This window comes from Nesoenas mayeri, assembly GCF_963082525.1.
Source record: "Nesoenas mayeri genome assembly, chromosome: 4".
Lineage (NCBI taxonomy): Eukaryota > Metazoa > Chordata > Aves > Columbiformes > Columbidae > Nesoenas > Nesoenas mayeri.
This window is the reverse complement of record NC_137540.1, coordinates 1,395,525-2,534,814: the sequence shown is the minus strand read 5'-3', so window position 1 is coordinate 2,534,814 and position 1,139,290 is coordinate 1,395,525. Positions and strand designations below refer to the sequence as shown.

General features: G+C 39.2%; 3 protein-coding genes across 4 annotated transcripts; all 3 read left to right on the top strand.

Moving 5' to 3' along the window:
* Window positions 1-89,652: 89,652 nt before the first annotated feature.
* Window positions 89,653-463,993, top strand: CCSER1 (coiled-coil serine rich protein 1; the record flags this gene model as incomplete). Its single annotated transcript, XM_080343892.1, has 9 exons — window positions 89,653-91,140; window positions 91,701-91,888; window positions 122,664-122,757; window positions 155,459-155,579; window positions 216,232-216,442; window positions 247,742-247,819; window positions 274,987-275,070; window positions 303,742-303,819; window positions 463,517-463,993. Exons 1-9 carry the CDS (start codon window positions 89,835-89,837, stop codon window positions 463,991-463,993), a joined length of 2,637 nt encoding a protein of 878 aa, XP_080200018.1. The 5' UTR covers window positions 89,653-89,834.
* A 100,957-nt stretch (window positions 463,994-564,950) lies between these two features.
* On the top strand, window positions 564,951-1,120,302 carry GRID2 (glutamate ionotropic receptor delta type subunit 2; the record flags this gene model as incomplete). Of its 2 annotated transcripts, XM_080344421.1 has the most annotated exons (16): window positions 564,951-565,038; window positions 672,963-673,118; window positions 891,553-891,837; window positions 901,443-901,648; window positions 940,241-940,294; window positions 946,638-946,811; window positions 951,286-951,447; window positions 958,040-958,159; window positions 1,003,673-1,003,774; window positions 1,015,068-1,015,265; window positions 1,020,829-1,021,141; window positions 1,041,026-1,041,164; window positions 1,049,784-1,049,979; window positions 1,070,307-1,070,473; window positions 1,115,220-1,115,460; window positions 1,119,193-1,120,302. In XM_080344421.1, 16 exons carry the CDS (start codon window positions 564,951-564,953, stop codon window positions 1,119,613-1,119,615), a joined length of 3,024 nt encoding a protein of 1,007 aa, XP_080200547.1. In that variant the 3' UTR covers window positions 1,119,616-1,120,302. The 2 variants fall into 2 exon arrangements, with proteins under 2 accessions (XP_080200547.1, XP_080200548.1); XM_080344422.1 differs by lacking the exon at window positions 891,553-891,837.
* Window positions 1,120,303-1,133,199: 12,897 nt separating this feature from the next.
* ATOH1 (atonal bHLH transcription factor 1) lies at window positions 1,133,200-1,134,048 on the top strand (the record flags this gene model as incomplete). Its single annotated transcript, XM_080344023.1, has 1 exon — window positions 1,133,200-1,134,048. One exon carries the CDS (start codon window positions 1,133,200-1,133,202, stop codon window positions 1,134,046-1,134,048), a length of 849 nt encoding a protein of 282 aa, XP_080200149.1.
* Between the last annotated feature and the right edge of the window lie 5,242 nt (window positions 1,134,049-1,139,290).

Below are 1,139,290 nucleotides of genomic sequence, written 5' to 3'. Positions count from 1 at the left end.
TTATACTAATTCTTCCTGCTGTAATTATGTTTTCAGTAGAGTTCTATTAGTAGTACAAGTATTTATTACCACTTTGTTTTTCAAATATACAGTAGAAGCCATTTTCTCCCTGCAAAGCCCCTCTTCTCTATTTTTATGACAGCAGTGATGGCAGGAGCGTTGTCAAGAGTGAGATATAATGAAATGGTTGCTTTAGATGAGGCTCCAGTCTCAAGTGCTTGGTAAGAAAACCTGATCAGCAAGCTGCTCACCAGCTCTAGATATGTTACAACCAACACACTGGCTTGGAACGACCTTCCCATCCTCCGGATCTGTGGTGGCTGCTCGCTGAAAACTGTCTTCTGCATTCACATGTTACAGTAAACAAACTGGAGTGTTGCTGACAATATTTATCCTAGTGGTTGCCATTGAAGATTCTTATCTTAGAAAATGCAAGTTGCAGCTAAAACAGCCCATGGCTGTTAGCAAACAGTGTACAAGTGCTTCCAGAAATCTTGCTATTGGGATCTGCAGGAGTTGGAAGATACCATACAAATGATCTGAAGTTCTTTATAAACACCAAAAGCCTTTTGAAAACTCTTTGAACCCATTATTGGATGCCAGTATGTCTCACATCCACACGGATATTTGGTGGTGAAGGCTTATATGTCTCAAGTGAAATCATGGATTTGTCACTACGTATTTGCTAGAGCATCCTTCCTTCCTTTCTCATGGCAAAGTCAGGAACAGTGACCATTAAAAAACAATACTGAAATGATGGACACTTTTAGACAGAGAATTAACCTCATTTCTGACTACTCCGACTCTTCTGCAAAGTGCCTTGGAACAAACAAGCAAACAAACAAACAAGAAGTTCAGCCGTCCATTGCTAGGCTACTTATTGCTACTTACTGAAGTGAAAAAATACACGTGAGAAAATGGTTTACAATTGCTCCTTGACAAAGAAAGTGCCATTACCAGCTTATATAAAGCAGGAGGCAATTTTCAGGCTCAGCGTTTAGACACATTCTCAAAGAACACAGTAGACCTCAAATATAATTTCTAGGGTCTAAGTTGGTCACTCTATTACCTTGTCCCCAACACCTGGGCATTGCTACAGTTTGCTAATAGGTCCGCACTATCAGAATACATTTAATTCTGGAAAAGCAGAAACTCTGCTTACAAGAAAAGGAGAAAGATCTCACTAGGTGTTAAAAGGCAGCAAAGGAAACTAGAACGCCATCGACAATGTGTTAAAGACAGATTGTCTTGGCCAAAAGGAGCTAAAGGTCATCCCTTGACAAGTTGAATCATTTGTGTGAGCTAAACAGAAATATAATGAGAGCTGTGAGGAACTCCCAACACACAGATCTGGGGCCACTCTCCCATCGGGCTGTGGGCTTGGCTTGTTTGCAGAGGTTTGGACTTTGACATAACTAGTACGTGTGGCTGTTTTCCCCAAAGGAAGTTCAGGTGCTTAAATAATGGAGAAGGAAAGGCACAGATGCATGAGCCAGGGACATAACATGGGCCTTGTTTTACCTAGCAAAGCATCAAGTACATTTTTGCCCTTTTGCCTGTTTGATGTACTTTATAACCACATATTAAAAAGTCTGCGAGTTGTTTTTTTAATCCAGCAAACGTGGCTTGATGTCAGCTGCATGCAGATTTGAATACACTTCTGCGATAATTTACCACGGAAAATAAATTGAATCCATATCTAATTGAGAACCACTCCATCAAATTTGTGATAAATATTTCAAAAAGAATTGTTTAAGGAAGTAATGAGGTTACATTTTGCAGTTAAAAAATCCTAAGATAGACTTAAAAAAATCATAGCAAAAAATGGCCAATGATTTTTCAGTATATATTGAGGGAAGCTAAAACTGAGGAGTTGGTTTTGTAGCCCTTTAGTTGTGCTAATTGAACTGACCTTGTAGCAGGGAGGTAGACGGTTCTTTCTGTACACAGACATCAGTGCCAGGGATCATATTAGCATGGCAAAGTTTTCAAATCTCAGGCTTAGGTAGTTATAGCAATGAATAAATACCAAACTGCATGTGTGTCACTCTCGCTGTCTGATGGAATAGAGCTATATGGAGCAATATGTACTTTACTGCAGTGATATTGAAAAGAGCAATGTGTTTGACAGAAGGAAATTAACATTTACAGCAGGCATGTAAGAAATTGAAGTGTCAGAGAAGTAGAAGCCCCTGACAGCATTGAGAGGTGAAGAGCCAGGCTCCCGTTCAAGCTGATTTTTCTTGCTCCTTTTCACCTTCAGGCCACTCTCAGATATGACCATGCACCTCAGATCTTGCATCCAGTGTGATCACTATGAACAGCAATGCCTGCTTGGCATCTCTGCAGAGTGTGACCCCAACTAGTGGGTGCTGGGACCTTGTTCCTAAGCCACTGAGCGTCACCGCTCTCAGCATGGAGTGCTGCCTACAAGCAGTGGTGCTGCTGTCATTGTAAGCTGGAGAGCTCTTGTTTCTCAACTAGTGACTAAAATAACGGTATCTGGTGGTCAAAGGACTGCTTTGGAGTCATCTTCCATCACTGTCCAATGTGCTGCTTTTCTTCCCACGATTATTTTCAAAAGTGCTGGTGACAAGAGCTTGATCGTGAAGCTGCTTCCCAGCTAACAACTTTAATGAGGAATTTTTGCTTGGGTTTTGATCTTTCCCCAGCATGCTGACTATCATCTGCAGTTCCAGCACCAGCCGTGTGCTGCTGTGCTGACAACAGCGTGCTGCAAGTGCTGAAGGTGTTGGACCTGGCTCCCAAACCTGACAGAACTGGTCACAGCACTCAAGTGCTCAATACTTCTGCAGTATTTCAATATTTCTGTAGTGAATCCCATACAGTTTCATGCTCTTAACCTGCTTTTGATTTCCTGCCAGTTCACTCCCAACGCACTGTGAAATCTCACGAGGGCTCAGTTTTTACACCCTGAGCTTGTGCAGCATGCAATGTAATTCCTACCATCAGTGTTATGCTGATGATGCACTGGTTTATCTATCAAATGCTTGAGAGTTTGCTTTCATATCCTATTACTCCCATAATCCAGGAGTGTAAAAGGAATTGCCTTGGGAACGGCATCTTTCCTTACCACCTCTGCACAGCTCCCTGCTTGGTTATAAAGGTGCGTGTTGTGTGATCTCTGATCCATTTTGTCTTATGAATTTTACAAACATGAGTGAGTTCCCATGCGCTTGTTTAGGGTCTGGTCTGTGAACATACTCTCCTTTTTGAGGAATTTTCCCTTCGAGGCTGCACCTGAATAGTTTTCCCTTCTCCACTTCTCTGCAGATGTGTCCCTTTCTGTGTCACATTCTGTGACAATTGCAGTTTCCACCCCACTAGCCTGGGTTTTCCTGCCTGGTTTGGGGACACCTGGCTCGAGAGTGGTGGGAACAGGAACAATTTCTACATGGTGCACGTCACATGGAGCCAGAAAGTGCCACAAACACCCAGAGCCGAAGAAAAATGAGACAATCTTACATCTCTCAGCATAAAAACTAACTTCAGTAAAGCTACACTTACTGGTAACTACAGAAACCCTGTCTCCTAATCTGGTGTCATACACTGCTTTATACATTTTGATGGTGAATAGTAATTTAAAATACATTGACTGATTCTGTTTCCCTCTCCTCCTGGGACTGCTTTGATGTCAGATACTTTCTTGTTGGAGCGGGACTATTTGTCAGGGCATTTCAAACAGTGAGCTTGAAACTGTGTATTCCTCTGGAGTCCCCGAAACATTTGAAGCTAAACACTTGAAAATTCAAAGAGGCTTTGCTCAAGTACATAGATACAAAAATACTTTCACAGAAACAGTTGCAACCCTTTGAAACAATCCCCTCATTTTCACATGCTGTTGCATTACAAGACTCATTCTCCCCGCAGCTGCAGAGCTGAATGGCACATTTCAAAGTCACAAAGCTTCCCCTGCTGTCCCAGGAGCTGTGAGCCCAATTCCTCTGCAAAACTATCCAGACTGTCGAACTGCTAGAATCTTTCAGAAAATAGTGACGTTTTGCTTTGGAACTCACTCTGATTTACTTGTATGTTGTCAGTTTTACACAAATTTCCAGGTTTTCCTAGAAACCTAAAATCCTCCAAACGAAGCGTCTTTATCTTGCGTGGTCCTTTTATCTGACCATATGGAATAAATTCAGGATTTACTGCAGCTAATTTGTTAATTATGACACTATGCAGATGTACAGAAGGGTAACAAATCAAGACGTAAGCCCGGGGAAAACCAAAGCAAAGCATCTAGATTTGTCTGGCCACTCTTTCCTTTGTACCAACACCATCTAAAACAGTTTTTCCCATTAAGATTAGAATGAGCGACTTGATTCTTAAGGATAGCAATAATTTTTGAGTGCTCTGGTGAGTATAATGACACTGTCAATAGTTCACTTATGTTCCTCTGGTAGACGTGTGGCTGTTTCAGATTTTCCATTTCTCTCTCCTACAGGATCTGAGCCCCTTAAACACTTGTAACGTTGCTACCAGCGTAATATATTTGTGCTGGTGCTGTCATGAGCTGCAGCCACCACCACAACTCAGCTCTAAGCTGATAAATGTGACATCCCATTCCTCAGAGCCTCCTGCTCTCTGCTGCTGAACAGGTGGCTGCCCAGCAGGATCCCAGCCCAGGAATATCACCAGAAAATGGAAGTAGGAGGGAGAGAAAAAGAGAAACTACATTGAGAATGTATAACAACAACAATTACGAGCTAAAGTGCGAGATTCCTCCTAAGAATGGTAAAATAAAGTGCATTACATTTGTGGGATCTGTGTGATTTCCAGAGGGCTTAAGGTATGCTTCCAAACAGACTTAGGTCTTCCCAAGAAAGGGGGAATGAGTCCAGCTGGTGAGCAAGATCAAACCTAGAGCAGGGGAGACACTGGAAGATTATGAATAGAAATATGTGTAGGGGGGTAGATTGGTGGGAAATATCAGTTTTGAGTAAATGACAAGGATTTTGTGTAAAGCCTGGCTTTGCCATTTGGACCTTCAGGAAAGACCCTTGGAGACGTAACATTCAGTTTGCTTTCTGGGTGTCAGGTTTGTGCACCACAGCTGCTAAGTTGTTGTCAAACCACGTCTTGAACAGACTTGCTCATAGGTTTTTTTCCTCTGTCACAGTATTCATGACTATCCTGTTACTATTTAACAGGAGGGCAACAGTTATCTATTATGAAATTCGGGGATATGGCAATAATAAAGCATCCAAAGAATCAGCAAGTGTACATGTGCAAATAATCATGTGATGCTTTTGTTGCTCCATCTTAAGCATTCAAAGCCCTGTGCTGTATCCTGCCCAACTAACACTTTGCATTTAAATGTAACTCACAGTTAGTGACAGATGCTGAAATAAATATACAAATAAGGGGGTGATGGTGTTAGTTTATATACAGTCATTTATCTTCTGATAGCACGAGCAAAGCTCAAGTCAGATACAGTTAAATGAACTGAAGCTTTAACAGTGCCTTTTGAACTGCCTGAGTTAACAAAATCAATCCTCATAAATTAAACTATCATTGATCTATGATACGATTAAGTTCTATAATCAAAATACGCTATTGGTGCATGCAGCGTAACCGCACTCGTTCCAACGCTGAATTTTAACCACTGCTGGCTGCCCGCTCCTGCCATGGTGCGTGAGGCTCCCATCTAGCATGTGAGATGCTAATGTCATGATACAGCATTTCTTTTCCATTTTTCAATTCAGGCTGATATCTGCTGGTCTCACAAATGGTAAGACACCCTGCTGAATGCAAATCACTTTGAGGTGGTGGCTCTTTCATTCCTTTTTTTCCTTTTGTTATTTTTCCAGAGCTGGGAGCAGCAACCAAGCCACTTAATTACAAAGGAAATTCACACTGAATAATAACTCTCTGGAAGAAGAAAGGCAAGAACAATACCCCATAAAAGAAAATGAGTTTGACGTGATAAATTACATGTGTGCACGCCCAGTGTGCCGTGTGAGTACTCAAAGGAGCCAGACACAGCTACTGTATATTGGACAATTAGACCTATACACACAAAAAGGTGCTATTTACGGACGCCACACTGTGGGTCGTAATGAGGAGGTTGTGGACAGGAGTTCTCTCTTTTATGCTCTCAGTGAGGCTAAAGAGAAGGGGGTGGCCGCACATTGGGCAATTGGCACTTGATATTTGAGCAGGCACGTGGCAATGGTCACAAAGTGACCATTCTAATGTCCTCCTCTGTTCACCCAATGCCACATTACAGCTCACAAGCCTTCAGGATCCTCCAGCTGGTCCTGCTCAGAAGAACGGAAAGCTTCCCTGATTTAGGGAGGAACAAGAAAAGAAATGTGTGCGGTATATACATGCTGCTAGTATTGCAGCCAGGAATGCAAAGCTTGGTTTTGGCACAGGCTTAGTGATGGTTTGTAATTACAATTAACCATTATGGTCTGTTAAGTGCTGACAGACAGGAAAGGAGGCACTGCTACCTCAAAGCATGTTAACAATCAAATAAATCAGCAGTTGTTGCCAATAACATTGATCCCAGGTGCTTAGGGACAGCTGAGGTACAAACCCAGGCTTCATAAAGGTCCTGCAGAGGGTGCTTGGTTAGTGTCAGTGAGATGGGAGAGTCAGGAGTGTTCCTTGCGTTCCACTTACTAAGGGAATTCTCAAGCACATACAAGAATAAAATGCGGTTTTAAAAAGCGTCAACCCTTTGGATCCTGCCTGAGGATGTGTTTAAGAAGATAGACAAGCTAGATAACAAGGTGAGCTTTTCCTTTTAGTACTTCTAACCATGCTAGTTATGTGAACTAGAAAACTACATGATTGGAGATGCTACACAAGTTTCCCTTTGCCATTCTTTGAAGACATGTAAGGTGTTGTTTTGGTAGTTCTGGTGTGCTTTAGGTTTTGTTTGTGGTGGGGCTTTTGGGAGGATGGTTTATTTGTTTTTTTTGGTCTTAGTTCTGTTGGTTTGGGTTTTTTTGTGGTTTGTTTGGTTGGGTTTTTTTGTTGTGCGTGTTTGGTTTTGTTTTTGGTTGGCCTTTTGTTTCACTTGTTGGTTAGAGCTTTAAATCCTCATAAAATGATGTCAAAATAATAACAGACTATAAAGCAGGCACCATGGCAATGTCGCTGTGAGCATCAAGAAAAATCCTTAAACTACCTTAAACCTTTCAATGACTTCTTGCATGGCAATTTGGACTGCTGTGTAAGTAACTGTAGTGACATTGGCTGCTTCTTCAGGTTGAAGCCCTTGTAATGCTCCCAGTGTGTCCAAATTACAGTTTGGATTGTTCTGTGTAGTTGCTTCCAAATGAAAATGAATGCGTTTACCCCTGAATTGTTGTCCTGCTACTGGTATTTATTCCTCTCAGGCTCTGCAAACACCCTCTTTCTATCAGGTGTTTAATAGTGACATTAATATACTGACAGATGCACCCAAGTATGGTGCAATTGACTGGATCCGATAGGGAAATATTCTCAGATCTACACTTGCAAACTGTAGCTGTCTTATAACTCTTGTGATTGCTGTTCTTGAACTTCCCCTCTCTGAGAGCACTGGTGGATGATTTTGCATTTATTTCTCTGCTTATCAAAAAAAGATATTTTCAGCACAGATCAATGAACTGTAAATCTGAACAGACTCCGAGGTATTTCACACAGTAGAAGAATCAGAGAACTCAAATTTGTAACAAAGCTAAAGTAAATTATAGCACAGATGTCTTGCTAAGGTGGATTTCAGCTTTTGGATCTTCAATGTCAGGGCTGAAAAAACTCCTCAGGCCAAGGTTTTCTGTCTGCCCGCTGTGTCGTTTGAGTAGTAGACTTTCAATGGAGCAATAATATGCTGGATGGACCTTGGACTTTCTCATTTAAAGGGATTCTTTTAAATGCAGAATGATGTGTAGTGAGCTGGGTATCCTGGATTTGGTTAATGGTAGGGTGTGGAATCACTGTGTGTGTACACAACAGAACTTGTGTGTATGTACAAGGTACAGTGAACTAATGGTGTGCCTAAAAATTTGTTAAGAGTTTATCCAAAAGCCAAACCAGGTGTTACCCAGATGTGCTGCATCTTAGATCATTAATGGAAAGCTTTATTGTGTATTTAACTTTGTCAGAGTTCCAAGCCACAGGGCATGATACACAATATAGGACTACAGTGTGTGGACTTCTACTATTAGCCAATGGCTTCTAGTATCTTTGCTATTTGATTACGTGATACCTGCAGCTTTTTCTGTGGAAGCTGAGGTAGGTCATTTCCTGTTTATGACCTGCCAATACAGTTTTATACTCTGGGCTCCTACAGAAATGAGTATAGAGAGGAGCCAGAACTGCAGTGGTTCAGTTGCGATGGGCTTTTTTCAGATATTCAGTTGACAACAAGAGTCATATTCATGCTCCTATGAAGCAACCAATTTGTTTCTGTTGGAGCTCATTAGGTAGAAAACTCACTTGTCTGAAGATAATCTCTAAAGGCTTTTTAAAGAGCTGAGACACGTATGGAGTTGGTAACACTTGAAATTCAAAAAAAGAGTTGGATGGAGATGGCTGGACTCAGCCACCTAGGTGACCTTTCAGTGAAGTCAAGTCATGGAGAACTCTTCCCAATAGTTTGGAGAATTGAAGGGAAAGCTCATATTTCACAGGGATGTCATAAATAGAAGACATTCTGAAGCAGTAATGTGATTTCTTGTCTCTGAGTTCTTCTTACAGACAACATAACCTTCTGGATCAGCTTCTAGCCACTTTAAAACTTCTGGTCTAATTTCCTTCTGCTTTGTCCCATTTTATGCCAGTAGAAGTGAACCATTTTATCAGTGCTTGGAGGGTAACACTTCCCACCCAGTTTGCCTCTGGTGACCAAGTTTGAGACACTGGTGGGATTTAATGCACAGTCAATGGAATGTGAACCATTAGAGATTCAAATGGTGACCTGATAGCACAATCTCAGGGCAGCTGTAACAAGGACAAGGGAGCCAGATGAGGACAACAGAGCTTGGGGCAGCACAGGCCAAGTGATGTGGGGTGATCTGTCAGCTGTTCTTGTGGCATCCTGCTGCGAGACCAGGGTGGGATGGACATTACTGGGGTAGCTGATCACTGCCTGATGAGCTCTGTGGATTTGGGGGCTGCAGGGTGGGGGCAAATCCTTCATAAGCTTCAGCAGTGATGAGCTCAGGCCAGAAACCTTCAGTGCTGCTATAAAGTCTCTGTCCCTGTTCAGCTCCTTCAAAAATGTTTAAGCTTAAGCTTAAATGAGGTATGTGAGCCAGTAAACTTTGCTGTATTTCTTGTTCTCTACCACAACGATATGCTTCTGAAATATTTTGCTTAAAATCAAGGCAAGGATTTATAGTTCTTCTACCATAGTTTCTCCTCTTCACCTCCAGGCTTGAGGTTCTGAGACTCAGGTGGGGTTGGGACTGCTGTACATCTGTGAGGAATATCATGATCTGCACAGCTTTCGCTTGACCTCAGGCTTCAGGAGGATTGTCAGGATCAGACCCTGAATATCTGAATTAAAGGCTTAACTTTGAGAAGCTCACCATTGAAATGGTCAGAAGGTCTGTGGGGCACACAAAGCATGCTATTGTCCACTTAGACCCCTGTGTTAGCTTTCCATCTGTTGCCAGCAACCGAGGCTGAAAGAAAGTGCTTGCGTTGCAGGTAACAGCATGAAAAATAATCTAGAGTGAGGAATAAACAAGTGAAACTCTTTGTTAAAAGCTCAGTTTGCAGAAGCTGGCCTTTCTCATTCCTACAGCTTCACAGCAACGAAGGGAAGAATGAACTTTTCCTGTTCATGAGAACTGAGCTTACACCTGTTCCCTCACTGGTACAATGTCTGCAGTCCTTGCTGTGTTTTATAAGGGCCACCTATAACAGTTATAAAGCCTTTGGGGAGGTAGGGCTTCAATTCTATAGATACTTATAATGCTGTCAGGGGCATATCTAAATTGACCCCAGCTCTCACCAGCCCGTGCTTCCCATCTCATCATGAGTGGAGGAGGAACAACTTGTGTCCCAAGGCAATGTGGCTCCCAGGCATCTTTCTTCATGATTCACACGAACATTTAATTTACCGAACTGATATATTAACTCCAGTGGCCTAAAAGAATAAATACTGTAGGGTCGTTTGCTCAACAACAGGAATGTTTTCCTGAAGATCTTTTTAATTGAAGCCATTTGTCATTTTGAATGTAGAATGTATTTGTTAGAAAGCAGCACCTCAGAGGAGACTGGAAAGCTCAGGAGATTAGTAACAGGGTGCAAAGCCTTTTGCCTCCATGTTGCCAGTTTCAAATCTGGCTATGTCATTATTGATCACAAGAAGTCATTACAGGCTGGCAGATGTTTGGCTGCTTATATTGATCTGACCTTGTCAGATTAGCCAAATTCTTTAAGAGCTATGCACCTACTCACACAAAAATGTGCATTAGCACCTTGTTGGTAGTCATTGTAGCATCAGTAAGGACAGTGCAAGCTTGCTTATGCAAAATGAGAATGGATGGATTTTTTTGAGCCATATGAAGGTTGACTGAAACATTTGAAAAACATTATGTGCTTTGAAATTTCAGAGTTGATTCTGAGCTGTGTCACTTAAAATGAACCTTTCTTACATTTGCCACACTTTGATCAAGATCAGATTTTTTAAAGTATCTGAGAAATGAGATTATTTTCTAAGAATCATCAATGTGTATGAGCAGTGAAATGTGTTCTTAGCAAAAAAAAAAATGCATCTGAAATAACTTTAAAAAAATGAACAGAAGTACCGCATACATTTTTATTTGGTAACTTTCAGAGTAAGGCCCAAAATATTCTTAGTCCTGTGTTGTGTGTTTTGCAGATTTTGCTGACTGATACTTAGCGGGGAGAGGAATCATATCAAATCACCCCAGGTGCTTCGGTTCAGCCTGCAGCAGCTCACATTTGCGGTTTGAATTAGAGCCTTGCTCTGTGGACCACAATGGTGAAAGCAGAAATCTCCCTTCACAAGGCTCTGTTATCTCTTCAGCATCACCTTTGCCTTTTAAAATCACCCAGGGCAATCACCTCGAGAAATGTATGTGGGAATTTTTGAATGCAGGCTCTGAGAGATCCCTTTCCCTTGTCCTTTTGAAGATCCTATGAGGAAGATAATTCAGGTTGGACCAGGGTTTTCTCTGCTGTACCCTACTTGGGGCTCAAGGGGATTTTGGTGAGAAGGGGAGAGCCAGGGCTCTAATGGAGATAAGAACCTCTGCACAAATAACCCATGCAGGAGATATATCCCATTGCTTCTCTGAAGCAGAGGGAAGAAAATGTCAAATCCAGTGGGAGCTTGATTTGCCATAGAAAAGGTGGTGTTTTGTGAGCTTTGCAGCCTGTGCTGCAAATTGAGTTTGAGACAGAAAAATCACTTTGGGTTGTTACTACTTTCTACATCACCAGCAATAAATGTCAAAGCTGAGTTGATAACTTTGTTGGCAGGACAAGTGTAGGTGACATTGGTCTGTATTTCAAACAGCAGGTCATGTGTTTCTTGGTCAGTGAGGTGGGTAGGTGGGAATTTGTGCTGTTGTGGTTTTGATTTCAGGCCAAATTCTGTTTTTAGGGGACTGAATCAGGTTTTCCCCTGAGCTAAACTTGAGTCTATACAAGATATTTACATGAGGTCTTCTTTAACCCATTGTAGCCTCTGTAAGGGTCTTATAGGCAGCCAAGTGCATTCCATAACACCTTTGGGCTGGGCTGATTTGCTCTGAGAAACACCACATTTTTGGCACACCTTGTCATATCCTTTAAGTAGTTACAGCATGTGACTTGGGTTCTTTCTGTGTCAAGAACACTGGCTGTAAAATGCCGTAAGGATATGGGAAGGTGTGCCAAGGCTTCTGTGCACCTTCAGACGTCCTCAAGGTGATAGGAAAACAAGGGGGCTAATGTTACAGACTTAAAAATGGCAATTTGTCCTTTTCCGAACACAGAGCAGCACATACTGTTCAAGTCTTTGGTAAAAAGATAAGATAACATGCTATATTTTAGAGTTAGAGGTTAAAAATCAGATTGTATTTGTGCTTTTTTAAAACTGTCACAATACTTCAGCCACCAAACTTGGCTGTTTTACTTTTTCTTATCAGTGAGGAGCTTTAACCTGATAGACTATTTCTAAGGTTTAAGTACTATTGGTTCTGCAAGAAGTAATGTTTCAGTACATGTATTTTAAAATCTGGCTTGTCTTCAGATGACAGTAGCTGTAAGTAATGCACCCTCAGTACTTAAGACCCCACAAATGTGACCTTCTGCTTGTGTCCCAGCCATGGCAGAAGGCACCAGCTCAGAGCAGGCCTATGGGTTTCACTGGTGTCTAAAAGAGAAAACAAAGACAGATGTTTCAGTGTATTTAAATGAGGAAACAGTAGAATCAACAAGTAGCTCTAAATAAGTTACTGTGGTAATGAGCACTGTGTTATGGATCTATGTATGTTCCTTGGGCTTTTCTGGGCTTGTAGTTCCATTGGGAGATATTGCTTTGACCTAGACATAACTGTGTAGGTTATTTGCTATGATTCTTTGGCTTGAGAGAAACTACACCCAATCAAAACTCTGTTTGGTATATAGTATTTGAAAATCTGATGATATGTAGAACTGAGAGTCCCTGGTTACAAAAGAAACAAAGGCAGCAGTAAAAAACCATTTCAGGGTGCATCTGGGAATGGGAATATTGATGGTTTCGTGTGATGCTCTAGCTAAACTGGAATTTGTTCTACCAGTCTGTGGCACCAGCCTTCCTGATGGGCTTCAGGAACATGGCCTGCTTTGAGGTAATGGGCCAAATTAATTGAAGTCACCATGGCAGGCATTTCAGAGTAACCTGGGTAACTTCTCTAAGTGGACTCAAAGCCTTCACACAGCCTAGAAAAGCTGCTTAGCTGGGATGCTGCAATGCAGTAATTGGGCAGCAACTCTTTAAACTGCTCCAAAATAATCATGGGTGTTCATAAAGCAGATTAAAGTCTCTGAGTAGTACAGCAGAGCTGTATCAGAAGGCTAAAGTAGCAAGACACATGATTTGTTTAAGACTTGCCCCTTATTTGTGTTATTTGGTTCTTCCTTGCATAAAAAAATGAAACAATACCTTGAAACAAAGCCTTAAAACAAAAGACTAAGAATTTGCCAAGGCCAAAATTAAGGACTTTTAAAGAGTCTTGTGAAAATATAATACTGCTTCTACAAAAGACATTTAGAAAAAGAGGATATAAGGATAAAAATCCAAAAAGAAAGCGTAAGGAATTAGTGTATGCAGCTTTTGTTTTAGCTGGACCTCAGTGGTCAGGCAAAAGTAGCCATGCAGTAAATTTAAACAAGCAGTGGATAAGAAGGGCTATGATTTCAAGGGAAAAATAAGAAACTTGTAGCACAGCTTGGAAGGTACAGCTATGAAAGCGAAGATAATTTTTGAAACTACAGTTAGATGCTATGCTCCAGGTGATACTGACACACAGAACGGTAAACCAGGCTTTGCTGACCAAATGGCCTCTCACCTAAAAACCAAACAAAAATCACATATCCAAAGTGTTCAGATCAATATATGTTACATACCCCAAATGTAAAATGCCTAATTTTATTTTCTCAGTGATTTCTTTGCATGACTGTGTGGCCTCCAAAGGTGAAGTTGGGAGAAAGCTGTGAAGGCTGTGTAGCCTGACCTACAACTTCTTGATGCACAGTATGGCCAAGATGGGCTCTGCAGGGCAAGCCAAGGGAGAACAAAATTGGTTTTGCTGCTTTGTCCTGTGCTGTTTTACCCTATTTCTCCTCCAGCCCCTCTTAAGAGCCTGGGGTGTCCTGGGGTAGCTGCTGTCCCTCCTTCCCAGGGAAACACCAGCAAGGAAATCTGGGCTTGATGCTTCCAGGACCCACATGGCAAAGTGCTCTTTGCACACACAAATGCTTCCTTGAGCTGTGGCTGTGAACAACTAATCGCTCTTTAATCGTACTAACCTATTTGCCTCAGCCGTATGTCGGAATTAAAATTCCTGCTGATAAGATTAAGTGCTGTCTTGGACTGGGGCCTACATAAATAATAATGCCATTTCCATGGTTGTGCTCATTAGAATGAAATGTAAAAAGATGCTGGTTTTCATGCTGTGGGATGTCAGCCAGCTGCTAATTGTGTATGATCAGCCAGAAGTTCTCTTTTTGCCATTCTTTAGGGATCTATGTGTGGTGATACAATTACATTTTACTCTTGCACTGAGCTCAACTGTATTATCTTCAATGTTTGAGTTGGATTTTTACCTTTTGAACACTGGATATCTGCACGTGAAGTCAAGATTGTATTAAGCATAAGTTGTCTTTAGCTTTCTTTTAAGGTTGTATTTTCAATTTGAGTGGCACCTGCTGCAAAATCCTTCTGAACGACAAAACTGGTCATACCTCAAATGTAATCCCCTCATTGTAAAGCTGACGTGTTTTCCCCATTGTCACACCATTTGTGTTTCATTGCTTCTTTCAGCTGACAAGCAATCCATTGTATTAATATAAGCCTGAGAAGCACAATGACACTGTTCTAGTAATCTTTATTTTAAAAATTCATCAGCAGACACCAGAGAAACAAAGCAGCTGAGTCTGGCTTTCTGAATAGTCCAAGAAGCAATGTCTGTTAGAGACTGAACATGGAAATTGTGGCTTTAATCCTTGGAGGTGCTCTGTCACAGTTTGGCCATGAAAGAAACCTAAAGCACAAGCTTAAGTTTAGGCACCCCTGCAAGTGTCCTGGAATGGCTAAGTTCTTTGGTTGCTTTCACCACATGTTGGCGGACTGAGGAGACACTTGGATGTAACCAGCAAAGTCTGGAAACTCTTCCAAAGCAAATAAAGTATTGAGATAAAACACTTGCTCATGTAGCGTTTTGAAACTAAATGTTGAGACAAAAGCCCCTGTTTTCTCTTGAAAAAATAAGGAACCCTGAAGAGACTGAAGACTAGCTTTCCAAGTCACAAATGTCCTATGTAGAATAGTATAGGTGTTCCTGAAACTGCTTTTGATGTAAAGTGTGTGATAACACGTGTAATATAAACATGTTAGTGTTTCTAGTGCTTTTTGTCTGTTTGGATGCTTATTTTAAAAAAGAAACCTGTTCCTTTTAAATCTCTCCTGGGGAATGGGAGAAGGGTGGAATGGAGGAGTACTGATTTTTTTCCTATTTCACTAGAGGTGTGCAGAGATTGCTTTGAAAACCTCAACCAAAAGGCTGTGATCACGAGAATGTGGCTGCCAGGGGAGCAGTGCTGTGCCAAGGAGCTATGTAGGGCCTGCCTGTATATACATCATATAAGACTTGTTTGCAGTGCCGCTCCCAGTCACTTGTGTCATGAGTTATCTTTGCTCTTCCCAAGTCATGCACTGTTAAGATAGAAATGCAAATTTCCTGGTGTCTTCTGGAGGGCTGTGAAGGGAAGAAAATGAGGAAGGGAATCAAAGAGAATATATTATTGGTGATGGTGGCTATGCCAAGTGAGAGATGCAAGCAAGAACCAAAGATCTGGTTAATAAGAGCATGTGAGGGAAAGCAGCCCAATGTGTGTACTAGATTGGCAGCTGGGGAGAGACTTTTAGGGGAAGAAGAAAACTGATCTCATCTGCTAATTTTTCTGATAGTGCACCACCAGCCTTCCAGGCACCCACATCAGCTGGCATGGGCAGATGCCCTTTAATCCTTCAGTTCTTCTTGATTTGTTCCTTCTCTAGAGTGGAGGTGCTCTCTCCTCTGCCCAAATTTCTGCACCCTCTGTTCTTCAATACTGATGCTAAGAATATCAAATCTTGGTGCCATTTTGATACTGTGAAATGAATGACTATTAGTGTAGTGACTTTTATTTCAGTGTCTAGTTCTCTAGTGTATTATGCACTATTTTCAGAATGCATTGTTTTCTTTATTTTACTTGGAAGCCCTATTTTGAATAACTTTCTTCCCAGAATATTTCTAGGGGATTTCAAAATTGCCATGTTCCTTTGTAACTCCTGTTGAAGCCAAGACAGATTTTGAACTACTTAAATCCTTTGCCAAATAGTATTTTCATCCTGTTGCCAGGTCCAGTTCAGACATTTAGTAAGACAGCAGCAGAACAGATATTGGATTATACATTCATCCCTGCTGCTCTTATCCAAGACTTGTAAACAAGAGTGTGTCCTGATCTTGGCCTGTAACTTCATTTCCCTGCTGGTTTATTTTTGTTATCACAGCCTTGCTTTTTCCCCTTGAAGTTCAAAATCCATTCTGAAGCAGCACACTATCACAGTACCACTGTTCTTGTGCTAAGTGCTCAGTACCACTGTTCTGCAATTGTTATTTTCCTAATGTAAAATTGCTAGACATCTTAATTTATACATTTTTGTGAGATAGATATAAGCACATCCCTGCTCACTACCAATCATTCTTCATATTTAACTAGTATTGGCATTCTTTCATCTATGATTAAGGTGATCTTCTGTGATCAATACAGTCTCCAGGTGAACATTTAACATACTCTCTTATTAGCATCTCTCCACAGAGGTCTTGCCTTTATATTCTTCATTGGGTGTTTAGGACTCCTTCCAAGTATTTTGAAATCATAAAATGCCCAATCATGATTACCCAAATTATCTGCATAAGAATTATCATGAATGAGATGGAAAACTAGATGTCTTTCTGTTTTAAGAAGATTACTAAAGCTTTTGGTTTTTCCCCTTCCAAGTAGAAACAGGAGATTTGGTGTTTGAATATCCTGAGTGTGTTACAAAGCAGGAGGGCTCAAATGCTTTAGAATCAGGCCAGAAGGTGATGCCTGGGAGTAGGGATGTGGAAAACACAGATGGGAGTTCTAGTGGATGCATCCATCTTATCTTTGAAAACCTTTACTTTGACCTGAGCTGATAAACTTACTTCACCAAGGCTTAAGCTTCCATACTCAATGTTCATATTGAAAAAAGACTAATACATACATCCCCTTCAAATTTCATTTAAAAAATATCTAGTGACACTTGGGTTTCAGAGCAAGAAAGAACGATAGCATGTTCCAGTGAAAGCCCTTTTTTCTCCTTCTAGTAATGAAAGTAATTCCTGAGACTATATTTGACAGCACATCTGACAAAAGACAGACAGATCAGTAGAAATGAATGAGTATTTCATAGAGAGAAACAATACAATCATTTTATCAGGAGACTGAAAAATAAAAGGCATCTTGGGCAGGAAGGAGTAGCTCCATAGATTATAATATTTTTGAAGAGCAGTCATTCATTTGAAATAGTACAGACTTAAATGAGCCCATTTCTCCTAGTCTGAGATGGATTGAGTTTGTGCCTTGCAATATTTTTAACATGCACAGAGAGTCAAATGATTATTTTTCAAAAGGGCACAAATAAAAAAGTGTAATGTTTATCCATTTGTCAAATTTCAGAAAGCTCATATTTAATGAGAAGTTAATGTTAAACTAACCTGAGACTTCTGCTAGGATGAAATCTATTTCCACTGGTGTACTACTGCTCAGAAAAACTGGCAAGCTCTCTGGCATTTGATAAAACTGCTTGAGTGTTCTGCTTTTGTGTGTGACTGCCTCTTAGATGGGGCTGTTGGGCTGGGTTTGGTTTTGAGCCCAGTAAGCACAAACTAAAATATTCCTTCAAGTCTAGTCAAAGACGTAATACGTATCCTCAGTGGACCTAATTACTACTTAAAGTTCTTTTACAGTAATTGAAAACACGAAGCAAGAAAGGCTGTTCTATCCCACTGATGAATGACCTGAAATGAAAGAAGAGGGGAGAAGGATGAAATCAGGCTTGCAGGATCTCTGTTATATACAAAGTCCCTCATCACTGCAGACATGTCGGGCTCTGGGAACAGCGGATCAGTGAAACTTCTCATTGTGAATCCCAGGCCTTGCACATCAACTTCTGGAGCAGAAGGAGATAACATAGCACAGGCAGTAGAGCTGATCTGCTGGAGAAAGGGGTTTGTCCCCAGCTCCCATTGTGGCCAAGAGGATGGGAATGGGCAGAGGGAAGGGGGAACAGCTGGAATGCATTACAGGAGAACCCTCATTTTAGGAAAAGCCAGACTCCATAGACAAAATACCCTCTGGTTCAAGCAGCCTTGCTCTGCCGGAGACACAAGATACCTACATGTGCTTTCTCCTCTAAACACAAACTGAATTAGAAGGACCACGAGGATGACAATTTGAATTGCCTTTTGCCAGCAGCAGAATGTCTGACTGCCTTGTTTTTAATATAGTTTATGAAAGAAAAGCTATTTAAACAAATCATTTTCCAGACAGTGCATAAAAATCTTCTAAATTAAAATGTTGAGATGCTAGGGAATATGATTGCTAGCTGCAACATTAAAAAGGTTGATTTCATAATCCTCTTTCAATGTGGAAATATATGAATTTGAATAGAAGTGTCTTCCTAGCTAAGGAATTATCCCCTTCCTAATTAGGAATTACAAATCTGACTGTCAATTCCATATATAAAATAAGTATCAAATTGGAAAGTGGTCTTGTGGTTCCCACTCCTCTCTTTTTCATGCATTTGAAATTTGAATGCAGAAATCTTTGTGTGTGAAAATCACTAAAACCAGTATCAACATTTTCTTTAACACTGGTATAACCTCATGTCCAGAGAAAGTGCAGTTTGGGTGTTGACTCAATGTGCATCAAGAACTCCAGCTGTTCTATAGAGTATTGCTAAAAGAACCAATTAACATCACTACTTCTTTTACTACATTTTTACCTGTATCAGGAGCTTATGGCTCCTGCTATGGAAATGGGTTTGCAGGGGGAAAGGATAAATCTAATGCAAAACAAATAACCCTTAATTGAATTCTTCTCTCTAACAGTTTATGGACCTAGTTCACTCCTTCCCTTTTGGGAGGGGTGTATTGCAGAACATTGCAGCTCCTGTGCATCAGCTGCTGCAGAGTTTGGACTACAGAGCTTGGCAAGAGGTGAATAACAAATTCAGATGGTGTCAGTCCTGAAAACTGCAGAGCAATCAGGCCTAGGTGGAGCAAAGCACATACTTAACTATGAGCAACCTAACGTTATTAAATTCTTGTGAATTTGATTATCCCTCTCATTTGTCATGGGACCTGCATTTTCTCAGTTCTCCTTTTATGCCCATTCCATTAAACAGGCTTTTATTACCACCCTTAGCTTTGTTAGCTAGCAATAACTCATTTTCTTTTTCTACCTTCTCCTGTCTACTGCTGGTTATTTTCTGCTTTGTTCTTATTGTTTCCCCTCTACCTTCCAGCTCTCTCTGAAGCAATGGTACTTGTATGTCTTATGCCAGCTGCCTGTGGTATGGTGGTTCTTTCCCTTTCTTTGGGCAACTATGAAAGTATGGAGAAGATTCAAGGTGTGCCTTGGCCATGTTTCTCTGCAGACCACCACACCAGCAACTGGGTGCAAGGTCCGTCCTCCTACCCTCTGTTACTGAGCACACCTCTTCTGGTAAGTGCATGGTTGAGTTTTCATCTTCCAATATGCCTTTAATCAATACTGGTGGTGGGTGCTGCTGAACACATGGATCTCCTACATACAAGAGATTTCCAGCTGAGGTTCTGCTGGTCTGTGCTCACAGGAAGGTGGAAATTCTGTAGCTTAACATCTTTTGTGTTCTTTCACATAATCTCTATTTATGCAACCAAAGCACTAGGATTAGAGTAAAAACACTGAAGTAGTTTCAACAGAAATGGTGTAAGTGATTCTATTGCTTACTTCCCTAGAGCCCTCATGTTAAAACCTTCCAATTTCTCAAACTGTTAGCTGGAGAAGAAAAAAATCACAAAAGAGCAAAATAAGACAAACCTCCCTCAACTGAAATGGAAGAAAAACTTGCAAGTGTGTGGCTGTATCAGCTGGATCTGTGTCAGCCTCTTCTACTTCAATGTGTATCATTGGCAAAGATTTGAGTGTTGTGCTTATTCAGAGTTACTCTCAATGACATTACTGGCTAAATACCAAGTAAGGAAATGCCTGTTCCTTTAACTCTTGTAAAAGTTTACCCCTTCCGAAGTATTTATTCTACTTTCTGCTGTATTTTTCTTTGGCAAGACCCCAAGATCCAAAACATGTGCAGGGTGCCACACAACTAAATAAGAATGCACAGCTTAAGCTGAGGGAAGACTACAAGAGGCTTTGACAAACATCACCTAAAAAACTTAATTTAGTGGCCAGGATTAATAATAAATAAACAAATATTGGTTGTGTAAACTTAAGTAAGGATGCTGCATTGATTTCCAGCTGGCATCTCATTCCAGAAACCCCTTTCCAGGAAAGTATTGGCAAGCACAGCTTTACCTGATCTGTAGATATTTGGATTGTACAAAACAAGGGATCACCCAGCATAGGAAACACAATAACTTTCTCCTTACCATAATCTGTCTCTTCGAAGTGTTTCCACACTGACAGCTGGAAATAAGGACCTGAGATACTTGAAAGCTCTTCAAAGCTCATGAGCCCTGGAGTTCTCGTTTTCACAGGAATAACTGCCCATCTGCCCCCTTGAACGCAGGGCTGCTGCAAAAGAAAGACGCACAAAATTAATACTAACCCCCTCTCAAAACTCCAAACCACTGTGAAGCTGATGGTTCTATCACACTTGTATTTGTTGCTTACAGAGCGAAATGATTGGGGTAATCTGGAATACGCAGACAGCTCATTAATGCACTTACATTAGTTGTCATGGGGAATATATTCCAGCTCCCATTCCTAGCAAATTAAGTTTCATAATGAAATATTCTATTTGACACATTATATCCATCAGGACCAGACAATTTTGTTTTGTGCAGTCTTGTGAGTAGACATCAACCATATACAGAAAAGCTCACTGTATCTACTCTATGGAAAAACTGTCTGGATGTAAGATCTTAGAGTTCCCACACTCTGACTCTTATCAGAAATGTTTTGCTCTCATAATTTTTCTGGAAAGTACCATAAAACACGTTATGGGTGCTGCTTCTAACAGGATTGTCACTCAGTCTTCTAACTGTGATGGTTATTTTATCCTTTTTCTTCCCCCTCCGTGCTTTCTTGTTGAAGAAGACCCAGTCCCTTGCCAGCTGGAACGCTGCATTTGACAAGGGGGATCTCTGTTTGCAAACACAAGATTTCCTTGCAGATCTGTCATTACCAACTCTTGCTATCATGACCTAGATTTTAAGAGTTAATGTTGCTTCTAAACAGATGTGACAAAGGTAATGTTTAATCAGTGTAGCATTCTTGGCAACCACTGGGCTAGATGCCGAAAACCCACCACTCATATCAGAAGTGTGTGATTGCAAAAGAAAAGATTTCCCTTTTTCTTCAATAGCTGTGGAAAAACAGACACACAGCTGTTCTTTTTTGTTTCTCTGCAGCAGAGTGAGCGTACTATTCATTGTTGAGCAAAATAGCTGCAGAAATAAAAGGAGAGATGAAGGGAGAAGAAAGACTTGTTTAATTAAGATAATTTGTTTGGAACTGAGACACTTGTAATCCTTCCATCCATATCTATTGTTCACTTGCACTGTTTGTTTCCCTATAGCTGAAAATAAGCTTACAGTGCTTTTCATCAGAGAAACCCTCCAATTCTCTTCATTTGGCATTTGTGGTGTGCGTTCTTCTGTGCCCTCTGTCAGACAGCACTGGCATATTCCTTGGCTACTCAGTGATATCTGTCACAGGAATTAAGTGAGAATTGACTTCTTCAACCCATGACCATGCAGCCACATCTGGAGTTGTGGGATGTCTACAATCAATCCTATCTTCTTATCCTGCATATGAAGTACAACTCAGCCAATGACCATATGGAGCAGATTAATGTGAGCAGAGTCTTATTTAGTAAAGATGGGGGAGAAGGAAATCTCTTGCTTAATTATTTAGAGAAGAAACATAGCAGCAGTCACTATAACAGGAGGACCATAATTAAGTGACAATCCATCAAATGTTTTCATGGCATATGGGACCAAAGGAAGCTCTGAAAATGCCTGGTGCTGCTAATGTAAATCTAACAGGGATTTTCTTTTCAAATAATTTTGGCTAATGTTTTTGAAAATTTAGGTTAGGAATATCTTTTTTGTTTTTCTTCTCTTAGCAGTTGTAAAAGCAACTTTGGCGTATGTGAGTGGTGTTCCATCATGTAGTGTACGTCATCGCTTTTCATTCCTTACCCAACACAGGCAATTCCTTTGATTGCTGCTGCAGCTCTCAGAAGCCATTTGTTTTCTCATATATTCAAATTAGTCCTGGTGGATGATTGCTGCATGAAAGCCTACAGAATGTTTTTCTTGTTAAAGTAATAGGTTCTAACTCTCTTATTTTTCCATAGCACTGAAAGGTCCCAGTTGCTGCGGACCTTGTGAAGTATGCTGCGCAGACACGTAGCAAAAGACATTTATTCTGCAGGGAGAGCTTTCTCTCTGAGAAGCAAAGCAGGTGAAAAGTGATCTGTAGAAATCTAGAGAGAAAGCAATTTCAAGGCAAGTTTCTCAGTAAATACGAAGTCTCTTTTGCTGCTTTTTATTCTTTATCATGTGAACATAACTATGTGGAACGGGTGAAATCTGAAACACTTCAGATTTTTGTTTTGCCTCTGACTCTTGAATATTTCAAAATGCAGGAAACACACAGTATTTCTTTGTATTCCCGGCAGCCTTGCTGCAGCTTAACTGCCACCCTAGCTGTGAAGTTGTTTTCTGAGTTGTCACATGTATGACATAGGATGGTTTGGATTATGTATAGTGAAACATAATTAAAGATACCTATTCCACTGAAGAGGTGGAGTCATGAAGGACAGGATTTGCCCACTCCGAAATGAGGATTAAGGAAGGAGGAGTTTTGCAGAGACTTGACTACATTAATTTTCCTAACAGCTTACACAGTAATTGGAGACTTGTATTGTGTAGAGTGCAGTTAGCACCTTCCTTGACCTGAAATCAGGAAGAAAGGGTGAACCTGTGTAGAATCAGATGAGAGAATATTTCATTTTGAAGAACAAATATCCTAGGATTGAAAAGAATAGCTGGTAGACTGCAGCCAAGGATTAAAGTGGTTAGGTCCCTGAGGAAAAAGCACATGTTCAATCTCATCTTTTGGGACTGCAGTTAAGTGAAAAATAAATGGTCAATGTGTTGGGTTTTTTTGCCCAATCTCATTGTTTCACAGTGCTTATTGGACTTTTCTTGCCTCAGACTCATGATGAACTAGACCTGAGAATAAGATTAAAATGTCGCTCTGGAGTTATCTGTGAGGTGTTGAATCTAAACTCTTAAACCAGCCACAAAGAGCAAAAATAGTTGTAATAACCCTTTCCAAACCCTTTTTCTTCCATTGGCAGCATCATCCTGGGTCACAGTCCTGTGTTCAGGCAGGGCAGCGTGGGGAGCTTTAACCTGTTATACACATGTTAAAAGCACATGCATGGATTGTGTACTGGAAAATGGAATGTGTTTTTGCTGAACTGAATAACCTGAGTGTCTCGATAGCACATCACACAAGATCATTATGCCTAGCTTATCAGAATAATTACACTATCAATGACCTTGACTAAGAAGGTCAGATCCTTTTCACTCATCTCCCAATTTAATGTTATCTTTTTCAAGCAGCTTATGTTTGCACTTAAGTAATCCATACAGTGCAATTAGTGGGACATGGCCATGAGTTTTAAGTGAAAAGCAGGGGGAAAAAAGGTAGAATTTCTCTAGTACATGCTTGACTATCCATTAATTAGCTCCTGTTGTTAGCAGTAACATCAGATATGGAACTCAGGAAATGAAGGCCAGTTCACACTGATAAGACCACTCAGGTTTAATTCGCATACAGACTACTTTATCTGCAAAAGTTTCTGTATCTTCTTATAATGATTTGTCTTCCTAAGTGCTTCATAATCTTAAGTATTACAGAAACTAAGGAGGGATTCTTTTTTTGAGAATGAGACAGAGCCTTCTTGTATTAACTGTTAATATATACTCTGACATGAGAAAGGTTTGAGCAATCTGTTTATAAAAGCTATTTCATTGTGTTGTACTACTCTTTTTCTAGAGAAACCAGTGTGTAAAGGCTGGGCATGAACTAAGTGCTACATAACACTGTGTGCTCTGAAGAATCACATGCTATGTCCATCAAGTTGAGACCCTCACATTTAAAGTGTCTTTCTTTTTCTGTGTTTTGTGCTCCAGTTCCTTTGCTGTATGACAGAGATACTATCATCCCTTCATCTCACAAAGAGTGCAATGAAAATTAATTAATATTTGGAATACACTGAGGTATTAGCATAATTCCAGCCCTCAGCCCCTCCAACTTTCTGTAGTATCTGATTCCTTTCCTTATTACTGCTTCTTTTGACCTTAGCATTCACTCCTTTAAAAAAAGGTACTTGTTCAAAAGTCCAGACAAATCAAGAATAAAAGTCATCCAACATCAAACATTTCTTCTCTGCAGGATAAAGTCTTCCACTTTCAGCTTATTTTACAATCTTTTCTGAATGAAATTAACATGTTATATCCATTTAAAATGGTCTGGAAACTTATTTTTTCTCCTCCCCTTCAATTTTACAGCAAATGTACTTGTTAAATTCAACTTGAGGGGAAAAAAATAATCATCTTATTTCTGGAAAAAGCTGAAAATGGCCACAGTTGAGTACCTAGGCCTGCTCCCTAACCAAATAAGCCCTGGGTGCTGTGAACCAGTTTAGCCAAGAGATTTAAACAGGGTCTTGCTTTGGGTGAGAAGAAGCCTTTGGGTCTTGCTTTAGGGCTACCTGTTGTGGGTGTAATTTAGGGTTCTGATTACTGCAGAACAATGTTTAGATTTCTCAAAGAGAAGTGTGACTTTGGGTTTACTATTACTTACTGCACGGGGAAATATGCCAAGCCAAACGCTGCTTATGTTGTCTCCAAGAGCCTGTGCTTATTCACAAAGCAGACTTTCAGGATTCTTTTCTCCCTGATAGCTGTTTGCTCCTCAGTCTGTATTTTAGGACTCCAGAGCCAAGCTTTCAGGGGAGGCCTGATAGCCGTATGCAGAGCAGACCTTCAGGAGACAAAGTTGTTAGGGAAAAAACCCCCAGCCTTAATGGAGTACCTGTGCAGAGGTCTAACCCAAGCATAGAAACAACAGACTTAGACATTTTTATAGATCATTCACACTATGATTCAGTCCAATAGCAATATTTCACTTTGGGGCCTTCTTGTTTCTCACTGGATCTCTTTCTGATTCCACATGGGCCCTTGTTTTGTTCAGGTTTAGACATGGTTAATGGTCCATAGCCTTGTGGATACAGTTTTGGCTGAATAAATCCTTTCTTCTCAGCAAAATAAGCCACATTTTGCAGATATTTTTTTTTTGTGGTGTGTCCATGTTAGCCTTTGATTGTTGTTTTCCTCAGCGAAGTGTGAACTAGGCCTCATCTTGCAAGTCTTCAGTGTAGTTTGTAGTTGCTTTTGGTAAATGAGCAGAGCTTTACAGCCTAAAATTTCAGCAAAACCAGCTTACCAAGTAACATGAAGCAAAGAGTATATTAAGAATCACACAACCTTGTATCTCTAAATAATTCATTATATTTAGCATGCATCTACTTAAGCTAAATGATTAATATTAAACTGGGCTCATCCGCTGGCCTGTGAGTAGTAAAACCATTGCCATACAGCCCTGTTGTTTAACAGAGAGAGCTCAAAGTGGGCTCATCCTGTCATATTTATAGAATAAAGTGGTTGGCTCACAGTCAAATTGCATGCAGTGGGGAAATGAGACTCCCTGCACCCACAAGTTATGTTGTTTAGTTGCCATTCTGCTTCTTTGTGGGTTTCCTAAAATTAATTCTTGGCCTGGCTGAAGCTCGGACCTTTCCCTGCTCTGGAGCCTGAACCAAACTGCTCTGGTTTGCCTGGGGACCGAGTGCATCCCCCACACTATCTCATATTTTATTACTGATAAAATGAGGATGAGAACAGGCTTATTTTATTCTTTCTCAGCAGGTGTATCTGCACTGTTCCTTCCACTTATTTTGTGGAGAAAAGGCCTGGCTAAGTGGGCTGGCTCTGGCTGTTATGGTCCTGTGCTAGTTAAGAGCTGTGACAAATCTGAGGTGGAAGGAAATACAGCACTTTTTTTTCTGGTTTATGATGCCTGCAAAAAGTCAGAAGACCAGTTTAATTGCAACTTAGAAAAAGATGTTTGTCTGTTTGCTTTAGATTGTGTTGTTTCTTCAAGGGGCTCTAATGTTTTGATTGCCATATTTACCATCAACACACGGCTACATCATGAGTGTTTTACTAACAGTGTTTGCCAGCTGAGATCTTACTTTTCTTCATTGCTTGTAAATTGCTGTGCAGGACAAGTGTCTTCATCTGCCATGGGATGGAACAGTCAGAGCAGACTTTGCTTTTGCCCATAGACACAACTGTGCAAGCAAGGCACAAGGAGACCTGAGGGAGCTCTGGAGATGGTCCTGTGGCTGCTCTGAGCATCCTGAAAGGACAACTACAAGCAGCCAAGCGCTCCTGGAACACTCCAAAGAGCTGAAGGTAAATTTGAAGAACAATGAACAGAAAAGGAGCTTTTTAAGTTGGACAGGAAGAGAGCGAAGAAGAGATGATGTGTCCTCCTGTTTTGCATGGAGTTCTAACTGCAGCAAAATGACTCAAGAATAGTGAATAATCACCCTTTCTTAAAGCCAGTTTTTGCATTTGTTTTGTTGTATATGTGTAGTTGCTGTGCAGTCTTGTGCTTATATTGTCTAATTGTATGCTGAGATGTGAAGTTTTACACTATAGTCTGAACTTGATCCATCATATTCCAGTTATGATAATAGCTAATTAAGAGAATGTGAAATTAAAATGCATTCTTCTCTAGAGGGACCAAAGTGAGAATACAGAAGAAAGCTAGAGAAAGATATAGTGAAAAGTGATGCCCCTTAATATCCTATTGACTGAAAGTGCTTTTGAAATACAACAGATAAAGGTATTGGAAAGTCAGCTTAAAGAACAGCCATGCATGAAGAGCTAGCTATCCTTTCTCTATAGAAGTAATTAGAAGTCTTTCCTGCTAAGTTAATACTATTAATACTGTAGATTCAAAAGGCTAGATCTAGAAAAATAAATACCTTGTGTTTACTATTTATCATCCTATATTCTGCCAAGGACTTCTCAGAACTACTATGTTGTTGTGTTGTAGCTGCCCCCTTGTCATTGCAGGGCTGCACTAGACTGTGCAGGCATACTGGGACTTGTTTTTCTAGTGATTTCCATTTTGGCTTCTGAGCTCCTTAAGAAAATACTAAGTAGTCTATAAATCCTGAGCAACATACTGTATGTGATGTCTGCTCGTATTTGTTGTGCTACAACCTGCTTTCCACAGAAGTTTCTTCAGCCTAACAAATATTTGATGCCTGTGCTTTCTACATAATGAAATATGTACATGTTGGTATGATTATTTGGTCCCACTGTTTTAAGGTGAATTTCAGGAAATGGCAGCTTCATTGAAGGGGGCAAAAAAGATTTAAACAAATAAACAAAACCGCGTTGAACTGTTGAGCTAATATGGGAAAACACATTATTTCTGTAGCCAATTAAAAAGTACCTTAACTTTTCTGCTATGTCTGAGATGCCAAAACTGAATATGCCACTAACTTGCTGGGCCTGAATTTACTATTTTCTGCTAATTCTGTGCAGACAGGTCACTTCAGGAATGATAAATCGCTTGGTATCTCCTGCTAGTGCTCCTGCAAAAATATTATTCCTGTTTTGAAAACAGGATGTATTTGTCTATATTTTAGTGAACACATGTTAAAACATGTCTGAGTGTATATGCAGACAGATATCTGTAAATATATATATATAATGACTGGGTTGTGAAAGACTGCTCAAGCTGGAGAATATCCATCTGTTAATTATTGCAGATACCTCTATTTCAGTAAGTGACAAAGGTGCTGATCCCTTGCCTGCTCCTCCACAGGCTTCTTGCTGGAGGGAGGTAAATATTGCACTCAACCTCCCCGCAGCCTTCAGGACCTACAGCAGCCGATGGTTTAATTATATAGGAGAGGTGGAGAGAGCAAATTACTGTTCAATAGTACAAGATTTCAAACCTGTGAAGTCACATCTCTCAAGATTTAAATTGTGTTTTTGAAGCTCTGCAAGCTGACTTGAATTATGGTTATGAATGTATTTTGGGTGGGTGTCTATATTCTATATATTAGGATGAGAGTTCTCTGCAGATCTAAATGTAAAACTTAGACCTGGAGTGAATTCAAGTGATTCTTGGGAGAGTATCTCTGCAAGCCACAAAATTATTGATGGAAAGACTGCAAACCTGTTTATAGATTCTGCTCACCTATTTTGGCTGTTGATAGGTGATTACAGAAACTCAAGTAAGTTAACATAGACTTAAGCACAGAAAATAAAATCTGGTTATCAACTAGTATTAATTGATGCAATTAGGGAGCTCAGTGGAGCTCTCTAGGTTTTTATATTGTGAGAATTTTGCTTTTGAGTGGTGGATTTGTGTTTTACTGGGGTCTTCTCATTTCCAGCCCCTTCTTCCTACAGAAAACACAGATTACTTCCCCTCCACAGCCCCTGCCTGTTTATTAAAAGCAATGGGGAAAAATGAATAGCACAGGAGTCAAATTATTCTGAGTAATTAAGAAAGCTAATTAGAAAATTTAATATTTGCTTTTAAGAGCAATTAACCATTGGAATAAAAATGCCTGGAGAAAAAGAATGGATTTTCCTTCATTTGACATCCTTGTATCTGGGCGTATTTTTCAAAGTAATTTATTGCTCAAGCAAAAGCTAGTTTAATGTGGATATTTCTAGATTAGGTTTTAATAGTAAGTCAAGTACATGAGTTCATATAAGACACAATACCTTTTAACTTGTAAACTTCAAAATATCAGAGGTAACATTTTATTTTCTATGTGAAGGGAGCCAGCAGATTGCAGAGGATTAAATGCTCTTTGCTGTTGTGGCTGCAGCAGTTGTCAGAAAGGTGGAGTCATCTACTGTTGTCAATAAGAACATGTTGTAAGAGCTGGTTGTCTGAACTAAATATTCAGCAATACTTAGGAAAAAGTGTCATGTGAGGTGACTTTGGTTAATGCAGGAGTTTCCTGAGCTCAGGAACTAGGGGTGTCATACTCTGAAATATGTTATGCTGTTTAGAAAGGATGACTTAACTATATTGCCTAGTTGAAACATTTTACTATCCCTAGGTATTATCTGGCAAATATTTTTATTAGTGTTATGCGACCCTGCTCATCAGCAGGTATTTGACAGCTCAGGTGGATTGAGGGGCATTTAAGATATTCAATGTTTGCATGTCCCTGTAGAATGAGATGCAAAACCTCCATTGTGTCAACGGCACTGCCATATGTCGCATTGTCACTGGGCTGTTTCATGTCCCATTGACCTCTCTGAGGGAAGTCAGAGGAGACGCAGTGTTGATATCGCCTATGTCCGTTGGTTTGAGTTGTGCTGTGACAGTCACATCAAGTGTGGGACTGGGGAGTCCATCTAGAGCTTCAGGACACAAAAATGATTTAAAGCTTTCTTTGTGTAGTCCTACAGTAGCCCTGCACACTTCTATCCAGCAATACAGTCAGACTTGGGGTAATTATTTTTATGCCTTTTTTCAACACTGAATACTGTCTGCTATGGGAAGAACTGTATGAAGGGAGTTTTTAGTTTATCACATGCTTAGGTAATAACCTCTATGGTTAGGGTTGATGTCCTCTATTGACTGGTAGGTTGAAGTGATTCCTGAATGTATAAGGGAAGAGTGAAATAAACCCAATATGCATCTGAATGCACACTCAGTGAGAGCTGTGCAGTTGTTCCTACTTGTACACTCCAGGCTGAAGCAGGCTAAGGAAGAAGCCAAGTGCACTTGGGCAGAAGTAGCAAGTGCATAGAGCCTTCATCCTCTTTGATACCATTCCCTGTAGCAGGTAATTGTCTCAACTGCAATGCAGAGCCCCATTTAGGAAGCACCTTGCAACTGGACCCAAGTATTGATTAAAAACGTAGTTCATCCCCACCCTGGACATTTCAGCTGCAGGCAAAGAGCTTCCCAAAGCCCATCTCTCCCTGCTTCAGTCTCTAATACAAACATCATTTCTGTAAAGCAAATAAAAATGTATGTGCTTTACTGTTGCTAACTATTCATTGCCCAAGATTCCCAAGACTCTGAAAAAGTATTAGAATAAATAGCTTAAAAATTAGCTTTATAATGTAATCTAAGCAAAATCTGTGCTTCATCATGGAAGAAAATAAAACAGGAGTGTTCAGAAGATAAAGGGTTCAGTTTTCTTTGTAGTATGTCAGTGCACAGTAATTCCTGCTAATGCAGACTGTAGTTACAACCCTGTGCTGCTCACAATTGTATCTCATAATTGTCTGTGGATTGCTGGTACTGAGGGATTTTATTATTGCTAATGCTTCTGCAAACACATGCTTCAGATAACCCACATCAGCAATGTATAGGTATGGAGGTCACTGGAAGAAGCAAGACTTGCATCTTGTAGACTTGCACCTTCCATTTCCAAGCTCCTCCCATGTGCAGGGCTTCCTGACACCATGATGCCGATGGTCTGTCTGCAAGTGTCTGTCTGTTTCTGTTTTAAGTCACCTCCTGATTCAGAGATCTGAGGGACGGCCTCTGGCTATGCTTGGGGCTGTGCTTGAGGCTCTGATGTTGTACAGTCTCCAAGTTTGGTCTCTGGGAGAGCCTTGGGGAAGCCCGATGTGGTGATGAAGATGCAACTTTTAATAGCTATTTTTCTGCTCTAGGTGGAGTGCTGGGAGCCAGCTTGCTCTGGGAAATCCAGGAGTGACTGGCAATACTTGAGGAAGAAACTTGTGTTTAAAATGTGAGGGCTCCCGGGCTCACTGTGCTGCTCCCGGGCTGCTCTGGATTCAGTTCAGAGCTGGAAAGCTCTGATGGCTTGCAGTGAGCTGGCTCACATGGATCTGTACTTTAACCGGGGCTCTTCACCTTACACCACAGTTGTTTGCTTTGGTTTTCCTTGCCAAGCCATCTCGCAGTGGTCACAGAGCAGATGTGGAGTGGGCACATCCAGATATGTCTGTTATGGGCTTCTTAACAGGTACAGTGACTTCCAGACCCTCTATGTGTATGATGGCTTATTGTGACAGATACAAATCAAACTGCCTGGTAGCCAGTGAGAGGAAGAAAATGGACTTGGGGGGAAAAACAAGCTAGACTCAATTTCTTATTTTCCAGCTCCTGGTAAAACTTTCCAAGCTTTTTGTGCCTTTACTTCAACTTGTTCAGTCTGTATGGTGGGATATTTCCAACCCCTTAGTGTGTGGGACTGAGTTAACAACATGATGATCTGATCCTTGACTCAATATCTTCTATGCTGCCTTCTAGACACATAGCAGATCAAGAAGAAAATCACAGGGATTTTAATTTTTACTGCTGCTTTAATCCAGTTGATGCAAAATTACCAGTTATGGTACTGATTTAAATATATATTATGTCTTGTTTAACTGAAAACACAAAAAGCTTTGCCAGGATGGGGCATTGTCTGTGCCCAGTTTGAACCAGGGTGCACATGAGGTGCTGCCAGCACTGGGGAACATCTGCATGTGGAACATGATAACCACAAATCATCCTGCAGCCATCTACACACATCAGCTCCCTTCTGTAAATATAAAATAGAGTGTAAATGAGTTAAGTGAAACACAGGTCTGCCTCCTCACATGCTGGAAATAACAATAGAAGCAGTTGACTGCATTTTCTGCAGATACACTTGTTCCTCCTTAATGTACATTCTTGTATTGACTTGGTGATCTTGGGCAATTGATGCTCTGTTTCACTGAAAAGATGAAATATAAAAATGCCCTGTCAAGTGTTATCTAATTTACGCTGGAGTAGTTTGTGAATGAGGCCAAGTTGTGGGCTATATGAAAAGCAGAGTATTGAGTAGAATGAATTCCAAGGGTGAGCATCCATTTGTTGCGTGTTCTATATCTAAATCATAAATAAGGCACAATAATTGTCTCCCTTCTGAATTAATGACATGGTTCTGAAATAGTACTGATGAATATAATCTCTTCCCCCAGTGCTTACATGGACACTGTCTGTATTGTGCTGTGCAATTACTGAGTGGCATCAATTGCTGTGCTATTAAAACAGTTCACCGTGAATTCACACATCCTGTGAATTGCTTAGGTGGTAAACTCATCTACTCATCTCAGCTACAAGAAATACCTGCTGTTGTTGGAGTGCTTTAATGTGCACAGCTATTAGTAGTGTATTTTAATGCACACATCACTATTGATGTTTCTTCTATTCCATGGAAATTAAGTTCCACAATTAATTACCATTCATTTTGTACTAGCTTTCTGCATACTGCAGGCATTTACAATAAATATACATAGATGGGTAGTTTGCAAAAAAAACCCATAACCAACAAGAACACAAAACTTTCAATGACGTGAGTGTCTTGAAAGGAATAATGGAAACACCTTTGTTAATAATCTGTAGTGATGTATGTCACACTTGGCTGTTTAACATACATGTGGCTTTAAAGGAGATACCTGGTACAGGGTCCGGCCCTGCTTGTACTCTAGTAAATGCTGAATTTCATGAACCAGTACCTGCAAAACTTGTTTTAATGTGGACAAAGCTGTACATAGAAGCAGCAGCTATTTAAGATTATTTAAGGTTAGCTGAGCAATGAGGTTCTCTGGAAAAAGTGAGGCTTTAAGCACTAAAGGAAATAGGGCTGGTACTTGGCCTTAGTTAATGAGGCAACTATTTTAAGTGCAGGGGCAAGCACTGAAGAAGCAGCAAATTGAAAAAGATGACAGCAAACAAAAGTAAAACATGCACCTTCAATTATTTGTAAGTCAGAATACAAAGCAGCTTCTGCTTTGCCTGGGAATGGGAGGAGATACCAGGGCTGGTTTTCCTGCAGTTATTCGTGCTTGTGAAGCAGAATTGTTCTGGGTGGAAACCATGCAGAGTCCCAACCCATTGCTGTGCCCCATGACCTGCAGCAGAAGCCAAGGACAGGTTTGGCTCTGCCAACCTGCAAGCCCAGGGCAGTCTGAAGGAGGGGATGGCATCTCACTTGCTCCTTCTGAGCACCAGCTGCCTCAGCCCAACTGGTCCTGTATTGGAGGCACTGAGAGGTAGTATCTCAGTTATCTAAGTTAATGATGTGCAAACTGAGAAAGTCCATGTATAATATAATCATGCTGTTGATTTTTAAAAAGGGAGAAGATGAAACACCATTCCAAGATGCAACTGTGTGAATATTCTTAAAAATATAAAAAGATACAGTATATTTTTTAATTTTCTTCATGCCTCTTCATTTGCATGTCAAAACCTCAGCAACTAATTCTGATGATACTGCAAGTGTTTAGCTCTGCAGAAAATAGCTGTAAATTGTCATACATTATCAGATAAACATTGACAAACTGTGTCACCATATGCTTCATAGTCTATAGAATGATTTTTCTCATGCAATTAAGAAAATGTGGCTACTGCATCTTCACAGTAGGCACAATGGTAGGCATCAGGCTTTAGAGCTTAGTTTTCAGTCAGTTCTCCTACTCAGTGAGGTGAAGTGATTCATATTAAAGAGATTTTTTCAGTGATAATTTAGCAAACATCAAAGAAACCACCTCTTTATTGTTGAGAGTTATTTTCCACAGTGAAATGACATCCTGGTTTTATATGACAAAACAACAGGAAGGTGTGAAGTTGGCCTTATCAACTATACAGAAAATTTGATTGAGTGTACAGTGGTAAAGAATAATTGAATACAAAGGCTTTATTTTCCTGGGGTATTCCTGCTTTGTATCCTGGAACATCATTTCACTTTTCTGTATATAAAGAGACAGAAGCAAACACCTCACATGTGCAATGTTATTACTAGCTGTTACTTATAAAAATGGGTTTGCATGAGGAGATGCTCTGAAAAGGTCATGTCCAAGTCTTACTTCATTTAAAAGGTAAGCATGAACTGTTTCTTAGAGGTTCCTCCTTTGGCTTTGGTGACAAAAAGACCTCGTGTGGGGCAGGGTTGGGGGGCTGATGTCCAGCTCTTGGACTGTCTTTATTCCTCAGCTGCAGAGGGGCTGGGAAGCAACTGCAAAATTCTATAGAAGATGATTAGCCAACACACTGCTGTCATCATGCGAATGGAAATGTTGAGCTTTGTGTTATGTGTGCACCTCTTTTCTCTGATGATATAAAATTATTTGGGTGTTAGTTACCTGCTGGTTGCCTGTTTTGAGAGTGTTGCTTAATAGGTCTTATCTGTGGATGTATTTGTGGTTTGTACAGGCATGAAAATGCTGCAGAGGGCCAACACAAAGTTTTGAAAGTCTATGTTTTGAGCCTTTGCCCCAGGTTCTGGCTTCAACCCACACCCTGGGGTGAAGGAAGGAGCAGGATGGTTGGAAACTGCTTGGACACTTGCACATCAGGGAGGTGCTGGTAGGAGGTGGTAAGTGCTGGCAAAGCAGCTGTGCAGCCCATGTGCTGGCCAGGACCCTCCTCTCCACCCAAGCACTTGTTTGTGCACCAAGTCTGGCCTCGCCCATAGGGAAAGGAGCTGCTTGGGTCAAAGAGATGGTGTTTGGTTTCCCAGGAGGTGGACAAACTAGAATATCTGGTTCTCTGGTGCTTCACATGGTCTGTTCACTGAAGAGATCAAAGCATGTTTATTTCTGGCAGAAGACGGCACAGATTCCCGTGGCTATACATCAGCAGAGCTCTCTGACCACTCCATTCACCGAAGCCATGCCGAAACTTCAGCACTACTCATCGTCCCTTTTGGGAAAACAGTCTTTTAGCTACTGGACCAGCTTTCCTTATTAATTAGTTTGTAATGATCAGACACAACAAATTCTCTTGGATATTTATTTTTGACAACTGCATTATGTATCAAATCTCAGATTTTCAGGCATCCAGGTGGAATGGTTGTGAAACCAGATGATGAGCTGACTCATCTAAGGTAGTGCCATGAAGCACAGTTTGATTCAGCTCAGAGTTGAAGCTCCGTCTGGCTGTAGCTGTGACGGGTGTCGCCACCCCTTAGTCACTGACCACTGTGGAGTTGAGCTCTGTGACTGAAGGGAAAAGGGAAGTTTGTGACTTCCACAAACTTCCCCCTGGGTCCTTTTTCTTTCTTTCCTCTGAATTTTTGGCAGCTTGGAAGGAGGTTGGTTAGTCACAGCTTTTCCCCCCAAGCTCTACCACATCACAAGCTCTGTCATGTGTTGGGGTGTCTGGTATTGAGTCATACTCTTTTCTATTGTACCTATAGGGTTTTTTTTACTATAATCATCTTCACTGATGTTCTGTCCTGCATTTTCTTTATTGGAATAATAACTTGCATGCTAATGGGATTTTGTTTGAGTCTGTTTCCAGAAGAGCAGCTCTTAGCTGAGGTTTCGGCTTAGAGCAGGGCTTGGACCAGATGACCTCCTGAGATCCCTTCTGACCTCAATGATTCCTGCCCAGTGGGGACTGGGTGGAGGTTTCCAATGGCTTGTGATTAAAGCATCATGTTCCTGTCCTGCCTGTTTCACAAAAATATGACTCCCTATGATTTACTCCTCAGAGAGATTGTCCTGACAAACATGCTGGCAGGGATGAGGTCTCCCTCAGTTTCTTCTGGATGTGTTCACTGGAACGAATCTTGACAAAGAGACAACTGGATGCTGGCTCCATGAGCTACTGCACTTGCCTGTAGATGGACTAGACCAGTGTAATAGATGTGGACTTCTACACATGTGCAACACATAATGTTCTATTGATGTAATAAGCTTTCTGTTGCAAATAAATGAATTTTTTTTGCCTCTGGCTTGTAGAAGTAAAACATTTCAGTGTGCATTTCAAATTATACACTAATCATAAATCAATGGACTGGTTTATATATGACATGTAGAAATAGTATTTTCAGGCATTTTATTAGAATGAAAGGAACTGTTCTGCAAAAAGTTTCAGACCTCAGTGTAACTTCTATGTGTATTTAGGTTCATGTAAGTGGAAATGAAGTGAGTCCAAGTCCAAGGAACAAAAAGGTTGCAGAGGACCCAACATCGAAGTCAAAGGTAATTTTCAAATTGCTTTTTTGATACAGGATGTTGGAGCCAAGAAGGATTCCCAAAAACCTGTGTTTCTATTATTAGCATTGTGTTCAGGATAAACCTCCTTTGGATTTTTCTACCTATTTGCTGGCCCTCAAGTCCTGATTCCTTCAAGGGATTTTGCCTGTGCCATGCTGGGGGTTTGAGGAGCCATGTGGGGCACAGGGAAGGTGCAGGCAGCAGCCTTGGGACTAAGATTGCAGGAGAAGTGACCAAACCCAGCATTTCAGGGTTCAAACTCTAACACAGCTTACTCCTAGTTACAGAACTCAGGGTTTTATAGCCAAACCTGTTATTCTAAGAACAGGCTGTTAAATATCTGATCAGTCTTCTGATAAAGCAACCCAGATCTTCCTACACTAGAGGATGTCTGTGGCATTATTTTGCTCACAGTGAAGAGAACCAGCATGGTCCTTTTAGATAACTGGGTTGCTGGTGTGTAGTGTGTATGTTGGGTTTTTTTTCCTTCATGCTAATTAAACAGAAAACGTTTTGAAGTGAAGTCGGTCATTCTCCACTGGCAAACTGCCATACTGGGTGGTGCGGGGCCAGACACATCTACAGCTCTCCGCATTGGGGACAGGGAAAAATAGTGAAAATAGTGTTCAGTAGAGATGTAACAGCAATATTAGACCAATACAATCAACAGTATGACTTTTTTTATGTACATCTGTAATGGTTTTCTGCTATAAAGGGTGTGGGAAAGAGAGCTGTATAAAGCCCAGCGATCCCATTGCCACCCGCCTGCTGCCTCCTCTCTGCCTCTTGCACGCACCAAACAATTACATTCGCACTTCTGCTGTCTGTCTTCTCTTTTTCACACCTATTTAAAAGCTAAAGCAGAGTGGTGTTGATAGTTGAGCCTAGCAGCGAGTTTTATTTGGACACAGCAAGTAATACTAATGATAATTCAGAGATTTCTGTATGCGTTTTGAAGGCAAGTTTAAGTAATTAATTTTAAAGACGCATTTCTCCACGTGTAAATAAGAAATCATTTGTTCTGTTTGACGCTTCTGAGGTCATGTCTCCGTGGAAAAGTTGGGTGGTGAAAGCTGAAACAGGATGAAATTCTCCCTCTGCTCTGTGTGTTTGTAGATTTAGAATATGTAAAATTTGGAAAAATCAATTTGTTTCTTCTTTTTGTTAAAAAGCCTTTATTGTAGAAGAATGAATTTTAATACTTCATCTTTATTGCTACCTCTACCACTGCAGCAGCACTTCTAAGAAATGGCAGTTTGGTAACTTCAGATGCTTTCTGCAGACAATGCTTGTTTTCTTGAGCTGCTTTTAAGTGTTTAAATCAGGCCCCAAATATGTGTAATTCTCTTTTTGAAGCAATTATAGACTAGTAGTCCTTCCATCTGGATTTTATGTTCCAGCAATTAATGCAATAGATGCTTTAAAATACACACCTCCAAGGCCTGCTCTGTTCCTAACAGCTAATGCCTGAATTCTCTTTATGGTAGAGGCAGTAAGAAGCTCGTGGGACTCTAAATATAAGCACCAACTGTACACTGGGGATGTGTTTAGTGCTGTGCTTATAGATAATTCACCCACTGAGATGACTCCAGTGCTGCTCCCATTAAAATGACTGGGACCTTTGCCATCAAGTTCAGCAGATACAAGTTTGTATTCTTCACTCAAGTATTACTAAAATATACATATATTTGCCCATTGGCTTCCATAGTAAGCTTTCTCTTTTACCAAGTCAGTATATTCTCTAGACGGGCTGAAATCTGGTGGTCTTATGTAAGGCTGATAATAGTTATAATTTCTAAATAAAATATGTTGGCATCAGTTGGTATTTTTCAGAGGTCCTACTATTTATAAAATAAATCTTTCATATAGACTCAAAAGAAAATGTTGTCTTAAAGAGCACATCCATGGAACATGTGAGGAAGCCTATGGGAGCTAGTATATAATTTCCAGTATTTTAATAGGATTTAAGTCCCTAGTTCCTATGTATTCTTCAGAATATCTCTGACTTCTGTATTCTCCAAATTTTTCAAAGATGACCTGGCCTAAAACACAGGCTAAGTGACAATTTCTGCCTGAAGTAAACCTAAATATAATAACTTCATATATAAGATCCAATCAAAGAAAAGAAAGGATAATTTAATGAATATCATAATTTAATGAATAGAGTTATCAAATATATTTATTGAAGAGAGATGCATTGAGGGACATAAATCCATGCTGCTTGTTGAGGCATAACTTACTGCTGTATTTGTATGTGTCCTTATGAACACATTTAATATACTGTCACATTTTACTTGCTACAAGACTCAGGTTTTCATTTCCATTTTTATTTCATGTCCATTCCAATGGCACTTAATTGTCCACGGTCCAGGCACAGATGAATTAAAGTAATCTGAAACTCTCAATGTCAGAGGTGGTAACAAATGTCTGTGTTTATTTCATGACTAGTCTGTACATATATTTTAGGAGGAGCCAATTATCTGTATATGATTCAAAGATTGTCATGATAAATATAAAATGATACTCAGGGGAAGAGTAAATAGGGATATAGAAGTCAGGAGATGTTGTGACGTGTGAATTATCACTATATATTAAGTTCTGTGTTTTGAACAGTTGTTCTTATTGACTTGTTTGTGAAGTGTACATATTTGGCAATGTTTGGGCACTTCTGAACCCCCCAAATTCCTGGTGCCTTTCTACCCAAATCCTCTGTGCTTCTGTGCTTTCTAGAGCTTTTGAAACCCACGCTACTGGAAATGTGGCTGTTTAATGCAAGTTATCACATTTATGTGACTATAAATAGCATAAATAATTACCCAGGATGAAGCTAACAGACCTTTCTAGTGTCATCCTTCAGGTCACTTACACTGGTCGTCAACTGGGAAAGAAACGTCACCAGGAGAAGAGCAGTTGCAGGGACTGGTGCCTCTTGCTGAGTAACAGATTGTCCCATTTCCATAGATCCTCTCCTCCAGATGTATGTTCCCTAGAAAGGGATACGTGCTTCATGGACCTGAGCCAAAATATGAGCCTGCTCAAACATTTAGTTTATGAGGTGACACAGAGCATTTCTATATTAGGGGAAGCATGCTGATTTTTTTTTCTCATACTACAATAGAGCTGTGCATCATGGGTATTCATGGTGTTCATAGCAATAACACTGTGTAATAATAGAGTATGTAATGGAGTAATAAATATCCTTTAGGATGTGAGCCAAAGCCCAGTAAATTAATTAAGCGGAGTAGATTGCCAGGCACTAGCAGCAGACCTTGCACTTAAATCAGAATCACAACACAAGTTCAGTGACTGTCCTTCTCTAAGAGAGACCAGAGGAGTTTTGGAGTCTGACTTTAAAATATGTTTGAATGAAGAAAACACAATGCAATCTCTTCAATACATACCAAGTATGGATATAGGCAGGGTAGACCTGCATGTGAGAATGGATGCATCTTAGTATTTCTTTGCATTTTGGTTGGATTGCGTGTTGTGAGAGCTCGTGGTTTGATGTCTTCTGTGCTGGAGCCTCGTGGTACCATGAGCAGACTGAAGTGAAATGCCAAGGCACCAAGCTCTTGCAGACTTTGGTACGAAATGTGTAAATTTCCACGCAAGTGCTACTCTATAAAACCTGTAACATTTACAGGTGCCTGCCTGAGAGTGTATTGCCAGGTGGTAACAAATACAGAGGCCGTTGCTGTGGAAAAGGCAAGAGGGTCAGATTGAGAAAGCTCTCTTCTAACCCCAGCTGAGCGAGGGGTTTCCGATGGGACACTGTCAGTTCATTTAGGCTCCAATGTCCACCCTCTAGCTGCAGCCTCAGGGCACAGGAATGTGCTTGTTGCATGTTCAGGTACAACATATTGTAGTAGCCCATAAAGAGTCTGCCTCCGGGATTAAAAACATTCAAATTGGTAGTGAAGTCTAAATGCTTTAATTTTTACTTGAGTATATCACTGTTCTGTATGCATTCAAGGTCTGGTACATGTTGTTGATGTGACTGCTAGAGATCTGAAAACTAATGTACTTTTCCCTGTACTTGAGGGAATATGGAACTGAGGTTTCATAAGCCCAAGTCCTTTGCCTTCCTGAAAAACCACCAGCTATCATCCACGTACAGCTTTCCAAATTCTTCCCTGTGTGACTGCTACATAGTGGATATACAGAAATAATGCACTGAGGGGACTCACAAGTTATTATGTTTTTTTTTTTCTGGATAGACCCTTCTAACCAATGTTCAAACGTGAAAGGCTGCATGGAAGGACATCAGTAACTGAATGAGCTTAGACATTTTTCTGAGTGTTTCCAAGATGCTGGCTCTAGGTTGGACAAACCAATTGAATAATATGTGACATTACTTTTCTAGTTTTAATACTAATTCTTGGACCGATATTTAAAATTTAACTAGATGTTCTTACTAGCAGATTTTATTTTTGAAATATACTAAGCTAAAGAAGTAGAGAAACAAATGTGTTCTCTATAAGGTCAGTATCGACTGTGAGCCTTTAACTGGTCTCTTAAGTGTTACTCTGCATATACAGATGCACTTTATACATTTCTATGTACTAATGTATACACCCGAACATTCTCCCGTCCTCTGCACAATCTCAGATGTATCTACCTCTCTTTTTGTCTCATGTGTGGCCTTTTGTCTGCAAAGCAGAGAAGTTGCTGCTCATTAAACGTCTGAGGAAAACTTTCATAATTCCGTGCTAACCGAACAACTTTGGGTGCGATTCAGGCCTAAGGCAAACCTAATTAATGAGACTTAAATGCAGAATTTGCTCAGCCCCTCCAGGTTCAGTGGTATTGGGGAAAGCTCCTGCTGTGATGATGCATTAGAGCCACAGTTATGATAAAATGAGGCATACATTATTCTTTTTTAATCCTCTATTTTCTGGTGCAAAATACCACCCTCAGACTGTTTTCTCTACTAACACTCAATCTATTTCAAATAGAAATAGTTTTCCCTTTCAGCAGGTTTCCTTCCTCTTCCCATTTTGTACAATGGATAAATAACAAGGCTGAAAAGAATGCTTGTCAACTTCAATTTTGCCAAACATGTAAATGTTATAAAAATAACCTTTTAAAAATCCCCAGACAAACCAAAATATTTCCCCAATTTAAGCACAAAGATTACAAAGCTCAACAACCACATTATAAACAAATAAACCCCGGTAGCCTGCAGAACCAAAATATTATGCCATGGGGGTACTGCAAGTTGAAGAGCTCAGTGGAACTGACTTGGTGAGGAGTCTTGTCCAAATAAAAAGGTGTGTAACACACGGGGCAGCCATTGGATGCTTTTATTAGCTGCTGTTTGAAAACACAAACCCCAAGTCCTTTGGAGTCCTGTGGATTTATGTGTCCACATGGAGCTTCAGGGATTGCAATGGAGAACCAGGAGTTCCCACACTTAGTGCAGGATTGGATCCTCAGACGCTGTGCACAAGTTTTACTGGGAAAATATCCCTCTTAGTTAGGAGTTTGATTTTTTTTCACCAAGTTTTGCCAGTTAAACATTGAAATAAATATGTTTAAGCTTATGCAGAACTGCATTCTCCAGTTATGGCATGTTTCTATATGGAAATGTAAACAAATTATACCACTAAGTTAATTTATATGAATATTAAAGCTGTTTTGATAATACTAATAACAGTAAAGCACAAAGCTTGCATGTCTGCAGTGCTTAAAATTGGACCAGCTAAAAAAATGTATTCACAAAGCTGGTTTGTTAAACAGAAATCTTTCTGCTGCCATTCTATGGTACAGTTATACATCCACTGGTACCACAGTTCCCAGCAATGGACAATGACAATACCTATATTAACTGTTTGAATCTGAAAGGAAATATTAATAACTAAACATGAGCTGTTTTAAAAGACTAAACAAGGAGTAAAGCAAGGGCAGGGGGATTCATCTGTTTTAATGCCAAACTGGAGATTTTTCATCAAAGGTAAGTTCGTATTAGTTATCTCACCACAGAGACAGTCAAATAACCTTTCAATAACCTTTAATAAACTAAATCTTGAAAGCATAAGAAGCATTTAACTTTTTGAATTAATAAGAAATTCTCCATTTGTAATTGTAATTGTTCTTTCTGGCCTCAGTAGTGAAGGTGGTTATCTTCCTAAAAAGTGGTGTCATGGGGCTGTTGGCACTGCGGGAGCCCCGTGACACACTAGAAATCAATTTACAGCCTGTTTAAAAGCAGGCAACAAACCCCATTAACATTAGTTTAAAAACTGCTTCAGATTACTATTCTCTTATGATTAAGTGAACTTCAACCTCCTTTGAGATTTCATTGTTAGCGTGATAAAATTCATTGCTTTCAACAAACAGCCTGATTTCAGTGCCGTATTTATTCAGCACATTGCACATACGTGGCACTATATGGCGAGTGGAGGGTCGCTTGATTAATCCTTGCTGCAAAGGTGTAAGTGGATATGATTGCATGCAATACAAAACCAATACATATTGATTAGCCTGACAATGCTCCACTGAGCAGCTGTTTCTCAGGAGTGGAAGCAGTTGGGTGCAGGAGGCCTCCTCTGCCTGGGGTTGTGAGTCACTGCTCGACATACATACCTGTCCTCCCAGAACTGGTTCCTTTCAGTCTCATCAAATGCTCCTATAAACCAGAGAGGGATATTGTTTGCCCCAAAACGACTGTTCATAGCTATGACCAACCCCAAGCTCCATGCTGCAAGGGTCACTCGTGAAGGTCTGATTTGATCTCTCTCTGTGCCCACCCTGGGGGGAAGAAAGTTATAAAGGTGTTGAAAAAAACACATCCTTCCTATTAGGAAGGAGGCAGCACCAAACATGGGGGATCATGTGAAATCAGGCAACAAGGAATAAACACAGACTGAGGGGGAATGGAAAAAGCAGACAGACAATGCAAGCGAATCAGACATATCTGTTGTGGTGACTTTGAGGACATTGATTTCTCAGACAATGGGAATGTCTCAGTCCCGGTGAATCCGCATATCTCTGAATTTGGAATTTCTTCTTAAGGCTTCATTGTGCTACCGAAACCTAATGAAAATGTTGGTGAAATACCTTGTCATACAGAGAGCCTTCCTGCTGAAGTCACTGAGGCCAAACCAGTGCGAAACTGGTGAGAGAAGAGAATCAGGTTATGTGTGCTTGGGCAGGCCCGGGGTGTGGTGACCACGAGTGTTCCTCCTGTAGTTCTCAGGGCTATTTGCTGGGGTCTCAGCTGGCAAATCTACTTTAAACAGGTGCTGCTTGATGCTTAAGCTTATTACAATGTTTTGTGCTTTTATTTTATTTCTTTCTCCCTTTCAATGCACTAGAGTGAAACCTGGAGTAGGAAAAGCTGCCATTATTCTGTACAACCTCTGTCTGCGGGCTTTTGTCTCCTCGTGTCACTGGGCTGATCAAAGCTGGAAGCATCGTTTGTGTGTCTGGAAGTGCCACTCTGTCACAGACTCACCTTCCGGGGCAATGGCAGAAGGAGTTTATAGAGATGTGCTGGGGAGACGGAGTCAACCATCAGAAGGTTCTGGGAATCGTCTGCTGAATACAAGGACAAGGAGGGTGAGAGATGGAGTTCAAAAAATGATTCAAGGCTCTTGGGAGAACCTCGACTCAGCAAAACATGGGTTCTTCTGCCTCTGACTTCAAGGCTGGCTGAGCTTAATAGGGTGGCAAAGCAGACCCATAATTTTAGTGATGGCAGATACCCTCGTCTTCATGGAGACGACTCACGCACACAGAATCCAGCACATGCTTAGATTCTTTGCTGGGTTTTGAACGAGCTCTCAATAGAACACTCTGGTGACCACAGGCTCTTCTTTGAAATTCCCAGACTGCGAAGGGAGGTACTTTCCGTAATGAACATCTACTCTTGATGTCGTATCACGGGAGATATTTTTGCCTTTTAAATCTGGATGACAGGTTACCAAAATTTGTTTCTCTCCCGTTAGCACTGCTGTGGTACTACTGTGTGCTGCACACATCATGCTTTCCTGTGACTGTGGAATATTTTGTCTGGTTTATGTTTACTATCTGGCCCAAGAAGAAAGAAACACCTTTAGCTTTGGTTATTCCATTCCACAGAACAGTCTTTTAAACATGCTGAACAGATTGACTGAGTTATATTTAAATATAATTAGGTATGGTGAACACACTTGTTTGAAAGTTTAGCTTTTGTCAAGGTGTGTTTCTAAACATTCAGTTTCCTGGCACATTTCTGCACTCTCACACCATTCTTGTTCAGAACGTCAGGAGAACCTCCTTGTCATTAAGTTGCAGCTGTATTTAGTGAAATGTGTTTTATTTAAAATTCTTCAAAACTATCATTGACTCCATTCTGATCTGCATTTCTCTGTATAAACCTAATAATTAAAAATTCTCTGGGTTCTTCAATTTCAGGATAATGATGTTGCAGAATGAAGAAAACACTTCTGTGGAGACTTCAGTCTACAAAGTCAACATGTTTCTTCCATTCACTGAATTATGCATGTTCATTTTTGCACTATGAGGGGACAGGGCATGTATCTGCAGTTTGTCACTCATGTATTGTCACTTATTTTAGTCAAATGATGTCCTTATTGAGTTTGCTTTGGTACGTCATGGAGGAAGGATTCTATATAAATCAGAAAGAAAAACTCAATGATATTCTTTAAGTATTAGTTGTAGAGAACATAGCTATTCCTCTGTTTCACCTTTTCTTTCTGAATTTAATGAAGAACTTAATTAATTACATTTAAATGTCACATAATCGACCTCTGCCCTGACCCAATATTTCAGGGGAGTCATTCCTGCACTGCAACTGGTGCAGCCGAGACCAGCAAGTGCAGAATAATTACAAAACAGGCATCTGAAAAGAGGATGAGGAAGTGAAATCAGACAGGAAAGAGAAGAAAATGAAAATCCCCGAGCAGATGGTGAGTGTGAACACACCGGGGTGGCCCTGAGCTCATCCCGGGGACACGCAGGCTTTCCACCGCTCTCACAGACACGCACACACAAACACTTTGGGTGTTCAGGACCTGGGGGTGCGGGGTTTGTAAGTGCATTGATTGGGGGTGCAGGGTTCAGGTGTTCAGGACAGTGGGGTGCAGGGTTTGCAAGTTCAAGGTTTGGGTGCGCATTGTTTTGGGGGGAAAGGATTTGGGGGTGCAGAGTTTTGGGGTGCAGGGTTTGTGAGAGAAGAGTTTTGGGGTGAAGGATTTGGGGCTGCAGTGTTTAGGGTAGCACGATCTTAGGGTGCAGGTGTTTGGGGTGAAGAGTTTGGTAGGGCAGGATTTGTGGGTGCAGGTTTTGGGGGTGCAGGGTTTGCGAGGACACAGAATCCCAGAATGTCAGGGGTTGGAAGGGACCTGGAAAGCTCATCCAGTGCAATCCCCCCATGGAGCAGGAACACCCAGATGAGGTTACACAGGAAGGTGTCCAGGCGGGTTGGAATGTCTGCACAGAAGGAGACTCCACAACCTCCCTGGACAGCCTGGGCCAGGCTCTGCCACTCTCACCAGGAAGAAGCTTCTTCTCAAATTTAAATGGAACCTCCTGTGTTCCAGTTTGCACCCATTACCCCTTGTCCTATCACTGGTTGTCACCGAGAAGCGCCTGGCTCCATCCTCCTGACACTGCCCCTTTCCATATTTGTAAACATTAATAAGGTCACCCCTCAGCCTCCTCATCTGCAAACTGAAGAGACACGCGCACATGGGCACGCGCGCTCACCGCACGCACACATGGACACGCGCACACGCGCGCGGGCACACGCGCTCGGGTAAACGCGCTCACCGCACGCGGGCACACGCGCTCCCCATCGCCCGCGCGGAAGCACCGCCCAACCGCCCGCCCCTCGCGCCGCCCAACCGTCACCCGCGCGCACATCCGCGGGCACCCGCCCGGCCGCAGCATGACGGGCTGACCGACCGACCGACCGGGGCGCCGCCGCTCCGGACGGGTTATTCACCCCGCGGGGGGGCGACGGAGGAAGGCGCCCGCCCAGAGAGCCGAGAGGGGCGGTGGCAGCGCCGCAGGGGGCTCGGACGGTCCCCAGCCCCCGAGCGCCCCGGGCGCTGGAGGAGCCCGGCCAGGTAACGCGTCCCCCCCCGGGGCGGTCCCGCCGCGCTAAGCCGGCCCGGGCAGCGGGTGTGCGGTACCCCGGGGCGGCGGTTGGCGGGGAGGGCAACGCTGCGGTGGGTGCGGAGGTGCCGCGGGCGGCCCCCCCAAGCCTGGGCTCGCCTTCCCCGCTGGCGGGGCGGCGGCTCCCGGCCGCCCTGCGCCGACCCGCGGCGCGGCTGCAACGGCGGCGGAGGAGGAGGAGCAGGAGCGGGGCTGCCCGCGCTGCAGCGCATCCCCGGGAGCCGGTGTCGGCGGGGATTAGCGGCACGGGGACAGCGGCGTGAGCGCCTTTGTGGCGGGGCGGCCGCAGGTGCCCGGGCCGGGGCAGCGGGGGCGGCGGGGAGGGGGAGGCCCGGGGCGTTGTGTGGAAGCGTCTGCCGCCGCACCTCCCTCCAGGAGTCGGTCCTGGCCTCGCTGCTGCAGGTGAAGGAGAAAAAGATCAGAACGTTTTTTTGTTGGCTTCTAGGGTGTGCTTTTTTTTTTTTTAAAAAAAAAAAAATCATTTCCCCCCCTCTCTTCCCCGCCTATTTTTACTAAGCAATCTGCAGTTCACCTGTGGGGTAGGGCTGGTTATGTGTGGCCTTTGCTTTGGTGTTGGATTGGGAGGCACAGCTGGAGGATGCTGCCAGTGTTTTCCAAAACCGCATGGCATGCTGAAAAGGTGGAGCAGATGGTGGTGGTTGTGCTTATTATGGAAGAGGTTTGTGAAAATCCCGTGTTTCCTCCAGATAGATTTTGTGTCGTTTCTCCTGGCTGAAAGAGGTTACTGTTCATTTTTTTTGCACGGAAAATAAAGTTGCGGTGAGTTGTCTTGTAAAGGAATGGAGTAATTCAGAGAAGGGACACCCCCCCCAGCTTCATGTCTCCGTCTCATTTTTGAAATTGACAACAGTGTCTTGGCATAGAGACAAACTAGGGTACACGTTTTCTTGTTGCATACCTTTATAGTTGAGTGTAACTAGAAGGAAGACTCAGAATTGCCTCTAATCTTTTCCTATGCCAGCTGTGTTTTTCTATCTAGTATATACTGCACTTGAAGTGTTAAACTCTCAGGGGGTATGGAGGTGGGGATGTGAAGCAAGGTCTACCAGTTACTTCAAACAATTCTCCTTGCTCATACTTAAGAAGGAGAGAAAGGAACATCTTGTAAAGCAGCTGAGGAATATATAAAAGTGAAATATTAATGAAGTGGAAAAGCTTAGATAGCAAAGACATTGTGCCTAATCCTTCAGGAGGTTCTTGTCCTCTTTACAACTTCTCATTGTGTCTCTGTAGTACAAATGCAATTGGTGTAAAGTAGAGCAATGTTTGTATTTATGTAGCTGAAAGTAATAACAATACATAGACACATTTAGTATTGGTGATCATCTCAGCAGAGGCTTGCTTTAGCTGTGTTTTTTGAGGCTGCAGTAAGACAGAGAATTATTGCAGAAACAGTAAAAATATTGCAAGAATGTTTTCTTAGAAGTGGAAATGGAAAGGGCTGACTCAGTCCTGGAATAACCCTGAGGAATTGCTAGCCTTAGAAAGCCTTCCTGCAGATGTGATGATGACTCTTTTCACCCTGAAGTTATTACTCAGAGCAACATCCCCTGAATAGGCAGCACTGTCTCAGGAGAAAGGTGATATATGGCTGTCCAGGGTCTGTTGAAATTGTGTCATACAAACAAGAGATACTTGCTGCAAATTGGGCTTCCTTTACACCTTGGAGTCGGGAGTGCAACAGTCCTTGTAGTTTGAAGAACTTCCCCGGTTGGGCTTGGAGAGACATGGAGTGCAGCAGCTTTCTTGGGCAGTTGGGTGGGGGTGTTTAGTTCAATGGCAGGTTGTCTGTCAACCCGCAGGCTCAAGTCCTGTAGCCCTGGCTGTAGTCCCTGGCAGGACTTTTTGGAATAGCTGTTGGCCTGAGCAGGGCCTGCCTTTTGGAGAGCTTGCTGCAGGCCTGAGTAGGGAGCTGGACCAGAAGGATGACCTGGTTCAGAACGTAGGGTATGGCCTGTGTCTGTGTTACAAGAAATAGTGTTTGGCATTCAAGTCTGTTAGTCACAGAAGATGCTGAAAAAGCATCTTGTATCCTCAGCATATGGCTGTGTGAGAGCATGATCTCTCGTGCTGCGTAAGCCGTACATAGGTGGTTGAACTTCTTCCTGACTCAAGCCTAGCGCCTCACATTCGAGCCTCCACATTCAAGCCTAATGCCTTTGTAGTTAATGGCGGGAGGTTGAACAACTCGAATTTAGCAATGTTTGTATTCACTAGATGGAGTGTTTCATAAATTGCAAGAGATGTTGCTCAGTCTGGACAAATTCCTACTCTTCCGTGATGGTTCATGGAAGATACTATGGCTTTGTTGGATTAAACCATCTGGAGTAGTTGGAAGGCCAGGCTTGCATAAGGTCAATGTATGGTTTTTATGTGAATTACACAGATACAAGTCACTGAGAAAAGTATTTTGTCAAAATAAACTTAATAGTAGATAAAGTGACAAAGACATTTGAAGTGGAAATCCCACAGTCTTATCTGAATGAATTAACTGTATTGCTATAGTTTTTTTTTGGTAATTTGGCATAGGTGTGGAAACTTCTTACAGATCCTGCCACAGGATTTGCGTGTAAAGTTATGCAGCATTTTCTCTATAGAGATGAATTACTAGCAAATTATTTTTTCAGTCTAGGAGAAGCAGCTTTTCCTGGATTTCGTTTTGTTGTTGAGTCGGAGAGAAAGCAGGTCACTACTCCTAGAATGTAACGACACTTTTACATTATTAAAGAAAATACCACTTAATTTTTTATAACGCTCTAGCATATCAGGAATTTGAGCTCCAGCTCAGTCAGTAACACTCTGAGGGTCACAGCTCCTTCCAGTGTGAAGAACCAGTTGTGACAGACTGCTGGGAAGCTTGAAAAAACACTCTTTGCTTATATGTTTTGGTAGTGCAAAATGTTGCTTCTGAAGATACATTGATTCTAGTGCATTTCCAGCTCTGGCTTTCTGTTTCCTCTGTGTTTACTTCTGTTATTTTTGGTTTTGGGCCCCTTTCCTGCTCCTCCTTTTCTTTTTTATTTTATTTTTTTTTGCTGTATTACTGGTGCAGACAGAGGAAGAGAAAAGTTTTGCTCTTGGTTCTCAGAGAAGTTTTGGCCATTTAAGCTAGTGGCAGAACTACTACTTATTTGAATGAGAGCCTTGGTGACTGTTTTAACAGGTTTTATAACTTCAAAGTATGCAGGCTGGATTCTCGATGACTAACTGAATGTGTTATGGCTCAGGTAAAATGGAAATAGAATAACAGTCATGGCAAGAATAAGATTGCCTTTCATTTTCTGTATTCATTGCCATCGTACTTACTACTTCAGTCTGTGCAAGAAAAATAGTATTTATTCTGCTGTTAACACAGAAGCTTTAAATAAGAACTTAACCTGTATATTGTAAGGATAAAAGTGCTAACAAGCTAATTTCACTTGCAGGATTCAGAAATATTAATAAACAGCCTTGGTAAACAGATTCCTCCAATGATACAAGAATGTTTTTTTCTCTATATATTGATGAAGGGAGGTGACTGTCAGAAAATGGTAATAGGCTATATCCATACTTATTTAAAGTGAAGTGATGCTCCAACTTGCTCCAAGTTCTTTCAGGTTCACAGGTGATGACAGGCTCTGCCTTCGCTGTGAGGCTTAAAATGATGTGGTTTTGTTTTCTGTCAATTCTCTAGTGTTTTGTAACTATAGTTAGTGCAGTGACTCTACTGTGGGTAGAAGACTCAAGCATCTTAATTTGTTAGTGTTTTGAACCCATTTTTTAATGGTAGTAGCTATAAGCTCCGTGAGAAATGTTGGCCATGTTAGCCCAACTGCTACTGATTTTTAATGAGCCCTTGATTATACCCTTAAATAGTATTATAGTGTCTATTAGTTGGCTTTGTACAGCATTTATTTTTGTGAAGGACTGATTTTTCAAAACTTAGCATGCATGTCCTGGTTTTGGTGGTTTTGGTTACATGATTAATTCTTACTACTTCTAAAAATTAGGTTATAAAAATTTTTCTTACAAGGAATTGGGAGTCCAGAAGAGTAGGAATAGGAAATCCAGAATGGTCAAGACTCTGCAAATACAATTGATACGTGTTCAGTGTGTCTGAAAATAAACTGTTCTGTACCTATAGGTACCTATTCTATATTAATGGCAATTACGCAAGGGCACAATATCAGGTAGAAAACAAGGCATTTAGAGTTTTTATTAAGTCCAGCTGGAGCAGAGGCTAAAGAGTTCGGGAATGTTATAATAGTTACCTGGATTTTAAATATTCAGAAGTTGATGGATAATGGGAAAGTAGGAGGAAGAATCTAAGATTTGGAAAAACCCTGTTTCAAAATGAAGTTGAGAAGAGAGCTGTGCAAAGTGTGCATGAGGAGGTAAAAAGAATATAGAGAAATTAGTTTTTCAACTGCTAAGAACTGACACTACAAATGGCTTCTTTTTATCTGCTAATCTGTTTTATAGCTAGTGAACTCTGGGGAGTCTGCTGAGATGAGGGAAAAAAAGATGTAGAGGAGAGTTGGTAGAGAATGAAAGAGAAATGGGCTGTTAGGTTCTCCCAGCTTTGTGCCTCTGTTCCAGCTGACTGCAGAAAGGCTGTTGGAAGAAGTTCAGGGATTAGTCACATTAGCCACCAGGTAACCTCTATCCTCTCTAAGCTCTCATCTTAAGATCTTGATCTTGGACAAATATGTTTTTGGTAGCTGATTGTCTGTGGCGGGGTGTCGGCCAATTTCACACCCATCTTTGGTACTTGCTCATGGCCCTTAATAAGGAAGCAATATACAATTGTCTGTTAATGATGGGGTTTGTTACTGAGTAAATTTTTAACAGGCAGGCATGAGAAGCAGAAGCTACAAGGCTGGTTTAGGCTGTCAGATCTGCAGCTCTGCTGTGCTTGTGTGTATTTTATTGTGCAGAAAAGTTAGATTGAACTCCTTTCATTGAGTGTGTGACATGAGCTGAGAGTGTGTGAACAGCACCTTATGTGGCATAGCTTAGGGCCTAGTAACTTGATTATGTATCCAAATCTTCTTCATTAAGAGACACATATCATTTCTATCTAGAATAGTTCAATTTAAGAGTGTTAGCAGATGAAGACCAGGACATTAATAAGACTCGAATAAAGTTTTTAGCTAACCCATCATGTGAGTTGCTTGCAGAGAAATATAATATTCCCTGGTTATCATAGGAGTCAATTTTCTGGGGTAAATACTGCATGCATGCGTATATATATGTATATAATACAAACATTCTTTGCCAAAGAAGGTAAGCTGTAGTGCTTTCCGTTGAAAGTCATGCTCTGTTCTAGATATGGAGTAGTAAATGCTTCAGAAGAAAAGGATTTCTTTCATTTACTTGCTCTAGTACAGTGAAATCCAAACACAAGTTCACAGCTTTTGAAATGTACTTTCAGGTCTCTAAACATGTGATAACTGAGGGGGAGAAAATAAAAGGAGAAATACTGCTCATACTGGTTTTAAGGAGTTTAATGTGTTGTGAGCAAGATGTTTGTGAAAGCTGTGTATTAACAGTATACACATTATTTGGATCCTTAGTGTAAGAGGGCTTTAGGATGATACTGTTCATTGAAGAAGGTAAGCAAGAAGTTGCTTTTGAAAAAGAGTGAGAATTTTAGAGTTTCTGTCTACTCATACTTTCATTTGAATTTGACTGAGATCCAGCAGTGTAGCTATTTTACTGTGATTCTGTAAGCTTTGAAAATAGAAGAAAAAAATATGCATAAAGGAAGCAATCCTCTACTCACGTTAATGATTCTTTATTCCCTATAGTTTGCATATGACTTCCAAAATGTTGAACACCAGAGAAATCGTAAAACACTTACACAGCACTATATCTTTATGCAGCATTTTCTAAATATAGACTAAGTCCTTGTCATAAAGAGTTTGTATAGTTAAAATAAAACAAGACTTGACATGACACAGAACAGCTTGAGAGAGGCATGAGAGCTGTTGGGGGGGAGCTGGGAGGAACTCAACAACTATTTCAAGTCAAAAATTTGAGACAGACTTGAAAGGACGATGAAGATGGATCAATTTCCCCCATTAGAAAAAGAAAAAAAGAAACAAAAGAAACAGGAGTTTGAACTCTTTTTGTTGCCCAGGTTTTTGTTACTGATTTTCAGAAACCACTATTTCTTTCTAATTTAGATAGTAAAACCGGTAAGTATATGAAATCTATGGAGATTTTTTTAGTAATGACTGAGGAAGGAGTTAAAAGCTGTTCACAGATGTACACTAATGGGTCTGGATCCTCAGCTAGTGTTACAGTGCTGCTTGCTTCCATGGAGCCCAACATACCTGTCTCTTGGAGCTGCTGTTGAGCTGAGCAGGACTGCCCACGGGCTGAGCGGGCAGGCAATGCCATCGCTTTGCAACTACAGTGCCCTTAGCACCTCTCCCTTGGTATATTGTTGGTTTTCCTCTGTTCTTCTTGAAACTGCTTTTCTGTCCCAGAAATCCAAAAGGAAGACTGCAAACCTCTGGTAAATTTTTGTCAGAGGATAGGTGAAAACTCAAGAGGGTGAAAATATCTTATCCTCATTTTCTATTGGAGCAATACTTGCTATCCTACTGTCCTGGTGTATTGTTTGTATATTAATCTGCACCAGTTATTTTTGAATTCTTTGGTTCCTTCCAGCATTATTTGACAAAAGAATAGAAGCCTTAAAGCATAAAGGATTATTAAGTCTTGAGAAACTGGAGGAGAGAGGGCGAGACTCATGTAAGTTCTCTGGTGGAGAGAAAAGCTGCTTGGTGAGCTCATTCTGTTGCGATCATTATCAGTCAACCTGAGAGGAGTCTTGGATGTGCTGGGAGCTTCTTAGACATTAAAATGAACTAACCACAGCATGCAAATCTGTAGGTAACTACGCCTTGTTAGATCTGGTGCTTATAATGATGTGTGAGAAGAAAACCTCAGTGACTTTCCTAAGGTTGATTATTTTTTTTTAATTATTAGTATGATTTTTTTTTTTTTGGTTATGGTGTTCCTCCCTCCCCCGGGTTATTTTTTATACTGGCTTTTCAAAAAGTGCAGGGTGGAGCACTCCTTCAGGGTGTTGGACTGAAGCCTGCCTGATGAGAATTGATTTGTTTAAGCCCATATGCTGGATCTGTTTACACAACTTGAAGATTTGGCTTTGGTTTTGGTTTTAATACTTACCTCCCTGAAGTGCTCAAGGAAGTATGTTTCGAGTATGAAGCTTTTGTTACCTTCTCAGTCAAAAGCTGAGTTTAACAGGTATTGTGTTTTTAAGTTAGTCTGCTTTCACGGGCATTCAGCAAACCTGTCAACACAATCAAGACGACCAGACTCATCTTATTTTTGTCATCTGTTGTCAGAGAAGGATGGGGAAAGCCCAAACAAACCCTACAGCCCAGAAGGTGCAGGTTAATTGGATTTTCTTTGAACTAATGCACCTAAGTACTTGGTAGAACAGAAACCATGCCAACATAGTATACTGTGTATGGGGCTGGCCATATAGTGTAAATAACTGAAGTAAAGAGCCCAGTTACAGATACCCAGCTGAAGATGGGAAACTAGGAAACTATGCTCTTGTTCCCATTCAACATCTTTGTGGTATCTCTGTTTTAAGGAGGTGTGTTAAAAGAAGTAGGAAAAAACTTCAGGTAGAGGCATCTGTTTTCCTGTGCAATAGCAAAACACCAATTAGGAGTGAATGCAAAATCCAAATATTTGTATTCAACTAATGTGCAATCCTACCAAAGTGTTTTAAGTGGTTTGTTGCTGTAGTAGAAAATGAGCTTAGAAATAAATCAAGGGAGTCTTTGTGTCAAGAGAAGCTTAACAGACATATGGAGCAGTAAGTTTCAGTACTTCAGTCTGCGCTAAGATTTAGAAAGCATATTATGTTTCAGAGCTGTAGATGATCACAGTTTATGGTAGGCAACAAACAGAATAAATATTGAAGAGAGTGACCATGAAAAATAATGATATGTTGTGAGTGTTTGGCACAGTAACAACAGCAAAAACCTCCTTGTGTGGTTATTTATTTTGGAAAACAATTTGGGCAGGGCACTGTAGTGATAATTCAAGGGCGTGTTTATACATAAATGAGGTTGGTTTGCTCTGTCAGATGGGTGTGCATTGCTGTGCTCCTGTCAAACAATTTGCTGAGCTTGTGTGCAGAAAATGCACCTGTTTATTGGAATGAAAATTTCAGCTGAGGTAAATTGGCATGCAGGGTCCAACAAAGTGACCTAAGGGTGAAGTGTCTTTCAAAGCTGGAATTCTTGCTTTGGCACTGCCATAGTTTTGCCTTGTTCATGTTGCTCTTCAGTTGCACCTTGGTTACTGTGTATGTGTATTAGAAAGACCTTTTGTAATGTATCAATTATGAATGATTGTTATTCAGGCAAGTTTTTCATGGGCTACTTCATTATCTTGAATACTGCAGACCTATAATACTTAGGGTTTTACCAGAAGGATTTAATGAAACTCTGACAATAGAAACAATTACGGGGTGGTGGAAAGAATCCTTGAATGTATTATTTTTATTTCCCTGGAGTTAATCTTCACATATCAAAGTAAATTAACCAGAATATGCTGCTTAGATGTCTTTGGGATTCCCAAGCCAAAAGGTATTATGAACAAAATGTAATTCTCTTTATTCCCTGTACTACAATCTTTACTCAAAGTATTCTCCTAGTGAAGTCAATATAACTGAATGAAGTAATATTATACATACATTAGTGGTACTAAGGGAAAGATGCCAGATATTTTGCCATGAGTGTTTTTTGTGTGTGGGTTTTTTTTTCCTTTCCTTTTATTCTTTTCCTTCTATTAACTAGAATTTTGCCATTAGTTAATCAATACCTGAAGAATTAACAGGTGTTTTTCCTGTAATGAATGCCAGGTCATAGCCTGTCATGTCATTCTGGGAAGAATTTTCTAAAGGGTGCAATGTTTTCAGAATCAATTGCAGACCCACGGAGACTGTGCGGTGCTAGGATGGAGTGGTTACGTGCCTCGCTTTAGCTGTTTAATGCCCTGAGGGTTTTCCTACTGAGTGGCATTTGCCAGAGAAGTCAGATTGGATGGAAATTTAAATCTTATCCTGGCTGGAGATGAAACAGAGTATATTTCATATTTGTTTATTTTTTTGTTGAGGAGTAGATATATACAGAGATGAATTTCAGTGTAATCCTCAAACTGTTTACTATGTTGTGCTAATCTCTACAGCTACATCTGATTACAGAAGGGAAAAAAAAAACCCAAACCACCGGTAGGCTTTAAAAGTTTCTACCATCTGTCCTGGTGCTTACCCTTCGTTCCCCGTAAGGATATATTGTGAGCAGCTTGACAGGCTCCCTGTATATTACAGCCTTTTATGCTGTTTTTACCTTATGTCTCTCTTTTGGGCTTTGTCTGCTCAAATGGAGCAGCATGTGGGTGTTCTGTTTCACCAAAACGATACAAATCCTCAGATCCTTTGCTTTGCCTGCTCAGCCCAGCAAACAACAGCTCGTACAGTGAACTTTTCACAAGGAACAGATCTCCTAGGTCTGTTCCAGCAAGAGGAACCACCTGATGTCCAGCTCATTCATCCCTGGGATCTCAGTGCTCAGGGGCTGATTGTACCCGTGTTAGCCAACTGCCTCTCCAAATCTGTACGGTGTAAATGGCTGGACCCTTAGCCATTTTTCTGGAGTGTGCTCAGCCTTGAACTGCATCTGGCACTTCACTGTTTCTGAATGTTGGGAAGATGTTGCTGGGTTTGAAAGCACAGGACGGGGGTGACGGCACACACCTCCAGCAAGACAACAGCTCTCTGGTAGGTCCTGGCCTGCTTTGTGGTGTGCAGGGGTAGCCGAGTTGAAAGGAATATGATAACTTGTGATTACTGTGGAGGAACAGGCTGCCGTCTTCTGAAGTGAGGTGTACAATTCCCAACTATGTTTTGTATGCTGAAGTACCTCATTCATCTAAGTCACACTTCGTCAATGTCCTGAATGTAATAAATATGTCATTAAAGCTAGTCATGACCTCCGCGGGCTTTTGAGAAAATACTATCATTACTGAAAAGCTGGGTTAATCTCTCCCGAAATCCATAAGTAATTCAGGCTGTTACTGTGGTTTTGGCACACTTCCCTAGAAGGCACAGACCAGACAAGTGATGGAGAGCAAGAAAATAATCTACAGATACAGGGATTAGTTCTCAGATTTTGTATTTTTAAGTATTCAATGAATAATTTAGTAAAATATTTTAAATATTTAAAGTCAATTTAATACACCATTTCAGCAACTCTCGCTTCTTCGGATTTTTCTTTCTAGTTCTTTCAGTTCATGATATAGGTTTGAAGTATGCTTTTATTCCCTCCCCACCCCGCTTAGGCTGTATTGGAGTGAAGTATTAGATCAAGAGATGAATTTGGTGATGTTGCTGCTTGGGTACAGTAAGGCATAGGTTCCTAAAAGATTTTAAATCTCACGTTGGAAATGCCTTAAAATCACGTTGTGAATTTAAGAGAGAAGGCTGTACTTAATTTGAATTATTCCCACAACTGGACGGAAAGAATGAGAGCTCAGAAAATGTAATTATCAAGTATTATCTGTGTTTATTGATTGTCATAGGCTGTGACAAATGAAATTAATTGTAACTGGTTAAAAAAAAAATATATTTTCTAACATGCTCTTTGTGCAATGGGTATGTAAACTTGAAATTTCATGCCTAAGTATGTGGTGAAGGTTAAAAGTCTGTATGTTTTGAAGGGAATGCAGAACAAGCTGGAAGTGAGATCCAGTATTTTTGAGGGTCAGTATCTGTGTTCTTCCTGGACACTGGATCTTGTCTGTGTTCGAGGCAGGTGTGCAGTCTGGGTGCACCTGTGAGATGGCTGTGCCACAACTGGTCAGTGTTCTGCATTCACAAAGCATCCTCAAATTAAGTGTTTACAGTTGTGGAAATTAAGACCTGAAAGTCTTGGTGGGAGCTGGTTATGTGTGCAGTGCCCAGGATAATGCAAATTGCATGAGCTGACAGTCTCATTCCATGAGCTGGGGGAATGCTGCTGAGCTGCTTTTTGTGTGTTGAACTTGGATAATCCACTGTCCCAAGCGGCCAAACAGGAGAGATCTTGTTTTCCGTGTTTCAAATGATGGCAACAATTTATAGGCAGCTGAATTAATTTCAGATTCTGTAACATGACTTGACATTAACATGGGATTTCTTACAGCTAATGGTATTTTAGCCCCTCAGCTCTATTCACAGGAAGAAAAAATCTTCTCTCTGAGGTATTTGTGCTTTCAATCTGATCTCCCCTTTCTTACATAGCATCTGTGTGTCACAGTTTGACCCTTTAGCAGATAATGGTGTGAAAAGCACTGTGGCCGTGACTAGCATCACTTCTTTTCAAAAATCAGTTTGTAAACTTCCAGATTCTAGATGAACAAAAATATTGTTAATGTATACATAATAACATGAATTCAATTTCAAAGAGTGATCCGCACTGCATAATAAGATGAACTCACTTGTACAGGGTTCATTTAAATAAGCTAAATGAAACATTGCATGAATGGGAAGCAAAGATTTAGGTCACACTTAAACTACATTATAAAACCAGTGGCTTACAGAAGTAGTGTGTAACCAATCCCCATTTCATACAGGGGATGAGGCCACAACATGTCTCTGCTCGGGGGAGTACTGAACACAACTAAAGGAGTTGTTTTCCCTGCTGGAAATGTCGTTAGTAAGACTGCTTGCTGGAGTGAGTCCATTTGGTGTCGTACATTGAAAAATATCATGTCAGCTTGTGGATGGTTTAAAGAAAATGATGGAAGCTAATTCAAGAATTGGAAAATGTTTTACCCTAAGGGGTTAAACAAGGTCTGCTTGTTTGAGTTAACAGGAAAAAAAAAAAAAGGAACTAGATAACAGAAATATGGAAATACAACTGAAGGTTAGAGGACACTTAGTGAAATAGGGTGGTGTTTAGTTATAGTTTAGCAGTTGGAAGTACAATAAGAGCGTCTATAAAATCTGGAATTTGGAGGGACTAATTTGTATAGACTGTTATACAGGGGATCTGAAGCTATGCTCATCTTGGTTGCTCTGTCCCTAAAATCTGAGAATAATACAGTTATTCCTGGGATGCACACTTTCCCATGGTAAATTTTATTTTAAGACTCTATGATGGATGGATTAAAGAAGTGACTGTTTTTAAGGGTCCACAGTCAAGGTATGTTCTGTTTAACAGTAAATAATAATTAATATGGAAGCATATTTCACTACTCATGCTGATTACTCTGTCCGTTAATTTTTTTACAGCTTAGAGCAGGAAAATGATCTAGCCTTTTCCATCTGAATGTTGTTGTGCACTAGGACAGACTTAATAAGAAAGTTGATGGAGAGAGGTTAATTAATTTAATTGGTTTCCATGGGACTTAACAAAATAAATATGGATACACTTCCCTTTCTCATAGAAGGCTGTTTTCTGTAAGCCTGTATATTGAATTAAATTTGGCTTAAAATCTGTTTCATGATGTTTGCATGGGCCCACCTCTCAAGCCTGTTCAAGTCCCTCTGGATGGCATCCCTCCCCTCCACAGCGTGGTGCTTTGGCAAACTTGCTCAAGGTGCAACTTAATCCCACTGTCCGTATCACTGATGAAGATGTTAAACCGCACTGCTCCCCATATCGACTCTGAGAAATGCCACTTGTCACTGTCCTCCACTGGGACATCGAGCTGTTGCCCACAAGCCTTTGAGTGTGACCATCCAGCCAATTATCCATCGAGTGGCCCATCCATTGAATGTGTGTCTCTCCAGTTTACAAACAACAATGTAATGTGGGACGCTGTCAAATGCTTCGCACAAGTCCGTGTAGGAGATACCAGGTGCTCTTTCTGTATCTACCAACGCCATAACCCTGTGGTAGAAACCCACCGGTTATGTCAGACACGACTTGCCCTTAATGAAGCCATGCTAGAGGAACTTATTTTGATGTGGCCTAAGGGCTAGGATGGCTCAGGTTTTGGGGTAAAAAGGGGGATCCAGGACCTGAAAAGCGCTTCCTTCCATCCTTGGCAGCACACGTCATCCCCCGGGCTGCTGCAGAAGTGGTGTCGATGTTGTGTGCTGGATTGTGTTCAAGAGGTGTGCAGCTGCTGGGGCTGTGATCACTGCTGGAGCAGCTGTTCTGCATCTCCTCCGGGTGAGGGGCCAGATGGAAGTGTCCCACATTCCCAGTATGGCCCACAGGCTGTCCTCTGGATGGTCCATGTGGCTAGCTAGCGCTCATAGATCTCATGGTAGGCTTCTCCCTCTAGCGTAAGTGGGTTTTCTAAATGCTGGCAATTCTGTTGTGCAAGGCTACGCTTCAAGTCTTGAGGGTTTTTTTTTGAGGATGCTGAATGAAGAAAATCAGGCATTTTTCTAATTCAGAAGCTGAGGGATTATTGATTTTGCTAACTGGAAACTTATGTCTACCTGTCCAACCCCCAGCTACCACTGCGGCTGCTTTCCTTGCTATCTGCTGGCTTTCCGTCCTTCCCATCTGAGGGTGCATGCAGTTCCCGTCCCTCCCTGTCCTACAGGAGCCTGTGCCAGGAGGAGCCCTCAGAGACTACGGCTTAGCTCTGCCTAGGCTTTGCTCTACAAGCCTGTTGTTAAACAAAGCTTTGCATTGAATTCACATTTTCAGTATGAAAATGTGCATCTAATTTGTTCTTTCAGCTAACTGAAATGAAAGATGGACGGCATCTGTTTAATAAAGTCCATCATCATCTGGAGATTAAAGGGGGAAATATTTTTGCTTTCCTGTATCTTAGTCTATTTGCCTAGTATTTCTATAGGGGTTAGATGCTGACCTGGAGTTTTATAAGATGCTTTATGCATGCATTACATGGCTTGAAACCGTTATGAACACGTTTCTATAAGGGCGTTTTCTTGGACTCTAGTGGTTATCTAAATGCTTTACCCATACATTTGAACCCACAGAGGAAGAGTGAACTTTACTAGTCTTTTATCTGAGGTGTTCCGTACAAAGACCTTAATTTAACCAGGTTTCATTTATTTCCACTATGATTCTCTCACAATACAGTGCTTTGTATTTTTAGTAGCGTGGTGTGCGATATTTTTTCTGTTTTCTGGGGGAAGCACTGTTTCCAAGAAAATCTTTATGCCAAGAGTTATATTCAAGCACATAAACACTTTGAGAGGAAAACAAACTAAAAATGTTCATAGGTAGTTGAGGTGTACTGTGTGGTGTCTGTCACTCTGCAGCTGCATTCCTCAGAAGATTGTCGTGGTAGCATTCCGTGAGGTGAAGCATATGGAGGACATATGACGTGTCTTTGCTGATAATGCACTTCTGATAATCTTGTGTATAGCACAGGCATAACCCTTTTTTAATACAGGTTTTGTGTGTATGACAGTTGACTTTATACTACAGTGTCATAGATTAGTGTCATAAGGCATAATTAGGCAAGCTATAATTAAACTACTACTGAGTTATATAGTTTAGGATGATAAATTATTTCCTTTTGGATTGATGCCATTTCTTTCATGTGGTTTGCACGTCTGCGATTTCTTGTTCTTCAACATATGATTAAAGACTCAGCAGACATGCACAGCTAATGACGTAGTGGGAAGTTTAATATTTTAATGACTTGGAGGCATAGAACTCCCCATCCCCTCATGACTGTTTCTTTATTAAAAATGTTATTTAATACCTAATCACATGAAAATCCATGCTAATGAAATATGACAAAAATAAAACCACAAAATATTCCATCTGTGGAGAAGCTGAACCTTCGATATCTAGTGTATGGAAAGGAAAGGGTGTGTTTGAAGGCTGTACTGTGTCCATCAGCTTCAACTACTGGAACAGGCTGTAGTGGGAGCACTGGTTGCTGACTGAGAGGCTGGTTGTGTTGTGATGCCTGAGTTGGATGAGGGTGCCCTGTTCTAAGGACTGTCCTTGTTTGTGCCCACTCAGGTATAGCAGACAAACTCCTGGGATGGTTTTTATCAAATACATCAATACTGTGTTCCGCTTTTGGTTATGGCAAAAGATCAAAGGGATCCTCAGGACTCGATGCCCGCATCAGCAATGGAAATGTGCCCTCATAGAAGCACATAGCCAGCGAGTGATATAGGTCAAGGGACAGCACTAAGGGCCTGCGGGGAGGGGGTGCAGAAATCTGGTGTCAAGGACCGAGTGATGTTTTGTGAGTACGTCTGTGGGTTGTGTGCTGGGAGCTTGAGAGTGTGTCAGAGGATGGCGATAGGACTGCTGGCCTGGAGTGATGCTCCTGTGGCCATATGACAGTTGGGCAGCTGCAGCTCTTCAGGATGAACCTGTTTGGCTGTGCACCAGGAGAGGATTTTGGAGAAAAGACAGCAGCACCACTGTTGTTAATAAATGGACAGTCTGACAGTGAACATAGACTTGCTTCTCTTTTTCTGAAAAAGATTCTGAGCATATGTAACACGCGCTGTGTTTGTCCTTATATGCTGTGTAAAACGTACATAGTTACATAAACTTCAGTTCTTTCACATACATGATTTCTATGATAAAGGTGTTTGCTACTGCCTGGTGAAAGTCATTGTGTGTTCCGTTTGACTAGTGTTTTTGTTGAGAGATTTCCACCACAGTGATAATCTTAAATATTGGTTTAAATTTTGATTAATTAAGTTTTTTTTTTTTCCTTGTAAACTGAGGTATGAGTAAAAGTAAGATGGATAAAAACTTAAGAACAAATATCTGTTCTGCTATAAGAATATATAATGTCTTTTGAGACTAAGAGCATCTATTTTTCAACTACTTTAAAACCTTTTCCATCTCCCTTTCATACTAATAACTTCTATTACTTAGACAGTGCTTGACCTTTCCAAAAGCACTCTACAAATATTAATTAATTGTTTCCTGAGGTTGAAAAAGCTGTGGAGTGCAGAATGTGGCTGGGTGCATCTTTCTCTCTTGATGGCTCTTACCCTGAGGTGTCCACCCTGTGTATTTCTTAACAAATCTCTCCTCTGACAATATACCATGAAGTTTTTGCCTCCTATATACTTAGAGGCTCACTGAGGTTTTCACTGGAAAAAGCTAATATAGCTCTATTCTCCTGATATGCCTGAAACTAGGAGTGATTGGCATTTGTGTGGTACCTTTCAAATAGTCATCTTGAGGAATCTAATGAAGTTGGTGTTTTCCCATTTTGCAGATGAATTAAAAAAAATCAAAGCTAAGTTAGTGCCTTGTTTATATGAGTACTAGCAATTCAGTTTCACATATACGCTTATATTTTTAGTCTTTTTTTTATACAGTGAAAAACTCTTTGTTTTCTTTCTACTCATACTGAGAAACTTAGCTTGGAAATGTAGGATTTTATCTTTTCTTGACAGCTTAGATCTTGCAGGAATGGTAAATTCTGTGATCAGAGCAGGAAGGCTGAAATTGCTTTGAAAATGTGAGGTCCTGATTGCTGCTTATTAAGAAAGCTGAATTTCCTTATTAGCTAGGATTTCAAGCAAGTGGCATGATGCTAGGATCTCTTAATTACTAGCCCAAAGTTTTTAATTGTTTCAATATCAGGTCTGATTTGTTTGTACAGTTTGTTTTAGAAAATTGTCTAAGTAATAATATGAAGGGTAGCCCTAGCAGCTTCTCAGAAGTTAACACATCTGTGCACCCGAGAAAACATATTCCGGAGTAGCAGAGTATTAGAGATGTCCCAAAACATGCTTGGGCTATTGCATATGCAAATCAGGTTATGCTTTCCAGTATTCACGGTGTCTGACACTGGTCAGTCGGGGTCACTGGGAACACCTTGGGTAGTGGGAAGACTAATAATGGGTAGAGCGTTGCTCTCGGATTTAGGCTAGCGTGAGTCTGCAGTAACCCTGCCAAGGACAGCAGGGTTACTCTATGTTTATATCCAAACAGATTATCATCCAATTAGCTGAATAAAAGAAAGAGCCTGGAAACCATTGACCTGAAAGATGTTTGGCTTTATTAAGGATGTTGAAATCCATGTTAAAGGATCAAACTTGAATGAATATAGAAAGACGAGTGATAGGAACAGCCCATTTTTTCTAACCATCTGGCTGTTTCTATCAGGATAATGCTGAGATGGGTGTTTTTCATCTGTATTGGAACAGTCTTTGTGGAACCATTGAATGTAAGCGCTGTATACCCAAGCGATTTCTGCAATTGCAATTGTGGCATGTATTCTGTCAGCAAATGGCACAGCAGACTGCCTGCTGGAGGTCAGAGAGTTAAATATTGGAGCTGGATTCTAACAGGGCCAGATAATTTAATAACCTGTAACAGCACTAGTAGTTATGCATCTAAGATAAAGGTTATCTTGCTTTGCTCTGTAAGCTGATTGCTGTGGGGACCTGTGGTGCCTCTTCCCTCCTCTGTTCACTTTAGAACAGCGGAAGAGGTAGAGACATTAAAGGGATAAAAAGGTTTTCTTGCAGGCGAATTATCTTTGTAAAAAGAAAGATAGTGGCCTTTAAGGTTCAGTGGTCTTAACTGATACAGTGAATGTTGCATTGCTGCATCTATACCAATGAGATGCTTGCAATGCAGAGGTGTTACGTGAGGGCGGGGGCATCGCTATGGGGAGATGAAGTGCTGTGTCTGCTTCTACTGCCCAAAATGTTATTAGGGTAAAGTAATAAAAGCAGCTTCATATGAGTTAGAAAATGTAGAAGTGGATTAGGAACACTTAATCTCCATGTCAGTACAGATGGACACCTCGATAGAGAGAATCTGCTAAGCTTTTGGGAAGAGATGTGTAGGACTGCCATAGTGAGACTATTACAAGAGCTAATCAGAGCTGAACAGCTTAAATCTGTTTGTTTACTACTGAAAGACTACACATAAGGAAACATGGAATAAAAATGGAATTGAAGAATGAGTAAAATGTTTCTTATTTGTTGATTTAGCATACTTTTTATAATAAAACTTGCAGTCAATTAGTGATGTGAGAGAAGACGGCAGAGTACATTAGCCAGATACAGTCGACTAGGAAGAAAAAAATCTGCTGCTTAGTATGTGTTTGTTCAGACTTGCTGCAATTTCAAGTATGTTCTCTGTTGATCCGGACTTTATGAATGAATATTGAACAGAAGGTACCATGGTTTTTTTAGTGATTATTAGCCAATGCTCAAACACACTGATTCAGCGGCTGAATATGTGCTGAAATGTATTATATTCTGATAACCAGGCTGGGTATATAGAAGATTTCATTATAGTTGTATTTTTAATGCTGAGGGGGGAGCTGTTAACCTCAAATATAATTACCTTGTCACTCAAAATATTTGCTTTCCTAGTCTGTTTCCTTCTATACATTACATTGCTGCTTCCTCCTGCATTTTGTTGTGAGTCTGTTTACTTCTTTACATTTCATTTTTTGTTCATTTCCCTAATTAATGGGAAAGTGAAGGAATATTGGAAGTGATGAGTTATTGTTTACATTGTCCTTACAGTAAAATGAACCAAGGGTTACTAAGATTTCTATGCAAAAAAGCTTATCCCTTGGAGATGATGTTGGTGGCAGAGGGGCTAGAGAGTTCTCTTCTAACCTGATCAGAGGTCAAGGTTACTCATTCAAGACATGATAATAAAAACACTATTGTGCTACGTGCTTGAAAATATTTATTATGATAAGAGAGGCAAAATGATCTTAAACAGTTGTAAGGAATATGTGATTGTGTCTCTGCAAAAATAGTCTTAATGCTGTCTGTGACACATGCATTTCAGTCTTATTTTGCAGTTGAGAGAGGAATGGCCAGAGACACTTTTTGAAACTATTACATGAGTACTTTTTAAATATATAAAGTAATTATGTGGCTGATGAGTCAAACTTCTCCACTGTGCAGGTTTTAAGGATGCGTGTACAAGTTTTTGGTTTTGTCTGGCTCACTAATACATTAAAATAGTAACATTCACATTGTATAGGGGAAGTATTGCTTTGGGGTCTCTGTTGTTGACCTGCAGAATTGGCACACAACTGCAAGAATAATTGCAAGCCGTCAGGCTTTCTCCCCAGCTGACATTTAAGCAGAATTTTTTTAATAGTTCTGGTGTATTGTGTAGGATCACTTTGTGTACTTGAAGTTAATCATTGGTGAAGCTCTTAGTTGGATCAGGGTCAATGGTTCACTTCCTCAACGGATCCCATCTCAATTTATCATAACCTGTTTTTCAGTTTTTCTATGATTTCCAATTTAAGAGGGACATGTTGTACTGTTTTTATTTTTCCCTTTTTTTAGACTGAAAGAGGTCACCTCAGTGTCAGGTGTTTGCTAGTAGTGTATTTCAGATTGTTCCATGTTGCCTGTAGTCCAAGCAGCAAGTTCCCCGCCCCAGGGACCTGACGGGAGGTGGAGTTCAGTGGCCGCGGAGCCCAAAGGTCCTCCAGGAACAGCAGAGTGACCCAAGTGAAGCATATATGAATCTTGATTCACTTATTTTGGTGTAGCAAAAGAATGGCTCGCTCAGCTGAAACAAAACATAGTGGAATGTAAAAATGCATTCTTGGAACTTCTTGCTTCAGTGATTTTTTTTCATATGAAATAAGACGTTAGTCCCAAGTTGACTATGTTTATGCTGTGTGTTGCTCCTGCCTCTTGCAGTAGCATGTTCTGTAGTGCTCTGGATCAAACAGCTGGTGTTTCTGTGCAACATAAATGTGCCATGGAGAGCGGCAGAATGGCCAGAGACACTTTGCCTGAGATGGGACAACAGTATTCAATGAAAAAATGTTTAGAAGGCTGTGTAGTCTGTTTGAAATATGGACTTATCTCTTTATAATCCCATAATAAAAGTAAAGTCAAATCTGTAAATCAGAGAGTGGTACGTTCAGTTGACAAGTGTGGCTTGTCAGGAAGGACATAAAATAGAAAAATATGTTAATGAGCTGTAACTCTTTCCTGGCAATATTGGGGTTTACAATAGAGGCAAACATAAATAAAATATTCTTGGAATAATTTGTATGATGCTAAGATAGTGAGCTCAGTGGACTTTCAAGGCTTCATTCCTTCAGAGGGTAATACATACATACATATGGAGATAAGAATACTTAAAGTGTCTGAATGATTTTTAGGAGCTGTCCTGTTGTTAGAAGCACAAATCTGCAAAGTTAGAGAATTCAAACCAATATTACTGACAATATTGAGTGAACTGTAGATTGCACAGGCTCTGGCTTTATTCTTTGCTTCCTTCCAATCTGCGAAATGCTTTACAGCAACAAACTGAGGTGTATAAGGCTGAAAAATGTCTAGAAACTGAGATACTCCTCCTTAAAATACTGAGATACTCCTACTGGCAATATATGACCTCACACATAATCATTTTTGGTGTCATTTGTGGAGGTACAAGTGTGTACTTACTTACGATGCTTAGTACATAAGCAGAGATTAGTAGGAGACCATTAAAGCAAGTTGGCAAGCTGTTTAATTTCTAAGTATCCATTTTGGATATGGCTAAGGTGACTGTTGTTTAGAAGGACAGCATGTTACACAGTTCTTTTAAGTGACTCGCTAGCACAGTCTGCTGGCTCAGGTCATGGAACAGGGCATAGGTTGGCATTGCATGAGGTTTTTGCAGAACACTTTCACTGAATATGTTGTGTGGTGGTAGGTTTTTTATTTTTATTTTTTTTTCCAGACAATTTTATGGATACTTTCATCTATTACTTGAAAAACAATTATTTTAGGTTGAAATTATTTATTTTACTTACTTATTAGAGAAGCAAAGGCAGATTAGCAGTCCTTTTTGTCTTCAGATTTAAAACACTCATATCTTCTTGGAAACAGGTTATTTTTTGCAAATAATCACATTTTGACTTGGAAATGTATCGCTTTGAGCACATTTAAATAGAAATTTTCATCCCACATCTGTGGAATATTCTTTTCTGTTCATTATTTGCAAAACTAGTCAGTCTATATAAGATTCAATTCTGTGCACTGCTCCTCATTTTGCACCAATCTGTTAAGACACACCAGGATAGTGACAGGGCTAATTATAGTCTCTAGTGCTTACTCATCCACATACACCTGCATTTGCAAATGTAAAACTCAAGCTGTTGTACATACATCTCATTGCACTCAATGAAGATACATTTGCTTAGAAATATCAAATATGTGCTAGAGATACTTGGGAAATTTAAAAAAAATCCTGAGAGAAGGTGTTGCAGAATCACTTGAGTGTCTCACTGATTCTGTCTGAAGCGACTATAAAGCAAAAGCACCGGCTGGCAGGGAGGGTGGAAATTGTGCAAGCTTTTGGCTGCTTTGAATTTGGAGATAGCAGAGTTTTGAGAAGTTGATTGTTTTTTCTTTGTGAAAGTCCCACAACTTATAAGAAAGTATTCATGGATCTTGCCATGTATAGAAATCCTCATAGTCACTGGAAGGACCGTATGGCTGTTCTCAACACTATGCATAGGATTTTTATTTTGTGATGGATTAGATGCCAATAAGAATTGGGCATGTCCAGCTTACTGTGTACAAGTACAGGTACTGCTTTTGTAAAAAGCTGGTGAATAGCAGGTTTAGTTAAACTTAACTGGGTGATCATATCTAGTGTTGTGTCTTTTTAGTCCATTTTTATGAGTTGTTTAACAAGAGTTTCCTCTCCCATGGAAGTGTTTTAATCTCTTTTCGCCCCATGTGTCTTTACAAGGTGCCTGGTAAAGCCTCTGAACTGCACAGCAGAGGGACAAGGAGCAAGATGAGTCCACTTAGACGAACATGTTCTCTATGCAGTGCAAACCCAGACCTTGTCAGAGCAATAGCTGTGCGCTGAGAGAGTCTGAATGACACTTGGTGTGAATGTTGAACCCTGAGGACATCTGTCCTCTCCCTGAAGTGGTGTATCAGATGACATCTGTAAGCATGTGGAGCCACTATTGAGGTGGAGAGAACTCTCAAAATGCAGTTGAGAGCCACTTGTAATCCCCTTATTGGAGCTTATTTCTCAGTTATTTTTCTCATATTCATTTAGTTTAAAGCTGTGTGTGTTAAATTAAGCTGCCTTTTCTTCAAATGTATTTTCACAGCTTCTTGGCTTCTTAAGAGTAAGTGAAAACTCAATGTCACATTGTGACCTTCTAGCTTTCTGTTTAGTGCTCAGAATCAATCACAAAGCTGTATATGTTGTATCAAATACATATTTAAAATGCCATCTGAACACAGAGATGCGATGGTGAACTGGTGCAGAATCAATAAACATCAGATTCAGTTCTTGTCGTTCAGCTGCGTTGTGTTTCAACACAGAGACCATAGAAAGCTAGGGTCCGAGCTTGCCGATTACTGCGCTGTCATGGTCAAGACGTTCCCCTGCAGAGCCCAGCTTGTGTTTAATATTTAGTTCATTGCTCTGTGACTCCAACCCCACTCCTTTGCAGGATTCCTTCCCCCTCAGGAAGCATTTGCATCCAACAGTGTCACTTCTGCTTGCAATGATACACCGAGGTGTGGGGGTTGATCAAGTGTAGCTGCTGATACAAATCTGATCGCCAGCTGGTGGAAACACCAGCCTTCTCCAGCATCGCTATAATATTTGTATTTCACTGAAATCTCTTGGTGCGATTAGAAGGCATGTGTTAGAAAACAAGATCCTTCAATTCCCTGTAATGCTTTGGTGGGGTTAAACCAATTCTGTTTCCAGCTTTCCAAAACATGCTGTCGTGACAGACGCTTCAGTCATGGGGCTTCTAACCCTCCTTCAGATAGAAGGCAAATATTAAAATTAAAGGCACTGTCATGAGTAGATACAGCTTTTCTATACAAAATCTTGGAGGTGGAGTATTATTCATCTGCTATTTAAAACACTCCTTTTAATTGATGCCTATTTTCAAAGGCATTCATGGGCCTTATTTCAATATTCTGACAACTGGTACCTTCCTGAATTCTGTGTTCAAAGTAAAATGGCTTCAAATTTAATGAACCTCTGTCTTATTAATGAGAGCTATGTAATAGACCTGTTTATCCATTCTGACTAATGGAAATTTTGTTTTTGAGATGTAAAAAGAATACTATGGACAACAAAATTAGATGTGATGGAGGAATTGAGTAGCTTTCCAGGAGTTTATTCTTTCTGTGAAATGATGTCTGAGCATTAAACAAAAAGCACTTCTTTCCTTCAGAAACTGGGAGTAGAACTGCCCTGGCCAGTTCTTTAGTCCCTTCTGTAGGGGAAACACAAGAAGTGAGTCACAAAATCAGAGCTGAGAGATGCAAATGTTCATGGCTAAAGCATGGAAGGCTTGCAATAAGTATCACAAAACCTCATATGTTGGTTCTTAACACTATGTTGAAAGGGATAAATACTGTTTTCTCAAGAGATACTAGCCTAGATAGGAAATGATGTGAAAAATTATCAAGTTCTTTCCCTTCCCCCGCCACTTGGAACTACTCACAGTGCTACGGAGGGTGTAAGGTAAATGTAGGATAAGATATGACAGCCACTCATGTTCTGCTGCTTGCTAAGTGCAGGGATCTGTGTATCCCAGGTTTGGCTGGTGCTGGCTGCACAGTGATTTGATGTGGAATGCAATTAGTGGTGACAGGGCAGCCTTCCCCTGTTCAATTTGCAAACCAGCATGGATTAGCCTGCAAAGATCTGTGCTGCAGAATGCACGTGAAGGAGAGAAAGGTCTTCGTGCAGCCTTGCAGTTCCAGGAAAGCTTCCTGCAGGAATTTGGGAATGTCTACAAGTTCAAATGTTACCCTTTACTCAGCTCGCTAGAGAACAAATTTTAGCCTTTTGCTCTGAAAGGAAGGAAGGAATAATTTGTTTGTAACTATACGGAAATGGTAGAGTTCCCTTACCATGTACACAGGTGTTTCCTGGATAGAATGCAATATATCCATATATTAGCATATAGTTTTGCATATCTCTGGAGCCAAATAGGTGAATGAGATTTTCTTAGGCTTACAGTTGAAGTAATGAGCAGCTTTTCAGCCATAGTGCACACTGATTATTTCTGACACCAGTGTTACTCATTTTCTTACAAATCCTTTCTTGGATATAGTGTGCAAAGGTGGACAGGAATGCTTTTCATAAGGATATCAAACTAACAGCAAAGAATATTGATCTTTAGTGCTTTTGACAAAGCCTTAAGTCATCTGTGAGAGCATGAAAATGAACAAACCATTTGAGACATTTTAAAATTAAACTGAGCAAAATTATAACAAGATAGTGTACTGCCACTTGACTATTGGCTGTTGGAGGTTCTTACATGTTGCAGCCGCAGTCAGGGGTACTTTAATTCCTCGAATGTCCACATTGTGACCAGAGTGATGGTCCTACGGTTGTCCCAGACATTAGCATCGTGTGGCTGTTCATCACCAGAGCTGCATCATAACTAAGCCTGTGGAAAATGAATTTTGCTTTTATCTGTTTGCTTTTCAACCAGTTAAGCTCTCCGCTTTCATTCATTCTGTGCCCTAATAGCACCCATGCCAGCAGGAGAGGATGGGGGCAGTTAGAGCCGGCTGCGGGGGAAGAGGAGAGGGTGGGTTGAAATGTCTCACAACTGTTCTCTGGAGGGTTTGACGGACCTGAAAACAAACAATCAAAAAAGGAAAACAAATGTTGTGTTTTGTTCCTGCTGTTCAGAAAGGAAATATTTCAAAAGGAAAATAAACAAAAGTGGTTAATGTGCTTCAGTACTGAAAACAAGGAACAGAGTGGTTGTGTAAAATGTATTTAACACTTAGTAAACAAGCCCTTGAGCTAGCTCATGTATTTTTCCTGGTTAATTTAGTAATTTGCTAAGCACAGCTACACTGTCCATTTCTAAACCTGGTATGCATTCTGTATCCTGTTCTGTCCATACAGCACATTTGTCAAGGGTTTTGCTAATTACAGTTCAGTAGTTCAGACCTATTGTGTGCTTATGGTCATTCTAATTGCATTCTTAAAGCATACATACGATTTTTTTTTTTTTTGTTAAAAATGCTACCTCTCATCCCTGGAAATGCTTTCTCTCTGAAACACAGCTCCATTATGATTTGCTATGATAAATGCTAATTGATAAATTACAGTCAGAGTCCCTTGTTTAAACCTTATTACAGATTCCAAATTAAAACTCATAAAGCATTTTTCTGGATGTGTGGATGGTGCAAGGCATGGGGAAAAATAGGCTTTGGAAAATATGTAAAAAATCCCATAAGTGGACACACAAAACTCTTAACAGTGTGTTTTAAGCACAAGAATGATTCTTAGGCTAATCATTAAAGAGAATGCTAAAGCAACGCCTTTACTCATGGATTAAAATGATACACTTACTTAACAACGATACACTTACTTAACAACGATACACTGTTTCCTGCTTGTTGATGTGTGAAAAAATCTTTGTTTCCAGCTTTTGTGGGAAAAAAACCCACTTTGACTGTTTTTTCAGTTGTCTTTGTTTCTTCAGGGTTGTTGTAGGATTTGGAGCTGTAACCTCTGCTGGTTTTGCTGGGCAGCTGTGCTTCTGCGGGGTACTCGGTAATTTCTATAAAGGCATCTGGCACCTCTCAGAAGCACCTTTGAATGCCTGGAGTGGAAACCCGGATGAACGCTTCATAGCCTGTTTGCCTTGGAGCGGCCAGAAAGAGAGCATAGTTGGTGGAACTCATTTAAGAAACACTGGTTTTAATTGAGAATAACCCCAGACAACCATAAAAAAACCTAACCAAACCTCAAAAAATACAAACAAAACCCCTAAAACAAAACCAGCCCCAAAACAAATAAACCCACAAAACTCACCTCAATAATTAAGTGTGGACACCAATCTATGTGGACTAGAAATGCAGCAGTATAATCTCCCATATCTTACTGCTTTGTTTATGTTTAAATTTAAAACTCTGCTTCTAGGAATGTTTTTTCCATTACTTTTAAAAAATTTGAACTTGACTACTTTATTTCTTCATTTACTGTCCTGTTCTGTTAATTCTATAGTAACTCTTACGACAGACAGCTACCTTAAGAGAAACACAGATAAGGCCATGTAGTTCAAAAGTTGTTTCTTCCTTTGTAAGATTCTGTAACTTGAATGAGTATCATATGACGGTATTTACAATAAAACTTTGAGCTGCTTTAGCCATTATGTGAAGTAGAATATGGTTTTGCTTTAGGAAATTGGCTTCTTTGTGAGTTGAGTTATCACTTTTAAGAGTATTCAGTAGATGCATCTCCATATTGCTGAGAGAGAGTGAAGCAGCGTACAAAATTCAGCAGCTGACTAACGGCAATTACAGACAACCTGTTCTGCAAATAATTGGTTTATTTTAGGTACAAAATGAAGATAGAGTAATTTTTCACCTGGTTAAATCCACAGTGTATTGACTTCCTTTGTCAGTATGGTTTTTCTTTATCAATATTGATTTCGGGGAGATAGATCTCTTATTTTATTTGCTTATGGAAGAGGCCAAACAGTATATATTGACCCATTCCAACTACAGCTGTCATTTGGTAGTGAAGTTTGTAATGGACTAAATGAGCTGTCCGAACTTTGGGCTTCCCAAATAAGCTTCACGAAGTTTTTTCTAGTTTTTAGAAGAAATAAGACTGTAAAATTGACATCTTGATGTACTTTTCTGTACAGGAAGCAAATTTAACACAGGAAGTATACACATAGACACATACGACCAGTTGTTGAAGTTTAATTTTTAACAGTAAATGAATTTGATTTTAAAAAATGGCAAGTTTGTGAAATTTTCCTCAAAATTCCAAGGTGGAAACTGCTTTCAACCTTGTATCCTTGGTATCAATTTAGCTTTCTGTAATGTCATTATCTGTAAGGCGGGTGTGTGACTTGGATAACACCTGCAAAACACCCCAGACATCTAGGTGAAAAAGTTCTGAGAACTCTTTGAATGCATGATGATTTTCCAGGATAGTTTGTAAAATACCCCTTGGAGATTGGAGTGTTATGGTTTGTGGTGTTTGGTGGGGTGTGTGTTGTTTGTTTAACTCCTCCTGGAACATTGTTTAGAATTGTAATCAAATTTATTCGTCTGGCCTCGTGCAGCTTTTCTAAGTGTGTTGTTGTTTAGTGTGTTTTTGGTGTTTTTTTTAATTGGAGGTTCTTTATTGATTGCAAAGTTCCTTCTGTTTGTCAGCTGAATCTGACTCCAGCTGTAAAACATGGGGCCTTGCTTTGTTCCTGTAAGTTGCTGGGTCATGTTGTTTTCCTACAATGTGCAGTGTAGTGTTTGGTAAACTGTAAAAGCCAACTCTGCTTTGTGCTGCCACTGGTTCCTTGTGGACAAGAGCTTGAGGGCTGCGCTTCCCAATGGTTGGATCAAGTGCTCAAGAGGCTTTGTATAGTTATAGGCAAATATTATTCTTTTTATCTGAGGTAATAAAGTATGTACATTGTCAGTGGTACTAGTACAACGATGTGTTAATTTCAACTATTTCACTATTGTTCTGATTTCTGCTGTCATTTAGTTTGTGCCTTATTGAGCAGCCTCTTAGAGAAGCAGCATTGCAAGTATTAAGTGATTGCGAATGTTGTGTCAGAGGATTAAAGCTCAAAGCTCTGGGTAGTAACAAATGGTTAGGCTATTGTAATAGGACTGTTAAGCTCTCTAGATTCCCATGGTTGAGCCTCCAACATTCAGTTGTAAATCAGGATGCTGAAACTTTGCTATTTGGGATCTCACTGATTCTATGGGACAGGTATATTTATGAAGCCGACGCTGAATGTCGGTAGGTGGCCTGGCTTGTCATACGTGTGGCAACTATGTGCGATCATTACGCCAATTATCCTGTACTCAGGGAAGGGGAAGCACAGGGACATTAACCTACCTGCCTGAAATCACAAGAGAGTCTCTTGGCAGAAACTGGCTCCACATCTCATCAATCTCTCGTCCATGTTCTGTCCACAGAACCACAATAAGACCTTCGTATGTAATTATTTTATTAAAAACTCCAAAAGTGCTGCTCCGTTGTTACAGGCACTGTGTTTCAGAATATTTTCAGATGTTTTTAAGCATTGTGATTGTTCAGATAAGAGAGGAAAAACCTATTGCCTTCTTTTTCTTGCACTGAAAGAGGATTCACATCCAGCTGCACAATCCCATCCCAAAGTAAATTTTACAGCTTAGTTATTAATCCCAGGAAAAGAATTTGTAATGGAAGTGCTGACAGTTTCTTAATTGCTGTGATTCTAATTGAACCTGTAATAATAAGGTAGCACCCAGGTTTGCTGAGCTGCTGTGTCAGCTGTAGAATCCAGGCTCGCAGAAATCCCTTTCTGAATGGAAATGTGGTGTAACGCTGTTCAAGGGTAACTTGCATTGGCTGCAGGTGTACTTAACCCATTTGCAGTTCTCTCTGCTCTTTTGTGAGATAAACTATTTTATTCTTAGGCTAGATAAAAGCCAGTGACATTCTAGGCAATTGAGAAAGAATTAGCAGTGTTAAAATTTTCAGTCTCTAGGAACTGGTCCTGAACACATTGCCAGTGTAATACCTGATAATGCCAAACCAGCCATCTTAGCATGGCTGTTTAATCAGATTTGCTAGCACTCAAAAATGCATGTGTGAACAACTAGCACTTCTGTATGTGATTGCTAGCTATTATATTTCTTTGTTTCTAAAAATGTGTCTTTTTGGGTTAGTGATGAAACCTCTCTTGTCATTGTCCATCTCAGAATTGATCTAATTGAGCTTTAACTGTCATTCTCATCTGCAACAAGACTTTTGGAGTAGGAAAAAGGAAAGATTGCTGCAAAAAACATCTTCTGTGTTTGTCTGTGATTTTCAAAAAATAGTTTCAATATGGAAATGAAAAAAATATGGTTTTAGAATCATTTTGTGTAGTAAATGGAGCATTTGAGATAACAGTTATGATGGTGTTTGTGTGTCTTTGAGGAGCTAACCTTTTGAAAAATAACAGCTTTTCTGATGGCTGTTCAGCCAATGGTATTGATCGCTTCAGTGCTACTGAGACATGTCGCATGCCTCAAGCATTGATCCATTACATTATCAGAATATTTTGGATAAATAGTCATGTATGAAATTAACTTGTTTGATTTTTCAATTGATGTAGTGTCAGGGAAAATGAAGAAGTCTTCACCAATATAAAAAAATGCCAACAGTTTTATTTGGTACTTATTAATTATAGGGTTTTAATTAGCATTACTTTATTTGTAAAAATGAGCCATTTCTTTTTCATGAAAGGAAGCAGTTAAGTACTAACTGAAACATAGTTCAATTTGTTTGGCTTTCTTAGAGATGAAAGGAACAAGCTGTTTTTTGCAGGTGGATTGATAAGCATGACTGTAATGTCAAATAATGCAAAGTCTCTTTGATGTTATAAATGAAGACAAATGCCAGTATCTGGTTTTGATGCTACTGGACGTCCTCTCCTGCTAATGTTCATTTTGGGGGAAAAATGACTGGAAAATGCTTAATGAAGATTTACGGGTGAAGCCAAAGCCTGTGGCTTGCATTCCCATGGCCAGCTGCTTCTTCAGGTGACGTTGTTGAGAAACCCTCTGAAGTTGGAGTCAGCTGCCTTTGACTTGCAGCCGCTTTGCTGTTGTAAAAGCCGGAAGGAAAACTGTGTCTATAGATGGATTCTAGCACTAGGAGCACTGTATGGAGTTCATTGTTGCTAACCTACACGGCGATATTGATTTTTAGGTGTGAGAGAGTGCACAGCTCAATTTGATAGCAGTCAGTCATTTCTAGTGCTCTGACACTGATATCACCAAAATTACAGTTCAGGCAGAGACATGGAAGTAAAAGCTGCGCTGTCCCCTGCAACCACTTACAGGCAACTGCTGGACAGTGGTGTTACTGTTTCTGTGTTTGCCATGGATTGATGTGTGTGTGGTGCTGTGGCTGTTCTTTGAAGCTTATGATAAAACCAACGCCAAACAAAGATGTTGCACAAACCCGCCTCTGTCACTTAACCAGCAGACAAGCTATTGTGGTAATGTGGTGGGACAAAATTTCTTGCTCTTCCGTGCTGGATGGCAGCAAGAAAAATACAAGAATAGGTCTCTCAATTTGTTTCAGTACTTCTAGGTCAAATATCTCAGTTATTTCAAAATGTTCATTTTGAGATGTCAGTGATGATCTATGAGACTGGGAAGGTTCTTAATTTATTAAACCAGTTTGGCTGTCACGTCTTACTCATCAAACTTAATGGATTCAAATGTTTAGAATCTGTGTGCAGTAGAGTAAGGGAGTTACCTCTAGTGAGTGCAGCTGTCAATGTGTGCTTTAGATTCCATATGTGGAAGAAGTAGATTTCTGCATGGCTCGCCAGACTAAACTGCAGTGAAAGGATTTGCTCCAAAGTAATCCATGCTTTTAGTTCGACTTAGTCTTTGACTCCATCCTGAATATGGTGATAGTCATAGCCAGCAAGTACTGGGTTTGGGTCAAAACATGTTGGTGTCTTTTATTGTCTTCTGTGTAACAGGAAGAGCCAAACTATTGGGTATTACCATCTGTGTTTCAGGTGGAGTTCAGCGTGCCTGAACTTGTCAAGTGTGGGCACAAAACAAAGCATCTATTTTGAAATGATGTAATAACACATTAACATTAAACGATGTGGGCAGATGGGCAAACAAGGTCTAATTGGGTATAATTCACCCTTCCTTGTAAAAAGTGGGATGAGTTGCTCGCTCTGTTATTGCGTGTCCTGCTGCACCTAAGGCAGTTCTGACTGAATTGTTGAAACTACTTGGAAACGTCACCCAACATAAACTAGCCTGAAAAGAAGATGATCAGAGCAGCAGTTGTGGGAACAGAGAGAAATAAACCCATAGATTAGTCTCTTCTTTCAAACAACAGTTTATTCTTTCCCAGCACCTCTCGTTATTGCAGATGACATGTATGAATTGACTGAGGGTTAGCACTCGCTTTGCTATTGCCATGTCACTTCAGCTGGGCTGCATTAAAGCAATGGAGTTACATGGATTGGAAGTGCAGATAGATGTGACAGCTTAAAATTAGCTACAGAAAGGCTGGAGTTAAGCTTCTGGAATTTTACAAGCATCTTTGATGTGGAAATTTCCAGCAATGCTTTATTTTTATGGGCTGAAAATTTTGTCTTGTATTACTACTATAACACTCTATTATATTAAATAACTTTTAGTTACATTTTCAGTACAATCTGAGTTGCCTATCCAACTGTATCTCCTGTGTATCTTTAGGAATACATTTGGCTCCACCTCTACTTTTAGTAGCCTTGTTCCTAAACCTCACTTTCCCTTTATTTTTCATTTAAAATTCCCATGCATTTTGTTCCTTGTATTCTAATAGCCATCTTGCTGAGCAAAATTCAAAGTCTGAGTAGTTGACTGCTTTCTGTTTCGTAGGTGTGTCTGCCTTTTGTTTCTAATTTTCTTCAGATCCTCTGTATACAAAGATTCTTAAAGCTGCAGTCATAATGGGTAAAAATGAGACCATAATAGTTAATGTGACCTATTTACCTGAATACTACAAGTCTTTCCTTGCATACAGTTTCCTCAATCAGACAGGAGCAAGTGTGTGGAAGTGCCATGTACGCTGCATGCCTGCCAAGGGTTTGTGTAAGAATGAAAAGAACTTTAACCAGGCAGCCCAGTATTTGAGCTTTGACCTGCTCATGGTTTCCTCCTTCAGTAAATCATGGCATGCTGGCTTCCTGTGCTCATCTGTCCAAGCTGAACAAGAAGAAAATGTATGTTTTGTAATTTACTGCAAGAATGTAAGGAAAAAAGCCTTAGTAAAAGGAATAGTAAGATGCTTGAATATCCTTTTTTTCCTGTTCAAAGCAAATGAAACAGCAGGAGTAATCCATAGTATCCAATATATCCACTTCCTTTGATTCAAATTAGATGATTCATCTGCACAAATAAACACAGGAGTGTCTTGCATGTTGAAGAATGGGTGGTGCTAGAGGGCTGGAGTAATAATGTTTACATAAATATGAAATCATTTATACCCATTCACATACTTCAAATTGGTTAGCACACTCAAACTAGCAGATTTTTGACGGGCATATTTTGATTGTAGAGTTCGCTACAGACTTTCAGGAGAGATCATAAGTCCGGTGCTGTTGCCGAGAGACTTAAAAAAACAATCAGAACAAAGACAATTCTGAAAATATTTACTTCTCTAGAGATTAACACACTATTGCCAAGTAACCCATGGAATGAGAGCTGTCCTTTCCTCCTGTATCGGTCCATTGAGTGACTTTGGGTCACAGCTACATATTCAGAAAGGAAAAAATACAGAGATGGAGTGAACAGTTCAAAACAGGGTCATGCAAACATTTGCCCAAATCTTGATACTCAATGCTAGAAACTTGTGTGTGGTTAGGGCAGGATGATGAACAATGCAAGTGCTTCTCAAGTTTGGCTTTATTATCCAAACAAAGTGATGTATTCCCTTAGTCAGCAGTTCCTGTTACAATTGCACCATATGTTCTTGGCAAACAGCAGATGTACAGTCTAGCAATTAGCAACACAACTTTCCCACTTGAGGGTTTGGGATAATACTAAAATAATTCATAATCAATTTGTGTTCCATTCCTAAGGCAGTTTTTCTTTTTGGTGTGCTACTTGTCCCCGCTGTTTGCTGTGCCTATTTGTGTTTCAGAAGAGTTTGCCACTTCAACATTTTAGAGGTCTTAAATAGACACTGCATTAAATCTTTTCAATAACCCAGAAAGCATTTTCCGTTTTAATGCTTGAATGACTAGGTGGCTTCCCCAAGATAACACAAGGCACTGTAGAGATGTGAGGGGACGCCACAGGTGTCTTGCAGACCGATGTTTCTGCAGAGGCAGCAAAGCTGCAGGTTTAGGGAGCTGCCCAGGGTGTAGCGTCTGCTCAAGGGCACGGTACCGCCTTGCAGGCCGTGCCGATGGATCAGCTCAGGCTCAGAGCATGCTGAAAAAGGTAATCTGGGTGAAAATCTGCTCGAATCAGCCTTGGTGTGGGAAGCAGAATGGGATTGACTGGCTGTAATAGGATATATATTTAAAAGTGTCAGTTACAATTGTTCCTGTCTTGTCATGTTCTCTAAGAGAAAACTTGTACTGTTTGTTGTGAATAGTATGTTAGGCTTTATAGCCTTCTGAGGAATGCAGTGGTTAATTTCCTTTTTCCCAATTCAGCCTTACAGTTCTATGGCAAAATGTCAAAATGTATATAATGTGTAAAAATGTGCATCATGTTTCCTTTAGCAGAAAACTGATGATCTTAGGACTTTCTTACATAGCCCTTTGCGAGAGATATATGTATTCTTATGGGCCTTTGATTCTTAAATTATTGAAAATGATACTAAAACTGTAAGAAAAGGCAAAATATTGTATTTTTTTTCATATAAAAAAACCAACCCAAGTGTAAAAACTCTTTAAGCAGTTCTGTCAAGTGTGAAACTTTGATCTATTCCCTACAAAATGTTGTCTCTTTTTACAGTTTATTTACAGTGCGTTATAAGTCCACAGGTTTTGTTGGTTTTGTCCCTTTAATTCTGCTTAAGCCAATCAATAATTGTCAAATTTTTTCTTGGTAGTAATCTTGCAGGCTGCAGATGTTTGATATCTATCCCTTATGTTTTTCACAGGCAGTACGGGGGAGTCTGATTTTTGTGACCGTGCTTTAGCTGCCGATGTTGCAGTCATCCTTGCTTTCTGCTTTTTCTTTGGAGAGCCCTGAACAATTAGCATGAATGCGATTTCTCTTTGGTTGGGAGGCACTTGGCAGCATCCTTGTGTAGAGTAACTTGCCTGTGTATCGTTGAACATTCAATCGATGTTACATTAGCTTGGAGCCAGTTTCCTATAGAACATTTATTGCCAGAGATGTCACATTACTCACTGCATCCCTTGCCATACCCTGTCACTCCCAGAGCCTTGCTGGAGCTGTGGCTCTATGAGCAAGTGCAGAAGTGCCTCCTCCTTTTCCAAGTCTTCCCACATTTTCTTCTTCTCCTGCCTCTGGAGGACATCCTCCTACACGTAGCAGTTGCGCAGGTGCTGCAGGTACCTCTTCAGCAGGTCAGGATTTTCCTTCAGCCGGCGGATCAGCTCATAGTTCTTGCAGGAGCAGTGACCCTGGTAGCAGGTCTCTGGAGAAGCTGAGGGTTCCTGGCACGTCTACTGGAAAGGACAGGGCAGGGAGCACGGTGAAAGGAGCACTGAGACCTCTCTGGCCCAGCCAGCTGACACCATCCCACCTGCCTGACCCCCATAGCTCACCTCTCTCAGGTGTCTCTTGGCTTTTCTGCAGAGGTAGCATACAAGCAAAGCCCCGCTGAACAGCAGGCACAGGGCTGAGCAGCTCAAACAGGCCACCTCTGGGGACACCAGCGCCGGACCCAGCCGGGCAGAGATGTGTTGGAGCTGTCCTGCTGCTAAGGGCCGGTAGGAGCGCTGGCTCCCCAGGCCAGTGCGCTGTTGCTGCAGGTCCTGGTCGGGCACGTCCCACATGAGCGTGGCCCAGGAGGGACGGCTGAAATGGCCGAGGCTGCCGGGGCATAGAGAAGCCATGCAAAGAGCCAGGAGCAGGGGCAGCCCTGGCCTGACCATCGCGCCGCTCCCCGCTCAGCTGTGCTCTCTGCACCAACAAGCTCTCGCTGTCATCCTGAGCAGGGCTCAGCCATCGGGGCCAGTGTCTGCATGGTGAGAGGCAGACGGCATCAGCTGTCACCAAGTTCCCTGCGACGTCACAACGCCTTTGCCTGGCACCCACTGAACGAGGAAGGTCAAAGCAAGAATGGAGAGTCTGAGCATCTGGATATCACATCTGGATATCAGTGCCATCTGGTACAACCCAGCCCACCTCCTTGTGCCTTTTGGCACCCTGCTGCAATATGTACAGTAATAAAACAAAAGTCTAATTGGAAGAAATAGTTGGTAAAATATTTCCCATGATCTTATCTCCAGTTGTTCTTGTAAAAATATTGTTTGTGTCCATTTTACTTGACTTCTTGTTGTGAAGCACTTGAAGAGTTCTGAATTAGGGATGAGGAAGAGCATAAAAGCAGTCAGCTAGTCCTGATGTGAGAAACCCCACATCGTGTCCCGTTGCTCTGAGACATACATACATCTGAGAGAAAATGAGACCTGACCATATTTAATAATGTAGTGGAGTGAAGTATTTTGTGTTTATGGTGTGTACATAACAAAGGGAAAGTAACTCCTGAGGATCAGGGTGCTGTTAGTTGACTTTCCTGGAGCTACAACTCTTTTTTTTCAGGTATCCACCTCTTCTAAAATAGTTTGTGATAGGATCAAAAGAACAGACTGAAAGAAAATGCATTGTAATATTTTATAGAATGGCCTTGGGCCCACAGGTAAAAAATGTTGTAAACCTGGACATAATTATTAGAGTAGTAATGGGCTTAAGAAATAACATGGAGTGCAATCTCTGCCCTATTTGACAGGAATTCAGGACTAAAGCGGAGGTGTTAATTTGATTAATGACGATATAGGAAAAGCAATACCACAATAGTGTAATTTTCAGCATATGATGCGAGTTAAGACTCCATCTGCTTTCCAGCTAGGTTAAAGACAGAGAGACAAAGATGCACGAGCTTTCAGAAACATGCATCAAGAATTCGTATTTCATGTATGTAAAACAACTACAAAGTTTTTTTATTTCTTTGACTAATAGACATTAAGCAAGAAGCAACATGGACAATCAAAGGCTTTAAAAGCTTTTCCAAAGGGACGTTTCTGGAATCTCTCGAGGGCTGTGGTCTGCACAGAGGAGTTGGTAGGGAATGGCAGAAGTCAGTGAGGGCAAGAAACAGAGAATTTATTTGTATTCCACTGACTTGAGGTGAATGCAGATAGGAAAATACAGACCAAGAGGTGTGATAACCAAGAGACATTGCCTGTATTTTGTTAAGCCTTTTGCTTGACCACAGAAGACCTAAGAAACCCTGAAATGCCCAAGCTTGTTTTTTGATACCTCTTTTATGCATTCAGAACTGTGTTTAAAACACTCGGGAAGCATGGAGTCCTGCTATAGCCAGCTGTCTTTTAATCAGAGTTTTGTGTTCACACACAAGTTTGTGAAATCTGCTTTTATGTCTCCAATTTTTTAGAACTGAGAACCATGTGGTATCTTGGTTTTGCATTTCTTAAATCTTCTTAATTGTGCCTGCATAGCAATTAGGCTTGTGCATAAATTTAAGAAAATAATATATTCATTTGTTTTTACTGTATAAAATATACGGAGAATTCATTTCAGCTTTTACAATAATCCTAAAAAGCATTCAGAATAGGGCAGTTTGGTTCACAGTTACTATATAGTTCATTTTGGCCTCTCAGGTTGGTTTTACTATTGTGTCTTTGGCTATGGAGTGGCCAGACACAGAATGTCCAGCTCCTCCAATGCAGGGGCTCAACTGCATCCTTGAGCACCGATCAGCAAAGCACTCGCATTGTGCTTAGGTCCCATTGAAGTCAATGGGACCACTCATGGTTTGAAAGTATGTGTTTTGAAGTGTTTTACTGAATGGGAAGGAGATTATTCTCATTCTTAAAGTCAAGCATGTGCTTAAGTGCTTGGCAGAATTGAATTAGCATCTCTGAGTTAGCACAAGGAAAAAGGAACCTTCTAGCAGCTTTGTTCAGAAGGTCTTTTTTGTAAATTCCAGTTGAGTTTGACCACCTCAGAGATAATGTCATTAAGCAGTGTCAGTCAACTCTCCTTTGTTTTTTCTTTCAACTGTTTGTTCTAGATATTTGTCTTCTCGCTAGGTTGAGAGGTGAGTTGAATTTCTTCCTTGATATTCCGAGCAATTCTGTATTTCAGTAGGCATCTCTCCTGTGAGGATGCTGCCTTAGTCCTCCTCTCTATTCCTCTGCCTTGAGATAGATCCTGTGGTAAACATAGTCAACAACTGTACAGTGATGTGCTACAGGTACCTTATCAATCAAAGACGGATCTGGAAATTAGTGTGCCCAATGTTAGGCAAAGCTTTCATGGTTAGCTTTCATGAATACTATTAGCCACATTGATTTATGTTGTTTTAGTTATTAAAATCTTTCCACTACTATGGATCCCCTGGAAGAGTTCTTGTTGCCCAGACCTTTTCCGTGTGAGGATGTGAGGTGGACATGGGTCCCTCTATGTCAGCACTCTCTTTTCAGCTTGGACAAGTAGGAATGGAACTGCATGATTAATTTGTGAGGTTTTTATCTATCTTCATTATAATCCATTAAGGGATTCTGTACTTGGTCAGCATAAAAAAAGACGCAAACACAATCTGCTTCTATCCACTTAAATTGGGAGTCGGTGTACTAGGAGTTATTAGATCACACATGTCCAAATGTCACTTTTGCAGGATTTGAAAAAGAATTACAGATGGAGTGACTGAGGCTTATAGGGATGAAAAGCCAAGTGGTTTAAATCAGCATGTTTCACTTCAGTGGAGCCCCATGAATTTACAACAGATGAGGATTTGGTCCGTTTTAATGCAGTTAAGGTCACGCGTTCAGCCGGTGACAGAGGTAATAAATGACCCCAGCCCTTGTTTTCACTGTGGTTGCCATATATGCAGCAGGAACAGGCAGCACTGGAGATGGAAAAGCAGCCAGGCTGGAAAACGTGCAGGAAGCTTTAGCATAAAAAATAAATTGCTGCTGACACTGAAGCTGTGATTCTGGAAGACAAGAGGAATAGACGTGGGAGAGCACGGAACAAAGACTCGCAGTTCTGTTGGCACTGCGTAGTGCTGAGGCAGTTCTGATGGTTTCTTGGAGCGAGCCAGATGTATGCATTTGGAATACATGGAAAGACAGATTTTACAAGGAGCACATTGAAGCAAAACTTGAATTCACTACTGACTGTGCAAATAATCCAGATCATGCTTTAGAGACACTTTATGATGCCTTATGAACCAGCAGAATATTATAAGGAAGTGGTAGCATGTGTATTTGTGTGTGTTTGTTTTTTCTTTTTAATAAAGATGCGTTGAATGCCTGTGGGAGTTGTAGCCAATATTGGTGCTTTGTTTCATGCTACCAACCAATTTTCTGCAGTGAACAGTATACCATGAGCGCAGAGCTAGGGCCGTGTTATTCCTGGTATTTTCCCTGTGAGAACAGCAGTCAGTCTGCACAGCAGCGATCTGTTCCGCTTGAATTCCAGAGCAAATGGCTGGCAAGGAGTCTCACCCGCTCTGAATGTCCTGGGCTGAGGCAAATACTAGATTTGCTGTTTGCTGATGTGCAAACGAGTTAGTGCTCTAGTGGGCATGTTACATGTTATTTTCCTGCATGGAGAGAAAAAAGAAGCTCCTTTATTCTTTCTAGGTTGTTTTTTTTTTCTATTCTGTTAAAATAAAATACAACTGAAAGTCAAGTTGCTGTCTATAAATGAACACACCCCATGTTTGTGACTAAGTCCTAGTATTTACTATGAAGTCCAAACAATCTCTTTCCTTAAAGCCTTAATTGAACAAGATTTTCTGCTGTCTCTAAGCCTCATAAAAGGCTGCCATGTGCATCATGAGTGGAGGTGAGGGCAGAAGGATGCCTCTTGATCCTGCTGAATCCTGCCCTGTCACCACACTGCCAGCTTGTGTCAACCTAACATGGCTCAACATTAGTCAATATCTTTTTGTCCCTTTCTGTTTTAACTTCTGTCTGCACTCAGGGATCTGAGTAAGACCCCTTGACTTGTTAAAAGTGAATAATTCATTGCTTACAAACACATGTCAGAAAGGTAATCATGGGAGTGGATGCCATGACGCTTGAATTACAAAGCGAACAGGTACTCTTTGATATTTCTATTTCCAGGTTATTATTTGTACTTGTAACTGTTTCTAATTAAACTATAAGTATTGTGAATACCAGAGGTTTAAAGAAATGCGTTGTATGCTTTTCCAGAAACCAGATAAGTGATGGGGGTGAGTGAGACTGTTTCTCCTCTGTTAAAAAGAGAACACAACACACCAAACCCCAGTCACACAAATGTGACTGTGGCTTCACTGCGGGATGGTTCTTGCTCTGTTTCGGACTATTTGTATCTGATTGTTGAAGAGGTGAGAGTCAGTTGTTTGTTGTCTTCACACAGTCACGTTTTTGCAAGTAGATGATCCCAGCTCTTACTGGAGAGTAACTGGCTGCTGGGTGGATGTGAAGACCCCCAGTGAGAATGATTCATTTCTGTCCCCATCCTCTGTATATTACACTGGAGTGCTTTGAGAGAGTCTTGCATGTTATACAGAAGCATGTAAAGTAGGGGATGATTTAAATGTAGATAGGAGGAAACAGTGACCTCTAGCTTTCTAGACATCAGTTTCCCTGCTTTGCTTTCAGTAAACCTGCAGTTCACCTGGTTCGGGTGGGGCGGATTTACATACCTAGTGATAATGAATGGAAGAATGAGTGACATGTGCCCTGTCTCATGCTAACATGTGCCTTCTGGCAAAGTCAAAAGAGTATATATAGATAACTTATCTCCAGTTTTCTTTGAATGTTTGTTACACTTTTAATTTCATTCCAGCACTGGGAACAGCAGCTAAGGAATGATGAAACAGCTGTATTCAACTGGTACAAGACCAGTCAAAATGGGAGATGAGGTTTTGACATCTGGGGGGCTTCAAATTTATTTATTGCATGTTTATATACTGCTTCCTCTCTTGTTTCCTGAAAGCATCGGAACATTTGCAAATGAAGACAGTGCTGGGCTGCAGGACACAGGAAATGTCATGTCTTGCCTTAGGACAGCTCAGTGCTTGGATCTTGTTCTTGTTTTCCAGATAGCTTTCATAAATCTGAAAACAGCTTTTATTTATTTTGCGTGGTCAGTTTTCAGTACCAAGGGAAAGTGTGTGTAGTTTTATACGTATGCATGTGTAGACACACGTAATTTTTTAAAGGTCTAGCTGCCTAGGTTGGGTGTTCTTTTGTTTATAAACACTGTTTATAAAAATTCAACTCCAAGCAAGTTCAGACATAGTAGTAGTTTCATTTGCAAAACCAAATTGCTTCATATCAACAATGCTCTTTCTTAGTTAGTGCCTTCTATTGTACAGGCATTTGGCTGTGCTTGTGTTTTCAATAAGGCCCCATTAATCCAACTGCATTATCCTTGAGAACTGCTAAAGCCCTGACTGTTTATGTGCAGGTGTTTGCTCTTGTTTTAAATGTAAAACAATATTTTAGTGGCTTTTTTAGGCTCTTCTGTTCTCCTTGCGTACAGGATTTCACACACATAGTGACCTCTGGGAGCTGTGCAGATAAAAACAAGTACCAAATATACCTGAGGGACAAGTAATATTGGGATAAAATTGGAAGAATATTGAAAATGGTAATGCTGAAATGTTGACGACAATGTAGGGCTGGAATCTTATGGAAGTTCAATGATGCAGGTGGGAGCCACAGGCTACGATGTTGGGCTAAAAGACTGTTCCTGACCAGTGTATCAGCTGCAGTAGGACTTCTGTTGAGTCACCAACAATTAGAAATAATTATTTTCATGTCTTTTTGTGGATATTTGTAGTATCCTGGGGTAAATTTAATTTATGTGTAAGTCTGGAGCCAGGTAGTCTATAGTCTGTCTGTCTTGTGGTCCTTGCCTTCTGCTCTACGGTATTGCGCACGTGAGGGATGGAGTATATTCACAGTTTAAGATTCACATGTTAGTCCTGTGTGTTTTGCTTTATTATACGGTTCTTGACTGAAAGCATTGAAGAAAATATATAGTCTTCCTGAAATTATGATTGCAGCCTAAAAATCATACAGCTGTGTAGGGGAGAGGAAGGGAGCGGATGAACATTGATGTTCTGCTCCGATTTAAGATCAGGTTGGGTGTCAAGTTATTTCCCAGTTTAAATGTGGGTGCCTAATTCAGATGGTTCTTTGCATGGGAGATATTGTTTGATGTGTCTAGGAGGTGGATCTTTAAGGAGAACATATTTAGAAAGCTTTGCTTAAAAAATGCTGAGAGGTAGCAGCAGGTTGGTTATTTATAAAGGGAGCGTTGGTACCGGCCCACTCATTACAGTTCTCTGTTGAATAAGCATATGTTAGCTTTTGGTATGTGTGTGCAATTATGGTATTGGTAAAATTCACAAATCATTTGAAGTCCTAACTTGCGCCTCAAAAGTAATAATGAGAAATGCAGCAGCTTTTTACACGTGCGGTCACTGAACAAGTGGATCCATGGCCCCATCTGCTGGTGTCCAATTCAATTAAGTGTTTTGAAAATAGTTTATCTGCCTTTAGTATACCATTTTGTCTCATGCAAAAGTGTGCACCAAGCATCCATTCCATAAAAAGAAAAATGTTAATGTGTCTACTGCAGCAATGTTGTTGGGGTAAATGTCAGTTTCAGCAAGAACTGGATTTTAGAATGAAAAGCTATTGCAAAGTGACGGTTTGTGTGTTTGACTGAGATTAAGGCTGCCGTACAGAACACTGTGCAGGCTATTATTGGACTGGTCACATTATGTGATAATGATGCAAAATATATGTTATCCTAAAGAAGGAGCTTGATCTAATTTAAAACCTTCCTGGAGTGTCACTTGTCCTTGATCCTTCTTGTTCACTTGTTTTCTTGGTAGTATTCTAAAAATGCAATAATTTATTTTAAGGTACATGGAGCTTTGTATCAGGTCCTAGATTGACTGTCTAGAATCAGAATTGTTGTCCCATTTAAATCTGGAAGATTTTGCGCTTTAACTCAGTGCTTAACTTTGGCACTTCTACACTGCAAGATGTGTGTGTGCATATATATATATAAATGGTATATGCAATTAATATTCAATATGTTAATAAATTATTCACAATATTTGAAGTATTCAAACTGTATATGCACACAAGCATTTGTATATACATGTATGTGTACATGGATGTGTGTGTTTTAAGAAATATCCTCTGATAGCTGTTGTAGACCTTACAAGAACAGTATAGTTAATTCCTCCTGATGCTTAGACAACAAGAGAAAAGTTGTCTGATTATTTGTGCTCTTCCTCCAAGGGGCAAGGAAGGAAAAACGACTGAAAAAATGCGTATTTATTATCTACAGTTAGAGGCAATATATTCTATTAAAAATTGTTAGCCCAGAAAGCCAACGCTGAATATAGTCATGGGTCCAGCAAAAATAACAATAATTACAATTGCAGGACCTGGGTATTGTCTAGGTTGGATTTAGTGTGTCGTCAGACATCACGGATGGTTTGTGGGAATTAGTGACTGTTCCCAAGCCATTTCTCTCATCTGGGAGTACAGAATTGCTTATTGATTCCTGTGCCCGTGGGTGCTGTGGCTCTCGGCAGTGCTTGTGCAGCCTGGAGCTCTGCTGGCTTTTTCATCTAAAAAAAGAAGTTAACGTGGAAAGTACAGTCCAGTTTCTAAATAGAAATAATCTCTGAAATTACTCATTACCCTTTCTTTCAAGTACTTTCATTACTCCTTAAATATTCTGTTTCCATTTCTATTTTTACCTATGTGTGTATATATATACACTGTATAAATTCATTGTACCTGTATATCGCGTGTTAAATTGCTCGTTAGGTGAATGTGTATGTTTTTGCACTTGAGGTACAAGCATTATTAGATAAATGATCTGATTTTTATTCCTACCTGCTGAACACCTGTAGCTCACGAAGCTGCGCTTGGGTATTACACCTACAGCCTCTCTTGGGGTTCCATATCACATGTTTTCATCGTTCCCTCTGTGGTCCTGTCTCTCACAGTGGCAGTTTATTATAACAAGAACAAAAAGGAGGTAGAAGTTGTATGTATTTCACAAAGATTAATTTTCTTTTAGTAGATCTGCTGTGCTGATCAAAATAAGCTTTCAGTGCTTAAACATTTACAAAAAATGACAAGTGACTGTTGCAAAAATAGCTAACTATATGCAAGTGGGCTACAAGAAAATTAGAGAGAAGTGTGCGAAGAAAACCTTAAAGTTCAAACCTAGAAACAGGATCCCATATTTTGACAGATTCCTGGAACTCATAGTTCCTTATGAAGAATTTTTGCTGGTGCATATTTTGGCTTGACCACAATGCCAGCATTTTCTCTGCTGTGAGGTGATGCCTACAGCCTGGAGCAGGAGCACGTCAAGGAATGAAAATTCCAACTGAAAGTTGGGTGAAAATTTGAAAATCTAAATCTTCTTGTTTTCTTGCAAAGATCTGAATACGTAGGAACACAAAATAATACTTTGTTCTACTCAGGTGGTGAAAGATCACATCTCTTCTAAGCAAGCTTACAGTTTGTAAGATGACTTATCCTAAGAACTTCAAAAAACAAAGGCATTTGGGCAACATGTTGGTATATCTTTTGGCAGGTAGATTTTATATTGTTATCCAGTGTGATTTGCATTGTATAATATATCATAACACCATAGAATGTTTTGAGCCACATCTTTGCTCAGCTGCTGGCTTTTCAGCACCACCTACTGAACATCACTTTGAAATTCTAAACACCTTCAATATGCAACAGCTTGCAAATGTACATAAAACTGATGTTGGCATCTCATGTTTAGGCTGACTTAAAGCCTGTTCAAGTGCACTTTGAGGCTGAATCATTTATATTTTTTTCTCTTTTCTTTTTTTCCTCCTCCCAGATTTGTTTATTGTCTGCAAAGAGCCACGGACACTTTGTGCCCTGATGGGGGACTCAGGATCCAGACGATCGACTCTAGTATCTCGGTTGCCAATATTCAGGAGGAGTATTAGCCGGAGACACGACTCCCTTCCTTCCTCACCTTCATCTGCGAATGCCATTGGTGTCCACACGTCCTCCCCCTCCAGCACCAACTCCAGCTCAGGGAGCACAGGCAAGCGCCGCAGTATTTTCCGCACTCCTTCCATTAGCTTCCATAACAGGAAGGGGAGCGAGCAGAAGCCTGACGCGACCAGCCAAAATGTGAACATCTCAAATGGTGCCCAGTCCCCTCTCAGCACTTTGCAAAAACTGAGCTTAGAGGAACACATTAAAAGCAGAGGGAGGCATTCAGTTGGCTTTGGCAGCTCACGAAGCAAGAAGATAACAAGGTCTTTGACAGACGATTTTGAAAAGGGAAAGGAGCCCTCGGCTAATAAGAATGTCTTTATAAATTGCATAAGCTCTGGGAAGAATGAGGGTGATGATTCGGGCTTTGCGGAGGAGCAGAGCCGACACTCCGTCAAACAATCCACACGAAAGCTTCTCACTAAATCTTTTTCATCACACTACAAGTTTTCCAAACCTGTTCCGGAGAGTCAGTCCGTTTCCTCTGTGCAGCAATCCCGGTGCTCACTGGAGGTTAAATCGTACACGGAAAGCGAATCTGTGATCACCAAGTCCCCTCCTCCGTGTTCGGCCGAGACGCCGCAGGGCCTGGGCAGCTCCTTGCAGTCCCCGCTGCTCTCAGCCGACCTCACGTCTGCGCAAACCCCCTCAGATTTTGTTGCCCTGACGGAGGATTCTGTTTCGGAGGTTGATGCTCTGCCCAGCAGTGGTACTGGGGTGCTGCTCGCAGAGGATTTTGGCCACAATGTCTCTGCCTCTCAGGTCTTCTTGAATCCTGCTGCTGCTCCTGTGAGGGAGATGGATGTTGTGGAAAGTACTGGCCATTCTGCTGGTGTATCTCCTGTGAGTCACGCAAGCTCGTGTAGCGTTGAATCTAATACCTTATTCAAAACCTCAGCTGCTAATCAGACAGAAGTATTGTTGCAAGCCAATGAACTACATAGTAACGATGCCAGGCACATAGGAGAAATGAACTCTGCAAATGCACATGTAGAAACCTTTGCATTACAGCGTAGGGAAGAACCAGAGATACTGTCTCCAAAAGCACAAGAGTTGAGCGGGACCAGAGCTGAAACCACGCACACGAGAGAGGCGATTCCTGTCACAGAGGCGAAGATCGTCCCACGTTCTGAACCTCAGTCCTTCAGAACACAACGAGGTTGTGAAACAAACCGTTCTAAAGGTATGTCTCGTGGTCTTTTCAGTGTTGGATTTTGTGGGTTTTTTCGTCCTCGGTTCTTTTCCAAGATTTGTTTGGAGGGTGCGGATACAGGGCTGAGCTAGGAAGGTCAGACAGAAACCAAACCCAGTGTGCACCCCTGTCCTGTGTGGTACGAATGAAGCTGTGCCCTGTCCCTACAAAACTTGGACTTATCTCTGGGTGCAGAACAAGGCAGGCTGGGTTTTGACACCGGTGGACCAGCGATGGTTTCTCTGGGGGATTTTACTGGACAGTGGTTTGGAAGTGTCCTAGAAGGAGGGGAGAAAGGAAAGGATGGAGCAAAGGTCCTTCTGGATTCCGCGAGGAGCTGTGGGCTGTAGTGTGCTGAGTGTGCTTGTCATTGGGGCTGAACAGCAAATTCTGTGTGACACTATCTGGTTAAGCAGAGTCTGCTTTCTACAGAACATCTTGTGCAACTGCCTTTCAATTCAGTCATGTCAAGGGAAGTAGTGTTCTTATTAAGAAAATATTTATAGAGGTTAATTGTCTGTATTGACTCCTGATTGTTTCTCTGTTTGTAGTTGATCTTGCCAACAGCTTCAGTCCGTACAGAGAAGGCAGATTTGTTGAGAAGCGCCTGAGATCCTCTTCAGAAGGTACTGCTGGAGGCAGCCGGCTGATCATAAAACCCAGGGATGCAAATACAGAAGAGCTGAACAGCCTGCGGAAGCAGAGAGCAAGCTCGTCCTCCTCAAAAATGAACAGCATGGTAAGTTTTATTCTCATATGCACAGGTTTTTGATTTTCTGTGATTGATGTAACTAGAATGAGAAGCAGCAAGTTTACGAGTAGTAGATAGTAATAAAGGGGAGGGGAAAAAAAAAAAAGCATCTGTCTCAGGCTTCCAAAATATGATACAGGCTCAGCTACAGATATTAAAAGTATTTTTTCAGGGTGTGGCATTATGAAAGTGTCTGTGTACTTTCTGTGAAGAGATTCTTCTTGTCAGGCTTTGCTGATTTGCTTGGAAGAAAAATGCTGGGAGAGAGAACTGCAGCAAAATTCAGTAGGACTGTTTCTGAGGTTAAGTACAGTGGGCTACTCTGTGGCAACATTTTTTGGTTACTGTGTGAGTTATTTCATGGACCTGTATGTCTGGTAGGAGTGAGATGAGATTCAGAAGCTGTACAGAGATGAAGTTGTCTGTAAGGAGGCTCGTTTGAAAGGTCTGAGTGAGCTCTTTTGAAACTGGTGGCAAGTCTGAATGGTTTTGCTCTGAGCACAAGGTAAGGGGAAGAGGAAAGGATCTCTTGTGGGAACACCTGAGGGTCCTGAGGTCTGGAAGAGCTGAGATAGATCAGAATAACTGCAGCAGAGTGCTTTGGAAATCTCTTTAGTGAAAGAATAGAAAGAACTGACTAGCTGACAAGGTTGTGGTTTCCTACAGCTAGTAAGAATAAACATTTGAGGATGAGTGTAATTTATACTTGCACATGTATGTCTCAGTGAGATAAATAAAGATGCTAAGATTGAACATCTACAGCAATGGCATCCGCTCTTCAGCTTATGGGTATCACTAAAACAAGTTTTATGGCTGTTATTAGTCTGAAGTATTGTATTCAACGTACTAACTGAAAAAAAGGAGGATTTGTTTTGTACTTGTATCTGAAAACAGCTTTCCATAGAAAGCAAAAAGCTCCAAGTTTCTTAGCCATGCTAAACTAACTACATAAACAAAGGGGCTTTTCCTTTTTCGGGTTTACCCAATAGCTGTTATGTCACAGTGACGCAGGACCAAACCATCCCTGAGAGACTCAGATGTGAACACAACTGCCTTTTGTAAGAGAGAATTTTTTCAGTTTATCAGAGTTGTGAAACAGATGGGTAAAAACCGATGCTAGATTTCCAGTTCTGTGCTCTTTTGGTGTGGTTTTATAGGCTCATACCAAAACTCAACAACTCCTATCAGTCCCAAGCCAAAGTTTGACTTTGTGCTCCTTTGGCTGCCACTGGATTTAACATCTCTGTGGCCTGAGAGGCCAAGGAGGGCTAAAATTGGCTTTCTATCTAAGATTTGCCCACACTAGTACCTGGTTGCTCATTTCAAATAGGTTCCCAGAGAAGGATTTGATTTAGTGTGAAATCCCCTTAATGGAAACTGGGTTGGGAGGCTGGGGTTTGGGACTTTCTCAAGAGGATGTGAAATCTGTGTCTTGTTTTGGTAAATGTCACTCACGTGTCTCCATGTGTCATCCAAAGTCTCCTTTGTGGCTGGGCTTGCAAATGCTGCTGTGTATTGCAGGACGTGGTGACATGGGTACCTCCAAAGATGGTCCCCAGAGTGGCATTGACTCACTTGGGAGATGCTGAAAGGGGTTTTTAATCTGGGCAAGAGCGATGCTGCTCAGAAAGGACATTTAGAGAGACCAGAAAGTTTGTGTTTTTTAAAAAGAAGTTTACAAACATGACAATTCCATAGTAGTGTAAATAATGAACATAAACAGACACTTGAAATTAACTACTCACATTACTAATGTGTGTTTTTCATCACAATCGTTTCTAAGCCATCGTTCTTGCAGTGACCGATTTCTGCCACAAGGTGCCACCATTTCACTAAAAATGGTTTTAAGTTTTAGCATTACATGGTAATTTTTTTTTGAAAAGCGAAAACTGTAATTCAGGACACGTTTTGGAACAGTTTAATGTTGATTAGCCTGTGCAGTATAATAGACCCTTTCCAAATGAACATGGTTGATACTGATGCAATTTAAAGAGATTCGTATGGCTATGTACAAATGTTCCAACCATCAAGTCATCAGTTACAACTTTAAATATTTAGACATAATGTATAGACTAGTTAAGTATGTCTTAGAAGATTGATGGGAGCTGTGGCTGACCTCGCTGTTCTCCAGCTAGGTGGGTTTGCATTGCCAATGTGTAGGACAGGCCAAAAGAAAGAAAAAGGCAAAGCAGCATGGTAAGAGACCTGACTGGTCTGAAATATCAAGACCGTTGAAAAGAATGTAAGCCTGAGTAGTTGAAATCTAAGAGAAAATTAGAATAAACGCATTGCAAAAAAATAGTATCTGGTTCCCAGTTGAATAAGAGGATAAAGACACAAAACTGTGGGAAAATAAGACATACAAACTGTGAGTATTTGAGATTCTGATTGTGTTTCTGGAGGGAGAAGAAAGGCAAAACATAGGTCACTTCAGTGGAAATGTGTTATGGCCCCTGCTTGGAATGCCTGTTTGTGATAATTATCTAATTAACAGCTGGTGTCTAGACTTTAATTAGGTGTCCTGGACATTCTGTGCACTGTACTGTCACTGTACCCAGGCTTTGTTACTGAGGTGATTTGGGGTGACTTTGCAATTAATAGTCAGGTTTCCAGTGTACTTTAGAAATGGTATTTGTGATGATGGAGCAATTAACCAAACCACTGTGTTCAAATCTATCCTCGTGTTCGTGAGAGATCTGCAACTTGTGAAAGTGTGATCAGTGCTTCTCACAGGTGACTTGATCTTTAATGTTTCCTGAGTAGTGTTAAGCACCACTTCTGACCTTGTTGGTACATCACATGAGAAGCCACAGGATCCTTTCTCCATCGGACTTCACTGAATGTACGTGAATTAGGGCTAAATTTTTTCATGTTTCTCTTCTCTGTGCTAAATAGAATGATATTTTACTGGTGTCTGATGAAGCACCGAGCGTGGTTGAAAGGAGGTTAACTGCTGGTCTAGAGAAGATTGAGACGATTCTTGTATTTGCTGTAGGTTGTCTTAACATTATTTTCTCCTGCTCTTTTCTCCTTGAGAATGGACTTGACCTTATGTATCATACTTTCTGACAGTCTACACTGAGACCCTTTGGAAGATGAGATTTTTATGCAATATGTCACCAACACATTAGCTGGCAGATACTGTTGAAAATATGAGTTGAATGGTTTATGAACTACAGTGGGTGATTGCCAGACCTGGAAGTGGAATTGAAGGCGTTTGTTTTTGTGACCTGTCAATGCGACTTGTAGAGGTTTGGAAAAACTGTATGGGACACATTCTCCAAGCACAGGCTGGACAATATCAATGATTCATGTCTGAACAGCAGATGAGCTGCTGGAAAGGAGTGAATGAAAGGTTAGGGAGAGGATTTGGGTGCTCAGAGTTTCTGTTCAGGTAAAAACCAAAACCAAACCCACAAACAAATCAGCCTTTTCCAGATATACCAAAACTGTTATAAATATATGAACTGGGAAAGCAAAACACACATACTCTTTCAATGTCCTCTGCACAGCCCTCTTTAGAACTAACGAGGTTATGTTTTCTCTGAATACCTGCGACCTGTGGTTAATTTGCTATACATACAATATCTCTGATATGTGTAATATTCATGAAAGTGTTTTCATAGTTAAAATAGACGTTACACTTTGTCACTGAATTCTGGGATCTCTGCTTAATTCAAATTCCTCCTTGTTATGCTGGGCTTCTCAGGGGAGAATATTTAGGAACATCGGTTCTTATGGAACTGTTCAAGTAAATCCTGGAAGGCAGCAGTTCACCCCGCATGTGAAGTGAACTTGGCAGAGTTCATTTATAATGAGCTTTGTACTAATGTAACAAAAATTCTCCTTTTGCAATGAATTTGGCGTTTTGCTCCCTCGTGTAAAGAAACTGTGCAAGCTGCGTAAAGCAAGAACTGTCAGGACTACTTTGATAGTATAAGGCTGAAAAGTGCAATCTAAATAGGAATGAACTGTGGATCATAGGTAAGTAGTAATTTGGGCCTTATATTCTTAATTTAGCATGGAGAAAGTGCCTTTCACTTACTATTAGCATTAAAAAAATTGAAATGGCAAATTGAGATTTAAGCGTTTTGTCTGTGATTTTTAGGTCAAGTCAACTAGAAGCTTTTCAGCTACGTACCCTGGGGGAAATTAATCTCTGTGGTGTAATATACTTCTTTTAACTTATTAAGAGCTTATAAAAATCAGATTGCTGTAGTTAGATGTTTTGAGTTAATTCTTGAGATCAAGTAACTAGCAGAAATTAATTTAGATGTGACTTAATAGTTATGTAATAGTGTTGTGTGTACTTTTTTAAGGACATAGTCACTATAGCCCCCAAAAGGGTGAACTGGATCTTTTCTAACAAAACACACTTGTGTGTGAGTCTCACTACAGTCCCTAAATGTTTTTGGCAGTTAATAGTAAGAGAAAGTTTGCTCCAAAGCTGCTCGTCTTTAGGGTTGATGTTATTTTTAAGGATTCTTTTTCCCCACATGAAGGGAAAGATTTCTTTCTACACTGAAATATCTGGTAATGCATTATACAGTGTTGTTGAATAAAACATCCCGTGGTCAGAAGTGTATTGGGTTTTTCATCATGTAGGTCAGGTGAGTCACAGGTAGTTTGTACTCATTTGTTTTGTATGAAAATAACAATTGAAAATGGCCCATCTTGTTGTTAGAGTGACAAGCTCCTGCTGTTTCTTGTGCATGTCATTGCCTGCTGGGTGGGTCCTTCAGACAGCAGGACCAAGAGTGGTCCTGTGGTCAGAGCTCTACAGTGCTTTCCTGTGAGCTGCTTATTTGTATTCTTTTGCTTATGTGAGAATCAACTCAGAATAAATACAGTGTTTTTTCCCTCAGGCTATAGCAACTCAAGGTAGGGTGCTCTTTCCAGACCTTTGATCCCTTTGATTGATACAAAGAAGGTAATGGAGTGAGAAATGGAGATGCTGTTGTGTCACTCAAATCATTATATTTGCAGTCTTGCTAGCGCGTTGCTGGAGGCAGCACTAAGTGCACCCTGGGTCAGGGATGTGCCAGTGGCTGCAACATGGTCTGCAGACCCCAGAGCTTGCTGTTCACAGCAACAGTGTCTGCTGGTCTGGAGTCAAGTGCACACTGGCCCATTAAAGGCTCAGAATCACATTGTGCATGCTATATTACTGATTGATATCTAGACAATAGATTTGGGAATGCCTGTCTAGGTTAGTTCACCTTTTAATGGAGAAGCAGGCAAAAATATTCAGGAAAGGATTGAGGTGTTAGAAAACATTGTGTTACCTCAGAGGTCATTTTCTGTATTCATAGCACTCTTTCAAGAGAACTAATAAAATTCATTGTAATAACATAAGCCTGGTGAACAGCTCAATGTCTGTCTTTTTCAAATTTCAAAATTCACTAAATAGATGTTTTCATTAAAAAACCCCACAACCCTTGAAACAACACAAACCTTTCTGAAATCAATACGCTTTAAATTCAAGACAGGAATGTGTATTTTTGTCTTTTAATTCTTGATAAACAAACATTTTTGCATTTTGGTACTTTGAGAAGCTTTCTTGGTTTTGAAGAATATTAGTGTCAGATAACTGGGCAGGATTGAAAACTGTATGAACAGTCTGGAGAGCTGTTAGGAGAAGAGCATCGATACTTGAGAAGCGGGAGTTAGTATTAGCTGGAGGAATTCAGTGCACAACACGTAGTTAAAATGCAGTGTTCGAGACTAAAGACATCCTGGGAGGGGAGTTAAAATGGTTAGTAACAGTCTGTCTTGAACATCTGCAATGGGCTGAGGAGTGTTAATCCATCCAAGGCTAATGGAAAGCTGTTCACCAAAGCCTGTTTCTGTTGCTCAGACAGACATCTTGGACAAAAAGAAGAGCTTCAGCTTTTCTTACTTAACTGCTTTTTATTCATATGTGTGCTTAAAGTTATTCCCACATACCCACCCTGTGATGTCTGAGCCTGTAAAACAAGCACCACTGTACCGGGACTCCTAAAAATGATTCCTACGAGATTGCTCACTGGATAACTTTTTGGAAATGAGGTTAGTTCTGACTGCTCTACAAATCACAAGTTTACATTAGCATAAGATGACTCCTGCCATCTTTTTTTTTGGCCTGTCGTAGTTGATAAAAGTAAAACCCACCAGTTTTGACTTAGTTACTCTAACTGCAAATAATCATATTTTAAGCATTTGGAATATATTTTGAAGAAATTATCCCAAAATAAGCATTGTGAAACTTGTGCTGTGTGAAGTAAAACAAGTAAATAGTGGGAGGGAATGCTTAGTTAAATGAAACTGTCTTTATAAATCTGCAGGCTTGGCAGACTGTTATTCTGGCAGGCGTTTGTCTTTATAAATTTGCCAATTTTTGGAGTCTGGCTCCTTACTAGAGTGGGGAAAGTGAGCACCTGATTCAGAGAGGAGCGAGGAGGATACAGAAAGGGCAGGATGTACTGGAGGATGGGCTGTGTTCCCATTGGAAAACAGGGAGGAGGGGAAGGGTTGAAGGTAAGAACTGGGATGGAAAAGGAAGCGATGAAGCATTGGAGAGGACAGGAGTGGTGGTGTGCTCAGTACTGTGAGTCTTGACGTGTTCTCACTCCGCACATTTGAACAGAGTTCTTTCCTCCAGGTGAGAATAAGAAATTGTCATTTTTGTCTCTGTTCTTTGAGGACAGATGTGACACGGAAAGCAATTTGATCTTGGTATCAAAGCGCTTTTGTTTGGAAACACTTTCCCTTCTCTGAGCCAGTAAAAGGGGAAAGAAAGAAAAAAAAGGAATATTTTTGCATCCTGATTCCTAGAGATTTATGCCTATAACTTCCATTCATGTTAGCTCTGATCAAAGTTAAATCACAAAGTATCCCCAGCACTGACATCTTCCCTAATTTGCTAATTCAAGTCTTTATACAAGATGCATTTTCTCCTTTCTGATGTGACAATTATGTGTTTTTTTTTTTTTCTCTAGACCACAATATTTCTTTTCCACAGCTGTTGTTTAGACTTCAGCCTTGTGTTCCTTATTTTGCAGGCATAAAACTGTGGTTAAGGCTTATGTGATGAGTTGTTTCCTTAAATGATTCGGTATTCTTCAGGACAATTTCTAAAAATACATATGACACATTAAAACGAATTTATGGACAGTTTTGGAACAAGAATGTGCTTGTATTAAGTGGATTTAGACAAAGAGGGAGAAAACACGCAGTCAATTACCACAAACTGTTTTATGGGCAGAATTGCATCCCGGAGAGCATATAGATGGAAACGTAAGCTTCTGAAATGAGTTCTGTCTGTCTGATGCATTTATTTTGAAGAGAATTATGAATAGATGTGGTGTCACCTGTTCATTCATACCGGGCCATTACTTTTGTCCCCACTGTGTCAGACAGCCAGTCACTTTTGGGAGACTTCTGCTTTCCCCACAGCCTGGGATGTTGTTCTTTGTGTTCTCTGTTCCTATGCCAGAGGAAGTGTGTGGGCAATCATTACAGATTATCGGAAATTAAGACAGAGTCCTGACTTGACTTGAGCTGCTGCTTGCTCCCAGGCACATGTTAAGGATGCGTGTTTCGTGGAACACAATGTCTACTTACTGTAAATTAGTTCTTGATCAACTCCAAAGTAATGTGTAGGTTAACTTGGTTTTACACTGAATCATTTCTAAAGTTTACTGGTGGAAGAAGAGGTTTCATAAGGACTTTTCTGTGATTTGATCACAGTGGGAAAACTTGTCTGTCTTTTAAACAAAAATCCTCATTAATGACTGAGAACTCCCTCTATTTCAGAGACAAACTGTGGAGCTATTTGCACTGCTTTTTGGGTTTCTAAGAGCAGAAGAGAAGCAGAAGTTGATTCTTAAAAATAGTACGGTTTAGTAACAAGCTATGGTCAGGACTGGTACATACACATGAAATAGTGTTCCTGATTTCTCACAAATATGTATATTCATAAATATGTGTATATATTTTTATCTTAGTATTTCTAAAGTAAGCAAATACTGGAAGAATAAAATGCAATTCTTACTTTTCTGTGCCCAGATGCAAAATCAGGAGTAAAATAACCCACTGAGAAGTAAGTAGCAACCTACAAAGCTTATTAGTGCAAATGAAATCTTGAGAATAGACAGATTTAGGATGGGGGTTTGTGGATGTCAGATTCTTGATCAGCTGTATTAAGCATTGGTAAGTTGAGACATTGAATCTCAGCATGTTGGTGTCTTTGTGAGATTTTTATTTCAAAGAGATCCAGATACATGAATAAAAATCTTGAGCTTAAGTGAAAGGAATAGTCAGCCATTCAGGCATGGTTCATGAATCACAGCAGTTCTTGTCTTAATAACTGGAGTTGGGAAACTGGATGCCAAACTGTTCTGAAGTCGATGCTTTAAGTGGACTCACTGTCTATGGGGAGGACCTACAGGTGGAAGAGAATAGAAGCAGAGCAGGGATGCCATGTGCACTAACACAAGAAAGAAAGGCAGCAGTAACGCGTGGGTTTGCTCTCAGATAGCATTCAGCCTTCTATACAGTCTGCATAACAAAGGCAATTGTGGGGTTATTAAATGGTATGAAGTGATACACTGATTTCTCGAGGCATGTTTATTGCCGCACTGTAGGTGGTCTGTAAGGTCTATTAACTAGAGAAGTTCAAAGATACTCGTTGTTGTTCAATATTTATTTTTTAAAAATTCCGTGCAGCAGGGTGTCCGATAAAAGGGTTTAGGATCCTCTGTTCTCCCTGTTATGCAAATTTCAGTTTGTTTAATGGAGCTTTCCTTTTTGAAGCAAACATATGAAGTTGCCAAAACTAAATGGTTTGTGAGTCTGGTTGTTGTTAGGAAAGAAAAGCCAATGGTCCTATGGGTGAGTGAAAACTTATTATTGGGTGCTTTCATCATTATTACATGTTTTAATAGTTGATGAACAGACTCATTCTCATTAGTCTGGTCTGTGGTGCTGTGATGACAAACAGTATTTGTTTACCCAAACTACAACAAACACTCAGATTCTGTTGAGGACTTTGTTCAAGCTTAGAATTGTTCAACAAGTGACAAGGGATATTTCCCTTTTTATTCATTCAACGTATTTCAAAGGTAGGAAGATGCAGCTTGAGGCAATATTGTTGTACAGAAGTACTGCAAGTTATTTTCCTATTCAAGGGGAGCAGAAAGGATTAGCAGATTCCAGTGTGAATGAGGATTGCATTTAAGATGTGCTCATGTGTATATAAGAGGTGATATCAAACAAATTCCTGGTACACTTGTAGCCACAGGTTTCAACAGGGGAAAAAAAAATATTAATAGATCTCTAGAGCTGGAAAGGGCCATTGGATACTTTGGCTGGACCTTTTGTATAGGACATGTCATAAAACCCTACCAGTTACCACTGGGTCCGGGGCAATGTGTTTGATTGGAGTAAAGATACTGGAAGGATGAAGAGATGGATGTGGATGAAGAGATGGTGTGGTTGGGTGGGTTTTTTTTTGCTTTAAAGAACAAACAAAAGCCAAAAAGTATTTTGAAAAAAAAAACCCAAAAAAACAAAACAAAAAAAAACCAAACCAAAACAACTATTGGAAAAAAAATGCTGAAGTCCTAAATTGGTTTAGGTCTTCACATATCTTACTTTGCAGAATATTTTAAGACTTTCTACTGTTTGATTGTAACAAAATAATAATAATAATAATAATAATAATAATAATAATAATACTGTATCAAGCATTTGTGAAAACAACTGGTACAGAAAGACAGAAATCCCACCTCATTCCTGTCTTGTTGTATGTTTAGTTGATAGCTACAACAGAAGTGAATAATTCTGCAGGGTAAAATATGCAACACCTCCCAAGAAGATGAATTATTTGCTGGAAAGTCTATTGACTTCACTTAGACCTTCCTCATGCAAACGATATGAACGTGGAGTCCCTCAGTAAGCATATTGCTCAGTGAGGAGAGTAACTCTCTCTAAATCGGTTCCTAGTTGGCAATTTTCCACTGTGCTCTTTCCTGTAATGCCGACACAACTATTTGTGCATTAAAAAAAATAGAGCACAAGCAATAACACACATTTTGTGTTATCGGTTGCATTCAGTGAAGCAGAAGTCCTGTTGTAGCTCAGTGGGATGACATATGAAGTTATTCTAGTGTTATGGGAAATAATTGACTTTGGATTTTCTTTGTTGCAGCTGTTGTGCAGGGTTTTGATTTGTCTGAGGGCTGTGTGTATGTCTTCTGGAAGAGCTGCTGATCATAACCACTTGTGTGTCAGCCTTCCAGTGAATATTCTTCATCGGTTCATTCATCTGTCATCCGCTTACGTTGAATTCCACGGATGTTGTGAAGAGATATTTGTTCTTGTCAAAAGATGTTCTGCACCACTGTGCAGAAAGATATGAACAGTGCAGGTAATAGATTTTATTAGTCTAATTGAAATAGAAGAAAAAATGAGCGAGCTTTTGGCACATAAATCTTTTTCAGGGTCTGTTCCTTAGGTAATAAGTAATTATCCTGGAAGTGTTTGTGTCCAGGGAACGTGTCTGTGTTTTCTAGCTATAAAATTGGTCCAGTAAAAGAGATTATTTCTTCTTGCCTCTCCTACTTCTTCAGTCAATCATGGCTGCAACAATTCTGGTAATGTATTTCTCCAGCAGCTCTTGGTTTCTTCTCTCTCTGCTTTTCTTTGCGTTCAGCCAACACAAGCAGAATGGAAGTGATCTACTTGTCACACATGTAACAGTCTGCAAAATAAACACTACATCAGAAACATTAAAAATATACCTGGCTAATAACTTTTTTATACAGCTACTTTTGACAGAGGTGATGCTGTTGCTCCTCTCCTGCTGCAGCTATTCACTTCAAACTCTTATTTCATCATATGGATTTTGTTGATTAGAAAAGAAAAAGACGGTGCCTTTCTTAATTTGGCAGTTTCCATAATTTACATTTTTAAGTGAGAGCTGCCAAGCTTTATTAGGGGTCTAAGCTCTAAGCTCACAAGGGGGATACTTGTGTCACTTCTCCATGCTTGTCATGTTATTTTTCTCTACATTTATTAACTCGAGCTGTCAACATATAAAGTGCTCTTATAACATTTGCATGTGAGAAGTTGCAGGAGGTGACATAAGCTAATAGAAGGTGTTCATGGTAACAGAAAATCTCATTAGAACGTAATGGAAGTGACAAACTCAGGGACTTGCGCTTTGTGTTGTAATTACCAATGTTTGGAGAGAACAATGGAGCAGGTATGCGATCGAGCCGGGTTGAGTGCAAGATTCTCTGCTAATCACAGGCACGTCAGTCGTGATTAAACAGCCAAATACAACCTTCAGCCTTATATTCCAGTTGTGGATGCAGTGGCTGCAGGACTATGTTTTAAAAGCATTTCTTTTATTTAGTAACAGTAGAAAAATTAGATATCTACAGGAATAAATGCCCAGAAGAGACCACAATGGTAGAAAGCTTATAACATATTGTGTATAAAAGGATGGCAAGATAAACCTTTTATGGCTCCTGGAGATGAAGCTTTCTGCACCAGATGTTGTTGAGAACCTGTGGGCTATTTGGTTTTATTGTGCTGTTTCTGATTGCTTCTTTAGAGAGGAAAAACATTATCTACTGAATTGCTTAACAGCACTTGGCTGCCATTGTTTCCCTTAAAGAAGAAGGTGAAGAGGATGAGCGGAGTTGTTCCTGTTGGGAGCTGCAGTGAGCTGGCACTTGCTTTGGTTGGCCCTGGTGTCCTGCTTTGGATCTGTGTTTTCTCTGGACATGTGTTTCTTTGTTTCGTTCTGATTTGGCAGGAGCTTTTCCATCCTACGGTGGTCTTAGCCTTGGTGCTAACTGTTTGCAAAAAATTATCCTAAAATCCTGCCTCAAAGGGTATCAGAGGGCATCACAAACAGTCGCAACAAGCCAGTGAAAATAATCTCAGGGAGACGAGATGGAAGCCTATTTTATTGAAGAATAGGTGTCATCCATAGATCCCAGTGTTCTGCTCTAGGTGGTAGTCATCATTAATAGACACAGTAGCAACAGTATTTTGATTAACTACCAGCTCAAATACCATAAGTTGTGAAATAAACCACCAAATCACAGCAGGTTTTTTTCAGGACACTTTTACTCCCTTTAGTCTGTGATCCTTGAAGTCAGAAGGCCATATTTATACTAAAAAATGCATTTGAATTGCCAATCTAAAAAGTGTACAGTTACTGCATGCTTACGTACTGGGCATCCTGGCCTTGCCACCTCAGTCCATCTGGAGTCTGGTATCTATCACACACGTAAATATTTCATTGCAGATTTGCAGGAAAAAACTAGGACTGACTTGGACAGTTGTTGCTCTGAAATTCATGGACCGATTAGCATTTTTTAATAATGCTTCAGACTGCATGTCAAGGAGGGTTGGTTGTTGATGTTATCTGAAATAAGGTTCTGTAACCTTGGAAAAAATATACCCTCCCTTTTTATTTCCTAGAGCATCATAGTAAACAGAGCAGATGACATTTTGTCTTAGGATTGTATTTTCTATTTGGACAGAAATAATGTATTGGAGAACCCCTAATGAAATCAATTGCATTTTTGCATGAGGTAAGATAGAGTGTAAAAGGTTGGCTGTAGCCAAGGATCACACCATTATTCTTTCTGACATTCAAATACAAGTTGCATTGTCAAATACTGGAAAACACCTGCAGTGTAGATTACTTACTTTATGCTCCATTTAATCCTCTTTCTCAGTATGTTTTTTTTATTTCAATTCCAGAAAGGAAATAGTACAAATTTAGTCAAAAGCCTCTTCTTAATGAGGTTATATTTTTCTCAAATCTTACACAAACTGAAGTGAAAGCTGTGCCCTCTTCCTGTACAATCCTGGAATTGAAGATGCGAGAAATGAGTGAAAGAGCACACTAGATCTTTATGGTGTGTAAATAAACCTTTAATGTCCTAAACTTAGACGTGTCAGTCACTAGACGAGCAGATTCCTTCTTGCCTGAGAAAGTAAAAAAATACATTCAAAACAGTTCTTCAAGCCCCTTTTTTCTTAAGAAACTCTAGGAAAAAAGGGTCAGGAAAAGCAAAAAGTAGCATTGCTCTCCAAAATGCCTGGGGCAGTACAAGAATTTTCTTTTCTCATTTTTGCAGAAAGACTGACAAGAACTCATTATGGTAAATGCTCCTGCTGCTGGAAAACAATCTGATCTGGAAACCACTTGCTGAGTCATTGGCCTATTGCAGGGGCTGGAAAAGGGGGCAACGGGAACAGAGAGGAGATTGGGATTGCAAGCAACTATTAAAGCACCTTGTTAAGGCAGACCAAATTTTAGCTTGATTTAGCCAATAAGGTGAAAGCACAGGTGGAGGTAAAAAGGAAGAATATGGGAATAGCAGATAGAGGTAAGAGCTTAGTATTTAGGGAGCAGATATTCCTCTTTCATTACCTGCTTCCCTCTCTTGATCGATGTGTGAGGGTCATTCGGTTTGCTGCTGCCTTTGGGATTTATTTCTGAATACATGCATATTGTTTAGCACTATATCAGATACTTCAGTGTTCCTGCTTACTGATTCCAGGGTGAAATCTGTTTTGGGCTCGATACGCTATATTTCACCCATTCCATTCCCTTCTCAAGAAAGACAAATGGTTGTAGGTCTTTGGAAGTCAACAACTCAAACAGGACCTTTAGGAATTAGAAGCTCCTGCCTTCTGTCCTTCCTTGCAATAGTATAAGCGCTGCGTGAGAAGAAAGAAAGAAGGATCAACATTTAATTTTAATTACAAATAAGTGTTCTTTTAAAAAAAAACCAGTACATTGGACATTCTGCATAGTTGTCTACCCCTGTAATACTCATAGCGTTACATACAGTTACAGTTCGCTGAGAATATGACGCAGATGTTTGGCTCCTTTGCCAGAAATACATACATTATAAACAGAAAGATTAACATTGCAAGAAGAAAGTTATAGCCTGGCTATTAAATTATTGCATTCCCTTTTGGAAAATCCTGTAATCACTGTGTCCTTAAATTCTCCTTGCTCACTGTTCTCTCACTCGAGACTCTCCATGGCGGTCATTAATGGGATATTGTCAGTCATGCTGATATTTGTGTTCCATTTCTGTGTTCTGTGTCTAGGAATGATAGAGAGCTCCATTTACTTGTTCTGTTTAACTGTCAGACTTGTTACAGTCACAGCATTGCCTTTGTATCTGCACAAAAATATTTGTTGTAATTCCATCTGGGTCTTTGGGTAGTACAGGTTTGTTTACCAAACCAGAAAGAATGTAGTTCATAACAATGCTAGTTATGCTCTGTGTACATATGCACGGAGCATGAATGTCTTTGTTTTTCTGAGATAGCATGGTGAGGGGATAGTGCTAACACCTGCACAGATGTGAGTTCCTGTTTCTTGGGGCCAGGCTTTACTTTGGATGCCTGGGACTGTAGTTTGTGGAAGATGGGGAGCGCTTGCCTGTGGGCTCTCCCTTGCCATCTCCCCAGGGCTTGCTGCACAGCTCCAGCTGAGTTCCCCCTATGGAAAAAAGAATAACACAGTCATCTTGCTGGCTGTGAAGATCCTGATGTAATGAGGGATTATCTTCTTTTATCACCTTAGTTTCTCAGAAGTTTTACTGGAGGGTTTTGCTATCTTTTAATGTGTTCTTTTCAGTTTAGTGTCTGAATGTATGTGAGAGCTGAAGGCCTGGATGAGCTCTGCATTTTGCTGTAACCAATAAATTCAGAAGCGGCTGTGTCTACATGCGTGACCAAGGAAAGCAAAACCAAGATTTATGCATGTAATTCTGAGGTAGCTACCTCATGTTATATTCTTCAGTTTATTATCAATACAGTTCTACAGATTTCTGGTGGTTTTGAGACTGGAAATAAGTTTCACAATGTTGATTCAACAATGAAGTTACTGTTATGTTGTTCAGAACTCATTTTCCATTCATTAAAAAGGTCATAGCTAATTTATAGGTATCAATTTGTTTAATGAGACTACTGACATTTCAGCCCAAAGGCATCTGTCAACAGGAAAGTAATTTTTTTTCTTGTGCGCCTTGTAAGCAATAAACAGAAATCTCCTTTTTATTTCAGTAAAACATTTATTTCAAGTGTTAATGTTCTCATGGGTGAGTTCTATAAGGAAAAGCTTAGATTTCTTTAATCTGGTAAGAAAAATATATTTGTATGTCCTTCCTGTTGCATTTAAAACCCAACCAGTTATCTCCCCAGTCAACCGTGGTCTAGTTCTTAACATAGTGCAATCCTCCATTAACTTGACTGGCTTTATTGCCTTTGTGTTACTAGAGTTAACAAATGTGGTGGTGCCTTGACTGGCCAAGCGCATCCAATCTTGGGCTCGGTGGAACCGCCACAATGAATCTGGGCTGTTTATCTGGAACAGAAAATTACATGTTTGCAAAACAAACTTGGTAACGTGGAGCTGGAAGAGAAATGTAGCAAAATACCAGGAAGATTAACTAATAGTCTATTTCTTGGGCAATTAGAGGCTTTCACGCTGGTGTCAGAGGTACAGTTTGTGAGTGCACCAGTTTTGTTGGTTTTTAGCATTATCTTCTATTAGGTTTTGCATTTCCTTTTTTCCTTATAAATATAATCTTAAAATTTCCTATTAGTCTTGCAGATGCTCTATTGAAACATATCATGGTCACCTTAGAATATGCAACAATTTGGATGTAAAAAACCTCAATGTGAGGTTGTCCGAACGGGGCCTCCAAAGTGACTATTGAAGGAGGCATCTGGAGCATATTGCATTTCGTACTTGAGCTGTGGTTTGACGGTGCATCCTGCTGGGACATCAGGGACTACGGTGTTCAGTGGAATCATTGGGAATGTTCACTTGAAGTTGGTTAAGTATTATAATATGCTTTTTTGTTTTTTCTGGAAACTCTGGGGTGTTAATTTGGCTACATATCAAATATGAGTAGGGAAGTGGCTCTCCATGGTAGATGACCAAAATTCTATGGTTTTATTAATATAACTGAAAACCAAACACAAATCCGCAGTCCACACCCTGCTTTTGGACTGGTGAGCAGCCTGTGTGACGAGTGCTGGGTTGCTTTTTAGTGCTTTTGGATGCTCAAAGTGGAAGAGTCATTTATTCTTTTTCTCTAGATTACTGGATCAAACTCTTTTCCCCACTTGAGTTGAGCTCAGTAGCAATGCTGTTGCAAGCAGCACTTTAGTGGCAAGTAGATGTGACGAGTTTTGCTTTTTCCCGTTGCAATACTAAATTTAATTTGTTTCTCTAGGTAATTTAACCCATGGACATGAAATAACAGTATTGAAGTTGTTCTAAAAGGACAGACAGGCAGAATGAAGCATTTGAATTTCTCGCTGCAGTGTATAGATCCGCGGGAGTTAGTTTTCTTGCCTTTTATGTATTTATTTATAAAATGAAAGTGGAAAGCATGTTAAAAAAAAAGATTAAAAAAACCCCTTAAATTTCTCCCTGGAGGATGGAGAATAATCTGCTGTTAATTCTGCGTGCTTACTGAGAAGTGCAGGACCCATTCTAACTTGCAGTTTTATATGCTTGTACTTGCTGTTGTGTGTTCATATGTTGTTTTTATCAATATGGTTGCCCATACTAATAAATTCCAGGCGTGTGAGTGTCTGTGCAAGAGCTGCAACAGGCAGTGATTTAAGGTTTTTCTTAATGCTGTAATACAACCCTTGCTCACGTTAAGGAAACTCTATCACCAGGGGAGCAATCTTCTCTGGCTGGGCTCTGCTCTAAGCTATAGAAAAGCAGATGAGAAACCCGAGGCGGGATTTGCAGTGCTGACAGTGTATTATACTGTGAGGTAGCTAGTTTTTCACTCACCAGTATCATAATAAACCACACTTTTATAGATTAAGAGATACCGACGCTGAGCTCTGTATAGCCTGTCACAGGTAAATAAAATACTATAAAAATATTGATGCTTTGGATGCAAATAATGAAATAGTGTTTTTTTAAACACTTTTTCAGTTACATTAAACTTGGTCTAGCAGAAAAAAGTACATTACTGGTGGGCAGTGTGAGCCCTTGGATGCTATAAATCCTGCACTTATATTGAGAAGAGTCGATGTGAATATGAAAAGCTAGGCCTAACCCTGTGCTCATGGCAGGGGAAATACGTCTGCTGGTACATCCTCCCACAGCCCATGTAGAGTCTTCTTTTGTATTGAAATATGTATCTGTAGTTTTTAGCTACTCATTTATTTTCACTGGTGCCAGCATTTTTCCAGAGCTTATTTTTATTGTTTGTTTGGCACAATGTTATGCCAAAGTGAAGGTGAGCTTGGGGAGAACTATGACTGTGGAAAGTGTGGGGCAAGTTACTAGTGACAGGAGAAATTTTTTAAAATGTAAATAGTTACAACTTTGTCTAATGTCACTGGAGTTACAGTCCTGATACAGATTCAGAGGTGAATACCCAGCAGAAGCCCAACTGGCCACCCTCCCATGGCTTTTCCTTTTATCATCCCTTTTATCTTAACACCTCCATTCTTTAGCTTATGTGTGCTCTAGCACATCTGGTTTGCTGGTGCCTTTGTGTTTCTTGATGGATTTCTTTTTAATGTTATTAATTATTTTGTGTAGTTTCTTGTCTCTGTGTGTGTTTTCTCCTCTGTTCTGCTGCTAACACAGAAATAACTTCAATGTTGGGATTGGGAAGCACTGGTGGTAAAAAATGTATTGAAAACTGTGCCTGTTCACCCACTGGTACTTCAATGTGGACTTGGAAGTTGTATGACTCTGAATAGCTGTTACTGGAAAACCCTTTATTTTTGGCAGAGATCCTCCCTAATTCTGGGATGTAGAAGCAGGTACTCAGTTTACAACACAGAGCATTGTGTTCTGTTTGGGCACTCGTATCTCCAACGTTTGAGAAGCGTGGGGGAAACACAAGCAATAGGAGTGATCAAAGGAAGCTTTGGGCAATATTTGAAAGATTTGAGGTCAAAGAGCCTAAGAAGAGAGATTTAAGGAGGAAGTAATGACCTTCAAATACATTAAAATCTGCTGGAAAGATGGAGGAAATATTCTATTCTCTGTATTCAAAATGATTAGGACAAGAATTCTTTATCTTCAGTTCCTTGAAGAAGGGTCCACTCTGTGTATGAAGAAAAGAAGTTTGACTAAGGGTAGTGTTCTCTAAGAACAAATTGGATAAGCATTGGATAAAATATATATATATGTATTTCCTACAGCCTTAGGCCAGCAGAGTTGACTCATTAACCGCTTTAGTCTTTCTACAAGTTCCCATGGCTCCGAGTTGTGTGCTGTGCACCTTGTGGGTGGCTGTGCAGCTTCAGCAGGACTTGCTGGCAGGTGAGGGTGATGGATGGACAAGGCACAAACTCAGAACAGGCAGGACTTGCAACAGGCAATTCATTTCATCTCTGCATGTGCCACAGGAGCAGGGCAGGAAGAAAAACCTGTTATCAGAGGAGCCAACACCAACATATCAGCAAGAACATGAAATCCTCATTGAAAGCACTATTAGATCACCGTGAACTGAAAGTATCTTTCCCGTTTAGCAGCAGCCATTGCTGCTAAGCCATTGAGCCCATATCTTCTTTATGAGAGAGATTCTGGGACGCATATTTCTGGGTGAAGTTAAAATTTTATATTAGCTTATGTGTGTAAGTATTATTTAATTATATACATTTGTCATGAGTTCAGATGTCCAGAAATAACAGCTGTCGTCGTGCATGTCTTTGCAACGTAGACACTCAGGAAAACTACATTAGAAATGACGTAGAGATTTTTTTTTTAACTTTAGCAAGCAGTATATTTTTATAAACTTTCCAATGGTGACGTTTTACAAACTCCCTTCAGTTACACATACCAAGGTACACTATTATAGTGTACCAGCAGTATTCACTCAATGTATTATCTGCAGTTTAGAAGAAATATTTCCAGTATTTGAAGACGGGAGAGAGCTCTGCTAAGGATGTCTGGTTATCTTCTCCATTTACCGCTTCAATTTCTATTCCTCTTCTCTTTCTGCCCTTGATTAAATACTGTGCTGTGGCATCCATGAGAATAATTGTGATGAGCAGAAGCATTCCTAACAGGAAAAAAATTGCAGCCTCCAGCAAATACTTGTTCTTATTAGTCAATGTGCCACCTTAGGAGAAAGCGATTAATTTCGGCTCAGCACTTCGCTTTAATGATGTGCTGCTGTAATACCATATGCGGGGCATTTGTTGCCTCCCCCCTAAACAACTACTGGGCATCAAGGTAGTTCTTGGCTTCTTTTGATGTCTGCAATGATTTCTGATAGAAGTGTAGCTGTTTTTCACTAATGCTGTATCTTCACTGGGGAATACATCTTGGTCTGAAGCCAAATGCTGTAGAACTAGTAGTAACATGATACTTGAAGGTTTTTTACTCAAATCAAACCTTGGCGAGAGGCCTATTTTGACAGAACTGGCTTCATGGGGAGAATTTGCTGAAACACAGGAACGGAGACCTTGGGAGTCTGAGTAAAAACAATATTTCTGCCTCCTTGTTATTGTAGTGCATATCCCGAATTATCTGGATCCTGAGATGAAAAATGGAAGCAGCACAAAATGCTGATACTTGCTGAGCTTTCCTTTGCTTGAGAGTATTGATGGTGCTGGGACTGACTGGTAATCAAACCAGCCAAGTCAAAACTGCAACCTTTTCAGATCATTACATATGGTCAAATTACGCTTGTTGTTGTGTGAATGATGAAGCAGCTGTGACCTCTTTATAACAACCTTACACTTTTGTTTTAAAAAAGGCACAAGATCTGATTCCCAATGATACGAAACCACTTTGTGTTCGTGTAGGATTTGACTGGTGTGCCTGCATTTTCACTTCTTCACAGGCCAAAACCAAACCAAGAAACCCAGTATGACAAATGTCCTAGTGTTAGTAAGGAAAGAAAAGCATATGCTGGTGCTTGTATCAGAACGTCAGGGATTTTGGAAAACAAGGGCTAAACATCCGGCTGAAGTGAAACGGGGATCGGAAGATTCTGGGGTTTTTTGAGTTTAAAAGAAAGTATATTTCACAGAAATGATGTGGTAATTTTAGCTTCTGCTTTGTGCTTGATTTGAACCCATCAGCTAGTAGGAGAAACTATCAGTGTTTGTAGTAAAGACAGTGTTTGCTATTCTGAAGAATTATTTTGTTGATAATAGAACAGAGAAATTTAGAGTATCTATGTAGTATAATGCATATCCATGTGATATAACATATACGGATATACAGAATGTTGCTGCGATTGTTAGACTTGGTTGTTTTTAATATCAGTAAGAGAAAATGACAAATCCTACCTGAAGAACTTGCACAGCATCTGATTTCTCAGTACTTTGAAATCCCCAGGAGGGGGCTACAGTCCCTTAACAAGATCACGCCCCGTTTGAGAGCTCTCATGGAGAAATAAACAGCAAGACAAGTGATTGTTAATCACCAGTTAGGTGCTTTTTTGTTTTTAAGTGGAACTTTGTTCTAAGGATTTTAAAAATCCTTTTGGTATAATTTTTTAAATTCACTTTTTGAAAGCCTTTTTTTTTCCTCAGGTGAAAACTTGACATATAAAGTGTATATATAAAAGGCAGAAGGCAGTACCGTATCATCCTGTTACTTTTAGTTTGAAAAGCAAGCGCGTGTGTGTTTGGTTGAAATCCAAGTAACAGAGAACGTGGTTGGAACTCCTGCACGTGAGGTTAATTTAAAGCACGCCAGAGAGCTCCCAGGGCTGCTGCTGATAACAGCAATAATTATGTACTGCTTAAATTCTGGGGAGCATTAATATTTAAATTTGTATACCTTTCCATTATAGTTTAAATTTATGATACAGAACCCTGAGGCAAAAATGGAAGGCAATTGCGCTGTGATATCAATACACCATTTGTCTCTTTCAGAGACCCAGGAAGATGTCAGGTGATTGTTGTGCCTAGAAATTAATTTTTGATTACCTTATTTTCTTAACACAAACAAGCTGCCGACTGCAATTCCAAGTCGCTCTTCTGGGAAATGCATCAAGACGGGGACGTGCAGGCTTTCTGCAGACTCTGCATTTCAGAGCAGGCTGGTTTTTCCCGTAGCCACTCGGTGGCAGCAGGCGGCTTTGCAATGGGCAACGCTCATGGAAAATCTGCCTGAGCTTCTGCTCCGTTTCTTGTGTGCTACGATACCAAGGCCTTTTGATTAAAACATAAATTATGTTTTCCTTATTTTATGGAAATAACGGTGTGATAATGTTTTGGAAGCTTTTAGCAGTATGCCACTCTGCAGTGTAAAACCATGGGGAGGGCAGCGAGCCAGGCGCTTGGGTTTCCCGGCAGGTGAGGCCCGTGATGAGGAAACCTCTTAGAGCTTTTATTTCTGATGACACCGTTGTCACAGCCAGGGAGCAGCAACCCTGCCATGCTGTGAAACTGGCAGCATGTCGTCCTTGGAACTGCAAGTCTCTGAGATCACTCAGAAGTAAAGCAGCCTGACAAATAAATGACCACGGTGGGTCAAATGCTTAGGTTGTAGCTCTGCACAGTCAGACACCAGCCCTCAACTGGCGAGCCGTGCACTGTGTTCTGAGAAGAGCTGCCCCAAGGCAGCGAGCAGGTTTTGGGGTAGGTGGCTCTCCTTGCCGTGCTGAGAGATGCTCCAAGTGCTGGGCTGGCTCAGCACACACTGTCAGCTGCCTCTGTGAGCAGCAAGAAGCTGGCAAAGGAATCTGCAGCTTTCTGAATAGCAGAGAGAGAACATGCAGCTGCTCAGAGCTGTTGCTCGGTAGCAGTGCAAGTACTACACGGAGGGGAAAACACAACATTGCTGCATAGCGGAGGTTAAGCTTGGTTTCCTTTTTACTGTATATTGCCTCAAGACATTTCAGAAAAGCGGCTGAACAGCACACAGATGTCATACACAAATGAAAGAACTAAATTCCATGTGATATGACGTTATACAAAAAAGAAGTAAAGATATCTTGCAAATTTTCTTTTTTAATATTGCACTAAATTGTCATTACTGCTGTGTATTTGGTATATGAACTCTGGGATGGAGGCACTGATCAAAAGACACACTTGGCATTCTGCATAGGCATAAGGTGCTGCGAATGAAAGCAGCTGTTGGGCTCAGACAGATCCAGCTCTCCACTTGCACCTGGCTGGGAAAGCACAGCATGATGTGTGACTGCTCCCGGGTCACAAAAGTTTACAGCGCAGGCCATTAAGATAAATTACCTGAAATACAGTTATTTTGACACTTGTAAGCGTAACTTGTGAAAGTTCAGAACTGAATACTTGTTCCTTATGTCCTCGTAAGATTGCAATAAAGTAGGAGAGGGATGGAGCAGAGAGATGGGGTTGGAGATCTCCTTATAGCTCTCCCTGCTGAATGTGAGTGGCAAAAAATCACTTGGAGTAGTTTGTTCTGAGACTTCCAGTTTGAATAAGCTAGGCAGACATGGAGGAGGACTGGAGATGGTACCTCCAGCTTGAAGAGATGACCTGATGTAATGAAGTGGAAAGTGTATCAGAGCTCTCAGTTTCTCAGTTGACTGATGTTCCTTTAGGTTATGCTGCCTTTCAGGTGTAATGTTTGAGCCTCTGTAGATTTATAGCTTCGTCTAACTCAAAAAAAAAAAAAAAAAAGACAAAATACAATGAGGTGTCAAGTTTTTCCTCTCATTTCATATCCAAACAGGATAAAAAGATGAGTTTAATATTAGTTATAATAAGTCAGAAAACTTTTGCAAGCTGTGTAACAAAGCAAATCATATACTGGCTCCAATTCTCCTGCAAGTGCCTTTTTTAAAGCAGAGCATTGGTAAGTAAAAGCAGATTATCACCTGCCTTTTTTTTTTTTCAGAAGGCATGAAACTTACTTTTCCTTGGGCACTGACCCCAGCCCGTGCAGTGAGTGGAGCAGGAGAAGGTTGCTATAATACTTTTGTCAATACAAGCATATCTTTCACTGGGAAATACTCAAAGGTGTAAGTCCAAATCCTGACCAAGAAAGAACACGTCACTCTGTTTTGGATATGGGAAGATCTCTGCTAGTCCTTGTAAGAAGTGTTACTAGAGTCTGTTGACTGAAGTGAGGTCTGAATTTGGGTGTAAGTCAAGGCACAAGAGAAAAATCAAGTAGTTTTAATGTCACTAATGTTGATATAGTACAAGTACTATAAAATTATTATACTTAAAATATAGTACAAGTGCTTCCTCATTCTAGTAAACATCTGAAAATAATGGTAATCTGCCATCTCTGGTAGATTATATGTATTTACTGTGTAATACTTCAGCACATTCTGTAAGGTCCTAACTACACAGACATTGAGGGCTGATCTCATTTAAGAGTCTAAATTCTTCTCTGCATAAATTGAGCAGTAAGGTTATGTGTTGTTATATGCTGAATAACATTTCATGGTGGGTGTTCTCTGAATTGATTTATTGGGATGGCCCTACTGAAGATTAGTCCATGAGCAACTGGTTTATTCACATTATGGGATTAAAACCTGTCCTGAGCCAGACTGGGTTTTTGTGGTGTTGCCTGTTCAGAGTGGGAATGAAACAGGAACACTTTAAAAGTCAGTGTATAAATATTGCTATCCTAGACAACACAAAACACTAATGTTTTACTTCTTTCTGAATGAAAATAATAACTGCAAGAAAGAAATCTACCCGGTGTAATCTGTATTGCTGATTCTTTTTAAACACAGACCTTTGACCATGAGTCTGTCTTATATTAGGCCTTTTACCAGCGTGCCCTGAGTGCCTGGCCGTTAACAAATAATGAGAACATTGATTAGGGAACCTAAAAAACTCCAAACTGGAGCACATTAGACTACTAAATTAAAAATTTATTCCAATTAGTAGTGGGGGGACTGTTTCCTGCCCCACTAAATTAGGCAGCTGGGAATTAACGGCAAGTGAAAATCATTATAATGAGTCTTTTTTGGTAAGGATTTGAGAGAGTTTCTGACAGTGTCATCATGACCTCAAAGAGTTTAAGTTGCTCTCTGTACTGAAGATGCATAAATGTTGATTAGTGAAAAGGTCTTGGGAGTCCAGTCTAGCAGAGCTCAGCCTTTCCTGCCTGCCCGAGCTCTGACTTGTCACTGTAATAAGCTGCTCCTTCCCATTTATTTGAATAGCTCAGGATAAGGAATTTTGTGATCTGATAGATGATATTTAATGGCAAACCAGAGAGTCTTTAATGGGTAAGTTGCTGATTAAGTGAGTGTGTATTTTCATTCATTGTCCTTTTAAACAGAAAAATGTGCTATTTCTTTGCTATTCTCTATTATATGCACATTGTTTCAGGTAAATTTATAAGAAAAATGGGAATTGTCAAAGAAATAATATAGGTGTCATTCAAATTGCAGAGCCACACCGTGAACAGAAATAAATGCAAACAGAATTGGGGGAAAAAAACATGTAAGCAGAGTGAAGAACAGGTTTTGTGCTTTACTTTGTGGCAAATCCAGTACATAGCTTTTGAGATACTGTTTTCTTCTGAAGAACCACACATTGATTCATTCTCTGTTATTGGTGTATAACACTACTTGGGCTTCATATATATGTATAATACATAGGTTATATATATGATTACTAATAATACATATATATTATTATCTATTATATATATTATATATTTTATACATTATTATTTGAGCTTTCACTGGTTTGAGTGCATCAGCAATTAAATTTTCCCCGTGTGGTGATTTGTAAACAGCTCTATTGACTCCAATGGCTGAAGGACTGGATGTTGCTGAGGGTTGTGCTGTGCTGAACATGGGCTGCTGTGCATGGGCTGCGAGTTCATTGCCTTACAAAGGGAATCATCTTTAGCTCCTTCTTTGGCCTCTGCAGCAGTTATAAAGCCAGCATTCTTTATGGGTGGGCTGGACCGACGGAGGTGCCCAAAAGCTTAAGGACCAACCTCATTACCTTCCCTGGCCTTAGTCCAAGAGGTGTTATTCCTCTCCAAGAGTGTCGTGTTCAGGTGTTTCCACTTTGCTCCCCCAGGCAGATTATCCCTTTCATAGTGCACTGACTTATTCAACAGATTATGATCACGGGGAAGAATTGATGCTGTTCTGTAGCTACTCATGCAGTTCTTGCATTCTGTTGTCTAGGGGGCTAAATATTTGTTAGAAGAAAATGCACGTGTGGGTACTGAAAGCTTCAAAGAGTTTGGAAAGTACAGGGGAGAAGTAACAAAGCCTGTGAGATTTATGCATTGCAGGATTTCCAGCAAGGGATTGTTGTTCTTTACTCTCCGCAAGATGTAAATACCTCTCCAGGATGTAATGGTGGATTTTGTATTGCTGATGTCGTTCAAAGCTTATTACAGGTTGCCTTGCTTCCCCAAATTCCCAAGTCCACTGCCCACTCAATTGCAATAACAACAACCAAAACCTGTTTTTTTTTTTTGACTAGTAATTACCATTACTGTTTTTCTTTTTAAAAAAAAGAACAAACCAAAGCAATTGGAGACAAGTATGCAGTCATGGAAAAATGATATTTGAGCAGAAGCCTTTCTCAAAAATGATTTAAACCCCTGTTTACCAGAGCAGCTGTAGGCCAGAGTTGCCATGGAAACAGAAAGAATTCAAATAATATTAGCAATAGCCTATCTATTATGATATTGCCTTAACAATGCTATAGTAAAGGGTCACTTGTGGTTTCATTTAAGGGGCTCACTTTTTAGTGATTTATCACCAATATTACAGGCTACAAATCTGAATTAGAAATAGAAGGTTCAGCCTTGAATTGGCTTATAACAACATTGGGAGGGAAAAAGTATTAGATTTTCCTATTACTAGACAAAAATATTTTATTTATTTAATCATATGTCTAGGAGAGTTTTGAGTTTTTCATATGGAGCAAGCTCTTAATCTTTTCTTAGGAATAAAATAATGCTCATAGCATAAAATAGGTTGTCTTTGGCATCTAAAGGTGCTGACTCCAGCAGCAGAGATGATACAGCTGGGACAGGGACATTTTGGGGAGAGGTCATTTGTTAGAAGTATGTTTCTCTTCTTTACTCTGTGTGTACGACTGGCAAGAAAAGGCAAAAAATGAAGCTTGATTAGGTGTCATTTTCGCTTCTTTAGATGCTGGCTGAAGCATTGACTTGGTGCTGTCAGGACACAGCCAGAAGTTCCTGGTTGCCAAAGTTTCAATTGCCAAAAGGTTTCCCTGTAAGTTATGTGTTTGAGTGGTTTTGGAAGAATTACCTGACCAGTTCCAGTGTTGAATAACCTGTAGCGCTCACATCTCGAAGGTACCTATAAATAAGCTTTGCAGAATGCTCTGCATTACATCCTATATAAATGCAGGGTAGAAATGCTCAAGGAGCTTTTTCTGTGTTTGGCACAAAAACATGGCACACGGCGCACAGCAAACTTTCCCAAAGGCAGCTGATGATTACGAGTGCACTAGAACGCTTGCATAGCGCTTCGCCTATTGCAAAAGCTGTAAAAACATTAACTAGCTCACTAAACAAATTACATGTTGCAGCTGTATCCCTCTGCTGGCAGGAAAGCATACGTGTGTATGAGTGAGGGGGGGAAAAATCTATTAAAGGAGGCTTTATTTGGTCATTTTAAGCTTTATTGCAATTCTTTGACTATTTTCTTAACAGAAGAATTTTTTTCTAGGATTATGATAAGGAAATTATAGATTAATGTATGAAAAACATACACACCTTTTTCTTGTTGAACACAAAAAATCCAGTTGCCTCGGTTTCTTTTACAACCAAAGCGAATGTGAGTGCTCCAGAATGATTTGAAAGAATGGCCAACAGTCATTGAAGTGCCTCTGTCTGAAACAATATTGTTTTATTCACAGACACAAATCTCAAGCTTTCTGATACACATGAGCTTGTGCACATCTTAAATGTGGAGTTTACATTGGTAAATATGGCAGATAGGTCATGATTCTGTTTGAGTCTTTGCAGCTGCATGTTATTTATATACCTGTGCTTAGCGGAGTTATAACACTCTTCCATGTTACCGTTTGCGCTGTTGGTGGCATTGCCGTGTTAAAAAACCATATCCACTGCCTTTGGGTCTTAAGGGCACATTAATTTATAATAGAAATGGGTCTCCACATGTTAGCTACAGTCAGTGTTCTTAACAAATATTACAAGGCTTATTTTTTTTCCTTTCTGAAGTCTGTGGTTTATTAGAGTAGGGAATAATGTGCTTCTTGGGTGATGCTATTGAGGAAGAAGGGCGGCATTTCAGCTGCTCTTGGTATATGAAAGGCAGCCATAGTCTTTCCATTTGCTACAGAGGTTTTTTTGGCTGTTGGCAGGGATTCTGTGTTTTTAAAGGTTTTTCTGTTTGCCGGGTTTCATGTACTTTCATTTTCCTTTTGAAGTGTGCGGGAGAGTGCAGAAGGGGAAACACTTCATTATGTCCATGAATTATTCAGGTACAGTTCTAGGAGTTAACATTCCTTTAAATAGCTCAAGGTCTTTCTTTTTCCCTGAGTGTAGCTCCGTTTTCGTTCTTGTGCAGTGCTCTTTGGCCGAATACAATTTTGATGAAGTACTGTCTTTTGGCAATTTCTAGAAATCCTTTCAGACTTGAAATAAGTATTCGATTCTGATCTTTTCCAGCATTAGATATGCAGTGATCCCGAGTAGATATAGGTGAATAGTCATACATATGACTTTAGGAAAGAGGCATATATTCTCCCTAGAGTGTGTTTTCTGTGTGCTCTTTCATAAGCATTGATCTCAAATAACCCGCCACGTACAATTCTACAGTGAAGAAAAAAAGAATTTGTAGTCTTAAATAGTAACGTGCTGCTTTACATGCAATATTAGGCTGTTTTTCTCTGAGATTAATTTTATAAGCCGCATTTAGTATATCATTTCAATAGGGTGGAATGAACACTAACTCCTTGTATTTGGGAAAAAAACAATGAGAGATGAGAATTTGTATTCAGAAAATAGTGAAGGACAACACCAGAGGGGAAGATGATTGGAAAGATGTCTGGAGGCCAACATGGGGAGAAAGGAAAGCAGAACACAACCCAAAGGATGCTTTTGAAAACCGGAGTTTTAAAAATTTTATTCTTGTAGTTCTAAAAATACATTTGAAAATGCGGTGATCCCTGCATAATCCCTTATTCAAATGAGATACAGGCTATTATGTCAGGGGAAAAAAGCTTTAAAACACTCTTCCCCTGGTTTTAGGGCTTTCCTGATCCAGTCTAAAGCAGCGGTGAAATAGGACTAGAGATTCTTGAGGAGAAAAGCTTTTCTATCCCGTGTAAGTGCTGATGAAAAAAGAGATGCCCATGGCCAAAATCTCTCCAGGAAAACAGTGAGTTTGCTGAGCACAGGCACAGAGTTTGGTCAGAAAATAAATGAAAGGTTAAAATGCAGTCAATATGTTCAAGTTCTCAATCATAAGGTTCTATCAATGTGAGTATAACCTGATTTAACTGTCAGATTTTGTTGCAGTATCAGTAAACTGTAATGAAATGGAAATGTCTGTCAGTTGTGTAAGAGAACCCTGAAAAGCACCAGGTCCCAATGGTAACCTGTGCATGGTTACACAGAAAAAACCTGCATCCCCTTGCTTAGGAAAACAACATTTGTCAGGGCTGAGTCTCCCTCAGGATAGCAGCATACAAAATGAGAAAGGAACAGAAGACATCAAACATCATATTGATGGGGGACTGCGTGTTAATTAGAATAAAATTACAAAATAATGTATACAAGTCTCTAAAGATGCTGTTAATGATAGAAAACCTGTGTCTGCTGCCTTTAGGACCTTGGTACTTCACTATTTCAATGGCATGGGAGCAAGAAGTCCAGAATAAAAACTTGTGAAAACATCAAGAAATGAGCCTGTTGATTTATGCCAATGGTTGGTGGCTGTTTCAAAGTGTCACCTCAACCAAATTATTCATCTTGGTTTTGCATATTAGTAGTGAATATTCAGCTCTACATGGATTTACCCTGCTTCATTTATATATTGTGCAATTGATTTGATTTTACTAAGTCTATTTTGGAATTAAATTGCATTGTTTAATGAAATAATGTGCTTTAGTGTATTTGGATATCCATATGCATGTTTTATTGTCATTTTTGAATACCAAAGTAGCCCGTGTTTTATTAAGTATACTGTAATTCCATAAGCAGTAACATCACTTGGTGTTTAGATGTGTAACTTGGTTACTTGGAATAATAATTCAAAAACCCCACATAGAAAAGGACCTTCATAAAGAAATGTTATTTGTGTTTTGTTGTTGAAGTCTAATAGCAGATTTGAGACCTGATATGTTCAGCACTTGCTATGTATTTACTTCTAAAGCTGTTCTTATTTATTCTGTCTTTCAAACTCATTTTAGAAAGTCATAGACTCTGAGTTGGAACAGGGCTAAAAATAATTGAAATACTTGACTATCCCGGAAAAGGACTGAAAATTAATGTGTTATGCATTAGATTTTCTTTGAGTGGTGAAAGGAAGCGAGGAGAGAGAAAGATGGAGATGGGGAGGGAACTAAGATAGGAATGAAGCCCCTTCAGCAACACCGAGTAAACTTACTATCCAGATACACGCAGTCTGTCTGGGAGGATCTCTGTGTCTAATCCATCTGTATCTCTGCAACATTTTACTGTTTCTGAACTATATCCATGCAAATTACTGTGTCTTTGAATAATAAAATAGTTCTTTCATTGCATTTCTTAAGTATATTAAGAACATCAAGGGCCAATCACGAGTAAATTGAGTAGCATTGAGTTCAGTGAACTTTGAGTAAGATACAGAGATGTTGGATGAAAACCAGCAGTTTATACCTCTTGTTGTTATTGAAAGAATTTTAGATATTGAAAGTGCTATTGAAGCCTTGAAATAATCTTGGAATATCATCCTGTTCTGCTGCGGCCATTACCCCTTATCAGTAGCAGCCTGAACCGATGTGCACTTTACTGTATTTTATTCTGAACTAATAACATGTAAAATATCACTGTTAAACTCTTGATTAAATAGAAACTTGTTTAAATAATGGTGGGATTCCAGCAAGTCCAAGGGGAAAGATTGGTAGGCAAACTAGGGCTGCAAGCTGTCCTGAGCAGGAAGAATGGACACATGGGCAAGTGATGGACAGAGTCCATCTGCTCACAGATTGTCATCAGCTTCCAGGTCAGCTGCGAGAAAAAAGCACTGTCAGGTTAATTTCGGGTCAATGATAATGGCAAAAGGGTGGTTGAAGTCAAGTGGGAAGCAGCCACCGGAAGCAGGAAATTCATCTTAAGGCTTCTAAGGGGCTATTACAGAGTCCATATAAAGGTTTTTGCTGCAGAGCTTCTGCCATAAGTAAATGATTTGCCTCCTGGAATAAATAGAATATGCCACCATAAATAGACAATTAATGTATGTTTGGGTCCTTGATGGAAGCACTGATTTATTTTTTTTATTTCTCCCTACTGGGAGTTATGGTTGAACTGGGAAAGGCGCAAACCCAACATTGAACAGTACAAAAGTTGGAGTTATGTAGATTGTAGGATTTGTACTTCTGTTGTGTTGTTTTTAAATAATTGAGATACTGTGAAAGCAGAAGGGCGACAAATTCATTTCTACTCGGACAGTTGTTCCATACAACTTCTCACTGGTCCAGTGTTGGTAGAAAAATTTTTTGTAGGTCCTACTTAAACTGATCTCCTCAGTCTAATTGCTCATTATTTTGTGCAGAGCAGTTTCGCTAACACATCTGTCTAAATGCTGTTTGTTTGTTTGTTTGTTTTTAATAGGATGTTTTAAATAACCTGGGTTCCTGTGAGTTGGATGAAGATGACCTGATGCTTGACTTGGAGTTCCTAGAAGAACAACATCACCATCGTTCTGGTAAGTCAGCTAAACACCGAATATCTTCAGCAAGGCATTATTATCCTAGAAATGTGATGTCAATGTACAATTACTGGGAAATAAACAAGACTTTTTCTTGGAAGAGCAGTATGTGTTTTGCAACATTGTTTGTGAGTGCATTTGCCATTTATTAGGAAGATGCTCTTTACACTGTGTTTGAGCTTCAAGTGGTCAGTTACGAAATGGAAGTGGTTTTTCCAGCTACAGAAGAATTCCAGCCCCAAGGGTGGACGCATTTAGTTTTCTAGATGCTTCAAATGACTCCTGCCCACCAAGCAGTTACTAAGACAACCATTGCTGATATAATTGTTATCCTCTTTTGTGTATGCTGGAGTAATATACTTGAGATAAAGAAGCCTTGACTGGAGATGTTGGTTGGTTAAAGCATGGTTGTCGAATGTCAGCAACCACAGGCAACTCATGGTGTGCTCAGAATGATTTTATAACAGGATTCCACAAGGTCTTGGCAAGTCGTGGCACCTGTGAGGGGGAATCCTGCATTGCCTTGTTTACATATCTGTTAATACTTATAGGACAAATCATCTGTTCCATTCTATTTGGTAGAAAGCAAAGTAACCAGAGAGTGTGGAGGATTACAGCAGCAATATGTGTGATCATAGTTCCCTACATTCCTGGGAGCTAGGATGCAACAAACGAATTTAACCTGCACTGAATAATCCTATGAAGTGGTTAAGGAAACTGTGAAGAAATGTGGGTCAAAAAGCTTCAAACCCAACTGTTACTTTTTATAAGAAATCATAGTGTTTAGACTTGTTCATCCCCTGGACCTGTTGGAAACAAATTAACTGGCAGAACAATTTTCTATAAAAACCTCTCCTGACACATTGCACTTTGCCTCACCTGTGTTTTCCTCCTTTTTTATATTTATACAGCACTGAGTGAGTAGTGATGGAAAAGTTATGTCTGGCATATTATTATCAAGATTTGTAGCAGCTTCTGGAGCAGCTAAGATGATAATGCCTAAATGACATTATACTTGATGGAAAAGCAATTAAGATGGAGATGTGATATGACACATGATCTTTCTACCTTTGGCTCATTATCCAGAATAAATGAGATGCTTTTAAAACAGAAAGATCTGTGTTGCCCTTTGAAGAATGGTGACCATTTCTATTCTGAGCAGTAATGTGGGGACACATATTGAAGTACACACATTGTCTTTAAATAAGAAAATGTTTATCTTATTAATATTTGCTCTTTATTTGTTCGATCTAGCTGCAAAAAAAATAGGATTTGCCTATTTGTCCCTTTTGTTTTTGAGTCATTCAGTCAGGTGACTGTTTGTAGTACAATAAAGATCCTGTCGATGTTCTTCTACATAGATATTCTGATGATAGTGTTTATTTGGTTAAGGCCATCAGTCCTAGAGCCATATTACAATTTCTTTGTGCCCCACTTTGGCTCTTTATAAGCAATTGTATGCAGAATTGTTACGGGGGAGATGTTCCAAGAGAAGCTCCAGTCAGTATTTTAACAAAACAGTTGAAATATGAAAAAGTATAGTTGGAAAAGATTTGTTCTTTCTGCAGTTGTTATGGAGGGTGTCACGGCAATAAATAGGGTTGCTGGCTATTTAATGGCGAATTGAGAGTCTCTGAACTGCCATTAGGAGCTCCAGATTTTTAGAGACCCTGGTTAGTTAAGAACAGATCTACAGCAACTTCTCTGTTTATCTGCTGTGGTTGAAATGAATATGACTTTTTAGAGTGAGGATATGTCTGGTTCACTTCCTAGTGAAGTTGACCATATAATAGTAATTTAACAAAATAATTGTATTTATTGATCTACCATAATTTTAGTGACCATTTATGGATAAAAAATAAGATGCTATTGGAATGATTTCTGGAAGAAATAGATATCGAGTAGGGAGCCAGCTGGCAGGCAAGGAGACCTTGTTCCCGAAAGTGGAACTCTGTATTAATTAAAATAGAGCTAGAAATGGGAAAGAGACAAAGGCCTGTTGCCGCTTTCATTGTTTGCCATTCTATTTATTTATTTTTAAATTTATTATTCAGACCCATTTTGTGTGTTCTCATCCTGTCCCTCTCAGCTTTTCCACAGTGGTGCTGGTTCCCTTCCAGCAGCACCCTCACTAGATGGGGTTCCTGCAAAAAGGAGCCGCGAACCCTGATCAACACCACACATTTAAAAAATATCCCGAACTTTTTCTCTAACTGTACAATTGAAGATAAGGAGACAGCTGCAAACCTCATATAGATGCTTCTATTTGGAATGTAGATTTCTGTTCCCCACTAGTCTGAACATGGCTTTACAAGGCTGGAATTCCCTCATTTCTGACCTGCTCTCCAGAAGTGAGTTTACTGCATTAATTTACTTGTTTTGTTGCTCTTGTAAAGGCTGTGTCACTGAGATAAAAATGTAAGACACAGACATTTTATTATCCCACTGAACACAATTGCTTTGAAATTTAATAAAATAATATTTACATAGTACTTGGTGAGTGGAGAGCACTACTGCATACAAACACAACAGATTCATCAACTTGGGTCACTGAGATTTTTGCATACTCTTCTTAGGCTGGAATATTTAAAACTAAACGTAATGTGACATACATGATGAGTCTTGAGGGTGTCTTTTACTACTCTAAGTAAATTAGACTTTTAAAATATGCTACAGAGTTGATTTCTTGTTGTAAAATAATGAAGTTAGTGGTTTCTGTAGCGGGAAACCATTGCTGGTTTATAGAAAGTGGCAGCATTAATTTAACCTCATTCATTTTCCTTTTTTCTGGTAAACCGTGACTTATTTGAGTCCAAGTATTGATTATTCAAATGTATAAAGACGATCTTTATATCGGGTGGGATAAGCAGTGGGGAATTTATTCTAGTAATGCACATTAATGTGGGTGAGTTGTGTGTTGGAGTTGTGCTATGGTAAAAAACTAACTATCTGGTTTTGTATGGTTAGTGTTGGCAGTAAATCATGCCAACAGCAAATAGCAGTTTCTAAAAGTTCCCAAGCGCTTCGCTATCCAAGGTCTTTTGTAATTTATTATCTGTTTGCCGTAGATGTCTTAAACCCAAGGCCCCTACATCTTGGGCTTTAATGCCTCAGCCTCATCTGTAAAGCAACGATCCAACAGAAACCTAACGCACAACACAAATATTTGACAGACACTGAATGGGTTTGCAGACTTCCACGGGCAGGGTGAGAAATAGCATTTTGGCTTTTGAGATGGGTTGACAACTTGAACATGCTTATTTAGATGTCAAATGACAGTCATAATATCAAATTATGATCTTTCAGTAACATAATCCCATTAGGTATTAGCAAACTCACCACGAAAAACGCAGTGTGCTTGTTTTTCAGCAAGTACGAGTCGGGTATTTTTCTTGTGTTTCTTTTAAATTTCGATAGCCTGCGGATCAATTGCCATCAGTGCCCAGCCAAACGGAAGCGTTGGTGTAATGACCCAGTGATATTAATTAGGTAGTTGCTGAGTTATGTTGAAAGTGATGAACAAGCTGTGTGCAAATTCCGTGGTGGTTTGGAGCTCCTCCTGTGTCTGTTAATTAAATGTACTGATTATTTGTATTAATTTTTTAATGGAGAGTAGGAGTGCTGAGATGAAACCGCTTTTGTGTATGTGGTGTATTTTTTTGGTCTGTTTGTGGGGTTTTCATTTTCTTTGCCCAGGCTGCAGAGAAATGCCCATGTTATTAAAGAGAAAGTACAGAGAAATTCCCTGCTGGCACTGAGGCATTAGCACAGGTAGTTAGAACCTGTAAACCAGAAATACATTTGCTTGCTTTTTAAATGTGAAATACATTCTACATTTAATAAGGGAATAGAAAAAAATACGATGTATTTACAAGTTACACTACTTGTCTTGGCAGCAAAATACTGCATGCCAGCTCCTCCTTGCAAGGAAAGCAGATTTTTCAGTGTTCTTAATTTGCCTTTAAAGAGAGAGGAGAAAAAAAAAAAAAGATCTTAAGTATGTATCTTTGTCAGACAACTGTGAAGAACCGGAGAAGAGATACTTAAGTAATTGGAATGTATTGCTTTACTTGTGAATGTGTTGTTGGCAGGAAATTATGTCTGTGTGTTTAAAAACAATGACATATTTTGATTTTTAATTGGGGCTGGGCATCCAACTCCTTCAGCTCTTTTAACAGCTTCACCATTCCCAAATGCCACCGTTTGAGGTGGGTTACAAATCAGGTCAAACTAAGGCTGCATCCCTTCAGTCTTCTGCTTGAAATGTGTAATGACATTTCAGCTTGTATTTATGGGTTTTGAACAAAATAAAGATTATGATGGTAAAATCACAGGGCTCTGAGTCTCTGCCAAAAAGGAGGTGCATGTCTTTTTTAGCTCAGTAGCATGTTGTTTGGACAATAAGTTAATAAAAAAGGAGTGCTAATCATGAACATAACAAAACCCAATGTATGACTTCATTAATTAAACCACTATGTGGATATCCTGGTGACAATTCAAAGTGGAAGTTCATGCAACTAGTTTCTCCATAGATAGAAAAGCTAGATGGAGTTTTGTGTTTTCAGAATGTCCTGTTCCGCTAAGCTCTGTGTTTTCCCTTGAAGCATTGTTTAATAAATCTGACACAATAATGGAGCATAGGTCAGTATTCTGGAAAAGTAGATCTGAATTCAGATTCCTGTTTCTGTTCTGTTATTTATGTAAATGCCTGGTGTAATCTTATTCCACTTTCAATTGAGGAAAAACATCCACAACCCAGAGCTGCTACAAATTTAACTTTATCCTAAAACTCTTTTAGTGTCTTTTATCTGCAAGGTTGAGTTGTGAATGAGCTTGGTTGAGGGCCCACAGGAGGCATGTAACCCTAGCTGTGCTTCCCTCAGAATAAAAAATGACTGAGATATCATATGTAATTGGCCTGTGCTCAGTGGATCAAGGAAAATACACGATTTCCTTAGCAAATTAGTATTGTTACCTCTTTTTTTTGTGTGTGTGTGTAGGGGTGAAGGCCTGATGTGCTCAAATGATGGGTATAAGTTGGGTTCCTTTCTGGCTGATACAGATTTTATGAATGATATGTACTTGAAAATTCTATTCGGTTAAATGAAGATCAACATCACAGCCATAATTTAGAAGCCAAGAGGTTTTTCCTTCATAAATAGACAAGAAGGACAAAAGAGCACAGTCCTGAATTCCAGGGTCATGAGAGAATACTTTGTGTGAGATGCATTTGTATGATTATCATGGATCAATTAGAATCAGTCTGTATCTCAATTTCCTGCTCTTTCATAATGGTAGTGTGACTTTTAGTTACAAATCCTTATTCAGATTGGTATGCTCAGCCGCCATTTACTGAAAGAACCAGGACAGTAATTAAATTAGGCATACTGCCTTTCTTCATTCCTTTGCTTTTTATACATTCATTGAGCTGAAACATCTTCTTTAATAATATCTGCAGGCAGAAAATAAATGCAATAATAAACAAATGGAAGCATACTGTCCTATTTAAAGCAATTCTGCATTTTTAAGTGGCAAAGTTGAAGCAGGGTGCCAGGTGCTGCTTTTCTGTCCTGCTTGGTGAGTTTACAAAGATCTGGACTGTATGTCTTGCCCAAATGGCAATGTGACAATAACTCGAGAGAAGCATGCTGTCTCTTAGTTTTCTGTGAGTACAACCCAGGGATTTAGGAACTAAAAGGAACAACTACAAGCTCATAATTACTCTGCAGAACAGCCATAAGCCAGTTTATATAGAAACAAGTGCACCTTTCGTACAACTTCTGCAATGATCCTACTCTGAGGTCAAACTGCAACTGTGTGTGTCTGGAGAGTCTGAGTTAGTGATGCCTTTTGCTGTTTTGAAGTGGGATCTGTGTAGCTCCACTCTTAGGTAAATCAAGACAGGGTATTCTGGTAGTTAAAACGTGAGTCTGGGTCTCCTGGGTTGAGCTGAGCTCTTTGATGCAGATTTCCAGTGTTACCGTGGGCTCGTGACTTAATTTACTTGTCGGATGGAGAAAGTGGTGCTCCTGTAGTCAGGGGGATTTGGCATTAAAGTCTGAGAGATAATCAAGATACTGTTGGGATGGAGCTGCATTAATAACTAGAGTCGTTACAGTCTTTAGAGGCCAATTATGTTATATTTTGTGCCTCTTCATCTGTCATTGCAGGAAGTGGAGCAGACACTCAGACGCTGCCACTGCTGAGGCATCTGCTCCTCTTACTGCTCCTGTTATTTTTGTCTTTCCTTTTGCTGAAGAAATGCCAAAGCAAAACACAAGTTTCTTTGTGACAGGAAGAAAAAAACACTGCAGGAGCCTATCATTCTCATCAACTAAATAAATGACATTTAAATCATTCCAGAATTGTGTGATACCTACCATCCATCATTACTCAAAGACGGGGTGATATCTGCTGTAGTGTTTGAAATGATGAGTTGAATTTGTTGTTGCATGTCTTGTACCTGAGTCTCTTGTGTCCCTTCTTTTATTCCTGTGAGGACTCTGTCAAATCCTTAATATTGTGTGAATTTTGGTCTTTTTGTTTGTGTTTTTACCTCCGGTTTCCCTTGAGGGGAATTCACCAATAAATGCCATGTAGGTAATTAAGGCCTGAGATTTGTTGCGGCCTAGTTCAGCTTTGATGGGGGGTCAATAGCTAACAAATGCTTCAGGGGTAACTCAGGGGTACATGGGCTTCCTGAAAATGTTTTGTCCTCTCAGAGAGCCCCAGAACAAATCTGTGCTTTGGATGGTATGGTTTCGCTAGTTTTCTGTAGTATATTGTAAGGAGGAGTTCATACATCTGCCTTTGCTGAAGGAACAATTTGAGATCAACTCTGAAAGCTGACCTTGAAGAAATGGTCTGGTTTTACCTTCCGTACTTATTTTTGTAGTTTTCAACCTGACCCGGAGTGAATAATGCCTGCCCGTCTTCTCACACACCTCATGGCCAGTTTCTTCCATGGAACTTACACTGTAGGGAACAGCTCTTAAATGAAAGTTTGTCAAAGCACCTTCTTGCCATCGCTGCAGAGGCTTCTGCAAAAGCCAGTGCATTCATTAGGCCTACAGGGATAACACCTGTATTACTGTGTTTGGTTCTTGTTTTGTTTCCCCTCTTTCCATAGTGTTGGAACATCTTTAGGAGAGAGTCTGTTTCCTTCGGAGATCTAAAGGCAAGTGTGGTTGCAGTTGAGAATCTTTAGAATGCACTTTGGAGAACAAGCCCCAGGTGGTCTGTTGTAGGATGGATATCATAGATACAGATGGGTCTGCAAGCGTCAAGGTATACAAACATTTATATTAAATTGAATCTGTGGCTATCTGTATGGTTTTCCTTCTTTTCACAGAACTAAGCATTGATCAGTTTGATATGTAAAGAGCCATTGAACCATGCATTAATCTGTGAAAAGCTGATTGCCGATGAAAGTATAATAACACTTATGTAAACGTTTGTACCTCTAGTAGTTCATACCTAAAACGTACCTGACCAACCAAAGGCATTTCTTTGAGCTGTTTCAGGGTTTTAAATGCTTTAATTCCTCATACACAGGTTTTGTTTGTGGCGTGGTAACTGCTGAATCTGGAAGGGTGAGAAATGAAACAGAAAACGAAGAGGAAATGAGTGTAGCGCTTTCTGGTTGCATCATATAGAAATATTTCCAGCCCTGCAAACACAGTTCACATGTTTTTTAGGAAGAAAAGGATTAGTGTTGTGTTTGCAAAGGTTAAGGAAGCCGGGGGGGCCCAGGACCCCAGAAACTCTTATGGGGGAAAAAAAAAAAGCATAAGTGTTGGTAGTAAACTCTTCTTTATTATAATGATAATGATTGTACTGACTCTCAGAAGCCCAGGCAACATGATTAACCTGTTGAAGATCTTCCTGACTTGACCAATTTTTTTCCTCACGGAAGGTTTTCTTTATAAAAAACCAATTTAGTGTAAAAATGCACTTATTTGGAGGTTGAAAAGCAGGCAGGCAGTAGATAAAATGAAAGTACAGTTGTGTTGTAATATTATTTTGTGCTTTTTCCCAAAACAGTTAATTTCACAGAAAATAGTTTTGACAAGCCTCTCTATTTCTAATACATTTCCTCCATGAATAAAACATGGAATAACTCTATTTCTAAGATTCAATTGCATTGTTTTCTTCCCTGCTCAATCTTTAATTTTTTGACTATGTTTGGAGATTTTTGCAGAACTGGGGATCCAGGAAAAAGTATTCTTTACGCTTCTTAGTATAACATTACTGACATGATATAATTGTTGTAAATGATGGTTTTTAGGCTAGAATGACACAAAAAATTTGCATAACCTTCTTATTGTTGGTGTGTATTAGATGAAATGCAAATAGCTGCTGTTTCTGAGGATTTTCAATCAAAGCCGCTGAGTTTGCACATAGAACAGGTGTGTGTTGGCAGACGGGCTGGGTGAGGTTGCTCATGAAGAACCTGGGGACAGTCCCCGGGCCTGCAGAAGAGGTGGTTTGGGCTGGGGGAGGCCGTCCAGCGGGCAAAGGCGTCACCTTGAACTGTGTTATTGTTGAGTCTTGCACTGTGACCCTTGGAACCCTGAGTCATTACAGGGGGAAAAAAAAATGAATAGAGCTGAGAAAGTAAAACAGAGCGAGAAAATCTCATTTTTAGCTTCCGGGAAAAATAACATATTTGGGAATGAAGTTGCTTTAAATTTGGTTTAGAGTGATAGATGCCAAGAAGCTGAAAATAATTTTTCAAACTCAGCCAGCAGAAGTATTATTCTGTCCCTCGGTTCTGAAAAGGAATGAGCGGGGTGAATGACACCCGGGCTGCGGGATCCTCCCCGTCCTCCCGCAGGCTGGGAGCGCGGCTGCGGGCGGGAGCCATGCGGAGGTGCCTTCCGTGCCGTATCTGCTCTCACCACAGCCAGCGCTTGTATCGAACCTGCAAGAAAAGCACCTGAGGGTGCCTTCTCTTGGCATCCAGGATTAATGAGCCGTTCGATCAGCTCAGCGGCAGGCGCTGGGTGGTGACAGAGGGAATGCGGCGAGGCCGGCCGGCAGAAGAGGCTCTGCTTGCTTGCACTGGGAGAATTGATATTTCCCAGAGTTTGGAACTTTCTTCTTAAACATGAGTGAGGTGGTTTTGCTTCCCTGCCCCCCCAGTCACGTTTAGCTTGTCTCCTCTTCCTTCCTAACAAACTTTCTGCACTCTTCTGGAATATGCAGGAGTCTGTGTAATCTTAGGTACCAATTGGGTTATGATTGCAATCCAAGACTATACAATCAGTTCTTGCCCAGATTCAGCTCTTTTATGGGGTGTCATGAAAAAAAAAGATCTTGTTCATCTTTAAATTCTTCTCTTGACCTAGTTCTGTTTCCTTTCTATTAAATAAATGTATTTTGTTGGGCTTTGTGTTTTACATTCCTGTTCAACTCTCATATTGAGGTACAATGCATATAGCCTGTATCTTTCCAGCCTTCGGTTCTTGGTTTCAGGTAACAATACATTCAGCTAACTGTATTTTGAGACTGTAGGTCAAAGATGGTAAGCCTTGCTTGCCTCCAAGCCTAACTAAAGCCTCAGTTGTGTGGACTTTTAAGTTTGTCAGATATAAGAAAGCAGAATACTGTCTTGCAATAGACTGTTTTGTTTCTTATGTTGTAGTATAGAATCGTCATGATTATTTAATAATGCTAGTTGTGTTTATAAATGATAGGTTAGTCATTCTGGAGTCAGCAGAACTCCTTGGAGATGGACCTACTTAGTAATTATACGTGGGGCTGAATTGTCCCCATATTAGTTGCTGCAAAACTATACTTGAAATTTTGATATCTCATCAGGATGTAGGTCACTGCTTACTGTTCTATTCTAATTCCTATCTGCATTGAGGATGATTCAGCATGTTTTACATTTACTACTTATCCTTTTGATTTCTTTTTTTTAAAGTTGATTATAGATTCAGATCTCTTTTGTGTCCTTATTCATTTGTATATATGCATGTTCGCTAGTTTGTGGGAAATACATTACTAGCGTATCAAAGAGTAATTAGAAAAAAGACATCTTTCCTTTGGGAAGCAGGAATTGTTTGGTGCTTCAAGAATTGGCTGTGAAGCGTCTCAGTGGGGCATTAAACATGTATCTTGCCTAAGGCGCATCGCTATCTCCACCGAAGTCAGCGGGATCACAGACTTCAGATTTAAGCTCATTCATAAGTGACCTTAGTCCTAAGGGCTTAGACTCAGTTTATATAGTACTACCCCCTGTGAGACTGAATTTTTATAGCTATTGAGTTGCCACAATTTGCCTTAAATATAATTATGTTGTGGCTAAAAGTATACGCAAGTACAGACTAAGCTGTAGAGCCCAGCGGAGGCCACGTGGGGTTCCAGACAGCTCACGGATGGGCTGATTCCTTCTGAATTGCGGTACAAATAGCAACATGGTTTAGAGGAACAAATGAACATTAAATGAATAAGGATTATTTTTCCTAAAATAAATTTGGGAATGCTGTCCAATCTGTTTAATTTGATGTGTTTTCTAGGTGTGGATATGGAAGAAAAAGATTTGAAGATACCACAAAGTTTTTTGTTTATATTGCAAGGAAAATTAGAGCTGGTAGCAAAGCACAGTATGCTTATTTAAATGAAAATGTTAATATCTTGCCAAGAAACAAATTCTACAGAAAGTGCTCTTCTCTAGTGAGGCTCAGCCCATACAAGCTCTGCTATTGCCCCAAAACTATGAGGCCTCATTCCTGACACATTCTTAATCATCCAAGCAGTGTAGAAACAGATAATATGAAGGCTTTAATTCTAATATTTTATTTGAACAGATTTTTTTTAATAACTCATAGTTTTATACACTTGGTATTCCAAGGAGACCTTGAACACAATTATGTAGAGGAGGAAAGAAAACCCACAGCAAAAATAACTTTTCAAGGTACATTTAGATGAGGTTCATTTAAAATCTCAGCATGCCTTTTAACCCACTGGACTCCTGTTCAAGAAGTAAGATTGGTTCTCTAATAAGGGAGAAGCACATTAGAATCAGTGTAGGTCCCTCACTATCTCCCTTCTTAAACAAATGCATTTTGTTTCTCTTGCATGAATATAGTGCTTATATATTCTTCATCTAACAGAAGAAATTGTTGGGCCTTATGTCAGTTATTTTTGTAGTAATTTCTTAGTAGAAATTGCTTCGAATCAGCCTGGAAATGGCTGCAGTCTAGGTTTCTCCTGAACAACAGCTTTGTCCTTGGCAGCCTTGTTCACATATCTAGGCTTCTACATAACTAAATTAATCTGAATCGGGGATGCTTAATGAGGATATTTGGGTTTTTTTCTTATATAAACTAAAGAGCATGATCCCACAGTTTCATTTCTGAATTTTATATCTTGAGTGTGTATTTTCCAGTAAGTTTTCCCAGTAGGTGACTCAAACTGTACTCCCACTTTGTCTTCCACACTTATTTTCCAAACAATTTTTGAGCATAGGATTTTGAGAGGTTTTTCTGTCTCTGACATGACCTATATGAACATCTAGAAAACCTCCACTGGGAAAATGGGTCGAAATCCAGTGAAAGACTTAAAGGAGTTTATTTTGAAAAAGCTTGTGTGTTGTAGAGTTGCATCACAATCTCTGGAAAAGCAGTTTTGTTGAGTGCGGCTGTGGTCTGTCCATTTGGTTTTGTTGAGTGCAGCTGTGGTCTGTCCATTCAGTGCTTGAGCCTCGGCTCCTTACCCTGTGCTTGGCTCTCAAGTAACCAAATCACTGATAGAGGCATCACACACCAATTAAAGTGGTTTTATGGAGTTACGGATTACTCGCTGTTCAAGAATCAGATGTTCCGATTTAACAAAAATCAAAATACTGTCCATATTTTCTTTATCAGTGCATACATGAAGCACATAGGATATGTATGGCTGCAAAAATGTTAGATATAGACTACTGTTTATTCATATGCATCATTCTGTGTAGTGTAGCTGTCCAGATTGCAAGAATAAGCTTATAACTTTTCACTCCTTTTAGTGAAGCTAAGTATTTTAAAAACAACAGCCAGGGTGCTGTCTGAGCAGGGGACAGGATTGAGAAATATTTTATCTGGGGAGATTTTTGCAGGTCTTTCACCTTAGAATTTAACAGAGTAGCTGGGAAAAGGTCTAATTGCATTTTTTCCATAGCAAATACCATAGAGAGGTTTACACTGTATTCACTGCGCAGCTTTGGACTATTGTGGTTGTGATCTGGGGATCTGTGTCCCCTGTAGCACTGGCTGGGGATTTAAAGAGCAGTTTGGAAGGGAACATAACATTCAATACATTCTTTATGACAGATGATTTTTTTCACCTTTTTTGGTACAAGAAAATCTTGCATTGGTAAGGTGGTGAGAAATGTTTAGATACGTGTGGCAACAAATGTTTTGTGTTCTCTCTATAATTTTATAAACAGATCTACTTTAAGTAAATATTTATATTAGGTACTTGGTTCCAGTTTCCAAATGTTTGCAGAACTGTGCTTTGTTATTGACAATATCCTTAGCAAATATATTGGTAAAGACCTGATTTTCCTCCAGTTATAAAATGCAAAATAGCTTAATTGTATTATTGTATCAGACTGGCCTTGGTCTTTTGCCTGGTGCTTTCTGATGTTAGAGTTGGGTCATCCCTAATGAGATGGGAGAGCTTCAAGGACAACCTGAATTTCACAGGCTCCTATCTGTGATTTAGCATATAGGATGTAGTGTGGCTCATACTCTAAAACAAAAGGATGTAGAATAGCATTGGGAGATTTACTTTAGTCACGTACTGTCATATTAAATAGGTGGCTATTGAATCAGATGAAAGAATTTACTTGCAGTGATTTCAGAGAGAATGGCTTTGATTCGTGTTCCTCTTCACATTTGTACCCAGTAGGGAGCTGTCTGGAAATGTGAGCTCTTATACATCGTTCACATAATTCAGAAAGATCCTAATGGTGCATCCAGCACTCAAGGACATCGAGCAGATTTGTGGAGTCCCTGTTGTAGCTCTGGTCCAGAAAGCAGTAATTATGCTGACACAAAAATATTACAGGTTTGGTTGTTGGATTTCTGGATTTTGAGGAGGAAAAAGAAAAGAGTAGGGGACAAGGGGAGAAATAGTTCTCTTAGTAGATTAATTTTTTAAGCTGATTATAGGTAGAGGATGTGTAAACATTAACAAATAAGAATGAATATATTTTTAAACTAGTTTTACTTGATAAATATGCTAAATTAAAGCAGCATGAACTTTCCACTTATATGCTAGTCTTCTGTATTCTGGACAGCTTCTTTTTCTGGTATTTTTTGTGGTCTTCCCATAAACCATAATGGAATTACAGCCCTACTCTGGACAAGCAGAAATAAATCAAACCGTTTACAGGAAAAACGTGCAGTCTCAATTCAGGAAAGTCGAGATCTGCTTCTATCTGTGCCACAGCTGGTCTATAGAATCCTTTGCAGGATGCTTACTGTATTTGCTCAGAAGTGTTTATTTCTCACATAAGGATCCAGTTGGGAAGCATTCTTTATTTCATAGGTGCTTATATACCAGGATTCCAAGTGCTGTAATACATCCTGCAATTTAATAACACATAGTGTTTTGCAAATAACATTCTGATACCAACCTGATTGTTTGAGAAATGTTTCATTAGGCTTTTTTTTTCTGTAATTTTGCAAGTGATGTTTACTCTTAACAAAAGAGAAAGTAATAGCTTTAAAATTGACAATAGTGAAACAAAATGCTCTTCAGGAAACTCGGTCTCTCGATTGCCAGCGCATGGAAGTGCACGAGAGGTTGTGATGTGGAGTGTCAGGGGTAAGGAACATCAAGAGCTGCATCCCCAGGCTGGGAGGACCGGCCTGGGCTGGTCCAGGGGCTCTGGTGCCGATCTGTGTTGTACTTTCCTCATACCAATTGTACCAACACGGGAAATGTATTCAGTTCACAAGTATTTATTCTGTACATGCACCTGTGTTTTGATTGAAGCTCCTAATCCTGAAGTATCTCAAAACACTTTATGGCATCACAAGCAACGTTAATGGGATTTTATCTCTAACTGTGTTATTCGTTTAAAACCCAATGTGGAAAACAAACTACAATGAGGGGAAAAAAACAACCCTCCCAACCACCAAGATGCCAAACCTGAGCCATTTGTTGTCATTTACACATTTACACATATGTGTGCCCTGTACACATTCACAGATTGGATAGTTTTCTGTGGTTATACGACCTTCTCCTCCATGCTCTTTCCTGCCATCCACCGATATTGAGAGCTGAGATGCTTCTGCTATAGAAATTATTAATTACAACATTGCCAACATCTGTTTGTTTGCAGAACTGGAGAAAATACTTTCAAAACTAGAAGAAAATAGATAAACTTTGGAAGTACAGCTAATTGAGCGCGTTACTCGCTTTGAGAAGGTTGTAGTTTCCTCTGTATGTCATGGGTTTTAAGCAGGAAAACTCAAGTTCAAAGCAGCTACTGAATGTTTTCTGGGCCTCAGGCTGAAGAATCAAATGTGTTTGTTTAAAATATAAACCAATTATTCCTGAATTATACCAATCACCATAGTAACCTGCATTCATTGTATTTCATATGAAGTTATTTAAAGCCACTTAGCTGGAATAAATGTGTTGTCAATTACTGATATATGAATGTAGCCTAATTATATTAATGTGAAACATTTTTGTAGGATGAAAATTTCTTCATGCATTGTAGTTTCATGTCATTATCATAATTAATGTCAGTCATTTAGGTGAACTGTAATTTTGGGAGTTTGGTGTGGGGTTTTTGTGTGGTGTGAGGTGTTTTTTTTCCTGCCATGTCAATTACGCCATGGGTTAGACTCAGTATTCTAAAATTATTTCAGGTCATTTTTTGGTCATATGTAATTGCAATCTTCCTTCTACTAGAGAGACACACACGAGTTTGATTCTTCATGTATCTGCCCACATAGTCTGCTTTGGTTGTGCATATGACTTGCAGGGGTTTCCCATGTTTGAAGACTTTGAAGCATATAGAAACACACCTTTCTCTATATGTTTCACTATTGATGGTTAATTAGAATCATGGTTCTCCTCTGTGGTTCAGTTAATATTGAGAACTACTTGTTAAGCCTGCGCCCCTGCTCAGAACCCTTTTATTAATTTCCTAGTGGACCATTATTGGTGTATTCTTGCAGCACCTGATCAAAAGCCTCTTGAAGTTGCTGGAAAAGCTTCCTCGATCCTGATTTTTCAGAGTTTTTTCTTGTGTGCACTTGATTAATCAAACTGTTGCTTATTTGTTTAATTAATTAAACCCAGTGGTGTTTGAAGGCTCAAAAAACAATGGAGTAAACAGTCTATAATTGACTGAAATGGGAATTATATTTGTAGAACTGCTGGAGAATCACATTCACTATGTAATCCTACAGCGCACGTCACTTTGGTTGGTTGTGCAGCTCCTGTTTATTATGCTGAAATTGAGCTGAAAATTGTTTTCTTCTGCTGCCATTAATTTTAATTTTTAAATTCAAAGCAAATTAAGTTGCTAACTTCAACAGCTATACAGATGACCGGCTAAATATGAGATCATCTCCAGCTATACCTAACAAACCCTATTTTACTGAGCTGTTTCCAAATCCCTGCAGTGAAAACCAACATATCTGAAAAATGAATTGTCATGATTGCTCCGACTAGTAGGAAGTGCCCATTGGCAGCAGTGGGATAACAACTCTAAAGCCTATTGTTGAAATTTTCCATGTCAGCTTTCCCTGTTTCACTGCTGATCCCCAGAAGTGTGATCCCACCAGTTCACTGGTGGGGTTGGGTAACGCACAGCTTAGAGAAGAAAAGAGCCAGTTACCTCATCTGGCCTGTTCTTGTTTGATTGCTTTGCTCCTTCCATTTTCCTACCAAAACAGGGGCTTTCTGGTGTGTTCCCCTCAGTTTGGCATCACCTCGGTTTCCAGTCGCCTCGAGAGCTTCCAGTGATTAAGCTTTTTAAAAAAATGTTGATTAGTATCTGTCATTTATAGACCTGAGTGATGCCCAAAGTGATGTGGAGGAAAAACAGACAGTGAGATAAGGGGATTGAACAGGTGTGCCTGGAGTTCCACTGTTGTGTTTCTTACTTCTGTCCCAGATTCTTAATCAAAATTGACCTTTTTATTTTTATGACCTTTTCTGTAACAGACACTTATTTTAAACTTAACAGATACTGATCTAAGATGCAAATCTGGTTTTTATTTTTTATGATGTGGGTAAGAAAAATAGGAAACACGCTTTGTTTTCTGATGTAGGCAAAATAATTTTTTAAACTGTACTTTATGTCATGTGAAATAGCTAGAAGAGAATCTTGAAAATGCCATATCAGCTGAGAGTTTAAACCTCATTGCCACAGAGGTCCAGTTCAGTCTCTTATATTTAATACACACATGGCTATGAATACCAGCAATTACCACGTTGTATTTGTTTCTATTCATGATTTGTGTGAAGCAACATGGTTTCTTCATTGTAGTAAGGAAAACATTCCAGTAGAAAACCATCATATTCAGTAAGTTAGCTTCTGCTGCATCTTCTGCTTCTAATCCACTCACTTTTAAAATGTTGTATCATCTGTTACTTCGCTAGTGGAAGAAAGAGTGTAAAAAGAAGGAAGTTGAGTGGTTTTCTTTTCTTGGTCTTAATCAACAGGTTTCTCAATCAGCAGAACTATGAGCTGCCTCTGATTTTTATTAGTGTTGATTCATTAGACTAAAAAGAAAGCCAGAGGCTACATTAAGCATTCTGATGTTGCCACGAGGGAAAAGAAAAAGGTTATAGTAATAAATGGAGCATATTTGTTCTAGAATAATTCTGAGAATAAATACAGGGCTCCTGAGACTCTCCCATACGGGGTCATGCTGAGGTAATGCTTTCAGTAAATATGGACATCAGTCCCCAAAATATATTCTTAAATCTTCTGGTGTTTACGGAGAACTGTTGAAGAAGGTGAATGGTTTGGCTTTGCTTAGCTAGCTTTGCACTTAGATTTTCAGATCAGCAGTGAGACTTTGCTTTTGTATGCTCAGCCTTCCCTGAATGCTTACTAGTGCCTGAATATGAACTTTAATAGTACCAGGTTCGATAGTTTTGGTACTCATGTTGTTCTTAGCCTTGCTGCTGAAGATGAGCAGCTCAGCGCTGTGAACCCCTCTGCCGTGCCCGCGCGTGTCAGGATCACACATTCCTCGGCTTATTCTTTGTTCAACACTCTATTCGTTAATGGGCTTTTGGCTTGGTAGCCTCTTTGTGGTAGAAATCCTCATTTTGATTTGTTTGCCAGAATCCTTAGCATCCGCTGTTTGATATCAGCTGCTCTGGATGAATGTTACTGCTAAGAAATAATAAATGAATAATATTCTGAAGGAAGGAAGAAAACTCCCTCTGTTTTACATATGTCTGTTTTTATAATCTTTGTTTTAAGAAAGAACTGAGATACAGCTGAAGGATTTGCCTAGACAACTAAAGTGCGGAAAAGTTAATTCTAGCAACACAGTGAAATAAGATTCCTTCCAGATGGTCCAGAGCCAAGAGAGTTGTATCTATTATCTGCTTATATGAAGTTTTTAGTTAGATGGCAAACATTTTATCTGCAACTTGATCATACTGCTTGGATGACGAATTTTACCAGCTTAAGTATATTGATTTAGAAAGTGGTGGAGCATAACTGCTGTCATACATAGACACGCTCTTACCTTGGTGTCTCGTTGTTTTAATTTTAATTAATTACCGCTCTGGCGTTGGAGCTGTTTTTCATATATAGCTATCTGCACAGTTTTATCTTTCTTACTCTTTAGCAAAAGAAGTTGCAGCATCTTCTAATAAGTTACTGAATAGCACTGTGGGTGAGATTCTGGCAGCGCGTCCGTCTCCGAAGTCAGGGGAATTTGAACTGTAACAGCAGCACCAACCATACCAAACTCTGATAGTCTCTGAAATTTTCCAACCCAAACTCTTGTATGGTTCCGTGACAGTGCCCTGCATGGGTGGGGTGACTGCAGAGGGCATCAGGATAACTGGGAGGGAAAAGAAAGTCTCTGAACACTTTTGGCTATGACAACATCTGTCAGAAAACATGAAAGACTATTCCTGTGGTACTTAATTAAGCCCTGAGTCTTTGTAAAAAAAACAGCAAACAATTAATTCAAGAAAAACATTAACTGTGTGTCTTTTGTGGAGTGATTTATACGCGTGATTAATGCTGTGGCATTCGAAGGTGTCAGCTGCCCCTTACAGAGCTGGGTAATAAACGGTGGCTTCACAGGGTGTTACTTCAAATTAACATTTACTCCAAAAAACCTCCTAGTGCTGAGGGGATCACTGGGAGCAAGAGCGACCCCCCTCCCATTTTATATGTCCGTGAAGAGGTGTCCATCCTGTGCAGGGACTACATTTCTGTACATATCTGTTTAGCAGGCTGCTTGGGCTGTTTCTGTGTACTGGAGTTGTTCTGTGTCAGTGATGGATTTAGAAATGATGAGCTTTTTCTATTACATCTGGTCTCTTCATCTGCACTCGAGTGTTGTCTGGAAAAGGTTACTCAAAATGCAGTTTCAGTTTAAATGTGACGTGTTGTGCGCTTAAGTTCTTTTAAAAAGCCTTATAGTGTAAAATAATATTTGGAAATGTGTTGTGTTTTTTTTTTACTTTGCAAAGGAATATGCTTTTATGATCCTGCAAATACCGAATTTCGACTACAAACATTGCGTGGAAATTTGAGGACATCAAGGAAAGCTGTGATTCAGTGGCTATAAATTGCTTCAATGGAATATGTGAATTAAAGCAGCAGTTCAGTGGCTATAAAGGGCGTGAAATATTTGAATTAAGGCCACAAAGAATATTGCTGTAGAAGTTGGGAATTTTTAATTAATTTCTTACTGTACCTATGACTGCAGTCTGCCTACATTTGGGATAATAAGGAGTTACATATCTATAATTCATTAAAGAAGTGATAATTCATTTCATAAAAATTGTTTTGTAAGTGCAGGGAATTCCTATATATAGACATTGTAATAAAAAGGCCAGAATAACATGGTAACCTGGGAGTTTCTGTTCTGGATTAGAGCTGTGACTGTTCTTATCCATTCTTCTGTCTTTACCTTGGAGACCTTATGAATAGAGAAGAGAAAGTCATCTTTTTGTAGAAAAGATCTTGCAGGACTTAATGTATTTCCTTTGTAATATAGCTTATGCTCAAAAATTGTACTCAAAATCACACAGAAGATAACAGCACAAAAGACCAAATTCATCCCTCATATAACTTTCTGTACTCTGATTGTATTCTTAAGCATTAGGGAAAACTTGCATGATCCGATTATCTGATATATTACAAAATGTGGAGCAGTTGTATGGTATCCATGTGTGTCTTCATCCCTACCTTCTCCCCAGAGTCTCCTTCAAAGTCACTTTGTGAACCTGAAGTCAGCAAAGTCCAAAAGGTGTAGATGGGACAGTTTGTGTTCTCGATTGTGTGTGTTTGCTTATGTGTCAGTAAGTTTAATCTTTACCAGCATCTTATATAATTATTTTAAAATCTTATATGCTACTGTTAATTTCAGCAGTAATTAGCAGCCTGGTAACAAGCTAATTATGTCTACAGAGGCTGTGGGTTTTAAGTGAATGTTTTATTAGTACCCCTAGAAAAGAAACCAAAATCCAAGCAGGGTATTGCATTTAGAGCAGGCACAGATCTAGTCATGGCACTGTGAACCCATCAGGTTACTGAGCAGTTAATGGTTATCCCTCTCTATCCAGCACCTAGTTAATAAAGGTTAATCTCCACAGAAATGAGGGTTAGTTTGCCTGTTTTGATTCAGTATACGATGCAGTGCGTGCATGTTCTGCGTGCTTTTTCCTCTTACTAACATTTGGCACTTGATTTGACCTGGAACTCTGAAATAACTGCCCACTTGAATGTGTACCCAGAGTGCGAGCCACTGAAGTGCATTGCTTACTTACTCATCGCTGATTAGTAGGTTATTAAAAATGCAAAGTTAGTGCTGTCTTAATGTAAATTTTACTATGTGAAGTTTTTAAAGCTGACTGCTGTCGTTGCATGTTCTGCTCCTTATGGTGTTACGGGGCCCGCTTTCTCAGGTGTTGGAGGAGCTGTTCCCAAGCAAAACCTAAGGGGAGGTTTAGGTTGGATACTAGGAAAAAATTCTTCCCAGAGAAGTTTGTTGGGCATTGGAACAGGCTGCCCAGGGAACTGGTGGAGTCACCATCCCTGGAGGGGTTTAAGAGGCATTTAGACAAGGTTCTTAGGGACATGGTTTAGTGACAGAGTTTGGTTGGGTTATGGTTGGACTCGATGATCCTGAGGGTCTCTTCCAACTGAAATGATTACTAACTTAGGTACATGACGAAACATTCCTGCGAATTATTTGGAAGGGTAATTCCCATTATATTGGACTTCAGCGCTCATATATTGTAATAATAGTAACTAAACTGTGGAAATACCTCTCAAGGGAATGCAACTCTATAGTCAAAGCTGTGAAATAGCTGTTTAACAGCACAGTAATAGTTCACCTGCTAATAGAGCTGCTAATGTAAGAAGTGCTTTTATTTTCTCTATAGAAATTATTCCATCTATATTGATTTCAGCACTTGTTTTTGGTTTTTTGCTCAGTGAAAAATCTGAAAACTTGTTTTAAAGAGGCAGTCACGTTTTCCTAAAAGTCAAGAGCAGAGACATTGTGTAACTGGCCAGGGAAAAGCTCTTCTGTTCAGTAGATAGAGAAGCAGCAGGAACTGCTCTTCTTGTTCTTGCATATATAGAAATACATACTGAAAGGAAACAAATAGCCAAAGCATTCCCATCAGGAATGCATCAGTGCATTTTCTTTTTATTTGGAGGCATAGCTGGATGGCTGTAACATTACGCTGTTTCTGCACAAAGAGTACTGAAGACTCTCTGTTATCTCAGGGTTTCTTTCTGCTTTACTAATATTTCTCTTGCTCTCCACATGCTGTTACAACTAGCAGTCAAACCGCCTCCTCTGGCTCCTTCAGGACCGTGCCAGCAGGAGAAAATGGCAAAGAGTGACACAAGTGGGACCCACAGAGCTGGTTACAGCTTCCTAGGCCAGGCACCGTGCTGAGGGCTGGCTGATACAGCCAGAAACCCTGAACACACAGCTCTTGTTGTTTGGCTTTTTAATAAATAAAACACTTAGAATAGTTATCTGGGGAAGTGAAGCTTCACGTACCCCACAGTAAATGCATGTCTTTAAGATTTTCACGTTCAACCTTGATTGCAAAATCATCCTGGCTCTCAAACTTAGTTTTCAGTCTTCAGCTACTTGTTACATCTTTGAGTTTGAGGGGGCTGAGGAGGATAATGCTGATCCTTCCTTGGAGGCGCAGAGCCCACGTACATCCCATCTGCAGCTGCAGTGAACTGTCCCCTACTGCACAATCTTTGCTTCTTCCTCTGTCACAAGGAGTCATGGTTCTGTAAAGTAAGCAATCATTGCTTTCTTTCATGTTTGTGGCCTGACATCATTAATAGTGACAGTGCCGCTCTGGGAATCATTTGCTCGTTAGATTGAACAGTCTCTCTGCTGTCTCAGCATTGACAGGTTGCAAAATGTTCAATATAGCACTTCATATTAAAAACACATTGCAGCAACAAACCCATTAGTAGATCTAAAAATCAAAATAGACGCTCAGAATTCAGAAGTAGCATCTATATCAAATGTTAATGTATTGCTCTTTCATAGCATTTCTCATCTGTGGGTAGCAGTTCTGTACATAATCATTACCATCCACATGGCTTGTGAGGTTGTACAAAGGCAGACAGGGAATGGGAGTGAAGTGAGCCCTTGGTTGAATGTTTAATCCCAGGGGATTGCAGCCACCTCATAACAGTATTTTATGCTTTATATTGTTACACTAGACAAGTACCTCTGAAACCAAATCTACTAAAGAGAAACAGAACCTAGGACAGGAAACTAAAAGCAGACAGTGAGAAATCTTTGAGTAGAAAATGTGTTGCCTGCTTTTTAAATCTAAGTGTGTGCTGATGGCCTCAGCGCAGTAACTTTAGCACATTTTATGAGTGGCATCTCACATCCGAATTGTGCTTCTTTATATATATTTACTGCAGAGCTATAAAACTAAATTTCAACTGAAACAGGAGTTACTCTTTCAAATACAGTAAGGTTACTTTAGATGATGGTTCAAATGCCACTGACAAACACAAAGTCATTACATAGAACAATTTTGAGAGGTATTTTTAAGGAGGATGGTGCATTAAGTATGTTTCCTTCAATTTTTGGATCTTTGTATTTTTGAATATTTTCTTAACTGTAGATTAAATGCAGTACGTAACATTCATATGTAAGATTTTATCAGCAGCAAAGTTTTATTTTGATTAATACATATGATATTTAAAATATTGGGTAAATTCCAAATAATTCTTGTTTTTAAATTGGAGGGCTTTCAAGAAATGTCAAGTGTTAATCTTAGGCCTGCTCTTAAATTCCAATCAGCTAAAAGCATAATTGTTCACTAGAGAGTGAAGTAAATGACCTTATTATATACAGCGGCTTAAAGAACTGTGGGGAGAAGGTTCCCAGATGGGTGGTCGTGTACCACAAGATGCAAGGTGATGCTCTGTGCGTTATCCCTCTGAAGAGATGGGGATAATCCAGAGAGCTTTTGGAGTTAATGGGACCTGGGATTTTCAATAGGGTGGTGGAGGTGCCAGCTGTTGACATTTGGATGGGAACGGAGCGGTGCCATTAGATGCGTTACATTCTAGAAACTTGAACTCATTTTTTCAGCTTTGTTATGTGGATTATATTTTTGCTAGAGCCTGGGTTTCTGTGTGCATGTGTTGTTTGTACATGCCACCCTTTAGGAGCAAGCTGCAGAAATACGTAGGAAAAGGGAGTAGTGTCCCTTGGAAACAAGCAGTGGATACGGGTGGATATAGCTGATTTCAAGTAAGACTGGATTCCTTGATGTGTAGCTGTAGATAAAAGATGTTTCTGGATTCACTGTGCATTAGAAAACAGTGGTCTCCATTTTTAGGTACCTCTTGAAATCCGGTCCGTTTGCCCTCTGTTAACCTTGGCAAGGCTGTGTTGGACTTGACTGGTTCCTGGGCTGCCTCTGGCGTGACATCTGAAGGGAAAGATCAAAGATTTCCCCAGGGAAGATGGAACGTGGGCCTGTGCCTGTGTTCTCGCTATTTAAATAGTCATTTGGCCAGATTCTGCTGCGTTCACAGATGCACAAACCAGTCTTCCATATTCATGAATGTTCTTCATCTGCTTTGACAAATGGTATAATCTGAGAATTGAGTTTTCTTCTTTCTGCTTCTATTTAACCAGTCCACCTTGGGCTCAGAAATCCTGAGGCTGATGAATCCAAAGAAATCTCCAGGTGAATTTGGCCATTTACTTTTTAACTTATCCTATGAAAACCACTAATGTGTGTTTTACTCTTAGTTTCTATGCATCTTCTGCTGTTTTAGAACATAGTGACTTTATCTCTGGAATAGATTTTTGCAATATCTTTCTGCCAGCACCTAAAGAATTCCCCTGTATCTTCTTCTGTATTCATAAAGTTTATAACCTGGATTATGATGGGCTAGAGTGCCGGAGAAAGGGCAGGTAGCTTTTTGCTGTCAGGGGAGTTGAAACACAACAAGGTTCGGTGCAGGTTCCAAATCATGCTTTAAGTAAAATGTAATCTTTCCTCTTCAAAAAAACGTTTACGGTATTTCATCAAGTAAAACCAACAGTATCAATAACAACGCCATCCTCTTACTAATATTACTGGTGTACAGTATTGCATTTAGTTTAACTGGCGCAGTAAAGCTACCTGACCACTAAATGGCACTCTTTCCTTTTTAGAGCCAAAATCAGGATAAAGGTGCTTAAATCAAGGTAGAGGGATAATAAGCAAATGTATGTTTTGTTATTATCTACTCTCCAAATCGTTGGTTACCAATAAAATAAAAGTGACTTATTTATTTGTTCTTTGCTGTGCAGTTTTTCTGACTGATAGAATCTGAACAGCCCGTACTGAATTCGCAATGCCTTGGGTTGAGGTGTCACATTGGTTCGTAGGTTTGTGTGTTCTGTGAACAGCTTCACGTGTACCACAAAATGAGAAGCAACTGAATTTCTTCGCAAGTTGGGTTCTGAGGATTTTCAGACGTATTTACACGTGGTTTCCAAGCACACGGTCAGTTAACAGACGTCTGTGTGTTCTCCAGAGTTCTGCCCTGTGCAGAGGAAAATATTTTTGGAAGAAATTAAAACCGTGTAGTTTTATGTGGATTTTTCTCATACATGATTCATCTTTCCCTCTGTTAACTCTGTGGGGCTGCAATGTGAAATGTCAGTACCAGGTTTGAAAATTACAGGAAAAGGAATAAGATTTGGATAACTTTCTTAAGGAAAATGGTCTCAAAAATATCTCTCCATACTAATGTTATTTTGCTTGCCATGACCACTTGTAGAATTAAACCCACTGCTTGACAGGTCAGGATAACTGAAGGATCTGTCTTGCAGCCTTGTAGCGTGACCTTGAGCAACCAGCTTTTGTGACTTTCCCAGTTAGATGGGGCCTCAATTCATCAAGTCCAGTCTCTTCAGTACCAGAAAGTTATTGGTTGATTTTGAATGTCTAAACACAGCCACCGTTTTAAGTTCTGGGTTTCCCCCCTCAATAGTTTAATTGCTCTTAAAGCCTCAGTTTAACTTGTGATATACCTTGTTTAGGGAGGTCTGGAGTTGGATTCCACACAGGATCACATGCAGCATGACGAACACATCCTTTTGGGATATGAGATGGTAACTGAGTTGAGCCAGCGTCACCAATTCAGTATTTGTACAGCCAAGGCTTGCGTTGGCCATTTTTGCAAAGGAAGCACATTGAGCCGCTGGTTTGCTGTGAACCAAAACCCCACTGCAGAGGTGCAGTGACAGTCTGCGCTCTGTGTCTCTTGGGCTATAATCCTCCTTTGGGCTGAATTCGGACACTCTTAATATCGTCCAGTTTAATGGCTCCTCAAGGCTGCTGAGCTTGCCTGACCTTTGTATCAGTTTGACCCTGATCCTTTTTGCCAAGCATAATCTATTGCTATTTCAATTTATTTAGCTTTAAATTAAAATACATGGCCCTCAAAACTCAGATTTAAAGCCTTAGTGATTTTTTTTTTCTACTATATGACACTTTTAGAGGAAGTGTGAAAAGTGTAACGATCACTGTTTTATTGCTTTTAAGACAGATGCGTATATTTTGCTTGGCATATCCTTTATCTCCAGCATAGATGGTTGGCTAGCAGTCTCTACTTCTGAAAATCAATGGGAAAAATTATGCTGCTTTTTGACCATTAATTGGAAGAACTTGGCAGATGGCGGATGAGCCTGGCACAGCAGCGGTCTCTACTCTTCCAACTTTGGCATCAGGGATACTGTACTATTGAACTTTCAGAAGAACCGCAGCATGTACCTGTGCCACGTCACATCAGATGGCCAAGTTTCATTTGGCATTGAAATCTAGTTAATGACAGGCAACAAACACAACGTATCACAAAATCCACAAGCTGTGTAAATGGGCGCTGGGCTCAGCCTTGGCCAGCGGTGCCTCTGAGGAATAACGTGCAATTAACTTTCCCCAATATGCGTTTGTTGTCATTTCCCAAGGAGACTGATTTTTATTTGGTATGTGGTGTTAGATTTATTAAACAGTACCAGAAAACTGATTTTATAAAATTTGGACAGTTTTAGCCCTAAGAAAAACAAACCAAAACCTCAATACCGGTTTAGCACATAGTGATCTGGAAGATTCTCAAGGGAAATGTGCAAATATTGGACCTATCTGAGTTATTAACTTAGCAAGGTTCCAGAGCTGGGGCAACTTTAATTGCTAAACAAAAACAATGACAGCAAAACTCCTGCAAGAGTTTAAAAGAAAAAAATGAAGCCACCCACGTTAGAGAGGGCAAAGGTGTGAGATACATTGTTTGCATTTTATAATACATATGGGGGATGTGTTCTTTGAGAAATCTTTGCAAATCCTCTAATCTTTTCAGTGTCTGCAGTCGATTTCTAATACACAGTCTATGAGTGACTTGTGTGAAAAAAGGAATGAGTCAGGAATAACTGTGTCCAATGTGCTGCTGCAGGGGCTGCTCGCTGGTTTGCTCGTCACCGAGGCTGGAAAAGGCTCATTATGTGATGGAGAAGACACACAGCTCCACTGGGCCTGGTGCTCCTGCTACCGGGTGCCAGTAGGTTAGAGCAGGAAGCCAACCAGCCTCGTACTCCAAAACAAAAATACCTCACATAATTTTCCTGGTGAGCTTTTGTTGTTACAAACTGCAAGGAGAGCTGACATTCTGATTTTCTTTAATAATTTCTCTTGGGAAACCCTGCTTTTGGCGGTTTATCGTGTATTAATTGTTTAAATTAATTTCTTGTGACTACAGCTATTCAATAAGAACAACAATAAATTAATCTGCCTTGCCAGTCAGTCTTTATTTCAGCTAAGCCAAGAATAATAGTTGAAGCCAAGAGACTATGCTCCTGCAAATGCTTGCGATTGAGTTTTGACAGTTTTACTTTCGGTGAATGACAGTGGAGGATATTGTTGTTAGAGTAGTCATTCCTTCAGGGGCTTGTATTGTGCCTACAGAAATGCCCTGCAGGTCTTTTTATATTCCTCCTTTTAAGATGCCAGTTTCACAGTCACTCTTGTTTCTCTCCTTTTCTTGAAGGCAACATGCAGCTTAAATAGAAAACCAAACGTGATCAAAACCAGAACTAAAACTGTTATTCTTCTCTTGGCTGAAAATGGAACTTGAGGGCAGCTGCCTCTTGTGGCTGCTGAAATCCCTGTTGGGATTTTCTCCTTGTTGTCCTGGTTTTGGCTGGGACAGAGTTAATTTTCTACCTAGTAGCTGATATAGTGCTGTGCTTTGGATTTAGAATGAGAATAATGTTGATAATATGCTGATGTTTTAGTCACAGCAAGGACTTCTCAGGTTCTCACACCGTGCCAGGTGCACAAGCAGCTGGGACTGTCATGGTTTAACCCCAGACGGCAGCTGAGCACCACGCAGCCACTCGCTCACTCCCCTGTGACGGGCTGGGGAGAAAATTGGAAGAATAAATTGGAAGAGAAAACTCGTGGGTTGAGATAAAGACAGTTTAATAAGTAAAATAAAGTTGTGCACACACTTATTTGGGCCACAAAGTGTTTGTTACCGTGCATCCTAGGTGGAATGACTAAGCCTCTACTTTTTATTCTAATGGATATTCATACCGTACTATTATGAGACTTCCTGCTATTTGGCAGAATTAGACATTCCTGTTGGGGTTCACATCATTAGTCTTTCGTCACAACCTTTCTCTCCTTTTATGCATGTGGCTTTTATTCATGTCCGTGTCACAGAACAAGTCACAGACCACAGTGCTAAAAATTCAAGCCTGTGACATCACCCTGACTGATAATGTTGCTAAAAGCTAATGAAAATTAGCTGTTACTTTAAAAGCCCCAATGTTAACACTGCAACAGTGTTTTTTTGATATTGAGAAGCAATACCTACCTACTGGATATAGAACATGCTTTTATTTTTGAAGGTTGTTTTTTCATTTCCTGTGTAGGCTGCTTGGAACAATATTTGCTTTAAGTAGTTCACTGTGTAGGAAAATATTTTAGAGGCAGCCTTAAGCATAAATAGATATACTTAGAATGTTTTAGCAGCGCAGTAGTTCCAGCTGAAAAGCGAACCTACTTAATTTTCTGTGAATGCAGTTGTAGTTTCTCCTGGTGTTACTACGGTGATCCATCACTGTGGGAGCTGCAGCCAGGAGTGGTTCTTCATGGAGAGGGCGGAGGTGTGGAACAGGGTTTGTACAGGTACAAACGCAGATGCTGCAGCAAAGCATCCAAAAGAAGTCTGTAAAACCCAGAGTGGAAAGTGAAGGGGGAATTGCACGCTGTCTTTTCCAATACTGAAGCTGGGGGAGTCAAATGAAACTAGTTAGTAGCAAGTGTAAAATGGGCTCATATAAATATTTCTTCACATAACCTATGGTTCTGCTTTGAACTCTGCAGGATGCGGATGCTACAAATTTGTGCAAGCACAGAAGTAATTGAACAAATTCATAAAATCCATGGGGGATTAGTAAATACAGACACAGTCCCTCTATTCAAGCAAGTCTGCAAGATCTCCTAAACTGGGGGAGGATGCTTGGGAAGCGTGAGCAGCAGTTAAGGTGCTGCCTGTCCTGTTGTTGTGTCAGTACTTAGGAGAAGGTGTGCTGGAAGTCGGCCAGCAGCAGCAGTATCTAGGTGATTATTTTAAGAATGTGTCTCCACCAATTCCCATCTCTGCAGGATCCTTAGGTGACAGGCATGCCCTCCCATTTGCCATCAACACCAAGGGCAGCATCCCATTAAACATTAACGTTAAAACAAGCAGCATCACTGCTTCTTACAGTTTAATTCCTTATGTGTGGAGCACAGGTCAGTAGAACCAAATTTCACATGTGGCTGTTACTATATTATCACAGTGGCTTGTAACAGCAAACAAATGTAGATTATAAAAGCAAGGGTGCAGGTAATCGCTACAGAACTGCGAATGTGAGAAGAGTTCCCTGACTCCTCAGTTCCACATGATGTACTGGTGTGGGCAGCCTTCAGGAATATTACCAAAGAGCCAGGAAACATAAGAACCTGATAGAAAGTAATTTGTTTGCCTGTAATGGGTCTGTAATTGTTGCTATTACAAAATTTCTGGTTGGGACTATGCTGTGTTTAAGAATTGAGCCTGTGGTTTTATTGCAGAATTATTACAGCAAACCCTTTGGGGACTGTGAGCATGCAGTCTCATTCTCTGAAGTATGCATTTGGCCAATATTGTGAAATGTTGCTGTTTCGAATGGACAAGAGGCCCTAGAATAACTGTTGAACTAATAATAAAAGAGATCCGTTTAGTTCTCTGTTTTTCCCGGAGATCATCATCAAATCTAGAATTAAGCAACAGGAAAATTAGGCTATTTTTAGTTTTTAATATTAGGCCTTTTTAAAGTTGATGGTCAAAAATGTCATTTACCCAAATTACCTTGACCTTTTGTGTTGCTTTAAAGAGTCTGAAAGTCTCCTTGGGCTTTAGAGTCTAATAACAAAGTATTAAAAGATTTTGTTGTGCTTCTGGGGCTGAGAAAGGGTATGGAACTGAAATGGGGAGAGTATTTAGCGCCTTCCACCCTTGTGGTGGTCACCTGCTTTTTTACCAAAGCAGAAGGTTTTTTAGCAGTTGTTTCCAGCCTTGATCTGTCTATTGAACGCTGAGAGCTGATTACTTTAAACTGCACAGGCAGAAGTGTAAATATTTGGAGTTGTCAGAATAAGTGCCCAGCTTTTTAAAATCCAAAAATCCTTCACTGTTTTGTCTTCCCATGTCATGAATCCCTTATGCTTCATTGCACACAGCAGCTGAACATTTCCCTTCTGTTTTCTTGGAGCAGGTAGTACTTGCTCATTTCATCTCCCCACAACTTGCATCTGTGTCAAGGGAGACTTTGTTTTTTGATAGTGACGATAACCAGATTTTTCTATATCCTTTATTATAAAAAGGGAAAAAATGTGTACAATTAACAATAGACATTGTAAATTACACCCCTAGAGCTTAAAAATCTTTTTAGTCTCCAGAGAGACACGTTCTATTCAGTAGCTGTTGAAGGCTTCCTACTGTCCTATTTAGGGAATTAAAGATGTTTCAGTGGTTGGTTCAAAGTAGAAGAAAACTGTTTAATTAGTCATTCTCATTGTTCTTGAAAGAAAGAGAAAAGGGGAAATAAAACATAACTAGTGTTTTTCTTCTGCAGATGTAGAGATCTGTTTAGGTAGTGAATGATGTGGGACTGCTTACACCACCGAGGGTCAATCCAAACCAGCACGCCTACTGATCAGAATATGGGGTGCTTGGAAAACACTTGGCAATGAAAGAGAACAAACCATATGTGTCATTAAAATATAAATTGAAAATCTGGGGAGAAATGATCCAACTTCAAAAGCCATGCAGCTCTTTTTTAATAGTATTAAATGAAGTTGGAATGTTTGTTTTCTCTTTCTGTAGAGCTGTCCTTTACATGACTGTATTTGGTATATAGTGTCTTTTATTGTTAAAAGGGATAATCCCTTAGAGTGTTGGTTTGGTATTCTGAGGTCTGTAATATTTTGAGAGATTTGGATTCATGAAGAGCATGAGATGTGGACATCACTAATGGGCTCTTTTTGGACTGATGTAAACCACTTGTACATAAAAATGAAGGTGTAGAAAAGAAGCTACACTTAAGAGAAGTTTGAAGTGTAAAATGAAAGCAAGTCTCCTTCAGTGAAACTGTCCCCATCCCCATCAGTGTTAAAGTTGAGAGCACATTCAAGCACATTCTTATTATTTTAATGCAAGTTTGGAACTGATAATAAGAGAATACACTCCAGTGGGTGAAAATTGCTTGCTGCTGTGCTGTCGCTATTTCATGACATTTTAGTTAATTATAATGTCCCATAATGGCTTATAACTGTGTGCACGGAGGCTGGAGATGAAAAGAAGGAGTTGCAGTGATTTTTCAAAGGCCAGAGCAAAGCTATCGCTGTCTGGGAGGGGAGGACACTGAATTCAGTGAGCCCAGATCACTGGGTGACCACCGGATTTGTCTTTAGCTGGAAATGAGGGGATTATACAACTCCTATATGGCATTAATTACTAAAAAAAAGCAATTTCACAGTTTTATTGACTTGTGAAATTTCTGTAAAGGGCAGGAGACCAGCAGTGTCATCTGTTTTACTTGTGGTTTCCTATTTTCTCTTTCTTTGTACCTTCCCTGATGGACGGAGGCTGATCCAGGGAAAATCCTGCCCCATGTTGCTTTCGTAGTCACCAGACCTTTCACAAGTTCTGAAGTAATAACTACATATTCAAGTGGTACCCCACCTCTTTTAAAGAAAATTACATATATGTTTCATCCTTTAGTCTCCCTTTTTTTATCAGTGTTTCAGGTTAAAATTCAGGCACCGAATATCAGTATCACTCTTCTACAAACCTGTGTTTTTACAATCCTTGACTCTAAGAAAGAGTCAAATAGACATCAATGTTCATGCTCAGTCACTCGTTGCAATGAGGAGGCACTATTTTGTATTGCACTTTGCTAGCAGACTGCCTGCTGGTTGCAGGTATCATAGTAGGATAAAAATCACCAATTTTTTGGTTTTTTATGTCGTCTTTCTAGTTCAATGTGTTTTGCATTAGTTCCCTTGATAATTTGTTCTGCATGAAGCTACAAGGTGTCTCCTCCTTAAGTACCTGTAGGCAATACAGCAAGTTCTCTTTGGGTATGACCATGGTTTGGAGGTGAGTGTTGATTGTAGTGACAAAGTTTTGAGTAGCTCTTGTCCCAAAGAAAAATTGGGGTAAGGTTTTGGTACTGTGTCTTAGTCACTTAGTGCAATGTGCATGTTAATATTTAAACATACAAGCATAAGCAATGCTGGAGAACATCAAATGCATTAAATGTAATTACATGTACTCCCCCAAAAGATTTTCTTCCTGCCAGAATCTGCTCGCACTCGAGCTGTTTGTGCTGCTTGTCGAATGGCTCAGAATTGCTCTGAAAACAAAATAGACCTTCGCACTTTTTCAACCTTTGTAGAAATACCCAACCCTGTTCTGACTCGTTCCTTAAAATCTATTTTCTGGCTGTCTTAAAGCAGCAGTTACTGATCCAGAGCGGATCTTGATGTGTGAATTGATGCTGAATGGAATGCGAGTGCTCAGGGTAAACCAGCGCAGTTGCTCTTGACCCAGCCAAGGCAATATGCAGGGAGTTTTACTCCAGTTCTGCTTCTCTTCTAAGAGGAGCAGAGGTTATGCAGAAACATGTTTTCTGTGGGCAATGAGGAGGAGGCACGTGGTTGTGGAGTATAGAAAGCGGGTAAATCTTCAGAAGCAAGTCTTCCACTGATAAATGTCGCAGTTCAATGTTCCCAGCTGTCACAATCTTGCATAACTATATGTACTTGTAAAATACGTTCTTTCTGGCTTCCAGTTGCTGAGAATTCATAGCTGTCATCCTTGTTTTACGGGCTATGTATTGGCTGTGTATGTGCATGTGTACACTATGTAAAACAGTCGTATATGTTCTACATATAAAATACTGTGTGACTTTCTGCTTGAAAGATAGGTCAACGCGTTTCTTCTTGTTTACATATGATATATGATAGTTCCATAAATCCAGAATGTAAGAAGCTGCCGTGCTTTGTTCAGTACAGCCCGCTCTTAATTCCAGTTTTTATTTGGCTCATAAAGATACACCTTGGCTGTAAAGGAAATCTATACCCTCAAAATCACCAGGAGTGGTGACTGCTAAGTACTAAATTACTAGTGATAATTGCAATTTAGAACTTAGAATACGTGTAAGTTGTAACAAATATGATTGTCTGGAGGTCAGGAACTTTTGTGTATTCATGTGTTCGTGCTGATTGAGCCAGATGCTCAGCTGAAATACACGATCATTCTTCCAGCTCTGTATATCATCTGAGTCATATCATCCAGCACAGTAATACGTTAATAATTTGTATTAATGGAAAACATAAGTCAATATATCAGATATCACTCCTTAAAACTGAGATTTTTTTATCTTTGCAGTTTGCCGGGAAGACTCATACCAGTCGATAGTCTCGTGTGCTGCTGTAGTACTTACCCCTGTGGAGCCAACGGTGGATGCGAGGAAGAAGGAACAGATGATAATGCCCGATGTGTCTAAACAGTGAGTTATTCAAATAAGATGAGCTTTCCCAAGTGCAATTTAAATATTAGGCCAGATTCTTTCTTGTGGACGTGCGTATGCACCTCCTCTCTGTTTCATCGTTTCCAAAAGCAGAAATTGGCTTGAAGCTGGGCTGCTGCTTCTGTTTGTCAGCCTACCTTTGTCCCCAAGGCTTTTGGTAATGAGGTATATAGAGGGAATGGGCATTTATACTGTAAGAAATGGACTTTTTAACAAGCTTAATAAGATGATCCTTTCTGTTTAAATAGTCCTTTCATTCTTGCATGGTTTTTCTAGTCAGCAGTTGAACTTTAGGAAGAATATCAATCCTAAATGCTCTACTCATCTGAGATATTTCAGTATTTTCAGCAACTACTTTACTGCTGTGATATAAGACATGATCTCTTCAAAAGTGTGGTAGATGTCTTGCATCAGATGAGAACCATACCCATATCATGTGTAGTAACATTTGTCTTGTAATGTCAGCAAGGATGGTTGTTTTTTAACTGGATGTTCTGCCTTACAACAACTTGGCTTCAGTTTCCTGGGGCAGACTGAGAGCTGAGAGCTCCCAGTGCAAGGGGCAGCAAGCACACACTGCTCTGCTGCTGCGTGCTCGGCAGAAGCGAGCACAGAAAACCCTGCACGTGCTGCTAGTGCTTGCATTTTGGATGTACAGGATTGACATTTAAGCAGGTGCTTATGTGCTTCATTTGATTGGTACCCTTGCTTTCCATGTGAGAAATATTTTCCTGAGCATTAGGAAAGGTTTCCAAATGAAGATCCTAGATAAATGGTAGGACCAGGAGGTAATGATTTTAAACTAAAAGAAGGTATATTCCAACTCAATATAAGGAAGAAGTTTTTTTACAATGAGAGTAGCAAGATTGTGGCTCTGGTTGCTCAGAGAGGTGGTAGATGAAAAGGTAAAAGGTTGAAAGGGTGCTGGTTGTCACCCCGCTATATACATAAAGGCAGGTGCTTAAGATACACATGGTTCAAGATGGGAAATTTTACCTTGTTTGTACTGTAGTGTCTGGAAGTTTCTGCTTTACTTAAATTACCGAGAAGTATGACTCAACCACCGATATCCACTGAGTCCTAAATTGGCAGCCTGACACCCAGCAACTGAAAAGTCTTCTCAGCTAATGGTCTTGAGTAATCGTTGCAAAATACTCTTGGCGTATACATTGTATTTAGAGCCATGAACCATAAGACACAGTTATGACTGGATAGGAGATTTGTTTGAATTTGAATTTTGTCCTGAAATATTTATTGTGTAATGAAATGGGGATGATTATGTATATACAAAGACTCTTTAACCTCTAGAGCAAGTCTAAAAGGAGATGTAGTTGAAATACATACAATTTTACCTGGTTCCTTGAAAAGGGTGGTTGCTTTAAGCAATACAGGCAGAGATGGCTGAGAGCTTCTAAGAAGCTGAGCAGTGTAACAGGCTTAGGAAATCGTACAGCAATTATTTTGTCTGGAGATCCGCATCTGAAGAGTCGCTGTTCTAAACTGTAGCATTAGTCACTTACAGGCTTCATTATTCTAACAAAATTATGGTGTTTTCCATTGTGCCACGTGGCAGCAGCTGCAGCCCTGCAGAGCACACGTACCGTCCGCTGGGCTGACTGTGCAGGGCCGGTCAGACGTGGCGGCCCTGGGAGCCAGGGCTCCCGTTGGGCATGTGCAGAACTACTCACTCCTTCAGTTGGGATTAAAAAGAGAACAAAAGTTCCCTATGAAAAACAGGCTTAACTTTCAGCCAGCCTGAATTCACGTCCAACATAGACACTCAGAATGAGGATTGGTACTCCTGCAGCTCCATGTATGAAAGCAGATCTAAAGCTTTTATTTAGCAGGTTCGAGGGGCTGAAACAACTTGATTTGGGGGCAGCACAATGAAACCTCAAAACAAATGCTGTGGTCTTACTGTCTGCTCTTGTCCTTCATTAAAAAAAAAAAAAAATGATAGTGTCAGCATAAAATCAGTTCTCATGTAGTTATGTTGTATAGTGGTTGTTAGTTTTATATTTCACTAATCAATTCTTGGAGCATACTGCACAGTAGCGGAGACAATGCTGAATCCCATGGTTCACCTCCATACCCAGTTTTGCCTAATGAGGATTTACAGTTGCTGTGAGACTTTGCTGAAGGGTTGTACAGAACTAAGAGCTTTGGGAGAAGGCCCATGAAATTCAAATGGGGAGAAAGAGTGAAGTGCCAGCTGTACCCATTTATTCCTTTTTCTTGTATGCTAGTAGGTCCAAAATCTTCAAAAGCATCCAGAAGTTATATTGCTGGAAAACTGGGGCAAAAATATCTGTTAAACTTCTTTGACTCAAGCTTGCACAAAATTAAATGGAAGTGCTTAGACTTCAGAAACAAAATTGTACTTTCTCGTATGTAAAAATATTGGCTGTTGCTAAACCATGATTAAAGTTGGGTTTGAGCCACAGCCAGTGATTGTATTTTGCCATCTCACAAGGAAGTTAAAGCAGGCTTGAGTCCATAGCTTTGTGCAGCAGAAACATCAGTTTGAGGAGCATTCTCCAAATGCTGAAGAGGTGGGAGGTGGTGGTGGCGCGTAGAAGGGACCGGGGATAATTTGGTTTGTAATGTAGAAGTCTGGTGGTTGTATTAAAGTACAGCCTCGGTTCTTACAGATTAGATTCCAAAGCATAATTGCAGCTCAGATATAAAAATTAATCAACTATGTTATTACTTGTGAACGATTAAAGCATTGTAAAATGGAAAACAGATATGAAGGAAATATACTTGCACATGTAATGCCAGGATTGTGAAGTACTTAATTTGGTTAGACAAATGCATTGTAAATTAAAACTAGAAAAACCAGTTCCAGTACATGGCAGAGATGTATTTGGTTCACTTCCACTCTAATTTAATAATATTTCTGAAGCATAACAAAGAACAAGATTTCTTGGTAGTTTCCTCTGTCACTGGAGGGTGGGGAAAGGAGGAACACCAGAGGCAAACTGGGCAGGTTCATGTTCCTGGTGACCTGGCGTGGCGGTTGGGCCGCGCTTTGCTGTTCTGTACATCCTGCTGAGTTCCCAGGCAAAATGTTCCTGGGAATTCTTTGGAATCTGATGAGCGACACCAGTGGTGTTGTGATGGTGCTGTTGTTGGTTTTACTGAGGGCTTTTCTAAACCGTGTATTTTGCTGACCACTCCTAAAGCCACCATCCTGTGCAGCGGCTGTATCAGACTTTACTCTGCTAGAAAATAAACTGCTCTGAGTCACGTTATTGTGACTTAAATAGCAATACTGCTGGAGTGAACTAAGTTCAATCAGCGCACCACTTAAAAATGTAGGAAGTGCTTTGTGCTTCCAAGTTGAGATATTGCTTGCATCCTACAGGGAATGAATTATTTGAAAAAATAGATATATACCTGCTTGCTATGTTTCTTATGGGATTTCACTTTTTGTTTTGCAAAATTAAATGGGAAGAGATGCTCCAGAAGTTGCATAATTAAATACTGGTAGTTCTAAGAGCAAGATTTAGCTCTGTTTTGTGGATTAAAAAGAGATGTTAGAGAAAGGACAGAAATAATTTTAAGAATAATCCCCTTACCCGCACATGCATCTCCAGTTTGTTTTGTTCTTATTTATTTTTTTGTCAAGATAATGAAGATATAGAGGCAATATCCCTCTTACTCTCATATGAACATTTTCTGTGGATGTATGGATAACCATGGGAGCAGGGATTTTAGCAACCAATCAAAATTTGTGTTTGCACGGAGTATTGAATACGTTGTGATTTGCTTGCATGGATTTACTGATGATGGAGATGAAGGCTCGCTCTTTTTCTCCTCTTCTCCCTCCTGGCTTTTTCCAGGCAATCCAGTGGCTGTGTCACCTGCTATGTGGGAGACATAATGCACCTACAGCTTGAAAAACAAACCCCAAACCACCCCTTGCCAACTGGGAAATGCGGAGAGAGGAAGCAGAGGAGATGAAAGTGAAGGGACACTGCACCAACACGTGAAGACACATGTGGCATTGGTGCAGTTGGATTGAGATAGAAATTTGCAATTATATTGCAATAAAGTGAAGTTGTAATGACAAAATACCGTACGAAGCAACAGTGAATTTAAATTAGCTGAATGCTGCAAAAAATTATCTGTGCAGGTGTGAAGTGGGTGCAAGTAAGTTGTTCATCCTGTGTTCCAGGAGCAGCGTTGAGCTCTGTTGGACTAAGGAGGTGGACTGGCCAAGCTGCTGTTTATCAGCAGTAGCCACCATGTCAAAAGTTCACTGATGCTCATGAGGGAAGAATGGTGTTTTGGTTTTCTTTTCCTGTGCCTCACCTGTGAGGATTTCATGTGCTTCATGCACCAGGATCATTTAGTAGCTCTTTGTGGATATGCCAGGATTTGACTCCAATTGTTTTGAGTACAAATGGGTTTACTTTTGGTGTTTTGATCCTCTCTCCATCACTACACAATAGAGTAGTATGTAGCTTTTGTTGCATATGAAAAATATTTGCTGCTGGTACATTGATTAAATATGTAATAGCATATGTTGCAAATATATTCCCATATTAATAATCCAGATTTAGAGCTTCCATCACAGCAGCCCACATCATCAGCTTGCGTACAGCTTTAATAAATGCCTCCAAACAAAGAGAAGCAGGGAAAGATAAAGAGGCCAGTGCTGGCATCACAGTCATGAGGTTGCTTTTGCAGAAGCACACACCCATACATCACAGTATGACATCGGCAACTAACTGTTTATCTGTCTGTTTCTTTATAAAAACAGCCTCCTCAGTTTCTTTTCCAAGGACCAGTGTGCTCTATTTGGGATAACTCATGTGTATGGGTCAGTGAGAAAGCACAAGTGCTCAGAATTAGGATTACCATATTAGTTTCTAAATCCTGTGCTGGCTTGTGGGAGGAAATACATCTAAAAAATGGCATTTAAAATGTATTATACTTCAAAAATTGATGGACTTGAAAGGGAGTAATGCAAGTAGGATGTGTAATGATAGTTACTATTTGTATTTATTTTCAAGTTCTCTACTCTTCAGCTGTGCTACAGTGCAAAATTATACACTTCTATTAAAATGCAGAGAATAAATACAGTGCTGATACAAACTGAATTATTGGTTGAAGTAAGCAGATAGTCATTCTTCACTTATTCTCCCAGAAATTACTTTTTTTTTTTTTTTTTTTAAGCTAAAGGCAGGAATGCATTTAGAGAATGTGGAGTTGGGTTCAAGTGGTTACAGGAATATACCACTAAGCTGAGCCATAGTTCAGAAAGGAGTCGTATCCCCATCCTGGTAGGGAGTTTTGACATGAACTCTAGCGAGGCTTGTTTATCATCATAGTTTAAGTTGAAATGACTCAAATTCACTCGTTCAAAAGACATTCAATACTTCCAGCTTGGTGCTGTCTGCATACTTACTCCTGAATTATTTTTTTTAATATGATACTACATAATGAAATGCACTAAATGCTTTAAGTTCCAAATTATTGAAAGCAAACTTGAATTTATGATGAATACCTGATAGACTTCAGGGAATCCATAATTTAGATGGCAGCAGAACATGCTGACTCCAGCTACAATAATAGATTATACTTGAAAAGGCAACAATTAAATACATATAATAGAATGGTTTTGGTTACTATGGGAACAGTTAAAGAAAGGGTTTTCAGCACTGTGTGTATACAAGAAAATGATGTTCTTGTGAGTCAAAGGAGCCAGGAAAGCTTTCAAAAGAAAAGACTAAATAACATGAAGTGTTTGAAGCGAAAGCTTTTAAGTATTTCTCTACATTATATCAGTGTTTTTGCGTTCCCTTTTCATACATTCTCCTCATTTTCCTGCCACTAATTTTTGGAGTTTGAGAGTCTGAGTTGTGTAGCACAGTGCGCTCTGTAAAGAGAACGAGTGAATGAAAGAGCCGTATGGGTGAGTTCTTGTGTTTCTGATGCCATTTACAAGAGATCTAATCCTACCTCAGAAATCATAGTTAGATCAGGGCACCTGTACCATAGCTTCACACTTTCTTCGACATAGTTTTCTCTTTAGTCCCTTAATCTGGAAATCATTAATGCAAAAGCTAGAGGAGGATGAAGTAGGGGAAATTATCAGTTCTGGATTTCACTGAAGCTTAAGTGTTCAAATAGGATTACGCAGTCACATTATGCATGTTGTACTTAATCATATTGCTAAGCCAGGTGTTAACCTTACAGCTTTTATTATTTTTTGGCTCTAAACGTTGTAGTCTGTACTTCAAGTTTTGTGTTTGTTAAAAGAAAGAACATCAGACAGGGGGAGTTCTTAAATCATCAAGTTTTGCAGCAGAGCAAATATTAAATAAAAACATTTAAATAATCTGTTATACTTGATCTAAATCAGGTATTTGTGGTTTTCATACTTGTGCTTGTGCGATAGCCAGAGTAACTTTTCTTTGCTGCAGTTTGCTTAAAGTTAGCCTAACTTAAGGGAAATTTCTTCCTTCACCTAATTCTGAACTGTTTTTCCTTAGACCCTGAACCCTTTCAAAAATACTTTCCAAATATATCCTCCTTATTATAGCTAATGAAAAAAGGTCAGCAGTAAATAGTCAAAATGAAGAGCAGAGATTTCAAATGAGTTCACTTAGTAACACATCACTGTGATGATCTTTGAACCAGTAGCTATTGGAGGCAGCAAAGTTTCTGATCTATTGGGGAACTTGTATAAACAGCATCTTTGGGGGTCTTTGACTGTACATGAGGTTCATAATGGTCAGTTTTGTCGCCTACTTTTTCTTTACACCAGGATCAAACCAAAATAATGACATAGGCTTAGGGAATCAATAATGCAGAAAGAATTTAATCTACCTGTTTGTTGCATTTTGGCTGGGGAGAACAGGCAGAAATAGTGCGTACAAAGTGGCTGCCTATGCCATCGGTGTTGGGTTCCCGTGTACCTTACCGCTAAATCAGGCTGTCCAGGGCAGCTCCGTCGCTCGTCCTCAGAGGGATCTTGTCCCATCACAGTGAAACTGCAGAGAGAATTCTCGAAGGATTAGTATATGCATCTATGCCTGTAGATGTCAGTGGTTCAATACAGCGCCATGACTGGAAACCTGAAATAGCTGCTGAGCAACCTTCCTTCCCTGGGCCCTGGAAACAATGGGTAACTTAGTATTTTCTTCTTCACTTGTTAGATTTACTGAAAAAAATAAGTGTTTTAGCTTGAATGGCATGCTACCTAAATTGATTGGAGTGTGTCTGCATATCACTGGCATAAGTAAATAGTTGCATTCTGCCAACTAGCTACCTGGAAAAGATAGCAGATGAATTATTTTAACAGTTTATTGTGGTTGATACAGTTGATCAGCGTTTGAGGTGTTTTTTCAAGTCTGATCTAGATTTTTCTTTTATGTTGTTATACCTGTTTCTACAAACTCTTCATTGATGTTAGAGGGAAAGAACTTGAGATGTTTGTATCTATGACACTGATTAATATAGCATGTAAGTTTTATTCTTTTTTGGTGGAGAATGAAAGAACACATGCTGGTCTTTTTTCAGTCATCATGGTTTTCTTACCAGAGGGGTTAGCTGCTTTGATACAGGCATCTTGTCTTCAAGGTGTCCTTGCTTACATTAGGACATTGTTTTCTAACAGTCACTTGTATTTTGTGCCCAGGACTGCTGCTGAAAACATAGAAATTCCCTTCAGCCCAGGCTCTCTGTGGACACTGATGGGCAGAAAGCAGCTTTGCTGGCTCGCCGGCTGCTCCTCGGCTTTCTTGGGGTTATGAATCCCATTGTTTATTGATAACACAGGGATAAACTTGTTCATTCCAGCACACCTATGAAAAATTCATGTCTGTTCTAAATATCTCTCACCTTGAATGGTATTGGCGGCTGTATGAGCACATCACAGACAGTAATGGTCTTTTTAAATTTGGTTCCCAATGGCTTTATCCACCTGAAAGCAAAAAGAAAGAAAAACTTTGGCTCAGCCAAAATGTATAGGGAAACTCTGACTGACGATCATGAGGCTGCTGCTGTCTCCAGGCAGTGATAGACTGAGATGTGTCTGTGGTTCGCTTGTTTGTTTGTTTCTCTAAAATACAATGGCTCTGTGTGTTAGATCATTTGAAAGGCAACAAAGTTCACAGGAGTCAATCGGATTCATAAAGTTTGATGCTCAAATCCCCCACTGAAAAGTGAGAAGATATAGAAAAAGATTTGACAGTTGTCTACTGTATTACTCTCGTGTCTGAAAGTCACAGATTTTGATGTATTGAGTTTTGCAGAAATTGTAGTTTACCATAAATATACTTTTATTTGAAGTCTGAAAGTGTCATAATGAAGATAATGTGTTTTAAACATTCAGCTGCGGCGCTATGAAGATCTGCATGCTTATTCAAATTGAAGGCTGTGCGTAAGTCTCTGTGGCAAGCTCGTGCTGTTTTATCCAGTGTCCTTTCATTCAGTACAGCAAACTGGGATGATATATGTCTGCGAAAGGTAAATATAAGTACTTTTGCATGGCAATATTTAAAGAACTTTAGGAAAATAAGTATTGGAAACTGAAAGAAAAACAGAAATTAAAGCTAAAAGCATTCTCATTTCCAACACAACTCATCGGAAATGTTCAGGTATTCAATGGGAAGGTAGAAAAGACAAAGCTGATATTCAAACAGGTGAAGGTTGTGTCCTTGTAAAGAGTGGACTCTCATTTTGAATAATTTAAACTATTTCTTTCTTTTGAGGGGAAGTTTGCAGAGCGAAAAAAATCTCTTGTACCGTTTTAACCATTAAAAAGAAATTTGGTCATCTCTTACCTTTTCTATCCTTTATCACATGCGCATTTAAAATTCACTTTGGATATTAATGATACTTATAAATCCATTTGCTACCCACAGAAATTTCACTAGAAAAGACTGAAATCTTTCAGGGTAATGGAGTTTTAACTAAGTATTAGTTATTAGGTACTTAAGATCTTACTTGTTCCAGATGGGGAGGCTTAATCTGGATCATAACCACTTCTGATGGATAAGGATAATCACATTTTGAAAAATAAAGAGGTTATTCCCAGTATTCTAGTTGAATCATGTAGCAACTCTACACCTTGTATAGAAGCTTTTCTAGCCAAATGTCAACTTCTGGAGGCTCCAAACCTTGTTCGTTGCGGTTTGGCACTGCACTGAAACCTTCCAGCAGCGGGGCAAGTTTAACCTGCAGTCTTAAAGTCTACCAGAACATTTAGGGACTGATTTCTACGTGCTTGCACAGTTTTCTCAATCTGGAAATTGCAAACCATCAGTGAGCGGCACGCTGACTTTGTGCAGCACGTGCTTACATCATAGTTATTCTCAGCTGTGGATGGTAAGTGAGGATCCTTCCTTATTCCACCATCTCCCTCATCCCTGCCCAATTTCAGGTTAGAACATGACCACCCACCTACTCGCTTCAGTATCATTTGGGAGCACAAACCTAAAGCAGACGACTGATGGTGAGGAGTGAATGTCTAGAGGGAGAGAATGAAGCAGAAACTTGCTAAAGCATAACAGCTATCAAAAGAATCAAAGTTTTGCTTTAACAGCAAATTTGCTTCTGGAGCTTTTTGCCCTCACAGTCCTATTCCCTAGACAAACACCACGTAGCTGATTTACAGCTTCAAGTTCCAAGGAGATACTTGGGTAAGGGTGTGGGAACAGATGTGTTTTGTCAATTAACATGTTTTCAGGCTACAAGATGTAGCACAAGTTGTTGTTCACAGTGTTTACTGATCTCAAATGTTTATTTTCATGGATTTTGAGGTGCCGAAAAATGATTTAGAAAATTTAGCATGCTACAGTAGTGGGATTTTGGTAAGAACCCATCCTTGCCAAAGTCAGCACCCTCGAATAACAAAATGGAATAACCAGTAGAGTCCACTGCTCTTCACATCTTTTCTTTATATTTCCTATGTAAAACTAATCCTCCTGTGACAATCATTAAAACAAATCTCAACTCGTTAGGATCAACCATTAAAATTAATCTCATCTATGAACTAATCTCAGTAATCATTAAAATAGATCTCAGCTCATTAGGAATTTTGGTATACAGGCCGAAAACAGAAGATGAGGAGATTTTGAAAAGAAAAAGCAGTGCAGGTAGACTCTTGATGTAGCTGCTGAATGCCCTTGCCTGCCCTTACCTACCTGCTGAATTCCAGATTAAGCATGTCTGGTGGTCCTACATGAATGGATGAAATGTCAACTGTCCACAGCAGGGTGCCCTTAGCTGATTCTTCATGCTGCTGTTTGGAAGAGAAACACAAGTGTTGAGCCAAGTCAGGCCAAAATCACAGCGTTTGAATACAGTTCCATACAGCGGAAACTCAAAAGTTGCATGTGCATTTGCTCTTCTAGTGGAAACGTTCGCATTTTCTATTCAGAAAAAGACATTAATAGTGACAGTTTAGGGGAATGAAATTCTTCACTTCTGAAAATTCCATTACATCAACATCCTAAAGTGTCTTTTAGTCACTGTGGATCAAAATCTTCTCTGAGGTACAGTGCCCATATTTACCGCCCATTAAATTCACCTCTGCCTTGTATGGACTTGAACTGTTGGTCATTGTTTTGTTCCTCAAATAAAAGGAAGTCGCTCAATGTGAGTTGAAACCTGTAGCTCAGCCAAATGCGAGTTACCCATGCGTACCTGAGGGCACAGTACAGACCATTAATGTTTAATTAAATGTAGTGGTCTGAGTGCAAACCAGATCTAATCACTGTTGATTAAAATGCAGGAATGAGCAAGTCTAGTTAAGCAACTGAATAGCAGAGCTATGGGTGACCTAAGGAGCAGGAGATATTGTGGAATGTCTAACACTAGTGCTGCTTCTGCACCGGGAGTAAGTTATATAGATGACTTTAATTAATGCCCAGTAGTAGATTCTGGTACCAATGAATTTCTAAAATTAATAGAACACTCGTATGGGAAAAAATAGCTCCCTACAAAAAACATCAGGCAGAGACATGGTGCCTTTGTATTAACTCAGTCTTGAGATAAGCATTTACAACTATACTAGTTATTGCTGTGGTTTTAAAAGCTTAGTATCTTCCTTTAATATCTACTTTACTTTGCAGGGAGGCTTTTTTGGAAACTCAACGAATGTATATATAATTTATAACAGCATAGTTTATGCACTGTTTCCCTAAGGACACAGCAGGGAATGCAATGCTATCTCTTTCTCTTAAAATTATAGTGATACTTTCAGCCCAAATAATGCCATCTTTTTCACGTGGTTCAGGGCTGAATTGTTCCAGAGTAAAATCCAGGCTTTATTCTGAAATCTCATAATCTGTATTTGGCCTAACCCAAGAACATAACCTATGGGAGTATTTATTATTCCTACTGAGCTTAGAGGATACAGACACTGATCTGTACCCTTAATGTTGGGGATAATCCCTCTAGGTTTTTCTCTGAGGAAACTTCCATGGCATCCTGTTAGGCAGATAATAAAATACTCAAGTTTCTATCAGTCAAAGCTACTTTTGCAGTGTTAAATACGCTTTTTTTTTTTTTTTTTTTTGCTAAGAAGCCACATTCTGTGGTGTGAAATTTCCTATTCTTATTTGATATGCTGTATGTTTGACAATGTGCAGACAAGCAAAAAGCAATCCCACCAGGGAAGGTTTGTTAGGAGACCAGAGACAACCCGGCCCCTTAGTTGTTGGGCCATCAGTCGCTTAATTTGCTGAGCTCCCTGGTGTATTGAGTTTACTCAAATAACTGAAGAAAAATCATTGTAGTAAAGTCTTGAGATTTTCCAGTTAACTCATGCTTGTTGAAGCCCAACAATATTGCTTAAATCTGTTTTCTCACTATTGTGAGCATTTTATTACAAACACATTAAAGAAATAAAAAATCTTGCTTAGATTATATCACTACGCAAGAAAAGGGTTGTGTTCACATGTTCCCTTTGAAAGATTTTAGGATGGTTAGTATGCAGTAGCGTGCAGGATCTGAGGAGCAGAGAAATCATTTGCCAACATAGCACAACATAAAAAGCTCATTAGTTTTGCATAGGCTATTTAAATGGTATATGACACCTATAAAAATGTTATATTGGAGAAAGCTGTTTTCAGATGGCTTTTAGTGCCCTCTGTGTGGCCAATGGAGGTTGATTCTCATGACGTGATGCCCTCAGCCGCTTGTCTGCGAGCCCATCACAAGAATTTTGATGAAAGGGTTTTGTGGAAATCCAACATTCTCTCCAGCCATTTGAAATGATCAGCTTTATACCCCAGTTCACTCCAGAGGAATAAAGAATCTTGTCCTTTCTCCAGATTGTTTTATTTTCTGAAGAGGGCAATGTATGTTTAGGATGATCAAAGCCAAGGTGCTGATGAACGGTGCAAGCAAAGGGAATCTCTGGAAAACTCTGTCTGATTTGTGACTAACATCTAACATAAAATTAATATTCCAAGCTTGTATATCCTGAATTCAGGAGTTGTGTGTGTATAATACATCATGTGAAGAATAGCTCCTGCCTTTTTAGATGCCAGACGTGCATACGCCTACGCAGATAAAACTCCTTGGTGTGCGTTGGGCGTTTATTAAGATATGTGCAATGCAGCGGCAGTTGTTGAAGAGTCACTTGAATGACTGAGAATCAAAATTGGCCTCTTTTTTTTCTCCTTGTGAAAGTAATGTAAAAAAATCATCTCCTGTGCAATAATCATAATTTCATATAAAAACATAACCTCATGTGGATATATTGGACCTCAGGGAATATCAGCAAAGGTTAACATCAGACAAGAGAAATAAACCATTACTTTTTTTCACTGTCGAATGCATGATTGGGGAAGAAGCTTCATTTCGTTATTGAAACATTTTATTGCTCTTAAATTTGTATTTGTATCATATATTATACTGCATTCTTATGTTGCCTCAGTATTTCCGTAGTGCCTCAAAGTTCTATAAATGAAAAAATATGATATTGCCGGGCAATTTAATATCACTCTGTTGAACAGGAGCGCGTGTCGCCACGTGCAATCGATAGTACTTGCTATGATCAAGCAAAAGTGAATGGAAAGTCCCAGTCTTTGTCATCAAATATATAACTGAGTGCTGTGTAAAATGTATTTTCACCATGCTAAGGAGAATAAATGAAAGCTTCACACCTGTCATGTCCGGCATGACTTTCCTTATGGGCTCCTTTGGTAGGAAAGGTGAGGAAAGTTTCGGGGGTTTTCTGAGAATGTATCCGGAGTGAAATTAAAACATGGCTATTACCCCTTTTCCTTTTCTCTACAGAAAGAAGTGTGTTGGGTATTTTTTCAATGGTCCATGGGTGCTGCTCAGTGTAATGCTGATATATTCTTGAATGTCTCCCATCAGAGAAACACATGGTGTGAGTGAGTGACTCTCATTAAACCCATCTATTTGCAGTTGCACACAAAAAAGCCCTTCTTAATTGCCTCCCTGCATGTGGACAAGAGATTAAAAAGAAGCAAGATATAAAAGATTAAAAGAGCATAATGACATATTCAAAACATGAAAGATATGATCTAGATGTTAAAAAAAAAAGGGAGAAAAGCTTGAAATCTCTTTATGTTTCCCCCAAGTTAAGTAGAAGAACTTTGAAGATGACAGTAATATTCCATTTTGTTTCATCTTTCTTGTAAGAACATATTTTGAGATCTGGAATGATTGTATCACCTAGTAATGTTTTTTAAGACTACATACATTGTAATATATAGCATAATAGAAACAAGATTTTATTCTACATTTTGGCTGTAATGACTAAGGATACTATCCTGTTTGACTGTTCTGACTGGATGTGTACTTAAGGCAATCCTAAAGAAAAATGTGATTTCCGTTGGTGATTTAGCAGGTGTCATTCTACAGCTTAGTTGCAAACTGCAATCTGAATGAGTTGTAAAGTCATGGTTTTGACCATTTGCAGTCATTAAAGATCCCGTTGCGCTTTTTGGCAAAAACCCTCCTGTCCTGGCCCAGTTGAATTTGGGCTGTTTCCATGGTGACTACCTTATTCTCTGGAGAGATGTGACATTCTTTGTTTCCCATTGGGAGTGCTGGTGTGAGCCGCTTTGATGTTCAGTCGGCAGGTTTTGGTGTAAGGGCTGTGAGCCGGACGGTGCCGCGCGCTTCATGTTGCTTCTGTGTTCAGTGGGAAAGACGGTTTTGCAAGACAGAGGATGCAGTTTCAACAGCAGCACAAGCAGCAGGAGTTTATGTACGTGGGCAAATGTTTGACCTGCTGTACTTAAGAATTGGAGTCTTTGAAATGGTGAGCTGGTTTCTGACAGCGGACACGCACCACACAGTGTGATGGTGTGTGATGACCTTGTTTAAGGAGCTGGAAAGAGCTCGTGTTCTCCAAATGCAAGAAGCTGCTGATTATTTGATTATGCTGATTAGCTGATTATTTCTTTTTTTCTGAACACAGAAATGGAGCCTTCCTGTATGACAAATGGCAGTGCTTATGCGTGTGTCAATCTAGCAGAAAGGGGTTTTACAAACATTGATGTGCCATGTCTATAGTCAGTGGAATTACTACTTCTGTTTAGGTTATAACAAGAATTCCTCTGATTTCAGAACACCAAAGAATCTGAGGTTTTTAACTGATTTTGACACTGTCTCTTTGTAACATGGTAGTTTGTTTCACTTTGCTTTATTTGAAAGGGATGACTGTGACTACTGTACTGATTATGAGGTTTCTTAACTCATTCCTGGCAATTTTCTTTCTTGCTGAAGAGATGCCGAATTATTCAACAGCCGAGTGAAACATGTCCCGTGTAGTTTCAGAGTCACAGTTTGCATCAGCTCAACTTTGGCTCTATTGGCATTTAGCAAAGAGAGTTTCTGTGCTGTTGCTCTGTATTTTTAAGAATGTTTTTGCTGTACCTCTTAAAGACAAATATTCCATCTTTGCAGTAATGGTGTGTGTCTTTGGGCTGAACAGGTTTTGACATGGAGTAGAAATCCTTTTTCTTGATGCGGATAGGAATAGCTTCAGACAACAACCCTGTATTTACAGGTTGCTTGGAAGTTCCCTGGAAACCATCAGTCAATAACATTCTCTAGTTGTTAGGTGTGTTTTTATAATGCATGCATGTGTATCTAACATCAGTATTTCTGGCATGAGTTTCTTTTATTGGTATCATTAGCATCTTAATACAGTGGCTGCTTTTACAGACACTGTGCCTTACTTCAAAATGAAAAATCTCATATTTGATTGTATTGCTCCGTGAAACTCTTCAGCTTTTGTTGCTTGCACTTGGGCCATTCAGCTCTGTCTTAAGAAAATGCAGTTGCAGGTCTGCTGAAACAAGTTGCAGAAGAAGTGCTGATTATTTCATGGCCATGTTTTGCAGGCAGGTTTCAGCTGTTGTTTGGGGTGCTGACACGAGCACTTCTGGTGAGCTGCAGCAGCTGTTGTGCGGTGCCTGCACCTTAGCTAATGCTTTCAGACAAGCAGGTTATTTATATTTCATTAACATTTAATTAACCCACAATACCTATGCCTTACTAATGACAGATGGATACAGAGAACTTGACGACTATGTGGCTTTTTAAAATTTAGGCTTTTAAACCTGTTTTGCTGTCTTCTTTCCTTCCTTGGAATAATCTGCTCTAACAATAGCTTTTATTTTATTATAATCAACTTTTGGACACTTAAACTTACAAAGGGAAGTAAGCATCACCGTGGCCTTAGAAATCACAGAATGCCACAGGAGTGCAGCAGTTCTCTTACATGCTTTCTCAAGAAGATCTTTCCCAACAGATGATGGTGTGGACGCACACGGGGTCATTAGAATGACAGGAGATGGAGTCACCCGTTTCAAATGGCAGCTTGTCCTTGGAGCACTAGAAAGCAAATCTGACCAAATTATTTGCTCAAAGGAGCATTTTAATTGTCTGTTGTCCTGAGCAGCATTTGTACTTTTGGGAGAGTGATATTTAATTGTTTTTTAATAACATTAAACTGATGTTATAGAAAATAATATGGACCTTTTTCTTCTTGTGGTATGATATTAAAATGCAGAAAGTTGCTACACTATTGAATTCAGAAGTTTTAAACTATTTTCTAGCATTAAGACCAAAGGAATGAAAAAGAAACACTGCAAAATAGGGAAAAAATGGTGGTTGTTCTGAAAAGGAATGAGTTTTCTGTGGGACTCTTCATTGATTTTAGTGTGGAGAAGTAACCTGGCACCCTGCTTGCTTGGAATTCTCAGGAATTTAGCAAATATCCAGCAAACTGAAAGAACAGAAGCAACAGTGTCGTTGACATCCATCCACTTTTGGCCTTTTCCCCATGTCCTCTGTTCTTAGAGTAAAGTCCAGGTTAAATCTACAATTTATTTTCTCCTCAGAAAAAGGATTATTCTGATTGTTAGTTGGAAATGACTAGAAACAGGACACTCTTTGCTGATGGGATCGAGAACCCAGTTCCTCAGCCTGCCAGGAAAATCCTTAATAAAGGTACATAATATCCACACATATTTTGTTCACTTACTATTCAGGTCTGTGAAGTCAATTAAATCTAATGAGGATCAGATTCATTACTACAAATGCCTAAATACTAAATCTGGATGGTTTCACAAGGACAATTAAAAAGAAGAGCTGTTTTAACACTTGATTTTTGTTTTTATGCCCTAGCTCAAGTTTATATTGGTTCCATCTATAAAAAATACCAATAAATTCTATACGCTAAAGGATTGCCTCTTCAGATATAGCCATGATATCTCCTTGGTTAAATTGATGACTGGTGACTCCTCCATGATGAAAAGCCTATCTTTTAAAAACACTAGAAGTCAGGTTCAATGTATCTTTCTCAGCAACACGAGACCAACAAGAACAAACTCTATCCCAGGCAAGAAGGTCATTTGTGCAAAGGAGGAGTTTTATAAGAACTCTGTGTCCTGTAGAGCTGAGTGATGCTGGAAGGACAAAAATGGTTTGAGCAAATAAAGGCTGGAAAGACAGATGTTGTTCTTAGCCCTGCCTGTTGGATCTGTCAGTTCATGTAACGTTCTTCTTGGGTAACTGGAATGGTTCACCTGGGAAGGCAGCAGTGGAACGTGCTCAGAAGGCAGAGTTTGCCTGCGCTGCCCATCACCTCCTGCCTGGGGATGGGAAGTGGAGCACAGCAGGACAAAACGCTGTGTACACCTGTCTCGGGTGGCAACAATTGCTATAAATGAAGCTGTGTGTCAGAACCGGTTGTCTGTCATCTCCAAACGCAGGTGCAAAAACCGGCTGATAACTGTGTTTTCATACATCACACATGGGATGAAATAGCCACTGTAAGCATCCCGACTGGAGCAGCTCTGGGCTGTGTCGGCCACAGCGGTGCTGAGCTTGGTTCATTTCAAAGCTTTAAGCCAGACACAAAAACTTGTGTTTCAGGAGGGTGAATATTTTTGTTGTGAGAGCTCTGCAGGAGGACCGTTTATTCATTGAAAAATTGAAAGTAACATTTGTGGTTCAAATTTTCTATTTGCAGCCTTTAAAAAACGAGGGAGGTAAAGATTAATATATTCTGGATTAGATTTTTTTGCTTCTATTTTGCGTGCATTTTGTTTGAAAGGATGAGTTGCAAGACTCTTAGAGCTCTCATTCTTTCTACTAAAACACCATGATGTGAACTGATGACTGTACCCCTGGGGCTATTGCCACATAAACATTCTGGTTTTGTGAAATCAATCTCTGTAAGATTGGATAGTGAACATAAGCAACAATGTTCTTGAAGAAATCCGTGAACTCTAGCAATTACAAACGCCGTTTTGCTGATGCCAGAGGATGATTGCAGCTCAAAGGTGTTATTTTCATGGGGAAATAGATCATGTCCTCTATGGAAAAACTTGACTGATGCAATATTTGTGTATATTAATTCTTGTTAATCGCAGTTTGAAGGGTCTCCTCTTTCTATTTGCAGTTTTCAGATGATCATGTAATTAATTTCTCCTTTGAAAATAATATTATTTGGGGGGATGAAAAAAATATCAGCTTCTACACTATTAGTTCCTGTGCGATGGCATCCGAGAATGTGGGAGTGAAACCAGCCTAGTGAGCAGCCCTTTATTTCTTATGGTCAAATCTTACAGAGTCTACCTAACTTTTACCCCACAATTTTGTCTGTTAATTCTGCCATTTGCAGGTTAGTCTGTACAGTTGTTATTGGTGTGATATGAGATGCACGTGCATGAATCCTTTTGTTTCAGACAGAATCTCTGTTTTCAGAAAATCAGAGTAGATTGTGTTTAGATTATCTATTTGATATTACGAATGATGAAGAATGATATTCAGCTTTGAATGCTAATTCCGTTAACATTATAAGTGATTGATTTTATGATTTTACATTAACAATCTGAAAGCAACCTGATAATAGACATTATTTCCAAACTAAGTTTGAATGGGGAGAAGAAACTTTTTCAAGCCATTTGTATCAAAGTTTTCGAAGAGACTATCAAGTCACAATAAACTGGAGTTGTTATTTGGACATGAACGTACAACTGAAAGCACAATACTTTTGAAACAACCACACAAAATTATACAACTCTCTTAAAAAGTAAAGCACGCGTTTTTCATCCATTTCTTTATCACCATATAAAATCTCCTTTCTGACAGCTAAAAGGAAATTACAGTGATTTAGGGAGTGAATGTTTATCAGTAGTTGACAGGTAGAAAAAAAAATGCTAAGGCCATACAAACAGTTATTTATAATAGCATTTAGCTGGAAAGTGGCAATCGCTCAGCATTTGATTGATGTGATTTTGCAGGGCAGTAGAAATCCCTTCTGCAGTCCATCAGGCACTTGGTGTGAGCCTGCTACTGAAGCATTCAAGTTCTTCTGCTTACTGCACAATACCAAGATAAATGCAAAACCAGTTACCATTGTGTAGCAGATAATGCAATTACAGATTCTTATCCTGCTTAGAAACGATAATTCCTTTATGAAGTCAAGTTGGTATTTAACTGTTCTGCCTTTTTTTTCCTTTCCTCCCCACCCCCCTTGTTTTCCTTCGTGGCGCAGACGTTGAGGATTTGCCTGGTAGGGTTGGAGCACTGGAATTAACTTCACTCTTTTCCATCTTCTTTGTGTTCCTGCTGTCGCATCCCACTTGAAGAATTCCTTGTCCTGTCACTAGGTGCTTGGATTCAGCTGGTGGCCAGGGTGGAAAAAGGAGCGCATGATCTCCGTCATGTGTTTTGGAGAAGCGTCAGTAAAACCGATTCTTTGAAAAAAATCTTAAACTGCTCTGTGCCATGTTATGTTGCTTCTTAGCCAGGATGGTAAATGGAAAAGCCCAAATGTGGTGAGACTATCTCTTTCCTTTTGCTGCTGTTCTGGGCAAGTACTGAGACAGAAAGCACCAACGTGCATCTTACATAGAAATTCACCTTCTGTTGGAATTGGATGGTTTTGAAAAGATAGGAACAAGCAGCTGAATTTTCAGAGGTTCAGCTAAACAAGCTGTGATGCTTTGGGATCTCTCCCGTTCTCTAGTGTATTCCCTCTAAATGTGTAGGTGACCCTACAAAACTCTTTTTTTTTTTTTTTTTTTGGTGCTACTCTTCTCCAGCTATTGAGCAAAACTGCTTCATTTTGCAGGTATCCAGTCGAAAGTGGATGGAACATGAAGCTGTTGAGGAGCCCGGGGGTGGCTCTGTGGGAGGCTGACCCTGGAATTACAGCCAATCCCTGAGGGATTCAATATCAGTAAAGTCCATACAGTTGCATTCCTGTAGTGCTGTGAACACACACAAGTCAGAGGGATGATATTGAGCTACTTCAGCTGAGGAGCCGTCCTGACCTGCATTATATCCTTAGAAATGAACTGCTGGAAGTTGAAGACAAAAATTAATCATTCAGTCATCAAAGCCAAAGATAACGTATTATGAATTAGCTTTCCTGTCAAAAAACTTGTGTTTTCCAATTATTTTCCTGCTGGTTTACACCCTCCACCAACTCCTCTCGTCTGTGGGCAGTCCCTTAAACAGTAATAGTGAAATGATGCCGCACAGGGTGGCTCACTGAGGCAGGACAGCCTTTGCTGCAAGAATTGCACACGTTCAACAAGTGAGGCCTTAGGTCAACGTTATTGTGCTTTACAAGAGAGCAACAGCATCCTAAAAAACAATTGTTCTCATTGCATGAAGGGTATAGTAGGAAACAGAGTTTGACCTTTGCCTGTGCTTGCAGATCTTGACTATACATGGTCACTCTTGCTGCAGGTTTCTGTTCTTTGTTAAATCCTCCCTGTGCTGCGCGGGTGCTGGTGATGGTTTTGCAGTGCCTTCTCTAGCAATCACCGCTTCATCATAAGGTGCTTAGATTTAGAGATTTCTTAAGTCTCTTAGTACAGAAATCTAATAGGGGTTTCAGAGCTTCAGGGGAGAAATGTGAAGTAGCCTGCTAGCAGAGCTTCCTGCGTTTATTACCTTCTGCTTAGCTGCTCAGACGAAATGAATAATAATTTCCTGCCTTGGCTGGATTAGCTCTGCAGAAGCACCATAAGCATCCAGTCAAGCAATTCTGCATGTTCAACTCTTTTTAATACATTAATTTGAATACCAGTTGTGACGTTGGCATATCTTCTAACAATTTCTTTTAAATTCATTTTGAGCTCAGTGTATGTAGATGTGTAACTAATGATTCATGGAGGTGTACGTCTCTGCACAAGATGCATCAGATGTTTGAATAATTAGATAGAGGCTGAATGCAGCCTATGAAGCAGAAATACTCAAGCGGAAATCCTAATCTGCCACAGTAATTTAAAGAAAAGGCTCGTCATTGCCTCTTGTAAATCTCGAACAGACTGTTATCTTGCAATACCACAACAGCATAAAATTTAGCTCAATAAATAGAGATGCTTTTTTAATATTCTGGATTTTATCAGCTACAGAAAGAGGCATTTGAGAAAATAGGAAATGCAACAAGGATTTAATAATGCAGAGGAATTTCTTTGGAAGTCCATCATGTTTTGGAGGAGAGGGGGTGGCTGGAGAGATCGAGAAACTGAGAAACGAAGTAGAAAATGCATTGGCATTAGGAGTGGAGAAGTCTTTAGTGGACACCAAAATAACTAGAAAACAATGTAATAACTGCACTTCTTGCCTCCCCCAGCACAGTATATTTCCCTCCTCTGGTTGATAACTCTTCTGGGAGTGGAATTCTCAGGATTTTGCTGGGGTGAGGGATTTTTCTTTCATGGTTCAGTCTCACCCTTTGGCTCCATCAGCCATAACTCAGAAAACAGTGCAGTTTGGACTGGTGGAATGAACTTAGCCCCTCGTATCAAAGCTCCAGAACTCTCTCATATATATAACTTTTGATCCCCGTGCAGAGCTGTACTTCCATGTGATATACAGCCCTGTACTGGCTGAAATGGCTCTGCCTTTGGCATCCATGAGGAGCGGAGTCTGTAGCCATATTCTTTATTCCGTACTTTTAGATTACATCTTCTCGTGCACCGTCATGTTAAAGATCCTTTGGACTTGAGACAGAGGGAAGTGTTTGTCATTTCTTAACATCTGAGCGTATTATTGCCGATTCATCATGTCGCATGGCATGCTATGGCGGGATGCTGAACATCAAACATTACTTGTCAGAGTCCAGTGACAGAGCAGGGCTAAATTATTGAGCGGTGGAGAAAGCCTTTGAGTCATCAATTTCCAAACCTACAAGTGCTAAAAGAAGGCATTCTTTGCCAGGGAAAACTAGGAAATAAATCATTATGTTGCCTCTGCTGGCTTATGTGACATGTTGATTTGCTTTTCTGGTTTTGTGTCTTTTTCTTTTTCCTCCTCCGCTGTGTTCTTAATCTGGGATTTCTTCCATTCGTCACTACTTTATCATTCTCAGGTGAACATAAATAATTATCATGCTAATAATAGCAGGGTTGCTTTCCAGGGTTCTTATGGCTACAATCTCTAGTTACCTTTTGTATGATCAAAAGTCATGAAGGAAGGAGATCAGTTGATGAATGAAAGGATTTATAGGTGCTGGGAGGAATCTGAGTTTGCCTCTCATCAATGCTCATGATCCAGTGCCTGTTGGAAAACGACAGGGGGTGTCCATTGTGGACATGGGGCTTATGCAGTGGATTTTAGAGTTGGTTTTCTGTGTACTACAGTGTAATTTTGCTTTCTGTGGACTTCACTAAATATTTATTGGTTTTGCTGAGCATTCATCCCATTAAACTCCCTTGGAAGATGATTTGGGAGAAATGACAACATCAACTATGCAAAGAAAAGCAAAGGGAGTGATGGTTTCCTTTTCTGTTTGTTTCTTCCTATTTTTGTGTATGGTCATGAAAGAATTTAAGATATTCCCCTGGGCTAGGAGAGCATTTTGTGTCTGTGAACAGGAGCAGTTGGAATCAGTGAGGGCTCTGTCATCAATACCAGCTGGAGCATTCATCTACTTGTTGCGAGATTTGCCAACAAAACTTGCCCATGATAAAATACAATTTATATCTACAGATATTTCAGGTCTAAGACCTGTCAGATCTATTTTTAAGTTCAGTCTGCTCATTTTTTTTGCCACCGTTTGAGAATTACAGACTCACTTCCATTTTTTTTAAGAAATACTGTGGGCTGACTACATTTTTCCCATGTGATGATATATTAAACTAATTTCTGCAGAAGTCTAAGCATTTTGTTTTTAAAGTGGTATTTTATCATGGTTATGAAACAAACTGAACTGTAGATTAATAATTTTTCGCATTTGAGATAATAATACCACACGGTTTATCTCTTAAACAAATCTACTGTTTATCTGGCAGTTCTTTTTTTTAAAGAGAATGCAATTGTATTCACACTTACAATTTTAAACCTGCAAAATAAATTACATAATAAGCTATATTTTATTATTAATTTTGTTTTAGAAAGGATTCAGGTAACTTCGGATTTACAAATGACAAAACAAAGTGTTATTCAGTTAGATTTGTATGTCTTTGCTCTGTTATTTTTCCGTTGTTCATGTAAGAGAGGGAACAGGGCTGTTTTCGAAACCTAGCGATATTTCATCAGCATGTAAATTAATCTATTATTTGACACATTTAAATTACTTTGAATGCCGTATTTTGGACAGTTATCTGGGATTATTGTGGTGGTTCTGTATGTTATCTGTGCTTGTATTAACCTGTAGGCTAATGAAGACACTTGAGTTAACACTCACTATTAGCAATTCAATACAGAATACAAGCTATTGAATGGTTAGCCTTTAATTTTTATCTACTTCTATGTGCTCACATAGTAGAAATCATTAGAGACAAAAGGAAATGAGGAAGACAGGAGGAGAGAGAAGTGACAAGGTAAGCAGATGGACAAAGGATAAGTGGTGTGACAACCCTCATGAGAAACAGTTTTTTCCATATATATATTTTTTTTTTCCATATATATTTTTCCAAATAAGAATTTATGATGTTCTGATGTTTCTGTCTCCTCTCCACCTGGCATTGGGCAGTTTTCCTCTCTGGTCAGTGCCTGCTGTGTGGGAGCCTGGTGGACTCATGGGGGTAGGAAAACAGCTGTGTTCTCTGCCTTGTACCCATTGGGTAAAGTAAACGGTGGAGCGCGTTCTGGTGGTTTAGGTGCCTAAAGACAATAAACAGAATATGACTGTCAGTCTGACAATTGTCATCTGTCACAGAGCAGCTGTTGGACAACATGATCGCAGTCTCAGAGTTTGGAATGTCTCTGCCATCCAGTTCAGTCACCTGAAATGTAAAAGTTTTACGACAGTCTTGTGACATGAGTGTTTCACGTTCTACTTTTAGGCAACTTCTTTTTCTCTACCCACTTTATAAGTTGCTCAGGTGCCCAAGGTTGGGCTGTGGTTTCTGCTCCAGGAGCTGGGTGCTCGGCATCTGGTACCGTGTTTAATGTCACAGCCTTTAAGTATCTTTTGGATCTCACCTCAAGTGACTGGATCGCTCTGCATAATTTACTTGACATATTTAGCTTGTTTTTCTGGCTTAATGTTTGTGAAGGGAGTACATTTTTGAGGCTACTCAGATAGCTCATCTAAGAATGGCTTTGTCAAGTATTTTTAAAATCACAGGCTTAATTAAATGAAATTCTTACCCCGGATTCAAAATGTGTGCTGTTTTGCCAAATTGTTCTTACTCCTTTCATTCTGGCTTATATTCTCTTCACTGCATTGGAGTACTTCTACTTGCAGACTGAAGCCCCTAATACAGCATAGCGTATTTTAGCATATTTTTTGTGGCATTTGGCTGGCTCTTTGGATGAGTGAATGACCCCTTCTCTAGTAAGGCAGCTCAGTGCCCTGTATTACTCACAAAAATATGTCTTGATGTCACCTCTGTGGGTAAAGATAGAGTCTGGGTATTTCAGTCTTTGTTCTTTACGGTTACGTTGCTGTGCAAGTGCGTATATGGAGCTATCAAAGGGAAAGAAATAGATTGAAAATCCAGTTGTTGCCATTGCTAATGGCAAATCTGTCAGAGCTGACTGGCAGACTAACAACCTGATGTGACAAGAATCTCTGTGCTTTTTAGATACTGACAAATAATATTTAATCACTACTTAGATGAATAAGCCTCGGTTTACCTTAGATTAGGTTGGTTTGTGTTTGTTGGTGTGTTCTGGTTTTTTCCCTAGCTTCTGTTTACAGCTACAGTGTGTCATAATGTGTGTGTATAAATATATATATATATACACAAGTGCCAATGTTATAGTTATAAATTGATAAAAGAAAACTGAGATTTTGTAGGCACCTTGTTAGGCCATTTAATGCTGGATGTGCTACAATGTTTTGCTATTGCAAATTAAAATACTGACTTTCAGGTTTTTAGGTAGTTTATTTTTTGTTTTGAACATAAGCAAGGTATAAGCACAGATTCAAACCAGAAGCCGTTTGTTTTCCTCATTTACTATTAGTAGGGAGAGCTGAAATTTAAGGGGGTATCTGACATTCATTTGGGTGAAAGGGTGTTTAGATGAGCAAGTACCTTACAGTGGTTATGATGGTAAAGTTCCTTGTTATATATTAGTGAAAATTATGTTCAATTTGTAGATCTCTTCCTCATTCTTCCTAGTCTGGCTTTAGATGTACATTACACATTCATGTTCAAAGCCCTTGATTTTAGTGTTAGTCCAGCTTTGCATCCTTTGTATTTAGTAGCATTTTCTGCCAAAAGAGAGTTATGATTGCAAAATCAAATCCAGAAAGGGCCAATGTAAAAATCTCTTTCAATAAGTTGGTGTAAGAGTCCCTATAATTTTCTAAAATGATTTAAAAATCACTTATTGAAATAAAATGCTAAAACATATATTACAGTTGGTAAAGTTAATGTTTTGCAAAATACCTGAAACTCCTTCAGATACCTGAGCTGTTTTATACCGTGTTAGGTTTTTTTTGCACACAGTGAAGTGCACAGTGCAGACGTGGCCAAAATCCCAGTTGATTGTTGTTCTTTAAGTCAGAAATGCTGGAGTGTATGATTAGAGCATTTACTTAGTTGTGAAGGGTCTGGAGGCTCAATGGGCGGTTGCAGAAGCTCTCAAGCTCCTGGGTCTAAGTGCCATTTACTGTCCTGCTTAAGTACTTCTGGAACTAGAAGATCTGTCTCCTAAGTTTTTAAATGTTGTCTAATCAGTCTTAATGAAACTTTATGGTATTTATATCCCTTAAAAAGGCAGATTTTTAAAGAATAGGATTTTTTCAAAATGCTGTCTTTTACTTGTTCTAGTGTGGGCAAGAAATTAGGATAATTTTTAGATTTTGACCCTGGGAACTGTATTTTTAGGCACTGAAATTTGTATAAGGTTGTCACAAGCCACATTTGTGTTGCGTTCTGCCGACGGCTTTGAGCAATCCCTTCGTGTGGCAGGGAGATCGTTGTCTGTAAATACATTGCACCAGAAACACCAGCTCAGTACTAAAGGGTGAATTTCAAGTAAGATGATAGAAATGATTAAGCATTCTTTTCAGTGAATGCTTGTGTGATGTATTAGATTTGAAAAGGAGGAAAATACAGCTTCCTGAAAGTACGAGAGGTAATATGGTGTCTATGGGTTTTTTTTGCCTTTTTATATATAATGACACAATTTAAGATTAGCTGTCAGAACACATTAGATTCTCTGAAATATTCTGTAGTTTAGATGAAAACAAGTCTTCACGCAGCAGGAAGAAAGTGAGAAGAGCATTTATGCCAGTCAAGCTTATAGACATTGTACTTTCTTTCACATATTTTCTCCTGTCTCCCTCTTGCTGATAACAATTGCATCAATAATAGCAAAGCTATCGAGTTAAGTTTCATGCACCATGGTGAATTTTTTCTGATGCAAATAGGGCTCAGTTGCTTTAGTTTCTCATTTGTGACAATCTTTAGTAACAAACCTGATAAATTGAATCGAAGCCGGAAAGCAAACCTGGGAAGCAAGATAAAAAAAATACTTTTTGAATAATAGCCTTGGGGATTTTTATTTTTTTTTTCTACTTTGAATGACAGTTATGAAGTTTAGAGTAATGTTTTTTCAGTAACTGTAGCTGAAATGAGATCTGCAGTGCTGCAGAATCCCCAGCTGCACTGGGATGCTTTGAACAGAGCCCAGGGCAGACTCCACACATGGCGCCTCAGGCATTTTCTCTGAAGCCAAGAGGTGTCACAGAAGCACAGAATCCCAGAGTGTCAGGGGTTGGAAGGGACCTGGAAAGCTCATCCAGTGCAATCCCCCCATGGAGCAGGAACACCCAGATGAGGTTACACAGGAAGGTGTCCAGGCGGGTTGGAATGTCTGCACAGAAGGAGACTCCACAACCCCCCTGGGCAGCCTGGGCCAGGCTCTGCCACTCTCACCATGAAGAAGTTTCTTCTCAAATTTAAGTGGAACCTTTTGTGTTCCAATTTGAACGCATTGCACCTTGTCACCAAGAAGAGCCTGGCTCCATCCTCCTGACACTCCCCCCTTCCATGTTGATCCCCAGGAATGAGTCCCCCCTCAGTGTCCTCTTGTCCAGCTCCAGAGCCCCAGCTCCCTCAGCCTTTCCTCACACGGGAGATGCTCCACTCCCTTCAGCATCTTGGTGGCTGCACTGGACTCTCTCCAGCAGTTCCCTGTCCTGCTGGAACTGAGAGGCCACAACTGGACACAAGATTCCAGGTGTGGTCTCCCCAGGGCAGAGCAGAGGGGCAGGAGAACCTCTCTGACCTACTGACCACCCCCCTTCTAACCCACCCCAGGTACCATTGGCCTTCCTGACCACAAGGGCCCAGTGCTGGCTCATGGTCATCCTGCTGTCCACCAGGACCCCCAGGTCCCTTTCCCCTACGCTGCTCTCTAATAGGTCATCCCCCAACTTACACTGGTCTCTGGATGGCAGCACAGCCTCCAGTGTCACCACTCCTGGGCTGTTTGTCACTTCAGACAGAAATTAAGCACTAAGTTGTGGTTCTACAAACAGATCAGCTGGGCCACAAGGAGAGTTACAGCCGTGACGGGGACCCTGGGAACACGGGGAAAGTAACTCACAATTGGCACAATCAGATGCTTTACAAATTGTACAAGGCTCACTTTATAGAACAATATTTTGGTACGCCTATGGGATTGTAATTTCTGATAAAGATGAATTTAACAAAACGTAAAAAAGCAGAAGCGTGACCATAGGCAGGTAAATAAGCTTGGAACTGCTGGCACAATTCTAACAAAGAGCTTCCTGGGGTTTCTTCTCTGGCTTCACACCCATTTAAAGCTGAGCTTTCATTTTGCGTAGTTGTGTTTGTGTAATATTTCATTTCTACCTGGGAGGCTGTAACAGGCTAAGGCGTATCATTCCACAGTTTGGAGAATACACATCTTAGTTCTTACACATATACAGGTCACCAGTGCTAACTTATTGCTGAATTGCTGGCTGACTCCTCACCATTAGAAGTTTCAGATAGAAAATAGGTGTAGAAAATCCAGTCATCAATGAAAAGACACTTTTCAAGCCCCTAGTGGGTGATATTTCTAGATTAGGTTGAAGAAAGAGCCCGAGAATCACATAGTAAGTAGGTTTTGTCACTTTATATTGCCAATCACACTTCCTGTAAATAATACAATTTTGTAACTTCCATATTATTGGCTGGTCTGTGGCTTTATTTGGACACTGATAGCAAATATAGTTTCACTGTGAGTTTGTTTAAATACCTGAGTTACCCAACTGTTTTCTACAACACTCAATGTTCTTTATAGTCAACTTTTACAGTATTTGAATAAATAGCTCAGAAAGCTTGAGTATAACACTGTTTCTTTATTATGCCTTGGTTACTTGGCAGTTTAAAGCTATTTTCTTCCGGTCTGAAATTAAAGCCTGTATTGGCAGATGTGGAACTAAAGGTAAGCTGGTTATCCTCAAAATATTTTGCTTCTGTTTCAAGCTCTTAGTGGTTTCTCTTAGCCTTCTGAAAATTAAAATGCCATTTTAGCGACAAGAATGACTTCCAACTGAAAACTGCAGTTTTTTAAATTGAGACCAAACTATATTTCTTGCAAAGGATTTCCAATAAAATTGGCTCAGACCTATAATTCCTTTTCCATTTGATTGAATCCATTTTGCATTCAGGAAAAGTTAGAGCTTTTTTTTTTGCTATTTCATTTTTTTCTTCTGAATGAAGAGTGAGCAGGTAAATTGAGTAGACAAAAATGCTTTTATTGCTATAGCTTTAGAGTTATAAATTTGCAGCAAAGGGCCACATTCTCGGCTTTGCTATACATTAAAGATACCTTGATTGCATGTTCAATGTTGGAACATATATATGTATAGGCATATCCACATATGTAAACTTATTTGGTCAGATCCTTCCTTTCTGGCCATTGTACACTTGGTAAACCTGCCAGATGTAGTTGCCACTCACTTGCCTCTTCTGGGAACAAAAATGAATGTTACCCTTCTCTTTGTCCATCGCCGTTGTTAAGAGAAAGGCAGGTATTCAGATAACATTGCTAAGAGCCAAGATGCAGCCTCAGCAGCCTTGGGGACCGTGGGTTCTGTGAGATCAGTTCTGTAAAGACAAACAGCCACAAACAGTTGCTCTGGGGCGTAAGTGGCATCTAGATAAAATCTGACAGAAAATCAAAGTGAGATGATTTCACAAACTACATCAGGGAGATTCTCCGTACTTTATTCAATGCCAGAGAACCTTTGTAGCAATCATTGTTCACTGCAGAATGCTTCTTCCCCACTGATATCATATAGCTTACACTCTTGGTTTTAATGTCTATAGATGTCAAATATTTGATATTAGCAAAATAGCACCAAACTTTTAATTTACATAATTTTCAGATCAAACAAACATTTATTTTTGTCCTTATTTACAAAGACTATGTTAATGTTTTAAGGAAGGGAAAAGAAAACACAAAGCTTACTTTACTTTATACCACATCAATTTCTAGAAGTCACCATCACTCTCCCTATATTCTCTTGACCTCCTTTAGATGCATTCCTGCCCCGGCTCATCAAGAATTATGTCCGCTTTGCTGTCTCAGTTCATTCATCTCCCTGAAATGTCTACCAGCTTTTATGTTGGAGCTTCACAGGATCTCCATTTAAATGCCTTTACACATCCACAGAACTCTGTCCCTGTAACTCAGGGGATGGTCTGACAGTGCTAAATGAAGAACTGTCATGGAGATCCAGATCCCAATTTTGGGATCAGGTGTCATCTCCTGGTGTTCCATGGGCTGTGAGTAACTCCCTGACTCAACAAACTAAAAAATACCTCCTTCCCCTATTTCTGGATGACTCAATACTTACACTTCATTGTAAACTCTCTCCACTGCTTGAACATTATATTCTATATTAAACTGTGAAGTGAACAGCTCTCCATGACACTAGCATCTAAATTGGATTAATGTGTGAAGCCTATTAATAGCTGTGGACTGAGATCAGACCCAGTGGTAATCAACTGCTTTGGGATAATATTAAGTTTGTGACTGACTCTAAATCACATCATGTGGTGTTCCAACTGCGGGAGCAAATGAAATGTTGAGTGTAGCATTCTTTACAGCAACGGATAGTATCTGAATATAGAGGTTACTAGATTGGTCTGATAATTTAAAAATGGTATTGATTTTCTTTGCAAAAGTATTTCTTATTTGTTTACCAAATATGGTGGTTCTTGATGTGAGATGGTGGCGTGGATTGTGCTTGTATCAGCCGAGATGTAATGAAGCAGTAAAATTTATACCCCATTGTTATTTTTAGCAGTGTGCATTAATGACATTGTAGTCCTTAACTAACAGACTCTTTTGTGTGTATTTGTAAATCAGGGTAGAGGAAATTATTGTTGTCTATTAATTAAATGAGACTGATCACCTCATCAAAATATTATCTTTAACAAATTAGTTTTCACTTTAAAGCTATCATGTGACAAATTGATACTATCCATTCCTGTTTTCTGACCAGCCAGCTTTTCTTCAGTTATTCACGGGCATTGCTGAACTTTCTGAAAATGTTGGAATCCAATAACAATACTGACAGCACTCTTCTCAAAATTACAGTTTTTGCTCCCACAGAAGAGCTGGATCAGGTACATGGTCAACACTAAACGGATAGTTAATAATTATGCAGGAGCAGAACTAAGCATGCATGTAACTGTACTGCAGGGAAACCAGGTGCCCCTCTGGCAACGTTGCACGTATGTATCTCCTTGCCATAGATTTACAAGTGCATGAGATTCATACTTGTGTGGAGAGGTCCTGGCAGGCACGCTCCATTACACTCCAGCAATCTGACTCATAGAAGGTCCTCTAGGTTCGCGTTTGGTTGTCACAATTTCCAAACCCCGTGCATCCCCCCTGGGCTGCTGAGAGCTTAATGATCCCCTACTACTTGTAATATTAGCACATTCCAGCCAGATTAATTTGAAGCTTGCCATCCTCTGTGCTGAGGAGTAAGCCCTTGAGGCTTTAGTCGCACTGCAAGGAATTAAAGCCGTAGTTACGTTGTTGTTCTTGTCAGTTTGTTTTCTTTTGTCTAAATAGTGAGAGACACTCCTCGAGTACAGACTGGAATATAAACTTCCCAATGCACTTGAGTGAGACCAAATACAACTGTGAGTCAGGGACTTGAAGGGAATTTGCCAGAATTGCAAATGAGGTCTGTTAAAAACTGTTGAAGGATTTTTCATTGAAAAGGTCTGTAGCTTTTTTTTGCAGATGTCAGCGAGAGCTACAAGCACTGAATGTATTGGGAGTCAATCAAAATATCTTAATAAATGTGTCTCAGAGTAAACAAAATTGTGGTAAGAATGTATTTCCTTTACTGTTTTCTTTCTCTCAATAGCCATCTCACTAACTAAATGTCAATATGAGGACACACTTTATATTTCTGGACCTTCTCTAGAAATAAGAACTTAGGTTTATGAAACATGATAGGGATTTAGTTGTATAAACGAGTCACTGAACATAATTTTCAGTCCAAACTCTTGATTAGATCTTGTATGTTAAGAGGGAGCTTTATATTTCTTCTTAATGTTATCCTTGTTCTCTGCTTCAGGAAGCCAAACAGGAAAACATTGAATAGATAAAGCCTTTTTGGACATTTCCCTCTCCACCCCCCTGCCTTATGTGCCTACACAGGATTCCTGAATATTGATGAGATTTTATATTACATGTTATGACCTGAAAATGCAGCAGAATTTAATTCCTGATCAGCAACCTGACATCTGACCTGGTTTTCTTCCAGTTTATGTTTTATAGTTCTATTTTGTTACTGCTCATGCCAATATGTCAAGTTTCATTCTTAGTGTATTTGGCAAAAATAAGCCAAGGCCAACAGTACCAATCATGTGAAAATATACATTCTGATCAGGTAGTAAAGATGGTAAATAATTCATAGATACTTCAGGCCAGTTGGGATCCGCCAGTCATCGTGTCTGACCTGTTCCTTACAATGAGCACAAGAATTTAATCCAAGTGCTCTTTTGCTAGGAATATTATAGATGTGTATACTTATAACTAATGGAGCTGCTCCTCCAGTCAAAGTGGATCAGATCACTTTTCCTTATGTAATGAAGCCGTATGTGACACAGGGAAGAGTTTATTTCAACCATCAGGAAGCTTCGACCTTACCTGGGCTCAAATGTGCCCTATGAAGGGCTTGAGGAAGGGAGGAGAAAACAAGTGAACAAAAGAGAGAAGCTGGAGAAACCCTCCTGCAAAAAGTGCTTCTGCAGCTTCTCTGTTTCTGTGTTTCCTTCCCAGACTCAATGACTCCATGAATATATTTCTGAGTCCAAGTCTCCTGGCTTTGGTTTTCTCTGTGTCAGCGCCACATAGAATTCCCTTGACTCTCTTTTCTGTATTAGCTCCAAGACTAAGGACTTCAAAACACAGCCTCACTCCCTCCTCTGTCAGTGATTGAATTTTGAAGCACAAATCCTTCATCTTCCTGTCTTTCAAAATCCTGCCAGCTAGAACTCATTCACTGTGCTGACAGGGGCTGTGGAAATGGGGGCAGGAGCCAGGGCTGTTTAGATGCTTAGTTCAGGTATGCTTCCCTTCCATTTTGGAAATATTTCTTCGCTATGTGATCAGTGATTGATATTCTTACAGGCAATAAGGGGATTAGGCATCTGGCTCCAAGGAAACAGCAGAATTTGGATGCAGGATTCTGGAAAATCAGAGCCTATGCAAGCTGTACTTTGCTACTCAATTTGCAGTTGATTCTGTCACTCAGTCTGTTAACTTACTATCCTTCATCTTACTGATTTTTCTTCAATTATTTATGAAATTACTATTTTTGTGTCTCACTGCTGTTCTCCAATGTGCTAAATCTCCATTTTTTAAAAAACTCTGCAATTAATTCCTTCCTCTTTGCATCCATATTTCTAACAAATCAAACCATTTAATTTATTTACTGCAAACATAGAGTCCGAAAGGGTGTATTATCATGGAATAGGTGCTTTGCCTTTACCAGTGGTGAGCTCTGAAGCAGACGTTACTGTTCTAGATGGATGTTAGATTTTATGTTGGCATATGATCACACGAGCAAGTCTAGATAAGTAGTATTTTCATATGTAAGAAAAAATTCCATATGTATATGAAACCTGTTTGTGGCTTTTTCCTATGGAGAGCTATAATATATAATAAAGCAATGATGTGTCCATGTATTTGAGTAGCCCTTATTCTCTCTAGCCTCAACCTTATTTCCTTGCTGTTAGTCCTCTCAGGTATAGAGGCACCGAGTCCATAATCTCACTGATTCAACAACTATTGGTTATTTTCCTCTGTGCTTTCATGTACATTTATATGTATTAAGAGCCATGTATGCCTAAAGATACAACTGTAATATCATCTGTGCTGGCACAGAGGTTAAAATGATAACATTACGCTGCCTGTTGCCCGTCACCTGTGTAAAGTATTGTTCTGCCAGTAGCTATTGATTTTTGTGAATCATTTGGGGCTTATGGAGAGTAGTGATTTGGGAAATGTCAAGACACCAATCACAAGGTTTTATGGAGTAGTTTTTGTTCACAACTGGTAATCATTTTTACCAGTAAAACATTTTTATTGTATGGTCTTATACTGCTGTCAAGTGTTGAAAGGAGTGACTGTGGAACACAGGTCTGAACACAGCCCAATCACGCTGTGTCAGCAAGTCTGCATCTGCTTTCAACCAGGACTCACCGGCAAAGAGATTATTGTGGTTTTCCTTTTGAAAGGGCTTGTACCACACAGTATGCATTTAAAATGCTGATGAAATTCTGGGGGCAAGTAAGGCAAAAATCTCAAAAGGTAAGGCTGATATTTCATTGAGTAATGCTAATTCGAATTGTGACAATATTGTTCTTCCTGACAGCCCAGCAATGAGAGCTGTAAGGATACTAAGGCACCGTTAGTCCAGAAAAAAGAACCATGAAATTGTGATGCTACTTTTAAAGGAGACAGATGGAATCTACTTTGGGGTTTTCTGATTCCTATTGTATGTTTTTATTTTGCATTTTATTTGCTTGCTATCTCTGTATTGTAAACAGAATGATAATTAAAGCAGAATTCTTGGTATTTCAGATCATTCCTCGGCACCTCTTTCCTCTGTAAATGCTATTGGCAGCATCAGATTACTGATCCAGGACCCGACAGGAGACGGTGCAGTAAAAGTGGATGAGGTTCTGGTCTTTGTGGGTCTCTAGACATTATAGAATATTTGATGGTTATTTTTAAGTGAGCGTAGTGATATGGAGAAGCTCAGTGGGTGATTTCCCCAAAACCATATAACAAGTAAGTTCTTTAAGAACTTGCATCTTTGAGTCCTAATAACAGATACAGTGCGGTACTGTGTATGTGACAGGAAATGCTGCCTGAGGTTTAATTTCTCCGTTACTGTTTCCAAGAGCCAAAGAACATAGAAACTGAAGAGTAGATGGGGAATAAAATTAATAATAGAAGATTATACAGACTAATATTAGCTTCATAGTTCTTATATGTCCATGAAAATGCAGAACTCAATTATGGAAGCTAAAATCAGCATATCACTTATTGTTTATGACTAATTTTTAGTAATATTAAAATGTTAATTAATTTTAAAAATTAATTGTTAGTAATATTTGTAAAGCCTCGTGTTATTAGTAGGTAGTTGGGCAAGACATACTTGTTCCTCTCTAAGAACAAGGAGTTGGTGTGTAAAGCTACCAAAAGCATGACTAAAATAAGAGGGAGAAGTATTTGGCGATTAATTCAGAAGTGAGATGGAATAAATTTGTGATGGAATGAATTAATCGGTGCTAAGGCTTTTCTTAATGCCAGAAACCACTCTTTTACAGGCACGGTATTTTCTAAATGCCTCTGAAAACTCTCTTTTGGAACTTGCCGACTCATTTGGTAGATGTCAGCTTTGGGGTTCAAAAAGCTTGGCATGTAAAATTCAGCTTGGAATGGAAAACCTCGAGCAGCTTTCCTGACAGGTTCTCCCAGCAACATCACAGAAAACTCCCACACAAAACTGTAAGTGACAGGGTTTTAACACACTTGTCTTGGTGCTACATGAATTTGTAGAAACTATTCCTCCAGTCATTTGGAATTAGGGCAAGTTAAGAAAGAAGGAAACAGGTTCACTTGAAGAGGTATATAAATCTTGACAAAAGCAGCTGTTAGAGCACGTACAGTACAAACCTACCCATGCAGTAGCAGTCTAGGCAGTCTTCTTGGAAAGGATATAGAGCTCTATTGATTTTTAGCAGATTTTTTTATGTGATGTGAAAGCTGTGGGAGAAGGCTGTGTGTAAGCTCTTGAATCAGATAGAGACACAAATGAATGTGACGGAGAATAATGGTATAATAATGGTTCTTGTTTATTTAAATAAGAAATGAGTGTGGTTTTTCTTAATGTTTCCCACTGATTTCTAGTGTTCTTAATATCATTATAACAGACAGTTTGTCTCAGTGCTGATATCTATCATATCATGTAATACTACTTATCAAATGGAAGCCCATTTTCTTTTCAACACTGATATCTCCAGGTCATGCCCTGTTAAAGATCTACTAGGTATTTACTCAGCTTTTGTGTTTTTCAGCCCATGCTAAGGTCTATATGGTATTATATTGAACTGGTTTAGAATTTAACGTAAATATATGTAACCGACTTGCAGCTATTTCATTACGCATTTATAAAGTAATTTAAAAGTTTGTGTTAGTTGAGTAGGTATGTTGAGATCTGTTCATGCTACGCTGCTTCTAAGACAAGGGATTTTTTTCCAACCTACTGCTAAAGGAATGAATCTCTTGTAAATTGGCCTACATGACAATGGGGACAAGATGAATTGCTGTTTCTTCAGGCTGTGACCCCTTTAGGTTTTTGCACAGTATTTGATAAAGCATTTAGCAAAAACATTGCATACTGGATTGCAAATTTACTAATAATATTTTTCAGAGTTTAAAGAACATTTAACATCTTTTACGTTTGTTTGCATCATTTTCTACAAACTCTTGAAGAATTTAGAGGAGAACTATAACTTTTGTACAGAATTGAAAAACCACACATAGAACTAAATAATGAATGTTATTTATGGTTACAAAGTCAGAAAAAAAAAATGTATAGGAAGAAAGCCGCTTGAGACAGTGACGAGGGGGGCACAGGTACCCAAATAGCTTTAAGTAATGTGAATAGAACTTCCAGTCACTTCCACTATTCACAAAATCTTTATCTGCTTTGTGGTGCCCAGCTTTCTGCCTCCAGGCGTGCTCAAAGCCAGTTGATTTTAACACGAATTGCTCTTCATCTGGCTCCTATTTTCAGCTCCTCTGGGATCCCCAGTGTTGGCATTGCTCTGACTTCCTCACCTGTGGAAGCAGATGTTGGAAAGATGCTAAAAATGTTCTTTCAAAGAGCCACTGGAAAAAATACTAAGGAGTACCTTGAGGTTTTGTTGACTCTCTTTCTTCTTATAATCTCTTCCAACTTGGCAGATGTCTTCCTACTGCTTTCTTTGCTCAGGGTTTTTGTAGTCTCAGAATATCTCTCCACTTCTCCAACGCTGGTTTTCTGCTGGCAAAGAAGGCCAGAACTCACCTGACATAAGATTTTGGAAAAGATTAATTGTAGCCTTCTGTTTTATCCCGTATTATCCAGACTTGAAAGCTGGATCGTATTTGGGAAACCTCAATTTCGGTCATTCTAGTGTAAAGAACGTGAAGCCCCACATCCAAGGAGAAGTCCTAGACTTAAGTATTCCGCACATGTTCCATTCCCTTCTGTTGGAGCTCTTAGAATGGTCAGAAAATCAGTGGAGCATTGAATGCCTTCTGAAAAGCTCCCCTTGGTTTTGTGTTAAATCATGAGGAGGAGGAGAAACAAAACTCCCTCAGGAAGAGGAAGGATCCGAGTCCAGGACTTCTAACTGTTCTCCCAAGTTCTTATTATCAGGCTTTGGAATGGGGAGGTTTAGCATCTCGTAGATTTATTTTCTGCTAAAGTGTATGAGTACTTACCATAATGTTCCTCTAATGTTTTCAAGTGCTTTCTGCATTAGCATGCTTTTCAATAAAGGAGTCTTTCAAATGAATGTTTTCCAAATGGAAGGAGGTGAATTTTGCTGTTGCTGTTGTGTGCAGCTCAGGATGACCATCTGTACTCTGTTGCTGCCTCACATAAATTATCAGTTGTTTAATTTAGCTTTTGTCTCATGTCATTTATTTCCACATATGGAGGTAGCAGCTTTACCAGCAGATAATAGGAAGTTATGAACTTGTTTCACCTTAACATTTGCACAACCACGGGCGGCTATTTCTTATAATAACCTTGGCTTCAATAATGTGGCTTTTTGAGGAATCTTTGAGTGTGTTGTGTAATTATGTTGCGACTACAGAAGGAACGTAGACAGTCTTGGCATTACCTTCCTAATCTAATATGGTGCTCAAAGTGTTTGGATGATGCTTTCCTATTTTTCTTATCTGATAACATTCTGTTTAAAGTAACTATTGCCTTTTTTTTGCAACACTGATGGATTCTGCTCCACTACACAGGCGTAGGAGTAGGGAAATATCTGTGAAACTGCTGAAACATAAGTGGTAAAATTGATGAAAATAATATTAATTTCCAGGTTTTAAGGAAACACTACGAGCAGCAGTCAACAAAAAATTACAGGCAATTTTTTAAGGCATGACAAGCAGGTTTATTCTTTTTAAAATGATATATTGCTTACTGTATTCTTAACATTGCTGTTTTCTTTTGTAAATTCCTAATTAAACTAAGTATAACATAAATCATTCAAAAATAAGAGGGGAAGAGACTGAGAACTTAGAACTAGAGGACATAGTCACCATGGGCATTTAAATTCTCTTTGTTAATGTTCAGTGCTGAGTTTGAGATTATTCCCCTACTTGGCAGATGAAGAGACTTTCTGCAAGATGACAATAAATGCAGTTTGCCATCTGTGGGCAAGTTTCTTTGTGGCAACATACCTGTATTGAAACCAGATCTTTCTTATCATGGTGTGTGTCCAAATTTTCTGGTAATGCAAATCAACCTCTTGAAATGAAAATGAATGAGGTTTAACTAATTAAACCATGTGAGATCTGATCCTAGTTTTCAAGATGTCCCTTATTGTTCAAAAAATGACTCATTGATACTTGTTAAGAAGAGTATGTTAGTAATTGTTAAAAATTAATGAGTTAGTGGAAAGTTGAAAAAGTTACTATCTAGTACCATTGACAGATGGAGACCTAAATGTAGATATTAACTTTCTGATAATTATGGTGGATCACAAGTAATATTTGCCCTCACTCTGTTTTCAAGTATTTGACAGTAGTTGTTACAAATTCTTTTCTGCGTCTTAGAAAAGGTCAGACGTAGCTTCACCTCTCGTTGCACTGAGAACCATGTATTTCATACCACGGAAATGCTGCTTGCTCTGCCCTCTCTTGTGGTGCTCTGAAGCAATTCAATCAAATGAAGGTTGTATCTGTCGGAGATGAAGAGAATACATTTATAGATCAGTGTCATCAATTCATTGCTTTATGAACCCAAAGTTCTTCAGAGGGTGCCACAAATATTTATGATGTCCTTGAGCATTTGATTTTACACCAGATCTGTAAATTAGCTGAAAGATGTGTAAAAATTTATACAGTCAGACAGCTCCCTCCTGGCTACACACATCAAATGGCTCAGGAGCATCAATTATTCCTGCTGAGGTCAATAATAATTTATGCTATTTTGCTTCTGCATCTGCTATTCTGAGGAAGAACAATATAAAGAATATTTACATTTGAAGAAAAAATTCCCTCTTTGCATCAAACTTCATTTACTTTGGGAAATCTATTGTTATAAATGGTGATCTTGAGAGCTTCAGTTGGAATGGCAGGTCACTGAGGAAAAGGGCTTCAGATCGTGGTTCTTAAAAAGCTGGAGAAATGACCAGAGCCTGCATGACTGAACCTCAGGGATCTGCAGGGATGTTGTTATGAATGTGTTCTGTGCATTTCTCTGTGTAAAAGTGTGAAGCAAAAAATATATGTTAGCAAAAAGATGGTCACGAGATACTCAGGTTAACCTTTGTTCTTCCATGGTCATATTAAAAATATGCATACAAAACAGTAAAGAAATTCCAAATTACAGTGTCCAGAGCCATGTGAGTGCAATCGTACCGCCAGGAGTTACTTCTGTCTTCAGGGTGTCAATGAACACATTTTACACCTTTGCTGTGTCTTTAGTTTTCACTTAGTTAGAAGAACCAGTGGCTGTCTTGTCATGTTTTCTAGAGTCTTTTCTTTCTTCTTGTTTTTAAAAAAGCAAAACAGGAAGAAAAAAGAGAATATCAATTAACAGGATTAAAATTCACCTTTTTGAGACATAAGACTAGTGGTTTATATTAGAAATTGGCTTTGTTAGTTCGAATTGAACAAACAAGATATTTCCTTGTTTAGTTGCTACTTTAATATCTAGCTCCGAAAGCTTATTTAGCATCTATTTAAAGAGAAAAAAAAAAAAAAATAGTTAATTCTCAGAACTATTTTATAACATCTTTCCACTAGATTAGCAAAATATTTGGAAGCAAAATGTATACTAATGGTTTCTATGCTCTTACTGTGGTTTGGCTTGTGTGCGTAAGGGAAGGCAGCAGTAGAGAACAAGAACTGTTGGAAATGCATGAAGATGCCTGTAATATCATTATCTTTAATGGATGGGAATGAATGAGTAGGTCTGTATTTTTACTTTAATATAGATGAATTGTTTCATATTAATGCTTAAGATCAGGCAACTGTGCCTCATCTCCCTCTGTAGAGGAACAAGGCAGCCTGACATCAATGCCGAACAACTCCAAGAAATGCTGAACTTCTTCATCTGCACAAACAGGCGACCCTGGGTATAATTATCATTTCTGATGCCGCTACCAACTCTAATCAAAGATGAGCTTTTGCACTTAAATGAACAAAATTTGCATTTAAAATTCTCCTCCGTTTTATTTTTAAAAGGCAGTTCATGTCTGCAGAAATGTCATTTGCTGTAGAATGCCAAAACAAAAGCATGCAAATTACACCAGAGTTTACCGTTTTCATTGTTAATGTCATTACTGCTCCTAGAATGAAGATTTTGCTCCTATTTGCACTCTTTTTTACATATATTTGTGATGTTCAGCATGTTTGATCATGGTTTTCTTCCAAGTTTCATTTTCTTTCTCCATAAATAATAAACAATGATAATGAAGCAAAGTGTCTTTTCTATTCTGTACTCTAATTGAGTCTAGCATATAACAGCATCTATTATAATACATTACAGTCATTGCTTCAAGTAATATATACTGTATTCCACTGATTCAAGAGAGGCACTGGGACAAAGCTTGTGTATGTTACTAGCTTTAGGGGTTTTTTTTGAGAAAAAAAGAGGAGAGTAAATTCTGTATTTGAATGCTGCTGCCTGCAATAATTTTTGCATTTTTCTTGCTACTTAGAGAAGATAAATTCAATGCACAAGCAAAAATTGTTGCTTCTTTTTGTTACATTTGCTTAATTCTACATGGCAATTTTGATTGTGTTCTTGATGTTTTCAGCCCTTGGTATGCAGCTTGTCTGCCTTATGTCTGGGGATTTACTGGTTTGAAGCTCAATATAAATGGAATTCTAGAGACAAATGTCTTTTGATTATATTTTATTGATAAGTTTATTTCTACACCAAATATTATAACCTAATAGATTTGACTTTGCGATTGGCATTTTCTGTTGTGTATGCTGTCAGACTTGCAGACATGAAAAAGAAAAAGGTAGCAGGAAAATGTGAGAGTGTTGGGGACACAGTTTCGGGGTCACTATGGCATGTGGCAACTTTTGTTATTTTAAAACATTTTCATTCATATAAACCTACTTCTTCACAATAAGAAAAAACCAACCAAACAAACCCAAGCAAACCTCAGTCCGTCCTTTTAATGATCCATACTCTCATTTTATTTTTTTCTTTTAAACATACGGTGCTTTCCAGGCGGTTAATACTTCAGACTTGGGGTGGAAAATGTGTCCTCTTTCCGTTCACCCCAGGACAGATGGAGCAGAGTGATCCCAGCTTTACAAAGCTGTCATTTACCATGTCTTTAAATGATTGGTTCTTAGGTACTTTTCTAAAGCAAGAGTTTCACTGATAGCAACAGACAACTTTTCCTTGGTCACACAGCAGCTGTAGCACGGTGTCTCCTGCAGTGGGTTCTTGCATTCCTGCCCATGGTACCAGTCCTTTCTAATCCAGGTGCTGAGCTGATGGAAGTTCAGGATTGTCCAAAAGCTGGCAAAACATGGATTTTTATGGTTCTTAGTAGAAGGTGGTAGAGGTAGAGCAGATCAGGGGTTTATACACAGAGAAGTTGCCATGATGTTGCCATGATGTTGCCATGATGTTGCCATGATGTTGCCATGATGTTGCCATCATGTTGCCATCATGTTGCCATCATGTTGCCATCATGTTGCCATCATGTTGCCATCATGTTGCCATCATGTTGCCATCATGTTGCCATCATGTTGCCGTGAATTTCTAACTGTGATACATTTGGCTTTACATCATCATTTACATGAAGATTTTTTAAACCAAAAGTGAACCGTGATTCAGCCATTTGGTTAAATTAGTTTTGTTTTTTCTGATTATGAAAAAAATATATATTCTAAATTAGATGGGATTAAACTTGCTTTTTAAAGGGCTTTTGTTGTCATACAAGCATGAGTCAGACATAGTGTTAGGCAATTTAATTCAAATTTTTGTTGCTTTTTGAGGAGCAACTGGAAGAACTGAAACTTCTTCTGTAAGAGCAGTTCCCACACAACTTTCCAGTGCTGTTTTCTCAGAATTGTTGATATAACTCACTTTGTGCTTCTTGCTGTTTAATTTCTTTTCATTGTAGAAAGGCTCTTGATGCCATTTGAGAAACTAGCAAAGAGATCTGCCAAAAAAACACGTGTTGCACCGTATGGCGCTTAAAATTGAGTTCTGTAATAAGTATGAGACCCTTCCTGGGTTAAATTTAATTTATTTCCCTTGTCACATTTAGTGTCATGAATTTCTGTAGCTGATTTTTTTTTGCCTCTATGCTAGCGGCAAGTGAACCTTCTGTATTTTCTCTATTTGATTGGTAAGAAGACAATCAATGTTCAAACCTGTTTTCTTCCCTTGTTTATAGAAAGCAAAGGAAAACGACCCCTCCCTGCCGTCACCAGTATTAAAAATAAATACATAAATCCGCCTTTCGAAAACTTTAGAACATTGCATATCATACCTGAGTCAATTGCATTATATACAATGCTTAAAATGGCTAATGGAATCACTCTCCACAAGGGTACATGACCATGGTAGCTGAGGGAAGAGTGCCTCACATAACATAAAGTAAATCGATGGCCCATATCCCTGGACTTTAATGAGCCACATTAACCACAAAAAATGGTCTGCTTGTCCTTTAGTGAAAGCCCAGTCTGGTGCCAGACAGGGAACAGATTGTGATCATCCATAATGGAAGAGATTTCTGGGCACATGAAAAAGGGAATGTTGAGATAATGCACCATGACATGTCGGGAATTCTGGAGCCCAGTTTGGTGTTAATTGTGCCACAGACCAGTGGTCATTGAAATTCATCCAGTAGCCCATGCTTACAGAGGCTGTTTTCTGTTCCAGAACTGGTGTGTTCCCACCAGTCTCGAATTCTTCTGTTTAAGCACCCTCAACAGAACTTGCATGAAGTGAAATTGTTACATTTATTTGTCATGTATGCGTGTGTGTACCTGTGTAGATGTGACAATTGACTGTGTGATGGAATGTGTACGATTATCTATATTATTGGCATATGACATAGAGATATATTTCCTTAAGCATTTAGCCTTTACCTGAAAAAATTCAGTAGTTTTCTACTTCAAGACTGGCCATTTAAAACTGAAAACTCATCATCACCAAACTACTTGAGTTTTGTCCTCTAAAGGAAATAGTTGTGTAAATTCTTACTGTTATTACTACCTTGATAATGTAGATAGAATCAACAGCTGTTAAGAAAACAACTTTGAAACTTCTGCTATTTTGTTGCTATTGGAAACCTACTTCTGCTCAGAGGTTTTCAGAGAAATTGTATTACTGTGGGCATCTCTTTATCAATTGCTGCACAGGTTTTTTGTTTCCTTGTTTAGATCAGGTTTTATATTCTGTTTCAAGATAAATTGCAGAACTCTCTGAAATGTGAAATCGCAAGGTAATTTAAGCATTTTTTTATTGATGTTCCATAGAATCTCTCCCTGTGACATTATTCATATCATTGATATATAAAGGAAAAAAATAAGAACACTTTATTAACACAACAGCAAGAAGTTGCCCATGAGCTGAATGCTGCAGCAAATACCCAAGGTCAAGTTATAGACTGACATCAGACCAACATGAGGGGTCTTTCCTTTTATCTGCAAACAGCCCATTGAGGTCACTGGTCACACGGGACAGTCACAGTTGAAGTTCTTCCCCAGTTTGGTTAGACAAATTAGCTACCGATAAAGTAACTTTTTCGTTATGCATTTGAGAAAATTACCCCTCCTGATATGTAATATAAATGAATCCTTATCACTTTTATTTTTGCAATGTTATGCATCATTTCATATCAAACCAGCTGCATGGAGATGTTGCAAGGAAAAAAAAGTGTGGAAAGTTATTAATTTGCTGGTTCATTTCCGGAGCTGATGGTGCGTCTGTCCCAGAGGTAACGGTGGCCACTGGTGTGTGCTCTGCTCACTCAGAAATGAGTCAAGGGGCATCTGAAGGCATGAGGGTTAATCTGGGGCACAAATAGATCAACTCTGTCATTAAGCAAAACTATCAGGGGTGATCTCCTCTCCCCTGGGAAAATATGTGTGGATTTGAAAATCCCAAACATCGAGCACTTCATTTTTCACAGTTTTGGTACAGATAAAAGTTGGTAGAGGTTTTCTCACATTATAAAATCCTATTTTATTGCACATAGAATGGCATGTAAAAAAAAAAAAAAAAGGAAATATTGAGTATGGGCAAACCATTTTCTTGGGTAAAGAAATATCACTTGAGTTTGTCATTGTGATTTTCACACTTTAGGTGTGTTCTCTGCGTTTTAGAGTAGCACCAAGTTCCCATCCTTCTCCCTGCTGTTCCCTTTTCCTTTGCTTTTCGACACCGCAAGCCTTTCTGGTGTACAACTTACATGCAGGAGAACAAGGGTTTCACAATTTGAATTTCTTAGCCATGTACTTGATAGAGAAGAGCATGTTTGGCACATTCTCCATAGGGAGAGAGCTGAAGCCTGCTGCCTGTTGTACATTATTATAATGGAAAGTGTCCCTTTATGTGATCTTTAATATTTATTTTGTAAGCTAACATGACAAAGGCTGAAACTCTGTCATTGTTATTTATACTGTGTCTGTGCTTTGGGATAAAAAAGAAAAGCATCTGCATAGAAAAGGCATATGGGAACTGTTCAGACACTGAGGTTTTCCATCTTGGGGTATGAAATGTGTTATATAAAAAGCATCAAGAAATCTTAATCCTGTTTATGCCTCAGAAGTTCCCTCTGGGCTTTAAATTCTTCTGACAATGGGGACTGAACTTTTCATGAAAAACATTAACAGTTAGAAAGAATTTTCACCTTAAGTAAAATAAAATCATTGGATTTTGTTCAGAATAAGATTGTATGGGGTGGCTTAGATCACATATTACTTCGATGCGCTTGCACTACAAGACAGGTGTGCACAAACACTGTATGCCATTAACTTGTTTTGTCAAATCACAGTATTTTACTGATAAAGCAATTAGGATGGTAATGTCAATTAGCTACTTATTGAAGTTTCTAAGTTTATTACCGTATACATCTCTTCTCTTCTTCCTCTGTATCATCCCCATTAAAAAAAAAAATTGTCCTTAGCGGAGTGGGTGTTTTTGCCCATTTTGCTCCCATTAGCAAGAATGATGTGTAACTTGGGTTCCATTGTTATGTTTCTATGATGTGAGAGGGTATTTAAAGAAAATAAACAAGTACATGACTGATTCTTTCTAGATATGAGCTATAAATATTACAGCATGCTTAGAAAATGAATGTGATGGTTGTAATCTGAAAAATAATGCAATGAAGGAAGGACAGAGATGAGCCGTGTGTGCTAAATGTTAAACCAGTACTAGCCTTTCATACATCAGATGTTTTGTTTCTCAAATTGAGAACATTGTAGCAGTTGTATATATGTTATTATTTATAGTATGCAAGTTACTATGAAGCCGTGTGGGAAGGAGTGAGTCAGAGATTGCATTTTCATTAACTTCACAGGCAGGAGAATGACTTTAGAACTCTTACAGGCACTTTGACCCAACCGGAACAACTTTGTTGAATTAATGAGCAGGAAGGGTGAGAGTTTCAGGCTCAATTTCCAGGGGTGATTTTCAAACGCCGTAGCCCAGATAAACTTAGAGCTGGATTAGAGTAAAATGTTATCCCTTCCCAAAGGCAGCATCACAGTGGCTCTTATCTCGGAAGAGCTGCCTTCAAAAAACCAAAACTGGCAGCTTGGTAAAAAGACTAATTCCTACTATAGCTGAAATCTCCAGTTTCCTAATTCATGCTTTTATTTTTTTTTTTTTTTTTTAAATATAGTACACAATTATGTATTTGAGAACTTTTTGTTTTTCTACATGAAACCTTATTTTGTAAATTCACTGGAGTGTATCATGAAATCGAGTAAATCTGAGAATGATGTTTTCATCAAAGCAATAAATCAGGGTAAATGAATGCTGAGGATAACTTCAGGATCTTACCAGGAATTCTTCCTTTTCCTATTTCCTTTTTTCTTAGGGGATCAAAAGGTATAAAACTGCCAGTTAAACTCTCCCCTTGTTTATTTTCAAGTACAAACACAAATGAGCACAAATATATTCGATGAACCAGTGCTTTTCACTGATTAGCTTGCTGGTTTGTTGAAATGCTTTGGTTTATTTTCCAAGGTCTGACATCAAACATCTCCAACTCAGCTTTGATGAGAAACATTGTCTGTCTGTGCCTGAGATTTCAACTTGTGTGTCATTGCTAATAACTGGGGCATTTTCTTTGCCTGCAGCTCTATACTCACATTGTAGTTCTCACTTAGGCTGCTTGAAACTATGTAATAACCCAGGTGATGCTAAACAGAGTTGAGCCTAAAATACCTCCATTAATTCTGCTTTATCCTGTCCCTGATGTGTGCCTGGACTCCGGGACCAGGCTGTGTTGCCTGTAAAGCACGATCATCATTCTCTCTTCATGGATTTTTGGGTGGTCATGAGTCATAAAGTAAGGCACAGATGTGTCATTCCATTGGGTACTTCATATATTGTACATATTTACAGTTCCTTTCCATTGCTCTTTAGAGCTGTCATTCCGTGTGTTAGAGTCAAATTTCATTTCTCAGATATTGATTTTCCTTTCCATGAATGGTTCATCATGTATTTATTTATTTGTTCGTGCTTCGGTGAGGGTTTTTATTTCAGCTTCCATACTCCACTTCCTTATGAGATGCTTGTATTGATGTTTATTTGTCTTTTCAGTCTTTATTTCTACCAGGAAAGAGTGGTGAGGAGTGAACTGGTGATGTGGGGCTGCCTCTTGGCCTTTGATGCTTGGTAGATTTTCAAAGCCCAGCAAAACAGGTCTTGTCATTCTAAGTTTAGAAAGAGTCCCCAAACCAGAAGTGTTTCTTGATTTTTACATTCAGGCAACAAAGAATAGACTCATTGTCCTTTCTTGCCTCCAAGCAGCTCTCCCTAAAGAGCAGGAAAAATGTCATTTATATCTTTGAACAATATTTGCATTTCCTTATGACTGTATTGCCCCAGTGAGTTGTAATGCAGAAAGCTCTTCCCGTCCCCCTGCCCATTTGCAAGGTTTTGTCACTTGAAAACAAGTGCAGTGGGTGAAGTGTACGTTAGAAACCGCTAGCAAGCAAACCATTCTCCAATGTCTTTGAAAGGATCAAGGAAACAAGTGAATAATAAGTTTTTAGCCAGATGTGTTCACCTACAAACTCTGGAATCACCCTTTGCCATCTGTGTGGCATCACTGGAGTGTGTTTGGAAGGGTAGTTTGGGGGATTTGCAGCACAAAACGAGGTGATAACTTCTCTTTTATACCATCAGCTTTCACATACAAGTCCTTGAGGAAGGGAATGGTTTTTGGTTATGTGCCCTTTCTCTTGTTCCGCATGTTCTGCGGTGGTGCGAGGTAAAACTCACTCCTCTACAGAAGTGAAACTTCATCAGTTCCCTTCATCAGCAGTAGCCTCTTGCATATCTAAATCTTTATCCTAATTTCTACAACCATGAAACAGAGGGAAAGCAGGTGAATGGTGTCCCCGGGCTGGGAATGGCATGTCCTTCAACAGCATCTCCCTGTATGTTCACTCTACATTATTTCCCTTCCTCTCTAGGATCTTCTCAGGATATACAGGGTATTTAAAAAAGATGGACCCAATTTGAAGTATCTCTGCTTTGAAATTGGGTCCATCTGTTTGAAGCACCCTGTATTCTGTATGTTATTACCAGCGTTTGGACATATGACTGCCATGAAATTTACTGCAGTGATAATGAGAGGCTCAGTACTTTCCTGTTACGTTTAAGGAATAGTTTAATCTGGTGATAAAATGTGCCATCTTAGGCAGAGATATGAAGTAGAACTCTTGCCTATATTAAGTTACTAAAAGTCCAAATATTTCTCATACAAGAGCAGTAGCCCCAGGTAATATTTATAACTGATGTTTCTAATTGTACTCTTAAACTGGACAGTGTACTGTTCAAAATCTTGAAGAGATTTTTGCTAGTTTAGAAAGCGAAGTTTGCATTTCTGCATTAGAGAGGTCAATGTGGTTTAACTTGCATGTATTCTAATAAGCACTGCACCTATCTTAAGCTTTCCTTGGGTTTGCTGCCAGTATCAAAACCAGGGAGCATGTACTAGATACTCACAGAATGACCAAAGTACTGGCTATCACACAGCTGTCTTACTCATTTTGCACATATTTCTATGGATAACCTTATGGGCCTAGAAACAAAAGCACTTGCAGTTTGGTTTAGTTTGGTTAAATTCCAAGAATCTTGTGGATAAGGAATATGTTTGTATTTTCCAACCTTCTGCAGCTTTTCCTGATTTCAGAAATGAGTACAAAGATACATATATAGAGAGAGACACAAACACATCAGCCACGGTGCGGAATTGCTGGTTTATCCCCGGCTATTCCTGGCAATTTTCAACTGTGGTTACCCGCTGTGTGTCTTGAAGGTTTGGAATTTAATGCTGATTAAAATAGCAATTTATTTTTCTTTTTTTTAAAAAAAGGTGTAGCACATACAAAATTGGAAACAAAGTAATTAAGTATCAAATTCTCAGCCCGTTGTTTTAGATGATGCTGAGGAGAAAATTGTTATCCACACAAATAACATTACCAGTTGTCTCACTTAATCAGCCAAGCAGGATAAAAACAAACGATAATAGAGACTAATAAAGATGCACCATCTTAAACTTTCTTCCTTAAAACCTTTGCTTGTTTCAGTGGCTGCCTCAACAATTACATGGATGCTGCAGTCTCTGCAGTGAACAACAGAGGGACTTCTCTGGTTTGTGTTCTGAAGGGACAGTCATTTATTCTTGTGTAGCTTAATTGTCATTGTAGGATCCCCAGGGTTCCTCGCTGTTGGCAGTGAGCGCATCACCCTTTGTACAAGGCTTCTAGTCTTCCACTTAAAAATGTCACAATTGCAATTATTTCTTCGGTTATCCTCCCTTAGTTTGCTTTAAGAGTGAAGTTAATATTCCTGTGTACTTTACATTTTCATGTTTTCTCATCTCTTTACTGTTGCTGTGGCAAGAGCACGTGGCTTGTGACATGTCACAAACTCTTAGTGGCTTATCCGGAGGAGCAAGAGCCAAGATCTCCTACTTCTCACCATGCGTTTCTGAGAGCTTTGCAAGTGCAAATCAGAGGTCCAGTAGGTTCACGTTAGCTCTTCCCTGTTTCCTGACACATGGATAAAGGAGTTAATCATCTGTCTTACAGCTTTTTGCTTTCATTTAAATGAGTTGCTGCATTTGTCTCAGTTCTTCCTGTGAGGGGCTTTATTCAGGAGTGATGGGGTGAAGGAGGATCCATCTCTGTTAGGTTAATGAGTTCTTTTCTGTTTTCTAAAAATAACGTGTAATATTACTTATCAAGTAATTTAGAAAAGATTTTTGTTTAAACTGTGCTCTGGTCTAGGAATTTCTGTTTCCTTGTGTTTTTCCAGCATTCCATTTATTCTTGAAAATTAAAAAGCTTGACAAATGACGTTGCATAAAAAAATCAGGCTGCAGCATGTAAGAGTTTGTTTGGTCTGATGGATGCTGCTAAGATTTCAAAATGCTGCTTCTAGAGCTAATAAAATTGTCTCTGAGGGAAAGCATATTTAATTGTCTGCTGCCAGATTTCTCTGCCACATGACCCTGGCCAAGCTGAAAATGTATAGCAGCAAAAGGTAGACAATGGTTCTGTTGGGAAGGAGGAAAACTTACTGGCATTGTGTTGAAACCCTTGTACTAGTGATGGTCAAAGGACCTTCTAGATCAACCTCGTTTCAGTTTAGCTTGACGGTGCTTAATTACATCAATTTATTACACTGGCTGCAGGAAGCCTTCCAGGAGAAGAAAGTGGTGGCTGTTTGTGAGTGTGTGTAGGAAGATAATCTCCTTGCTTTGTGGAAACACCTTCACACTCATTTTGAGACGCTGCTCCCAGGAGTTCAAGTGTGGGAAATGCAGGTACACAGATGAAGAGAGAAGGGAGATTAGGAGACCAAAGAAGTGAGGTGGAATCAAACACTTCAAGGCCAGATGTCCCTACTTTATATTGCACTGGAGGAACGTGAACAATTCCTGGCCGCTTAAAGAAACAACTAAAAATACACATTCTGCATATTCTGTCTGAAGCTTCAACTGCACTTTACGTCAACTTGCAACAATAATCAGGAGAAGAGCCGTTTAGTTAGGAGGTAAAAGTCTTCCAAAATGTCTCTCTGCAGACTCAAAGGAATGAACTGTGCATTTAAGCGAACGCTGCCAGCTTTGTCACGGTTTTGTGACACCAAGGTTTTTTGTAGGATGTAATTTGATATCTGGCTCATCTTTAACAACTGCCCTCAAAACAAGTGAAAAACTGCATATTTGTTAAATGTATAATATTTGTCAGTCCTGTCGAAAACAATGAACTTTATCACTCTTTGACCAGTGCCCTTCACTATATTCACCAGAATAAGATTGTCTCTTGTGGGAGAGGTCGCAGAGAAGAGGAAGACTTATCGTTTTTACCATCTTTGGACAGAGCAGCGTTTGCTTTCTGGGCTCTGTTAAAAGACAATGAGCAAAGATAGTGATCGGTGTTCATGTGGCTTCCTCTTTGCTACCAGCCAGCGTTATCTGGTTTGAAATGTCAAGTTCCCTCCTGTGTGCGGCAAAGAGAAGATGCGATAGCGTTCACACAAGCCCTGCTCCCAACAGGGGATGGATATTCACATCTGTGCAAACATCCTGCCCAAACGACCCCCAGAGAGCTCCTCTGAACACAGGCTGCTCTGCTCTATGATGGATTCAATTGTGATGCTAGTCTTTAAGCTGAGAAGCTCCAAACTAATTATATGTCTAATTACAGGCCCACAAAACGGCTTTGTATTTCTAGGCATTTTGTCTGCTTTTTATTACACTTGTTCTTAAAATATCTCATTATTTGTTCAAACGCATAAGAAGATGAAGTTATTTTCTTAATAAAAAAACCCAAAGCCACAAACAAACAAAACCACTACACAGAAAGAAAACCAAACCAACCAACAAAACGAAACCCCAAACCAAACACTAACAACAAAACCCCAATGAAACACTCAAGAAAACAAACCCAGACACATTCTGGTCAGACCAAGTGAATTTCTTGTTCATCCTTCTGTTACTCTCTCCTAATTAATCAGGTCTCTTTCTCTGATCTCTTCTGGCAGCGTGAGATGGGTAGTTGTGCAGCATCTTCCCTCTCGCTGCGTGCACACCCTGAAGCGTTCCTAAGGTTTTGTGTGTCAGATTTAGAGACCGACAGCCTTTGATACGTGTGCTGGGGTGTCTGATGGATTTCTGGTCCCTGGAAGCAAAGGCAGGGGAATGGCCTTGCATTAGCAACACAAGATTCAGAGTCATAAGTCAGGCGGTACTAACATTCAAACATCGCACAATGTCTGTATGTGCACAGGCATATCTTTTGATTTCTTTGTTTTCTGCCTCTGAAGTCTACAGGGTGTGCTTAGATCAACATTTCAAGCTGGATTTGGCAATGGTGCGGGCCAGAAGTCAACATTTTGTGCAACTTTGATCTCAAAAGCTGGAGTGGTGCTGCTAAATGCCTTGAAAAGAAATGAATTGGCAAGTCCAGTAGTAATCTCAGTCTAGATGGAGCTTTGGACAGCAAGTTTTAACACGCACTCCAACAGTTATTAGTGCTTCATGTTATTAATGCTCTTCTGACAAAGAGTTTGCAAAATTAGTAACTGCAAATATTAATTGCTCTTTTATGTAATGTGCATTTAATGTTTCACAGCAGAAATGCTAAGAATTCTATTATAAATTAATAATCTTACTAAACTTTTAATAACTTCCTTAAAGTAATATTTCTAAGTGGTTTTTGTTTCATTATTGTATTTTTTGCAACCTTGAATAAGCTATTGGTACATGTTATAACAGTAGTGTTAAGTTAAAAGAATTTGTGTTCAAAATATTACTGAGATTTACTGCTTCAAATTCAAATATGTGCAGTGCAAAAGAATTCAGAATCAGGCATTAAATTCAAATTGTGGGCCAGGGAGATGGATCTTTTCTAAACCTGCCTAGTTTTGCACAATACTGCTCTTCGTGTTATTCTCAAGCTTAAACAAGCCTGGCATTGCAAACTAGAAGCAATTACAGGAGCTCCAAATATTCAGGTAATTCAAGTAGAGTCTCCGAAGCAGAGAATGTAACAATCAGAGAGTAAACATCTGAAATAAGTATTTAATTTTAATGTCATGATCTAAAAACCAAAGTTAAAAGGCAGGGGGCCTAATGTCCTGGAAGCGAGGGGAGAGATCAGGCATTGTAGAGAGAACGAAGCTTCTGATGGGACTGGATATGCAAGCACGTATGTGTCAAGTCATGCTGCATCAAGATGAAAATATTTTAAGTCAGAGTTCTTATTTCTTGTAATATTGGAGTTCTAGCGTGCTGCTTCCTTCTGAGTGCTAGTGTACGACTGAATATTTGGAGAGGTCTCAGTATTATTCTGAGCTTTGCTCCTTCATAGTCAACCAAACCAAGCATCTCCTTTTCATCTGCCTGATTTAAGTTTTCATAGCAGGTCACATTATTGGGGAAAGGAGGGAGGGGGGATGTTTTCTTCTGTAAGATAGCAGGACAGAAACTCCACTGCAGTGCTTTAGTCAAAGTAAACTAAATATTCGGGTTATTTTTAATGAGTTTTTTTACAGTCAAAAAGAAATAACCATTGAAGACTGAACTGGGAAAGACAGAGAAATTTCCCGTAGATGGGCTGGTTTCACCATAGGATAAAATAACACGTTTGTGCTGTGGCATGTACTGATTGATTATGTCATGTAAGAACAAAGCAATTAGGTTAATTTACACAGTAATTAGTTTATTGCTTTCTTTTTGTTTGGTCTCTAACGCCTTTGTTTAAAAAATCGAGCACGTGCTTTTGGAGGGTTTTAATTTCACTAATTAAAATCTGAGTGCACGTATTGCAACACCTGCCGTGCAAGTGAAACCCATGTGAACCAACACCAGCCCTCTAGTACTTTGGGAGGACACTCGCAAGGAAATAACACCGCAGGGTACCACAGCTTACACGCTTTCATCTCCATCTATGGCTGGCAATTAGTTCTTAATAAGTTCCCAGCCCCTATTTATGCCAGTGGCAGATTTTGTAAGTGAACACATGGAGCTGCGCAGCGCTGAGGGGAGGATTCGAGCCTCTGGAAGGTGGATGATCCCTGGGACACCGTTGTGCTTGTGGAGCTCTCACTCTCTTAGGTTGGTTTTAGGGTGACGTACGTCTGGGTGTGAGCTATTGACGTCCATGCCTGTCACTCGGCATGGACAAGATCCAGTTAATGGTTTAGCTCCAAGTATTAGACCTACAGCTCTTGAGCAGTTTTTATGCAGTTCCTCTAAAAGGAAGTTTCTTTATTTCTTCTGTTCTATATGCTTCATTTATGACCAGTTTTGGCTGGAGCCCAGGAAGTGTATATCATTGAACTGTGGGAAAAATACATATTATTTTGCATCTAAGTCTGCCGGGAACTGTTAATTATATAACAACACATTTCACATCAGTAAATGAACTGAGGAAGATTTCTTTGTTTTGTTTTGTTTTTTTTTTCTTTCTCTTTGATAACACTGCTCTTTTTCGGAGCTCAACAGCTTGTCTGGGTGTATGGTTTAACTCTTAGGTTGCACTGGGTGGTAGGAGTTGGACTCGATGGTCCTCGTGGGTGCCTTCCAGCTCGGGATGTTCTGAGAGTCTCCTCCATAATATAAAACCAAATATCTGTTTGTGTATGCACATGCACACATAGACACATATGCATGAGTACTCAGCCAGCAGGAAAACTCACTATTTGGGACCACTGTGCCAGGACCAGCATGAGCTGTTTTATCAGAAAATTCACTAAATAAGGGGTGTATTTAATTAACATTGGGGCTGGATTTCTCCTGTTGTTGTGTTGCTTTGGTTTCAATCAGGCTTTTGAAGTCACTTTGGCTGTTCATGTGTTTGTCAAGTGGAACTGGAAATTTTGTAAAAGATTAATTCCATAATGTTTCCTAAAAACCTTATAGAATAATCCAATTTAAGCATTAAAAAACTTGAGTAGATTGCTGTCTTTTAAGAATGGATATATAGTAACATGCGTGTTCTGGATTTCCTTAGAAATCATGTCCCTAAATCCATTACATTCTTTCATTTATTGATCATAAAAGAGAATTAAACATAAAAGCTCTTTTAACAATAACATTAGGTTCCAAGTATTTTATGTGATAATGAAATAGGATAGGTTTTAAAGTTACAGTTTCTTCCTGACATATTAATCGAATTTGCTACTTAAAGTAGGTGGAAGGTCTCCTCTGAATTGAAACACAACTCTTTTCTCCTCAGTGTTCTTAAACTGTTAGAGGACAATGAGAAGGTATAAATTTTCTAATCATAAATATAAAATATCAATATAAAATCTTAATATATGAATAAGTATAAAAATACCAGAATGAATGTCCATTGTGTTGATTGCATTGAAGAGTTTTGAATGTGATCTTCACTCTGCAAGCTGCATTTGTAATTACTGATTATTTTGCATGGTTATGTTATAGCACTGATTATATGTTTCTCTGTGGGAAAAAGTACAGAGCTAATGATGAACTTTAGAATCACTGGTTGGAATTTTCTGAACACCCACGGAGTTTTAATTACGTGATAGTTGTACAGGGCATCCCTTAACCCAAATGCTCAGCTCTGCTGATGTTTTTAGTCCTCTCCCTTGTAGTCCCTGGCATTGAGCTGCCATTAGATCCCATAGGCATGTGCATTTCTGCTGGTGGAGGAATGCGTGTGACTATAGCATGATGACCTACACTGCCATCTCGAGCCTGGCATGGTCGGAATCCAGGACATTTTCATATTTGGACCTAATCCAGGCAGAGTTCCCTGACTCACCTGCCCAGGATGGAGGCAGGGAGGGCTTGGGACCAAAGGAAGAGCAGGCAGAATGCTGGCTGTATTCCATGGTGGGGATTGCAGTAAATATTAATTAGACCTTTAAAACTGACTGTTATGCATCTCAGATGAACCTCTCAGCCAACACAAGGTATAACGAGTTGCCTTTTTGCTTCACAAAAGTGTTCTTAATGCTTAAGAGCTTAATCAAAGATAATACATTGGTTTGTGCAGTAGTAATGTGGCTCAGTGCTTCCCCGATGTTTAAGACAAGACTTGAAGTGAGTGCTTGTCTCCTTTATAAAGTACATGAATATTCCACTTAATTTTCTGGTCACATTGGAAGCCCATCTTACCCATCTAACTCATGTCTATGAATTTTGCCAGGCATTAAGCAAATATTTATTGCAAACTCTGCCATCCTTTTGTCTTTTAATGGATTTAACTGTACCTGTTAACATATTAATATTTCTCTTCTCACTGAAGCCTACAGTAACCATTCTGTAGCGTCTTAGTAGGGACAGAAGATGCTTTAAGTGTTTGCTTTGTTTTCTGAGCAGCATTTTGAAAAGCCTTGGTAGCAAGAAATGCTGAGCTGTACTAGGAAGTATTTGACAACTTTTTTTTTAAGTCAGGGAAACTAGCTGGGTAACTGAATGAAAGGATTGTATTTTGTGGAAGGCAGTCAGCACAAAACAGGAAAATAGTTTCAAGAATGATTCCATGCAAAAAACCCACAAACCAAAACAAGAAAAGACTCAGATGATACCAAAGCCTCAGTGCCCAGAGCCACATTGACTTTTCCCGCTTTGTCTGTAAGGCTTTATTTACTACTGCACTGGTAGTACTTGAGATTGAATAAACCCCACTGGCCTCTTCCAAGCAGCTCTTTTTTTAATGTTATCTAATGTCTGTGTAGTGTTACATTATCTTATTTGTTTCACATTCACATTTTCCTAATAGATTGCAGGAAGAAGAAAAGGGCTGAAATCTCAAGTGCTGTGTTTTTGTGTGCTGGATCAGGGGATATAAACAGAGCTCTTGACTCCTGGAGAATTTAGAGAAAGGAGAGACACGTTTGACCTGCCCTTATCAGCTGGACTTTACCAGCAGCTGAAAAATGGAGGGGTTTGGTTTTGTTTTTAATTTGATTGTATGTCTTTATGACCGTGGTATAAACCTTTGAAAGAAAAGGTTTTAATGGAAAAGGCTGACAGTCTCTTGAACTTACAGCAGCAGCCGCCATTAGTTTGTGTGCACGTTGGTGTGCGGGTACAGTTGATAGTGACAGATACCGAACGTCATTTTTCTAAAAGGCTGACCTTGAAAAACGCCAACGTCAGAGCGCCAACAGCAGATACATACCTCTAACAGCTGTAAAATGTCAAACAGTGTGCACCTTGTGACACAGTGCGGTTTAATGTTCTCAGATGTCACCCTTATAACTTTTGAAGCATTCTCTTGTAGAAGAAAAGCAACATTGACAAATTGTGTGAGACAGAGAGAGGTGTAAATTTTTACGCCGAAGCACGCTAATGTAGCTAATTAGCCAAGAGTTGATGTTCTAGCTACCTTTTTATCTTCTCTGTATTGCAAAGGCTGCGTTTTCAGAACTCTGCTTGCCCAGAGCCTGAGAATATTTAGGCACCGAGCAGTACATTATTTGCTATTTCCTTCGGAATATTTAGGAACATACTTTTAGAAGTCTGTCTCAGTTTTGCTAAATATAGGGAAAAGACTGTTTTTCTTTTCCTTTTTTCTGAAATGTGTCCATATATTTCAGTTGTAAACTGTTTGGGATAGAACATGTCTCTTACTAAGGGGATTAGTAAGAGATTACTGAGAGATGGAGATTCAGTCTGGGGTGATTGTAGGTCTTGACTGTAATGTACATATTGTAAAGGAGCCACAGGGTGCTTTGAACTGAATTTGGAAGTGTTTGAGGCAGGCAGGTTTTTCTCTGAGAATCAGAAGTAATTGGTCCTCTGTGTCTTACGTGGTCCAGCTGTGGGACCTTTCTCAAAGGAGCAGTTAGTGATTTTTCTAAGAGAGGATCCGTTTCATCTATTTGCTGGTGCTGATTCTGAATGAGAGATAAAAGTGTGGGTTGAAGGCTGTCTAGATTTATGTCAAAAATTCAGGATAGTTAACTTCTGTATGGAGCTGAAATATTTCTGAAGATCAAATTTATATATGTTTATATATGTGTGTGTGTGAAATTTATAACTATACATATATGAAATATGTATGTGTGCATATTTATATACACATGATGTATTTATATGTGGCTATGTACACACAGAGTTGCACACTCAAGCACTGCAAATAAGTGATTCAAGGCTTTTTCTAAGACCCTGCTTTAGAAGATAAGCCCTCAGGGAAGAAAGCAAGCAAGTCTGTTGAGCTCTTGCCACCGAGGTTGGGGTCTTCCCGATGCCCTCAGTGGTACGTGAGCCCTTTTCTGTTAAGCCAGGATCAAGAAGAGCAAACTCTGTGGGACCAATTGTGTTAGTTCCGGCTAATTCTGCTCTAGCAACGTGTTGAGCGCTGCTGATGAAAACTAAGAAGATTAAACTCCACATAATCTGGGGATCTTTATGTAAGTGAAGTTCAAATTACCATAAGCTCCTCAAATCATTGATCTGAGGATCAGTAAGGCAAGAGTAACTCAAAGGGGAAGAATAACTCAAAGTAGCTCAAGTTGCACATCATCTTTGGTTCTTTTTTTTCTTCTCCCTTTCCAGTAAAACCCTTTAAATATGCTTTGGAAGAAGAGAATTGTTTTTGTTGTACCCTCTTAAGGGAACGAAGCTTTGAAAGGAACTGCACAGTTGTGTCTGTTCCTCAGTTAGTTCACATCCAGTTGCTTTGGACTTATAGAGGCTATTAAAGTGCTGAAAGTCACTGATTATGTTAATGCTATCTCATTATTTCGATAAAGATTGCTTTTGCTAAATGCGGGTATTGTAGCTTCTGATTTTTAGAAGGAAATATATCCATGATGTTCAATGGATAGGTCCACATACAACAGAAACAAGCCAGCTGCCTCAAAGTGCCATCACGTTGCACAGGTTTTCACCCTATTTAATGTTTACAAATTTGTAACAAATTTTCTGTGGATTTTCAGACCTTCTGGTGACAGTAATTCTAGTGCTATTAAGCTTGCTGTTCTCTGGTGCCGTTTGTGGTCCCCCTGGATGTAACATGCAGCTGTATGACAAGTATCGCACCGGCTTTAGGTTGACCCCATTTGAGGCAGGGGATCATTGGGAAGAGTGATGGCTGCGCTGGGTCGAGCCGTTTCACAAGTGCTTTAACACTGCCTGGCAGCCAGTGCCCGTGAACATTGTCAAATGTGCTTTTATTAAAGCAGGGATGTAGCCCCACTGTGTGTGTGTGTCAAGTGAATTTAGAGCTCAGACAAGAGCTCTAAATATTTGAAAGTGATCCAATTTTCTGAAATATTTTATGTCGATAATAGTATAGAATTAATGCTCATTTCAATGAAATACATTGTCTTTAGTTGTTAAAACAGACCTTTTTATCCGCAGTTTTAGAAGTTTGTCACATAGCGTTTGACTGTGAAATGTTTTTATTACAATAAATGCATCTTTGGAAGGCGGAGGCCACATGTAAGGAGCTCCTGCCCCGCCAGTTGAGCCATCAACCCCTTCTTCAGCCTCAGGGGCAAAGTGTTTTACAATTTTCCTTAGGAGAAACTTCTAATTTTAGTAAGAACTTTTTTTTTTCCTTGCTAAATCTCTACTGCTACTTGGAGATGAATTGTGGTGGATTACCATAATAATACTGTAATAGACCACCTGGACATTGTTACTAATGAACTCGATGAAATATGAGTTCTGGAATTAATTTTAAATGAGCTTTTTCTCGCAGTGGGTAGAAGGAGGCAGGTCAGACAGGGAAGAGCTTTGCTGGCACAGATCAGCTGTATCTTTGCACATAGTTCAGAGGTGCTGTGTGATCTGAACGCTCAGTGTATGCTAAATCTGAGTTGCCTTTTTCCAATAACAATTGAGTTTGATATATTTTTTGACTCCTATGGCCATTATTGTGGTACTTTTCAGACTTTAGTACAAGATTCTGTATTTGTATTACCCAAGCTGAGACTCCAATAGTTTGAATATGGCTTTTCTGAATGTTTAAAAGTGGCCTGTGTTATGAAACTTCAGTTAAAAGTTGTTTTTTCTTTGCATGATTTATACCTGAGGATTCTTTAGTAAGGGTTGTGAATCAGCAGTGGCTTCATATCCTTCAGTCAAAAGCACCTTTACCATCCACCTCAGATTATTATTTTAAAGGATGCAAAATATTCTACTTACAAAGTTATTTCAATGTATTTAAAAATTAAAACAGACTAATTTCATACTTTCATGAGACTCTTGAAAAGCCTGAATTAGCAATTTTTAGTTCCATTGGCCATCATGAGCATCTGCTCATACCCATGATCTCTGCGGTGCGTTCCTTGATCTAACATGTTGTTCCTCCTGCACATTATATAGCTTGCAAAACAGAAAAATGAGCCATCCATAAAAGATAATTCTAATAGCCTCACTTTCCATTTGTTAGGATGGCATTGGGAATTGCTTATCTTGAGAAATCACATTGGTCCCTTTTTGTATGCAGTTCCTATGAACCCAAAGTTAATTAAAGAAAATTTCACGTGGAAAAATCTTCTTTGTCCTTCCAAAATATGGCCATACTTAAAATTCACAGCCAGTGTGGTGTTGCATGAAAATTCAAATGGAACAGAAAATTGGAACTATACATTAAATGAAGAATAATTGTCATTTTCTTCACCACTTATGCTAACGTCTTTAACTGTAGTGAATTAATTTAGTATGGATGTGGATGTCATGCATTGCTGTTACAACACTTTTGTAATTTAGTAGTCATTAATATACCACTATTGCACAGTGCAACCACGTTCTTGGATTTATTCTCCATTCAGATTTGTCCTTTTTCCCAGCTGGTTGAAGAGAAAATTCCATTGTATAGAATAGCAGGATCATTTTGTGTCACTGGGCCAGCCCAGAAGGAACTATTTTCTGTGGCAGTTTTTGTTTTGGGTTCTAAGTCCAAGTATTTGGAAGAACGTGATTTACCTCTTTAAAGTGCACAACCTGGAATATTGTGTCCAGCTGTGGCCCCTCAGTTCCAGCAGGACAGGGAACTGCTGGAGAGAGTCCAGCGCAGCCACCAAGATGCTGCAGGGAGTGGAGCATCTCCCGTGTGAGGAAAGGCTGAGGGAGCTGGGGCTCTGGAGCTGGACAAGTGGACACTGAGGGGTGACCTCATTAATCTTTACACATATATAAAGGGTGAGTGTCAGGAGGATGGAGCCAGGCTCTTCTCAGTGACAATCAATGATAGGACAAGGGGCAATGGGTTCAAACTGGAATGCAAGAGGTTCCACTTAAATATGAGATGAAACTTCTTCCCAGTGAGGGTGTCAGAGCCTGGCCCAGGCTGCCTGGGGAGGTTGTGGAGTCTCCTTCTCTGCAGACATTCCAACCCGCCTGGACACCTTCCTGTGCAACCTCATCTGGGTGTTCCTGCTCCATGGGGGGATTGCACTGGATGAACTTTCCAGGTCCCTTCCAACTCCTGACATTCTGGGATTCTGTGATGACAGATTCATGTTTCGTAGAGCTGAACTGAAATAAAATAGACCCACAGGATATTTTGCTTGAAGAAAATGGCTTTCTTTTGAGGGGTGTGAGATAGAGCACGGTTTCAATTCCTGTAGATAACAGTACATTTATAAATGCATGTTTTATTGCTAACACCATATGGCTACACATACATTAAAAAGGCCATTTGTACCAGCAGGCTTGAAAAGCGAATGTCTAATTTACCTTTAATGTCAAGGAACTAGGAGCCAAAAATTCTTGATTTTCATATTTCAGTGTTGATTTTCTGTTTTCCCTTGAAGGAACCTGTCTCTGAAGCTGTCGAAGGAGGTAGAGCCGGGGGACCCCAGGCACCCCCGTGTCACCCCACTCCCCAGCAGCCCCAGCGTGGAGTGGCCCTTTCCCAGCCTGGAGGAAGGGGGAGGCATCGAGTCTTTGCCCTTCAGATTGATGCTGCAGGATTGCACAGCTGTGAAGACATTGCTCCTGAAAATGAGGAGGGTTCTTCAAGAGGTAATCACCAACTCATTTGTTAATTTAATAGCTTTCAGCAGCAGAAAAGGGTCAGGAAAAAAAATTATGGACTTGATGTCCTTTAATATGTCTTGAATGCATGGAGTTGATGCGGAAATATGAATAGTCACGGTAGAAGTCAGAAAGTTTCTACTACAGCAGAATTTCCCTGATGCTGCCATCTTGGTGTGCAGAGTATAAAGCTTCTCTTGAGCTTTTACCAAAAAGGAGGTGGGAGAGATGAACTGCTTCAGATCAAAATAAATGGTATTGTTTTCCTGTGCTTTAGGGCTTTTCAGTTTTCTTACTACATTTGTTAATCAGTAGGAATTTGGATGCAGTTTATTCAAAAAAGAGATGCAAAGGAAAATATGTTCTCTTAATTAACAGTACTAAAATAAAGGTTACTAGCTTGAGTTTGTAATCGACGGCTGAAATCAGATTTCTTAGGCCATTCTAATAATTTCAAGAGTCGTGGCTTGTCCTGTCCTGCTATGTTCTCCTGCCTTCCCCATGGACTGCTGATGTGGCTTTGAAAATGTTCTTTTGCATCCAGTTCCCTTTGGTATTTTGGAAGAAATCAAGTTATTATTGGGTTGAGGGTTTTTTGCCACTCTCCAGCTGTGAAGCTTTAACTCAGATGCAGTTTTGACAAGCTTTCATCTCCGTGTTAGTGAATTGCAGCACGCGTTGTCTTTGTGATCTACAGGAAAGAGAAAATGTTGGTTTGTTTTATTATTTATATAGTGCATAGAATTACACAATACTTAAGGTTCAGAAGGCTTGCTGGAGGTCCAACTATTCTACTCAAAGTAAGGCCAGCTTAGAACAGGTTGGTCAGGTCCTTCTCTGCTTAAGCTTTTTGTATCTTAATGGGGCTTCCACATAATCTCTGGTCAGCTGTTCCAATATTTCACTGCACCATTGCCATTTTTTTCTGTAAAATATAATCAGGATTTCCCTTTGTTGCAACTTTATCATATGATGGAGTGCTAGTCACTTAACAGAGACATTTGAAATACCAAAATAAGGCATTGGCAAGTTGTTTTGTTCTGGTTTCTGCTCACTTTTTGATCATCTGTATCTAAATTCAACCAGTTGTCCTGTCTGAGAGGTTTGTCAAAGGTTTGGCCGTGATACTCCTCATAAAGAGCATGTTTTTGCTGGCTGGCAAGCCTCACGCCTTCCAGTTTCCTTCAGTTCTCTGGAAGTTTTATGTATCCTGTTGGGCTTCTTAATGGGCTGTTTTGCTGAATACAGAATTGAAATCATTAATTCTCCATCAGTTCCTGCTTATATAATGTCAGAATATAGAGTGAATTTAAAGGTTCTTGTTGACGGAGAAGGATTTGTAACCCTGTTATATATGGAAATAAATAATAAGATTGTTAATGTTACATGACATAGCAGTCTAACATTCAGCTGGTACCACTGGCAGCATGCTCTGGAGCTTGTGCTGTCAATAACTCTATGTTTTGCTCAGAAAAGTTCTTTCTTACCATGATGGTAAGCGTAAGAATTTTATTTTTAACTTACCAAGTTCCATTAAACTTACATAAGAATCTACTGTGATTTTCTATATGGAGAGAGATACGTTGCGCCTTATAGTACTTAATCTTTTAAAACATTCACCAGCTGATCACCAGGAAAGGAACACAAGGTATTTCATTTGACTCACTGGAATTGCATGTCTCGTTACTAATACCTCCCTATGCAACTCAGAATTATTTCATTTCTTCATCTTAATCGTTCAGTCCTTTACTTGCTTGTTCCTTTCTTCTCATAATTTCTATCTCCCCATCAGACTGGAACACGAAGTGGTTTTGTCTTGCCTTCCTTAGGAAAACAAAATGGCTTTTTTCTAATTCTACAGTTGGGTATGTGTTGTAATTTACCTCCCTGTTTTTCAGCACCTTTGAGATGGAGGATCCTGGTAGTATAATAGTACGCATTGTTCTAGTACACAGCTAAACAAGACTCTTAAATAACTAGAATGAAATGACCAGCCTTCTGATTATCAGAAACTTTGTTACCTTGAGTTCTTATTTGTATTTTCTTTTTAATGAGCACTTGTATAGTATCGGTGATAGAAAAGATATGGAGAATACTGTAAAAAGATATGGGAGTATCCTTTTTAGTAGCCCAGCTGAGAAATAGCTGTTTGATACGTATTGCAATATTCCAGTTCTACTGATAATCAATACACATGCAAATGCTTGAAACAAAAAATTACTTTGCAAGGTCATAGTTAAAGTACAGAGTTTTCATATCTCCATAGAGAGTTAACAAACCCATCCACTAAACAGTGGGCATCACCCATGGTGTAATTGCAGGAAAGTGAAAGAGCAGTTACAACACAATACTCCCAGTTAGTCTTTAAAACGTGCTTAAATGTTAAGCCAAAACCAGAACATGTTTCAAAAGAACAACCAAAGAGAAAATGACCTTGACAAATATTACAAAGTGATATTGGAATGACACAACTTGATTATCTCCACAAATACAGACATTTATGCATTTATGTCACTTTTAAAGTATTATTGAAAGATCCCAGGAAAATATAATTCCATCAAATTGAAATATTGTGCTGAAGAATCTGATAAATAAGTTACATGAGCACATTTGGCAGGCAGTTTCCATGGAGAAGGTACCCGGCTTCCATTGTAACCAGATGTGATTTCTTCATCCAGAAATCACTTCTGTCCAAACCAATATTATAAATCAAACTCACAACAGTACAAAATTAAAAGACGTGAAAGAAAAATTCTTTCCTTACAGTAGAATCTCATGTGTTTTTAGATGTAGTCAAACACAGTCTCTGGCAGGCTTATATGGCACGGAAGTGAAATATTCTGTGCCTGTAACAGTATGAAGTAAGTATATTTATTTATAAAAATAATAATATGTCACATGTTTTCTTCCACTTCAAAAATATATCTAAACCATACAATCTTCATGGGAAAAATTACACCTGAGTTATCAGAAGAAAGCTGCAGTATTTCTGTTTTATAGCTGATGTTACCCATAGAAGAAAAAATTACAGTAGTGTACACCACTTTATTGAAAAATAATATGTTAATTGAGTTAAAATATTAACCTCGTTATTCAATATAATCATTCTTCTTAAGCACCGAGCACTGCTTCTAAGGAACAATGTAATTATGATCTGCCAAAATGTAATTCTAGCTACTAAAATATGCTATTTTTTTTTTTGGTTGCAGTTGCTTGTAATTGAAGAATCTAAATGGAAGAAGTGCACACAGTATATTGTGTACTGTGCTACAGATTTATGAAGCTGTGAGTTTAGTTAGTTATTAGTCTTATAATGAAAAGGGAAATCAAAGCCATGGCAGTAACTTGCAAGATTGACAATGTTATTAGGTAATAGATTGAGTAAAAGACTAATGAATGATCATTTAATTAAGAGAATTACCATTTCACTTTCAGTGAAAAAGCCTTGAAAATGCCTACTAATAATTCTCTATAGCTTTGGCCACACAAATGTCAGGAGGCAGGTTATCCCCTCGTGTTCTCACGAGCTCGTTGGCCAAAGCCGAGGGTCGTTCTTGGTCTCCCTTTTCTCTCCATCTCTCTCATGTGTCTTGAACTGGGGTTTGTGTTGGTTTGTTTTGTTTTTCCTTCAACTCCGAATCTGTGTCATCTTTGCTCCTCCATATGCCGTGCTTAGTTCTCTATGTTTTAGTAGATTTCTGGCCACTAACTGATTGCGTGTAGTCAATTAATTTCTGACAATTTCTGATACGGTTTTGGTTTTCTGCCTGGTAAGAGAGGGTCTCTATGCTGAAATAAACAGTGAACAAATACAGCTGTTCTGGGAAGGAATTCGTTTAGTCAGTGCTAATGGGTTCATGTTCAAACTTCACATGTTAAACTTGATGAGTTTTACTGAATGTCCCAGTAAAGAGGAAATCTTTCCCACCCTTAAGCTTATTTCAATAGGTCATATTTTCCCTGTATTTATGGAATACATAGGTTATCAGCTACATAATTCTACTTTTAGGTGGTTTTATGGGGCTATCAGAAGTGACCTTAGTGGTTGCTAATCTAGATAATTAAGATGCCTCGATTGTATGTTTGTGTAATTTGGAATATAAATTATTGAGTTCAAGCCCATGTGTCTTTCTCAGCTCTGCAAAACACCGTGCAGGCTGCAGAGCTTTGGAAATTGAAGCTAATAGCTACAATTAGCAATAGAGATAAGTCACTCCGGACATACCTTGCATACCGTGTTTTGCTAATTAATCATTTATTTTACTGAGGGAAATCGCAGCTGTCTGTGGCTCTCATGACAACTTCATGCGTCCAATGCAGTGGGTTTAGATTGTGCTTGAAAAAATGAGAAATTTATGTCAAAATGACATAAGTGTTTGTGATATTTTGTAGCCTGATTGCTAAGCAATATGGAATCAGCCTTAAAAATATGGTTTTTAAAGACATGGAGGTATTTACTGCCGTCCACTGTGAAATGCATTGTGTTTACTAATATTGTCTGTTAGGTACTGCGAGCAATTGCAAGTTTAATACCCTGTAAAATACTGCAGGTTTTCTTCCTTTAAATAACTTGAAAATTAACCACTGTAGCATTACTGATTTTATTCAACAACTCTGCATTTAACACAGTCCCTTTTATCAAGTAATTCATGCTGGAAATTGGTAATTTCTTCATTTCATGGTGTGTTGGCACTGCATATACCCATAAATTTAAATAACTAATAATAAAAATGTACTAGATTTAGTAACAGGCTTTAACTTTATCGAAGATGTTTTATTTTAAGCTAATCCATTATAAGGTATTTAATAGGAACAAACTCAGTATTTGCTATTTAGCATCCTCAAGGTACAAGAAAACTCTTTTTCCCCATATGTTTTAGGCGAGCTACATAGAGCATCCAACATTGTCATCCTGCATGCTGACCTTGACATGTTTAGTGCTCTGAAATAGGTTCTAATGCTGCAGTTCCAGTCGCAGCCTTAGTTCAGATAATAAAAATGGTGCTGGAGAACTGTCAGACTATTTCAGTATATGCCATATAGATTTCAGTATGTACAATACAGATTTCAGTATGTGCAACGTTTAAAATTTCTCTAAAGTGTTAAGAGTTGTTTAATGGCACTTGTGAAAGCCATTTTCCCCACAAATCAAGGTGTGTTCTCCACTGGTCCATTTAGAAGGTCTTGTTTTGTAGAAACTGAGCTGTTTGAGGGATTATTTTAAAGATGAAGGGTTAAGAAAAAGGTGTATATGTCTGTATCTAAGAATCATAGAATCGTTCAGTAGACTTTTATTAGTATTATTACTAATTTCATTAATCCTGAAAAATGGAAAATTTATCTCCTGTTTATGTTCTTTTGTGACCTAGTGGCTTAATCTTCGTTGCCTACGCATGTCTGTGTGCTGCAGCCTTATTGAAACCAGCTTCAGCATGAACTATCTTGTCCTCCCACATGTAGAGGTTGTGTTGATATATGTATCTACTCCATGCATTCAGAAGGCAAGCGATGAACTGCTTTCCTTCTTCTCCTGGGGTTGCCTGGACGAACCATTTTCACTGGCCAGCACAAGTGCTCCGGGTCGGTGCGGTTTGCACAGCGCGCTGCCCCGGCCTCCCCCAAGCCAAGGTTTTAGAGCACCTTGCAGAGAAACATTAAAAATAGCAACCCCGTTAATACGTAATGTCCCAATATCAGCAGTTCTGCACAATTGGCTGTGATTAACTTGTGGCCGAAGACCATAAAATTACAACAGCTACAAAAATGAAGCCGTTTTCCCATTTAGTTCTTCCACAGTTTTGATGAGTTGCTGCAGCTAGATCCCACCCTACACTCCTTGGCGATGGACCCCATCACACCAGTTCCATTTTCTGATAAATCTGCAAATATGAAAAAGTGCATTGCAAAATAACGAGCAAGCAGTGGAAGAAATCCAGGATGTGTGTTAAAGTCTGTAGAAGGAATTGATTGTACTGAGTTTTTAGAGCTTGTGAGTAATGTTGAGCTAACTGATACATACAGTACAGACGGTAGATGGAAGAGTTTTTGATAAGAAAATTAATAATACTGTCAGATCTAACAAATTTCCCAATGAGTTAACCAGTTCTTTTAACAGAAAGCAATTGGAAATGGAGATGGGATGAAGACAAGTGCACAATACCCAAGCTGCACTGTAATTGAATTTCCTGCAAATTTACTAGGGTTGTAGATATGAAAATACCAACTCACCAAGCAGTTTTGTAACTTCCAAAGGAGCATTTAGGATGAGAGTTATAGCTAGAACCATTGCCTTCCAGTCCAGTAGGTTAAAACCAAAAAGAATTATCCTCATTTAAACAGTTTCTGAACTTCTGAAGTTTCACAGTCCTGTATTCCCACTCTATTAAGATTTCTTGTTCCTCATGATGGGTTTCAGAGATTTACTGATGTGGAAAAAACGACTGGGTGTATAGATAAAGCAGTAAAACTCATAGTATGCAACCGTTGCCATAAATGGATGTACGAAAAGAACAAGAATGTAATAGATTAAAATGTAGGTCTAGTGTTCATGTAGCAGAGCACCCACTGTGCATGTCGTTACTCACCTGGATATTTGTGTTTTCATATGACCATATACATGATTTGGCAGAATTTAAATTTAATCTCTTAATTAATTTTCCCTTATTCTTGGTCAGCCAGAATTTATGAAAAACTGCTCCTGTAGTCGCAGGAGCAATTCTCCCCGTTTCCAGCACAGATCTTGGCATAGCGCTCGGCCACACATCTATTTAGTGTTGTCTCTGCCATTAATTTGTAGCCCAGGTCGTTAGAACAGTGCCGATCATTTTCCTAGTGGAAGACAGAAAAGGTATTAGAATGGTTGAGGTAGCAAACTTACATAAATCCCTGATTTTGGCCAAAATAGTAGTGCTGATTTTGTGTAGTCTGGCTCCACTTTAATTCATGAATGAAGCGATTCATTTGGAGGGTGCAGTGGGTGATAGGAAAGGAAACCTCAAGACAGTAATCATCCAGCTTATGGATGAAAAATGCAAAGTTAGCTCATGCCTAGCATTTAATTGATTTCTTTATTTTTAATTTACATTGAAAACTCACCTCTGTTTTCACTCCTGGAGTCAGTAAAACGTTTGAGGAAATAGTCAGGTAAAAGCAATATCCTCCTATACAAGCTTAAAAGAGAGGATTCTTCTTTTATCAGCTGTTCTTTTGTCAAGTCTGTGTGAAGATAATCTAGATCAGAACAACGATGAGTGCAGAAATAACTGATGTTGCTCAGTAGAAACCGAGCAAGTCATAAAGCAGCCAAGCAAATATGCAGTTTGATGGCTAACCAGGATGCAGGTAACTAGAACAAATGGCTAGCCAAGGATCGCTTATATTCCTGCATTTTTATTTCTCTGATGCGACTCTGTCTTTCATGTTCCTATTCGGCAAATCATTGCATCTGTGTTGGTTTTAACATTTAACTGCAAATTCTTGCCATGACCTGGAATATAGTTGCGCAAAAGAGAAGGCCTGAAAGACCCAAAAATAGGAATGAGAGCAAAGTGTTGAAATATGAAGGAAAAGCACAGCACAGAAATGCTTTGCTGGAAGGGCACTTGGTTGAGCCTGACAATCCTGCTTCTGTATTTGGCATTTGCTGAAGCAAGTAATTGATCCTGACAGTAATTCACCAGTACTGCAGGAATCTTATTTCACCAAGATTAACACCCTCTCCCTTGTTTCTAAGAGCAAATACACTTTATTTCTTGTTTCTGGATCTGTCACCTGTCTCAGTGCTCTGCCTGTGGTTTGTGTGTGTGTACTTTAGGGAGTGGTGGTTATGAACTCCAGGAATAAGATCTAGCAGCTGAGCTTTGAACTTTGTGAAGTGTGTTTGTTTTTACTAAGCACCGTTGCATCGTGTGCAAGTTGAGCCTCGGGTCTGCTGCCCCGATTGCTGCTGGGGTTAAAACTTCTACTGCTTTAGCGAATCAAGAACTATTTTCTCCTTAATGCTGTCTCCTATTGTAACACTGTGAGCTGCAGTTGCAAGAGAAAGCAAGATGACAGAGGGGAAAAAAGAACTGAAGTGTTTGTGCTTATATAACTTATCCTGAGGTAGGACATTGCTGGTGATGGGATGGCAACAGTTAACTTCAAACAAGAAGAGTGTGTTTCTGTTTTGTTGAGTTTTTTCTTTCTATATTAGGTTTTTAAGGCAGAGCTTTATTTAGAGAGGTGTCTGCCCAGCAGAATGCATTGATAGCTTTAATATTGGTGAAGAGAAGAGAAGAGATCGTGTACCGCTGGATACCAGCAAAGGGGCCGCTTGTGCTGAAACATGGTATTTAGTGTCACACCATGACTGGCTAAGTACAACTGCAATCAAAATTAATGACAACTAGGCTAATTTTTAAAGATAACTCAAAAACAGAATCACCGAAGCAGTTGGTTTAGAAACAATACACAGCATGGGAAGATTTATGGTGATTTATTCTGCCAAGTTGCTACTTCTTTCTATTTCATAACTTCTAGCAAATGTTTCCTGTAGTCTTAGTTTGTCATTTGAGAAAGATGATAGAAACCTAGGAGATTTTCATCTGCTGCTTTCTCATTCACATACATGAGCTAGAACAGACAACTAACTAGACGTTTCTTCCTACAGGAGGGCTAGTGTTTATGGGCCACATATGTCTGACTTGTGTTTTCCCATGACAAGCCTTTTCAAATGATGAACTTGTTTCCTTTCTGATGCTCACACAGACATTTTCTGCATTAGCAGATTGCAGAGCCAAGCAAGTTTCACAGCATGACAGACCAAACTCCAAACACTGTTGCTGAACATAGGGGGAAGATGAAATCATCCTCCTTAGAATTTGTGTCAGTCATTATATGTGATGGCGAGCTTTAACTTTAAATTGGGGCTTAGTGGAATAAAAATAGCTGGGAATAAAATTAAAACTAGCCTATTTGCATGGAATACTCCTTCTGTAAAGTTATAAGCAAGAACCCAGAGGTGGCAAAATATATATCATTTTCAGCCTGGAGAAAGATTGATAGCCTTAAAATATGTCTTATCATGCCAAAAATTATCTTTATGCTAATGGACGTTCCATATAATATTGCCTATAGGTAATTAGAAGTTATGAAAGAGGGCAGGAGACCTTGAGTTCACATTAATGAAGTGGTAGAGTGAGGGAGGATAGAGAATAGCTAATGTGTACTGCTGTCTGGCAGACGTTGTGAAAGATTATTGGAAGAATATTTAATTTTGATACTAAATCAAAATAGTGGTAGGAAGTGAAAGATAAATTTCTTTGCCTTCTTAAAAAAGGGAAAAAATAAATCTTCTTTGGCTGTTTTTAATGATAGTTTCAATAATAGTTGAAGGCTCTACTTTTAGCTGCTTCTCTCACTGAGAAGAGTCTCTCAAAGATGTGGGGACATTTGAGGCTGGTTTTAAATATTGTAAATATTACCTTCTATTTATCAGAGAAAACGGAGAGGAAAATACCCAAGTGTGTGTGAGGGGAAAGAGAAGTTATAGGCACTGGAAAGGAGTGGGCAACTGAGAATGAATTAAATCCATTGGTATCAGACTATAAGGAACAGGAACCATCCTTCTTGGAGCAGTTTGCTAAAATGTACCCAGGAAGGAAACGAGACTACAAGAATTGAAAGATTTCTTTGAAGCATTATGTATATTACATATTAAAGGTAAAACAGGAACATATTATTAAAGGACTTAGGTGGAACAGTTTGTTTACAGACATGGTACACTGATTTCTGAGAAACACAGTGTTAGGGCTGGCAGTGTGTGTCCTCGAGCTTCCTCATGTGATTTCTCTAAGTAAAAAATTGCGTATTATAGGACTGAGTGACAATGGCATTTTGAGTTCACCCCTAAATGCTGCGCCGGTGCCATTTTCAGTCCATGGTGCTGCCGGAACTTGGGCAGGTTTGGGTCAATTTACCCAGGTTTACTGTACCAATAACAGACAAACTTGAACAAACACCATGCTGTTGAATTTTTGTGGTACTAGAGAACAACAAGCTGGAGCAGATTTTCTCTGAATGTGTTTGCTGTGGTAGAGCTACTCACATGGAGGAATATATTATATTTTCAATATACAAAAAGAGAGAGCCGTTTTCCCGTATGCTACTTCCATTGTTGTAGTCTTTAATGAAAACATCTTGAATAGGAATTAAAAACTAAAAGTAAGAGAAACCCACAAGCAAAAAAATCCAATCCGGTTTATGTGGAATTCTCCTTACCTGTTAGACAAGAAAGCCTGAATTTCCATTTTTCAGCATTGTTACACATGCAGTAAAGTAATGCAAGTTACAAGACTTAATGGCAGCATCAAGCCCACACAGCTTGGCTCTGTCTTTCAGAATAAACTTTTCACGCGAAGCAAGAAGGACACTCAAATAGTCCATCTAACAGCCCCATCAGTGCTTTTCTGCTGGCTTTCAGCTCTGAAGTTGCAGGCTGCTGCCTTTGAAGCTCCCGTTTCAGCCGGGGCGTGCATTAGCTTTGGTGAGCGGTTTGATGCTTGTTCATGATTTTTTGTCATGTTCGCAAGACGATGAAAAATGAAACCTTCCGTTTGATGCTCATTTTATTGAGGCTCTGCAAGAGGATGTGGAATAGGCAGCTGGAGTAAAGTATTATCCGTCAGCGTGGGGATAATGATTTATGGGAATACATATTTATCACTGTATCTAGTGACAAGCTCCAGTGAAGCTTGAAATATTCCTTGTGGTTACCTAAGGAGTGTTGCTATTACATGTCCTGGTAGACTTCGATGCTTTTTTTGTTGTCTAACGCTTGTTTTAATCAGTTTCTCTCTATGTCAAGTGGACAACCCCACCCTTAGCCAGTTAACCCCCCTTTCTGTCGAGGAGGCAAAACCTGTTTAAAAGAACTGTCAACACCGAACTGGAAGGAGGAGACACAGGATGTATTTGCAGTGCAGCAGCTGCAGCTTGTGTAGGTGCAACAGAGCTTGTTTTAAGCTTGTAGTAACTTGTAATGTAGCTGCCACACCGTTAAGCACAACTAGAACATAAAAACCTATGGATTGGTACTAAGTTCTTCCTAATGTTCCCGTTCATAAACTTCCCTAATGAGTAAATTGCCTCATCATTTGACAAGTGTGGACAACCAACAATCTTCCTTTCTTGTTTCCTTCACCTTTCTGTTCTCTTTCCCATTGCCTGGGAAGAATTACCAGTGTGAGGACAAACACTTCCAGGAGTGATGCACGTTATGGGGTTTCCCTTAATTTAAGTCAATCCCTACGTTGGTTTTGTTGCCCTTTTTTCCTCCCCCCCCCTTTTTTTTTCCTTCTTATAAACTACTTCTATCTCAGCTCATACTGTCCATGTAGGCAAGATGGATATCCTGAACACTTTATTTTTTAATATTTCAGGATGGCAGCTCTTGGAAGATAATAGAGTGTTTTCCCATAAATCAAGTCAAATTGGAACCATTCAGTGATGACATTTCCCTCTGTATATGTGTAGAAAAGCTTTTTTGTCCTCCATCTGGAAGTTATGGGTATAAATTACTATAAATTACAAGATGCTGTGTTTCTGTGGTGGTATCTTTTAGTCTTGATCCTGAAAAATAAGTATAATTTTCCTTTATTATTAGCGTTGTGGTAGGATCTCACATCTTCTTAATAAACAGGGCTTGATCTGCTGAAATGAAGGATGCATTTTATGTTCAGCTTGCCAGAGTGTCCTTTGCTGCCATTCAGTTTGTGGTAATAATAGCTTGGATGTCTTTGCTTTGCCTATACCATTTGCAATATATGGAAATTAAGATGTCATGGTTTTAGTGTTGCTTGTCTAGGAGTCCTGAAACGATCTCTGCTATTATACCTTTACTTTTCATCTTGTGAACAACTTCAGATCACTAGAAGAGCAAGAATGATTTACGTGTTGGGTCAAAGTGTGGCATAAAATAGCATTTAGAAAATTGACAACAAAGCTTATTAAATAGAAGAAGTCTAGTGTATAGGGTTTTGGTGCTAAAGAAGCTTCCATTGTGAGTTGTTTTGTTGATTATAATTTAGGAATCCCCAGCAATTTGCGAGTCTAAAATTTGGATTCTGCAAGAGCCAACAGTTGAGCTGTGGTTTACATTTACTATCCAAGAGGAAGCACTAATTTTTTGCTAGTTTTGTGGCACATGTAAGTCTAGACTCTCCGCAGTAAACTCACGTTGCCTGCCCTAGAGCTCCCTGGTTACTGCTCCTCCAGCTTTGTCTTTTAAATCTCTCTACTTGCTTATTCTTTCTAAATACTGCACACAATTGTCGTCTGATTAAAATCGTTTTTTGGAAAGAAATCAGTATTGAATTATTCTGAGCAACCCTCATGATTATTTATCGATGAGTAATACAAAGAAAGTTGACTTATGCACATCGTTTATTTAAATTTATCCTGAGAATTGGACCCAAGCTGTTCCCTTAAATCCAATCTTGAAATTATGCATTAGCCGGGATGTTGGTCTGAGAACTGTACCTGGCTCAGGCTCTCGGGGGCTTTGTCCAAAGGCTGAAGTCCAAGCGGGGCTCTTGGTGGGGGAAGAGGGGGTTTGGAACCAGCACTCGCCTCCAGCCTGCACCGCTTTGGGGTGGTTGGTGCTGTAGTGTCAAGTGCTGCGCTGGCTGATGACAACGGTCACTCCAAGCCCGGCCATCACGTTGCTCAGAGGTAAAGTTTTCAGTAGCTTTTCTGAGTAATAGGAACATGCAGCAGTTACGAACTTTATCTCTTTCTCTTAACCTTTTAATTTCTGATCTAATTATTCACCTTCCTGCACTATAAATGTCACAGTAAGGTAGGACAATACTTTATAATTTCTACTTGTCTGTTGAAAATACAGTCTATATAATAGAGAATTAAGTCCTAAAACCCCTTTTTAGTTTGATGGTGTTTTGTTTTCTGTTGGGGTTTTTTTAGGTTTTTGTTTGTTGTGAGTTTGTTTTGTTTGCTTGTTTGTTTTGTTGATTTTGGTTTGGGTTGGGTTTTTGTTTCTGAATTACTCATGGACAGAGCTAAACACCATGATGAATTTAACTGTCTATTCCACAATGTTTTTTAGACAGGAGGATGGACAGCCAAAGCAGTGGTGATAGGGGGATCTAGACTTGGAATAACTACTCAGACCCTGGCACTTTTTTAAATTTCTTTTCTGGAATTCATGGAGTTACACAGAACATGATCTAGAATGTTGCAAGGTCAATAAATGTCCTTTATTAGCTATATAGCCAAGTGCATATTCCACACAATCCCTGAAATTGCTTTTGTTTGAAGTACCATGCGAACACATTTTAAAATCTTTTGGAAGCCAATAGGATGCCAACACTTGCTTAGATTAAATGTGTTTGTCTAAAGAAGGGAGTGTTGTTAGTGTTTATTTTACTCTTTCCTGAAACAGATACCTGAGCTTATGGTTTTGTACAGGAAAGGCCTTCCCGCTAACCAGAAGCCTGTTGATATGAACATGGATACTATAGGCAGCTTGTTTTAACTTCAGTTACTGCATTTTAGCAGTATTGGTGTGCATTGCGTATGAAGAGTTACCATTAATGTACCGACGCAAAATGGATGGTTGTTTACCTGGAAATGGAGGGAGTTTCATGTAGGTTGGGAAACCCTCCAGAGAATCAGGGAAAAAAACTGTCCTAACCTGACCCTGTTTACAACAGTATATTCAAGATATTAATGTGCACTGTGTATGTGTGCGCACACAAAATTACTCATGTCCTTAGATAATACACTACACAGCAAGGTATATGCTCTTGCCTGTATAGTGGGTTTATTAGAAAGTCTCATTTTGGCTCTAAATTAATTATCCAGTTGAAGAGAGTGACTTTGGGACTATTACTAAACTTATTTTTATTGCACACTTAGTTTGGATTATGTAGGCACATCTTGAATCGAGCATGTGCCCTGCCAAATGCCTGCTGCAGTTTGCCAGTCATGTGGAAAAGCAAAAATCTCTATTTGATTAGGTGGTGACAGATATTTACATATATATTTCACCATTTCCAAACATGTTCACATAGTTGTAAGCACTTCTATTTTTATAGAGCTAGCTCTTACTGATCATGCAGAACTGGTAATGGTCCAGATTCAAAGAATCTTGAATAATTTAAGAGCGACTTGGGAATTTTGTTGCTGAAACGCTGAAGTGGAGTCTCACAACTGTCGTCTGCCATATGATGAAGTTACTAGGATGCCGACCTTGCTCAACACTTGTCCAAGAAGGAAATGTCTTCAGTTTTATTTCTGAACCCAGGGACTATCTCTGTATTTAATGCAGTGCATTCTGTGTGAATTATGTTCTTAGGAATAACCAACACGTCAAGAAGAGTTACCATAAAAATACTGAAGTAATTTAATGCAATGCAGAAATTATTTTGGATCATTGTGCTACACTAATGTTTAAAGCAGACAGCTGGCTCTAAGTAAAACGTTAATATATTGGCATCGGAGGTTAATCAGCCTTTTTCAGTGAGATGAATAGCAAAAGAAGCAAAAAATACCCCAGAAATGCAACTCTTAGAAGAACACTTGTAAGCTCCCTGTTTCCTAAGAAATTGTCTGTCTTGCCTTCTGGTTTTCCCTTGGCACTTCGCTAACTGTAGGTCATGTATTATGAACATAGTCTAATACCGAAGTCGGGATCTTGACTTCATTAACTTCCACCTAAGGAGAGATGCCTCTAGCTCATACGCTCATTTATTTGGCAGTTTCATCAATTCTGGGAGAATTACTGCTTTTTCTTCTGATTTGAAGCATTAAATTGGTCAGTGAAATTGAATCTCAGGTTCCTAAAGAAATGAAAAATATTCCATAATGTGCAGTTTCTATACTAACCAGCAGAAATTCTGTCATAGCCTTTATTGTCATGTAGTAGTGATACACAGGTTTTAAGAAATGGACAACCCACAGGACTTAAGGTCTCAAGTGAGTTTAATTGCCTCAAAGTAGGAAGGGAAAGTAATATATATGCATATAAATTAATTGAAGAGGAAGACTGAGAATCTCTCTTAACTATGCACAACTTTGCTTTTTCAGCATCACTTCTCCTCTTCTTTATAATCCCCATAAGCTTCTCCATGATTGAATGCGAATCTCTCTCTTCCTCAAATGCACGCTAATTTTGGGGGCAAGTTATATGAAACCGTCCAGCACGGTCTGGAAACCATCTTGCAATGCATTAAATACAAATGTAGACTCAGTGGAGTTTCTAGAGGCACTTGGCATTAAGCAAATGTGACAAAAAGCAGAAATTCTACCTCCCTTTCTAGTGTGAGCGTCCCTGTGCTAAACCCTGTGACTTGAAACCCATGGTTCCTCTTACCAGTCTGGCGTGTCCTACCACGGGAATCTGTATAGCTCACAGTTCCTAGGAGCACTTGCTGTGGAAGCGTTTCTTCTTATTTTTACTGGTTTTTTTCCCCTTTTATTCTAAAGCAGCTCGGTTTGAAGATCAAGTTACTTGTCTTTTTCATGTCCCTCAAAGCCCCTGGCAGCAGCTTCACTCTCTCCATCCTTCCCTCCCTCTCTCCCTCCCTCCCACCTTCTCTATTTTGTTCTCACACCCTGGAGGCATTTACTCATCTGAAGCAATTTTCTTCTCTTCTATCAACCTTTGCATTATGTTCTTGATCCTGGTTATTGAGGTCACCCTCCTTCACCAAAGATTGGCATGGATGAGCATTGTGAGATGTCCACTGAAAAAGCAAGAACATTTCCTTTTGCTCTGCGGAAAAACTCTGCCTTTCCTCCAGATGAGCTTTCTGGTGGAGATAAGGCATTTTCTTCTGAGCGAGTTATGGAATGGTTGGGGCATTTGCACAGTTCAAGTGACATTGCTACACAGCTGTAGCGTATTTCGATATCTTAAAGAAAAGAGTAGTCTAAGTGCAATGACATCCTTCACTCTTCTTTCCAGGACATCATGAGGCTTTAGTTTTGACAGCTTCAGAGTGAGAGGAATCGAGAGCCGACCTGCCTAGGAATTGGGATCTACTTCTGTAACCAGTAAAAACTGGGAAGTCTTATGACTGTACTTGAAAAGAACAATTAAAAATAATAACCATAAACTATATGCCCTAGGATGTACGATGTGTAGCAGAAGTATGGCAATAACAGATTTATATGTAGAAGCCAGATTATAAATGCGTTACGAATACGCTTATGTAACAGGAAAAATGAACTGGAACGTTCATTATTCTTTTAAGGCAGAGTCAAGGCAATGTCACATTATACATTAGCTTGGTCCCATTATTCGTTTGGTATATGAATTATGGAAGTTACATAACATATAACTGCACATTGTCATGCATTTTGATGATGTATTTTTTTTTTAAATGATTGTATATATCCTATAAATTGTGTGTAGGCTGCGGGTGTCTGAGAACACTAATTGATCCTGGGCTTGCACCGGTGAAATAAACTACAATTGAAATGTTAATAGTTGCTGATAAAGTTGAAATGGAAAGGGTAGGATTATTTCACTCCTTATTAAAAAATTGAATTTTCGGAAGAAGACAATTAAAAAACCTCCTTCCTTGTCCAGCTTTGTGTGCACAAGTTTATAACCAACTACTCTAGGGCCTGACCTTTTCATTTTGTTTTTACTGATCCCATATAATGGTGTTATTGTCCACTATACAGTCAGTCCTTTGTACTCTTCTAGTGCTTGGACCGACACAACCTTGTCAACATCCATTTGAAGCCTTTAGTTCTAAATTAGCTTTCAAGACTGGTGTCTTGAAGGATGCTGGTGAAAATGAATTCTGATTGAGTTGAGGAGTTACTGAAGGTACACTTCTGCACTTTTATTTCTTTAAACTTCATCATTTTCATGTTTCGTTTCCATACATTATGCTCCTTAAATACTGCCTTTAATTTTCATTTTTCATGAGGAACAGCATTTTAAGTCTTGGGAATTTTATCTGGTTTGGGTTCCTCTTTGCAATTTCATGTTGTCAGCCCGTTTCACCCCAGCACAACTGGCCTTCTGTCTAGAAAACTAAAGCTCTACTGAGACAGTAGGATCTGAAAGTGTATTATCATGATAGCTGTGTAGTTAACATGTACTGCTGCTGTATTTCTCATTTTCTCCACCCAGTGTCTTAGAGTTTGTTTTAATTCTCTGTTATTGTTTCCTAATTACCTTGTAATCTCCGTGAAATAAGTCGTTGTCAGGGAGAAACTGTTTATATTACAGCAATGTGTTTGCATTGCTCTCATAGTTTATTTTTCTCTGGAAGCTCTTTGTTTATGGTCTATGAGCAAGTGATTGAAGCAGATAAGGGTGAAAAAAGATTCTGGGGGTGAAGCTCAGTTTTGAGACATTGGCAAATAGAAGATTAGCACCTGCATTAGCCATGGATTCTTTAACTCTTGGGCAATCTATTTTCTGTTTGCATTTTACTGGAATAGACTGAAAATGAATTAATTGATCCTAGTCTTAATGACCTTCTTTATTTTTGTTTTGTTTTACTGCACTTAGCCCTGTCTTAATCAAGAGGATAACAAGTAGGGAAAGAAGTATTGGTTTTGAGTCTCTGAATGCTCACAGACAAGAACCAATAAGTGCTGGTTAGCTATAAGCACTCCGAAGGTGTTTGCTCAATTCAGTTTTGTCATAAGCAGCTGTTATTCAGTTTATTTGAGTTGATCTACATTGATTAGAATAGTCCTGAGTCTGGCATAGTCCTCGTTTCCCTGGCACTCGCCAAAAGTGCTTCAGTCTACACCACATAATTGATACTCGAGTCTGAATCTTCATTTAGCAGATCTGAAGGGCTGCTCAGACGTACTGTAGGAATCAGAGCGGAAAGGCTTGCAGGTTTGTGGCCTCTATTTGCTTCTAGCCTTAGATTCTTTTCAGTTCTTTGTTCCCCACATTTCTGTGGGGCAAAACTAATACGGCACCAAACCCTCCCCCAAAATGTAGGATTTGTGCTGGTTTACTTGAGACTTCTTGCTATGAAGACTTACTGAATTAACTTGGATATTTCTCCCCTTGACTTCTTTTGGTTCTAAAAAAAGCCCCATAACTTCTGTGCCAACTGCAAAAAACACAGAAAAGAATTATATGTGTACTTTGATTTTGATTACGCACTGCTACTAATGCTTTCCCAGTTTGTTTCATTCCCTATGGCTGCCACTGAGGGGGTAGTTCATCTTGAATGCTTTTTGCTGAAGTAAAATAGTCCTTTCAAGACAGTGAAATACGAACCTCATCTTAAACAAAAACAATGGATTAATATCCTGCACATCTGTTATATAACCAGCTCACTTAAAAACGTGTATGCAACACCATGCATGAATGGTGGATGTTCTAACCCATTCTTCATGGAGATGCTAAAGATACTGTGACAAATGTCTTGGGGGAAAGAAGGAAGAGACACAGAAGAATATTTTTAGAAGGAAATAGAAGGTTTATAGCCAAGCTATAAAGCACTATTACACCGTCTCTGTTTTACTTTATGTTGCTACTTGCAAAACCGGGGAAATGTTTTGCTGAAAATCATTCCCATATTTGCTGGTGCGTATCTGATTTTGGAGGAGGGTTTTCTTAGGATGCCAGTAAAGGATCTGAGAAGAGGTGCTGTTTTTCGGACTAGGGGGTTAGATTCACTATTACAGTATTTTCCACTTGCATAAATTGTGAAGTGGAAGGAACTTCTGTTGGCCCATAAGGCACCGTGCACTGTGTGGTCGGTCAGCAGCCACGTCCATCCATCTCTGTCCCTTCCCTTCTGTCCTCCTGCGTCTCGCCCTCTCCTTCATCATGCTTCCACAAAACTTGGCACTTGAGAATGAGAAATGATGGGTTCAGGTGAAGCTTTGCTGTCCAGCCAGCACAGACCTGAGATCCTGAGCCTGTGATACCACCATCTGGCCTCAGATCAACAGGTGAGTCTGGATAGTGGCAATTCTATCCTGGACAGGAGTGAGAGTCAATCTGCTTTGTATGTTAGAACCGCCAGGGAAGAACAATTATAGTGCCAAAGGAATGAGCCAGTTAGTGACTGCTGAATAATGTTGAACCATACTAACACAGCTTTATGTTTAGATATGTATTTTCACAACATTTTTCTGTCTTTTGTGAGATCTCTCGAGTCTAATCTTATTTCCTTTTTCCACTTTTTGAGACTGAAAAACAACATTTTCAAATAGTTGAGGTGTCTACGTAACTTTCCAATAGGTTTTTTTTGTGAAATGGTAGCTTTGTAGGAGAAGAACAGGGGGTACTAGGACAAAACTGCTTTATTAGCTGCTGTCAATCTGGAGTTCCCAGTGTTAAGGCGCAGGGGAACCCCAGCATGCTGCTGCTTTCCCAGTGGTACAGTCCCTAACTGAAGGCAGCATTGACATCTTTTCCATATCAGCCCCCGAGGAACTGCTGTAGCGTTTCATCTTCAGATAATTCCCTCCAAGTTCCCGGATTTGCATCCCTATGATTCGATTCAGTTAAAAAGTTCTTTACTTCCTGGCAGAAACTGTTTTGTATCATACAACAAATGAAGAGTTTCCTCTCACTGGCAACTCACAGCTATTCTGTTGTGGATTTAGTAGCACCCAATAGTAGTTTAATAGTGCAGTGGGCTACATTGTGTGGTTTTCGCTTTGATAAATTACTGTTTTGGGTAGACTGCCAACGTTTTCCCAAGTAATGCGAAAAAGTGTAGAGAAATAGTATTGTACTTTCAAGTACCTCAGCAAGATTTCTTGAGACAAAGAAAAGTCACTTCTTCAGTTCAAGGCTGTTTTCTGAACTAAATATAAAAGACCTGGAGAGAAGAGGGTGTGTGTGAAAGCTTTGAAGAAAAGGTCACAGGAATTCTTTATAATGAAAAACACCAGGCAGGCTGCCTGTAGGTGTCATTACAAGCTGTCTTGCCTGTACCCAGAGGCCTAATCTTGGAAACAATTAAGTGCAGACTTGTGAGTAACTTTAATTGTGCACCTGCCAAATCAATAAGACAAATTGAAATCTTGCAGTTTTTTTAAGATCTTTAGTTTACAGGTTTCCCTTCAGCTGTTACAACAAAACCATGTAAATGAGATGTGGGGAACGTGTCTAATATACTTTTGATATTCAATTGCAAGATATTGAAGGGCTCTTTTACATAATACTTGTGCTTTTTTCTTTTGTGCTCTAAATAGGGTTATTTGGCTAAGCACATCAATACCTGGGCAAATAATGATCATAGTTTCTGTTTTCTGTTGCTACCTGTGAGATACTTTTTGGTCTTAAATTCGCACTTCAATTGCTTTCTGGGTTTAGAGAAAAGATTGTATTCCATGTTCATATGTATTATAAACTAGGTTGTTTGCATACAGTGTCAATTCATTAGCCGAGAGGAGAAGAAAACTGTAGACTCTGCTGGGAAATTAAATCGATCTATAATTACCTGGTTAATTGCATTTGCCTATATATTGCACTAGGCACTATAAACTGTCTCACAAGACATCATATTTTATCTGTTTTGTCATCCATCTTATAGAACGCTCCTGCAGGAAAGCCAAAATGCTTCTTTTGCAGCTTTTGACAGGAAACCTAATGTAAATACTTGTTCTTACGTGTCTTCCTCAACCTCTTCCATATCTTAATTGGCACAAGATGGGCCTTTTTTGATGTCTTCTGTCTCAACTGAAGATGACCTCGGTACCACTTTTAATGGCTTCTTTCTGATTTACCGAGAGTCCTCTTAGGCTGGGCTTAGACATCTGCTTCTCCAGCTGTCCTACTCTGCCTTGAGTCCATCCTTTATCCACTTCAGTTTCTAATGACTACTTCCTAAGAAAAAGTTATAATCAATGCTTCATTCCCCTTATTTTAGACCTGTCAACGACAAATGTCAAAACATTCTTCTTCAGGTTGTGTCCTTTTGGCATCAGTGGGTATTTGGCTCTTTGGTGGTTCCTCAGTCCAGCAGCCCTGGCTCTCTTACCAGCACCAGCCATCGATCACTTTTGTGTCCTTTTCTTCTCCATTCACACCTCATTGAATTATCTTATCTGACTACATTAATCTGTCAGATAAAAGGTGAAGTCAGAGCTTTCATAATCTTCTCCAGACATGTTTCATTTTGTTCAAACTAAATCTGGGTGAGACCAGAGATAAACCCCTTGTATAGTCGCATTTAATGTTTATTGCCCTGGTATCAACTCAGCCTCTCTATACCTTGCAATGTACCTCTGAAATTAAAGATATGCACTGCTGGAGTTTCTTCTGGAATCAATTACACCTTTAGGATGCTGTTGTGTTTGGCTTCCTGATTTTTCACCCTTTCACAGAAATGTTCCAGTAAAATGCCTTAAATGCCTCAGTTCTCAGTTCTTCGGAGCGATTCCTCATTTCAGGAGCACATCTCGTCACAGCAAGCAGTTCAGCAACAGGTCAACTGAGGCCAGAACAAAGACTGTCATGGTAATGTTTACATATAGAAATATAATGATTCTTCTTTCTTAAAATAAAATACATAAAATCCACAGAATTATTAATGGCAGTCAGGCGGCAGAACTGGTGGTGGTGGTAGGTCAGTGAGACTTCTTTCAGGAAGTGGCTTTTATTGAGGCAGTCCTCTAGTAAGCTTCAGATGTTTTGCCTATGTAGTGTAGTTCTTTCCACATGAGAGAAATTATCTTTTGAAGGCTCCCCTTCCCTCCTCCACATTTGTGTTGCTCAACGAAAATCATCTGCAGCTCTTATTTCTTCCTATGGAAGCTCCCACATGTGGCATACGAGTGGATTCGCACAAACCCCACATGTCAGAATGCTGATTCCAACCACTACGGTATACGAAATTATCAGGTTTTCCCCCATCATCTGTAAAGTGGAGAATACCAAGTCATACAAGGCTTTAGTCATACCAACTCCTACTCTGAATGTACACAGTATTACAGAATTGAATAGATAATGAATTATACAGTGTAAGTTTCAGCCCCTCTGGAGTCATGTTTGTGAGTTTTGCTATGTATTAATGACAACATGTACTTTGTAAAGGCCATGAGGATATGATAACTACTGAAAATCAAAACAAACAACCAACAAGTATCTCATCCTGCATCAGGGCTGCAGGTCACAGAAAGTTTCATCCACACATTGGTCACAGCAATTCCTGCTAATACCGTTTTTCGAATGCAGGGTTGATTCACCATGCACAGTTTTCTGTATCCCCTGACAACCAGAAACAAGATCTATCTGTTCTTGTCTGCTGGCCTTCAAGAACACATCTGCAAAGTCATTTGTTTTCACCAGGCAATCATACAATATTAGAAGCCCACTCCCACTCATTCTTCATACAGAATTCCTCATAGAGAATAAATAAAAAGCAGACCTCTGTAGTTAGTGCTATTAATCAACAATTTATTCTAACCCTTGATGGAGTTGTAGGGCAAGTTTTTTGGTATGATGGGAGTTATTTCAGATTCTGTCTGTGACTTTTTAATACATGAGAAATAATACTGTATTTTTTGCAAATTGCTCTTAATATTTAATATAAAACAGAAATCTGAGAGATGTGGGTTTTGTCCTCAGAATTGCTCAGATTTCTATAGCAGCACAGTATCTTATTATTTTATTGCTTGATGTACTGTTAAATTTCTTTCTTTAGTTTGACAGCTTAGGATAAAGAAAACACATATTTCCGTATTTCACAAAACATATAAAAATGTGGAACACTTCCTTTAAACATAATGCATCAAACGAGTGGCGTATCTTTGTGTAGGTAGCTGACATTCAATAAGTCAAATGCTTAAAGGCTTGTGTCAAAATAAGCACAAAAGACATAGGATTTTTTTTTCTCATGCTTGTTTTTCAACAGTCACACCCTGTTCTGTTTCCTCCCAGCATCCAGCAATTGATGCTATTTTAAGAAATTATTCTGCTAATAGTCAGTCGGCAGACTGTGGGCTGGGTTCTTAGTACAGTACTCGCAGCTGGAGAGATGCACGATGATGTACAGAAGACTTGGACCTTTGCAAATCTCTCCTTTCCCTGTTTCGCTTTATCAATGGAAAGTGTGAGGAAAACGATGGGGTTTATACAGAGGAGGTGCTTACTGCACACTTACAATTTGCATTTACAGAGCAATTGGTTTCTTCCACTTGTAGAATAGCGTTTAGTCACATTTCACACTGGCAATTGTATGAGAAGTGTATTAATGTGGTTTTGTTTAGGATTTCCCCGAATGCCTCGTACTGAACTCTTTGGCTATGACATGGATTACAACTGCTGCTGGGCACGTATACCTCGCCCTTCTAATTCAGAAACCAAGTAGACTACATCCTACTGACGGAGAAGCACAACTGAGTGAAAGAAATGAAGCCATTAGACTAGAAGGGATTGAAATCTGGCAGCAGAACTTTCTTCTGATCATATGTAGGCAGCTTCCAGCCCCAGTGTTACAATATGAGTGTTTTACATTAAAAAAACAATGTTGAGAAGTTTGTAAAGCCATCATCGTGTGCTCTGATTGAAGCACAACTGGCAAAAAATAGTATGTGGCCATTAATTGAGAGGTATAATAAACTAGATGGGCATAGGTGATATTGATTTTAGCATTCCTTCAACATTGATTTCTTTTATTGAAAATGCAATGTTCCACAGGAGTGCTTTGCATCTGCAGTGTACATTGGGTCTGTTCGATTCCTGTATTCCAATGCAAACTCTTTGCCAAAGAAACATTTGTCTCTATTCTCAGAGCAACGTCTTTTCCAAGATCGTCCTTTGTATGCAGTATAAATATATAAATACGAGAGTGGAGGCGCATATAACAACACTTCCAAAGAAAACAGCATTTATTTTTTTTTAAGTATTTTTCATTTTCAAAGCTCTTTATATTTTATTGCTGTTAAATGAATGGGAAAGGTGTGTTCAGTTTTTCTTCCTGGTTTTCTTATTAATGTTGAAGGGTAGGAAGAAATTATACTCATTTGTATACCTGGACATAATATAAATGAAAAATGAATATTTTATTGCTAATGGCTTTCTAAAATGCTATTCAGATATCTCAGCAAGTTTAATATGTAATCTCATTGCAAAACACAACAATGAAAGCAAAAGGCTCAGCTGAGGTCTCTAAAAATAAAGATAATGCAATGCCTAAGTACTAGTCCAGGCAACTGGAACTCCCCCTTTCTTTGCAAGTTGCCTCAGTTTCTTTAACTAATTTATATATTAAATATATTTTAATCTATTATATGTGTCAGCCTGAATATAAGGAGAAGGGAGATAGCTGGAGGCAATGGGAAGGCTTTCAGGTTGAGATGGGCAGCACGACAGGAGCAGTGCTGGTGGTGGGATGGGTGCAGGAGTGGGAAGCACTGGGATCAGAAGATGCTGTACGAGAACCCTAAGGGATAAGAAAGAACAGACGCTCGATGGATCTTCTTTGGAGCTGGTGGGAAGTAGATATTGGACTAGAAAAGAGAAGAAGAGCAAATAGAGCTGGAAAGATGGAGGAAAGCCGGCTGCAGCTGGGGTACTTTCCATGGAACCCTCTGCCTGGGTGGGAGTGAAATTCTGTCTTCCTTGATTTAGCAGCAAAAACATGCAGATGTTTAACAGGTTTCCTTTAAGCTGTTATTGAGGAATTCAAGACAGTTTTAAGTGTGAAGCCTTTGCATCTAAGCTAAAATACCCCGTCAGAAGTGGTTCCATACTGAAATGGTAAAAACCCTTCGGAGAGCTGATGAAGAAGTGAGAATAACTGCAGTCACAACGTTTAGAAAGTGCAAAGTGACTTGTTAAAACCTCCTTGAAATTCATCGCAATTGAAGGCTTCTGAATCCTTTTGAGATACATGGAAAAATAAAACATAGCCTCACATTCAAAACACCGATGTGAAATCCTGGCAATGTTGTTCTTGGTGCTTACGAATTAAAACAAAGGTAGATAAGAACTGGACAATTGGACAGCAAATGATTAATGAAAATCAGCCTGTCTTAATTATGTTCACATTTAAAGAAAGGTGTTAGAAATTTTATGAAACATGGTCCTGACCACAGTGTTGCGGGAGGTATCACCTGTATCCACATGTACATATGAGCAAAGGGATGTGCTGAACAGCAACGCATATATAGCTTTTTGGACATGAGTTTAATGTATGAGAAAGTACATACCTGAAGGAAAAAATATTCATTAATAGCAAGTGCAAATAGATTTTTGTCTTGAAAGCATTTTTTTCCAAACCTATCAAGGCAGTTATTTCCACATATCCAGAAGCATATAAATGTATATCCTGTGTATGTTTTTATCATCTTGAATGTAAACGTAGGTGCATCTGTTGTTTGTATTATGTCTGATCTGTTTTGGCTCCTGCTCGTATCTTGCTGCCAGTATATTATGACACATAATGATCTAGAACGTGCATAAGTGTAAGGGAGGGAGAGAAAGCAACTCTGCCATCAGATTTGATCATTCTCAGTTTAACTGATTACTTATTTTCTAAGTGTTTTATCTGGAAGGGCAGAAAAACAAAAGATTTGTACACAGGGAAGATGTAGGAGTTTGAGGGCCCCCCCCAGATACTTTGCTGATAGGTTCTTCTTTGAGCAGATGCAGATATTTTCTTCCACATTCAGGCTATGGCTGTAGTATGGACTATCAGTTTAGTTACTGATAGTGACTGAGTAAAAACACCCACCAAACAAATAAAAAACCCACATCACTGAACCTACTATATGAGACAACTGTCATACTTGCTACAAAACTGTATGCATTTTGAGCAAAAAAAAAGGTGTATTTTTGAACCTGAAAGATCTCCTGCAAGGGAAGAAAAGCAATTGAAATAGGCAGCCTGCAGATTAAAATCCCAGGAGAGTACTTGGTTCTCTCAGTTGACTGCTGAAAGAGCAGAAAAAGCTGGTGTTATATGATATTATTAGGGAAGAATATACAATAACAAAATGTCAAGGCTGGATAGTATAGTCAGTGAAGTATGAAAGAAACAATAGAAACTGAAGAGGAAGCAGAGTTTTGCTCAAGGAAATCAGTTCTCCACTGTGTTGTCGACAAAGCGTTTGTGTCTGTGAAAGCGACCCCCTGGTTTTCATTAGGATAAAAATATGCCCAGGGTTGTATTTAATACAGTGTGTGATGGATGGTAGCAGCCCCAGCGCACACAGCGACTGTCACCGATGATCCCAAGGAGCTCTTCACTAACAGACCGTAACCCCAAAGTCATCGGCCACATTACTTCTGCAATTACATTCTGCTTGCAGAGAGAACTGAAGGGGTTTTTGGAGATTAACTCCAGTTGAATGAGCTGTTTGGGAAGTGGTTTTCCCTACATATTAACGGACCCTTCACCCAACCGCTGTGTGCCAGGGATATCTGACCAAGGAAACTCGTGTTTCTGTTCATTATGAGTCTTGTGAAGGAAAGCTGAGAATAAAGATGAGCTGGAAGGATGAGCAATGAAAAACCAAGATGAAGGGATGTTTGCTATTAAATAAATCTGTTGGTTATATAGTGATATATATTTCATTTTCTATTATGAGAAATGTGACATTTATAAAACAAGACTGTGTTTTCCCCTCTATATGTTTGCAGTTGTAAACCAGCAACCTCCAATTCTTCACCCTCAATTTAGAGGCTTCATTCAGCTTCCTACTTTGGTCACAATTTTAATGAGGTTTGTCCTTGTCCTAGTTGGATATTTTCATGTTGCCATTTTAAGACACTGAAAGCAAATAAGAGTAGAAATTTGTGCCTGGTACTTCGGTATTCTTACACTTCAGCATTTAATATAAGGAGAGGGGAGACAGCTAGCTTAGGAAAATATCGCAGTAAATTAAATATATATTAAATATAAATTAAATAATGTGACGATATAGTCTGAGTCCAAACTATTTCAAACACCGTAGTCCTGCAACAAGCTATGGGCTGGTTATATACTCTTTATGTTGCATGCTGGTTATGGGCTTTATAATTAATTTAGCCTAATTAAGAGGCTAAAGGAGCATCTTTCCAGCTATTTTTCAAAGAAGAAATAGATAGCAGTCAAAATATCCTTCATCCTGATCCTTCCTCGCTGAAAAAAAATACTGTGCAAAATATAACACGTAGTGTGTTTGCTCAGAGTTCCTGAGAGCTCAGAATCTTCTAAAATAAACAGTGCTAGACATACAACCGCTGTTAAGTGGCAGATCAGTGTTTTATCTGAAATAAGGTGAAATTTCCCACTGGCATTTCACAGCGAAGGTGATGAGCTTCGCTTAGACTGTCAGAGGAATCCATGCTCATCTGTGCACCAAGTGCTGGCTGAACATCAGATAATTAAAGCACTAAAGGCGTGTTTGACCATCCACACCTCCCCTGCCAGCGTGAGAAGAGGCAGCGAGAAGCGGTGGTGTCTGTGATGGATGGTTCTCCCTCATGATAACTTGGATGCAAGACCCGCGCAGCCCTCCACGCTATGGGAGCAGCAAGCGCCAGGCACCGTACCAGCAAAGACCTGAAAACAATAATCAAACGTGTCAGCAGATAATTGCACACATTAGTAATTAGTGAGAATCATTAACTGTATCTACTATTAAAGACACGTTAAATAGGCTTATGAATAACCACCTGGGTTGTGTTCGAAGGTATTAGAAAATAGGCCTAAACACATTTTAGGGAGGCATTTGCATTCTTAGGGAGTGAGAATGGAGATGCTGGGGAAAATGAATCAAACGTGGTGGGAGGTGGAAGATCATTTCAGGCATCTGCTATTTTTTTTACCAACGCTAATTTTGGGTTTGCTGGCCACAATTGTTTACAGCAATTTTATTTGCAGGAGGTGTTTGTGTCAGCAAAAATCCTTCATGGCATTAAGTAATACAGAAATGACAGATATCCCAGCACTCCAGCAGTATGTAGGGGAGCACTGCACGGTCTGGAGAAGCAACCGCACTGCTTGCCACTTGTGAGTTCCTGATTTCTGCCCTTAACAGCCCTTCATGGCTTTGAGCAAATAACTTCCCCTTCTTCTTCACTACCTTTGATAAAACGGGATCATAATATTCAAGCACAGTATTTCAGAAAGATGTTGTGCGGACCCATTAATAAAACCATTTGCAGGTCTTTGATTACCTTCAGTATATCAGAACATCACAACTGAGCTTGCTGACTGCAGTTATTTAATTTGTAGTCCTACTCAACTTCTAAAGTGATGCTTAGTGGCACAACTTATCATACAACTAAAACCATCACCCTGAAAGTCATTCCAACAGTCGTCCACTCTTCCTTAGAAAGAAGCTATAAAGCGTACAGGTTGTATTTGCTTTTCTTCAGTTCTTATAAAGATTTATTTGATCTCTAGCTCTAATATCCATGGAAGGTTTTCTCTGTCAGTATCGGGTGCTTAGATCAATAAATTGTGATGCTGATCTCCAGAGAAGTCAATGTCTGCCAGCTATCATTGCAGAGTTTACTCTCAGTGAGAAGCAGTTGGAGCAAATTAAATTGGTTCTGTCAGTGGATGGTCCCTGTTTTATAGTACAATTAACAAAGGCTGATACATAGGCCTCTTCCTAGAGAAGAGCAGATTAAAGACAACGGTTTGTAGTGATATTTATGAGGTGAGGTGAATCTGTTTTTATTTAAAGACTCTGTGGTACCCGTTCAGTTGCACAATGAGGATGATGGATGTATATCTAGGCTGATCAGTTCTAGAAATTAGAAGAAAACTTGAACATTGATCGTTGTAATCGTGCAACTGTTATCAACAAAATTCTAATAACGTCCATCTGTTGGATATTAACAGCCTGTTCCAAATTAAAAAATGGCCTAAAAGCACTGAAAGAAATGCTCACAGGGTCATTTTTGACATAGGTGAGACAGCATTTTCTAAACTGTTGTTTGGATAAATACTTTAGTTGCTTTGTATTCAGACATTTCAGAAGTGGAGTTTAGATGATTAGAGCTTTGCAGTGTTCTGTGTGCTCCAGAACACTCTGAGGTTTTTGGCAAGGCAGGGTAAAGGCTCAGTCTACAAAACGCAGCTGTGGTATCGCTGTGCATCAAAAGCACTTCTTCAAATGTTGCACTTGCACAGCAAAGTACTGCAAAGTCAGCAGATGTCCCAATTAACCCAGTTTTGCCTAATATGTATAATTATGGTTCAAATTATGTTTAACATCTACTACAGCTTCTAAGATATGATTATAGCCTAATGGTGTAGCATCTTCTACTTAATTTGTAACTAAAATCTGTCAGCTTTAAGCCAGATTTGAAGTGATTGCTGCTTTTATGGTAACAGAATTGGCTTAGGCAACATCAAATATAACAGAAAGTCCTTGTAGGGTGAATTCCTCACCGGGTTTTTTTTTGTATATGCGGTGGTTTAGATTGCAAAGTGTGATCATGAAAAATACCCCGTGGTGGTAAATTCAGGTGGGAGATGTGCTGTTTGAAATTGTTAATGTGTCCTTTCAGGAGGGCAAGCTGACAACATCTCTTAAAGCAGCACGGAGTTTAGAAGGGATTGTTTGAATACCTTGAGAAACAACCCTTTTGGTACTGTCTCTTATTCCCTTTTAGTTTTTTTCTATTCCGTGTAAATTAAGAGGCAGATTGTCCTCATCTCAACTGGCTTTTGGGACAGAGTGTTCACATAGAGGAGGTTTCCAGTTTAGTCTGACTTTGAGTTTCATCTGAAAGAGCTACGTTTCGCTTTCTTTTGGTGAATATTACACGCCAGTTTCCTTGATGATCAAGTGCAGGAGTCAGTGTTAAAATGTGTAATGTTTCTAAATAGCAGAGTGATGGATTCAACACAAATACTGACTTTCTGACACGTTATAATCTCCCTTATTCTCAACAACTTCTCTGTGTTGCATGGGTTATAAACTCTCTTTTTCATAGGTAATAATTACCATGGCCCCCTCTTCTTTACTTACATCCCGTTCATTTAGCAAGTTAACTGTTGTCTTTTCTTTCGGGTACGGTGTAACTAATACTTGTCTAATTAAACTCAGTGATTTTCTCAGTAGGTGTTAACTTTGAAGACTGTGCCCTCTGTTTGAGATGAGACATAGGGGTTTCTTACCCAAAATTTCATCTTCATTTTCATCCTGTACCAGCTGGCAGATGATATCTGCATAAAAATCTTGTGCTGAATGACCTGTTAGGACATCACGGGTGGACTGTTATTCTTCACTTGAAGAATTTGGGCTTATCAAAGGGGTCGTAATAGATTCCCAGTGATGTGAAAGCAGATATCTGATTAATTAATTGTATAAGCTGAATTCATTAAATCAATCTGCATTGCAGTGCCACAGTGTGAAAAGAAAATGAATTTCTGGCCCATGCAAACTTGTTTTCTTATGCCTCCATTACATCTTTTCTGGTTTATTGGTGGTGGTGAATTTCTTCACTTTAGCATTGAAGCACTTATTTCCCAAGAAGTGTCATATATTTTAGATTTCTCCAGAACAATCTTGATATTATTTGTGTATTTTATTTTTAAATCCAGATTTTGTTCTTCTGTTATTATTACTATTCCAAATTATTAAGAGTTTCCACGCTTCATATCTGTCCCATCTGTAAAAGTAATGACCAGTGATAGGTTAACAGTTGGACTTGACGATCTTAAAGGTCTTTTCCAATGAAAATTATTCGATGATGATGTGATTCTATACTAACCAACAGGTTACTGAAATATTACCTTAAAAACAGTGGGTTTTGAGATCAATCTTGCAAGCATTTTGACTAGATATGTCCATTGAAGTGTACTGACATAAGTTGTCTTTGCTGTTCACCGTTTTTTTAATGTATTAGTGCTTGTTTGTAAGATATATGGACTCCTATGAAAGTGATCTTTTAAAAAATACTGTCCTGCAATGTATTGCAAATTGTTAAATTTGCCTTCTAACTTCAACATTGAGCCATCCAGAAAAAATCTCAAGAATATATGAATATATATATATATATATAAAATAGATTGTTCTACATTAATAAGTTGTTGTATTCTCAGTTATCCTCTTGTATTACTCTTTTGTAGGCACAGTACGTTTGCATATTTGTAGATATGTTTCCATCTTGAATGGGAAGCTCATTTAAAATAAAGAAAATACAAAATACTTACCCATTAGTGATAATTAAAGTTAAATGCAGTACCAAGTGCAGTTGCTTTGTCCATCTAATTCTGTTGGATTTCCCTTGTTGGTTTTGAGCTCTGTTTTTTCTTTGTTTCCCCCCCAATGTGAAAAGCTGTCAGTAGTCCCTGAGTGGCAATGGCAACTCCAGTGTGCTTCTCTTTGTTGCAGAGCACGGACATGAGTCCGGCCAGCAGCACCGCCTCGCTGCCCGTGAGCCCTCTGCCCGAGGAACCCGCCTTTTTCAAGGTACCCTTCATTACTTCCATTATAAGCACTGTATTTGAATTTTGTGTTATCATGAAGTGCTATTATTGCTGCTTCCTTTGCTTTAAATTACTGTGATTTATATATATATACATATATATCATGCAGATATATATATACACACATATATATCATACAGTTTTCAAGAAAAGCCCAGAATAACATTATTGGTTTTGAGAGGATTATTTTTCCATCAGACTACAGGTATAAATCATTATTTATAGGACCATGTTTTTATCCATCTCATCTGTCAGTGATACGCTTTGATATGTCAATTCCTGTATATGTGCTTATGTCATTTTTCTTCAACAGATTTTTCTCTATATTGCATTCAAGTACACCTTTCTATGCAGCAATTATTAGTTACCACAAAGATGCAGGGGATGTTAAAGATTTGTCAAGGAATGTTTTGGCATGAATCTGGCATAAGCCATGTCATTTTAGTTGGTGTTAATAAATAATGGGATGATATGTGCAACTGTGTAAGGTTTAAACTCTTTCCTCTTTTGGGGTTTAATGTTTTCAACACCCCTAGCTCTCAATCAGAGAGTTGTGCCAAGATATTAGAGCACACGTGTCTCTTTTTTTGCCTTGGGAAACAACATTAAATGTATGTTGAAGGCTGCTCAACCTTATAAGGTAGATTGGGTAGTTGTTGTTCCTACCCGTGCCTGGGACACCACTCAGGTACGTCACTTGCAGAGAAAGGAGCTGCTCAGCGCAGGTGAAGGTGGAAGAGGTAAGAAAATGTGGCTTGAAATAGTTGCCCTCATGCTCCTTTTCTGAGCTGATCAAATGCTGTTTGCACGAGAGGCACAATGACAAATCTACCACAGAGCCTTTATTCCCTTCTAACGGAAATGGTGTTTGTATAGCTCAGAATGGGTTGCAAATGACTCGTTTGAAGTAGAACAGTTGCTCTAATTAAAAAAATGAAAGTATTTCTTCATATTAAAAGTCCTCTTCCTTTATATCTTATAGTAGAAAAAGGCAAAAGAAACTGAAAAAAAAAAATAAAAAAGCGGCAGGAAGTGTAATTTAGTCTTTCCTTTTCAGTCAGTTTTCAAAATGGAAAACATTTTCCTTTGGAATTCAAGTAAAGTGGAGGCCAGACCAGGAAAAAGTGAAATTCATCGCACAGCCAATGCCCTGAAGTAGAAATAAAAGTAATCTAAGGTGTACCAGTTTCTGTTATTTCTCCCTGCCTCACTCCAAGCAAGAGCAATATTGTTCCAGTAGTGTTGTGAATGGCTGGTTTTACAAGCCATAACCCTCTCCAAACACTGTCAGCCTGTACTATTGGCTTTTGATGATGGGATGATGCATTTCCCTCAGCAACATGATAATAACCTTTCCTACCTCCTTGCTGTAGAAATGAAGATTGAGAAAGAAATTGTGTTCTGTGGTTCTGCAAACACAGATGTAATGAAGCAGGGCAGAATAAACGCTGCGTCTCTTTGGGATAGTTGGAGATCTCGCAGCTAATGAACTTTTATATTAGACTGTGAAATGAAACCAAGTTCTCAATCATACCTGGTTTTACACCACAAAAGACTGTCCTTTCTTGGGTATTGTCAATTCATCTTCAAAACAATGTCTGCATTTCTGCACATCATTCCATCATACTCTTATTGCTTCCAACTTCACCAAAGCAGATATTTGTAATTTTTAATCCCAATGGAGATGTACTCTATAAATATGAAGGAGAACCTAAGCTTGTTCAAAAACATTTTAAGATTTTGAATTTAATATAGAGAAAATCAGAAGCAAGATTCCCGTAGGAGGGCTTGCATAGCACGTCTCAGCTCGGGTAGCTCTGAACTCAGCTGCCATTTTCACAATCTATTGCACGTGCTGTGACAAGAAACAGCACCAGGAGGATCCAAATCGGGTCAAACCAGACTCAGGAGTATTTGGAAGAAAGTCTTTTCCAGTAGAGCAAGATACTCCACCTTAGTGCATTATTTTGATGAAATCTTTATGCTCTTTTTGTGTTAAGACAGTACCTTTAAAGGAGTGTCAGTGATACTCAGCAAAAGAAACAGAAACATTTGAGTAAGAAATAAGGGTAGGCAACTCCAACACTATTTCATCCTAAAAGCAACCCCGAGAACAGACAGCACACTTTTGAAAATCATTCCCAAACCAATTTTTGATAGAATACTCACCGGAATTTCTTTTTAGTGAGGGTTATTTTTATGTCAAATTTCAGCTTTCAGTCCTCTGCTGTTTTCTGTGGTTAAAGCCATTTATAAAAGTAAGATCGCTTTCTGTATTATGGGAAAAGTTTATTTGTTCTCCCATGAAAGAACATCATCTTCATTGGTTGTGTACTGAAAGTTTTCTGTAGGGAGAAATCTTCTTGTGAGAAGTTTATCCTTCTGTCCCTGTGTAATATTTCTTGAAGAATTAGAGCCTTATCTTGGGGAAAAATAACATTATGGCTCAGCTGAAAAATTTCAGAGTTCAGAATTTGAAATACAACAGAGCAGAACGCTATTTGTCATGCAGCCTTACCTGGAGTGTTATTCTACATTATAATAGCAAAACTGCGCTGACTCAAACGTGAGTGACTTTTAATTATGACTACTTATATCTGTGCTCATGAGCTGTAATTAAAAATAATCTTGCCTTTCATGTAGAAGATGGGTGAAGAAGTGGGTATTTCTGAAAGGTCAGTTTACCAAGCAATGTCTAATCCTTTTCTTTAGAACTTGTTCCTTTTTCCTACTCATTATACTGTGCTTTATTAGAATAGAATTTGATTATTTTTTATATTATTCTAAAATATAATGACAGGCACTTTTAAGAAGGGATCTGTGGCAGCCATTTAGTATATAAGATATCTAATATTGCCTGATTATGCATTTTCTGTTATAATGAGCACCAATCTCTGGTTATTAGCCACAACCAAGTTGTAAATAGTAACCATAATAGTGATTTATTATAGCAATGTTTAACTGCATTTGAACTTCATGATTAATCTCAACCATGCTTTACTAATTTACATTAAACATAAGAAAAATCCTTACATGCTTTCCTTTCTGCTTTGAAGGAGCTGAGAATTTCCTTCAGCTTTTATTATTTGAGTGTGGTCTCACTTGTGTAATTAATGCTCTTGATGCTCATTTCCCAAGTCAGAAATGGAAGTTCCAGCACAAGCAGCAACAGCTAACAGTCCTTAGCAGTGGTACCACCGCTATAGGTCTCAAAAGGTATAGATATGTGTTAAATTAAGTCTATACTAATAGTTTTGTCACTTGTCCCGCAGCTGTGCAGGCTCCGTAAATGCACATCTTTGCAGTCAGTGATGGCCACGACTTTCTCAGCTCCTCTCATTGATGTAAACAACTTTGACAATACATACGTTTTCTGTCCGGTCAATCAGATTAATATTTTAGGTACAGGTGTTTGGAACAATCAATAAGAGTATTTTCTGAATGATTTTTAGTTGAGGAAGAATTGATCACGCAGACAGCAGTGGTGCTGAGTGCCTTTGGGTACGTGCGCTTGCCAGGCTTCATGGTGGAGCAGACAGATAAATCCCGCTCTGCACACAAGGTGGTATTTCTAACATCACCATTTCCTTCAGGGTTTGGAGCTCAAGGTTTGGTCTGAGAACAAGATATTTCAAGAGGGGGGTAAGAGCTGAAGGCTCTGCCACCCAAAATGCAGCATCATTCAGGGAGATTTGTGTGAGCTCAGAAGTACAGTCGCCCTGGTAAAAGGGCATCTTACAAGATTTAGGGGTTTCTTTTTACCTTTTTTTTTTTCCTTTAAAAAAACAAACAAACAAACAAAAAACCCCCAACCAAATATCTATCTATCTATCTATCTATCTATCTATCTATCTATCTATCTATCTAATCTACCTACCTACCTACCTACCTACCTACCTACCTACCTATCAAATTGCAGGGAGCATAGGTGCAACATATAATATCTCAGTGTCACTGCTGTAATTAGTGAACGAATAAGGAATGAGACTGAGAACTACGCCTGTATTACCTGATTTCTATCTGCCTCTATGCCTTTCCCAAATTTTGTGAACACGCATTCTCTTTTATTTTAGTATGTTTTCCTTAAGTTATTGAAGCTTTCTTCATAGAGCGAAGGTTAGTTCCATATTTCAAAATTGCAAGCCGTTGGCTTGAGCAAAATCGATGATTTTAGTGTTATAAATTCAGTTATTTTCTCAGTGAACCACATACAGGAAAATGATTGATGTCTGTTTTATTAGATGGAAACACAGATGATGCTTCAACCAAGAGCATGCAGAAGGATCATCATTACTTTTTTTTGGCTAACAGGATTTCCAGTATAACTTAAAAATTAATATAATCAGTACTACAAGGGTAAATATTGGGCTCATTTGGGTTTCTTCCCTCAGGCAGACACACAGTCACACAACGAATTCCAATCATAGCTCCAGGGTAAAGTTTTCCTGCTGAGTACTCTGTATCTAAGATTAAGAAGTCCTGAAAGTTGTAGCATTACAGGTTGCTGAAAACATGTTATCACTAAGACTACGAAAAAATATCTTCTTGAAGCTTCATGGGAGGATTCCGATATCACCGCTCAGCACTTAAAGTTCTTCCTCCTAATCATCCTCATACAGATAGTAAATCCTCCTCATTTCCCACGGCCAGGGACTCACAGGCACAAGTAAATCTGTGGGAGGACACTGGCATGTGGGAAATACAATGAACGTCTTACTGACCATTTTAACGCACCAATCATTTCAGACGTGAAAACGTGAATCTGTATTGACCATTTCAACACAAGAGTGTTTTTTTCTGTGGTTACATTGCTGTAGATGATATCAAATTGGAGTGTTTTCATACTATTCATTCAATGTCATAAAATTGTAGGACTGTTTGCAAAACAGAAGTTTTCAAATTGAAAACACATGTTAAAAAGTTCCTTTAGTCTTCTATTAAAACATGTATAAACAACTTTCCCAGTGTCTAAGTGACATTAATGACCCAGCCACATGTTTTCAAACATCGTTGCTTACTGTAGGGAATAGAAGGTTGTCGTTTTGAAATTGTTACTAAGTTGGGTGTTTCAGAAGCACAACACTGAAAATAACTGTCTGGTTTTAGTAATGCTCTCCTAGTGCTTAAGGAGACAGGTATTTTAGTGAGCAATTTAGACACCTGAAATCAATGACGAGATTTACTTGCTCAGAGACACCTGGTGCCACTTAAGCTGCTCAGCTATATTCTGCCTTTCTTCCTTCTGCCTCTTTACAGAAGCAGACAAAGAGGTCAGGGATGTGGTTTTGCAGTATTTTGATGTTTTTGTTGTATTCCTGTTTGTTTTCTTTTGATTGTGGCTGTTGGTCGTGCTGCGTCTCTTGGTGAGTTATAATCTCCCTTGTAAGGCTGCTCAATGTTGCTGTAGAAACTGGTTTATATTGGGAGGCTTTGACTATGTGATACAACCGAACTAAGAGAATTCTGATGTTTGGTTGGGACTTTGTAAATGTTGTTCCTTCTCTTCCCAACCCTGTGTGTGGTTGCACAATGTTCAAGCTAGTTCTGTGTGAAAAAAAGGAGTTTTCCCTGTATTTAAATACTGGAAACGTATATGGTTATAGTATTGGGGTGAGTTGTACTCAGATTTTGAGCCATAGCATGTGTATTCCTTTTACTTTCTGCTTTTTGTCTTGAATCCAGTGAAGTTCAGTGCACTGATGATTAGTAATGAAATACGTTTGTGTATATGGGGTGACCTTTTTGTGCCTCATCATTTGTTCAAGAATCATCAAGTTGTCTTTTGTAAGTAAAAGAACATCTTTGTTTGTCGAAGGTTTTGTAAATGTGGATAAATGATTTGGCTCTTAATCACAGTCTAGGAAAGGTGCATCTTATCACACATGTAGAGAAAGAAATCTGTTTATTCCAGTTTCTTCATTTATTAGAGATAAATAAGACTCCTGGAAGGTATTGGGAATGGAGACAATGGAAAGTGTGAGTTTTATTTCTTGTTAAAATGCTAAGAACCAGGTCTCCAGGTTGTGGATGTGCTGTGTTGTTGTTGTGAAGAACATGGGTAGGAAAATGCCATTCCTCCTTCAAGGAGCTTACAGATAATTGTGATAATTTTAAATTGCAGTTTTTAGATATTGTACACTTAGAAACATTTTTTTAATAGACAGATATGGATATGATTCTCTTACAAACTGCTATTAAAAAATAAGGGGGAAAGAGAGCACTGTGTTAGTGGTCAAAGGAATTGATCCTGGGAGGGGGAAGCACCTGTGGACGGACTCAGGCACTTGATTCTGATCAGGTGAATAATGAGCAAAATGTTCAGCGGGTCATGGACAGAAATTCAGAGGAAACACAGAAACCAAGGAAGAAACAACTTCTTTTCTCTTGCATTTGATATCTTCAAGAAAGGATGAATGAGAAGGAATAAACCAGTTTTAGTTTAGTGTTTTCTAAGGGGTTTAAACTTACATAGCTCTAAGAGAAGAGCTGCAGAATGTTGTGGGTAGCCTTCTGATAGATTTTGGCATTTGAAACAGCAGTTCTGAAATATTAAATTGAGGTTAATGTGAGCATAATGGAAACAAGTGTCACTTTAGGTACATGACAAATTGTGGACATGTTGATTCTCAGATCTCTAGCTGTAAAACTTGATGCTTGTTTGTTCTCATAAAAAGCAGCTTTCCTTCATGAGAAAACAATCATTTAACTTCATAGGATCCTTCCAAAGCAGAGCCGAGGTTCCTATTTCTGTCCAAGGGTGAAGCTTGGTTTAGTTATATAAATCATTTCATGGAAGTAAAGTTCAAGAAAAAAATCTTTTAGCTGAAACATAATTTGGACATAATTTGATGTTTATTGCCATGGGTATGATAATTTAAAATGAGTAATCTTTACAGGTCTTTATTAATTCTGTAACTCTTTTGCTTCACTCTCCCCTTTGGAATATCTTTATCCTCTCTCCATACCCACAGAATGGTTGATCTTGGAACTCTCCATCTGCCTGCCCTAATCCTTCTCAGTGACGCTTGAGGATGAGTGGGAATTTGTTAACAAAATGAGAGTCCCCTTATCATGACAAGAAAAAAAAATGCAGCGTTTTTTGTCCATAAATTAAACCAACATTGTTATTGGGTTTAATCTATTTTATAAAGTGTCGTGCAACTCTTAGGAAGAGGTCCCTAGAAGAAATGAAATTAATTGGGAAAAATTAACAAATGTTATGAAGCTGTGTTTATATATATATATAGAAAAATACTGCAATCATCTAAATGCTACTTGCATATCATACATCTTCAGCATGCAAATTTGATGGGACCGATCATAGCAAACTTGTGAGATGTATGAAAGGTATAAGTGCCCTTTTGTATTCAATCCCTTGTCTAATATATTTACAATTCCTTTTTTTGTGGTTTGTGGAAATCATAATTGCTCACCTGTTCATAGGAACATATTGCACATCCCTGCGGATGGTTCAGGCAAGTTGAGTGATGCATAAGAGCATTCCCAGAAGGGTCCCAAAAGGCAAAGCTAACTGAATCCAAGCAAGTGCCTGCCTCGTGAGGGAACAGATTAAGTTAAATTGGCTTATGATTATGATTTAAAGTGCATCAAATGTTCTTTTGCGATGTATCTAAGAGGTTGCTGTTTGACTGTCCCATTGCAGCAGCTTCATCCCTTCAGGCTGTATTGGCAGGCTGAAAAATGTGACTGAACGTGATGTTGTGGAGTAAGGCTGATTGATTTGGCCGGTGCCTGGATCCCTCTGGGTGTAATTGGTTTGTCGGGAGGAAGGTGAGAAGGATCTGACTGCAAACAGAGGCGGCTTTCAGTGTCAGTGCGAGCAGTGGCAGGGAAACAAATAGTCAAGAAACAGTCGCGTGACTTAAGTCAAACAAAAGCTGAGAAGCAAACGAAGCACTGCCCTGTGTTCAGAGAGCTTGAAGTGGTGGTTCTGTAGATTTGGGGCTTGTTATTTCACATGGCAAGAGCCAAAGGGAGTCCAAGCCTGGCTGCTGCTGCATTTCTGGGCAGTTGGTTGTGTCGAAGATGTCCAGTTTGAGATGGGCAGCTGGGGGAATGGTTGGATGGGTGTCAGATAATGTCAGATAGACCATTCTGCTTCTCTCCTGTGTAATGAAGGAATGACGTCTGGCCAGGTCCCTTCCAAAGCATGATCTGTGCACTGTGCGATACCACTGACCTGGAGTTTGGACCAGTGACTGAAGCAGTAATTAAAATTACCATCCTAGTCAATGTGACTAATGTAGTTTGTACCTGCATTAAATTAGTCTGTAGGCAGATTAATGTAGAGGAGATGCTTTTAACCTGACTTTTCTACATTACAAGACTTGAGAGTGTTGCCAGGGAAATTAATCAAAGGGTTCAGCAGGAAAGATGTCCCTGCAGATATATAATACAATATATATAAGCTGCGCAGTGCTACTTTTCTGCCATGCTGGCCTGTTATCAGCAAATATTTTTGTATGCATATTTGAGATGTAGTTTTCATAGGATCAGCTTAGACTTCAGAATGATTAAAGGAAGTTACTGATGAGTCCTGTGGGTTAAGGAAGTGGATGTTCTTCAAATGAATCGAGTAACATTTTCGTACCTTGGTATGGGGATGTTATGTGGGTGAAACAAAATCAACCTGACTCTGTCGTGCTGTGACTAATGGACCATTAGACTGTCGAGCAAAATCGAGCATTTGGCAGTGTAACCAAAGTGTTTACAACCAAGATGTTTAGTGGAGTTTGCCAATCTTTAGGTTAAATCAACACAAACCATCTTTCTTTGCCCTGCATGGGTTCAGTGTATCAGGTGGCTCTTTCCATCTGTGGTTTTTGGGTTTTTTTTTCCCCTGTTCATCATTTCACCTTCCTGACTCAGTTTTGTCTCCGTGATATCAACTGTAACTGAACAAAATTATTGCACAAAATACCACATGGCTAACACAAGAAAAATCTCTCCTCTATAAATATTTTACTAAAAAAAGTTTTCAAATACAATCTGTGGTGTGACATTTGATGTTAATCCTGTTTTTTAAATACACTATATGATGAGAATCACTGCTAGTATGCGTAGAAGGGAGGATTCCTTTTGTCCCATTGGAAAAAAGATGTCATGAAAAATACGAGCATCTGATGAGATTTACTAGCTTCTTATAGATTGGCTCTTACTCTTTTCCGGTCCTTTGGGCAATTACGTTTTTGAAGGAAAGGATTTGGGGTCTTGTTGGGCTTCTTACTGAGAGCTGGTTGTATTTCACAGTGTGATTCTTGTCCTCAGTGGTGTCATTAGGAGTCTCCTCCAGAGAAGGTTGAACTCCAGTTCTTACACTGTTATTCAGTGCTGAGGAATGTGCTCTGTGCCCTTGATGAGCTGTGATAGCTGTTTCTGGTATTAAAACTGTTTGGCATAAAAGTTAGTATTTACAGGTATTGTGGTGGTATGAACAAAACAGCAATAATGAAACATACATCAAAGAAACCTTACAGAAATTACTGACGTTTATTTAAGCTGCAACTCTAGCGGTAAAATTATTGAAGAATACTGAATAAAAGTCTGATAGATAAAATGACTACAAAAGAGCTTTAAAAAGATACAAACCCCTACTCAGTTACCTAGGAATATGATGATGTTACAGCCTTAGCAAAATAATATGCTTGTAGCGATAATATTGTTTGCATGACAGCTATCATCTCATTATGAAGAGTCAACGGAGGATGCCACTAGCATTTTAAAATTCAATTTAAAAGTCTATATTGTTAAGTAGTTCACTCCTTATCTAAAGAAGGATACAGCAAGCATTAATGTATCTGCTTAACTTCCTATATATTTTTTTTTAGGAGTATCAACTATTACTTATATACCAAATGGGAACATGATAAGAACTGCTTGTAAGCCAAGAAAAGCTACTAGACATATTGAGATGAGTGGAGTACATGGTCACCAGGAGAAAGGACTTATTGTCCCATTATGTTGGCTAACCCAGCATGGCTTAGATAAAAGTTCATTTCCCATTTGTCTTTTGTATGCTCTTCTAGTCCCATTTGGTTTAATTTGCTACTTTACTTGTCAGGGGACTGGAAGAACTCTGTATCCTATGAATTGCTGACAAACAAGAATTATCCAGGAAAAGTAAAAATACATACATTTAGGGTGACACATCTCTTGACAGCTGTGAATTCAATCTCTATTACTTGGCTAGAGCTTATTTAAATTATTATTAGGCTACAGCTATTAGACTTAAAGGCATTTTTATTTTTAAACATCATGTACATAAGAGATTTAGGCACATTTTGTGATGTTCTGATCTGTGTGACTCTCTGCTGAACTCTACTCGACAGTAGATGTTTAGTTTGTGAGCAAGGACCTTCAGTTTTGTTTAAGACCTACGATGAAAACATAAATGTGGAGATAAAGGATCAATACCATCCATTTCAATTTGAACTGAGAAGACTCAAGAATCCAGAATAGAATTTGATAATCCAAAATCACCTTGTTTTAAGCAAAAGAAGTTGTCTAGAGAAGGAACATAAAGTGTGTCTGTGTAGCAGATGACCTACAGAACGAATTGTATGCTTGTCAATCTTTATTACATGCCTAAAATTCTTTAGAGTATTTAAAACAAAAAAATCACTGCAATAATGTATATATATATAGTACAGATTGGCAGGTTTGCCACACTCTGTTGTGCAGGCATGGAGTCGTTGGGTCATAAAACACCCAGGAGTTGTGAAGCTCCCTAGTTCTTTTCTTTAAAAAGTAGATCATTATTATTATTCTTCAATGCGGGGGGTGGGGATGGGCTGGAGGAAGGGGGAAGTTTGAAAATATTCTAATTTAAAGTAACAAAATAGGGAAACTACACCGTGGAGCTGTGAAGAAGTGGCTTAAGCATCTTGTCAGTGACAGAAAATCCAGATTTAAGGATTTTCCACTTTGTACCGTAGTGCTGGCTTAATCTTCTCAGACCTACTATAATCTCAAGCTGCCAGAAACAACAGCGATGCTTCCATTCTCGCTTCTCTGGTGCCATCACCCCGCCAGACGTCTGTTTGATGGGACACAGGATCTGGGCTTGAGCAAAGGGCAAGACCGTGTCTCTTGGCACAGGACCTGCTCGTTCCATTAAACCATTAATTGAAGTGTGAACCCAAGACAAGTGACTTACAGTAAGTGGCAGTACTTTATATTATTAGTCAAACAAAACATTTTTTTCCTTGTGTGACAAGCTAGTGCAAAATTATCTGTATAAAACCGCTTCCAGTAACTTTGTAGGTGACAATGATCTGGTTGAGAACACCTGAGCATCCAGGTTCAAGTAGAACATGCTCCCACTGGAACGGTGATGAGGACATAGTGTCTCAGACAACGGGACTTTGGTGGGTGAAGATTTACCTGAGAAGTGTAGTGGGTGGCAGGGCTGGACTAGGCACTGTCACCAAGAAAATCTCATTAAATAATCGCAGTGGAGTGTTGTGTGAGATGACCACTTTTCTGCACATGGAAACAGAACATGTTTTACCAAAGTCCTTATGAAGTCCAGCTAAACAAACAAACATTATTCTGCTTTAGAGAAAACTCCATGTTCTTGCTTTAATTCTAGCAGAGCCTTTTGGATTGTGTGAGTTAAAAGCCCTTCAGACTTCTTTATGGAGTTTTTAGGAAGTTTAATATAAAGTTTATTTTATTATAAACTTCACTAGCAGGCTCAATTGGGAACTGATTTTCCTCAGATATATAACCACCCACAGATACAGGTATATATTTCTTACAGAAATACTTACTGTAAACATGCTGTCGATTCCTAGGCTGCTTTATTTTCAGATTGCAGCTGCTCTTGTTCTGAGCTGCGTTTGTGTAGCTCTTGATGACACAGTGTACTCATCCTCTCATTCGCCTTTGTTTTGTGAAAGAAAAGGCCAATAAAGGAAAAAGGGGAAAAAAAGTAAATCAAATGTCAATCAATGGCTCTTGTCAAGAAGAAGAAAGGACTGCGTTTACCTGGCATTCTTTTCAATAGTAGCACTGGATTCTTCTTTCTCTTTCTGGGTGGACAAAAGGGAGAAGATTGCAGGGGTGGGAGTTTCCATTTGTGGTTGACAAGAATGCGTTTAAATTGCAAATAGTGTAAGGCTTGTGCTATTTTAGTGGTTTATTTCTAGAGAAAGGCGACTGTGGGTTTAAGGTACAGAAGTGATGACTGGAGGATACAGCAGTTCTGTCCCAGAGGCTGCGTGTCTTCTGAGGGGAGATAATGCAGGTGATTCCAACTCTATCTGCAGAACTGCCAAAGTACATGTATTCTTTGTAGTGGTACACTGAGACTCATTTTATTAATCCTTTGAAGTGCTCAGAAGGCAGCCATGGTAGCTGTGCAAAATATTAGTTCTTGCAACTGTTCTAGATGCCAAATACATAAGGACAGGGCAGCGAACACGATCCTGCAGGCTGCATACTGAAAATCATGGCAGTGCTGATTGGTTATAAAACTATCAGTTCACGTCAAATAGTCCACACTGGCATCTGACTGTTTGACTGCTACGACTGTTATCATTCATTCAATTACAACTTTTTGGCAGGTTTGAGGATGCTCCATCAAACTACGATGAGGTGTGGTGTGTGTGGAAAGGACAGGCAATGTCTTGCCTAATACAGCTGTGTCTTAATTAGTTTTTCCCTATCATGAACGTGACAGAGGATTGACACCTTGCATTACAGGAGATGTTGGAAGCAGCTCGCTCTAGTTGTTTTTAATCACGTGCATATGATGCGATTTAAAAACCTGCCCTATTCAGTAGTTACAAGGAAAATTATGTTCCCCTCTAAGTACATAAAAGCAAATTCACCAGCACTCCAACTAAGTCTTTTGCATATTTATAACAATATTGTGGTGTTGTAGTAATAGCAATTATTTCTTTAAAAAAAAATAACATTCCTTTATCTGGCCATGCCCAATTCAGAAGACAGAGTTATAATCTGCCGTTTTTACTGCCAATGTCTTTATCTATTGCACAAACAGAGCTTAAAAAAATGGAAGAGCTGAAGTGGTGTCGTGTCCTCAGCTACGCAAGGAAATGACTTTAACAAACTTGCTCTTGCAGAATGAAGAGCCATTGCATGGCAACGAGACAGTTTGGATATTGTGAGGGTACAGTAATTAATGTTTGCTAAAAGACAGCACAGACCTGTGAGCCCCAAAGGGACATTTGATGAATATCAAGAGCATCTTATTTGTACCTGAGAGATCTGTTTAACCTTTCTGATAGGGATATGGCTGCAACCTAATAGTTCACAGAAGATGCATGGTCCTTTTTAATCAGCGACAAGCTACGTCATGGCTAGGTCTTTGGAATATGATATTTAATTTGAGTCATTCATAACATCTATTTTACACTCTGGGAACAGTTATACAGATAAAAGATCTGTCAAATCATCATTAATTTCTAAAGGTTTCCAAAACCAAAAATGAGGTACAGGAAGTGGTTCACTTAACAGTCCAAATGAGCATAAATTGTTTTCATTTAATCCTGATTAGAAAATCTCCTGATTTTTACCAAACTTTTTCAAGATGGTGTCATTAGAGCTCAGTTCCTGTTGCACTTGTTCTCGTACGGGACACTGGCATCTCCCTACTTTGATCCTGCATTTAGCATGACTTTATTACCCGATGTTACGTAGCATTAGTGCTTTTTGGAAAGCTGAAATGATATCTTTCAGTTTCAAGTGTTTTATGGCACATCTGATTTTTTACATATACTTCTAAAAACAGTTTAGCTGGAGTTCAGATAATGAAAGAAACTGTAGCAGGATGTAATCCAGAGCATCCCTTGCTGGGGGACGGGACTGCACTCAATCTAGTCTGCATTATGTTGTCCCTCGGTGGTTTTTACACCCCACCTTCAGCATGAGTTGGTCCCGGAATCATGGTCACCTTCTGACAAGGGAACCCTCCTGAGAAAATGAGCTTTGAGGGAGAAGCCCCATCTTGGTTCTTAGATCCATGCTGAAACATCAGAAACTTCATTGATTTGTCTTTCCAGACCCAAACTCCATATGTTTGTAAGTCTCTTATCCTTTGTATTACAATAAAAGTCTCCGTGTTTTTGTGTGCTTCTAAAAATATCAGTTGTTTTACTGAACAATGAGAAGTGTGAGGATGGGAATCCTTGAACTGTTTTGTATGATGGGAGAGGATAAGCTGTGAGTCGTGCCTACTGATACAGTGAGATGGCCAAGTGCAGTGCTGAGAATGAGCCAGAGCGTCTTGGCTCTTGAGAGGGGAATCAATGGGATATAATCCCTTTCTTGGTTCTCAGCACTGTCCTCTGGTTAGTTAGATGGCTTTTTGACTGTTCTGTGTTGAAAAAAATATGGATTCCTCTTTTAATGCAGCTAAAATTATTGTAAGAAGGTAAAAAGTAATCAATATTTTGATTTCTGTCATGAAAATTATTCTAGTGAAAGAAAGCAGAGATAGAATGTCATTGTCAGTGCAAAGGTAATACCATCTGGTATTGAATTTGATTATTATATGAAGCTTTGAGTAAATTTTTATTATTTTCTGTCAAATCTGTCTCAGGATATACACATTCCTCCATTAAATCATATTATGATTACCATTCTTTTGATAGTGAAATAGGTACCATATAAAGTCATAAAAGATTTATAAAACCTTAACTAGTGAAGCTTATATGAGCTGGTGATCCATCCTTTCTGTCTTAGGAGAATGACTACAATGCTTGGCTATTTTCAGACCCAGGTTAAATGGGAGGGGCACAGGTGAAGCACTCTGCCAGCCACATGTGGGCCATCTTATCTGAATCCGGAGATGGAAAATGGTACAGAAATCATGTGTAGTGATCATAGCATTGTCAGAGGAAAGAAAAAGAGCCTAAAGCATTGGGCATATTTGCCTTTCCGTCAAACCCCACGCTTTTCATGCAGCATCTAGAGGTCTGGCGTTCTCACCTCCTCGTGCCACCCCATGCACTCTGACTCTTTATTTTCTATCTGTAATTATCATATTCCCGGGGGGAAATGACCCTTGGCTTATGTTCCTGTCTGGGTGCGTTCTCTACTCAAGGTCCAGTCTGTGGGGATTTCTTTTCCTAGCTCATTAAAATCTTGTCTCTTATGGTCTGTAACATCAAACTCTTTTTCCTTTGCTGTCTTTTCGTTGATTTGAATATCTCACCCTGCTGGAACTGCAGTTTTCCAGCGGGGCTGCCGCTTTAAAAGAGTCTTGAATACTCAGAATTTTCAGCCGTGGGCATTTCTTGATGTAACCCTGCCTTGATTCCTTAGGCCATCATTTCTTCTTGATGATTTCCGCAGGATTGCCTTTCTTTCCTGGGCCAGAATGAAAGATGAAAACTACACCCAGTCTTTCAGCAAATTACTTTCTTACACATCAGGAGTTCAGGCATTTGCTAAAACATTCATTTAATGTGATTGTACAAGAAAATTATATTCTGCTTATACAAATACAGCATTATTTATATTACTGTGTCTGTTTTGGTGTTGATTATTGCTGATAAGAAACTGTGTCTGAACTGGGACGGAGTTTAATGTGTAGGTAGCCTGTCACCTCTATCCATCAGCAACTGCGTGCACTTTTTGTGTGTGCTTTTTGTTTGTTTGGGTTTTTTTTTCCCAAGAATTGTAGGATTTCAGGTTCAGCCACTGGGGAGGATTGTATAGTTCATGTCTATTTTCAAATATATACATTTGTATTGTGTGTAGCAGGTTATGCTGTCTAGAAATAAGCTGGTTTCTATATTTTCTTCTGCAGTTGTGTCACATATATATATTTGGAATATATATTTGCACCTTCTTTAATACTGAGAAAAGTGATTGAGTCAGCAAACTTCTTGCACAACAAATGGTTCTTTTGCTAATAGATTAGAATTGTATTTACTTTCAGTGACTAAAAAGTTAATGCCTTTTGATGTCATTCATACTTAATGCATATATGCTACTTTGCTTCTAATGGGTTGGATTACAAAGGCTGACAGCATTCCATTTTACAATAGCCGATTTGTATCAGTGCAAAAAGGATTTTCCTTGCGAGGTTTAGTAGAAAATTGGCAATAGGGTTAAACAGTAAATAATTTATCTGAAGTTTTATGAAGAGTGAAATAATTTAATCCTTTTGTTGACAGATTTGGCTACACACCAACAACTTTAGGAGTTGTGGGAGTGAGAGTAAAAATTATAAACCCACTGGGCAAGAAGATACAGAACAGATACTGCTCTTGTAGAGAGAAAAATAGGGGCTGCCCAGCTTGATCTTTATGATACCATAAACCACTGTGTTTCTCAAATAAATTGCTTCTTTCCTTTGAATCAAGAAAATCTGCGCCGCTGTTTTAGTAGAGAAGGTCTGCTCTGGGGTTTCATTTGATTTGATGTCTGCAAGATCAGTCTGGCTTTTTCCGCTCTCCGCAGTCTAAGTTCATCTCTCTGTAGGACATAAAGAATTACTGCTCAGCTCTGTAGGTGTATCACACAGGCTTGCTACTTTGCATAGGCCCATTAATTTTCATAACAAGAACTAAGTGTACTTGTACTGGTTCAGACTGTCAGTGACTGAAGTTGCAGACAGCTCTAGGGAAAATACATGGGGCAAACCCTCCATCGCTGTACAACTCTGGAGATACACAGAGGGTGAGGATCTAGTTCCCTGCATATTGTGGAAACGGTCCTGTGGTGGAGGAGTGGATGGTGAATTTTGTGCACAAGTAATTCTTCTGCTTTATTACTGCTTCTTTGCATGGTTCTGTATTAAGCTTATTAAAATGACAGCAAATTTCTTAATGCTTTGGAATTTGGCTCATAGCGTGAGCATACCCCATTTCAGATGTAACTGGCATTTTAGAAATGACAGATGTTGAAGTGTTCATAGACTTTTGCATGAATTCTTCGGTATATATGGCAGACCAAAGAGGCAAAGTGGTGTCTCTCCATAGCACGGAGGAGAAATTATTTGGAGGCACCTTTTAATGTGACGGAAACTCCCTGTGCAAGCGAGTCATTTGATCAACAATGACAGTAAATTCTGGCGTTTGCTTTGAAGATGTAACCCCTGAGACAGAGTGCGTACTACCATCTTTAAAGAGCAGGACCCCATTAGGACAGGTGTTTAATCATTTATATAGATATGGAAATATATTCTGCCCCTGGTTTATAGCCTTAATTAAACTCCTTATCCGCAATCTGAAAGGCGCTGAAGGACAGGATCTCCACAACTGCGGTTTCTTAGTCATTCTGTAATTGTTGTCATAGGATTCTCACACATCTAAATTCCTTGCTGCGGGGACATAATCGGATGCAAACATGTGTATTCATGTGTATTTCCACAGCAGTTTCACACCCGGATGATTTTCTTTACTAATTTTTGTTAAAACTTCTGCTCTTTAACTGCAAAATCAACCATTTTGTATTTTTGGGAAATAGCATTTGACTTTTATAGGACAAAGCTAACGCCAATGGTGTATAAATATAGCAGCAGCCGAGAAAAAAACAGGTCTAAATTCTGCTTGCTTTTCTGTCAGGCCAAAGATGTTTGAATGGGAAGTTTGTGCAGCGTTGCCATGAGCAGATCCGGTCTCAGGAAGAGTTTCCCTGTACCTAGTGCCCATCAGCTGGACTTATCCTGAGAGCAGGCATCTTCTTTCCTTCAGATGTTCATTTCATCTCCAATTGAGAAAGTTAAATGAGAAATAACCCTTTCTTCCATTCCTGACTTGCTGACTTAAGGTAATTGTTCTATGCAATTTGAATTGAGCAAGGCAACAGAGAACTTTTAAGCCTGAAAACACATAATTAGCTGTACAAGAGGGAGTGTAGTCAGTTCTTAAACCAGTGTCTAGGTTAATAGGCATAATCTGCTTCTTATTCTAGGTACAGAAATATGTGGTCTTTAATATTTCAGGCTTATTTTGCTGATTGTTTTTCAGTACTTCACTTAGTTTAGTCTCTGCCTTGCTCTTGCTTTTCACGGTCAGGACTGGTGCTTGGGTTTGACCTTTTTTCAAAAGATATATAGAAAGAGCATAAGTATAGGACAATAAGTCCTTTTTCTTGGGAATAAATAAAGGTGAATGAAATCTTGCACATCTTTGAAGTCCCAAAGACTTAATTTGACGTGCACATCAATGATATTACTTGCATAAGTGATTTGTAATGAACCGGTTATACTGATGAAAAAATGTATGTTTATTTTTCATGAGTAATATGGTTGATACCATACCATTCAATACGGATTTCAAAAAGACATACTTGAGAAAAGGTAATGAAATACACTGCAGTGAATAGAGTGCTCATAACACACCGAAGGGCTGTGTTACCACCTTTAGACCACATTGTAACTGCTTCCCAAAGTGAAGTAGAACTTGAGAAACAGGGAAATTTGTACATTAATTTATAGTTTATTTGAAATAAGTTGGACTGATTTTCTTCAAACGTATTTATTTTAAACAAAATAATAGTTTTGATTAATGTAGTTGTTTCAAAGCCGGGAGAAGTAACCATAATTTTCCATGACTCTTGCTTGTTCACATTGCCCTGTGGTTTCTCTAAACTGGAGGCATGTTTGTGTTTTCCATGCCAGGTTCCCAAAAACTGGAGGAATTAGAATTGGGAGTTTATTTTGAAAGTACAGCTCATTTGTATCTGTCCACACACATATAATTCTAAATACTTGAAGAATCCTATTGCTCTTAGTTTTTAAAACAAAACAAAACTGAAGCTGTTGTGTATGTGGCCAAGTACTTTAGCAACAGCTTTTGTTGTGAGTACAAACAACTAAAGACAAGTGGTAGTAGTGGGTCTGTATTCTTTCCCCTGACGGTCTTATGTAAATAGAATAAGCAGTGATGGCAGAGAACAGCATTAGCATCATTTACAGATTCAGTGACCAATTCAACAGGGATTTTCAAATTATTCTCTCGACAAGTCAACAAATTATTTTCCTACTGTGTCTTTATTGCATAAGACATAGTGATTTACAAAACGTCTAAACAACAAGCATGTTGTAAGAATTTTAAGCGTTAGCTGCACACATGGATTCTGTTGTGTACCCTTATAAAAAGAAAATGGAAGGTATGTAAATCAGTCTCATAACATCTCAGGGGACTGTTCTAAAAATGGTGTTAAGCTGTTGTTATGGTACAATAATAACTAAAGCAGACTTGGTGAACAGAATGAAACTTTTCAGAGTATTTGGACTATAATGCAGAAGGAAACAAGAAGTGTTGTCACTTGTGTGCAGCATTTCCCGACCTCTTGATCTCTCTTTAAAAAACAAACAAAGAACCTCAAACCGAACAAAACCCAACCCAAACTCCAGAATCTTCTTTGGTTTGTTGCTTTTGTTTTGCTTTGTTTGTTTTCCCAGAGAGATTTATTATGATAAGTGATAAACCTTTTGAGTTAAAAGACAAGATAATCCCATTGCTAAACAAAACTGCCTGGTTGAACCTAATGGGTCTTACTCCAGGGCAAACACAACTTTTCAGAATGGTGAATGGCTCTTCAAATAGACAAAAAGCAGCCTTTACATTAAATCTGTGTTATCAGGGCAGTTACACTTCAAGTTCAGGGGAAATAAACTCAAATAGGAAGACAAAACTGCTCTGCAGCGTCTCTTGTGTTAGTGCCTTGCTGGAGATTTGATTCTGAACCCCAGTTCCATGCCACAGCCCCCAGAAAACTGCAAATAATTATGCGATACACATGAGAACAAGGTAAAATTACAGTAATTTGACAGTCTCCAAAACATGCAGCATGATCAGTCTACATGGATTAGCTGAGCTACAGCTAACTTTATCCTCTCTCTCTCTCCTTCTCTCTCTCTCTCTCTCTCTCTCTCTCTCTAAATATATATATATATATATATATATATATATATATATATAAACAGTGGTGGTGTTGAACAAATTTTAGGAACAGAGGGGTTTGTTGTGTCTTGCATTGTTAAAGTTGCTGTGTTTCCTGTAAATGCACCGTGTACAATTGTCAGACGAGTATGGTGCGGTGGGTTTGTTGTATTTCTCTGTTCACTGTTTCATAGCTTACACTGCACAAAATGTTTCTCCTTATATTGGAGTAGTAGAACATAAAATGATTCCCAGTTCACATGTTGGACCAAGTGTTCCATTTCAGTCACTAAGGATACTTTTAGGGCCTCAAAAAGATTATGTACGTGATGAAGAATCATGCAAATACTGATTGGAAATTTGTATTAATCACTCCTGAAGTAACACCAACAAAATTCCCTCCATCTGTTTTAATGATTGAATGTAGAACCTAAAATCTTATTGATAAATATTTTCAGTTTTGGTAGTATTGGTTCACCCTGACCACTCTCAAGTAACTGGAAACCTTTGGGGAATATTTTAATTGTTCTTTGTGTTCAGCTTCCTATTCTGTAATATTGTAACAGTAACCTGGGCTGTTGTAAGGCTTATTTTACTGGTACCGTGAGTCACAGTGCAATAGCAAGGTCTGCCTTTAAGATAACTGTGCAGAAGACATCCCAGGAATCTCTGACTGTCTTTATTTCTTTTTGTTAACCCTCCATTTGTGATACTTGTATAAACCATAATTACAACAGCAGTGTGAAAATACCCGACAGCATAAGTCAGACTTGACAGTATCACTCTCAACTAATAACCCATGGGGCAGCTTGCCAAGGGGAACTTTGCAAAGCTTGTACAAAGGAGCTGTTTTCTTAAAAGGAGCAAATAACAATGGACAGTTGCTCTGTTGTATAATCAGAAAGAAACTCGCTCTTTTGCACTAGAAAATTCAAGAGTAACTGGTGATTTGTTTGAGAAAATTTGATAAGAAAGAATGGCTTTGAGGTAGTGGTGTTGGGAGTGACTGAACAACACAGTTCATGAAAATAGAATAGTATGTGTTAAAACAAATACCTAAGTCTTGAAGTTATAGAGTCTAACAATACCAAATAATACATTAAAGAGAGAACTAATCAGGAAAGTAGGGCTTAGGAAGATTTACTGTTGCTTAGAGTGAAGAGAGTGTAATGAAAATGATAAGGTAGTCATTTGATTGTGATAAATTATTGAGGTTACAGAGATTAGACCTTAAATCATTGTGTAATGATGAAGAGACCTTGAATGTATGTTCTAGGCCTTCCAGTGTTACAGAAGTGGATCGTAGAACATAATCCTTTCTTCAGTGGGACTTCTGCAGACTGACCAAAGCTCTTAAGCTTATTTTCCATTTTTCTCCATCCAGTTCTACTGTTACTTTACCTGGGGTCTTTTACCCATTGTTATTTACAAAATAATTTCACCTGCTGTTTTTCTGCAACTTTAAATTACCATAAAAATATGTGGAAATGTGTTTGCTAATCTGGGGGTGACTGGGAAAAGAGGCCTACGTGCTTCTTAAAAAATTCCAGTTGCCAATTAACATTTCATTAGAATGCTTGAGTCATAGTTAATTTGCATTAGGATTTATTATCTGAGCAAACCTGACCTATTAAACCTTCTAAATCTATTAGTGTCAGCTAACGGCATGATTACAGAAAGAGTACGCGCTATGCCATAGCAACACGGCTCTTCCACCAAATTTTTAACTTGAAATCACCATTATGCTGTTTATCATGGAATTATTAGACATGATAAATTATTTTATGCTAGCCACTCTCATGTCCATCTTTTTAATGCCATCCTTGTCATTATAAGTGCCTTTAGCCCTACAGGCTAATGAAAGGTTCCCATCTCAAGTCTGATTACCACTCTAATGTTTTCCAGGCATGCTTGGTGATGAGCTTGGCATATAAAACCATTTCCTACAGTAATAAAACTAATTAAAGCGGGCAGTCATCCCCACATCACTCTTTAATGAATTATAATGAGCTCATTAATCTGTCCGGTCTCACTCACCACATCTATTGGCCAGGCTGCTCGGGGGGTATGTCAGGATAGAACTCTTGTCTGGGAAAAAATGAACACCAAAATGCATCTATTTTCCTTCTTTTTAACAAAAAACCCCAGGGGTCAGCAGAGGTCTGCTCAGAGTGGAGTGTGGTTTCTAATCACCACAATGGGAAAGGGTAAATAGCTATGACCCTGCAATGGTGGCAAAGGGAATGATGCAGGAATCTAACTATGATATTGCACCGCAAGTGACAACATAATTAATGCCTCTGTGGCACACGCAACTTACTTACAATATGATTTACAAATAATGTTGTAGTAACTGGATCTCTGGGAAACTGCCTGAAGAAAATAACATCAAACTCATTTTTGGCTGAGTTTCTTGGCATTTTTCTTTGTTTGTCCAAAATGAGCAGAGGAGAGGCTGCAAGGTTGGGCTCCCCACTTCCATAATGACAGATATTAAAGAATTAGATGGTAAGATTTATGAGTGGAAAGAGATGATTCATATGAATACCTATCTAGAAGAACTACCTATTTTTTCTTAGATTGTAGCCCTTCCACTTTTCTCATCTGTAGTCTAGTAATAGCTAATCACAGAGACCCACCGGAGTTAACTAGTTCTTATTAGCACTCGGATGCTTTTAATTCAAATCCCACAGGCATAATTACAATACTATTACCAGGCAAATTAATCGTTACCTCTATTCATTTCATGTATTTTAATATTATTGAAAAGTTCTGCAAAACATACGCTCCCAGCGTATACAAAGACGGTAAAGCAAATATGCTGTTCCGAAGCAGAAGCACCAGCCGTACTCACCCGTACTCAACACGCATCGGTGTCATCTCCGCTTTTTGCTTCATGGCCACTGTTGTTTCCTGTGGTATCTTGCTATTATGAGGGTTTTTCTTTGTTTCTTTTTACAGAGGAAAATTTTATAGAGACTGTCTGCTCCTAAATAAATGTTTAGTTCATTTCTAGGAAAAGAATGATGTCGTTCAGGTTTCTTCTGCAAAACTTATATACTTGAAATATTCCAATGTAGGGGGACCTGAGTGTGTACATTATTAATTGCTTTCCTACCTGAATCATCCCGGTCAATCTAAAAATGGAAATGTAAAATATGTAAAATGTAAAAATATATTTTGTCTTTTGATTGTGCACAAGAGGCTGCTTGTTGTATTTTTGCCTGCAGCTGGGAAAGTTCAAATCACTATGTTTTAAGGCTTTTCTTCTGTCTGAAACTTCCTTGTGAGTCCAAGAAGCAGGAGAAAGAGTATTTTAAAGCATGAGTGTTGAATTCAACCTAAAATAATGGAAATGGCATCACGTTTTGAAGGTGGTAGCAGACTAGTATGGTGGATTGAGGAGAGGCCTGGAGGAGCCAGAGGGACCTTGGCTGTTATCTCCGGGCAGGGAGCCAGCCTTGGCTCCTCACATGCACAAAAACGAGCGTTTGTGTAAGGCAGGTGCTCTGAATACGAAGAAATACATTTACTGGCTTGGAGGTAATGAAACTTTATGAAAATGTGGCATTTGGCAGATATATTTACTACTTGGCCAAAGTGATTTTGTCATTCTGCTTGGTGGAAAGAAACGGAGACATAGCAGTGAAATGTGGTTGCATTTCAATGGTGGGTGAAGTTATGTCTGTACGAGGTTATAGATACAGATATTTTCTGACATGAATCAGTATATGTATTAAGTGATCAAGGTTGTTTGTATGTAGGAGCGTGAAGAGATTTTGATTTTGCTGATTTGGTACTAGAGCAGAATATTAGATATAAATAGGCTATTTTTCCCTGATGTTCATGACAGTTAATAGGAGAATACTAAATTGCTAAACTTCATGGTTACAGTTTAATGTAAAAATACAATAAGCAAGTCCAAAATACCAAACCAAACAATCTCAACCTGATTATAGAAGGTTTACTTTGAATTAATAAGTAGCATTAGGTCTTCCGGAGCATTTGCAATGCTGTAAGATAATCGTTGTGTAGGGAAGCTCTTCTGGTAAATAAGGGTATTGTAAAAAACAAAACCAAACAGAACTAAATAGATGATCTGTGTCTGTTTCTACAGAAGTATATACAGCAGCAGCAATGGGGCAGCTGAGATTTGGGTAGAGCACAGTATAGAATTGCTTTAGGTTTTATGAGGATTAACACGTGAAGAATTACAGCCAGCCGGTTTCTTTCTTGGTGTGACTGAAAGGGATTGATGGGGCAGATATAAATTGATGCAATATGTAGAGCTGGAGTGAACGCAGAAAGGAAAAATATGCTGCTGAAAAGTCATACCGAGTTCATCTATTGTGGTGTAAATATATTGGGGGACCATCTCTCAAATAATAGTAATAATAACCAATAAAACTCTTCATGATCTGACAAAAAAAGCCATTTTCATAAACACATTCTGTAATATCCAGATGTCTGCTCATGTGAATAATCTCAAATACGTAGATGCTTTTGCTTTTAATGAAAGTGCATGTGTCAGTGTCATACATGTTATCGCAAGTGGGGTCTCCTTTCAGAGATAGATTATGGTACCTCTCTACAAATTTCTAATAAGTTCCACAAAAAATGGTAAAAAGTGAAGCATGGAAGACATCCATAATCCTGTACATAGTCCAGACTCCAGCACTGCTGACACAAAAATCCTGTACAGGTTAAAATAACCTGTGTTTTTTTGGAGTGTTCTAGATATTCAGAAACTTATTAGTTTTGTTGTCTGAATCTGCTGCATGACTTAAGGGAAGCTTTGGCTATTATGGCATTTATGTAGCTTTCTGAACCTGACATTCAGTTTTAAATTTCTTAGTTTGGTTTGTTCCAGGATGATATTTGAAAATAAACTACATCCTAAGTAATTGCTGATTTTTGTATTACCCCAAGTTGGTAAACAATCTGCTTAGCATCGGAAACTCAGCACGTTTATCAAATGAGTTTTATAACATTCTAATTTTATGTTACTGTTTTGGCAGCATATTCTGTTTAGTAGCAAAGGAAAATTGCAACAAATCTATCTTCTGTAATACTTGGTTAGTTCTGTTTATAGCGCTTTGATTACAGTAAGCACAATGTGCTTATTTGTTCTGAAGTATGAAGAGGTATAAAGTAAGTTTTGCAAATGGAAATGATTGAGGGTTTTGGTACTTAGGGATAACCTGCCGCAACTCTCTTCACGCATCCAGTGTGATTTGTCATCTTTTGACCTGATCTGATGAGAAACACGTTTGCTATTATGTTCTGCATTTTTCAAGATAGATAGAATTAAAGTAAAATAGGAAAATACTAGCACCGACGCATATCAATTGCTGTCATAGGCTACATCTGAAATGAGGGTGCTAATCTGAAGAAGTATGAAGATAAGTTGAAGAATATTCTGATCATAAACATGGACAATAATAACAGCAGATCAATAGTGAGTATGCAGCTAAATCCTGGAGTATTTTTACAATATCAGAGAATATAAATGAGGAAAATACAGTGGACATTTTGCACACAGCTGCTTTTGCGCTTTTATGAAGCACACCTGGAATTTAGACTGCAAAACTGTTTGATTATGTCCATTTAATAAAGGTTTGAAGAGACAGCATTTTCTTTGCAGAGCATACTGTGTCTAACCTTTCAAAAATGAGCAGTAAATTTGCTCCTCTTTTTATCAAGTATTTGCAGAGTTTTGGACAAGCCTGTTATGAACATACTGCAATGGGGAGCAGAATTATTACCCTTTTTTTCATAATGACATCATGAACAACATTCATAAAAATGAGAATATCATATAACATTTAATAAATAGCCCATATAATTAATTAAACTCAACAAAATGGCCTCAAAGCTATAGTGTGTACCTGTAGCTTATGAACACATACATAGTGTACAATTCAATTATTTGGAGTGTTGATTAATATTTTTAAAGCATCCACATTCTCATTGGAGTGATAGCCCAGCCTTGATAAAATATACAGGTATAAAGTCATTTTGCGGAATGATAAGGATTCAGGTGTCCAAGGATATTGATTTAGTAACTAGAAATGGTAAATGTTACTTAGCAGAATTTTAAATCTACGGTCATTTGATTGACTGTGTTTGGCACTTGAACTCAGCTGTACTTACATGCCAATCTGTTATTCTCTTTTGCTCTATAAATATTACAAGATCTGCAAAAGCATGAGAAATATTTTGCATACCTAATTGTAACCAGCATTATGAATAAGCTTCTTTTTCTACGGGTCAAGTATCTACTGGAATGTGGGAATAGTGAAGAGCCTGAATCATTCAACCCCAGTGTACTGAAAGTATATTAAAAAGCCTTTCTTTATGAGCTGGCCATCCTTTTTGAGTCCCTTCCTCTTTTATGTCTGTTGTGACAATTCCTTGTAAGGAAATTCTGGTTTTCAGGTAGTTTATTTTCACTAGAAATCTCTGTTGGTTTGTGTCTCGCCTTCCTCAAGGATACAGCTCTTCATTTAGACTTGTATGACCAAGTAGTTGGCTGGTTAGTTTGGTGGGTTGTTATTCCTCAACAGTTCAGTCATTATGTTTGAGTTTCTACTCGTGGATGTTAATCAGAACAACACAAAAATACATGATTGACTCATGAAATTGCCCCATGGACCTGGGTTTGACTGCAGTCTTAGCTATTAGGTCGATTTTCACATACGTCAAATTGAGTTACAGTCAGGTTGTGTCGCTAAGTGGTAAGTATAATAATTTCTTTCTTCCACGCAGCTAATACTCCGGTTTCAGGTGTTTGGCTGACAGATGTATGCATGGGAACCGTGCTTTAGTTTTCCTGGCAATGTCTGTTGTGCTTTCTTTTCCATCCTCTCTAGGATCAAGAGCTTCACAATAATGCTTTTAAATTGATATTTCTCTAATGTTGTTTCGTGTGCAAGTAAAATTATAACATTTCTTAGCCATTCTTTAACTGGAAAGGAATGACCTTGCAGGATCTTTAGCAAAAGGCTGAAAAGATTCAGGAAACAATGAAGTGGACTCCTGTGCAGGGAGCTATTCACATGTCTGTGTAATGTCTGTGGATACATTAATTTGTTTATACAACAGCTTAGAATATGTTTTTGAAATACCACACGTGACAAAGGAGAATTGAGTTTCCGTTACTTGAATGTAATTATCTCACACTATGCGAAGCAGCCTGTTCTTGTCAAGAGCGAAGTGGAAGTGTTATAAGCCTATTATAAGATCTCTTTTGTTGGTTTTGTAGGATGGAATAAAAGATGAATGCTCAGTGCTGAAGCTGCAGCTGAAGGAGAGAGACGAACTCATAGCCCAACTTCACGAGGAGCTGGTAAGGAGGAGGAGGAGCACTTGTGATTGTGGTTTTGTTTTGCTTGTTGTTTTTATTCCTGTTTTGTTTACCATTCATTTACCTGATAATGTCACTGGAGAACAGGAAGTAAAGACAGACCATTTCACACCAGCCTAAGGCTATGTTAATCATTCATATATACACTGATCAGTGTACATTTCTAGATACTGTCAGCTTCCCAAGTGTTTGCTATCCAGATGCACAGCTGGTAGGGGGTTATTTTAAAAGATGGTGTGAACGATTTTCTTGCTGTATCAAGAGGCCGAGAAGTAGCACAGCACCGTGTGCGTACACCAGCAATCCTGAAGGGCCATGCATGTGTCCTGTTGGATTGTGAATACTTCTCACATCTATAATATTGTTCAGCAGAAAATGAAACATTTTTTTCTCCTTAATGGATGTCTCTTATTTAAATAAAATAATAGATATTCTTATGTTTGGTGAACCTTTCCTTAGCATGTGAGCTGCAAATGCTTGAGTACAATTAAGTGTTTTAAGAGAGATAGAATCCCCTTAAGTGACCAGGTGAGGTAAAATATGTAACATAGCGGTTAAGAAAACCTAAACACATGCAAATGCATTTTATTGTCAAATTAAGGCTGTACTAATAATTTTATAATTCCATTTTTGATGCAACCTGGCTAAAACATGTACATCTTCAGTATTTTTAATTAAAGGAAAGATTTATTTCAGAAAGATGTCCAGCACATCCGTTGCTTCTGTGGAAGCTGTAGGTGTGCAGATTTTGTATAAGCGCCCTTTGGGAGGTGGGTTTGTTTCCCTAATTAGATCTTAATTATGTGATCTAGCTCAGGGGCTTTTTGTGCGTCTGTGTCTCATGGCTGGCTCAGGACTTGGGCAAAAGGAATTCAGGTCCATCCATTACTGCATCTTTATATACTAACCAAAACAGCCAGGATACTTTTACACCAGCACAAATAACTAAGGTGCACAGGAGAAACAAAATGCTGCTCGAGGATGAAAGATTCCTTTGCGATACTAACATCTGCAAAATAAATACGGGTCATCAATATTCTTTGCTTCGTATTTGGCTGCATTAAGAAATGATGTATTATGTAATTACTATGTAAAATTAAATGACAAAACGGGACACAGGGAACATCAAGCTTCTGCACAGTCCTGGGGCATTAATTTTATATCAGTCTAGGTCAGAACATATGCTATTTAACTGCTGGACAATTTTGTCAGTGTAAAATTATCCTGTATTGATACAGTGAGCTGTAGCTCATTTGCTGTTAACTGTTGTCAAAGTTCATCTGTATATATGTCAGTTGCAGAATAAAAAAATCCCACAGGGGATTTAGTTCTTGTACCCTATAATAGACTGAAAAGTACATTTTCCTGGGGTCATAAAATAAGGATTTCTATATGACTGAAAGTAAGTATAATGGATTTAATCTGTGATTAACTTGAGTGTTGATACACTAGGACTTGTACTCTAGGACACGTGTGAATCTTGAGAGCACATTTAGTCATTTGAAATTAAATTTTGAAGGAACTTGGTACATCTCACTTGTATTGAACTAAATGAAGCCAGATTGGGAAGTGAATATTAGAGAAGCTGGACTTAAGGTTATGAACCCTATGTGGGGGGGGGTGGCAGGGGGAAGCACTAGTGGGTGCCCACAGGATTGGAGGAAAGGATTTTTGTGTATGAGGTATGTAAGTATAGAGTCACTATGCCACCTTTGGCCTTCTCTTTATGGTTTGATCTTTGCTGTACATTCTCCTGCTATGCTATTTATCTGTAAAACTTGGGATTTAGTTTGGTGAAGAGTGTGGTGTTCTAAGAGCTGCCAGCATTTCTAGAGCAGCTGGAATTGAAGTGCCAGGCTAGTAAAAGAGCTCACTAGAAACACACAGGGAACTTGTGCCACAGCTGAACATTTTGTCAATCTAATGGAAACCAAGGGATTCCATCACCTTGGCAGCATCCATGGGATAACTAATGTCTACCGCAGGGAGTGGAATATTGAGGGGAAGTCAGCTGTCTTTTAGGACTGTTGAGAAATAAGTAAACTTGAAATGATTGCTAAAAAATGCTGATAAAATTATTTCCTTCACTTATAAAAAATCAGCCAAAAATTGATGCCAAAAAAGCTTTAATATTCTGTAAATCCTACAATTATTTATGTGGGGTTTTTAAGGCTGTAAATATTAGGAGAGCAGATGTTTACAAAGGATAAGTAGAAGAGTAATGTTTGGCTAATAAAACTGGGTGCCTTTTAACTAAGCTACAATATATTGCGGACACAGCCCTGGATGGATAACTACCATTTTTATTCTTGTGTGTTGGGGCAACACGTGTCATTCTGAATATGGAAATTTAATAATTGAAAATACAACCTGCCTGTCTTAAAATCTTGACATCACAATGGTACTTTGTAAAAATGTGTACTTTACCTGTGGCTTTCTTTTCAGTTGCGTGCCCCTATGTAGATAGGAAATGCTTGATCAATTAGTTTTTCTGCAGAACTCTGCCACTGACCTAAAGTGAACTGCAGGTAAATTTAAGCTCTTCAGGATCTTTGCTTTCTTTCTTTGCTGTAGTTTTTCTAGAAGTTTTTAGTAATCTTCCCTTTTCCTCTTGATCTATTTAATTTTCAAATACTATTTAAATAAGTATTTCTACCACATTTGAGTGCATTGTGAAGGAGACCTTCAACAGAGCTGAGGGTAGAAACTCCTCAGGGTTATCATTAAAGGAGAAAAGGGTAGGTCTTTGAGGAATGAAAACAGAGGTTAAGACGTTCGGCAACAAGACCCAGGTACTAAAAATAAAATGCAAGGAGCCTCTACATACCTCTGAACAAACAAAGAACAGATTAGAAAAATAGTCCCTTTCTTTGTAGTTATAATTTCTTATTTACTCCCTTGATCACCTGAATTGTATTTGTCTTTTTTGGTGGAATAAATATACGTAGATGGAGAAGTGGAATAAATTCCTCTATTCGTGCTTTGTTTCCTGAAAAATACTCATTTCAGGAATAGAAGAGTTTGGCTTCCAGTGTGTCAGATGCCCAAAACTGTGCCAACATTGTTTGGACATGGTGAACCTGAGCAGGAACTTGAAATTTGAGTTCAAAGCATTGCTTTGTTCACATGCTGTACTTTTTGTGAAAATATCCTCTTATCCTGAAGATCAAATAAACCAAGTCAGTCTGTTCTGTGGGGCTGGGTGAAAGGAATTCTTCACGAGCTGTTGTTTGTCTTTGGCTCTACCTGAAGCTGCCTGTTTGTGAACACGTTCCAAATCCATCTCATTCCACTGCAGTTCGAGCACTTGGAATGACTTCAAGCAGAAAATGTTTTTGTGGTATAGTGACAAAAATAACTGAGTGCTGCTTACAGTAACATTTATTCTGCTGCTGTCATTGGCACAGTGGCATTAACACTGAAAAATGAGCATTAACAAGATTATCCTTTCAGCCTTGATGTCCCTGTGTAACTTGAGTCATGTGTTGTCCCATTGAAATAAAAAATGCGGTGACGCAGTTTGGGTGGATTCTGAGTGGAACTGGAGGCAAAATGAGGACAGGAAATTAATCCCCATCACAACCCTGTTCTTGGTGCTATTTTTCTGCTGTGGAGGTGGCTCTTTATCAGATGTTAGACTTTGTACATTTATGGAATATCTAGGGACAGTGCTAGTTTAGTGAGCTGTTCTTCAAGCTATAGAAATTAATGGGGTGGGACTAGATACTCTGGAACTGGCTCAACAAACCATAACTGCCTTTTGTTGTTGTTGGTTTACCTCTGCAAATTGTAATTTGCGCAGTTCTGGGTTTTTTTTCATGAAAGCCTGAGATGCACTTGAATCCTGCTGATAAACTGTTTGTGAAAGACACTCGGGTTAAGTGTAAAAATCACCTTGAAACAGTGGTGCCAGTACAGATGCCTTGAGTTGCAGAGTCCTAGAATCACAACTTCTTTTGACAGGCTAAGAGTGAGATATGGAAAAACAAATCAATGAACACATGCTGAATACTGTTTATGGATTTTTTTGAAAAAAAAGGAATTTTTATTAATCCACTATTTTAAAAAAGTCACTCTTGAAATTTTAAAGAAATGAGGTAATACCCATTTGAAAATAATATTATTACTTATATTAATATTAATATTTACACTGGCTACTTGCTTGCTCTACATCCTATTGGTTTGTAGTGTTATTTAGGTTGGCTATTTTATGAAGGGATATTACAGATCCCTGAGCAATTTACATAAAAGTAGGCAGTTGTGAATACTTTCAAATCCTCTTTCTTCTTTGTGCTTAGGAACCATTAGGACCAGAAAAGAAATAAATTAGGTGTGCTTAAACATTATTGAAGTGTCAGGCTTCTTCATCCCTGTTTTGGCAGGAGAATTAATTGCACATACTCCAGAAAAGGCTGGTCTGATGTCTGATGGCTCTCTGAATCACTTCCAGGAGATAGACAAGGAGTGTGAAAGTGGTAATATCCCGGACACACAGTGGGGATTAGGCAGTGATTCCGGGTCCATGCCAGTCCCTTGGGTAGTTTGCTGTGATTTATGTGAAACAATAGGTCTCAATGGCACCATGCTGTTGTGGTTTTTTTGTTTTTTAACCAATTTGACTTAGCCAATTTTAATTCTAATGAACATATAAAGATACTCGACTACAGGTATAGTTTAGGACGACTGGAAGTGGCAGCATCCGGTGGTGTGGTGGGCAGGAAGACTTTGTATGTTGTAGCTCATTGTCTTTGTAGCTGTTACGTACTATTGACTGATATGTACTTCTAGAGATTCAAATTGCTCCTTGAATGAATTATTGTAGATCGTATTTCCTACGTAGCAGCATCTAGTGTTGTGTTTTTTTTATACCATGACCGTGTTGAGATCAAACAAGATCATTAAGCTGTGTCCCTGCACCTGAAACTTTGTGTGGTGCAAACCAGGATTTGTGTCAACGTTTGCGGGTAATTGAGGTAATGAAGGAATATATGTTTTAAGTCCTAGGAATAAACAATATGAAGAAGACAGCAAAGAGCCAGTGTGATTTTCATATAGTTTTCCTTGCTCAAAAGGAGGCAGATGGCTGAAGTGCTGTAACGCATTCATGTGGAATGGTAGTTAAAAGTGGGATATTGCTGATGAACAGTGTGTTCTGAGGTTATATACACAAGCCTGACTAGTGTCCCAGTAGAAAGCTAGCTTGCAAATTTCTGCTTTCATTGGTAAATTCTTTCAAAATAAATATTACCCAAGTAATCTGGCATATTTTGGCTCTTTTGATAGTTTAACTGGATGAGCTTTTTATACTGCTTTGTATCTTTTAGAAGATGATAAAAAGGTAATATATGGTCATAGTCAGAAAATCAAATAAAAAACAATGGTCTTACTGACTTTTAACCATATATTTAATTTCAATTACAAGGAGAAGATAATAGCTACTGGTTAATAGTAAATTAACTTAATCTTTCAGGTTGTGCATTTATTTGACTTGTCTGATGTATTCAAGTCCGACTACTTTTCCTTTAGGTTGCTCTATATGGCCAGTAAAATTAAAACAAGAAACCAGTTCTTATTATTCTTTGTTGAGTTCAGAAAATAAAGTGACAATATATCATTTCAGTTTTGGATGGTGGTTTGTTATTTTTTCCAGAGCTATTGTTTATGAATTATTCAGTATATTTGAAATGTACTTAACATACTTTGGAGTTTTCCAGTAATAATGCAAGACATTTATCTTACATTTCCCAATTTGACTTACAGATGATATTGTTTTTCTCAAAGGGAGCTTTCATGATTTACCAGAAGAGTAATAGAGCTTGCAGGCTGTAGTATTTATCAGAATTCACATGTTATCAATGCAGGACTCTGTAAATCCAGACTTTCTCACAGCGTGATATTTGCGTTCCAGCTTACAAATGAGGGTTTTACCAAGTAGTGCTAGTTGGGCGCTAGGATATGCTGTATTATTATGGTTTTAGTAAGAACAAGGGAACAGTATGGTGATGAGAAGGAAGAAAAATAAACTATCTTGATGGATATTTGCTTCAGTGTGGTTGGTGTGCGTTAGAAGGATCTCGAGTTAATAGGCTGGAAAGATAAAAAGTGATGCAATTAAAGGATGATCCAAAGCAGTAGGAGAACTCAATCTATTTTTGAGCTGAACTGTGTATTTATCATGTTTCTTTGAAGAGCAGGGTGATGGATCATGAAGGGAAGGGTGACACAGAGAGGACTGAGGATTTTGAAATTACCACTGGATCCACCTTTTACGACAACTGCAAACACAGGTTTGCTTAGACTATGGAACTCGCTGTGCAAATGATCTTTCTTCACTTAGTATGAGGAAGATTAGATCCGTTTCTGGAATTCTGTGGAATTTATTTTGTTGTATCTTATTAAAGATATCTTTATAAGGTATCTTTTTTAAGCTACCTTTGTCCAAGCCTGCATTGGAACAGGCTGCCCAGGGCAGTGGTGGAGTCACCATCCCTGAGGGGTTTAAAGGTGTTCAGATGAGGTTTTCAGGGATGTGGGTTGGTGCTGAAGTTGGGTTCTGGTTGGACTCGATGATCCTGAGGGTCTCTTCGAACTGAGATGATTCTATGATCAGCTCCTTTTTCTTGACCATCAAGTACCTTAAGATGTATTGTCTAGTACTATTGGATTTTTTTGTCAAATTGGAGTTTGTAACTCATATTTGTTTCTTTTGGTTTTTAAACCTTAAATTCATGGACCATTCTGCTTAGCCAGCAAAATTTAAGTATCCAAGCAGAGAGCTTTTTTCAAAGATGTCACTATTACCAAAATCTGGTTTTCTGCAGAATTGAGCAAGCAGATGGAGAGGGAGACAGTGAGTGCTAGTTCTTAACCAGGGAGGCAATAATTAACTGAGAAGTGCAAAATGGACATAAGCGGTAGGGAACTGGGAAGCTGCAGACACATCCAGTTATCTGTTTGTCTGTGTAGATAGGAAGAACCCTCAAAGAGTGGCAAACCTGAGGTCCTGTCTTTAATAATTCCTAGAAGCAGTAAGGAAACATGTTTGAAGAACAGGAGGTCCATTTCAGGTTAGGTTTTCCTTATTTATTAATTGTGTTAATTTATTTTCCTTACTCATGAGTTTAGACTTCTCCAGACTAAACAAACCCAGTTCCCTTACCTCTGTTTGGATGTCTCTTGCCCCCCCCCCGCCATGTTACTGGCCTGTACTATTGACAGTTTGCACCCACCTCTTGTGCTGGGACCCCCAAAATTATGTGTGTTATTTTCAGATCCAGCCTCCACAGCACCAAGGGGAAAAATCATTTGCTGGATCTGTCCTTGGCAAGGTAGCCCAGCATACTGTGAAACTCTTGGTCTCGGGCTCTGAGCATAAATCATAGTATTATTATTCCATATCATAATTAACTTCCATCGTAATGAAATTATTTTTTACATTATTACATTTTAAGTAGGGTTAGGCTAATTGAAAACATGATCTTTATCTCATGTGGGTGTTATCCAAAAATCTAGCTAGTTATCAGGCTCCTAGCATGTCTTCTAATGATACCAGATGTCAATTATTATTTAGACACCTATTATTTTAGAAGTTATAAAATATGGATTCAGGCCAGGATAGGGAGTCGAGACCATGTAGGATGTATTGCTGAATAATATTTTCCCATTAGTGGATAAAATGCAGATTCGCCTGAGATCCAGGTTAATGTTTAACATCTCTTGGAAATGATCATCACAAGCAACGTTTTTTTTACCAGATGCCAGTGTTTGTTTCTCTAGAAATAAACTAATGTACTTAAAAATAAATGAAACAAACAGAGAAGTAGTAAGACTGGAGACAGGGCTGTTTTGCCTATACATGCTGCTTTGCCTGTGGAAAGGGTTAAAAGTACAACATATTGTGACTGTTAGATATACAGTGTAGTAAATGGAGTAAAGCTCTTCTGTTTGCTGTCACAGTCTGTTTGGAAATATAAATAAGGCCTAATAGTACAAGGCTCACTCTTCCACACAAATAAGTTCAGTATTAAAAATGGGCTTTAAAAAACACGTTATGAAGTGATCAGTAGCACATCAGAGAAAATTTGAGTAAACAAATTAAATAATGAGAAAGGAGTTCTGCTTCAAGGAGAATATATCAGTTGCATTGATTCGGTGTTTGTGCAGTTTTTAATTACAATTGTATTTTTAGCTCTGCTTAGCCACCCAGAGGCCTTTGGGAAGGGCTAAGTATAGATTAAAAAATCAACCTCTTTATCACAGGCACCAGATATTGTGTCTTAATTTTATTCTTTTATATCTTTTCCTATACTGCTTTATTGACATGATTGAGCCCTTCATGGAGAATTATTACCTGCCACGAAAGATTCAACTCCAGCCTTTTTGTTCATTTAATCTTTCGTCACATTGCTGAGGCTTTACTAAGGGTGGATATTAATGAGAAATTCTGATTTGGTGGCATGGATGCCTACCCAGCAGGAGCAGGATTCAGCTGGTTGTCTGTAGGTTAGTAATCATCTAATAGTCATGGCTTTGTGACTCACTGTGGGCTCGAGCCACCTTTCATTTGATGACTTAGAGGTATTTCTACTTTCTAGAATTATTCCCTTTAAAATGTGAGAAACTTACTCTTGGAGAAGCTTTTATGTTGTGGTGCAGAGTGTTTTTGTTTGGTAGTTTTTTGTTTGTTATCGTGTGTGTGTTTTGATTTGCTTGTCTCTATTTTTAAGTGTAAAAAGGCTGGTGAGCATCAATTCTATTTTTCTTAAGCAAGGACTCCTCTCACTTTCTTTTTACACAGCTTTGACCAACACAATGTGTAAAACGTGTAGGGTGATGTTGGCATCACTTTTGTTTCTACTGTTATATACAGTGTGAATAGACAGGCATGCATGGACTGCTCAAAAATACTTTTTTAATGGTTATGTCTTGCTCTTATAATTTTTGTGATCCGTATCATCCATTTTCACAGAACGCTTTGTAGTGTCATCATGTTTGATTTGGCATAATTAACAGAAAGGCCATCTGATGCTAATGGGGCTGATGAATGTGACGAGGTTTGTTTAGCAAAGGAAGGAGGTTTATTCACCTGTCCCTGGAGAGCTGCTGCCTCCTGCCCAGGTAAATCCTGCTACCCAGGGACAGGATTCTGTGCTAAATGCTTTTTAAGCTTTTACGTACGCTTACGCTAGTGTGCACTTAAAGTGTCAATGTAAAATGTTAATAAAAGTGTGCTCATTTAGTTTGCCGAACATCTCTTCCTAGCTGTATCCTACCATATGTCTAACTTATGGAACAGCATCTTTAAAGAAGTCTTAAGGGCCTCACTTTACAGGTTGAGTGTTTAGCTCTCTGAATGTCTTTGCATTTCTTCATCAGCTTTCTTAGTAACGACTTCAGGCTGCAAAATTACGTACGTTTATTGGTGAAGAATGTTAAAGACGTGCCAAACCTGATAACTCAGCATTTTGTGATGACTTTTGCTTTTGTTTTTTCCATAGAGCTCTAGTGATCATTAGCATCCCTCTTTGTGTTTTGTAGTGCTACAGTCCTTGTATACACTGATTTGAGTAAATAAAACATAGAATAATATGCCATAGCTCTGTAGTGTTGCTAATCTCCCACTAGGCACTCGGTGAAGTGAAGTGGTTCCTGAATTTTACTATAAATAGTGCTGTACTTCTCAGGAGGCATGGGAATAGAATTTTAGACTTACGGCTAATTAATGCAGTCAAGAATCATCATGTACAAGGAGACATCTTTCACAGCTCATCTGTTTTTATGCTAAAATAAGTGAAAATAACTATCCTTCCTTTTTCTGTGAAATGCTGGCTGCTTTGGTCTTTCCTAGGTAATTACTGAGAGAGAATTGCATGGACAGGTGTATGCATGGTTCTTTGTTCAGAAAAAACAAATCAAACATTGTTTAACAATTCCAGCTGTACATTAACTTATACATTGGTCTTGATGCTGTATTGTGTGTTTTTGAACTTAAATGCGGTATAGAAAACAAGTTGACGGTGTCCTATTCATGGTTTAGGGTTAGAGCCATGTAGTCTCTTATTCCATTGTAGGAGTTGAAGTAATGATGCAGTCAGCTTCTCATCCCTTGTGATTTATGTGTCAATAAGGACCAGGTCTTTAGTGGGCTAAAGCGACTTGATGTGCTGATGAGCTGTGCTGATTTACAGCAAGTCCTGTCATTGCATGTCTAGAGGGGAAAAGTCTAAGTCTCTATTCTGTAGGAGAATAATAGAATGCTTAATTTACTTAATAAGATGCTTTAGATGAACAGGTATATTAATGAAATATTTAGCATGTAAAGATTGTTGGCCGCTTACTCTGTCATTCATTAGATCAGATTGTGTCTTTTGATTCAAAGATGATTTGTGTGCTGCATTGGAAATAGAAGAGTGTAAACAAGGCCGATGTTAACCAAGTTTCATGTCTCCCTCTGTGATTAATGGTGTGACCTCGCTAGCCAAATAACCAGAAGAAAAAGGTGTTATTTTTAACACCAAGCTAGAAATGAAGAGGTTGACAATGCTGTATGCTAGCTCACATGCACATAAATATATATATATATATATACACATATGTGATAAAACCAACCAAACACACAAACCCTAAACAACACAAACTAAAAATAAATGCCAAACAAAAAGACCCCCCACAAAAAATCCACATGGTAGAGAAGTTGCAAGCTGGTCTTTGTGAAGTAAAATAGCAACAGCGGTTCAGACTAAACAGGGTAAAATGTAGAAAATGAGAATAATTGTGAAGGCTTAGTAATTGTTTTTGTTTTCTGAGAATTTGTTTGATTTATGGTGGCTGAAGTAGACAGTAGCAGCAATAAGAGTGTAATCTCAAAATGAGCCAGAATGGCCTTTAGGAAGATTTGAAAAAATTGTGCTTGATGCTGGAGAAAATGTCTTTTCTCTTGAGAAGGTCGTCTGCTGGAGGTGATTGTAACTGACCTGTTCGCCTGTGGAACCAGAGGTGCATTAAAACACATGTAAGCATTAATGAAACTCGGGGAGGAAATGGCTTGGAGTGGTTTCCAGGCACCAGCATCAGCTTAAAGGGATGTTTCAGTTGTACTGAAAAGAAGGTTTTACCAAGTCAGAGTATGTCAGCTTTGACAGGACACTTACCAAAAACTAAATACAGTACAAGGTTTGTTTTTGTGAGAAGAAGTTGCATGTGACATTTACTGTAAAGTGTCTTGGTGATACTAGAACTATGTGTGTTTGTGTCTGCCCAGGCTGGGGAGATGAACAGGAAGGAAACAAAGAACATTTGTGCTCTGGTGTATCTCGCACTTTCCATGGTTGTGCAAAAGAGGCTCAAGCTGCCAAAATTGTATTGTTGCCGTCGTGAATTTGGTAGGCTACAGTTTTATTGTCAAAAACCCCCCAAACATAGATATTTTCTCTTGGGACAGAGACAGTCAAAGCACAAAGAGCAGAGTATGGTTTTATAGTTTAATAGGGCATTTTTTGTATATATACAGAATATACTGTAATGAGTACCTAGAGAGATCTAAAGCTGGCTTGGTAATGAGAGATGGGCAACGTGGTGTCACAGGGGTTTAAAACAGCATGTTAGTCTTAAAACTTTAAAAGATGGGGTTCCAAATGACCATCTGAGAAGCCCATACAGTCCATTTAACACAAATATTTCATTAATCCTTTAAAAAGCATGGCTGAACACACCATGCCATTCAGACTGTTCTTTTGAGACACTCTGAAGAATACTGGTGAAGTCCATTTGAAGCTCTGTCAGGACTTGTCTTCAGGAGGAATGAAAGTTCAACCATTCTTGGCTTTTTGTGTGCAGTTCCACAAGGATTTAGAGCTCTTCTGCAGATGACTTGTGAAAGGGAGAAGTCTCTTTTATCTCTCTGGTGTCTGAAAATTTCAGTGCAACCTTTTATATCTAGTAGATAATTTTTATTAAAAGTAAATTTGTTGTTGTTATTTTGACGGTTTTGGAAGAGCTCACTTGAATTTCAAGAAGGATTAGAGAGAACTGATGGTTTATTTGGCCTCCTTTATGACATCATGCATTACACAATGGGTGCTGCCTTTATTTTCCCGTCTTTTTAAAGTGGATTTTTAGAACACTTCTGGGAGCATGGCCTGGGTTTGGAATCTGCTTAGGTCAAGTCCATAAGAGTATCTCCAGGTCTAGTGGCTTTGAAGCATTTTAATTCTATGTCCAAGCTAACATGCGATCGATTTCAGTTTAATATCATCCTGAAGGTCTCAAAGAGGAAAAAAAAAACCTTAAAGATTCAGACTTGTCTTATTTCCAGACAGGAGTAATTTATTAGTCAGAAATAGTGTTAAATTCAAAACCAAAGGCAAGGAAATGTGTTTGTGATTTGCATTTGAAGATGCTTGAAACTTTACAAATTAACTTCAGTATCACTGTATTTTTTTTCCTCTTTACGTGAACATTTGGTAAAAGCACAACAAAAGAAATGTGATGTTAAGATAAAGATTCGTTACCGTTGGCAACGTTCCAATAACTGTCTGCATTGCTCTTGTCATTGTCTATAAACGTCTGTTTCTGTACTATCAAGTAGTACTTATCAGCTTCCATAGGAAAGGATATGAAGATTATAGTAGCTGATTTTGATGTTCTAGTGTCAGCTTTATGCGATTTTGGGGATTTTACTCCCGAAATCTACTCCTCTGGATTGGAGCCGCAGTAGGAGTTGAAGCATACAGAGTGTCATATGCTGTCATATATAGTTGTTTGCTTTTCAAGGTAAAATCCAAATCCAAAATGGATTGTTTGCACAACTTTAACATGTAATGTTTGACTTCGGTAAGCACTGACAATGTTATTTCTTTGGCATTTGAAGAAAGTGTCATGAAGTGCTCTGTTAGTGTTGAAATCGTCTTCTTTCTTTAAGAAGTGACTGAAATGTTCATTTGAATTCCGTTTTTTGCTGCTTTTCAGTGACTGCAAATCACTGCAAGGTGCACAGCTTCCAGATGAATAGCCTAACACTAACCCCTTTAAACACTGGCATCTGCGAAACGACTCTTTTAAACACATTAAAACTAAATTATGCATTTCATATTCTCCTTTAATGACTTCAGTGTTTTCTCCCTTTATCTTTATTAAAAACTGACATATTATTTGGTTTAAGCTATATTGCGTGCTCCATTTTAATGCTTGCAGCTTTTTCCATAAGGTCATAAAAATACAAGGGTATAAGAACCATCACTTATTTCTAAAATTATGGCAACTATCATCAGTTGGTTCAGCTGATATGGAGGGGAGTAGGCCTAGGTAAGCATTGCTCCTGTAGGTTAACTGTAATATGAAGTTCTGCCATCAGTCTGGGTAATACAAACATCAAATTTCTAGAGAGTAATAAGTTCTGTCCTCCCACATGTGGATATATGGAGACAGTATTACATTTTATATCAGTACCACATGGACATTTATAGGTGTCTAATCTTTCATCTGAAATTCAGATTCATCCAAATTGTCTTATCTCAAGATGTTCCTCTGGTTAGGACAAGTCTTCAAATTATGGTGTTTGTTTAATACTACGGATACTGAAGAAATAGTCTTTTTGTTGAGGTCTCCCATGTTGTCTTAGGTGAATGTATGGGTTTTATTTGTTGGTTGGGGTTTTTTTGTACTTGTTGGTTGTGTGTTCTTTGGTTTTGTTTGGTGTTTGTGTGTCTGTGTTTTGTGGTGTGTGGTTCTTTTATATTTTTATTTTTTTAGGCTTGTTTCCAAACATATTCTTGAGAAGTGTTTAGAGATTGTTCCCACATTCTCTCTGTTCCATGTGTGCACAGGCATCTGGACATTTTCCATTGCAGGCGTTACCTGAATCACCAGGATGAGTATGATGTGTGGTTTTCTGGCTTCGGAGTGTCTGGTTGCACAGTACAATTTCAGCTGCTGGTTTTGTTGCACTCCATTCCATTTCATTGCATTCCATTCCAGGTTTCTGCTGCCTTCCAGTCTGTAGAGAGACAGTGTTAGGAAGGTCACTGGGTACTGAGATGTCTTCTTCTTGTTCAGTGGTTTCATTTAACCCTGTGGTCTTGATAGGAGCCAAGCAGAGGAGAGCAAAGATGAGCTCTGTCTACCGAAATAAATTACAAAAGAACTTATACTGACTGAAGGTGATTTCTGTATTTTCAGTATAACAGAATGAAATATGAACAAAATGCTTTATGAAAATATTGCTGAGGTATTAATATTTTATAGGCTGCATTAAAAAAAAAAACAACTAGTTCCTTTGTTTCGGATCCTTCTGTCTAATATACTGTTAACCTACATGTGGATGTTTGTTTATTTACATACATATGCAAATATTTTCAATGTCACTTTCTATTCCTACCCCAATTCCATCAATATGCAGCATGACTAATTTCTGTCACTTTCCATTTTCTTGCTTCCATTAATCTGGAATTAAAAAATTAACACTGACTCCATGGGTAATGATATGCACTAACATGTCTCATAAGTATTCATATGTTCTCCTAATAAATTTTTAATCTTCCTTCAGATCTGTAGATGAGAATAAAATATGCACATCGGTATTAGCAATTCACTGTGATATGTATCTCATAGGCTGATTAGGCTGTGCATTTAAATTAGGCTTGCAAATATTTATTATACTTTGGAATCCTTTTTGTTATGAAGAATAGGTGTTTTCTGTGTTCGACCGTGTGCTATTATGTTTGACAAGCCACTTCGGTAGTTTGCAATGAATGACTTGATGTCTAGAAGGGCTTTTCAACCACTAAAAAGAAACTTCCCTTGGAGACAATGCTTTTCTCCAAAGAACACGCTCCATACCCACCAAACAATTAGTTTCCCTTGTCATTAAAAGGTAATTTATTAATCTCTTAACAGAAGAAGTCCAATGACAAGCGAAGCTTTTGTTTAGAAATGGAGAATGTGGAATATTTTCATTGCTCCGGGGGGTGTTTTACTGAAGTCCTTTGGCACTTGGTAGTGTGCGCAAACTTGAGGACAAAAGGGGATTTTCCTCATAGGATACATTCCAAAGCTGTAAATCCATGTGTGTCTGTCTGTTTCAAAAGCCTGTTGGCCAGTTTTCCGTCATAGTTATTAGGAATCTCCACCTTTTTGAGATTTGTGGGAAAAATTTCAATGCATAGAATATGAGTTGTTGAATGCAGTGCTAATGTGTTTTAGAAAGAGTTTGTATTATGATATAAATAATTTCAGTAATTTCAGATTGTACCTCAGTAATTTCAGATTGTAATGTAGTCCATGGTGAGAAAATTAAATGCTTTTCATATGGGTTTACCTTAAAATCTTTGGCTGTTGATATGTATTAGTTATCATTACAAAATATTCCTGTTTTACCTTTTTACCTAATTATTTTTGATAAATGATACTTCCATAAAATATTACAGGTAATTTTTTAAGGGAAATCTTTCTTGCGTAGTTTTGTTCCGCAAGACAAAACAGAAAATAAATTACCATACTACTTTTGCAGGTATGGCGTGCTGTTTCTTCCATAGCATTGTCCAGTCTTTCAAACATACATATATTAATATTGGCAGGTCCTCAGTTGCTTCTGGCAGAAAATACATTTATGTGCTAGAATTTTGTCTGCAAAATGCACATTGAAGCGATACTTCTCCAAGTCCACCATTTGTAAGCAGCACTTCAAAATTACACACTACGTGTACATACACAAGTGAGATAGTTTTACATTTTCAAATGCTTATCCCTTCAAGTTCCACTAATTTTTGTCCTCGGTGTAGGATGGGGAAAGATTAAGTCAGCTCTAAAATGGAATGCAAGTGGCATATGATCCATACTAAACACCCACTTTTTTACTTTGTTAAAAAAAGGTAATATTTGTAAGAACTCAATTGTATTGATCAAAACAAAGAAGAGCAAAACATCTGAGTAGATACACTGATGGATGAGAAGCCACTAATTAAAACAACACTTTCTAGTCATATTAACAAGCGTGGAGCTCTATGTGCAACAGTCTTGTGCATCTGGAGTCCCAGTATGGCATAAAATAAATTCTCAGCATGCAGGTAACTATACTTACACTTACCTTGAAAAGAAAAGCAAATTGGTTTTGTTCTGGTATCTCTGGGAGAAAATAGAAAAATCTGGGAAGCTAGAGCAGTCTCAAGTCATTCATGGTCATGTATGGACAAAGCCCCGGTTGGATTTTCAAGATGCTGGTGTCTCTGGGAATTCTGGCACAGCTGGTTCTTAGGGGAAGGACTTGGCTTTGTTCTTTGAATACTTTGTGCGAGTATTTACGTGGCCACTAAGGAAAGTGCCGCTGAGATTGAAGTGCTGCTTCTTAACTGGTAAAAGCAGAACAAGAGCACTCATGATGAACATATTCTAGGTGTTTGTTAAGCATAACAAATTGCATTTTAAAACAGAATGTTTCAACTCGGGGATTTTTGTTTCTTAGTTTAAAAATTGAAAAATACAGATTCATTTTCTGCTTATGTGTTGTGGGGTTTTTTTAAGCCTATTTTTACAAGCACTTGATCTAATTCACTGTTGCCAGAGTAACATAAAACTCTAACTTGAGTATTTGGCAGGCAAACAAAAGAGGAATTGACTGTCAAGTATTTTGTGGTTTAGTAGAATTATTGTAGGTCTTTCTTTTGTTGGGTTGTTGTTGTCTCTCGGGTTGTAACTGGTGTCTGCTCGAACACAAGACTGCCGTCAGTTGGAAATGTTGTAGCTGTTAAAGCTGTGCCTTCCAACTTTTTGAATCCACAAAGCACTTTGTTTTCTCACAGCTCTTGTTCTCACTGTGGAATTACAGCGCTTGTTTGAGGTTGTACAGATGACATATGGTTTGCAAAAACTTGTATATGAGTGTTTTAAAGATTGTCACTTCATAATCGTGTTATGAAGGATCAAGCCAAGTATTCAGCACCAAGTTTGCACTTCAAAAATGCTTTGAGCGATTGTTTAGAATGTTATAAACCGTCTTAGGCTGGGGTTGGATTTGTTTGATTTGAGGTTTAGTGGTGGTTTTTTTCGTGAGTCAATAGGATAGATTTTGAAATATTGTTTGTAAAACAGACATTTATGTTATACCAGGTAACCTCCAGTTTTCAAATGTTAATGCAGCAGTTAATTCCAGAGTGGTATCAAACAGCATGTAGTGGAAAGTAGCAGATTCTTTGCTAAATTCATTAATATGCATTTAGAGAAATAAAAGTGGGGATCTATTTTATTAGTATGTATTTAAAATTCCTGGGAGTTTCTGCATGTTAAGGGTGGAGATTTTCTCAATGTTCTTGCAGTAATATGTAATACTTGGGCTTTCCAGTTCACTGGGGGCATGTTGTTATTGTCAGAATTATCAATAATTATTATATAATTACTATAATTATGTAACTTAAAATGATTGTTATAAATGATCAGTTTCTACTTGGAATGTGTGTCTTATAGATCCTTCATTTCTAAACCATCACATCTACATCTTAAACTTTTTAAAAGAATAGCCAAGCATAGATACACAAGGTAGTGATCTAGTTACCAGACGTGATGTTGGACCATATATCAATATTCTGGCTGTCTCAGTTCATTTCTACACGGGAAACCCGAAGTGTCAGCTTCCGTTACATTAGTTTTCACTATTTTTTCATCTGATATATAGCCACACCTTAGTTTTTCTCTTCTTTATTAATCTCTCAAGACATGCCAAAAGATAATTGTTACTTAATCATTCATAAAGTGTCATTTCTTTCTCCTTTTATTCATTGCCATTGTCAAGAACAGTACAATGGTTTAACGCTAGTTGGAGGGGTTTTTCTTTCAAGAGTGCTTCATAGCTGGAAAATACTTGGGGTTTTTTGTTGTTGTTGTTCCATTTATTCAACACTATGTACTGTATCTGTTTGGATGAAATATCTGCTAAAAAAGGCGCTTTATGACAGAATAGCTAATGACTTATTGCAATTCTCACTTTCTCACAAATGGAGAAACTCCATTACACATAAGGAAGGATAAAATATAAGAGTAATTTAACAACACATTAGAGCAGAAGGCTTGAAATCTGTGTATTCAGCAAAGGCTGGGACTGGTTGTTCATTTGTTCTTTATAATACCCAGGTTTGACTGAATGCTTGTGCTCTTTACAGACCCAAAGCTTAAATGACAATGAGCTCAGAGTAAAATGTGGGGTAGATTGTAACCATTTTGTAACTGCGTTTAGTTCAATAACATGAAATATCAGTTATTCCCTAAGGTATTGTGTAGTTGTAGATCATAAACTTTTAGCTTAAATTAAACATCACAGCTGGTTGCCTTAATTTGATCCATTATAGCACAAATGTTTCAACAGCTTGACTAAAATGAACCATACTGCAAATTCAAAAGAAGAGCGAAGGTCAATGCACATGGTGCCTTCTGATTTGCAGATTTCCTTTATTTAGATATTTTTAATGTGTTCTGTGGAATTTAGTGGAATAGAATTTGACAGGGTAGAACAGATTAGCAAAGGATGTTCAATCAGTTTCACTTAAAGATACTACACTATAATAAGGAAGACCAAAACATTTTAGCTGTCTCAAATTTTCAGAAGGAAATTAAGTACAGACTATCTTCTTTCATACATGTTTATATAGAAGTGTGTATTTAATGTAAATCATAAACTTAATTTCTAATCCATGTATCTCTTTAAACTGTATTGCTTTTTAAGAACAGGAGTCAGTATGGCTGCTGTCTTGTCCACGTTTCAGAGGTTTCTTAGTTGAACGAGAAATCTGTTCATACAACAACTCTTTGATTACAAAACAAAGCCCATGAAAGTGCTGTTGCTGATAGGTTTTCTGCTGATTGGCATTGATGTGGAATATCTTTATGTTTTTGGTTAACAAGCAATGGCTGGATCTCCTCCATTACCATCTTCCATGGTTCCCTGAATTTCCAGATACTTATTTTAACCATTTGTTAAAATGTTTTTTCTTGTAACATTAAACCAGCTTTTTTCTTCACTCCTTATACACTTTTTTCTTCTTGCCTATTTCTTTGCTCTTGCAAAACCAAGTATGATTTTTCTTTTCCCCCAGATATGTCTTATGTGGAACTTAAGAAAACATTAAAATCATGTGTTTAGATGATTAACACAGTGTAATAAAGCATAGCAGGAATAATCATTGAGACACTAAATCCCTCTGACTGTAAAGTAAAGCCTCTATTTTTTAAATTGCAAGTACTTGCAAGTTTCTCTTTTTGACTTCAATACCAATGTGGTATTAGGAATATGGTCCTTAAAGTACTTTGACATCCTGTGTGAAATTCAGAATAGGGTTTTTCCTGTTTTACACCTGAAACCCCAGTGGTGATATAGTGATTTTGGTTGATAATATTTGGTTTCACAATGTGGTGCCCAAGTTCAAATGTGGTGCCAATTCAGTGTTTATATCAACCTTAATTGGCTTTACCCTTTGTAGATTCAAGACTTGTTGCTATAATGTGAATTAATGACCTAAGGCAACACTGTGTTAAAGCATTTTCATCCTGTTTCTTTCCACCATTTTAATAATGGAGAATTTAATTGAAAGTTACTGTGTTAATAAGAAAGAAAAGGTACATTCATTAGCTTATTTATTGGATTTACTTCAGTCTATAAAAGAAGAGTTACATACCTGTAATAATAGCTGTTAAATATTTATGTAAATAAAAATAAACAGACTGTTGTGTTCACTGGATTAGGTTTTTTTTCACAAAGCACCTGCTCTCCAATCTCTAGGATATGGTTTTCATAATATTTTAAAAAATATCCTTCATTTCCTGCAGTTTGATTCCTTGTATTCGTGTTTATTTTTTTCACTTCTGTGCTAGTGCTTTACTTTTTCATTTAATTTGCTTTTGCTTGACAGGTTGACAGCAACAATTGTTGCTCATTGGCTTTTGAAAACTTAATTCAGTTGGTGACAGTATGTTGTGTTGTGAGTATGTAAATGTTATTTTAATCTGATGCTATAGAAAGTAAAGTACTTAACTCCCCTTTCTCGTCTCTTTTGGTTTAAGGGCATGAATTTATCACATAGCCAAGTTTTGGATGCTGATTGGCTTTTTCATCTTGTTTTTTTTCAAGCATGTGGGAAGATGTTAATGTTTTTCTCCAGGATTTTCCACAAATGGTTTTAATTGGATGTTGCGGTGGAGCACTTTGTCATTTGTGTTTGTGACTATGACATGATGTTGTGGTTGCAGTTTGCAATTGCAAAAGGAGTATAAAGGGTACATGTGATTTTGAAGCTTCTTTTCTTGGACAAGGAAAGAAGTGATAAGCTGAATATGCTAACCTGGCAAATTGTAGCAACACAGTACACTTGGGGAAATCAGAATTATTGTTCTTTGCAGAGTAGCATCCTTATACTACCGCTCAGTAACTGCAGGGAACAGGAATGCAGAGATGGATAAAGAAACCATCTGTGTAAAGCAGTCAGTTGAATCCCAAGAGCAGACATGACAGAAGGGAGTATGCGAACTATGTGACCTGTACTGCAAGGCAGTTTGGTAGAAAATCATTGGTATAGAACATTGAATTTCTGGTGCCTACCTTTCTGAACTCCAAAATGAATGAAACTTGAAGAGAAAAGGGTGCATGAGAGAAGTACGGTACAGTACAAGGCCTTCTCTCCCTTTTGACCTTGGCTCTCTCATTATGTCCAGTTTAAAGACTTCCCTGCCATGGTAGCATCAAAATCAAAGCAATTTGGAGCATTGTATTTTTTCTTTCTGAACGTTTATCACTAAAAGTGTGTGGTGAATTCAGTTTAAAATCTTTAGACTTTTCCAAGAGTGCAAAGGAGATACTTACACTTAACTGGGTGTAAGTTAAGTATTCGAGGCTGTTGTAATATTGATGTTACGTTGATATATTTGCCCAGGGGCACCGGAGCCGCAGAGCGTATCTCCTGCTAGTTAGGGACAGCAAACTTTGCATCATGTTGAGAAGATTGCAAAACTGTTGAAAGCTGAGGTCGTCTCAAAATACTTATGCAGCTGGATTGTGTAATGGTGTCTTTGCAGCTAAAAGTGATTTAGGCTACAACTTCAGGAGTGGGTTTTTTCCTCTTTAAATGATATCAAGAATATAGCAAGGTATAATGGCGCATGGCTTCCATCAGTGGAAGATAGCACCCGCCAGCCACCATCACTGGGATGATCTTTTTCACCTACGTAAATGTGCATATATATGTGTGTATTGAGAAAAATATTATAATAAACGTAGGTTTTTTTGTGTCCTGTGGGCTCTGCGCCATGCAGGGTCACCAACAGCATAGACCTGTATTTTTTGTTCTCGCCATGATGTGTTAAGTTTCTAGGAATCAACACCAACTGGCTCCCACACATGACTTGCAGAGGACTCCGTCTCTCGAGGATTACTGACCTTGACTGAAAAGTTTAGATGCACATTTAGGACATAATATAAAGCAAATTATTTTGTGATGGAGAAAACGGATGCTCCCTTTGCTGTGATTAAAAAAAAAAAAAAAGACAGAGAGAATACACTATGTTTGTATTTTCTTGCATCACGATGTTCTTAAGCCATAAAAGTGTCAGTTCAAAGCCAACCTTTGTAGTGAATTGAATCCCATTTTTGTCTTCCCCGTGACACCTTTACTAAGAACTCTGAAGAGAGTGCCAGCCCTGGCACTTGAGCAGCAATTGCTGTGACTGCCCCTGGAGTTGTAATGAGGAGAGACCTTGGATTTCAGGGTCACACGTGTCAGGAGCTGAAGTCTAAGGGGAAGAGCAAAATGTCTCACTGGCAGAGAAAGAACAAAGGCTGTTAGTCATCCTGTAGCAGGGATGGAGAGGATCAGAAAAAGGTACAAGTAGGGAAGGAAAAGGTCTACTAGGAGAAAATATGAATGAAAAGACACGAGATGAACTCAACTGAATAAAACAGAGAATTTTGTCTGAAGTTCAGCTTTGTAGTGTTTGCATCCTGTTCTTAACTATTCTGATCACAAAGAAGTTGTATTGGCAATTGTGGTTGGTTTGGGTTTTTTTTGGTGTTGGTTGGTTGTTCTTGTGCATGTGTCTGGGTTTTTTTTTGAGGATATGTGTTGTTTGGTTTGTTTTGTTGTTGTTTTTCCCTGTTGCAGATGAATGGAGCTGAGCTGAATATATATTATAGGATCAGGTGCCACACAAGATCCCTGTAGTGCCTTCAGAGAACAAGCTAAGACTAGAATAGAAATTAAATCCACTCAGAAGAACACAAATGAGGAAGATTCTTCTGTTTGTAATGTTTACCATAGTCCCTGTGGTAGAATTGGACACTTAGGCTGCCAAAAACAATTAAATCTTTCACGGGTTGGGTGCAGTTTTGCACTTCAGAAAGCAGTCACCGTCTTTCTTGACATTGACTTGTGCGCACATCGTGATAGGAAAGCAACTGCTGTCTCAGACAGGATTCAGCTCCCTTCTGCATCTTTACAAGATACTGTAGCATGTACAATGTGTTGAGAAATGAGACACCTTCCTAGGCAACGCTGGCTTATCTAAAAGCAATGTTCCAAACAAATCCTTTTTGGTGGTGGGGACACATCAGGAGCTGAGACAGCACTGGGGCAGCAGCAAACAACACTTGTTCAAATTTTAACAAAACAATGTGATCACCAGTAGTGTACAATCAGGCTGATTATGAGCAAATAAAGAGAGTTCATTTGGTACATTGAATTTATGTTATGGTAGAAAGTGGCTATTAATGTTTGTCAAGTGCCATAGGTTCACCTTTATCTCTTTTTCGCTTTTCTGAGACAAAATGAGAATTTATTCCTCCTTTCTCTGAAAAACCTCTGTAAGATACTGTGGGGGTTGTCTTTTTAGACTTGTGTAATGTAATTCTGATGTTGTTATGCATATATCAATATATCAAACACTTTTATGTGACCTCTGCTTATGATCACGATGGTAAGTCATCTATTTGGTTCCATTGTAGAGTTAATCTTGGGACCATAGCAGTGTGTTTTGCTTATGCTACATGACAATGGGAAATAGAGGTCTAGTTACCACTTCCTTCAATGGTGAGAAATGGTGCTTTTAGAAGTGAGAAAACAGGAGAGATCTGTTTTCAGTTCTCTTTCCTGAAGATCCCACAAAGCTTCCAAAAACAGCAAGAAAAAACTTATTTCAGCTTCTTTTTGCTATAGTTTCTTTGTACATGTGCATCATACCAAAAACGAGACTGTAACGGTCGCTTTCCTTGTACAGTGTCAGAATTGTTAGTTGCTTTTATATGGTGATGAAAATATTTGGCTACACATTTTCCTTATCAATTGAAATCAACACTTCATTGCTATAAATGCTGAACTAAGTTCCAGCATCTCAGTGATTTGCTGTAGAATTCCTAAGTCCCAAGATTTCCTGAAGTCAAAATCCCAACATGGAGAAAGTTTCTGAATCAATTAAAGAATGTTTGAAAGGAAAGGAGATTGATGTGCTTCTCTCCCATCCTCTGCTGGAATGCTCCTGTGTCGTAGGTAGTCAAGTATCATAAAAAATACAAAGGCTGCTTTGCATTGCTTTGGTTTTGTAAAAGTTGAAAGCAAATTGTATTGCCTGATCAAAACAATTTTGCTTTGACAAAGCAATACAAAGCTGCCAAATATTACTTGTGAGCCTCAGGTGTGCAAAAGTATTTGGAATATCATGATAATGCATAGTAAAGCATGTTGGTTTTGGTTTATGGAACTAAATATGATGCACCATGCATTATATTTTGGTATGTCAATTGAGGTAAGCGAGTAAGAGTGGAGGGCACGAGTGATGAACCTCAGTTCAGAGTAAAAAGGTATCTAAGGTGTCAATTACTGGCAAACCCCACGCTTTGGCTTCCCTGCAGTGCAGGTTCACAAAGGGTAAAAGTGCCTTTGGGGCATTGCTTAAGCAAATAATTGCTTGGAAAAAGTCTTTGTGGTGCATCTGAGAGCCTGGTGTAGTGGCTGGAGCTTTTTCATGAGCAATTCAGCTCTGTTGCTTGGACTGGTTAGCATAACGACTTGTTAGTAATAAATTATTATTGAGGAACAGGTGAATACACAGCACAACTGCGTGTGACTCTGCGCACTTGATGGGCTCCATGTGAGCACAGAACAAGAGCAAGTCACAATTGTTCTGGCTTGGCAGCGCTAAGCCCAAGTTGGTGGTTCTATCCAAAACGCTTGCCAGAATGTACAAGTATCTTGTGGAATAATTGGCATGATGTCACGGAGGGAAAAACTCCAAGAATGGCAGCTGTGGGTTGTTGTCAGTATTGCTGGGTATGTTTACAGTGATACAGGGATCACGCGTTGATATTAGCAAATAAAACAGCAGACTTATTTATCACAAAGATTGGTGCATGTTTATGTTGATTTCTGTGGTGGCAGTGATTATTTGATTTATATGCTTATTTTTTCTATTCATTTGACCAACAAATTATCAAAATCTGCCCTGTGCAGTTGTTGCTGGGATGACTTGAAAATGACCCTTTGTAGTATATGCTTCCAGTGCCACTAATGTGGATCTCATTCCTCGGGACAGCAATCTGTAAAATTATCATAAACACTTAGCTGTGTGAGGTTTAATTAATACCAGAAGCCTTCAATAAACATCAGTTGCAATTTGAAATGTGCTGAGTTAATGATTCCTGGGCTCTGCCTAATGCACGTGCCATTAAATCTCTGTGCAAAGTGGCTGGCACTGACATTAATCACATCCCACCCAAGTCTCTGCATGCACAGAGGGAAAAGAAACTGCAGAGCAACAGGAACATTTGACAGGGAATGCACTTAAACATCTCCACTTAGAGGCCTGAAGGACTAAGTGTGTAACAGCATCATTTCACACGACAGGGGAGGAAAACATAACAATGTTAACCAGTACCTATAATTTTGAAAGTTATTTTATCAACTTCCATAGGTAAAATGTTATAGTAAATGTGTTGAATACTGATGGTTACCAAAAAAAAATGGAAGAAAATCATGTGTGCCATGAAAGTGATAAATGTGGTTGCTTGAAAAAGGTATAAAGGAAGAAAAAAAACAGGGATATAAACTGAGTGCTGCCTTTGTTTGCTGAAGTTGCCAGGTTTGCATTTGTTTTCATGTTAGTTTAGTGTTGTGTGTGAGCACAACTGCCAGCTGAATCATGAGCACTCCACCAAAATCCATGTGCTGGTGGTATGTCTGAATGAAAGTGCAAGTGCAGGAACAATCTGTCTAATCCATTTTGGCTTAATCTGGGTTCTTATAGGAGTTAATTCTCTCTGTGCTATGAGAAGGGTAACGTGCTACTCTCACGAGACAAATACTTCAAATAAATGTGTTTATATCCTTGTTTAAGGTGTAGGACAGTAATTTTCTAATGTGCAGTTGTTTATAAAAACTCTGACCACTGGGCTTATGTGGCTTATAAGAAATTTAAATAGAGACTTGACATGTCTAATCTCCATTTTCAGCCAGTAACCTTAGAAAAAGCACAATTTAAATGAGGTTAAACCTCATTCTTTATTAACACCTGGATAATACTGTGTTTTGACAGAAATCAAAGCAGGAGGGACATAGTCCTTCATTCCAGATACTATGCTTAGGATATGCATAGAGCTTTGCATTTGTGTTTTACTGTATAGGAGTCCTATGTGAAAGCTATGAAACATCCATTGAAACTCCATGTTGTTTCGGTCTCTGTCATTTCCAGTGATTTGACACAACAGGAATGCTCACCAAAAACCTCTGTCTGTGCATATTACAGTGCGTTCCCACCAAACTGTCCCGTGTTTTTCTCGTGAACAATGGGCTGTTCTTGGGGACAATCGCTCCCATTGCTGCTGTGACTCCAGAGTAATGCCTCGGAACTTGTGATGGCCTTTTTGCACCTTGGTTGTTAGTATTTCACCCATCGAGTGCTGGCCCATGCTGTAGGTGCTTTCTTAGCCTGTGCTCCAGAGCTTTTTCAGGGCTTCACAAAGCGTTTGCAAGTGTGATGTGATTCAGCTGTACCACAGCTGATCACTAGAGCTATGCTATATATGTTGAGTTTTTCTCCCAAATTGAGACTCAAACCAATAGGGACTCAATTTCTGTTGAAGTAACTGCCATATAGTCAATTCTGGAGCTTATTGTAGCCTGCAAATTAGAGTAGATGTCAGAGAGCAGGTTTTTGTGCTGCTTATTATCCCTTTGCTCTTGCTGCCTAACTGCCGCTGTTGATTAAGTTTAATCCCAAAGCAGATCAGAATTAAAAGGCTTTGCATTTTTATAAACCTTTTGAAAAAAAAGCTTTTCTCCCTGCATTCTGTGGCAAACGTAAGTTGCTATTCACAGTGGAGTAAATGCCTGAAGCAAGGGAAACAATCATATGTATGTTGTAAATGCGACTGCAATGCTGATGCTGACAATTGTATGCTGGTTTGGATGTATGCAGAGAGAAATCAGAACAGATTTGTATCTTTAATATGTTGTCAACTAGACAAAACAGATTCCTTAGTGACTAAGGCCACAGCTGTAGCGGCCAAGAGACTTCTAGTGCCTCCAAAACAGCTGCAATGATAAGGTTTGTTGTATTATTTAGTGTGACCATTTTCTTTTTGTAATTTGCAATTAAACAAAGCGCCACAAGTCGTCACCGCGCTGTCACTGACAGGAAATAGGGTAAGGGAATGGTCACAGTCCAAACCCATGGAAAAAAAGGTATCTTCCAGTTATCTTCCGATTTCAGCACCTCTCAGTGACTGGTTACAAAACTAGTAATGAAATAAGTACATAAATAATGACACTCTTGTACTAGAGGCAGTTTGAGTTATTAGCTATGTGTGAACTTATTCCCGTGTGAAGGAATAGCTTTATTAGTCATGGCCTAATGCTTTTCACCAGAGCTGCTGAAATACTCCAGTTAGTAACCGCAGTAATTTAAGCAACAGCAAGTGCAGAAAATGTCCTTCCATGTCGTTTCTATCTCTCTCCTTCCAGCACACACACGAGAGGGGTTGTGATGAGTGTTGCTAGCAATGTTGCTATGAGTTGTGTGACTTAAAAATAGCCAACAGCTCTTCTTACCTTTTTGCTAATTAGGATGAACCCAGAGAATGAGAATTTTTCATACTGCTATTCCTGTCACCTTGCAAGTGTACTCTTAATGCTATTTATTTTAATAAGAGGGAATAACAACACACAGAAGGGTAAGAAAAGATGTTCATTTGTGGTCTATTTTAAAAGTCACCCAGAAGTGCTCTGTTTGTCTGATCTTAAAAATCTAAAAGTATCTCGAAAATAAATGTTTTTATTCCTTCTTGGTCTATAGAGATTCCTTTCACTGGCCCACTGCGATGCTCAGGGGTCAGAGTGTCTGATATTAGAGGGAGGCAAAGGCACCTGTTTTCTTTACCTTGAAAAGGAGAAGGAAGGTCTATTTGCAACCTTCTTACTGCCTAATATCTTATAGGGAAGGTGGAGCTGTTTTATCTCAGATACACACAATGAAAGGGCAGAAAGCAGGACAATGGGGCTACTTAACCTGCGGCTCCATGAAATATCTCAAAAGGAAAGTGGGTCATTAAGGAAGCAGCATATACTGTACAGGGCGTTTCTAGAAGTGATGGTGTGATAGCAATTGAAGGCTGCTGTAGGAAAATAATGTCCAGGTAACTTATTCATTTGTTATGAATTAACATTAAAGTATGCTACTTGGCTTGTAAATATCTTTGGTTGATTGGCTGTAATTGAGAAGAAGGGACAGGTTTTTAGTTCCGAAAGTCCTTTTCTAGTACCTGGGCACCTGGCAGTTCGTTAGTCTTCCCCATTTCTATTAGCCTAATGGCCAGAAGCAGACAGTGTTAAAAATACCTAGCAAATGTTGCCAAATATTTACCAATAAATAGTTAATTACATAATTTAAAAAAAAAAAAGTGACAATTTATGCTTTTTATTGTTGTAAAGCAGGACTAATGTGCTTTTTGTGCGAAGATCTGCTACACTTCACAGAAATAGTTACACCGAAGTTTTGCATTTAGCTTGCTTTTTATAGTATTCTGCACTTCATAGATCTAAACTTCACATTTTGTCACATTAGTTCATTATAAACTCTGTATATTGGTATAGTCAATGCAGCATGAAATTATATTTAAAGTATCAACTTATCATTTTAAGAAGTGGTTTTTTTTATATTGGAAAGAACATTTTATAGTGGTTTTCAATATCTAATACCTTTAATATAACTAAAATTAGTTCATAAAAAAAGGTATGTCTCTTGGAACAGCTACTTTACACTGGCAACAGGAATTATAGAAATGAAGTAGTGCAAGTTAGGGAAACATAAGTGAGATGAAGTGGAATGACTACTAAGCATAAGGAGACTTTTCCAGTAGGATGCTGTTTGGTGACAAACTCAAAGAGGGAGGTCACTTTGCATCACGCTTTGGTGTGACGTTCTTGTGGCCAACTTTGAGCCCACTGTTTGTCTATGAGAAAGATGATAGAGGGAAATAACAGTAAGGAGATGAACCTTGCAGTGAGAACAGCGCCATACTAGACCCGTTTCCAAACTGCTGTCCGCGTGTGAGTTTTCACCTGATCTGGATATTTGTAGCTGCAGAGCCCGGTGAGGGGAACCAGGACTGGCCTGTGATGTGTTGTGTTGTCTTTCCAGGAGAAGGCACAGTGCTTGCAGAAGGCTCTGGCTTCCCAAGCGGATAAATCCACGCAGACAGAACTCGTTGGCCACGATGTAAGTACCTGCATCAACCAGGATTTTGTATCGTGTCTGTGGGTGCTCAGACTTTGTCAGCCCGTTCGCCTGTGCTGTTGTGTCCATGCTCTGATTTAGCGGGATTCACTGCAACACCACTCATCATTTGCTCTTAAATGATTCTCAAATATGTTCTGAAACATGAGAAGATAATTACAACGATTTACCCACATGCCAGTGCCCTATTAATCTTATGCTTTACAAAGAGCTGAGAATTAGCATAAGCGAACGTGGTTGATATGTATTAGTGGATTCTAATTTTTTCAGTATTCATTTACACACTTACTGACAATTTAATCGGGTCATTATGTTTGTCATCACCATGTGCTGTCCAAGCAATATTTGAATTCTGCATTATAATGGAGTAAATACAATTTTGCCATATAATGTTAAAGTTTTGTTTGTTCAAGAGCATCTGTCAGAATTTCTGCCATGAGGTAAGTTGATGGTATGTATTCTTATGCAAGAACATAGTCAAGGAAGATTCCTTAACTGTAGAAATATATTGGTTTTTCATTTTTTAAAAATTAAAGTATTTTAGCTCTGGGGATGTTGGTTGAATATGTGTAAGGAATTCACTTCTTTATATGAGCTTTCTTGAGTAATCTTTGATTAAGAATGCCACAAAGTGGACTGTTTAGCACAGTTCTGTTCTGTGATTTGAGCAAAACCTAATGATGCTTCTTACTAAAGACTGTTCCACAGAATAAGACTGCGGTTTTGTATTGATGCATATCAAGATACTGCTTCAGTTTTGTAAAAAGAACAGTGGAATTAAAGCAGGTTTTGAAACCTCCTTTTCACCATGTTTTGTCATCCTAGTCTTTGGATGATCTTCTGAAGAGAGAAACATGAAAATGTTACTTTTTAATCTGAAAAGTTCTTGAAGCAAACTTCACTTGGGTGTTTTTTCAGACTCTTTTTTGAGCTGATTCAAGCTAGGAGTACTAAGCTTTTTTTGAAAGTAAAATATTTTGGACAAAAATGTAGTTATTATTTCTGTATGTACTACTCAACACTTGTAGGTTGTGAGTTGTGGGGTTTTTTAGGGCCAGTGAAGCAGTGCTTTACTCGTTGTATCTATCCACACTGATTTCTTGTTCCTTGGTTGCCAAATAGGAGCCTTGTTGGAATTTACTGAAATTGTGAGGTGTATATATTAATGGCAAAAATACTTGAAAACATTTTTGCATGTTTTGGTGCTATATCCATTTCTTCTGGGACTAATTATCTTTAGCAGCTACTTTATTACATCTTAGATGTTGAAGAAGAATGAAAATACGCAATTTGTGGGGTTGGTTTGTGTGGGTTTTTCTGTGTTAGTTTTTGTTTGTTTTAAACCGATGTGGTTTATGCATTTAGTTGTTCTCTTTGCAGTCTAATATGTGGTATCTCCTGCTGCAGAGATCCGTGCTGTTAACGTGGCTTGCTTGGTTTTCCTTTTTCCAGCCCATGTTCCCTTGGAGTTTGGGGCAGGGGGAGGTTTTCTGTCAGTAAAACACAAGATTACAGATTTTGCAATAAGGTTAGAACCATCTCTCCCAAACAGATACAGTTTTCTGGCTGATGTCTTAGTATTTAAAGATGATGAAAACAATTTTTAAAAGTATCGTTTTATTTACCAACATTCTCTTCAACATTAGTGGAACACATTTTCCAACCTTTCTTGGTAAAAAGCCTCTTTCATGTTGTGGTTGCAATGGTATATTTTCTTACATAAGGTGATGCAATGGAAGCATAGGATGTTTTTGTATCAAACTACATATCTGCCAGTGTTTATCTTGTACAAAGTACTTGGAAAAGCTGCATTATAAAGAACAGATGACAGAGAAAGCTGAACTAATCTATGGGAATAAGACATGCTTACTGTGATCATCATGAAGGGAATTCAGTGAAGAGGAGTGTGTAAATAGTGTAACATTTTTAGTAATATCATTTAAACTTTTGGTCATTTTTGTATTAGATTGTGCCGCTTTTCTTCAAAGGAAGGCTCTTACAGGTAATGATGGGTTCAACTGAGTTTCTTTTGAAACCAATTACACTTGTATTCTTGGCTTTTATATGAGACTTCAAAGAGCAAGTTGTAGCCCTGGCAAGTAGTATCTGTACATCATTTTATTCAGGATGTGCATAAGTGTGTATAAATACAAGAATATTGTGCTAATGCGAAACTACATTAAATAGAAAAGCACAGACCACTTCAGAGAATGCAAAATATTTTCATCCCATTAGTCACACATTCTGAGAATAGAATACATTGAATACTTCAGATATCCAGTTTAACAGGTAAGCAGAAAATCTAGGTTCATTCTGTCATCACTACAGATTTGCTGCTGTAATTCTAAACTAACAAACAAGTCACCTATTTCTCCTTAATGCAAACTTAGTAACTAGCAATAGTCAGACAAAAGTGTCATCAGGAATTTGTGTAGCGTTATTTCATCAAGATTGTACAAATATTGATATAAATTTGGGAATGTAGCATTTCGGAAATCCTTAAGTGAGTGATCTGTGAATAGTTTGGTTTATATTGCTTCATATTATTTTGTTTCACTGTATAAACTTGATAGTTGTCTATTTTACATTAGAAAAAAACCTAGGACATGTTAGCCTCCAAAAGAAAGCAATGCTCTGGTTTTTGGTTGAGAGGCTGCTCTTTAGCACGGGAGTTCATTTAGACGCATTGTTAAAAATAAAATGGAAGTTCTGACTTGGACTTAGACGGGTGGTTTGGGTAAGTATTTGAGAGGTTACCAGAATGGAACCTTATATATTGTGTTTTATGTTATAACACAATTGCAGTTGGATTCTGGCTATCAAGATGATCAGCAAAGTTTAGATGATGCCATCTTCTGCAATGCCTGTAAATAGTTGGATGATACTTTGGATAGATTTCTGTTTTCTCCCAGGCAGCCCACTGAGATTTTTCAACCTAAATTGCTTTAGTATGGTATTAGCAAGCAAGCGGAAGCTCAAGTCTCTAGCAGCAAAGATAATGTTTCTCATAAAGAACTGTCTGAACTGGAAAGCACGCTGCTCAATCTCTGTTCCGTTTTAAAACAACCTAACAAGAAACTTAATTATGGAATTAAAACATGAAGTTTATAATCAGTTTTGATAAGGAGGGAAAAGGTCTTCCCTGATGAAAAATGCTGCATTTTCCTGAAGTGATTAACATGACCACTTTGCTACTGGACTAAATGGAAAGTAAAATATCAAGCCAGCTGCCAAATGTATTCAAGGGAAGACATTAGAAAGTAATCTGGGTTTCTTAGAAAGCTAATTGCTTTCTACTACAAAATGTCAAGGGATATCCACCTTATGATGGTCCTAAACTTATTGTTTCCCAATATGTGTACTGAGAAGCATTTAAAACGTGTTGGGAGTATTGCAAAATGAACCATGTGCACAACAGGTTGATGTGGGAGACTGTTAGAAATGATTAATGTATCTAAAATAATCAATGGCAATTTAAAAATCCTTCACCTTCTTTTGGTAGCAAAGCCTTATTTTATGGAGAGATCAAAGAATGATTTCTTCCATGTCGATCAGGTTACTAAAACAGCAGAAGATGAGCAGGTACAGTCAAGTAACATTTGACTGATTACGAGATCACGTTGAGTGGCTGCTGGCTGAATAGATGCTGCAGATTATCACCCGGGCATCCCATAAACGCTCTGCAGCATGGGCCATTGCTAATGAGTTTGCATTAAAATGTGCCTCAGAAGCAGAATTAAACAATCACTGTAGAGTTCTCTGTTTCTGGCACCAAAAGGATTTCTAATCAGCACCACTTGTCAATATTTATCAGTCTTTGGATGAAAAGAATTTGTTCTTGATTGTGTTCTACGCAGAGTAGAAATTCCTAAAATCTGTGGTTTCTACAATGTCTTCTCTGTGTTTGCTTCATGCTGATATTATAGGTTTCCTATCTCAGAACCACTATTCTATTTGTTGTTTGTCTTTCACACCGAGAGTAAAGCCCTCAGTGTCACATGCTTTGCTGGTGTGAAATGAGCTGCATTTCACCACCTTAACCAGAAAATACATCATGCTTCTGCCTCCCCTGCCTTGGAGACTGATGTCCACCTGCTGTTGTATCTTTACCACTAGATTATTTTTCTCTATGTATTTCCTATTTTCTGAGTTAGTTTTCTAACATACACAGTGCAATAATGCAAACTCACGCATAATATACCTTTCTCTAATGCAAAATCATTTTAGAAGCTCCCTTTAGAAATCAAAGTCTTTGCTTTGCTTGTACTTCTGTGTACCTGTTCGTACTGGATATCCAAGTTGTTCTTGGCATGCTAATTCCATTCCCACAACTTCCTCTGGCAATCGTTTTCTCTTCTTCTTATGTCTGATTTCCCTAGTATACAATTTCAAAATAGTATTTCAAAAATCTCTGTGTTTTAGGATGTCCTTGTACAAATTCTGTCAAACTTTCAAGCCATTAATACTGAAATATTATGCTGGAACTAGTTTTAATGATTGCCTCCCCCAGCCCTTCCCAAAGATGTTGCCTCGCCATCAAACCCCTGGGTACCTGCTGTTTGAAATCCAATGTCTATGGCGCTATACAAAAAGCAATACAGGTTTTCATGTAAACAAGCTTCTAAAGTAACTGGATTCTGGGACAGAAAGCGAGACCTGCTATATGGAAAATACAGGTTTCCAGTGATCTGCTTTAATTCCACATCTGATTATCAGCAGGTATTACGCATTTAATTTTGCCCTCTTTAGGAATGAAGAACAGTCAAATTTCCATTCCCTAGTGGTGCTCAATTAGTATGAATGAGCTTTAGTTTTGATCTGTGGAATGCAAGTTGACTTCCGACTGCTTGTGTGTTGTTTAAATATTTGTAGTAATGTTGTGGCTTCACTATATCATAGCTGAGTTTCTTCATAGACCAGAACTTAATAGAAAACTGTAGTCTCTGTATCTTTGACAATATTGTTTTCCTACAATATACTCTGCAATAACTATGCAATGTTTTTCTTGCCTGTTAAGTTTTCTATCTCTCTACTTATTCTACATTTCTCTGTCCAACTTCTTGTGATTTGTATCTGCAGCTATACCATTGCTATCTTGCTTTCCAAGTGAGATACTTAGAAATATTGACCAAAATTACTAACTTTGGCTTAAATGTCCTGAGGTGGAGTAGAGAAGAAAGGGAAGAAATGAAAGTGTGTAGTTATTAGTACTTATTCATCCTACAAGTTCTTTTTCTGAAAATAATGCTTTTCCCACTTTTTTTGGCTTTGGCTTTGACTCCATCACTGTGTTCTCCTTAGAGTTCTCAAAGTTTACTTCTTCCCTTGGGCATATCCATCTAGACATCTCATCTCATTTCTTATTTTTACTGTTATTCCTGTGCAGTACTTATGAATATGCTTTACTAACGCTATTGCAGTGGTATATTTTCAGGATGTTATGGTTGTTTCTATCAGAAAGATACCATCAGGCAGTTCATGACCTCTCTAAATATTAATTAACTGAGCAGTTATCCCTAGAATTAATAACATGTTTTACTACATCCGTTCTAACCTGTTACACTAAGGACTGAAAGAAGTAGGACACTGCCAAAAAAAGACCTTTCAATAGTTATTTGACTGAAATTAAAAACCATCGATGTGGAAATGTCTTTGTGTTGTGTGCATGCTGCATGTGGATTCTCTCTATTTGTGTAAACTGGCTCATTCTGGAGACCTTTTTCCTGTGCAAACATGACATTTGTTGTACATACCTGTTTTCTAACTAGGACTGTCATGCACAAGCAGACAAGTCATACTGCTGGTTTTGTGTGCATTGTCATTTAATTTCTTGTTATGTTGATCATTGGTGCGAAAAAGCTTTATTATTACATAGCGCCTGCATGACCGTGTACAGCGGAAATAATCAGTTTTGATTTAACTTTGTGTTGCTGTCAAGCCATGCATCTTTAAGATTTCATTTCATTTCTTTTCTTTATTTTATTTTCTTTTTCTTTTCTTTAAAGGCCCTGTGGAATTCTCCATGTTCTGAAGGCTTAGTTTACAAACCTATCAGCATCTCATTGGTTCCGTCATTAGTAAATTAAAAACAACATCTGGACACTCTTCACTTATGGATTTAATTAAATACTGCTGTATCTGAAATGAGCTGCAAGTTACCATTGCTGTCAAAATTCTACTACTTAATATTTGTATTATCAACAATCAAATATCACTTTTGTGGCAGAAATATCTTCATTATTATATATATATGAATAAATTATTAGTAAACTATTACAAAGTTATTATCTGAAATAAAACTTAATTATTCTTAAGATTTTGTGCACTTATCCATTGGTCATTCACTCCAATTAAGAAAACCCTTCAGTGAGGCTTGTCTCTGAGACTGAAAAAATATGTCTTCAAGATCTGGAAACCTAAGGAAACCATTCGTTTTTAAGACTGGTGTTTTCTGTCTTCCAGTACTAATACCTCTGCACCAACTGTGAATACAGGGCCAGCACCTTCCAATACGTGTCTATTTGAATGTTCATAATGGTGTAATTCTTACGGCATTTCTGCAGGGGATTTGGTAAGATTTTACAAGGTCAGACTTTACACAGATTTATCCCAGGAGAACTGATCCTAAAAACATACGCTTTGATTTTTATTTATTTATTTTTAAATCCATTAGAATCATAGCTTTATTCTACTTTTTATTATACTTTCTGAGTATTTCAGCTGCTGAGAGACTTGCCGGATGAACAGCAGTGTGAGCAAAGTACATACTGTATTTACTGGATGTCTGTGCTACTTAAATGGGTAGATGTTGTTGTCCAAAGGAGATGGGGAGAGAGGTGGAAAGGTAATTCCTGGTTTCTGGCTTTATTAAGCAATAAATCAGAAACAAACTGGAGAGATCACCACAAACCCTGTCCCCCCACTATTAGTTACTGAGTGTTCCCTTACCCAGGACTGACTTTACTCACCTGAGGACGTGGTCTGCACCCACCCCTACCAGGTAAGGTAAGAAGGTGTTTGTGCCAGAGTGTCTTTAAACCTCCCCTGCTAATACCCTTTCTTACTAATACGAGCCCATACTTTAATTTTGTTACTGCTCTATTTTGATCAGATCTCATAGTGTATAACAAGAGCAGTTATCCAAATGGAGCAACTGCTTAGTGCCCATAGCTTTAATTTCAGTTAATTTCACACTACTTGTGTTGAAAAATCATGTTTCACCAGTTATTCTTAAATGAATCTAAACTGAAAATAAAAGCAATTAGCTAAATATTCATGCAACTCTAAAAGTGAATGAACCTTTCTCACAGGTGTCGTTGCGTTATGGTGGCTGATTCTGTATCGCTTAACGTGATGTTATTGTTTATTAATCATATATCAACTTTATTTGTTTTGCTTGTAATCGCTGTCTTCAGCATCCTGTCTCTCCCCCTTTTGGTCAGGCTTTCGGAAACTATTTTGTGCTTGTAATTGTATAGTTCTTACTGTAGCAAACACATAATTTAAAGAAACAATGGAAATGAGTATGTGCATTTTATTCTTTTGAAATTCACCTTCCTTGTTGAGCTTCGTCTGTTGCCGTTCTTCCTTCTCCTGCTCGGCACTAGAAAACTAAAACGGTATTGGCAACTTCCAAATGAGCAAGCGCCATTCTGTTTGATACAGCGTAAGGAGGGGAACAGTAGAAATGGAGTCACTGGATTTAATATTAACGCAGGTGTCAAAATGTTACAGCTAGAGCAAATATTTTGTGGTAAATGTTGAGAGGTTCAGAAGCAGCAAGGATGGTAAGACTTAGAAGCAATGAGAGGCGCAGACTAGTCTCCAAAAGCCTGGGGTGGGATAACAGTGGGAAGGTTACATCCTGCTTGAATTGAAGGGAAATCTTCTTCATTTGTCAGTGGGTTTTTTTTAACCTTCATCTTCTGAAGCAATTTCACTATAGAAACATGCAGAACAGTATAAATTCTGACATATAAATTGTTATACTGTACCTCAGTATGTATTTGGACCAGTAAAGAATTCCTGTAGCTTACAATGTTTACAACAGGTCTCTAAAGTAATTTAAAACACAATCATTGAGTTGGTTGGGGGTGTAGGTGCTGTGTGTGTGGTCAAAGGGCTGCCAATTTCATTGTTCCTAAATAGTGGCTTATCCTGCAGCTGCATTTCCCCAGTGTTTACCTGTGGTTTATAGGTATGTGTACACTATTTGGTCATTTAGATGATGGTTTAAACTGTTCAGTCTGCTTTAGATGTTTATGTCAGTGTTAAAACTCAAAGGGCTTAGGAGGAAGAAGCATATATGACCTATGTTATACCAGTAATAGAAAATGCCATTTCTATCCCTGACCTATTACTAGTACTTTCTCAATAGAAGTGCAGTGAGAACTCCATCCAGGCTGTGTACTGTGTTCATTTCAATGCAGTGCTCTTTTAGTATTCATTTATTCATTTTTAGTGTCAGAAGTTTCTGCTTCGCAAGAGTCAACAGAATATTAACATTAAGGCTAAAACACCAAGAAGGAGCATGAAGAAAAAGGATTATTAATGAGATTTGGGGACTAGTAATACGTTTATTTTGTAGAGAATAAAAAGGCATTAAATTGAAAACAGAATCTTCTGGATACCAGCAATAAAAGGAGAAAAAGTTCTGTTTGGTTACTAGTAAATGCACTGAAAAAATGCTTGCGAAGATATGTGTTTGTGTACTAAATCATGCTGAAGTGGAAAGTGCATGAATTAGATACCATATTGCAACTTTGTCTTCAGCAACAGCTTTGTTACTTTCAGGCAGTTTTTTATTCATCTGAAAATATCTAGGAAAAGTGTGGTGGTGCTGTTGATGTTCAGTATCATGATGAAATGAATCGATACCTTTGTATTTGATAGCGAAAAGGAGGAGGGCTTGATCTATATTGTGTAATGGTGCATACATACTATCAAATATTTGGAGAGGAATGCCAACACCTTCACTGACATAGTGTTGTGTTCAAAGGGAAGAACGAAGAAAGCACAACTGGATGAGAGGAATAGATGACAGAGACACTAGGATCTTTGTGCTCTAAATACGTGAAATAATTTTGAGTGCACGCTTCAGAGACATGAGCTTCCCGATGTGCAAGTATTAAAAGGTATCCATGCGAATATGTATTTATCTGTGTACATCTATATTTCATCTTGCCATCTGTTAAATGATTGAGGAGAAAAGATTCATGTGGAGACAAATCTATTACAGAAGTCTTGTCAGGTTATGAATAAATTCTTCGGGGAAAACTGCTAAGGAATTGCCCAGTTTCAGGTGTTACAGAAACGAAGACAACATGAAGAAGGGCAGGTTTTGCTGCTTAGATAGGACCATTTAGCAAACTTCCACTCTGGCTCCAGTGGAGTCATCTTCTAGGATTCTTTGCAAGCACCCAGGTACTGAAAAAACTCAACATGAATAAAAGTCCTGAAACTAGCAGCTACTCATCCTCCCAGCTTTGCGTGTCTTCCTTTCTCAGCTCTCGCGTTGCCATGTCTGCACATTTCTCTGGCTGTTGGGGGTATTTGCAAATATGGTTAGTGGTGGGGCTCCTGTTCTGCGTCATTATTCCCCCCTGCTGTTGCTGCTTTGCTTGTTTCCTTTTATCTTGCTGTACTGTTTTTATTCTCTCTCCACATTACAGTCCCATTTGGCTCATCCTCTCCTTCTTTTCTATAAAACATCATTTCTATCACCCATCAAGTGCGCTTCTAAAACTTCAACAATAACCAGAACTAGAAAGTCGCAGCTTTTCTTTTAACTTCTGGTTTTCCTCAGTCTTTTCTGTATTTTTAGGCAGAAAGGGAAAGAAAAATAAATACTTCTTAGGCAAAGTACCCATACAGAATAATTCTCTGGGACTCGAAAGTGATGTTTTTCCTGTAGTTCAGAATGTTAACTGCCACATTCCAAATTCGCAAAAAGAAAATAATGCCATTTCGATTCTGTAGAAGTTAAGGTCTTTTTATATATCTTTTAAATGTCTAGAAAATTAGATTCATTTTTTCCATCTTGTATAAAGTAAGAAAGTCCTGTAAAACCTGTTTACCTACCCTGTGGTTTTCTCGAACTATTTGTAACATTTTCTGGTTGGCAAATATCAAGAGAGCATTTCTGCATAGAAAACAGCTATTTTAAGCTGAGCATGCAGATGTACAATTGAATTAAACTACTTTTAAATTATTTTGAGTATCTCCAGGAAATGTATTAGACGCCAGAAGGTTTACGTTGTGTTAGAGGTTTGCAGTATCTTCTCTTCCATAAATAGTGAATTTTCAGTAGGCGATGCCATTGTTCTGACCAAACACAGAATGGTGTTTATATGTTTGGCATGTCACACGTGGGTACAAGTTCCTAGCAGAGTAAATCAAGGGGCACAAGGAGAGCACTGACATGATATATTCCTCTTTCATACCGCTGGTCTGTACACTTCAGTACAGACTTCATAGTTCTTGGTGTTCCCCACAAATACCCATATCATTCTTAAAGCTGACTCTTGAAATTCTAGGTGAGAACTCTCTTGTAATAATAAAAACAGGAGAATTTAGTATTTTGACAATATTGAGCAGCTTTCCTTCTGCTGAAGACACTCATTTCAGCTTTGTTTCCATCCTGCGTTTTCCAGCTGTTGCTTCCCCATGCCCTCTGCTTGTAACAAATATAATGTGCTGCTTTGCTCCTGATAAATCTAATTCATCTGTGATTAGTATCAGTATTTCTGCATAAGAATTAAAAAAAATGTTCCAAGGCTTGATGCCATGTGCTCATAAAATACTCAGCTCATTCTTGATTTAATTCCAATAGCTTATTGCAGGACCGAATAAGAATCTGGAAAAGCATACCTATTGAGATTTTGCATGGCAAGACATCACTTCGTGTTCACGGGAGGCTTTTTAAAGGCCAAGTTAAAGAAATCGCTGAATTCTCCTGTTGTCTAGAGAACTCTTGCCCGGGGGAAACATGCTGCTGCTTCATATTTCCTTAGCCTCGCACTAGGAGAGAGGTTGTACAGATATATTTACAGCGTACAGCTCAATATCTATAGCCGGGGGAAGCTCTGTTTTGATTGAAGAACAAGGACGTGCGGACAGCCTGGCTCAACCTCCGTGTTCAATTTGGGATGCCAGAACATTGGACTGAACTATCTTGAGGCATTCCAGTGAGTCATTCTGAACCTTTTCTGAGCATTTTCTTAGTATTTGCGTTTTCTTTTGCACACAGTAAACTTTAGGTTTGTTTACTTTGTGTGTGTGTGTGTAGGGGGGGGTGTTTCTTTTAGTTAATTGTATTGCCTAAATTCATTAAGTATAATCACAACAGTAAGTGACATGTTATTCTGTAATCCATAGCTGAACAGTCATCTTCCTCGTCTGCAGTTTTCATTCTTGCTTTAAATCTTTCCTTGGAATGTATCTTCTTGTTTTTAATTGTAGGCATATTGATAGTACAGAACCAATAACTTGAAGTGCAAGTTTAATCAAGAGGAGAAAATTTCCAACACAGAATAGAATTTCCAATTGGAAAAATGTCATTGCTTATTTTTTTCTAATGTGTTTTATCTAATTCAGCTTCTCTATCAGTTACCATTAAAAAGGATGTATGCTCATTTTAAGGAAATAAGTTAAATCAAGCATTGTCACGGAATCCTTAGGCATTTTATCTGTTTTGTGTGTGTTGAAAATGTATTCTCTGGACTCTTGTTATTGTTGAGCTACTGCATCAGCTGCAGGTTTCCTGAATGCGTATTGAATTAGCACATTAGTCTTACTGACGCAATTAAGCTTTGGCTTGTGCATCGACATTTCAGCAAGAATTATGCTATTTATATATTATAAAAAAGTTATATGCTAATTATACCTTGACACTTTCTCCTGCTGTTTGCCATCATTTTCACCTGCCTGGTCTTGAGAAGACAACATCTGGCTACAGAGTCAACACCGGGGGCAACAGTTTGGGGGCAACTAGAGGATCCACACGAGAGATTTTGGACTTAAACTGTAACCTTACAATAGAGGTTTCTGGAGACAGTGTTGCTTTGGTCCTCACGCTGTGGGGAAAAGCTCTGCCAATCAGCCCAGTTTTGAATAACTGTACAGCTGCCACAGAACTGCAGTGACCTGAGGGATTGCAGCAGTTCTTTGCTTCCTTAAAAGACCTCATTTTCCATTAATTTATATTATTTTACATAAATTTAGACACAATTAAAATAACAAAAAAATCCACATATAAGATTCCTTTTAAAAGGGTCCTTTTAAGCTCCCTAGGGATGTGACAGGTTTGGGGAGAGAATATATTTAATCCACAAGTCAGTTCAGCTTTTCATACTTATGTGCAAACTATTTCCTAGGTTGGTTAAAAAAACCACAGGGGGAGCTATAATCTGCCTCAAGTGTACTTTATTTAATCATCGATTAGTTGTTATTTTTCCATGTAAGAGGTGGTACACCGGCACTATAAATATCAGAGTATGCGAAAACGACAAAGCCATTATAACTGCCTTAAATTTAGTGCAACCTTTCCAAAGTAATTAATGAAAGGATAGGTGATTGGAAGAATTGATGTGCTGTGTTGGACAGCTGTGCTATACCCTCTGAATTTCTTATTTCAGGAAAACAAGAAGTTTGAGCAACATAATAGATTTCCATCAGCTTGCTCTATGGTTGTGAGATCCAAGTCCTTTCTTTAACAAAACATAAACCATCTCGAACAGTATCTTCAAAACCAATTCAACTGCTTTCTGAAACCACTCAGCGCTGACATTTTATTGGTGAATGGAATTAGATCAGTACACAGGTATTTATCTTCACTGAAGGCTGCGCAGACACTTGGAACTTATAAAGAGACACATAACATGCTAAATTTTGTAGCACATCAGAGCAAATACAGACAAGTACCAGCTCCATCCTCGAAAAAACCTAAACGTGGTTCGTAGATTTAGATAAAGGCAACTGTTAGCATTTGAAATATCTTTGTAAAGTGACACAGGCGCAGTGTTTTCGGGGAAATGCGAGTAGCTGTTTGGCTTTGTGGAAGAAATAGTAATTATTTTAAAGGTTTAGGAGGGAGGAGGTGTTGGGTGTTGGATGCTTGTTGTGGGGGTTTGTTTATTTGTGGTTTTCGGGTTGGTGGCGTTTCTTTGTGTTTGTTTTGTTTCTAATAGAGCTCTTTTTCATTAGTGCATCCCCTCCTTTCTGCCGCTGGATTCTCAATGAGCATAATGAAGGTTTTCCAGTGTGAACCTCTTGTCTGTGAAGTGTGCTGAAAACTTTCTCTCCTCCTAATGAGGATTAATTGCTGTGTCACTTGGTGTGAGTGCACAGAATTGTTACATCCTAGAAGTGAGAACATTCTGCTGTGTTTGCCTGGCAGAGGTTTCACCGTTGCTAGAATAGAAATCTGCTTTGCTTTAACAAGGTGCACATGGGCTGCTGTGAATAATATATTTTTTAAAATATATATATATATGTAATGGGATCTGAAATTGGATATGCTGTTTATTTGTGTAAATAGAATGGTATGACATTTTTTACACAGTTCATATAAATGTATATCTCAAGATTGCCATAAAAGCCATTTACAAATTCCAAGAACTAGAGGGAACAGCAATTGCTCGTTTCATTGGTTTAACTCTCCAAATGTGAAAGTTATTTAAAAGTTATGCCCCGCTCTCCTTGCAGGCCGCATTCTCCATCACTCTCTATCCAAGGAACCTGGCATGAGATAGACAGGTAGTATTTATTTTTGTTATTACTATTATTCCTTGCATTGTGTCAGCAGAGGGCAGGGCCTGTTCATTCAGAATTTAGAAAACCTTTGTAAAATGAATATAAATTTTTCTACCTGCAAAGCACTTGATGAAAACATTAGAATTTGAAGTACAGTACCATCAGCAAACATAAGCAAAGCGTGGTGCTGTTTCACCAACCCTAGCTTTCTGCCACTGTTTAGTTTGACCTTTGTAATGTATTTAATTAGGCTCTGATCACACCTGGTATTATAACACAGCCGTGCGTTATGTGGAAAGGCCACGTTGTGGGTATTGAGGTGTTTATCACTTCTAAGGCAGAGAGGAGTAAATATTTTGTCACCTTTTCTCAGTTGTCTCCTATTTTAACACAATGAACTCTGTGCAAATCAATCCGGCTCCACCAGGTGCTCTGGTCCGTCATAAGCAACTTGCATTGCACCGTCTTTTTGGGGCATGATCTCGGCTTTTGTATATTTTCTTTTACAAGGCAAGTTTCTGAAATGATACTCAAATATGTAGTTCCTTTAGTTTCTTTTCTTTTAAAGCTGACTTCATTTAGTCTATTACTTGAGCAAGTGTGATTCATAATTACCCTCCTTGTTGATGCTATTACAAACACTAATTCTGTTCGCAAAGACAAATTATGATTAATGCATATCCTTAAAGTTTACACCCAATTACACAGAATATAATCTCTAAATTTGTATAAATAGAAGTTATACTTTTGCACATCGTAGATAACAGAAAATTTTCTGAACCTCCATTTGCATGTGCTAATTAAGGACTACTTCATTGTATTCACATCTGCAAACGGGTTTTGTTCTCATTACTTAGTGCTCTGTGAACAGAGGAAAATAGCATGCCACTTTCAACACAGCTCCAAAATACACCTGAACCAGATTTTTAACCTTTTGATGAATTGAAACAGTGGCATTTCATTTAACAATCGCTATTAATTTAATTACATTTACTTGAACATTAAAAGGAGGAAAATTCTGGATTTATTTCTTTTTACCATTTTGATGAATACCTCCTTTTTATTCTTGGGAAGTTAAACCCTGACCTAGTGATAAACTTGACTATGGTGTACATGTAATGCATGGGTCAGTATGCAATAGAAGATTGGTTTTTGATGCTAATTGTAGTAATAAATTCCTTTAAGTTTGGGGGTTTTTTTAAAATACTTTTTTTGCCTGTTCTTATGTATAAGCAGTATTTAAAATGTGGGCAATCTAAAGTTCTGAAAGAGAAGAGCATTTCTTGGAGGCTTTAATTTTGGTTCTGTTTTCATAGGCAAATTAAGAAGTACATATGCACGTTGTGATGAAATATGTAATTTGCACGACATAGCAGTTTAAGCAAAATATTAGTATTCAACCATGATAAGCTAAAAATAAAACTTAACAGATGTTATTTATATTGTTGATCTATTGCAAACTATCTCTTTCAAAATTAAAACCTGTACCTGACACCCAATTATAATAGTGTTTTTAAATCCTTTCACTGCTTTTGAATAATTTTCACTCTTTGGTTTCCTATCATGGGTCAAAAAAAAGTTATTGATAAACATTTACTAACAATAGTTACAGAATATTTACATTTCAACTGTCTCCTAAAGTAATAGCCACTTAACAGTAGTTGGTGATTATATGCTGCTTGGTGTGGTATTTGTGTATTGTTTATTGCATACACACACTATCATAGTTAAACAAAAACTCATTATGATTGGGAAAGACATGTAAATACATTTGATCACAGACATTCTAAAAACTGTCATTGTGGTTATTGTATTTTCTACAATCCTCGCGTGAGTTTCTAATTGAAATGAGCAGAGGATCCTGTGTTATCACTGGACTTCACAGTGGGATGTGCTGGAGGTCAGTGATGGCACCTTGAACCATTATGGGAAAAAATAACTGAATAGAAAACAGCAAAAGCAAAACTGGTTTTACTTGATGAGAGTGACCCATTTCAAGTGCTGTGGAGGAGCAATGTCTTGCCGGTGTAAAGAACTGAACACAAGCTTAATGTGGTACTCCGATCCAACATGTTTTTAAATGTGAGGTCTGAAGAGTCTTGACCTTGGCTTGAGAATTCACAAGGATGAGTGGAAACTGGTTTAAATCGTAGATGTGATGTGAACGGTCTGAGTTTTAAGTCCTTACTCCGGTAAAACTGGTGGTATCCAAAACCAGCTTGGGCTGGTTTACGTGTCTTGTGTCCCGTGCTGTACTCAGGAGTGATGGGTTGATAAGCATCCTAGTCCCTTGGGTGTCTGATCAAGTCTGGGGTTTCAGTTTTAACTTAATTGCTGAAATTGCCTTTCCTTATGCAAAAAAAACATGAGATATTTGAAAAAGCATTTCCAGCGTATGTCAGTGTCTGTCAAAAGTCTAATTCTATTATTAAAGGATGTGAGAAAAATAATACGCTAACATAAGTGTAAGTGGTGCATAACTCAATTCTTTATTATCTTTACAGAAATATTAATTCCTATGAAATGCTTTCAGCTCTTTGCTGATTTTCAGTGTTATCAGGAATGGCTGAAAATATAGCCAGAAATATGTTTCTATGGTTAATTATTTGGATGAGACAAGGTGAAATAGTAGCAGTTAACTATGCATTGACAGTATAAAATCTGTTTTGGAGAAAAATGGATATATTTCATGGCTATCTTCAAGTTTGCACATATAAAAATGCATTCTAAATTTATGCCAGAACACTGCCTCATTAATGTTTAATAGAGAAATAAATCCTAGGTATCATCAGCATAAGAATGCTATAATCTTTAGATCTGAGTAATGTGTCTCATGTGGGTGGGCATGAATGCAAGTAAGATGGAATAAAATATGCAGCTTTATGGGAAGCACTGTGGGGGATTGGTGAAGATCTGGATGCTGTTCCTGAAACACAGACTAGTAATGGGCTATATCATCAGAGTTACACCATAAAAGAGACAGCAATATTAATAGAAAAGAAAAGAAAAGCAATTTTTACTTCTTAAAACCTACATTGAAACCCCATTATAAGCAGAAAACAAACTTAGAATAATTTTCTATGCTACAGTAACTTGTTTACTTAGATCCATGAACTTGTGTTGTATAAAGAACAAACCCAAACATTTAACTGAGCATATGAAAACACAGCAGTTTTGATTCACGCTTGTAGTATTAGGTGTGTAAATTGTAAGGTGTAGGGAGAGCCTGTGCATATATCAGATGAGTGTCCTTCATTCCCAGAAGGAAATAGCGCTGGGATCCTCAACAGGACTTTTGTTGAAGCTTCATTAGCTGATATCAATGTAAATTTCTGCTAGGAATTTGTGGGCTAAATTACTGGTCTACACTGGTTATTTTTTTGTTTGCCTGTACCCTGCGAGTCCTGAGATACCCCAGAGATGAGGATCAAGACAAGGAACAAGGAACAAGTCAGAGGTGAACTAGAGCAGCCCATGCTTTTCTGAACTTTTGAACTTTAGGCAGCTTGTGAAATAGTACCACATTTTACAGGGATACTTTTTTTATATTCCATGCTATAAAAGAATGAGCAGTCTCTGCAAGAGAGCATCACCCTGCTTTCTAGTTTCTGAAATAGCTTTCGCAGGTTTTAAGATTGAGGAGTTGGGGTGGTTTGCTATCGGTTCCATTGCCAGTCTTAGATCTTTCAGTGCATTGTTAATGCTACTTTGCATTTATATAGAAACATAAATCCAGTGTCTTTTCTACATGTAAAGTTTAGCTTATCTCTCTTAGACATGCTAAGTGGCATTTTTTTCATTCTCATTTTGGTAATTCTTATCAACATAGGCCCATTTTTTCTTCTCATCTGTCTAGCACTCAACTGTCTTCCCACATATTGCATCATTTGCAGATTTAATTAATGGTTTCTTCATTTAATGACAATTTGTAGAAGTCTGATGAAATTTTGACACTCGTGGAGGAGCCTTTCTGTACTGGGTGGAGTCCTGTTGTGATCAATTTGACTTATGGTTTGTCACTGATTGTGGTTCATCTAGTGACACTTTCAAGCAAAGTTAGTTTAATTTCATTGTTAAACTTACTGATGTGACTTAGAGTCACATGTTATTGCTTATTGAACATAATAAAATATCTCAGATCAAGAACATGAGCAGTTCCAGGGATTTTTACATCTTTTGGAGTGGCTTGTGAAAAATCAATGTTTTACAAGCATCCATTTGGACAGAAAGCAATTAGGAGCATCTGGTTTTGAGGACAGAAGTTCTCAAGCAATGTCTAACATCCAGTGGCCCTGAACGCTGCCTTAGGAGGGTTCAAACCATATATCCCCATTTATCTCTTGTAAATGTAAATGTACCATGAATAAAAGCAGTGTAGTCTTCCCTATTAAATGGCAAAAGTAGTACTGGAGAAAGAAGAGCAAATAAATTTCTTGACTGTATCCCCGAAGGCTCTATATATTCATAAATTATATTTACATTTGTATACTTTTTAAGCTTTCTGTGGTTCTCATTAACTCAAAAGTTGTGAGCAATGAGAAGACTTAATGGCCTGAATTGGTTCATTTTTAATTTGATGCATAAAGAGATGAAATTCAATTAGTTAATATAATAGACAAGTGGACTCTTGTTTGGCCATCTGTAAAATTTTCCAGCCTGTTTTTGCTGCCTTAACACTAATAACCGAAGTATTTAGCCAAGAAAATGCAGGGAGATGAAAAACCGCATTCAAATGCTTCTTTTAAGTATTGTGCCTTGATGCAGTCTAACCAATACAGTTGCCAGAAATTATTGGGTTTTGTTTTTCTTCCTCTGATAAAATAAATCTGAGTGATTAAAACCAATAGATCCCATTGATCCTGCATGTATGTATAGATTATTTATTGAGTTGTTATTAAAATACCTTCTCTCTTGTTTTTTAACTGATGCAGCTTTCTAAATCTGAAACAGCAGTGTTTCTCCATTCTATAAATATATGTTAAATGTTTGTCTTTCCCCAAGATATTTGATTATGTTAGAAAACTTGGATGAGTTGAGGGTGAATACCTATCCTTGCTCATTAAGGTGAACCTGTTAAGAGGTAGGAGAGGTTTCTGGAAAAGTGTCTGTGATTCAGTAATGTATTTAATGTATTTGCCACTTGTGTTGATTTGACAGAAGCATAAGGCAGACAGAAATGTCCACTCCTTGGAATTGTGTTGGATTGGAGGCACTGAACTGCCCATCCTAGGGCAAGAATGGAAATTTATAAGAGAGCTAGAAATGCAGCCAAAACACTTTAAAATGCTATCCCGGCTCTTAGGATATAACCATCCTCCATCCCATTTACTTGATTTGGCAGTTAACTAAGATGCACTAGCCAAAGAAGAGAAAATACCTATTTTTGTATTTTCTTTTAGGCACTACATCTTTTAACCTTCCAATTTCATATTGTGAGCTTCTGTCCCCACATAAAGCTGTAGGTGCAATATGTAGCTGTGACTATATCATACTGACAGATCTGTGCCAATACTATATTATTTGGGCTTTACCAGTGAAGAAATTCCAGTAATTACACATACTGTTCTCAACACACTTATTCTCTTCAACCTATTGAAAGAGGAATAAGTATTTAAACACTCACTGTAGAGCCGCTGTGTCCTCCTGGCTCTATAGTCCCTAAGTGTAAAGCATTGGTAGCATAACAGCCTGGGCTTATAGGGCTGCAAACTCTGTATATGACTTTTGAAAAATACAGGCTGCTTAAAAAAAGAACCCAAACAATCATCCACAAATATAGTGACTAGTCGATTTGTTATATTTTGCACCTGACTTTGTAAGAGTTCAAAACTTTCTGAGTACTTTCTGAGTTCATACCTATCATAAAGTTTTAAAGGCTATTAAAGAGATTTAAACTCCCCTGTGCAAAGTGAGGAGCCGTGTTTTTGCACACCATTAGCTGGCAGATCTGTGTAATAAAAGCATGGTTTATTGGGCAATAATGAGGAAAGTAGCAGGTATTTATTGTAGTTTCCTAGAAAACGTGTTCGGGTGTGTGTTTGGGTGGGAGCTGGAACCCGGCTCCTGTGAGCCATCTCTGATCCAGTTCCCTTCCCAGTGCTGGTGACATTTCTACTGTTTCCTTGTCACAACTTTTCCTGCATGTCTCCTTTTAATGTATCGTGAAACACAGTGACATGTTGAGCATCAGAACTCATGACAGTGGCATCCTTTCAGCCTGTTTTTGGAGAGGGGCCTTTATTTCATTAGGTTTCATCGCATTTCCTGAACAGATTTTTAATTTAAAAAGCAGAATAGAAGATAAGCTAACCACTAGGAAAGGATTCGAAATTAACCCTAAGGTTTTTGTTTTGTTATGGGGGAAAAAAGTGGTGCTTTTTAAATATTTGCATTTGAGCTGCAAGTTCTTTAGCAAATAAAAATAACTTACAAAAAAACCCCAACAAACCACACACAAACACTGCTTGTAGATACCATTATTTATAGAAACACTTTTAGCTGCACAAAGCACATTTGGTAGCGTGTAGTGGTATAAAATCTTTGTTTGTGTTCTCCATGCATGTAAATAGTTCTCAGATTATTTATATGTGCAAAGGAAATCTGCGATCTCAGTGAGTGTAATGTATATCATCTCCCAAAGACCTGAAAAGAATGGGTTTTAGTTATAGAAAGATAGAGTTTAGCCTAGCAGGAATATCACAGCAAATCATTTAACATCTAAGAATCGTTAGTATACTTTATTAATGTGTTAGATAGAATTACAAGCCTAAGCAATAGGAAGATGAAGATCCAGACACAATAATAATTCAGGACAAGGCTTGTTTTACAGTTATTTTAGAAAAAACTGAAATGCAATGTTTTTAACAGCAGAGAGACAAAATTACTTGAACCGTGTGCCGTGCAGCTGAAGGAGCAATGAGATGATTAGTATGTTTTGCAGGAATGCTGAGGGTTCTTTTGCATAACTTGTTTTAATTTGGAGTTTATTGATGATTTAGATAAAAATAACTCTGCTTTCCATTCAGTTTCTCCAGATTCTTTTTTTCCCAGATCACGTAGTGCTAGCAGATGAACGCTCTAACCTGTGCTCCTTTTTACCCCACTATACATACTGCAGCGCTGCTATAATTTAATGTGTTGTTGGGTGGCAAGATATCTATAAAATTGATGCGTGAGCTGTAAACATGGAGAAATAACGTACAAGCGGTGGCAGTGGAGAAGGGCTGAATCTTCCGAATCACAAGCATGGGAGCGATAATTAAAACTCTAAAGAGGGAGAAGAACTGAAGAGCAGGAGGTCAGATGTAAATCTGTGATGCTTGATTAGAGCCAGCACTGCAATGCCGGCTGATGCTCCATTGCTCACTGCAGGGGAAGGACAAGGAACGGAGAGCATGGAAACCTGCAAGAAATCTTGTCCATAAGCACATGAATATTCCCTGTATCACAAATATGCGTGTTTGGAAAGGACCGCATCACCCAAAGGTGAAAATTAGGAGGAAAACTAGGAAATTATTGCATTCTGCTTTCAGAATAAAATGGCACATACTAATTGCTAACTAGCAAACATTGTTCTTATTCTGCAAGGTGAATTACAACATGGTAATAAAAATAAACCTCAGGCTTGAAGAGGGAGGGAGCACTTCCCAGCCTAGTGCTTGTCAGCCTTGCTCTGCTTGAAGGCAGCGGTGTAAACAGCTGCGTAAATGTTATTCTTTGCAAACTGCATCACATTTTTAAATCCTCAAATCCATACACAGGATAGGTGTGATCTCATTAACTGATTATTTAATTAAGTAATGCTGTATTAACGTTTTAGAGATCATGGCATGCCATTGGATTAAATTGATGCTTGACCTGTCTAAGTAAAGGAAGGTGTGAAATACAGGGGTGTCTGTTCTGTGGGGTTTGTAGCCCCAGTTCAGAAAAGTATTAATGTATTAGTTTGAGTGATTTGATGATTCCTTTGCTAATCCTATTCTTAAGTAAGGCAAGCTTGAGGATGAATTTAACTAGGGAAATTATTTGATACATTTATTTGAATTTTTCCAATTTCCCAATTAAGTAGAAGACAACATATTCTTCCCCCTTCCACCTAGCATTTTTAAGATATTTTGTCAATTCTGATAGTTTATTGGCCTGAGGGAGGAAAACACTTGTTAGAGATATCTCCAAGTAATGTGAAGCAAAAGTTAGAAGGGATTTCCAAAACTAAAGGGTTAGATGAAAAGAAATCTGTGAATATGAACCAGACAAACGTTACAGATGGGTAAATGGTGATAGAGATAAAATCAATTACTCATCCCGAATCAATGGCAGATGAAGGGGCTTCTTTATTTTTAATAAGTTCTTATCTCTAGTCTATGCATCATGTGATGTTCTCTCTTTCTCATCCTATAATCAAAATAGTATTTCAGAAGCACATAATGAAAGCTTAATGAAAGTTATATACATTTCATTTAATCTAATGGCTAAATCAGGATTCTTTAGAAAAGGAACATTTATTATAAATTACTAATGAGGTTGGCAGTGAGTCAGATTACTCCTTAGTGAACGTGATACATATTGAGAACCTTAAAAAAAATGTATGAAAAAGAGATATTTAGTTATCTGTGAAACAAAGGCTGTGTCACGTAATGTAACTTCAAGGCTTGCTTTGATTTGCTTTAATAACACACTTAAACTTGTGATGAATGATTGTGTATAGTGTGACCAAACCTTTTCTAACTGTTGTTGTTTGGGTTGTTTTCCTAATTATAAATACAAGTTTATATTGTGGTCAGCTAAATAATGATTATGGCACGGGTCAGAAATAACTTGACATTTAAAAAAAATCCCTTTTTTCGGAGTCTCAGTGTACAGGAGAGGGTAATCCCGTCTGCGTTACTCAGCCTTCATAGCTCCACATAGATCTCTTGTCAGATCATGAATCTATTCATGAGCCATGGATATTTTTAGTGTAAATCTCTACCCTCTGTATATTTTTTTCCCCATCTCTTTTTTGTTTTAAATTAAAAAGCCCCCGTAATATAACCAAATGTCATCTCTCATAGCGCTGTCCCACGAGAAATATTGCCACTTGGAAATAACACTGGTGTGAGGCAGTTCGTAAGAATACTGGGGTAACGTTTAAACATTAGGCAAAGCAGCCTGCTATAGCAAGACTGCAACGTGTTAGAGTGGTTTATCATCTTATTATTATGAGCAGTGGACTATTGCAAAGCAGTTGGAGAAGGCTGGAACTGAAGAGAGTTCTTATGTGGTTATGCAAGTCCCTGAGTGTGGAGGGTGCCATGGGCTGCAATGTGTTGTTTGACATGACAGCTACCAGGTGTTGCATTTCCATTTGTTTTCATAGAAAAGTAATGAAATGTGTGGGTCTGTCACAAATGAAGCAGAACTGATGCTGCCAGCATGAAATTTCTGTCTAGAAAAGTAAATCCCAGCTGCTGCTTAGCCAAGGGTTAGATAATTTGCTTCAGTACAGAGGAAATATAGGTTGAAAATGTGTTTTTAATAAAAGAACGTTACATCTGCTCACTAACAACAGGGAAATTCAGCTGAGTTCCTGAAAGTGAAGAGATTCATTTAATTTAAAACTAAGCTTACAATTTATTTTAGAGAAAAATAGGGAATGTTCATGAAATAGATGTCTAATCCAATATTCTAAGTACGATGTGCGTTATTATTTTCTGAGTCAACCTTTGTGTGCTTCCTAGAGCAAGTAAACAATTTAACATTTCTTTTGTTCCCTAATTTTCCTGCAAATGTACAGGCAGAGTTTTTGCTGTCATTTAATAAGCTTCATACGTAAAGAAGCTGTGTCATATATTGGTATTTATTTTTAAAATGCTTACCACAAAATGAATACAAGAATATAGCCAGTTATTGAATGTGTCCTTGTAGTACAGTCTTGTATGCATATTCCTAGATATATTTTATTTATCATGGATGTAGTAGAGGAAAAAATGGGTTACCTGGTTTGAAACTAAACTCAGTATATTAGTGTTTTGTTTTAAAATCACCTGCTTGATGCAAACTGCATAGTATAGTTATTGTAGGATCTATTTAATGGCATGCGTTATTTCCTCTTCTGGAAACCATACACGCCTACGGAGATTTTTCTCAAAAAATTGTGTTGGTTAGTTGATAAGGTTTTGATTATAAAACTTCCTCAAGGCTTTTTGCCTTTTGCCTTTGAGCTGGATAAATTGTGGGTTGTTTGCTACTCTGGACTTGGATTTTTGGCGTGCAAACTGGGCTGTTTGTTTGTACTGGAGGAGTTGTAAATTCTAGAATGTTAATGCAGGCTGAAGCAGCACCATGGGTTTTCTGTGTGCTTTCAGCTTCTAAAATGATTCTCCTGAGGGCTTCAAGTTCTGAGATTCCTGTATTTTCAAAGGGATCATCTTTCTCCTTTAGTTTACACCAGCTCCATGCTGTTGTGACCTGGTTAATTTTGGTGAAGACCTGCCAGCCATGAGGCTACTGTGTGGTTTTTAAAGGGCTTTTTCCATAATGCGGTATTATAGTAGATTATGATGCAGAAATCTTGGAATTTTCAGATAATTGCTGGGTTATGCAACTGGGACGCACAGGAGACAACACCCACTGATAACAAGTTGCATGTGTAAGTTGCACGTCTGTGTGTTATTTGTTCTTTCTGGGAGAACATGACACCTCTGCTTGGTTTGGCCCTTCAAATAACTTATTGTGTTTTCCTCCTGTGCGGTGCAGAATCAAACCAAGCTCTCACAGTCCTTGCAACTAAGCAAGTGCCATTAAGCTGATAAAATTGGACCCTGCCCCGTCAGATTCCGTAGCAGACAAACATTTGTCTTTGCAAACAGCTTCATTTTCAGCCTGTGGGAATGGCTGAGTAAATAGGATTGTTTCCATTGGTGTGTTCCTAAAGCAAGATAAAATTACAGTTCTCTGGCCAGATCTCTTGTTTTGTTCACCTGAAAGCAATGAATAACACATGGATATGAACAATTTGCTCTCAGAGTTGCTTAATGCCCTAACTTCTGATTATTTTGTTGCTGACATGGGCCTGAAGAGCGAGTTACCTACCCAGTTCTCTTTTATTGTTGTGCTTTTGTAATAGTAACAATATAAACAGGCATGTGATTAATAAAATATGCTGGCACATTAATTGAAATAACCATTCTGGTATGGTTCTGGTAGTTAAACACTTCTAATTAGTAACTGAATAACATGCATTAATTTTTTATTATATCACCCATAGGATGTTTAATAGTATAGTTGGCTATTAGCTGCTCTATGGGAAGGGTTAAGTTATATGATTAACAGAGTTTAGGCATTTTATGGGAAAGACTTTGACAAACTGTTTCAAACAGGCCAAATCCTCCTCCACTTAGCTTATAAGCTTATACATAGCCTATATTAAAAGTATTCTAGGACAGGCTCTCCTAAAATTAAGTTAGAAAGCTAATTATTTTGCAGATGATAATCACTTCAACCCTATGTCACTATTTTTCTTAAATTGAGTCTCACTTTTATAACCTTTGCTCATAATGGACTAAAGCTACAAAAAGTACTTTGTGGGTATTTTCATACATGTGTAGGTGAGCATGTTGCACACACTGGATATAATGTGATCTGAAATATATCTGAGTTTGTTGTGGTTATTAAGGCAAAAACATATTCACCTGGTTCAAAAAGAACAATATTTGTTTTTCCTCCTATGGTCACACACATTCTTGACCCACTGACATCCTCCTGTTTTTATACATATACAACAAAATTCTAAACTGGCACTTTGTATAGATATATACTTAGAATTGGAAGCTTCTATAGGCTCGCTGGTGATTTCCCACATACTGTTTAAAATTCTTGACTTCCAGCTGGTTTTACAAAGCCAGTATTGAAAATAAAATAGTGTCTTTAGTTAAACTTTGCCACATGTGCAGTTTGAAGGTATTATCAGCCTTCTAATGTCGTAAGAAATGTTGAGACTTTCGTACTTCCCAGCCCTAAATATCAAGGTGGAATACTTTCATTACCTAAGCATACATTAAAATTCACATTTTTATTATGTAAAATAGCTTTTCTGTACTTTTGACAAACACATTTATGATTCTGTGAAGTTGTTGACTCTGTGAAATAGCAGGGAGTGAGGAGAATAAGAGGATCTAAGTAATGGACTCAGGGAGGATGACTTTGCCATGGGTAGGTTGCCATCTGTTGCTGATGTAGCAGCCAACAGTTCCTACTGAAGAACCATCACAAAATCATTGTTTTCTGCGTTTCTCTCCTCATCCCCCCTCAGGCATAGGCTGGTTTGGGGTATATTACATGTGTGATTTAAAAGAAATTCAATTTGTCAAATTTCATATAAGTTCTAGGTCCAAAAGGATCTCATGGAAGGAGAAGTGCTGGGCTTTTCTTTTACATTTGTTTCTCTCCAGGGACTTGAAATTTGTTGTATGAAGAGGAAGATGATAAAGTAGCCATATCAATATTGTAACAGTGTTAGGATTATATGCTTATACAGTTCAGAGTTCATTCCTGTACCTCAATGGTCATAACAGGCCGGGGGGGTCACAAAGGTTTTTTGTGGGTTGTGGTTGATATTATGTCCCAAAATGTTGAATACTATTAGATAATTATAATGAAGTTACAGATATTTGCGAGTATTGTTAGCATTGGCAAGACTCTTATGTCTTTGACTAAGAAATGAGTGGGACATGTAGCAGCTGTTTGGTTTGAAAAAGCGTGGGCTGTTCCTGCTTTTTGGTATAGCAGTGGGGCGGGAGGGCAGGGGGACAACTCAGAAGCTGAGGCATCAAATAATTGATTTATGCTTGAGAAACAGCAGGAGGGAATCTTTGGACCATTTGTCCTTTCCCCTTTTCCATTATTTTCCACATAAACCAGAGAATTTAGGACAGCTGGTTGCTGTGAGAATCCCCGGTTATCAGTTCCCAGCTTGGTCACACATCAAAGCAATTCCATCTCACTATCTCTGATTCTTCACAAGCAAATATTTTCAGAATATTTTTAAAAGGCCAATATTAATACACACATACAGGACTAACTATTACCTAACTTGATAATTATTGATACTTATGCTTTCTGGAGGTGAAGAGGGGAGCAAAAACAGTGCTGAGAGCAAAGAAAGGAATTAGTTTTTAATTATTTTAAAAAGAATAAATACAAATTGGTAATTGGCTGGGGAAGCCCAGGGGTAGAGGGAAGCTGTCAACAGGCCGAGTGTCAATTTTGTGGGATGGGAGTATCTTTTACACTCAGCACGATGCTGGACTGCAGTTCAAACAAATGTTAGCATGCAAACCAGGGAAGAGTTGGTTCTGAAAAATGTCCCCCAGCTTCTGGCATCATTTGTAGGAATATCTGTAGCGTTTTAAAGCCTTTATCCCACCTGCAGCCTCTTAGTGACTGGCAGAGTCCGGCCACCCCTCACCAGTCCCACAGGGAGTTTCGAAGCCGCAAAGGTCATGTAGTGGATTGTCTGTTCTTGTCATCCCCAGCCCTCCCTGGCTTCTGTGGTTTCCATCGAGATCCACTGAGATCCACTCAGCCCACTTGCTTCAAAACTCAGGGCTGAGCTGCAGGATGAGCTCTCGCCTCCAGCAGTGGAATCAGGAACATGCCTGTTGATTGCAGAACAGCCCTGTTTCTGAGGGAACTTAAATGAGTACTGAGAATATTGATTGAAAACAAAAAAAAAAGGAAATAAGACCCTACAGATCTGATTATGGAAAGTCCTAGAGCTCTTCTATATTTTAAGCAAGTGTGGGGTTTTTTTAAAGCTGTTTTTAAAATTAGTTTCTCTGCATTAATATTTCTTCAAAGCTATCTATGAAAATAATACTATGGAGCTGTATGGATTATTTACAGAGAAAATTACTGCCCCCCCCCCCAATTATCTTTTGTTTATTGCCAGTTTTAATTGCTGAGATTAATTGGTTTAGTTGTGGTTTCTTGTTTGTTTTTCTTTGTAAACATTCCAGTTCTGGAAGGTTTTTCTTCTCTTGCACTGCTTTTAATTGGAATATAAGGGTATAAAGAAGTACAAGCTTAGCTGACAAAGTTTTCTTCAGCTGTTTCCAAGTAGGGCACATTGAAGTACATTAGTGGAGGTGGTTGTTTTGGGTTTTTTGTTGTGGCTTGGTTTTGTTTGTTTGTTTAGTTATAGTTTTCCATATCGTGGTCTTCCTACAATCTCTGCCTGTCTTAGCAAGAACTAATTATTTGAAGGCTTAAAGGCTGCTGCTGCCAAATGGCCTCACAGTTAGTGACTGGGTATGGAACTGAAACAGAGCACTAAACCTTGGGGATTCACCTGCCCTCCTTTGCAAGCCAGGCTGGTTCCCACAGAGTCGAATAACAATTAAAGGAATTGAAGTTTGAAGGTGGCTCTTTAGAGGTCAAACTACAAAAGTTTCAATGTCTAAGTGCTATATCGCAGCGCAGAAAAAGGAAGAACAGAATGCAAAAAAGGAAAAGCAGAGCAAAAGTGTTATGACATGGGATGATGCTTAAAAGTTTTCATCATCATCATCATATGCAAGATGTTTGCTTATTACTTAAGAGGTATTTTAGTTGTTAATACTTGTTTGGCTTAGTTTCCCTAGGGCCATGGCCACGCTTAACTTTATATGTGTCAGAAGGGTTCCAAGACAAGAACTTTCTTTACACTTTTGTAAACATGTAATATATATGTTGTCTCATTGAACACAAAGGGTGGTTTGCATTTACGCATCAGTGTAATGAATGCAAGTGTACTCTTTTATCTTCCATCAAAAGATCTCAGGCTATTCTTATATCCTTGGCTAATCAGTCCTTTAAATGTTGGATGTCTGTGATGCTCCCAGGCAGTCCCTCTGTTGAAGCTGTTGTGGTTTTTGTAGCATTTTCAAGACTTGCTTGAGACTTTGTGGAATTTTAGACTAGATATAAGCAAGAAACTTTTTTATGATAAGAGTGGTGAAACTGCAACAGATTTCCCAGAGACACTGTAGATGTCCCACCCCTGAAAATATTCCAGGTCAGATTGGGCAGGGCTCTGAGCAGCTTGATCTAGTTGAAGATGTCCCTGCTTAATTGCAGGGGGGGTAGGACTAGATTATCTTTAAAGGTCCCTTCCAACCCAAACTATTCTGTGATTCTATAAATATAGCCATTGAGACACATGCCTGGGAGACAAAGTGAGAGATCTGGTCTGTGCTTTAGTGCATTTCAGGTTCTGGAGCAGCACTGAAGCAGGGAGGGGCTCCTGTCTGCACAGCCTCCCTGTTCTCTGAGAAGTCAAATGCCTTCAGTGGCAGAGATCAAAGCTTCCCGCTCCACAATGGGAAACAGGTTCCTAATTAGTGCACCCCACTGGGAGAATCGAATCTCTCAAGGCCGAACAGGGAAATCCAGCTGCTTTCTCACGTTCTGGGTGCACGTTCTAACAGCTTCACTTTAGGTTACTAGTTCTTAGGGCTCAGGCTAAAGCCCCCCTAGTACTGCTGTCTGCTTGGGGATGGTTTTTGTTCAGCACCCTGCCTTTTACAAGTTCTGTCCTGATGTTCATCCTATTTCACGCCCTCACAAATAGCCTATACGCTTACGTCGTTACGTTACTGGCAACCATATACATCCTCAAAGGTCTTTTGAGCACCTTTGGGGTCTATGATTTTACTGGGAGCGAGGTACCTACGCATCTTCAGAAGCGTGGCCTCGTATATAAAAGGTGAGATTGATTTCAAAGAGCTGAGCTTGTCCATCCTGGGCAGCCTGACTGTGGTTTGCAAAGACTATCCCAACAGTCTGCAAGCATTCTCCAGGATGTCGCATAACCCTTGCTTTGCTCGATTTATTCACGCTCTGCAGATCTCACCTTCTTCGTCAATCTGTGAAAAGGTGAAATAATTTATTTTGAATATAATTTAAGTCCAGATTGGATTTGAAGTGTATGGGCTTTGAGAAAGTTTTTTATACTTAGACAGTTTTCTTATATATTCTAAACATTGGGAGTGTTTTCCCATTTAGGTCCTATAAACACCAGCCGAACAAGATGGAGTTCCTTCCAGGATCTGATTTGTGGGATATTTTCTACGGGACTGAAGTCGTGGCTGGTGTCTGTGCACCCGCATCGCTCCATTCCTGTATCTCCACTTCAAAAAACAAACGCCGTTATTTCTAAACAGACTGTTACAATCCATGATAGGCGCTATTGATCCTGCTTGAAGTCTGTTACTGTTTACTGCATCATATATAGTTCAGTGGACAGAACAAATTGCTTAGAGTTACAGCAAGCTTAGTGTATTGCATTGTATTAACGACCGTAGGGCAGACCCTGCCAACCCTTGGCTTAACCCAAAGCCTGACTGCAGACTCAGTTTAATCCCCAATAGTGAATTAAGGTGTGCATTTTCTTTTTCTTCTTGCCGTTTCCAAGGCAGATACTGATAAGAATGCACCTGGAGGTCCTGGTTCAGTAAGCAAGTGCCAGAGCATAAGCGCACATATCAATACATTTCTCACAGTATGATAAAATAAGTAGCAATTTAAAACCTCGACAAACATCTGGTTTCTAGGGAGATCTTCTGAAGAGGATCACAGCCTTGTTCAGCAATGCTACGATGTGGTGCATAGGAAAGCAATGAAAACCCTTTAATTTATAGATTCCATACTGTGATGGCCCTTAAGCCTTTCCAGGGAAAGGGACTGAGGCGTTTCCCGATGCTCCACAAATGCAGTTCTCTGTTCAAAGTATCTCATCCTGCAATTTGTACATAACTAGAAAATAAAATAGAAGGATAAGCAGGGAGATCAAAGCCAAACTGGATTTGAGGAGAATATTTTGCGGTGATTTGTGCTGCTTGTTTTCTGTTTTGTTTGTTTTGGTGGTGGTTTATTATTATTATTTATTCATTCCCCAAAGATTATACATTTTAAATGCAAAATGGTCAGCCTGGAGTACATGTTATGGCAGCATTTTAAAAGCAAGTATTAACTGTAAGTGTTGATTTTATAAACCATTGATCTATTTGTCTTGTAAACATCTCTGGTGAAAATTAATGGACTAATTCTGGCCAAAATGACTTATAGATGGAAAATCACCTTTAAACATCACAAAGTGGCAACCGATACAAAGATGTTATTCCTCTTTGAAAATATTAGGCCTTACTAGAGATGAAACAAGCTAATGATCACGTCCACAGTTACTACAAGTAACAATATGTTTATTTTGTTCTTCGTTGTACTTTATTGCTAATTTCTGGTATTATAAGTAGTGTAGAAAAAAAGGCAGGATTTTAACTAGTAGATTAATTATGGCAAATATGAAGAGAAGAAAGAGGGAGAATGATGAAGAGAAGAAGGAGTAGTGAGGACATGGTGAATTGTTGTTTGGAAGGACTAAAGGAGACCCGAGAATAACGCTTAGCACAAAGGTTACTCATCATGCCATACGTGTTTTAATAGCTCCCAGTTGCTCCACAAATCTAATTAATTGGAATAAGTGGTTGATTTTTGATTTGAAATTACAGTAGAGAAGTGTCCTACTTGCAGACAAATTTAAGAGTTCCTTACAAAATAAATTCTGTGTAACTGTTCTGCTAGTTTGAAAGTATTAGGCATAAATAAGGATAAAGGTCAATATGCTCAGGAGACAGTAACTGAAGGGCAAATGAGATTGCCCGGTGGAGAATTTAGAGGTTGCTGTGTAAAAGATCTGTACAAATTAAGCACCCACAGCATCTTTTGGGAAAAGGAAAAAGAGAGAGAAAAACAACAAACAGGTTATCTAACCTTTTGATACTTAGATATGAGTATTTTGCTCAGAGGTCAAACCAGTAGGACTCATTGCTGTTTCAGCTCTATTCTCATTGGTGTAATGGAATTTATCTAGGCAACAAGGAGTAAGAGGAGCTGTGTATCATATGATTCAAACTTTCACTCAAACTTAATATTTTATTTAGCCTTTAGCTACGATAACCACAGACAAACCCTATGAAACGTTATTTCTGCCTGTAGAGTACCATTAATTTTCTTTTAATCTTTCTCTGCCCCAGGAAATGTTTCAATTGAATTTTGCTCTTCATACAAGGAATCAAGAGTACTGAGAACCAAGCTCATTTCCTTTCATTTTCCCTTTATTTCCATATTTTTAATAGATTCATGACCCATGGTGCTAATACCAAAGTTATTGTAAGAACATGGTAAATTAAAAATAAGTATTTATTGTGCCCATCTGCTGCATTCCTAACATCTTTCTAGAGTTTAATGAATTTCCTGACATCAGATCTCAGTTTTGCAATTGGGTCTCGTGGCGTTCTCCTGCCTGCTCGGTTTTGTGCTCCCTGCTCTTCCATTGCTGCTCTTCCACAGCTTTACCCTCTTAGCCGTCCAGGAATTTCTTACGCTGCTCTCCTCATTTTTATTGGCCACGATCTGTCTCCTCCTTTCAATGTTATCAATTTGTCTTAACCTTCTCTGCACCTTTGCCCTCTTACTCTCACAGCTGATGGATTTTAGGTTTTTTACCCAGTTTTGTTTCCTACTTTTCCCCATTCCATCAGATTTTACCTCTTTTTTTGTTTCTTTTTAAATGTCTATTTTATTATATTGCTTTTGCCCGCACCCCATGTTGAGGAAAGCTATTTCACCAGTACTGGCAAGAACTTGCAGAAACTTGTGTGCTGCTTGTGAGAGGCTCTTTTACTCAATAGCAAACGGCGAATAGCTCTTCGTTTAACACCCTATTTCATTGTTCCATCTTGGTTTATCTTTCTCTTAGATTGAAGCAGTTGTTTGCACAGAATAATGCCACAGTAGAGTTTAACAACTTTTTTCTTCCAAGTAAGCTTTGGATTGGTATTGATTATAAAATGAGGATCTCTGCTCAAAGTTAACACCTCTAGCAATCTCAGCCCTGGTTCAGAATTAACTCCGAGGGAAGGGCACCATCTGTTGCTAAAACCGAACACTAAGAGCTCAAGCAATTTCTAGCTTAAAGGGAAAAGCTGGACCTGAACCCAGCCAATTAAGGGAAGCAGGGGGAGGTATGGAAGGCAAAACTTGAAAATAGCTTCTGGTCCTTTGCTTGTGACTGGTGCTGCCAGTAGAGACAGCGGAGAGAATTGACGCTGCTGGGAAAACCAACTGCATAGAAAGTTCTGTCAGACACCCGGAGTAAACACACGGGAAAGGACAAACATCCTTTCTTTGCTGTTTGATTTAGGCTAACGGTATTCTACTACATAAAGCTGCTTCAGACGCGCTTAGGATATTTAAACTGTTACTGCTTCTCCAATGCTTGATAATCAGGACTATTTTCTGTGCCAAAAATCTGTTTCCAGATAACCAGTTTACTTCTAGACTAAAAGCAAAAGAATCTAACTGTCTTGCTGGTGCATCTTTACATAAAGAGCTTGTTTTATCTGTAATTTTTTAACTAAATGGTTTGGGTGATCTAGAAAACAAACCCAAATGTTCTATTGAGCCTTGTTTTCAGTTCTGCTAAAAGGGGGGAAAAACCAAAACCACGCACCCAAAAAAAAGGCAAAATACTACTTGAAATGAAATACGATGCTCTAGTTTGCTTGCCTGTGCCATATCTTCAGATATTGCAGTGATAAATCTACCACAACTGTGGAACTTGGGTAAATGCAGATCTGACCTTTTGTTTACAGGGTATCAAGGGAAATCTTTATGACACCACAGAAGTGTTTCAAAAGGTTTAGAAACATTATGAGATGGTAAAATGTGTCCCCTGGGGATAATTTTGTCAGCGAAGATCTGACACTGTTTCTCAATAAGCAGTGCCCTTTCCGGAGAGATTTGATCAAGTCATTTTGCAATGATGTTTGAGAAGCATTATTGGAAATGCAATTCAGGGGAAAACTGATCTGTGCTGTTATAATTAAACAGGATTTTAATGTTGTTCAATATTGACATGAAAATATTTACTGTGTGTACAGATGTTGATGCTGGTGCAATGCAGGATAAGCTAGAAAAGATAACATTTTCATTTTAACAAGAAAATCAGTCAAATTAGGCTATCTTTTATAACTCCTCTGACTTCCACTGGTTACGATTGTTTATCTGGTAATAGTTAAAATCAAGGACTTAGATCAGCTTAATTAAAAATCCCATATTGTGTTTTGTTACATAAAACGAATCTATTGATTAAACAAATATCGGAAAATATTCTGAGCAAGAAAAGACTCTTGCTGCTGAATTCAAGGTGCAAAAGGTTAAAGTCTGTTCTGCTGCCTGGAAGGAAATGCCTTAACAGAATAGTAGCAGTAGGCTGCTAGTCAGCTTTTGTATTAAAACCCTCGTTTTGATTTTGTTTTAAATATTGATAACTTTTGTAACCTTGGATTTGGTTTTTGATCTGTACAAAGGTACTAATTATGAATACATACACTAATTATCTGGAAAGCAGCTTTGCACAAAAGGACCTGGGGGTCCTGATGGACACCAGGCTGACCTCGAGCCAGCAACATGCCCCAGCTGCAGTTAAGGACAGGAGGTAATGGGCATGGATGGAAACACAGGAGGTTCCCTCCGAACATCAAGAAACTATTTTCCTGGGAGGGTGACCAAGTGCTGGCAGGGGGGCTGTGGAGTTTCTGTCCTTGCAGATATTTAAAAGCTGTCTGGACGTGGTTCTGGACAACCAGCTCTAGGTGACCCTGCTTGATCAGGGTGGTTGCATAATATGACCTCCAGAGGTCCTTTCCAACCCCAACCACTCTGTGTTTCTGTAATTGATGCGTGATTGATACATACATAGAAAACATACATGTTGGATGCATCCTGGTATGTATGTCTGCTCACTTGCACATGGAAATATATTTCCTCTCTGTTTTATACGGAAGTATATCTACAGTTTTATTCCACTTTGAATAAGTGTATTTTATTTGGTCATATCTCCATTCTTATATATGCAGTCATAAATGCTCTATTTGTATTTATTTAAATATATTTTGCATGGTACTTAGAAGCCTACTAGAGTTGACTACAGTCTTAATCCTATTATTGTGCTATATGTTCACAGTACTGTGTATGTATGTTTCCATCCCTCTTATACATATGAGTGATCCATGCCTGTTACATCTACACACAGAGAGAATATGATTTCAGAGGTGGGTGTGCATATCCATGAATATGAAAGCACATCTCTTGAGTGTCATGATGAGTGGGAGAGACTGAGATAACCCAAATAACAAAAATACCTGCAAAACCTCTGCCTGTGCAAACTGAAGGGGGCAGGGGAGCGAGGCTGTGCAGTTGCCAAAGCCAAGACTGCTGCCAAAAGTTTTAAGGAGGCACTATTTTAGAGGCAGCATCGAAGTTTACCAGCTCTAAGAAATGCTTCAACATGAATTTGTAACTGTACCGACTAATACACAAAGGATATACTTTTTGTATTTGGCACATAAATTATACTGATCCCAGTTATCAGCGCTTAACTGTCTTTTTGCTGTGTTTATTTTATTAATGTACAGATTAACCTGGTACTTCGTTATTAACTGAAAATAGTTCTAGTAAAGACCCAAACAGTCAAGCTTAGCGCTGGAAGTGTGCCCTGCTATGATGGAGCCCAGCTCAGTTGAAGACCTGCCTGCGAGGAGCAGCTGGTTTGAAAGCGAGTAGGCAGAATGATCAGCCCATGCTTAGGTGGTCTCTGATGGATTCAGGATTACATTTTGTAGCGGGTAGAAAAACTCACCAGAAATGAATAGGCTGCACTTAACGCCAATTCCCATTTTTGACGTTCTCACCTGTACAAAGAGATGCATTCTCGGTGGGTTTAACTACCTAAGTGATCCTATAACTGCAGAAATACTCCGTTCAGTGGAGCTGCAGCTGGATTTGTGCTGTCGTATCCCCTTGGTTCTCCCAGAACCATCATGCGCTGCTGCATGTGCAGCGTGGCCGCTCCAGCATCCCGGCTGCTCCAACAGGTTGCTACAGCAACAGGAGGCTGCAGGGAGGTGATTTGGCAGCACAACCCTGCCTGTGCACTGGGGAGCTGTGGAAACAGAAGTTAATAAACTTTTAACATTGCAAATAAGCCAGCATCTGGGGCTGCTGTCTCTGTCGCTCTGTAGGATCAGTCGGCCATTACGTTTCATAAAAAGCGAACAAAGTATATATTCCCTTGACATCCAAGTGCTACTGAAATGATTATTTAGTTTTTGTTGGATTTTAAGCATGTATAATCACCGCTTAGGTTGTGTAGTTTTGTTTGTGGGTGTCGCTGTGTTTGCACACAACCTTGTCTATTGGTTACCTCTAGGCTATTAAATACTTACATTAAAATATTACAAACAGAAATGTGACAGATCAACAAAATGCATCATTCCCCACCCTATTAATTAAAAATAAAAATTTGATGTGCTTATTTAACCTAAGTGCCAGCCTCATTTGCTCTAACTTGTGATCTCAGAAACTAGATCACCTGGAAGTGAAGCAGATGGAAAGTCCTGTAGGCTGGGTTGAGTGGGTGTGGGGACAAGGGCATGGCCAAAGGCACCTTCCAATAGAGCTCCAGCACCTGCCTTGGCTTAAAGTTGCTGTCTTGTGACCATATCAGCCTTGAAAATATGTTTACTGTGCTTCCCCAATTTGTCTGCTGTGAGGATAGAGAAAAGAATGTGAGATAGGAGAATAAATATAATGTGGCTATATTGTTCTGAGCCTTCTGTCAGTATTGATTTCTGAGCAAAACAGCTGGGCTGATGCTGTTGCCCTGGTCTGTGATGGAAGCACCGTGCAGAAGGGATTGCTGCCCACCCTCCCCTTTTACCCAAGAAAGGGGGCTGGAGCTTGGGATTATTCACACTATTAAAAGCACAGAAGGCGTTTATTACATATGAATCGTTGTATTTCTCTTTAATAACTATACTTGTAAAAAGTAACACTGAAATACTAAATGAATATAGAAAGTTTCAGCTATACAATAATGCTTTTCTTTGGGAATTGTGTTCTCCATGCTCACCTAGAAGATTGCTTTTTCCACACAGCAGGACTTCATATAGTAGTCAAAAATTAAAAGAAAAAAAAATCACTGTTGTGCTAATGTATTTCTCTGAAATCAAAGTTGTTTTAACTACATCCCGTGTTGCATTGACTGTCTGACTGGCTTCTTTGCATGCAGGTTGTAATTATTCCTTTGGTTTGAGTCCACAATGTTCCCTTTGGCTGCGGAGATGTTTTGGGCACCGAGTACGTGTTTGTTTTAGTTCATCCATTATCCACATTGGTGTTTGCGGCTTTAATGTTGACAGCAGAGCTGCCAGCTCCAAACCAGGTTTGGTTTGTGCATATATATATATATATTTTCAAAATAGGTGCATCTCTTCGTATAACTGATGTGCTGAATCTTTGATATGGATTGCAGAAGGAATGGTAGAGTAGGAAATAGATTAACTCTTCTATTCTTTTTGTGGTGGAGCGAGATAAAAAGGACTTCATTTTTGAGACAAAATGGGAGGAAAAACAAGGAACATCTCGATATCTGTCATTTCATCTGGGTAATGTTTCTGTCTCAGAATTATCAGAACTGGTGCTGCTCAGAGACAAGACCTATAAGTCATTGTCTGTTAATGACAAATTGAAGCATAAGCAAACAGCAGTTTGCAGCTTTCATCATGGACATGTAAGTTTCACACATACTGGATTATAAAAGTCAGTCTCTTGTATTTTCATTTTCAACTGTGACTTTTTTTTAATAGGGAAAGAGCATTTTAAGAAGCAGAAGAAAAATAACCCACTTTCAAATTGGATATTCGAAAGCATATATTTCTATATTCCTAACACTTTGGCAGAAGTTAACATTCTTCTCTTGTTCCCACTGAATAATGAGTACCAGCAGTTCTGTCTGCCTGCCTGTTCAAACAGGGCACTAGCATTATCGGTCCAGACACCATGAGTAACCTAGGATTTTATTCCTTTTATTTTTTTCCATGCTTAGAGTTACTTAAGAAAACCCTTTCCTGAACAGAACTGTGATGATAGTTGGAAATATATTATATATATTATAGTGGAAATAGTGTCACCCTGAAACAAGTGTTTTAAAACAAAGGAAATGAAGTATTGAAGTAAAGCAGGGTAAGCCATATCTAAAATACAGGCTGAACAACTTTATATAGATAGATATATATATATGTGTGTGTGTGTGTGTTTAGGGTTTTTTTTTTAATTTCCTCTTAATGTTAAACTGCTTCTCTCAGGATATGCACAGGTATAAACTTAAAGATAGGCAACTTTTACGTGGTAGGCTACCAAACTGGGATTGGGCACATGCCTGTTAGTGTCTCAGCTTTGCCATAGGTGTCCTGTGTGATGTTGGCCAGGTGATTTAGTATTTCTGAGCCTCGTTATCTAACTATGTCCAATTATGAAATTAATACATTAATGAATTTTTCTGCCATTCTTTGACTGTCTTGTTTATTCTCAGTGATCTACTCTGAGATGTGGTATTTTTCCTGTGGGCTGAGTGTGATGGAGTAATGATAAATTGCACCACAGTCTGTGAAATTGCACACAGGTAGAACAGTCTGTATTATTTAATTGTGGGACATTAAGATTGTTTGTTTGTTTTAACAAAGTACACTAGTTTTCAAATAACTTGTGTATTAGCATATGTGGTTCTAGACACAAGTTTGGGGTTGTGGTTTTTTTCCATTATAGTTCATTTGCTTTAAAATAGGAGCCTGAAAGATCTGGATAATACAGTCTGTGTTTCACAAACACAGACCAAATGGATTCTGTCCCAGTTTATGTGATGGATCAGGCATCTCTGACTGATAGATTTGGAGCAGGGAGAAGGCAAGAACTGACACTGTATCATACCTCACTGTGATGGGAGTGCTGTCGTTAAGCTTCTTGTCTTGATGATTTTTTTCCTGATAAGTTTACCCAAGTGCTTTGAGGTGAGATGGGGATATTTCTGCTGAAATAACGTCAATATTTAAATAAGGCTTAGTTTCTGATATGGCTTTCACTGAAGATGGTTCAACTGACACACGGAATCTGTGTGCAGCAGAGTTGATGTGTACAGGAGGAACCTGTGATCGAGGTGGTTTTTGTGTGCGAGGAGCTGTGTTGCTTTCATTGTGGCTTCAGATGTGTTCTTACAGTCAGGTGCAATGCACCTTTACTCTTTGCATAGCCTAGTTCAGGATTCGGAGTATTTCTCCTTTAATACTTTGAATTTCCAAGACGTCAAGACCTAGATATTTAGGGATTTGTTTTTTAGACAGTGCAAGATGGTAAAAGGGGGTAAAATCTAAGCTACAGTTGTCAAAACAAAGTAAAAACAACAAAAAAATAAAAGGTAAAAAACCATCTGTCCCTGGCCAAACCAGTGGGGAAACCACTGAGCTTGGTTCAGCTCGGAGTTCATTCTGCATCATTTACAATTAGCACAGAGGGATAATCTAGAGAAGAAAATTAACACAGACATGAGAAATGATAAATGAGAATCCAAAGTTTTGGTGATGCTGGCATTCAAGTTTCAGTTCCTAGACAGACAGAAACATCTGCATAGAGTATGTTAGGTGAGATTGCCCAATCTAATAGGGGATCTCCATGGCAAGCTCGCTGGCTTCTTTTCTTTTTAATTCATTTGTAGATGTTCATTGTCCATGATTTGCAAGTAGTTAATCAGAAATTCATATTAACAAAAGGTGTTCTGTTAAAGACTGCCTGGTTGGTACATCGCTTGCTGGTTTCATCTTTTCCTTCCCCACCCTGTCTTTTTATAGATCTGAGTGATCTTAGTGAATTACTCTCAATGAAATTATCTCTGAATTAAAAGACTGTAAGTGTGTCATTAGTGTTTTAAGTTCAAGTATCAGCTCTTGTGATAAAACTCTGAAGATATTCGGAGCTCAAGTCATTGAGCAAAGCACATGTATTTGGACTAGAACTACAGAAATGGAAGGAGAGGAAAGAAGCAGAGTCAGGAGAGGGGGAACAAGCTACAGGGACAACCAGTTAATTGTTTTCATCTCATCAACACTCACACTTCAGTGTTGTCATTGGGAGAATGAGCTTTATCAGCTGAATAAGTAGGATATTAGAAATCTTGCTTAAGTTTCAACTGATTTTTTTTTTTCTGAACATCAGTATTCTTAATGTTCAGTATTACTAGTAAGTCTTGACTGAAATATTTTCTTACGCTATGTGCTAACGAGTAGTAACAGGTCTTAAGATGAGACCTCAGCAGGTGATGCTTACTGAAAGCTATTTAATAGAGGAAGTTATTTAACCTGAAGTACAACTTCTGTAGCGTTTCTTATAATATGAATTGTGAAGTAAAAGTGACAATAACTGTTCAGTTGTAGTAATTGCACTGGAATGCAGAATGCTTTCAGATTCTTTCCTAATATTATCAAGGTCTGTGCATGATAAGCAGCTTAAACTAACTTAATCTCTTTCACTGACTGCTATTTTGTTTGTGATTGGAGCTGGGGCTTTCCCAAACTCTTCTAAAGGAATGTGCATGATCTCAGAAGCACTATTCTTCTTAAATTTCATTGTCAGATTGAGAATGGTTTGAAAACACAGGCATTTCAGTGAACTATCTGAATCTACCCCTCGTTCTGACTCAGATCCTGCTTCACCAAACTTTACCAAACACAGTGGGAGGTGAGGGTGCTCGTGGTGCCCCAAATCAGGCCATAGTTCATATTGGTCTGTAGGAAAGGGTAGTTCAATGCTTCATACTTCCACAGTGATGTTACTGTGCATGGATATATGGATATACTCATGGATAAACTCAGTCTGGCAAATGTTTAAGAAAGATAATGGTAAGTAGGAAAAGCAAGGATTGTTTAATAAGAGAAAGATCAGTTCTTTAAGCGTTTTGGTACATAATAGTGAGCATCTCTGTGGGCACTTAGATATCAGTGACAATGTTTTTGGCAATTTAACTGCTTTCTTTGACCCTTCCTAAAATGAGATGCCAGCCATACTCTCAAGTGCTCAATAAAAGCAAAATGTCAAGCGTGAATGAGAGAGGTTACCATATAAAAGCCAGCCAGTAAAGGCTGAGTAAGGAGGCACGATTTCCTGGTTTGCATGTGCAAACAGAGTCTTAAAGAGCATCATCCCCAAAGAAGGTGAAGCATTCTCCTGTAGAGCAGTAGATTCTTTTGGCCGAACAAGGTGAAGAACCTCACTGGTGCATGTCAGGAGGTTCCATAACGCAGCACATCTTCACTCGAGAGTTGCCAGGGAGTGTTTAAAGGGAAAAAGCACACACACAATTATTCCTGCTCATTTCAACTGTGTACAAAGTTTGTAATTCAGAGTAATACCTTCTGGCTTTGCTGCCGTAGGAGGTTGACTTCTTTCTCCTGTTAATTAGGACTTTTCAGTTCCTCTGCATACACACCTACGGTTAGAGCAGTTGTAAAGAAAACAGCTCATTATTAATCAAGTGATGAGGATGTGTAATAAAAACTGAATCAAGGCACTTCGAATCCAACCTGTTGACTTTCATATATGTCTAAACCTGTAATCTAATCATTAAAGAGAAACTTATTCTGATGGGAAACCTTTACATTTGCAGACAAGGCTGTCTGAGCTCATAGGGATCATTCAGAGGAAGCAGCTGAGAAAAATGCCTTTTTGGACTCCTAAATGGTCAATTAAACATAGATGTTTGCTTAAGTTGCCGTCTCTATTTATTGAATACTCACTATAATCAGGGTACGGTCTGAATTATCTTTTCTTATTTCAGAGAGAACTGACAAGCTGTAGTGAAGCAGTAAATGTCATTTTCTGATCCATGCCACTGTATGGTACTGGAATTCTCCTGTTCCTTTTTTGCAGCCAACTCCAGGTTCCTTTCCAAAAGTGAATATTATATTCAGTGTCTCCACAGAGATAATCAGCAACTCCCAGATGCAGAGAGTTTTGTTGCAATTTGTGTTCCAGAGATTTTTCCATTAAGATTTATTTTTTAAAACAAATTCATCTTTTGCACTTGTGACACTGTGACTATCACTATGACTTTCCAGGCATTTTGCTGAGACCAAGTGAGGGATGTGACCAGCTGCAGCCAATAAGTTTGCAAGCGGTATACATTTGCCATACTGTATGCAAACCTGATTCATGTAACACCCCTCGATATTGGAGGTAAAAAAAATTATGAAACATAAATGAAAACTGCCAACAGAAAGCCAAATCCAACACTGAATATGCATAGTGATGTGTGAAATTGTGTTCTATACTAAAAAGAAAGAGAAAGCTGTTGTTCTTGCTCTCAGGGGTATGTGTGGCTTTAAATATGTTTTCCTGCATAACAGCAGCATTACAGGATTGAGTGCAGGTGCTGCTTAAACACAGCAGCTCAGCCTGGAAGGGATGTGGATCATGTACTCAATTCAAAGTTGGTTTTTGTGGATCCTCATAGTATTCGTGTAGTACTCGTGAACATATGCCGTCAAAATTCGGCCACTACAGGAGGATTTGTGAGTTGTTTGGTTTTGGTGTGTGGGTTTTTCTTTTTCTTCTTCCTTGCTGTAGTGCTCTTTAGAGCACAAATGACACCAACGTTTTCTAGTGAGCTGTGTTGGCTTGTACTTGCTCAAGAGAACTCTGCAAGTGTGTAGGTGAACGTGTTTTGCCTGTGCCTTTTGAACTACAAGCACTAAGCTTAATCACTTGCTCTTTCAAGTAATTTGCAATCATCTTCTTTTTTAATATTTATGCTTGCTTTATGCATGCTGCAGAAAGATTTCTTTCTCTCACCTATATAATTACATTTAAAGGATATAATGGTTATGACACAGTAAAGCAGCAACTTGTTTGGGGGAAGCATGAAAACGGGGGAGGTAGGTCAAATTGTCATTGTGCCACCTTTGATAAGTGATCCCTTTAATTAGTCATTAGCAGACTTTCCCAAAGATGACTGTGTAAATAACCTTCTAGGAGGAGGTGTTGTGTGGCAAAAAGGAAAATCTGGCCAACAGTGTCACTCAGAGCTGGTTTTCAATGGATGGTTTACAGTCTGATATCTCGTCGGGTTTTTCAATCGGTTCTTCTCCCCCTTGGCTAAGGCCGTCCCTTAGAAATGAATTAGTGGGCTGTATTGTTATATTGCTTGTTGCGTTTTATTTTTATTTCTCGGCAAATAAAAATGTTTTCATAGCATTTGTTAGGGTATGAAAAATGCAAAACTCACTCTCAAAAATGAACTGTATATTTATAAACTCAGCCTCTTCACAGACTCAGTTTTTCATTCAAGTGTGTTGTCCTGGCCTAGAAAAATACATGTACATACGTATGTCTCCATATAGCTTTTTTCTCTTCTGTCATTGGTGTCATTTTTAAGAACATTGCAGTCTAATTGACGTGGACTTAATTCTGTACATAATGGTTGTGTCACAGTAGGAAACACCTCTGGTTAACTGTGGAACCCACCAGATGAAAGCATGAGAAGCGCATTTAAATCATCTCTTTTTCTTTGAACCCTGTAAACAGTCAATACTTTGACATTTCTGAAGTGGAGCTGAGACTCCAATTGGCATCCTTTTAATAATGTGTTCTTCATGGAAACACTATAATCTAGTGGGCAAAAATAGCAACAAGATCTCCTTTCATGCTTTCTCGATCTAGTACATTTTATATCAGTTTGTGTAGCGACTGGCAAGGATTGAAATTACTAAGTCTAAATTAATGCAAATATATTTGAGTTGACATTCATATATTGGTCTCTATAATTTAACATAGAAGTGCCTGTATTATTACATTTTTACTTTATTTGTTTACATAGAGACATATCTCAATACAGAATATTCTCTCTCAATAAAAAAATAGTTATTTTTTAGTATTTGTTACACTCTAAATGACATAAAAGAATTACTTTTTATGGTTTGTGGTTTTTAATGGCTTTTTTCTTCGAAAATAGGTTATTATACTGTTCAATTCAGTGATTTATATACATAGTGTTGACAGTAGGAGGTAAAAGAAAGCATAAAAACTGAAAATTTAGTTATTTTTCTTTTGTGCTGAGTAAACAGAATGTAATTGTCTGATACTGAGAGTCTCTTCAGGCAACACTAAACTGGTTTGAGTCATGAAAATATTCCTCTTCTTTTCCATCATGGAGAATTTCTACCCTTCTGCGGCTCTTCCTTCCATCCCGACTCCAGCTCGGAGCTGAGAAGTGCAGGTGTTGACTAAGTGTGGAAGGAAGCAAGTACCAATCAGTCTGTCTGTACAGAGCTTAATTTATAAAAGGAGAAGTCATTTTGAATTGACAGTTTTCATTTACCTTATATTCTTACTGCCATTAAGAATCTTTGTGTGCTGTGGTAAAGGCAGCTAACAGACCTGGGCCATTTGCCATATTGTCAGCGAGCATTTGGAAACGCATTTGTAACCATGTTGGCCCTAACGGAAGAATGAATTGCGTCTGACTTGAACTAAACCATCGTTTATCAGGCGGCTCTTTAGGGGTGGAAAGGTGTGCTGGTGGGCTGGTAGTAAAGCAAACGCAATTTGAGAAAGCTCCAGTGATTGTGCACAGAAGTGTATTAGATTGCTTGTTGCGCAGCTAGGAATTACCAGTCCCGCGTCATGTAATTGAGCACATCTCTAATTTAAGTGTTTTCGCAATAAAATTATGACTGTTAGCTTGGAAACTCATTTTGCATTATTGACCAAGAATTAATGAATTGTTGATAGCCTATGTCAAAATACGTTTGTGTCGCTTGTACACCATTCTTCCACCACGCTGCTTCAAACTGGAGGGGAGGGAGGAACTGAAAGGAATTTTGACTTAAGACAGCAGCAAAATAACAAAAACTTGCATTAAAAGTTATTAAAACTACCAACAAGGATTCAAATTGACTATCTAATTAGTTCTTGGAATTCACTGCTGGGTACTGTACAAAAAAAATCTAAGATGTAGTTAGAATATTAGATTACCAACCTAATTGGGCAGTATAATTTTGCAGCAGTATTATAATGAGAATTCAGGCCAACAATTAATTCAGTGGTTGAGCTGGCGGAGTTCTTGGGTAGCAGCCAGCTTCGCTTATAACCTCAATTACATCCTTACTTCTCGGTGCCCCCCACCTTCCCCCTGAGGATGATCAGCCTATTTTCCTACTACTTATTTTAAAAGGAAATGATAGTGAAACATCAAAAGTTGGATGACTTGAAAATCCAGTACCATTCCCAAGCAAATATTGAGTAATTAGGGAGGGAGAGGAAAAGAAAGAAAGTAAAAGATGAATAAATGACTTAGATGAAGTAAACCACTTGAATCTAAACACTGTTATTCCTAGACAGAATTTTTTTGTCAGGAGAGAATACATAAAGCTCTGTTGAAACAGAGCCTTCCAAAGTCCTCGTTATTCTTTTTACGTTGCGGTTGTAGAATCCTATGTATTGTTTTCCAGACTAAGGGCTTGGTTCTGAAGTGTGTGTGTATATAGACCTAAAAGGTAGTAAGTGTTCTACATATTCTACAGCGCTTATCAATTTACTTCTATTTTGTATCAGAATACAGGCTGGCCAGGGGTAGCCTTACATCTTAATACCCTTCTCATGTATTTTTAGCTGTATACTTTTTGAGGAAAGATGATAGAACATATCTATACGTAAAACATGCAGAAAATTATTCATATATTCAGGAATTACTTCTAATTCAATCAGTTTTACTTTAGTATAAAGATGAACAGAATTGCCGAGTCTACAAATGATTTTCTTACTTGAAAAGACTGAAGGGTGCTTCAGTTTGCTGTAATTACTTAAGAGAATAAGCTAGTGCTGAAGCAATTTAAATCATTAGTTTATATTACAGATCATTTTAAAGCCAAATGACTTCCTCTGGGAGGTAGGATTTAGGAACAGTAGTAGAATCATGATTTAGGAACATTTACATTCACTTTATGATTTTTATGTGGAGTTTAAAATCTTTGTTCCATATAGAAAACTTGTGTTGTTACCAGGCCCAAAAGATGTGGGGTTTTATTACCTTAATGGATGCCTTAGTTAAGGAGGCAAATGTGTATTCAAAGAGCTTCGCAGATTCTGGCCAATATATATTTGTATTTCTGGGATGGAAGCCATCACTTGAAACAATGAAGATCACTTATTAACTGATCCTCTCAAATTTTTGATACTACTTTTAGCAACCATGTTTTATGGTATGTGAGTCATTATACTGAAATGCCTTTTGAAGAGATGCAAGCTGTGTGCTGCGTGTCATTAAGACGTGCCATAATATTTGTCTTTTACCTGTAAAACTGCTTTGTGCTGATGCAATTCATTCAGAAGAAAATTCAGCCCTATTATGGTTTAGTATTGTTGTGCGCTAGTAAAATATTTACATGCAGGACTTTCTAAGCAAATAAAACAGACATTGTAAACAAAGAACAGTGGAAACAGACTAAATAGACTTAATCTACTTTCCCTAGCTGCCATTAAACTGTTGCTAGTGCTACAGTGTCCTGAAGATCTAGTTCAAGCTTTGTCTTATAAAATGTGGTATTTATTTATGGGGACAAAAGTGTATAGGGTGTGCCAGAGCAACTGGTGTCAGGTATTTGCTTGATCTCCTCCAAATTTGGTCTAGAAAAGAAAGGTGTTTTCCCAGCTTTGATAGTCCTTCCTCACCCTTCAGGAAATCTGCTACCAAAATGTATCGCAAGTGGTAAAAGATGCACACCATTTAGATTAATCATTCCGCCTCTTAAGGTTTGAGTTCTATTTTGGAAATGAAGGTCTTTGCTGTTTTCTCTGACATTACAACTTGTGGAATACAAAAGGCAGCTTCATATTTCTCAGATCTCCCTTCTCTTTTTTGTTTGTTTGTTTGCTTGTTTTTGTAATGATGATAAAAAGACCAGAATTCGTGAAATGCAAAGATACAGTAATCCAGCATTTTGATGATAGAGCCACTCACTGTGCTTGCTGTCTGTGTCTCTCCCTTGCAGTACTTTGTTATTTGAGCTGACACCATCCTTGCAGTGAGAGCTTAAGCTGATGACGGTGCTGTTACACCAGCAGCCTCCTCCCTTCAATAAACTCCATTCCTAATGATGTGCTCTTATAACCTGTTATTGATTAAGCAATCTAAATCCTATTTCAGTCCACATGGATGTGCCACAGAAAAATGAAAAGAACATGTCAAGCAATAGTTAAACACGTTCAGTCTGGAAAACACATTGTCTGTTAGAATAGATGCCGTTCAGCCCTTTACAGAGCTAGAATTTTAGATGAAGAGAGGTTTAGAATCTTTATAGTTATATCAAGCTTGAAGAAAAAAGTGCTTAAATCGATCTTCCTTCTAAGTTTAAAAAAAGTATAACTCATGGTTGCAGGTGGGATTATATCAGAGAAAGTTTCATATCAGAATAAGCTTCAGGCAGAATAAGCTTCATGGAGCAAAGCAGGTAGTTTTTAAGCCTGTTTATAATTCTTTTTGTGACATGGTTTTCACCAGAATCCTGGATGCTGAGTTTCCCTTAGGAAAGGCACTTCAAAGTATTTTCTTAAGGACATTTGGTCTCCCCAGCAATTGTACCCTTTCCAAGCACGGTGCTGGAATGAGCGTTCAACCTCTTCAGGCTTATTCAGGCTGGTTTGATGACTTTGCAGTGCTTTGTCTTTGCTACTTATTTGCATACGATCTGCATGCTGGGAGGTGTAAGGACGTGTCACGCTGCTGATCTTCACGAATCTTCTACTATCTTACTATTTATTCTCACTTTCAAGACACAGGAAACAATAAGACCCAAGTGCTCACACAGAGATGGGCACACTGGACAGAAAACAACTAGCAGAAGGTAGTGGTGATGAAGATGTTGCGCTTTGCATGTGCAAATCTGGAAAGGGCAATGTCCTGGTTTTGTTAAAAACAAGTTTCTCTTTCAGTGAATTTTGCCTGTCAGCTAAAGCTTCATATTAGCTGCATTTTTCTGGAGAACCAGATACATGTTTTGGTAAACCTAGCAATGGAATGCAAACTTATTGATAAGCACGGATGGACATCTCGCGAGAGGGGCGACGAGAAACTGCTGACCAAGAAACTGACCAACTGTGTATAACATCCCATTCATGTGAATACTTCATATAAAAGTGGGAGATCACGAGGATCTTGTCCCTTTTCCCCTTTTCCCTTCTGCTTATGGCCGACATGAGGAGAGGACCTTGCTAGTCCTTCCTGCGAACTGCGGCCTAGTGAGAGACTGAATCCAGCTCCAGCTGGCTGCAGAGTCCAATCCAGGACTTCGGGTGCCGGCTCTGCAGTTGCTGAGACTTTCAAGATTGGTTTTGTATATTTTGTATTATTTTCTCTATTCTTATTAGTAGCATTAGTAAAACATTGTTAATTTTTCCAACTCTCTTCTCTCTGTCCTTCTTTCCCTCCCGATTGCCTGTCCTGAGTGGGAAGCGGGAAGAGGGAGAGGCAAAAGGGGGAAGTGTGTGTGGGGAGGAGGTTAACAATACATCTGCCAGGGTTTTATTGTCACCTCACAATCTAAACCCTCGACAGGCAATAAAGGAAATAATTGAAGGTCATAAAAGTGCCTTTCTGACACTGTGGACTTCCAAGTCATTAGTTTAAAATTGAACTGTATTTACAATATTTATAGTACAAACACTTTCTGGTGATTTGCAGCATCGTTTTTAAAGGCCACAAAGCGAGTAATATTTCCTGAACTAATTGGGGTTTTTTTTAACTATCAGATTGAACATGTTGTTTTACTATTAACTTTACACTAGTCATTCAGAATGTTAGGAAAAATACATTCATTTGCCTGCTTTTCCTGCAATAATTGTGAATCTCATTAAGATCTTTCTGTCTTGTGTCCCCATGCCATGATCTTGGAGCTTCTCTCTTTCTGCTACCTGTACAAGGACTTGGAACACACAGAGGAGAAAGGTCTGAAATAGACTATTAATTCCCTCTCCCTCTTCAGAACAGAACAGAGTAAAGACAGATAGAGAAGACACTATTAAATCTGTGAATAGTATTATGGAATACTCAAATACTGATGCTTACTGCTGTAAGCATCAAAAAGATGACTGAAGGGAGGAGATTACAAAGGTGATGGTGTCATTCAGTTCTGATGAAAGGTGGGAAATTCCCAAAGTGAAGAACTTGCCTTTTAACACTGGAAATAATTGCACTAGGAAACTTCTCATAGCAGGTACTGCTGTTAAAGTTTGAGCAAAGAGTTGCAAGCATTTCCTTGTTCTAATATGAAATCAGTTCCGTTTCTTGACAACATGTTAAAAGTTTGATGTTAAAAATGACATATTTGAAACACTATCATTTGGAAATAAAAAAAGGAAATGCTGCCATTCCAAAACTTTAAAACACTTTGAGTGATCATTTATTTTAAAATATTCATCTCTCCATCTATAACTGTATTATATAGACATGCTGTATATGATACCATAAGGCTCTGTGATTATATAAAGTTCATCTTAATGTCGCTCTGTAAACCAGCATTGCTTTTATGTGCCATCGTTATTCTGTTCTTCAGCAACAATGAACTTTATGGGTATCTAAGAAAATGCAAGGCAGGTATTTCTCCAGTGTAACGTGACATTACCCCAGTAAATCTTACACCATTTTACGAGGTGAAGATCTGGCTGCACAGGACTAAAATACAGCTCCATATCGTAAAGAAAACAAATTCTTGCTTGAAAACTGTGTATTAGCTTCACTTTTGCCTTTATTCCTGTTACTTGTTTTATGTAGTTGCCACCCCGCAAAATCTGCTCTTACATGAACGTGCATCCTCCCTTTTTTCCCCTTTCTGTTCCATTTTATGCTGTAATGCTGAGATCTCCCAGAGCAGGAAGAGCGTAGCGTTGTGAGCCAAGGTTGTAGAAACCATGGACGGTCTTTAGAGGAAGCAGCGTTAACTTGAAAAGAAACCTCTCTTCTGAAAACTTTGTAGGTGTTGTGGAACTCTGAGTTTATTCACAGATTGTAGAAAAAAGATGCTGGTTTTGAAATAAAACTCATTTTTAATTATTTCAATGTCATTAAGTCGAAATTTACATGTACGAGCCAGTGGCAACTGATGTTTCTATTTTCAAGTGCTTGTGTTTGGTATTGTGAAGACCTAAGGAGTGCTGCTCAGGGGTTATTTTGTTTAAGTTCTTGATAAAAATGACACCTCTAAATATTGTGCAAATGCAAAACTATGATGAGATAAGATCCGTATTCTGTAGTCCAAAATCTGATTGTAACTAAACTGCTATTTTTGTCGCATAAAGGCTTAAATCTGAACAAAATTCCCTTCAAAAGGCAGTATTAAAAAAACAGTTTTCAAAAATCCTCTAGAGGACATTGAACCCATCCTGAATGAGCAGATTAGCACTTGATTTCTTCAGTTGCCATTCAGAACTGGCAATTGTTTTCAGCACTTTTAGATTTCTATGAATCCTTGGAAACCATGAAGAATAATTATCTACAATTTCAGAGCAAGTGTTCGTTTGTTTTGGTTGTTACATCTACAATACTGTGTTTTTACTAGATCTTCGGTATCTGAAAGGTCAGCATGCATACAGAGATTTCAGAATAAATTTACTATGTTTCCAAACGTAGTTCACTCAAAATCCAAATTGTCTAAACATAAATAGTTTTCTCTCAAAAAAAAGATGCTGTGGTTCATTTATATTTATATATCAATCTATATGGTAACATTACGAACCACACTGAGAAGCCGTGTACTGATGTTTTCAAGTATATGTAACATTTATTGCAAATGAATTGCCAAGATTGTTGATTGTTGGGTGACTTGGCTTGTAGACTGGTTATATCAGTGGGAATACAGACATATCATGTCGTATTCTTTGATGTTGCATAGGAAACCCCAGGAAATGCAAACTTGATTTTTCAGGACGAGGTTGTACAGTCTTAGAAATGCAGTTAGTTAACATTTATTGCTCCCCAGTCTATATATAGGTATTTTTTTAATTCAATATAAATATTAATACATCTTTCAACAGTGTAAAGTACTTAAATATATATGTGTCTGATACATAAGACAATTTGAAATAGCGCTGGAATAGTTGAGGCTTTCCAGCTGTGAGCAGGGTGAAGGAAATGTCTCTGTGCCCACAGACTGACTTGTTCTTCCACCAACTGAATACAGTGACCCCACATTACTGAAACCTATTAACCAAGATATTGCTGGTTAGAGAAACTGAACAGAAATGGTTCTCCTCAAAAGCTTTCAGGTCATGATGTATAATTAGCTTATGTACATATAAAAGTGGTATTAATAACAGTTAAAGAATTGAAGATAAACTGTCACTCATTTAAGTATGCCAAGATTTCAGGATGGAATATTTTATGAGAAGTAAATGGTTTGCACTATCTGAAATGTGGCCCACATCAAATGAGCAATAAAACAGAAATACACACTACGTTTGTATATACATATTTTGATTTCTAATACCCACTCATATATATATATATATATGTAGTCTAGAATACGTATATAGAAACACGTACATGTAAAAATAATGTGAGGTATTATTGCATAGACAGAAAAATTATCTGCAAACATCCCTGTGTTTATAATGTGTGAATAAGCTGTTTATTTAAATCCATAGAAATGTAAGTGTTTTTTCTTGTAGACAATTACACAGAAATGATACTGTGTATATCACCTGCACTGACAAGTGCTGGTATTGCCCAGCGTTATGTATGGGCCCATTTGGATATATGTGCGTATGTATTTATTCACATATAAATACCTTCCAGTAATACTGAAGTTTCAGTAGTTAAATTACAAACCCTTAGTATCATTAACTTGACCAATTTTCTGCTTAATATATCACTTCCTTGGCAGGTGCTGGCAGAATCTCTAATGTGTATTGTTAAATACACAGAAGTGGTGGTGTTGCTGAATAAATGTCATTTATCTTTTCCACTTTGGAGCCTTAATATCACATTATTGTAGCTTTTGTTCAGTCTCCTCATTCTAAAGTATGAGTAATGACTTGAATTGTGTTTGGTAAGATTTGCATAATCAATTCTTAATGTTTAGGGCTCTTGAAGGTGGAGGCAGCGCTGTGACTGCATCACTTCACTTCCATGTTGTTGCAGCTGTTCACGTGGAGATAAAAAGGGCAGTTACTCTTTCTTCTGAGAAGGAATTAGGATTTACTGACCATTATTGGCTACAACACAACTTTAGGCCAGACATAAATACCACAATGGCTGAAAATTTTATCATTGATGTAATTTCATCTTGTTCTTAATAGTAATAATATAGCGTGAGGAAATAGACAAACTGAGTTCAGACATTGCACCAAGATGCTCTTCCACGTGTAAACTGTCCAGTTTGACTCCTGTTTGGTTTCAAAAGGCTGGGGGTTTAGTCTACTGACAGATAGCATGGCAAAGGCCCAGCTGCTCAGCGGCGGCTGCTTCTCCACCATCACATCATTCAGTTTAAGAAGAGCAATGTCTTAAAATCCCAGATAGACATACATCCCTAATATTTTTTTTTTTCCCCAAAATATTGCCAGTGTGTAATAACAACTCAAAATGATAATTTGGTTATAATTATAAAGCTTGGATTACTGGCCTAAGGCTGGAATATACAGACATTTTTAAATGCAATGTACCTCCCAGGATGCAGAGCCGTAATATTGCTCTATGATGAAAGAGTCCCTGAATATATCTGAATACAGATAATGACTTGATTTTTTTGTTGAAGTGATAATGCATTCAAAGGCTTTTTACAGTTAATTACCTCTAAATTACTTGTATTGTATTAGGTTATTCCCTGAAAAACAGGACGCATGCTAACAGATGAAACTAAGAGATAGGATATCAAATTGTTTTATGATCCTGTGCCTAACACAGCTGGGTAATACAGTCATATTCCTTACCCTGCTTGACACAGATGCCACGCAATACACTTCTGAGAGGATTGTGGCTTTTCTTTTTACATCTTCATCTTTCAAATAAAATGTAATGGATTTTATTGTGGTCAGAGTTCCACCTGTGTATCTCCAGTACTGCGGCCCCTTGGTGGAAGACCTGCGATCCTCTTTCTCATTTATATTAAAATATTCAGATGAAAAGTTAGAGCAGAATAATCAAAGAAGAATAAGAGGAGGAAAAAAAGTTTCAAGTGTTTTCGCATACAGAACTTCAAGCTTTTATGTCTGCAGTGCAAAAATAAAGTTTCTGCTTAATTCCTTTTCTTCTGCATTTAGTGCAAAGACGAATAACTAATTGTCTTGGTTGTAGAGTTTTGTTCATTTTGCTATGTAAAATTGATGGTTTGAAATTTTTATAGAACTAGAACTTCTAAGAGTATCATTTTTCATTTCACCCTTTCTCTTATCTCAAATTACATACGCTTTATTGGCCACATTTTGCTCTGTTTATTCTTCAGACTCTTGGTTTTGCACAATTCAGTAGCTCTGCCAAATACCACAAATGTACTCTGAAAAACAATACCAACAGTACTAGGTGAGTGTTCTTTAGAAAGACTGCGGGGTTCCTGGGGGATTGCCTTGGATATAAAAGACGTCCCCCCAACAAAAAATATATATAGTGTGTGAAAATATCCAGTTTAGGTGAAGGGCATAGCATCTATAGGTTGTGGTGTCTTTACTTCCAGACTATGTAGCAGTACAGTCCAAGGCAATCAAGAATTGCAGTTTTACTGTGCTCAGTCTGTTTCCTGTTGACTAATGAGTCAATTCCATCAAAACGGGAACAGTTTACAAAGTGAGGCCAAGTGATTTTGAACACATTACAACTTAAAGACACATTACAGAAATGTAAATTATTTAAGGTATGATTAATACATGTGTTCATACACATCAAATGTACATAGCTTTGTTCCACAGACCAGAAAAAATATCTAAAATTAATGCTGAGTTTGTGCATTAGTGGCTTAAAAGAAAGGACGTGTTGTAATGAAGAGTTAGACAATGCTGCTGGTGGAAACTGGGAAAAGCCTAAGGTTGCTTTAAGACTTGGATTTAGTTTTGTCGTATGTATCTGCGTAACTCACTGAAGACACTAATTGCATGAACATAGGGTTTTTTCAGTAATTAGCAAATTGCCACCTTGGTTTAGCAGTTTTGCAGAGAAGACCTTGCTTTCTTTTGCAGCACTCTATTTTGATGGAAACGCTTCCTCTTCAGCACAGCTGAGCAATTCCTGTTCAATATTGTGTGCCTGCCTCTCCCTTGCAAGTGGGCTTTTATATGGAAATATTACTTGTATTATGTGTTTTAGTCAAGGTAGCTTAGCTGACTGGCTAAAAATAAGTGCCTTTAATTTGATATAGCTACAGTGCAAAAGCTGCTGCTGTGAAAATTAGCTGCAGCCCCAAAAGAATCCTGATTGCAAAGTACCTTTTTATGGAACGGGAGCTATTATGCAGCCTTTGAGAGGGCACAGAGGCAATGGAGACAAGCGTGTAGTTGGTGTTTTGCTCTGTGGTGGCTGACGGAGACTGTTCCCCACCGTTGATGTCTGGAGTCCTTGCACAAGTGTTCATTATGGCCGTTCTAGAGATCTCGAGTGCCAATGACTTGTGCCAGTGACTTGCGCCTAAGCTGAGTTGACATTTTGACCCAGATTTAGCTGATTAGGGAAATATTTCCATTTCAAATTTGGTGTGTGCTGTAGGCTACCAGGAAAACTAGGGCACAGATTCCCAGAGGGTGGGGGTTTTGAGTTGGATGTGTGTTCATATGGATGCTTATGTAACTGTGACACTGCTAAATCTCACACCCGTTTCTTTGCTCGACTATTGCTCCTTAATTTCAGGACGTTTGCTCAGTATCCGTGAGATTCCATGATGGACAGTGCGACTAAAGATCAGGAAAGTGCTTCCAAAGAGAGGGTATTATCACCAAGTTGTTTAGTTCATCCCTATTTAAATGATTGTCAGCTTAACTAATTAGTCTAATTAGACTAACTGCATAATACATAATAAACCAAATAAAAGCTTTTATGAAACTATTTCAGTTATATGATTTGATTGCTGAAAGCTCGTTTCTTTCATTTTGTAGAAGTAACGTTTTTATTGCATATGTATTCACAAAATGTAGACATGGTGGACTTGGAGAGAAGAAGAAATATTATGACAAGCTTTGAAAACTGTTGTTTCAAATCAAATAACCCAGTATTAAAAAAAAAAAAAGGGACTTTGATTATGTATGCATCGTGAAACTGTCAGCGTTTGAAAAAATAAAACAAGACAGCTTTAATGCAGTTTAATTTATCTTTATTATTTAGATTTATCTTATTTCCGTAATGATAAGTTTTCTATCCTTTGAAGTAATTCAGCAGGATTTAGGTTTCGTTATTTCAATGTTAATGTTTGACTGGCTTCTTATAAAGCCCTTCTACATTTTTTTTCACTACTTCTTTATCCAGTTGTCCATCTTGATTGTATAATGCAGCAGTAGCTTTCCCAATATTGAAGCTTGAATCAAACTTTCCATTATATCAGTCTTATTTTTCTAACCAGCCTCCAAGATTGTCCCACAATAAACTAATCTCTGAAATGTTAAATGATACATCATGCCCAAGGTTTTATTTCTGGGAGAAATATATATGCATGGAAAGAGTTTTGAACTAGAAATGCTGTAACGCAGGTGTACTTTGCACCTGCCTTTTTATACCAATTTTTCTATCTGGTGTCTTGAACAGAAATCATTGGAGGAAGACACCGTTCAGCAGGTCTCATCAAGATATTTTTGATAGAGAAACCAATTGTCATAGCTAGAAAACATCATGCTAAAATAAATGTTGGTAAATTGTGGTTACAATCAGTAGTGAACATTTTGAAGTTTGTGCTTTTGAAATGCAAATCAGTGATGGTGAACCAGTAGTAGGTACCACCCATGCCTATACATGTCGATGGTTCAGTTTAAGGGCTCTTAAATTGTAAACAGCATTGCTGCTTGTAGCGGAGCTTACGGGGCTGGGTAAGCTGGAAATGTGAAGTAAACTCTTGGACTAGTTTTTGTTTTCTTTACTATTGAAGAGCATTGAGAATATTCTAACTGCTTTGTTCCCTGTTCCTGGACAGTTGCTCCTGTTACAATGCAGATCAGACAGCACTTCTAAGAAGTGAACATTTATAGATAGTCCCAGGTGCCACGCATTGTGGCTGAGAGTGCTCACCTCAAGAAAGAAGCAATGGCAGGCTCTGAGATGGTCTTAAATACATACTCTCACATATAGATGTGAATTTACTCTAGCAGCACCTGCAGTATATGGAGAAGTAATTCTAGGCTTTGTGGATATCGCAGAACAGCTTAAAATCAACTTGAATGTTGTGGCTTCGTGAGGTTTGCGTCCCCTCTCTTGAACTCACTGGTTTCAGATGTGTTCAGGTTTGATTTGCTGTCTCTGCTCTCTCTGTGTTACTCGAACCTTTAAATCCTGTGTACAGTGCAGTTCTGCACCACTTTCCCTCCTTTCTCAGCCCATTTGATCACAGGGGAGTGAACACCAGTGTCATAGGTGGCAAACAAGAGACTGTTTTATCCTATTTCAATTCTTGCGCAAGTGGGACATTTGATCTTTGAAGAACAAACTCTGGAATTGTACCTGCTGAATTTTTTTTTGCGTTTTATTTATTTCTTATTTTTATTCCCCCCTGGAGGAAACCTGATGCCATCTCCCTTCCCCTGAGACCTGAGATGCTTTCCCCCGTTCCACTGAGAGTGCAGCACAATGACATGACGCTTTGTGACCTGCAGAGTGTGTCAGAGAGTTTTAGAAACAGAAAGGGAACCAACTCTTCAGTTCTGGCATTAGCGGTTTTCCAATGCACGAGAAAGCATTTGATATGGATTTCTTTGCAAAATGAGATTGCAGGACAGTAATTTCTAACTGCTTTCAGCACCGTCTGATGGCTTGTAACAGCGATCTTCTTTTTTCTGGTTTTGCTAATGTGCTGGCAACTCGTTTGGAAAAAGCGCTGTCCAGATTAATTTGTTTAGATTATGCTGATCCATATCAAGATATTTTTCACAACTGTCACTTTCAGTTTGGGTCAAAAAAAAAGTCAAATATAATCAGTAGTTTAATAGACTGGGAAAAACCCCTGTAATCATTAGTGCTGCAGGAAGACGTTTGTTATATGATGTTTCCCAAGGTTCGTTGTCCAAGCCATCCAAGATGCAGGAAGCAATGTCCCATTACTCATGACGAAGGCAGCAGCATTGCCAAGAACTTTCTCAAGAACCGGGAAATATTCCTCTTTGACTTGGCAGATGCCTTTTTACAGCAGTCACCACATCTCTCTATGGAATGACAGTGTTAGGAACTGTGTCCAGAGCTCAGCTTCAGGTACAGAGTCTTATCATTTCCATTATTATATGTATGTGGAATCTGAAAGATTTCTGCTGGTCGTTTTAATTGCACTGGGATGGGCATTTTACTTTGAGAAGTTTTAGTAATTTAATAATAAGTGATCTGTTTAGTAAAGAGCAGCCATAGGGAAAACATAAATAATGTAAGTTGACTTGGCACAACAGCCATCCTGTTGGATTCTGTCCTCAGAATCAAAAACCACTCAGAAACTGCTCTAATTTACGTAAATTTAGTCTGGCTTAATTTTGTCTTTTAGTAAGATGGTTCACAGGATATCTAAAGGAAGTGGGAATATATAGAGGAAAGTAAGCTTAATAACCAATAGTTTGGCTCTGCTCAGAATTGGAGTTTCTATGGGAGTTTCTGTATATACATCAATAAGTTGGCCTTAAAGGAGCAAAATAAGGAAGAAAAGAGCAATTGCTGCTCCCATTAGAACAAGTTTGCAGACTTGCTTGCACACATTTTGTTCGATTTCTCGAGATGCATTTGGTGAGAGGTCTTATATTTGTTTCACCTTGCTTCTCAATGGGTTTTGTAAGACTGGCTTTGAAGATAATGAGTATAAAATACATCATATTTACTATCTTGATTTTCTCTTTTATATAGAAGGATGAAAGAACTGATTTATCAATAGTATATAAATTCTACATCTTGCTCACAAAATAAATTCTGTACTTAGTGTGTTCTGGATAATAGGGAAGCAGACTGATGTTCTGAACCCTTATAAATGCTCTTTTGTTGGTGGTGGTTTTGTTTTGTTTGGGGTTTTATTGTTTGTTTGTTGGGCTTTTTCAATCTATTATTCAGTCTCCTTTATGGAGTGTTTCTTGTTTGATTAAACACCGTACTTAAAAACCAAGATGCAGCTCTTGCCATGATCTTGTCCTTGTTTTTCCTTTTCAATTGGAGGAGTGATCGTTGCAGTGCAATGAGTTCCAACTAATTTAGGTTACAGAGTACAGCTGTCAATCTACTCTCACTTAACCTCACTTCTCTTACTCTGGTTTTTATATAAAATGAGACATTTGCTCAGTTTTTGAGAGGAGGACCCTAGATAAGATAGAGACTAATGAAGCCGTATAGTTCATCTCCCTGAAAATTTGAGATTTATTGGTAGATTGTTGAATGTATTGTTGATTCTTAGTCTGCATTGGTACCAAGATTTAAAAACGAATTAGTCTAATCTTTTTCTGAATAATGAAATTTTAATGACTCAGTTGAGTCTTTGTATTTCATGAGGTAGTTTCACAGTGGCTGAGCTTGGCCTTAGATGTTAACACTGCTTTAAAGACAAATGGCAGAAATTCCCAGCTTAGCAATGGGTTTTTCGAACAATCTCTTCAAAGACTGAGTAGAAATGGAAGAAGTTGAACATGTGTTTTCTATGCAGTCACAGTGACCGGAATGAGAAGAATTGGGTCAGGTTCTAGAACTTTTTAGGACAAGGGCAGGGAGTTTAGAGCCAGTCAATTGACACCTCACTAATCATGTTAGACTGGAAAAGAAAAAAGGTACTAAACCTTAGGGGAGGAGGCAGAGGAGCTCGCATCGTGTGCTCTGTCCCGATACCCAATAATATACACGTTAGTTTGTCTGAATGTGGTTTGTGATGCACTGTGCTGTTGTGTATGTGAAAATGAGTTTCTGCATTAGTATGGAAGATTTTTACTTCCGAGCTGTATGCAAGTAAACTTGCCTTATACGTTGCACATTAGGGACATCTTTGATCCAGAAGACTAGATAATGCTCCTTCTCTTTTTGTTCTTTTTTCTTTTTCTGATTTCTTATTAGTTCTGCTTTGTTTTTTGAAACAAACAAGTGTGCTCAGGAAGATATAATTTTCCTCTTTCTACAAGGGATTTGAAAACACTAGATCAAAGTGCAGGTAGCTGTGGTCAATATTCACCACTGTTGTGGAAGGCTGCAAATCCTGTGTGCCTGAACAGAACAAATTTTCGTCTGAAAGCATCTAATCCTGCTTCCAAATGCTGCCAGTCACAAATACGCACTGTCTGTATTTTACAATTTGTCCATGAGGTGGTAAACACTGTTATCCTTGGCTTTCCACGGAGATATAACGTGTCAGCATTGCTGGTATGTTTTTATGATCAGGAAGGTAGTTGCAGCAACCTTTCTGATGTGTTGTAATAAAGGTGGTTTACATTTGTCAGTATGTAGCATCATCGCACTTTCTCTGCTGAAAAGACTGGTCTAAGAGGTTATGATCCTTTGCTTTGCTTCTCCACTCATTGCCAGGTCCCTTCTTGGCTACAGTGGCAATTACTGCCCATTATTTACATGACGCAATGCATGGAGTGGTATGATGCTGGAAATGGGTGGAGCTAGGAGCAAAATTCAGCAGACTGTCTAAAAATAATCTGTTGTAAAAGAAATTAATTTCCTTAGTTTCCATGGAGAAAAAATAAAATCTGTTGATCAACTCACTTGTTTTTTTCCTCCCCTTTAGCAGTTGCCTTGGCAATCTTCAGTGACTCCCCCCGTTCTGTATTGTCATTAATAATGGTAACCCTGCAGGAGAGAGGAGCGGGAGTTCAGTTTATGCAGCTTCCAGGTGTTTTGTTGTAGCTGGCTGGGGGAGTCTGGGCAAACACAATTCACTATTACCAGTTGTCTGCTCACATAAATAATGGACATCGTACAGGTAAAAAGGATAAGTAGATGACATGCCATATACAGTGTGGCTCTGTGAAAAGTATCCCTTTGTCTGGTGATGTTGGCAGAAGTTATACAGTCAACACGAGCTGCTGGACCAGTGACACAAAGATGAGCCCTTGGATCAGCAGCTTCTTGTCGCTGGGGGTGGGTGGAGAAATCCTGTGTGAGATTTGCCAGGTATTTTAAGACTTATGTCCAACCTTTCTCTGTGCAAGAGCTAAGTATCTTTATTATTGCTGACAAACAACTGAAAGAAAAGAACCACGAGAAGGTTACAAATCAAAACCACGACTGCTAGTTATAGGCTGTATTTTGGTATTTTGTGGCTGCAAAGGCAGGACTCGCCTGTTGAGGCAAACCTCTGCGTAAGTGCACAGATTGTATATATGTAATTACTCCTACGTTTATACAGTCCTAAGATTACATTTGCCCTTTTGAAGGGAACCATAAGGCTGATAAGGCCCCCAGCGAACTTAGACATAGAAATAGTGTGTGGATTTTGCAAGGTTGAAGTCCTGGTGGCCAGCTCTGAACTACCAAACTGGATGAGCCTTTGGGGGAAGCTGCCAAAGGAGTTTCTGTGCTTGCTATACATGGGAGGGCGCTTAGTTGCTCTTCACAGATCTCCTCAATAGGCCATATATGAAAAAAGCTTTTTTCAGTTTTTCATATTTATAGAATTTAGAAAACCATGGAGATTGTCCATTGCAGGTATACGGTTAACTGTGAGCTCTGTTAGAATAAGAACATGTTACTAAAAGTCTTCCTCTAATTAAGTATAAGCACTTAGGAATCTCTGACATTTAGCCTGCTTAATAGCATTTCTTTCATTTTTGTCCTTTAAAAGGAGGTCTGCTATTGGCATTTATATAAGGCCCATTTGTTCTTGTGTTTGGTTTGTTAATGGCTTACGAAGCTCCGTATTTGAAGAACGTCAAGGTAATGAAGTGATATATACCTTACAAAAATCAATAACTATCAAAGTACATGATTGCCTTCCTCCCAAGTTCTCCTGCTCACTAGCACTGGGCTACAACATTCTTAACTTGGGCTCTGTTGCCTTTTATAAGGCAAAAATCAATAACACTTTTATGGCAGTCTGTATTTGCCAGATTTATTATCTGCATGTTGCAGCTGAGGAAATTGAGAGCAGCCGTGTGGTTTGCCCAGGGTTGTACCTGAAATCTGGCAGTTTTGCACATTCGCTAACTTGAGATGGAACTTCTTTATCATCTCTCTGGGGAAGCGCATGGAGACGATGCGCTGGTCCCGCAGAAACAGAAATTCGGCTGTTGATGGCAGCGGGTCAGAGTTTGGCATTTCTTTCCACCTTGTTTGTCTCTAATTAGTCTTCATGTTGACTGGCAGGAAGGGTAGATGCATACCCAGATTTATAGGAATAAGGGGCAGCTGCAAGCAGCTTCATTATGAAGAGGAGGACAAGGCAGAAGACCAAGCTGAAAGCCAAATGACTTCTATCAGAACCACAAATTATAGAAATTAAAATGTGTATTGTGACAGTAGTTTTACATGATGTTATGAATATGGCCTCTTTCTTTACTACTTTTTTTTGTAGATGGGAGTTTTCAGTGTTTTGGTGGTTTCTGGTTACTGTAACTTCAGTTCTTATACCACCACATAGTAATACAATAGAAAATTAACTTCAGTAATGTTAAAATTTTGTGTTTGTTTAATGCAGAATAGAGCTAAGCCCTTAGAGTCGCATTTCTAAAGAAAAACTAAACTCTGAGGGGAAAAAAAAAGGTGAATATTCTGAGTATTAAATTATACTTTTAAAATTCTGCTTTTTCATAATATTTTTTGAGACATCCACCCTTAAAACTACACAATATTTGGTTTCTGAAAATGTTTCTAGGGCCTTAAATTCTCACTGGTGCCTCTGGCTTCACCTTTGACCATGACCCTGGTTCCAGGAATTGAGTCTTTGAAATTCTTCGCCTTCCCATAGAGAACTTTTTGTCCTGTGATTTCACAGCAGAACATGGAGTCTCTTAAGCAGCATAAAATTACCCTTGTTGCTGTTACTTTGTGGATCGTGCAATGTTCAATAAGCTGTTTCAGAAGACATTGGATCACACTTTTTCTACTTAGTAGCTGCATTCTTTATCAGCAATTTGGGTACGTGAGATTAGGGCTCTGATTATATCTTGCACAGACAAATTTAGTTTATTGGGAAGAGAACATTCCCCACTGTTCTTTATGACAGTTTGTGTCTAATATAAAATAAAAACTGTTGAAAAATGTCATCAAGCTTATGATTTTGAAAGCTTTAGTTCCCAGCTCCACAAATAGTTTACCATCAATTACATTTAAAATTATCATCAGTTGGAAATAGAAATGGAACTACTTTTTGTGACAGACTGATTGAAATGTTTATCCAAATAACCACTTTAATGCCTATAATAGATCTGCATCAGTCCGTAAACTCTATTTGCTCTGTCCTGAGAAACAGTTCCTTAGTGTAGTAATCAAAGGAAAAAATCACTTTGTGCAGTGAACTCTTACTGTCATTTAGATAATTGTGTCTGATAGGTATATTTGTGTATTGGATGTGATATGGTGCCCATCTGACTTTAGATTACTGTCTTTGTGAGAGATATAAGAAAAAAGAGAGATGTTCTACTGAAAATTTTGTACACTTAATTGGTTATTTTAGTTGCTTTAGAAGACTCTTTCTTTTTTTAAGCTTTCCATAAGGAAAAACAACACTTATTTTGCAATCTCTTACTATCAGAAAATGCATATTATAAATATGCCACTGTGGTTTTGAAAGACTCTCACAACACAGTTTTCTTTTCATGGCAGTCAATTCATCACTAGGTTGAAATAACAGAGTGTTTTACCTCCTGAAGATTAGCGCTATAGCTAAATGTTCAAGGTCACTCTGTCTTGGATGGATGTTATTTTTAATGTACGTAGCATTTTCATGTAGCTAATCTATGATCAAGCAGTCTACTTTTCTTTTCGTTTCTTTGGTAAAACTTGCCTGGGGATTCATTAAATCTTAATTGATAATACAAATCTTAACTCTGCTCATTCCCTGCAGTGTAGCCTGTTGTCAGTTCTTTGTAGATCTGTCCTTTTGTGAAGTAATTGCGTGTCTTCTACCTCCTTTAATTGTCATGCTAGCCTGGGCACTTCCGGAGAGCGCCATTCCCAGTTATTCCCCGAAAGACTGAGATGCTCTAAAGGGCCAGACACAAACAGGATCCTTGACCTCAGAGGCCGGAATAAATCAGAAGGGAAAAAACAAACTAATAAAAGCAAAAAGAAAACAAAACCCATCACACTGTTTGATGGAACAATTAAGGACTTTTCTTCAATTTGACGCTATTCTGCATTCCATTCAATGGTAAGATTTCCGATAGCTTCTGTGGCATCTTATGTTCCTTAAAATGGTTGAAGCATATAAAGGAAGCATGTCTTATTTTTAAGCCTTCAGAGTGTGGGTGTAATTAGTAATACTGCCAGAGCCTTTATCACAAACTTTGTTCTCTCAAAATGTATTTGTCACTGAGACATCACCTTTCAGAGGTGAAGTGAAAGTGAATTGCTTAATGAAATAGTAATTTTTAGATAAATCTCTCTATCTTAAGATGTCCCCTTGGAGTTCAGGAATAATAACTGGGTAAGAATCATGATTTTATATAAATTATTGAAGTTAACGTGTTTTTGAAACTCTGAAGCACAATGAACTAGTATGTAACTTAGAGGACACTTTTTAGAAAAGTTAATTGGGTCATTTGCAAAAATAAACTGTTGAAACACCATTAGCTTTCCTCTCACTTCACTATCTGCTGCAGAAACAACTGGTTTTTCCATGTCAAATATTTGAGTCTGAAGTTCTAGATTATTCTTTCCTATTTACTTTTCTTTTAAAGCAACCAAAAGCAACTTATTTTTTAAAGATAAAAACACCCAGGAAAAAGAAGTATCTACAAATGATTTCTGTTGTTCCCAACAGATGGCATAACCACTTTACACATGTGAATGCAGTGGTCAGTGTACATCACTAACTATATAAATTTGTCTTTACCACTTTTCTACTCCTTTTCTGTTCAAATAATAAATAATTAAAAAAAAAAAGTCAAAACTCTGTTTTGATATAGAAACGTTGTTTTTGAGCCATGTCTTAAAGTGTTTCTTAGAACTTTCTGCAACAACAACATCTGTTTGCTGCAGTTGTTGCTGCTTTTTCAAGAAGCACTTCTGGGCCTGACCATTTGGGAATTTATTGTATTTGTTGTGGAACCTGCCGATCTGATTAACTGCTTGTGTTCACTCTCATTAGGATCTCTGAAGAGGCTTAAATAGGAATCTTTATGTGTGGTTGGAGGCTCTTATGAGCAGGGAACTAATGTGTGGCTGATCTTTTACAATGAGTTGCTGACCAGTATGAAATGCTCTGCTGTTTCCTCTTCTTTCCTCCAAGGCAGCATGTTGTCCATACTTAATGTGTGTTTTAAAAGTTATTTACCAAATCACTGCGTTATGACCCTGTGTTTCCATCACATTGCTCACATTGTTCTAAATTCAGTGTGTATGAGAATGTGTCAAAAAGTGGGGAAAACAAGGTATTATTTTTAAAATAATATTTGAGAAGTGCCGGTAAACTACATAATCCCTGCTACATGGTGAGAAGCAAGTGTAAATGTTTGAAATACAGAAGATGTGAGTACATGAAGTCTATTGGAATTTACACTCTCATCCACTGCTGCTAAGAGTGGAAATAAACATCAGATTATTAACATCAGGTATTTCCAACACGTGGCTAGATAGCGGCTGCTGCCAAAGGGTGCTAAAAACATCATAGATGGAACACAGAGCAAATGTTCGTCCCATTTATGACCACAGATATACTCAGATATACTCAAAATAATGTGTAAAAAATACCTTTTTGGAGTTCAGAGCACAGGGAGTAAACACGGTAATTTATATCTTGCCTCATCTCCCAGTTGTTTCCTGTAGCACTACTATGTGCTTTGTCTTTCCCTCTGTGAATCACAAGCATTTGCATCTTACAGGTGGTAGTTCAATATCATATTCATTGCACTGCTCCTTATTGTAACCGGCTGCCATCTGGAATTCTTCTTGCCTGGGAATCTCTAAACACAGCGTGGTTAATTAATTTGAGACTTTAGGACACATTCTTTGGGCTCCCTTAAAAATAAAGAATACTATGTCTATTTATATTGCTTTTGATAAGTTGAAAAAGAGAACTGGTACTTTATTCTCTTCTGTTATCATAATAAAGGTCAGTTAAAAAAAAGCAAAGTTTGTTTCAGAGACCCCCAATCTAAATGTATTTATGTTTTATGGCAGGTGTTTCGGCAATTATTACTGATTAGAAAATTAGATGCTGTTGCTATAGCAGCATCTTTATTCACTAATTAGTTTTGGCACATTCTAACTAGCACTAGCTCAGCTCAACACAAAGCTATTCAGATGAGACACGCGAAGGTTGGTGTGGAAATGGCGAGTCGATGCCGTCAGTACATTAACCTGGGCACAAACCGGCTTCTCAGAGCGCAAGCAAGACCTTGGTGACCTCATCCATGTTAGCGAAGCACAAGAAAACAAGAAATTGGTGAAATTTTGAGCTATAGTCATTCAATTCTCATTCTTAATTTCTGTTTTGACTGTATCGGTTGCTGCAGGGTCAGCAAACTCACGCTTTTCCATTTCAGACAACAATTGCGAGGGCATTGTTGCTTTTATTTGGGCAGGTGATGTGTTTCTTTGACTTACCACATAATGCAAACCATTATTTTTTTTGTTGTTGTTTTAAATGGGACCTTTAGTGTGGGCATCACTTTGCAGAAGTGGGTATCATAGTTATGAACCAGTTACAAGTAGACAAAAAGTGGCCATTTGTAGAAAAATTAGTGCAAGTAAGAGGAAGTCATAGAAGTTGACTGAGTGCTGAGGCTGCCCAGCAGTTTCCCTCTGAATTTCCAACACACAGCCCTAAGATAGAAACACTTGTACTGCTCAGTTAATATGCTCTAAATGAAAGATGTCTCAGGCACCTCAGAGGCCTCTAAGACCAAGTTAATGAAAGATTTAAATGAGCAAAGCAGAGTGGCTTAAAAACAAATTGTACACCTCAAAGGCAGGGGTACCTAATTCAAGTCAAGTCTCCTGAGAAGATAAAGAATCACACAGGTCATCAAGTGAAAAGAAATTAATGTAACTTAACATCTCTAGTGTCAATGAGAATTCTGCAAATATTTTCCTATTTCATGTGTGGTTTTTTGATTATGTTTAATTTATTTTTTTTAATAGTATAACAGTATTTCAGCAGATGTTGAGGCATTCAGGAATTCACAATTTTGTAAGAAATGTCTGCCTCAGCAATTCAAGCAGATTGTTGTTGCTGGTAAGATGGCTGGAAGGAAGCATACAGTTATAAAATACAAGCAAGCTATACGGAAACATTAGTGGGAATTAGCCATTTGAACTGATTATCTTATTGCTATCACATAAGGGACTGTAGGTAACCAGAAACACTCTTACTGCCTTATATGATTGTATCTAGATCTAACATAGTGTTTATGGTTTGGCCTTACGACACTTCAATCCAAACTGCTGTGCGAAAGTGTATTTTAGGATCTTTCACTTACATGTGGAAGCAGATTGCTGAGAAGTGCATGTAAATGTTGATTCAGAGTTGAAAATGTGCCAAGAGGCTGCTAGTAAAATATTTACTGATAACTTTAAGATGGAAATATGTCTTCCTTATAGAGCTATAACTTCAGTTTGGAAGATATTTGGAGGAGGAACATGTTTATTTTTATATATCTATAGACTATGGAGCTGCGTTTGCTCTTGAGTCAATTTTCTTTGAGTAATTTTGCTCATGCCTGGCATAGCTTTCAAAAAAAATTGAAAATGAATGTGATTGCCATACTATCATCTTCAATTGTAGATAGCTTTAAATATTTCGGAGTTGTATGAAGGCTTTGTGGTATTTCAGGCCACCATAGGAACAAAATATTTCTTCTTGTTTTATTGTTTAAGGTAAAACAGATTGCAATCTGAAATCTGAGAAAGGAAAAAGACACAAATGATAAGCAATTTTTCATCAGAGAAGGTGTAAAGACCGAATGTTGGCTGTTATTAAAGTTGGATAATGCTGTAAAAGAGATTAAGTTGTAACCAATTGTTTGTGGAAAGTAGTGGGGTTTTTTTGTTGTTTTCTTGGCTTTTTTAGCATTTTCTAATCCTATTTTTTCTAAAAAGAATAAGAATTCCTGTTCTGCTTGAGTTTTGCTTTAAATCCTTGGTCTTCCTCTTAATACTACTACGTTGCCTACCGTTTTTCGTTTATATTTAAGCAGATGATTATTTTCCCCAAGTATCCAACTCTCCGCCTCTTTGTATTCAAATGATGATTTCTTCAACTTGTAAAAATGAGCCTGAAGGATGGATGAGGTCTACAGAGGGAGAAATGGTTTCGGCACTTACAGCAGAACATGTTAGTGATCCAGCAGGTTTTGCTGTCTCTGTATCAGTGGTATTACGCTGTCGTGTTTCGACAAGGAATTATCTTGCACAAATCTTGTGAGATCAGTTGAACGTTTTTAATGTGGTAATAACTAATACGTCAGTATAACCTTTAATTTAACTCTGTACTTTTTATTCGTAGTAGCGCTCTGAAATGTTTTGAGGTATCAGTCTCATTTCTATGAGAAAAAGGAATATGTTCATTTTCAAAGTTCGTGTCAAAATATGCACCTTGTCTAGGGAAATGTTGCCTATCGTGAACAGTCTCTATAGAAATATAATCTGGCATTGAAAGGGGAGGAAGTTGGGTTTAGGTTTTCAGTTTGGTGTTTGATTGGTGCCTTTATAACTGTATAATAGTTGGGGTTTGTGCTGTAATAGAAAAGAAGGCATTTATTGAAAAAAACATGCATTTGATGAGCAGTTAGCTCTCTTATTTTCTTCTGGCATTGACTTGTCTGTTGTCAATCCACATATTTGTGCAGGTTCCTCCTAGAAAGTGACCCAGAAAGAAGAGCGATGTCTGTGCAGCTGTGCTGCAGGGGGGCTGTTCACGTCGGCTGAACTGATTTGATCATTTCATATATCGCAGTACTCAAACTTTCAAGGTGAACCCAAAGGACTTCAGTCGCTATACACAGTTAATAACAGCTGAACTCATAACTTCAGAGTTCAGAGAGATGGAGTTTGCTAAAGTATTTTGACTGAAAGGCTTCATTTGAACGGCAAACTAATACATACTCAGATGCTTTGCTTCATTGAATAGGTGGTGTTATGAACCTCTTCATTCAGCCTTCCTTACTACTGTTGTCCCAAAATAGCTGCAGTCACAAATGTTTAGGCTGCCTGGCGTTTGTGGTCGTTACTTAAAAAAATTGACAGTAACTGATTTTGTTCAATGTGAGGATGTGAGAAATGAAATAACTGTGGGAAATAAATGCCAGATTCCCTTGCTGTGGAACTACTAAGAGTTCCAGCAGAACCTGGATTGTCCATGGAAGATGTCTGAAACTTGGCTTAGTTTTGAGAAATGCTCCTGATCACTGTGCCAGGTGATACTGAAGAATAACATTTATTTCTGGAGTATGAGGTGAAAAAAGGGAAAGGAAGGCCTGCTGAAAAGATAAAGGCATATATCATTTTTCTCCCCAAAAAGCCATTTACTCTGAAAATCAGGAACATGAATAAACAACGCAGACAATTTCCTTGGTATCTTGGTTTGCAAAGGTTAATTATGTCATTAGAAATATATTTCTTAATGGGTGTCAGTAGTTAATAATAGTAATTAACAATGAGTAATTAAATTCCCAATTCTTTTGTTGTAGAATTTGTGTAAGCTGAGGCTGTTTAATTGTTTGCTTTTTGATGCATGGGGGGTGAACATGAAGACGCTACACATTCAAAGCATAGAAAACATACATTTGGCTAAATAAGAAAGCAGTCAGCTAATCATTGTCAGGCCAATTTATGTTGTGCTTTTTGTTTTCCTGTATGGTTTCACAAATAATTTCAATGTCTCTAAATGGTGAACTGAAAACTTACTTTTAGGATTGACAAGAAGGACTTCTTCTTTAAATAAACAAGTTTTTGCAAGACCTGAAAGAGAAATGACCTCAAACCCCAAATGTCTAGCACTATCTAAAAGCCTGGTAAACCACTTTCCAGCCTTACATTCAAAAAGGTGGTGGAAGTCAAAAGCACTTCAACAGAAGCTCAGCTCCAGTCAAATCTCATAAATTTCAGATGTTTGATTATTTTTGTTTCTTGTGGTTTTATTTTTGTGGAGGTTTTTGTTTTTTTGGGGTGGGTTGTTGTGGGTTTTGTTTGTTTGCTTTGCTTTGTGTGGGTTTGAAATGGTTTGGTTTGGTTTTCCCTCTAGGTAATAAGTGCAGTCTAAATATTATTGTTATTAGTCATCCTTGTCTACCCAGTGGCATCGATCAGTGTGCCTTTTCATTCTGGGAAAGAGGATGCAGTTTTGGACACAAACTTGAAGTAAAACTGTGATTCATTATCTTGATGCCCAGTGAGGGAACATAGTTTAACACTCCTCTTCAAATTCTGTACGCTAGAGTAACCTGGTCATCCTCTTAATCCCTGTTTTTCTGGATTTGGGGTTTTTTGGGGGGTGGAGTGAGGGGAGATTGGGGCTAGATGTGGTATTGCATCAGGAAGAGGCTCGTCTACAGATTCCAACCAGTGCCATACTTGCTTGGCATTTGATTGATATTGCCTCTACATGCACGGTTGGTATTTCACAGATGTGTAGTAATTGCTGGCATACACAAAAGATGAAGTACTTCATCCACTGGAAGAGCATACTGCATGTATTAATTGGGATTTAATAAAGCTGCTTCCTATCAGCTGTCATCAAACTGACCCAGTGAGGACTCGTTAAAGAATTGTGTAGACAAGATGCGGAGGAGGTGGCAGGAACCAAACTGTACCACACTCACTCTCCTTCCTACCTGTTTGAAATCCACTTTGTCTTCAAACAGTGACAGTATCAGTTAAGACGTCGCTGTAATTGAGCCTTCTTATTTTTGTAACAGTTCATTTTAATATATACTCTGTATGCTGTCCTTCCCATCAAATTTAATTTCTGACAAGTGTGAGCATGCTTGTCTTATGCTGACACTTCTTTTCTGGTTGCTTTCTTTCTTGTTCTCCTTTTTCTCTCTCTTTGGTTCATTGTGTCCGCCGATGGGTGGATTAATCAGAGAATGTTCTCCACTATAATTTATGTTTATCTGAAAATAGGAACTGCAATTCTTCCGTAATAACAAGCTCTTCTATCTAAACAGTCTCTATTATGTTTCACTGCCTTCATTTTCTTCCATGTCTTGTCATTTTTTTCATTTGCTACTGCTGTTAATCTGACATCCTTTGCTCCAAAAAAAATGTGTTTTATTTACAGGGCACAGCATTTGGAAGTGCTCCTGTACCCTCTCGCAGGCAATTATGTGAGTCTCTTAAATTCCACTCTGTGTTGTAAAGATGACTGTGTTCATGTGCTGTAGCATGGCATGCCAATCTAGAGTTAATGCCCTGAGGTCAATATTCAACCACTGGTGTTGTATATTGCCTGTAATGTGTTTGTAGCCAACAGCTTCTATTGACCCCTTCTTTACTTCTTTGTTGTGTTTTGTTCAACACGTCATAAGTTGAGGCTGCGTTGTGCACTGTAGAGTTGCAAGAAGGGAAGAAAATACCATAATGACTCAAAGTCAGGAGAGGAATAAGAACAGTCTCCTCAGATCATATGTTCCCCATAGTAATTAGTGGTATTGTTAAAACTAAAGAAACTGTCTTTCCTATTCTTCAAATTAATCTCTCCGTTGTGCAAACAAATGAAAAAGAATTTGGATCTCAAAAGATTACGGAATGAAATATCAAACAATATGGTCTAAGGCAGATGTTACTGAGACCAGCTGTATTTCTTACGAGACTTTCCTTCTAACTAGTTTGAAGAACAAGTTCGTCCCCTGAGTTGAGGAGGAAAGGGAACTTTCATAGAGGAATCTCTTTTTTTTTTTTCCATAAATCCATTGGAAATATTGATAAGATAATATGGCTTATGAATCAGAAACAAAAATTCCCCCTTTGTCCACCCAAAAACCCAGTAAATCACAAATGTCATGTGCTATACATTTAAAAAAAAAAAAATAAGAGAAAGGCTCACATCCTAGTTCAAGATGGTCTCTGCTGCTTTAACAGTGTATGCGTGTGAGTGTGTATCGGATACATAGAATCTCAGAATACCATCAGACTTTGAGATTAGGACCTTAGTATGTTTCTTGAGTCTATTTCTCTCCTTCTACCTTGAGTTAAATGTCCGTCCATCCTTAAGACATTGGTGTCTACCATATGCACATAATAAGCTACAGCCATGCACTGCATTATTATAATTATTATGCACTGCATCACACCGCTGAATGTCAAGTAGATTCATCATAATATAACATTACAGGCTTATTCATAAAATACAGTGTAGTTTGAACAATGCTTCATTGTTGGCAGTCTCGAAACGTGTTGCTTGCATAAATTCACCAATGCTGCTCTTGTGTATTCATAGGAAAACATACAGCATTTGTCTGTGAGTGTGGATCTTGCCAAAGTAACAAAAAATATGATCTGTCTATGGCTGTCCTTTCTTTTGTGCAATTATTGAAGATGTTCCTTTTCTACTGGCTGTATATGAGAGGAGAAAAACATCGAGATGAAACACTGTTCATGAAATACAGTTGTTCACCTATTATCGTTATTTAAGGGACAGTATAACCAATTAATATTGAACCCTTCAGAAAAATAATACTCAAGTTATCATTTTTAGGCAATATGTATATTAGCAGTCTTCCACAATGAAAATTTAAATTGCTGCCTGACTTACTTTCCATTTAAGCGAATCCTGCCACTGGTCTACATGATTAATAAAATCAATGAAGACTTTGGAAGGACACCAACATGATAACATGCTTCAGCATGCTTAGTTATAAATAATCAGGAGTGTGCATGGTACCACTGTTGATAGTTTTCTTCCTTGTATGGAGCCCCTGGTTCAAATGAATGTTCAAGTGTCACCTAATGAAGAGTTTGGGCAGAATGAAGTTTGTGTATCTAAATGAAGATGCAGAGCTGTGAAGTGAACAGGGGAATGGAAAATGCTTGGGTTAAATGTGTGGATGAAGTGGTCAGAATCTCAATGATTAGCTGATGAAATAACGGTAAAACTTACATCACTGAAGAGGGGAGATGGGAGAAATGGTGCATTGTGGAGGAAGAAACCTCATGGGAGTGTTTTTCTAATGTAGAAAAAGGCCTAAGGTGGTAATGGGAAATGTGTAAGTTGCAAATGAAAATATTTAAATGTCTTCTTTCAGAATTTTGAAGGAATTTAGAAATGAGCAGGCTAACCTACTAGTAAAAATAGTTTCTCTTAGAAAAAGTACTGGCAGTCATTTTCTTGTGGAGTTATCAAAATAAACGGAGTCAAGAGATGCAAGTAATAGTATGCTTAAACTAATGCCTAAAAAAGGCTTAATAAAAATACCTTCCTGTTTGTGAAGTCCAACCGTGATATTTTCTGCAAAGTTTTACCTGTCACAATTCTCTTTTATGTGTGATGTAATTGTGAGCATAGAAAAATAAGTTGGTATGTTTTGTATATGAGCTTTGTAAGGAAGTTTTACCCTCGGAGACAGTTCAAAACTCATCCCCCAACCATAGGTCAGATAAAATGAGTTCTCCAGCCTGAAGGAAAAGTTAAAGATCTTAATCTCACATAGGGAGTGTTTAAATGTTTCCAAGGTGTGCAGAGATGTGCACTTAGAACCGCTTTTGGGAGGAAAAATGCAAAACTCTTAATTACTATAAAATAAACAGGTTCTTAATCCTATAGAAGATGAGGTTTATGCCAGAGTGACGTCCATATATTCAGTTACTGTCTGGCTGGAGTTTAGGAACATATCTGGCTAACTGTAAAAGACTTTCAACCATGTTTTAATGAAGCAATTTGCTCTCAAAAAATTAACCAATAATAATAGAAATAAATTATGTAAATAGTAATAAACCTTAATAGATATTGCTTTACATTTTTGACTCATAATTCTTCATTGTAGTATTTCTAAAAATGGCTTCATCTGACAGTCACCTGCTAAATTTAATTCACTTTCAATTAAAAATTCATTAGAAAATTATCCAGTTAACCGAATAGACTTTTGATCAGGTTTTTTTACTTGGTAATACATTCTTAGCGATTTAGGCTTATTCTATTGTAATCACAAGTTATAGTCTTATTAACTGCGCTGGATGGAAGATCATGCTCTGTTTTTGCAAAATTAGGAAATATATATTCTGAAATAGTTTTATTAATATTATTTTTAAGTCCTTCATTTGTGGGAGACAACTGTAATTCTTTCAAGAGCAGCTCTGGCTTTCAGTCCCGTTTCTATGGAAACAAACATCAGTATAGGGAAAGTTTTTCAAAAATGACTATTTGAAAACATTGGGGACAGGAGAATTCATTGGAGCAAATTTGGAACCCACTCCAAAAGACACGAAGTTTAGATATAGAGCAGAAATTAAAAAACAAACATAATATAGCTTAGCATGGGGGCTTTATTTGTTTCTTAATTCCATGATTGACAAGAAGGTTTTATTCTTTAAAAAATGTATTTATTACATTGAGATTGTGCTGGTACAGAGCTCCCCAAGGGGGGTATAACACAGGGAGATGTATTTCTAGACCTGGGAGCACTGAGGAATTCAGAAAAATGAATTTTAGTTTTCAGTTTGTGTTTGATGAGGCAGAATAAAATGTATTAGGCTGGTGTGTACAGCGGTACATTCAAAATCTCCACGTTTGGTTTGCATACTACACCAGAACATGGAACAAGAACTGAAACAGATCTGTTGTTCCTCTCTTGGTTATCTCATTCTTAAGTTTGTGAAAAAAAAAAAAAATACCATGGTCATAATTTTAGTAAAAAATTATTTCCTGTTTAAATAAAATAGCTCTTAAAAAAGCTTAGATTTTCATCACTGAAATAAATGGTCTATCAGAGTGAGATTCACCCAATTAAGACATAATCAGGTTCTCCTGTCCTGCTTTGCGCTCACAGCCTTGATTACACCTTGATCAAGGGAAAGTAAAATATATATATATATATATAAAAAGTAGAATACAGAAGTGATGCACTGAGGGTTTGCTTGTTCTGCTGTTCCTGCTTTCACTGCCGTTATAGTGTGTAAAAATGAGATGCGTTCTTTTACACTTCTTTTGAAACCTAAAAGATGAAAACTAAGGGAATGCATTGAAATTAGGTTATTGTCATTCGGTCATATTTCTGAAGCTCAAACACACAGGAAGAGAATGAGAGGGTTTTATGTGCTTTGTTAGAATCATCTGTTGTTGGGAAATAAACATGTGTTGAATGTTTTCTGGAAGCTATTTCAAGCTTTTGTTATAAGCAAATACAATAAAAGCAGTACTTGCTACAAAACCCGATTAAGCTTTTCTATAAAGCAACAATAATTTTTACATCCCTTTTCTGCAGGCTAATAATTGCCTTAGTTTCGTTGTTAAAATAACATATTATATAAAATTCGCTGCTTCAAGAATTTTATTTAAAGAATAACTGACATTTGTTGACATTTGTCTGCATATCTGAACTTTGGAGGTTTAGAGACTATAATCCCAAAGAAAATAGACTTAAAAATTAGTGTAGTAAAAGTAAACTCTACCAGAAAGTAGAAAAGCTCTATGAGTTGTATTATACCAGTAATTGAGTCTCCCTCTCCTTCTCTAACAAGGACATAATAAATACTGAGCCTTCACCAGGAAAAGTGAAGGAGAATTCTTCTTAAGGAGAGGCCAAATAGAGTTTTGTTTTGCTTGTATGGTGGTGCCTGTATAGTGGATAATATTCTTGCTTACCAGTGTAGGTCTGGAAGTAAAATTACCGTCTAGTAGTTACTTTAGCTTCATTGACTCTGTCAAATCCTTCTTGGGTAATGACGTGTGAGCATACGCTTGGTTCAGGAGAAGCTCAGCTGCAGATTTCTGTTGTCCTGTTCACATTCCTTGGCTGGGAAATTTCAAAGAACAGAATTCAATTATCAAAGAATTTCAGTGAATGAAATTCAATTATCCTATACAAAAAAAAAAAAAAAGGTAAAGCTGGGCACCTAACTTTAAGCACCTGTAGTTCATCTTTTAGCACCACTGGCTGTTCATAAATTGGAAATTATATTTAAAATGTTTTATCTTAATAGGCAGCTAGAAAAAGTCTTTGGTCATTTATTCTTTGGATTACAATGTGAATTGCATTCCAATATTTTCTGATTAATTAAAACAAAATAAAGCAACTGCTACTCCAGGCTGGGAACAATGTGGCTATAGTTTAGCATAACATGAAGGACGGTGTATAGAAAAACCAGCAATAACTCCTTTCTTCTTTTTACCTAATAAATTACCCACAGCGAGACCGTAGGAAAGCGTTGCAGATTTTCATTTTAAATAGTCAACCTCCTCTTGTGATGTGAATTTTTACTTATAAATAAAATGTTGCTAAAGATGTGAAAGATCTCACTTCCAACTGTCGCACTTGGCAGCAAGCTGCACATGCAGATGATCTGTTAGGAGCAACGGAGCCGCTCTGCTGCTGAAAGCTTGGACAAATACAATCAACTCAGTTACATGTCCAGGGTGAATATGAGCACAAGTCTCAAGACTTGAAAAACTATTTCTCTGCTCATCTTTGTGAAGTCTGTAATGTGTCTTTGGATGCAAACATGATCTCTTGTATTGTTTATTGGGTATGATATTAAATAATATGTTATGATAGTGTATAAGAGGCTCAAATATTTTTAAATGAACTCTCAGACACAGCCGCAGACTGAAGTGAGAATCACATCTGGATACTTTACAGTTCTTTTTGACTTCAGTGCCAAAATAAATTTAAATGCAATTTGTGCAATAAGTCATATGGAATAAAACAGTAGCGTGAAGAATACCCTGCAGTATTAATTCATCTGAGAAGGGAAACTACTGAGTCTGAGTACTTCTGTGTGCCAGACTTCTGTTTCATTGCCCTAAGCATAGGATGCCTCACTACAGCTTCTGCATTCGCGTTTGCATTGAGCTATAAATTACAAAAGGAAACACTGCAGGAAGCAGCCTAATGATGTTATTTCCTAATGGACTTATAATGTCATGCAACAAAGATTTCCTAAAAATACTTAACTAAATAACTACAGGATGAGGTGCTATATTGTTGTAGTTTGTCAAGTTTAAGCGGTTGCCCTCTTTCTGAATTAGGTGGAAAATCAAGAAAGGCAAATATGGAGTAATTATTTCTATTGCTTATTTTGTAACTAACCGTTTGAAGGCTGTTCTTTTTCCTTTGAAAAATAACAGGCAGAAGGCAATTTAAATACCGTAATTTATCTTTGGGTGATGTATTTAAAGCCGCTGAAAGCAAATAATTTGAGCATGTAGCAATTAACATTCTGATCCCAGTAAGGGATTTGCATATGTTGACCCTCACCATCCTAATGTGGCTCGCAGCAGGTATGAGGTCTAGTTCTAGTTTCAGCTGCAGAGTAAAAATGTTACATTTGCCTATGTTGGTTTGATATCAAATACCAAGAGATTGTAGAAAACTGTTTGTCGCACATCCAGATTTTGGTGGCCAAATGTTCTTTCGCTACAGAGGGGAGGACTGCAAGCTGCCCTTTGGGAATTGTCACCCAGTGACCTATGTCAAGTCTTATCCTCAACCTAAATACCATGAACAAAAATATTACATGATTTATATGAATCCTTCTGGTTGCTGATGATGTAGCAGATATTGCCAAGTGTGTGATGTGAAATGGCCATTTGGCTCCCCTGGAATCTGGATCAAAACGTCCAGAAATGCAAAAGACAGGTTTGTGGTTTGGTTTGGTTTGGTTTTCCATGGGATCCTGCAGACATATAGTCATATTTTATGTGTATATATTTTATAACACCTTGTCGAACAACATGGTCTTGCATTGCTTCTTCACGGACATCTCCTATGAGAGATGATGAGCTGTGGACAAAGTGGCGCTAAGGTACAGAACTGTTTTCTCCAAAGAAGAGGGTCCAGGGCTGGATCTACACCATCAGTGTGAAGTTGTTAGCTCAGATTTTGGGCAGTAGCTCAGCCTCAGTTGTGGACAGTAGATAATCAGTCATTTGAGTGCACACTTGCTAAGAAAAGATATAAAATTATGAAATTTAAATAGCCAGTTTGGGAAATAATAATTCCGTCTACATATGGTCCATACAGATTTGCCAGTATTTCTTTACAAGGACTGGTTTATAGGCTAATCCATTGATATTTTAGACATATTAATTTCTAAATGCCTATATTTACTTTCTGGTGTCATTAATGGATTTCAGACTTGTCCCAATTATATTTATGAGGTGGGAAAAAGACTTGATAATCATACTCCTATGCATTTATTGCTAATTAAGCAAACACGCTGAACTCCATTTCTTGTTGTCAGAGAACATTACCTAGTAAATAACTTCATTGTTTTAATGTAGGAAGCTACTGACAGAATGACTATTGAAGTTCCAATGGGTTCTTTTCTCAGAAGTGGGATCATATTTCTAATACTGACTTTCTAATCGAACTTTGAAGTTACAGGCTTTCTTTTGTTTGTAGTATCTCAATAACAACATATGCCAGATGTTGTCTTCCCCCAAACTCTGCATTTGAAATACTGAGAGTAAATGAAATTACACTGCCTTGTAGTGTTTAGCTTCATTCTGAAATTAAACTAATCTATTTCAGCTGTTTAAGTTAATTATGCTTGAGAAAGATACAGTATCTCCAAGCAAAGTAAAATTAGGAAAATTTTAAACAAAACATATATTTAAAACTGAGTGATGCTTTCTGGATATCTAAAGATGAGACAGCAAATAATGTCAGTTTAGGCGCTGCTTTCTGTTCATTCACTCGTATTTATCTGGCTAGATTTTATGGGAAAACCAAGCCTTTCTGAAAGGACACTGATGGCTATCTAGGGCAATTTTTAAGCTGTTATTGAGGAAAATGTGTTTACTTTGACATCTCTAAACAAAGTATGTTTAATAATTGCATTTAAAAGTAACTTAGAGCTGTGCCATCATGTGATTGCAGTCTTTTCTTGGCTCCTAGGTTAGCTCATCAGGGTTTAGTAACAAAGACTGAGAAACACATTCTATTAAATATTTTCTCTCTGTTGTGGTACCGGAATACAAAATAGGTTCGATGGCTGGGAATCAGGATATGGATTGTGAGCAGGGTCTGACTATGCAGACTATTTCTGCAAAATAAAGCACAAGTAGAAATCGGTTCTTGAAATGATCCAGTAGTTGGATTTGGTTTGAGGTTGGTTCCTCCTTCCCGCCCCCATAGTTTGAAGTGGTTTAAGTTTATGTAGCTAATAGTGTTATGCTTGTGTTACTGTTACAGTCAATCATCCATGCTGGCATTAGTATTTGTTGGTCACTCATTCAGTATTGTCTCAAGTAAATATTTCTGCTCAACTACTGCTGTTTAGACTTGTCCAGATGGGTGTTATCTCCTGTGTGGCATCTATTCTGTCTCATTGAGGCCAGAATTTCCTATTTCCTGCCTGAGTGCAAGTCGTCCGGTTAATTCAAACAGTTGCAGAATGGAAATTATCTTAGTTTTACTGGTTTTATAACAAATGAAGAGCTACTGCAGAACACGTTGCTTCCTACGCTACGTCACTGTGCTGTGTCTGAGTGTAAAGCAAATCGAACTAAAGGACAAATACTCATGTGCTGCATCACCTCCTGACTTCCATGTCTATTCATCTTCCGGGTTCTTTAAAGCACTGGTACTCTCGTTTTTAGGTGGGCACTATTTATTCCCTACTCCCTGCAAAACCTCAGGAACTGGATACACACAGTATTAGTTGGGATGTTCACTTATTGGTTTTCATTTGCTTCAGGGTTTTATTTTATTTTTATTTTATTTGTGACTTAAACCAGAGACTCCTCAAGGCATGAGTTTGAGTCCTGTGACAGACTATAAAATATCTAGGCTGTTCTGCTGTGCTAAATCTGCAATGTTGTAAATCCCATTTAATTATAGCAACTCATCAGACTTCTCATAGTATTCCCTTGGAGTGAAGCACAAGTGAGGCAGCGTCTCTCAGGAGGTGATCCGGGAAAATCTGGATATTTAAAAGGAAGTAATTTCTTTGCAGTCTTTCTCATAAGAGCTATAAATGCAAGAAGAATATTAGATATATGAAAAAATACATATGCTTGAAGCTGCGCATTGTATTGTTTTTTAATGCTGCCTTCCAAGAAATAACTGGTTTATATTTAGAAAACCTCAGTGTCTGAGGAACGTCATTACATGTGATATATGAACTTTAATGCTAGAAAATTTTGGGTTCTGATATAATACAGTCATTAGGTGATATTCAGAAAGCATTACTTAAGTGCTCAAAGGCTTCGAAGTCAATGCCAATCATTTGATCCTGGAGTGAACTTAGTTGATAAACTGCTGTGTTCTTTATCTGTGGGAAGCAATACAGATTGCTGGCACTATTGATTTTAATGCTGAAAACCAGAAAGGCAGTCCCTCAGGGGAGCTTGCCCTTTGAAATACCAACACAAGCATTAAAATTACACCTTTATTTAATATTAGTTTTGGAAGGGAAAGGGAGAGCTGCATTTATTCCCTGTTTGAATCAAGGTACCATGTCATAGGTGGTATCATATTCAACAAGAGTGTTCTCAGTCTGTGAAAGGCTCTACAGACACAGCACATTTCAATTCAGCATAAGAGCCTAAGCCCAACTGCTCTGAGTTAATTTAGACACACATCAGTTTATGCCAGCGGAATGGTAACTGGTGCTTCTGTGGCAGCAGAGACGTCAGTAGCAAAAGATGCAATAAGGTATTTAGTGTCTAAGGAAAAGAGAGACAAAAAATAACATATGCTTCATTCACTAAGAAGGCAGGAAGGAGATCATTAAAATTGTGTATTTTTATGTATAGATGAGGTTTTCCTAAGAGAAAGGGTAAGAACATCATCTGGGAAGTATTTACTCCAGTGACAGAGGAAAAGGATCAACAAATTATCTACCTATTGCTTTACACACAGGTAAAACTCATGGTGTAGATGTCTGCCATACGTGTTGGCTCTCGCAGAAGATGCTTTTGATGGCGCGTTTAGTCAGGATAGCACACTGCTTGAACTATGCAAAATGTGGCTCTGGAAAGGTTTCTTTGAAGACATATCAGCTTCTGGTGCTGGGCATAACTATTTAATGACTTTTGGCATAGGTGCTAGGGTTAGTTAATCTGTGGCATCCAGGGTGCCAGTCTCTAAGGGTGTATTACAGTGAATACCTGTGTCTTATTTAGGTGTTTCTTACAAAAATGCTACCTGTTCTCCTATAGGAGTGCTCCAGACAGGTAAAGGCAGCACTTCCAGGACCAGAAGTACTCAACATTAATTGTGTGTTTATTTACATAAAGCTACATAATTTGCATTTTTAAAATTATGGTGTAGGGTGGAGAAAATATAAATGGCATTTGAAGCTTAATATATTGTTCACCAGCAACAAATGTTAGTTTGTAAAGCCAGGGGTTAAATACAGATATTAATACTTTTATTCCCATTTAGTAGAAGCTTTTACCAGTTCTGATTTTTTGGACAGTGAATGCAGCAAAGTGCATCTTAATTGGTAAAGGATGTTACATTCTAGACTGATTGTGGTAATGTGATTTATACTTCTTTCCTTTCACAGAGCAATTCCTGTGAAGGATTAAGCATCTTCAGCAAGTTGTTAAGCCTGCAGAGTTTGGCATATTCCTTAGAATTATTCCAATTAGTCCATCCGTAGCACAGTTAGATAAATTAATAGCTGTATCCTATGTGGTCCTGCTGTGCTGTGAGATGCAGTTCTGCAGCTTCATGCACAGCTTGAGTGTATGAAGCATCCCTAGTAATCCGTGGTTTTCCTAACCACGTTATGAAAATTTCCCTTACAGACTAGAATTCTAGGAGAAAGTTATTCCCAGACAGGCTATAAGGTCATAATTTGATTACGTCCGGTGACTAAAGCAGTCGGCACATTGCGGGAGTGGACAGGGTGCTGTGGGGACCAATATTTGAGTCACCTCTGAGCTGTTTCCCACATCCAGGAATAATACAGCTCACCAACTTGTTCAACTGTGTATTAAAGAGTTAAGTCATGGCAATAGAAACCTTAATGATAAAGAGCCTATGGAATACCAACAGCATGAAATAAGGAGTAAATGGTATAGTTGGATCTCAGTGTTCATGCACATGGGGGATTGTGTGTGACTAAGGAAGGAGTGGGAGGTCAGCCTTCTACAATTATGAAGATATGATCATGTTGTGTTATCTAAATTGCAGAATTTTGTAGCCTTTTGGATGAAGGCTGTTATTAATTACATTTTCACAAATTTACTGTAGGGTGATGGTAGTGTTAAGGGATTAAAAAAGATTAAAATGAAACATGGAGAAGTATGTCTGGAATCACCTTTTATTTTGAAGACTAGAAAAAAAATCGCCTCTGAATACAGTGGTTTTGTTCCTCTTAGCAATGTAGTTGAGATATTTTCTATCATTTTTTTCTGTGATTCCTTAGTCCCTGGGAATAGCTTGATGATTCTTGGTCCTGATCCTTTCCATAGAAGCAATTCTTCATAAATACATTCATTTATTTGTTTAAAATATGAGCATGGCCTTGGAAGTACCAAATCTTACTGTACTGACAATATCTTTCCACTAAAAAAAGGATGCTACCAGCACTCCAGTAAAATTCTGAATATGCATATTGTCTAATATACAGCTTACAGTTTATGTTTTCAAACTGAATATTTAAACCATGAAACGGTAGCACGAGTTTCACATACAAAATCACGTTTGTTGGAGTTTAAGAACCAAATCTAGCAAATACCTCAGAGTCCAGCTGTGATTGCCAGTTGACGTGCAGGTGCTCTGAAGCCTTGCAGAAATAATAACAATATGGAAGTCGGGAACTTTTTACATAAGGATTTAATTTCAGAACAATGGAACGGCTTCATCGTAAATGCAGAAAGTAATGTGATAAAGTAATGATTATATTTACAAACCAGTAGTTTCCAATGACAGTGTTTTTTTGATCTGTTACAAAATTCATCCTTTTCATGATGGGTATAAGAAATTTCTTATAAAACATTGGAAATATTAATTAAGCATGGTAATCTATTACAATAAACCTTATCTGATGACATAGAAGTAGTTACTGTAATGAGTTTTGCAACTTGAAATATAAATCATTGTTCTCTGTCAGGATGAAAAAAGCCCACAAAGATAACCTTTTTAATCACATAACCTTAAAAGAGGATTATGGAGATAGAATACATTGTGGTGCACAAGTCAGGACTGTGAAAGCTTTCTGTCTAGCTATCTCATATTTCCTCATGGCTTGGCTACTTTCTGTAAGGGATTTAATGACCTGTTGTTATGAAAAGTCTGATATAGTTGTATTATCTCAGGCACACAATGAAGTGTGTTTTGTAGGTGTATCTGTTGAACAGAGGTCTTGGTTTTTCCCTCTCGCTTTTCATTACAAGGTAGGGCAGCCACAGGATGGAGAAGGGATCTGGTCATAGTCCCGCTGTTCCCACACGTATTATCAACGTATGGCTTCTTCATTAGGAATCAGCAAAATCCTTGCCCATATCTCATATAGCTTCCTTAAGTGTGGAAGAGGCATTTTTATTCTTCCTTCTCTCCAGTGCCACAGAGCAATTTGGTATTTCAAACAGGCCTGAGGATAGGAAAATATCAGTAATTACATTTCTGAGTGCCTATCAAGTGAAGTGCAGAAACACATAAAGACAATAATTCCTAAAACTCATTCTTTCGAGGCTGTTCTTCATAAACCTTGTAAAATCTGACAGTTATTTCAGGTTTCAGTATTTCCGTACCTGTTTTTACTAGCAATGGAAGATGCTTAAAAAAATAACAGTTAAAGACTTAATTAAAGGCACCGTAAAGAAACACTGCTCAAGTATTGTTAGCATTTGGTTTTGATTCCCGAAGTAAACCTCTGTTTTGCTAATAGAATTCGGATTCTATAACAAGTATTTGGCAGCTAAGAAGCAGCTCCTTATACATAAATAGTATTTTGATTTTATAGTTTGATATTGCAACGCTTTTAATAGGAGAGGCAGTGATATATATCAGTGAGTTTTGGTTAAAAAAAAAAAAAAACAAAATACCTACAAGAAGATCAATGTGTTGTTTAAAATGGAAACTGCCACCATGGAAAACTTTGGGCATCTTTCAGAGACACACCAGAAAGGTGTTTCCTTGAGGAAAAACTATCCACTAACTTAGATCAGTGGGATGCGCTACCACGTTAACTTGGACATTTGTTTGGTTGGATTAGGCTGCTTGACCTCCTGCTAAAATGCAGAGCTATGTTATAGCAATGGAGCAGCAAAACCAGCCCACAGAAGTTAATGATGCTTTAGATTGTCCACCCTTTTATTTAGCTAATCCTCTGTTCTGCTTTTTCCTTCACCTTTTTAATTACGGGGCCGGGGAAAACAGTGGAGTCTTTTTTATCATCAACTTTACAAGACAGATAAAAGCCCAAGACAGAAATGTTTTGTTGGTCAAGGTTGTTTTTAAAGTTGTTAGTTTTCCACAGAAAAGTAGAGATTAAAGTATGTGTGATGTTTCAAATCAGATTCACGATCTCACCCATTCTTTGTACTGAACATTGCTTACTTGCATTGGCAGCGTTCCATATGGTTAACACGAGCCAATTCAGGGATCTTTTTCCTATATTACTTCATTTTTTCTTTTCTAGGAACAACGTGCTTGCACATCTTTAGTACTTGGCACGATTCTGTTTCTCTTTCAGTTCTAGACAAGAAAAACAAGTTGAAATCAATTAAATATTAATAGCCTAGAATACTGGGGGTGGTACAATGATTCATTAGTTTTATCTTGGAAAATTGAGATGTTTATTCATCAGTCACAACTTTATGAATCAATTGTTTAATGGGAAATTAATCTAATTTTTTTTCTTTGGAGGAGTAACTCTTTGGCATTCTTTTATCTTGATTAAAATCCAGCTCTAAGTATGAGAGAAAGTACAAGAGAAACTTGAATTCTTGCACAGGAGCAACTAGTTACCCTAAAAACAATGATGTCTTTTGTATGTGTATGCTTAGCCATGTACGGCAAAGTGCAGAGTATTTGCACACGTGCACCGAACTGTAGAACCTAATTATATTGAAGAGCAAAACTGAATGAAGAGTTCACTCAGGCTATGTAAAAGAATTATGTCCCATAGTTTCATTTCCAAGATGAAGTGACCTTGTTCATTCAGTTGTTCCTTGTACAGGAAATTTCTCCATATTTTCTGGTAGCTCTTGTTTACCCTTTTGGGGATTTTTCTCCATTTCTTGTGTTTTCCAGGGTATCTTTTGTTTCCTTGAGTGCTGCTGAGCATTGAACTGATGTTCCATAGAGCCACAGATCATAATCCAGAGATGATCTCACTCTGGCCACTTCCTGCCCATCCACTCAGTCTTGTAATGTCCTACAATTCTTAAAAGTCAGCCTTTGCCCTCTGCGTCCTGAATTTTAGAAGTACCATCAGCAAACTGTCAGCCAGCCGCCTCCTCTCAAGCAGAAAACATTTACTGTGATGTACGCCAATTCTAGACATTCTGCTCTTTCCAGTCGTTTCCCTAGCACAGCCATCAGCAGCTGTGGGTCTCTGTGTCTGGCACATTTTTTTTCCCTCCCATTAAAATCAAATTTCTCATCCTTCAGTCCTTAGGTGCCAAGGCTGTTTTAAGTGTGAGATTTTTATCCTGTGAGTAGTAATTTAGCTATTTCATCCTTGAGGTCCTTTAGGATCCTGAGGCAGACACCATCTGGTTCTGCCTCTGTTATTTTCCCCCATTCCTCATAATATTTCCTTCCATGTCCATATTTTTCTTATTCTTTTACTCAAACTTACCCGACTAATCTGTTTAGGGTGTTGTTGGGTTGTTTTGCTTTGTGTGGGTGGGGTTTTGTGTTGGGGTTTTTGTTTGTTTTCTTTGTTTTTGTGTGTGTGTGTTGGGGTTTTTGACTCAGAAAAAGCCTATTTCTGGTGAGTCCCATCTCTTTACTGAACAGTCATGGTGTCGCCTGTTTTCTCCTCCCCTTGATCCATTAACATTGGTTATTCCTACCGAAAGGAGCTTGATGGTCAGCACGTGCTGGAGAAGCATGTAACGCTTATTTCGGAGAAGTGCTGTATTAGTTATTTAAAATACTTCAGAGGTTAAGACTGTCAACAGATTTAGATTCAGATTGTCATTACAAGGTTTGAAGGGTTCACAGACTGAAACAGGTAATGGTACCAACAAGGATATCCAGGTGCTAGGTTCAAGACTGTATCAGTAAATATCTATAATTTAGTTTTATATTTAAAAATAATAACTTGAAAACATAAAGGATGCTTTTATAGGTAGGACTAAGCAGATCATAGTGTGGACAATATTTTAGGCTTCTAATTTAGCATTTTAGCTAAATTGCTGAAGTACTTTTACTAGCACAGAGGTCTGAATTATAAAAACATCAGAACATTTTCTGTAATATATAATATATTGTGAACTAAGTCTGCTTATAAGCATGTATACATATTGATTTTTACTTAGCAAAAACCAAGTAGATTAATCTCAACTTGTTTTAGATCTCAAGAAACTTGATTTAGATTTTAAAATGTGATGCATAAAGGACTACAAAATTCTAGGAGGAATGAAATAAATGTATACAATGTATTTTAAAAGCAAGCAATATAAAGCATTTCCTGTAACCTTGATTATCTTACTATTGCTGTGCAAAAAAATCTCAGAAGCAAGCTAGCAAAAGGGAAAAAAGACAAACAAGGCTAAAAATGTCATTATTACTATATTTTTAACATGTTATCATAATTATTAAAGTACAATTTACCAATTGTTTTTTTAAAATCTTTTGAAATTTGTCTTTTAGCAAAACGGAACTTTGAGGAATGAATTACGGATTGATAATATATGGCCCTTTTTGCTGAACTAAAAGTTTTCTAAACTTTGAGGTGCACAGTGAAGCTGTTTGTTGAGTCAGTGAATCTTCAAGGATAGTTGTGAGATAGTTCTGTCGCTGAGGAGCTGCCACTGTGCTCATCAGAATCTCACCAGACGTTCTTGTCAGAAAGAGCATCTTTGCTAAACAGCTGCATAAACATTTGGGATGCTGTTGTTATCAGAGGAATTGTCCAAGTGTGCATGTTTTAAATATCATTCTGCTTGGATTGATAGCCTGGGAAGAGAATTTTGAGTACGATATAATACCCAAACCTAATCAGCTGTCAGGGCATGTCAGATACTTACTTGTTTGCCAAAGCAGCATCTAAATTGGAAGATAAGTTGGTTACTGTAGTTACAAATGATGGAGCACCCGGAAAGTGCTCTTTTCAAACTAACCTGTAAAGTAGAGAGGCATTATAAGCTGCTGAATATTCTCTGGGTGTTTATAGAGAAGATATTAGGAAGGCTGCTATTTCTTTAACTTTTGTTTTAAGATAGTATTGCAAAAAGCACTGCTGAGCGTACTCTGAATGCAACGTATTCGGTGTGCGTTACAGCTGATAAACTGACAGCGTGTTCGAGGTTGGAAATGACATTTAGTTCAAAATCTTGGACATGGCCATTTTCTGGAACTTTGATATTGAAAACCCTTCTGCAGAGCCCTGAGGCTGAACAGAAGAATTAGCAAGATGGTACAAATCACAGTATGCATATTGCCAGAATTCTTGGATTATTTTGGATAGCAAATCTAGAAATAAAAACTCAGATACCTTTCAAAGTGTTTGTACCTGCATTCCTGCAAAACCGTGCCACTCATCATTCAGTAAGTGACACTGATTTAGCCTTCAAATGATTTTTCCAACCCAAATCGCTTTTTCTCAAGCCCAGACTTGGAAGATAAATTCTAAGAGTGTGTGTGTGTCTCAGGAAAAAGCAAATGTACCCAATATAAAGTAATTAAGCTAATGACAGAGAGTGCTGTTGGACATAAAATGACACGGTCTGACAGATTTAACTAATTGTCATGTTGTGACCTCCTCCATGGAGTGTACACTTGGAAACGAAAATGTCATAACAATTATGGAATTATTTCAAATATGCATGCATGATACTTCTGTGTCATAACATTGAACAATGTTATGCTGTTATACAATCTTTTGGAATTTGTTTTCAGGTAAATGTAAATTTGTAAATTGTTTTCAGGTTTGCCAGTAAGGTTCTCTTGTTTTTCTTTCTGAAAGAAGAACATAGAACTATAACTGGTCTACAACCATCATTACATATGTTTAATGCAAAATTGATGACCAGTACAGAATCACAGAATCCCAGAATGTCAGGGATTGGAAGGGACCTGGAAAGCTCATCCAGTGCAATTCCCTCATGGAGCAGGAACACCCAGATGAGGTTACACAGGAAGGTGTCCAGGCGGGTTGGAATGTCTGCACAGAAGGAGACTCCACAACCCCCTGGGCAGCCTGGGCCAGGCTCTGCCACCCTCACCCGGAACAAGTTTCTTCTTATATTTAAGTGGAACCTCCTGTGTTCCAGTTTGAAACAATTACCCATCATTGTCCCATCATTGGTTGTCACCAAGAAGAGCCTGGCTCCATCCTCCTGACACTCACCCTTTATATATCTGTAAACATTAATGAGGTCACCCCTCAGTTTCCTCCAAGCTAAAGAGCCCCAGCTCCCTCAGCCTTTCCTCACACGGGAGATGCTCCACTCCCTTCAGCATCTTTGTTGCCCTGCGCTGGACTCTCTCCAGCAGTTCCCTGTCCTTCTGGAACTGAGGGGCCACAACTGGACACAAGATTCCAGGTGTGGTTTCCCCAGGGCAGAGCAGAGGGGCATGAGAACCTCTCTGACCTACTGACCATCCCCTTCTAATCCACCCCAGGTGCCATTGGCCTTCTTGGCCACAAGGGCCCAGTGCTGGCTCATGCTCATCCTGCTGCCCCCAGGACCCCCAGGTCCCTTTCCCCTACACTGCTCTCTAATAGGTCATTCCCCAACTTATACTGGAACCTGGGGTTGTTCCTCCCCAGATTCAAGACTCTGCACTTGCCCTTGTTATATTTCATTACATTTTTCCCCGCCCAAGTCTCCAGCCTGTCCAGGTCTCTGATGGCAGCACCACTTCCAGTGTCACCACTCCTCCCAGCTTGGTGTCATCAGCAAACTTGCTGACAGTCACTCTATTCCCTCATCCAAATAATTGATGAATATATTGAATAATACTGGCCCCAGCACTGCCCCCTGAGGCCCTACACTAGATCCAGGCCTCAACTGGACTCTGCCCCATTGACCACGACTCTCTGGCTTCTTCCCTTCAGCCAGTTCACACTCCACCTCTCTACCCACTCATCCAGACCACACTCCCTCAGTTTAGCTATAAGGATGCTGTGGGAGACTGTGTCAAATACAATATAGAAAAATCCCGACAAGTTTTCATAACTTAAAAATCATAACTCAAGTTGTATGCTGTAGCAAAGATGAGCACATCTGGGAAGGGGAAAGCTTTCCAGAAGGAATTACCCAAATTAACTGAAATGTTCAAAGAAAGATCGTTTTTTTTTAATCTGATCAATATCCTCAGAGAGAACCATGAGACACGTTTTATTTCTGAGCAATATCTTTTCATTTACACGCGCTCAGCTCATTAGCACAGTAAAAAGCCAAGATCTTGTACTAGATGTGATGAAATAATTGCTGCAAGCTGAATGTATAGACACATTTTACAAGTTAAATGTACAAAATTCACCCATTAGGATCTCTTTTGCCCCCAATTTGTCATTCACTCCCAATTAAGAATTTTCTGTAGAACAAACAAATAAAAATCCCTCAAGGACTAATTCTTCAAGGTGCTGAGTGTATTGAGATGGCAAAATGTCGCTTGCTCCAGCCAAAGTCCTTTTTCAGAAGGTCATGCATGGAATCCTACTAGCAATTTTCTTGGCCTTTTCTTCAATCAGTCGTGCTTTTGATGGTATAACATCTTTGTTTCTTTTAATTATAACAGTAACAGTTTGGGATGAACCAGCCATAGGTGTGATTCTACATATTTATCCTCTGGGTTGGAGGAAGATGAAATATTAGATAGCGTTTTGCAATTAGGCTACTGTCAAGTTTCAGTTTTATATGATGAGAAGCAATACAGTATTTCAATAGGTAGGTAGGTACTAGTGTTGAGTGGGTGGAGGCGATAATTCTGATGAAATGAAATCCCTATAAAAGTCCGTGTAAAACCAATTTATCCTCTTGAAAAGCTGCCATCCTCTGCCAATGAATTTAGGTGGCAGCCTTGAGGTTTCGAGAGGAAATGAGTTTGTTCTTTGCCCAGAACAAGTCCAGAGTCATGTTCAGTCACTATCTTGATAAAGCAGCTAAGCAAACTCTAAGTTTCAGTTTCTTGTTTTACAGGACAGTTGGATTTGTGTTGTGTTTTGCTGAGAACATGCCTGTACATAACTAAAGGATATCTTGTGCGTGAAAATCTGGTGCCCAAAGCACTCCTGCTTTTAGGTAAAAAGGCAAATTAAAGGGGGGACCTAGTGAGCTTGGAAAGGAGGATTTTTTTCAGTCAGCAAAATGACTAGAAATAAATGGACTGATTAATTAAAATCAGTATGTCTACTCATGGAGTAAGGCACTCAAGCATGATATATATATATATAAGGAGTTATCGCCCTGGATTCTTTGATCCTTCGTGTTGAGAATTAAATGTCAAAGTCTCAGTCTGAAGGTTGAATACAAATCCTTGGGAGCCTTCCCCTGGTAAATTGTGTCCTGTCACTTTCCCCAAGCGTTCAAAACTTTCAGCGAGGTCAAACTCACAAATCCCTTCCCTTAATCTCCTGTTTCTGTACTATCTTTACATGTGGACACGTGGAGGTAAACCGCACGAAGATTTACTAATGCGGGTCTTTTCTCTGTAAATCTCCGTCCCTTACAAGGCCATATAAAAGTTGATGGCAGATCAGATGTGCAGTACTTGCATGCTGGTTAGCCATCGGAGGAATAATTAAGTGTACCTATTCTCTTTCAGGCCAAAAGATTTATTTATTTACATGCACCAAATGATAGATATTATTTTAGGCCTGTGTCTTTAATTAGGAGGTTTGTTATAAAGTGTCGGGAAATCTACTTATGTCAAGAAAGTCTTCATAAACTTTCATTTTGCAACAAGTCTTCTGGAAGGTCTCCAAGTCGCTATTGGATGTTTCTGGACAAAAACATTATTCTTCCCCAATAAAGAGACATGGCTAAGACAATTGTGACCTGTTCAAATTAAGACACACTAGTAAATGTAGTATTGATGATATTCATTAAGGAGATTACATTAAAATGTAAGGACAAGAACAAACTGTCTTTGTAAAACCAGAAACAAGGCGTTTCTTTTTGAGACAACCACTTTTTACGGTTTGTTCTGGCAAAAGGAGTTTACAATGGTAGGGCAACAGTAGCAAGGATCCTGAATTAATTCATAGGCAAACGGGTGGGAATCGATGCAAGGGACACATGAAAGAACAGAGGTTTCCCAGCAGAAATTAATCAAAGAAATTGTCATTTGAGGCACTGAACAGAGAAAGGGGGTCACAAAAACAATTAAAAAATAAAATCAGCTTTGGTGAAATTAGTCTCATGGTGTTTTCAGTCCCTTTGGCCAGGCAGGTGTAGAAAGGTCCCCCTCAGTTGGTCCCTGGAGCACTCGATCCTGCTGCTGGATGGTTCTCCCCAATCCTCTGCTTTGGTTGGTTGATTGCGGGTTTTTGGTTGTTTGGTGGTTGCTGGTTTGGGGGTTTCTTTGGGTTTTTTTGGTTTGTTACTCCTTAAGGTTTCATACATTTTCAGGTCATCCATATGAGAACATCAGATAGGTCCCCACACAGAGGATGGAGGAGTAGGGGGATTAATGGACGCTTTTCTAAATTATTCCCTGGTCTTTTTTAAATTGAAATTGTAATAGAATGTACAGTAGAAAGCAAAGCCCAGGGATGCGAAGTGTATTTGAATGACACTGGGTTTGCTTGTGGGTGCCTTGTCAGTCCAGGGTGAAGCCAATAAGTGAGTTGTGGCAGAGCCTTGGGTGCCATCAACATTTTGCCGAATTTGAGTCTCGATCCTGATGTTGGATTGAATATAGGATTGTTTTTATTCATAATACGGGATTGCCCGTTACCAGTTCTAAGTAGACTTTTCAAAAAAAAAAATGTTTAGTTTCAGCTATAGGTTAAATGCCATTTGTTTGGGGTTTTCCTTCAGTCCTTAGTGGTATCCAATTAGTATTAGAAGGCGTTTAACTTCTCTCAGTTAACCATGGCTTTACTGACCTACCATCAAAATTTTAGCAGAATCTCTATTTGAAACTGCTACCAAGTGTCCCAATTTTAACGAAAATACTAGGAAGAGATAGGATAACATGGTAACTTTGCTGCCTGCATCAGGAGATTCAACTGCTGTTTCATCCTTGCACTTTGTACAATTTTACAATCGCCTTCAGTTCTGTGCTTTATATGTGATTTTAGAACATAACTCTTTGCGTGAACCTCGCTTTTAGTTCTGTTTTATTTTAGAATGATTTTCTCCGTAATTGAAAGCTGTGATGGTGCACTAAGGAGAATGGTGGCATGAAAGAACTGACTTGTAGCCATTCCAACATTTCCCTTCTTTGAACCGTCAGTAAGGCTACATGATACATAGCCATTTTGCTTGGAAACATGGGATTTCAGTCTATAATATAATTACTGCTGATTGAGAAAGTAATTTAAATTAATTTGAAAATGAAATTAATGATTTTTCAGATAAGTCAGCTGAATAACAGGAAAAATTGATGCTATTTTTCATCATTATATGGTTGCCTTAGTTGTATTTGGTTTTTCAGTTTTATTGATTTGTTATGCTGCTCAAATTACACCAGTAAAATGTATGAACCAAAACCCCTACATAGCACTGAAATCATAGTTTTCTTAAAAAAAATAAATGGATAAGGTGGTTCTTAGCAAATAGAAATGTGTCATTCTTTGTAATGAATTGATTTTTTGTTTGCTTTTTGGCTTAAAGGACTTACGTCCTAAGTTTTACATTTATTTCCAAATTGTCATTGTTAAGTAGCATTCAGAAAATGAGTGTGATCTGTGTTTACACAAAATATGTGATCCGTGAATACACAAAATATTCAATATCTACAACGTACATAATATACACATACAGTTACGTGTGATGTTAACAAATGATTAGAAAGCTACCAGCAATTTCTAATGATATTGAGGCTAGTGCTAGTATTTTCATCTCTAAGAAACTGAAAAGGTCAGAATGAGAGATTATTTCTATGATTCAGAAATTCAGCAAACTGAGTAGTATTAACATCTTTAATTTCTTATGAACCTTCATTCTAACTAAAAAACAACCAGAAATCATAATAGGACTCCAGTTATCGAAGGGGGCATTTAATTCTTCAGTACATTCATGAAGTTTTCTAGTTGTTCATCTTTGCTATGTGTGTTTTAATATCATTCTCATTCCTTTTCTTTTTTCTGTCTCCTTGCATCCATCCATTGTCACGTGTTGCATTTTACAGTCTGTGTAACCGTCACCACCGTGTGAAGGCAGTTCCCACATCCTCAGGTACGGCATCTCTGGAAACCCGTGTGTGTCTTCAAACCTTTCCAGTGTTGTGCATCATCATAGCAAATTGATGTTAACCACTTTTATTCCACTTTTCCTTTCCCATTGGACATAAACGTTCTGGGCCAAAGAGAAACTGTCTTTCTTATGGACCAGAAAGCAGTTTTGATGGTCCATAGGTCATGGCCTGGTCCCTATAAACTTTTTACTGCATTAACATCTACTACGCAGTTTCATTTGTGAAACATGTCTGAGCTGCATAGTTCAGTTAGTTCGTAGTGTGCTTGTGAATGGTTTATATTAAGTTCTTGATACTCAGCTGTAGTTTTCACCTCTGTAATGGCAAACACTGCTGAATAAATTAGTACTTTAGTCATTCCTCTCTGTTCTAGTTCTGTGTATCCAAACTGTCATTCATCAGTGGTTACATGCGGCTTTCAGAAAGGTGGTATGTGCAGATTGCAATGTGACTGATTTGTTTATTTATTTATTTAGTAGAAAGTAGCAAAATCCTGAATTAATTGCCATGTGAATGTTTAGAACTTTCTAGTGGTGTTTGTGAACATCACTGGCTTGTAGCTTTGATGACTTTTGAATTTCGTTAAAGAGCTGTTGCAAGCAAGCTGTTGGTGGTAATAGTGGAAAACCGTGTCTTACAACTTGTTTTTCTGGAGTAGAAAACGGAGGTAATTAATGAGCGTGGGTTCATGAGCTTATGCACATTTATTCTACATAGGCATGTTAAGTGTGAATACTGCGTTTCTAAGCATTCTGCATCCAAGAAATAAGAAAGAACAAGAATTCTTTCTAAATGCAAGTTACTAAATGCAGAGCTGGTGGAAATGAATATAACCTGGTTGCTTCTGATGGTAACACACCTCATAGGCCATTTGAAATGCCAGTCCTTTCTGTTTAACATTGGTTTGGCAACAGCTTATGTTCCTTAGGATTCTCTAAGCTGCAGTGTACCTAGACGTATGACTTACTATTAAAAATGATTGAAAATTAAAGCTTGACCATCTCTCAGCTTTTCCATTCTTAGCTTCAGTGCCTCTGCAACAACTAGAACAGCATAATCATTTTCCCATGCGAACCTAATTAACTTGCTGTATCATTTAAACTCCCCTATTCCCAGGGCAGTAGGAGCTGTTTTGTCTGTCTCGTCCACTTCAGACAGTAAAATCGTAATAATAAGGATTAGGAAGTCATGAAAGGGAAGTGGCAGGTACTACTTTTTAAAGTAGTACTTTGAAATAGCTGGATTTATGTCTACAGCTGTTTCTTGTATTGAGTGATAACAGTATTTAGAGCTGCTGAGGTTCATCTCGGCACCTCATTCATGAGCTTATGTAGAGGAATTCAGGATGTATATTGCCATAAATAAGACGTCGTCCTAAATAACCACAAGCTGTAGCTTTGTGGCACCAGAACTGCAAGGTGCATTATTGTGAGGTGAACCCTAAATGAACCAGCACTGCTTCCTTGTGATGTTCCAACCTGTATAATTACATTGCCTTAATGGATTTTTCCCGACTTATTAGTAAGGTAAAAGATGTGGGGTATAAAATTAGCTCTTAATTGCCTCAATTAAGCCAATGGATAGGGATCATGGTTCAGTTATGGTGATCACATGGGGTAATAGCTTTGTTATGGTAACTGCTGTAGAATCACCTTTTGCAAAAGCACAAATGTAATTTGATTTAAAATAATTAAAAATTGATTTGTTTTGAGCAGTGAGCTTCCTAGAGAAGGAAGAACTGGAAACACTGAGCTAACCACAGATATATGTAAAGGATGGAAGAGTTGTTCAACTGTGAGTCTAATCCCACTGGTGGGCTCGGTGATTTTGCAGAAGTCTTGGACTCAAATTAGTAGAGACAATTCTGCATTACAAACAGCATTTGGGTCACAAAAGCACACGGAATACCTGTCATGTACTTAGAAGATTTAAATCTGTTGGTGAATTTACACGTATACAGCCCATTTTTTGATTTAGGAGGACCATATAATACCAGCAGCTATTTGATTTGTTTTTTTTCTCTGTGTGTATAACCTTTGGTCTGTTGGTCAAAGTTCAGTAAATTGTAGGCACCGAAAATCATTCAAAAAGTGAAGATAGATGATAATGGAGGAGGTGAACAGGAGCAGAATGAAATATGCAGGTCTTGTATTTTGCTTCTAGGAAGAGTCTGAGAACAACAGCATCTCATAGCACAGCTTATAACAGTGCTGATAAAATCTACAAAATAATCCTGCCTATTTTCTGCATTAGATGTTTCTCATAAAAGAGTAGGGCAGTTCACACCAAAGTGTTACTATACTGTGTTAATCCTCAATTTGCTGTGAGTTCAGAAAAAGAAAAGTTGTGCTTAGCTACTGTTATTTAAATTCCAGTCCTGGTAATCTAAACCTTCTCTGATTTATATTAGTTAGTTTTATTTATCACAAATATTCCTTAAATGATTGCATAGAACAGACTACCACTTTTTAGATGTAATCAGTACTGAAACTATGCAAGGGGTGCTGTTGGTATCTGGCCTATGCTGCTGAACTTTCTCTTCTGTATATTTTCACTTGTAAAGCCTTTTTCTTTGCTCATATCTTGGCAATTTAAGCTGCCTCGCTGAGATTGTGTGGATATGGCTATTGGCATTTAAATACTTTATATTTTTCTTGATACTGCTTTTATTTAGTTTTTAAGACATGTCATAAATATTTTTTTTCATGAGGATGGAATGCCATATAATTAATGCTCTACTTATTAAGCAGTATATCATTGATATTTTGGGTTACATACAGTTGTTACTCTCTGATGAAATTGTGAGATTTCTAAATATTTTTTCACCAAGATCATTAAAAATCTGCCAGTGGATTTTCTTATGAGGTTGTTTTGGATTGATGCAGAATATATTAAATTGTAAGAAAAACCCAAACCTCCAAAGCCTTAAGTTAAAGGAGATGTCTGTGGTTGTACTCATGAAGCAACTGAAATTCTACAATATTGTGGAAAACTGAGAAATCAAATCTATCTGTGATGTTATTTTATCAAGAAAATACTGCTCAGGTTTCTCTGAGAAGTCCCTGTGGATGGATTTTGAAATGCACTGATAAACTATAGACACTGAATCGTGGTGATTGGATGTTCTCTAGTAACAAGTGGCATCTTTTAAAAATACTATTGTCATTCAGAGCATCCATCATCACTTTCGTTTCAGATTGTAATGAAACAATTAACTTTTGGCACACCACTGTAATGGACAAATGACAGAGGATAGAAGCAAAGGGAAGTGTGTTTCAGTAAATGTAAACAACAGATAAATTATATTCTAAGTCAATGTAAATGTCATTCTTGTTTCCAAGTCTAGTCAGAGCCCATTAGATATCTTGATTTGGGTTTGTCAGTACGGATGGGGAAGGGGAAGGTGGCCCTGTTTGGTACGTGCTGCTGCCCTGCACTGCTGCGCTCAGGTCAGCTCCACTGCATCCAGCTTTGGACTCTCTTGCTGTTTTTTACAGTTCTAATTTCAAGCAGTTCATTAAATGAGGGCAAATTTCTCATGGCTCAATGTATTCCTGTGAGCCTTCAATAATTGCAATAATTTCTCATGGCTCAATGTATTCCTGTGAGCCTTTAATAATTGCAATAATCACTTTATTTCCATCTCCACTCATTGGAGCTATTTAAGAAGATACTACAGTAGACTGAGGCAATGAACGTTTTCTTCTTTCCAGCCATGTGTCTGTCACGCAATGTAAATGCAAATCAAAGCTCCTAAGCCTGCCAATTACGAGTACCAAAATGTGTCTCTCCCACAGAAGTTATTTATGCATACTGCTAATTAGCCATCAAGACTTTTTTCCACTGGAGGAGAATGGATCCATGAGTATGTCTTATTTTGGTTTCTTGTGTTTAATTTCTTAAACATCATTTATTCTTTTTTGTTTGTTTCAGATATTTCACCCAGGAAAATATGTGCTGTGTTTCCACTATCTTGTCTAACCACGTCACCTTGTTTTCCTTGAGTATTTTATTGTATATTTATCGTAGAATCATTTGGGCTGGAAAAGATCCTTAAGATCATTGAGTCCAACCATAAAGCAGAAAAGAAGTCCACATATAGAAAGAATATAATGTAGACATGTGTCTATTTGAAGGCGTAGCATTTCAAATAAATAACAAGTTGGTGAGAAATCAATGCGAGGTGTAACAGTTAAATGTAGTCAAAAGCGTTTGTCAGTAATTGGGAAAAAATACAGAAATTAACTGGGGAATATAACAGAGAGCAACCATAACGGAGAAAAACTTGTGAATGGTGATCTAGCTAACTTGCATAAGATGTAAAGAGATTGGAAGCGTGAGGAGCAAAATGCAAGTTGTCATTAAATTATGGCTATGGGTATTTTAAGGAGGATTTTTGGTAGTATTAAGATCCCAATGTCCATACTGTTATTCTCTACTCCCCCTTCTCATTCCTCTCGTCTTCTCAGTTGTATGTAGCTCCAGATCTGTGGAAGCTTCAGCTTTAAGGGGCAGTGATTTATTAGCTACTATCAAGGAAACCTCTGTACACAGGAAGGGAAAATTGAAGAAGATGAGCTGATAGAGGAGAGAAAGAAAGAACTCAAGATCACAAGTGCATATGTGATTCCAAATGTAGGAGGCCATGAAATCATAGTCAGGGTGAATTAAAATGGTCAAATAAAAGATGTAACGTAAACCTGAGTTAATAGTATCATCTATGCTAATGGTATGCTTTCAGGTTGGATTCTTTAGATTTCCAGACGAACAAAAAACAGTGAGTTCACATTTCTAGTCTTAGGAAAATGAGAACTGTGGCATTTAAATAATTCTACTAATTAGCTTAAAAAGTCCTTCAGTTGAATATCTTATTACTGGCAATAATGCTTCTCTGCATTGTCTGACCAAGGAGGAAATGGTAAATATGAAGTGTTACTTGTATGTAACCTTTCAAAAGATGATGTCAATAGGAATAAATGATAGATATGCATTAATCATTGTCCATAGTAGAAAACAGTATTCAGAAACATTAATTTTGATATAAAAAGATGCTTTCACACTGTCAAATGTGATGATGGCATGGTAGTGGCACGTCGTGCACCAGTGCTACTACTCCATGCAAATCTGCCTTAGTGGGCTTAGTACGCAAGACCAGTTGCGTTTTCTTATCCAAGTTTTAATGCAGTCTTTTGGATGGATCAGAAAAGAGAGACAAACAATGGTGTAATTTCAAAGATGTACTGAGCTGTGCAAAGGTACAGTGAAAGCTGTAGATTTTCGGGTCGCTCAGCAGTACAGAATGCAGTGAGAATGGTTAGTTTTTTCAAATATTCAGCACTTTTTAAGCTTTTCAGCCAATCAAGTCTTAAGAAAATGTACTGTGCTCTTAAGAGGGCATGGAAAATCTCGCTGTTTTTATGGGAAGCAAAATATGCTGGGATACGAACAAAAATATAACATGCGATAAATACAATAGGCTATTTATTAGAAAAATGAGAGAATCACTTTCAATATGAAGGAAATGCATTATACACAGAAGAGATACTGAAACCATATACTTCTCAAATGCTTTTAGATTGGAAAAATGAGTTGAAAAGCATGTTAGGAAATGTGAAGTTTTCCTATGGCGCTTAATGGCTTATTTGCACAAAACACAAAATAATCAAACCTGAGACTGGCTTCTAAAGCACACACTAAGGAAAACAAAGACTTTACTCCTTTATAGTTTTAACAAAATCTTTAATTGACCTCACAGTGTGGAGGTATTAAAATGCATGTGATGTAGTTAGGTAATGAGATAGGCTGTTTAATAAAACAGTAAGAAATAAATAACGGATGTGTTAATAAACAGTGAATCGGTCTGTACAATATAAAACAGGTGACAGAGAGTTTTAAAAGACGGGTGCACTACGCTGTATGTCATTTTTCACTTAAATTCATGTTTCAATTTAAGAAGGGTGGTAAGACATTAGTAAGAGTCATACCAATTGCATTAATAACTTAAAATGTTATTAAAATACACGTGAATATTAAGAGAATATTTTATTAGTAAAATCCCCTTTTTGTGTGTGTTCTTGGGAGCAATTTAGGTTTGCTAATCCCCGATTAATTCTGATGTCCACCAAGAAAACTTCATGTCAAATACGGTGCACAAGTTAAGTGCCTCTCTTGAAAATAGTTTTGATGGCAACACTGCGAAGACCCAGGGGAGGAATTCTGTAGCCATATAAAGTTGTTTATGGGTCTGTAATTAGACAGCAATCAATCAGTGCTTGACATTTTAGTACTTCAACCAGCTGCAATGCAAAGGTACCAAATTCAACTACATGAAACTTCCAGTAAAACAGGAGTACTGACCATTATGACTGTCAACATGTGTTTTATTTTAAATAAGAATCAGAAAAGTGATTGTAGTTTATTCTCTAAATATGCATATTTCCTCTATCCATTTTTATTTTAATTTTTCAGTGGTTGTATGGCAGGTTAAGTAGGTGGAGGTCTTGCAGCTTTCTCCTTAGAAATAGGACCTAGTTCTGTGCCAGTTAAAATCTTTAGCTTCAATTATAAGGAAAAATTAAGATGTGCTGTGGAGTGAAACTACAATGGTGAAAGATTAATTAGCTAATATTTGTGAAGCTCTAAAGATAAATCAGGCCATGTGGTGTGCGTGTTAAGTGTGACCACAGCAGGGTTGCTAAATGCACAGTTGAGAGTCAGTTGGAGGGTTGAATTTCTTCCCAATTCACTCACTCCATCTGAAATCTACCACATTGTGAGGACTTTGCAGCCAGGAAAGTAAACTTGCATGATAATCTCCTTGGCACTAGTGGATCAATATGACTCAATTAGTTTAGCCCACACTCTTCTCACACTCTATTAGGGCCTCTACCTGTCTCATCATACTAAATCCTTTGCGGGGGAACAGAATGGTGAATCATTCTTCATTTGCAGTTCCTTGCCTCTGGGAGACAGAAAATTGAGTGTTTTGGGGGCATTGGTGACTGGTGGAAGGAAAATTCCTTCTGTAAAGTGGCCGACAGCTGGAGCTAAAGGTCCCTGGCCAAGCAGAACCCAAACTGTGGACTCGTGGACAGAAGAGCTGCGGCAATGCGTGTGGACCTCTTAGCATACAAATCAGAAATGTCACAGTTATATCAAGTAAAATGCTAATGCAGTGTCAACTCACTGACTCAAATAACTCTGGCAGGTTTATTCTACCTGGGAAGCTTTCTGGGGGTTCAGGCACAACCAGACATCAGAACCACCTTTTCTCCTGTGCTGTGGATTCCACCTCAAATATGATCTTGGACTTGTGTTAGGTGTTTACCAAATTTGCGTTACTAGGTGATCTGGGAGTCGTCATGGTTGTTAAGGACAGTGACAAGCCCACAGTCAATCTGTCCAGGGACCAAACTGGGGAGGCTTAAGACTGGGACTTACAGGTAGCACCAAGCGTATACCAGCCATTTCATTAGACGTGGATGACCAAGATTAAAGAATAAGCCTCTTCTAAAAAGGGGAAGCAGAATAAGTGACATCTCATTCTACATTTTTTAAAATCTTTGCTTGTAAAAACATAAATTACACTCTTTCTGGAAGATGTTTTGTCAGTAGTATTTCGTCATTTTCATTTAGTAGGATATGCAAAGACTTCGAACTTTTAGTTCTTTTGTTTTTAACCATCTCTGGTCTAACCAGATTCAGTATGAGAGTCCTGGTTTCCCCATCTGATTCAACAGAAGCCCCATAACGCAATCTGCTTTGCTCTGTGAGATTTCTTACACCAACCACCTCCTACAGACACCTCTGGAATTTTTGTGCTTGCTGATCCCGTTTCAGATCTCCTCCACTGCTTGTAGCTACAAACCTGTGCCTCTTACTCAGATCTGAGAGGTCGCCTCTTTTGCTACCGTTGCATAATTCGTAAAAGCAAGATTTGATCTCATAATAGTGACAATAATAACAATAATTGGATGGAGGATCTGTTTTTCCACCTAACAAGTGGCAGCCTGAACCACTAGACAAGGAAACCATAAAGGAACGTGAAGTCTGAATATTACCCCAGTGATAGTTTCTTTTTTTCAAAACTCACACACATTGTATTTTCAGTATTTCAATATCATTTCTGTCACCTAATCTGGCATGTTGTTCACAAGTTTTTTAATGACTGTGTCCCATAAATCTGAAGAATATGTTATCTGATTTTTTCACTTAATTACAACTAAGTAGTAGCAATCTGTTTTGACAGTGATAACATCATTTTTCTCATTAATTTTATCAATGTATCTTGTAGCCAGTTGCTGGATCTTTCACTGTTGCCCTTGTGGCCACATTTTGTAGCCTTAATATAGAATTTCCCAAAGATGCTTTACTATTATCTTCAAGCTTCTACATTTACGTTCTATTTCAATATCCAAGCCTCTTTACCATTTAGAAGGGTTCCATCTTTCTCCTCTCTCGCAGAGTTATGCAGGGGATGGTTTTTAGTTATCTGGTCCATGAAAAAGTCAGAAATAATTGATACTGCCTCCTGGCTTGGTTTAAACCTCTCTGTGCCACCTTCTCAAAGAAGTGATGTGAGACACTCAGAAAACGGGATTTTTTTAATAATTTCTTAAATCTCGGGAATATTTTATTCAAGTATAGACCTGTCTCTACCTTAGATCCTCCACTGGACTTTCTATCCCATTGTACTGCAACAGTTTTAGACACAAATAAGGAATGTATTATAATTAAGGTTTAGACAGCTCTTCCTTTACTGTATATGTACATACAGTGGGAAATGTGCCTGAATATTTCTTGGTGAGGCTAGACCTCTGCTTCCAAACATGTTACCATTTACATTCTGATAGAAATGCAGTTAAACTACAGCAGCAATGTAGCTTTTAACTTAAAGAGGGTTTGCAAGATTTTAGTTTTATTTCTCTTAACCTCTGTAGATCTATGCAGCGCTGCTGCTCTCAGAACTGATGGAGATAGATTATCAAGCTCCTTTCATGAAACAGATTGAGGAGTTACGTTTTAATTCTGCTGTAAGGCCTGGAAATGCTTTCAAATGTAATTGGACTTAGTATGCCCAATATGACTCATATTCTTTGATTTCTACATTTTTAAGAACTCTGGTTCCAATGTACAGTTAAAAAGGAACCACTTATCCGCTCTTTAATTATTAGGCGGATGGTGTAGTCTGACGCCATGGGAGGATCTAATGACCTTCTCGGTGGTTAAAAGGCTATAAGATAGTTGAAGGATAAGTGATCAGAGAAGTGCTGGTTTGGTCATTCCAGACAGGTAGCAAACTTTTCTGCTGGAGGGATGGAAAGCCTCTGTGTTCCTGGAGCTGCGTCATTTCATTTAGCCCCTGAAACTCCCAACATATGTATGTGCTCTATACTGCGGACCAGCCGTAACAGGCAATCTTGTCTGTGATTATAGAATTTATAATTTTAAAACATTGTGTGTAAGACTTGTTGCACATTTGACTCTTATTGCTGGAACCCAGGAGGAACTGTGTTTTCCAAGAACTCAGAAATACTAAGAAAAGTTTCTCTACCTAATTTTGTTTTTAAACAAATGCAATAAGTTAATTTCAAATAAACCTTTCTGTAGTTTCCACTTTGCCACTTGGTAAAGATAGTATTTGCTGTTTCCTTTGGAGTTTAATCATCATTTGACTATGTTTATAACATTAGGAAGAATGTTTTTCTTCCCCTTCTTGGCATTCCCATGCTTTTGCAACTACTTTGGGGCAATAATGCATGGTTACAATATAGACCAGCATGTTCTTTTGCCTGCTATGTTTAACACCTGATATATATTCATAGATCTGGTTTTATTTTATTGTTGAGAGATGCGATGTTGTAGGAATGTGATTGGAGGATGTGTTTTTTCTCTGCAATTATTTGGATTTTCCAACTTAAATATTTTATAATGAAGAATTTTCTTGTGAACATCTTTATTCATCGTTAGGAACTTGGATTCTGTAGGAAGGAATACTTGGTATATTTTAGCTAGGTTTGTAATTTGTCACGTAGTTTAGTCTCGGGCAATTTTCTGGTAGTAAAGAACAGCCATCATCATAGTCACGTGTCAGCTGAATATCTTGGGACTAGATCTGAGCTCTTGAGTGTTTTTGCTTATTTTTCCTCACCGAACTTCTAACTCAGAAGCTGTTTTGCTGCTGTTGGCTGGTCTGCCATCTCTGATAGTACAGACAACTTACAGTTGCCTGGAAACAGTCACTTCTTTTCAACATTTCTCAAGACGTGTCACAATTACTGCATATATATAAGATCGTAAATTGATTTAAAGCTACAGACAGTGCACTGCTGCTCTGCAAAGTGATGACTTTGTGTAAAGTAATGCAGTTACTTTGAATTATTCCTTTATTCCACAATTTCAATTCCACTGGGCAAAGTTGATGGCAGAAGGAGCCACCAAAGTCTTCCTCACATCTGAACTCTCTGGGAAGGTTAGCTGGTCGTGTCTCCCTCCTTTGCTATTAGCCCAAGAGAAAAATTATTTCTCTTCATCAAATATTCTCTTTATTTCTAACGCAATTCAGTTGCTTTTGTATTCCCACCTATATTCACACTGGCTGTATTCCCTGTGTCCCAAAGGCTGCATGACATTATACCATAAATGCTTCAGCCTCTGTTAAATCTTAATGAGAAGCAAAACTGGCTTGAATTAACCAGGTCTGACTATATCAATATTTTAACACTGTAATTTATGACTATATGTAAAAGGAGACTTGTAATTCAGAGGATTATCCACTGTTGTATAAGAAAGGAAAAAAAAATCTCATTATAATGTTGTAATGCCTTTCAAGGCTTCTTTCTGAAATTGAGTTCTCCCTTGGTTATACTTGCAATCGGAAGGATTTTTTTTATATTTTATTTCTGTTTCATCTCCAACCTTCGTAGAAAAGCCCTCTGGACCAGTGGAATAGAAACTAGTAGGCTCTTTGTGAAATTAAGGACCAAATTTTCATGCTACTGTATGTCTCTGGAAGGAACTAAGAGTCTGTTAGGGCTCCCTTGTTCCCTGAGATTTACATTTAATCGTGGAACTTGCTTCCATTTCCTCTCCTCCTGATATTTTTTGTAGCACTGTAGGGCTAATACTAATCCCTTGATCTCTTGTGCCTGGGGGGGGGTCATGACTAAACTGGTTTGAACCATATTTACCTTGCTCAGGAAAAGTGACCAAAAAATCAGCAACCACAAAACGATTTGTGTCTACGTGAAAGTTGCTGCCATGAGTTATATTGTGAAAATATACTACAATTTTTATAAGTTGTACCACAGCAACTGGAATACTCGTCAGACAAGTGTGACGTACTTAAGGCTACCCATAGCTCTTCTTAATTATGTGTTTTCCTAGAGCTTGTCTCATTTTGGAAAATACTTTCTCACTCTAATGTTCTCTCTCCAGAATTCTCATTAGCGTCAATGAAAAATATTTGTAGTGAAAATGCCAAAGGACGCATCTGCACCCCGAGTTTTGTAATCTGAGGTCTACCAAGACCAAGCGTGATTACAGCCAACTTATCAATATCTGATGAATAGGCAAAGAGGGAAAACAAAGTCTCTGCATTTCCTTCTCTGCCAATGTCAACTCTCTGCACTGTCCAGGTTTTACAAAAATATTTCCTTTCTTGGTCCCTTTTCACCTGTTTATTCTCTACTATTAAGCATGTTTTTAGATAACATCCAAATAGATTTACATTATCAAGCTGCAGTTGCAGTGGCTGTTTTAGGAGCTAACGTTGTCCCATGGTTTACCAAATTCAGACGCATTATAGACTTTAATTATTTTGAGTGTCTTGAGTTTTTTGAGCACCCATTTCTCCTTTATTGACCGATCCATTTTTAGAACTGTTGTTACCTTATAAAATTACAAACAAATTCTCTGTTCAGTGAATAAGTATTAACAGTACTGCTAATGAATATCTTTTTATACGTTGAAAATGTGCTGTGTTGCCAATTAGTATATTAGAATAATTCATAAGACAATTGACCATCTGGCAGTGATATTCTATTATATTGGCTGGTCATATCAATAAAGGTAAATATCGCCTCCCATTGAAAAGGCCGTCATTCGTAGTATAGTTAAATTTTTACTTTGTACAGCCCTACAGCTTCTCTTAGAGCTTCTATTAAGAAAATATGATCAATTAGTCACTATAAGTGCTCTTATTTTTAATAAGAGAATGTTAATCTATGAATCTCACATGCTGACAACTGTACTGTAGTATCTTGGCTCTCTAGCAGTTTAATTAATAAACATATATTTGCTCATTTTGTCAGAGCAAGTTTATTGGTATAATGGAATAAAGTTTTAGTGATGAATGAAACTCTCCAAATCTGCAGCTTGATTAATTTCATAGCATGAAAAGGAAGCTGATTTCCTTTATCATACAGGTTATTCTAAGCTGAATTTAATATGCAGGGTTTTGTTGGGGTTTTTTTCTGTTAATACATTACCATAGATTTATTTTCCTTGGTTTTGTCTTTCAATTAGCTCTTTGGAACATTGCAGTTGTGAGCTTTTGCAAGCTTTTAAAATTAGGTGGTCACATTTTCTATTTGATATTTTAAGTCAATTGATTCGACTCTGTTGACAGACACACTGAAATGTTGCCAAAAATTGGAGACTGTTGAGTTACCCAAGTTTTACCCCAAATTGTCTTTGCTGCAGATAGCTTTCAAATGTCAATGAAGCTTTAGAATATTATACATGCTATTTTCTCAGCTTAGAGAAACTTCTTTAACACAGAGCTAGAACAAAAGTGGACTTTCATGTCAAAGTCCTATAAAGTTTAATGAGTCTTGGTTTGTACAGGTAAAACATAATCATATGTATTTTCTAGTCTAAATGTATATTAAATTTAATTAAGTTATCTTTCAGATTATAGTTATTCCTCTGTATGTCATTTTCTCTATCTTTCCCATTTCCTCAAATGTGTTTGATGTTTGGAGATGTGAAGAAGTTAAAGAACTCTAATGTTTTCCGTACCCTAAAGGGAAGTTGGCTTTTGTTGCTCATTTTTGGGAACACCTGTGCTCTGTGGAGTTTAATTGGGCTACAGCTGGTGCCACCAATGTGTGGAGCCAGCCCAGCTTTGCAGTCTGACTGGGAATCTTGACATTGGGTGTCATTGGCTGTTTCCTGAGCTATTAATGTATTTACACAAGTCTGAAGGTGTTCTAATTTTTAGGGAATTGCATTCGCTGTCCACAGATACGGCTGGTGTAAGAAGAGCAAGGCTATGAATGGTGAGTGCATTGCACAGTAGCACAGAATAAGTCTACTGAGCACCCACTGAGTTTAGCTGCTGTTTGGAGAAGTTAGGTGGTCATCTTACAAACACTGTAATGAGATGTCACTGATCAACATCTTAAAAACTTTGGAGTGACATTTCTGTTCAAGGGAGAGGAGCAACATTTTGACTGGCTTCAAAAGAGTGGTTGAAAGCAAGTTGTCTTCTGTCCTAAGAAGATTCTCGAGGAATAGGAGAGTGGAGGTGGACATAAGCTGAGCTATGCACCAGATATGATGATCAGAAATAAGAGAAATTTGAAAACAAAATCAACTTAGAGTTAGCTTATTAGGTATGGAATGTGCTGAGTTTAGAAGTGGTAATAAATCAAGTAGTATTGAAGTTAACATATAAGAACTCTTCTGCTTAGGGGCCTAATAAGATCAAGTAAGCAATTCAGGGTATTATCCAGAAAAGGTGACCTGCTGTTCTTTTTCATACACACCTTAGTACCATAGGTTTGCTAACTATTTTACACACCCAGTAATGTATGTCACTGCTTGAAGAAATTGCAGGCAGTGGCTCAACTAATAAATGAAGTTTACTGACTTTTATGGTAATGTTAAAAGCAGTTCCAAGCTCATGGTACCCCCATGTGCCCCCTCCCAGAGAAGAGAGCATCTCTGCCCTGGTAGTGGGGGTGTGATAAAGCAGTGGGTCTGGACTCCATCTCTGGTCTGCTGAAGAGCAAAGGCTGTACAGCTGAAATGATTCCATCATGAAATTCCCGCGATGGCCCTGAATTGCCACAGACGGACTCAGCCCTTGGCGCTTTTCGAGGACACAGTGCCAACGGACCAGCTGGTTCCTGTAGGAGCCCTGCCATCTGGAGCTTAGAGACTGATCCCTTTGATAGGCAGCTCCGGCAGTCAATGATTTGTCACATGTAATTTTTCCTCTTTTCCTTTTTTATATTTTTCCCCTAAAGTTTTGGAGGATTTTATAGCAAACTTTGTGGAGCAGTGTTAAAAGATTTCTCTTCTCTGGGTTGACAGTGGGGGAAGGTGCTCTGAGTGGTTTGGATTCAGCCTTAAACAACTAAAGTTCAAAGTCAGGAATTGTGGCAGAGGACTGAGGGTCATGTCAGAGACTAGCAACCAGAAAAATACCTCAACAGGCACAGTTTGATACAAGGGAGGTGAGCTCATTTGTGTTCTGGATAGAAGCTATTAAGAAGGATTTTGTTTGGTGTGTGTTTAAAGACTCAGGAGAAAGAACTTGGAATGTGATGAAAAATCCTCTGTTGAGCTGGAGCTGCCGAATAAAGCGATGAACTTGGGAGTGATTTAGACAGGCTTGGCTTCAAGTTGGATAGATGGATTTCTAGTTCCATGTAGAGAAACATAGAATAATGTGGGATAAAGGACATGAAAGGGGAACATGCACTCACTAGCCAGGAGCTGATAAATATTGAGCAGGATGTCGATGTTGAGATAGGAGTAGATGCAATTGTAAAATCCCTGTGCTAAGAGAGCAAAGATTAACAAGGCTGCATTGGCCTTGTGAGTCTAATTGTTGGCTCAGAATAAAATCTAATGTAGATTGTTTGTGGATCGAGCAAGTCCTGTGTCTGAAGTGTTGCAGAGAGTGCAAAGATATTATAGAGAAGTAAGATGGAAAGCGTGATACTTCTTATGAAGTAGTTTCACCTGACTTTTTCCTACAGTTTAGTAGGATGTAGTAGTAGATGGCTCCTTGTCCTGACTTACACAAATCCTGCAACAGTAGGACTCTGGTCGTGTTTGAGATGTGTACGTGCTACTTCGATGTACAGAATCTTTCTGCCAAAGTCAGCTGTTTGTTTTCACAGTGGGCTCATGGAGTCTAGAAAAGTTGTGCTGAAGGAATAACGCTGAATTAAATGTAAAGCGTTCTTTAAGGTGGCTTTCATTTCACCCTTTGTGATGCAGCAAAATAATAAAAAAACCTGCTGCAGTTAATTAAAAGTAGAAATACAATTAAATTATCCCATCCTCTGGAAATGCTATTTATTTTGTACAAACTTCAAAACAAGAGAAATAATTTTTTATATAAATGCGTACATAAGTTATTAGGAAATGAGAGAAGAATCCATCACAATGTTGTTTTCCTCTTTGAGAGCTTCAGACTATAAACTCTCTTAATTTTCAGTGCGATACAGTCCTGGCATAGAAAAACTGTTCTCTTGTTCATAAGCAGCAGGCTGGAAACTTAGTCGGTATCATAGGAGCAAACTACAATGGAAATTAAAAGGAAAAGCAAAATATTTTAATTCACCGAGGTACAAAATGAAAGCAGAAGCGATTGTACCTTTTTGGTTGGTTTTTGTTTTCCCAAATGATACTGCAGTTGGTCCTTCAGCAGACGTAACAGTAGGCTGCTGGTAAAGTGTTAGAATTGGACCTGCAGAAGATGAAATCCACGTGTTTACAAACTGCAACATAAATAGCTTTATTCAAAGGTTAATTCAATCTGAAAACAGTATTGCATCTTGTTGCATAATACCAGCTTCTCATTTGCACTGTTAGAAAAGTTTGCAACCACTTTACCAACAGGCTGTCTTAGATTTATCAGTTAATTGAGTGACTCTCACTGTAAAATGGGTCTGGTCACAGATGTGGGCATATCGAAAAAAATATACCTTTAAAATTTGAATAGCTAAAAGATAAAATAATGTTTAGCTCAGAGATAAATCCTTTGGTCAGAAATTATCTGAGGAAGTTATCACAGAAGTGGAATTAAGAATGGAAGCTGGAACTGAAAAGTAACAACTTGCATGTTTGTAAGATCTGTTATATATATATTTATATATATGGTTTGTAAGCTGTAGTTCACATACTTTCATTTCTTATACTACACTTCTGCTAATAACAACTGCTTTATTCCAGCACTGTAATTGCTTGATAAGAAAGGCTTTTCCATTTATCATTTTTTTATCATTTTCATTTTCTTTTTCCCTTTAAGATGATACAGTAGCTGCAGCGTTCAAGATGTTATGCTAAGTAAAATAAAAAGCCTATTTGTGTTGTGCATCTCCTGTAAATAACACGATCGTATTCTTTTCCGTCAGAATTACTAATAAGAAAAAGATTCTATGCTGGTCTTTTAAGATGATGTTTGAAACATCTGTTTTCTTTGATGCGTACACCTCACACCTACTCTTGCATTCTTCATTCTAAGTGTTATTTGTTGATGCTTAAAGGTTCAATGAATAATTCAGCCCCTTTACCCTTCTTACTTTGCTGCACACCTATTGAGCTTCTCAGAGCTGAGTCATATCAATAAATTCTGACTTGCTTTACAGCACCAATTTCATGCTTGGCCTTTCCTAAGATACATCTAGGCAAAGACAAATAACTGAAAGAAAGAAAATATCTGTACAAATTGTATTAGCAAGCCTCACGTGCATGTGATAAGCCTTTCCCATCCCTCCTAAGTTAGAATGGATTTGCTAATATGAATCTGCAGGCAAACCCTGTTGTTGTATTACAACTTCGTCCACCAACATGTAAAGGTCACGAGCTCCTCACTGTGCACGTACCGAAATAAAGCAAAAAAGACAAACTTACCTTTAATTATCCAGTTTCTGCAACCTCTTAATTCAAATGCCCTTTAGGTCACTAAAAGGTAATTATATGCTGAAGAGCCAGCAGGGGAAACGATGGGATTTAATCTTCTGTACAGCGGAGTTGTCCACATTGGAAAAGTGAAAAAGCATTTTGGAACCTGAGTACCATTGCAGTTAGTGGGGTTTAGAGTCCATTATAAGCCTAGGTTTAGTTCTTGGTAGAAAGCCGGATGATAGGATTAAACCCAACCCTTTAAAACTCTTGCAAATTGAAGGGTTTATTGTCCTCAGTCAATAATAAAAGGTGTTTATCATCATGGTACGTAACCTTGCCTTAGCTATGATTAGTTATTAGGAGTGATTGCCTACAACAATTAAATAAAAAACCAATATACTCCTATATGGGAAGAGATTACTTAAAAACTTATTTCCTGTCGGCTTCCTTGATATTAATTTTGTTCCGGTGGAGCAATCGTTTGGAGTCTTCTGAAGCTGAAAATCTTTTGGCATGTAACTACAATTTCTGCTTTTGCTTAGTCACCAACTAAATATTATACTGCTGTAGTTTTAGGTGAAAATGCCCCTTTCAAAAGTTCTCTTTGTCTGTGAAAAATAAATTTTAATAGTGATTGAAGAGAAAATAGAATGAAGTTCTCAAGGTTAAAGTTGTATTTTTTCCCTCCGTGATGAGAACCAAGGGATTTAATTCTCCTAAAAACAAAACAGTTTCTGGGAAAAATCTTTTCTAAAGCACAGGTACAATTGAAATACCAGCAGTGAAACTTCTCCCAACGCTTTCTTAGAATTGTCCTAAATTAAAAGACTCAGGCAGGGTAAGACACAGTGTGACGCTTATTGGGTTAGTTAATTAGTTCACAAAGTTTAGATGTGCTCATTTAGGAATCAAGTGTATTTCATATTCCTGAAAACGACTGAATGCTCCAATTTGCCGGTTGTTATTTTCAATGAGATCTTCATCTTTCGACAATGTCCGTATAGGTCTGTGGTACTATGAGGTGTCAAGCACTTCTGAAAATGTTAGGTTTTGCTCAGATACTTTAGGCTCAAAATGGGAACATTTTATTATTATTAATAAATCATATTTATTATTATTATTTTATTTTTTTTTATTTTCCCCAGGCTCTTATTATCATTGTCTAAATATTATTAAAGCTTGCTTGGTGCTCGTTTTAGTAAGGTACTCATTTCAGGATGGCAATGCTGAGATATTAGTCCTCTAGAGCTTTTCAAAGTGGGAAAATTGGGTAAGATATTCCATATAATGCTTCAAAAATGTGGAAATCTTCTGATTCTATGGGTATAGCTAGCATACAGCATTGGGCTGGCATGTTAGCGTGCTTTCTCTAAAGTATTTTAGTGAAAATTGACATCACTCCCATTACCTAATTATATATGTTCGTATCTCATCAAGTACGCAAGTTGTTGGGACGGCAGCTCTGAGAGCAGATGGAAGTCACTATTTTTATAACTCTAAATAGTTAATTTACTGTCATTCTTTATTCCTCCAGAGGTAGAGGAAATAAGGAAGAAAATCGATATAGCAATAAAAAAAAGAAATTTGCAAGGTTTTTGCACTGGCTGTTACTGCTGCTTCTGTGTGATCGATCTTTTTAGCCATTTCTTGTTTAATGACATCAGTGGAAGCATCTGTTCACTGTTCAAAGAGTTGTTTAAAATTATTATCCTCCAAATAATACTAATTTTTTGGCGAGTGACATAGGCAAATGAACCTTGATCATACTGTTTTCTTCCTAATTTAAGAATCTGAAAGAGTTTCACAGGTATATAAAGAAGGCAGTGGCCAGTACATACTGGTTTTTTAACACCACCACTGGGGCTTGCACACTGATACGTAGTTTTCAGTATCTTTCATTCTCGAAGGAGCTGCTTAATATAAAGCAAAGCACAAAAAAATGATGGAATGGTAGTGTCTTTCTTGGCTCCTGTACTCTCTGAGATAAAGATTTCTCATTAATTTATCAGATTCATACCCTCCATCCCACTCAGAAGCTGCTCACTTACAGTAAGTCACTGAATAAGCCCAAAATTTATTGTATCTGTTTTCCTGTGTAAACTACACAAGTTTAAAGACACTACAAGTTTGCTGCAGGTCCAATAGAGGTGCTTGACTGACTCAGTTGTTGCGTTTACTTCCTTAGGAACAAAAAAATCCCATGAAGATTTTTCAGTTTTCCTCACTTGGATTCAATGTACCGTAGGACATTACTCAGTACTTTTTATTAACTACCTCTGCCAGATCTGCTTTTTACTGGGGCAAATTACTGCAGCAATATAAGGCGTGATGAAGAAAACTCCCATGGGTTCTGTTGATCTGTACATGAACAGTACACGTAAGAGCATCTAAGCATCTAAAAATCGGAAAATCCTTTTTTGTCTTCTCATAGTTGCCAATTTTAAGTGATTTAAGCGCTTGTGATATTTGGCACCTTGGGTTATCAATAAACAAAGCCATTTAAGCTGCACTGAAGGACAGACTGAAAAGGTTAACAACTTCTGCATGAAGTTTTGGTGACAGCTTTGACCAAGATACAGCGTTCAGAGAAGCGAGTATTGATTAATTAGAAAGATTAATTGATAGGTGCAATGGGATTTAAAAAATAATAATTGGAGTGAATTTTTTATCTTGCTTTTTCTTTTCTGTTACAATTTGTACCAAGTGTGATGATGAAGAATTGAGGTCAGATTTACAGGTTTGTTCAGCATTGACCTAAATCAGCTCCTGCTAAATTCACTGTGGATTCTAACCACGTTTTAGGACAAAGGTGGTTGTGTTCAGTTCTGTATGTATAGTTTGGGGTGAAGGCGAGTGTGTGGCCATGAATGGATTCTGTATGTATAGTTGGGGGTGAAGGTGAGTGTGTAGCCATGAATGGATTCTGTATGTATAGTTTGGGGTGAAGGCGAGTGTGTAGCCACGAATGGATTCTGTATGTATAGTTTGGGGTGAAGGTGAGTGTGTGGCCATGAATGGAGTAAGTGATTTTTTTTGGAAATGAACATTAGAAACAATCTCTGTTGTAACTGCAGGAAGGATTTCTGACTTGAGTCTGTTACAGGACAATGCCAGTTTTGCTCAATGTAGAAGCACTGAAAAGCTGTTTGACCTAAGGACTCAAAATAAGAAATGCCATTTGATTGCCTGGTTCTCCAGATTGGGTTGTTAGGATCCAAACTTACATGCACAGTATTTCACTTTCTTTCTGTTTTATATTAATATAAATATAACAAAGCTAAACAGAAAATATCTCCATATTCATTACAAAGGAGAAAATTGTGCCACCTCATTCAAAAGAGAGTATTTCAGACAAAAACCAAAGGCACATAATGTTTTCAGAAGAAAGCTCTTCTTTTCAGTCTTCTAAGAAAAACTAAAAGGAAGCAAATTCTTTTGTTAAAAAAATAATCAAACCCAAGTTTTCCTTTAAAAAAAGCTTCCAAGAAATTAGTCTTCACTCATTCTTTCCCATTGAGAGACTCAATCTCTTTTGTCTGTTCTTCCACGTCTTTAAAGGCAGAGTAGTGAGGTTTAATTGTATGCAGGTATCGTGAGGAATCAGAAAACAGATGAACGGGAAGGATCTTTAAAAGCAGTGAACAGTATGGCTTGTTTTTAAACGTCACGATAAAGTAAGAAAGTCCAAGTTTCAAACTGACAAGTTGAATTGTTTAGTTTGGTGTGTTTTCTTTATCTAGGAGCATGAGTGGAGTGAGTGGATAGAAGCAGAAATTAATGAAGGCCCCCCAGTTGCACAGGCTGTGACTGTGTCCCAGCATTGGGCTGTATTAATGTAAATGGTAAGACAGCATGATTCTAGCAGTTGTAGTTCTCCTAATTGTTTGCATTCGTGGCTTAATGATGCTAGAAAGAAATGGTGCATTTCTCAGTAAAATACATCTAACTGACACTGTGTTCAGCTCTGAAGCCAGTGACTGGGAGCTGTGTGTAGTTTGCTTTGCAAGTGTCTGGAGCACGGCAAACCTTTGAAATTCCCTGAGGAAAAGGAAGTGTTATTCTCTTGATTGGAAATGCATTCTAACTGTTCACATGCTAAGCGACATACACATTGGAGAGGTTGCTGTAGGCTCACAGGAAAGCGGTGTCTCTTACACAATAATTTCTCTGCGTACCTTGCTGAACACAGCTGTGTGTTTTGTCCTTCTAGCAGGACCTGCTGTTGTCGGGATGAAGGGAGCTTTGAAAGATGAGATTTGCTAGTGAGGAGAAGGAGCTCTAGTTGAAATGTCTTAAAAAAAAAAGAATCATTTCAGCAACAGCACAGACATAATTGCATTACATAGGAACACAGGACAGCAAATGAGTAGGTTGTTGAACGCAGTGCCTTGGAAAAGGCGAGTGATGCCCACAAGTCCCTACCCCACACACAGCGCAGGTGCAACTGTCTCTGACAGTCTCAAACCCGTAGTAAAAGGCTTGAAGTGGAACCTTTAACGTGCCCCTCAGTGAGATTACAAGAATGTTGCTGATGTCCCAGGCCTCTTCATCATTGGTGTATGCAGTAAGTAGAACTGCCTTATATAAATATCTCCATGAAGCATATGCTCCGGTGATGCTGCTAACCTGATGGAAGCAAAGGAGTCCCTGCTGTCCTCAAAACAGCAATTGCTTTGACTCTTAAGTACGAGAGCAGATACACATCAGGTACCTCAGAGACATTGGTACCACTAATTCGTACCAATTTACCTTCCCATACATCCTATTTGTAATTGTAGCAGTTGCAGCAATTGAAACTACGCATCAAAAAGGGAAAAGTATTCCTTCCTAGCACCAACAAGCTGCCCTGTGCAAAAGCAGCAGTAATCAAGATGCCTGCGAATCGCACAATAAAAATGTGGTTTATACTTTCACTGTCCTTCCCATAATTTTCTTAAGTTTCAGCTTAAAACATTTAATGTTGCAGGACAGTTCCAAAACTCCTTTGTCCTGTTTTCTAATCTAAAGATATTGCAAGACCAACTGGTTTCAATACGTTGAAAATCAGACTGGGTATAGCCATAGTGCATTGGTGTATTTGATCACTTGTACGCTGCAACGTTACTCGCAGTTATCGCCTGGTCGTACCAACTGCACACACTAAGAGGCAATATATATGTATACGGCAATATGTAGCTACATTATGAATAATAATAATAATAATGGTAACAGTAGTGCAAACCATTTAATGCACAGAACCTATCAGCATGGTACGCTAGGACGTTATCAACACATAAAATGGAACACAACTTATTTCCCTGATTTTCCAGCACCGAGATCTTAACCAGATCTTAACATGTCAATTCTGCACAGGTCCCACAGAGGGGTTTTGGGCTGGGGATTGTTGCAGATGACGTCTCACCTCGGATCGTGTAGAGCTTTTCAATGTGCGTGTGGCTTTGACAGTCATGTTGAAGGGTGAGAAATGGCTCCATATTTGCATTTTTAACGTTCATTATGAAGAAGCTGGAAGCCTGTGGTTTTCAATTGCCTTTCTAACAGTGGTCAGATGATGAAGACAATCTGTTTAACAAACTGGCATTTAAGATAGCTTTCTCCTTATGTCACACATTTGCCATTCCATCTGCTGGGTAATAAAGCCAGCAAGAGCCCAGCCTGACCAGCCCCTTAGGTGATCATCTTGTCTTCCAAAAAGCACCAGAAAAAGTGACAAACTCATTTAAACTTTAACATATTTTTTGTCATTTAGTGCTTCCTGTTGTTCTTGATACTGCATAATGTAAAGCCAATATGCGTAAATCAAGTATTTGAGGTAAGCATTACATTCTACTCATTGTCCTTAAAGAAGGAAATAGATGAGATTATGGGAATATGATGCATCTTAGCAAGTGATGTGTAGTAGGTACAATAAACTAGCGCTTTTTCTTTTTTTGGGTCAATTAGCATTAGTGAAGAAGAGTCGCTCACAGTGTTAGAAGAGGATGACTGTGCTACCAGCATAAGCAATAACAGGGCCAGACAAATGGAAGTTTGTCCGTGCGCAACTATTCTTTTAACAGTCTTTCACTAAATGTAGTGTAGTTGACTGCCAGTGTTAATAAAGGTACGCTGAAAGCAGTAAAAGTTGGGTTCATTGTAGTGTTTGACAGGGAATTGAAGCATTTTTATATGCAGTGTTCATCCCACAGTTTGCAAAGAAAAAACTAGCAAAAACTTTGTCATAACTAAGGCTTCTAGTAAAGATGCCTTCTAGCCCTGGAGACAAGTAAAAGATCTCTATCAGGTGTTCTCAATTTTTTAGCTACAAAGCTGCACAAGCACAGCAATAAAATGAAGGTTTAGTTTATAGTGTTAATAGGGAAAAAGACTTTCCGAGTGCATCATGGAAATTTGTGCTTTAAGGAAACGTTTTTAAGTGAGGCAGTAGTGTTCTAGAAAATTCCATCCATTTTTGAAAATTATTTTAGGAGTTAGACATGGTAGTAGCAAAACATGATGATTTATTAGGTGTTTGGCTATAAGATGTTCTCAACTCAAAGATGGGATTGCTAGCTGCAGCATTGTTATTTGCATTCTTAATGGTCTTCTCTGACATTGGAGTTTTGTGGTGTGAATAGAAGGGTGCATACAAGCGCAGTGCAGAATTGCTTTTGACTCTATTATGTCTTGCAGGAGTCTTCAAGTAGCATTTACAAAATTGTGCATTGTGCAGTAAGCTCTTTTGTTATCAAATCTAAGAAGTCCTTGGTGGATGTGTTGCCCTTTGGAGGGGCATCTGTGCAGGGTGTTGCTAATGTCCCCTGGTCTAGCGTTCAAAAGACTGGTACACATTGGAACACTTCACTCTTCTGCTTGGTAAAACTTCTTTTTCTGAACACATGGAGTGGGACAGACATTGATTCTCAGTTCAGAGGATGCTGTTTCTCCAGCTCAACTTTTTGTTTTTTTAATGTGAGAATAAGTACATTAATTCTGGAGCCAAAATTTATCCTTTGACAGGCACAGTTGTGCAGCATATGTTAGCCACTCAAATCTCAGTGCCGTGAGGACCACATGAGAGCTGCAAGCAGAAAAGCCGCTGTCAGATGATGAAGTATTGTGATTTCCTTCTGCTGAAGCAAAAGAACTTCACGTGCTGCATCCCTACACTGGTGTCGAACTGCAGATTTTGTTTGCTGTGCTGTTTCTAGTTTTTATGAGCTCTCGCAGAAATCTTCAAGTAAAGAGCTTCTCTTCTGTCCCTGAGTAAAGTATTGAAACCCAACTCTTATCAAGAGAATAGAGGGATGACTTTTCTTTTTTCCAGGAGAGCAGGTGTTGCTGTAACAGAATGTAAATCTGAATGGTTACTGCTGTGATGAGAGCGTTATAAAAGTACATATGTTGTATGTACATTGTGTTACAATGAAGGGCTCCTCCTCCAGGGAAAACTGAAATACACTGCATACAGCCTGGTAAAAAGGAGAGTTAAGCTTTTGATTACTGTATATATTGCACTCAATGTTAATAAGTAAATTAAGAGTTAACAGCAATTGAGGACACTTCTTTAATTTTCATGTTTCATTACTTATGACTGCTTCCTGACTCAGGTCCCTTTTTAAATGAAGACGCCAGTTATAATTGCTCTGGTGCTCTTTGTTATGTGTGTTGTCCTCAGATACAGCCGCATTCATTTTATTTTCTTTTATTTGTTTCTGACCTTTGTTAGTTGAAAGTAATCTTGATGCCAAGCTACTGATAGACTGAAAAAAGAACCGAGAGAGGTTAATTGCATGGAAACATGTCAAGAAAGAGAAGGGGGAGGTAGAAGCACCCTCTGGTGCTCGTTCAAATCCTCTTCAGGGACTGGAAATTCCCCGTGTTTGGGATGGTGTCCCAAGTGACCTCAGATCTCTCAGAGCGGTTATATAGTGAATTTAGCCGCAGTTTCTGCAGCTCATCTCGCTGGCACTCATTGCGAACCCTGGATGTAGTGCAGAAGAAGAATGTGACTTTTGGCTGCATGTTGATGTAACAAAACTAAGTTGTGTTTGCCGGGCAAGTAATTTATTGTACGGACACCATTCCTGAGGTCGTGTGAAAGTCAGCGAGCGTGTGAAACCATCACAGATACTCCAAACAAGGCACAGTGACCAGGATGGAAGCGGCTGCCTCGGTCCAGCACTCCTGGTTACAGACAGCTTGACTTGTGTAAAGTCACTGCACTCTAAATTAGGGGGGCTTAGTGTGCAAGGCGTAATTGAAGAGCTAAAATAACTTCCTTAATTATCTGAATTACTCTTCTTTATGATGGAATTGAAATATTGCCTCCAAACTTTCATAATTTTAGTGCATTCAGTTGCATAAGCATTTGTAGATTTTGTGCATAGCTTAACCTCAGATCAGATGAGATAGAGAGGCCAATGTGGACACATTCAAGCGTTTTATAAATAATTTACTTAAATTTAGACAAATTCCAAGGTGGGAACTGTGAAGTCATAGAGCAACATTCAGGCTGCTCTGCATTTGGAAATGTATAATATTGTATTTTTCCTTAAAAATGCAAGGCTGGCTGTTCTAGCAATTATTATTATCTAGTGATTGTATTATCTAGAGTATTATGTTTTGTTATCAGTGATTATATTATCTTGAGTATTAGCCCAGAGTAGAGCATTTTAATTCCCTCCCTGTAGATCCCTAAGTTACTGAACTCTTTGCAAGGAGCATATGTTAGCGCTTTCATATTCCTCATTAAAAATAAATAAATAGCTGATTTTCTGAAAATAATGTTGAGGTTTTGAGAGTAGAAAATTGGGAACAGAAGAGTCCACTGTGTATCACAATTCAAGTTCCATTTAAGCCATTTGTAACAAGTTTGATAAATAATATTTAGATTTGAGATAAAAGCTTGTATGGCAGAGACTGGTGGTTTAGGACATGAATAATCACATGAAAGGGAAATACTAAATTGTTCACTCAGTTACAAAATAAGAGTTGGATTTTCTAACTTTGCTATGTTTTTCCTTACTCTGAAAATTCATTTAAAATCTCGTATATTTTTTCTTTGTCTGAAGAATTTAAAATAATGGTTTTTGTCTCCCACCCTAGCCATAGAAACATAGTGTATTATGGGGTCGCTTGCTTTGCTGTTGCTTCTCTTCTGTGGTTTATTTCAAACATATTTTGTCATAGAGGAAGGAAAAAGAGGATATATAGGTGGCCGCAAATGCTTAGGAAAGAGATACCTGTATTTCAGTCCCTATTTTTCAAGTTGTTTAATGAAGAAATACCAACAGCAAGAAACGATGGGTCTTATCTCAGAATATTGCGCAGTCCTGTGGTTATGACCCTCGTTCAGATATGGGGTTTCACATTCATTCTTTTCAATATAAAGATTCAAATCGGTTTTGTCTGGAGCTGTTTGCTACTATACTTGGAGCAAATACTTAATGCTGAACAAAAACAGTGTCTGAAAGTTATCTTTTCCTGAAGTGATATGTAGGGTTGTTTGGTTTGGTTTTAAATTTAAACCACTGGTTTCCATTTCTGCAAGGTTGACGGATGAGTATTGTCTCCGATAGGGAGCCTCGTGGCTGCAGTTTTGCAGATAAATGAGGCTGCCCTAAAGATAAATACTTTATACAGTGTTCTGTGGTATTTATTTCTTACTTCACCAATGTATGTCTAAATTCTTGATGTGTTTTGAAATTATTATGGAGAATAGGAGAACTTAAGACTTCGTAACTTAAGTTTAACTAGGCAGAAAGATTGAAATCCTAAATGAAGGATAACAAGGTTTTGACAGATTTTTTGGTACAGCGTTTAAAAGAAATATTTGCAGAATTTCCTCTCAGAAATATTTTCACTTATTTGAGAAAGTTTCATTTTCTTGAACCTGTGTCTTTTGCTTATTATAGATTTTTAGCTGTTCTAGGGATTCTTCTATAACTTCTTCTCCATCTCCATTTCAGTCTCTTCACTCAAAATCGATCCCAGTAGTTACACAAAAACTGCATTCAGTGCTTGCTCTGCAATTAAAACTTGTGACCTCGGGCTTTAATCTGCATATACAGTCCTAGGGTACTTAGTGTTCACATTATTCATGACTGCCGTCATTGCAAAGTCATCCCAGTTTGATTGATGGAATTTATATGTGCCATGGTGTACCGACAGTTTTATGGCTGAAATTAATCGGAGCATCTAAAGATAAGTTGGTTATTTGCCACTTTCTTCTCATTCCTCTGCCCCATTATAATTAATGGGCTTTTTTTTTTTTTACAGCAAGCTGACATAATTTTAATGATGTTTCTTCTGTGCAAGCTTTAATTATGTTTTATAATCTATGATGCATTATACTTTCTCCTTCCTTGTGCTAACGGGGTGATAATCTGGAAGATGATACTTCTCCCCAGGCTTGTGCAGATGAGGAGTGATGAACAACATAGACACAAGCTGTTTTTCTCTAAAAAGGCATGTCAGACGTTAATGTAGCTTTACTTGCTCTCAAGTTGGTGACATACAGAATGCCCATTCTTTGCCATATGTGAAGGATTCCACATTCAAGGAGGCAGTCACTTCTTTTGACCTTATAAAAGGATACAGCTCATAGCAAAATTAGCTACTTAATGTAAAAGTGCTACCAGGATTTAATTTCTCTTCTCAGAAATGAGACACTTTGTGAGCGCTGCCTGCAATGTCTTCTCCCTTAAGGGATATGCAGGAAAATGTCAAATTAGGCCACTTTCACCTATTTATCTATTTAAAATCAGCACACTTATGTTCACTGGGGTTGTGAGAGCAAAAACATGTCAAACTTCACATACAAGGTTTAACTAAAGGTGGAGAGATAATCTAGAGAAATAAAATATCATTTTCTATGCATAAACATAGAGTTATAGATTATAATTTACAATTTTGTGCTGAGATTTCAGTAAGATAATCTAATTCTGTAGCATGGCATTTCGAATTCTGCTCTTATGTGACATAAATGAAGAGAAACAGAAGTGGTTACTCTACATCTATATCACAAAAAAACAGATGCTCACACAGTTTCCGATAAATAATTTAGGCCTCAGATTTTTAATGAGTGATGAACATAAGAAGGAGGTTTTTTGTCATTACGGGTATATGCAATTTTTACGTGTTTTTTTACCTCTGTTTTCACATTTGACCTTTCTTTCTGTTTTCCCCTTTATTTCTTTCTCACTGACACCTGATTTCAGTTCGTCTTGTGTGATCTCTTTTCATTTATTTTCATTAATTCCTGTTCCCTATACATTTCACTTTTCCTCACACCTAATTATGTGACCATTTGCATTCATTGCAAGGAAGAAGTGGTGCTTTAAATATGCCTGGTATATCAGCTACAGAAAACTTGACTTCTCATTCCAAACTAGAATCAAATTTTCTACAGAACAAAATTTGTGGAGATATTTAGTCATAAAGAAAAAGTGTTTATTTTTTATTATGTTCTTTTCCATTTATATTATGCTAAAATGATTGTAGTGTTACACTCAAATGTCTTTTGCAACAATCAAAAGAGAATATCTAAATGATGGTTTAAATGATCAGAATTACATTGGCAGGAAAAAAGTGTATTATCAGAAAAAGAAAGCTGATTTATTTTTACATTTTCTGATTTTTATGCAATCAATATACTGTCCTAAAAACATTTTATTTGCGTGGAGCTGCATTTATTTTTCTTAGCGCTAAATTTGTTACAAAAATTATAACTGGCTGTAAAGAATGGAGAAGAAAATCTGTCCCTACTCTACTTACCAGTTTGCCTGAGACAACCACCATTCTCCAAGGTGCTTTGGATAAATTTAGCACAGTAATATAGAACTAAAAGACGTAGCTTACCTGGTTTTATGGGCCTCCTGGCTGTCAGGGCAGAATCACTTCTTTTACTTTATTATCTGCGGCTTTACTCTGTTCTTAAAAATTGATCTTATTTTCTTAGAGCAATCAGCAGGAGTTAGTTGCACATAGTTTAGTCCGTCTTCCCTTAAATGCTTCACACTAGATTGAAGATTGAGAAGTAGAAGTCGAGAAGTTTCTGCAGCTCATATTTTCTCTCCCTCTTTTATTTTTCTTTATTAGTTTTATTACTTTTTACTTTTATTTCCTCTCCTGTCTAAAAAGCACTAACAATATTGCTCTGGTTGAAATGAAGCTGAATTACAATATGATTTGAACCTTGTGGACCAGATTAGAAAATAGACTGGAGAGTCTTGATAGCCATTGTCTGTGCATGGCTCCAGGATGCAAACACAGCTTTAATTGTCATGTTCAGAACTGTAATATGGATCAGTGGGCTGGAAGCAGCTCAGATTGTGATTAAGGAAAATAGTGCATGTATGAATCCCAGAATCCCAGGGGTTGGAAGGGACCTGGAAAGTTCATCCAGTGCAATTCCCCCATGGAGCAGGAACACCCAGATGAGGTTACACAGGAAGGCGTCCAGCACTGATACTTGTTTAAATTAATTTAAAGGTATGTTAATACAAGCTACGCTCAGCACAACTTCTCTGTAAGAGTTATTCCATAAGAATCCGACAGGAAAGACCATGTTCTCTCAGTAAAGCTTGTGTAGGCTGGAAATAATTATCAGAGTTTGAGGGGTATGTGTGGTTTTTTGTTGTTTTACAGCTGGCAGAAATTAGATAATCTCATTTGCAGTACAGCTCTGCTTGCCTTTGAAGAGGGCTTTTGTTGTTGCTATGTAAGTCACTTTTTATTTTCTTACAGTAGATACAATTTTCAATTTACTGCACATTTTCTTGTGAGACGTACCTGTCATCTGCGTGTTATGACAATGAAGTAGATATTGATCACACCTCTTAACCCTGTCTAGCCAACAAAGCTATTGCATCTACTTCTGGAAAGAATTTCCTCTGTTCTGTTGTATTTGGAAATTGTCATCACCCTGGATGCTCATATGTAAGGAACAAAAACCCAAACCCGAGACTAAGCTCTGTGGAACAGGGAGGTTCACCTTTTCTCTTTCTCCATTTCTAGTAACTACTTCTTGCTAAGACCTTCTTTTGCTTATAAGGAGACTCAAATGCATTTCAACAATTCTTTTTTGCCATGGCGCTCCGACACGAGCAATCAAACCTCCCTGCAGACGGGCATGTTACACTGTGAGACTGTTTTCCAATTCAGACAAATCGTATCCATTGCTTCACATTTCTTTTTCGTCTTTTACATCTTTTTCTTCCCACTCGCAGCGTGTTTGAAGCAACTCAAGCATGTCTGACACGTGTGATCCTCTTTTCATGGATTGGGGCTGGCTGACCCCTTAATGTGTCATATAAAATCATTATTAGTGTGTCCTCATAGCTGAAGACAGAATCATATCTTGATCTTGTGAGTTTCTTTCATACCTTCAGGGCCATCTGCACATATTGGCCATTTCCTAGAACTCCTTGAGTGGTGTGTGAATGACAAAACCATGCGCCAAAGATTTACCTGTTCCCCTCATTAATTTACGGGCCTGTGCCCTTCCAATTGTTTCAGTGCATCTTTCAGGTTACCAGCACACAGAACTATTAATTGAGTCCAGGGTATTAAATATTTATGCCATGCCTGAAGTCATGGTCCATTATTAAGTATTCTTCTACCCTGTGGTAATGAAAATAGCACTTGTTTATCACTTGTTACCTCTCTCTGAGACCACCTTCAGTGTTTTAAAAAATAGAGAATTCGTGCCACCTCTCAGCAACTTGATTTCATCTCTCACCACAATGTCACTCTTGTCCTTTCATGGTCCCACTGTCTCTTCACTGAGCTTCTCATATCCTGTGTATTTTAAAGACTTGTCTACAATTCATCTCTATTTTCAGTGCTATTTTTATTTCACTGGCTGCTTTTATTCCTTCTCATCCCTGCTGAGAGTCTAATTTAATTTCTGTTTGTATATCTTTCACGCAGCCTCCTTCACTGATAGTTATAAGTTCCAGTAAGACTTCTTCTCAATCCTTTTGTCAATCTACCTTTCCAGCCAAATGTCACAGAGCTGTGACATTGCGGCAATGTAGTATTTACTTTCAAACTCCTATAATCAGTGTCAATAACTACCTGTATGTTCAGTTAATCATGTTCATTTCTTCTCTCTTCACTTATTCTTACCTTTCTGCCTCATTCTGCTTACTTCCATTTAGGTAAATGTACAGTTTTAACTCTACCCAGTCTTGACAGGGTAGGTCTTCTTCCTAACTTAGCTTATTTTTTAATCAAATTTGCATTGCTGAGATTTTTCTTTGCCTTAAATCACACCTATCCTGCCTCTTTCTATTCCCTTGCAATTTAATGTATATGTTGGATTTAGTCACATTCCAAATAGTCTAGTATCTTGTGCCCCTTGGTCTTATTACTTCAAATAGATGCAATCTAGCCTCTATTGCTCTGGATAATTTAAATTTTCCACTGCTATCATTTCAACCTTTTAAAATGCTATTTTATTAGTGCAAGTCATTTCATAATTCGGTTGTTCTTTCTGCCAAGAATAAGGCCAGCAGTCTATCCCTAGAACTAACTCTCGGTCTGAAGCACATTCAGCCACCATCTGTACTAGTTCTTTTCTGCCCTCATTTCTGTCCTGTTCCTTTAGCAAGGACTTCTAAGTAAATCAAGTGAATCAGATTCTTTTTCTTTGTTATTAGCTATGTAGTATATATCCACATTCTGATGTTCTGGCGTATGATATTGAATGTCTTCTAGACAGCTTTTGTCATCGTGTGGTAGAGAACTCCTTGCAATTTTTAGCTGGAAAGTCAACAAACCTGAATGGAGTGGGAATTCAAGTTTCAGCTGTTCTTCAGAAGCCCTAAGCTATGGGAACTCCGGTAATCTTGCATTCTAGGTATACCGGAATAACTCTTAGTGTCCAACAACTTCTTTTCACATAGAAAATGTAATGCTAAGCATAGCCACCCATTCCAATGTTTCCCTCCACGGTATTTATTTAGGACATCTTCCAGCTGCCTCCATGCTTGGAATTATTGAATCAAGGCCCACACATGACAAGCACCTACAGCTCAGCAATATGGGCAGCTATCGATGAACGTAAACATTTTGGAAGTTGTATCAGGTCTTTAAGGCATAAACCTGTTTCAGGATGATTTTTGAACAGTGCTGAGTAGAATAAGGTCACACTTCCTTCTGATTTGTTCACACAGAAATACTAAAGGGTAATTTTTGAGCTTTAATATAGGGGTGGGAGCAGAATGGCTTAGAGGGTACTTTCTACATCTAATATCACTAGTGAAATCACTCTGTAGCTTCTGCTTTTCTTTTATGTCATTCCACTGTCAAAATAATATGTAGTTTGAGGATACTATTTGAATTATTTGGTACAATTAACACTAACTCACACTCTAGAACAAAACTCTGCTATACCTATAGCCAATATCATAAATACTACAAGTGGCTGTAACAAGTGCTGTCCTGCTGACTGACTGCACCAGTGTCATCGCAAATCCAAAACACAGCACCACACAAGCTCCTATGAATAAATTTAAGTTTCTCCTGGCCAAAACCATTACAATAGGGAAAAGTAAAGTATTTGTGGTGATGCAACAGGGTCCTAGCAGAGCTGTGGCCCATTAAGTTGCGTGCTGTAGTCTGCAAAAGGCTTTGCACTAAGGGATAATGGAAATAAAACAATGGTCAAACAGATAAGATTTCTGGAGCTCAAAGATGAGCATCATCTGTAGCAAAGATGGAGCATCAGATACTTCCAACATAAAATAGATGTAATGATTTAGTTTCAAGCTTGAACTGACATTTGATTGATTGACTTATAAAGCATACTTTTAAGTAGAATTGACATATTTACTGAGTTTTAGCACTTTTTTTAAGTATCAGGCATAATGTTAAGTGCTATGAGGAGACTATATGCTTGACAAGACTCAGAATGATCTTATGGCTTAGTATGGCTGCATTATTTCATAAGTGTTTTATTTTATTAATTATGTTTACACATTTGCTACCTCCTGTCTGTTCCTCTGCAAGGATGACAATGCTCGATGCTTGACTTGCATTTCCCTACTGTCTTTGCTTAGGATAATCCATCTGTTTAGCACTCACAGGGCAGCTAAATGGGGTCTACCCTTAGTTGGGTGACAGCAAGGGCATAAGGGATGTAACCTTTAAAAAACAGTGACAGAACTTATTTCTAGTGTTGAAAAGTATTTGTATTGTTTCCAGTTTGGTGTATCTACAATGCAGCATCTCTTCCTTTGTCACCTCTTTCTTCCAGTTACAATTTCTGTGCTTTTTTGGCAAGCTAACACAATGTTGAGTATAGCTGTGGTGATTTATAAAGCTCAGCAAATACAGATTGAGTTTGTTTGGTTCTTAACGGCAATTGAAAACGGGTCTGGTTTCTGTCCAGACCTTATTGGTGAAACTGTTCAGGGGGGGAAGAGACTGAAGCTATTTGCCCAACCTTGATATGTCTTTTTTTTCCCCAGACGATATTAAGCTAAACAGTTAAGGCCAGGAGACTTTAGTTGATCCCATTAACATAGTGTATTAAAGAACAATATTTTGGAGGGAGGGGTCAAGTCTAAGCTTTGTGTTGTGTCATCTTTTATCCAGATGTGCAATGAAAGTAGCCCTACCTATGTACGTAGAGTTTTCAGCTTTGTACCACGGAAGCAAAACACATAGAAATTCAACATATGTTTTAAGATGAACTGTTATTACATATAGGCCATTGTACAGAAGGCCTCTGAGAGTTTGCTGCAAGTAAAGAAAGATGCTGCCCAAATGACAGCTCAGAAGAATTAGCACGTTGCAGTGAGTCATCATTCAGAATAAGTGAATTTGACATGTATATTTTATAGAACTTTAAAGCAATGGCAGAAGGAAATTATGTTCCACATACAGTATTTCCCCGTCAGCTTAAATAGCACTGCCTTTGTTATAGGCATAATAAATTTGCTGAAATGCAATTAATCTAACTTTCTGCAGAAGAAAATTGTTCTCTGGGCTATTCTTTGTATTTAACACCTACCCGCATCATTTGTATAACAAAAAACTGACACAGTAGGAATTTACCTGCAGCCAGAAGGCAGAACTCAATGTTTGTTTGTCTTTCACACCTGGTTTGGCAAAATAACCCCCTAAGGAAGCCCTTAGCAAGAAAGTGCATCATTTGTTAATGTTTTGATCAGTATTGGTAGCAATAAAGAGAAGTGTATGTACATCAGAGAACATCTGGACTAAAAATGGTTAAGAATTACGTTCTGATGCCTCTTATTAATGAGGGTAACATTGGTTTCAGGGAGCGTACAAGCTTGAGTAAAGCATCAGAAGTTAGAGGATACCAGAATATATATATATTTTTCTCTTTTGCTTTGACAAATAAATTACTTACCATTTTATAGAATATGTATTTAGAGAAAGCTGCCCACAAAGAAGTTCATTTGTAGGAGAACCTGACACTTCAGAGTTGGTTTTACATGCACTTCACATCAGCATTATACAAATAGACTCGCTTTCTGTATTTGAGTGTACTTACTGTTTAGGCTGGATTTAACAAGCATTCATTTCCTTTTTGTAAGCCTTTTCTTTAGAAACAGAATGATTATAATCAAGTGTCAATTCTTGTTTATAAACAGCTTCATTTTCGAGTTGTCCAAGTGGCAATATTGGATTGTATATAACAAAGAGGATTTTTTGGTGTGTATATGGAGAAGCCCAACATTAAAAAACCCTGTAATTTTAAAATAAATTGCTGTTTCTTTGTGCATACAACAATTATGTTCATAATTTATGGGCAAATCTAACTTCTGACCAATAAGAATGAAGAAAAATAATAATTAAAAAAAAATTATTATTACTGTGTTTGGGAAAAATCTTCATACATCAGAAATACACAAAGCATTCCATTCTTTTCAAAATGAAGCAAAAAGAGATTGTTAGATAAATTACTATCTGCTTTGTTGAAAAATCTTTCCCTCTTTAGACTTATCGAAAATGTAATAAAATATTTGTTAGGCAGATTTTTTAAAAAACTCTCTTTTCCATAATATCCGTATTTTGTGTCAAATTTTAATTCAAGTTTTCCTTTGAAAACATGCCAGATATACATCTTCAAACCAGCATAAATGCAATTATTACTAGTAGTTGCAAGTAATTATGGAAATTACATTTTTTAGCAGCAAGACTTCCATTAACTTTAAAAGTTAGTCTTTGGCATCTTATCAGCAATGAAAGAAATGACAGTAAATACTTGACTGCAAGTGGCATGAACAGAGAAACACCGACAGAAGCAACTGTATGTGGCTAAAAAAAAGCCTGTGGCCTTGAGTAGGCTTTGGTACAAATGTAGTTATTTGTTATTTGCATTCTATCCTTCATAAAATTAGGCAGAAGTCTTTATTTTCAAGGGATGTTTCTTTTCCTGATGTATCACCTCTTTTTCACTGGTACTAGAAATATTGTGTTTCTGTTAGTCGTGGGTTTAAATACATGATGGGTTTAAATACAACGTGTTTACCATGGGTTTGTATCACTGAAATACAGAAGGCATGTTCTGGCTTGGTAGGAGGCAATAATATTCTTGTAAGACTGGAGAAGCGTGGAAGCAGACTGAGTGCAACCTTATGCACTAATTACTGACAAAAACAGTGGAAATAGTGTCTCGGATCCATCTGAAATGAAGACATGTATGTCCCTGAAGAAATGCGGAGGTTCTGTTGGAAAAGTGCAGGTTAACAACTCGGGTGAAGCTGGTTGCCAATAAATATGATCAGAGATCTTCTGGCAAGTTTCTGTCTTTTAACTACCCAGATAATACCATCGAGCCAAAGAGAATCTTAGAAAATACAGTTTTTTCCAAAAATAGGTCAAGAATTCATTGTGGTTCAGGGAACTGAAGTTTTCTGTTACCATGACAGGGCTTCTATTCGTGGCCTGTATCAAACCCATCAGAAGGCAATAATGAACACACAGTAAAAACTAAACATGTGCCAGCCATTTCCCTACATCCAATGTGTAGTCCCTGGGCCTGGTCCTTCAAATCCTTGTTCCAGACTGAGTTTAAGAGGTGAGATAGTGTCAAACACACCGCTGTACCCAGCACATGTTTCTGGCAGAAGTCTTTGCAAAGGGGTCTTGTTTGGAAGGAAATTGGAAGCTGGGATGGATTTGCCACTGCCCCTTAGAATATGGATGCTGTGAGGGAAGAGAGGAAATTAAGGAATTATAGAAAAAAAAATTCAAGAAAGATCTGGGCTTAAATGGTAATATGGATAAAGCATGTTATAAAAGTAAGGATGTAAGAGAGGAGCTTGCCCAAGGGAGAGGTGGCTTTGTGTTGGAGGTAGCGGGAGGACAGCGGCTCCTGGGTAGTTGCTCAGGAGTTTGTATGTCATTAGGCACTAAGCTAATGGAAAGATGTCAGAGGATAAGCGACTGTACACACAAGTTATGTTTATTTGAAGTACTGATGGAAAAGATTCTTGGAGGCAGGATTGTTTTAAATAGAGTCAGCATAGAGTAAAAGCAGTTCAAACAGCAGTAAGGGTAATTGTTATGCTGTGTCTCATTTAATAATGAGTAATTGAGTGAGTGGCATGTTTTATAATCATCTTCACAGAAAGACTTTTTCAGGATTTACAGTCATGACTATGTGTTTGGATATTCTGCTTTTTGGAAGATGTATTTGTTCACTTAGCTAATTTTCGTCATATCTGGACAATTTTTGACTTGACTAACTTGTGTATCTCTTAATCTAACGTCTGCTGCTGTGAATGGATGCTCTATAGAATTAAAGAGAAAAAGTGTGCAAGTACCACCGGAACAGCTTTGTTTTGATTTTAGTCTCTCTTCACAAAGTAGTTGCAAGATTGCAGCTTTTTTCTTTTCTTACAATGAAGTAATATGTCTGAGAATGTTATTTTGCACAGTTATAGGCACCACATCAGTTTCATTTATGTCTCAATCTATTAGAGAAGGAAACACAGGATAACTCTGATTCAGAGGTGCTTTGCTTGGAGGATATAAAGTAGGTAGAAAACATCAGGTTTACAAGAATTAATGAAGGACTTTCCAGTTATTAGGAAAGTCTAATTCACTCAAGGAACAGTACGATTCTTAGAAACCAAAATTCTCTGTATATCAGTTATGAAACATAGAACAATAAAAACTGATTTAAAATTGTGCATGTGCAGGGGATATTAAGAAAGGACTTGAGAAGTGAGGTATAGTAAGTGAAAAAAAGGAGCAAGACTTTTGCATTTTCATGGATATGTGAAAGTGGCAGTAAAAAGTTATTCAGGATTTCACTAATGTTTGCGTGTTTCCATGGTCTTTCATGACAGGATCAGTTGCGTTTTGTATCAACAGGGAAATAGAGCTTAAACGTGGGGGTTTTTCTGACACACAGATCCAAGTTTTGAGAAACATAATATGTTCCTTTTCTGTTACTTGTCAAGAGAAAAGAGTCTTGGGGGAAAAGGTTATTCAGCATTGATACTTTATTAGAAAAAGAGAAACTATGTATCTGAAATGTTAAGTCAGACAAATTGCAGAAAGCTGAAATGAGATGGTGAGACACAGTGCACGTGAAAGAGAAGGTTACAGGAATGGAATATCATCTCCAGTTTTTGCAAAGCCTGGAGTATATCTTAAAATCTGTTTGCAGTTTTGACTGTTTGATGCTCACTGAGATGGACACGTCCTGATGTTTCATCTTTGCCATGAGAAGTGCACGTTTCTTTTCTGGTTTTGTTCTTCTGAAAAAGAAGTAGATCATGTACTATCATTTTCTAAGTGCAAAATGGATCAAAATGACATCATCAAATTTTATAGCATTTTTGAAATAGAGGAATTGCTAAAGTGTGTATCTAGTGCATCCCTGAGGCATATTAAATTACAACCAGATTTAACATCCTGAGTTATACTTAGCTGGGTCTTATTCCACTGAAGTCAATAGTGCTACAGAAAGAAGAGTTGAAGGTGTCAAAGCATAAAATAGAGTCTTCTTTTTAATTAAGGTCTTGATCTGCTTCTACAGAAGACAAGGAATGTACTCTTAACTTTCATGAGTCCATAATTGACCCACCGTTACACAGAGGTCTCATACTAATCAGGATTCTTACCATGAGCAGGTGCAGAATATTTTTTTCTGCTTAAACTCATGGACTGGACTTGTAGCTGATAGAAATGGTTGTGCTTTCATTAGAAAGAATAGATGTGCACTGAGAAGACCATGAAGTCAGTCTTCTAGAATTGCCCATGAGAGGACGATGCCACATAGCGCTGCAGCTTATTTCTCTCCCTTCTCTTCCGTGCTCCACGGAGGCACAAAGTTCACTTAGTCCAAGCCTAAGTGGCTTCACCCAGATGGAGCAAAAGGAAGATTTGATTGAGTCTTCCTGCGCATGCCCTTGTTAATCAAGCACTTTAAAATTGCAGCTTAACCAGTGCGTTATGTAGTAGATTGGAAACAACGGGGAGTTGGACTTAATTTGTTTTGTTCCTTAGATGATCTACTGACTTGCAGGCTACTCTGGGTGAGTCACATTCTCTTTCTGCCTGTGTTTCCCTAATGAAGAGTAAGTAATATTTACCCAGTTATTAGAAACACAGTAAGATATACCTTCTCAAACAGTTCTTTTTGCCACATTTTAACTTGACTTAGAGTTCAACCTACTATACTTAATTCACTATGAACAAAAAGAAACTTGAGCTCAGCAGAAGAAAAAAGCAAATGTTTGCGAATATGAAACTAAGAGTCTTCAGGAAGAGAGCAAGAGTAGTTTGCTTCATGTTATCTGTTTTAAGAATACATTTGGTCATCCCTGGAGTGGTTGACTGTTGGAGGTCCCTTCCAACTGAAGCATTCTATTGTCTTCTGTTCCATTCCGTTCCAAGTTCTGGCATTAAAAAGGGCTTTTCCTTATGACCAAGATAACCACTGTGTACATTATAAACAGAATCAGCTTTGAATCTCATGCTCATGAATTACAATATTAGCAGCGCAGTGTTTTTCCCAGGTATAATGTAGTACTTGTATATGGACAAAAACAACAGAAGCCTCATTTTCTTCAGTCTGAAGATGGCTCAGTTCTACTGAGACTAGTATTCCGGGGAAGGCTGAAAGGACTGTTTAATGCAGCACAGGTACCAGACTCTTTATTCCAGCTTTATAGAAGTGAGGGAGGAGAACAGGAAATGATAGCAACCCGATAATCAGTTTATCAGCCTTGCTGTCATCGCTAAATGTCACTGTCATCAGAAGATACTGTTCCAGAATACTTTAGAGGACAGAAGGGTGATTTGACAGGCTCAGAAAACCTCTGGATTGTGGAGGGAATGGGAGAATATGGGAAGGAGTGAATTTACATGTCTGAATCATGACAGATTTATAGTTTAAATATTTTCATATACTAACTAATGAATTTATCCCCTTTTTGCTTGCTTCTTTGTTACAAAATAATAGGGAAAAATGAAACTATGTTTTCATGAAGTCCTGGGAAACTCTGACAAATGTATTTTTGATGTATGAGGAAGGAGAAAATATGACAAAATAAGCATGATAGCGTGCTGGTTTTTAGCGGTTACTCTACGGTTTCATATGTTCTAGTTCATATGTTCATATGTTCATATGTTCTAGTGACTCTTTAGCAGTGCAGTAACAAACAATACGTTTGACTTTTCTCTGGTGTTTTGGATGCAGGTTTTTGTTTGCCATAAAGGTCCTGATCGGTGGAACCATTCCACTCAAACATATATCACAATCAATACACTACATTTTCTTTTGCAGCAAATACATGCTCTGCCTTTCCCCAAATATCCTTCACTGGGATGTTAATTTTTGTTCTTTTGTTGTTCTAAACATTATTTATTTTTATTGTGTGTCTTTAAATAATGCAAAGGGGCATGTTTAGAAGGGAAACACGGGACTTCTTGTAGTTTCTTTCCACTAATACATGAGAGTTTTGGTCACTGGCAACAGCGGCTTTTAAAAATGCCAAAGGGAGGATCAGAAACTAAGGGCGTAATAATGGTGCACGTAATGCAATCATTAGATACAGATAGTATGTTCTCCTAATAGTATATTCTCTCTACAGCATATTCTCCTCTTGTGAACAGGACATGAAAATGTTCCTATGTAATCGACGTGCAGACCAATAAATACACAGGAAAAGAGAAAAACCATAGGTGAACTGTTCTGGCGTGATAAGTAACTGGTTTATTATGCAAGTAAATGTGCATGAAGAGAGTTTCAGTGCATTTGATTTGGCCCCATTTTGCAGCCGACTTATGTGAAGTTCAGTGGCACGTCAATTTATACAAAGAGCTTAAAGAATTATCAATATGAAGGACAGGGAATTGCAGGTTTCTTTTCCTGTATTACAGAGGAATCAAAGGATTTTTCCTTCTTTATGTGCTGTCACTGACAGAAGTTTAATTTGGGAAGAGCTGGACTCTCATATAGCACAACAGTGGTTCAGCACAGCGCAAACTCTTGGGCAAGCCCTCATTTTTCTGTGTTCTTCTCTGTCAATTAGAAGCAATAACAGGACTTCCAAATGTTGAAACTGGTTTGTGTTATTTTAAGAAGAACATGCATTTTGAGTGTGTGTTCTGTAAAGTAAGAAAATGAGTTGAAGTCCACAGTTCATCCATTCTTAATAACAATGTAATCTTAAGTGCGTAAGTAGTCTTGCTGAAGTCAACGGCAGTTATTAAGTGCTTCAAATTAAGACTGTGAAGTGATTTTCTAGATGCCAATACGTGAAAACTAAATTGCGTCACGTCATATCCATCAAACAAACAGTAAATCTTTGTTATTTTTATGCAATGGGCCACCTGAAATAGAAGACCTGTGTTGACCATTAAAAACAAATGAGCGACTGACAATTATAATACTTTTGTATAAACTTCTATTTAATTTCATACCAATAACACAGCTATCTGCAGATAGAGATGTGGTGGCAACAAGTACTCAGTCTTCATTTTGACTGCTTTTACTCCAAGAGTTCGTAATTTGCAGTAGTGAGTAGTTGTGGACAAATATTTGCATACGTATTTAAGAATTAATCGTGTATCAGAAAATAATTAATACTAGTTAAACAAATTGTTTTTAGAAGAATTAAAGTAGACGAGGCATGTGTAACCTCTAATGTATGACAGCTCGTGAAAAGTGGGCTGACTTTATAAAAGTCATTATTAAAAATACCTGCAAAAAGAGTTTATGTAATAGCAGATAACATGGTGAGACCTCAGTACAGTATATCAGGTGATGGTGCCCAACCAGTGAGGTTGTTTATCCTTTGAGTTATTTCTTCTGTCGTTTACTGCTCTTTGCACATGAGAAATAAATGAGTTAGGACAGAGCTAATGAATGGGCTCTAAAAGACAGTAATAAATCATAAATTAAAAGGAAACACAAAGCTTTTTTTCTTGTAGGTTCAGAAGTATTCTCCGAGGCAGGATGTCTTACAGCTGTTAAATCTCAGATATTGAAACCTGGACCAAAATTATATCCCACTTCTAATTAAAATCCATCCTGCTTTTCCAATCCCCTTCTCTCTGTAAAAAATGTAATGTAGCAGTGAATACAACTGCAAAACCTTTACGTGTAGCGCTGTATGTATAACACAGTCCCCCTGTGAAACCCTTGTTTTGCTGTGCCCAATGTAAAGAATACATTGTTCTTCTAGAGACCCAGTATTTTGGATTTCTTTTTTTATTTTCTTTTGTTTCAGGTGAGGAGGCAGATCCTGTTTATATAAGTATTGTGGCCTTCCCTATTGTGCAGTCTGCAGATGCATTTTCTTCTCCTTTTCCCAAAATGCTGCTTTTAGTACCGGAATTGGCTGATTGCAGGATGGTTTATAAAACCCCGCAGTCCAAACAGTGCCTGTATTTAATTACTTAATGGCCTGTTTGATTCTTACAAGAAAACAGATCCTTCTTTTTCATCTTTTCAACGTTCATTACCTTTGAAAAGATAATTTTTTAGCAGATGTCTGAGATTATTGTAAATAAGGTCATTACAGTTGTGTGTACGGATAGCTCCATAAAATCCATGGAATTCATTGGCTTTTTCTATCTGGTTATGAATTGTTTTTAATAAATTGCTTATTTGCACATCTTGCAGATTTAGATTTGCTGCCAGCAGCTTGCCTGCTCTTTCACCTTGCTTATAATGGTTTTGTTTTAAAAGGCAAAAGACTGCATTTAGTCTTCCCATTAAGCAGATGGTTTATTATGTCATGTTCATTTTCTTTAGAAATAGGCTGTTGGTGCTTTAGCGTTCCGAGGTTGGCAGGTGCTGGTATATCTACTTTATCTCGGACTCAGTCCTCTACTCTTTGCCTCTTCCTCACTCTAATTTTCATACCTTCTAATGGGGAAGGTACATTAGCAAGGATGGTAAGCAGTTGGTGGTTTGACTTTGCATTTCAGAATTTGTATACCCCTTAGGTGCTCAAGGAGAAGTGCGGTTAGGAAATTGGCAAATAAGAAGCAATTGTAGTGTTCTTTAGTGTAGAGGTACTAAAAATCTGGAGCCTCCCTAAATACAGTTGAATCTGTAGGTTCAAAAGCGTGAATACCTTTCTGGAAAAGCAGAGAGCAGAAAGAGATGAAGAATTTAGGACAACAGCAGTAAAACCTGACAAACACTGGCAAAAATAAACAGGAAAGAAAGGATTCCATCTTTCTTGGGAACAGTCAGTCTTCACTTGCCCCGAGATGCTTTTTGGGTGTTTCTCATGCCCCAGGAATGTCTTCATCCTTCATCACAGACTAAATCAGATTTACAAACCAAGCTCCATGTGTGACCACCAGCCCAGGTGTTTACTTCCAATTGTCAAACCGAAGCTGCTGTACTCTTGATATGGTGTTCCCAATTTTTCATTAAAAATCAGTTATTAAAACAGCCTCATCTTTAATCTCTGATGCAATGCAAGCATAGAATTATCACTCTTAAAATGCCTTTGGTTTTGACGGGGTTTGGTTGCTGTCATTTGTTTTTCAGCATTCATTTCATTCTTTTTAGTGTCTGTTTTCTTAATAACTCATTTTCATAACATTCTGCTTGTGTCGTCTCTGAATCCCAAAGTCCTTGTGGTATATGCAAAAACTGGTAATCCTGCAGATTAACTTTACAGTATCCATTAATGTTTGTCCTGAATTTACACATTTTAAAGGATGGCCTAAGAGTAAACATATCTGTGAATTTCTGGGCAGCTCTTTGCAGCAGCAGTGTGCATTTTACAGGGTATTTTCAGAACAAAATGTAGCTATTGCTATAGCAAAAATACAGTATCCATACTGTACAATTTGATGTTCCGTGCAGTATATCTGGTGATAACTTGCTGTCACATTGATCTTCACAGAGCAATTCTATTCCAAACTCTATAAGAAGAGCTCTAAGGATAATGGATTGAATTGTGTTATCTGCATAATTGTAGCATCTGGTATACAATGCAGATGCAATCCTTTTCTTACAGTACAAAAGATTTTTAATCTAAAAATCACAGTTTCTGAACACTTTCTCTGCACCAATTATTTGTGCTACTTGATTCTGTATAGGAGGTGCCTATGGGCTGATAGTTTGAAAGTCTCCCCAAAAGTGAACCTTTATGATCATAGAATAGTTTGAGTTGGAAGGGACCTTTAAAGGTCATCTAGTGTTTCTTTAGGAGTTCTTGTCTTACCTTGCATGACAAATGCCATAGCAGTACATATACTTTATATATCCACTATAGAAATGACAATCTCAGCCATCCACTTGCTTTCAACTCTCCCAGACAACCACTTACTTTCTGCATGTCTCATCTTCTTAAATATGTTCCTGTTGCTTTTAATTTCCATTCATCACACTCAATATCAGAAATCACATCTTCTATTGGATCTTTCCATTTATGCTGCCCTTCTGAAAATGATTTCAAAATTAGACAGTCTTGTCTTTTGCTTTTCTTTTCTCCTTGCTGTAATATGTGAATCTACTGTTTCAAGTTTTTACATGGTGGTTGGGCAAACATGTGTCATCTGCTTTCAGGAGAGGTGAAAGCTAAAAACCTTTATTTTTGTGTCATTTCAAACCAAAGAAAAAGAAAATGACCATTGCAAACAGCTCAAGTGTCAAACCGCCTGGAAATCACAGGCGAGAGCTTGTTCAGAAACAGCCCCAGTCATGACAATGTGTCACGGCAGCTGCTTCGTAGTCAGAGGTCACAGATTTCAGTTGCTGCAAGAGTCGCCGCTGAGTGTTCTTATGGCAAGTGGTTCTGCTTGGACAGATTGGGTGAGGATTTGAAAGTTATAGCACGCCTATAGAAAAAAAAGATAAGTATTTTTACCCAAAGTTTCTAGCATGAGAATCTGCAATGTACATGTAAATATGTGGGACTAATGTGCCGTCTGCCTGGTGAAACCCTGGGATTTTTAAATTAAAATTTCCTTTCTAAAATACACAGGAAGAAATCTAGCACTTCTCTCAGCATATACTATAGCTTCATAAAATAATTATTTCCAGATCTGTGACAAATAGTGTGAATAAGGTCACTCTCCTGTATATATATCCACACGCGTACATACATAAGAATAACATGTTGTTGGGTGTATTTGTGTTCTTACGGCTGCATCTGGATGTACTGTTTCAACACCACCCCGCTGGAATAATTCCCTATTTGCAGTACTTAATATCAAACATTCTATCCTTTGGTTTTTTATTTTATTTGGCACTATTTTTCTGGTACATTTAACCGGAACAGTAAATAAAGCACTGAACATATAACATCTTGTCTGTGTAACCTGTGTGTACGATGATTTTCTCCTTTGGGTCCTTGTCAGCGGCTCGCAAGATTGTCTCCCTCTCTGCATAGTCCAGGAGTGAACACGTATTCCTCTGTATAAAAACACATCTCACACAGAACATCCAAACAATATAAGGAGAAAACCTTAATTTATAGAATCCAGTACAAATCGCCATGTCCATGACTGACTTTTCATCAATAGGTAAGATATTCAAGGAAAAACAACGGTATACAAATCAAGAGAACTACAGCAGTACTTCGAGTAATATAGCCAGTGATAAAACTAATTCATACATAGCGTGGTGATCTGTACGGATAGTATTAATCACTTTTATTATCATATTTAATGCCTGATTTGTTAAGGTGGCATGTTTGGTTGCAGCTCTGAGAAGTCACACATGGCCAGGTATGAAGTGTGGGGTGGAAGCTCTAGGGGTTTTCCATAGATGTAAAACAAAGGAGTATCTCTGGAGAATCAGGTTTCCGTTGTTAAACAATTGTTGCTTTCATTTATATCTTTTTACCTCATTCTGTTGGTAGTATGAATTTTTGTGGGGTCACATATTGTCCTGCCTTTGTCCGATGTACCCAAAATGTAATCTTAGTGCAGAAAACTCTACCTCTTTGCTCCAGAAATAAGGAAAGTCTGGAGCTGGAGTCTAATATTCTGTTTAGGCCAAATAACACCTTACTCAATATGTGGTCTCATTTAATTTAATGACACTCATTGAGACAGTAAAGAAGTTCAAAATTACTATAAAAGGATTTTACATAAGGGAGGAGAGGTATAATAAAATTGTTATTGGTCTATGAATGATCTCAAACAATAAAAGACAGTTCCTATGGTGGTGGTTAAAAACAACAGTAAGTGAAGACCGCTTTGATTATAATAAGTTAGAATTTATTTTGGACCATGAAGAAAAAGCCACATTAGTAGTAATTCATGTCTTCGCTGTTATGGGCCACTAAAACAGTCAATCTTTTTATGTATTTATTTCCAGTAAGAAATAGAAGTGAATATGCCACATATGTTGGTGATAAAAATAGGAAATTTGAAAAAGGAAGGTTTGGCTTTAATAGGCTTTATGGTAGAACAGATGGATTTGATTCATTATTGCATGAATCTTTAAAAAGCCTTCAGACCAATGATAAGGTATAGGTGGCATATAATACAAGTCATAGTTCTGCTAGGTGAACAAAACGCAAAAAGATGTTTCTGAGCTTTTTCCTCACTTTCTGTCGTGTTTTTTTCCTCTTCTTTCTTTCATGAGCACCATTTATTCTTGGCTTTGTTGATGTTCTTGGTTTACAGGAGAGGAGGAAGCATATGAAGTTACACTTTTGTGTCATAGATGGCAGAAAATCACTTTTCTTCCAAAAGCAACCTGGAGTAGTTACACAAATCAGCTTAGAGGAGATTTACAGCTCCAGAAAATCCTCGTATCATCGAGCTAACCCAACCAGGGCAATTTAGACAGGGGCTTGTTGCAACACCCAACTGTTTCTAATTAATCATGCTGTGCGGGTTCCAAACTGCAGGGGTTGCAAGCACTACAGGTTTGCTTATTAATACTTGCTAAGTCTTGTGTGGCTTTTCTCCACCAAGCTGCAGCGGAATGGTTGCCAGAAAAGCTGATGAAAAAGTCTATAGTCAAGGAATTATATGCTAAAGGAGAAGTAAATAAATAAACAAAGGCAGAAAATGATGGCAGAGATTTTACTGGTTTACCATTCAAGCATATAAGGTACTGGTGTTCATCTCCTTCAAGGGAATGATTGCAAGTTATGCATTTAGAATGAGCTGAACTTCAATGACACACATCAGAATTCTTAACTCATTAAGACAAAAGCTCGCCACTAGAATTAAAACCCAACAAAACAAACATCTCTCTCCCAGTCTCCTTTTCCCCTACTCTATACCCTTCCCGCTTTGATGGTTTTGGTTGTTGTTTTTCTCTCAGTGTTCAATATCAACAATACTTCCTTTCCGGATCCCAAAATGTTATTCTGCACATTATGCAGATCATGAAAAAGCAAGTGCAGAGCTCTAGATGCACGTTTGATAGTTCTTGCTAAAAATAGGTGGTCTCTATGGCAATATTTCACAGTGCCCTTGAAGGTGGAATTCAGTTTTGCCAAGCAGAAGTCTTTCAGCAAAAATGACAGATCTCACTTCCGTAAGGAGATTGTTATTGTCAAAGCTCTATATGCAAAAAGTCTAAAGAATTCAGAGAAGTATAGCTTTAAAAAAGTCAGGAACTAGACAAACGCTTCTAGAAACTGTTGCATGTTACTGGTTTGTTACCTTGATATTATTTTTTGTCTCCTTTTATTCAGCTCTACAAAACTGCACAGTTTGATTTTCTTAATTTATTACAAAGATCTTTATGGGCTGTCTAATCTAGAATAGAAGTGAAACACTGACACACCTTTCCTTGTCACTTCAAGAGCTGCTTGTTTTTTTTAGATATCTCAATATTTACAACCCATATACAGAACTTGTTGGGTTTTTGTCTCTCTAATCAGAAGCAATTTTAATCCGATCCAGTTCTGTTATAACGACTCACTGGCAGAAATGCAAGTTTAACTTTAGTCAAGGCTGAAAGATCGGAACTTTGTTTTATTTAATGTGGCAATTATTTATCTACTTGTTGCAGCATGGCAATGTAAAACCACACCTAGTTTTAAAGATTCACAGAGGTCTTATGATGCATAAAGCTACAGACGTGATGGCTAAAAGGATTCTTTTTTCTTTCCTGATTCTAAAGCAGGTAATATAGCAGGAAGAGTATAGAAAATGTGAGTGTAGGACATGGGATTTTAAAGAAGGATCTTTAGAGAAGTTCAAATGATTATCAGATTGAAGGGAGGAATGTGGAGGAGTACAAAGAAGAATTGTAGATACAAGTTTAAAGTAACATTTCTGTTGAATAATTGTCTTGGAACAAAAAATACATGTAAAAAACCCTCTTATATCAGCAACACCAATATGAAAATGTGTTCCGTACAGCCCATTAAATCAGCAGACTGAGCTGTCCCGTTCAGTGACATCGGTCTTACAACAGCAATCTGAGAAATTTCAAATTTGTACTCAAATGTGAAAAAGCTCTAAAAGTAGGATACGTTAATTTTATCAGCCTTTTTTTGCTCTGCTAAAATAAAAATTAAATGCCTGTGATGCTGCCAATAAACAAACATCATAAGAATAGGAGAAAATGCTTATGACGACAGTTCAGCATACTCAATTCATATGATTTTTGGAGTCCTTATACCATTACTTGTCACTTTGTGGTATAGCCATCAGTAAAATTTGGCAGTCTAACTTCATTCTTATGTGTAAGACCATTTAAAATAGTGGACGTATACCATGGATAAGTAGGAACCCTTCTTTCAGCAAATGACACTACAAGGCTAAGGTAAAACACTTGTTGTGCTCAGTGTATGCATAGAACACATATCATGTTATAATGTTGGTCTTTGTGAATTCTGTGATACTTTCCGAACAGTAACCAGGGAGATAGAAACTTTGAGAGAGGCCTGAGATCCATGTGTATGGTTTTCAGTGTCATGTCACATCATTATCTGGTGTATGAGACATCAGAAGCAGTCTGTATTTGCATATGGCCCTGCTATACTGAATTAATTTAGCAAAAGCTTGCCTTAAGAATCTGTCTAGTCCTGTCATTAATGAAATTTCTCAAGTATGTGCTATTTCAGTGATTATGAAGCCCTATGAAATCATATAAAAACTGTTTAAATCAAACGTGTCAAACTAATGTGAATTAATTGTTCTATATTTGCATGTGTTTTAGCTCTATTTTGCATGAGCATTACACGATTAGATGCTGTGATGGGAAACGTATTAGACGTTGTGATGGGACTCATCAGGAGAATGTTAGAACCTGCAAAGATAATTTGCAGTTATGATCCTGTTATTTCTTTGTCTTAGAAATAGAAATAAAAAGAATCTATAGCCAGTGTCTGTTTAGAAAGGTTATTTTTTGCAGAGGATCAGAAAGCCACTCATTGGAATGAGAAGCTACCAGAGCACCATGAGAATGACTTTGTCTGTTAATGAGAAAGTCATTGCTTGATTTCCTGGGTCTAGGTTAAAAAGAGACCTTAAAGTGAGTTTTGCTTGAGTTCATTCTTTTCTGTGTCCCATGCTTGATACACGTTCTGAACGTGAGTATTGACAGAACAGGTCATCGATATTTACGAAAATCCACATCAGAGGGTAGTGGGAGGGAATTTATTTACGTTCTGTATAGCTGTTGCATCTCTTCCCTGAAGCACTTCGCATCCCAAGAGGCTTTTCCTCTCCATTATGAATCATTTTCATATCCACTGAACACTGAAACTGCTTTTTGGATTAAGAATAAAAAATATACTTTTAAGGCAACAAATCTGGCAAACAAAGGCCTGTGCACAAGACATTGCAGCAAGACTTGCTTCTGCAAGTATGAGGAAAACCCACTAAGTCAGGAATGGAAGGCTGACGAGAGGCTTATTTGTTCTTTCCTTATTCACACTGATAAAGCAAGGAAACTGTGAGGTTTCAAATGCTCCTATCAAACCTAAAAGATATTAATTTGTTGGTTGGGGTGCTAAAAATACGCTTCAGGTTGTACTGAATGATTCTGGTAATAAATCTGTAGGTGACGTAGTGCAGTGAAATACAGTTTGAAAATACTTCTAAAGGAATTGCTTCGTGCTAATAGTCTGCTGATGTTTTTAATTCTGAAGAGTGTATTACGAGTCTGTTCCTTCCCTGAGTGTTATTACTGTGTTCAAGTAAAAGAAATAGAATTTATAGACTCTAAAAAATACATCTCATTATTCGCTGCAAGTGATCAACATACCCCGTGAAGATCAGCTTTTAGCGTATTTTTGTGCATGTAAACACAAAAGCTTTGCAAAGTGTAGTCGTTGATGACTTTATGAACACAGTTCTCTTAAATCATTAACACTTAATAAATTTTCCATTTATGTTCTTCCCCCTTCCTTCATCCCGCTCGCCTTCCTTCCCCCAATGAGAATATTGAAGTTTGTATGGTACGCTATAGATTTTTGGCCTCATGCTGTCTCTACCCAGCATTTTCTGCCCTTTCTTAAATAGCTAAAATGAAATTTGTCATCTGGTGAAAAGCATAAAACCCAGGGATTGCCAGTTCCAGGACGAATGTTCCCTAGTTAAACTGCAGAATGCAATGTAATGTAATCTTTACTAATGCTTTGTTAGTAATGCATTATTATAAGATTGAAAATAGAAAATAAGTGTTCATTGATCATTTTATTACACAACCATAAGCAAACTGGGACTTCTGTTTCTTCTGAGGTTTTCTGAACCAGATCGTTACAGAATATTGATCAGTTTTAAGAATTACAATACCTCTCTCATTACTGCTTGACTGAACAAAATTAAGAAAATGGCAAAATAAGTAGCTCTAAGTTATAATCTATCTTGATGTTCCCTTGAAAATACAGAGGTGGTGTTTCAATGTTCCCCCTGGCAAATTTGAACCATAATGTTAAACTGGAAATGTGAATATTGCTTTTCCTAATGACTATTAGGAGTGATATATGGGCTCAAAGCTCTCAGTTTTGAAGAAGTTTGGGTCTAGATTTAATTTGGACTCCCACAAGATGATAGATTTGCAGCTTTATGCAGTAAAAGTTTAGGCAAACTCTGCCATTAAAATCCACGTTGTTTTCTTTTGAAGACTATTGACCACACTGCTGCACAACAGCCTTTTCAACAGAATGAGACACTTTGTGCACTTACTGTTTTAGAAATAAAGCTTAAAATACTATCTATGATGCAATGTATGGTATAATGCTAACTAAATTAATATCTCATAAAACAGATGACATTTTTAATATACTTCAAAAAATAAATCATATGGATCTGCCATTTGTTAAGGGACTACTACCACGTTTGAGTTTTTAGTCTACATTTTTCCTTTGTTTTGTTACTATTTCCAGCATTTTGTAGCCTCGGCAGTTTCAAAAAGCCAAATTTCTTGCTTTAAATGAGTTGTCAAGTTTAATGCTAATTAATTTAATGGCTTCAAGAAAGAGAAGGGTGGCTTTTGATTCTTGATTGTAAGAGAAAGTGTTGGGCACAGGGAGCTGGTCATAAACCACAGCAATCTGAACAGCTCCCCATCCCTGTGATGGGTGACAAAGAATCAGCAGCTGAGATTGTCAATATTCAGGCAATGAATAATTGCAGCCTTAGGATGGGCAGTTCTTTGTAGCTTTTCCCCTACCTTGGTTGCACAAACAGGAGAGTTATAAAATCTGAAATAACTAGAGTTGTCTAATTTTAAAGGCATGATAATATGCAAAAAACTCCTGCGCTGTGTCCTGAATTTTAACATTGTTTTAAATGAAATTATTTTTTCCCATATAAACGGTGGCAAACTGTGCTGTAAAATTAGAGAACCACAACGATATTCAGTGATATGGCGATCCCAAGTTTATATTGAGAGTACAATAGATGGTTGTACTTTACGTTATACACAGTATTTCCCTTTCCCTTTGCAGTCTGTGATGAAGGAGAAGGAAGAAACAAAGACCACAGAGTTACAGCAACACACTGGAGTCCTGACTCCAGAGCCCACTGAAATCAAGTTTTTCCCATTCATTTCAATGAGGAATGAATTAGGTTGAATGTGACCAAGCAGCTTCATGAATAAATTTAAGAAAAATGAAACTGTTACAAAATAATTAGCTTCCTTTTTAAAAATTTAGTTTTATTAAAACAACAACAGGAAATAATGAGATCAAAAAAGCCTGTTTACTTAAAGACTCAATTGGAATTAGTCTCTAAACTCAATTTAAATGCTACATCATTACATTTTATTGGGGCTTTTCAAAAGACTGAAGACCACGATCTCCCTTTGAGAAAGGGTCAACTGGAGTTACACACTCTTACTAAAATTGCAAAAGGCCCTTTATAGTTCCTCCAGACATTTTTTAAGGATTACTACAAAACTTGAATTTAAAGCTTTATTATGACAAAGCTCAAACCTCAATGATTAGAGAAATCTTTTGAGATTTTTCTACTTTTACGTAATGAATTTTAGTGAGGATTTGATTGCTGTTGAAACCCAGCCTGCTCTTCTGCCACACGATAACGATAGTTTTGGCAAGAATACTGGAGCTTAATTTGAAGGGAGGAATGATATTTTTCCAGGTAAGCACTCAGTCTAACTTGAGATATATCACCGCAGGATCAGAGTAGCAGGATGAGCTTCTCTTTTAGAATGTCTAATATATTAATATAGTATTAAGGAACCTTCTTTCCAGTGGAGACCTAATGTGCTCTGGAACTCCCCTGCATGCTAAAAAATTCAGAAATGAATCCCAATTACTAAGGACATAATTTAGAGCTCTCTAAAGCTAGTGGGTCCGTTTCTAAATTCCTTGGTAAGAAACTACCGAGTTACATCATTTAAGGGCTGAACTGGAGCCTAAGAATTGGCATAAGAATTTTACATACTTGCACCTGAAAATAAAAATTAGAGTCTTTCTACATGTCTTTTGAAGTTAATGTGTGTGGTAACTAGCAATGCTGGGGAGGGAGGGCAGAAGAAGACAATTTCAGGCAGAAAAAGGCATCCTGAATGAATGAGGAGGCAGCAAAACTGGATATGAATTTACATGAATCATTGGAAGGAGGAGGCGGGGATGTGGAAGGAGTTAAAAAAAAAGGGGGGAAAACAAAGACAACCAGAAATTTGAAGGGGGATTGAAGACGTTTTTAAGAAATCTGTGCAGACCACTGGTGGAATTATTACTGACTTCAAAGAGCTTTAATTTAGGTCTCAAACAGGGTTATTGGAAAATTCACAGCTGAGATATGTGGCATTAAAATAAGCCCACAGGATTGTTTTGGAAATGAGATGCGCAATGGATGTAGATATATATGTATGGAATACATATATAGTTGTTCCTAACAGCCAGAGGGAACCATTCTGCTGCCTTTTGTGCGGAGCTGGGAGACCTGAGGCACAAAGAATTGTTGTATTGTGGCACCTTCTCCATTGCAGCATCTGAGCTTCCACCGTAATGCAAAATGTGGGAGGTCAATGAGGATCTCTGCTTAAAAGCTCAAAAAGGTGCCTTTTAAGTGTATTCCTTAAAGCCTCAAACCTTCATCAAGAATCATGTAGGTATATGCTTGACTACAGAAACAGATCCACCAAGCAACTGCTCTTTTTAAGTAGGTAGCACAAATGTATACAAAAGACTTAAATCCTTGCTAAGCTATATTGTCAGGGATAAAATGTTCTGGAGGTGTTACAAGGGCTCTGTACAAACCAGAGTTTCACCTGAATGTCACAGCTAGAATTCAGCCGCTGTACAGCTCTATTTCACCATCTGCAATCATTTGTTTAAATTCAAAAACTCCTCCTAGAAATCTGTAAAGAAAGGTTTAACTATTAAAAAGGCTTTGTCTGGGTCGTTCTATCACCTGCTTGTGAGTAGTGTGGATAAGCAAAAACAATAGTATCTTCACTCTCAACATAGAAATATTGAAGTAATTCAAAGTTGTGAAAGTTTTGAAAAAGCGTTTTCAACATATGGAACAGAATATAGAAGTAATGGTTTATTTGTCCTATATTGAATAGCATGTCTGAGAATAACATTCAGGGTGCTATACAATAATCTCATACAGAATCTGTCACCTTTTAAAGATAAGAAAACACCTGCCACACCAGAACAGGTGGAATTGAAGTGTTGTGGTACAAGAGTGCATTAATAATTTCAGTATCTTTCTTGAAATAACAAAAGATGAAGCTTGGATTGGTTCTGTGTAAAAGCAAGTATCTTTTTCACCGAGTGAGAGGGAGAGAACTGTGTTTTCCTGGACTGGAATCTAGAAAACCTGAGTCAGTCCTGGAGTTGAAAGATAAAGAAATCATCAGTCCTTTGTTGGTCATTTGCCTATAAGCTTTTCTCCCTTGATTGACATAAGAATAATTGTATTGTAGGAAACAATTATTTTGCAAATATAATAGGCCCAGGCAGGATCTCTTGGCAAAGCATATTTTAATAACCATTTTGCAAGACTGGGTGTTCTACCTAAAGGTAGGCACACCTAATAGGACAAAAAGCCTCTGCTTATATCTCTCTAAAATCCCAGCTGCAATTTCCCTCCCTTGTTCCCCATTGGTTGGTACTTCAGGGTTTACAGACTATCCCGATGCGCACAATACCCTTCTTATCAATTTATTTAAGATATGGATTCCTGGTACTTTGACTATACTTCCCCCTAAATTTAACTTACCTATACAGTTATCGGTATGTATACAGGTGTCAGTATGTATTCCGGGAAGAGACTCTGTATTACCTTAAGGATTCATAGTCTGATGTCTCGGTCCTTCCCCCCAGCTGGGGTCAGGCACCAGGTCCTCAGTTATGTAAAAACAACAGTTCTTCATTAAATGTTCCTTACAGTATTAATATTTTTGAAATGATCATATAAAGGGGGGTCGTGCTTCATATTGGCTACCATAGCAGTGGGCATTTTATTTGGAATCATTTTCAAAAATGTGGTTCCTAAGAGAAATATTCTGCAGAGAGCCCCAGCTGATGTTCTGTGGAAGTTATACCCGGCTTTTTAGGCTATTCCCTAAATTGTAGACATCCCGTTGCTTCATGTTGGAGAAGGAAACAATAGCCACCACAGTTAAACATCAATATATCTGAATAGAGACGGCTGTTAAGTACAGCCCACTTCTGAAACAGGCTTTGGAGAATGCTGTATATTGGCTATAATGACAGGCAAAACATTGGACATCATTTTTTCTAATGCCACACCTTTATAAATTATATTCTCATATCTAATTTCCTTATCGTCCCTGGCAATTTGTAAGAACTGGAAATGACCTATAATTAGGAAACTCTACTAAGAATACCTAGTTAAATACCTAGTTAAATACCTAGTACAAGTGGAGAGTTACACAGATTTTTCTTTAATGTGTCTTTTTCTGATCTAGCCATTTGCCTGCTAAAAAAAGTCAAGCTGTTGTTGCTTTCTACTTGTAATAGCAATAAATGTTAAGAATGACGTGAAAATAGCTTAGCAAATGACAATGTATTTTTTCCCCCGAGAGAGTGAAATGAAGTATAATAGATATTGTTTATGGCCTTGTGGACCAGTTAGATTTAGTGTGCTTTTTACGTCGTGTCTACACCGGCTATATAAATAAAAAAATGGTCAGATGCAGCCAGTATATCATGTTAACATTTCTAGCAACATTATGGGAATAATTATGGGACATCTACATTTTGATGAGGCCATAGACACAAACCCGAATACATGCACGTATGTGTGTGGCTTAAGTCTGATGTGACCTGTTCTTATGTTTCTTGGGGGTGTTTGTGGGGTTTGTTTCATTTTTTTCAGGGCCTTTTTCATTTTCTTTCTGCTTTTTAATATCTATGCAAGTTCTTTCATTCTCTATATTCGTGAGATTTATTATAGGCAACATTGTTTGAAGAGTGTTAAATATTAAAAACTCTGTTGAAATAAATAGAAATATTTTCATTAAATAGGACCTTAAATAATCATTAATTTTTTTTTTTCTGTGTAAGTAGATAATAAATATAGAGAAAAGTTTCTATGTTTGCACTGTAGGTGTGATTTTATATTTTATTTTCCTTTATGTGGAAAAACAAGCCTGCTTGATCAGACTTTAAGCTGATATTGTGAGATTTAAATCCCAAATAAAGCGTAGGGCCTGTTCTAAGGTAAAATGAATTTTGTTAAAAAAAGATATTAGATGTCCTTGTCAGAGCTTTCAAGACACAATGGTTTGATATTAATGAGAACTCATAATGAGACATTTGGGTTACAGATTCCAGTAAATGATGCGTGTTGAACTTATAGCATAAGTTTTGTTAAATCCACCCCTAAGATTTGAAAGTAATGCTGCTCCATCCTGAAATGAAAGGTGTTAAGTGTGGACTGATTTTCAATGTAAAAAATTCCGTAGAGAAAGGAGAATGTACATTGGTCAAGCTTGCAGAAAGGGTATAAATCCCATTGTGATAATCTCCTCCTCTTCTGGCACCAGTGTTCACATTCTTTGGAGCTCGGGGCAGGAGCATTTCTCTGCAGCCTGGCACTCAAGCATATTCAGTGTTTTCTATTGGCATTATTCTACATATTGTCACTGTGACTGCTCGACAAATTGATTTTTGGCATAGAAACTGCTGTAAGTTGCTCTTCCTTGAAGCTGCACCTCCAGGAAAATAAGCAAGCGAAAAAGAGAAGGACAAGGAAGAGAAAGAGTGGAATTTTCTCAGAGCAGCAACATACAGCAAAATAAGAAACAACTGCTTGTGGTTTAAAGAAAAAAAAACAAAAGGGCTGTGGTCTGTGTTGCAGGTTTGGAGTAATTGGGTTTTGTGTCCTGTTTGTGTGTCCTCCTGAGGTTACCGGTGGCTCCGCATTCCATTGCTCAGCCAATTGTTGGCAAATGTCATCTCGGAACTACCCTGGCAGCAGTAAATTAGATACGTTAGGATGAATATGCTCAGTTATGCTCCAATGCCCAAGAAATACTTCATTCATCATTTTTACTCCTGATTGATATAGAAACGTTGGTGAATTGGGGTTTTCAGCGTTTCTGCTTCATATTCCTAATGAGGCGGATGCTTTTCCGGCAAGGACAACAGCATAGGTATGAATGGAATCAGTGTGCTTGAATTTATTCTAGGACAATCTGCTTAATCTCTGTTTCCACAGCCAAGGAAGGCTTTTACTTGGCGACCAGAGCAAGGAACTGCCAAACTAGTGGCTAAGAATCCTCTGGATCACAACAGGGATTGTTTGAGACACTGACGGGTGGATGACATGCACTAGCTGGATGCCTGGAGGCAGCAGAGTCAATATGAATTATAACTGTTTCCTTCAAGGTTTCTGAAGGTGAGAGGAGGGGTCTGCCAGTGGCTGAGGAGCAGAAATCCAGAGGTGAGAAAAGCAGCATATATTATATTTCCTCCTAAATAATGATCACCAAGGATGCGTTGTAAGCGTAGCCTACATAGCCTGCCTCGGATGTGCTCTTGGGGTATTTTGAGGACTTGTGTGTGCTTTATAGGCTTTTATGAGTTGGTGGATGTCAGTCAAATGTGAGGCTATCTTTCATCATTCCCCAGGGGGTGTGTGTACACGTTGGCCTCCTTCATGAATTTCAAACATTGCCTGTCTTTTATCTTTGAGTGCCTAGTGAACTGGAGTGTCTGCTATGTTGCCTTAGACAGCTTTGTTGTCTATGCGTGAAGTTTCGCTATCCTGCTTCTGGGGCTCTTGTGAGTTTTAAGCATGGTGCCCTTTTAGCTACATTGGCTGATTTTTTAGCCAATTTAAGTGTTCAAGCCTCTCATCCAATAGGCGGGTTCTTTGCATATATGTTACATTTAATGACTCTTTTTTTAGATAAATCACAGTTGTAACAAAGCACAGTTTTGGCTGATGAGGGAAAACACTAGGAACATTTGCAACACTACCACTCCAAGACAGAGGAGTTCAGCTTCATGAGGATTTGGGCTTATAGCAGAAAAGCCTGATGGTCGAGTCAGAGATCTCTCATGTTGAGAGTGGCTTGAGGACTATTTGTTCCTGGAGTGGCATGGGCTGCAAGCTGGTCAAAGGACTCACCTCCTAGAAAGATTGTGTTCCTTGCCAGATGTAGCTGTGAGCTCTTCTGCTTTTACTTAGCATCAGTGCAGTGGGTTAAGAGACTCCAGAGCTTCATCTTCAGTGATAGAGTGTTAATAGAAAGTAGAAAGGAAGTTGCTGACTTTGTGTGCATTGAATGTCCTGGCTTCATCCTGTTATGCCAATTTTTCCTCACCTGTGCTTTTACTCTAATCTCAGACTAGATAAACACCTTCACAGAATCAGAGTGGTTGAGGTTGGCAGGTCGTCTTGTCCGATTACCCTGCTCAGGCAAAATCCCAGAATGTCAGGGGTTGGAAGGGACCTGGAAAGCTCATCCAGTGCAATCCCCCCATGGAGCAGGAACACCCAGATGAGGTTACATAGGAAGGGGCCCAGGTGGGTTTTGAATGTCTCCAGAGAGCCCGTTGCCCAGGACTATGTCCAGATGGCTTTTGACAAGGTTTTCTATGGATGGAGACTCCAAAACCTCCCTTAGCACCATGTGCCAGCGCTCAGTTACCCTCACAGTGAAAAATTGTTTCCTGATGTCCAGAGGGAACCTCCCGTGTTTGCATTTTGCACCCGCCACCTCTGGTCCTGTCCCTGGGTACCACTGAAAAGAGCCTGGCTGCGTCCTCTTGCACCCTCCCTACAGGTGTTTATACACATCCATGAGATCCCCTGAGCCTTCTCTGTGCTCCGCAGTCCCAGCTCTCAGCCTTTCCATACTAGAGGGATGCTTTCATCACTTGATCCTTCGGGTCCTTTGTTGAACTTTCCCCAGTATGTCCATATCTTGCTTGCAGAAGTGGAGCCAGCGCCCCAGATGTGGCCTCACCCGCTCAAAACAGCACGTTAAAGCCAGTTGAAGTTTTCCTAGTGGATTCAATGAGACCATGATTTCACTGAAACCTTTCAGAATGTAGGAGTTCCATTGAAATGCTGTTTAATGAAATGGGATGGCAAACAGCAGAGGTTGCGTTGAACTGATGGTTCTGTCACAAGAAGCCTAAAACTCTGAACCATTTTAGCAGCTATTAAGCAACAACACTACATTAATTTAGAGCTGAAAAACTCAAGTGAGCAAATAATCTATTACTTTTTTGAAGTGAGAGACCCATAGGATGGGCTATAAAGAAAATGTAAACTCTTGGATTTAAAGAGAAAGGGTAAGCTGCAACAGGCAGTCGGTAAATGCTTCCCTATATGCATTATTACAGAAAGTTGCAGGTAGAATATGAACTAAATATTGCTAACCTTCCTTAGGCTAGACAAATGAATAGAAAATAACCACCAATAAGGTCTTTCAGTGTTTTTGCCAAACGTTTTGATGTTGGCTCACCTGGAAGGACAAAATAATAAACTGCAGCAGGAGTTTATTTATACTTCTGATCCATTTTGTTCGGTTTTGTTTCCTAAGTTTGTGTAATATAGTTTAGTCAAAGGAAATAACTCCAAACCAGCACTTTGTCCAAGAATTACCTGTTCCCCAATGTCTTAGACAGCGGTTCCCTCTGCTCCTTAGAGACACTGTGTCTCCCAGCATGTTTTAGCTGCAGTTTTGCCAGCAGATATTGCTTATTTCCTCTTCTTCAAATACTGATTTAGGATTTGTTACCAGAATATAGCAACATTTCCACCTGGATCTCATTGTTAGAAAAATGTTTTAGTGGATTATGAAGAAATGAAATACCTTCTGCATTACTTGAAGCGTTTTAAGTTATGCTTTGATTCTACTCCTTTTTTTTTGGATTACATGGTTTCACCAAGAGAAATCTATGGCTTCCACTGTAGAGAAGGTCAGATAAGATGATTATAATGTTTTTTTGCTGGCCTTAAAGTACCTGAAATATATGAAATAGTTTTACCTTGTTAGAGTTGACTTTCCTGAACACTAAGTAGTGCGTCTTGTAATGAACACCATGAAACCCTAGCTGCTTTAAAGAGACCTGAACTGAATGAACTCACATAGAGGTGCAGTAAAGTTGCTATGAAATATTTTTCTGCCTTTGTGTAAGCCACTAGCATAGGTGGGAAGTGGTTATTTTGTGTACTTACCTATGTGAAACTTGGTTTGTTTGAAATTACACAGTAAGGGGAAATCACTGCCAACTATACACAATTTTGAAATTATAGGAGATAGCTTTCTGGCCTCTTTTACAACGTGAGGGAAATTATGTCATTCAGCTACAGACACTGTTTCAATAGAGCAACATGAGATATATGTATATAATATATATCGTATCACATAGCACATATCCATGTACGTCAGTTATATGGGCTCCTTATAGGGGTCACATTTCCTCTATGACTTTTACACCTCTTGGTTGTAAGTCCCCTTCTTCTCCCTGACAAGCTTTTCTCCCTGGAAGTGTATTTGACAGTGACAGAGAACAGAATTTATACACATCAATTCCACACTGACAAAGCCAATACATTCTTCTGGTTTAACAGGAAAAAAAGTAAACTTATTCCCTTTTCCAAGAGAATCCTATTTGTTCTTTCCCTGTTTCTAAGATTGTCAACACCTAAAAAAACCCAGACATGGAATGATTCATTCAGCATGGATTTGTAGCCGTCATAGATAGTAAGATCTTTGAAGAAAATATTTTAAGGGAAAATGTTCTATTATGAATGAAATCTGATTCACTGAGCATCATCCTGTGGTGCAAAGTTCATACAATTTTCTGAGTGAATCCTACAGCAGGGAGTTGGTATCTTTCTAGAATTGTAATGCTTCATCCCATCAGAGGACTCGAAACTACTTCTGCTTGTTGTTGAACACACCGAACATGACCAGTGAATGGTAGAAATTGATTGTAGGTATGTTATAATGACTATAATGACTATTTTCTTTTCCTCTTCGAGGCTGTCTTGGTCTCATAATCTTGTCATAAAAATACAGTCAAGCCAATTAAAGGGCAAATAGGATTTCTTTGCTTGTCACAGGGATGAAATTTGCCCTTTTTGGTAGTCTTTCAAGTTCTCCTTTGCAGACTGGCTATTGAGCTGGGGGATGGTGTCACTGATTAATGTGACAGGAGCGGAATGTCATTTACCAGCGTTTGCAATTTCTCCTGCTATTCTTGGAAGTTCAGCCCTCATTGCTTTAAAAAGTAAGGATGCTAATTTGTGAAACTCAGTTTAATTGAAGGATTTTGTATTGCTTTTAAAGAATGTAATGTAAAAATCTGAGTGTTGTCTAGGTACAAGCCAGCTGGGGTTTCGTTTGGGTTTTTTTAGGGAAGAGGAAAGAGTGCGTTTTTCAGAAGGCACATATTCATTAGAAATCCGATTTGTGACATTCCCTAATTGAAAGTGAGAGAAGAAAGCCCTGAGCTTAAGAATATATTATTATTTTCTTCACAGAAGGCAATAAAAGTATAGAGACGTAATAGAGATTTGAGTTCCTGTGTGTCTAGCTGATAAAACAGAAGTTTCATATGCCAAAGTATTTAAGATTCTCATCCTAAACACAACAGCAATACATCTGTAAGCACAATGTCTAATGCTTTCCTCCACTCTTTAAATGAGAATTTATAAGCAATTAATGTGAAAACTATATTTTTACCTTCTTCTCCTAAACGTATGTCTCAGATATAGAGCTATATGATAAATAGACAATTGAATGTTGCATATTTCAATCTTTTTGAAACTACTACTTCTAAGACAACTGTGTCCAGGTATTTTAATCTTACTGAATTACATAGTCCCATGAATTTCATTTTACATACTGAATTTGCGGTACTATGGGAAATCATGTTAAGTGACATTAGAGTAGGAAAATAAATAGCTATATAATTAGAAACTTGGTAAAACCTAAACATGTATATAACAGGAGTTAGCTGTAAAAGGTAATTGTCACCTACAAGTCAGTTTTAATTCAGATGATCTACAGATATGATAATCAGGTTTTGGTGAGCACATATGAGGCCTGAGGCTAGAAATGGACTTCACAGCTTTCAGACAGCTGGTCGTCAGAAAAATAGATAAGGCCCAAGGTGGAGACGTTTGAACAACTTAATATGTCTACATGGCACATCAAATGCTGTACAGAAATACTGGCTTGGCTTGCGAAGCCAGAACACCTGTGTGAGCACAGCAATAATTGTCAGCAGAGCAACACATGCTTTCAGAAGGGCTAATTAGCACTTGTGCGGTTTTCCTGCTTGTCATTGCAGAGCAAGCTCCATCCATGTCGTAGTCCACTGCTCACACCGCACCAACTGTGGGCTTCTGGAGCCACCCTGGTGTTGGCATGGATCTTGCTTCTCCGTTTTCTATCAGTTCATTTTGCATCAGTTTTGCAAATGAGGACCTTAAGTGTAGACACCTATGAGTTTCTACATGACTGTAGCTAAAAGCATGGTACAAGTGGCCCTTAATTCTGGTGTTGCACAGAGATGGTGAGACCCAGAGTGCTGGGTCCACATGGGGCATATCCAGTCCCTCGAATGGAGCCTAGAAGGTCCATGAGCAAGTCTGAGTTGGGTGTCTTATTCTAGACTTTGCTGCCCGCAACAAAGGGTGGAGTCTGGGTATAACAAGAGCTTAATGCAGATGTTTTTCTTATCATTGGCTGCAATAGCTGTGGCTCCCTGAAGAAGTTGAGGGGATAGGAGGCATCAAGAGATCCAGAGATGTTATGAGACCTGGGGTAAGCTGGAGAGCTGGTCTTTGCTAAATGCAGGATAGTTCCAAGATGAGGGATTTAACAGATTTTTAAAATGGGGGTAAAAGTCTATTGCGTCTTTCTTAGCATTTTGTTCACAGATTCAAACTCAGCGAAGTCCATCTGGTAAAAGTTACTTTTTCTGGATTGACTTTCTGTTCTTGGGGAAGTCTTAGATATGGACTAAGTAAAATGAGATTTGTGATCTGACACGGTATGTCCTGCTGTTGTGTAGTCATATCACTGAAAGAGCCACACTCCTTAGTACCTTTTCTTTTTCATTACAGTTTTCATAGTTATTTAGAATTTTAAGCCATAAGGTATAACAAGGCGTACTCAATATAATCGAAATGAATTTTGTAGTATTTTTGAAGACTATGACTAACACTGGTGAACAGCTCCCAAGTTGCAGATGTTTAATTTGGAAGACATTGTAAACAGCTATAAAATGCAAAATTATCTATCAGCTTTACTAATGAGAAGAATCTTCTAGTTAACCCTTGAAATGTGGTATTGAGAATGCAGAGTCGTGATTTTACTGCAAGTTACTAGAGATTAATGGGAAATTCTTCACTGTTTTCTTCCTACTTTATAAAACAGCATTGCATTCTTTTACAGCTTGTTGCCTTAACTGCACATTATTACTTACATAATTGAGTTTTTTTGCAGATAATTCTGTGCTGTGAGAAGATAAATAACTTATTTAAGCCCTCTGTGGGTTACTTATCACACTGTATCGCCACTGCCATCAAATCCTTTTAGGACATGAGCTCGCTACTCTAGTTCACTTATATCAACTGGCCTGTTGATTAAAAGGGCATTACGGGGAAGAAGCACTCATTTCAGCATGTCATAATTTTTGCTTTCAGTAGGTAAATAAAGAGGTTGAAAGGCAGGAAGAGAAACTTTTCTGATGTATGTTGACTGCATTCATTTAGTAAGGGATGACAGCAGAGCTTGCAAAATGGATCAGCGGCTGGTTTCCTGCCCACAACCCATTGCGACTGGTCCATGCCTTATTTTGCCATGCTGGGCTTTATTTCTTTCATGTGTCGCCTGTTGCCAGAAGGCAGCGGCAGTTAATCAATAGGTGCAGATCTGGGTTGTAAAAGCTGCTCTCACAGTGCAGGTGCTACTGAGATCAATGAGAGCGAGTGGTTTTTAAGAGACGTGAATGAAGAACAATTACCTGCTACAGCTAAATTACGTTTTGTATTGGAGCATCTCGAAGCTGGAAGCTAGCAAGCACAAAAGCAAGGAGGCGTAGAAATTAGGGAGCTGACGCAGTGACAGATGTGGGATGCCAAAGTACTGACTTAACTTGTATTTTGGTAAATTAGATTTGCACTTATATAAACTGTCAGAACCGTGAAATGCGTCTGAGGGGATATAAATTCAAAAGCATGATGCAGGGCCTCATCGTTTCCATCTTTCGAAGAAATATAGTGCTGTACCACCTTCTTTTGTGTCCAGAGTTCTTTATGTTGCTTTATATTTGATTAATTTAATTTAATTTAATTAACTCCTGCAAACAGAGGAGGTTCTGCAGAAGGCGCTGCAGTCCAGCTGAGGCCCGACGAGGGCCAAGCGAGCTTTACTGAGCTATATAGTCGATATTACATTGGAGAACACGTTACTTGCAAATACAAAATAATTATGTATTAGAATGCAGAAAGTCTTCAGGTTTTTGTCAGAATGATAACTCTAGACTATGCTTCCATTAACAGCTCCGAAAGCAGAAACATTTTGGGGTGGTAAAATCTTGTTCTTCAAATACACTGTCGCTGGTTGCTTGTGAGCGTGCACTGGGTACACTGGCGAGAGAATATTTAGTTTGGTTTTATTCTCTATGCCTGCTGTCAGAATGATGTATTTAAGAAAGTTGCTCTACTTGGAAGAATTACATTACAGGCATCTAAGACTTCCAGCTGCCTCTGGGCACAGGCATCTTAAAAACCTGCACCCTTTTTGGGGTGTTTTTATAATTCATATCTTTTTCTGTCATTTAAGATCAGTACTTTATCACAAGAGAGTCGGCAACAATATCCATTTTGGAATGTCCTGCAGCAGTATTGTCTTGTCATTAACACTTGTCATGTTTCACTCATTGGCTTTGAAAATGGAAAATGATGAATGGCTGCAGTGTTTTTTAATAACATGACTCATTCTGGAGCTTTCTATAAGAGTAGTCAGTTTTCATTACTTTAAAGTGGGTCATTGAGAGGTTTTTGAGTTTTTTTTATTAACACAAGAAAATGTTGCCAGAATAACAGTCACCAAGAGGAACTCTTAAAAAAATGTATGGAAAAAAAGATTTTAAGAATATTAAGTTCCCTTTTTTTTCGATTTGATCTTAGTGTATTTAGCACCAGTGTGGAGTAATCAAACCTAAAGTATTTGGATCTTTCTCGTATTCGTGTACCTGTGGTCGTGATGCAAACGTATACAAATTTTACAGCCAATCAGATTTTAATAGAAATCTCTTTTATTTATTTATTTATTGGGAAGAGACTCAAGCAAGAGTACACACACTTTGTGGTTGCATTTAATCTGATCGGGAAATTAAAATCCAGATGTTTTTCTTAAATTTTGAGAGATTTGAAATAACAAAGGGGGCTTCCTCTCCCGCCTTCCTCTCCCGCCTTCCTCTCCCGCCTTCCTCTCCCGCCTTCCTCTCCCGCCTTCTTATTCTGACCAGGAAAACTCAGTTGGACTACATTCTTTCAAGCTAGACTATCTGAATTCAGTAAATAACAGCATATAATTCTTTTCAATTCTTTGTGTTGTGATATTCATTAAAATGTTTGAATGATAGCAAAATATAACTTGCATGGAATTCAAAGCAGCATTGGCGTTTTTATTGACAATATTTTGGGAGGAGAGTAATGTCATTTGAGGAGGGGGGAAGGGAGAGGATTTCTTGTTGATTTTGACTCCTATCTGGCCACTGTTCTCTCTTTTCCTGATTAGAAGCTATTTTTCAGTAGTTTGTCATAGACAATAATGATAGTGTTGCTTTTTGGCAGTGTTTCTATTAAAATCTCTGTTCATTTCATGTCTAACTATGCATCTGATAGAACAAGTTTGCCTTTCCTTGTTAACCACCTGTGTCTTATTGCCAGAGATACAGTCAAACCAATGTCTTAGAATACTGATGGCACAATCTAAATTTATGTTTTAAAATCTAAGTAAATGAACTCTTAATTTGTCACCATTTGTGTAATTCTTTAATACAAGGGGAATTTCAGCACGTTCTAGCTTCACAAAGCTAAAAATTTCCCTCACCGCATATGTATTAATAAATATTTGATACATACACACACACTGTCTCTCCCCATTGGCCAACAAGAAGAATTAAATACTTTGGAGACCTACAAACCCAGCATGTATTTTCTAAAATTGTAATATTTCATGTAAAATATCACCTTGGTAATGAAGAGGAAATAAACACCAGAGTGCCAAATATTCAAAATAGAGCATTTCATCAAGATCAAGTTAAAAAAAAACGATATAAAAAGGTTCTTAATAGCTGGACTTCACACTGAGCAGTGTATACACCATGGAAAGGTGTTTTCATTAAAACAAGTATATACTGATCAGAATGCAGGATCAGTGTCTATTTTTGTGAGTGTTGGCAGGAGGTTATGATTCATCTTAAATATATGATAATGTTTTCCATCAGTTTAACATCCATTCGCAGGCAAAAATTTGAGGCGAATAAGCAAACTATAAGCACATAGAAGAAAATGAGATGAACAAGACCCAACATGGATTACGAATCAAATCAATTGCCAAACCAATCTAATTTCATTCAACAGCATAGTAACAGGCCTTCTGGTGAGAAGAAAAGCTGGAGATGTCAGATTTCTTGCTTTTAGTAAGGCTTGTGATACTGTTTTATAAACATACTGTGCAGACTGAATTAAACAAATAGAGAGTAAATTGGAAAACTGGTCTTGGAAATTACTTACTAATGGCCCAATGTTAAAAGAGAAGGTTTTTTAGTTGTTTTTTAGTTTTTTAGTGTTCAATACTATTCATTTTCTGTCTGGATGATGGACTAGAGAATATTCTTATTAAATTTGCAGCTTGCATGAAGTGGGGCAGATGGAAAAAATGCTAATTGTCTTGATACATTAGACGAAAGATCGGCAGAGAAATGATGAAATTCAACAGCGGCAAATGAGGAATTGTGTCTTTGTGACACTAAAGAGCTGAACAACTTAGTCATATTTTTGTAGAACTTCAGACTATTGTGGACAAGCAGATGAGCATGAGTGAAAATGTCATGCTGTTGCAAAATCAAATTGCTAACTTCGTACTGGAGGGAATTAAAAAGAAGCAGGTGAAGAAGTGCGACAGGGGATTGTCTTAAGTACTATTCTCTTGGGTCACCTCCTTCAGGAGCTTGGCATGTACAGATAAATTCCCCTTATTTAAACAAATACAAATGCATCTATACTCACACAGCATCAAAATGCTGGAATCCTTCTTAATTTGTATTATTTGTAGGCAGCTGAAATAAAACTACTGCTCTGCTCTGGTAGAGATTTTGGCTTGTATTTAAGTGTAAGTGCACAACAGAACACCTAGATCCAAGAGACAATGAAAACTGAGCACGTTCTGAGCTTAACTGAGGCATGAAGATATTCATTACAGAGATTTTTTTACATTTTCTAAGTATTGAAGAGTTTTAAGAGTTGAACTCAATGCAATCAAAATTCTTGACTTGTCATCATGTGAAATGCTTTTGAAAATCTGTTTACAATTCATAGAACCTTTTTATCCATTTATTATGTTCTGAAAAAAATCTCCTTTGATTTAAACTATTTTTCTTAAGAAAATGCCCAAATCATTACCTATAATAAGCATTTTTCTATATTACCTTTGTTAAATATGACTGAACAATATTTCTGTTTTATTCTAGCAGTGCTTTGGGAGTTATACCAGCACTTGAGATTAATCTTTTATTTTAATCTGCCAGCCTCATGTGCTGTACATCTGTAGCAAGAAGCAGTTTAAATATTTTACGCTGTTTTTCCTACTCTGTTTTATTACTGATACTTTTGGTTTTTCCCTTTGTTTCCCCAGGCTACATATCCAAACAGAACGGTGAGCCAAAATCTCAGCACAAGGGACAGAAAGTCAGCACATACTCCCACCGAGGACCCTTTTAGATACTCATCGGGCAACCAAGCCTACGAAAGCAAGAGCTGCCAGCTGTCTGATTTGTGTCTGAGCAAGCTCCTCAAAGAGGAGGAGATTGTGGAAGTCATCAAGCATACGAGAGGCACCTACGAACCCCTCTCTTCGGAGGTCGCCCAGAACGGTTTGGCCACCACGGCGCCGAGCGCAGCGAAGCCGGCGCCCAAGGTAGACATCTACCCAATGTTCTCAGGAGCTCCAAAAGCCCAAGCTGTCCCTCGGCAGCACACGGCGTTCACGGGGAGACTCGGGCAGCCACCCAGGGGACCCATCTCTTTACACATGTACAGCAGGAAAAACGTTTTCCTCCACCACAACTTACACACAGCGGAGCTGCAGACTTTAGGCCAACAAGATGGGTGAAGCAATGCTTGTGTTCTTGCCATGGAGAGCTGGTTGAAGAGGAACATAAGCTCAGGCTTCGTTTTTTATCTGCTGCTACTTTCACGTGGAAAAAAAAATAAAGTAAAAAATGAATGTTGTCTGTAGGTTCTATACTTTCCTATCTGGGACTGTGGCAAAAGGATGAACTAGATTGTTAACAAACTAGATTGGTTTGTCATGTGAAAGTCACCATGGGTATAATAAAGGGGACCATTTGGCTGGCATTGCTAGTCCAGTATTGGCTAAATAGATCTATTTTTTTTCTCTATAAGCCTTTATCATTCCCTGAAGGTCTAGAAGGTGGTCTTAAATAATATTGTGTATGTTTGATAATGTTACTGTTAAAGTAGACGTGAGGAATGAATAGATAAGTAATTAGTAAACCCTCTGGAATTTTATAGAAACTAGGGAAATAAGGAGTCGGAAATCTTTGAGGACCCTCTTTTTACTCTTCTTTTTTTTCAAACCAGTGCAATTTACTCACTCGTAGCAGTGTGTTCTGCTTCCTACTCTAAGTGTTTTACAGATGCCTCATGCCACAGGTAGAGGAAGTGACTAATTTTCCTCTGACATCAAGGTTATAAGTGCTCACAAGGTATTTAAATCAGTAATTGGGTCCCAAATTGAGGAGGTCAGCTTGGTTCCTCAACCTTCCCTTCCCTTTTCCCACCTTTATTTAACTACATTTGTTCGAGTGGTTTCATTCAATGAGAACACGTCAAGTTGTGGTGATTGTGCTTTCCAGGCGCTGGATCGCTCACAACACAGTGTGATATTCTGTGCTAAGTAATGCATCATAGAATTTCCTTTCACTTCACAAACTGAAAATGGGCAAAAGAGAAATTGTCTCATTACCCAGTCCAAATTACCTGTGTAAGTCATCATTTCTCCAGATCATCTGCTCTTAATGATCTGGTTTATACCAACTCGGTGGGTTTGCTGATCTTGACTAGTGAGATGAACCTGATGCTAATGAAATCATCTGATCACACCATGGAACTTGGAGACTTGTCAGTAACAAAAGGTCCTGTTTTCCCCTTTCAGAGGGCTTGGGAACAGGCTTCTCAAGGTATTCTAAACATGTGGCATATACTAAACAGGACACTTAGTTTACAGCCTCTCTGATGGAGGGTAATGTATTTGAATGATAATAGGAAATATAGTTGGTTTAGAAATAATCTGGCACGTTTAAATATGTTTGAAGCAGATCTGAGACAAGTCACCTCTCTCTTTAACTGGTAATTAATAGCGAAAGACAAGGGTGCAGCACTTTCTCACGCAAAGAAACAAACCAGTGTTACTTGACTGAATGAAAAATGAATCATCTGTAGCCACTAAAAATGCTGCAACTCATAACAGGTAAGTCATATAGTGCATATAAAATGAATTAATGATACAAATTTTAACTAGTGTTAAATACATCTGTGTAACTACTTAATATTCAGGTTAATACAAGGATTGGTTAGATTAAAAAGAAAATCAGACCATGAGCTTGGCAGATATTCTCCAAAGCCATTTCAGCACCTTAAACTTTCAATATCCTGTTTATTGAGGATTTTAATTTGGTTAGAGCAAATTTTATGGCATTATCTGATGTTGAAGAGAGCAGGTTTTGTCTGAATATTCTGCAGTGGTGATTTTTGGCCTCCAGAGCCGGTTACATAAGAATCAAGAGATACGTTTGCCAAACATCTTGGTGTTTGCATGCACGTCGCTACTGCCAAAACAGAATATGCAGAAATTGCAAACACAGCTTGATGGAATGAAGTCGGGGTGTTCAAGACTCCCAGTCCTGCATTAAAACTCAGAGTTTAAAGTCTACCAAAAAAAGCAAAGAATAGTAGTAAGAGAATTTCACTACTCAGAATCGTGTTTTGATCTGAGCAATGTCCTAAGGTTATGGTAGATTGCAAGGACAATTGGTTCTTGTTAACAAGACATTTCAGTCTTGCTCATCTCAAGAGTTGATGTATGCAATTGCATTTCAGATCTGTAAATAAATTAATGTACACTGTAATCAATGATTTTTTTTTCCAGGATACAAATGCACTATACTACATATAAAAAAAATACAAACCCAAAAAAACCTCTTCCATTTTAACTGTATTATAACATTTTAACAATGCACTGTGTCTATAGTTGGGTTTTTTTCCTGGAAAAAATGGACTTTTGGATTACATTTTATTAAAAAAAAAAAATCCATCAATGCATTTGAAAAAGAACATTTTAAATGCTACTATTTTCTTGAAGAATCTTTTATAAAGCTGAAACAAAAAAAAAAGAAATAACTGGAGAAAACACTTCAATTAAAGTGAGGGATATTTTTAAAGTGTCATCTTGAAGCTGTTTTGTATCAGTATTTTCAGCACTGTTATCTGTAATACTAAGTGTAAATCTCACCCCGAGAAGGGTATTGGCCACATGTTAATGTACAGTACAGCAGTAACTGTAAAACAGAGGTCCTTTGATCCTCTTGTGTATATAGTAAATCATAAAGCAACAGCATGTGGACATTCTTTCAGCAGATCGATTCCTTTGTACTAAAAATCTCTAGTTTTTTAAGAGTTCCATGTATAAAACGATTTATACATTTCTCCAAGGCTGTACATATCCAAAGACATGACACCAGTGGGAAAAGGCACTTCTTATTTTTTCCATGATGTACCTTTTTTTCCCTGTTTTTATATGTTACTGTATAACAACTCTGATATTTCTACTGAAAATTGCTTCTTGTTGCTTGCATATCTTTTGGGTCGATGGGGGGCATTTTAAGGAGGAGGAAATCCCCAAAGAAAAGCTGTTTCCATTTGTAGCAGTGTCCCATTTTATCAAAAGAAACATTAGATCCATGCCCTAAATATTTTTTAGTAATTTAATAGAACCACACCTGCAATGTTATATCATCTCTAGACTTATCTTTCCCTTACTAGAGTGCTTTTACATAATGTATTTAGGCTATTTAGCAGCATCCCAAAGCATCCTACAACATAAATTTCTGCTACCTTTTAAAGATAGGTCAATGGTCTATATATAAAATGAAACAGCTGGATAGTTTCCTTTTGGTTATTAATCCAGACTCATACATTTATTACTTTTCATCCCAAAATACACACATCCACAGAAATTAAGGGCTTTCCTTATGTGTCTTATTTTCTGGAAATTTTGAAATATATCCAGTTTAAGATGTTTGTGTGAGGTTTGCGGAAGCATTTGAGAGGTTACCATGAGACATTCATGTTTGTCCTACAAGTTGATGGCAATCACTGCATAAAAATGAAGGGGTTTTTCCCTTTCCTAAAGGCTGGTTTGGGAGCAGCGATTTTTCTCTGTGCTAAATGGTTCAGTTTAAAGTGTTAAATACACAATATACTCTGTGAACTAATAAGAATCAGTACAAATCTTTATGAATCAGTACTGTAGTTTATAGGATATAACATGGTGCCATGTCTCCACCGGTTTGGTTAGTACACCCTTGATTTCAGGTAGACTAAGGTAAATCACCCGATGAATGGGCTTGTGGCCTTCAAGTCTCAGTTTATGAATAGGAAATTTCTGAAGTCAGAAATCTTTACAGAAAAGACAAAATATATGACCTAGCAAAAACGTCACATCACAATCTATAGCGAATGTACTTCTTTTTTTTCTCCTTCACGTTCAAAAGCAAAATAATCCCTGCAAAATTCTTCAACATCTGCATAGGTCAGAAATGAAGTCCAGTAGAGCAACAGTGACCTCTAACAGAACTTTGAAATAGATACCTTGAGCAAAAAACCCAGAGGAGCCTTCTTATAGGTATTTGTAATTGTTTGAAAGCGTAAGTCCTGTATCTGAGCATGTTAACAAAATACATCCTATGGCTTCTTTTCTTCCACTCTCTCTACTGATGGTTTTTGTCTGAAGGAGAATTTGCTGCTTGAAGCTTCTTCCAGATGAGGTGGCAGCACAGAGTGAGAAAGCACGGTGAAAATACTGGTGGAATTCTTCTCCCAGCTTCATTTCCAGGAGGTATTTTGGTGTTCTCCAGTCAGCAAGAAGTTGACAGACATCCCTCAGGAGAAGAACATGTTCAAATCATGCGGGCTGTGCCCGCCTTTGAACAGAGTTTACCCTCACGTATCCTATGCTAGACACTTTTAAGATCATTCAGAAATTTCGACAGCTGCAGAACGCTATCTCGCTGACATTTTTTAAAAGATAAAAATGCCGTGTGCTGGTTTTAACCTAGTAAACTCTTTCTGTCTGGATTGTGCTGCCTCTGAACACCTTGTGCGAGTGTATCCACTCTGATGCATATGATACTACCTCCTTATCATATAAAATATAGCACCGATCCGTTCTCTCTGAGAGGCCTGAGATTTGCAGTCTAGGGCACCTACCTGGATTTCATTATCTTCTTCTTTAAGGATCTTCTGTTGTTGCAAAGTTGATGATAAACGAACTTATTGAAATATTTTGTGCTTATTAATTTTTTTAAAAATATACCTAAAATATCTCTCTGTATCTAAAGAAGAAAAAAGTACTTTTACCAGCATAAATTTCCTATAAATCTGAGATTCCCTGTAACCACAGCTGTCACTTGCATTTTGTTCAGCCGTGAAGTATTTTTGGACTTGCTGGTTTTGTTGCCTTCATTACCAGCAAATCATTACCCTAGGAATGGGGTGTTTTCCTCTCAGTCCTATAGTTGAAACACATAGGGAGGACTTTTGAGGATTTCTGCAGGATAATCCTTGTCCTAGGAAAGCAGGGCAACAATAAACTTGCTTTAAGGTCTCTGATCCCTGAGGATGGAAAACCTGTTCAGGTCAATCTTAACTATGAAAGGTTTGGGAGACTCTGATGGGTGGAGCAAGTGTCATATCTATTGGTTTTCCAAATGCACGTAGAGGTTATAGAGCACAAAATACTCCACGAGAAGAATTTCTAGTGGGCAAATAATATCTCCTTATATTTTGTATTGTGACCCTTGTGTCTCTCTGAATTTAGTTATGGAGTTGTGCTGATTATGTAGACAAGATGCACGACAGGGTCATTTCTGCTTTAAGAAGGCTCCACTGATTAATAGCTGATAATTAAAATGTTTTGTATTTTCTCCCCAAACTGTTGTGCTGCTTCAGGAGTTGTAAGCAGTACATTCACAGGAAACATTCCAGCTCCTAACTGAAGGCTCCAGTTGTGTTGGTGGGTTGGTACAGCTGATTTACAACCAACCAAAAAGACCCTCAGACTTAGTTAAGCATCTGTCTAAGCAAATGCACCACCTGATCTGAGCCTGCTTCTATCACATTGAAAAAGCCCTTATAGGGTAGCTTTCAAGTGCATATGGATATCAATAATAGTAGTAAAACTTTAATTTCTTCTTATTTTTCCATTATGCCAATGCACTTTATATGAGGGCATAATACAAAATGCAAGTTAGTTTGTATTCTTTTTCTTACCTAAATGTGATTTCAACAGGGTTCAGAACTCTCTGCGTAACTTTAAACATGTAAAGAATCCCATTGAAGTAAAACAATCAACTCTCGCTGCTTTGGAAATGTAACAAATAGTAGTTTTTTCTAACATAAACAATTTCATTCATATTTATTGTTTGAAAGGCATGAAAGGCATAAAAGGTATTTTCACTTATATCTGTGTATAAATCGTCATCAAAACCCCCAAATTAATAGAAATTATAAAGAAACAGCATTCCCACTCAAGTCTATCTATACCATCAGGCTTTGTTTCCCAAATAATTAGTTTTTTAAAAAAATATCTATTTCTTTCTCATGGTTAAGAGTATGGAAATGTTTTTGTACATACTCTACAGGTTGTAGGTAGGGGTGATCAATATTACAAGGAGAATATAAGCAATCGAACTCCTTAATCAGTGGTGCATCTGATGTTGTTTAAGCAAGAGGATCAACAGTATATAAAAATCTGTGTAAGTGGAGAACAGATGTTTTATAGCTGGGAAAAATCTAATGGGATAGTAAAGGGTGACAGATTGAGAGCTCCTCTTCTGCTCCGAGGCTGGTGGTGCAGAGCCATTTTCTGTGAAATACACTGAAGTAATATTTATAAAGTAAATCTCTTGGAATAACAAGAAAGGCGATCAAATGGTCACATAACATCGCAAAGTGTGGATAAGTGTACTGCAGTATTTTGATCAAACAGCATCTGAGTGAATGTACATCTTTTTATTACCCGGGTGTTACCTGTACCTGACAGGTAAGTATAAGCAGAACGACACAATAGCATTGGAACATCAAATCAAATTGTATCCCTAAGCCTTGCGCTTTGTGTAGTCATTTCTAACTGTCTGAAGTCAGTATATATCATTGTATTTCATGCAACCGCGGGAATGTCCTCACCCTGGGTATTGATAAACTCCAAACCACCAGGAAAGGTTGAAGAGCCACCACCCGGACCCTGTGTCCAAAGCTGTGTTTAGTTCATAGGGTCACGGTTTGGTTTTCCTCCCCAATGAAGGACCACGATTCCGGGGAGAAAACGTCTGTACAAATGTCTCCACAAACAGTTTGGCCTCTGAAATTCAAACTGATTGGGGGAGAATTCGGCCAACCCTTGAGTATTTTTGAAAATTGTACATGTTCTTTAATTCTGCCAATGGCCATTAGAGAGCTTTAGACTTGTTTTTTTAACTCAATTTTTCTACTTTATGTATTAAAATTGGATGTTATATCTCATAATTTCCTCATTGTGTACTTGTTTATGAGTATCCTGCTGCTCAGGATGGTATTTTTTAAACTACTGACCACTATAAAAATGGAAGGACATTGATTTTTATATTATATTCTGCTAAGCATCCATCTGATTTCAATAGCAGTTCACTGCAAGGCTAGTTGTTATATAGTACTGAAACCAATTTTTAAAATGTAATTGGCAATACTGTGTAGATTACTTGAATTAGAGGCTTTAAAAGAATAATGAAGATGAGAAAAAGGAGGGAAATACTCACTTGAAGATTAAGTATAAATAGTGCACTGTCGAAGTCTATTGAAAACAGGACATTTCTACGAGGTGATGGGAAGTTTGTCGCTAGTCCAGGATTTCACTTTGATGAACTTAAATTTAAAAAGAAAGGAGAATATTTATTCTAAGAGATAACACACTTTAAAAGGCAACTTACAAGTCAGCAAAATTTACAAGAGTGAAGGTATTTTCCCCAGGGTACCGAAGTTCCAGTTAAGATCTGAAAAGAATCTGTAAAATAGATACCTAAGATCTGACTGGACAAGTTAATTGGTGATTTTAGTGGTTTTACCCTACAAAGCCACAAATGAGTTAAATTCACACTCTTATTTAACAGGCAAATATTATTTAACATATTGAAAGTGTTCAAGCCACAACCTTAGCCTTTGATTTTGCTACAACAATACCCCATGTCCTCTGATTTAGCTCTTTTATATTCATGGTTTATAATTGTTTTGAGCTTTTGTAACTTGTGTGCAATAAGAACCTGATTGTTTCAAATTCAGTCTTTGTACACTGACTGGAAAGAAAATACATAGCCTTTGGATACAAACACTGTTGTCTCCAAAGAATATAAAGCAGTGTTGTATTGGGGTTTTTAATCAGATATGGTTTCTGTGGGTTACTTTGAAGAGTTATGGCGGTTCATAAAACAGTACTGTGGGATTCTATTGGTATTATTTAATGCACATTTGATTGTTCCTTCTTTTAGTTTGCGTTGGTTTTATGTTTACATTTGATGGAAAAAAAATATTGATTTTGAATATTTATATGGAATTTTAATTTTAAACCTTACTGTAGAGGTGCACATTCAGATATTTCCATATTTGAAGGGAACATAAAGGGCTCTTACAGTTTTTCTTTCCTTTCTGGCAAAAGATAATTGGTTAATAAAAATCCTATGTTATTCTATGATGAGCCTGTGGTGTTTTTTCCTTTGACTTTCCTTCGTACTTTTGTGGGTGACATACGTGTTGCACTTTAAGAAACACAAATACTTTTATGACTTAATGCCATTAGCAATCTGTCACAGTCAAAAGACTTACAATCCCTGGCTTCTTTAATCATTTGATGAGAATTGTAGACTGAAGCTATTTGATACTGCGCTAATAATTAAGTACGGACACCTCCTCAGAACTTTTCACACATTCAAAAGGGTATATACAAAAATCCTACTGTGTTGCAGGACAATAAATATCTCCTTGGTATTTTGCAAATTCCTTATTACACTGTTTCATGAGTATCAAAGTAATTTTGCATCCACAACATTTCTCATGGCCCTACTTGTTCGTAGTATTAAAATAGTGATTTCCATAATAAAATTAGGCGTACTTTTATTATTTCATTCCCTTCAGCTTCTTTTTCTGCTATACACTTTTACTTATACTATGTGTATGTTTGTGTATTGTCTGTCACAGTGTTTCCAGTAAGGATGTAATAAAACACTCCTCCACTTTGCTTCATTTTGCCTCTAACGTATCTACACAAGTGTCTTAATCTTCAGCGGCCAAAATCATTAATATTACTTTGTTTCCAGTCTAGAAGAAATAAGCAAATTATCGCATTTGTAAGGCTATAAAATATGAACCTGCTCTTGCTATACCTTCTTGAGGCCTTCAATTTTATGCAATTCAATGCAGTTTTTAAACAGATCAAACTAGATAACAAGCAAATGACTGAAGACACGATCTTGGAGAGGGAGGAAAAGTAGCCAAAACTAACACTTATGCACAAATAGAAAGACATTTGCTCCAACAGAGCAAATGGAATCTGGAATTCCCTCTGCCCTCCACTTTGCTCATTAGAATAAGAAGAGCTGAGGCATCTTAGTGCCCTGTCTGCACCAAGGCTTGAAAAACTATTCACTAGAGAAGCATCAGATAAGGTGTAGGGGAGTAATTGTCTTTATTAGTTTCTATGGTAACATGCCATCACATAAAGGCGAGAAAGAAGCACATCCACAAAAGGTAGTGTTAGTTCAACTGTGCAAACACTGTCACTGTTTGTCTGATGAACAAAAGCATCAGAAAACCACAATATGTTGCGAGTGTAATTTAACTGTAAAATCAAGAGCTTGAATCTTAGAAGCATAATACTGAATTTCTTTGCTGTGGCAATGCAATTTGAATGGACTGGAGTATGGCAGCACCACATATTGACTCCCAAAAAACTTATGCTCTGTAACAGAAGTCAAACAACTTCTTTCACTGTAAGAAAAAGCTTTCAAGACATGACTGGCAGAAAAACTGACAGAATTACAAAGGCAAGTCATGCAAAGTAACTGGGGTCCTTTTAGAAGGGTTTTTACACATCTAAGTCAATTCCACTGGGACTCTGGCAGCTCTGACTTTGCTACAAGTCCAGAGTTGAAAAGCAGATGCCAAGGGTTCAAAAGGTGAAAAAATAGGGTCAGGAAATTAGGACTCATGCTGCTCCAAAGCAACAGCTGGAGGCTGGATATGGTGTATTAGGGCATCTAAAGTAACAGTGGACAGCTTTGTTGGAACAACTGTTATACTGTATTTCAAAAATTATTATAAATTAATTAGAAAGGAATTCATCAAATACTATAAATTAATTTCCTTATCCTACCCCTTCAAAAGTAATTCCCCTTTTAGTTCTATTAGAATGTAGAGACATGAGGCTGATAAATAATGAGCATTTGTGTACAGTAAAGGCAACTCCCAGCCCCAGCAACCTCTGAGTTGTGTGTTTGGGTTTTGTTTACTGGTTGGTTGTGTATATTTGGGTTTATTTTTCCCAGCGACTGCGATTTCTATTGCGAGTGGAGGCACAGTAGACACTCCGGCAGGAGGAAGGGGTTGGTACAGCAACACACGTGCCCACAGAGCACATCTTTGGCGTCCTCCTTTGTGAAACTGCCTGCCTTGACCAGTTAAAGTTTTAATCAAAGTCTGCTACCAACACAGCCCCGTGCTAAGAAATGGGGAAGAAAATGTACTGCAAAGCCTAGCCATCTGATATATAAATAACTGGGGAGACAGCTCTCCTGTCAGTGACCTTTGCTGTGAAAGATACTTCAAAAGAACTTCCTCCGAGGTGTGTGTGTGTGTGACAGGCGTGTTAAAGCCTTCCAAAAATGCAGATGTTTTCAGTGCAGGTCAGGGTTATAATCTACAGGAAAATATATGTGCCACGGTAGCAGGTAGCTGCCATCGGCATTCAGATACTCCAGTGATAAAAGAAAGCAACCAAACAAATAAAAGAACTTTTCTTTCACCTTCTCCCCAGCAGCTGGCATCCTCTGGGTGGCTTGTATTAAAATGTCACGCCTATGCTGGCTTGGACAGGGAGAGCTTCAAACAACCAGTAAATGCCTTTTACTTGGGAAGAAGTTGCATATCTTAGTATAATACTCAACGGAGAAACATCTCCCTCCGTGTTGACAGCTTCCAACATTCTGAAGTTTTGCTTCCTTGCATTCTGCAGGGTTTAGAGCCAGGCTGCTTCTGGACAAATTTGTGAGTTCCTCAGCTCAAACTTCCTGCATTCATGTGGTTCTAAAGCCAGGCTGCTTCAGGACAAATCTGCGAGTTCCTAGGCTCAAACTTCATGCATTCATGTGGTTCTAAAGCCAGGCTGCTTCAGGACAAACCTGCGAGTTCCTAGGCTCAAACTTCATGCATTCATGTGGTTCTAAAGCCAGGCTGCTTCAGGACAAATCTGCAAGTTCCTAGGCTCATACTTCATGCATTCATGTGGTTCTAAAGCCAGGCTGCTTCAGGACAAACCTGCGAGTTCCTAGGCTCAAACTTCATGCATTCATGTGGTTCTAAAGCCAGGCTGCTTCAGGACAAACCTGTGAGATCCTAGGCTCAAACTTCATGCATTCATGTGGTTCTAAAGCCAGGCTGCTTCAGGACAAATCTGCAAGTTCCTCAGCTCATACTTCATGCATTCATGTGGTTCTAAAGCCAGGCTGCTTCAGGACAAATCTGCAAGTTTCTAGGCTCAAACTTCATGCATTCATGTGGTTCTAAAGCCAGGCTGCTTCAGGACAAACCTGTGAGATCCTAGGCTCAAACTTCATGCATTCATGTGGTTCTAAAGCCAGGCTGCTTCAGGACAAATCTGCAAGTTCCTAGGCTCATACTTCATGCATTCATGTGGTTCTAAAGCCAGGCTGCTTCAGGACAAACCTGCGAGTTCCTAGGCTCAAACTTCATGCATTCATGTGGTTCTAAAGCCAGGCTGCTTCAGGACAAACCTGCGAGTTCCTAGGCTCATACTTCATGCATTCATGTGGTTCTAAAGCCAGGCTGCTTCAGGACAAATCTGCAAGTTCCTAGGCTCATACTTCATGCATTCATGTGGTTCTAAAGCCAGGCTGCTTCAGGACAAACCTGCGAGTTCCTAGGCTCAAACTTCATGCATTCATGTGGTTCTAAAGCCAGGCTGCTTCAGGACAAACCTGTGAGATCCTAGGCTCAAACTTCATGCATTCATGTGGTTCTAAAGCCAGGCTGCTTCAGGACAAATCTGCAAGTTTCTAGGCTCAAACTTCATGCATTCATGTGGTTCTAAAGCCAGGCTGCTTCAGGACAAACCTGTGAGATCCTAGGCTCAAACTTCATGCATTCATGTGGTTCTAAAGCCAGGCTGCTTCAGGACAAATCTGCAAGTTCCTCAGCTCATACTTCATGCATTCATGTGGTTCTAAAGCCAGGCTGCTTCAGGACAAATCTGCAAGTTCCTAGGCTCATACTTCATGCATTCATGTGATTCTAAAGCCAGGCTGCTTCAGGACAAACCTGCAAGTTCCTCAGTTCATACTTCATGCATTCTTGTGGTTCTAAAGCCTTTCAAGAGATCTGTGCTGTAAACCAGACGCAAAACCCACCCAGGTTTAAAAACTGCCCTCCCCTTTCACTTTAAGGATCCTTTAAAATCAGATGTCACTTCAGTCCAGTTTAATCAATTGTTACAGAAGTGTTACTGAATAAATAGGTAGTAAACCCACAGGGAATGCACACTCAGACCTTGGTACTATGCTATCCACTCGCTTCAGGTTCTGCTTTGTGAAATAGCTGCAGCCTTTAGTCCTTAAAAGACTAAACTCACTTTAAGCTCTATCACTGTAATTGTGATATATTTCCCAGCGTAAAACCTTCTGGTAGTAAATATATCATTGCATGGGCTTTACCTATGTATCATTAAAATATAGCACATAGGAAGACAAAAGCCACAGCCACTTCCGATTTGGAAGACATGCCATAAAGCATCTTGATTCCTTATTTTACTTTCTGTGGTCACTACAGCGACTTACTTAAGGTATTTATAAAGCAACAAAATATTAATAGAAATTGCTTAAGCTACTTTAAATGTTTATAGAAATAATGACAACTTCCATCTGTCACCCTAAAAATGGTCCTGATGGTTGCTCAAGATCTGTAATACTTGAAACTGTCTGGCACTCTAAAAGAAAGGCGAGGCGGTGAGAGGAAACGTTTGTTTCTCCCCTATGTAGGTTAAGAAAGTTGTGCATACAATCATCTAGATGTGACAAAACCAGAAAGCCGTGTCCATGATGCTTTAGGAAGGCAAGCTCTGATTTTTAAATAGCAAAACAAAAAAAAGAAGCAAGCAAACTCCACTTTAAAATTTATAAGGCTTTCTAACACATCTCTTGTATTTTGGTAATTTAGAGTCAAAACAATAGATTTGCAAGATGACCTGGGTGAGCCTATTAATGCTGGGAAGAGTTGTGTGTCTAGAGAAAAGGCTACAAAAGCATCACTTAGATTTCTTGCCTTAAACATCACCCTACAGCTTAAAGCTGCGGTCACAGAATTGCTCGGTCACCACCCTATGAGTGAACATCCCCATTATCAGTGCGCATCAAGTTCCACCTTTTTGAAGCAACTTCTCCCATTTATAGACTTTGACTGAGGAAAAACAAACAAACAAACCAAAACCCACCACCCTGTCTAACGTCCTGCAATGATCCTGTTTACAGCACATTGCAATGATCTTTTTGATACATCATAGCCTAGTCAAACTGCTGATAAGCTTAAGGATGATGGTTTTGCTCAAAAACATGCCCATTCTTTGCTAAACTAAGGAAAAAAAGCTTGATTTCAATAAGTTCATTTTAAGGATAAGTTGATCAAAACTCTATAGCTGGTGCTGTTGCCTCCGAACCGTGAAGAGGTAAATCTTTCTTAAAATGTTACCATGGCAAAGGTTTTTATGGTCCTGCGTTTGTGGTGGTGATGGGCTTTTTTAGTTTGTTGTTTGTTTCTTTGTTTATTTTTAATTTACTTTTATTATATCTTCTTACTCTGCAGAAACTGCTCTGGGGGTCAAGAAATAGTATTGATGGCTGCAATTACAGAAATGAAGGTGGCACTTGGAAAATACTGGTTTTCCATCTGAATAGAGCAAAGTACAGCCAGATCTGTGTTCTTGTAAAATGTGATCAGCATCTGATGGCAGAGTGGGACTTGGAACTTCCAAATGTTGCAGTCCGGAGCAATTCTTCATCCTGCTTCGTCAAGTTTAATCTTCGATGGTGAAGAACTTTTGAAAGGATGTCCCTAATGGAAATAATGGCGATTGTGTAAAAATAAAAGCAGATTGTTATAGCGGGAGGAAAAAAAACCCAGAGCTGTACTTGCCCTTGTCTCTTATTCTTTGCTGTTGGAATCACAAGAACGTTGCTTGCCAATAATCTGGCTGACAGTCACCTTTGGAAGGTTATTTCTTCCCAGCCAGCAGAAAGCCTCAACAGAAAGGAGAAATAGATGCTTTCTTCTTAATTTGCAAGGACATCTGCTGAATTTCTAGCTTGAGAGAAGAAAACCTCCATGAAATGGCTCTTTTTAATAACTGTGGAACAGATTTCCTCATTCCAGGAATACCTGTGGCTTTTCCCAGTATGTTTGTGTGTTAATGTCAGTGTTCTCTTTGGTTTGTTTTTTCCTGCATATGTTTGCGTTCAAACACCTGCAAAACAATTCAGGCTGAAACACCCTAAAATGTTTAAGCCTGCAGAGATTTTTTTTTGTATTTAAGAAAATCTGCACCTGTTATTAAATATATGTATTTCATTCCTGACCTAGTTTTGTCTTTTTTATTTGTTGTTAGAAACAGAGGATGAAAAACCAGCGTGTTTGCAGAAAAGCTATCAAAGATCAGACATTTCTTTTTGTCAGCAAGACAACCAAGGAAAAGATGCATTTCCATGATGGAGAGCTCAGGGTTTTTTTTTGGCAGCACTTCAAGCTATGAAAATAGTTGTAGGACACACATTTATTCAGTAGGAATCAGTTAGCTAATTGTTAACTTTTATTGGAAAGTGCTCTGATAATAAGGATCTCTTTCTGCAGGGCTGGTTGTGGTTCTGTGTTTAGGAGTCGCATCTTCTTTATTTGCAGCTGCTTGATTCCAATACGTGTCACAATTCATTAGATAAGTTCTATTTGTTTCTCTTTTCTGTATCTGGCTGCATTAGTAGTTCAGAAAGGCAAGTACATCCTTCCTCTGCCTTTTCTATGGATGATAATTTTGCAAGCCAAGGAGAAAAGTGAACAAGAAAACCAGCTGATAAATCCTGACTTTGGCCTGAATTGGGATGAAAGAACAATTTACTTTTTAGCTCATTTTTCTTTGCCAGGGCTGCTCTAGGAATTAGTTTTTATTATGCCTGACTGCTCTCAAGCAGTTCTGGGGGATCAATTCAACTTGTACTTCAGATCTTTGTCACTTCCAGCTATTTGTTCCCAGCTGAAGTGAAGGAATACTCCTTTTCCTTCTGTTTGTTCCAAGTCTTTACTACCAAGACAGAGCCTATCCAAAGAAGGTGTGAGGTTCTAAGAGGTGAAAAGGACAAGTATCAATTTGGCACGTACACTCGTTGTGTCCAATGAGTTCCTTGTTTTGCATGGCTTTCCACTTATTTGTATCGCCACGCAGACAAAACCAGTCACTGAATAAATAATAACATGCAAAGAATAGAACTTCATTTAAAAATGACCTGAGTAAAGCAAAAGAACCATGGAAAAGAAAAATACATATCGCAATGAAGAAAGTAAGAGAGTAGTTTGAGGCAGAAAAGGGGGTATGAATGTTGAAAACAGAAAAGCCGAATGGGCAGAGAGGAAAAAATCAACCCAGAAAGTGAGAGAACAAACTCAAAGCAAAGCGTAAGGAAGGAGAAAACAACTCAGAGGGAGAGGAGGTTCCTGGGTGCATTTGGGGGGGTCTGAGTTGCAATTTGAGGCAGATTAATTTTGGAAAGCCCAGGAGCCTCAGAGCAATCACTTGGTATATTTCATCGTCTGTGTTGTTGGATTTTTTCCATTGTAATGTGTATTCTGGAGGGACACTATTGCTTCCCTGAGTAATCTGATGGTATTGTTTATGTTTGGTTTCCTAGGCATGAAGAACACTTTTTATGGAGTAATAATTCTATATTCCAAGATAATCTCTTAAGAGGATTTCCCTGTTTGCAGGGCTGGAATGAATTGATTCTCACTAGATACTTGATTATCAAGTTCAATTATACAATATTTAAAAAGAAATATTTATTAGTATCTATTTTGCCAAGGGGTATGTCAGGGTTTAAATGAGTGGGACAGTTTGCCTAACTAAAAGTAATCTACAATATTTATAAATCTACTCAATTATTTCTAGAAATATCAACTATTTATGAGGAAGCTTAAGAGAATATGTGCAAATGAAGAATGAATATTCACAAATAGCAGACATGGAAATACAAAGAAATGAAACTTAGCTGATGTTTTTTGTGGGAAGGAAGGATGGGGATAGAAGAAAGAGGCTCAGAATATGAGTACACTAGGACATGTGGGTTTAGATACTTTGGTAATCATAAATTAATCATTTTCCATAATTAATATACAACGACCTTACCACAAACATGCACATAACTGAAAACTGGCTAAATGCCATTTAAATAATGGCATCTCCATATTTTGCATATAAATCCCATGTAAATCCTTCAAAACCCCATGCACGTATTAGAAAGGATGTTGACCTACTTCAGGAGCAAGGTGACTAAATGGAATTGGAAATGGAATGGAATTGGCACCCGCTCCTGAGATCATGGTCTCTTGACCACAATGTGATATCACTTGATGGCTCAAGGGACTACACAAGTGACCCTGGAGGGTCATACAGGCCCCTGCTGGCTATTTATTGCTGGTGGAGATGTGAGAGAAGAAAATAATCCAGCTTTCAGGGCAAGGCATTAGTGGTCACACTTCCAACTAACAAAATAAGGACAGGGAACAAAACCTAATACGTACTTCAGAGGTTAAGTAAGCGTCCAACAAATGACACCAGGATACAGTAAAAGCAGAAATCTGTCTGTGTACCTTGACACAAAGCAACTCTAGTTGATACCTCTATGGATAAAGCCATCTTGATTCTTATGTGCATTCCATAGAAAAAAAACTAATAAGGCTTTTAAATGGTGTTTTTCCAGGCTGAACCTGACACTCGCAACCTCATATTGAGTTTTAATTGATTCTACCTTAACAACCTGTTGTTGATTTTGAGACAGTTTCGTTAAAATTATTTGGACTATTACACTCAAACTATTCACCGAGAGATATACTTCTGTCAATTAATTTACTGTGTAGAATACAAACTATAAGGTGTCTTTACAGCGTTACAAGTGCTTTATTGTATCATACGATTTGTGCAAGAAACAGGAAATCAATTTAAATGAACTGTACCAAAGGTTCTTTCAATAAATTCAGTACATAGTTAAATGAATAATGTATTGCTGAAGGTGTTTCTAGATATGGAGCATCAGCTAATTTTACCCACTGTCACTTATTTATAAAATACTGTTTGATGTTTTTTACCAAAGAGCAGAAAGCCCAGCAGTTGTCTGCTGTGAATGTGTTGATGCTGAATAAGCTCCAGCTGCCTGATTGCTTTAGTGTGAATGAAACATGTTGTGAATTCTTGCAGCCATCATGCATCAGATAGGCCACATTTCGCATCAGTATATGCATATTTAATACACAGAATCCTTTTTTGATTAGTAAATATTGATGCATTTTCTGAGGTGATTAAATTGGAGCCTGTATCCCTTCAGAGAAAGGGATGTTTGTGCAGTAAAAATCATCTGCTCTTTCTACTGCAGTAATATTAAAAAAATAAAAAATACTTCATATTCTATGCTTTGATCTCTCTCTCACCCTAACTTATCTCCCATAAAATGACATGAGCTGTCCAGACAGACTTGAACTTCAATGAAACCTAATAATGCAGAAGATGATACACTATTTTGGGGCAGTGGGGAGGTTGACTCTTCTGTGTATTGATGCTTTGATTCTGCTATTGATTCTGTCTGTAATGATGCTTTCCAAGAACAAACACCAATTCCTGTCTGAAATTCTAGACATGACCCCAAAGTAGCCTGTTTTCCACACAAGAGAAATGGAACTTATGATGTAAATGAAACCCCTTCGGTTTTTCTAAATTCTACTCCCAAACAGGTTTTTTTGTAAGAATAATTTTACTCCATATAACTGCAATCCTGAAATGCGCAGAAAAGGAGTGTTTTGAGGAAGAAAAATCTTCTGATTAAATGTCTTTCGTTTTTCCTCCAGTAGGGTAACACTGTCCCATAGTTATAAAAAAGAAAGGAATATAGTTTATTATAAAAACATTACTAAGACTTGATGTTTTCTTAAAAAGTACCCAGTCGGATAGAACAGCTTGGTTTTTTCAGTAATTACTGTGCAACTGATCGATTGTATATCTACCGGTGCTATATCACACCTTTCAAGGGTCTTTTTTAAAGAGATGATGCTGCCTGAAATTATCTAATATAGCAGTCTGCATTCTTCTGGCCCTGAATAGTCCTCATCCCAATACGCTTTGTGATTTACTTCCCCTAGACAGCGTTTCCATCCTGCTACTCCCAGGACAACATGCCCTCAGGTAGCTCTTGCTTTTGTCCCTTCTGCAATGAGACATGAAAGCGCCGCTCAGGCAATGTTTTCTTTTCAGAGTATTTTTGCTCTGTTGTGCTACCTCTGAAGAAAAATAATGCAGTTTTTGAACACTGAGCACAAAATGAGCCTTGGTTTTTGTTCTCTGATTTAACAACCACCCAACCAAACCAACCCAACAAAAACCAGAGTTAATTATCACTTCCCATTTCACATTTTTCTTACTAGACTGTTGAATGTCGAAGATATATTTTAGTTCAGCAGATATATGGTTTTGGTTGGAATGTAACTCTGACAATAATAATGTTTTGATCTATCAAGTATTCAAATAAATTAATCTTTTAAACATGTGTTCTCTTCATTAGTGTAGAACAGCTGTTTGCAATTTAACTTGGACGATGCTTTACTGGTGAGTTGTGGGTGATGGACTTAGATGCTTGAACTGTGAGATCTTAAATGCTATTAAATCTATTAGATGCCTAGGACCTGTAAAACAACTTGTAGCATTTTTATTCAATCCGAATTTCCCATTACATGCCTAGAGAATGAGATCTAAATTCCATAGGTGATAAGCAGCTACTAATGAGAATAAATATTTCAAAATATGGTTATTTAGTATGATTGCAGTTGCAAACAGGTTAGGAAATACCAACTGTTTATTCAAGACAATAGTTATCACTACTGAAGTAAAAACTGTATTTCATGCATCTTCCCTTTGAAAGTAACTTTGTAGGTGCTCTCTGAGATCCAATAGGCAAAAAACTTAAAGAGAACGATGCTCTTGGTACACTATAAGATTAAATCTATGAGCTCACGATCTATTTAAAAGCATACAGATGACTTACAAAATGCATTACAATATTCAAATTGAGATAGGAAAGGATAGTTTTGCATTCAAATCTTTCATGGGTTATTCAATCTGCTCTGTAGAGTTTCTAACTTCAGAACTAATAATACCACATTCATTCTCATCTGAAGTTTTTCATTTGCTGAGTGAAGTTTCTCTTGCTTCTTTGTTATTAGAAGGTATATTTTTTTCTAGTTACCTTTAATTTATCTGTTATTTACACCATATTCTTCCACCTAGTATGGAAATATTTTTTCTACACTGCATTCACAATCACCATCTTCATTATTAATCCTGAGAACAGCATTACTAATGGATTCATTATCATTTTCATCACTTAAAAACAAGTTCATTATCTGATGAGATGCAATTTTCTTCATATGCATTATGAGATCCTTGATTTTTTTTCTTTATAATCTTTGTGGACAACCCTTCCTCATAAAGACAATTTATGAATGGATTGTTAAGATTATCCTATATTCCTTGTGATACTTTTCCCTGTTGTTTAACTGCCTATATATGCTTGTGAAAAAAAAATCTATCCTCCTGCACTTTTCAGTATGTTTTAATTAGAATGATTAATTGCTTAGGTTCACTTTATTGAGCTGGATATTTCACAAAAGAAATGTTCTACCAAGAAAAATATTTATTTTGCAATGAAGACTCATTCTCATTGTCTCATAAGGATACAGTCATAGATAATTCACACATTTTAAGGTATCCTTAGAGGTTTCCTATATAAAATCTGTACTTTTACCTATGTTGTATCTGGATATTTACTTATTTTGTATTTTTACCTATGTTTTACATTTCTGTTGGCTTGGTATACCTTATATTAATGGAATTGACCAGGCTGTTTGAGCACAGGTGCACTTTGTTTAGCACTTATATATAGACTTGTTATAGGAGCTTCAATAGCAGAATAATTTCAGCTTCAGGATCAGGTCCTCACTCTGTGTTTGAATACAACTATGGATGGAGATGCACACATTTGGTGTGCATCTACTTAAGCTAAATGATTAATATTGAACTCGAATTGGGCTCATCCATTTGCCTGCAAGTAGTAAAACCATCGCCATACAGCCCACTTTTTTATCAGGGAGAGCTCAAAGTCAGCTCATCTAGGATGTCTTATTTATAGAATAAAGTGGTTGGCTCGTAGTCAAATTGCACACAGTGGGAAATATACGCATGAGACTCTCTGCACCCACAAGTTATGGGGTTTAGTTGCCGTTTTGCTTCTTTGTGGGTTTCCTAAAATAAATTCTTGGCCTGGCTGCAGCTCGGACCTTTCCCTGCTCTGGAGCCTGAACCAAACTGCTCTGGTTTGCCTGGGGACCGAGTGCATCCCCCACACTTCACTGAAAAATGTTTGGTTCCTAACTAAAGATATAAACTCAGACAACGATATCATTAATAAGATATTGCCTAAAAGTTCCCCCATCCAACCCCGAACCCTAGTAAATTTGTGACATACAAGCATATAAATTTTTAGAAGTAAGACGTTGTAATGCTGGATGGGAATGTATGATTTACAGTATTTCAAATTTATTGGTACAGCATAATCACTAAGAAAATACTCAGAGGTCCATAAAGTATTAAATGTAGTCAAATGAAATAACTTTTTATTGCAAAGAATTATTGGAAATGTGAGCTCCTGTTCTACTGGAACTTGGGATATTCAAAGCCTGTCTGTCAGCCTAACACAAATATTATTTCATTAGTTGCCTATCATTATATGTTTGGTAGAATACCTGGATAGAAAATAATTGTAGATTAATTGTATAAAATGAGATTTATCCTATAATAAATCCTCATTAATCAGTCATGATCATAAAAGTATACACTTGGTTTTTAATGCTTGGAAAGAGCAGTCATGTTATTCTCTGATGTACAAACAACCGGCCATCTAGACCACAAATTCTGCTTCTCCTGAAGTGAGAGTAGTAGCCGTGAATTTAGTAGCAAGAAAACAGAGTAAGAAAACAACAAAGCGAACTATGCTTAACTTGGTGAAAAACTGAGATTGTAATGAGTTGGGTGACAGATCTGTGCTGCCATCTTGATCAAATTGTAATTAATACAAGCATCAGATTTTTTTTGTTGTTTTTCACAACTTTAGAATGAAGTTTTAGCACAGGCAAAAAAATAAATAGTTACGAGCAAAGTGCTATACCAACAAAAATTGTGAAACACTTCTGCAGGCAGTTCTCCCTGCTATTCAGGCCTTGGCAGAAGATCAGTCACTTTCAATTATATGGTGAGATTTTGGCATGCAATATAGGGATTTTTTTTTTCAAGTTGGAAATATTTTCTCTCGGGACAGAAAAAGACCAGAGTTTTTCATCGTAAAAGGACAAATAAAAGAATCCTTGCTATAGATGTCTAGGCATTCCAAATCTGCATACTGAGATTTGATCGCTAAGGCTACAGGCTGAAGCAGTTGTGGGAAATCTCAGCTCTTTTGAAGGATGGCAGACCTAACAGTTGGCATGTAGACAGTGTATATTCAAAATCTGGAAGGCATCTGACAGCACATCATGTAAACTATAACAGCTAAACTGAGAATAAGCGATACTTGCATAGTTTGTAGTGCGCCTTTGTAAATTAAGTTCCTGCTATTCTTGACCCGTTCTATTATCCCAGGTATTAAAACAGTTATTCACAATTGCCATCTGTATCGCAGATCTCTAAATGTGCTCAATACAATGTGCCTATCTCTTACTTGGGAAGTATATAAAGGAAAAGAAAGTTGGGGAAGAAAATTTGGTCTAAGCAGCATCCCTATAATGTTGTTTATTGCTCAGAGTCAGTAAAACAGAAAAATATAACTTACAGGAGTCATTAAGCAGCCTGTGGGAGTCTCTCTACTAAAGCTGGCTGGATATTATTCTATCACTTTCTAGATGTAACTAACTGCCAGGATATTTCCTTGGTTTTCTCCTTTCCCCCAGCTGGGGTCTTTTATGTATCGGTTATAGGGGAAACCAGAAAAATTGTGAGTATTTTTTCCAGCTGGATATTGAAATTAACCAGCCTGTGTTGGGAGAATGATCGTTTTGCTTTTGAGAGTTAGGAGGAAATGGAATTTAAACTTTACATCTGGTAACAGAAGTTTGGGGCCCTATTCATCATATTTGTCCTGAGGACAACAGCAGTCCAACATGGCAGTTTGCAAGGAGATTAATAAATTGCATGGAAGTGTAGCCCTAGGCAAGAATGCATGGGTAGGAGCTCATCTCCTATGTATTTCTTTTTGCCGGTCTCATTAGTAATCAGCATTATCTTCTGTGGTTCTTTTGGGAAGAGAGCAGAATTATCAATAACCCCTTAATGGTTTGGAAAGTGTCTCTTAATTTTATACATACAGGATGTCAATAACTAACTGTATTGTCTCATTTGACTTCAGAGTAGTGGTACAGCTGTGATGAATCTGCAAGAGGCAAGCTAGTTGTGTTTGTCTAGTATGCCTAGCTGGTTTTGAATGGGATCACTTAAAAGGCAGGTTTTGGTCATATGGTATAGATAAAATTTGCATAACTTGGGGTTTTTTTCTCATTTTGGGCAAGATTTTTGTCGTCCTTGGCTCAGAGTTCCTGTACCATCCTCAAGAAGTTTGCAAGTGTCAGAGCTGTTTACCAAATGTCCCAAACTTTGCCTTGCAAAAAGAATAAATGGTCTGGATCAGCTTCCCCACCGCCAGCATCCTCAGACTTTTACATAAGAATCAACTTTTTTTCTTACTTGGACACTTTCAGTTTTCTCCAGAGTCTTTCCCATCCAGAAGCAGGCATTATTATATAGATAAGCATAAGAAACATCCCCAGAGCAGTGAGGGAAAATAGCCTTCTGGCATCATGGAGTATAACTGCAGAAACATGATCATGTTTACCCCCACCCATTCTCGCTTTCCCTCCATTTTTTCAGAGATGTATTTTGACCCACTGGTTATGTGATTTTTGTTTATCTAGTGCTTCATAATGGATGTAGAGGCTCAGTAATTTAACTGATTTTAAAGCCAGAGGTAAAAATAATAATAATAATAAATCCTAAATTGCAACCCTAAACATTTTCAACCAGCTCCAGCTTCACTCTTCCAAACCGTCATACGTTTTTATCTCCATTTTCCACAAGCACACAGAAGCCTGCTTCTGTTCATGCCTAAAAAGGCTTCACTGTTTATAGGATTGAATATTCTAGTTCATGCTTAAAAAGAATCGCTATCCAGAACCAGGTTATTTTCTTCCCCTGTCACTTTCTGCCTCGTGGATCTTAGCACAGCAGTCATTACTAGAGGATACAGGTCATTTAAAAGAGAAATATGAATGTCTCACACTGCTTTCTCTGCTCATATAATGGACACGCTTAATGTCTTTGTACATGACTGTAAGAGACCCCGGTAAGTTTTGTTTTCTGCCCGAGGCTCCTCTCATGCCCCTATTGGGTGGATTGTAGCTGGTTTTATGTAAGATTATTTCCATAATTTCTTTAGTATTAAGAGAAAAGGGGGAAACTATGAATAGAAAGAGGGGAGATTATAATATCACAGTACCAGGGCACATAAATGGGCAGGAGAACCCTGTCTTCCATTTACTAATCCAAGGGTTATTCAGAAATCTTACTCTGAAAAAGTAATCTAACTTGCAACTCTCCTCTTGCACTGATTTGAGCTCTTTTCTCTATTTTCCTCCAGCAATAAAGCTTTTAATCACCAAACGCATCATATGAGCTCTTCTTTCATACAGCTGAGGTAAGAGATTCATCATCATCACCACTTCTCTCTTTTTCTCCTTCCCTTACTCTACACTTTCTAATGGGCCTTTAGTCTCTCTATAAAACACATGGTCTTGCTCTGGTTTGTGCTTATGACTTATGGATTTTCTTTTGATGCTTTTATCAGTGTTGCTGACAAAATTTTACTTACATCCTGTAGTTCAACTTGCAACTAATGAGCTGTTCCAGAGTAAAAATCCATTTACCCTGTGATGAAGCAGCCTACCAATCTCAGGAAGGATTCCTCTGAGGAAACAGAGATGTTTTCCTCATCTGTCTGGAGAGGAACGCCACTGGAATACATGTGTTCAGGTAAAGCGTAGTTCTTTCATCTCTTTCCAAGTACCAAACAGCAGTCTGCCTACAGTTGTAGGGGTTTTTTTGCTGCTTTTTGTTTTGGGTTATTTTTTAAGACCACCAGCAGGATTTAGATGGCTGGTCTGGTGCGTTTTGCAGTCTCGTTTCTTACATGAAGCCGATTCAGGATAAACATCAAAGTCCAAGAGTGAGACGATTCCCCCCTGGGTCTGACCACAGATGCAGCTGAGGCTGATTGGTCAACTGGTCTCAGCTGCACATCAAATGCTGCCCCCACCCCAAAGTGAGAGCCGGGAATGTCTCTTTGGGCAGTATTTATTGGGAAAACAAACGGCTTCATTTTTTGCTTGATGTTTAAGGGCAAAGGGCAGTTTATATCTTCTGTATAAACAGCAGCATTCCTCCAAATACAGGTCTTTTATCAGCAATGTTTTCTTTGAATAGCAAGAACCCAAAGCGCTTTTGCTCGGGCCAAGAAGGGTCAGTGATATATCTGTAGCCTGTGATAGTGTAATTAGGTATTTAGAAAAGAAAAAACAAACAGCACCAAAACCAAGAAAAGTGACCCATCTGACAGAAAATGGAAGAGAGTAGCGGAATTTTAAAGGTAAGCAACTTGGGTTTAAAGGGATGCAGAAAAGTTGCTTGTATTTCAGCCTCTGATCTTCTCACTGAGGCCACCCCTGGGGCTCCCTTTCCAAAAATCCCAAACCACAACTTGCCACATACAGATAATTCAGGGATTTTTTTTTTGTTTTCTGTGGTGCAGTAATTCCTGCACTAATAATGGTCATTTTCTCAAGAACAAAAAGCTAAAAGGGAGATGAACTGGAGGGATAAAATATATTCAAATGTTATTGTCACCCCTCTGCACCTCAGTACTGAGTTAAATTAATGGAAAGGAAAGGTAGTAATAAAAGTTGAGCCTTGCAAAGCTGAGATATTTCAGAGTAAAACAGCAGGTGTATGTTTAGCCCTTGCTTCTTTACTGAAACTCAGGGCACAACAGCATCTTAACAATATTAATGATCTTACCGATGAGGTAATTTCTGAGTAGAGAAAAGCTTATCACCACTAAACCCTCCAGAAGGGGAGGCAATAATAATTCGGAACACTTTTATGTAGGATGCTCTGCTTCGAGAGTTGGAATGCTGCTAATAGAGCATCGTCACCCAGAATGCAAGCCAGTGCTTTTGCTGGCAACGATACTACATCTTGGGCAAGAAGTTGCCGTTTCATGTCATCTCAATGGTCATGAGGCAAGCACATACCTTCCAAAACACGCTCAAGCATCTAATTATATTTCAAACAATGACACATTTTTAAAAATCCTATTAATAAATCATACTTGAATATGTACAGGTTACATCATCACATTGTCTTAAAATGGAGGCTGTTTGAAACCTTCATATTTTATTTTCCTTTTTATTTAGACAAACCCAAAGAAACTACAAAAGTGCCTCTGGAAGGACCGCATAACCCATTTTATTTCATGTTCTCAATAACTGTTTGCACATCTAAAGGAATAACCATAGAAAACCCCCAAGGAGTCAATCATAGATGCCCCTCCGACAGTATAAATAGATCAACTACTGGCTCGTTAACCTAATGGATCTGATTCAGTTTTGCACTAATGCTATTTCAGAAAGAAGGAGTTGTGTGAAGAGGTCTTAGGGTAAGTGGTGATTGTATTTGCAAAGAGTCAGGACCTGAGTTTAGTCTTGTTTGTGGCAGTAGAAATGTAAAGTTTCCTTGTGAAATTAAATATGCCTGAGTCTCTGTTACATTAAGACCATGTCAGGGCCATTTTATCAGTTTCCAAGTAGGTTAATTGGGTCTGGTTGCAATCAGAATGGACAGATTTGTAAGGTAGGAGAGTGTAAACATGGGAAAGCACAGAATTCTTGTGTCTTCTGCTTTATGATTCCAAAATATTTTACTATCTGCAAAACAAACACAGCAGAATTATTAGAAGCAGCTACATTATGTTACAAAATAGATTAAAGCAGGGCATTAGACTCCACTATAAGAGCGTATTTGCAATGCAAATGTAAACAATAAGTCGCTAATGTTTAAATTTACACTGAAATCTTATAACTGAAGGCATGCCCAATATAAGATCTGTGGATAATTTGAAAAGAACCAGAAAGTGATTTTTTTAATTTGAAAGCGTTACAAAAATTTTTCACTTCTAAAATTATTTTAATATAGTTTTAATGCAATGCATTTGAATACATGGTACATAATGCATTGTGTTTATCATTTTTTTTTTCATTAACCTTCTTTTCTTGGTGTATAAGAGGGTCTGGAAAGGGAAAATAAGTATGCATGGAAATTATCGCCTGGATAGGAAAATGAACCACAAACTGAAAAAGTCATTTACAGTATCTCCACTGCAAGAAAAAGGCGAGAGGAAGTTAGTTCAATAATTTCGACTTGTTCATGCTCTTATGAAGCAACCCGTAAACTATGCCCTTACGCACGTGCTTTATCATTCCATGATTTTGTTATGAACATGACACGAGAAACAGAAAGCCAGCATGGAAAGTGCACTTGAATTATGAAGTATTATATAGAATCATCTTTGCAATGGGACTCCAACATTATGAGGAATCCTCATGCACACAGAAGATCCTCTTGTGCCTGTGTTAGTGAATACACCTTATAAGCTATGGAGAACTGGGTCTGCCTCTAGAAAAACACTTCCACACATATAACTGCATGTCAGAATAACAATTTGAAGGTGTAATTCTATAATATGTCCTTAATTAGTAGTATCTCAGAGGACAGTTTTGGTCCAGTTCAGCAGCTTTCCCAAATCAGTAGGAGGCCATTTTTCCTTGAAGTCTAAAAAAACTAAATGACATAAAATACTCCACTGTATAAAGATGTAAGAATAAAAAACGAGATTCAGTCTGTTTCATCTTTATTTGATCTTTGCTTCTTTAAATTTGTAGTCAGCAACTTCATTATTAATAGGCTAGCTCAGAGTTCCACACCTAATTAATGCCTGGTTAAACACTGTTGAAAATGTGATTTTTGTTTCCTTGAAGGGCAACTCTAAGGTCATCATTAAATTAGCATAAACTGCATAAACTACCCTTCTGTCTAAAAGAAGGAGCTTCTGTTTAGAAGGCAGGTCTGCATAAATAAAATAGGTAAATAAATGTGGCAGGTGTAGCTCAATGGGCTGAGCAGAGCAGTGGAGGATGTTATTGCCCAGCCACTTTTCTATTTTCCACTTGGATTTTCATAGGGATTGCAAAAGGCACATCCTCAAAACCCAGACATTTCCCATCCTGATTTCAAGCCTTCACTTCAAAGCACGAAAGCTTCCCAGCGTAGTGCCAAGTGCTGTATTTTTGTCCCCTAAAAGTAGGCTGAACTATTTTAAATGAAACTTGAGGGAAAAAGAAATCCGTCTAAGGTAGACGTGCAACATAGAAAATGTCAGTCTGAGCAGCTGAAGTTTGTCTGCTGGTGTTTCTAGGCTAATTTAGACCATAAAGGATGAAAACTGTGCACAGAAAATTAATTTAGGGGGACTTCTATAAGCTCTCTATGTTCCTATATATCCTGAATTTAGTTTACTCATCTGAAACTTTCTGCTGTGGGAAGTTTCCAGCAACATCAACTAGGGGTGTTGCTTTACGTGGATCCTATAATGATTACACAAAGTGTAATCTCATTGTATAATGCATGCAAATGTGTAGCTTGATAGCTGGATGAGCCAGGGTTTCAAGACACAGCTGAAGCCAGACTTTCAGCAAAACTCAGCTCAGGGGCTAAATCATTTCAAAAATCTTGTTGCAATTATCAAAACACAAGTTGATAATACACTTGATGTTTTTAATTTCACATCTTATTTTAATTCAAATTCCCTATGTTTATGTAAGGGCAGAAAACTTTCTTTGGAACGATGAAAGGGTTTTATTCACCATCAGTGGCGCAGCATTCACAACAGCAATTAGAATTAGAAAGAAATATGACCTGTAAAAGTACTATTCATTTCTTGTGAGTATATTAAAAATTTTGAAATAATTATCAAATTGTCAGCCAGTTCCTTTATAGCACAAAATTTACAAAACCTAACAGAAGAAAAAGAACCGTGGAAATGCTTTAGAGTTAAATACTCAGCATCAAATATCTGAAGGGACTAGTTAACATTATCACGCTGTACAATATTTAATCAAAGTTATAGTTCCCTTAGAAATTTTAATTAATTTTTATTGTATATAGGTAACATTCCTCAACCACTACACTTGTCATTGTCATGTATTCATAACACCAAGCAAGACAATATTGAAGACTACTTGAATAGCAGTGTGAAATGGAGGAGTAAAAGGAGGGGCCAGAACTCATATCATGTATTTATGCAATTATTACCATACATCGGGTAATAATAAATTTTCAGTTCCTGAAGTCACATGAGCCTATGGTAACCTAACTTCTTTTTTCCTCCATTACTTCTATTTACATGATATTGTGGTTAATCAAGATATTCAAACAACAAACTCAACAATCCAGCCCAAAAGACAAGCGTTAATCAAAGGAGCAGTCAGAATCCTTGTCCTACTGTGCTTGTTTTCCCTAAAGCTGGTTCCAGTTTCATGAAAGACACTTTGATTCTTCTGTTTTTTCAACCATAACAACCTGATATGTAGTTAAAGGAAAAGTTCTGGACCTCAGGGTTCTAAAGTTTGGATGTTCGAACCTTAAGAGCTCATGAACCCATAGCTACATGATAGGTAAATAGTACGTACGTGTGGATTAGGTAAACAGACGGACATAGATAATGAAAGCTGTGCATAAAAGCATTTTCTAATATCTGAATGTTTGTGGTACCACAGAGTGATTAACAACCACTGAATTCTGCACAGTACATAGCACGTATAGAAAATGAAAAATTAAAATGAGAACTAATTTTCTCTTCAGATTCCACCTTTCTGGTAATTGGCAATTCTGTTCTCACTGACTTTCTCATTATTTACTTCTTAACAGCCTAACTGTTTAATATGTAACCAACACTCTTTTAAACACTGTCATCTTAAATCTCACTGTGTTCCTGAAAATGTTTGGTTTTTTGGTTTTTGTGTGTTTTATTTTTTTAAATCATCTGTGCATAAGGCTCTGACTCCTCACTTGGTGTTTTGTGGCTTTCCACGAACCTGTCCATTGGCCCTTCTTCCTACTAAATACAGCTTTTACTTTTACGTTTGAAACATTAAGAAGGGCAGGTATTGAAAAACTGCGAATTTCTGGCTACAGGCTCAGTGAAGTTTGACTTTGACAATACATTGCAACATGTAGATGTTCCTAGTAGACCTGTTAAAAAGGATTATTATCTCAAAACATTTTGATGGGATTTAGAGGAAAAGAATTCATGAGCTCTCTCCCTGTCCTGAGAAAAGGTTTGTTCTACAGTAATTTGCCCATTTTCCCAATCTTTGGCTGACTTTTTGTTTGTTGTCAATGAGTAGGTGTCAGGTATGTTTTGGTGGGTTTCTCATGGGAGTACTGAGGAAGAATCCCGCCTTCAACTGATGGTCACAGTAAGGCAAACTGCAGTTATTCCATTGTAGATTTCTTTGGAAAGCTGCTAACTTTAACTGTTTATTTTTAGAGACAGCATGAGAGGTTTCGAGTTCATCAAAATGTGAAAGGGCTACTCAAGTTAATAGTTGTAGTTACCTCTGCTGAAGTTATTATGTAAAATTCAGTGACAGGGATGCAATTTACTGATATTGTCCTAAGACTTGCTAAAAACTCTTCTTACTGTAAAAAATGCACTAAATCTGTAAGAAGCCATTGCCAATTGCCTACTGGAACAACAATACTTGCAAATTTTAGTGTAACTTAGCTCTTTTAAATAACATACACAGTTAAGTACCTAGTGGTAAGGTAAGAAAAATATAAGCTACAGAGCTGGGCAGCGTACAGTTGATATGAGGTGAAGAGATGGAGGCTTCCTGTTATAAATAATTAGGCTAATATAATAATACTAAGGTTAGTTCTCTACTGCTGTTAGTCTGGAGAGATATAGAGATCATGGGATTGGTTTATCCTTGTACCTGCTTTGGATCTTAAAAGAGCATTCTCCAGATGATATTGACTGGAGCAAAAGCTGAGCCCTCATCTCAATCATTTAAAGAAGGGGTCAATTCACAGCTGCTGTGAATCTCCTGAACAAGGAGAATTCAGTCCATAAACAACTCATCCTTTGGTAACCCCTAAATAGTGCTTTGACTCCATTTATATCCTTTCCCGTTCCTATCCACCAACTTTTTCAAGCCTACCCAGTCTCTAATGAGACACTATCCATCTTTATCATCTATTCCTCGTTACTTCTCATAGTCCATCCTCACCAACCTCTGTGCCTCTTGGCTTGGCAAGAGCAGGGTGGCTTCGTAACCCATGACACTGGGTGGCATTGTGGAAAATGGGAGCGAGTGGCTTCCCAGCAGGGCAACCTGGTGGAACTTTTGAGTTGGTGGTGGCTGGGACTTCAATCCGCTTTCAGGATCAGTGTCTGCCCTGCAGGCAGCATGAACACTGTCAGCGTGCAGCAGGGCTGCTGCTGGGTTTATTGCCAGTAAGCTCACTGGGATGATGAAATGAACCAGATTTATGTCTTGATGTCTTACGTCTCAGTTTTGGAAGCAGGAAATCATATCCCCTCCCTCTATTTGCATTTCCTTGTTTTTCAGCATAACTCCAAACGCATGCACCTTGTTTCCTCTGTGTCTTTGATCCTTTTATACTTGCTTCATTAAAGTTATCTTTAGCTTTGTTTGTCTTTGCCTCAGACATCAGTGAGCAGCGTTGCTTTGATGGTTGGACGAGTGTGGCGTTTGGCTGTGAAGATGCAGTGATGTTTCCACAGGGAGGCACCAGTTTTCTGATTTGCTCCTCGGAATTATCCAGCCCCTTGCTGGGCGAAGTTCCAGAGGACACGCAGCAATCTCTGGCTGCAGCGCTGCTTTCTGGGCTTAGGAAAAGCCAGAATCCACACTGGGTTAGAAAATCTGGACTTGATGGAAAAATGCATCCAAATTTCATTAGATGTTTTTTTTTTTTTTCCTCTGATTTTCTTGAAAAGTGAATTCTTATAATGGTAATAGCTAAGAAGTAATGAGAAAAATATTTCTTGCAGATTTATCATAGCTATTGTGAGTGAATGTTATCCACCGGCTCAAAGTCACTGAAGACTAAACAAATAATTTGAATATTCTTTGATTCAAAATGGAGAGGAACCTTGACTACTTCCTCTGCCCACCTGCATATACATAACCCATGGATGTACTAGAAGGACATATTAGGGTTGGAAATCAAATGAACACAAAGCATTTCCTAGATGCTTTAAAATAAAAAGAATGTATCTCAGCAACAGTCTTTGTATTCACGCTTCACTAGCCAAGTAGGTGCTGTACACAATAATCTTACCTACTTAAAACCATAATGAGAGCATTAAAAAGACTGTGCTGTTGTAGCAATGTCCCATGGCACTGTTCACTCTTAAAAAATCATCTACATGTTTGTGATATGCAGATCGGTGTTTTAAATAGTCAAAAAAGTCTTCAATATCAACTGCTATTTTAAGCTGTTCTTTTGGGGGAGGGGGTGGCACTGAAGGGGGGATACAATCAACTATGGAGAATAAAATTATATCTTCTCACTAGGTTTCAGGAACAGATAATTTCTCATTTACAAATCTCTGCTTCGGGCAGAATTCAATAAAATATACAAAGCTTTTGCGGCTTTGTGAGATTCTGTAGTGCAGCAACTGGATAGATTTTTATTGAACCCGTATTTCAGAAATTTATTGAGTAACAGCCATGAGGTTTTCAGCTTCAGAGCAGTGTTGCAGGTTTATTATAGAAGCATCCAATTGCAATGCTCTGTTTAAGGCTGTTCAGACATTTGTGCTAGATCCCTTCTATTCAGCAGCTTTGTTACTAAGTCCAACAGAAGTCTGAAGTTTGCGATAAAACGGGCTTTAAAAAATCTCTGATCACGGGCAAATGTTGATGTATTATGAAAATTACAGATTATCCATCTTTCTTCCCTCTCTTCTCATTTTAACATTTGAATTCATCCATAATTTATGTACACCTTGGGTTTGTGTCTTCACACATTACTCTATGTCATTTACTTTTCGTTCCCAACAGTTAAGGCACCATTTCAATTTTTCTCCATCTTCTTGAGTATCTTCAGTTTTTAGGGTTGTTTCTAATTGCTGAATTACCAGTGAATGGGCAGCAAAAGGTACCAAGAGAGAGGAGACAAGATCAGAAATGTTTAGGTTTCCAAAGAACATTCCTTAGGGAATCTGAAGTTGGAATTGTGCACAATGAAACTTCCATTGGCATTTCTTTTTGGGGATAGGAAATGTTTGCTCCTGGGAATTAATGTAATTGATAACAACTGTTTTCTTTTAATCAGATTTATTTTGAAGACCATATCTAGAATGTGACGTTAGGTTGTTCTGGTTTGTTGGTTTGGGGGGTTGTTTTGTTTTTATTTATGTTTTTAAAAATTGCTGTAAAATCCTTTTATTTTTGGTACACGGAATGTTTGACATATTTTATAAACATGCTGCAAAATACTTTTAGAGAAGACAGACAAGTTTTCCTCTGGGTATATTTACTTTTGGGGGGATAAAAAAAAAAGGATGCCTTAAAAACATTCACAACAAACCTACTTGTATGAAGAGTATATGCCTGGAATATATTTGCAAAGAAAAGCCAGAGATGTTGTGTTTTCTAATTTTAGCAATAGTACACATGAATGTGTGACCAGGAGCTAAGAAAGAAAGAAAATTATATTCCTGTAAATTTAACACAAAATAATTATGTAATGCTTTTGAAATCAGAAGTTATTTGATTTTTGATGGATGACAAATGATTTTTCTTAAGAAAGACTATGCCAATATTAGTCCTAGAAACTTACCATACAAGAACATCTTTTTTTCAGGTTTAATTCCGTTAATTTGCACCTTTAGTGGGAGAATTTTAGGCTGTTGCTACTTGTCTCATACTTGATTAAAAGGCAACGTTGCCATTGCTGTTTCTCAGAATCTCCGCGTAGTGAACGGTGCCTCAGGTACCTCGGTGCAAGCTGACATTTTGCTGTTATGTTTTGAGATCAGGTTTCTTTCTGGGAAGAACACTAAGATAAGAGAAATCCAACCTGATGGTGAAAATGAATGGTTATATATATTCCATAAAGCCATGAAGAAAACCTGTCACCTCCTTGGCTAGTCTAATGGCACGGCTATTAGAAAATAACCAGTCTAAATGATGTACACTGGCCAGTTATCCCTTGTAGAGGGACCATTATGTACAAGGCAGTTCCAAGCGAATATAGTGATGATCTCTCTGCTGAAAACAAAATCCTTGAACCAGTTCTCCTGTCCAGCTGGAGAGGAATTTGTAATTTGCCCACATGAGCAGGCACGCGTGTTGATTTTTGGAAATCGGCCTCTAATTAGCAGGTGTTTAATATTCCAAATGTATTCGTTCAGGTATCCACAAGCTTCCACTGCTGCTCTGTATGCAAGGACATTCTCATCTGTAGGTTAGTAATGGAAAGCAAATTGGGTCACAAACAGATGCTGAAAGAGCAGCTAATGTCCTGAAAAGGAAGTCTTGCAGGTATTCCACAGTCTTATTAATTAAAAAACAGTGTAGTAAAGAAGTCAAGATGCTGAATAAATTGGGTCTTTCCCTAGGACAGAGGAAAACTCATCAGATTATCAAGCCAGTCCCTGATGATATAACCTGAGAGCTACTCTTATCTGGGCAGACTGCTGGTGGAACAAAAGGAGAGCAGTGAAACCGTGGACTAATATTACATAGGCTGAGCTTTTATTACTGTGCCTCTTCCCATGGCAGCGTAGCGTGTCATCTCAAAGGTGTTCTAAATTTATGGCACTACATAACGTGCCGGCAGAGGGGTTGGGTATGTATGCTCTTCATCCGTATTCTAGTGGAGCATTAATGCAAAGTATTTTCAAGAATATAACCTGTGCTTGATGAACCACACTTCAGTAGCTAAAAAGCATGTTATGTAGTTCCCCCTGCTAAAAAAAAAAATAAAATAAAATAAAAAAGGAAAATGCACCCAAGCAGCAGATGTATCATTATACGCACCATGGCATAGCCTATTGCTTCACTATTTCACCATTATTCTTCAGTTTAGGGGGATCACTGAACTGCTGCACAAAACGCTTCTGAAAAGAAGCAACGGGGAGAACACAGCCTTAAAGTGAAGAGATTTTGAGCACCAAAACAATAATTGCTCATTGCTGTATTTGCATTAACACTTTGGTGGAAGAGAGTTACAATCCATCCTTTGCATACACTTATTATTGTAAATAACATTACTCCTAAGAAAAATATCAGAAAGGACTTTCAAATAAATTGGCTACAAGTAACATCACTATGTTTTGGTGGCTTATTTGATGGTGTCTTAGTTGAGTCTTCAGTCTTAATTGTTTTTCTAGGCTGTTACATGATATTACAGGTCAAGATGATAGATCAAATGTGCTTAACATCTATTACCAAAACCCACTGTTTGAGACAGAAAAGTAGCTTTGAATCTGGTACTATTTTTAAAGTATGGACAAACAAGTGTCTAGTTTGTGAATCTTTGCGACAGTATCTTTTTTTTTCAATTAAAATGCTTTTTTAATGACTCCACAGCCGTGACAACATTCAGAAGGTCTGATATCAATTTCATTATATCGTAAAAAAGTGAGTATTTTCAGATAGTTAGCTCCAGCCTTTGTTTCACAAGAAGAGTGCAACTGTTTTGGGAGCCTTTTGTCATCCTTTAGTTTGACTTGGATCATTTGGCATGAATCTCGCAGATTTTTGGTGGATAAAGGAGTTTCTTTTAATTATTCTATTGAAGAGCTCATCTCTAGGCCTACATTCCATAGGGTTGTTTTTTCGCTGTTTGTTTGGTTTCATTTCATTTTAATTTCTTTCCCATTCCTAATGAAAAATCGGTGGGCGCTCGGTCCATTACACAGCAGCTGGTATTGAAAAAGGTTGCTATACTTCTAATTGCAACAACCGATGTAGCATAATATGAAGAAAGCATCCCAGAAGACTTTGCCTCAGCCCAAGCTCTGCTCAGCAGAAACACAGACCTGAAGTGAAGTATTTTGAAGCCACTTGTATCTTTTCTAGATTTCAGGCCATTTGTAAGCAGCCCGTAAGGACTGATTTCAGCAAACAGAGATTAGACTCTCCCAGCTGTCTTGCATCAGTGTACAAGAGGAATGATAACGCAAGGGCCGATAGGCCACTGTAATTAGAATATTCAGGAGTAATCCTTGTCAGGCTTCTTACCAGGTTTATTGATGCTTATAGGGAGGAAATTAAAGCTGTGCCAAAACCTTATAGAGCACAGCCCAGTCAGCAAAGGAAGGGTTCATGTGAGGTGATGAAAATAAGTTGTGATACCTCAATTTCTTTCTTGAAACTTAACAAATGGTCAAACTTAGCGATGAAACCCGGATCTCTTTGCCTCCTCCTTGCTTGAGGTTTTCATTTTTACAGTATTCTTTATGTGGCTGATACTTTGCAAACAAACAAGGGAACATAGAAGAACTGTCTCTTGTAGCAAAGGCAGTGTATATTAATAGTTAAAAGCCATACCAATACACATAAAAAAGTGGTTTTCATTTCTGCTTTCTGTGTAAAGGCAATGCATGTTGTCCTGGTACATCATGTCATTATATCCTCAAACTACAACCATCTATGTTGCTTTATCTTTATCTATGCCTGAAATAATTCTTTTTTGGAATATTATGTGTATTGTGATATTCCATTCTTTCCCCCTATTTTGGTAACTACTAAATTCCGAAAAAACAGGTTTATCACTGAGCGAGACTCCCAAAGGCATCATTTCTCCAATGCTGTGACAAGCGATAATAAAGCCAAAGGCTTAGTCTTATATTTATTCTTATTGTCTCAGAAATGGTGCTGCTCCAGAATATGTAAGATTTAAACTGGTATTACTGAGGTGAAAGGTTGAATATAATCTCTCTAACTGCTTGTTGCTTTCTCTTTATGCATCTCACCATCTGCTTGCGATTGTTTCTTTTTTCCCCTTCCCTTCATGCTCGGTTTTCTATCTCTGAGAAGCATTTGAAGACTGTACTCCTGTTTTCCTTCATTAACGTGTTCATTAACAGAGGGTGCAACTGCCAGGACTAAACGGACATCGTGGATGGTTCAGTGCAAATGGTCATTCATGAGACCACCCCGTGGTCCAGGCTGTCACTCTGGGTGGCATCTTGTTTGGAACAATGGCAGGTTTCCCTCTGCCTCAGCACTATGGGGATCCTTGGAAGAAATCATTTCTAGAGGGGGATAAAACCCATGGTTTTTGGAGGACCTTGTTACCCATGTTCTTTGCATATACATTTTATATAATATTCATACCCAAATGCTACTATAGTAATAGCAATAATGCTTTCTCATTTTGGATGTTGATAGCTTGTCATTACTTTAGATAAAGTAAATATCATTCTCACACTATGGCTTTTTGCTAATAATAGATTATGACAATTTTCTTCCCTCTCTTGGTCCATTTTCTGTATTCCTGGACTTTCTTCATAGTAGCTTTTAAGATAGTTGTTTTGAGCTTCTTTCTGAAGCTCTTTTCACTACAGTTTAGATTCATTTTCCGCAAAGATATTTCTAGGATTGGTTAAGAACAGAAACATGTTTTGTGGTTTTGTTTGGTTAGTTGTGTTTTAAAAAGCAATATCTGCCAAATTGGAAACTTCATAGTAAAATGGTCAGAATCCTGATGCTTTTTGCCTGATACACGGTGTGAGACCCACTAACACTTTTAGCTGGTTTGTACCTTTGTTTTTATAGCTCACCATCGTGATCATTTTAAATGTCTGTGAGGTTTCCCTGACACTTCGAGCCTAAGTCAAATACCTGAGGGAATATGAAGCTTGGCTTTGGTTTATTATACCTATTTGAAGTTATTATATCTGTTTGAAGTTATCAATTCTTTTGTCAGTTTACAAAATTTTTTCTTCAGCAGAAACATTTTAAAGCTAAGACAGAAATGTCCTCCTTTTCTTCTGAATAAGAGTAAAAATAGATCCATAGTAATACATAGGGTTTTAAAGTATTTTTGGTTGTATAGTATATAAATAAGGTAACAGGCAGAAGAGCCTAGTTTTCTCAAATAAATTGTCATCAATGATTCAGAGGGTACATGAATAGATTATGCCTAATTAGCATCACATTTATGGTTATTAAGCATGTTTCTTAACATTAAACATTAGAACTAAGTACTTTTAAATAACCATCTGTTTTAATACATTAAAATACAGTATTCTTTCTGTAACTAATGTTACTCTGTTGGTCTTCTAGGCAGGATAATCAAGCAAAAAATGAAGATGTCTGTGTATGAATCCATCACCAACAAAAAACAAAATGCCAATGAGTATCAAGGAAATGGGTAATTAATGAGTATTGTAATATAGTCTTAAGCCTTTGATAGGCTGAACAAGAAAAAAAAGACTGAAAATATACAAACACTCCATCTGAAAACAGGTGGAATTGATGGTATTAAACAGAGATGGTTTCTTTTTAGGGGAATAATTTGTCTGACATATATGAGGGAAATTTCTTCAAAGCTGCTAGTCCGGTTAAAAGAATCCTATGATTGAATTACCCATAGGACTATACCTGACTTGTGTTACACATTTAGCTAAGTAATTGCATACATTATGTGTTTATGTATCAATGAAGACACCACAGATCATTTCTTCCAATCTCAGACGCTTGACTGCTATGTACCCTTTATATCGGTCTTCTGCTCATTTGGGATACAGTGGAATGGTAATTCCTGATCTTGACTCTTGTGATCGTATTTCATAGAATCACAGAATCATTTAGGTTGGAAAAGACCTTTAAGTTCATCAAATCCAACCATTAACCTAAGATTACCAAGAAATTTATCTTACGTTGCTTTCTTTGCACTTGTTAAGTAGTTTAACTTGATTGGTTTATAAAGTTTTGAATAGGCTAGATTATATCAAAGATCCTCTCTTTTAATCACAATACCCATGGAGAGCCTTTTGGTGCAGATGACACATTGGCAGGAGAAACCTAAACTGAGAAGATCTCGTTCCCCTCATGCCCACTTTTCCCTCAAAATCCAGCTCATTTAACCTCTCGGTACAACCAATATTAAGCAACATGTAAAGGAAAACCTGCGATGGATATATTATAAATAACCACTGCTTTGCTTAAGAGATGAAAAACACTTTTTAAGCTTAGATATGGCCTAACTGATGTTCATCTGTACAAGGCTGTTCAGGAGGGGAGTCTAATTTTGCAGTGGACTTTAGCAAGCAGAATTTTACCCCATAATTCTTCTTTCCCTAGCAAAAGAAGGAGGAGCTATTTTAGTCAGAAAAGAATGAATTTGGAATTGGAAAATAGTATCATAATTAGCTTAAAGAATTGCAACAGCGAAATCCTTCTGTGACTCAGCTTATCACACCTGGTGGGTTTTTTTAAGGAATCTGATAATCAACAACATCCTCAGGCAGTGAAAGTCATTTGATTTATCTCCATTCCCTATTGATAAACCCATAGGATAACAAAGTAAAAGCTGAAAAGACCTGTCAGCTCATGTTGTCCATTTGCCTCTCCTCCTTACTGTATTTTTAGTTCTTTGCAAGGCCAGGTTTCAGTGTGTCATCAAGCTCTATTGAAAACAATACTGCAAAGTCTAATACATAGAATCAGTTTTATGGCTGCAAAGCACAGTGAGAAGGGCCTGATTCTGGCCTGTCTCTGCTTTTACAATGAACCCTTTGCTTTGAATCATTTTTAGCAACATTCATGACAGGAAAGTCGGAAGAATTCAAATGCATCATAATTTTAAATAGGTTGAAATTGTACATCATTCAATCATACCGTTGTATTTATTCATTTCAAAAATTGGCTTGAATGCTGCATCCTCAGGCTTTGTACTTCATCGTATAATTAGGTCTTCTGTTTACTTCTTGTCTGCTGCTTTTTATGGGAAATATGGATTTAAAGAAAAAAAATCCCTTGCAGTTTTACTGATTGTATACTAGAGGGATCCTGTGAGGATTAGCAGCTCATTTTTACTTATAAGTCAAGTTTAAGGACATGTTTTTTCCTCATTATTCTGAGTAGCTCAAATCAGCAAGCATTGTCATCGATGCCATCATTATCATTATTATTTCACAGTAAAGATCACATTGAACAGCCTAAAAAAGGTCAACTACTTTGTTTCCTCTACTGCGAGACTCCGAGTTCCTCCATCATTTTCCTTCAAACCAAAGTGGGTGTTTTCTTAAAACCTTCATGCTCTGCAGGTCATTCTGTATAAACATTAATCCTTGTATTTCAGAAGAAAATACTGTTTATGTCTGTGATGCCTTGACGGTAAATTTTAATGGGTAAACATTGTAAAATGCCTTTACATTGCCTGTATCTTCCAAAGAGAGAGTCAGATCTGATAGAGATGAGCTCTCGTGAATACACAGATGGTTAAAGAAATTGGCTTCATGAAAGCAGAATGAGGCAATGAGTTCCTGCTAGGGCATTGAATAAATAACGAATTGAAGACATGGGTTTTTAAAAACATGAATACTTTCTGACTAGCCTTGGAATCTGCTGCAGACACTTTGAGGGACCCGAGCAGCCTTTCTGCATTTGCATTTGCTTCAGCATGTTTCCTCCCTGCTTTTTAATGTCAACAACAAAACAAAACTCAATCACATCTCTTTGCAACAAAAGCAAAAGGGTCACAGGATCTACAACGAGGTGAATAGCACAGCTGGCCAGGGAAATTGCTGTTCTCAACACTCACTTGTGGCCCATTCTCGAAGGTGGGGTATTTAAAAGGCCAATAGAAGAATTAAAATGCAGTGGGACGTTTTATTTCTGTTTGCTTTTTCCCCTCTATACGCTGTCACCAGTAGGTCTGTAAAGGTCATACAGCTCATTTCACAGCGGGGGGAAGGAGGGGGAGTCATTCTGTTGAAGGTATTTGGGCCGGTGTAGCACACAAAAGAAAATAAAGATGAATAGTGTATTTGTGGTGGGTTGTGGACATCACAAGCTGCTCTGGTTTTGACCTTAGTGTTACTTCACTGATAGCTTTAGTTAAATTCAGACCATATCATATCAAGATACAGGTACGTATTAAACCAAACAGCTCTATAGGATGATATTTGAGGTCAGGAGTTACAGAAAATAAGACACTGAATTACAAAATAGGTGCTGTAATTGACATAAATTTTTAATTTCACAGTTTATAAATACATTTATAAAAACCTCAGAGTCTCCAGAAGGTATAAACAACATGGTTGCATTTGGGATCTGCTTCAGAAAGTATCAGGGTTTCAATACAAATCCAAGACAGGACATTTATATTTCAAGTCAAGCCTTTTAGTAAATACTCAGCATAACCATCTTGGAGTGATGAGCCGTCATGGGAGAACTGAGACTTTATCGCACGTTTTCCCACATTTTGGAAGCAAAATCTTACCGGAGACTTGAATTCTACCGTGGCAAGTCAACAAGTCCTCATTTCAAGGTATGTTGTTGTTAATTATTCAAATTTTGGCTTTTTGTTTTAGTTAACAAAAAGCACAGCTTAATTTATTATACGCATAGGATTTTTCTCCTTTTTTTTCTTTGTCATTCCAGTTTGTTACAAAAATAAAATACACAACCTGATATGACTGAAAAAAAAAAAAAAAGAAAAAAAAATTGAAATCTTCAGCTAGAGATAACGAAGCAGATTTCTATTAAAAAAATTTGCCCAGACCTTTAGTACAGTATTTCCCTTGTGTTTAGATTTATACAAAAAGACCTATTTCTTTTGTTCTCTCCTCCTCCACTTGTGTTTGTCCTGCACAAGTGTGACCCAGACACGGTCGTACACGAAGTTTTAACACTTAGACCACAGTTTCCAAATGTCAGTGCCTACATTTAGTCCACTCCACTATGTACCCAAGGGCAAAACCCTCAAAGGCATTAAAAATCGGTTTGAATTATCCAGAAATGCATTGAAGGATCTGTGTCAAGGTGCCTTGAAATACAGAGACCTGAACACCATCTGGTTCTATCAAAAGCTAATGTGTCAAGCGGTTCTGAAAAATCAGGCCACTTAGAGCTTCAATATGTAACATGCTGAGCAACTCCTGCCCTTCAGCTTCAAGCTGTGTTTTAAAAACTTAAGTTTGAAGTGTCGGACATAATTAATTTTCTGCTACAATTAGTTTGAGGCCAAACAATAGGAGACAGTGGCAGATCCAGGCTTTAGCCGGATCCTAAAGACACACTTGCTTTGAAATGTATTATGCCTGAAGAGAGAGTTAGTCCAAGTCTTTGTTCCTTATGAGAATTTAAATATTTAATGTGGGAGAATGTAGAATTACATTTTGTATCTATGTACTGAATATAGCTATCTAAGCCACTCTTACTACATATTTCTTTGTTAAATTTGTTCTTCAGAAATCCTTTTGCTGATTTATTTCCCATGTCAACAGCCATTACAGGGAACATTACTGAAACATTGCATGTTATTGTTAATTTTTCATAAGGTTTTATTATTTTAAATTGGTACGCTGCTGCTAAAAAAAAACCCCACACTTTATTAACCAAAACTCCTGAAGTAATAAACCACATGGTAGAATTTCTGCTGAGCTTATTGTTTGTTTGTCAGTGTTTTGTTTCTGTTTATCTGTATCCAAGGTCATAAATAATGAATGTTTCTCTCAGTAGGCCCTTTCAGCCTAGTCCTGAAACCCCTGAGGTTCATGGTGTAAGACGGTTGAGATCCTAAACCCGATATTACCCAGCCTACTGTTACTATTGAAATATTCTGTTTATACTGTGCACATCTCCAGCATCACTGTGTGACGGGATAATGGTCATCAACAGCGTTGTTATTAGTCTGAGTACTAAATAGTAAAGACTTTCAAGGATTTAGTTTGCCTTTTATGACACTTAAGTGTTACTTGTTTTTGCGCTTCACTTAGGTAAGATGATGACATTGACACACTGCAATTTTCTAATGCATTCCTTTCTTGTAACACTGTTCAAAATGACCAGGAAAAAACAGAATAAAAAGCATAATTGAAGAGTGGACATCTTCTTTATTGTTTCAAGTGTATTACACATCCTTTTGGGGTCTGAAACTTGTGACACCATGTCAGAAAAAGCTAAGATCTCACCACATTTGCAGTAGCTTAACAACTTAGTACTTATGGCCTGTTTTTTTTCTCCCATTGCTTTCACCAGTTCGGCTGCAGTCTCATAGCAATGGGCATCTGTATTACAAAGCAGCTATCCTGAGGACTCTGCCAGGATTCAGCGTTCATTGTGCCTGGTACAGATGGGACTCGTCACCGTTAATTAATAGTAGCAGAGCAATAACCTGGTGCAATCTTCAGAGGTCAAACAAGCAGCATTTTCATTCTAGCAACAGTGGCTCAGCTCTGTGTCAGACAGTGATGGTCATTTCCTCTTAGGGTCAGGATGCATATAGTATAAATACACACATAAAAGGAGTAAAATATACTATAACTGATGAGAGAAACACTCCTTTTCCTTCAATGCTGGCTTTGAAAATACCCACTTCCTGAACACTGAGATGCTTGAAATATGTGCTGATTATCTGAGCATGATTTCTAATTACAACGTTGTTGGCTGTAACATTTCAGATTCCAGGAGCAGGGAGAAAATCTCCTAATGCAAAAACCCTGAAGTAAGGAATGCCTTGAAATTGCTCCTCCGGCATGTGGGTGAATAATCTCCTCACTCAGTTACACAGAAATATGCGGCCGTTGCTGGGTACGGATCCCAAGCGGTGTGTTGAAAGTGAACACAGATGAAAAGGAGTGTGGGATAAATGGAGAAGAAAAAGAGACAAATACAAAAAGAACTTTGCTTGGGGGGACAGGAGGGCTTGACTGACTGTTTACTGAATGTAAATGCTTACAACTTTTCAAAGGAGCTAAGCAAACTTCCCTCCTCTTCAAATGATTTTAATGTATCTCACAGGGTGCTTTAAAAAGGATGTTGACCACAGTTTGTTTCCTCTGTGTGTTTTAGGAAGCGATTGATGCTGTTTCCAGAACCTCATTAACCTCTTTCCAGTTTCTGCTCCTGTTTCATGTTTTGTTATAAATGTTTGGACTTTAAGCCACCTGCTCCAGGTTATTTTGAAATATCGCTCCATGCCAACAATGGCACCTTCATTCTGTTGCCTCCAAGCAGGTTCATTAAAATCTCTGTGGAGTAGCTTGCATTTTAGCTGGCATTATTTCTAGCACAGCTCCTGAAACAGCAATTTCTGATTGATCTTGAAAGCTACTTTGGTTTTGGCTTTATTGCAAACCCCTCCAGTGCACCTTGTGCTGTCTAACGCTGTTCACTACAACCAGCTTTTGAAACAGCTTAAACCCTTTGGAAAGCTGTCGCTACTCTAAGCTTCAGTGAGGTTTGGGGTGTTTTTTCTGTAAAATCTGAGGGCAGCATGGCATAAATCACTGGTAAGCAGTCACTTTTTCCACTGTTAGTGGCCTGCTTTCATTAGAACATCTTTCACGTTCTTCTTGCTGTAACACCTTTTGCCTGCATGTTGACATGAACTTGTTTTCATTTAAGCTTTGCCCGTTTGCATGCTTTATTTGACTTTCCATGTTAATGGTCAACATCTCAGACGGTTATAAATTAGGAAAAACAAAACAAAACGAACCTGTTTACACTTTTAAAATGAAGCAAGTACAAACGCAGTGATTTTTATCTCCCCCTTTCCTCTTCATTGTTTACTATATGTGTTTGATATGACAGATTTTTATCTTTCAGGGAACCTGCTGTATCTGCCTATGATTTTCCACCTGGTAGATGTCCCCTTCAAAGAACTCAGCTGGAGACGTTTTCAGTGTGCCTTGTCTCGACAATTTCCACACACAAATAAAAGTTGTTGAGAAATATTTTCTGCTGCCCAGGATTTTTCTGTATCCAGTTTCACTTCATGACTTTTAGTGAAAGATAGCCTCAAACCAGCCTTTGTAATAACATTACCCTCCTTCCTTTCCTTTGATGTCACACTAAGACATTCACCATGTTTGTGAGTAGAAATATGGCACAACATCGGGTTTTCTGAAATGTTTGATGCTGCATTTGCGGTGCCTCCTTTTATGTTGCTTTGGACGAGCACTCAGCTTTCAGCAACAAGAGAAATAATTCCTATGTCTCAATTCCCAATACCCATCTTTAAATTCTTCGGACTGCCATGGGTGTCAGTGCTCTGTTTGGCTTCTGAGTTCTGCACTCCGAAGTTTTTAAGCTGTGAAATGCATTGGTAATGTTCTCAAATATCATCCTAATTCTGGTCTCTTGCCCCTTTTCTCTTTCCTTTGCACCTCTCCGTTTGATTTGACTATTTTGGGGCCTCCGAGTATGAACCTGGGCTTATACTAAAAAGCGTTTTGAGCCCCAAATAACCCTGTGGAAGTCAGGAACAATTTTGCAGAGCCTGTTCTCTGTAGCTATGGAGTAGTTATGTACTTCAATTTGACCAGGCCTCTGATTGCACTAAGGATTACTGGAATTCTCTGTACTTGTGTCCTCACTTAACACCCTGCACAGTTTCCTCCCCTTCTCCTTCTTCCCTTAAAGCCCTTCTGTTTTCATGGCAATGTTAAAACATTGAGGAAGCCAAGATGATAACATAATTAACCCTTGAAAAAGTCTTATTTCCACAGCTGAATGTTTAAAAGCTGTCCCTGTCAGTTCTGCATGATGCCATTTATATTTTTTTATATTTTACCCTTTTACAACAGAATCTTAGGGCTTAACCTACTATATATTTACATGTGATTATGTAAACACATATGATATTTACAAAATGATACGTCTATCAAAGGATGAAAATCCAACCAAGATATCCCCGGAGCTCACTAAAACGAGGAGCTTATATCCAAACTGACTTTACAAGTTCCTCAAGGTGTAACAGAATTATAAGTGAAGAAACTATGTTTTAATCAATAACTTGACAAAGATCAGCAATTGCAACAGCAACAACAGTAAATTATCTTTCCTCCGATTGCTTGAATTGTTTCTGAGGATCACATACAAACAATACACATTCACTAGATTACCTTATTTAATGAGAAGGCTAAAACACATTCAGGCACAATATGCAGAATAAGGAAAATGGAATAAAGTTAAAGGGAAATAGATTTTTTTTGGGGTGGTGGGAGGAGGGGGTGGCACAATATACCACCTTTCTGAAATGCAATAAAGAACTGCTCTAAACGTACCTGCAAAGGGTGGCAATGCATCTTCTGAATGAATTTGGCAATGAAGGAGCTGCTGTAAAACTGGTGAATCTCCTGGTTTGCTCTCAGGATAACACAGGCCCACTTGGCAAAACACCCGAGAAACACGAAAGAAAGCAAAATACCACATAAGCTTTGCAAATGTGCTTCATTCGCTCTGATATGCATCTACTACACTATCCATTTCTGGCGAGACATTTCAAAAAGCACATAGTTGCTTCTGAATGTCAGCACATTTACTCATTCTAATATACATGTGTGCTATGAAAGCGGAGATGAAGGGGGGTATGGATTTTTATAGCACGCTATGACTTTTTGGCAGCAGCAAGAGGGTTTGCACATATTATTAAAATTAGGAAATTAGACTTTAACCTCTAATGCCTTTTTAAACATAGCTAGCACATAAGTAAACAGCTGTGCTTACTATAGACCCAGAATGTAATAATAATAATAACATAATCTAATTTGAAGCTCACCCTTGTAAAGCATTCCTCTGAGATGAATCCTCTCGACTCCCAGCAAAGGGAGTGGGAGCCATAGTCTTTTTCCCCAATTGGGCCCTATGAGAACACTATGTTTGTTCTTTAACGTTGTTTACTAATATTTAATACCCGGGAAATGCAGATTGCCAGCTGTTACACATCACCTCACAGCACTAAGGCACTCAGATGTTTAGATCTTATAGTTATTGTTGTATGAGTGATGCTCAGGAAATGTGAAACTTATCAGTAAATAAATACTTGAACGTTCGGCGTAACTTGTTTATTGGCACATCTGCTTGGAAACTTGATAATGTTGACCCACATTTCACAAAATTAAGCTAGCAAAGGTGATTGGAAGGGAGTTTCTTGTATGTTTGTGCAAGTATGTTTGCATGGTCTATTCTGCTTGGATGTAACAGCAAATTATGGGGCTTTCTCAACATGGGCAGCAAGTTGGTGGAGCAGGTTGAACCTGGGGGTTTTATGCTTCCCTGCCCGAGGCTCAACTGTGATGAACTGTTGCTTTACTGCTCCTGATTTTATTTTATTTTATTTTATTTTATTTTATTTTATTTTATTTTTTTATTTGTGTAGTTGCTTGTGTTTATGTGTTTAGGTTTGGGGTTTTTTTCTGTTTTTGTGGAAATAAGGTGGCAAGAAGGACTATCCCAGCAGGCAGTGCATAGGCAAGAACCAGTGGTCCTTTTGTCCCCTTGCATTTATTCATTTTGTTATCTATTTTCCCCCTGCACAACTGCAGCACTTGTCACTCCGGCGAGGCTGAATCACACACTCCACTTTGCCGACTCACAGGATGCCATTTGGAGAATACATTTTCAACTGATGTTGTAGTATTACACAGTATTTAAAGGGAAACAGTAAGACTTCCAGGCAGGATGGGACTCCATCTGGACTATGAATAGCGTATTGCTTAGCAACTAGCTGTTTACTGTTCTTCTCCATTTTTTTGGTTGTTTTTCTTGCAAGTGTATCTCCAAACAAGTCGTTCTGGATATTTTTTTAACCCATATGAAATACAAACAAACAAAAGAGAAGTACTATAAAACCTAGGGCTGCTTTGTTACACAATGCATGGCAATTCCTATAGGTCCATGCCCAAAATCAAACCTACAGCCTTGCATACACGACAACCCATGACCATATAAGAAGACAGACTTTTCTATAAGGCCCAGTAAACCATGCTTAACTAAATACTCTCTCTTCTTATAGTCATTCACTGCTTGTGATTTTACATCTCTTAAAATGAGTGACATATTAAGACCTTCCTTCACTTTCTCTACAAAGTATTTTTCTTTTATTTAGAATTCTAAAGTACGCAGTATTTGAACTTATGAAATACAAAGCATGAATGCACACAGATGTAAGGGTACATATACCCAGTGTATATTCCTGGCCATCTGGCCGTGTGTCTCCCTTTATCTGAGAACAGTAGATTGCTTTCAAAGTATTTATTCAGCTTCTTCTCTTGTTAGATAACCAAGAACCAGCATATATAGGTGGTAAGATGCCTGCCGAAAGGCAGAGCAACTTTTTAAATTTACATAGTGACACAGGGTAACCTGCTTGTGACTCCCGATTTGGAAACAGTTCTTTTGGCCCCTGACGGCGGTTGTTTTTGCAGAGCTGGCTTGTAGGAAAAACTTGGCTCTTATATTGTGAATAAGTTTTTTGCTAGGAAGGCTATTATGGGAGATAAATTCATGTAAAATCATAATAGTGTATATATATTATATAAAAATATAAAAACTTCTAGAAGCTGTAGGTCATTTTCTTCATTTTCAAAGAGTTTATAAATCCTGTTTATAGCACAAATCTTTGCAGGTTATAGAGCACGCAGGGTTGGGATCCGATGTGCCTGAAGCACCTACATCACACGCTGCATTCTTCTGAAACAGCCCTCTTACCTGAGCCTTTACGAAAGCATTTGTTATCTTTAACACATATTTCAGAAGATGCCTGATTAATATTTGAACTATGCTCACCAGACCTGAACCTGGGTTTTCACTCGATGTTTGCAGAGCATTGAATGGATTAAGGAATCTGATTCCATGCCCAACTCTGCTATTCATTAAAAAAAAAGAACATAATTATGATGCGCTTCTTTTTTAATACATATTATGTGTTCCACATGCATTTGTGTGTTTTGCAAACCATTTATGTTCTGTATGCCTCGGAATACAGGGTGACACTAGTCATGATTGGTCTTTTGAAACAAAGTAAGATTTATTAGTGTGAAAAGATGCACTATGCATACTAGACTCACAGTCACATTATTGTGGGTTAATGAGCTACTCTCTATTAGCTGAGGTGCACTGAATGTCCACAGTATCTTCTTAGCCTGCAGCAAATAGAAAGCAAAATCTATCCATGTAAGGCTCCATGAAAGAACTGATTAAAAATAATAATAATAAAAAAAGAAACATGAATGTTTATGTGCACCCTAATTTTTCCTCTCACCCAGTTTTTTACAAGTGAATTAGTTTTGTTTTCTTAATATTTTTTTCTTTATTTGGATGGGCTTTTTGATTTATTTCCCCCTAGATTCTGAGGCTGTTCAGTACTTCCCTTCTTCCCATTGCAGTCTTTTAATTTTCACATGCGAGACAGCTATACCAGCACAGACATAATATTAGTTTTGCTCGACAGATTTCTTGTCATGCATGTGCAAAACCTTCCTTTGCCTCCAATTTACATTTTTGTTTTCCTCTGGTGACTCATTTTGCTGCATCTGTGTTTATTCTCTAACCTGTGGATAAGGCATGTTTTCCTAGCTGGGAGCTGGCTGGGCTTTCGCTGATGGCTGCCATGTGTTCATCTAGTCTTGCATGCAGTTCTGTCTGGATTTCTTCAAGCTGTCACTGTCAGCATTTCCCCAAGGTCCTCCACACTGTTCTTCTGGGAAGCCCTTCAGGTAGAGCTTCTCTTCAGGCTTCTGCAAGACATCCCGGATGCTTTGTCCTTTATAACAAAGTTTATTTCCCTCCAACAGACATGCATACTTCACTGGTCTCAGTGATAGATGGTTTATTATTATAGTTCATCTGTTGCTTTAGATATTATTTTGGTCCCAGTAACTTGATCCGTTTGGGGTGGGGGGTTGTATTCTACAGTTCTTTCTCGGTATCATTTCCTTCTGAATCTTGTCATTGAGCTTTAGCCTGCATCACCGTGCTTTTTGGCTGATAGAAAAAGATTTACACTAGAAAGGCTGCTGACAGGAAAGACACCGAGTGATAATTTTCTAAGACAAATTTCTAGGCAGCCAACACTGTGAGTCTGAGAACTGCTTTTTATCTATGAGCGAACAAGCTCTGTTCAAGTATGCCTGTATATATTGATGTTGTACCTCTACTGACACCATAAACACTGTCTATATTTTTTATTTGTTCTTATTATTACTTTAGAAATGGTATGTAGGCTGCTTTGATATAGTTTGGGCTTTCCGTGGTACCCCTAAGCACCCCATTGCCTATCCTAGCATTGAGGTGCTTGCTCCCCGCTTTTCAGAAGACATCCCACTGGTGAGGCTTCTAGCAGCTTTATTTATAAATCTACATAAAGGTTTGCAATATACATAAAATGCGGGAAAATCTTTTGAGGTTACTGAAAATATGCTTCGTTTATTATGAGTCCAGCACCTGTGGACACCTTTTTGGTAGAAAGATGGGGGAAACCTGTGTGCTGGGGAAGCAGGTGGAGAGCGTTAGGTGGCAGAAACTCCCGCCTAGAAGGGAGCAGAGGACTCTCAAGGGACGAGAGGACTCTCTGAAGGGACAAGGACTCTGTTGACATTATGTTTTGAACATGTCCAGTAGATGAAACCCAGTGCATGGTGTAGAAACACCTGGAAAGCAAGCGAGAAGGTCAGGTTGCTAAGAGACACAGGTGCTGCTGTGGCCCAGTAATCAGGCATTGATGAGGTGCAGCTGGTCGGTGTTTGTGAGCCTTGAACCTGCATGCAAAGCAGACAAAGAGTTTGCAACCTCTTCAGATCAAGAGCTGGTGGTGGTAGAACAACACTGGACTGAGGTAAATTTTGGTTTTAAATAGTTTTTCCTTGCTCTGTTTTTGTCTTGCTCGAACATGTCTTCACTGTTAACTATTTTTTAACAATTGGGAGTTAAACTGTTTAAAAAACTTCTGTATATTGTGTGAAGGCACTTATTTCTGGTTGTGACAAAGAAAGCTCCTTGTCTGTATGTTTCCCTGGGTAAACAAACAGAGGGCCTGATCTTTCCTGATAAAGTGAAACCATCTTAGAAGTTTATGGCAGCTTTATTCAAACAAATACTGTGAAACTGACTCCATGTTTGCAATGGATTATATCAAGCTTTACATAAGTAGGCCAGGCTTCATCTTACTGATATCTAGATTTCTGATTTTCACTGTTAAGTGGCTGTTGGGTGATGCTTAGCAGAGTGCAATCTGTGTTGTGTTGCAAAATGTTGTATTTGTGGTGTTTAAGATAAAATGGTGGTTGTATCAAGCACCAAATGACATGTGGGATGTAAAAATCCTCACCCTTTCATATTTACTTAGGAACAGTTAGTGTGTTTCTGTCCTTTCAGAATACTATAATGGCAGAATTACCCCCAAAAAGTATTTTTATATAGTTTTGCTCATAAATACAATCCTCAGAGGAAATAGTCTTGTGTTATATTTTCTTGCTTTCCACTTTATGTGGCTGGCTGGGTCATTCAGAGGTCTCTTCAGTGCAGCAACCTTATTTAGGTTGAAAAAGCAGGTATTTTATTAACTTTTTGAGGCCTGATGTTACAGACCTGGTCTTATGGTAGGCTGGCTTTTAACTTGGCACTTGTACTTTAATAGAGGTTGCTTGTGGCTTTGTATTCTTTGTTACTGATGTGCTTCAGTGTGGGGTGTTTGTGTGTGTAAATATCAAGTCACTCCATGTTGTTATGACTCAACAGGGTGAGTTTTCTCACTGAAATAGACGAAGAGCTTTATTTGTACCCTTCTCCTTAAAGGTTCTGACGATACAAATCTACTGCTTTAGAGTCATTATGTGCCTCTGTTTCAAACTGACCTGCTAATGCTGCCTGCAGAAAGAAACTGTGTCAGTGCTGCTGCAGATTTTGGTTTCGCAGGCTGTATCCATGGATGGATGCCACGATCCACAAACTTCAGTGATCTGTGTGCACTTAAGGGGAATACTCTCTGTATTTTCTTCGCTGCACTGTGTATATGAAAAATTATTTGGGCATTTGATGAGGAAAGGCACAAGGCAGCTCTGGCTGACGTAGACTCGCTATAAGCAACTGTGGCTGTGGATGCGATGCTGCCAGATACTTCTCTATGGGTTCCTACCTCTGACAACTCAATGAGCTCTTAAATGATAGCGACTGCTTTAAAAAGCCTGGTGTTTAAAATGCCTCTTACCATGTGGCTTGTCAGATGCTTTAAAATAAGAGCAGTTATTGCAGCTATTACCAAACCCTTGCCGCATACAAGGCTGCTTCTCTCCTATTCTATGTGTGCCTTTGGAGTGTGCAGGCCTAGTCAGGCAGGCTAATTAAAAATATTAGAGTTAAAAGGTCATCCTAGTTACTCTTTGCTTAGGCATTTCTTGTTTAGTCTTTGTCATAGGTTTTGGGGCTGGAAATATATAGGATTAAGTGGATTCTACTGCATATAGTATCAACTCTGTGTGTTGTGGATAGGGATATATGTTGGGATGGGAATAAGCCAGTTAGCACTGCGTAAAGGGTGCAAGACTGAACGTTGTGGCTGGAGTGTGCTCTTGCCAACCGAGTCTACCAAAGAGAAATATCTGTGTTGGAAACTAAAAGGGTTTTACCATGGAAATCTTTTCTTTTTGGAATAAAAGCTTGAGAACACCGTTGAACTTTGCTATATGGTAGGACACCTTCTGTGAGCAGGGAGTCTAAGCAAGTGGTATCAGACCCATTTCTCTGAGTCTTCTGTAGCTCTTTTTACTGTCAGTGCTGCCCTACTGTCAATGATCAATTTTTGCTGAAGACCTTGCCAAGTAAGGCAAGATCATATGTGGACCCTGAGTCTGTTCTTGAGGGTGATAGAGATGTGGAGTAAAATACAGAGTATTCAAGTGCTTGGCATTTAAATCCAGGTTGTGTTCGCTGCCAAAGGTATAGCTACAGCTGTTGGCTTCCCTTGGTAAGCAGCTGCCCCTCAAGGGTAAAGATGAGACAAGTCAAGAGCAAAGGAAAAAGCCAGTGCCAAATAGACCTGTAACTCACGAAATAATTTGCTTTACAAGAGTCTTAGTATTTTAGCATTTTTATGGCGAGAGTATGAGCACCATTCTGAATAATCATATATTATAATGTCTCTCTGCACAGGCACTTTATGGCGATATGACATTGATATAACTTGGGGTCAGATTGGCTTTATACACTGCATTTTCCCTATGAAGTAGGAAGACTTGTGACATACAAAAAAACCCCAAACCCTTAAGCTTGAGCCCTAGTCAATTCTCATATTGCTGTCTACAGTTTATACCATGGGCTTGTCATAATGTGTAACACAAAGCCTTTCAGAGCCACACATCTTGGCCACAGCAGGCAGTTCATCACCTGAAAGGCAAGAATATTCCCAGTACGAGCTGTGTAGCTCTGCTGTGAAACTCCCTTGAGTTTATAGAGATGCACTTATGTCTTGCCATGTTTAAACTCTTAATTTTTCTCCTGTTCCCAGGATAAATGGGATGATTTTGCAGAGACTGTGCCTTAGGAGATTATCCCTTACTTGCAGAGAAAGCAAGCTAGGTTCCTATACAACAGAGTCCCCAAAGAATGCCCCAAAAAAAGGCATTGTCAAGTGCTGCTGGCATGAAAATTGAGGACTTACTTTGATCATTTGGAAGGGTAAACCTGCTGGGTTTTTTTCATCTCAGCTGTACCTGAAATATGAAGAAGGTCTGTTGAGAGACTTTTGCCTATTCAGACATGTAAAACTCTGCAGATGCTTGGAAATTGAGGAAAATCTGACATCTGCAATGCGATAGCACCTAGCAAAAGAAAATTTTAAATTTAAAACTAGAGAGTGGAAAACACTTGTATGAAGAAGTGCCTTTTTAAATACGAGCAATATGTGCAGTTGTGAGTGGTTATGCAAACTCCATGAACTTGAAAAGCAGCTAATTCCCAGTGACTATTTTGGGCAGAGGATTGCTTAGCATAGTGAAAAAGGTTCAGATGTACTTTCCTGCACCTTTAAACAACCTATGTAACTTCTGTATTTTTTTTCCCCTCTGTCTTCTGACTAGTAGCATATGAAGAAAAATCAATGTAAATGGAAAAAGAATTCCAAGTTTTTAATCAAGTTCTATTGACATCATGGACTACTATGTATTTGCACTTTGCAGCAGCTGGCTTTAAATAGCCTTGCCAGGAGCTGGAATTCATTATAGCCTTGAATTCAGGGCAAAAATGCCTATTAAAGTTGCAATCCTGCTCTATGGCTATAGGAACCCTGGTATGGAAGGCACAGTGGTCTAAACTTGAGCAAGGCAAAACCTCTAGGATTTGTAGGCATGGGAAACAGCAAGCCTTGATAAATAAGCATTGACTGCTGACCTATCTAAGCTCTTTCCCAGGGTTGCAAGCTCAGCTCCGGAGCTGGAATTTTGAATCTCCTTTGCAGGCGAGTGCCTAAACCCTCTTTCAGAACAGGGCAAGCTCATGGGGTATGATGTATATCTTCAAAGCCCTCAGCTAGCGAAGTTATTTGGCTGGAGCTGCTCTAGCAGCTGCAGGAGTTTCATAGAGACTTGCTATAAAATAAGCAAGGTCAGGTTTGGGTAAAGCCAAGCTAAATGCTGATCAGACTGCTGATAACTGCTCCAAGGGACCGTAGGCACTAGAAAGGAGAAATAGGATGGATTGTCTGTGCTCTCTTCGCCTTTGTTTTCTGTGCATTGACATTATTGGGTACAATTCATTAATTTTAACTTTGCTCTTAGGATGTCAGACTATTTTTCCTCTCTCCTGTGCTGATGAAAAGCATTTCAAGGATCTCATAACCAGATGCTGAGAAATCAGGTCAGACACATTTGTGTGCACACCTAGAAAACAAGTGATGATGTTGAGGTGACTAGTGGAAATGTTGACACTTGGCAGGACTGGGGTAGTTTTGAGATGTTTGTCTCAACTTGCTTAACTTCAAAAGGTTAGGCTAATTTAACTTTGGCTTTTACACTGCTGCCGAGGAGACAACGCTGTGCCCCACTCGGGTATTATACTGCTACAAAGATTAGACTACTTAGTCTATATGGACTTGTCAGCAAGTGTTATTCTTTCTTTTGTAAGATGCTATTTGTGTTGTTCTGACATAATGTCAATTTTATCTACATATACATATTTTTTAAAAAAAGACCAAAACCAACTACCTGCAAAATCTCAGGAAAGTAAGCCGACAAGCTTTTGATTTTGCTTTATGACTCTGAGATAAATTGGGGTATCAGGAATTTATAATAATTATAAATGAAACTGCATTTGTCTTCGCTCCTAACCCAAGATGAGGTAATTTACATAGAATGACATCCATGTACTCCCAATAGCATCTGAAATTCAGAGAAATGAGAGTTTGAGCAGGATATGATATAATTTTCCTACCTTGCCATCAAGAAAATAGCTACAGGAAAAATAAACACACTGTAGAGTTTGCTTTTGCATTTAGGGTTTATAGCAAGCAGTTGATAGCATTAATATAACTACTTAGGGGCAGTCCATAGTCCATACTATACAAGCTTTAGCACCATGTGTCCCTGGCTGCAAACTACAGGATATTTTCCTGTTGTCAGGAATGATTCGTAAAAGAGGTAGGCTTTTCATAATATAGTTTTTCTCTTTTATGACTCCTTTATTTGTGCAGGCTCTAAATGCTATAAAATAATGTGTAATAGGCCTTGCTATCTGTTTTCACGATGCTTTTTTAAATTTTAATTTTGTTTGCGTGATTTACAAGACTTTTGCAGTAAGAAATGAGTATGGCAATATTAACACAAGAATTTGGATGCCAAACGCCTCTTCACATTTTCATAGAACTTTAGGCATTTGGGAATTAGGAAGAGAATAAAAGTTTATAAAGAAACTGAAGACCTAGAAGTAGCTTAGAAAGAAACTGAACATCTGTGTAAGTTTCTATTTGGAAATAATAAATTAGCTGCCAACCTAACAATTTACTTTTGCTGTGGCAATATTCTGTTCTTTAAATGTTCGAACACCCTTTTGGCAAGGCAAAGAGTATTCATTGGAAAGGGGATTAATACAGGATTTGTATGCGGCAAAAGGAGTTGTTTTCTTACCTTTAACCATTTGTCTGGTGAAAATCATTTTTGAAGTCCTGTGACAATGTCCTATTGGGGAAGCTACTTGCCATGTGTTGCTGAGGAGCCTGGAGTTATTTTTATCTAAAGCTTTGTGTCTTTTACAATCAGATTACTGAGTATGTGGTGAATTAAATACTTGAGTGGATTGTTTATCCAGAATATCTATTATTATGAAATAGAATTTAAAAATGAAGGAGGGTTGAGGGAATAATACCTTCCAAAAGCCTGAAGGCATAAGACACACACACAAAAAGAACTATGGGAGATAAGTATCGGACAGAGCATCACAAAATGTTTCTAAACGCAGAGGATAACGGAAGCATTCCGTTGGAAAACAGTTTGCACTAAGAAAATACTTTGCACTGCCCTCTGCTGACTGCAAGCTCTGAATGTGGAGCTGCGTGTGCTTTTCTCCAAGCCCTGCGCTTGACAAGTAGGTGCTGGCTGCCTTATGAATGGAGCTGTGAAGGTGAGTCATGCTTTGAGGATAACTTATTCCTGCAGGTGCTACTATAACATCTAAAAGCTTTTCTTTATGCTCACCTACAACAAGCCATGATGCATTAGCAGAAGTAAAGAGCTTTTTCAAGTCAATTTTGACTGCCAGGTTGTACCCGGTAGTTAATTTGGCTGTACTTTATACCTCTGCTGCTTGGAGCCGTGTGAATTTTGGGCTCCTATGGAAAACCGTTTGTATTGCACAATGTCAGTTTTATCCCAGTCACTGAAAAGATAACAAACAACAAAAACACCATAGAAGTTTGCCATGCCTTTTCTAGAACATGATAAAACTTTGGAGAGTGAAGGGCAAAGCAGGCTTCAGCGTGACAGAATCTTCATGCCCCCTCAGCCCTCGGCTGTTTGGGGATCAAAACAGTCTTTACAGTACTTTAGTATGAAGGCATTAGAACTTGGCTTTCTTGGCAATGTCATCCCAAACCAGATTTAAGATACAATGTGAGAATAACACAGCTCCTGCTTGCTTATCATACTGTGGATTGCTGGGCAGTCTGGATTTATTCATCTGAGGAATAAATCCTTCTCCTGTAACTGTTTGTAGTCTGGATCCAGTACTGAGTTAGAGGAGAGAGTGTTAGTAAAGCAAAAGGTTGGGACCCACTCCAGTACTACAAATCAGAGAAAGAAAATAAGGTAGTTGTCAGTATTGTAAGGATTATGGTCCTATATAGTATTTCTATATGTTGATTATAATCTAACATCATTCTCCTTTCTCCCCTAACTCTTGTAACATGTCTATTCTTCACGATTCTGGTATCTTTCTCTGTTAACTTCTGTAGTGTCTCTGTGCTTTCATTTAAGTCAGAAATGTCAACATCCTGTGTTAGTTTCTCTGAAGCCACTTCTCTGGATGCTGTGTACAAGTGTTGGTGTGGTCAAGCATGAGACACCTTCATTTTCTAAACACGAGGGCAGGCAGTACTTAAAAGCTATGCTAATATTACAGGCCAAGTCATGACTTCTGGGTCAGTGAATGTATTTCAGCAAATATCACTTGGTTAGGTCAGGTCCCACAAGCAGATTAATAACAGTAAGATACTTCCTAGGTAAGTCTTTTATCTCACCCTGAATGTTACCTTGTAGCTCAGGTTAGCTACAGCTGAGCTACACAGATAAATTCATGCTATGTGGCCATCATCAGGTCTGAGGACCACGTAGATGTGTTAGACACGCTTGTTACCATGAGGAAAACAAAACGCTAGGTAGAGTCTCAATTTTGTAATTAAGTATTTTCCTCAAGCTGTTGTTTTTGGTGACGGCGCTTCTATCCAGAGCGCTTGCAGGCAGCAGGCTCCTTCTGTTCCATGTTCGGTATCACAAGTGGTCTTCAGAGTTTCTTGGATGCTGCTGCAGTGCAACCTGTCTCATTGGCAGCCGGAGCTGCCTCTCAATCCTGTGGATTTGAAGTACTCTTGGCACTTGGGCATGAACACATGGGACCTGATGAACATCATGTGCCCCTCATCTGCTAAGTTGAGAGGCCTCTGCCTCAGAGAGACAGTTTGGAGGGTTATGTGACTACACAGTGTGAATGCACCGGAGCGGCAGGACATGGGTAGATAATGTAGGTACCCAGCTTATCACACCTGTGGTGTCCAGTATGTTTAGTTTACTGGCTGAAGGCATAATTCTGTATGAAATGGTTGTCTAGCCTCTGCATCCATAAATCAGGTCAATGATCACAGTTAAATGTAGCTCGGAGGAAGGCAGCGTATGAAAGTCTGTCTTTTTCCTTAGCAAGAAACTTGGTAGCAAAAACTGTGCTAAGATTAAAGCCCCTACAGTTCTGAACACTTCCATAGATGGAACGCTTGCAAAATTGCAATTATCAGTGATTATAAAAGGTGACCTTGTAAAGAAAGGTAAATCCTAAGCATGCACCTGCAAAATGATGTTTTGCTGGCCTACCCTAAGCAGAAAAAACCCTCTGTATGATTGCGTTTTGTATGTTCAAAACACTCCTGTTCAATCCATTCTGGCATGTTTTCTAAATGAAATTAACGGACTGTTGCTTTTTCTTGTGATAAAAACCCTTTAGAGAAAGGTTGATGGGATTTTACCAATTTTACCTTTGGTTGCTCCTTGGCTATTATGTCTGTTGTATCTGTCTGATCCAAAATTTTTCAGAGATCTTGTGATCTGTAGAATGAACCCCAGCCCATGAGATATGACCCTTTATTTTATGCTGATATCTTTAATATGCCTGGGAATTGGGACTGTTCAGGATCAATGGCTACAAAACTGCATTTTAAGGCTCTTATTTTCTTCAGAACCTAAATATTGACAATGGCAGTAAAGAGTTTCATTTTGAAAACAGACTTGTAGTTAAAATATCATTGTCACTGGCTTCTTTGATAAAAAGATCTCCATTTTAGGCACATCTGTCTATTGATGGAGATAATGAGCTGTTAACTGCCTTAAATAACTATCAACTATGTCTATTTATATTAAACTACTACAGTTAATTTAGAAATTATCTTTCAAACTAACTGCCAGCTCTGTAAACAGTTATAGATACAATTACTATTGTCTTTCTAGCATCCATTTGATCACTGGGAATGGAGCTCCACAAGCCAATTTAAACCCACTTCACGACACATTTGCAAAGTGTAATTGATGGGTACTTAGTGACTGTTCTGTCACTCGGCTATAGAAATAGCACACAGATTATTCCATCTATCCCAATTGTGTAGGACAAGGAGGAACAAAATGTATCCCCTTTTATGTGATGTGGGATTGGCTGCTTATGAAGAGAGTAGAAAGTTGTCCTTTTTCTGAAAAGGATTGCAAATTAGCTGTTCTTTTCCATGGAGAATTTGTTTCCTAGTTGACTACTGTGAAGTTTTTAGAACATCTTGTTAGTCAAATTTGAAGTATTACTTTGGTTTTGGACCCATTATGCTACTCTTCAGTGAGATTATATCATCTTTGTGGTTCTGATATCAAGGCAAGGTTGTGTGCTGCTTTTGTAGGCAGAGAATAACTTCACAAAGATCACTGTTAGAGCTATTGGCATCTTTGCATTTCAGACTCAAGTTCTCTGCTTCCTTTTTGCTTAAAAATGATGTTTTCTCTTCCTCCTCTTAAGCACCTGGACTACGCTGCTCTCATTTTACTTGACCACTAGTAACAGTGGGCATGGCAATAAATTATTTCTTCCCCAGAAATTATTTCAAGTTTTAAGCTTACGTAGCAAATTAGAAAGATGACAATCAGTATAGAAATCTGGCTTTATGATCAGTGCTTTGAACCCTGGTAACCTGTGTATGCTTCCTATAGGATATCAGTAGTAGATTTCCACACAAACACCCAAACTATTCCAAGTTTTCACTGGTATATTTAAGTACATGAATACCAACTCTGTAATTCTTCAGTAACTCTCTGGTTTTCATTTTATTTTTTCAAGCAAAATATGCAGTTTTCCCAAATAGAGAAGTCATACTTCTGTAAAGAACAATGAAATATTTTTAGAGATAAATCAGGACATTAAGACCTTCTTTCTCCTGAACTGTTCTAATAATGGTTTGGTTTGGTTTAAAGGAGCTTGCAGGTAAATCTGGTTTCTTGGCATTACCCACAGCTTGCTCCTGGCAAACTGCTGTGCAGCAGCCTCTGAGGTGGCTGTGGCATTAATTGCAGTGTAGTCCAAGATTAAACATATGAATTATTTATATAAGGTATTATTTAGAATGGAGATGAATCTCTTTTTCTGTACGGTCATACACAAAAGTATATTGGTGTAAAACGTTTTCATTGTAAAGTCATGCCTGGATTTTATTATATGTTTGAAAAGATGCGCAGATTAACTGCTTGATACCTTCAGGCTTGCAATTTTTGAGGGTATTTTGCATGTTTAGCTGCCATGGTGAAGTGATCCTTCTGCAGGCACACTGCTCTCAGAAAGCAAATGCTCTACCTAGATAAGTAATATTTTCAGGCACTGCCTTTAGAGGGAGAAAAAAATCCAACCTTCTTAAAGGTCACTTTGTAAACCAATAGTTTGTGTCAAATGCTTCTGCAGCTCTGGACACTCTCTAGTGGTCACCTATAATTGAACGTAGTAAGAAAATGTCATATCTTGTCTTTTTGTCACTTGTTCTTTACCTCTCGGAGGGCCCAGCTTTTTTCCTCCCCCACTCTCCCTCTTGCTTTTGCATTTAAGTAGTTCCATTTCAATGTATCTCACTGAGCGATGTTGCCCTATAGGCCTTATAGGTATTTTTTTCTCCATGGCAGATAAATTTATCAAAACTATTTCTTTCCCCAGTAAGAAAATTTTAGAAAATAGTGTTAACATTTTATTTTCCAATCAGATTTTTTAAGTGAGAGAATATTAAATTACCTGTAGAAATTAATTGTAAGAGTTCTGATGTAACTCTTGCACAACAGCACATCTATACTTGCCTGTAGCTTATTAAGCTTTACAGGCACAACACACTTGGCAAATATACACTTCATAGCTTTCCAGAAAATTAAAATAAGCGTGGCTTTAAACTCTTGTACCATATAGGTACAGTATATCCTATGGTAATGCACAAGACATACGTATAAGACGCTGTTATTGGAAATGTGCACATATGGTGTCCATCACTGACTGCCCCTCCTTCAGCGGGGCTAATATTACTAGTTGTGTTGATTTCCACTTGGATAAATCAATTAAAAAAAAATCAATGTGCAGGGTATATGCCTTATTAAAACATCCACTTTTAGCTACAGTAACAATAGGTGGCCAGTGAGAGTTATAAATAATGTTGAGCTGTTGCATCCAAACTGGGAGCTAGTGCCATCTTGTCTTCAGTCTTTCAAGAGCTCATTCAATCACCCTCATCTAAATGCTTAGCATATAACTGTATTTTGTATTTGGCCTGACTATGGTACGATTACAGCTTCATCATCTACAACAGCAGAAAACAAGTGGGGTCTTTGAAAGAATGAGAGGCAAATAAATCTCACTGGCGGCTGCATCAATTAACTTTGTAATGTATTACAATTGCCATCAGTAAAGAACACAAGCCTGAGCAATCTTGAGCATATCAGAGCTCTGCAGGATCCTGGCCTTGCACACCCTGCCAGTGCTGCACTGCTAAAGGGTAAAAATAGCCAAATAATCATGCAGAACCAACAAGCAGCACTTCAAGTTATACTGGTGGGTCCAGTTCTCTCTCATCCATGCAGAGTTTGAGAACATCCTCTGCCAGAGCTTGCTTTACATGCTGGTAATTGATTGGTGAAGAGCTTTCAGAATAACACTTGCAAAAGTGGACCACCAACAACCTGGTGTCAGGGTTGCTAGAACCATGCTGGTTAATTAGTGCTCTGTAGACTTCCAAAGCAGAGCATTTGCACAGCACAGAGCCGGCGTGCTGCTTCCACCCTTTGGTTCTCCGCCACTTGCTTTAGCTGCACGAAGATGGGACAAGGGGACTAAACAGGCCTTGGAGGTGCTGCTCTGGAGGAACGACCTTGCTGAGGTCTGCAAAGAGAGATTCCAGGCAAGGATGCTCGGTCCCCTCGCTCTGCAAACCCCAGAGTATGCTCAGGGCAAGGCAGGAACAGTGGTACTTTGCATTTTTACTGCTATGCATGTGACTGGTGCGGTACCTGCGTTTGCAGGACTTAGTTGCAACTTCATAGTGAAATAACCCCCATGAAAAGTTAGTTTATTCTTCACCTCCCCAGGGATGGTTTAGTAAAGCACCTTCCTTGGTAACAGTCCTCATACCAGTCCTTGGTTTGTTCAATATAGGATTTCTTGAGGCCTGGAAAGCTGATGTTACAAATTCTAAGCTCTTAATTTAAAGTAAGTCCTTGTTGGATTTCCTGGTTAAAATGTTTAATATCCTGCATCATCTTAAATAAAAAATATATATAAAAAAATCAGAAGTGGAGTATTTGAAATTAAGAAAATGCAAGAGTACTAATTCTATATGTTGGGTTTTTTCCTCCCCTTTCCTGTGTGCATCCTGAAGGTAGGACAGCTTTTGGAAGAAAGAGGACAGGTCTGACTAATGAGTGTCTGCATTATAATAGCTACTTAAAGGGGGTAGCATTAAGATGGAGCTTATTGTAGTGCTTGATTTCATAATTTTATGTCGTCTTGTTACAATTTCCATTTTTTTAATAAGATGATAATCAAGATGATCGCTTTCTTCAAAATACATGTGCTTTGCATGTTGGTATTTTCAAGTTTTCCTTCTGTCCTCATTTTCTGAATGCAATGAGAAAATACAACATGAGGGAATTATTGAATGTTTTTCTTTTCGTATTTTTTTTAGAAATTTTTGAAAACAACAGCTTTCCTGGGTTTATACGTTTTAAAGCTTTCATTGGTATAAGGAAAACCATAACTTTTCAGCTTTGTTTCTTGAGGGTGGCAAAGCACCTCTGTTTTCTCTAAGTTTTTCTATTTATTATTATGGTTTCCTTGCATCAAACTGGAGTATGTTAGACGTTTCCAGCATGATCAGAAAGAATCCTAGGCCTGGTAATAGTTTTACACATATAGAACTCTAGATGTGGATGATAACCTATTTTGCAAATAGTAATTTGCAAACAGAATCTACTTGCAAGTTATAACTTCCTGAATAATTATTTTAAATCTGCTTTTTTGTTGTTTTGTTTGTTTGTTTGTTTTGACATAGCTGCCAACCCTTTTTTGATAGTTTCTTATTAAATTATAGCAACACGTTACGTGGCCATCTGAATGTCTATGAAAATGATGCATGCTATTCAACAGAAGTCTTAAGGATCATTTCGGGCCACGCAGCTAATGATGTGAAATTTCATTATGCCCTTATCAAGGCATGTGCTATGTAATGTGGTTATAAGGGATTTTTTTCTAATTAAGGTGTGCCAGTTTCCAGTTATAACTCTCTTCCTAGTTAATAAAATTTCTTCAGTCTCATTAAGGTGTGTTATGCAAGTGACCATTGAGAACTATCATTTAGTTCTTCTGCAAGTAACAAAGAACTGAAAGGAAACTGAGCTAGTTTGACAGTTCAACCTTAAACACTTTTAAACCAAAGCTTGAAAAATAAAGCATACTGTTTAAATGCTGTTCAACCTCCTCCATGGACCTTATCTCATGGACGCAGTTTTGTTGTGGGAAAAAAATCTCTGTAATTTCTCACCAATAAAGGTTCAACAAATTCCGTTAGAGCTCAGTGCAAATGTAGCAATTCTGGGTATATTGAATTGCTGCTATCTATCTAACAAAAATATAAGGAATACTATTACCACTTTATTATATTAGTATTCCTAATGGTAATTACTCTATACAACAGTCTTCTTTCTTTTTTGTTTTAATTTGAATTGCATTAAAATTCAGATCCAAATTCTGCCATTCTTTGTGCAGTTGGGTAGTAATTTTCTCTGCAAGTAGTAATGTAAGCTACTGGCAATGCGAAGTGGTGTTCAACATGATTAAGGGTATTGGAATAACCTGAAATTGTTAATCTTGTGCAAATACTATAGTATTATTAAGTTCTTACTTTCTGGAAGTGGGAGAAACCAATCTCTTCAAGTGAGTTAGAAAAATAATCTTAATAAACTGATATTGACACATTGAAACTCCTTTGACATTATTTGTCCAGATTATAAGGCATAAGGAACACTATTTTTTTTCCTGGATCTCAACGGACATTCAGTCATCTAACAAATGTGCGGAGACAGAAATTGGTTTGAACATATTCATACGTAACTAATACCCTAAAACATAAGCAATAATATAGTTTAAAGACCTGATGGTTGAATTGTCAAGCAGTATGTTTTTGTCTAGTTCTTATGGGTATATTAGCTGGCACTTCAGGGGAAACTAGTTCCTCATGAAAAACTGCCTGATACAAGTTCTAAATGGACTTAAACCCCTTTTGACATCTATTAGGGCACTGAGTGTCTGTTGTGATTGCAGAGTAGAAGCATCACTTGTGTCACGTAAACAAGCTGCAGATATTTTAACATGAAAAGTAAAGCCTGATGTGATTATAGGTGTATTAGGTGTAGTATTGTGTCTGACGTTCTTTACATTTAGTTCCTCGTGCTGCGTTTAGATGCAAGCGGAGGCAGTGACAGGTTGCAGCTCAGGAACACAATGGTAAAGAAGAGGTTAAAATCTTAATACCTTCCTGCACTGAGGAACAAATAGAAGTAAGGGCTGGACAGAAGATATCATACAGTAGAAGTTAATAAGTACAAGAAAAACAGGGGACTTGGACACGAGTTAGGCAAAGACTAAGGACAGTAGATGAGAGAGGAGTGAAAGGGTTGAGACAGGAGATTCACAGCAGGATGAAGATGAGGTGCATGACGAGACCTGTCACCAGAGCAAAATGAGCTATCTGAGAATGAGGACTGCTACAAACATGAAAAATTTGCAATAAAACAAGTAAGATTTTTAGAATGGCTGTCCAGCGTGTGTGGTAAAGATCAGCTTCTAGCTGACTTGGAAATTAGGCTTGTTTAGTATGTCAAAATACATTATTTGGCACGGTCGTGTCTGATCAAGACCATTCCTTCTGCTCTAGTGCACGTAAGAAACACTGGTACCTAACACTGGAATGGTTTTGACGTGCATGAAAAAATCTTGGACAACAATGGAATTTCACGGTTTGGTTGTTTGCATTGTGTGATTTGTTTGTTTTCTTATTAGATGATTTTTTGAGTTGGTTTACTTGATAAATGCCCCGGAACCTCAGTAACGCACACGCCTATGGGACAAACAGTTGTTTAAAGGAAACACAGCTCATATGGCGTGATATGAGACGAATGGAGCCTTCCTGACACTGAAATTAAGAGAACAAAATGCAAATTGAGCATGGAAAGTGCTTAACGGTGCAACAAAAGCTAGGGTGGCTAAAGAAAATAAACCTATTTTGTTACAAAATTGTAGCTTGGAATTGTAAGGTTTAAAAATGGTCACAGCTCTCTAATTATATCCTATTGTCCCTAATGCATGACTGAAAATGACAGGAATGAGTACAGTGTTTTGATCTGAAACAGTTGTTTTGAAGCAGTGTTTGGATGAAGGAAAGAAATTATAATACACTGTTATTCTTTATTTCATCATTTTAATTCATTATTTACATAGTCTATTAAAAATTTATCCAGCCTACAGATATCAGGATAATTACACTATTTCTTTCTTAATCTAATAATTGGTAATAAAAAGAGAGTTCAAAAAACAAGAAGCAGGCTTTGTTGGGAAAAAGATGTGTTAGTGTTTGTTTTGGATCTTGGTTCGTTTTGTTATGCTGAGGGTTATTGAACATTTTATTTTGTTTCAAGCCACAAAAGTGATTCTATTTTTTAGTCACTGAATTTTTGACAGAAACAAGTCCAAATCTTAGAGAAACTCAGTCAATCTAGCTATGCCTTCTGCGTTAGGTTTCTTAACCTAGACCCCCAAATAATTACTCTTGTATTTTTATTCAGTAATAGAGATAATGCTGTATAGAGGTAAATGGGAGGGAGGGAACAGTGACAGTGAGAAGCAAGATTATACATCTGGTAAACTTGCAGACTTGCCTAAGTGATTAGGAATGACTTGTTTGGCATTGTGTGTGTTGGGATTTTTTGTTTGTTGGGTTGTTTGTTTATTTTATGTTGTTTAAAGTCGTCATTCTGAAGGAAAAAAGAGAGAGATGCATCTTGAGCAGAAATATCATGGATAGGTGGGGATGAGCTATCAGATGGGGATGTAAGACAACATTTTCAACTAAGCTGGGGAATTTTCTATATCAAAATAGGACTGACTTACATGAGTATGGTATCTGCATCATGACGACCGCAAACTTGAAAATCCAGATATAAACAAGTATGACTTTTCTTATGTGTTTTGCCCTTTATTTTGGAAGACACTTAACATGAGAGGAGTGGAAAAGAGGAAAAAAGAACCTCAATACAGATGCCACATCTTGAAAAGCACAGTGAATGTGGCCCAAACATACTGAGAAGAGATTAATGCACTATTTCCACAGGAATAGATTTCCTTTTGAACAGATACTGTTGACTTGCCTGACTTGGACCGATTGTGTCAAATAAAACTGTCCTATACCGCACGGGTTTTATCCCAGTTATTTCTGTGACCTAGAAATACTTTGCTCACATGGAACTTTGACTTTGAAGAATATAATTTATAATATGAGAAGAGGAAGAGCAATGTAGAGCAAATCACAGATCCACTGAGACCAAAACCTTGATAACTGAGAGAAGAGGAAAAAGTACTTCAATACTCATATGAAACGCTGGCTCACTTGAGTTACTGCTCTTATAAATTCAAGTGTAGAGTGTGAAGTGACTATTAATTTCTTTATGGGAAAGAGGCAAGACCTAGGCCCTCGAACAAAGTATGTTCAAAATAACAGAGTGTGTTCTATGTGTTGGCTTCAGAAACACTTGCAATTTAAGACATTATAATTAATAAATCATAAATGTCTTGATTTGTTCTCAGTATGGGAAACTACCTTATTAAGTCATCAGACTGACATTAAAGGTAATAAATTACATGCACCAAGTTTATTTTTTTGTAACTGATAAGTAAAATCGAGGCTGTAAAAATAATGGTTTGGCTAGATGAGTTATCTTTCGGGAGAGTGCTGTGGGGTTTATTCCTTTGAAAACTTGATGTGCGAAACGCAAGTGCCTTGCAGGATTTCACCCATCTCTGAAAATGAACCTTAATCCTGCACTATAAATGTTCCCAGCTGTCCTTGCAGATATGTCATCCTCTCCTTGGGCAATGGGAATCGCAAATTGCTGTGATCGTATATAACATTTTGCGCTGTGCTATAAGCGGTTGCGAAGTAAGGCCTTCGTTAACTGGGACTTGCTTTTCTGTTTAGTAGTGCTCTGACTCCAGTAAATGAAGTTCTCTCTCCTCTTTATTCTTCTCTAAATGTCTGAGAACCGATAACAATTAGAAACTATAGGAAAATGTATATGTCAGTGACTGCGAAAATAATTAAATTATTGGAACAAAAATGCTCTGCTTTTCCATCTAATAGAGTATTTTCTTCTAGTATTTTTTCTGCTATAGGAACTTGCCAGCTTAGACAAATTAAAACACACGATTAAGCTTGTGTGTGTTGTGAAACTAAGGAAGAGCTTTATGATAGTAACCTGGTCACTATCTGCTGTAATAGAAATATAAGAGTCTTTCCAATGAAGCAGGCAATTATTTACAAGCACTCCAGGGTACCCAGAATTGGAACTGTCTAAGGAAAAGAAATTATTTTAATTATTGCTTTAAGTAACTCAAGCCCAGAACTGGCAATTTTTTCTCTCAAGTATTCATGAACAATTTTTTTGATCAACATGATCTCCCACTGCTGGATGCAAGATCATTTTAGCCACTGTAACTTAACGTAGTGTAAGTATAAGGTGAATAGAATTTTCATTGCTCACCTTCTGTACATCAGGGCAACAGACAGAACGATCAGCTGGTAGTGCCATCATCTCTCTTTTCAGTTAGTGAAAGCTGTGGCTTTTCTTGTTCGATTTTATATCCTACATAATATTAAAATAAATGGAACATCTACTTTATTCATGTTCTTGAAGGCTTTAGCTTCTTCTCTTACCTACCTTGTTCTCTTTAATGCTTATATAAGAGTTGTATTGATTCTCTAAAGCTAATTTCTATAACTGATAAAACAGTTAACACAAAAAAGGTTTTTCCAATCCCTCATATACATCTGCTTCATCTTTTTTCCTATCATAAGTTGTTTTTGCAATATTTGCTTCAGTTGAAAAATCAAACCCACAAACTTCCAAATGACTGCATTAGCACTCTAGTTCCAATAGAATCCATGTATGTAATTAAAGCCCCATGATGCAAAAGAACTGCAAAGAACCTGCAAACTGTGTTGTTTTATTAATGTAATATTGCGAAAATACTTCAATGACTGTGATGGGAAAAATAATTCCAAAAGGAAAAATATTAGATTAAAAAAAGAAAAACTTTTCCAATGTTTTCTGCAGTGTTCGCTTGTAACTTACTCTCTATTAAGTTTGTTGGTAATCTAGTATGCTAAAATATTCTTTCTACCAGACCCCAAAGTGTGAGAACTGTATGATTATGATTGAGTTGTTTGCGTATAAAGTGTCAACTCCTCATTTAGAACGTCTGGCTACCTTGGGGATGTTGCAAATAAATAAATTTCAACTCTCTAGCATGCAGGGTTTTATAAAAACTATTAGTTATTTAGCACTAATTCAGGTATCATTTGCATAGGTCATTTTCCTACCAGGAAAAGGGCTACAGAACATCTGGCCATCCCTGGTTCTCCTCGGGTTTACCTCCATGGGGAATTGAGTCAGCAATTGCTGATTGGTTTTTATCATTCTCTGCACCCTAAAATCATGAGCCCTCCTTTTGTTTCATAACAGGGATTTATTTGTCTGTGTGAATGGAGAAGTATTCATTCCATACAAACTTGATTATTAAAGCATCACGATGCAGAAGAAAATTGAACTACTTTTGTCTTCTGAAGTAGAAAATAGACTATAAATATGTCTGTTTATATACTTTTTATACCTGGTTATTCACTTTTTCCCCATAACACATATTTCATTCTATTTGAAGTGACTTAGTGGTACTTTTCCTTCATGGTAGCAGGAATGCAAGTCTAATAAATCAGAGACTAATAAAGATGTACTATTCATTACAGATATTACAGCATTGAATGAACTTTCTATAAGCTGAAATAAAATATGCCAGTAGTGTAAATGCATTTCTACAAGGAAAAACTGCCATCTCAGATTGTGGTTTCAAAGAAAAGTATAGGTTCATAATTAGATAGTTGATACGTGCCATTTTTAGATGTTGAACATGGTTCAAAGTTTGTTTTCTACTTGTTAAAATGCCTGTGTACCAGGGTACAACTGGCAAGACGAGATAGACTACTCAAAAGACGGGTTTATTTTAAGTCGTAATTTTCCTGGTATTCAAAATGACAACTTGGTTTTCAATATCTGGACAGTTGTGCCTTAGAATTTGCTGAAAGCATAAGCCCCACAATAATCACTGACTTGCTGCAGTGGTTATTTGTGAGCCCTTTACCCAAATCGTTGTGCTCAGAACATTTAATGCGACCTCTGTACAACTGAGTATATGAAATTTCTAAGCGGGTGATATTGCCTCCTCGCTTGCAGCTACACTACATCGGTTTTATTTAGTTTTCTGTATTTATAGCTTAGCATCATAGAAACTGTAGTTACAGAGGTTTCGTAGGCTTATCAACAAGAGATATCTGAAAGGTGGTGGAATTAGATGACCCAGGAAAGATATTAGATGTTTCAGCAGAAGATAGCTGTAATTTATAGTGCAATCTAAAGAAAGTTTCCTCTTCTTTTTGTTCACTGTAAGATTACAGAGCATGTGTTTTGTCATCTTCAAAGTTATTTAAAAGCATGTGGCTCTGAGCATAAAAGTGTTTGCACTCTTTAAGAATGGATTTAAACAGAAACCAATACTTTATTGGACTTTGGAACTATTCACAGTGCAGGGCTGTTTATTTGCCTGGTTTGTTTGGGTTCTTCTTGCTGCCTGTTTTTTTTCTCCCCTTTCCTCTTCATTAGCTAGGAAGGAAAAAAACAAAACCAAATCAAAGGTAAAACATGAAACAGACAAAACAGTATAAAATGTGACACTTTAACTAATGCAAATTAAGTAAAACCGATTTTCATTGCTTGAATGTGTCAATTTAACTTAATGGAGAGATAGATCCTAAAGCCAGCTTAGACTTAGATTTGACTAGTATATTAGTCATTGTTCACTCACTTTTCCTCTAAATTTTAACCAAATAAGCACAAGGCTAATGTATTTGTGTCAAGATCAATTATTAATATTAAGAGCTGGGTTAGTATAGGTAGAGGTAGCTAGGAGGTAAAACTTCATGTGTGTATCAAACTCTCTGATTTGTGCTTTGCTCCTTCCAGCATTGCTAAATGCCCCTTAACACTGTGCTGTATTAAGAGGATTGAATTTTAGTCTTGAAGCTGAATAGTTGAACTGAAGTTGGAAAGAGGTCCTGAAGCTGAGATGGATTGAACTGTTGGTAAACATGTTCAAATAGCACTAAATACCTGATTTCTGTATCCATTTCTAGCAAGAATTTGAAGATTAAATTGACTTTTGATGTGCATGTTAAGTTTAGCAACAGAGAATAATACACTTGTGTACTACATACTCTACTGAAAATGCTCATGTAGTTGCTCTTCCAATGAGACAGGAGGACAGTCCAGATAAATCACACAAACAGGGCAAGTCCTTCAAAACATAGCGCTTGGCATGAAAATGGAATAATGGGTTCCATTTAAATAAAGTGTTTTATTTAATTAGCAACAGATAGGAGTAGTTTTGAGGTATTGTGACCACAATAAAGTTAGGATGTGAGAAGAGAACTAAAAGGAGAGATTTTTCTGAATACGTGTCTTCCAGAAGAGTGTTATGTGTGGAAGGTTGTACTGTGGAGTAAGGGAAAAGCTTGAAGGTGGTATTGCCATTAGATTGTTGTCAATAGAAGTAAATTAAAGACCCAGTATACAGGACAGCAAAAGCCTGAAGGCAGTCCAAACCAAACTGTCCATTCCAGTGCCATGCACTGGTGTTCTGGAGATGCTTAGTTCAGTTTCAGTGTGGTCAACAGCCTGTTACTCCTGGGTAGAACCACATGTGTAACTTGACTTTTCTGACATTAGCAAGAGTTGTATTTCACTCTGAGAATGTGATCTGGCTCCTCGTACTGATTGACGTGAACTCCACTGAGAGCGGGAGTGAGCTGTGCCAGACTGGGGCGTCTTGACAACTGTGGGAGTCTGGTAGACACACTCTGTAAGTAGCGTAACATGAAAATCTGTCAGGCCCTCGTACTTGCAGATAAGTAGTCTGTAAGAACATTCAGAAGTGTAATTAAAACATACTAACAATTTGTAAAACCTGCTTCAGGAAGGTACATTTCACTTGCAGATCAAAGTCAAGACAAGATGTAGTGGGGGGGTTGTTTTCATTTAAAGTGGGCAAATGAAGGCGTAGGCAGAAAGATTCATGAGCAAAATTCAAGTTAAATCAATGATTTAGCTTAAGGACAAAGGAAGGTAATATAATGAAAAAGTTGTAGTGGGACAGGCTGAACATTTATCTAGCGTGCTATCTTGTCTCTGATAGTGGCTGGGGGGAGAAATGCAAATGCTTTAGCAAGAGTACAAGATTGAGGCAAGCGCATAGTAACTTCATTACTTTACTAGCCCCAAACCATTTATAACTTGGAAACTTACTGAGCTGGAAGGGCTTTCTGTGTACTTTTTTTAATCATCAAAGGATTTGTCTTCCATGAAGATGCCCAGATTTTCCTTGAACTTGTACTAACTTGCAGCATCTAGTGGCCAGGATTCCAACAGCTTTGTTCCAAGCGATATAAAGAACAACCTCTTCTTGGTTATCTCAAAATTGTCAGATAGTGATTTTTATTTGGGACAACTTAGCTCTTCTATCAGAAGAGGTGGTGATCATTCTATACCTTTTTCCTCCATGCTGCTCGTGATTTATTAGACCATTAGTGCATATCCTTCTCTTTATCCAGACTAATAAGTCTGTATATAATCATTCATAGAACAATTCAGGTAGGAAGGATTTCAGGATGTCTTCAAGTCTAACCCCACTTCTTTGCACAGAATCCATCTAATCCACTCATCTTTATTTCAAGACTTTCCAGTTTTATTCAAGCCTATGTAGACAGAAGATCATGCTGCACAGTCCTTGAGATGGACGTTCACTGTGAATTTGCAGAGTATTACAACAATGTTTTCTTCTTTAATTCCTTTCCTAGGTATTGGTACCTGTCTCTCTTTTTTAGCCTCTTTCAACTGCAGGACACATAAGAAAATATTTTAATACATGATAAAGTTGTGTTTGTGAAGAAAAGTCATGTGTACAAACTTTTCCCAGTTAAAGTGGAAAGCTGAGCATGGAGAATAAGTTACACTTCAATTCAGAGCTCATTAAATCAATGGAGTTTTATAAGAGAAGTAAAATCTTTCTGCTATTAATATTCACAATAATGACATGAGATTAAAAGACAAGACATTGTGCTTAACATCACGTAAAAGACAGAAGATGATGGAGGAAATGTGTCACAAAAATTCTCCCTCAATTACTTTTAAAACTGGAGGGAAGGGTAAAATTACAGTATTTTGCGGTGAATAGAACAGCGTGTGTTTAAATCATGGAGTTCATTATCCACACCAGACTTCTGTAGTGTGTATTGTAAATAACAAATCCGTAACCAGGCTTTTGAAAATCTGAAATTTCATCCTAGAAAACTGGAAATTTATATCTCTAATTGTAGACATCTTACCGTGAAATTTTGGTAACACTGTGTTTCATTTGAATGTGCTTCTGATGACACACGTCATATGCTTTCATAGGTACGCTGGTAATGTAAAGATGGCCCAAACAGGGATAAAGACTCAAATCTAGTAAGGGAATAAACAACATAAAGGCACATACTTCATCCAATAATATGTAAAGTGGATTTAGTATACCACACAGGAATTAAGGTCATATGAAATTAAACTTTCCCCTTGCTTAAGGCAGATGAAGCTTTTGTACCAGGTGAGATACAACAATAACAAATACAGAGCCCATTACATATTCATCCTTTCGCATCTGCTGTCATTTCTTCAATGAATGTCAAAAATACCTTTTCACTAATCCGTAGAACTGTGTCTGAATAGAGTCTTCATGCTGGTCGTGGTACCTAACACTTCTATAAACCCTACCTAAATGTGTTACATGTTTGGGTTTATCTTGAATGTCATACACATAACCCTTTAAGGAATAACATGGCATTATTAGTGATTTAATTAAAGGTGTGTAAACTACACAGGTGCTGGTCAACAGCAAATGAGGAAATGAGATCAGCCTTCTGCTTCATCAGGAGTGGTGAAACCTCAGCTTCATTATTGTTTGTAACTTCTTGCACCATCCTTCATGGAATTTGTGACGAAGAGGACAAAAGTCTAGAAAATTTCACTGACAAAATGATAGGAAGCTTAAGAAACTGTAAGGTTTGGAGAAGCTTCGAAGGCAATGGACTCTGGGATATAAAGACAGAGGAGGTAAGGTGATAATTCTCAAGTATATTAAATTAGCTGCAGCAACAGAATCAGTGAACTATTTTGCTTGTTCTCTTCTGCATCAAACACAACATGATGGGCATAAAACAAAAATGGGGTATTTTTGTCATACACTAGGAAAAGTCTTGAAGCAGCTGGAAGGAGGGCTTGAGGAACCTATATCACTAGAGGTTTGAGAAAGGGGTTGCAGAAACAGCACAGTAATACTAGCTACTGCCTCTTGCAGATATTTTCAGTATTTTTTTTTTAATGCAGGATAGTAGATATGGATTTTATTTTACCTCTATTATTCTTTTAGAACAATAATGTTGAGACTGATTCTGCTGCACCGCACAATCTGATGTTGGCATTTAATGGACCAACCACCTGAAGATAATGTGGAAAAAAGCCATAGAAAATGATGGACAGGCTTGAGAAAATGTATTAATGGGCTATTTTAATCCTACTGAAGAATCATAGCAAAAACTAATAGCTGGAAGCAGAAGAAGCATAAAATCAAATTGGAAATAAGACACAAATTTTTATGCTGAGAATAATTAACCTTTGAAACAGACTGCCAAGGGGAAGTATGGATTGTGTATTTCCTGAAGCTTTCAAATTAATACCAAATGTTCTTTCTGTCAGTTAGGCTCCAGTTAGGCTTGGTAACAGTCCACAAACAGTTTCATCTTTATTAGAAGTAGAATTGATGTCTGGTTTGGGAGTTGGTTTGTTTTGGTTTGTTTTCTTTAATAGTTCTGTCAGTCATTTTTTGGCTTCTTCAGCTCCCCTTGCTACAACCACAATATCACCTGCTGTCCTTCTTTTGGATTCTAGATGGTTTAGCCCCTGCTTTAAGTAGATGGAGTAACAAGTGGGTGATAGGAAGCAGTAGCACTGGTCCAGAGTTTGGATGTCAGAGGATGGTAATAAGCATAGGTCATAATTTCCTTCTTGTTCTGTTGAATATAGTCACATCTTGGTTATTTGCATACTACAGGGAAAATGGGCCAACATTTATTGGTGAAATACTGGAAATCAGATTAGATTATGTAATGATGCCCTAAAGACTGTATGGACATAACAGTTCACATCCAGTTGTTACTAGGAGATGGTGATGATGTGATTACACCTATTTGGTAATTTGCATGTTGCCTAATTTAATGCTGTCATTGGTCAGTTTCTTAAGTCATAAAACATGGTTGTGGTTTGTGGTTGATTGGTTGGTTTATTTTTTCTATTACGATATCTTGATTTTGGTCTTTAAAGTTCACCCGTAAATCACACTATAAATTTTATGTACAATGTCATTATTCAGTATTAAATGCAGCATTCTGTGTAGTAGTACATTCAGTGCTCTTACCCTGACTATAGCATACAGAGCATTGTATTCAGCTCAATGGGACTATACAAGATTCAAATTGCTAGGCTTCTGTAAGCTGTTTGACTGTCATTAAGACTGTAGTCGTAATAACAAAGTTATTTTTTTCAGTTGTCCTGTGTCCATTTTTTATGTATATGAATATAGCAGCATTTTTAAAGTGCAAAAGTTTAGCAGAAGAATCCATAAACTTTAGGGTGAGGAGGTGGGGGGAATAAATGTCCTTGTCATTATTTCAATAAGACAACTCGGCAACAAATATTAAGTTTGGAATTCTTTGCTTGCTTGGACCACTTACGTACTACCTAGTTAATATTGGTATATTCAGTACTGCTTAACAGCACAATCCAATCTTGTTCCGCATACAATAAAAGCAAGTCTCTGGCTCCGGAGTTATATAGTTTAAGTGTCAGCTTGTAATACCCTTGCTCATTTTGCAAAGATATATACTTCGCAAATAGTCATTTTGGATTAAGCAATGTACTACTCAGAAAGAAAAAAGGATGCGAAATGTGGCCCTAAGGATAAGATTCATCTCCCTTAAATTAGCTATTCAAAGTTCAGTTAGACATTTCCTACTTGATCCCTTTTAATATTGATTTAGCTTCCTGGCCCAGGCAGATGCTTCCCTTGTGTATCTAATGTACTGTACTTGAACAGTTAAGGAGCTTGACTTAACGCAGTGCACTTCTGGGCACTTAAACTCTTCTTACGACTTTTATAGCTCCCAGCCTTTCCCTGCACTGGTTTCATAGGTGTCTGATGTTTGCTGTACCCATCCCAACTCCTCTTTGCAGAAAGGCATTTGAGGTATTCTGTTTCCATAACCTCATTTAAGATGAGGCCCGGGGGGCAAGAGGGTTGCAGACAAGACAGCGGCCGAGCTGAAAACCATGGCGGTGCTTATATCTCCCTGTGTTGTGTATCTGGATGCAACAGATGGTTTTTCTCCTGTCCACCTCGTCATTTCAGACTTGGTACCTGAGGCAGGGTTTGCTTGCTGCACGGTGCGGAGTGAAGGTCTGAGGCAGTGAGGCGGCTATTCTGGCTTATTGGAGGGTTTAATGCTGGGGTGCAATCAGGAAGCAGCGGTGGGAGGAACGGGAAAAGATCTTTGTTGTGGAAGGGCACATGGGGAAGGAGGAAAGTGAACGCACCAGAGAACACTTGTCCCTGAGAAATCTCCAGGGGAAGAAGGCAGACTTCAGAAACCCTTCCAGAAGCCTTCAACAACATTTCAGAATTAAAAGGTTTGTTTTCTTATCATCCCACCCTCAACTTTCAGATTGGGAGAAATCCCAGATTCATGTAGTTGTGCTCTTGAAGCATCTAATAACTCAAAACCTGCTTAGAGGTATTTGATCTGATGCACTTAGCACGGGTCTAATAATTGCTCCTGCTCCCACCTCTGCATGAGCAGCTGTATGATCCTGCGTGGCCTTTGCTTTCTCTCACTGCTGGTTTCCCTGTGCAGAGCTATTTGAATTTCGCTGTGCAGATGTCACTAAATTTTGTCCATTATACTAAAGAACAAAAATAATGTAGAGGATGAGCTAATGGGCACTGCTTAGTGACACCCATCTACTTGGGAAGCATTCAGGCACTACGTCAACTACTGTATGTGTGTTTGGATCATTGTGCTAGAGCGATCCACATCCCTCTCCACAAAGATTATGCAATGCTCAGGTTGTTGTCTCGGACCCTGGCTAACCGGCTGGGACTGTTCTGAATCTGGGATTGTTATAAATCACTGCTGTAATTTCTGTTACACCAGACTTGGGAATTAGGTTTTTCTCTCGTGTGCTTGTGGTAATGAACTGCAGGTTACCAAAATAACCACTTATTGTATTCACCAAATGCAAGCCACGAACTGACAAAATTACCAATTACTATAATGCAGGTAATTGTTTTCCTTGAGGTTTTTACTATTCTTTTATGGGATTCCTAATTCCCTTAGATGACTTTGGTATCCACCTAGTCAGCAAAACAAATAGATCTGCTGCCGCATTCTCCCTTTCAATGATTTTTTTAATAGGTCTTTCTTACTCATCTTGGGTTCTTATGTGCTTTCTGAGAAACTTTAAATGGAGTTTTCCACCTTGGAATAAATGTACCTATAGGAAAAGTGTCTATTTTCTGGAGGGTTTTCATTGAACAGAGTGGATATGGAGAAGAGTTTATGCAAAATAAAAACAGAGGGAGAGAGGATGAGAGCAAGTGGTATATAAATACTTCATATTGAAACATTAAGTATGATGCCCATGTATAACTTCATACTTCTGTCTGTCCCTGCAATCACATTCCTGCAGAAATCCTGTTCTATGTTTTCCAGATAAATACTTAAATATCTTGCTAAAAGTTAACTAAGGGTTGTTTTTTTCAGTATAGGGTGAATAACATGGCAGAAACCTCTCACGCGCAGATCTGCGCTTAGAGAGAACTAGCTGGAGAACCTAACCCTGCCCTTCTTACCCATGGCGTAAAAGGTGGGAAGGCACGTGTGCTTTCCCATTGAAACTGGCACTTGTATTTGGTCTGCTCATTTGGAGAGAAGAGCCAGCACTGTTCAGCAGTGAAGGAGGAGAGAAGGCACTCACCCTTCTCTTTAATTTGTCCTACTCTCATTTCTATGCACTTTGAAAAATCCTCAGAGAATGCAACAGGTTCAGGAAACTGGTAGAGAAACAAAGCTTTAGTTTCGCAAGTGATGGGGAGAAACTCTTACAGCAACTCAATTTAAAGTCTGGGGAAGGTTTCTTTAACACACTTCCCTTGGCCCCTCTGTTAAACAGACATTATTTTAGTGCTCCAGGCCTGGCGTCTGTACTGTGTCTGATGCGAAGCTGAAGTTCTCCAAAGGTCCCACTGCCTACATTGTTACCAGGATATTAGAGAGAAGCGATACTTTTTGGAGATCCGTAATGCAAGCTCTTAAATATGTTTGTAAGGACTGTAATGAAGTCTGATTATATTTTTCTCAGGAGCTAAAAGCAACCTTTGTCTATATTGAATCAAATATTAAGTGTTTTCTCAGGGAATGAAATGCTCTCTTATCTGCAAATGCCAGGTAGCAGATTTTTATTTGCTCATCCTGTCTTTGAGGAATTTATGGACAAGTTTGTCTCTTCTTGCGCACTCTGATAAAATGCATGTCTCTTCTTTTGCTGGAGAATTTTAATCAAATAAACTGCTCCTGACTGGTGATGGTGTTTACCAGGGGAACTTGCTGCCGTTCACTTGTGCAGGCTGAACACACATAATTACTTTTGAGATGAGACATCTGAAGGATTATAGGGCAATAAAATGGTGAGCAGGACCCTTTACCTGTTCACTTCCGGATTTTCTTACTTGATGTGATCTTTGCTGCACAGGTAAAAATGGTTTTAAGTGAGAAAGTGCAACTGGTGTAGTGTGGTAGGTGCATCATCTCAACCTCAAAATCTACTTAATAAAACCAAGTTCAGAAACACTTAGATATGATATCTATGTCCTGACCATAGTAAGTAAAAAGATAAAAATTGATCTGTTCCTATTTCCAGTTCCTAATGGTAATAAATTGTGCTCATTCTTAAGGTTCCATTATGTTCAAATGAATACTTTTTCATGCTACACCACACATTGCCTTCTGTTCCCAACTTTTTCCAACATATCCTAAATTGACAATTACATGAGCCCGTGACTGTCTGTTACACTTCAGTTCAGCATTACAAACCTTGTCTAGGTGCAGTTCTTTATGTTAGACAAATATATTTAGTCAAATGTCAGGGGTTAAGTTCATGCTGTTGATTTGAATTTCTGTCACCTGCATTCCTGCGCTTATCTCTACACTGTTTTATATAGTTTCATAAAATGTTTAACAGGTGCCAGAAAAGAAAAGCTCATTCAGACAAAATAAAGGTCACTCAAATAAAGGCACCAAATGCAGATGGAAAAGGCTCAAACATTGCAAAGGTCAGATTAAATAAGACACACTGTGGGGTAATTTGACCCCCCGTTGTTTAATTTTTATAACGCTGATAGAAGCTCAGAGGTGAAGGAGCTGTATTTGTTAGAAACAGTTTCTGAAGCAAAATTTGATGAAGATAGATGTCTCTTCTGTAAGTTGTCCTTCAAAGATGCCTATCCACTTAATAGGCGAATATCTTTGTGCAATGATCACAAAGTAGTTGTATCAGCTCTCGGGTCTCATAAAGCAGATACTCTTGAATAGAATTATAAAGGGACAAAGAAGGAAGGAGCCTCATGAGCTGTCTTGGTCTTTGGTGCATCTGCCCTTGACTATTTGTGTGATGCCTCTGAGTGCTGACAGATTGAAAGCTGCATTTGCGCTGCACATTTGCAACTGATAATTTGTTTTTATTAAGTCCTTCTATTTTTTTTTAATTATCCTCCTTTCAGAAAAAATAAGGTATATCTATTATTTGTGGTGTATGTCAGTGAATGATTTAGGAAGGTCAGGTTGTCAAAGAGCTTTTCTGTGTGCCTGTGATAAATTATTTGTCTCGTGTCTGTCTTTTTCCATTTGTGTTACAGAGAAAGCTTCAAGATGTATTCAGAGCAGTTCTGTTTCAAATACAATACTTCTCAATTTTAGGACAACTCTTTGGGTTATTCAGGAGCTCGTAGGTGATGTTCTACTTGCAATGAGAAACGATCATATGTTTGTGTAAATACATGGGTAAAGTACTATCCTACATATGTTGATCAAAAAGAGTCAGTGAAAAAAAGGAGGAGGAGGAAATGTTTGTCTCAACCTGGGAAAACTGGGAAAAGATTTAGGAAAATGGTTTTCTGTCAAAAGAAATGTGTTTTATTGGGTCTACGTTTCTGTAGTATGACTGGGAGGATTAATGAAGAATTGTTGGTCACAGTGGGATAGTCTCATGCCATATTTCAGTGAGCATTTAGTTGCAGTTGATGCTTTTCCACCTACAAGGGTTGTTATTCACATGAGAAAGGGAAACTGAGGTGTGGTGTTAGGTTACACTTGTATTTTGGGAGGGATTTTTGTTGAGATATTTGTTCTTAGGGGTTCAGTTTGCTCCATCAGCTTTGACATTGAATCATCAAGTTTGATTTCTGGTTTTCTGGACAGACCAAATGGCCGCTATGCATTAAGTTTGATGCAACTACAAACTTGGTGTGAAATGAGGAAGGAATGGTTGTCACAGCAGGAGGTACCGTCCCAGCTGAGGAGCACTATATATTTTATTACACTATGTGCTTTCTCTGACATAGTCAAACACTTCCATACTTGAAGAAAATTCAGTGCAGGAGAACTCTGTTTAAAACAGCTGGGAGGGATAACTGTGTGTTCATAAATACATATAGTATGTCTTTGAATGTGCAAAAAGCCCTAAAATAACATACATTGGTGGAACTCTCCTAGACTCCCCTCATGCTACCATGGTATATGATTTCATTTTTTTCCCCATGAAGTGGATTAAATGTCAGAGGTACCTATAATTTCTAGTGCTTGATTATTTGTTTGACATTTGCTTCAAAATGTACGGTTTTAGCTGTAGGATATGTTATGTTATACTGTACTTCGTGGCAATATTGAAAAACTTTTGTGTATGCTTTTCAGCCTTCTCCAGAAAGCACAAAAAATACCCCTTGTACCGTTGCGGACCATGTGGGAGATGTGTAGGTATAGGAGATGGTCAAATACAGTTCGTAAATACTTGAAGCAATAGCTTCAATAGTTTCTTTGTATACATAATTGCTTTGTAATTCCCAACCCGGGTTTTGTTCCTGTAACACTGCACTAACACTTGATCACAGTAGCGTTTCAGTTGTATTTGCTTGATTGTCTCAGTACATTTGTGTATAGTTCTGTTAATCATTTTGGGATTTTTAGAAGGCGATAGTCTATGCGCTTTCTTGTGCAACTCTAAGTTCCTATACCTTGTTTGATAAAACCAAGCAAAGCAGGATAATTCTTATCACTAAGACAAATGTGCTGCTAAAGACATATTTTTCTGACCAAGTGCTATGGGATAAAATTTCTCAAATAACATGCAACTTTCTGATACCAGCTCTCTACTGATAAGTAATCTTGATGTATTCACTGCTTGGGAAAGCAAAAGGAATCAAGAACTTGTCACCAAAATACTGTAGTCATGGGAGAATTCCAATACCTTCTTTAGAGTCTAATTGTTTTCAACTTCTGCTCTTTCAGTTGGATGTGCTATTTATCAACACATCTCAATGTAAATGAGCTGTATGCTGGGTGTGCAATTATATTTTCCTGGTCACTAGGGTTTATATCTGTACATGACAGCATGTAAAAAATAAGAATGAAAAATCGCCTAATTGACAAACAACATGAATTTGACGCTTCTACTGAGCCGTGCCAAACAAACATCAGTGGTTTACATTTGGTAATTAGTGGATTGTGCAGATAAGAGATGGTAGTAAGTGAAGTGTGGATTTTGTTAGGGGAGTTTTGATCTTTGCCAAAATAACATTTATTTGTTGGTTCACTGTATTACCCTCAATCCCATTGTGCACAGCGTAATGTAAAGTCCTTTTGGTACTCATTGTCCAGTCCAAGCTCAACTCAGTTTTCAATCTCTACTGTTCCTGTTTTAAATTAAAATCAGAAATAAACATATGCACAAGCGAGCTATTAGTTTCTTTTTGGCATGACCTACTAAATTTTCAACAAACCCACGCTTTTTATGGGTTTTCGCACGTTTACTCCCACGTGTTCACATACTGTCTTCCTTACTATACGCCTGATTACACTCGCTGAAACAAAAAGAGCTGCATGTCCTGTTTCCGTGTTTCAATCATCTATTAGCACATCTTCCTTCTGCCAGTCCTGTTATTTCTCCCATGGTCTGATTTCCTGGAGACCATTTCTATGCCAGTGGGACTTTTTTGGCTTCCTTGGCATTGTATATCAGTTGTGAATTCCTTTCAAACCTAAAAAAAATCCTGTATCTGACTTAAGGCTTCATCTGGCTTGAGTCTAAACACCACTGAGCACAATAATCTTGAAGTCACTAGTGACCAGTACAAAATCCAGTACAACTGAAATAGCCTTGGTGGCTGATTAACAATTTGGATAAGTCCTTCAGCTCAATGAGCACCACCGGGATGAATTTTGAGCTGGAATGTGAGGGGAAAAAACCCTTAATTTTGGATGTTCGAATGGCTTCCAAATCTTTTCCTTCCTGTCCACGCATTAGGGACACACGTCGAGTTAGAGAAACTGAGATTGTCTAATTTTTCTCTGTTGATAGGGCAGTTGGCATGAAAAGTCATCCCAGCCCCTTGTGTCAAGTTAACTCAGCCTCTCAAAATACAGAAATAATCTTGTATGAATAGAATTACACATCCAGTTGGTTAATTATATACTAATTTGTGAAACTTTAAGACACTTGAGAGGAGAAAGCCCTAAATATAACTTAGCTATGCAGATCCTATTCTAGAAGTATCTCTAAGTCAACACAATGAATGTATATGAAAACCACAACTGAACATTTGGAAAGGTAATAATAGGCAAAGTTGCTAGGTTAGGACTACTTGCAGCACTGTTCTAGCCAAAGTGCAAAATATTGGTTTCATCACTTTCAGTACAATGTAGAATAAATAAAACATATAAATATATGTTATTCTTATGTGCTGGAAAGTGAAATACAAGATAATTATATTCCTAGTCCTAACGTTAAAAGTTTTAAGATTGATCTCTGCTGGCAGATATAATTCTTTTTTTTTTTTTTAATACTCTTCAAATATATCATTATACCTGTCAAGCTAATACTCCTGTTTGTTGTTTATTCCCTCTCTTTTTCTCTACTAATAATTGAAACAAGAGTCTACTTGTGATAAAGAGTTTGTATGTGCATTGGTGGTGTCACCATGAAAGGGTGACATTGAAGTTAAAAGAAACTACTAAAGAGGGACTCAGGGGAAGTGAAGCTAATTAGTTAAGTTAAAAAGGGATCACTCATTGCAGCCTTTGTCTTAGAAATACATTTCAAAGTTCCATTTTCATTTCAAAGTTGCAGACTGTAACTTCCGGAATGATGTTGCTGCAAGTAGCTGGAGAATAACAATCTAGTTCTTTCTGGCTGGCAGCTGAACAACATTCTTAATGATAGGAGTCCATTATCATGTCAAGACCACATTTTGGGACGACGCTCTCCAGTTACTTTCAATGTGCTTTCCTGCCTTGCTTTTTTTTTTAATGAACTCTTAAAAGCTTAAAAGATACTATGCACACACATATAAATATTTCTGCCTTAGAAAAATGTGCCAGTCCAAGTTGTGCAGGTTAGTTGCCTCTACATGTTGCAGAATATAGAAAGTACGTGAGCTATCAAAACACTTTCTGGTTTTCTTTACCAGAGTGAGGTGGTGAGAGCTGTGGCAACCAGTATAATTGAGGTTTGGTTTTAATTCCCTCTAACCAGAACTGAAAACTTTCTGAATGGTTTCACTTTGGGTAGATAACTTTTGATTAGCTCTCTCAAGCAAAGTCACTTCGGAATGCAAGGGAACTAATAAAACATTGCTTCTCTACTTCAGAACAAAAGAAAATACTTTAAAACTCTTCCAGCAATTATAGCTCTGAAACAACTTATAATGAGCAGTAGTTTGTAATCTGTCAAGTGAATGCTCCAGTGATCATAGATTTAATTGGAATGTGCCAAAAAATCTTGTTTCCAAAACACAAATAATGTTAATTTTATGCTGTAGTCTTAAGCCAAAAATTATATGTTTAAGGAAAGTATCTAGATGGCAAGAAATGATCGAGTTAATATTCCATGATCTGTGTTAGCTTTACCTATTGGATGTGTGTATCAGGACACGTATGTGCTTTTGTATTATGTTGATAGTATCATACAGCTGTTTCTAATACAGACACTCATCTTCTCGTGGGAACAGCGTACCTTCATATTGTTTATAGTACAAAAAAACTCGACAAACAATTTCTATTAAACAAGCCAAAAGTTAATTATGGCAGTAGAAAATAAGGCAGAGAAATTTCTGACACACAATACCTGCATTTGCAGTTGTACTTGGCAATTTAAAAGGTATTCAGATACACTTTTGAAACTGAAGAGAACAGGTATACCAGTGATTGACCAAACTGGAATATACACTTTAGGCTGAAGATAGCTTTCTGAATTTGTCCATAAATACCTACTGGAGAACTATGAGGAAGCACCTAAAGCAGAAAAGAATTAAAATAATAGCCAAAATACTATGGAGGATACTGAAACATGTAACATAAGTATTATTACTGGCCGAGAAAAGCAAAAATAAGGCTGATCCCCTTGAAAGTATACAGAATAAAATAATTTCTCAAGAAAAGAACAACTGAAAATTACGGTAAATGTAGTAACTTAATATAGAAAAATCATTTAATACGTATAACCTACATAAATGAATTTACTGGTGTTTTGCATGAAATGATAATGTATAATGCAATTCAAATATTGTTGTATAAGGAGTCGACGTGACCCTTGTGTTCAAAGACCTGATTCCATGAATTGATGAGCAGCCACAAATATCGCTGAACTTGACATATTGCAGCCTTAAAACATAATGGATTTGAGTGTGTCTGGTGCTTGTAATTCTAATTAATACAGGTTTGGAAAAAAAAAATCTGCCAAGGGAAGCCAATTCTATAGCAGAAAGATGTCGTGCAAATACTGTAGCAGACAAGTATTCAGAAACTTGAAGAGGTTTTAGCTGGAAATGCAGATTGTAGTTTGGCAGGTAGAGCTATTTCCTTAACCAGGCTGCAGTGCAGTGGTTACCAATGCAGGCATTTGGTAAATAGAATTTTCTTAAAAATAGGAATGATCTTTCAGTTTGATGTTTAGAGCTTTGAAATATCTTTCTTGGTGCTCTCTGGCATTGAAATAAACACAGAGCTATCGTTGATTCAAATAGTCAGCCAGTATACTCAACAATCACTTCATTTCTTACAGCTTTTCTTTAACAATACCAAATGGGAGAAATCATTGGCAAGAACTTTGTTTGTGAAACACTTAAATCTGTACTATCTGCAAACAACCTGGCCACAAAATGCAGTAGTAACTGATTTCCCTGGCTGATACGGGGGCTGCTGTCCCCTCCCCTTTGCACTCTAAAGAAGCACTTATTCCATTTTCTTTCCGTAGGCAGGTGTGCTACAAAGAGGCCGTGTTAAACTTAGGTTTCCTTCACTTTAAGCTTTTAGCATTTACATTGGCGGGAGCCAGAGTGGTTCTTGACCTTTTGAAGTCACTTTGCTTTGGCCATTACTCACTTTAAGCTCATTTGAAGAGCACCTCAGTATCACCCCTAAGGCAAGAACTTCACTTACATAATTATTCTACTATGCAAAGGGAAGAATAAAAAAGATCTCTACTTAGTTGTAGATTCCACTAGTTTTCCCCTCATTCCAGTGGAATCTTAATTATGCAATTGTGTCAGCCAGTCTTTTATGTCAGTAGACGGCCTTTTTCTCAAAAGACTATTTATTCTATTATGTAAGTCTGTGAAGTAATTTTTGCTCCACTATGACCAATAAAATGCTGTGGCATTGTGACTTTATTTTTAATTCCCTCTACAGAAATCCTCCAGAAAGCAGCTCTAAGCTTTACCAACTGCTTATGTAGAATGCTGAGATCATGAGGGATGGACCAAATTAGTGTGGTAGATTTTTGTCTTCCCTTCTCCTTTTTGTGTCTGGGTGTTGGTGTGTGCAGCGTGTATTTCTTGATGATCTTGTTGTTTTTAAAATAGCAGAAGGCACTATGTGACATGATATACTGTTGAGTGGGCGGCTAGTAGTGTCTTTTAAATGATGTCAATTATCTGTCTGAAATGCCTTTAAAATAAAGTGTTTGAACTGAAGCCTACTATAGGCAAAAGGAAGATTCTCATTTACTTGCATATGCAAGTCAAAGGGCTCAGATCTGCCAAAGGATAAGCGGCATTTTATCTGCCGGAATAAATAGTGCCGTTCCTCCAATTAGCAGTGCAGGAATTTTGAGATATAAGGTATTGATAAATGCCGTTTACTAATAAAATGATAATTTAAAAAAATTCTTTCCACAGTTCCTCAGGGTAATGTACCAGAGTAACCTCAAACATCAAACTGACTGTAGCATCTTTCTGTCCACAGGGACACTTGATAAATTTAGACATTTCTCTCCAGTTTGATAAATTTTCTTAAGTGATGGGTGATCCAGCAACTGAGGATGAAACTTCTGATCAACTCAGCCATCTTCATAGTTTGAGCAGACATGAGCAGAGCTGTTCAAGACACTGTCGTGTCATATGCAAGACCCCATTTTTCTGCACAGGTATTCCAGTGGGTCAAGAAGGGCAAGATGAAACAGGTCTTGGTGTCTTCTCTTTACATGACAGAAAAACAGAGGGAGATGGAGATAAAAATAGATTGCACTGCAAACTAGCAACTTCGCTTGCGTTATGGTCTCTTAGGACAAAGTAAGCTTATATACGTGTTGCAGAACGAAAACAAGGTTGTATCCATTCCACGTGGGGATGGTTTCAAATAGAGGCTGAGTTTTTCTGGGTAGAGATCACCTTACTTTCACATTGACCTGTATCCGTTCTTGTATAGAAAGCAGAACATAAGGATTACTCTTTTAATTTCAATGGGAGTAAAGAGAAATGTATATTTTTATGAAATAGAAATGCACTGTCTCTATAGTCTGTTGTTCCAATTCAGTTAACATTTAATCTTGACTACTGACAAATCGAGGGATGTGTTTCTTAAGAAAAGGAAGGTATCTGAGGCTGCTTTTCTACTGCTTACGCACTTAAAGCCTAAGAAACACTTAAAATATATAGAGATAATAAACCATTCATTTAGTTTCAAGAGCAGGTGATCTCCAGAGGTCATTTCCAACCTAAACCATTCTAATCAGTCACTACAAGAGAGAAAAAACAAGCAACAAGTACAGCCTTTATAATGAAGGGCAACAGTTTGGGGTTTTTCTCCTCTTTTTATTCTATTTTAGGTTGAACTCCTCTAAGTCTTTACTGGATTTTCAGCTTGGAGTTCATCAGCTAAATTATTTAGATTACAACCTAAAGCTTCTAGCAGATCTCACTTGTGATTGCAGAAGTGGGATATAGCTGCATTCCTGGTTCTTCTGTCGGAAAAGCCATCGTGTAACTGGTTCTGTTCCTTTCTCTCCCATTAATTCAAGATTTCAAACTTCTAAATATTTAGTTTGGGTGTTTTTTGAGAGCTGTTGAGTGCTGTCCTTTGCAAGACAGAAGCCCCTGTCCAAACCATCCCATGGCTTCCATGGGGCATGTTGCGTGGTGGGAATGGCTGATCCAGAGATTTGGGGCTAGAAAATATAGGTTTGTTAATTTAAACCAGGGAACATCAGGTGAATCTTATGAAACATTTCTTCAGGGTGTAGGGCAAATTTTTGTTCGCTTATGCCACCTGTTCGAATGTGGTGATATTACACTTAGGTCCATTTTGAAAGTGTCAGCTTGTGTTACTTTTTAGATTCTCCTCCTATTAATTTAAACATCATAAATGTGGTGACATTTTTAGACTGGGTCAGTACTCTCCTGCAAAGTGAGAGAGAATGGTGTTTTGATTGGATTTTCTGTTTGGCTGTTGTTATTGTAAAAATCATTGTGGGCGAGGTAAGCATAATGCTGCAGTCTGTCCTCCATCCCAAAATTACAGACAAAAATGTAATTGATCAAAGTAAACTTTGGAGTAAAGCAATGGGTTCATAGTCTGTTGCTTGAGCACCTCTATTTTAACACTTTGAGGCACAGCATTCACCTGTAAGGGTTCTGTACAGGACTTATTTTCATATATCCCTCTGGTTTAGGAGCACAAATCCCAGTGAAAATCCTTATGTTTGTTACACAGTACAGAGCGGTGTATATGAAAATACCAGTCGCTTGAATAAAGGCTTGAACTCAAGTTTTTTCTTTACATGGTTCCCCACTAAGCTCATATTAAGCAAAATCTGTTACTGAAATGCACAGAGCAAAATAATCTTTAAATATCTCTTCACAAACCATGAAAATAAATAGAAGTCTTTGGACTTGGTGACCTATTGTTTTATTCTTGAAAGATACAAATGCTGGATGAACTTGCATAGTCTTCAGCTCACTGTAAATAAAATCCTACAGGCATTTTAATGTTAGGTTTATATAGTGAGGTCTTGCCGCGAGGTGAGAGAAATATCAGAAGTATGTCTTTGAAAATTGTCACTCCAGGTTAAATACGACCTATTCATATACTTGTTTCTTAGGATTCTGTGTTCATTTTATCTCACTCGTTTTGTTTATTCTCCCTGTTTCATGTACACTCATTTGTAGCATAAAAATCTGTCTTGCAGCCCTGCAAGCACAACTCGGATTTAACAGCCAAGCTGACTCCTTTTCATGTGTTGTCTGCAGGAAGAGAAAGCTCACGGGCCTGTCACTTCCCCTCACTTTACCTGCAAACCCAAATCTTTTTGGATTATTCCTCTGGGCGGCTGATCCAAACCCATTTCAGACTAATAGATCTGTACATGTGTAAGTGAGAGAATGAGCTGAAGTCAGAGAAGGTTTTGCAGATGAGCTGGTGGGCCCGCAGTCCCTCTTTTACTGAGCTTCATGTGTTTGATGAGGATAAGCTGATAGAAAGGGAGCGCCTGATCCCAAGGAACTCCCAGTGCTAATATCTTCATAAATAAGTATTTTATAGAGAAGTCAGTGGGAAAACCCTGTCTGTGGAATTCCCACTATTGTTTCCACAAAGGTGTCTTCTCATGAACCCACCAGTTTTATATTCCTACTTAAACGTGTGCTAAAATGTGCTGATTTGCCCAGTTTGACACTGTTCCCATGTGAATTCAATGTATAGCAGCAGTGCAAGTGAAATCCAGCTCCCCCATGTGAGCTTGTTGCTGCAATGACAATGATACCGTGTGACGTGTGCGTGAGCTCATTGGGATGATCCCACGTCACCCGAGTTCAGAAGGAGCAGTTTTAATACACCTTCCCCAGAAATCTTCAGTTAAATGAGCAATGCTCAACATATTTTTGTGTTGCATCTTCAAATAGGCTCTTGAAAGCCTTTGATGTAATAAACTAAATTGGAGGTAGAAATTCAATTTTGCCTGTTTAGTCCACAAGTAGAGTTTAGCCCAGGTAATAGAAGTCATCTCTTCAGATATGCCCAACCCAGTGTTTTCATGTAATTTTCAAAGCATTTAAGAAATGCATAAGTGTGTGTGTGGTATGAGATAGACATAAAAAAACAAGACTTAAAAATGCAGAGCGATCTTTCTTTTTTTGCTTAAGAGGATAGTGGGGAACAACTCAAAAACTGATACAGCATAGAAGAAAGGCCAATATGGGACATCTGAGGATTAGCAAATAAGAAACTACAACTGAGAGTAATGAGGAAGTAGTAAGAGAAGTTGGAGAAGCATGGGAGCTCTTCTGAATGCTGTTCAGCTTCTGAACCATCCCTGAGATATCGAGAAGAGAGTGGGGACTGTGGCAACTTGAGAAGTATTAATTAATCATGGAATTAATATTTGGAGAAAGCACAAAGCTTAGACATAAACCTTTCTGAGACTAGGTAAATGCCAAGCGATAAGTTTTCCAAGTATGCGTTTAACAAATGGGAAGTAAAAATACACGATCCAATTACTGAAGAAAGGGTATGCATTCAAGAAACATCAGAAATTGACAGATTTGAGTGAAATTAATACATCAGCTGAAAGAAATCAGCATGTCTGGAAGTGAACAAATGATGTGGAAACAATCTGCTGTATCTAGATAAATTAAAATGTCAGTAGAGTTACGTTAGCACAACATGGATCTTCATAGTTGTCAGGGTCCCACACTTACTTATAAGGATTCTTGGGGATCAAAGTAGCCTTGCCAAACACAAAAGGCAAATCCAAAGAATGTATAAAAATAAACCTGTTAGATCTCATTGAGCAGATTGTATTTATAATAAGAAGGGATGATCGACATGTACCTATCATCATTAAGTTTGCAAGAAAAGAACAGCAGTGGATACCTGACAATCTTTTTGATTCTTTTCATCAAATTAGCTTGTTGTTTTTCCCAGCTCTCTCTTAAAAGTGATCTCAAGGATCTGTGGACCTGTGATTGGTCTATACTCTTCATGGTCATTTGCTGTTGACCAGAGTATATTTGTATTTCAGCCAAAATTATAAGCATGGAAATAAGTATAAGATGAACTCAGCAAATTTTAATCTAATGAGAGGAAAATTTCCCTCAGGAAAATTCCTGGACTGAGACAAAGAGACCAGGAGTGGAATTCATGCTTCGTCTAAATGCCATTTGACCAATGCTGTACATTTACTATCTCGATGTTCATTAACTTCCATGATATGGAAGAACAGCTAAGACATTTGTTACAGAAAGGAAACACTTCAGGATTTTATCCCATCACCTTTCAGAATTGCAGATCACATTAAGACACATTTCATGCAGTGAAAGCAAACCAGACTTCAAAGAAAACGTTTGGTTGCTGAAATGTGTGCATATGTACATATACACTTTTTGTATGTATTTGTGTGCGTAAATATATGCGCAAAGTTAAAACTTAATGTTTTTCAAGGAACTTGCAGGTTTTCCCCTGTAAATGAAATAGGTTTTGTTCAGTTCCCTGGCCATACAGTGCAGCCTTTTGCCATATAAAAATCCAAAGCATCCAGCGTAGAAACAGGTATTAACAGAACTTGTAGCAAGAACTCAAAGCTACTTCAATGCGAACAGAACTAGCCCAGGTAAATTCAAAGCCAGTAAAAAATCATTCATATATCGTGCACTGCATATGAAAACACTGCAGGTAAAGTTAGCTTAACTTCACAAGTTTCCTAAGATTCAGTGCTAGTACTCGAAGCTGGAATAGTTTTGTACTTTGGGAACAGGTTTTCTTCTTAAAGAAACTTCAGATCTACTCTCTGGAGTGCTGTATCAGTATACACATAAATTGAAATGCAAAGTGCACATAAATACTCATTTGGAGATAAATATATACAGATATTTGCCTATCAATGTGGGCACTTTTCTGCCTAACTCCTTTTGAACTCTATTCCACAATCGAATTGTGAAACATGACACACTTGGACAGCAAATTATCTGAATGTATGTGAGTATATTTGCGGATTCCCAATCACACAGACAAAACTCAATGAAGTAACTTACTTTGTCTCCTATATCTCTATGTTGTCTGTTATGGACCACCATGATAAAAAGACTACTCACTACACTGAGCAGGCACTGTTAATTAGCACTTAACCTTCTACCTAGTAAATTTTAACTTTTCTTCATAGCACAGCATTATGTCTCCCTGTGGCACCGCTCTTGAGCTTCTTCTCTCTGAAGATGTTTCAGACTAACTTGTACCAAGGGGTGGATGTTCTACAAACAGACAAGAGCAATGGGGAGTGTGACTTGTTGCTACCCACTGACCCCATTTCTCTGTCTCCCTGGCAATTTCCCTCTCAAAGTGTCCTAGTCCCTCCTCTTGATGTACTAAAAGGAGCTGAAACAGAAGGCAGTTGCTTTGATATTAGGCTGGAGCTGAGGAAGAAGTGTGGTGTATACTGGTTTTCCTTTGAATGATTCTGACCTGCTGGAGATGTGTCAAGTTGAGGATGGGCTCTTCTTGCACTGACTTTCACCACAAATTCTTATGAAGCCCAGATGAATATACCCTTGATTCTTTCATCTTACGGTGTTTCACTTCCTGATTTTTATTTTTGTTCTCAACAAAGAGGGGTGCACGTCTTTGTCTTTAGTTTTACGTCCCTCAGCACTTCTAAAACCAAAGTTGCAAACACAAAACAGTTTCAGTGCCACTGCCTCCCTCTACTACAGCAAAAAAAGTGCATTTCAGAGATGTTTTTAAATCTGTGTCCTTCCTGTAATTAATCTTAGCACAACCACTGCTTCTACGGACAGGGCCATTCACTGCCAAAGCATAAGGTCCAAATTAAATCCTAGGTAAGAATGGCCTAAGCAGCCTGTCAGTCTCCTGAGCTAGAGCATTATTTATAGAAAGTGGGACAGCCCTGTCAGGAGAAGCTCGGGTGCATTGTTTAAACTGCTGTGCCAAGGAGCACTTGTGAGCTCCTAGTGCTGCGTTTTCGCCCTCGTTGTGTCGGGCTCTTCTTCTGGGTGTGCACAAAAACCTCTGTCCTGCCAGTAATTCGGTTATCTAGGGAAGCAAAGTGTTCCTATTCTGGCCAGGTCCGTTTTCATGGAACCACGACCTTTTTGTTTCAACTTGCAAGTTTTGAATGTTTTAAAGAAAAATTAAGTTAGTGGCAAAACTCCAAGCACCTATTCCATGTACGCTCTTCTTCCTTTGTGTACCACAGGAAACTGACATTCGGATTCAAAATTCACACCAATCAGTTGGTTTATTATTCTTTCCCACAGGGTTTGAGAGTCTTGTCCTGCTTCAGTCTTCATCCATAGCCCTGTGGTGTTTTATGTATAAGTCTGGATAACAAACGGTCGTCCACAAGAAAGAGAACACGTTGTGGGGTTTTCCCCCCTTAGTCAAAATATCATATTGCCACATATGAAGCTGGTTTTACTTCCTCTGGGGACTTATTTTTCTTTCTTTAAAGGTGGCTTTCTAGCAATAGGGGAGGTGATGTTCTTATTTCTGCTCCCCGGAGTAGACCCAAAAATACAGTTCTAAAATTCTGTGGGTTTTTTTTATATTGAAATAATTCTCATTTTATAACTAGCCCAACAGAAGACAGCACTAATTAGTGTAAAGTCCTTAATACATTACTTAATTTATTTATTAACTTCGGCTTTCCCTGCAGGACTTCACCTGTATGACCCTTTTAATGACTATATTTAAGTTCAAGTCCAAGTTTGATAGTCTCTGCAAAGTCATTTTCTTTTATAAATGAACAGCTGCTTATTTTCTAGTGGTGGGGAGACTGAAATCTGACTCTTTGCCTGGCAGCTTCACACAAAGTTGGAGGCAGGAAAACCTCTCTGACAAATGTGTTTAGAGTTGCTTGTGCTCCGTTATCTACTAAAGAACACATATATATACATACATACATCTATGAGTTTTTTCCCATTTAACTTTAACAGCCAAAGAAGAAACATAGTAGTTCCTATGGATTATTGATTCCTATGCTTCATTTTATTAAGAACAGCAGTAAATAAATGCTATAGGGAACTGATAGACAAATCACATGCCACTAAACTCCAGTCTTTCAAACTTGTATTATTGTATTTGGCTTTCTGCATATGGGAAAATCCTGATTTCACTGAAACTCTCAGGAGAGTTGAGCAGATCTTTTTAGTTTTGATGGAGTTGAGACTTTAACTGACTTGAAAGGCATTCAAGTAACTAAGTCTTGATGCCAACACAAGTTTCTGGCCACGGTCAGAGTTTTAAACCCCTGAGGTGTTTTTCTGCTTTCCGGTTTGTGCCAAGATCCACCTGTCAAAAATATTTTAAATGTGATTTAATGCAGTTTTTGTTTCTCCCTCACCAGGTGCTTCCAGTGTCATTATGAAACTATGAAATATATAGTTGCTATAGTGTAATATATGCAAGCCTTCAGTTTTTGGAACACCTCCCCCTTTTTCCACAGCCGAATGACCAATAGAAGTACTGAGTGTTATTGAGCCATTCACTACACCTGGACAATATTACTGTCAATTACTTCTGAAGATTAAAATGAAGCTTTATGGAAGGTTTTTTGGAGGAGGGTGGTTATGCTCTTAATTACTGGAATGTAGAAAGTATACAGTGCACATAATACTTAAAAAAAGAGCTAAATTATTGTTAGCACTTGCCTTTTCAGAATAGACTGCAAACTTGAAAGGCAAATACCAACAAAACAGGGCATTTTGTCCTCATCCCTGGTGGTGAAATTGTTCTCTTGTGTTCTTGGGCTCAGAAACATCTTGCGCTTTGCTGGTCACCTAAATGTATACTAACCAGATGAGAAAAGTGATGAGACATTAAAGAACGTGGAGTATGGTAATGGTTGGAAAGCATGTAATATAAATAGACAGTTTAGAATGCGTGTGTGTGTGATGAGGATGATGCAGGAACATTCAATATCTGGAGTCATCCAAAACACATTTTCCAGCCACTCTAATAGGAATTGTTTCAATTTATTGGCATTACTTTTCTATTGTGAAGAAGATGTTTGACCTTATCAAAATAGAAAATGCAGCTCTTTTATTTTCAAAACTCACTTGTTAGGAATTCCAAGCAAATGCAGTAGGTATCACTGGAAAGTAGGTCATAATAAGAAGTTAATTTTCCTTTGTGTTTCTTTTTTTCCACCTATTGTAGGATTTATTAGAACAGTGTGTTTTCAAGAGGCTCTTTGAAATGATGTCTTTCGGACTGGCTTTCATTGAAATAGTACTTGAGCGTTGTGTGGCCTTTCCAGTCCTGCCGGGATAGTTATACAGGGTAAATATTATGTGAAAAGTCTAATACTTGTAGAAGCCAGATCCGAGGGAGGAAAAATAGGTTGTTTATTTCAATTTTAGGTACTGTACAGACAAAATTGAATTACCTTAAAAATCAGCACGAATAATTTATCATGTTAGTTAGGTGCTTTCTTCCTTGCCATGTCATCAGATCTAATGGTTCTTTCTTAATTTATGACAGAAATACTGTGGAATAAGGTAAATGTCAACTGTAATGATGCTGTTTGTTATGATGAAAACACAGAGAAGGAAATTATGTTTAATGCATCAAAGCAAGATATTTCAAATAGGTTATTTCAGCTACCTTGATTTAGTGTTTCTTCTGGAGAGAAAGAAATGGAGGAAAGGTGAGGAATTCTTACTGAAAATAACAGTGGGAACACATGCATCATAAAAAATGGTTGAAGACTTAGATATGGAAACATCCTTCTCCTGTATGGAGATCTAACTCTGTCAGAGACTACTAGACATAATAATAGCCAACCTTATAATGACAAATTCATGCCTTCTGGCATGGAGAATTCTTGGACTCTTCATAAAGAGCAGTAATTTATGCAGGTCTCAAATTCAGCAGTCATCTTTCTCTACCTGGGTCTTCATTTGGTTCAGTAACCTTCTTGTTTGTCAGAAAAACTTAGCACCAATAATCGTATTAGACAGCAAATCTTAGGCAAGACGAGATTTATTTTTACTGAGAATTGTTTTTCAGAAGTACACACACAAAATGTAGCACACATCATAATTCAAATATCATATTACAACAACTTGTCAAATGTTTCTGGGGTCCTGATATTAAAAATGTGTGCAAGTTCACAGGTAAAAGTTGTTTTTTCTCATGTTGTTGCCTCTGCTTGAAAGACATCAGATAGTGTCCAAATGCACCTAGAAAAGAGTGGACAGTTTTAAGGGGGAGTTCCCTGTATGGCAACTTGGGTGATCCAGATTCTGCTTTGGATCTTAGGCCATATAACCTTGGGAGTACGTGTGACTTCCTTGCGTCCTTTCCTGATTCTCGTTGTTATTGTGGAATCCATGCGTGCTGCACTTGTGGTGAGGACCGTCTCGCTGTGCGTTTGCTGCTGTATGTGCCACAATGAGATCTTAGTCTTGCTAGAAATCACACTAGCTAGATAAAGATGCAATACAGAAATTCGTACAGCTTTGCCAATAACTGGTAATTAACTGGTGTTAAATAACTGGTAATGCTGGCACTATTTGTCTTTTACAAGTAGTTGAGACATATTTTTGCTAAACCACCAAGTTTAACAGGCTTCCTGACAGCGTTTTCCAAATAGGTAGAATAATCTAACCTGCGGGGCTTTCCCCTGCTTGAACCATCACAGAGCAACGGTAATCCTGGTTTTCAATACTAGGCTTTTCCAGCTATCTCTTCCACTACTCACAAAAGCAGAGACAGAGCTGATTCTGGTCTTGCATGATGTGAAGCAAACAGACAGCATGTGGCATTTCTGGCTCAGCGATGACTTCTGACTGGCCTTTCTTTTACTGTCGCAGCTGAAACTCTCCGCTCTCCTCTCAGCAGCAGCGAGGATGTAGAGCAGGATCAGTTCAAATGGTTTGCTCTAGGCTGGCTCTTTCTCTCCGTGTAGCATCCAGGATAGTTGGAGTCCTTCAGCTGTGACACTAAGAGACTACCTGAAGAGCTGCTGGATCTGAACTGTGACTCCACTGTGCTCTGCCACCACGCTGCTCTCTTTTCTATGGATTCCTCTCCACTATAATGCATCACGTTCTCAAATGTAGTTCTCTAGCCTTCCTGACAAGCTCTCCTCTGTGCACTTCTTCTCCAGTGGCTGGTGTGTTAGGTTTAGTGCCTTCTCCACACAACATCAGCAGCCCTTGTTCTAGTTATAGCCTGAACCTGTGGCTAGAATGAGCCAAAAGGCTCTAACTGGGTGTTAGGAAAAGAGCTAGGATGAGTTGGACAGACATCAAACAGAAAATATACATGTCTTTTACCAATTGCTAAGAGTGCCATCTCTGCATTTGTCATTCATACACTCCTCAAGCTTTTAGACTGGCCTGAGCACTTGCTGAAGTGGCTCAGAGGATCCATAGGTAGGATTGTAGCCGTGGCTGCAGGTGTCAGCACACTCCTGCTTCTCTTGCTTCCCCTGCTGGCTTTCTGCATCACTTGTGACTTGCTCTTCACCTGGCATGTTTGTGCTGTGGCTTTGGCAGAGTGTCTTGCATCTATTTGACCCTTTTATACCTCCCAAAGGGAAAGGAAAGAAGGGGTAGGGGGAAGATGGCAGTAAGAGCCATGATCGTGAAATGTGGTGAACAATAGGAGGAGGAATATTACAAAGTGCCAGCAAGAGAAGAGACTGAAACTGTATGTATAGTGTTGAGGTATAGTAAGGCACCTTCAGGAGGAACCAGGACAGTCCTGGAGGCAAAAAAAAAACCCAAATCTGCAAAGTGGTGAATAAGGGGGAGTTTGAGAGATCCTCAGAGATGGAGGGCAATGAGCTGAGTGCTTAGAGAGACAAAGAAGGATCTGGCATTAGGAGAATTTGCCTTGATACTTAGTACTTATGGGGCAGATGAAGCAAGAGAAGGGAGACAGCTTTTTTCCTTCTGTTTAGTTTTCTTAAGTTTTGTTTTTCTTTCTGTTCCTATCATACCAAAGAAGTTTTGCTGCTATCAGGCACTGTGTTCTCCCTTCAGTAACACAACAGCTTCTAAGTGAGGTACATAACTGGTGGCTCAGGGAACACAGGAGATCTGTAACACAAGTTTCAAGAGGGTCAAAACAAATCCACCTCACTAGCAGTCCCGGAGAATCACCCTGGTAACACCAGTTGCTCTAAGGGTTGACTTGAGGTTAAAGGATAAGACCCAAACTCTTCACTGAATTCAGTAACAATGAAGTTAAAAACAAACAAACAACAGCAAAAAAAAAAACCCCAAACAAAACAAAAAACTCCAAACCAAACAAAAACCCAAACCCCACTGCTGCCACTTTGAAATCCTTGCTATGCACCACACAAAGGTTTTTTGTATTTATTCTGCCCAGCAGAATAACTCTTGATTCTGATTTGGCATTTGTTGCTTTGTGATAAGATATTCAAGGCCACAACATGCACTGTTTTTGAAAGTGCAGTAAATATTTAATGTTCTGTTTATTTGTATAATGGCCAAATGAAATTACTTTGTCTGTTTATCTATCTGCATGTGCACATACAAACTCACTTTTGCAGATATGCACACATTCGCACACATTTTGCAGATATGCACACATTCGCATGTTTAAGCTACAGAGAAACAGAATGAAAGGAAGTGGAAAAAGGTTTGAAAAATAAACCAATCCTCAAACTATTTGGATAAGCAAAGGCAAGATTATCGGTGCTATTCAGAAGTGGTGATGGAGGCTCAAGAGCACAGGTTTCACTCAAAGTGTGACAGGACAGATGGAGTCGATGTCTAGTCCACTACTTAGAATTTGAATGGTCCTATTAACCTCAAAGTATTTCATTGTATCGCAAATAGCCTTAAAGTTGGCAGTAGGCTAAAGCTTTCATTTAAAGATTATTTGGTGGTCACTGAAGCAAGTCTATTTCCTAATGGGCAGATGTCCTTGTAACTAAAGCCCTCCCAGATGGCTTCTTGTTTGAAGCCATGCCAGGTAAAGCAAAGACTGAGTAGACAAGTCAACTGGAGTCACCTCTTGGAGCTTCTCTGGAGAGTCTGGGCACCAGCTCAGGGGTTGAGGAACATTTGTTTGGTCTCTTGATGGATCTGTCCATCAGTTGCTTTACATCAGCACTTCAAGAATGCATTTATTTGTAAAAAAATAGCAAGGCAAGGTGAGGGATATTTGTCAGTTCATGTTTTCAAAACAGGGGAAACTCTGTGTTATTTAGATTGATATGGCACTGTCAAATGGAACTTGCTGTCCTATATAAATTAGGGGTGGAGACCTATAGTTGCTTGTCTTATTATCCTGAAATATTTATGTGGGCAGTCTTGGGTACATCAAGTCTTAAAGCTAGGCAGACCTTCTCACAGTCTACATCATAATAACCATAGGTAACAAAAATTCAACTAATGACAACCTTTTCTTTTTCTCCTCATCACATGCAAATTAGGATTTGATCTGCGAGTTACATCCTTATGGGGGGATCTGGTTGCCAAATCTGCTTGTTATCCTTCGGGGTCATAGTACTGGGGGTGTTACTGGGCTCTGCATTTCATCTATAATGGCGACAGATCAGAACTTCCAAGTATTGTCCGAAGAGAGGAAAAAAGCACGTGCTTCTGTATAGCTACCAAAGAAATATGGAGATTCACAGAATTACTGTTGATCTTCCCCTGTCAGGAGCATTTATTTTAAAATAACGAACAAAGACTCAAAGAACAAGAAGCAGCTGTAGTGGAAATGAACAATATATACATATATATATATATATATACTAAATGTCCAGAAATAGAAACCAATCTTGGCAATAGTAGATGTGCCTTCCTGGCCCTTCTCCCATGTTCAGATGGCATCAATAACAATTTGCATATGACTGTAGGGTACTTGTGATTGATGGTTCTTTCCTGTAACACATGATGGGTTCTTTTTACTGCCAGGATGCTTTAAAGAGTCAGTAAGGATCGGGAGTTTCTCAACAAGGCCTCGAAATTCTTAGTGTTTTCTAAACTGGGGATTAAAAAGTTATAATTTTCCAAAGGTTTCCATTACATTTCCTATTCTGCCTACTGTGTGTTGTACATTATTAAAGAGTACTGCTCTGACATGCCCCCCAAAGAAGCGAATTAACATTTCTTGTGAACTTGCTTCTTCTGTAGAAAAGTGATAATAATTCGAGCAGCTCCAAAAGTTTCTCAGATGAATCAGAATTTATTACTTGTAAATTAATGCCCGTTACACTAACGGATACTGTGCATAAACTGCCATTTATAGGAAAAAAAGTGCCTTTTCTGCGGTTATCAATAACAGATCCGTGACTTGCACAGAAGATACGGATAAATGCAGCACATGAATGATATAATTTGTGAGACGTTTGCTTCACACTGCTCATCAGCTTTTGTTCTCTTTATATATCTTTCCTCTTGTTTCTTCAAGTCAATTTTGGTTGTGATTTGTTACAGCTTTTGGAGGACAGAAAGCCCATTCTAGCTGTGAAAAGATGAGCCTTGCCTTGTGCTTGGGGTCTGTCTCGAAGCCTTTTGAGAGTTGCTGTTTTCAGAGCAGTTGTCACCTGCCTAAGCAAAGTTGCTGGGAGTTTGTTGTGATTTTTTTGGTTTTGTGGGGTTTGTGGGTTTTTTTAAAAATTCAGTTATCTTGTTCCTTAACACTGATTTAGTTTGTGCTTTCTTAAAAATGTCATTTGTTCCTCTTGAACTAAATCCTTAAATTTCGTAGGTAGAAAAGTGTGCTTGCTAACTAGTTCCATGGCTGAAAGATGACATACAAGTCAGGAGAAATAAGCAAGTTATCATTCTATATGCTAGATATGATCAAGTTATGAACTTGACCTAAGCGCTATAACTACAGAGATGCCTTCAAAAAAGCTTCATTCTGAAAATAATTAGTTATTTAACCTTTGTTTAGACTTCTACAAAGACCACCAGGTCTTACCAATGGCTTATGTGAGTTTAGGATATAACCACTATGTTGGAGCAATTATTTGACTTCTCTATCCTGTTTCTATTGTGAGTAGAAAAATCAAAGTCAGAAGAAAGTGTAATAAGACATAAAGTGGGTATTTAGTTTATAGGAACATACTTAACCTCTCTGTGCAATTCTCCGTGTGTGTAATGGGGCTAATGTATTTAACTACAGCACGAGAAGTATGTGGATAAATCGGTTAATGAATTCATAGCACCTTGAGCATGCAAAGTGTGCTCTAAACGTTTTCCCACAGAAATTTCTCCACTACCTAAAGAAAGAGAAAGGAGAGGAAAAAAAAAAACCAATTCATTTCTTCACAGAATTGTGAAGAATCCATGAAGAACACAGATAATTAAAGTAATATTAATAGATTTTTAGGTCTTCATTTTCCCCTTGAGATCAGGTGTCCCTGATTTTTTTTTTTCTATTTTATTTTATAATTATTATTTTTCTTCCCACTTTTCACCTTCAAGCAGTGTCCCTGACTCAGTTGTCAAACACCAGGACACAAAAGTGCCCACCTAGCTTTGAACTGGATACCTGCGGCGGAATTACAAGGTTAACTAAAAGGGATGGGTGCATGTTTTGGTTTGTGGTGTGTGGTGGTGTGTGGTTTTTTTCCTTTGTGTTCAAAAAGATCTTCCCCCTCCTCCGCCTTTCCCTCCCCAAATGTATTTTTGGGCTGCCTGCACTCCTGTCTATGTCTCTTCCTTAGTCCCAGCTGAAGATTTCAAGGGAGGCGAGAGCTGTGTTTTGTTTCTCCCTTGTATTGCAGATAGGGGGAGGAGGTGGTTATTAGAGAGAAGCGCTCTCGCTCGCTCGCTCTCTGTTTCTCCCTCTCTGGCTGATAGCACTTATCTCTCGCTGTCTCTCCTTCTCCTAGGTGATCCATTTCTAGGCAACGTGCTGGCTGGTGCTGGAGCTGCCAGCTCTCTCTGCATCCCACCAGCAAAGCAAGCTCCGAAAGCAACCTGCAGACCATCATCTGCTTTTCTCTGCCTTGCTCCGGGCACTCCTCCTCTCTCTCCTGCCCTGGACAGACAGACAGACAGCACGCTGGGCTTCGTTCGCAGATTTTTTTTTTAATTTTTGTTTTTCTCCTCCAGTTGTGGAAAGCTTTTTTTTAAGCGAAGGGTGGGAAAAAAATCTCTGCATTACTATCTGCATTACCTTGAAGTTCACTTTGTTTTTTGGCCTCCGGGGGGGGGTGCTTTTCCTGCAGGAATCTGGTTGCTGGAAGCGGCATCGCCCGCTCTCCCGTTGCCCGCTCCTCCTCCCTCGCTCAAGCCGAGCTATTTGCTGCGGGTTCCTGGCGCTTCCCTGGCCAAGAGGGTTTGTGTGTGTGTGCGTGCGTGTGTGTGCGAGCGTGTGCGTGGTGTGGGTTGGAAGTTGCCGTGCAGCAGCCGGGACCGAGCGGATCCCTGGACCCGGCTGAGGATGGGGATTGTCTGACCAGCAGAGGCGTCTGCTGCCCGCGCCCGGGCTGGATGGATTTGCTGCCGGCGCTCCCAGCAACTCTGGTGCTGCCCAGGAGCCCCCCGAAGTGACGCGGGGTTTCGCCGAGGGGAGAGGCGCTCGGAGCCCCCGGGCTCGCCCCCTGCCCAGCCGCGGCTCTGCGCCAGCCACCGGGATTTTACACGCTCCTCAAACTCTTGGCTTTCCTGCGCCGCGTTATCCTCCGCGGTGGCACCGTTTGGCGAAGAGATCTGTTGTTACAAAGCCTGGATCTCCGGAGGAGATGGAAGTTTTCTCCCTCATCCTGGTCGTGTCCGTCTGTTGGACTCGAACCTGGAAAGCGGCGATTGCAGATTCAATCATTCATATCGGTAAGGGGCTGCTGCGTCTGCTGGTGCTGCTGGACACTTTTCCAGTTCTCCTTTGCAACCTTCCCTCTCTTGGCAGGCTTCCCTCCCCCCGCAGCCCCTGCTCTCTCTTAGCCCTTGATCGCTTGTCTGTTTGTTTGTTTGTTTGTCCCTCTCTTATAATTTCCACCCGGATCTTAGGCGTCCTCTTTTTCCCATACCGCCCTAGGTAAAGGTTTCTTGGCGGCGGAGTATGTGCGTGCTTTAGACCTTGAGGTTTTGTGCGGCTGATCGTCTGGGGGGGGCTCAGGGCTCTGGCACTTCCTCGCTCCCCTCCCCGCAGCCTTTCAGCTCCAGCTTGCCTTCCTCCAGCTCCGGTTCGCCCTCGGGCGGAGGGTACCCCAGTCCTCCCCGTATTTCCCATACCACCCTGACCGCCACGCAAAGCCCCCTTCCCCCCCCCACGCCTTTCCTTCACCCCTCCATCCCATCCCGCCTTTCTCTCCCGCGGCGGAACAGGTGGTTTGGCAACGTGAGCTCTTCCCTTTCTGCGGGGGCTGGGGGGGGTTCCGGCTGCCCCGGGGGCCCTTACCCCGCCGGCCGGGCGGCGCCCGGGGAAGCAGAGCGGCCTCCCCCGCCGGCGGCGGCTGCTGCAGGGGGTGCGCTCGGGTGTTGCCCGTGTACAGCGCTGCCCGCACCCCCAGCCGGAGGGAGAGGCTGCCGGGCTTCCCCCCTGCCCGCCCGTTCCCCATCCCTCCCCGTTATCCGGATCCCTCCCCGACCCAGCAGTTCTCGCATTCCCGTTTTGTTCCGGCGACTGGTCGCCCCCCTGCGCCGGCGGAGGATGCGCGGGGAGGGGGAATCGGGGCGAGCGCTTCCCCCGCGGCCGCTCGCCCATCTGCAGGCACCGCACGCAGGCGGAGCGGGAGCCGGGAAAGGCGGGGGCGGGCGGGCGGGCGGCCAGCGCCTCCCTGCCCCGGGGAAGGTGGGTTTGGAGGCGGGGGGGGGAGGGGCGCTGAGGTTTTAGGGAGGTCGGCGGGGCAGTGCCGGCCGTGGGGCAGCCGCCGTTCTCCCCGGGGCTCGCTTTGTAAACATGTCTGCCGGTGCCTGGCGTGGGGATCCGCGGCAGGTTTCTGTAAAAGGGGAATAGCGTTCGGAAAGCCCGGCTGCTGAGAGCTTTCCTGCAGGACACCGAGATTTGGCCAGGGATGTGTCAGCCCTTCGTGTAGCCGCCCCCCTGCCCGGACCCCACGGGCTCCTGCGCCCCGTGGGTACCGCAACTTTATAGGGGTCAGTCCTTAGAACTGTGCGACTGGAGCATCAAATACTGCACGGGGGAGGCAGGGCTGTGTGCCCTCCTTTTAAAGGGAGAACGACTTTTTGAATTTTTTCTTCCTAGTTGTAGACTGCTAAAGCGACCCTAGGAGATAAGAAATCTTCAGATTTAACTTCTTAGGAGCTTGTAACTAACCCATCAAATCTTAGCGTTTGGGGGGGAATTTTGAGTGTGTAGCAGATGAGTTTCTTTGCAATCCCCTGTCTTCCACCCTCCTGGCTAATGGAGTGTTGCTGGGTGAGCTGTGTGCCTTTGCATCAAGGGAGATGGCAGCTTTTCTTTCTTCATATTAATGACAGTTTTGCTTCTTTATATATCATGGACGCAACACATTTTACCCCTGTTCTCTGTAAATCCTCATTGAAAGAAAAAAAAAAGCCAAAGTAGTTGCTTCTCACACTATTAATTTGTCTTGAGAGACAATTAGTATAGTTGACAAGGAGATTACCTCTCTTTATAGACTGGTTTATGCTGTCATGAAATTGGTAAACTGATATTTCTTTTACACGGAGCTTTAAATCTATTAAAATGAATACACTGAAAATAAACGACTTGAAATTAGAACCATTTGAACACTAAATGGGCTGACAGCTAAATATTCCAACTTACACAGCTCACAGATGAAAATTCTGCCCCTAGTAACGCCACTGTGTGTTGTGACCTGGATGTTTTGACCCCCTTTTGTTTTCTTTCACTCGTACTGAGTAAACTTATGTATAAAATATTTAGAGATAAATAATAAGCTGTACGTACTTGTATGGGTTAGCAAAAGCAATAGCAGGGTACTGTGTGAGTGAGCTAGCTGGAGAATAATTCATAAAGCCAATGAAGAAAACAAAATGCTCAGTACAGGGGAAAAAGAATATTATCAAATATAGTATTGATAGGCAACAAAATAAATGCTTTATCTTTTTCTCACTCTGCAGTGTTAAGATATTAATGTGGGAAATATTTTCCCCATGTTTGGGAGGGGCAGGCGGTCATAAGAAATGATGTTATCTGTGTGTACCCTTCTTCTGATACATGTGCCTTTTCAGTATAAGTATCTTGCTTGCCAATGTGTCATTTGTGTCAAAGGACGCTTTCTTTATTGCATTATGTTATCAACCATCTCTTGGACAATGACAAAATAAGGTTATAATATAGCAAGCAGAGATGAACAACTTGGTGATGGCAGTGGGAGGGGGATAGTGACTGGTGTTGCAATCTGCTTTTTTGTATTTCTGTCTTCTGAATGGTTACAGCTGCTGGTTGTGATCATTAGAGCAGGTCTGTGGGTATGTAAATGTTCACATTTAAAAAGAAACATTTTCCTATATCATATTCTAAACATTGGCAGGGCTGTTTATAGTCTGCATGTTTCTGCTGCCCTGCTATTATAAATAGGAGCTGGCAGTTCAGAAAGACTACATTAAGCCCTCGTGTGAAAACGTTGAAATGAATTGACTCTGCTGTGATTTTCCTTACCCCTCTATAAAACCGAAAGGGGCAGGGTTACCATGTCAAAACTGTGCGGTTCTGTATGATGCTGCTTCTCTCAGCCTGTGCATTGATTGAGTAATTTCATCAGCCCCACATTACTTGATTGCTTAGAAGTTTCCTAATGATCTGTATGCTGTAGGAAGAATCTGGAAGTCGTGAGTGGAATGGCAATGATTTTGTGTTTTATGAGGCTATTCAAAAAGTCGCTCTGATTTATGTAGCTCGAAAGCTCCCAAGTCTTTGAGATTAGCCACGCTGCCTGATATTTTCTTCATACATCAGCCATCCCACACTCCTCACTCCCTAAACAGTAGTTTAGAACAGTGGTTTAATTAAGCAGGGATTAGGTGGCATTCCTTGTCAACTGCACAATTTGGGTATGCTTTGTATCTTCCACAGCTGATGGTCTCACGCTTTTATATTTTTGTACTTTGTGCTCATTTTTCCCTTGTCATGTACATACTAATACATCTGTATGTGCACATGGATTTCCTCTTGTGCCTATAGAAACATATGTGCAAATATACATGCATTAGGTGCAGCAAAATCACCCACAAAAGCGGTCACATAGTATGGTACAAGAGTTTTTGCCAAAAAAAATACGCCGAAATATTTTTGAAGGCTGAATGATTGCAGCAGTGTGCAGCAATAGCTCAAGTACCCTGATTACTTCAGGGTTGTGGGGTTTTTTAATGCTTATCAGTGATTTCTGTCATATGCAGTGAGTTGCATACTGCTCTTAGTGTTTTTTATTTTCAATGGCAAGTTCAGAAAGATATATAGCTGCATATATGTTCTTTAAGTTATACATATGCTTTCATATATATATGTACCTATATATATACATAAAATCGTTTTTTTTCAGAGGGAGATGATGAGATTTCCATTTCCCTCACTCCTCTCAGCATTTAGATTTTGCAGGCCAGGACTGCTGCATTCCTGTGTTAGTCAAGTTCCCAGGATTGCTGGGTCCTGAGTTCTTGTTCATGCTTTTAAGCTGCTCTTTACCATGGATAGTAATACAAAGGCAATTCCAACGTGGGGTGTATTGCTTACTACTTCTGTTGATATTGGTAGTGCCCTTAAAATGTGTATTTTTTCCTAAGGGAAAGGAAGGCTTTTAGCTTGGTGGCATGCATGTTCATATTTCTTCTTGTAAGCTGTTCTACTACAATGCACCTTGGCTTGTGTTGTCCATTGGTAAAAGGAATTTAATTTGCTGTGCTCTTGGTAAAGCCTCATGAGAAGGTATGTAGCATATGTCACTAATTGTTCATTACAGTTATTCTTGAATATATTTTGAAAAGCACAGAGTGAGCGAGCAAAACAACTTGATTAAAAACAAATCTTTGTGTGCCTATAGTATGTACAGATAACTGTTGAGGTCTGTGTTCTCCTTGCTCTGGAAGCGCCAAGGTTCCTTGCTTATTTTAAGCATACATATGAGTGAAGACCTGGAATTGAGCATGTTGTGGCTTAGCAGCCAATAGGTTTTATTAGTAACTATGTTGTGCTTAAATGCACAGCACGTGTGCTATACTCTGTCTTTCTATGTGCACTATTTCTTCAGCTCTCTCCCAGGAGTTTAAATTTGTGATAGTATTTCAGCCCCTGGGTTTTAGTCCTAGTTACTCTGCAGCTGCAGAGGGATCGTTTTCCATGTCACAGATTGCAGGTTGGTCTCCTCCAAAGGCGCGTTTGCCATTAGGTGTCACTGCTTTCTGGAGTGTTTCAGTGATCACCAGGGTGATCTGGAGTCACTCCTAATCCAGGTGAGTGGCTTAGTTGAGTTCAGAAGTTTTTTAAACTGAGCCTATGGATTGCTGACTACAGAAGGTGGCTCCTTTTCATGTTCTTAAATAATTCTTAGTGTTATTTTAAGTTCATTGTCCTTGATAAAGACAGAGGAGAAAGCCCAGCCATCCATTTTCAAGTGGTATCCTAATGAACGCCTGACGTGGCGATTGCTGCTGTGCTTTCACGTGACTACTTACGGATGCACAGAGTCTTTATTCTCAAAATGTCATCTTTGAAAAAACACACTGGAGAAAAATCTTTTAAGGCTGTGACTACATAAACCTACCAACTAAGGTTCATTTAACTTAATGAACAAAGGCATTAAGTATGGTTCTCTTCCACTCCCTGGCCCTGTAAAGCAAGTGCTATTGGCAAGAGATGACTTTTGTAAGCCATTAGGTGACTCCCTAGGTATAGACTTGAACTTAAATCATCTTCTTCCATTTGATATATAGCTATATATAATCTGCCATGACAGTCTGTTTTTTGCTGAAATTTATTGGAGGCTTTTCTCTCTTGAGATTCGTATCTTTACTCTTTGTCACTGCTGCTCTGTTGCTTGATTATCTTTTTATAGCATGCTAACAATGGGTTTTAAAATAGTTTACATGAAAGAGTAGTTGTATTTGGCTATCAGTTTCTAGTTACTTTTCCTAATTACCTGAATTACGTGGTAAAACTCTCTTAGTCTACGTGCTCTCCAAACATAGTTTGTGTTTTATATCTTTGGTGTTTAAAAAAATAAGTAGATACAGAAAGTTACTGTTGCTTGGACTTAAAAGTGAACACTAGGAAAATGAAATAGTGTTCATCTGAGCAAATATGAGAAATAATCAAACTCTGAAAACATGTTGTGTAAGTGTAAATTCTGATATGTGATAGCTTGGTACGTGCAAAATATTGACTTGAGGTGATGCACTGGTAATGAGGGAAATGAGGATACCTTTGTGCATCTCTGAACTCAGCTGCCACTGGTTTTTCTTTCTTTAATTTAGATATGAATTCCAGAAGGAATAAAATATTATCTAAGCGGGTGAAACTGGAGAAAACCTCTGAGTTCAGAGGCAGGCTTGGCATGCCTGTCAAAACCTGGGTGGCTCCACATCTGTGCATCCCATAGGCCTTGAAGTCTAGTTCACGGCTCTGGTTGTGGTGGCGTCCACTTCTGGGAACCCCAGATAACCCGTTTGGTTGTGCTGTCTAGAAGTGCCAAGAGGCAGGAATGACAATCACAGCCCTGCAGTGAAGCAGAATGTGCGGTTTGCTGCCAAACCAATGGATTGGGTGGGAACTGGGCACGAAAGCTCCTGTTTCTCCAGGGCGTTTTGTACCCTAGACCTAGTAGCTGGGCTTCTGCGATACAGATGCAGCTCCTTTACTTCTGTGATGTTATTTTGTCTCTCTGCACCATCTGCTGTGTCCACCAGCAAGTACAAGTTGACCTGTTGCTTGCGGCAGTTACCAAAGCGTGAGCTACATTGGCCTTTTTTAGAGTAATGCTGGCAGTGGAGAGACTGCATTGGAAAAGGTGCAGTATTGAGCTGGTACAATGTGATACGTGGCACAGAATATGTGCTAAATGCATGTTAAATAAGTGTGGTGCTGTGCTAGTTAAACCATCCTCGACACCAGGTAGGGAAGGCCTGGGCAAAACCTTCAGGGCACAGATTTTAGCTGACTTATGTATTTGAAGCAGCACAGGGAGAAGAGGAGAAGCTTTTGTCCCCCACTACAGAGTAGAATTTAATCGTGTAATCTTGATGCAGAGGTGATAGTTTAAAAATAAAGACTGAGATGGAAGTATGAGTGGGGAAAAGGTGTTTGTCTTGCTGGATCTGTCTGTACTTCAGTCTCTTCCTATGAGCACCAGCAGGGCAGTTTCCTGTGCTATTTGTCATTATAGGAGTCGGGCTTTGTTTTCTGGTTATCGTTGGCCAAATGGTTATGTGAGAGATGGTAGAGTAAGGGAAAGATTCTCCTGTGCCTGCAACCGCTATAATTAATAGAGGTTTATGTGACTTGGGGAGTTAGAACTGATCTGTGCAACAGGGAGGACACAGCCTGAAATTGAAGGTTAGTAGATGAAATGTACCGGCGTTTGGATGATGGTTATGAAACTTGGCAAGGGAATGGGCTTGAAATTGTGCAGTGCTGTAATTTTGCAAGGTTCAGAATTTATATCCCGGTTTCAGCGGTGATACACTTAATGCAGAGAAGGAGGTATTTCATATTCTGTATTGTACCACAGAGTGTAGTTCAGCTGGAGAGCATCGTTCTGCCATCAGCTCAAGGAAGGGGATATTTTGTGAGCTCTACGTCTTGCTTTAAACAAACAAAACTGATACAAAAAGTCCCCAACCACGTGAAAAGTGGCACTTAATGAGAAAGGGTAGTACCGTAAGTACAGTATTCTTCTGCAGCATTAAGGTGGTAGTGGAAGAGATGGTAGAAAGACAAGTGCTGGAGTTTTGGTCAACTCTAAACTGGTGGATCTGTCGGTGCAGGGTTAGATTTGAAGTAGGTTCCCATTGCACACGTTACTTGTGGAACGTGGGAGGGGAGTAGGGTAGAAAAAAAGAGGAAAGGGAACAAGTTTCCGGAGAGTTATGCTGGTTTAATCTGAATATCTATGTTCAAGAGGAAATTGAAGAAGAAAATGAGTAAAAACGCAAGTGGCAGAGAAAAATGAGATATCAAAGGCAAGAGCCACCAGTTGTTTCAGTTTCTGTTTCTTTGGGAGCTGGCTAATGTTGCTCTAAGTGCTATGCTAAATGGAAAAGTTCTGAACCAGAAAGGCGCAAATGTGAAGACATAGAATTTAAATGAAGAATTATATGTGTATTTTAACCTATTAGATAACACTCTGTGCTGAAATGCTAATTATTCCTAATTGTTATATTTGCTTTACCCATGAATAAAATATCACATATCTAATAAAATATGCAGTGAAAATCACTGTAAAATTCCTCTTGGAGTCTTTCATGCAGATTTAAAGGATTTAATCTCTTACTTCTTCATTGCTTTTTAAATCATTAACTTTCTGTAATCAGTTGGATTGCTAAGGCCAATATCCAGTGAACCTAACAATAATTGCTTGTTTTGCAGAACAATTTTTTTGTTAGTCCAACCGTATCTTTCTCAGAAGCTTAAATCGAGTTGGTGATTTCATTATAATAATTCACTTGTGATAAATCAAAATCAAATAGCACCGCTCCGGTGCTGTGGGAAGTAGCTCTGGAGGGGAGATACGGAGAGAGCAGATGTAGCAGCAGACCCCAGCCTTAGGCCTGGATTTGCTGTGCCTTGTTTTAACGTATACAGATATAACAACGACCCCTTTTGGAAATCCTTTTGAATGGAGAATTGAAGACGTGCACAGCCCAGGCTTCCCTGCCTTGGGATCCCAACTAAAGATTTGTCTTGTGGCCTCACGCCTGATGATGGATGGAAACTTGATTTGTTTTTAAAGCGTATGGGAGGTCAAGTCTGACTGAGTGCCAGTAGAGCTTAGGATCCTGAACCGCTGACATGTTTTGAACATGTCACTTGTCTTTCTCAGGTGACAAGAGACTATTACGGAGCTACCTCACTGCTTGCAACCAGTACTAAAAGTTTTCTGGCAGTATACAATGGGTTGAAAGCACACAGTGAGGACATGACCAACCAAACAGTGTTAGACAAGGATATTTGTTGTTGTGTACCCTTTGCCTTCTTGCAGTCTTTACAGTCTTCAGCTTAAACATCTGAGAATATTTTTAAACTGTATCATGTGCTAGAGCGTTGATAAAAGGAAGAAGAAGTAGAAAAGATCTGGTTCTGGGTGAAGCTGATGTGGAGTACGGGCCGTGCGTTAAATGGCAGGTGAATGGCAATGGTATTATCGGTCATTAAAATACACATAACTTTCCCTTTCACTATTTTTATTAATTTCTGTCTCTTTTGTATTCCAAGTTCATGGCAAGCACTGGTGATGTTGCAATGTTCTATACTCTTAAATATCTGTTGTGTTGGTTTTCCTGGCCAGGAAGAATGAAGGTAAACATACCATAACACAAATATCTGTTATTTGGACAGATAAAGCTGCTTTTTATTTCTCTGGAATTGTACTTATTTGACCTCTTTTGAGACAAATATACCCCCAGAAGTTGATTATCATGCCTAAGGCTGGTCTTTCTTCAGCTCTCCCCCTTGTTAATGTATAGATCCAAGCAGCATTGCAGTATATTCAGTAATATATTTGCTGTAAGTATCTTTTGAAATGTACTATTTGCCACTTAGATTTCCAGCTCCATGATACAGGTTACTGACTAGCAGTGGGGTGTGTATTTATGTGCATGTATACAATGGATAAACACGCTTTTTCAGTAATTAGAGAGATTATTCCTTTTGACTGAATTTTTCTTTAATTTGGGCTGAAATTAGTTTCTACCATAAATAACAACATGGATTTAGGAGGCTTTTTGCTTGCAGAAGTCGTAACGCGAATACAAATGGTGAACCGGCACCCCGCCGTGCCCAAAGCTGTACAAATATGAAACAAAAAGTTGGCTGTCAAGTTTTCAAGATGAAGTAAAAGAGGGAGCTTGGATCTCTCTGTGCCTCAGACAGTTTGCACACTGCGAGTCGAAGCTGCAAATCTTCCGACGTCTCTTTTGAGAGACACATTCATTCATCCTCGTTTGTCAATGATCTCTGTGGGTACCAAGGAGTGAAAGCCCATAGATCTGTGTCCTGGCAGGGCAGATGTGCCGTGGTTGATGTCCCTGCTTTGGGGCAGGTGATGGCAAAAGTGATAGTGCTGTGAGGGAAGAGGTGATGGGCAATGAAAGCTGGTAATGTGTGCATAATCGCCGCCTACAACACTTTATTGCCAAAGCGAAGCCGGTTATTTCATCAGGCGCCAACACATTAGAGTCTGGCTTTACCTAGTCCTGGAACTACCGCCTGGTTGTGCGAATGCTCTGGGTCCCTCTCCATCTCTTTTGTTTGGGCAAATACTTCATAGTTAATTTTGGAAGGTGTCTGGGTAGAAGGAAAACAGCCCTCTTTGGTAAAGTGCGACAGCGTATGTTGCAAAAGACTTTGTTTAAAAGAGAGAATTGAATGCAATCAGTGGTTCTGAAAGCATCTGCAGCCCCATTAGGTAGCCTCACAGAATTTCTGGAATGTTATTGGCCAGTTGTAACAATCTAGAGAAATTATTTTTCAACTCCTTGGAGTAGCCGTCCCCTTGTGGAACAGGATTGCGTCCTGGAGATGCACAAGAAACACGCATCTACTTGCAAAGGTGGTCTCATTTTTGCCAGTGCTGCAGGGAGTATAGGGGCTGCATCAATAAAGTGGCTGAGGGGAGCGAGCAGGAGTAAAGCTTGGTATGTACACAATATATAAGGGGCTCACCAGAATGATGGGCCAGGCTGGTTTTACAGCACTACAAGATAATTGTAGGGAATAGCAGGTAACGTTACACTGATGTGGGCTGGAAACTGGGCTTGAAACACGTGGGCCAGGCCAAATAGAGGGCGTGTATGTGTGTGCAAATGAAGAAAGTTGGGAAATCCAAAGGAGTGAGGCACTGCAATGACCCGAATATTACTGAAAAGAATGATAATGCAAATGATGTGTTGAGAACAATACATCTAGAAGATAATGTTAAGTTTTAAAGAAACTAAATTATAGATTAGAAAATGGGATTGTTTCTCCCTGTCCAGCCTCTATAGTTTTACTGTAAAGCATTTGATTTGTGTGGTATATTTTTTTCTTCTTTTTAATGTAGCTGATAATTGTATCCGGTTACTTTGCAGAAAAGCGAGATCCGCGTTATCTTTGTATTGCCTGTTCCTGCTGTACACAAACAATGAGTACTCAAGTGTCATCTTCCACCGCTCTGTCCCCAGGATAACTGAGCGTGTTGTGTGTCCCTGTGCCTCAGTGTTATCCCTCTGATGAAATAATCTCCCTTTGCTCCTCTGTGCAGCGGTTTAGTGCCGGTCTGTGCCGTGGCTGGTGAGTGGGAGGAAGGGACGTAGGCAGCCTCAGCTTCTGCTCCACTGACTTTTGACCTAATTTAGGAGGGTTAGAAGGGAAGGGAAAATAATGCAGCGTGTTTCTGGATTCGCAGCCTGCGGTGTCTTGTGTGGAGTGAGAGCTCTGGCTTTTTCCTCCTTTTTTTGAGTAGCTGCAGACCTTGTGTTAAAAGTTCAAGCTTGCTTCATTGAAGATGCGAAGTGGTGGGTGGATCTGCTTCACACTTACCTTGCAGGACGTGTCCTCATTGGGGCTGTTGAGGCTGAAGTCTGGTTTGCAGACTTGTCCAGCTCCCATTCCAAGCCACCACCTTGGAATTTCCTCCGAATGAGACACAATTAGAGTTGAGAATAGTAGGTTTTGAAATATTTTTCTGTTTGAGATCCATGATCTCTAATAACAGAGCTCAATGATGTATGGGAGGAGGAGGTAAATACTTCCGTAGGGGAAGGTAGGTAATGATAGCGTTTGGAAACTGCTCTTGCTGAAAATTATCTTCTGTAGGATTTAGGAGTTAGAGGCTGTTCAGTAAAGTACCTTTTTTTTTTTTTTTATTTTAAAGCTTTTTTTTTTCCTCCCAATTTTGTAAGGCTGCCAGATGTCCCAGAGGCTGGAATTAATTGGCTCTTTGTGTTGTGTCAAGTAAGGAGTACAACTGTTTTCAGAAAATCCTAGGTTTATATGCTCCCATCCAGAACATGAAAGGGAGAGGGAGTCTATCTATATAAACAAGGTCCTTGCATCACTTCATACCACTAGCTTGGAGTAACAAATAGAATATTGGAATCGTTGGTGTCTGTGCTTTGGAAGCCGTTCAAGTTGTCCCCGTAACCTCTATCCATTTTGGCTTTGAAGGTGTTTTATCACTTTTAATATTACTGTTTTAAAGGCCACTTCTCCTGATGGTCAGAAGCCAGTGGGCAGCAGCACATGTAGATGCAAGCTTTGAAATGGCTCTGTTATGGAGGGGTTTAAGGAGTACATCTTGGAGCCGTTGTAATAAAACTCAAAAGTGTTTACTTAGATGTAATAATGCTCTGACAAAGTGCTACTACCATCTGCTAGTGAGGATTAGTGCTATTTAATAATCTCCATCGTTCCCAGAAAGAGCAGGGGAGTCGTGGTGTGAAGAAAAGTCTCACTCTAAATTAGGATTTTAGTTCAAGGAGTTGCCAAGTCTTTGTGGAGACCACTGCCTAGTATAGATGAGTGTGTCGTACTCCTACCACAAATATTTACTCCCTTATTTGAGCTATATGACTAGAGCGATGCCTTTTTCGAACCATTTTCAGCTTGGCCCCCAGTTTTGCAGTAGAATCCTTTCTATTTACAACCACTTCTCATTCACATCATGGTAACAATTCAGTGGTGACTAAAAATACAGTTTGTATGGCAAAATAACAAGGGAATGTGCTCACCATGGGTACTTTAAAAGCTTCATTGCTTATCATTTAGCTGAGAAACAGTTCTTAACTTAGTGTTCCAATGGGGATTTGAACACACCTAAACACTCAGCCCTTTCTACACATGAAAGTTGGTCTACACTTAGATGATCTGTTGCTGGAAATGTTGTCAGGAGCAGAATATCTCCATCCCCAGACTTCTCTCAGCTGAACATACAAAACCAAATCAATGTATAGTGAGCAGAGGGTCAGACCACTTTCCAGCCTATTTCAAAAGCCACCATAAGGTACGGATATCTGTTAGGAAATGCTTTCTGCACCAGTATTAAGGACGTTTTATTCTAATTAATGAACAGCTAAATCTTGCACAATATTTAAAGAGAGATCTAGTAATGATAGACACATGTAGCTGTTGATCACCTAGTTTAAGAAGGGCTTCTGAGTTCCATATTAAAAGCTGCATATTTTTATAAAAATTCCAATTGAGAAGAGGAACAGTGTGGCCAACTAGAAGCATTTTTGGTGTCTTTCTCTCTCCTCTCCTAAAAATGATTCGGTGAGTCTTATTTATTCACAGTCTCGCATGGACTGTAACTAATGCTCTTAGCTGGCTCTGCAGAGAAGTAGATCATATCCCTCACACGCCTTTAGCCTAAATCCTTCTCCCTGCTTTGTCCTCAGACTTTAAAGTTTCCCTTCCCTCTTCAAAACTGTTTTATTACTGACAGATTCAAACCATATATGAGCAGGAACAGAACTTTATGAAGAGGGAACTTGTGATAGGGCTAGGGAGGGCAAGTTCCATGCCATTAATTTACTTCTAGCAGATACGTTTTGACTGACCTCTCTTGTTTCCAGCACCTTGACGAAGAATGGGATGAATTTCAGCAGGAGCTGAGGGAAGGAAGGGCTTGTTCTAGTAGCACCAAAAGTAAGAGATGGGGAAAGGAAGAGGTGGTTTGGAAACAGTGAAATGTTGTACAGTGCACACATTCAGTATCTGTTTCTTCTTCTAGAATCATGGGGTCTAAACGTTTTTAAAAAACTGTGCAGAAAGATGCCTTGTGAGAATTTTTTAAGTTATTTTTATTTGTAGAAGTGCTTGGAGGCCAAGCGAGCGCAGAGTTTTCTGCCACTTGGCAGGTGCTTATTGCAAGCACTTACCTGTCTGTCTCACCTTGTTTTGGCCCCGTCCTTCCAGACTGGATTTGATACGTGCAATGACATTTATCATCACAGTACCTTTATTGCAAGCAATACTCTTGACTGTTTTGGACATCCAGACCTTTAAGATAATGTGACTGTATGTTTTTTGGCATGTAAGTATTTACCTTGGAGTCTGGCATAATGGTAGGAAGGAAAAGGAGATGTTTGAGGCAACAGCTACCACTGAAATTAATGGCAAAAAAAGTGTACGTTGTGTTCCCTGGGACTATCAATCTAATAGCATTGCTTAGTATTAACATTGCATTGATAGTACCTGAGAACACGGCCCTGTTTTCCATACTGTGTACGTAGTAAAAAGCAGCCCATGGTGAAGCTGCTGTAATCCTGCGATCTTGTTGTTGCTTGTCAGCTTCATTTACTTGGTCTCATGCCCCAGGACAATGCTCTTGTGTTCATGTTACCAGAAAGGCGAGGGAAGGCTTCAATAGGAGTTTTAGCCTAAAACTATGTGGAAATGTTTCTGCTTTTATTACCTCTTACTTCTCCCCATCTGTGCAGACAGCTTGTATTTATTAGCACAATATAATTTTTGGAGCCAAAATACTTATTAAAATTCTCTTTAAATTGCTTATTTATCGGTTTGCTTCTTTTAAAATAGGATTTTGGGTGTAAAAATTCTGGCTGATGTCATTTCCATAGTACACTACAGTGCCTTTAAATGGCACTGGTTTGGGTCCTAGGGCGAACGTGCCTGGGCAGAGCCCCAAACTCACTTTTCCTTGGTCTTCTGTTCAGTATACAGTCTGTATTCAGCTGCTTTTATACACAACCAAAAGTGAAGAGCAGATAGTTGTTTTCTAAACAATAATCATAAATCGTGCAGCGAATAAGTTTCTGCAGTGGCACAACAAAGGGTTTTGTGTGCGTTTGTTTTTTATGGCACGCAAACCAATATTTTTGCCTTCAGCTGCTGACCACTGAGGCTGCTGACTTGAGTACAGCTTTGAAATATTCTCAGACTTTAAGTTTTTCCTATTCTAGAAAGATCTGAAAGAATTCGTCATGGTCTCATCTCACCTGCTGAGCAACCCAGACCATAATGGGCATTTGAATGTGTCGCTGCATTTGGATGGATTATTCCTGTATTATTTGTTTTTTAGGCAATAGCTCCTGCTGGAACGGTCATCAGGATAAAGACTGCTGGCCATGCTCCTTTTTCTCCATCTTAACTGGGATGTGACAAAGAGCTAACAGCATTTTCAAAGTAGTCACTGACTGCAACTTCTTCAGGCAGGGCATGTAATTCATAGCTCACGTTATTGTCATAATCCCCGAGGGTTGTGGTTGTGTGGCCACTAACGCGGTCTGAAAGATATGAGTATGTGTGGATAGTATATATTTTTTAGGAGAGATGATGGTTGGGAAAAAGAGAAGAAATATTTCCCATATCACACATCAGAAAAAGCTGCCAGAGCAGTTTAAAAGGAAACGAAATGGCCTATAACTCTCTTCTTACAGATGATTATTTTAGAGTAAACATCATGTCCTCTGTTGCAGAACATTTGGAGAAATAACATCTCTGCCATTAGGCTTGAAATCTGTTCTGTGCCTCTTCAGACTCCGTCTCGCACGACTTCTGAAGTCAGTATGAATCATTCCATTGGATTTATTGGACTTTGGATCACATCTGCGTTTATCTGAATCTTATCTTGTCCTTTTATCCTTCCATGTTCTCTCGCATCAACTACTTCCTTGTCTTTTTTCTTTAATTCCAAGTCATTAGTAGCTGCCAATACTCATAAGCAGCCTTTCAGTAAAGCATGTGTAGTATTCATGCGTGTGTGAATTGAAGGAGACTGATGAGGGAAATCTTCACATTTCCAGCTTTAAACATAGGTGGAAATCCCACTGATTCATTACTCATATTATTGTCATAGTTTTTTGTATTGCTTTAAGTATTTCTGTCTTGAGATGCAAAAACCTTCTGCAGAAGCTGCTTAATGTTCAGTGAGCTTGATCCCTTTCTGATGTGTCGATCAGTGTCAACTAAAGACAGGACAAGATGGACCATTGGTCTACCCTGATGTCATTTTGCTCTATACTTTGTCCTTATTTCCACTAATAGGAAAGGAGACAAAAAGTAGTTAATAGTTTAGAAATAAGACTAGAACTTGTAAATGGTGGATTCAATTTTGATCTCTTTTCTGACCTTAAGAAAGACAAACAATGATTGGAGCATATAAGTGAATCAGTGATTAGAACAAGCCATTATGTTGCAGGAATGCAAAATCTGGATGCATTAATGAGCTTATTCGATGTTATCCTTCCAGTATGATTGTTTGTAAGCGATGGAGCGGGACTGTTTGCTCAGTTACACCGAAGGTGGAAAGTGCCCATGTGGATTGTTACTGTTATGGGCAGAAACAGGGGCTTTAGTTGCAGGTTTCAAATATATAGGTGTATTTATGAAAGCAGCCAAGCTTTAGCTTGTGTCAAGGTAGCTGCGACTGTTTCATATACTGCTGTAAATGCATCTCCATGCGTATATGAAACCTGCCCGTTTTGGTTTTACATTGATCTGCTGTTGCAGACAAACTTGTGTTGTCTCAAGGAATTGCTCTATTTTGCATTTGCTGCAATGTTTTTAATTAGTTTCTGGAATATCCAGTTTGAAAGCCTAAAACTGGTGGGCTTTATAAGCTTCTTTTGTTTCACCTTTTCTTCTTATGAAGGTGCTGCAAAAGTATTTTTGAGAACTACAAACCCATTGGAAATATTAAGAGAAGACACACTTATTTACTACCTCATGGCAATGTCTGTACACTCAAGTTCACGGGTTTTGCAGCATTGTATACCTAAAATATTTGAAGGGATTAAGTTTGAATAAGCTTTCAAAAGTTCATGTACTCAACAGCTTATTTTAAAGTAGTTCAGAGTCTCCATCTGGAAGTCGTGTTAAAATAATGAATATTTTTATGCTATTTCATGTCAGGCCAAGTAGTGTCAAAATAGGATTTTTTTTTAAAGTTATCCAGCAATTGTAAGTCTTAAATGTTAAGCATGAATTCATATTTTAGGAAGATTTGGATTGTTTATTATGCTGGCTGGATTAGACAAATCCTATTGAAAATACTCATAGGAAGAAATGTTAACAGTTGGCGTAGAACTTGAGCTTTAGGAACATCTTCCGAGCAACCCAAGTCAGGTTAGTAGTGTACTTGAGAAGGAAGAGTAAGTAACGCTGTGGATAAAACACTTGGGAGATCCCCATAGGGTGGTTATTTTTCACTTCACAAATTTTAGGGTGACGTTGCGCAAGTAACTCATTGTGTGAATACCACTATCTGCACAATGTTGTTTTGTGTTTATTGGAATTTCTAAGGGAACTTGGAAAAGTTGTGGATCCTGAGCAGGTAACCGGGAGCCAGGGCTGCAGAACAAAAACCTTTTTCTCCAACTTTTCTGTGTCACTTGGAGGCACATTTAGAATGTTCTGTTCCCTCTGAATGATGTGATCTGCAATACATAACTAATGTGGTATTGCCAGATCCTGACAAGGTGATGACAGCATATGTGTAAAATGTTTTAGTCTGGCAGTGGCAATACTTTCTAAACTATTCATACACATATTTACTTACACAGCCACATGCAAACGCATATTTTTACTATTTTGTTCCCCCAGCAACGTTCAGAGGGACAATTTACTCGCACCATTGTTGAAAATGGACTATTGCTCTCATTTCAACTGTTGATTATTTGAAGACAATTTGATTTGATTTGAACTGACAATTATTTGAAGAATGTCCCCATTTCTGATTGCAAGTTTGTTACAGAACCGTGACCAATCCACATACTGATATCGAAACAAGTGGGAGTTACATGTAAAGAAAAATAATTCCATACTGTACTATTTTTATTAAAGACAAAGAAATTATCTTGGTAGACATCTATTACTTTTATAGCTGAATGAAAACTTCCTTGTAAGATGTTTGTTTTCCTCTCTATCTTTTGTTTTGTTCTGTTCTGTTTAAAAGTGATACCTCAGCTCAGACTGAGGCTTGAGTTGTTGGCTCTATAGATACCTGCTGTCCAAAATGTTGAGACTGTTGCTACTGTAGAGGGTAAATGATTCTTTCTGGTTACCGATGCTTCTATTTCCTGCATACCAAGTCATTTTCCTTCTGTTCCAACGTGCATATGTAGCTCTTCTTCTGTGACTAGTTCTGTATTTGTTTGCATAATCCTACAGTGTTTTCTGATAGATTAAGGAATTAATTTGTCTTCTAATTTTCCTCTTCCCTTATTTATCATTTGTAACTATGTAGAACAATAATTAAGACGAGGGAATAAATGTAGTGTGTTGGTTGTTGTTTAAATCCATAGCTGTCTATTAAAAGGGACAGTCAGCTATAGACTTTATTAGTGAAATGTAGTTTTTATTTTTGGAGGGGGGTGTACATATGTAATATCAACGGGTAGGTGTTCGCATTACCTGTAACGTGGCCTTCCGTATGCAAATATTGTTATTGTTTGTGTATTCTGCTGGCTTCAGAAATGTTTTGCTGATATACTTGAGCTAGATCTAATGCAATATCCAGTTCTGTAGGAACCAAGTCATTTGGTTTCTGGACCATAACGTTTCTCAAAACTTCTTGCAAGGCTGTCAACTTTGCCCATTAACTTTGCTCTGAAGGGAGAAGAAATGCATTTTCTGCTCTGTGAAAAGGCAGGAGAAATACATTCCCTGAACTCTAAAGGGGAAGCAAATGAGTGTCCCAGATGAGATTAGACTATCTATTTCACCATTTTAAACTGTTGTGGAGTTCCTGTGAGTTGTTAGATGAGCTGGCCGGAGCTTTGCTGGAGGGTGATAAATTTTAGCCATTAGCACATTAGCAATGTGAAAAAGAGAGAAACATCCTTCTATTAACAGGGCTGATGGACCTGTCAAAGTAGCTAGAAACTCATTAGGTGATGTATTTCCATCAACACCTATGTCTGCAGCAATTGAAAAACACTTAAGGAGCTGGAGACTTGAGATTATGATTCAGGTACTTGCCTCCAGTAAAACGTTTGGGTTTGTGCAGGTGTTCTGCTTAGAAATATTTCTTACAATACTGGAGAACTCCTCTGCACTTTCCTAATCCCTACACCATCGTGCGTGCAACTCTCTGACGGCTGCTAAAAGGAAAACAATTGAAGGTTACAAAGAGTGAAAAATAAATACAATTTGCAGAATTGTTTGCTTGATTTATGTGGTTTACCATATGTGAGATTGGTGTGGAAAGTGAATGATGTGAATACACGACAAGTAATACTTTTATTCAATATGTAGTTTCAGAATATGAAGATAATTGCACTCCAGAAGTTGTTTGCAGCAGCGGTTGCTGCCTGTGATAGTGTCTGGGCTGCTGGCAGTCAAACGGGAGCAAAATCTGGTTTTCACGGCATCTAATTCCATCTCCATGGCTTCTTGACTTCTAACTGCTGGCTTGAATACCTTCTGCTCTAAGTAATTTGTGTTTTTTGTTTTCTAGTAGAAAACCACCTTTATTTCCGCCCCATATGGCAAGTGAAGTTCTTAAAAAGCTTTCTCTTGAGCAGAAACAATGCAAAGCCGTAAGCCCGCTAGTTATTCTTTCCCTCCTATGTACAGCTTTCTGTAAAATATTCCATTCTTTCTAATCACAGATGCCAGGCCACTGTGTTTGCACTCTGGTGTGATGATTGCCAAGGAGATACGTTGCTCTTGGAGTAAATGGTAGCAGAGGATAGAGGGAGTGGGTTATTTCCATGTGTTCTTGGGCTAAGGACAGGCTGTGGTTTCTTCAAAATAATTCCTTGGCTCAATTAGTTCCTTTGAGGACAAGGGCTCTGAGGTAACTTGCTAGAAAATCAGTGGAATCTTGGACTTTTTGAAAATCAAGTTAAACTCTTCATGCATATTTCATGAATGTCTCTGTAAAGGAACAGCTTCAGTGTCCACAGCATGTGCCAAGTTACCAAGTATTTCTCTCTGTGTATTTGTAGAAAGTCACTGAATAATTACTGGAGTAGTCGCTGAACAGTAACAGCGTTTCAGGATGAAGACACTTGGCCCAGCTACTCAGGAAAGAGCTTAATATCCCATTAATCTTCAGGTATCTGACATTATTTTGGGTTCCCCCCCCATTCTAATTCCAGTTGCTGCTGGTACTGTCAGTCTTTATGCAAGAAGTTGTGGTTGTATCACTGGTGAGGAAGGAATATGGATTAATTCAGCCTGGATGACTTGCTAGCCCAGTCCCTCAGAAGTGAATACAGCTCTGGGAAAATGAAGTGACAAGAAGTCAAAATGTAAAGAATGTTATTAACTTTATTGTTTAAAAAAAATAACAATAGTAAACTAATGTATTTAGTAATTCAAGAAATACAGGGAACCACACAGAAAATGACTTTGCTTCAATTACCTGCTGGTGATGAATGTTCTTGCTCAGGTTGGTCTTTTTCCCCTGGTCTCTTATTGACTAAGCCGTTGTTGATCTAATGGCCTGGGAACTAAGTTTATGTTGTGGCGAGGAGGTCTGGGCTGTTTCCTTGGGATCATGTCTGGCCTTGGGAAAGATAATTCAAGCTGTATCTTTCACAGTACTCGTGGAAAAGAATCTATAAGAGAGAATTTTTCCTGTGGTTCCGATAACATAAAACTGTAAGAAACTTCCATATATTTTTCACACAAAAGTAATTTGGGTTAATTAGAAGAGCAATGAGGCAAAGTTAGACAAACAAGTCACTACAGCATAGGAAATACGCAGAACAACCTGTATTTGGCTTTGGACAGTAGGTTTTTATGTGAAGGTTTTGAAAAGGCCGTGGATTGCCTCTTCTTGAACAGTCCCTTTCTGTGCCATTTTCATTGGTTTAATAAATAGGGTCTCTTTTTTTTTCCCCTCAATTTAATGTTCAGCTTTATTGATTTTGGAACAGAGAGGGTGTGCATACCTATGCAAAACACTTTTCAGAGAATTCAAAGATTCTTTCAATTTGCTGACGTGCAAATTGAATTTAATATGATTACGAGTTAAAACACATAACCAAATTACTTTTTCATAATTATATATGTTTTTAAAAATAGATTTATACGCACCAAGTTACTTTTATCTTCAAGCTGCAGACTCTATGTGCCTTGCAAGTGTCATGAATTGACAAAGTGCTTGAGAAGAAAGTGAACAAATTCTGCTGAATTAAACAGGAAATTACATGTGCTATGTATAAAAAGCAGAAAGTGTATGAAGACAATTGATTTGAAGTCAGCAAGGCTGTGTTTTGCTTTGTTTCTATACAGGGCTGTTTGTTTCCAGGTGGGAAATAAACTCCACTTGAGAGGACGAAAAGTAGTGTGCAGTTGGTTTATCTCTTTGTGCCGCATTTGCTGATGTAGAGTAAAAACAAAATACTCCCAGCAAGCTAAAATTCCTGGCAGAAGAAAGCATTAGGTGTGGAGAATAGTATGGAAGAACGCAGACAACTTTAAATTGTTTCCTTTTCAGAAATTTGCTGCTGAAGGATTGCTTAAGAACTTCTTCCATGTCCGTAAGGGAACAAACCATAGTCTATGAATTTCAGTAAGCAGCTGGTGTAAAGGAAGCTGCAGAGGAATGGTGATGGTAACATTTGCAATTGTCACCCCACAAACATGACCGATTCGAGCTCTCCAGGCTTGAAACTGGCCAAACCGTAGAAATAGTAAAAACAACCCAGGAGTATAAGTAATAAATGATAAAGAAGAATTAAGAATACATATAATAGATTCAAAAGAATGATTATGGACTCCTTAATAAGGGATTGGGGTCTGGCATAAACAAACACCCCTATAAACTGATGGATTTAGGGATCTGAGGAGAAAAACAAGTGCGATGTATTAATTAGTTGCAAAGCACTTAAAGTGTGCTGAATCTCAGCAGTGCTGTGTAGTGTAAGGATGACTTTTTGTCACACCAGTTTTAATGACCTGTGGCTTGAGTTCGTGGGTTTCCTGGTGAAAGGAACCAGATGTCTCGCTTGGGATTAGCAATAACCTATAGTCAACAAGTAAGAAGGGTTTCCTACCGAGCAGTAACAAATTCCTGAGCCTGTGGTCTCGCCCCCCGTGCTCTCAGCGCTGCAGAAAGGATTCTTCCCAGCAGCAGGAGCTGACTTTGCTTGTTGAGGTGATGGGAGCCCCTCCGGCACAGCCCCCAGCACACTCTTGCCAGCCCGAAGGGTTTGCAAGGCAAGCTCATATTTATTGCTGGTTTCTCGGCAGGCAGTTCACACCATGAGCTGGTGTTCTTTGTCTAGCAAGCATCAATTTCTTAAAGGATTTGGTGTTTCGGCTTGTCCTGTTTGAGGAGAGGAGCTTGTGGGGTTGCTGAGTTTGGGCAGCATTAAAGGCTCAAGCTTTGAGGTTCAAGACCAAAAGCACAGTCACCCTTGTACAGTTTTGCTCGTTGTTTTTTTTAGTATTGCATGTATTTCTCAGGGTGACAGCTTGAGGCAAGTTTGATTAAAGCTTAAATATTTCGCTAAGCGTCCTATCTCTTTATCCCAGGTTTTGCTGGCCCCGCTGGAACACCACAGTCAATTGCTACTTAGCATTCTGTGCGAGAACGGGGAGCTGGTGGAGGGCTGGTTACATGTAATCAATTGATAGCTAAGGAAATCAAACGTTATTATAACATTTATTTGATGTTGCTTAAAACAAGGCTCTCTATAGATTAGGAAGTATAAAGCATATAACTTTCTGGTGTGCCATATTGATTTATATCAACCCAGAGTAATGCATATTGATTCATATATGCAATTCTGTTGATGTCTGACAGTCCCTTCAACAGCATCTCCTGGCTTGGTTGGATTTTCTTGTAGTGATATTAAACAGCCCACAATAAATCCACTTTAACAGGTCTCCAAAACCTGGCAGCATTGCCCCAGGACTTGGCTATAGGGCAGTTTGCAAAACAACAAGGTTAAACTATCTTTTATGATGTTTTGCCCCCCGAATTGGTGAGGAACTCTTAGGGTAAGCGCACAGTCGCAGATATTTCTAGTATTACTGCCATTAGTATGAAGAATATTGAGAAATACTCATGTAAATGTGCAGGTTTATTGCTTCTGTCCATAGGAATAGAATAGTCTATATTTGAACTTCGCAAGTGGAAGCCATATGGGCTTGTGCAGAAATTATATCTGTTACACATTGCAAGAGTCAGAATCTTCTGCTTTCTGGCAAGTACTCATGTAGCATCTGCTTAAAAACATATTATCCAGCTTGATTTCAGAGCTCTAAATTTTGCTTTAATGAGAAGTGGCTTGCATGTCAGTGGACAGTAAAATGGACGAAGTTATCTTTACTAAAGGTGTTTATAAGAATGAGACATGTTCTCCAGTTTCATCTTAACAAGCCTTTTCATTTTTAAACCTTCTGTATGCATTACTCTGTTCTTTTCATCTAATTTGTTTATGTGGCTGTCTTCCCTATGCTGAAATTTCTTCCATTTGAATACCACACCTTTGACCTTTATACTGGAGTTTCAAAGATATATGCACAACTTCACAGAAACCTTGACTTCTATATGTCTTTTTTAATGAGAACAAACTTTCTATAATGAAAGCAACCTCCTCTTCTACAATCCCTGAGTTAAGCGGATGCTGCCCAGATGAAGTCAGTTTGTCCTTGTTGAATTTATTTGACCCCCTTCTGGACAAACACCAACACAGATCAGAGAACTGGTATCTCCCCTTTGTTTCATTAACGCTTCTTCTACAGAGTCATTTCTTAATGAGATCAGGGACTGGGTAATTTATAATCCTACAGCTGAGGGGGTTACAGTTTATTGCATTAATAGAATAAGTGTTTGCTGCTAAACCGCTGAGATCTGCTTAATAAAAGAGGTGATCTCGCTTAAGAAGGAAGAAGCTTTTCCAGCCGTTTGGAAGAATGTATTCAAAATAGTGATTGTGGGTGGGAACCTGGGGATGGGATGCAATCCAAGCACTTTTGCCAGAGCTTAAAGGAGTAGACAAAGATGAGTTTATAGGTTTGAACTGAAATCAGGGAGGCTGCTATCTTGAGAACACTGTTGTTTAATGTTACCGGAGCTTTATAACCCTTTATAATTTTCCTGAGCCTTATTTTCCTCCTTTGTTAACTGTGGATGGAGTCAAACTCAGTCTTTGAATAAGTCTTTGAGTTTATCATCCGTAGAGCCAAGTTATTAGCTGGCTTGATTTTTGGACAGAAAATAGAGATAGTGTTATCAGTGTATCTGCCAGTTAAGAAAGCAACCCAGGAATATAAGTAATACCCGAAAAAGAAAGAAGTTAAGAAGGATTAAGAATATAAATCCTAGATTCGAAAGAGAACCATTATGGACTCCATAATAAGGAACTGGAGTCTGGCATAAATGAACATTCTTATACATTGGTGGATTTTTAGGGATCTGAGGAGAAAAATAAGTGCACTGTGTTCATTAGGTACAAACGCTGCTGTTTGGTTATTTCTGATACCAGTAGTTTTACTATTCTTAGTTGCATATTGCAAATAAGAATAATATATACACGTTCTATAGAATAAAAGTTGAAAATACTTGTTTCTTGCTAGTCGCCACTCATTGTCAAAGTCTCTGCGAGGTGATTATATTGTTCAGAGGAAACGGGCGAGTTTTAAAATCTCAATTTGAAAAGTTCATTACTGTTTGCTTGTTTGAGGTAAATCTGGCTAGAAGTTAATCTACAAATGACATGGTTTTCTGAATCGCTGACCCATTTTATGGTGCAGTCAGAGTAGCTCAGACAAAGCGATTGAAGTGTATTCATATAGAGTATACCTGATTATTCACTCTTGCAATGTTAGAAATGTGGATGAACTCTATAGAATGCTGTTAAACCAGTGAACAGTTGTAGGTACTGGAATTAGTACTGTAGCACTCAGACTCTGGTCTTTACCAGAGATTCTACTGTGTCACTATTAAACTGATACAGAACAAAGATGACTTGAAATTCTGAAGTGCCTGCAGTGTAAACACAAGCTGAGCTAACAGCTGGATTTAGACACTCACATCTGGACAGATGCTATGGGCCTGGATTAGTCAGCATTGCAGGCAGTTGCAGAAACATTACTGGTGGGAAGGGAGAGGAGAAACAGGTCCAGACTTTCTGGAAAAAAAAAAGATAAAATGTACAAGTGGGGTTTTTTATTAGCTGAGCATCGATGATGCATCAGAACTGATATTAGTTGCTAATATTGCTTGAATTATTGGTAGCAAGGATGAGTAAGTGGGAAAGATGACACCGCAGTGCTGTCATCTTATATTACAGAGAAAAAGGAGCTGTGTTTGACTCCCAATGATGTTATGACCGTTTATAATCAGTGAGGACCACTGACGGTGGGCATTGCTTCTCCTGCTGTCATCTGGACCATCAGAGGTGACAGACAGGTGGTGTTGTCGTGTACCGTGAACAGATGTGGGGGGGACTGAACACTTGCTCATTGAGAGATCTGGTTTTCCCAACAACTTATCCATTAAAAAAAAAAATCTCAAAAGTAATTTTAAACAGTCCATCAGTGCTCCCCAAATAAAACCCAAGCAGTTTTATAATGGTGCTGAGCATCAGGCTCCTCTTACTTCCACTGCAGTGGAAGGTTATTGTGCTCTTCAGGTTTTGCCAGATGTGCCCTCCCACTCCAATCAGTTTCCCAAGACTTTGTATGTGTGTTTGCCTTTTTTTTCTCAAGAATGTTTTCCGGAATGTCAGCGTCAAATAAGAGAGATGATTTTGACAGAAGCTCGGGGGTGCTGTGACTGGAAGGGGCACGTCCTTCACAGTCACATCATAGGGACTTTACCTTCCAACCGATGTTCTCCTGGAGCCAGGCCAAGGACGTTGCAGCTCATTGCGAGCCATTGTAACAAAGGAATAAAACAGCGGGGAAGGAGGGACTTAGGCAAACAGAAGTTGTGTCATTACCTAGATGTATTTTGTCTATTTTTTTTTTTAAATCTGATTTCACTGTTTTATGTTTTAAACTGTTTGCCAGTTGAAAAGCTGGGAAATAATTACTGTTAGCAGTATGTATAATAACAGCAGGTTGCTTGTTTTAATTTGATAAACCTGAGTTATTTGGAGTGACTGATTTTAAGCAACTGTTCAAGCTTTGAGTCTGTTAGTTAACTATATCAGTTTGGTTTTTTTTAAAAAAAGGATGCTAGTTGTGTGGTCTATGTCCATAACCTTCCTTCTGATACAGCTGCTGAGTTCGAGTGAAACAGCCCCATGGAGAATGGAGCATGGCTTTATCACCACATTATGGGTTTTTTGTGTAGCAAGAAAGAAGAGACAAGCACAGGAACTTCAGATGGTGGAGTGATGTGGTTTTGTTCATTGTTCACTAGTTAAACAGCCCTCATGGAGTTGTCAATAGGTAGCGCTGAAGCATTCATTTGGCTGTCTTGTCCTACTTCCATTCACCAAAGTTGGCTCCAAGTACCAGGCAAAACAAACTAGTAGCATCTTGGAGCACAAGTGCTTATACCCAGCAAGGTGAAACACCTTTTTGTGACTTGATTCTGGTGACATTTCCGCGGGCATCTATTCTTCTGCAGTGCCAGAACTTGTGCCATTTGTCACGGGCAGATCTGCCTCAGCTTGCACAGTCCCCTGGGGCTGCAGAGCCTTTCAGACTGACTCACACTGTGAAGCTGAGTCCTCCAACTGAATTCTCCTTTCTGGTGGCATTCGGTATGATATTGGTTTGTTTTTATTATCAGCTAGTAACCTAACTCTCCTCCACAAGGTAGGATGAAGTTGCTATCCTTAAAAGAGTTCAGCAGCCTAAAGGATGAGCAAAGCCATATTCATCCCTGGTTTAAAGGTCTAGATTAGGGTGTCCTGCCTACTCAGCTCAGGGGACTTTGCAGGTGGGAATTCGTGTTCTTAGTTTGAGCGTATTCCTGCTGATTTGTATTACACATGCTCTGGTGCTGCGGAGTGAATTTTTTCTTGCCACCAATGAATTTCTTCAGTGTTTGCATCTGTGATATGCAAGAAAGGTCTGAGTTCCTTTTTAAGATTTATTCTTTTTTTAATTAAAAATTCAGACCTTGATGTACTGTGGAACTGATTGACTGTGCAACTCCGAGATACCATTTTTGGTTTTGTACTTTAATTACACCCAGCTGTTATCCGTAGTTTTATCCTTCATAAGCTTCTTGGAGGAAAGGTCTTTGTTACATATTTGCACTGTAAGTAGTACAATTGGCTAACAAAGCACCCACATAAAGATGTTATTCAAGTATCACTTGAATAACTGCGGAAGGAATCGAATTTTCATCTTTTGAAGTTTTTCTTATTGTTTGATTAAAGTGCGAGGGTTGGGAAAAAAAAAGAAGTTGTCGCTGTTATGAATTCACTGCTTTGTCTCCATTTGGAGGAATGAAACAGGATTTTGGTCACATCTCTGAAATATCCAGCAAATTAAATAAAACCAAATTATAAAGATTTGTATAATCAGGAAAAATCTAAGTCTCCAATTAAACTTAGCGCTTTAGAGTTATTCAGTGTCTCAGGCCGCCCTTGCAGGTGGTGAAACAAACCCATAAATCATTGATCTGCTGATTCCTCTTTGCGGTTGGTTTTAATTTTCCTTCCTCCATTCCCGTTGTCTTCCTCACCACGAGCTGCTAATGCGGGTGCAGTCGGGTGATGATTTCTATTAGAAATGTTATTCAGCACCGCTCCGCTGCTTTTTTGGAACAAATGAAAGCCTGCACTCGGTCTCAAAACTCCGTGATCCCATCATAGCAGTGTCCTCCACAGCTACAGCAGGGTTGGTATCTAAAAGAAAATATCACCAGCTTCAAAGCAAGCGATACCAAAGTGCTTGCAATCAAAGCTGATGCAGGAGGTGGACGCTGACACTAGAGGCTTCTGGCTTGAACAATGAGGCAATGGGAATTGCACGTAGCACCTAATTGGAAGAATTGTACGAGGAAGAGAGGATGGGCTGATCCGGTAGCTTTCTAGGCTCTGTGTTGATGGATTTTATTCAGCTAAAGCTTTCTAGTGTGAGTCTGAGTAAGCTGAACAGGATGCCTAGACTTATGCCTGAGGTTTTCTTCTATGTCCTCTCATTCACTCTGAATGAAAATACTAATGGATAGTTTTGGGGTTTTGTGACCTTGGGGCTCTTTCTGGGGGCTACTTGGAAGAAGAGGCAGGATCCACCTTACAACTTGCTTTTTAAGCAGTCACATCTGAGATTGTTTGTCATTTTGTGGGGGTTTAGGAGTGATGGGTGGTATGGATGTGTTTGAAATATTTCCATTCCACACAGTAATACATACTTGTCTGAACAGCAGAGTCGGAAGCTGGTGTTAATGTCATGTAGGTGTGATTGCTGCTCTCTGAACTGCTGCAAGTCTTCTGAACAATTTTCTTTGGGCTTTATTTTTCTTAAGGGGTGTTGGGTTTTGGGGTTGGTTTGGGTTTGGTGCTTTATTATTGCCTTTTTTCCCCCTTCCCTGTTTTATGTGTAACTTGAGGGTAACACTTCAGTACTGGAAAGAAGTAGATAACCCTAGAAAGCCACTTTGGTTTTTCAAATAGCTGTCTATATATATCTGATTAGTAAAACTTTCTGAGGGGGGGATTTAAAGAAAGTACTGTAAATCTCTGGATTTTGATTAATTGAAAATTTGAGAGAAAAGCAAAAGCGAGAGGAAGATCCAGAGACTGAATAGAAGGAAGACATTTAATCTGTCCTGCACAAAGGACGGTCAATGGAAGGGGCAGATAAGAGCCACGGTCACATCGGCAGGATTAAGGAGACGGGATCTGTCAGTGCAAGAGTTTGTGTGGAGGCAAATGATCACGCACTAAATAACGTTTTCTCAAGAAACAAAGTTAACAGGAACTTTCTAAAGGCAGAATGGAGGAAGTGGCTGGCTGTTATTTATTTATTTCTTTTTAGCTTATCTGGACAACCTGTGCCTTGAAGCCCTTTTCCTTGGAGCTGTAGATCTGCCTTTGCTGACGGAGCAGCAGGATTTGAACCTCGGTCTGTCAGACTGTGGATAGATCATTAGTCATTTATTTGGTGTGGTGACTCACGAGGTGACCCAGTCTTACCTTTTCATGCTCATCTTGCACAACAAATTAAAACTGAGTCTGTTACCCAGCAGCGAAATGAGACTGAAAGCTACTGACAGGCTTTCTTTTCAATTAAGCCTTAAAGTTTATCAGCTGATTTCAGTGCTGCCTTTCTGATGGCAGATTTGAAGATGCAAATCTGGACTGATTCTCCTTCTGATAGCTGCGAATCAGAGCTAGAGGCAGCTTTAGGGTGAAAATTAAATGTTTGTGGTTTGGTTTTTCTCCACATACTTGTTGAAATACTCTGTAGTTCTGCAATAGAAACATTTGAATTACTGTGCAACACGCTTCCCTTACACATAATAAACTTAATTAGAATAGCCCCAGTGCTGGTATCTCTCTCTAAGGGTAACCTAATGATATGGAGATGCAATGAGGGCTGTTGATCAGGGTGGTATTAGTCTGTGTTCTGCTCAGTGGCTCAGCAGCTCCCTGGTGCTGTGCTATTAAATGTTGTTTAACCAGGTGATAAATAACTGGGAAGTTCTGAATCCTGATCCCTTTTAATGCAGCAGATTAAAATGGGAAGCAAACAAATTGTGGTAAATCGTGTTGATTTTAAATTCTAATTTAAGTTTTATCTTGCTTTTCAGTCAGGGCCTCCTTCCTCCACCAGGAGTGAAAATATATTTATCTACTTATAATTTTGCAAATGTTTTCTCTTCTGTTATATTCCTTTTGTGATTTGAGGGGCGACTATAGACCTTTACAGCATTTCTTCATTGTTTCCTTCCATTTTGAATTCCATGTGGGGACTTAAGAAAATCTTGGGGGACATGGTTAGATAGAACATATTTTGTGTTTCAACTGTTCTTTCCAGCCCTCAACAGATGGAATAAAGCCGCAGGTCAGATGCAAATAACATAATATTGCTGTTTAAATTAGTGAACAGCATCCCTTTTACCCATTTCATCCTGTCCGTTCTCATGTCTGATCCTAACACGGAGAAAAACCCAACATGTAAAAACACTTCCATGAGAACCTTTCTCTTTGTCATACCTAAAGAAAAAAATCCAAACAAACCATAAAGTATGGATGTAATGACTGTTTGTTGGGGACAGCACCCTGTAAAGTTCTGAATAAAAGCTTCTATCCAGGAGCAGGACGTTTTGCTTCTTGGAAGTAACAGGAAGACCATTCTCTTGTAGGTCTGTTGGGTTGTATTCAGATGCTATATAAATATTTAGGAAAATAGCATTTATTCAGTCATTTATCATCACAGGGGTTCAGATTGTTTTCCAAGGTGTACAAACAGCACGGGACTTACTGCTTTTAGAGGGATATTTGATGTAACTAGTCTTGTCAAACAGATAAAAAATTATCCAATAACATGAAAGACTAATAGGCCTTGACTGTAGCTTGAAAAAAATACTGATCCTGTTAAGAATCTAAATCATTCATGATTCAGTTGGATCAACAGTGAATGATTTTGTGCATCTTTGGCTCTATTCCAAATGAAAGGATTGGATTTTTGAAAGTGAAGGAATTGGATTTACTTGTGACTTAACATTGCATCTTATTTTGTATTTGAGGAGTCAGATGGAGATTTTTCTTAAGCTGGTAACTGTTTGGGTTGCCCAACTCCATACATCTTGCTTTTTGGGAGTGTGACCTTCTGCCTTCTGGGTTTGGGCAGAATCATTAGTCCCTTCCAGACATCTCAAATTTAATCTTTTACTTAGTTCTTAACCCAGCTGAATTTTTATTTCCTGGAAAACTGCCATGTGACAGTCATTGTGCCAGTGTTTGAAAACCAGAATGAGAAACTGACTGTAAAACAAAAAGAAAAGAATTTTTAGCAGCAAAGAAGGTAAAATTTAAACTAACCTGAATGCCAGTCTAGCAAACAAATAAGGGAGAAACTGTATGAAACTGTGGGTATGATGCTGGCTGGTTAGTTGGTCAAACTGAGGATGGTGAGAAGAGGAAGGAGGTAGTAACAAGCACAATCAACCCCCTCCAACACTCTTAAAACTATCACTTTATTATTTTAGGATGCTATAGTAATTGTTTACTTCATTTCTTTATTATGCGTGAGGTTGTAATGGGCCAATAAACACTCTTCTTTTCCAGGGCATTTATGAATTTGACAAAAGCATTTTGTATGACTGCTTTAAGTGGAGCTAATCATGGAATTGAAGTCATGTTGATGGAGGTCCTTGCCAAACCTTCAGTGTGTCTCACCCATATTAATGAGTCTGCAAGACAGGAGTTGCAGTTTAGATGTAGCTTTATGTTAAGGTCATACCAGTTACATGTCTATGCAAGTAGAATACATAGCTTTAAAAGACTCTCTCCCCTCTCATTGTGCAGATCAGTCTTTTTTTTTCCCCCAAGTTTTTCAGTTCTCCTTATGAGATTCCAGTTCCATTCTCCTTATCCTCTGGATTCCAATCACAGCTTTGTCTCCTTTCTTTTCTGTTGTCCCATTCCACCACCACCTCAGCTCCCTGACAGCTCTAGGGTTAGTTTAGATCTTTGTTGTTTCTCTTTATATAAATTCAGTTTCTTTCCCCTTAGCTGCTTCTTCTCAAATCTCTTGCACAGCAAATCCATACTCCCACTTTCCAAATTTTCTACATGTTCTTACATTCTACCATTCATATTCCTGTTTGTCCTAATCCTCATCCGAAGTGTTATTTCCTTCCTGCTTCCTATGTCTCTAATGTGGTTATAATGACGATAAGGAATTTATAATTGTCATATCAGAACACATTTGCCCGAGTGAAAAATTGACACTATCTTGCCCCACCTGCCCCCCCTTTATTTTTCAATAGCCACAGGTAGATGAGGCACATTCACATGGGGAAATCAGCTTTTCGATGGAAGCTGTTGTGTCTCTGCACTTTGACTTAGCACATCACCGGGTTTGATTGTATGCAGCTAATCGACTTCTGTGTGCAGAGAGAGCTATTCCATTTGTTGGTACATGTAAAAGTGGACGCATTTCCTAAGTTCTCAGTGTTTCAGTTGATTTATACAAGTGTGAGGAAATATGAAACGTTCATTTTTTCTCTTTTCTGTTGAACAGTCACAGCAATTTCATACTGGCTGCTGGGAGGGGTGAATGATTTTAAATATATATTCCTTGAAGACAGAATTTTAGGGAAATAATTTTTACTTCTGATATGTTTTTATAGAGTATAAATAAAAGTGGAAATCTAGGCCTGGAATGGGCCTCAAGAGGTGATCTTCTTGCCCCAAGTTATTTTCGGTGTATCGTTCCAAGCAGATATCTGTCTTGCCTGTTCTAATTACAGACTTTCCACATCCTTGCCAGGCAATTTGTCACAGTCTGTTACTCTTTTCACTGTTTGAAAGTTTCCATTGTGTTTAATATGCATTGTTCTTGCTGCAAGTTGAATCCATTACTGAACATGGCAAACAGGCTATTCCCATCCTCTTTGTTAGCTGCCTTTTATGTACCTGTGGATTATCATCCTGCATCTCCTCGAGCTTATCTCTAGCCTGCCCTCGGTGCTGCTACACGTTATTTTGCTAATCGCCGAGATCTCAGATGAGAGAATTTTATCCCAGCTTCTTAAGTACTATTTGTTGGAGCTTATCTGAAATTCTGAAAAGACAGATACTGTATCCAGGCAGGCAGATGGGTAGATTTAAAGTGCTGAAAAAAGCCCTTTTTGTTTACCTGGGAGAAAGTTTCTCTACTACGTTTGTTTCAGATCTCTGTGGACTATTTTCATAACCTACGTGTTGTCCCTACCACACTTTTTTCCACTGTGTTGTAGATTTTTCAGCAACTTTGTCTGCCTTAAATTCAGACCCTCAAGGTGCTCCTGCTTCTGTAAGTACACAATGAGTTCAATGGTTCGTTCCTCACTTTCATTTTCTCAGGTTCCCTGTTTTGGTTTTGAGTAGTTGGCAGACAACTCAAGAAGCATGAGGTTGGGTGTATGCAGGAGAAGAGAGCAGGAGTAAACTTGGAGTACAATGGGAGAGCAGTTGAACTTGTAGGTCTTACTCACCAGAGCTTGAGCTTGAACTTGTTCGCGGTTGACCGTGAGGATCAATGAGACCTGATGGCAGGGTAGACATCTCATGTTCTTCTACAGCCTGTCTACACAGAGGATTACAGTGTGCTTGTTAACAATCATTTCATAAGTTTATTGTATTAATCTAGTTATATGATCGGGTGCTTTTTGGTTTGTTGTTTTCCTTTTTTAACTGCTATATACATGACAGCCTGCGCTATGGGAATGAAACAGAAGTGGCGTAAACTGTCCTTTGTTTTCTTTATTTAATGCAAGGAACATGCAAAAAGAGGCAATAGAATAGAAAGCAAAATAGTCTGTAAAATGTCGCCGTAGAGAACCAGCATGTGCTGAATATGCAGCGAGTCACACAGACTTTGATGCTTGTTCCTTTCTGGCCCCTTTGCTAGATACACGTGATATTTCACTTGAGGAAGTTCTGAGTGGTTACAGCTTTAATCACATCATTGGAAATGTGCTTCAGAGATATATAGTGGGTTCTAAGATATGGTTTTGTAATTAGCCGGCTACAATTAATTGATTCATGGACAATTTTACCTTTAATTGCTTCCCTTCTGTTCCTTGTGTATAATATGGACCACCTTGTTGTACAGGAGAGTTATGAAGCTAGATTAATTATGTTTGTTTAAAAGAGGAGCACACTAAGATAATACAATAAGAGAACCATAGAAAACCCATGAGGAAAGTAATAATTCTGTATTCAGCACAGGGTTTGGATCGTGTCCAGTAAATTCACTGTGGGATTACACTCCGGGTAGTGAATGTGAAAAGAAACGATGAATAACTATCAATTGAGTACTATCCGTACCCTACTTCGAACAAAACAGATGTCCTGTAGAAATATAGTATCTGAATTTAAATAGAGAAGATGCCATATGCATACAAGGATGTCAGCGAGAGTTTATTAAAGAGACTTGTTTCTGGAATCTGGAATGAGGGATTGAATTTGCCACTACTGTGTTATTTAAATACTAATAGTTTCTGGGTGGAGGGGGCCTAGTGGTGTGTAAAACTCACGATACCTGCATTTTATAGGATGCCTAGCTTTAATTTAGTCTATTGCTGTAAAAAGCATACAGGGAATTTTCTGGAAGGAAAACAAGTACTGGGATAATAACAAGGTAATGTACGAAAGAGTAGGTCATGCATGTGGAGAAATAGTGCTATGTGGTGAATGAAATGCAGGGTTGTATTAGATAAACAAATTAACTGTGTCAGGGAGTAATTAAGAATCCCTATTGAATTTCCAAGCCTAAATTTAGTATCAGTAATAAGACTATGTTGGTAAATGCTTGATCAGTAGAGACAATGAATGTGGCGTATGAGGAGAGGGCAGAGACACCTGTCAGAACACAAGAGCAATGGGTGATTGCAGCTGCCTCCTTGTAGTAATGGCCTTGGAGATGTCAAGGCAGATCAAACTCAACTTTTAGACACCATAAATGACTTTTCATTGAGGAAACTAATCAGGAAATCAACAGAGGGGCGGTTTATTGATACAATATTATTGCCGAACTACATTGTTTTAACAACATCCTTAAATTCAACATCCTCACAGAAACAACAGGAGTCAGAAGAAGCAATGCAGCAGTACTTTATTCCACAAATGGGCGTTTTATTAAAATCATGGTGTTTGTTCAAAAGAAACTCAAGAGAAGCAGCTAAAAAACTACCTTTACAGATGACATGGATATTGTATTAGAAGTTAAATAGTGCGTTAAAGTATTTTAGGCCAAATTTAAAAAGCACTTATGTTAAACAGCAAGGTTAGAGAGTTTACTAAACACGCAAATGTTCTTCACAAAATTGATTCCCCATTTGCCCGATAGTTCTAGAAGACCTTCTAGGGTGAAATGGTTAAATTGAACTGTATTCTCTGTGTCGCCTCTTGCCTGCCACTTCCTTGGTACCAAAGAATTGGAGTAAGATAAATGTGATGTCAAACTATAAAATGGTTTCTTGAGAAGTATCCAGGGAACTACTAAAAAGTAAGCCTGCATTCAGCAAATTGATAGGAAATACAAAAAGGTATAATTCTTGGCCATATAAGTATACGTGATATGCTAGGGAAGGCTTGATATGGCTTATTTAGTCATTCCTCATTCTTAGAACTCACTTTGGGGGTTAGACTAGTCCTGTTATGATCTGCTTAGGTTTCCAGAAAGGATTTGGAAAGTTTTCTTACCAAAAAATGAACCATTAGGGAAAACGAAAGGTAGTCAGTGGTTGCAGGTGAGTGATTCAGGGTCCTGCTCGCTGCAGAACGGTGTTTAGATCACTTAAAGTAAAGTGGGACTTGACAGAGGTCGATGGCAAAGTTCGTTCTATTACTGCATGGCGGAACCATGCCAAAGCGAATTGTTGTTTTAGAGTGATTTATACGGGGACAGGAAATACAGAAGGGTAGAGGGAGACCCTCCTGTGGAGTCACCGGGTTCAGAATGAACACACTTGCTTTCTAAACTCCTTCTCAGGAGTCGTGGTGCAGCTCGATCCAAACTTAGTCTCAGACTTGGTCAGCGGTTTGTCTAAGAGACATAAAGGTTGAGAGTAAGCCGGTAAGGATTATGTGTTTATTGCCAAAGAATTATATGTGCACACCCTATTCTTTATATTGTTTGGCTAAGATTTCAGAAGTTTCATCATGCTGCATCTCAACCTCCTCTCCAGGAGTCTGGGGCCAGGTCACTCTGATGTCTGGATCCCAGGTCTCTCAAAGCAAACTCTCAGGCATCAAAATTCATAGAAAGAAATAATTTAATGGAGTAGCAGAGCAGCAGAGTCTGCTCGAGTTGGGTGCCTTTGAACAGACGCTGAACTCAACACAGAAGTTCCATGGTAATTATACCCTTGAAGACTATTTACCTGCCTCTTGCACAGCAGTTCTGTCTAACAGGAATATTTGAATCTGGGGTCTTCTTGCTTCTTGTTGGATTCTTTCCCTGACTTCATCCAGGCCCTGATCATGTTTAGCCACATACATGGCTCTAGTTCATAGCTGCTTTTTGCTGGCCTTGAAGGTTTTATTTTGCCCGGGTGGATCCTGTTTTGTTCAATAAGGTACAAAACAGCCCTTATCTTGCATTGATGTCATTTAGAAAAGGAGCGGCATGAAAACCACACCGGAATGGCAAAGGAAGAGTGTTGAAAATGCCTGTATTTGTGTGTATAGCAATAGTTCTGTCTTGCATTGAGTGTTAGAAAGCTGTTGGTCCTGATCTAATAGCAGGTTAGTTGATTTGAAATGTTTTACTTAATAGGTTTAAAGAGCAAGAATTACGTTTAAGATATGTTTGTAGGCTATTTTTAATGAAAATAACTAAGTTTGAGAATCAGAACTGAGATGTGAATTCAAGTAAAGTGAGAGTTTCTTTAGTATGTGTTTTCTCACGTGCCTGATAATGAAGAAGGGATCATCAGCTAGGTTAGTAGATTTGCAGAGCCAATCCTGTAATTCCATTCCTGGTCTTTTCAGAGACCTTGTCTGTATCAGTAGTACGTCCTTAATATAATAATTTCCAATATCTTGTTCATTCAGACATGAAAAATACTTCCCAATTACATATTTCCTATAAATCAGAAACTATCTAGCAAATGTCCATTCCAGGAACGTTGCTAAGCCACATTGGTTGCTCCCGAACATCTGCTAGTGAAAGACAAAGATTTTGCGGGATACAGTTTTGCTGGATTTATTTGTCTTGTTTAGATGTCAAAGAGGATTAGCTTCCCTTTGCAAGCTGGTTCATTTGATTACTACCATGCACGGTTTCATTTCCAACCTAATATGCTATGCAGAATGCGTTGCACATGACTCCTGAGTAGTTCTGTTATTTATTTGTCCCGCTGCAGCGGGAGCTGCTTCAGAATGAAAATCTTGTATTATGCGTTGAACAAGTATTTAAGGCAAAGTGTGAAACCACAAGGTTTACCTGATGATTGGGGTTTTTTTCTGCAACTAGCTTAGTCTCAGTGTTACTAATCAAATTACATGTGAAAATGCAAGTAATCCTGGGTTTTCAAGGTTTGAATGAGAAATAACCACTTTGCAATATTTTTTTCACACAAAAGGGAGTTCTCTCTGAGGCTTAGGTCTTACCTGCCATTCAAATGGACTGTAATTGTGATTTTTGGGCTCGTTATTTGGTTTGCAGGTACCTAATTACTGTGTCATACCAAGCCCTTCACAAGACCATTTGGTGACTGTTGCTTCCTCAGACAGAACTTTGTAATAGTCCCAGGTTTTAGGTCTGGCTTTGTGGCCAAATATGGTGAGTTGATTTGACCCTGGTATGCTTAGCTTAGGTCTTGCCTGACTGAGTTTCCTTATATTGTATTTTTAAATGCATTCTGATTCAAAGCAGAATGCTTTTTTTTTACAGATGGATCCTTTGCTGTGTGTCATTTATTGGTATTTTTTCACATTTTCTGTGTAAAGTGAAGGCAATTACTCTACTCCCTCATTGTGTTTAAAGGTTTTTTCACTGGGCTTGTGGTGTTACTCCTGTTATCACTCATTTTTAGAAACCTTTTCATTTGTAGGTCTGCGAAATGCTCAAACTGCTTATCTGCATCGGTTGGATCTGTCTGGCATTGTCTGTCTGTCTAGAAGTACTTATCAGTGGTGAAAGAACATTGCCTGTCAAAGAGCAGTTATCAGTGATAAAGGGACTTCTGCAGGGGGAAATAAAGGGATATTTTACAATGGCTCATAAAGATATTCAGGAGTATGTCTTGTATTTGTGATTCTGGGGGCCTGATGCAATTTTTATTACAATAGTGACTTCAGATGGATAGTGCTTGTCTTCAGGCTTAAAGGGTTTGTGAGGAAATAGAGAACTGGGGTGCATTTTAGAGGGGAATTGTAAGATTCCTTAGGCTGATCTGCCATTTGTAGTACATGCTGGACCACCAGTTAAGTCACTCGGAGATGCCTGAAGAATAATCAGGTTGTTTGTAGTGAACTGTCACTGGGTAAAGACAGCACGAGGAAGCTCAGCGAGGTCATCAAAACACAACTATTGGGAGGAGAAGACTTTGAAATGATGTGACTGGAGATGATACTGTTACCAGGTAACCTAAATATTTAATTCGAGCGCTCTAAGTGTGTTTTGAGTGACCTCGTGGCAACCTTTGTTACCAGTATGAGACAAATGCACTTCAAAACCCATTAAGACAAATGATAGCCATGTGAATGGTAATGTTAGAAATTACTAGACCAAAAGCGCTGGCACTGCTCTTTTATACTGCCCAAAATTCTGCTACTTGTACCTATATACGTATATAATGTTAGACTAATCATACATTTTTAGATATCTTTATTTGCATAAGAACAGAGTTTCAACAGAGAAAAGGAGTATTTTTATTATAGGATTTTAAAGCGTGGCAAGTAAAAATCAACACTGCACTGATATTTCCAGTGGGAATCTTAAGCCCTTTGGAGATCTATAGACACCATGCCAAAAAGACTGACAAAACCTAATTACAGCTGCCTCATAGTTAAACTTTCAGCTGTGTACTGAATAATAAAAGTATTTTTTTCTGTATTTTATTCATCATCCCTTCTTACTGAAGGCCTAAACTTGAAAGATTCATTAATGTTTTCTGTAATTATGTGTGCTTTCAATAAAAATTTGTTTTTACTTGATATAATTACCATTTGCATGTAGTAATTGAAATAAATTTGCTTATGTAAATCAGAATACTTCTTAGCATATAAGCTACTTTTAATAGCCATGTCATTTTATGAAGTTCTTTATTCCTTTAAACCAGATCTTGTTTTCTCATTTGCATATGCCTAACATGCAAATTACTCATGTTCCTCACATCTCACTAATGTTTTACTTAGTTTTAATTGCTAAACTTATTTTCAAACACTTTGGGAGAGTTACATTGTCTTCCACACTTCTGCCAAATAGGATTTTATTTTATGAGCCTCTACATAATCAACTTCCATTGAATCATGATATGAAAAGTAGATTAAGTAGCAAATTCTGTGCTATTCTTCTTTCTTTCTAACAGAGTCCATGCAGCAGCAGAGACCACAAATTTAGGTGTAATCCACACACCTTCTCACTCCAGCGGTTCTTCTAATTGCACAAAGGAAGATTTAAAAAAGAGTGATTTTTAGAAGTTGCTACTTTGTTTCCCACGTCTTCTACAGCCATGTGGAAATGGTCCACTTGTTGCTTTGATTTTCCTTATGTGTATCTAAAGCTACCAATAGTCACCCAGAGTAGTTGGTTGTAGATGGAATTTGTTGCTTGATGAAGCAGTTGCTACTTTGTTTCCCATGTCTTCTACAGCCATGTGGAAATGGTCGACTTGTTGCTTTGATTTGCCTCATGAGTATCTAGAGCTACCAATAGTCACCCAGTGTAGTCGGTTGTACATGGAGTTTGTTGCTTGATGGAGCTGTAGGACGTGAAACTGGGAGAAGAGCTTTGCTGAAGACAGATTTTGAGTATTTCATCATTACCAGGCCCTTGCTAATTCTTTCTTACTCAATTCTATTTTTTTATGGTCCTGTTTGACGTTTTTGGCAGCTCTGTTAATTAAGCAGAAGTTATCCCTGATTAATGTACTGTAAGCTGCTTCTGAAGTGCTATAAATAACGTGGTGATTAATTGCGGTATCCAAACGCAGTCATCCCTGAGCACACTTCACAGATGGATTGTTTTGGTGAAACCTCGTCCCATTCTCATACATATTACAGCGACTGCAGACAAACTTCACGCTCAGTTTTTCTATTTCTCCCCAATAATTTAAGTCTTTTGATCATTAGGACCATTGGCATAGAGAAGCCATTTTATAAATGCAATTGTAATATTCCTGTGCATTCTGTGCAAGACCGTGCATTGCAATTGGAAGAGAATAACATAAAATGGCTGAGCCCTGGAATTTCTAGCTTTGTTGAACTCTTAAAAGAAAGTTTACTAATGGTGCACAAAGCAAATGCACTCTTGGGAGGATAAGGAAAGGATTTTAATCTAAGTTAGCAAAACTGCTGTGATTTTCATGGCTTTTTTTTCTTGCAAGAAAGGCACAAAATATTCAGACAGAAGTGTGGTATTTTTTTTCTGTTCATTAAGTTGGTAATGTTTGATTTGTGTCAGAGAAAAGGCCGTGTATAATGAACTAAAATATTAATATTTCTGAATAAGTCATCTCTATTTGAGATGCTGATTTTAAACATATGACTAGAAGGAGACTAGTAGTGCTAAAATCAGCAACATTGTTCAGAATTTGTCTGTTTCTGAAAAGGAATTGTCTGTACCACAACAGCGCAACTGTTCTACTTGGTTTTTAGGTCCACCTAACTGTTTTGCTCTTACTAACATGGAGAGAAAGCCAATTCCCTCTTCCTACACCTGTGAATAGAGTATTTTAAATTGCTTGTGTATATCCAGGCGCTATAGACCCAGGTTATAGAGCCCAAGCACTGGTGAAGGACAAGTGTGTGGGTTTATTCTAGAGGAGGGGGTGTGGATGACTGTGATTTGTAAGACATTTCTAGACTCAAATGCTTTCAATATCATCTTGCAATTGATTTTACTTCCCGCTCATTAGCCAGGACTGAACATGAACAATTTGTAGTAACATAATAAAGTCAAACTTGCATCATGACCCCACTCAATAAATATTTTGTTTAGTTCACTTAGTAATAATTTAGGATTATTATGTTATTAGGATTATTATCCCATCATTTTAGAGAAGAAGTTTTTGAAAGCTCTTAATCTCTTATCCTCAGTTTCCTCCTCATTTTTTCTAGAAAGCCAGATGGTAAATCGAAGTGCGATCTCTGTTAAGATCCTTGCTTGTTCAGCAAGAAATCTCCTCATCCCTGCTCCACACTGTGGGTTACTTTGTTTCTATGTGGTCTTAATGATGACAGTGGGATTCTTTGCTGATAGGAAGAAATGACTGAGTCTCAGCCTATTGCCTTTAAGCAGGATGTTAGTAGCGTGGTTTCTTTCAGTCCTTTGATTTTAATGTAAATCAGCATTGAACTCTCTCACTCTCAAAATAAGAATAATTAAACCCCCCTGACCTTTCTTTATGACTCAGTAGCAACAATCTTGCAGATTGTCTCTCAATTTGGAGACTGTCTTTACAGTCCAAATTTGTGTTGTAATCATCTTTCCCAATAAGAGGGGAGAAATCTATTTCTATAATGTCCTGGGTCATGTAAAGAACAAAGGAAAATCAACTGCTGTCATGTCCTTTTTTAATAAGTGGTGATGTTTATTTTCTTTACTGTCGTAGTATCGTGTCCGTATTGATGCATAAAATGCATTACTTGAGAACAGAGAAGTTAAAACTTCCTTTATTTGTAAAAACAAAGGGAGAAAAGGTGATGTGGAAAGCTGGGGAATTCTCAGCTTAATGATTTGTATGAAAATATAGATGGTGCAGCACCTAAAATAGCCCAGTTATTATTGTTACTTCTAGCCGATCTCTTCTTATCTGTAGTCTAATTATGTTAACATGCTTTTTGTTAAATAATATATGCTGAAGCATAAACTAATTCCCATTGAAGTCAGTAGGAGCTGGAAAAGATCCCAGTCCTGCAAAGACTCACATATCACGCGTATGTCCAAGTATTTAAGAAGCTCAGGAATCTACATAGAAATTGCACGTAGATAGAAAATTACGAACATACATAAATCCCTACAGAATGGGAAATTGAAAGTATCAATATCATCGTACAATATTTATTGTAGATGTTTATAGTGGACTAATGTACTTCTGGTCATAAAGTGCAAACACAAAACCCTGAGAGCACTATGAACAAAATATTTAAGAAAAGTCTTGTGTATTTTATGGTGTATTTATTTATATGCTTTTGTTTGCCTCAGAAACGTCTTCCAGCGCTTTTCACATGCGCTATTTAGATCACTAATTTATGGAAACACCAGGCATAGCATACATCCCGACTGCAAACATAGCTGCCGATAAGGAACTACATTTGCAAACAGCAAATTGTGCTCAGCCAAAAAAAATCTTCTTGTCTTCACAGATGCCCTGCTCTTCCTAATAGGAATTAAAGAACAGCTTCATAGGAGTTCGACTGGCAGGTATTTTTCACCAGTCTGTTGCTATTGACTGTTTTTTTCCCAATTAGTGCTTTTCTCGTGACCATAGGACAAAACGCTGTTCCTTTTGTTAGCCTATATATAACAAAGCGGAGAAGAATCCTAAATATTGAGGCGAGTGCTTCTCTTGCCCTCCCCAAGAGAGAGACATTGTCAGGTACGTCCTAGATGTGAGCCCTAGAAATTGAAGTCTGAAATCACTTGAGTCATTTTGCAAGCTCTGGTTCTCACTAATGATCTTACATGCTCCCAAAAGTTGGAAAGAACTGAAATGTGAATAAGACTTAGTGAGATACGATGTCTTGCAGCTCAGGACAAAGCCATGGGAGCAATTACTAAACTAAGGGTGCAAAATGTCACATTTAGTGGGTAGGGAGATAACAGATGAGCTATGAAAAATGACTTAGTGGTGTGTAAGGCTGTATCAAGGAGAAAAGGGCAGGGGAGGACTCGAGGTACATTAGATATAATTTCGGTACTGAAATGCACAGAACGGAATGGTGTGAGTGCAGCTGATGGCTGCTAACTGTGAAATAACATGGGAAAGGCAAAAAGTCAGAGAACACTTTCAGTAGGGTAATAAAGAATGTGATATTGTGAAGGTGTTCAGTTAGATTTGCCAGTTGATCTCTGTTTCAAGAGCTACGTGCCCTAAGAAATACAAGTTTATTTTTTTAAAAGGATTTATTTATTTGTTAAGCTACTATCTGATGATCGGAGCTTTCCTACCTCACGTTGATGTGTACCTTATAAATTTCCTTGTGATATCAGGGTTAAACTCCTTCTGTTGGAGGGATTCAGATCCTTCCCCTTATTGGCATAATTATATGAAATAATCGGTTTGTCTTCTGCCATCTTGGGAAGCCAGAAACGAAATCTGTCAAGCTTTTTCAAGCTATACCATATAGTTTCCTAAAAGCCAAGCATCCTAATTTGCGGTCTAAAATGCAGTAGATACGCTGTCAAATAGCTCTTTCTATAAAGGTTGTCCAGAAAGAAGTGTTCTATACTCACCTTTTGGAAATTTAGAATTCAAGGTCAAATTAATTTTAAAATATAGCGTGGAAGTAAAGTTTTATTGAAGCTGCTTTTGTAAAGGTGACAGCTTTTACAGCGGCCTTTTTAAGTGGAAAGAATGTAAATTACACATTTCTGGGGGCATAAAAGTTATGGCCAAACTGCATTTCCTGGAATAAGGACACTTAGTTTCTCTTGCAGATGAGAATTTATGTTGTGCAGGACACTGTCAGAGTCAGTAAAACTCCAGTTCAAGTCACATATAACACTTTTGTACATTTTTTTTTTCTACCTAATGGGCAGGTTAGTAGAGCCTTTAGGAGAATGAAAATCCAATGACAGTTGGTAAGACACACGTAGAATCATTCTGTTGTGGTGGAAGAATTGGACTTTCCATAGTCAGCAAAGGAAATAGAAATGTTCTTCATTCGTGTACATTAATGTACAGCGGGGAACAAAATCAAATCTTTCAGAGCATTATTTGACAACAGCGAAAGCAAACTGATAGTGTGGTAAGAAAAAATATGTATATCTTTACTCTGGTTTTTTTGCATAATCATGTGTTGACAAATGGGGAAAAAAACAGGGTTTGTGTTTAAGTGTTTGGACATCGGGAAGGCAACCAGAATATTTTTGAGAGAGGGTAAAAAGATTTTCCTCATTTTTGCAAGGGAAAAAAACAATATTAAGTTGTCTCTTCACAGAATCCCAGAATGTCAGGAGTTGGAAGGGACCTGGAAAGCTCATCCAGTGCAATCCCCCCAATGGAGCAGGAACACCCAGATGAGATCACACAGGAAGGTGTTCAGGCAGGTTTGAATGTCTGCAGAAGAGGAGGCTCCACAACCCCTCTGGGCAGCCTGGGCCAGGCTCTGCCACCCTCACCCCAAACAAGTTTTTTCTCAAATTTAAATGGAACCTCCTGTGTTCCAGTTTGAACCCATTATCCCTTGTCCTATCACTGGTTGTCACTGAGAAGAGCTTGGTTCCATCCTCCTGACACTCGCCCTTTATATATGTGTAAATATTAATGAGGTCACCCCTCAGTGTCCTCTTGTCCAGCTCCAGAGCCCCAGCTCCCTCAGCCTTTCCTCACACGGGAGATGCTCCACTCCCTTCAGCATCTTTGTTGCCCTGCGCTGGACTCTCTCCAGCAGTTCCCTGTCCTGCTGGAACTGAGGGGCCACAACTGGACACAATATTCCAGGTGTGGTCTCCCCAGGACAGAGTAGAGGGGCAGGAGAACCTTTCTGACCTACCAATCACCCCCCTTCTAATCCACCCCAGGTCCCATTGGCTTCCTGGCCACAAGGGCCCAGTGCTGGCTCATGGTCACCCTGCTGTCCCCAGGACCCCCAGGTCCCTTTCCTCTACGCTGCTCTCTAATAGGTCATTCCCCAACTTATACTGGAACCTGGGGTTGTTCCTGCCCAGATTCAAGACTCTACACTTGCCTTCTTGAGTGTCACAGGGTTGTCCAAGTAATGGACAGTGAATTGACCCAAGCAGTAATCATCACACATGTATATTGGAGGTAACTATTAAGATTTCCATGTTAAATAAATACTGTTGTGAAGCTCTGCTCTTATCTTAGGGTGATGCAAGAAATTGTGAGCATTGCCTCTAAGTTTTCTTGGTGCTTTGCTTGGGGAAGACTCAGATACTACATTGATATTTATTTACAGGGAAAAAATCAGGGCTACCACTGCAACAACTGCTTCATGACCAGCAGATGAGTAGCTGCAGATAGATGGTGTCGATAGGACACGGTCGAATTTTGCAGCTAAATGCTTCAATGCCAGCCATCCTGGCATGATATTGGGTATTTCTCCACAAGAAAAGGATACTATGGGGTTTGGGGGGGGGAGGGGGAGGGGAATATAATTTGCAAGCATTAATGACCTAGAGTGATGAATGCAGAGAAATTGTTATTTCTTGAACTAACCTAATTCCTAAGTAATTGGCAATAAGTTGATTATTAATTGTTAGCTCTAGAAATTGATTGTTTTCCCCTCCACTGAAAGCACTGACTGAAACACAGTAAGATCCAAGTGATCATTATGCTTGCTGAAAAGCAGAATATAAACAACATATATTTTATATACATGTGTTTATGTGTATATTCTGTAACAATCTTTATGATTAGAACTCATCTGCATCACATGTTCAAAATGGATATATACATTAAGTGCACTTTAGTCTTGCATTTCTATATGTATTTGAATGTAGGTTGTTTATAACATTAGTAGGGGAGGTAACAATTTTGAGAAAACAAAGAGATATCTGGAGAATTATGATTATTTGCCTTTTTTTTTTTTAATCAGGACATGTAATTAACATAAAGCATTGGCATTTGTTTCCATTATTAATAGAAAAAATAGTTTAGTATAAAAGATTTCAAAACAATTACACCAAGGTAGTTTGTTGAAGCTTATGGATAAATCACTAAAAGCGCTTGGTGATGTGTCCTTGACATGGAGCTGCTCTCAGGGTCAAGACTTGATTCAAAATGTTGGAGGCTGTTTTAGAAGTTTTCATTTCCTACTCTAATGAAGATACAGAATTCATGGCTGAAACATTGATTTCCATTAATCTCCTTTTTCTTTTTTTGGACTGGAAGCCCTTCCCCACAATCCAGAGGGGAAAGAAAAGTAGGTGAAACTCAACAGAGCCTTTTTGGAAAGGTTTTCCATCTGCTGAGGCAAAAATTCAGCCAGAATTTCTAGTACTTTTGACTCTACTGCCAAGTAGTATTGACTGATAAATACAGTGTCTACTTCAACCTTTGGGGCTGTGGGTCTTTGGCTTCCGGCTCTTCTGTATCAGCAAAACATCTCAGAAAAGTGGATATTTCCCAAAGACAATATTTCATTACCTGCATTCACTTGGAGCTTATAATTTGCGTCACTTAGATACAGCCACTGAATATATGCAATATCCATGATGCCGGGACACCCACCTCATTTTAATGGGTTTTTTTGTGTGTATGTGGTTTTAATAGAAAATATTTGATCTACTTGTATATTTTTTTGATTATAAACTTTTATAAAAGGCATTGCTAGCATGATGAGGTGAATGGTGTGCATTGGTGTGGGCGCATTAAAACTGATTTAGTCAACTTCTTGTTGACTTGATGATTCTGTGTATTATGACATTATAATTCAATTCAAGAAACTGATCATCTGGCGAGAAAAAATGTTATGACTTAGGAAGGGCAGAATGTACTTAAGAGGTTCTTAAGATTGTGAATCCCTGTAATTAAACTGTTTCTTTCATGATAGTAGTTGTATACAGAAGATAACAGAATGAGATCTGTGATAATGATCTATTAATAATGAAGAATAAACAGATGTTCTGCAAAATAGGTTTCATGTGAAATGTTGGATTTGTTCAAGGAAAGAAAATAGGGTCAGATCCTCATCTAATATAAATCATTATAGCTCCATGGGGAACAGTAATATAGATGCTGAAAAATAATTATTTATCTGTAGAGGTATTTTTAGCATATGACAGAATAGCAATAGCATTAGATAATCAGAATGCAGTGTTATTTAATGCAACCTGACTTATTTTTACATAATGAAATTTTACTTAGTTATATGCCTTATTATTATTTGCTGTGCAGTTTTGTTTTTAATTAATTTATTTTGGCACAGGTGGAAAGAAGAGCCAGGGAAGTTAATTCTGAAGTCAAGACTTACTTTTAAGTAATTGCTTGTTTGGTACTGGCTTGCTTTCACTTATTTATTCCCTTTTTAGATATTTGCCTGTGTGGTATATCTAAAGCTCACACACCGTGACCCTTGTATATTGTGCTGGGCAATCCTGGGCAACCCTTTGTGCTGGGCAATCCTTTCTTCTAGTAGTAAGAGACAACCTGGGAGGCTTTGGTTGGGCCCTAGTTAATAAAAAGTCAAATTTGTTAAGGATACTTTTAGATTGAAAGGTTTTATTTCCACCACTCTTAAGTGCTCCTCTTCCTTGCATCGGGATCTTAATGTACGTAGCTCGGTGTCATTGCCGCTGTGTTGTCCTCCAGTTGTATCGGCTGCCATTTATTAGTTGTCGGAACCAGATGATATTCTTGTAAAAATTGAATAAAGAAAGCTACTTTCAGCCTGTCTCAATATAATGATTTTGGCTAAAATACAAGATAAATTAGTGCTGATTGAATTTAATTATGACTGTACGAGATCCAATCTGCAAGGGCAGAATGACTATGCAAAGGAACATGTACCACTGCTGCTACGGCGGCTTTACGGGGATATTTTATGTATGTTGCGTAAAGCTGCAAGTATACTTACATTAAGAGAGCTGGGCATGACCTAAAATGTACTTCAATTTATTATGTTAGATGGGAAAGAGTGAATTTTGGTCCAAGTGCCCCAGTCAGTCAAAGCACTGCTTAATTGTTTGCCTGCTGGGATTCTACAGACCCAGAAAGTGCTTTGTCCCCACTCCTCAATTGTATAGGATATGCATGAAATTTAGAGCATTTATTTGTGTAGAGTGTTAAGAAGATTGTTTCCTTTGTATAAAGAATAAAAAACATGGCTTTTTCTTGATAGAGTGCAATAGGTTTTGTGCTTGAGAAGAGAAATGGTACCATTTCTACGCAAATTATTTCAGTACAGCTTATGAACTTATAGACTTTAAACATGGCCATTTAATCATGTTAGTACCACAGAGGATTTTGAATGTAGCTGCCTTAATTTTGGGGTCTGGGGAGCAATTAATATAGATCTATTGGAGTGTATTTCCATCTGCTCTTTTCACACACCCTTGAATTTCAGAGCAGGATGACATTCCGGCATCATGGTTTGGTTAATTGTAACTATCCCCGGAGCAGAACCAAACCAGCAAGTCGCTGTGGCTTTATTATGAAGTGCAATATAATTTAAAACATTACTTAGGTAAAGATACTTTCTATTCGGTGTGTTGTCACTGGACTCCAAGTACTCGGGTACCTTCTATATAAGCACGGACTTGGATGTAGAGTTCTTTTCACTCATGTTTTTGGTTATTAAAATTAACCAATGTGTCAGTTCCTCTCTGTACAAAAACCCCATGGTCAATAAGTGTACTTCCACTAGGCGCGTTCCTGTTACAGGGAGATTATATATTCATGGTTGCTTGTTGTGATCAGGACACAATTGTTTAGATCCCAAATGGTTGCAGGATTAAATAGGAAATTTAAATGCTAATTCAGATAAGCAGCTGTTAATCTTCCATTGGTTTGTATGTCATCTTTTTCTTCCCTTTGAAGGACAAAAGCAATTTTGTGTAAATAGCGCATTAAAATATTAGTGAAAATAAGGCTTCGTTTCTGGTGGAGCAGATAGTTTAAACTGTAGAAATGTGCGGTAGGGCAGTGGTGATCTGTGGCAGCCAAGGGGGCTGTATTGAGGGAAAGTGGAAGGTTTGCAGGGACTGAATTCTGTGATGAATCAGACAAGATGATACGTTTCAGTTTTCTTTCTGTTGTTGTTGTTCTCCCCCCAAATAAATATATATATTAGCTCAAATGAAAGAGATTAGGAATGGCTGTGAATGACAAAGTGCATGAAGGGAATATCTTCTCAATGATTCCCTCTGTTTTCAGGACAAGGCTGCTTTCTGCTGGCTCTATATTAAAAGGGAGTTGCAGTCAGTTGTGCGGTTTGCCCCAGTGTATAAACCATGAGCTGCTGGTGGTGAAATAGTCCCTCGCTCTTAGACCTGTCGTAATGTTCCTGTATCACTAGTAACTACGTTGTGCAGCCAAACACGGGTTGAGCTCTTGGAGGGTACTGTAATTGGATTAACACAATTCAGGCTTGATTAATTCGTCATTGTAATCAGCTTACGAAACGACTCACCGTGCCCTTGATAACTTAACTCTGAGGGAATGATAAATGGCTTTTTATGAAGGATTAAAGAACAGCTGACCCTGCTTTGGGCAGGAGGTTGGACCAGATGACCTGCTGAGGTCCCTTTGAACCTGTGTTATTCTGTGGATGACTCTTAGCACACATTTGCAAATGCCATGGGCAGATCTTCAGCTGGCATGATTGAGAAGATTTCCTTCAGAAATAATAAGCCCAGGTAACTTCACACTTACCCTGAATTTTTATGTCACTAATGACTTTTTATTTTTTTAACTAGCAAATTTTAATTGTCATACCAAGTCCTGATGAACATGCCTTTCACCTGGGGCCTTAAATTATGCTATAAATATTAGTTATGCTTCAGGATTCTTTGCAATAATATGAAGTAGTGTAAAATAATCAGTGGCACGGCTAGGAGAAGAATCCAGGAGTCCTAAACCTTAATTTCCAGGTATAATTCGTTAACTATGCTTTCTCAACACAAACCATCGTGCTGCTTTGCTGTGCATCAGCTGCTCACAGTATTCTGTGTAAATAACCATCTTTATTCAAAATTTGTTTTAGATGTATACTGATTAAAAAAAAAGACTTGATGCCACAGGCACAGCAACTTTTCCAAATGTGAAAATTACATAAGTCTGTCATGCGCTAGACATTCAGTGTAGTGTTTCATGACATGCGGCACTGGCATACATGAAAGCTCTGGGAAAAAATATGCAGGAGAAGGGCAAAGACATATTCCTTACATTCTGCCTGTGCTAGTTTTGTATTTTCTGTCTCAAAATTGTCATTGCAGGCCTAGGAAAGAACCTTTGATGTTTTAAAACACACAATGTGTCTTAAGAACAGCCTGAGGTAGGAGATGCAAAGGAAGAAGGATCATTCTCTGTTTGCCCTTTGCATTCATCAGCATCTTTGTCTTGTTCCGTCTGCCAGCAGAAGTTATGGGTAAAATAGCGTCAAGATGAAACAAAGCTTTTGTGAGTCTAGCTGTCATCCCAAAATGGTGTCACCTCCTGGAAATTACTGTGAGTTTTAGGTAACCCATCTATTGGAATACCTTGTTAGGAGCAGCTGAGTGATACAGACAGTTTTTATTTTGCCTTAGAACTAGTCACAGTTCAGCCTTAATTTTTGTCCTGTTGGTCTGAAAAGTTAACGCTTACTAACTGTGGGCAATAGAGTAGGGATTTGCTAGTCGGGTAGTGATTTGTTCCCTTGGTTCCTAATGAAATGCGCTTTCCTATTCTCTTTGATTAAGTCCATACCGTGGCTGACTTGCAAACCAGATGCAAAGTTGCCTTTGTCCTGATCGGTCCGACAGCAAAGTGACCAGTACAGAATGCTTCTCCTTGATCATCTCTACATCCCTTTGTCATAATGATTCTTTCTGGTCTTTTTGGGACGGCTTTTTTTTGTTTGATTCAATACAGACTAACTAAAATAATGCAAAACCTGAGCTGCAGTCTGCTCAAGTTGTGTTTTTTGAAGCAAGAAAACAAGGGGAGGTGTTACACACCATGGGACTTAGTATGAGGATGCACAGGAGTGTTTGAAGGCACAGAGCTTGCTGGGAAAGTGTTGGAAAATACGTTCCAGGTGTGCACGGAGGGGTCAAATGAGGTGTTATCTTGTTCTGTAGGACATTTGCGAAATAGTATCTGGAGCAAAATTGACTTGGAGCAATCCAGTTGACTTGCTTGTCAGTGGTTTGTAAGTGTGGAAAATTAGAGAACCGGGATTTAGGAGCTCATGATAACATAGTCATATTGATAATGTCAGCTTGATTATAGACTGAAAACCCAGGGACTTTCCAAAACTCTGTTGAATGTATGTTGAAAATGTAAATGGGGTAAGTGTGTGGGATGGACGTAGATTTCCTCTTCCACTCAATGTGGTGGCTCCTGAAAAGTCAGGCTTTTTTTTCGGAAGGAATTAGAGAGCAGAAGAGACAGGAATGGGAGCTCTTCTTAACTCCATTGGCCAACATGGTTTATTACAGAGTAGGAGAAAAAAATAAAGATGAAGAAAAGTTGACAGTACATTACATAAAGCGCGAAGAATATTCTTCTGTCACACTTCATTATATAATAAGTTAAAACTGACCTTCTTTTTTTTCTGATTTCTCCTTAAAAAATTCACACTAAAATCAATGGGATTTGCTTCTGTTGTAGGAAAGTTGGCCCTTCATGGCTTACTTAAAACACTCTGTTTTTCAAATACCCATTTGCTATTTCAAAGAAAATCGTATGTCTCTAGTTTGCTAACAGCAAGCATTGCCTTCTGCTTTTCTCACAGCATCTCTAAAAGTACCGCTGCTTTAATTAATTCCATTTCCATTAACTTCTTTATAGTACATTGTTGGGTCTTGTTGCTTAGAAATCTTGGGCGGGGAGGAAGTAAAAATAATGGATTTTAATATTTTCCTCACCTCTTTCTTGCTAAAGCTAAACCCAGGTGAGACCATGGGGCATACCTGGAAGATCCTATTTGGTTGGTTTTCCTTTTCTCTTTTGTTCTGTTTTTCAGTGGTTAGTAAAGACTAACTATTTAATAATGACAGTCATTTGCCTCACTTGAATGAAATATACTCTGTATTTCAACAATAGTTACAGACTTTTCCCTGTAAAAACATGTTTCTTGGTTGTAAATATTGCTTCATATTTCGTATTTGCTGTTGGTGAAGTTTTGCAAAGTTAACTTTTACATTTATTCCCACTCTTAAATTGTTGTTATAAATCTCACAGATGTTTTTTGTTCTGTGAGAGGATGGGAAGGAAGAAGTAGAAATTTGAAAAACATCGTTTGCATTGTTAATAGAAGTATGGATTTTAAAAAATGTTATTTATTTTTCCTTCCTAGGGAATTAATTATGTCTGTTCCATTGAGAGCACTTGTCAGCTTAAAGCTCTTAAAGTTTTACAGTCAATAATTAACAGGAGATTTGGATACTGTCATCTGTCTTAACGGTTTTATGATGAACGTTACGTAGTGTAAAATTACCTTGTGCCATTCCTATCTGCACGGCTGCTGCAGGGATTTATCCACTTCACAATCAAAGTGATCATGGCTTGTAGAACAGAAGAGCATTTGTGAAATGTGCAGATTTTCCATAAGGGTTAAAATCACAGCAGCCAAACTTCATCTTCCACTCGACGGATGGCATGTGGTGGTAGTTTTTCCATTAAGTCCCTGTAAAGCAGTCTCTGCTCTGTAGAAATAGCGGAGGGAGGATCCTTTGGGAGAAGGCTTTGGGTTTGGCTTTTATTTGGTGGTGACTTCTCTGTGAGGACACAGTTTCTGCTGGGGTAGAAGGGAGGAAGGTGTAATGTGAAGCCAGCTCTGAGTCAGCTCATTTCTATGAGCGTTGTCACAACTTATTTATGGTGAGTTTCATTCCCAGCTGCGATTTATTTCCCTGTCTGAGAGATGAGTCCTGTGGTGAGGGCTGCGAGGGAGGCAAGTCCTGGGGAGAAAAACCACTCAGGTATCTCAGAACCTCACTTCAGTATGTGAAATATCCTTTTGTTCCGAGGAAAAGACCTTATACTACCTATGCTGTGTATATATATGAATAAAAACGAAAGTTAACCCTACCAAAAGTGCTCTTATTATGCTAGTGTGTATCAAGTAGATGCTTGTACATCTTTATAGGTATTTGGGTCAGAGTCCAAACTGTTTCTTGAAATGAATTTATTGATGTACAGCTTAGTAATGTCTGTGCTGCAGAATGTGAGTTTAGTCATGATATAATTTCATCTCTAGTTTTACCGTTATTTTTGAAGGCAAACTAGGGCTCGGTGGGACAGTGGCTTTTGACTTTATGCCAAGGGCATGTAAAGGACTCCAGCCAGCGGGCTGTAATCTGCATGACAAAAACACTGTATTGATTGAATCTGAGCACTTTGGTAAATGGCACAACTGGTGTTTAAATTAATAGAAGTAGGAAGGCAGTTTCACAAAAGATGTATCTGGCCTTGGCATGTTGGAATGGTATATAAGCCAAGCTTATTTGCTTTTTCCTGCCACTGCTTCCCTGGCCTGTGCCAGAAACACTGTTCAGATGCCAAATTTGCCATTTGTGCCCATCCTCTGCCTGCTTTACCTCAGCTGTATGATTAACATGGCTATGTAGATTAGAGCTGAATTAAGTTTAAGTTTTTACGGGAGTTTAAATCTCAGCTGCTTTGGCTCTTCTGATTCATCATGTACCGATTACAGTTACCCAAAGACAAGGAGAAGAAAACCTAATCCCCTTCCAATAGTCTTTTTAGACAGTGTGATACAATGCTTCCTTTTTTTTTTTCCTAAATGAGACCTAAAAACGAAGTATATTTGCTCTCAAATACCTGTTACTAGAGCTGTTTGGTATGGGTACTACCTCAGCTTAATGAAAGATTTTGGTTAGGAGAAATGTTGACCACAAATTAAGCTCTGTTCTGCTACCGCCTGTCCTCAGGAAGCGCTTTGCTCAAACCTCCTCCTCTGCCTTCAGTTTTATATATGAAATTTGCAAAATCAAGCAATCTGCCAGTGCAGTTTGAGTTGGATTAAGAGCAGAGTTACGCTAAATTAAATGAGATTTTATATACTGGCATTGTTGATCTTAATACAGTGTGGTTAGTTTTTCTTGGTGGTACTTTGAACTTAACACCTACTATCTTCTCAGAATACAAAACATGTTCTGACCTAACTGGGACTTTCAAATGCCACTTTCAGAACTATATTGTAGGTTTGCCCATATTTGCCTCAATGTTACGTTTTGCTCTTATTATCACATCTTGTTTGCCTTCTTTATTTTTCCCTGCTGCTTTGTACAGAAGAAAGAAGTCACAATTACGTGTGTATCAGGTTATTATTAGAATGATTTTTGTCATTAATCAATATAGTTTCATTCTTGGTAGCAGTGCTGGGCTCTTTGGTGAAGTTTACTGGAAATCACTTTTCTTCATTACTTGCCCAGCAGATGTGTGAGAAAGAAATACTCTGTAGAAAAAGGTGGTGCTTATAGACCTCAGGATAAACTTTTCTCTGAGTAGCACCCCAGCTAGAAATAGCTGGGCTACTAATATATGACCCAACACATTGTTCACAGAGCTACTCTCTGCTGACATGTAGGACTCTAAAGATGCGACAGAGTCACTTAGAAAATGAGTGCTGCTCTCTTGGAAAGAGCAAATCCGACCTTTAATGGCAAGAGTGCTTGGTTTTCCTGCTGTATCCTGATTTCTGATTATTTGTTCCTACTTGGTCTTAAGTTGTTTCTTTTTTTTTTTTTTTTTATCATTTTATAAGGCACTTGGAAACCCACTCAGGAGGAGGGGAGGTGCTTTCAAATGGACTCTGAAAGGATTACGGTTTGGATCAATTTGGAGGTCAGGAGTGTTAATTTGGAAGCCTTAGACAGGGATCACAATAGCCATCACCTGTAAGCCAGTGTGTCGAAACGGACTTTCTTTGGTTTACAGGGCAGCCTTTTCCTGAGAGCTTTAAAACGTTGAGTAAGTGAGGAGGATGTGTTACTCACTCGACCGGCGCTGTATTGACTCGGCAGTATCGCCCTGTTTACACAGCGGGCAATTTCAGTTCATTATCCATAACAAGCGTGTGTTTATGCTCTTCTTCCTAGTTAGATATTTTTGTATAGACTGGTATTTGCAAATTAAAAGGTCTATTTTTGGCAGATTGGAAAATGTGTGTAATTTCAAAGCGCTTTTGTCCCCCGCTATTTTTCCTCCTTTTAATTTTTTTTTTTTTTTTTTTTTTTTTAAAGTAAGTAGTTCTCTTTGTGTTGAAAAGAGAAACAAATGGTGGCAATATGCATTACAGCATTGATCACTAAACCAAAATAGAATTGATTTCAGTACCTGATGGGGCTGTGAGGGCACACTGCTGGCTTGTTCATCTTCTTACCTACAAGGACTCCCGAGCCTTTCTCTTTGGATTTTTTTCTATTTCATATACTGTTCTTGTGTACTGGTTTCACATAGCCATGTATTTCTGAATCGCGCAGACAACAATATTGCAATTAAGAGGCCCAAATCCCACAGGAACTGGGGGTACTGAGCCCTGCAAGATGTACTTGACTTTTAGCAGGTTGGGTCCTTAGAAAATGATGCTGATGCCAAACAAAAATGCCTCAGTGTGTCACTGCCAGCAGTGCCTGGTTGATTGGCTTTATACCTTCTGCTCTGGATTCTTTGCTGAGAAAATGTCTCTACACTTCAGGTGTGCTTAAGAAAAGCTTGGGTTGTTTCAGGAGCTATATTGCTGTTCAAGGTGTCCTTTTTATTTAATTTTACCAAAGCAGGAAAGTACTTCTTGATTCGTTTTGACCTGGCAGATGATCAGCTTTAGATTAATTGAATCTTTTTAAAATCTTCAAGACGTGTCCCTGTCAAATATGTATATGTAGCGCATGGAGCATTGTACTTGCATTTGACATGTGCTTCCACTTTGTCATGGTTCTAAATTGGCTGCTGTTACTAGAAATAATGAGCTTGAGAGAAGCTAATGTACAAGTTTGCCCAATTTGCTACTCTTTTATGTTAATGTGGAGAGCTCTGACTTTATTTTTCATAGGTCTTGATTTATAGATCTACTTAGAGTTTGATGCTCACAATGGGAAATCTCCTTGGCGTGAATTGCGAGTTGAGGGGGCTTGTGAAGGAAACCGAAATACTTTAGAACAAGAAACTTGATAAACATTGAAAGGAAGAAATAATTATAGAGCTTCCTGTTGTAAAAGTCACAATATTTTTCAGTGCTCTTTATTTTGCCACGGCAGGACCTCTTCTTGCTTGAGTATATATAATGTATACTCTTTCCCCTACACACAAACTTACTGTTCGTTCACTCAGAAGGAAAATACTTTGTTTCTGTTGATTTACTGTTGGAATGTGGTTAAAACACTGGAGAAAATTCTCTTCTGTTTTTCCCCTGATTTTATTTAATTTTTAATTTAATTTTTATAAAATATTCTTTTAATATTTGACTTTGTCAACTATTTTACTTCATAACAAAATGCATGCCTCGATATTATATGTAACTTCCATGAATGTTTCTAAATTCCATCTACAAATTAGAATATTTGAATTATACAAATATATATACAAATGAAAATAGTTGAAAACTATTGAGAATTGGGCAATCAAATGGAATATTCTGAACATGAAATTTGGATCGTACTGCCTTACAGTCTTCAGCGTTCTCTCATTCGTAGCTGGCAAGAGGAAAGAAAGGAAAATGAGAAGTATGTTCTCATTCACATGGCATTAATTGAAATTCAAGCATATGGTGTCAGAAAGGTAACATCTTGCTGAAAGTTTAGGTTTACTTACTAACGTAAATGAAAATACTAGTATGAAAAGTGGCTCTAAAACTAGAACTTTATAAATAGTCTTGTTATATAGTGTATCCAAAGAAATGGCAGAGATAAAAAGTTGCTGCTCACATTGTACTTTATTGGGAATTTGGATGGCATATGTAAATTTTTTGGGTAAAATACATTTCCTTTAGTATAGTACTGATAACACTGAAAGTACATCTCACTATCTTAATCATAAATCAATACAATGTTATTGTTAAATACAAGTGCTTAAAAATTGCAATGGAAGAATGTATTGAATATTTTATCGCTCATATTTTACTGGCCGTTAGACTATACTATAGCAATTGTAAATATAAAGCGGTTGGAGGAGCTTCCATTACAGCTCCATTACAGAAGAAAATGGTGGTGTTTTTAATGCAAGGCTATTGCTTTCTAGAGTTAGCCATATTAAAAAATAATAATAATATTAATATGTGATACTTTGTGTATTCCCACTTAAATTTTCTCTGCCTTATGGCTATGATTGGGTATGTTATACACTTGGGTTGTCTAACTTGGTGCATTTTTCCATTTGCCATCTTACTCCACATTTAAGTTCTTCTTCTTAACCTTAATATGGCTTTAACTTGTGCCATAAAACACACCCAGCTGTGCAGATGTGAGTCTGAGCCTTCATAAAACATGATCACCACTGCAGGAGGAGATAAGAGCTGAAATATATAGGTGGGCGTGGTGGAGTGAAAAAGATGCAGCTGAGACTGGAAAGATGTACTGATGGGTGGAAAGTGGAGCATTCAGTGATTTAGCTGCTTATCTCTTCCTTTAATTGATATCTTTGAGTCATGCTGACTATATAGTAAATCAATGCTTTTATGTAGGAAGCAGGTTTTCTGTTCATTGTAATTTTATGACTTCATGTAGCCTGTGCATTAAACAGACTGTTAAGTCTGCTGATAAAGAAGAGACTGTAGGTAGATGAGACACAGGTACAATATGAGGGTTGTCACAAATGTGACAGTGATCAGACCTGTGAAAATAAAGGGAAGTGGCCATGACTTGACTAGTTAAGTGACAAGCATGTAAGCCGCATTATTTTCATTATCATCTGTTCATATTTTGCTTGTATACATTATTATGCGTTTTAGTTAGCTGTAGTAGGTAGAGGATATTCCTCAAAGAACTCCTTGTATAGGTCACGACCCACTGGAAGAGATGAGTGAAACAGATGGAGAATGAAAGGCTGGGGTGACAATAAAGCAAGGAACGTAGACCTTAGCTCAGCATCATGTTGATGCAGGTGCTTATTTAGAAAGCAAATAAGGCTTTAAAATAATTGCAGGTGACTCATTTTTATAATATGTGCTACTTGTCAAATGGTATTTGAACTATTTCAATAGATTATTTTTTTAAATAAAGCATTAGGTGATGATTTTAATCCTGACTGCCAAAATACAAAAGCATCCTCTAATAGTTTTAAGTGAAAAGAATCTTTTCCATATTTGCTTAAATTTATCTCAGCTAAGGATGTGGACAGTAGCCTCTGTGAAGCATCAGTCATGCCTGTATTATTACAGCATAACCTGAATGTGAAGTTCTGGCTACTCAGTTGTACCAGATTGTTTGAATGTATCATCAGACAGTAATAAAATCAACAATTTCTAAAGTACAACAGATATGTTCTTCCTGACTAACAGGCTAACGAACAGAGTGTGTAATGATTCATATAGGAAAGGATAAACCTACATTTTAATATGCAAAAGTTCTAATTTAGAAGAGCTTGCACAAGTTGTCAAAACCCCCACAATGAAGAGTTAACAGTTCCTACTCATCTGCAATGGAGTCTATTCTAAAGACTTCATTAAAGTAGGAAACTACAGATGGCAAATTACGGTAACTGTGAAATAAGTTTCCTCAGGGGCACTTGGAAAACTTGTAGCTTTCATTTCTTATCAGGGAAAGTGATGGTCAGTGTCAACAAAAAGCAGTTTGGTATTTTTTGCCTTTCTCTACAGATTTCTAGGCTTTGTTGTGGGATTTTTGGGGGGTGTCAGCTGTGGGGGTGGTTGTGGTTTGGTTTTTTGTTCTGTTTGTTTTGTAACTGGTATGTGCTACAAAACGGGATCCCTTCCCCAAGAAAATTATCATTTTACAGCTATTGATATTTTAAAGGGAAATAATTTCCAAATGGTTTACTGAAGTGATTATATGAAAAGTGATTGTATATAGATACGTGTGCAAAACGTGCAAGTGCACGTATGTTCCAAGTAAATACATAGGAAGGGAGTGCATAATGGTGGCACATGGCACGAAGTTTCATTAACTAAACTCGTGTGTTCATTCTTATTGCTTCTTTGCAGAATTTTATTTAGCAGCAAGTAAACAACTATAGTTCAGTCAAAAAAATCATATAGGAGGCATTTGGGAGTTCAATGATTCAGAGAAGTGACCTTGCTTCTCTCTATTATTGTGGTTTTTAATATCAATGTTATTGGCACAATAACAGCAATGATGGATATTCTTTCCTAAAAGAGAGAATTGCTGAGGAGTGAGTATCCCTGAAGTCATCATGCCAAACCCTTCAGCCATCTGTCTGTGGGGTTCAGCAAACAGTGTGCGCTGCTCTTGGTGACCCCATGGTGGGAATTTGTCACCGTTCCCAGTTTGCTTTGGGTTTTTGTGTGTGTGTGTTTTGTGGTGTGGGTTTGTTCTTGTCTTGTTTGGATTTTTTTACATATATATCTATATCTATATCTATATCTATATATATAGATATATATCTTTTTTAAGTGCTCTGATCAGGAACAAACAATATTCTGTGATGCAGTTGTTCTTGGGTGGCTGCTTTTGCCATTTTGGCAGTGGCAGATCAAAGAACGCTAATGGATTAATTGCTTAGCTTAGGTTAGCTCAGCATAGTTATTGCATGGAGCAGACCCTAGTACTACTGATGTTTATATAAAACTAGCATTTTACTGATGTGTTAAATGTGTCTAGAAACAGGAGCTTGTAATAGTTTTCAGCTCATTCTTCAAGAAGTGGGTGGAATAGAGTAAACGGAAAGGATTTGAAATTTTTCACAAGCAATTTCATAAAGGTGGTTTGACTTTCGAATTGCAACCGAATGAAAATCTCAGTATTTCCTCTTTTCACCCTATGAAGAATAATTTTGATAATTAATAAATAAAAATAATTATATTTTCAGCTATATCTATCGTAGTGGAAATGGTGTTTTTCCTTCCCTTCATGCTGAACAGCACTGAATAGCGACCTGACCACTTGTCAACGTCTAGAGTATATCAGAAATTTTTTGGGGGATGACTCATCCCAAAATTCCATTTAAAAATCTCTAAGGAATCTCACATTCTTTTGCTTTTTAGGATATTTGAAATTTTGCAGCTTTGAAAAGTCATAAAGCTAATCTTCAAAGGATTGAATGAAGCCAAGGGAGCAGTCCAGGTCTCTCTGCACCTATTCAGTGTGTCGGCTGAGACTGGAGTTAAACACACAGGCCCATTTTGCAGCCTTTGCTGCAGCTTCTCTTCTGCCACCTCATTATTTGGTGGTTGGGAGTTACAAATTAGCACATTCTGTATGGAGGCAAAAATGTTCTCTCCCAGTAACACAAAAAGATATTTTATCATTGACACTTTAATTTATGACCGCAGCTTAAATATTTAACCTTCTTTCACTTTAAAAGTCCAGCTTGCAAGGCCATTAGAATGAGATTTTCTTTTCTCTCTCAGAAATTAAGTTGTGGAGAGGATGGAACTTTGACCATTTTCAACAGCAAAATGAAAAAATCCGAATTAAGTGAGAAGCTGGATTTAAATAAAAAGGATAGATAGTTTCCTTTGAGAAAACATTTCATGTTGTAGTGCCAGTAAATGTAGAATATCAATACTAAAATTAAATAGAAATGTTCCAGCAAACAAGTTAGAATTAAATAAGTTGTAAATATACAGAAGAGACAGAAATTTTACTTACTGGAATGAATATTTTAATCTGAATTGAATGATTCAACAATACATTCACATTTCAGTGGTCAAAAATACGAATATTTTCCAAGTAGAATTTTGTGAGAGAGTAAAGATTATTATGAATGTATTTTTAAAAAGAAAGAAGAATCCAGGCCTTAGAGTTTTGATGTTGGTGTTGGGTGGGTGGGTTGGTGGTTGTTTTAATAGACAAAAATAACTTTAGGAAGGCTTGATTGCTGCTTTCTTATTGCACAGTGTCGCGTGGCTGCATCACAACACATCCAGCATTCTTGTGTGATGAGTTAATCGTGAAACGTCATTAAACTACATCACGTATGAAGCTGGTACATCACTGCAGTGTTATTTACCAAATCTCTTTGTTTAATAATGGCCTCTTAGTCTCACTGGAGGAAGCTCATCCTTTGTTTCTTATGAAAACTATTTGAATGCTATGTGAAGGTGATAATGAATTACTGGGTTGTTTTTGAAATAGAGTTCAGAATGTGAGAATACTGATATGTACAAGTCTCTCTGCTTCTTACTTTTTGCTAATAAGATCATTGATTTAGTTTTTACAAAAGTGCTTGAGTTGCACTTTTTCTCATCGCAATTTTATAACTAGTTAAATGAAATAAAGTATTTTTTTCACACGATAGGTTGGGAGTTTTAAATTGGTTTTTTGTTATGTATATGTGGAGAAAGCGAATCACCCCAAGTTGTGGGCTGTCCAATCTTTCCAGCTGTGATTTCAGGGATACTGGTTTGGATATATGTCTGGCCTTTCATCCGGAGATCAGTGACATTGATCATTATAGTTGCAGCATCAGTAAGAGATTAAGTGCCGCATATTAGGTACATTTTAAAAGTGAGCGAAGTACCTAGAATTTATATGATTCTCATTGTCATTGCTGAAGACACATTCCAGGAATAAATACATTTAGTAAGGTTCAGTGCCAAATGCTGGTCTATCTTCTCAGTAGAATTACCAATTTGGAAGCCAGCAGCAGCATGATGGGAATCTGGTGGTTTGTCAAAATGCCAGCCCAGGATGGAAAAAGTGCTTTGGAACTTGTGTTCTGTGGAGATATCTATGACATCTACATAGGAATGTAAATGGATTACTAGGAATTGGAACGTGGCGATATTGAGAAAGTAAGAGTTGAATTAATCTGGATTGTCTCTTATATTGTCTAATATCTCTCCAAGTTTTTAACCTTTTGGCGTTTATAATACCTCAAGAGAATTGAAAGAATGTGTGTGTGGGGAGGAGATACAGCATGTGCTTTGTGGGAAGAATTCTATATATCAATGTCTAAAACAACTGGTATTCATGGTCTCATCTATATGAATAAGTGGACCATAATAAAATGCTACTTTAAGATACTAATCTTACAAAAAGCTCTCATATTGCATGTTTAAGCTGTTGACCGCTTCATTTGTATGTGCACTGAGAGAATTGCTGTTTCTGGAGCTGAAAGTAACCATGCCCAAGACACCCTCCCTTTTTTATTTCCTGTCTTCAGAGACTGTGGGGTTTTTTTTTGGTTCGAAGTTGTCACGTAGGTCAGTCCAACCTGCATAAATACATTACTGGGAATAGCTTCTAAAATTATCCTTAACCTTGCAGGACAGCAGTTTGCCTTTGCGTGCAAACCAGGTTCCTCTGCTCCTCTCTGCAGTTCTTGCCTCTTACGTGACCCAAAGTGAATACCAATGAAACTGATGACTGACAACAGCACCTCACTGGAGGATATAATACTTTTCTACTTTAAATTGGGCTTAAAATATAAACTTTTACAGACTCCTGGGCTGCTTATTCTCTGTTATTTCTGTATATTCTGGTATTTTTAAAAGTATTGCAAATCATGAAGATGAACTGATTAAAAAAAATGAATTGTAATGCATGTGAAATTAAATATATATTGTTGCTTTTGAGTTGACTGCACAGCAAAAAAATGTAGGGTTCTGTGAGCAAGTGTTGTGGTAAGGGATCTTTTCGTGCTGAAAAGATGAATAAAGTGCCAAGTAGTGGATAAAAAGATGCCAAGATCTGAAGTAAAAAGGTCATAATTTCAATGGAGTTTAGACAGAATTTGAAGTTTTAAAAACGTGCTGATAGTTTGCAGTTGTGTGGAGATTATTGGGACATAAAAAGCAAGATGAGCTAGAAGAAAATCAGAAGAACAATCCTTGCAGAATATGAAGTTAACTACTGGTTACTGAAGTTAACTAATGATCTTGCAGAAATCTATTGAACTCAGAATTAAGATGGGACAAATGTAGAGTCTTATAGAAATACGCTCTTTAAAAAAAAAGAGTATTTTTGATATGTCACTATTGATTTCTAGTTTCTAGTAGCGCCTAAAATAGATTGCATTCAAATCTAGTTGCACAAAAGATTATCTGTTGTGGGAACAATTCACATCTTAAAGGGGGGAAACCATAAAAAAAAAGAGACAAAGATCAATTGTGCTGTAAAACAGATGACGTGCTGATAACGAGGCCTCGTAAGTATATAAAGGTTTTATTCTGCTACATCTTGCATTATTAGTTTACCTGAAGTTTGTGATTGAGTTGGCTTTTTTTTGGAGGTAAGGCCAACTATTGAGATCAGTAACTGTTGTTGATGGGAATCCTTCCTATGAAGTGCAGGGAGTCATTACAACCAGCCACATGAATAGTGTTCCTCCTTTAGAAATTACCTATATTTCTTATGATTCACTGACTTGTATTCTAATCTAGTTGAAGAGGATGAATGATGTTAACACACAGAGCTTGGATATCAGCGGATTACTCCATCCCCACTGTGTGTATTTAAGAAATAAATACAGAAATGAGATAGAAACGAGTCACTCATACAAATAGGTAATTGTCCCAAGGAGGTTGCTGTGTACAGTTACACTTGCTTGCATCCCCGTGTTTCCTGAACAAAAAGGCGCTTTGTTAATTTGATGGCTATACTTACAAACCAACTGTTGTCAGGTTTTTATTGAGCTGTTTGCAGCGAAGGATCAGGGATTGTGCTTAGTGGTTTGTCAAGTGCTTAAAAGAATGATGGCTGCATGCAGTGAGGTATGGAAAGGATTCATGTTAGCAGCAAAAGCAGCAAAACAGCGTCAAGAGCTTGGTGTTTGTTCTTTCTACATAACATGAATTCTGGAAGTGAACATCTCCTCAGGATTCCCTGCAGCTGCAATGCTCTCAGAGGAACAAAGAAAAGCAGCATGTGAATAATTGTGTCTTCCTCCTTCCCACCTGGCTGTTCCTATTCAGCGTAGTGGTTTTCCTGCAGAAACAATGAATGCCTGTGAGTTGCGGTTTTGATTTCCCACAAAGCCCAATGGAGACTGAAGTGGATTGGGATTTTAAGCTTCTTAGCTTTCTCCAAGTTTGGTTATCCTGTTCTTTTGAGCTTAGTCTTTTGGCAGGAGCTGTTACTGCTTATGTTAGCACAGTCCACCCATGATAGTAACTTCGTCTAAATGACACTAGAAAATCTACATAACGTCAGAATTTTGATCAGTTCCACACGCCTGCCCTTGCTACCGCTCATTTCTCTTGCCAAAAAACCAGCCAAACCTACCAACAAAAACAATTCCCAAACAAAAACCCAACCAAAATCCAAACAAACAGCCCCACAAAAAACCCCAACAAAAGCAAAGCCAACCAAACAAAACCACCAAAAAATGCCAGCAATCAAGGTGAAGTGATGTCTTTTTGTTTTCTGGCAGGAAATCAGCTCTTTTTCCATCCCAAATTGGTTAGAATTATTTTATTCTGGGTTACAGACTTTGATTCTGAAGCCCGCTGAGATCCTGCTGCATTAAGTTTCTGATGTTCTTTGTCTTATTACTTTGCCTGTGCTATAGTACACATAAAATCACTTCACTTTGATAAAGAAAATAAACTCCAAGAGTGATTTCATCTGTCCCTCTGCTCCTAAATTTGGTCTTACTGTACTATTTTGTACAACACTTTCAGGAGTTAAAATTATTCTAAAAGCTTTTTACCTATAAGGATTGCTCCAGATACCTTTATTGCCAAGGTAAAAACACTAAACACGATTTTTTTAATCTGTGCCTTGTGTAACTACTGGCTCCTCTTGGATATTCTGCATCAAAACACAAAGATCTTAAAGCTGTTTTAAAGTCAATGTAATTCCTCCAATGCTCTCAACTTTTATCACTGTTATCAACAGGCAGGGCCCGTGGCCAAAATGGGAAAAGAGTTTGCTAGCATCCTGTCCTCTGGCAATTACTATCAGTAATATAAATGGACAGGAAGGCAAGTTTACTAGGCTTATGCTGCTAGGCTTTTTAGCAGTAGTAACCATATAGCATAAATGACTCATGGAGGTGCTGGTAAGAAGCTTAATTTTTGTTCTTGGCTTCATGCTTAAGACAAGGGTAAGGAACTGAAAGGATAGGTCCTACTGTTTTACATTAATGTTTCTTTCCTTTGATGGAAAAGTTGCTGGCAGGAGAATTCCTACATTATTCGTTAGTTTTCTACTATGGCATGCCTGAGCAAAGAGACTGCAGATCGTTCCCCATAAGGACAGAAGAAATTCACAAGCAGTGGAAATTTAGGGTCTGTATATTCAGCTCTCCTCGGAGTTATTTGGAATCTCAGAAAGGTATCTGAATACCTTTTCGGTGTAAAATTGACTAGGTAATGATTATATTTCGTAATGGTGATTTCAAGTAGGAAGCTCTGATTGGATTTCTGTTGCGTATCACCCACCCAGGAGAGGAATATTCATTACAAATGTAATTGAACAGGAGAGTTCTGGCAGCCAGCTGAAAGAGCAACTTGAATGTTGAAGCCTAAGGGAACTTAAATCTCAGTCTTTCTGTTGATGATCTACAAGAGGAACAGCAGCAAAACACTTGCCATCTTGGCAATGAGACAACTTGACATGAGTTGAAAAGCTCCTATTGCAGGAAGAACAGTTTAAAGGTTCTTAGACATCAATATTATACTTGACTCAATGCTTTGGGGTTTGTTTTTTTTTTTAGTGGTAATCGGTTGTGTCAGTTACATGTTGAGGATTCCTAGTGTAGCAGTCAGTAGTTTTCTAAGTGCTTGGAACCAGAGGGAGAAGAAAGCTGTTTTTCCTTAAATCTTAGTATATTTACCATGAGTGTATCTAAAGGTATGGCTTTAGTTCCCTTTATTGAAGCCATTTCATAGAAGATTGTTTGAAGCTAGCTGTAAGTAGCCTATTGTGTCCCAGACCTTCTACTGAAGTGACTGAAGAGGTTCCAATACCTGCAGCAGTCCCTAGTCCTGGTGGGACTTCAGATGGAAGTTGGCCAAGTGTGCAGGTAAGCTGCCCTTGCCTCTCGTGCCCTGGTTTATCCGTTCAGGTTTCTGACGTGGAAGAACAATTGAAATACATATTTCTGATTGGGTTTCTTCCAAGCTTGTCATGTCTTTGAACACAGTTGCCTCTCTGATGTCAAAGCAGCCAGAAGAGGCGAGAAGGGGAGTAAAATAAAATGTGTTGAAGACTGGCTCCCCAGGCACTTCTTAGTAAGAGGAAAGTGTAATTTTTATGCTGTTGTTGGGCAAGCATCACTTCTGGAGAACTGCTAAACCTTCCCAAGTACTTGAATGCTCTGCAGACCTCCCAGAGCTGTGGAAGCGATCTGGGAAGGTAACGAAGAATCTGTTTTATTAGATATTCAGTACAATTCTTATCAGGCTTCCTCTGTGGCAAGTGTCAGCCTTTCGTGGTGTTGCCTTTAGCCTTGTTGAGGGCACAGTCACAAAACTGTAAAAACAAAGACGAGCAATATTTTTGTTATCCTATTTTGACTATAGAACCTCAAGGTTGAGTGAAGTTTAGGTGTTCAGTATAATAATGGCTTTAGAATGTTCCTCTGTTCCTTAATCTCAGCACAGAGGAAAACAATATCAGTTTATTTTCAGTACTGGAGGTCCTGCTAGTTTGAGACAATCCTACATGAGTTAAAGGCACTTGCCTGCCTATAGAAATTGGAAAAAGTGACCAAGTACTGGGTGCACATTAAACGAATACATGCTAATTCTACCCAGGGGATGTAGAGATGGCTCTGCATCATTGCACATGTCTAGCTTTTCTTTAGTGGCTGCCTTTTAGTTTACTTGCTAACTTAATTCTCAACAAAGAAACATAGAAAGGAAGGAAAAATCCTCAGAAATTTCCAAGTAGGTATTTTGGTGCAGCGCTTGTACCTGTCACCAAAGCTTTTGCACAAGGAGGCTCATTTGGTTTTTTGATATTGCTGTAGGTTTTTCTTTTCCATTAGATGAAGCATAAGTGTTGCACCTTGTTTAGATCTTATTAGCTTGCAGTGGCAGTGTTCAAGAACATTGCCAAGAGCAGTTGATTTCCTCAACCTATTATTTCCTTCTTATTTAAAAAAAAAAAAAGGGTAAGTTAGATGGTAAATCGGTGGCAAATAGTTCCCTGAATGAGCACTGAATACCTGGCAACATATCAAATATAATTGAGTCTGTGAATACAGGTCCAACACAGGTACATTTCATAGCCTGTTTGTAGTGGTGTAGTGATAGCTAATAAGCAGAGACAATATCCTGGAACATATATATTGCACTTGTTACAGTGTAGGTCTGCAGTTCATTCATTTCAGTGATCTCAGAGCTGATTCTACATATCTGACTCAATCTAATTCTATTTTTTTTTTCTTGATGTCAGGGTGATTTTCTTTAATGTGAAAAAACTTTCCGTATTCCGTGATAGGAACACATTATTTCCATTAACACTTATCCTAATGTGACTTTTTTCCTAAGAAAGAATTAAACTAAGAAAGCAAAGGGAGGGCTTAATAAAATTGCTTCTTCAAGTTTCGTTTTTGCTTTGCTTCCTAAACACGTTTTCTGCTTTGTGCCAGAAGGAATATGTGGTGTGAGCATGTGCATCTCTGTGTATTTGTAGTCTACGTATGTATGTCTATATAAATTGAATATATGCATATATAAAATATTCATTTTGTTGGTCAAATTCTTTCTTTAGCCAAGTCACACTGGCTAAAGTGTAACCTGGATAGATGACGTGCTACTCACAAGAGCTCAGAAAGGCCAAGTATATGTGCTGTGTAGGATACCTGTTTAGGAAATAATTAGTCTCTTTATCAGCTAATATATTCTTGCCTTTCACTTCAGCCAAGTGGGGTAAAATTGTGCTTCATCTCTATTAATGCGTTCTGGTATTCAGGCCCCAAATACCAAGGAAAACCAGTGCCGTTTGCCTCCTGTCTTTTTTACAGTCAGAGCTGTGTCAACTCTTTCCTTCTCTGCCTTGTAGACATTTCCCAGTCTGCACCTGAATATTTAATTCAGTTATTAATCTGTGTGCATTGAGAATGCTATGTTCCGTGCTCAAAAGGAGAAAGGGATACCGAAAGTAGTGGCTACTAACTTGGGTCTCAGGTAAAAAGAGTGGATTTTGCACTGCAAATAGGAAGGAATGTTTCCAAGAGCGACAGAGTTATGATGGAAATGGATTGCTTTGGTTTAGGGGAGCAGAAGTGTCGTGCAGTTAGGATTCCTGAGACCAAGAACTAATTTAAGCATAAGAGAAGGAAATACATCTTCCTGATGTCTGTGTAGGTGAAAGTGTGACAGCAGAGTCAAAGACTTGACTAGAAGTGTGAATTTTGGAGGTTACGTGTTGTCCAAGAGGAGGCACGAGTTTTACTGTCTTACTCATTTATGAACTCAACATGGAAGGGTTGGAATAAAATATATTAGCTTTGAAAACAAATTTCTGCAGTTTTTCTGGCAGGATGAAACTCCCAACAATTGTTTGAAACTCCCCTAAACGAGGGACTAACAGGGGCAGCCATCAGTTTATTTTCTTGGGTTGTATTGTATTTTTGTCTGCTTGCAGGGTCTCATTTTTATATCTCACCATGATACTATGGTCCTGCTTCCATGGAAGACTTAAAAATTTGGAAGGAATAAGTATTTCAAAACTAAAAAAGCTCTTAGCAGTAACAAGTAGCCTTTTGCTGTGAAAAATCTGTGGAAGGAAGGGCAAGAGGACCCAGCGATGCCCATATGCCCATACGCATTTTGAGATGTGTTAACTGCGGTTTCTGTCCTAATCTTTTTCTTTTAATATCTCGAAATGAAATAAGTGAAATCTCAAGTTCAGCATAATTAGAAAGTTCTCTGGCTGTTGGGTCAGAAGCTGCTGACCAGAAAGGAAATGAGTAATGGATGTTATCTGTGGCATTAAGGAGGGCTCTGTAAAGAGGAGGTTTAATGGGATGTTGAGTCGAACGGAGCAGGAGTGATGAATTTCACCGGTTTTGTGTAATCTCTAACCCTTGCTTCTGTTCTTCCAATTAAAACAAGAGGAAGGGGAGGTTTTGCAATGCAAATAGAAGAGGTAGTTTGGTGTTTTGGGTGAAAAGGAGTATTTTGCTTGAACTGTGGCTAGATTGCTCAGAGCGTGCTAATAGGACTGGGTAAGAAGTGAGTACAAAAGTATTTGTGCTGCAAACATGCACATTAAAAAACCCAAAAATCCTATTAAATTGTTTTTACAGAGGGTTGTGGTGTCACCATCCCTAGATGGGTTTAAAAGATAGACAAGGCTCTTAGGGATGTGTTTTAGCACTAGATTTGGGTTATGGTTGGACTTGATCTTAAGGGTCTCTTCCAACCAAAATGATGCTGTGATTTCAGTAAATTGTTCACCCCAAATGCTTTGTTCCATTTTCATATTGTTTATTTATGACACAGAACTACATGATTTCCAAATTCCATTATCTTACTTAAATCTTTTTATGATTTTGGAAAGCAAACCAGACCAGATTAAGACAAAACAACTGGTTTTTGACCTGTCAGAATAATAATCTTTAGCCTGATGCTAAATGATTTGTAATTACTCAACTGTTTGAAATTGATAATAAACTCCAAAATTATGAAACATGAACTTTTAAGATACTGATTGTGTTTGAAACGTGGAATTTCAGCAGAAGTATAGTATGGGGTGTTCAAGTCAGTGCCAAGATTGTTTATGGTGTCTTTAGAAATTAAGTATCATGTACTTGTTCTGTGGGATTATTTTGTTGAACTCTGCATTCTCATTGACGTATTTGGGAGGAGAAGGAAGAAAATACGTTCCAAGGATGGAGCAGGAAATTGGATAGTGAAAAATACAACCTCCTGAGGTGTTTCTTTGCTTTCTTCATTTTCCCCTTGAAGGTGGAAAGAGTAGTAAAGGTTTTAATACAAAGTTAATATTCATAGAAAGATATCTAGAGCTAAAACAGAGCAGTTTTATAGTGTGTGAAACAATAGATCAGTTGCTAGTAGCAACTACTGTAAAATACTTTCCCTTGTAACTCCCACTTTTCACACATCTGTAGTTTTCCTTAACATTCCCTCTCTAAAATATTTTTTTCTGAGGATTTTCCTTTTAATAATTAATCAAAAGAAAATGTAAGAAATCTTGTCTAGATTATTTTTTCTATCTAGTTTTTTTTAAATACATGAGAAAATTATTTATCATTTGAACTAGTGGTATTCCTGATTGAAGGTATTTGTGTTTTCCAATATAAATCCTAGATGTGGCAATTGCAAGCTTTGAGTGGTTGAGTGAAAATGAATATTAGTTCTTAATTCAAAATCTTTTCATGGTATTGAGAATGTTGCTGCTGGAGCATTGTGGAAGCTTTTTCATCTGTAATCAGAACAAATGTTAGTCTTAGATGTCTGAAGGGATCTTTAAGGCTTTTGTAAGTATGCTATTGCTATTTGGATTGTGTGAGTAAATGAATATCTGGGGTGGATTTCGGGGCAAAGGGGGCAGGCTGCAAGTCAGTGCAATGTGATTCTTGTCCATTTTAGGGTCCTGGGCCCTATCTATCAATGCCCAGCAAATGGATGGTTCATGATTGCTCTGCATCATCACCCCAAAGTAGATTTTACTTTGTGAAGTCATTATTACCTGAGCTCAGGAGTGGGGAGTTGGAAACAACCACAGACTTACAGCTTTTAGTTATGAGGAATGTTATTGTAGTAAATGTCAAGTCTTAGCCAGACCTCTCAAATATGTTTTCTTCAGTCTTTCCTTGCAGATTAGGTCTCATTGTCCTCACCATTGGCCTGGTCTGTTTTGTTTGTCCATAGTGTGGTGTTTTCTGGGTTTTGGGGGTTTTTTTTGGACAATATTATGGTGTATCACTGGACTTCTAGTTTGCTATTTAAGTGATGTGCACAGAGTGGAATGCACGCCTGCGCCTTCCTTGAGAGCACTGCAGAGACTGCAGGAATTAACTGATGCCTTTTATAGGCTAAACACTCCTTCGTACATCTCAGTGTGATGTTTATCTTTCCCTGGAAAAACAGAAGCGTTTACTTACGTTGAGTTTGTGATCCATTATACTTTGTAAATTGCGTTCTGCAAAAATATTACCTAACCCGTCGTTTTTCATCTTCTATTATAGGAAATACGCTGCACCCGCTGGGGTAATAGTCTTTTAAGAATTCATATGTTTATCATTATGTTAAACAATTAACAGCTCAGATGACACTTGTGCTTTCAAGATGAGAGCTTTGCTTTCTGTGCGCTTCCCTCTGTTATTGGAGGAGATGATGTCGTGTTTCTGTAGCGGCTTCATCCAAGACCTCAACACATTTTACAAGCGTTAACTGGGAAACCTCAGCGCTGAATTTTTTCATAGAAATTCTAGACCCTTAAGGGAAATGGTTTCTTTATCATGAGTGCAAACGGGTCAAACAATTTCCCGTATGTTGTCTAACATTAGTCAGTGATCTATAAAGTTTAGTATCATTTTTATTCCCGGTGAAGCTGACGAGATTAGTCATAGAAAACAATCTTTCTTAGCTGAAGGGATCGTACCTCTGGAAGGGCTTGTCCAGCAGTTAAAATGCAACTACAGAGGCTTGTGTGATGATAATCTTGGTATTGTTAATCACATAAACCATTAGTCATGTCTGGTTTTCAGAATCCAATTTCTGAATATCTTGGATTAGCAAAGAAAATGTGGGATAACAAATAAAAGACTCCAGCCCTCTCAAAAATTGTCTTAGGGTGTTTCTTTTAGTTTCAAAGCACGTAGGGCCACCATGTCACAGGTGATGCGTCCAATAACTTACATGGACTGGTTTTCATCTAGGAAAAGCAAAATATTGTTATTCTATCAGAGAGATAAAATTTCTTGTAATCTTTTTGATCCCCATTTACTATAATGTCTCTACCCCAAAAATGTTGTGGAATTGATAGCGGGTCTGATGTGTCCTTATCTGCTCTTTGTGTTGTCAGACTTTCTTTACTGATGAGGGCAGTTTCAACTGCTCAAGTAGCGCAGAAGGTAATAAACACTGGACCTGCACTAAGTTTTATGGGGTTTTGTTGCCATTGTGCATTACTTTTACCAAAGAAGATGCAAAAAAAACTTGATGTGTTGCAGAGGTCTCTTCTGTTGTCACTTGAGAACAGTCTATTTGATAGAAATCTAAATGTTATCATGTGGGTCATCACTGCATTTCTTCAAATGCATTTTCTTATCAACATAAAGGAAGGCTGCATAGAAAGGATAGATTACATTTTAATAATACTTGCAGCAGAGAGATTTCTTGCTCAGTGGAGTATGGCCCTCTGATCCAGGTCTTTAATTTAGAAAGCGGCGGCACCCACATAGCAGGACTGTAATTTAAACACTTAGAATGCAAGTTCTGGTGATAGAAATCCAGCAAAATAGAAGTGGTGGGAAAAGCACGCCTGTTGAGACTGCATCTACTTACTCCTAATTGAGTTTTCCCATGAGGTGTATTTTCACTTTCTCAGTTTTCATAATGTCATGTTTAATTCAGGCCTTAATCTTTGTTCATTTTGATCTTTTTTTTATATATAATCTTGTTATTTTATGGCATAAATCCTGCACGTAGCCTGCATTTTCGTTACACTAGACTCTGTTCAAGGAGAGTCCGTGAGTACAGCAAAACATTTCTCATAGTTGCTCATTATTATCCGTTTGCAAGGGGACTAATCTGCTGTTTGTTCATGTTTTCAGTTGGGCAGTGGAATGCTTAGAAATATTTAAAAAAACCCTATTGTACATTTGGACTTAGGGGGTGATTCAAATTGTAATGATGAAGATCTACTTCCTGGCTGAACACTGGTTATTTGCCAGCATTCTGAAATACCTTTTTAATGCTATACTTCTTAAAAATATGACTATTTTCTCTAATATATACAGGAATTTGTTATCTCAAAAAAGCAGTCAAGGGAAGTTAGATCAGAGCCTTCATTACAGATTCTTTGCTGCTCTTTAACTGTTAATCCTCATGAGCTTCATTCCAATTTAAACACCAAAAAACCCCTATAAAATCCCCCACAGAATAACCCCAACCCCACAAACCAAACAACTGGGAGACTTCATGTAGTTGTATATAGTAATTATCAAATGTTTGATTGCTTGATTTTTTTATTTTTGTATTTTTATTTCGGTGAATGTGTCACCCAATCTAGTACATTCACTTGTTCATACCTGCTCTGTGCCAACGAACTTTTAATGAGATAAGAGTCTTTCTTCTTTCAGTTCTAGGACAGGACTTTTGATAGACTATGATCCCAGCTGCATGCAGGATTCATTAAGTGTCTACACTGAGAATACGCAGAATATGAAAATAATTTGTTTGATTCTTTCTTCCTGTGTGAAGAATTTAATGAGCTGATGTATTGGTAGAACTTGCCACAATATTGTGTGCTGGGAGGTTTCATGTAGTTTTCAGTAAGAAGTTACATTGGTTTCCCCCAGATATTTTCCTATGGTTTCCTTAAAGATGTGGAACTGACTATGTCAATACTTACCTGAAAGGCAGGAGTAGAAAAAATGCATTCAGTGCGTAAACATATTTGTAGAAGTGTACTAAATACTGGCAAATTTCACTGTAAAGCTGCCTCCGTGTCAAACAGTTTTAGGGCTCGATTTGGAAAATAAAGACACGTTGAAATAATAAGTGGAAACTTATGATAATAGATTTGTACATGGGACGACAGTTAACAAATACAGCTGAGATCAAAGTTTGCTAAAATAATCGATGTTTGCTAAAACACCTTGAAATAAGTTTCATTTTCTTCTAGCCCAAGAAAGTGACCTGCTAAGGTGGAGAAAATAACCAAGGGAGCAACTATTTCAGACTCTATTTTAACAAATAGCGAAGACAGAGCTCAGAGCCTTGACAGCACAAGGCCATTAGGATGAAAGGGTTCTGAAAACATCTTAGAAACATAACACTTCAAAGGCTCACTTGGACCACTGAGTGTCATCTCTCTGACTATCAGAAAAAGGAGGAATGATAGCAGAAAATCAACGGCAATGAGCATTGCGAGGTAGACTTTAGCCAACTTAGAAAATAATTAGATAGAATAAGCCATTTAAGTGATAAAGGTCTTGGGAAGAGTTTCTTAAAGAGCTGATATCAAAAGCAAAACACAAAATGATTTTGATGTAAAACATAGAGAGGAAGTATATTAAGAGAAAAATACGGTTTAGTCAGAGCTGTTTAAAATCAGAAAGAACTATCTTGTAAGTGGTAATAGCACCATCTTGTTAATGGCACATAGAAAAGGGTGACACAAACATGGAAGAACAAAATTAAAAAGATATAGAAAGTTCCAGTGACTAAAAGACATAAAAAGACCATAGAAGTGTTCTGTTCATCATATTGGGTGCTAAAAGAAAACAAATGACAACCATAAATCCATTGCTTAAGTGGGAAAAAGAGAAAATAGCGCATAGCTCAACTGAACCTTAAAATGCTCCATTTTCTTCTTTGTTTCAGGCATTTTAAGAAAAAGTTACTTATAACAATTTGACAGAGTTAAAATCAACAGCAGGCTGGGAACACAGGCCAGAAGGGGAAAAGTACCAGTCAAAGAATATTTATCCCAGCTCGGTGTATTTAAGTCAGTTGGGTCTGATGAGGTTTTACCTCCAATCCCTGAGGAACTAAGGGAATCAATGGCTCGGAAAACAGCGCTGTGTTTATCTCAGAGAGGATGAGTTTGCCCCAGAGAGCTGAAGGAGGGCAAACATAGTAATTAATCTTTCAAAAGAGGAAAAGCAAGTGAGACTGATCTACCCATGTCTTCTCTGACTCCAAGAGTTGAGAAAAGGCTGGAGTAAATTAACAAACAACCGCTTCTGAAGAAGCCAGACAAGTAGAATAAGCCAATATAATTTTACAAGGCAAACACGTCAAACCTCTGCAACTTCCATCCATGTAGGAAAATTTGCCTGCCACATGCAATACAGTGAACACTTTAATAGGCTCACACGTGGCTTCAAAAAGAAAACTGTAAATAATGCAAAAGCAAGATGATTCAAAGATAATTACCCCTTACTTGTAACCCTGCTTACAGTAATCATCAGTAGTTCTCTGTCATTTCATTAAGAAACAGGGATCACAGTCCCAAAGGATGTAAAATCATATTGCTATAATTTTTCAGAAATTATCTGAGATCAATAAGCTGAAATTGAATAACAGCAAATAGAAAAGGTTTGTTTATGTACCTGGGAATTTAAAAGAACTTACTTCAAGGCAGGAAAATGGAATAGCCGAGCTGAAAATGGTGTGATAGAAGATCATCTGGGACCTGGTGTTGAAAAGGCAATAATGGAGCAGAAACTGCATGAGAAGTTACCAGGGTAATAGAAACCGCCACCAAAAGCCAAAACAAGTGTCAAGTGTATCTGGTCTAAAGAGTAAAATTAGGAAACACAAACCACAGAAATTACTTAGGAGGGTTTTTTTTGCTCTACTTCAGAAATTCATTCACTGCAATCAAATATGTATGTGTATACACACACAGGTCTGTGTATGTATACGTATGCGTGTTTATATATACACACACTTTTTTGTGTATGTATGTATCTCTATGTTTACACACAGAGTCAGAGAGGAGACAAAACACGTTTATGGTGCTTCAACATAAGTTTCCTGTAGATGAAAATGAAGCATCTAGAAAGATGCTTCTGTAAAGTAGTAGATTTGGAAAGGTAGAAGATGCTACATGGAGTTAAAATAAATCCAAGAAACAACAGAATGATTGCAAAGAAATATCAGAAATGTTGTTAATCTCAAAAAGCAAAGCATAATGGAAATATTGAAGGACCACGTGGGTAACATGATACTGTAGTTTCCTGAACTCCCCACTCAGTGTTGGAAAGTAGAAGTTCAGGAAACAACCAGGTTAGAATACTACAAATTACAACAAAGACTCTAGTCCCCCAAAATACTGAGACAGCAGAATCAGGATCTTATTTTGAATGAAATTTGAAAGAGGTATATTAATGGATATGATCCCTAAGGCAGGCAGAAGCAATGAAGAAGTTGCAATAATCCTTTGATTATGCTCATCTCCATGATTGGCATAGCAGGGAAACGAAAATAAAGAAGAATTGTGTTGTGTAAGGGCCCAGAGGGATATACGTACTTTGACACTGCTGAAAAAGCACTGAATCTAACCAAGAAGATCGTAAACATAGCGAAGTGGGAGATGCCTACTACTTCTGCCTTTTCCTCATTGAGTTGAGACGTGTCTAGCAGAAGATACGTTGTTCTAAGTCAATTGGATAGCTTCACGTGAACCTTTATTTTAAAAAAACCCTAAATGTCAGTTCGGTAGTTTGTAAGGATCTAACTCTGTAAATCAAGTAGAGTTACTATGGAAGCTTTTTGGAAAAGTTATGAAGAACAAAGCGTTGCGTTACCTTTTGGTAACATTTTAATATGATACACATCTACAGTGCAGAATAACATAGCCTTTGGTGAACGAATTCGTTTGGCGCTCATCCAAGTGACCTGTTTCTGCAAAGGGTTACGTGAAACACGGTGACCTTTGTTTTCTCAACAACCTTCATTCATATGGTCATTCAGGTACCTCTTTTCTCCTGTTCTCTCTCAAGGACTTACGTTTTGTCCTGCAATTAAACATTTCACCTTCTGAATACTTGAATTCTTGTACTAAGTTTTGGCTCTGTTTGGCTATGGGAACCTTTTGTTTTAGCGAGCTGGAGACCGGTGCTGGATAGTTGTGATACCATTCAGATCGTGGATATCTCTCTAGTAAGTTTTTCCAATTTAATTGTTGTAGCAAAGAGAACTGATTTTTATTTTGTGCTTATGTTTATCAGTGTTGCAAGAGAAATATTTTCCACTTGGCAGCAGGTTTCTCAAGCAGTGCTGTGGGTTTGGCAGTTCCCAAGAAGATTGATACTGAGATTGGCAGTCACTGTGCAAGGGAGACTGACCTCAGGAGGCTCAAACCCCCATAGCTATTTTAAATGTTTGCAGAAGCTCCTTTTGCACTGAGGAAAGTCCTCCTTGAATGTTTGTTTAAATGGATTTTCCAGTAAGAATAAACCTTTAAAACTTTCCTATGACTTTAATGGCTTTCTCCTTTAGAAGGCAGAATTCAAGACAGCTTTTGCTGGCAAACCCATTTTGAAGATTAGGATATTTTCATTTGAAAAGTCAAAATAAGGCTCTTAAAATTGAAATGATCATAGGGAATTTCCTCTTCCTATGCTTTTGCTTTCAGCTGAGAAGAACTGTCTAAACTACTGTGCAGGGTATCTGGACTATTAGTCAGTATTTCACCTGTTTTTTTAGAATTTATTTTGATTTTTACTTTAAGACCTATTGCTGGGTAACTTAACCAACATGATTTAAAAGAAAATCATCAACTCTCTCCCTACTCCTCTGGCATAGCTGGTAACTGTAGCACCATTAATTTGGTCACTAGAGGATAAGCAGGACAAGTGTGATTTCAGGTCCTGCTTCCACTGACATCAATGGGAGTCTTGCCATGTATTAGGGTGGGACTAAATTTAGTTTGGAAATAGAGGAAGAAGTCATTGTTTTCTTCCTAAAAAACCAACAATGCTGATTTTCTGAAGGCATTGATGATAGCTTTGTTTGAGCTAGAGCAGGGGGAATCAAAAGCAGAGCAGAAACTTGTCAGGCTTCTGAATGACTCTTTTAGATGTTGGAGGTGTCGGTCAATTTTTCTGAGCTGGACTTGATTTGTCTTGGTTCTATATTTACATATAAAAACCGGCCTCTGGCTCATGGAAAATTGCAGTTGTAGCTGTTGCGTGAGGTCCAACAAGCACGTGAGGCTTTAGTTGCTTGCGTATGAGTAGCCAAGCTACTCAGTTTTGTTATACTCTGTATATTTATCACTTGAAGAAGGTTCACAGGCTTCTGAATGGCTAAGAAGCCATGCTGCTAGATAACCTCTCTTACATTACTGACATGGATTTGGCAAGTACGCTTTGTTTGCCCTGCGCTTTCTTTCTCGCTTGTCTTGCACCACTGAAGAACCCTTATTGCTTATTCAGGAACTCTTGCCATAGTCATCCCTTCTGCCTCTGTATACACTGACTGGTTGCATTCAGTTACTGTCAAGCATTTTATACTGGATTTTTGTTTTGTATTCTTAGCTTAAAATAATAATAATAACTTTATAAACAACCAAAAACCCCCCCAAAACAAACAAAAACCCACCAACCTCTTCAGCTCTCCTTAATTCCAGAGGGAGGACATATTTGCACAGACAGATCATTTTTGCTTCATTCTTGAGGGGTCAGTCACTGAATGACATCCAAGACTGACACTGGTACATTGTTTTATATTTTTAATTGTAGATGATGATCTGGGGTAGCCTCTGATACTGTCCAATCAATCAGCTTGAAGAAAAATACATTGAATATATTTAGATTTATCCCGCCCTTATTTCTGTAGAAAGTAACACAATATGCTGTATTTACAAGGGCTTACAGTGAATTTTCCCAGCTCTATTTTGAATATTGCTCTCTTCCTCAAAATTAATTATACCATCATCTTGTATTCTATATCACTGCAACTGTTTAAAACAAAAAGAGTCTCCAGAAAGTAGAGAAATTAATACAGGTATATAAAATGTATTTACAGAGCCTGACATTTATTAAGCTACCTTGAAGGATTCTGAAGTAGCAATAATAACTTGAAAGACTAAGAAGGTATCAAGAACAATAAAATATTAAAAGAATTAACACTGAAGGAAAGTAACTCATGGCCTGAATTAGAACCATTTCTTCCTTATTTGTAGTCTTGGATTATCTTGGCTCTTGAATTCAAAGTGACACCAATGCCAGCTTGATGCCACTTGAGTTCTACTGTGGCAGAGGTGTCTCCACCGACTGTATAAATGTACCACGCTTCACTAAGATACAACCTGCCAGGCTTTCCTTAATTTACTTTGGTTCTCCTTCAGAAAGCTCACATTATTTGCATTTTAAGTTTCCTTGATAATAAGATGCTTCTGGCTTCAAGTTGCGTGGCACCTTTCCATACCGTTTCATGCCAGCACAATGTTGTGTTTCCAGCTGCTCAGTCAAGGCTGCAGCATCGTGACATTTGTTGCAAAAGAGCTGGACTAGAAAACTGTGTTCTTACATAATGCAAGTGCTTTAAGGAATCGATCTTACCTGCAGCTAATGGTCATCTGCCATTGCAGATCATTTGAGTTTAAATCTGCATTGCATTGCAGTGTGTAGCTATATATTTATCTTATTTTTAGTTGGCAAAATGAACTACGTCTATACGTGTGCCATACTCACAGTACTGGGGACAAACTGTGCTGGCTCTTGAAGGAAGCGAGTGATCAAGTACTCAAATGATGCGTTTCTTTTTCTGTGCACCACACACTGTTGTGAACGCGTACCCAGAAGGACTGTTGACTCATGGGTTTACAATGACATTGGAGCTCCTTAAATCTCTTCCCCACTGAGCCACTTATGTGTTGTATGACCTTTGGCAAATTGTATTGTTTTTTCTCCTCCTTCTTAATATATATATATATTTTTATATTTATTTATTTTAATTTTAGATTATATCCTATGATGGAAAGAGAGGTTTAACAGAGATATCCAGGAGGCAAGTGTAACATATTTCAACCTCAGGACTGTGTTTTCTCAAGCCAATATTGCACCTAATCATTTTAGCTTTGTTTTCTGGTGGCTCTTTAAGCAACAACTGCATAACATGCACGTTAAATTAATTTGATTTGTAATTTTAATGCATCATGGCCAGTGTGTTCAACTCCATGCTCTCACGCTCAGGGCTAAGTCTGTGTTTTTAAGATGCAAAACTAAAAAGTCTGAGACTAGACCAATGTAGAGAAGGGGAAAAAATAATGACTGCTGATCCATAGTCCGTCCTCCAAATCTAATGGATATTTTCAGTCTCATGAATATATTCTTTGTAACTCTTTAATAGCACTAAATCAGTCATGAAGATTATAGATTGTGGAAGTGAAATGCGCTAATGTAGTGTTTTAAATTTTCATCCCAGTTTGAGTACTTGTGTGACCTTTACAAGATAAAATAAGCTTTCTCAGATTAGTGTGCGCAATTCAACACCCAAGTCAGCTTCCAGGAGAAAGAGCATCGATCAATCCAGTGGATGCAGTTCACTGGTAACTTGGCAGTTGTGTGCCACCTTATACATTGGCGCTTTTCCTGCAGATACAGTAGTTACGGTGCAGTGGAGACTTTATAAGTAGAGGCTGTTTTGATATTGGCCTAAACTTCTCCGTAGTCATTTGGTACAAAGGAAGACAACCCTGAGTTTTTAATTCAAGGGAACTGACCTGTGATTAAGTTCTCCTGATGGAAAAGAGGTTTCAATTTGAAGATGAAATCATGTGGTCTAGGTAATGAACCATTATCTGTGAATCATGCAAATACCTGATATCTACGGTTTATGATCTTGCTGGGACTGTGGAAGCTGCTGCAAACAGCAAAGTGACTGGTTAACAGTCCCTGCAACTTTCACAAGAACCGTTGATCAACCTAATGGAACCACGTCTGCAAAATGAGTCATAGTTCTTACCCTCGCATATTGGGAGATGTTACTGGTTTTCATTATGTCTTTGCTGCTCACATACTCTCTATTTTACTTGTTTTCATGACATTCATTATCTTTTGCACAGCATTAAGTCTCCTGATAATTCAAATCCTGTCAGGATTTTGTGATGGTTTTTCTTACGAACTGTCACACATGCAGTTGGTTATTTGTTTCTGTTTCTCTTCTTAGTTAAGGTCATAACTAAACAATATATGCATAAGGTGATCATGCTCTGTTTTCCTAGGTGTGCATGCAGAGGCAATAAGGATCAGCACTTTGGTTTATCTGAACGTGTGCACTTATACAACGATTTTGGTTTGTATTCTCTTCCCATGTTACACCCATTTACATGTTAGAAGATACTTGCGATTAAAAACCCAAACAATAGTATTATTCCAAAAAATGTAGAGAGTATCTACATTTTATATCGCACAAATTTACAAATTTAGATATGGACCAGCACAAATGTCAGAGTATCACAGAAAATTAAAATCCGGTGATGATGTGGCCCGTTTTGCAGTATTCTTGAACTCTTGAGAGGTCGAAGTGCTACTTAAGTATCTCTGATTGCCGAGGCTTCTGGTTTGATGGGAAGCGCTGTGTGCTTTGCATCACGGGTAGCCGAATATTCGCCGTTCTGGATGATGTTTTGTGGAGAGGGCTCTAGCAATGCTGCATAGCAACATCTCTCTCGCTGCTTGGCCACCGTACGCTCAGCTCTGTGTTTATCTGCTGGATTTTCAGCTTCAGGTTTTCAACACTGGGAGGTTTGATGATTTTACAAGTCCATTTTATTAAAATGATGCACAGAGGTCCATATCTTCAGGACTTTCTGCACACGATAATACTCCTTTCCCAGTGCAGACCACTCTACCAAGAGGAAGCAAGTAAAAATTCTGGCCCAAAATCTGGTTTACTTGAGCCCTCCAAGACATTGTCAACAAACTCTGAGTCATTAGATTTATTTATTGGTGTCAAGGTGGAACAAGGAATAAATCTAAGGATTATAAATAATCTACAAATGTTTTACAGTTCGCCATAGTGTTTTTCCCATTCTTCTTAATACTACCGTCCCTCCAGAACAAACACCTTAGTGTGTGAATGATTTCCGTTCTGTATTAATTGCTCAGAGTATAGTTGACTTACTGATACTGTGATTTACCCTTTTTTCATTAACATCATGAAAAAGCATCTTGACTTGAACTGGAGAGTGATTTTCATTGCCCGGGCAAATCAGCTTATCTTGTATTTTATATTTCAGTGGTACCCCTTGGGTTGCATTTTTTAGTAGTACATTTTCCACAGAAGTCTGTTTTTAATGCCAATACAAATGCAATGATAAAAAAATAGGATGAGGCTCTTTAAAGTTGCAACACTATAAAAGATATATCAGATATTCTGATGCTTTTCTTCAATCTCTATGTAAGATTTCTTTAGATATTGTTTCTGAATGCTCTGCAGGTGTTTTGAAGAGCCCAGAGGCCTGAGAAATACTACATTTTGGACTGAAGTTGAAAATGGTCCTAATTGTTGCAAAATTATGTGCTCATTTCCTATCACTGGCAGAAACTACACTTAAAAGTATAGTACTGAAACAAAGAAATACTACTTTTTTTTTAAAAAATTAAAAAAAAAGGTTATTTTGAGGGAGAAACTAAAACTTGCAATAAGATTCTTCCACACAGTCACATACTAAATCTGAGGAGCTGTAAGGAGCTCGTTCCATGTGGGCAAACCACACTGAAGCAAAAGCTCAGTATTTATATGATTTGTGTCTAGTGTGGCTCACAGTAAATGTTTTACTACGCTATTAAAAATGCAATAAAACATACTTATTTAAAATCTACAGAAGACATAATTGTAGCTAAGCTAATGATCAGTGTTTATTGCTGTACTGTTTATTAATGTTTAATTTGTTCAAATTAAATTTTGCTGACAGTCGTCTTAGATTTTTTTTCTCTAGAGTTTCATATGAAAATATCTATAACGTTTTAATACACTTTTGAGGGAAGAAGCACGTGTAAATATTAGTGACAATTTGGGGAACTGTTGCCCAAAGTAGTGAGATGTGGTGTCACAGACCCTTCTTTATTTCCCTTCTCACATCACCAGCCTTCATCTCTGCACATGGATATAGATTTGACTTATCATTACAACAGCATATCTGTCTATATGTGTTGTGGTAATTACTGTTTACAGGAAGAAATTCTGTATATTTCAAAAATAACATTGAGGGTTCATCTAGAACATGGGGCATTAGTCCAGTAATTTAAAAAGTTACTGCTCTGAGATCTTTTCCCCTAATTTAAATACAAGAAAGAAGAGATTATGGTAAGCAAATACATTGAGAGGCATAGGATGAAGGAAAAAATAGTGGAGAAGGAACATGATGAACTTTCCAAGTTTGTCCAGAAAGAACTATTTTGTTTCTCAAGTATGAGTGGATTTGATTTTCTCCAAGATACTGTAGTTTCCCCCAAGGAATCAGGTTATAGCACACTCTTTCAGTTTAGTTGTTGTCTGTAGCCATCCTGTTTTAAGGAGCAGTTTGAAATCCTGGAGCGGGGCAGTCAGCTCTTAGAAGCCTATCAAGTCTAGAACTTGTCTATCAGAGTGTTTTGAAGATGGCTCTAGATGGTGAAATAAAAGCAGGGAAATGAGCAGTTAAAAGCAGTTTCTTGCTTCTTTCTTACACCTACTTGATTTTATTTATTTTTTTAATTAATGTAAGTAACTAAGAATGAAATTGAACGATAGCCATGAAGTTTTGCTAAGTGTAATTTAACTAAGTTGCAGCAGTATCGTCTTCATGGTCTGAAATACACCGGGCTGAAGAGTTCAGGTTCACATTGACATACAGCGTGTTTGACTGTTGACTCCGAATTTAATTTCTGACAGCCCTAAGTGCCTTAATGGAATACAGACATAAGAGCACACGCTACTTGCTTTTAACAGGTCATATTATGAGGCACACAATATTGAGCGATGCCTGTAGAAAACCACTCCAAGTTACGAGCCAGTTTTGTTTCCAGACTTGATTTTGAAGGCAAAGGAAAATTGTGTTACCATGTACTACTGTGCCCTTAGGGCTGCACTGTTCTGTGGTGGCGTTAAGCCTGATAGGAATCCAAAGAATGGTGATAAAAATGGTTAAAAGAAAAAATTAGATCAAGAGGAAGAGCTGAAAATAACTTGAAACAAAAAGAGGGAAATGTAGACTTTCCATGCTGTGGTGTTTTTTGTGGTGAGTGTTTTTTTCCTTCCCCCCTCTCCCAGCTCCTTTATTACATAGGCCTAGGAGACTTTATTTTCCTTACGAGTTTTATCCGTTCTTTTGCTGGAGATCTTCCCAGTGCTCGTAGCTCCTTTGATCCTGAATCGCAAGGGTTTCCTTCCAACTGCTTTGCCAAATGTCGGAGCTAAATATGTGTTCACCAAAACAGAGTGTTTAAGAAACGTGAACGAAAGTCAGCTTCTTGCTTATTAATTCAAATATTGTATCTTCACGGTTCTGAAGCCATAATTCTTACAAGATTTCTAGTTCATATTCACATGAAGAAAGTAAATCCTACAGTGTTTTTTTTTTTAAGAAGCCATTCTGTGTCTTTCCAGGCATAGTCAGTATTGACTCACATTAAAATACAGAAAGATACAAATAACTCTCTACTTAGTTCTGCATATGACTCAGATGCCTGTGTAAAAAAACGGGGAGATCTTCGTCAGGGGATTTTCTCAGCTTGTACATACTATCAAGGTTAAACCTGCACTAAGCAGGTTTGGCCTCCAGAGTTCTTTAAGATAAGGTGGACAAGATTCATGCATTTAATTCACTAAAACATTCTTATTTTAGTATTTCTTTTAAGTCCGTAGTGGAAGAAAATAGAAAATGAAAGGGAAAAGCATTTTGAGGTAACCAGTAGGAACCAGTTCACTTGAGGTGTGAAGGATCCAGCTTCAATTTAGGACTGAGTCTTTAGTTCTGTCTCAACCCGAATTTCCATCCTGGGCCTCAGAAGTTTTCTTGAAGCTATGTGTAGGTTTCAAATAGTTTTCTTGGTCTTTCAGGAAATGGTGTTTCCCTGTTCATTCTTAGAAGGGAATAGCAGATCATCTCCCGGCTGTGCTGGGGTCTGGAAGAAATGAGCTTCAAGACACAGCTCTATGAAGATACTATTTTATTGATTCTGGTGGTATTTTTGGAAAGCTCTCAGAAACATACTCGCTGTTTTTCTCAACCTAACGTTTAGCCTGGCAGTGTGGCTGTACTGAAAATGAAGCGGGGGGACATCAGAAACCAGAATCAACCAACCAGAAAACAAAAGCAAAAAAGCCACCCCAAACCAAGCTAAAACTTATGAGAATAAAACCCCCGTACAGCAGAAAGACAACGAGCATCTGTATAAAAACCATCAGAGTCCTCTTTGTTTCACACTGACACTTTGAACTGCTCCTTGAAGAAAGGTTTAGCAACTGTCACTGTCATTTGAGTCAGTTTGCTGACATGTTGCTGGAGGAGCCAGGAAAATACAGCTCAGTTCTAACTCTCTGACTTTCATTTCGTTCTGTGACAGTATCATCAAGGTCACTGGTATTTAAGATTTCCAGCCCCCACCAATAAGCACCTTTTTTCCTGATTGAAAGTTTGGATGTGATGTTTTTATTTGTTGTTGTTATAATATAGTGGTGCCCAACCATGCTAATGATTCTTTAGAATAAGCAAGTCACCTCACTTAAAAGTCCAGTGCACTCCATGATATTTTTTTTGTCAGTAGTCTTCCTTATCCCCACGAAACAGTGTTGATATTGGAAATCCAGCTAAATACAAAACGTACCTTCAGCTTTCCAGTCCAGTGATGACAGGGCAAGCATCACTTTGTTTGGGTTGGGAAGCAAGTGCGAGGGCCACATCTTCCCTCTGAAGAGCAGAGGAAGAGCTTTTTTCTCTTCCAGGTCCCCATGGACGGCCTTAGTCCTACAGCGCTCCCGTGCTACACGGAGTTCCAGCTCTCCTTTTTCTACCCTCTTGTTTTGCATGAGGTCATTCCACAGAAAGCAGCCGCGGGGAAGGATTTTACAATATTGATGCAGAATTAATGCCCATCTATAGAAGAATTTCTGTGCAAAGGAGAGACTAGTTCCATGGGTGGGGTTTTTTTTGGATCATTTATTTCTGTTTAGAAGGTGATGTTAAGGCATCAAGATGAAAGGGTTTTTTGCCATTCAGGCATTCATTGTTTGTCTTGCTGCCTAAGCTATAGTTTTGAGAATTCCTTATAGTAATATTTACTACTAATCAGACAGTTAAATTACATAAACACGTAAGTTTAGATAGGATACAGACATCACTGCTTTACATTCCATATCCTCATACCAAATGAGTTTTCTTTGATTTATGTTAATAGAGTTAATAAGACAGGAATTAAATACATGCAGACTATTGTTTCTGTTGTTAAATATTTGCACTTGGTGCTACAGAATCTCCTGACATTTAAAGTTTATATTGCTCTTTTTTCTTTTCTTGTTTATCTACATTTTGGGCTTAGACAAAAATCATTAGCTAATTCTCAGAGTTACTCCAATTTCCCTCTCTAATTGATGCATGCAAACCACCCTTTCAACACATTTCTTTGTGACCCATCCAACCCACCTGACCGTTAACCTGAACAGATGTCCCAAATTTTACATATAATAGCAGATGGCTCTCAGCCTCAATCACCCCCTGCTGTTGATGATGAGCAGTTGTTGTTGAGGAAGAGAGAAAAGGGAAGAAGAGATTTGTCTGCTGTTTGTTAGGCTGACTACAAGATGATCTGTATTACTGGAGTTTTCCACCTTTTGAGTTGTTTGTTCAGAGCATATTATCTGGTACTGGTGCAATAACCTAACAACAAGCTGGTAGAGCCAGTTGGCTTTCCCAAAGTGAGATTTCTGCTCCTACCTGAAGATATTTTTGAGAGATGAGCGTTCTTAACTGCAAGAAGGTATGTGCTAATATATACTTAGAATGCAATGGTCTCATCTTGATGCCACATCTGTTTTGTTTCTTGGTAAAAATGCGGATGAAAAAAACAAATCGGAGAATATCAGTGGCTTGGAGTCATGCTGACCATGGCTCTAGGTTACCTGAAGCTGTACACACTTCAGACATAAGTACTTCTATATTGAATGCACTTATAGGGGCTACTGGTTCGAAGACCCCATGGCAGGCAATTAGAAGAGAGAGCTGGCAGCAGGACTATGTGCATGTGCAATTAAATATTAATAGCTCATTTTAGTTGAAAAGGCACGTCTGCCCTCCAGGCCCACCTCGAGAGGTCAGCGTTGTGGTCTACGGGTTGTAATATTAAATGCAATACCCATGCAGGGTTGTGTTCTTGATTCGTTCTTGGACCAGCTGAGTGACAAAAGCATTCAAGAGATATCCAAGTTCTTTCTGGTTTATGACTGACAGCTTTTTTGTTACGTGTTTTGTGTTGTTCTTTGAATATATAGGATAAGAGACCAAAATTGTGACATTGATTTGCTAGTGAAGCAGCTCTAGGAGTACTTGTAGGCTGTTCGTGGTCTGGATAACCCAACCATAGCCGTTCTTAAATTATTTTCTATGTTAAGGTGAGGATTTACACATTAATCCAAGCTGTAGGGTGAGAGGAAAATACATCCTCATGACATATCAAACATAATTCTGTAAGCCTTTTTCTATATTTTTTATTAATATGCACCTTTTGAGGAGCTCATTACTTCTGAGTGAATCCTGCAGTGTTGTTTGCACGCGTTCTGCAGTGCAGAAAGGGGCATGAGCTGCATTTTATGTTGCTTATTTTGTGTTTGGCAGGTAGCAGGTGTTTGCTTAACTCTTGTCTGAATTATATTTTAGTGGGAAAGGCACATGCCACAACAGCACAGTTAACTGGAAAATAAAGGCCTTTTTACTCCTTTAATAAAGTGCATGAGGAAACACTGAAGCACTATGAGTTTTTTCATGCTGTAATTGTTGACAAATCTCCTTTATCAGTGGGTGAACTGCCCTGAAATGCTGTGGGTTGGTTCACTTGTGGGTGAGAAGTGCGGATTTTTGGCTGCACTCTTCCTTTGTTTTTAGGGTTATTTCATTCTTTGAGCTAGCAGCTGAAATCCTACATGGTTAGATATCGTGAATGGGATGCTTAGTTTATCGTAAGTGAATGAAGAGAACTTGGTATTTTGGAAACCTCCTGTAGGAGAAGGTAGCCACAAGTTTTGTGTGGCTGAAGAACAGCAAAATCAGTTCATGTATTATTTTGAGTTGATGATACAGAACCAGTATAAGCAACTGAATAGAAAGGAGAGATCTTTAGCTAGGCTTCCCTGTTTGTTATAGTTACAAAAAAAATCCCACGAGGGTTTCATAGATCTTCTTAAGTCCCTCAAAATTAGACCATGATCAGGCCTGAATAATTGACATCAAGTTGTGTTTCATTTTTTATTTAGATAAAAATAAATCATAAACAATGTATCCCAGGGGACCACGTGTGTTGTAATTTAAGATACTTGAGTATATATATAACACAACAGTAGACTAATGATGTCTGACTCTACTTTAATTTTTTATACCGTTGAAACAGCAATGGAAGATTATGCAATCGGGTAAAATTACCTTCTCTGATGCTTGTGAAAAACCACATTCTTCTGTGTCAAAGCTTGTCCTGGCTTGGACATAACTATGCAGTTTGCTGGTCTAATGAAAGTAGCAATGTGAAAACATTCACTGTTTTTCTTTATTGGCTCTGGCTACTGTTGAATATCTGATTACTCGTGCCTTTTTTTTACTTTTAACTTTTATTCCTCTTTTAACCTTACCATAACATTAATTTCCAATGTATTTCTTTCTTTGTGCCTTTATAACAGGTATTTATAAGCATTGGTCAAAAGCACTGCTTTGAAGAGATGCTGACAATTGAAAATGTTGTCGTTTTCAAAAAGATCAATTTCACAGTGATTTTGGAAGCTGCATCTGATTCTGGGTCACCCTGCCAATTTTGTTGTGTTCTTATAAATGCAATTTCCTCTGTTTTATCTCCCTTGCTTTGTTGTTTAAAGTAGTAATAACCAATGAAAATGAAAGCTGGCATCCCGACTATAAATGAGGTGTGACAGTTACTGGTTAAGGAACTGTATATGTGTAGTTCATAAAGTTAATGCAAGGATTTAAAAAAACAGATTTTTTTTTTTTTTCCCTCTCATCAGTATTTTTATACACACTTTAATAGAGTGTGTTTGTAACACTGATAAAGCGACACTTCTTCAAATGAACATCAACCTTTTTTAACTGCAGAAAATCCATTCAACATAGTGTGCTTGTAAAGAAGTAACCATGACTAAAGGTTAATGCATCTCCAAACTGTAATAATGTTCCTTGGACTGGTCATCTGAAAAGGGAGAACTGTTGCTCCCTTTGTGTGGAAACGTGAGCCTTTATTTCTTGGGCTCGAAGGCGAGACTGGTAATTTAAACTCTGCAGTTTCAGAACTGCAGAACGTCCTTGGGATTGACTGATTGGGGAACGTGTGCTGTGTCAGTTCAAGTCGTTCTTGTTCACCTTAATGCAGAAGTCTTGCAAGTCGCGGGTCTGATTCTGCTCTGTACAAAGGGAAAATAGTTTTGCAGCGAGGGCAGAAAGATATTTCCAACCTGGAGCTATTCATAGTCTGAGTTATTTGAGGCTTGGTAAAGTACAGTCAGCAGCAGGTTGGCTTTCATTGAAGAAATAAAAATCAGAGTTTTCTATAGAAACTGGCCAATTGCAAGATGTTTCAGTTTTGATAAGAAACTGATGAAAACCACATGGAAGCCTGGCAGGATTCCAACAGAAACCTTCTTATTGGAGAGGAGGTACCACCAGAAACTCACCTAGTTCCTGCTGATTCTTTTTCTGCATGCTTGGCAACTGGCCTGAAGGACTGCAGAGAGGGTCTTTTTTGTCACCATTCAAATCTACTCCTGGTCCACCTCCTTCACCTGTACATTCCTCTAACCACGGCCCCTTTTCTGGAGCTGGTGGATGTCTGCTTTTCATTGCCTTGACCACTCTTTCTTCTGAGTGGAGAAACCTGGATTTTCAGCTCTTTGAAACCCTCCATGCCCTGCTGATTCAGAGTACAAATCTTGCAAGGACACATTAAAAACCCCAAACAGTCTAGCACTATGGAGATATTCCCCAGAATGGGTCTTTGAAGGCTTAGGGCAATCAAAGCACCAGTGAGCGAGTTCTGCTGTGGAACAGAAATGCAGCTCTTGTAGCTCCTCAGCTTTGGCTGGAAAGAGAGCGAAGGTGAATCAAAGCAAGAAGAGTGAAAAATGAGCATAAATCCAATGAAAGAGATGAAAACTCTGTAATTCAGTCCTTAGTGGAAGATAGCTGTGCCAAAGGAGAAAGTTTCTATAAAGTGCACTCTTCAAGGAATCTTTCACAATGTGTTGAGCTTGACTTTGCTGAGTGTGCCAGCCCAGAGGAGCCTTTGCCAATGGAACTGTTTACTGTGCAGAATTGATCTGAGAGGTAAGAGGTGCTGAGTACCCAGAAAATCACACAGAAAAGATGAATGGAGCACACCCCGAACGGCTTCTGATAACACTGCTTGTGTACAAGAATCTGCCTCACTGTAGAAATCAGAGCAATAATGATTTTACTAAGAATATTGCATGAGGCTCCTGTTGTCCTTTCTCGTTAGTAAATACAGTACTGAGTCTGTGTTCACACCTTTCAGGCATGGAGCAGAGCAGGGGAAGAGTTTCAGGTTCCAAGTATTGAGGGATTTCAGAAAACAGCCGCAAAAATATTTGCAGGTGAGAGGGCATTTTGTAAGGAAAAATGCAGCAGGAGTCCGGACAGTGTGGTGCTGTGATCCAGAGATTGCTGTCTAAATGAGATAAGTTGAATAGTAGAAGCTTTATACTTGTTTTAATATTTAATTTAATATTTAATATTAATATTTGTAGGGTGACTGACTTGCTGTTAATTTCCATCTCTGTGTTGGTATGTTATCAGTAGACCAGAAGACTCCAGGTTCTTGATTGCAAAGGCTAATATTACCAGGCTTTCAATAGTCAGCCGCTATTGAGTTAGAGAGTAATCTACAAGCTTGTCTTTAAAGGCGAGTTCACTTTTGTGAGGTTTATGGTACCTGATTTTTTTAATATATATATATATATATATATACACACACACACACACATATATGTGATATTTTTCAAGAAAATAATTTGTTCCCAGATGAGCAGGAGGTGAAATTCATGCAATGCAGAATGTCCGAGCCAATGACATAAACTCTGTTAGAGCAGCATGCCCCAGGAGCAAAGAAAGATGTGAAGTTTTAATCTCTTCTATCTGCTGGAGGGGTGAGTTGGGAGGTGCTAAAGATCTGTCTTGTTACTTTGACTTGTGGACAGCAGAGAATGCAACTTTTCATAAACTTAGGCTCAAAAGTTCCCACTTGGAATCAGTGCTTGTAAGGCCAGAATGCTGCCTTTCGGTAAAATCAGAAATAACAGTGAGTACCAACCTTTAATGGCTTAAGAAATGTCATGAGTTCATTTGTAATGACAGCAACAGAATGTTGTCTGGAGTGTGAAAGCTTTTCGGGAGGTTATAAAATTGTGCCTGATGGGCAGACTCGAGCAGTCGGTGAGCGCTTGGGGCGATTTTGTCATCAGCTGTTTGCTGTGCTGTTCCTTCCCGTATTAACTCCATTAATGGCTGAGACACGGAGTAAAATTGCATTGACCGATGTGCCCGATGCAGTGCCTGGTGAAGCTAATGGATGTCTTTACACAAGCATAAGTTGATATTTAGATTCCAGGTGTTCTTCATTACGTATTGTAATTAGTACCATTGTTCCCTGAAAATAATAGGACCTCTGAAATGATGGCATATCTTTGAAATGACAGGAATTTTTACTGTTGCGCTTGGACTGTTTGATTTCAGTCTTCTTGTCGCTTTTCTGTTTAAATGAAATAAAGCCAGACTAAGTCTAATGATGTAAAGGGTTATTTTGAAGTCTTTCTAGAATGAGTTAACAAGTTATTAAGCCTTCATATAAAAATCTTTACAACTTGTTACTAATACCTAATATTGGAATCATGGAGCTAACCTGTAATATCCGATTGACAATGCTGCAGGATGTCATAAGCCTTTGGACAAATATATTTTTCCTTTTAAAAATAGGGCCCAAGTATAAATGATAACCTGTCCTGCTCTTATTTCCATGTGCGGGCAGCCAATGATAATTCAGTCATGTTGATTTAAATCTAACGTAAGCTTCTGAATTGAATTGATTTATAAAACTAGTTTTCTCTTAATGCTTGTGCGCCTTGTAACCTCTGTTACTTCTCCACCGTACTTACTTGTGTTTGAACTGCAAGAAAGTGGACACAGAAGGAGCACAGCAATTAGGTTTTGTCATGGAAAATAAATAGATATGCAACTCTTAAGTTAATACTACAGCTGGAAACCAGGGAAACTGGAGTTACAATTTCTTTTAAATAGCTCCGTTTGAAGGAGTCACTTGGAATGTGTAACTGAGAGTTAAAGTTTGGGATGGAAAATAGGAAACATATAGAAATTATTAGACTTTTGTAACCTTTTTCTATTTCATTTTTAAGTATTGTATTTATATTCTAAAGGTGCAGGATATGATTTATTTACAGGTATGATTGAAAAACGAGGTCCTGAGAGAGACTGTGAGGGAATGTAAAAGCTTAGCAGATGAAGGCAGGGATAGATGGGAGATGGTGTGGGAGATGGAGCAGAGAAAACAACTGGAGCTAAGGCTGAAAGGGAAAGAGAGGAGGAGAGAAGACAGAGTACAAAAAAGAATCCAAGTGTGAGTGAACAGAGCACTGAAAACCAAGATTAAAGAAGAAACTAATGAGACTTTGGAGCAGAACCCATGTTGGATTGTTGGAGGCTGAGGTCACGTAACAAGTTTCTTTCAGGGACATTTCCCACGGGATGAAAACTGAATTATTTGGTAATCAGTCCTATTACCCAGTTAGGAAGTTAAAGTTGGAGCATGTGAGTGTGAAAAAATTGCCAAGGGGAATTTGTTCTTTTGTTTCCAAACTCTGCAGATGCTGCACTCCAGAAATTTCAAAATATTTTTCTCAATAATCCCTTAATATCCATGGAGTTTTTGCGTTTTTTGTTGTTTGCTGTGATGTGGTGAGTTGGTTTTGTTCTTTAAAGTCATTTACGGTGGGTCACAATCAGTGCAGAACACACCGTCTAGACTTATAATACCATTCTAAACATTTATCAAATAACTCAGCCTTGGCAAGCCAGTTCATTTTTCCCTTTTTAGTCATAAATCTGTAGAGTTCCAAGTAAGATGGGACAACTCAATAATTTTGCAGATCTTTGGTGCTTCAGTTGCATCATCAGAAGCAGCCTGAGGTTGGGAGGCAGTAGTAAAGTTCTGAAATCTCTCAATGCATGAGATGTCAATCAGGCATAGCTGGTTAAGTGTTGTAACCCTTCCCTCCCTTCTCCTGGGAGCAGCTATGCTGTTTATTCACATTCTGGATGTCACTTTTAGGATATCATGCAGCTTAGAAAATATTTGTTGCAGGTGCCCGTGCTTTTCTGAAACAGATTGATAGACATTTGTTGGTTTTTTTTATCCCATTCTCTCTAACATAATTTATTTTTATTTGATTTCCTGTCGTTGCAATAACCTAGGGGACCTTAGAAACATGCCTTCTCCTTCGCGAAGACCGAGGGTTAAAAAGAGTAATGTGATGCAGTCCGTGCGACTGATAAAGAATAGATATCACAATCTTTCCTATTGTGTCTAGCAGGGTGACTTTGTGCCATCCATCGCTCTGACAGCCCCTCCCTATAGGTTGTGATTTCCGTCTTCCTTCAAATGTGTGTAGGCCAGAACCCTGGCAACTTATCTTTTTATTATCTTTTGATTTCATTCATAGTGGCTGCGGTATAAGCATCTCTTTAGGCAGTTCCTTTACTTGGCCACGGGGAAGGCAAGAGATGGCATTCCCTGCGCTGACAAATGTGTTGCTTCCCCTAAGGGAAACCTGAGAGGAACCGGTTTGCAGCGTGTGTACATTTTATTACTGTTCTTTAAGCTCAAGGCTAGTTGCCACTTTAATCTGCTTTGAAAATGAAACAAACCCAAAGCCGCCTCTGGCTTGTCATTGACTTGTAAGGTCTTGCAAGTCCCTGTCCTTCCTTCAGAAGTTCGGAGCTTGAATTCCAACTTGCGTGTCCTGTGTTAAGGTTTCGAACTTAACGCGAGCTCTTTCTGCCCACAAATACAGAGCTGGCTTAGGCTGAGGAATAGATCAATTGGCTTTAAAAAGAGCATAACTTAAGTTTTGGGAGACTGCTCTCTTCAGAGACGAGTGGTTATAAAGCAATAATAGATGCACACCCATGTGCGTATGTGTATATGTGTAGGGCACCACACGTATGTGTGTTGGAGAGACGTGTCCCCCCCAGCCAGCGTCTTCTTTTGAAACTCTCTGTCCTTGGGGCGAGGGGGGAACACAGTGAATTTCCCCAAGAGATTGGTTTCGTTTCCAAGGGGGAAAACCACTTCTGCTTCCCCACGGGTTATTTTTAGAGTCCTTTCAAAAATCATTTTTAAAAAGTGCGCGTGTTTCTTTAAAAGTGTGGCTCCAACCGCCGCAGAATGGTTCACAGCATATTCATCTTGAATCCAATGGGATGGGTATTAGTTGCCAACAAAAGATGGTCATGGGGGAGGCAGAAGGAGAAACAGAACAAGTGTTGACAGTGGATGTGACCCACACAGCCCAAAACAATAGGATGCACGTTTAGCATGACGGGCTCGATTCATCCCCCTGTCAGCACTTGGCGCGTCTGCCTCTCAAAGGCAGCGGAGCTGCAGGAACCGTCTCTTCCTCACACAATGTATGGGGAGAAACGTCTTCAGCTGCAAAAAGATGGTCCTCGTGGGTTTTTTGATTAGCGAGCCGCTTTCAAAGATCCACTGATTTAATAGTAAAGATGCTAAAGAATAATATGCATGCATGAGAAAGGCTTATTATACAAATCAGCCTAATGAATGTTGACTGGGTGAGCTTTTCTCTTCTGATGCACAGCGCAGTATTTGAGCCTGCTGAAATGTGTCTGAAAAACACTCTGTGCACCCTGTCAATGCTGTTTTTGTGGTTCGGCTCACCTCAATGACAATGCCTTGAGTCCTGGCTGTTCTTGAAGAATGTGTTTACCTTGCAGACGGCATGCAGCCCAAGCCACATTTTTCTTTAAGTGCAACTTCAGGACGCTATTTAATCACCTGCTGTACCTTTTAATTTGGCAAAAGCTGTGCTTGAAAATGACATGTAAAAAGTGAGCCTCCAATTACTCTATACTTGTAGTAATTCAGTGTAATATTTCACTTGCCCAATAGCGTTCTGTTGCAAAACAACTGTGGCCTTTAACCTCACCGCAAATACATGGGATGTTATGAAAAGCTAAAAGTCTTTTTTAGTAACTTGCTTATAATTTCTGCCTCTTTTTCAAAATCTCTTTTCACACTGCCTCCTGTTTGTAGGATTTGCAATTAAAAAAGCAAATCAATATATAAGGAAAATACATTCGGATATATAAACTCATTTATAGTGTCACTTAAACTGCTGGGTGTATGAGGATTCCTGACGAAAGGTTTCAGTCTGTATCTTCTGGTGATTTGTTGCTCTCTGGAGTAAAAGCTAAGCTCTTGGCATTGATTTTGCATGGTTGATAAAAACCTTTCCATGTGTTTAATTTCCAGCACTGAGTCTTGGGTGTTTGGTGAGAATCTGCTTTTTGAGTGGTTTTGTTTTATAGATGGTGATATATGCTGAAACTGTGCAGTAATATTGAGCAGTCCGGCGTGCGCTGATAATCCATTGAAGAACGTGGGCCAAGTGTCAAGTTCTTCCTGAAACCCACAGGGTTTGTCAGGAAATGTGTCACAAATAATCTCTCTGAAAATTAGTTCTAGTTTGTCAAAGAAGTTCTTGATTCTACCCCTACCAAGACTGTTTGAGAATATGAACAGTGTTAAGAAGGGTTGGGCTTTCTGCGGTGATTATCACGATTGCTTTCCTGCTTGATGCTTCAAAACCTCCTTTACAGTCTCTTTTTATTGAAATAGTCATATTTTTTTATAAATACAGATACTATTTTCAGTATCTGAGGGTAACGTAGTACTTGCACATTTTGCAGTAATGCCACAATACTCTTCATTCTGCTCCCCTTTACTTTAAGAAGATGATACCAAGATTTTGATGCAGTTTTTATAAACTATATATAGGGCTTGATAGCGAAAAGGCTGCAAAAAGAAGTTCAAGAGATACCAGCAGATATTTTCAAAAGCATATTTAGATATTACTTAAACAAGAGTAGATCAGAATTGATTCTTCAAATGTTTTTGGTAACATGGGCTACAAAGTAAAGATGCTGAAGATGAAAGGTGCAAGGAGAGCTGTTTACTGCTGAATTCTTAGAAAAAATAATCTTGTTATGAGAGTTTATTAGAAAATATTTCTCCTTTTCATGATTGTGGCTGTTCAATCAGTCTTAATCATTATTTGATGATCTCATTGTACAATAAATTTTCCCATCTCTTCGTGTGAATTGAGATATTGTTTTTGTTCCTGGAGCTCTCTCTAACTCTTCTGCATATTTCTGAGAATAAAGTAACCTAATAGAAAAAGAACAAGTGCAATAAGGCAGATAATATGCAAATCTATATTTATACTATGAGAAATGGGCTTCTATAGTCATATGGAAGAGCAAGTTGGAAGATTTTATTTGTGGAAATTTAGGTGAAAATGAGAAGGTTTTATAATGACTCAGTAGCAAAAATGTTTACTTAAAGGAAGCAGAACTGACCCTACAAGTTGGTGGTTTGTGTGTTGTATGGTTTTGGGTTGTTTTGTTTGTTTTTTGTTTCCCCACCCGTCAGATTTGCTGCTTTTAAACTTTTGGGTCTTTATTCTTTGGGGTTATAACCATCTCTGAAACATGAAGCCTGAGACACAGGCTCGTATATAATGGACAATATATGCTGACACTCAAGAATCGTGAAGGAATAGTCTTTGTCAGCTTTGTCATTCTTACGTGTTTTAGTATAGAGCCTATAAACCCAAAATTACTTCTACTTGACCAATATTGATTACACTTTGAGAAGGCTCTGCCTTCCCTTTAACAAGGCGATATGCTATTGTTCTTTGGGGAAATGTGTTCCTTTTATTCTAAACTGAAAACACGGCACCATACCAGTTATGAGGAAGACACTCAACCTATCCCAGCCAAAACCAGGACAGCTTGTATATGCATTTTCAGTCTTTATTCAAAGTTTCCATGGATTTCATATTGCAGAGTGGCTTATTGCAAACTATATATAAAACAATGTGACCTTTTAGAGTGATGTTTTTATTTATATACCCTGAACAGATAGGAAAGGGAACTTCTCTGCCACTTTATATAAAGAAGTATTGAGGGATTTTTGGAAATAGTTAGAGAAGGAAAGTATGGTAAATCATTCATCTTCAAGCCTGAGTAACGTTTTTCTCCCTAGTTTTCTGCATATAAATGTTCAGACACAGAGAAATAAGAAATAGAAACTAAAAGCTTCTGAAAATAGTCCAGCGGAGAGCTACCTATGAAACACAGTGGAAAATGGGGAAATCTTGCGATTTTTCTCTTGTGTGCTAGGACATGATCCAAGAACCTGTCAAAAGGACTCAAGAGTTCTGCTCATTTTAATTCTGTCTCAGGTTTTTAGGCTATATGCCATGAAAATGTCCAGGCTCTCATCACAGAGTCCTGGTACAATGGATGTATTTACAGCACCAGTGAAGAAGTTCTACTGTCCACAAACTAATTGCAAGTTTGTTGATGCAAAGCCCATGAAAGCCAGGGAGGGATGGGAAGGGGAACATAGGAAGATTCCGTAGGGTAATGACTCAGCCAGCAGAGCTCAGTGTTCTTGTCCCTTCTTCAGTGCCTGATGTACAATTTATGTCACGCTTCAAGGAGTCTTGTTTTGGCATTCTAAGACCAAAGAGGAAAATAATGTTATCTGTCTTGAGGGCTGGGGGGGAGAGAAAGAGAGAGAAAAGTGGAAATGCATGAATGGTGCGCAAGATGCTTTGTGAGGCTTATTTTTCTTCATCCTGGAAAAGGAACCATCAGGAGATGTTTCACTGGGAGGACTAGAGGCTGGAAGGATAATACTAAAAGAAAATCCTCTGCAATCCAAGAATCAGGGAAACGCTTTTTGCTTGCCCTGTCAATCCAGTGAATCCAATGAGTAATATTTTGTTCTTCTCTAGATTATTAGCTATTTTTGAGCTGCCTTTTTAAATTTTACTCATGAGACTGTGGACTGCACCTACAATTTGATTTAGAGCTGCCTATCTGAATGTAGACTTGTAATGCACTGTATATGGAACACAGGATATGGATGATGAGATCTCAATGTGAATACTTGCCGTGGTTTTGTTTCTTCATTAACTATTCCTCTTCATTAAGGGCCATTTTAACGTAACTGTCAAAACCTGAGCAGGATGGTTTTTCTCTTCCTCAGGCATTTTACCTTACAATAAACTTCACTTTGTTAAAACCAGTAATGATTGGACAGTGCTGATCTAACATGGGAAATCACGATTTCAGTTAAGAAATACCCTCTTTTAGAAATGAGAGAATCACACCCACCGCTGCAATCTAATTCCTAGAAATGCCTTTTTCATTACAGTTAAATATAGGATATTTAGCTCTTTTTTTGCTTAAAAATAGGCCAGCAAGAGAAAAAAATAGATATAAATCTAAAAACCCCAGTTGTGTTTGGAACAGTCTGCTGGGGAATCCTTGTAACAGTGCTGAATTTTGCAGGATTTTTACCAACCTTTGGTAAGAAAATCAAGTACCCAGATTTATGGGCATAAGAAGCATTTATTAGGTAAATTTACGGTGTAGTCTTGTGGAGTAATATGGCAAATTAATTCAACATTCTCCCAGATAGAAAGTGCCAAATTATACTCAAGCTATTCTGTATTAAATGGTAATAATACAGTAATAATTAATTAAAATGATGCAGTAATAATTAAGTGACTCAGTAATAATAAGATTCAAAGCCTGTAGACAAATTTTAAGGCTTTGTCTGCTCATGTGACAGGCCTGCAGGCAAAGTAAATTGCAAGATAAGTTTACTCATCTTATCCGAAAGGATAAACTGACTTTATTAAGGCAGAAGGAACTGGAAAATGGAGCTAAATGTATCCATTGAAGTATTTAAGTGCAATGGAGGGCAGAATTTGGATTCTAGTACGTAACATGTGTCCTTCTGCTTTGTAAAATAAGTTCCCAGTTTCCTTTGGTGTTGTTATTTGGAGGTACAGTGATTGCTGGGGTTGCTTTCTCAAAGTTGCAGAGGTTTATAAGACATGACCTTAGTTGCAAAGACTAAAAGCAACCGCAAGATGAATAGTGTGGAGGTTTTACTTCTCGAATGGGTTTCCCTGTGTGTTCATCACTCGAGGACTTATCAGACGTGACAGAAAATAAAATGCACGTTGTTTCCAGGTACCAATTTGCTGACTAACAACAAAATCTTGATCTGTTTGCAGGATGTTGGTAACAGAGCTATTTTAGGTTGTATTAGTGCTTTGACATGAGAAGTGGGTGTTTTGCTTGTTCTTTTTTATCACTTTTATAAATTAATAAGAACTTTGTCTTAAAATGATCTGGTGGCTACAACTGGCTGCTGGCAAAGTGCTTGGGTTGGCTCCTTACAAATGTGAATTGCTCAGTAGAGATCATGCAGTAATAACAATTTGTATTCCTCCACATATATCACATCTGGATTTTTTTTATATAATTTTTCAGTCTCTTCATTGCATGTTTAAGTTTGAATATGGTTAATGACACTATTTTTCTCTCTTTTTTTTTTATTTTCCTTTTTAATTTTTGTTTCTTTTCTTTCGTTATTTCCCAGTTTGCCTTTTTTTTCCTAATTTCAAAAGATGTTCCAATTTTTAAAAAGTCTTCAAAGAAACCAAAGCCACCAAGTTCCCCATGTAAACCTCTGCAAACAGAAAAACCCCAAACCTCTTTCCCTATGAAATGCTCTGATCAAGTGTGATCTATAATAATAGCATACATACTGTTATTTTAATATCAGTGTTCCAAGATTATGTGTGTTAAGTGATAGAAATAAAGATAGGAACTTTGAATAATCAGGTTTTTATTAGAGTCTTCTAATTTTGACAGGCAACTAATTACTGAATGTCTGAGCAAGTCGCTGCACATCTGCTTAATATTCCTTCATGTCTAAAATGAGACTATGATTATTCACTTGCATATGGCTTTGTGTAAGTGGTTCTTGACTTAAAAGCAATGCAAGATTTCATTAAAAAAAAAAAATCAAAGTTCAAGCTTGAACTTGGAGTAATTTGAGTTTGTAGCCACTTTGGGCCTGGAGCTGGAGGTTGACATTGAGCTTAATTTATTTCTTCTATGATTATTTCTTTAAATGGTAAAGCAATAGATTCTACGCCTTAGGTTCGTAAGTACCGTATTGTGTAGTGCTGTGGTAGGAAGTTTCTTATAAATGTGAAAAAGTGGAAGAGATGATTGAGATTGAAGGAGGCGTCTGACACATCATGGTTTATGGAAGTAGCTCAGCTGCCACCTCACTCGCACCTTTTCATTTTGCCTTCCAAGAGCATCAAAATAATAGAAGTCAAAGGAAGGAATAGCTGTTGTGCATTCCTCACCCAGTTTCTATCTTAAAATCAGAAACTATGACTTGATTTTTTTAAGAACAGAATTTTTATAGACATATACTGTACAATGGAACTACTCTTTAGCAGAATTTGACTACATTTAATTGACTTGCAGCGCGGCTTTGGGAAATGTAAATTCATGGGCATTTCATATGACAGCGTTATATTTTTCAAAGACCTTTATGCTGCTGAAGAACTGTCAGGTTATTAAAAACAAAGCGCGAAGTCAAATTGCAGTAGAGAGTTGGAGGAATTGGTTGTATTTGATGTGTTTCATGTAGAATGAGGTTCAGCTTTCGCTCTTCTCCACCACTTCTTTTGCCTTTTCCCAAATAGAAACATGATTACTAGAATTTATTGGTGTAAATTATGACTTGTGAAAGTAGAAATTATTCTCTCTAGTGTAAGAACATATAAAGAAGATATGGCACTATCTTCTATAAAAAATGACAAGTGATTTAAGTATTCGACATCTATGAACATGAAGTTACTTTGAGCCCATAGCCCTGGATATTTGGAGAGCAAATTTTAGAGCAGCATGGGTTCTCCTTTTACCAAAATTATGAAAAGTGTATGGTTAAGGGGAGTAATACTAATTCAGCAAAATCTGTACTGAGAAATAAGAAACATGTCATTTGGAAGCGGAGATTTCTTAGGGACTTCTGTGTGTTTTTTGCGATTGCTTGCAGATGTGTTACCCTCTGTGTGACAGCACAGTGAAAGAGGTTACACATGTTAATTTTCGCCTGGGATGTAAATTGCAATCTATGGGATAGTCCTCCCTTGGCAGGAAAATGGGCCAGGTGACAATGCGACTAGTTTGGTTGGTTTCTTCCATTGCCGTTCAAAGGGTGTGTTTGTGTGTAATTTGATGAATGTTTCTCCTTCAGCAGGAGAAAACAAACAAAAACCAACCAAACAAACAAACTGACAAAACAACACAAAAAAACAACTTTGTTCTAAAGAATAGAGAAGCTGTTTGAGAAAATAATTAATTTCAGAGTCAGCCTTGGCATTTTTAGATACAACACCTTTTTTTCACTGCTGCTTTCCTCCTTGTTACTTCATTCTTGACCGTGGCATTCATGTGGGATGGATTAGATTTTTAAAATTGATGTATTTCACAGGTATCTGTCTGTACTTCTCTGTGGTACCCAGAGAAGCTGTGGATGTCCCATCCCTGGAAATGTTCATGGTCAGGTTGTCCAGGGCTTGAGTAACCTGGTCTAGTGGCCGGTGTCCCTGCCCATGGCAGGGGTTGGACTGCATGATCTTGAGAAGTCCCTTCCAAGGAAAGGAAGAAGTAGAAAAATGCCATCCAGAAAAATCTCACGCTGCAATCTTTGCGCTTTTATGTCTATGTGGGCATAGGTTTGTGTATTAATGATGTCTCTAGCATCTTGGTCATCTCATTCTCCATGAAGTTGAGGTGCTAGTGGACTAAGGTGCTGCAGCTGCTCCATGTCCTAAAGCAAAAGTTTGGCAGGGTCTTCCCTCCATCTCTACCTAGCAGTCTGTATCATTTGACTAATTTAAGTGCTAGTTTGGCTTTCCAAAACTACAAAGCATAATTGTGCGTAGAGGTAGAGCAGTGAGTGTAAGGGAGGAAGACATTAAGCAATGAAAAATACTTAGGGGGGTTTTTAGGCTGTTGTCAACCTTGTTGACGTTGCTTTGTGAGGTGTCCTTGCATTCACAAGCAGGGGCTAATAGAAATAACAAAGTAGTATATCAAATCAGTCTTTGCTCTGGTTCTAAACCAACATATGAGCAAGCTCCGTACACTGTAAGATTTTATTTGTAATATTTTCTTTAAGAATGCAGATAGTATTTGGCAAATATATGATCATCACACTAACTTTCTGTATGGGATATTAATAATGCGGCAATAGTATCTACCAAAACAGATGCTTTTCACAGCGAGACCTCAACTTGATAGTTAAGGATATGATAGAAACATGAAAAGCCTCTCATTATTATCAGCTCATTTGTTGCATAATGAATGTGAAGATATTATCACTGTAGTTAATCACCACATCAAGTTGATAGTGGAACAGTGCACAGAAGATGTCTTCATTCTTACCCTGTGAAAGATACTTCATGTATAAAATGGATTGTTTATGTGATGATAATATTGTGTCCTGCTGCATTTGCAGAACTCGGTAGCAGTCTCCAATGCCACAACTGGCATTTATGCTGTATTTTTCAATTAGGAGGAACAAATTCTTTGTGGCTTTGCAATTTCTGCAATCAGTTGTCTAGAAGACATGCAAGATGTATGTCAATTGTTATTCCTTTGATATAGTAGTTTTTATGCTCAGTTTCTACTGAAGGATCACTTAAGTTAATGAGAATTTAGAGCAATTGAGAAGGGACTTGATTTACCAGATTTTATATAAAAGCCTTTTAAAGATGCTTTTGATTGTAAGTTGTATAGAAAAGTAAAAAGGCACCTGAATAAATGCATTTTTTTAGCAGCACCCCAGTGTTCTGCCTTTCTCTCTCCTTGTACTCTCTAGCCAACAATAATCCCTCCAAGAGGGACTGGCAAATGACAACTTCTTTTTTATAATGAGATTAATGGGACTCTGCAAATGATTTTGATAAATTGTCCCATTTTTTTGTGTTAAATATAAGTGTAAAATGGTGGTTTAGAACTCACGAATAATTAGAAATGTCTGTCAGGATGAGCTTATAATATATCAATAGCGATGGGAAAGTGTTCATGCTTGTGCATACATGCCTGATGGGCCGTGTAAGAAAGAAGGAGATGATCTTAGTTTGTTCTTCCCATATGTGACCATAATTCTCAATGACATTGTGCAATTAAACAGGAAAAGCTTCCAATGTCTGTAGTAATACTGCAAACTGTGAGAGCAGTCATCTCCGAATTTCTGAAGAGCTCCACAGATTTCCAGCAACTGTTGTGGCCAAATGAATTGATCCCAGACTCCCTCTAAACATATTCAAATTAAATCTTGCAAAACCAATTGATTCCATACCCTTCAGGCTGGTGTTTCAGCTTTCCTACGAAAATTCTATATTGATTTATAATTATGAAGGTTGACATACAATACCTGAAGCATTGGCACTGTTCTGTGAGTTTTATGATTCTATGTAAATCTATCCAAAAAAAAGCTCATGAAAAGCTGAGTCTTTTTCTTTGTCAACCTGTCAAGCCACCTTAATACTTCCAAAACTGTTTAGTATATACTCTAGAGAGAAAACAGAACAAACACCACCAAAACAAAAAAAAAAGAAAATATGTCATATAGTGGAATAATCTTTAGTCAAATAATTTAAAACCAATAACAGACTTAAGAAACAAGTAGAGCTGCATTGGTTGTTCTACTGTGAGATTGGGACACTAAAAACCAACCATGTTTCAGCAGAAGAATGAAGAGACTTTCCTGTGTTTAGATAACTGCACTTTTCTTGCTTTGGCTGTATCTGAACCAGACTTTGCCTTGAGCAGTTGGCCAGATTGAAAAACCTGTAAATTTCTTCATTCACCTCTTTGTTCCAAATATTTAAACTTAGAAAACAAAAAAGCAAGAAAGAGGAGGACTTGGTGTATTGTTTACATGATGTTCCAGCCGTACAGCTGCACTGAGAACAGGTGGTTAATCACTTTAAAAGGGAACTTTAAAAGGGATCATGTATATTCTTGGTGTAGCTCCCACGGCGAGAAGAGGCACCTTCTGCAGTGGTTGGACTAAGTGGTGCCACACAAAGTGGAAGGTGAGCACAGTCTCATTTTAATGTGTCATCTGGGAGAGATGATTCTTATGCCTGAAGTCAGGTTCATGTGTACGAAGCATTTACTGATCTTAGGTGTGAATGGGGAAACACAATGGAAAACTCTTTATTCTCCAACCCAGCTAATTAATCTTTGACTTAATTGTTGTGTCCAACTACAAGGGTAGCTCATGGCATGGCCTGAAAAAATATCAGCCCTTCTCTGTCAGACTTAGACCTTCATGAAAGTCCATTAAAAAAATTACAGTAGGCCTTGATGCTTCTTTTGCTTGATCATTCTTATATCATTAGTGTCGAGGGTTAAGACTGTGGGGTGACAATAAAACCCTGGCAGATGTATTGTTAACCTCCCTCTTCCCCCGCCACTTCCCCCTTTTGCCCCTCCCTCTCCCCCCTTCCACTCAGGACAGGCCATCGGGAGGGAAAGAAGGACAGAGAGAAGAGAGTTGGAAAAAATTAAAGATGTTTTACTAATGCTACTAATAAGAATAGAGAAAATAATACAAAATATACAAAACCAATCTTGAAAGCCTCAGCAACTGCAGAGCCGGCACCCAAAGTCCTGGATTAGACTCCACAGCCAGCCTGAACTGGATTCAGTCTGTCACTAGGCCTCAGTTCGCAGGAACGACTAGCAAGGTCCTCTCCTAATGTCGGCCATAAGAACAAGAGGAAAAAGGAACAAGATCCTCGTGATCTCCCATTTTATATGAAGTATTCACGTGAATGGAATGTTATACACAGTTGGTCAGTTTCTTGGTCAGCAGTTTCTCGTCTCCCCTCTCGCGAGATGTCCATCCGTGCTTATCAATAAGTTTGCATTCCATTGCTAGGTTTTACCAAAACATGTGTCTGGTTCTCCAGGAAAATGCAGTTAATATGAAGCTTTAGCTGACAGGCAAAATTCACTGAAAGAGAAACTTGTTTTTAACAAAACCAGGACAATTAGTAATCCAGAAATTCCACTGCAGATCCTCTGGTCTTAATGTGCTGCTTAAAGTGGACCTTCCATAGGTCTGTGTAGATTTGGTGTTGACAAACACATTGCTAAGCTGATTATTTTAATTTTCTTTTATGTGTCTGATAGCTAGTTCAATTTCTTAAGCTTGTAAAAATAGGAGGTATCTAAAGTAGAAAGAGCAATCCAGTTTGGCAGGCAGGGGGACGTTGCTTTTGCTGCAGAAGGAGCTGGCAAAGGTGCTCTCAGGTCTGCTGCCTCCTTCACCCTCAGCATGGGAGCTGTGAAAGTCTTGAAAAATTAAAATGAACAAACAAGTGGAGTTCTGAACAATTTGAGCCTGGCCTAGATGCGCTGCAGTGCAGAGATCCCCGGAGTGCAGAGCGGGGAGCCCCTGGGGAGCAGACACATGGGGCTGATGGCTCCAGATGCCAAGGCTGGATCTGCCCTGAGCTGGAGCCCCATGGTGGCCCCGCAGAACCAGCCGTGGTCCCCAGGGTTGGGGACTAGACAGCCGAGCCCTGTCCCGCAGTGTGACGTGCGAGGGAGCTGAGGACACATCTGCTCCCAACTCTTGCTCCAGAGGAGATGAAGGATTTCCACTCCCTTTGTGCTGCCGCAGCATAACAAAGCTTTCTGTGCCTGTTCTAAAGGGTTTGTAAACCCTTTCTAAAGGGTTTGTAAAACCTTCTCAGCTTAAAAGAGAAACGCAAAGCATGTGTTCCCGTTATTGACGAAATCAAGATGTGATTGCACATACTCAATCAATGTAGAAACTTAACAGCAGTTTTAAATGCACTGCAAGTGAAATTGTAGGGTCCAGCTGTGTTAGCACATGGTGAATAGCGAGATAACCGGAGTCTCGGTATGCGACCTTAAAATCCCTACATGAGCGCAGGCAGACTTGCAGACATGGCAAGTCCCTCTTGTTCTTGTTGACAGTAATTTTATTATAATATAATTTACCTTCTAAAGCTGTGTGTATACATTCAGTCAATCAGAAGTGATAGTGCACAGTATAGCTAGATATTTGCCATTATAGTTAAAAATTAATGGATTCTATAAAATTTTCCCAACCAGACACTCATCTGGCATAGAAATAACAGAGGATTTTAGAATAAAATGTATCTTGAGATCTCAAATATGGGTGTCATAGTGAAATATGGGGCGAAGTGTTTATTGCTTCTATTTGGGAGATAAGTGTGGATGTTGTTACATAGTGAAAATCAAACTTCTGTGCTGAAATGGAACTGTGACCTCAGTTCACAATGGTGTTTAATCCACGTGCTCCCCTTCTCTTGGAAACAAGGTATTTAATTTCCCGAGACTAATAGGGGGCACTGAGGTCCAGAAATGTCATGCTTTCGTAGTTAATAAAATTATAATACTTGAAAACTCTGCAAGCAGTGGACTTTATCCTTCCATAGTCAATGGAAAGATGAACATTGGTTTAAATATCTTCACTCTTCATCCTTTTGGTCATGAGGTGTTTCTCTCCCATTTTTACATTTTCTGGCCTGATTCCAGTAGACTGCGCAAATGATTCTAGAAATAGCTGATAATATCTAGTTTGGATTGTGTTTTTGTGTGTGTGGGTCAGCAGGACAAGGGATCTTTGGAAAGCCTTTTTAATTATTTCTTTGGTACTTGGCGAACTTATTGAGTATTTGTATGATTTGGTCTGTATTCATTTAAATGGATGGATATCTGATGCCATGGTAGAGTGTGAATGAGGCAGTTAAACACAAAGAATTCTCTGCTAAGCTACAGGACATTATTGATGCGCTGAGGGTCTTTTAAAAAGCCAGTAGAGAATTACATTTGTGCTGTCCTCATGCAGATTCTGAAATAAAGCTGAAAGTAATGACATGCTAATAAAACAGGAGGGGGAAACGGGTGCGAAGTAGTTGCTGTGTCAGCGTGTTGGCTCCTGATGCAAGCAAGGGAATACTCTTTGAGTATAGTTAGAAATGACATATTAAGCATGAGACCCGTATCAGAGATGAGCAGTGGGAGAGGAAGAAAAACAAACAACATCTACTTTTGTATAAACTTGAAGACTTCTTGTCTTTGTAATTAGTTTTGTGGAATCATCTTTTAGAGAGCCAGTTTGTGGGGCTGTGTCATCCTCATGGATACAAGTGTAACCCGAAACAGAAACAAGTGTGGTTTTGGTTTGAACTGTTCTATGAGACTAGAAACAAATATGTTTTAAGGTGTATCCTTGAAAAAAGTTTTTTGTACCCTTAAATGCTACCTGGATACACCAATAGTTGTCTTTGTGCAGAAGACATCGTTTGCAGCATCTTGCATACCAAGAATATCCTTGGCCATATGCAACCTTTCTTTATGGAGCTAAATAAAACAAGGGAAATAGAAATGGGTGCAGGGGAGAAAAGGAATGTTTTCATCTGAGATTTGCACAGAGATGACAGGTGAATGAGGTGGAGAGGTAAAGAACAGCTGTTCCAGATGGCAGCAGCTTCAGGAGGGAAAATGCTGGAGTCAAAGCGGTCAGGTTGTAGGAAGAGATGATGCTCATGTGGGATGAGTGGTGCTGGCAGGGAGATAAATGTTGGAGGTCAATGGGAAAAGCAGATAAACACTCCATGAAGTTTCTTTCTCTTCAAGTAGCCATTTTCTGTAAATGAATCTTGTTGTTGTTGTTCTTTTCAGCACTGATTGCAGGTATTTACCTGAAACAATCAGTGATCAGCATTTTCTTTGGCTGCCTCCACATACCTGCCTTAGTTGAGTTTTGTATTGACAACAGACGCTCAACAATAAATAAACCTGGAAACTGATGAAGAAATTTCATCATGATTAAATACAGCTTTCAGAAGCCTGATTTTCCATTATTCCTCCGTCTCTTCAATCTGCTGCCTGGAAAGGGAACTTTAAGGGTGCTTGAAAATCCAAACAGCCCGGATTTGAGGGTTGCAGACAATATAGTTCTTTATAGGACCGCAACAGTGTGATTTGAGCCATGTCTGCATCAATAGTTCATACAAGAGGCAAATGAAAACAATGGGAAATTAGCGATAGTAAAAGTGACGCTATAGTTTAAAAAAAGCAAGTGAAAAGAAAGCAGAAAGCTCTAGATTAGCCTTGGAGTTGTTTTTCAGTGCAGGTGGGGAACTGGCGCTGTGAGGGTTGGACACCCTCGCTCTCCCAGCTCCTCTGGCTTTCATGTTTTGGGGAAAAGGCAGAACAGTCACTTTCTGTTGGATTTATAAAAGCAGGCACTACTTTAATTAACCACTTAAACCACATTTACTGTCTTCAAGAGTCAGACAGTTAGCTGGAGTGGTTGTTATACAAATCCAATAGGAATTAGACCTGAAATAGTTTTATATCGGCTGCTGACCTGGCTACGGATCATGGTTGTCAATTCTAACTTATTTTCCCGGTGCTGCTACTATTTTAGGCTATTTCTTACCTCACTTGAACTTTATACTTTCTAGTTTTTACTAGACATGGTGTTAAATGTATATTCTAGCCCGTTGCATTCATTCAGTGTATTAAACAACACCTTTGGAAAGTTAATTAGTTGGTCACATTCCTATACAGATAATTTGGTTTGTGCTTAAATAGATTTCCCGCATATTTTTAGCTTGACTCAATGCTTCTCTTCATTTTTTGTCTTAAAGTATATCAAAATTGAGAAATTCTCAATATCGTGAAGTAGCTTCTGGGCTCTTCAGGAATAAGTGAAGGGATGATGTTATAGCATGAAATGTCTTTAGTGCTTATGATGAATACATTGAGGATACTGCAGTTAAAAGATGCAAGGTGATTGTTTGTTGTTTTTCCCCAGGGGCAATTTTTGATGAATCTGCCAAAAAAGATGAGGAAGTTTTTCGAATGGCAGTTGCTGATCTCAACCAGAACGACGAAATCTTACAAACGGAGAAAATCACGTGTTCAGTGACGTTTGTGGATGGCAACAATCCGTTCCAAGCGGTTCAAGAAGGTAGGACAATCTAAATAGATCTCGTGCTGTTGTTTCTGCAGCGACTTGCTACCCTGAGAGCTTCCTAGCTTTATGAGATATTTGTCATTTTTGTTGCCTTCTTTTTACACAGAATATCAAATATTGCATTTACTTTTGAATTTAGCTGCTACGGTTCGTGTTGGTGTAGTGACCTCAAACTATAAACGTTACTCTTATCCGTTTTTATAAGTAAAGACTCTTGAAAAATTGTAGAGAAGTCAGTTTGCTTGCACCTTCCCTTCTTTGCAGACTGCTTTGAAGTTATCGTCCGACTGATTGTCCTCACTTTATAACTTCTTAATACTACATTTTGGCTTAATGTCGTGCAGCTAACAGCACTTAGCTGGAAAAGAAAGGTTCTTGTGTGGATAACCTTTTCATCACATACACCTGGAAGAGTTACCTGTTTTATAGGAGGGATTAGAGATGACCTGATGACTCGGAAAGCCACCTGTGTCCAATACGATTTTGTATTTGGTCCGTCCTCTGTCATTCGGCAATTATTGGACAGGAGATGAGGATGTTGCTTTGGGCTCCTGTGATAGCTGGAGGATGATAACAGGGCTCAATATTTGAAATCCTTCTGAGCTGGATTAGTAAATCGCTGGTATGACTGAGCGCTTGTCTGGAAAGACAGCCATACAAAGTCTTTAGAAATAGGGCTTCAAGTTTGTTTCCTGAGCATTTGTTATTTCGTTGCTTTTGTGGCACAATGACTTATGTCTGAGACACAGGTGATGTTTGTTGTAGATATATTGTTAAACTTTTCTTAACAAGAAAACAAAATATTGATGAGTTTCTGTATCCTTGTTGGCTCTGTTTTGACATTTGAGGTAGCACTTGAGGTTTAAGCAGCAAACTTGCACACGGTTGCACTGATACTAGTGAAGTCAAAGTTCAATAGGTGTTTTGCTTCAATGGGCTATTGGCAAGGCAATGTTGATGAAAAGGTCTTTAATGCTTATATGACAATTTTTTATTAGTGGCGTTCAATTTAGGAATAGTTTTATTAAATTTTACAGATGCATAGACTTAGGTCATGAGGAGCCTCACAGTTCAGGCTTCATAAGGCTGCAGCAGGAAAAAAAGTGATTTTGAAAGTATTCAAATCAGAATCAATTCAATCTATTTCAATCTGAAAAGGCCAACATAAAAACGGAAGCTATCAGATACTTTTAGAATCCAGAGGGGGGTGGGAAATGGGTGACATCCATCTTTTTTAGATACCTTCCACACTGATAACATTGAAGCTGTTTGTCCAGGATGGATAATGTTAGCTGATAATCTGTGAGTAATATTGACTGACACTGAAGAGGAGCATTTATCATTGTTTTAGAGCAGTAGCAAATTATTTCACAGAACAATGTTTTAAGCAAATTGTTTGCTTATTTATTTGTAACTTAAAGAAAGCAGGACTGTCAAAGAAATCAGAACATTTCAAAGGAGTTAATGACCTGTTATTTCAATTTTCTATTACTTTTTTTTTTTTTTACAAAAGTTATATTAGTAATTTTGGAAAGTATCTTAGTGTAGTCAATATTTGAAATGTGAATGGAGTAGGTTTGACCTAAAATTTACGACCATACATTGTGGAGGGGAGTAGGGGAGAAGAAGGTCTGTTGTGATATTGATGATTTCAAGTAGGTATTTGCCAGTAACATCTGTTTCTTGTAAATGCGCTAATATAAATGCCAAAATGCCCTTTACTAAACACCAGAAAGAAAAAGATAATTAAACAGACTATTTCTGTATTCCATATGTAAAAGAAATACTAGAATGTGGCTAAATCTCATGTGTTTTAATGTGTATGGCATTTGTTATGCCCAAACTTGCTGTTTCCATGCCCTTTCCCTGGAAACATAATAACAGTACTATGAGTCTGACGTGCCATTGTCTCTCCTATCAGGTAAAGCCTGATGGGTATAAATTATATTATCTTTTATTATTGTATTCTGCTATTTATTTGTATTACTTTTTTATATATAAATTGCTTTAAGTTTGCTTTGGTTTGGTTTAATTTATTTTTTTTAATGGTTTTGACTTCTTTTCATCTTGTCCAAGCTACAGAATAGCCTTGAAAAATAAAGGGCTTTTCATGTTTGCTAAAGTGTTAATTTTCAGGCATTAGAGCCATAATAACAACTTAAAATCGGTCTACGTTTGCGTAAAATGTGCCTCTCAGTGAACAGAGAAAGTTCGTAAAGAAACTTGCCTAGGATTTTGGATTTCCGAAAAGAACAAGTAATGAGCAAAGATCTGATAAAACAGTGTGTCTTTTATGACTTTTGTTTTATTAGCAAAATTAACAAGTAATTCCCAAACAATGTAAACAGGAACACTCTGATGTTTAACATGGATTTGGGGGTTGTAAAGATAATTAATTTCAGAGCATCAGCTGCTGTGAAGTACTTACTGTTCTTCCCTCCGAATCTGTTTTTATAAATTATGGTGCCCTGAAATGTCTTCCATTTGTACCTTAGGGCATCTCATTAGCAGTTCTGATTGGAGCGGTGAGGCTGTATGGCGAAGCTGCATGGCTTTACCCTAGGGGAGCTGTGAACGACGTGCCCCGTAATACCACCGGACCTACCCTCAGGGACAATTTATAGGCACGTTCCAGCGTGTGGAAATAGGAGGTGAAATTGAGTTTCTTGAGGTTAGGGAAATTTTGGACAACGTCCTCAGACACATGGTGTGACCCATGGGATTGTCAATGTAGGGACAGGAGTTGGGTCGATGATGGTGGTGGGTTCCTTCCAACTCAGGACATTCTACGATGCTGCAGCCCAGTCGCTGCTATGTGCCCCCGTGACATGCACCTGTGGACATGTCCAATGTGGTATTTTGCTTCCTCTTTTCCCTTTCTTCTGCAATACAAAGTCTTTTACGATATTTTATAATACTTTTATGGCATATCTCAAAGTATTTGTGGCTTTGTGTAATTGGGGAAGAATATCGTGGCCGTGCATGCATCGGAAAAGCAGGAATTTAAGTTTGCTTTGTGCAGCCAGTAAATGAAGTAGGAATAGGCAGTTTTTGCATGGTAGCAAGTTGGTATTTTAGTACTACAAAATGAGTAATTATGATGCCAGATCCATACTAGCGGCAATAATAAGATATCATAGTGTAAACTTCCTTTCTTGTGAGACTTCAGTTTACAGCCATGTTTAAGAAGGAGCGGGATAGGCTTTCAAAAGGTCTTGAGTTCTACAAGAAACTTAAACTATCATGACTTTGGGGAAGTTGTGTTTCTATATTACTTTTTAACAGACCTGGAAATTTGGTTGAAATAAGCACATCTCTTCTTTCTCATTTGTGTTCTCTTTCTCTTTTGTTATTCTTTCGCTTATTTCAATATACTCATAATTAAAGCCCAAATTTTATGGTTCAAAGCCTGCTATTTCCTCTAATCCTTAATTTCTCATTAATAACATGATCATATGGTTGCTGAATGGCTAATATGAAATATACCGTGCTTTTTTTGTGGGATTCTCTGCTGAGTTACCTTGGTAGACACACTACCACATATCTATTTCAATTCACTGCTAATGATTCTCTAAACCCTCCTTGTCTTCTAAACACTTTTCCACAAAGTCATACTCTTGAAATACTATTTATTTGGAGGAAGGTGTTTTCCATTGACGCAGGTAGAGTTGTCTGCCACAATTCCTATCTCAAGGCAAGTGGAGGGAGTGGGAGCTTTGGTACCTTGAACTAGAGGTAACACTGTAGGGTCCTAGGAAATCCATATTTCCATATTTTAAACCTCATAGCAAACATTTTCTTTTTATTTGGGGTTGATATACGCACACACACACATATATATATTTTTCAATCCTGCACCTTTCTCCTGCCTTGTTTTTTGATGGTATCACATTTTATGTGTCTTAAATAACGTGTAGTTTATCCGATGTATTCTTCTATAGGCTACCTATACTGCATGGCAAATAGATTTGACTAATGCTCTTTGAAATCTACTTGTTTGACAAGTTTTCCCATTGCGATCGTACATACGTGGTGTTTTTTGTTTTGTTATGTTTTGGTGTTTTTTTTCAAGCAACCTTTTTGTCATTCAGGTTAGTCACCAGTGTGTTCACAGACACCAAACCAAGCCTTCGTAATGGCTTTTGAAAGCTTATTGTGATCAGTGAAGTAAATAAGGCAGTGAGTCATAACTAAATGGGATTGGGCTGTGGAGTAGCAGTGGTTTGTAGGGCAGCAATATGTATGAAGGTCACATGCAGGATTTTATTCAAGCAAAGTTTTATGATCAGAAGTTATGGCCTGATGGATACATCTGCTTTGGCCTTTGGGACTAGATGGCTATAATAAGATTGTCCTTTCTCATTTCTCTGATTGCTGTAGAAAGCTGTTTAAAGCCACAGATTTCATGGGCTGCTAAACTTTCTTTTACATTATGCCACTTATTTCTTGAAATTTCTCAGCCTTCCTTGTGCTGTTTATTAACCAGTACATGTTCAGTTTGAGATTAAACCTTTACAGGGCTGCACTTTTTAACTACTCTTCCATTTCATTCCAGGTTTGCTCTCTTATTTCCCAATAAAATGGATTTTGCTGTGAAATGATATTACTAGGGAAAAAAAAAAAGTCAACTAGGATTTATACTATAAAAAGTTAAGGGAGAAGAGGAGCAGAAGCATTTTGATAGTGATAAAAAAACTCCGCTGTAAAATCAGAAACTGTTGGAAATGTTTGCAACTGCAAATTGCTTGTATCATCAGTACTTCAGGAATTGTGGCCAAAAACCCCTCTTTTGAATTACTTCTCCTCTGCACATCCGTATAATGTACCCGCAGCGGTGGCACCGTGCCCTGTTCTCATAGCGCTGGGTGACAAGCCCGATACACGGGCTTTGTTCTCATTTCAGCCCCGCTAACCCCACAAAATCAATCAGATCTCCAGTTTGCATAAATGCGCCACGGGGTATCCAAGTGTTGGCAGCTGAAGAAGAAAGTTCTAAACAGCCCTGGTGATAAAATCGTGACAGTTGGGAAGACAGTGGTTGCATGGAGATCAGGGCGAAGGGAAGAGTGAGCATTGACTCAACTACACAAGGGACACGTGGTAGAGACTCAGTTTAGGAGGAGTAGGATGCATATTTAACACATTTTCAGCAACAATTTCAAAGCTGTTGTGACCTTTCCTTAGCTGGAAGTAATCTACCTAGAGCGTAGTGCAAACTGTACATGATTCATTTTGAATAAGGCCTCATAGTGTTACAGGAGTTACAGTAATAGCAAGATTTCCACTGCTCTCCAGTCTTTGGATTTTGGGCTCCAGTATTTCCTAGTTCCTAATTATTTTTGTAGTAATGTTTTCTTCAATTGCAAGACAACTGCCATTATCTTTGTTTCCAGTTTGAAAGCAAACTCTCAGCTGTATTAAACATTCAAATACTTGGAAAAAAAGAAGAAAATCCTTTATTTTCATCTAAAAAAAATCTAAAATAAATGAAAACAACAATCAGTCCATCAGGAATGGATTTCTCCAAGGTAGTTTAAGTAATGTGAGAAACACAGTTTGAAGAAAAGTGCAAACCTCTGCAGTCCTTAATATTCCCAGATGGCAAATCTAAAGAATTTAAAGTACAGATATTAGTGCTTCTGAAGAGCCTTTTCTGAAGGATGGTTTCCAAATTGCTAAGGAGAGGGTGTATTATGAGGAGAATAGCCAAGATCCTGCCATCTTTAAGGTGCTGTTATCTGTGCTTTCTCACAGAAGTACCTGAACCCCTCGGAACATCTGCTTTATGACTGCCGCACATCTTTGCTGTGGTTTCAGGAAAGAATACAAGTGTTTCTATGGAAACCACTTTTCTCCAGGTGAGCAGGAGATGCAGCAGCATCCCACTGTTGTACTCGGCTGCATCTCGGCGTTCAGGTGCCACGATGCGGCTGGAGATGTTTCTGTAGGACCACACGGCAAAACGAGGACTAGTGTTTCAGACGTTACCCGCTACCCTTCTGCCACCTTCTTTTCCTTCTGCTTTCTCCCGACTTTAAAGCAGCAGGAGTGATTTTCCTAACACTATTGTCAGTTGCCAAAGTTTGGCTCAATGTTGATTGTTATGGCAGATTTTGACATTTCTATCAGAGCTTCTGCGTTCAAATGACAGACAGGAATTTTAGTAGGCTTGAAAGAATTTTCTTCCCAGGCTTTTGCTTAAAAAGCACGTTCATCTCTTTATCTTTCTTTAAAAAGTTGAATGAATAAATAGCTGGACAAGTCTGATGCCCTTTGGTGGAGTGCAGAGTGAGTTTTATGACATTACACTAGGAGTAGCTAGATCTGCTGATATTCCCTATTTCTTACTCTTTCAATCCAGATTGGATTATTTCTGCTTTTGCAGTGTGCGTATTTCCACTTGCAGGTCGCAAGTATCCAATCTATGTTTTCATCCATTAAACACGGCGCTTCAGTTTGCTGTGCTAATGTGCTCTGACACGCTGCTAGTGGTTTGCTTTTAAGAGAGCTATACAAATTGTGATGTGATTAAATAATATCAGTAGTACATTTAAATGTTTAAAGCCACTGTGCCTGAAGGCTTTTGGGGGTATCTTAACAAACAGAATTATCAAGACGAGGCAAATGAGAGATGCTTCATCTTCCTAGATGCCACTTATTTAGATAGCACCCTAGGCTATCAGTCCTCCAAAGTAATCTCCTTAAATAAGTAATGGACACCCTGTGCAGATTTCCTCCCTGTCTTTTTGTGAAGCAACGTCCACTAAAATCACTGCAGCAGTCAATCATCCCTGGCCAGCCAGAAATGTCTATTCCCAGACAGGCCTCCCAGCAGGTTGTGGCGACCACCGAGCAATAAACCGCTGCTTTCTGCTGTTTTCTGCTATACGGCTCGTCCTGAGCGCTCTCAGAAAATAGTGCCAGTTTGAGCTTTTGCTTTTCCTGACTAAATTACCTGAATTAAGTGCAAGTCACTAAGTCTTTGTTTCACCTGATGGTTCAGGTACAAATACTTAATCTGACTGCGTACAGAGCAGTATTTGATATATGCGTCTATATCTGTGCTTGTCTAAAAGTCAATGCAATTAATTTTAATTAGTTAATTGCTTAATTAATTAAATTCTTCCTTTAGAGCCCTCCTCGCTCTTCTTCTTTCCCTTCTCAAATACCTTTTGTTTCATTTACAGGCTTTTTAAGCTGTTGTTGTAATCCTTTAGCTCTTTGGGTACAGGCTGTTTTCTTACTGATCTATATTTGAAGCAATTGGGTATTTATGTGATGCAAATAGTTTTAAACATACTCCTCTCTGTGTATGTAATAAGAGACAAAATGTACTTCATGGAGGATGGTAGTGTTTTAAAAATCTAATGCTGGTAATGAGGAAATGAGCTGTGACACTCTGGAGGTGCAGCCTGAAGGGATTTATGAAGGTCATTCTCTTAGATGGGGAAATTAATTATATTTTAGCTTAGTTCCCTGTTACTTAGACCCTTTATATTGTACGCTATCAAGTAATTTTGACTAAATATCAATTTATGGAAAAGTCTGAGCAAAAGAGAGCAGTTACAAGTAGAGATTTTGAAACTAGGCAGTGTTTTATTAAAACACTAATTGTATCCGAAAACCATAACCTTTATGTGATCTTTTTGAAAGGATGGCTGCTGTTGGGTTTTAATGCTCATTCCACTCGACTGTTGCTGTACCTTTAGCTTCTGTGATTACTGGACCTTCCGGTTTTACTCTTTTTCTCCTTAAAATCCAATCTTTTGCAATTCTTTATGGTGCAAGAGTCCTGAGGTGAGACCAAGGCGGTGGGAAGGATGCGGCTGTTGAGCGGAGTGCTTGCAGGGGGAGATGCAGCAGGTAGCGTTGATGGTCATCAGAAAACACTCTGGTGCCATTTACTCTGAGCCTGGAATAGGCACGAGAGCTTTGCAGAGCCTCTTGTGTGCTGTTGACACAAGTGACTTTGGGCTTGGGAGCTTTATATAGGAATATAAAGCACTAACTCATGGGACTTAACATCCCGTGGAAATCAAGCACCTGTTTGAAGGCTTTCCTCAATAGGGATGTGCTTAAGCAATCCCAAATCTGTGACTTAATTTTCTTTGGCAGCTGACATTCATTATTTTGTTTAGTTAAGAGCATATTTTATCCAGAATCTTGTAGATCTCAGTGGTGTTTTCACACCCTACCCCTCTGGTTGCCCGAATGACTTTGCCAGGTGGCTGCAGCTCCTATTGCTTGAAGTAGAAAATGTGGCTGCAGGTCCGGTGATACCTGGACAAAAGAAAGTTTGAAGTCACGATGAACCTTCCAAAGTGCCAGGCCACAAAAAGCAGGTAAACAAGTAAAAGCTTACAGAGGTTTTGCTTCTGACACTAAGTTTCATGACAAGAGGATTATGATGTACTAGGCTTGGGTCATCACAAAGTGCGAGGAAGCTGCACTCAGAAATTGCAGTTTCGTGTTACAGGTAAACAGTTGATGTTCATCCCATCCCTTCATGACCTGGTGCAGGAAGGGAAGCCAGCCAGAAGCTACTTTCTTTTTCAAAAATGTGATGTCTCTGGTGTGGAACCTGAAGAAGAAAGAATTGCAGCCTCTGAGGGCCTCACTTGTGATGCCACAGAACTTCTGCAAAATTAACTAATTTATTTTCCTTGTAAATATTTACCAAACAAGGGTAAACTATATTATTCTCAGCTCTAAAACACATTTGTGTATCCTGGTTCTTTTGTAATGGGAAATGAAAGAAACCTTTAGAAACACATGAAATGCACCTACTTGTCATGAGTTTGCATATTAAGTCTAATGTAGCTTCTACCGAGGACACTGAAATTCAATTTATAGAATTGAAAAGCTATCTCCCACAATGGGGAGGGTATAGCTTTTTGACTGGTGTATAGATATGAAGGGTTTAAGGCTAATTGTCCATCTCTCACTTTGAAGATAGGACCTGAGTAGAACCCCATGGCTGTGACGGCTGTTGGGCTCTGCAGGAAGGCTGAACAGGGCCATGGCGAGAAAGGAATGGGCTTCTTGTTCAGCTAATACAAGGAATCTGAGGATATTTCTTCAAATGGATCACCTGTATAAATTATTGCTATTTATACTTAGCCATGCATTAATTGAAAATAAAGTACTGCAATTACAAAAAAAATCTACAAGAATAGTTTTGGGGAGAGATGTGTGTGAGTATGTACAGGATATTAACTTGTGATAAAACTCTTCTGGTTACCAAGGCTACAAAACACATCTGATGTCATCTTCAAATGCATCAATAAGCTTCTCCGTTAAACCTATCATTTTAGCAGCAACTTGAGCACTCGAAATAGGCATTTCTTGAAGCTTTACCTGGCATAAAAAATACTTGGCAGAAGTATCTGTTGTGCAGAGCCATTACATCTGGCAGGTGGAATATATATATATATATATATATATATGTAGATAGAATAGATTGCAGTTTTGGAAGTATCAGACTTAGTGAAAAGTAAAATATGATTCCCAAGTTGTATGTTACACATGGATGAAGGTAAACTTTGCAATGTTTACCCGCTTGTGATAGCTTGCCTGTCAGCTCTTCTACATCTCATTCAAAGTCTGCAATCCGATGATTTCTTAAATTGAATCTGGAGATGAAGAAACATGGAAGTTAAACGTAATATTTTGTATTTGCTATAGAATTATATAGAGCATAAGTGTTTAAGTGTAAATTTCAGCACTTTATACCCAGATAAATGTATTTATGTTAAGCTAGGGTATGAACTGAAAAGGGGAATAACTATTTCTAATCAGATCTTTTTGTGATCTCTTGTGGTCTGCAAGGGCTGCTGCCTGTCAACGTTGTCCATGAAAATATTTACTTAGGAATAGCTATTTTGGAATAAATTACCATGCAGGTCGAATCTAAGACATACAAAGTTCAGACCTTCTGAGACAAAGATTTGCCTGAATTTATAGGGGGGAAAAAACCCAAAGCAAAACTAAATAAAAAAAACCCAAACCATTCCTTACTGTTGAGGACACTTTGGTTTTCTTGCTGCTTAATATTGTCATGTGTGTAAACAACTTATTTGATTTGGAGAAGGTGGAAGAAAAAGGCTCGGGAGGGAGCAGAGGGAAACATGTTAATGTTCCTGGGGGTGGCATTTTCCTGTCTTTGGTTTTGGTGTTTTATTTTGCTCTCTGCCTATGCAAGGTAAGGGTTTGGACAGCATTTAGTTTTCTGCAGAATAAGTAATTTACGTAAGATTTACTTACAGACAAACTGTCTTGTGATCTTACTGGGAGCTGCTCTAGGGAGAGTTGTCGTTTCACACAGTTTTGCCTCTCCAGGCAAATAGCGGTTTATACAAAACCTAATTTTGGAGTTTTCTAAAATATATCACAAAATATATATTTAGTCATCAGCATACCTGCACTGTATCTCAGCCTTACACTGTTATCAGGCTGATTGGTGCCGGTTCTAACCTGTCCTCAAATTTTTTATCACCTCTGTAATTTGTCATTATTCTCTTTGTGCTGGTTGGTATCATGGTGAGAGCCCTATAGTTACGTGCTTGGCCTCCTTCATTATTGCAATAGTAACATTTTTAGTGTTGTAGAAAAGGTCCACTATTTCAAATTTCAAAATGTAGTACCGGCACAATAGCAATTATTTCCGCAGCTAACTTCTAACGTTCTTGGATAACAGACATTTAGCTTGATTGACTTGAAAGCGTTTCTCCTTGATGAATGAGATTGTTTCCAGAAATTATGTAAACAGATACTGACAATGCATCCTCTGATGAATGGCAGTGCTGTTTTTCCCCACTCTTTGTAGCAGCCCAGCCTTCTTATCTGATTACCCTTGAGAGGCACCACACCTGAGCAGCAAGAATTTGACATCCCTGAGCGCCATGGATATGTTCCATTCCCTTCACCCACTTACGTGGCATCACATTCTGGTTGTTTTCAATAGCTGTACAAACAAATTAAGTCTGTACATTCCAACTAAAACTATGAATACAGGATAGACAAGACCAAGTTTATTGCCTGATTCACTTTTTGCTCCTTGCTCTGCATTATTGTAAGAGGGCAAGAGAGCTTCATGTTTTATTCACTTAATATAATGCATGTTTAATTTGCATTTTTAATGTTTTCGAAGGTGAAGGATAACAACTTCAGCAGCGCTGAACATGGTAATTTAATTGGTTGTAGGGCAATCCTAAGATGCTCAGAAATGGCTTCATTGGGAGATCTTGCAGAGCCTTAAACAAGCGTATCAGTCAAAAGCTCACCTGGATTAAACTGTCACCCCCACCCCGTGGAGGAATGGGGAGCTCAAACTGTGCAGCTGCTGCCTTTTCATTTCACATGTTTCCAGGAGGAGAAACAAAACCTAAAGGGATGAATAAAGGCTACCAGGGCTTGCTAAACGTGGCTGAATGCTTCCTCTAATTTCTCTGTCACTGGAAGTGGTTGAGGTTATAATTTTGAAGTTATTACTTCCGTGCCTGAGAAATGGAGGGACAAAAACCAGCCCGTATGAAAAGGAAGCGTGTAAAGTTGATGACAGTGAAATTTATGTCTCCTAATCCAACATCTGCCTGCAGGATCTGGGCTTCTAAGATGGCATTTTTTGTCCCTGCGTGGATTGCATGTTGTGAAAGATACCACAAATAAGATGAAACAAATACACCCTGGGACTTCTGATGCCTTTTAATGTGTTCTTCCTGACTTGAAGTGATGGGCACAATTCTATCAAGCAAAAGAATCTGCATTCCCCAAATTAGATGCTGAGGTGAAAATATTTTCAACCAGCTAATAAATGTTCTGAAGTTTGAACTTGGATAGAAAAAGCTTTTAAATTAAAGCAATTAAAGTTGCCCCAAAGAGATTATTTATCTAGGATGTGTAATTGTACCGCTCACATTTTCTCAAGCTGTGATTACCAAAACAGAGATCACTTTAAGAAGAAATTAGGTACTGTTTTTACAGTATTTCTTTAATAGGGCTGAGCGCTTGCTTTTTTGTACATCTGGTAACATTAGTGGGAGATCTGAGCCTCCGTTTGCTTAAAAAGATGCGTGTTAGCAAAGCTGGTGTCCCAGTACTGGATACATCCCTACCAAAGGCACTGAATATGCTTTCTTCTTCCAAGCCTGCTTCTACATCTTCATTCCAATTTATAGTTCTAGACTAGCACATAATACCCAGTTTACTGTTTTCATCTTTTCTCTAAAGCTTCAATTCTTTTGAAGGTTCCTGAAATGCAAGATTATTTTAGTATGAAGTTGATCGTTACAACCTTTAGCCAAAGAGTCTAAAGCAAAATTTTTGACATGAAGTAGGTGAATCTTTCCAGGATTCCTGCCTGCTTCTATACTGATATATCTTCTTTATTGTTTTTATCCTTCTGGTGTATATTTTTTTAGTCTTTGGAAGCCAGAATCATGAATATACTCATTATTACTTATCTAAAGTTGACACATTCTGTACAATGTGCAGGAGGCTGTTGTTTTGTTCATTAACTTTCTCCTTGTTAGGCAGATTTTTTTAGGCTGCTTGACTCTAACATATTTGACATGAGAATCACCAGAACCAAGCGTGGGTGTGTTGTGACTCACCCAATCAAATGCCCTTGTACCTCCTCTCACCCCCTCATCAGCCAAAATATACACATAGAATGGGTCAGAGGACGATTTCATTGAAAACACTAATTTCAAATTAGGTTACAGTAATTTGAGTGGCATCAAGCCACAGCATTTGTAAGACAGTTCAATTCTGTATGAAATACTGTTTAGATAGAGGTTATTAATTACCAGCTTCCGTTTAGCTGATGGCAACAGGCCAAGAAAGCACTCAGGGGGCTCCCTGTTCACCCATCCATCCGCAGTACTAAGTTGAAGTCAACTTGGGCGCTTGGCTTTAGTCAACTCAAGTATTTGGCTTTAGAGGAGAAAACTTTGAAGAAATTTGTCTGCCAGGCTTTTAAATTCTTTCAATTATTCTTTCTGTTAATACCATGAAATCTGCGGCATCATTTTTAGTGTCAGGATTTAGATAGAGAGGGAGGAGAGAAAATTGATTGGGAATTGTATTAGCACTGTTGTGTCATTCCACCTACTAGCAATTGTTACAATTATTATTACAGGTACATTAGTAATAAGCTGCAGTCAAAACTGTCTACAGTTGTGGCTGTTTCCTAAGTCACTGATCTCTGTTGAAAGTTATTTAATTTTTATTGCCTATTCAGTTATAATTTCTTCTGCCCATCACTCTTCCCTTCCCTTTCCCCAAAGAATATTTGTCTTTGCAAGACATTACCACACAGCGCGATATATTTTTCTCTACTAACAAGGTATGAAGGCCCGCTGGAAATTGTATTATTACAGCATATGCAGCGCAATAACCTATTCAAAAATACGAAGAGGAAATCAAAGGAGAGTGAATTTATTTTCATTACACTTACGCCATTTGACATTTGTAATTCTTTATGCGATGAACTAGTGCTTTCAGATGAAGAGCAGTCGGTGTGTAATGCATTTGTGCGCGCTGCAGCGCAGGGCTGTGGAGGAGCAGCGGGATGCTCCACTGATTAACTCCGCAACACAAGGGATAACTTCCTCCTGTTAACTCCTGCGTCGCACTGGGAGCTCTGGGAAGAGCATCCCCTGGTTAAATGGGGGCTGACTGACATAGTGCTGCTTGAAATGTGCCTTTCTTTTATTTTTAATTGAACTGTACAACAAGAGGCCTGAAGGGCACCATGCAGAGACAGTTAACACTTGTGCAAAGGGATTTCTGTGTTTGTAGTTGGAAGAATAATTCAGAGTCTGAAGCATTGGTTTAAAAACTGGCATTAGTGAATGTCGCGGTCGTGTTTAAAGCAAGCGGCAGACTCCTACGTGGTATTCTGGCAAAAGGCAGCCAGCGTTAGGCTCTTTCATTCGTGATATAGGTTTTTTCCCCTGAGATTACCCTTCTCGGTTATAACCAAAGAGCTCTCTGACAAATTGTCTAGGTACAAATGCAGTTTTACAGGAGATTTTATGATTTTTGAAACATTTTTAGAAGATGGTGTTGTAAGGCCTCAAGCAGAAGCTCTTAAAGCAAGAAGCTTTAACGTTATGTATTATTAAATAACTATAACACGTAGAGAGAGCTGTGTAAAGAGCGGTTACTGAGAATTGTCCCCAAAGCTGCCTACGGTCTCGGCACTAAATAATTTCTTGTCCTTTTTTTGCGTATTTTATTTCTGTGTTTTTAAGATATCAGCGTGCATTTATGCACCACAATATATATAAACAAAATGCAAGACTGCAGCCAACAGGAGGCTTAGCAACACTTTGTAATGCTTGATTTACGTATTTAGATGTTACTTCTTTGTCATACGTATATCAGTAGTGCTTTAAGCCACTTTTCCAGCTAAGTTTTTACTTAGATTGATTGGTGTGAGTTCAACACAGAGTAAGAGGAATTTATTTCCATAAGGAACTGTAGGACTGGAGATGAGAAGTTCTCATCTGCCGGAACAGTTCTGCCCGTGCTTTCACTGCAGATCCACAGACCGAATAAGCTCCGCACCCCTGGGAAAGAACCGAACCCAAAGCTTGAGATTTATAACAACTTTCTGTGAATGAGTGACATTCAGGATATCATTAAATGTAACTGCAGGCAACTTTCTGTTATCTCACTCTTCCAGCGCAACAGTTTTAGACTAAAGGAACATATTTTATGACACCTTCCCACCGCATGATACTCCTACGCTGAAGGAGCTGCTGTTTCCTTTCATCTCATCACTTCATTCATTGTTCTATGTGCTTGTAGGAAGACTTCATGTTCGACTTGGTACGTGTATACCTGGCAGCGCAGGGCAAGCATCTGAAGATACAAAGAGCTGACAGAAACGGAAAAGTTTCCTAATATTCTCCCTATAGAGAGAGAGAAGGCGAGAAAATAGCTATGATGTGGACAAGTGGAAAGAATTGCAGAAGAGGTTCTGGCAATCATGTCTTGATTGCAGCAACGGTATATTAATAAAGCGGTGACTGATGAGAAACTGTTAAGAATGCCTATTGTGTTTCCATCTTCAACATCTATGAGTAATGTTTTTTGTCCCTCTACTAAGGTACAAATGTCCAGTGTCCTGACATAGCTGCGTGCCATGCTGCCAAAATTTACGTTACTGGGATGAAGGTAATTATTTTCACACCATCAAACCAACATGATGCTAAAGCAAGAACTTCCAAAGCATTGTAGAGATTGATGCTTCAGTTCTAGCAGCATCTTGGCGGCAGATGTGAACACAGGAAAAATGCTGGTCAGCACCGGTATTTGCTGCACGTGGCTTCCTGTGCTCCCCAAGCTCCTCTTGATTTCCGGGTCCCCATGAGCTGCTGTTTTGCTCCATGTCTTTCTCCTCCAAACTGTGGCTCTTCTTGCCTGCTCTGGACTTTGTGTGTTTGACTCAGTTAATTCTATTTGTCTACCTTTTTTGTCTACCCATTACTCTTTATCTGGAATTCAAGAGCAAAAGCCAAATTGTTTGAAGGAACAAACGCAGATCATCTTGTCATCCCTACGTTTTTAGCTAGAATAAGAATTATGCCTCCTCAAGTCTGTAAAGCATTCCAGTATATTACCAAATAGCGTGGGTGGTTTTTTTTCATCTGCAGGTGGATGGATATTGAATTAGACAAAATGATCTCTGAACAGTCATTTTTTTTGGTACCGTATAAGGTTTAGGTTGTATTTGAGATCCTATTTGATGAGACAGATTGTTCAGAGAGAAGTAGATCATGTGGGCTTTACTGATGTGTAAAAACTGGTTCCTTCCTTTTCTGCTTGTAGTATAATAGTCAGAGGGGAATTTGTTAATGGTTCCAGGAGAGTGATATTGCTGGGTTAGTCACAGGGACATGAAATAGAAAACATTTTTTGCCTGACCAAATGGCTATCTTTCATGCTTGTACGTCTGTTCCACTAATACCTACTGGGGAATTCAACAAATATTTTATTAGGAGGACCATAAAAGTCTACTCAGCCAGCCTACTCTATCAGACTTGTTTGATGTGTTGTTAATGAGCGTGTGCTTATTCTCATTGTCTGGTTTGTTGTTAAGATGATCATCCTCTTTTCTCATAATCATTATAATTGGAAACAATGAGTCTTTACATCCGCACTGATAAGTTTTCATGGTGATTTTAGAAGTCTAATTTAAGGAACCATCTATTTTGGAGTGTAGGGATTTCTTAATTAAACACAGTTAGGCTTGGGCTTTTTTTCTTGTCAGAGACAACATCAAGCACTGTTATGGGCATGTAGAACGATTGAGGCTTAATTGTGGAATGAGATAAACATGCATAAAATCCAATTTCAATTGTTATTGACCTTCCATATATTTCAATGAGATAATTTATGCCTATGTACAGATGAGTGGGTCAATTGGAGAGCAATTTGTACCATCTTCTGAGGGATCGGATCTTGCTGGAGAAGCTGACAGACTGCAGACATCAACCATTCCAGCCTTTAGCATGGTAATAAGAAAACCTTCGTTAATGGACTGACTGGATTTGTTTTTTATTGGTTATCGCCATCCGTCTGGAAGCACAAATACAGTTAATGCACGATGCCAGACTTCATTTAAGCAAGCTAACAGTAGAGCTTAAAAATAGAGTGGGAAGACTTATTCTCTCCCAGTTTGGTGGGTGACTTGAAATCCCTTTGTGAAATACATCTATTTTGTACATGGGTTTTTTTGGTTGGTTTGTCTATTGAAGAGTGGCCATGTTTCTAAACTGTGATGAGCTCTCCCAGCACTGCTTAAATAACATTCTGGCAGTGTTCTATTTGGAGCAGAAAAACCTGGGGCACAGTGCTGCAATGGGTATAGATTTCACAGTTACGGGGATTCTGAAGGCAAGAGCTTTCATTTTTATTCTGCTCTTACACTTGGCAGCTTTTAGCGTTATGCCTATTAACTTTTATAGATGTCATACATTTTTATGTTAATGCTGCAGCTTTGAGTATAGTGAGAAAGCTCAACTTCTGCTCATCAAACTAGTGTACAAGGAAAATTATGATGCTTCAAAATGGTTAAAAAGCTTGCTTTTATTGTTTAATGTCAATTTATTGCCGGTGTGTTTTTTATGGCAAAAAGGGGTGGGTTTTTTGGAGCGTATCAGGACTAGCAGAACTTCACACCTGTTTAGTGGAAGGATTTATACGTTATTTTTGTAGGTGTCGGCACTGGCAATTTCAATTTTGCTGAGGCTCGCGCCAGATTTCACAGTGAGGTTCTGAAAAGCACCTGTGTTTCTGCGGAGCTTCTTTTCATCATGGAATAATGAGTATTCTGGCAGTTGTGCCTTTGCAAAGCGCCGTACCAAAGAGTATAAAGCCTCGTTTTCTTTACTATAGCTAGAGGCAAGTTTCTCATTTCATACAAAACTTTATGTGATTTTTTCAAGGGAAAACACCATTTGTAGTGTAGGCTTCTGTATCCCAGAAATAATTGAGAGCCAATCTGTATTAGAAAACTTCCAGCAACATGAAGTGGCCAGCAAATCATGGAGAGAAAGACAAATGAGTCCACCTCTGTTGGGCTGGGACAACTGGCACAAAGGTGATTCCACCCGCAGGAGGATGGTTCTGTTACTTATTGTCCTTTTATATGTGGCTTCCTTGGCGAAGTTTCTTCCACTGTCCGACGCTGTTTCCTCACTTAGCAGGTCTGTTTCTCCTATTATTCTGATACAGAAAGTCTTGGACACTGTGCTTTGGTTTTGAGTCAGTTTAGAGTTTGTTGGGTTCTATATTGTTTCTCTAGAGAGAGAGAAGATAGGTGTAAATTTTGGTTATGATTTCTTGACCTACGTGAAAAGATGCTAAGAAGAAACCGTATTTGCTTCCTTCTTTTGTTTGGCAAGTTGCGTATCCAGTCTCGTTTCCAGGAAAATGTCCATATTTACAAACAGATGTCCATCAGATTCAGGGAGGTACCAAGTAGAACGCAGTGCATTGCAAGATTTGCCTGTAGAAGTATCGTAGCAGTATTTTGCTTACAGTTTAATGTTTTACAAGTACAAAGTTAGTGTTTGTTGTGAACAACTTTCTGTTCTACCTTGCCCATTCAACTTCAGACCATAGAACAAGTGGAGAACTTAACTTCAGTTTTAGCCATGCCTTTTGGCAATCTGCATGGAAATTTTAGATTAGTTTGCTTTGCAACCAACAAAACACCAAAGGCAGGAGCCTTTTGCTATCAAATAAATTAATAAAGTGGCTTATTTATCTATTATATTATTAGGTAGGAATCAGAATATGTTTCTGTCTTCAAAAGATGCAAGAAGCAATTAGAGGCTGCTGTAATAACATATATCCCATATATATATTAAAGAAAAAACCTTTATTTGGGAGTTCATATGTGCTCAACCCGAATGACTTTTCTGGGCAAGTCAACCTGTCCAGAATCATCCTAATCAAGTGCAGGTTAGGTGAAAATCTCAGTTCTAGATTTTCAGATCAGAAGACAACCAGCACCAACTGTTTCTTTTTTGAAACTTGTATGGTACCTTTATTTTCTTGCAAAAGCAAAGTTGGCAATTACAATCATCTGTAGGGAGAGCACTTCAGGTGTTCCTTTGAGCTGGTGAGATTGGTGGTGGGATACTTTTTCGTTTCTTTGTGGATGTTTGAGGTTGGTTTGTTGGTTTTAAATTGATTCTCTGTTCCAGTGATGGGTAACAGTTTACAAATCACTGGAAATGCTTGTATTTTACTGCAGTGTTTAATATTCTGTTTATCTCCACAAACACAGACTTTTCTAGTTGTTCTCACACTACTCATCCAAGTGTTCCTCACGACACTATTTGAAGCCCCATTAAATCTAGCACAAACGCGTGGATGTTTGCAGGAAGTTTGTAAATAATATCAACGTTTGCTAATTCTGGCATGAGCATCAGGCATCGCCATGAGAGCGGGTCATTTTCCATGGGTAGGTATTGTGAAATTCGCCTGGGTTTTTGGACCCAGCGCGATGCAGCTCTTGGTGCTTTGCCGGGATTGCGGTTTTGTGCACTCACACATGCCCTTTCCTCCTGCTATGCACAGAGCTTGGTTGATACTGAAGATTGTGTAAGGATGAAGCTCGGCAGAACCCCTGAGGGATGCCTGGTACTGAGTTAATATTCACGTCTGTCTTGCTCATTGATCTCTGTGCCATCACAGTTATTTGCATTTGTTGTTTTAAAGCTCCCTGGTTGTAGGCGGATCTCAGAAGTTCATCTTCCTAATTCCCGCTTGCCAACGTAAGGGCTTTTGGCCAATATCTGATTAAAAAGACTTAAAATAGCTTCTTTGATCAGATACATTCAGAATGAAGGGAATAAAATGTAAGCTTTGGAAAGACCTACAGACCTGCATTTCAGTGTTGGGACACCTGTAGATAAGCTCTGCAATTATGGCTTAAGAAATGGTGCTAAGTAAGCTATGAGGAGGCAGAGAGAATTCTCTGAGGAGCCTCCGCATAGGTTGTACCAGCATAAAGGAGATATCGGTCACCAGATTTAGAATTTAGCAGAAATTTCCGATCTCGGGTCAGGTCAACAGGATCCTTCAGAAATTGTTTTGGGATAGAAACACCTTTCTCCTCCGCTGTTGCAATTTGTGCAGTTAGCCAACTCAGCATCAAGGAGATAAACTGAGGCAGAAGTAATATTTCCACCAAATAAATTAGATTATGCTCCCATTCTTTCCAGTTCTGCATGATTTGTGTGTACTTTGCGGTGTCCAGTTGAAAAATGATCTGTTCTTTTTGTTACATGGTTGCTTGTTTCGTTTTCGTTTGTTTCTCTTTTTCCCCACACTTGCATTAACCCGTTGCTTCGGCAAGTGTTTAATCGCATATGGGATCTGTGTTGAGAGCAGGAACCATGAACAAAACTGATAAGCCCATATTTATAGAATAATTTCAGTACAACTGGGTTGTTACTGTGTTATTGCTGCTGGGAAAGGGATAGGCTATTGTTCATCCAATTTTAAAGCAGGAGTGAAAGCAACTGGTAGTAGATAATCACTTTGAACGTCCTTTGATTTTTCCAGCTCCCTTCAATATGCTATTCCTGGGACTGTTGTCCCACTTCAGCTAATAATATCATTTTGCAGATGTGAGGAATCAAAGTAGTCTTGCTGTTTAGAAAAGAAGATACATTTTTATCCACATCCTAGATGGCCTCATGGAAAGCTCCCTAAATATCCAATATGTGAAATGACAGGGGATATAATCCAGATATCATGACATTATGTTGCTGTGGATTGCGTAACTCTGCTTTCAAAATTACCTCTGCGGTGACAGGATTGTGTCAGGGAGACAGGCAAGTCACTTTTTGGAATGTAGTCTGAAAATGATGAAAATTTTGGAGCAATTTATTTCCAGATGTGACACGCCTGAAAATAAGATGGGCTGTTTTCATGAAAGCTTGAAGCAGGCACCTCCTTTTTATTGCAATATCTTACTGTGTTTTTATTCTAGGGACAAGTAGTGGCAAATAGTTAGCACTCTGTAAACAGGATTGTTGTCTTAAAACTTTATTTTACTAATGGCTAATTTTAGTGAATGACAACTCTTAAAACAATTTGAGTAACAGAATCCACAGAAACATTTCAGTATTGCTAATTATTTCTGGTGACAGTTTTTAAGCAGCCTGAAGAGGATGGAAGGTAGGAATTGAGATTATGATGAAAGAGGGGAGTAAATCTATGCGATGTCCCCTTCCCAAATCAAGGCCAGTCGATTAACACAGCAATGCTGAAACCTTTTCGGACAAATGTCAGCAAATCAGGCTACAGGGCTTGTTCTGCCTGTAGTCTAAATGGGTAATAATTTCCAAGTGCCTTGAAGCCAGACAGCTTTTCAATCCCCCATCTGAATTACTGCTGCAGTTTTAACCTGGTTACGTGAATAAATCATTCTAAAAAAATAAAAGTAAGAGGATATCGAACAGCCGAAGTATTTTATGGCCTCTGGTTGCACTGGTGCCGGACACAGGGCAAGAAAACCAATTTCCAGAGGTGGCCTGCTTCATACATCACTAGTCAAGTATGCTAAAGTGCTGATGGCTGGGAACACCTAACTATGCGTGATTAGACCGTGGTGGCAGCACACATTTTTTCCTTTTATGTTCCTTGGCTTGAAATTCAGAGGACACATTGCTCTTCAGTTTAAAAGATCAGAGGTCAAGAAGTTTCAATCTCATCTCCTTCTCGCACCTCAACCTTCATTTCATTTTTCTGCCCAAAACGCTATTTAGATCCATGATTAGATGCCGCGGTGGGAGGCACTAGAATCTCTCTTTCGCTGGTCATGTGTCCATCTCAATGGACTAAATGCAAACTACGAATTAAATATGAGGAATGGCTGAATTAGACCATGTCATTGCAATTCTGTCCCCTTTGGTGGCTGTAGCAGACTACAACTAAGGGGAATAACTCTGTAAGCTTGTCCAGGTGTTTGCATTATCTTGCGTGGGTGTGATGGTGGCACAGGATAGCAAGTCTTTGAAACATGAAAAAGGTGGCAAAATTGCAAAGATGAGATTACAGCCTTAGGCCAGAGGCTGTGAAAATGATTTTGTGTTGCAATCCAGTGCTCTCATAGTATTGTCCCAGACCTTTTGCTGATGGGAAATTGCATCATTGACCTTCAGATGAGTAAACTCCCCCCAGAAAAACTTTTGCCAAGACTCAAGATGAGTTCTTTAATCATGCTGATTGTTTAATGGCTCATAGACAGGAATTTTAAAATATCTCAAACTGAGCAGAATGCTTATATTGATTGTTTGCTGGGTCGTTTTGTTTTTCCATCCTCTTTCAATGCGTAAGAAGGAATCGGTGTCAGTTTGATTATCAGCCGAGTCACCTGGGTCAGGGTCTTGGAGTTCCACATTTTTAGTGTTGAAGCTTTGCAGATCTGTCATACAATCCATCCGTTGACTTGTGAAAGTATGTATTTAATATTCCCTACCAGAACAGACCACAGCAGCGCATTAAATTCTTGTACCATCATTAAAATAGAGAAGAAGCGATTATAAAATACCTCTAGATGGCAAGCACTTTGCACAAATGTAAAGGAGTGCCAGGTAATAAATAAGCAGCTCTCACAGTCTTTTTTTCTTCAGGTGTATCTGAGAAGGAGGTTGTTACCTGAGAGGGTGGTTCCATGTTACCTCAGTCTGACCTGGGAGTGCTGAGATTTTAAATTATGACATTTAATGTGCAAGTGAGGTTGCGTGATCTAACAACTCCCAACCACGTGCTTTTTCTCCTCCCGCTCCATTGGTCACTTATTCCCTTGGCAAGTCAGTTTGCTTTACTGTTCTAGGAGAAAACAAGCCCGGCCAAAAAGAATTGAGTCTCTTGTCCAGTGGAAATAGGCTTATAAAAAGAGAATTTTTATTAGCTCTTGCTTTTAAAAAATAATTTAAGAAAATCTCCACATGATGATGAGAGTTCCTAAGCTCTGAATGCGACCGAAGTCCCATGAAATGTTTCTGACACAGGGAATCATGTACATAAATTCAGTTGGCTGTACTTCTTGCAAGTTTCAAGAGGTTTTCATGACATGTGCACGGCAAAGATCTGCGGCTCTGTTAATGCTTTAAGCTGCCTTACACTTTCAGTCTTGATACCTGAAAGAATTAATAACCTGAACATGTATGTAGACGTTTTCTGTACCAGTATAATGATGTACAATGGGATGTGTTACGGAGTTTTTTGCTCTCTTCTGAACTATCCGTTGAAGGTCTGGTGAAGACAGAAGCTGCCGTCATCCATGTAGTGCAGTCTCCTTTGCTCTCCCATGCTTTGCAGCAATGAAAACCAGAGTCAACCTGCAATATAGAGACTTATTTTTATGTTCAATAAAATTTCCAGAGGTACAATAAATACTAGAAGGAAACAACAAAGCAATTGGGCTGGTGCTGCATGGCCAAGCTCCCTGAAGCCTCTGTCACTGCGTTTGATAGACCTGACAAGGTCCTGCAAACTCTGTTGTTAAGGGTTCCAACAGTGCTGTTTCCGTGAGGTTTTTAAGATTCACTTAAGGAAACAAAAAATATTTGAATGCATTTTTGTGTAATTATAAATAATTCATTTTAGCAAATTTGTCGTCTCCTTTTCTCTGTGTGGCAGTCACCTTTCTTTTCCCTTCACACACACGAGTGAATTATTTTCTCCTCCCTTATCTCTCTCCGGTTTTTATGGCTGAAAATGTGGGAAGTATATTGGTGCTTTGACAACTTTTCACTGCCCTCGGAGACCCAGAGTTGTATAATGGAAGACAAGGTCATGCCACTAATGTATTAATTCCATTTCAGTTTGTTAAGATGTGTACAAATAATATGAATTATTTGAAATTGGATCAAGTTGTTCAAAAGGAGAGTAGAATACAATTTGTGCCAAGCAGAAGATGAATCAAAATCCTGAATTTCTCTGTAATCTCAGACTAAATAGCGATAGAGAAGTACAGAAGGTTGGCCACAGGCACCACTTGAATATGGCTTTTTGTTTCAATATTTCCACATATAAAGCTGAGCAAGCAATAATATATTTGTGGGGATAAATTAACTTTTTTGAACTTCTTCAGGCAAACTCCATATCACCTTTTCTCACTGTTCTAACGTGCGACTTTGCTGACATATCACTGTGTTTCTAATAACATTAATGGTGTGTGAAAAATGCAACTTTAAATTGCTACACTTAATTACAGCTGTTTTTCCCGCTCTGGTCTCCTGCAAAATTGTTTCCTTTTTTACTTAATAGCCAGTGATCAAATGATTTAATGAAATGATCTATGAAGTGTTTCTACTAAAAGTAGATTTGACACCTCTGATAATTCAAGAGGTTTGGGCCCGTTTCTCCAGAGAAATGGCTTTAAAGTGTCTCCAAGGTTTTTTCCTGTTAAGTTCTACCTATAATTTAACTTTTGGATACTGTTTTTAAGAATGGAGCCTCTTCAAAATTGCATTCTTTGCTATTGTAATCATAGTATTCAAATAATATAATGAAATTATCTCTGGAGGTCCACAGTGGTCTAAAGCATCCTCTCCTGATAGACTTCAGCTACTTTCAATTAGGCTATGAAATGTTACATTAGTTACTGAGCTTCAGAAAGCACTGTCTCTATCCAAGATACCTTATTAAAATCTATGGACCCTTTTAGCACCTGGATTAGCTGCCAATGCTCTGAGTAAATGTGTTTGAAAGAAAAAAAAGGCCAATCTGTTTTCTCTGCATTCCTCTTGGTTATCAGCTCAGGTGTTAGTAAATTCGACAGAGGCATTTGAAGTAGGAATATGCTTTTTCTCTTGCAAGTGAATGTTTCTTTTGCCTATAGGGCTCAGTGTGAATCCTACTGTCTCCTGCCCAGGGGGTGTATTGCGTGATGGCAACAGGAGGAGGGTGTATTTGTATTCTTTTAAATTCTAACTTCAAAATGCTTTTAAACTCAAGACAAGGGTGGGAAGAAGTTGTGGTAGGGAAGGAGAGGTGCATGGTTTGGCAGGGGAGTTGGAATTGCTATGAGCATGTTAGAAGAAATAAGCTGAAATGTAAGAAAATAATTGATATACCAACTTATGCTTCTTGTAGCCACGTTACAATAGAAATAAGTTCTGCAGAAGACAGCAGTTGATGCTGAAGGTATCGTAGCAGACAACAGCACCTTTCCAGTGCACATATGAGCTTGTGAACTTGCAGAATCCCTCTCCGAGGGCAGAGATATGGCCAAAAGAAGAAATGTAAGATGCTCTCTTTATCCTTTCCACTCCATTAGTGCAACAGTGTAATGAAGTTTAAGTGAGGTACTTTTTATGATGGAAGCTCTGCCTTGGTGCTAACCCGTAGCATAGAGGAGGTCATGCAGTGCGGTGTCAAAGAAAATCAGCGCTAATGGAGTAACTTAATTAAAATTAATTGGGTATGATTCTGTCTCTTAAAGGTAAGATTGACGTAGGTTATTTTCTGCTGCTTCTTTGCTTAAGTTTAAATTTGGTTTGCCTAAGATATCTTATGTTCATTCTTATTAAAGTGCAAGTTGAAGTACGGTGAAACGGTTCAAAGATTTGGAGAATTCAGAGTGGGAAAGACATACCAGGCCATTGAAGTCTGTTCTTCTGCGAGGCCCCATCAGCATCTCTTTATTCCCCCATTCCGCAGTATATACATCACTTGATGTCACAGTAAGGATTGCGTTTATGAAAGCAAAAAAGAATTACATGTGACAGGATGTGTGGCATGTTACATGTCATCTGAACATAAAATGTGCCTTTTTCTCATTCTGTGGCATTTTCTGCGCTGCCTCAACTTTCAAATGGTAGCCGCAGACTATGGCCTAGAAAAATGTATTTTCCATATCATTCCATGCAACTGGAAAATGTGTGTTGGTGGAAAATGGAAAACAGGAATCTTGTTATGTCTTTTGTAGAGTGGTAATTTAGGTGCTAACCCGGGTTTGGTATTGCTCTGGGTAAAGCCCATAGAACATGCATTTACTTGTGTCTAGTGTGCTGGCTATTTACTATTTTTGCATGTATTAGAAGGTAGTGTTTAAAAGTGTAAATATTTGTGGATGGCGAAGGAAAAAGGAAAGGTAACAAATACAGTTGTCTATATTCTTGTTGTTGAAAATGGGATGTAGTGTTGATTCATGTTATCATCCCATCTTTTACTGTAATGTGTTCCTGGGAAGATCAAGCTGCATTTATTCATGTCACTGTCACCACAACTCTGGGATAATACCTGTATGTACCACAGACTCTATAATCTGCCACAAAATATTACCCAGCTTTACTGCATAGTTGACACTTTCTGAAGCAGAAAACTAGAAAACAAATGGCAAAATCATGGCAACCCACAGTGCATCTCTTGCTTATTCTTGTGCAAAGAACGTGTGCCTTGAAGAGGTGCAAATTAGATTGCAGAAAATTGTTTGGGTTGCAGTTCAGGTTAAATGCCTTCAATTATTAAAAGGCATGCCACTACAATCAAATGTGCGTTGCCTCTGAGACAAAGAACTAAAATAAACCCAAAAACCCACCTCAGATGCAAGCCACACATGCTTAGTGTTGCTTCCTTTCACAATTTAAGTGAACACTGTGACTTGAAAGCTCAAATTGCACATTTCTGCTTTTCTGCTGCCCACATTCTTTTGGCTGATTTCTAATATAATTGTGTTTTGTTGCTACGTTGAGATTACTGAGGGAATTGAGTTCTTAATTTGAGAGAGTTCAATGATGAAAGTACCTGTTTTCCTTTGTGTGTGTGGCCACACTGATACATGTTGTGACCTTGCTTGTTCTTCAGGATGGTATTTCCCGTGTAAGATGGAATACTTTGCCAGCGTTTTGCTACTACAAGCCAGTGCCAATGCATTTTCTTTTTCTTAGACAGCTCCTGTAAGCTGCTGAAGTTATCCCTCAGTTTCCTACTGAAAGACCAATGAATCATTAGCACCACAGGAGAGAGCTGTAATGAATTCTGATGAATCTGTAATACACTGCCACTCCAACGTTCTTTGTTAATGGAATTTTCGATTAGATTAATATTTGAATTATAAGGGTTTTCATCCATTCCTTCTGTAAAAGCTGTACGTGTAAGTGGCATTATCATTTGGGAGTATTTAGTTGGCAGAAACTGGAGAGGAGCAGTTTTATAGCCTGTGCCCTGTTTTAAAACATGTTTCATCCAGGGTTTCTCAGCCTTTGGTGAGGCAGAACCTCAAAACATTAGTTACTCCATCTCCACCTCTTGAACCACTGAGAAGATGGTGCTCCAAATCCTTGGATGACTTTTGTGAAACCTGGAAAAATAAATGTTCTTCTAGTTCTGCAGGAAACTATCAGAGAAGCTTCCATGAGAGCTTTTAGATGACAGTAAATAACCTTAATTTTTGAAAGTTTTCATGCTGCAGGAAGATAAGAGCGTAAGAGCAAACCTCCTGGAAGGCAGGGAAAGCTAAAAGGCTAAAGATTCCACCCCAGCTACCATTGATCTGTCTGGAAAATGGATGCATTTGGGTAGCATTTAGATAATACGCTAATCTGATCTTCCAGAGAGATTATCAAATAGATCACGTGTAAGGTATTTCCACATTTTTATATAGCTCTTCTCTCCAGTTATTTAACAGAGAAAACTCAACTTCTACTGTTGTGGTTTAATCCCAGCTGGCAACTAAACACAACACTATAGGAGCTATGAGGAAGAAAATTAACCCTCTCCTAGCCAAAACCAGGATATGTTCTTATCTTATTTGAGGTATTTTGTGTATTGCTGTATTTACCAAATAGTGAAGAATATTTACAAAATATGAAGGGGATAATGTTTCAGACTGAATTTCTTGAAGTGCAACTGAAGTTCTAGAGAACACCTCAAAATACATGCATATAAACGTGAATTTCATCAAAGTGCTTGATAAACTAGAACAGTTTTTTAATTATGCAAAATAAGCCAGTACTGCTGCCGAAATTATGAGAGAAATCAAGCGTTACCTGCAGGAAAGTTCCAGGGAGTTCTACTTAATAACAATAAGTCATCAAGGAGACTGGCACTAAGCAGAACAGGGGGAGTGTCTTGGAAATTAAAACTTGGAAATTAAACCCATTTTTAGAAAGCTAGCTCTCCAGCGAGCATAGATAATAAATTTCGGATACATGACTGTCAGTTCCTACATGCAAGAGTCGTGAATTTAGGAGGCTCGCTGGCAGAGTTGTGGTATCTACAGGAGAGAGGGTGCAAACAGAAGTGCAAGTTCACATGTGGGTAATAAAGCTGCTCAATCTTGGGATGAGAGCTCATGAGTTCATATTTTGTGTGATAGAGAAGCCTTACAAATATTTGGATTCTGTAGGTGTGATGACACTGAGTCAGGTACATCTTCTAGGTGGATTTGCCTTGACTGTTGTCTGTAGCAAGTACCCCCAAAAGACAAAAAGCAATTTAAATCCAAAGGCCAGGCTCCCCTTGAGTATAAATATGGTAATTCATATTTTGAAGCGGGAGAAAAGGAAAAAAAAGCCATGTAAACTGATGTTGGTAGTTTACGAATTTTACTCCGCTCTACTTCTCTCCACTTTGTCTTTCCATCCCTTCCCTGGTACCACTGCAGACTTTTCTTCCAGGCTTGGTTTCACCTCTGGTTTCTCTGTGGTCTCCAGATAGAGGCTTTTATATGTCATCTCTGAGGCCTGGCTCTGTTTGTACTTGTCACTTGGGTCACCCATTTCTGCTGTCCAGGCTCTTGTCACTTTGGTCAGCTGTGATCCCTGTCCTTTTTCCGTCCCGTCCCTAGAAGCTTCATCATGACCCAACTTAAAAAGGAAGCAGATAGTGGTCATCATGGCAAGACATTGCACATACACAGGAGAACGTAGATACATTAGAAAATCGACAAAAGTCTAGAAGTGTTGAATGTGCTGTGGAGACTCAATAATATACAGAGCATAAAACACTGCGCAGCTTTTATTCACTAACGGCCAATTCATGGTAATACTAAGATCAATAGTAAAGCTTTCCCTCATTTCATTAGAACTTGATTTAGCCTTAGTTTTATTTAAAAGACTCTGAGGAATAAAAAGAATAATCATAGGTGTAGTGAGCAGGACAGCGCAGTTGGGTACAAAAGAGAAAATATCAATAAAGTGGAAATGTGTTTAGTATTATGATATTTGGTCTTGTTAACCTCAGACTTGAAACAGTATGTGTGGTTTGGCTGTTTGATACAACCACTGGTTTAATTAGCAAGTAGAAAAGCAAGACCATGTGTGAGCAGGGACCGGGACAATGCAGGTAACAAAAACTTAGGATAAAACGGTGGAAAGGGAAAACTTTAGATCAAGGATGAGAAACTGAGAGCTGACTTTTTCTTTCACCCCACTGCATACATGAATTATTATACACTGTAGAAAAATATGAAATATTACTTGTTCTTTTCTACTTGTAATGGAAATTTACAGCCATAGCTGGAGGCAGTACAATTTTGGGCTGGGTATATGGTGGGTTTTCTTTTCTCATAGTTCTTAAACTGCAGACCAGTTTGCCATATAATGCTCAAGCATTCACATGTGACTAGCAAAGAATGTTTTTTAGGGAAGTTAATGTCTTCTCTCTACATTCTCGGTAAATGATCCAAATGAAAGTATTCCCTGTTGCTTCCGCTGGATCTTGCCGACCTTCATCTTCACATCAGAGCTGTTCTTTTGTATGGCTGTAGTTTTTCTTGGCAGTCTTAAGTGCATTATGAGCTTTCAGAGCTGACATTTGAGGGTTCAGATGTGTTGGTTTGTCCTTTCATCTTCTTGCTACAGCTACATCTCGGTGTTTTGTGGGCCTGGGTGCTCTTCCATGAGTTGTTTAGTCTGTGTTTGAACACACATATATTTTTATATATTTTTATGTGTAGCCTGTAAGGAAAACACTCGAAAATAAGAAACAAAAGTATGCGTTTTCATTACATACTTAATTTCCAGTAATTCCTTTCTCATCTCAGTTTCTCTGCTGTGAATTTCCCAGAAAGCAAAGCTCACTGTTTATTAGATGGAAGTACCAACCAACCTCTCTTTGTTACAAAACCATGAATCTTTGATATTGTATAGACAGTTCTGGTTTTGTTTTTTCTTATTTTCTCTGTGTGTTATATCTAAAACACAATTATGAAAGCAGAGCGTTAGTGATACTGTAGATAGCAGTGCTCATTTTCAGTTAATTAAATGGAATTCTAGGAGGCTGCCTGGCTTTAAGAAAAGCATAGTTCAACCAAGTCATTTCCTTTCCTGTGTTATGATAATCCTTAATTTAGTCTGTTATAAGTTTACATGCTTTTAACTTTGAACTGCAGGTTTATTTTGAGCATTTAATCTTCTTTCAGTAGCATTTCTTTCAGAAGGGCCATTCATCTTCACACTGTTTTATTAAAACAACAACGTAATGAAGCTTCTTACATGGAAAGCACTGGCAATCAGATCTAATAAGAAAAGCACAAAGAAGAACTAATGCCCAGGCTAGAAATGTAATTGATTCTTTCCTCTGGACTTTTAATTAGAAAAGTACAAATTTCCAGAGGTTAAATTTACTTCATAGAAATGAATCATCTCTCTCAAGTTCACTTTCATATGCTTTTCTCCTCTAATGGGTTTTATCTTATTTCCTTTTTGTCAGTTCAGGAGACTCCAGTTTCCAGGGCTTTGTCTCCTCACTAGTTTGCTCAGGGGAGAAATTGTGTTTTGGTGTTTCTTATTTGCAATTCAGACACATGCAACCATTTTACAAAAGCTGAAGACCTAGTCCCTTGTGATTACGGCAAATAGTTTCTGAATGGATTTTGTCATTTACCTGATACGGGATACTTTGGATGTGACATTTGGACAGTCACAACCAACCATGGACCAGCCATGGTAAAAGCCACCACAGTTATATTTTGGAATGGCACAGTTCACTCTTTTGAGTGAGCAGAGAAGTATAAGGTGCTGAGCAAATATGTAGGGATGATGGAGGAATGAACCTTCTGCACCCAACTGGGAGACCTGACCTCTGGGAGCTGCAACAAGATGCGTTGCAGACCTGCCTGACAAATGTGGTCGGGTCTGAATTTGCTCCATTAGAAAAGGATTCTGTGAAGCTTCATTTTCTAATGAAAGAGTATGGAAACTTCACACTGTTTCTCTGAATATCAGCTGCAGAAACTTCTAATTACAGCTATAACGAGCTTCTAATGTCTCTACTTGTCTGAGGACAGAGCAACAAAACAAACTTGAGTAGGAAAGCGTCAGGGAACCGCTTTGAATGTGTATTCTCTGAAGATGGAACTGTAGCTGGAGGAGTTTGAGAACACCTGGATACAGATGAGCCTGTATAGTAATGTTGGGAATTACTCTATTCACTGTACTTGAATTCCTACCAGATTTTTGTTCTTTTCCAAACCAACTGGAACACGATAGTGCTAGAGAAATGTTCATAGCAGTTGCTTTGGCAGTTGTGCTTTTCTTCTAGAGAGGGAAGGAGAGGAGAGAAAAACCGGTTATCTGATGACTATATAGCTTCAGGTTTGCACTTGTTCTAGTTAGATTGATTGATTTATTTATCTTAGCAATGAATTATTAGTAAAAGCAGAAACATTTGCTGTCTAACACTACTTTGTGCCCCATGGAGAAGGAAACACAGAGTTAGTGAACGCGCTGAGATTCTGATGCAGATGTTCAGACTCTGCCCTGAACACTCATTTCATCTTTTTTTTCCTGACCATAACCATCTGGGTTCTATCTTGTCTTCAGCCAACAGAAACACACTTGGAATGGTTGTAGCTCTGTATGTTAAGTGCCTTTGATTTTATTTCTGGCTCACTCAAGTGCTTGTCACAAATTAGAATAATACCCCTCCTCCTTTTTTCTGTATTATATTTCCTTCTGCCTTTTTTGTTAGAAACTGAGTTGTTCATGAGGGTATGTTTTTCAAATACCTTTCTGCATTTTATTTTCTAATTATATGACAAAGACGGAGTTATTAATGCTGTAATAAACTCTCTGAGTTAGCTGGAGGGAATTCCATTTTTGCTTAACTTCCAACATTTATCAAACCCTAAACTGCTAAAAATTAAATTGGGCCCTTAGAGATAACACTTCCTTAGCAGTGTTGTGTTGAATCTGACACCAGCATCCAGGGGTTATATTCAGTATTGCTTGATTGGCATAAGTAAAAATCAAACTAAAAATTACATCACATTTCTAAAACATGAGATTTTATCTTTGCTTATAGGCATTGCTTTCACCTCTCATTAGAAATTAAAATTACAGCTCGATGCATCAGTATTCCATACAAATGATGCCTAATATTATCAACTGTCAGGTCTAACAGATATCAAAGGCAATTCTTGGCCCATGTTGCCTTGACAACACGTCTTGGTTTTGGCCTCCTTTGTCAATTCGGATTCTTGAGTTCATAGAATTTAATTAAGCTGCCCTTTTTTTTTTCCGCTGAATACGACTCATTCAGAGATGCCACTGAATATGAAATACGTTCAACTTAAACAATTAAATAGTGGATGCTCTAACAATTTGCTTATATTATCTGCTGGAAGTGAAGCCTCTCTCACCTCCTAACCAACAGCTCTGCTCTGGGACCAATTCATTGCTCTTTATTCTGCCCCCCTGATCATTTCTCGAGGTTCCTTGTTGGAGGTTGAGAGGGACTGTGTTTGCCATTTAACCAGAGACCTTTGTTCCAAGTGCCCTTGCTGAGCTTCAAGTTAATGTTTGCAGCACTGCAGAGCTGATGTCAACCCATGATAAGGTGCTTCAGTGGTTCAGTGCCTCCAGTGTTAAAAATATCCTCCTTATTTTTAGACTCTATTAATCTTATTTCAGGTTTTGGCCATTCATTTGTGATTCTTCCATTATCAAATCTTTCTGCTTCATGTAATTCTTAAAGACTGTAATCAAGTCACTCCTTCATATTTCTGTAGATTAGTGAAACAGATTACTGCTCATTTTTGCAGCATCCTTTCCTTTAGGCTCAGGGCCTGAGTTTGCCTTTTGAATCTTCTTTGGTCTTCAACCATTTTTCTGCAGGACCCAGCAGCTGGTGATTCAGTGATAGATGCAGAGGTACCAGGACCCTCCTGAGCCTGCTCAGTATTTTCTTACCTGCACACACCCAAACTCATTTTTATTGACCGATGCTATTGCAAAGAGTTGTTCAGGTTCATCTGACAAGGTGCTATGACCTATAAACCTTTATCTTTACATACTGTTACCTGCACAGGAGAGCATTGCCGTTCAGTACGTTTAGTCTTTGCTGTTGGCTCTTAGGAACATAACAGTCTACACAGAAAAGTAAGAATAATATGGAGAGGAAAAAAAAAATGCAGATGGTTTAGCTCAAAGCTGTCATTATGAAATTAAACTACATCCTGATTTTGTATGAAAAGAGAAAAAACAATCAGACTTTGGTATTTGTTTTGACTGCTATCTGTCCAGATTATTTTCCTATAATTTACTTGAAATTCTGGGTTCCCTGTCTCTCAAAGTCACTGTCTATTTATTGGTCTGCTGCTCAGTAAAAGGGGAGCACAAGTGACAAATCCTCAATCAAGCTGGAGTATAAGTGACCTTTTAATACAGTTCTGTTTTCAAACAGCAAAGCAAATGACTTATCTCTGCAACATTTTGGTTATTGTCTGTTTCGAGCAAAAACCTTTCTACTGGAAGTTCAGACTTCCACACGGCTCAGCCCACTTGCTACTATTGTAGCACAAAGCCATATTTGTTACTGCATTTGTGCCTCTAAATTACTTTAATAAATATCTGAGCGGCCACGTTCCAGTTTTTAGAGAACCTTTTAAAATTTAATTTTGCCATTTTCATGGATATACGTTGCAGGTGAAGATTTTCTCAAGAAGGCATTTTGTACTACACTTCTTCAGTGCTTTTCAAAGAGCAAATGGACATTAACCTTTGTGGTGGGATATGCAAGTATTGCCATTTAGAATGGGAGTACATGTTTATTTTTGGCTTCAACAAGCTGAAATAAAGCAAAAGGTGGGAAAAAAAAAAAGACAATTTGTTTACCTGCATTCATGTGTGTTTGAAGAAATACACCAGCTGTGTTATTCACATAACTCCAACTGCGTGTAGGTTTGCTGTGACCATTTAGATCTGGAAGGAGCCAGCGTCATCTACTCTTTTAGCCCCATTAAAAGGAAAACACAGCAAATAGGACTAAACAATAGGAGGAGAAGGGAGGAATGCCTAAGTTCAGCATAACAAAATCTGACAATGATTTAAGATAGCTTTATTGTTTCAGAGCATTGCTATATGTGTGTCGGTAAATAAATTATACCAGTTTTCTGCGAGCGCCACTCCGTTTGGCCGTAATTTCTGAACTAATAGCTTTTATGAATCATGGGCACGAATTAATCCTCAAGGCTGATCTAGAGGAGAAAAACGCAGAGTCCACAGAAGAGCCAAATGAAAAAACCTCATGAAACCCACCACACCACGTTATAACAGGTTAAACCCACACATCATTATAAAACTACCTTAGAAAAAACCACTTACTTTCCTCTCAAGACTGTTTCCTTCACTCACTACGCCAGATAAACTTTTAAGTGTGTTTAAGAAACATTTGTGGAGCACAGGTCATGTCTGAATTCTGAAAGGTTTGGAGCAACTTTTGGTTTGCAAGGAGGAGTCTTAAGAAGGGTCCATCAGCGACATTGAAAAGCAGCTCAATTAGCCCAGAATAGATTTAAAGGACTGAGTTGGAGCTTTGAAGTTATTATGATAATTCAGTTGTCTGAACTGGGAGTCCAAGGAAGTCTCAAAATCATTCCAGATGATCTCATGTACCACAGGAAAATTCGTGTCTCAAGTGTATTAGTTCAAAAAAGGCCTGGGGTACACCTATGATTTATTAAGAGTTTACTGCCACATTCAGTCAGAAACTGTTTGAATATCATATCTCAAGAAGTTTTTAGTTTTTGGTTTTAATATTTAGACTGAGAAAACATTCTTTACATCCCAAAGGGTTGTCTTCAGTCTGCATAGAAAGGTGAAGATCTGCACCTTGTTGCAAAAATGGGTTTGTGCCCAAATAAGTTGAATGTCCTGACGGGAACTCACCAGAAGCCAATAGAACCATCATGGAGAAATGCTCAGAGTAGCGACAGTTACAGACTGTGGATCAGCAATGAGAATTCCTGCTCATGGTTCTACATGTGCCTTTCCACTGTGTGCAGCTCAGTAATAAATATTCATATTTATGCAACTTCATAAAGCATTGTATGAAAGCGTTTTGATATTTCAGTGCCTTTTCTCTTTCTGCATAAGGCAACAAGTTCCTTTTAGGGTTAGGTTTAGTGGAGAAGCCTGCAATTTTTGGCCGTTTTAGCTGTTTATTAACTACATAATGGAAATAAACTGAATCAATGGAAACATGAATGCTCTAGTTACCTACAAGTTAGGTAAACGTGACAGACATCGTTCTCACGATGAAACAAGAAGTATTTAATTTTGATATTCCCCCTAGGCAACTTGGCAAAAAATCACAAGTTACTGTTGTGTTGTGCAACTTCTATGTAAGACCAATTTTCCTAATTATTTTGTGCGATGTCATAGGACATCTTGTGACGTTGAAAACTCCTTCCATATTATCTGAGAAGTGAATCTCCTAGTATAGATATTAGATTTTGCCACAGTTGTGGGGTTTTTTTCTTGCCGAATTTCTATGATTTATATCAAGTGAAATTTGGAATAAGAAGTTGCCCAAGCGGAGACAGAATGCATCTTTGATATCGTTCATGGGTCCTCTAAGAAACAATAGTGAATGTCCCATCATGTTGCTTGATTGTTTCTTTGAAATGTTCTGTATATTCTGTGCTGCCAATGCAGTGTAATTTAGAAAGCTGCCATTTCAATCCACACATCTTACTGTGATATTAAGTGTATTTAAACCCCATAAAATGCCTTCTAATTTATTTTTCATTTAGTCCATTTAATAAAATAGCAATAATGTTCTTTCAAGTGAAGGTTATAGAAGGAAAATTGTTCCTACTTTAAAAATATACTCCTCAATTTGCTGTACCATTTATTGCACTGCAGAAGTCATTTACCCTCTGGAACATTCACTTAGAATAAAATTATTGCTTAATTTCTTTAAAAAACACTGGAGATTGGTCATGTTCTTCATAACTTTAAATGAAATTTTGTGCATTGTTAATGCTTCATGGTTATGCCTAGCGATAAATTCCAAATTTAATTTATCCTTGGTATTGTTTTTGATTTTACTTTCTGGGAGCTTTGTTTTCTTCTGCAGTCTTTGGAGACGTATTAAAGAATGACAAAATATACTGGTGATGCTGAAGTTACCTTGAAGTGTTTTATGATCCGCTGCTCTTGCTCTCGGGTTTCTTCTTGTAGAACTCAGTTTTAATGCAGCCTATATTGCCTTTGCAGATGTATGAGGGAGGTGCATTGGTTCACTAGCACTGCTGGGAGGACACACATTTCTGAGGGTCCCACATGCTTGGAAGACATCTAGGAAGAAATGCTCAATGGGCTTCAAGCCTCTTGAGGCTGGGCAAAGTCCAAGCCCCATTTCTGCGTTAGGAACCTTCTGTTCTCTTCTTGCAACCCCAAGCCTTGCCCTCAATCAGAAGGAATTAGAATTTCATTTCAGTATTTCAGTGATTTTCATTTAAAGTATTCTCAATTTACAAGCAACAATATGTGTTTTCTAAACTGCCAGCCCTACATAGTACCTCTGGGAGCTGTAAATCAGGCTATGCTGCAACTTTAATGATGTTGCTGTGCTTAAGTCATATTTTTCATTGTATAATTGCCCTCTATTTACACCTGTGCAGTCCTGTTATTTTAAGTTGGTATGAGTAGTTGTAACTCTTTGGAACTGCTGATTTGGTATATAAGAGCAGAGCTAAAAATCTCTAGTTTGCCTTTGATGTCCTGTAAACTATGGCCTTGGTTTCTACATCCTCATGGGGATGTTTGATTGTTGTCTAGTTGAGCATTACACTTGAGAAATTATCTTATGGATGAAAAACCCAAACAGCCCTCCTTTCTACTCTAGAAAAAGAGACTTCCAAGATCAGGTTAGGCATGTGAGGGAACACTTTCAATTAGAAACAAGGTGTATTCTTTCACAGGTATTAAATGCCAGTGATGATAATAATGATTTCTTTTTATTTACTTATCAGAATTGATGGTACTAAGTGAGTTTCACTTAGGAAAAATGTTGTTCTTCTTTATGGTTGTCCTATTTGTTTACCTTGCATCTAAATTCTTTGCCATTTATTGAGTGGCTCCTAAATATATTTTCTCAATATAATGTCCTGCCAGACATTAGAGGACATAAAACTTGAAAGATAGAGTTAAATGGCCTAGGAGTGGAAATCACGGTGGCCTTAACAAAGTAATTGCGTTGCAACAGAAAGCTGTAAATGGTCATATGGCACAAAAACAGGGTGGTTTTTCTTCTGTACGTAGCCAAGTGTGGTGGTGGAGGTCCCGCGGTTGGTGGGAGAGGGTGAGCAGGACACAGGACTAAAATGGAACCACATATACTTTGTTATAAAAGGTCCTTGTTAAGAAGAAGCAAATATGATGTAAGAGAGAGAAAAATGTCAGATCATGCCTGAAGTGAAAATGAGGAAATACAGTAACATCCTTCCTATTCATATTCTGATGAAATAGTTTATTTTTTCTGAAAGCCACCCGTGATTTTTCAAACTGTTTCCAAAGAACTGAGCAGGTTGCCGAAGTCGCTGCTTTAGCCCCACAGTGCAACAAGGCACCTTTGAAAATGTCTTAAAACAATGATGAAAAGGAGGATCCTTTCCCTTTGTGTGGGAAGATAATGCAGAAGTGTTGTAGCAAGTGGATCTATAATTATCTCTGCTGATAGGACGGATGCCTAGATTCACATCTTTAGAATATCCTGTTGTACTTACGTACAAACAGAAACACCTACAAATCTAGTTTTAGGATGGCAGTGCGGCTTGTGCTGCACTTAGTGAAGAAAACATTGTTTTAAATATTTCCTCCAGTTTTAAAATTAACATTATTGCGTTTTGGCAACGCTTAAGACTTCTCTGTTGTTCCTAAATGATTCATGAACTTTCCGTAATACCTTTCACTTTGTGGTGCCATTGCAAGCTCTGCAAATGGGCTGGGATTGAATTTAATGAGAATTTCCTATATGTACAGAACGGTGTGGGCGTGTGTTTACAGATGCACAAAATTGTGTGGGTTTAAAAGCACGAGGCTTTGTTCTTTTGGTGTTTGAAAATTAATGTTTAATTCCTAAGCTCTTAATGTTTTTTACTAGGCTGGTGCGAGCACTTGTGCTAGAATCTGCATGAACATTGGATTTCGTATGGCTTGTGAACAGAGGTTTATTTTAAACTCTCCTGAAAGGGAATTAGGCATGATCTGGAGCCCAAACTGTAGACAGATAAAACTACACAGGCACTTGCTTGCTTCCCCTTGTGAACTTTTTAATTCCACCTCTCTATCATTTGCCCATCTTATCTGTCCCCCTTTCCGGTCCATTCTTATACACAGTGCAGTCTCCATCTATTTCTCCAAAGCAGAGTTTGGATAATATAACTTTTGCTTTGCTGCAGTGGAAGGCAGCATAGGAAGTGTTTCCTTTTTTCCCTTTCTTTTTTTCTTTAGTGCTTTGTATAAAAGAAGCGTAAGTGCTTACGAAGTGTAAGGAAAACAAGCTGTGGGGGATGCCGTTTGTTTAATTTATTCAGCTCTTCAAATCTGTTATCTATCTGCCTCAGGTCTCCCGGTTTTTATGAGGTATTTACAACTGTTTGTTTGACAAATTACATCTATGGTGTTCTCAAGTTTACTTGAATTTCCGGAATTAATGGCATCTTTTCCTGAGGGGCGGGGTGGTGCTTTTGGAAATCGCGGTCACGGTCCCCAAAAATATCTTCTTAGCGCACAGATGTAGCCGATGCTTTTGAGTCTTCTCAAAGGATGCTAAGGGTGCCGCACTTTAGCTGGAGGAAGAGTCAACTTGGAGATATTGTGGTGTTTTGAAAAACTGGGGTGGGTAGGAACTGCTTTGCATGCTCCCCCTTCTTTATCAATAATAGTCCAGCAGTAGTTGAAGTATCAGTATCATCTCTAACAGCTTCTTTCTTTGAAAGATATTGTTTTGTGAGAAACAACATATTGATAGCAATGCTGTTTCTTGCTTTATGTCCTTTTTAAGCAGTGGTGTTGTCTTCAGGAAATGTTTGATTTTCATCGGGCGTTGGTTGTCATTTCAAAGCGCCCAAAGCAGAGCTCTTTATCTTGTGTCCATTGGCGCAGGGTGCGTCCTCGTCACTTTGGGCAGTATCATCTCCTCTCTGTTGTTTGACCTATAACCTCCATCTCATTCTCAGTTTTGATTACCTTTTTTTACCCCAGCATCTGCTTTCTTCTTACATAGTTTTCATTTGGCGTAACATACAGCTTTTGTTAGACATGTGCAGATCCAAGAGTCGTAACATTTCATATCTCAGTAATGCAAAATCCCGTTTTCTGGTCTTGGCAGATGCCATATTTTCTGGAAGGAAGAATTAAAACCAAAAACATCTTTTGGGAGATTTTCCTAAAGTATGAGGTGAGCCCAAGGAAGTAAATTCTGAAAGTAAATGCAAAAAACCATGCAAATCTTAGAAACTGCTAAAAAGAATTTCCACCTAGTTTTGCCTTGAACAATGACAGCATTTATCAAAGTCACAGCTTTGTATCAGATATGTTTTAAGTGAACCAGGCATCTGATGAAAACTTTTTTGATTGCACCCTTTGGAAATATTTGCGTAAAGCTCACTGTTCTGACTAATCTGATGAAATGTTTTACTTGTAATAATATCCACTTAGAAGAAAACAGGGTATAATTCAGGCAAATTAAATTTGTCTTCCAAATGTAAATCTCAGTGCAGTGGAGCTTTTTCAGCCTTTTACTTTCCAGCCTTTCTAAGCCAAGTCTGTCCCTGGCATCCCTTAGGGACCAGGCACCGGTGATACAGTTCTCCACTTGGGGGGTTCACTGACTATAAACATTTACTGTGGAAAGAAAATAGATAGGGAACTAAATCTTATCTCGATGTAAAATAAGCTGGTTTATTTTGTCTTAGTGATTTATCTTTACGTTCCTATACCAGTGCAATAGACAGCTTTGAGTAATGAAAAATGATTGTGCTGCTGTGCTTGCAGTATTATTTTCAGTAGAATGAAGTTGCATTTCTATTTCGAGCCTAGTTGCAGTAGTACATCATATGGAAATCCAGCTATTTGTTATCAACGGAGTAAACAGGTATGGATTTGTAATCATAGCCATATCTAGTCCTTAAGCTTCTCTTATACACATATAGCCAAGAGCTTTCCAATATATAATATTTCCATTTGAAAGATGGCTGGCAAAAATATGAGCATATTATTTATTCCGATGCATTATCTAAATTATTAAGGGTTTTCACCCCCATTCATTCATTCTATTATAGTGACAATGATAACAATTTAATTAATAGGACTTGTTTGTGCTAATTGCTGGCTCTTCCTCTTTAATGCAGCATGTCCATAGACATGAGTGAGTGCTGTATATTGAGAGTGACACGGTCCTTACCTTGTGCAATGTATGCGCAGGTGGCCCAAAATGTTCTCTTTTTCCCCCTATTATTTGTCCTGAGATAACCTGTGATTTCAGTCTGAGCAGAGGTGTGGAGATAAGTGATAGCCAGGCTCTCCAGATATTTTCAGATGGCAGAAATTAGAATTTGGCTGAAGGCAGTACTGAGAATCACAGATCTTGAATGAGAAGCCGACGTACACTCACATGTGCATTTACTGATTTGTTGCAACAAGAAATTTTCAGCCCTTTTTGCCGGCCAAAAATATCGTTCCAAGTATTTGTGGAAAAGCCAGTTACTTTGGCCATGAAGAGCTGGGAGAGAGCAGGACACGATTCATTCAGCTGCTCCATGTATGGGGAAGCTTATTTGACTTTCTTGGGCATCTCTTGTCCCAAAGCAGACTCTCTTAGAGTACTTTGCTTGTTCCTGCATGTGCGCAATGAACTTCAATATGCTTGCAAGACCGAATTCACCCATTGCTGAGTTCATGCGTTGTTTGCTTGCATAATGTTAGTTTAGTCAGAATAAAGGAATGAAAACCACAGAATATTCTGGAGTCCCTAAGACTTGGCTCATGTTTTGGTTTTCTGCTGCGTTGTTAACTAGAAAGCGATCTGCTTCTTGTGAGAATCATATTCAGGTCTTGCCTCACTAACACTGGAAAGCTGATTGGAAAGCTCATGATTCTTCCTCACATAGAACTTTGTAGGGATGAAATTACAGTAAGATTATAGTAAGGGGGGGGGCGGGAAATAAAAAAAGACTACTTTAAAACTGTTTTAAAATGTTGGTGTTAATGCCTTAATACTTGTTTGTATTTGAAGAGGGGCTCATTGCCTCTGGAAAATAACATCCAATTTCAGCTGTGCTTTTGGAAAGTTGGCAAGGGACAGAGAAAGCTGCATGATTTTTAAAAATTGCAATGCCAAGCTTGACCCAAATTATCCAGACAGTGGAAGATTTGAGCAAACCCATGTTGAGGGAGAGACAGCGTGGATTTGAAAGAACAGGATTGATGGGAAATGTGAGTATTGCTGGTTTCAGTAGAGAAAAGATCATAAACTTCATTGCTTTAGAGAATGATTACACTGGATTTCGCTCTGCTCCCTCCCCATCCACACACATCCTAAAACTCAGTTTGAAACAGAGCCCTGTACAAGTTGTCCTCTGTTTCTTTTCCTCCTTTCCTCTCCCGTTTTCCTCCTATGCCACTAGATTAATAGAATAAACAAACAGAAAGAAACAAAACAAAGCAGAGAGGGATTAGAAGGATGAGTCATCAAGTCAGAAACTTATAGATTAAGTGAAGCCCTGATAATGAATAGTAGACGTGGAGTTGTGTAACAGTGAGGAATTAATTTTCCCTTTAAATAACAATACAAAATTGTAAGGATTTCATTTTAAATTTCATCCTGGAATTGGCAGTGATTTGGAGTTAGTTTGTAGGACCAGTTCTGCTCCCGTTCTCACTAGTTACTCTGCTTCTGAGAGGCTCTTACTGTTAGTATTTCTAGTAGAAAGCAGCTGTGAAAATGAGCTAGCACGTGTAGCAATTGCTCTTCAGTATCCCAGCATCTAATTTGTTGATTTGTTAAACAAATTGAAGAATTTTAAGATAGATCAGCTAGTCCTACTTCAGAAATGTTGCTGGAGATTGTGAGAAACCAAATACTGTGGAGTTTGCAGGTGGCAGTGGAATTAGATTCCTTATGGAAGGAATGATGTATTGATTTGCAAGACTAAGGGATGTTAGTTTCTGTTTAATTGGAACTAAGGCCTCCGGTTCAAAAATTGCCTCTGCACTCTGTTTATAATAGGTTAATTATATAAAATCATCCAGACCTAAATTATTTTAGAGGTTGTATTTTCTAATCTGCAGTTCACTCTGATATAGTGTCAAGTAATATCAACATAAATCAGCTGCATTTTTTCCTCCTGCATGCATTTGTACACAGCATGTCCCATATTTTGCTAGCCAACAGCTAATGGATCAGAAAAGACCTCAGAAGGCTTTTAAATCTCAACAGAAATCTGATCTGTGTTTTGATCATAGTTTGCCATTATTTTGAATGCAATAAAATTAGACTGTGTCGTGAACGTTGTGTTCAAAGTAAAGATCAATACATCCAGTTGGTTTGTGACGTGTTGATTTTGATTTGGGGAAAAATAGTTGTCTTCAGCTACTGTATGTCAGGTTTTCGGGCCATGGATGTGGGTGTGATGTGTCACTCCAAGGAGCTGGGGCTGCCATCTAGAAACACGTGCGGAACAGCAGTATCACTGGATAGGAAAAAATCATCAGTAATGAAGTGCTACTGTGCGATACGGCTGACAGACCAAAATCTGGATATGGAGCTGTCAGTTGTGTATTTTGCATCTTTTCCAAGCGGAAAGGGGCTTGTTTTCTTTGTAAGGATGCAGGGCACAAGAACTGCAACTTGTATGTGTCGCATATTTAGGCTCGGCTTACACACATCTCGCCTTCATCACTTCCAGGCTCTCCTGAACAACCAGCCCAGATCCACCAGCTCCAGCCACAATGTGATTCTTCATTGTTTTTAAAAGTAGGATCTGTGTGTATTTCAAGGCAGGAGCTGATGGCAGAGCCCGAACCACCTGTCTGTGTTCACAGAAGCAGCAGACATGCTAGGAGGATTATGAGATTAATGTTTCTGCCATGTGTTCTCTAATTCTTCAGCGTTTATTTAAAATGTGCTAAGCAGTGTTTATTTTACGGTCCAACAGTTCTAGCAGTGTGTTGAAGTCGCATCTCCTGTTGGCTATTTAACCCCAACCATCATGAGAAGCAGAGGGTGTCATACCTGTCACAAAGTACAACAGCAAACATGGGACCAAGCACCGAACCTTTTTTATTATTGTTGTTATTATCAATATGCTCAATGTCAGAGGCCTTGATTAACACACGGTGAGAGATCAGCCCTTGTGAAGTGACGCTCGCAAAGTGCTGGGGAATTTAGGGCAACACATTTTGCGGATTCCATTGCAGCACATTGCTTACCTGTTGGATTTTGACATTAAGTGTTTCCCAGTGATTGATTTTTAAAGTGATAGAATGTATTCCTTTCAAATCATAAGGAGCTTAAGTGTGTGCACAGAGATTACACAATGGAAAGGAGCAGACTCTCGTACAAAAACAACTGAATGCTATGAATGGTTTTTTCCTTTGATTAGGAGGAATCAGTCACATGCACCATATAATTCCAAAACAGATCCTTTCTTTGCACAGAATAGTGTTTTCTAAGATAAGATGGGTATTTATTAGCAAAACGGAAGGCTGTGAATTCTTTTCCTTCTCAGCTATTATTGGAAGTCTACATTGTATCAATTTTACTGAAGAACGGGTAGCAAAGTGGGAAGGAAATGAATGAGGCTGTGTTTATTATACAGGAATGTGCCATTTCAATCTGTTTTTTTTTTTCCCCCAAAACAATAGTGAAAAGCATGTATTAAAAAATCACAGAAATGCCCCATCTTGTGCCATTTTTACAAGACCCGTTCCAGTGGCCTTCTCTACTAAGCTTAAACACAATACCTTACATTGGCACCTTGTACAAGTTCGTTTGTGTTTATATTTTACCTTCCCTCAAATTGTAGTGAGAACTGGTTGTCAAGTGCTGACCAAGCTGCTGTTCCTGCCGGTCCAGAGCATCCTCTCCCTTTGCTCGTATATTTCTTCTCAATTCAATTTGTTTTCTGTTTAAATTATTTAGGCGTGATGGTAGTTGTTTGTCTGAATCTGAAGTGTCTCCTTTTGGTCAGACAGGCAGCCCAGAAAGTATCAAGGTCTTGCAGTTCAAATTCCCAATGCCTTTTGCAATTAGGGAAAAGAGAAATCGTTTCAACCCAAAAATTCCTGTAGGAAACTCTTGCGACTTTTGGTAGCACTAAGACTTCTCATTCAAAAGTATAAGCCCCCAAATGGATAGAGAAAGCCAGAATGCGAATTCCGACCCTGCCTGGTTCAAACCCGGTCTTGAATATGCCACATTCTGCTTTGTGTTGTTTGAAATCCTTTCATTTGTACGTGTGCCGCATTGTATTAATAATTAGCTAGTCATTAGGTCTGGAATTTAAGCCTTGCTGTCCTGCGCTGTAGGTAAATGACATAATGTTTAATTATAGTATTTGTAAAGACTCAGGCCGAGTAGAAATCCATCCCTGCAGCAACGCAGCGGTTGGGACACTGTTGAAGGAGCTGTATGTCCAAGCTCAGCCTAAATTGGTCTGTTCAGGACCTTGACGTGGGATCTCCCAAGTGCATGGGATGATGGGCAGTTCTGTTTAGGAATGTGGCCTTGCTCTTTTTGCTTTATTCCAGAAAAAGCAACTTCAGGCATGCACAGGAACTTCCATAGATTTTTTTTTTCCTTCAAAGAATTCCAAGGACCAAAAATCCTATATGATATATGAATTATATATTATATAGCAGAGGTCTAAAGAAACAGTTTAGAACACCTCTGAAGTTGAATGGAGAGTAACACCCTGTGTTCTGCCCCTTCCTACAGTGCTCAGTGGAAGGGATAGAATTTCCTTTCAGACATTGTAGGAAAGTTCAGTTCCATAGCAAACTGAGGCATTATTTATGAAAATCTTTAATTATGTGAACAGTTCTTTATAGTTCTCCTTTATCCCTCTAGTTCTATTATTAGCAGAAATTGTAAAGCATCATTCTCATGTGTCATATATGAAAGTGTCCCCGAGGTGAAATGTAAAGAAGCAACTGCTGGTTTGTATTCTATGGGATGTCAGAAATCCGCCCATCTCTCATTAAGCAGTTTTGTGTTTTGACCTTTGTATATTGAAACAAAAGATCTTTGGAAGTTTCCAAACTGAAAAATGTTGACTCCTCCTCCTTGAGTGCCTCACTGAAATACCCATATGTAGTTCAAACTGATCAGAGAGCTTGGAAGTGAAGAGAATTAAGTCAGTGTCATAACATACATTCCAAGAGAAAACAAACAAAACAAAGGGGCAAATAGGTAATGAAAATTAAGTGGAAGTGAGTGCTGGTTTTGTAATGAACCTGGGACTATGCATCTATAACAGATATTTCTCCAACATTTCACTTTTCATCACTCACATTGTTATATATTGCCTTATTTTCATATTATTCTAATGTCCCACATTACAAATCTTACATGTTCAAAAAGCTGTTGTACTCAGTTGCCACGTGGCAGACTCTGAGTGACCCAGAATAAAATGCTCATGTTGCTGTGAGCATCTGAAATTAAGGGCCAGCATGGTTTGATTTGGTTTGCATGAGGACACATTGGATCAGTCAAAGCGAAGGACAAATATTTCATGTTTCACTCTTGCAGAAAAGAACAAATAAGTCACAGACTGAATCTTGCCACTCGTACAGAGCTATGAGAAATCAAGGCAAGTTTGAATATCAGTTAATGAAAATATAGAAAATAAAGTAATTGTTAAATGTAAATAGCCTAATGAAGTGAAAATAGGAGGATGCATGGCTTTTGAATCAAGAAAAACAAAAATTTTGAGCATTATTCTTTCTGCACCATATTAAGCCTTGAAATCATATGTATTTGACTGCCTTGGCTTTGCTCTATGATGTCCTAGTCTCAGTAAAAATTAACCTGCCTGTTATTATTATATCTTAATACACTTCCATGTCATTAGAAACACTCTGCACATGAGGTTCCTCAGGTGTAAAATGAACATATTTAGTATTTGAAGCACTAATTAAATGAAATAGGTTAAGCAGAATTTGTCTGAACAACTTTTATTGAAAGAATCCTCTAGGTATACAATATAACTTTAAGTCTTTGTGGCTGTGGAACTTCAGTACTAAAAGTATTATGCAACATTTTAAAATATAAAATATTTATAGCAAAGAAAATCCTTGAATATTTAATGGCAAAATTCTCATTGTAGTAGTTGTTCTTACAGTTTTTAAAAATAGAGATAATTCTGTATAGCGTGCTGTGCCTAAAAATAAGGCATCTCTTAAGGTTGTAGGCTGTTGAATTGAGAAATGTAGAAGCTCGGGGCAGAAAAACAACGGCTGCGTGTGACATTTTGCTGATGAAATCCTAGGTGGTCAATTCTTTTCCTCTTGGCCTTCCCTCTTTCACATTGACCTGTGCGCTGCTCCGTTATTGTGCTCCGTTCCTCCTACGACACGTCTTTATCTGTGTCTTCTTTTTGGTGTGACCATGTCACCCTCTCGGTCACTCTGGATTTGCCCCCTTGTCTTTACTTTTATATGGGGCGATTCTGGCTTCACCAACACCGAGTCTGCACGCTCAGCAGAAACTCTTGCTTGAATTGTTTACAACTGCCATTAAGTACATGTGTATGGTGGTTAGAATATATCTTTGCATTTGAAGAGCTTTGCTCCTCCTAACTCTTGTATTCTCTTAGGTTTGAAAATACATTTTTTACTGATTTTAGAAGTGAAATTTTCATGCCGGCAGAATATACTCAAAGGATTGTGAGATGTTTTAGCTCTGGTCTGAAAAATACTGTTAAAAGATCCCAGTTCTAACTGGGGACTGTTTATAAGGTTATTTCATCTTCTTCAGTATGTGTGTGTCTGGTATTTCAGTTATGCCTAATTTCAGTGATCTACGAAGTTACCATTGAGTAATACATTCCTTTAGTTATGATGGGCTTGCAGATAAGATTGCTTCCATTTTAAAATACAAAGCGAGTGTATCATTGTGGTGATTTACAACAGGCTTATGGTGAAAATATTTAAGATAGAACACAATATTAAGCTCTTTGTATATAGCATTAGGCAATTTACCTAAGTGATCTACAGAAAGTATTTTTGCAATAAAATTTTGGAATGAAATACTATCTAGGTGCAAAATCGGGTGCTAAATAGTAATTCCGTGCTATTTTACTGATCTGTGATGAAGAGGTTGTAGTAGCTGCAGGTTTTGAGGAATTACGGGAAAGTTTAAATGGTTAAGTGAACATTGGGCAATGTTCATCTTGCTATTTAAGTATCCTAATAGTGAATCTAATTATTATGATGAGTCAGTAAAGATTTATTGCCTGGGAACCTGATGACATTGTTAAAGTACCTCTGAATGTGTCAAGTCCTGGTTCAGTGCTTGTGACTGCTCGCACTTCTCCTCTGGTTTTTAAAAGAAGACGGAGTGAACTCATCTACACCAGATATTGCATTTCACCTGTTCTTTCTGGGAAGTGTAGATGACTTAGGATAGGATCTTAGGAATGTAACGTGGTCTTCTGAAATCAATGGCCTGTGTTTCCAGTCCTTGGGGGGATGGAGGAGCTGACAAGATGTCTGTAACAGGGACCCTGAGGTGCTAAATCCTTTTGAACATCTGGACATTTATTCAGGTGATTGTTTTGAGATGTGTAAGTGTTAGATCATTAACACTGACATTATTAATATCATCTCTACCACTCTAGCATCTGGATGTCTCCCAAATGCTAATGAATGCATCCACTGAGAATGATATTAAAAAGAAATAGATATATATATATATCTCAAGTTAGCAGACAGATAATAAATAGTGAGTATTGCTGCGTTCCCAAATCTGCTGAAGATAATAGAGAAGTTGTCTGTGATTTTATTCAAGTGAAAGAAAAAGAAAGTATGTGACAAGGCTGGGAATTGAAGCCACGACACTGGGGTTCTGGGCAGGACTTCACCTCCGTCCTCCTCAACAAGTTTTGAAAATTATAAAAGCATCTTGTCATCCCACAGAAAGCTCAACGCTCTTCTTTTCCTCTAGAGGTATCAGAGGGTATTGAACGTTGCTAATGTGAATCCTAATTCATGTAAATTACTTCACAAGTGTGGCACATTTCTACCCAAACAGTTTTATTTCACCGAGTACTCAGCATTTAGTTTGGCTGTGGAGGATGATGCGCGCTAAAACATACCTGATATAATAAGAAAAGAACAGTATTTTGTGGAAGTGATACAGGAATAGCATGTAGATAATAGCACTCTGGTGACAGTGATACATGACAGCCACTTGCTTTTCTTCTAGAGAAGTGAATACAAGCTAAACACATTAATTTTATGCTACTAAAAACTTGAAAGATCCTGTGATTATTTTAGTTCTTTCTATTTTCCATAAGTTCTAGCTGGTAAATGGTATGTTAACCTCATTCAGAGGATTCCCCAGTTTCTATCCAAAAGAGGATGCGAGGAATTAATCAGCCCTGTCCTCATTAAAATCTTTCTAATGTAATCTGTTGTTCTCCAAAAGCTTAGCCTCAAATCTACCAAATGTATTTTAATTATGTTTGAGATGGATTGTGCCTGGAACCAGGCAGTTGCTGAAGCAAATTAATCCATTACAGCAGCCAGCTCAAATGCTTTGTATGAGAATATTTACCAAAGATTCACAAACTAGCTAAAGCCACTCAATAGAGCTTTTGGAACAGTGGTTTATTATACTTCGTCTTTTTGTCCCACACCTATGCATAGAATCTACTAAAATAACAGACAACATATGCTGAAAGCAATGGGTCTTTTTAGCTTACAGGAGTAAATATTAGGAATGATACTTAACACAGGTGCACTCATCAGTGAAGCTATATTAATTTATGTAATTCCATCTCAAATCTGTATAACCCATAATAGAAATGCTCCAATTAGGCATTTACTACTGAAAACATGCAATAAACAGTAGACACAGTAGATGATGTTAAGTAGCAAAATGAATTTTCAGTTAAAGTGCGCTATCCTGGAAAAGTTCATTTTCCATGGCAAATGATAACTTCCTGTTTAATAAACACTACAGTGTGATGACCAATTCATTAATCGTTTTTAAAATCTTGCTAAATACAGTTCATTGTCTTCAAAGTACCGCTAATGACTTCAATTAGCTTTGAAGTGTATCCTTTCTATTTCTGACTGTGTCTGTAATTTTGAACCCAGGAAGGCTTTCTAGTCTTCACATGTGTTTGTTCCGAATTTCGAAATAAAATCCAGCCTCAAGCCTTCTCGAACTGCCTGTATCCATGAAAGAAATCTGGGACACGGTCACAACTTTTCCTTCTCCTACCATGTGGACTCCTTGGGTGAAAGGGAATCTGGAAATGTCAGGGACATTTGGTCAATAAACAAGTGTGGTCATGGTCTTTATCCTGTAGGTTTTTGTGAGGAATGATGTAAGCGCACAGTTCGACTGAGATTCTTTAAAATATTTGGAGTAAATAGACTGACTTTGAAAAGAGTCGAACATACAGCAGCCCGTGGGTTAAGTCACTCTGTACTTAAAAGTTAGACCTATTATTTTGGCAGCTGAGTCTGTATTCGGGAGCTCATCTGTAGGGTATCTTAGTTCTGGAAATCGGAATATGAGATTCTCAAGGAAGCTGAAATACAGATTATCTGCTCTCAATCTAATGTAATCATCAAGTTCTGGAATAGAAAAGATGTCTAAGAAAATGCAAGGTAGGGGAAAAGAGGGTAAGAGTCATGCTTGGAGAAATTGTGAAAAGAGGGAATATTTCACATTCTCATTATGTCATTTCCCATTCTTATTGTCTTTCCTCAAGCTCTTCTATATATCTCAGTTGTCATTCCTTCTTGACAATTTATGGGCAGGGGGTGTTTTAGGACAACAGGGATGCTGTGGGAATCCCAGCCCGCAATAGCAGGACCACTCACGAAGCTGGTAAGATGCATCTCAGAGTAGCATCCGCCTCACCCCGGCTATGCTCAGAGTAAACAGATCCATTGTCTTCATTCTTTAGCCAAGGAGTGCTGATGGAACGGAACGGTTTCCCTGGGTGCAGCTCACTTAGGAACCTTGGTCCCTTGGGGCCCTGCAAATGGGATTGAAAGCTCAGCAGAGTTTGTCATTTAAATGCACTTTGCGTCGTGGCGTGACACAGCCAGAAAGCTCCGCTGCACAACAGCGCCTCGCTGCTCTGCTTTTGTGTTTTTCCAGCATTAAAGTGGCACCCGGGAGATCCTCTGTATGGGCTGGTATCTGATCTCTGTTCTTCGGTAGCTTTCATATTGCAAAGTTAGACCTTGATGTATGAGCTCAGACGCTGCTCTTGGGGTCTGTGCTTGGGAGAGTTCCCAGTCATGTCATGCGACGTGAAGGGTTTTCTTGCAAAACTGGCATCCTCAGCTGGTAATCTTAATGCTCAAGCAAACATAGATCTCAATAAATTCCATCTTGCCTGCTCTTTTATTATTATTATTATTATTATGTTTATGTTTATTTTTTCCTTCGTTGCTCATTTCCTTCCCGATAAAGAAAAAAACCATGTGCTTGACAGGATAAATTACTCCAGGTCATTTTTCATTTAGACTGTAAAACACTCAGGAGTCAAAAAGCTGGTTATTTCCCTGATAATCTGTGGGTAAGATATTTAAAGTGGCCCTAAGTCTACTAGAGAGTCAGAACTGGAATTTTCTCATAGCCACATATCCAAACATCTGCCCACGCCTGAGCTGATCCACAGCATTTCAGTTCTAGTTATTAACAGTTTTTATGTCGTGTTAAAAGCTTTGCTGTCCCCGTATTTAATGAGAAAAACTAGAGCTATGACTTGGAAGAAACAGTTTTCGAGATACATAAGCTCCCTTGCAAGATAATTTTTATACTTTCAAATGCTTCTATGGATATATTTGCTTTAATGTTACCATTGGAATGGGAAAAAGAATGAATACATAAATTATACCAGTTGATAAAATTGTATACAGTCTTCCTAACATTGCTCGAATTTCATCCTTAAGGTTAATGTTTCTTTTCATTTACTGAATAAATTCTTTCACACCAATTCAGCTTTGCTTTAACATTCGTATTTGAAAAATGAACTCCATTTAAAATGACAAAATCTTCCATGATTTGGCATGAAAGGGTAACATTATTTCCTATTAGTTATGTTGTGTGCAACCTTCAGTTTGCTAAATTAGGGAGGATTTTGAGGTCTGCGATGAAAACATGAAATTGATGTAGTTTAAATTGTAAATTCCTTCTTAGGTTTGGAAGTTCACAAGCTCTTTTTTTATGCCATTTATAACTTTGCTATGCTTTATGTGTCTTTGCTGTGGTATAAAGGGAAAACATTGCAACATAGCACTTTGCAGTAAATTGATATTAATTAGAAGCTACTGAAATTGTCTGAGCATTAGTATTCCTTAGCATTTCTAATATCGTTTCAGCCATCCGTTTCTGTGAAAAATGCTGGGGAGGGCTCATAGGGGACCGTGTATAGTGCTTGTCTGTATATTATCAAACTGTATTTTTGTTTCATTTGGAGCGTTTTGCCTGCAGGCTGCTGAATTTGTTTGACCAGTTTTCTCAGCTGATGGTTGCACCCTCAATCATAGGAAAATCGATCTAATACGTTCTCAAAGCTGAGAAGATAAAAAAAAAGCAGTTAAATATTTTAAAATTCAGGCAAAAATAATCAATATAGGCACCGAATAAAGCTTTGCTTACCTCCTGTGAAAACTTTTTTCTATGTTTTCATACTGAATTGATATTTACATATTCAATAAGTACTTTTAACTATCATCAAGTCTTGAAAAAAAATATATATATTTATATTTTTCCTAAAGAGAAATATGTCCTGTTTTTGTGAATATGCTTGAGAAAGTGAACCCTTCCACCCTTAGCTCAAGGAAAATACACTGTGATTACAGCTTTTTTGTAGCAGGCTTGAGGAGCAATCTCCTTTCTAATGCTGCCAGCATTGAAACCAGTTCGTGATTTAATGCTTGGAATTGTATTGCGATTTGTTTGTCTGTACTTTGATTACAGAGGGGAAAAAATGAGAGGTAAAAAAATAAACAATATTCCAAGGAATTTTGCCAGCTAAACCATCGCAAACTTGCTGAACTGGGCATGACGCTCATTTCAAGAAATTTCTGTTAATTGGAAAAATCTCTTGGTGTGACCTGGAGCTGAAAAACCTCTGAGGATTAACTCTGATTTCAAATCTGGAAAAGTATTTTGTAGAATTCCCCTAGATTTAAGAGTCGTCTTCGGTTGTTCAAAATCTCTAATGTGGGAAAAAATACATCACATAGTGTATTAATTGCACCAGATTTCCTCCGCTGTGTAACCCGATTCTCATCGGTGCAGATATTGTTGTTGTGTCAAACTTAAGTGTAAGATAAATTACGAAAAGACTGTGGGTGGGAATCATTTTTTTGGGTAACCGTTGGTGTCAAAAGCTATTTTGGATGATGTGTTAATATATGTGTTCTCTCTTTTGATCTTTGTAGATTTGAAGCTCTACTGATGGTATTTGCAATATTCCTGTTTAATTTCTTTTTTTTTTTTCCTAAGTTTACAAAGCTAGATATAAGCATTGAAGTTTCTCAATGGAATTAAATATTAAAGCACCCTGAAGCTACTTTTAGTGCTGCAAAATGAGAAAATGGAGATAAGAAAGAGAAAACATGCTCTGCATGTAAATTTACGTTTCCGAGTAATAGGATTTGGCTGGGAACCAGTTTCTTGTGATTTTTTTTCCCCCCCTCGCCTGTAGTGTTTAAAGCAGTAAGAACGTGCCAAGGAGTATTAGGTTCTGACAGCATTGCTGTACCACGGGACAATGTATCGCTCAGCAGGTTGTTGTCGAGTACCGTGTGCGAGATTGCTGAAGGTTTCTCGAAGGGGATCCGTGTGGCCAACAACAGCCAAACCGCATTTGTTATTTGTTTGGAACAGCCTGTATGTGCTGCATTCTCGCTCCTGTCCTCCAGCTCGACGCCTGGAGCCAGACGGAGTGCTTTTCCTAGATAATCTGGGCCAGGCGTGCGTGATTTTCCTGTCGCTGGTCTCCTACCAAGCCCATGGTTTGGTTGTTGGACTGTGTGATCAAAAGCATTTGATCCCAAGCCCGGTTATCTCAAGTAGCATTTCTGAATAACCGTGAAGGAGCATTTCTTCTCAAGATGTCATCCCCCTGGCTTTCCCCATGCAAAGGGAAAGAATTATATTCCCTCCAATATTATTGAAGAGCTTCACTACTGCCTTTCCTACATCTCTGCTTTCTATCGAATATTCAACATCTCAGAATAATGTGGAAGCTCCGGACAAGTTTCACCCAACCTCTGCCATGTTTGTATATTAATAACCATTATAATCCAGTTTCTTCTAGTTTCTTCTTCTGTCCGTGGCTTATTCTTGCTGTAATTTGGATAATCTCAGAACAAAATCGAGATTTATTTTAAAATGTTGCAATTTACCATGAAGAGTATTGTGATTATACAACTGCGCAGTGCAATAATGACAACTCGCTCTCAATATTCATATTACAAGTTGAATTTTCTGTTGGTTAAATACATTTTTGAGAAGAAAATAATGTAAGAAAAAATAATGGAAGGGAAGGAATTTTAGTGTTGTGTGAAACTGCTAATCCAGTTTAATATCTATGAATTGATTTTCAGAGGAACTGGCTAAATTTTGGTCTCACTTGTGCTTTAACCATTCCAGACACTAATTTCTGAGATTGGCATCTGAGGTAATAATTTTGAGTATAAAATTTTGTCCGCATACTTCTAGATCTTACTTGTCTTCATTGCTTGTGCCATAGCTGTTGCCTTTGTTAATATTCTTAGAGATTGAAATAAAATCAAGATAAGTGAACTGAAAGACAAATATCCAAGTGGATACAGCAACAAAGAACGCTGTTATAAATCTTAATGACTGATTCTCTTTTACATTTGTCTTCAAAATCAACAAACCATTCAAACAGACAGAAAGAGGACCAAGCAGTATTGATGCTGGTTTCTGTTGAGGCTGAGTTAATTTTAGCAGAAAAGCTGCTCTTTTTTTCTCTCCTTGAGAAGAAAGCTTTGTGTTTCTTCTCAATATGTGTTATTTCCATTGGAAAGAATCTGGACCAAGATCCTCAGTTTCTCTGTCTTGTTCCAATGAGAGCAGGAATTGGATGCTTAACTTGTGAATACAATACTCATCCTAAAAGCAAGAAAGAGCATCGGGAGTTCTCTCATAGACCACCCAGGCAAAACCATGTCCCTTCCCTTCCACTTGTCTTTTTGATCTTTGCAAAAGATGTCAGTGAAAAATTGGTTAGAGTTCTGTCTACAGTGTAGTGAGGAGCAGAAACTGAAGAGAGAACAGTGATTTCAGGCTTGCTCAGGGCACCTGAACTGCAAAATGCTGTTCTCTCCGCACGAGTGCAAGTTTCAGACTTCACTGAGTGATTATTTGATTCAGGCCCTTCTAAGGGTTTCAGGAAGGTGATTTTATCTTTAATTTCTAGCAGTAACAAAGAGCAAAAGGTATATTGTAATAAAACAGATTTTATGGCACTATAGTATAACAATACTCTGAAAGATCGTCTTCATTTGCGCTTGGTAAAGCACAGTCCAATGAATGTTATGCATTCATTTTAACATAGATAAATGTAGAAGGGATTATACAAAATCTGCCCTTTCTAATGATTTTACAGGATCATAAACTTGTTTTGACATTATGACTTTATAATGAGATATAGGTGTGTATGGTATATTGCTCTCAAAAAGAGTACAGCTGTTCTGCATTCCTGAATGTAGTTTTAAACCTCTAAATAACGACCTAACTTGCAATTACATGTTGGTTCTCTATGCTTTGCCACTTGTACTCTGTGACGGCAAACTCTGAATCAGCAAGGGGACATCTGTGTCTTTCTAAGCAACAAAGAACTGGAGATTCCACGTAGGAACTCGCAGAACTGTGTGCCGTAGTGTAGGTAAAACGTGAACCTGCAAACCCAACCTGACATCTCCTCACCCACACATCCATTAATGTGAAGCAGGAATTAACACCGCCCAATCCTACAGCACTAACCGCATGCCATGATCTGATCCCTTCTGACGTTCGGAGTCACTTTAGCTTCTAGGTAACCTGGGAAGGGGAAGGCATTAAAAATGTAAGTACCTTTTCTCTGGTCATAGCTCACTTTACTGTGATGTGTAATTTTAGGATAAGACATTAAGGTACATGCTGAGTATTTTGTTGCTGACGGCACTTTTCTTGTCCCTGGTACTACAGCCTTTTTAGCTGTGAAGGTTTGACCTTGGCCCGTTACCAGCCCCACGCGGCTGCTCCCTCATTCCCCCTTCTCAGTGGGACACAAGGAGAAAATAAGATGGAAAACCTTGTGGCTTGTGTAAAAGACAAGGAGGTTGCTTACCAGTTACTGTCAGGGGAAAATGGACTCGGTGAAAACTGGTGCAAGTTATTACCAATTAAAATAGATCTCGCTAGTGATAAACCCAAAAATTAGACCACCACCTCTCCCTCTTTCCTAGGTTCAAATTCCATCCTTCATCCCCAACTCCTTTACCTCCTTCCCCACTTTTAGCAGCATAGGGGAATGGGGGTGGGGAGAGTATTTTTATTGACTACAAAAAAGTATTTCCCTATTGGAAACATTTTGCTTCTGAAATGTCCTCTGGAGTCTGTTTGGTCTTGGAAATCCCCGTCAAAATCTGACGTGACAGAGTGTGGAAACTGTGATGAACTCCAGTAGTCTAGAATGAGAAATTGAAATGGATGAGTCTGAGCATCACGTTTAATAAACAAATCTCTTTTCAAAAGGTATTTCTGATTTTCATCATGCCTTATTTTCTGTTTCTGCCTTTGCATTCCGAGCTTCCTCTTGAAGGAAACGTTTGTGGATTGATGGGAGCTCCCCCCTTTCTCTGCCCTTTTCTTTGACTCTGTCCTTCACCTCTAAATCAGAATGGCATGAACTGGTTCACATCAAGTTATCTTTGGAGTCTTGATTTTAAAAAGTCCCAAAGAAAGGCTGCCTATTTTTTTTTTTTTATATATATTTGCTATTACAGTTCAAATAGTTGAAATATTCAGGTAGTTTCTTCATAGGACTTTTTATTTTCCAAGTAAAACAGTTTCTGACATAACTTGATAGTATTTTCTGTTAACATTCTCGGCTCTTTTTTTGTAAATTCATCTATTGCTGGTATTAAATTAGATGAGTATTTCTAGAAGTAATAATTCGAAAGTTAGAATTAATCCAGAGCTGTGAATCTAAATTCAGAATTTTATGATAGCTCAATTTCAAAGAGATAATTAGGTTAACCTTATCTCATATCTTTAGTCCGGCATATTTTCTCTAAGTCAATGTGTGAAGAAAGTAAATAGTCATTTTGACTTTAGTGGAAAGATACGAATGTATACAATGTATAATGTACTGAGGAAGAGATACGTATTGTTATTTTTCGTTCAGTATGGCTTTGTGGCTAACACTTCATTTTGAAATAAAGCACAAAGAGGAAAAGCAGCCTCTTTATTTTCCTGTAAAGTAGTAGAGAGCATGGGAAGCTGTATAGACTAACCTCCCTACACAGTTAATGCAACCTCCTGTCCTCTCCAAAAAAAGACACAAACGAAAAAAAAACCCAAACCAAACGTATTAAATCAATACTGGCTTTTCATATTTTACATATTTTTTTTTATCCTAGGTAGTCACTCTATTTTCTGTTTTTTCTCCTGTCTCGGTGAAGTACAAAACACATGCAGCCTTAAGACTGTCAGTATCTAACATAAACCAATCTGTACTGAGGTAACATACATACCGCATGCTGATCTGATTTTAATCTGTGTTTTCCTCCAATATTAAAAAAAATACATGGAAGTTAGTTTTATTTTTGTTGAATTCTGAGCAAAACAAGAAACTGTTTCTAGAGACCTTCAGAATTAATGGGGTGTAACTCATTTAGGGTTACTAAATTATTTAGTCAGTGCTCAGGAGAAATCTCCAAAAGGAAAGACAAAGCTTCCTATTGAACATTTTCAAGTAGCAACATCCAAATGGTTTTAAAATACCTATTATGTTTTTCTAAGTGCCTGTATTGTGTGTTGACTATGAACACGCGTTTCTGGCCCTATGAATATTTGCTTTTTTCTCTTAAAAAGAAAAAGAAAATAATTGCTGTAAATCTCCATGTGATATTAAAGCCCCACTTGGTTCACACTGATTAGTATAAATTAAATATAATGGTAATCATCCTCAGCGTTTAGCATGTGAGATGGAAATCTGTGATTTCCATTGATTGCAGTGAAATTACATGTATGCTATTTATGCGATACTCAAATAAGGCAAAAATACTTTTTACCACTGGTATTAGTTTATTTTGCAATTAGGCTGGATCTGTAATCCCGGGAGGTTGCAGAACAGTTCACAAATGATGACTCTGTTATAGCAATGGCAATTAAAAGCGCCCTTAACTTGAAGCACTTAGTTTCAATGAAATCCATGTAATTCCAAGGGAAAAATGGCACTGGGTTTCAGTGTGAAAATATCTTGTGTGTACCTGAAATCTCGTTGATGGGAGTTTCATGTGCTCGTGCTTCTGGTTCTTTGCAAACTACTCAAAGACTTAAAAACTTGGGTCTCTAAGACTGAGAACATTTCAGCAATATTTGTCTTAGCATTTTTATCAGTCGAGTTTCCTCTTATTCAACCTAAGAATTGGCTTTCTGGCTGCCTTCACCAAGATCTTACCCAAGGTTTTGTATAAAGAAGCATATTTGCATTTACAAAGTATGTCTGTTTTTAAATGAATACGAAAAAGTGTGGGGGAAATGTGTCTTTTCAGCTCCACTGAAAAAATGAAATATGTGGACTTTAGGTTGCTACAGTATTGCTCGTTCCTCAGAGGAATTACATTCCTTTACAGCCAGTTAAGTAATTGTGCCGTGTTGATGCTCTCATAAGTGTCCTTTTCAAATGACAGTTTAGTTGCAAATCTGTCACTGTAAGTCAACTGATAAGTTGTCTAATTGCTGATATAAAAGCCTCTTCCCTAATGCATGTTTTCCATTTCTTTCAAAATACATGTTCCCTTTATAGGTAATAATAAGTTAACTCAGCAGGTAGACCACTCTAAGGTCTAAACCGAGTGTATCTTTAAATGGGGCTAACAAAATTCTCAGAGCAACAAAGGGAGTGAATCTGAGCATTAGTTGTAGGAAAATGTAAAGGAATGTCCCAATCCCCACTTGTTGCAACCACTTAGAAAACCCTCTAGACAGCCAAAGGATTAGGGAAGCGAGTACATTGGGGAAAAGCAAAAAAATAAGACATTAAACCCACAAAATAACACTTGTAAAGAATAAATTCTACAAAATGTCGTAACTTAAATGTGCATAGTGCCTTCTGCCCCCCCAGTTCTGGAGTGCCTTGCAAAATGATGACAACTCTGCTATAAGGACATCCGTACGTGAAAATAGGCAGCTTTGAAAGGCACAGTTAGATAGAAAGAGACAAATGTTTTTTGAGCAAAATGGAAAATTGAGCAAAATATCTGAGCCATTTGCCATGTGTGAACTCCAGACAGGTCAAACAGGCTGAGTTTGGAGATAAACATAGTGCTGAAGGATTTTTCTGCTCAAATATTGCTTCATCATAAAAGCATAAAAGTCCTGTCTGTTTTGTGCTATTGTGACATGTAAGCTCGAAATCAAAGTATAGAAAAATTAAGACTGGAATTTAATGGAATTTTCTTCCTGGAATTAGTGTTAATTCATTTGACTTTGATACAAACTTCATTTCCAGTTTTAAATGTTAATGACATGTAATAAAACAGTCAAATACAGGGATGTGCTTTGTAGGAAGAAAATCAGCAACCAAAGAAAAGTCATTCAACAAATCAAATTTATGTAGAAAACTGGAGCAGGTTTCAGGTCTATTTATTGAAGAGTCTTGCAGACCTCCTAGGATTAAAGATGGAAGGATACTTCAGTTTACATGTTCATGTGCATCATTAGGCTAAAATTAAAACAGAATTTAGCGCCGATTTCAGAAAAGAGCTGCTGAAGACCTCTGGTTATTCTCCTTAGCTTTATGGAAGTAGGGTTATGGGAAGATAAGACTTAAAGTAGTCTTGTAGTAGTCACCTTGAGGAATGTAGCACACTGGTGAAGGTTTGGGCTGGAGAACTTCAGTTAAGGCAATGAAGAGCAAGCATTTATGGACTTAGTATTGATCAAAATCTAGATACCTGAGCAGGTAGTTTAGTCTGGCGGTTGAACTGAAAATATGTGGTTCTACTCTAAGAAAAATAGAGTTATAAGCCTGGCACTTGGACACGGCCCTGAAGAAACATAGAGACAAGTGATGGCTTCAACTCAACAATGAACAATATTGTGCAAAGACTCCGGATAGACCTTCAAATGTTGTATTTGATGTTTTGCAGCTCTGTCACTCTTACTTTGACCGTACACACGTTGGCACTCACCTTCAAGTGGATGCCAGAAAAGAAAATGAGTGGAAAAAGGATTGACACTGCCTGTATGTGTAATTAGCAAAGAGAATTAAAAAAATTCAAGGTGTAAGCTGAGAATTTGTGCTTTTAGGCTGGTATACTTGGAAGGACACCCCAATGTATGGAGTTGTTCTTTGCGGTGCCTTAGTAACAAAGGCGGTAGGACTCATTCTTTCATTCAGAAATGAAATATGTCTCTCTAGCTGCCAGACCTTTGATCACTCTGCACTGTGATCATTTCTGGGCTTGTGGAGCTCCTGCACAGATGGTAGGATGGGCTGATGTAGTGTGTCTCTGGAATGGCAACTTTTGTCATGCTAAAAAGAAGCACGTCATGCCTTTGTGACGTGTATTTGCGTTGCTATCACTTGCGTTAATTTACATGTGATGCTTTGGACCTCTTCTTTTCTTCTTTGAGAGTTGATGTGCTCGTAGGAAGGGAAAACTAATACCGGCATTATACGAAGGGGTATGATTTAAATAGAGACGTTGTAAGTTACAAGCATGACATCTGCCTTTCTTGGCAAGAGAACTGAGAACCTGGAATGAGAATGTTTTGGAACTATGGGGATTCATTTCAGAACAAGGTCAGAAACATAAAAGCAAATTACATGGGCCAGTCTGAACATTATTTTTCATTAAAAATTAGTGCCCAGGCTTACTGTTAGATGCATTATTATGACCATATGTTAGGACTAAAGAAAAACAAAATGCATTTGGAAGATGCCATTGATCTTTAATGAGCATGCTGTCTGTGACTTAATGAAGCATACGGCTTGTCCAGTTCATGAAGTGGAAGGGATTTTCATTAGGGACATGTCAAGATGGCAAATGCTTTGTACATTTTAGCCTTCGCGTTGTTATTTTTACAGTATGGTTTGCTCCAGCATCGGAGATGCTTCGACCTTCATAATGAAGAAAAACATTGACATCTGAAAGTTGAAAAGAATTTCCAGTGAAAGGAAAATTTGACTCACTATGGCAGCATTACTAGTTTTGAGAATTCATTTTAAACTGAATTTAATTCTTGTGATGTGAGAATGAGGTATCGCTGCTAATCTCATGTATAACAAAATGGTACTGTCTCTTATTTGTAAAAATAATTTCTTCTAGAATGAGGGGTGCCAAAATGAATGCGCAGTCTGGAAGTCAGTATTTCAGGTTGATCAAGTTTTTGAATAATTTAATTCCATTGAATTCAGAAAGTTCGATTTCTAGAACTTCTGGAATTCTGAAATTCACACAGATTTCGCTGTGAATGAGCGAGCACATGGAACATGTCAAAAGGAGAAGAACCTTGTGGTTGTTTACCCAAATGTTTCCATTGCAAAATTAGCAGAGGATTGTCTCTGGCCAGCTTGGTGGCTCCTGATCTCCATTTTCGGGTATCTTACGTCTTTCCATCCCAGTCAACATGCTGAGTTTATGGACCTTTGGCCTAAGCCATAACAGGCATTCCTAAATTTTTTCTTTATCTTCTGTATTTCTTCTGTAAATGTATAATCCAGAGTAAAAGTCCCCTAGAGAGCTGAAATTGCATTCAAGTACATATTAATTGTTAAGCTTCATTTCTTTTCTGGGCACAGAAGTGCTTGAGATATCCTAGATCTTTGCCAATATTATGTTTTCAGCAGCTTAAGATTTATATGCATTTCTATTTCCCCCCTACCTAATTTAACTGAACCTGCTTCTTGAATATTAAATGTTGGGACTTGTACAGCGTGTTTAATGTAGTTGTCATATTAATCAGGAGTACACAGCCTCATCTGTCAGACAACCCCAAGTTTCTCTTAACCAAAGCCTCAAAATGATGAACAGAGATGACAAAAAAAGTAGAACTAGTTTTTAAGCAACATACAACTGTCGTTGATTTTAGGTGTTATTTATTGCAGCAGGCAGTCGCTTTTCAAAGAGGTGTTATACTGGGAATTAATGCCTTTACATTAGTAGATAAGAAAAATGAATAGAACGTGCTGTAAAATATATACTCAGTTAATATAAAAAATTAAGCCCTGGAATGATAACCAAGGCTAAGGTCTATTTTCAAAACCATGAAGTCTTATAGGTGCGTAAGACAAGCTTGAAAATGGAATTTAAACCCCTTAGCCTTACAATACACTCAAGCAGAGGGACTGTTCATGTATGTCAGGTTATCCATATGCATAATTCTTTTACAGAATCAGGACCTAAATTTGTCACGTTAAATAGCACTGGCCTCAAAGTCATCTCCTCTGTCAACTAGGAAAATAGAATTGATGAGAGAGGGGAAAGAGACCTGGAAAAAGGTGTGAAAAAAAAACCCTTTTAGATTTGAAAACGTTACTAAATCTTTCAAAAACAAACACTAATAATTTGAAAATTAAAGGCTTGACTTGAAGTTGCAGAGAATCTTCAGCTCCTGTTGACATTTGCGTCTCTTTTCACTTTGTTAAAAAGAACCCCACATAGTCAAATCATTATAAGCTCTTGTAAATTGCAAACACAGATATTAACACGAGTCCTTTTAATGTTTTTATTTTTGAAGGAAAAAACTAAGTGTGTCCTTTTTGTCTTGTTGCTTTAAACACTGGCACATCATGTTAATCTTGTGTTTGTTCAGCTGTCACTTAAATACCCAAGTTGTGTTGCTCTCACTTCAGAAGAACACCATACCTAACGCTTTAAGGATTGAATGGCTGATCTGTGGGGATGCGCATCATGTCCCTTCAGCTATTAATCATTGCAAATATTCAGGAAAATTGTTTGTAGCCCAAGGAACCTTTAATAATATTCAAGTATAATGGTTTTGGAGGAGAGTAAGACCAATTCTATTCTGCTGGGGAAGGAGCACTGTGTTGAGTATAAGAGAAAATGGCCTCAAGTTGCACCGGGAAGGGTTCAGATTGGATATCAGGAAAAAATTCATGGAAAGGGTTGAGGGGCATTGGAACAGGCTGTCCAGGGCAGTGCTGGATTCACCATCCCTGGAGGGGTTTAAAAGGCATTTAGACGGGGTTCTTAAGAACATGGTTTAGTGCTGGATTTGGATTAGGTTATGGTTGGACTCGATGGTCCTGAGGGTCTCTTCCAACTGAAATAACTCTAGGATTCCACGATTCTAAGTGGTGGGCTTTGGCCAAACTCCTGCTGGAGTGGCCGAGAGTCCTCCTGTAGAGGAGAGGCGGGGAAGCATCATTGCGCTCTATATACATTGCTTCTTAATGCTTAAGTCATCATGCAACGTTCGCATTGACTCATGATGATGACCACGGTTCTTACGTTACGTGTTTGCCCTATGTTGATGAAAGCTGGAGAGAGGAATGCCAGGATTGCCTTGGATCCCCATCCTGCATGTGTGTGGATGTGTAAGTGCCTGTCTGGTGGTAGATTCCTTATGGTGATGGGCTATTTTCAGGCATAATCCATAAATAGCTATCATCCTTATATAAACCAATGCTGACTCTTATTTTCTGGCTGGATGTCGCCCTGACGCTGAAAGCTACTAAAAAGAATAATGATGACATTTCAAAACTTACCATCATTTTTAATACATGTTGAGATTGAAAAAGGAAAGGCAGTTGAGAGCACCTAATAACGTTATGGCTGTGTGTAAGGTTTTCATATCACAAAAGTCATCTCACCATTTAGAATGAAAAATATTTAAATTCATATAACGTTTTGTAGACGTTTTGAAATAACTGTCACAGTAGAATCTAGTCATATTAAACTGCTCACTGGTAACATGTAATTTTGATAATGATCCTGGTTATCAATAAACATTAGAAGTCAATTTAAGTTGTATTTAGTAATTTGCACAACTATAAATCATTTTTCTGTTCCACTCCTAAGACTCAGAGCAGTTCTCTGACCAGAAACTTGCACATTGTCCTGTTTTTGGAGCTTGTTGAGTAACTGAACCTCATTTCATCCACTATCAAACAGCTACAGTTGCATTTTTGAGACATATTGAACCTTTGGAATACTTGAAGCTTTGAAAAATAAAACTCTGCACGAGACCACAGGTCTTGATTTGCTCTTTGGAACAGACCATAATAAATAGACAGTATTGTGTTTTTGTGCCGTGGTGTTATTGCTGTGCTTAGGTTTTACACAAATAATAATGTGGGTCCTGCTCCGAGAAGCTTGTGATCGTATTTATTAGCTGTACTAAATCTTAGTAACAGAGTGGTAGGAGGTCCATTTGGCAATTAACAACTCACTCGAGAAATATAGCTGTAAGTGCGTTAGTCAAACTTTATAGGGGCAGTCATGCAAATAAAGTGAAATCATATATAATACAATTAATTACTCTACACAATACTTACCCTGCAGCTCTTTTTTCTTGTTACTCTTGTGGTGTGTTGTGTTTTTTTGTTTTAATATATCCTACTGTGGCTTGAAGGATGAAGATGTAAGCTAGTATGGCTTTCTGCAGAATAATTTACCCAATTTAAATGAGATCGATGCAATTGTGAATCACAGGGCATTCAACACCTTTCTCCCCCTGTATTGTATCTGGAACTGGATAATGTGATTCAAAAGGATGTTTTGACATTATCAGTTACATTTCCAAGTTGAAAACTACTTTGTCTTGCAAGGGAGAGAGAAAAGCTTGATGGAGTAAACACTTTCTGTTCCTTGGAGAAAAACTCACCGAAACAAAACCCAATAAATTATGGGACAAAGGTTGTCTGGCTTTGAATTGTACACAAACTGTCTTGCTATGTCCCAAAAAGAGCAACCTGACTATTCTACAGTAAAAGCTTTGCCAATAAACTTATCACTGATCTATAGTATAATGGAGACATTAGATTCCTGTCTCAGCATAAAGATGCTGGACATTCACTATTTTAAGCTGACATATCATTCTGAGAATGAATGAGCATGATTTTTTTTAGACTGCATTGGGACCTTTTTTTGCCAAGAAGAGATGTTTGTTTTATTTTGGATACAAGCAGTTTATCTCCTGTATGCCTTGAATTAATGTCACCAATGGGCAGAGGCCCACCTGAGTTTTACCTATACAGTTAAAAAAACCACCCAAACAATCTACATTTCTTTTGAAGAGAAGCCTGCGGTATTTCTCTCATTTTGGCCTGTCTTTATCTCCCCCTGTTTTGGAAACCAAGAATTTACGATGCACTTTTTGTGGTGTTCTTTACCTGTTGTTTATTCCTTGGATTTTCTCCTTCCCCCTATATCTACTGATCTTATGCTTTTTTAGTGTCACTTTGGCGGAGTCATTTAATAATATGTCTTTGCTCAGGAAGAATAAAATCATGCTTAAGGTTCTGTAAAAAATGCAATTATACTTACATGGAATAGGAAAACATAGAATTACCATGTTAAACAAAAGTTAAATTTAGAAATAACTTTGCTGTTGATTGGGCCAATGGAGCGTGTGTATGTCCAAGAAATCATATGCTACATCCCCTCGGGGAAGTATTGAAAAAAGCAGCTGTTTCAAACGTGCTTTAGAATGTTGTCCCTCCTTTCCCATGAACCACTGCTGGCCAAATTGCTCCTGGAAGCTGGAGATGGCAGTGGCTGGAGGTTCTTGCTGATGAAATGACAGGAAATTCGGTGCGCTTCACATTAGCGTCACATTAAAGCATTACTTAATAGCACCTCACAGTAGTGCAACAAGCCCCCCTAATCAACCAAAATGTCAACGTAAGGCGCAGAAATAATTTTGTCCTAGGAAGCAAAAGGTCGTCCCCAGTAAAACCTACTTAATCTCTGCGGCACTTGAGGCGGGTATGGGGAATTATCGCTGCTGTGTGAGTGGAGAGCGTGAGGCAGCAGGGAACAGCTGGGATTTACTGGGATGCAGGGATGCAGGGATGCTTGGCAGTCGTGCCAACTGCTTCCCCAGACACAGGAGGGGTCTAGTATTGCTGAAAGTGATGATTTGGGTGGGAAAACGGGAATAATATATGCTGGGGTGCATGGCTTACTCAAGTTTAAAAGAAACATGATAGAAATCAAATAAGAAAAACTAGTCAGGCATGTTCTCTTTCCCAGCGTATGTTGTTAGTAAAGTGGGTTTGCAAGGTCACTGCTGAAGCGCCGTCGCTTCACAATCTAAACAGAAAGTGTACTCTGTCAGCTTTTATCACAAGTTCACCTTAAGGAACTTCTGCGTTTAATGTCCTCAACAAATCATAATGTAATCAGTCAAAACTGGGTTCTTCTCCCCTTTTTGGCAGCCAGAGGGTTGCATGTGGTGTCTCCACTAGAAGTTCAACTGAGACCTAAGACAAACAGGCAAAAGAAAACATCTCTATTGCTGACAGCATCCCATAGAAGTGCGAGCCATCAGCATTTTAGTTATGGGTTTTTCCCATATAAGTCATGCATAATGTACAGTGGCTCCCAGTAAAGCCAGTGAAAGCATGAAGAGACACTGCTGGAAAAGATTAAGGAGTATGCTGGAAGGAATGGAGCTTCTCAATAAGAAACACATCTCTAGAGTGGATAATTATATCCTATTTGCATTCTTTAGGATGCGTTTTAATCTTCAAAGATTAGTTTATAACCTACAGTCTGGTCCACAATGAGCCTTTCAGCCTTATTTTTCTGTCTCCCTTGTGCATTTTTGAGCTGCTTTTTTATTTATATCTTGGTACTGCTAAGTTGGTAGAAATCAGTGTTGTTTACTACTTTGATTTTAAGCAGGGTATTTCCAAATGTCTGCAAGGACTGCAGCAGCTTAAAGGCTGGGGAAGAAAAACATATTAAAGACTGTATGCTTCTCATTTTGCTCATTCTCTATCCTTTTATATGGGAAATAACACAGCCCCTTCAAAAGCAGCCTATTCTCAGCACCAGATCAAATTAAAAGTGTCAACACGGTTTGGATGCTTTCAGCTTCTATTTTTATTCTGCCCAGCCTTGCATTGTAGGTTTGTGGCTATAGGCCGACAGATCTGCAATTCCAAATTCCAGCATTTCTTCATGGATTTTTCCACTCTCTTTTATGTGTGAAATGATTTTTGTTGTTGTTGTTGTTTCATAAGAAGCACCAGGAAAAAAAGGCTTCGTACCATTTAACAGCCTAAGGGGAACTTCAGTGACCCACAGGTGGCTTTGCAGGGTTGGAGAACATGTTCTGCAAACTAGACATTGATGCTGTTGACTGTTCACCAGCCGATAGAAAGGTTTTATGATAAATTCAGCACGTCAGATAGTTGTCTAAGCCTTTCTGAAATACATGGATAGGTAGATAAATTCAAAGGGTAATTCATCCTGTTTGAAGTGAGATGGACTCAAGAGCCCTTCAGAGCTTCCTCTTGCCTTCCACTAAAATGAGCATCTGCATGAGTGACTTAAACAATTAACTCTTAGGCATCTAACTTAATTGTTTACTTTTTGTCAGGTTTTATTCTTATTCTATTGACTTTATTCTATTTATTCTATTGACTTTAGACTGTATAGGATTTCACTTCATTTTTTCTCCCTCTCCTCTTAAAAAAGAGGCAACTTTTATGTGTGTAACAACAATGCTTTTGGCACTTGATAACAGGCTAAGGGATGTTTTGGGGATCTTAAATTTTCTCCTTTTGAGACTTAAGGTTCTGGGAAAAAATTATGAGAAATCTCCTGGGATAAAACTTTCTGATAGCTCCTTAATATCACAAATGGAGCAGAAAAATGATGAGGTTTTCAATCAAATTTATCATTTTCTCTCTTCAAATTTTAATTGACTTGGGAAAATCAGGCAAGGAAAACTATAAAGTAGAGCTGTTTGAATTTCTGAAAAATGGGTAATTCATGATCTGTGATGTTCCTCATTTTAGGGTAACTGATTTCTCCATCTCTTGTATGCAATCACACCCGAAGTTACGCATTTTCAACTTTTGCTACCCGTTCATTAATACCAATAGATTTAATGCATTTTCTTCTCTCATTCTTTGTGTGTTATTTTAGAGCTAGAAAACGGCTCTGTTTTTTTAACATCATCACGTCTGGTTTATCAGCTCAACTGCTGTTTAATTCAAGGCCAGCTAAAAATTATACTGGTGTGCAGACCTTCTACTCCTCAAAGCAGGTTTAGATTTAAAACTCCAGCAGTTTATGACCATGATCAAGTGAGTTACTGTGGTTCTTCTCGCATGTTTGGTTATTTTCCCTCCACGGGTATCAGAAAGTAAACAAGTTATTGTTTAGCTGAAGAAAGAACACAGTTCTGTTGATGTATATATCTATAGTATCCATAAAATGTAGTGATAATGGGATATCAAACTTACTTCACTTATTTTTACGAGTCATGAGTGGAGAACATCCTCCTGTGGTTTCCGAATTAGGTGATAATGGTAACGCTAGAACATCCTTTCGATGTCGACTTGTCCAGGTATTTTCACTGCAACCACACGTCTTATCAGAAAGAGACATTGTAGTTTTGCAGACTTAAGTGTTCACTGGTGATCAGTTAATGGATTGTGCTGTTTTACACAATTTATAAACAATAAGCTTATTAACTTAAGGAGCTCAACAAAGCATTATCAATGGACATATTTATGCTGCGGGCTTAGCAGATGTTTTACCAGCAAAAATGTGATAAGGCTGAGAAGGGTAAGATTGCCATTCCTGCTCTACTATACTGCTATAGGCACAAAAAGAATATGCTTTTTGTGGGTTTTATTCTTTTTAAGAGGAAAGATTTGACATAACAATAAACGTTTAATAGAAATATGTATCAGGTGCACTAATTTAGCTCACATGCATTAAGTAAGCTTCAGTCTCTCAGTATTCTGTCTGCCTAAAATAATATCCCACTGATGTTGTAATTTATCTTGGTACTATTTGATTATAGTAAAATAATTTCTACCTCTGAGAGCAGTACTGATATTATTTCAGAGCTGCTACTTCTTATGCTTTTGCATATTTATGACAGTTCTTTTTCAAGAGAGTAATAATCTAATGAGAGGTGGATTTCTCTGTAGGACAGGCTTTATAGACATATAAATAAAATGAAGTTTGCAATAGAAAAACTGTTTTCCATTCAGCAGAAACATTTCTCTTGCCCATAACTTCGGTCTTTTCTTGCTGAAGAGTTTGCTAGGGAGATTTACTTTTCTCTTGGAACAAATGAGATTCATGCACACAAATGCATGGCCATACATCCTACAGACTAACATGGACCTTTAGGAGCGGTGCAGAATGTTGATAGTGCGGTTTTGCACTGATAACATTAGTAAGTAGTTCAAATCAGACTTACTCGTTGAGTTTCTTCAAGAATAATTCTTTGAATCAATTCTTAAAGAGCTTAAGGACCAAGGAATAACGAAGATCCTATTCAGAAGGACACTCAACCATCAGCAAACTCAGCCCAAAAATCTAACTATATTAAATTGAGGTAAACATGACCAGGAAGCCTGAGACTGAATGTTTTTTGCAGTAACTGATCATCATAAAGTTTTATGTATTCAGCTCACCTTCATTTAAATAGCGCCATGAAGTTTTTACTGTTTCTACATCACCGCTTGAAGGTCAATTAAAAGATCAGATAAAAGCTGACTTTTACTTACCTTTATCTTTAGACGGATTATGTAAATCTGACATTAAGATGTGCCTTCTCATAGAATAACCAAATATTCAACTGTATTTCTTAATTTTCTTTGTGTTGGAAGCTTTCTGGTTTCTTCAATTTCAGATTTCTGCTATATAGTGGTCAGTCCAATAGCAGACTGGAAAACAGAGGCATTTTTGAGGTAAAATATTCTTCCTTCAGCAACAGCAATGAAAAAAGCTGTGGTGACAAGGCTATATTAGGAAATTACGTTAGAGAAAACTAGCTGCAAACTAGATGCTATGTATCAGGCTTTAGAAAAAGAAATGCTTCAGAAGAAACCAGCATATAGGTTGATTTTTAAAATCCTCTAACAGAACTAATACTCTGATTTCCGCTTTCCTGGATGGATCCTTTCCAAGGATACCTGTCACTTGTGAAGTTTGTACCACATTTAAACTCTTTCTTTCAAAACAGGGAGTTGGAAATTAGGTAACTATGGACAAATTCTTAGTAAAACCAGTGTATTCTTTTTATTTCATAGTTCTTTGTATATCATCAAATCCAGTTAGCCAATGCCTTCTCATTTGGTAGGAAGGTTTTAGAGCACGTTTAGCACCTAAAACGATACTTTTAATTCATTTTAAGAATGACACAGATTACTAGTTTTATTTTTTTCAGATTTGTAAGACCCTCTATGAGCAGTTATACCAATATTTGTATACATTCTAGATACAAAATGGAACGGTACCATATAAAATACCAAAGATTCTGCACAAGAGACCACTTACCTTTTCTGCTGTTCATTCATGTGATTAATTCATAGCCTCCCCCAGTGACACTGCACATCTGAATCACAGAATGCATCACAAAATGGTTTGGGGTGGAAGGGGCCTTAATTAATATTTAGCATCAAAATCACAGTTTCCAAGGAGAAAGACTTGTAATGGAAAATCAATTGGATTCTGGAAAACATGGACCTTTTAAAATTGACAGTCAGTGATGAACATGAGCTACATAAACACGCACTATAAGCTGGTGACACTCCCTTCGGATCGTGTGTCGCAGTCAAGTTGATTGAGCACTTAAGAGATGAATTTAGGCAGATTTTTGCCCTGTTGGCATCATGTATACTCCCTTAATTTTAATAATATTAATGCTATTTTTTTTAATTTGTACCCTTGTCTATCCTCTGTTAAGAAATGTTAAGCATCACAAGACTAAGCAGCTGTATTTCAGATTGTGCGTGGTTATAGTTAAATATATCAATTTGTGACTTGTTGGAGGCCATAGCAATGACATATTTATTGGAGTAACAAGTGCTGCTTTCTTTTCCCACAGCAACAAATGCCCATTTCAAAACTTCCAGAATTTCAGACCTGCAGTATGTCAGTCCTATATCTTCTGTAAGTCTACCCTTGGGGCAAATTACCATGACTTCCACACAGCTACCTTAGGAATTAATTTGACCCGTAATATTCAGCGCATTAAAAAGATTTAACCTCTCTTTGCAACGTGGAGGCTTTGGGAAGTGTCCTGTGTTGTGAGATCCCACGTTCTAGTTAATTTTACCAGTACCTGAGGGAACTGGCTTTTTAATTACGCTTCTGGCTAAGAGGACACGGACAGGATGGAACTGGATGAATGGTATTTTGTGGAAAATCAATGGGCTAATTATACAGAAAACACAAAGCTCCATTTCACTTTTTGCTTGAAAGTCAACCATGCTGCCCTTACAAGATAAGACTCTGCTTATAGACGTGATTTCTTCCTTCATTTATGAATTACATTAATCAAGATGCTATAAGACATGGCAACAGAATACAAAGGTCAGGGCAAGATGACAATCCCAATCTCAATTTAAAAATCAGCCATGAGGGTCCGTCATCCTTTCTGGATGAGTCAAAATTAACGGCTAATTTTACAGAAGAATATTAGAATATTCAAAGAGGTAATATTTTTGCTGTACTGTAGAAAGCTTTACACTTTTTATTGTTTTTCCTTTTAAATCCAGTAAAAAAAAATACGGATTCTTCCTTTTTTTATCGGTTTCAGTTTAGAAGAAATGTCTAATTGATTATAGTCCTCCTTTGGAAAATTATACCACTGCCGTGAATTTCTTCTGACCAAGGTTCAATACTTATGATGTAGAAAGTGACAATCGTCCCCCTTTTACTAAGATCTACCTGATGTGATTTTTGAAGCTGGTGTCATTGAGTATTAAATGTATTATTATGTGAAGTTTCACAGTACAGCTCATAATGATTTCACCTGTATGTGTAGCTTCAATAGCTCTTCACTTTCCTGTTTAAAAACATAACAACTAAGTCAATCCAAAAAGCGTGTGCTAAGGTGCTGCAGCTTGAATTTTTAAGGATTTTTTTTTTAGTGGAATTGATGTAAAATAAACTTAAATAGTACATAGAGAAATTCCCAGATCGAATGCTTAGATCAAACATATTTGAACCTTTAAAAGCATCTCATTTCCCCGTGTAATTTTGTCTGTAATGATGGGTTCTCAGCTTTCTAGCGTGTTATGTGCCAGACAGGCTGTTGCTCAGGTCATTGTGACCATGCAGGTATGACTAAGTGTGAATTAGGCAGCAGGAGTTTCTATATTGAGCTCTGGCCTCGTGTTCTCCACCCTCAGGGTATGATGCTCTTACAACTCTCCTAATCAGAGAATATTACCTTTAATGCGTGATGCGTCCCGTACCTTCGTCAATTCCGTTGGTGAACTGGGACCCGCTAGCTCAGAATTAGTTCTGGTTGAAGTCAAGCCTTGCAAAACCTCCTTCTGTATGCCCATTGTATTGCAAGAATATTGTATAAGAGGGAAGCAAGCAGCGAATTTGCAAAACAATGGAAAGTCTGAGGCATCAGCAGCTCAAATGAACACACCAAATGGTATTTTTCTCTTCCAGAGAGCTATGGACAGAACCTTTGTTTCTGGCCTTCATTTTTTCCATCTTTAAACTCATTATTGTAATACTTCCCAGCAGGCAAAGGAACATTGCTAAGTTTGATTAAATGTAATTAACAGCTTTGTTGTCCTCCTATGACATTCACTACAGGAACATCTTGTAGCATTATTTATTTTCCATATGCTTTACCTGGTTAATGGGGGAGAAGGTAAACAAAACGTGGGTACAGAAGGAACAAAAAATACGGTCAGTTGATGGGGGAATTATACAGAAAATAATGTGAAGATAGACATAAAGGAGATAAAAAAGTAGAAATGTGGCAAATAGCTTGCAAAAAAAAAAAAAAAGATGGTGAGGAGAAAAATCTGTATCTGAGTGTTATTTTATACAGCATATGAACTTTGGCAATATCTCTTAATATATGCCTAGTATACATATTTTGCTGTATTAGGAATCCAGATGAATTATGAGCGCAACCGCATTATATGTATGTCATCTCTTATCTGCTATAACTGGAACTCTGTAACAGTAAATGGAAGTTTTTATTTTCCTAAAGATTTATTTTCCTATTCCTCCTCACAGTTTGGAATCACTTGTTTGTTATTCATTTCAGAAACCCAGGAACGTTTTTGTCATCCTTTGTATTTTGTGTTGATAACTTGCACAATTCATGCTTGAAATTACTTGATCTTTTGGGTTTTTTTGTAAGCTGTGTTTAGTATGGTATGGTTTAAAAACAGTCATTTTCAACTTCTTAAGAGCACAGATGTTAGGAGTGATTACTTGCATAGTTTTTAATATAAATCATACAAATCTGTCTTGTAATGTCTTCTAAAAGGCTTCTTCTGTCTTTTTTTTTTTTACTACGATTCTAACAATAAACAGTTTGGAAAGTCAGAAATTGACCACATCCCTGTTTCCTAATCCAGTAGGAAGGTTGTACTCTATATCTGACTGCATGTTGAGAAAGCGTTAATGAGCAGAGGTGTGAAGATGCACAGCGTGCTGTTCGCCAAAGTGCTGCTCTTATTGCTCTTCGTTCTCAGCCTGGGGGGGTGGAAAAAGTTCAGAGCATTTGCCCACGGGAACCAACTTGTTTTGACTTTATCCTTATAGAGGAAAATGCTCCACTGTCTTTGCAGCTGCTGATTTTCTACATTTTCTATTCTTAACAAATCTCAAGTACTTTAATACTAAATTCTAGGATGGTGTTGTAGACAGGAAAGGTTATAATAAATGTGATCAAAGTGTGTGTTGGAGTGATTATCTAGGCTGAATTTCTGTGATGCTGGGCATTTGCTGGTCATCCAGGCCATGCTACTCAAATGCAGATTGGGTCAGCAAGGGTACTTCAGACTTGAAAACGCGTTCCAAGAGCGCTTTTCTAGTCATCAAAATGTCTTGCACGTTGCTCGAGAGAATGTGTGCAGAGTATAGTTACCTTTTTAAAAAAAACAACACAGAGATGGATGGATGGATGGATGGATGGATGGATGGATGGATGGATGGATGGAAACAAACTGTGTGCCAGAGTCGCCTGAGATGAGCCAGATATCTAACATGCTGGCTCTGCTTATGTTGCTCCATAAGGTGAGAAGATGATTTGCAGAGCTGGAAGGGGCAGTAGATAAAAAGATAGCTATGAAGGCAAGTACAGAAATACTACATGTATATTTTCCCCTTTTTTTTCCCTTCCAAGAGAAGACAAATCCTGTTATTTCCCCTTTAGTGCCCTATTACTGTACCATAGGGCCTGCCTAGTAAGTTTCAACTGTTTCCAACTGCTTCAAGTTTCTGGAATATTTCTGTTAAATATTGAACTTCTGTTGTGATAAACTTCAAGCTAGGAATGAAGGTAGTTTTAAAGAGTATTTTTTATATGGCTATCTTGAATTTAACTGTTTTATTAGTTGAAAGAAGTTTCAGTGCATTATGTTTCAGCTATTGTTGCAATGATCAGGTGATGAGAGCATCACCAAGTTATTTACTCTTAGTTTAAGACATAGCTGGTGAAATGGATACCATATGTTTCTGAAAAGCGTGACTTTCCTCATATCTGCAATGCAGATAACTGACTTTGGGGTCAGACTTACAATGTATATCCCAGCATGTTTGCAGCATTAGAACTAAATACTTGAATCTGCTAGGACTTGAAAATGTCTAGTGAGTCAGATTTGGTGTTTATGTAATTCTGAATTGAGTGGTTTTGTTTGTTTCTTATTTTTATTTGAGAATAGACTTAGAAGGGTGAATTTTTGGTACGTGCATCATTGCTGTTCTGTGTGAACCCCATAGTGAGACTTTCCAGATGTTCTAAAGAATAGTGCTCTTTATTTTACTTCTAGAAAGGAGTAGTAAGATTTCAGAGTTAGGTAAGGTCCATCTTTTTCTATAGTTTGTTTGCAAAAGCACTGAAATCTACCTGCATACTAGAACTTCACAAAATTTGCCCATGTAGTATATATGAATAACTCAAAGTTTTCCTGGAGCATCAGTATTTATGAAAGATGCAGACTGATCCAGAGCACTGAGATTACAATAATATATTATATACCTCATCTAGATAATCTCAAATACAGGTTTCTGATTTGGGTGAATAAAGAAGTAGCCAAAGAAGATATTTAGTCAGGAGTGAGAAAGCACTTGAGACAGTTGGTCCAGGCCTGAACTTGGGGTTTTGAACCTGACCTGGATGTAAATGTGTCACTGGCTTTTGAAGCTTTTTCCAGCGTTTGCTGCTGCATGATGAAGATCACAAAGTATATTTCAGCAGCAGAAATATTCCCGCTGCTGCCTTTTTGTAGCATACTGGAAAGGGCATTGGGGGGCTGACAGCAATAGAGAAAGCAAAAATTTAGCGGTGAAATGAGGGTCGAATAGCAAAACTGAAGAGTTCTCGCACCAAGAGCGAGGTCTGGGTTATGGGAGCGATGGTGAGAGCCTGCTGTTTTTCGACTCAATGCTGACTGAAGTACTGTTTTGTCAAAGGGAAAATAAGTTGACAGGAAGGTTCGAGGGAACCAAGACCATTATTAGTGGAGTATGAACCATGAAGCTGCATTTGCAAAGCGGACAGGGCGTGTGGTATTAGCAGCTGCTCTCAAATCTTGACTCCGACCCTTTTAACCGGCATCCGGGGATGTTTAAAGAGTGTCTGTGGTTTGAAGGTCACACAGTCATGACAGGCGTGTCCAAGTATTTGAGAAATGCTGTATAACATGATAAACAATTTTCCATAGTGGCTTTTTCAGTGATCGCAGGGGAAAGAACAACCGTGGCACTAATTGTGGTTAGTAAGATTCAGACTAATGCAACAGAGGATGCATAGACACTCATATAAATACATACCCTACAAAACGTTGGTGAGTTATCTACGCTTTTGGCACTTATGCGAAGAAAGCCCAGACTTTAATAGATGTGCACTGAGACTTATGGTTGCCATGGGAACTGCCACTCTGTGTTTTGTGAGAATGTGCTTATTATTAACGTTGCGCTCAGATTGCGATTTTAACACAGGCTTTTTTAATTCTCATTGGGCTGATTGTGTGTATCCCTGCCCAGCTAAAAAGCAGCTCAGAACAAATGAGTGTTTTCTTTATGAGATGTTTATCAGATCCAGAAACACGACGAAAATTGCTTTCTGTCAAGGCGAGGGGAGGGAGGAGAACCACTGAGCCTTTGTCTCATTAATTTTACAAGAAGGGAAGAGTAGTTTGCAGTTAGCACATGAAGATAACCTCTGTTTACTTTGGTAAACCTTACTGGAAACTTGAGAGGTTACCTTTTAATACAGCGCTCTTGTAGGCTATCATGAGAATAAAATGGAAATGTGATTTTATTAGACAGCTTAGAAAGCAGTTATTTTTATGATCTCATTTTCACAAGTTTTTGGACGGATCTTAAAAATCAGTTTCAAATAAATGGATTATCGTGTTGAATTTTCAGGCAAACCTTGGAGGCATAAGAGGAGAATGGTCAAGAGACTGGCAATTTTGTATTAGTGTGATGATAATGACAATTATGAATAGGTTATTCTAAAGGGACAGAAATCTTTTGTGGCAACTGTTTTGGTAAGTGTCCAAAATGTCATTTCTTCAGCTTATTGGGAGTTTTCTAAAAATTAATCATTGTTGTCAGAGTGCATTTCTTTAATTGATACAAGCAAGTTTTTAATAAAACTTTTATTGTCTATAAATAATTAAAATCTTCCCTCTGCTTTCTCAAAGGTTCATCTTCCAAACTGTTTTATGTGCTTTTCTATTTTATATTAATTCAGTTGTGTACAAATGCTTCCACCTTGTTGTCTGACATGCAGGTTCTAGATGAGGACTGTCAATAACCTTGCATAGAGAAACAAACATATACGTGTGTGTATGTATAAGTAACTGAAAATGTTTGAAATCCACTGTGGATTTTTATTATTATTTCTGAATGGCTAAGGAAGGACATTTTGGGGACCTTCTGCAGGATATTTTCATGACACTTTGTTCATGTGGTACTTCTTTATTGGAGGTTTCCACTCAAAGAGATCAATTCCTTGTAGAACTGGAGGCAATGAATTACTCCGAATGTGATGTTTTCCAGCAGTGAGATGGTTCAGCTGGTGATCCAAACTTCCCCCAGTAACTTGATTCAATAGCACAGACCCTCTTAACTGAGAACAAAGTAATAGAAACAATGAGCTTGTAATGAATCTGCTAAAGGGGCTGGCATGGATGAAAGTCACTCAGGCTTCTTGGAAAGCAGATTTGTGATAGTTTCTTTGACAGCATTGGGCAGTAACAAGTTACAGCTGTGCTTGAAGTAATCTCTTAGGCAGCTGTGGCTGAGTGCCTTCTAATAATTGAATAAATGGGAGATAAGGTATCATTTCCTTTCTGATAACTAAGGAGCAAGAGAGTTGGGTCTCTTGAAATTAAGATAGATTTCAATCCTATTTGTCTTGACCCATTGTTCTGTGCTGGGATTGCTCAGTGGCTTCCTAGTCAAGCTTTCCATTAGATCTGGTGGACAAATTGTGGTACTAGCAGCAATGTTTTGTGTCTTTTCCAATGAAAGACCCATGGAGGAGGGATAACGTGTGAGTGAGAGCTGAACTGCCCAAAGAGCCAACAGGTAAAGCTGTAAGTGGATGCAGTGCTTTGCTTTTCAAAGTTAAGTTGACATTTGTTTTCCACACCTGTTTAAGCTGCTACTTCAGGCTTGAAAAGCCTAGGAAACCTCTTATCAGTGGGAATTCTGCTGGGCAACACTTAAAGTATTAAGGATACAGGGATCGCAGACTAAAATGACGCGTGTAAGATGTGAGGCCAGCAAAATGAGATCATAATTACTTTCTGTGAGAGGTTATCTTATTCAGAAAAATAAGTCTCTCTAATCTAAACCTCAGACACACAACATGTCAATAGAATTGCACACCTGGCTGAGCCAGTGCACTTTGCCATTCCAAAGCTTAGTAAATTTTCTTTAAGAAATATTGGTGTGATATTATGAAGTGGTAAAAAAATCAATGAGGCAGTGATTTCCCAGTCAGGTGGAATGTTTTGTTGTTAAATTAATTCTTTCACCTGGGGCTGCAAGGGCTGAAAAAATTCAGACAGCATTGCTGGGTGACTTGATGGAGATTTACTTGCTGTGTTATTCCAGAGGAGGCTAAAATGAATCTGCAAATGATGTTTTTGACTACAGTGGAGCACCTGTAATTATTCACTTCGCCACTCATGGAAGACATAATTGATTAAATTCCAAAGCTTATTGACTGTAGTGGTGCAGCTGAACTTATTCTTATCTTGAGATTCTGCAGTTACAGGGTGCACATAAATTAAAGTTGTTTGGTTGGTCGTTTTTTGTTTTAAATGAACAGTAGAGATATGGAATGTGTTCACTATTAAGAAAGCTTCCCTTTGAATTATTGGCGTTTTGTTTCTGGCAAGATAAAGTAGAAGAAGCAGGTTTAAGAACTGAAGAAAGAGGTACGTCTGTTTGCAATGGAAGACAAATTATTTCCTGTAGCTTCTGGTGAGATGGTTAAAACTGAGTTGAAATGTAGACAAGATTTTCTGAGTTTTCTGTGTCATTTGTGTGATTTGCTGCCATTTATGACACTCATAAAATTATGAAAATATCCTTAAAATGCTGTACTGAAAGTTTCAGAACTTGAACAATCTGAATAGCACTGGCTTTTATAAAATGAGAGAAAATTAACAATATTAAGGGCTTTGTCATAAAAATGACTTTGAAGTCATGCAGAAATGAAGCATGCCTGTGTCATCTCAGAAACTGTGTTGAAGTCTGAGTGACTGCAAAATTAACCATTACACATGAATCCATATCAACCAACACTGAGCCATTTTCTCTGCATCTGTTTTGATCTCTACCTGTATATTGGCCATTGCCGCTGGCATTAGATTTAATTTCCATGATTTATTTTTGGCTGCGCTGGGCAGTGTCCTGACGACATGTTGGCTGTTGCTGATACTGTTTTGGAGTCCCCCAAGTCTTCCCCAGAGCCTGGATAGATGATGACCATGGGCCATACCTCCAAATATATGAATTCTCTTCAGTTGTGCAGCTCTGTGTTGTCAATGCTCATTGACATTTCCAGCTGTGCAAGCACCGGGGAATCTATTGGAATGATCAGTGTTTGCTGAGATAGGCCTCTTAATGGGGAACAATAATTTGTTCCTGGCTTCTGCTGCTTTTGCCAAATAGGAAACAGTGACCTTGGGAAAAGTTGGAGGTTAACACAAAATCAACAGCAACCAAAAACTCTGAGAAAGTTATGTTTAAAGAAAAGAAACAAACAACTGTGATCATTTTTCCTGTCTTTGCCGATGCTTGTGAATTCCGGCTGTAGGAGCAGGTTTTCTTCCCAAATCTACCTGGTTTTGTCCTGTAGAAGTGGCAGAGGTTCAATGTGCAAATTCAACCTAGTGTGGAGTTAAATGTGCGCTGAGATAGCAGAGCCTGCTGGCATAACACAGGGGGAATGTTTTCTGTTCAATTGGATCATCTGCTAGGGACAATGTTGGGCTAAGGACTGTAAGAGTTCGTCAAAAAAAACCCCAATTTTGGTAGTAATCACTTCTTTCATAGGAAAACTTCAACTCCTTTGTGGTATAAAGAAGACCTATTAGTCCAAGTGCTTTTCCTGCTATTGTGGTCTCAAAATTGAAAGTTATCACCTGCATCTGTAAAATGCATAATTGTGAAAATCTGTCTTGCAGTTGTTTTCATATTCTTGTCATTTAGAAAACATTATTTCCCCCCCGAGGTGTTTTTATTTCTGGCTTAGGCTGGATCTAGACACTTGTGTCAAGATGAGAATTATATTCCTGTAGTATTGATTTATCTGTGCACTGTAATCCCCCTGTAACTTCTCCCTGAACTGCCCAGTAGAGCTGGGTCTATTCCAGACACCCAAGGTCTTGCTCCAGCACAGCCCAGCTACGTAACCTGTTCTCAGATGGTGGAGAAAATTGAGAAGTTATGAGAAAGAGCTGTGAGAAGTCTTTTATCAGGGTAGTGAGTAGCCTAGCAACTCTTAAACTTGCTGTCTTGTGTGTGCGCTCATCAACAAATAATTGCTTTATATGTTTAAGTTGTCTGTGTACCGCTGGTGCTGTCCCTTTGCACACCATCTAATAAACTGGCATCCCCACCCGTTCAGCCAAAAAGGCAGTTCCAACAAGGTATCAGATATATACAGGAAAACAACAACAGCAACAACAATCAAACTCCACCACAAATAAAACCAAAAACCAAACCCACTTTTTCAGAACAGCATCTCGTGTGCCTCCCATTGCTCAGTGATGTACAGGTAGGACAACCGAGAAGGGGAAAAAGTGATTCAGGGCTGTTGAAATCCTGTTGCGTTCTCACTTGTTATTTATCTGCCCGTTAACTGATGCTAAGGATGTGGTTCCAAAGATGAAGAGTACCCTTACTGTTGATTCTCTAAGTATTTTGTGTCGTCTACATTCTCTCTCGCTATTGTTTCAGTGGCAATTGTAGATGGAGTACAACTAATCAGTATTTCCCCATCAGTTCAGAGTTGTATAAGGTGTGTGGGAGATGTATTTTGATATTTTAGATTCTGTGTCTTGTATAATTTCTCGGTTTAAAATTATTCTGAGTTTTAGTATCTGTTAATCCAACTTGATTTGCATTCTGACCTCCAATATGAAAAGCTTAAATCCACCATTTCAGCAGCTGCTCAGGAGAAGAGTTCACATTCTGTCTGGTTTATTTGCTCATCTCTCATTTAATTTCATTTTGCATTTTGGTTTCAGGGGGTTTTTTTTTGGCTGAAAATTCAGCTTAGCTAAGAAAAGACTTATAAAATACATATTACTGGAAATAATATTTTCTGGTTTGAAATTTATATGCTTAGTATGTGAGTTCAATCCACTCTCATTATGTCTTTTTGGATAATATATTCTTTTATGTGCTTCTTCAACCAGTCCCTTCTCCTTTATTTCTCTCTCTGATGTCATGTCCTCATTGAAATTAAACCCTATACAGTAATAACTCTTTTCAAGACATCATTTCTAAAATTTACATGGCATTTTAAAACATTAGATTGATTGAGAAGATTTAGTCCAGTCAAAATAAGTAGATAATGGCATATTTTTGAAGACCACAGTCAATTTATATGGAAACAAATACTTTATTTACAATGTGGGATGCTAAAATACTTAGTGAGCAACACAAGGTGAATGCGCTGGGCCTGATGGTTATTTTAAAAGGCTGAAATTAGATTACCCAATTAATTTAACTAAAATAAATAATGGTATTATTGGAAACAGGCAGATGGTTGGGCTTCTAAGACACCAACAGAGAAATATTTTCTTCGTCTATAAAGTCAAGATTTTCTTAAACTTGTTGCTACTTGGTGCAGCCCAGAAAAAAACAAGTAGAAACTAGACATCTCCACATGGTATTTTTGTAGAACTAGAAGCAAAAGCAGAGAATAGTGAACAAAAACAGATGAATATTACCGGGCATTCATGTAAAATACAGCAGCTCCCAGAGCAGAAGTGTTTGTGTTTGGTTTTTAAGAAAGGAATTAATGAGTTAGAAGATCAAGTCTCAAGTTCCTCTAACAGCTGTGTTTTGGAACAGGATCCTGATGCAACAGCACTCTTGGCCATAAAAGAATGGGAAACCTTGTTAGCAAAGACTAGAGCCAGGAAAGGGGGCAAGGGAAGGTGAAGAAACAAAAAATTAGAATAATGACTTCAAATAGATGTAAAGCAGAGTGGCAGAGCTGCGGATGGAAAGGAGGGTACTGAGCAATGTGACAAATGTGGTAGGGCAGTGGTTCTCTGTCCCTGGAGTCCTATATCAAAGCTTCTTGGACTTGAGTGATTTCAAGGTAGCGTGTGGTGTTCATTGAAGGCGTAGGACATGTTGAAAGCGGGATTTCTGCTTGTGTTAGCAGAATGAATTCAGTGGCTGAATGCAAATCTGTTCTACTCTGGACTTGGAAAAAGTGCAACTTGTTGAGGGAATTACAGATGAATATATAAAAGTGGAAAGAATGATGAACAAAGAAAAACATCACATGAAAGGTGAAGGAGAAAATGAAGGATGAAGGGCTTTTCCTTAAGTTGAGTTAAAGGTGGTGGTGGAATCTGACACAGCAGAAATATATTCAGAGCGTGGACAAGAAATAAGAAACCTGATAGACCAAAGGATACAGTGGAGGAGTTTTAAAGCTGAAGTTTTCAGCAAAGGGCCTGAAGAGTTAATGTTTAAGACCTACTTTTTCAGTAAGAAATTATTGATCCTGTTTCACTTCTGTGGGTTATTTTTAAAGAAGCATTACTGCCAGAAGCAACATATATGTCTCTAAGGTTTTTGCTTGTCTTTTCAGAACATGGTTGTTTAGGAGGAGTTAAGCAGACTCTGGTCCATGTACTTTTTCTCCTGCTTGCTGTCATCTTTCACATAACATCCATCTGGGAAGCTTCCAAGAGAGTCCTGAGCACAGCATGCCTATAGGAACAGGAAAACGTAAATAGTTGAGTCCTCATACTAGAATTGATAAGCAACTTCAGATTACATGACTGCAAGAAATTAATATAAAGGTTTATGACTGATTGCAGCTTACAAGCAGCTCTTCATCTGTCTATGAAGTGTTAGCAACTCTAACAATGCGCAGCTTAAAATGGTCTCAGACATATGTGATGGTTTGATAGACAAATTGGAGCAAAGTAAACCTTTGTGCTGCTGTGATTTAGGAGGTCTAAGAAAAAAGGACCTTAGACAATTACATTCTGAATTGTTCTACTTTCAACTTCTATTGGTTTCTACATTTTTATTCAATCGAGCAAGTGTCAGCTAAGCATTCTGTCAATGGGCTGGCAACAGTGATTCATACAGTCTCCTTCACCGGAAGAAATAAAGTGATTTTGAAAGATGAAGCAGATAAAGTGATTTTTCCAGAGTACTATAGTTGATGTGTGTGTTTATGTGGATATCTACCTGGTTACAGTCAGACTTGGCAGGGTGATAAAAGGCCTCCCAGGTAATTAGCTGGCTGCAGATTTCCTGTTAGCATGCAAGCAGGTGGTACATTCTCTCAAACCTTGCTAAGAGGGTTTTACAAGGTGAAATTAAGTGTATGTGTGTGAGAGACTGAGATTCTCAATGTTAATTTAGGGGGAAAATATAAAATTGAGGCTTCTTGATTGCAACAACTGTGACTTCATTGACTTTGATGCAGAGAGTAGGACAACATAGACACAGATTTTAATGTTGTAACTTTATTTTTGCGATATACTTGACATACTTGTAATTGAGCAAAGGTTGTATTTAGTACATGGATATAAAGTGACCACACAAGACGGTGAGGATATTTAAAAAGAATCCTTCAGGAGGGAAAAAAAAACATGGAGATGCATTCAGCTGAATTGGAATTGCCTTTCTCTTCCTTTTCAAGGTCATGCTTTGCCAGTTTGGGTTCTATAAGGGCTTTTCTTAGTCGCGGCTTAAGAGCCATGGTGGTTTCTGGACCTGCTAATTGCAGGGGTAGTAACTGAAGTTCACTTGCCGGGTCTTTTGGTAATTTGGGACCTGGCAGAGCAACATCTGCTCTGAGCAGCTCCTGGTTTCTCCTGATGCTGCTGAGGAGCGTGTGGTTAGTCCTTGTGCATCAGGAAAGAAGAGTCTTGCAGTCTCTGCTGTTTTACAGAACCTCGTGCTTGTAACACAGATGACTCTGCTAAGGCTGAACAGAGGAGCTGCTCTTTGCTTTTTGGCAATTTGCTAGCTCAGGTAAGTTCAGACTTACATATTATTGTGCGCATAGCATGCAATCATCTTCCTTCTTGAGGCTCTAATGAGGGTGGCCATTAGTGGGTCGTCTTCCTGCCTGGCCAAGTCTTTCACTAATGGGAAGTCTTTTAAAAGTTTCCAGGCAGAATGTGGGCAGGGCCCTGAAACTGTCAGTGTTCTGTGGGCAGGTTGAGACTGGGCACATCACTGCTGGGAGCATCAGGGAAATTACCGCTGAGTGGTCATTAACAGCAGCGTCTGGACTGAGTTCAGCACTTCCCAGCTGGTCATAGTCAAGTAATGGAATTACTAGAGTATCTATCTTAAGAAAAAATATCAGGATTTCTGTCCTCGCATTTTGCATATATGGTTGCATTAATACTTTTGTTGTAGCTAGCAATACAGGCTTGATTTGTAACTACGTAATAGGTGAACCTCTATTTTCTACTAAAACATAAGCTTCAGTAGGGAGCCCTTTATTCATGATCAACAACAGATTTTTACTGGAATGCTTAACTGCATCCCCTATGCCAGGATTTGAAATTATTTGAGTTTGGATTATAGCATAATATAATTTGACACTGGTAGCTCTGTAGAAATTTTAAATATGTAGATGCATATGCATGAAAAGCTGCTCAAGTGATATTCCATTCACTGCAATGTGCTTTGGATGACCAATCTTTAATAAGTGTAATAATAAAAAACCAAGAGGTTATACCCTTCTCCAGTTTTGGGGGGATTGCAGTAGCACCTGTTGGGTTTTATCATGAGTCTCTGAAATGAGTAGCAAAACTACTGTTGACTTTGGAGGCGACCCTGTTAGTATTTACAGCATGCTTAGTGCAGCTGGGCTTTGCAGATGGTACCTGGACGCATCCTCCTTGGCTTCATTTGCGCTTGGACAGTGTCTTACCTTTGAAACTGTTGGTTAATCCTGGTGGCCAGAGGTCACAAAAAGTGGCCAGATTTATACAGGCAAGAACAAGATGGGTTTTAAACTCTAGGCTCACATCTCTGAAATTGCTTCATAACAGAATCTGTGTGCATACATGGTGAACTTGAAGGCTGGGCCAGATGTGGAGGACCACTGGCTCCCCATTTACACGGCTATCACTTGTATTTGCAGTGCTGCCTAGTAAATCTTTGGCAAAGAACATCTGTACTTGTTTTACATTATGAAGCTTTCAGATTCTCCGGTACATGCTCCTCCATCCTCTGTGTTTTGAAGATACAAAGGCTTTGTGTGACTCAGAATGCAGCGCTGCAGGGCCCAGATTGTATTTCAATATATGCTACAGTCCCTAAGGAGATTGTAAAAAGTATAGGAAGAAAAATCAGTCAAAATAAAATTGAAGGAAAAGGAATCAGTGCTAATGAATATGGGAGGAAGAAAATGATATAAACTATAAATCACATAGAGTTAATTGAGATTAAGTACTTGCAGCAGTATTCCTGCATGCACCTTCTTTTTTGTGTGGAAAGACATTCCATTTTCAATATACTGCATGTGACGATTCGTGGCAGGAATGTTATTTTGTACAGCGGGATAATATGATTCATCGACCTATTTGCAAAGGATGGGATGAAATAATAATAGGAAATAATGGGTGATTAATTGTCAGCTCAAATTCAGCCTCAGATCTTGATGTAATTTTCTGATAGGGATATGTGGAAATTTTGAAGCTTGCTCACTTTCCTAGGGTGATAAAAGCAGCTCTACAACTTGTTGTACAAGTCTTTTTCCTTCCCATCAGGATTTAATCACAGTTGCTGTTGTGTTTGCACACAGACACTTGTAATGTTGAAGCTGGAATAAAGGTTCCTTCCCCCAATAACTATCTAAGTTTGCAAGTGCTCTGTGGCAATGTTAGTTTGATTTGCAAATGGGCTGAGGAGGAATCATAACATTGAATATTATTAAATGAAATCAGCATGCAAAAAAAAAACCCTACCAGAAAAGATACCACCCAAAAATCCCAAACCAAACCAACCCCAAGCACCTTAGTTTGTCGTGACACTGATAAAGCACTAAACATGCTATTTCACATCAGGACCGCATGCACAGGTACTACTGAACTCGATAGGCACGTAGCACATCCCTCTTGGTAATCTTCACATCAGGACAGTGTAATGGCAACTAAACATCTGGGTTTAGGATGCATAGTCCTCGGAGGCAGTTTTGGCCCATCTCTCCCCTCTGGGAGAGCAGCTCTCTCCTCCCTGGGTGTTTGGCCTCATTCTGGAAGTTTTGCATTGCTCAGTCTGATTCCCTGTCACCTTTTAGAAGCAGCTCCTCTCCGCTTTGCTCATCTTTCTCATCTTCCCTTGACATGGCTTAGATCCTGAAGTATTTCTGAAGATACAACGCCTGTTCGACTGAGAGCTTTTGAAGTAAGCATATGTATATTTAGAATTTACCGATGCTGCTTTGAAGAGCTGTACTTGCGCTCTTTGAATAGCTCTAATGAGTTTCCTTAGTTTGGTTTAGAAACATAACACACAGAGATGTTATTGTAAAGACTCCAGGTATGCTTCATAATACATCTTATGGAAGTGTTTGATGCTCCAAAAGAAAAAGAGAGTCTGGTTTTAGGGGGTTTATTTTGTTAGTGAACTAGCAGACAAAGATCAAACCAAGAGCAAAAACTGAAGCTACACCCTGCCATTCGACGTGATAAATATTGTTTAAAGATGCGTGACGCCAACCAGATAATAGGCTTAGGATAGGAAATCGGTTTTGATTTTGCATGAAAGTGACTCAGCACTTCATTAAAAAATGGGATTTATTACTGAGTTAATACAATGAATTTAAAAAGATCCCTTCCAGAACTCACCTTGGGGAGGGGGAGTCTTGTCCCTGATGCTTTTTGTTCCTCTTAGATTTAAGTGAAGGGCTGGGAATTGAACACAGAGGCATGGACACAATAAAGAAAATGCGTAGTTCATTAATAGTTCCTAGTGGATGTGTTAGGAAATCTTTGGAGTGTTGTCCTTACCTTCTCATTCCACTGTGTGTTAGACTTCCAGATAGAGTTCAAGTCCCTAGTTGGTGTTCACACGTGAACAGACGTACTTAGAAGTTATCTAAGAACTGGATCAGATGAGAGGAGTAAACTCAGCTCTTGTTTAGTTCCTCTCCAGGCAATTCAGTTGCAAAATGTACCCAACACGGTTTGAATAAGAGTATTTGTGCTTTCAGTAGGACCCTGGTTCTTCTCCTGTTTTCGACAACCTCTCGTCTGTCTTCATTCAAATACTGTATTAGCAGAAAATATTGACTCCAGTTACAGAATTGCTTCTGACTGATGGTGATCAGGAAAATATTAATCAGTTGGTATTTTTTCAAAATCCTGTGGAACTTCCGCTAAGTATCAACTATGGCTTTTATAAGTACCATTGCTCAAACTCTCCATAGTCTGAGAATCTGATGAACACAATTTATTTTCCTCATCTTCAGCCCTGTGACATTTGTTTCTTTTGGAAACAGAAGTGTGGTAGCTTTTTCCTGTTTTGTGGGATTTAGAGAAGTTTTGGTCCTATTTTTCCCCTCTATCTGGGGAACAATAAGTACAGCCAGGCAAATGAGGGGTAAATTTGTGGTTCACAAGCTTGTCTGTAGTTATGGTCAGTGTAGGTACTCTCAGTTCCTCACTCCATTGCAGAGAGATACTTTCTAAGTATTATTAGAAGTATCCTTAGAAGAAAAAAAGACAGTTATGAGGAACTAACATGCACCACTGTCCTTGACTATTTATATACAAACTTAGCATATGTAGAGAAGCCCAAAAAAGTATTGCCTACAATGTATATTGTCACAGGTTTTTTACCTGAGGACTAACACATGATAATTAAATAACTTAAGAATTTGTGTTGTCAGTGATTTGTCCATTTCTGTCTTGGTGTTTTCTCCATTCATTTTGTTTCTTTGTTTGATTATTCAACTTGTTGTTCTCAAGAAATTATTCAGGGGGAGTACAAGATGCCTTGATACCATCTGTTTAATATTGAATTTTTGCCTGCAGAGGTAATGAATTGGGAGAACAGAGGTAATGGACTGAGAGAACTAAAAACCATTTTAGAATATATGAAAACATGTAATTGTAAATATCTTCGCATCCAAGTGGATTTGGAGGCATTTACCTTCATTATCTTCATTACTATTCTTACAGGGGACTTCCCCACCTCCCCACTTAGCATCCCTGAATTGCCCAGCACCTGCCCTCAGAGGTGATGGAACCAGAGGAGTTATCTGATAGTGCCAGGGTCTGACCATGACAAGTTCTCTGCTGAAATTAAAACTAGGAATTGGAGATCAGTCTCATGGTGCTGCAATCAGATCTGTAACTCCGCACGGTTACCTCGATGCTCGCATGAATTCTCAGACCTATTTGTGAGTACCGGCAATCGCTTTAAGGCAAGGAAAATGTTTTGTGCTCTGAGTGGGAAAGACATTAAGTGTTTAAGCGTGTTCCCAGTTAAGCATGCAATTGCCAGTTCCAGCTGGGAACTCAGGTGCATAATGTCTGGAAAACAGCTCTTCATTCAGTGTCTGTGTCAAATCATCAGTTATGCACCTGCAAAGAAGTCTCGCTTCTGGCTTTGATGAGTAAGTTTCCCATGATCATTCCCAAAATATGTTCAAAGCGGAGCTGCTCCCTTCCCCGAGGATAGAATCTTGGTACTTGTTATTGCTTTTTAAAAATTATTTTTAATTTTTTTTTTAAAAACTTGATCACATATTTAATGTGCTTTTCTAGTAAGCAAAACTTGCCTTGTACTTTTGAGCCACTTAAGTATTCATGACAGTAAGAGAAGCTTCCATGTGGGAGCAGAGACATTTAGGAGTTGTCAGTTTTGTTTTCTGCATTAAAATTATTTGTTGAGTGATGGTGGAGGGGAAAAAAGCCACACACCAAAAAAAGCCATTAAATGCCAAACAAGACAGGGTAACAGCAAACAAAGCTGCTTAGCTTAAATCTACCAAATGCCGTAGGGAGTAGCTACTAGTGAACTGTACAATTTATTAAACTATACATACTCTGAGGGGTTTATCATTAGAAATATGTTCCAAGAAAAAAGATCCCAAAATTCAGAAACCTGCACCAGTGTCTGTGAGTTCACACTTGCATACAGCCAACTTGCAAGCAAGAACAAAGATACATGCACGTAAATCATGCATCTTATAGCGCAGGAGTTGCTGAGGAAAAAAATCTGGAGACAGGCATGAAGTAACACCTGAGAGATATTGCAGACTTCGGGAAATCACAAATTTGAGAAAGGTTAATAATATGCTAATGTTGTGCCGCTGCACTTGCTACTGAGCTCTGTGAGAAGGGTGATGGTGAGGCAGCTCTGGAGAAGGAAAAGGTGAAATCAAGTGTGAGGGAAGTGGAGGAGGTGAAGGATAAGAGAGAGAGAGGTCTGAAGGGAGAGGAGAATCCAGCCAAGGTAGGAGTGAAAGGATAGGGGCCTGATGGAAAGGAAAACCTAATCCTGTAGGGGTGGTTGTGGGGCAGTGGTGGTGGTGGGGAGAAATAGAGGATGACATCGGTGGGGAGGAGAGAGACTGGGAACCACAGAGGTGAATTCAGGCTGTTAATCATGGAAAAAGAGCCTGGAGATTATCAAGTCCTAACACTGCCAGGTCCACCAAGCCATGGCCCCAGGCACCATGTCTACAAGTCTTTTAAACCTCTCCAGGGATGGTGAATCAACCACTGCCCTGGGCAGCCTGTTCACAACCCTTTTTACTGAAGAAATGTTTCCTAATAGCTAATCTAAGCTGCTTCTGGCACAACCTGAGGCTGATTCCTCTTGTCCTATCACTTATTACTTGGGAGAGGAGACCAACACCCTCCATGCTCCAACCTCCTTTCAGGTAGTTGTACAGAGCAATAAGCTCTCCCATCAACCTCCCTCGCCATTAGCATTTAGAATGTGTCCAAACCATCTTTGGGAGGATATTTTTCTCTCTCTATTTTAGTGTTCTTTTTATTGAGCCTTCTAAAGCATGTGTGGAGGGGGACGAGATGGCAGGAAAAGCTCTGGGCTCCCGAGCGTGGTTGGCGCGCCGACCCCAGGGCACCGCGCAGCAGGACCCAGCAGGCACCATGTAAAAGGGCAAACAGTCTTTTCACTTCCAGACAGAGGATGTGCGGGGGGAGCGTTGTCTGCACAGCATCACTTGCCCTTCAGAGAAAGGGCAGAACCTACTCTGCTGCTATGGTGTCTGCATAGGGCTCCGAGGCTGGATCACAGCAGGGGGAAGCATGTCAGCGCTTTCTTCATGTGAAGGTTGGGGCAGACTGCCCAGAATTATTCCACCCTGATGATGTGCGTCTCTCACGTTCAGACACATCCCCCCTCAGAGTATAAACCCGGAGCAGCAGCTCTCCAGTGCGCATCGTCTTGATGTGTCAAATGTGGTCGTGCCCCAGGGGCTCACCCTTTCTGCTGCACGCCAGCATTCAAATGGTAGGAATTCTCTGCTTTTGGTGTCTGATGGTCTAATTGGAAAAATTCAAGCATATCGAACCGTTTTGGAGTGCTCCCAGGGTAAAGGACTCATCATTATTTCAGGTGTATGGAGCTGCTTTTTCTGCCGTGGATTGCAGTATAGTATTTTGGACACAATTCATGGCTGTTTTCCTCATTACTGAGGGTTCTGCCTGGTCATTGATAAAAGCTGTGGTCAGCTTGGTACCAAACCATAAGCCAGCCTTTTCTCCTGAAGTTCTGTAGGACCTGAGCATGGCCACATGCCCCAGGCTTCATGAAACTGTCTGTTATTCCTCTTCATCTTGAGTTAGCACATCACAGAATTCCCGTAAGCTGATGTGACTCCTCAGATGCTTTGGCTGATGTTGGTGCTCTCGGACAAAGAATTAATGAGAAGTGGAGAAGGGACAGTAATAGTAATTAAGTATGCAGTGATAGTTTGAGAAATGTAACACCCGTGGAACTGGCCATCTCTAGATCTTTGAAGCCACGAGCCTTTCCATTTGTGAAGCAACTTGTAAGTTGGTATTTTAGATCCTGAAGCACTCGCAGACATTTTGTGAGAGCTTTTCTGAAAAGGATAAAACATCACTTGTCTGTCTTAGACAAGTGAGCTTTTATCACATTGAAGACTAACCCCTGCCACTGTACTAGTTCACTTGATCTTGACTCTAAATTTGTGCCCAGGTACAATAAATTAACAAAAGGTTGCATAGAAAATCACTTCTGACTCTGGTTTTCTCAGTTTAACTCCCAGTGGATTAATTTCCCTGCTTTGATTTTCTTGAATAGATGGGAACAATCCTAAAACTCTTGTCAGGTTAACATCAGTAAATCAAATCTCCTCCTTCCTCTCCAAGGCAGCAGCAACATTCCCTTTTCCACAGAGTCATTAAACAGAAAGGAAATGATTTTCCTTCTCCTGTCTATGGAAAAGAGCGGCAGGGGAAACCCAGATGTTCTGCAGAAGCTGGACACCAATTAAATTTCTCTAAGTAATCAGCAGAGAACAAATTTATCCTTCTTAAATGGAGGCCCATATGCTCATTGATTGTAGCCATACTGTACAGGCTGCTGTTTTTCATGCGGTGCGTTGGGAGGTAAAGAAAGCTGGAAGGAGAAAATGTATTTGGGAATATTAAACCTTTTATTATAGGAGCAGGAAAGCATTTGTGATCATTGAAGCTGTCAGGGTTTCCTGCAACTGAAACACTCAGGTGGAATGATCTGTGACCTAGGGATTGTATGGATCTCTTATCAACTCATACAGATGCTCTGTGAAGGTTCAGGGTCAGCACATATTTAGATATCGTTGTGTTAGGATGCTGCTGAGTCACATAGAGGCATTATTTCCTTCCTTGTCGTTAAACCTTCTGCCAGGCAGTCGTGGCTTGAAATTATATGAGAAAGCTGAGGGACAACGCTTAGATAAATACTCACATTGGAAATGGCATACGTGCTTCAAATAGTTTTAATAATGTGCAACGTTTCTTTGCTCTGTGGATTGTTGTAAGAAAATATAGTGTATCTTCACTTTGGAAAACGCTGCATGTTTTTCAGAGATACTGGGTATAGTTTGAGGATCTAAGTAGTCCTGTAATGGTTTTGAGGAAAAGAGAAACCTTCAGCAAGCACTTCACGATGTAGAGGAACGTGTGGTTGACTTGTGGCTCTGAGCGCTACTGTGAGTTGCCTCATCAAAGCAGTTCTCTTATGAGCATTACACAGTGCTGAATAATAGTAGGGAAAATTGAAATACATTTTTGCAAAACTGAGGATTTCTGGAATAGCACAAGATATCTTGGCCCTTAGAGTATCTGTCAAAACAAATGTAACTGTCTCTTGCCCGTATTTGTTGGAGCACAAGGAGAATTTTGCTATATGTTTTTAGTCAGTTACGTTTTTATTCCATATGTCAATAACACCTGCATGTTGATAATCTATGTTAATTCAGGTGTCTCAGGACAAAGCTGATCTTTGTACCTATAAACATCTTGGAATTTATTGACAGTTGTGACTGTCATAAAGCACTATCAGACTAGAATTTATTAAACTATTAACAAAGGTAAATGCTATTATCTAACCATGTCTAGACTACTTGCCAGGCTTGGAAGTCTATTTTTAGTTAGGATTAAAATAAGTGACTTGAACTAGAAAGTGAAGTTTGTGATATCCACAAAATGTCAGGTCATTAGCATATGTTTTATCTTTGCTTGTGATCCCTTTTCATCCTGCAATGTATAGTTGTATGAGTTTAATACTGACAGTACTGTACTGAGAGATGCTCTGGCAGTGCTGTTACCACCGAGCAGTACTGCATATTTGTATGTATTTAATGTTAGTTCTTTGAACCTTTTCTTGATTTTAGATTGGAAAAAACATTGAAAAAATAGTAAAATTTCTGCAATGTCCTTTTCTCAGTGACTATGACCAAGTCCCAAAGTTTACCGAAGTTGTTCTGAGTGTCTCCTTTGATCCCTGTGACCTTTGGATCAGGTTGTAAGCATTTCATGTTTCCCTGTAATTTCTCTCATCTTTCTGGGACACAGTGACATACTTGGGGTGTATCCTGAAGTGCTCTGGCAACTGAATTGTTTTGCTTCTATAAACATTATCTTCACTGGAGATGTCCTTGGACTCTCATCCTTGGCTTTGAGAAAGTATTTAGGCATCAGGGCATCACCCAGTTCAAACAGACATGAGTTACTAAGGTAGTTGATCTCACAGAGGTTTTTGGTGTAAAAACTATTAGTTTTTTCATTGTATTGACCAAAACGAAGCTGTTAAAACTGATTGATGATTTCCCATACTGAAGTTAATCAGAATTGAGTTGTTCAGAATTGAACTACAAATAACAGAAATAGTGCTATTTCTCTGAATGTATTACTAATAATTAGTGTTCGCTCCAGGTTTACCACTTTGAATATCAGGAAAGTTTACTGCATCCCTGTATCCAGAAAGGCATCATGTTTAGTGACATTCTGTGCTTTTTAGCACATAACTTATAGTAGAGAGATTGTGGGTTCATTGCATATTTTTCTGCCAGAAAGTGTGTTATTCTCACAGTTGGACTCGATAGAATTCCTCTTTTTTTATTGGACTATAGGGAACTATAGGTGGTCTTATACTTATTGTGGTGATTTGGTGTTGGTATTTGAAGAGGCTGATGTAGTGTCTAAGTAAAATAAGTGCCCATGCAAACTGCCAAGACAAACCTGCAGCCCCTTTCTCTGCTTTGAAGAATTTAGTACCTTTTTTGTTTTGATGTTTTAAATGAGTGTGTCTGTCACTTTTTTTCTGTGCATCCAAGAAGTAACCTTCAAAAAAAGACACGGTTATTAAAATGTAAATAGGAAGTTAGTGTCTACCAAGTTTTGGTAGCATCTGCCAAGCTCTTCTTAGCATCCTTTAATAATTTGTGGCACGTGTAAATAGTGTTTTATCCATTGTCACTGTACACCTTCCTACTGCAGCAGCGATGAATTTGCCCAGGTGCATTTGCCTGCTGTGCTGATTGAATTGAGACGCCTCATTCCAATATGAGGCGGTTAAGGAGCTGCAAAAGGCTTTGGCTGCTGGTTTCCAAGCGTGGCATCTGTGCGATGGCTCCGTCCTTTTCCCTGACCTCTGGTCCAGCTCCGCTGCTCAGAACCGGAGCAGCTGTGGAAGTGTCCGTGGGGGCTCACCAAGGGTCAGACGGCTGCTGGGTGATTATGCAGATGCCCCCGTCAGGAATCGAGCTCCCTGTTTGATGTCTGGGAACACGCAGCAAAACAGTAATTCTGACTGGTTTTTTTTCCAACAGTCTCTCTGCAGACCACGTACTTGTAATGGTTTTAAAAGGCTGCCTATGGGTATGTTTTTGGAACATAAAAATAAGCTCTCAGACTCTGGCCCCTGAGCCAGTGTATCCTAATGCTGCTGTTACTCACACTTTATATTTGTGGGTCAGTGACATATGGGGGTGTTATACTTCAACATTATTGGGGGGGGGGTTTGTTAGCTAGACAAAAACAAAAAGAAGAAAAGAGGAGAAAGAAAATAAATAGGAAAAATAAAAAGGAAGAAAGCTTTGGTTTTCCTCCAGATAAAAGTATTATATTTATTTTCATATTCTTGGGACAATGACAAATTAATCCATGCCAATGAGATGGTCTTTCATATTATTAACAGAGCTGGGTGTGCAGCAAACCTCAGGGCACAGAATTCGTCCATCAGCAGATGGGACTTTGCTTGGGTGGTATGTGACATTAATGAGTGTTACTTAATGTCAAGTGCATCCTTGTGTTTAGCTCCTCACAAATAACTGAAGCCAGCTCTTGATATACCCCTATGGTAAGTTGCGCCACGCTTAGTTAGACCAGGGTGGCGACTGAGCTGTTTGATCTGACACAAAACCAGACAAGTTCCTGTTTCAAAAAGTTTCTGTTTCAAAGGAAAACTGCAATAAAATTTGGCCTGCTGTCAGAACCTGATTTTACGATGGCAATATTATACTAATGTTGACTTTTAATTAAATGAAGTTGACATATTTTAAGTCTGCAGATTAACCATCTGTTGTTGCATTAATGAATATCCTTCATGGCATCAGATCAAGACCCATGTTTTGTTATGTTTTGCTTTTTTTTCCTCCCTCTAATTCCCTCGGATAGCTTTCTGAAACATATATTTGTTGATTAAAGCATGAAATATTGACCAGAATCCTTTTGGATTAGGCATTTACCCACTGCTGGGAAGTGAACTTTGTGCACAGGATTGTATGTTCTGTATTTCTGCACTCCTCGTTAAAACGTTTGTGCATGTTGTTTAACTCCAGCTGGCAACTAAGCACCACAAAGCCACTTGCTCCCTCCCTCCTGGTAGAATGGGGGAGAAAATCAGCAGAGTAAATGTGAGAAAACTCATGGGGTGAGATAAACTTTCAAGTGTTTCTGGTTTTCTTGATGCAGGTGCGATGTTTCAAATGACTCTGTCAACTTAAGCAAGATATCTTCACATATGTTTCGTATATAGAACTTTTATCTTCAGCACCAGATGTATGATGCAGAAAACAAATATTGTTTTGTAAAAATGGCTCCTGCTACCAGCAGCTAAACAATATGCTTAGTTCCATAATGACAAAGAAAGTAGCTGTAAAGAAGAAGTTATGTCATAATTTACAGCTGTGTCTTGCTTTGCTTTAGGTATTTATACTGCTCATTAGTGATATGAATTGATTTTACTATAACTTAATCTAGATGAGCGTTATTTGTCCTCTATCGTTATTCTGTTGTTTGGATATTGAACGTGTTTTCTGACTTTGAGGGTGTTGGATTGTTTTGCAGATTCTTACTGTTTTCATCTCCTACCCACATGCTTTTGTGAATACCCATTAGGATTTCTTCCTTTGGATGCCAAAGATCGAGCATTCAGTTTTGTTTCCCTTGAGAGAGAAACATGGCAATGATCACACTGTTTTTTATGCAGCACTTTGCTCTTAGTGGTGACTGTGGAGATGGGAAACTGGTCTGGGACTTGATTTTGCAGGGTATTTTTTTCCAGCCCTGTGTTGTAGATCTTAGTCCTTGTGTCATTCTCAAAACAAATAGTTTGGGTAATGGGAGTTGCATTGTGTTTTGTTTGTTTGTTTTGTTTTTCTCCCCTAACTGAAGCTGGCAGAACCATGTCAATAGTGTGATACACGCCACTAATTCTTTCTTTCACAGAGGATGTGCAGGTTCTTTTGGGATCTCAACAGCAAAGGCACAGGCACTTGAGGTTGCTTAATGAGTTCATTGCATAAGGAATGGAAGTAGTAGAAAAGGTGACAGCAATAATAGGAAAGGTGATAGCAATCCTATGTCGTGTTGGATGTTAAGAGAAGTAGTGGGAAAAGTGACAGCAAGCCTAAGTCCTTTCTGATGCTGGGAACCTTGGTTATCACAGCACTAGATGAACCTCTTTAAGCTGATAATGTTCCACAGATCCTGTCCTTGATGAGGTTTGTTGGCATTGTGGTCTTCAGAGGTTTCAAACAAACATATTCATCGTTTCTGCCATTGGGTAAAGGAATGTTAATGTATAGGTACGCTGCTTAACTAAAGGTAAGACAAGGTATGCAGGTTATGTCATGCTTATGGACTGGGTGGGAACCACATACAGGCTCCTCCATTCCAAATTCATCACCTCAGTTTGTCCAGCAGCCACCGAGGTCTACAGAGAGCAACACATTTCTAGGTGTCTCCATAAGAACAAAATAAAGGCAGTCATGGTATATCCTCAGGTTATATAGTGGTTACTCACGCCAACATATGGGTCTCTGCAAGGAAAGCCTGTGATTGTGCACTCTCTGGGTTCTGCCTGAAATCACTGTCTCCTTGTGACAACACCTATGCCAGAACTACCCGGGGATAAGGCCTGATGTGCTGATCATTTAAAATCCTTAAAATCAGGTGTTGTCCGAGTCAAGATGGATATCTGGCAAAATAATAGGGAAATAGAGGCAACCCTGTCTAGGGTTTTAAAGTCAACAGTATCATTTTAATGTTAATTTTTCCATATTAAAAATCAGCCTTTGAAAACTTCTTTTTCTATATATCTGCAGGGATATGGCGTAATATCTCCAATTAATTTCATTAATTCCACATTTAATAATGTTCTGCTGCAAACAAAACTCACTATTTAACTGCTGGATTTATTGTAACATTTGAAGAAAAAAATAACCCTCTGGAGTGCACAAGAAAACTATTAGAGTGGGGGTTTTTTAGAAGGGGTAAAAAGCTTTGCACTTTTGTTAGTATAAACGTCGTTAGGCTTTGATATACACATATTTCATGCCTAATAACTGATTGATATCATTCATCAGTGCAATTTGAATCATTGTTATCCTGAAGGGAATTGCCTGATTAAAAATATTTATCTCACAAGAAGATGAAAGAATGGCAACGAAGAAAAGATTAGCAAGTCAAATTTTCTACAAATCGATGCAAAACCAGAAAGCGAAAGGTTTTGTTTTCCCTTCCTATGGGCAGAGCTCGCCTCCCCCTCGCCGGGTTTTCCCTGGCTTGGAAGGAAGAAGCTTAAGCTACTGGTGAGCACTTGCAGTTCTTGAGACCTTCCCAGTAAACAACCTGTCAATACTGATCAATCCAAATGTCAGCTCCATTGTGAAAGGGCTTGTGCCTCAGCTGCTGTTAACGACTTGTGATAGAAATTAAGTTCATATTCTTCTGACGGGTTTTCCTTCTCGTTGTGACCGCCCGCTCAGACACATTGCGGCAACTCCTCGGGAAGCCAAGACCTCACCCTGTGTCCGTCTGTCACTCTCAGGTTCCCTCCCTTCAGCTCTTGAATATCAGAACCTATCTTTAGCAGAGAATCTGAAATATCAACATAAATACCACTACGCTGCATTTCCTGAGGATGCAAACTCAAAATAATTAAAAAAAAAAATTAAATTGTTAAGGGTTTTTTTTTTTTTTCCATCTGGTCTGGAAATTCTGTTAATTTGGGCATAATGAGATCATCTTGTTGACAGAGCTTGTATTTAAGTGTTGTGCAGTTTCTGTGTGCGAACATGGGAGCCTAAAGAGCAGAGCACACAGGTTTGTGGTTAAAATCACAGAATCATTTAGGTAGGAGAAGACCCATAAGCATGACAATGCAAGTTTACCCTAAGATGTGTTTAAGTATCTAGCACGGTGGCCATGGGCTGCTTTGGCATTATGTTGCATTCAAAGTACATGGTATTGCTACATCCTTGAGCACATAAGTTAATTTGTTCTTGTGTGTGACGATTTTTTTTTTAAGTATGGAGTTCTGTTTTGCTTTAACCAAAGACTTCAAGGTTGAACTGCAGACTTTGAGTCTTCTGATCAGAAAGCAAAACGCGTTAGAGTAGAAATAATATGATAAGCTGCAGAATTTGGGGGACAGAGCTGAATTCAAGCTCTGGTCTTATGTTCATATTCTCAATTGGAGTTTGTTTTGCCCAGCAGCTGCTTTTCTGGTGACTGGAGCAAGAGAAGAAAAGTGGTAGGATTGTGCTAGCACAGTGTGAAGCCTCAGTGAATAATCCCTGCCCTGAGAAGCACCATGACTTAAATAGGAGCTATAGCAAATGCAAAGGCAATTCTCACTTGATATCATTTGATTGCGTGCATGTCTCGCCTCAATTTCTTGTATGCTCTGTTTATCTTTGTAGTATGGAAGCTCAGCATAAAAGGGAATATTATCATGGGGAGTGGTTGCTGTGAGATTTTGACAGCCAGAAGGAATTTAGATAAATCCTTCGTGTAACCAGGCAGAAATACTTAAAGGTGATACAGAACTACACTTCTAAATGGGGAAAGATATGAGGAAATTTCAGACTCTTATTTTAAAAGGTGCGATTGGAATAAAATTTGAAATTCTAAGTAAATGAGGACAAGCCAGAACTGGAGGAGTTACAGCTGTAACAACACTGTTACACTAAAGCTAATGCATGGGGATGTACTGACTTGGTTAGTTTTGCCTTGTTCTCATTGATCCAAAATAGGCATGCATGAAATGGATCAGAGTCTACTGTTACAAACACGAATGTTAAGCAAAAACTAAGTATATTTACTATTAAAAAAAAGTAATAGAATTTATCCAGGACTAAACTGTGGTAAATAAGAGATCAAGCGCTGTATTATGAAAGCTTATGATATAGGCTACTAGGGTTGATAAATGAGCACAGCTCTTCCATGTGTGTCTCTCTATAAGCAACATAAACAAGAATTTGAAACGCTGCAGATGGAATCACAAGGCTGGGTATATGTTACCGCTTTAGCTGTTATGTGTGTGTAAATCCGAGGAGGAGTTGTTGCTGGTACCTCCATCATTCCATTTCCCTCCAGAGATAATTGCCTTAAAATAGCTGATCCTGTGATACAGTCCTTGATTTTTATTATTATTATTCTCTTGGAATGAATGGGAAATGAATCAAAGCATGCAGGTCTTGCCCTTTAATAAGAAAGACTCTCCCCAAAACCAGGTTTCTTCTAAGTGCCTTTTGGTTTCTAGCTGCATGGAGAGTTACAGAGGTATCAAATGCCAACTTGGAAAATTATGCAGTGTGTCTGATTTACCTCTCTCTGACGTTTTTTCCTTTTGGAATGAAATATATATCTTTGCCTGATGATTTTTTCAGCATTGGCAAATGTGGACCTCCATGGCCAGAATGACATTGTATGAGGAAATCTTGCTTGAGCTGAGTGCAACTTGGTGAAAAGGTGGAAGAGCATAAGGAGAAATACATCGAGCCATGGAAAAGAAATAATAGAATAGTTTGGGTTGGAAGGGACTTTCAGAGGTCATCTAGTCCAACCCCCCTGCCATGAGCAGGGACATCTCCACCCAGATCACGTTGCTCAGAGCCCCATCCAACCTGACCTTGAATGTGTCCAGGGATGGGGCACCTACCACCTCTCTGGGCAACCTGGGCTGCAAGTGCGCATTGCACATAGAAGTGATTTGAATTAAAGTTTAAATATGCATAATCTCTATTTCTCAGTGCTACTTGGTCCCATGGGTTTCCATTCCAGAGTGTATTCCAACCTCAAGGATTTCGCTTTCCAGCTGACATGCCACATGCTACAACTTTCTTTCTGCTTCTAACTCAGAACTTCAAAAGCAACCACCGTTTCTGACAATGGCAGTTATTTGGTTAGGAGCTGAGCTTAATTGGAGCTGAGCTTGATTAATTGTCTTGTATTAATTGTGCTGGAATTAGGCTTTGCTCAATACAACTAACATTTATGAAGTTCTTTTCCAGTTTGCTGTAATTTACAGTTTATCATTCCAAATGCATCCTTCCAATGCAAAACTCAAATGAAAACTGACAGTTCTTTGCACAGTGATTCTTCAGAAACTGTCACTTGGTGAATACTATTATTAGCAGAAATTTAGGTTGTCGAGTTTTTAATAGAAGCTTCCTAATGTTATTTAAAACAGCCCACAAAAGTAATCGTTTAGACATAAACAGCATGTAAATAACTGTGGTTCTCTTTCTACAGCTCATTACAGAAACATTCAGAAAAACGTTAGGTATAGGAACAGCTGATGGTCTTTCTTGCTGCTGGTGACAGTTTGTCAACTGCTTAACCAACTCTTGATAGCCGGTGTTTATTATCTGCCAATAATTACCAATTGTGTGCTCTGAGCCCCTGAACTTGACCCTGTTGCAGTCAGAGGCGTGGAGGGAACACTAAACTCCTTTTTCCCAAGATAAGGTTTTAAAAGCATTAACCTGAATCATCCTGAATGGAAAATGCAGAAGGGGAATTTTTGCTTTCTTGAAAAAGATATCGCGGCCTAGATCTTCCGTGTTCTTTCGGGCTGTTTTGTGCTGTTCTGGCAGATTAGTTGGCACAGTTTACTGCCCAGGGAACGTGCTGGAGGGGGGAAAATCCCTCGATGGCATCATTCCAGGAGAGCCCGCGTCTTTCACTCCTCTTTACAGTCTGCAATATGAAGTATGTGTCAGAGGACGCCTTGGGGAGCAGGGAAAGGGGGAATAAAATTGCTGAGAGTAAATCCCCAAGTCCAGCAGGGCTTTGTTTGCTCTATCACACACAATTTAGAGCAGACTTGAGGCGGCTCCAATTGGCGATTTGGAGATAAAAGGGAAAGGCCAAGGTGCATCAACAGGATCATGAGAAGCCCTACTGGGAAACACTACTCTTGAACGTATTGAACATCAGTGTGGAAAGACAGCGTGCATGAAGTGTAAAGGCAAAAATAATAGAGAGTTCAGTTACAAAGTCTGAAAAATAGAGTTAAAACTTCTACTCCTGTTCCTCAGAGTGAATTGGGGGGGTATGGATACTTTCAGAAATAATTCTTCAAGTGGACTAGATGATGTCATGGAACCTGTGTGACTGCTACTGTCAGCCAGCCTGACTTGGGAAGTGGACAACAACAATGGACAGAAATTGCCCATAATCCCATAGGAACCCTGTTGCTTGCAGTGTGTGGTATATTTTCATTTTCAGAGCAAAAGGATATTGAAGAGTATTGAAAAGCTAAATTTCAGCACAACTTCAGGAGGAAATGGTCAAGATTGCAGCTAGATGATCTGTTTAAATCGAGTTGCCAAGGCAACAGGTGCAAACTGTGATGAAATTTGACAGAAATCTTTCCATAATGTATATGCCTTCACCTAAGTACAAATTGTGTTGGAAAATATGAATGTTAGGATTGCAGAAATAAAATATTTGAAAGACAGGAGATACTAGAATGAAAATTGCCTTCTATCCGTAATCCATTACTTTTTTGTATGCAGTTATATTGTGAAACAGTTCTTCCTGGAGCATCACAATGTATTTTCTCAGAAATCTTAAATAATGAGGAAATTGTCAGTTGTTCAGTGGGTGTACTTGTACTTCTAATCCTCTCTGATGTATATCTGAATGTGGTATTTAATGCACTTCACTGCACCTTCTCACTAAACACTTTACATCATCATTATCAGTGTTGTAGTGGGAATTTTATATTAGGGGGCCATGGTTGGGAAGTGCTGCTTAAACTTTAATGAATTTATCCTAATCATACCCAAAGGAAATTTACTGCCTTCTCTCTATTTCTCAAATACACGCTTGGCTCTTCAGGAGGTTATGACCAAAACGGTCAAGCAAACATTTGTTTGAAGAGGCACGGTATTAATATGAATTTTTGGAAGTATCAAGCATTTTACAGCAGTGTTTCAATTTAGAAAACCGTTTTGATCGAGTGCAGTTGCAGTTTGGATGCTTAGCGCTTCTGTAAATCTGGCCCCAGGTGTTGCCCACTGTGCACGAATGAAGCGAGAGATGCAATCAGTGCCCATCTGTGAAATGTTTGCCCAGCATTACACTGGAGCTCAATGGCAGGGACGGGGATGGAGTTCAGCTCTCCAGAGCATCATTCGGTTGTCTTCACCATCAAACCCTCATTTCTCTTCCGTCTGTCTCCAGCTCCATTTGTTAACTCCTTGCAGCATTGGCAGCAAATGAGGCATGGGCATCAACCTTCGGTACATTCGTGTTGTGCGGTCCCAGGCTGCACGCCGGATGAAGCACTCATCCCATGGGAGGGGAATAAAAAGTACATTTGCGAAATTAAAAACTAGTAGTGGATAAAGAACTGCAAATGGGCATTTTGCCTGGGTTTTGTGTACTTGGCATTACATCCTTAATGTTCTTTTAGTGCAGGTCATTTGAGTTTGAAGTATTTTTTGTATATGTATGTGCGCATCTGTGCGCTTGTGTATTTAAGTAATTTCTGCAATAACGGCAACTGTTTCTAAAATTACATGCAATCCAGACATATGTTGTAAATATTATGTACTACAAGTTGCGGAGTTTGGGAACAAGTTGGCGTTACTATTAGTGGCAGTTTTAGTATAATTTTAAGCTTTGACTTGAGAGTGGAAACAAACAGTTCCTAATCTGGAAAACACAGATCAAAAAGAGAAAAGGCATCAATACACCCTGGGAGTTAACTCAGAATATTAAAATCATAGTACCAAGGAAAAATATTTCAAAATCAGAGCCAAACACTGAATTCTTCTGCTAAATACCTGAAAGGTAACTTAAATATAGAAAGTCAGTAGTTTCATGTTGTTTACTGTACGAAGCCTGTCTTGGCTCCACAGATTTACCCTTCTACGTGGAGACAATTTGCTTTCCTGCAGTGCCCATCAAGAAGCATTAAGGTCTGGAGATGAGAGACAAAGATGTGAGGTGTTGGGTCTCCTTCAGGTTTCCCTGAGGACCTGATAATAATAGATTCTGTGTCAGGAAAATATCAGGAAAGCAGCTTGAATCTCAGGCACTCAGATCACTGCTTAATCTAAATCAGTTTGCCAAATGCATTTTCATCAAGATTTCGAACTCGAGAACAACTCCGTAGATTTTTCCAGTCAATAGGAAGTTCAGATCTATTAGGCTGGCTATTGCTTAGGACTTTCAGATAAGGTAACTGCTTAAACTGCAAAAAAACCCTCCAAATCGAAGTGTCTGTATGCAATGTGATACCTGCAGGACATGGCTCTGTTGAGGAGGCTCTGAGGGCAGCAGCAAGTGGAGGTGATGTGCAAGGAGTACAACTGAGTTTTGGAGTATGGGGGGTCAAGGCAGAGTCAGGGATGAGTGGATCCAGGAGATAAAAGCTGGGCTGCAGCCTTCAGGGTGTCTGTGTGCAGAAAAGCTCTTGAGCGCGGTGCTCAGCAGACTCTTTCTGCCTTTAGGGCCCTTCTGCACTCGGGGTTTTCTGTCACTGAAACCAAAGCAGAGTTGTGATGTTCTCCAGCATGTGTGTCAACAGCTTCACTCGCTCATGACTCATCATTTGCCAGTCCCCTGGGGTCACTGCACTTTCGGTGTGTTAAATGGTATCTTAAAAGTAAAGACAAGTGTGCTCTGGCTGGGTTTGCAGCTGAACCAAAGTCCTGGGACCACCTTGTCATCTGCTGAGACCTTCTACGTACTCATCATTGCACAAACAAAATAACGATACTTGTTTTTATAGTTATTTTCAGTTGTCTAGAGCCAAGGTAGGAGGACTAAATTGTTGTCTAGGATATTTTCTCTATTCACTTTTCATTAGAGTCCAGCAAACAGCAGTTATTGTTGCTTGTGGCTGCTTAACGCTGCTGCATAAATAACAAAATAGTGACAGCATGTGATTATCTGTCTTTTATTACGGATACAAGATATAGCATTAGGACTGCAATATTACTGAAAAAAAAAAACTGAATTAGTGGTGGGAGTCATGATCCAAGTCAGAACTTGACACAAGCATTTTTGTTGCACCCTTTCATCTACTTAATGTGGTTGATGGAGTGAACTGAAATGATTTTTTCTTTAAATTTTAACGCATAATTTCAATCACTGTGTCTATTTCTGGAGGCCTGCTTGGTTAACAGAATAACTATATGTCTGCATAGGAACTTTAGGCAAGGATACTGATTACAAGACTTGGTAACGAACCGGTGATATTGACGTAGAAAATGTATGTGTGTATGTGATTCATATGGATATATTACATGTAGATGTTACTGTACCTGCCCTCTATCCAAATGAGAAACAAATACTTCACATGAGACTGTGTTTTACTTAGGGATAAAATTAAAGAGAACCAACTCAAGACCTGTTGTTCTAACCACTGTTCACGTAGTAACTTTCTTCCTGGAACACCAAGGTCATTTCTACAGATGTTGTGTCCATAGTAACCATGTAGTAGTGACAAAAGGCACCACTAGGAGAATCCGTGGGTGAGCAGGATGAACGCAGCATTGTTATATTTAGCTTGCAAATCTTTGGATCAATAACATTAAATGCCTTGTGGGAAAGTTATCCATACTGTCCATTTTATATTTGAACTGTGAATATTAGATGTTAAAAGAACAGTTTTGACTTAGGTTTTTCATAGATCGTATCTTGTGTTTAGCTGGAAAAAATGAGGGAGGAAAACGCCAAATGTAAGAGATTTCACATGTGCTGAAGTCTGAATTACTGTTCCCTGTAGTATGAATTGTCGATTGAATTGAAGTGACCTCCCTTTTTTTCTCATCATTCCTGAGGGTAATCGCTATCTTAAGTGGTAGACAAGTAGAGTAACAGTATAAAGATCTCTGGGGAAAAAGTCGTATTGATTTGCTCTTGTTTGCAATTAATATAATGTTTTTTCTTCTTATATTAATAAGTCTGTACTTAATGAATTAAATTCTGTCTATATACCTGGACATTCAGTTGTTGATGACCTAGAGACTCCCAGGAACTTGCGCCAGAGAGTAAAAACAGCAAAGGAACTGCAGTTTGTATGTTAAGTCTTTAATACCACTTTAAATCCTAGGCAGAAACCATGTATAACCAGCAAAATGACCTGAAGTTTTGATGTTATCAAACCTGAATTAATCTAACTAAATCAAAGTACTTCTGTGTGGTCTGGTGTACGTAATAACTATATTTACTGCCGCTAATCTGTGTCGTGCTTCTATGGGATTTCATAAGCTTAACAAGGTTTAGCTGTGACTTCTGGTATTAACGTGGGCACTGCTGGAAATAATGTGGTGTCCTCTTCCTTTCTGTTTTATACTGCCATGTGGTTTAAAAGTCCTATGCTATTTGCGTTGTCAAGCTTATGGTGAGAGGTCAGTCTAAAGAACTGAGCAGACCACTTTAAACCCTGCCGTACCTTTTCACAATTAAGGTATGTTACATTTAATGTCTTCAACAAATTCCAGCATAAGTAATTCAAACAGTTTTCCTGAAATTCTGGGATGACTTACACAATGCGTGTCTGTTCAGAGATTTCTTTTTTACTTAATTTTGAATGAATCTAAGAACATGGATGAGGTTATAAACTGTTTTGACAAATCTCAAGAAAAACTGATCTGAATTAATGTTTTGTTTTGGAGCCAAATGAAAGTAATTTCTCATATGGTGTGAGGAGTTGGGATGTTCCTGAGCTTAGCTGAATTAAAACTTATAAATCAGTCTCAATAAATCCATACAGTGCTTGGATAGATGAGTTTCTTCTGTAGTTCCCATTACATACGGTACTGTGTAAACACTATTCTGTTAGAGAAGGGAACTTCCATAATTTATCCCAGAAGTGATTAATTCACCATGTGAGACACCAAGCCAATAGGAAACAGAGGGTATTGTTTGTTTGCTTGTTTTTTTCCATACTGTAAGCACTGAACATCAGAGCTACATGTTTACCATCTGTAGATGTATAGCACATAATGATTTTTTCATGTATTTTCTATTAAACTTATATAGGCTAACTGAAATCTTGAAGGGCATATAAGAGCATGAAAAATGCCCCTTTTCAGTCTAAACTGTCAGCGTAGAACTAAAGCCTTTGAATATTGAAGAATCATTTAAAAACCACCATGTATAGCTGGTGAACCTCTGTCATTATTGGACATTGGAGTCTATCCCATGCTCATAATTGCTGTCTTGGGAAAATGCCCAAGAAGCAGCACTTGGACCATTTCTGCTGCGCAGTTATCATATCATGAAATGCTGTAAGAGCAGTTAGGGATTCTTATCAGTCCAGTTTTAACAGAACTATCCTCAAAGCCACCTGGAAGGTCAAGAAGATCTGTTCTGAAGTAATAGCAACTGTTCATGGAGATAATATTTTTGCAGAGAAGATCCAGAAGCACTTTGATCAAAGAGGCTATAGTCTGAAATGTGGAATAAGCATAGCTTTGGCAGGAGAAATGAGAAGGAAAATAAGCAGGGCAGACTTCAGGAATGGAGGAATGTTGCATAAGAAAAGTGGTCAGGCATCTTTCACATGTGCACAATTGCATGCTTCCCTTAACCTGCTCCTTAGACACCCTTAGAAATATCTACACCTCTTTCTGGGGAGCACGTGCCTCAGTCTATCTGTGAACCAGCAGCTGCCCAAATATCTTCACCAGCTCTTCCCTAGGGCTGTAGTGTAGCCAGGAGGAATCCACAGTGAGCTACAAGGGCTCATCTGGACCATACTTTCGTTTTTCCACCCTGAATGAAGAGGGATCAATAGTCTCTGTTAGGGAACCCACACCAGCCCCCTTAAGGAGCAGCATGTCGAAGAATCTGTCTTTGGATCACCTTAGGAGTTGAAACTTGGTGAGGGATGCTGAAAGAAGTCTGCAGGGTAGAGTCAAGAGACAGTGAGGGTTGTTCCCCGACCCAAACTTGACAGAAGTGCTCTTGTCTTACAGGCTGGAGTATGGTTTAAAAAGGATAAAAAAGCTGAGGAATACTGCTGACCTGTCTAAGGAGTGACAGCCTTTTTCATCTTTTCTTTTTCTAAAATACTGCATACTGAGAACAAGGTTTTATCCAGACCTTGTAACCTCTTTTCACTCCAGTGCAGAGTGAGACTGCAGAAAAAATAGTGTCTCTATCACTCGCTCCTTGTTTGTTGTGACTCAGGGTGGACTTCGTTCTGGAAGTAAGAGGTGGAGAGCTACATCCCCAGATTACAAATGCTTCAGAGACTGTCTTAGCCTGCCTAAGGTCCAAAGCGGGGCAATAACGTAGGACCAAAAGGACTGTCACGCCCTTTTGGAGTGGTAGCTGGAGCCTGAGATCCCTCAGCATCTAAACTGGCACTGGGACACACCGCCATGTGTCTGTGGGTACCAGTGGTCAGGGTGGGGAGATCCACCACAACCATACTCGTTCCCAGACTAGGTCCTCCCTTTCTGGACTGCTGAATAGAATTACATCTATGTGATCGTGGCTTGTTGTGACACCACACGTTTCTGAGCATGGATGAATAACTTGATAAGAGATGTGTACTGAGCATATAGCTTATATTTTGTAATTTAATGTGGAATGGCTCATAATTTTGATGAAAGGACTGAGAAAGAGGAGGGGAGATTCACAGAATGGGAGCCTAGTAACTTGATTCTTGCTTGACATAGTTAGATGGTCTGTAGACTCTCAGTCTTTATGAGGAATGCTTTATTTTTCAGCTTCCTGTAAAGCTCAAGACAGACATGGTTTGCATTTAGGTTCGTTTTCTGAATTATTTGCCCTCGTGTGGAAACATCCTCTGGTATAGATGTAAATCTGAAAAGATCTTGAGGGATCTTTCTCTGTGGCGAAGTGCTCTCCTTCAGAATAGTACCGGTTTGTATTAGTCACAGTAAATAAAGGTGGCCAGTACAAAAGTGTTTCATAGCTGTGCTTTGAATATTGTGTGCTTGTCCAGGAAGAAGAATAAAAAATGCTTTTATTTATGGAATCTGACTGTGCTCTGAGTAAAATATCCCATTGTCACTTTTGTATTTGTTTTTCCTTTGTTCTCTCAGGAGATGGGTAAATCCACGCAGCGCTGCTGAATGTAGAACCTCTTTCAAGGTTGAGTAGTCCCTTTGCAAGGCCAGTACAGTTGGCTTGCACTTAACAAGATAATTTTTTGTGCTTGATAACAAAGCGTTTCTATGGTTTCTAGCACGTTTTCATGATTTACTGCGCTATATGCAAGTGTGGTGGCCCCTAATGGGACTTTGGAACTACAGGAGCTTCCAGCAGGGACTAAGACCAGGAGCTGTCAGCAGGATTTGTCTGACTACGTGCTAAGCTGAAGCTACAAAATGTTGTGGGTTTCAAGTACCCCAACTTCCCAAGTGCTCTTGGCCTTGGTAGGTGAACAGCTGGGATTATGGGTGTTTCCCCACAATCTGAGCATCTCTGCTTGAGTAGTAGATCACTTACTCTCGGTAAGATTCAGCTGAATGTGGGTTCTATCTGACTAGTTTCTGTTTTGGGTAAAAGGAGCAGAGACAACGGAACAGAGATTCAGAACGTGCAGGTGAGAAAATGAGGCACCACGCATAGGGAAATATTTGGGCAGCATGTTATTTAGAACATACTGTAAGTTTATATACTCACATTTTTTAAATGGGGTGTGCTCTCAATCAGCTATGATAGCTGAAGAAGTATGAACTGGAACAAAGGCTTCTGTGCTGTATTCTGAAGAGATGGGAGGATTTGTTTATCAGGCCTTTAAGAATATATAACTGCAGTTTTTATTCTAGTACTATACACGCAGTGTGAGCTATAGCATATGAAGAAAGGCATGTAGAAAGATTTACCTGAGCATAATTACTAGATCAGAGAGTGGTCTGGAGTTCTATCAGTTTAAGAGTTTTTCCTATTCCTGTAAAACAGGTTGATGTGAAGCATCAAATGAAGAGCAGACTGAGAAGTCAGAGTCTTGCAGTTGTGCTCTTTAACAGCTTGTATTGGACGAGGAGAAATTATTGGGTCTCTGATAATCTGTATCTCAGACTTGTAATGACATGATGTTTTATTTACAATATTTTAACCTCAGTCAGTTTCTCCCACGGAACAGAATGTTAGGAATGCTTCTTCGGGAATTTACTAGCATATGCCATTATTTGTCGTTTGAATAGCACTTAAGCTAATGAATGGCATGTTTATTATCTCTACTGATTTTGAAGTCTTTCTCAAATTATTGATTTTTCATAAGGGAAATATAACGTAACCATGAATAGAGTTGCTTTCTATATAAAGAGTTGTAGGATACGTGCTGTGTGTTTCATTCAGAAACATGTAATCTGTGATAACTTAGCTATTGTTACCTATTTCTTTGTTTAATTATTACCATAGGAAGGATGTTCAGAAAGTAATGGGTTTTTGAGAGATGACTGTGCTGGCCAGAATGCATATTTTAGGGGGTATTTTTTGTTCTTTTGTGCTCCTCTTGCTGTACTTTGATGTACTGCGATAGCTTCCTGTACCCCAGACAGTGTAAACGCCTCACGAGCTCATGGCTGAGTGAACAAACAGAGATTATCATTATTGGGTTAGTCTCTTTCTTATACAGAACATAAAAACCAGCCAGTTGGCTGCTATAATTTGTGGTCTATTCAAAATCAGCTGTTTGGTCTCTTTTTAATAATTTGCCATTTGTTCTTTGATAGACTGTATTTAATATTTGGTGAAAGAAGCTAGGAGAGAAAAGGTTAAAATAATGAGCAGGTTTTTTCCTTATTATACCACAGTGGATTCGGGTCGTAGTCATTATTATTTTTAATAGTTGTTTTTTAAAGGAATTTGTAAGAATTGTTAGAAACTTCTTGCCATTTATCCCAAGAAGTGAGTTGGACACATTGCTCTTAATCTACTTAACAGGCAGAAAGATAAAAGGTCAAAATCACCGTTAGACTAATGCAGTAACGGAAGCCCCAGGCCCGAGCTGATTTGGGGATTTTGTTTGTTTGTGTTCTACGTATCCATTGCTGTGGTATCAAACGAAAATGTTAATTAGTACACATCTTTTAGTCAAGGGGAAAAATTACTTTTTAATTGTATTAAAATGTTACAGCAGTGCGCTTTAAGTTTTAGAATCTGACAGATTAGGAGCATTAGATTAATACCTGGTTACAGTAATTGGATGTTGGTAACAGTGTTGTTAGCAGAGAGATCCTATTAACTTGTTTACAGAGCTGCCTTACATGGCTAATCCAATTTGGAGCTTAGCATCAATTATAGCAATGGGGAGATGAATGGGGATTGGGTGCAGCACCTTTCCGCAGGGAAGACAGTTCTGGTGGGATAATGCTGGGGAAGTTGCACCGATAACTGGAGGTTGGGATTGTCTGTACTGCAATGCAGAGATTTCTTTGCACGCTTTTATTCTGTGTTTGCAGGTGTTCAGTTATTTAAATAGCCAGAAGTGTGTGCTGGCTCACAGAAGGTCTCGCCGTTGGGACATGTGCTTATAATAGTTTGGCTGAACTTGAAGATGGAAGTAAATGAGCCCCTGAGCCTGTTTTACTTGCATACAGAAGTTGGTTGACCTTGTGCTAAAGTTGCTTAACTGGTTGACATAAGTGAAGTGAGGACAAGACTGGGTAACTTGCTTTGCAGGCCACCTAAATGTAAACGATTTGTGTTGACCAACGTGAGGTTAGCTTGCTTTCTACTCCTGTATTCACTCTTCTATATGAATCTATACTTGGCATGTTAATGAACAGGGCTATAAGAGTATGATTTTAATTTTACGGCAAGTAAACCAAAATAGATGGGAGACTATGGTACAAATACTATAAAGCGAAAGAATGGCTTAAACTCTGGTGTTACACATCTCGATTGGGTACTTTTAGTGTTTTGGACGAAATTAGATTTGTGTACCTTGTGTAGTGAATTTTTGCTCATGTGTTGATGTTGGGTTGTGTGGGTTTGTTTTTCCCCAGAGCCTCTTCCTATGTGAAAATTTATAGCAGACTGATTATGTAGTGAAAAGATTTGCTCATCATATTAGCAGAGGTAAAATGTCAAAAGATATTATTGCAATATCTTTTTCCCTGAAAAGTATAGGAAGAACATAACAGTTTCTGTGATTAAAACTGCTCTTATATGTTCTGTGCAGCTTTCAGAGATTAAAAGGATCTTAACCAAACCCCACATTTAAAGATTTTTGTAGCAGAATTTCCTAGCTTGTGAAATGGTACAGCTCTTGTGTGTGTTTGCAATGCATACGTGAAGTTGATAGTTGCGTAAATTGCTGATGTTACAGCATTCCTATTATCTCCCTTATTTCTTTTGTAGCCTTCCCAAATGTAGCGCTCTTGCTAAAGTTTCCATCTAAACTGAGTGCTCCATTTTTCTCCTACACTTTTCCTGCAGCATCCCCTTCTACTTAGTATTTCACAGCTGACAGAATTGGGTATTCATGGAAAACATATGCAAGATTCACCAGGCAAGGATTTCAAATTTTGCAAGGTGAAATTATAACACTTTTGAAGTCAGTGACAAAACTCCCTTCAACTTCATCAGGACCTAGATTTTACCCGCAGTTTTTAGGCCAAAATAAGCACTTCAGACGTGAGATTGCTCACTTTGGGGTTTGTGGTGAAAAAAACGTGATGGAGAATTGATGGGCGTTCCAGAAAAGAGTCAGCGATTAGGTAACGATGAATTGAAACCTGTTGCATATTCTTACCTGCTTGACAGGGTCATTTTCTGCTTTCAGCATCTAGGCTGGTAGTGATATATTACAAACCCATGCAATGGTATGTAACACGCTTTACATTGCAGACCACAAAATAAGGCGAGAAATGGTGTCATCACGTCGTCTCTATATGGTGCTAATGTGGGTTATTGGAATTAAAATCAGTTTCTGTCCTTTTATAATCAGCCAAGCAGGTTTAATGATTTTATGTAAATGCTGAGTGAAGCTGAAATGCAGGTTTTAGTCAAAGTGACTTCGAGAACGTGCTCGATTTCTGTTTTCTTGGTTTTTTTCCCTTCTATCCAAGTCTGTTAAGCAAATGGAACAGACTATGAAGTGAACACGCACATCTCAGCTGCCCATGCCAAGCTCTCAAAGCGTGGAAGCACAGGCAGGTTTAATTAAATCTATCCAAGAAATTCCCAGACTAAAAAAAACCCAAATAGATAAATATACAACATTGACAAAGCTGTTCTTCTCTCTATTTCTATCAGTGGAATTGTGTGTTTATGGACATAGGAAATTGGCACTGTATGGAATAACCAGTTTGCATTCAGGACTTAGAAAGTTGTTTGATCTGACTAATCTCTTCTTTTTGGAGGGCTGAAATATTTGTCAGGAGTCTTCAAAGTCTGAATGACTGTGATTTACAGTACTCATCAAACTTTTGTGTATTAAATTGAACCTGCCGATACTACTTAGTTCATCCTCTCCTGTTTTCCCTTTTAGACTTTGCTGTTTAACAGGAGAAATAGTGTGGTTTGAAATTAGATTGCCATGTACGATATAGTGGAGGAAACCCATGTTGCTTGAGGTAGATGTGCCTTCTGCAATCTCTGCTACGCAGGTGGCATTGCTCAAAACTCAGCACGCAAATATGATTTTGGAGTTGTTATATAAGAAATAAAGCCTTCTAGACCACCCGTATAACCTTGCTTGAGGTTGGGATGTATTGCTTAGGTAAGAGAGAGTATAATAGATCATACGTCGTAAATCTGCTTGAAAATCTATCCCTGCATGCTCAGCAGGTCGTTGTGCTGGATGTCATGTTGCCGTGTTTGTGTGTTTACAACAGTCCTTTCTACGGGAAGGCGGAAGCCCTTGTTCTTCTCTTTTAAGTCATGCCATGACTCACAATCTTCCACTGGTGTGGATCCTGTTTGCCCAGGTCTCCGAGATCAGTATTTCTCTTTCCTTCCAGTTATATCCCCATTGGCGCATTTTTTCAGAGGCAGTGGCTGGTTCTACACTTGATGATTGCAGTAATCCCATTTGCACAGAAAAACTTGACAAAACTGAGTTGCCGCTTGGAACTTTGGAGTGTTCCCCTTGTGCCAGAGGAAAGATGCTCGTCCTGTGTGTAGGTGAGGAGGGACAGGAAGAAGTGAATGCTTTTTGCCTTAGTTTTGAAATTTATTTTTCACTATATTCAGGAAGTTGTTTATGCAGAAATTTCATGATAAATAAAGAGATTTATACTAGTACATGGATTCCCAATTTCCCTTGCAATTCAGTTGAATTCCAATTGACGTAAGGACTACGTTGTAGCTGCATTTCCACACTGGACCTGCTGAGGCGAAAATGAGATTGTTTGAGCATGAACTTGCCAACTGGTACCATTCAATGCCTGTGCATAAGCTGAACGCTTTTCTGAACAAAGGTGTACTGGCTTCCCAAACACAAAACACAATCTCATTGTCCTTTAGCTTGAAAAGGTGGAAGGACAAACTTTCTTTAAGGCTCAGAAGAATTTTTTATAAAGAAAACCCCAAACCCAAAGTCTGTTGAAATCAAGATCTTTATTTTATAAGAGGAAGAGCTGGTATAATATACCTGGTATCCGTAAAGATAAATCTCCACTGCATTAATGGGACAATTATTTCAAAATAGAAATTGCTGGAAAAATGCTGTACGTTTTCACGAAATTCATTCTGCCTGGATCTAAGGAGGAAAGTAGCTTTCCATTTACCTAATCTGGAGACTGGCATGGATTTTCCAGCCCTCCCTTCTTTAGTCTGGGTGTTATGATGGAATCTGTGTTATGCCAATGGGCTGCAGTGCTTTAGGGGTCGGTCTCAAGTCATGTTAAAGGACTTGCTTGGACCTCTCGAGAGTTTCTCTTCAGTGATGACGATAATTATGTAGATAAAATATAAGAGCAAATTTCCCTATTAATATACGTTTTAAATCTAATGGAAATAATGTGCTAGAGTCACCGTTATGGCACATTGTGAATGCATTCAGTTGTTATGGTCTGCAGAAGGGCTGTTCAGCTTTTGATTAGAAAAAAATATTGAAGGTTTATTTAAAAGCAGACAATAAAAAGGGAGTGGACACACCATTCTTATCTGTGTTATGTCACTGGCTTGTTGTTGTTTGGGTTTTTGTTTTAATTTCTGTTCTTTTGTTTATATATCTGTGGGGTTTTTTTGGGAATAGCCTGTTTGTTTTGCCAGCACACACTTGTTCAGCATTGCTGTGGTCTTGCTCCAGAACTGCGGATTCTGGGAGAATAGTGGCAACAAATAATAATGGTGTTGAGAGTTGGTCCAGATGTTTATCCTGAGGTTAAAATCATAACAACAACGCAACTGGACATGATTTGTTTTGTCTTCTCCCTCCTAAAGCAACAACATATTATGACAAGTCAGGCTGGTGAGCAGAGGATTTTCTTAGCTACACTTTTAACCCGTTCAGCAGCCCTTTTGCTCATCCTTCAAGCTTCATCTTCCACGTTGGGATTGCAGAAAAGAACTTTAGAAAGCCTTTGTTTTATAGAGCATTTAATCAATCTGAAGTTAAAGCCTTTTCCAGTAAGTCTTTATATCTGAATAATGAAATGTAGCAGGTTGGTGGTTTTTTTCCCTTAACTGCAATTGAGGTAGTGGTGGCATTGCAGAGTCTTGTAGCTGACATTATGTAGAATTTTTTTGGTTTTCAGAAGTAGAAAAAAAAATCCCCTCAAACCATCGTCTATTTACAAAACATGACTGAATTGAAATATTTGTCCAAAGAGAAAATGGTTGGCAGCAGCATGAGGTTTAATTACTTTTCCTGCAGTTTACTTTCTGTTTCCATTTGGTGAAGAAAATGCAGTTCCTCTTTGCATACACTCTCAGGAGAGCAGAATGGAGCAGTGGTGGTGCTTCCTTCTCCACCTCTCCCACTGCCCCCAGGAAACCATCATCATCTTCCCACCCGCATGAAGATCCCACTTCATGAAGGTGCTGACACCCTATGGTGACAACATCCACGTGGCATGGGTGAGGATTTGGTGGCACGATGCAGTTCTTGGGAGGCATTGATGTCATCTCCTGCAGGATGGGTCTGACATGTATGAAGGATGAAATCCTTTCTCACTAATTATAGCTACGGCATGTTTTTCCTCGTGTTTGTGTTTTGTGGGCTGTAGGTTATGAGAGTGAAAACAAGGGAGATGCTTAAAGGAGCACCTACCTGTCAGAACACTGTTTTCCTTATCAAAATCTCCATTAGAATGACCTGAAATGTATTTAAGCAGCCAACAAACACCCACTCCTCCCATGTTTTGAGAAATGCAGGTGCTGTAATGTGGTACACGAGAAGTACTTTAAACGTTATGTGTCTTCAAGCAGAGACCATTTAAAACCTGCAAATACACATGTATCATGTTTTGTTTTTCTGAGTTATGCTTTGTCTTGTATTAGTAAAACAGGTCCCGAGTCAGGAAACCTTTAGGAAGTTATGGATTTTTATATGGTTACCAGTGTAATTGTAGAAGGTGCCTTGCAGGCATGTTTTTTACAGTTGGGCTGTTTGAATCCATTCCTTTTTGCTACATTGTCCAAGTACTTGGCTATAAATTGCATTAAAAGCCTGATTTGACATTGTTTTTTTTTTTTTTAAATGAATAACACATCAAAGTTCTTTCAATAATGTTTAGAAAGAGTATTAAAAATATTAAGATTTGTTTTTTGAGCAAGAGAAGTTTAAAAAAAAAAAAAAAGAAATTAAACAGATGTGTTAGTATGATCTCCAGCATGAGTAACGCTGGGTAATTAATGCAAATTGAATGTATCTACATCTAGGAATGACAATGAGTTAAGCCAGCTTAGCCATTCAAGCAGGCTTAGAGCCAAGTGGATCGAGAGCAAAACTGACAAAAAATCCATGAGTTTTTAAAACTTCTTCATCTCTAATAACCTATAGTATTGCTGTCTTAAGGGTTTTCTCTATGAAGTTAATTATAGTAAGATTACAATTGTTTTTTTAAGGGAATACAGTTCAGTTACTGACTCCAGGACTGATCGTGGGGACTCGTTGTGTTTTGGGGAGGTTTGGCGCTGATACACACTCTGCAGTAAATGTTTTTCCAGCTGCTTTTGGTCTGGTTTGCAAGTGCTAAGAAAGAGGGGGACACCTTCGTGGGCAACAGGGCTGGACTCCCCATAAATCCCTGATATTTCCTTTCCATTTGTTGCATATTCTTGAAGATAAATGTCTTTTGGGGCTGAACTGAAGTATCTGCCTTTGTGGACAAGCTTTCTCAAAAGAACTAAGTCCAGTTTTCATGTGTTGGGATTTGCTTGGAGCACTGTGGCCGTCACCTGGTTGGTGATCATCAGTTTGGGCTTTAGGGTCCCGTGCGTCCACCTTTCAGTAGAATTCAGGGGCGGCTGTTCCACCTTTCATTAAGAAATAGCTCCCTGGATTCTCTTTCAGTGTTAATGCATCCCCTGTAGGAAAAAGGAAAGGACGTCAGAGAATAGACCAAGTGGGTTTGAAAACAAGTGGAAAATAAGCTCCAATATGAGAAATGTAAACTTTACTTTTCTGTTTCATCTGCCCAGGCTCCTACAGTGAGCAAAGATCATTATGGCCTGAGTAAATTTACAGCACAGCTGTTGTTTGATGATGAATAGAGATGTTCTTTCTCTCTATGGTTTTGGTATTTTAAAAATCCTCAATGAATCCCAAGTGTCTTGTTCCTGAGCCCGGTCCACAGCCACTCATGATGATCTGAATGTTGCCTCTGACACACTGAAACATGCTGGTTTAACTGTTTATAAGAAAATAAGGTGTGTTTGATAATATTTAGGAGCAATACACACCATTCTTTCTTCCTCCCAGTCACCTCGGTGTTTAATTGACATGATTGAAGATTCACCTTTCAGCCCTGGTCTGGCCTTCATGAAGAGGTTTATAGTTAATGCGTTGCTTCAGAAAAGGTTTTTTTGTTATTGTTGTTGCACATAAACTCAGGGCAGAATCCAGCTGAAAGTTTGAAACGTGTTCACCCGAGTTATAAAGAGCCGTACAGACTATAGGCGCCAGCTCGGGTATGAAGGGAAAGGCCAGTAAAACATTTTTGTGGACCATCCTTGACTGGCTGACTTCCATAATTACCAAATACTTCCATTTGCTTTTACTGGTTTTGTAGTGAAATGACTTGACTTGTCAGGCTCATGTGACTGTTTCATATCTCAGCCCTACGTCTGCCTTTTCCATTCACACTTGCTGCAATTCCTTCCGAGAGAAAATTGATGTTATAAGGGGGTGGCCCCTTTGGCTTATCTTTAGCTGCTTTTGCTTAGCCATGTATTTACACAGAGCCCTTGAAGGTTTAATAGCAGTGGGATTTTGTCTGGGTGTGTTTTTTAAAAAATTCATGTTTAATTATTTTATTATTATTATTATTATTTTGGAAAAGTCAGATTGGGAAAAAATTCTAATAACTGAAATGTAGTATCATGTAGTTTCAGATGAGGAGGACTATTTCTTTTTGCCCTGCCCCCCAATAATAGAGGAAAAAAGAAACTCAGATTGATCTAAAAGCACATACACAAAATTGTTTAAGTATTTTTCAGTTAAACCGTCAAAACAAATAGATTTGTTTGTTCAGTTCTACCCAATCTGATGTTTCACAATGAGTCCTGGGGTACCTTTGTGTATAACCTTTGAATTTATGCTGCAGTGTTCCCATTGAGAAGAAACAGGCCAGTTGGTTATTTAGCAGATGGGGTGGTTTGGAGCCAGTTGTGCTGGAAGAATATTTTGAAGACAAATGAGCTGTGCGAGTGGGAGAAGACGACTGAAGGGAAGACCTTGAGAACATGTCGACTTATCCCCTCACTCTGATATAGCTGTGCATTCCCCTTTATGTCAGAGCAGGGGGGGAGAGGAGCTGGGAGGGTTTGTTTTGTCTCCTCCTTAGACTTCCTTTGTAACCTGTGCTAAATTGTTTAATCTCAACATTTTAAGCTAAGCTTATGTTTGCTGAAATGGGGATAATGTTCTCATGTTTCATGGGAGGTAAGAAACAGAATTTATTCACATCTGTGGAGTGTTTCGAAATTACTATAAATTAGCTGTTGTAAAAATGCAAAGTCGTCTTTCTTGATAGCAATTTAAATATGAGCAGTATTAAAATTTAGCTAACTTTTTTTCTTTACAAAGAAGAGCCTTCCCTGCAGATATCTCATTCATCCTTGCTGAGGTGTTTGTGCTTGAGCAAAATGCAAAACGTTTTCTCATGGGACTGATATTGGCAAAACAGTAACCTGACTTGGGTGGGATGGTGTATCGTTAGGAATTCACGTGCTGAGTTCTGCTTGCAGTGGAGACAGCCTGAATACATTGCGACTCCCTAAAACTTGTCATATAATTCTCCTTATTTTGCATTTCAGATCTCAGCAGGTAGGCAGGGAGTCTCCAGTTGTTGTCCAAACACTTTATGGCTTCTAATGTTTAGTTTCACGTTCATTCTCCCAGTTTAAAGAAATGGTTGGTAGGGATGTAGATGACCTGATAAAATTTTGTTGGGTAAGTTAATGATTTTGCGTTTATTTATAAAGTGATCTCAGGACATACAGGGGTTATTCTGGCATGTAGAATTTAAAATGGAGCCATTTGTGATTAAGTCCTTAGGAATTACACTCTTGCTGCAGAGTGTAGTGTTTTTACTTCATTTCATCATTTTTTAAGAGGGATGAATAGCATGCCTTCCAGTAAAGGCAGGAACAGATGTGAAAATGCGTGACCGTAGCCCATTGGATAAAGCCCTGTCCCCAGGAAGAGGCCAACTTCTTGTCACCTCTGCCCTTTGCAGAGATAGGATGGATGACACGCACTTTGCATTCTTCCTTTTTTTAATGTGCCAAGTTGCCTCCTCTCATTCTGTCCCTTTGAATTTTGTGGTGTTTCTCAGGTGCTTGTTCCATTTCAAGACAAAGTGCACCGAGGAACCCAGTTTAGACTTTATTCGCTCTTGGTTGATACAAAACATAAGGTTTGAGCTGCTTCTGGTAGGGAGAAGTTTAGCCTGCAGTTCTTCACCTGTTACCTATAGGTTGTTATTGCAAAGATGCATATTTCTTTTTCTCCTACTGTGTTTCTGCTGCTTTACTTTGCACTGAATTGGGTATTGCGAGCTTGTGTCAGGTGTGTGCTGAGCTACTCATGGGATGCAAATGCAGTGGCACGTAGTTCATGAATCCTCACTGGCCTTGTGCAGCAGCTCCACGGTGTTCAGGTTGGACAATATTGTCACGTGAAATAAAGTCTTGTAACACGCTATGATTTTCATAATAGTTTTAGGCACTTTTAGATGATTTGGCATATAAGTGCTTCTTGACAGAAGGTTTCTTAACCTGGTGTGTAAGGCTTATCAGAACTGATAAGATCTGAGTGGATCTTCTGTAGGTAGGTCTTTAGTCATTCTGCATTGAGGAAACAGTATGTATGTTCATACAATTTATGGGTGCAAACCAAGAAAGCAGCATCACATACAGGTATAACCACGAGGTTTCTGGCTCCTGAAGTCAGCTGCTGAGTCTCAAGGGTAGGTAGCACGACAAACTTGATCCTCATAGGGTATATCACCCATCTACCACCCTCACATAGGGTGGCAAATGTAAAGATGTTGAAACAGCAACGTGGAGTTTGCTTTTGGGGTTGTGGATTGGGGTTGTGGATTGATGGAAGCTCATTTACAGCTCATCAAGAGTTTTATGGGGTCTGTACTAGGCTTTGATTGCGAGCTAAGCACCGAATCTGGTACAGACAAAAATGCCATTATCCAAATTTAGCCAGGTGTGCCTCATGCAAATTTTCACTGGAGTCTATTGCATTTTAAACCATATGGTAATTCACATTAATCTTAAAACACATAATTGTAAAAATGTTGGAAAGGAAAGATTTTTTTTAAAAAAAAAGAAAAACGTAATTGGAAAATATCACAGTAAAACAGATATTAAAACTAAAGATGAGCTTTCCATAACTTACAGGTTATGATAAAGAAGAGATACTGTTCCACTAAAAATACTAAAGCCTACTCCAAACCATGTGGTAAAACATCTCAGACTTCAAAGTTGTTAGCAGTATATCTGCTTGAAGCAAAACCAGTTTTATCTACTGTAAATACATGGGATGGGGTAGATTTTAATGCTATCTTACACTCAGCAACTTGTGAATCTGGGAGGCCTGCTTTCCAAGTAATAAAATCCTTTCGTCGCCAGTACTTTTGATGGTCTTTTAAGACCTGAGGGCCTGTGAATCTTGCTGGCTCGCTAGAGCTGAAGCAAACGCGAACATTTCCCAGAGACGTGAGCATCCCGCACATCCTCAATCTGCTGGGAAACAAACGGTGCCGAGCATCCAACAGCCACTGACGGCAAGATGCCTTTTTTCCTGAATCACAGTCTATCAAAGGAAATAAAAGTAGAAGAGTTCACTGTGGGAAGGAGATTTCCCGCTGCTATAACCTAGCAATGCACTTCCCGATGTCTGTAACTTCTGCGGGAAACAGCTACAATCATGCTGGCAACTGGGGGAGTGGTAAATGTACTTGTTCTTGAGCGTTAGCTGGAGTTTGAAAGTTTCAGCAAGATGGTAAAACGCTGCACATCACACTTCTCAACCGTTTGTCCCCCCCCATTTATGTTTTTAAAGGCATTCTAATAATCCTAATTTAATTAATGTCTTTAGCACACCAGGTGTTAATTCTGGCCCTAAATGACTTGCCAGTAGGAAAACTTCATCTCTAAAATTATCAGGAAATGCTGTACAGTAGAAGTGCAGGATCAACCACGGAAAGCTTTCCCTTTTCTTTTAGAAAAGTGTGTATGCAGCTGTGGGAATATGTGATCAGTCAGAGTTTTCACACAGAATCACAGAATGGACTGGGTTGGAAAAACCCTCAGAGATCACCCAGTCCAACCCTTGGTCCAACTCCAGTCCATTGAAGAGATCATGGCACTAAGTGCCATGGCCAATCTCAGTTTAAAAACCCCCGGGGATGGTGAGTCCAGCACCTCCCTGGGCAGCCATTCCAATGCCTGAGTTGGTTTTTGACTTGGTTCTTGGAAGATTTAATTATCCATCCTTTCTGATGTGATAGATTAGATTTGGTATAGCTTGAGTTGTTTGTATAGTGTTTGTTCCCAGTATATATCGTATTCTTGGCCACACAGTCAGGCTGTATAGGTTGTAATGGGATTAATGAGGACTTTCAATTGTAAAATAATTGTCAGTTTTCTGTATGGGTGCATCGAAGCAGAAAAGAAACACAGTTGGATTGAGCCAACACGCTCACATATCACACCCTGTGGTCTTTACCTAACTCTTTCTAGTGTTCATTTATGTAACTATGTCAAAGCAAAACCTGACTTTCATTTGCAATCAGTTTGAACATTAATTGTATGTGAATAGAGTCTTTTAGTCATTTCTTTAGTGACTGGACAGATTAGCTAGTAAAGTACAAATCAACAGTGATTAGAAAATGGGGGATTTGCTGGTGGAGGAAAAGTCTGGAAATAGGTACGTCTCTGGCCAAGTCTTTGGTTCATGAGGTTAATGGCTCTATGCAGAGATTCGCTTCGGGTTACTGAAATTGCAGACTGGAGTATCAAGTGAAAGAAGGGTCAGAAAGGGAATCCTCTTCAAGCAAAACTGCTCTTTTATTGCAATCAATGCCAGCGGAGAGATGTCTTTGCTCAGTGGCTGGAATATATTAGCCTTTTCAAAAGGCCAGTTGAAAAAGATTGGATAGATAAGCTAATTTTAAATCAAAAGCTGTGTGATAATACATTAGTCTCCCCTCACCTGACATTATCCACCTAGGAAAAAGAAAAATACAGAGACTTGGGCTGACCCAACATAAGGAATTTGACCTGCCTGTACAAGTTGCAGGGAGGGAGAACATCAGTAGGTGCCTGAGGGCCACATTGTCAGGGGCAGCAGTGAAGGAACCAAAGTCCTGAGCCACTGGGAGGTCCCACAAGGCACTAACAAATGTATTTCAAACCAAGCTGCAGTTAAAAGCAGCACCATGAGGGTGCATACCTTTATATTTCTAAAATCAGCCTTCCTCAGACAGTGCTTTCCTTGTTGATTGAGATTAATTTCTTTGTGTCTGTTTTCTTTCCTTGGGTCCTCACTGAGGGAAATGGAGCGTCCACATAGTATGGTTGGGAACCGCTCTTGAAGGCAACATGATTATTGTCTCTCTCTTTTCAGGCAATTCTTATTGAAACATGAATGTTCAAGGTTTATGGACCACAACGTACCCTGTTTGATGTCTCAGGGCACGAGGAAATGGCCTCAAGTTTCACCAGGGGAGGTTTAGATTGGATATTAGGAAAAAATTCTTCATGGAAAGGCCATTGGAACAGGCTGTCCAGGGCAGTGCTGGAGTCACCATCCCTGGAGGGGTTTAAAAGGCATTTAGATGAGGTTCTTGGGGACATGGTTTAGTGACAGAGTTGGGTTAGGTTATGGTTGGACTCTATGATCCTGAGGGTCTCTTCCAACTGAAATGATTCTGTGATTCTATAACCTACACTGTGCACACCACAAATGCAACTGGAGCTCTGTACCTTCCAGGTGAATAGGTTACACTACCTAAAAGCAATTTGTCTCTCAAAACCGATCAATCCAATTAGCTTAAAAGTAAAGAAGCCTGACAAAAAATCATGTGGGTCTGCTGAAGCTCCCCCTGTGGTCCAGAGCTGTGTCTCACGGGCTTCACTTGAATTGACAGCCCACAGAATTGTCCCACCTTCCTGAGAGTGCCTTACTCTGGCTGCTAGATGAAGGGATCTGAAAGCTGTATTATATGTAAAACATATAATATTCCCTTCTTGTTTCTTGCAGAATAAACTAGCTTTTTCTCCTGAATTTGGGCAGATTACCCATATGGTGAGAAAGCTATTGTCATTTTTTGATCTTGCCTTTCTAGCATGCAGACTGAGAACTGGGAAGGGCGGCTGAGAAGATGAGGCCGTTGTGGTGCTGTTGCTACGAAGGAAGGATCAGGGACATAGTTTAGAAAGTTGCAGGCAGATAAATTATGGAATTCTACTTCTGGCTGGTTTTTTAAGCTGCAATTTGTACGTGGTGTTGGGTAGATTGTTTCTCATTCCTTGTCAGTTATTTCTAACATGGTAATGGATGTGGCAGGAACCCCTTCCCAGTAGGTGTGTCTGGTAAATAGGAAATATCTTTTTAAACATCTCTTTCTATATTATTTTTAAAAATTCAGACATCTATTGTTTTCTACCTGTTTTTAATTAACATCTGCAGCTCAAACTCAGCCACATATATTAAAGCAGAATAGTAATCCCAACTGTAACGCGGGCATTACAAAACACCGTGTGTTTATGAGCAAGTAGCGTTACGCCTCAGATCTCACTGCGAATTTTCTCATAAGGCCCTGGCTTACTTTTACATGAAAGATGGAACAATGAGGCTTTTACAGAAATAGATCACCTATGAAACAGATTTTCCAGCAAATAACATCTAAGAAAATTTGCAAGCACAAGCAGCACTTAATGCAATCAACTGAATTGTTTTAAGTTCTGTAAACATATCATCACTTATTAATGCCTTAAGCTCACTGCATGCTGTTCATGCATTTATTTCCATAGTACACAAATAAGAAACTCTTGCTTCCCAAAAGCAGTTACTAGACCTTTTTGCTTCTTGTCTTAATCTGAGCAATAATTAGTAGTGATAATCAAATGTTTAACTGAAGCATCTCCCCAGCCCCTGAATGGCGGCTGCCAAGATCTAGGATGAAATCCTGTCCGAGGTGATATACTTTTCTAAAGATATATAGCATATAAAATGCATTGCTAGTATATAGCATTAATCAGGATGTCACAGCTTCTGAAATGAGCTCCTGTCAGGGCGCATATATCAGTGCTCTGGCTGATAATGGCCTTGCTAATTTACAGACGACTACCATGTCTGTAATAATAAAAAATCTCCTCCTTGCGCTCTTTTGATATTTTCCCATTGATGCATGTCATTTTTTTTTTAGCAGGATAAAACAGCTCTGTCATAACATATAACCTCTCTGTTCTGTAAATGCAGAATATGCTATTATATAGAAGGAAAATGTTGTGCTGTGCTGTGTAGGCAAGATAATATAAACAGCTTTATATTGTGTTTGTTCTTGGGTAACGGAATTCATTTATCCAGTCAGCTCTTCCCCTTCTCTTTTCAAAGAGGCTTTTTAGAGAAACATATGTAAGGTTTCATCCATTTAAAAATAAGTTTCTGACTTCGAGTGCAGAAAATTTAGTCTCCAATCAGTAAATTGATCTATTGGTAAAAATCATCATTTCACAAATCGCAAATCACAGATTATAATAATGGCTTGTTGGTTGTCACTCTCTCTTGGAAAGAATTCTTCATTTGAATCCTTCATCTACCTTATTCTCAGTTTAGACCTGTCTGTTTTAGGAGCGGAGCCTTTTTTATCAGTGTAACAATTACAGGAAGCCCTTTGAATTGTCTCTTTCTGAAAGTATAATTTATTATGCCTAAGTAGAAAGTATTTAATGTAGTTTTTTCCCAGTAGGCTCCACTGCTTGTAATTTGAGTGCTACATTTTTAGGTAGATTGTAAAAAATAGTAAACCCTGTTTCTTAAAAAGTCAATAATGATGTATTGCACAGTATGTAGAAATTCACATTTATATACTCACAGTGTGTATATTTGCAGTGTGTAAGGAAAAAATTACCATCCAATTTGAACACTACGAGATGGTTCGGAGTAGCTCAGATCTAAACTATTGATGCATCTCAGCTAGTTTTAACATGAATCAAAGGGTAATCCCTGGGAATTCTTGCCCAAAAAACTGTGTTGCTTTTGAAGGCTGTTTGAGCCCTGTGGGGAGTGCGCTAGGAAGGGCTGGTGCTGCTCAGATGCCTTCCTGTGCAAATCCAGAATAACTCTGAAATTTGAGCATGCTCACATACTTTAGTCTTGGCCTTGGGGTTAAACAAGTCCCTGAAGTGCACCAACCCAGTTCATACCAACTTCTGCTCTCACTTTAGGAGATCAAAAATGCTCTTTTTAATACTGAAAAATGATACGAAAGTGTATTTTCATGTTGAATCATCTTGAGTTTTCCCAGATGTGCGGTGCCTCACTACTGATATATAATGTTCGAGTATATGCGAGGGTAATGGCACAGGATGGTCGTGGTCCTTTACTCCTCCTTTGTGGTCAAAATACAATCAGTAGTTCTTTAACCTGTTGGGAGGGTCTCTCCACGTGTTCTGGAAAGCCTCCAAAAATCTCTACTGAGTATTTTGATTTCTCAGTAGCATTGGCTCCCCAGGGAAACTGGATGAAGGGAAAATAAGGTCTTCCCAGCAAAAGAAATGGAGACAGTAAGTGAAAAGATTCAAGGATTCATTAGTAGTCTGAATAAATGAGTGTTTGAAATACAGGGATGTTTTTCCTGACCACAGACCTCTCTGTGATGTTTCCCGTCAGTGTGGTGTGATGGAGCTATTTGAAAGTGTTGAGAAACTTTAGAATGTCATCTAATAAACGAGCCTAAAGAACTCCTAAAGTTTTCCTTTCAAATGAAACTGACATGTTCCTGATGGAGGGTGGTGGTCGCTGTTTATTGAGCCTTTTCTGATGTAAAATGACGTAGTAAAACATTAGATTTCACTTATTGCAATTAAAGTTTGGCTAGATGACTTGTGTTAGCCTAAAGGTCATACTCTTGCAATGCTTCTTGTACTTTTTTATTCCAGAAGTAGCATTTGCTACAGTCTTTGTTGAGATGGGTTTTTTTGTGTTGTTGTTTTTTGTTTGGTTTTTTTGTTTGTTAGTTTGATTTTAATACATATTTACAGATGTTTTTTCATCTTTGTATATAAGGGACTAACACTTACGTATCCTCTGTGTCACATGTTGGCCTATGGTCAGCAAGAGGTGGTGTTTTTAGCAGAGTCCCTGAAGGTGTGAGCATGAGGAACACCATTTACTTTTCTAAAGCTAAGACAGAAGGTGGCTCATGTCAGTGTTTCTGGTAATACACGTACATCTTTATACGTAATCAGAACTTCAATGCAATTTAACCATAGCAGCTATAGGAAATGTAATTCTGGAAACAGTATTTACAGGGGTATGGGAGACAAGCAGCCTCCTAAAGCTGAGTGATTCAAGACACTACTTCTATCTGAAGTAAAAGCTCCTAACCTCCTTTTATCAGTGTAAGAACTACCCTTGTCAGCATTTTTGGTCCATACTGAAGTTCAATATGAAAACTTAATAATTTCCTGTATGAGTTATATGGACAAAAAGCTCCTCTGCATTTGTGTAAAGTTAATATTTTTTTAATGTGAAAATTCTCATATAATAAAGCTATATAAATGTAAGGCTGTTATTACTCATAAAGAAAGATAAGAGTTAAGAAGACCTGAATATAAAACCCAGCAGGTTACTTTTCAAGATGTTTTAATTATGAAGTAGAAGCATGCTGCATCAAGAAAGGAATTTGCTGGGAATGCTGTAGACTTCAAAGGCGTGATGTTTGTGAGCTCTTTGCAAAATGTCTTTAACAAGTCCGTGGAACTTTTACTGGGGAAAATGGCTGTTGAGTAATGTCATTATTAAGAGGCTCCTAGAAGGTAAGTGTGGAACTGACCTCAGACCAGTGGAGAAGAGGCTTGAAGGGCTTTAGTGAGACTGCAGAGTGGAACAAACTGCAAGGAAAGTGCTGACACACTTGACAACCGCTTGATCTTTAGTGCCATGGAGACCGAACTACTCTCACGGCTTTGTGTTAGACTTTTCAGGTCATCAGCGGGGTGATGCATGTGAGCAGCACAAGGAAAAGGGATTAGGGCGACTCCTTTCTCAATTATGAAGTTGCATTCCTTCCTGTGCATTGTAAACCTTGATTTATTTTCACTGTGCTGCGCCTCATCACTCCTTATTCAGTGTGCTGCACGGGGCATGTTTTCCCTTGGTGGGTGTAGAGTTAATCCCCCCTTATCAGAGGAAAAGGGAAAAGCCAAGAGCTGTCTTTTCCTCGCTGTGAATTCCCAACACCAGGTTATTGCTATTGCAGCAGGAGTAAGGACAGCACCTCCTCTGACCTCCTCTGCTCTTTGCTGTGTTTCACTATGAAACCATAAGAATGAACGTCATGTAGTCTTGGGCGAGCAGGGGAAAGGTGGGTGCTTTACAAGGAGACTGCTGTGACTGGTAACTGTGTCATTTCAAGGTACCCGACATGATGGAAGCTGCAGCGTGACAAGGATTGACACAATTTTGGGTGTGCTTTCGCTGGGGAGCTTTTGGCAGTCGTGTAATCAATGTGCAGACTTCAGGCTGTTTCTTGCTCGGTTCGTAGTGTCAGTGGAATAATGAAATCTGCTGGTTTCCAGGATAGAGACCCTGAATGCTCTTTGTGCTGTGTGACGTAGTCGCTGGAACGTTGAAGATGTGCAACTCCTTTGTTGGATTTGACCTCGTGTTCCCCAAAGCAGCAATGGATAGCCCTGAACTTTGTTTTGCTCTCTTTGCTGTATCCCATAGCTGCTGATGAACACTCACATCATTGCTGATTTAGAGAATGTGAAGGAAAATGCCTTAAAGCCAAACGTATTGATTCACAGTACAAGAATAAAATGCATGATAAGAAAGCACTGAAACTTTTTTTCTCTTTGACTAAGGATTATTCACAGAGGGAAGGACTCAGACCAGTGATTAGAAAGAGGAATGAATGGTAAACAAAACCAAGCTCTTCAGAAACACACAGGAGTTTCAACCTATGAATGTGTTGTTGTTTTCTCTCTGAATGAACAGCATGCCCAAAGAGAAATGCAGAGGCCAAGTCCATAGTCACTGTTTAAAAAAAGGAAGCTGAATGGCAAATTTGCCCATTTTTTTTAAAGAACAGTGTCAGTGGGAGAGACTGGGAGCACCTTACCCAAGCCTAGGAAAAGCCATATGGTTACAGTGGGAGATACAGCTCTCATTGTGTTTCATATTTTGTGCAATATAATTTACTCCAACATTGGGACCTCAGAAGCATATACAGGTCAACAAGGTACTTCAAAGGTCTGAAAGAGTTTCTTTTTGTAGCTGGTACTTTGAGGATTTAGCTCTCAGCTAAATAGTAGTGATGCAGTTCTAACTGTCCTGTATAAGTGTCTTTCTATAAACAAAACAAGAAGTATTGTGAAACCTTGGAAGAATAGCAGATTGTTTTTTCCTCAGCTGTAGTGCCTTGTGCTGAGTTGTTTTGAACATTGGTTTGTTCTTACTACCTCAGTCTGAGGCAATTGAGTGCCTTCGTGCCAATAAAGATCAGGTAGTTTTGTCTTCTCTGCTTAAGACATATGGAGTCTGAAAGGAACCCTATACGGGGATCAATAGTGGACTATTAAGAAGACAAAAATGTGGTCTAGGAGTGGCAGCAACGGATTGGGACTTGAAAATCTCTTTTTGACTCCTGGCTCTGCCTGTGGCTGGGCAGTTTACTTACTGTCTCTCTGCCTTATTTCCTTCACATGTAAAGTGACTATATTAGCTCTTTTGCAACAAGAATGATGATAAAGGTTATTCCTGTGGCTGCACAGTGCATGAAGAGTGCGACACTGCGTTGGAAGGGAAACATCGGATGGGATGTACAGGCTATTAAAATGTATATAAACACTTTCCTGATCAGTGAATATGGCATTTCATTTCCAGAGAAAGAGACTTGTCTTTTTAGTGGGTGTCAGTGGGTGAGGCACAGTGGAGCTCAGGTGATTTACAACCACTGTTTGGCCTCATATTTTCTTCTGCCTAATCCTAACTAAATGTAAAGCTAAATGTTTGATTCCTTTTCCTCACTCAACACCGAGTGATGATGTGGTGCCTTATCTGATTTTATTGCTACGGGCCTTTTCTCTCCGAAAGTCCTTTCGAGAGCCATTTGGGGAATTTTTATTGACAGCTTATTTTAATAGATCTTATGATGAAGGATGTTTCTGTTGCAGAGGTAGAGAGCAGCTGTGAGATGGGTTTTACTGGCGATGATGCCATTTATCTAAGTTGTCTGTCCTGCTGTGACTCATCAGGTGCTATAAAAAGTAGATGTGAAATGGGCAGGGGACAAAAAAACTCCAACAAAACCACAAAAAAACCACCTCAGAGTGAAAAGGCACCTTATGTTGTGCATTAAAGCCGGCCAAGAACAGCAGCCTCATGCTTTTAGGTAAAGCTGTGTCTGGTCAAATTCCCGTCTAGAAAAGCAGATGAAGGCAAAGGAGGAGCTGATTTAAAGCCACATATAGGAGGGTCATGGATTTACCTTTACTGTAGATACACGGTGGAAAAGAGAGGAACATAAAGAGATTATTTTGGAAACGACAGTCTTTGTGAATATGTGTGTATTGAAGCTGTTGTGGTGTTACAGGCAAGAGTGAGTAGTAGAAGAAAAGTGGTTGAGGAGCAACAGTTTGATAAACATGTTTTGCTACATGAGTTCAAATTAAATGATACTTTGAGCTGCAGAGTCTTCTTAAGAAACAGTAAATAGATGATAGTACATACGGTTTGTGTGTATAGATTTTTATATATGCATGCAGGTGAGTATATAAAACGTTATCTAAATTCCATATAAAAGTATTACTGTTATATTAAGCCTATTTCATTTCTTAAGGGGTGTTGTATTCCATGTGGGTGGATGTTGCCAATGTTTACGAACTGTGCGGATTGTCTAATGACTCATTTCTGAGCAGATGAATGGTGTTTGCAATAGAATGGATAACTTTTAATAACTCTTTTCTAATATTTGCTAATTTCTTATACTTTAAAAAAACAGAGCTCCTCTTCTTTTTGTTTAACCTAATATTGTTTCCTTCATCTCAGTTTAGCGTCAGTGGCGAATGTGGTAGGAGTCTGCAAAGACAATAGGCTTTTGATGAAGTTCCAAAATTTAAAAATAGATCTCTTTTCAGACTTTGCATTAACTACATCCTAATTGCTCATTTTGGGTGTTAATTCAAAGTATTCATTTAACTCTAATTTCAGAGAAGTCTTTAGTGACTGTGGTTCTGAAAAAATATTTATCAAATATCTTAACATTTCTCTTATTACTTTGAGAAAATGTGGAATAAGCAGCTTAAAAATGTCTTTCTTTTTTGACTCCAGAGCTATTCCCTTGCACACAAACCCCAGTAATCAGAACAGTCATTTCTTTTAGATTACATTTGGAACTGGTATCTCCTGGAGTGTATTAGCTCAGTACATAGGATTTGGCAGTTAATACTCATGATTAACATCTATGGTGGTTTTCTTGTTCCAGTCTCAGCAGCCTTTGGAAAGAAACAAGAGGTTGAGTTATTTCTGGTAGAAATAGTAATTAAATAATTTTTTTAAGTCCCAAAGCTCTCATTGGTTTTCAGAGACTTCTGTTTGCATCGTGCAGAACAGAAAGGGAATTTATCCCAAGTTGATAGTTGGGACCTGACTTAGCGATAAATCTCCTTGAGAGATTTACAAATTGGGAAAGAATTGTCCCTTTTTAAATATGTGGAGAGGTGACCCTTGAATTTGCAAGGTTTGTGAAGAACTTGCTTAAGCATTGCTCTATGACTGATTAGTCCCTCAATTAATAGCATTTACACTGGAATGGCTTCTTATATTAGTAATGGCACCAAATGACCTTGACATATTTACGCATAAAGCAACTTACTATATATAGCCATGATATTAAGTAGTTTTTGCAATTTGCAATTAAGTAGCTTAAAGAGGCTTGTGCCCTTATTGACTGTTTAAGCATCAAAGATATTCTGCAGCGTATTTTCCTACTTTCAGCAGTTATCCTTGAATTTGCGTGTTCAGACTGCTTGTAACACAGACGAGGCTTTAATTACAATATTCCTAGAATTCTCTGAGTTAAATAAAAGTTTTCCATAAGGGAAAAAAAAAAAGGTTCCTGATTTGTTTTTGAGGTCTTGAAAAATGTATTACAATATATTACACACCATGATCCGTCAAACGCATTCAGAATCGCTCCCATAACTCCAAGGTGGTTTTAAATACGTTATTATGCCACAAAGTCCACATTCTGCCATTAAGGGAACTTTGAGGGAGCAAAGAGATTTCTTTCAGGTAATTAGGGGATTAGGAACTTGCCAGAAGTAGATTTTGTTTGTTTGCCCAGTTGTGTATTTATAGGAGACTAAGACTGTTCAGATAAGCTGCAGTTCCAGCCTTAGCACATGTCAACTTTTTAATTCTTCTTCTCTTAAGTAAATTCTTTCTTAATCCCCTTTCACTGTTCTGTATTTGTCATGTATTCCTTCATGGCTGCAGAAACCTTACCACTTTTTCCTCTGCATAGGCTGTTTTTCACCTGTCGCAGAATGTTTTAAAATGTCATTGGATCTTAATGAACAGTTTGGACTGGTTTCATAAAAGTGGTAAATAATGCATGGATCATTAATAAAGGGGTTTTCAGCCTTTCCCTCCCTCCTTTTCTTGGGAACAGTCCATACCTTTTGTTGTAAATTAAATGGTCTGCCCATCTACTCCTGGTAAAGTTGGGAGGCTTTATGGACAGAATGGAAGGGTGACTGACACCGCTGAGAAAATGTGCAAGAATAAATGCAAATGATGGATAATTCTTTAAAAATTTACTGATAAAAAGCCCAGCCAACTAAATCAGAAGGCTGTTCAAAACAAGCAAAACTTCCCTTCCCTGTGATGTCTCAGAACACAAGTTCATAGAACATACACGTGCTATTTGTTAATACACACCTGACTGAGAGATTTAAAAAGACATGAGTTGGGGTCCTGGGTGTCTCTGTCCAATTTCAAAAGTACAATTCTGTTCCCTATTTCCCATCTGAAATTGGGAAGGAAAATATGTGCTTGCTTTTTGAAGTGTTCCTACACTTAACTAATATTTATGCATTATTTTCTCAATATAAACCACTGGTTTAGGCTCAAATATGATTGGTATTTCCTATAACCTTGTGATTCTTATTGTTTTCCGTACTTTCACGTCTTTGAAACCACAAAAATACAACTTTCCCACACAGAAATTTCAGTCTGTGTATATCTGCTGGCAGCATTGCAAGGGGAGAAAACGCATTATTTTTGGTACAGGTTGTCATTGTCACAGGAAGAATCATAGTGAATATTCACTTGGCTAAATTAGTGGGATCTTAAGTTATTTTGCCAGTATTGAAATACTTATTTTAAATTCGGATGTTTGATTGTGGCAAATCGGTGGCTGTGCTGCTGGCACATTGGCACAGAGCTCTTACTCTTGAGCTTCTACAGCCTCTGCACAAGTGGGTGGTGAAGATAGAGGGAATACAGTAAAAAATGCCTTTATTATTTTGTGAGGTTTTTCTTCTTTTCTGAGTCTTCAGTAAGGCGAGTATCTTGTGGTACTGAGCCCTAGGTTTGGTATAAATCTTCAGCACGTGGTAGGAAGATTGGAACAATCCCAAAGATGGATGTACGGGAGGGAATATCCAAATCCACATGTGACGCTCACTTGTCCTTTGTGTTGTTCTGACTTGAATTATATTCAGGGTTTCATCCGGGTTGTCAGGGCCAATGTAACAAGGGTTTCTTTACCCCAAGACGCTGTTGATTTGTGAAACCAGGGAGACACGCACGCTCCTCCACATGGGTTTTGTCTGGTTACTCTTGTATTGCAGCTGCTGATGCTTCACAGGTTGTTTTTCCGCAGAATTTTGGTTTTCAGTTCTGTTTGCTCACTGGCGTGCTCATGGTGTCTTTTCTGTAAATAAGCAGTTTGAATTCTCACCTCTCACCCTGGACAGAAAATTCTGGCTCCCCGGGCACCTTCCAGGTAACTTTCCTCTTATATACCCACCTTATATACCCATCCTTGTCCCTGTTGTTGGGTTGAGATGGACTTGACTGCAGGCATGTTGTCCTCTTCATTTGCCCGGAGACTCATTCATAAAATACTCCTAAAACTGGCAGAGCGACTCTGGGACCGAGGAGTCAACTCCCTGGTGATCGTGGTCAACGGCTTCAAATGGAGAGATCAGTGCTGTGATTTTTCTCCCAGTTCAGTTTTCCATTCTTCAGTGAATTTGGTGTTTTCCTTTGTTTCTTTTCATCCTCAAAAAGTATTTTTTAATACATGATCATGCATAATGTCTCTCCAAAGCCTTGGAGGACAATTTAGGTCCCTATAGCCCCTATGATTTTAGCAGCTACTGAGAGGTGTGGTAGTTAATTGCAGATGACTGGAGGCAATTTCCCTCAGGGTGACATTTTTCTTTGCTATGTGCCAATAGGAGAGGCAAGGTTGATAAGAATTTAGACAAAATATGGAGATATGAAGGTGCAAACAGTTTAAATGTAACGCCATTTTTACCCAGTATTGTCCACTAATTATGATGGCAATTGTTTTGCCGTTGCGATGCAAAAGACTGCAGTGTGTATGCAGAGCAATAGGGCTGCAGAGAACAGAGATCGTCTTCTCTGAAGCATCTTATTTATTAGTTTGCAACTGTTTAAATCTGAGGGCATCCAGAGATTGCTTTAGCCATGATGAAATGAGAATAAAGAAAATGTTTCTCTGCCTTGAGATTTTGATTCTTCTGTTGCCTTTAGCCCCAGTTCTGAAACATATAGAATGCTTGGCGTATTTCCATTTGCCATCAAGACAGCGTGTACCTAAGGTTAAGTATGCAATTAGGTCTCCTCTAATAAATGTGCCCTTTGTCAACACCATCCTTTTACTCTCTGGAATCTAATATAAGCGTGTATTTTCCCAAGATGTGCAACAAAAGACCTTTAACATTTCAGTAGATTGAATGGTGCTGCCTCTTCTCTGTGTTCCAAGCCAATTAAACAAAACATGTGCAGTCAGCAGGTGACCAGCTACAGAGCCATTTAGACCCCCAAAAGCATCACCTGTACTAGAGCTTCTTTGTTATTCATGCTTTTTCTGCAAGATAAACGTATAATACAAAGGAGATAATGGGCTGGGTGCTTTAGCCACTGTATTTGCAACTTGTTGTATGTTAGGAGTGTTGCATGTGTCACTTAAAAAAATACATATTACTGAAACGGAGCATTCTGGTTTATCGATTTCTTTAGATGCTAGTAGAAGGAAAAAGAACAAATCAAGCCCTCGCAACTTCTATAGCACGATAGATATCAAATTGTGGATTCTAAAATGGTGTAAGCATCCCCATATTCCATAGGTGTATGATCTCTCTAGAAGCAGAATACATTTAAAAGATGAGTGAGGCTCAAATTTCCATCCTCGACTCGTAGGTATTTCTGTTTGAAGTTTAGTTTTTACTTTGTTCATTTTAATTTGATACTAGAGAAGGTAAAATGTAAATGTGTGTTTCTGGGATCGCTGACAGTGGTGTCCATCAATCTCAGACATAATGTATACGTTCATATGAGTTGAACTGCTTTTAATGCTGATATTAAAGGTCCAAATCCAGGTTAGGGATTAGGCAGAACAGAAATAAATTGTAAAAGACATTGAGTACAATTAGTGCTTTGTCAAAAAAAGTCAGTCTTTGGATGTAAGGTTGGTGTAGCTGATATAGCTCAGGAACGGTGATTACAGATAATTAGTCCATTGAATATTTAGCATTGAAGTAGTTAAATAAAAGGTCCTCCTAGTGTTTTGCGATGCCATTAGAGTCTGAAACAAAGCTGGTGTGTCCTGATGGACTCTGTCTCTTGGAGCAGCGCAAAGGTCTTGTTGTGGTTGCTAATCCAGACTGCGGTTCTTGCAGACAGTGAGACGAGACTCCGAGTTACTTCTTTTGCAGAAATTCGTCTTCTGAGCTGATGCCACACAACTGCAAATAGGAAAACACTAGATCTTAAAGATAGATAAGACCATGCCGTGCTCTTGCATGAGGTGACGATTCCCTAGCTGCACTCATTTCATTATAGCCCAGAGAAGGGGGAAGCAGTGTGACAGGGCTTGGCATCTTTCTAAACTACATCAGTACAAGCCCCCTGCAGAATTTTAAGCCATTCATCATCTTCCCACCCTCGTGCCTCCTCACTGCGCTGATAACATACTTTGCATCCGTTATTAAAGCACATTGTTCTGTATCAGAATGACCCTGCAGCCAAAACTGTTCCGTGCTTCGTTATGTGAGGCCAGAAACTATACAAGCTTCTAATCAAATGTATTTTCTGACAGTCTGGCATTGTCAGACTAACTTTCTTTTTTCCATTGTTCTCGTGACTCAACAATCTGTAAGTTAAAATGAGGTGATGTATTTGTTTGTCGTTTGCATAAAACCAAACAGAAAGACTTCACACAAACTTTGTTTGAAGGAAACACAAGATTTTAATAATGGGTGCCCAAAGCAAATCACTCAGTCTTAATTGTAACCCAATGTGAGTTTTAGACCTGGTGCGAATGCTGCCTGTGCCTCACCGTGTTGTATCTGGAATACACCATCACCCTGGCTGTGTCTTACCTTAGCTCAGTCTAAAGATTGGATGCTATTTAAAGTGAGTGCGATGCATAGGATTTATTTAGTTTTTGTGTGAATCTAAACAGAGTGGGCTGTTATGTGTGACCATCTGTCTAAGGGAAGAAGGAAAATTACGTTACAGTTCTCATATGTGTTTTCAAGTCTTACTGGAGGATTCTGATGGTATGAAACGACACATTAGATTAGTATATAGAGGAATAAATTGAAAGGGAGAGAGTGTGAACAAGGTCCTCAAGGACCAACACAATATTTTCTCATATAAAAGACTCATTTACATAGCTGGTTTTCTTGTGTCTGAAACCAGGAAAGACAAGACAAAAAGGTAAATTTCTGAATATCGCTGAATTCTTCCCTGAAATATTCTTTGCCTGTGACAATATGGTTTGTGTACCCTGTTGCAGTAGTGATCTTAGGGCATACATAAGCATTGCAGGAGTGGTTTGGGTTTGCTTTGGCATGTTTCAAGCACCCCAGTTGACAATGTCTTCCTTCAGTGGGCCCAGTTAAAGGCTTATGAGAACCTGCCATGGGCACGATCACCCTGGACCTTCCATAAACCTGATGCTGATAGAGTTGGGTGCTCTGGTATCACAGGTGTGCTTTGCTGGTGGAGGGTGACTCCATTGGTCCTGTTTTCTGTTCATTCTCTCTTTCCATCACTGCTGGAAGCCCTGGGAATTAAAACAGTACCAATAAGTTTGTATATACCCATTTAGAAATGTTTCCTTTTATACTCAGAAGGAAGGAGCAAGATTTAGGAATACATATGTTTTTCAAAGGAGGTCTTGAGGGAGGGGAAAAATGACTCTGTTGAAGTTTTGCAAGATAAATACTGGTGCCTTTTGGGTGTTTCAGTACAAAAGGATTAAAACCGACTTGCTATGTCATTCAAAGAAAAGAGCAAATGAAAGAAAACAAGCCTTCCTACCAGTAAAGTCTCAATGTTTTTTCGGTTACAAATTTCCAAATCCTTTGTTGCCGGGTGTCACAAGGGTCTGTCCTGCTGCTCTAAGTGTGTGGGGAATTCATAGAGCTAATTCCCATGGCACTGAGAGAAATTTTTCATTTAAATCTTTCACGAGGAGATTTCATATGTATTTGAATGAGGCATTGCATTTTATCCTACTGGCAATCTACAAACTTGAATTTTCCTTAGTGCTCCCTGACAGACCATGACAGAACACTTAATAGTGGCACAATGGCCCCTTCACAGCTGTTATAGTCTATTGTGCTGTATGGCACAATTGGGAAATGTTTTAATCCATTGACAGTTGCTGTGAGTGACGTTGATTATTGACATTCTACATCATGGCAGCCTTTGCTACATGCTCACCGTCAAACATCTCCAAATGTTCCACAAGCTGCAAGTCTGTGGTGCACATATGCTATGGAAGATGTATTATAGCAGCTGCTGGTAGACATTAGACAGCAATTTCACAAGAATCGTCCGGTGGGTGCTCGTACACACCAGTAACCTCAAAGTGGGAGCCTTTAAAGCTCCGTGTTTCATCATAGGAGGCTGAAGAAGAGACACACTCCCCTAAGTTTGCAATGCATCAGTTTTATTTGGATGCTGAAGATCCTCAAATGTGTTATGCTGTGGGAAATATGCCTTTCCTATTTGTGATGATTTTGGCTCATCTGATATAAGGCCAGACACCTGTGGTTCTGTGAATTGGAAGCCATCTTCAGTGAATTTCAGTTGTCTTTGCACGTGAAGGTATGTAAAGGTTCATTTAACCTGACATGAACCTGTCATCCTTGAGATGTGCCCTTTGTTCAGGGTAGCAGTGGGTTCCACCCCCTCTATAATTGACTCCAGACACCGAACTATATCTAACTAGTGGAAACCACTGATACTTCCAGCTTATCATCACTAGATTTCTACTTTGCATATTTAAATACAAATGTAAATGATGTCTCCTCATATAGAAAGAATTAAGAATGTTATGATACAAGAGCAATGTTGAGCTCCATGTAACAGGAGTTAACAAGGGATCCTTCCACTTGAGGAGATTTGAGAATATGGGAGAAGGGAGAGGAGGAACCCCCACAGGACCCTGGAACACTGTTCTTCCCTGGCCTGTGGTGCACCAAGTTGTTGATAAGTTGTGGGAGAACTATTAAACAGAGGCCTGGGCCTCTTGTCATATGTTGGACATCTTAGATTGATTGTCTTAGCGTTGGGAGAGGGTTCCAAAAATCTCTTGAACATATGCAGGTAGTCAGCCTCTCAGAGGGAGTTTTATAGGAAGGTGGAATTCAGACAATAGCTTGAGCATAAGAAATGTAATATATGGAAGCACAGGTTGTATGGTAAACTAGTTGGTGGCATCCTTGACTTGCAGCCTTGAGTGCCTTTGGTGAATGATTAAACAGCAAAGCAAAGAGGCAGGTGTATTTTGCTGGTATGTATTTCTAGATTTGAATAATTCAAAAATCTAGACATGAAAAATAAAAATATACAATTTGTGTGTCTCACACAGGTTTGCAAACTCGGATGCGCAGCACCTTTCTAAATAAAAGTGTGTTAGAAATTGAGAAGCTTATTCAAAGCTTAGGCTGCCAACTGAATGTGCAGTAGGCAGGAATTTCACAGGGACAGCTTGTTTTGCAAAGGATCCTGCTGCTGCTTGTTTTCTGGGCTGGAAATAACCAAGCCTAGATTTCCCCGTCGCCCTCCCCCCAATATTTTTGAGCTTCAAATGGAAACAGAAAATGTGGAGGAGTACAGCGTTATGTCTTCTCTTAGGGTAATAGGACTTAGATACGTAGTAAGGAAGAATATGCACATGGTACACGTAAACAAATACTGTTCTATGTGAGCCTACAGCCTCAGGGCTTTTTCCTAGCACCCAGCAGTGAATTTTCACAAGCACTCCACGTGGTTTGTGTTCAAAGGCAACTGCGCATAGTGAGATGTATGTACTCCGTGCTGCACAGTACATAGAGAATCATAGAGCCATTTGGGTCAGAAAAGATCTTTAAGGCTATCAAGTCCAACCGTAGATATGTTGAATAAATAAAGCACATTTATAGTGACACTTTCCAGCTCTCTGGAGCTCAATTTGGGCATTTCCCAGCGCTGAAACCCTTGCTCTGTCACACTGAGCCAACTATCAGCGGGTGTCTGAGAGTCCCCGTTGTCCCCTTCTCCTGACAACACAACCTTTCGTTCTTCACTGAGCACACATGAGCCCAGAGGATGCTCATAGATTAATCAGCCTAAAGGATCACAGCTAACCTGATTCAACACAAATATTTGCTAAGTTAGACTGCTTCTTTAATCTTGGAGTAATTTCACGTAAGGTTTGGGTTGATTCTTGTAATACTTAAATGGGCGTACAGCTTCTTGCTTCCTTCTTACAGACATTGTGAAGCCATCTGGTTAAAAAAAAAAGAAAAAAGACACTTGATTCAATTATTTACTTATTTTATATGACCCTTTTGCAGATTTTATGTATGGACTGCTCTATATTTCTGGAATGACTAAGTAGGTTTGTCTACCTGAGCCCACGCAGGGCGAATCCCATGGAGCATCTCTACGGTAGAGAAATAGCTGCTGGAAATTGTTCATAAATCTTTGACGGTTTGTGTTTCACTGTGATAGCATCTTCACCAAACTGATCAATAACAGAGCCTGTCATTTGTCTTGTGGTTCCTGACCTCTTTAGGAAGATACAATGTTGTCAAAATCAGGAAAGAACATGCTCCATCAACTTATGTCACCCCCAGTGTAGCAAGATAGAAAACTGAGATCTTTCCCAAAATGATTTTCAGATCATTTCCTGAAGATTACCTCCTTAAAGTCTCTTTGGAGTTTACACTTTCAATTCCATTGGAAGTGGAACATATTTTTTCCAGTCTCCTTGGAATTGAGATAGTGTTTATATTAACCTGTAACATAAGCAAACTTTAAAAACAAAAAGTATGTCCCTACTCAGCTGAAGGCTTAGAAGCTTAATGTAGGCCTCAGTTCTGAAACAGCCTGACAAATGGAAGATTTAGGGGATTTTATTTCCCACCTATCTAGATTTTTATAGTTATAGAAGTATTATCGAGTTTGTTTCCTGGGGGGGTGAGCAAATTCAGACGTAAGCAGAGTTTCAGGAATAAACAAACTTGTGAGAGAACGGTAGTATTGCTGATAAAAGTCAGCTCCATGTCTTCTCCAGCTCAGTGTTTCCATCTTTAGTGCCTATTTCCCCACCTCAGCCAACTTTTTTGTGAGGGGGAAAAAAGCAAGAGTTCTGCCTATAACTACGTGATTTTGCAGCCTACTTAAAATTTTAGTGATGTTGAATGGCTGGTTTACAATACATGTGGCTTAACACTGAACAGTGGTCTTTTTCTGTCATTAATCTCAATTGCTCCTAAAAGTTAAAGGTAATTATCTTGAAGGTGTTTCTGAGCAGACTAGAGTGAAAAATGATCTTTGTATGCCATCAAAATCTTGAATCTAATATTTTGTGTCGATCAGCTTACATTTAGAGGTACTTCAAATAAAGTAGTTCACGCCTCTTTAAATGTGTACAATTTTCCCTCCTTTGCCCCTATAGACTGCCATTCTGTCTGTTTTGAGGTGAATTTTTCACCTGGAGGATAAATTCTTTTTAATATTAAGTTGCTGACACTTGGTGCAATATGAGAAACCCCCATCAGATGAACATTGGTCTTTCTGGAGTTATGACAGCAGTTATGACTTTATTTTCACATTCATGCAAAATTATATGATTGCTTCACTGTAATTGTAAGAAAAAAAACCCTAATTTTGCTTCAATAGCTATTTCAAAAGGAGTTTATTAAAAGGATCATAGTGCTTATATTTTTCCCTAGCTAGGAAATAAAATTAAAAAATTAAAATATCCTGTCTGCTTAGTTTGATATTGCCATTCCTGTTATCATTTTGTTGCTTCCATTCTTTTGAGAAGACACATCAGGCTTTTTGTAACAAGACTGGACAAAAGTTGACTTATAGAAAACTGGAGTTATTCTCTCCTAAGCAATAGTCAGACTTGAATTGATTGGCAAATTTGTTAAATCCCTTCCTCTGCCACTTCGGGCATTAACGAAGGCAAAAGATACAGACTCTTGAGCAAGAAATTGTTCTTTCTTATGATGTTTAATTTCTAGAGTATTGCAATGATTGAAAAGCTCTGTTGAGAGAGCATCTGAGTCAGTAGTATAATAACCATCACTAAGATTGTCAAGGAAGACTTGGAATTTATGACTTAGTATTGAACACACTGACATCTCTTAAACAGAAATAACAGTAATATAAACAATATGTTGTGTAGCCCACCATCTGATATATATACACCCATATTTTGTATACATTAAAAATGTTTTTCTCCGCAAATGATAGGTGCTATATGTCTCCCTTTACCAGTATATTCAGGCCAATGAGTATTTTTCCTCACTTGAGAAAATATATTCTGAAAATGTAGACGTTTGTAATCATAACCAAGAGAGAAAGATTGAAGGCCATACTGGAAACTCTATAATTTTCTCTTCAGAGTTTAGAAGTAGAAACACTTGATGTGGGCAATTTTCAAAGTGCTGAGAGGAATGTCATATCTTATCATTTAACAGAATTTGTTGATAATCTCTATCTCCCAGTTCTCTTTTGAAAATCTACCTCCTCTTGCTATATGAGCAGAAATATACATAAGTTCCTGTATCAGTGGGAAAGTGATTGATTCTAGTCTGTACTTATTGATTATTTAATGTGTATAAAAATAACCAGAATGCATCTATGTCTTATTCTACGGTGTTCTCAGTTTGTGACATAAATCAGTGTTTTATCTGAGTGATCGCAGAGCTGTAAATCGGCTTCCATTGCAATCTTGGGTAGATCAGCTCACCAGCAGTCGCGTGAATTCAGTCCCTTTACCATCCTCTCTTTCTGGCAATCTGTGCGTGGCACTGCACGATACTGTACAGTAGCTACTGCTGTTCTTAGCTATTCTATCAATTTGAGCTTAAATGGAGGATTCTAGAAATAGTAAGTTTTCTCTCCAAGCACATAAAAGTTTTGAGAGAATGTTCACCTGTGTACATGCATGTAGCGTGGGATACTGAATCTAATTCTCCACATATATAAGCATTTCCTGGTTTTCTAAGTTTGACCAAATGAAAGTTGCTATCTTCAATAGTAATCATCATGGTTGAGCACTTCAAAAGTAACAATGAGAAATGCTAGTTCAGGAGAATAATTAAACTGAAGTTTTCTGTCTTGATTGGTAGCAGTTTATGGACTTATGTTGCTCTTGAAACAGCTTGGTTGATATTAGCTTTTGGATTTATGAAAGATTGAGACTTGGACATGCTTGTTTTTCTCATATGGAGGAGAATGAATGGCTTGCTTGCAATTTACCTTTTAGCTGCCAACTTCTGAATACTGTCTTTCTTTCTTTTTTTTTTTTAATTGTCATTTTTAGTCCTACATGTGCCTGAAACATTGTTTTTTCCCCGTCTGTGTGGATTTACAGGATTGACCTCTGCCTCCAGATTTTTTCCCTCATTTATCTGTGATCCCGGTGTGCTTATGGATTAGATTCCTAAAGCGAAAATGAATTCAATCCTCCACGCTTTATAAAAGCAGATGAGTTGTGTACAGTCCACTTACTAGTTTCATATATTTTGTTTGCCACAGGAAACCTCTGGTACAAATAGTCTGGCTGGCAACATTTATCTTCCTCTGAACTTCTTAATGTCTCTGATTATGTTTTAGTTTCCAGTTGGTGTGTTTTAGACAGGATAAAGATAGTCTTTGTTATTATTCCGTCTGCATGGCTGGGGTTATGCAAATAAATAGTAACAATACTAATAGCGTGGAACTCCGAAGAAGTTCATGATCTTTGTGGATCAGCTAACAAATAATTCTTGCTTACAACTATCACGAGCGGGCTGTAAGCGAATAGAAAAGCAAACTATATCTTGGGTCTCCGAGACCTTTTTCTCCTTTCTGAAGCTGATTAAATGATGCAAATGCATGCACACAGACACGCATAATAAGCATCTACGTGGACGGACTGCCAGAAACAAACACATTTATCACCCTTGCGAGGGGCTTGTTGTGTCGTGCAAATGCGTCGTCTAAGTCTGATACAGTGGCAGCCCCATGACAGATTTAACAAGATTAGATGACCTCCAAAAAAGGCTTTGCAAGGCATTACAGATAATGCCATGCAAATTGACAAGCAGCATGGACAAAAAGCTTAATAATTACTCCTCCTTGCTTTTAAAACATTTTTCTCTTTTGAAGGTCATGTCAGGTTAATTTATAGAGTCTGAAAGTGTCTGTTACACACACTGCGGTTGTTTTTCAGAAAATGGAGGAAAAACACCCCGACAGTTTAAATTAAGAAAAGTGATCAGTGCAGATTGTGTTAACAGGGCTTCTCTCAGCCTCAAAGGTCAGGGAATTTCAGTTTGCAATTGGACAAGCTCACACAGAACCAGCACTCAGAGTTCATGGGACTCTGCTGGGTTAGGAAATTATTTAAAAGGACTAAAAAAAACCCAACAAACCATTGGAAAGTAATTGCTCCAGCAGCGATACACTCCTACACGGAAGGATTTCTTTTGGATAAACATGGTGACATCTAATTTATGGGTCATAGTTCCTGTAGCCCTGACTCTTGGCTGCTTTCTGACAGCTCAAATTCTCTGATGGGAGCACTTCATCCTACTGGGGCATTTGCAGATTTGTGCCTATTGGGTTGAACTTGGATCCAATATTAAAACTTTACCGAAAAACCGAACTGCCCTCCTTGGTCCTACGGACAACAACTTTGAGTGGTTTTATTAGTCCTGCCAGCTTCAAATCATTATTTATATGGAAGATTCAAAATTTTTTAGGGAACTGCATTTAATCATCCACTGGCATCAGTGAGGCTTTCCAAGGTCAGGCTTATGTAGTACTGACCACACCGTGTGTCAGAGCATGGCTTTCTAGCCCGTGACTAGCCATGTAGGGCAGGTGAACACATACACTTCTAAATGTCTAAGGCAGAAGATTTCTCACCAGCCTGAAAGACACTCAGTAGCCAGCTCAGATTGAAATTTACCCTCAGTAGCCAGCTCAGATTGAAATTTAGTAGCCCTTTGGGATGAAACTCTCCTATGATGTTTTGAGAACTTCTCTTGAAGTCTCTTTTACAAATGAAATGCTGATGGCTCAGTCATTGGGGCAGTTTTGAGAAATGCCTGCATGGAAGTGGAATGAGCAATAGAGATGTTGGTAAATAAACAGAGAACTGTCTGTTCATTTTATGTGAGATTTGTGGGAGGCAAGAGTAATATCATGCCTGCTGAATGACTGGCTTAAACTACTAAACTCTGTTAGCCTTCATGCATTGACACAGATCTGAAATCTATTTTGCAGCATTTTCATCAAAGATTAACAGCCTAGGGTCCGAACTGTGTTGCCAATTTCACCATAGTAGTGAAATCACAGTATCACAGTATCACAGTATGTTCTGGATTGGAAGGGACCTCAAAAGATCATCTAGTCCAATCCCCCTGCTGGAGCAGGAACACCTAAGTGAGGTTGCACAGGAACATGTCCAGGTGGGTCTTGAATGTCTCCAGAGAAGGAGACTCCACAACCCCCCTGGGCAGCCTGTTCCAGTGCTCTGTCACCCTTACTGAGAAGAAGTTTTTTCTCAAATTTAAGTGGAACCTCTTGTGTTCCAGCTTGATCCCATTGCCCCTTGTCCTATCATTGTTTGCCAACGAGAAGAGCCTGGCTCCATCCTCATGGCACTCACCTTTTATATATTTATAAACATTAATAAGGTCACCCCTCAGTCTCCTCTTCTCCAAACTAAAGAGACCCAGCTCCCTCAGCCTTTCAATGTAGAAATGTAGAAAAAATCTGAACAAGCAAGTCATGGTCCTTCTGGGGAAGCAAAGAATTTGTCAAAAGTCCTGTAAATAAGTGGTGTGAGTCGACAACATCAGCATAGATCTGACTCGGAGTTTTCACTGTAGGGCACTTGGCCTTTTTGCCTACTTGCCGTTGGGTTTTAGTTATATGCTTTGGCTGTGTTTTAATGCAAAATGTGAATGGTAAGATAGAAAACTGTCTGTAAACCACTATGAAGTTTTTGTTGTTAGGCTGTTTAGTATCCTCCAATATCATCCATTATATCATGTGGAAATCTAAGGATAAGGAACTGCCTACAAGCCAGCACAGAAGTTTCAGTGTTAATCTATTCAGTGTGTTTCAGTATTAATTCATACTAATCATTTAGTTAGATGGGTCTCTTCAGTATAATACCTTGGACTCCTGCCAATTAAACACTTGTAATTCATTGACCAGGTGGCCTCAGCCCTGTCTTCAATTTTGCCTTTTTCCTTCCTGTTGGCTCTCTGTGGACGCTGAGAGAATTTTTGCATCATTCAAACTGATTATCTTGGCAGGGTAAAAAATTAATCTTAGACAACAAAGGCAAACATTGCTGCTCGCAGGAGCCTTAGAAATGCTGAGAAACTGTTTTTTCAGGGCAAATGAAGGATTATAAAACAATAGAATAAAAACTTGAAAGATGAGAACAATCACAAGAGCAGATAACCAAGAAGGCCTTTAAGCATTCTTTTTTTCTCTGTTCATGGTGGTATATTGCTGTATTCATTTGTTGCCTTGGTAATTATGGATTATGATTTTAATTCTTCTGCATTGGTTTGCTCTTGTATTATAGCAGAGTGTGTCTTGTAAGTGGGTTGTAGGCCGTTACCTCCAAGATGTATAGATTGGTGCTCGTGTGAAAGAATATACAAATCACACATTAGAAAATACAAGCTAACTGATGCAAGAATCAATTTTTTAAAAGCCACCCATCCTCTTCATACAACATTGCATGGGTGGTTTTTATTTACTGTATTATAAAACATCAGAGGCAACCTGTTGCATTCCTTCATTCAACAGATTGTTGCAACTTCTCTTTCTTTGAGATCAATAGAATAGCAGGATAACCTTCCATTTGAGATTTTCGTGTTCTGTAATAGAACAGCTCATTTATAAATGTGCTTTTTATTCATGTTAAGGAAACTGATAATTTAAAAATGGATCTCTTCTTCACCTGTGTAAATGCAAGAAGAAAGCACCATCTGATAGAATTAATTTAGGACTAAGATTCAAATAATCTTCTGATGTCTGAAACTTCAGTGCTCTCAGAAAAGAAAACACTTCAGTTAGTGAACTTTAGCAAGCTTTGCAACTGTTTATTTCTCCCTGTTCCCTTTTATTCCCCTGATTAGATATCAATTTATAGGAATTTCAACAAAAAGGCTACCCAGGGGAAATTAGTCTGTGAAGTCCATTTGAACACTAGAGTTCAAATTCCCTCTCTACTGAGCAAACAAGAAGAGGAGTAATGAATATTAAACAAGTTTGTCCTCATTATAGCATAGCACCTGAGAGTGCATTGCTATAATCTGCATGACACTGGCTTTGTAGATCTGTGGCTTTTTCTACTATGAAAGGGTCAGGTCCTCCAGCACAATACGAGTTATAATTACTATATTTTGATTCTTCTAGGTTTATTTTCCTGTAAGCCAAATATTATCATTTTTTCTTTCACATACAATAACCATCATTTCAAACAAAAGATCCTCCTCTGTCTTAGCTTTGGAAAGAATATTTACTGTTATCATACAATTCCAGTCCAGGTATTAAATATAGTTTCCCAGTAGTTGTAGTTTATAAGAAGATATTCTCCAGAATTGAATTAAACCGAGTTATCTCAACTATCTGTTATTTGGCCCACTTGCCATGATCAGGATCCTGTAAATAATATCCAGAAAGTTTCTTGTGGACAAGTATATTTGGTACACGAAAGGTAGTTACTTCTTTGCACAACAAATATTTATGTTGTGCATCTTCTTGCCAAAACATGTAGATGTGTACGTTTATACAGGTTAAAAAAATAAACCCAAAGCAATTAGAAAAATTCAAGGACAAAACAGTCCCTGGAGGACCATTTGTTAAGGGACATAAATTCTGGTTTTAGCCAACAGTAGTTGCAGGTTGGGCAAACATGCAAATGTTTGGTTTCCAACTATCCTGTGTCTTGGTGTTTGTCTGGGTGTCATCTTGAATGATAATGGTAGAGTAAGTTTTTAAGTCAGGCAATGGGTCCTACAGTTTATTCCAAAACCATCCGTTTGGAAAATCTGTTTCAGTATGAGATCACACATTATCTAAAATAACCAGACTCGTGGATATGATTCCTGATCTACTTCTGTGCTCATGAAATAATAAGGTTCGATTTGTACTTTGAATGAAAAATATTTCAGATTCAGTTGATAAATTTAGTGTAAATATTGATAAGTAACTCCTGTGATGCTTTAAACCCCAAAGTCTCTGCAGTTCATTCTTTGCCTTTATAAATAACCCTGGGATTTGCAATGTTTTCAAAAGTATATTTTGTGTCGTGTCAGACATCAAATTGTTGTTTGTTGCTGCTTTTAGGAGCATGGAGTTCAGCACTGAAAGGTGAACAAAGCTCTTGAGCGTAGTGACAGCTTTTTTAAAGAATATTGCTGATAAATTAATTAAGAGCCGCGTAAAGACACGAAGCATCAACATTAATGTTTGATAGCACAGCATAAATCTTCATAGTTATATTTGATTCATTGTAACTGGGAAGCAGATCAAATACAAATATAGAAGGCAAAATAAAACCAGAAAAAAAGCCCCAAATTCCCCAGGCTTTTGTAGTTTGATGCATAAAGTGCCCTATAGTGAAGCTGAGGGCAGGTGTCCAGTCCATTTGTTAGCATATGGCCAGCTGGACCTTTTGACTTTGTTGTGCACATGAAATAATCATGTTCATGAGCTAATTTCGAACAGATGTGTTTGTAGCATAAAGTGTACATGACTTGGAAAATATGGCCGTAAAAGTCTGAACTGCCCATGTCCAAGACTGCAGTGAAATGGTTCATATTAGTAACTGTTGAAAGCAGGCTGTTCTCCACAGAAATTCATTGAAATCTATTGGAGTTTGCAGTAGGTAATTTTGCATTTTTACTGGCCTCATTAAACATCAACTGGGAATCATAGATATTTTCCAGATTGATATTTCTACTCTCTTCGCAACAGACTCTCTCTGTTTGGCGTTAAACCCTTATAATTTCAATAAAAAACTTGCCTTAACACTGATAAATATATTTTAGGAAATATTTCTAGTCTGAGAGCCAATGAGACTGGTTAACAGAGGCATTATTGGTTTTGAATATTAAATCGTGATAGGTACTTGGACTGTGCCCTGTTGATTTTCCACGTGGCTGTTTAAGTCCTTTTCCTACCGTTTCCTTGTATCTTCAGCAGTTGTTTGCCTGTGCAAAACCTCAGATGTTTTCAATTGCCACATACGTGCATGTACAGAGGGGAAAGAAGTGGTGCAAGAGCCACATGTTTACATCCTGTGAGTGCTCTGGAAAGATCTAAAGCCACAAGCAACTTTAAACAGATTTTTCAACATATAGTTTGTATTGGGGTCCTAGCTGGGCAATGCTGGACATCCAGCTCTCTTCCTTGTTTAAAGGTATCATTTGCTGTGATCTTTGCTGTACTCTCTGCCTTTTTGAACAGTTTATCTTAGTTTTCTCTTCCTCCTCTTTCCTTCCTTGCTTCCGTATCATTTTTACACAGCTGCTTTCTCCAGTTGGAGTGAGATCGTGTAGATTTCTTGCAGCCGTGTCTCATCTTTTGACAAATCCATCACTTGGGCGGTGACTGGAGCTCGTGTTCTGTGTCAGGCTCCGTGTTCAAGACTCGTGTGCTGCTGGGGGGGTGCGAGCAAACAGGTAGTTAATGATCACACCAGGTGCTGCATCTTGTCCTCGTCTCCCTGGTGGCAAAGAAGATCATGGCACCTTGTGTTGTACCAGAACTGGAACCGGCAGCACCCCGGCAACATTTCCAACAGGCCTTTTTGCTGTGCCATAATCTTCAACCAGCTGGGGCTGGAGAGCCTGAGGAACTGAGATACTCCCGGGCTGAGATTTATAAAGAAAATGCTTTATATTGACTTATTGCAATAGAATTTCTAGTGGCGGTACATTTTAAAATACCTATGTGGTAGCTCTGGGGTCTGGCCGTGTGTCTCAGAGTGGAAGTTAAAACTTCAATCCTGCTTCTTAGAGTTAGGTAATAAATCTTTCTGTTCGCTGATAAAAATTCAAATCTCTATCTTAGTGAGAAAACCAAGCACTTGGAATCTAATTCGTGGCTTCTTCCCTGAGTACTCCCTGAGCTTATTTTAAATAAAACAGCCATAATTGCTAATAACAAGAGCTGGAAAAAAGAATATCTCACATAAGCTGGAAACTGTGATTTATTCTGGCAGTTATGTGCTGAATTGGAGTGAATAATGCAGAGAAGATGGAGGAATGCCTCTGGTCCCTCATCTCTTCTGCTTACCTGACATTGACACTTCATATATCCTTGTACAGGTCAGACCAAACTATTACTTTAGTAAAAGAGCATATAAATGTAATATAAACCAGAAAAGCCCAGAAATTTATTTTGTGTGGCCACGGAAGCTGTGTCCCAGGTGTAACATGGTCAGCATATTAGAATCAGCTCATAGCTGAGATGAGCAGAGATGACATGCAGTCTGCTGCTTCTCTTGGGAGATGGAGGTGAAAAACCTCAGCTTATTTTCTGTGCTTTTCTAAAATGAAACCTTAGGTACCCTTAACATCAGTGGCTAAAAAAGCATTTGTGGCTCATTGTGGGTATTGGAAACAATAGAATGCTTTGTAGGCACCAATATGCAGTGGCATCATCTGAAAGCTAAAATCATTTCTGAGAGAAAATTCAGCAGCTTTTTCTGCCGCCGCTGCAAGATAAACGACAACTGAAAATAATTTTGTCTTGCTTTTGATGTCTTAGCAATAACAAGGTTTAAAATTCCTCAGTAATAAAAGGTAGCCACACTATATCAGTATTTCATCTTGTTTAGCCAGTGCTTAGTGAGTGAGGATGAAGAAAAGAGTGCTGCAAGAATTCATAAGGTAAATTCTGCCCTTCCTGTAACTGCAATAAATCTAATCCCCGTAATGTCTGATTTATTTGTCTACAGACGACACCATATTGCAGGATGACAAAGTTTATACAAGGGCTGTATCCTCTTTGACAACTAACAGGTTTTACCCTGGTTGGACTATGCAGATGCCTTTATGCTAGTAAGTTAATTTTGTATTTTATTTAGATCAGTTTTGTAGTGTTGGATTGTCATGCAGTGTTCTTCAATGGAAGAAGACGGTAGAGTGACTGGATAACCACAACTCTTTCCATGAAATTTTGCTTTTGTAGCTATTTCATTTACTCATTTACCTTCTGGGAGAAAGTTCCTTCATATTGTACAGGGTATAATATCAGCTGGGATATGTAGATCAGATTTTTAGTCTAATCCCAACCTGAAATGTGTGAACTCAGACCATACTCAGTGTTAGCCAGCAGTGCTCAAATATACAGGTACATTGCAAGCCATTTGTTTGTGCAACTCGTAGCCCTACTGAGCAGCAGAAACTCCTAAATTAAATGCAGGCTTCCTCTCAAGTAGCAGCTTTGGCTTGATAGACCTTCACCAATCTGTTCAGAAGGCTTTTAGAAAGGTGAAGTTTTGGAAGAATTTGCCTGCTATGGTATTTTTCCCTTCCTGCACTTTTCTCGTGTTCCTTTCTGCTGCATTTCACCTCAAGGGAAAGGCCAAGCTCAAAACCTGGCTCAAACATTTAAGCGCGGCTTCAAAGGGGCCTTCAGCAAATCCGAAGCATCTTGCGACAAATTTTAGTGTTTCTATGCATAGTCTTAACACTCAAAATGACTGTGAGTAGGGGGAAGGATCGCTACTTTGCCAAGAGCTCTTGCCAGGAACTGATGTTTTCTCAGTAGATTTGTACGCTCTATGTCTAGTGGGGAAGAAGAATCACGGTGGCATAATTAAGCTACAGAAATTAACATCAGGAAGATTTAAAATCTGGGCCCAAGGAGACCTGAAAGTTGGGGAGAAAAAAGTAACTAGGTCTTATTATTTTCAGGTTCTGAAAGGATAAAGCTCATAATACTTTACAAGAAAGATTGCGTTGTGTGTGTGTGTGTGTGAATATAGCTTCTGTTATAAAGAAAATTTGTAATGATTAGACTGTTGTGGCTGGGTTCATTACAGGGATTAGCTTGTGTTTGGGCATATGTGTTTATGTAGCTATTTGTGCTATATGTATATATAAATCTATTCCCGCATGAAAGATTTGGTTAGCTTTAACTTCAGATTGCTAGACAACATATCCCGCTAATACAACCTGTAAGAGGGGGAGAGAAGCTATTCTTTCCTATATTCCTCACTCTGCATTTTATTCACTACTTATGTCATTTAATTACTAATTACTGTCTCCATGCCTTATGCAGCAGCTCAGAATCTCTTTCCATTCCAGGTGATAGAGAAGCAGTTCAGACTTTGAACCAGTTTCCCAAATATATGGTCATGATACTTTCTGATGATGGCTAAAGCTGTTATAAATGACATTGTATTTTCTTCCACATCCTATTTTTCATAGTTTGTGAAATTACAGCCTTTGTAAGTTGCATATCTTTATGTGAGACAGTAATGGAATTTGTGAAAGAAAACCATCCTGAATTGTGGTGGTGTGTTGTAAATTCTTCTGTCATGCTGTGGCGGTCTTTTGTTCTCAGTTTTCCTGTATTTACACTCAATTCCACTCTGCTTTTAGGAAGATTCGAGGGTACATAATTGTTATTTGTGACAATGGTGAAGCATGAGTGGTTTATTTATCATCCATGGACAGTGGTTCAGAGGGTGGGTAGTGCCAATGCTTCGCCGGGACAAGTCCTGTGGGCAGCTCTGAGTGTGGTGACCACTCAGGAATCATTCAGTCCTAATATGTTCTCCCTTCCTATTCTTCCATTTCTACTTTGCTTTGCAGGACACAACCTCCAAACGTTTAGCTTGCATTCTCAGAAGGTTGCTTCTCTTTGCCAGAAGGACTCGGCTGTAGCTGTTTATTGAAGGATTGCTCCCTAGGGGCTTATCTAATAAGATGCTGCTTCTTTTTTTTTTCTGGAAATGTCACATATAAATAAAGGCCAAAGATCATTTGGCATCTCTGCCAGACACCTTCCATCACGCTAGGCTTACTGTCACAAGTCATTTAGTTTCATAAGAGAGCAGCTGTGCCAAGTGTTCCTAACAAAAAAATGGGTACTAGTGAAAAGTGCTTTGGCTTTGACTGCAAAACTTGCAATCAGGGCTGGGGTCGTAAAAAGCTTGCAAGTGTACATCAGAAGACAGTGGCCACCACTGCTCCCATGCTGGCTGTGGGACAGGTGGGCTTCCCTTCCATTTTACCTTCAGTATTCCTCTCCTTGCATTTGCCAGGGGTCCTATGTAGTGCTTTCCTCTCCTATTGGAAGGCAGCAGAAGTCCCTCTGCTGTGGCCACAGACTCCTGTCCTAAAGCAGGGGAAGGCTGGGAGGATGCTGCATCTAAGACATGGGGTTTTCTCTAATGAACGGAACGATTTCTTTTAAGGTTATTGGTGTGTATTGAATTACGGAACACGGCAATGGTGGCATCTTGATTTATCTTTTTTTTAAACCGTGATGAGGAAATTTATTCTGTTGGTTGAATCTAGGCATTTTCTTCCATATTCTGTGACACGTGTATGTGTTACCTGGGCTGGGGTCAGTAGGTGTGTCACTTTGGGGTCCTTTTTCTTATCCTCCTGCTTATACACACACTACACGTCAAGATGGCAGATGAGTAATGTGTTCTTTAGTCTAACCGTGTATTTTCTCCACTTAATTTCTCTTGCTTTTTCTGGGTCTCAAATTCCTTTCTCTCCTTGATTGGTAACCATGGTGCTTGTGCAGCAATTATAGATTGGAACATACCAGTGTAGAGTAATTTATGCAAAAGTAATTACTTAAATGACTCTTCATTATATTGCAATCAAATCCTAGATGCTCCGGTATAGATGTTACATATCCGATCTCAGCGTGCTACTTAAAGTCTTTGAGTCCAATTCTGAGATGATGTAAATCAGGGCAGCTCATCTACGCAGCTCCGGTGCTTTGAGAAGGGCTGCACGGGCTTCTGCAAACTGATTTACAGCTTTAAAAGAAAAGAAATCGAACTTATAAACTCACACAAAAAGGTAGATCTGAGTGAGTTTAAAGTATTCTGAGAACAATAGTCTCAACCGTCTAACAAGGACAGCGATCATGTTCCTTCTGCTCTGAAAGTCCTTTGAGATCATTTTCTTCATTGTTACATTAACCACAAAGTGGAGAGTGATGCTTATGTGAATTTGAACTGTAGCTGTGTTCTTGTTGTTGTTTATTGGGGAGGAAGCATTGCTGGCTGGCTGAAGACCTAGTGGTGTGGTAGTTCCAGTTAATCTTTTGATCCTATTTAAGCTTTTTAATAGTAAAGTTGTCTTTGACTCTTCTCTCAGCAATTTTAGCAAATTGGACAGTAGGTCATTTGGAGAACTGCATTGTAGAGAAGTGTAGCTTAGGCTTCAAGATGTCCTAATAAAATTAGCGTGTTTACTTCATGTTGCAGGGTGGTGGTGAGCGTTTGTAGAGAGAGTTGCTTTAATTCATAGTATTATAATTGATTGCACTCTGAGTAATGTGGAAACTCCACCTCATTTCCTCTGTAATCCAAAGTGAAATCTAAAAACACCCAAGTCCTCTTTGTGCAAGCGCTATTTCTGCATTTTAGGTTATGTAGCTATGTTTGCTGCGCTTTGAGTGAGTGCAAGAAAAACCCTTTTTGCTGTTTCCAGTTTTCATTATATTTAGAGATTTGCATAGAGTACATTTAGTTCAATTGAGTCTTGTGAAAGTAATTCCGGGAAAGTCTGAAAATCTCTCAGCTCTGGTACTTATCGTGGTCAGCAGGAAACGTCAGTGAGAATCCATCCATCTTTCTGGTTCAACTGCTTCGTCATTAGATGAACAGCATGGCATCTGTGTTTCACAAAAGTATTTCTTCCAGCAAGAAACTGTTTCCCGCTTGGCATGAAACAGTTCAGTGCTAAACGTCGTTATTTCTTTGCAAATCCACCTCCCGCCCTCCTCTCTGTTTATTATGAGACGATGGCAAACTGATCTCAGCTTCTGGGTGCAAGAGGTGATGCCACACATGAAACATTTTGATGTATACCCTTGGCTAATTTTCTTTATATTAAAACTGTTCCTACCTTGATTTCATGATTTGATTAGTTGGCTGGTCTGTAGATTACTGAGGCTTCACTTCTAAGTCTCTTACTGTGTGTCTAAATAATAAAATTAAACCAGGTCCAGACTGAAATACACTGTTCATAAAGGTTTACTTTCAATTCATACTTCAAGCCCACCAAAGCAGAGGGAAAAGTGAGAGGCTTGAAGAGGCACTTGGCTTATTTCCATTATCCCTCTCCTTTCAGTACACTTTGTATGTCAAATATCTTCTTTACATACAGAACAGCTTCCCATTATTGAGAATTAGAGGAATTTTTTAATAAGATCAAAGTATTGGTTTGGTCAACAAGCGTTTGTTCTATGAAGACACTTTAATTGCTAGAAAATGACCCTAATGACCTTTTGTTCATCACAGCCAGGTTGTGTAGTTAGAACATGTTGTTGTGTTCTGAAGGACATAGTGTAAAAATGGCATCGGACAGTGGCCTGGATCTTGAACAAAACCTTGGCAAGAACTTTAATGCTGGATAACAACTCCAGATTTACATATTTAATTGGAAAAATGTAAGTTTATATGAAGAAAAAACCCACTTGCTATTATTTTTATATTATTTTTATTATTTTGATATTATGAGTAGTTCTCGACTATCTAGTCTGTAGAGATTTATTGAGGCTTTGCTTAAACGTGGATGCAGAGATCTGAAAGGCACCTTACCCAGAACTAGTGAATGTAATGACTAGCTTGAATTGTAACAAACACAGATTTGAATTCCTCAAGAAGCAAGGGAAGGATGTGTGTCACATATGTGACATTTGAAAAGTGTTTCTATGCGATCATAGAGTTTCAGACTCTACAGGTTTTTTTAGACAAAGGATCATGCATTTGTCACTAGTTCCCAGTACATTTACCCCATTTTACAACAGTTGGAAAGACAGTGCGTATCTGAGGCAAAATGCTGTCCCATTTTCTCCTCTTTTCACCCAGTTTTGCTAGAAGAAACAAATTCATTTGAAAAACAAAAATTTAGAAGAGAGTATATTATTTAGGTTATTTTGAATCTGGATTAGAAATACATAAAACATGACAATTAATGCTTTGAAATGTGTGCCTGGAGTCAAACTTGTGGCTATTGGAAAAGCTCTAATTGGGTCCCAGCTGAGCCCAGTGTTGGGGGCAGAAAAAAAAGACCCAAAAATTGTGCTTTTGTTAAAGATGATAGAAAAAGATATTATAGAGACTTCATGGTCTTCATTTTGGATACGGGCCCTCTGGGTTTTTTGGGTGGTCCAGCCCTTCATTCTTCTGTAATGCTCCAGTCTAGTGAATAGGTCAGATTTCTGGAAATTCTTAATGAAATTAGTGAGGTAATTTACCTTAGTCTTATTTTTATTCTTCTGTTTCTCTTTCCAAACACCCAAGGGAGTGTCCAGATTGGTGTTTCAGATCTGCTGTGTCACCATTAGTTCTCTTTATGGGCACGATGATGGTATTTAAGTCTGATAATAATAATAATATTTAGAACCAGTGACATTTTATTGATGGCAAAATGCACAAGTGAAAAGAGTTCTTGTCGCTTTGAGAAAAACCTGAGCTGAAGATTTGTTTGTGAGGTTTGTTGTTTTGAGTTTTGCTCATCTCTAGTTTAAATTTGTTCTCTTTCTGGACCATTTGTTTTTAATCTGGATGTGGAACAAACCATTTCTTCTTGGATAAGTATATAATTGTATCTTGTACTGGAGCCTCCAGGAGCTTCATGTCATTTACTTATGGAAAGTGTCTGTCATATTAATTTACTCAAGATCACCCTTGGCTAACAAAGAGAGAGATAGTGGATGTTGCATTAATTAAACAAAAAAAAAGTAAAGCCCAAGAGTCTTGTGTGGAGGATGAGAATGATAAAAATAACTGTATGAGCTTCTCTGCACTGTATCGTGGCAGTTGAGCATTTACTTTCAGAAGTCACCATATTGAATTGGGAAAAGCAATGAATTTCCATTCTTAAACATGAAAAGGAGAGGAAAAGAAAATCTTTCATGTTATCATAAGGTGTCATTATTAAGGATAAATTTTGTACTAAGGAGTGAAGATACAAGTGGCATGGTTTGGATACTTTTGACATTGGTGGGGAAGACTATCAAAAATCTGTAACTAACTAGAACTGCGTTATTTAATAATTAGATTTAATTAAGGAAAATTGTATCCAGTTTTGACAACTTGTAAAGCAAAAATCTCAAAAACTAACATTTTTGTGTTTCTTTATTTCAGTTCACAAACTGGCAACTTGACTAGAGAAATACTTTGCATTGATGTTACAAGCCAATTAAACACTACCTGAAATTTCACATTAAACTAAATATATTTTTTTAATCTTAGGCCAAGATTTATGTGGATCCATTAATTTTGACAGAGCAAGCACTGAAATTACTGGTTTGGATCTGTCCCATAGTTCTTTGCTTTGAAAGTTGTACCAAATTAGAATTCATTTTTATTTCTTATTACATAGGTTGCGTTAAAGTGCTGAGGTCTCGAAAAGGTCTTCTGAGACTCTCAGGCTTTGTGTTGTATACCATAAATACCACATTAATCTTGAAGCGTTTAGATTCCAGGTGATAGCACAACAACGTATCCTTGTCCTGGAGGACCCATAGTTGTTAGGTTCTAATGATCCACATTAGGTACCTTTCAGAATTATTGTTTTCTACACATACGGTGTCTGCTTGGCCTTCTACTATAGCAATGTTAAATCCATGGAGATGGCAAAAATGAGGAAACGTTGGAATGTGTTTATCAACATAGACCCTAATCTAGCAATTTACCAAGTTGTTCTCTGCAGCCCTCAGTTTCACCAAGATTACTAAGATCCACCTTTTTCCCTGTTTTGGAGTGCATGAGAAATGTAGAAAGCTCTTGAGGATTTGGAGTTACTCCAGAGATAGCAATTATTTGTTGAAAATGCAGTTCTACTTATTTCATTCTTAAATGCCTAATTTTGTTACTGCATAAGATATTACTCTAATTTGCTCCATGAAGCTGTGTGTCCCGCCTTACAAGGTGTCAGAAAAAAAGATCTGATATTTCAGCGCTGTTCTGGTCTTAAATAGTAGCAGACTTGGACAAAACCCTTGTTCCAGTAGGAGTCTTGGGCCATAATATTTTCTATTTTGCTGCTAAACACACTTTCTGGGGCCAGGACCGTGGTGGGCAGCATGTTGCAAGGTTGTTAGTACATCTGGAAGGGCCAAGGAACAGTTGACTTGGCATAAGAAAGGAGCTATCAAAGGGACAGTAAAGAGGATGGGGCTCTGGTTTGGAGAAGAAATGTTGTGGTGAGGATATGACTTGAGAGGAACAAAATCCTGAAATAGAACAAAGGGGCATGTGCTAAAACAATGGAAAAATCTATTTATAATGTAGACATGAAAGTACTTTTTTGCTTGTTTTCTTTAACGGTGGTATTGAACTTCTGGAATTTGCTGTCAGGGCAGAAAATACAGGGAGATAAGAGTGGGAAGTTCAGCAAGGATTAGTGGAACCTGTGGGTTGCAGGTCCATAGTGGACATCATGAGGAAAGGGGTGGGAAAGCCTTTTCCATCCAGCATTCTTGGGTGAGTGGCTGGAGTTGCCTGGGAATATCCACAAAGTGTAGTAGGAGCTGCTGAATTTGACATGTAATTTGTTTGGCCTCTCTCATGGTTTTGTTGTTTGGGTGTTTTTGCCATTATAATTTTTAGCGTGTGCTCTCTTCTCATATGTACAGCAAGAGCAAACTCTTCAGAGGGCTCCGTTCACTCGCTTTTCCCCCCGTTGTTGCCCTGTATATATTTACCCAGTTTGACTCCCGTGACATAAAGGCATATGTATTACGTATACACGCATTTGAATCTTACACAATTCATAATTTTGTGGTAAACTCTGTGTAGTGTTATAGCAGACAAATGATAAACTTGAAGTGCTCCCTGCTGCCGGCCCAACTGCGGAGCCCTGGAACAGGTTCTGTTTTGTCCATCTAGCTGTGAGAAATTTGGAGGAAAACCAAACCATGTCCATTTAATGATGCTTTGCCTTATTATTGCTGTTACTGACTTCCAACGTGAAATGTGGTCTTCACTTTTAAACACAAGTGGACATAGCTATTGTTTTCTGGTGGTGTGATTATGGAAATAAACCCAGCGAAAGCTGCTTTACTCCTACACTTTGCTTGAGTAATCACGTCCTGGGAACACAGTGCAATTAGTGGGCTTTGGCTAGCTGAAAGGCTTTGCAGAGTTCTCCCTCAACTCTGCAGGAAAGTTCAAGGGAAACGAATACACAGCTTTGGTAGGTAAGTAATAAGATCAAGAATTTGGATTCTTTGTAGATGCTTTGAGATTTGGGGATGGTGACTCAAGCAGCATTATGGAGTTTAGTTAGCATTGACCAGTGCTTGCAGAGTATTGATTATCTGTCATATGTAGATCCAAAATCATGACTGGTGAGGGAAGAAGAATTTTAGGATGAAAGGATTAAAAAATCCCCTGCTGCAAGATGAAATGTGACACACAAAGGAGATAAAATCAACAGCTGTTGGTAATTCCGAGATTTAGAGAGGAATTCTACGTGTAGGAGAATAACACAGAATAAGCAAATAGCTCAAAAGCTAAATTAAAGGAAGGTTTCTTGTTTCTTTAACAAACACCATGTAGTTAATAAAATACATGATCTTACAAATCGTGTCGTGGATAAATTACCAGCTTAGAGCTTTGCATTGGGTAGCCAGGACTGCATTTATTTCTATAAATCAGTGCTGTTCTCACTCCCATCTCTGTACGTTTGCCAGGAGGGCACATTTTGCCAAAAGGGCATTGCTTTTCTGACTTGTTGAGTTAAACACTTGCTCACTGAAGTTTTCTGATTTGGAACTGGTGTCAGTGGGAAGTGATTTTTGCAGTATATCCTGTGTGAATACGGTGCGTGTTCTCAGGATGCTACCAGAGACAGCTGTTCTCATAGACTGGAATGATAAACTGGAATTTAGTGAATCACCCTAGTCCAATTCATCCCGTAGCCTCTCTGGAGAGATTCAAATACCCCTTTACGTGCTCCCTTCAATTAAGATTGGAGTCACATTACTCCAGTGGGAAAGAATGGTGTCGTGTCATTCATGTTGACATGAGCAACAATGTGGTACCCAAATAAACCAAGCAGCAAATGCTCAGTGCTCTCTAAATGGACCCTGCATAGAAGTTTCTTTCTAAGCAAGTAAAATCCTACTTAATATGTATTTAGAGGGAATTAAAATAGGATCTAATCTGGAGTCCACTAAAATTAATTGAAGAGTTTGTGCTTACTGCAGTTCTGTGTGGTAACGAATAGATTGAGAGAAACTGTGACCTGCTTACAAATATTTTCATAAAGAGATGAACAATATGCTTTGAATTACCCACTCTGACCCCAGACTGGGCCATTCTCCTGAAATTGTGCATACAAGTTCTTGTTAGATCCTAAAGGCAGATTGTACTGAGACCTTTTGGAATTCCTAAATCTTCCTGTAGAGATCAGCTCTTGGATACCTGCACTGACAAGCTAGAAAGCTTTGACAATAGTCAGAACTTATTAAGGGCATAATTGCTGATGAATGGCAAGACATTTCACTTATAATTTAAAGTGCGCTTCGTACATCAGCCTGAATATTTTAACCATTCCGTAGAATTTAATAGAGAATTAAATCCCTCCTGTCAGATTCTAGACAATAGCAGAAAGAATCTGTAGAAAGTTTATCACAATTTAATCATTCCATTCTGATATCTGTAAAACCTTTTTTTGTCTCTCCGCGGGGCCCTGCTGTTAGACTCGTATGATAGGAATATTTCTTATGGTATTCGACAGCTAAATTTCAAGGAAATGTTTGCTCTTATAACACGAAAGGGGCTGTAAAAAAAAAAGTGAGATCAATCTATATAAATAGGAGCATTTCAAATGCTTTAAAATGTGGGGTTTTACTGTTGTTCCTTTTAATGTGCGAATGCCATCAAATTTTTGCAGAATTTCTAGGCAGCAACAATCATTTTTAGACATTATTATGTTTACCTCATCTGTCAATGACCTTGGAGAAGGACGGATTACAAAAAGATGGTGCCACTGGCAAACCCAAACCTTGGTTTGTGCTGGCAACTCAGACTTTGTGTCCTTAAATAGAATATATCTCTAATCAATTGAAATAAACCAATACTACTGCCTATGCCGGTAGAAAGCGGTATTGGATTATTTTAATGGATTCGAGATAGAAAAATGTAAAGGGCGATGAAACTGAGACCCAAAGGAATTAATACACACACTACAGCAGGAAAAGGGAAAGCAATGCAGCCTTAAGAAAATTATTTGTAGGTAGTAAAGTCTACATAGAATACCACATGCAAGCAGAAGAAAAGTCTTGGAGTAGGCTTGTAAAGAGACAATTATCCTTATAATTCATTTTAAATTATTTTGGCACAAATTGAAGAAATAATAAAATTGCATTTGGAGTAATTTCTGCACTTCCAGTGACCTTCTAATAAGAAGGACATTGCTGAGATTAGGTTGCAGCAGAGATCTCTAATTTGCAGTCTGCAAGATGTGAAAGATTAGCCAAATTTGATCTGCGAAGCTCTAGGGGCACTAGAATGAGGGGCATATCATCAAGGTGTATAAAACCCTGGGAGACAGGGAACAGGATTGATGCTAATATACTATTATTAGAGATAAGTAATTCAAACCACCAAGATATTTAAGAATTTGTGGAGTGAGAAGAAATTAATTTATAAGAAATTGAATCCCTTTCTCTATGCAGAGAGTAGGTGAAAAAACAGAACCAATGTTCTGAGTCAGCGTTGAGTAAATTGGTCCAAGAGGGAGCAGAGTGAGATTTGGAAAACATTACCTCATGGAAAGATGTGGGTTTGTACATCTGTGTTTGCAACTTAGCAAGGTGTCTTAAAAAACAGCTGTCACCTTTGCACTTGGAGGTGAGAGGCAAATACCCCCTTACCTAAATATTGAGAAAACACGGAGTTTTGTCCTTTCACATATGGTGATGGGGAGGGAGTGCCTGCGTGCCTGGATAGATTGCAGCCGTCATTATTCCATTTGCTGCTCCCAGCCGTGTCTGTCGAAGGCATCTTTCTGTCGGTGGAAAACAGCAGGTCACGACATCCCCAGACAAATTTTCTTCCTCTATCAGAAAATAGATGAAGCAGAGAGAGACTCTGCTGTGTTTTCGTAAAGATCGCAGTGCCACAGCCAGCACCCACTCGCAAAGAATTCAGTGTTTCCTTGTGCCGTTCCCAGCTGTTAAAAATTGTGGATATATGAAGTCAGCGAGTTGTCTGGGTGCTGTTAGCAGGTCATGCCAACTGGCAGTAATGCTGGTGCTGGAGGTGTTGCTGTGTCTAAAGGGGCTGTTCTCCAAAAAGAAGCTGCATTGGACTGTCCTGCAGATCCTGGGGGTGATTCGTTTCTAATTCAGTTTGCAAAGCAGTGATTGACGTGGTGAAGAATGCACCAAGAACTCACCTGCTCTCCTAGACAGCTACAGAGAGATAATAATGAAATGTCTTTGGCTTAGGCACCGTTGCACTTATCTCTGAGATCGCTTTCAGCGTTTATCAATTTTATGGCAGCTGCAGGCTTTTTTCTGCTTTTTGTCAGGCCTCATTCATTTGTATCATTTTTTCTCATTGGGGAGCTGTGTAATTTTTCCCAAAGCAGAGCTATGCATCTTCTAGCACTAATAAAATTCGTGTCTCTTTTCATTGCAACTTGCCTCCAGAGCAGGGCCTTCTGGCATACTCTGCAGCACAGGAGATAAAATAATCAATAAGCCTGGATCTGAAAATGAAATGCAACATTTGTTTTCTTACTGAGCTCTGCATGGCCTAAAACAGATGGCTTTGTGATGAGGCTTTTAGTGTGCTCATAAGGATTTTTTGAGTCGTGTATGATTTTTATTTTGAAAATATAAATGGAATGAATGGCTACTAGCACAATGACTTGACATCTATTATCCCCCTTCACAGATCAGGAACTATAAGTGATGTACAATTAGAGCAATGCTTAATAGAACTCTTGAAATTAAATGACACTGTTGTATATTGAGTGCATAAAGCTCTCCCACTATTTTATGTTGAAAAATATTTTAGTCTCTCTTTGTCATTGCTCGCATGGCTGCTTACATATGTTGGTCTGTGCTTCTAAGCTTATGCGGTGGCAGATAGTAAATGTGTGCGCATCAATATTATCAGTAAACATTATTTATCTGATGGTGGCAGGCATGAGACAAAATGTGCATTTCATGTATATTTATCCTTTCTATATCCCTCTGATTAATTTTTCTTGCCAGAATATATTCCAATTCAGTTTGTGTCAGATACAGTGTGGTAGATTAAAAACAATAAAGAGCACTTTGGTACTGTTGCACGACCAGAGAGGTGATGTTTGACTACATCAGAGGAGATCCCTTATCTGGGCTGAGATTTGCTCTATTATTCCTGGGCATTTGGGCCAGTGACGTTGTTGTGGCAGTCTTCCAGATCATGTCATTTTTAAGGTGGATAAAAGGGATAGCCAGAACATTCCAGTGAGCGAGCGCTATTTGATATTCTCAATTGGTAAGGAATTGTATTCATGAAGAGCACCCCCTCCTACATTCATATACAACTACAGCCAAGTCCTGATGTTTCTCGTTCAGTCGGAGGGCAGCCCTGAGAGGTGATGCTGTTGGCACAGCCCCATGGCCGTTGTCTCCGTCATAGGACACTGGCAGAAATATATTAACTAATACACGTGGGCTTTGACAGTCCAAGCCCATTTGAAGCCCTCCTGTGTTGTATGGGAATAGTGTCAAAATATCTTGTGATCTCCCCAGTACGGCTCAGGAAGCAGCAGTCGCTTAAATGCACATGGAGGATTCACCCCTTCTTTGAAATCAGTGGGCTCTTCTCGCAGATGGTTAACGTGGCCAAACAAATAAATACTATCAGCAGTTTTTAAAATAATTACTATACGTAGGACGCAAAATATTTCAGACAGGTAGTGGAAACTTGTTGCATTATTAAATATCAGGCTTCAAAACAAAACTCTTGTTCAAAATCTTTGTGAACTTCGACAGAGGCAGAAGAACTTTGTGTTTGCTGTCTACATAGGATTGCTGTTGCTTCATTCTGGTTGAACACAAGTGGAACAATGGTGAACAAAACTTCCTAAAACCAACAATCTTGTGAAAATGAAAAAATAGTTCTTAAAGACATGGGTCAACCCATCAGTCGGTTCAGGAAGCCACGGAAATGCGTGGGTTCCATCCATTGCCAAGGGTTTCGTTTCCCCATGGGGAAGAAGAGACTCTAATTGCAAGCTGTGGGAGATAATGAGTGCTCTAGCATTTGGCCAGAATTCAAAAGCGCTACTGATTTGGATGGATATTCCTTCTAGAGGCACCCAAAAGAGTCAAAAAACCTCACGCTGAAATGGCTGAATACCCACTTTTTAAAAGTCCGGTGCCCTCAAGAGCGCTCGGTCAGATCATGTCAGGACTTGGAGGAGGAAGAGGGGGATTTTCATCAGGCCTTTCAGTATTTAGGGTCATCTTTCTGATTTTGGTTAAAATTTCACTTCAACCCAAGCACTGAATCTAGAGTATAGGCTAGCAGTGCAGATGGTATGTCTTAGAGCTTTAAATGGAAATGAAATACACATGGGACACAGAGAATTTGTAGTGGAAGATACAAGTGCGTTTCCCGTTTGTAAAAATCGTCAACGTTTTGTGTGTGTTCTGAAATCAGAAGCAGTTCTGAATACTGCCTACTGTGCCACTCAATTGAGTAGTCTTGGGGAATTGCAGTGAAACTTCTTAATTTATGGCAGGGCTGTGAAGTGAACACTGAGAAAACAAAGGCATCTCCTTGAAACAGTTTGAATTTCCTGTAAGAGTTCATGTGAACATTAAGAGGCTTTTATTGCAACTGTTCATTGTGAAATTTAATTTGCATGCTCAGTGCACTAAAATTTCTTTGATCGGGAGGGATTTTGTTTCAAGTTTTACTTCTGAAACATTTCCTAAATATGAATATTTTGTAATGTTGCTCCTTCATCTCACTAATGTAGATATGATGTCTGCTGAGAGCAGTTGATCTTTTATGTATTCCACAGGTCACTAATGCTCAGTTTTGTTACTAATAAAGAATGCATATAGTCCTAGAAGTAATATGTTTATCTGTGGCAACAGCATTTGCTGTTCAGAACTGTGATTCCCGACTTTATGAATCAATGGACCATGATCAGTTCTCAAACATGATATTCAAACCACCATAAACCATTAGCAGAGTTGCACTTGGAAATAATTTAATGGTTCTGCTGTTTACTATAACCTCACCAGATCATGACTTGGCAATCACAGAAAAACAGAGAGTTAGCCTGTTTAATAGAAGAAAGACAATAAAACAAATGGTAGGTTCCACTGACATCCACTGGAGCAATGCTGGAAATGCACATGCTTAGTGGAGGCAGTTGAGGATTCACCCATGCGAAATAATGAGTGATATTTGTCGTTCTGCTCACTAAAACAAACAAACCTAACAAAAATAAAACATACAAAACAAGAACAAAACAAACAAAGAAACTTCCCCAAACAAACAAGCAAACCAACCAACCCACAACCACTAAAATTTACAAAGGGAGATTTCCCCAGCACTCTGACTGGGTTATGCTGGCCGGATTACATTTTCTGTCCAGCAGAGCCTGTGGAGAATTGCACTTGCTGTGCATATACAAGATGTAAAGCTTTATTTCTTTACCAGTAAAAACTTAAGCAAGCATGGACCTAAATGTAGAACAGGCTCATTGTAGTTGGTTTTAAGAGTTAGAAAAACAGAAAATGTATTTCCATTGCTAAAAGAACAGCTTTTTGATGACTTAGTGGAGCTCTGTAATTATGAATGCTAGATCTCTGCTGATAAAAATTGTAGTTTTAATGTAAAAGAGCTAAACTTTCAGACACTAAGCACCTTTAAAGTGTTTTCCAGCCTTCAGAATATGAGAGCTGTCCTATTTCATTATCATCTTTGAGGCAAAGCCCAAAGGAAAGGTCACCTCCTTGGAAATGGGAGGAAGAAACGATTTGCAGATCAAATGGTGCTGCAACTGATTGCTAACCAAGTCATCCAGATTTCCAGGCTGTCAGTCACCTTCTCATACCACCCAGCTCTTAGTGCTCACTTGACTTGTGAAACAGCATTCCTGGGTAAGCACATTTCACATTTTCTGCCTTTTTTATTTAATATTTTTTTAATTTTAATAGTATGTGTGTACTACGCTAATTCAGGTATCCGTGGAAATGATGTCTGGTTTTGACTGTGAGCATCATTGTTGATCTGGTTTTACAACACAGAACAGAGCCTTCCCAGTAGTACACGATCTCCCTGCTAATCTTTGGACATCTTAGCTGGACTTTATAAGGCAATACAATCAAGTTTTATAGTTCTGGCGCTTCAAGGAACGTTTAGTGTGTCTCCAGAAAGGCTAATTGCAGTCCTTGAGTATGGCGATGGCCATTCTTCACTGGCATCACCACCTCGTAGAAATCTTCGTGAGATATTGGCAAAGAGAAAAGTCTTATCGAGAAGGATTTACAGCTTTTTTGTCTGCCTTGGCTGTCAGGTAGAGTGAATTAGCAAAGTTTACCTGTGCCAGAATGCCTTTGGCGTTCTTGTGGTGTCAGCAATCTTGAGCCACTAAGAAAAAAGCTATCTCTTCAGTTATCCATGAAGAAACCAATGGACAGCTCCAGTCCTGCTGGTGTGGATCCATGTTGTCTACTTGCTGTCAGTTCCAACCCTGGGAGCTACCTTGCTGATGTTACATCTTTATGGAGCTCTTTTATCAGTAACACATCTTCCAAGAGATATTGTCATTATGTTAGATCCTATAAAATTGCCAAAAAATATATTTAGGACCTGTTGGAAGTCCATTTAGAGTGCCTTTTATTTATTTTTTCAGTATAATTGCCTGAAGACTTGATTGTTGACTGTTGGGTAATCTGTCCTTTGCAGGCCTCTTCCCTTCCCCTTCTCCTCCCATCACGGGTTTCATATGTTAACACATAAGAAAATATTTTTCATCCATCACTGGTTTCATATATCAACATACCAGGAAATATTTTTCTAGGATCAGTAACTGTGTGTATATCTTCTAGTCTAATCATACTTTTGAAGACAGAGAGAATAATGATCTCCTTTGGATTATCAATTACGATGCAATTGTGGTAGATGATCTGAAACTCTCTGCAGCCGTGGGAGGACACATTCGTTCCTGTCTCCAGCTCATCAAGGCTGATGTTCTAAAGAATGTCTTCCAAGAGTCTGGCTTACAGAATACCGACAAGATCTGTGGATAGATGAAGATGAAACTGCCTTACCTTATCTAACTTCTACTGCAGGCAGAACAAAGGTAGTGAAGATTGTAAAACTGAGCACCATCCCTGCATGATCTTTTTATTTATGCTGCTGATGCTGCAAAATAGGGCTAATGCTGCTGTCTTAATACTTTATCCTCCATTGCAGAGGCCATACAGTTACAAACAAAACAAGCTAGGGAGTTTGTTCTTTGCAACAAATTGTTCCAAACTGCCGCCTTATTCTTACTACCAGAATCTCTGAATTTTCCTATATCATGGCAGACAATTTTTCGGAAACGAATCTGCTCAGTCTTTTGTTCTCAACAAGCATATTGGAAGAGATGCTAATGCATAGCTAATTAATTATCCTTCAATTAATTGACTTTGAAAAGTTGAAAATCATCATTTCATAAACACTTACTCGTGAACTATGGGCAAAAAGCAACTGTACTATAACTGAGAAGAAACAGAATAGCTTGGTGCAGAATTTGACAAATGAACAGGAACGTGCAGAGGCGTTATCACAATAAACAGAGAAGTCTCTCTGGGGACAGATTCTGTATTGGAAGCACAACCTTCCTGCCATTGCTTTCCGTCCATCAACACACGTGGCGATTTCCTCAGGTTGTGCAGCAGAACTTGGGCTGCGTGTTGTGAGTCATGTAGAGGAGGATGATTTCTTCTAGGTTTTTCCATACTGTCTTATAATTTAGCTTTAGATGAAATTCTGATGGAATGCCGTTTTGATTTTACATTCCTCTTGCCTTAAGCGAACCGAGTAGCTGCACATTCAAAACAGAACAAAACCAAACACACAGAAGCTTGTAAGTACCTCAGCAATTGTCTGAAAACCAACAACAATATTTATTCTTTGATGTTATCTTTATCTTGTAACCTTAAAAAAGGCTGTGTATGTGAAAAATTAGAGACTTACTGTAATGCAGTGTGTTACTGATTTCACAGTTGCTTCATTTTATCCAGAATGATGGTTTTGGGGAGCGGTGGGGAACGGATGAATAGAAACCAATGAATTCATGGGCTTTTAATCCCAGACATGCAGCCACTTCTCGGCTGAAGCACGAAAAGCTGTGTGCTAACAGCATACAGCAACAGAGCAAGGTTGGAAATAAAGAATAATATCATGCCTAATGAAAACTGCCAATGCAATTTAGAGAGGTAGGGTGCAATTACCCAGAGTGGGATACACCAGACATGAAAGCATCGTGCTTTCTTTTTCAGAAAATGCAACGGATGCTTATGATACAACAAGCAGGGAATTTTTGTCAAGATATTTGCACGCCCAAACCCTAGCGCTTTACATGCAAATGTAAGGGATTTGTCTATTGCTGCCACAACCATTGATGTATTTGTGTGCTTTTAACATATTCACGCAGAAGAGCCAAGCAACTATTTCCCTGAATCCTGAAACAAACAAACCCACCAAAACCAACAGCAACAAAACCTAAACAACTTCCTGTGATATATTGTGATATACTGTTCTAGATGTTTTGTCACTCAAAGCCTTAGAAGGATTTATATAGCTTAAGCACATTTTAAATACATGACTTAGCAGAATTGCTTTTAAAAGAAAAGGATTGCTGTGGGAGTATGTTCAGATGCAAAAAGCATGTTGTTGCATACCTCAGTCTTGTTGCAAGTTTTTCTGAAAAACCCAAAAAGTTTATAAACATTGAGCAAATTGTTCTAGGGCAGCACTTTCCTGACAGTTGCTGTGTTTTATATAGAAGACTATGATACTCTAGTAGTCATTTGAGGCTGGATTTAGAATTGATAATGGAAAGTGATGTAGTTCAAGACTTGGACTCCAACATTCCAATGAGTTCTGCTTACCAAACGCCATTTATATGCCCTGGAACCATAAAAAAAAGAAACCCTGAAGTTAGGGTAGAAGGCAATTCTCCACTCTTCCCATGTGTGCTTCATCTACATGTTTTAGTCATTTCTGCTGGCTGGATTTCTTCACAAGTTTCTTCTTTGGTCAACCCTGTACTACTTTCCATCCTGTGTACCAGCCTGGGCAAGGAGATCAGATGATCTGCATCATTAACAAGTGAACGTGACCATGAAGCCCAGCCTAATTTCAAATGTAACATCGAACTTACCTTTTCAGATTCTTTATGTGGGCTTATTTAGGCTTCTCAATATCGCTCCATGAACAAAAGTTAGTCCTGACTATTAAAATTAAAATGTATTCTGCAATCTTAGACTTTCTTTTAGTTTTTGCTGAAACCAGTGGGACCTATGCATTGTTGCCTTATGGAAGTGGATTCCTACCATTTTACTTCTACACCCACACAGATTCCCACAGGGCAGTTTCAGTCAGTTTGTATGTTCTGTCAGAATCACAACTAGTGTGCCAAGAAGAAAGAGACTCAACTTTGTTGTTTTGTAAAGATTCACTTTGAGTTGGTTTGACTGAACTTGAGAGGTTGATGGTGAAATGGCAGTTTGGAGAAATGCCGTATAAGAATAAATCATTATGAAATAAGCTTGAATTGTCCTTAACTGTGGTTCTTTAATCCTGTTACAGAAGACTAATTAGTGTTAATGTGTATTCTGAAACTTTTCAAGTGGTGGTTTTGCCCTACTTATCCTATATTAAAAGGTTGATGTTCAACTTGCATAATTTTTATGTAATGGAAACGTAATATGGCAAATGTACATTTTGATTATTCTCATATAACATCCTTTCATGATATCATTCAGATGTTGACACTTTCCTTCTGAGATGAATCAAGGTGATTTCACTAGCAGGACTCATTTCTGGGAAGAGTTTGTCTTAAGCTGACATTTGAGCCTTCCTGCAGTCCTTGGATCGTGTATTCCAGTGAGTTTGCTTGGCCTCCAAAAATCGGGATGCTGAATAAACCCCCCTATTGGGAATGGCCCCTGGAACTTTCGAACCTCTGAGCAACGAGTAGGGATCACTGCTTTTTTCATATTCAAGTAGGTTTAACTGCCCATTTCTCATTTAAATCAAAGGGAATTAGGTATCTAAACACCTCTGAAGATTCGGAGTTACATCTAGGAAAACTATTGAAAAAGTAGGGCTATGTGGTACCTCAATGTAGTAGATGACAGAAATCAGAGTAGGTGTTTCTAAAAGACAGACAAAGGATGCTATGCTGGTGTGTGCTTACTTGGTTGTAAAGAGGATGCGTAATTAATTTCCATCAGATGAGCATTGTCAGAATTTAGTATTTGGCCAACAAATATCTACTTTCAAATATATATTTGAAACCTTTTCTTTGACTGAACATGCCACTGTATCCTGCTGTAGATTAGATAATTATCTTTCATTGTTCTTGCATTAAAATCAGCTGAGCTTCATTCAGCTTTTTGACTTCTAAGTCTTGTAATTAACTTTTTTATAAAATATGAATAGAAGACAGAAAAGCTGAGGGTTTCTGAGCTCCGGGACTTGGAGAGTGACAAATGAGCAGAAAGAGCTGAAGAGGTTGAAAACTGTACCCACATCCTTAGTATTATTGATGGAGGGATGATGGCAGAATTGAGGTCATGACACCGGATAGCGAGACTGACAGGTCTAAAGATTTTCATCCTCTCTCTCTGATATCCTGATGTTCCTCCAAATATAATAAGCATATCATACAATGAAATTTCCCCCCCTACAATTAGTATCTAGAATAAATTTCTATGTATTTTCCCTTTATTCTTATTTTAATGATAAAGTACTTACCGTGGAACACTAATGTTCATAAAAAAACAAAATGTAAGGGTTGGAGGGAATTTGTTGGGGAAAAATAAGTTTAACAAGTAACGATGATGATAGCTTTTAAGAGAAGTTTGTAGAGGATAGCAATGAAAAGCACAGGCTTTGTGCAGAACTCCTGTGAGATAATATTCCAGGTCTCTGAAGAAAGCAATCGACAGGTTATTTCAAAGAGATGGTCCCAATTTCAAAGCAATAGTGGTTTCAAATTGGGGCCATCTTTTTGAAACACCCTGTAAATAAAAAGTAGATTTGGGTGGAAATGAAAAGCGCGGAAATAATTTGTCCAGGCAAAGTTGTTGTTTTCAAGCTTCCATTTATCGAATTGGTTTTCTTGCACACAGACCTTATTATATATTCTGATCATTTTACTTATAAAGTTAATGATTAACATGTAGAAAACAGATTATGTCATTCAGGAATCAAAGCTTGTAGTGGAGGCAATTACATAGCAAACTTATATGATATACAGGACTACAGGAATCCTCTTTGACATTATCTAAAAACTTCTGGCTTTTGGCATTTCCTTACTTATGTGTTTGGAAAGAAATAAGAAGAAATAAGAAATATTCAAACCGGCCCAGCAGCATCAGCTCCTCCAAAATATTGGTGCTGTATTACTCGGTAGTGTTCAGTCTTCATGTTTTCTCTATTATTCTCTACTTTTTCTGCACAGAAGCATTCTTCTGCCAAGGATTGTTCATCCATAAAAGTAAATCTTTGTAACTGCTTGAAAATACGCTCAGTGGACACTCTGGATGCCACGGTATTTTATCTTAATGCCTGTGCTGTAGGTGCATCAAGGACATTACTTTCAGACATTCATTTTGAAATATTTTAATAGTCCTTTGGAGTGGAAGCAAAAAGGGTTCACAACCGTTTCTAAATCCTAGGTTGGCCTCCTACTCTTTCCCTTCGTAAAGCAGTAGTCAGACATTGAATGAGCTGGGCAGTCTTGCTGGCCAAGGCTAAAACAAGGTAGCTCCGACTAACAAGGAAAAGGTTGCAAATGTATTTGTGTAATTAGGAATCCATAATTGTGCTTCAGGTATTGGCACAGACACAGGAAAAAAAAAATCAATAATGGAAGTTATATGTAACTGACCTGAGGTGTGGATATAAGGAATCTAACCAAAAAGAGCTTAATATAGCACCAGTAATTACTGACGGCCATGGGGAACTCTGCACATGTTTAGAAGAAATACCTTAACTGCATTCGGGGTGGACTGGCGTATGGACAACACCAGTGGTGAACATATTTCAAATCCATTTGAAAAGAAAACAAACAAACAATGAAAACACTAGTAACAGACCACACTCTGGGGTGTGGTGTGGCATTACGGGATGAACCAGAGATGTTTGGGCACCTGACTAAGCCCAGTTCTGTCTGCTGTGTGTGCTGTGATACTGTTCTCATTGGCTAAAGCATACACATACAATTATTTATTTTTCTAGCATGAGTTTCAACAATAACAAAAGGCCTAAATTATTGCTTTGAACTAGCATAGATTGACATGGTTCTGTTAAAATCACTGAAGCTACACTGATTTATATCAATTCTGCTTCTCAAAGGGGTATTTTTGATGGTCTGATGAACTTGTTCCTACAATTAAGGGAAAGGTGGCAGCTATAAGGTGATATAGCAGTATCTGATTGCTGCTACAAACCAGGCTTTTCCAGAAGGAATTTTGCAAGTTAATGCACTGCATCTAACACTCCTACAGGTCTCTTCCTGTGCAAACTTTCCTGGAAGCTCTAAAGCACTTGGGTGTTGCTGAGATGCGATGCTAATTAATTGAGCTACTTGTCTATTTGGGTTTTTACAATGCAGCATTCACCAAGGTATCTGAGCATTTCACAGATGCTAAGAACACTGATGCACTAAGTCATAGAAAATGCTGTTAGGCAGACAGGCATTCCAGTTTATGGATTAACAACAACAAGGCATGACCCGGGTTTCTGAGCAAGGCACGTGCAGCACTCGGTGGGCTCTGTATTGGAACTGATGCGAATCACTGTGCCCAGGTGGAAATCGTTCCCATGCAAAGTCATTAAGATTGAAAGTTACACTGTTGTTGCTAAAGTATAAAAGACATTACAGTCTCATGTCATTTCTGAAAAGTAATTCTTGAATTGATTCACTATCCCATTTGAATACCTGCCTCAAGTTACTGATGCACATCAAAGTGCTAAGCATGTGCAGGACCACAAGATTTCCTTTTCCACGTATTGCTGGCTCTACGTGGCTCTTTATTAATAGATTCTGTGTGTCAGACTGTGGTGCGCAGTGGTGGCAAAACAGACAAGTTCTGTTACTCCCCGGTGTGTGAATGTAGTTTAGGAAATTGGTGACAACTTTTTGTGCACTTGTTGCATTGTACAGCAGAAACTGCGTGTTTCTAATAGCTCTGTGTCTCATACAACTGTGCAATAGACATATTGTTATAAATGAAAAGGCCAGTGTTCATTTTTCCTCCTCTTCCTTGTGGCATTTTCCCTATTGGAACAGATCTCTTCCCTCACATAGTAAGTCCTGTTCACATAATATGTGGCTCCCACTTTATGAAGCAACAGTGACTGCTCTTTAACTTTCACTGGTAACCTTTTTCTGGTAATTATCTTTAATGCTAGCTTTATTTTTTTTCCTCCTCTGTCCTTCAGACGCTTCTTGCTAGGAAAAGTAGTCCTGTCCGTAACCTTCACGTTCTCTTTCATTTCTTACACAGATGTTGGGTATTATCTGGCTGGGCTGATATCTTGCATCTCATCACTAATCTCTTTTGTCAGCTTGTCCATTCTTCAGATGTTATCTATTCTTTTGAAGTTCCTCACTTCTGTCCCTCCTATTCACTGAGGGAACAATGACAAAAGATCCAGTGAAAATAGCAGCATAATTTACATATTTCAGCTCTTTCTTTAGACCAATGCTGACCGTATAGCGTTATGGTGTTCCTTGTCTCTTCCACTCATTGTTTCCTACCTAGGATTTTTTAAGACTGTGTTGATCAATAAGATATAAAAATTATAGCTTGTTGAACTTGTCTGTAGTTGAAAATATTAATATTGGACTCTCAATCATGATGGAAGACTGCTCCTTTCCTATTTTTTCCTTGTTATTAACTCTCCCACACCAGCTGTCTTCAGTACAAAGGCAGGCAGATATCTGCTGACAGCTGTATTTAGAAATTAAAGTGCTTTCCAGATTTGAATCCAGGATCTAAAATTTTAAGATCAATGCACAGATACTGTAGAGGTGAGAAAATGTTGTTTTCAGATGGATTTCGTCCGCGTACTACATTGATCTGTCATTCCAATCAGTGCTTTATCACATTCTTATCCTAGGAAAATAGCAGCAGGCAGCATTGCACCGGTTCACAGAAGCTCAGCAAGCTGGTATCTATTTTTGAGAAGATGCCGTATTTCCGAGAAATACAATACATATATATCAGACTGATGCTGTAGTAATCCTTATCTTGAAGGAAGTCCACCCAGGAGGAATGTTAAACTAGATTCATGTGTTTTCAGCATTAATTCACATTCCAGATGGATTGCTGGGGGGGTGAGCCCTTAGGTTGCACCAGCACCGTGTCATTATGCAGAGCTGTGTAAGCACAGTGAAATTTCTAATCATGTGGTTTGTTCTTCTACCTCTGGCTCCTGTAGCCAAATATCTGTCAAACAAGTCAGTCAGAAAAGTTAAATATATTTATAAAGGCCTAAAGCTGCTTTCCCAAGTGGAACCGTGCACCTTGTGTAGAATTTTGGCGCGGGGAAGAGCCTTTGCTTTGTTATTACCAACCTGTTGCAATATTTGTGAGGCAGCGTCTAGGTATAAGAGAGGCTTGTGCATTTCTCCTGGTCATTGTGGGGGGAATAAATTGCTCCTGATCGTAATTTCAAGTTACATTATGAATAATAAAGAATTGTTCCTTAGGTTGGCCCCAGCCAGCAGCCATCCAGCTGCTCCTTTACCCCCTTCTCCTGCAGGGTAGGGAGAAAACAGAAGGAAGGTGAGAAGATGGAGGAATCAAGATAGAGATAATTTAGTAAGTGAGACAAAAGCTATGCATGAAAGCAAAGCAAAACAAGGAATTCACTTCTTCCCATTGGCAGGCAGAAGCAAGACCTAAGCCTGCATTGTTTGGGAAGACGAACACCATACCCACAAACACCCTGGATTCCTCCACGTTTCCTTGAGCTCTTACTGCTGACCACAACATAAAATACAGAATATCGCTTGGGTCAGTTTGGGTCAGCTGAATTCCCTTCCAACTTCGTGCCCACCCCCAAGCCTGCCAACCAGGGTAGCAGAGTGGGGAAAGAGGGAAAGCCTGGGAGCTGTGCAAGCCTGGCTCAGCAAGAACCAAAACACCAGTGTGTTAGCAACACTGTTCTAGCCACAAATCCAAAGCACAGCGCCATTCGGGCTGCTACGCAAAACATTAGTTCCATTGCAACCAGTTGCAGTACACCTTCTCATCTCCTAAGGAAGAGCTCTTGCTGCTGCTTTTTGGAGCCCAGCAATGGTAGACGCTGAGTGTTCTTCATTTCAACCATCCCAGAAGTGTGCATCATCCTGGCAGCAAAACGTCAAACTCCTTATTGCTGTCTACAACTACCTGAAAGGATGTTGGAGCATGGCAGGGGTTGGTCTCTTCTCTCAAGTAGCAAGTGATGGGACAAGAGGAAATGGCCTCAAGTTGTGCCAGGGGAGGTTTGGATTGGATATTAGGAAAAAATTCTTCATGGAAAGGGCTGTTGGGCATTGGAATAGGCTGCCCAGGGCAGTGCTGGAGTCACCATCGCTGGAGGGGTTTAAAAGGCTTTTAGACAAGGTTCTTAAAAACATGGTTTAGTGCCAGAGTTGGGTTAGGGTATGGTTGGCCTCAGTGATCCTGGGATTCTCTTCCAAATGAAATGATTCTGTGATTCTATGAGCATCACTTTAGGTCGACTGCTGCCAGTGTTTGACCTGTAAACAGTGCACCCCACCTTCCTTCCACTCGTGTCTACTCAGAGCTCTCCCTGGGTGCTGACAAGGCTCTGACCTGCCCTCGAGTCTGGGCTTTGCCCGAGGATTCACTGCTCAGCCCTGAGCATGTTACTGCTGTGTCTTGTGTCACTGCTCGTTGAGCCACCTAATAATTCTGCGTGCACCGCCGCTTCTTCCCGTAGTAAAGATGCTTGGCACCCGGAGATGGCGTTATGGTAGAGGTGGAGCATGTGCTTCAGGAGCAAAGGTCTCCAAAGGGTAAGAAACAGATTAGTAAAAGCTACAAAAGCAGCTGAGACATTATGTACATTATACAACACTTTTGTGATGTATTTGAAGTTCTTGAGGGAAAATTAACCCCTAAGCTCATCACGTGTCCATTTCAAAAACAGTTTGGGTTTTCATAGCTAATATATTTTCAATTCTATTTAAAAAATGTATGAGATGCCTGTAAGATAAAACAGCTTTATTCATTGGAGAGTTTTCTTCTCTCAAACCTATTAAAATTTCAAGTATCAAACATTCCAAGTCCCTGAGCCAAAATTTATAAAGCTTTTGATACATTATTTTACATAAACAAACAGCCATTATGCTTGATGAATTGATGTTGAATGTGTTATATTAAATTCTTGGATTCCCTGGTTGCTCAGATAGGATTCTGCACTTTGCAGGATTGTCTGGTTTTATCTCTTGTATTACGCAGTGATTAATATACTAATTGCTCCTAGAATATTTTACCTGCTGTTCTTCAGATTCAGAACTGATCCCACTCCTCCTCCACTTACAGAAAGTAATAAACCCATGTCTTTCCTTTTCAAAAGTAATTGAACTACTTTACATGTGAAAGTCTAGATTGTCTCTGCACTGTCTCTTCATTTCTCCCACGCTAGTTCTTTACCTCTCCTGTCACTTTCCAATAGCTTCATTGCCTTTTGTTTTCAGTATATTCTTCTTAATTTTAGCTCATCTGAATGCCAGCTCTTATTCTTTCTGATGTTGCTTTGGCTGGTAGGTTTTCAATTGCCGTGATTTCACATGATCTGCTCTCCTCCAGTCTATAACCTATATATCTTTTTCTTCGTTGCTCTTCAATAGTCTGTCCTCTTGCTTTCTCTCCAAAGTATCTGTATCTTCCTTTGTCCAATTTCTTTCCAAAATTCACATGTTTCGACCTCACTTTCCTGATAAGTTATTACTCATTTTCCCACTGTTCTTTCTCTGTACCTTGTATTTTCTTTCCTCCACCTCTCTTCCTTCCTTGTGACTTGAGACTGTTTAGGGTGGACCTAAAAGAGCATGCTGGCCATGCTGAAGATTTGCTAGGCTGACTTCCAAGACTTACGTGCAAAATGAAGGAGTTAGATTTGTTAAATTTCTTTTCTGTCCTCTAAAGAAAATCAGGATTTAGCTCCATATTACAGTCTGGTCATCAACCCAAGTTGGTTTTTTTTTTAAACGCATGTCTCAATTTTGCGGGGCCTAGGAATCATTTCCTTTCTTTTTTTTCTTGGTGCTAATTTATCATTTTATGGCAAATTGTGTGGGAAATGACTTGAAAAAAATAGGAAAAAATCAGATAAGAAATTTCTTGGATCTGATTACAACAAGCAAAGAATTTTCCTCAGGAAGAAAATAATGACATTAATAACAGATGTTTTGGGGAAATGAGGCCTACGTTTACTTCTGTTTCTATTTGATGCGCTCATTAAATATAGATTTAGGTTGCATGAGCTGTTCAGAAAACATGTTTAGCTGCTACACTGATGTTAATTTGTGGTCAGAGGCCCCACATGTGTAGCAAGATGCATTATTGCAATATGTATTCTGAAGAGCAAGCAGAAGATGTTGTGATACACAGTTCTCATTCTCTCAAATTCCACCTAAAAATGGTGCTGGAATTCCAGCCATGGCCTGTGACTTTTCTACACGGGCAAACGTCTGCCTGCTTGAAAAAACACGCAAGCAAAACCAAGCATAACTAATTCAGAACTGATTAATTACACAAAAATCTTTATTACGCTCAAATTTTATTTGAACAGGCAGAGCGACATAGGTGATAGAGGAGGTCCTGCTGGGACCTCAGTTCATACTGATGAAGGCATAAATGGGAGTTTTAGGTGAAGAGAAAACAGGAGGAAAGGTGGGTTAACAGAAGATACTGAGTAGAAACATTCAGTAGTGGCTCTTGCACTAATTATCCTACTTGAAACCCACCTTCTGACTTGTTTATAGCTAAAATACCCATCCAATAAATCCTCAGCAGAAAGATATCTAACACTAGTGGGGCTCCGGGAAAGAAAATGGTCTTTTTCCTAAAAAACAGCAGATCTTTTGTTAAGTTCCAACCGATGACGAGTCTTCCAGAGAGGCACATTCAAACATAGTTGTCAGATGGGCACAATGGGGTATTTTTTAGTTTCTCCCTCTCCATTGACGTTTGGATTTACCCTTTTCCCATGTGTATGTTCAAAATCACATCCGCAGTTATTATCTTGAACACTCTCATCTTTCACTTTGAGAAAGTTATGCAGATGTCTGCGTATGATCCAAGGCTTGAAGAACTAACTAGCGTTGAAAAGTTTGTTGTAAGAATATCTGGTTGCAAATTTCCTCACGCTTTTGATTCTACAGTGATAACAAAGTTGAAATTTAAGTATCATTATGTAGCTAACTAAGGGCATACTTAGAACAGCCACATATCCAAATAGTTTGGAAGTTTATTTAGATATATCCTGAGCCGTGTTATCTTTTTTAATAGAACTGAATAGCTTTAAATGCAGACTAGTCTACTGAGGTTACTGGTTAATGTGCCTCTGTCATGTTCAACATTTCAAGGATCATATTTCAAAGAGAGTTTATTTTTAAATTGCATTTTAGCCTCCGATATAGCATCTACAGTTTAGGAAAAAATCAGCAAATGGGGCTAAGTAAACGCGATCACTTTTATCCTGTCAGTATTAATTTTCCACGCAATATTTGGAGTGATTTCATATCCTGTTTAAATGAAATACTTGGTGAAAAGATAGCACAGCTTCTGAATAAACGCATTGCCTGCTTTGCCTCTGTGCCCACTTGCTTCACAGAGTCGTATCTGGCATAAAGCTGATTCTGAGTTTGAGCAGATATTTGCTTTTATTTCCTCCATGGGAAGGTCTGGAGAGGCAAAAAACAGCTGTGAGTGCTCTACCTCATCCCTACAGTAACTACCTGAAGGGCAGTTCTAGCCAGGTGGGGCTTGGTCTCTTCTCCCAGGCAGTCAGCAATAGGACAAGGGGCCATGGGTTTCAACTCTGCCAGGGGAAACTGAGGCTGGCTATTAGAAAGCAATTCTGTGCAGAGAGTGGTCAGGCATTGGAATGGCTGCCCAGGGAGGTGCTGGACTCACTGGCCCTGGAGGTTTTGAAACTGAGATTGGACATGGCACTTAGTACCATGATCTAGTCAATGGGCTGGAGTTGGACCAAGGGTTGGACTGGATGAGCTCTGAGGGCTTTTCCAACCCAGTCCATTCTGTGATTCAGTGTTGAAAAGAGAAATAGAAAGCAAGGTCATATCTCTGTTACATGCAAGACAAATTAATATAGGAGTGTGTTCAGTAAAACAGTTGGATGAATTACATAAATGTCAGTGGCTTGAATTCCTGAGAAAAATAAAAGGAATTAGATGATGCATGCTATAATTTCCATAGCTGAGGCTGGTGTAATTGCTTTCTCAATTTAAGAAACTATCTTCCTATGATGATGTTTGTACAGTTTAGCTCATCTGCATCATGGTGGGAACGGTCCTGCTTGGAGATGGTTTTATATTCTTGTAATGAAAGAAGAGGGCAATGAAGCTTCGCTTTTATTTTTTGCGCTACATAAAATGAGGCTGTAGAAAGAGAAATACAAGCGGACAGATTTTGCTTCTGTGTTTAATCAATCAATAAGTGTAAGGAAGCGATTTCAACAAAAAGAGCGGGCTCGATTTTGTGCTTCTTGTGGAGTCAGCGGTTTATTGAGCAATGCTGCGGGGTGATCGTGGGGAAGGTTCTCAGGCGTTTCATAGATGGAGCAGCAAGGGCGGCTCTTTCCCCAGCATCTCAGCTTTGTCCAGATCACATTTGGTGTAAAACAGAGCACACGTCTAACAGGGAAGGAGATCTTGTTTGAAAGCACGATAAATGTTTCTGAGAGTCATTTGTTGTATCTGTAGAAAAGAGGCAATTCCAACATGATGTCGGGGTGCTATGAAATGAATGGCGTTGCCATCTTCTGCAGGCTGGCTACAGGGAAGGACACTGTTTATATGGGAATATTTATGTATTATGGGGTGTTTTTTTTGCTATCAGGAGTGTATTCTGATGAGAAAACTTTTCTCTTTCTCCTTTGGTCTTTGTATAACGTAGATAATTTTAAGAGTAGGAGTTCTATTTTCTCCCACACATTATGTCCTGGTTTGTATGTCCCATATGGACAGGACGTTTATTTTATTATGTCCTGTATGAACAGCTATTCTCCAAGAGAACATGAATACATTTAAGCTTTTTTGTTCTTACATGTTTCAAAATATTTTGGGTTCAAAAACAAACACTGCTACCACATACAATTATTCTCCTACACCTAACTATGGGACTGCATTGATCAAAGCTCAGCCCTAAATTTGACACATCAGTATAGAAATATAAGGTTTGACTAAGAGGTTGTGCTTCTGTTTGTCCACACACACAAGCAGTCTTATTTATTGAGAAGTTAATTTCATTTGGATTACATAGAAAGCTGAGTGTGTGTAAAAATTTGGGAAATGTGATGTCCCAGTATGATTTTCAAGTTTTCCTCCTAATTTCTGAGACCCAAATATGTGAAGAATTATAGAATGAAACTAGAGATAATTTCCTTCATACTATATCCGTCAGTTTGCTCCAGCTGTTTGATTACAATCATTTTATTTCTATAACTTAGAAGGTTTTAAGGGCAGGAGTTCTATTTTCTCCCACACATTATGTCCTGGTTTACATTGAGAAATGTCTTCATATGTTTGTCAAACCCTGGAAGAGGGTTCAGAGCGGCTATGGGGTTTCCATTCCTGGGGATTTTCCAAACTCAGCAGGATTATGCCCTGAGCAACTGGATGCAATTTTGCCGTTAACCCTGTTTTGAGCAGGGGGTGACCCTAAAAGGTCTCTTCCAACATACATTTTTCTGCTTTTCCATCATTATTAGAACTGAGCGGTATTTTTTTTCAGGCTAATTATAAATGTGATATTAGATGGCCCCGAGACTGATCTATTTTGGCATACGAGTGAGCGATGGGAGTATATAATTAATTTATAGAGCAACTTTTTATTACAATAGGTTATGAAGGAGGAGCTGTTCTCTCTAGTGACTGGAATCTCTGCCACCTGTCATTTGTTTCATTTGGGGAATTATGATAACTGTATAGTTTTGTTTACAACCTTGACATGTTAATATATTTTTTGATCTCTTATAACGTGCAAGTATACAGCATTCCTACAATTAATAGCTTTCAGGTAACTTGATCGCCTTCTCAAAGAGCAGTTAATGATTTACCCTATCTAAGCTTTCATGGTGTCTTTAATATCTGTTTTACAAAGAGGTTAAGGATGTTGTAGTGCAGTTTTGTAGATCTGTCTCAAGGATGTGACTTGCTAGTTTTGTTGACTAGCAAAGCAAGTGGAAGAAATGAACCTTAAAGAACTGTATCTACTGTTGCAGAGAAATAGGTATACACCATTCATAATTCCCTTCCTTTTATCGACCTGAAAAGGCTCTGTAGCTTGTTACCAGCTCATAAGTGGAGAGGACATTTAAGACATTGGTAATATAGTAAAATTTTTAAAAGAGCCTAGCAGAGCCTGCATTTCACTGAAGTCTCAGGAACCACGTTTTATAGCAAAGGCAACGCATTCAGCAAAGCACGTGGGTGTACGTTTACACCATTTTCCCGTCTTTCTTTCCTTATTTGACTAGAGCAACCCCTTCACAAGTTTGTAGTAGAAGTGAAGAGAAGGTGTGAACGAGCAACAAGACTTGAGAACATGGTCCCTGGTTTTCTGGTCCTTTTCCAGAAATGCAGCTCAGTTAGTGACCTAATAAATTGTATTGCCTGAAAACTTTGGCTTAAGTTTGAAGGTTCCTTTGCCGTGTTCTTCCATGAGCTGAACTACTTTGTAGGAGGTGAAGAAGAGAGAAACCAAAACGATTGTCCATATCAGAAATATGAATGTATTTGGCAAAGTGAAGGAATTGAGTTGATTTAACTTAAAAAACTGAAGGCACTAACACTGTTTGGTGACATCAAAAGTGACTGGAGGAGTGTCAGGAACAAAAGAGTCTCCAAATGTACTTAGGGCAAGAAATAATGGAAGCAGATTGCAGCAAGGGAGGCTGAGGTTAGGTATTAAAATACGCTTTTAAACTGTAAAGCTTGGGAAGCATCGGGAAAGATTGCCTGGGGACACATGAGTATTTCCATCTTTTGGAGGTTTTTAAGAATAGATTAGACAAATATCTGACAGGAATAGTTTATATATAGTTGATCCTGCAGCGGGGACTTAAATGACCCCTTAAGATCCATTCCAGCTCTCTTTTTTTTCCTGGTTCTTTGTAAATGGTGTGAATCATGCAGACTTCTCAAGACGCTTGCTGAAATTCAAATGTTGTGGATTAGCTTTGTTGCCGCAATCAAAAAAAGCTTTAGATTCATAACTGTGTTACGTTTGGTCATATTTGGTTGTTATTTTTGGTGTTGGACAGATAACACTAATTTTTACTACATTATTACTAATTGTTTGTAAATTCTAACAGTAATGTAATGTAGGGAAAATAGGGTTTAATACATCTCAAGAATAGAAAGGAAAGGACAATTGTGATCAAAAGAAATTTTCAGTAGGAAAAGTTACAGAAAAATGACCATGTATCTCTGATCACATTGTATGGAGTTGGATTAAAATTCCCTCAGAGAAATATAATGGGCCAATGATGAGGTTTTGGTTCAAGTTGGAGTTTCATTTTAATTCTAAGCTTTGCTTTTTCATTTATATGATGTTTCATTACATAAGGCAAAGCACAAAATGATTTTGACATGTCACAGTGTGATTGATATGTTCAAATATGTCATGACTGGATTAAAAAAGAAGTTGTGAAAAGCAGTAAAGGCAACTAGTAAAGATTAGTGCATTATCTTTTCCTGGTCAGATTGTCTCTTCTTTGTTTTGTAGTGAAATGGATGTAATCCAATGACATTATTTGTATTAAAACAACGTTAGACGTGTTACTGAAAAGAGACGTTTGCGTAGTTAGAACACGGACTCCAAAGCCTGTTCTTGCCAAATCAGCGCATCCTTTGTGTTCCAATTTCAACAAATTGCATTTCAATTTCAATTTTCCCTTTCATGCTGTCACTTTTAAACAAGTCGGTCTCTTTAGCCTCCTTGAGAAATGTACCAGAATAACCGGTGCTGATGATACACGTGGAATAATTGAGAAGCTAGTGAATGTGAACTAACAGAACAGTTGTCTACCATGGTATTAAGAAAAGATTTGATTAAACATTAAATGCTGTGAGTGTGAGGGCTGTTTCGTATTGGCTCACTAGTTAGGCCCTTGTGATTTCTTTCTGTAGATGGTTATTGTTGCTAATCCTCTCCACCTGACTCTAAGGATTAACACCCGGGTTGATCAGGTTCTGGGTTGTATCAGGAAACAAAGGCACAGATAAGTTGGTCCTTCACAATGTGGTTTCTTTTTGCCACTTCAGACTAAGGAGCTGAGAGGAGCCCGTAGACTTTTGACTTTTTTAATATACCCTTGCATGAATAGTTTCACAGAAGGTGAGTGTAAAATTGTTATTAATATTACAATAATCAATTTTTGTTGTGAATGCTGCACAGGAAGAGGATTATGAAGTAATAGGTAATATAATGGATTTAAGAAAATCCCATAATATTTGAGTGTGGGTAAATCAATATCTTTTTATGTATTTAATAGAAAATATAAGTGTGAAGTTTGCATTACAGAGGTGTGGTAAAGAAATAATTATGGTCTGTTAGAGTAATCAAAACCAAAATATAGAGTTAATTGTAAATAATATTTTAAACTAGATTAAAAGTATTAATGTATTCTGCTTGCTGAAATTAGTGAAGAGAGAGAACTTTATTATACGGGGAGAAAAGCTATGGATCATGAAATAGCTTAGGCAAGGTTGTTGGTTTGGGTGAGAAAGAACAGGAGGCAGATAACAGCAATGTGGATCTCTGTATCTGAGATGAGAAAATAGTTTTCGATAAATGTTGAGAAGGCAAATAAATCAGTTATTTATTTTTTTATTGTCTCACCATGACCAGAATCAACTAATCCATTTGAGTTCTATGAAGCCACTGTGTATTCTGGAAGGAAGAGTAGTCGGAGGAGGCTCCCATGGTTGTTTTGTCCTGCAAGAGTACATTTATCTCCTTGCCGGGTGCTATATATTCAAATGTTTAAATCACTGCACTAACGTGCAGTCGTATAACGTGCAAAGGCATGTGTTTTGCTAAATTTGCGTTGTGCTGGTGGGGATACATGTGTAGCTGCAGCAATTGTCTCTGCAGCATGAGAGACACAAAAGGGGATCTTCTTTTGTTGCTTAGTTTCGGTTTTTAAAAGTCCTATGTGAAGCTGTTGTTGTAATACCTCAGCTGGACATCTCTCTTGCAATCATTAAGCTGTTGCACAGAGTCTGGCGTAGATACAATCCCTCTGGAGTGCGGTCTCTGATCAGCTGGTGGGTGGCTGGACGTTAATCATAGAATGGCTTGAGTTGGAAGGGACCCACAAGTATCATCGATCCAGCTCTTGTCCCTGCATTGACAACCTCACAGATCACACCGTGTGTCTGAGGATGTTGTTCTGTCTCTTCTTGAACAGTGTCAGGCTTGGGACCATGACACCTCCCCGGGGAGCCTGTGCCTCTCTAGACATGAGGAAAAGGTTCTTCACCCAATGTTATTTTGAGGTGCGGGAGAGGTGGGTGGCAGGAAAGGATCAAAAGGGAATAATGGTATAAAAATACACTGTTTCTTAATAGCAGTGTGTTTTATTATTCTGAGCAAAAATAACTCGGGGAGGAAGTGGAAATATTTTATTTGTTTTAGCTAAAGAAGGTTTGCTGTGCTCCGTATGTCTCAGTGTTGGGATCCTAGTTGGAAGGAAAAAAGAACACTTTTCGTTTATATTAGCTTTGTAGCACCTGTTGCAGTCCCAGATAATGACGAGACCTGTGCTTTAGTGAGAGGTGAAGAGGTCGAAGTGAACTTGTAAGGAGCACAAGCAACTCCGCAGAGCTGGGCCACATGGCGCTTCCCAAAGACAAAGCTGCCTTATGAAATCTCATGTTCAGCACATAAAAACATGAGATATATTTGATAAAAATATTAACGTGTCAGCTTCACTTGTTTTTTGAGAAATATATACTTAATACTCAATAGGTCCTTTGTTTTGCTAACAAGCACAGATACAATTTCAAGAGTGTATGTAATTTTTCTAATAGTTTGAGGACCAGGAAACTTCATAGTTGCAGTCTAACAGTATTTTTAGACTTTTTCCCTTTACAAAAAAAGGATTTGACCCTTTAATCCGCAGGTGTTGTCTTCTATGAATCTATTTTAACACACAGTTTATTGACATGGTAAGACAGACTTTTCTGAAATGCTTCACAATAGTTCAGTTTAGATATTTGACCTTGGTGAAAACCTCATTGAATCAGAATGTTTAGAATTATTAAATAGTTGGAGAAGGGGGGGAAGCTATTAGATCATAAAATCCGATTTTCTACTGCCTTTCAAACAGAGGGTGTATCTGATATTAAGCTGTTGCTCAACTCGATCTTGAATGAAGTGTTGGAGTCATTTAAGCTTTGTAATAACTCACCTTTTGAGTTTCAAACACATCATTGTGGCCATCTGCAATAATTTCATTACAAGTAGCTTTCTGAATCACAGGTGTCTTCCAACAGTTTTTATTTGAAGAAAATTCTGAGAGAATATTCTTGTATTCTACATGAAAAGGCAATTTGAGAAGATAGAGGTCTTTTTTCAGGCTTGATTTTGTTGCCCACATTTGCAAAGGATAAAAGTAATGTTTATTCAAACAAATATTGAGACAAAAGCACAATGACATTGTGGTAATGAGAAAAACAGTGATGAAAGTGTGTTTTGTGGAATGATGTGAAATAAGATCTCATATAGCACACATTTGCCAACTGAGAAAATGTATGGATTCTAGTTGGTTTCCAGCTACTACTTTTTTTTTCTGCTTTGTTTAAATTACGCAGTTAAAACATATTAATTAACTGCAACGTAACTGTCTGTTGGTCGATACCTTCCGCTTATGTCTTTACATCCTTTGAGGGAAACCCGGCTGTGCGATAGCTGAGAAATTAATGTTGTAATGAAATATAAAGGTGTATACGTAACCTTATATCCCAAGGTGAAAAGCGTGTGTTTGTCTTATTTTCCTGTTGCTATGTAGGGCATTTTTTGGACATAATTTCAAGTCAGCTGGGATATAGGCCCAGTGTTTAGTCAGTCACAACTGAGAAACTGATGTTGAATTATTAGGATATACTACAGGAGGTATTCTGAAAGTTTTTGTGTTATTAAAGAAAGAAAATAAAAGCAAGGAAGAACGTACATGAAGATATTGTCAGTGTTGTGGTACAGGCATTTAAATAAAATGCAACATCTGGCTGATTGCCAAACAGTTCATTGGGCAGATGCAGAATTATTTTAGCACTGCAGTTATATGCCAGGTTTTATTGCTTTTTATACTCCATTTAATTATTGAACAGGAACATTTGTGAGAACTTTACAAAATTAACTTCGCGGGGAGAACATGGATTTTAGGATGGTTTGCAGGTTCTGATCATTTTTACTCCGCAGCATGTTTAGCTTTGCAGTATTGCTCCTGCCTAGTGTTTCTAAAAGAAACGCTCTATTTGCGAGTACAGCTCTGAGAAATGCTTTCAAACTGATGTAAATGGAGATTTTGTGAGCCTGTGCATGTGTGTGGGCCCTCAGTAACGCGTCTATCGCTGACCTTCCCAAAAAGCAGCGTTCTGCCACAAGCTGTGCCCGAGCTTGTGCGCGGCCCCGGTGTCCGTGACGGCAAAAAGGCACAATTATTTCTGATGCAGAGTGGCAGGATGTCGAGGGTTTAGATTGCGGGGTGACAATAAAACCCTGGCAGATGTATTGTTAACCCCCTCTCCCCCCTCGCTTCCCTCTTTTGCCCCTCTCTCTCCCCGCTTCCCACTCAGCACAGGCAATCAGGAGGGAAAGAAGGACAGAGAGAAGAGAGTTGGAAAAATTAACAGTGTTTTATTAATGCTACTAATAAGAATAGAGAAAATAATACAAAATATACAAAACCAATCTTGAAAGTCTCAGCAACTGCAGAGCCGGCACCCGAAGTCCTGAATTGGACTCTGCAGCCAACCAGAGCTGGATTCAGTCTGTCACTAGGCCTCAGTTCGCAGGGACGACTAGCAAGGTCCTCTCCTAATGTCGGCCATAAGCAGAAGGGAAAGCGACGAGATCCTTGTGATCTGCCACTTTTATATGAAGTATTCACGTGAATGGAATGTTATACACAGTTGGTCAGTTTCTTGGTCACTGGTTTCTCGTTGCCCCCCTTGCGAGATGTCCATCCATGCTTATCAATAAGTTTGCATTCCATTGCTATGTTTACCAAAACATGTGTCTGGTTCTCCGGGAAAATGCAGTTAATATGAAGGCTTTAGCTGACAGGCAAAATTCACTGAAAGAGAAGCTTGTTTTTAACAAAACCAGGACACAGGATCTCGCCACTAGGAGCGAAACAAGTAGCCTCGCCTCTTTGCTTGCTGAAATATCCCCCTTGACATTGATCTTTATGCTTTAGCTGCAGCAGAAAAATGGCAAAGGCTGAGGCAAGAGGAGGTGGCCCTTGGCGGCTGTGGGGCAAAGCTGGGCCTGTGACCTGGGTTTAAGGGTTGAGCTCAGAAGCCGAGGTGATCGCCGGTGCTTTGTTGAACTACAGGTGTTCTCCTAAAACCTGTAATGAGGGAGAAGCAGCAGCAGCTCTCCCAGTGTGAGGTCAGATAGAGTGGGCTGGTTTTCTGTGCTCGATATCATGTAGGACATAAGGCTGCTTTTCTCTCTGGTCAAAATCATTTGTGGGAGTCTCCCGATGGATTTCAGATAGCCTGGTAATTACAGGAAGACCATAAATAGGGATTTCTGTAGGACTTTTACTTCTGTCGACACCAACCACTCCGTCTCCAGTCTCACAGCCACAACAGCAGGATGTTTTTCCAAACTGAGCCATCAAATGGCTTCTTTTGAATTTCAGTGGAGCGCATAAGACAAAAGAGCTTTCGATCATTTCTGAAGCTGCAGAGATTGCCTTTGGCACCGTATTTTCCCAGTTCTTATCTTACTTTTGCATCATCTTTTCCAAACCACACATCATGCAGATGGCTACTAGCAAGACCTGGGGAATATGATGGATGGATGTCAGTGGCATTGAGGCTGTTTCAGGTATAAAGGAGCTGGAGATTTGAATGGGACCCATATAAAGATCTAACATGGTTTGGGGAAAACCCAGTGACTCCAATGCTGTGGTGAAAGACTGGCAAGCTCAGTTGTTTCAAGACACTTTGGTACGTAACTGATATTAAGGGTTGGGTTTGTTGTTGTGGTGTGGTGGCTTTTTGTGTGATTTTGTTTGTTTGTTTGCCTATTTTTTTATCTCTAAAGTCATTGGAATATACTTTAGTGCAGTATTTTATTAAATGGCTACGCCTGCCCTTCAGAGTTTGGGGAGTCCTGCTCTTTAGCAGGTATCTGACTTCAAAACAGAACTGGCTGCTAATGAGTAATAAAAGGTGGGAAAAAAGCGAGCGCAGATGAGAAATTTCTAGTTGTATTTAAATTTGTTTGAAAATCAGTCTCAGGGGTCTAATCTGAACTGGAAGGCACAAAAATCTCCTGAGCCGTTCTGGTGGCTTTGAGCTCAAATGTCGGTCAGTCCATGCGGTGAACTGGTTCTACAAGGTTTGTTACTTTGAATTTTATCTGATTTTAAACCCTGTTATTCATTTCTCATAAAGCTTCATAGGTCCAAACCAGAAGACGTATTTGGAGACAGGAATTAAAATGTAATGCCTTTTCCTTGAAAAATGGAGCAGGAGTGAGTGCGATAACTCTTCTTTTAGTCTGGCTCTTGAGGATGCTGTGTTTCCTGGGCACCTTGAATATAGGGTATTTTTAAAAACTAATTTTCACTCACTTTTAGCAGCTATATCTTTAATACCAGTAAGAAATGACTTGGAAAACTGCTGTGAAAACTAAGAACAGGGACTTTGGGTATTTAGTCTGCTTCAGTGAACCACAGATCCTTTTCTACAGCTCATACCTACTGAATGCTGCAGGAAGAGAAATATGGTAAAAAGAATCAAGAGTAAGTTTGAGTGGCATTTGGTAACAAGATTTGACTTATCTTTGTCCTGGATAACAAAATCCTTAGCTCACTTGTATTGGTTTTTCTGTCTGCCTTTCAGTCTTTTTTCTCAGTATGAGTGTTCATATTTAACCCGATATTATTCTGATTTATTAACCACTTCCAATTAGCTTAATTCATGCCTGTCCTTCACTATTTGAATCAAGTTAACAAAACGTTTTGTTCCCGTCACTGTTAGTGATGTTAATAGACTGTTGCTATAATGTTTGCCGTTCTACATTTATTTTGGGGTGTATTTCCTTTGTGAGACAGTGAAGGGACAAGGTACTGAATATACTGACTTCTTGCTACTCACCTGAGGTTCACTGCAATTAAATGGGAAAAGCCTTTTTATAGCTGCTTCAATGGAATGTGTAATCCACAGCGGCAGTGTACAAATGCAGTTGGGTTCAGCCGAGGCTTTGTGACTTATGGTTCAAACAGCACTATTAAAAAGATGGTCAGCTGAAATTCAGATTAGCCGAACATTTAGGCACGGGGAGTTGAAATAGAATCGTGTTCTTGAGGAGAATACAATCGTGTTGTTGAAAATCACAACAAGCATAAAAGAGATGCATAAATAATTACTAATTTATTCACTCGCTATTTCTCGCAGTACTTGAATGCGGGTTGTATGTTGAGGAAAAATCTGTGAAATTGTCTCAGAGAGTGTCTAAAGAAACGAAAGAACTGTCTACAGGCACTGGAACTTGTTGCTCCTGGAACTTTTGCAGGCAACAAGTGACTTCAAAAAATGGGGCATTTTTTGCACTTATCTTGGTAAATTCCCCAGTGCCTGGGAGGGAAGGAACACCGGGAAAAACCAGATAAATCTGCCCATTAGGTAGTGAAGTGCGGACTAAGCTAATGCTTTTATCCAGTTGATGTGCCGTTGTAGTGGCAGAGCCCCCCCTACCCCGGGGGGATGGGGTTGTCGCCAGCCTGGCTGGGAGGTGAAGCCAGAGACAAAAGAAACTAAAGGAGCCCCATTAGAAGGTAATAATGAGTGAGCGATCGCCGGACACGTGCGTGCAGAGCGCGGGGACAGTGTATGCAGCCTATCACGTTATTGTATAGCACGAGTTACAACCAAACACATTGTTGTAAGGCGCATGGACAGGGCAGCTTTGCTATAAAGCCAGCCCGGTCCGGCAATAAAGCGAACTCTGGGAACATCACATTGGTGTGTCAGGTTCACAGAATCACACAGAATCACAGAATGGACTGGGTTGGAAAAGACCTCAGAGATCATCGAGTCCAACCCTTGGTCCAACTCCAGTCCATTGACTAGATCATGGCACTAAGTGCCATGTCCAATCTCAGTTGAAAAACCTCCAGGGACGGTGAGTCCACCGCCTCCCTGGGCAGCCATTGCAATGCCTGACCACTCTCTCTGTAAAGAATTTCTTTCTAATATCCAGCCTCAGTCTCCCCTGGCAGAGTTGAAACCCATGGCCCCTTGTCCTATTGCTGACTGCCTGGGAGAAGAGCCCAATCCCCACCTGGCTAGAACTGCCCTTCAGGTAGTTCTAGAGAGTGATGAGGTCACCTCTAAGCCTCCTCTTCTCCAGACTAAACAAGCCCAGCTCCCTCAGCCTCTCCCCATAGATCTTATGTTCAAGTCCCTTCACCAGTCGTGTTGCTCTTCTCTGGACCCACTCCAGCACTTCTGTGTCTCGCATGGAAAAAGCAACATGCCGTAACCAGATCCAAGCCATTTAGCATATTCTTCCAAGTAGTGCACTAATATGTCTTTATAATCCATTCAGAAGTCTCGTTGGAGACAGATGAGGCATAGGAAAATATGGCAGGCTCTGCAGCCAGCTATGTGTTCAATAGATATTGTACAGTTCATATGGATTTGAAAAGAATGCGAATTGAATAATTGGAGGGTTCCTTGTGTGTGTTGTGGTTCATCTATGTAGAGTCTGGTCCTTAACCCATGTTCTTGCTTTAGAAACACTGCGGTTATTCCCCTGGGAGAAGGGAAATGCTGTTTGTCAGAGTGGCAAAATCACGTTCCTTGAATCCAAACGGGTGACATTTCTTGTTTACTTTATCGCCGCTTCCTTTTGTAATCGATCTGAAAGTTCAGCTGTCGCAAAAAAGTGACACATGGTTGGAGCCCCGTATCTGTGCAAACTATCTGGGAGCCTTTGTGAAGGCTGGTGAGGCTGGAGCTGGGAAAGGTGTAATCTCATGAATGGCCGAGCAATTGCAATCCGAGAGGCACAATGGAGATCTTAAAAAATAAAAGAAACATTGGAGAATGCTTGATAGAATCAGATAAAGCTGTGATTCATGCAGAAAAGAATAAGACACTGACCTTTGTGGTTGGCTGCAGCTTTGCTGAAGCGTTTTCAAACAAATGCTGCCTGGTGTTTCTCAAAAATGAGTCTGAAATTAAACTTATTGGACCGTTCCTCCTCGCTGCCCTCCTGCAACATTTACAGGAAAGGTAAATGAGGGTGCAGTAAAGGTCATGTTTTAATTTCACCCTCAGTCCTCCGGCTCTTAAAAATGTTTTATGAAGAACTCGGACCTTGAATTTTAAAAATAGGGGACATGGCCTGAATTCAGCTGCTCTTGCCGTGCAGCATCAGGGAGTGGAAGAGTAGTCTTAAGTTCTGTTGAACCAAACTCACTTAAGCACTAAAATGATTTTAAACAAACAAGAAATTCCCCCCCAAAAAGGTCAGGGTCAGTCCCATTGGGAAGTAATAGGCTTTAAATGATTTAAAATATCTCTCAGAGGTCTCCTATGGTTTACTTATTTCAACTGAAATTACATGCTGATTTGTACTTCCTTAGATATTTAGAAGTAGCTACTAACTGTCTTAAAGTTTGTGAGGTGTTATGTAGTTACCGTTACTATGGAATATGGCCTATTTCTGCGTATAACTTGGAAACTTGACTGTGTGTTTGATGGTTCTGATGATGGGCATGGAGGTGGGATTTTCAAACAGAGCATGGACTGAACGCCCTTTAAATCTGTCTGCAAAGGCATCTCAAAGGTCTTTCGGTAGACATGTTATGCTTCTGGTTCCTTTAATTCCTGTTACTTAAAACTGAAATCCCACACGTTCCAAAAAGACTGCGTGAACTTTTCAGAATCTTAAAACACGTAATTGAAATTAATTTTTATTAAAGAGAAAATATTATTTAAATTAAAGCTCTCCTCCATGTAAAGCTAAATTAAGTAGATAAATCTCTCTACCGGAACAGGGCAAAGAGTAAGCATGTTTTATTCATGTAAAAAGCTGCTATTTTATACTGCTGCAAATGAAAGTACATGTGAACCAACAGCTGCTCTCAAGCAGATTGCGGCATCTCACAATCTGCTAAGGGAGCACAGCTGGAGACATCTGCAGAATATTTTTATCTGTAAATCAAACATAAACTAGGAAAGCATTAAGTAGTGTGCATGCAATAGCATCGATGTTTACCATAGGTTTCCCCATGCTGTATGGAGGGAAAATGAGTTCTAGTTTTAGTTTGTCTTCTACAAAATATCCAGCCAAGCCCGTGTTCATCATGTTATGCCATAGCAGAGGAGCACAGATACATTTGCATATAAGAGATGGTATAAAAGAACTGTAAACTGGTATATTAGAAGCATTGTAAAGCACGGCGTTGTTTATGGCTGAGAACTCCATGGCAGGTAATTGTTTATTCTTAAATATTTCCATAACTTCAGAAGCAGTTAAGAAGTTTTGACTGGAAGAAAATTATCCTCCTAATGCCTTTAAGCATTTATCTTTGGTTGTATTTCTCTTTTCCTTAACATACCAAGTGACTTTTAGCTCTTTGTAAGTTCCAATGCTTATTTTCCTGTTATAGATGAGTGCTCTAAGTGACTCTAAGTGCTGAAAGGTCCTGATTCAGCAGAGTATCCTCACAGGCGCACATAAGCTTTGCTGTATCAGGAATATTGCATAGAGAACTACAGTTCTATTTAGTTCAAATAGTTCAAAAATGATTATCTGAAGTCAGTGCTTGATGCTCAGGGCCACTTCTGTCTCTTTAACCAGAAATTATTTCTTTTTACAATATGGTGTGAAAAAATTGTGGTTTTCTTTGCATTTTGGTTAGTGGTACTGAGACATTTCATTCACTTCATCCTTTTATTGTCGTGGCATGACTTAATTAGTTATAAATACCATTTATTTATGTTCATGCCTGGTAACTCCTTCCTATGCTTCCAGGTTAAGTGGAGAGATGCAGAATTCTGCTTTTCTATGGCAACAGCCATTAATGCGAGTCTATTGGTCACAAAACCGTATACAGTGTGTTTCAAAAAGATGGACCCGATTTGAAAAGAGAATATCTCTGCAATTGAGTCCACCTCTTTAAAACACCCTGTGTTCTGGAACGGAGTTCTTAGGGAACAGAGCTATGTCAAGAAATTTTGCAAGCGAAGGACAATTTCCTGATGGGATCAGAGTTAAAACATCCCCTTTTGTGGTGAAGGAGTGTGTGTTTTTTCCTATTGTCTTTGATTTGTCATCGGAGTCTTTGTTCCTTTCTGACTTCTCCAGCTTGTAATTAAAGTTTTATTGCTTAAATACTGCTTTAATTTCCAATTGAAACAGAGTGGGTATAACTGTAATGAAGCATTATCTGCAAAGAGTGATTTTGAGTTATAAATTACTTTTTTTTGAGGCACTGCAGCTTCTGTTTTATTTTTCTGCGTCATGCTTGTATCTATATTAAAAACAACTTGCTCCGTAATATTTCATATTTAGGCATTGCTTCCTGAATAAAAGATTTGCTTTGTTATTAAAGGACATCTAAAGCAAATAAATAAGAAACCCAGAGAAGCAACCACAATCGGAAATATTAGCAGTTTCTATAGTCCCATTAAACAAGATGAGAACAAATGGCACTGTGGATTAGAGCTTTCTCTTCTGAGGGGGCGCAGACACGAGATGAGACACATTAGCAATAGCTGCAGAGTATATAAAAGCTATTTAAATGCCCAAAACTTGTATTATGATACTGATGCGTTCCTAAACCCTACTTCGATATCAAATAATTCCACCCAGCCAGGACTTACAAAAGTAACTAGAAGAACTTTAATTTAAAAAAACTAGACTTGTTAAACTAGAATTACTTAAGCTATTTCCATTGCATTAGGCTTTACTTATTGTCGCGCTGAGCTCGCCGGGTTGGCCATGAAAACCCTTGGTGCTTCACTAGGAGTTCTAACATTGTTACAGCTTGTGTCAATTACCAGCTGTCTTAGTTACCCAGAGTACAATATATTTTCATCCCATTTAATTCTGGGGAAAGATAAAGGTCTGATATAGAAGCAGCTTTCAGCCATAAGAGATAATGAGAGGAGTAATTTTTTGTGAATGACTCAGATAAGTAGTTGCCAAATGCAGATTTGAAGTTGAGTGTCTGGAGTAGAGTGGGTTGTCGTGTTGATGGTGTAGGTTTTCTTTGGTTTTGTCTTGTTGATGCTTTTTTGTTTGATTAATTTGATGTTACAATCAGGTTTATGCTGTTTGAGGGATTATCACAATTATTTGGTAAATAAAGCATTTGGGTACCTTACACACTATTGTTTTGCACTGGAAAATTGATTGTTGTACCGTCCTCCTTTACGTTTCACAATCAGAACAACAGATAGATTCTTTTTAGAACGATCCACTTAATGCAGATTATTCCTGAAGGATGAGGGTAAGTTCATGTTGAAATTGCAGAAACATGCTTGATCAGAAATGAAAAGTAGAACACAATAATTTTTCATCAAAGTAACCTTTCCTTTTCAAGTGACATTATTTTTCAAGAGAAAAATTGGAGACTATTAGATTAAAAAAAAGTAACTGAGTTATTTTGATCCTGACAGGGGAAGCAAAACTGTTTCAGAAGTTACAACTGGAGATACATAACAATTAACAGTAAGGTGACTTTCGACACCTTATTCAGACAAACATGTACTACATTGCATTTATTGTGAGTGATATTGCATTCCTAGTTCATTTGGAAGGGTTTTTCTTCACAGCCGACATCACATTCTGGTGCAAGATGGAGAATTTTCCTGATCAGATTTTACAGGGGAAAATTAAGGGTTCTTTTAGAAAACCTGAATGGTAATAAGCAAACATTTACCTGAAATTTAAATGGGTTGAAGCTGCCTGGAAAGGGCACAACACAGTGAAGCCTCAAAGACGTTTTTTAAAAAAATATAGAATATTTTTTCTCTGTCCACCTCATAACCATGCCAATGCACAGAAACCAGATCATCAATATACACCGTACATATGTGCATTACTTCCAAGAATATTAAGTAGTTTGGAGGCATTTTTAGGAAAATTGTGCCATAACACAGCACTAATAGAAATTAAAGGCAGGGATTTGTTTGAAAAACAGGCCTACATATTGATTTTAAGTTTTCAGAATGCAGGAAAATATTCAATAGAAGCGAATGATGAATCTTTCTCACCTGTCACTTGCAAGTAAATAACAAACAACAGGGAAATTATTCTACCCACAGAATTGAAGTTTTTGGAAGTTTGTCTCCCATGTCAGTAGCTAAATGAAGCGTGAGTTAATCTTCTTGAAGGAGACAAAATGAATTCTTGGGGACTTGATTGTTTCAAATGAAAATGATAGAGTTTTCACCTCATTTTCTCAGACCGTGAAACATCTCAGGAGCTTCTCTGTGCCCTAGACCAATGGGGTTGGGTGAGGGATTCAGTTTCTAGGTGCTGTGTACAATGGGAATGAGTAAATCACTCATCATGGTCATCCAGCTGAAGCTTCAGGTGATTTTGAGAGGGCAGCGTGGGATGTGATTCTCAGCTCCAGCTTGCTTTTAGTTGAGGTAAATTCTCTGTGCTCCCACAAGGCTGCATTCAGACAATTTACCGCAACAGAATGGGAAATACATTGTAAGAGCTGCGTGTGCATTACACGTCATGTTCACGAGAGCATAAAATGTCCATACGGTCCTAACCAAGGCTTGGAACTAAGTGCAAGTGAACCTGATTTAAAATGTGGTAGAAGAGACGGGAGCATCTGGGTTTGGTTTTGAAAGAATATATTAAACAGGGTTGAGAGTGAAAAACAAACAAAAAAAAGCAACAGTAGCAACCTTTGGATAAAATATAGTATTGTAATTAAAGGGTGTGAATTCTAAATATACAACACAGTGAACAGTAAGAGAAAAAAAAGAACTCGTGAGCCTTCCAGAGACAGTGTTGACATAATTGTAGGTACAGACATCGTGTTTTATCCTGGTTAATGTTCTAGACAGAAAAGACTCACAGGCTGTAAGAGAAGGGCAGAGTGCCCTCATTTATTTTGTGATTACCAGTTTCTCTGAGTTCAGATTCATATTTTATTTTCCTATTTCAAATGTTAATAGAATTTGGACTTCTCAGTTTAGCTCTGCCTGAACAAACCAAATGTGTGTATAGAGAGGTTGGGACGTTATTGTTTTGGTTAGTTTGGTTTCTTGCTTGTTTGTTTTTGTTGGATTTTGTTAAATAAAAACTGTAAGATAAAGTGGTATTTTCAGCCGATTTCACCTCTTTCCCCATCCTCGCCCTTCTGCCAGAAAACTGAAACCTGACCATGATAGCGAGTCCTTTATACTAATCCTCGTCGTTGGAAAATCACACAGAGAAATTAAGAATGAAGTTATACACCCTATATAATTCCAATTTACTTTGTTGTTTCCTCATGGCCATTTATAATCATTCCCTTTAATTCATTTTCTTAATGTTTTTGATATCTGTCTTTCTCAATCAAGACAACAGATGTCTACAAGAGATTGCAATGTTAGATTATATCATGGTTTGTTACTCATGTTTACATCAAGCCTTATATCAGTGCATGGTATTTGTATTTGGAGTAAGCAGCTGGTATAAAGCCAAGAAGACACGGTGCCAAAATCAGTGCCATTCTAACACAGTTATCAGGGCTATTTTTCCCCAGATTGCTTTTCTTTTTCTTGCTTTTACTTTCCTATTTTTATTGTTTTAGTGGCAGTTTCTCTGTTGCTTTCTTCGCTGAAAATAAGATGAACGTTCAAAATAAACTTTTGAAGACTTTTTGCCACAGTGGGTATTTCAAATAGCAAAACGAGTTTACACTTGCCAGCAAAAAATTGTCTTTATAATCACAACATAGACCTTGTGCTATGCTTGGTAGGCTTTATGTAGCCAATGTTTAACAAGCACTTTCAATGTCAAGCTTTGCTTATGCTTAAGGGCCTCCTGGTTTTTTAATATGACACAATTAATTATATGAAACATTGGAAGGCGCACAGTTCTGTTTGAAGACTTGCCTTTTTGTCTCCCTCGCAAGCATGCTCTGAAATGACTGGAAGAGGAATAAAGATATTATAGGAAAGTAATCATGTACAGTTAATTGTCAGATCTCAATTTAAAAAGCAGCAGCAAATGGGTTCTCTCTGTTCCCAGAGATATAATTGGGAACGTCTCAGGGTGAAATTCACTGGGTGGGTGAACGTGGAGTCTTCCAGTTCTTCCTTCTCTCAAATGCATACGGCGGCATCCTGGATGATCTACTTTTGTTTCATTACCACAAACGTATTAGAGTCGGGACAGCAGTGAGACATCTCTGCTGAGACTGATTTGGCATAATGAGAGGGAATGGAGATGACTGTGGCCTAATTGGGACATTTTAACTAAGAATTCCACTTAATGAAGATGCATTCAACAAGTGCCAAGGGTAAAAGTGTGATTAGCCGAGTCTTAAATAAGCATGAAATTCTAGAATTTGGCCATTTAACATAGTTTCCAGATAAAAGTTAAAGAGAAGATGATTTTTGTATTTATTATTTTGTTTTCAATGTGTGTATGCGTATATGTGTGTGTGTATATATATATATGTATGTATGTAAGCGCTTTGAATATCCAGTTGCCTCAACCAAGGCAATGGTGCTCTCCTGAGGATTCTGTCCAAGTTTGTGAGCTTACAGACTTATTTATTTACTGGAAAGTTTAATTAGTGCGGAATGACTCAACCATATTTGCAATTTGTTGAGTCACAGTGCACTTACCAAAAAAACAATGGAAGCATCAGACATTAGCAAATGCCCGGCAAAAGCTCCAGCTGTGGTGAAGCTCGTGGAAATAAACCAGAACTGGTTGGTGTTACCAGATCCTTCCACTCCTTCTGGTCTTTTGTAGATTATCTAAATTGGATCTTAAGCAGGTCTGTTTGGGGATTTGCAGGAAAAAAAATGCAATGTCATTTTTCCCCCTTTCTTTGGAAACAGTGGGCTGAGCTACTTACACTGACAAGGTATGTTGAGTATCAAAGTATGGCAAGAACCTCAGCAAAGCAAGGAGCAAATGGAAGTGCAGGGTGTCAGAAAAATTGTCCTGGAAATCATATAACTAGTTAATGTAATGTGTATTGTTTGGAATACATGAGTTTTCCAGGGGGAACGGCTCTATGGCTGTGTCTCTGCAGTTTTGTTATACTTTGCTCCTCTTTTTCCAGAAATATTGATAGTTGGAAGCGTGTCTCTCAAATTAAAAACATCGACGTTGTAATGTTGCAGGAATGTCTGTCTGGTTTCATATTCTATTAACAATTGGAGCAAAATCTAGTGTTCCAGAACTTTGGTGGCATCGTCAGTTGCTGGCTGCACCTGAAAGGTAATGGGCACCATGGATGTCATTGACGATATACTTGGATGAATAAACTCAGAAGAGTAAAGGAACCATGAGTTCACATGAATTTTCCTGTTTGTATCTGAAAATTCCTCTGTCTTTGGGCTTTTAAGTTCGTTTTAACAGGTCAATTAGACATTTCTAGAGACTTTTAATAGGAAGGCAATAATATAATTTCTTTAGATGTCCAAATGAGGAAAAAAAAGTAGTGTTTCTAATTGTAGACATAGAGGGTCTTGGGTGGGTGGTTATCTCTGACCAACCAGGACCCTCACCCTGTACCCACAAGCTTGAGGATGATGCTCGGTGTGGTGGATCAACCACCACCGCTGTTGGTCATTGATATTTTTATATATGAAAGATCGTTTTTGATATTTGATGCTGATATTTTGATATTTGGCAAATATTTGTTGTCGGATACCACGTGTTCCAGGGAAGCACGTGTGGTTTGAAATGGGAGGGGGTGAGGGATGGGGAAGGGAATAAGGCAGAACGGTCGGTGCGAGTCTTTGGTCAAGGCCTCATTTGGCTGTTCCTAAGGCAACGGAGCTCAGCGCTCTCCTTAGGCAGCTGCTGATTACACTTTGAATTTGATTTGCATTCATGATGAAGGCGGAGTATGAAAGGACTGAGGTGAGGAATTAAAAAAGCAATAGGAGGATAAAAGACCTTTCAATCAATGCTCCTCAGAAGCTTTAATTAAAAAAGTAGAAGGAGGGGAAGGGAAAGGAACAGAGATGGGAAATTATGGTAAAATTTTATAAACTTTTACAAGGTTTATTTAACGGGTGAATTACTGTTTCCAGAGGTTTGTTAGCATCCCCATGAACTTTTTGTATTTCATAGTTTTATACCATGTAAAAAGTAGATTTCTTCCTAATAGAGAGGACTACTGTGCTTCAGTATAAAATAGACAAAAAATCAATCAAGACTTTAAGTGAAGGATTTACATGATGTGAAAAGCTTTGGATTTTTCAGACCTGATTCGTACTTTTCACAAGGCTGCTCTGAAAGTGCATGTCACCCTGGCTTTTTGGTCTATTTTATTGTGTCTTGTAATATTTTTATCCATTCTCAGAGACTTCTGTATAATAAATACATGTCCCGTGTGTACTACATATTTGTGTCTGTGTATAATACATATGCATATATTACACCGGTGTGAAGAGGGGGAGGCTACCTCTGAAATTCAGAAGCAATGCCAGCTTGCAAAAGTCTGCTCTTCTACCCTCAGTAACTCAGATATGCTTTGGAGTAGGTGATTGTGAACTTTTCTACATTCCTTCTAATAAAATAAAACTGAATAAGAATCTGAGAGCAAGCGAACAGTCCCTTGCTTACTAATAAAAGGGGAATTGTTCATAGGAATAGGATTTATGAAGCAGAGTTTAGCCATTAAGTTTTCTGTATCAATCTTCATCTTCTTCCAAGTGCTGCGGCTCAGTCATGAAAAACTGCATTTTCATGACAATTGATCTGTTTGTGTGATGTCATTAATAACACCAAGTTAAACGATTGTAAAAGTTGCAGTAGAATATCATGCTACAGCTAGTTAATATATTTATTATTACTGAACTGATACAGGATTTGTCATGTCCAGATGCAGAAACCTGACTCTAAGCAGCTTTATTGTCTGATTTGTGTTTCTGCTTTTGTCTATCCAGTCTCTTTCTAGCCAAATAAGAAGGAAGAGCTGGTTTTAAATAGCAGCTTTCACCTGGCTGAAGATATGGGTGTTTGCTCAAGTGATCATGGTTAACAGGTATTCCTTGTGTCTGGTACATTGCAGCAAAATGTTGAGCTTATTGTCAGCTGGTGGAAATATTCTTTGGAATAACGTAATGGTAAGGGAGACATAGGCTAGTGGAAATAAACATACGTAAGTATCTGATGTGTGGGTAAACATACATGAAACTCGTTTTACAGAGCTTTTGGAAACTTTGAAATGGCTTACAATCAAAATTAAAAGTCATGTATTTCCCTATTAGCTGTTAAAATGAGAGATGTCTAAATATGAAAAACAAGTTCCCAATATTAAATCCTCCTGCCTGAAAAGAGGCATGTATAAGGGCGGAACAAAGCAAACCAAAATACATAGCTTTCTACTCAGAGATGTTTATGTCTTTTAACAGGCAGTTGTAAAATAAAACGGTTCACCTTTAGAAACACTTCCTTGTAAAAATGAAGGTTGGAGTCAGCCTCCGTCTTCTACAACAAACCATCTGAGCTGTTCAGCAAACTCGATTTGGCACAGACATCCCACCTATTGAATGCCCTGTTCCCTCCTCCAGTAGGATTTGGAGTTTTGATGCTGCAAGATTTAATATTTTTATTGAAGCACTAGCCTGTCTATTATGTCAAAGGATGATTCAAACTTTTAAAGGATGCTCAGCAGGGAACACTGAAGAAAATAGATATTGAGAAGATAAGTGAGAAAAAACTGCAGAGGGTATCATTTGTCACTGCTGAAACTCATTACTGATGTGAAAGAGATCTGGGAAGAGCTGAGCTTTTCTACTGGAAAATGTCAGAATCATGTTTAAGTGAGATTTGTAACAATAGCCGTGATGAAAATGAATGTTCACTGCTACTGTCTTATGGTAAATCTGGTGCTACGAGGAGCCAGGGTACAAATATACCCAGAGCAGTGACCATCGCATCCCCGGTCTGATCCTTTCGGGTATGAGATGTTCACCTTGCGTGGATGGATTTCAACTCCAACCTTCATCTTTTCTGCTATTTTCATCACTCCCTTTACGTTCCCTCCTCCTCTCTCCCATGTTTTCTGCCCTTTCTTCAATGCCCATTCCCTGCTGTTGGAGAATTCTAACAGACTACCTTAAAAATACAGTGTTTTGCATTTATAAGGGTGGTGTCTGTTCTTCATATCCATCAGAGGATATTGACAGTCAAGCAAGTGCCCAGGACTGTCTTTGTACTTGCCAAATTAAATAATGGGACTACGTATGTATTTTTATATACGGTTCCTCCCCTCTGTGCCATACAAATCATGCAGAGCAGTAGATCCTGGCAATATAAGTTTCATCAATGTGAAAAAGATTTAGTAAGGAGAAGTTCTCAGGTGCTAAAAATCCAACAAATATCTATAGTTTACTGTCATTTTTCAGGCTAGGAAATATACTGAGAAACTGCCCGGTCAAGGGAACAAGTTCAGCTCAGCTATACAAGTTTCATGAAGTATGAAATAGTCTCATGAAAGTAATCTGAATTTTCCCCCTGTATTTTCCTTCTAAATCAATGTTGTAGAGGAAAATGACCCTAGATTGGTAGCGTCTGTGAAGTGTTTTGATTGTAGAAAACAACTTCTGCATACTAAACTAATGCGACTGCCAGTTAAGCTGAAGAATAAACACAGATTGCCTTAAAAATAAGGCATTTGAAGAAATGTTTCCCGTTCCTGAATAAGGAGGCTTTTAGATGTGTTAATTTCTGAAGCAAACATAGAGGTTTTTCTATGCTTTAAATGAATTGAAATTGATGTGGCCTGAATGATTTGAGATGTCCGCTTGCATGCATGAGTGTGATAAAAAATAACCACATAAGAGCACATAAATGCTTGAGTAATGCATGCTGTAATTGTAACGTCTAGCTTTAGCACTCGCAAAATGATGGCAATATACACGAACGGAAGGATGTATTTTTAAATTCAGGGCCAAAATGGACTGCAGTCAAATTGGAGCTAGTTAAAGCATTTGGAAAAAGTTCAGGTAGTTGGCAAGCCAGGAGCTGGCTGGTAATGAAAGCAGGATTTAGTCCCATCTTCTTCTGGGCGCGGGGATGTTGCTGTACTTGGATTTGATTGAAATTTTGGATAATATATATGTTTACTTGGATATATTCCTCTCATGCACCACCACCCCTTGAATGCCCAAATTCTGGTTTTAAAAGAAAACCACTCATTTGTCATTCTGTCAAGGAGTCGGTCGCCTATTTCACGTCACGGTGGGTGCGGTGTGCTGGTGGAAAATCGCATTCTGATGAGAGTTGGTGTCTGTTGGCTTGGCAACGGGGCTTTTTAATTTAATTTCTTCCATCCTAGATGTTAGGAGAATATGCAATCTAGATGCCCTTACTCCTAGGAAAGAATTTATTTGGAAAAGTGAACGTTTCTCACGTGCTGTAAATATGGGACGTTTTGATAAATCATTGCATCTGATCAACAAGGTTCTCTGATATCTGCGAGTCATTAGCAAGCCCCAGTCCTAGAGGTCAATGCTTCCAACACCTTGTTTTTATCAATTTATGGTTTTCTTCCCCTTAAACTGGCAAATGCGATATAGCAGGGAAGTAATGGCTCTGTCAGCGCAGCCTGCACTTCAGTTATAATGGACTGATTGGCTTGTGCTCAGGCCAACAACCATTCTCATCATTTGCTATTTTTGTGGGTTTTGCGCACGCGAGCCAGTAGAGCGCTCAGAACTAATATGTATTTACATTGGGTTTTTTCTCAGTTTCTTCCCCCCCGCCCCCTTTCTTTTAAATAAGCTGAAAATCAGTGCAGCTTTCTGAGATTTGGTTTTTTTGAAGGGATGCAATATCTCTGTTGTTTGCTCTCTCTGTGATGATGCTGCAGTAGTTCTTGTGTTCAAACATCAGTTGCTATTTCCCACAGAGAAGATTTTGCGCCTCAAATGGGACTGTTCAGTCCGTGTGATGTCCCTTGGGCTGTCCTTGCCGTCTGACTTTTCCTTGGTGGAGCTAACATGAAGTCTCCTTCTGTAAAGGGTGGGAAATTTGGGGCGCCCTGCTTACTTTTCTTATAAATCTGAGAATATTGATGCCTCTAAAACCTCTCTACCCACGCTTTTCTGTTTCTCTCAACATGCTGAAGTTGTTTAGGTGTATAGGTCTCTCAAAATGTTCTCTTTCCAAGTCCTTGAGAGAGATGCTGTGAAGCGATAGCAGTACCTTGCAATCATTTAAAGAATCACTGTAAAAATAATGAAGATTAATTTGCTGCTTCTTTTTGTAAGCTTTTTTAAACAAGTACATTCAGGCTAGGGACACACCTGAGCTGCTGTCAGGTGGGTTTAGTAGTTCTCTGATCTGTCTGGTAAGTGTTTTGGGGTAAGGCAGTTTCCCCTAAGAAAGATGGTACCAAAGAAATAGAGAGCAAACAAAAGCATAGTGGATTGGTTTTAAATAATTCTGTAACAGCATGGAGTTCCATTGCTTATACAAGGTTTGAATTTGACCCAATTTTTCCACTCAGAACAAATTAATTCTTGCTGATGGGAATTACGCTGACGCTTCTTTCCCGTTATATGTAAAAACTGAGCTGTTGTGGATGCTCCAGCAGAACCTGTTTGGAGATACGCAGATCCACAGTGGATGTTCTTTTCCTCAAAGCAACCAGATGGGTTAATGTGGTGACCAGATGTAGAATATTTGCCTTCCTACTTCTATTTTCAGTGGGTTTTTTGGATCAGTATCTTCATCTTTTGGTTTGCTCCTTATCCCCGACGAGTGCCAGGAACATTATTTCTGGCTTATTGTGGGATGATCCTGGTTCAGTCTTTTCTGCTGTAGTAGTTTCAGACTATAAAAAGAAATACTTACCGATACATTTAACTGTTCTTTTTTTCACCTGCACTCTTTCACTAAATATAGACAAGGGTTGAAGTTTGGTCATTGTCATTTTTGTGGCTTTCATGTTGTTCATAGCAGAGCCTTTAGATATATTTGTCAATTCCTCATAAGTATTGCTCTCTCTGGCAATCTAAAAAATGGCAAAATATGGGTTAAACATCAGATACTGTTGTGTACTTATTTTGATTTCATAATGTCATCTATGCTAAGTTAAATTATACACATATGTCTTTAAAAATCTGTGTAAAATATCACCACAGGATTCTTTATATTGCTGAATCCGAAGATGGTGTATCAGGGATTTTTATGAGCATGGATTTCAGAGGGACGTCTCATTTACATTTGGAAGGAAGATTATGAGACTGTGGCATAGAAAACATGTCGGGTACTAGGACAGAGTGTCCATTTTAGATTTGTCAAAGGCTCTGTGACAACCTGCAGTAAAGGAGATAAGTTACGTTTTCTCACAGGTCACAAGAGGCTAAGATTAAATACATTCATTTCAATGGTAGTGATGTGCATTTATTATACCTTATCTCACTTGAGTGCCATATCATTTGTCCTTAAGAAGAGCAAGAATCTTTAATTCTTTAAGATGCTTGCTGGATATGTGGTCCATGTACCTTGTCATCAGTCTACTAAAGGCATCTTGGATGATATGGGATTTCATGCCTGCGTGCAATTAGACTTCTTGGTTTATTCTAGCAGAGGAGAAGTATGTGCTGTACCCGAAGCAAAATGGTTTTTGTAAGCAGCAGCAAGGGAGGTGAGAGTCTGGATTCACACAACTCCTAAGGGAGGAGATTATCTTCTTTTCCACCATAGCCGAGTGATTCATGTGCACAGTCAGCATGCAGGAGGCACAAATTCTTTTCTGCCGAGAAGGATTTCAACTTCTGTTTCTCATAATCACTGCACTATGGGGACGGAGTGTGTGATGGGAGGAGCGCGGGACCCCTGGGTTCCAGACCCCGTTCCGTGGGCTGTTTGACAGCCTTTACCAAGTGAAATGGTCAGAGAACAGTCTGAGGTTTCACCAGCCAGGATATTCCTGTCCCTTGGGCTGGGGCACATGAGGTGATGGTAAGAAGAAATGTGGGTCTTAACCATCCACACACTGAATCATCACTTGAATTGCTTATGTGTGTAGGCATTACTCACAAGTGGTGAGTGTCTCCAATAAGCAGGGCAACAAAAATGGTGTTTTCTAGCAAACTTGTTAATAATGAAAAAATTATCCCAGTACTGCGGGCCCTCAATGAGTATCTGCATTTTGATTGCAAAGGGCTGTATCACATAAAGGAAAAGGAATTTAGCACTGTGGCAGAGCAAGTGGGGAAAGAGAACAGTTTGTGAGCACAGATTCAGGTGAACCAATTTAATATTGTGATTTGAAGGCGTCAGCAGCCGTTTGGATGAAAAGCTGATGACCTTTGCTTGAAGAGACAGTTACTGGTAAGGGTCAGGCAGAGGTGTCCTGTCTTAAGTCTTCTAAAACACTGTGTGTGGAACATCATAGTTAAAATCCTGCAGCAGCCTCTCTGTGCTGGGGGTTTATCCATCCTGCCTGGAACAACCCTAGTGGGTACTGACAGATTTCCCCAAAAGATGATTGACCTGCATTGATAAAACTCATAATGCCGTGGTTATGAACTATAATAGTCCTTTTTTCATATTATATTATAAATACGTGGCATGCAAAGTGAACATAATACTGCATTGTGCCCGCATTGCACTGGTTGGAATTATTTTCCCTGTAATTTAGATTGCTTTGGGTTATGTGCTGATTTAGCTCAGTTTGTAAGACCTGGTCTGTAGTTTGTTTAAATCGCCGTAATTCACAGCGTTTCTGTTAGTGACCTGTTCATAGCAGCTTCCAAAACCAGGTGGTGTTGTACATGGGAGTTGTGGGCTGAAAAAAAGGAGATTTGGAAAGGTGGAGTTCTGCTTGGCTGGTATTTTAAATGGATGTGGAAAGGAGCGTGGCGCTGTGTAGCTAATGGCAAAGCTGGACAAAAGGTGATGTTTGCAGCCAGCAGCTCCTCCTCCTCGCTCCCACATGTCTGTCTGTCCTCACGTGAAGGTTTCCCATTCACAGAACTGCTAATCCTCTCTATTTCAGCCGTAGGGAAGTGGTCATAGCCTACATTTTAAACCAGTTGCCCTACTAATTTTATCATTCTTCACGTGAGCAGCATTCTCCATGAAGTGTATTGTTTTGTCTAATCTATTTTTCATAACAGCAGCACTGTTAACAAGTCCCTTTGCGGTTGTATCTATTAAAAATAAAACAACGGTATCAGTCGGCTGAAGCAGTACTATGGGCCATCGTCTTTCTTCGTGAGAGGAGAAAACGCTTCCCAAAGAAGAGTGGTCCCTGAGCCCATGCCAGCTCCTGTTAACAGCGAAAAGCCAATACCTGAAGGCAGTGGGTAGTTTATGTTTTCTGCAGCCAGAGGAGTTTCTATTTCTGTTATACTCCTAGGTATAAAAGAATTGCATGTGAAGAAAGCCGTCCTTCAGCTGAGGGAAACACGCGACGCAACGACAACTCGGTGTCTGCGTGATTACAAGGCAGCAGGATATGGTCAACTGGGGATTGTATCGCAGAACTATGGCCTGAACAGCTGGGTCAGATCCTAGAAAAGATGATCTATGAGGATGGCTTGAGGTCTGCAGCCCTCTAAAAATTTCTCCCGCCTTGCAAGAGCTTTAATGGAACGTTTCCTTGCTGTTCTCCAGTAAAATCTGCAAATCCGGCTTTTGGTGGAAGACTTGGAGACCTCCCCAAGAGTCTGTCTATGGAAATACAGCGGTACTGAGCTCCCAGGTTCCTCTGTGGATGCTCGTGTAGAGGACTTGACGGCAAAACACAGCGTAGAGAGAGGAACATCCATATAGCTAATTGTGTTTATGGCAGACATGAAAAGTGAAGTTAGCACACAAGTTCCACGGTGAAAATGTGAAAATCTTGGGGTGCCTTAAGTGCCAGTTGGTATGGAGCACTCTAAAAAGTATGAGGTGATAGGAAGGAAGTGTTTATTTCTGGAAGAAACTGTTGAGGCTTGTTCGATTGAAGGGAAATTGCTTTAAGAGGGGCTTTTTACTGCATTTTCAGGACGGTGTCCTTGTTTTTCAAATACTTGAAGACTGAAAACAGGACTGGGGTTTGGTTTAGTTTGTTTTAATTTCCTGTTTTAAATATTCCACCAATTTCTGTTGCTTACAGATCTTAGAGATCCATGAAGGCTTGTTCTTTGCCATTTTTTTATTTATCCCTGGATTTCAACACTGGTTTTGGCTTTAGAAATGGCAGCGAGACTGAGAAATAGAGGATTTTTTAAAATGTATTATTTTTTTCTCCTTGCTCTGTCTCCTCTTTTATTTCTTACTTCGGGAAGTGTGGTAATTTTACTGTCATTATATGTGTTTCAAACTTGCGTGCAAATCATCTTATTCTGTGGTATTTGACATTGCTCATCTGCCTTTGCACAGAATGAAAGCTGCATTAATTCAAATGTCAATTTCAGGCTAGAAAAGACTTTAATTTTCTATTGTGGGGACAAAACCACTGGGTTTTGGGTCATCTCTTGCACTAACACTAAATATGTGCCTGTGTTAATTGAAGCTTTACAAAGCGCTGACCTTAGACTGAAAGAGTTAGAAACATGGGCAGCTTCCATAAATGACAGAGACTATGTTCTTTAAGTTGAAGCCTGTCTTTTTCTCTTGGTTTTGCATTTTCAACCATGCAGCTTTGTCCCAAAATATTGCTGTGCACAAGAAGCTGGAGACAGTCACGGGATATTTTCCATGTATACATACAGATTTGTATGTATGGGTGCTGCAAATAAGAAAATGCTTCATCTAATTCCTGCAAATAATTTCTGGTGTATCAACTGCTTTCTTGTTATAAATAGGCTGGTATCAAGAAGCATCAAGGAGGAGAGGATAGGAGAAAAAAGCAGGCTAAGTAACAGTGGGGTCTGAGATAGGAGTGTGAAATTCCCCTGCTAACCAAGTGAAATGATTGATTGTATGGAACTGGAAAAAGGGCAAATTATACTTCACTGTCTGCTCACTCATTTGTAGGCAAAGATCAGGCATAACTCTTGGAAAAGCCAGACAACTTCACCCCTTCCAAAACTGGTGACACGAGATCAGGGCTGCTTGTTAAGGTTACGCCTCCTGTTTTATGTAAGTTCTGCAGAAATGAGCTTATAGACAGTGTGGTGATGTATTATAATTATGCATGCTCATGCATTACCAGTGCATTTTGAAATGATGTACTCTTGGCAGCTAGTCAGCCGTAATTATATTTCTGAAAACTACCCTTCTGCCTTTTGTTAGTGGAACTCCTTGTGCAGCACAATGTTGAGATGCCATAGGAAAGGTGGGCAGCGTCTGCTCTTCGATCAGACCAGCCCAGTGGCAGAAAAACCACGTAGGCGTTGCTGCAACACCCCTGGCACTGCTCGCATTACTGAGAAAATTGGGCTTTATTTGGTCCGAAAGAAACAGTTTTGAAACTTCAGTGGTTTTTTTCTATTGTGCGTCCAGGATTCAAACAGCAGACTTCGGCGTTTAGAGTCACGCTTTGCGTATCTATGGACTAGCCTCTTACTGCTACATTTACAGTGCCACTTACATACATCTGTAAGCCTTTTACTGCTTACCTATCTACTGGGTGGAAAAACAAACTTGTGTTTTGCAACTCCAGCTTCTCAGGTGTGCTGCTTCATCTGTTACCTACTTCAGGTATTGTGGCAGAACAGGAATAACTAAACTTAGTTCCTTTCATAAAGTATTTGACACGCCTGAATGAAAATAATTTTTGTGTATGTGTCAGTTCTTTTCTGGTTTTTGCCTGTTTGTTCTGCTGTGGCTTGATACCCATAGTACTCTGGTTTAGTGCCACTTTCAAGGCAGCCCTGCAAGCTGAATGATGGTGGGTCCTTTTTTCCACATGGGTGCAGGACTGGGTACTGGAGCTAAATGCACAGGTGTGATGCCCCAGAGGCATTTGACAGCTGAAACAAACATTGTCTGGGATTTGTGCCTCCCCTGTGATGTTGAATAGAAAAATAAAGCTGAAGGGAGTTAAGCTATTTGCAACGCACAGCCAGGAGCTCTCGGTATACATGATAAGCCTGGTTCCCTTCCCCTTCACATCTATAGTGACAGACCAACTTGCTTGAAACTCATGAGGTCGTACCACTGCAAAATGAGAAAATGTGCCAGGAAGGCAGAATCGTGTACTTGGAGTTAATGGTTTTGCCGTAGGGAGTTATTGTGTCAGTGCATTTCGCGAAAGAGCTGGGGAAAGGGGAGAAAATTGTGTCAGTCGCTATATGAAATGTTGTACCCACAGGGTTGACTGCAATGGAGGGATAAAGTTCCTGGTATCTGAAGTCACGCGGTGAGCACTGATGCTTAGTTCCAATAGGAATTAAAAGTTTTAAGAGAGTTAGGAAGAAAAATGCAACTTGCATTTGGGGGAAAAGTGAGTAGACGACTCAGTTAGATCAAGAGTGTCACTCCGCGTGATGCTCCTGCACGAGGCACTGAGCCGTGTGCTCTATACAGGCTCTGCAAAGTACTTCTGCTCCAGTTTTGGGAGCTGAGACCATTTGTTTTCTCTTCCCCATGTGATTTGGGTTTGTTAGTGACAGATACGGTACTAAAATGTTACTTAAAGGCAAAGGGAAGCTTTGCTTCTGATTGCGAACAGGACTTGCATCACTTTATTTCTTGTAGTCGGTTGGGTATGTCTTCTGTTGGATGTGTGTCTCTTCATTGTCGCAGATGGGTTTTAAATCTCCTGGCAATCCTGCTTTACCATGATGTGCATGGTTTAGATCAACTGCTGCTTCCAATTAAGCTTAAGTGTTTAGTATCACCCAAATGCTCCTTATTGAAAATGTGTATTTTCCATTTCAGAGTTATGCAAATTTCTCTTTCGGTGACATTGGGAAAAGTCAAGGGAAAAGAAAAGGTGCGTTACCTTCTTTTCCTGTCATCTCTTGCAGCCATTAAATTCAAAGCAATCTCAGTAAAAGGTTGCAACTGGCACCAGAAGAACACTACACCATTATTGTTGTTGGAGTAAGAGAGCACAAATAGCCGGTCAGACTGAGGCACGTTTTGTCTTCCCTCTGCTCCTCTTCGCAGGCTGAGGCTGCTGCCCAGCCCTGCTGGGCCTTTGTCTCTAACACGCATCACGTTGATGTTTCCTCAGTGTCCTTTTAAGGGACACGTTTGTCAATGCGTTGGCCATCTCCTACTCCAGCTGTGACGATGTCGCTGTCACTGGCCTCCTTGCTCTATCTTCTGCTCTCTTCCATTCCTTCCACACTGCAGCAACCCACCTCCTCCTCTGTGGTGTCTAAATGGATTTATTACTTCCCAAAGGCAAATCTCTCCTGCCTCATCACTTACTGGCCAACATTTAACATCCTCCTCTATGACCTCAAAGCTGTGATTACATCCCGTTACTCTTCGTATTCCTTTATTGTTGTTACTTTCGAAAACCTGTTGTTTCTCTTTTTTGCTACACACCTGCCTTCCACTAGTACTGATGTAATATTTCTATATTCACTATATAAGCATGGTACCATCAACCCTTTTAAAATGTGTTCTGGATTTCAGCATCTTATGTGGTTTTTAGTGAATATGTAGCTTATCTGAGGTTGTTAGGACCAATATCAGATATGAAGTCACGTTGAGGATGTTTGTAATAGGAGCTGCAATGCTGGATTCCTCTGTCGCTGGTACCAGATACTAGTCTGATTCTAAGTATGTGCCTTTCTCCAAAATGCTTGATTTTGTTTATTTCTCAGGAAATGCATGGGTTTCCTGCTCCCTTGCTTTAATACCTTACAAGTTCCCTACAGTTAAACACTGTATTTATAATTTTCCTTGTGAAATGATTACTCCTTTATGGAACACTTACAATACATTCCCCACATCTGCTGGTGTTTTGTTCTCCACCAAGACTTTGTCTCCCACCTACAGCTCTGTTTCCTTTCTGCTGTTCCTCCCCGTCACGTATATACCTGTGTCTGAGTATTGTGGCACGTGCCCCCATCCCTCAGAATCAGCCATGCTCTTGCTCAGGGGTCACTGTGCATCTGGAACTCTTTGTCACTCAATTCTGTTGTTGTAGGAAACATGGCCTTGCCTTTCAAATCTTTCCTCTTCATAAAGCTTAGTTATGTTGGGATCAGAACATACAATGCTTTCAATGGCACGTTAATGTGCAAAACAAACAATGAAAAGCTGCAACAAAAGACTTTGGTTTTGGTCTTTGTGCGTGTTTCAGCTTGGCACAGAAAACAATTTCCTCGCTTTGCTTTCTGACCTTGGGCAAGTAATTCCCCTTGGCACACCTGGGTTTTTTTCTTCTGTGAAATAGAGATGAAGATGCTGAGCTTCTTTGCAAAGCATTTTCAGAGCTACAAATAAAAAAGTGTTCTATAAAAGGTAGTTGGTATTTTTGTTCTTATCATTATTGTTATTCTGTGTGTCAGTCAGCGAAATAACCACAGTGTCTATTCTTAGCAAATAATAATGGTGATAGTTGTTTTGACTGGCCTGAGATTTTCTTGAGTGGCTAAGTTGCTAATGGAAGTGATGTTCTGAACTCCTACAGACTGTTTTTTTCACATCCATGTATTCTTTGCAGCTGATGTACTGTGTTCCTTGCTTGCTTTTATTCTCTTACAAAGCTCTCTTATCTCAATGTAGAGTCTGTTTCCCTCTTTCATGGAAAATGCAAGATCTGGCCTTACTATTGTTTGCTCTTCAAATTGCTCTGTTCAATTCACTCGTCTAGTAGAATTAAATGTGTGCCTTTTTTGGCTTATGAAAATACTTTTCTCTCCCTACAATGCCACATTAAAGAAAAAGTTGCTCTACTGTCCTCTTAGCAGAACATTCCCTGAATGTTTGCTCTTTGCACTGTAGGAAAGAAAACTCTCCAAACTCTCCCACATTGCTGTTCACACATTTGTTTTGGGGGGGGATGTTCTTATTTTGAGCAGTATTGTTCAGTAATATCTATGCTTGGGAGAATGCCAAGCCCATCCAGGGCAGCCCAGGCAGCTCTTTCCATTGTAGGGCTTCCAATTAAACTAATGCTACCAGCTGTGTGTTCTTTTGTCTGCCCTGGATGAGGTTGTGGTGCTGTGCTTCACGCTGCATCTCTCCAGCACAGCCTGGTGTCTCCAATAGTTTAGACAAGAAGGGGGAGCTATGAAACATGCACGTTCAGAAAAGAGAGGCGATGTAAAGGAACTTCTGGCAATGTCAGTTATGCTAGGAAGCAGCCCTTCCAGCCTTGGAAAAACGGTGGGGGGGAACACAAATATAATAATTCGTATTTAGATCACGCAAATGTGTCTTAAAAAGTTATCAGGTGTCATAATTGTCAAAGCATAAGAGATTACTCATCCAAAATCCGTCATGCAGCAGAGGTAGGACCAGGATATGAGCCTTTGAATTCTCAGTCCGGTGCCAAGTGCTCTAGGTCTTGTTGTTCCTTGATATTAGAGGAGATGGGGCAAAGTGGGTGGAGGAAAAAAAGAATTAAGGAGATGGAGGAGAAAACATGAAGAGGGAGAGCAAGTTGCATTGCCCGGCTGGAGCAGATCCTAAGGAGAGAGGGAGAACAGGCAATGGAAGGATGAAAGCCAACATCCTGCAATGCTCAGGGCAAGGGAAAGCAGATAGGAAGGTGAAGTTGAATCCAAAAGAGAAACACTGGAAGGGAAAATTGCCTGACAATCTGACCGATAGGTGGCAAGGAGAGTGTAATTTTTGTCAAATGGCATCAAGTTCAGTGTTTCATTCTCCTAACAAGAGTGTAGTCCTGGCTTGCTTTGAGCAAGTCCATAGAATGAGAATTGTTGATGCTCGTGGTTTAAACAGCTTTTGTTGTTGATATTTTTTCCCCAACACTTCTACAGAGACTTTCAGAGAACACAGAACTAGAGTAAATCCCTATGATTTTATCAAGATATTGTCTTTTGATAAAATTGTCTTCAATTTTATATTAAGCTGCTCAAGTCTTTTTGTTTCCATATAATTGCTGCTATGCAGCAATTGTCTGCTCTGCAGCAGACAAGCTAGCTATTTAAAAGGGTATCAGACACAATGTGCTGCTTAATAACTTCTCAAATAGTGCTGGTTAGGAAAATTAAACGATTCAGCAACAGCGCAAGGGCAAAGATGAACAAAGGAAGGCACGGAAGAAGTTGCACTCTATATTAAAGTAATATATGCCTTGTCATTAAATAGGTAATTGAGTGTGATCTACCAATGGTTACACTTGAAATGAAAAGTTTTCATTTTGCTGGATGGATGACTGAAAATTGCTCATGCAACGCATTGAGCAAGGATGCTTGGCAGTCGGTGAGATTTGATGTGTCAGTGAGGGATCAGCACAAACTAAAAAGGAGGATTTTGGAGTCATTCTTGAATTTTAGGCCCAGGTTTCCTTGCACTCCTTGTTTTCCAGTGAGCTACATTGCCTTTGCAGATGGGCATCCCTGTTGGTATGCCAGGATCCTAGAGGTCGATTTTGTGAGCATCCTTAGCCCTCTCTCCAAGAATGTCGCTGCCTGGTTTTAGTTGATTCAAGCCATTTATTTCCCTGTTCCCTTCACCCGTTAGCACTCATAGCAAACCTTTCTACACAGTCTCTTCTTTCCTCTTGTTACCTCTCAAGCATAGATACCCTGAGAAGCTGCGACGCTCTTTTGGGACTACAGTCATGTTCACGTGCTGGAGGAGGTGGCAGCTGAAGACATTGCTCATCTGAACATTTGTGGATGTGTAACTTCTTTAAAATGTTGGGGGGGATCTCTAATGTTTTCCAAAGCAGTTCAGGCTTCTCGAAGGGCCAAGAGTTGTCACTCCTCTGAGACAAAGCATGGGTGCAATTGTTGAATACCAGGGTGAAAACAGATTTGAAAAATACAAATACAGGAAGTTGTACAGCTGTTTCTCCGCCTGATGTGATAATCTGGCAAGACACCTGCCCTCTGCATAGAACCAAAGAGCTGCAGGTTGACTTGCAGGGAAAAAATACGTCATTCTAGACTTGTGCCCAAAATGAGAACTCGCAGATCCTTCCATTCGGTAGCATTTGCAAGCTCTGCTTCTTTCAAGCTCTCTTCTATTGCATCCTTTTGTGTATAAATCTTGCCTCGCTCTAAACTTGAGGCTGCTAGTTTATTTTTTCAAGGTTCAGATGAATTATTAAATTTTAATGTGATGGATTTAACATTACCATAATCAGCAAAGCCTGTATGCAGGAAGAAATCTGACCCAGAAAAGACTCACAAAATGCTTTTCAATAAAAACATCTGAAAGTGGTTCTGGTGTTTTGTGCAAGAGAGATGCAAATGTACTCTCTGGTAATATTTCTTTACACTGAGATATCAGAAGTTTGGATTATTTTTCCCAAAAAAAGAAATCTCAAGGCTTAGGAAGCACAGCTGTTAAGACTCAAACATAAGTTTGTTTTACAGTCAGAGCAAACTAAAATCCCTTAAAGGTTAATTACAAGTGAATTTAAAATACTGTTAGCAGTCCAAGTTGTGTATAATGTGGTGGAGGGGGAGATTGGCTGATGTATAATGTATATAATGTAGTGGAGGGGAGGGGGAGATTGGCTGATGTATAATGTATATAATGTAGTGGAGGGGAGGGGGAGATTGGCTGATGTATAATGTATATAATGTAGTGGAGGGGAGGGGGAGATTGGCTGATGTATAATGTATATAATGTAGTGGAGGGGAGGGGGAGATTGGCTGATGTTTACAGAGAAGTTGTAAATGAAGTGGCTTTCTATAACCTTATCAAGAAAAGGATCAGAATAGAGTCTGTTATCTGCACTGCAGAGGAGAATATTCTTTCAAATCCAGTCAATAATATTCCCCCCCCATCCCCATCTTACCCTTATTTCCTTTTGAACAGATTTCAGGATATATTAAAAATGTGCTCTCACTCATCTTGAAATAATTCAGTTCTAAGTCTGGGATGAGCCATTGTGTTATGAAGGAAAAATAATTTGCAAGAGCAGAAATGCTATCCAGAAGTGACTAAAAAGATTTATCGAAAATGTGAAGGCAGACTCACTGGATTGTGGGTTTTACAATCCCATATTATCCTTACTTCTTGCATCTTAGGTTATGAACAGCAAACTAAAAGATCTGTAGTTTATCTGTTTAAACTTCTTGTAAGTTTTCATGGCCTTTTTTTTCCATGTGAGTACATTATCTTTCTGCAATGATTTCATTGATGTTTTGGGACTGCTGTTGAAAGGCGACAAAGACTAAAAAAGTTGGGTTGTGGTGAGCATGGCCAGTTGATGAGCAGAGAGAGAATCTCAGTGAAAGAAATCCAGGCTTTAACCTTATTCCTTACCCTTTGCAACAGGGGATTTACACACTCCACTTTCCTCGGTCTTCACCAGCATCCTGAAACTAAGAAAGGATTTGAGGAGCAGCCAGCAGCATATTATTCTCAAAGTAAACAAGAAATAACTTATATTTTCAAAGCTATATAGAAGTTCTGATTGCCTAATGTCCACATGTGGGTGCTCAAGTCACCTGATGATGTATTTTGCCCCTTGAATCCGCTGTTTATCCTGATTTGATTGTGGATTAGCACAAGTAGAGTGACGGAAAGGATGTTGAAATTCCAGGTTGTCTCCAGAGAAGGAGACTCCACAGCCTTTCTGGGCAGCCTGTTCCAGGGCTCTGGTACCTTGAAGTACAGAAGTTTCTCCTCATATTCAAATGGAACCTCCTGTGTTTCAGTCTGTGCCCATTGCCCCTCATCCTATGGTTGGGCACCACTGAACAGAGGCTGGTTCCATCCTCTTGACACCCACCCTGGAGATATTTATAAGCATTGATAAGATTCCCTCTCAACCTTCTCTTCTCCAGGCTGAAAAGCTCCAGCTCTCAGTCTTTCCTCATCAGAAAGATGCTCCAGACCTCTGATCATCTTTGCAGCTCTGTGCTGGGCTCCTTCCACTAATTCCTTGTCCTTCTTAAACTGGGAAGCCCAGAACTGGACCCAGTGCTCCAAATGCAGCCTCACCAGTGCAGAGTAGAGGGGGAAGATTAACCTCCCTCAACCTGCTGGTCACACTCTTAATGTACCCCAGGTACCATTGGCCTCTTGGTGACTCATGGTCAACCTCTTGTCCACCAGAATTCCAGGTCTTTCTCTGCAGAGCTGCTTTCCAGCGGGTCAGCCCCAATGTGTACTAGTACCTGGGGTTGTTCATGCCCAAGTGCAGGACCCTACACTTGCCCTTGTTGGATTTCATCAGGTTCTTCTCTGCCCAGCCCAGCCTGTCCAGGTCTTTGGAAGGCAGCGCAGCCTCTGGTGTGTCAGCCCTTCCTCCCAGTTTGGGGTCATCAGCAAACATTCTGATGGTGCACTAAGTCTCTTCATCCATGTCATGGATGAACAGGTTAAACAAGACTCTTTTCAAGTTCTCCCTGGCTAAGGAATATATGAATATCATCCATGGTAATTTGACATATCCTATAGGCTTTCTTTGTAGGTGTATATATTGTAGAAATTATATTTCTGTTCAAAGAATAATCCATTCGGACTGACTTGGAGGTGAACTCATCAATTCATACACTCATCTTCTGGCTCTGAGATAACAGCCCTTTCTCCAGCAGCTAACTCTGTGTATTAAATAGTCCCGAAGTGCACAAGAATAAGGTCCATTTGCGAGGATAATTAAGTGCATATTGACCCAGTCCAGCACATGCAATTCTTACAAGCGTAGCATGGAAAAAAGAGCCACATTGGTAACTTCAGTCCTGAGGCTATTGTAACAAATGCGGTGCAGTGTCAAGAGAGAAGATTTTAATCCTTTATTCAGTTTGTTTGCCAGTATTAGCATTCGGCCCTGTGGAGCTAAATGTTCCGTGCCGTTTTCTTCCCCTTCGTGTTTCAATAGAACAATTTTCACAAAAAGCATGTTTCTTACTTAACAGCATTATGGAGAGTAGTGTACTGGTTATTTTCAGTCTCAGAGTGTGCCTGGAAATTTAGACATTTTCAAGTGATTTTTTTAATGCATTTTGATTCTGCTGTATTTTAAAATCCATGTTTGAGAGACTGGAGGGTCACACTACATATTTTGTTTGAACGGGTGGCATCAGGACCACATAGACTTGCATTTTCACTGAATTAAAAGCGGGCTTTTGCAAAATCTAATACAGTTTTATTTGTCTGTATATACCCATCAATAATATCTGTTGACATATAGATTGCTACAGGTATTTATTGGTGCATAGATCAATATATCAATAAAAAGCAGTAGCATTGTCACTTACGCATGCAACCTAGATAATGCAGGACTTGATGCAGGGGAGCCATATCAAGAAAGAGATACAACATCTCCCCAAAAAGATAACTTGACAAGCTTTTTGTCTTTGAAGGTGATGAAGAAGAATGTAGCAAGCAGCATAGAAGATGAATAGCTACTAAGATTGTTTTGAAATGTTCTGAATATTAGAAACTTGTGAGATACTGGTAAATTTTGTCTATTTATGAATGATGCTTAGTACTTCTCTGAGAAAGAATACTTGTGGTTATGGAAAATAAATTACCTTTAACCTGAAGCCCAGAACTTGGCCCAATAGCTGAGATATACTCGGAGCACATACAGAGGGAACACGCACTGTAAACGTTCCCATTGAGATGAATAGTGGTTGCAAAATAAAACATTACTCACTGTGAGTAAGAGCCATATGATACGAGACAACAGGTCTGGCACTAAAATATGGGTTTGTATTTTTAGGGGAATGTATTCTCGCATGTGGGTTTCTGGGTTTTGCCTGCACCTGTTGTGCACACAGAATATTCCTGCAAAATAAAAAAATAAAGTATTTGCCGGTTTACTATTAGATATTGGTATGTAAATACACATTACTCTTTACCATCCCATTACCTAATTTACATCTGTAAACACAGGTTAACTGCATATGTAGTTTTGCCAGTGGCAAATTGAGTGTTTCAAAATTGAGCCTTGGGCACGCTCTGGGGAATTCTGTTGCAAACCCATGTTGGTTCTTCTTTCAAGATCTCAGGTCTGTTAGAGACCTGATATAGACACTTGACTCTGCTTTATTTCACAGGATAATCCTTCAAAATTACAGACCTAATTGTTATTAATTCTTTTTATATTTATTGATTGCATTAACATTAATCATGATAAACACTCTTGGTATTAATGTGGATGTCATTGTCATTGTCTGATGTAACTCAGCCCTCATTAACAGGACTCTTAATTACAAAGTGTTATTTCTTGCATAGACAACTCAATGCCTTTTACAGAAGAGAGGGGAGTAAATGTATATAAACCGCTTACTTCTGAAAATATTTTGCTACTTATAAGACTAGGTTTTAAAAAAAACCCACAAAACCCAAAGTTACATAAGGTTGTTGTTTCTATCTCATATCTCTTAAAACCCAAAAGCAACTCAGATTTTGCTTGGACAAGTTGATGTACATAATCATATTCAGTTGTCTTCAAAAGTTGACAGCGAGCTTGAGCTGTTATTTCTTGAGGATTTCTCTGTATAATGCAAAGATTCTATTAATGGAGCTGTTGTGCTAGACTTTGAGTGCTTGTCTCCTTGGGTGGTCATGCTAATTTGGTAGCTGGAATCAGTTCCAAATGTTCCTCAGAGGGCCCAAGGGTGGCTCGTGTTTCCAAGGGATAAATCATTTCTGGGCAAGGTGGGCAGGGCAGTCTTCCAGCTTTCACCACAAGACAGCTCAACGTGAACAGAGAATGAATTTCAGGTCTGAATTACTCAATGTGCAAAATTTTATCACTATGTCACTTGAACCTTTTGGGTTCAACCTTTGGGTGCAAAAGCACCACACAGAAACTGAGACATTGTGGGAGAGTTCCTGCTTTGGGGAATTGGCTACCAAACCATCTCATGGTTTAGCATCTCATGGCTTCTCATACAGAGCAGCTTTGAGAAAATTTGGATAAATGGCTACTTGACTCATTTTTTACTGAAGAGAATGCTAGTGAGGAACAAACACTTACTCAACAGCAATGTAATGGCAGGAGTTAATGTCAGGCAGATGTGCCAGGGGAGGGTTAGTGGGACATGAGGAAAAGGTTCTTCCCCCAGAGGTGCTGGACACTGAACAGGCTCCCCAGGGAGATGTCACAGTGTTCATGACAGTGTTCAAGAAGAGACTGGACAATGTCCTCAGACACATGTTGTGACCTGTGGGGTTGTCAATGCAGGGACAGGAGTTAGATCGATGATCCTTGAGGGTCCCTTCCAACTCAGACCATTCTATGATTCTATAGACCCTATGCACTAAATCTTTCTCACCCTGCATCTCTCTGTGTTTCCTTCCAGCCTGTGACCTGATGAACCAAGGCATCCTGGCCCTCGTGAGCTCCATCGGCTGCACGTCGGCAGGATCCCTGCAGTCGCTGGCAGACGCCATGCACATCCCTCACCTCTTCATCCAGCGCTCCCCGGCCGGAACGCCCAGGAGCGGCTGCGGGCTCACCAGGAGCACCCGCAACGACGACTACACCCTCTCCGTCCGCCCCCCTGTCTACTTAAACGACGTCATCTTGAGGGTGGTCACAGAATACGCCTGGCAGAAATTCATTATTTTTTATGATATTGACTACGGTAAGTATTTATTTAGCAGGGTGATTTTTTTGTAGAATCCATAATTCTATTGAAGGCAGTCGCTTTACTTCTTTATAGTCTTCCAATAGATTATGTTTTGCTTGTGAACATTTATGGTTCTGTCAGCATTTCGCGGCACCTCAGAGAAATCTATTTCTAAAATCCATCAATGTCTACAGGTTTATTTGATAATTTCTCTGTCAGAGTTAGAAGATAAATGGAGAACTTTTCTGCCTTTGTATTCTGCCGGTTTTAATGAAGCATAAACCTTTTTAGCAAGCTCTCTTGTTTTTCGGACCGTAGCAATATAGGATAATTCAAGAAGCAACGAGTAAGATTTTATGTTCTGTAGAATTGTTTATTGCGTGATGAATGTGTCCCATTTGTTGGGGTATATTCGATGGCCAGAAGCTGAAGCAGTGGTGAATGTAGGTCAGAGGCCTTGGCAAGAACAAGCTGCTATTCATAAATGTGAAACTTGCAGCGAGAACTTCTGTAGAGTGAAGAACTTGAGAAAGAGAGCCTGGAGAAGACAATGTTCCTTCTTTTTTAAGGTCTTTTTGTTCCTGAAAGGTGCTGAATTGATGGTTGTTATGTGATAGAGTGAGTGCAACACAGCAGCATCTCAAGACTGTGCCATCCAGCTCAGTCATTCAACCAAGCTCAGTCCAGATATTTTTTGTGGCTCGGAGGAGAGCTGGATAGATTTCTCTGATATAGGCGCATTATCTAGCTAATTTTAGGATCTTTTTTCCGATGCAAAATTGCTTTGGAACCAGACCTGTTTTCTTGAGATGCATCCATTATTCATTAATAATTGTGACCGGTTTGGATGAACGTTTAAAAACTTATTTCAAAGTTAAATCTTTAAGTTATGGAAAAATGCTCACTTCAGCGATTTGCTGTGAGTAATATCTGGTTCATTCAGGTCAGGTGTTATCGATTTTTGTTCCCTGGCTACATAATAAATTCTTAAATTAGAATGATAGAAAATGATGAATAGGAGAACTATTTATAACAAAGCAGCACCTAAAAGCGCTAGCCAGAGGATGAGAAACACACAGACAAAGATCCAGAAAGCCTGCAGCAAAGAGTATTTTTGCTCGTGTTTGGTGAGTTTGTGCATTTGAGTGCTTATGAAGAAGACCATAATCTTACCAGATGAAAGTTATTTTTGCATGTATTTTTGAGTTAAAAACCCTTGGACAAATTTTATAATTAATGTTTTTGTATAATAATATTCATAAATAGTAGTTTTAAATTTTTCAAGTTTTGTTATTGAGAATGCAGTTCAGACAGCACATCACTTTGTCCTTGATTTCTGGGTGAGAATCTCATCATGATATGACTTCTGTAACACAAATGACTGTCTGCATGGAATAAGTTTCACACCAGTAGCTCATTCAGTGACGCATCAGCCCCAGATGTGGCAGATACGACTTGTGGAAAACAAAGATGTGATTTGGGACAGCCAGCATGGCTTCACTAAGGGCAGATTGTGCCTGACGAGTGGCATTCCACACGGGCCGGTATCGAGACCAACGCTGTTTCACTTTAAACCTTTTAACACTTCTGCTATATGAATGCTGGAAGATTCAAGTCTAATTGAAGGTTCTTTACCAACAGAGCCAGTTAAACTCTTAAAAGGAATCAGTTCTTTCATTAAGTCATACCCAGCTGGGTGTTGAAGAAGTGATGTAGAAATGCATTTCTGTAGTAATTGGCATCCAAGTTTTTAACTTTTTTTGAAGTAAAATTGTAGGTAGCCTGACTATTCTAAGACAAAAGACACCTTGATAATAATAAAGTATTTTACTGCTCTTGACTTAGTTGAGTAACTAGTGAAAGATTTTAGTAAAGCTGTAGCCTCTTGTCAGCGGTAGAGCCAGGCTGGTAACAAACGTGATGGAAACACACAGGAACAGTTAATGAGTGAGGATATGAAAAGCCAGAAGATTGTAACTTGCACATACTTAGGTGATGTTGTTTGCATTTCATTTACCACAACTGCATCTTTGCCTTCAGTGTATAAATTCAGGTGAATTTGAGCAAATCAGAATGAGTTGATTTTTTTCCCCTCATCCCTGCACTTGGCTGCGATGATCTGGATCAAACTCCCAGTGAAAACAGTGCAGTCAGTCCCCTTGTATTCATTGTGGTTGGTTCCTTGAGGTAAAATAAGATTCAGAAAATTTCAAGTCATTTGCAGAGGAAAACAAAGGAGTCATTTGAGATCGGAATGTGTGCGCTCTGACAATGTAAGCGGAGTATTTGACCTGGAATCTCAGCATATTGTTGGTCAACAAGGCTCAAGCTTTTGTATTTCATGTCTTATTCTTCCCGCAGTTTACGGTTCACTGTATTTTCCAGGAATGCGTAGGTACTTTTCTGTAGTAGTAAATTCTTCATGAAGAAACCAAGAACGTAAATGTGAATTTTGCGCAATTTACAGTGTGGCTATTTCTGCATTTCAAAAATGAAAGGGAGGAAGTCTGGCTGTTCGAAAACGTATTTTTAACGTTCTGTTGGTGCCAAAGCAGACAGAAAGATTCTGCGCTTTATCTAGGAAGGACAGGGGAATAGGATTGTTTCTGGAGAATGAATTTTGTCTTATTTCCTATTCTCTTTAGTAGTCATGACAGTAGTATTTTAAAATCCATCTATATTTTATATTAAAAAAGAAAAAAAGTTCTACTCCACTTCTCTGTCCAAACCTCGTGTTTTCAACCTCATGTGCCTCTGATCTGCACCATCACTGTTGATTTTTGCGATATTTACTGATTCCAGGACTGAGATATCTTTACTTAACGTTCCTGCTAATAAATACTATGTATATTTAGCAATGGGTACACAGGGGTTTCAGAGTATTTGTGCACCAGGAGAGGATGGAGTTAGTGGTGCTTGTGGTGTTGTAAGAGGGGAGATTCCCAGTATCTCCTTTAAAACCAGCATAGAGTAAGTAATTCCATTGACACTTCCTTGCAAGCCCATTTTCCAGAAATGGTGCCCGGTGACAAAGATGTGCTCGAAACCATAACATTTTCAGATCATTTAAAGTTTTAATGCAAGTTTAATAAAGATTCATAAAAGAATCATGCTCTCTTTAATCGATTGCAAATGCTTATAATTACCCCGAGGCTGTTTTCAGCTGCCTGATGACTATAATATTCTCAAGTCAGTCTCCAGACAGTCTTAAAACTGTTTATTACTCATCTGGCTCTTTGCCAGCTTCCCGTGCTCATTTACTTCACTGTGCCTCAATAAACGTATAATTAATTCAAGCTTATTATTGATCTTTTTTTTTTTTTCCATTAGTATTTATTATGTCAACCAGATAAGGAAAGGAACATGTATTTTTCATCTGCATAACTTTAATGAGTCAATTATAGTGCAAGTCAGCAGCTGTTTGTGAGAACTTTGGTAACAACTTGCTTTTGCTGATTGACATTACCACTGGAAATTGAATATATATTTTGATTGACACTAAAATCATTCAACTTCTGAGATAACTGTTCTGTAAAATTTCTCTAGTGGAACAGTAGCCACGCTTCTGCTTTTTAATCATGGAGTAGTTGGGGAAATGCATTTCAGGAGCTATAAGTGAATATATAGAAAGGTAAGATAGGGTTTACCACTTGCCCATGTTGTTGCCTTTAAGGATAGAAAGGATAAAGTATATGAAGGTTTGGCCTGACAGCCGTCTGTGTTATTAAGTAAGGAAGACCAGATATTTTATTTTACCTAGAATTTGAGTGCTGAGGTTAAAATAAAACTGTAGATGTTCTCCTAAAATCTGCGTAATGGGTAATAGCTTTAAATGAGGTGATATCTCAAGGGTTTGCAGAGATACGAGATTTCTTTTGTACATGCACAGTCTGCAAGTATCAGAAGAACAGTTGACTTATTTTAAGAATATTTGAATACCTGAGATTTGTACTGATCTCCGTTACTGTTTGCCAAGTATTTCTCACCTCTCAACGCATTTTTTTTAGTATCTTCTCAGAAGTATTAAAATTAAGTTTGTAAACTGATATTTTGGCAGCTCAGTAGACGAACAATTATCAAACGAGGAAACTACTGAACAAAGTACTTTCCATATTGAATGGAAGAAACGATACCACCATTGGCAAAAAGGGCATGAGTTAGGTATAATAACATGGTAAATGTCAGGTAGTATCATAAAACTCTCAGACAGAAGTTCTATTTTCCATTTAACCAGTCAAGAAAAAGAGGAGGGGGAGAGACAGGAAAAAGCTAGAAAACATTTATTACATTATTTCAAAATCTTAGCTTATCAGCATCGCTTTCATAGGATTTAAGTATAATTTTTCAAGTTTGGTGTGATTTTTAACAAGAGAATAAGTGCTGCACACAAACAGCTCTAAGCTCTGAGCCATTATCATCTTTGGAGGCACAAGCCAAGGAAAACTTATTTCTTTGCAAGAGGTTGATTTACTCCTTGAAGCATTTTGGAAATCTCTAATGCAAACAGTGGTCAAAAGGAAATGGAATGAAGAGGTAGGAGGCGGGTTACACAGTCAGAAGTTATAGAATATATTCTGTATTGCCTTGTCATCCTCCTCAAGTGAGGGGTGATCACAATCTCACTCCCTTTCTATTTTTGAGAAGCCAAGGGAGCAGTTGATACTCTTAAGGATTAGTTCTAGCTTCAATTTTATTTATCTTTTTTATCCTTTTTTCCACCGCCCTCTTTCTTTCCAGTTAAAAAATGGAGAAACTCAAAGGGAAAATCTTGTGTCAATCACCAGTAGGATTGGAAACACAAGTCTTGCAGGAGACTGCAAAAGTTAATGTCTCAACATTAATTCAGCTACTTGAGACGATTGATTTTTCTTATTTAAAGGATAATCTCTAATAATTGATACATGACATGAAAAAATAAGTAGCTCATGTTAAAGACATTTTGGGTGATCCTTTAAAATAAGGATTACGTAGACATTGCGGTAGTGCTGCAGATGATCTTGAGTTTCCTTATAACGAGTTTGAAGTACTGCTCTACTGTCTGAAGCTGGATCACCCGGCTGAATTAGTTCAGGTAACTGCTCCTTTGCAGCTCCCAAATACTAATATGACTGAATTATGTGGATTTGTTTGTTTTTTTACTTTGGAGGTTCACTGAAGTACATATAAGCTGGCTAAGGAGAGGGAATCCCGCTGCTGGGCATGCGGGATGAAGGACTGGTATTGAATCATTGTGCTGAATTGTTGTTTTCTTCCGTCTACATCTTAACCATATTAATAAATATCAACACCTGCACAGGAATGTGAACACTTTGCTCAAGGCTTTAAGCGGGACAGTGCCTGGAGCTGCACATCTCCCTGGTGTGCTACGCGTTTCCATCATTAATAGTTACCGTCATTGTGTAAGGAGGAACCACTGTGCTAGACTTAGAAAGCTTTCTTAATAGGAATTAGAACAGTGTCATTTGTTACACAATGGCTTTTCTCATTGACTGGACAAGTAGAGCGGTCTTTTCTGTAAATCAGACAGCAAATATTTATGATGGGTGTGTTCATTACTGCAACAGCTGGATCAGTTGGTATTTATCATCTGGGTGCTATGAGGAGAATATTCTCGAATCTAAAATGGTATCAGAGGGAGGATGATATAACAACTGTAAACCAGGTTTGAGATAACAAGGCGCTCACTCAGCAGTTTGGTTATTCAGGTCGAATACAATGACAGGTGGATGGATTAATTAATTACCATTGGTGAATAGCGCCATCTTTCTCTTCTCGTGCTCATAGCATGATATGATTTTGTTTTTTTTTTCAGGAACTTTGCATCTACCTCTAACTTGTAGATTTCTCATTTTTAATAAGGGTGTAAGAGGTACTTAGCATGTGACTTGTTTATTTTGTACAGCTTCTAAAATCTTCCGTGCATATATGAACACATACTGGTTTTCCTGTCTGAGATGCTTGAACTGTAGCATATTGTTTTCTAGGATTATCCTGATCATCAGAATTCCCCAAGATGTTTTAGGGACTTGCTCCCTCTGAAACTATTGCTCGGCATAGAATCAGAGATGCTGAAGGAATGTTACAGAGGGCCGGAGAGAATAAACTAAGAGAAACATCTGATCCAGTGACAAAAAAGCCTTTGTGGAAGGATCACTTTTTTAAAAATTTTTTTTAATATATATTAAGAATCAGGTCTTGCAAGTCTTATTATTATTATGCAAATCTTCGTATTCCATGTTTATCACACATACAGTGTAGAGACCCCAATGACAAGAGAGCAACAACTCATTTCCTCCTGTTATCTGTCATCAAGGGAATCTACGGACCTTATATCCTCCTTATTTCCCAACAACACTGGTTCCTTTTCCCTTTCACCTGGCTCCACACAAGTGTTTTATAGCATCATTAAATGGTGCTATTTGTATTGGATGAGGTCTGAGTGTTCCTGTTGGGTTGGTTATTTAAGGAGATTTAGGTATAGGACCTCTGAAATCAGCCATGCTTCTGGTTCAAAAGATAACGTTTAACGATGTTTCTTTCTGTTATGATTTCTAGCTTGGTTTAACCCTATGGCTGATGCTGAGTATCTGACTGCAGAATGGTCCGATGTTCTTGTGCACGTGTGTAGAGTAGAAGTGATGGTTGTACAGGGAAAAACCAGAAAACATAATACTAATAGTGACACTGAGCTGCGAGAGGAGATAGCAACGTTGGCTCTACCGTTGCTCTTTGTGTGGCAACCTTGGCTTCCATCACTAGGGAGGATAATTAATACTAGTGTTAATGGGCATCTCTTCTGCATTTCTGGAAATGACTGTGACTCATCTCATTTAAATAGAAAATAGAAATGCATCTCCTGGCTGGGCAACAGGTTGGCTGGCAAATTCAGGGCTAGAAACACCTGTGTTCCAGACCCCACCAGCCCCGTGTCAGGCAGCAGAGCCATCTGCGCCACAGGGCGCTTGCCAGATTTTGCTGCAGAAGGAACTGATCTATTAGGAAGCTGATTCCACAGCGCGGTGTGGATACGTGCCATTTGCAGACAATCCACGCAGGAAAGAGAATGCTGTCCATTCAGGAGCAGCATCTGTTCTTTGGCGTACGCCTGGAATATGATCATTGCTAGCGACTTGCTGCTGAAATATTGGAAGCCCCATGATTTAAAGAGCATTTAAATAGCAGGGTGTTTTAATGTGCTGTCTGCTGTTGCACAGCAGCAGGTGAGCATCACCAGTACCTCCGTGCTTCTACTGGGTAAACTGATGTGTAAGCAAAGTCTTGTAGCTATTTTTGTGTTGTATCGATGCCAAAGGCAGAATTAGTACAGAAGTTTTATGCCACCTTGTTCTGTATCTTTTCCATTAGAATGGTGCTGTTTTCCTAAAAGCATATCACACAGATTCTATATTTTGGCACAGTCACCCTAATAATTGTAGAACTGTGGGATAATACTGGACCTCTGTCCCTTTTGTCCCCTCATCTGATGAAGATTCAATATAATTGTTTCATTGTTTATGTTTGCAGATATTTGTGGCAGCAAACAAACCCATTTGATCCCATAATCTGGCTTCTGGGACAGCACAGGTTAGACAGAATATCAGCCAATAACGCCAGTGTGTTCATAAATTTGGGTCAAGTGACATTATGTTCTTGTTTTGAAAGGACAAATACAACTTTGGTTCCTGCTTACCCTGTTCTGGTGTCAGACAAGAAAATATGGATTTGTGCTATGGAATTCAAGTGTTTAAAAAGTTTTTCATAGCCTAAATAACTTTTTCCCCCAGTATTTTCATAGTGTATCCGGATCCCTTCTACACATGTTCCTTGTACTTTCCTCATTTTGACTCCGACTGGTCAGTTTTTTCCAGTTTTTTTTGTTGTTTTCAATTTTTCTGGATCACAGAATCCTGGAATGTCAGGGGTTGAAGGGCCCTGGAAAGCTCATCCAGTGCAATCCCCCCATGGAGCAGGAACACCCAGATGAGGTTACACAGGAAGGTGTCCAGGCGGGTTGGAATGTCTGCACAGAAGGAGACTCCACAACCCCCCTGGGCAGCCTGGGCCAGGCTCTGCCACCCTCACCGGGAACAAATTTCTTCTCAAATTTAAGTGGAACCTCCTGTGTTCCAGTTTGCACCCATTGCCCCTCGTCCTATCACTGGTTGTCACCAGCAGAGCCTGGCTCCATCCTCCTGACACTGCCCCTTTCCATATTGATCCCCAGGAATGAGTTCCCCCTCAGTGTCCTCTTGTCCAGCTCCAGAGCCCCAGCTCCCTCAGCCTTTCCTCACACGGGAGATGCTCCACTCCCTGCAGCGTCTTGGTGGCTGCGCTGGACTCTCTCCAGCAGTTCCCTGTCCTGCTGGAACTGAGGGGCCACAACTGGACACAAGATTCCAGGTGTGGTCTCCCCAGGGCAGAGCAGAGGGACAGGAGAACCTCTCTGACCTACTGACCACCCCCTTCTAACCCACCCCAGGTCCCATTGGCTTCCTGGCCACAAGGGCCCAGTGCTGGCTCATGGTCATCCTGCTGTCCCCAGGACCCCCAGGTCCCTTTTCCCCTGTGCTGCTCTCTAACAGGTCGTTCCCCAACTTATACTGGAACCTCGGGTTGAGTAACTCTCAGATACTTTAGAATGAAGGGGTTAAAGTGAAATTATTGTATTATTTGCATAAAAACTAGGAATATTTGTAGCAGTTCAAGTCTTGTTGCTTCTTAAATTGATATTTAAAGTGCCAAAAAAAAAAAAAAAAAAAAAAAAAAAACAAACCAAAACACACAACCTAACATCTCTGATTAGACTGAATTTAATTTTCCTGATTCAGATATTAAATAGAAACTGTAATTAGTATCTGATTCTCTTATGGAATTTTATTTTTAGGGCAAGCCTGTATTTTATTTACGTTTCAGCTGTTCTTCAAGTGTTTAGTGATCCTGGTATTTCATCAGTGTCCGAAGTTGGGCTGAGTGCCTAAAATAGCCTCAATGCCTAAAACGCCATTTCTGCCCAGGTCATGGTATTTTAGAACTCAGTTCACTGATCATGATAGTCTAAGACTAACCTTCTTGAGTTGGATTTGGGGCTGTTTATTCGTAAGCTGTTCTATGGTTATTTCTTTGTAATTTGAAGTATCATGTGGTGCCAGAGGAGGATGGTGATCTGTAATACTCTCTAGTTAGTACATCTCTGCTGGGGACAGAGTGTTATCTCTGTCCTAGAGACTGAACTTTGTTTTCCTTATGTTGCTGTTGTAGCCAAAAATACGCAGATCAAGGTGTGAATGTCTCAGCCTCATGTTTCCTTGATAGAGCTGCTAGACTTGTGTGGAACCCAGAACTTCTCAACTATCTTATTTTGCTATAATGTGAAGTCAAATACTTCAGAGTATTAATATTATTATATTAATATTTGTCAATTTGTTTTCTAATGGTTAGCTATGTGTGGCTGTTCTTTCTCCTGTTATAGTACTTTAAGAAATGCCATGGAATATTAAGTAAAAGCTTATAGGAGGTCTACCTGACACTGAATAAAACATTTCAGTGAGATGAATTGAACAGTTGTGTCTTTTTTCCCCACTTACAGATTAACGTCTTGTTTGGCTTTTGATTTTTCCCAGATATCCGGGGCATACAAGAGTTTCTGGACAAAATCTCTCAGCAGGGAATGGATGTAGCATTGCAAAAAGTAGAAAATAACATCAATAAAATGATCACAGGACTCTTTGCCACTATGCGAATAGAAGAACTGAACCGCTACCGGGATACTCTGAGACGGGCTATTCTTATCATGAACCCTTCGACGGCCAAATCATTCCTAACAGAGGTATGTGTTTGTCACTGGTAACTTGTTTTGTTGACCCAGATTGCAGCTGTTTGTCAAAGGATTTGGTTTATTTGACTTATAAAAACAATCAAATGAAACAAACAAAAATACCTCAACTCAAAATTTAAATATTCTCTCTTCAAAGATTGTCATGCGAGGGTGTTTTTTCATTCTCATAATTGTGCAGACACAACAGCTTAACTACATTCTGCATGAGCAAAAGCATTGAGGAATTATGCAGAAGAATTATCCCTCCAAGTTGTCTCTGCAGCTTGTGGATATTGTATTGCTATTTCCTTTCTTATTGTGTCTCTCACTAAAACATCTTTATGACTGACAGCGTAATTATTATTTAGATATCTACGATATGTGTTTGCAAATCAAATGTGTTTTCTCGATTGGCATTTCATTTTTTATGGATAATAATGTTCAATAATGATCTGTTATGTACTACTGAGTAAGTAGTAAGGTAATGGAATTTATAAAGGATTGGATCTGAAGGCAGAATTTAAGATGATAGGCCAAAGTGATGCTTATGTATTTAAACAAAACCTGCAAAGGACAGAATTTGCAAGGAGCTCCTCAGGATTTGGAGGCAGAACATTTACATATTGCATTGGACTGGGACATGTAATTTTTTAACATGTGTGTCATGGTTCTTTTTCCACAGCACTGTGCTGTTTCAAATGTGGATTTTACATGTATCTGTACTCTTCATCATCAACCTGTAGTTAAAAACAGATTTGTTTTCTGCTCCATAGAAATACAGTTTCTCCGCAATCATTTCTCTTTGGATCTATTTGCAACTTGCGTTACTTTTATACTTTCCTATTCCCTAGGTGTTCAGAAATTGAGCCTTAAAACCTAACTGCCTATGTAGTCTCAAGCGAATGCCTTTTAGGAATGCTAGAAGAAGCCTTTTTCTTTCCTTTTGCCTTTTATTTTCCTGTGGCCGGGCATTCTGCCGTCCTCATTACACGCCAGAGGTTGCTAATTCTGAGTGATGAGGGTTTGCTGCTCTCTCCACATGTCTGCGGTGCCTTACAAGATGTAATCAATTTGTGGGCGTGTTTTAGCATTGTTGTGCATTGTTTCCATCGCTCAAGTCACAAATGTTGTGTTTATCACTAAGTGGTATTGTAGGATATTTTACATTAGAAGCAGAAAGCAGCAGCGTTCAGGGCTCTGACTACAACAACTTGGCGAAACAAAACTTCTGCCTTGTTCCTAAAGGGAAACGCTCTTTTTAAATAATATACTTTCATTATCATTTATTTTTACACGCTCGAGCGTAGTAACAAAGTCATTGTCATCTTTTGTAGTTGCTGTGTGTGTTGTCAAGGAAGTAAACAGTTTATTTTAGAGTTTGCATTTGGGCGTTGGCCACTTAAAACTCAAAAACCACCAAAAACCAGCTAAACCAAACCCCCGATCCCCCTCCCATCCCCGAAACAAAAAATAACCCGACCAAATAAAAAATACTCCTGATGTTTCTCCTTTCTTGGAGACTAAGACTGTCAGGAAAGGTCATTTTCTTCTTTTAGGAGTGGGGTTCAAAGAGACTCTCACATCAGACACTATGTTACAGGTATTGCCAGCACAACAGCTTTTATTTATTATTTATTATTATTAATTATAGAGTACAAGGCGTGGCTGGTAACACTGACAGCAAGGTCCTCTTAATAGGAGGAGTCGCTCCAATAGGAGTTTGGTTACTGATGCACTTGATTTCTGTGGGTGGTGGGGAATGAACTGCACAAGTGCGCTCCAACACTCAGTGTCAGTGCAAGCGGAAAGTTTCTGAGATGGTTTTGCCGATAGATAACATAAACTGACATTTTGCAGTTGAACCGGCAGCTGCACTGTATAGGAAAACAAGTTATAAAGCCTTTGGGTTAAGATATTTCTATACAATTTGAGTGTGAACATGCTTATTCCAAAGACTGTGCCTTGTGTGTAATTAGCTTAACTTGGAAATTCAGTTTAACCCAGTGAATTTAGCGTGTAAACCTTATGAAGTTAGTAAGAATCAGCTGCGTATGCAGGAAAGAGGTTTTTTCTGGCCAGGAGATGCTCTTGGCTGCCTCTGTCCCCAGACCTCGCATAGTCTGTGATGCTTGGTCCCTTCTTAGATGAGCGATTTGGCTGCACTCCCTCATTGTTTAGCTGAGAAGAGGGTTCATTCACTCTGCAACAGCTGGAGCAAGCGGGGACCTGATTACTATGCAAGTAACAACTTTTCCAGGGTAAATAGACACTGGTCTGTGTAAATAGGCAGTCTGTACATTAGAGATTTCTCGTGGAAGAATTTCTCTTTGTTCTGACTCTTTGGAATTCTTATTTTTAATTAAGAACGTTCTTGGTGGGTGGGGTTTGGTCAGTTTTCTTGTTGTTGTGGTGTGTGTTTGTTTGTTCTTAAAGGAGCATTGCGTTTTTGTGTTAGATCCCTTATTTCTCACCAGCTTTTTGTATCTCGGGAGCTTGCAGAGAGGAGATCTATACTTACACACTCCAGAAGATGGAGATTAAGATGCAGGTATCACAGCACTTCTTACTGGCTAAAGGTTTAACATCAGCTTTCATGGTTACTGAAAAGCACCTCAGAACCAATCATCTTGTACAAAAATTGCTCTGCTAGTTGACAGCGTTGGTGACTGATATCAACTGCGTGCCGCTTTTCTGCTTTTTATTTTGAGTGTTTTGGGGTTTTTTTGCATCTTTCTGATTTGTGATGAACTTGCAGGATGTGAAAAGCCACCTAGGGGAAAAGGAATAGGATGTCCTTGCCAGCTCAGCACGAGAGAAAAATCCAGAGTCAAATGACAGAGAACAAAAGTAGAAGGAAGAAAAAAATCACCTGGTGCTTTAGCAAAAGAGCAGGGACTTCGTGGACCAAGGAAGTCTCAATCAGCATCTCAGCCTTGAAACCAGTCCTATGTTGAGCTCGTCTTGCAAAGCCAGGGCTTGTAAATCCAGGCGTGAGGAGGAATAGGCCAGGAAACTCAGGTTGCAGCAGAGATTCTGGAGGACAACAAAGCAACTTAGGGAAGCCAGGTGTCCCCAGCGGGGCCAAAATGCTGCCAGTACACCCTTGCTTATAGCTTTTCCTGTTTAGCTAAGGAAACTACTTTATCAGCTGTGTGCAGGAATCTGGATGTGGTGTTCTGTGCAAAGACTCCAGCAGCTGATAACGAGACTTTTCACATATAGAGGGAAATTATGCTGTTGTGAGGGCTTGACAGTTACAAACCATCAATGCAGTGAGCGTTGTCAGTTCCCAGAGTGGACAGAATGCTGCTCTTCAGCTCAGTGTACACTATATGTTTTGTATAATTAAAAATATGAGCTTTTTATTAGTCCAAAGGCTCTGTCCTGCAGTGAACTTGAAGCTACTGAGCAACTCGTAAGTTTCATTACAATTTCACAAGTGATTTCTCACAAATATTTATTAAAACTATAGTTAAAACTGTGTGTTTGAGAGAAATGAAGAGGAGCATTAGTGATAAAGTACTGAGTAGGAGATATATTATGTGCCTTATGGGACTCTCTTAATATTTGCTGTTGTGCAGACAACTCTTTGGTTATGCTTTCCTAGAAATACGTTTCTGTTACTCTCCATGGCTTTTACTGTCTGTCATTGACATTCTCTTCTTTGGGTTCTTACTGGATATGCTGTTTTCCACAATAAAGCAAATAACTGGGGTCTGACCTCCCATGACCCTTGAAGATGTATTATAATAGTTCTTTTCTTCTGCTGCTTGTTTTGTCTGTTCCCTGTCCTGCCTTCTTAAACTGCTCTCATAGTTGATTATGTTCTGTTGTTACACTAGCGGTTTTAATTGGATCTGATAGTCCTGGTTCCTGCTTATCTTTCCTCTCTGCTTTTCCAGCTTCACTATAAACATTTCTGTTGTGTTCCTCTTGAGAGACAAATGTCTTCCCATAGGGAGCAAATTGCTTCAGCCAGACAAACACAATAAATAAGTTTAAAAATAATAATAATGAAACCGACCTATTATATACACATTGGTAGAGACAGTCGGTGTATTAAAGTGTGTATTTTCCACAGAACTGAGGGAGGCTGATTCATGTAGGTGTTATAAAAGGCTCGATCTGAGCATCTGCAAAGCTAATACGCTGCCACCCAGATGAGTCTTTTGGAAATAAAATGAATAAAACGTCATCTAGGGAGGATTAACTTAAAGTGAAGGTAAGATCGGACACAACTCTAATTCGAGTCTTGCTTCCAAAGTCATGTTATCTGATGGGCAGAACTGTTCTGCCTCCTCCCTCCTCACTAGTAAATATATATGTGTGTGTATATATATATATATATGTATAGCAAGTGCATTAGTGCAAGTATAGCAAATGCATTAGCTAAACCTCCCTTTCCCTACAATATAACTGTTTTTCTAGCTGCCATGAGAATTTGGTGTTGAATGTTTCTGAGCCTGAAGTATAATTAATTGACTTGCAATCAATTAATATCTAAATCGTTTTGTCCGTCTGTTAGACTGAAATGAGGAGAACTAATAGTCATTATTTCTTCTATTTTAAATTTTTTCCCTGTGGCACTGATGAAACGATCTCATTAGTTTGCCCTAAAGTAAAGACAGAAGTATATACACTGTCTTTATAAAGACATGGAGTTTGCTTATGAAATTGGGCTCAGCAGGGTCTCCCATGTTTTTTTCAGCAGTTTTATTCTGACTGATGTTTCTGCTGCAGAAGCTTCAGTAATCTTCCTGTCAATCTAAATTATTTCTTTTGAAAATTGGTCAACCAAATTGGATAATTATCTGCAAATAGATGAACAGCACATTAATAAAAATGTGTAGTACACCATCAGAAACAATTGCTATAATGATGGGTACCTCAAACATCAGCTTTTGTGGGTGCTTCCTAATCAGCAGTGATGCTTTTGAGGATGGTTGTAAGATGATTTATTCTATTTTGGAAGTATTTAGCAGAATTTGTGGTCTCCACAGAGTATAAGAAGTTGTGTACTGCTGATATCAATAGCTGACTTTAGCTTTAGGCAATATTAGTTTCTCACTAGTTTCCCTAGTTAGGACTTGTATTATTTAGCTTATAAATGGTCCCAAAAGATTTTTTTGTTTGTCCTTGATGCTCTTGTTTCAAATGGAAAATTAATGACTGTGATTCATCTCAGAATTTCCATACATAAAATTAACAGCTGCTTCTGCTGATTGTGAGAATAGGTGTGAAAAGTATCACTTAGATTTTATAAAAACATGTTATCTGTTGGTTTCCTATGTCATCTCTGCCAAGGGCCCTATCTCCTGATGAGAACCCTGTGCTTTTTTGGAGGATTCACTCATATTATGTCTACTTACAAGTGACGGGACTGCGCTACTAAAGCTGACAAGAAAACCAAATTCTGCAATGAAAAAAAACAGAGACCTCTCTGATTTTGCTCATGGAAATGTTAATTACACAAGAACTAAAGAATGTATGTGTTAGACTAAACTGCTTTTGGGATGCTGGTAACACTAAACCTTCTGAGACCAGATGATCGTTCAAGGTCCATTCCAACCCAAACCATTCCGTGATCCTATAGTTTTCTGAAGCAAAGTCTGAGAAGTGATACCATACTCTGTACTGTTAGGCCTTCTGGAAACCAACTTCAGAACCACAGGGGATTATCTGAAGACAGATAAATATTTTTATCTTACAGAAGTTCCTATATTTCAGAGCAAATAAAAGAACGTGAAGCAGTAGGAATTTATACTGTCAGCACAAATTGATTTAAGAAGCAGTGGCTGGACATGAAAACACAAAGAGCAAAAACAAGAGGAAAAGGAAATTTGCAGGATGATACCATTTGCCTGCTGTGTTAAAAGAGGAAAGTGTGTTTTGTTTGGTCTTTTGTGCTTTATCTGGCTCCTGAGCCAGCATTCCTGAGGAGTTAGATGGACGCGAGTTCAGAAGTGATTAGATGGAGAGAGAGTTTTTTGTCAGCTTTCTTTAGGAATTCGGTAAATGAAGTGGCCATGAAGAGTGGTTCACATAAGAGATCCATTTAGTTATAAAGGCACCGGCGCAGGGGCTCCTTTGAACTCATCCTTGGGTAGCTGGAGATGGGCCACAAGCAGGGAAGGAGACTGATTCATAGAATCATGGAATGCTAGGGATTGGAAGGGACAAGGAAAGCTCATCCAGTGCAATCCCCCCATGGAGCAGGAACACCCAGATGAGGTTACACAGGAAGGTGTCCAGGCGGGTTGGAATGTCTGCACAGAAGGAGACTCTACAACCTCCCTGGGCAGCCTGGGCCAGGCTCTGCCACCCTCACGGGGAAGAAGTTTCTTCTCAAGTTCAAGTGGAACCTCTTATGTTCCAGCTTAAACCCATTACCCCTTGTCCTGCCATTGGTTGTCACTAAAAAGAACCTGGCTCCATCCTCCTGCCACTCACCCTTTGTATATTTATAAACATTCATAAGGTCACCCCTCAGTCTCCTCTTCTCCAAACTAAAGAGACCCAGCTCCCTCAATCTTTCCTCATAAGGGAGGTGCTCCACACCCTTAATCATCTTGGTTGCCCTACGCTGGACCCTCTCCAGCAGTTTCCTGTTCTTCTGGAACTGACGAGCCCAGAACTGGACACAAGATTCCAGGTGTGGTCTCCCCAGGGCAGAGCAGAGAGGCAGGAGAACCTCTCTGACCTACTGACCACCCCCTTCTAACCCACCCCAGGTACCATTGGCTTCCTGGCCACAAGGGCACAGTGCTGGCTCATGCTCATCCTGTTGTCCACCAGGACCTCCAGGTCCCTTTCCCCTACGCTGCTCTCTAATAGGTCATTCCCCAACTTACACTGGAACCTGGGGTTGCTCCTGCCCAGAAGCAATACTCTATATTTGCCCTTGTTATATTTCATTAAATTTTTCCCTGCCCAGCTCTCCAGCCTGTCCAGGTCACACTGGATGGCAGCACAGCTTCCAGTGTCACCACTCCTCCCAGCTTAGTGTCATCAGCAAACTTGCTGACAGTCACTCTATTCCCTAATCCAAGTCATTGATGAATATGTTGAATAATAGCGGCCCCAGCACTGCCCCCTGAGGCCCTGCACTAGATCCAGGCCTCAACTGGACTCTGCCCCATTGACCACGACTCTCTGGCTTCTTCCCTTCAGCCACTTCGCAGTCACCTCACTACCCCATGACTGACATGGTGTGACTGGACTCTGTGGGATTCCAGTGGAGAAAACCAAAATCCCACAGTTTACTACATGTGTTATTCACTGTTTTTACACTGAGCAAGAAGCTAGATGTGTTCTGAGGGAGGAAAAGGGAAAAAGGGGGAAGCGGATGATTCAAGCTTTCTTCATTTTCAATCAACCAATGATGAAAGCAGCTTCCCACAAGCTCTAATTGAAACAGACTTTTGAAAATAACATACTTGTCGTTTTGAGACGCTCTGAGGAATGAAAGCTTTTCACGTGTGATCTCCTTCAAACAGAGTTCATGTTTGATTTACCTGGATATGTATAAACAAAGCAAGATGACGCATCCTGAGAGCCCTTGTAGCTTTCAGAGATGGGTATATTTGTCAAAAATAAACACTCTAGCACTGAAATTTTCCTCTCTCGGGAGTTGGGGGGCTGTTGGGTCTACAGAGAGCACTGCAGCTGGGGCCATGGCGTCTCCAACCCCAGGTGATAACATGGGAGAGATGTATCTCGGGGAAACCTCATGGTGCTTTGGGTCAGAACTTTTCCAGGTGATTTGATGTCCTGTCAAGGCAAAATATAACTTCCCATCTCTTCCGCTGTTCAAATTGATGCGAGCTCTTCAAACCTGAGCTGTATAGTAGCTCCAGTCCCCTCCAGAGTGTGACTCAGAGTGTCAGTCTGGTGATAAACCATTCTGTGGTTTATAAAATGTTTGAGTCATTTTTGCCTTCTCAACGAAGGTCTGGTTTGGCGATTTAGCCTCAGCTGAAGTGAGATGGTAATCTGGAGGGTAGGTGGTGCATGCTCAGCTCTTTCTCAATGTCTCACACTCCCCAGCTGGTTAAAATGTCCACTTAAAATGAATAAGTTACAGCACAGCCCATATCCGCTGTTAATTCTTTGGCACATCCTCACGTTAGCAATGTAAATGTGGATCTGATTTGTCTAGCTTTGATTTATTTTTTTTTTTTAACAGTTTGCCTGAATTTTAGGAAGTGAAAATTAATAATTATAAAATAAAAACATGTTTTATTTATATCCTGGTTTACATATATTTGTGAAACACATACATAAGCCAAAAACTGTGCTTGTAGTGCAGAAATCATGCCAGCAGTACGCTGCTGTTGTAATCAATATTTAAGGAATAAAGCTCGTGGTTTCTGTTCTGTAAATTAGTTAAATATGGGGAAAAAAATGCATTGACTTCAAGAGCTGAGATCCTGAGTAAAGCCAGCTAAGATGATATTTTTTTACCATCAAAAAATTTCAGGTCTCCTGTGGTCTGTGGTTCCGAGATAGTCGGGCAGACAACCCGAGGGCCTGGGCTCCGAAATCTCTTTCATAGAATTTCAAACCTCTTGGGTTTCATTGCAAGCCGGAATAAACCCAGATCTTCAAATACCTACCTCCTCTGCAGAGTTACGTGACCTTTTTTCATGCTGCTGTTCTCCTGACTGGCTTTTAAATTTACTTCCAAGCCGAGTGCTTTACATTTCAGCCCGGTGTATTGCGGTCATGGGTCTTTCATTACAGAGAGAATGTTACTGTCTTTGCTGTTAAGTCATCCACATCAGGGCATTTAAGTATCTGTATTGCCAACTGCTAAGTTTGGGCTGAAAGTACTTTTTCATTGTTCGTTTCATCAATCTTCATTTTAATCTTGTTTAGATAGAGGCTGCCAGCCTGCCATTACTGAGGATCCTAATTAGGCTTGCAACTGTGAATCCGAGCAGACTGTCAAACCGGTGTTCAAAGCAGATGCAGAAAGCCAAGTGCCGTCTTCAGACGGGCTGGAAGGCTTATGTGGGGTAAAGTGCAGGTGGACCCACTGCACGTACATTGAACGGGGTGAGAGATCACACAGAATCCCAGGATGTCAGGGGTTGGAAGGGACCTGGAAAGCTCATCCAGTGCAATCCCCCCATGGAGCAGGAACACCCAGATGAGGTTACACAGGAAGGTGTCCAGGCTGGTTGGAACGTCTGCAGAGAAGGAGACTCCACAACCCCCCTGGGCAGCCTGGGCCAGGCTCTGCCACCCTCACTGGGAAGAAGCTTCTTCTCGAATTTAAATGGAACCTCCTGTGTTCCAGTTTGAATCCATTACCCTTTGTCCTACTGTTGGTTGTCACTGAGAAGAGCCTGGCTCCATCCTCCTGACACTCACCCTTTATATATTTGTAAACATTAATAAGGTCAGTCTCCTCTTGTCCAGCTCCAGAGCCCCAGCTCCCTCAGCCTTTCCTCACACGGGAGATGCTCCACTCCCTGCAGCATCTTGGTGGCTGCGCTGGACTCTCTCCAGCAGTTCCCTGTCCTGCTGGAACTGAGGGGCCACAGCTGGACACAAGATTCCAGGTGTGGTCTCCCCAGGGCAGAGCAGAGGGGCAGGAGAACCTCTCTGACCTACTGACCACCCCCCTCTAACCCACCCCAGGTCCCATTGGCTTCCTGGCCACAAGGGCCCAGTGCTGGCTCATGCTCATCCTGCTGCCCCCAGGACCCCCAGGTCCCTTTCCCCTACGCTGCTCTCTAATAGGTCATTCCCCAACTTACACTGGATCCTGGGGTTGTTACTGCCCAGATACAAGACTCTACACTTACCCTTGTTATATTTTGTTACATTTTTCCCCACCCAGCGTCTCCAGCCCTGATCCCATGATGTGCTGCCACCTTCCCTTCCCAGCCATCTGATCGCACCTGGAGCGTGTGAAAAGACAAACCCCTCAGGCTGTATTTCCTACCTTTGCTATTGCCCATGGAGATGAGCCATGGGAAACGGGGTAAACGGCCTCCAAAGACTCTGACACATCCAAAAATCAGCTCCATTGTTGGACTTCCGTCCATTTTCAAAGGGAAACAATCAACTGAATAAATATGGAAGTGCCTGAAGTCTAAAGGTAAACTGATATGTAGAAGGCAGGATGCTAATATCTGATTTCTCACATCTATTTTGCCACAAGCAAATTTACATATAATCTATGTAGGTATATGTACTAATAATACAGAAGTTCACTGAAAGAACTAGTAATGAAATATAGGGCCAGTTCTGATAAGTGATTCTTTTATTTGTGCTGAATTTCTTTTCTAGTCTGAGATCTGGGAGAGATGAGTTGAGATTTGTTTTTCAGAGAACAGTATTAAGAATATATTAAATTAATCGAACTTTTTTTTTTAATCCAAAACTAAAACTTAATCCCACCTTCTTATTTCTGTTTACTCTCCGTGTTATATCAAGCAGCCTGATGAGAGGCTTTCCAATGCGTTTTTCTGTGTCTCTATCAGTGCAGCGATGTTCCCTGAGGTACAACTGGTAGTGTTTGCTCAAGGAAATTTTTGTTGTGTTTGTACACGACAAAACAGTTACGTGTTCTCAAGACTTGATACTTCTAATGTGTGTTACAAAATATAGGGAAAAGAGGTATGTCTGAACTGCATAAGGCTTTCCCGTGGGAGAAGAGGAATAGACACATAGAATTCCCCTGGGAGAAATTGCTGGAGCTGCTTTTAGTTTTGACAAATACTCGGTTTGGATTTTAAAATAAACTTGACCTGATTAAATTTTTTTAGTTCAAATATACACATATGTAGTAAGTGTGAAATATGATTTTAAGCCTGGTCCAGCTGTGCATCCCCTAGCAAGGCTGGGAAGTAATATTGCTTGGTGTAAAAAGCTGCTTTTCTGATTGAGATACTCCGTTGCAGAACGACTTGAGAAAGTGGAAAGAGTCGATGAAGGGCAAGGAAAATCCATGATTGTTGAGGATCAGTTTAGGTGAATAGATACAAAATAAATGTGTTTGCATAGTTTGCATGCATTCTGAACACTTGATATAGTTTGTACTTCAAACAATTCATATGGTTCCTGCTTAAGAGCATTTTGTTCTTTTGTATACATTTACATCTTCTTTTTAATGTAAGTCTTAGTGATGACTTGAGATGCCCTTCCTCCTTAGTAGCACAAAGAGTGGAGATGTGACTGCTTTATTATGTCCCTGCAAACTTTATCAGTATTCTCCTTTGTCTTTTTGAGTTTATCCGGTTCAATCTGACCTAGAGCCAGAGTGTTTGTGCTGTGAAGATGATGAGCTGCCTCCCTTCTGTGCACATTTCTCTCTTACTCGAGCCCATCACACCTGCTGTGCTCAGTAAGACTAAACTGGAACCTTCCACTTCTGGTTGCTTAAAAGTGTTTGGTTTTCTTTGTTTGATCCACCAAATTTGATGGTTGTTTTCAGGGCAGAGGACCCTGTAATCTCTTCACAGCTCATAGTTCAACTTCCATTGCAGCCTGCTTCTCCTTTACATGCAGACTCAAGATGATGATTGTTATTATCATCATTGTTATTATCATAATTATTATTTTTATCATCATTATTATCATCACTATCATTATTATTATTATCATCATTATTATTTGCTTAGTCCTGCTCCTCTGCTTGCTCAAGGATTTCACTTCTTGTCCTGATGGGTTTTGCTGCTTTGATTTAATCTCATGTGATCTACAAAAATACCAGATTTTCAGCAAGGAGAATTTCATCACTTTTGCCAGAAAATGCCTCACTTTTGGTGGAAGTTTATTCTTGGGCAGAAGGCAGTTGATGAATTGAACACAAGCAGACTATGAGAAGGTTTTCACAAGAGCGTATTTCACACCAAAGCACGCCTGTGAAAATAAGCAGCATTTTTTTCTACTTTTCCACAACCGACCTGTTATTCACAAAAGGTATTCCCTGGTCCTTTTGTATGACTTTCAACTGATTTTCCTGGTGGTTCTGATTTTTTCAAGGAGCTCCTATCTCACATGACAGCTGTCGGGTGGATTTGTTTGACACGAGCCATTGTTGTTCGTACCTTCTGTTCAACGTGGAGCATTTGATTCTTCTCTCATATTTCTGCATATTCTGTAGGAGGAGGTTTCATTTTTTCTGTACTAGTGATGTGTATTATGTGTTTCCATACTGATAATTCCCTGTGAATTGTAGTTCTTTTTTTATTTACAGTAACAAAGGTATAAAGATACATAAATATAATCTTTTCACTACATGATAATTTTAAGATATGCACAATCACATTTAGGATGGAAAGGGCAGTTCTCTTTAGGATTTTGGCGGTAATGTTATTAGTCCACAAAATTTACCCATGTCAGTAAGTCCTTGATTCTCAAAGGTTACTATGGTGAGTTTTATCCGTCGAATAGTTGAGTGGTTCTCAGCTTTCATCCTATGGATGACTATCCCAGTATGGATGCTGGTGATTTGCAGTGGGCATAATTATTTCCTGCCATCTTCTCTACCGACGTAATGTCTGGAAAATTATGTTTGTGAACATAAATTCAGGACCTGTCTGTGCCGATGACTCACAGCTTTACCCTCTCTCTGGATCTTTGTCCAAATTAAATGTGTTCCCTGCCTTTCAGACATCTGCTTAATGTCTGTTCACCTAAACATAAGCAAGTTTGTTTGTTTCCTCTGATCATTCTGGGCAAGCTGCTACATTCTCATCCATCCTTTATTGCTCAATGTTTTCCTTTCTCAGCATCTTCACATCTGTCCAGTGTTTAAATATAGGTAATTCTGTCTAGAAAGTAAGTTTTAAGGTGCAGATTTTCTCAATCAAGGTGCACAGCTACAATGTGTTCCTTGCAATTGCAGAATCTCCTTTCTCTGGTCTTGATAAATACAATCTCACTCAGCTTGAAGCTATTCAAAATACTGATGAAAGGTTATTTTTCTAGCTTGTTGCTCTAATCATCTGCCTGTTCTTTGGTCTGCCTTCTTAGCGGTGTGAAATACAAAGGTTTTGCTTTCTCTCGGAGCCTTTTTTGAAGTATTGAATGTTGCCTTTTGTATTTTAAATGGCATTCAGATGTCAGCTCTTGTTTGCTCTGCCTATCTATTGCTGTTCGTCGCTTTCTTAGGGATCTTGCTTGTGCTGTGACTTTCCCTCACACGTGGAAAGCGCATGCTACTCATTCACACTAAACCAATTCATTATCCCGTTTCAAACCTTTCCTCGGAACCTTATTGTCACCTCGCCTCTGATTAACTTGATAATGTACAGGGAGCTGCTACACTGAGACAACTACCTACTGCGGTGACTAATATTCCTTTGCTGCTTTGAACTCCTCAGCCATGTCTTCATTTCACTGCATCTGTATCACCAATTAGAACTCGCAATACCAAGTGTGTTTCTTGATACTGTCATAAAATCATGAAATAACATTTAATGTAGGTCTAGTATGAATTGGTTGGTGCAAAGAATTATTAAAATGTGTGTAGAAATTGTTAATTAAATCATTACTGAAAACCTTGGAAATAAAAGAGATAATAAAAAAAAAAACATTTCAGGTAACAGAAAATATGACAAAACCACTTATAGTTAAGAGTGAAAGGAAATGCCAGTAAAACTGGCAGATTAAATTCTTGTAGCATTGTGATGGAAGAATGAGGTTTCGGTTCCCGTAGTTAATGCATTCAAATATATTGTAACCTAAAGAATGATATTTAGAAGAGCTGAGTAATACTGAATGTGGAAGTAGTGACTGCACTGCGCCACTTGCATCTTTCCTAGTTTACTAAGGTTTTGTTCATTGACACTTATCTATCTCATATGTGAACTGGTCATAACTCCCTATTTTCAAGGAGCGTACTCTGTCAACATTGATTCCTCATGGTTTGCCCTATTTGTAACATCAGAACGTTATATCTGGATATGAATTGTTGTTCGATGTGTGTATCCTAATTTAATTTTGTGTGCTGTTTTACAGCCACTGAGATGCAAAATTATGATCTTCTTTCTGCATACGTGTGTTCTCTGGAAAGAGAAATTAGCCTTTTGTGCTCTCAATTTTAACATTTCACCCAAATGAGTGTGTTCTTGAATATCTGTATATTCCTATAAAGCGACAACAATGTGTCTCTGGTGGTAAGGTTGCGTTTCCTTCCCTCTTGCACCCCAGATGAGTTATCTGTGACATTTCCAGCTTTGGTGATGATGGAACCACAAATATTTCATTTTTAAAAAATCAAATTATCCATAGCAATTAGTTCCTCATAGAATGTCAGGAAAACTGTTTTGTGTGACAGATGGGTAAATATTTTCCCTTGGTTAGCAAACAACAAATGTTTCTGGTAATGTGGAAGTTCGGGGCATAATTTAATTAGTCTTTAAATTCTTTGGAGGCATACATTTATTTCATCTGTGTTAAATTTTCTATACTGCTTCCATCTCATGAACAAGATTGTATGAAATTATTTTCAAGCAGTGTACCTTTGTTTTCAGTAACAAAGAAGTTATATCAGTCTTGAGCATGTTCAAGCAGTTTCTTTATTTCAGTACATTGTGAGATTAACATATCAATTAAGAACTACTTGCCAGTATGAGAGAAAGGAAGGTGACCTAAAATGGAAATCTTTATTGCCTAAATTGAAAATAACAGAATATTGGAAATAGATAAATAAGCAGTTATTTGCTTTTTTGTGTGTGGCATTAGTGATGTCAGGGTGTTAGGAAAAGACAGTTAGCAAAGGGCAAGAACAAGTGACGCAGTGAAGTTCATTATAAAAGCAGAAAACATACCGTTCCCATTGTTTCAAATATGGTATCTCAGAATTGTATAAAATTACCCTGTCTCGGGGTGATGTACCGAACAAGTAAAAGACTTCACAATTCCAAGTTATGGCCATCATCTTGTGTTAGACATACACAATCCCTAGGCTGCAGCCGAGACTTTCCCATTGTTTTGGAGACTCCAGGCTGGATTTGAATAAGTATTGAAGGAAAACTTGATTTTTCAAAAAGAGGGATTTGTTCTGAAGTCTGTTTGATATGGCTATGGAGATGGTAACTCTGATATGGCTCAAAGTCAGAAATACTCTGATTAATTCAAGCTGTAGATGAAAAATACAATGATTTAAACTGAAATTTGACATCAAATTTAAAGAACCGAGGAGAATTAGGTATCAGATTACCATTAAGCATTAGGAGTTTACCAGTCAGCACTTGGTTGGTAGAAGAATCTGTTCTTCACAGTCAGAAGTGATCAGGACCTCTGTCATGTGTCCCATTCATATGATTTTAGGTACGTTATTTGAAATGAGTTTAGAAAAGATTTAGGGCTCTAAGCACAGACTCATTTAAAAATGTCAGACACAATTAATTCCATAAGCTTTCACATTGCAGTGGGAAAATCAAGACAGGTCGTGCTTTTAATTTCAGAACCAAAAAAGGACAAGATATATCCCTGTATTTGATTCAGAGAGCAGTGATTTCCAGTAGCAGTGTTATCAGGCGTTAAGGTAACTGATGCTCTGCAAGGCAGACAGAGCAGGCAGCTTGGAATCTAAATTTAGATACCCACAGTAGGCTCCTGATGTTACGATATGAAAACACTTCACCAAGCTGTTCATATAGATCGGGCTAAATCGTCTAGTTTCAGAATCTGCAGGCAAAATTACTTGAGATGCATGCCAACAAATTCTTAAATATGTTAAACATTTAAAATGTTGCCGTTAAATCTATATTGATACATGAAAATCAATTGCTGATTTGTAGGGAGGTTAAATATTTAGAATTCCCTTTGATTTTTAACCAGAGTTTTCCTCCCTGGGAACTGATGTGATGTAGACCCTGTTGAATCCCAGCAGGTGGGTCGGTTCAGGTGTGCACTTCAGTATTGCTTTGGCTACACTCTTCTAAAAATGTTGGCTTTATGGTATAATGCAGATGGCAGAGACTGGAAAGATAAACGATGCTCCTCAAATAATAATAGGCAAGTGCAACTATCTGCATTATAAATAGCTGGAAGAGAATTCCATTACATGTTTAAGTGTATATAAAAAAAGGGAAGATTTTCAACTTTCCCTGTAAAGGGACCTGAACAGAAGAGAGAATTTTTGAGACCTCTAAACTTTAATGAGCTGCAATGGAAGGCCGGTATTCAAAAGTTTCTTTTGCAATGTGAAGTCAGGAAAATAAACCCTTCCAAAGCATTTTCTTTTCATGATGCTAAAATGTAACTATGAAAGTATAAATACAATGGCATATTAATGAGAAAAATACAGGCATAAAAGCATAAATCCATGGCAGCAACAATATCAAGATGCCTGGATGTGGATGAAATGAGAAAGTCAAATTAAATTTGTCCACAGTTAGAGCAGGTAGGAACCTAATCAAGCGCAGATGATATAATGCTAAATATCACGTAATTCTCGCTGCCAACCGGAAGGATATATTAATATGGAGTGTGTGCTTCTCCTGACTCTTATTCAGGCCAGAGAATGGGTGGGGCAAGTTCATATTCATAATATATTGTGTAGATGCGAAAACTGAAATAAATACCATTTGGAAATAGAGAGTACACAAGGCTTTGAATTGTTGAGGTTATGATCAGGTTAAATGGATCTCTGAGCAGTCTTCTTATTTCAGAGAGAGCTAAGACTTCATTACAATTCCTCTAGGTTTTTAAATCTCTCTTTTGGGTACAACCAGTGTATTTATAATGGCAATATCAGTGGCATTTTTCAGAAATAGAACAATTTACAAGTCTTGATTCTTGTAATATATATATATATATATATTCATCCATATTTACAGAAATGGTTATAATGTTGGGACATAATGTGTTATAATAGAAAGGAGACCTCCGAAATTCAACTGCGTAATTAGAAGGTTTTAATGGACTGTATTGCAATTTCATTTAATGTATTTACTTTTCATATTGCCTAATAAGTACCATTCTTTGCCCCCACTCCCCAGATCACTTGTCTGCCTTGAAGTGATGCTGTAAGTCTGGGCAATTACTTAATGTAGCAAGAAGCAGGGGAAGCCTCTTTTTGAGTACATTTGCTCATTAGGCAGCCTTTTTTTTTTTTGTTAAATTATATTTTAAAGCTGTTCCTAGGAGTGTTTTTTTCTCGTCTTAGGAGCTGTGGTCTGCTGTCCTCATCCTTTGTCTTGAAATTCCGAGCATTAACACTTTCAAGAGAGACATTTGGAGGAGAGGAGGGAGGTTACAAACCATTCAACAAAGCTTATGAAAACACCAGATGAGTTTCAAGGCTGCAGAGAACACAAACCATGCGCTATAGTTTAAGCCTTTAAAATTAGAAAGTAGGTAAACAGGATTGTAATGGAAATTTCACAGAAAGGCTTGTATTTCCAAACACCAGTATAATATCTGAGTGGAGGTGAAATCCGCATGAGATGTGCTGACTTTAAAACTCAGCACTTTCATTTTATGCCATTGAGCAAAAAACTAATTTTTGTTTTAATCCATATTGCATAACTAAGAGAATGAAATGTTCCCCTCTGATGACTGGCAATACCTCCCATTAGCCAAGATGAAGTCGTTAGAGAAGCATTAGAGCTTTGCTGCATTTCAGGGTCTGCTGATGTTTCCATGTACAAGCTTTGGCTTCTTGGGTTATGGAAAAGCACAAGTCAAAGTTTATTTCCAAGGGAAACTGAGAACTTCTGTCATCACAGGAGCAGGGGGTTTGCAATAAAATAGAGAAAAGAAACCTTGGAGATATACAAAGACCTCTTGCATTAATTGTAGGGTTGGTAATCTGAGCTCCTCTACCTGCTAATGACTTGCTCTGTAAATGTGGACAAGTCCCTTCACTTCTTTGTCTTTTCGAAACTCAAATACTTGGTTAAAAGAGCCTTTTGCTTTGGGTTTTAGGCACTTGGCTCGCTTTAGCCAATGACCTAATAACAAAGATCTTCAGAGCTGTGAATGCGGGAGCATGTTTCTGTTTTCAAGGTGTTTGGAAGGTAGATTGATCTTCGGTGGCATTTGCTTGAATAATTTCAAATTGGAGAGATTCCAGTGCTGTTGAAGGCCAGACCCTCAGCTGTGTCGCCCACTGAATAAGCTATATTGATGTCGGTGATTTATGGATCTCAGTCCCCATTTTCTGTCATGCAGACGAAACTAGACCAAGATTAACACAGAAACTGTTCTGCATTCTAGCAAAGTGTCCTTGTCTTACATTCCGCTTTCAGCTGCTTGAATAATACAAACATGTGAAATATAATTTGTCTTCTGGTAACTTATCTGACACTTTTTTCTCAGGCAGTTTTCAAGATTTGTGCTTCAAATGAGGCAATTTAGTGCTGCACCATCTTTATCACTTTGGATTCCTAAACAGTATTTGGAAGAGTCAGGAAAAAAAAACTGTTTAAAGTTTATAGTCAGAACTGTGTGTGTTGTCCAAATGCACCGGTGTATGCTGCTTCTAGTAACAAGACTTAGTGCGGTCGTTTGCTGTTTGGAAAGTTACTGAATAGCTGCTTTAACAAGCTTAAGTCAACACTGTAATTCAGGAGCATTTTTTAGTATCTTAACAAAGTCCCGGAGGAATGTCCCATTAGCTTGGTGTCTGAAAAGTGTCATTTTCTAAAGTGTCAAAAGCATTTGAAATATTTACTTGGCGATCCAGGCTAGAAGGCTGCAGAAAGGGAAGGTGTTTTGCTGGGTCTTTAATCTGTTTTCAGTGGCTACAGAATGAGGACTGAAGTCCAGATCTTCCATGGAAAGGTCCCTTCTATTTCTTTCCCTTTCGCTATAGAGCAAGCAAAAAAGTGGAAGAAAATGAAAGTTTTCTTGGGCTTTGTTCTGGCATTTCTGTTGTGTTTCTGGTTTTATTTGGGGCTTGTGCTCCTGCAAGCAATTGGAATGTCCTCGCAGAAACATTGGGAAGAGTGGTAGCTGCGTTTTTTGGTAGAAGCTGAGGATTTTAGATGAAATGCATAGTTGGAATTGAAACGTGCATGCCTGGTAGAGGCAGTGCTAGCAGCTTAACTGTTTTCCTGTGTAATGCTCTTTCCATCTTCAGCAAAAGCTGAGCTGCAATAGTGGAAGGTCCAGGTGAAGGAGAGCCCTGCTGTGCCTTGATCTCAAAGGCGGCTGCTCACAGTGAAGAGAAGAGCTAAGCGAGGAGGAAGAGGAGGAGGAGAAGGTCTTCTGGGTCATCCCTCTCTTTTAACCTGATTGTAGCTATCGCAGTGGGCTACAAGAAATGGTCACGACACGCTCAGACGCCGTGGGAGAAGAGACACAAGCATGATCTTGTGATGGGTAGAGGGAGTCCCTCCCGTCCTTGCCTAAACAATGCACTAAGACACTCCGAGCAAGTTATCGTTGCTCTTGCAGGGTTATCTTTGTTGTTTTGGGGAGCGGCGAGGTTGGGCTAGGAGTGAAACCAGCGCTTCTTTCTACTATCAAGTGCCTGTGTATAGGCTGTTAGAATTTCCTCCTGTCTCTTATACTATCAAAGGAAAGGTCAGGCTATTGCACCTGTGCCCACTGAAGGTAGAGAAGAAAGGAGCAGTGCAGACATCCTCCTTTCTTCTTTTATTTTATCTTGGCTGATAACAGAGGGTTATGAACTGAAACAGTCCCTTCAGAACAAGTCTTTTGCTCCTCTCTTCTTTTTCCCATCCTCTACATCAGTGGATTGTCTAATCTGATTGTTCATTTTAGGTAATAAAAATATTTTTCTTGATAATTTGAGCCCTCATTAACTGTCAATTTCAATTCCTTCTAGCAAGTATAATTAAGCAAAAGTAAAATGCTGAGTAGGTTTGCAGTTTATTTCTCACATCATCTACATTTTGACCAATAATACTGTATTACCCTGAACAAATCCTGTACACTGGCAATTAACATGTTGTAAAGAAGCTTTCATTAATGGTACTTTGGAGAAAACAGAAGAACAGAAACATTCAAATCCAGACCAAAAAATGACTCCCTTTACCAGCAGTCACGTAAGAGGCTTTTGCAAGCTGAAACCTACAGAAATATTATTAATACACATGTTTTTAAAAGCAACACTCCTATATTTTTATAGTATAAATTACATTACCCCAGAAATCATCCTATAGTAAGTATTCTAAAAAAAAGATACTGTACTATATACAGTCTAAACTATTAAAATGTCAAAATACTGCTAACAAAAGCAATAGCTTTGCATGGAATTTTGATGTATATATTGTTGTTTTTCCTTACAAATATGGAAGATATATATAGGAGAAGTCAGTCACATAACTAGCTTGCTGCTCATCTCTGCCGTGCACTCTGAAGAACACCAGTCAACTATATATTACAATTACAGAAAATACTGTGTTTATACTGAAATAAATCTGAAAAAAAAAAACTACAGAAGCAACATGTTTTACCCCTGGAAAATGTTTTCAGCTTGGCTTTATTGGGATTTAAAAATTAAATTCACTGTGTTATTGGGCTGCGGAGAGGGAAGAACTGACCCAGCAATCGGGCACCCTGAGGGCACTGCCACCACCTCTTACTCTTCCATATTCCACTTAGATAATTTTGGAGACCAAGACATAAAAGAGCACTCTCCCTATCTGACATTTGAAACATATTTGGTGTTTAGTATTGGCAGTACTTTACATAAAATATCAGCAATTATATATATGATAAACACCTCATGAGAGAGTGGGAGTGAATCACTTTGAAATATTAGACGAGCTGAATCAGAGTAATGAAAAGTACCCAGACTACAGAAGGAGTTGCTGCATGAAACCATTTGAAACCCTTGTATGCAAAATATTGACAAGCTAATTAGAAAATGTGGCCACCCCCTTAAATACTGATGCAAATGATTATTACTTCTAGAAGATGAGCACTCTGACTTGATCATCATCCTCAGGCCACTGTCCTACGTGGCTCGTTTCTTACTGTTCCTTTGTATAAACGATTTTGCCAGATTTCTGCAGAAATTACACCTCTTTCTTGTCTTCTCTCCTTTATCCCCTGTTTCTTATCTAATTATATAACTACAGGCTTTTAGGAGGCAAAATCTGTATTCTTTCCTCCTCTAATTTTTATCTGCAGCCACTCTGCTTAGTTTTGCATTCATATTCCATTTCTTTTGCTCCATTGTGACTGAAAATGTAAGAGGCGAAGGTGGTAGAGTAGTTCGTATGAGAGAAGAATAAGGACTTTTCAGTCTATACAGTTGCTCCAGAAAAGCTGTTCCAGAATGATTTCTCTACAACTCCCTTTTCCACTTGGAATAGGATGTTTTATTCTCTTACAAATCAGTTTGCTCTGAAAGCAAAGGTTTCTAATGGCACTGGAGATGAAGACACACACATATCCTGGCCTTAAAGCTGAGCCATAGTATCTGTTGTGCTTTTTAAAACCCAATATTAGTTGAATTTCAGGTATAGACACACTGACTTTTACTTTCCTGGACCTCACTTTTTTTTTTCATGATGGGTTATTACATTCCTCTGAGCTGGGTCAAGTAATCTTAAAATGAAAGGAACTTCAATATGGGATCAGTTTAGGACTTTGGCTATGGAAACATAATATGAGTCTTAAAACATATGAGACACCTTGATGAGCGTTAAGTGCACATGAAGTTACCTCTTTCCATAGGAAAATTTGATGCCACTTCCAAACTTCACTTAGAATTTCCTTAATACAGCTTTTCCAAATAACTGTCGCCCTCTTTTTATCATTCATAGCCCTACCAGCAAATACTGGTGCTGTTAAACTGCTTCTTCCGTTCTGGCAAATGATTGTAAATCCGAACGGCAGCGGGTGGGAATTGTTCAGGGCACCTCATTAGCTGGTGTTACAGCAGCTCTGCTGTGCTTGTTTTCAACTCTCTCCTCTTAGACACTCTCCTGGACATAGTCTATGGGCATTCAGAAGAAAACATTTGCTAATTAATGAGCCTGGGTAAGTGAAAGAAATCGCTGTTGCTACAGAGGATTCTTCCTTATTTCTCAGGATAGTCATTTTGTCGCTTGCTGTCAATTACGATTCAAACAGTGTACAGAAAAAGAGCTTGGGAGAGAATGCGAATTGAGGTGACTTTTCATAAGCATATATCAGAGGCAGAAATTTTGCTGGTCCCTTGAAGTTTCATGGCCTATTTTTATCCCCGGTTTGCAATTCTGTTTGTTTTCCTGGTATCTTAAACCAATTTTGTTTGAATATGGATTGCATCAGCAGCCTTATTAGGAACATGCCAGCTGAGAGAATGAGGCTCGAAGATCTATATTATCTCTAAAGACCATCATAGAAAATGGAAAGAAGTCTGCAGGAGTATTTTTTAGCAGAGAAGGTTAGCATTACGGTGAGGTTTTTGACAACAGGTAGTTGTCAACATCCTACCCCTATCCTTGTGTTTAATTCACTGCCAACTTCAACTTCTGAACAAGATGCAAAGAATAACACAGTCGCTGCATTGTGACAGCCTTTTAACCTTAAAAATCCGGGTAATGTGTAAAGCAAGAGACTTAAATCAGTCACCAATCGGTGTCTGATGCTGTTAACTCAGTGGAGAGAAAAGAGCTGCTCAGCTGGTGCTTTGTGCAACAGACTCGATGCAGCGTTTGATTCTCGGAAAATACACAATACAAATAGGTAGCCTGGCACAAAACTGTTTTAGTGTGAAGACTGCAAGTCTGTCTTTAAAACAAAAAAAAGGTAATAATTCTTCACGTATCGTTTTAATCCAGATTTATGTATTTATTTGAGTAAGCATGACAGATCTAGTACCCTGGCCCTTTGCCTTGCTCTGCCAGGTAGCGCTTATGCTGTCATTTCTAAAGGGTGAAAGGACTTGCCCTCTGTCTATAACTTGTAAAGCAAGCCGGAAAAATATTATCGCTGCTCCTCATGAGCAGTTTGTCCGTGTTTACTGCTGGTCTGGGTGGTTTGTTTCTTTGTGCACGTGAGGCAGCAGAAATGCTTTGCTGACAAATGGTAGGTCCGTATCTTTTCAAGTAGAACTGTATACAGGTTCCTCGTGCTGACTGAGACAACCTGTTTGGGGGGATTCAGGGACATATTCCTTACTTAAAAGAAAAAAACCACCATATAGCTGAAATGCCTTAGTTATGAATGTCTGAACAGCTGATTAATGATGAAGAAAACTGGCTGTGTTCTGTCCTTTGTTTCAGCTGTGAAATCCGTGTTATAGGGAAATACTTGAAGCTCTCATTTAGTCCAGATGGACAGACGTATCTATTGCAGGGTTCCTGCTTCTGATATGCTGGACTTCTAATGGTGCTGTGCATTCATGATACAATAGAAGTTAGTGGCACCTTGTGTGTCTCTCTTTCTCTCTCTCTCTCTCTCTATATATATATCTATATAGTATAGACCTGTATGGACTGAACTGGCCTTGTCTGCTCTTCCATTTACTCTTGACCAATGCAGTCTCTGCTTGCTCACCATCAAGCACCTGTTGTGTGGGGAAATAAATGTAAAAATCAACCCCAGCAACAAGGAATAATTGCTTAGAAATTGCACACAAAGTGTGTGTCTATGAGGAGTGATCAAGAGCTCTCCAATGACCACCAAAAGTGTCCTTTCGCCCACAGAAAATAAGACTCATTACACATTTTTGTCAAGTTGTCTTGAGTGTCTGAGGCAAAACACAAGCAATCAGTTTTCATAACTGTTTGCAAATAAACTTACAGATCCTTAAGCATTTGAGTTGTACTTGCTATTGTTTATATAAGTTTTAGGATTCTTAAGTAACCTCACAGGTGCCACACTGTTATTTCCAGATACAGTTGGTATTCAGTGAAAAAATGTTTTACATTTAATAGGTAACTCACATTGTATATTAATATGGACTGTGAGCTCTCCAGAATGCACTACAGAATATGGAGCATAATGTATTCCTACCCTGAACTGGAACTATTAATTACCTAAAATAATAAGACCGTAATAACACCTTCAGTGTGTATATATTTTGCACGGGGGAAAAAAAAACGAAGGAGATAAAGATACGGTTATTGCCTTGACATTTTAGTAATGGGATTTTATGCTGAGCTGGAGTTCGGAAAAGGCACAGCAAGGGAAACTAATAGAAAATGGGAAGGAAAAGAGCAAATGTTGGAAGGTCCAAGGGGGAGGTTTGAGGTGCCACATAATTACACTCATCTCCTCTATTGAGCTTTCCCTGCTTGCCTGTTTCTGACAAAATCAGATCAAGGTGGGGGAAACAGGAGCATCACTGTGGTGATTCAGTGCTTTCCAGTCACTTTATGAGCCAAAGTTTAGATGGTTTGTGTGCATGCCAAAGCAAATGCACATATTCTTGCATATGAGGCTGTTGAACTACCTAAGTATGTATTTCATACTAGTTTGTTTCTCATTTTGAAAGTAGCTTTATTTAAGATGCTCTTTGAAAGCTCACATGTGAAGATCTCAGCATCGCTGTCATTGATTCAAGCTGTGGGGAATCATTCCTATAGGCGTAACAGAATTTTCATTTTGGATATATATATAAATATATATATATAATTTGACATGAAAGTGCAGTCTGCTTGTTGAAGCAAATAAGAGGGGGGCTTAGCAACAGGTAGTCTTGTTATAAAAGAGCATGTGGGCCAAGGTAAAAGTCATTACACGTAATTAATAAGGTGTTTTCTCAGGCTCTGGCCCCGGAGGGGTATCTGTCTGTCTTCTTCTCTTCTTGTTATAAATTGTCAGAAAGGTTAAAGTAAACTCCCCAGTTAATATATTCTTATATGCGGATGAACCACCTGCTGTGAGAATTCACTGGGGCTGCAGAGTATCTATAGGACTCTATGTATAACACATTTTGGCTCAGGGCCCTGGGGAGACTTCTGAATAGAAGGATGTATGGATATATGTGAGATTTTTGCTTTTTGTGCTTCATCCAAACAGTTCTTTATTACTATTCTTACTTTCTTCTGATTTTACTCTGTTTCATCTGCAAGTATATTTACATTTTATGCCAAGCAATCTATTTTCTGTCTCTCCGTTCACATATATGCAGAGCTACTTTTTCCCCTGTAGCTGAATGATTTTCTTCAAAACAATACAGCTACAAAATTGAGACAAAAGCTCCACTTCTCAGTGTTACCTAAGAACATCCTGCTTTGGTTTATATGTCAAAACACTTCTTGGAATGTAGTTTTGCAGGAGTACTCCAAGAAGCAATTATTGGGAGAGGAAAAGGCAGAAATAAAGCTTCGTTTTCTCTGATTATTCAGAATGTTTTTCAGTCCATGGTAACACGAATGGGTAAACAATAAACAGCTCCGAGTTTGGTGAGAATCAACATATGAGGACATTTGCAGCTAATGAAACAACTTTTAGCCTGGAAAACACCTAAGAATCATTTTTCAGTAACTTTTGTAATATTCCAAGGTTCTCGCAAGGTCACAAATACTACAAAACTAACTGTGTTTTCTCAGGGTATATTTTAAAGCTCCAGTCAAATCCTGGGAACTGAAAATCAACTACTCGTGAAGAAAACTCTTCCAAACTTTGTGGGATGATTTGACTTTAGTTCCATTCATTCTTTGATTCAATGGGACTGCAGATTTGTCATGCAAAAGCATCTTACTTGTTGTAATTGCCTTTTTTTTAATGAATAGTGAGCACTCTAGATGTTCAAGGCAACCAATTCGTGAAAAGAAGCATAATGAAACATTTTATTACGAGAACTGCTAATTGTGTGTTTATTTGAACCAATAGTGTTGCGGGAAAGTAGGAACTGAACAAGAAGTAAATAAAAAACTCTATTACCCAAAACTTTAATGATTTCATCCCCAGGACTATTCGTAGTGGCTCAGTCTTGGTTAAAGTTGTGTCTGTAACTCATTTTGTATTTGCAATGAAAACTTTCTCAATAAGTTGCTCATAGCTGAGTTGTATGTCTGGTGGTAAAATTTCATGTTTTCTCTAAATTAAAAGGAAAAAACTGCCGTAATAATGAGAGTGAAATGAGACTAGCCACTATGGTTGATATGCTAATGTGCTATTAAAAAAAAATAGAGAGAATTAATTTGTTCTATCATAAATTGTTAATTTGAAAGCAAGACAGATTATACCAGTTCCATAATTAACTGTAAACGTTTCACCTCAAGGACTTCGTTTAGCACAGTAACTGATTGAATAGAAAGGATTGAATAACTGCAAGTAAATCAACGGGTCTTCAACAGCTTGTGTCCAAACCTCTGTTCTCCTTGTGACTCCCAAGTGTTGCCGTGGTACATTAGTAATTAATGTCCTCAGAAGGGGGAGGTGGACTCTTGATTTCTTTTGTAAGATCTACACGGGTATATTGATGCTGAGGCATTTGCTATAGAATTCAGAGTTCACATCCAACTTCAAATTACTGAGAAATGGTTCTCAGAGAATATTGTGTTCTATTTGGGGGCTTAACTTCAGGCTATTTGTGGTCGCTGTAGGAACGCTGCCTTTTCTGCTGTAGCACTTATAGGTGGTTTAAATATAATAATAAGTTTCCGTGATTTATGTTTGAGGGGGTGTTGTATCAATGCATTGCACTGCAGGAATTTGGTGCCTTCAGTATGAAACTCGATAAACCATGAAAAAGCACAAACGTAATAAAATGAGACATGGCCACATAGGGATGCGTATGCCTGGGACTGTTTTTTATTTACTTATTTAAAATAAGCTTGGTAGAGGCTGCCTTTATCAGTATTTGCTACATGCTTTACCTACCATAATTACAGAGCTAGAGACACTAAGAAATGAATTAATTGTAGTCTCCTCTGTCCTTAGTCATTTGTATTGATGTTCAGCTGTGAAGAAAAGACACAGTAACATGAGGAAGGTGAGTTTCTCTGTATCTCAACATTGGAGAGTCTCAGTGTCATTAAAGCAAAGGCACACAAGAGCTCTTAGCACCAAAACTCTATTTTTTTCAGAATTATTTGGAAAAGCCTTCTTAAGTACCTGTATGTGATTACTTTCAGGGACGCTTTCTCTTCGTTCCCATGACCAAGTTGTGCTTCTGCCCTAATAAATCCTGAATATCATCCCGTTATCCTGGAAATGAAGCGATAGCAATGGCAAATAGCAGCAATTGGCTGAAAACAGCTTCCAGTGCATGAAGCAGCGTCAAAGGTCCTGAGGAGGTAGAGACAGGTTTGTTCCCACCTTTACGACTGAGGCAGCAAATAGACCTTGAGGGGAAGTATTTCCTTGCATGTAGTTTCTATAAGATAGAATACAAATATATATATGTATTAAAAAATATAACATCTTAAATAATTTTAACTACACAACTTAAAATCTAGGTGTCTAAATTCAGCAAGTGTAAGCTGGCAGAGGTCTGACTTAGCTCTCTTTTGGGGACCAGAAGCTCAGACGGTAAAACATTATTATTAGACCTATTTTACAGGGCGATACTGTGGTAAAGAGAAGTCACTGGTTGACATGAACATTACACAGCAGTTTTCCAGGTTCTATAAGGAGAAAGGCTGGATCAATTTATATTGGCTTCATTATCTCAGTAGCCAACATAGATCCTTCACTTCTAAGTTTTGGACACGGTAATAAACAATTCACATAAAATACTATAAGCTCCTTTCTCTAGGTTTTACTGTGCTGTCATGGAAACGGTATACTTTGGTTTAGTGTAAATCAAAGCTTCTTAAAATTACCTTTGTGAGGGATATAATTTTGAACCAAATTTCACCTGGCCACGTATCCCTTTTCTGTTGTTTTTATAATCATCATTTTGAGCAAAAAGGGAGGTAGAGGGTCGAAAAATAAAGTGCAGAATTTGCAGGATTTGTGTTCCCTTCCTGAAATTGAAACACAATGTAGAATGAGCCAAGCAGGTGGAAACTGTAAATGGTTCTTTCTGTCTGAGGATCTGTGATTCAATATCCACATAATTTCCCTGATGTTTCCTTCGCTTTAGGAGGGTGGACTTTTTGCTTTATTTTATAGGTAATATTTTAAAAGTCAGATGTACTTTTTTATATGTATTCTTTCATATTTGTAGTTAGTGGCACTTACTGTAGCTACTGAGTAATGATATTTTAATGGTGCTTATTCAGGACAGATATTGGAAGTGTGTTCATGTTTTCCTCATCCATTTTCTTACGGCTTCCCTCAGGTTTCCTCCATGCTTATACAGCACAAATGGTTCAAGTCCAGTTAATTAATGTGCTTGAGGTTATAACAGCAGCTTTCCAGACTAAAATATAGAAAAATCTATTAGGATTGCATCAGTGTTGGCCACTTCATGACGTGATTTATTGTTGTTGTAGGTGTATTCATACTAGAACCAACAGATGCTCTAACGCAGGACTCAATCAGCATTAATAAGGCTTGAATGTTCTTTAAGTGCTCACTGGCACCCCTATTTAGAGCCTTTTTGAGTGTCTCGGTAAGGAATTGTGACACCTTCCTTTGTTCTCCACTTGTCCCTAGGACCAGAGGAGTATTTATACTTGTAGGGACTTTAAGTTCCAGGCTTGATTAACCTAGCAAGATATTTTTAGTGCCTTCATCTCCTGAATTAGTGTGTAATAAGTTTGTAAAAAAAACACCATAGAGTTTCAAGAGCATACATCCAGAGACTGAACAAAGCCTCAGAGACTTCCGAAGGAGGCATTGTGTGATTTTTTGGGGGTGGTGCCAAGTACATTTGTACATTAAATGGACTTTAAACAAGTGAAAACCGGCTGTGGAGCGTGTTGGTCCATGTAGAAGAGTATAGTACAAAAGGGGTTGGTCCTGGAATGCAATGAAAAACATGCTGCTGCCAAAAAGAGGTTTTGTGCCTACAGCATGATATATTGCAAGATGTAAACTCTTATTTATATACTGCTTTAGGTGAAGGAATATGGCTTTGTATTCTTTTCCATGTATCAACCCCTCATGCTGAAGCAAAGCAGGAATTCTTGTCATGATACCTCTAATTCTAGCTACTCTCGGATCAAATTTGATTTTGAGATTGGGAGGTGTGGTACTGCATATTTAATTCCAAGGTTTTTTGTTGCATTTGTTCTCAAAGTAAAGGCAAAAATTATAGCCCTTTCTTCAAAATGTCAAAGTGTAATCATAAGAACGGTGATAACGTCTTGCTAGAGAAGGTATCTCATTAGTTTCTGTTATTGCTCAGTCATGTGCCAGGATGCCATTGTTAGACATACAAGCGCAGAACAATAGCGGTAAAAATATCTTTTATTGCTATAAATGTATTAAAAAAAGAAAAAGTCATCCATTGGCTGTTGAAATGTACATTCAGGAAGATTCATATTTTGACAGAAATACGGTACTGCTCTGCTTTTATCTTCTTTTGCCCAGGGGAGAGTGAAATAGATATACAATAAGCAATTTTGATGGCTTCTCTTTCATTTTGGAGACACGTTCTGGTGTGCAGAGGGTGGTGGATCTTTCTCAGTAAGAGAAATTTTCTATGATGTTTATGAGGATAATTTTCTGTATTCCAGGATCCTGGAAAATGCCTGGTTTGGGAAACAAATGTAGGAGCTGGATTTTATAGCTGATGCAATAGACTTTATCATGTGTACAAAGACGTATTTCTGATCTCACAGAAAGAAAACATCATCATGTAGGACAAGAAATGGTAGATGAAACAAATAGGAATAAATACATGGTAGATGCATATGTGTGTACGTGAATTGTGTGTTGTAGGACAAGAGGAAAATAAGCTTTTGTTTAGTCAGTATAATATTACATTTTCAGATAGCTGTACGTTGTAGCCTATGTTGCAAGCATCAGACATTGCACTAATTAAGGGTTTTAATGTATCTCCAGGATGCCAGTGCAGAAAATGACCCCAACTTGAATTTCTCATGATCCCTTAGAGCTTTTTGTCTTTCTTGCTGAGCTTTAATCTATACCTGTCTCTCCTGAACTTCAATACATCTGTCGAAAGTCTTTCCCTTTCGCTTCTCCGAGTTTCTGGTTGATGCTTGGAGGCCCACAGAGGACTCCCGATGTACTCGCTCCCAGCTGAAAATGCAGCCTTATAGCCACCTTGTTTTTCCTATCAATCAGTCTGGAGAGAACAGTGCTCTATCTTGTTGATCATTCTTGTGTAAAGCTCATGTATCACTTCAAGGATTGTCTGGCTATTGGTTCTGTCAGTTTGCTTCTATCACCGTCCAAAAGCAAAGACCATGTGCCCATAATATTAATAGCTGGAAGAGGAGAGATATATATCACTCTTCTGGTTCAGGTTAGTCAAAAAGGATGATGGAAAGAACGCTACGAGAATGCAGTGCTTAAAGGTAAAAAGATGTTTGACAGTACCTGCGGGAGAAAGAAATGTGATTCTAGAAAAATTATTACCTTCTGCAATATCTGCCTTTCATTATTTACATCAAGGTAGCTGTGCTAGTAATCTCCTATATGTATGAATTATTCTCGTCACGTGAGTAATTTCATCAGCTTAGTGATTACACTGACTTTAGAGGGACTGTTACCATAAGTATGAGTCAAGTTACTGATGTTTGTAGATCTAAACTCAAAAAAAAAAGGCAATTAAAAAATACACTTTTAGCTTCTTTTGCATGAAAAACCGTAGTTGGAATCCAGGCTTAGACTAGAATGTTCTTCAATACTTCTTTTTGCAAAAGTTGAAAAGGTCTTCATTTTTTCTTTATAGATAATTTTGCTAAGGCTATCGCTGCTTTCACAAACTTAAAATGCAGAACTAATGGTGTTTGTAGCTAAGTGCACGCTGGTTTTCTTTTACTGGAATGCTCAAATCCTCTTAAAGTTCTCACGCTCTTTTCACTTTTCTCCATCAAAGCTTTCCAATTTATGTTTAAAAGATGGGAGCGAGGATCTAATTTAATCCTCATTGTTCAGCAAGCCAAAATAAATGGGCAACTGTTCCACAATGAAAATTAAAGGAACAATTCTTAACAACTTAGTCCCCGTAAATTATTAAAGAATTGTGTGGAATTACTCAAATTATACTGCATATGTTAAATGCCGATAATTCTCTGTATTTATTGTGATTGCAACCTTTACCTTTTCTATAATACCTCTGCATTTTAGTTTAATATCTCAAAACAGAAGTGGTTTAGAATGTCTACCCAATTTGATGGCTAGAAAGCTTGATCTGCTTCTGTAAATGAATATGTTGGCTGATTCTGGTGTTCTTTCAGTGATAAAGTACTTTCCAATCTATTTGGATCTGTCCCATATTAGAGCTGAGTATTTCAGGTGTCCCCGAACCTGCAGTTGTGGCATGTTTGTATCCCCTATGTCGGTCCTTCAAGAAAATAGCTGCTGCTTGGCCACTTTGGGTTCAGATGCAATTACCAGTTTTTAAATCAATATCAACCAGTGCTGAAAAAAAAATACATATTTTATTTCTTTTTAGGACCAGAATATAATTTAACCTGTATTGGTTTCTGCTGAGCTGTCATAATTCTGATACCTTGACTATTAGCAGCTACAGGAATACCCAGAATACTTTATATTCACCTTGAACCCTATTTTGTTAAAAACTAGTGATATATAGGAAGGATTTCAGACCTGAGGTATGCAAACAGAGTTCTGGCCAACGTTTTGTGGAGGGAAAGGCCGAATCTGAACTGTGTTGCCTGGCAGGTGTTAGGACAGACATTGCTCATCATGAAGATGTTAAGGTAATATTAAAAATCTTTAAGTTATGGCTTAGCTTCCTGTAGCCGGCTAGGGTAATAGCAGAATTTTTCCAAAATGTAATAGTTCTTTATTAGGAAAATTTAGAACCATTATGAAAGAAGATCACTGTTTGAGTCCATGTTCTCTCTAAGACTCAGTGTGCCCTTGTGTGGATCTTGTGGGCTTGCGGTGCCTTTGGACCTTTAGTAAGTGATTTACTGACCTGCTGTGTAGCACAGACACCAAATTGACCGATGGGCTTCCCATTTGTTGTTGCAATTTGGCGGCCAGAATATTTTCAAAAACATCTAACTTGACTTGTTTTCTTTAGCATGGGGCTGATTCCTCTACTTGAACTGCGTCCATCTCTTAAAATCGTAGGGCAAGGGAGATGAAATTTTCCCTGGAGCTTGACTGGTTTCAAATGCAATTAGGATGGCAAGCCAAGTCAATATAAAACTAATTATTTAGTGGAGTAACCCAATTCTTTTCGTTTAAAAGTGTCATATTTTGAAATAAATCTGGGGAAAAAAAAATATAAACTGATCAAAATAGTTCAACTACTTTGTTTTACAAATAAATGCGCTCTTGTGAAACGAACAAAGGGAGCCACGTCAGCGATCTCACCTGTCCTTAATGACACCTCTCCTGCCCAAGTGCTGGAGAGGCTTTTTAATCCTCGGTAACTAGATAACTAGTGGCCTTAGGGATTTCTCTATCAGGTTTCACCCAGTGTATTGGGTTTTTGGTTAGAAGTAACTCAAGGGAAAGGGATGATGCTTTGTAACAATAAAATATGTATTGCCTTGTGCGGCTTTTTTAACCTCCCAGGAGTGAGAATGGGTAGAGATTAAAATTAGATTCTAAAAGTATTGCCTTCGGTGAAGAAAGATCTTTATGAGCTTTAGCTTCTGGTGTGCAAGATGAAGCTTTATAAATCAGCAACTGATTTCCCTACTGAGATGCTCAAAGACTAAGGGCAGAGGTACAGAAATGGTCTTGCTGTGGTACCAGCAGGAAGAAATGGTACAGATAGCCTGATAAAATGGTGCTGGTTTAATGAACTACCAGCTAGAAGAAGAAAACAAAAACAAAACCCCAAGCAAACCTTGGAGAAGGTCTGAGGGTTTCCATGCCAAGTCCTGCGGTGTTTAACTGAGTACAACATATGAAATAGTACAAGTCCATGCATCTACCTTTCCAAACTTCAGATTGCTTAAGTCAGTCTTCAGTTTATCACCTAACTTTCTTGCTGCTACCTACAGTCTACAGGAGGCTGCTGTAGATGCCCAAACTAGTCAAATCACATATCTTCAGTTAAAGGAAATATTAAGACAAGACCTCTGACTTGTTCTGTTGTGTTGGGTGGTTTTGGTTTGGTTGGTTTGGTCTGTTTTCCAGGGGGGTGGGTGACTCCCTGTGTCACATAGGTGTACAGAGAGCCTGTTTTTTACCTTATCTTGGTGATCAGCAAATTTCTATGTTCCTGGAAGGGAAAATCAGCTTGAGTTATATTCACCTGTGAAACGGCAGCAGTGACTCCAAGAGGTTGGTTAATGAAAAGACAGGGTTGGCAAATCTAGTGGTATTGGATGAAAACACTTTACCAGTCTTCCAGCTGGAATAATGCATTTCTGATTACAAGATCACATAAATGGTACATGTTGTAGACAGAGGATGTTTGGAAGAGGTTACAGGGTGTTTGTATCCCAGCCCAACTCTTGGGAAAACTAACTTTCTAAATCACTTTCTGAATTATTTTCAATACCAGCCAGTTCCAAAACAAGGGATTATTCAATGCCATCTGTTGGCTTTTGTGAAAAATGGAATGGAAAATGTGGTTTGCTGAGTGGTGGTCCAGCAGAAAGAGCTTCACAGACCCTATCACAGCTTAGAGCAGTCTCAAGTGTAGCAAAGGTAAAACTGCAGCACAGGAGCTCTCCCGTGTTCCAAACAGGTGACGCTTGAGATAGCCAAATTCTGTATGGATCTTTCCATCTGTGCAACGTTACTGCTCATGAGGTGTTTGCAAGAGTTTCCTGACTTGTATATCTGTGGAGATAAATTTTGAAGATCCAGAACAGTTTTCCCAGTTTTCCTTTGGAATGGTTCTGATCTGTATCTTGTACTTTTGGCCCAGACCTTTGGGCCCACGTCTATAAGGAAGAAGAAACGCAGAGAAGTTTTTGTGTCATTTTCTACTAATTTACATGCCCTTTTTGTTGAGGAGCTATTTTACTTTCTTGCTTATTATTGCATATGCAAAATACTTGCATGTTGGCAGTATTCTTGCTTTGTTTGCTTTAGACTGTCTTGCATTTAGTCCGTTTGAAGGTTTGAGCGTGAACAATAGAAATAGTCGTGACAAATTGTCAGGCTCTTCCGAAGATTCACAAGTTCTGAAGTTAGTGCTGATGACAGATGGTTTGTCCTTGCTCATCACTTGTCTTCTTGACAGCATTTTTCTGCTCTCCACAAAATCTCCCTTGGTGTATAGTTAAGTTCTTTAGAATTCGTTCATGTTCTTGCTCATTGGTTCAACAGCATCCATGTTCGACTAAGTGGAATACCTTCTTCACGAAGCAGAAGTTTGATTTATTTTAATAGGAGAGCTGCTGGAGTTTGACATGAATGCACTTCTAAAATTGCAAAGAAGTTAAGAATGATCTTTCATATCTATTGGTGTGGATTTCTATGGCTGTGTGTGAATGGCACTGCATCCTCAATGGGCTCTATCCTTTGCTGTAGGATTTATGCAATTAATGGCACACCGTTAGCAAAAACTATGGTGTGAACTCCTCAGTCTGAGCAGTGCTTGACTGGCTACAGAGTCAATTTGTTTTTTGGATTTTCCACAATTTCATTAAGTCCTTTTCAGAATTTGTCTGCCAGCTTGCTGCTTTGAGTCTGACTGATGGAGAATGATGAGATACGGCATTAAAACTAACTTAATACTAACAGCCTATGCATGAAAAACTGCTGAATTCAGAAAAGTCATTCTCTGGAGTTGTTGGCTCTGTTGGCTCTCCTCTGCTTGTTCTCTGACACTGATTTATTTGGGTGAGACAGGGATGTGTGAATCGCTATGGGCGTCAGACCATCAGAACGCAGTTCTCCAGTTCATACTGGAGTTCACTGGTTGTACGTAAGCGTTTATGTCCCTACATAATGGAGACAGTGGCACGGAAGAAATGTCACCTGAATAGCACAAAATGCCTTTTTTTAGTATTGTTTCAAATATTTACCCTTTCAGCAAATAAAAACAGTCTGAACTGCACAACAGTTGATATGGAGTTAATAAGTTTCTGCTGCGATTCATCATAGTTAAGAAAGCAAAATATATTTGGGAGCACAAAACTAGCTGTCTTGGGTTAGACCCAAGACTGTTTTGGTGTCTTATGTGCAAAGGTGGCTGCAAGTGAATGCCTGAGGGAGCAGCAAGAGCAGAGTAGCATTAGATGATCCTGTCTCCTGACACCCTCCCAGTGTTTAGCTTTAGAGAGCTTTCTGCATTTTGAATATCGCTGTTTAGTAATCCGTAGCTGATTTCTTGTGCAATTTCCCCTAGAGGAAGCATGAAAAGAGAATTTGTCAAATATGCGCATGGTTTTCTTTGTTTTGGAAAGGGTCAGCTCTTCATCTGTTTGCTATCTGTGTAGGGTTTTGGTGTTCAGCTCTCATTATGAATGCACGCTCTGGCTTTTCGCAGTTGGAGCTCCAGAGGTGAGCGGCATAAACAATGCATTCACCTGCCTGCTGTCTCGGCTGGAAATTTCCAACTCGTCCCTTGCCTTTCCCATCACAGAGCCAGCAGAACCGGCACGTGAATCTGAAACTTGCATCGTGTTCAAATGCTTGGGGTCTGGGAGCTTCTGCCACCTCCTACACACCTCTGTCAAATGGTTTTATTGCTTCAAGTATAGAGGATATCAGATGTCTCTTTCGTTACTGCCCTTGTGCCTTTGCGAGCATTATTTGGCACATTAGCTATTCCCCGCCACAGAACACAAGTGGGTGCCAGCTCACTTGATGTGCATGCAGATGTGAATTGCAGCCAGAAGATCATCACTCAGATAACAAACAAGCAGTTGAACTTTCTGAACATGTTAGTCATAGAAACCTTCTACGCAACTGCATTATATACTTCTGTTGAAGCCGTGTTATATGCACTTTTAGGTTGTGATCAGAAGCAGCCATGCTCTTTTGTATGTTTTGCCTTTTTTATTATTATTTTACTTTAACCTTATTTGTTATCATCCCTTCAAAATGAAAATGCAATGTCTTTTAAGTAAACAAAACAGCAAACTCAATATGTAGACAAGGGCGTTGTGGAACGTTGTGTCGTGATTGTAAAGGCTTGCTGTGTCCAAGTAATGACTGTTTTTCTGATGGATAATTTGATCTAGGTTGTGTTGCTTCTGGCTTCAGACATTTTTACTTGGACTGATTTAATATTATCTCAAACTTGTAAACTTGTGCTTAATAACTGCTGATGGAGTCTTCTGACAGTGAGATGATTACTGTTAGTGGTTGAAGGAAACTTTAAGGTTGAACAATATTTTCATTCAAGCATCAAAACATAAGGTTTACATAGTATTGTGTTGATTTTCTGTAAAGCGGTGGATGTGCCTGTGCATTCTTCTACACTGAGAAGCATAATAACTGAAAAATATCAGAAGTTTATTAATGATGATGATAGTAGTATAGTGCCCTGCAATTTGAACAGACGTATCCAGAATGTGCACTGCCCAATTTTAGCATCAATTAAATGGGCAACATAGACCATTGTGGGAGATGTTCAGAGGTGAGAGGCTGAGATGCAGCATCCCGGTCCTGCTGAAATGGGCAGCTCTTCGTGGGTATCAGTGTATCAGTAGGACTATGATTTCGTCAAGTAAGACAGAATGACCCAAGGATGAAAAGATGGCCTTGCAATCCCAGGCTGATGCTGGTTAGATGTGAATCTGTATTTCGTCAAATAAAATGTAAAAAGCAATCAAAGAAAACATGTAGCAGCTTTCTCAGGACGTCATCAGTCATCTTCTTGAGCAACCCCTGTCAGTACTAGAACAAGCTTCTGGTGGATGGCAGACTGAAAGGGAAAGTGAACTCTTAATTTGGGAGCTAATTATAGCCCATCTAAACTTAGAATATATTAGTTTGAGTGTCTCTGAGTACATTACAAGTTCATCTCAATTTGACATGAGCTTTTTGAAACTGGCTTTAATGTTAAGTGGTTTCATGAATGCATAAACTTGAATGGATAAAACATGATCTTTCTGCCGAGGAGTTTCGACTGTGACTAAAAAATGGATGCGTTTCATCTTATTATTTGCAAGTCGTGAATGAATCTGTCACAGGTAGCCTGAGCTGTTTGAAATAATAATGACTTGTGAGACCAGTAAGGGTCTTCAAGAGCCCGGCTTAAGTGGTATGTGAGCTGTACATAATAAAAACAGTGACACTTAGAACCTTCAACCCTGTTGAAAAGGCCTTGTCTAATCAAAATTTGAGAGCCTGGGCAAAGTAGCTACACAGAAGTAAGTTTTTATAAAGAAACTAAATGAATGGAAACCAAAGTTTTAACGGAGGACAAAGTGCATTAAAATCTGATCAGCTGAAGCTTCAGGTGCAAAGAAGTGATTAAGCCAACTTTTAATCTGTTATTAAAAAGTGAATAGAAGAAATGTGGATTTTTATTTTGTTGATTCCTTGCATTCTGAAGTTTTGGTTGACTGTGGAAAATGCAAGATAATGTCAAACCAACACAATATATTGTTGTCACCACAGGGAAAGAGCAGTGAGTCTAAATTCCATGTGAAGTGAAGCCCCTGATTCCTGCTACTAATATTACTGATATTTTCCAGGAGCGCATTAGCAGCTACGACTTTCATTTCCCCTCATTTCTTATTGGTGTGTGAGATTTTCAAATAAGGAGTCAGCTCCTATGCTGCTGCTCTTGCCTTTTTACTTTTTCTGGTTTCTCCAGATCAGAATTTTGAATCTTGCCTGTCATTCTAGTAAATAAGCAGCGACCTCAATTCCAAGGCCCTTTGAATTAATGCTGAAGGTTATCAGTACGGGGCCCTTTGCTGCTCTTACGATTTGTGGCCACTTAAATTGTTCCTCTTTGGATATGACACAGGACAAATTGCAATCATCCTTGGCACCCACTATTTGTGTTGGTCGTCATTAAAAGCCAAACGTAACTGCTCTGCGATGGTCCGTGTCGCCGCAACCCAGCACTGGTTATCTACTTGAACATTTAAATGTTGTGACCTCCAAGCCTTTTTTGGTTTGGGGTTTTTTTGGTTGGTTTTGGGTTTTGTTTGGGGGTCCTCGCTAATGAAAACAGAGCAAATGCATTGTTTTCCTCTCTCTGTTTCCACCGGGAAGGTGAATCAAACACGACTCACCGCAGAAGTGTGGTGGATTTAAGAAGGGAAAGAATAGACCTCAGTGGAATTTGTGCTGTGAGGTTTTTGGTTTGGGTTTGTTTCATGTTGGTTTTGGGGGTTTTGTTGTTGTTGTGTTTAGTTTGGGGTATTTTGGGGCTTTTGGTTTTTAAATTGGCGGGTTTCCATGGCGGGTGTTATGCTGCAAAGGCTTCAGAGGCAGGAGCTGCAGAAACCCAACAAGAGTTACTTGATATTAATTTTCTGCCTTCTCCTTTGTCGCTCCCTCTCAACACACAATATTAAGGCAAAACCAATTTCATTTTCTCCTAAGTCAACTGAAACACATTTTTTTCTGCTATGCCAGCAATGAAATGTATTTTCCAAGTTTAATTAGCAAGTCAAACAATAACACAAATGCTTCTGCAGCATTTTGCTAAAGGTTCTATATCCTCAGTTGAATACAAAGGTCTTTGAGAGCATGTGCTTCGTCTTTTGTCATTTGCAGAGAGCATCCATGTAATATTTTTCTTGTGGCTTTCACAAGCAAGCTGACTGATAGCTGATTTGTTCTCTATTTCAGGTCGTGGAGACTAATTTGGTTGCTTTTGACTGTCACTGGATCATTATAAATGAGGTAACTGTCAAGTGAACATTGTTGGGAACCATGAATCCTGTTTTCAGACTTATTGACAGTATTCGTGCCGGTGTTGACTTTGCCAAGAGGAAGCGGTAGCTGTGACAAAGTTCAGACATGCTGAGATGTTGTTTAATAAAAATAGACTGACAAGTTCTTGGACTTCAGTGTTTTGTCTTGCCTGCTTTAAACACAAGTCCTTGAATGAATAAATGGAAAATCAAATGGAAAAAAACCAACCCTTTCCTTCTGAGCTTGCACATTTGACTTGAGCTGACTGTATTTAGAGGATCTTTTTAAGGTCTTTTTTCAAAGACCTTGTGTTTGATTTATATTGTAATATCTTTTTTTCTTAATAATAAGAATAATAAAATTCAATCTTTCCCTTTGCTTTAAGAATTCCCCTAGAACTCAGTTACAGTTGATGCACCAACCTGTTAATATTAGCAAAAGGCTTTTTGGTATATTGCTGCATCAGGTCATATATGAACGTTTGTGAAAGGAAAAAAGAAATAAAATGAAATTAATGTCCTGTTTTTGAACTGTGAAATAGATTATTCCATGAATGTTTGTTAGCTAAAATATAGGACAAGTTGAGATGTGAAGTGACTTTGCGTATAAAACATTGAGCAGTGCTGTTGTTCTTAGATTTGATGATGTTCAGACTTCTGTGCAAAGCAGTTTAGGTCCAGCCCAGCTGAATTCCCTGGCGAGAAAATTCTCTCCTAACGTGTAAATCGTGTGGCTCATGTATATTCTCAGGACAAAAGATTGCTTGGAGATATTGCATGTAAATTCCAGTTCTACTCTCTGGATTTACTGTGCACTTCTGTTTTCATACTTGATTGCTGGATTTTCATTAGTACAGTGTGCTAACAGTAAGATAATTTAATCCAAATCGGAAGTAGTCCACCATGAATCTCTGTAGCAATAGATGAGACACCAATTTCTTAGGCAGACCCTAGATATTGGCTTGCAATTCAAGTTAAAGACACTGCCACTGGGCTTTCATTTTAAATTGTATTTGAACTGGAAATTCCACAAGAAGATGCTTTTTGCTGTGTCAGCTTCTCTACACTCCAAACCCAAGATTAAACCAAGGATTCATTCGTAGCGTACATGCTTTCTCTTGGCCACTTAAGTAACTTACTTTCAAGCTCTGTTTGTTTAAAAATGCTAATAATCTCAAGATTTTACAGACACAAAAGTCAGACAAGCAATAAATAAGATTTGTAGATGATAACATAGAAAGAATCTTGTTTTGTCCTATTTTCCCTTCTTGCTATGGTCAAATTGCAACAGAAATGTAAATATTTCCTGGATGCAGAATGTTGCGTAACATTTCACCGGGTCAGCAGGGATCGCAGTGCCATCAATTCAGGCTGCCCAGGGAACTGGTGGAGTCACCATCCCTGGAGGCGTTGAAAAGATGTTTAGATGAGGTTCTTAGGGACACAGTTTAGTGCTGGAGTTGGGTTAGGTTATGGTTGGACTCAATGGTCCTGAGATCTCTTCCAACTGAAATGATTCTGTGATTTGGAAATGCAGTGATTCACAGACCCCTCGCTGTGTGCTCTGTGAAGTCCTTACCTTCACATCCAAGTCCATTTGACGTGGTCGCCCATTAGCTGTTGATGGCCACGGTACTTCAATACAACCAACATGATCTCAGAGATCTGCCTGGTTTGTTGTTTACGTGAATCTTTTTTGACATCTCGGACAACTTACACATCTATATGTCCTCCTAATTTGAAATTCTAAGATGATCTATTACCGTGAAAATGCGTTGTTTTGCAAAATCCACATACGATTCAAATAATTGCTTTCATTGAGATACTAAAAGGAGCTGGCATTGTATTTCCTTTTCCATCGCTGTGGATACAACACACGTACTGAGTATAGAAATAAAGAAGGAAATACCACCTTCAATTTTGTGATCAGGAATCTGCTTAGGCATTGTGAGGTAAAATCTGGTATTTTAATTGCTCGCTATAATGCCCAGAAAAGAGTTCCTTAATGTTTGTTGTCCCATTAGTTGCTATTTTATGTAATACAGCAAAATTGCTTGTAGAGTCTGTATCATAATAGAAATGCGTGTGTGGGAGGAGGGGGGTTGTTCCCATAAAATGAAAGGGTTCATAATTCGTTAAAGCATAATGCATAGTATTAGCCCTTTGCAAATAATAGGAATCTCTTCTCATCAGTGCAGACAGCTGAGGAAACATCCTCTAAATAAATGTTGCTATTTCTTCAGGGCCTCAAAGCAGATGGTTCAGTTTCTTATTTAAAATTTGCAGGAGTCATAGATTTGAATGCAGTCATGAGAAAATAGGTCTTAGCAAATGTGCGAATGGATTTCTCCCACTCTCTCCCTCTGTCTGTCTGTCTGTCTCTGCACGCTTCGTCTCCTCTGCACAATAGTAAATAGAACCTCGAAAAGCCCAGAGTAATAAAATTGTATTTCTTCTATGACTCTTAAATAGCAGGTATGCCGTAAGCTTAGATTTTTAGTGGAACTCAAGGGGCATTTGCATGATTTTCGTCACTTTTCTTTCTTTTACTCTTTTGAAATGAAAGAAATGTCTTTTTTTTTTTCTTTCAAATTTCATTTTAAATCCATATGTGGCTCAAGTTTTTTCCTTTGTAAAAACATTCAGGCTCATCTTACTATGCCCAAGGCTACCACCAGTTCCTATTAGTATAGTTTACTCCAGAATGGCCCCAAACACTTTCCACTGCCTACAGTTACTATCCAGGAGGGGAAAATACTGCTGTACAAAAGATTGGTTGGATTTCATCTGCTATAATGTGCACAATTCTGGCCAGGAACGGACCGCATGCACAGCAAATCTAATTTGTGTGACAAGAGACTGAAAAGGGGATGGCTTTATAGCCTATGAAAATGAAGACTGGAAGAGGATGTGCTTTCTGTTTATAAACACATAGAGAGGGAGAATAAATGCATCATTGTCATGGGCCAGAGGACAAGGTTGGCACAAGAACAAATGAGATCAAATTGCCCGTGAATAAACTGAGGGCAAAAGTTAGTAGAAGGTTTCTAATTACCAGAGACATCAGTCTGGAAAAACTCCTTGGAGGAGAGAAGGAGAAAAACCAGACCAAAACACCTCTTTTAAAGAACAGCTTATGGAAAAAGATCCATCATCTTTGCCCATCGTAGCACAAGAGAGAGGACTGGAGGATCAAGTGTAGAGCAAGACTATGTTTTAAGCTCAAGCAGCTAATTCAGGTGCTAAAATCACAGCTCAGTCCCAGAAGCTTCCGTAATTCTACATTTTAATATGGATAATTGATTAATAGTAACATTAGGAGTTCATTTGAACTCCTGAATTTTCCAACGGTCACAGCATAGGCTGCTTATCTTAAAATAATTAGGCGAAGCTGAATGGCATTATGTATTAGGTGTCCAGTATATAGTCTTGCTTCCCACTGATATGTTGAGGTGAACCTCTTCAGTTCCCTTTTCCTAATTCATTTATAAGGAGCGATTAATTTAAAATAGCATTTCTTTCCCTATTTATTTGCCCGCTTGGAGGAAACGTACGTCTAATTTTGTCTAATTCCATTTTAAATAGGACAACTTCCCCTTTATTCCAAGTTCAGACCAATAAAAGAAAGGTTTGGAACTATATATTGAACTTCTGATTTTTCCAAAAAAAAGCCACATAACCTAAGCTAAATTTATACAGGTACCAGCTCAGTTCAACTTGGGGAACAATGTTGTGAGGTTGGGTTTTTTTGACATTTGGTGCTTGTATAACAGATCATCTGCCATCCTTATATCATTATACTGTATCCTCCTTTGATGTGCAAATGAAAATTGTTTCCTCTCATACAATAGTTGCTTTATATAGTTTTCTTATGTTAGATCCAAAACTCAAGAATGAGAGATGATATTAGAGAGTCACTAGATAAAAGGCTCGTCAGTCAATGCCAAGTATTAAAAAAATGACAAAGAAATATATAGCAAATGACTGAAGTTGAATTTGGGTTTGCATGGCATTGCTTTGTTGTTAACCTAAAATTTGAATTTATGATATAATCAGTGGAATTCACAGGATTAAAATAATAGCTGTCATTAATCTATTGATGTATAGATCTCCTTGGCAACCATACAAAAATCTCTGGTGTTTGTATTCTGTTATTAATTCCTAGGTGATGTATAAAAATATGAGGCCATAACCTAAAGGTTAAAATGAGGACACTCCAATTAAAATACACCCAAAAATGCTGAATAAAAATAAAAATACACTTTTGAGGCAGAGAAGACAAATGTTTGAGCAGATGAAAGTCAGAATCTCCCTGAAAGTTTCATTTAGCAACATAACATGGTCATGCAGGTATCGGGTTTTACATGATTAGAATTAATCTAATGGCCTTGTATTTACAGCTTGTGCACGGCGTATAATGAAACCAGGAAAACTTGCTAAAGAAAGGACATAGTTGAAAATCAAGCTAAGTTTCTGAGCTTTCCTTTCCAGTTCCATTGGAAGTGTTATAAAAAGAATCACACGCATTTTGCTAAAACAGCAGTTTATATTTTTTACCTTGCAGCTAGTGAAATGATACAGACTAAATGAAAAGACAGCATCTTAAGCTGAGAGAAACCATTATCTATGGTACATTAAGAATTAATCGACCAGAAATGCAAGATATTACACTGGGCACAGCTGATGCCATGTGTTATTTTTGTTTGCAGAAAAATCTGTATTTTGTAAAGAACATTAGTAAGAGATTAATTTGGAAACTATGACAATCGGTGAAGAATAAAATACTTTTACTGAGGTCAAGAAGAGCAGAAGTTAAAATGTACATCTCCTGTATTTTTCTTCAGAAATGAAGAGATAATAAACAACTACCAGTATGGCCAAATGTGCTTCACAATAATTAAAGAATATTAGCTGAAGCTCAAAAAGAAGCCTAAATTATGGGGATGGTTGTCTTGACATTTAAGGAGCTGCTACTTCAAAAACCTTGGCTTCCTTTTCATGAGGAAGATTCTGCAATTTGAGTTCAAATCTGTTTCCTGGTGTCTCCTAAGCTCTTGATCATGGGGATAGATGGGGAGGCTAGAGGCAAAAAAGATGATGGTCTTTAGTTCCAGGTGTAACAGTGCAGATGTGCCGTATCCTTCAAGACATGAAAAGCTAGAGATGGACAGTTGAGAATGGGAAATATCCAATGAACTGTTGCTGAATGGAAGGGCTGATAACAGGAGCTCCTCAAGCACCTCCCTTCCCGGGGGAGTATCCGCAAATTTAAACCCCTAGAAAGTTTGGGGCATCAGCCTTTGTAATTAAGACAGATTATGGACAGATGTTGGAAAATGGATTCTAGTTAAAAAGATGGAGCGATTTTGTAGATTCATTCCCCTGCTTTATAGAGAAAACCAGACACAGGAGTGCCGTGAAAGCGGCCAGCCGAGCCTATTGGAGCCGTCAGTGTTTAACTAAAGCTCAGGTTCTTATGGGAAGGTTGGAGTCAGTGGCTCATGAGCTCTTGCTCCATGTTCCCCGAGGGCCTCGCTGTTCAATGGTGTAAAACACTGTGTTCCCAAACTGCCGGAATTTCTGCTGTGTAAAGAACTGTTTTTCTCATTTCCCTAACCTGCCTTGAAGTTGATGTATTAAGCTTACTATTTCACATATTGATGTTTTCACTTCTTCTAAGAGTGTGTCCATAGAGCTGAGTGTTCAGCTGAAAGCCTTAATAGGTACCCTACAGAGTAAAAAGTTGGGTTTAAATTAGGTCTTCCTATAAACAAGTACATACACCCCTAGAATGCTCTAATGCATCTTGTTTGCCCTTTTGGTAAATAATGTTTGCTAATGTGCACATTGTTTGTAAGTTCTTGATGTTCTGCTTCCAGGAAAACGAACACTTAAGGCCTGAATAATTGTCTATATCTTCACAGCTCCCAAGTAATGCTACACTTAGAAATATATCATGCTATGGCTTCCTACGGGTTTACACACGATCTGCCGGGGATGCTGTGAAACGCTTTTAAGTAAAAGATCAAAGGTAAAAGGAGAGGGAGAAAAAAAAAACGCAAAATGAAACTACGCCCAGTTACATCTACAAAGATTCAGTGAGGTTTGGGCACGGTACATTTTAAACTTTTGCAATTATCCTAAGGGTGTTATGGCAGAGGTTTTAATGAGCATGCATATGTTCTTTCTGAGGCTACGGCAGAGCTTGACAACAGCCTTATAGCAATCACACGCCTCTCGGTGCTCTCAGCGTATCTTTTGTTTCTAATCTGGTGGTAACATTGCTGCATTTTAACTGTTATGCATATCCTGTCCTTTGCCTTCTCTTCCAGGAAATAAACGATGTGGATGTGCAGGAGCTGGTGAGAAGGTCAATTGGAAGGTTAACAATTATCCGACAGACATTTCCAGTCCCCCAAAACATAAGTCAGCGTTGTTTCCGTGGCAACCACAGAATATCTTCATCACTGTGTGATCCGAAGGACCCTTTCTCCCAAAGCATGGAGGTAGTTCATAAACCAGTCTGTTCTCACCTGGGAACTGTCTTTCTAGATACCTTCAAGGGTTTTCCCAGGGGGCTTAGTGTAATATAATGTTTATTTTTCATGTCCTCTCAGACATGTAGTTTAATGGCTTTTAGCATGACAAGAAAATACCAGAGTGGGGCCTGAGTGGACAAGAACAACTCATCTGCTACGCAGCAATTAAGAAATTAAGTCAAAAAAAGCCACCTGATCTCCAGGCAGTGGGGTATATGCCTAAATCTATGGCTGTGTTACAAAGAGGCCTTATTTGCAGGACTGTTAATTACAAATCACAACTAAACTCTAAGAGCCTTCCTACCACAGGTCACTGTCCCCCTGACTTGACTTTTTTTTCCAAGAGCAATTCCTCTATCTCCCGTATCTGCTTGGGCTCCATCATGACAAAGCTATGGCAAAGCACAAGTGTGAAATTGGCTTAAGGTGTCAATTCTACTTTCGGATTATTTTTTACATGGTCGTTTATCAGGTTTTAGAAAGATTGACTGTGTTTGCAGCGGTGCAGGAGGAGCATATCTGTCTTAGGAGCAAAGAGCAGTCATCTTGTGACGAAGAAAGAAAAGGAGTGAGAGAATAAGAGAGGTGTTGAAGGGTGTCCTTTCTTTAAATAAGAATATGCAAGGGTGGAAAGGCGAAGTGTGGCTGGTCTTGCTGGGTTTCAGGTTAGCTCGAAGAGCTTTTGCCTCCCTGGAGGTGTTTAAAGGTATTTAGACAAGGTTCTTAGGGACGTGGTTTAGTGCTAGAGTTGGGTTATGGTTGGACTCGATGATCCTGAGGGTCTCTTCCAACCGAAATGATTCTATGATCTGTGAATTGCTCACAATGCAGCCAATAAGCAACTGTTGATGACACGGAAATCTTGAGCTGTAGCACAGTGCATGGTGATCCTATTGGGGTTCTTGAAATAAACAGGGCTGTGCAAGTTAAATAGATGTACGGGGTATCTCTAGAGGCCGTTTAGGAACTGCAAAAATTCTTTAGGTTGTGCCATTCAGCGTGGCCGTAGGCCGGACTTGAGTAGTCTGTAGATAAAGTGTAAAAACAGAGGGTGTGGTTATTTGCAGCCACCACAGATTGCAAAGAGCAGTTTTCAAGCATAAATTTATTAACTACAGCCAGGCAAAAAATAAGAATCACATATCAATGGGAGGCTTCATGTTTTCATTTCTTTTTCTCTTCAACTTCACTTACATTTCATTTTGGCTTCAACAGTGAACCGACTCTAGGAAAGAAAAGTTCTGGAAATGAATGTTTATTCTCTACAAATTCCATTAAACATGTTAGATTGGACCTTATACCTTACCCTGTGCTTCTTGATCAACCTATAGCTAGGAGAGCCATAATATTGCTATTAAAAGCTTTCATAATGTTTTGGTTCAAAAGAATGATGGCAACTTGAGTAGTTTAAGTGTTCTGCACAGTTGAGTTGCTTTTTTTGTGCTGCACTGCATTAGTAGCTGAAATAACACTAAAAAATGAAAGGAAGAAGAACTCTGACAAGGTTTTCCCTGTGTCTTTGTGTGATGCACAGACCTTTTAGGAGCTGTGGGGTTTGTTCACTGTCTAATTATTCTCCCCAACAATATTATAAATTAACTTCTGTTCCATTGGGGAGTTGAAACAGTTTCTAAATTGAAATTTCTGGTGATTTTTATTTTAATGCCATGATAGTGTGACTAATCAGGAATATTCTCTGGAAATTATAAGGATGGATTTCTTGATTTATTTTTTTCTCAATTACTCCCCCTGAAGTCTGTGTGAATAATGATTTTGTTTTCAATACCTTTATTAAAACAATGACAAATATTTTGGTGAAGCCTTCTTATTGTGTCTCTGGGGTCATCCTACTGAAAACAACAGCTATGCATTTGTATCATTTTGGAAGCTGAAAACTGGATTCACGGAAGTATTTAGTACCACAACCCTTTTGTCTAAAACCTGCGTGCAATGTTGTAGATATATATAAAATAAACATGGTTAATCCAGATGAATCACTCATACATAATCTAATTGCTAAATACCTTTCTTCTGCAATATGGAACAAAATATCATGTCTGAACTTTGAATTGCATCAACAGGACGTTATGCAGTTGGACACTTCTTGGTAATCAAGTGTCCAATGATTAGTCTAAGAGACTTGGAATAAATAAAGCATCGCTAATGGATACCAGGCAACACGTTAAATGCCCCAATAAGTTTCTGTGGGAAATGAATGAAAGTGCAAAGTGACTTTAAATTACAGCCCAACTCTGTGCATCGGGACAGCTGCTAATGAAGCGTCCTTATGGTAGTGACAGGGAAGGCAGAGAGGCAGAAATTAATCGCAGTGTCTTTATCATTGCATTATCAGAGATTGATTGCTCTGAGTGTTCAACTGAACTATTAGTGGAGGAATAACAATGCTTAATAATTGCTGAACTCTGTGCTCCTGAGCCCTGTTAATACCCGATGAAGGCCCAGCTATATTACTCTTAGATTAGCCAGCGCATCCTTCCTCATGAACTGTGACAAGCATCTTCTATTCCCATGATTATTAGGTTACGGGAGCTACCTTGAAAGCAATGTCATTTCATTTTGTCGGGAAATGATGACTTAGCATCTGTAGCCCTTCATGTACCAATTTAGTTTCATTACTGACCTTATTGTCTCTGGTCCCTAGATGCTGTGTTTTTTGGGTTTGTTTTCTCTTTGGTAAAGGCTTATGTAGAATAATCTGTCCTCACAGCATAGTAATAATTCCTCCTCTTCCCCACAAATAAATGTCCCTGTGGTGCTTACTTTGGGGAAAAACAGTTTTATATGAAACGCTTTGAATTCTTTGTAGGTTTACAACGCACAGACAAATCATCCAAGTTATTTTAAAAATACTTGATTAATCTGAACCCAGATCCTCAATCTGTGCTTGTAATCCTGTCCCTCCCAGTGATGCCTGACCTGTGCATCTGTGTGAAGTGAATCCATTCCTGGGCGAATACTGACATGGAAATATTCACAGTCACTGCAGTCACAGGAGAAGCTCAAGCAATGATAGACAAGCATCTTCCAGAAAGAGGGAGTGAAGGATCACTTCACTGTCATCTTAATAAAAAGGGAAATAAGGATCAGAAGTGGTGTTTGTTTGTGGTATTAACACTGTGGAGGTGTATTGTATTCCCTGCAAAGTGGGAATATTTTCCCGTTCTGAACTTCCTCCTTCTTTTAAGGTTCCGAGCAGACCATCTGTATGGAGAAGCCCTTACGCAGAGCAGTCAGCATATCCCACAAACCTGGGAAATGTCTCCTAGCTTGTCTGTCGCTGGTGGACAAAAACCAACCAACCAACCAAACAAAGCCAAAACCAGCAACCTCAATTAGCAAATTGCTGCTGGGTAATTTATTTCCAGGCGCTAGGAATGCTGTACAGCCCCCTTCATAGTACAGCCGAGGAAACGGAGTTTCCCTCAATAACTTCAGTCCCCATGGCTTCAGATGACCAATAGGTTATCTAAAAATAATATTCCCAAAGGTTCTTATCATTTCTCTTCCCGAGAAGAGGTTTCTCTTTATAATACTGTTACTGGCTTAAATGTTCCTGCTGTTTGAGGACAGAAATAAAAATGTATTGTAAACTACTCATTTCAGAAGTGTTTGTGAATTCTGATCTTCTGCTCTTTTACGTTGCATTTTATCTTTCACATCTGGCTTTGTCCTGTGAGCATTTAAAAATACACCTATAGAAACAGTACATGGGGAAGTGGAACTGACACACAAGTGAATTCTTGAGTTCACCTGTTCTGTCTGGGGTGCCAAACTGGAGCCTCCCTGCACCATTCATGTGCAACTGTGCTTCACGGTGAAATATCTACACGTTTACTCAGTAAGAGTTTTGTCCTGCAAGGAATTAACAGCCTCTCACAAATACTCTGACAGGGAACGTTAGCAATTGTGGAATGAGAAAGATTTCACAGCGTTATACTTCATTACAGAAATTGCCTCAATCAGAATCGGCTGCAAAAATCAGGAACAAAAACCCCGATGAAATGATTCATTTTAAATTTCATCGGGGTTTCTATTTTTCAAAAGAACAAAACAATCTTGAAGAGCACCTGGTGGTGTCCAAATATCTGGTGACGGAAAAATTGAAAGTTGCAGGCAACTGGTTAAAAATGAAAAGTCTATTTACCTTCATGAGAAGGTCTTGAAATCCTGCGAGTGCAGCTGTGCCAGTGACCGGGCTGCCTCTGCTGCACATCTGGAGGTTGTTGCTGCAAATCACCTGAAATGAGACCGCCCCCAGCTGTGCTTGGTTTTTAAGAGCCAAAGATAAGACTTTTGACTCTTAACGATTTCTAAGTCGTTTAAATACCAGAGGATTATAGGTGAGGCAAAACAAATGCTGAATCCTGGCTGCTGGCAGGAGACCACAATAATAACGCTAATACTCCCCTTTGAATTGCAGATTTCTAACCTGTATATATACGACACCGTCCTCCTGTTGGCCAACGCCTTCCACAAGAAGCTGGAGGACAGAAAGTGGCACAGCATGGCCAGCCTCACCTGCATCAGGAAGAACTCGAAACCCTGGCAAGGAGGACGATCCATGTTGGAAACCATCAAGAAGGTACCTTTTCCCCTTTGATTGCTAAAATACTTCTTCTGTTGGCTTGTTCTGGGTTTCTTTTCTATGTCATAATGAGCATATTTGAAATGAAGTCGATGTGTTTGTTTACCAGAACTAGCAAACTCATAGAAATTTAGTTATGAATAGTATCCTGTTGAAAAAATGGCACAGGTTAGGAGGGTAAAGCAGATAAATTTACTATTTTATTTGTAAATCAAAAAAAAGGTTGCAGAATTCCCAGGTGGGTAATGTTCTGTGGAATGTGCTGCTGTACTGCTATTGACATTAATATAGTGAAATATAGATATGAGAGCAAGGAAAACCCTAATTTATCTAGTCTATATCCTGCCATTGCAGAACTGTTCCCTATAACATCTCTACGGTGCCTTTATCCAATGTTAAGCTTTCTTTACTTCCCTTTGATGATTATTCCATACCTTAATCACGCTCGTGCATGAGTGTTTTCCTGTTCTTCTATGTCTAGAAGTACTTTTTCTTAGTTATTCACTTTCTTTTTGGGGTTTACAGCCTCCATATACTTAGAGACAATTATTACAGCTCTCTGGGTCAGTGTTTAGTCAAAATACGCCCCCTTTCCTGCACCTTATTCCCTTCAGTCTCCTTATGTAGCACTGCTTATTTTTTCCCCAGTCATGGCTCAATCTGCATTAGCTCCAAAATAAAAGCTCAAGCCTTTCTTTGGTGCCTGTTGCCAGTTTCCATTCGAATAAAGTCATGAGACTGCAAGGATAATCCAGGACACATTTCTTATTTCAGGGGCAGGATATGACTTTAAGTCTCTCTGAACTGTGTTGCTCTTAACCTACCAGAGCAATTTCAAAATCACATTTGGTAGCCCCGTATATTTGAAGTTACATTTCAGGCGAGGCTGGTTCTGGAACTTCTCAGCTTGGGTTTTGGAAATACTATTGCACAGTTTTTCATTAGTAAAGGAAAAGCTATTTCTACTTACCAAATCCAAATAAGAAGCCTGAGCCAGAAAAGTCAAGAAATGCACTTCCACTTTAGAATTAGAATTGAGTGTCTGATGGTGGTTTCAGGCTCAGACTGGTAGTGCTACTGGCATCTCTCCTAGAAGTCACTTGCAAAAATTGGAAGTTAAAATTTAACCCAAAATGAAACGTAGAAATAGCTTTTGTGTGCGATTGTCTGTGCCATTTCAGTCCCAAGGCAGAGATTGCAGCTGAGTGCTGGAATTGCACAAGAAAGAGAGGAATCCTGCTTTTATTTTGTGGTCCACCTTCCCTTTTGTTTCACCGAAGAACTTATATAGAAGGACTTTAGGATCACAGCTGTGTACTTTTGAAATCAAAATTTGACATTGGTGACTGTCTGAGGAGGTACCAGATAAATGGTAACATTAAAAAGCAAGGAAAGGAAAAATGAAACCCGCTTCATCTCTCTTCTTGAGAATGCTTCCGTTTTCCATCTGCTTTTTTGCTCTTTAAACATCTTTTCTGTCATCTCGGAACGGCCTCTAAAACCAACTGAAATAACAATTATTTCTCTGAAACGGCAGAAAGTTATTATGCAGTATTTAAATAGTTTCTGAATAGAAAGTTTTGTGTTTTCATTTGGAAATCACCACTTTTTTAAAGATGTAGTGTATAATGGAATAGCAGAAGATGTGTTAAAATGTGTTAAAAATAGGAGAACGCTGGTGGTGAATAAACTAATTTCTTTATGATTATTGAACTAATAGGGAATGAGGGGGGATTAGAGTTTCAAACGTTTCTTTAAATGGCAAAATAACAGTTTGACTCATTCCCCGTTGCCATTTGTTACTTTTCACTGTCAAACATACGATTCCTGTGTCGCTATTTCTACAAACAACTTCAAAAGCTGCTTTTTTGGTGTGAATTCAGCTAATTGGACAAAGCCTAAAAAAAAAAACCCCAAACAAACAAAAAAAAAACCCACACTTTTAAGGCCACTACAATTATTAAAATGTAATATCTGTTTCTTCCAATTCTGGAACTGAATAAATAGTTAAATTCATCGGGAAATACAATTATTCTAATGAATTTGGCCAGCTCTTGCAATTAGTTCTAAATTCACTTCTGTAATAGGAACTATCCCCCAACACATGCTCCCTTGTTTGTTTCTCAGTAAAGCCATTTCACGGGGAGAGAAATAAGTATTGCTAGGAAATAATTCTACTCTTGGAGAAATTAATCTTCCCAAATAGCTTGAGAATAAATTTAAGTAGGATTATATGGAGGATCAGCTCAGAAAAATGCCATCAAGTTACTGCATGTGTCTTCTCTCCCGCTCACCTGATCTCTTCCTAGGAACATTTGTGTAGCTTGCTGGCAAACAGAAGGTTATTATTGCTAGAGGAAAAGGCTTCAAGTTGTACCAGGGAGGGTTTAGATTGGATATTAGGAAAAAATTCTTCATGGAAAGGGCTGTGGGGCATTGGAACAGACTGCCCAGGGCAGTGCTGGAGTGTCGCGGTTGAGATGGACAAACGACATAGACCACGTTCTTCCAGGATGAAAGTAGTAGATGCCATTTATTGCCCCAAGTGCATTTTTATACGGTTTTACCAATTCATATGTCTCTTCAGTATTGGTTACAAGTTACAGCAGTGACATCTCATTAGCTATTTTTGCTGTCATCGATGTTACTCTTGCTCCCTTCACTCTCATGGGTACAACCTTAACATCTCTGGATGCTCCTTTACTCCTGTCTTTCTCACGGGTAGGCCTTGATGTCTTCAGGGCTAATTTCTGTTCCCCTGCCCTCTGTCAGGGAATCCAAGGACCCACCGTAGTCCCACAGTGGAGTCACCATCCCTGGATGGGTTGAAAAGGCGTTTAGATGAGGTTCTTAGGGACATGGTTTAGTGCCAGAGTTGGGTTATGGTTGGACTCGATGATCCTGAGGGTCCCTTCCAACCCAAATGATTCTATGATTCTAAAATGAGCCGTACCCCACGCTGGTTTGCGAACCACAGGTGGAACTGTCAACTAGTTCTGGTCTCAGCAATGTCAGCGACGCTCAGTGGCGACAAGCAAAGAAAGATGGCAAGTTGTTTTTCAGGCAGTAGATCAGGCTTTCTTGGCTGGCAGCTCTAAATGCTGCGTTGAGTTCAAAATGCAACGTTTTCATATCACATTTTTTCGAGAATAAAATGCGAAACTCATACTTAATGCCTACAGCGTATTTTTTCTCCCTGTGGCCACAGGTTTTTTTTTTCCTTAATTGCAAAATCGGTAGTGTCGGACTGTATTCTGAACAAAATAGGACGTTTGAACAGAAACTGTGAGAGCAAGTAGAATATTTTATAGGTGATGATTGGCAAGCTGACATTCCCAAGTGAAGCTCTGACTGCCAGGTAAATAGTGTTTTCTTCAGGGACTTACAGTACGGCAGTGCCTAAGCATCTATAGACTGTAGTTTATCTTGCCAATCTAGGCAGGACTCAAGTAGGCTTTAACTACATTGCCAAGCTTTAGAACAGCTCTGCAAAGCCCAGAGCAGTGATCAGAAATGTAAGTAAAACATTTTTGTCCTAACAACTGACATTTCGCTCTTCGGTTTTAAATGTGTCAGGAAAAATTGCATGGTTGCGGCTCGACCTTAGAGGGATTTGAGAGAGTAGATAATAAATCTGTCTTCATTTTTTCCCCCCAAATAGCTTGGTTTCTCTAAGTTAAATGGAATGAAAAATTTCTTGGACTCTTAGCCATGACCATAATTAACACTAAAATAACTTGGAAAAATCTCATCAGGAAGGTGGTAGATTAGTAGCTGTCATACAGATGGCCATTTCATCTGTGATCTCCTTCCATTCTGCATTAGCAGAGCAATAAAACACATGCCATAAATCAAACAAGTGTTTTAGGGGGGTCCACACTTGGAAAGACCATGTGTAAAAGGACAGGAGTGTTCCCATCCCATTTGAGCTCTTATTTTACACTTCCTGAAGATGTACACAGTCTATAGGAAAGAAATCTTTAATCAGAGACACTCTCACAAGAGAAATTTTCAAAGCGCGATGAAATCGCCCAAATAGATAAATGAGAAAAAATGTTGTTATGGTTACCACTGGATTTCAGCAAAATAAGAACAACTAGCAGACTTTGAGTTTGTATCTTGCCCCAACACTTGCAGCTGTTTAAAAATCAATGTAAATAAACTTACACAGTGGGTTTGGGTAGAGATCCAATTCCAAAACTACAGTGGGTGGGTCTGTTAACCTGTGTTGTGTGTTAGGGAGGGTGTATTTCCAAAGAATTCTGGGTTTGCTTAAAAAGTGGATTTCATTACTTCCTATGTATCTGAGGTGAAATCCGGCTTCATGTGATCTCTTCTTAATCATATTTGCTCAAATAAGGACAAAAGTTAATTGCTGTCCCAAGTCTCAAAAAATCATGTATATTTTAGACATGATTCTATCTTCATGTCCTATAAATTATTTGGAGCACTTTTAATCTGGTAAATAATGTCAGTTTCATTTTCTATAATGAAACTTACCCATTTAAAAGTGTGTTAACAGATTTTAGGGGTTTTGTTGACTGTTGCCTTTCTTTCATCATTTTGTTGCAAAGCTTTCCCTTCCTTCTCCAGATGTTGAAATCGTGGTGCAGCTGAGATGGGCTATAACAGTTTAATTAATTCTTATACTTCATCTACCTCCAACCCACAGCTTTCATTCCCTTTGTGGGGAAAATTAATAATAATTTCAGAAGTAATATAGGAAATATGAAATATAATATAATAAAAGGAGTATATGGTCAGGGCGGGCACTTGAGCCAGACGGAGGCTTTTGGGGATCAGATGGGGATCCCAAGCATTGCAGATCTGTGCTGCTTTGCAAGACATTTCTGCATCACTTGTACCATGAAATTCCGGCTTAATTAATCAAAAAGCCAGATGAGACCGTATGAGGAAAAAAGGTAGATGGAACAGTTGGTTTGGGTATTTTTTTTATGGTTCGTGAATAAGACATAGTAAAATTTAAGTCAGCGGAAAAGGTTGATATTTGTGAAAGTCAATTATTTGCCCCAGGGTATTTTGAATTGATTTTGCAGGTAAACACAAGCTCACTCTGTGTTCCCTGTGAAGCAGCCAGAGGTGTGCTAACCCCAATCTAAAAGCCAGGAAGGTGTAATTATTACAGGATTGTGCTCAAGCTTAATATAAGTAACCTCAGTGTCATGTTAACCATAGCGCCACGCATCAAAATTGCCTGGCTGGCTCTTCCCAAGGGCAGAATGACCTGGAGGCTTTTGCACAGATGTACTCTTAATCAGGACTTTTTTTAATTTTTATTCTAGTATCTCATTCAAAATGTAAATATTATAGAAAAGGTTTTCTAAAGGTTCAAAATGTTTATATACACGAAGTATTTTCCTGTTTTTAACTGAAAATGACATGATATTTTATGTATTATTCCCTGATAGTACTACTCTCTAGTAAGTTTTAAACGTATTGTCCCAACGATCAACTTCTTTATTTTTATGATAATCATATTAATGTTTTAGAAAAGGATGACCAGATTATGTCGGTTCATACTGATCTTTAATAGAGATGCAAATTTCATACTCCTTCCTGGATTTTCTCCAAACTGAAGATGTGAGAATTGATCTTTTAAAGCCATGGTGTAGCAAGGCCCATGTGCTTAGCTAGGTAGTTTATATTGCAATATAAAACACTGTTCAAGGTTTGGGAAGGAGTGGGTTAAACATCTCATTTCCCCTGAATGCGAAAACTGAAAGAATTTTGTTAAAGCTGAAGGTTGTCATTGTAGGCATTTCATGTGGCTCCGTTGGTTTTACAGCTCAGGTCATCCCAGTTCTTACATAAAAATGAAATGTGCTTCATGTTGAATTAACCCTCGAATATATTTTGAGTATTGCTGTGGCACACACAGCCCTTTCAACTCTGATTTATTATAGTCAATATTCGCTGTTTCATCTTTAGTATTTTAACCCCTTCTGATGAAAATGTAAAAAAGAAAAAGCAAGCTCAAAAATATGCTGCATTTTCGCTCATATCATGCTTTCTTAGTAGTAGAGAAGAATCGTGGAGGAAAACAGGAAAATCACAATATTCGGCTAGACAAGCACCTCTTCGTTTATGCAGATCAATTACATTGGGGTTAAAAGACACCTAACATGATCCAAGACTCAACCTGATCTTATGTGGAAATCTCCTCTAAGTGAGAGAATTTGTGTGCAATTTATTTTATGTATTTGTCTTTAGCTATGCTTCCACTAAAATTAGTGGCAAAACTTTTGGTTTTAATGGGTCTAGAATATCTCTATGTATGATGGGTCAAAGAACAAAAATGGGAGTGCAAATTGTCTAGGAGTAAGAGTATTGCTTGTATTGCAACTGCTTAACATTGCTGAGTTTGATTCTTATCTGAAGAGCTTAAATGATGCAGGAACATCCACATTTTTTCAAGGAAACGTAGTTTTCAGAAACGGAAAACTGTCCTAATTCTGGTAGTTTGTATGTATTCTACAGAGTTGCACAAATCCCTTGGAGAAACAGAAGATTGCTAGAATTGGCTACTTCTGAGTTTTCACTGCATTCTCCTTTGGTTGTTTTCCACTAGGGTGGAGTGAACGGCTTGACTGGAGAACTGGAATTTGCAGAAAATGGGGGGAATCCCAACGTGCATTTTGAAATTTTGGGGACGAATTATGGAGAAGATCTTGGCAGAGGCATCCGCAAGGTGAGGCTACATCTACGAGACTATGTTTACCGATGTTTTAAAAACCTTTCTTGTGTTCCATGTTAATAGAAAGGTGTTTGATGGCAGCTAACATGGTTTTGTGTGTTGTTCGAAGGAGTAAGAAATGTGAGAAAGTCTTGAACCTCTGCGTACCCATCGATTTTATTATTGCGAGGAGACCTTGCAGTAGGTTGTGTTGATGAAGGTGGTGTCTGTGATACAGAATGTGTTAAGATGCTGGTCAACTGTCCAAAATAGCAAATTTTACAAGGAATTATGCTTAGAAAACCCAGATTGACACTTGATACTCATGGTGGTATGCTGCGCCCACTAGATGATTGAAAGTCATAGGTGCTGCAAGAGAAAATCTGTTGCAACATAGATAAATTTTCTGTAATCTCTTGTCTTCATAAAACAAGTACATGATGTTTTAGTAGAAATGAATTTTACAGAATAAGAGTAATGTTATGGATTGAGCTGCCAGACACGGTCCAAAATACTCGGACAGAGATTGTTTGAGGAAATGGGCTCCACCTCCAGCAAAACTCCTTCCTCTTGCTAATTCAGTTTTGCTAGCCTGTAAGAATCAATGTTAAGTCCTGTGTTTAGGAATGGTGGGGGCGGGTCTCTATTTGCAATGCATATCTTTAACTTTGGACAACTGCCCAGCTGGGATGGCAAAAGTAGCAAAAATCCTACGGTACCTTTTAGGAAAATAAAAGACCGATAGACTTTTCCAGGAGCATCTCTCGTTTGTACCTGAAAGGTAATAGCAGGATATCTTGATTTAGTGTATCACATCACACTGGGTTTTTTATATGTGAGGAACCCAAAGTCGTTATCTGAAAGCAAATGACAGAGAAAGTTATCTTAATATATGTAAACCGGTTCCATGTGTCGGTGTCACTGTATGATGAAGTACGTCATTTGTCTGCATACCTTCTGCTGTAACAGATAAGTGCTTTGAAAGAAGGGAGAGATAAATAAGAAGTTAAAGGTGTCTTTAAACTCCTGAAATTTCTCCTCTGCTGTTCATTGGAGTTGTTATTCCATTCCAGCTGTTTCATCTGTTGTCAAACCTTAATGTTCATATGTGCCTATAGCTATGTCATCTTGAGCAGAGATCCTGACAGGCGCTTCAGAAATAAATGGAGCTGGATCTTGTTGATATTTGGAGATGCGCTTCCCAAAGTCCTGGGGTGACCAGAATGTTGGATGAGTCCTTATTTTCCCTCCTATATTTTGACTTTATTTATTTTTCATGCTATGGCTCGAGGGCTACTTGTTGTTCAGGGGAACCAGGTAGTCTTTCCAAACACAAATCTGTATCTCTTCATTTAACTGGTTGACTTTGGCTGCTTTTTTACTTCAGGCCTGTCTGAGTGAATGTCTGAGTGAAGCGTTAAAGACAAGAGAGAGACCCACAGAAAGGTCTTGGAAATATAGAAGTGCCTATCTAACTCTTTTCCAATGGTATAATTTAGATTTATAGTGCAAATTTGAACTACGGTATAGTTTACTTTTAAAGAAGAGATTAACCACCATTGTGCAGAACAATGAGGTATAGTACAAACAGGCTTTTTGAACCTTGTTTACCTTTTATCATAGTTCAAGGACAAAGAAACGTTCACTGTCTTTGAAAGGACATAGATTGGAAGTTGATCCGAGAGAACAGAGTTTTGCACAGAATATTACTAGACCATGAAACCCTGTTCAGGAGAAAAGCAAAGTTAAAAATGAAGATACTGAAAGTCTGTAAATTTGTTTATGTTTGCCGAGATGAGTGTTCAAAATTAAATCTAGATATTATAAGAAAATGTTCTTGTTGAAGGTTGTACTATACACGTCTACCCTTAGAGTTTTGTGATGTGCTGCAGCAGAGCAGAACAGATTAAATCTGTTCCATTGGTTTTTCCTAAGCAGCATTCAGTGATGCAGAGAAAGGTGCAGAGAGGCCTGATCTAGAGAAAGGAATTGTATTTAGAAAGGAATTTCTGTATATAGTGTGAGAATGCGATAATTATTCCATAAAGCATCTTTAAAAAAAAAAAATCAGAATAATTCCAATATTTTTTTACACTAAATCGAATAGTAAAAGGATTTAAAATAAAAATGGTATTTACAATCAATGTCACATAGTTGAAAAAAAACTCCAAAACCCAAAAAAACCAACCTGGGAACCCTTAAACTTTTCCATCAGTGAGAGAGAGGAAACATTGTAGGTAAAAATGGCACATGTTGGTTTTACTCTTTTGACAAAAGTTCACGTATTTTATCTTTGATTAGGTTTTACAGTGAATGAGCCACTAGTGCTGGATGCAGATCACAATAATTACAGGAATCAGATATATTCTTGGTAGTTAGGCTAATTGAAGTGCACTTCAGATTTTCATGTGTTTAGTGGTCTGACTACAGAACTACCTAAACCACTTTTATTTTTCAACTCTAGTGGAAGCAGCTGCAATTAGCAGACTGTCTGAAATCTCTAAACAAATGCATCTTCCCTAATTAACATGTTTCCAAGTACTTTTATGGGAGATAATGAAGACTGAAATCATGACAAAAGGCCCATTGAAGTCTTTGGGACCAGAAGTTCACACCAAGTCAAGTGTGTAAAGAATTTGTTTTATTTTTCCTGGGGAACAATCAATTGATTTTAATTAAAGCAAGCAAAATCCTTAAACGCACTCAAATTTCTCAAGTCCAAATTGTACTTGAAGTCAGCTCTGTTTGGGTTGCAGAGTAATTTGGCTGCTTTGAAAAGCTCACTTGTATTCACAGGTTAATATTCCTAGGACTCAAGAAACAAAAACAACAAAAATATTAGGGAACATCAGGAATCGGTGTTTTTTTTCATTGGCCAAATTAAGCCACGTATGCAGCAAAAACTGCCCGTGAGTCCCCTCCTTCAGCTTTCATGGGCTTCTGTCGTACCTGGAGAGCGGTAGGACATCGATGTGGAGGTTCATGGCGTTGGGGACCTTCAGCTAGTGAGAAGTTAGCAAATTCAGTAGCGGGATTTGCCTGAAATATGAATTTTGTACTGTTATGCCTGTAAATGCCATCTCTCACCTCGCAGAGCACGGATCACTTGGGTTATGTGATGCCAGAGTTGGGTAGTACGGTCAGATTAATGCCAGATGCTGCTTTTATTGACACCTGTGGTGTCACCATCCCAAAGGAACCGCGGGAGAACTCTTGTTTCTACCCGTTATCCCGTGGCCTGCGTTTGTGCAGATATAGTTATGTTCAGTGAGAGACACGGCTGTATTTCTGACATTTCTCTGGTGGCATTTGTCTGTTGGTACGTGGCATTTGAGTGCGAATTCTTTGACATTTAAATTTCGGCGCAATACTTTTATCTGTGCTGCTGAAATAAAAGCTGCCGTTCCTGTGAATAACCGTCCAACAAACAACCGAACAAAAGGGAGCTGGTAGCTCGGAGAACTGTCTTATATCTTAGTGGGGTAGAAAACAGCACTGCAGAAATACAACGGTTTTCATGCTTCTTGCAGTGCTCCTTGTAATTCAGATTGGGCTTGTTCTCAAAGGCTCCGTGATGCACCTTTTGAAGTTCGAGGACTTTCTTCGTGTTCCCACACTGGTTTTCTGAATGTGTAGACATCTGGAGGTCTGTGGTGCATTTTGCTCTGCATCCGCGGCCCTGTTAGCGTACACCCACCTCCCGTGCCTTTCTCTTTGTCTTCTGACGGTGGCTGGGGATTCCCAATTCGTAGGAATCTGACTCAAGGCCTTTGGCCATAACACCTGCCAGGTGTGTTATTCATCTCTCCTCCTGCCAGGTGTGGTGTTCATTTCTCCTCCTGCCAGTGCGAATGGCAAGACTCAACTAACCCTGTGGACTCAGTCATGCAGCTTTTTATTAAGGGTTGCATGAAACATTCTATAGTGTTATTTGTTCAGAGTTGGAAAAATCATGTTGCGTGTTTTGAAGTTTCATTCTACTAAATAATTGCAGCTTGTATTTCTTCTGAGAACAGTTGTTGATTACAATAGTGGCGTGGCTTTGCTATCCGGTATAAAACTTTTTCTTAGATACACTTATTTTTTGCATCTTTTATTTCTTATTTCCTTTTCCTTCGTTAGGGAAAAAGAGATATTATAGAGCTCTGCTGACACTTATTAGCTAACACTATTTAGTAACCAAGAGAGGATAAAGTATTTTCTACTTGGTTAGCTACCTGAGGTAAATGATGGGTTCACTTATTCCCTTTGTGGCCGTGACCAAAGGTGTAATGTAATGTGATTTTAAAAATGTATATATCAGCACCTGGTACTTTAAGCTGTGATCTGTTTCTAAAGGCTGACAAGCAATTTATAATGTGACTGAAAGGTATACTTGCGATTTACAGAAACATTATTGATGGTGTATTTTCTAGTGAGCTGAAAAGAAATGTTGCTGCATCTGGCTGCTGCTTTACCTATAGTGTAGATAGAAAAGATGGACCTGGCACAGCGCTAACTGATATTCTCTCTAAAGCAACTTTAAATACGTAAGCAGCCTGCTAGGAATGAAATCAACTACTCTAGTGCTAAAGGTTAAGAGGTAATTAAATACCTTGGTGTACTGGGACCTGCTATTCCAGCTCAGCACAGCACTTAAATCTGCTGTAAACCTACTTTTATCTAGTGCGGGTGATAGAAGAAGATATGGTGACCGATCCTTTATTTTCTGCCAGCTTCTGCTGATCTTTCGTGAAATTTCAGTGAGAATTCATTTGGCTGGAAAGTCTTGGAAATTTGCATGTTATCACAATGAAACTAGTGTTAGCAAAGAGCTGTGACTTAATTGAAAGTGTACTTCCTTTTAGCTTAGAAGTCAAACTAAATGCATATTTGAGTCTAATGGGAAATGGGAAAATGCTGCTATCTGTAATTGTATTCCTGAATTAATAATAATAATAATAGTAAATGTTTTTGAAAAAATATCTCTCTTTGCTTGTAAATAAAGCATTTCAGTGTTGGTAACAAGTGCAAAGTAAAGGAGCCGGAGATGGATTCAGTGACTTGGTGGATGCTGCCATAGCAATATGGGAGACTGAGGTTCAAGTCCTTCTTCTAGTCATAATTAATAAATGCAGAACGCAAACTCTCCAACTGCAAACTAATTCCAACAAAGCCAAGGCAAACATCGTGCAATAGAGACACGTTATCCCGCTTATTTCTGCACTGTCAGTCATATTTTTATATTTGAACATTACCTGTTGGAAAACAGAAAGGGGGTTTTTAGACTGCAAGACAAGGTGGCGTCCAGATTTTCCAGCCTATAATTAATAAAGTTAAGTGCCTGATTTAAAAGTCAACTCAAATAGTTAAGATACAGATGTATCCAGTTTTCAGAGTGCAGCTGGGGAGCTTTTAGTAGTGACATTTAGAGGGCTAGAGCAGGGGGATCTGAACCCCCCCAAAAGTGTCTTTCCATCCTCTGGAATGAAAAGGAGTTTGCTTTGGGAACATTGCACTGGGAACAGCGGGGAAAAAGGGAACATGCAGGGTAGCAGGACTGGAGATGGGACCGTGGGGAGAAGCACTGATGTCCAATAGAAATTCCCTTTGGGACCTTGGTGCTCTGTAGTATTTCTCTCGGCAATTTTGGCAGGGATGAGTCCATCTCTTTTTGCTCAGAATTTCAATCTTTTATGAAAACTGATATGAATGTTCTTAGGGAAACCTGCTTTCAGTGGATTGGGAGCTGCCTATTTTGACTGACTGCTTTCATTAGAAAGAGACAAATCTCTTCTATGTGCTTTAAATTATATAGTTTCATGGTTCTTATTCATTTTTTGTTCATCTGGATAAGAGGTTATATTTTACCCATCTTCTGTCAAAATGCGGTTGTCTTGACAGGAAAGAACAGGAGAAATATTTTCCACTTCCAAAGCTGTGTTTTTAATTTCCTTTAATATCTTGTTATGACAATGGAAACTTGAGAAAGATCCGTCAAAAAATAACAATAAAAAAGCCAGCAATCGTTTTCTGTTGATGCTGCTGGGCAAGCGCCTAACCACAGAGTGATGATTCTGTGCTTGAAAATAGGCTTAAGAGCAAAGAAGGATACACAACTTCATTTCTTTTTTGCAAATCAGATCTGTTAGATGCTTCCCCTTCACTTCTGGGTTCCTCTTTTCCACCTGAATTACTTGTAGGTCAAGCAGGCTAAGCAGAGTATATCACTTTTGTTGTTGCAAACTTGGTATTTGCAATTAGTAACCCTTCACAGTTTTAAGTATGGTTGGTTGGGCCACTGTTGAAATACCTTTACAATGGTTATGTGTGTTTTTCTTCTGCTTGAAGAGCTGTGAGAGCCTCCTGGTGAACGTGGATCTACAGAACTAGCTGGCAAGTTGTGCTGAGAAAATGGGCTTTGTAACTCACTTCAGAGACCTGAAGTGCTTGGAAACCTTGAAGTGCCTCAAAACTGACATTTGGAATAATGTTGGAAGGAGCTGTGTATGACTGAAGAATGGAGTCAGTGCTTCATAGACCTCTTGGACAATAATGCTCTATACGATTTCTGGAAATCCCATTAGGGACTTCTCTTCATCCTTAAGGGAGCACTCAATGGGTGGTGCTTCAGGAATGTGGTTCATAATGCTTGAAATTAATGGTATAAAACACTTAGTTTAATTTAGAATTACTTGTTTTAAGGTGGGGAGTCTAGTGAATTATAGTTCTCTTCTAGAATTAAAGTTTTCAGTGCTTGTCTTCTGCTCTTTAAAGATAGTTTGGTTTTGACCCAAGCTATCATCTGACAGAAATTGGTTGATTTCACAAATACTTGTAAATGGAACAAAAATACATTTCCCAGTAGTAGCAAGAAGTAATAAGTGACTTTAACTTTCCATTAGGCCAAAAGAAGGAGGTGGTGTAGCTAATTTGTCATGTGAAGAGAGAGATAATAACTATGTCTTCAGTGAGTTAAATATTTCCATCGAAATTTGAATGTAAATTGGGTATCTTAGTCAAAAACTAATAGTAATTGGAAAACCATGTAGGCAGGAGAGAGGGATGATAAAAAATTGAGCTGCTTCTTTTAACAAAAGGCACGAGGAGATGGTAGGAAATGGGTCATTCAGCTTTTGAGGGTGGTGAAGGGTATCGTTCAGTTCTCAGAATGAAGAGCTAAGTGCACAGCCTTGGGCAGGATGATATGTCTAAGGGTTATAACATAGCTTTTGGTCCATAATACATGGGAGTAGATCTACTCAGATCTCACAAGATTTGATAAGCTGCTTTTTTTCTTCAAGAACCACAGGCCAAGACAGACACAATTAGATGGCTCCCTATGTCCATGTCTCCCCATGATAATGAATCCTAGGATTGTAGAACAGCCCAGGTTGGGTCTCAAAGATCACCTGGTCCAACCTTTCAATAAGCTGCTTTTAATTTGCACGTTTTGGGGCAATTTCTCCTCGAAAGCCGTGTTGCTTTGTAGGCTGATGAATGTTAGATGAGCCCCTGTGGTACATCTGAAAGGCACGGAAGGCTCATATTGATCAAACTTTTGCTGGTACATGTTATAAAGTAGGCAGAACTGTCTTCTTTCACAGTAAGACCCCTTTGTTCCACACTTGCCTATTGGCAGCAAAATACAAAAATGTGTTTTATTAGACAGCAAACATTCGTGTGAGCTGGTTTGATTTTTGTTTAGTTTGATGAGGGGGGGATTGTTGTGGGGTGGTTTTGGTTGTGGTGGTTTGTTGTTGGGTTTTTGGTTCGTTGTTGGTTTCGTTGTTTCATTGACAGTAGTGGGCAGTATTTTTCTGCAGTGAGGTAAACAGCCCTGGCCCAAACGATTAATGTGTTTAATATTTGAGAAGACAAAGGGAAGCGTCCCTGTAATTTCAGCTTGGATTCTGTATTGTTATTTATAACGCATTGTATTTACCAGCTTAATTGCTCAGCTCATGTATTTCAAAATACAATGCATAAATTGTCATTTGTAAATCAAAGTTTTCGGTTACATTTTTCTCGTCTGCCAAAAAGACTTTGGAAATAGAGGTGATACCTTATTTTGTCTCAATCAATATTGCATTTGTGGCAATGCTGAGATATGTTTCCCATAAAGTGGTTATAGCTGTATCCTGCAAATAAAATAATCTTAAAGTGATTTTTCAGAGATGAAATGCTACTTCTGCATAATTGGTAAAGGCGGCCTCCTTGCACCTCTTGAATTCTCTACAAATAATAAAGATGAGGATGATGAAGCTTTCGATGACTTCATAATATTTATACTTCTCTCATAATGTTGAATGATTTTTATGATTCAGCCTTAAAATTGCAGTGCTTGATTTTTGCCTATTCCCAAGTTATGATATAATGCCTTGATCAAAGGGTGAGTTACAATAAAAATCAATAATAAATACTCTTGTCGTGGTGTATTCCTGCTTTAAAATGCACAGCAGAAGTAATAGAAAAAGTGATCACGTTAATATTTTCATCTCAATAAACAGAATAATTTTGATTTGACAGAATTTATTTTTCTGAAAAATATTTTTTCAGGAAATGGGAAACCTTAACAAGGCTTTTGAAACTCTTCAGGCTAGAAGGAAATGGGGGAAATATTAAGTTTTAAGGAATTTGGTAAGGTGTGTCTTGCATCTGTGGGAGATGTCTGTTAGAGAACAGTCTCATCATTACTGCTGATATTACTTGTCTCAGTTTCTCAAAAGCTATGAAAGTTATTTTATAGCCATTTCTCTCTCAAGTGTAGCAGTGGGTAGAACACTTTTCTTGTTTAAACAGAAAACAATGGGATGGGATAAATTGCACAAGGTCTTTTGTTGAAATTTGAGCTCAAATGAGGTTCAGTTTTGGTCATATATGTAAAGCATTTTATGACTTAGTTTAGAAAAATGTAGTGTGCTGTATCAAAACTAGTATGTTTCATTTTAAGAAATGAAGGTGATAACATTTGGATTTAAACTAATAAATTAATAGCTATAGTTCATAAAAATCTGATCTAAAATATGCATTTAAATGAAGTGACTTACTAATGAGCCGTGTTTTATGTGGGTATTTTCATGCAACATGCAGTTTGCATACACCTCTATTTATTTTGCATTACAGCTTGATTGCTTTTAAAAATAATACTTGATATTCTAAAGCCTTGATACTGCTGTTTTCCATCAATTTGGCTCTAGAATGCTTCAGTACTCTAGAGGTATTAGTAATCTGAATTATTACTCAGGTATTCGTAGCTCTCAAAATTTATTAACTCCTGATAAAATGTGAGATTTCCCCATTGAATGTGCATGTCTGAGATCTCATTAGACAGTTTCTTTTAAGCTGTGTATTATATTAGCGACGACAAATATTTGACATAAACATACGAAATACGCAAATAAATATGTATTTAGGATCTAGTTCAATAGCATATATCCATGAGTAAATCACACTGGGACAGTGTCAATTAATGCAGTTTTGTTAAAATATTTATTAACTTCTTAGAGGGACTATCAGTCCCATTCATGTCGCAGCAGTTTTATAAACTCTTTTTCCTTGTGTTCATTCCTGTACACATTAAGAGTGATCCAGTTGACTGTCAGAGTGGTTTGATCTAGTGATGGGGTTTGGTGGGTGTAATTCCACAAGGTTGATTGCAGAATACGGCTACAACCTGGCAAAGTACCACGTGGCTGGAAAACTGGTTTGCCATGGGTGGATTTTCATGTTATCTCTGTAACAGTCTGTTGCAGAGGAAGGAACAGATAAAATGGTCTTTGTGTTCTACAGTGGTAATGACAGATGAAAATACTTCATGCAAAGCCCAATCTACAGTACTTGGAGAGTCAACACATCTGGTTGCTTGCAGAAAACCTTTTGGGCAGCGTAAACTAAGGCGAATTGCTTTTCCACAATATTTTGTGACCTATGTGTTCACAAATTACATTTTCAAATGTGTTTGAAAGACTAGAATAATTCATAGCTAGTTTGGTCTACAGTGAAGTTATAATGAGTCTCTTGATACGCCTGATTCTGGAGAGTTGAATCGATTTCTCTGTTTGGCCTTGGGGCTTGTTGTGTCCTGAACAGCGTGAGGATCTTATTGTCCTCTCTTGCTACTAACTTGACTGCTGAAGACTTTAAACCCTGCTTGCTTCAGGCTTTGCCACCTATTGTGTCTGCAGGAGAGCAAACATGACGAGCCCAGCCAGGTGGTGGGTATCTTCCCACATGAGAATACGGGCTTGATGTTGCTTTGTGACTCTAGGCCACCAACAGTTTGCATGAAACAGGGTTTGATGCATTGAACACAAATGGTTTTTAGCATCCCTACGTACTGAAGTGTCTCTGTGCAGTCCAAAGGGGAGTGAATTTCACATTGAACTGATAGCATGGCTAAGATTTCATGTTGCTTTTACCATTTGGGGAGAATGAGGGTGAACTTGATAGGAATATTTCTCTAATAAGAAATTCTGATCTTTTTCTGATAGCGTCCCACATCCCTGTTTGTTTAACGTCTTCAGTATGTAACATCATACCCCATATTTATTGCAGATCCATTCCTTCGGATTATTTTTGCTTCTGGTTGTGTATTCCTTCTAAGTTTTATTTGGCTCTTTTCTAACATCTAAATAGTCAGTCAGTCCATTAGTCATTAGAAGCTACCTCCCGGTTTGTCGTTTGTTGTGCCACTTAAGCATATTGAGGCAACTCATTTCTGCGAGAGAAAATGAAAATGTCAATAAAGAAAACACAGAATGTTATGATACATTGTTAACAAATGTTTGTCATCATTATTTTATTTTGAATTTTCTTGTTCATTCCGTTTGCCTTAGAGGAAAAGCCCACATAGTCTCTGCTCTAGTTAAGTCCATTTAAAACAAAGAAAGGACTGAAAACCTTTCTAAACCTTCAGAGACCATGGATAATATGAAGTGGTGTTGTATTTCTGTCTCCCACTCTCTTTTCCTTTAAACAAAATCTTTTTCTTTTGGATTACATCTATCCATATCCATCAGTTACATGTTGAGTAGCTGGTCATTATCTTAGCTTGGCAAAACTGTAACCTTCAGCAGAGCGTGAAAACCAGAAAGGTGATGGCTTTTTGCCGACTGTATTTTTTGAACTGTGGTTCAAAACCAGCTGTTTCTTAATATTCTTCTTTGGAAAATCTGGAGTTTTTTTAAAAAAAAGTCTTATTTCACAAGGACTCGGTTTTACGTGTAATCTCTTTCATATTTTTCCAGTTCCAAACAAACAGTTCGCTTACTCAGGGGTGGAAGGATGTTAGTTAAAAATAATCCAGCACCAGCTGAATGCTCCACAGAATTTAAAATTAAATGTCTGCAGAGATTGTTTGCTATCACACTCGCCATAAAGGTCTATGGCTCTTGAGTGGGATCTTCTAATAATTGGAGATATTCCAGTGCCCTCTCTTGGTGAGAGTTAAAACCGGTCTCTTTTCACAAACCTTAACCCAGGAGCAAAAAAAAAAAGGCTTTTCCTTTAGTTTTACTTGCTAGGAAACCGTAGGAAGTTGGATATTTTGGATTAATAAGAATGCATGAAGTTGTGGTAGTTGTACTGTTTATTTCAGCCTCAAGTTTGTGAGAGCTCCCGGCTTTGCTCTGTGGTGTGTGGGCATATATGTCTAGGAATATGTATTTATTTATCTCTTTGTGTGGTTTGACCCTATACAAACATAATGACAATGTATCCATTTTTATAATTGTATGGAAATATTTTTAAAACACTTTAAAGTCTGTGTGTCTCATGAGCCGTATGCAAGCTAATGATATCTTAATGGCTTGCTGGAACAGTGAGCTAGTCACTATTTTATTAAAACCTATCCTTTTTAGACAGGTAATTCAGGTGCATATGTTAACTAGTAATCTCCCTCTAAACCACATAGAGAGGTGCTGCCCTACAAGGTAGTTCAAAACCAATAAAAGTATTTGGAGATATTATCTAGCTAATTTCACAGTCTAGTTTCAAAGCAGATAAATAACTTTCAGGGTAAATTCTTCAATGATAGCATTATAGGTTCAGATAAATAACTTCTAGGGTAAATTCTTCAATGATAGCATTATAGGTTCAGAGAGGCGCTGTAGGAGGGATTATACTTTAGAAATGCCACCGATTTTATATATATAGCTTGCAACTTCCAAAGGGATCATTTTGGATGAAAGTTATACCTTGCTGTATATCACAGGAGGTCTATGTTATGGCAATATTTACAAAGGACTGAATGGGCAAAAATAAACCAACACATCTTGTCTTTTGCCAATGTGTTTTTTTCCAGCCAAAGTAGTAAAAGGAAACAGAAATTTGCTACATGTAAGCGGTTCAGAGTCTGTTGTGTTGCCGAAGCACAGGCACGTCGCTTGGAACTAGGAAATATTAAACCACAGTTTGCCCTTGCTGGTAGCGTAGCACAATTATTAATCTGTGTTAGGTGTTTTTGTACAGAGCAATGACTTGTTCTGTACCAAATGTAAATTTGGTATGAGCCCCTGTCCCAAGCTGCTTGGTTGGAAAGTGCTGAGGAGCACATGTGTCAGCAAGTTTGAGCTACACTGAGAGCTTTTCCAAGGAAAAGGCTGAAAAGAAGGCAAATCATAATGGAAAGACAAGCTGAGCCTTTACAAAAAGAAGGATTTGCACGTTTGCTGCCTGAAGTTGCTGTTACCCTCTCTGCTATGATGCAGGATGGTCTTCCAAGCCAAGTTTGCTTTTGTCCCTTTCCTGTCTGGCATTCGGTAGGCAGCACCACCACCTGACTTTTGACCATCAGGAGCTGTGCAGATCATCCAGGGTGGTGTTCGCGGTCCTGTTTGTGCTCTGCACCCCGCAGCAGCCCCGTCCCAGTATCCAGTGGGGACGAAGGGGGGTTTTCTGGCAGGTGGCAATATCAGCAGGTCTGACTTTGTCATGAATGAAGGTCGTTCTCTATACTAATTCTCTCAGCTCCCCAGCAGGTTAGCCAATCAATCTACGAGGAGCTTCTGCAAATGTCACCTTGCAAAGCAACTACAGGTTTTGGCAGGAAATTAGAAGGAGAAAAACAATTGAAGAACCAGGTTGAGAGATGCTTATTAATTTTTTGTCCGTGTCTTTAAGGAAAGAGAAAAAAAAATCGTGTCTCTTTCAACACAGCAGAAAAAGAGGAATCATGACACATTTTAAAAATGCAATGTATTTGATGCGGCAATCTTTGTACACAGGGTTGTTAAGCGCCTCGGGGCTGCCGCGCAGTTCTCTGCCTTCTTTCTTGTGTAGCTGTTATTTCAAGTCAGTCTTGTGGGATATGTCCTATCCTCTACTGCGTTTTTGAAGAAGATGGATTCACAACTAGCTGGTATTCTCTACTGACTATCTCTGTATTAGTAGAGAGACCAACGTTTAAACTTGGAAATACAAAAGTGGCTGGCTGGTGCTTATCCCCACATAGTCCGTGTATGGGGTTTGACTAGTCTGGAAGATGAGTTTTAGGCTGAGAACTGGTGCAGGTTGCAGAAACGAGTATGAAGGAATCACATAGTACATCAAGCTAGGTGGTAGGGAAAAGCCCTTCAATAATGTTATGGAATGGCAAGACGTCTCTTTTCCTCTTTATGTTTTGTTTCTGGTATCACCAGGTGATACAACAGCGAGGATGCTCATTTTCCTGTGCCCCTGTCCATGTGGGAACAGAACAGTTTTGAGGAAGAAACGCTGTTTTGGGAGAAGCAAGGGAAGCGAATGAATCTGGCTGCTTCCTACCTGACTTCCCGTGTTGTTTCTTTTCCTTTGTTTTTGCTGTCCAAGGGCTCCAAGAACACACGGTCAGTGTGAAATGCCGAAAGCTGGATACCAGTATCTCCTCTGGTCCCTCTTACAGTTGGAAGATCACTGCCCAGCTTTTACTACTGAATTCCTAATAAGTTGAAAAACTCATCAGGAAGAAACCTTTATTTTTTAGATTTTTCCCCTGTCCTCAGACTTCTCCCTGTAATTCAGGGAAAACAATTCCCAATGAGACGCCTGCTTGTCATTTTAAGACTCAAATAATTTATTATTTGTGTATCTTATTCATCTAGAAATAATTCTAATGCCTTCAAATTGCACCCCTCTCTTACAACACAACGCACTAGGAAGACCTGGAACAGCTGAGAAAAGTTTTTGGCTGCGCTCAGTTTCGTTTTAAGTCCATACAGAAGTTCTTTAATATATATGTGCATATATATGTGTACATATAGGTGCGTGCACACAAAAGCTGGTGGCCTGCAGTTTTCCCACAAAACCCTGGGCCACAGAGGCCCATTGTCTCAAATACAGTGTGTTCAGAAATCCTGGGTGCCCAAGGGTGAGACGGACTTTTAAGTCCGGGTCTTTGTATTTGTTTCTAAAGCCCTGAGGCTTTTCCCTCCTGGCAATCATACAGCTTTTGGAAATGTCTATTTCAGAGGGTGCCTGAGTTGCTGGGAGGGATCACTCGCTTCAAGTCCTCAAAAGGCTCGTGAGTTGTGGCTTGTGGACGGTACCACGTATTATTGGCCTCTCTTTGTTTTTATTCCCCATTCTTTCCGTTGACCCCTCTTTGAATGAAAAGTCACCCCATTCTCTCCTCTCTTTCCAAGTGCTGGTGGTAAATTCAGAGCTTTGCTTTTTGTTCTTTATAGCGTTAATGGATACATGATGCTCGAGGCAGTTGTAGGAAGCCGTGCCTGGGGTTTAACTCGGGAGATGAATAGCTTTACAGGGAGCCATTTTACTTCTTGGTCTCTTCTTTTCCTCCTACCTCCAGTACTTTTGTCCTTATGTCCTTAACTCTTAATAGCTTTGTCATCAGGTTTTTCATTCTTTTTGCCCCTCCCTAGCATGCTGATAGATATACTTGGGAAAGCTATCAAATTGTGTTCTTGTTCTGCTGAATGACCCACTTACCAGACCTTTTTTCACTTTAATGTGTTTAATGAGCCAAATGACTTGGATAGAGAATTAGAAGAGCATCACTTGCCATTTATTTTTGGGTTTAGGCTTTGATGGAGCAGTTCATTAGAACTACCATGAGCCCCGGACAAGAGACTTGTAAGGAGGTGATTTTATGCTTTTATGTTATGCAGTGCTGTGATTTCTGCCTGTGATTGGATATCACTTATTATGATAACTGCTATCTTGCTTTGGATTTGCTTTTTTTCCTCCCATGTGGTACCCCATAATGTTTACTCTTCACGTTTATTTCCTGATATTTGAGCATCAGTGGATTTGTTGGACCATGTGCTCTATCTGTGGCACGTTGGGTTGACTTTTCTACTGCTTTGAGTTGTTATTTGTGATGGATTCTCCTCACTGTAACCTGGTTTTATCTTCCAGTAGACTAGATAGAATTCTTCTTCACACAAGCACATCCATACATATATATATAATTTTTGCTGGAATGTTTAATTTATCTTTTTTTCCTTCCAACAAGACGCATTATCTCCAGAAAATTCAGAAAAGCTTCTTGAAAACCCTTAGATATGTTATATTCCTTCTAGCTGTATATTTTTGTTTATGATCCTTTAGGGTACTTTAGAAATGGTGCGGTGAAATATACACTAAATAAAAAAAGCCTGCATAGCTGAAGTTCTCATTCTTCGTTGTGGTAGGATATCTATATAATTAACACATCAGTAATTAAAAACAAAAAGTATATGTTAATCATTAAACTGTAATATTGTAAGATGAAACAGTAAACTGTGTAAAAGCAATTTTAGCTGTGTTGTTGAGTGTGTAATGTAACTAAATATGTATATGTTAATCTTATTTACATAATTGTTCCTTGGAGAGGGGAATATCATCCCACACTAAAAGGATACTGGATGAAAACACTAGAAGCATGGAGAGTTGTTTTTTGCTTAGTAGGAGTTAGAAATCTAAATTTACAAAGTTAATAGGAGCTAAGAGTCTTAAGCATCTGGGAAAATGAGAGCACTTAGATTTATATGGCAAATTAAAGATTTAAGTTCTTAAGATTAGTTGCTGAAATAATAGCATTTAAGTTATTTTTACAACTTTACAGGTATTTAACCCATTTAACAAAACCTTCGGAACCGTATGGTCAATTAAGCTCCAAGGATGATTTATTCTTGTGAATGTTAAGCACTATGTAGTAATTTAAAATTCTTTGGTTACTTGTTGGGGGAGTTACCATAAAAAAACAAAGGTCCCTGCTTAAAAGCAAAGCCATTTTTGGTAGCAAAGCCATTTGATGTGAGTTGGAGTATCTAAGTCACCATCATGTCTGGTCCAAGCCCTCTCGTGGATTTGGGCTGCAGGAGCAGAGCTTGCTGCCAACGCTGTGCCTAGATATAGTTTTTGGCCTTCAAAATGTCAGTGAAATACCTTTAAGAAATCCATGTTTTCAGACAGAAATGTTGTTAGGGGAAGGAGTGTGCTTTTTCTTTCCCTCTAATATTAATCTCAAAATCCTGCAAGCTCAGTTATATTTGAATTTACAGAGAATGGGGGGTAGGGGGAAATTAGTTCAACCTATTTTTAAAATCTACATTTAATTCAACATCCTGAATTAATGTGGAATGTAAACTATGTGTTAGAAATTTACGATTTTTCCATGGTTAGGTTGTCTTCCTTTGCTGAACATCCCTGCTTAGCCCTGCTCTATTTTGCTGCTAAAAAACAGTAGAGTTAGGACCATATGTTTTGGGGAGACTTAATGAGACTGTGGAAGGTTTCTCGTAGAAAGAAGCGTAACTCTAGACACCGTGTTGAAATAAATGAGTAGATGTTGTAAAAACGACTACCCACCTACTGTTCTTTGGTGAGCGGGGCCTACACAATTCCAAAAAACTAAGATGGGGACTTGGAGGTCTCTACCTGCCCTCATTTGGTATCTTCTCTCTTTAAAAAAGCTGCTGCAAAACTTGACAGTTTTCAGAGTGGGTTTTTGAAGCTCTCACGACAATATGGGGCAAACTTTACGACTTCTTGTGCAAATTACACGTCATCTGCAGCTCGTAAGGCTGATGTTTGGGAGCGATTCCCCACAGCGGTGCCGCTGTGCTCTGTCAGTGAGTGATTGCGCCATTATAAGGCAAACCCCAGAATGGCTTCCTGGATATCACAGCCTACTTAATAGTGAAAAATCACTTGAACGGCCGTCATTATGAGACAAATCCTTCCCTCCCGTTGATGCCGGGAAGAGAGAACCCGTGTGCTCGCTGCTGGACCGGCTCTGTCTTTTGGAGCAGCAGCTTGATTGCAATTCCCTTCTCGAGGGCCATCGTCAGGCTGCCGATATTGATTTGCATTAAAGGTGCATTGTGTGCTTACCAGAGATTCCCAGCGTGATCTTTGGACGTATCGTAGCTTCTAATCAACCCTATTCTTGTCCTTCTACTGCGCTGCAATTTCTGTGCAGCTTAACACCTTTATAGAAATAATCTCTTATTGTTATTCTTTTGAAGGAACTGAGCTGATTGCTGCAACTATCTTGCCTGACAATTACCTGTGAAGTCTGTTGTGACATGTAGTAAAACCTTGAGTAACTTGCAAAGAAGGCCAGCTATACAACCACACCATTCATGGGATGTAAAGACAGGGCAAAGCATCTCTTATTTATGGATTGAAAACTGGAAAATCTGTAAGTCTGCAGTATGGGGTTCGTATCTATACAGCAGGATCAGAGGCAAGGAGGTACCAAATGGTATCTCCCAAAAAGGGAGATATGCCCTTTTGGTACTTTGATTCGAAAAAAACAGGAGCTTGGAATTTCCTTTGGTAGAGTAGACTTAATGCTTTCCAGAACTGACAGTATGAATTTTAGTGCACCAGACGCTTGTGTGTCACGGCTTCTCCATTGATATCCACAACCAGTTGTTGTATATATATATATATATGTATATATACACAAATAGATTATCTCTTCATATTCCTCAGCTTTAGTGTTTATAGTGTTAGACGTTGATCACATGAATATACTTTGATGTATTTTTGTTCCGACTGGTGAAAGAAATTGCCACTATTTTAGTGGAATACAACATTCCTAAGTTCTAGCATTGCACCTCTCTTCTTCGCATTTCATTTTTTACTCCATTTCTCTGCCTGTTAGACTGACACTAAATGCAGAAGTGCTTTTAAATGCATAATTGCTATGCACATTCCCGTGGAGGCTGCGATGTGTAATTAGAAAGACGCCGGGAAGTGGGTTCCCAAATAGTTAACTCTAAATAGATGGTCATAATGAAGCCAAGAGAGAACCCTGAACTGGAACCTGACACCAATTGTTCCCCACAATGCTCGGAGCTGAAATTTAAAGTTACCAAATTTACCACATTGGACATCGGCATTAAAAGACAGACAGCTATAATCCAGAAGTAACAAGGCGAATTTCATGTGTTCCGTGTATTGTAGAATGTGGTGCTGATTTGAGGTGGCAAATTTTCATTTATCGCTTGTAAAATAAGGCAAATTATATAAATCTCAAAGATTTTACTAGGTTCTAAGTTTTTCTTTAGTCATCTCATTCACACTAACATAATAGCTCTGTTTTTCAAGAGGAACTCCTGTTAATATAGTTTCCTTTTTGCTTTCTGGGGTGGAGATGTGTTTATATTTACAGTGCAGACTTGTAGGCAAATATAAACTCATTCTGAACTGACAGATATCCGTGTGCTACATTAGTGCATTGAAACCAAAACTAAGTAAACTTGATCCTCAGAAGTCCCAGAGAAGGCCTAACACAGGCATTTTTTCCTATACTTTGTTGTCTCGGAGCACACAGCATCCAGTGCAAATATAGATCAGCTTTGTCTGTTATGTATTTAGAGAACTGACAGAAGCAAATAAAAATACTGAAGATGAAAAGCTTTGTCGTATGATGACACTTGAAATACATTTTTTAAAAGTCCTTTAAACCCACTGGGTGTAATACATACAGTGAATATGCTCAAACGGGTTCTTAGCGGAGGCAAATAACAGCAGCCATTGTTTATAAAATTCACATACTGAATAATGTGAGTCTACACTATGCAAGCGATCTAGGAATATCAATTTAAAATGCTTACTTGTATCATTAACTCAGCACTGTTAGAACATTGACTGGAGCTCACGCATTAGTTCTGAGTTTCACATCTATCTGTTCGTTTTTGGGTTGCTGTTTGGAATTTAAAGTATAGCCAGAAGAGATGATTAAGTACTTTTGGGGGGAAAAGAAAATCTGTGCGACTTCATGTAAGTTTTGCTGCCTTCTACTTATTTTGTAGAAATTGTCTGTTGTGCAGCCTTTTTTTGCCCAGTTAAAAGACTGGTCCCAAGTCTTCTCTTTCCTCTGAATCCAAAAAGCCTTTTAGTGACATTTTGAGTCCAGAAGTGCAGGTTTGACCTCAGTGAAGTCCAGCACCATTCCCACGGGATGTTGCTTTTCCAGATTGCATTTTTTAAAAAGTAGTTATTTCTAACTTCTTCTTCATATGTAAAGTTGGACTTACATAGTAGATAGTAGAGGGAAGGCACAACTGTAGAGGAATTAATAGAGTTGCATTAATTGGAGGAGGGAGCGGAGCATGAGGGATTTGCACGTGTTGTTTCAGTGTTTTGCAGTGGAATATTATCACAAAAAAACCCAGTGGTATTATTTAGTAATATATAAGAGAGGTCTGATTTTGGTTGCAACAAATCTATTTTGGATAATACAAGGAGGGGTTGTGAAGGTCCTCTAGTCCAATGCACTTCATTGAATACTGATGGAGAAGGCTTAAGAGAACGGGAAAACATTGCAGTTCCTCCATAAACCATCAGAAACCTTCCAGCAGGGCCAGCTTGAAAGCTGGGACTGAGATAATAGTGCCTTTGTGTTTAATGAACCTGGATTAATAGATTTTCCTCTTTGCTTTTTGAAGCCTTCTAAGGTCTTGATATTCACGAAAATCTGCAACACCTTCCACCACTTCCTTTGTCCTTTTATAGTTAAATTTGTTCTTTCCAATGTGCTTTACTTCACGTTTATCAACACTGAATGTCATTCGTTGTGTCACAGTCACCCAGTACTACGAGATCTACATGAATTCTTCGTCCTCTGTTTTCACGTTTACTCCTTTGAATTATATAGCGCTATACACAAACTTGGTCACTCTGCTGTTCAGCAGCCTTTTTAGATCATGTATGAATATGTCAAAGAGCACAGATACCAGGATATTAGTAATGTCCTCCTAATAGGAAACTGTTCCTTTCTTCTTTTTATTTTTTTGTCCTTTAACACTGTACTTTCCCTTATATGTCGTGACATCTTCTACTATTTGTGACTTTAACCTACAACAAGCATATTGTTTCCCCCCCCCAATTCTGTATTTAGCAGGACAGTTGGTAACTCTGATAAACCTCTCCCAGCTTTCTGGAGCCTGTGGATGTTTCTATTAGTGAACAATGCACATTTGTTCACCCCAAGTCTCGAAGGAAAGAAAGAAACTCTAACCATAAATCTGGAGAACTCAATAACTGGTCTCTCCTGGGGCTGAAGTTGCCATATCAAACACATATTTTTGGAAATACTGCTTGAGATTGCTACTGAATTTCCATTTTCCATTTTATAAATCCAGAAGTTTGCCTAGAACATGAGTTTTGCAATATAGCACTTTCTATACGTGCATAAATATCCTCCATCTCCTAAATTCGTTGTTAAATGGAATACCCTAAAGTAAAAGCAATGTAAATAATAAGTCATGTGCATTCCAGTTGGGCAAAGGCTTTTAATTCGTACAAGATTAATGAAGATTTTGATTGATATTTCCACATAAAACTAAAGGACGGAGAGTAGAGCCTTTTCTCATAGCTCCCCCACCCCTGTTTCTGCATTTTAATGAAAGCATTGTTAATATTTAAAATGCATTTAAAGCCTCGAGTGTATAGGAAAGCTACGTAGTTTAAAAAGACACGGGCATTTTATTAGGCAGAGCTATTTGAACAAAAGGATAAATGTCAGACTAATAATGCCAATGACAAACTCCAGAACTTGCAATATAATTGAAGATTTTAAACTGTATTTTGCTGCTTCATCCTGTAGCAAGAGGAAAAAAGTCATCAGCCAAGTATTTTGCTCCTACTTGGACACTGCAAACAAATTGCTGCTGATTTATTCACAAATACTTTATATTTAATAGCATATCTTTTGTTAAATAGTGTAACGTGGCACTTGCAGGCTACTGATGTGCCACGGGACTACAATAAATCAAGTAACGTGTTCATTCCTGTTAAGTGAATGAAGTATTTTAATAAGCAAGTCTGATTCATTTAGACATTTCCATTCATCTGACTTGAATATTGTGCTGTATAAGAAGGAACTGTGCCCCATATTATTTTAGTCATGGTTTCTCTTATGGATTAACTCATAGGAGGAAAAGAATACAGTCATTTCAGGTAGGAAAAAAAGATCTTAACTGCTCAGTGAATTGAGTCACACAGTGATCTAAACTCCTTTGGCTTGTATTTAAAGCAGATCTGTCTACCTTTAACAGCCAGAACCCAACCCCTACGTTCAGCAAGGTCACACGGAGCTTTAAAATAAAGTGCGTTATGTTGTACTCTGATGGTGAACTGCAGTTTGCTTGGCAAACATGGTGTGGGAATACGATGACTTGATACATTCACATGAGCCAAAGGTCTGTCTTTTAAAGTTTGTGTGGTTATGGTGACGTTTGCCTTATGTAAACTGGTGGAGCAAATGGCCTCGCAAGGTCTGTTCCACTTCCTTCTTCAGTTATTTCTTCTTTACCTCCCTCAATGCTTAGGCAGGGAATAATCTTTCTATCTCTTTCTTTTTCTTCTGGTTACTGACAACCTGGCCTCTTCCTTTCCCCTCTTTCCTGGACATGAGTTCCGCCTATTTGACATGGGTAGGAGAAAGGTAGGAGAAATTTGTCTCTGTGGATGCCGTATTCCCGAGTCCACTTGACCTACGCGCTGTGTCTTGCTTGTTCCGTGCTTATTCTACATCAAATTAGAACTACAAATCTGTGGACACTGTTAGAGATTTTGGGGGGGGTTGCAGGTCAAAAAGCTCTATGTTTTGTTCTCTGAGTGTGAGGTGATTGAATTTGTTTTGCCGAGTAAGGGTTGATCTAACGAGGCGTTGATTTCAGTTGATACTGTCTCTTCGTGGGACTTGTATAAAAATCAGGCCTAGATTGTGGAAATTGGAGTATCTGGACCACGTACATTCTCTAAATCTGTGGCCGTGTTTGTAAGCAGAGGTCTTTGACTTGCTCATGTTTGTCAAACGTGTATTAATATGTGTGTATGTGCATGGACATGTGCGTTCATGTAAACTTCCGTTAAAATGATTTTGAAATACTGATAATTTTTTTGTGCCTAATTCTGAATTTTAAGATTCAGTTGTAACGCAGAACATCAGAAATGCTGAAGTATAATGAGAAGTAGGTGTGTAACAGTGTAATTCCTTTTACATATCCTAATTCATTTGTTTACTTATTCCAGTGGTTGGCATCAGTGGAACTGCTCACATAATAAATGTAATATTTTGTTTCAGGCTTCTAGCACTATATTTGTGAATGACCAAAGTGAAATGTTTTAAACCACAACCTTAGAATCTTGACATTGCTGTAAGATGGAATCTATTTATCAACCACATTCGCTTTGCTTTTTCAAAGGTCTTCATAGCTCTGCTATTGTATCTGATAGGATGTAAACTGGATGTTCTACAGGGCCTGATTTCTTACTATATGGGTTTATCTTCACTTGTTCTCCCTCTTTGCTCCCTACCAAAGTGTTCACCTGTGTGCCCAAACAAACGTTTATGGTCAGCAACCATTGTCCTACCGGTAAGAGTAACAGGATTTAATTGTGAGCACTGATAATCTCTTGTGAGCCGTATGAGAAGAATCATTACTGTGCAATATTGTTTTTACCAGCAAAATACTCAGGAGCAGCCTGCCCTACCTGTTGCAGCACTTGCTGAGATTTCTTCCTTGTGCTAAGGCATCCTGATGTTTTGCAGGGAAATTCATGGCTATATCTTGAGATCAAACTGCCGCCTATATTTCCTTTTCTTAATGGCACCTTCTCTTTTTTCATATACCTGATTCTTCTCTCATTTTCCTCTTATGCTGCCTTTGCTTTGGTCTGAATTATTTTGTGTTTCATTTTGAGTCATCTTTTTTGGTAAAGGAGACTCCGCACTGCGTGGCATTTATGGCTAATCGTGAAATCACACTGTTTCTTTCTCCATTAAGTTGAAAGTGGTGGGTTTATAGCCTCTTTTGGGGCTGCTATTAAATATCTTACGTTGCCTGTTTACTGTAAAATCACTTTCACTTGTCTGACTGTAGATGAAGAATTGTATATATTTTCCTTAAATAGTTTGGGGTGAAAAATTTCCTTGTGAGACAGAACTGCAATTGTGCAAACTTGTCGTAGGTTTATTGGTGCTATAAATGTAAAACGTGTCCTTTTACAGTACTTAAGAGTATTTTTTGCCAGAGATGTCATGAAGTTTTACAGCGATTAAACAAGAGGCACTCTGTATCCAAGAAATACCTTTCAACATTCTTCTTGTGCAGTGGGATTTTGCGTCAGAGATATAGTGTCAACACAAGCTTTTCTTTCAGCCTACAGTTAATTGCTGTGCAGAAGAGGTTGATGTTCTCCACCCACTTGAAACAGGAAAAAAGACATTGTTTTTCATCAGAAATGACTGGCTTGTGTTTTTGTGGACAATGAATTTCAAGGTGTTAGACACAAAAACTATATCATCATTCGAGTGAACCTGGTGCACAGATGTACTGTGGGATGGGCTTGTGCCCAATGATATTGGGATTCTAGACGTGAGATTTTCACTCGTATCTCCCTTTACTCTGCTTAGGTCATCATTCTTCTTAGAAACACAATCGTCTCCCACTTGCAGAAAAGAAAAGGATCTTATTGATACACTGATCTGTGTTCAAAAGTAAGGTGCAAACGTCAGGAGAAAATGAGCTCAGCTCAGTAAAAGCTGGTGTCAGTGCACAGTTAGTGCAGGGTGCTGTTTAAAGTGGAAATTTAGTCCTGGAAATTATACTTTTAAGACCAACTTGAAGTCCAGCCTTCCATCTGTTGATGCAGTTTGGGTTTTCCTCAGGTATCCCCCACCCAAGCGCAGAACTGGCTGGTATCATTCAGACTGGGAGAGGCGCATTCCTCTTAACTGGATCTGAAATGCCTGCCAAAAGAAATGCAGGCAATACAAAAGCAGCTAGACTAATGACCAAGTTACCCGGCATCACTGGTTTAGCGTTACAGCCCTGTTCAATTAGATCATGCGTTTGGAAATGCCAGCTTGTCTGGTTCTGGCTGAAATGAACAGGTTTACTTTCCCAAGGACAGGTCTGTGTTAAGACACCTTGAGAGAAAAGATGGGAGTGGAAGGAAAGGTCGGTGTTTACTCAAGAAAAGAAGATAAATCAATGTAAATGATAAACTGAAAAGACTTGCACTTAGAGGAATTTAGGCCATCTGACTTTGAGAGGAGGAAGAAAAGGGGATTGCATTGGTGACATCCAGTCTTATTTATATATACATATATATATGTGTATATATAGTACATGAGATCTACTTTGAGCTCTTCTCAGAAATCAAATAAAAGATGAAACTGATTACATCTAACCATCTGCAATCAAACTGGGCAACATTTGACTTGATGTTATTTTTTGGGAAACGACAGACATCTATATAAAAGTAATAATGCTTAGACCCTATTACCCACTTCCATTACCCATCTACCAAAAATAGGTTTCAGCCACTTGTAAAGGCATCTGACAGAAGTATAACCCTTAGAACTATCAATTAAATTGTATCCATATTTCTTTTATTTTTATCTGTTTGTGTGTGTTGTGATTTAGTGCTCCGCTTCCTTACATGATGATCAAATAGCTTGTTTGCAGGTGAAATGTGTGATATAAACCTAAGATTTTTTTTCCTTTATCATTTTTCTTCTTTCCAAGTGATTTACACTAATCATAGGATAGGATCACTGAATTGCCTGATAACTTAGCAGGGCAGGTGAGGTGCATAATTCTATTCATTCAATGGAAAATTTAGTAAGAGTTTTTCTGACATATATCTTTGGCTGAAGAATATATATTTTGGAAGTATTTTAAGTAGCATTGAGGTTTTCATTTTTATTTCCCATTCAATTGATGCTGAAACTGGACTATCAAGGGAACATACACATTTTGGAAACACCAAGGACACCTTTATATGCATTCCATGAAACTTCTGTGTCTGGAAATGCTACTTTTGGTATATTTTCTGACTTGTTTTCCTGGTGATGAAACAAAAAAAAAAAGTGTATTGGGTCATAAAAATATTCGGAGATGATAGCAGGAATAATAAATGATACAGAGATCTGACAACCTGCACGTTTTAAGTGTGACTGCAAACTGCACATTGTGTGGGCCCATGGTCTACGTCTACACAAGAGACGACCACATATCTGATACGTGCTAGGACAGCATTGCAGCAAGCCTTTAAACTGATAAAAATACACTTAATGAACAATAAATTGAGAAAAATATAGCGTTATTTAATGATCTCCAGAATTCTGGGTTTATGAGCTTATAATTTTTTTGCCTGGGCACGGCCCATGGAAGTTCTAGGTACATCCCCTTTGATAGGATATTCACGTTCCCTTATATTTGTAAGCACTATTCTCATTTTCCCAATGAAACAGATCATGTCCTGAATCTCTGTTCGCCACAGCTCCTTATATAAAAGGAGTCTAATGAAGAGGTGTGGAGAAGATAAGTGCTAATTGTCTATTTGTGAAGGGAAGGCAATGGGAGAGCAGCCTGAAAAGGAGTTATTTTCCAGGGCAACTCACCTTTTTCAGTGAAAAGAAACAAAGCTGTTATTTCTTTATTTATTTCTTTACAATTACCTTTGGGCTTTTGAGCTTGATTTAACCTTGTTTGTTCCCGTGAGGAAACAACTAATGTTGGAATATGTATTTCATGTTTTATAGTTTTTGAAGGCACGAGACTGTTTAGTGGGAATTTATGTTTCCAGTGCAGATGTTAGAAGTAAATTGGTACAAGGCCAGATTCAGGCAAACAGTTTAGGCTGTGCTTAAACTCATCTTTACTAAAAATAATACTAGAGCAATGAAGCATGTATTTACTTGCCTAAAATGTGTTCAAGTTCCAATAGGATTAAGGAAGTTCATGTGATACGTGCTGTCCTGCGTCAAGCTGGCTTCCTAATTAAGGTTCAGAGATGAGGTCTGAAGAGCTGTTACAAACAGAATGATTTGGAGAAAGGTCACTAGAAAATGTTAGTGAGACCCAGAACATACATATTACAATCAGGACGGATCTGTTAGTCAACTCAAAATCCTGAAGTCAATGTTAATCAGGTCAGAATAAAATGAAAACAAAATAAATTCAAATGTTTTAAGGAGAAGGTGAAATGAAAATGAAAGATGCTGTTATTCATTTTCTGCACCTGTTTTGTTCTTGCTGTAGTTCTCAGGTGAAGTGATTTAATTCAGTGTCGTGTCTGAGACAGCACTTTAAATGTGTCTTTTCTGAAAAATATGTCTATAGCTTGTATTATTATCTTATGACACACCTTGAAATGGATTTAGCACTCTTGCCTTTAAAGATACTTTAAAGCTCTTTCCAAATCCTTAAAAGCAGAGTCTGCAGATTGAGGCCAGTGCTATCAAGACTGGGAATAAATCAGAGAATTTGGATTTATACCTGAAGCATCCAGAAGGGGAAATTCTCTAAAAAACATTTCATTTGACAGGTTTAAGCTTCATAATGTTTCTGCATTCAGGTATAAATCCTTTTATAATGAAGACGAGAAAGGGTAGCAGTAGTTTTGATATCAGATTTTTCCCTGTGGAATCGTATTCTTACCTACATTCAGATCCAGTTGCAAGACATACTACTCCCTGAAAATCCATCAAAAAGCTGACTTTTAACAGAGGCCCTAGAGTTTCATTTTAGCTCTTAGCATCGCTCATCAAGTTGAAGGAGATCTGGAAAAACATCAAAGAAATTATATAAAAGAACTTATAATATGCATTCGCCTGAAAATGTTCATGACAGGAGCTTTTATTTTGTTCCCCTAGTCCCCCCACCATAATAAAATTACTGGCACAAGGACGGGTTGGTGGGATCAAGTCCTATTATTCTTCTAGAGCAGAGATTGCTCAGTCTTTGTGAAATTAACATCCGTATTGACAAATTATACAGAGCTGGAAAGCCGCATCTCATTTACATATAAACCATCTTTACTTTTTCAAGCAAAATAAATACTTGGAGGGTCGCACACTCTCCTGCTAGAAATTGTCAGCACTCCAATTCCAGTTTATGCCACTGAGCATTTGCTCCACTGCCAACAACAGAGTTAAGCAAACGAATGAATTTAACTCTTATCCGAGTTAATTTACTGATAGTATGTCTGCAGTTCATAAACCAATCCTTCAGCTCCAGGATGGTCATGGGTGCTGTTGAAGATGTTTTCAGCCCTTCCAGCGCAGGATTTGCCTTAGAAGTCTGCAGTGGAAAGCTCTGCCACTTCTCCTGACAACCTGCCGATCCGTTTTCCTATTGTCATTGCTCTCCCTCAGGCTCTGCCAAGAATTCGGCACTGGCAGCTTGATCAAATGACACGCTTTTCCTTGATGTGAACGTGTAAAACAGCATCGTGCCTGGCTCAGGAAATGCTAACAAATTGCAGAATATCCTTTATTTCCGTCACTGATTCAAATGTAGTCCAAGCCACCAGTGACTGACTGTCATCCTTAAATAACCCGTATGGAGCTGGAGAGGCTTAATAATTTTAATTTTATAAATGAAATATTACTTGAATGCAAATGAGAGAATCTAAAAATTGGCATATGGTGTAGCTGAGCTGCAGCTGAGCTTGAGTGGAAAAGGAAAGTATTTCCAGCAGATGCTGAACTGTAAGGCAGCACTTGATTGACATTGACATCTCAAAATGATTGAGCAGCAGAGGTGGCTCCTTCTTGTATTTTAATTCGCAAAATGGGAGCATTAGTAGTTCTCCCAGCCACCATTATGATGACAATATTAGTCCTGATTAGGTATCTAAACACAACAGCAATAATCGTAATAATGCCACCACATAATAAATAGCAAAGGTAGTAATTTACATTAAAATTACTATTACCAATTACCTCTAATAATGAGAAATAGAGGAATGTCTCAACGAACATGCCAACAACACTCTGCTCCACCCACCTTCAGAAGCTCCAAAAAGAGAGAAACAAGCCCAAGTGAAATCCTTGTTGCTTTTTACACCAAGCTTTGAAGTAAGACCATCAATTCTAACCACACAAATCAGTTATGTCTCAAAAATATAGTCAAGGTGGATTTTGAGGTCTTGCTTGCATTATTTAGTGTATCCATATCAAAAAGCAACAAAACCCCTTTTATTTCAGGCAAGTAAAACCACATTTTGTTTTACTTGGGTTTCATTTTCATGATTCTATGACTCTACGCTTGCTTAATATTTGTGCTATCAAAATTCTTGTATCACTGTTTATTTGGTGCTGGGTCATTAATTTCTTCAGTCTTATGCATATTGATTCCTGAATTTTTCTCCATTAATGTTATTATTGTTCGAGTGCGGAGGACAGAGTTTAGTCAATATCACTGTGATAAAATAGAAGTGCTACCCAAAGTTCTGAAGATGTATTTGGATTCATATTAAAATTAATCAACTTGATATGATTAATAATCTTTGATCACATAGAATTCTCCCAGGCAATTCAGTATGTAAATGAAATATTTAAGACTGGATCATTGTTTCAGAGAACACATCCCATTTGGGATTTCACAGTGATGATGGATCATGATCTTTCAAAGAAAGGTATGTGCCTTCTTGCCAAAATTAGAGCTGTCTCTGGAAACTTTTGGAAATTTCCTTGTCCTCCACAGCAATTTATGACATTTATTTTAAAGTACAGATATACTAGATATCAGATATAATAGATAACAGATATAATAGATATCAGCTTGTGTTGCTCAGGGACCTACTTCATATATCAGTTTGCGTCAGTGAACTGAAATTTCTTTCACAATTCCTGTTTGATTTACCTCTTTAAAATACCGTTGCGTTATTTAACAGAGCACTTTAGCTACTCTCATATTAGGTATGTTTTTAAGTATTTGATAAATCAGCGTTCTGTGTAGGAAGCATATAACTTGGTGACGTTTGTGATATCACCTGGTTCATATGGTGCAACGACAACTTAATGCACAGTTCTCATTAACAGCAGGGGGAATGGAATTGACTGAATGGAGAAGAGAAATCTGTTCTTGCATTAACTGGTGTTTTCCATATTGTCATCTGCCTGCCAGCACATAATAAACCACGCGATTTTGAGAGCCACGGTGCTGCAATGTCACAAACTTCTGAAAAGGTGGAAAGTTTTGGTACAAAAGTGAGTTCTGGAGTCTCATTCTGAGCTGTTCCAGATTGAACTTAGGCCTGTCATTATCTAAGCAAATACTTGTGTTTATAAAGGTTTATATCTTTTAAGTGGTGAAAGGCATTTATGAAACTGTACTCCTAGCATCCTAATGAGGCAATTTAGCTAATTTGTCCTGATTTAGGGAAAGGGAATTCAGGCACTAAGTTCAATACCCATTCAAATGGTTGAAATCCCTTGATATGACTTTGATACACAGACCAAGATGATGTGAAAGTTGGGAATGGCTACAGTCAATAGGGATCACTCAGTTTATCTTTGCAATGAGACCCTTGTGTGTTGGACAACATTAAGAGAATATGTATTTTAAGTAGTATTTTTTTTCTATCCTTTTTCTTTTCATTTGAATCTTGTCAGCACCAACATGTTTGAAGATCACTTAGAGTGATAAGAGCCCTATGGTGGAATTGTTGGAACTTCGTCTATATTGGACTACAGTTCTCACTGGCATTGACCATGGCTATTTGAATTGCTGCTTTTATATGAACAATGCATCAAGGAAGACATTTAATACTTATATTCCTCTTAGATATATATGGATTTAAAAAGCACAACTTCTAGATAAAGGGGAATTCATTCTTCTCATCACAGCTGTCAACATTTTACCTTTGACTATATACATTTTAAGAGACTCATTATATTCCTACAGTTTCAAAAGTATGAGTGCGAGGTGGAAAGGGAACAGTGATTCTTTAATGTGATGTTGATGATAATCTACCCTTTAAGGTTTGGGATGGGTCCTAAAAAGGCAGACTGTGATTAAAGGAGATAATGAAGACTTATGAAAAGATACTGAATTTTCGTTGAGTTAATTGAATCCAGAACCGCTTGGCCAGGACCTTTCTTGTATTTTTCGGTGTCTTTCCTTGAGGTTTTGTGTGCGTGTGTTTTCCTCTTTTGCAAGAACACAGATTTATGTCTGATTCTGGTCATTCAGACAAGATATTGGATGTGGGGCAGTGGTAACGTCTTCATCACCCTGTGGTTTTTGCACATATCCCGTGTGAAACTATAGGCATTGCAAGTGTACAATCTTTTATGCTATGGAAGAGGCTTCGTGTTCATCTTGACTGTGTTTTGGAGGCAGACGACAGTAGCTTCATTACAGGAAAAGTCCTCTCTCTACTTTTAAGCTTTGTAAGTCCAGCTTCTTTGAGCCTGTGGGCTTTGCTGAATTTGCGTAATTGGAATGGGGCAAGAAAAAATTGTACGTTGCATTAACTTGCACCCCTAAATCTTACAGAGGTACTCGATTGGGCAGCAGTAAGCTTTTAGAACAGGTCTGTGAGAATTAGCTCATTGATGTGTTGTACAGCCTGGCCCTGGGCCAAAAGAGTTGGCTTTGTGTTCTTTGTTCTCCCTGCATTCTCTACACTTGCAGATGAACTCGGTTTGTACAGATTTTGCAGCTGCAGCGAACGTTACTGTCCTGATGACATGCGGTATCTTTTCTGTCATCTTCTGGGGTTTTTGGATTTTATTTTTGTTGTGCTGTTTGGCTATTGGAAAGCGAATAGCAAATACATAGCAAATGCATCTGCTTGGCGTAAGAACAAAAGCAAATCTGAGAAGCCCGATATTAAACTCTAGATTTTAGAATTGTAGGTCTTGTGCTGTGATGATTAGAGGTTTTACAGAATTGTTAACACAAAAAATTCAGGAGAGAGCTTTTCTGTATTCCAACCAATCCCATCCTTTGTAGTCCCACTGCAGAGCTGTTATTTCTTATGGAACTTCACTCTCTTTGCTTATTAACTCATTTCCTAAATTTTAACAATACACTGAAGGTTTTGCCTATGTGTTTTGTCTAGGAATGCTGGGACTAAGAGATGTGGAGATTAAAAGCAATGTACGACTCCAAAATTAATATGTGCAGATAGTAATTTTATTCCATGCAGGTTTGTAGCCTACACAGTCTGTTGGAAAATGCTGAAGTGGCAGTCTCAGGCTATGCCATACTCTGGCTCTTATTGATTCTGTCAATACTTAAAAGCGATGAACAAAACAGTTCATTCTGTGAGATAATGTATGCACAGTGAATTTTTTCAGCCCCATTCCTTAAGGGCTTGAGAAGAGCGAAATAAAAATGGGTCTTTGATTTCGGACCTGGGTGAAAGCTTCAGCTGTTTGCAAAATTCTTTCTTAATATGGTTTCTATGCTGTGTAAAGAATAGAAAAGATATCATTTCTCGAGTGTCAGGAGTTGCTTTCTCTTTTGTTCTTCCTCATTTAAGGAAGGGTGTGTTCTTGTTTTTTAAGGTATGATTTCAAATCATTATATGGACCTGTGACTGAGTTCAAAGTGGGAGAGTTTGAGTTAGAATAAAATAGCCAGCCTGATGCCTTGAGAAATGACAGATCACTGAGTCAAGCTTACCTTAGAAAAGACAAAGTTCACCCCATTCAAAGAGGCACTTTTCCTAAGGTATTTTACATGAGAACCCTCTGCTCCTCTAAACCAAATGAAGAAAGAGCTTTAATCAGCCCTTCCTGATGCTTGAAGAGTTGTTTCGTCAAAGAGGAAACAGCAGAAACCAAACCCATAAAACAGTGCTTTGGGTTTTTTCATGACTGATTAGTAGCAAGTCATTACCTACCATGTCAGAAGCGGCTTCACGAAGTCCACAGGAAATTTTATGTTTTGAATGCTAGTAATATATACTCTGAAAAGTGCCTATTGTGGCATGATTGAAAACATTCTCTAAAAATCCTGCTAAAGTCTAAAGCTCTAATTCTAGTGTTCTGAGCTAGGAATTAAGACTTCTGTCCCATTCTGTCAAGGAAAGGCATATTAGTAGGATTTCAACATTTGTGTAAAGCGGATTTTGCCGAGATGATCTAACGCCAGAGCTGTAGGTCAGTTTAAAAATGACAATAGCGAATGGAGCTGTTTGCCTATCTCAGAAATGCTTCAGCATATGCAAACTTTTCACAGACCATTTGTTTCCTTGCTGAATTGAGCTTTCTGGCCCAAATAGCATTAAAAGTAGGTCATGACACTGTTAGGATTTCTTTTTTAATTTTGAGAATGCCGTTTTTTTTCCTGCTATCTTCATTTTGCAAAGAGTTGGGAAAATTTTGCCCTAGTTTAAGGAAGAAGTTAAACATCAGTCAAAGACAAAACGTGGAACATTTCCAGCTAGGAAGTGTGAAACAAATAGGAAAATAGTGGGAGGTGAACTTGGTGGAAGTTGTGCTAAAACACTACCTACTGTATTATCACTTTAAACAACAAAGAAGTCTTTAAACACTACTCAGAAATTAGAACATGACCAATTTATTTGAACAGCAGCTTTTTTAATTCAAATGATATGTGTGTATGAGTTATGACAGATTTTATTTTACCCAAACGTATATCTGCTATGGAAAACTTTGGCGTAGGTAGTTCCAGTTGGCGATATCAAACAAAGGAAAAAGGGGGCTTCATAGTGCAAATCATTGGGTGACCTTAATAATTACTGATTAATCTTTCTTCTGTTATACCTGTCTGGTAATACATGAGTTTATGCTACGATTCTGTATTCGGCTGCTGTTTAGTTCTGAGGTCCATTTGTATTCAAGAAAAATTTTCCTTTTAAATATTTTTGTCGAGCTTCTTCAAGAAACCAGACAACAGTCATTGGTAAAATTTGCAGATAACTGGGGCCAGTTGTCTACTGTAAAAAGCAATCTAGATTAATTGATAAGCTGGGATTTGAAGAATCAGTCTTATAAGAAAAGAGGACTGTTTGGATGGAAGATATGGCTGGAAGTTGCTTGGATGAAGGGGAGACCTGTTCTTTGTGTCTTTGGGAATGTTTTCCAAAGGGGTTTGCTCCATAACCCCTCAAAGAACTGAGGTCGGGTTGACCAATCTTTGTTTCGCTGGATCCTCTTTCTTGCCCTTTTAGGAGGTGTGATGTTTGCCTTTTTCCAGTCACAATGACCTTTAAATATCAGAGTTTCGTAGGGATATCCACCAGCTCCCTCAGCCCCATTCGATATATCCTATGCGGTCTCATGGACTCATTGGTTGTTTAAGCATCCCCTTATCAATTGCTATTTATCTACGCCATTATTTTACCTTCCCTAACTGTGTTTTTGGCCTTTTGGTTTATTTTGTTCTGCAACTCTTTTTTTGGCCTATCTCCATCGTAAATAATCTATTCTAACCAAGGACAGTCAGGCCTATAGGGAAAAGGCCGTATCTTTTATAACACCAAATAATACAGTTGAGGAAAAACAAGAAAGCTTTTTTATCTCAGAGGACTTTCATTAGTTTTCTGAGCCCAAAGCTTGTTCTCTCCCCTGACTGTATCTCTTGGTCTAATAAAAGATATTACTTCTCTCTCCAAGCTCAGCCTGTTCATAGAATTACACCAGCAGAACTACAATGACACTTGTCTTTGAGAAGGGACGCAGAAGCCTACACAATTCAAAGTAATGTGTATATATTAAGATTATCTGTTCAATATAGTCAGTCTGAGCACGGCAATAATTAGCACAGAAATAGACTGGGCTGATTAACGAATTTTTTTCAAAATAGATATGACTCTAATAACTACCTGGAGATGGGAATAGAAGATGCCAGTGCATTAGGAATAGACTTGGTGTAGTGGCTTAAACCTAGTTTTCTTCAGGGAAATAACGTATGAGAAGTAACTGCAAAGAAATAGTGAGGAAATTCTCTTAGCTACTGAAGTGAGATAATGATGAATCCCATTAGCTGAGGGAGAAGGACATTAGTGAATATATTATAGCTTAATGCATTGTTAATAGTACTGTATCTTTGCACAAAAAAATGCAAGTAGACGGACTGGTTTGGGTTTGTTTGTGTGCTGGGGTTTGGTCTTAGCACTGCTGGTTTGCCTAAGGACTTAATTTTGATTGTCCAAGGGTTTTAAATTGGCTAAAACCTCGGAATAACAGTTACTGTGAGTAGGAGTATTGTGTGCTGTGTAATTCTTACACAGAGATACTGTTAAAGCTTGCTTTACAAAGTATGTGCTCAGTATTTTCATGGGTTCTAAAGCTGATTGTTTAGTTGATGTGTGTAGATGTTCGTGCCAGAAACCTGATAGTCCAATCACGAGGCAAAGATGTTCTGTCCAGCCAAATAAACCAGCATAGCTTTCTGGTCATTGAAGAAACTGCCTGTAATCTCCATAAAGGAGTTATTAGAAGATATGATTACATTAATAAATTTGTATATGAAAAACAGACTAATTATTCACTTAGTTTTAGTGCATCTTGCGTAGAAGCATTTTACTTTTCCTATAACAGTACAAGTTCTCATTTTAATGAGTGGCTTAATGCAATGAAAAGTGAGCTGAGCATAAATCCCAGGTATCGTGCTAAAAATGGAGACATATTCAGGACCTATTCCAGGAAGAAATAGAGTTGGATTTGCAGGTGTAGACACAGGGCTGGATCCTCAGCTAGACTAATGAGGCTTATTTGCACTAAAATACTTTGACTTGCACCAAGCTTTGAAAGCCTTATATTCAGGTTCACATTTGCAAAACATGATTGTGTATCAGGAGCGCAATGAAGTGCAGGTTAAATGAATAATATATAGCTGTGCCAACACGGTTAATGAAAGCGTCTAGAGTAAAGTGTTTAAATCAGAACTAATGCCAGTGGGCTAATAGCCTTCATCTCCACTTTAGGCGATGGATAGATGCCACGCCAGTTAATAGGCTCTTTTTACTTGTTTGTTTTCTCTTCAGCCCAAAGTAATGCACTTACAGCATCATAATAATAATAAGTAGAGGATGTTTCTGTAATATCTGAAGCTACAGTAATAATGTCTTCTCTCTGAGTTTGTGTGAACCAGTAACATACTGTGTCACAATTACAATGGAGAGAGAAACGGGACTTCAGATTTCTGTTCCTGAGCTGTGTCTAACATTTGGAGGGATATTATTATTATTTAAAGTCACCTTTCCTAGTGAAGAAATTTCTGCTCATGGGAAAGAGCTTAATCCATTTACTTCCATCAGCATTGTGTAAAGGCTGCGATTCTGGCCTATCTACAGGTAGATTGAACAGAAACAGAATTCTTGGGCATTTCTGACCCCTCATTAATTGATGAGACAGGAGAAACAGTCTAGTGTAGCAGTCAGGCAGGCGACATAAACAAGGTAGAGCAGAAGCTTTAGGAAAGAGAAGGACAAAATACTTGATTTTGGCAATATCTCTACAGGTAATTATGATAACGATAAAAAACTCTGTTAATGATGCTGTTGAAAATGTGAAGCAACAAGCCATTAGGGCAAGTGTAGTGACTGTGATGTGCTCAAAGGGCAAGTATAGCAGCTGCAATGTGCTCAAGAAGGTAATTTAAGCCCAATTACTGATTTGTTAATATAAACTTAAGGTAGACATTTCTCTCTTCTATAAAAGTAGTAGATTTTTTTTCAAATGGAAAGGTGATTTTAAAATTGATATTATCCCTTAAAACACTAGTGATGAGCACAGTATAACCACTTAGCTGGTTAAATAGTCCCTGCCATATATGCCACAATATGTTCTTAAAAGGACCTTTGCAATATGAAACTAACTTAAAAAAATCTCAGTGGCTTGACATTGTTGGTTTCTTTACAAAATTTCAGCCTTGTGTGTGCTAAACAGGATCTATTGTGGTAATATAGTGTACTAGCAAACATAATTCAAATCCTTTGCAAGGCAGATTTATACTGTGTTTCTGTAGTTTTAATTACTAAGATATATTGCTAATTTATTTTTGTGGCAAATTCTAGTGTTATCAAAGCAGTGATTTTAATTTGCAATAAGAATTTATTTTACCAATTCAGCTGTTCCAGAGAGGGCTTATTAGAAGTATCAGTTCATCTTTCAAACTAATGGTTTACTTTTTTCCACAAGGCTCCTTTATTTAAGTTATTCTGCTACATATCATTTGCCATTTAAATATTTATGATGTGTAAATTGTTCTGGCAAGCTTATTTACCATAATAAGAGCAAATACTTGCACTGTATGGAGCAATGAGTTTGTAAAATCACTTATAGCGTCAGCCAGTCAGGTCCTTCAGAGCAATCTGCTAAAACTATTTTGTTTTGGCAAAAGTCCGCCTTTTCCTCCCCAAAATTCGGTTTTGTCCAGTTGATGATAGAACAGGAGAGGGTTTTTTCTTTTGCTTTGGGGTTTAGTTTTGGTTTTGTGGTTGGTTGGTTGGGGTTTTTTGTCAGCAATTCTGAAAGACTTTTCAGAACCTTGGTGTCTAATTGTCAGGTGGGCTTTTTAATGCATGGGAGAGACAATCATAGCCTGCCTCTGTAATGCTGTTTTATTGTGGTGGTTTATTGTTTTTTCAATAGTAAATAGGCATATAGAAATAACAGGCATATAGAAATAATAGGCATTTAGAAATATTTCACTTTTTTACAAAATATTTTACTGGTCATCCGAGCCCTTCTTTAACAGGCAGCCTTTTTCCCCACCCTCGCTTCAGTATATGAAATTTATGCCTCTGTTTCTCTAATAATGATGTAGCAGGTGTCCTGTTGTATAAGGGGAAAAAACGCTGAATGCAGTGTCTGTGCTGAAGGTGAGTTTATAGTGCTGGTGGTCAGAGAGGAAATTGCTTTTCATCATTATCAGTATAACATTTGGTTATCAGTGTAGCGCTTCTGTCAGGGCCTCTAGCGCAGAAGTCATTTCAGTAACAACTTATTGATGCTGAAAGGGCTGTGCTTTGGAACCCAGGCTGGATCACCTGGAAGCAAACATCTTAGAAAGTATTATCTGGACGCAATGGAAGGAGGGGACCCCTTGTATGAGACAGACCGTGATCTGGTTCCTCAAAGACCTCCCAGTGCTCCTGGGCCTCTGTGCTGGTCTGTAGGGCTCCAGGTGAACGCATCTGCTCTCATTGCAGTTGCGTGTAGTGGGAAAAAGTTCCCTTCTGTAATCCACGACCATCTCTTCAAATTCACTCTTGACCTTTCAGTTCTCCGCTGTCTCGAGCTTCGTGGTCCAAAACCAGCCTTCGGAGGAAGCTGTTGCTTGGTCCTGGTACCCTGCTCAATCGCTGCTTTTTATTTCTTCACTGCCAGTTCCAATCGCTAAGAAAGCTGCTCTGTGCTGGAGAAGTGGGGAGAAAATATCCCACAACCTTGTTTGCTTTGCTACCAAACTGAAAATATACGATCCAGTAAATCACTTGTAATATCTAGTGTATAGTGCACTGAAAACTGGCGATGCTGTAGCCACACACCTTGTGAGCGTGGCTTATCCTGGAATAATACTTTCTAACACATCAGTAACAAAATGCTGCTTTAATTTAATAGCCAGCATCAAGCTAGTGAGTTTGGGACATGTCCAACTTAGCAAGCCTCTTTTTTTTCTGCCAGCACTGAGAATAAATTCTGGTTTTAGGAACGACGTATTGATCTATGTGTAAGCAAAGATGGTTTCAGTCTCTGCATTTCCCATTTAAGTGAAACTCAGGGAATCAACGCAAAGCGGCTCGTCATCTGGCGCTGTGCCCGCTGCATCGTCACGTTAGCTTCTCTGCAGTGACAAACTCGAAGGCAATACTTGAGTAACAACTGGTTTTGGTTCACCCCTTATTTAACAAAAGTCTCCATTATTCACCTATGCATATATGAGATGGTAACGAGCTAAATTGGCCTTTCATGTCAATTTTTCATGCATTTTTTTTCCTTTTTGTTGCTGGTGTTGATGCTTTGTGAGCAGGTGTTTCATAGTCCTGGTGCATGGGAAACGTGGTGCACCAGCGCGTATGAATAGGAGATGCTCTCATTTCATGTTTCTTTCTTTATACTACATTTAAGAAGGTGCTAGCAAATACTTCTGTGCTGAACAACAGAGAGCACAAGCTCTTTGATGTGGTGTGAGCTCGAACAGCTTCCAGACAGGTACAAATATGCTTTAAAATGCATGTATCTTCTGTACGGAACAGTGGAGCGTGTTCACGCGCTGCCTCCTTTGCCTCTTGTGTTGATGAGGAGTTGAATGTGTCTGAGGAGACAGGGAGAAAAATAGTATCTTATGGCATGTTCCACTCTTTGATTTTCTATCTGGGATTTGGAGGGAGTGTTCTCATGCCAGCACATCAGGGCCTTGAATAAGGTAGGGATGTGTTTTTCTGTGTCTTTTTCTTACTCTTTATTTTATGCTGAAGTTAATTATGTACCAATGTCAAACATTCTAAGTGTAAGCACATATTTAAAAATGAGAGTGAGCTGTTTCAAAGGTTTTCAGTACACGTATTTCCATGCAATGTGCATCTTAGAGACATTTTCCACTCTTTATCCAAGTCCTGTGAATGCAACTCTTGATTTCCATGTGTTGTGAAAGCAGCAGCAGTAGCGCTCAAGGAGCACTCAGTGGCCAAGTAAATAAATACATCTGCTTTTTGAGTAAGTATCGTGCTTCATATGAAAGGATAACCCAGTGTAGAGTTCATTGACACATTTCTGTGTGAGCAGTAGTGTGATAACTCTGCTTATGCTTCGAAAATAGGGCTAAAGAGGTGCTGCTAAGATTAGTCGAGATGTTCTGTAGCCTCATTGGGCCCCACATGTAGCTAAACACAGTGTTCCTTGTCAGCTGTCCTTAAGCAAACACAGATTTCTTCGGTACAAGCACAGCCCTGTGCTATTGCTCTGTGGCTGGAGTTGGACAACAACCTTGCGTTTTCTTCCCAATTTGGGGAGTCATTAAGCTAATACACAATTTCCTGGGTAGGTTTATTTGCAGGACTCATTCCTAGACTGCTAATTCTGTGGTTATATTACAGGGGAGGCTTTCATTGCAGAAAATAAGCCAAGGTTCCTCTCGACGTGGCACCAATTTACGCTGAAGGATGCGCTTAAGTGGTTTATTGGACTGGGCTTGTCCAGTATCCTGCTCTGCAAACCCACTTCTCTCCAGGTGAAATGGCGCTGGGTTTGTTCTATGCTGTTGCAATCTTGATTTATTTCTGGAAAGCCGCCGCCACATATTTTGAGTCCTGCAACAACGCAAATGGTTTCTGTTGTTATTGCCCTTTGTTAAAGCCTTCCAGAAAAATCAAATCCCCAAAAAGCACCTTAGCAAGCTGAGTGGAAAGCTGGGAGAAGAATGTTTGTATGCTTACATGGAACTGAGGAGAAGCTCAATTGTGCCACACAGGTTTTGTTGTTACCTATAGAGAGGGAGCGTCACATAACCCAATGGAAAACAATAATCTTCATTGTTTGCCACTGATCAGGTTTGATCGAAAGAAATAGGAATATCTTCCATATTGTGATCCAGTAGCAGCTGGAGTGTAACTCTGAATCATTTTCTCTTTGATTTCATAAAGATGCAGTGATGTCCCAGCATGAAATGGACCAGGGTCAATTACAAACTCTGATTATTAATTGATTTTTTTCAGACTTAGACGGTTTAGATAAAAGATTTCCTCTTAAACTCTTAAAATGCTTAATGAGAAAGGAAATGAGGATTGCAATTAAAAATCAAAGTGACTGTATTTAAACTGCACATAAACCTGAACTAAGTTGGTATTATCCATTTTACTGCAATAACTGGGACATGAGTGATCAAGCTTTCAGTGTAAAACCATAGTGATAGTCGTGAGTTTTACTCTGGAAGTATGAAGAACTTTAATAGTCTAAAGGAGGGTTTTCATTCTGGAAAGGTGTGTGATGTGTGTTTTACGGAAAGATTATTATCATACGTTCGCTTTTTTGGTAGGAGGAAGAGTCTGTTTATGTTATTTCAAGTGAATTTATGCCACCTGATAAACAATAACAAGGTGACCATCTGGCTCATTAATATCCTTGTCTGGGTCTTTTCCTCAGAGTTGCGTAGGGGTTTCAGAGGACGAGAATGAAAAAAGAGGTGAAAGCAAGAGAAGTGGGGCCACACAGAAGCCTGTTTTATTAAGTTCTGTATCCCTCATACCACAAGGGGAGAGGAGCTGAGAGGAAGGTTCTGCAGAGAGAGGAATGCCTGAAAGAAACACAGATCCAAGGGTAGGGACAAAGGACACAAAGTGATTTGAAGGATGCGTCAAAGCCGGGCCAAGTGAAAAGTGAGGTCCCTTTACCAACCCGAGCCCTGAGGAAGAAGTGCAAGGCAAGAAAAGGGCACAGGAGAGAGCAGGGAAGATCAAGGGGGAGAAAAGCAGAGAGCGGGGATGATGGGAGCGCACAGAGAGATGGCAAGAGGTGTCGCAACGGAGGAAAGAGCAAAATAAGCACAGGCTGGAGAACGGCTGGGGGTGCTCAGTTCAGAGAGGGGGCTTGAGGAGGAAAAAAGGGTGTTTTCCAAAGATAAGACGCTTAGAAGTGGGAAATGATAGATTAAAATCACCCAATTCCCAATGAAAGGAAAAGTAGTAATAGAAAAGTAAGCAAGAGATGAAGGGGGGAAAGATGAGTGATCATTAAGCACTGGCTTGGGGAGCTGGTTGATTACCTTTGAGATGTGATGATTTACGATGCTTTCAAAATCTCGTACCATTAGAGTTGCTCTGACAGCTTGGCCCAAGCGCTAAGCGCGAGCTTCATGAGAACAGCGATGCAGTCTGTGCTATTTTCTCTGTGTATTCAACATTTGTCAGTAGTCTAATCCATCCAATTATAACTTCTGGCACCAATCTGAGTGCATGAATCCTTAAGAAAATATTGAGCCAAAAGCTGGTAGGCAAACAAACAGCAAGTTACCAGCAGGTAACTTTCCATTAGCTTCTTCATTTCGGTTCAATAAGAGAAGCAATTTTGGGCAGTCCCCAAAGGAAAACATTTTATTAACTGTGTGCAGCATTACTCTGCCATGTGCTTTGGCTTTGAGGAAAGAAATCCTTAGGTCACTTCCACTTGTGTCTATGGTCAGTTAATAAAACAAATAGACCACCTTGACTGCTGCAATTATCATCCTTAAGCCACTGGATATAAAACTCAACTTGGGTATTCACGTTCTCCTAACACAGCTTGAAAATAACAGAGCCAGTCCAGGGGCAGGTCATTTCTTCTAGTCCAGAGACCAATAATAAAACACACTTTACAAAATAATTAACTGAATGCACAAAACTATAGAAGCTTCACCACAGATAATGTAAGAGAAACAAGCGCTGCTATACATGATCCAATTTCTTGAACGCAGTATTTTCTATTGATGTTATTAATAACAACTTATTATTTGCTGACTGTTACCCAAGCTCCCGTGAAGGGAAAAGTTAAGCACAGAAAGCTTTGCTGCTCACCAATAATATTAGGAAATTGCTGTGAAGAATAAAACATCTTTGTCTCTTTGATCAAGTCCAGGAGCACAAGGGTCCTCGGTAAAGCCCTGGCCATAAGACTTTGTTCAAATTTGGTTGACCAGCTCTTGGCTGGGGACCCGGACTGAAAGGGCTATTTAACAAGGTTGACAGGGTGTCTGACTAAATATTTTATAACTGACAGTCTCAGAACAACAACTGAAATATATATTTTATGGCAATTCATTTGTGAGATATAATCTTTCATCTATAGGATTTAGTCTCTGATTTCCTGGCCACTGTTGGACACATTGAAGAAGAGCTGACAAACAAGCATCAGCGATACTTTGTGCAAAACTATTTCTGTTTTGTCCTGCTTGAATTTTGCCTAAACTGATGTCCTAGCAAATTTTGTAAATGCTGGATCCACACATCACAAAAACAAACATTTCCTTTGCCATTTTTTGCTGTGTATGCCATTTCTCCTATAAATGCTGGAAAAGAAAGGAAATAGAAGTGACTAATCCTGGTGTCCTGATGGATTCCAGTAGCGGATGTAATGATGTTTTATCTTCCAAATTTCCCTTTCAGCTTCCCTAGAGTATTTTCTGCTCTGGACTGGTAGTGTTGCTGTGGTGCTGTCTATGTTTACAAAGTGGTTTCATTGCAATGCTGGATGAACTGGGTCCTGTATATTCTGTATGTTAATTGAAGTAACAGAGTGCTCTGTGCTCTCCCGCAGTGACAATCACTTAAGTAACGCATTCATATCAGTATTCTGGTTTTACTGATTTCCTGTGATTGTCCTCAGCTGTGATCGCACCAGGCCAATGGATTTTTCTCAATTAATTTTACTCTACCAGAAAAGAAAAAAAAAAAAAGAAGGAAAAACTCTCAGGTATTCAACAGAGTCCTCTGATTTAATAGGAAATAGGGGAGTTCTGTTGTGAAGGCGTTGTAGATTTTAATGTTCCGAGTTTCTCATAAATCAGTGCCTGGAAATTGCAGATATAGATAAAATAGATTTTGCTTAGTTTAATATCAATATACAAATGACAGACCTTCCATTGCGCATAGTTCATATAGGCAAAAGTTTCTCATGAAGAAGCATCTGTGCAAAGAGAGGTCCATTTTTGGCTCTGCCGGTAAAACAGGAGAGCGAAACCCATTCCAATAGTGATGATAGAGGGAAAGACACTATAAATTGGATATCAAAGGAAGCAGAACATGGGCACATTTTTCATCTTCATCATTTTATATCTGAATGTAGCAGAGTGCAATTGGTGTTAGAAAATATAAAAGAAACTTTACCTAATGTACAGAGCACTATAACTGACTAAATTCCTGCACTATGGAGATGACAAGTACTGTGCTCCATAAGGAGTTCCCATCGCCCATCTTGTTCTACACAAATCAAGCAGAATTAACGTGAGATTCTGTAATCGCCTGATCTGTTCTCTCGTTTGAGCTGAGACAGGACAAAAGCCCAAGGAAGGAAACGCAGAAGCAACAAATGTTTTGCAGAAGCGGTTTAGTGAGAGGTAGAGCAATAGTTGATTTGCTCTTTGCTGCAATGACAAGCTCAAGTTGTCGTCAATAAATGTTGATTTGTTTCCATCTAATAACAGTAAGCAGCTCCCCCTCAAAATCAATTTCAGCTTTATTGGCAAGGCACCACACATTTGTCTTTGCCACGACTTTGCTGCATGAAGGAACAATTGAATTGAAAATGAAATGAACAATAATTGAAAATAAAGTGTGTCTTTTTAAAAGAAAATTATTGCTATGCTAAATTTCCAGGAATCAGTTGTGGTTTTGTTTGTTGTTGTTTGGTTTGGTTTTGGTTTTTTTTTGGTGGGTTTTTTGTTAGTTTGTTTTTAATTCGGTTGATTGGGGTTTTTGGTTTGGTTTTGGTGTTTGTTTGTTGAGGTTTTTTTCCCCCTTAAAAAGGTAGAATGCGTCAGGCTAACAAGTTAATTATATAAATATGTACAAATTAATGGACATAATTAAAGACGGACTTTAACCTCAAAAGGATACAAAGGCTCTTCAGTAACTTCCTAGAGTCTTAAATCTGGCAAAAGCAGTACAGTTTCTGCGGTAATTATACTTACAGCACATTTGGATAGGCTAATTGGATCTGAGTTCTAATTAGTTTCTTTATGTGACTAAGAATGACAATCTCCAAATTAATTTAGTGCACTTCTGTTCTGAACTTAGTGCCATTTTCAATATTTTTAGTACAGAAAATGTAGCCTATCAAATACTTTGCCTTACAGGATGGCAGTGGTTTATCACATATAGCGCACAGTGCGCACGTTTCAAATACCTTCACTACATTTCACCGCGTTATTATGAGTAACGCGCTTCAGCAAATAGGTTATCGACCTTAAAGTGGTGGAGGGCTTGGCCAGAGGGGTGATGAAGACCTGGAAATGGCAGAAAGAAATGAATACATTGTTTTAAGGCAATCTTTTAGGAAACAAATAGTAATTTAAGCTGGAAAAGACCTTTAAGATCAAACCTAAGCTCTAGATCATTGCAGAAAGGTTTGGATTTATTTTTTTTTTTACTTTTTGAGACATCCATTTCTGAAGGTGGCGTCTTCAAAGAACTGAGAGGAGTATACTGAATAGAAATAATTTAGACGTTGCTTTTAAATACCTTAGTAGGTATGATGAGGAAAACAAATATTTCAAATGGTCCACTTCTTAAATTGTTAAATATGGATAGTCAGAGTTTGTTCCTTGTTTTCTGTTTCACTTTGAAAGACCTGTGAAACACATATGGAAAGGCTTTTCCTATGAAGGACCCAAAAGAACGATTTCTGTACGTTTGTGTTCAGGCACGGTCAGCAAAGGTTCCTCTGCTTTCCCAGACCCCTTCAGCTTGTTCAGACACCTCCCCATTTCTGTGCGTGTGCATTAAAATATGGATGTTTTACGGCTGGATTTGAGATTTAACACTGGTAATTGTACAAGTTGGATGAAAGTGGTAATGAATTCCAGAAATGAAACCAGTAATGTTTGTGTACGGTGCTAAGGAATGACTGGGGGGTTGGTTTGTTTCTTTGTACGCAAGATGAGCATCTACCATCATATGAGAATGTCGGCAAGTTATCTTTTCAGAGAAGATAAATTACAGGTCAATATCTACTAAATTCCGATTGAAAGGCAGTTAGTCCTAGAGAGATCCTTGAGAAAAAGCTGCTGTCCATAGAAGCCCAAGAAATACAATAGCACCAAAGCAAAGCACCTTGCAGCTGAATTCCTTTTTACGCATCGCTGGTTGCAGTCCTTTCTCAGTACTGCAATGTGCCTATCCAATGGTCTTTTCCTTAATCGTCTTTAAATGTGATTTTTAACCTGGCTAAAAATCACTGCTGTTTCATTATCAATGAGTAGTATAAGCTTTAATTAAAACTAGTGCAATTTCTTTCATGTTTTCTGCTAGGAAAGATGGGCTGGAGCAGGCAGCGTGCTAAAATTATGGTAGCTATTATTTCTCCAATTAATGTATCACTGAAAGCAAGGTAGAAGTATTGTTACAGCTGTACTACTTTTTAAATGTTTTTCACTAATGCAGAAGCCCTCCCTGAGCTCTTCTAAAGCAATACATATCCTCCCAAACCCTGGGGGCTGCCATCCATTGCACACTGGTCTTTAAAAGCACAAGGTGATGTCCTTAATTGCTTCATTTGCAACGAACCTGTGCGCAAGCCCTTCCCTGGCTTTCCACCCCATTGATTCCAGAAGGTGTTCCGTCTATTTTCCGTGTTCCTAAGAGGAGTGAGCGGCCAAGTTTGCTGGGCACTGAGGAGACAATTTCTGTGTTCTCTTTCAGCTCGGCTGCTGGAATCCCATCACTGGTCTCAATGGGTCGCTGACCGACAGAAAGTTGGAGAATAACATGCGAGGAGTGGTTCTGCGTGTGGTGACCGTGCTGGTAAGCAGATCCTCATCCTTTTGCACTCGGAGGAATGTATTTTCTCCCTTATCTCTTTATTAAGTACTCTGTTTTACCAAGAACTTTGTGAGCGTGCGAGTGTCCATTGTCAGCTTGTCAATACCAGAGCAATTTCCACAAAATAAAATTAGCTATCACTAGAGTTCATTTCAACGAGTGAATCAAACACATTTAAACCTGTTTCTTCCACAGGCACACGCGAAATTAGATAACACAACCATATGAACTGATAAAGGGTGACTTCAAGTGCCCCGTTAGCTCAAGTTACTTAGCTGAAACTCTAAATGATTCATAAGATGTAGCTGCCTTCCAGTTACCTTGCCAAATTGAGTGCAGTCTGACACAAATTGCCACACTCTGAAAACATTCAGGATCAGCTTAGGGTGAGTAACGTTATCTCAGTAGAACATCCATTGTCACCTTCCAGCTCTTCTTCAGTCAGGTTCTTCCCATCCGGCCACCTTGCATGAAGCAGCTGTTGGTTTAAAGCTGAACAGAAAAGCTCTACAAGAATAGGAAGGTATTTGGGGATATAGGGGCAGCGTATTCCCTCTCATAACCTTTGGCTGCTTGAGCAGAAGCTGTTAGAGTGGAGAAAAAGAAAGAGATAAAGAAACAAGTATGAGATGTATAGGCTTCTTTGGACTGATGCCCAAACACAACACTGACCCAGGGCTGCAGAACCACCAAGGTTATATTGAGCTGCTTCCTTCTTTCTGCCACCTACTCTTGTTTTTCATTTCCCAGTTTGGGAAAAAAAAGAAGGATGAATCCACAGAATAAGACAAAGCAGTAGGGTGTTCTTTTTTACACTTTTAGTTGCATTTTCATCAAAATAGCATCATGGTGGCAGTGGCTGGTCTTTGAGTTGTGCCTGGTATTCGTGTTAATGGATCCAGTATAGTTTTTTGTTGACAAAAATGATCTGTGGATGTTGTTTAGAAAAATAAATTCAAATTAGAGTCTTGGACCTTTTTTTCCCCTTATTTCTTCTTTTCTCTCTCCCAACTCTTCTTCTGATTCCACCCCATTATTTCAGTAAGCTTGCCAGAGAGCGTTCTTCCTTCAAGTCATAATAGCATGAATATTTAGCAACATGCAAACACGCAAAAACAGTCATTAGTTATGCTGATAGGATTCTATATGAATAATAAAACCAGAAGGCAGACATTTAAAGTTCAGCACGCAGCACATGGCAGCTCAGTCTCCTCCTTGCGTGAGCACACAAAAGCCATTTGGTTTTGTTGACGCTTTTAAAGCGCAACTGGTGGCAACTTCCATGCACAGCAAACGAATTGTGCTCACTGATTTTGCTAGCTGACTCTTGGTTTGTGTAGAATGTGTGCTGAAGGCAATATATGGGGAAGATGTGAATTATTCATGTTGGCTTCCTAGCAGAAAACTTCCTTTATTCTCTTAAATTTTAGAACTTTGCGTGGCTGGTGGGTGCAATTTAGACAAAACCAGCTGCAAGTCAAGGTTTGTTTGGTTTTACTCAGCAAAGATGAGAGGCAAGGATTTTGTAAAGTGTATGAATAAAAGGAGGAAGCAAATATTTAAACTCCTGAGCCAGAAACAATATATTTCACTAACAGTTCTCTCTCCCTCAAATGCCAGAAATCAGTGTGATAATATAGCATTTCTCCCTCATCCCCAGACTCTAGTGGCTGATAGAGAGGTAGACAGACAGACAGACAGACAATCAAGCTATTAACTGAAAGCCAGAAGAGATTTTAGATGATGCAGATGCCAGAATTGCACAGTTATCATTATTTCTAACCTCTTCTCATGTTTGGATATCGGCAGATGTTGCTGCCAGCCCTGTGCATGACAGAGCATTTTAGGATGCTCACCCCTTAGTAGTTTCTCTTACTCCTCTTACTATGCATAGGTAAGGATTATTCATGAGGATAGTCTGGCTTCTTACTTTAATCCGAGACTTAAAATATAGCTGTCATTAGCATATCATAACTTCAAACTTACATGTGCCTATAGGATAAATTTATAGGGCTTTTACTTGTTGCTAATTATAGCTTTGTTCTCATCTTTATTCACGTAGCTTATTACAATGGTGCAACCATCTGATTTTTACTGGAATAAAATGAATAAATAGATATAATATTTGAATTTGAGCTGGGATGCCATAACACTGGAAATGAAGCAAAGCTATAAAAAAAAAAAGTATTAAAGCTTGTTTTCTCTCAATTTAATAGTAAACTTTTAGTCTCTCTATTTGTTGGTATTCAATTTAGAAAAACTTGTTCTTAGAAAAACTTGATCAACAAAGACACTGACTAGAATTTCATTAAACCCTTTTCATTTTACAGTATTATTAAGGGCATTAATTTTGCGGAATAGAATAAAAAATTGAAGTTGTAGTTTGAACAAATCGACAGAACTCTTAGGCAAACCAAGGCCATAGTAATATGGAAGTAATGTAGTACATAGTAATGTGGAAGTGCAGTGTCCATCTGCTTTTATTTCTTCTGGGTAGGATAAAACTGCAGATTTACATTTAAGCTGTGATGAAAATGTGTGGTTCTTGCCTTTGATGTGAGTGCAGGAGGGATTTCACCCATCGCTTTATTTTAGTGCAGATCTTTATCATCCTTCCTTTTCCATCTTTCTCTGAGTTCTCAGATCAATACCTTTCTGTTAAAAGTAAATAATACATTATTGACTCTGAATGATTAGCTATTGTTATTAATTCTGCTGGTTTCTAACAGTATTGGCTTAACGTGGGGAAACAAGAAGGCTTATGCGAAATTAAATAATATTACCTTTGAATATTAGTTGGTTTATTTTCATCGACATTTGAGAAGTTAACATTAATTTGTTAATTTCTTCAGTTAACATTTTGAATCTCTTGTGTCTTTCTAGCTAGCAACCCTTCTCCTCTTCCAGTTTAATTTTGTTATGCCTTCAGGTTGGCAAGGACTGATTCTAAAAATTGCGGTAGAATTTGAGAGGACAGCAAATTGCAACACCTGGGTTACATGGCATTAGACTTATTATGAAATGAAACATTCTGCAGTATGAAAATAAGTGGTTGTGACCGATTTCCCCAAAGCAGTCCTTCAAAAAGCAAGAGCTGAACAGTTCCCATCATCCGCATCCATCTACTGATTCCTTTCCCTAGATAAATGTAATAATTATGGGCTGTGTATCTGCAGATCCAAAGTAAAATGTCTTTGTGAATATGACAGAATATGGTATGTCCCCAAATTGAAAATCTCTGGCTTCATTTGCCAGTGAATCGTGGCTCCTCTGAAGTTAATGGTTATTGTCTCCTTCATATAATACATAGGAATAGGAAACAATTCTTTGTGGTTTATTCTGAGGGGAACTTTGTGTTTGACGAGTTACTTTTAAATTCAAGTCACCTGCTGGTGAATTTCTGAAATGTGTTGTGAGTTTGTGAAACGTAGCTCCATCCAGAGGTCAGCATAATAACTCCAAAAAAAATACAGAACATCTTGAATGAAGTTGTTGAAGAATAAATTCAGCTAGATATCCATTTTGGCTCTTTCAGTTTATCCTTCTCTTTTTCAGCTGCTCAGTTTTATTGAAAGGGAGCTAGAATACAGCAGGTATTCTCATAATATCATCTTAGTAGTAGTGGCAATTGATGAATTATTCACAGGAATGTCAAGCCATCAGAAATCGAATGCGATTTGGCCTGTTTGACAATGAGTGGAGCAGTAGGTACTCACCAAATCATGTTTCTACAAAAGCCCCTGTTGTCTGAAACAGGAAGAAGTTTGAAATTCCCCATTTACAGGAATGAACACCTTGACCGACAAGCGCTGAGCCTTTGCTGAAACCGCATCACTTCCTAATGGTGCAGAATAGATTTGTGACTTGACATGAAAATTCGACACAGCTCCCACCCAGGAGGCATGTGTTTTCTTATCATTTACAGCAGGGAAAATATTATCATTATGTGGACTAGTTCAGTTCTCAGTGGTTGACATGAAATTCAGGAGCATTCGTTGCCCACATTAGGAAAGAAACAATCCTGCAAGCAGACAATATCTTCAAGGGCATGAGCCGGCAGGAGGGCTGATTCTTCAGCCCCTTTTTCTGTTGAACTTAACAGGCAGAGACAAGATGAAAAGTGAGATATGAAGCTAAGTCCTGGTTTTAAAAGCTGGAACTGTCTTTGGGATTTGACTTCTAACACAGCTTTAAACAAACTAACAGAAGTCCTTTCCGAGAAGCTGGAGCAACTTTGAGAGTGAGAGGAAAAAGGAAAGGCGTAAGAGAGATGAAATAAGATGGTATTTAAGTGTACGCAGAGGAATAAACAGTCAGAAGTCATAAAGGATGAAAAAACAGCAGGGCAAAATAGCAGCGAATGACTATAAAATAAAGATCAACTGCAGTGAGGATTATGTGTGGGATACCTCAGGAAGTACACAATAAACATTTTATAATATTGTACAATCAGAATAATCTCGCAGATAATGCTGCTCCCATTTTTTCCCTTTTCTCATGCAGTCCTGATCCCTTTCTCAACATTAACAAGTGAATGGGGTGCACTTCTGTGAATGCTGCTTCATTCTGTCGGGCTGCACTTTCTATAAGATGCACCAGTGCCTACAATCTTCACCAAAAAAATAAATTAAGGCATGTATTATACTAAATTATATGTTGCTCTGTGTCTCGACATGATTGGCATATTGGACTCTAGTGCACCGTAGTGAATTTCCTGCAGGCAGCAGAAATACCTTAGAAGGTGGAAAGGTTAAGAAATATTGCTTGACCACCTTTATCTCTTGTAGTATTTGTGTTCTGGGCAAACATTTTTGACTCTTTTTGCCTATAAGGGATAAATCATTTGATGGTCGTTCATGCAGCTGAGTTTGAATGGCAGAAAAGCTGTGAGTGATGTAGGTTGTTCTATCTGGAGTCTGTCTTAAAATCTCTACGTACTGTAAGTCAGTAGTGTATTTAGTAGCTACCACGTGTGCCATAGTTAAAATACTTCCAAAATACTTGTAGTTGTAGAATTTTCCACTGCTGGTTGCAAAGAACGCAAAGTTTCCTTGGCAGCAACAGATCCCTATGTCTTGATTTCTCTTTATTTTTGCTGCCTTTTGAAAGAAAGTTGGAAAGAATGGATCTTTTTATAGAAAAACGCATCAAGAAAAATGCTCAGCGAAATGATGGTAAATTATAGGAACGGTGGCAGGGATGTTGATTTGATTGGTAAATGAATGAAATCATGAGGAGCAATGATGCATGGCAGGATTAGGCTGTTTACTACTCTTCATAGTTACCCTGGTTATTGACACGAAAGCTGCTGTTTGCTATGAGAGATTCACGACGCCCATGGAAAAGTCAGTTGGTATTGGAATATCTTTTCATGGGGCAGATTTTCCAATTTGGTAACTTTAATTGAGAGTTCAGGGCACGATTCTGGGCAAGCATTGATTCAAACTGCAATTTTGACTTGTAAAAAAAAATATTCACTTCTACATGTTTTAATAATAGTTTGCTCACTCCTAATGTAAAGAGAATTAGTTTTAGTGGCTTGGGATGCATGCTGATAATACAAATCACTTCTTACAAAAATGAGTTTTTAGGAGAGTATCTTTAGCATTAAAAATTTAATTCAATTTCTGAAAATAAGGAAAGATTTCCAGACTTCAGTTGAGCCAAGTACTGTGAAAAAGCAGAAGATAGTGCTGGGAGATACTAGTTCCACAGTCAGACAGATTTTTTTCCTTAAGTTCCGTAGGTTTTAGCTTATGCTTTTTAGCAGATAGAAACTTACACCCTTAAAGCTGGTAATAATTGCGTTATGTGGCAGTTATACTTATTATGAACATTCAAGAGAGGCCTTGTTACGCGTCTTCCTCCTTCTTCGCCTTTTTTTTCATTACTTACCCTGCATAGCAAGTAGCACCTGCTGGTTTTGTAGCTTGTGGTCCTGTTTGGCATTTCAGAAGCCATTGGTACATAAAAGTTGCTCCTTAAGCTCTGGTGCCTTCTGGCGCTGGCTGGTCCTCACTTAAAGTGCAGGCACAAACGTCTAGGATACATATTAGTGCCATCCACTGAATTAAGCCCAAACTGAATACACTGTGCTAGTCAGCTGAGATGCTAATCCCTTCCATTTGATTTTTTTCTCAAGCGGTGCTGTACTGTGATGAGATTTCCTCAAAATACTGATGATTAAAATTATTGTTATAACAACAGGAGCTAATATCCCTTGATAGAGGCAGAGCCTGGCTTTCCATTCCTCTTTTCACCACCACACCTGAACAAGGGCCAAATTGAAATTGCTGCTGGCTGGGCACAGGTTACATTTAATAGCTGCGTTATGTACCTTACAGTTATTTACACCTCACATGTCTACTGTGATCATCTGTTTCACAAGCTTTAATCTCAGAGCCTGCTGGGACACGCAGCCCCTTTTGGTTTCAATTAATATTTCCAATTTATTTTTTCTCAAGTAGTGGGTACTATATACAAGATGGGGTGAATGTCAAGGGATTCAAATGTTTGGGGACCTGGCAGGGGCCACAGCTTGACAGCAAGGTTGGTGCAATGCAAAACCTGGTAGGACTAACACAGTTTATCTCTGTGTCTAGGGCCACATCTCAAAGGTCCTTATCGCTTGTCTTCTCACTGATCCTGACCCATCTGCTCCGTGAGCATATTTGCATTCCAGAGGGATTCACATAGTTCTGGGAGCACACAGGAAATTTGGCTTTTAAAGAGAAAGAGGTTCTTAGTCTGATTGTAATTATCCTTCCACGCTATGCGGGATAAAAAAGCAGGTGAACCACATTACAGTGCGATGTCATGAAGTATTCTATGAATTTGTTCTGAATAGGAGCTCTTGGACGGCTGCTGGAAGAAGTGCAGTGCAGCTCCCAGCAGCTTCATGTGCCCACACTACACTTTTGATAATTCCAGTATCTGAGCTAGCTACATTAAAGCTGGCATTGTGCTGTTTAGACATACTCTGAGATGCTCCAATCGATTCCAATCTCAATCCATCTTCCTATCATATAACTGTAATGGCTCAGAAAGAACTATTAGGTGCATTAAGTTATTGTGAATTAAAATCAATACACAGGGCTTGGCGGTATCCTAATACACCGTTGCAATAGATTGCTTTGAAATAAGCCTCAGTCCCACTGCAGAGCAATGGGAGGTATTGGGGATACGGACAAACATTTTTTGTTTGTTTCTTTTAAATGGCACTAAACTAAATAGCACAATAAATCTGGAAGCTGCTGTTTCAGCTGGAGAAAAAACATTGTTTAAAGTACTGTAGCTGAAAGCACAAACTCATGTCTTGTCGAAGATGTCATTAAAACTGTCCTTTAAAAAAGGGAGAGATGAAGCACCCGTAGAAGGACGGTGGTAAATAAAGGTCATATGTAAAAGCCCCTTCCTTTAATGTTGTGTTGAGCTTCTGAGCCGTGATCTAGCTTCTTGCTTCTTTTCTGTTAGTACAACCAACTTGGTTTTCAGTCTGTTTGAAAAACACGAGGTCTGAGAAGAGCGGTTTCCGATGCCAATACTGTTACATGGCCTGTTGGCGCAACAGGCTATTGAGTAATACTTTAATTATCCAAAATTTTGTAGGCTTTAAACCTTCATCTTTGTTTTAGTGTTATTAAGGGGTGGGGATTGTGTTTTGTTTTGTGGCAACTTTTATAACCGTTGCTAGTGGGAGAATTTCTGGAATGAGAGAATGAAATGTTTCAATTAAATTTTGGTCATTGATTCTAACATGAAGTAATGTGCGTTGCTGTCCAATTAAAAATAACAAGATGCTGTACTGCTCCTAGCCAAATAAAATCCCCCAAAACAGTGGTCAATAAAGCACTTGAGGAAATGAAGTTTTTGGGGCTGCATATTTCATGGAAATCTTTTGGGGAAAAAAAGGCAAAGTGGCTATCAATTAAAATTGGGACGTTATTTATTTTATGAGTCAGGAAAAATGTAATTATGCATAGCAACAAGACAATAGCACTTTGTGCTCGGAAATCCTTTTCTTATGGCTTATGACAGTGTTTCTTGCTGGTTACAGTGGCTGCATGTGGTGTTGGAACAGAGCTGAGAGATCCAGTAATGAGACTGAATTTCAGTTTGGGGAGCAGTTTCTTGGCATTTGCAGGTGATGGGAGTTTGCAGGTGTCCCAGTGAACATTTAGTTCATGTGGCTGTCAGGGCTCTGCTTGAGGTGTATGAATGATTTAATGTGCTTGCCCACTGTGCCTGGAGTCGGTGCTGGGCACAGATTGTCAGTCTTGCTCACAACCGAGCTTCGTTTTGTCTGTTTTTTTTCCTCTCTCTTTCTACTTTCATTAGAGAAGATGGGAATATTTAATAGAGTCCCATTTAATGAACCCAGAGTGTCAATATTAAAGTATTATATCCCAGTGTGTTCAGACGTTTCTGCTGAGTAGACACAGAGGTCGTATTTGTGTGCATTATGAATTCTAACCACCCTTACAATTACCTAATTTCAAAACTCTCTCCCAAACACGGCAGAAGAACATAAGGCAACCTGTCTGCAGCTTTAGAGTCAATCCCCAATGTGTGTTGTAAATTTGAGCAGCGATTGTTTCCTCCGATCTCACAAGCCGATAACTTTGTATTCACTTAGCGATTTTTGTCTATTCTTCTGGCCGGGAAGTTTTTCAGACCATTCTAAGGGGCAAAGATGATTCAGCTGAGCAGGAGAATAATCCCAAGCATTTTGTTTTGCTTTTGCTTTTCCATTTGTAAAGTACATCCCAGCATTTTTATCTTTAGAGAGAGCATAGGACTCTCATAAATAAGTGCAGCAGTGCAGTGTATCATGGCTCCGTACAGTTTCTATCCTGAAATAAGTCTCAACTTGAAGCCACAGAATCCACCCTTGTAATTACAACATCTGTCTTGTCACCCATCCAATGATCTCCTGAAGATGTGGTGTGCACATCAAATCATGTACAGCTGGTCTAAGACCATCACTCTGTTACAGACAGACCATGAATGCAATCTTTCCTTCCTGTCACACATTTAGTCGAGAGCTGCCTTGAAGATTCGAATGGTGCTTTTCCTGTTCTTTCAGGAGACTTTTCTCTAATTTGTCCAGAAAGAGAGTATTCAAATATACCAGAGCCTCCAAACCCTGGTTTTCACTGAAGAACCAGAAGATGATGATCAAAGCTTGGAATTTAATTCACTAGTCTATTGGCTGCTGAACATCATACCAAACAGACTCTGAGTTTAGGGATGTACTTTTTGCCTTCATATAAGTTGTCCCCGAGTGCTTCACAAACCATCATTCTCTTGCTCTCCCTCCTCTAAGGTCTGAATTTATTGCTTGACTTTATCCCCTACCTCTGTAACACAGTTATAAACCAGTGTTTCTCTTTGGTTGTCTTACTAATTCATGTAACCAAGTTAAACAGGGAGTTACTGCTCTTTTCTGCTAGTTAGCTTGAGTATTGCTCTTTCCATTTTCAGACAAGAAGGTTTTCTCTGCCCAAAAGCTTGTCTCTTCTTTTTGGGGTTTTTTGAGTTTTTTTTTTGTTTAACTTTATTAGGTGGTCTAGTAAAGGATATAAAATAGGATGGTCAAATGGAAATTTCATCATCCAGGTGAATTTGGCCACCTCCAAACTCACTAGTTCGCTTGATAGGGTTGTGGGGACGTATATCTCTTTCCATAGGAACTCCCGTAACACCTTCCAGTGTACCAAAAGCCATAGTTTCAGCTTGCAGCATTTATAGGGGGAAAAAATCAAGATAAGTATTTTTGTCCTCTTTCAATGCCTTTTGAGAAATGTGAACAATTACAAGAAGAAAACCCCATAGGAATAGATTGGGTTTGTTTCATTTGGAATGTGATTAAATATTTCGCTGCTCCAGGCTTCAGCAGAAATTGGGAAGTATTAGTTGCTTTGCATAAAGCTTATTTGATTATTTCTGTTTCATTAAATATATAGCACATTGGGGTGTTTTTGTAAATCTCTCGACAGCAAACAATATTACATAGCTTAATAAAAGATTGAAATCGGTCATGAAAAATGGCACTTTTGAAAGTGTTTTAAATCAGTACAATTAGCAATTCCTTTTTAAGAAAATGAATAAAAATTCAGTTTATGAGCAGCTATTTTCTAATGACTTGGAAGCGTTAAGAATAAATCCTTTCTAATATGGAAATCATCAACTTCTAAAACACACAAATCTTTAGAATGTTGTGCATAATATGCTTCAATTGATAAATTCTATATTTGTGTGTGTGTGGAACCATGTTTTCCCAGCAGTTTTGAGTCCACATGGAAAGAATCTTTCTCGCAAGTGAGCAGCAAAGCCGAATTCCCTCTCTTTTCACCAACTTAGTTTGTGTTTCTTGGGTGTTTTCGGGACCCAGGTGCTGGAGAACTACTTGAAAAATTCACTTGCCGTCCTCCATTTTTATTCCATTTGGATCTTGGAAAACTGGGAGAAGTAAATTCTATGGTTCCTGTTTTCTTCTGTGTGCTTGTGGGTCATGCAGACTCGACCTTCTGCACCTGCGAATAGATTCCTGTTGAACTCATACTAAATTACAGCACTATGTGAATAACTGTAAGGAAGGAATGTTGCATATTTAAAAAAAAATACCCAAGTGTTACAATGCCTTCATGCTTTTGGAGGGAATTTGATACTTTTGCTCTAAATCAGACAGATGTTCTTAGGGAAAACAAAGAACAAGCACAAGTGAGATCCACGTATGGCAAATGCATGGTTTGTGTTCAGAAATATGATCTTGTTTTGTGTTTCATTTTAAAAAGACAGGAAGGAGAATGGCTAGAAATTAAATACTCAATAGGAAGAACGGGAGGCAGAAGAGGAGAAATTAATTTCGCCAAAAACCATCTCTTTTTGAGAATGTTATTAGAAATATTAATTTTTTAAAACAGAGAAAACAATTACAGATCTTGGCAAAAGAGAAAAGCAAAGCATACAGTTTGGAAACGTTACTAACCCATTCCAACTTGCAGTATCTCTTTGCATCCTTTATTCTAGTCATCTTTTTGACAAATATTCCCTGCTTGTTCTTTATAGACAAACTCAAGTTCCATAATTGATTCTCCCTAAACTAATTAAATGGATTCTCTTTGTATAGAGCCGCCTTAGATTCAGTTGACGGTAGAAGGACAAGAAAAATGCATGTATAGCCTATTTTGCCATGTTTTTCATTCCTTACACAGCACCCAGTTGTGACCTGTAGTTGTTTTACTGACCGTTGCCTACTTCGTTTTCTTTTTAGGAAGAACCCTTTGTCATGGTGTCTGAAAACGTTCTGGGAAAGCCGAAGAAGTATCAGGGCTTCTCAATAGACGTGTTGGAAGCCTTGGCCACTTACCTTGGCTTTAAATATGAAATCTATGTTGCACCAGATCACAAGTATGGGAGCCCTCAGGATGATGGGTCCTGGAATGGACTGATAGGAGAACTGGTATTTAAGGTAAGTTTATTAATAACCTTACTAAATAAGGTCATATGATAAAGCTAAATAATACATGGTATATATACTGGCTGATGTTCGGAACAAAGTGTTTTCACTAACTCATTGAAAAAGGATACTGGCTGATAATATAATAATAATATATATGTATATATATAATGGTGTTCATTGCCTGTGTCACCAGCATTTCGTAGTATCCCCAGGTGCCTTGGGCAGGAAAGAAAAAGCTGGAAATGGTGCTTGCTGGCAACTATTTAAGCAGCAGGGCAATCCCTTTTTTCCAACCAAAGCATAGCAGTGTGAAATCTGAACACAGTCAAATAAGGGGATGCACAGCATCCTAATTAATTTGGTAAGACTGGACACAAATTAGTTGAAGAGGCTGTTTGAAAAAGAAAAATTGGTGTTGCAGGGATTAGTGAAGCATTACGTAAATAACGTATGACACTTAGAAAAATGTTGGTGAGATGAATACATGAAGTATATAATCAAGAGAAGATGCTTTATTGCTATATAATAATTATGTAGATGTATGAATCAAGAGTAGTATGTCCTCTATTCTGTAATTAATAAACCATTTAGTCTACTTAATTTTACATTAAATATAAGAATGAAAATACAATCCCCATGCAAAGGAAAAAAAACAACAATAGGCTTAACTGATTCTGTCTTCCTGAAACCTGTTGGAACGGAAAACAAGCACATGTGCCATACCTGTGGCGCAGTTCCTACAAAGGTACCTTCCAACCCAAACTATACTATGATTCTATTTACACTCTAGTAATAAACTTCTTTTGCCATCTCCCTATGCTCTTATGAAGCTGGAATGCTGTGATCATACATGGTAAGCTGGAAAAAGCTTTCTGTACTTAGAAAAGTATATTTTCCTCCATCTTCTAAATTTTAACAACTAAAAGCCCCTCATCTAACTATGAGAGATAGTAGTGTGGTTTATTTTTATCATGTATGGCATTCTTGTCCCTTTAGTAGGCAGGAACTTGTATAACTCTGATAACACACTTAAGGTGGTAACACCTGGATCTATAAATAGATGTCACGGGTGGAACAAATTTACCAGTCTGCTACACATTTGCTATAAACGAGTCTTCATGGATATGAAATATTTCTGTACAGTTAGAAACTATGAAGAGTTAATGGAACTGCATTTGTAATTCGAAAAACATATTTTTCCAATACTCCATGGAAACGTAGAGTTTTTTTGTCTTCCTTATCCCTTATATAATTAATAGTAAAGGTTCACTGGGCCCTTCTCTCCCATTCTCTGTCCCTCTTGAGGCAAAAGAACCTCTGGGCGAGCAGCCAGTGTATATCCAGCCCTTACCAAGTGCAAGCCGTTCTTGCAAGGCTGCTTTCTTATTTACTGCGAACGGAGTTCTGCTCCCAGAGCTCAAATATCTGCTTGGCAACTTGGTAAGAGGAAGCAAAGGAGCAAAGAATAGTTTTAAATTAAAGGTCTGACCTGTTCAAAATAGAGCATTTCCTTGTTTTCCCAACCAAGTCTTAATGTGATAGTCCAGCCAACGTGTGGAGGAAATCCAGAAACACGGGGAGTGCTCTTTGTTGGTGCGTGAGCCAGAAATGAGTTTGGAACAACGTATTTCTGCAAAAAGTTGAGTCCTCCTCAAGGGAAATGGAACAGCCGACTTCTCTTTTTGAGTACATCTGGTTGAGAAGGATGTCTGTGGCCACTGCAGAAGATAAGCCATGAGATCACGCCAAGTTTGCTCCATTCCAGCTTTGAAGATGAGGTCCCTGTTGGCTGCTAAAATAGGAGCTGGAACCAGCAGATCAAAGCAACTGGTCTTTACTCAGAATTTGGAAACTGGCTCAAGCCTCCCCTGCTTTGATTGTCAAGACCTATATCAGGCTCACGCTTGCTCCACGCCCCTTATTCTGTCAAAATAAGCTGGATGTACTCGTGGGAGGGGACAGTGGGCTTTCCAGCATGGCTCTGGACCTCCCGGTGGTATTCACATCCATCAGCCATTATTTCCCATGTGCAACCGTGTTACCTCATTTGCTAGGATATTTTGCCAATGAGGAGCCATCAGAAGGAAAAAACATCATAGATAAAACTACCTGATTGCACTTAGGTCCATAGGAAAAAAAAAGGAAAACTAAATGCAGGCCTAAACATTTCTAAAAGAAACCATAAGCCAAGTAGAAGCCCCTAATAAGGCTCTTTTTTTTAATGTGTCTTGCTAAGGGGAGAGTAGCACAGGAAAGAAGAAAGCATGAGGGGAGGAAAAGTGAGAAGAAAAAATAATAACTGAATAAAAGGAGAATTATTTGGATGTATGTGTGTTAACTTGAGCAAAAATGTCTCTGTGATTCATTTTTGCATGTCCACATTAATAACGATGTAACGTGTGGGACTGTGGTTTATTGCTTCCAGCATTCATTGAAACTTGATTTAACGCTGGAAATTGATAAAATGAAAGGCCTCACGGGAATAATTTAAAGTAGATTCATTTATTTTCCCTGTTCTTGATCATGAAACGCAGGAATCAACACAAGATTGCTTTTTATGGGTATGAGATGTGCTTGCGAAAGCAATAGCATCGGGGCATTTCATGGATTTATGGGCTTTGCTGATGAGCTGGTTCTGTGACACCGGTGACAATGCTATCACACCCATTTGGTCATTTCTTTTGGATTTTCTAATTCTGGTAGCGTTGCTTTACAACAATCTCAGGAGAGCTACTGTCAACAGGTATAAATTGCTAGACAGGTCACGTAAAGAAAAATAATGCCCTCTGCTGTTTTTTTTAGTGTGTTTTAGGAGTCAGAGTTTCATTAATCAGAAACATGTTAAACAGACATCTAGGATGCTGATGGTTGGTTTTGGCACTGCAAAAACTTAGTGAGCGGGGAGTTTCACTTGTTTATAATTCAGATTGGCAGCTTTACATCTAAATATTGACATAATTGCATGCATTTGCCTTTCTGTCTCAGAAGCACTAAGCGAACCTTGACTTCTTCAAACTGATGTCTTCTCTGATCCAATTTGACATGTTAATGACAAGCGTTTGATTTTTTCCGTCTTCCAAGTTTGATACAAGTTGACAGGATCTATATGTAATTAAGAATGCTCACCATCAGTAGATCAACTGTTAGGTTAAGCCTAAGCTTTGCTTGGTGCTAAACCTGTAGTTGTCCAGTAAACTGATGTTTACCATTCAATTTAGTTTAGAATATGAGTTGTCATATTTTAGTATAACCTTTATTTTTTTTAAACAGCTAAACACAGGAGTACTGAGAGGTCAAGACTTAATTCTCTCCTGTCTGTTTTTTTACTCTACTATCACTCTTTAATTGCAAGACATAATTATATCACAATGGCTACTGCAGTATGACAAAGAACATGCAACCTTTCCATTGGGACAACGTTATTCCGCTGCCATAGGTGGCTGATAACCACGGTGGAATCATAATGCGGTGGAATTTGGATATACTGCTCCCCAGAGATTTAACATAGTATTTCCACAAATGCCACATGTACTGTGTTCAATGTAGTTCATAGAGAAATAGGTTTCTCTTTTTAAAGGGTGGGGGGAGCCAGAAAAAAAACATAGTATTCAGTTCTACACTGATCTATTATTTGGTAAAAGAATCTTTGCCTACGTATATCACTTTTCAGTGGGGAATCTTGAAACATCTTACAAATACAGCCTGAATTAGCACCTCACAATAACCTGGTGCAGTAGGGCAATATTTTAGTACCATGCTGGTAATTAATAACACAGCTAAAATTAAACAGCAGGGATTTTTGTTTCCATGTGTCCTTAACCCTGAAATCCTGTTTTACTTTTTGATGTATATTCAGGAAAAACAAAAATAAACGTACTTATTCATTAAGTAGAACCGCATTTTCCTACTTGATAACTATTAGTATAGAGCCTTGGGCTTTTATATTTGTGAATTATTTTAAAAATACATTTGTATTCACAATTGTGGAAGACTCTGATGAAGTTTTCCCTTGGGTTACTGACTGAGTTTGCTGCTGCCCATGGGCAAAGGGCACTTAAATCATCACTCACAAAACGTTGTTTGGAAGGGACATGAAGTGAGTTGGTAAAACCCTGTTTTCAGTTGTGTTTTCAGCACAGCTTCACTTAAGACACTAGAGAATCTCACCCCCAAATTCAAGCTGAAGCTCTAATTCATGCCTTTTAAGCAAATGAATGTTTTCAAACACTTTTTTTTGCCCAAATCATCAGCCAGCAGCTATCTCCTGCCACTGTCTCAAGCCAGCTAACAATTAGTATGAAGTTAAAGCAATATCATTTAAATCAAAGTCTTAAGTGTGCTGTGATTAAGTGTGTTTGTACCATGGGTTGCAGAGTGTTTTGCAGGTGGTATTAATAGAGCCCAGGTGATTTTTGCAAATTTGGTTCTAATCAGTTTCAGCTGCCATACCTTCCCACTTAATATTTCACATCACATTTCTAAGGAGCTGGTAATTTCTGCCTTCTTTGGGCAAGAAGAAAGAGATTCAAGAGAGTTAATAACATTTGACACAGTACTTTCAAGCCTTTGTGCTGTCCTCACCCCCTTCCAAAGGACCACACACGGCTTCAGGCAGAACAGAAATGGCTTAAATCAAACAAGTAGCAGCTTAAAGTATTGTAAGTGGTCTTTTTCATATTAAAAGATCTAGAATTCACAGTCTTTTTGTTCAGTATTTGGGCTTTTTAAAATTGTGGTAATGTGTCTGCTTTGGATACCCTTTCTTGTTTTCACTGCAGTTCTAATTGTACGTGCAAAAAGTAAAATAGCACCTACTGTAGTTCTGCCTGGTGTCTCTGGAGGCCCAATATCCAGACATGCTGTGAAATACGGTGGTTAGATCAAGGAATGTTATTCATCTGCTTCTCATCTGAAATGGGTTCTTTAAATTTAAAAGAATGTCAATGGCACAAGTCCAAGGTAGCTGCAGGACATGTTGGCATGGAGAGGAATTGCTTAGCAGGAGCGTATAGAGCAATTAATAGTAAAGGAACCACGTGGAATATCTCCTCTTCTGCACTTCAGACTCTGCAGTCAAAATTGTTGGTTTTTCAGAATTTCAAGTGCCTCCAAAATCCCAGGATATCTAAGATGCTCTTTGTCATGCAGTGGCCCTTTGTCATGATCATCATGTCACCAACATTTTGGATATCGTGTGGCTCCTCTGATTGGAAAGGCCATACACAAGGTCTGCCTTTTCCCACAATGGCCATGATGGCTTCAATAAGCCAGACTGAAAAAAAATGGCCAGAAGTAGATTTCCTCCAGCTGTTATCTGTATTTGAAGTATTTTGATTCCTTGGAAAATGAAGTGCCCAAGTCCACCGAGTGAGGTTTGCTTACAGAAACTAAGACACGCGGTACAGTTATACTGTTCAAGCTTTAGTCACGTTTCTGGGACCACATATGCGATGCTTAAGACACCGGTCTTGGCATCTGCTTCTCCGTAAGTTTAGCTGCTACAAAGCGCAGAGGAACAAAGGTCTTTCCTGAAGATCCTGCTTATGCGTGTTCTCTCTCCCGCTTTCCTCAGAGAGCTGATATAGGGATCTCTGCCCTGACCATCACCCCCGACAGGGAGAACGTGGTGGACTTCACAACGCGTTATATGGACTACTCGGTGGGCGTGCTGCTTCGCAAGGCGGAGAAGACAGTGGACATGTTTGCCTGCTTGGCACCGTTCGACCTCTCCCTGTGGGCGTGCATTGCCGGCACTGTGCTGTTAGTGGGGCTACTGGTCTACCTCTTGAACTGGCTCAACCCCCCGCGCCTTCAGATGGGATCCATGACCTCCACAACTCTCTACAACTCCATGTGGTTTGTCTACGGATCCTTTGTGCAACAAGGTAAGAGACAGGAGCAAACCTCTGCATTGCTGCAGAGACCTTCATCTTCCACGTCTCCCTCCCACAGCCCACAGGGGACTGGGAGCACTGGAAAACCTTGTGCTATAAGGTTTCTAAGGCATTTGGCTGGCCAGTGTGGGAACCATGAGAAGTTCAGAGCACTGTATTCTATCTTCTTTTTATCTGTAGTTGTCTAATGAGAGGAAGATGTTTTTTCTTTCTTCGGGTTAAAAAAAAAAAAAAAAAAAAAAAAAATAAGAGTATTTCTCATATCTGCTGAAAAGTTACTCATAGTTAATGTGAGCGCTATGTTCTTTCACAGTCAGACAGTAAATGTTGGGATTTGGCTTTTGAGCTAAGTTTAGACTAGTCTTCAGTGTTAAATGGTCTTATTGTATCTGATAATGTCCCTCTTCTGGTTTATCGCAATTTCTTATGTAAAGTTTAGACTCAACCTTCTCTGGCCTCCCTGGATGCTCTCTCAATCCCCTTTAGCATCTGGTGCAGCCCAGGCTATTCCTCAATTCTGTTTATATTCCCAAGTCCTTCACAGCCTGTTTCTTCTGGCAGAGCTTTACCCATGCGTTCCAAAGCCACCAGGGACTACAGATCTGGGTTTGGTATATACTACTTAAAATTCAGGTCTACAAATTAGGATTGTATTGCAAAGTGGAATAAGAAAACACAGCTTCCTACAAGAACAAAGAAGATTTAGATAATAACACTTGACAACACAACAGAACAAATACCTTCCGGCATAGCCGTGTAATTGTTCATTACTAGCAATGCAGATACACCTATTTTTAATTGCATGGAGCACCTGCTCTACAAAGAGCGATGTCAACTACAGCCTCAAAGCTCCCAGACAGTATTTTAGAATTTAACATGAACTTGGATGGAAATCTGTAGGTCAAACTCATTTTCACCGGAGGCCACATCAGCCTCACGGTTGCCTTCAAAGGGCCGAATGTAATTTTAGGTCTGTAAAATGTAGGAGTAGTTACACTGAAAATGAGTTTGACACTCATGCTGTAGGTGAAAGCATCAAATTGATGTAACACTGGCAAAATGTAATTTAGAAAATATATTATTCCCTATTAGAAACTATCAAATGACATCCAAAAAGCTAAAGGCATGCGGGAAAATTGAGTGTGAAACACCTAAAAGGTAAAAAAGCTGAATTAACACTACCATCCAAAAAAAAAAAGAAGAAAAGATGAAGTTGAGAATTTCCACAAGAGGGATGGTTTTAAACACCTTAACCTAGAGGCATTACTTTTAAAATTCTAATTTGCGTTGATATCACTGCTCAATGCACATTATAGCAAATGCTAGCTGAGGAATGCTGAAGATATTTTGATGTTTGTTGTGAATTTTTTTTTTTTTTTTTAAGAAAAAGCAAAGACTTCATGGCCAGCCGAGAGTTGCAAATGTTTTTTGAATGTATGTGGGTGGGTTTTCTTTCTGTCCAAAATATTCCCAGTGTAACCGTGTAGGGAATCCAACTGTGAGAGAGCAGTTGGTCTGTTACAGAACTAGACTCATTACATCTGTCTGCCCGTTAGGTTCAAACTTGTGAATTAGTTTTTCTACTGCATAAATGCAGAGTAATTTTACATAGGTTTATTGCCTGGTATTAGCCTTAGCATCCCTGCTATGCTTCCAAACATCATTAGTCCTTAAAAGCTTTATAGGAGACTGCCCAGAAAAGGTTTAAAGGAGGCAAAGCCAGTTTAATCACATGAGTCAGTCTCCTGAATTATTATCAGAATTGTTTGCCTTGTATCTGTTCAAGTAAACCTGTGTTACCCAGGGCCCCAAAGTTTCCAAAGTCATAGGTCCAGAGTAGGTGCCCACAAGGGGGGCCTTCAGTGGCTTACAAATACAAGAGGTTTCTGATCAGTCAGTAAACATGAGTGTTTGAAGGCGGGGGGGGGGGGTTAGAGGGAAGCCTTGAATTAAGCACGAAGATGAGGAAGAAATTAGGTGAAAAGGAGTGGGACTAGAATTTCCTGGCGAGTGGGGGGAAAGACAAAGAAAAGAGATTTGCTCAAGTAGGTCTGCATCACTCCCCGTGGTAAGAAGGTCATGAGATGCATCTCAGTAAAATCTGCTGGGGGGACAGGGCAGCCGGGAGCCCCAAAACTGTTATGGGGCTTCAGAAAAACAAATTCACAGAACCTGGAAGGTAAGAGGCTTTTCTTTATAGAGAGAGAGGTCTTACCGCCTTGCCAAGTGGGTTTTCAGCACAACTCTTTAGAATCCGCTAGAATAATATAGAATATTCGCTTGGTTCCTGCTGAGTGAGGGGAAGCTGTAGGCACATCTCGCCTTCAACAAGAAGCATGGTCCTTCATTGGCTAGGAGGAAAAATTACAAAGATTTATAGGGTTGATACTAAAGTATATGAAACTTAACAACCAATTTATAGACTCAGAAGGCCTCAGAAATCCAGTGCGAAAGAGTAAGAAATCCATTTATAATGCCAGCCTGTATTTCACATTCAATTTGAATATAACAAAAACTGTATTAGCCGAAGCGTTATTGTTTACTAACCCTTGTGAATACAGACAAATGAAAGTAATTTCCATTGACAGGCTAACTGGCTATTGTAGTAATTTTGCTTCTGTTTTCACTCATCAGCCCTTCATTCAGCAGCAAAACTCTGCAGGTTTTATTTGTTTTGGAATACCAAATCTGTTGCTATTAATGGTGACTGGCATATCTTAAGTGTGGCAGCATGGGGCGTTTCAAATACTGTCACGTTCGCTTAAGAAGCCTTTCAGATGCCAATTTAAAACATGACAAGGTATTCATTTCAGTTATCAAAACATACAGCCAAAGATGCTTTTATATCCTGCGCGGAGAGAAACAAAGCAGCACGAACCGAGGATTGTGAGGGCTTTGATTGCGCTGGGCTCTTAGTCTGAGTCTATGGAGTGGCGTCTTCTCTTTCTGTTCTCTAGGCAGAGGAAAGAAAACAATTCACTTGTTTCTTCTAAAATAGGTGAAAACGCTGCAGATTTTCCCAGGTCACTTTGGTCTGCTGTGTCACTTTGGGTTTTATTTCAGCCTCGACTCTGATGCCCTGATGAAATTCTATTAACAGGTTAAAAAGACTATGTCATTGTCTGTAGACCAGACTCAGCACAGATCAGTCTAGTAGTTTTTAAGTCAAGTCTATGATTGCTGTCATACTCGGTAGCATAATTTTAATTGTTTCCTCGAAGGTAGACTGAAACTTACTGTCACTGTAGCTTAGATCATTTAAACTTCACTCTTGAACTTGGCTTTCCATTTCTTCTTTTCTCTCTGTTGGAGTGACTGGTCTAAGTACCATTTTGAGACTATCATAGTATAGAGATGTATTTTCTCTCGGTTTCCCTTTCAATTTTATGTTCATCCTAGAGATCAGTGTATGTACTTGTATACATTATTTTTGCCATTTCAAGATACGTGTGATTTTGGATTAGAAGATAGAAGTTTGAAGACAGAACTGCAATGTAACTGGGGAGCCTCAGTTCATCTAAAAGTGTGTAAACTGCAAGGTGTTTTCTTTTGGCTTTTATTCTGTACTCAAACCCTTCATTTGAACAAAAAAATGGTGACCAGTGCATTGAAATTCTTTGCCTTACTACCCAATATACCCATTGAAACTGCACTACGCTGTGGCCACTAAGAAGGCAGAGACTTTGCAGTGGTGTTGGCCATGCAGTGCTGTGGTTTATATGAAAAACAAACGCTCCTGACTCTGAACCACTCATCCAGGCACGAGATGCTGTAACACACGTCTGTTATCTCAGAGGTCTTTATTTATGTCTAAAGATGAAGCAAATTCATTAGGCTACGGAGGGTTTCAGGTACATTGAAATTTAGTGTCGTGGCTTCTGAATTTGTTCTTTTCTACTTGCTCATCTTAGAAAACAAAGTGGCAGAAGCTCTGTATTTTGCTTCTTTTCAAACCTAATTTTTGCCGCTTGGACAAAAAAATGTTGCCCTGGTAATGTTGCTGTTCCCTCCAATTTCGCCCTCAATTAGAACATGCCAGTGTTGGAAATCTGCCATGCGAACAAGGACCAAAGAGCTGTTTTGGGGAGGAAATTAGGTTTACTAAAACCTTCATGGAGATTAACTGAATCGAACCACTGCAATGGCAGAATGTCTATTTATTCTTGCTGAGAACTTAGCTAAATCTCTGGGAGGTTTTCTATTAGCTTCCTACTACTTTATGGGCTCTTGTTATGAAATACTCTAGAGAGCATTCTGCTCTCACCATTGCTGGAGAAAACCAATGATTTAAGAAAGAGAAGTTCAAGATTTTGTTATTCCCAACCCGTTTTCTATAATAGGTGGTTTTTTTTGAGACAGAGGAAATGTTGCATGATTTTTAGCAAGAACTTGCAGAGGAATGTTCTAGAGGATTTGCTTTGGAGAGCAGCACTGAAAAGCTTACTTAGTTTAATACAATTAAAGTGAATGTAGACAAAATAATGAAGTTACATGGAAAATTACGATGGTTTGTATTTAATATAAAAGACACGATAGAAAGACTTTGTCTCTTATCTCTATTCATTTTACTTTTAATTAAGAGGAGGTGTTTCTGAATTGGGCCGTCAGGATCTTAAATTGTGCAGGTAAAGATGCAAGGCTCTGTTTCCCTTGGAAATGTCTGTAAGAAAGAGAACCAGACAGTTGGGTTTTGGTGGAGTTTGGTTAGTTGGGGGTTTTTTTGCTCTATTAAGAAATATATTAAAAATGGCTGAACCATTCAAGATTTAATCATTTCCCAGTGGTTGCAACAAAACAAACATTCATTATAGTTTTATAAATAGGGTTTGACCATAGGATAATCGGCGATTCAGGTATTACCTCCAACAATATTATTTTCTTCAGAGATCTTAATACTCTTGCTTAACCTAGCAAAGTTAGGAAATTAATCATGTGAAATCGCCCCTATTTTTTGGGTTAGTTTAAAATGCCACTCACAACCGTGGGTTTTGCTTGGTCATCAGTGGTGCCAGTAATGGCCAATTATGTTCATAATGCCCAGTAAATGAGCAAATCTCACTGTTTGCCTTGTTTAAATTACATTTCCTAAGAGCAATAAAATGGACCTCAAGCCTTGGCACTTCTAAGTCATTATAATACTTCTCGGATGGTTAAAACTGCTCAGGCTTCTCAGGCTTGTTCCTTGTATTACCACCCAAGGCCTGAGATAATTCCCCTGAAATGCGCTGCCTGGCGGGTGCTGTTGCTTAATAAATGACTCTATCTCGCTTATCTCACTGCCGGCACATCCCCATCTGTGGGCAACCATTAGGCTGTGACAACGGATTTTCTTAGTGACATTTTCTCTTAATTAACCTTACACCCATCTTTATGTATTTAATATTCAGGGGAAAGCTCTAGAAGTATTTTGAAAGAAATGTGTTAGAAATCAATTACGTCTTCACATGCGATATTTAGTAGTGAGACTTAATTGCTTTTTAAGCTTAGCAAATAAAAAAATATCCAGTATAAAGGCTTTAGGACTGAGACCTAGTTCCTAATTTGGACTCTGCATCTCATCTGCTGACCAACCATAGAAACGTCATTTAGTATGCCATATATCTGTTCTCTATTGTAAAATGGAAATATTACCTGTTTTCTTTCTTAAAACATGTTTTATGTCTTGTGATAGGAAGCAACACTTGAATCCCAGTGTCATTAATTAACAATTTTAATCGTTCTTCAAACTAATGCCAAGTCTTCACATATTCCTGAAACAAGAGGAACGGACTTGCTGAGCCTAAAATGCACAGCACTGAGCCAGGAAAATCAAAGTCAGATACCCAACACCTTAGGAAACGATCCAGCCTCCACGTTTTTTCTAGCACCAACACCAGCAGGTATATTTGTGGCATTATAGTTCCACCCTTAAACATGAAACACGCAAGTTCTCGTTTTATTATGTTAGATTTAGGCTTATCTATTAGTCTGTATTTTCTGCATGTCTCCGTGGTTTGGACAGCCCTCTTGACAGCATCAAAGAAACAACTAAGTTTTGGCAATCGTGTCCTATGTCTTAAATGTGTTTGGAAATTAAAAGTGTCATTAAGACTCAGCCGGGGCATCTGAAATAATGGATTTCTGGATCTTGTGTGCACCTGCTCCCTTGACTACGAGCAGTGGCTACGTGAGGCTGTGTATTTAGGGACGTGGTGTCTGACACAGCTTCTGTGAGGAGCTGGAGAGTGAATGGTGGTGTGAAAGCCCATAAAGCACCTTCATTCCCCTAGGACTAGCTCCAAGCCTGCTTAATACACTGTGAGAAGGTGATGTGTGTCTGGCTATAGTGTAAATCAAGACCCAATGAGCAAAAGAAAAAGTAGAACTGTATGTCTGTGGCGTCTCTCCATCTTTCAAAAGCATCCAAAGGTGAATATTTTACTTAGAACAATTTCTTTAATTGCTGTGATTTCTAATACGCCTTTATACTGTATTTGGGTAAAGAATGGATAAGATAGATTCAAATTAAGTAATCAGTTTTGACTTTTTGGAGTTCACCTGTGTATAACACATATTTAATTGAGATATTAGCCAGGAACTGAATGTTTTTGGCATGTTGGAGGACAGTACCCCACATTTTTGCCTGCAAAGACGTTTAGAAGCTGAAGAGGTAAGCCTTACTTGCCCTGCTATTCGCTTTTGCTGCACAGCAGCTTACAATGAAGTTGGCAATTTTGGCTGTTTAGGGTATGAAGGAAGTGAGAAATGAGTTTTAGCTTTATTAAGAACACTCCCCCTCTGCTCGGATGACAGTAGTTTCATTTACAAACTGCTCAACCTTTTTCAGCAGCTGGTGTCCAAGGCACCGGATCAACACAGTTTTAGAGGTGCACACGTGGTGCTTTTCTGTAGGCTGAAATTAATATTGAAAGGAAGGAAATAATGATACTGAATGAATATTTTGATTAAGTTAACCAACCTGTTGCTTTCCCTGATTGCTGGGATGAAGGTCCACTCTCAGCCAACGCAGGGAAATGAGAGCTGTTGGGGTTTTTATTTGTATTTTTTATTCAGTCAGCTTCCCAGGGAGCAAATTAAGAGGATTGCCTTCATTACAGCAGCATCCTGGCGGAGGAACCTCCTGCTGCTTCATTTGTGTTCTTCCACTGTCAATAGGGGAGGGAGGGATCATAAAGGAGGACTTTACCTTGTCATTGCTTTTGAAGCTGATGAGGCGGCGTTGGGTTCAAAATGTGTGATACAGACAGAAACGGAGATGAAGGAGCACGTGGGGTTTTGACTGGAGAGTGTGCTTTCCCCCACACTAGGATAAAGACAACAATGCAGGGGAAAGGTAGGAAATAAAACCTTCTGTAAACAGGCTGATAAGGAACGGTGATAATAAATCTGTTGAGTGGGAGTGTTCATTGTTCATGCCTGGATATAAGCACGTATTCTGTTCTTACAATAACTTCTTTCATTTCTGTGTCTGTCCCCAAAGAGGAAAATCCTTGCTGTCCAGTGAAGTCATCTTGAAGTCGCTTTTCACTTCTACCAAACCCAAGTCCTGATCTTCAGCGTGGCGATATTCAGCTTTCAAACATAATAATTCGTATTAGTGGTTTCCATCAATAAAGGATATTATGGCATTATCCTTAGTGAAGCTTAAATGGTTGAGGGTTTTCTTCTGCCCCCTGTTCATCGTGAACTGCCACAGTATTAGTTTAGGTCATTGTGAGTTTTAGAGATCGCTGTGATAACGACATTACTGGATGTACCTGAAGTGGAATTTTAGTCTAAATTTTTAAATGTGTTATTTAGGAACATAATTAGAGCGCTCTTGTGTTAGTTATGATTGAATTCCATAAGGTTAGGACTTCATTGCAGATAAGCACCCTGAAAATTAAAGAATAACTAGAAATAGTGACTTGAAAACTGAACTGATGTGTCCGAGGTGTCAGTGTTTTACTCGCCTCGCAGTAGTTGGGTGCCACTCTGATAACAGATGCTTGGAAATCATGCAAGAACAGATTAATAAAACATTTTGTAATATTTTTAAGTTCAAGCAAAAAAACTATATTTCGGTGTGAGATCTTTTTAAAAAACCCTCTTCCCCACCGAAGTCTGGAGTCACAGAGCTGTGAAGAGGTTAGAAAAGTAAAAATGTGGGAAAAAGTACCTGTCAAAAGACAGAGAGGCTTTGTCTGAATTATTGTTTGTCCTTATGGTCCCACTGAGTTGGCTTTTGTTTTGCTTGGTTCCGAGCTGCTCAGTTGCAGCCAAGGGGGACTCTCTCCCTCATGTTCATAATGTCCTCCCTGACAGGCTTTTATCTTTAATTCCTCATTAATGCCATTGTTCAGCTCACTGTTATTGGATGTACAGATGGCCTGTTTTCAGTCCATTGCGCACAGCTCTTCTTCCCATCCCGGAATGTCCTACGTATGACACTGCCGGTAGTCTATGGAAAGGCCACCTCTAGGCCAAACTCTTTGTGACAACTGCTTAACCACTTATGAATATGAACCATAGATGATAATTGTGCTTGATTGTTTGAGGCTTTAGAGCATTTGTATCCAGCCATTAGTAATAGCAAGACTGGATCTCGGCATCTCTTGAAATCTTATCAGAAGGTTGCCAGTGTGTGAGGGTATTTAAGATTAGGTGACAATGTTCTCTGAAATAATAGCATATACCATATTGATGCGTTCCCAGTCGCTGCAAATGGTGCCCTGTGTTTGCCTCTGCACGCGTGTGCGTTTATATCATGTAAAATTATTGTCCTATGTGGCAAAAGTGGCAATGGAAGATTATCTGGTCAGAACTTCTTTTGAGAAAGTAGCTGTTGGTAAAATTGTTGGGCTTATGGAGCAGTTATTTGTGATTACGTAAAAGAATGCTACTGTATTTGGTAACCACAACATTAGATTTGAAACCCTGCTAAGTCTTGTGATAAAACAATGCATTTCAGTAGCATTAATACGAGAGATTTTGGCCAACCTACTCATTAGAGATGAGCACCAAGCCTCACAGTTCCCATACGGTCACAGTTATAGCAATCAAAATATTTACTTTGAAATATCAAGACTTGCGTGAATATTTTAGCATTTGAATGTGTGTATTGTAAGTCTAGTAATGCTGCATCTAAGAGCTCCCAGTCACTTCAGCACATACAAGCAGATGCCTCCACTTCCAAACTTTGGCTGCAGTCATTACTCTTCTTTTCTAACAAGACCAGAAGAGAAAAATGAAATATACATTTATTATGCACTTCCCACAACTTTTAGAAACACTGTGAAGTCTGTCCATCCCCTGCCTCTGTGTAATTACACTGCACAAGTCAAAACAATACATTGGCATTAAATTACTGACCACTATTTGTAACATTTTCTTTTCTCTCTGACGCACTTTGATTTTCAATTGAAAACGTCCCATCTTGCTAATTCTGCAGAAAGAATTTGACTGCTAATATCTGAAAGAAGTCTTTTATTTTGTGGGTCTGGGCTTAAAAGCCAGGAATTAATTCCTATAGCTCTTGAAGATTCATACTGTAAATAGCACATAATAGAAATGTCAATGTGATTGATGGACATTTTTGAAGTGTCACCAAGAGCAGGAGAAGTGAGACCACAACCATTTGCTCCGTGATGCTATGACACGCTTCCCTTCCCAACTTTTGCCTCATTGTCAACATTTTGGTGAGATGGGTGGGAAGGAATTATTTATTGTTGGGAAGGGAATTATAAATATAATATAACTAATATGTTGTGCTAACACCATTTTAATCAGGTAATTATTAAAGGACTGTTTGGCCTTTAAGGACATTGATTTAATGGGAATTAATTTAATGATTGAACACTGTTTGTGTAACATTATCATTGCTAGTGATGCAGAAAATTGGAATCTCAGCTCAGCTGAAAAGGAGTTAGACTTTCCATTATCACATTAGATCACTTTCTTGTGGAATACAGTTATTAGGTCCTTTTTTAAAACCTTCAGTATACATTTAAATGTTTGGGTTTTATTTAAAAACTCCCAAGTAGAAAAGTAAGTAAAAGCGTTCCTCATTGTACTGTTCTCACTTTTAATTAGAGGCTTGAATTTGTGTTTAATAGAGCCTTAAACAAAGTCCATTAGATTTTGGGGTTGACTTTTGTTACCTCTTCCATGAAAAGCATCTTCTGAGTTTCGCTCTCTGCAAAGTCTGCGCATTGTGTTTAGGACGAATAGGGGTTTATGGAAAGGTTTTACGGCTGTGAAAAAGAAGCAGCTTTTAGGAGTAGTAGCAGGCAGAGTGCAGTCCTATCTGGATTATTCTGAGAGCTGCACAGTCTCGTCACAGCGTAGGAGTGATTTAAAAGAGAATCCGATCCATTCTTCCTCAAAATGAGAATGGTGAACATTCTAGAAAGCCTGCATTCAGTATCTGAAGATTAAAACAGAATTAAAGCTGACCTTTATAGGTACAACACATGTTGTATGTGGCTGCCCTCCTTGATTTGCCCTTAGTAGTGCTATTGGCACGGATTATTTTCCAGCTTTATAGAGCTTCTGACTACTGTTGTGTATAAATTAGATCCAGGGAGAAAAGGGGTGCTAGGCATAAACAAGTGATTGGAAGCATGATGTCAATAGCTGTGTCTGACAGCCTTTTGCAGATAGATTCATTCTGAAACAAAATTTTAATCAAGGATGTCTGTTACGGTTCCTGCTGTATCTTGGCAGTGTTTTACAAGGGAGTCTGGTGGCCAAATGATGCGCCCTCTGCCACTGGAGTGAAGCTGGTGCAGTGGAGACAGCCAGCTGGGCAGGCTGCGGGTTTGAAGACAGATAGAAAAACAATTTGATAATAGAGGTAGCAGAGGCTCAAGCTTACGGACACTCTGTAGGTTGCTAACCCATGGATGAGTCAACGCTGTAATGGGCTGAAATGCTTTGCCCAGGGTAGCACTGGGGCATTTTCTAGTTTCAGAGAGAAGGTTTCAAAGAACACGACTGAGGATCCTGTTTTTCAAGCAAAACAGTTTGTGAGCAGTTGTTTGGGCCGTCTTTTGGGTATTTCTATTTGATCATCAGGTTATGTGTCAAGGCACTCTGGCCGTGTTTATGAGATGGTTACACTGGGTTGCAACTTGATGAGGGTTTAGTGGCAGTGCCACCGGTCCGCGATTAGTCCCAGCATTTGAAATCTCAGCATGGGTAATCTCTTCCTATTAATGAGGAGGCAGAGCTGAGCAATGAGCCTTAGTCTGTGAGTCTAATGCCAAAGGCACATCCTCACAGATGCACAGCAGGAGCAAATAGAGGGTTTTCAGAGGGAGTTTTCAAGATATGAAATATAACTTGGAAGCGATTACTGGCCAGCAGTAACCAAGAGAGACAAGGTAGCCTGGTAATCTCTCCTCATCCTGGCCTCCTTGGTAGAGGAGACAACATCTACCTGCACAAGGTTGTGCAGATGCCCTCAAGTTATCTGGCTACCAGAGTTGTTGATAAGGATCTATATGCCTGTATAAGATACAGCTTCTCAAACTGTTTTACACGTTTCAGATGACTAAGAGTGATTTGAAATATGCCTGAAGGAGAAGAAGGATCGTCTCAGATATTTTCCCTGTCACATAAAAGGAGAGAAATAAATGAGGAGAGCTTTGGTTTGCAGATCATTGCTTCCCTTCTGGGAGGGCAATGAGGGCAGTGCTTCCCACCCAGCTGAAAGGAAAGTATCTTCCAGGAAGCAAGTGTAATGATATTAGTCAGGGTGTCATTACACTAATGACAACAAAAGGGAGAGAGTAATTGATTGTTTAGTTTGGGAGTAAGACATTAAGGGAGAAAAAAAAGGAAAAAAAATCTGGGCACCAAATGACAAAGCAAACACATTCTTTAATTACCTATAGACCAGCGCCAGAAATCTGAGTAATAAACAAGAACAATTGGAATTACTCACGAATATAGATTTGGCCATCGTGGTGTTACTAAAATCCAGTAGGAACATATGTTACTGTGAAGTACTGAAAGATGGATGGACAAGGTGGGCAAAAGGGCAAGACGAGTGTCACTATGTCAAAATGACATTAAGTATTTCAGAGGCACTGAGAACTTTGAAAGTATTGATCTTTATTTCTTGTAGGACCGTGTACAGGCTAATGGTTGGGGCACAAAATGAGGTGGGAGTCAGTGTCTGGTGTAGAGCATCAAATCACACTGGAGCAGAGGATGATGGGCTCCTCTAGAGCGTATCTGTAATGTATCAAGGAAAATGTGAGCTGTAATAGGGGTATTCAATCTGAATGATGTATTTCAAGTCTCAGGCTGCCCATGCTGAAGCATCTTGAATGCACATATAGAGCAGATGGAAAGAAAAAGGAACATTGATCGCACCACAGAGTTAGAAGCCACAAAACTTCAGGAAAAATGGCACGGCGAGCAAGTGTACCCAGAGGTGAGTTTGAGCTGAGAACAACAGGAGGAAGGGCTTGGAAAATGTTATTAGGAGCTAAAGCAACCTTAATGATAGTGGTGCATTAGGTGAAGGCAATATCATTCCAAATAGTTACGGCAGAAAGGCAATAAATATTTCTCTTCTGTGTTTGTGAAAAAGCAGATTAAATACTTTCCATGTCAAGAGCAGCTCCAGAGGATGTTAAATGGTGGTTGCTAACATCAGATGTTTTTAAATCAGCAAATCCGAACTAATTTCACCGTAACATTTTAAAAGAGCTTGCTAAGGAGCTCCCAGGACCACTGTTTGTGGATCCGAGTCCTGGAGCATTGGTCAGGTTTTAGAAAGCTGACCAAAAAAACCTAATGTAAAACCTAAAGGCCAAACTGAATCTTCAGCTCAACTGTTTCTTCCATCTTGATATATGGGTGGAATAACTTGAAAGACTTCACAAATATAAATAGACACTTGACAGTTCCAAAAGATATCACCATGAAAAAGTTTGGTATTAAATAGATGTATTTGTACAAAACATCACTATTTCTCAAAGAGTGCAGCAACAGTCCCTTGTCCTTGAGTACCGGGAAGATAGACATTTAATAAAGTATCTAATATTTCAAATGGTAAGATTAATGAGTTCCAACATTTCCATGAATTTGCAACTAAATTATTTTAATGGTAAACAGAAGAAAATATGAACATTTCTAAATATTTCAACATTTTAAAATGTTTCAAAGATTTTTTTTGAAGTGTTTTTTGCTTCTCCTTTTCTTCACATTTATTTTTAGGAAACTAATACGTGAGAGTATCTTGACAATGAAAACCCCTGCTACATGTGCCTTTTACTACTGTATTTTTTAAAAGATTGGTTGAGCGTTTGGATTTGATGGAAGCTTTTCTAATCACTCTAGTAAAAGTGGTTCTCTTCCAATCCTACTACAACAGTAATACCTGAAGAAATTATTAATATGTTAAACAATGTATCTGAGTGCCTCTTTTCATATATAAGTTTTAAAAAAATAATAAAAATCACTACATTTTAATAAAACCAAAATGCTAGGAAAGAAACAGTTGGTGCGGTGAGTAAATACAATAGCTGGCTCTTGAGCTTGGCCAGACCTTGTAGAATCTGGCCACCAGCCCTACCTTGTGCTTAGTTCCTTCCCTGCCCTCAATCCCCTGCAATCTGCCAATATTTACAAGGCTAGAGAATTCATGCACTGGTTTACAAGCTTATTTGGAAGGCATTAGCGATTCGAGGGGTTGTACTTGACTGTTGAAGGATACACGTCATGCGTGCTATGGTCAGTGGGTGCTAAGTTCAGCAGAAAACGTGACATTACAAACTCAGCTTATATGTTATGGAAATGAATACACTCTGTACGATTCAAGAAAGAATGGAAAAGTATGGGTGAAAAATGAAAAGAGAGGAAGAAAATATTGTGGGGAGAGATTTTCCAACAACTTCCAAGCTGCGTTTATTTCACAGCTGGTGGAAATAGGTACAGGCTTCGTTGACTGTAAAGTGGTGTTTTCTTGTCCTGTACTGAATTGAACATTTCCAATTGAAAACAGGAAAGATTTTACATTATCAAGAAAGTTTGGAACGGAACAATAGTGATAGCTAATGCCTTGAAACATTCTGCCTTTGAAGAGCTCTGCTTGGCAGAGTTTTGTAAAGATAACAGAGCTCAGTCAAACTTGAGGTTTTGTTTCTGATGGCAAAAATAGCTGAAATACAAAATACCTTTGCCTCTTTGTTAATACAAACTACTTCTCTTCCACCCACTCTCCATTAAATGTCCCTTTTACAAAGAAAACTAAAGGCGTACATTGATCTAAACTGTTTGCAACAGAACTCCACACTTTATATTTGTGCAAATGGAAATTGCAGCAGCACAGCATAATTGATGTGACTGTTCTAACAAGCTAAAGGCTAAACTGCAGCCAACTCCCAGTCCTTTGTGGCTTTTTCCAAAGGCCAATAATTCACTGAATGCGGACAGAATATTTGCAAGAAAAAGCAAACGCAAAATCTGTCCCCAGATAACCCACCCTATTATTTCTTCACCTCCCTTTTCCCAGCAACATGGAGATCTTTGCTTTCAAGTTTGAGAGCATTAGAGTTCCTCAACAAAATAGTCACAATTCACTTTTTTTTTTTATTATGGTTCTCAACATATCCTGTAAAATATCAGCTAAAACTCCTCACTTAGAAATTCAGCTCACTGCGGACCTCTAGCACAGTCTATTGTGGCTTCAGTGATTGACGTTTGACAAAGTTATTCGCAACGGAGATACGTTGTTAGAGTGAGAACGGTCAGAGAGCAGTGATGGTGAGCACTACTGACAAACTGAGTTTTGTCTGTAATAAGAAGCTCGTCTTTGGGATTTCCCTGGCAGCCGTGGTTCTCACAGACAGCAATTGCAAGCCGTGGTTCTTGTGGTGTCCTTCCTGGAGGACAAGGGCAGAGTCTTCTCATCCAAGGATCTTCTTCACATCTGGAAGAGCTCCAGCAGGCTCCCCATCCGGCTCTCACCTCCCCCAGAAACACCATTTAGTAGAGTTATCCAATTTGGGAGGGAGAATCATGGTGCTTTATGGCTTTTCTCTCTGCGTGAGTGCGTTTGTTGATGATGCGCGTTTCAATAATTAATCTTCGAGGGGCATGATTGTTCTCAATAATCAATTCCGAGTTTTGTCAACATTGTGCTGCCAAGCTATTGGCTTTAGTAATAATAGTAATAAAGAAGTATTTTTGAGCTATTAAGCAAATTAATTTTATGTATAAATATTGCGCATTCCCAGTGCAGCTCTTTAATCGATATTAAACCAGAGAGAAACCTTATCTTGTACATTTACTGCCTGAATGACTAGTAAAAAAACAATGCAGCACTTTTCTAGCAAGATGACTGTCACCAGGCTTGAGCTCAGAAATGCCTGCAGCAGCGAAAACTCCTGCAAGAAACATTTCACCATTTCTTCTTGTTCACAAAAAACCTTATTTTTCCGCTATTTCTATCTGAAACACTGTCATAGTTCTGGAGTGCACAGATGAACACTGTGTTTCCGCAGGCAAACAATTGACAGATCCCTGAGAATAAGGTGTTTGGAGAAACAGCCTCTGCATTTTGAATTATTCAAATTTAGTCCAGAATTGTGGAATATCAAGATCTCGCCAGGCTGTGATCCTTCATTTCCCTGTTTCGCCCATTTTTCTCAGGTTTTCAATTCTTTTACTTGACCGTGATCCTCCCTTGCGATTTTTGACTTGAAGAAATGTTTAAACTCTGCTGCTGCTAAGGGAGAATAACTTCAAAGATATTGCAGATCTGTATGGGAGTTGTATAGGTTAACATTTTATCTCCTGAGGTGCATTTTTGATATTCAGGTATGTCATAATTATGCATTATATTGTTTGCATTGTCAAGACAATGCATTCTTTTTCTTACCTTATGATATGAAAAGGAACGGGAATAAACAAGAATTTGTAAGATAAGTTGCAAGTCTAAGGCTGTCATGTGAAGTAGGCCAGCATTAAAGTGGTCTAGGATTGATGAAGGGGAGCTGCATTAGATGAGAGTGGGAAGACTACAAGTAATTTCTTTCACTGTCACCTCTGCAGTAATTCAGCTCTTTGAGGAAACTCCCAATAAGATTGCTTTTTGCCAGCTCGGTTTACTCTGGGAAATATCTTTTCCTTCCTGCACATGCAATCGGAATATTTTAACGGCAGATTAGATTTTTAGACGATTTTTAGTACACATCAGAAGCGGTAGATGAATTGTACCAGTGGCTGTGGCCACAACAAAGGTGAGCTACAGGTAGTGGTATATTGTGCCGATGTATTGGATGGGCCAAGTCTAAAGAATAAAACATCCTCTGTTATAATTTGAGGTCTGTCTCATAAGATGACAAAGCAACTCCAGGGGTGCTGAGCATCTTTTTAAATTTCCATTTGTTTAGTGAATGGAGTTCAGTGTTTTCAAGTGTGCAAGGAAGGCTTCTTGCATCTTGGTTCCCTCCTCCCTTGCATTGTGGGTCCTGTGCATAGTTTAGTGCACAGAATATGCTGCTATCCATAAAGATGTCTGTGCACCTGAAACTCATACTTGGGGGTCCTGGTGGACAACAGGATGACCATGAGCCAGCACTGTGCCCTTGTGGCCAGGAAGGCCAATGGCATCCTGGGGTGTATTACAAGGGGGGTGGTCAGTAGATCGAGAGAGGTCCTCCTTCCCCTCTACTCTGCCCTGGTGAGACCACATCTGGAATATTGTGTCCAGTTGTGGGCCCCTCAGTTCAAGAAGCACAGGGAACTGCTGGAGAGAGTACAGTGTAGGGCAACCAAGATGATTAAGGGAGTGGAGCACCTCCCTTATGAAGAAAGGCTGAGGAAGCTGGGGCTCTTTAGTTTGGAGAAGAGGAGACTGAGGGGATGCCTTATTAATGTCTATAAGTATATAAAAGGTGAGTGCCATGAAGATGAAGGCAGGCTCTTCTTGGTGGCAAACAATGATAGGACAAGGGGTAATGGGATCAAGTGGGAACACAAGAGGTTCCACTTGAATTCGAGAAGAAACAACTTCTCTGTGAGGGTGACAGAGCCTGGAACAGGCTGCCCAGGGGGTTGTGGAGTCTCCTTCTGTGCAGACATTCCAACCCGCCTGGACATGTTCCTGTGCAACCTCACCTGGGTGTTCCTGCTCTAGCAGGGGGATTGGACTGGATGATCTTCTGAGGTCCCTTCCAATCCCAAACATACTGTGATACTGTGTGATATTGGGAAGCAGAGCCTGGGGAGATTTACATGCATTTATTTCCCTTCTGCATGCTAATTTGCAGTCAACAGGGGTGGATGTTAGGTCTGTAGCTCTTTTTTGTGGCAGTGTTAATAGAAAACAAATGATTGTTGCTCCCCTGAATTATTTGGTCCTCTTCTGCATTGAGAAAACATGTAAATTTGGATGGAAAGAAAACTCTGGGAAGTTTTATCCCCTGAAACAAACCTGGGGGAGGGAGCGAAGAGGTTTCTTAAGGTGAGCTGTCACGGTGCGGGAAGTGGTTCAGCAAACAACACAATAGAACAAGACTGTATCACATTAAGTCTCCTAATAGATGCCAAAGAAATGATACTATGGCAGTAAATGATCTTCTTTGATTTTTCTTTCTTTCTTTCTTTCACTGGGAGGGGTGGAGTACCTTGCCTGTACTGCTTAAAAATCATGTACTTTTGCAGCTGCGGTGTCAGTCCTGCTTTAGAAATGGCGCTTTACAAAGTGTCAGTGCAAAGATTTTAGAGTAGAGGCAGGAGTGATGAATGATTTTGATGTGTGTGTGTTGTACGTATTCAAGCTTTGCTTTCAAGCTTCATTTATTGACTGCTGCTGTCCAAGGTGCAACTGTGAATTAGGAACAAGACTCCACGAACACCTGGCTGAACTAAAAGTGCTTGGGATGACCAGAACTCAGAGTTTTTAAAGTCTCAAAAGCTTCGGTTCTAACTGAGCTCCGATTCAGCTCTAATTGAGTGCTTGTGGCACAGCCTCATTGCTTGAAGACCAGAAGGCAGGTGTGTGGCTCTCAGTGGTCTGCTCCTTTCTGACATTTCATTTAGATTAGAAAAAAAATGTGACGACTTAAGGTTTTACTAATGAAGCTGAAAAATGAAGATGCAAGGATTGGCAGGAGATGATTGGCTTCTCCATCACTCTACCCATTTTAATTCAATACGAAGATTATCTGCAAGGATTGGCATATGGAAGTTAAAAGGACAAACAGCCTATTCCAATAAATTAGTATAGCTGTCTGCTCTTTTCATTTTAATAAAAATAATGTTTAAAATATTCCAAAGACATTGCAAAAAGTTTTGTAAAGCAGAAAAATTCTATTAAAAGTCATTTAAAATTTATGCAGGAGAGAAAACCAAATACTCAGATGTTGAAGTTAATGTTCATCTTTGGAAGTTCTTATATTGAATTAATATCTCCCAATCTGATCGGCAGATTCTTATTTCCGATAATTACATGGCATCTTGGAAATTAAAGGAAATATATTTCCAGCTGCTCAAGTCTAATATAGATCTTGTCTTTCAGTATGGGAATTCTTAAAAGGCAAAGGATTCCAATGCTTATATACCAAAAATATAAATGAATGGAGTCAGTTATTTCATATACGATCGAACTCCATGTCACTAGTTGGAAAAAAGCTTCAAATGTGTTTTTGTGGTGACGCAGAGTTCACAATGCTTTTAGAGGTAGGACAAAATTGGAACAAAACAGGAAGGTGAGCCTTCATATTCAACTGTTCATCGAATATCTAGTTTATACGTAGAATAGAAAATTATTTGGGCTTGGAATGGAGATAATTGTAATTTGTATACCCATTAAAGCTTCCTGCTGGGGAAACATTAAGGAGTTTTTATGTAGGTGAAGATCCAGCACAAAATGCTGCCAGGTGACTGAATCTGTAACAAACTCCTTTAACTTTAGAAAATCCCAACTATAGGACCAAAGTAAGATTTTGCATCTGAGAGAGCTCCCTCAGTAGTAATGGCAGCTTTTCAAATTGCTGGCTGTAGGGAGAGAGGAAGAGGGTGAACATTTTGAGCAGGCGTTGGCTGCGTTCACCCATCCCCTCTAATCACTTGTAGCTGCGACAAAACATATAAGGGTATTTTTAAAACAATAAGGTTTTCCTTTGTCTAAAAATCTGTGGTTAATATGTTTTTAACATCAAGAGCCCTTTCAAAGTCTCTGAACTAGTGTGTTTTGGGCGCAGCTATTTGAATAAGAAGTGTTTCTCATCTCCGTTAGCGCAAAGAGTGGTGTGAAGCTCAGATCCTGGTAGATTGAGTTGCTGCTGATGTTTTGCTTACGCGGCAGTTGAATCTTAAAGGAAAGCAACTGTGGGAATACAAACCAATTTTGCATTCTTCTTCAATACATGCAATTATTACTGTTTTTTGCATGTCCGTGTTCACTTGCGTCAAGTTGTACACACGTATGGCTCTCGCGAGCATCTGCCTGCCTACAGAACTGTGAAAAGTAATTGTGTTTTGATGGGGTTTTTTAGCTTTATGTTCTCAAGAATGCAAGAAAAGCTTAATTAAGGTTTGTAGAGAAGGTCTCTAAGGAAAGGACATTGAGATCTCAGAACAAAAAGAGCAAAAGTAAATTCTTACAATCTATTTCCATTACTGGACAGGACTGGCTGACGAATTGCTGTTAAAGGCACAATAGCGAAAGAGATTAAATACAGTAATAATGGCTGACAGTGTGGGCTTCCTTCAGTGCTTTCATTGCATAGAAAGCGTGTCTCTGAAGTCTTGCTCGGTTTACTAAAGCAACTTGCTGTAGTGACCTGCTGACCCTGGAGCTTCATTCTCCTGAGCAACGCATGGAAGGTTTCCTTCTGCCAAATGAAAATCCTTGCTTTTCCTTCTTCCCCACAGGAGGAGAGGTTCCATACACAACCCTGGCGACCCGGCTGATGATGGGGGCTTGGTGGCTTTTTGCTTTGATTGTCATCTCCTCCTACACGGCAAACCTGGCAGCTTTCCTCACCATCACACGCATCGAGAACTCCATCCAGTAAGTTGATGAAGAATGAACTGAGGGAAAGGAGGGTGAACATAGATCTATATGTCTATATATACACACATGTAGAGTGTTATGAATGCTCTAGTTAAATGTGAGAAAAGGAAGAAACTTTTATCATCCTGAGAAGCAGTTTGGAAGCCAAAAAACCCAAACAATATACCACAGACTTCCAGCCTCCCTGGATACGCTTTGTCTTTGGGATCAGAATTATTGGCCTCTTGCAGATGCTCTTCTGTGGCACATATACATACATATGTATGCTCACATACATATTTTGAAAGAAGCAATTGAGTTTGAGATAATGAGTGTACCAGTGTTGGAAAAGGGCAAGTGTAGATTGTTGCTGTGTGCGTTCAGGCTGTGCTTTCCATTCAGACGCATTCCACTGTACATGTGCTCTGACACTTGGATCAGGAGGTTCTTCAGTGCATGGGCAGCTCAAAGCTGAATTCACCTTTTCTTGCCAATGCAACAACAACAACAAAAGTTAATAGCAACAAACAAAGAAAAAAATCCCTTAATATTTACCTTTGCTCCTTCTGCTCGCGGATGCTCTTGTACTATGTTAACTGATGACATTGCTCTGGGTTTTTTTTCTGTCTGTTGGTTCTTTTGCTTCAAGCCTCTCTAACATGAACATCCGTATCTTCTCCTGTTGCTTTTATGGTGGACTGGTTTTCTGTCACATCTTCCAGTTCTCTTTTGCAGATCATCTCATCTCTCCACACCACAATAACCTTTCCACATTTCCTATCCCCTCTCTCTGCCTTTTTATTCTTCGGTCTCCTTTCCTTCAACAAGCTGCAAGCCCAGTTGTCCTCGCTCCCACTGCTCCAGTGAGCTCCTCCACCCCCAAATCCTTCCTCTTGGACCAAAGCAAAGACTAGAAAATAGCATTAGCTAGCCAAGCACTCCAATGGCTAACCAAGCTGGCCATTTTCCCATTTAATCTCAAGGCTACAAGTCCCTGACAGTATGTGAGGCTGACAAAGTTAGCCTTTCCCACCAATCCTTCTTCTTGAACAAAATGATAGAGTGGCTTTAAAGAAGTGAGATGTGTTTTGCTATATTTCTTCCTCCAGAAAGGTAAGAACCCAACTTCCAAGTCAGGCTCAAAGTTGATCTTAGGGAAAATTCAGGTTTTTCACTCTAGTTGATTCAGGTCTTTATCTTCTGTGTATCATCACCTGAGGTCTTACTGCCTCTAGTCCAGCTCCTTTCACAGCTGTATTACCAGTTAAATCAAGTTATCATTTTCTTTTGAGATCATGGAGTGCTGCAGGAGTGTTTTGACACAACCCAACTGTGTGACTGGGTAGTCCCAATTACAATCCCTTCACAATTTACAGGGGAGTAAAATGACATTGTACGTCAATGTTTGTCAACATTGATCTTCAGGTTTTGAGGGAGGATGATTTATTTTTTTTAAGTTTAGAAAGGCTTACATTTGACTAGGGAGTGTGATGAAACATGGGCATTTGAACATGCAAAATAAAAAACAGTGATATATTCAGTCATTCGGTTTGTCCTTGGAAATACAAAATATGCCTCTGCATCCTGCTTTGAAATTATGTCCCTTCTAGTTTTGAAGTAGTCCAGAAAAATGTTCAAATTACTGTGACAAATGGCTGATTTTTCTTATCATGTGTAAAAAATAAGAAAATATACCCAAACTATAATTTACTACATCTTCAGCTTTTTCTTGCAGTTTATTATGATGTCAATAGAAAACCCTCAGTGGAATTCTGAGGTTATTATGTACATTTGGGACTACGTTGGTCTTTGTGCTGTATTATTTATGGGCAAAGTCACTGAAAATGTTTTATTCAGTAGAAAACATTGCAGCTGGAAAAAGCTCCTGAAATGAAAGAATGGAGACATTTTTCAACAGCACTTGGAGCTCAAAAACAGAGTAATTAGATGTGTTAAGTATCCATTAGGGAATGAAGTTATCCTAACTATGGTGGGAGTGTAAAACTCGAGTTTACAAAACTGCTAGAACTGGAACTCAAACCAACACGTAAGAGAGAGGCTGTTTGTTTACCGTGCTGAATTACTGCAAAGTGGGAAACATGAATAAGCAATAAAGAAAAAAGCTGATGCTCTTCTTTGTTGTTGTTGTTTTAATGGATCAAATTGTACCTTGGGGAGCTTTGAAGGCCAGAATGAAAATGAGTTTAAGTATTTAAAGAAAATAAACCAGATTCTGCTTGCAATGCTATCCAGCCCGCTTCACAGAAGTCAGAAAAATGGGAGAAATTTAAGCCAGTGGGTTTGTACAGATGTAACGAGTCATTAATAGGTTTTCACTTCAGATGTCCAGCTAGCATCAGATATTACAGTGTGTTGTTGAAGGTACGGTCCTTGTGACACCTTTTAGGCAAGACAGGAGGAATCAGGCAGCTCCCAGCACATTTCATTTCTGTGAAACTTTGTGGTAGGTACCACATTTCAGCTTTTGGATGTGCAGCCAGTTTGAATTCAGGGCTCTTGCAGCTTCTCTTGCTCGGTGGTGTGAAAGTTGGGCCACTCTTCCCAGTCAGTGCCCCGCAGTGTCCAGAAGCCTATTTTGAGAGGAAAAACAGACAAAATTTGGTTAGGCAATGGACTAGGGATGACTAATGAACCATTCCCTTTCCCTAGAGAATCTCGAAGTAGATCTTTGCTGTGTAACCTCACTTGAAGTTGATGGCATTTGTTCTCTGCTTCACTGATTAATTTGGCTCAAGTTGTTACAATTTTTAGAAGAATTTAGATGAACAAGAAGAACAAGAGTGAGTGTTAATCTGCTTTTCCAAGCAAATGGTTACTTGTGATACCTTTGAGAGCTCAGCTTTTCATCTTCTGCCAACAGGCAGTACCAGGAGTATGCAAGTCATGAAATAGCTACTAGATGCGTCTTTTGTTCACACTTGACCCACACCGCAGATGACATTTGAATCAAGACAAAGCAGCATTTGAAATGCCAAAACATTGTGGCAGCATAGAAAAGCGTAATTTCAGTTTCTTAAATCTTTAGATCGCTGCCTCAAACGCAATGCAAATGAATAATAATTAAAAAGCACCTTTTTCTTGATAAATACCAAACAAATTTTGAGATCTTGAGGGCGTGAGGTGGGCAGTGGGGAAGTCAAAAGGCTTGTCATATGAAGAGCCGGTGTTAGGTGGTTTCAACTTAAAATCTAATCCACTTGTACAAGTGTGGAAGCTTGATGAAGACTTTAGATTGTACATATTATGGGGGAGAGTCTGTGTCTCATGTGTTTTGTAAAATAACTTCACGCTACATTGTCTATCTTATAATTAGTATGTCCTGCACCCTCTAAGTCGTATGCCCTATAAGTAGGTGAGACCTCTGCCTCTGAATAATGGAGGTATAGCAGTAAAGCATCCCCTTTGTCATCTTTGTTTTGCCTAGTTATTCTTTTCACAACATTTTTTCCTAAACTGTGATTCTCTTGGAGCTCAGATGTCCTCAAAGCTTTAAACAGCTCCGTACAACTGCCTACAACTTTTCTGCAAGGGAGGGTTACGCAAGAATGCGGTAATTGGAGGTGATATTTCCTTACACTGAGAAACAGAATGTTCTTTAACCTTTCTTTTAATGTGGTTCACCCAGATCTTCTCCAGCAAGCAGAGAAAAGACATTGGGAAGCTTTGGCTGAACTAGTCATAAAGACTTGAGCGTAAACCGTGACATCGGTTGTTTTCTAAAATATACCAACTACTTCTTGCAGATAGTTCTGCGCAGGAGTCGAGTCTAACATCACGGCCAGCCTAAGTCACTCTGTAACCCACGTGTACAAAGGTACTTCGATGCCCAAGACTCTGACCTCATGGTGTTTAATTATCTAAAAAGGAATTTGGTTATTGCTTTATGGCATGGCCTCTTGTTTTTCTCCATTTTCTTTACACTTATCAAACACTCTTGACTGACACATATGAACAGAATGTTGCCAATTCTAAGTCTAGGATTTGAATTTATAGAAGAGGGTATGATTTGGGGAAAGAAACGTATGCAAATCCTAATAGGATTTATTTTCTTTGAGTTGAAAGCAGAGATAGTTTTTTAAATTACAAAGTAATTAATTTGTGCTAAGCCAGAAAATGAAAGTGACCTGACAACTACTGCCTGTTTAAGGTGCAGAATACTAAATGAAACAAACATGTACTGAAAAATACATATATTAATAGCTGCTAAGAATTCATCCTCAAATGACTAAAGTCATCCTCAGAATAACCCTATATTGTAGTTAATTTGTATGGGATAATATTGGTATTATCCCAATAACTGCAATGACAAAAAAACTTACCAGAAAGAGCACACATAACATTTTTCCCAACAATGCTTCATGAGCCATAACCAAAAATAAGCTGAACTGTGACCTGACTGTGTGGTCACTTCCCTATAAGTGGAATTTTTCTATATGCAAGCACATTTAAAAGGTTTTTTATAACAACTTCTTCAATTGTATCTGCTTTTTTTAGTTTTAGACACTTTTAGCATTGGTTACCTTATTGCTTCAAAATTAGAAATTCCAAGAGATAAAGAGTTTAAATGGTGGGATTTTAATGCCATTACCGCCCGTTAGACATGCGCTTCGCTTTGCAGCTATTTCAACTGAGATCGGTAAAACTAGAGCAAAATTAAATTCCCATCCAGTGTGGATGATGGTATCAGAATTTGGGCATCAAAGGATCCCCTGTGGGAATTAATCAGTTAGACAAATATGTTTTCCTTATGTTGAGATGTGGTGTGTCAGCTCTGTGCTGAGACCGGGTGACACAGGCTGGGGATTTATGTCTCCACTAAATGTGTTTGTCTGAACAAAGAATGAGTTGTTTAATCCAGGAATAAAGATACATCAAACAATGTGTAACCCGCAAACCAGTCTGGAGGCAAAGTAGCTATCAAAATTCTTTCTTCTGGAAAGGAGCCTCAATGTTTTAATAATTTTATTACTTCTATCAAGGTTTGTCATTTCTCTTTGTTTTGCTGCACCTTGGCTGCTCGGTTGTCAATGTCATTCCAGTAGTCTGCAGAGCTGCAGGTTATAAACAACAGTTTCTGAAGGAGGTCATATATATTATGATCCTATTTGGCAGGTTTGGCGGGGGGGGGGGGATGAGGTCGCTGCTGTGACGGGTCTTTCCCATTTTTGCTGCTTGCAGCAACACACACGGACACCTCGGAGGCTGCAAAACCTCTCTGGCTCCTTCCTCGCAGGGTCAGACGAACCAAAGCTTGGGGGTTTTCTATTGAGAGCAGCGTTTAGCACATCCGTAGGCTTCACGCTCACACTTGGCTCGCTCTTGTCCTCTCCCCATTATTTTCTCAGCACCTACAACTGCGTGAAGGGGCAGAGCAGGGCAGCGGAGAGGCGGCCTGTGCTTTAGGATAACGCACCAAGCAGTGAAGACCTGCAGGCTGGAGTTAAAGCCAGACTTGGCAGATCCACCATGCCTTCCTGAAGGCACTGACATAACTCTACTCCTTATTACTTCCCTGCTGGCGATGCCTTTGTGTGTGATGGCACTCTTGACTGTTGGTAATAAGCATCTCATACCTGATTGCCATATCCTTCCGGACTAACAGCTTGTGGCTTGTGTTGCTTTGCCTTCCTGAAAATAGAAAGGTTGCTTTTCCAGCCACAAGATATTCAGAGGAGCTGTTTTTCTGTTGTGCTGTTTCTAACTGTATTGTTTTGTGGCAGCAGCTACACATTTCATTTATATAGCAGTTAGTGATAGTATTTCAGAAAAATGCTTTGTTGCTTGTTATATTAGGAATTATATGGCTATACAGTGTCTTGTAAAGTAATGATTGCAATTTTGCTAGGTGTTGTCACGAGAAATTGGAGACTCAGTAAATACTTTTTGTGTACTTTTCTAGCAATATGCATGACAAATAATGCAGCAATTATAGGACATTACAATATGCATCCTGTGACAGTTTGGAGCACTTGCGGGAGGTACTGAAGTGTATTGGTGGCAGCAGTGACACAGGATGAGTGGATATAGTATCTTGTATTTATCCAGTGCCTTTCATCAGTGATGCTTTTGCATCTGTCCGTGCTGGATTTCGTAGCGCTCCTGTCAGCCCATCCCTCCAGCCTTTCTGGGTCCACCTGAATGGCAGCCTGTCCTTGAACAAGCGGCTGGTCCCCAATGTTATGTCACCTGCAAACCTGTCAAGAGAGCGCTTGCTCACCTCCTCCAGGCTCTTGGTAAAGACACGTTGCAGGTTTAATCTCTGTGGTACTTGTTACCAACCTCTGAGTAGGATACAACCCATTAACAGCTACCCTGCGAGCCTGATTATCCATCCAGGAATTTATCCATCTGGTTTCCCACCCAACCAGACCTAATGACCTAATCTGGACACAAGAATATTGTGGGAGACAGTATTGGAAGCCTTGCCTAAAGTTAAGGTAGACTATATTCATTTTTCTGGTCTTGTCTGCAAACCAAGTTATTTTACTCTAAAAGGCAACCAGACTTGTCAGGCATGACTTATCTTTGGTAAATCCATGTTGACTGCTCCCGGTCAGCTGCTTCTCCTTTATGTGCTCTGAGAGGACTCTTCATGATGTTGGATGACCAGCAAAATGATGACCAGTTCTGCAGAAGCTGTTCTTGTTACCCTTGGGGTCCTTGGAGAGCATGCACTCCAGATGAGGGTTGTCTTTCCTAATGCTATCCAGAGTTGGGAGGAAATGTTTCTAAATTCCCCCTTTGTAGCCTGTCCACATTCGCACCTTGTGTATATTGTTTGATGAGATTATGGCCTTTTGAAAGTCTTGTGTTTTTTCAGTTGTTTCAGTGTAATAGAGGACTGAATTGCTTTTACTGGAGAAACTTACCTGGTGGCTATGTCTAATCTCCAGGACCGATCCTTCAAGTTGTATCAATCCTTATTTCAGTTTAGTTATTAGACCTCAGTAGAACATCTTGGTTGTTTTCCTAATTCCCGCTATTACCACTAGGGCCTTTTATAAAATATTTACTGCTTCCCTCTTTCACATGCTGCCTGTAATAAGGTTTCGAGTTTTTGCTAACAGCTCAGCCATTTCATATTTAATCTTTCAGAAGTCACAGGTGTTTATCTGGACCTGTTTTTTGGTTGTTCTTTTTTAGTTTTGGTGTTTTGTTTTCTTTTTTCAGTTGTGTTTTTTGTTTGGTTTTTTTGGTGTTGTTTGTTGGGGTTTTGTTTGACTTTTCAATTACAAATTAACCACGGTACTTACTCTCCTGATACCTTAGTCTACTAGAGTCCCGTATTTTTCTTCCTAGGAAAGAGCGTGTTTCATTCCTCTGGTAGAAGACTAATACACTTGGTTTCAGGAAAAGCTTCATCACCTTTGATGATGCCATACGTGTACTGGTTCTTCTCAGGTTCCCTACTGCTTAGATTCTTGAAGAGCAATACCATCCTGTTGGAGAAAGAGGAGAGGATTGTGGGGTTTTTAAGAACGCTAGTTATTTACTCTTCAAAATTAATTTTATCCTTTCCTTATATTTGCTATGTATTGTCTGCTTAGAATTTAGCTCTCGTTCAATGTTTTCCTGAGCCCATATGTCTGAATTTCAAAGGGTTTCTTTTTGACTCAGTGAACCTCTAAACCCTTGCTATTGAGCTCTGCTGATTTCTTCTTTTCCTGCTATCTGTTGTGTCCAGAGTCATCCATATCCTTTGAGATCCAATTACTGTTTTCTCCAGTGCCAGCCCTGCAACACCTAGGAATTCCCCTTTTTTTCCTGCCTGTAGGGCAGTTTTCACTGGCCTTTATATATATATGTTTCAGAAACACAACTTGGAACTTGATGGGTTTCCTCTATTTGTATTTGCATTTTCTGTGGCTGTGATGAGCTTTTACAATTTACTTTTGCCTACTTAAGGCAGCATTCAGCTCCTTGGTTTGTCCTTAGGTGTCATCCACTAGGTTCGTCCAATTTAAACCAAGTTAATTTGTGCCGGGAAAGCTGTAATGAGTTTTAGGCAGTAGACATATTGCAGTCGTTATTTTGAAGCTTTAACGGATGCCATTAAAGAAGCAAAGGTACGAGAGACCAATTCTATAGGACAGGAAAATAAGAGCCAAGAGGTAAGGAGACTTCAGAGAGTTCTAATATACCACTATAAGTCCAAAGCAGGATTGACAAAACCATGTTTGGGATGTTTAGAAACTTTTTTAACTGGTTAATTTTTCTTGCTTATAGGGAAAAAGATAAGACTAGATAATATGTAAAGCAGAGCAAATTTATTGGGCTAAATAACTTGAACTGTGATGAAAAGGCAGTTCAGGAAACCACAACAGAAATCTTCCTTTTGCTGAAAATAGTGTGGGATGTGACCTCCTTCTGTTGCTCCCTTTTCATCCATTTTCATTTTTTCCACCCTTTCCTTTCACTTCATATTCCTCCTAGCTTCTTAAACCATAAAAACGATTTGTCAGTCTCACTTTGACTTTAAAGAAAATATATATTAAAAAAAAAGCCCTGGCTTGACAGTCATCTTCCTCGGTGTTGCCTTTTGCTCACCTGCAGCTCCTTCCGCTTAAAATTGTGGCTTCAAGTCTCCCGTGTCTCTTTTCTTCTCCAACAATCAAGGTCTCTCCAGGACCTCTCAAGGCAGACGGATATTCCTTACGGCACCGTCTTGGACTCCGCGGTCTACGAGCACGTCCGAGTGAAAGGGATGAATCCTTTCGAGAGGGACAGCATGTATTCCCAAATGTGGCGAATGATCAACCGAAGCAACGGCTCGGAGAACAACGTTGTGGAGTCGACCGCGGGCATTCAAAAGGTACTGGTAGGACTGAGTGTTTGCTTTCCCATTGGAGATGCTCTGCTCTCACACCACATTTGCGTAGTTGTTGCTTTTAACTGTAAGAGATGCGTTTGCACCCAAATGATCGTGCCCAACACCAATTTCTGCAACCTGTTGCATTGGCACGGGGGATTGGGGCTTCTCAGCTATGTAGCTTGTTTTCAACTACATCTTAAAATTTAAGTACCTTGAGTGTTTGCTCTGAAAGGGATTTATAGGGACAAGAGATGAACACGTTTTTCAGGGTGCAAAATGGGAATAGGATCGCTGGACTTGTAACCCCAGAAGACACAGCAATGTACTGCACAAAGCTTAAAGGTGTTTGAATAAAAGACATTGATTAACTTGGTTTTCTAGACTCCTGGTACTGAAAACCTCATCTTTCAGTTGTAGCTCTGAGTCGTGTATCTTTTGAGAAAGGCAGGCAGAGAAAGATGATCTGGATATAAATAAGAATCTCACAACCACCTTCTGTAGTGAGTTTAGCAGGGGGAAAAATGCTTTTGAGAACAGGAGTTAATTTTTTGTAGGTACATTTGTGATTGCAATAGTTGTGCCCCATGTTTTCATTGATAGCTGCAGCTTTTATAACAACAATAGCACATGAAAGGGTTCAGTATGAGAGTGAAAATGGGTTCATGAGTGACTGTATACAGACTTTATCCCTACCGTTGCATCTTCATATTGAGAGTTTTAAATGATATCTGAGAAATATTATCTCTTACAGATTTTATTTTAAACTTCAAAATGTGAATATTAATTAGAGCGAATGTCCATGAAGTTGGGCGTTCACTTGTTTTAAGCTTGGTTTAGAGATTTCTTTTGTCTCCACCTAAATCCATTTGCCAGTAAAACCTGTAATTTCTGGTGTTTTCACACTGGATACAAACACAAAAGAAAGAAGAGTATGTTGAAAAGAATCACGAAATAGCTGGTGATCTCTTGATAATAAAAGAGCCACAAGGTATCAAAGATTCTATGGAGTTTTAAAAATCACTGATGCACCCTCTATATCTATATCTAGATCATATTTTCCTCTCTGAAGGACTAAACAGCATGAACGAAGAGGCAAGAGAGGCCCTGGGGAACTGCACTTTTTCAACTCTTTAAGAAAAAGTCATAAGCTGAAAAAGCAAAGCAAAAAAAAGAAGGAAAAGACAGTCTGAAGCCTTATGGGCTGGAGGAAATTGCTTTTTTTTGTAGAAAAGCTATTTTAGTTCAGTTTGTAAGCGGCTGATAAAGCTGGGGTTTGCCTTTTGTATAAAGCAAAGCTGCCCTCCCGGTTTGCCTTCCCAAGTTATGCTAAAGGTGTCGGAAGAACCAAAACCCAGAGCATGTCAAACACAGCTGTGTTGACTAATGTCTTTTAGCTGAAAAACCCCACCAGTGGATCATGCTGGCAGGTAATTCCAGATTACAGCCTTTGATTTCTCATTCCTGGAAACATGGCAGTCGCTGCCTTAAAACCTACAAACCCAGAGGTGTCTGAGTTCTTGAATTTCCCTGCCTCTGCCTCCCAGGAGCAAGCACTTGCAAATTATAGTGTTGAAAAAACAAATTGCAGCATGTGAGCAAGCCAGTTTTAACATATCAAAGGGCTCAGGCCTGATTCTGATGAACTTACGCATCCCCCTCTGCGTGCCCACTTTTCTGCCTTTCTATCACCTTACAGGACGAAATAACACAGAAAATGATTATTTGCCGGTTGCTGTTCACACATAGGCTTTGGGGAGATTGTATTTTGCCTGCTCAGGAAGAAAGCTGAAAGAAGAATATGATGTTAAAAGCTAGTCTTAGGCAAGGAAAATGAATATTTTAAAAGGTAGCTGGCAAGAGGCAGGGATTATAAACTCTGTAGCATACTTGAAAAAAATGAAAGCATTTCAGAGGAAAGAATTCATGGGTCCTTTCGGCCTATTTATATGATTCGTAATGTTCTTTGGGGTCTGGAACGACTTTAACCGGCCACATCAGAGCTATTAACTCAACCAGGTCATCGCCCTGGACAAGCTCAGCCACCAGGTCTCCCTCTGTGCTTCATTTTGTTTCCACCATTAATCAGCGCTAAAGCACGACTGAACAGCAGTTTGTCCAAGCTCTCCGAGGCCGTTACATGTTTCTGGAGCTGAGACTTAATTAGCACTTCCTAATGGGTACAGGGAAAGAGATTTCCACTAGGCTGCCTAATGACCGTGAAGGAACAGCGGTAGGAGAGGTGCCAGTGGGTGAGAGGTGTACAGGAGGGATGGATGTGGTGGACATGTTCTTCTTTAACAACAACGAGGTTAAATTGGGCTTTCTAGTTGCCATTGCAAAAAAAAAAAAAAAAAAAGGCTTTGCCAAAGAATTTTGGTATATCTTAAAAGTCCTTTAGTTTTGTCTCGCTTTTATTCTGCAAGCTGCAGTGGAGCTGGCACTCTCTATTTTGAGGAAAGCAGCGGTTTAATAGCAATGTGCATATAAACAGGGGGAAGGGAGGGGAATCAAACACTGATTGACTCATGGCACCATCCTGCGCGCTCGGCAGGACCGCATTGCTCACTGTACCGGCGGCGTCCTGGGGAACGGCACCTGCGTGAGCCAAAATACAATACAGCCAAATGACAATGATTGTGTAGTCCCATTTTGCATCAGGCAATCTACCACTTTGACCTGCTTTTCCTGGCAGGGGAGCAGGGCAAGGCAAGAGAAATAAGATGGGAAGGTGGTGTCATTTGAAGTTTTCAGGTTTTGTTATTTATTGGTCCTGTTCTTATAAATCAGGTGCGTACATATCACTCTGTGTGCTGCTGCTCCACCCACAGTGAACGGCTTTATGCACCATGAGGTCTGGTTCAAAAGCAGCTGAGTAGGTTTAGCGGAGTTTTAAATGCCTCAGACAGAAGACAGCCTGAAAAGCACAAGTGCTTTAGACATTTTCTGCCACTTATTGTCTCTTCCTTTCTCAAAAGGCAACAAAAAGCAGTTGAAGGTCTGAACTGAAGGTAGGAAAGCATTCAGTTGCTTGTCTTCCTGTTCTGTCAAATCAAAATGGATGGGGACGTAGCTGTATTCCTACAAATGCTTGGGTTATTCTGGAGAATATTCACTTTTATCTTCTTTTTTTATTATTATTATTATTCCTAAGCGTTTCGTGTATCTCAAATTGATTTCCATTTTGCATAGGTTATGAAATATGCATCTTATTCTGTCGAAAGAATCTCTGTTTTCGCTGAAGTTATTTATTCGGAGAGGATTTGCGGAGGCCTAAGTCATGCCTGCTTAAACATTCATTGAGGACTCCAAGAAAAATCATTTAGGCTTAAACATATCACATTACATACCTCTTTATGTCTTCTTAAAAAGCACATTACCCTGCTTAATCCTTTACAAGCACCACAGGCTTTTCCTATCCTTGGAACTATTCCCATTTAAAATATAATGAAGCACTTCCATTGTGCCCTTGTCTGGTCTTTCTTCCCTAGAGTATAATAGTGCCTAATGCCCTATCCTACCCACCTTGTTCCTCTGAACATGATACCGTAGCCTACAGCGTCTACATTTTTCTCAGCAGTACAAAGTGGAAAATTCCTTTCCCAGGCTGCACAGGCAGAATCCGAACGCATTTGAAACCTCTATTTAACTCTATCTGCAAAATATTTAGCCGGTAGGAAACTTGTGAATGACTGTCAGGTGAAATAATGTTTCTGGATGATGCATTTAAAAGAAATTCCTCTTAGGCTCTCAGAATATTTCCTCCTCAGCTTTCACACGGTATCAAAAGGAATTGGGCCTTGAGACTTTGATTTTCTTGTAATCCAACTTGCATTTCTGGTGGAAACACGCCGGCACCTGCTGAGCCCCTTTGCTTTCCCTGGACACTGTGGGTGGCAATTTCACCTTCCTGATAACACCGTAACAGTAATAATATCATTTAAACTACCTGTGAATAGGCCATAAGGAAGCTTTGCTAAGGTGATTTATCTTGGGAAGAAAGGGGTTGAGAATGATTTGCTATTCTGTGCTAGTACAAATTGTTAGTAAGTGGACATGGTTATTCTTAGTTTGTTTTCAGCAGTAGCAACAGCAGGAAGATTTCTATTGATGGCCCAAAAACCTCCTAAATTAACTCTTTATCCTGATTTACTCACAAATTTGCCATTGGAATTGCCATTCTGGTGGCAGATCAACTGATCTGATGGCACTGTGAAAAGTCCTAGTTAGCATGTGCAAGTCCATACATCTTTGTTGTGAACATTTCGGACCATGGAGTTGGCCAATGAAAACAAGAGATGCAGATGAGATGTTCTGTGTCAGGTCTACAAGTCATAAGGTTCAGGAGAATCCTTAAGACCTTCACAAAGGTGCAGTTTATCTATTTTGCAATATTCATCTCCAGCACAGTCCATGACTTGGAATTGATGGGTGCCTGGGGGTGCCAAGCGCACTTGCTGTCCTCACTTTGTATTATCATCGGTGGTCTGTCTCCGTATAATTCTTCACGTATTCTTCTCAACATAAAACCTGAACTGGATTTACCAGTGACGTGCTGTTAATAATGACAGCAGGAATGCCTGATCCGCTGACACGAGCATGTTTAATAGCTTACCAACATGTCAGTTTATGGGGGCAGGGAAGTGGAGTATGTTTCATTGCAAAGCATATTTCTCATAGCCTTATCATAAATTGGCTTCAGTTTGCATGAGCCAAAAGAATAATCAGCCTGGAGAAAGATAGAGATATATCTTTCCTATATTTTTTCCTATAATCCTGTGTATCTTTGCTTTCCATATCTAGGGCCCAAACAAACTAAAAGTGGTGGAAAAATGTAGAGTCCTGACCAGAAAACATTCCACATACAGTGTGGTGTTACTTCCAGGCATTATCAAAAGGTTAACAGTTATCTGGATTAGCTTAGGGGCTCGATGTGTTTTGGATGTATAATGACTGATCTGTGACAGTTAACGGAGCATGAAGAAGGTTCTGTGCATAGCTTTAAAAATGAAATGTAAAACTCTTCCTGCTGCCTCGTTTTCTCAGAATTCAAGGTAGGCTCAAAAGAAGTCTTGTTCTCCCTCACGAGCACTCCGAAGCACATACTGAAGCTTGATCTAACTTTGACTTTGTAGAGAGTTTGCACAGGTTTTATGTTGAGTGGAACAGCTGTCAGAGTTATTTTCTGTAGAGTTTGGCTTTATTCAAATGAAAATGTAAGTCAAAATCCAAGTCAGCCTAGATACCGCGAAACGAATCTACACAGACACATGTTCGTCTCACATCTGAACAAGCCAACTACCGCCGTCTTCCTTTTGTCTCCATAGTTTCCTGAAAATTTTATCTGAGTTTGTCTTCTCCTGTTTCATCTTAAGATGCTCCCAAATGTATTTTCCCCCTTTTGCTCTCGCTGCAATGCTGTCCAAGTTGGCTTCTGCTCAAAGGTCAGTCTGCGTGTGGCTGCCAGTCACTTTAGCGACCTCAGATGTCACTGATGTCCTGCTGCGGTGCCATTCCTGTCTTTGCTTGCCCTCCTTCTTGCATCTCTATTATTTTGAGAATTTCCTGGATCTGTTCGCCAGATTTTATGGGCCATCCTACATCCACGACCATCATCTTTTCTTTCCGTAGCTCATCCCCGAGTGTTCTCGAGTCCAGACAAATTCAGGCAGTGGTTCCAGGGAGACAACTGGCAGTTCTGCTTTTCTTACACTAGACTGAGCTCCTTTTATCTGAAACAAAATTAGTGTGTTTTCTTCTACAGGCTTTTCATGTCTGATCATTAACATAGTTCAACATGAAACCTACAACTGACCTAGTTACCTTCGTTTTCTTTCCTGTGGGTTTCTATTGCTTAAGCTTGAGTGTGTATTTTTTTGCCAGTTTACCTTCCATAAGATGATTTACCCATACAACATCCAGTCCGTTGCTTCAGTAGTTTTCAGTGTCATTTTCTCTGGTATTTGCAAGACGCTGTTTCTGCATTTAGTTCTATTGGAAAAAAAAATGAGAGAGGAAGAGGGGAAAAGTCTTGAGTTTCAAGGCCCTTCATGGTCATTTCTGACTTGGAAATCATTTGTGTGAGCTTCCAGCACAACTCCTTTTTCAAGCAAGCATCTTTCTGCTTTCTGCAAGGACTGTTCTGTAAGGCATGAAGTTTTCCCTCAAGACCGCAGTCTTGTCTGTTCTTCAAACTCCTTAACACTCCCCTTTGTTATTACACTAACAAAAACCTTGACAGCTAGGTCTCTGGTGTACTACAGTCACTACCCATCAACTGAGTAGCACTGTTTTGTTGTTTCTTTATGCTCTTTCCCTTCATTTGGCTTATTTTATATCAGCCAAATAAGAGGCGAGAGGGGAGCTCACACGATAGTCATCTCAGTGCCACCACAGACGTGACGTGGGTGAAACCAAACTGTGCCCCAGGATGAGCTAAGTTAATGAACACAGCCACTATCAGAAGATGATCTCTCAGGAAACAACCTCTCTGTGTCTGACCTTTCATCCTCAAAGGAGAGCTACCGCCTAACTTCAAAAGACAAGCATGGGAGCTTAAGTGCATAACAGTTGGATACAGTATAAAAAGATATGGGGGGGGGAAAGGATTTTATTGAGCGATCGGTCCTTATTATCTCTTGTTTCTCCAGCTTCAGTGGTACCAGCTACATATTTCTCTTGAATTGTCCAATTGATTAGCATCAATCTCAGAATCAGTTTTCAAATCTTGAAGATTTATGCTTGTTTTCGGAGGTTCGTTTGCCTGAAAGCTTGGGTATTTAGGGGTACCCCCACAGATAGATCCCTTCTTCTGTTGAAAGGTCATTCTCTCTTAAAACCTTGCTTCACTTAGATCCTTACAGTGTCATGGCTGCAACTGTACTCCCATCATGTGTAACTTCAGGTGCCTAATTTAGATGTCCAAGTTTCTTTCTCAGATATCATAGACGGACAATTTCCTTCTCTAGAGACTGGCTGGGAGTGCCTAAGCTGGGAACCGATTTTTCTCTGCAGTTTATTTTGTACAGTACCTATCAAAATAAGATCATATTCCATGACTGGAAATGGCAATAGAAAAAATAAGAAATAGCAAAACATACCCTGAGGAACTAATTTTGCTTGAATCCTGTAGAATTGCATTCTGCAGAGAGCTGAGTCCTGACTTCTCAGCTAGAGGAAGGATGACTGAGAGCCCTTGGAGGAGTGAGCATGGGGTGGGGGGGTCCCCATCCTTCATCCTGCTGCACAAATACAGTGGTCGTTCATGAGAGAAACATCCCTGAATTGACAATAGGAGACCAGCCCTGGAAAAGCGTGAGGTGTGCGGCCCTGAGAATTGCTGCCAGAGTAGTTTGTACCCCCAGTTGTTTCCGTGGCCATATCGTACCATAATCCCGAGCTTTATATGCGAGAGACTTTACATTTCTGAATAACTAAGCAGCATCAGTGCTGCTCTCATTTGCACTGGCGAGTGATTTGTTGTAGAAATTCCAATCTCTCTCCTGAATCTGAGGTTTTTGGGGGGTGGGAAGTTTTGGGAGGGAGCAGGGAGTAAGAAAGCCAACCGGTTAAGAAATAATTTCAGAAAAATAGTGCATTTTGAGTCTGTGATTGTAAAAGCTGAGCACGAGTGTGCCAGGGTAATGCTCGAAGGAGCTTGATCTGTTGCTGAAGTGTTCCCTAAGGAAGCACCTGTTAGAAAGGGTGGCATAAACACAAAAGGATGCTCAGCCCACCCCCACAAACAAGTAGCTTAATCTGTGCATATTTGGATCTAACAGTAATGCTATTGTCACATTCCATTAGAAAGGAAAAGGTTCCTGAGTATTTACTATGTGTCGAGCGCATATATTATGCATTAGCACAGGGAAGGTCTGGAACAGAAACAGCTCTCGTGGGTGCTGTTGCAAACCATCTTATGAGAAAAATCCAGGCTTTAGTAAAGAGTGCGAAACAGGAGGTGCCTTTACAGAGAGATTTGCAGCAAAATGGAAGTTCTGTTACATGTTACTCCCTCAATTAAAACCAAAAGAAGATGATCTTCTGCCTTCCGTATATCAGCTGCAAAGGCGAGGGATGTGTTGGGAGAGAAGCACAGAAAAGGCTAATTTCTCAAATATGAAACGGGAACCCGAAATTTTACCCATGCATCCCCAAAATGGTGGTTTATGTTTACACACCCCAGCTCTGTGCTTCAAAATACCTCCATGCATTTGAATGCAGGTACAGGCTGTGGAGCCAGAGAGATCTCCAGGGTCTGGTTTGGGAGACTGAGCAGACTCTTGTTGCTGGCTGCTTTTTAAAATTGCCCTCAGTCTTCTGACTATACATAGCGGGGAATATTCTACTAAAACTGTATTTTATTGAAATATAACTATGTATTGAACCCCAAGTGTTTTGAGGAAGAAAAAAAAGAAGGTTATGTTGTGTTTAGGAAGGAAGGGAGGAGGAAGAGGACCAGCTTGAAGCACCAGATGTAGTGCTTCAAACTGGGTAGTTGTTGCACAAAAATAATTGGTGTCGTATTAAACAGAGTGGCAGAATAGATGATTAAGTTTTTGGGGCTTCAGCCATACCCATGCCAACAGAATCCTGAGGCTGAGCTGTAGGATCTTCTTCCTTTAAAGGACACCTATAGTAAGCAGAAAGTCTCCAGTGCTGTCAGGCGGCACTAAGGTCTGAGCCTTATTCACTTGCCTCCTCTGGAGGGATGTGAGATGAAAACACATCTCTTTAACTCCCACTAAATATTTCAGGGGCTTTCAAACCTGTTCGGTTTTCTCTCTCCTGTTCCTCAAGCCCACAAGGCTGGCATGTGTCCGTGTTGTGCTCACATAGACATTGACACATGACAATGGTAAAAGACCTTTTGTTGTCTGCCATCTTTCATACACAACAAAATCCTTAGAAAGCCTAACATAATAACGTGGGTTTATTCTATAGCATATATTAAGATGCCTCCTGCTACTGTTTTTTACTGACCTGATTCTGAGATGTTTTCTGAGTGCTTTTCTTGGAAAGAAATGTAGATGGAGTGAACTTCCCAGCCGTCAAGTTAATAATTTAGCAGTAACAGCACAGCATTGAGCAAGGTATGCCAGGTAGGCAAGCTGGCTTTCTAAAAGTATGTCAACTAAAAATAAAGATAAAATTCTTCTGTTAAATAAGCAGAATCTTTCCTTAGGCCGAAGAGTAATGACAATTGTGTTTTTTCCACTATTTTATTCTCTTTAGCTAAATTGCCAGCAAGCAGTTTATGTCTCTTTGTAGTTGAATTAGGTGACGGAGTTGTCCGGTTCGAAAACGTGGCTACAATAAATCAGTTTCTTTTTAATAGCCAAGCTGTGGGAGGAGAGGATTAAAGTGCCACATAGAGTATTTTAAGAAGCATTTTAAACAGGCCGTAATCACATTTCATACCTCTGTCAGTTTGCATAAAATACCCAATCTAGGTAGACCGCTCGACTCCCCGGCTGGGACCGCAATGGCAGGAGAGGGTTGTTTGTTACCGTTCCCGGCTCTAAAGCTTTCCCACTGCACCGGGGTTGATTGGTGTTTGTGGCTGTTTGCAGAATGGCTGGTTAATCAAATAAAACAGCCTCCGTTCCCTGCTGAATGTGAAAGAGGGAGGGATATAAATACCAGGGGCTGCATTGAGAGGGGTGGAAAATATGAGTCTGTAATGAAAAAAAAGAGTAGAGAAGCTGCTGCATTATACAAGTCTAAGTACCGAGCGGTTCTGGTCATAACATCAGTCAAAGAGCAGAAGCTTTGGTTGTTTTATCGCTCTGACCTCGGGACAGGATTTCCTTATAATACCTTTGTAGCAAGAATTCTCAACCCATAAGTAAACAAACCTAGAATATGGCACCTTCTTACTAGGGAGTCTTGTCCCTAATTCCCAGGAAGCCTCAAAGTTTCTCGTCAGCCTTCCACTAAGTGCTGGCTGCAGTTCCTGAGTATTCCGTTGGAGAAGAGACGGATGACCAGGACATCTGTCTAGTGATTGATCCAAGGTGCTGCAACACACCTGGGTCCAAAACCATCTGAATTTGTGACCTCTGGGACGCACAGACAAAAGTGATCAAGTGCTAATGTTTTGCTCAAGTCTTGTCTTTACACGCAAGTTGTGGTTTGAAGCTCTCTTGGAGTCACGGGCGTTGCAGTTCACAGCACAGGCTGGAGACAACACACAGAATTGTAGGGACAGATCGGGCAGGTGGGGACAATTTCTCACAAAGGGGAAATGTGAACATCAGCTAATGAACATTTGCAAAATGCTTTTGGTCCTTCAGATGATGCTATTATTAAATTGAACGTTTTTGCTTATCCTGTAGTTGTGCTGAAAGCTAAATGAGGGAGATGGCTTTCTTTAAACCAGTATCTTATTCTTGATTAGCTTGATCATTAAATCATTTTGGATTTAACAAAGTAAGCGGCAGATGGAACACAACAAGGAGAGCAGAACAACAAAAAATACAACATGACATGAGATCACAGAAGGGAATCAAAGCAGACAAACCAGAAAGTAAATCTAAAGAGCTCATACCAAAATTCTGGGTAAAATAATGACATATAAGATACGTTTGGGAATAACAACAGTTGTGGAAAATTCTCAGGGTGTTATTTTGTCTTTCCATAGATGCCAATAATGATCTCATGCTGTGGTGCTGAAAGTCTCCTCACATTAGCAAACGTGATAGCTGTTTCACAAAATTAAAATGAAGTTTAGTGAATAGAAGTGGAAACATCTGCCAAGCCTGTAACTCAAGATCGCATCAATTCTTTGCGTCTGGTGGATTTTACGACCCTTCTTGCTCTACCTCTCTGCTCCTAAACTTATGTCCTGCTTTTCAAAATCTTGGTATTTTATACGTATCATTATGTATCATCCAGATGTATTCCTGGCTGAAGAGAGACAAGTCACATCCCAATAACAGAGAAAACTTGTGGAAGTTTTGGTTTGAATTTCTTTCCAATAGTCGTCCTAGGCCTGGTGGAGCTTCTTCAGTCCCCATAGAGTGTTACATGGTGCACTTTTGACAGATGCTGTGTCAAATTTTATTGCGTCCCTTCGTTATTGGTATCGTACATATATAGCTTTCAGCGTGTTTTGGTTATTACAGCTTGACATGGTTTGTAAGCTATGAGATGTTCCTAACGCCCCATGACAAGTTTTATGTGACTGCCGTTTTGATTTAATCATCATATTATACTCAATCTGTAGATTTTTCTTTCTTTTGAAAATGCACTTGCTCTATTTTATGCTCTTGCAGGTCTCTGTTTTGTCTCTTGGTTCATCCTAAGCTCTGCTCTGAGTATGTGGCCCATGTAGGTACAAAGTCCATTGAATTATTACTTATTCAGTAGCTGCCAAATGTAGATGACTGTACTGGGCCTTAGATTCCCATTGAACTTGTATTATTGGGCTCTAAATAATTTGAAATATGACAAAAAGCATAAACACAGCAAAAAAGAAGTCAAAAGAGACAAGATAAAATATTGTTGTGGTTTTATCTTCTTCAGCTACAGTAAAACACACTCTTCATAGATATGTCATACGTAAGAAAAAGGAGGATATATTTTCCTGGCATTGTATTTCCTCTGCTTTCTTGTTGCATCTTGTGAATTAAACTTTTTTCTAAAATTTAAAGTGAAAAGATACAGCCACAAAGCTATTACATTGGAGATGGCGTAGATGTCCATCGGTAGGAATTATGCCTTCCATTTAGGTCTGAAGGGATCATGTTTTCAACAGAAGAACTCACGTGTGTGAAGTTGCTTTTGCGTATGATATTTCAATATAACTGAGCAGAGAAAGGAGATGTATCTCCAGCTGTTTGTGTGTGTTCAAAAGCCAGAGAGAAACTGCAGTTCTTCACCACATTTAGTATATATTTGTCCAATGTAATCTCCCTCTCGTGGCATAGTTCTGTAAAAGAGAATTTATTTTTAAGTTAGGTTATGGTGTAAACGTAACTAACAATTAACCATCAGTTTAGATATTAATTCTTCTTATGGTCAAAGTCTAATTTGGTTTTCAGCAAAATAAATAAAGAGGCACTAAATGAGATTACATTTCCTAATAGGGGTAGTGGTGTTTTCCAAGCCATCCCCACACAGGCGCTGGGTGGTACCTGCTGTACCTTGGAAGAAGCGCTAAAACATCAAGGTGATGATTTTATGATGCTGTTGCTCGTGGTTTTCATGTTGCTTTCCCGTTGTTTGCTGCTAACTAATGAAATTATTTCAGTCACTGGAATAAGATACTCACCAGTGTACCTGATTAGCTGGGCACTCAGCTTTCAATGCCGCCTGCACAAATACCTGATTTGCAAGTGCATCGCGTAACTAAGAATATCTCAACTCACGCTCCCAATTCTAGGGGAAATGCTACTGCATTTTAAGAAGGCAAACCAGCTGATTGCCTTGTATCGTCACAATTAAAACTGAAAAATCCCTGTACCAGCATTTTTTCCATGCCATGAATATTTTAGCTCCACTTTTCTCAAAGACACTTTGGTGTTTTTATGAATACAGTAAGACTAGGAGAAGTATTTGACTTTGACCCAGTTGGATCATATCTTTCCAAAGAATGCCACTGACACAAAGTATACACATCACATTCAAATGAAGTAAATAAATAAGACTGGCTGACTAATTGCATTATATTCACCAAAGAACTATTCTGCTTGTTTATGATATGATGAGTTTTCATGGCGCATTTTGTCCAAGTTTGGATCTGAGAGACTTGGGTAAAACATGAGGAGACGTAATTTCCACTATTTTCCAAACTTAGAGGAAATATAGAGTGAAGCAGGAAATAAAATTGCTTATTGTATTAATGATTCTATTTATATAAGTTTAGATTGGTAAGATGCCCACAAATACATAACTACCAAACCAGGCTTAGTTGTCATAAGGGATTTATCCATTGGATTGTTAGAGTAGTTGAAACTCTGTAAGGAAAGAGGTATTTTTATTAAAAATTGCTTGTCTTTAGTTCTACAATTGTCAACGCATCATAGGATATTTCCATCTTGAACTATTAACTATTGATGAAAAGGTTTTTTTTCATTTTGAAATGTTAATCCATTGCAAGGAAAATAATTCAGGTAGAAGTCAACTTTTTTTGGAATAAAAAGTTATCCAGTTTGCATTTCTTAACTGGTTTTGGTCCCAAAATTTGTGACGCTTTTCCTTAATTCAGACTCTTGAAACTCCTTGTGCAGACAGATAACTGATTTCTGCCCAGCTCTGTGTATCACTTTCTTCGAGCAGAAGCTCAGTGTTTAACATTATCTCTCTGAGTGTGTGTCAAGTGTACTGCCCAGAAATTTCTATTGATTTCTGTTGCAGGAGAAAGAAGGGATTAGAAATCTTTCCTGAAAAATATCAGTCCTGAACAAATCCTCCATCACGATAAAGAATTGAGTGATTGTCTTACAACAATCTATTTGTTTTTTAGTTGATGCTTGGCTGCTCGCTCTTAGTTCTGTCAACTATAAACTCATTTCTGACATCCGAGCTGTCGCGTGGCCAGGTCAGGATGAATTAGAAACAAATATAATGGGAGCCTGTGACTTGCACTTTGTTATTTATTATGTTTGTTATTTACAGAGGGGTGTGAAATGAGTGTTTTAGCCTTAGGTGAGTGCAAATGCCTGCACAGGTTGTAGCCAGCGATTAAAACGTGTTCAAGAGCAGGGTCTCCAAAGACCTGCCAGGCCAGTGACAATGGGCAGTGTGGTGGCATTAGGAACCCAGATGTTAGAACAATAATGGCCCTTAAAACATCTGGGCAAGAGATGCTTGTTGAAGACACAGGGATAAAATGGTTCAAAACAAGACAGTTAAATCATGTTGTGTTAGTAGAGGGACATCTCGAGTCCCGTCACCACTATGAAAGCGGTCAGAGCTCTTGTATAAGGAATATAAAAAACTGAAAGTTTTCAGTTTCCTTAAAATAAGCTTCTGAAATGAAACTCTATGTTTCAAATAAGCTTTTTCTAGAGGGTTTTTCAGTAACGTTGGCAGTTTTGCAAAGAATGTTCTTGCAGTGGAAGTTCTCTTACAGATGATGAATGGTTTTGATGAGTAATTTTTTGAATGTTGATGGTTTTTCTATCCTTGCAGTTGCTATGCACTAATTAATTGAATAAGGAACGCTGCCAAAGAATTGGACTAAGATTGACTCTGCTTCTACCGTAAAGCATGAGGACAAGAACCCTTCAGTTATTGTCATGCTGGATTGATTTCATTTAAAGAGGGATGCTGGTTCTCTAAATTCACCCGCATTTATCTTCTCCCCGATAATTTAATCCACAGAATTTTACTTTTTCACTCAAATTAAGAGGATTGATCTGTGTGCGTTTCCTCATTTAAATGTTCTTTTATTGTAAATTCACTGCCACAAAACTACAGATAAATAAGAAGGAAGGAGTCACTTTGACTTCTGGTTGAAATTGGCCTCGTTATTGAGGCTGTCACTTGGCTACTGCAGATCTGGATTTTTGAGGAACCTGAAGTGCTTTGATATAATTTGTGTATATGACCTTCACTGGTGATACCCTTAAAATACTCTCTGATAGTATCTGCAAGCACTAAGTTGTCATAAAATAAATTAGACGCTGGCATATTAAAAAAAGAAAAGCTGTTCCTTACCTTTCCAAGGTCTGCTTTGCTGCAGTTTTGTTCTTCCTATTGTTTTTTTCTCCTGTTTCTCATCCATCTGAAATTACCGTTGGCCATAAAGAACCTGTGGTTGAGCTGCGTGTTGCCGATGAGCGTGACCTGCTGCCTGTTGAGCGCTTTGCTGTGATTACCGGCAGGAGCTGCCGGCTCTGTTCTCTGCCCTCAGAAATCGTACCTTTGATTGGCCTCCGCTCTGCTTGTTATTTGCTTTCTTGTACCTTATAAGATGCGTTTAATTACAGTGGCAAAATGTGAATGCACCAAGCAACGGAGCAATTCTAACACCAAGGCGCCCTCTCATTACAGAGCTCTCTTACCTGAGTCATTCTTCTAATTCCGGATGAATTATTCAAGGTCTGCCCAGTGTAACAGGCGAATGTGTGATCATGAAGCTTTTTTTGGCAGATTGCTTATGGGGAATTAATGCTTTTCCTGATGAAGTTTTATCTGGAGCAAATAGACGTGCCACTGAAGCTGATATGACAATGTAATGAAAGATAAACTTCATACTGAAGAGGAGATGAGGCTGGGATTTCCAGCCTCTTCTTTCTTCCCCTGAGCTCCCCGGTGTTTCATTTCCTGCTGCTCTTCACTCCTGGGCACGATCTCAATAACGCTTTTAGAAATGATTCTGCACTTTTCTGTTTGAATAAGTACAAAGAATAAGTTTCACTGTTTGTCAAATAGTGCCCCTTGAATTTAAATATCTTGCTATAGATGCTTCAAAATGACATCCTGAAGGGCTGTTGTTATTATTATTATTTAATTAGCTGCTTGCCTTGGTGACTGAATAGAGTTTTCTGTATGAAAGAATGTTTATTCTGTGCTCTAATAGCACCATGGGGATGTAGCTCCCATCAGATACTGCAGAGAGCTGTCAGGCAGATTCATATTCCACCTCCTGGATTGTAGGGTTGCATTTCACTCCAAATTCTGCAGATCCCCCAAATGTGAAACCTTTGCCCCTGGAGAAAAACAGATTAGCAAATGGGACTTTCTCTGAAGGCAGAAGAACCAACTTCTGCTTCAGTCCGATAAACAGCAACTTTATTGGCCTCTTGGAAGAGGATTATGGAGATCAATGTGTTTCCATTCCCTTCTGCTGAAAACAGCTGCTATTGAGAATGTTTGGCAACATCTGAAAACATAAACATCTAGATTTAAGCTTCCACCACAGATTTTATCTCTGCCTTTTCCTGTTTTGGAGTACAATATCCACATTATGCGTATGAGCTCTCACTTTTCTATTTGCAAGTGTTTGTTCCATTTTGTTCCCTCTTCTTCATTCCTCATGTAACAGCAGCCTTGGCAAGGCTGGTTTGTACCATGGAGTACAGGAAATTAATATCATTTTAATCAGTTAAAACAAGATTTCCCTGGCCTTAAAACTATTATAACATATCTTATGCAGAATAAAATATTTTAAAGATGTCTGTGGGAAAAATAACTACGTGCTCTGTTTAACCTGCAGCCTCTCATGTGTAGTTCTTTTTATTTCATGAGGGTTCTTTGTATTGCTTTTTAAAAGAATTTTAAAATAGAGAAAAGATCATGTCCAAGAATTCAAGCATGAAAAATTGCAGTAGTTGGTTGGTTCTTATTTACCACTATTTTTTTCTGAAATGTATAATTTTCTAGACTTAGAAATGTGGGTTTAGGATGCTGGAGTGGTACACAAATAAATTATTCAGCTTACCCTGCATGAACGGGTTGGCTATAAGAAGAAATACTCTCCTCATCTGCTTTGGATGTAAAATATGTGCGTATGCAACAGCATAGTGGCTCTAAATGCTTTCCTCATATAACTCAACTGAGTTTTGGTGGAGGCATCAAAGATAAATTTTAACTGATATCTACAGGCAAATAAAAATCTCGTAAATGTGCAGTGATGGAAAATAGAAATATCAACAGCCTTATAGCAATATCTTACCTTCTATGTGCTGATGGCCTCTGTTCTGTGTAACAACTCTTTATAGTAACTCGATTGGAATTGCTCACAAAACCTCCCAGTTTCGCTTAACCAGGGCGGCACATGAGTTCAAAATACCCTGATGAGCCACTAACAGGTTCTATTTTGCCTGTAATTTTTCTTTTCCTGTGGCAATAGTCTTCAGATACTCCAAAGATCTTGTTCACCTCTGCCATATTGACAGTACTGGTGGACTGGGAAAAAACACCAATATAACAATGTGCAAATGGAGCATCAGAGATGCAGATCTTCTGCGAGTAGTGAGTTATATGTATTAAAAAGACCTGTTTCTTTTTCCAATGAGGTTTTGCCTTCATTCAGTCCCCATAACTGATGGACTGTAAGCTCAACTTCTTGTTCATAATGTTCATTTTGAGGCTCAAAGTGGAAGTCTACAAGAATGGAAAGCTACAAAATACGTGTTTCTCATAGTAAGAGGGAGAGAAGGACATAGGGGTTTGGTTGACGTTTTGTCCTGAAATTCCCTTCTCTGTTCACACAGAGCATCATCTCCCCTTTTAATAGTACAGCTACCCGTTAGAATTGGTGAATCTCAGAATGGGAATCATGTGCCTCCTGAGCTGCCAGATAACTGAATCTCTCTTAGTGACACAGGTGTTCTTCTCATTTATAAGGTTTGCGAGGAGAGATTAAAGAAAGTTATATCCAGCCCAGCTAAGTAACGGAAGGGTTCATCAACAATTGAAGGGCGTTAGCCCCAAAGTGCGAGTGTCTAGAACTGCAAAAGGAAAAATAACTAAGAATGGCTTAAGAAAGTTATTTTTAAAAATATATAAATATGTTGAATAGCAATCAAAACTGTTAGACTGAGGAGTAATTCCGTAAAGAGAGCAGTTGCAAGCCTGACAGTTACAACTTAGGTTTGCTTCATGGATTCAAATTCCCTAGATTTGTAAAAAGACAGGGCAAAAATGCTAAAAAGGATGTATTTGATTGCATGGAGCAATCATGTGTTGGAGACAGACGGCTGGGGTGATCCCTTCTGGCTCTTCAATCTCTTAGCTGCCTGGTGCACTTTGACTGCAGCTCACTGTGATCTTATCTACAAAAAGTAATCTTTGTGGGAACCTCAACTGGAATATTATCAGGTCTAGCTCTAAGGATCTTACCTACACCCCTTCATCACAGATATTATTGACACTGAGTGCTTTTACTGCTTTTAAATGTTCTCGCTGTTTTACAGCGAGGCAGCCAAATCAAGAGGGTTTTTCCTGGCCAGCTGAGAAGTCTCTTTGCAAGCACTTAGGTGAATACAATGCACTAGGATGTTAAAAGGGTGGGTTAGACAAAGGCAGGTGTCAAAACGTAACCCTCTGCTCTCAAAGGTTATCTCCCTGCACGTAAAATTACTCATCTTTTTGAACCCCACCTTTCCGTAATTCCTTTGTTTGGAAAGTCCATTTGAGCCTTTTTAGGATTCATTTCCCCCCTTCTGGTCTTCGGCTTTTGTCTCCCATTTCCCTCCGTTGCCGCCTGCACATCGTGATTCTTCCAGGCTGAGTCATTATCCTTTCAAATACTCCTAGGACGGGCTTTTTTCTCAGTCACGCTGTCTATTTCTCAGCCAAGTGGTGCTTGTAGGAACATCAGATCAAGTGCAAACCCAAGCTAGGAAGAGCTCTGCGAACTGCAGTGCCGGTACGGCAAGCATACAACTTGTATTGATTGTTCCCAGTGAGTTCACTTCTGTCCCTCATTCCCTGGCCATTTAGATAGACTTACAACTCCACTGGGAGGTTAAATAAAATAAACAACACAGAAAACAACTTTCTTGACTGTTTTTGAAACAAAGAAATAAACTTAACAGCAGTGTAAATTATACTGTTAAGTGTCTTTCTTTTAACTTTATCAGCCATGGGAACACTGGGGATCATTCTCCGTAAGCGCTCCAAAGACTGGGTGCTCTTGTGTTCCTTATATTCACATAATTATTACATATGCATTACAATTTATGAAAATTTTGGCATACAATACATCTATACTAAGAAATAAATGATGCTGGTTACAATTGTTTCGTTTCTTACTTACAATACATCTATTATTAGTTAAATATAAGCTAAGGGCTCTGTTTCTAATCAATGTATCACTTAATCTTCTGTCTCCTTCTTGTCATGTAGAAGGATCCAAAACCTGAGAGCATCCCCTCGTTTTGCAGGTGGTCAGAAAGCATCTATCTCCTGACAATTGGTTAATGATGGGTACATCTTTTGTAACTTAATCACGGTGTACATTAATTTGGCAGCTTCTCTTCATTTTCGGAGCCTGAAGATTAAAACTGACCCAGTCCTGCATTTGTGTCTGTGTGTAGTTCGAAAACAACTTTTTTTTATCCTGCCGATTATTCGGATTCCACAGATTAAATGGCTCCATTTCTGCTCCACAATCTGCACAAATCTCCCCTGTACCATATCTGCAAATGACAATAGGAAGAATAACCTTTCCAGGCCTGCGGTGCCCAATTCAGATTGATTATGCATGAAAAGGAATGTGTCCCAAATGCAGTCGCTCCTTGTGCGCTACATCTTGTGAGCAAGCAGCCGCCGTGCCTTGCTTCGGTAGTTTTTATATGTAAACAGTCTTTAAAAACATAATCCACATTGTCAAAGCCTAATCTAAATGATGTACTGACATTGCGTAGTTTGATATGCTGACTTGGTTTTGAATTCTCCGCGGATTGCCTGGCCTCAGACGGCCTTTCTGTGTTTGGTTTGCTTTTCGCTTAGCTGTCACATATTTATTCCCATTAGATGCGCAAAGTCAGTGGGTTCAGCCTAGTTTTACAGCTTAGTTGGCTAATACGGCGTAGAGAGTGAGCCAAGCAAAGGGTCAGAAAACAAGCATGATGGTTCTTTAGGTTTGACATAGAGATCAATGGAATGGAAAACAGGCAAAAGATCTGGTAGAGTAGTTAGAGATTTGGGTTTTTTTCAGAACAACTTGCTTTGACTGGGAAGCGGAAATTCACTCAAATAGGGAAGGATCAGTTTAGACTGAAGTTCTGTTTTTAAAAGCTTTCTTCTGAACAAATGCTGAAATTTTGTATGCATCTCATATTGAAATGAAAAGAAAAATCTGGATTTGTTTCAAATGTGAATGGATAGTAAAATGTTACTTCAAAAGCTTTTCAAGATAATGAGGTTTTTCTATTTGTCGTAGTCAAACAGGTAAAATGTCTTACCTGATCTTGCTATACAAAAGTCAGTGAGGATATACGAAAACCCATCATGCTGAGAAAAAATAATCCCAAAAAATCTAATTGGCATGATCTTGCCCACAGTCGTGCCCAGAGCCCAAAAGACAAATGGGTGTTCATGTCATCTATGGCGACCTGAAGCATGACTGAAATGTGGACCGTGTTGAAGGGTGGTCTTCCATCTGTGTGGCCATGCCCTCCTTCTCCCAGTGTGAACACCTACCTTCTCTCTATGTGGTTATTTTAATGACTCAAAGAAAAAGCTTAGAAAAAACAGCCAAAGTCCCGTGTTGCACCAGTCACGGGGCGTTTTCTGTGCTGCTAACTGTTGGGCACCCAACTTCACTGTCTTTAAATAACAGATTATGCTGAAACTGCCACGTTTTTAGGTGGCTTCACCTCCTTTTCGGACTCAACAGCCCATAGTCTGAGCTCTTTGTCTGTTTACCACAGGTGAAACATGGGAACTACGCCTTTGTATGGGACGCGGCGGTGCTGGAGTACGTGGCCATCAACGACGCCGAATGCTCTTTCTACACGGTTGGGAACACGGTTGCGGACAGAGGATACGGGATCGCACTGCAGCACGGCAGCCCCTACCGAGACGTATTCTCACAAAGGTAAGGCTTCGGAGGAGGAGGAACAGCTCTGTCTCCCAGCTATGAAACCTCCTTTTGATTGTCTTTGAAGGACAAGCATCTTGTTCTTGCAGTCCTTTTCTTACATAGGCGTTCATTTCCTCGGAGACATAGGATTATTCACTTTTCTAGAAACTGCATTGAAAATACTTTGCGTTGCTCTTATTTGAAATGTCCTTGTTTCTTTTGGAAAACATTAATGAGATAAGCTGAACCTCATTAGGAGGAGAATGAGGAAAGGGTTCATTCATTTGTTATAGTGGGACACCTTAAGTCAAGCCCTGCTGTTACAGAAGCCTTTTCTTAAGGAGAGAAGAGTAAACTTGGACACTGATGGAAAAACTGGAGGGAATGAACGACAACATTTGATGTTTCCGAGAATAGACTGCTGTTAGCACCCAAAAGCTTAGTTGCTTATCCCAGTACTAATTCATTTCTTGGGCTGCAAAAGTGAGATCTCTAGAGATGCTTCTGGCACTGTGTTTCTGCTAGGATCAGAAATCCTGTATTAAATGTATGTATTATGCCTTTGCAGTATTTACACTTCTGTCTAGTATTGATTCCTGAATCAAGATGTGTGCGAAATGTAAAAATGACCAAAAATTTAAAAATGTGATATTTGCAGTCTGGTTTTTAGGGGAACATGTGGGCTTATCTCATGATTCTCTCTCATTCTGAACATATTCTCAGCCTAGTTTCTAGTGTTTTGTGTTAGATGCACGTAACAAAATGTTACAGTTGCTGTGATGGAATTTCTTTTGTCTGGTTGCTATAATGAACAGGAACCTTTATGTCATATGAGTATGCTTTGTTCATGCTATAGCCTTTGTGTTCAGTCCATAGAATGACATAGGGGGAAAAGGTAGTCAATAAGTAACGATATGCAGATTCACACATATTGTATGAACAGAGACTGTTTGAAATCTTTGAATCTGTTCTATATTGGGAGGGATTTGGCTGAATTTTCTGCTGACAGAACAGTAACATGGTGCAAAATTCACAGCGTCAATGAAATATTTAATTTCAATGAAATATATATTTCGTTTTTTATATTACAATCAACATTATAGGCAATCATTTGCTGAATACTTTAATGTTCCAGCCATCACCAAACTGCCCCTCGGGGGCTGGTTCTGACATCATTTCTGTACTTGTTATAGTTCTCAGTTCATGGGGGAAATGGTCGTGGCTGGTTCTGGTGAGCGATTATCATCTTTGTTGCCATATTCAGTACCCGGAGAGGCGAAATTACAGCTTCCAATACGCTGCCTTTAGTGACTTCTGGATCATTGGTCTGTGCAAGTGTGACATTTCCAAGCACAATTTTATTTCATAACAAAATTTCAGCATTTCAATGTATTATTATATCTTGAAGGTGTAGGAAAGCAGAAAGAGGCATAAAAATTTGCACGTATATAGCTCTTTTTATCTGAAGATTTTGGAAGCAATATTCAAATATTAGCATCTCTCAGTGGAAAGTAAATGCCATTTCCGTTTAGCGCTTAGGGAATCCATAGCATAAAGAGACTTAAATGAATTTCCAAGGTCAGGTGTTTTTCCCTGGTGGCATCAGGAGTTACTGGAACTCAAATTTCCCCATTTTCCATCTCCTGCTGTAGTTATCAGAGTTCAGGTGGATGGAGAAAGGGATTATTTGTGAGATACAGGAGGCTCTGAATGGATACACAGAAATTAGCACTGATGAGAAAGTGACTTGTTACATTATCAAGAGTAGTGGTTGAACAGGAAAATTATAATTTGCTAGGATGCTGCCTACTGGAGAATTTAGAGAGCTTGAGATATATGTTCTAAAAATATGTGTGCTGCCCTATAAATTTTTATTTCTATATTATGAAAGCATGTTATATTGCACCTCTAATTATGTCCATAGATATAAATTTACAGTTTGAAGCTGTGAAACACCATATAAGAAACGAACACGTGAAAGAGAAAGCATGCTTACAAGGTAGCTGACAAGGTTTTGTTCTAAAAAAGCCTTTAGTAGCATTCCCTATGATTTCTTCCATGTGGTTTTCACAAATCATCCTTACTTTTCTTCCTAATGAAAAGGCTGGACAACCTTCAGCTGCTGCAGCCTCCATGCTAAATAGAGAGGGAAATAGATTTCACTGTATAGGATTAGCAAACGTTCACATGAATATTTCACATTCTTTAATGCAGTAGGGGACTTGTTGGAAATATGCTGGCATTTCTTGATCTTTCCTCAAATAAATATATTTATGTCAAAATACAGGGCTTCTCTTTTATGAAATCTCATATAAAGCCATAAGCTGCAGAGTGTTAAATCCCTGGGGTGGAGCTGTGAAAGGTCTGACAAGCTTACAGGAGATTTTGGTCTCAGTGCAGGAAACATGGGCACAAGTTTAAGGCTTAAGTATCATATGGGAATGTGCTGCCATTGAGGTACGCTTGCTTGCTTTGGCTCCTATTGTGTTTGTTGTACAAATAGAAGGTGATGCCTTTAGAGGGAAGGGTGAGTGCTCCCACATCTTTTACCTAGTGCAGTTTAAAATCAGAATTATTCTTACAAATGCAAGCTTGGATGTAGTGAAATATTAGCGGAGAGTCTGGCAAAATGCACATCGCTGAGAAACTCCACGCGCATTTGCTGGGCTTTTAGGAGATTAATTCCAGCCACAACATAGAAAGTGAAACCCTCTTCGGGCTTCTTCTTTCCAGACTCAAGGAAATCCAACATTTTGGGGGTGAACAAAATGTTTTTAATGAGAGAAGTTAGACCATTCAAAGTGCAATATCAATATGCTTTGAAACAAAGCATTTTGTGCAGATACGGTTCAGTGAAGGGGAAGGATAAGCGTCTGAAAGCACTGTAAAGAAACTGTAAAGGCTTTTGAGACCTTTCTTTTTGCATGCAGAAAATCTCTTCTAGGCCAAAACAAAGCCACGAGCAGCACCGAGTGCTCTGGCTGCAAAATGGAATTGGCTTTTTGCTGTATTGGGATGGCAAAGTAGGCAACTGGGGTCCCACGTGGTGCCTATGACCATCCCGTGCCTAATAATGCTCTCTGGAAGCAGCTGCTTCGAGTCCATCCTGAAAATGGATGTGTGGCTGCAGCACAAGTAATGCAGAAAATAATCTGGATGACGTTTGAGTAATGGACCTGTCATATTGTCCTGGTGACTTTATTTGTGTGTTGCAGACCTTAGCAAACATGTCTGACGGTTGATGCGCTCGGGTGGATTTCTGTCCCCTTTTCTTTGCCAAGACTAAGATTTAACCTTCTGAGCACCAGCAGCCTCCAGGCAAGCGTGTCAGTTTTCTCTCTATTTTTCTTTCAAGGGGCTGTAATAATAGGAGCTGCCAAATTTCCTGGGAGAGCTTGAGGAGGAGGTGTCATTTGGTTCGTAAAGAACTGTGGCACTGACAATAAATTTGGCACCCATTAAGAAGTCTTTTCAGCTCTACATTTTAAAACTTCCATTGCACCCCTGCAAGGAATAAATATAATTGCAAACTCTTTCCGGAGTAGTTCGTAGTTTCCTACGGCGTGGCAGCAATGGTGCTGGTTTCTGGTGGGGGACAAGGAAGGGGCAGCAGCAAAGCGCTCGGATCGTTCACGCCGCGTCTTTCTCTTCTGCTGCATCACAGTCCTGGCCACGCAGCGTTAGAGGCAGAGGAAACACTGATTTCGTGCTCATCAGAGGCCAGCAGCCAGCTTTTCACTTAGGTAACCAGCTGCCAACACCCAGCGCTGCTGAAAAATCAAGCCATAGTTGGTTTGCGTCCCTTACATCCCTAGAGCATCCCTGTGCCTTCTGCCCCACGGACTTAACTTTTAAATCAAAGGAAACGATGGTGGCCCAAATAGCACTCACCCCGGCCATGCACAAGCTTGTGGACACTTAATATTGTCTGTGTGGCAAAAGAAACAGCAGCCGTCACATACCTGCGGGTGGGCACCTGTGGGAAGTGATGGCGTATTATATGGAAGGTGCAACCACCATATAGCGTCTGCAGAAACCTCAGATTGAGTTTGGCATCAATCACGTAAGGTGGCAAAGAACTTGTGCTGCAGCTAGAAAAGCCAGTCACTTCTTTCTGTCCTGGGGGGAAAAGAAGAAATGGAGACTTATAATGATTTCACTGTGGCAAGCCTAAAGACCCCTCATTAGCAGCAAGCATTGCACTTTCAGATGTTCAAAACTTTGGAGGCAAGGAGGAGAGCCATAGTGTAGCATTTCAGACTCTCCCTTAGCAAGTTATTGGAGTTATGCTTTAAATAAATAGTATAGATTTTCTCTTTTTATCTCATCAGCAAAAGCCTGAGTTTTAGAAAGTTCCTGCCCTGAGTCATAAATCTGTGTTCTCCCTGTCTCCTCGGTATTAATTCTCTCTCCTTAGATTTTTGTTCTGTGTCTCAGAGGTCACTGATGTCCAAAGACTCCAGTGTAAGGAAAGTTACCTTCTCTTTAGCTACCTTGATTTCTTTTGCTGAGTCCTTGGGACTGTGTACCCCTTTCTTTGAGGAGATTCCAACACCTCCCCCCCTTAGAGTGGCCCTTACTATCTGATTTATCTTTTACTAACTGTGGGTAAAATGAGAGTTTTTTATTACGTCCCAACCCTGCAGAGGACTGACTACAATGGTCTAATTGGATTTTTCCTTGTTAAATACAGTGATCATCTGAAGAACAGTGGATTCCTTAGTAAGAGCTCGGTTTTCCTTTGCTTCTGTTATTTACTCAGGACTGCAATGCTGTTCTGAGCTGTATCTGTAACATTCTGAGTAATACAGTAGGGAAAATAGAAAAATCCCCCTCCAAAGATCTTTTTTCTTATTATTCCAGAAAATCAGAAAACGTTGCAAATGGAGAGAATGATTGGGCTTGAAGCAAACTCTTGAATTTAAATAGAAAACTTCCATTCTTAGAGCCTGCCCTCAGATCACGTCACAGGTTCATATGACTGAAATGAGAATCTGGTCTTAATTGACTCAGACATAGTCACTGTTAAGAAAAGCCTTAACTAAAGAGCAGCTCATAGTAAGAAGATAGTTTCTCAGGTAGCAAGGATATTTAAAAAAACCTGCAGTAACACAGCAATGTAGTATTTCTTGACTGTCCAAAATTATACAGTCTATCCTTAATTCTTTCAAGTCAAGTGTAGACAGCTGGACTCCTAGGAGTGAAACTCAGAATGGCATCAGGCCCTAGACCTCAAAACACACCCACCTTCCTTTTTCCTGGCCCAAATCCTCCAAGATAAACCACAATTGGCCTCGGTGCTGGGTAACTCACCTTGTGGATGTGCTGCTTGGACACGCAGGGCGTCTCATTCTGCACAGCCCGCTCCCAATCCAGGCTTGAAGACCTGTAACCTCAAATAGGTTGCAAGAAAACATGTAGCTTCATTCTGAATTTTTCAAAAGGCATCCATTGCTTCTTATAAAGCTCTAGCAGCTTTCATCCCCCTGCTATTCTCTCTTCTTCTTTCCACCAAGCCCACGACCATCTGATCCAAGCTTCCAGCCTTCTGCACGTCGCTAATAGCGTTCCCCGAGGACCAGACCATCTGACGTTGTCCCTTTGCATCCTGCTCCACTAACTGCAGGTTCTGAAGATTCCTGCACCGTCATCACAAGTGTTTTCCTGGCTTGTTACCCGTTCACATCTCGCTTGCTGGCTGTAGGACTGCGGAGAAGCTGTGGCTCCCACACATCGCCTTGTGGAGAGCAGGAAAAAAGGGGTTTATTGATTCCTGGTGGTGTGCATCTGGTGCTTGCAGGTCTCTGATTAGACATTGAAAGAGATGGAGACGCCTACAGAAACGCAGTCTTCAGTGACTTTTTAATGTGCTGTAATATTAACTGATGAGGTGGATTAAAAGATTCTGCAGCAGATCTGAAGTTTGTAATAGACACATAATGGAGAATTAATTAGTGAAAACATATAAAGGCAGCGAGCAGTTTAGTGGGCTTTTAAAATATACCGTAATATTAATTGATGGGATAAGTTAAAGGATCCCGAAGTGGCAGTATTAAGATGAAGCATGAAAAGAAAACCTTAAGGGAAAGGCATTAGGTCTTCCTGCCTTTGTATAACATAGATCCGTAAGGATCAGAGAATTAGGCTTTATCATGGGAAGGCACCTCTTCATCCAAAGGATGTGGTGGTGGAGGAGTTGCGGCACGTTGGAAAAGAGGTGCCATGAAAAAAAGAGCTTCAGGCCTTCTCTTTTGCCTCATCAATGCTCATTTTCAGAAAGGGCACCGCATCAAAGTTCCAAAAAGGCAAGTCAGGAAAGCTGTTTACGCGTACTGATTCCCCATCGTTACCCATGAACCGCCCCAAAGAAAACAGCCTCATTGTAAAATGCTAAGTTGCCAGTATATATTGCTTTGCAAGCTATGTCTTACTACTTTCTATCCCCTTCTGTAGCCTTAGGCACCACGGACTTGGCATGTAAAATGACCAGATATTACTCAGCAATGTGTGTGCGGTACATTCAGTGGAAGGAGTGTTGCTCATCCAACTCTATGGAATGAACCTTTCTTGTAAGCCGAGTTGTTAATGCGTTTTAAAGTTTTATAGAGTAAGTGCACGGCTGCAGAACTTGAAACTGCTTGGTTATAAATCTGATGACAGTAAAGCTAAAAGAAGCCTCAGTGAGTGGCTTCCCTCCAAGAACTTGCCTTTTTATGAATTCCTAGAGAAGAGGTTAGGTTGGCAGTTAACGCACACTTTCCTGCAGTACGTTTTGTTGGTTTGTGACTCGCTTGTCTTATGTTTGTGTGAGTCAGTCTCAGCTCCTATGTCTGGCTCAGTTGAGCGGCAGTCTTGACTTTACAATGGGGTGGAAAGACAGTGCAAAGCTTTCCCTGCAGATGGGAAGGATCCCGGCACACAGCTGTCTTGCTGACAGAACCGTATAACCACAGGGAAGTGTTTAGTTCAGCCATCCCATCCCAACACTACCTGACAGAGGTTCCTGCCTCTTGACCTAAGTTGCTCAAAACACTGGTCAACCTATTTCAGTTAAAATGAGCAAGAGTAGCAAAACGATAGAGGATAATACATCTTTCCTAACCTGTTTTGTTGGCCCAAGAGGTAATTAACCTTTAGCTGGACTGTAATGCTAGTGTTCAGCTGGTCCTATTTTCCAAATAAAATTGAAAACCTTTTGCCTGGAAATAAAGCTTGTTTTCAAGCTGAAATATGTTCTAGTAAATAGGGAACTCGACGGTGTGACAGTTAAGGGGGTTTATCCATAACCGAGCTGAACATTTTGCTTCCGTGCATGGAACTGCTGCATCAGGGGCTGCCTGCACCTGCAGAGATTTCCCCCTGCCATAAAACACTTTGCTGCTCTTTGTCACTCATCCCTGAGTCATCAGTATGTGAGGGAAGGTATGAGCTTTACTTGGTGACCTCTGTGAAGTTTGGACATAGAAAAAGGGAAAAAGAGCGTGTGGAAAGTCATAGAATCATAGAATCATTTCATTCGGAAGAGACCCTCAGGATCACCGAGTCCGACCATAACCTAACCCAACCATAGCACTAAACCACATCCCTAAGAACCTTGTCTAAAGGCCCTTTAAACCCCTCCAGGGATGGTGATCTAAGGAAATGCGGTTGTCAGAGAGGACTGGATGAGCTGGAAGGGGAAGATGGGGTGTGGAAGCCTTTACTCTCTGAAATTATGGGACCGCAGGAGCCTCGAGGCAAAAATGCTCTGGGGATGGGATATCGCAAGTTGTGGCTTTAGTGCCAGTCAGGTTTGGCTAGCCCAAAATTAAGCAAGGCCTTCATCCCAGCCATTGTAGCTCTGTGATAACGTTTATAAAAACCAAGTGGTTTTCCAAACCGAGGTTTTGTCCTTAAACATGGCTTCGTTCTGCTTTATCACTTAAGTGCAAACAGAAAGAAATGATTATACAGCCGAGGAAAAACTGTGCTTGCCACTTTATTCATAAAACACTTTTGCAAAGTGCATTTAGTAATTTGCCATTGTAACCACCTGCACGTAGAGCTTTCAGTGCACTGCTCTGACACCATATTTAGTTCATACTTTGACTGCTCAGCTAAAACTTCCATTTGTATGCATTTATTCTGCTTCACCCATTATGTTATCAGTCACTTTCTATATTTTAAAGCCACAGCAGTCCTTTTCTGACATACATTTGTCAGAATGAACTGCCTTGATTGCTGCTATTACAGACTGCAGTTCCTGACTAAGGGAAAAGTCGTATGCAGAGGCAGAATATTGAAATTGCTCAATAAAACAATAGATATGCCAGAATAAAATTAGACTGAATGAACAGAAATAGATGCTTTACATGAACAGCCAAAATAGTTTAAAAAAAACAAAAAAAATGAGTGGAGGGCAAGGCAGGATTTGTAATCCCACACAACCAAATTAATCAGAAAAAAATATATCTCTTAAGTGCATATGCATATGTCAAACTAGCACACATGTGTTTAAGAGCTTGGCTAGTTCACTCTAAAAGCCCTTCCAGTTTAGGACCGAACCCAGGGGGAAGCACACTTGTTTGGAAAGGTAATGACCCTTTTATGCTCATTGTAATTAAAGAAATAGATTTCCTTATATTTGCTGCTGTTGTCTTCAGCTCAAAAAAATAGTATAAGAATAGGCAAATTTCCAAAGCAGTGAAGAAAAGCTGCCACTTAATTAATTGTAGGTAACTACATGCTTGCACCCACCAAAGCAGAAAGATTTCAACTAGTAACAGGCATGAAAGGGCAAAATACGTTTATTGGATGCAGTCTCATAGATGGGATGCATAAACATCACCAAAAGGATCATTGGTATCTCCAAAGACATAAGATTCCTACATAAAGCCAGTAAAATAGATAAGCTGTTGTGGTTATGGGTTTTTTTAATTAAAAATTCTAATCTTTTAATTACAAAAAATACAACAAACAACTCCATTGCAGTAATGTTTGGAGAGAAAAGTAGCGGAGTAGCAAGCACAGATTTGCAGCATTGAGAGTAGGGATTAGAAGTTCCTGACCCAGGACAGAATTCTTTTGGCTCTGCTTGTGGTATGTGTAGAGCAGCCTGTGAGCCCTTGAGTAGCTGAGGAGTATACACTCTATCTTTAATATTGTTTGGTTGTATTAATTTCCTTGAGTTAGAAAGGACTTAAGTTAATTAGCAGCTGATCTTCAGATCATGGAATTACACCAGATTTATACCGGTTTAGCTGACAGGAGAATTTAATCCTATAAATATGTCTTTGGCATAATTCAGATGTAAGGCTCAAGATTAACATCCCCGTGAAACAGGGAATTTATGTTCATTCCTTCTTTTGCCTGTGAAGTGCTGTGCAAAGCTGCAGAAACGTGTCCGCGCTGACAGTCACGCTCGTGCCGTGATCCGGGATTCCACAAAGGTGTCGGACTTCACCCACAGCATCAAATTCTTCTGCTTTCCTCCACCGCTTTATATAAATCTGGAAAAAATCACAAAATCCATAGGAGAACGACGATTGGAAATGCCGCATGGTGACAACCCAGAGGAAGTGAAGCTTTGCTGATCTTCTTTGTGACCCTCTTAAATTAGAAACACCTACCACGCTCATTTTACATTTCTTCAAGAGGAGCAATCTTGCTTCAAGTTAAACGCAGAAGGGCTCTTGAAAACAAGAGATTTTAGAAGCAACCACTGACAGATGTTTAACTCAAGAATAAACAATACCCATGGCTGTATAGGTAAGTAGATCACTCTACTGGCAGCAGCATTTGTATTTTATTTTCACCCCCAAAATGAAATATTTAGCTGGGCAGTAACGTAGCGATGGCCTCTCCTTCAGTTTCACAAGCAAAGGGGCTGTCACCCCAACTTGCAGCAAGAATGAATGACATATCCAAGGTAACTCCAGCTAGCAAAGCCCTCTCTTCTCACACCGCCCCTTTTCTGCCCATTTTCACAGCTTTTGATTCTTTATTGCTAGCTCAGGCCACGTGGCTTAACTGTTCACTCTAAGACCTTTTTTGGGGTTTGGTTCTGAAGATTTGCTTGCTCACAGAGAAGCTTCCTCATCCCCCACACACACTAGTATCTTTTTCCAAATTCAGGAAAAAGTAGAGATGCCAGCCCTTCATCTTGGCTAGGCAATGATAAGCTCCTTGCTAAAATCTTTAATGTTAGCAGCCGTTTAGATCGCTAATATGCATCTAGCTGATCCTTTACAGGTCGAATCTTAACAGTAATGGTGTGGGTTATCTCTGTGTAAACAGCGCAGTATCTTTATTCGGCAGGAGCAAGGCTGCAGGTCTGCACTGATATATTGATCTGGATAAAGAGGATAGTTTACTCCTATCTGGAGGCACCTTCTTAAAGTTGAGTTTGTGATGCTTGCAGGTAAAACAGATGATTTACCGTTTGTGGATATGGCAATATACCCAGTGTGCTGCCTACAAACCACAGTCTTTTTCTCTGTAGGCCTGATGCTGGACTTCATGAGCCTCTTGCTTTGCTGCCAGCACTACTGTAAATATTTCATTTGGGCAAGGGAGCTCCTCCTTTCTGTCTGCTGCTCTTTTTGGCATCCAGCACCGCTTTCATTCGGGGCATTAGTGGTGCTCGCCTTGAGCCATCGTTGAGCATCCTTGGCAAGACTTGATTTTCTAGAGAATTGTTTCCTGGCTGAAGTTCTGTTACCTGCTCTGAACTGGAGCCACCGAAAGGCTTTCTTTCGAAGAAATTTCAGCTAAAGTTCTGGACTTTGTTTTAATAAAATGTAGCACTTTGTGGTTGAAAAGCAGTACAATATTCAGGGATTATTTTTAACTCGAAATAGTGAACAAATTATGAGATTATAAAGCATTTACTCAAGGCCTTGTCAATCAGAACCGCTATTTTAGCACATCTTTTCTTCTGTTACTCTGTCTGTGCCACAATAACTACTAGCTAGATTAGCTACTATTACCTAGATACTTAAATGTCAGTAGAAACTCTTACACTGAAATCTTTGTTAAAGTTGAAAGTAGAAACCCATTATTTGATAGAAATAGAAAAGATAGCTTGTAATAATTCCAGAATCAGTCATCTTGAAATGCGGAAAGTCTGAATTAAGGTTCCACATCAAAGAAACCTGAAGGTAAAGGATGCAATTAATCCTCTCAGCCAACTCCAAATCAGCCCTATAATGGTGTCATGCAGTTAACCTGTGCTTATAATTAAAACATTTCCTTAGTTATTCGAACGTGAGTAGATAAAAACAAGCGTGCTTATTTCTTTTCAGTAAGATGTTAGATTTTTGTCTTCAGATGATTACTTTGTGGCAGAGATGGGAAGCCTGGTTAGCTGAAAACTTAGGAAGTTCAAAATGCATGGGAGGGAGGTGTCTGATCCATATTTGTCCTCTGAAAAATCTACCTCTGCCTTTTCCTACACCAGTGGGAGATCCCGTGTGGACCAGGATGCTGGTCTGGCAGTTGTAATGGCCTTTCTGGCCCTACTGTCTGCAAATCTGGTCACTTCATTTTAAACCGCTCTTCCCCTGCTGCCTTTCTCCTCCAAGCTTCCAGTTTGCTCCTCTGCAGCATCTCTCCATCCTACTCAGGGCACTTAGGTCACCCTCATCACCATATGTGGATGCTCCAGCCTGGGCTGTCGATAGCCCCGGGACACCCAGGGGATCCTCCAGATTGCTCGCTGTCCATACCATGAACCCACGACTAACTTCCCGCGATCTGTTCTACTTCATTACACGGCTTATTGAATTCCACTGGCGGTGTTGTCTTTCACACTCTTGGGACCAGCATCAGTTGTCATGGCAATTACTGTCGGATGGTTGCAACTTGTGTGCTCGGAGCAGGGTAGGAAAGCTGATGGCCAGAAGAAGCAGTGGTTCAAAGAAGCGTAAAATATCCGTTTCTAATACTGCTCAGTGACCAAAATGATTGGAGCTGTAGCAGTTGGTAGATTGACTTCCAATCGATATCCTGTGTGTCTTTCTCATTGGGGCCTAAATGAATATTATTCATTTGGTTTTTAACAATCACAATGACATTTGAAACAACTGATGAAAGAAATGGGTCATTCTCTATGAAGTAATTCTTCAGGTTGCTATAGTATAATAGTCATACAGCTGTTTGTTTATGAAGTGAAAGCAGAACTAAGTCTGAAAAGGTCCATACATGGTAAGAGCACGCCAGTACCGCTAACCGAGCTGTGGGTTATTTTTACCAATGACAAACACAAAACAGAAGGCTTCATGCCCTCAGCTACTAAATGTCTCCATCCACTAAATTTCCCCCTTGACTATTTTGTTTGTATTGACTGAGGAAGTTGAGATGCTTGTAAGTAGACATAAACTAATAAATAAAATGCAAGATAAAGCAAATGATGTAAACAGGCCATGTGCTTATAAGAGTAACCTGTCATCAATACACTTTTTAGTAAAACGATGACAGTGAAAATTAGTAGAGTGGGGCCTCGAAGCAATATTACAATGTATACCTCTTTTCTTAAAATAAAACAACCCTTTCCATGAAAAACAAGTCTGGGAAGGAGGAGAAGTTTCTATTAAATTTGTTCAGTCCACAGCTCTGTAGACAGGATCAAATGACTTTGTTAAAATTTGGAGAAAATGCTTCACAGCCCTTTAAGTCAGATATACTCTATAGGGCAAAATTATGTCTCTGGCACATTGTGGCATGAATTTGCTATTTCACTGAGCAACTTGTCATGAGCAGGAATGTTTTGAAATATCTCAGGTTGCTTGACGGTGTCGCTTCATGTTTAGACAAAGAGGAGAAGAAGGATCTTTAGTCTAATGATTGGCAAAAGTGTGGGCAAGAGTTGTCTGCTTCTTGATGCTTCGTGCTTCTGTGGTGAACCCCTCTAAAGGAAAAAATGGGCTAATAATACCCATTTCACTGGGGTCTCGGGGGAATGGATCCAGGTTTGTTGTCACACTTGCACTGACAGCTTTCTGATTGATGGCATTTAGGGGAAGTCGAAAGAGGATTAAAGCCTCGCGATGCCGGTTTATTTCAAGAACATGACATGTTTGATATGATAATAAAGACAGACTTTTTCTTCTGTGGCTTTTACAGGCTTGGGGTTGTTTAGGATGAAATTATGGGTGAAGCGATGGCTGAAGTCAATGGTGTTTCTCAGACAGTCAGACAGAAGGTGACAGGAGCCATTAGAGAACCCTTGGCGGTTTTTTGCTGTGGATAACTTGACAGCAAACACAAAAAGAAACTAATACTGTGATGATTCATTTCATGTGGGAGGCCAAAACCTCGGAAGGCATTTTGCCTTAACATGCTCTAATTTCATAGTTGTGCTGGCATTGTGTATCAAGGATCATTATCAGCAAAAGGCACCAGAAATAGCAGTTTGAGATTACAGATATTTAGAGGACCGGTGAAGTGAGAGTTAATCATATATTCCTTTGTGGACATGTAATGAATGAAAGTGCTTCCCAGTGTCATGTTAGCACAGAGTAAAGAGTGTAAAATCCTCACAGAAAGGAGAACCATCAAGCCATCAAACGCTTGGACTTGACTCACTAGTATGTGTGGTTTACCCACTAATAATAAAGTCAGAGTAATAGTGTTAGAAGCCTCAGTACTACAAGTGGGTTGCTGTAAATAACTATTTGCTGGACCAGGAAGGCTGAAGGAAACCTTAACTTTTTAGTAGAGTCTTCAGGGTCTCACCGCGGTGAAGCTGTCATTATTAATATCCCCTGTGGAGCTCCAAAATAACTTTGCATTCATTCAGCTATTTATATGCTCACTTACGATAATATTTTAAGTAAGCTTCGTTGGCGTAAATAAAGTTAATGTTTCATTACTATTATATAGCTGGTTTTATTTAGAAAAAACCACTTACTCTAGGCTATTGAAAGCTAAACTCTTTTCAAGAGCCAGCTGTTGGCAGCTGTACAGCACATAAAGGTTTCCAGAGGTGGCTTCACCTTGGATTCTCCTGGGTTTGGGGTTTGAAGAGCACCAAGGGACACTGGCAGAAGGAGGAGCAAGGAGATGAGAGGCCTCGTGTCCTTCATCCACCACATGTCCCCCTTACCATTGGGGGAACACCACTGGGGCTTTGCAAAAGCCGTTAGTGTTGGGCTGGGGTGCTCGTTTCAGATCTGCAGTGAGTCTTCATTTGTCTGACAGAAGACCCGAGTGACGAAGCCACAGGCAATTTGCTTTATTGCTGTTCTGTGACCGCAGGGATCTGCTGGGTCACTGAAGCCATTATCCTGCTATGATAGGCAAGCGCGCCATCTGAGTCCGTTCATACCTTCATCAAGCACCAACTTAATACCAGTCTGGGGGATTTTTGTTCACTCGAGTGTCCTACCCTGGGAGGTCTGTTGTCTTTCTGATGCTGTTTCTGCTGGGAAGCTTTTCTGAATCTCAGTTTTCCTCTTTCTCATGCAAGTCAGAAAGGCTTTTATCCTCCCGAGGTAAGGTCTCCGTTCTCTTGTTCATCGCCGTATCTCATGTCTGCACCAGCTCTGGTGTCCTGAAGGTTGGTAAGGGCAGTTGTGCAGAGTGTGTTGGGTGAGATCAACCCTCTACTTTTCACAATGTGTATCAGAAATACCTCGCTTGACATATTCCGGTACAGGATTTGCCTCCTTTGCAGCCTCATCCTTAGTCACTATGATGCCCCAGCCTTTGTTGTCCTCATCCATGACCAAATGGTGAATTCCCAGCTGGTGTGGTATACTGGTATACTGGTCCTCAGCAGCTGTCCACTCCAACCCTCAGCAGGGGAAATCTTTTCTACCAAAACCTCGGTAAACACGCTAAACACAGGAGGCAGCCACAAGACAATACACAGCAAACCTTTCATCAAGAAAGAAATGTGTGTTGGTATTTGTATATTTATAAGTTGTATTTCAAAGAGAGAGAAAAGAAAAAACTTTTGAAGAAATCCTGTCAGGTTTTGAGTTTGAATGAGGATTAAGGTAGGAATTTTGAGATGGAGGTATCACTCCTTGGCAGATTCATTTCAGTGTCTGTAAAATCCATAGAGGTAAATTGCTATGTCCTGACCACATAGACTTTTTGGGATAAATGTCTTTTGTTCTTCTTATTTTTTAAAATTGGGGGGTAGGGGCAGAGGAGAAATGATGCTACTTTTGCTTTTGTTGTTTTACTCTGAAACTGAGGGTAACCCTTGGTAGAAAAGTCCCAATCATGCTGTTTAGTAGCAGTGTAGTAATACGGGTTTGCTAATCTGTGAATATGTTACTGTAGTTCAGCTGAAAACCCTTTCTTTGGTTCTTCAGGGTGTTTTTAAGAGAGAGCTCAATTCCATTTGCTTCTCTCACCCCCACGCTCCTTCAGTATAAAGAGAACGGTAGCACAGAAGAAAATGCCATTGTTGTAAACTAAAGATGACTTCTCCCAAGCAAGTCTCTATTCTTTGCAAACCTGGAGAATAATAGATGCAGACTGCATCAGAGATGTAGCTGATGATAATAACACAACATTTGGTCTGTGATTATTCATTGTAGTAGGACAATTACACGACTCTTGAATTTTTCCATGATGTTATTGAGATTTACTCCACTTGGTTGCAAAATAGAAGATGCAGAACAGCCTTGGTGGAAGTAGAGCTAAGTCTGCTTTTCTCTTTCTCCTGTAGCCAGAGGTGTTTGTGATTGCCACCAAGGGCCTGGTTTTGTGTAAGAGCTGCAAGATATAAATTGCCTCAGAGCTCTTCACCTGGGTCCTGAACCTTATAGCAAAACCAGGCTTGGCTTTGAGTCTCCAGCAAAAGCCGGACTGGTGCATTTCCCATGGGTTGAACTTTCATTGCAAGCAGTTTGCACTAGAACTGCTCTTATCTCTGCTTGATAGATAAATCCATTACGCTTTCCGATGGATTTTTACATGTTAAATAACCAACAAAATACTGTTGTTACTTGACAGAGATGGGCTATTGGAAAGTAATAAATAGAGGCAAACGGAGGCACTTTCTTTCCCAGACACTTTATTTGGATCGACAACTGCATGTTTTCATTCCAATAACTGGAAGTTTTTTGGTGCTGCTGTATCTGTAGGAGAGTTTTGATCTGTGGTCATTGAGACATAGTTCATTTTTGGCTAGAACTAGTAAAAATAATTGCAATGTCAGTTCTGTACCTGAATTACTTGTGATAGATATACTTCTGGATTAGGCAGTCTGCACTCTGAAATAATGAGAAATGTCAGATTTTGGCTAAAAAATGAGCAGTGAAATATCTCCGCAGGTTATTATCACTTTGAGGGATTGTGGCTCCTCTCCATTATTCGCTCCGCTATTGTCGAATTGTCCAATTTAAGTGAATAACAGCGCATTCTTTCTAGAAACTCTTGGTGGGAGCCAAGGAAATAAACCGTAATAGAGGGATCTATTACATAAAGGATACCTGTATATAATAGCCATTGGCAAAGTTGGGAGACAATAGCCAGGAATCAAATTCTCCAAATGGAGAGGGGGTTTTGTTTTGTTTTTCGGAAGCCTGAGCTACATATACTGAACAAGCCGGTGCTACTGGAAAATTCTGCTTTGTGTTAACACAGCAGCCTCACAGGCTTCTGCCTTCACTAAAGCTCATAAAGCTGCCATTTAAACCTTTTGTAGTCATGCATGAGTAACTACGCAAAGCATTTAACTTTGCGCATTGTCGCATTTGTAAAAACGAGAGCTGCGTTTTAATTTTTCAGAGTTCCCAGTTTTCCATATGCCCTGCAAAATCAGCTTGAATTTCGAGCCCTTTGAAAAATGACTGCACGGCAGCATTAGCTGCCAGGCTGCCTGGAGGGAAGGCAGGGACCATTCAGAATTTGGCAAGGCTTTTTTCACCTATTCTCAATCACCGCCCAGATCGCCGAGGATCGGCTTGTTGCGGCAAACTTGGGGTGGTTTTGCTTGTGCAATTTGTTACTGCATCAAGTAAGTTATTTGCTGAAGTTGACACTTGCCTTTGACAGCTGCTGCTTTAGTGAGTACAAATGTGGCCAAATTCCATTTTTAGTTAGCAGTATCCAGGCTCTGGTCGTCTTAAAAGGACAAGTTTTGTGGATGTCAGCCTGCACAGAGGGTGCTTGAAAAATGGGTAAAAAATCATGGTTCCTTGGTTTGTTTATTCCTTCAAGATTTCTCGCCATTTGGCATAAATCTGTTCCAGCGTGCTGAGCATCTTTTCTGTGGGGACAACAGAGCTGGATTCTGCACAAAGTCCCTTTTGGGAAATGAATCAGTATCTTTCTAAATGAGGAACAACCTTTGCTCTGTTTTATGTTTGACGGGTGTAAGACAGGCAGGAGTATCATGCTTAATTCATCTTTAATGAAAATGTATTTATTTGTTTGCATTGGGAAAGTGAATTTAGGATTTGGCCTGTGCAGGGAGAAGAAAGTCAATCAGCAACTCTTTTCTGGGCTAAGATCTTCTTGTGCTGTGTGCCAGGTCTTATTATGAAGCAGATTTTTTGTGGCTGCATTTCAAAGCCTTGTAGAACAGAGATGATAATAAAAATGATCCGAGGGTCTACATCCAGAACAGTGCTGGGTGTTGCTGGTTTACAGAATTTAATTGTCTCTCATCATATTGCCTATTGTCACAGGGTGTTGTGTCTGTCTTTTTGATTTACATAAGAAAAATGTCAGAGTAGCTGGGACGTGCTGGCGTGATGAGATGAACACCAAATGTCACCCACCCCCTTCAATACTCCGCATTGTCTCTTTGTTGTTATTCCATCCAGGTAGCGCTGCTGCTGCTCTCTTAAATAGCTTTTCATTCATTCCCGGTCCTTTTCGTTCTACTTTACTTAATGATCCATGTCAGCAAGTAGATCTCAGTTTAGAACAAAACAAAATAAAATGTATTTTGCCAGTTGTATGAAGTTCATTTTACAACAGGAAAGCTACCAGTTTGATTCCTGACTGCTGGTACGTGGGCAGGGGGCAGGTTAACAGGTTTGGGTGCTTTTCAAAGGTTATTTTCCAAGTGGAATGAACTGAGTGTTTTATCTAGTCATTGATAAGAAAAACCTCACTCTCTTGGGGCATTTCTGTCTTTCTTGCTACCAGAAATATTATATTACTGCTTTCCCCGAGTTTCAGTGCTTTGTACTCCCTAATGGTCATCTTTTAGGCAACCACTATCTAATATATATTATGTGAGCACTATCGATGTGTATGGTGCCCATCACCGTGGTGTCTGAGCACCAAAGGGAGTTTTCTTTCCCCCTCCTGCATGCACAGTGCATTGTCGTGATTTATGGTTGTCAGCTGTATTCTTAATACTTATGCTTGTGAGTGCGGATGCGTTTGTTTAAATGAGTCGCAGCACTTTACAGAACTTGCTGATTTTAGCCTGTATCAGCATTTTCCAGCGTGAGCCAAGACAGGCCTTTCTATCATTTCCCAAATTCTCAGCTTTTTTAAAAGGAAAGTGAATGAGGAACAACTAACCAACCGATGCAAAAGCGTTTCCTATGCTGAAGACCCCGTAATTTAGGATTTGTGACGGGCTAATGTCACTTTTTGCCTCCCTCTCTGCTTTCTCCTCCCGGATTGAGGCTCCTCAGCCGAGTTGCTGCTGAATTTATTGCTCCGTGGTTTGTGTTTGTGTTTATCAGGAACACCTCACATTGCTGGTGCTCTGCTGGCTGCCGTCTCCCAACCCAGTGCGGTTTGGTGGCATCATGTTTATAGTCAACAGGCAGCCTCCTTTGGCTCAAAAAGTACATCAGGCATTAAAATGCCATCTCTGATTCCCTGCAAAATATCTGTTTTTGCTGAGAAGTTAATTACTGATTTCGAACCAGCTGAATTAAGGCCTAATGACGGCCTTCTCTTAATTTTTGACAAGTAACGGCTTGATTGGAACTAACTTTACATAGCTTCAAATGTGAAATATAGCTGCGATGCGTTGCCATTCCCTCAGTTCCTCCAAAGTGCCAGAGACTGGTTTATTTTCTGGACTTTTCAGAGCAAGAAAAGTGCAAGAATGCAAAAAAAAAGAGGTGTTTTGAAACCTGGCATCCAGGTGATGGCAAAACAGGCGGGACCGGCGTGTGGCAGCAGGCAGGAGGGACACTGGTGGGATTAGCTAAGCCCAGCTTTCAAGGCGGTTTCTTCTGTTGTTAAGATGATTGAGCAAGGGAAATAGGTGAGTCAATACGAGGTCGCTTTCCTTGCCCCGCTGCCTGGATGATGGATGAGCGGGTGGCCGCTTGAATGTGGAAATGTTTCGCCCCGGTGGGCACACTTAGACCTGCCCCTGCTCACCGGCTCAGCTTTGGCTGAGCGGGGATTTATTCTGCCTCGTTCAGCACATCCCAGCGGTGCCCTGGCCGTGTACCCCTGCCCGCAGCCACCAGCAGGGCATGGATCAGCACTCAGAGCTGTTTTCTGGTTTAAACGGTGATTTCAGCTGTTTCAGTTATTTCCCGGCCATAGCAAATATTTCTAGCTGTTCGTCCACAAAGGCATCAGACTCTTATTCTTTTTTCTTGCCTTCAGCCTCTTGGTGGAAGGGTTCCATTTGATTTCGTCTTTGTTTTCCTTGTTTATTTTGTTTTGCGCATGACCTTAATACTTGATTAAATTAAACATCCTTCGTCTCTCCAATGTTTTTCAAACCAAACAGGACTAGGCCTTTAGTGAGTTATTACAGAAGCAAAGCCTCTACTTCAGAGTAAGTGATTTCTTGCCTTTCTATATTTTCTTGCCAGAAACAATGAGAAAAGCCACAAGAGACAGGAATAATGCAGTCTTATTTAGTGAGCGTCGAGGGTAGAGTCTGTGTTATTTACACTCGGTCATGTTAAACTGAACTGAATATTTGTTTGACATCTACCTTTGTATATGAGGCCTTATTCTGGTGGCAGAAGGCAAATAAAACCCTGGAAATTAGGAGAATAGTGACTTAACAAAGTGCTTGGACCTAAGCGCTAGTGCTTGTCCTGATCTCGCCTGACGGTGGCTTTGCACTGAGCTCTCCACAACATACGCTTTGGGTTGAATAAGAAAGCTCTAATGAGTGCAAACTTCAGCTCTTCGCCATCCCCAAATTGTAGGTGCCCTTGGATTCATCTGATCTCTGTAGCTGGGTTTTCCATCATCTACCCAACATCTGCCAGTCGACCAAAAAGTCCTTTCTTCTTGCAGTTTTCCCAACAGGTTTTTGTTCTCTACTACCACGAGTGTACCACTGCTTGTACCGCTTCACCCGGGGAGATTTCTCCCCTGTAAAGTCAAGGTGATGAAGTACCTCATGCCAAGACTATGATTAGTCTTCCCTTCCCTGCTCTACTATCCCTGCAGTTCCTCCAGCAGGTTTCTGATGGCCAGAGCCCAAATGACTGGGGAAGAAGAGAACTTGTCACACCTCCTGGTGCTACAGGGGACTATTTGAAGTCATTTGGAGAGAAACCAGGGAAGAGGAGCCGTGAAGGGCGCAGAGAGATGGTAAAGAAACCTGTATGTTTACCCTTCTAGCTCAAAGAGTAAGGTGAGGTATTTGATGTGTTTCAATCAGATTATTGCTAAATCTTTTTATGACTGAAGCCACCAGGGAAGTGTATATTTAACAAGATTCTGATTCTTAACATAATTTTACAATCTCGCTGATTTTCCCTTCTATTAATATTTGAAAGGCTCGCTGTCTGCCTTTCCAGTGGCTGTTTATGTAGTGCCTGAAGTTGTGACGAGCCCTTGCGCGTTTGTTCCACGAAGACACATTCCCTTTCCCATCAGCAAACACAGCTGTTGGCTGCAAACTAGGACGGCTTTGCCGTAGATAAATCGGCACGTTTACCCCCATGTGAAGGTCTCTGCTGAGAAACATCACTCGCCTCTAAATCAAAACTGACCACTCTTCCCACCAACCGCGGCCGGAGCCTGTTTTGGCTTCACATCTCCCCTGTCGCCTGCAGAGATTTCCCGACGGCTCCGCGTGTCCCCGCACGCTGATGAGCAAACAGCATCTGCATTGCGGTGGCTTCCATCCCTGCATCCCTGCGGTCCCTGCCGGGCGGGTGATGGAGGGGTCACCACCTCAAAAAGTGGGAGCATGAGGTCCAGCACCATGAAGGCGCCACCAGCTCCAGGGGTAACTTTTCAGATTGGGCCCTTTTTGGGGGTCCCTTGTGGGCTGGCATGGGAGTCCCACCATGAGTTCCTTGCTGTTTAACTGCTCATTTCTTTTCCATGACTGGTGGATGTACCAGTTCCACATCACCCTCAAGATACTTTTATGATTAGGGAGAGGTGGGGAGGAAGAAGTGAGCGAACTCCAGGCAGATTCTGCACAACTTGGGCTGTTTCTCCTGGTTTCCTGAGCCCACGTGTCCCTGCCCTGCTGCCTCCCCGCTCACAGCGGTTTGATATTTCCTCCTCTGGCCCAAGGGCTTTCTCTTCGTAATTCGCTTTTCACTTCAAACCTCATGAAGGAGAGACCGAGTGGTGCACAAGGCTTTGAATCTCTAACAAGCAGCTGGCTGCAGCTCTGAATATCATCTAACGGAGGAGAAACGTGCCCACCAAGCTCCTGTCACATCCGCTTGAAGCAGGAGAGATTTGTACGTACATGGTGTTGCTGAAAGGCGATACTATGCAGAGCATGCAAAGTATCGACGGCTAGCCATTTTTAGAGCCATTGTTACCCAGAAAATTAGCATTGCGGTAGAGACAGTGGGAGATTTCTCCTTCTCTCCTCCCCTGGTACAGTGTCTTTATTCTGTTTTCTCTGGTTCTCTTTGTCTTACTGGCATACTGGTCTTCCAGCCGTCCCTTGTTTCATTTATATTGAAATCAGTTGGCAGAAGACAAAGTTCACAGCATAGATTTAGAGCCCGTGTTTTGGAGGCTGTTAATTATTATTTTCCTCCATCTTTCCCGAGAAGCTGCTGGTGATTTGTTTCCAGGTTCATTTCATGAGTGTTTACTGTCATTTGCTCTGAACTCTGGTCTTTTCCTTTCTCTGCCTGTCCCTCAAAATGTTGACCACATGCTGGTTCTGCTTTGCATTTCTGTATCTGAGTTTGTATTTTAATATTCATTAGGTATTCGTCCTGACAGCCCATCAATACATTAAATTAGTATATATGCAGCTAACAAGTATGGTACATGCTTAACTGACTTATAACAACATTAAAACAGACAGACACAACAGATTGTCTCAGCAGGGTTTAATAAACTGTACTTATCCCCAGTCCCTCAGAAAAACAGACACGTGGCTGCAATGTACAGCGCTCTCTGGAATAACAAGATAAAACGTGCTAAGCTAGACATGCTTTGTGCTTCTGGTGAGAAATGTGAACTTCCTTCCGTCAGAGAAAACTGCTTCTATGCATTCTATTCTTCTTCTAAACAATTAGGCTTTCGGTCATAAAGTACTGTGCATTTTAATCACGGAAAACATTTAATGAACAGCAAAAAAATATTGGAGTTGATAAAAGGCGTGCACAGCTATGCGTTACTCCGCTTATTCTTATGCAATGCTTCGAAGGCGTCGAGATCTCTGCGAGTCATTAGTGTCATCGTTAGAATAGAATTTTTTTGCTGCTAAAAGTGGTGTGATTAAAATGGGAGCTGTTTTGGATACGGGGTATCATCTCTACGCGAGTGGGAAAGCGGCTCTTCTGAAACAGAAGGCGGCAGGTAGAAAATGTCGGGTGAGAAGAGAGCATCTCTGTTCATTCCATTGCAAATGTGATTGTCTGGTTGTCTCCTGTGCAGAGGTTTCCAGGAGCAATCTCCTGCCTCTCGCCTCTTGGAGAGCCCACAGCCACCCTGTTGCATTACCTGCATCAGAGGCGGCGTCTTAGTGATTTTTAGTATAAAACATCATATATGTGTAATATATACATCACTCATATATCCTGTTTCCCTGTGCCATTAAAAATGCACAAAAGTGCTGTAATAGACAAGAACCATTTAAAAAAATACGAGTGGCAAAAGTTTTGAAATGAAGTATTTATCTGATCTTTTTCAGCTTTGTCGTGAAACGTGCTCATGCAATTAACTTTGCTGATGCGCGTCGTCCTTTATCCCCAATGGAATTACTAAAGCAGCCTCTTATTCTGCATTAGGGCATTCAAAGTGCTCACACCATCGGTTCAAACCATGGTGATCCCTCTCCAAGCACTTGATTTATCAGGGTGCCGGCATCCTCCATGAGAGCGTGTGCAGTCGCCCTGGGACTCAGGAGATTCCTTAGCAAGATATTTAAATACCCTTTAAAAAGCAAAACACAACTATTTTTCTTTTCATCTTTTGTTGTCATTTGATCTCTGTGTATCTGTTTATGGTGGAGAGTTGTTGGCTTGTTCGTTGTTTGAAATATTCAAAGTTGTTTAACATTTTCTCTGCACTAATAGACGGTATAAAGCAGCAGAGAAGCTGTCCCTGGAGGTGGCAGCACCTCAGCAATGGCAGGTGACTCATTAACAGCAGATTTGGCTCATTTTGCTAAGGAGGGAAGAACCAGCAGAAGCGGCATTTGAGCTGTTCTTGCCTGGGCGATGCTGCTGTGATGGGCTTGAGGCCTCTTCCCCGCAGAGACGGTGAAAAGTCACTTGTTAGAAATCACGGGATTTCCCTGTATTTTTGTTTTCTTATGGATAGTCTGCAAATGCATAGGCAGAGGCAGCACCTGAAAGTCCAAGCTCTGGGCCAGGCAGTAATTTTCTTCCTCATAAACAGGCTCTTACAGACCAACCTCCATAAAAAAAATGAGCAGGTCTGGGATGCTGGTGCGTTTAATTCATTAGAAGGCAGGTTTCATTTCTGATGAGCCACTACAAATAACCTCGAAAGATAAAGATTTGTAATTGTTTTCTTGTTTGCTTTCTCTCAGTTTGTATAGTTAGGGCTGTGTTTTGCTATTGCCCTTAAGCAAAATGTTGCATTGCTTCCAGTATTGCTTTTAAAAGTGAATAGTGTCAGCAACCTGAGTTTCCTGTAGTCATTAATATACTTTCCTCCCAACAGCCTTGGTGTTCATCTTTCCTGGCATATGCATACTGCGTATTTCACTCCCCTGTGGGTTTTCTATAGAGCTTTAATAGGTGATTTGGGAGGAAGAACTCCATCACACTGTTGAAGCAAATGGTGCTTTAGGAGCGCCCGGTGTTCCTCTGCTGAGCCACAGTCACCCTGTGTCACAGAGCCTGTCCATTGGGACGGGGGGCTCAGTGATGAATCATGAATCTGCTTTGTCTTTGAATGAGTCCAGATGCTTGGTGAGATACCAGCTCTGTTTTCCCTCCTTTCCCCCTTTTTTTTTCCTTTTAAATCTCTTTTTTTTATGTCAGAATGAATTGATCCCAGGCTGCTCCTCTGTACTCTGACACTCCTGAATATGGAAGTGTCACTGCAAAATGAACCGTAGCAAATTCTTAATAAGCTGCCTTCAGAGAGAGTTATAGTTTTTGACACTTAGTTATAGATTTATCCCTTGTGCAGGAAGCCTCATTCATTTCATGCATGCTAACCGTGCTGAGAAAAAGTCATTATGAAGTATTTTTGCTACTTTGGTCTGTTGAACAGCCCCATCACGAGCCCTGCCAAGCTCTAGCAGGGGATGGAAGGAGAGACAGAGGAAATGGAGGCACCCTATGGGAAACGGATGGGCCAAACTCCTTTCTAAGAATAAGATCATTAGGGTTCCTGTCCCGTCATACTGGGTTGGTATCAGTGCTTCATATTCAGAAAGCTGCTGCCAATTATCTGGGCTTATTGAGTCAGGTTAGATCAGAGCTCTGCACTGACTTCCATGGGCCCAACCCTGAAAGCATCTATTTGTGCTGGTAATAAATAATAATTGTTATGTAGTTAAAAAAATATTTACGTGTGATATATTACATCAACTTTATATAGTAAATGTTATCATTTTAATAAGTTAATAGTTAAAAAGAAGTAACATGATGACCACTGTGAAATTTATCCCTTCAATTTGCTATTATTGTGTCATTCTCACCTAAGTGTTTATTTAGAAATAATAAACTGAATACCAGCTGTAAACAAAATCCATTAATTCATCCAGCAAATCCCAGTTTTAACAGAAGAGCGAGATGCTAAAGTGCTGCCTATTAAACACAAACAAACAAAAAAACCCAACCAACCAGAATTCTGATTTCTGACAGAAATATATGTGGGTCTGGAAACAATAATGCTATGTTAATCTGTTCTGTTTTCTGAAGTTACACAAGGCACAGCAATTTCGGATGCTTTGGACCTGACCAAAAAACCCCACAACCCTACTTACTGTTTGTTCCCTTTGGTACATGTAAAAGCACCAAATAAAACATGTCGTTGTAAGTAAAACCTGCCTGAAAGGGGAAGGAGCTGCCCCTTGTCCAAGGAGCACAGTTGGAAAAGCTTATGACTATTTTCTTGCAGTAAGAAGCTTACAAAGGTGTCCAAAAGGAGCTCTGCTCAGTCCGATGTTACCTGTGCTCGCTTTTTCCTCCTAGCAGTGAGAAAATCTCACTCAGAAAATTGCAAAGTCTGTGTTCCAGCTTAACTAGTGTGATTAAAAGAATGGCAGTGACTTCAGATACCGACTTTTTCTTTTGCAAGATATACGGCTTGGTTTGTAGCATCGTCATCAGCTCGTTCTCTCTTCTCCAAAGATACTGTACTTTGCTCTGGTTTTCCCAAATCGGGTGTTGCAGGTGTTGCAGGCTATTTGCGGAGGTGGTGCTGAAGCTTATAGCAAGCAATGCATACACGAGATCAAGTAATAGATGGAAAAACACACCCAAGTTGGTTATTCCCTTCCAGGAGCGTAGTGTGGTGGCAGCAGTTTGCGCTTCTGCACCGGCTGCACTTGGAAAATTTATCCATAAAAGTTAAGTAGAGGTGTTACTCATCTCACCAGATAATGTGTTGAGATTCGAGGATGAGTTGAATTTTAAAACGGGGAAAAAAACCTCCTAATTGCGTAATTAGACCGTGGGAGATGAAAGGGCAGCACTGTGCAAAACAGAGCAAAAAAAATTGATTAAATGCTTATCTACCTGATAAATAAGACTGTAACGTGTCTCTGTGTGTATTGCAGGGAAACGCAGGTTTATTAATACCAAGAAAGCCATAAGCATTAATGCCATTGGATTAGGAATAAAATATTGTCTTCAATCTCAGACCACGGTTTTTTAATGCTACTTTCTAGGCTGTTTTCAGTGTCCTGGCATGAATTCCTTATTTGATCCTGTGTGTTATTTTGTTACAATTCAGTGAGACAATTTGGAGTAGTTATAGTAATTTTCGGATAGCTACTGATTTTACTGACCTACGGGGTAGTTCCATTCCAACTAAAATCAGTTGCTAAGTATTTATCAACTTCAATCAGAGCAGCTTCTTGCCAGATATGATCCTGATTTGTGCTTGCGTGTATTTATTGTACCCTAAATTGGGCTGTTAAGTGAACAGAGATGCACTTGAGATAATGTTTGTCCTGCATCTCACAGGAATGTAGGTTAGAGCCAAACGTGGATTAGTTTGAGGGAAAGAGTTCTGCCAAGACGTGATTTGTGCTGCACATGGACATGGAAGCTTTTGGAGGTGGGTCACGTTAGGAGAAGTCTCAGCAAAGAGATTTGAGGCAGAATTCTTTGAAGAGATCAAGCATCCATTAAAAATGAGTTTATATGAGTCTCTGGATTTGAATAGTACAAATGTAGGTTGTAATAGGGTTACACTTCACTTAGGGATGAGCATATATGTAAGTATGCATACGCATTTTGGCTCGGTGAAAACGCTGATGTTACGCCCGAAATAGTACTTTTAATTAAACAATTTTAGTTAAGGCTCTTCCTTTATTGTAACTAGAATTCTTGACAACGTCTTTGCTCCTGGACACTCAATCAAAATCCAGAGTGGTTAATGGTGGCTTTAAAGGGGAGGTTTGGGAAAGTCCTCCCTTCTGGTGGCTTCCGTTCCTGGAACCCCATTCCTCCTCATTCTCTTGTTTTAAAAGTGCTCAAGTGTTAAAACTTAGCATAGTCTTTCACACGTTTGGGCCCAGTGAGCATCCTTTTATCTGGGGACTCCATTGCCATCTAATGTAAAAAGCACCCAATAAGTACTTTTCAAGTGGCAAATTATGATTGTGTTTTATTTCAAAAAAATATTTTTTAAAAAAACAAAAACACTAAGTGCTTTATCAGATGTTTTGATTAAAGGAGCTGCATGTTTCCAGCTATGGAAACTGGGTATTCACTGAAGTTCCATTCTCTGCCAGCCTGTGCACACCGATGTCTTTCTCTCCCTCCTTAAAAGGCCTAATTATACCATAGGCAGCTACCTTGCTCTGCTCAGCCTCATATTCTGCCACATTGCCATTAGAAGCAGAAAGAACTAATTAAGTAAGTATACTAAATGGCTATTTTCTCATTCATTTATTCTATGTCCAACCTCATTGCTTATTCTCTTTTAATAAGGGGATAGGTAGAGGAAGGCAAACCTTCTTCTTTCATTAGTTCTCAGGGACTTGGGCTGCCATTAGGAGTACTACAGTGATATATGAGTTATTTTTCAATTCTTCCTGCAATCCCAGATTGAAATCCACTCGGCATATACCGTCCACTACTTAAGGCAGCAGAGGAGACCAAAATGTAACCCTGCTGAATTCGCATTGGTTCCTGGGCATTCCTTTCTGCTCTATGTTAGAGCAAAGGGTGGCTCGTTGTACTTTAAGCCTCTCTTGGGATGTCGGGAGCAGAAGGCGGGTGATATCCGTCGAGACTTTAGGACACAGGGCTCCGCGCATTGTGTAAAATACAGTTCTGCAAAACCGTACGATTTATCAGGCAGAGGTAATTCCATAAGAGGGTTCTGGAGATGCTGCAAACCACATCATCCAATTACAGGCTGGAAATTGAGTTACGGTGCCTGCCGGGGCAAATGCTGCTCTTCTGTCCTATAGTGCGGTTCTGGAAATGTCGTTTGGATGGAGGCGATGCTGCTGGAGAAGGATTTGTGGGGACGTTTTGATGGAATACGGGCCACATTAAAACCGGTCCTAGGTGATGCAGCAAAAGGCTGAGGCGGACGGGGTGCGAGTTTTCCCTCGTGAGCTCTTTACTTCAGTTCCATTGTAACAGGTTCAGTGCTCAGATGCAATCCAAGCAACACGGCTAGAAAAGCAGGATGATTAATCAGATACAAGTGCTGGCTTTAGTACGAAATAAGAGATCGTGACTAGTTTAAGTAAACATTCGTGTTTGATTAGGCTCTGGTATAGAGAGACTGCGTTGTGATAGAAACGATGATACAGATCGAGTTTATGTCAGTCTGAAGGATGCTTTCTGAGAGGAGCGAGAAGCGTTGAATTACCCAAGGATGGAACCTCTCTGTGGGTGCGGTGGAGTTTGTTTGAGATGTGGTTTATAGTGCCACCATGAAGGGTTTTGCTGGATTTGCTGTTAATGTGCTATTCCTAAAGGAAATGTTAATGCCCTTAGGGCCAAGTTCTAAACCTCAGATATGTAAAAACAGCTCCCAAAGTACTCATTTGGCATTTACATGAGAGTCATACTTAATCTTTAGAGCATATCATATTTTGTTATGATTGCGCATGCTGACAAATGCTATCAAACCTCTAAACTATTCATTTATTTTGTAAGCAATATGTTTATTTTGATTCCATTGAAACAATCAACATCTATCTATCTTGTCACAAGTATGCTGTGTCTGGCTTTCTAATATTAACATTCTCTCTATTTGGTCACAATCCTGCCCATCCTGACACCTGAATTGAAGGCAGTTTGGCTGAGTTTTATAATATCTGTGTCTTCATGTGAGCTGTGTCCACCCTGGCCAGGACATTGAAGGGCCTTTAGTCTTTGCCTTAAGACCAGGAAACAGTCCAGAGGTCAAGACGGAATTTCTCTCTTATCTTCTAAGACAGATGCACTTCAGAAACCCCCACCCTTCTGATTTATATGGGTAGCCCAGAGCGTTTTCAGCTGCATCCCATTGCAGAAGAACATCACTAAAAGCCTGGTTATCAGCCGTGCTGCTAAGCCACAGCACAACAGTTGGCTTGTCAGGCTTCACGCAACTTTTTTACGCTGCCGCTGTCTTTAGCTACATGGCATAAATAAAATGGATGGCGTTTTGTTCTAGCTGGCTTGTATCTGGCTTTTTAGACATTAATCTTTGCAGTTCCATACTGAGCTTTTGCAGCTGTGTATCGAGCTTTTAGAAGAAAAGATAACAGACTGGGGAACAGGGGATGGCAAGTTGAGCTTTGTGTTAGCACTGAACATCCCGCCCTTTGAGATGGGGATGGGCCGTGACCTCTTGGCTGAAGTCACTTTAGGGCTTGACGAGGCTCCAAATCTGAACTGTGAGCAGAGCGATTGCTGCTTTGGCAAAGCTCTCCTGGTTGCTAAATGCCCCTCCAAAATGCAAAGTTCCTCCCAAACAAAAATATTGAATAAAAGATCGTTTTCCTTTTATGGTATTTTTTGCGACCACTGCAGTGTGTGTTACCCTCAATAGTTTTACAGCCCCCTTGCCGTTGCCTTGAGTTTACTGGCCGTAGTAATATTTATAGATAGGGCAGATATTGTGCTCTGAACATAGAGTCTGCTACCTGGCATCAAGAGTGATTCATAGGACTGATTTTTTTTAAGTGATGAGATTTGCTAGTAAAACAGACCTCATATTGTGTATTCTTCACAATTTTTCACGCTCTGAAACATTGTCAGCCTTCTTTATTTCGCTACAGCTTCATTTGGAAGGATTTTTGCTTGTCAGTATTTGAACTCTCCTGCCTTTTTGGAGTAAAGATTTTGGTTCATCCTTCCCTTTGACAAGGAGGATGTCTCCTACAGCAGACGTAGCTCTCCTACCCCATCTTTATAACAACAGCAACTCCATCAGCAGCTTGCGCTCGCATTGCAGAGCCGGGCAGGACGGCTTCTTCTGCTCAGAGCAAGCACTTACAGCCATATTTCCCCTTTCTGTAATGAAAGGAGGAGAGAAGCACATCCAAGGCTCCTCTTTACTTTTCCTTGGGTATGTGGTGACTCTTTACAAACCAGGCAGACTGAAGGAACGGTCCCAATAATACGAGTGAGCAGGGAAATGCCATTTCCAAACGCAGCAGTTACGTTGCAAAAGCAGCTGATGATTCATGAGCATTAGCAAAGCGCTTTGACCATCTTTTCAAATGACATTAATATTGTTATGGCTCTTGCAGTGGCTGAGAAGCTTTTATTGCATCCGTTTCCCTTTTAAAAAGTAACATGGAGGCTGTTTTCCAGAATAGTGGCAGAGCGTATCACAGCTATTGTTCTGACAATAAGTAGTTCAGTGAGCTGTGTTGGTTTATTCTGGCATTGACTGCTCTTGTATTAGCTCTCTGAAAATTGACTTGAAAATGACATCGCTGGGTCCAGTGTTTATAGTTTCAAGAATTTTTGAATCAGTGCTGTTGCTCGGTCCTAACTTATCATTACAGTTAATAAAGTCTCCCCAAGCTGCATTTTGCCTGCAGTGACTTGGTGCACTCTCCTTTTCTTTTGACACATATTGGTGCCTGTGTTCAATCCAGCTTCATCTAAAGAACAGGGCATGTAAACGTTGTTTCTCAGAAAAAATGAATGCAGTGTTCTTACTGAACTTAGTTCACTCCAAAGTGGAATAAACTACATGGAAAACGAGACCTTTGTCGTCATCGTGTCCTGGTTTTGCACTTGGCCTTAACCCACATCAGCCCTCATACAAGTCGTGAAATTGTCGGGATGATTTCAGGAGCGAAAAGAGCAGGCAAAGTGTGCTGAGGTGGTGACATCAATTTCTTTCTCTTTCAGAAATTTTGGGCCCAGAAAATAATATTAAATGTTGGCTTAAAAATGTGAATAACATTTTTTTCTATTTAGAATTAATTTTATATTCAATTGTGTTTCATTTCACTTTAAAAAAAAATATATCAAAGTTCTTAGATGCTTTAGTCTGGAGCAAAGCATTTTACTCTAGGCCAGATTAAATGATCTTTTTCTATTACAAACAGCCCCTAAAATTATTTGGAGAGTCCTAAGGAGAAATAATGAGAATTGAATATGCAAGTTGGACACTACTGAACAGGTGAAAGGGATTTGTTTCTGTATGCAACACTGGGGAGGTTTTTATTGGTCGTTAATACTAAGTTAATTTCTGGTACAGAGACACCATAAAAATTCCCAGCTATCCAAGCAGTGTGGGACCTGAGAAACATGACTTACCATGGAAGATGCTAGAAGCTCTCCAGTTTCTCAAAATGAGAAAGAAAAGCTGATCAATTGTGGTGTGATTATGTGGGAAGACAATTCTGACACCAGAGTACTCTAATCTAGAACAGAAAAGCACGGCAAAGTCTCAAGGCTGAAAGTTGAAGCCGGATGAACTCAGTCACGAATTAAAGCTCGACAGGTTGTTTTTTGGTTTGTGTTTTTCTTTTGAGCGATGACAATTAAGTTTTGGCACAATTCCACAGGCAGGGAAGGGGGTGGCGCGAAAGATTTTCTATTAGTTAGAGATTTTCAATCTTATATTTCACGTAGATGTGCCTTTGCTCCCACACCAGCTGGGCTTGCACGGGGAGCTGTGGGCGGAATTGCCCTTCTCTCTCTCTCTTCTGCAGACTGTGATGCTGAGCCTTTCTAGCCTCAACAGCCTTAAAGTTTGATGGCATATTTTAATTTCTAAAATCAGCATTGCTTTTTGTCAAAACTTAGATTTTTGCCTAAAGGAAGAATGTCCAGGCTTGATTCATCATTTAATAGACTGTCTTCTCTGGTTTGGAGACGTATGTTGTAAAGTTATTCTAGTATAGAAAGAAGTAATTTATGTCAACATTATACAGACCTAATTTTAATTCCCAAAGTCTGAATCCAGATTTCTAGAACTGAGAGTCAAGCTTTGCAGTATCCCTTAGACAAAGTTCTTTTGCAGGAACACTTTCCATAACAATATTTATGAATCAAGACAGGAGAGTATATATAGCGCCTATTGGTTATTCATTGTATTTGAATGAGGATGTAGAAACTCTGAAAGGAATTACATTTTTGTAGAGGAAATGTATATTTCCCTGGCAGCTCAGAATAAAAGATAGATTTGTACTCCACGTTATTTTGCCTCCTCTTCAACCAAGTTGCAAATCAGGCTTTCCTATGTGAGAGCACAGGGCGGCTGTTCCCTGATGGACAACTCAATCCGTATGGCTTGGTTATCGCTTCTGAACCTTTAACACAGAGCCAGCTTGTCACCCGTGGATGGGAATGTTCAGAACAACAGTAACAACTGTAATAGTAATAACAAAGGTAATAACACCCATCCACAGGTAAAAACATTGTGAGAAAGCTGTGATTGAAGGGCGGGGATCATGACGACGAGCCGTTCTATTTGAATTGCAAATATGACCATTCCGATTTTAACTGGCATTCCACAGGCCATTGTGACGAGTAAGAAATATTGAATTAAAATTACAAAAAACTGAGCCAAACTGCCTTCTTGACAACGAGTAATGATAGATGCCAAGATCGGTGCTGAAAATACAATTTGGAGGGTTTGCTTTACCATCGCAGCACTATATTTTCAAGTATTTTTTTGAAAGCTCTGCTTGCGTTGCTCAAATTTTGATTCACATTTGAGTGTCATTTTTCTGCACAAAGCGGATCAGTTACTGGCAACACTTGAATGAGTGGTGGCTTATGTATTTGGACTGTGAACAGTAAATCCCGCCTTCATTGTTGCCTTTGACTCTGTGCATTGTGAAGGATCATAATATTTAGTATGTGTCTTGACATTTGCGTGGAATATCTAGATTTCCTATTTATGTTGTACTATATATAGCATCACAACTACTTTCTCAAGCAGTGCTTAGGATCAGAAATAAAACATAATGGTTTGTCCGTATCAAGAATGAATCTATGGCGGGTCACACATTCTCATCAGAAAAGGAAATGTCCTTGTCAGGACTCATCTTCTGAACTTGAAGTGGACCCCTGGGAGCAAAACCTAATTCATGAAAATTCAGTGGAAAAGGACTTGGAGGCTGAACTCTTCTTGATGTTTCTGCTATTTTGAAATGCAGTAGGTGGAAGTTGTGAAGGGTTAGAAGTTCAGTGCGGCGTACAAGCTGCGCTCCTATTTAAAGTGCGTTCTCCATTAGAGTAACTGTATCTTATGAAAAAATGACGTTCCCATTAGAGGACAAAGTTGCTCTGTAATTAAGATAGTGATTTTTTCTGTGCTTGTCTTTTGTTTTTCTAGCTCTATTTTTTTTTCTTTTCAACTATTAAGTTTTTGAAATGATACATGTTGGGAAGTCTTTTACACGGTGCTAATAAGAAAAACGGAGCAACTGCTGGCGGCCAGAATGAGTCAGCTGGGGGATGTTTTTGCTGGATACAGATAATAATCTAGTGAATAAGAAAGACACCAGGTTTGCAAGGCTGTGGTCTCCATGCTTGGTGAGGAGACCTTTTCAGAAGAAGCGTCTTATCCGATGCAAACCATAAAGGTGTTGAGCTAAGCCACATAGCCATGGCTGCATCGCTTTTATCTCTGCCCAGTGCTATGCGTTGGAGGAAAATCTGACACTGTAAGTACAGCTTCATATGGTTGTTCTTCCCATCTGCCTCTTGGAACCAAGAGGGAGCTGAGGCTTCGTCTTGTATTTTTTTATCAAGGTCGGTAATGACCCGGTGCTCATGTTGTACGACACTACGAGACAGGGACCTCTCTCAGCGCCTCTCAAAAGCTTCTTCCATTTAAATGGTAGCCTAATTAAGAGTTCTTATCATACTTGATGGCTCCTGAGGTGAGGTAGGGGCTTCACACCCCATTTGCTGTTCACGGGATGGGGAGGAGGCCGGGGCTGCTCGGGTTAAGGAGCGCTGTTCTAAGTAATTACAAGAGGAAAAATAGCTTTGCCGCTTGGCTGCCCCATGCATGATCGCCTGCTCCATAAAGATGATGGAATTTGCCTCCCTGCTCTAACGCAGCCACATACACGTGTCTGGTGGTCTCGATGCCTGCACTGAGATTTCGGATCGTACCAGCATCTGCACGGGAGAAAATATTGCACCGTGTTCTCCTTGCAGTCTGGTTGCGCCTCTTCTGAGGTGCTGGCGCTTCCCAAAGCTGCTGCCGCTCCACTGCTGCAGTGTAACAACACTCAAGATAAATATGTCATGAATATAGTCGTGTCTATCTATCTATCTGTATCTAGACAGGTGTTGGTTCGTGGCCTCGTGCTGGATGTGTCGCTGGTCGGGGCGTCTCTGGCTGCTCTGCTCATCCTGGGAGGTGGGAATGGTGAGAAGGTACGTGCGGAGTGTTGCTCTGACTCCTTTGTGACTGGTCTAAGGAGCTTTCCTTGAGCAGACAGCATGGGCGAGCTTTGCCTTTTTTCATCCGTGTCCTCCTTGTGCCGGGGAAGGTGCCGGGTGGCTGGTGCCAGCTCTGGTCCAACAGCAGTACAGCTGAAGGTGGCTCTTTCCAACAGAGAAGCGCTGTGCTGGGTATTTAATTCCGGTTTTTGCAAGAACTGGCTGGAAAGCAAAAATTCTGTTTCGTGGAGGTGAGGGGAATAAGGAGAAACTTAAGCTTCAGTATCTGTTTTTTCCAGAGGCTTACAGCTCTCCTTTATCCAGGCAGGTTCCTATATCTGATTTTCCTGCACCCTGCAGTAGCTTCCTAAACTAGAGATTTACTTGCAGGGATAAGTCTCTTATCACCGTCTCTGGCATAACTTCTCTACCCGATAATCCCTATTACAAAGGAGTTCTGGCTCACAGTCCTTGCTGTGAATGGGGCAAACAGGGTAGGAGCCCAGTTTGCCTACGTTCTGCATGTATATCTTTCTCCCTGAGAAGTTTGGCCATAATAGCCAGGTTGACCCGAAGCCTGACCAAACAGGGAGGGCTGAAAGAAAAAAGGAAAGAAAAATCTTCCTAGTTTATAATTGCAATCAGAATTAGAAACTAGTCTTAAACAAAAACCGCCCTGGAATCTGCTTAGCCCTAAATATTTACATTGCGATCTCCATGGAAGGGTCCTTGTAGCATCGCTGCCTCCACAGTCAATCGCAGCTGTATCTCTTTCTGAAGTGGTGTTGGTTTTTTGTTACTTTGGCATTTTTTAACCAATTCTCAGAGGTGTTAGGCACATCTGTATTTTAAAAAAATGGTATTTACAGAACTCTGGCAAATCCACTTTCATTCCATGCCGGCTAGAGCAATATTCAAGGAAAACTTTACCCCGATGCTTGGTGATTAGCAAAATCCTAACTAAAACGGGTTTATGCAGTTGACCATAGTTCTACGAATCTTAGAGCAGCATGAGTGCCCCACAAAAAGCCTCTGCTCCCGCTTTTTGCCGAGCATGGGAGGGATGAATGTGAGATGACCTGAGGTGTTTTGCTGTTTACCCGCAGCCACAGGCAGCGTCCGGGAGGTCATAGAACCGTAGAATCATCTCAGTTGGAAGAGACCCTCAGGGTCATCGAGTCCAACCATAACCCCACTCCAGCACTAAACGGTGTCCCTAAGAACCTCGTCTAAACACCTTTTAAACCCCTCCAGGGACGGTGACTCCAGCACTGCCCTGGGCAGCCTGTTCCAATACCTGACAACCCTTTCCATGAAGAATTTTTTCCTAATATCCAATCTAAACCTCCCCCGGCGTGCACTGCAATACAGATCCTTGGTCTCTCTCTTCAGTCAAGTACTCTCTGGGAGAGAAGTGTCTGCATATATTTGCAATGTCTGTCCCAAATTAGGTGAAAGAAACCATACATTTAAGGATTGCATGTGGTGCAGGCTGCGAATGGTGCAGAGTTTCATGGGAAAGGTGGTGCCAGGTTGGGCTGGTAAAGGTTATGGCTTTGCTGGGAATGTCAAGAAGGGTCTTCCATCGCCATCTTTTATCCCTGGCCACCTGTCCACTCTAATCTAACAGAGAGAGCAGGGCCCAGGTTCAGTCACTGCTCACCTGAGGTCTGATCTTGCCCTGCCTGCCTCACAGTCTCTGCCTCAGCTTTACCCTCTGGAAAAGCAGAGTGACAACACTTGCTGTTAATGAAATACTTTTAAGATTAGGTACTTTTAGGGAATTAACATAGCACGTTCCTGAAATGTGTCTGAAGTTATGACAACTTGCTTATAGAAATTCTCCTGTGGGAAAGAAGAGACAAATATTTTGAAAGGCTTACAAGTTAATGCGATGATAAATGCCAGGATCTTATTTTTCAGGCTGCTCTGTTTTACCTTCTTTCCGTTGCCTCCATGGGGACCGTGTTCCAGCTCTGCTCCCAGCGGTTGCAGGCAGCTGGGGGAGAACTCCTGTGGCATTATTTATGGCAGATCTCAGTGAGAGGACAGTGATTTACTGCGTGTCATCTTCTGCAGCTGTGAATTTGCAGCATAGCGACGGGGCCATTCAGTGGAATCCTAATTTTCAGCCTGACACAGACCTAGAGATAGGTGAACTGGCTGGGCGACAATAAGAATCTGTTCATATCCTCCTTTGCCCTCCCACAAATAAACTTTCATTTTCTGGAAATGGGAAATTAGGGCTGGGAATATCCATGTTCCCATCTCTCCCACCAGTCAGCTTTTCAGGAGAAGTCAGGATAGTCTTGATTCTTCCTCTAAACCTGGGAGACTTTATCTTTCTCCCTTTGTCTTATGTCTTCCCTTCAAAACCTACATTTTCCTGCAGCAGATCGTGCTGGGGAGACTCTCTGATGGGATCTGGTTGTCACCAAACGGGATCCCTTGTCCAGCTCTCAGTTCTATTGCCAGCAGGAGAAGGAGTTTGTGTCTCTGCGCTGTCAAAAAGAAGCCACAGGATTTGACCTCTTACCCTTTATCTTGAGAAATGGCATAACTGCAAGTGGGATTAATGATTTTGTAAAAGAAGTGGCAGTAGGCACAATAACAGAGGGTAAGTGTGACCGTTGTCCAGTCTGACTATGAGAGAGTTTTGCTTCAAGGCACCCCTGTAATTGCAGATTCGGTTGGTCAAGCTGTAAAACACTTTTAGGATAGAAATTACGTATGGTGTTATTGCTATGCAAGCTTATGTTTCGTGTTTTCTATTCCCCTGAGCGGAATGGAACACAATCTTCAGGTCAGTAATGAATAGACTGGGAGAATGGAGGGGAAGAAAACCCCACACCTTTCTAAAGCCACACAAACCTCATGAACACTGGGAAACAATTAAGGACTCTAAGACTGAAGAACTAAATACAGAAACTGTGTTGCTTACTTTTAAGAGCACAATGTAAGAAAATGGCTTTGTTTAACCATGTGCACTTTGCTAAACGAGATGCACAGTGAAAGAAGGTAGAACTCCTTGTGAAAATCACTGTATTTTCTTAGAAAATGCCAACTGCTTTAAAATAATTCAGAAGTTTAAAAAAAAAACCTCAACCTGTACTATTTCTCTGCATTTAATTATTTAAACATTCAATTTAAAAATGAAAGTTACTCCTTGAAACTTCTCCTGTTTGCATTATTTCTAACTTATGCTTATGGACGTTTGCTGTTAAATGTAATCATTGGACACTCCAGTAAGAAAAATTAGAAATATAGGGCGTAAGAAGGGTGTGCTCTATCTAGATGGCAAGAACTTATTCTGCTTACCTTTACTTTTTTATTTACTCTTCCTACTCCATGGGAAAGTCTCAGTTCTGACCTGGTTGGATGAGTTGCAAAGAAAAGTAGTAATTTCCTCCTGCTTCTGCCCATTCTGAGATTTATGCCTCAAGACTTAGAGATTCTGGTGGCTTTGCTGTGCATCCATTTTGCCTGACAAACTTGGTTTTGCGTGGAACAGGCATCCCTCAAGTTTGTGTGAATAACATGGGCCTAGATTTGAGGAAAAGATATGAGGTGAAATTTAAAGCTTCAGATACTCCTGAAAGTCACGGTAGGTCTGGATTGCGCTGCCTTGTTCCAAAGCGCTGAAATAGAGGCCAAAAGTAATATCATTATGCACCTGAACAGGTTCAGCCCTTGTGTATCACGATGCAGAAGGGACCAGAGGACGTGGTTAGGCGAGCTTTGGGAGATGAGGAGCCAGCCAAGCTCACTGGCTGCAGCTCTTGAAAAACAGCAGCGTTACCGGTGAGATGCCTTTATTAACAGAATAAACACTCAGTCCTCCCGCAGATCGTTATCTGGACTGAACAGCACCCGGTTCGTACCGAGGCGCTCTCTGTCGTATGGGAATCGCCTGTAGCTGATTCGCCGGTAAACACGGTGCTGCTCGAAAGAGCGCAGCCCCTTCAGGACACACACACGGCAGCGGAAGGTGGGCAATAAACCATCCATTAGTATTTTTGTAACCCCTGGTAGGGTTTCTTCACCCCTCCATACCACGGGCAGTTCTGCAAGGGCAGTGAAAAGATGGTCTGTCTTCAAAATCTGTCAGTAAGCTGCAAGATTTCATGTAATATATATATATATATATAATTTTTTTAAGGATGGTCAAATTCTCTCTTCATTGCTCTCTGTAGATTTGGCAGGGACTGTCAAAATTTCCTAGGCAGAACCGCGGCAATTCCCCAGATAACCGCCGTACTGCCGTGTGTATTCCAAGAGTGTTCATTAGTATGACTTGAGAAAGGCTTTAAAGAAGAAAAACTATTCGGGGGGCATCTCTAGAAATGGTTCTTCTGTGCAACGTTTTTCCTTAGGAGAACAAATCAAAGTAGCTACCTAAAGTTTGAAGCACTAATATATCGGGTAGGGTGCCTTCAATGTTTTCACTTCCAGTGTCCAAAGGATTGTTTGGAGCTCTCTCATCTCTGTTTAATATTAATCTATAAGGTTGGTTAGTGCAGTGTTCATGTTCGGAAGTACTTGTTTCAAGCCCCAGTGTGTTTAGAACCCTGGATGGAAATGGATCTGGGAAGCTTTTAGTACTGTAACCAAGTACCCAGGAGATAAAAGCCTTGGAGATATTTTTAAATGTCATGTTTCAGACACAAAGTATATTCCTGTGATTTGATCTTCAGACTCTGTATTTATCTGTCTAGCTTCTATCAACAACCCTGTTCACCCTGGAAATAGCTTTAAACTATTGATTTACGTTCTTTATAATCCAAATGATGATATTTCTATCAACCTATGTAAATAATTCATTTAAACACTATCTAAAAACACTTTGAAGGCTTTGGTTTTATTTTTAAGGGCTTTAAAAAAAACACTGGACAAACAGTTTAAAAATCTGAGAGAATCATCAGCTATGTGTTTTCTCATCTTTGCTTACGTGAATAGCAACTAAATGTCAAATATGCAAGTGCCACCTAAATGTCTTACTTCAAAAATGAGTTGTTCTAGACTATCGGTTGACAGGACTTAATGAAACTGATGTGTCTTCTGTTTCTCAAATGTGGGTGTAGGTAATTTGTACAAGAGTTCTGCCTGTTGTCAATTCATTGGAGCCCAACTTTGATACTAACAGAGACCATATTGTCAAAGCTGTAATGACTGCTTGACTTTAATGGTAGCATAAGCATATACAATATATATAAAAATTAAAGTCCACTGGCCACCACAACTCTTAAGATTAATCATGTTGGTTATTTAATTTCTCATGTCATTGCTTCTTAGCTGAAGCTGAGGCCTTCATACTCATTCAGGGTCGATGAACTCGTTTATTTATCCTTCCCACAGGATATCAGCAGGATGGTCTAAACAGATTGAAGTTATTCCTTATGATCTGATTTCTTTTTTAATATTTTAATATTTTTCCTTAAAAGAAACATTTAACTATTTCCTTGTGGTATTTTCTTAATGAAAACTTTGGTGTTTAATTTATCACTTTGCATTCAAAAACTCTGCGAATGGAGTAGGTGAAACAGCAATTGACTCAAATAAGTGCCCGTCTGCACCTCACTCAAAAGAGAAATAAAACCACAGACAAACTCAAACTAAAGTACTTTTTTCAAGGCTCAAGTTGTATGTTTGTCACCATCCTGCCTCCTGGTATAGGCAAAATGTCATTTATGACTGCATCTGGTGTGGCTTCTTTGGGTTTATGGTAAGGAAAGCAAGAGGGGAATTATGCCTCGGGCATTCATGTGGCCATAAGGATTGAATTTTTTATAAAGCTTAGTAACTGGCATTTCTCAAGTAATTTTCTAAAAGAAGACTGGAGTACAGGTAGTGCACGGGAACCAATATACCTTGAAAGGACATTTATTTGTTTTAATAAGGTTGGCAGCGTACCGTGACTTGCCATAATGAATTAATTGGTTTACCATACCAGCACCGAGTTTAATGAACTCATGATGTTTATGCCACTGTCTGGAGATGTTCTCTTGTCATTTAGGATTTATAAATAGGTACTAATACTTTCTTCACTGCATTCTCCTGAGCAGAAAAGATCTGCATGGTTAAGGGCCAGTTAAGCTCACCTCAACTTTTTCTGTATTAGAAGTAAGCAGAAATCTTGAATAAGTTGATTTTTGTCTTTATCTGGGTTTCCAAATTTATAGTGTTCAGCAAAACTATGTGGCTTGAATAAAACTATTACAGAGCCTACCTTATACAATTCCACCACAGTTATATATTAAATATAGTTAATACCTCATTTCTTACTGTAGATGCTGTTTCATTGAAGTTTAGCCTTTTGTATTTGAGAGTGGCCACGTAAGTTTAACAGATTGGTGTAAAAAGAAGTTCACTACGTTGAGCGTAGCGATACTAATTTCTGGATTCCCAGTCATGAGAGCCGCGTCTTCTGAAACTTATGGCTTATCGCTGAGCAAAACGGGCGGTCAGCTGCTTTCTCTCATTTAATATTGTTTGGTGTGCAAATCCCTGACGCTGAGCATCAGGTCTGGCTTTACTACGGCTTCTTCTGTCGTGTCTAGAAGGTGAGGTGCTTGTCCTTGTTTCTGTGCACGGGCTCCCTGGCGACAGCAGCGCGATGCTGAAGGGCAGATCAGAAGGCGACCTTGCAAGGCGCAAGTTAGTCGGGTTTAAATCTGCACGGAGTCCCTGCCAGCAAACAGGCTTTGCAGCTGGACCCAGGGGTGCTCTTTTTCTGGGCTAAGTGGTGGGAATGGGTGGACGGGAGCGCAGATTCTTCTCATCTGGCAGCCTGAGCCGCGTTTGGCTAGCGTGAAAAATCCCCTCTCGCAGAGCTTGTGATTGGCAGCTCATTAAAACACTGGCCAAAAAGATAAAGAAACAACCCCACAACAGAAAACAATCTCTTCGAAACCAACATATTTGTTTACAGATATGAAGCCCTATAGTGGAAGGAAGGGCTTGAATAGCAATGATCTCTCTGTCTCTGCTCGTCTTGCAAGTTCTACCGTGGCCTCAGTACTCGGGAGCGGCCCCTGCACTGTTCCCTTATTTCACCCTGGCACAGCTACACCTTCCCACACCTCCTTCACCTCTGGGCTGTGTTTTCCAACCGTCTGGTACCCCTTTTAATTCTAAGCTTAAGTCTAGGGATGGCTAACTGGGTAGTACATCTGGTGCCGGGCAAGCAGCCAGTTCTGGATAAACGCATTCCCATCAGCTCTTTAAACATTTCTAAGTTTTATTTCTGACCATTCCTTCTCTCTTTATCCTGTGCTTTTTGGGCAAGACCTTGTGTAGGTGAATACAGATACATCCTTCACTCTTCATAAAGGTCCATGGCTGTAGTACGATGCAAATGTGATTTGTTGGGCAGCTGGGGAAGGACAATATTTGTTGGCATCGAAGCCAAGGATTTGGGCATCAACATGCATCTACCACAGTGCACCAAGGGTAAGGTCAAAATAATGCAGGCTCAAGAGGTCTCAGCAAGACAGTGAGCTGCCAGGGGAGGAGATGGAAAGAACCCAGAAGAGTGTCCTACTTGCCCTCTCCATCCTTATTCCCCGTTTCCCTCCCCATGGCTGGAAATGCCTCTTCCCCCATCCTCACTGGCATGGAAGCTTGAGCTGGCCAAAAAACCTGTCTTGTCACAGATGTCCCAATTTTGCAACAGTTGTGACATCTTGCTGTCATAGCAAGCTGGGTTTTTTTTATCCGGGGGTATTTTGCCGGAGTCATTCCATTGCACTGTGAGCAGCAAAGGGTGTAGTTACCGACTTGAGCCCAGCTCTATTCTTACAGATTCAGTAGGATTTGTTCACATCACTGTCAGATTGGGAAACCGCAGGCAGTTTAGTTTTCTGTGCTTATATCCACTAGATGTCACTTGGCACCGTGAATTCAGGGACAAATTAAAGTGCATGCAGACGTTTTCTTTTGCGCAGCTTAATAACTTCATGTCATTGCCTTGAAAAACATTACTAGAACAGTTTGCCTGCTAGAGAAAAATATATTAAGACCCACACTCTATCCATAAGCAAGTTTTAAAGGTCGGAGTTTTTTCAGATAGATCAGATTATTTCAGGGTTCTTTTGTATCGTATTTCAAAACAGTAGGAACCCCATGCACCCTACTTATTGCTTTCCACTGCTCTTACTACTGGTTTACACATTGCTGTACTACTCCTTGCCAATGCTGCAGGCTCAAAGGCCGTCGAGGAAAAGTTCAGTTGTAATAATACGGGACTTGTGAGAAAAAGAACTTGCCGGAATTAGAGCATTTAGCACATCATTATAATTCAGAGCATTTAGTTAGCGCATAATTATTTTAGTCACTTATTAAATTTGAAAAATCAAATATCAAAGTGATTGTAGTGTCTGCCACCCGAGGGGTGGCTGATGAGGTTGTGTAGGGGCCCCCAGCAGGAACAAAGCCCTATTTCTATGGAACGGGTGCCATCGTGTGGGCAAAAATAGGAAGTTTCATAGCTAAGAACAGATTGGTGATGTCAAACCTTAGTATGTTAACTCTTCTTTCCGTTCCGCAAACAGGTGAATTCAGAAACAAAGTGTTTATAAGTCTAACAGAAGCGGGTTCTCCCTTTTTCTCTGTATGACATTAATATGGTTAGATATTCATGCTCTTAATAATTTCTTTTTATATGTATTTTATCTCTCAACATCTGTTTTCAGCTGCAGTTTTACAAGGCTTAATTATAAGCCTTCCCTTTCTCAAGCTTTTCCATGTAATGATACAATTGCTATCCCTGGTTTCTGCTTCTTTTTTATGTTTTCCTTTAAATAATCGAACTTAGATGTTACACCCATAAAGAAAATTGCCAATAATTAGCAGGAGTACAATTAGGAATAAATCTCTGTTAAGGAACAAGCTGAAGTTCATTGTCTTTATGCAAATGCCTATTGTTGAAAAGATGTCTTGTGTAATCAGGAATTATACTGACAAGTGAAGAATCATTTAATTAATGAGAATAGAGCAATCATTTGGATGGTTCATTCTATTACTGGCTGAATAAAAGAAACAGAATAGCCCTGCGTGGGGATTAGAGCTGCTGTTGGAAGAAATAAGCCCCACTATGTCATTCTGTTACTGCTTCATGAAGATAGCACGGCAGTTCCTAAATATACAAACATACATGCCAAATATTTGAGATTGGGCATTGAAAATTAATCTATTACGCTACAAGAACTTATACGAAAGCGTTTTATTTATGCTGATGCTCAGGAAGCTTTGGGATGGGGCTTCCCCAAGCTGGCATTGGCTTTCAGGCAATCCAAAATATAGCACAGGCAACTCTTCCCATTTCAATGCAGTGTAGTCTCCGGTAGCAACATCCCAGAGCTCTGCTGATTTGTGTGCACTTGGATTTTCTTGCATGCTGTGTCAAATGATTACACGAGTAATTGTTTTCCTTCCAACGCTAAAATGAAAAACAAATTTATTACATGAAAGCAAACATTCCCCCCGTTTTACTCTTTTTAAGTGTAATCATTGCATTGTTTTATTTGGGTAGCCAGATGCGCCCAGCTGCGACTCTGAGTCACTTCTGGCTGCTTCTGAAAAAACACTCTCCTCGGGAATTTATTGAGATGAACCAAGGAACCAAATATGAAAATCTTCTTCCAAACAAACCTCTCATTTCTCAAACTGCTCATCCCACAGGAAGTCTGGCAAAATGGTCCATCTTGGGCAGTGCGCTGGGTACGGGAGTACAAGGACAATTTAATTCCGCAGCAAAGAACCACCCACGGAAATCATTTGCCAGCAGGTCCCACGGTCCTATTGAGCAAGATTAGTTTAGGTCGCCACTGGCCGCGACTAATTGAGTTCTGCTCTCTCTCCAAAGCAGCAGGCAGGTAACCTAGCAAAGGTGAGCTTACAGTCAGGTAACCTGCACTACAACTGAAGTGTGTATTTACCTTTTTTTTTTTAAAAATTGAAATGTTTCTTTTCACAGAAGTTTCTTCTCAAATTTAAATGGAACGTCTTGTGTTCCGGTTTATACCCATTGCCCCTTGTCTTATTAGTGGTTGTCACAGAGAAGAGCCTGGTTCCATTTTCCAGCGATTAAAGTGCAAAGTACCTGTGGTCAGATATCTAATGCCCTGCAAAAGTCAATTGACATAGTCCATAGTGAAAGCCACTTAAGGAAATATGGTCTATTAAGTAAAGTATTTTCATTAAGGGTCTTAAAAGACAGAAAGAGACTTGTGTGTGCCACCTTCTAGACAGAGTGGAGCGTAGATATCCATATGCTCAGCCTTACAGACAACCCATATTCGAGATTTCTGGCTAAATCAGGGTTTTGTGGGTTTCTGGAACACACGGGAAGGCTGGAAGCAGTCGGGTTCCATCCTCACGCTCTTGGGTGCCACCTCCGTAACCCCTGACTCTATTTTCTCCCCCAGGATTCTGGAGCTGCAGCAGAACGGCGACATGGACATCCTGAAGCACAAGTGGTGGCCGAAGAACGGTCAGTGCGATCTCTACTCGTCCGTGGACACCAAACAGAAAGGAGGCGCCCTGGACATAAAAAGCTTTGCAGGCGTTTTCTGCATCCTCGCCGCTGGGATTGTCCTGTCCTGTTTCATTGCAATGTTGGAAACGTGGTGGAATAAAAGGAAAGGCTCCCGGGTCCCGTCAAAAGAGGTATTAGACCCTCCGTTTCTCCTGGGGAATTTTCATGCACCCTAAAAGTTGCTGCCTTGAATTCAGAGCATTAGAGAGGGTGGGGAAGCAAATTCAGAGACGTTTCCTTAGATTTCCTGATTTTTTGAAGGTAAATGTTGTTCCTCAAGATCTCTTTAGCTATTCCTTCTCAAAAAGCTTGAATGAAAAAGAAATATATTGATGATGTATAAATATGCAACTATTCTGAGTAAAACACAACTGTTACTTGTAGAATAGTACATGATTAATACATCAATATTTAGTTCATTATTCCCACTGGGGAGAGTTAATTCTCACCAGTAAGTTCAAAGTTTCTCGGCTTCTTCTTGAAAATATTTCCCCTAAGCTCAGGGGCTGAATCTTTCAAAATAGATTTGCGAAGTTTGGCCCTTTAATTAGCAGGAAGCTTCTTAAAAGAAGTTTGTTCCCATTTTCAGAAACATTAACCTCTCGAGACTTCCATGAACTTCAGCTCTCAGTGCTCAATCTGAAGTCCAGGGAACCAAGAGTCCAGTAGAGTTTTCAGATTCAGGACAGAAAATACCAGAAGAACATTAGGAAAACAGAAGTCATTAAAATGTACTTGGCAGCAATGCCCAAAGCTGGACCTAAAGATGAACTTGAATGTAGCACTATCAATTATAACTTTTCTATCTGTGTAGTTGGACACATCTGTGTAGCTTGTGGGGTATTGCTGTTAATCTGTGTGCAGTGGGTTCACCTGCTCTGCAGTTTCTCCATTGTGTTTACTCCTGCTAATCTAATGCTGTGTAATCAGGCAGGATTAATTACACTACCTAATTAAACAGCATTGGCACTGATGTTAGAATACGTTTCATCTTTTCTTGCCTGTTTTAATTCCCAAGCTTTTTCTTTTTGCTCAAGATCTGGAGCAGACCATTATGGAAAAAAAAATAATCTAGTCTTTAAATTGAGTTTCTGAGGAACCAAAACCGTAGAGATTTAATTGGTACTTTATTTTGAAAACTTAAAATTTACTCGATTGTTGTTTACCGAAACTTTCAGAACTTCATGCTTCATATATATCTTCTGTTAAACGTAAAGATAAATAACAAAGGAAAAACAAAACAACACCACGGATATTTTATATCGCTCTAAATAAATTTTGTATTTCAGTTTTCAAATGCAGAGAAATTTGAGTGTATCCTTTCCACAAATGGTATAATTTGGCCTCCTTGATCTTTGTTCCGTGATCATTAGCTTAGCCTTTAAAACTCATTTGAAAAGCTTGGCTCAAAAGCGAGTTTGACGTGGGCGTGTGTGCTGAATGTCCCCGCTCTGCTGGACGTGGGGGCCATTCAGCAAAGAAATCCATCTGAACTAACTCTCTTAAAATTCATTTTAGCTTCCATGAAACCCATTGGCTCTTCCAGGCCACTAGTCCAGAGGCGGGGGTCAGATTGGGCCAGTTTGTGGCGTTTATGCTGAAAAAATAATTGTCTTGTGGTTACGAAGATAACATTTCGGTAACGTGCCAGAAGTGACCCGTTCAATGCTGTCTGCCCGAGGCTGCAGACAGCCTTAAGCTTCTCTGAGAGAAGTACGAACCACCCCAGTAATCTCAATGGGATGTTGACTCTGAAGCCTGATGATAATTTAAGTGTGAAAACTGCTGAATGTTTCACTACTGGTCTCACACAAGAGAGAAGAGGAAAGCTCATGTTATGGAGAGATGCACGATCTTCCCGTGAGTGGGTCTCGTTTTGGTGTATGGATTGGGTGGAGATCGGGTTGTGGGCTAAGCATGGGAGAATATCACCACTTATATATCTCCACTGGGCTGACCCTGGCCCCAAATGCATCTCTGTAAGAGAAGAAAGAGGAATATTTCCAGCAACTTATAGAGGCTCAAAAGCGATGAAATTCCAATGGTTTCCTGATTGGCGTTTGAAGCTACAAAGCTTTTGCATGTTTTTGAACACAAAACCAAACAAAACGGATTTTTTAAAAGGTAAAACAAAACCCAAAGCTCAACAAAGGAAGGAAAATATGTAGAACTGTCCCTCAGAGACATAGTCATGGCTCGTGGGCGCTAACAGAGCCTCTGTGCACTTCTTTACCTCCTGATGTGGCCCCAGGTCTCCTGCACCCTCCCCAGTTTTTAGGAGAGCGCTCGGTGAATGCGTTTGGCTTTGGTGTCACCCTGTGGTTGTTACGTGCATCTATGTCTGTGTCCACATGTAAATAAACTATAGACCAGAAAGCCAAGTCCGAGACCTGAGCACTGCGCTTTTCCCCCTCCCGCCATGAGCTCAAACCAAAGCCTCTGTCGTCAGTCCCCGGGAGGTCCCCGCCGCCCCATTCCCTGCCCCTTTTCCCCCGGTTTGTCTCCCTGTCCTCAAAGAGGGTAAAACTCTTTTGCCCTGTGTCCCATGCAGCACCAATGCAGATATTTTGGAGACCCGTTTTGCTAAGCAGGTGAACTCCTGCAGTTTGTTGCAGGTGTGGACTTTTTCGGACTGCTTGACTTCATTCCCAGACACACAGGAGGGATCTCGAGGCCGTTTGGTTTACTAGGAGTTTTGCCATTGATTCAGGGAGCTCTGGATCAAGCCAGTCATTGAGTTGCAGTAATCGAGGCTGGAAGTCGTCATCTATCGGCTGCCTAATTATCCTCTGTGAGGTCCTAGAGTGAGAGATATTTCTAGTGGCCTGGAAGAGCCAGTAGATTTCACAGAGATTAAGGTAAATTTTAAGGTTAGTTGAAATCGATTTTTGTTCTGAATGAGCCACGCTCCCCAGACTGAGGGAATACCCCTGGACGTGTGTACTCAATGCTGCTTTGAATTAAGCTTTGCAGTTCAGTAGAAATACCCACGTACAATACAGATTTATTGTGTCACCCAGGGCTTTCTCCTCTCTTTTTTAACTTCTGTGCATTTAAATTCTTAATTGTAACAAATAAGCCTGTTTAACTGAGTTCTCTAGGAGGGAGAAATGTAAGAAGGAAAAGGGACAGAGGTAAGAGGAGGGACAATATATTATAAATACCCCAGGCCTCCTTCTCTTCTCAGCCACAAGAGTGTAATTCCATCAGAATCTATGGAATTGCTGCTTTGTAGGTGAGAATGAATTCATCTTTTGGCATTGTAGCATAAAATTGCCTGGCGGAGTCCTCTCTGTGTGGCGTCAGGGAGTCACCAGCGCTCGGATTTTTGCCTGGAAGTTCAGCTTTTCTATGCTGCAACTTATGTTATAAAGGCAAAAAGTAACTTGAGGTGTACTTAGCCCTCCCTTAAGCCCTGAGAGGGTGACCAAGATGGGCAACCTGATTGCTCAGAGCCTCCCATGTTGACGTTCAAACTTAATCCTCGTTGCAGAGTTGAAGAACTGGCATCATCCCAGGCCGTTGAGACGATGCTTTGCTTTCATGGCACAAAGTTCACTGTTACTCAGCTGTCGCTAGTCCAGCCCGCCTAGCTCTGAGCCTGGCTTTTCCTGATGGAAACCTACGGGCAGCGCTCGGAATTGTGATTGTACAGATCCGGGGTTTGGAGGTGGCTGTGGTGTGAGGGTTGGCTTAGCCCACCCAGCCCCGGGCGGTGGGGATGTTTGTCGGTGATGTTCAGAGATGCCGTCAGCCAACAGTCGTTAACCGTGCGTTGTGCACCGTCCTCATCGCACCGTGAAGCTTCCACCCAGCCCAAACGGCGATGGTGAGTGCTGCCTCTTGTTTTTCTCCTTCCCCAGGACGACAAGGAGATCGACCTGGAGCATCTCCACAGGCGCGTCAACAGCCTCTGCACAGACGACGAGAGCCCCCATAAACAGTTCTCCACCTCGTCCATCGACCTGACCCCGCTGGACATTGACACTTTGCCCACGCGTCAGGCGCTGGAGCAAATCAGTGACTTCAGGAACACTCACATCACCACAACCACCTTCATACCCGAGCAGATCCAGACTCTGAGCCGCACGCTGTCCGCTAAAGCCGCCTCGGGTTTCTCCTTCGGCAGCGTCCCCGAGCACCGGACTGGCCCTTTCAGGCACCGGGCACCCAACGGCGGCTTTTTTAGAAGCCCCATCAAAACCATGTCATCCATCCCTTACCAACCGACGCCGACCCTGGGGCTGAATATCGGTAGCGACCCCGACCGAGGCACCTCCATCTGAGCATCAGACCAACGTCCTTCGCCGTTCCTTTTTCAGGACTCCCTTCGCAAGGAGCAGCTGTGATGTTGTGGGACTAACAATGGATGTAACCTTTTTGCGTTTCCTTATTCTTTTGTTTTCGAGGGTTGGTTGTTGTTTTTTTTTTTTTAAATTTGTTTGGAGGTTATTTTCTGTTCATTTTATTTTCTTTTTTAAATTTTATTTAAGAATCGAGATTGTTAGTAACAACTCTTCCTCCTCTTCTCTTCCTCGGTCTGGTCTCCTCTTTCTCTCCTTATTCTCTTTACTACTTGAATCACTTTGATTTATCACCACGTTAGGTTTGGTTACTTGAGGCTTTTCATATACTTTAAGTATAGGAAATGTGCAGCGATTCACGCATAGGAAAACCCTGAGGATTACTTTACGAAAGGGCATTCGCTCCTCCTCCTCCACCGCCTTTTTTACTATAATTGCAATAACTTATATCCTTTTCTTTCATTTTGCTGCCTCCAGTCAGCGCTCCACTGCTGTGTGTCCTTTTAACTGTGGACCAAAGGCAAACCCTGCAGTTTAAAACAAATGAAAAATAATTCAAAAAAAAAGGCAAAAAGAGTTTAAAAAAAGACAAAAAAAATCAAAACAAATGAAGTTAAAAGACCCCGTAACATGAGAATGCAATTTTGTAGAATTAAAAAAAGCCATTACTATGCCAGTAAAGACTACAGTTAAATCTACTTTTGCACTGCAACAGTGCATATGACCTTTATGTGATTGTACAGTGTTAAAAGGTTTTCTTATGTACAGTAAACTGTATCATATGGCAGAAGCCTCTGTTGTGTTAAATAAATTAGTATCTCATACATATATATATACATATATACACACAGGTATGTGTATATATATATACATGTATATATAGCTATAAAATGGCAGCTGTTGCTATTGCAATTCATTTAATAAAGCTTTAGTACAAATGTGTTGTATACAGGAAAGATGTACAGTGCAGGGGGTCTTTTCGTTTAGAAAAGACAGGTGGCTTTAATGTTATTCCGACTTGCATCGTTTGCCAACAGAGCATATTTTATACTTTTTTATGAGGGCATCTGGGGCAATTTAACCTTCGTACCTGGATGCAACTCCTTTGGTTAGGTTTTGCATTGGCTATTGAGCATTCTAGAATATAAGGCTAACCTTGATAATTGTAATGAATTAGACAAATGGAACTCTCTCTTAGGTACACCACGTTCTAATATAGCTTTAGAGGAGTTTAAACATAGATCAAAGGTTAATAAATTATTTTCCAAATCGATGCAGTTGATCGATACAATAATGGTGTTAGCGGAGGAAAAAGAATAAAGCCCTCAAGAAATACAGATGTGGCCTTAATTATAATCACGTATTGTTCTAAGGGGAAAAAAAAACGTGAACAGGCGCTTATTTTAACCCTTTATACATTAAGTTAGATTTAGAGGAGCAATGTATTTTTTACATTAGTGCCAACTCTATAGAGCAAGAGAAGGAACAGCAGTGAGAGCAAAACCAGTGCCCGCGTTGGCACCAGCTTCTTCAAGTAACACTGTTAGAAATGTAGGAAGAGCTTTCAATTTGTAATCCTTACAACTAAAAATGCGGTTAAGTAGAGAGCAAGCAGTTTATGCTGTGAGTTCTTTTGGTTTGGTTTAATGCAACCATACGCTTATTTTAACCTAACTCATTCTTTGGCTAGGATTAATAGGAATCAGCCTACGTGATTTGCTTTAGGATAAATTAAAAGGTATATTCTTCAGATCTATTCTATTTTGATGCTAATTCTGTTCTGGGGGAGCATCTTGTACTGTCACTGTTTTTTGTACTAAATCTTCGAATATTGTCTACTGTGTAAGGCAGAACCAATTCTTATCGTGCAAAAGGCCATTTTGTTTGCAGGGTAGCAAGTGTCTAAAAGCATGCACAACTTGCTGCCCCCTTGTAGCATTCATGAACTCATTCACACTTCTGAGCGAAATAAAGAACAAACAGAATCCTTTCCAACAAGCTACATAGGGACATACCAGATGTCGCAGTGATTTTAGCTCTTAAAAACAAAACCAACCTGTTAACCATGTATGATATTTAAAATAGGCCTATTTTGATGTGTTGCCTATTCTACAGATACACAAAACACTTTTTGGAGGCCTCAGTTACAAGTGGCAGAGCTTTCTGTGTATAATTTGTCTAAATAATTTGTCTAATAAAATTGTTTTCTAAACCCGCGTTTCCTCCGGTGGGATTTTTGCCACTCGGGAGTGGGTTTGCCACGCGGTCACCGGGGGGGTGTAGCCCGTGGGGATGGGATGAGGCTGCCAGGGGTCAGCTCAGTCTGGAGCATCCATGGAAATCAACCCAGATTTACCACGTTTATCAGTGCCAGGCTCAGATTTCAGGAAACATATATGAGCAGCATCTTGGAATTCATGGGCACGATTTGTAGAAATGACCATGAGCCAGCACTGTGCCCTTGTGGCCAGGAAAACCAATGGCATCCTGGGCTGTATTACAAGGCGGGTGGTCAGTAGATCGAGAGAGGTCCTCCTTCCCCTCTACTCCGCCCTGGTGAGACCACATCTGGAATATTGTGTCCAGTTGTGGCCCTTCAGTTCCAGCAGGACAGGGAACTGCTGGAGAGAGTCCAGCGCAGGGCAACAAAGATGCTGAAGGGAGTGGAGCATCTCCCGTGTGAGGAAAGGCTGAGGGAGCTGGGGCTCTTTAGTTTGGAGAAGAGGAGACTGAGGGGTGACCTTATTAATGTTTATAAATATATAAAGGGTGAGTGCCACGAGGATGGAGCCAGGCTCTTCTCAGTGGCAAACAATGATAGGACAAGGGGTAATGGGATCAAGCTGGAACACAAGAGGTTCCACTTAAATTTGAGAAGAAACTTCTTCTCTGTGAGGGTGTCAGAGCCTGGCCCAGGCTGCCCAGGGGGTTGTGGAGTCTCCTTCTGTGCAGACATTCCAACCCGCCTGGACACCTTCCTGTGTAACCTCATCTGGGTGTTCCTGCTCCATGGGGGGATTGCACTGGATGATCTTCTGAGGTCACTTCCAATCCCAAACATACTGTGATACTGTGAAATGCTACATCCTATCTCTGTCCTTTTTAGTGCGATTATGAATTTTCATGGAACGTGGCCGTTCTTTTCAGAGAATCACATTCTGCCCTCCTTCCTTGCGCAGAAGTTAGTTTGCTGTGATACCAGACGTACACTGCCTTTAGATTTGACAGAAGTTTTAGCGGGAGAGGATTTAGCCCGTATTTCATTACAGTCGCCTCAATCCTTAAGTTTCATTAACACGTTAAACTTAATGACCTAATCTTTAGTAAGTCACGCAGGATGTAATGCAACAACGTCACTTGTGATGATTTAACTTACCTAATCCAAAGCCTGTCTGCTGTCTTCTTACAATCAGCGTGTTTCATTCACTGAATAATGTCTTTGACCTCTTGCAATTTTCTGTTAAGCTCGGCAGGCTTTCGGGGAATTTTGTTTTACAGTTTCGAAAATGCTTTTGGAAAGAATCCTCAATTCATGCTACATTAAAAAAAATAACATCTGAATCCAGATAGCTTAAAAATCTAAAGCAAGTTAGATTATTTAAAGTGATTGAGGTTAAAATGTAAAGGTACCTATGCACCAATGCCAACAGGCACGTACCCCAGCGGGCACTGGAGACCTAGCAACAGGATGCTGGAACTTTTATCATTTGGCTGCTTTTCTTGTTTTGTAAAAATGGGCCAAGAGACAAGCTCTGCTTGTTTTCCCTGAGGCAGAGCTGTGGCAAACCCTGGCCCTACAAGCCTTTATGCACATTCCAGGGTGTCTAGCAGGGCTTCTCATAGCCACGGAGATGCTTGCATGACCGGGAGCCACGTTTTAGGCTGTTCCTTATCTGTAAAGTAATGGTGGCCTCTTGGAAAGCGCTGTCCAGATGGGACGTCACTGGGAAAATGGAGCAAGCCAGAGAAGTGGAAAGCAGCCCTTGCCTTCTCAGCAGCCCCTGCTGATTACCCAGGCTTTCCTGGTAGACTGTGTGCAGGATGCAAACATCTGCAGGAACCATCTTCATGAATGCAAATACCAGATCCTCCTCCTACATACAGGAACTTACCCCACCTGAACCAAACTTTCGTTATCCCTCAAAGAAAGGCTGGGAGATGCTGCTTATTCCCCTTCCTGGACTGCAGAGGGACCCTCCTTTCCCAATCAGCACAGCCAGAGGATGCCGCGGGGAGCACTTGGCAGTAAGTGTTATATAAGTGCTAGAAATGGAAAAGCACAGTTGGAAAAACAAAACCACGCTCTCACGGGATGTGTTTGCGGTACATTTGCCTCCTGTCCCTGTCAAGTGCCAGGAAAATCAAAAGGGGCAGCTCTGTGAGCGCATTGTGGCCCTGCCGCTGCTGGGGAGCTTGTCTTTCTCCCCCAGCAGCCAGGGACATGCTTCTTCAAGCACGCAGTGGGGAGGTCTTGTTTGGTTTTGAATATTCCCCGTGTATGAATATTCACTGCGGGCCACAGTAAGAGTAATCACAGCTGACCCGTGTTGTTACTAATCAATTCTTTTGCTTACACATGGGGGGAATGGGAGGAAGAAAGCAAACACTGTGAACAAAGCTAATAATGTGGTTGCTTGCTACTCCTACAATCTGACACCTGTTTTTCTCTCTTTAAAGGAATGGTCTGTGAGGCATGACAGCGAACACAGCCAGAAACGGCCGCAGTGTAACAGCAAAGCGTGTCGCTTTACCAAATAGTGCTGAGGCCACACCAGAACGGTTTGTCTTGCTTTGACTTTCGCAGACCTTTCTGAGCACTGTCTGCTGTTGCTCGGATCACTTTGATATCTCCGCAGACTTAGGAGACTGCAGATGGTGTTTCCTGCTCCTCTCTCTTCCTCCCCCCAACGACACACAATTCCCTCAAACGCTTTGTATGAGTTAAAAACGCTGTTGGACTATTTAGACAATACAGAAGGTGTAGCTGATATGGCGAGCAGGGATCTTTGTTTTTCCAACGTCGCGATGAAAGGTGGGTAGAAGTAGAGCTGATACAACTGGAAATCTGACCTGTGAAAGATGGATTTATTGTCTTCAATAAATATCACCGTGATCTTTGGTTTTAAAGGCTTGCTGTGGCATCTGGTAAATGTAGGCGTATTCATATGTATATTAGGCCTGTTATATCTTCTATGAATTGTTTGAAAAGGGAAAACTTATTTCCATAAATATTGCTAAATATTTATTCCATAAACACTGACACATACAAGCAGGTTTTCTTCTAAAACTTAGTATTATCTGTAGCATATAGTCATTTGCTGGAGCGTAAATAGAAGTTTTAACCTGGAGCACAGACATGAATTTCTATTTCATATGTTGGAGCCATGTCAGGAACCAGCAGGTACGCTGCTTTTGCATACGTATTTCCATTCATGGATCCACACATCGTCTTTCTGAGTTGAGTGGGTGGTGGTCACTTGCAAAAGCGTGGCCCAAAAAAAGGGAAAAAGGTGGGAAAAAAAACCCCAAACAGCACTGGTTACTGTGCCGCTGGAGTCAGGAGCCCCTGTGCCCAGCAGGCTGTCACAACACCTGGCTGCATTTTCCCTTATGAAGACTTTTGGCCTTAATCTGGTTTATTCTCATACAAAAGTGGCATTGCTTGGTTCAGCACTTCTGTTAAACAGACCGATGAGTTTCTTAGCCTGACTTGAATTTACTGTTACCTATCAGCTTCTGCCTACCATCCTGTGCAACAGCCATTGCGTTTACTCACGGGTGGCTTTTCCTGCCTCCTCGCCTGCTGCTCGTGGCCTCGCACAGGTGAATGGGGCTACAGGTGAGCAGGAACCTGTTGCAGGCTTGGGACTACCTGCTGGTTCCTGACATGGCTTCAACATATGAAATAGAAATTCATGTCTGCTCCAGGTTAACTTCTATTTACGCTCCAGCAAATGACTATGTACTACAGATAAATGGCTGTAAGGTTTAGAGGGAACCTGCTTGTATGTGTCATCATTTATGGAATAAATGTTTAGCAATATTTATGGAAATAAGTTTTCCCTTTTCAAACAATTAATAGAAGATATAACAGGCCTCATATACGTACGAATCTGCCGGGGTGATGCTGCTGTTCAGGGAAGCTGGAAATTAAGCCCGGTTTGCATTTCACCAGCTTCGTGCGTTGTGTAGGAGCGAATCTTCCACCGGGGAGGCTCCTGCTCCTCCAGGGACCCAACAGGAGCTTGACCGGCTTTGCCCTCAGGCAAGCGGGGAAACCGGGGCGGGGTGAGAAGAAGATTCGGGGGAGCGGGGATGATTTTTGCGGCGGGGCCGAGCGGCGCTGCAGTGCCCGGCGCTGTCCGGACGGTGGCGCTGCCGCCCCGCCTGCGGTTCCCCGGTACCGGATCCCGCTCCGGCTCGACGGGGCCACCGGGCGGGGGGGACACCCCCGTTTTTCGCCTCCCCCACCCCGCCAGGCGCTCGCCGTCCCCCCGAGGGGGTGGAAGGGGAAGAGCCGCCGTCGCGGGGAGCGCTGCGCGGCCGCGGTGGTCCCGCCGCAGTCCCGCGGCTGCCGGTGGAGCCGCATCGCCCGGGAGACGGAGCGGGCCGCGCCGCTATGCCGCCGGGGGCCAGCGCCGTGTCACCTCTTGTGTGCGCTTTGCAAAGAGGAGCCCGGGCGTGGCGAATGGGACACAGACCGCCATTGTGCCGGCGACACTTTAATCGCCCACACCTACAATATCCAACCTGTTGCCGGCAGAGGGGCAGCTCCGGGGCGCACACCCCACCCGAGGGGCGCGGGGGGGGAGGACGGGGACGGCTCGGGGGCTTTTGCAGCCGTTTCACAGAATCACACGGAATCGCAGAATGTCAGGGGTTGGAAGGGACCTGGAAAGCTCATCCAGTGCAATCCCCCCGTGGAGCAGGAACACCCAGATGAGGTTACACAGGAAGGTGTCCAGGCGGGTTGGAATGTCTGCACAGAAGGAGACTCCACAGCCCCCTGGGCAGCCTGGGCCAGGCTCTGACACCCTCACCCCAAACAAGTTTCTTCTCATACTTCAGTGGAACCTCCTGTGTTCCAGTTTGCACCCATTGCCCCTTGTTCTTTCACTGGTTGTCACCGAGAAGAGCCTGGCTCCATCCTCCTGACACTCCCCCTTTCCATATTGATCCCCATGAATGAGTCCCCTCTCAGTCTCCTCTTGTCCAGCTCCAGAGCCCCAGCTCCCTCAGCCTTTCCTCATAAGGGCGATGCCCCACTCCCTTCAGCATCTTGGTGGCTCTCATCAGGGTGAGGCTTTGGGGGGGAACTTTTATGTGCTCGGGGGTCTGGGAGCCCCACCGGGAAATGGTGTCCACCAAACAGCTGTGCCAGCAGAGCAGGTGCCCCAAGCTGTGGGGGGACCTGCTTTGCTGGGAGAGGTAAGAGAGCAAAGCCCACGCGCCCACCCCGGTGGAAACACCAGGCTTTTGTTTAGCAAAGCAGCTCTTGCTGCAAGTTTCTTCTGTGCTGCCTTCCTGGCAAGATGTTGTCTCCTCGTGCTGTCACCAAGACACAAATGTGTGCAGGCCCGCAGCAAAAACTGATTTCTAGTGGCATGTGTGCAACAGCCAAGCTGGAGCAAGAGGTGGGGTTTCATGGTCACAAGCTCTTGTTTTAACAGGTAATTAAAAATTCTTAAGACACCCTAATGTGAGGTAGGAGAGCAGATGAAGCTGTCTCCAGAGGGGTTTGTTTTCACAGCTTTTCACAGGGGTAGTTCTTGAGAGCTTATGTTGGTGCTGTGTTGTGTATTTGGTGGGAAATACTCTCTGCTCTGGGGGACTGATGCAGGTGCTGATCAGCTCCAGCTTGGATGCACTCACGTGCTTTTGTCCTCTTAGAGGGACCCCCGTTCTCCGCATTATTTTGGCTTCTGTGACTGTACATTTTCACTCTTTGCAGTCTGGAGACCTCCTGTCCTCGGGAGATCTGCGCAGGTTCCAATTCCAGGCTGGCGTTTCCACTACTAAGAAACCTCCTTCAGGCTCAGGGCTGCCTGATTGCCAAGAGCTTTGTGGATGATGGATGTGAGAACCCCGTACCGAAGCCCAGTACGACTGAAGCACCATCCCCCCCATGCTCCCAGGTTACTGCTCTAGTAACGCTGTTGTTGAGAGGCAACACAGACTATTTAAGATGTCAAATCTTTCCTTACGCTTACGTATCAACTGTTTGGGGTTTTTTTGCCACTTGTCCACTGAAATACGTTCCTGCTGTGCCACAGAGAGTCTGCAAGCTGATTCTTTTAGTTTATACTTCAAGCCTATGATTAGAATCTTTTCCCAGAAGAAACCTTTGTAACTATGTTCTGTGCAATGGCTGAAGTGACAGTGAAAGAGGGAACGCTATGGCCACCAGTTTAAATATATATACATAATATGTATCTAATACCAGCAATTGTATGTGCCTAGAGATGTGGAGCACTTACATTCCCTGGGCTCTTGTACAAGAGCCACTGAGAGCGAGTGGAGGTGAACAGATAAGATCTGAAGGGAAGGTGCTGTCTGGATGGATGGATGTTAATTCTCCCATCTTCAACCAGATGAAGTGTTGTGCTTACGCTGTAAAACTGTTGATGGCACTGCTCATTTTCTTGCTTAAGTGATTTATATCAGTAAAACATATTAATTAACAGCCTAATGAAAGCATGCTAGACAACACTTGCTTTTATAGCACTTTCTAACACGCAATGTGTTCTTCGTGTTCTGTTGTCGCTCATCTCAAGAGGGACTAAAAGAGGGAGCTGTGGGTGGTACGTGTGGGTGCGCACAGGCCTGGTGAAACTGTTCCTGCTGCAGAGGGTGAACAAACTACACCTGGAGTAACGTTGCTGTACGAAGACGAGGAGCTCAAGGATCAGGAGGGTATAAAGCACGGACACAAACAGATCCCTTGTGTTTGTTTCTTCTGGAGGTCTGTTGTTGAGAGTGTCCTACAACTGAGAGCTACCTCAACCCTCAGACATTCTGGTGGGACTGAAGGCATTTAGCAATTTTAGAGGAAACTCCTTGCCAAGCTGAATGTAAAAACAAAGTGTTTAAACTAAAGTGACCAAAGGAGAATCGTTATTATTAGTGATGCTTCCTTGAACATAAAGCTTTTTATTTTTAAACTATGGGCATAAATTAAATTCTCAGTAACAGTTACAGACATTTAAATAAAGGGGCAAAGTGTATGTAGGTATAAATTTTACAGATGACGTTTCCAAATATATTAGAAAGCTGCATTCGTTATGCCTTACAATGACCCCAGGAGGTGGGCAAGTATTGTTATAGCGACGCTCCGCATTGCTCCTGGAGGCAGTGGGAGCGCTTGCGCCGGGATTAACCGTGCACAGCAGAACGTGGCTGCAGAGTTAGGCCCAGCACCAGAGCTTTACCGGGGTAAAGGCCACCAAGAAATGGGAATTAGGTTTATAGACTCTCAAAGAGTTGAAGCAGATGACACGGGGCTATTGTAATGACCTGCCCGGAAAGGTTGCTGTGCAGAAATGAGGGCACGTCTTCTTCAGCTGCAGTGTGGTCCCGATGAGTGGAAAGGGGCAGGTTTCAAAAACATTGGAGTCCGTAGTGATGTCCCAAGTACCTGGGCTTTTGCATTCCTTGCCGTTGTCACTTCTCCTGTGTATTTCAAGTACATTTGACAGTAAAGCATCAGCTACCGATCACAGGAGTCTAAGACGGACTTGCTGCTGGACCTTCCTCTGCTGTGTGTTGTCTTTACGTGTGTGTTGTAGCTCACTGCAGTAGTTTCTAGATGGGGTTTGCCATTCCGGGGCGCAGCTCGGTCACCGGGTGGGCAGGAATCCCCCTTCCCTCCCCTGGCTGCAGGCCTGCGCAGGTCCTGCTTGGGATTCAGCGAGGATTACCCGACCTTGGTAAGCGACACTCACAACTTTGTCTCTACCCAGCCGTGCGTTTAACTGCCTGAAGGCCAGATCACGAGCCAGGGGAGAGATGCAGAGAGGGCTCCCCCCTGCATCTCGAAAGGAAAGGAGGAAACAGGAGAACATGTGGAGGAAGCGGGGCAAGGGAAGAGAAGGAATCAAACACTTCCTAACTGGGGGTGATGCCTGCAGAGCAGACAGCTGATCTTGAAATGGGATGGAATGAGCAAATAGAGTATTGAGCACAATTAAGCTGAGGGCTGACCCATGTGCTTTGTGTGCTTTGAAAATGTCTCTGGCTGTAATGATAGAGGAGGCTTTTTGCAAGCCTGTTTCCCCCCCTCCTCTGCCTTTTGTAACCCATTTTTCTGTAATACTAATATGTGCCTGACCCCGAGTTGCTGCCTCGGCCCTTAACCAGGCTGGGGGGAAACGCAGGAGCGGGAGGGGGAAATCTGCATAAAGATAAGGGAATAAGTTCAGTCTGTTTTCCTCTGAAGGCTTTGACACTTTCTTGAAGAGAGCAGATTCATTTTCAAGGCTTCCTACATTCCTGCTATTGTACAGTAAGTGTTTGAGAGCGGTGTGCCTGTGTTTCCGACTCCCGTGAAGTTCCCTTTGCGCAGGGCGTGCCTCGCACCGCTTCAAAAGAACCAACTTCTACAAAAGAGAAAAAGAAACTCAAGTAGGCTTGAACATACAAAGACAGGGAGAAAGGGAAGAGAAAAGGGCCGGGCAGTGTTGAATACAAAATGAGTTCAGCCAGCCCCAGGAGTTCTTCATCACTTACATTTATCTTATTCCGGGAGAGCAGAGCTAAACCCAGCGCTGACATAAACCACCCTTTGCCTTTGACTTTGACTGTGAGTGTATGTGCTTGCAGCACAGCAGACATGGGCATACGCAGAGGAATGGGTTTCAATGAGATTTTTTTTCCCCCCTCTGAGCTGTGGTGGTGAAAACAGCTTTTTGTGCCCATTCTTTCAAAGGCAAGCTACCAAGCGAGTCTCAAATGCCTCCAGTTTCAAACTCACAAAACATGCATTTGAAAAACAAGCAGTATTTGTCAGCCGAGCTGAGCGCCTGAGGAGCGCACAGGGTGTTAGGATGATCCCCCCTGAGCTCTGTAAAATCACTGCAGTCCTGCTAAGAGAAGCCCCCCAGCACCTTCTGGGAGTGTGGGGTACCCAGAGGTACCGCATGGGATGCTAATGGGACTCCGCTCTCCTCCATGCCTGGGGTCTTGGCCTGGCTGCCTTTGAAAGTGTGTGGCCCATGTGCTGGAGGATTGGGGCTGCTGTCATGGAGCAATGGGCAAGCCCCGCGGACAACCAGCCGGGAAGAAGGTGTTCAGGTCTTCACACCATCATCGCTCTTCTCACGCTTGCAAGGCTTCTGGAAACATGTGTCAGCAGCTCCTGCTTGGCAAAGCTCCCGCTCATCTCCAAGCTTTGGCCCCAGATCCTTGCATCATGCGGTCGCAGCCATAGCACCCAGTGCTCCAAAAGGAGAGGAGAGTGCAGGGGGGGGTCCTCACAAAGCAAGTGTGTGCCACCGGGACCCAGGTGAGGGACGAAGGAACAGGTGCTGCCTGGGGATGGGAAGAAAAGCTGGAGGGTTGGGTATTTAGCTGGCAAACAGTAGAGGGGAGAGAGGAGTAATTTTTTTTACTTTTAATAATAAAAGCTTCTCTGTGTAGGGGGGTAACATCATAGGAGCTTATAAAAGTTGCTGCTGGGTACAAATAGATGGCGTGCCGACTTTATGGATAATATACAGAAACAAGGCATAAACTTCTGCTCCTTTTCTTCTTTATTACCAAGTAAACGTTTCCATCTTGATCAGAAACAACTTGTTTAGGGAAAATAAAAAATCCAGCAGCTTTGCCTTTGAAACATAATTGCAAGCAGAAAAGGATAGTGAAGGTTTGAGAAAGCAAATCGTCGACGTGCTATTTGCTCAAAACCATCCAGTTGTTTGTGGAAGGTGGGCCCCCGGCGCCTGCAACGCGCTCAGCCAGCCTAATAAACTAATAAGGTTGCTCATTTTATGTCACCGCCGCACGGCTTTGAGCTGCTGCGCTCCCTCGCTCCCTCCTTGGCTTGCGAGTTATTCACGTTTGAAAAAACATATCTACCTCATACTGTGCCCATCACTTTGTTCTCAACACGCCTATTCACGAGTAAACCTCCACTTTTCCTCTTGAAGCGGGCGGTGGTGGCAGGAGGGGAGGCTGCTCGGAAGGAGAGTTAAGATGCGTGCACGGAGTTATTTCCCTCTCCGCCACCTTTGGGGAGCTATTGTCGGCCGAACAAAAGAAGCAACTCGCGGGGGATCGGGACCCTGCGGAAAACGCGGCAGCTCCGGGTGCAACACACATGTGCTGTCCCGGCTGCAAGCGCCGCCGTTCCTCACCTTTCCCTGGGATTCACGGTTTGAAAACAAGCGCACGCACTCGGCAGCTTCGCGGCAGCGGCCCCGCAAACCTGCGCGGCGCTTCGCGGCCGCCCGTGGGGTCCGGGCTGCCCGGGCACCGTCTGGGCCGCGTCCCGGAGCGAGTGCCGGACGGACCGACGGCGACTCCAGCCCGGGCGTTTACCGGAGCCTCGGAGTTTCGGGAGGCGGGGACGGAATCACAGAATCCCAGAATGTCAGGGGTTGGAGGGCCCTGGAAAGCTCACCCAGTGCAATCCCCCCATGGAGCAGGAACACTCAGATGAGGTTACACAGGAAGGTGTCCAGGCGGGTTGGAATGTCTGCACAGAAGGAGACTCCACAACCCCCTGGGCAGCCTGGGCCAGGCTCTGCCACCCTCACTGGGAAGAAGTTTCTTCTCAAATTTAAGTGGAACCTCCTGTGTTCCAGTTTGCACCCATTGCCCCTTGTCCTGTCCCTGGTTGTCACCAGCAGAGCCTGGCTCCATCCTCCTGACACTCCCCCTTTCCATATTGATCCCCAGGAATGAGTCCCCCCTCAGTGTCCTCTTGTCCAGCTCCAGAGCCCCAGCTCCCTCAGCCTTTCCTCACACGGGAGATGCTCCACTCCCTGCAGCATCTTGGTGGCTGCGCTGGACTCTCTCCAGCAGTTCCCTGTCCTGCTGGAGCTGAGGGGCCCAGAACAAAAATGGACGTTTATAGGTGTTTATAGACGTTTAAAGGTGTTTATAGGTGTTTATAGATGCTTCTCCCGGGGGGCGCGTTCCCAGCGGTGGCCGCTCCCCGCCTCCCACAACCTCCCCGCACTCCCCCCACCGCCGCGCGCGGGGCGGCCGCCAGGCGCGCGCCTCCCCAGGCAGGGCGGGACCGCGCGTGCCACCGTTCCCCCCCCAACCTCCCCATTCCCCCCCCCAAACCTCCGCTCCCCCCCCGCTCCGCGCCCCGCGCGCCATTGGCTCCCCGCACGCGCCGGCCCCCGCGCGCGCGCGGCATTGGCCGCGCCGACACGCGACCGGCGCGAGTAGAGGGCGGGAGGGGTGGGGCGCGAGGGAGGGGAGGGGGGGGAACACGGGGCGGGGGGGGACCCCGGCGCGTGCCGCTCCTTAAAGGGGGGCGCGGCAGCACCGGGCGACACCGGAGCCGTCGGGCGGGCACGCACCGTGGAGAGCCGGGCTGGCCCTGCCCTGCCGCCCCCCATGAGCGCGCCGTGGGCCGAGGGCGGGCGGGAACCGGGGGCGATGGGGCTGGTGCCGGAGGCCCCGGGCGGCTGCGGCCTCGGCCCGGGCTGGCTGGGCGTGTGCTGCGCCGCACGCCTGCCCGCCGCCTCGCCCCGCTACCTGCTGCCCGGGGACGAGGAGGAGGAGGCGGCGGAGGGCAGCGCGGCGCGGGGCGGCGGGAGCAGCCCCGGCGGGGCGAGGGGCGCGGCGGGCGGGGGGCGACCGCGGGGCGGCGGCGGAGCCGGGCTGCGGGCGCAGGTGAGCGGCGTGCAGAAGCAGCGGCGGCTGGCGGCCAACGCGCGGGAGCGGCGGCGGATGCACGGGCTGAACCACGCCTTCGACCAGCTGCGCAATGTCATCCCCTCCTTCAACAACGACAAGAAGCTCTCCAAGTACGAGACGCTGCAGATGGCGCAGATCTACATCAGCGCCCTGGCCGAGCTGCTGCACAGCCCCGACGCCCCTCCCGACGCCCCCGGCAAGGCCGAGCACCGCGGGGCTCCATTCGAGGCGCCCTGCGCCCCCGGGGCCGGGCCGCCCCCCGCGCCGCAGCCGGGACCGCCGAGAGCCTCCCCTCCCGGGCACGGCAGGACTCGCTTCCCCCCGCCGCCGGCCGCGGGGGGTTACTCGGTGCAGCTCGACCCGCTGCACTTCCCCTCCTTTGCGGAGGGCGCCCTGATGGGACAGAGAGCCCCTTCTCCCGCCCTCCTCATGCCGCAGCCCGGGCAGCCGCCGCAGGAGAGGAGCAAAACATCGCCACGGTCCCACAGGAGCGACGGGGAGTTCTCGCCCCGCTCCCATTACAGCGACTCGGACGAGGCCAGCTAGGGTGGGGGCGCCGTCCCAGCACCCCCGGGCTGCCCCTCGGAGCCTTGAAACGCGCCCCGTCTTCCTCCCACCCCGGCTGCTCCTCGGTTTGTCCAGGGGAATGACTGTTAGCGAGTGACTGTACCCGCCCTCGCTGTCAGGGTTGGTCGTGTTTCTTTATTTTATCTTTAGTTACCACTTTCAAAAGTTGCTTTTGCCTAGAAGTCGTTGTCGTTCCCTCCTGCCAACACGCCGCTTTGCAGCGCGGAGCCTGAGCGAGCAGACGATGCACAAGGACTGAGTTTGGCCCCGATGCTGCTGCCCGGCGGGCGGGGGTGTCGCCATCCCCCCCCCCACACACCCCGATGTGCACCTGCTCTGACACCCGCGCCCTCCAGGACCCCGATCCTGCCGCGGGTCGTATTGCTGTGGAAACACACGAGGTGTAAATAACGCACCGTCTTGTCCTGTAAATAGCAGGGAGGGGGGTGGGAAAGGTGGATTTTCCTCAGCGCACCATGTCGGCGTCTTTTGGGGGTGGGGGGAACTTGGTGCAAGCACTTTATCAGCGGCTGGAGATGGGGTTTTCAAGAGGAAAGCTACCAATTAACTGCCAATTGGAGACCAATATTTAATTAAGCCACTTAATCCTAACGCTTTCTTAAAAACGAAAACTCTTTTGTCGTGTCAAACTTTTATGTTCGTTTTATTTTGCTTTTGTGATAATAGGAAACGTATTTATTATGAAGTGTTTGCAACTATTTCTGATTCTTTTTTTTTTTTTAAAAAAAAAAGCTTTTCTACGACGATAATCGTTTATTTTAATTTTAGCAAAGCCAGCTGCCATTGTTTTATGTATTTTAATGTTTTTGAGATCAAATAAAAGTGAGGAAAAAAAATCCCAAAGCAGCCTGCAAGTGGGATCAGGTTTAGCTTTTCTCCCCCCACGCCCTGAGTCGGGGTGACGTGAAAATCCGGGTAATTGCAACAAATGCAGGGTGTGCGCTGCTCGGTGGCCACCTTGTTGCTCCATTCCCGTTGTTCCCTTCTTCCCCAACCCGTCTCCGCTCGGGGACACGAGTGGGACTCCCACGGAGCCCCGTGTGCGCCGCGGGTGGAGGTGTAAGCGGTGCGGATGGGGCTGGGGTCGGACGGGGAAAGCCGGTGGGGTGTTGGGACAACATGGGAGCAGGATGCGACCCCTGAGCTCGGGTTAAGCCCCGGGGCGGGAAGATGCTTTGCCCATCCTACCTCTAACACCAGACCCGGGGTTAAGCCGGTGCCGGGAGCCGAGGTCCCCCTGGGTTCAGCAGGTGCACCGGGCGGGGGTCTAACGGGGGATTTGCTAACCAGGAAGCGAGCAGCCCCCGCGGGAGCGGAGACTTTGCGAGTGTCGCTTTGCCCTGAAGAAACAAGGCACCTGCCCCCTGGGTAACCCCGGGCTGCGCTCCCCAAACACCCGCGGCCGCGGCCCCGTACCTGCCGAAGCGGGTTACGGTCCCGCAGGGTGAAAAGTTCATCGGTAGGGTCATTTCCCTTCCTAAAAAAATAAAATAAATAAAGACAGCTTTTTCGTGGAGGGTCACGTTTGATTTATGGCATTTATTTCTGGGCTCCGGGAGCCGGTCTCGCTTCTTAGGGCTTCCAGCACGGGAGTGATGCGGCGGAGCAAAATAACGCCAATTTTGGGGGAGGTGCAGATGTTGTTTTGTTGATTTGGTTTGAGTATATGCCCAGCGCAGGTGAAGCGGCTGCCGCTGTGGCTCGGGGCATCACCCCGTGGGAGGGTCCCGGCGGGGCAGCCGTGGGTTCCCCCGGCCCCGCCGTCCAGGCGCTGCCTCCGCGGCTGCGGACAGAGGAAGGGGTTGAAAAGCGGAGATCCAAATTCTCCGCGGGACGGGGTCCCTTCCCTTCCCCCGACAGATGAGTGCGGTTGGTGCTCGCAGCACTCGCTGTCTGAGAGGCTTTCTTATTTTAAACACTTCTTTGAAAGAGATATACCCACATTTCCATGTTAAGGTTCAGCTATAGACTTTGCATAACAACCCTTTGGCATCCCCCCCCCCTTACACTCCGTTAACAAGCTGTAACGTATAGCTGCAGGTTGCTATAATCTCATTAATATTTTGGAAACTTGAATATTGAGTATTTCAGACTGCTCATTCCCCATATGCCAGGCCACTCCCGCTATGCTGGCTGGTTCCTTTCTCTCCATTATTAGCAATTAGCTCCTACCTTCCAAAGTCAGATCCAAGTATCCAAGATACTAGCAAAGGAATCAACTATGTGTTGCAAGCTAAGCATGCTTAATATCTCCCAAACAAACAAAGAGACAACATTTCTTTAAGTAATGAAGATGGATAAATCGCTTTATTGAGCTTGCGACAGTGTTTGTTTTGTATAGACGGGCGCAAAGTTTTTTAACAAGAGCAGGGACGCGCACCAGCCCCTGGAAGCAGTTTCGCCCCGTTTGCTTCTTCGCGTGGTTTTATCATCTTAAACGGGCTTTTATTTGAAAAGGGCGAGCCAGAAGCGCACTATCCGAGCGTTAAATTTTGGCTGAACGCTAAATATCCTCCGGGGTCTGCAGAACAACCGGGGGGAGCGGGAGACGGGGGGAGGTGGTCGCCTTTGTGCGAGGCGCACGGGAGCCCCGTTGCTTTCGGATCGCGGGATAAACCGCAGCCAGGAGCTCCGGTGCGGGGTGCGCACGCCCGTTTGCGCGGCGGGGGTTTAGTGCGGGGATTGTGGAGCGGGGCGAGGGGCGGCGGTGGATGTAGGGGGCGAGTTTGCAACGAGGCGGCCGGAGCGCATCGCTGCCTGGCGGCTCTGCGGCTGCTGTTTGCTCAGCCTCTGGCCTCGGGGACGGAGGAGGAAGGGAAAAAAAGGGGGGAAAGGGTTAAACCCGGCGAAGGGAGACCAGAAAAGCGCACGGACCACGGGGGGGTGGGGGGGAGCTGGCCGTGGGGCCAGTGTTTCTTAATTAGAGCGGGGCGGACAATGCGATGGGGAGGACAATGGGGGGGATAAGGGGGCTGGGGAGCGGGAAGGGGGGGGTCTGGCCCCGCTCCCGGCCGCGGTGCGCGGTGTCTGGAGCGGAGCACGCGTTGTCAGCTGGTGAGCGCAGCGGCCTTTCAGGCGGCTCCCCAGGGAGCTGCGCGCCCGCGGTGAGCTCCATCGTCACCCCCCTCCCCTCCATCATCATCATCACCGGCCTCCTCCTCCTCGGCGGCCCCCCACCCCAGCCCAACACAACAGCCCGTATTCAAGCCCCCCTTCCCTCCCTCCCCTTGCACAACAGCAGCGCAGTGGCAGCCACGCCACCTCCCAGCAACCGGCAGCACGCGAGGGCACCGCCGGGGCACCTGAAAGAGTCAAAGCCAAAGAAAGGGAGACAAAAGGAGGAGAAAAAGATACGCAGCACTGGCCCAGCGTGTCTCCTCCGACAGTGCGGGGCGGCGGGCGCCCACAGAGGGACAGGCGAGCTGGCGTGCACACGCGTGGACGCATGCACACGCTTGCAGAGATCCGAGCCGCTGCTGCGGGCATGGAGACACGCGGTCGCACCCCGATTCCTGTTGTGCAGGAGCAAGGGGAAGAGCCCCGTCCCCGTGTGGGGCACCTGTCGGCTTGGGCTCCTCCGTGCACCCCTGACACGCCTGGGCACCGATCCCGTCCTTGTGTCCGGCCACCCACCCTTACATTTGCGCTGGACGGGGAGAGAAAAACGCGGGGAAAGGGGCGAGGGGACGGTGTGTGCGTGGGTGAGGTGGGCACCCTGCTAGACCGGTGCGGGGAGCATCGCTCCGCGGGCTGCCCAGCCCCGCAGCGCCCAGGCTAGGACGAGGAGCCTCCTGCGCACCCCAGGGACAAGGAAAGCAAATTGTTCGGCCTTGGCCAAATCCTTGCAGCGCTGCAAGGGGCTTTACCCGGGATTAGCTGCCCGGGGGGCCAGGGCGCGCAGCAGCCAGCCCTTGGGAGCTGGGGTCCAGTGCTGCCGTCCTCCCGCTTTAACTTCAGGTTGACTCTCCCAAAGTCGTTTTTGCAGAGCTGCTGCACACCCCGGGGGTTAAAAGTGTCTGCTCTGCCCTTGTGCGGTGGGCGCCCTGCCTCTGTCGGCCTTGGCCGGAGCGAGGACAGACAGACAGGCCTCTTCTGAAGTGCGATCAAATGGCACAGGATGCCTTCGGGAGCCCAGCCAAGGCGTGTCAAAGACGGTTTGAGCGCCGAGGCATTTAAACGCTACAACGGGTGGCTTTCTGGCGTGTGCTTTCCTCCCTCCCCGCCTAGGACCGGGAAGAGGGAGAAAGTGTTTTTACCGTGCTGCTACAGGGATGGGTGCGACATCCCTCCGGCGCTTCCCCCCGCCAAAACTCCCTGAAGCCCGGCTGTCACAACCGAGCGCTTCCCCGAGGGAGCGGCCGCCCTGTCCCGTCCTGCAGCCGGGAGCGGGAAGAGCTTTTCGCCCCCAGCTCGGTTGAACCGGGGATTGTTGGAGCGTGGGGGGGTGTCGACCCCCCGCTCCCGCTTCAGCACGGCGGGTAGCCGGAGATTCGGCGGTGGGAATTTGTGCTGAGGGCTGTCTGTAGAGGAAAGCAAGATTTGGGAGTGGGAGAGCAAGATTTGGGAGTGGGAGAGCAAGATCTGGGAGTGGGAGAGCAAATCCGCTCTGCTTACGAAGGGACTTCTTTTTGCATTTCACCCCAGTGTGTTTCCTTCCCCCCAGCTCCCTCCTTTCGCTATTTCCTCCCTGCTTCCTTCTTCTCTCTCTTTCCCTGTCCCCTTCTTCCTCCTCCCTTGCTCTATGCCGAGGCATTAGCCCCGAAAAGCAGCGATGTTGCTGTCGGGGTGCCCGGGACTGCTGCACTTTTATGGGGCGGTTAATCAACTGCACATCAGCGAGACAGCGCATCAGCCCATCTGCTTGATATATATTCAGAAGGGTTCCAGCCCTTTTGAAGTCTAATTTCTTCCCCGGGAGAACGGGCCGGGTAATTTACCATCATTTCATAGGCAGAGCGGCCAGCGGGTTAACCCTTTCCCCAAGCGCTGCCGCTGCGGGTTTTCCTCCCGAGTGAGCAGGTTTTAATGCCTCGTCGCCTCACCGTAAACTTGTAAAAGTGCCTCTTTAATGGTACGTGACTCGCTGAAATCAGACACCCAGCCCACCGGCACGGCAACCCGCTCTTCGTCTTGTCAGATTGGTGTTTAAAGATCTGTTTGGGACAAAGCAATTCCCTCAATCCTACCGGGTCAGCGCGTA